At 38.2% G+C, this 1,021,359-nt stretch overlaps 7 protein-coding genes, 2 long non-coding RNA genes and 2 other non-coding genes across 17 annotated transcripts; 8 read left to right on the top strand and 3 right to left on the bottom strand.

Moving 5' to 3' along the window:
- Positions 1-46,831: 46,831 nt before the first annotated feature.
- Positions 46,832-452,664, bottom strand: DOCK4 (dedicator of cytokinesis 4). 3 transcript variants are annotated; one of them, XM_031455220.2, is made up of 52 exons: positions 452,257-452,664; positions 279,266-279,349; positions 277,948-277,988; positions 275,907-275,962; positions 271,865-271,961; positions 265,769-265,917; positions 262,018-262,102; positions 255,243-255,394; positions 234,939-235,020; positions 234,331-234,391; positions 230,339-230,471; positions 227,366-227,454; positions 208,062-208,187; positions 199,276-199,400; positions 198,225-198,387; positions 192,907-193,013; positions 175,250-175,406; positions 169,637-169,734; positions 169,444-169,527; positions 169,167-169,267; positions 166,983-167,064; positions 165,756-165,926; positions 161,205-161,397; positions 150,021-150,148; positions 147,812-147,946; positions 136,443-136,541; positions 126,319-126,413; positions 116,790-116,865; positions 114,758-114,858; positions 113,978-114,036; positions 105,018-105,166; positions 102,542-102,627; positions 97,744-97,839; positions 96,808-96,868; positions 92,745-92,838; positions 86,086-86,234; positions 84,272-84,358; positions 82,371-82,475; positions 76,901-77,042; positions 75,355-75,521; positions 72,593-72,679; positions 65,456-65,632; positions 64,608-64,691; positions 61,457-61,576; positions 60,987-61,108; positions 60,537-60,657; positions 59,445-59,526; positions 59,195-59,304; positions 57,364-57,436; positions 55,526-55,639; positions 52,665-52,726; positions 46,832-49,461 (listed from the first exon to the last, which is right to left on the bottom strand). In XM_031455220.2, exons 1-52 carry the CDS (start codon positions 452,291-452,293, stop codon positions 49,030-49,032), a joined length of 5,886 nt encoding a protein of 1,961 aa, XP_031311080.1. In that variant the 5' UTR covers positions 452,294-452,664; the 3' UTR covers positions 46,832-49,029. The 3 variants fall into 3 exon arrangements, with proteins under 3 accessions (XP_031311080.1, XP_031311079.1, XP_031311081.1); XM_031455219.2 differs by lacking the exon at positions 452,257-452,664 and adding an exon at positions 354,096-354,189; XM_031455221.2 differs by lacking the exon at positions 452,257-452,664 and adding an exon at positions 354,096-354,189 and having other exon boundaries at positions 60,591-60,657.
- TRNAA-CGC (transfer RNA alanine (anticodon CGC)) lies at positions 54,354-54,425 on the top strand. Its single transcript has one exon. It is a non-coding gene; the product is annotated as a tRNA-Ala (tRNA).
- On the top strand, positions 366,071-366,143 carry TRNAS-AGA (transfer RNA serine (anticodon AGA)). The gene has a single exon. It is a non-coding gene; the product is annotated as a tRNA-Ser (tRNA).
- A 173-nt stretch (positions 452,665-452,837) lies between the features above and the next one.
- ZNF277 (zinc finger protein 277) lies at positions 452,838-553,795 on the top strand. 2 transcript variants are annotated; one of them, XM_010975554.3, is made up of 12 exons: positions 452,838-452,982; positions 510,041-510,242; positions 516,439-516,527; positions 516,931-517,013; positions 534,505-534,596; positions 537,381-537,491; positions 539,653-539,785; positions 546,604-546,671; positions 547,822-547,918; positions 549,650-549,692; positions 550,681-550,855; positions 552,286-553,795. In XM_010975554.3, the coding sequence occupies exons 1-12, from the start codon at positions 452,892-452,894 to the stop codon at positions 552,470-552,472; spliced, it is 1,371 nt and encodes a 456-aa protein (XP_010973856.3). In that variant the 5' UTR covers positions 452,838-452,891; the 3' UTR covers positions 552,473-553,795. The 2 variants fall into 2 exon arrangements, with proteins under 2 accessions (XP_010973856.3, XP_031311082.2); XM_031455222.2 differs by having other exon boundaries at positions 452,885-452,982; positions 510,045-510,242.
- A 27,980-nt stretch (positions 553,796-581,775) lies between these two features.
- LOC116154052 (uncharacterized) lies at positions 581,776-586,173 on the top strand. Its single transcript, XR_004137891.2, has 3 exons — positions 581,776-582,161; positions 582,253-582,475; positions 586,144-586,173. It is a non-coding gene; the product is annotated as an uncharacterized LOC116154052 (long non-coding RNA).
- A 16,578-nt stretch (positions 586,174-602,751) lies between these two features.
- IFRD1 (interferon related developmental regulator 1) lies at positions 602,752-646,246 on the top strand. 2 transcript variants are annotated; one of them, XM_064487429.1, is made up of 13 exons: positions 602,752-602,834; positions 602,976-603,033; positions 628,673-628,777; positions 628,921-629,005; positions 629,705-629,829; positions 631,481-631,638; positions 634,086-634,136; positions 634,219-634,397; positions 634,485-634,593; positions 640,217-640,351; positions 643,025-643,153; positions 643,606-643,701; positions 645,482-646,246. In XM_064487429.1, exons 3-13 carry the CDS (start codon positions 628,729-628,731, stop codon positions 645,569-645,571), a joined length of 1,206 nt encoding a protein of 401 aa, XP_064343499.1. In that variant the 5' UTR covers positions 602,752-602,834; positions 602,976-603,033; positions 628,673-628,728; the 3' UTR covers positions 645,572-646,246. The 2 variants fall into 2 exon arrangements, with proteins under 2 accessions (XP_064343499.1, XP_010973858.1); XM_010975556.3 differs by lacking the exons at positions 602,752-602,834; positions 602,976-603,033 and adding an exon at positions 623,306-623,620.
- LOC135321674 (uncharacterized) lies at positions 623,328-623,486 on the top strand. Its single transcript, XM_064487430.1, has one exon. It carries the CDS (start codon positions 623,328-623,330, stop codon positions 623,484-623,486), a length of 159 nt encoding a protein of 52 aa, XP_064343500.1.
- A 3,806-nt stretch (positions 646,247-650,052) lies between the features above and the next one.
- Positions 650,053-659,745, top strand: LSMEM1 (leucine rich single-pass membrane protein 1). Its single transcript, XM_010975555.3, has 4 exons — positions 650,053-650,185; positions 653,618-653,749; positions 655,495-655,623; positions 659,157-659,745. Exons 2-4 carry the CDS (start codon positions 653,623-653,625, stop codon positions 659,285-659,287), a joined length of 387 nt encoding a protein of 128 aa, XP_010973857.1. The 5' UTR covers positions 650,053-650,185; positions 653,618-653,622; the 3' UTR covers positions 659,288-659,745.
- A 166,625-nt stretch (positions 659,746-826,370) lies between these two features.
- TMEM168 (transmembrane protein 168) lies at positions 826,371-854,580 on the bottom strand. 3 transcript variants are annotated; one of them, XM_010975557.3, is made up of 5 exons: positions 854,501-854,580; positions 847,679-848,932; positions 835,679-835,821; positions 833,707-833,981; positions 826,371-828,364 (listed from the first exon to the last, which is right to left on the bottom strand). In XM_010975557.3, the coding sequence occupies exons 2-5, from the start codon at positions 848,804-848,806 to the stop codon at positions 827,817-827,819; spliced, it is 2,094 nt and encodes a 697-aa protein (XP_010973859.1). In that variant the 5' UTR covers positions 848,807-848,932; positions 854,501-854,580; the 3' UTR covers positions 826,371-827,816. The 3 variants fall into 3 exon arrangements, with proteins under 3 accessions (XP_010973859.1, XP_031311089.1, XP_064343498.1); XM_031455229.2 differs by lacking the exon at positions 854,501-854,580 and adding an exon at positions 854,096-854,233; XM_064487428.1 differs by lacking the exon at positions 854,501-854,580 and adding an exon at positions 851,067-851,418.
- Positions 854,581-870,029: 15,449 nt separating this feature from the next.
- BMT2 (base methyltransferase of 25S rRNA 2 homolog) lies at positions 870,030-952,219 on the bottom strand. The gene is made up of 5 exons (XM_031455230.2): positions 952,042-952,219; positions 937,527-937,668; positions 921,866-922,036; positions 887,630-887,744; positions 870,030-873,267 (listed from the first exon to the last, which is right to left on the bottom strand). The coding sequence occupies exons 1-5, from the start codon at positions 952,199-952,201 to the stop codon at positions 872,638-872,640; spliced, it is 1,218 nt and encodes a 405-aa protein (XP_031311090.1). The 5' UTR covers positions 952,202-952,219; the 3' UTR covers positions 870,030-872,637.
- An 11-nt stretch (positions 952,220-952,230) lies between these two features.
- Positions 952,231-981,459, top strand: LOC135321673 (uncharacterized). The gene is made up of 3 exons (XR_010381610.1): positions 952,231-952,445; positions 972,564-972,664; positions 981,024-981,459. It is a non-coding gene; the product is annotated as an uncharacterized LOC135321673 (long non-coding RNA).
- Positions 981,460-1,021,359: the final 39,900 nt, after the last annotated feature.

Raw genomic sequence — 1,021,359 nt, 5'->3', positions numbered from 1 at the left:
CAGTGAGCCAGCCACACATGAAGATCAACATACTCCACTATACTTCCCACTAGACCACCAGGTCTCAAAGTCTTAGAGGAGAGTTGGTTGCAGTATTGGAGAAGGTTTCAAAATGCTGGTGGCATTTCAGTTTGGCTTTAAAAGGAGGAATAGAATTATTTTTTGAAGTATAGGTGATTTACAATGTTTCAGGTGTACAACAAAGTGATTCAGTTATACACACACACAAATATATAAATATATATATATATACACACATATACACATATATACTCTTTTTCAGATTCTTTTCCATTCTAGGTTATTACAAGATATTGAATATTGTTCCCTGTATGATACAATAGGACCTTGCTATTTATCTGTTGTATGTATAGTAGTGTGTATCTGTTACTCCCAAACTTCTAATTTATTTCCCACCCCCTTTGGTAACCAGAAGTTTGTTTTCTATGTCTGTGAGTCTGTCTCTGTTTTGTAAATAAGCTTCTTTGTATCATTTTTTTAGATTCCACATATAAGTGATATCATATGATTTTTGTCTTTCTCTGTCTGACTTATTTCACTTAATATTATAATCTCTAGGTTCATGCATGTTGCTGCAAATGGCAGTATTTCATTCTTTTTATGGCTTAGTAATATTCCACTGTGTATGTAATACCACATCTTCTTTGTCCATTCATCTGTTGATGGACACTTGGTTGCTTCCATGTCTTGGCTATTGTAAATGGTGCTGCTACTGCTATGAATGTTGGGGTGCACATATCTTTTTAAATTTATTATTATTGTATTATTGTATTATTTTTGTTTTGGCAGTGGGGTGTGGGGGGAGATATTCAGGTTTATTTATTTTGGGAGGAGGTACTGGGGATTGAACCCAAGGCCTTGTGCATATTAAGCATGTGCTCTACCACTTGAGCTTTACCCTCCCCCCTGCACGTATCTGTTTGAATTAGCATTTTTATCTTTTCTGGATATATGCCCAGGAGTGGAATTGCTGGATCATATGGTAAGTCTATTTCTAGTTTTTTAAGGACTCTCCGTACTGTCCTCTATAGTGGCTGCACCAATATACATTCTCATCAACAGTGTAGGAAGGTTCCCTTTTCTTAATAGGAGGAATAGAATTTTGAAATGGAGAACTAGGAGAAGAAGAAGAAAAGGGCATTTTCAATACGGAGTACAGTACAAATAGGGCATAAAATAGGAAAATATGGGATGGTCTTTGGCTTTGGCCATGGCAGAAGCTGTATGGAGTTGTATGAAGCTGGAGAAGTATGTTCTGGTGAGTTCAGAGAGGGCCTTGAAAGTCCACCAAAGAGTTTAGACTTAATCTCAGTTGAACTTTTAGCTTGCTTTGGTTATTTACATTAATCAGCAGCATGAATCATATCATTTTCCCACAAATATTGAATAGATCATCTTTAGGCTAGCCCTTCCCAAATTATCTCAAATTCCAAAGTGATGAAGTACAAATTAATGAGACTGTATTGTCCAAACTGATAAAGCTGCATTAAAGAGAGTTTACAGGTAATGAGTGGACATAAAAATAGATTTCTTGTCTTTTCATGAAATGTTGGGCTTGGAAGGTTCAAATAAGGTATTTTGTACTTTTTCTTCTGCATACTAATCTGAACGGAGGACATTTATGATCTCTGCTGGCAGTGACATCAGGAAAAAAGTGAAAATCATGTAGATGATTAGTGCCAGCTTGAGAGAAGAGAATGAATGCTGTTAAACAACTTCCTAAGAGAGGGCCCGTGTTAACATTCTATCAGTTTTCTTTTTAAAATACAAAGATGTACTACCTAATAATATTTAACAGTTCTAAGACATTTGTTAATTATCCTTGCTTGAAGACAATAAAAGATAAGTTCCATTCAAGCAATATTCTTCTGGGAAAAATTAAGCTCTTTTTTATTATTTTATTTTAAATTATTTTTTGCCTGAAATGTCCCATTAGGTTTTCAAAGCCTTATCTACCTTCTCTTCAAATATCCATTTGGCTAAGGAGTCAGCCTACAGAAATCAGTAATAGGACAGCATAAACTACTTCCACGCATTTTGAATCTCATAAATAATTGAGATACAATTGATGGTTGCTAGGCTGCAGTCGATTGCATCCCATCCCAATATAATGTAATTTAGGTTTCTTTGGTTGTTGTTTTTCTTCTTCTTTTTCTTTTCCTTCTTTGTAATCCTATGGGAAAAGCTTTTGGTGATTGAACTGCTATGTTTAATAGTACCTATTCTAAGGCAATGACTTTGAGGTATTTCATGTCATTTCTTCTCGTATCTTTGAAAAAAAAAATGTAGAGAAATCCCATGCTAGCGCCAGCACTGGCAAAGTTAAAGAGAATGAAAATGAATAAGACCTGAAACTTGCTCTCCTTGGTCCCAAAGTGACTTTTAACTTCAAGACACTCAGAGCGGAGGGCCCCAAACTTTGTTAAATTAGCTTCTCATGTGGAAATCAACCAGCAGAGTCAACACTGAAGCATCGTAGTATCACGTACTTGGGCCCAGGAACACCAGTAGGTTCCATCTTCAGATGGCAACTCTGATTGGTGGTAGGTATTTAGAGGCAGGACCTGCAAACTACAGCCAATAAACTACTTACTACAGTCCACAGGCCAAATCCAGCCAGCCACCTGTTTTTTGTAAATAACAGTTTGTTGGAACACATCCATGTTTATTCATTCCACGTTGTCTGTGGCTGTTTTCATCCTACAGGGGCAGAGTGGAGTATTTGCAACAAAAACTGTATGGTCCACAAAGCTTAAAATATTTCCTGTCTGGTCTTTTACGGAAGATGTTTGCTGATCCCTGTTCTAGAGTAGTATGAGAAGACTACTGAGGCCTTAGCTAGCCTAGAAGGAAAGAATGCTATGATCGATTTCTTTTGTGTCTGCTATGTTCATGGAGAAGGAATGTCATATATTTATCAGCCGTGCTCTGTCACCTTCCCAGAAGTCAGAACAGCATGGTGGGAAATATGAGATGGAAAAGAGTAGCTTCGGCATCAAACCCAGAGCCTAATTATCTCCACCAGAAATGGGAGGATGTTGAACAGTGTGTCAAAAGTGTTGGTAGTAAGGAGGCGGGAAGTGATGTCAGGGAAAATAGATGCCTTGTCACTGGGGATGATAGAAAACTTATAAAACCAAATCTATCACTCAAAATATAAGTACATTGAGTTTTCCGTTCTACAGATTGAATTACACTCACTGTTGATATAGAAAATTTGGAGGCAAACTCTGAGTTTATATAAGGGAAGGAAGCAAGGTATAGTGGTAAGAAAGAATTCACCTTTTCTTGAAAATATGTGGCTCCTTCTTTCCTCTGCACCATCCTTCACATGCACACATACACTCACCCCCTCAGTCCTCCTCAACTCACAAAGCTGGTTGATTTCATACAAATAAGGACTGCTCTGAGATATTGCAGTCAGAACTGGAATACAAAGACAACTCTTCTGTAGTGGCCGGCACTACAGAAATGATTTGTTTGAAAGGAGCTTAAATACAGTATTTGTGAATGGACAAAGGGAATATTTTCACTACTCTCTGGATCCTAAGGGCTTATTCCTTTACCTCATAGAGTCAGAAGAGAATCTAATGAAAAACAATCTAAAAGTGTCTGAAGATTTTTATAATTTTGTATTAGGGATTCTTGTAGTTGACATGCAAAAACCTCAACGTGCAGCTAGATACAAACAATCCATTGACTGGCAAAATAAGAGATGCTGGGTAGTCACCAACATATCTTTAGGAAGGAACCAGACAAGTAAGTTTAATTTCTTTCTTTGACACATCGACAAAGGAGAAGTAATAGATGTAATATATCCAGACTTCAGTAAGGCTTTTGGTACCTTCCACATGACATTTCTTTTCAACAAGCTGATAATACATAGCTGGGATCACAGTGCTGTCAAGGGGCTGAAAAGTTGCAATCAAAGTGTGGCTATCAGTGACTTCTTGTCATCCTGAAGACATTTATCAAGTGGTGTCCATCCATAAGGGCTGGTTGTGGGCCTGAGTTATCCACAGAGTGATGGAAGTGAGCTCAAGTTCAATAAATTTGCTGATAACACCAATCTGGAGCAGCCTCTTACACCTAGCAAGATGGGAATAGTTTTCCATGACCTTGATTAAGTCAGGCTGGTAGAGTGGGACCATCTCAAAGCCAGAATGCCAAAGCCAAGACACAGTGGGCAGATTTTCTATGCAGGAGGGCTTATGGCATGTTGTAGTAAAATACAGCAGTGTTTTATTTCCAAAATTTTCTGAGGCACTATAATTAATTAGCAACTCTCCATGACACCAAGTGGTTTAGAGCTACTTTATTATACAAGGTTCCTAATTTGCAAAATGGAGACTCAAAGACATGTCTCACAATATTCTTTTAAATTTTAAATAACTCCTGGAAAATGCCTGACAGATATGGGGGGGCGCTAACTGTTAGCTCCTTTCTTCCTCCCTGTTTTTCCACCCTTCTAACAGTGGGGCCAGCACTAGGAAGGGAAATTTAATTTCCCTGAATTCAATATGGAAATTTAAGAGAAAAAAAGGATCCAAGAGATAAAAATGTTAGTCTTGAACTAGTAACTAAATAAAACAGTTTATAGTCTTCATGTGCTTTAATCTAATGCCAGGGACTGCATTTTCCCAGCAGCTGATACAGTGTTTCAGCAATGGCTGTCCCTTATCAAGAAAAAAATTTGAGTGACCTTTTAACAGATTTGAAGCCCTTACTCTCTTTTTAGTATCGATTCAGCAAAAAACCACTGAAATATGGGTTCAAGAAAACACTAGCAATAAGAATGCTATCCTAACAGAGAGTCACCAGTAGCTCTAATCTCAGATTTCTAATTTTTTCACTTGGAAGCCTGTTAAACTGTGCTTCAGCTATCAGCTGAGGTCATCCTGCTCTTTCAGATTTAAATACAATTGGTTTAAGTCTTTCACTCTGTCCTGTGGGAAGTCTACTGCTTTTCCTGATAAATTTTCACCAAGTTCTTAGAGCTCACGTTTTTCTGGAAATATCTGCTCCAAGTCCCCACTTCTGCAGACCTCTTAGTGTCACTTTTGTCTGGACCCCACCATCACCCCTACTCCACTTTTCTCTGCTAAATACGGACCCAAATGTGAACCCTAGCACCATTTCCTTCTTGAGGAAAATCATATAGACAGGGTGTTTGGGTGTGCAGCAGACTTTATCAAAGATTCATGGAAACGGAGTGGTTAAACTACAGCAAGGCAAACAACATACAATGTATACAGCCCAAGACATCCACCTTTGCTTCCTTCCCTGCTCCACTGCCCCTCATGGCCAAATTTCTGTTATTTTTTATTCAGAACGGTTCAGTCTACTTACAGATCACACCCTCAGGGCCTTATCCTCCCTCTGAGAGTGTTCTTTCAATGTATACTCTTCAACCAACAGCAGCAACACTGCCTAAAGGGCCTGGCGCCAGCTGTTAAGTCTGTTTTTTCATCCATATCTGAAAAGGTGCCATGGGACTTTCTAATTCCAAATCTCTCTCTGTCTCTGCCCCTGAACTTGGATCTTCATGCACCAAAGTTACAAAGACTTCTTGTAGTTTTTTTTGCAATTTCATCCTTCTCCTGATTTCAAGATAAGCATTGCCTTTTAAAAGTTGAATGTGCTCTTGAAAATTGTACATTTATATTTTTATCCCTGTAGGCTGTAAACTCTTCTGTAAGCTGAGAAGCAGTTAGTGCATCTGAGCTGACTTACAGACAGATTTTTATTTTGCAAATATTACCTATTCTACTATAACAGTTCTCTGCTTACATTATTAAAAGCATTCTCTATCCAGAAAACTAGAAAGCAGATTTATCAGTGTCATATTGGAAAATTCAGAAACATTGAATTACAAAATAAAAATGCTTGAATTTGAACATCTTTCAGTATGTGGGTACCTGCAGCAGCTTCCCTGACAACTGGTTATTGGTAAGTGCAAAGACTTTAGTTTAAAAATTGCTCAAAATAACTCTTTTTCATTGGTGTATTTTAAGAAATGACTTGAGGGAACATTTGGATCCAGATGGAGCTTTCAGAGAATCCATTTCCTTTATTTTGGCAAAGAATACATTGAAGTGTTTACTGTGTGCCAAACACTGTGTTAAGATGTACATGAATTAATAATTTAGTCATCAACACCACCCCATGAGGTAGCTATTTTTATCTCTATTTCAGATATGAAAATACTGAGGTTTGAGAAGGTTAAGTAACTTGTCCACAGTCACTAGGTGCTCACACACTCAGGTGTATCAGACAGGGCCCCGGCCAGAGAACGATGGCACACAAACAAGATAAATGAGGAGAGTTTAATGAAGGAAGTGCTTGTCAAGGTGTGGGCAGGGATAAGCACCATCAGCAAAGGACAGCGGGAGCCACTACAACCCTAGTCCTCCAGGGCCAAGGGGAGGGAGTGCTCACTGGAACCTAGAGACCTGTAGTCATGGGAGAGGGGATTCCCAGTAGAAGCTGGCCTCGATTCTTGAAAACACTATGATCCAGTAGTAATCCCACTCCTGGGCATATATCTGGAGGGATCTCTAATTCAAAAAGATACATGCGCCCCAGTGATCATAGGAGCACTATTTACAATAGCCAAGACATGGAAACAACCTAAATGTCCAATCAACGTGATTAGATAAAGAAATTGTGAGATACATATATACATACACACATACACACACACACAATGGAATACTACTCAGCCTTAAAAAATAATGAAATAATGCCATTTTCAGCAACACGGATGGACCTGGAGATTGTCATATTAAGTGAAGTAAGTCCGGCAGAGAAAGAAAAATATCATATGATATCACTTATGTATGGAATCTAAAATATGACACAAATGAACTTATTTATAAAACAAACAGACTCAGACATAGGAAACAAACTTATAGTTACCAGGGGAAAAGGGAGGGGGGTGGTGGAAGGATAAATTGGGAGTTGGGGATTTGCAGATACTAACTACTACATATAAAATAGATAAACAACAAGGTCCTACTATATAGCACAGGGAACTATATTCAACAGCTTGTAATAGCCTATAGTGAAAAAGAATATGAAAAGGAATATATATATCTATATATCTATAGATATCTGAATCACTATGCTGTACACCAGAAATTAATACAACACTGTAAATGAACTATACTTCAATTTTTATTTTTAAGTGTCCTCTTTGGTAGAGGAAAGCAAACCCTGCCAAACGAAGGCCCATAGGGATGGGGATTCACGGGATAGTTTCCTCCAGCTCTCCCCACACCCTCTGATCCGCTAGTGCAGCCCATGTCCAAACTCAACGTTAAGGGAGAGAACAGGGGCACCTGTGAGATACAGTCCATAAAGGTGAGCCTTTTGTAAGAGTAGAAATTTGATAAATATCAACCCCTCTTCCTCTTGGATTGGCACCACAAGCTGCCCAACCCTTAATCTGAAACTCCCCCAGCTGTAACGCTGAGAGAAGGGCTGCGGCCTTGTCACCACAGCAACAGGGCTTTCATCAGGCAGCGCCTGATTTGGGATGTAAATTTCTAACAGTAACAGCTGATGAGAGTAGACTTCAGAATTCCTATAAGCCCTCAATTACCTGTGTTTTGGTAAAACAGGAGCAGTAGGAGATTGTGTTACAGTGGTATAAACTGAATGTTTGTGTCCTCCCAAGTTCATCCTTTGAAATCCTAACTCCCGGTGTGATGATATTAAGAGTCGGCGCTTTTGAGGGGTAATTAGCTCATGAAGGTGAAGTCTTCCTGAATGGGATTAGTACCCTTATAAAAAGACATGAGACAGCTTGCTGCTTCTCTCTCCAATTTCACCACAAGAGGATAGAAGACATTGGCAGCCTGCAACCCAGAAGAGGGCTCTTACTAGAATCTGACCAGGTTGGCACTGTTATCTCAGACTTTCAGCCTCCAGAACAGATAGAAATAGGTTCCTGTTATATGTAAGCTACCTAGTCTGCGATACTGTGTAATAGCAGCCCGGACTAACTAGACAGATGATGTAAGCCACGAGCCTGGCATGCTTCTATATACGGGCCTGTTGTAGGCAGCAGAAGGGCCCCTAAAGATGCCCACATCCAAAGCCCCAGAACCTGGGAATTTTTCTTCCATGGCAATAGAGGCTTTGCAGATATAACTAGAGTTAAGAATCTTCAGATGGGAAGAGAAGTCCTGATTATCCAGGTGGAGCCAATCAACTCACACGAGTCTTTAAAAGCGGAGACCCATTCTCAGCTGCAGAGAAGCAGAGACATGGCAGCATGCGGGCCGCTCGAACCTCTCTTGCTGGTTTTGAAAATGGAGGAAGGAGGCCATGAGCTCAGGAACGGGGAAATCCTCTAGAAGCTGTAAAGGTAAGAAATCAAGTTCTACTCTGGAGCCTCGAGAAAGGAAGGTAGCCCCATGAACACCTTTATTTTAGCCCAGTGCCACTTATATCGGGTTTCTGACCTACAGAGCTATAAGATAATAAGTTGTATTGTTTTAAGCTGCTAAAGTTGTTTGTTAGGGCAGAAATGAAGATATACAAGACCCTTTGTCTTTTTGTTTCAAGTTAGAAAGAAAGCCCCTCAGTATATACTTTCCTCATGTGTAATGACTACACCAAAGTCTTCAACAAGCCCCAAATAGCAATCTTCAAGCATTGGATCTTTTCAGATTCTGTGTCACATGAGAGTAAATTGATGATTCACACTGTTGTTTTTTCCAAATATTGCTGCCTCATCATTAGAAAAGGTTTTGTTTTGGGTAGCAGTAAAGCAATCAGGGGAGAGTAGCCTTTGAAAAATAGTCCCAGAACTAGCGGCCCCACTCCTGGCCATGTGAAAGTAGAACTAAAACTCTTTATAAAACCACCACGGCAACCCCAAGGCCTTCAGCATACAGTGTACCATTTCTGCACCAAAGTCCTTGCTTGGTTTGGATCAATCTGTGATCTCCATGGAGGTAATAAAACACCAATGCTCCTCGAACACCAGAGGACCCTAATGGCTTTATGTAGCCGCACATGAAGTGTAAACTGAGTTGTTTAAGCCTGCGGGGTAATAAGGGTGAGAGGGGTTTAGTGAAGACCAGAGTTTTCCAGGTAAGAACCTGAATTCTTCTGGTCCTTAAGTATATGTGAGTGTAGCCATCAGGCCCCCAAGTGTACTGAGAGGTAACAGCCACAAGAAGGACATTCTGGTGCTTGGGCAACTGCAGAATCCTCAAAGCACAATTCAGTCCACAGAACACAGCTCCTTTCTAGATTCTTCTGTTTTACAAATGCCACCACTTGGAGAGGATGAGAATCTGCCTTTATATTAAGCTCCCTGTGTTATTTTTGTTTCAGACATGATTTCCGAGTTAGAAGTCCCAGGATTTTAGATGAAAAGAATTTTCGAGTTAGATAAAGGCGGGGGAGGGTCACTAAGCGAGAACACCTGTTTGCAGTCTCACAGAGTACCCACATGCTGGGTGGCTGATTAGGCAAAGGCCAAGGAAAGAAGACAAGAAAATTGCCTGCGCCGAGATGGGGGATCCGAGTTTCACTGTGGTTGACACCTATTTATTTTTCATTTGTAATCAGTTTCCCCAAGGAGGAAGGGGAAATGTGTCACTCCTACCCAACACTGTCACACACCCATCAGGGCAAAGTGCAGGAGTATCTGCAGGGGAGCAGAGCAGGGACCATGTGTCACCCTCTGTACCTCTTCATCTGGCTGTTCACCAGTATCCTTTATCACATCCTTTATAAGCCGCCAGTAAATGTGTTTCCCTGGGTTCTGTGAATCAGTATAGCAAATGATTGAACCTGAGGAGGGGGTCATGGGGACCACCGATTTGTTACTGAATTGAACAGAAGTGTAGGCAACCTGGGGACTGACTACTTGCCACTGGCGTCCGAAGCAGGGGGCAGTGTTGTGAGACTGAGCTCTTGCCCTATGAGGTCTGTGCTGCTTCCCTGTGCATAATTGAATTGTAGGGCACCTAGTTGGTATCCAGAGAGCTGGAGAATTAGTTAGGATGGGGAAAAACTCCAGCCACTTGGTGTCAGAAGTGCTGGTGAGAGCAGAGGAAGGGAAGAGACTTTTTCTTTAGGTTCTTTCAAACTGCATATGTGTATGTGTGTATGTATAAGCAGTTCTATGCAGTTTTATCTCAGGTATAGAATCGTGTAATCACTGCCATCATTAAGATAGAGAAATTTTTATCACCACAGGAAAACTCCCTCCTGCTATCTCTATTTGCACCCAATCTCCCTCCCCATCCCCTGACAAACACTAATCTTTTCTCTGTCTTTGCAGTTTTGTTATTTTGAGAATGTTATATAAATGGAATCCCAAAGAATATAACCCATTCAGATTGGATTTATGTTTTTATGTTTTCACTCAGCATAATGACCTTGAAGTTCATCCAAGGATTTGCACGTAACAGTAGCTCATGACTCTTTATTCCATTGTATGGTTATAATATCTTGTTTGACTGTTTACCTGTTGGTGATCTGAGTTGTTTCCAGGTTTGGGCTATTAAAAATACGCTGTTGTGAACACTTATGTACAGGCTTTTGAATGAAATAGGTTATCATTACTCCGGGATAAATCCCAAGAGGGTTGTTGCTGTGAAGTGTACTTTTTGATTCAACTCAATGTCTAAATAGCACAAAAACACAAATTTAAAAAATTTCAGTTTCTGCGAAAGGTTTGATTATTTAAATTTTTTTGCGAATAAAGAAAAAATTTTCCAGCTTTATAGAGGTATATTTCACAAATGGTAAGATATTTAAAGTGTAAAACATGATTTGATATATTTGATAAATGTAGACATTACGAAAGGATTCCCCCATCAAGTTAATTAACACATCCATCAAGTCGCATATTTAGTTTTTTTTTTTCTGGTGGGAATATTTCAGTTCTATTCTCTTAGCAAATTTCAATCATACAATACAGTATTACCAACTACAGCCATCATGTGATACATTAGATCCTCAGCTCTTATTAACTGTGTAACTGAAAGTTTATACCCTTTTACAAACCTCTCCCTGCTTCTCCCATCCACCAGCCCCTGGCAACCACTTTTCTACTGATTCAATGAGTTTTACTTGTTTTCAGATTTCACATAAATGTGATCCCATTTGGCATTTTTCTTTCTTTTCCTGGTTTATTTCATTTAACATAATGCCCACCAGATTCATCCATGTTGTTGCAAATGAGAGGATTTCTTTCTTTTTATGGCTGAATAGTATTTTGTTATATATCTATATACAGTTGTGTCTATATATAGTTGTGTGTCTATATATAGTTGTGTCTATATATTTATATGGTTGTATATGTATATAGTTGTGTGTGTGTATATATATATATTTGTGTGTGTGTGTGTATATATATATATATATATATATATATGTCCCAATTTATTTAACCATCTATCTGTTGCCAGACATCTAGGTTGTTTTCATACTTTGTCTATTGTGATTAATGCTGCTATGAACATGGAGATGCAGCTAGATTTTTGAGATGATTTCATTTCCTTTGGATACATACCCAGAAGTGGGATTGCTGGATCATATGGTAGCTCTAGATACAATTTCTTTAGGAAACTCCATACTGTTTTCCATAGTGGCTATACTGGTATATTCCTACCAATAGTGCACAAAGGTTCCCTTTTCTCCACATTCTTGCCTTGCTTTCCTTTTTTTTTTCTTTTTTTTTTTTTTTTAGTATTAGACATCCCTAACAGATGTAAGGTGACATCTCGTGGGTTAATTCTGCATTTCCATGATGATCAGTGATGTTGAGCACCTTTCCATGTACCTATTGGCTATTTGTATGTTTTATATAGAAAAATATCTATTCAGATCTTTTGTTTATTTTTTGAATTATTTGTGTTTTTTGCTATTGAGTTGTATTCCTTGTATATTTTGGATGTTAGCACCTTATCCAATATGTGGTTTGGAAATATTTTCTTCCGTTTTCTTAGTTGCCTTTTCATTTTGTTGTTCATTTGCCTTTGCTGTGCAGAAGCTTTTAAATTTGACATAGTCCCATTTGGTTATTTAGCTTTTGTTGACTTTGCTTTTGATGTCAAATCCAAAAATCATTGCCAAAGGTGATGTCAAGGAGCTTACTCTCTGTTTTTTTCTAGGGGTTTTAAGATTTCAGGTCTTATATCTAAATCTTAAACCATTTTGAGTTCATTTTTGGGCATGATGTAAGATAGGGGTGCAGTTTCATTCTTTTGCATGTGGCTGTTTCATTTATTGAAGAGATTGTCCTTTCCTCATTGTATAGTCTTGGCTACTTTGTAAATTAATTGACCATATATGCATGAGTTTATTTCTGGGCTCTCTATTCTGTTCTATATTTTTATGTCTATATTTTTATGTCAGTATCATACTTTTTTGATTACTATAGTTATATAATATAGTTTGAAATCAAAGCGTGATACCTGCAGCTTTGTTCTTTCTCAGGATTCCTTTGGCAATTTGGGTTCTTTTGCGGTTCCATGCAAATTTTAAGGTTGTTTTGTCTATTTCTGTGAAAAGTACCATTAGAATTTTGATAGGGAGTGCACTGACTCTGTGGATGGCTTTGAGTAATATGGACATTTTACCACTATTATTCAAATCCACCAACAAAGAATATCTTTCCATTTATTCGTATCTTCTTCAGTTTTATTCAGAAAGGTTTTATAGTTTTCAGAGCACAGATATTTTACCTCTTTGGTTACATTTATTTGTGGATACTGTTTTTGTTGCTACTGTAAATGGAACTGTTTTCTTCTCTCTCTGTCAGTTTGCTGGTGGTGGTGTATAAAAATGCAAATGTTGTTATATTGATTTCGTAGTCTGCAACTTTACTAAATTCATTTATTCTAACAGTTTTTTGACATTGTTTGAGCTTTTTATAGTAAATGTCATGTAATCTGCAAATAGAGACAATTTTACTTTTTCCTTTCCCATTTGAGTGCCTTTTATTTACTCTTACTGCCTAATTGCTCTGGCTAGGATTTCTAGTTCTGTGTTGAATAAAAGTGGTGAGAGCGATTACTCTGATCTTGTTCCTTATCTTAGAGGAAAAACTTTTAGCATTTTAGCATTGAGTATGATGTTAGCCATGGGCTTATTGTATATGGCCTTTACTATGTTGTGATACGTTCTGACTATACCTAGTTTGTTGAGAATTTTTGTCATCAATGGATGTTGAATTTTGTCAAATGCTTTTTTCTGCATCTATTGAGAGGATCACATAACTTTTATCCTTCATTGTGTTAATATGATATATCACATTTATTGATTTGTGGATGTTGAATTATCCTTGCATCTCTGGAATAAATCCTACTTGATCATCACGTATGATTCTTTTAATGTATTGTTGAATTTAGTTTGCCAATATTTGTTGAGGATTTTTGCATGTTTAAATATGACACTATTAAGGGCTTCCACTTGAGAACAAAGCTAGGAATAGGTATGCATGATACATCTGAGGTGCATTTAAAGTATTTATTACTTTTTTAAAATTAGGAATGATACTTTTTACATTTATCCTAGGATCAAGTTGGAAATGAGATTTGTTTTAAAAATATGTTCACCTCTAGAAAAGGTGGCAGTGGGATACTTTTCAGCTAAATTTATATATCCCTTTTACAATTTTTGCTATATATGTGCACTAACTGTGTTAATATTTCTTTAAATGAACTCACATTTTCTTAAATGTAATTTATGAAGAAGCTCTAAATCACTACCATAAATTGGATAACATTATTGCTTGTCATGAGTAGAAGATAACACACAAATACAAGTAAAAATTGTTCTTTAATTTCAGTTGGTTACTACTTTTCCCTAAATTTTTTGTTAAAGAGAGATATTAATCAGTACTGGAAAGACGTTAAAGACTTGCTATTACCAGACTGAGACTTTTACCTTGGTATAATCAGAAGGTAGCATTAAAAGGAAGCTTAAGAAAAAAATATAGAACAAGTGATTTTCTTACAATAATTCAACATATGTAATGCACTTTCTGTGGCACCACCTAAAACCACCAGGAGTATAAAACACAGCTGTGAAGCACAATTTCCCCTTATTCGCACAGTTAGTATTGTATATCTTCCTCCAATAAGATTCATGTAGAAAATCTGTATTAAAAAGATTTAGCTAGGAGATAGAAGTAAAAAATCTTACTTCACTAAATGCTAACTAGGTAACATCTTTGAGATCATCCCACCTGACCTATTTTGCAATATTTCTGCAAACTGTTTTTATATGTATTCCTTGACCCATTGACCTATATATTACCACAGCATCTATCTCCTGCTCTTCAAAGCTAAGTTCATTTCCCTCTGCAATACTCCTTTGCTCAATGTGGGCTCTAGGCACAATCCTGGAGTAGCATCATGGGAGTGGCCAGCAAAGCCTGAACTGAACACGAGGCAGCGTGCCAAGGATAACAGCTCAGCAGGAACACACATGGATGAGAACAGATTGAGCCAGGCATTCAGACCCTACCACTGGCCAATGTTTCAAGCCAGCAACTAGGTACTCACAATATGAGAAAGATGGAAATCATAAAAGGCAATATGACAAGTGCAAAGACCTCATAAAGTTTTAGCAGCAGACCTTTCTGAGAATAGGGCACATAGTCATTATCCAGGAGGAAAGGCTTAGCAGCTTCACTTGACTCTTGGAAAGCTCTGCAGCTCCTCTCCAAGGGGCGTTAACCAGGGCTGCAGGTAGCAACAACCTGGGGGCATTTAAAATGTCCACAGCCAGCCTCATTCCTAGAGGCTGTTTTAATTGGGGTGGAATTGCTACAGAAATACTTTCAAAGAGCTCCCCAGGCTGTTATGAGATGCAATCAGGGTTGAGGGCCAAGGAGGCATCATACTTAGCAGACAGTGTCCACCATGGGGGCTTTGACAAGGGGCCCCACTCTGGCAGGGGGTGGGAGGGTTAAGCAGGCTCCTCCAGGGTGAGATGCCAAGACCATGCCAGTGGCTTGATTGGGCCAGCTGTGCTGTCTGTCTAGTGGGAAACAGCCTGGATTTGCTGGGCCACAGGTGACCACTACAATAATTGATAAAATAACAATGTAAAGAAAGGACTTTAAAAAAATTCCCATGTAAATTTTAACTTAGCTTAACAAGTTAAGGATCTGTTTAACTGTAAGCATCTTGATCTTTCCAATTCACATAATCATAGCTGGAGAAGAATGGTTGGTTTACCTAGTTAGGTCCTTCTTTTCATTTCTCCATTTGCCTGTTGTTTTTAAGCTAAGGTTATATATGTATCTGTAGAAGGTGGGTTAAGATCCATGTGTGTCTAGAAGCAGACACTTCTCCAACTATGCTCTGTCTAATTACTCAGTCTCTAATGGTTGTTTGCATAAAGTTTAAAGCGGTGCTACTAAAACAAGAGTTATGAATAGAATAGGATAAATTGAACATTGAATTTCAGCTGATTTCAAAACGTTAATAAAAAATCAGATCATTTATTCAGAATCATAGATAAAAACACATATTTATAAAAGGGAAATCACTTGATAGAAAAAGTCACCTCATCTTCCTTGGTTAGAGCAAACAGAGGCATCCTAGTGTCATTTGTAATTCTGGCAGAATCAGTACATCCTCTTCTCCCACAGGTTAGAGCTCCATGTGCTGATTGTGAGTGACAGGAACAAATGTCATGCAACCATCCTCTCTGCAGGAGGAGGACTCCTGGATATAATGCTGGTCTTCTCCCTTGCTGGGGTATTGCAAAGCTTAATTAATGTTTTCAGAAACACTTGGAGGACCTTATATAGAAATTACTAAGTAATTACAAAAGATTACTGTGAGGGGAAATGCTAGTAAAATGTACTGGGAGAGGAAGAGGTTTTATTTGGTAAATTTTATGCTTTACTTTGAAAATTCTATCAGACAGAAATGAATTGATTTTATAAGCACCCAGGAATAAAGGGAGTTATCTTAAGAATAGTGGTCTATAAATCCAAGATATTAAGTTTCATGGCTCAGTTTAATTTTGTTTAAATTCATAATACTAGTACAAACCTAACCACCTTCATTAAAACCATTCGTTACAGAGATTAAAATCTGTTGTTGATATGATATCTGTCTCCTGAAAAAGCCCTTGTGAGTAAGGATCTTTAGATTTCTATGAAGTTGAACCAGAAAACACCCAGCCACTGAGACAGTAATTGGATTTACTTTGAGGTCTTTCCTTCTCCACATATCTTTTGGATGCCTGTCGGAGCTGCTTATTGTATTTGTTGGATTACTTCTTGGGAAACTTCAGCAGCATCAGAAATGATTTGCATTTTATTAGTTTTTCAGTTTTTTTGAAGCAGAACATCTGAACTGAACTTGTTTATCTGATAACACAATTTCATAACCATGTAAATCGTAGTGGTTTCCCCACCCCTCTGTCCATCTTAGGGTGCAATGTTCATCTTATCTGTTCATTCTCATTTCAGGGCTAATGGATTAGGTAGAATCATTATTTGAGCTCATTCATGGGAGCCAAGGTTTGTAAATCCCAATTACTGTGTGACTCAGGGTTTGAATGGCTAGGAGCTGAGCAGCCCAGCTCAGAACTGTGCTTGCTCATGGATCCAAAGCCATTTCTGCTTACACCCCAACCTGCAGGAGCAGGAGTCTGGATCCCAAGGGCCAGACCTTGCCCTGGCTGTGGAACAACACCCCAGCTGTTGGGAGAACAGCTGGGTTGCTGCAGCAACGCAGGACTTGCCAATAACTTTCTTTACCCAGGAAGGGCTTTTGATCTAAGACATTCCCAGGATGGTTTAGAAGCTATGGCCAGGTGTGAGCTGGAGAGGGGGGTGAAAAGATAAGGTTCTCCCAGAAAACAGGCCAAAATATGGTATTGATCTTGGTAGGCGTTGCAGTCTCAGTCTCAGTGCAAGTCTTGGGGAAAGAGGTAGAAACTAGAGTCCCCCATCATCAAACTAAGACAGGATGCTTGGATGGGATCCAGAGAACCCAGGGGTGGTGTCAGAGACAAATGTGTTGCTGAACCAAACTTGGTTCTGCTCATCAGCCTCACTGCAAAGCCAATTTACTAATATCAAGTTATGGTGAAGGAAAATACAGCATTTATTGCAGGGCCAAGCAAGGAGAATGGGCAGCTCATGTTCAAAAGACCCAAACTACCCCCATGACTGTCAGGGAAGAGTTCTTAAAGGCAACATTTGCGGTGAGGGCTGTAGGGTGCCTAACTTTCTCCTGGTTGGTTGGTGGTGAGGTATTAGAGGGGTATTTCTGATGCAGGAAAATGGATGTGGGGCGTGAGGCAGGCCGTGTCCCAGGCTTTGGTTGAGCCCCTGGAACGTGCCCCACCAAGTGTGGGTCCTTGGCTTTTTACACAGGAAAGAATTCAAGTGCGAGCCACCATTGAGTACAGGTAGCTTTATTTATAGAGATATATACTGCATAGAGTGTAAGGCAAGAGAAAGGCAAGGCAAGAGGTGTGGGAATTGGGTGCTCAGGTTAAAGTAAAAGTAGGTACATATTCCACAGACAGAGTGCGGGCCGTCTCCAAAGAGGAGGGAGCAAAAAAGGCCACTAGGCGTGGTGGTGTCAATTTTTATGGGCTCAGTAGCTTCACATGCCTGCAGGTGGGACCATTCCAACTGCCCTGGGGAAGGGGCTGAGATTCCAAGGAATTGTCCACTGCCCATTCTTTGGACTTTTGCTGTTATCCTTGGAACTGTCATGGCACCTATGGGCATGTTATTTATCACTCTGTTAAAATGAGCATATAATGAAGCTAAAGGACTACTACAAGTCAAACCTCTTAATCCTTAAGGCCAGCTAGGAGTTGAATCTTCCACCATTTTGGTGTTAAATTGCTGTCATTCCTTGAGTGGCTGTGCCCTGCCCCATTCGATCCTGTCTCATTTCAGGAATCTTCATCATCAGCCTTCTGATTCCAACCAGTCTGGGGTCTCTGTGCTTGTAGTCAGCATGCAGTCACTATCCTCCACCTGGGCAAGGATCATAGTTTCTCAGAACAATTCAACGATAGGAGTCAGATTGTTATGTATATCCCTTGAGGACGAACTGGGATTGTTTTATCAGTGAACAATTATCATTACTTCTCTTGATAGAGAGGTTAATCATAAACTCGGCAGGGGAACTTGGTTTTGGGGGGGTGGGTTTCAAAAGCAAGGAACAGGGGCCAGAGGCATGTTCTTCTGAGGGGGCAAGTGGTAGCAGCTGGTACCATTGCTCTCCAGCTCTTTTCTGATCAGGTCTCATTCCTGCTTACAAACCTTAGGTACCTTGACTATCCTCCTTGGTATGACCACGATAAAGTCTGACCGTCTTGAATTTTATCTGGTTCCCATGCTAGAGGATGCAGTGGTGGTAGAAAAACCATCCTCTCACCTTTTGTGATTCTGAGGAAAGACTCACTGTGAAGGACTAGCCTGCCCTTGCATGTTCCCAGATAAGACCCACCACCTCCTTTGCTCAGTGACTTGCTTGTTTTATAAAACTTTCAGTTTTCTTTCCCCCTGAGACAGTCCTCATTAATGAATGTTCTGTCTATTGCAACTGCGTGAATAAAATCATTTCCTTACCTGCTGGATGCGTTTTCTTTCCCAATTCCAACTCCTTAGCATTTCCAGAAGTCCCTTCATGGTCCAAGTCCTGACTCCCCTTTTGTTGCTCTTCCAGCAAACCCTGTACTCCAGCCTCTCCTTGTGTCTTACCATTAGTACCCTGTTCTCCTGGGTCTCTCTGCCTTTGCACAAGCTACACCAACTGGACAGAACTCCTTGTCCACCTCATCTTTCCGGCTAGTCCCAAATCATCCTTCAAAACTAGACTGATCTATCCCCTCTTTTTTTGGAAGCTTTCCTCAACCCCCTCCACAATTTACAGCATTTTGTTTACCTACGTCAGAGTATTTAGCATACTAGTTGGGCATACTGTGTTGTAAGTCTCCCATTTACTTACCTTAAAGCAGGTAAAACCCTATTAGACTCAGGTATGCAGTGCCTGGTGAGAGAGTACTTAGTACAGTTTTGCTGGGAAAAAAGTCTGCCTGATTAATGACCATAGGTTTGGATTGGACCATCCATGGCAGTAACCACCTCTGTGCTGTTTATGTGGAAATGAGCATTGCTACTGTTCTGATTTGATTGATAGCTCTCACCCTTTACAGATTAGACGCCTTAATTAAATGTCAAAAGGGACTAAATTGCAAAGCTTGAATTGTCTCTTAATTAAAGGGAGAGAGCAATTGAACTAAATGATCTGGTAATGGTTTAAAGTGACCATGCTGAATCCTTAGAATCATCCTGAGTTTCTTTCCATCCTCAGCTCCGGATGAGAGCTGGGGAGGGCAGGTATCACAATGTCAAAAGCAGAAGAAGGAAACCTTGGGCTGCCTAAGTGAGAGGATTCCCGCCCTGCACTCTTGTCTCTTTCACCTCCTCTTTTTCTCTTTCACATTTTAATTCACTCTTTCCCAACTTGTAGTCATGACCACAGAAGATACTTCTTATAATTCCTGCCATTTCTGTGTTCTATTAATATTTTTATGTAGCTCATGTCTTATTTTCTTAATGCACACAAAAGGCCAGCTTGATGTGACTGCCTTCAATAGTAACCAGGATTACTTGTCATGAACCAGAGGTCACCCCCAAATACATAAGACATTCTAGGCATCTAGCCTGCCAGCAACTCGGCTCCAACCCAGTAGAGCAGAAACATTCACAAAGGGCCCCTCTCTTGGAGCCTGGTGACCTCTGGAGGCTTCCCCCCTTGATTATCTGCTTTGAGCTGAAAGGCTGGGTCTGAAATCACCATTCAGGTCCCATCTAAAGCCAGGCAGCTAGCAAATCGCCAATGGTGAACACCACTGATGAAATAAAGTTTATATTTTAAGGCAAAACAAGAAAAATTTAAGCATAAAAATTTTCTCTGTCCATTTGGGCCTCTTCCACCCCTCTAGCATGCATTGTGCACCTACACTATCTGTTAGCCAGACCTCCCCAATGGCAGAAATACCTCCTCAGCCATAGAGATCAATTTTTCTTCTGGCGCCAGCCACGTTAACTTCTTAGAAGATAACATTCTTTTCCAGTCCTGTAAGGGGTTGCAATGACCCACCATTCACGTTGTATGTGCAGACATCTTTGGTGAACTTTATGTACAGTATCTATACATCATTTCTCTTAAAGACGGCAACTGGTGCAGAACAAACTGGTCAGATGACCTGGGGGGTTACTGGGTTACACCTAACGGAAACTCTTATCTTAAATACTTACTTATGACCTACTCGTGTTACTAGCTGTAATACTTGTATTCTGCCTATTTGACAAGACTTGTTTCTAGCATTACCAGGTGTGTGACTGAACCTCAGATAAAATTAATGAAGATTAGGTGACTTGAAACAATTGACCAAATGTATAGTTTTATAAGAGGGATGACTAATGTGTAACTCTAGACATGGGAAGAAGCAACAAGAGGGAACCATTTCCTGGACCATAACAGACCAGCAAGACAGGCAGTCGAGAGGCTTAAAGGTCACTGTTAACAGGGCCTAGTCCAGGGACAGCACATTGAGTGGCCCGTCAGTGAAATCCTCACCTGACCTGGAAATGAGCTTTCCTAGCACTGTGGGAAAACTTGGTCACAAAATGCCTCCCGAACCTTGGTTGAAATTAAAATCAAAAGGGAAGGGACTGTAAAATAAAGATTATTGTCCACCAGCCAGTTCTACAAGAATCAAGCCATTGGCCACTGCAGTCATTGACCTACAATGTATCCTGAAAGGAATTCAGGATGAAGATCAGGATGAGGCACTTTGTGCTCTAGGAAAACTGGCAGAACAGGCCTTCAGATGGCGAGATAGTTTCAGGAGATATTTTAAGCCTGAATTCTTAGGTCTTCTCATACTTAGAAAAGCACTAAACCATTAACTAAGATGTCTGTTCCTTGCGACTAGCAGCAACCTTCTACCGAGATGTGTGCTTAATTGCATGAACCCCTTTGTCAAAATCACATCCTGAGCTCCCCTTTGCCTTTTCAGAACAGTTCTCAGAGCCTCTGAGAGACTGCCAGGTTATAATCCTCAGTTTGGCTCAAGTGAAAACTTCAGTTTATTCCTTAGAATGACTATTGATTAATTTTTCATTGACACTGTGGACCACGGAAGACACTGTTACCACATTTTAGATGACATTGCTAGAGTTTCTAGTATCAAAATAGATGAAAACCTTGTTACTCTTCGTGTCAAGTAAGAATTTCTGATTTTTCTTCCCTTACGTGCCACAAACAATTCTGATTACTTTAACATCTTCCCTATTTTACTTTCCAGCCCTTTTAAGCACTTTGGAGGGGTCATTCTGGTACTCTCTTCATGTCCCTTTAAAACTCACACAGTTAGAATTCTGAGCTGACACTGAGCCAGTACCTATTTTAAGGTAATTTACATGGTCTATCTGTATTAATGTTCATAACAACCTTGAGAAATAGGTATCATGATCTCTATTTTACAGACGTGAAAATTCTGCTAAGCACTAACAGACCTAGGGATTTAACTGGCCCATTTGTTCGCCTCTACTCAGTGCTGCCTCCATGAATGGGCTGGAGTTTTCCAGTAGTGATGTCATGGCTGAGTATCACTGTAGCACTGCCTCCATGTTCCGACTTGCTAGATTTCAACGGATGAAATCCAGTCACTGTGCTTATGGCTCATTTTCAGTTGGGATCACTATGCCCACTTCATTCAGAGATGGCAGATAGGTTTTGTCTGAATGTCGGTGCCAAACAGCAGGCATAGGCTGCCTGGTGCTCTGCATTGGGATGCTGTTTCAGAGCGTGGCAGGAAAGGATGATTAATTAGAAATATCTCCCATGGGCCCTGGAGCAGGAAGTGGCAGCGCGGGTACCATGCACTTGCCTCGATCAGTGTAATCTTTTCTGGAAGTACGTGATGTGCTCAGTCATTTCCCAGTTAGCATTTATGTGCTCCCTGTATTCTCCTTTTATTTATAGTGTAGCAGTGGCCTTTTTGGTTTTATATTCTTGGGTTACTCAAGTTTTAAAATTTAAATCCAATTTTGTGGAAGTGCTTGGAAACTTTGTTATTTCTCTTCTTTACAAAATCCAATATTATCTGCCTGCCTAAGGTGATATCACATAAACTAATACAGGTCCCTGAAAGGGAGCAGCATATACCACCCCAAAATGTGCCACCTTGGCACGTGGACTATTTGGAACTGAAGGCAATTAAGACCTATTGGAATTTCGAGGTTTGTAAATACTAACTACTATATATAAAATAGATAACAAGGTCCTACTGAATAACACAGGGAAGTATATTTAATACCTTGTAATGGCCTATAATGAAAAAGAATATGAAAAGGAATATTTATCTATGTATAAATGAATCACTATGCTGTACTGCTGTACACCAGAAATTAATTCAACCTTATAAATCAACTATACTGCAATTTAAAAAAAAAAAAGCAAGTCCGAAAAATAAAAAAAGACCTAGCAGACTCAGGAAATGCTTTTCTCCCTTTATCTTAACTGCCTACGAATGAATTTAGATAGAGGGCTTGTATTGGGAGAGAGTTAGTACCAAAGATAACTTTTTATATCAGAAAGATTCACGTGCATGGCCTGGCACACATTTGTTTCCCAAACATCTGCTTTTGTCATCTACTTATGATTGATCTTCCTTCCCTTTGAAGCCCCACGCCTCTCTCCTATTCCTTAGCTTAGGATGGCCGATATGTATCAATTACCTGAGTGTCTTTGATTTTGATATTTTTATGGGACTCCCATATGTACAAAATTTGTTTTTATACTGTTTACCTGCCAATTTAATTATTAGGCTGGCCAAAGAAACTAGAAGGTGTCGGGAAGGAAGAAATTTCCCTCTACCCTTTTGTGTTCTTCTGCCTGGTCTGTGAATTAAATTGACATGAGACAAATTAACCGGCAAAAATCAAACAAGAGTTTAATAACATGCACACATGGGAGAGACCCAGGAAAACTGAGTAACTTGCCAAAATGACTGAAGCTTTCACCTTAAATACCATCTTCAGTTATGGGCAAAAGAGGAAGTTGTGGGTGCAGAGCCTCAGAGAGGCTACAGGGAAAAGCACAGTAAACAAGGGTAAGGTTGTCATGCAGATTTAAGTCGTGGCCTTCTCCACTGTTAAGTTCCTAGAGATCTGGTCATCTTTCTCTTCCAGTTACTGGAAGGGAGACACCTTACAAATGGAGACTTCCCTTGTAAATGCAAATGTTGCTTACCAAAAAAAAAAAGGTAGCTAGGTAACTCCTACTTGGTTATCAGAGTTTTTCCTGTGTCTGTTGTTTCTTTGAAAATATCCAGCTTAAAATAATTAATGACAAAGAAACTTATTTTCTTTGTTTTTTTTTTTGTTTGTTTTTTTCTTTGTGACTCTTTTTAATTGCGTTATAGTCAGTTTACAATGTTGTGTCAATTTTTGGTGTACAGCACAATTTTTCAGTCATACATATTCATGTATACATATATTCATTTTCATATTCTTTTTCACCATGAGCTACTACAAGATCTTGAATATATTTCCCTGTGCTATACAGTATAAACTTGTTTATTCTATATATACCTGTCAGTATCTACAAATCTTGAACTCCTAGTCTGTCCCTTCCCACCCTCCTCCCCCCTGCAACCACAAGTTTGTATTCTGCCTGTGAGTGTGTTTCTATTTTATATATAAGTTCATTTGTCTCCTTCTTCTTCTTCTTTTTTTTTTTTTTTTTTAAGATTCTACATATAAGTGATATCATGCGGTATTTTTCTTTCTCTTTCTGGCTTACTTCTCTTAGAATGATCTTCTACAGGGACATCCATGTTGCTGCAAATGGCATTATGTTGTCATTTTCAAAGAAACTTATTTTGGGGTGGCAAATTTTGCTCTCCTACAAAAGTAAGAAGGGAAAGTTTGCCTCCCTACATAGTTTACAGAAACTGCCACTAGGACTATAGACCTCTATGAGATTTTTTTAATCTATTGAAAATAAATTTCACAAAATACTCAATAAGATTTTCCAATTTTTGTGCTTGTGATTCCTAAATCCAAAATTGTTTGCCTCTGACTGAACAAGTCCAAAATAAAATGAATGACACAGTCCATTTCCACTTTCATTGATTAAATTTTTCTAAGTTTGAAGATCAGTTTAAGGATTCAAAAACAACTTTGGTTGTTTGTCTTAAGAATTTTACTGTTTAATTTGTTGGCTAGAATTCAATAAAATTGATTTTGAAAATTTATCTATGGTTTTTAAAGCACCAAATAATCATTTTTCTTTTATAAACCTAAGTAGTCCCCAAATATCAATTTGCAAATAGACTTCCAATGAGTATCTGAGATCCACTTTTTTTAATATTCAAATATTTTTAAAAAATTAAATAATATTTAAATAATATTTAAAAAATAAAATCCTTTTCCCTGATAAAATTTTTCAATGTAAATATGGAATATGTTTAGCAGAAAGGGGGTGAAAATATGCACATATTATGGTTAATATTAAAATTCTTAATTTGTGTTCTAGAGTGGGGAAAACATAGTAACTTTTTTCTTACTCATATTTTAAGAGGATGAAGTTCTAAGAACTATTTCATCTTTGTGAGTTATTCATAATTAGAATATTCTGTGCTTAGCATTTTCATTACTGATTCTTGGTTTTAAAAAAAAAAAAAAAAGTTGGTCCTGGAAACTAGAATTACCTGCTCCAAACTATAGTATTTTCTTTGAGAGTTTTGCTTTTCTCAAGTACCCCCACCAATGGCAAATGAAATAAAAGAGAACACAAAGAACACAGTCACATGGCAGCCTCAAGAGAAAATTCATTTTAATTGCATTGATCTTACTTCATAAGGTTAAATACAATTGTTCCCGAAGTTATATATCATTTTTATTGAGGTTAATGTTGAGTCAAGATCTAATTTCAGCAGTTTCTTAAAGTTATTTGAACTGTTTCCTCCAGCTACGTGATGATACTTACTGCTCATTTGAAATTCCAATTCGCGACATTCCATTCCTATGTAGTTAGATTTGCTTTTAGTAAATTGTGTTTCAAAATAAGAGTATGTGCTAGTCAAGTAAAGAAACTTAAGACTTCAGTTTCTGAACTATGGTAAACTTGATCATGTTAAAAAAAAAAAAAAAACGTGGGTGGAAGCTTGTGATTGTTTAGAAAGTTTTTACAACATGGCCTCACATTTTTTGACACTTTTCCCATCAAGAGGTGAAGCCTATACTCCTCCCATTGAATTTGGGCAGGTTTTGAAAACTTCAACAATAGAGCTCAGTAGAAGCGACATTATATGATCTATGAAACCTGTGACACTTGAAATCACGTAGGAGAAGTTCAGCTACCCAGAGGGCCCATGCTGGCCCATCCATTTACGTTTTCTAGCTGATAGTTCTGGTTGAGTCCAGCCTTCCTGTCATCTGCACAAAGGGACAGACATGAGGAAAGAAGCCTCCAGATGATTCTGCCCTCCCCCATCCTTCCAGTCCCCGCCAGCTATTCACATGTCCTGAGCTGAGGCCCCAGACATCATGGAACAGAGACAATTCATCCTCACCATGCCCTGTCTGAATTCATCACTTACAGAATCCATAAGCACAATAAAATGGTGAGTGTTTCATGCCTCTAAGTTTTAAGTTTGTTTGTTATTCAGCAATAGATAACTGGAACAGAACCTGGTACCTAAAAAAGGGGATGTTATCATAATAAAACCTAAAATGCATTGCACTGGTTTTGGATCCAGGCACCAAAGGGAAGCCTGATGAACCTTGAGGTCCTGAGGTGAAATAGTGAAGGAAATTGAGAGAAACATTATGGGAAGTTGGAGAAAACAGAATCCTTGTTAGTGTCAGTGGAAAATTGGGTAACATTGTCACCTGTCAATATGGAAAATGGCAAATACACTTAAGGAGTTCAGTGATCTAGCTAAAGAGATTCTGTGCAGAATATCAAAGGTCTCTCCTGGTTTCATCTATTTGCCTAGAATACAATGTGGGAGAAGTGGAACACACTGAAGAACAGAGTTTGGTAAACATGAAAAAGGCACAGGTGAAATTTTGCAGCTAGTAAAATGTTCTCAAAATAAGAAGGACCTCAGGAAAAAGATCATATCCTAGCTGCTGTCAGGAAAAGTGGGGACTCGGAGAAAATAGAGTGCTCAGGGTATGACTTATAAACCTGTGTTTTGACCTCATAAAAAGGGGGCCTCACAAACCTTTTTCAAAAGAAACAAAAATCTGAGGATCTTAAGACTGTGGCTTGTAAATATTCTCCATTAAACATAGGCTGTCTAAGAACAACAGATGAACATAATGACAGACAAATCTAAGAACCTTAAAGGTATTGTTTCACAGCAGGTTCAGAGGAGGCCCAAGCTAGAGAAGAGCTTCCCACGAGAGATTTCTAGGTATGTCTAATGAAATACAAATGGATAAACAAGAAACAAAATTTTTAAAGAAATTATATCTGCTTGGAATGGAAGGGACAGAAATAGTATCAAATGAAAGGAAGTCTTTGGACCCCTGAACTTCTGTGGATAGGAAGCAAACTGAAAATAGTTACTAGATGCAAAAATGGATGATTTATTTTAGGAAAAGGATGACACAGAAACTGAAGCTAAGAACCCAGAAAGTGGAGCCTAGAATGATGAACTATTTCTAGGAAGGCCCTATCAAGGAACTAGCAACATGGGCCTGACTGATTTCAGAATTACCATAGACCAGTGACTGCTGTGTGCTTCTGGTTCCTGCACCCCTTTTTAAAAACTGAAGTACAGTTGACTTACAATATTACATTAGTTTCAGGTGTACAGCATAGTGATTCAATATTAGAGATTATACTCAAAGTTCCTACAAAATAATACGTATATCTCCCAGTGCTGTATAATATATCGTTGTTGCTTATTTATTGCTTTCCCCCTTTCGATCAGGAATAGCAAAGTATTTCTAGGACTGTCCTGCCCCTGTTTGTCAGATATATAGGGGGCAGATATACCTTATCTCTTTACTTCACAGTTTTTTAAATCAGGAGAAATATCTGAGGAACTAAACCCCAGCAGTCTCTTCCACATCTGGACCTGATTTAGATAACAAGATCGTGGACCCCAAACCTGAACTTGACTTTGTAGAATCATGGGATTTCTGTGAGTTCTTGACAGAGAGTGAGTATATTTTGCATCTTGGAGGAATGTAAATACTTATGGCCAGTAGGCCAATTGTGGCAGTTTAAAAATGGCAGCAAACTCTGGCACTTTTCTCTTCAAGAGAAGTGCTGTAGACTTCCTACCCATAAACACAAATATTTTTTCATTTATTTTCATCTTCTTCAGTTTTTTCATTAATGTCATAGTTTCCACTGTATAGATTTTTTTACCTTATTGGGTAACTTTATTCCTAAGCATTGTTTTTGATGCTAGTGTTAATGGGATTTTTCAATTTCTTCTTTGGATAATTTGTTGTTAATGTGCAGAAACACAACTGATTTTTGTATAGTGATTTTGCATCCTGCAACTTTACTAGATTTGTTTATTAGTTCTACTGTTTTCTTGGTGGAGGCTTTAGAATTTTCTGTATTTAAGATCAAGTCATATATAAATAGAGACAATTTTACTTTTTCCTTCCTGATTATTTGGATACTTTTTACTTTATCTTGCTTAATTGCTTCAGCTAGAACTTTCAATTGAATAGGCTAGAACTATGTTGAATAGGAGTGGTGAGAATGGGCATCCTTGTCTTGTTCCTGATCTTAGGGAAAAAGCTTCTAAATTTTTGCCATTGAGTATAATAATCTAGCCATCGAATATAGAACATCTAGTACAATGTAGGCTTGTCACATATGGCCTTTATTATGTTGAGGTATGTTATTTGTATACCCAATTTGTTGAGGCTTTTTAATCATGAATGCATGTTGAATTTCATAAAATCTTTTGTTGCATCACTGAGATGATTATGTGATTTGTATTTTTCATTCTATTAAGTGCACACATTGAACTATTCTTGTATCCCAGGGGTGAATCCTGCTTGATCATGGTGTATGATTCTTTTACTGTGTTATTGAATTTGGTTTGCTGGTATTCTGTTGAGAATTTTTGCATCTACATTATCTGAAATACTTGCCTGTAGTTTTTTTTCTTGTGGTGTCCTTATCTGGCTAGGTGTCAAGATAATGCTGGCCTTATAAAATGAGTTTAGGAATGTTCCCTACTCTTAGATTTTTTTTTTTTTTTTTGGGAAGAGTTTGAGAAGAATTGAAGTTAATTCTTCTGTAAATATTGGATAGACTGCACCAGTAAAACAATCTGGTCCTGGGTATCCTTTTATAACTGGCTTATTTCACTTAGCATTATGTCCTCAAGGTTCGTCCATTTGTAGCATATAACAGTATTCCCTTTTTTATGGCTGAATAATATTTCATTATGTGTAAAGACCACATGATTCCACCTATATGAGGTATCTGTTCTAGAGAAACAGAACTCAGAAAAACAGAAAGTAGAATGGTGGTTGCACAGGGCTAAGGGGAGGGGGAATTGAGAAAATGCAGTTCAGTGGGTTTAGGGTTTTAGTCATATAGGATAAAAAGGTTCTAGAAGTCTGCTGTACAACATTGAGCTTATAGTTAACATATAGTGCCTTAAACTTAAAAATTTAAGAGGGTAGATCTCATACATTTTTACCACAATAAAAACATGCAACTAATTAAATAAAATCAGCACATTAAGAAAAATGGTTAAGGTACTCTATACTGAATATATGTCTAGAGTTCAGATTATTGTAAATAATGGTCTCTTCCCTAAAATGTGCCCAACCATATGTGATATTCCAGATCCTCTCAGAGTACACTGGGACTCCACTTTGGTTCTGAGCACACTGCGGTGGAAAGGGCTGCTAGAGCTTGTCTCAGAGTTGTGAGGGGCCTTGGATCCAAGGCACACGGAGTGAAGGAATGTATAATCTGGCACAAAGGGGACTAAGCTGTATTCAAACATAAAAAGAGTCGTCCTTGGGCAGAGAAAGACTTGTTTCCCAAAGAACTAGACTTCAGTGGGCTAATATTGTAGCAAGAAGGCATCTGGCTCTGTCCAAGTGCCCCCCTTATCCCCCTCAGCAAGGGAATACAATGTCTCATGAGGGGGTGAGGGGAGGCAGGTGGTGGCTGGGTGGCCATCTGCTAGGGAAGTCATAGGAAAGTCCCTTCTGGCTCTGAGTCTCATTGACTCAGTGACAACACTTATCAATTAAATTAACAAATGATTCTGTGTTAAGCACTGAAGTTTCAACAAGGACTCCCTCTCCTCATTCTCTGCTCTGTGATGAATATTAGCTGTGACTCAGAACTTGGGAAAAAATGTTAAAACCTTGTTTAGAGACCTCTGTGAGCCCTGGGACTCTGGCTTTCTGGCCTCTGCAGCTGGGGCTGTGTAACCTCCTGCTCAGAAAATCAGGCTCTTATGTCTGTGAATTATAGAAATCCACTTCAAACCAGCATAGAAAAGATGTGGAATTTATCTTAAGCTTTAAAAGAGCTATTTCACAAAATCCAAGGCAGGAAGTAATAGTCAAGTCTGATGGAATCCAGACTGGGAGAGGCATCAGGCAATCACTTTGTTTCTCTCCACGTCTCAGTCTGTCTCTCTGTATTTCTCAATCTCTATGGCCACGTGGTGTTTTTACACCTGTAATCAGCCCAACAGCTTCATTCTTCTGTCTTTAGCTAAGCTATCTTGGCTTTCCCACATGCAGTGCTGCCTCACAGGTCTACACGCAAGCTTAAAGCCATTTCTATATTTCTGGCAAAGAGTTTTGATGGGCTGAGCTTGGATCAAGTGTCCATACATGCTCTGGATGGTCAGTGGTGGGTGATACAAATGTGGTCACAGGGTTTGTCACTATAGATAGAAGTTAGAGCTCAGAGAAAGAGAGAAGTTAAAGAACAGAGCAGATAACTAAGTGACAGAAAATTCTATCACAGTACTGGGTACACAGTAATTGGTAAATAAATGTTAGGTTTAGATTACTTACAATTATAGAGAGCAAAAATGTTGACCTGAGATAGAGATTCTGTGTGGGGTGAACTTAGACTCATATACTACCTAGGTGATTGGAAGCTCATGGAATTCAAATTTATGTCTTAGCAAAGTTCCTGTTTATATCACAAACTTCCAAGATCACTATTAATAAGTGAAATTTGTGATTTTTATACTCGATAATATCAGAGATCTATAATTATCTCCTAAAATATCACTTATATTAAAAAAAGAAAGAAAGAAAAAGGCCAGGAGTTCAATAAGGAGTTCCTAATATATCACACCAATTTTTGGTCAAATAAGAAAAAACTAAGCTACATTTCAAGTTGCTCCCATGGGATGACCAAAATAAATAAATAAATAAGTAAATAATCTAAAAGCAATAAGAAAAATTGTTGAATATGTTACATCTTTGAAGTCATTTTTGGAAAGTATTAGATAAACTTTGATATTTCATTTATGCATCATCCATCACTTCTCAGTGAGACTTTCACTGGGAATACCAAAACTTTCCCAATGGGGTTAAAACAGGGCCAGAGGCTGAGAAATTTGCTTTACAAGAAAATATACTCTGTGGAACTCTAAGATCTGAGTTGGTGTGGTTTTTTTTTTTTTTTTTTTTTTTTTATGACAAAGCCAATTAGAGGCGTATCTACTTTCTACTTACTGAGAGCTAATTTAAGCTAACATCATTTCATATAATATTCCTTGGGAACTAATCCTTTGCTTCTTAGGTAAAACTCTTTCTGACTTCAAAGGGAGTTTCACCCATCTTAGAAACTGGATCTTGTTTCTAGGCATATTACCCTTATATGATCTCCCATTTCTCTTTACTTTTTAGTTCCTTGATGTCTGAAAAATTCTGATGGACTGTGGATTAATGGATAGGTGCAACTCCCATGCAAGTTTGCATTAATGTCTCTCCCCTTTGCCTCAACTGCATTGTTTTTAGGAAAAATTCTGTTGGCATACTCCTGAGAAGCTGCACATTGTAATAGATAGAACTTAAAAATATATCAACATGCATTTAACACACTAGGGTATGTGTTATATAAGCAACTAAATAGTCCACAGCATTGGCAGAATGAACAGATAAGATACATGTGTTCTGTTTTTGCTCTATTGCAGTAGTAAATTGCTTTTGAGATGCTTGTATGGGTCATGTAAGAGGGCAGAGAAGCTACACTAAAGGATTGAATTTCACCAATTATTTGATAGTTTTAAAAATTGATGAAATACATCCCATTGACTCTTCAAATTTATTTCAAATGAAAATTCCTAATCAGCCTTCCTTCCTTCTCTAAAGAGAGAAGGTATCAAGCTTTCTCTCTTGTCAAGTCAAGGCTAATTTCACTCAGTGGATTTATGCAAATTGATATTTTAGATGAAGATATCTCAAATAAAGGTCAAGAGAATGCCCCAAACTGAATTTGGTCTCAAAGGGCAGATAGGAATTCCAGACTCATTTGTTTTCATCAATATTTTGCTGTGCCCACAATACATGTCATAATCAAATTGAGTCCAAGCAGAGAAGCCTGACCATAGCTCCCTAATTTGTGATGGTGCTTGGCTCTAGAATCAAGATGTATTCACAGGATAAATGTGCTCTGTCCCTCTCCTTGATGTCACTCATTTCATTCCTGTTTGGGAGAGTAATGCCAAGCTCAGTTATTGGAGTTGCTTACTTAATTAATCGAGATTATGTGATCATAACTCAGATTTTGACAGTAGTGGCTAGAAAAGACTTATTAATGATGATCAATTATGACCGGGTGGTCTTTTTTGACAGCTGATTTTTACCTGACAATGTGTGTAAAGCCTTTAATTAGATAAATTTAGCTAACAAGCTGACCTCACCATCTGCTGTCATTTCCCTTCCTAGGCAGAGCATTTCATTCCTTGCCTATGAAATCTGAACCCTGTTCAGTGCAGCCCCATTCAAGCAACCCTGCACAGAACTTACAGTTCATCCATCAGTATAGTCAGCGGCTGTGTACCTCTCAGCCAAGAAAACCAGAAAACAATCAGTTGGTGGGGATTGAAACAACCCTATTCTTGCTCCAAACTGAAAGGAACAAATTAAGCCCCTTTCTCTTTTATCCAGTCAATAAACACCTGCACGTCAATGAATTCTGAGGCTTGAAGTGCTTATTTTGCTGTGACGACTGGTGGCAGCCAGAGTGACACGGTGTAACAATGGCAGTGATACAAGTAAACAGGTAGAGTCGTGGAGCTGCTGAACCCAGCTCAGGTCCTCTTCAGGACTGAGCTGTTCATTTCCTGAGCTGCTGGGAGTCTGGGCAGGAATGGCTCATGGATGCATTCTTCCCCTTCCCCCAGGAAAAGAGATGCCTGACTCCGTTACATGACCTGGGCTGCAGAGCTCCCTATGGGATCAGCTCAGCCTCTCTGGCTAGGGCATCTCAGCTTATCTTCTCCCTCTCTTAATTTTGCTTCCCTTACCCCTTACAATGTTGTTCCTGAGTTCCCTCAAGAAAATCGTGCACCCAAATCTCTTTCCCAGAATCTGTTTCCTGGACACTCAAGCCGTAACAGACAGTTGTGTCACAAGACTTTGCTTGCAGAAAAATATTGGACTTGGGCCAGGCAGATCTTGTTTGTTTGTTTGCCTTAAGACTCTCCACGTTTCATTGTCTCTTCCCTATGGGTAAGTGAGAGATTGTGGCTCTATTTTGTGTTTCACTATGGGTACAGTATGGTGAGGGCTATGCCTTATCTGGATATTCACATACACGCTTATCAGATGCAACTAAAGCACTCACACATTCAGTCAAGGATTTCAAGGGTGCAAAATGACCTTGGAATGCCCCCTGTCTGCCTCCATTTCCACGGAGCGTCCCTCTCTCTCCTCTCTCCCCTGTGGTCATGGTCATCTACTTGAACTCCTAGTAGCTCTCCTAAGCTATGGTTTTGTTCACAACATAGTTTGTATACCTTGTGTGCTTCCAGAGTTTTGTTTTGGGAAAATTAGATCTGAGATGCTTCTAAGGTATTCAACAAGAGATTTCAAGTTGGCTATTTGAGCAATCTTGAACTTGGAGAAGAAAGGTGGATGTTAGCATAAAACTGCTCTATGAAACCATTGGAACGGGATGAGGATTTTCTAGGGAGAGAGGAAAAAGAAGAGGACTAAGGATGAGCTTGAAAACTCATTTTAGGGGCCTGGCAGAGGATGTAGGGCCTGCAAAGGAGACCAAGAAAGAGCAACCACAGAGAGAGAAAGGTAGGAGAGTGTGGTACTCTGGGAACCAGACTGCTTCAAGAGAGCTGCTGGGGTCAACTGAGGGATTTTTTTAAATAATAGCTTTATTGAGAAATAATGCACATATCATAAAGTTTACCCTTTTAAAGTGTACGATTCAGAGACTTAAGCATCCATTACCACTATGTAATTCCATAATACTTTCATCCGTCCCAGAATAGAAACTCCTATCCATTGTCAGTCACTCCTCATTGTCCCTTCCCCCCAGCCTCAGCAACCATTAATCTACTTTCTGTCTCTTATGAATATACCTATTCAGGAAATTTCATAGAAATGGAATCATACACTATGTGATCTTTTGTGATTGGCTTCTTTCACTTATGATTTCATTATATTGCAACATTATCAAGACTTTATTCCTGTTTATTGCCAAATAATATCCTATCACATAAATATACCACATTTTTGTTGAAGTATAGTTGATATACAATATTATATAAGTTACAGGCGTACAGTCTAGTGATTACAGTCTTTAAATATTCCATTTATGGTGACTATAAGACAGTTGCTATATTCCCCATGTTGTGTCTGTTATTCATCAGTTGATGAACATTTGGGTTATTTCACTTTTGAGCTATTATGGATAATGCTGCTAGGAACATTAATGCATAAGTTTTTGTGCATATATGTGTTTCCAGATCTCTTGGGAATTTACTTGAGAGTGGAATTGCTGGGTCATACAGTAGCTGTATGTTTAACAGTTTGAGGAATGGCTAGACTATTTTCCAAAATGGCTTTACCATTTGACATTCTCCCCAGCAGCAAAGAGTGAGGGCCCCAATTTCTCCACATCTCACCAATATTTAATTGTATTGGTCTTTCTCATTCTTGCTATCCTAGTCTGTGTGAAGTGGGTGTTACTTGTGTTTCTCCAAGAATTAATGATGTTAGATATCTTTTCTTGTGATTTATTGGCCATTTGTAAATCTTTGGAGAAATGTCTATTCAAATCCTTTGTCAGATTTTTAATTAGATTATTTGTCTTTTAATGCTGGGTTGTAAGAATTCTTTATATATTCTGGATATAAGTCTCTTACCAGATGATTTACAAATATTTTCTCTATTCTGTGGGTTGTTTCTTCACTTTCTTAGTGATACCCTTTGAGGTATAATGGTTTTTAGTTTTGGTAAAATCCAGCTTAACTATTTTTAATTTTATTGCTTATGCTTTTGGTGTTATGCTCAACTCTGCTTTGCCGGCTGGGAGAGATTGGGTAAGTGAAAACAGAAATACCCACAGGTTTGGCAACAAGGAAGTTACCTGTGACCTTGGAAGAAGGTTGATAAAATGCTGAGGCTGGACTCCTGCTGCAGTAAATCGTGAAGGACTAAGGAGAACACCTAAGCCAACTCCTAGTCCTGAAGTACATGGGGTGTAAGAGAGAAGACAGCCTCTATTTGAGAGGGTTGCAACTTGCAATGGAGATGTCCTCAGTGATGTCAGCTTTTAGTTAAGACAGGGAGTCAAGGGAGTGTTCAGGAAAGAGGTAAAAAATGTAAGGCAGTTTGTTGATAAGTGTTCAGAAGTTAGAGAAGGCACAGAGAAGGGTTAGGGGATGGGTGTGATTGGTAGATTAGATTAATTTGAAGGGAAGCTTGGAATGAATTCTAATTAGTCCTTTGTCTTTGCATCACTACATCAGACTCAAAGTCCTGAGGTGATCCATCCAGTTAGAGCCATTTTTCTGCCAGGGAGCAGAGAGAAATAGGGGTTAGCACTCTGCTTACATAGTGGGAAATTGAATACTGCCTCCTACCAATTCTATCCATTCTGGAGGCTCCCCCCAGTTGGGAATAGAGGTTGGATTCCAGGTTATTATTCCTCCTCAAACACAAAAATAGGCTACATAAACTATTTGTGAAATTTTTCTGTCTACTCTAAAAGAACATTTTAGATAAAATCCTCTAGGCTAGGTGACAGATTCAATATCAAGTCAATATCACATATAAATATCTGATTTGCTGTCACTTTTAACTATGTTTGGTCTAGATGGTTTAAGGTATGAATTAGATCATCCTAGATTTTTGGAGACAGTGTAATCTTCAAAAGTATATTTAAGGCATCATACATTCCTGGAGTTAAAGGATTTTCCACATAAGCACACACATACAGAGAAGACTCATTGAAAATAATCTTTCCTGTATATGAAAAATATACTAGGCATCTGACACTAGGCGTCTGCTTTGATTTAATCCCATTCTACCTATGACTGCTTACTGCGGTATAAAAATCCAGCAAGAAGCCCTTGGCAAAAACATGGTTTCATTTTACTGATAAACTTGCATCAATTCTCTAATTTAAATTCTACATATGCTGGTTACCACTCAGTCTAAGCTGCTTAAGTTCTGTGGATTAAATTTAATAGTTTCTTTCTCTTTCTCCCCACATAATAATCCAAATGTTCAAGGATGGGTAAATGGCTCTGCTCCATGACCAGTAATCTTTGCTCTCAATGTGTGGCTTCCAGCTCTAGGTCCACAGTCACTGCTATCCCATTTTATCCCATTTCCAACTGGCAGAGAGTTGAAAGCTTATGGTCCAAGGCAAGCAGCTAGTCTTTACATTAGAGTTGCCCCAGAATTTGCATACATCACTTAGGCTCACATCCCATTGGCCTGAATTTAGTCACATGGCCAGACCTAGCTGAACGGAAGGCTGGGAAACGTCTTGGCCATGAGCCTGACTAAAATAAACAAGTTCTAGCACTAGAGGAAGAAGGAAAAATGTACACTAGCAGTTGTGCAATCTCCACCAAATCAGAGGCAGCTAATGTATGAAAGTTTACCAGTTTGTCCAGCGTTAACTCAGCCCTTGCTGCAGTAAAGTGCAGGGAGGATTGCCATGTTGAACAAGGAATGTTCCTGGCTTCTTCTCTGCTCTTTACAGAGGGAAGAAACAAACAGTAGAGTCAGGAGCATGGGGGAATTATCTGGGTTGATAACTCAAGCTATGGAATGTACTGGCTCTAAGACTGAGTAAATGATTTAACTTTTCTGTGCTTTATTTCCTCACAAGAATGATAGAGATGAAAAATGCTTGGAACAGTTGCCTGGGTTTTAGCAGGCAATCAGTTGATACTAGTTTATTTCTAGCAGCCACCTAGGATAATTCATTGCTTTTTAGCTAATACTTTTAATTATTAAAATACCCTGAAATTGTTATTTTTATTGTTTTAATATGGGTTGTACTTTTCAAAGAGCAACAATGGCCCCACTTACTTGTGTTCATCTCTTATCTTCTATAACTTATCCAACTTCATCTCTTTTTACTCCAAAGTTTTCCTCCATTCCCATCACCTTGCTGCTTCTTATCTTGACTCATTCTGTTTCTTTCTTCCAAACCCCTTCCAGACAATTCATTTTCAGAATTTTGTAAACTTTTAGCTCAAGCAATGTACCAGCTTCATCTGTTATCTGAGATGTGGTACCCCAGGGAAGGCTATGGGCTTCTGGACTGCTCCCTGATATCGATGACTTCTGTTCCCACCTGTTATTTAATATTAATGGGCTTTGGAGTCTTTGTATTAAGCCCAAGTTTTCCATGAAAATGTCAGCTCATAGAACTATCAGTTTATAGTATGCTTCACTCCCACCCTGACTCCTTGTTGGGGCTCTGCTGCCCCTGACTCCAGTCTAGAGGCTGGCCGTCTGCCGTTCCTGAGAAGATCTCATGGACACCAATGGCAACACTCGCCAGGCTCCTGAGCATGGGCTGCCCTCTGGTTTCCCTGTAGAGTTTCCCTTGCCTACCCGTGGTGACCCCTGCTATTCACCCTAAGCTTGCAGCTTAGATGAATCATGCCGAAACCATGACTGGATATGTCTGTAAGATTTGGGCCTTCGATTTTTCTTGGTCCAGCTGTGCTCAGCAGTCAGCCTCTACAGCTGATCAGCAACCCCAGCAGCAGGTCTGACCTGATAGGTGGGTTTAGTGCCAATCCAGTCCCACTTGCCTGGTCTCACTACCAGAAAAGTGTCACATCTCAGCCACAAATCCTTAGGTACCTTGATAACAATTCTCATTGCTTGAGGGTTGTGATTTGTCCTGTTAACAATACCTTTGAAGCCCTGAGGGTTGGTGAGTTTTCCTTTTTAAATTAAAAAAAAAAATGAACTCTGAGAGGCTATTTATGAATATATAATAGGCTCATAATAATTGTTGAATAAATGGATAATGAGTCACTAAGGCCAGGGAAACCCACAGGTTAGAGTAACAACAGGGCTTTCTTTTCATGGTCTGTCTTCTGAACAGCTTCAGGGAGTTTGGCCTGGTTGTAACTGATAAGGAAAATAGGAGTCTTTAATTTTTTCTGGTGTTGTCTTGTCTGATTAACACCAAGATTGATGGCCCGTAGTTCCACGGAAAAGAAAGTTACCTTGGTAGTTAGGCTAATAACTCCAAATGTGACGCAAATGATCTGGACACTACTCATGGCAAAAAATATGAAAGAGGCTTAATGTAAAAACTCAATCTTTGAGGCCTTTTGTGGCCACCTCTGCTGCTCAGGATCCACTCACACACTACAACCTGGTTTTAATCCACGTGTCTGTTTGGCTGTTTCTTGATGCATTATATTTGACAGGGTTCCCAAGGCTCAGAAACTTAAGCCTCTGGACTTTTTCTTTTTTTAACTAGAGAAAGGAAACAAACATTTTCATCTTCTCATTACTATTTTTAATGGAATGTCAGTTTTTTGGGGGGGTCATATTTGAAGTGATGATTAGTCAGTGAGAAGGGGCTGGAGCATGAAGAAAAGCATGAGAAAAGATGATACAAAGAAAGACAAATTGCCATCTACAGACTGAAAAAATAAATAGGACAAGTTCATGAAGGAAGACATCTCTGAGGTTGTCCCCTCCATGGGCTTGAGTCAATAATTATTTGTTTAACTCACTGTCAGTTCTTAGGAGATAGAAATGTTTGAAAACTTGGCTTCTTTTATTGAAGAAGGGTTTTGGAGAAATACCAAACCAAGGGTCTTGGAGTCCAAAGCTGAGTGGATGAATCTATCAAGGTTTATAAGGAAACATCCCAAATGTAGGCTAAGGTCTGAAGAAGTCTGCTTTACAGTGTGGGTCAGTGAGCAAGCCATGAGACTCCACCTCATCTTTCATCTTTTTCCCCCTGTAGATTCTGACTCTACAGAATAGGAGAAAGGAGTATTTTGACCAATGGAAAAATCAAAGGTCTCTAAAGACATGAGCAATAGTATGTCTGGGGTAGAACATGGTATTCATCTACTACGACTACTATTAAAAACAGCTAAAGTAAAGTACTCCAAAGAAGAATGCAGCAGAGGCCTTTACAGCAATCTTTATTAACAGCGAACATTACGGATATATACCGTATTGTGCTTTGATTTCTGACTTTTACTCTCCTTAATATCAACCACTCACTTTCACTGCTCCCTCTGGATTGCTGACCCCCCAGAACTCCTCTGAAATAATCCCCAATACCCTACTCTTGGCCCATCACTTCCTCTGCTTCCAGCTCTTACTCCATCCACATCCCCTCTTTGGCTTTATCCAAACCTGCAGTCGTATTCATCCAAGTCTGTCAGAGCCCCACACATTTTTACTTCCTTCCCTGCCTGGCCCAACCTAATGACCTATTGCTTTAAATGTTTCTTTGGGCTCTGGTCCTTCATACCTTGTTAATTCTCAACTGTGATGAACCAAGATGAATGCAACTTTCAACTGCCATCTTGGGAACTAGACCTTGGCCACTGAATACTTTTGGAGAAAGTTACAAAATTGCACCAGTTGGTGCTATCACAAATTCATGATCTCTCATCTCAGCCGGCTCTCCATGTGGTCCCGTGATTCTTACATGTGTTTAGGCATCACTAGCTCCAACAAATTTGGCTCAATCTTCACGACCCTCCTCAGGCCTACTTTACCAGTTCACTGCCCTTACTTTCAGCAAGTAATTCTCCTCCTGCTACATGGATAAAATAGAGTCACTAGGAGTGAGTTCTTCAAACTCCCACTACGTCTCTAAAAACTATTGTTCTATATTCAGCACCAAGAGTCCCAGATGAAAAGGCATTTCTCCCCCTGCTTGAGATCAATCCCTTTTCCAACCTCTGGATCCCTTCCCATCCTCAGTAACATCTTCACCTACCCTATAGGCCAGCTATTTCTCCCCCAGATGCATCCTACTATTTCGGTTGCAGATCTGTTCTACTCATCCTTCCTGCTTCTCCACAACTCTGCCTTTCATCAGACTGCCTTTCATCTTACTGAAAACCCATAGGAGCCCCTAGCTGGTCTCCATACCTCCTTCATTCTTTGCTTCTTCCAACCCATCCTCCTCACCACTGTGAGTAATCTTGCACAGCAATCTTTCTAAAACATAAGTCTGAGCATGCTCTCCTCCTGCTTAAAATCCTTGAAAAGTATCTTATCACCACTAGAAAAAAAGTCCAAGCTCCTTGGCACAGCAAACCGTGCTGTTTGTAATCTGGTCCTTGCCCACCTCTTGGGCTTCATTTCCCTACTCCGTTTGCCACCAGATGCTCCTGCAATCAGAGGGTACTCACCATCCCCTAAACACTACATGCTTGCTCCCCGGTCTCTGCTTGTGCAGGTGCCTCTTCCTGGAATGTATATTCCCTGCCTTGTCCTTCTTGGTGGTTCTTCAAATCTCTGATTAAGGTTTGCCATCTCTGTGATGTGTCCTCTATCCCACTTTACCCCAGCATCCTTCACTCTAGGTTAAATGCCTCAACACTACCATAGCATCCTCATGATCCTCTTAAAGTCCTTATCATGCCTTATCACTTATTCATCTTTTTAGCTAATGACAGAAATAAATTATTTACAGAAATAAATAAATTATAGAAAAATCTAAAAATACATATAAGCAAAGAGAAAAACCTAAACCTAAAATTCCTCTACCCAGATTTATTCAATACTCACTTTTTGGTATATATTCTAGTGTATATTTCTAACTATGTATATATAAGTAATTGATAATGGGTTCATATTATATATACTGCACTATACTTTTAAAAATTAAAATTTTATACCATGAAATGTTTTAGTTAGTGTTATAAATATATTACCATGTCAAAATATAAACATACACATTATTGTTAGGAGCTGCTAAGAATTAGTGTATATATATTTTATTAAAGCTATTCCCTACTGTTAGCCATTTAAAATATTTCATATTTTTTATTATAATTAGTGTTGCAATGACTATGCATAAATACTTGTATACATTTCTGATAACGATATTTTCTTTTTTCATTTTTCAGCTTTATTAGGTAGAATTGTTACAGTTTGACTGCACATATACAATATATTGCATGTAGATACGTATATACAGTATACTGTACATTTTTTTAGTTTACATATATGTACTGATCATTGTTTCTAAGAACAGCTTAGAGCTTTAGCTTTTTAAACTTACATAGTTATCAAAGGAGAAAAGCCAATGACAAAATAAGAATCAACAGAATGCAATAATCCAATCACAGAGGACAGTCAAATGTGCTTACACATATTCAAGAAATCAATCATCTAAGTTATAAATATTAAGTAGTTCATTTGTGTCCTTTTTTAAGATTCCACATATAAGTGATTATCACATGGCATTTTTCTTTCTCTTTCTCACCCCTTCACTTAGAATGCTTAGAATGATGATCGCCAGGTCTAGCCATGTTGCTGCAAATGGCATTATTTTATTCTTTTTCATGGCTGAGTAGTATTCCATTCTATATATATACCACATCTTCTTTATCCAGTCATCTGTTAATGGACATTCAAGTTGTTTCCATGTCTTGGCTATTGTAAATAGAGCTGTTATGAACATTGGGGTGCATGCATCTTTTTAAATTTTATTTTTCTCTGGGTATATGCCCAGGAGTGGGATTGCTAGATCACATAGTAAGTCTATTTTTAGTTTTTTAAGGAACCTCCATACTGTCCTCCATAGTGGCTGCACCAATCTACATTCCCACCAACAGTGCAGGAGGGTTCCCTTTTTTCCACACCCTCTCTAGCATCTATTGTTTGTAGACTTTTTAATGATGGCCATTCTGGCTGGTGTGAGGTGATATCTCATTGTAGTTTTGATCTGCATTTCTCTAACAATTAGCAATGCTGAGCATTTTTTCATGTGCCTATTGGCCATTTGTATGTCTTCATTGGAGAACTGCTTGTTTAGGTCTTCTGCCCATTTTTGAGTTGGGTCACTTATTTTTTTGATGTTAAGGTATATGTGCTGTTTGTATATCTTGGAAATTAGTCCCTTGTCGGTTGCATCATTTGCAATCAATTTCTCCCATTCTATAGGTTGTCTTTTTGTTTTGTTGATGGTATCCTTAGCTGTGTAAAAAGGGACATTTTCTTAGAATAAATTTTTAGTAGTTCACTTTCTAGATCCAGAAAAATTTTAGAGAGTGTTGGGATGGTTGTTTGCCCAATAGCAGAATCACCCTGTGTTTAAGTATTGGTCTGTTTCTCTTCCTTCCCATCAGGGTATAGACTCCTACACGGTGGAAACATCATCTTATTTTCTGTGTCCCCAGGACCACACTTGGGAGCATCACTGCCTCCCATTCCACATGTCAGATTCATGCCATCTGGCCCTTTTCTAAGAATAAGGAAACACAAAACAGGGTTTCAGGGTTATCAGCCCCAAACTTAGTTCCAGTGTTTTCATGAAAATAAATGAACCCAACAGCATGATAAGCAGGGTGTTTGAACCTATGTTTTGAATGGGACACATATCATGGAAAGTCTGCATTTATGGGCTGTGGCACTCATTTGGTGATTCGTCACTTGTTGATGCTCTTTATGATATTTCTTGTGAATTTTTTAAAACTAGTTAATATACATACCTCCATTTTTTCTCAATTAAGAAGAAATTCCTAGAAAATGGGGATGGTTATACCTCTTTGTGTGCCTATGTTTGTGCTCTTAGTAGGTCCTCAATAAATAATTTTGATCACCCAAATAAATCTAATGTTGATCATGAAACTGCTAGAGTAAGAGTCATGAGCCACATTCTGCTAATGTTTTCCACCCCTTAATAAAGGGCTAAGTAAGAGAACAGCCTTCCACAGTCAGCCTAGGCACACTCATTAAATATAGTTGAAGGTGATGCTCTGCTCAGCATCACTCACAGTGGGTAGCGAGTGGATGGTCCTGGCCGAGGCAGCTGGTAGGCATTGCTAGGAGTCACGTAGGTCAAGGACCATTTCAGCACCTCAAGTAAATGCATGTTTACTGCTGCCACTCAGCCCGCACCCCTCAACCTGTCAGTTATTTTCAGCACTATGTTCCTAGTATTTTATGCATCTGACACTTGAACAAACTTTCTGAATAACATACAGTCTTTCATCTACTTAATATGGGATGTTCTTTAAAAGCCAGTAGCAGGAATATAGGAGAAAGGAAATGAGTCTCTGGGAGCCATTACCCACTCACCAGGTTACTCAAGTACTTTTGACTTGAATTCTACAGCAATCAAGCACTCAGGGCTCAAACTGAATGCCAGGCTTTTAGCCTAGAATGTCTTTGAAATCACAGCTGAGCCTGATGAGGTGGAGAGGAAGAGGTAAAACAGGTTGAAACTTGCTAAATGACATAAAATGATGACTAAGAAACTACATCTCACTGAAAGTGCAAGGCCAGCTCATAAAATAGTCAGCTCATAAACTTTGACTTGTTTTGACTGTTGAATTAGGAGTATTAAAAGTAGTTTCTGCATCTGTCCCATCTTACTTCATCTGGAGTGACAGAAGCCCCAGGCCCTAGTCCCCCACCCACACTGGACTCCATTCGGAGAGCTGGGCTTCGCTCCACTCCTCTTACCCTGCTTCCCTGCCTTTGAGGTTCCACGATGTCCGTCGTGTGGTGAAAACAATGGGGGACAGTTAGAGGGTTGTTACCTTTAATTGTGCAAGTAAAGATATTGGGAAACAACTGTCCTCCCATCTACTGCCACTAATAGTTCAAAAAAAGAACACTAACCCCAGATCTTCCCAAGTTAAGACCATTGGAAATTTAGGCCAACATATCTCTATCATATTGTTCTTATTTTTCTCATTTTATATACAATGTGTGAAAACTTCACCATGGGGCAACACTGGCATCTGAGACCACACACCTCAACGTGCTTTCTTTGTTTGCAGTCTTTTGTTCTGTGCCTCCCCCAACTCCTCCCTTCCCAAGCACTTCCCCTCCTCCGTTACACTCATTCTTCTTCTTTAACCCCATGGAGAACTGATTCCATTGTAGGCCAATATCCCTTTCTCTTATCTCTCACCTCTATTTCTCCCCACTTCTCTCCTTTAAATTGCATCCCAGATGTCCTGATTAATCCAGGGGCCCCCTGGGAGTGAAGTGTACTGAGTGGGAGGGATCAGTCCATCCCACTCACTTTGGGGGAGACTGATGAACTAGACCAGGTCCAGGCCTGAGGCTGCTCCTGCTTCTACCTGTCCAGAATTTTCCCACTTCTACAGTAACACTCTAGGTTGGTTGTTCCTTGGCCATCTCGTCTAATTCCATTAGAACTTAAAAAAAAAAAAAACAAAAAACTTACAAATATTTGTTCAAAAGTTTGGGAAATGTAAAATAAAGACAAATTGTCACCCATAACTTCACTACTTAAAACTATTACTATGATCAGTTCGGTATATTTTTTAAAGTATGCAACTAGAAAGATGCTGCTATAATCATAGTGTGCATACATTAAATCTTGCTTTTTTTCATTTCATACATGATAAGTTTTTCCTTCTTGTTACCAGTCCTCAAAAACATTTTTTAAACAGTGTATACCATTCCACTGACTGGATGTTATATTTTATATAACCATCTCCATACTAACATTGCTCTGACTTGAACTTTTTGCTTGTTGTTTCTCTACACACCCATGTTGCATTTTTGAATTATTTTCTTCTCATAGATTTCCAGTAATGGACTTATGGCTGAAAGGACACAACCGTTTTTAGATTCTAGATCCATATTGCCCAACTGCATTTCAAAAAGGTTATTGTAATTTAGTGCCACCAGCTCTATCAATGAGTTCAAATTTTGCTATACTCTTCCCAGAACTGGGTGCTGTCGTTTTATACATTGAGCTTATTTCATGAGCAACAAATGTTCTTCATTGTTGTTTTCACTTGTTTTTCTTTGATTAGTAGTTCATTAATGATTTTACCATATGTTTGTTTATGGTTCGTCTTGTGTAAATTATCTACTTATTTGTTTATTAGCACATTTTCTGCCTTCCTTTCCAATACTTATGCCTCTTACCAATCTTAATATTTTAAAAATCAATTTAGATGAATTCTTTATAAGGGTATTAACATTGTCATATTTGGTGCAAACATTTTTTTAAGTCTCTTTTATCTTGGGTCTATTTTTCTCTGACTTATATCAGTTTTGAAATGTAATGTCAACCTATACAACCTATACAACCTTCATCCTTGGGACATTTCACTCAGCTGACGGTGCCATTTATTATGGCTGTTCAGGTCAGTGTCCTCATTTCTAGGTTTTTGGTCCCTTCACTGATTGTGAATGACAGGGGTAAACTCTGGGTAAGTGAGATGGTACTTGTGTTCACAGTGCCGGCGATTTTCTAGTATTCTATACAGATAGAAGATCTAAATTGCCTTGCTAGCAATCTCTTCTCTGGGCTGAAGTATTTGCAGTAGGTGCTACACTAAGTGTTAATGCCTGTTACTTGAATGTTATCTCCTCTCCTTTCCACTTTCTTGATAAGGATATCAATTTCCTTACACAAAATTCTATAAACTACTTAATTGATGGGTTAACATTGTCTCAAGTCTTAGGTAAGGCAGCAATATTTTCCTCCCATGTAGCAAAAAAAAAAAAAAATCCCTGCATCCATACCCAATCTTGGAAAAATATTGCTGGTGGCACTAAAACTGGTACAACACTTGTGGGAAATAATTTGGCAATATGCAAGAGAACTACAAAAACCATCCTTCCCTTGCCTTTGCAATACTAGTCTAGGAATTCATTTTAAGGAAACAATCCCAAATATGGAAAAAACTGTAAGAATAGTCACAGTGGTATTTGCAACAGTGCAAACAATATCATGTCCATTAGTAGGGAAATAGCTAAGTAAATGGTGGGGGTATATACTTCGCTTTTTATGTACATGTAATAATAGGAAAATACTTATTGTAACATTAAGCAGGAAATAAGGGTAGTCCATACAGGTACACTGTGATTACCACCATGGAAAACAGTAGAACCTGAAACCGTCCACTCCATACAGCTTATGTCTACATGCACGTGACTTCACTATTCTAGTATGAGCCAGCATAACTTACTCTTCCAGAAGTCTCTTTGCCAGGTAAATAACTTTATTGTTCAAAACGTCATTTCTCTCCAGACCCATCAAACTGTCACTAGAAAGTATCAGTTAACAGTTGGTTAAGACTCTCTGAGCCCCTCCACCCAGAATCCTTGCCCTGCTGTTTTCTAACCAACCCTAAACTGTTATATCATGACCTTTACTCAATCTTATGGTCTGCTCATCGAAAGACCCACCTTAAACAGAAGTCCAGAGTTTCAATAAAATCTGATCTCGCCCTTGTCCCTCTGAGATGCCGCCAAGGCTCTGTGGAGGGGGTGCTCTCCCTTAGGACAGTGGGCAGTGAGCTCAGCCCTGTACTGCCAACAGATTGCACTGGGGTACTTGGGGAACCAGCACGCAACAATGCAGAAAAACGATGCAATACATGCACAGAGAAAAAGACAAGAGGAATATGTAAAAATAAGTTAGGTTAGGGGATTGGTATTCAGTCAAATTTTCAGGCCTTTTTATTATGGTATTCTTACGTAATAAGGACAAGGCTTACTTTAGTCAATAACGAAAAAATTCATTTTGGCACAAGCCATCTTTGTGTAAAGATCAAACAAAGGCAATGTTGTGCAAGCTGTTATTTTCTTTGTAGTGTTTTGTAGAACAATCAATATCAATCCAGAGAGAAGACTACTTAGGTGGGAAAAGGTGCTATTCATATTGTAATTAGGCTTGTACAATCGAAATACTTGTGGGTTCAGTGGTCATGAAAATGATCCAGAAATGCTCTAAAATCAATTAATGTTGAGAAATAATCAGGAGGACATTGACAAAGACCTTTAAATAGGTTTTGGTATTTAACTACACAGAAGCTTTTAGACAATGACTTGCTTAGCGCTGAGTTACATAAATGTTGTAAGTTTAACATGCATCTCACAAAATTAAAAGCCAGGCTTTATTAGCAATGGATTTTGTAGTACTGTCAAATATACCTCTCATTTTATGAAAATCAGGGAGAAATCAGGCATGTAGACAGTTTGTCCAGCTGGCAAAAGCAGCACTCAACTATCCCTTTTGTACATGTGGCAGTTAGTTATTTACACAGCTTCTTGTTCCAGGTAACGATATGCTGATGACAGGAGTAAAGACAGAAATAATCAAGATTAATCAGGTAATTTTATTTATTATTTACCATTCAGCAGCAACCAACATGAACATCTGAGCTAACAGAATCTCTTGAAATGTTCTGCTATACAGCTGCTTCAGAAATACACGCACGTGATCAACTGCCAAAAAATCTTTTTTGAAAAAAATGGCTTCAAGAGCAAGTAACACTGATTTATACTGTGCCCAAGCACTAGTCAACAAATCTATTAAATTACAGAGGAAAAGGAAATCAAAGAAGCTTTGTTATCTTATACATATCACCCTATTTAAATGGAGGGAAAGCTTTACTTCTTTAAAGCAAGAGAAATATGGATCCTCCTATATATAGATAGATATATATTTTAAGGATGTGATTACAAACACAAAGTGTTATCATCAAAAGCAAAAGCTAGTTCAAGAAATTTCCAATGGAAAAACTTGCAAGATACAAAGCTAAAATTCATATGTTCCTTTTCGCAATTATGAATACTTTCACTAAACATAAATATTTTAACATATATTAATTTTTCTGACATTCAAAATTGTAAAGTCAATATGGCAGAATTATTGTTAAAAGCACATATGTACAAATATTCTTTTACATAAAGTATTTGGCATAATTATAACAATCATACTGCATCCACAACTGTTTGCTTTTATTTTTACTTTTTTTTAAACACATAATGGTATCTCTTATTAAAATTAACCAGTTATGTACAAAAATACTTGAACATTTATTATAGAAAACCTCTATAACCAGCCTCAACAGCGTATACCTGCTGAATGGTTTCATTAAGGGAATATAAAAAAGTGGTCACTGCCTTCCAGGTAAGCTATCAACAAAAACAAACACGGTTAAACCAAAATGAGCTTCCCAACAAAAGAGGGAAAATATTCAACAGTATGATTTAAAATACAGTTCATATCTATTGTCAATTGAGTGTTATAAACAGTCAGTAAAGAAAACAAAGATACAAAATACATTTCTACATACAAGGTGCTTTTTTTTTTTTTTCACACTCCTACCACTGTGGCATTAGCGTCCCTATCTAGACCTAAGATGCTATGTTGCAATATTCAAGCTAGAGCCATCCTCCTTCAACAAAAGGACAACAGGATTAGCTAAGAAGACAAGCTCCACTGGTAATAATGGAGAGTTAAGAGGAATTTCTCATTTTGTGCAGGATTTAAAGTTAATGCCCTTGCCTTTCGAAAGTCCTTTTGCCATTTAATCATGCTAATATATTTTCTCTACAGCTTCCCCCCCCCCTTCATTTACTCTATTGATTTAATACTGTCCTGTATCGATTCCTGAATTCTTGTTAATGGGACACATTAATTTGTGCCTACTTAATACATGAACATCTGCTCTTCGTCAATGACAAATTTGGTAGAGGAAACTATCAAGTAAGGAAGCACAAGATTCAAGTAAACATTTCTCTTGGGGTCTTTTGCTTAATCTACCTGATCGGAACTCTGGAAGTAAATTGCACCTTGAAAAGAAACACAGTAGATACCACGGTGTCAGGGTACTAAAGGATTTCCCAGCCAACTTGCAGAGTTTTAAGTTTTAAGAACGTAGACAGCCGTCGTCAAATGTCAAACGCAACCTTGAAGAAGTATTTTGTTTCAAGAACAAAATCACTTCCAGTCCCAGTCCTTGAAACCCCTTAAGTATAATGTCTCACCAGCCTGGTTTTAATTTTTTAACCCTGATGTGCATCAGTATGCTCAGAGAGAAAAAGCCAGAAATCTCACCTTATTTATAGAAGTCTTCTAAAGTAAGGACCCTTGTGTTAGGATGTGCACTGACTCAGTAAGCGTTCTCCAAGTATCAAGTACTCAGTAAAAAGTATACAACATTATCACACTTTGTAATGTTCGACAATATCGTATTGGTTTTGAGAGTCAACTAACTACGTAAAAAAAGGTGAACGTAAAAAGATACAAAAGAAGTCATCTTTATCACTATTTATCACTTTGAAATGAGAAACGTTTTAATGACATCCAGCCATACTCGTAACATCTGGCGTTTTAGATCAGTAACTGAACATTGTGCAACACTCTATGAATAAGCGAGTTGTAATTCCATTCATGTAAAGACAAATCGGAGTAAGTGATTAAAGTGCCTACACTAAATGTCTTCTCATCACACTTCTTATTTCTTGTAAACGGCAGAGAATTCATCGCAGGGAGCGAGCAAAGGGCCTTATAACTGCGAGACTTTGCGGGGCAGGGGCCGGGGCCGCGGGCCGGGCTCAGTCCTCCGGGTCCCGTTCTCCAGGTGGCCCGCCCGCGCCGCCAGGGGCTTGGGGGGCAGCGCGGGCGGCTCGGCGGCGACGGGGATGGAGAGGCTGTGAGGGAGCGGCACCGGGCGCCGCAGAGTCCGCTCGTACACGCTGTACGGCGGCGGCGTCTTGCTCTCCCTGCGCACCGGCTCCTCCGGCCCGCCGTAGCTCGGCCCCGGCCCCGGCGCCGACGGTTCGTGCACCTGGTTTTCAAAGCCTGAGGTTTCCGACGTGCTACACCGGCTGAGGGAAGAAATCCCACTGCTGTAGCTGCCCGACAGGACAGGGGAGTTGGAGATCAGTCCTGGGGAGTGATACTCCACCGGAGACGGGGTGAAAGGCGGCACGGAGCCCTGCTCGAGGGGAGGAGGAGACGGGGAGACAGCAGAGAGTCACCAGCACTGTGACGAGCTCAGCCGGGTCCCCCACAAATTGGTAAGTTGAAGCCCTACCCGTCCCCACCCGCCACCACATCTCAGAATGCCACTGCTCTTGGAGCTAGGTAGGTAGGGCCTTGAAGGAGGCGGTAAGTTCAAATGAGGCCCTCAGGGTGGACCCCACTCCAATCTGACTGCTGTCCTTTGTATTTCTTTTTCTTTTAAGAGACACCAAAGAAACAAGCACACACACAAGAGGCAACTGAGGACAGAGGGAGAAGCTGGCCGTTGGCAAGCCAAGGAGAGAGGCCTCAGGAGAAGCCAACCCTGCTGACCTTGGACTTCCAGCCTCCAGAGCTGTGAGAAGATAAATGTCTGCTGCTGAAGCCCTCCCAGTCTGGGGTGGTTTGTTGTGGCAGCCCTGGGAGACTCGTGGTGACACACCCAGACTCAAATCTGAGTGTTGGGCTCAGCACAGGACACGTACAACAGGCCTTCATCTACCAGGCTCACCAGTCACTCAGGTCACCTCACTGCCCGCTCTACTCCTCATCACAGTCAGGAGAGAAAGCAGATCAAAGTAAGCAGGGAGAAAAGGCAGAGGCCGATCATTAGCCCCATGGTTTAAAAGATGGGAAACTGGCAAAAAAAAAAAAAAAAAAAGCCCATTGAGGGTACCATTTCTTTTTCTAGATCAGCAGGACATGTGCTCAGCACTGCAGAAGAGGCTGCAGGCTGCGGGACATGGGGGTAGGACTCCCCACAGAGACCTTAGGAGGCGGCAGGGGAGGTCCTGCAGGCCTGGACTGGAGTCTTCTGCGCCCACGCCAGACCCTTGAGCTGCAGCTGCGTGTTGGGAGCCCTCAGGCTCTAGGGTGAGTGATGAGCTGTTGCATCTACAGTGTTTTTTAAAAGCCTTAGTTGTTAATTTTTTAAGTCAGAAGATGTCCCATCTAAGGCCAGATTGTTGGCATTTTATTAAGCACTGGAAGTTCCAGCAGCAGTGACTCACTTTCTCTTATAGGAGGTCATCTTTTGAAGCTGAGCAGGGGCTTTGGACTGTGGGACTCTGGGATTCCTGCCCCCATGGCCCACTGACTCCTCCTGGCTGCCTTCACTCATCTGGTCCCTGTCTGGCTCCTCCAGCTTTGGAATTGGCTACTTCCCTAACTGGGGTCTTCAGAGAGGCTGTGTGGAAAAAGGGTTCCACTGGGGAGTGCTGCACCCTACGTATGCCTAGAGTCCATTCAAAGCATATTAGCTTGTTAAAGTCCTGCAGTGAAGAAACCTGACTTTGTTCAGCCCAGTGTTTTCTAAACTTACTTGACCCTAGACCTTTTTGTTGTTGTTCATCACATAATGGCCTGTAAAAATAACGCACCGTGGAACATACCTTGAGAAACGTTATCCTAGATTAACTTGACCTTGGTTTCTCTTTTTAAACAACATAATGCTGGTAGACGCAAATCCTTTCCTTGAGCAGGAGTCTAAAATTGAGCATGGTCAATTAAGAGAGCCCAATTCACTGCTGTTTTTTTGTTTTTTTTGTTTTTTTTTTTTAAATTAGACCCTAAGTTCAAAATAAGGCAGGTAAGCTCAGTCTTCTCCACGGGTTAACTCCATCATTTAATTGCTAGGGAAAAAGAGCTCAGTTAAGGAGTTTTCTGCATTCTCGGCACAGTGGAGCTAGTAACTTGGTAGCACTGTGCCCTCTAATGTAACCCAGGAGTCACAGCACAAATGGTCCACCCATTTTTCGCTTCAAACCCCATTTGTAAAGAGCTGGTTCCAAGGCTACTTCTGGCCTGTAAGAACATACAGGCAGGGCTGTGGGGAGACAGTACACACCACTTTGCTAACTGGGACTATCTGGTGGCTGCTTGCACAATTTTAGCCCCTCAGTTCTTTGTATTTTTTAAGGATCAATCTGTAGGACTCCTTATCATCTTACTAGTTTGCACAACCAAGCTGAATAATGCGTATGTTAATTCCGCTGCAACATGTGGGGGTCTCTGCGAGTAAGGGGATATGTAAAGGTGTGGAAACACCATGCTGCTTTTGTTCCCATCACATCAGGGTGACAGTGTCTGACTTCCAGGGTGAATGCAGTCATGTGGACTTTGTGATGAGTGGCTGCACTACAGAGTGACAACAGAACCAGCAAATGATCTACACTCACTAGCAAATTCCTACACCCTAAATGTTGGTAATGCAAACAAAATCACATTGCTTTGTGATTTTCTCTGGGGGTGCGGTTTCCTTCCAGATTCTCAATCCTGTCAGCAGCAATCCCCAGCCTCACAGATGCACTGGGTCACAACCTGCCCCTAGGTATTTGTAGGAGCTAATTTATCTTTTTCTTTCATTAGTTGGTAATATCTCATCCACAAGAAGGACACGGAGCTTGAAAATCCTAAGTCATTCAGGTACGAAATCATTCTTCCAACACTCACTTCAGTCTTATACTAGCCTCTGGTGCAGCAGCTCTGAACATCTACCTCTGATGTACTGAAAATCCTTGCAGCCAGTCTGATTCAATTTGGATAGAGGCTAAACATTATTCTTTACCTTCACGAGGGATTTTGTGTGTTTAGAGATGTTAAATAGACTAAGTCTACGCACCAAATCAAATATCTGACCTTTAAAGCTTGCGAGTTTGTTTCCCAGAAATTTTAAAATTCATTTTACTGCCTTGTTTTTCATTATCAAGTATGTCTCTCTAATGTAAATGAAAGCCTTGGTATAAAATGTTAAGAGAAAAAAAATGGGCTTGGCAGAATGGATGAGGCTGATGGAAAAAAAAGCACTGGAGAAATTACCTAGTAGATCTGGATTATTGATGTTTTTCAATTTAAGTGTGTGTTTTTGATGTCCCTTAAACCAAAAGACCAGGCTGAGAATGCCTTAGGAGGTACATAGGGACTATTTCTTTCCTAATTCAGTGTATATACTCACTCTGGTTTGTACATTCCACCATCTGGAGAGAAAGGCTAAGATTCTGAAAACAAATGGCTGCATTCACGAGCAGGCTCCCCAACGTGCAAGTCTCCCCCTTCTTTATATGTTCTTTGCCTGGTCTGTGCAGCTGAAAGCACCTCATTGATGTACCAGGGATGAGTCTCAGAGAAAAAAGTAACATGGGGCCGGTCTCTATCCTCAGTCTAAATAAGAGCCTGTACCTTTAATGGCGATCTCCCGGCAGGTGAGGGGGATACTGATGTCGTGTGTCTCGCAGGTGACGCTGTAAACAGAGAGATCGTTTCAGTTCAGAAGAACCAGACAGCTGACTACCTCCAAAAGCCCTCTGTGTGTACAAACCCATATGGATGATGCAGTGCACGAGGACCTCCTGGGCAAGAGGTGTTGGGGAGCCCACCCAAAACAGATTCCTCACAAACGATGGGAGAATTGGTGAAAAGTCACTAGTGCCTACCTGACACTTTAACCAAAGTGACAGAGCCCCAAACTGATCCAACGACCTTTCCACTTCCTCAAAGTCCAAATGCTTCTCTGCTGCTTGGTCTGTTTCAAAAGGTGCTTTTAGGTGCAAGGTGCCAGGGGGTAGACTTGGGAAAATAGCTGTTGACTTTTGTCCAAGTAGGAATGAGAGGACCCAGGTCACTTGGGCAGCCTAGAAGAGGTTCCTGGGAATAATATATTGACACCCGCCTCCAATTCCACACCCCCAACGCTCCTGAATGCCAGAAAACCCTCGGCTATGTCCATACAAGAGGTAAGAAGTTTTCACTTTCTCCCCCTCATGTCTGTCCTCGGGTCTTCCCTTTACCTCTGGGGGGTGGTACCCTGTGGATTTCATCATCATGGCAAAGAAGGTCCTCTTTTTGTTTCTCCCACCAGATTTTCAAGCCCTACACCTGGGATAGTGTGTGCAGCTTGTGGGTCAAAGCTAGCTCCCTAAGGCATAACCACATGTGCTAAAAGCCTGCTATGACACCGTGATACTGCCAACACGGTGAGTTCAGCCCAGTTTTCCAGTTCCATCTGCAGAAGGTTCAGTAAGCTCAAGGTGTGCTGCTCCGCCCTCCAGTGGTCACAGTGCGGTGTGAGACTCATAGGAAAATGACAGAAGGGCTGAAGGGAAGAAAGACTGACCGATCCCCCCAACAGTGACCACACACGATGACATGAGGACAGACCGTGACAGCAATCAGTGCAGAAGGGAAGGCAGCCCTGCCAGGTGAACTGGGGAGAGGGACGGTCTCCTGAGCGCCCTGGGCCTGAGGGAACAGGGAGGGTGGTCGGTGCCCACACTGGGGTTGTGTGGCCTCCATCTTGCACACCAGGGCCGGCTGTCAGCGCGTCAGGCCCCACCGCCACTGTCAGTTCCCTGTCCCGTCAACTGTGGGTGTGGAGTACGGAAGAAAATCAGGTATGTAGAGAGAAGCAGCTCTGGACTGGGAATGGCATTTCTGGGAGAAGTCGAGGTTTCCTGTTGCTTGGGACCCTCGTGGTCTCAAGCGGTCTGACCACCACTGTAGATGCCACAGCAGCCCCTACATCCGCTGCCTGTTCAAGGATGATGCTCTGGAAAGGCTGTCCCACAGAGACCTGAAATAGTTCTATCAGCATCCTTGTCTACATGTTTGAATTGGCCCTAGAATCCAAGTACCACGAATATTATTGTTCCTTAGAAAAATGCTTTAGAAGTTCTCAACTTGAGGGACACACCAGGTTTAAGTTGCCTGAATAATCTAGACATCATAAATAAAATACCGATTGCTTGGTTGATGGATCTTAAAGGTCCAGGGGTGCACTGACCTACTAATGCAGATGATCAATCAAGGCTAAAGTTATTTCTTGCTCTGTTTAAAGATCTCACACATCTTTCCAAATCTAGTGGTAGGGGTCGAGGTATAGCTTAGTGGTAGAGTGCTTGCCTCGCATGCACGAGGTCCTGGGTTCAATCCCCATTACCTCCACTAAATAAATAAATAAACCTAATTACCTCTCCCCCAAAACAAAAGCAAAAACAAAAAACCCCAAATCTATTGGCATCTTTTAGCTTTGGTGAATATAAAACAAATTGGGTAGCACACTATTTTAAAAAGAGAGAAAGTAATTTTTCTTTTCTTAGTTAAAAAAAAAAGATTAGATTCTAAATCAATCCAGAAAAATCTATGAAAAAAAGTGTCGTATTTTCTCTTGCCTTTAGGTGAGTTGCAGTTGTAAAGCTTTAAAACTACTCTAAATATACCTTAAATGTTATAAAGACTCTCCCCATCACCAGGATACAGACAGTCAGCAGAGCAGGGTAGCTCCTCTTAAAAACTGCCCCCTTCCCATGCAGGTCACCAAGCAACAGCTTGTTCAGGAGGAAAGGGGACCTGTTACTGTTAAGGAACTTGCTTTGTGAGTTTTTAAGAATAATTTTCAGTGGTTCTAAGTCTACAAAGGTTTGGTAAAATACAGACACTAGGGTCTTGCCCCAAAATAGTAAAACTCAGGTTCTGTAGGTCTGAGGTTAAGCCCAAGAACGTGCTGCTTAAACTGCTGCCCTAGGGGATGCGGTGTCTCAGATGAACCCTTTGAGAAACACGACCCTTGAATACAGACCTCTCTCAGCAGCAGGTAACTATGAGTGCAAGGTTAGCTGTTCCCCACAAGCCTCTCAAAATTACAGTTAATTCTATCCAGGGACAGCCCGAAACTGTGGTGTTGGTCCTGAATAAAGTGGTTGGAGTTAGCAGAGGCTGAGAAGAATGAAGTGGCTCAAGTGAAGGACAGAGAAAATGCTCGTGGCTCAGCAAAGCGAGGGTGCCCCCCAAATTTCGAGGGTGGTACCCAGGAAATGAACATTCTACAGGTTCTGCCCATGGAGTACTAGGAATAGCGCACTGTTTGACTTAGTGTAACAGAAGTTCAGGAAAGAAGGGGAACACTGCCACCGAATTATGTTGCTACTAAGAAGGTTTTTACCTTGGACATCAAGTGCCTACCTTTTTGAGGAATTCAGGTCAAGGTGGAGTAGTCAGTAAGAATTAATTTATAAAAGTGCTTGTTAAATGCTTCAAATACCCACCAGTCTGTGTGGGTCTTGGAGGGACAGGGGGAGAGATAAGTTTCCCACTGTCCGACATGTTCTTGGCTTCTTTCCCACTGTCCAGGCTCCAGCTGCTAGGGGTGGGATTCACAGCTGGAAGGGAATAACACAGCTAAAAACATGCGGTCTAGTTTGCCCTTCAAACATTTGAAATCTTAGAAGTCAGAATTTTCCAGAATGAAAAAATTCAACTAGATTTATATATAAATTCCTAAATACCAAACCTTATTTAATTAATTGCCTACCTCACAGTTACTGGTGACATTTAATTGGGTGATAACATGTCTCCTCTCTATTTCCCTCAAGCAGTCAAACAGAACTACAAATCTCTGCACGATAGTGTAGAAACTTGTTGAGAATTACAAATGTGTTTCGATGTCGTGTAACAGATGGAAGATGACTATTTTAAAACTTGATTTTTTTGTGGAAATTTCTGGAAAATGGCACTCTAAAATGAGGAAGGCAGTGGCCCGCTAGTATTTCCACTATGTGGCAGAATTACTGGGAGGAACAGCCACATCACACCCTTGTTCCTGAGTCAATGGACTGTGCTGAAGAACGTCCTAAAAACAAATAATTTGGAATACTGACAATATCATCCCTTTTTTGTAATCTGTCTGCTCCACGCTTAGGTAAAATGCAGAAATATGGAGCAACCCCATTAGGAACAAGGGCAAGACACATTAGGTTATAAATAGCCCCTGTGCGATGAGGTTTACAGAATCAAGTCTTTAGAGATTTCCAGCAGCTTGCTCCCTGAACAGACACTGCCACCTGGTGGACACATCCAGAATTTCAATACTTTTTTTTTTTTTTTAATATTACTGCTCTCACTGGACAGAAGGAGCACTCATAAAATACTTTTTCTCCGTTCCTTTTAAATGTGCTTTTCTTTGGCAGAAAAGTGAGGGGGGAAAAATAGCACATTCCTAAGTTCTGCTGACATAGACCAATATTTGACTTGTAACTTTACAGCAAAATGTGTGTTTTAAAATAATTTTGGCTCTGGGTCTTGCTAATTTCTATCTCCTAGGCAAAGTTTTAACGTATGGGTGGATTCACATAATATAGTTGAGATCTCAATGAGGGTAATTAAAACGCACTTTACACAGGCATTGCATTCGTGACTTAATTCACGGGCTTGTGGGACTACTCTGATTTTTGAGGCTTGACCCCTGCAGTGGACAGGTGCCCAGTGGCCAGCCCCCACCCTGCTAGCTGAGGAACTCAGTCACTCTGCTCTTCCTCCTCTGCTGTGTTGCACAGACTGACGCTAACTGGCTATTAACTAACTGCTAGGCCTGTGTTTGTTTCTAATTTTTCACGTGACCTTGAGGCAGGGCACACTCCATTATGCACTGGATTGCAATTCTTAAATAGCACCTGAGTCACCACACACAACAGATGAGCTGGCAGAATGAGGAGGACTCTGAAAAGGGGGACAAAGAGTGGGACCAGGGGATCAAGCTGGGAAGGTGCTTGTTTTCATCTTGCTGGACAAGGAGACTAATTGGCAACTTTGTTTCAGGTAGTGCAGAAATTGCCTTGACGACTCAGTGAATGACACCAAAAGCCATTAAACGGAGGAGCCCCTACCTTGCTCAGAGTTCTGCTGTTAAATCCTACAAGAAAACAGTTTGTGAGGAAGGCATCAGAAAGAACTGTCTTCCATTCATCCCCTAAAAAGCCAATTAGTTTCGATCGTTAATGGTCTAGAGACCTGCCTTCCACACATACACATGGGAGACTGGAGAAGATGAGGACAAACAAACCCTTACACATTCCGGGACGGAAGAAGGGGCTGACTTTGTACCCACCTTTCTCAGGTGCTGAAAGATTTGGGTCACTGCGTGGCAAGGCCCCGTCTCCAATGTGATTAAACAGCAGCCTCTGGAAAGGTACGAGAATCTATTTTTAACAGTAGGATACACTGACATGTGAGACTTTCTAGAATATGAGATGATTATTACTGAACCTTTTCAGTAAAAAAAAAAAAATTTTCTTACATGGTAACAATGAGCCTAGGAACAAAGAATTCAATTACATTTAAGAGCAAAAGGGGAGAAGAGTCTTAGGTTTCAAACAGTGTTTTAAATGGTGTTTTTAAAAGTCTATACTAGAATTTAAATATAAAATGGTAAATGTTTTTGTGATAAAATGTAAGGGAAAAATAAACAGTAGTTAAGCTATGGTTCTCTTTATAAATATAAATGCTAGACTGGCAATATAAAATGCAAGTGAGAATTAAGGGAGAAACATTAGCTCAAAAAAATCTCTCGTGAATGGACTTCACATTTAAAATCCTAGACTAGGTTAAAACATATGAAATGGTCACTATGTTAGAATTTTTAACCCACAAAAATGCCAGTTTTACATGGTTCTACCTAATACATGAAACAAAAAGGTGCCAAGTCCTTAAAAGTAGATACACCAGAGCAGTGTGTATTACTGAAATTTTGGCAACATACACACTGCGTCAAAAATTTTACCAAAGGTGGAAGACTTATGAGGCTAATCAAGGAAGCCCTTCAGGGTCCCCCATGCTGGCAACATGCGCTCCACGAGCAGATGGAGCAAGGCGTGAAATTCCCCTGCAATGTCAAGTGACTCCCAGTTGGCTGGTTCTGCCAAATGCACTCAGATATAATTCCTGCGAGATGTCAGTGCTGTGCAGATGAGGTGCCCTGGGACTTTGGGGAAGATCACATGAATCACAAAGATAAACCCATCAGGCCAAATCCCACTCACTCTCATCCATTTCCAGAGGCAGCCACAGACTTCTGGCAGGATGGTAGAAAAACAGAGGAATGAGCTGGAGTATAAGTCACTGTTTTTCTCTGCTCCTGAGTTACTCCCAATCGATCTGAAAAACTCAGGGCTCCACATGTATCTTCAACTTTGAAACCCTTCTTCAAAGCCCTTGTAGGGCCCAGAGGGTCCAAGCCCTGGCCCTGCTCTCATTCCCTGTCTGCGGGGGAATGGGAGGACCATGTGCCCTGAAAGGGAGGCCCGAAGGCTCAGTGCCTTAGGAAGGGCACACAGGCAGACAGAAATGCCCTTCTCACCGGGGATGAAAGGAGTCCACGGCTGCTCTCTCAGATTAGCTAGAGGCAAAAAGAGAGACAGCTGGGCAGCCAGGCTTCTCCTCAAGGGTCTCTGGCTAATGCAAGAAGTTCCTCCCAATTTCTGCGTGCAAACAGCCCCCCCGCCCCCCAAAACATTTACCATTTTATATTTAAATACTAGTATAGACTTTTAAAAACACCATTTAAAACACTGTTTGAAACCTAAGACTCTCCTCCCCTTTTGCTCTTAAATGTAATTGAATTCTTTGTTCCGAGGCTCATTGTTACCATATAGTCAAGTAGCAGCAATGAACCGCAGAGTCAGATCAAGGAGGGTAAAACATCTCCCACCTCCCTCAGCTTTACTGCCCAGCAGCTACCCCCTGTATCTACACTCGATCTCTGGCCATACAGAAACGCCTAGCAGGCCCAGGGCAGAGGTGCCCTCTTCACCCAGCAGGACGTGTTGTCAACACAGCCCATCTGGTGGTCTCTTGACGAGTCCCATGGGTCTCTGCAGAGGGACGTAAGCCACCCCCAGACTCTCCCTTGTTTCCCAGTATTTCCACCCGACAAGGACTACCTGAGAAGGTTCCACGGGGGTCGGATAGATGGCACTGCAGGGCCTCTCTCTTGGGGACAGGCAAGAGTTTTCTCTGGAATGTTTGTGTTTATCAGACAACAAAGGAGAAGCTGGGAAGAGAGGAAAGAAAAAAAGGCTGTCAGCGTGGACGTGGGGCCGGCCCGGCCCGTGTGGAGGAGAGAGCCGCTGCAGCTGCTGGGGGCTGCAAGGTTCTCTGGGCCCCGAGCCCACCCTACACCCGGGCACTGACCTCTGGCACTCGATGGAGCAGAACTTGTCACATTAGGCGAAGCAGAGTGAGTAGAACTCAAACTTGAGGTAGATGGACTTGGCTGGAAACAGATGGAAGCTTTTAGAATACGCAGCTTACGGGCTGCAGACAACACTGATACATTTGAAACAAAATCACCATTTTTTTCCCAAATTAAAAACATTTGGCCTCTTTATTAGTAAGAAAGAAAAAAAGAAAAAGAAAAGAAAGAAAAAAAAAAGAAAGTCCATTAAGAAATACAGAAAAATCTCACCAACTCAGACTGATAAGGAGGCCCGTCCAGATTAGTCAAGAATCCGTCCGAGATTCTGACTCCTGCCAAAGGGATGCTCTGGTGTTCGTTTCAGCTACACGCATCCTATGACTTAGGACTGGGGAGCAGCTCACTCCCTGACTAAAGCACAAGGCAGGTAAACAGGGGAGCGCTTCCAAAAGGCTGAGAACGTGCCTTCTCATTTTCCCCAATACGTTCAAAGCATGAATTTAACAGTGTGTATGTATTACGTCCCTTTTCCAAAGATACTGGTGAGGAAAACTTCAGCTGAGTCTTACTGAATTATTATAAATGCCTCATTTGCCACGTGTGTTCTCAATACAAATTTTTGTTGCAAGAGGTACACTGACTCTAAAATTCCTATGTTTTTTCTTTTGTTTAAAAAAAATTATTATGGAAAATTTCCAACATGTACCTACACAGAGAGATCTTACAATGGACCCCTAAACTATATCATCTTAAATCAAAACAAAACAAAACAAAACCCAGAAATGCTAAGAGGCATCTAGTCGGTGATGACAAGCTCCAGGAGTCCTGGACTGAAGACTGGGATCAGAGGCAGAGCCCAACGCGACCCCTGCTCACTCCTGTCTTCTCAGAGCAGATGAGGCAGCTTTGAGAGAATCATCTTTGTAGACCCCAGAGACCCAGAAGGCAACACAAGCGTTGAAAGGTTTGTCCTTAAGTCAAGTTCTCACTTGAAGGTCTGTTCATAAGCACAGCAGAGGGAACAGAAACTCTCAGGATGGAGACAGAAAGGAAATAAACACGACCAGACAAAAAAGCCAATCAAGTACCTGCATGTTAAAGACTTCATCAGAGCTTTCTGATTGCCCTGTAATATTGCTTACTTCAGCAGACGCTTGTGAGGACAGTGAGGAGGAAGAGTATCGGTTGACAGCTGGGTAACTTAATGGGCTGTTTCGGGGGGAAAGAAAATGCTCATTAACTCAGTCTCTCTATTGGACTTTATCACATGCTGGCGTGGTATAAAACCAAATGGAAAAAAAAATCTACATCCCATTTTGTCATCGCCTGTGTGCCTCAATGTAATCAAATGTTTGAGCTTATTTATTTCTCATGCTGTTACTGTTTTACCCGTGGCAGCTGTCTGCCGCTGCCTCGAGGGTTAATTATTTCATTAAGAAATAGCGTATTTGACAAATTGTGCCATAAAGAAAAAGAGAATCATTGCAGATCATCTTGTGGGGATGCCAGATTGTGAGATAATTCAGGATACGACTTACCTGCGTCTAGGAATTACCCTGGTACCATCTGGGCTCATGGAAGCAGGTGCAGAGTTTCTACACACGCGAGGGCTTCCGTTAGGAAAATGGACTGGACTGGCTTGTATACAAGCAGAGAACTCCTAAAGAGGGAGAAAAGAGAATATTTTAGAATAGGAATTATGTGGGCAAAACAACTCGTGAGATATTTCGCCACACTTGATGTGCATTCTACGCATTGTGAAATCTTTACATAGGGACCTGTTAAGTTTCAGTATTAAGTTTTCCTCTCATGGACTTTTTTTGATTTCGTAAAAGTGGAGCATGGCAAATAGAAGTTAATGCAATTTTAGTATTTGAGGGCTCTCTGGTAAAATGGTGCAGTTTGGTAGAAAAACCAAAAGATGTCACTATTGGATACTTCATCATCCCTCTAACAAAAAGCCAATGGCAGAGGTCAGACTGCCCCCTAATGGACTTTGTATACACACCTGTATCCCTAAGCTGGACTTCATCACAAAGAACTGGTCGACCAGCTTTTTGTGAAGGGGTCTCATATCTTGAGGTACAAACTTCTCGTGTACAGCCAAGCCAAATTCCAAAATCTGTGCCTGGATAGTAACATAAGGAAAAAAGTCCACATTAACAAGTACCTCCTCTAAGTGCCTGCTGGGGACTCAAGCCCCACACCATGCATTTTCATGCATTACTGCTAGTCTCTCAATTTGATGCAACAGGAACAATCCTTAATGTCCAGGTGAGGATAATGAGGAGCAGCAAAATCCTGTGTGCACTAAAGGACGAATGGGATTTGAACTTAGGTCTCTGATTCCAAAGACTTGATTTTCCTACTACTCCGAGTTTCTCTGCCTTGTATTTTTGATCTATAACAGCCCCTTTACACAGCTGCACGTCCCTCTGGCCCCTTCCTGCCCTTCTCGGGATAGGGGGGTGCAGCGAAGGGGGCTCCCTGTTAGTAGGGCCAGGCGGTCCTCCCCAGGGCTCTCTTTTCTGGATGGCAGCCTCTTCGCTATGTTATCCTTCTCTCCCTTCCATCAGGTTTGTCTGTGCCCGTCCCTCCCTCTCCCAGATTTTCAGAATCTGTCAGGGAGGAAGGAATATGTGAACAGGGATTCTCTAACACTTGCTAGGCTTCTTGTTTTTGTTTAAATAAAAATATATTATTCTTGTTCACTTATTATAACACAAAAAGGGAACAGCTCTTACTCTTAAAAAAAGTTTTCCTGCAGTGAGGACCTACACAGAGAAGAATATAAACATTCACGTTTTCTTTGTTCAACTGTCAATAGTGCTTAATCCCTTTGATTTGAGTAGCAGCTGCCTTTGACATTTTTTAAAAATGCCCCCACACGACAGTGGTCAAAAGAGCAAACTCCATAGGCTGAGAGAAAAACAAACCACCCATCACTACAACAGTCTTTTATCTTTACAGCCTGTGAAGATTCAAGTCTGAAAGCTCAGGTCAACCAGGACTGACAGCGGAGGGTTGGAGCATCCAGCCCCTTCCTAAGGAGTCAGAACTGAGGCAGCTTCTGCTGTGGTTGCCCAACCACCACAGCACATCTGCATGAAGACAAAAATACCCTGAAATCAACATCAAGGACAACTTTGAAAGGAAGAGCTGGAGAGGAGTGTGTGTCTGCGGCACAGAGGGCAAGGGGCTCTCTGCGGTCAGGGTGGAAGGGATGCAGGAGCTGAGTCCAAGCATAGGAAGGGGCCCCTGCCCTCTCCATTTCAGACACTGGCTGGGAGGGGCCTCCGTTCTGTCCAGGGAATGTTGCAGCTTGGGTTCTCCTGGAATGAGGCTCCGGCATGGACATCAGGCTGTTTATTGGAGGGTATGCTTGGGATCCCTGCCTGTGGAAGGGAGGGAGGGAGGGGCAGAAGCGGGACTTGACCAAAGAAGAAACTGACCTGCACGACAGCCTGTCAGCCCTTGCCGACCCCAGCAGAGCTCTGGACCTTTAAGGGTCTGTCAGTTGCACTGTGTTGGGTGCAACCAGCCAGGCTCTGTATCTCCTCCTCAGTTGCTGGATGTGGGCCATGCAGGCAGGAGGGGGTCTCAGGCTAGGTGGCTGTCTGCAGGAGGCAATCCCTGCAGGACTGAAAGCTGAAGGGGTCTTCCAGCAGGTGGGACCACACGTCCTTTCTGCAGGAGCACTGGGGCAGTGCATCTCCATGTCTACTAGACAGTGCCCTCTCCAGCCCAACCCCCTTTCTACGGTCCCACAAAGACAAGGGGACTTGCCCAAGGTCACAGGGCTGTCACCTGCACCACCTGGCTTGTGATAGGATCTAATGCCCCCCTAGGCGACAGCTCTTTCCACAAAGCCCCATGAACATAATCAGGCAGGATGTGGAGGAAACAAAGGTTCCTCGATTTCATTTTCCTTGAGAGGTTTCTTCTTAGTCCTTTTGGTTTTAACTCTAGGGAAAGAATTCAGCCAGCCTGAACACAGCAGATGAGAATCCTGGGGTGAGGCAAACCACTCACAGAGACCGTGCTACAAAATAGATACTTTTAAGAATCAACAAAGGCTCAAGTCATTCCATTATCCTGAGTACCGGGTAACCTACGCTGCTCACGTCACTTCCGGTATCTACATCGTCCCCAGGGCCACGCGGAGAATTTGACTGATTTTGTATTTCCTTGCAGGTCTACTTCAGGTAATTCCTCTCTCCTTTCCAGAAGCAGGACAACTGACCCTCTTTGAGCCATGGTCCTTGCCCACGGCCACTTCTCTCCTTTCAGTATTAAGCTTTCTAGACTGAGCCTACAAACCACAAAGTCCGGACTAAAACCAGATACAACCTCATCGTTTCCTAAGTCAAAAGAGTATGCTTTTTGTGTGTATTACTTTGGTATTATCAAGTAGAAAGAGATGCTTTGGTCACATTTTATCATACATATTCCATTTTTCAGGAGTCTGAAATGTCTTTATTTCCTGTTGAACCCAGCCTCCCATCAGAGGTTTTTCAAATCATTTGCAGCCAGGAGCTATCAGTAGGGGCAGAGCAGGCAACAGAGTATTCACTCTGGTTCTTTGTACTTGATGGAACCAAATACGCAAAAATAAACTATGCTTCTTTGGTGGAGAAAAGGATGAGGTTGGATCTAGTTCGGTACATATCATATTAGTCTATAGGCTTAAGTCTGCACAACGTAATACTGTTTTAAAACAAAGGGTATTTTTTGATTGCCCACTTCCTCATTATAACATTTAGGCAAGAATCTCACTCATTCATTTGCTCATTCATTCATTTTGAGTTGGCCAGAACTTACTTGATTCCGAAATCTTGAGTGAAAAGTTGGCCTCAAGTCTTTGGGGAGAGAGCATTCAAAGCACGTTCAGAAAGACTGCATGCAGCTGTTTGTTACAAGGGGCTGCCATAGTCTACTTACCATTTTTTTGGGTTTGTTTGTTTGTTTCTTTTTGCATCAAAGTGGAAAGAGACAGTAGAAATTAGCAAATTGGGATACGTTACAAGTGAATCTGTAACCCCTGACTGCTAGCTTCAGATAGATCAGCGATGTAGAAAACCAGGTAGACGGGACTCTGGGTAAGCAAGCACGTATCTACCCCAAAGAGGGAGAAGGTGATGGATTTCTGCCCCTCTTACCTGCTCAAGCATCAGCTCTCTTAACCGGGCAATCTTCTCTCCATCTTCAGGGTGACTTAAGATATATTCTTTGACAAAGAATGCCTAATAAGAGAAGGGAGAGTTGGTTTACTTCAGGAGAGATACAAAGGAAGTAAAAGACACAGTTGTTTTTGAAGACATCCTTAAAGAAATGACACCAGTATATACCACTTTTGAAGGCAGATGGAGTGATTCAGAGTGGGGTCAGCTGGTCAGATGGGAATATAAGGAAACAGTTGTTAAAGGGGAAACAGGGATTGTATATAATCCTTGTATCTTTTGTAAAACAAACAAATAGCAAATCCAATTCAATAAGCTTTATCCCATTACATCCTAAAATAGTTTTAAGATTCAGAATGATCAAGATGGTGGCCTCACTGTCCAAGCTAAGGTGCCCTTCTGTTTAAAACTAAGGCAGCAGATGAAAGTCCACTTAAAGAATCTTCCAAACAAGATCAGATTTTTCAATGTCTGTGCACCTCTTTGCTCAGGGAAATGTTTTAGGTAGACATTTATTAAACAATCCTGAAACCCTCACTACTTTTATTCATCCAAGAAGACAGACAGACAGACACACACACACTGTTATCCTCAAAATATCACATTGGGAAATGGAGTAAGTGTGCATCACAAATGACTGTATGTTTGCTCTATTTAACAAAGAAATCTGTTTGTGTTCATTGTAGTGCTATGTTAACAGGCCAGTATGTGTGCATATTCTGAAAAAGGACTTCTGAAACCTTAAGAAATCACATCTGAAAACTTGCAGACAATAATACCTAATCCTCACCTCTTGATACCTGCAGACAATAATACCTAATCCTCACCTCTTGATACCTGGAAACTCCACCATTAACCGCAGCATCTATAACTCCATTCAGGCACATGGTCAGGGGATTAATATTCTGCATCTGTCTTGTCTGACACTGACTAATCAGAGTCTTCAGCTGCTGATTCTTATTTTCCAATACTTCAATTGCATTTTCCAGAGGACTCATTTCTACCTGAGAACAAATGAGCATAAATATATAATGGATTGTGTGACATTCAAGAGGAAAGACAAAGTAGATTATCCATGTTCCGAATTATCTGTGCTCCTCCTTGGCTCCCATCACTGTTTCCACCAGGGGCCATCCAACAGAATAGACAAGGATGTGGAAGACAAATTAGCTGTTCATTAGAGAGGTCTGGAAAGAGAAGGTGATTATATTTATTGGTTGAAATGTGGAATCAGCAACCATCAATTATATACTCACCCTGCAACAATCAATTTAATCCCTGAGAGAAAATTCAAGCATTTTAGGTCTTTTAAAACTTGTTTTTCTTTTCTTTTGAAGGGCTAAGTATTCAGGGGCCCTGCATATTATTAGCACCTTTCTAGATGCTTGCTTAATGCAGAGTACCCAGGAGATGCAAAGATGCATTTACAGATCCTCTGATATCAAGGAGATTTCAGCCCAGTTGGGAAGATGGGTCATACGCCCATATGGACCCCAGATGCATACAGAACAGTACCATAAGGTGGCACAGGATGGCACACAGTTGGGAGTTACAGAAAATAAGATAATCATATATGCCACAGGGTCTATTTGATGAAGGAGAGCCAAAGAGAATAATAATGACTTAAAAATTCTGGGTCGTATGAGAGACCTAATCGTGAAAATGAGGAAAGCGCTCTTCATATGTACAGCACTGTGACTGTCAGTGTCATTGACATTCTCTTTGAAGAGAAGGTCTGCCAAGCTCTCAGCTGTCCAGGAATTCAAGCTTACAATAAGCACATTTAAATATTGGTTCTTTCAGTTAAGGAAACAAATTAAGAGTTTTTCAAGGTGACTTAGATTATCTTAAACCAACACTGAAAAGTACTAGAATAATCTATGTCAAAATTCAGAATGTACATTCATCAAAAAACACTATAAAAGGGATGGAAAGATAAGCCAGAAGTAGAAGATATTTGTAATATGTAAAACCATCAAACAGCCTATGTCCCAGCGTAGAGTCAATAGAGTTCTCTTTATTCTGGACATAGAGAGAATAAAGAACTCTAACAAACCATAAAGAAAAAGGCAATCAACCCAATTAAAAATGAACAAAAGACTCAGGCACTCTACAAAGGAAGAAACCCAAATGACCAGTCAACATAGGAAAAGGGGTTGAACTTCATTTGTGATCAAAGAAGTGGAAAGCAATACCACCACGACCTACTATCAAGCACTCACCAGAATGGCAAAAACAAGTATGACGATAGCAAATGAGAGTGAGAATGTGAGCAAGTGAAGCTCTCAGTTCCTGCTGCTAGAAGTTCAAATTGGTTCAATCACTTTGGAAAACAGTTTGGCATTATTTATTATATTTTATAATCCAGCAAGTCTACTCCTCGACATCTATTTGAGGAAAAGTAGAGAAGGAGATGTGCATATATGTGCATCAGAAAACATGTACAGAAATGTTCATCATCATCTCCAAAATCCGTGTCCATCAACAGTAGAATGCATAAGCATACTGTAGTATGTGGATACAGTGGACTATTATACAGCAATGAAAACAAACTTAAGTTATGTATGAGAACATGGACTAATACAACAGATGCGAGTTATAGTAGAATACACACAGTATGACATGGTTATATGGGCATGCCTCATTTTGTTGTGCTTTGCTTTACTGTGCTTCACAGATACTGTGCTTTTTACAAATTGAAGGTTTGTCACAACCCTCCACTAAGTCCATTAGTGCCGTTTTTGAAACAGCATTTGCTTACATCATATCTCTGTGTCACATTTTGGCAAATTTTGCAATATTTCAAACTTTTTCATTATTATATTTGTTATGATGATCTGTGATCGGTGATCCTCGATGTTACTCGTCATTGTTTTGGCATTTTTTAAGCAATAAAGTAATTAAGGTATCTACACTGTTTTTTAGACATAATGCTACTACACACAATATACTATAGTATCATGTCAACATCACTTTTATATGCACTGGGGAACTAACAGATCTGTGGGACTTGCTTTATTGTGGTGGTCTGGAACTGAACCCACAACATCCCTGAGGTATGCCTGTATAAAGTTCAAACCCAGGCAAAACTATACTGACTTGTTTAAGGAGGCATCTGAAGGTAATAAACGAAGCACAGGAATGGATACCATAAAAGTTAGGATAAGGGAGTCGTAATTGGGAAAGGATGCACAGGAGGCCCACAAGATACTACTGGCAATGTTCTGTTTCTTTACCTGAATGGTGGTAAACAGGTTTTTATTTTCCAATTATTTAGGACATTAAACTTTTGTTTTATGATCACAAAAGCTAAATCATAAAGAAGAAGTCTGAGAGCTCTGATGAACTGAAAGTTAAAAAGTGAACAAAACATCTTAGAAACAGAAAGCAGAACAGTGGTTGCCAGGCTCTGGGGGGAGGGAGGAAGGGAAATTATTAGTTAATGGATATTACACAGCAACGTGCATATAGTTAATAATACTGTCCTATACATTTAAAAATGGTTAAGATGGTAACTTTTGTGTATTTTTGACTATAATTATAAAAAAAGAAAGTCATACCTTTAAAATTCAAATGCTATTAATATGAAGAAAATTTTTAAAAGTAAATCAAATAAAATACAATAAACACAGGCAAAAGACAAATAACAGCTTGGGAATATACTTCCAAGGTTTTTTTTCCAGATGAATTATCAATATATCTCAAATACTGAAGAAAACTAGACAAAGAATAGGAATCAGTACATTCACACACGCACACACGAGTAAATAAATATATAAAAACATATCATCTTCAACAAATGCCAAAAAACCCTACTATAATCATTTTTGAGCTAGTATTTGGAAGGATTAAAATAATATACAACACCCAGTGTTGGAGGGGATGCTGGGGAAGTGGCTATTCCCAAGGACAGTTACCTCCTCCAGACACGGCAGAAACTGATACACACCACTGCTGATCCATGAATCAAAGGTTGCACTGTGGACCCTCTGAGAGCTCAATTCACTTCTTATTCTAAAGACATGGTCAAAGAAGTGTGCAAAGAATGATGTGTAAAGATGTTCATCAAGGAATTATTTTCCTTTGGTCCCAGACTGTGATCTTTAAATACTGTTTACGACTCAACAGAATTGGAGTCATTGGGGAAATGGTTGCTTTCTGGTCTGGGGCAGGATTGCACAGGTGACCCTGGTCTACCTAGTCATGCCAGAAAGCGAGGAAGGCCTTAAAGCAGCTGGCTTGTGGTCCACTCAGTCTCTTTACTGGAGGGATGTCCTTGGGGAACAGAAGAGAAAGCAGGTGACCTCGTCTTATCTCCTTGTTAATCGAAACTTCAAATTAAATTAGACAGACCAACTGCTAGGAGGAAGAGATAGTATCTATGGAATGCTCTTAGCAGGAGGTCTCTGGCTAAAGGACTGCTTATACTAAATAAACCCAGAGTCCATAAGGCATGCTTCCCTGGAGAAGGTCCCTGAGAAGTCTGACAACTCCCTGGGGAACAAAATGGAATGTGTCACAGTATATTTCATACTTCAAATGTGCCCCCTGTATGAGGAACTCTGTGAGCTTTATTTAGAGACTCCAACTATTAGACCAGATTATTACTATTGATTAGGGGAAGAAGGACCTGGAAGACAAGGCTTGAGGTCTCAGCTGTCTCCCTGCTTCATTGGAGCCTCTTGATTGCCTTAAAATTATTAGTAAAGCTCGATGCTGACTCCTATGCCTGATTTGACAACCGGTCCTATGTGTTAGCTCAGTGCCAAAGACAGCTTGGAAACTGCCAAAAAGACTGAGGACCCAATCTGAAGAGACTCCCAATGGGCAAAACAGAACAATTGAAAATTAGGAAGAATAATAACTGCAGTGGATTGAAACAAACCAAATACATTTAAATCCATGAGTTACTATTGGTACTAAAAACAAAACCAACCCAACAAAAACCTCTCCAATCACTTTCAAAGGATGTTGTTAGGGAGCCAAATTATTTTGAAAACTAGAAAATAAAGGAAAGAAACAGAGCATTATCCTTCTTTCCTAGACCTCAGGGTAATCAGATAGTTGATGAGGGGATGTTTCTCTTTAGAGAAGTATTCCAATCAATAAACAAAGAAAGAATGATAAAATATCACCATTTGTAACCCCTAACAGGCTGGATAGGAGCAATGATCATCACTGGCTGCCAACCAGAGCATATAACACCACCTATCAAGTATTCATGCAAAAAATAATAAAAAATAAAATAACAACATCTTATCAAGCTTCTAGATCTAACCACCAATATAAAAAAAAAAAAAGGAACAAAGAAACACGCTAAATGATCCCACTGATTCGCAGTCTGCAAAATTCAGACTTAAGGGAACACTTCAGGGTAGACAACCTAGTTTCTTTAACAAAAAAAAACTGCAAGAAAAAAAAAAGTAATTCGGGGGGACCTTACAGATCAAATGGGGTCTAGGAGGTATTTCAACCAATTGCATTGTATGGCCCTTGCTTGGGTCCAGATTCAAACAAGAAATGCAAAACCAAATGAAAACCTATAAAATAAAGACTCAGAGAAGTGTGAGTGGACTGGATATTTTGTGATCAAGAAATCACTGTTAAAATTTTTAGATGCAATAATGGTATCCAGGTTATGTTTTCTGTTAACATACAGACTAAAATCTTACACAGATGAAATATGATGTCTGAGATTTACTTCAAAATAAACCAGTGGGAAAGGGAATGCAGAGAGGTGTAGAGGAAACAAAATTGGCCTTTTGGATAGTTGCTGAAGTAAAATGATGGGTAAACCAGGTTCATTATATCTTTTCTCTATTTTTATACGATATAACTTTAGTTTGAAAAGGACACTGGCGGCTGTGTACAGAAGGCAGCAGGGGGAGGGCAGAAAGGCAGAAGCAGGTGACCCCTTAGGTGACTACTGCAGAAATCAGGCACTAGATGGCGCTATCAGCATGGAGGTGACGAGTGGTTGGATTCTGGGCAATTTTGAAAGCAGAGCTGCACACTTTTCTGATAGTTATGATGTGGGGTGTGGTAATATTGGCATTATCTTTAGCTGGAGTTTTAAAAAGTATTATTTATACATTCTTTTAACAGCTTTTTCATCTTGTTTAAAAGTTTTTAAATAAGCTTATTTTTAATCAAAAAAAATATTGTTTTGAAAACAGTAAAAACAACTCCTGAGGAAGCAGTAGTTCAAAGGCATTATCATCTTTGAAAGAACAGGATAATACATTCTGGGTGACAACTCAGAGGACCAAGCCCACAAGCTCATCTGAAATCTTTGGTGCCAGATGTCTCAGAATTCAGAATTTTTCAGATTTTAGAAAGGTAATATAGGGCACATATATTAGGTAATCCTCAAGCAGGGTCCGGGGAAGTTCCCTTTAATCAAATGCATTAATATTTCTGTAGTACAGCATATAAATAGTCATATAAGTGAGATACAGATCATAAATAGGTCCTAGGTAAGATCAGGTTAGGTTTATTGCCAACTGAATTTTGGAGCCAAACATATGAAAAACTCTTTTGGTACCAAACATATGAAAAACTCTTTTGGTATTCAGAATCTTCTAGGTTTTGGCCTGGTGCACAAGGAATTTCAATTCAGTGTGGCATGTATGTATTAAGTACCTACTATGTGCCCTGATCTTCAGGACCTTCTGCACTAGGAATTAAAGCAGTAAACCAACAACTTTAATAGAAGGTGGGGAATATGCCACGTAGTGGGAACAAGAGAAAGACAGGAGGCTGTCAGAAGTGGGCTGTGTTTAGGGAACAAAACAGCCCAGTTTGACTTGTTCTGTTTGACAGAATATAAGACTGCATATTCTAATAAGGGAGGCAGCCTACGTTTGAAAGGTTGTGTTTAGTAATGCCCCTTTAATCATTAGCAGCATACTACTTTTTATTATCGGGGTGTGTGTGTGTGTGTGTGTGTGTGTGTGTGTGTCTGTGTGTGTGTGTGTCTGTGTGTATGATTTCCAAAGTTAGGAACGTTGGTGAGACTTCACAGAATTTACCACTCTGGGTAGTAAGCAGCTGAGAAGGCTCTCTGAATCATCAGTGCAGCATGGATGACTAAGAACATTTCTGTGGGCTGGGCCCATGCCAATCAGCAGGAAGCAAAACAATAAGACTTTCTGAACACAGCTTTCAGCGGCCTCTCCTCTTCCATGGAAGCCATGGGCTTTGTGGACCTTTGATTCAGACCTGACAAGAATGCAACCACACTGATGGGGTCTGCTGAACTGAGTTCCATTTGTTAAGGGAGCTGTTTGCATTTTTTTGGCCCTGTCAAATGAAAATGCCATTACATCCGTAGTGTGATAGAACAGGGTAAGCTGAGGGTGGTGTCAGTGCTTGGAGAGATTTCAGGGAGGACAAGCCACTGGTGGAAGATAATTTGGGAAGGAAGTGCTCCTGTAAGGTTGGGAGGGATGCACATAACTGGCTACGGAGTCAGAAAACTCTGGGTTACAGTCTCTCCTTTTTTTAGTATCTTGCTATGGGACCTCTGGCAAAGGCTTTTAACCTCTTGTCAAAACTTGTGAAAATGGGGATAAAAACACGTACCTTGTAGCTCTGATATGTTGATGAAATAAGATAACGTGGGTAAGTCTCCCACGGGCCTGGCACGGGCTAAGCAGTGAAGGTCACAGAGGGAGAGTAGTTAGGAGAGCTGGAATTCCAGTTCTTCTAACTCAAGGGCCAGAGTCATGTACAGGCGCCATCAGAGCTATTTTTGAGGACTCCTTCTGGCCGGCTGAGATGGGTCCACAATAACGTTCCCCTTCCAGCTTTGGTCCTAACAGCCAGTATCACAAACATGCACTAACTTACTTATGAGTGCTTCCAGGGACTTCGAGTCCAAAGCAGAAGCAACGAATACATGGCCTGACCACAGGTGAGCAGCTGTGACAAGAAAGGACTTCAGAATAAGCTCGCATCCTTACCACTTCACGCTTCTCCACCTCAAACCAGCGGGAAATTCCAGGTAAACTCTGCACCAGGTATAACGATGTTCTCTCCACCCAGAGACTCTGCGAATTACAAAACAAATTAAGTCCCCAAGTTACCCTTCCTCCTAGTTACTGAGCTATGACTAACGTTTGCCATTCCATGTGATCAAGCTTTCGTTTTCTGTCAGCTTGTCTTGAGTATCCCTTCCAGCACCTCGGCAATTCCTTTGCACTCAGGAAGCTATCACCGTAAGACATGCTGAAGCTTATGTTAATTCTACTGTATATCACCTGGAACTTTTTTCTGTGTAGAATAAATGGTCTAGTCCAGGTAGCAAGCTTAAAAATACAGAAACAGGCCATTGCCTTATTTTCTTTACTGTTTCTCTGAATTTCTAATTTAAACCTTCTCCACTCCTCAAGGGGTCTAGCTATTTTTGTCTGGAAGGGGTACTAGTGTCAGCCAGTCCACAAGGGATTAGAGTAACAGAATCCTCAAGGAGGAAAGAGTTTTTGGAATCACACAGCCTGACCTTTCTATTCTAAAGATGACAACACCTAGCCTCCAAGAGGCACTGTGACCTGCTCAAAGCCACGTTCTCATCCTCTGCAGAGCTGGCCCTAGAACCCCTGCCCCAGAACTTCCGACTTCTCCATTGGCTCAGCCACTGTGCCACACTCTCTTGTGTGGATCTGCACTGCTGTAACCCAGGAGGAGCTGTATTTAGGAGCTGGGGCTCCCTCTGGCCAGGATGAGCAACCCCATGACATGAGCACCCCCTTTCAGAAGAGCTGTGGTGGATGACAAGTTTCTCTTTTGTCAACTGGGCTTCTGCACCTCTGCCTCATGTCTCTTATTTATACCCAGTGTAGCCCCACGTGGATAATACACTTTACAGAATTCCTAAGAGTGCCACCAATTCAACAACAACAAATGGATTTCTTTGCACCAGCCAAGCTATACTGAGGTGAACAGAACAGAGGCCCTGGGGCAGAAGCCCCACGTGTTCTAATGGTGTCAGGGAGGTGAGCAGAGGCAGGAATGCTCCAGGTGCTGAGGGAAAACAGAGGAGAAAGCAGGCAGGCACGCTATCCCTGTGGGAGGAGGACGGCACTTCTCAGAGGAGGTGACATGTGAGCGGAATTTTGAAGAGTGAGTAGGAGTTTGCCAGGCGTTGAGCGGGGGAAGCAGCGCAGGCAGCAGCCGGCGCGGAGCCGCGAGAGGCTGATGAAAGGGAAAGAGATGAAGGGAAAAGTCTGGTAATGCTGGAGCGGATGGGGGTGGGTGAGTGGGCTGTGGTGGAGACGAGGCTTCTGGAAGGGCAGTTTGAAGCCAGGTGCTGAGGGCTCTGAGCAGAGGAATAAAGAGCCAGATTTATATTTACGGGAATTGCCACACCATTGATAAATATTTAAAGTGATGGCCAAGAGGACACATGGTGCAGCAGCGAAAGCAATGGAGGTGTCAGAGGGAGCAGGTTCTGGCACAGCGTCTGGGGTCATCAGAATGTGACTCTGGGCAAGTCACCTGCCTGACTCTGGTGGATCTTTGACTTTTTATTCACCAGAAACAATTGCAATGAAAACTCTATCATAAACTAATGATCTTTAATTGGCTTTGGAAGGCAAAAAAGAAAAACATAAGTGTCACAACGGGTTAGAAAACGATCGTGGATCTTGTCAGTAACATCTCAGTGCTGTCTTCCAACGGTCTCCTGGCCTCCATACTTAACCCGTCACATCACAACTCCTTCCCAGAGGACTGTGCTTTGCTCAGTCCCACCACAACACTGCGAAACTATCACTGCCTCCCCTTCTGATCACTTGGCTATGAGTAATTCCTGGACTCACTGCTGGGAGCGCTGGGAACTGATGCTTATGGAGGGGTGGCAAGGTGAGTTCACATCACACAATCAACTACTGACAGTGTTAGGACAACGTTTCCCAGCTTCCAGAGAGACTATCCGTGATGAAAGAAGCTAACCTAAGCCAGTTCACCCACAACCATGCGTTTGTTTTACATTATTTAGGGGGAGAATACTGACTAACTGGGGCTCTACTGGTCTCACTTGTCACTGTTATCAAGAAAAGAACAGATTATAATTTGCCTGTGGAAACATCTGGCCCCTGTGAGAAACCTTTTCCTTTCTGGGTGAGAGAGAATTAGCAAGGCACACTCTAATTACTGAGGATGGTGAACTCAACACACACACAGAGTCTATGTTCGCTCTTACTCTGGGTCCTCTCAGAAGTTCTAATTATACAACATTCTAACCAGAAAATGTGGCAAAAGACAGAACAGAACTTTCCCACCGTGCCAGTGTCTACCCAGCTGTTCTGTCCCAGAATCCCCTGTTCATTAATGCCCTTTAATCACGGCAGTCTCCAGTCTCTGAGAATAAATATCCTCAGGTTCCCACAGCTGGTTCAACATGAATGAAAGAGAGGACTGAGCTGCACCATGAGATCTCAAAAACTGGACTGACGACCAGACCACTGGCATTAGCTGTGTCATAAAATGCAGGGCTTCTTCTAAGACCCACTGAGTCAGCATTCCTGGGCTGAGAACTCTGCTTGGTTACAAAGCACCTCATGACACCTGCATACACAGAACAGTTTGAAAACAACTAGACTAAATGATTTCTGGTCCCTTCTGGTTCTGTCACTTGACTATTCTGAGTAAACATTTATCAAGTGTCTGGCCCCATGGAGCTTACAGTCTAAGGAAACTGTGTATCCTAAGAACTGCCCATTACCTTGAATTCATTCTCTTTGTCTTTTGTGCCTTTGTGAAATGGTCTGTCGTAGCGGAATTTCCAGATGTGGTTCACTTTGTAGAAACTTTTGATGTTGTCCGGAACACCCTCTCTCTGCAGGACCTCCTGGCTCTCCGGAATGGGAGTCACGGCATATATCTGCAAATCTAGGATTAAAGAGTCAAGGAGGGAACCTGACTGGGCAAACTCCATGGAAGTCTGGCTTAGGCTGAGCTGTGGCAGAGAAGAGGGTGGGTAACCATCTGGTGTTTCTATCTGGGGCAAAGTCATTTTAAAAACTGCTAACAAGGTACCAAGAACTTGGTTCATAGCAAACCACTTCTCAAACTATGGTCTTGAAGTAGTTTTATGTAGGTGATTCTGACAAAGTATCAGTTTGAAACTTCTATGAAGTGTGAATTTATTTATCATTGATTTTTTTTTTTTTTTTTGGTGGGGATGGGTGGGAATGGCTTGAACCTTGGGTATTCCAGAACTGTATTAATTTTAATGCTTTTTCTTGAGACACTGTTATCTTTAGTCCCTGCATGGGCCTTTTTAAATGTATTTGTTTGTTTGTAAAATAATATGAAGATACTCATGCAACCAAAGACAGTAACCAGCACTGTCAGTAACTGATAAGCCCCTTGTCTCCAGCCTTTCGACATGTGTGGTATCCACTCTCCTCAGTCTTGTACTGATAAGCAGAGTGTTTAGTTATAGTTGCTGTTTTAAAAAATTACATTAAAGGGGTATCAGTTTTACTTGTATAGTTACCTTTTTCTTTTCTCATTTGAAGAAGGATAGCAAAGTCTTTTGCCTTATGTAATTTCTTGCTTCTGTTTGCAAGTTTTTTTACGTTTTAAGTTTCTACTGTGAAATGGCATCCATAATTTTCACTGGGCATTTCTAGTCTTCTTTAAGACCATCAGATTCAGGAAGAGACAGAGGGATTGAGAAAGCAGGGCTGGGGTGAGTTCCCTTTGTCTCGAATGCCTGTGTAATTTCAGTCAAGTTGTTCATGTTTAGACATTGGGAGAGCCAATTACACAGCAATTATTAACGGCTGTCCAAGATGCCACGGCTAAGAATCCCTGAAAGACACTGAGGCACCTCTCTCTCTCTTCTATCCTGACTAAAAATATTAAAGAAGAAAGGAGGTAAATGATAATGTGCCAGTAAACATAATGCTGTCATTTCCTTGAACTGAAGTAGTTTCTACAGCGTATGTCAAAGGAAGAAAATTATTCTATGGGAAATCACTAAAAAGGAGCTTTAAAAGCAGAGAGACATAAAAGTTTTAAATAAAAGGGAAAAAAATTCTTTAACAGAATCCTTAAGGGGTTTCTTTTCAACTGACATCATGTTAATAACTAGCATAATTCTGTTTGGAAGGAGCTAAGGTAAAATTAACACGATGAGAATGAGGGAGAGTGAGAACAGGGCTCTTGAAAGGAGGCCAGTGGCTGAACCACCTGCATGAAAATGCCCTGAGCTAAAGGCCAGTTGGATGGAACTGGACTCCAGCCCTTCTAGGTGTGGATACACTGCGCTTCCGCCTGGAAGATGGTCTCGTCGGGCTGGTTGGCGTGCTGCATGGCGATGGCGTGGGGGAACTCGTTTAGCATTCTCTGCTGGAAGGCCTCCAGCCTCTCGTAGTCGTGCCCTCGACACACAAACTCCTTATTCTGGAGGTGAAATTGGAAAAAAATATTAGGACCATATAATTGAGTGCATTAATTACAGAGAGAAGCTGAAAATTGACGCTGGTAGCAACTAAGCACTATGCCCAACACCAACAGACTACAGCCAAAGAAAGACACTAGAACTGTCTAAAAAATCTGCCCACATATTAAAAATGTAGGGTAAAGATCATGAGCTTCACTCTTAAATATCATATAATATCATTTATGTATGGAATCTAAAAAAAGACACAAACTTATTTACAAAAGAGAAATAGACTCAGACAGAAAACAAAGATGGTTACCAAAGGGGAGAGGGTGGGGGGTATAAATTAGGAGTTTAGGATTATCAGATACAAACTATATATATATATAAAACAGATAAACAACAAGGTCTTACTGTATAGCACAGGGAACTATATTCAACATCATGTAATAACTAACAATGAAAAAGAATATATGCATAACTAAATTACTATGCTGTACACCAGAAATTTATACAACACTGTAAATCAACTATACTTCAATGAAAAAAAAGAGTTATTACAAGAAATTGAATATGAACTATGCTATAGGGTAGATCCTTATTGTTCATTTTATATATAGTAATGTGTATCTATAATGGAAAAGAATCTGACAAAAAAATTTGTATGTATATGTAGAACTGAATCACTTTGCTGCACACCTGAAACTAACATTGTAAATCAACTACACTTCAATAAAAAATAAAATAAAATAAAATAAAATAAAATAAAATAAAATAAAATAAAAAGAATTTCTAAAATCTCTACTGTTTTAATGAGTCCCAGTAGCCCGCCTCACTCTTCCGGGTTCGCCCGCATGAGGTGCAAAGGAGGCTCTGGTTCTCAGAGCACTGAAGGACAAAACAAAGCCATTAGGTTCCCTGTAAAGGCTTGTGAACACATGTGTTACCAGTGATTTTTATAAACTGGGTATCAAAGTTGAATGGATAAATTCTCAATCTGGAAGAAAAGAAAGTAAAAGCAGTCTCTAAAAATACATCTTATTGCATTCTCCCTATACAGGCCACAGAGATCAGCCTTGGCACCTCACTCCTAGGTCCTTCCCTGGAAAGGAAGAGTGAGCCCACCTGCACCCAGCTCTCAGTGGGGCTGGCACAGGGCGCTTCCCCGCCGTCAGCAACTCAGCTCAGCCTCCTGTAGCCAGGAATTCTGCTCACCGGCCAAAGCTAAAATTTAGGACGTTTAAGGCCTTGCTAAATGTTGGACAAATTTTTGTCTGCTTTTTGTTTTGCTTTTATAAAATGTCAAAACATTCTGTGGGTCAGGCCTCTCTCTCATTCAGGTAAAAATGATGAAGGTCATCCTTGGTGGAGGCTACAGAGCTGGAAAGATGGGCATGTGTCTAAAAAGTACCTTAATGATCGGGTTAGATATGAAGAAACTTCTTCTGACAGTTGAATGATAATGAAATCACAACTGCTGAGCACGGTCATTGACTGGCACTCTGCACAGACCTCATTTAACCCAAATACATTTGAGAGGTTGTCTCTTGCTCCCTCATTTTATAACTGGGACCTGAGGATCAAGATCATTACGTACTTTGTCCTTGTGACTGGATTCAAGCTCAGGTCTGAGTCCACAGCTCAGTTCTGAGCATGGCCTGGTATGTCCTGGAAAAACTCCTAGGAGCGACCAAGGCTGAGAAAGGCTGTGGGATAACGTGGTCCGAAGATCTTTAAAAGAGAGTGGTTCAGGGTCTGGGAGTTCAGGCCAAAGGGTCTCAGCTCTGTGAGGTTTCTGTGATTGAGTAAAACACCCCGAGGAAGAACTCTGGGCCAAAGTGAGGAAGTCAGAAACCTCCCAAGGGCAGGGTTGCAGCCAAGAAGCAGCAGCTGCAGGCAAGCAGGGGAAACGGCAGCAGGACTGGGCTCTGAGAACCTGCCCTGGTTCCCCACAACCTCTAAACCAGTCATGATCCTCTGAAAAAAAACAAGCTATGACAGACTCCCGAGAAATCAGGACCCTGAAACAATCCTGTATTTAACACTTTCTTGATAGAAGTCATACCTTCTGATGCTGTATTACTTGTTTAATTTTACTCCAAAGATAATAAATTTGATTGATAAGACAATATATACCTCCCTGCATATGACAGAAGTCCCAAAATAAATATCTGAATACTCAAAAAACTGAAACAGCTTTAAAGCAATGCTTATAGGCCACAACAATTTGTCAGATCAGGGGAGTTACTCTAAGTGTATAGTCATTCAGTGGCATTAAGAATTTTCTAATATCTTGCTTTTTTTTTTTTTTTTACTATCAATGCTTTTTTAAAAATATACACAGCTTTATTGAGATACAGTTCACATACCATATAATTCACCCTTTTGAAGTATGCAATTCAGTTGTTTTTAGTATATTCACAGAGTTGTGCAATTATCAACACTTCCTAATTTCAGAATATTTTCATTACTTCAAAAAGAAACTCAGGCCTGTTGGCAATCACTCTCTAGTTCTCTCTCCCCTCAGCCCCTGGCAACCACTACCATACTTCCTGTTTCTGTGGATTTGCCCATTCTGGACATTTCATAGAAATGGAATCATATAACATGTGGTCTTTTGAGACTGGCTTCTTTTACTTAACATAATATTCTCAAGGTTCATTCATTTGATAGCATTTATCAGTACTTCATTCCCTTCTTATTGCTGAATATTCCGTTGTACAGATATACCATATTTTGTTTCCCCAGTCATCAGTGGATGGACATGTGGGCTGCTTCCCCTTTTTGGCAACTGTGAATAATGCTGCTATGATCACTTGGACATGTTTTTGTGTGGACCTATACTTCTAATTCTCTTGATTACATATACTTAGGAGTGGAATTGCTGGGTCATATTTGTTAAGATTTAATTTTTTTTATTATCTTTTTTTTTTAAAGGAAATACATACCTGTGGTATAAAAAAAGTCCAAGGAGTATAGGACATACAGTAAAAAGTAAATCTCTCCCACCCTTGACCTCAGTCATTCTCCTCAGACAGATCATTATTCAGAGATATTCTATGCACATAAAACATTGTTATAAAGAACCTATTTTTCATGAGGGTAAAACCATTTAGATCATACAATTACATAAACGTATTCATTTCTTTGAGCTTTAAACATTAGCTGGAAATCGATAAAACGATGAAAGGAAATTTTTAAGGTTGATATTGGTTTGTTTTTAAATCAAAGAACAGACTAAAATTTGATTTCCTAAGAAAAGGTCTAGCGCCATGACTTGGAAGGGTGCAGTGCTCTTTAGAAACCAATAGAGGGCGACCCTTCTCTTTCATTTTGAAGGAAATGCCATTTATACCTAGAAAAGCTGTTTCTAAAAGGACAATGATACAGAGATTGATTTATTCTAATTGACTCTCCAACAAAATTAATTTTATCAGCTGATGCAGCTTTCTAGTCTGTTAAATTCCCTTTATAATTATGGCTCCTAAACTACTTCCGATTTTAAAAACCACTTTACAGTCTAGTTAACTCTAACTGCACGTGCTAGACAGGTGTCCAGGGTACTGCATGATATACTTGCCGGCTGAATTCAGATTTTGATCAATCAAGGCTACCATATGACTTTTATGGGCTACTTTCTCCATAAAGATATTTAAAATCATATTGTATGACCGATTTGGTATAAAAATAAATATATCAATAATAATCTAATGTATAACATGCATTATAATGTATTATGACATTTTCTTCTAACTCTAAAAGTTCACCTTTTAATTCTGACTTTTAAGAGAAATTAAAACAGTTTTGTGGGCCATCTAAAAATAGTCTCTACACACTGCACCTGCTGTGCATAACGGGTCAGGTAGCCCTGCGAATGATATGGGAGAAAACGTAACCTTTGTATGACCTTGAGCTGAGAGAGGAAGGGGCCTGCTGCAGCAGAGTCATGTCTGGACGCTCCCGTGGGGTCTCCAGCCCTCGGGGCTGCTCACAGCTCTAGAATGCCCACCCTTCCCCCAGAACCTGGGCCCGGGCCATGTGCACTCTGCAGGGGGTGGCTGAGGACAGCCCAGGACCAGCATGTCCATTTCCAAATGCAGTCTTTCAAATTCAGCAAGTGTTCTGAATTTGCCATTATTTGTGATTTGGAATTAAGCTTTCGTCTGTCTTTACGCAGGTCCAACTGTGGAGTCAACATTGTGACCACACATGTCATGTGGACTCTCTTTTAATCCAACAAGGAGATTTTACTTAAGTCTGCATGATGCTCAATATACAGTCATTTCAATTAATGATGACTGATTTGTTGTTTGAATGTTCTATGTAATAATAAATGAATCTCTGCCTATGGTGTTTAGATGTTTATACATCTAATACATATATGTAAAGTATATATATATAAAGTATAAAACCTTTATTCTGAAAAGTTAATGATTATTAAAGAAACAATGAAGTCAAATCTTTCTCCTCTCTCTTCTCCTTCGAGTACCCCCAACCTATATATATTCATATGTGCTGACAGTTAAAGTGAGATACTTAGGGCAACATAAATACCAAAATATGTGTATATTGCATTTAAAGTTTGTAGTGAATCACTCAGTGTTACAAATTATCCCAGACAGTTCTCTGTAGCTGCTTGGAGAGGTGCACGTCCTCTCCCATCCAATGCTTCGTGCCAGTCAGTCGAAGTAGGATGTTACATGTTGAGGTCTTACATAAGTGTTCGAGTATATAAGATACTACTTGGCACAATGTGAACAATGATAAGAATGGAGTCAAATATTTCATTATCTAGTCAGTAGCCTGAAATGTCTGGAAATTTTTCCTTTGTAGAAATAGTTTATACTAGCGAGAAATTGGATCTCTCTGCTGGGTGACATTTATCTTTTCACAAAATCAGCTAGGCCCAACAATGCTCTTCATGTGGTTCTGGAGATAGAGTTTCCACAGGATGTGACACTGTCATGTTTTCTGTAGTCTGCAACTCTCAGGCCCCGTGACACCTGCCATTTTTCTCTAACGCTAACTCTATGGAAATTGAAGAGTGAACAGAAGAGGGAATATCAACGATACAAAGGAAACAACTATGATTACCAAAGATTTCTCAGAAAGTATGGGAAGCTTAGAAACTTAGGGAGAAAACTTAAACGATTGTTTAAAATCTTGGGAAATTATTCAAACCAAGACATTCTCAATTAGTATGGTGTTTGCCAACTAAAAAGTCAAAAGAAAATCTCATGATGTTATTGCCCGTCTTAAAAGGATAAAATGCCATTAAAATCTTAGTTTTCTTGATTGGGATATCTATATTGGCAATGTGAAAGCAAATTAAATAGTGTATCACTTACTCGTAAGAAAAATGGAAATTTTTTCCCATAAAATCCAACTCTGAAGAACTCTGGTTCAAGACGTTGCTGGTCCATAATTTTGTCATACAAAGAGGCTTCCATCATCTAGGAGAGCAGAGGAGAGGTTTTAGTCATTTTCTCTCATCTTTTAGCTCCATCCCTTTATGGAAGAGGATATTTCTTCCACACACAGGAGAACATCTTAGTTCCATTTGCAGAAAAGGTATGACTCCCCTCCTGTGCTTTCAGACAGGGATCAGCAAACTTACTCTGCAAATGGTCACAGAATAAACATGTTAGGCCCTGCAGGCCACGTGGTCCTCGTTACAACTACTCAATTGTGCGAGGCCCAGAGGCTGTGGTTTCCTGACCTCTGCTTTAAGGGCTTGAGTATATTATGACATGTTCTCACTGAAAACAATGATTTCTATGCACACAGTCTATCGAGGAAGTATTTTCTTCGTAATCCAATAAAAATTAACATGAACTCTCAGGGGCAAAACCTTTCTGGAGAATTCTTGTGCCAGATGTACACACTTGCGGATTCAGTTCTCCTGGGTCAGGGTAATTTGGGACATTTGGAAAGGTGTAACCTTGTATAGGCTGGACAGGGGTAAACCCAAACCAAACCAAACCAAAGGGGGCCCACAGCGCAAAGTGCTGTCTGGGCTGAACGTGCTTCAGTGTGTCTTTGACAACGTTGGAACCATCAAGTACATAAAGCTTAAGGTTTCCCATTCACCGTATTATCTCCCCCAGGGTTTCCAAAGACTAATATTGCACTTGAATACTTTCCCCCTCCCCCAGTAACAGCACCTAAAAGAGCAGTGGGCACGAAGTGTAATGCTCTGGGTTTATAAAAAGCTCAGTGCCTACGGCACCCAAGGGCTCTCATGGGTAAACACTGTAACCTCGTTTCTGTGGGAGGGACGGGAAGCCAAGAGAAGCACAGCAACGTGTTCACATAAGACCACAGGGCCTGCCAGAGCCAGCACGATGGACTGAAGTTAAAACAACGTTTTTCCTCCTTGGTTTTCACGTCAGGAGAAATATCGATGATCTGCTGACATGAAATACTACGCCAAGAGCACAGGGCCAGTGCCTGTCGGCTGAGTAAGTTACTTGTGGTGGAAGGGATTTTGAGCTGTTAAAGGTTTATGATGTCGTCTCTTAATTTGCTACCTCAGAATTAAAAGGCAACATCATAATTTTTTTTTAATGTATAAAAGCTGATGCCCCTGTTTTAGAAACCCTGAAGAGCTCAAGCACTACAAGATGACACAAAATGTTCATGTTTTAAAGAATGAGGACTTGGATGGACCAGAGGGACTTGCTTGACCCTGAAAGAAAAGAAGGCATAAAACATTTGGTTCAGGGACACAGAACATGAAACTCCATGGGCTCTGGGGTACAAAGGCCTTGGTTGAAGTTTGGCAAAGAAAAACATTTCGAACCTACAAAGATTTGACAGCTCTAGAAGTTAGCCCCCAAATATTTAAAAGTGGGTCAGCTAGCCATTCCCACTCTTTCATTGTGCAGATGTGGGGACTAAGGATGGCATACTGTTACAGAGATTTGTGTACAAGTGGCAAACTCTTCAGTGTGGAGATTTTCCTCAACATAGTAAAAGTATTAACCTTGGGTTAAATTTTTTTATTTCAGATGTCGTGTTTAGACTAGATCAAAGGCTCGCTTTTTGTGTACTAATCAGAAGCATCACACAGGTCCTCACGCTACTTCTCTGTATAAACAGAGGCGTACGCTTCAGAGGAAAGGCATCCTTAAAAAGCTTTCTAGAAGACATAGCAAGAAATTAACAAAGATAATTTCACAGCGCCAGACTGGAAGGCTAATCAAAAAAGGACTCCATAACCCGATTAGAATGCACCCCGGCACCTTACCCTCATCTTGCTCAGGTTTCTGTAATCATAGTAACTCTCGTACTGCTCTGCAATTTTCTGGCACAAGATGATGCCATTCTCCCAACACTGCGGACAAGCGAAGGACAGAAATGTCAATGATCTCGCCACGTTTGCTAACTTCCACCCAGAGGTCAGGAGGTGACTGCTTTCATATGATCAAGCCTTACTTCTTAACCCTTATAACCCACCCTTAACAGTACCGTTGCAACATGAAGCATGAAAGCAGCATGTGATTAAAATGTAAATTATTAAAAATCTTCAGAGAGTTGGAAATGATGACCCACCACAAGCCATTAACATATGGTGCAAAAACATCTTCTTGTGTCATTTCAGAATTATCTTCTTGAAATAGGAGCAGTTTCACAATGGCCAGAGATGAATAAATAAGCCTCCAGAGCTGGGGTGGGGGGGAACTGCCACTGACCCCGAAGGCCCCATGATCCACAACTGGACACTGGGTTCCTTATTTGGCCCAAGTGCACTTGTAAATTGTGAGGGTCTGACCCAGATGGTTACTCTCAGCAGAAAAGCAAAAATCCCTTGATCTAACTCAGGTGTTGGCAAATTATTTCACCAGACAGTAAATACTTAGGCTTTGTGGGCCATATGGCCTTTGTCACAACTACTCAACTGCCGTTAAATCATGGAAACAGCCATGGACACACATGAGCTTGGCTGTGTTCCAACAAAACTTTAATCTATAGACAATAAAATGTGAATTTCAAGTTAATTTTCACATGTCAAATACTCTTCTTCTTTTGATTTCCTTCAACCATTTAAAAATGTAAAAGTGTTCTTAGATTGTGGGCTGAATGGAAACAGGTGGGGGGGGCTGTCATGTGACCCATGGCCCATAGTCTCCAACCCCTGATCCAGCACAGACTCCTGGGATTGGGCCCATAGATGCAACCAGAGGTTCAGTAACAGCTTATCCTGCAGGTGGAAACTTGACTGCAGGAGGGCACAGAGGCATTTCCTTGCTGTTAATGTAACAAACGGTATCAGTATAGTTATATAAATAATAGAGGAGGATGGGAAAAAAGCAATTCCTTTGCATCAAATTTTTAGGTGTACCAATTATGTTTGGTAAAAGAATGACAGCCACTGTTTGTATTTTAATTTCCTGTTTAACCTTGGCACTTTGGAAGATATCTTTAAATCTAAGATGCGTATCACTAAAGCATCCAAGTGTTCAAATCAACTGGGGTCAGATTCACAATTTTCTTTCTAAGAGTACTGCAAACCCTTGAAGATGGAGAAGGGTATGAGTGTGGGGTGGGATGTACTGAATTGCTTTATCAGCTTCAGTGAGGTTTTTCAACACACCAAGGCAGCTCTAAGATGGGATGCCATAAAAGTCTTTAAACAAATTGAGTTTCATTTATTTTACCTTAAAAAAAACAAGTGGACTAGGGCAGAATACTACACGCCAATTTGGGGAGATGAGTGACGTGTGACAATGGTTTTTCAGATAATAAAATGCCAGGGTGTCGACACCTCTAGATCAGTGTTTCTCAAAGTGGAGTCCAATGTTCAGACACATTGGAATTTCCTGGAGCCCTTGTTAAAATCACAGAATCCCCTGCTGCAAGCCAGACCTACTTCTCAGAATGTCTAGGAGTAGGGCCTGGGAGTCTGAATTTCAAAAGACTCCTGGGGTTCCATAATGCACATTGCAATTCGAGGAGGCCTGCTTGAAGAGGGGGCCATCGGTGAACGAGAAATAAAAGAAGTATGACACCGACACAGTCACTGTGGGAGCCGCCACGGGTGGCAGGGGCTGGGGCGCACACCTTGCCTCTGTCAAAGTTCTGGATGATGGTGAGGTGCAGGTGCTCCTTGCGCTGCCATTCCGTCTGCATGGGGTAGGTCAGGAACTCCCGCAGGGGCCGGTCAGACCATTCCAGCAGCTCATCGTATAACAGGAGAGTGTACGCCGCCTCTGAAAGCCAAGGGGAAAGGCGGTCATTGAGAAAGGGCCCCAACGACCTCCCCTCAAAAGGGGCCGGTTTGGGACAAACTGGAGAAAATACGATTTTCTGAATTTCATGATACTGAAGAAAAAAATGTCCAGAAGAGATGCAACAGAAGGTTAAGGAATGATGATTTCCCCTGGAACCTGGAATTATCAGACGTGTGCATTTAATCTTTTAGTTCTCTGTTCTGTTCTTCTCTCTTTCCCTTCCTCTCCCTCTTTCTCCTACAATGCTCACATGCTCCTGGCATAATAATGTTTAAGGATATCTTCGGTAGCTGGTTCAAAGAGGTAAGGGAGACACGCTTGTTTGCTAGGGAAGTTCATTGGTAAATAAATCCCTTGGGGTGGGACTATGGGCATCTTCCAAAGGGCATGCTTATTAGGAAACAAACAAACAAAAAAAATGAGAGCTAAATCCTTCTGGATAATGGAAAGCTGAAAAAGGTGAAACCGGTGTGTGTATTGGGTGGTGTGTGTGTGTGTGAGAGAGAGAGAGAGTGAGAGAGCACAAACTGAGTGGGCTGTGTGATTATGGCCCCCTGGTTGGCCCCACAAAACATCAGTAGTGGCTACTGAAGTCATGCCCTGTTGGGTACGGGTAGGATTTCTCGGAGAAATATGTAAAGAGATGATAATCTGCAGGTGCACGTGGACATGGTGACCTGTCGGCTTAAGCATAGTTGACAGGTAGTGTATTTAATAGAATACTTGCCATTCTTAGGCCTCTTCTTTTCCTGAACCATAAATATGGACAAATAGGTCCAGAAGAGGAACCAGAATTTACTGTTAGTGATGAAGGACCAAGATAATTTTTTTCCTGTCACACTGTAAGAGCCATCTCATTTACTAAATTGAATAAAATGAATGAAACCTTGTGTTTTTAATCCATTTAACTACCATCCCTATACGTGTCTCAAAAGACACAGTAGTAGCTTTTAACACAATAGCAATAAATGGTAATTCCTTTTCTTCAATTATTTGCTTTAAGGGTAACTACATATAATGTTCTGAAGTAACATGCTGGGTGCTGGGACTATGACTGGCCATCTCCATGTATGAAATAGAGTTGTGATAAGAAACGCCTGAATCTCTATTCCTTTTCTCCTGCGGAAGTCCCTTAAGGCACCGGCTCTGGCCTTTCTTTCCCTCTTTAATTACCTCTGGTGAGCTCAATCCTCTAGCTTCACTGATTGTTGCAGAAGCTTTCATCACCCACCAGCAGTCTCCCATCCCCCGGCATTCAGTCTGTGCACTGTTACCAAGATGACCTTCCTCCACTGCACATGATCGTGTTGCTCCCCTGATTAAAACTAGCCAATGACTCTCAGTAGCCGACAGAACAAATTTAGACTCCCTGATGTGACAGGGAAGTCTGCCCATGACCTGGCCCCTCCACTTACTACAGGTAAGAGCAGCCTGCCACTGTCTCTCCTAAGAAGCCTCCAGCCCCTTGACTCCATCATCACCTTTTGCTGGAAAAACAAAAACAAAAACAAGATGCATCCTGACCAAGAGGCAGATGCCCAACAGGGACAGAGGTGCCTTCTGCTCCACAAGCCCTGGACAAACTGTTTCTCGTGGTGAGATGGACAGAGAGAATATACGCTAAAGGGTGTCAGTTAATCAGCGGACACAGAAACAGAGCTGAATCGCCACAATGCCGGTTGCCATGGAAGTCTGCTCTAGACAGGACAAGGATGGTGGTGTAGTTAGTAATCAGATCATCAGAGCTGTGCTGTATTTGAACAGCCTTCTAGTTTTCTCTGAGATCTCCTAATCTTTAATTCCTCACATATCCTCATAATGCCAGACACCTAAGAAAACCCCATGTGTGTCTTTGTTCTCCATCCACTCTTTGCTCCTGCCATTGGAACAAACTATGGTTCCCCTCACTCCCCTGACACCCAGGGCCCTTCATAATCTGTTCCTTCAAGCCTTTCCCCTTTAGCTGCTGAATAACTCCTACTTTCTCTTAATGACACAGCTCAGGAATGATCATCTTCGTTTCTTAAATGTCTTCTGTCTCTCTAAGTATTCAAAAAAAAAAAAAAATCCTTGAGACAAACCATGTGACAGTGAAAAGGAGGAGGGGTGGACTGATGGAATTCCTTCCCCCAGCTGAAGCTTGCAACTGCCTACAGGGAGGGGCTGAGAAGCAATGAAGGCCAAACTCACAGGGACAGAAAGTAGAAGGGTGGTTGCCAGGGGCTCTGGGAGGGGGTAATGGGAAGTTCTTGTTTAATGAGTACAGGGTGAAAAAGTTCTGGAGTCAGATGGTGGTGATGGGTCACTGAATGCCACTGAACTCTACACTCAAAACTGGGGAAGATGGTGGATTTCATGTTATGTATGGTTAGCCACAATAAAAAAAAAATGAAGATAAAGGGGAACAAGGAAGGGTTTCTAGTTCCTAAACTGCTTTCCAGATCATGCTTGCCCTGGGAAGGTCCAGGGTTCGGCTGGAAGGTCAAGTGCGGATAAGCTGCCCCTGGGAAGTGTGGGAAAAACAAGTAAGCATTGGTGGGCCATCAAAGGAAGCTGACAAATGACTGGTGACATGGGAAAGGTGTGACAACAAATTACACCTGCTTCAGAATTTGATCTAGGAAAATGAAGATGTGTATCTGGGCTAAACAGTGTGTGTATAGAGGAGACTGTAAAAAAAACTTTCATTAAAGGAAAACATATATACTTTAGAGGCATGAACAGACTACTGAGGTTTGAACACATTAGCAAATTGTAGATGTTTTATTACAACATGCTGTATATTCATTCTTCTACATCTTTAGAAGACAGTATCATATTGAAAAGAGAATGTCCAAAATTTTCAACAGACAATGTTTAAAAGTGTTGATAATTTTGAACCAAAGGCATCATCACATAATTAAAAACAGGCCATCTCATTCCATTATTGTGAGAGGTATACAGTGAGGACACCAATATGCAAAAAGAAATAACGCAGGAGACGAGTAGCGACAAATCAGGCAACAGAGGGCCCTGTCCTGAAAGGCTGGAAAGGGTTAAGCCACTTAAACAGAATCCTATACAGATAGAAAAGTTTTCCCATCAACTTCACTTTCTCCAAGGACACACCAAAATGAGGACAGAAGAGAAATGAGTAAAATGTTATATGGGAAAAAAACTTCTTATGACTTTGGGGAACATAAAAACTGCAAGCTGAGTAAACAAATTAAAGAAAAAAGATTTACCCGTTTCCAAAATATAATCAGACAGAATTGGACTTTCAGAAAAACCAAAATATAACTGTTACATATCTGCAAGAGCTTGTCCTTACTTCCCTCTCTCATTTCTTCTTCTTTTACGGGCTTTAAAATAAGTCTACTAGGTTTTTTTTGAAGATAGACAAACCAGGTTCACCATTTCTCTCAAAAATTGGCTACAGACTCCTTTAAAATTACCACTTAAACTCTGAGACAACAGAGTCAGCTCAAAAATCTTGGTTTATTTAATCAAAACTATCAGCACATCTGTGTGAAGAGATACTGGGGCTTCCTTAGAGACTGAGAAATTACTAATATTAAAGGAGTCGAGTGCTAAAATTTAATTGAGGGCATTCATTTGTGATGCATTTATTTAAATCTCACATTGCTGGGCACTAGTCTAAGAACTGAGAAGACTTAAGAAGAAAACATCATCTCTGTCTTCAAAGAACTTACCCTTTAAAGATCTCTCTATCCACTTATCTGTCCACCTGTCAACACACACACACACACACACACACACCTTATATACCTATTAATAAAAACAACATGATAAATACTTTTATGCAAATCTGAACAAACTGCAATGGGAAAAGACATTAACTCTGCCCACGGCGGGGGTGCTGGGTCATGGAGTGGGTGAGGGAAAGCGAAGGAAGGTGAAGACTTCATGGAGAAGATGATACAGGAGCTGGCTCTGACAGATAAAAACGGATGTAGTACAAGTGGGAAGATGAGGCTGAACAGACAGGTGCTGCTTCAATTATGATGGACCTTGAATAAAGAGTTTGAGCTTTATTTTGTAGAAGACATGAATTGACAGCATTATATCTAGAGAAAGTGTTGGTGAAATTTTCTCAAAGGGACAGACAGGAAGTAATTCAGGCTTGTAGGACACACTTCGCTGCAACTACTCAATTCTGCCATGGGCACACAACAGCAACCGTGGACCAGATGTAAGTAAGCGGGTGTGGCGGAGTTCTAATAACACCCGACTCCTTCAGTATTGGTAATTCCTTAATGGAATGCAATCCTGCCATGAAAGTTATAGAACTCCCATAGAAGTTCAGTTAGTTCTTTTTAAGTAAAATTTGCACTCAAATCTAATGTCATATAGAAAAGCGCATGAGTACAACTTAATGCGTTTTTATAAGATAATCTCACCTGTATAAGCAGTATCCACATTTTAAAAAAACCCACTAAAACAACAACAGAACATCATCACCCCTCTCCCAATCCTGCACCCTCATGCATTGTCCTGGTCACTTTTCCTTCAAATACAACAACCATCCTGAATTCTAACACCACAGATAAGTTTTGCGCAATTTTGAACTTTATATACATGGAATTGGGCAGTCTGGATGTACAATTAGTTTTAACATTTCAGGAATATAAAGATAATAGACTATTAGAAAAAAAACAAAAGAAGAAGAGGACTAGGAGAAGGAGCCCCTGGGAGATGGGAAGAGTGAGGAAGATCAGAGAGAGTAAGGAGATGGAGAAAGGGACTTTTAAACTCTGTGTATGACTTTCTGGGCTCACCCCCAAGCTGTGCATGTGTAGGATGAACCAGAATCAACATAACAAAGATTCTGATAAGTGAACTATGGTACAGACAAACTGTCCATGTCTCAGACTCTCTCTCTGGGTGACATACATACAGGAAAGGGCAGAAGAGTACTACAAAGGCTTTGCAAACTAAACTGACCTTCAGAAGGTGGTTCTGGACTTGAGGTCTGAAACTAACTGGATCGATTTTCTGCTAAAATTAAAATAGCCAACATTCTCCAGAAGATTTTAACAGAATCTAGAATCTCGTAATATTCAAAAAGTCCGGGATGCAATCCAAAATTACTTGACAAAGAACCAGGAAAACTAAACAAATCTCAAAGGGAAAAGGCAATTGACAGATACCAACTCCAAGATGATTCAGATGTTAAAATTATAGGCAAATACTATGAAACAGCTATTATAACTATGCTACTTGAAGTCAAAGTGAACACTTGTGAAACGAACAGAAAGATACATGTACTTTGCAAAAAAAAAAAAAAAAAGCTATTATAAAACAGCCAAGTGAAAAATTTAGAACTGTATAATAAAAATAACAAAAATTAAAATTTCACAGGACGGGCTCAGAGGTTGAATAGAAACGATAGGAGAGCCAGTGGACTTGAAAGTGAATCAACAGAAATGATCCAATCTGAAAAACAGAAAAATTTTTTAAAAAGATAAAAAGAATAGAGTCCTAGAAACTCATGGAACAATACCACTGGAGTTTCAAAAGAGACAAGAGTCAATGCAGAAAATAGAGTTGAGAAAACAATGCCTGAAAACTTACCAAATTTGGTGAAGGAACTAAGGTTATAGAAACCAGAAGCTCAGCAAACCCAAACAGGATAAACTTAAAGAAAATCACGCTCATATATATCATAATTAAATGGCTGAAAACCAAAGATAAAGTCCTGAAAGCAACCAAAGATAATTACACATTACATTCAGGGGAACTATTTAAATGACTACAGATCTTTCATCAGAAACCATGGAAGCCAGAAGAAAGTAGAGGAACATTTTTAAAGTACTGAAAAAAAGAAACTGTCTATCTAGAATTCTATATCCAGCAAATATTTCCTCTAGGGATGAAGGTAAAATAAAGATGAAGGAAAACTAAGAATTCTTTACTATTAGATCTGTTCTAAAAGAAATACCAAAACAAGTTCTTCAGGTTAGATGAAAATGTTAACAGAGGAAACCAGAATTTTATGAAGTAAGAAAGAGCAACAGAAATGGTAGATATCTGAGTAAATATAATAGATTATTTTTGTCATCTTAAATTTTTTAAAATAGGTATGACTTAAACATTTTGACGTTATCCAATGGGATTTTCGATGCACGTAGGTGCAACACCTATGACAACTATAATGTAAAGTGAGGAAGTTGTAAAGTTCCTATACTTAAAGTTGTGAAATACTAAGTCTAAACAGACTGCGAAAAGCTAGGTGCGTATTTCAGAATCCTCAAAGCAACCTCTAAAAAACTGTGTAAAGAGATACAGTAAAAAAAAAAAAAAAAAAAAAAGCAGCCAATATATAAAATAAAGTGGAGTACTTAGACACATAATCTGATTAAAAATAAATTTCAGTTTTAAAGGAGAAATACTTGAGTTCCCAGCTCTAATGAAAAAAACAAGAGTTATTATGTTTAACATCTCAGTGACCAGCCCACTTCCCCCAACTGAGCCCAAACACACCATTACCTGTGAAGTTCTGTGCTTTGAGATGCAGATCATAGAGCTTGTGGATGTAGCGTATATACATCTCTTCCTTGTTCAGTTCAGTCTTATAGAAGTTCTATAAAAAAAAGGTATGTTAATTCCTCAACAATCAGGTCGGCAAATTTCTGCCTTTTACTCTACTTGAAGTTTCACGTCTTGAACCAAGAGAACAGATGCATTTTTCCATATGTCTTTTAAAAATTAAGTGAGGAGACCCAGGGACATATTTTTAATTCAACACTGTCTATAATTACTTATCAATTATTAAATAAGCTGCTAACTCCTAGGGGATGTTATTACCACTGACTTACATTTCTTCTGTTACTTTCTATTTTTCTTGCTAGTTTAACTGCCAGTGGACAATCAGCCTATTCAAGATAAAAATATTAAAAATATGTAATAGATTACACTAGTCATTAAATATGATCATTAATATTCAAATGATAATTTAATTTTAAACGAAAGGTTTCCAGTTTATGTCTACAACATAAAGGGATTCATACTAAAAGATTTTGTTTTAAATTATTGTGATGGGGCATGCTTATTGAAAATATTTTACGTATTAAAAAAAGCATCTGGATCTTGTTAAACTTCTCTAAAATGTTTTAACATTAGTAATCAAAAACTCAGCTCTGACTGACCTGGACATACTAGGTGGCATTTTAAAGGTCTACTTTATAGGCATCCTCACATATTCCTTCACCACATTAGAAAGTACATTAGTCCTCACTGAACTTAGTAAACATAGGAACAAATGTATAAGAAGTTGGAGTCCAGCAAAAGCATGACGCTGTGAGACTCTATGTGAGTCACTTTTAGTGAGCAGGTCATTGTACGTTATGAAATCTCTGCTCAAGCCATCTGAACAACTGTTATTACTGGTGCTGTTGTTATTTTGACTGATGCTACTTGGTATGTGGAAGAAGGGGAAATGGATAGTGATGGGGCGAGGGGGTGAATCCACTGACCTGAAGGAGTGTTTTCTAAGAGGGAAAGTCCAGGAATCCTAAAAATTTTTTGAAATTGATTAGGTAGAGAGGGCTCTGGTAATGGAGCAAACTAGCCAATATGGCTGCTTAAACTGTACTTGGGCTTGAAGCCTGAGGACCTTCTGTCATTGTACTTTCTGGTGCCACTACCTAACAGATGCTCATTCGTCAAACCATGAAACAATGACATATAGTTGAAAGCATCATCAAAAAAATTTTTCCCCATTTATATCATTATCCTTCCCCTTTCACAGTGTCCTGCAGATCTTGGTCGTCTTTTAAAAGCTCAGTAAACAATCCTATTCACATCTCTTTTATTATAACCCAAATCATTTTAATTAGCAAGAATTGCTCTATCATAAACATAAATCTAACAACTCCATAGCAGGCTTTTACATTATTAAAGGATGATGTGCTCTGATAGCTTTCTGGTAAGAAGCAGATTTCTTTGGGAACAAAATATAAATGATCACTCTGTAAATGAATAGTCCTTAAAAAAAAAACTCTCTAGTCGGCAGATGAGAATCTTTCACATATGTCTGGCAAAATTAGTGACACAAAGAAGAAAACAATAATTACATTTCCTAGCATTAGTCATGTCAAAGATTATATATTTTTACCAATCTAACACTGCAGTTTAACTCTGATTGTGTAAAGAAAGCCAGAGCTCTCCAGAAAACAATCTGGAATTTGTCTTTCCAAAGAGTTAAGAAAAATCTCCAGGAGGAAGTGAGGGGCTAAAGTGAACCATACTGCAGCTAGAAAACATCAAGAACTTTCCATATGGAGGAGAAGCTAAAAAGATTAGCTTCAAAGCTATATGTCTGGCCCTTTAAAAAGAAGAATTCTTGTGCTGGTTGAAATTAGAACAGCTTTCAAAATGTTTGCATTTTCTAGAAGGATTATTCTTGGTCAGTTCATAACTAGCAGGATAAATTCTTTGTCTCAAGCGGAATACAGATGGGACCACTGATTTCATTAAGTCTCTGGCTTATTCCTCCTGGGAAACTAGAGTAAACACATTTAGGTCAGAGTACTCATTCTTTCATCCAAGGAAATGATCTCTTCTGTTAGACTGACTGAGGAAATGAACCGAGGGTCTACATTTATTCATGTACCTCCAAACAGAGGCTGCTGTGAAAGAAGACGGAGGCAGCGGAAGATGACTCTTTTGGAGAAAGGAAAAGGCGTTCTTTGAGGTTATTTAGGAGATTTTGCGCCCCAAGTTGGGGTAGAGCTGGCATTAAGGAAACAAACTGAGAATATCTGAAGTTTACAGAGCCCTTGGCTTTTCTCCCCAAACAATGATGTACAAGGAGGGATGTGGAGGCAGGTCAGGCTGAGGATCCTGCCATAGTGAAAGGCTGGTAAAAGCTGGGGAAGCACAGAAAGGAAATTTTAAAGTGGGAATGACTGTGCTCAAGGTTAGAATTAAGTGCTAAGAGGAGAGGTGATAGGCTGACCCAGTGAGCCTGGCCTGGCCCGATGGCCTGGAGGTTACTGTTGGGTCTGACGACAAAAATGATGGAAGAACCTGCATAACAAGACGTGGCCTGATAGAGGATGCTCAGGTCTCACTATATTTAGCGACTGACATCGGAGGTGGAGATGTAACAATTAAATGCAAAAATGAGGAGGAAGTGGTGGGTGCGGTAAAGAAAGAGAAAGTCATGTGCTCAGAGATGAAGAACAGTGCAGCTAGAAAACAAATTAGGGAAACAGGTTAAAAAGACAGTCATGAGAGAGTGAAAATCCAGAGCTCTGAACAGGGGCTGTGAGGGGAAAAATAAAACAAAAAGCAAAACTGAAACCAACAAGCTAAGACAAGACAGAATCAGAACAGGGGACAAAACAAAATTTCAAGGTGCAGGCAAAGAGAACACAAAGGTATGTGAGGGACATATGGATCAGAGTAACAATTAGAATTCTGTCTGTGCAAGTGCTTGGAATAGAAGTGAGGTTTCATCTATTCTGCAAAGTAAGAAAAAGAAACCATGATATTCACAAATTTAGAACCGGAAGCAGTCACAACATATTCCCATATTTTAAATCTGATTAAGACAAATTATCAAAAGCGTCAATTCATCCTATATTAAAATCTGAAAAAGGAATATCTAAACGTATGGTCATTCTCTACCATTCTATCTAATAGTTAGTTATTTGACATTTCAATATAAACTTTGTTTTCCTAGGACAGTTCTGGTTTAGCCTATTATCTTTACACAGTATTTCTTTTTACTTTAAAAAATGTCTTGTTTGGCATAATTTATTTTTTATATGAAATCTGTGTATTGGCAGAAAACACAGGCAGCTTTCTGCCTTTTGCCAGACATTCCTGTAGTTAATAAATTAAAATCAAGATAGATCTCTGAGGCTCTGTATGGTTTATACTACTCAAGGTCAGGAAAATGTTTAAAAGAAAACCATTATTTCTATTTTTTTATGTTGATCGAGGGCAGTCTTTCTAAATTAGTTTCTGAAAATGTAACCATATCTTTTTAAATGCTATTAAAATGATACTATTAATTTCTGTATTAAAAAAATGTCTTGCTTGGCTGAAAAATTTTATGGTTATCCAGACCTTAATAATAGTGGTACTATGGATTTAACTTGCAAAGAAACTAGAGAGTGAAAATTCATGTGCTAAACAGAAAACTGTCATGTGTTCACAAAAGAAGAGCACACTAATTTTTATTTAAATATAGAAGAAATATAAGAAGAACCGGAAGAAACTGTCTACACAGAAGTAAAAAGATCTTTCTCCAGGGACGTCATGCTTTTTCCTAGAGAAGCAACAAGAGACTCCGGAGTGGAGAAATGATGCAACAGGAGAAGGATGGAGCCACTCTCAGACCTGACAGCGGGCGCGTGCTGCAATGTTCAGAGCTGAGAATTCTCTAGCATTTAATTCAATCTGAAGCAAAAACACTTCTAAACTCTTCTAAGAAACAGCCAGATAAAGATACATTGTGGATTAAAAACAAACAAAACATAGTATTTCTGTGAATAAAACAAATGTTAGGCTATAAGGAGAAAAAGGGAAATTGTTTACTAACCAGGAGGCTAACTGTGCAGCCAATCTTTTTGCCATCGACCTCACCCATTTTCATGCAGTCCCTAAAAACAAAAAGCAAGAGTCAGAACTCAGCACTTCCTTCCTAGGGGCCAACACAATTTGTTCTTTTAGGGGGAAAAAACAAGTACTCTCAGGGACTAGAGGCAACATGCAAGTTGCTGTTGGGATCAGGGTTCAGCAGAAGAGAGGAACTGTCCCAGGTGGCGTGAGCTCGAGTCAGGGTCGGGGGGTTTCCGCTGAGAATTTCACTTCCAGGTGGACTGTGCTCCTTCTCCATAGATTGGGGGGGGGGGCAGGTAGGGGGGAAAAGGAGGGGTGAAGATGTGTTATTATACACCTCTTACTGGGGTGAGAAGAGGCTGGTAAGCTTGGCCATCAACAGTGAGAATGAGGCTTTTATTCTTAAAACAACACCCTGCATTTAAGTGGGATGAACTGCTTTAGCAATTTAGATAATTTAAAAATCAAAAAATTATGTCTACAGAAGGTGATGGTGTGAGTTTCACTCTCCTTCGGCTTTTATAAAAATGCAGTATGGTTGTACAATTCTCTGTTAAATGGTCATCACCCTGTGATGAATGAATCTACTGGTTCTAATGGGTGAGTCTAAATAGTAAAAAAAAAAAAAAAAGGTTTCTTTAACAACAGGACTCTGAGAACCTTCTCAGTTCACTAAGACTTTGAAAGAACTGTCCAAAAAAACTCAAAACAAAACATAAAAAAACAGGAAAAACAAACAAAGAATAAACCTCTAAACCCGCCAATTAGAAGCCTGTTATTTTACTGCGCAAGGTTCCTTGGTCTGATTATCAATTTTTTTTTTGAGTGATTAACTCAAGTGGAAGGCTGGCTGTAGTCTAACTCTGACTTTCTAACTGGAGCTCAGCATATCTGGAAAACGGGGGACTCAGCTTACCTGTAATCTAACAACCTCTCCATTAGCCGAGTTACAGTGGCAATTAATGAAACGCCACTTTCCCTCCATGTTTCCCGCTCAATTTTCTTTAGGAGACTGGAAAAGAAAGAACCCAGGGCATTTTCAACATTTATTTTTATCAGTCACCATGACAACCATTTTACTTTCATCAGTACCTTAAATGCCTTAGCAACCACTGCAACATTTCATAAGTAGCACAATTTGCAAACAATGTCTTACCTAGGATAGGGACCAAATAGTGGAATTCTAATCCAGGAAGCATTGACAAAGCAAATTGATTTTCAGATTACCAAGTCATCAAATACGAACACATGCATATAATCAAATTTTCAAAATATGCAAGCACCTCACAGCTCAAAGACATTGTCTCCTAGCTTCTCTCTTACGTTAACAGAGGCTTGCGCCTTGCCACATCAAATAACACTGCGAAAAGCGAAAACAGGAGTGCCTCTAAGTTTACTTTTAAGTAAGATCTTGCTTTATTCACAGAAAAATGTTTTCCTACCTCTCAGAGGAATGCATCTTCATCCAAGCAATTTTACTGCAATGCAACTGCTACAGGAAAATCCTTGTACAGACGGTATGACGTTTTGCGTTTTTTCCTCTCACTTAACATTTGCCCACTCAATACATATTGTACTATCTGTGCACTCACTCAACAGTTTCATTCATTTTGTCATTAATCACAGAGGATTTTCTATGTGCTTGTTACAGCGGATTGATGGCAAGTACTGAACCACATCTCTCCTCCTACACTTTTCCCTAATCTTAAGCACCTTGGAGCAGAGGAACTACTATGTAAACACAAAACAATAACAATCATAATAATTAGGCTCTGTTTTACTTTCACTCCCACCTCTCCACAAATTAACCATATACTTGGCAAAAACCTTTACAAAAAAATCCCAAAGATAAAAGTAAGAATGTAGGCATGACAAGATACTTTCTTACCCCTCCTAAATTTAATGATCATTATTTCTGTCTGAAATCTTATTTCTCTTTCATCTTGGTTTCAGGAATAACACAGAGAGAAAATATTTCTGACAAGTACCATCTAAATCTATCATACACTGTTCTTAGTAGGAAAAAAAGCTATTTGGTCAAAGCTTGCCTTTTTTTTTTTCTGCCTATGGCTACATTCTCTCCCAGTTTTCCTTCCCACTCCTCACTCCTTGCTATCGCCATTCCAGTGCCCAAGCATATGTCTTGTCTCCTCATCGGTTGCCTCTGCATCCTTGATCATCCGTTTTTCTGGTTTATTCTGAACTGTTTCCTAGATTAAGGAGGTGGGGTGGGGGAGAAGTAGCACACGAAGGGATGGAGCTTGCCCTGACTAATCCCCACAAGGAAAAACCCCTTAGTTTGTTCTAAATGGGCTTTCTTTTAAAAACCTCTGAAAAGCACCTGTTTCGAGCTGAAATGCCAAACTGGTATTGAACCAAGTTCTCAAATGAAAATCTGCCTGCCAAAATAATGCAGGATGATGGAGAAATCTTCCCAAGTGACAGCCCACACCTCATATACTTTAGAGGCTGAAAAACAAAGAACTCAAGTTAGGTAATACTTCTAAAAATATATGGAGACTTCTTTTATAGGCATGAGTTTCATTAATTTGCACAGCCTCCGGATGCAGTAAGAAATCTGAGATACATAATCCTCTTGTAAAAGGAGGCAAAGCTCTGCAGTCTGTTTCCTTGACTAACTCAAGACCCAATTATCAGGACCAAGTCTAGGACCCAATTCATCTGTTTTCTTGGCTAGGCTTGTTCCTTCTCTGGGGAAGCTTGCCCTCCCAGTTTACCTGCTACTTGTTCACAAGGAGAAGCTATGGGACAAGAAGAGTCTTTCTAGATAACCTGGGTGACACTGGCCTCTAATTTGGTATATTTCCATTTGGTCCATCATCGTGCCAACGTGCCCATGTCAAGTACACAGGGAAGTCATCTAATAACAGTGAAAGGTGATTTCTTATTTCTAATTTATAGGCAATGGGACTCTCTAACACTGGGGAGTGGGATAAATCAGGGTCCTGCAGGAAGACACACTGCTCCTCAGCCGTTTACTCTGTGATTGAATATGAAGAGTGCGGGATCTGACCCTCAGTCTACCTCTCTGTGTCATAACAGCATCACCTGGAGGCCATCATTGTATCAAACACCTGCGTCCGTGCCTGCCCTTCTCAATCCAAAGAGAAGAGCTAGATACCTGACGTGTGTGTTACACAGCTAATCCTCTGTCTCCTAACTATGACTAAATGTGCAATCACAAAATAATGATTGTGGAATGATCTGGAGTCTTGCTGAATTATTTAGAATAACACAGAACAAAGCATAGTAAAGGACTGAGGGCGAGGTTACCTCTTCTGAAAAGCCTCTTTGGAACCCGAGGCTGTTGGCACCCCTAGTAGGTGCTCCTACAGTAGTCACTGCTGCAGCCTCGGCCTTAGGAGAGCAGCTGGCACAGGGAGATACTTAATAAACAAAGCTGAACGAGTGAGTTAAGTGGATCCAGGGAGGCAGAATTTAATTATGATACCCTGTTCTAGATATCATGCGGGCGGCAATGGTCCACAATTTCAGCATTATCAACAACAATGAATCCTGATCCCTATTTATTTAAGAAGATGTAGTAGGGTAAATGAAGATAACATGAGGGTTAGGGAAAGGTGAGCTGAGTTCTTAGGAAGGACTGTACAAATTGATAGTCTCATTCTAAGGAGGCTATTTTGGCGAGTATGTACTACATTTTAAGGAAGCAGGGAGCTACTTTCAGCTTCTGAAACAAATTTTAAGAAGTTTTAGACATGAATTACACAGAACAAATGAGAATCTGCACCATAAGGGCTTGTGTTCCTAATTCATAATGTGTGCAATGACTCATTGTGATTATACCAATTCATTGTGATTTTTGTTGCCAAAGAAGCATTTTATTGTTTCCTGAAATATAGTTAGATTTTCACTTTCTTTTCTGAGCCCAGGTAGTAATGACATTTAATTAGCACTTTAGATTTTATTTATTCCCCATATGCTGATCATAAAAGCATGAAAGAAAAATATTTATAGTAACATTTCTAGTAATATGCTAAAAATCAACAAAAGAATAAAAATCTCCACTCTTGAATGAATCAGCCCCCTTAAAATACTCCTAATTATAGAGGCTTAATATTTTAATTATTGGTTTGATCTTAATGTCAAGGTACATCTTCTATTTCAAAGCCATATTTATATACAAGAAATCCAAATTACATGCTATCAGGCCTTTATTAAAGTAGATAAGAGGCACTATAAAGCTATGTGAGTGTTTATTAATCTTATGAATTTATTATAAATAATTAACCACAAATCTCAAAAGATTCATTTCACTGAGTGCTTTCTCATTTTAGTTCTTTGTTCAAACCAAGGACTAGTAACTGAATTGAGAGTGGTTTTCAAAAGCAATTTATCATATCGGATGAGGTTTTAATCAGAATCCTTGCTAAATTCCAGCTGTCATGGAAGACAGATGCTTTGTACACCAGAATGAATGAGGGCTTGGTGAATAATTATTAAAAGTTCCAGTTTAATTACAGTATCAGAAGAAAATGTCATTGTTCAGGGTTCAGTACAAAGAATGTATTTTATCACCCACCATCACCGCAAGCTATCTGTATACCCCTTCTTGGCTTTTCCTTTCAACACAATTTTCTATAAAGCTTCAAGAATGATTTTGAATCAGGCAAGCTGAAATCTATCAGTCCCTAATAATACTTTTCAAACCTAAATATTAATATATCCGCTGCTCTAAACTTAAGATCATAAAACGAATTACAGAATTTTGCTTTTGGCTCTCAGCACTAAAGCATTAATATTGAGTTGTAGGTGATACCTCGGCATAAATGTAAGTAAAAGCACGTTCTGTAATAGAAGAATGTATGCCTGAAATGTTTTTGCATTTCTGAAAGAACTGCAAACATTTCCCAAGCACAAGGAGCTGGTTTTCCTTCAAAAAGAAACACTTTGTAAGCACACAAGGCTTGAAAATGACTGAGAGCTATGGAAGGCTGTTGGGAAAACAAGTGCTAGAATCAAAACCCTAAAGCACGAAAACCTACTTCTGTGTCCTCTCTGGCCCCTTGACACAGTGGCTGAATACTTGGTGCAAGCAATTCATCCTGCAAGGCTGATCACATTCCTACATGAGTAAGGACAGTCTCAGAGTCTCCTAACAATACTCTACTATTTCTCAATCCTCCATACAAACCCTAATCACAGAATTTACTAAAAATGATTTGCTTCTTTCATATTCTAATAGGAAACATTTAGGAAGCAATTAATGCTGAACGAGCAGTCGTTACTGATGAATTAAATCAAGTGTTGAAGAACAGATGCAAACTAGGTTAATTTTCCCAACAGCAAATCAGCCAAGGATATCTTGCTTTGGAAAGCACTGTGTACAAACATAATAATCACACCACTATTTCATTCCCCTTTCCCACTCCTAACCCTATTTAAAAGCATTATCTTGCAGCCCCAGCTTAAAAATTATTAGGCATGAAAAGAGTGAAATTTGTTACATAACATTTGTGACCTGTCCTAATCAGACACTAATACAAATAGATATGTCTAATCATCAACATAATAAGATGCATTCGCCAGAGTTAGGCAATTGTCCTTTATTTCACACTCCACAAAGACAAAGCACTCCTGTGAGACCCAAGCTGTCTTTGTAGCTCTCAGTTGCTTAGCACTGACACCAAATCCCCCAAACAGAATGAACCTGGGATGAACATGTTACTCACATACTGTTGAAGAGCTCGCGGTATGTTTCATCACCTTTGCCTTCTGACATCAGGCTGTCCAGTTTGTCAATTAGCTTGGCTTCCACCTGAAACATACCCAAATGTTACTCTCATTCCTCCCCTTCACAAGGAGGATTTTCTAGGTGAGTTGAAACATTTATTTCCACAAAAGAAAAAGCCACAGTAAATTTTGTGAAAGCAACATTATCAGCTGTGGCTAACAGGAGACACCCCCTTGGAATTCTAGGGCACCAATTTAGATGCAGCAACACGACTTCAAACTCCCAGTGGGGTAGCATGTGCTGCCGCCAAAGACTTCTATTTGTTGATTCAAACACAAATGCTTGCAGCCCAGCTCAAACGTTTCCTAAGTTCTTTTTTTAGGAGCTGTAAAAACTGGCAAGTCTAATGTCTTTTTTTTTTAAATCATTATATATATATATATATATGAACATCAGCAAACTAACATATCCACAAACATTAAATCTTTGATGTGTTTTGTATCTATTTTCTTTCTCAAAACAGTTCGAGGTTGCACTGAATCTTTGCTGAAGTTGAGAATTTGTCCTAACCATGTACAGATGGTAGATCCACAGACATATTCTAAGTCAGCAGTAAGCAGCATGAGAGAGAAAGAGGACATATTTCCTGAAAACCACAGTCAAAACATTTATATTTTCAAAAATGTAATTCCTTTAGGAACTTGAATATCAGGAAGGCAGAAAGAAATACCCCTTCATCTGTCTAGGGCAGCAGAAGACAGAGAAAATGAAGAACCTCTGCATGGCCAGAGAGAGTTCACAAGCAGGGACTGGGAGGGATATCTGACTTTGTCAAAGGGCTAAGCCCAATGATTCCCTCTGAATCAAATTTAAGTAAGGGTGTAACTGAGCAGGACCCTATGCGGCCTTCCCAGGACAGACCCTCCTCCATATCCTCTGCTGCACCTCCTCTCTGAAGTACCCAGATAATAGTATCTCCTGAATATTTCCTGAGTTTTTCAGATGCTAAAAATACCAGGCAAAGGAAGAAATTGACTACTTGATGATCGTGACCCCCCAGACCTTCTGGCACTTAGGGATTGATAGTGTTTGATTCCCTTGTTACCTCAACATCAACCAATCAGACAATTATCTGTGGGCTGATCATGTACCCTGCGACCCACCTCTCCCTTACTGAGCCTTTAAATATGCCTTGCTGAAACCCTCTGAGGAGTTCAGGGTTTTCTTGGGCATGAGCCACCCCATCCTCCTTGCTCAGCCCTGCAATAAACCTTTCTCTGCTCCAAACTCCTACATTTTGGTTTGTTTGGACTCACCGTGTGTTGGGCACATGAACTTCACGAACTTGCGTTTGGTAACAAGGGGATAAAGAGAAAAGGGAAGGAAAGTGAGTCTTCCCTGATACAATTTTTAAATAGTCTTTCATTCACCTATTAGCTGTCTTGAAAATAAATGTAGATATGGATACAGATGAAATGCCATGCTTTTGGCAACAGGAGGGTTCTAGGCAGGCATTCAGCTTGCTCGTACAGTTGACAGTCATTTCTGAGACTTGAGAGAGGCTTCGTTTGGAGAAGCAAGGAGGGCCAGATCCTGCGCACAGGTGGCTGCACACAGGTGAGCACGGTGACTGTGTGAACCGATAGGAGGTCTGCTATCTCCAACATGAGTGGCTTGGCATGGCCAAAGCAGCTGATTTCTGCCATGAGATCTGGTTTTGGAATAAGAACTTTTGTCTTTCCAAAACTGGAGCAGAAACAAGGTCCTACTGTACAGCATAGGGAACTATACCCAGTATCTTATAATAACCTATAACAAAAAAGAATGTGAAAAGGATCACATATATGTGTGTGTGTGTGTCTAACTGAATCACTGTGCTGTACACCAGAAACTAACACAACACTGCAAATCAACTATACTTCAATTAAAAAAAAATAGCTTTGAAGCAGAGCTATTAGATCCTATGTCAGAGAGGAAGGATAGGCTCATCTCCTCGGAATTTCCTTCACAACAATTTCTACTGCTTTTCCCATTAAATTAATTCTTAATGCTTCAAGCAAAGAGCAATAAAACACACTGTGCATGAAATGTTCAAAGCTAAGCCATTCACTAAACACAATTTGCAGACCACTGAGAGGTCAATGATTTTAAGAATCATTAACCTTCTGATTACACTGTGCTGTGTCCAGCATGGAGCAAATGAAGTCTCTGCCAGTCCTTAAACACAGACCTAGGAAATCATAAGATTTTTAAGTGAAGGAATGAAATGTTTTTTTCAGGGCTTCTCGGAGGCTCAGGGGAACACAGTACCAGAGAGGTGTCTAGCTTGGGAGTAGACAGCCCAGGCTGGAATCTGGGTCCCTTGATGGCTGCTTTGGTGCTCATTCCCCAACTCAGAGTTGAATGTGGTGGCTCAGAGATGCTCAAAGAGAACTGAAACTCTTTCAACTGCTATGAGGAGCACATCCACCTACCTGTTTAAAATTGCCACTCCGCCTCTGCTCCCAGTCCATCATATCATGAAAAATAGGAATCATGACATTCCGGAGATCTGGCTGGGGTATCAAGGTCACTTCTAGGAAGGGGCCGATTAGGGCAGGGATGAAATGAAGCTTGTGCTCTCCTAAATGAATGAAATATTTATGTTTCAGAATATTTAGTTTTAGTAAGATTTCTGAACATTAATATTATCAAATTTGTTTAAAACTACTGTCACAAGTCAGTTATAGTTGTCTCCTCAAGCAAGAGAATATTTCCCTAAGCAGATATATAAATAGGAAATCTCCATGTGTTAATATTTCTCCATGATTTTTTTATTAGAAAACTAGGGATCTGCCTTTTTCACAGTTTAAAAAGAGCATAAGATACAATTAAACATTACATAAATCATCAGGAAATAATTATGTACAGAACTGCACATTCACACATTAAAATTTGTATTCAATCACTAAAAATGAGGTTGAAGAAGAATAATACAGGTGAAGGTTTTCAATATAAGTAACTGAAAAAGCAAGGTACCATACAGTATGCACAGGTACATCTTTCATTTAAAAAGAAAAAATATATATGCTAGTCTAGAAGATTCTATCCCCTAATATTAACCACACAATTTATCTCTGGGTGATGATATTACTGGTAATTTATATATATATAAAAGGTATTTCTTATCTGTCTTATATAATTTACATCTCTAAAAATATAATAAACACACAGCCTAAATAAAAATTTAAATGGTAGTCCAGACAACAACAAAAAAGAACAATTTTCTGAAAAGACTACAATGTGGTAATACTGAACTCAACAAGATGTTGAGGAAAGGAGCAGGGGGACATGAATGATTTTGTCTAGCAGATGAGTGCTGAGTCCAGTCCATTACCCTAGTCACCCATGTTAAATCTCAGAGCTTCTATTTTTATAGTAAGAAAACTGTATGCTATGGAAAAACTGTATGCTATGGAAAAACTGTACTATGTACATTTCATATATGCACATTTCATGTATAACCTTTTCCTAGATGGAAAACACGTGATACTGAAAACATCCACTGAGAACCCAAAGAACGAGTTTGGAAGCTGAGCAGAAGAGAGCTGGCTTTATGAAAGAGGATCATTTCCCTCTTATTATTCTTTTCTTCCTTTGATCTTTTGTAGTAAGAGTTGAATACACACAAAATCATGCTGGTCAGAGTTACTTGCCAATTTCAGAGTTACACATCTTCACATTAATTATCACTTTTTCTATTTTTTTTTTGCACTAGAAGGCATGAAGGTGGCCACAGACTTGGATGTACATAAACCAGGGTGAAAGCACAGTTTAAATTTATATTGATTTTAAGGGGGTTTTTAAAAGAGAACATGAAGGAAAAAATCTGGAAAGAAGAAAAAAATTTAGAAAGAGGAGAAAAATGATGAGATGGGCAAACTCAAGTGGGTGTTTGTGAAGTCACTGCTTTTTGTGACTGGAAGTGCCTTTGGATATTTCCGACATCTTCAGAATGTGGCCCCCACTCTTTTCCCTCAATACTATGGGACAACAGGAGGACACACTGGCAGGCCACCGCCAATCTGAAAGTCTTTTTCCATCACTGAAGTCACACAGTCCTTTCATCTCTCTCTGAGGTTTCATCAAAAGTAACTGAATAATTTCTCACCATCTCCAAATTACATATCTACACCCATTACGTGTGCAGAAGAAACTTGGCTTGTAATTTCTTCTGCTTTTCTACCTTTATTTTTGACCTAGGTAATATTTTATCTTTCCCAAGGGACTGCTTAGTTTTCCTCACCAGAGCAAGAATACCTCCTTATTCATCAAAAGAAACTTCCCTGTTAGTCGACCCTTGTATATTTATCTCCAAAGGCATGAATACTTTCAATACCAACAAACTCACTGTAGCAGAACATACAGAGATATCAATTCATAGCTCTTCTCCCTGTATTTCCCCCATCCTCCCAACACACGCATTTCAAGCAGGTAACTAGCAGCCAGCATTTGCAATTCCTTTCCATAGTTATTTTTGTCAGGGCAGAAAGCAGAAGCAACCTGAATTCAATCACTCCTACTGTCATTTGTAAAAGCCTAAACCCACACACCGCTTCTTCAAGATGTCCTGGCAAGTGAGGGATAGAAAGAGAAAAGGTGAAGGAGATTCCTGCAGAGATGAAGGCTGGCAAATCCTGAGATCTGCTGGCTATACACCTGTTCCATGACCCTGCCCCAGGAGATGTCTGTGGGGCTTCAAAGCCTAGTCACCCATGCTGTGCTCCAGCAGAGCCATGGACTGAGGGGACCCTGCGCACAGGACAAAGATCATCTTGGCACGTGACTAATAAGCAGGACCTCCCTGCTGTCTTGACACTGTGATGACACCAAGCCTTTGCACAGCTTTTGGGGGGGTGCATGGGGGCAGGGGGATGAGAGAGGCAGGAAATAAAATGCAATTTCCTGCCAGCCCGTGAGTCCTCTCATACCTGCTTTGGTGGAATGAGATTCAGAGTTGCTACCTTACAATCTTCATTTTTCATCTTTCCCGAGTCTGGCATCCCTCGACCTCTCTAACACAGAACATCCTTAGCCTGCACTTATTTTATTTATCACCTTTTGCTTGAGTATTCTTGAATTTCCTGGTTTAAAAATCTCTTCCATTTATAGACATTTTACAACATGATTTTCTTTAAAAATTTTTTTTTACAAAATTACAAAGAATAGTAAAATAAATCCTCAGACTCATCATCTGGCTTCAATCACTATCATCAATTTTTTTTTTCTAATTTTGTTTCACCTATCAACCCAACTATTTTTTTCCCTAGGAAATTTTAAACCAAGTCAGAGACATCATATCATTCTACTTGCACAAACATCAGTAAGAATCTCTAACAGGTAGGCCATTTTATAAATATAAAATCACAATGCCTTTATCACATCTTTAAAAAAGGCAAACAGATACTAACAACTGTATATAAAATGGACAAACAACAAGGTCCTACTGCACAGCACAGGGAACTATATTCAATAGATATAATGAAAAAGAATACGAAAAGGATACATATGAGTATGTATATCTGAAGCACTATGCTGTACACCAGAATTTACACAACACTGTATACCAACTATACTTCAATAAAAAAAACTACAGAAATAAAATTAAAAAATCAAAAGGGAACAGTGATTCCTTAAACTGATCTAAACCCAGCCTATAGTAAAATGTTCCTGATTGTCTTAAAACACGTCAGTTCCAGTTGGTTTCTTTCAATCGTAATCCAAACAAAATCCATACGCTCAATCTTGTAGCCTGATTCTCTACCTACCCTAGAGAAGCCATGCCCACATTTAAGTCAGGAATGTATGAGGATAGCCTTCTTTACTGAAAACACACTTTGGGAACAAAGAAGCCCTGCAACCGGTACAAGGTCTCCACCAAAGAAAATGCAATTCCTATGTAATCCGCAAAGCAAAATCTTGAGCTCCGTATGGCAACAGTGAAATAAACTTCATTTAGATTATTTATTTTCAAGTCATGGATTTAGTATATTTTCCCCATCTCTAATCGTCAGCCGCGTGGTCTTGTTTTGAAGTATTTAGGGCACCTGCTCCTTGGGCTGTTGGCGCTGTATATTTATGCACACGGAGCAGCCTGTTAGGGAAGTATTGATTTTTCTACAGCAATTACAAGACGCTGTGTTTGCAAATGTGGAAGAAAGAGCCTACTTTATATTTAGAAAGAATGTTAGTTCTACTAAAAATAGGAAGAAGAAACTTAACCTTGTAGCATGATGAATGGCAAAGGTGGGACAGAGCAATAAGGCTAACATCTTTCTTTGTAGACTATTTTAGCAAATGTAGATAAAAATGTATAAATTTGTGGGGGTGGAATTCATGCCTTTCCGCTCCTTTTTATTGAGGTAACACTGCTTTATAATATTATGTAAGTTTTGTGTGTACAACATTGTATTGCAACTTCTGTATACACAACAGTGTGCCCACCACCTAAAGTTTAGTTTCCATCCATCACCCTACAGTTGACCCCTTCACCCATTTCTCCTCCCTTGCCCTCTTGGTCACAACTAATCCATTCTCTGTATCTCTGTGTTTGATTTTGTTTGTTCATTTATTTACTTCTAATATTCTACATATGAATGAAATCATACGATATTTATCACTGTCTGCCTTATTTCACTTAGCATAATACCCTCAAGGTTGTCACAAATGGCAAGATTTCATTTTTATGACTGAGTAGAATTCCTTTGTATGTGTACACAACATCTTCTTTATCCGTTCATCTGTTGATGGAAACTTAGGTTGTTTCCATATCTTGTACTATTGTATATAATGAACACAAGGGTGCATATATCTTTTCAAATTAATTTTTTTTGGTATTTTCTGGATAAATACCCAGAAGTAAAACTGTTGAATCACATGGTAGATCTATTCTTAATTTTTTGAAGAATCTCCATACTGTTTTCCATAGTGGCTGCACCAATTTACGTTCCCACCAACAATGTATGAGGGTTCCCTTTCTTTCACATCCTGTTTAGCACTTGTTATTTCTTGTCTTTTTGATAATAGCTATTTGAATGAGCATGAGGTGGTATCTCATTTTTGTTTTGATTAGCATTTCCCTAATAATTAATGATGCTGAACATCTTTTCATGTACCTGTTGGTCATCTGCATGTCCTCTTTGAAAAGATGTCTTCTCAGATCCTCAGCTCATTTTTAATTTTTTTTTTTTTTTTTGCTGTTGTCGTTGCTGTTGTTGAGTTGTATGAGTTCTTTATATATTTGGGTATTAACCCCTTACTGGGTATATGCTTTGCAAATATCTTCTCCCAATCAGTACGCTGTCCTTTTGTTCTGTTGATGGTTTCCTTTGCTGTGCAGATGCTTTTTAGTTTTAATGAGGTTCCATTTGTTTATTTTTGCTTTTGTTTCCCTTGCCTAAGTAGACATATCCAGGAAGATATTGCTAAGACTTATGTCAAAGAGTGTAATGCCTACATTTTCTTCTTAAGAGTTTAATGGTTTCAGGTTTTACATTCAAGTCTTTAATCCATTTTTAGTTAATTTTTGTGCATGGTGTAAGTGGGTGATCTAGTTTCATTCTTTTGCATGTGGCTGTACGGCAGTTTACTCAGCACCATTTAGTGAAAAGACTGTTGTTTCTCCATTTATGTTCTTTGCTCCTTTGTCACAAATTAATTGTCCATATAAGTGTTGGTTTATTTCTGGGCTCTCAATTCTGTTTCATTGACCTGTGTTTCTGTTTTTATGCCCATATCTTGCTGTTTTGATTACTATAGCCTTCCAGTATAATTTGAAGTCAGGGAATGTGATACCTCTAGCTTGGTTCTTTCTCAAGATTATTTTGGCCATTCAGGGTCTTTTGTGGTTCCATACAAATTTTAGGATTGTTTGTTCTACTTCTCTGAAAAATGTCATGGGGATTTTGATAGAAATTTCACTGAATCTACAGACTGCTTTAGGTAATATGGACATTTTAACAATGTTAACAATGCTAATTCTTCCAATCCATGAGCATGGCATAACTTCCCATTTCTTTGTGTCTTCTTCAATTCCTTTCAACAGTGTCTTATAGTTTTCAGTGTACAGGTCTTTTACTTCCTTGGTTAAATTTATTCTGCTAGGTATTTTATCCCCACCACTGCAATGAAACACTTTAAGTCCTTCAACTAATAAAATGAAAATAATGAGGAATAACACATCTAAGAAAAGATGTTCACTTATCACTACTTCATTTACTTCTTAAAAATATATTTTATCAAAATCACAATGAGGTACCACCTCACATCCATTAGGGTGGCTACCATCAAAAAAACCAGGAAATAACCAGTACTGGCAAGGGTGTGGAGAAATGGGAACACTTGTGCGCTGCTAGTGGGAATGGAAAATGGCGCAGTTGCTGTGGAAAACAGTATGGCGGCTCCTCAAAACTTAACAATAGAATTATCATATGATGCATTGCTCACAGGTAAATCTAGGAGATATAATGATCAGATCTGAAAATCCTACAGCTTCATGTTTAAAAGTAGACTAGTCACCAAATTATGCGTGCTCTTTTTACCCTGTCCTCAGCAGAATGCAAAAACCAACTTATTTCTAGCGTATGGTAGAGTTTCCACACTTCTGAAGTAAACACCAATGATCAAAATCTGATTTTAAAATATTGTCCAGTAAAATTTGTTTCTAAATCTGAGCAACTGGAATATTTCAAATGAAAGTGTATTCAGTCACTCTGGGTATTTCCTCTCCTCAATTTATTTTCTAAAACTTAGTGCTTTTTGTATCTAGTGAGGCTCTTTTTTTTTTTTTTTAATTTAAGTACAGTCAGTTACACTGTGTCAATTTCTGGTGTACAGCATAATGTTTTAGTCATATTTGAGGCTCTTGACTTATGAAATCATAACAGCTTACCGGCTTTACTAAAACATGGTGAATCTGTCTTTATCAAGCTTTTTCCTGTTCCATATAAATTGGACAAAATATTTCAAATATAAGATTTAAAAACTAAGCTCTTACCAGGCAAGGACATTTTTTTTTCTTGTATCCCCCAAAATAATTTGCACATGCCCAGTGCTATGAACTATATTAAATTGAACCTATTAGCCTGTTCCCTTAAAAATGAAAATCTGAACAAATTCTCCTTTAGCATTTCTAATACTCAATATGACCTATTTATAGGAAAAACAAATTATAACTAATATATTTTGATATTCTTAAGTAACAAGCTGACTTAGGCTCTGCAAGGGGTATTAAAATAGTGCCCTGAATACTCTATTTTTCTTATCATTTCTGTAAAAATATAAGTTGGAAGAGAGGCTTTAACACTTCTGAACATTCTCCAATTCCAGTTGCCATACAGTAGCAATGACCTTTAAAATTCACCTGATGTTTTGGAAGTCTCAGAGCACAACTCTAGGTAAATAATGCAGACACCAAGGAATTAAGCGAAGATTTACACTCACCCTCTATTTGAACTATGTTATGCTGGGAATTTGTAGTTGCGTATAATGAGCCTTTTCTAACAGAGTGCTAGAGCTAGTCTTTAGGGCTGGAAGAACAAAGAAAGGGGACACTGTTGTCTAAAGCAGAGCTTTTCAATCTTTAGTCAAGTGCGTAAAAATCACCTGGAGAACCAGTAAAAACTTAGACTGTTGTGCCCCTTCTCAGAGATTCTCAGAGACTCTGTTTCAGTGGGTCTGGGGTGGAGCCAGAGAATGCATATTTCTTATAAGCTTCCGGGTGATGCTAGTCTACTAAGTACCACCGTTCTAAAGAACACTGACATTGTAACACATTGCTGGGATCAGTACACTCCAGAGATTTTTCATATTCTCTAGATTTCTGAAGAAAACAAAGAAGTAATTTAACATGTAACCCAGAGGGGTAGAAAGATTTTTGTTTCAGAGATAAAACAGATAAGAAAAGTTTATGAAGTATACAAGGACATCTTTAAGGAGACGGTTTTATTTAGCAAGCCGTGGGTCATAAGCCTAAGTGCACAGGTATCCGGCTTGGAGAAAAATTTACGTGAAAATTACCATACATGGCAATGTCAAGATTTGTCTACAAGAGGTGAACCTGCCATGTTTTCTAACATTCTGTTAGCTCAAATGAATCTGTCCTGGTCTTATCATTTGAGCTCTGACAACAGCCTAAATCACACAGAATTTCAATGCAGCCTTCTTTGGAATTCACCTTGCTAAATTAATGCCAAAGGCAGTAAGGACATTCCAAGGGTCTTGATCTGTTTTTGAAAAACAAAGACACAAAGAATCAATGAAACATCAAGACTGAGAGGAGTGCTCTTCAAATAAGACAAACTGAGGTTAAGTTTGAGCTGAATCTAAAGACTTAAGGACTTCTGACTGGTGTTAGTCAAGTGGAGGTTGCTTTCAAGAAACTAACTCACTTTTTTCCCCCTGAAATTACCAGCAAGCATTAAACACTGGACTCAGTGATATAGAACAGGTTTCCTCAAATTGCCTTGTATATATTGTACATTTGAGGGATATACATATTCTGGTCAAAAATCACTCTGTAATGTGAACTGAAGTATATTGATAATGGTTCTGTTTTCACTTACAGAAAACAAATCCTGCCATCTCCAAGTTGTGCTTGGATGAACCCAAGAGAAAAGATACTTTCAGGTCATTACATATTCAATTCAAATAGGTCTACCACTTTAATAAATCACAAGGGGGGAATTACATTGCAGTAATAGTAACTGAATGCTATAAACTTGCATAATTAACATACCAAGTTAAATAAGTTATGGATCTCTATAAAGAAACCTTAAGTCAATGAGATTTTAACAATTCATTTTCTAAATATTATTCTTTTCTATGCAACCAGGGCTGTGTCATCAATTTGCTGGATAATGTGCTCTATCTGCTGTGGCAGATGAACAAAATAGGGTCTAATAGTTTCTTAGCAATTGCAGATGCTTTTAAATCCTTTGGCTATGTACTATATGATACAGGTCATTGGCTTCAACTTTTTAAGAGCACAGATGCTCAAGCCAATGTTTCATAAAGTTTATTCTAAATTCGTTATGATTCATAGCCTCAGTTCAGAGTTCTAGAAATTCTGGAATTCACAATTCTAAATTCTGGAAGTTTAGCTCATTGCTAGAATTGTGTGTATTACTGGAACAGTGCTAGATTATAAAATTTGTTACTCAGTGATAATAAAACACACAAAAGAAAGGTGATTTTTTTTTCATACAGACACCAACGTAAAGAATTAGCTGTGACCTGATTCAGTGCCAAAGTGTCAATTACTCTCTATTGATTTCTTTATTGACTTAGACATTTGGTTTCAAATGCTGTCATTGGTAAATTGTCCTTCTTCATTTGTACACCTAAAAGGACAGTAATGAGCTATAAAATGGAGGTGGCTTCTTTTTCCATTACTTACCCAGGTTTTGCCACATGCTGAAAATTTCACAACCCATTGTTACTCGCATGTCACCATACCTGAAATAGAACAAAAATCAAATCTGATACAAAGTCTCCAGAACAAAGAAGTATCTGTGTCTCTTTAGGATACCATCTATCACTCTGAATTAAAAGGCAGCATGTTTTTAATTAAAGATGGTTAATGTAAATGAGTTTTTATTAAGGTATAATTGACAGAACATGATATTGGTTTCAAGTGTTCAACGTAATAATTTGAATATTTGTATATATTGCAAAATGGTCACCACCCTAAGTCCAGTTAATATCCATCACCATACCCAGTTACAAAATTTTTTCTTCTTTTAATAAAAACTTTAAAGATTTACTCTCCCAGCTACTTTCGAATATGCAGTACAGTCTTGCTTAACTGTAGTCACCATGCTGTACACAACATCCCCATGACTTATTCATTTCATAACTGGAAATGTTTGCAGTGTACATGTCTTGATGCCCCTAATTCCAATTCTCATATAAATCCTTTAGTAAAACAGATCTGTCTCATAATTTTTTGCTCCTATAGTAATTTTTAATTCTGAAAGACTGCAGACAAAAATGTTTAAATAAGTTCAAAACAATGAAATTTCCAGAAAAGACTGCTTGTCCTCTTGGGTCAATGTCTCTCAACGATGATTTCTAGTTACAGAAATCTGATTTATAAATCATTTGAACTAAATACCCTTTAAAAGGGACAACTTTTGATTTGCCTCTTATTCCCACCTGATTATGCACTGGTACTTACTTTTCTAACACTTTTTTCTTTTTGGAAGGTGTGAACATCTCTAACTGCAGACACAGCTGGTTTATAAAGATGACCGCAAGGTAAAAGTAGGAATCCCAGATCTAAAGCAAGAACAAGACATTTAAATACCACGGGGTTACAAAAATATCTACTGGTGAAACGACATGATTTCTTGGATTTGCTTCAGAAGTGTTGAGTGGATGGAGGTATAGTTGCAATAAGATTAGCCATGAGTTGGTAACAGTTGAAGCTGGATGTGCGTATGTGGGAATATTCATCATACTATTCTCTACACTTTTATACATGCTTGAAACTTTCTATAACAAAGAAGAAGCTAACTAACCAGATAAATACTATATTTTTATATTGCTTCAGTGCTGTATCCCAAGTTTCATGAGCTCTCTGGTAGATGTTAAAATGGTAGATGTTTTGTTTCTCTTGTAACATTTCTGTGTGTCTCCAAGGAGGCTGAGGTATAAATTGGATTACTTAATTCCTGTGTTATTTCATGTTTGGAACCCCTTTTAATGTAGAACAAAAAAAGAGACTCATGCATGCTTTTGAATATGGTAATTGCTTTAAATCCAGAGAGTATATAAAAATTCCCTACCCAGACAAATCTTCTAAGTTCTCTTATACCAAAAATGGCATCAGAAAGAGATCAGAATAAGATCCCCAGAAATAAATGTAACCAAAAGCATGAAGGACATAATGGAAGAAAACTACTTTTCTATTGACACCACGTAAAATTAAAGATAAATTGGAGAAACATTATAAAGAATTAACATCTTTTATACATAAAGAGCACTCACAAATAAAAAAGAGTATGATAAAACTCCAAGCAAAACAATAAAAGTCAAGAACAGATACCTCACAAAACTGAATTTTAGTCAATAACTAGTCAGTAACTAATAATTAGTGACTAATGAACAATTAATAACATAACTAGTAAGAAATGTAAATTAAAACAAAAAAAATTGTTCCCTTTATCAAAATATCAAAAAAAGTTGTCTCTCCTAGTGTCGGTATACGTATAGACAATCAAATATAATTGGCACAACTTTTAACTCAGCATTTCCACTTACAAATATTTACCCAAAGAAATAACTAGAGTTATTTTTTTTAATTTTGCAAGAATATTCATAAAAAGAATAATCTATCAGAATAAAGTAGTAGACACAATTCAAATATTAAAAAGTAGAGCTCTGATTATGAAATTTGATACACTGATTACTGTACGGTAAAAAGACATATTACATAACCATCAAAATTCCATTGGTTTCTATTGTACTTTTTTTGTATTTCCTCATTATTCAATAAACAAATTTTTATTTAAAATTAAATGTTTAATATAAAAGATGTTACTTTGAAAAAGAATAAGAAAACAAGATGTCAAAAAGATAAAGGACCATTAAGAAGGGAAACCAAGGTAGGCACTGCCCATCTTTATTTACAAGTTATCATATCCCATTTAAAAAATAGCATATCAAGAATTCTTAGAGACCCAGGCATATCACATTATATCACTGACTTACAGAGAGATCTGCCTTAAAGAATCTTACTCATCCTTCATTTTTTTGCTTTTAATTAATTCATTCTAAAAATTGGGAAGATGAAGTAAAGGAACTAAAGGGTTTACTTTGTAAATACGTTCATCACATAAACTCTATTTTAAAAGCTGCCTTAAAAACATTATGTTCTAAGTTCTTTTTGTCATGTGTGGGGATCAAAAAGAAAAGAATAAGAATTAAAATTTACAGTAACAATAAAGAACTCTCTCTCCTCTTAAGCATTATGATTTCCACCAGGTTGATAAGCTTACTTACACTCCTAACTTGTTCACAAATATAATGAAAAACTCTTCTAATATTATTCATAATTAACACCAATATGGTCCAAGATTAATTTGAAGTAACTGGAGTAAATTTATTCTCCTATTATTAAGAGATAGAAAATACAAAAGGTAAATTTCCAGGAGAACCGCATGAAACCTTTCAGCCCAAGCAGTATAGTCATCTAAATGGATACTTACTTTATAATCAAAGTTTTCATTTAAGAAGTTCTTACGAAGAGCATCTGACAGGTACAGAACTGTTGTAATAATAACGCTAGTGATAAAAAAAAGAATACATTTTAGGTTGGAAACCTCATGCTACTGAAAATCATTTATTAGATAAAAATCAAGACAACTAAGATAAAAAAACCTCCTTCAGTAAGCTTATGAAACAATATTAGGTAATTTATACTCAAAATAAAAAAGAAAACAGATGCCCAGCAAAAAAGGGAAAATAAATCTATCACTAAAATGATGAAATGATACACAGAAAAATCTATGAAGTCATACGACTGAGAATTATATTAATATCTTGATGTTTCATAGTTTTTAAATTTTCTAAACAAAGCAAAAACAATTTAATATAAATATAATATTCCATATTTGATTAACACGGGGGAAAAAATCAAACTTTTACAAAATAGAAAAAGAAATGAAGTCCAAAAGATGAAATGGATAGGATAAAGTGACAGAATATATGGAATATTTATTAGCTGTCTTCTCTCTGCTCTCCGCCATTTAAGGTGTCAGGGGGCATGCAACAATTACAGACTGTGAAATTGTCTGTGACCCAGTACTAGGCAGTGTGAAACTGACAGTGAGTGTTATAGCAATTCAGAGAATGGGGCATCTCAGGGCTGGAGAAATTAGAGAAAGCCTGACAGAGGGGGCATATACAGCCATATGCATTCAACATGAAACAAAACAAGACACCCCACCAATCTCACATCTTGGTTATCCTACTGGTAAAATACCGATTAGAAGAATATTTATATATATATATATATATATATATATATATATATATATATATATATGTTCATGATTATTACCCACTGGAAAACTCACTATTATAATCTTGTGGGGCAGGGGAGCATTAATGAGGCTAGGGAGTTGGATGGTTGAATGTGCAAGCTCATGTTAGGAAAAGGAAAGAGAAGAAAACCATCATTTTCGTGGGCACTTGTTCTACTATGAACAAGCACTGTGTTACATTTGCGTGTGTTCAAAATGTCATTTACATCTTCCAATGAATATTCCTATGAAAGTTAAGTATAAGTAAAGCCTATGAGACTGAGAAGTCTGATGGTTTCTTCCACCCCCCCACCCAAAACTGGCAGATATCAACAGTGAACTTCATATCAAAGGGACAAATCACCTGCAGATAAACATATAAAGAGGCAATTTTCCATAAACACTGGTGAAATCAATGATGATAACTGAACAAATTCCCAAAGTAGTTACTTCAAATCTTCCTTTAAGAAACTAAGGCTCAATGATCAGAAAATGGAATGCTACTAGGCAAGGATGGGGTTCTTTGCTCAACATCTAGTAGAAGATGGTTGGACTTCTAAGCCTGAAGAAGAAAATTTTACATCCTTAACAAATATTCTGCTTTGACATTCAATGGAGAACACACACAGTCCCACTACAGCTCAGTTTTACATTGAAAAAACTACCTTTTGGCCCACAACTATAGCTTGGATTGTTGTTCAGAAACATGTTAGTGAAACATGATGTACCTGGGATTTGAGCTTTGGCCCCAATGTCTTGGAAAGGAGCCAACAAACTCAATCTTCCAAGAGAGAAAGGTCATTCTATTTATTTAATGCTGGGTCCCAAACACGCAAAGAAAATTCATGGCTTCTTGAACTGTGCTTGGTGGTAAACAACATGGAGTCTCTCTGGCTTTACAAAGGACCAGTGAGTCCTACTAGAATCACTTGGGAGCTTTAAAAACACAGATGTCTGAATCACACCCCCTGAGAATTAATAACTGGGCTGGGGTACAACCTGGACATCAGGGTTGGTAAAGCTCCCAGGCGGTTCTTAGGCACACCCAGGGCCAAGAACCATGGTCCAGACAAACTTTGTAAAAGTTAGACACACTTTAATGGGTACATGGTGATCTAGTTAAAAAAGATGCAGGTTGTGATTCAGCAGGCCTGGGATGGGGCCTGAGGTTCTGCATGTCTAACAAGCTCCAGGAGATACTCACGCTGTCGATTCACAACCCACCCTTTCAAGAGCAAGGTTCTAGAGAGATCAGAGTCAGAAACACATTCCAACAAATTCCACTTCACTCTCTCCTGGCTTCTAGAATTTTAGGCTGATGACTACTAAGGTTCTTTAATGGGCCAGACAACCTTGATCTACATGGAACACCTCATTCTTTTATCAAGGCTGCTCAATCATCAGGCACAGAGCATTTTCAGGAACTTTGGAAAACACTGAGACCTGAAAAAGTGTTACCGAATCAAAAATTGAAATTAAAAGTAAAAACTAAAAGTGGTTCATTACATGTGTGCAGACTGCAACATTATCATTTTCACTAATTGTCCAATTTAATATTCATGCTACTTCTATTATATTAAAAAATAGAGGTTACTTTTTATAATTTCACAAGAATTCCTAAAGACACAAAAATGGGGAGAGATCACATCCAACTGGAATTAAATTATTTAATCCATAGGCCAGTAATTTAAAAAGCCAAATGTAAAAATTGCTTTTCACTTTGGCCTGTGGCATGTGGGCCTATTTAATATGTTTGATATAATGAGGGGTAAGACCTCCAAAAATAAGACTTCCCAGGGTGAGAAAGATCTTAAAATGACTCTACCTCAATTGCTTTTCATTTATGCTTGTAACATTCAGCCCAAGTCACAGAGGCAGCTCGCAAAGCTTTTTATGTCTCAGCACTAAGACAGTTCCCTGGCACACAGGTCCCCAAGACAGCTAAAGGCATAGATACATTATTGCTCCTTTGTTGTAGTGGATACCTGTAGCGTTTAGGGACCTTTCTATATCTGTTCCGATTTATCCAAAATCATGTGGTTCCTTTGATTTTATTCTTTTACTCATGACTGAGTTTCCGAATATGAGGACATTTCAAATCTCAGTGCTCCACTTCAACAGCCAAGAAAGGTTTGTAATCTGTTACTACAAATGGTCAAATTACTGATGTCTGCCATAGAAATGCAGGCATAAGGATCACTTTTGACAACCATAATCTATGGCTCAGCAGGATAAAACGTATACATAAAAGAGAAACGGGTGCATAGGAAATCTAAGCTATTTCTTCCAGTTTTCCAGTTGCCACTTCATTCTGGCATTTAGAAAGTATTTTTCAAGCAATGCTATCACCCCCCCTGTACAGACTTCATCTCCTGTAAAGCATCCTTTTGAAAACTATTCCAAACTGATAATCTGCTCAAGCAAAAGCCCATCTCCATGAATTATACATGGACTGAGAGAAGCACCTTTTGAATGAACTAGGCATCAGCAAGGCTGATGTGTGTGCGCTGAAAAACGAAGATCTACATCTGGGGTACAGCTTCCCTACAACCTGGTAGGTAAAATGGGCAGAAGAGATTACCACAAAGGCATTTAGGACAGATGAAGATCCTAGGGAGCCATCAAGGAAACTGATTGAAGCTAGTGGTTCTCAAATTTCAGTGCATGAGAAGGACCTGAGGAATCAGAAGACTTCAGGGCTTCACCAGTGCCAATGGCTCGGTAAGATGGTGCTGGGGTCCAGCCAGGTGATTCTGATGTGCTCGTTCACTTCAAGGACAGGTGTTACAGATCAGAGAGAAGACAGACAAGGGTTGGACCCTGGAGAGCAATGACATATGGGGAATCTGGCCTTGTTAAACACTGCATCACCAAGGGCCCAGCCCAGTATGTGTTTGCTGAATGACTGTAGCCTCAAAACTGTATTTACATCTATGCCTCGTGATAATTATTTGCTGTACTAGGTAATTCTAAAATGTGTAGCTTGCAAAATTTTTTATACTTTTTAAAAATAAATATTTTGAAGAAGAGACTGATATTAGACCCTCTCCAAGGCTGATGGAGAAAGGCACTCCAACTGGAGGCCATGGTATCAGCTAAAACAGGGAAGCAAGAAAAGGAGTGATTCTGCTTTTAGTCAAGGAAGTAGGCAATGGGGGTGAGGTAAAAAGAACGAACAAAGATTGAAGTTGAAGGATTTTTAAAAAAAATCCCCCGACTTCCTCCTCTAGGCAGTATTGGTAGAAAATTGCTCACGTGGCAACAGCCTCAGTTTTTTTGGATCTACTAGGCTTAAACCCTAATGTATTCATTGCCTTTCCTCGTGTATTCACTCTCTCTACCAGCTCCTCACAGCTCACCAGGAGATGCAGTGGGCAAGCAATTCTTGTATAAATATTTGCTATTAACTATTGAAGGTTTGGCACATTCATCTTATTAACATATAGTTTTGATAAAAATCACTATCTTTCCTCTTCCTGGACAGTAAAAACATTTAAAGATAATTACCCCGATAGAAAAACACCATCAATAAATAAGCAATAGTAGGTGCGTCCTGGGTGCTCAACAGCTTAGCTACTCTAACACCCAACTCTTCATGGTCAGTATCACATGCTCTGTCTTCCTGTTACTGTGGATCAACAATCGACTCTCCTAGCTGAGGCTAAGCTCCATGTGTGCGTTAGATCAGTGCTTCTCTAGACGTGGTGAGCTTCCTTCATTGAGAAAGTCTTACCACAAGAAAACAATGTCAGCCGAACCATACTGCATGCTTATGCAGCTGATTTAATTTCCAATGCAAGGTGATGATGGACAGTTAACAGAATAGAAAAGCTGTTTTCAGACAGACACAATGAGAAACACTGCACTTGATCTCATCCCTACTTCTGTACCCAAGGACAATGCATCTTCATAGATGCCTATTTGCTTTGGCACAATCAATATTTCTTTTTTCTGGCCCCTCCTATCAGGAAACTAACATGCATAACATTCCATTTAAAAAAAAAAAAAAAACGAGTCGTAGTCCTTATATCTCCTTCCAGATATAGCCCCATTTCTCTGATCCTTTTTACAGCAAACTTTTCTAAAGAGCTGCTTATAATTACTGCTTTCACTTTGTCGATTCCCATCTGTTCCTGAATTCACTCTAGTAAGACTTTCATCACCACTGCACTGCAACAGCACTTGTCAAGGTCACCAGTATTGATACCACACTGCCAAATCCCAGGGATGACTGCCAGCCCTCATCCTCTACCCTCCCAGCAGCTCCTGATCCTCCCTCCTTCATGAAATAGTTTCTTCACACGATATTATACCCTTCTGGTTCTCATCTTAGATCACAGGCTGCTCCTTTTCAGTCTCCTTTGCTGGATGCTTCTTGACATCCTGACCTTTGAAAGGTTGGCATGTTCCAGGGCCCAGTCTTAGGGACTCTTCTTTTTTCAACTTATACTTCCTTTCAGGGCACTTTCATTCAGTTCCATGGCTTCAAATACTGCCCAATGCTGATGACCCTCAAATTTGTATCTCTAGCCTTGACCTCTTCTCTGAGATCCATACGAGCTCCATCTAGCTTCTTCTCCTACATCTCCTCTGGTGTAGCTAATGGCATCTCAAACTTCCCTAATGCTGCTCCTCTCTCTGAATCTTCCATCTAAGTGAATAGTACCACCATGTGCCCTTCTGTTCAGGCCAAAATTCTAAGAGCTATCTTCATTTTTTTTTCTCTCCAACCCACATCCAATCATCGGAAGTCTTGCTACCTCTGTGTTCAAAATTAATCTTCTTACTACATTCATTGCTACCTACCTGTTCAAGCCATCATCATTTCTTACCTGGATTGCTGTATTAAGCTCCTAACTAGTCCTTTCTGGTTTCTTTTTGTCTCTCTGTTCCCTAATATTTGGATCCTGTCTTCCTCTTCCAACTTCATTTTTACTGGTTCCTTCCCTCTTCATATTTCAGCCACATAAACAGTCTTTCAGATCCTTAAATGTGCCACATTCACTCTGACCACAGGGCCTTTGTATATGCTATTCTTGATGATAAGAATATTCTTCCTTTGTTGTTAACTCCTGCTTTAGCTTTCAGCTCTAGTTTCACTCCTTCATTAAAAAAAAAGAAGAAGTAGAAGAAAAAACCACACTTTTCTATCCCAGTCCAGAACAAAGTTCCTTTCATACCCTCTCTGAGAGAACTGCAATCTTTATCTTTATAGCATTTATTTTCCCTTAGGCACCGGAATATATTTGTTGAATGGATGGGTCAATGAATGAATGGATGACCTCCCCTAAGAATCTTTAATTCCATAAACCACTTATTTGCTATAGATCTCACTTGAAGGCTAAACTGATGAAGGTAAAACTCAACTAAATAATCCAGTGTTTGGTGGGAAAAAAACCACAAAAGAAGTACGATATGTTTGCAGCCAACATGTACACAAAATAAACAAAATAAGGGCCTGAAATTTCAACTGCAGGGCCAAGGAGTTTTTACTTTCCTCGGTAAGCAAGTCTGTTATGAGATTTATCTCCATGAAAATATGTACAAACCTGTGACTTTATTTTTATACTGTATTTTGCAGTGTGTATGGGAAGGGGGGTGGAGAGAAGCTTGTCTCAAAGCGTCCTGTATTTTTGGTACTTAATTTTCATCTCCCTTATGTTCCTTCTTTCTCAGATTGAGCAGTTGTCCTCATCAGAAACATCTACCAAGTGGGCAGGCATAATATAGCTTTGTAAGCAAGCAGAATTCATGTTTCTCATCCTCGTGAAATTTAGCCTGGCCACACTTACTACATTACACAATATTAGATTTTCTGGTGGAAATAAACAAAAGATCACCATACTAAGCACCAAGTGTCTAGGCACAGCTTGTGGCAGGACTTCACATAAAGCAGGGAAGCTACAGGATTTGAGACAGCACAGTTTACGGATGAAAGTTAACTGACTTTTTAACTGACTTAAAAATGCAGAAAGAAAGGACCAACACATAAAAGACAGACATTTTGTGGGACAAGCCATCCAGTTGAATTCAGGCATAAGGCAATGGTGACTTCTCTGTCAGTTACTATCAGTTTGACATGTATTATGTATACGAGTGGGTAGAGAAAGTGGGAGTTTGGGTTAAAATGCCTTTTTGAGGGGTCCTTACCAAACTTTTGTCTAAGAAAGTTAGCGTCATGGAAGACAAGGTAGTCAGCCTCAGAGACCCAGATCTAGCACCTGTATCAATTGCTTTGATACAATTTAGCAAAGTGTGAATTTTTTCTTTCTGGTTGATGCTCTTTAACATATTTAAAATATCTTTAACATTTTTCAGAAATTGATTTTTCTACCAATATTACTGAAGTTTGTATTTTTTTTTTTTTTACAGATAAGGCACCAATAGTTGAAGGCTTATTTCTGAATTACACTGCATTGATAACAAGCAAAATTCCATATGTTCTCAGAATTTGAGTGGGAAATGGCTATGACAGTTGAATGAGGAGAGGAGAGGAGAGGGGCTTGGAGCAGGAAAGAGCAGGTGGTCTGTTCCAATTTGGCAGGTGTTTCACCAGGCCCTGGGGTCCTGTCTATGAATCAGGCTGGACTCGCCCCTGCCAGCCACCACACTGGAAAAGTAGTTCCAGATTCCTATCAGCACTGACTTGGGGGGCAATGGAATGATATTACTGCATTTTGCAAAAGCATATGGCCTTTTTCTTGGGTTTGCTCTGGGACCCATCTTCTGCCGAAATGCATTACACAGAGCTCATCTCTAACAAAATCACGTTCCTATGTGGCTAACATTACAGATGAAAATCTTGAACATCATGTGTTTACTCAAACACAGAATCTAGACTTCCAAGTCTGCTTCATGGTCACATGAAGCCTTCATAAATGGAGTGGAGATTTTTAGGTGGGGCAGAGGGAGATGACATTTAATATCAAAAGCCACACGGTTGTCACGGTTTTCAGGAGCTCAAGTGCAGCCTATGTACGTAAGGAACAAAATGTCAAATTTACTTTCAGTTTGAGTTTCTGCCACTGAAAATTCAAATTCAAGTCAAAATATCCCCCTCTGCACACAGGGCAGACAGAGGGACCAAATGATGATGCTGTGTGATGGTGATGTCAGTGGCCTGGACCCCTTCCTGCCTGGCTCCCTGGATCAGTTCATAGCCCTTTCCCAGTACCCAGAATGTTTGATCTTTGGGAATAGGGCCAGATATAGGACCAACGGCTCCCACTTAAATCTGTAGCATCTGGACATCCAGATGAAGAGCGAGTTGATTCTACTCACAGATATCAAACTAAATATGCTAAACTCTAAAGACAGCTATTTTAGGAGTCTCAATTAGTCTTCAAAATGGAAAAGCTGTTTCTGTACTTATGTAAAATATAATATGCCATATTATACTATTTGTTACTTCACAAAGTTTTTAACACATCATTTTAACACCTCCATGTCTATAAATGCATACTGCGGCAGAAGCCGTATTAGGCACATGTAATCAAAATCAAGCCCTGTTTTCCTCGGGCTCTTACCACCATCATATCTGGGCATCTGGGGAGGGTACACAGTGTCCTCAGCCTATAAATAGATGCCTGGAAAAGCCAACCTTCACCCTGAACATGAGGATGTTGGGGATTGGAGAAGAGGAAGGAGAGGCAGGTAAATGTGGGTGTGACACAAAGAATGCTTATGAAATGGGGTAAATTACAAGTGTGGAAGTAAAGATCAGGCCACTTTCCTAAAAAACTTCACCTTCATTCTGTGATCTCAGGATCAGATCTCAGACCAGAAGTGTGAGAGCAGATAAGTCCATGACACCGTGCTTTCCAGGAACAGGTTACTCTGACTGTCCCTACTCGCCTTTCCTGGCCCCTATTCATTCAAGTATTGACCTCAGATCATTTTGCTTTTTTCTGGTTATGTTTAATACAAGTTAATTTTATCACCTCCCAGAGATTTACTTTTACATCAATAACTTCCCAAATGTCTGTAACTAGTTCTGAACTTCCTTCAAAGGACTCTTTTCAACCTTCTGCTGGCCATATAACTTAGATGTATAAAAGGAACTTCAATCTTCCCATGTCCAACTCAGGGGTCATATCTTATTCCCAGTGCTTGGCACATGGTAGATACTTACTGTATTCTCCTCAGTTAAAATGAATTCAGAAAGATCAGAAATGACTGAAGTGTCCAGCAACAGGGCTGGTTAGATAGACTATGGTACCTCTAATCAATGGAATATCATATAGCTACAAAAAGAAAAAAAAACACAAATGAATGAGGGGCTTCTAGGTACTAATATGGAAAGATGGCCAGGATTTTTAAATGAAAGAGCAACGTTCAGGACACTGTACCTGTCTGGCTACCAGCTCGGTTCTGCATGAAGGAACGATGGAAGGACACCCAAGAAGCTAATAAAAGTGGTGACTGCAGGCTGGGAGTAGAGGCTAAATAGGGTAGGTGGGAGGGTGGGAGTGGGACTTCTTAAGGCAAACTCTGTTACACTGTTAGATTTTTGAACAATGTTAATATATCACCTATTTAAAACAAACAGTAATAATTGGGGGGAAAATGGGTAAGAGAATTTAATTCTGAGGCAGAGAAAAAGAACCCCAGGACTTGAAGGTTTCAAACTTGAGATCAAAGTGAAAAGATCATTCTGCACTCTCCTCTCTCCCAATGCAAAGAGCTGCCATTATTCCCAGTGTAAATGTCTTACTTGTTAGCCACCAAGCGCATGACAGTCCAGTCCTTCGGAAACATCTCTGGGCGTATCAATATTCGGAACACAGTAAATACCTGCAGCAGGAAATCCTTGGATAAACAGGAAAGAGACCATGTTACTGAGTTCCTGTAACTGTACACACACACACACACACACACTGCTATTGTTACCATTTCCAAAGCAGTTCCAGAGAAGGGCGCCATCCAGGAGAAGGGTTTACCCAGGAGAAGGAATCACCACCAGTCCCACCTCAGCATGCAGCTGGTGCGCTACCCTTCCCAAATGCTCCTTTTTCTTTCTCTTTCTCATGCACAGTGGAAATAACTTTTCAATTTTCTTCACAAGCTCTAAGAATTTGGGTTTTAGAAATAAAGTGGAAAACTAGTAACAGAAGATTAGCAGGGAAACATATTTTCTTTCTTCTGTTACAGTGCCCTAAACTTCAGAACTTTTTGACTCAAGAGAACTGTAAATGGTCCTGGTTCAATTCTGCTCTCCTTGAAGGGGGTGTCAGAATGTAGAAAGTTATGTTTGTTAAAAAGCATCTCAAGCCAAAACCTATTATTTCTCAGAGGCCATTCTGACGATGTGGTAATGATGGGATGCACGCAGGTTTGTAGAATCTGAGTACCCTACGCAGAAGAAATAGAAAAAAAATGATGTGTGCTAAGCTGAGCCCAGTGACAAGTCCTTAGAAGCTAAGAGAGTGGCATTTGTCACAGAGATGCCATATCAGAGGGCAGTGGTATTTACTGAGATGTTATCCTGGAAACACTCTTCTTCAAACATGACAAGAGACAGACCCAAAGTGCTGGAGCACATTCTGCATCACGAGGAAGCAAGCAGATAACAGACCACAGGTAATGAATGAAACAGAGCTTGTCCTACACAAAATGAGACAGGCTCAATCTAGCTTTAATTTAAATTTATTAACTAGAACACTTAAAGATCTGTTGCTAACCTGAAATGCTGCTAGGAAAACAGATCTAACAATCTGACTGAAGGCAACCGTATGGTGTTGCTTAGGAAAAAATTTTAAAAACACCCCAAACACAAGAGTTTTATTTATCTAACTCAGCAACACATTATGTTAGACACGTAAGCTGTTTGAATATAACATTATGATTGTCACTCATACCATCAGAAGACAGAAAGGATCTAAAAACTAAGAAACATGTGGGAGCTGTGTGTGCATGCACATTTATATATTCTAACAGCTTTGATCAAACCCATAAATATTTTGACAAGAATTTATTTTAGCTTCTTTGGCATCAACAGACATAGGCTGATAATGTAGTACGTGCCACGTGGGAACATGCCCACTAGGTCATCTCTCCTTAAATGGCCAGACAGAGCCTCCCCATGTTGGCAGAATCACAGGAGACGGTTTTGCACATGTGTTCCACTGCAGGTCAGATCATTTTGGGAAACACCACACATCTGAGCCCTCCCTTGGGACAGGAGGTCATTAGCATACTAAAGCTGTGAGAAGCCCTTTTTCATGCATTTCTAAAACTTACTCCAAATGGTTTTTCAGTTGATTCTTTTGAGTTTCTCAGACATGAACACGTAAAACCCCTGCAGAAATTGATGTTTGCATTTACCCTTCAAAGCGTTATGCTCCACTTCAATTTCCTATCCTGTTGCATTTGCTTAGATAGATATTAAAGAAAAATATGGGAGACAGATATTAAAGAAATATAGATACTGAAGATAAAGATTAAAGAAATATAGATAGATATGAAACAGACATTAAAGAAAAATGGGGAGTCATTTGTTTTCCATAGTCTGGAATTACTTAGGGATAGTTTAAATAAATTCTAAAATATTGATGTTTCATCTTTTTTCCTCAAATCTTTTAACAGAATTGGAAATTGGAGGCAGCACCCTTAGAGGTGGGGGTATGAGATTGTGATGTCATTTGCACAGAGGAAAAACTGGCTGAAAGACTGGCTATAGGAGGCAAGCTATCTATCTTCTGGGCAACTCACTTTGATGGTTCTTTGGTAGTGCCAGGGACAAAGGGAAAGTTATCCCAGGTGTAGGACTGGGGTCAGACAACCTGTTTCTGTACCATCTCATTTTCTTATTCCCATTTATCTCACAAAATAAAAGGCGTGGCAGCATCTGACCTAGTGCCAATGCCTGTGTACTGACATCAATCTTTATTTCCCATAATAAAACCTTTCAGTGTCTCAAATAGCTTTCTGAGGTATCCATTCAAACTTTATCTACCTTGATAGGACCAAACACATTTATTTGCAGAAACCTTACAATGAAAATAAAAGAACATAATACTGACAGTCAGAAAACTTAGATTTTAATCCTGCTTCTGCAATTAACTAGCTCAATGACCTTGGTAACTTATTTAACTTCTCTGGAACTGCGCTCCAAGACTTTATAATGCGGGAGCTTTAAGGTAGTTAGAGGAGATTAAAAACAGTCAATATGATCACTTATCTATTTATGCAGTATGCAACAATTTTTCTTATTTCTAAACTGTAGGCTACTGTATCAGCAGATGGTAACACAAACAGCTTCCACTTATATGTAATTTAGTTCAGCAAGTATTTCTTGTCAACTGCCATGTGACAAGGTTACATTGCAAACTCAGTTTCAATATTTTAAAGCATTAAGAGCTGAATGCCAGATTCTTCAACATTCTCCACTTCCCCAAAGAAGTGGTATTTTCCTATCTGTCCTCTCTAAGTACTTTCAGTTCTGATGATTTCACTAAACAAGGGCTTCTGCATATACATGTGAAATTATTTTGCACACATAACACTAACAGATTTTTAAAATAACAATAATAATAAAAAAGAACACTGCTATAATAATATTCCTGTTTGGAAAGCACACAGAAATAAGTGGTTCATATGCCACCATATTAAATTTGGCAGCCTGGGAGCAGTTTCTTTTTTGTGTACTTCAAATAGCACAACATGGTAACTTAACTGCCTTACTGGTTATTATTCAAATAAGGCCTCAAAATTAAAAACTAAAACGAAAACAAAAAAACAGGGTAGTATTACTTTACAGAAACACTTTTTCTGCATTGCAAAGAAAGTTCGTGTGAAAAACCCTTGAAAACAATAAAAAGTCTCATATTCAAACAGAAAAGAAAGCAGGAACAGTGGTTATGACTAACATTTCTTCATTCATAAATATTGGGTGCTTTAATATGTGCCGGGTCCTGTGTTAGATGCTGGGGACACCTAGTGGGGTAAAATATATTCTTTATTTGTGCAAGAATATTTATGGAGTGCCTGCAACATGCCACAGCACAGTAAGGTGGCTGAACGTGAGCTTTGCCTTCATGGAGCTCACAGTTGTGTCGGAGAGATAAATGTTAATCTAAACACCACACACATCCATGCATGTGTTACCAACTAGGGTAGTCTGAGGGCCAGGCATTTCCTCTCTAGGGAGAGGCACCTGGAAGCCTCAGAGGCAAGACAGAACTCAGGGTTGTCCGGGCTGCAAAGGGGAGTGGTGAGAAAAAGGGCTGGTAGATAAGTAGTGATAAATAAAAGATGGATAGATAGAAAGATGGATGGATGGATGGACAGATAGATAGATATAGACAGATAATGATAAATAGGGACCAAAGATAAACAAATAAATAAGAGATAAATAAATCTCATACCTTTTCCATGGTGTAAGTATTTTGGAAATTTATCCTGAGAGCAATGTAGAGACACTCAGGGGGTTTATGCAGGTATGTAAGAGGATCAATCTCATATTTTACAGAGATTTTCTGATTTCACTCTATAAGACACTGTTATGTGTCTACCCATGATACTATGGTATCAGAATAGCATAAGATAGAAATCAGGTGTATGAAACAGAATTGGTGAAGCACAGAAGGAGGAATTCTGAGATCATGAAACTTGAGTTAAGAGATCTGGGAAAAAAAGCATCAGGAGGTTAAGTAGACAGACTGGGACACGGTCTCTATGTCAAAGGCAATGAATGGGACAGAGCCTTCCAGGTACACATTTCCTGTACTTACAATTTAGACTTCAGTCAAATGCTGTTTTAAAAATTTGCCACAAATTTCAAATGTGTAACACCCTTGAGACAAGGTCGGAATTCAATTAAAGGGTGTTAATAATCATTATCACATTGAAATTTATATCCTTAAAATTGAATATTTAAGTACATTATGCAAAAATAACTCTCAAATGGTCCTCAATCTTTAAGAGCTATAGAACAATTTTCTGTACTAAAATAAAGAATATGAGTTGAAATAATTGTATGGAAAAAGATGGTTTTTGAAGCAGGAAGGCATTTATTAAAAGGGCTCATCCATTTGACAAAGACTTAATGTTCTAGGCTCTGTGCTTAGGACACAGAGCGCCTACACTCAAAGAGCCCAAGGTCATCAAGAATACAAGGAAACAAATCATTCCGATGCATTGTTGCACGTGCTATCACAGAGAGGGACTGAAGTCTGCGAAGGCTTCATACAGAAAGTGATAACTGAGCTGGATTTTACAGCATGAGCTGAAATTGGGAATAGATTAATAGGAGTACAAATTAGGCAATGGAAGTCAGCTGGTGGTGGAATAGGCATTTCAGGTAGACAAAAAAATATTCAAAGTAATAATAAACATGATTTGTTTGGTAATTTTACTAATCTTTAATGGCTGGAGTGAAAGGTATGTGGAAAGGGATGGAGGACAATAAGGATGGAGGGTAGATTGAGGAAAGGGAAGACTTGACAAAGAGACTGGACTTTGTCCTCTAGGTAACGTGGAGTCCTCAGAGTTTTAAAGTTGAATTGAGACTAGATCAGATATGACTGTTGAAAGCTAGTGGGCCAGTATATGGGAGACAATAAAAAGTTACAATAATAATGCTGTACATAACTTCTAGAAGAGGTCTAATCTCATACTTAGAGCAAGATACCCACAGCTCTATATGAAAAGTCATAATCAACAAAGAATAAGAGTCTGACTGCTCTCTCTATACACATAAAAATGCCAAGGATATGGACAAAACTTTAGCCCACAGTAGAAGGTGGGTGTATAATACAACATTATTGACGAAAGAAGGAGAAAAAAATCCCTAATCACTGCTGAGACTTTGCTTTTGTTCATTTCTAAAATAATGCCATGTTCTAGACAAGGAAAGAAATAATGCAGGGGAGCAGCGCTGAGGTCTGCGCTCCTACACGCTTCAGCTGACACTGTGACTCACACACAGGTACCTGGGGACCAAGGAGAAGAAACAGCCTAGTGTTAACAATGCCGGAAGCCACTACAACAGTAACCCTAGGGACGCCCAAGTTCTCCAAGCAAGGATGGAATTAAAACATCACTAGTCTTAGTGGATACTTGAGAACTATGTAATTTGAACATTCATTTTGATTTAGAGAACCATGGGGAGATGCTAGGCCAAATCTCTCTTTGAATTGATAAGAAGAAAAAAGCAGTGACCCTAGGAATAAAGAACCACCACAAGACTAATGTGAAAATCTCAATCAGTTGTCAGTATCAATTAAGATTTAGAATGCATATATCCCATGATCCAACAGCTCTACTTCCAGAAATTCATTCTACAGCAATAAGGGCACAAGTCCACAGAGATACATGTATCAAGATGTACACTGCAGTATCGTTTCTAATGGCAAAACTCAGAAACAACCTGAATGCCCATCAAAAGGGGAATCATTAAATTATGGAGCATAACATAAAGAGATTCGGAGGTATGAATGATGTAGTGGGCTATATAATGTCCATGCTACACTACTGGGTGGAAAAAGTGCAACCAATATGAATAGTATGATCTGATTAAAAATGTGCATATGGACACAGCATAGAAAATAATCTATGAGGATATACACCACTGTGTGTTAATAGCAGCTACCTCGGGGAATTAGAATGTGTGTGTGAAGGAAAAGAGAGAACTGGCTTTGATTTATTACTTTGAACTATGTGGGTTGAGTGGGATTTTCAGTGTCTAATCTCAATACCAGTTATGATTTTTCATGAACACCATTCTATTAAGTTGTACCTTGCCTTACTGATGGTTCCGTTATTTACTCAATTTCTAACCTAAATGTAGATACCAAAAAACCCCAAATAACTCTCCCTCTGCTAATTTGGCCTTTATAGACATGCCCACTTCATGACTAGAACTACCTTATTGTTTTTCAAGAGGTGAAGAATAAAACGTTATACAAACTGACAGAAAACGTTTATTAACGTTTAGGGAAAAGCTGAGTTTTGTAGCCTGAGCAAAGAGCTGAGATGTTAATAGAATTCTTAGCCCTCTCTGTTACTTGGGAATAACGATAGTACCAATCTTCATTGCAGGGGGTAGTGAAATGAGATCCTGCAAAAAAAAGAGTTTAGCACTGCATCTGGCTCATGGCGGTGGGGATGGGGGTGGGGGTGAGGAGGTACTCCGTAACTGTTACTCATTATCACTGCTGTCGTTTATACGTGTCGCACTCGTTTATAGCATAATGATGTAGACGTCCCTGATAACATTAAGACAGCAACAGAGACTGCTTTACTAGTCCTCACAGCCCTAACGTCTAGCCCAGGTGCTCAACAAATGTTTGTTGAGTCAAGCAGTTGATACAATAAAACAATAAGTGCTAACCTCATGGGGTTCTTTTCAGGTTTAAATGAGTTTAAAAAATTTTTTTAAAAATTTTTTATTGATGTGTAGTTGATTTATAATGTTAGTTTCAGGTGTACAGCAAAGTGATTCAATTATACATAGACACACACATATATATTTATTCTTTTCAGATTCTTTTCCATTATATGTTATTACAAGAAATTGAATATAGTTCCCTGTGCTAAATGAGTTAATATTAACCAACCTCTTAGAACAGTGCCTTACATGCACTAAGTTCTATATAAATGTTTGCTGTTTGGGTATTAACTGCAATACCCAAATCCCAAAGACCTCTAAGATTTTTGGTTTTCTGATTCACTTGGCAGCAAAACCTGACGCAAACTACTAACAGTCTTTATTTATCCCACCTAGAGTGCATATTTTTTTTTAGCTTCAGACATAGTGAGATGCTTGATTATAGAGTTGTCCCCTGAACAACACAGGTTCACTTACATACAGATTTTTTTTTCAGTTGTGAATACTACAGTGCTATACGATCCACGGTTGAATCCCTAGATGCAGAACTGTGGATACAGAGGAACTGTATACGTATATGGAGGGCTGACCATAGGTTACACATGGATTTTCAACAGCGCGATGTTCAAGGGTCAACTGGCGGTGCTATATAATACTATTCAGTAAACGAGCCATACTAGCTTTCTGAAATCTCAAAAGTTCTGATTTCTTTATACTGGGTATAAAGACTTTTGGAAAGCGACTAGGGGCCAGTGTTATCAGCTTCAGAAAATCCTGTGATATAGGTTTCAGTAGCATAAACATGAATATTTGGCTTTGAAGAAAATTGAGAACAGGATAAATTTACTTGTTAAATGGTGACATCTGAACTTTTAAAATACAGATTAACATCAGATGATGAATTAGCCTTTGGTAAAATAAATGACCTCCAGCCCATCTTCGCTCCAGTCATCCCCTACCACTGGGGAAGGGGGTCTTCCTCCCAGTCAAGGCTAATTAGGTCGCTCCTGCTGCTTCTTAAGGACCTTGCACTCTGAGTTAGCAACTCTTTTATCTTTAGTGTCACCCTCACCACCAGCTCTGATCATTAATATTTAAGCATGTTTCAGCCTCCTCCATGATAACTATTCCTCTGACATCCCAAGTGCTCCTTCAGTAGACAGCTTACACTCCTCTTCTTGAAACACTGTCTACATCCACTTTATCTTTTTCTTTTTTTTTTTTCATTCCTCAATCCACGACATCTTGATGTCCACCCTCACCAACACACTGAAATTGCTCATTAAGTTCACCAACAATATTCAGCAATTCAGTAGTGCAACCAGACAGGCCTTTCTCAATACAAATGTGATCATGTCTCTCCTTTCTTAAAACCCTCCATAGTTTCCCAATGTCCTCAAAATAAAGTCTAGACACATCCTCAGAGTCTTATGTCTTACAACTCTCTTCCTCACACTCTATAGTCAGTGTATCAATCCAGTGTTTCTTGAATGCCTCCCAGGTGCTAAGAAGGTCTAGGATCTGAGGATTAAGCAGTGAACCAGCCACGGTTTCAGATACCAAGAAGCTTATAACCTAGGAGCTAGGAGTTGGGGATACACATAAACATGTAAACAAATAGAATCTATTTCAGATTTTAGTAACTGTCATAAAGGTGGAATGGCAGATATGGTATGTCAGTTAGAATATTCAGGTGACATTTTAGTTGAGAAATCTGAATGTCTCAGTCAAAGATAGCCAGCACACTCTTAAATCAGCCCTCAGCTGAGACCTTCCTTGAGGAGTTTTTCTCCTGCCTTGAGTCTGGTTTGGAAGCAATTCCTAGGTGCCCCAAAGCACTGTGTGCTTACTCTGTGTACTACCCCCTCTCACCTGCCTGTCTTATTGCCCATTACCTGTCTGATTCCTCCTCCTACAGGAGCTGGTCTTTTCCTTCCTGGTTTGTAAACAACACTGGTAGCACTTGGTATACCTGAACTGCTCAATCTATATTTCCTGAAGAACAGATCACGGAATTAATATTGTTAAGTAATTTTCCTGGCCTGAAGCCCCAGTTATTCTGAGGAGGGAAATATGCATCCTTGGAAAAGGTATGAGTGACTGAAATGAGGAAAGGTCACAAAAAACACTTTATTCATTACTTTCATTTGCTTTATTATCATTAACGTGAATATTTTGAGCATAAAGCTCAAAACCTAGATCCAATAAATCATGTTTTTTCAGTTTATGGTTTTCTGCTATTTTTTGGATTCCCCGACCCTGTGAAAATATGTAATCTTTTCCTACATGAAATTTTGAAATATGAAGTCACAGACTTCTTAAATACAACCAAATGGTTCCTCAACTATGTTAAATATTCAACTTCTGATAAAAGTAAAGAACTACACAATTATTTTCCTGTTTAACCATACAGATTTCTGTATATGGAGTGGGTAAGTTCTAAGGCCTTTTACCCACTTTTAATTCTAAACTCAAGATTGAATGTAAGCATGAAAAACATGGTATTTTCAGGTTTGGGTAAATGCTAATCAACTGTTACATAGATTATGTGTGCCCAAACCTATTCTTTATTTCATATGGCTAAGCTCGTCAAGTGATCCAAGGTAACTGAAAGATTCTTCTGAGATCATGTAACAGTGAAAAGTCAAAGATAAGGTACCCTTACACACTATATTTAAAAAAAATCTGCAAATCTCCCTCTAAGGCACCAGGGAGGCTTCTAATCATGCAAACATCACAGTGTGACTATACCCATTGTCCTATAATTCTCCACCCCTCAGCACTTCAGTAACCCTTCCATTTTGATGGTTTACATATGAAGTTGTCTGGAGAACTGAAGAGATGGAAGAGGAATAAAAGTAAACCAAGACAGATGACAGGTCATTCCTGTAACCGAGGACAATCAACTGCTAAGCTTTTAGTGAATACCATGAAGGAAGCATTAAAGTTCCCTAAATCTCAGCAAAGATTGGATTTTTACAAACCTGGCATCAATATTTTCTATTTAATGTCAGACTGTCAGACTAGCACAGCATATTGATTAGACCATAGCCAACAGAGACTATCAATACAACTCTGCCTCCCTAGTCAGAACGTTGTAGCCAGGACTTCTCAGTGTGGTTTTAAAGAGGGACGGAATCAGCTAATATAATTATATATTGTCTCTTCTCTTCTATTAGGGCAGTATTTCTAAGCCCACTTAACTAGACTTAGTCTGTTTGCTTTTGTTTCAGTGCCGTTATTCCATTTCTAGCTTACAGGACTTTGATGACAAGTGTTTCAAATCCTATAGCCTTGTCCAAAATAAGAGTTAACAATTTGGCTTGAGTACAGAAATTTTGAAAAGTCAACAGAGATGAGCAAATCTATGGATAAAGCTGAGAAAAAACAGTTTAGGATTTGATGGGAAAAGATAAAGCCCTTGTCAGAGAACCATCTGAACAATGATGAATAAGAACAAGAGAAACTAAAAAGATATATTAAACAAAATTTTAAAAAGTGTCACTTACCCTTAGCTCTTCTTTTGTATTGAAACTATCAAGAAGCTGCTGATAATGTCTATCTGTCATTTGCCGTAATAGAGACAGGAGACAAGCAACAAACTCCCCCTAATTAAAAAAAAAAAAAAAAAGCAAGCATTTTTTTTTTAGTAAGGACATAAAAGAACATCATTAACTTACTTTCAACTGCCCTCAAATAGAACACTTAAAAAAACCCGCTATGATTCAAATTTACCCTTCGATGTTGTCTTAATCTAAATTAACCATAATATTACAGTCAAAATTTCTCCTTGTGATGATTACTAATGACTTGGTATAAATACATCTTTAAATTTAGAGTGCTTTTTTTTTCCACTTGGGTGGAAGCTTTTCACTAGGGAAGTAACTCCACACACTTAAAGGAAAAGATAATGAGGCCGCCATTCACTTATTAACTTTTACTATGCCTTCATTTATTCTATCATTGAGCCTCCTACCAACATTACGAGGTAGGGGATATAACACTAATTTAAAGAAGATAAAATGGTGGTTTGGTGGGTTAAAAGACTTGCCCAAAATACACAGCTAGAAATTGGCAGAGCAGAGGTTATCCCTAGGTCTTTCTACTCCAAAGCTCTTCCTTGTAAGCTCATGCTCATTTTTTTAGGGGTTGGGGTGAAGGGAGGTAATTAGGTTTATTTGTTTATTTATTTTAACGGAGCTACTGGGGATTGAACTCAGGACCTCATGCATGCTAGGCACTGTCTCTACCACTAAGCTATACCTTCCCCTCCTGCTCCATTTTTTAATTTACATGACCTTCTCCAACCCATCAGGGTGCTTATCGGCTGACTTGCTGGGTGTAGAGAAAGCCATACGTGGTATAATGGTGTCAGTCTCCTGTTCAGAACAGTTTAAGTTAACCTTGATACTTCTGTGCTTGGGTGCTATGTGACTGACTCCTACAGAGTCAAAATCTTACAGATTAATAATGAAGAAGAAAAATATATCCAATACCCACAGATGTGAAGACCTTTGGAACTGTTATCACTTGCATTTCCCAAAGGACTTCTAACTTAAAATATGTGTTTTCAATGCAAAATTTTTTGCTCAGCAAAGACTTTATCTACTTTTAGATTACCTTTAAACAGTTTTAATTGCATGTAAAACAATACAGTCACAACAGAAGAAGCAATCAGTGGTAACTGACTGCAAATTTATAGAAATGCAGTTTAATTAGGAATCGGTTTCTCAAAAGAGACTATAGGCTCCATGTAAAATTAGAGACCAAAAGCCCCGAGAAGTGGGATTTCCCAAGAAAGGCAGCTAAGTCAGGGCAAACATATACCTACCAGCTGCCCAGGAAGTCCTGAGTATGCTGCTCTATGGCCATGTCAGGGTAAACAGAGATGCAAGCTGGCTTCTGGCATGTAGATAGTCATTTGCCACATACAAGTATGACAAATAATTATCCCTACACAATTTTTGGAGCAAATATTTAACAAACTAATCAATGTGGGTTGTAGAAATATCCTTTAAGCTCAACATATTACTTTGTTAATGAACAAATGGACCCTTGATACTTAACGCAAGGAAGAGGATATTTCAGGGCACAATTACAAATATTTTAGTGCATGTGTATGAGAAAACAACCCAAGGCTAGGAAAAACCTATCCAAAAGGATTGAAAGAAACTGGTACTCACACAGACTGTGAATAATACCTTTTATCACCAGCCAGACTGAAAAATCCTCACTATTAGTTGGGCATCGGAGCTGAGGGGGGTGGTGTGCTATATAGCTCAGTGGTAGAGTGCATGCTTAGCATGCATGAGGTCCTGGGTTCAATCCCCAGTACCACCATTTAAAAAAAAAATAGGGCACCAGTTAGAGTACTAAAAAGGATCTTTCCTCAGTTGTGGAAAAAAATTACTCCTGGAATAAATGCTTTTTTGATCCTACCTGAGAAAGTTCAGAAGTAAGACCTGAAACAATCAAACAGTTCCTGAGAAATTTAACCTCATTCCACAGCAAAGGTCAAAGATATTTTTAGGAATAATAACAACAAAATCCAGGTCCCAACAAGGTAAGATTCACAATGTCTGGCATTTAATAAAAAATTACCAGGCTTACAAAGGAGGAGGAAAAAAAATTATACAAATGAGGAGAAAAAAAATTATCAATCAATCGAAACAGACGAGAAATGACACAGATAATAGAATTAGCAGTCAAGGACATTAAAATAGCTATTATCACTGTAGCCTATATATTCAGGAAGCTTGAAGAAAGATTGAACATGTTAATTAGAGACCTGAAAGGTAATGAAAGGACCCAAATTGAACTTCTAGAGATGAAGACAATCATGTATGAGATGAAAATTCATTGAGTGGGACTAATGGCAGATTAGACTGTGGACAAAGAATGTCACCTGCCATTTCAGTAAACAAAGGATGTTACAGCCGTAAAGCCATCAGCCACTACAGCCACCCTTGACAGTGCACAACAAGAATTCAGGATGGAGAAAAATAGGATCTCAGCTCTAGATAGTTAAGATGGATATCAAAGGAATAATTTCAATGAGCCCAGAGTCTTGCATCTTCCCATACATAGAAATGCACTAAAATCATTCACTTGAGATGTCTGGTTTTGGTGATCAGCATTAATCTTTTGATGTTGGACTGTTTTTTTTTTTCCAGTGAAACTCCTAAATATCCTGGCTCCTCCCTTACCTCTTTGGAACAATCCCTCAGAGCTGTCTGAGAGTCTGCCATCCTGGCAACAGTCCTCAGTAAGTTTGCTAAATAAAACAAAATGCTCAACTTCTAGGTTGTGCTTTTTTTTTTTTTCAGTCAACAGATAACACAGAAGAATACAGTATAATAGATATTCTCTAAAATAAAACACAAAGAAAAAGAACTAAAAGAAAAGGAAAAAAGAAGAAAGTACGGTGAACTGGAGAACAACTTCAAGTAGCAAAATATATATGCAATTGCAGACCTCAAACAAGAGGGGTCAGAAAAAGTAATTGAAGAAATAAGGGGAAATATGTCAGATTCTTTGAAAACCATACACCTATGTATCACAGAATTTCAATAAACCCTAAGCAAAATAAGCATGAAAAAATTATGCTAAGGTACAACATAATAAAATTGCTGATAGCCACTGATAAAGAGAAAATCTTAATACCAGCTAGGGAAAAAAAAAAAGACACATTATATGCAGGGGAACAAAGATAAGGATGAGAGATTTCTCCCTGGGAACAATCTAAGCTGGAAAACAGTGGAGGAACATCCTTAGAGGAGTGAAAGAAAACAGCTAACAACCAAGAATATGTTACCCAGTCAAATTATCTTTCAAAAACAAAGCCAGAATAAGGCCTTTTCAGACATCTCAAAGCTTAAACAGTTCCCTACTTCTTCTGAATATTATATTGAAGGTTCTAGTAAGTGCAATAAAGCAAGAACAAGAATTAAAGGACTATAGATTGGAAAGGAATAAAAAAAAGTTACCTTTACTCACTGACAACGTATTTGTGTACACAGAAAAAGCTACAGAGTCTACAGCGAGCTACCAGAACTACTCAAGTGAGTTAATCAATGTTTAATCATGTAAGTTCAATGTATAAAAATCAACTTTCTGCATAATGAAAATCAACAATTAGAAACTGAAATTTAAAATAATAAAATTCATAAATTATAAATTAAAATATGGAATACACAGTGATATATATGACAAAATATAAGTAAGATCTGCTGAAAACTACAAAACCTTGATGAGAACATTAAAGATGACTTAAATAAACAGAGAGACATACTATATTCTCATAGAACATAGATTCTATGAGAGATTCAATATTGCTAAGAAGTTAATTCTCCCCAAACTGACATATAAATTCAATGCAATCCCACTCCATATCATAGCAGGCATTTTGGGGGGTAGAAAGTGACAAGCTGATTTTAAAATTCCTATGGAAATGGAAAGGACCTTGAACAGCAAAAACAGCTTCGAAAAAGAAATACTAAGTTAAGGTCTTATACTACCTGACTTCGAGACTTACTATAAAGCTGTGCTAATCAGGATACTGTGTTTACTGGTGTCAAAACAGAAAAATAGATAAATAGAACAGAATAGCCCAAACCAGGAATGATCCAAAGGTCTACCAACAGGTGAATGAATAAACAAATTATAGCATATCCATATATTAAAAGAAAGACATCAGAATGCCCCCTCCCACCCCCCACCAAAAAACCCAACAACAATAACTCTGTGCTGTCTAGTTTCATTCATATAAAATTCTAGAAAATGCAAACTTATCTATAGTAACAGAAAGCAGCTCAGTGATGGCCTGGGGATGAGGCAGCACAGAAGGCCATGAGGGGCTTGACTTTACAGTGAGATCTGTTAAAGTTAATAACATATTTATCCCAGGTTCCACAGTTAGAAAATGGTGAAGCTGATGCATAAACCCAGGCATCTCTGGCTCTTCTTCCTAGTCCTCAGAATGACTTATTTTATAGAGGGAATATACCTGAGCTTGGAGATTACATTTCAAATATAAATAGGTCTATAGGAATCTGTCTATTGATGACCAACACGTCTATACATTTAGCCTCTCTCATGTCTCGACATAAAAGTGCAAATCTAGTTAGAAATAAATTCAACTTTTCATCTCTTATTTTTTCTACATCCTATCTACACTATCTTCAATCTAGCTACTAGATTAATATTCCTAGAATATTCATTTCAACATACATCCTGTGAATAGTGAAATATCTTAAGTGATGTATTATTTTTAATAGTTTTAATAAAAATAAAAAATTGCTCAAAAATGAATAGACTTCCATTAAGTCTTCATAGTCCCTGTACCTGGGAGAATACCTCTTTGAATCCAGATGAACTATTTATATCTGTCACATCTGGTTTAGGCCCACTGCAAACAACTTGCCATCCTGATGTCTTATCTTGGCACATTTATGTCATGTTGTCAATTCCAATGTCTACTCTACAATGGCATTTTATTTATTCATTTAATCTTTTAGGAACTCCAAACACATTTAACCCTGTCAAGAGGCCTGGATGTCCAATATTTTATTGACATATTTTTCATCCATAAAGTAATTTTATTTTTTTTAAGAGATTTTAAGTGTCTGCATGAAAATCCTGGACATACTATTTATTCAAAAGAATAAATAAAAAACTGTTGTTGAATTTAAAACATTGATAAGCCAGTACATATTTTGTTATAAGTGTCTAGCATAATGACCAATATATAACAGACACCCAACAAATGTTGACTGATTTGAATTAACATAGTAATAAAGTAATATAAATGATTGAAAAAGACATTGTTGGCCAAGATTTACTGCATTTTAGTGTGGGAATTTTTTTCTGTACAAATTGCCTTTAGAAAGAACTCTATGTGGTAGTGGCTTGTTTCCATTTTACGACTAGATTGAATATAATGGCTACAGTAGTCCTCAGGAAACCTTCTATTATATATATATGCACAATTTCCCCCAGAAATTTCTTACAGAATTCTCCTGCGCTTTTTTCTCTCCCTGAACCATAAGCCCACAGTGCACACAAAATTTAGATAAATGCAGAGTATGTCGTAGACATGGCTCATGCTGAACTGAGTCACCTGCGCTATAAATGGTGCTGAACAGAATTATGTGCAAAGAAAAGAAGCATTTATCAATTGTAAGGAACTCTGGAGTCCAATTAGTTGAAGTGTGAACGAACGGCCATACATGCGTCTTTATAAAATCTGCTTCCCCGTACAATTAGATTTTTGAAAGGAATCAATTACAATGGTGCTATTTTTTTTCCAGCCAGATAGAGCATTTTAAAGTTTAAAGAACAGTTGGTAGAAGAACTAAAAGCACAATCCTTTCAGATATTAAAACAAGGTTACTGTTCTCTGAAATTATGACACAGCAGAAACAGGTCATCCTGTTTGTGTTACTGGGAGGCAGGGTGATAGCCGTGGTCCTTAGAGAGCTGAAACACTTCACCACCACACACTGTGGGAACGGCTTTACCCACAGCATTTTCGCTTATTGCAAGCACTTTTTCTATAAAGACTGACAAGTGCTCAGGGTAGGAGCACTGAGCCACATAAAGACTCCCTGTTCAGAGGGCAAGCCTGTTCTGACAGACAATGATGAAGAAATTAGGTCTTCAGTGCCCAGAGAGCTGACCCTGTCAATAAGCAGAGCATATTTCTCACCAAAAAATCAGTTGTAACAACAACAGTGCAAGTATTGCTTCTGTGATAATAATAATGTTATGGATCATGGTTGCTACCACAATTCCTAATGGCTAAAATGTACTGATACTGTTTAAATACTTTACAGATTTGATGAAATCCTCATGCTGACTTTGAGTAAGTACAATTATTTCCTTTATTTTAAAGACAAAGAAACAGAAGCTTAGAGATACAGGTTATTTGTTCAAGATCAGGCATAGTTAAATGGCAGGGAACTTTCAAACCAGGTCTGCCTGAGGATTCTCAAAAAATACATGAAAGCATAAAATCTAAGGTGTCAAATGATTTACATGAGTGTTTACTTGCAAACTTCATTCCACATACCTTGAGAGAGTTCGGTTTTTCACACAGTAAGGGGCACAACATAGCCTGGTGAAAGGTTCTTTTATGTGATTTTCCTAAAATTTAGCACACTAGATGATCACCCCACCTGCCCTAACCCCAATCCATCCACAAACTTGACCCATTGCCTTCTCAGTTCTCTTAATTTGCACTGATTACTACACTGTGAAGGACTGTGGGCCATGCATGTCCCAGAGAAATCTGGCAGCCGATGGATACAAAGCGGTTTGATTTACATGTTTCTTTCACTGACTTCACAGCAGCATGTAAATCAGTGAAGTTAGAATGCTCCCTCACACCATGCATAAAAATAAACTCATAATGGCTTAAAGACAAATATAAGATAGGATATGATAAATCTACTAGAAGAAAACATAGGCAAAACATTCTCTGTCATAATCTTAGCAATGTTCTCCTAGGGCAGTCTACCCAGGCAATAGAAGTAAAAGCAAAAATTAACAAATGGGACTTAATTAAAGTTATAAGCTTTTGCACAGCAAAGGAAACCATAAGTAAAACAAAATGACAACCTACAGAAAGGGAGAAAATATTTGCAAATGATGAGACTGACAAAGGTTTAATTTCCAGAATATATAAACAGCTCATACAACTTTATAACAACAACAACAACAAAAACAACCCAATCCAAAAATAGGCAAAAGACCTAAACAAGCAATTCTCCAATGAAGACATACAAATGGTCAATAGGCACATGACACAATGCTCCATATCACTAATTATGAGAGAAATGAAAATCTAAACTACAATGAGGTATCACCTTACACTAGTCAGAATGGCCATCATTCAAAAGTCCATGAACAATAAATGACGGAGAGGGTAAGGAGAAAAGGGAACCCTCCTGCCTGCACTGTTGGTGGGAATGTAGTCTGGTGCACCCATTATAGAAAACAGTATGGAGATTCCTCAAAAAACTAAAAATAGACTTAACATATGATCTAGCAATCCCACTGCTGGGCATATATCCAGAGGGAACCTTAATTCAAAAAGACGCATGCACCCTAATGTTCATAGCAGCACTATATACAATAGCCAAGACATGGAAGCAACCTAAATGTCTATCAACAGATGACTGAATAAAGAAGGTGTAGTATATTTATATAGTGGAATACTACTCAGCCATAAAAAAGAATAAAATAATGCCATTTGCAGCAACATAGATGTATCTAGAGATCATCATTCTAAGTGAAGTAAGCCAGAAAGAGAAAGAAAAATACCATATGGTATCACTCATATGTGGAATCAAAAAAGAAAAAAAGAGGACACTAATGAACCATCTACAAAACAGAAACAGACTTGCAGACATAGTAAACAATCTTATGGTTACCAGGGAAAAGGGGGTGGGAAGAGATAAGTTTGGGGTTTTGAGATTTGCAAATGTTAGCTACTATATATAAAAAGAGATTAAAAAAACAAATTTCTTCTGTATAGCATAGGGAGCTATATTCAATATCTTATAATAACCTATAATGGAAAAGAATATGAAAATAAATATATGTATGTATATGCATGACTGGGACAATGTACTGTACACCAGAAACTGACACATTGTAACTGACTATACTTCAATTAAAAAAACAAACAAAAAAAGCAGTTTGTGTTTTAGCTTTTGACCTCAGGCAGTCTTTGACCACATGGAGAATCTGCTATGATTTTGTTTGCTAGGTCATTATAATTTTAGAACTATGTTTGAGTTACATTGCCAGGAAGCAGTTAAAATGTTACCATCAAAACCAAAATGAAGGAGACTTTCTTCTGCTTTTGAGAAGATGTAGTAGATACACTTTTCCCTATTTCTCCTGCCAAGTACCACTAAAATCCTTTCATTTTATATACAAAACAAACAAGATGACTTTGTAAGGTGGAAAGAAGAAAGCAGACGGCCTAGGGACCTTGAACCCCAGGAAGAACATGCTGTTGAGTTCTCTGGGTTTTCTTTTTGCCTCATACATCCCACCCTGGAACCGAAGGAGCTGGCCATCTTGAAACACCAAAAATGGCAACACAAATATTCCCAAAGAGCCTGCTCCCCTGGGCCAAAGGACCAGCAAAGGGGTGGTTTAACAAGACAAAACTTTTAGCAATCACTGCTCTACTCCAGCAGAACACCGCAAAAAATTTTGGCCTTTCCCACACCTGCAGAAGCCAAATGGGGAGCCCAGACTTTCAGGCTCACAAGGCTGTGATGTGGCAGCCCAGCATCTCTCTCCAGAGTGGTGTCAGAGAAAGCCAAATAGTGAGCAGGTACCTTCATGACCACTGGGCACTGTCAGTGAAGACAATGCCTGGACTTCTACCTCCCGCTGGCTATAATGAGCTGGCATCCTACCCATCCCCCTGGCAAGAGGTAACACATAAAGCTAGCTCAAACAGAAGATTTAAGTAAGATCCAGAGTCTTATAATACAAAAATGTCCAGATTTCAATTGAGAATCTCTCATCATACCAAAAACCAAGAGATCTCAAATTGAATAAAAAAAAGACAATGGATGTCAACACTGAGATGACAGAGATGTTAAAATTATCTGACACAGCTAATACAAAAATTAACTCAGAAAGATTCATGGACTTAAATGTAATATATAAACTGTAATACTTCTAGGGGAAAAAAAAACTAGGAGAGAACCTTCAGGATATAAGGCAAGACAAAAAGTTCTGAAACTTGACATCAAAAGCATGATCCATAAAAGGGAAAATTGCTGAACTGGACTCCATCAAAATTAAAAACTTTTGCTCTATGAAAGGAGGCTCTGTAAAAAGGATGAAAAAACAAGCTACAGACTGGGAGAAAATACTTGTAAACCACATATTCGATAAAGGACAAATGTCTAGAATCTATATCGAACTCTCGAAACTCAAGAGTTAAAAAGCAACCCAATTAGAAAATGGGAAAAAGACATATTCTACTGAAGGGGATACACAGATGGCAAGTAAGTATGTGAAAACACATTCAGCATCACTAGCAATTAGGGAAATGCAAATCAAAACCACAACAAGATATCACGACCTACCTATCAGAACATCCTCATCCCCTCCCCACCGCCAAAACTGACACCACCAAATGCTGACGAGGGTGTGTTGAGAAACGGGATCATTCATCATACACTGTGTGTATAAGAATGTAAACCGATACAGCCACTATGGAAAATGACTAGGCTGTTTCTTACAAAACTAAACATACAACTACCATATCCAGCAATCATACTCTTGGAATTTGTCTTAAGAGAATTGAAGACTTATGCTTACATAAAAATATGCACACAAATGTTTATAGTAGCCTTGTTAGTAATAGCCAAAATCCAGAAACAATTGAGGCAGCCTTCAATGGGGATGGTTAAACACACTGTGGTACATTCACACCATGAAAACTACTGAGCAAGAAAAAGGAACAAATTACATATACACACAATGACCTGGGTGAATCTCCAGAGGATTATGCTGAATTAAAAAAAAAAGGCAACCCCAAAACACAAAAGGTTATGTACTGTATGATTCCACTTGCAAAACATTCTTGAAACAGCACAATTACAGAAATGGAGAACAGATTTTGTGGCTGCCAGGGTAAGGAGGAAGTAGAGATGGGAGGGAAGTAAGTCTGGTTATGAAAGGGCACAATGGGGGATTTTGGGGGTGATGAAAACATTCTGTATCTTGACTGTATTAATGTCAGTATCCCAGTTGTGATACTGTACTGTATAGTTCTGTAAGATGTTACCATGCATAGCACTGTGTGAAAGGCACATGGGGTATCAGTATTCTTTTTCACAACTGCAAGTGACTCTACAATTAGCCCAAAATAAAAAGTTCGGAAAAACATGAGAAGACAGAACAAAAAAATTCAAAACCAAACCCCCAAACTTTCAAACCCATAATGAGCTCAAGCAGTATTAAGAAAAAAACAACATTTTGAGCATTTACTATGGACCAAGTAGTTACTAAATATACAAAGCCAAGCCAATGAGGTAGGTAGCATTTTACACATGAAATTCCATCAGACCATGAGAAATTAACTGGGTGCTCTTCTTTTCTGTAAATGACACAGTACAGCTCTTACACATATTAGGAAGTTTTTTCATACTATATTTAACCTTAGTTTGTTAAAAAGAAAGAGTTTAATTTTATTTCCACATCCAGAGTTTGGCAGGAGGAATCAGGTGAATCTCAGCTCCGAAAGTAGAGAAAATAAAATTCAATAGAAGATGGCCATCCTTAAGTATTCAACCTTGGCAGGAGAGCCAGAGCGGACTTTTCATTTTTTAAGTAAAAACAAAAATTATTTTCATCAAAGGCTAAGCAAACATTCTTAAGACAGGGGTTCTGCAGTGCACTCTTTGTAAAAATGATGGCAAAATTAAGATCCTTACTGGTCACTGTGAAAAATTCAGAATTAGAACTCAGGACCCCAGTTGCTATTGCTCTGTTTCACTATTCTTACTTCCTCAAGCAATTCAATGGATGAAAAGAGAATGAAAAGTTATCAAGAGGACTGAGGATATAGTCATAGGCTAACTTAAATTGGGCAAAGTGAAAATAAATTGGACACATTGGCATTTCTGTGATTAAAAATATCTTAATCTGAGATTTTTTAACAAACATGCATCTTATTCTCATTCCTTGGTAAAATGAAGGTTAAACTCATGTACATGTGAAATGAACAGAGATCAGTCTCCCCAGGCCAGATTCCCCAGATCCTTCAGCAACCCACCCTAAAAGTGACGGAAACTTTAACAAGCACAACGATGCAGTTTCGTGTGCATTGGCTTTATGATCTTACAGTGACATCCTGGAACTGGAGCCGCATTGTGGAGCCGGACGGCTGTGGTGGACTGGTGATCTCCAGTATGGTTCTCAGCAGGATGTCCAGCAGGCTGGCCACTATCACATCTATTTCCTCCAACACAGATTTTTCCTTAAGAAAAAAAAAAATAACGTGTTCAGGAAATTGTGGCTTAACATGTACATTAATATTTCTTTAGTGAAAAGGGGGAAATATACATTTCTAAATATAGAATCCGAAAGTCAGAGAACTCAAAAGCTTGAAGGACCTGAACCTCCCCTAACTCACCTAAGTGAATGACCTTCTTTGATAGAAACCAAAGGCACGGAGAAGATAACAGCTTACCTGAGAGTATGCAACTTGACTGCACAATGGGTACCTGAGATACAAATAAAAATCTGACTAATTCAGAGCTCCAGCTATGCCACTAACACGGGGTGTGTCCCTGTGCAAGTCAGCGTGCCTTTCTGGGTCTGATTCTTCACTAACTGTCTGTCCCTCTTGGTTTCAACAGTCTATAATTTTTTGCTTTCAAATTGTGCTTATATTTACTCTTGTCGCTGAAGTTGCACAGGTTATCTTCCAAAGCTCTATTTTAAGTGCAAGTGACTATTCCTAGAAAAATGATTTTTAAAAATTCCTACATGTAAATATTAGCAAACAGCACTCAGTCTAGGTGAATACTGTTAGTGACAGCCCAGACTTAATGTCAGTAGCTATGGTGGGACTGCTTTCCCAAAGCAAAATTAATATTATCTAAGCCCAAGGACCTAGAGAGAAACTCAAATTGCTCTGCACTGACTGTACGTAGTGGATTCAAGTTTTTTTATACCACACCACACGAAGGAGCACTATGATTACAAATGCTCTATGTACCAAGGAGATTGCCTTTGCAAAGAAAACTTTTAGAAAGTGTGAGCTTGAAAGAGCTTTTTGGCAAGGATTTTATGATAAACTTCCTTACATTTGCAAAAAAAAAACTACTAATGTTTTTCCCTCGGAGCAGTTTCTGCTCTGAATTCCTTACAAGTCTAAAAATTGACTGCAACCTCGAAACTGAAATAGGAGAAAAAAAAAACCCACCTCTACTACCACCTGGTGTTTTCAGTCTTCTGCAGTGAACTTTTTAACTTACTTTTTACTCTCAGCAGTTAGAGGCAGCAGAAACATTCTAGCTAGGCATGGCATAGCTACACTTTCTTGAACCGGGTGTGTAAAAAGCAATGGTCCTTCCCCAAGCAGGTCTCTCTTACTACACTTTTAGATCAAGAGCTTCTGGCCTTTTTCTCGCAAGGAGACTGGGGCCCTGTCTCCACCACTTCCAACAGGGGCCCACGCGAGCTGACTGCCGAGCTCTTCAGATGGTGATAATAAGCCAGAGAGACACAAAAGGGGAAGCGGTGGCACAGCAGTAATAGGGAGGCAGAGAAACAGGAGTCTCAGCACTCGCTGCCAAACCCTGCTTTGTGCAAACTGTTACAGGTGAGTGCACTGCTGCTTAGTAACAGGTGCAGGTTAACAGATCTGGAAGAGGGCATCCTTCCTGTGTGGATTTCACATCCAACCCCCGAGCCATGACCATGAATACTCCACATTGTTCCCACTTATAAGCAAGCATGTGATTTTTCTCTCTTGATATTGCATCCTCTAACGCAACTGCATTGCATCAAGAGTCAGGAACATCGCCCCTAATTCCCAAAGTCGTAACAACTGAGTGATTACTGTCAGGACGAGTAGTAGTTGTTGTGCAAGGAAGCCCAGGCTCCAGGGGCTCTCCTCTGCTTCCACTATCTCCACAGGGCTGGGCCCAAGGGTCGTGGTCAAGCTCTGACCATCATGATGCAGTCTTTCAGAGAATGGACCGTAAAAGACTGTCTTTGCAAGCAATAATTTATTCCTGCCACAGAGCATTCATCAAGATTAAAGACACATGTGGGAGGCTTTGAGATTTCTAATTTTCTCATTGGGTATTTGGTTCTTTCTTGTAATACAAGTTTAGGAAACCCAGGTTATTTGGGGTTATAGCCATCCCACAAGGTCAACAAAAATTCCCTTAGAAGAAGAGCAAAAAGTCCAACCCAGCTGGAAATAAAAGTGAAGAGTCTCAGAGGATGAGTCTTTGGTGTGGTTTCTTTGAAGACTGATAAAATTTCATCTCCAGAAGCCTTTTGATAGGAACTACATCTTATGACCTGTATTTACTTACTGAGCTATTCTTCTTGATGAGACAAAATACGTTGCTAAGGATACGCGCGCACATAATCAGGTGCTTCTGTTCTTGCAAGTGCATGTGGAGGTGATGTAACACGACAGGTAAGAGAATGTACCGGGAATCTGGAGGGAGAAGAAGCATTAGTGTCACATCTATGAGGCCCACGCAAGCCTCATGCAAATCCTTATCTACTCTTTCATCTAATTTTAATTGCTAAATTATTAACACATGTAGTTAGAAACGTTCTAGTTCTACAAGATTGATATTAAAAAACAGTAGTCCCATCCTCAACCCACGATTCCTGCACTCACGAGCCTTTGACTCTTTTATTGAAACAGGTTTTTTAAAACAATTGTTTATTTTACCTTCAAGTATGTAAATGGCATGCTTCTTTTGCTATTTCCACATTTTTTCATTAAGATAGCTCATCTACTGACTTCCTACTATGGTAGATGAGAATTTACATTTTTTTTACCCCCTTTTCTTCTCCTCAGCCTCTCAAGAGTTGTATCAATTTCTGGGAAAATTAACCTTTTTTGCATTCTGACATTCGGATGTCCATGACTGGATATTTGGTTGTTTTTTTTTTTTTTTTTTTTTTTTTTCCTCTGAAAGCCTTCCGGAAATTATTCCAGGTAATTTAAAACTTCAGGATTACGTGCCTTGGCTCCTTAAATCTACAAGCTCAGGTCCTTCAGTTCTGGGAACTTGCCTTGAATTATTTCTAGGATTATTTCCTTCCCACCATTTCTTATGTCTTCTGTCTGGAACTTTGACTACCTTTATACCATGAATCTCTTAAACTAGCTTCTACATTTCTTGAACAGTTTTTCACCTTTTGTCTAACTTTCTGGATGATTACATTACTTTATCTTCTAACCCTTCTATTCAGTTTTCTTACTGAGGCTATCATAGATTTAATCTCTGAGAGTCCTTCTTATTTCCAAGGCCAGTGTCATGGCTGTACCCCACGTGCAGTCACACAGGTCCCTGTGCCCAGAAAGGCCCCATGCTTGGTTTAATGCTGTGCTGCAGCCATTGTGAAATTCTTCATAATTTTCAAACAAGAAGTACTGTATTTCCATTATGCAGCCATTTCTCTTTATTTCTCTGAATGATCTATTCTTACAGCTTTCCATTCTTGTTTCATGGATATACTATCTTCTCTCTCGGAGGAAATAAGAGACAACTTTTTCATTTTTTTTCACCCTGAATTATCTTACTCTTTTAAGTTTTCTTTGTCTGTTTGTTTCTTCATTTTGGCCTCTGCCCTTCACATTAGAGATTTTCCTCCAGTATCTGGTGCTCTTTCATTGTCCATTCATCTTTACAAGTGAGGTACTAAAATGCTAACTGGGGGAAAAAAAATACCCGTGAGCCTATGTGAGCTTGTGGTCAGATGAGGATTCCCCAAAGGGAGGAGAGACATGCAGATTTTCATCAGGGGACCCCCAAATTTCAGAATCTGTGACGTCTGCTCTTGGGCTGGTCAGGTTCTCTATAGAGGAATCTGCCAAACTCCTCTGTGGGGAGCAGAACCTAGCATCTTTCAGTAATTTGAAATCAAGATTGGCAGGGCCCCTCTGTAATTGTGAGGCCCTATTTATAGTGTGGGCCTCATCCCCAAATGCAGCATTGTCTGAATCTTATGAATGCCTTTCTCTAGAGAGTGAACTTTCTCTAGAGAGTAAATTTCCCATGGACTGAGGCAGGGAGGGGTGGAATAGTAACTACTCCTTCCAAAGAATTTTTGACCAATGTCCTTACTTCTAGCACCCTTCATCTTCAGAGATACCTCACATTTTCAATTCCTGATCCTTTCTGATACATCCTGAGTCGCTGGCAATTCTGTGGCGTAAAGCGGTTTGTTTCTTGCTCTCCTCTTCCCCACCACCATGTGCCTGTCTGTGTTTCAGCCTCCCCTCATCTGCCGTCAGACTTTATGAAACCTGTTTATGTCTTGTATGTTGTCATCTCCTCTCCCACTGTCCTAAACTTGTGAGGTTCTGTATTTAAAAAAAAAATTCCTTTACTGACCATAGATACAAAAACCCTTTTCAAAACTTTAGCGAATCAACTTCGGCAGTATATAAAATAAGCACTCCTCAGGACCAGATGAAGTTTACCCTAAAAGCAAGGTTAGTTTAACATCCAAAACTCATATTTGTGTATGTTCATCAAGGAAGAAAGATAAATACAGTTGATTTCTTTTTATTCATGGTAGTTAATTTCTAAAGAGTCACTGGGAACAATGAAATAGCAACAACTGAAATATTTCTCTGAGGGGAAACATATATATGTACCTGGACACGTTGCACAAAGATTACACTCTGAAATCCTACAAACAACTCACCTAGGTAGAGATTCTATTTTCTTTATTTTATAAAACAGAAAACAAGGTTCAGAAATGTGAAGGGAGCTGCCTAAGGGAGCCCCGCTAACAGGGGCCAGAGCTGGGATTCAAACCTTCAGGGGGTCCCAGAGTGGGAGCTCCTGCACAGCCCTGCCCCCCTGCTGCCCCTACCCTCTGGTCATCTCTGCACAGGTGAGGATGAAGGCAGAGCATCACCTTGTTCGACCCCTGCTGGGAGTGTGTGCATCCTGCAACCCAAAGTTTTCACTGCTCTGTGCTTGTTCACAAATGAACGTGAAAGTGCCACAAGTATGGATTTGCGGCTTACATATAAGTTTTAGTGAGTCAATCTGTGAATAACGAATTTTGACCGTGCATGTGTCAGTCCTCCCTTAACTGGAAGTCTTATACGGATCCCCAACTTGTCATTAGTATTTGAACTGGTAAGGTGATAAGTCATCTAAATGTTGACTTATGCAGTATATATTTCCATCTTTTGAAAAAGTAAGTATATTTCTTGTCCTGAGAGTTTATTTTTCAACAAGATGGCACGAGCACAAAACTACTGTCTACTATGGGTCCGTGCGGGCATATTATTTATGGGATGTGCTCACTTGCAAATGCCCCAGCCCTTGTCCTGCTCTGCTTGGTTTTCTAAAAGATGTCATCTGTGCAACAATTCAAATGGACTAATCTTGGTTTATAAAAACCCATGTGCCTTATAAAGAGTTTACATAGAGTATAATTCCACTTTACTCATTCAAGGGAAAATGGATAACCTAAATAATTCTCTATCTATTAAAGAAATTGAACTTGCTGTGAAGAGCCTGAAGGAAAATACCAGACCCAAATAGCTTCTATGAATTGTATGAAGCATTTATTAGAAGAAAGTGTATCAAGTCTACACAAATCCTTCCAGAAAAGAGAATGTTTATAGGGGCTATAACTAATTCATCTTATGAGGCCAGCATTATTTATACCAAAATTAGACAAAGACATCATAAGACAAGAAAATAGATTTGATATCTCTCATCAACATAGATGTAAAAATCCTTATAAAATTTTAGCAAAACACAAATACACACATACACAATGATTAAATAGGGTTTATCCTGGGAATGCAAGTTTGGTTTAACATTTGAAAGTCGATCTTATAGCAGCACTATTTACAATAGCCAAGACATGGAAACAACTTAAATGTCCATGGACAGATAACTCTAGAATTTATATACACACACACACATATATATAGATATACACATATAATGGAATACTACTCAGCCACAAAAAGGAAAAACTAATGCCATTTGCAGCAACATGGATGGACCTGGAGATTGTCATTCTAAGTGAAGTAAGCCAGAAAGAGAAAGAGAAATGCCATATAGTATCACTTATATGTGGGATCTAAAAAAAAAAAAGTGACACAAATGAACTTAATTTCAAAACAGAAACGGACTCACAGACATAGGAAAAAAACAAAACAAAACTTATGGTTACCAGTGGGGAAAGGGTGGGATGGAGGGATAAAACAAGAGCTCAGGATTTGCAGATACTAACTACTAAATGTAATACAGGTAAACACCAAGGTCCTACTATATAGCACGGGGAACTGTATTCAATATCTTGTAATAGCCTATAATGAAAAAGAATATGAAAATGAATATATATGTAACTGAATCACTATTCTGTACACCAGAAATTAATATAACATTGTAAACTGATTATCTTTCAATTAAAAAATAAGAGAAAAAGAAAAAAAAGTTAATCAATGTAATTCACCATATTAGCAGTAAAAATTCAGCATCCATTAATGATAAAAGCTGCCAGGAAGATAATAATAGAAGGTAATTTCCTCAAATTGATAAAGGACATTAATGAAATGCCACCATTAGCTAACATTATAATAATAGTAAAAGAGTCAATGCTTCCTCCTTAAGATCAAAAATAAGGCAAGGATGGCCAGTTTCACCTATTCAGTTCAACATTGCACTGTATTTCTAGTCAGCATAATAAAGTATATCCATATGTAAATATCTATCTATATATAATATTCGGTATCCTAATAAAAATCCTAAGAAATACAAACAAGTATTCACAATTCGGAAAGTGCCTTTATCAGTGTTTGCCTGACTTCTCTTACTGTCTTCTTGATTTCTTTTAGGAGCAAGGTTGGGAGTCTCATATTTCTTTTAATGCCTGCCACCAGGCTGCCAACGCGAGGAGGTCTGGCCTTAGGCTCACCATCAAAACAAACCACATAAGGCACAGGCATGTTTCACTTTAAGAAAATGAACACAGAGTATTAAAATCCAAACTGGTAAAATAATTCACTGCAGGCTTCCTTTAAACAGGAAACCTAACCAGGGAGCTTAAATACTTATTTATAAATCAATTATTTGACAAAAAGAAGCAAGAAAAAGAAACTAAAAGCTTCAATGACAGGGGTCAAGACCTAGTGATGTTTAATTAGAAAGGAAGATAAAGCTTATCTGATACGCTCCTGCAGCCAGTGGGATTTGATTTCTAAAAATTCAATTTGCAACCAACTGGTGAGAAAATCTCTACTGCAAAAAAGTAAGAAAAGTAGACAAGTAATTTGTATGTGGTGTCTGTCAAAGGAACTGTATGACCAGCCTGCAGATTTACTGTTTTTCCATTTCCAGGGCAAAATCAGCCAATGCAAACGATAGAATAGAAAGGTGGGTGAACGCCAAACAAGCTGACTAGTTAAAATGCTAATTCTTACCTTTAAAAGAAAATACATGGACTCATCAAGTAGGAACCCCCCCAAAAAAAGAAAACCCACAGTTCAACAAACACTAACTTTCTATACCTTTAATAACAGAATCTGCTATGCAGGTTCTGTCCTTGAAAGAGTCAGTACACTCATATTCCGTATCTCAGATAGATCTCACCGTATTGTGTCTCGTTTACCTTTTGTTTTGCTGCGATATACACTTGAGCAGACAAAGCCAGCTCCCATTAGCAATTTCCAATGGCTGTGGGGCTAGGAAGGAGGAGGAGCAGCTAAGAAATGCTGATAAATTTCCTCCTTGAGGTTAATTTTGTGGAAGTCATCATCTTTGCCTCCTCTATCAACAAAGCTTTAGACCACAATCCTCGCAGTCACCTGTCTACAAGGGCGTGAGGTCTGGGAGTCCTGGGTGGCCAGCCAAACTCTCCACAGACTGGCCCCAGCACGGGCTGGACATCAGCAGGGCACCCAAGCAGCTGCTCCGCGGCAGCCTCAGGATGGAGAGATGGTAAACCAGGTGGGCAGGGGTCAGCCTGTGGCACAGCTTTGTTGGGAGCAGAGCTGCTGGCTGCAGGGAAGCACCAGCATAACAAGTAAACCTGAAATCAGAGCTAGCTTAGGTCTCTGTGAGCAAAGCCACCAGGAATTGAACCGCCGATGTCACAGATAGCAACAAAGCCTGCAAACAAGCCCTTCTGACACTGGAGGACAGACAACACCCAGAGTGGAAAGGACCACAGATGATTCAGGGGCTACGTGCCATGCAGACAATGTCAGGATCATGGAGGAAAACAACAGTCCAGGCCAAGGATCATCTCTGTGTGTGGTTTACAAACGTCACCCGGTAGATTCAACATCCCCTGCTCCCCACACCATGCCTCCACCAGGGAGTATCCTCCCTAAAGCAAAATTCTAAGGAATGCAAAGTATCCATAAATGGGAAAGTGCCTTTATCTGTGTTTGCCTGACTTCTCTTAGTGTCTTCTTGATTTCTTTTGGGAATGACATTTGGAGTCCTCTGTTATTTTTTAATGCCTGCCAGTGGGCTACCAACATAAGGAGGTCTGGCTCTAGGCAAATTTCTTATTTTTTCGTCAACTGTGCTCTGCTCCAGGTCTGGGACTCCCATACCAAACACTGTTCTGTGGTCATATTCATGCTCATCTTTGGCTCAAAAGTTGCTTTAGCAACAGATTTCATTTTTAAATACACATCATTTATTCAATAGCTACTGCCGCTCCATCCTAATCCCTAGATGTGACTCAGTACACAGCATTCACAAAACATTTATCAAGCACTTATTATGCACCAGGCATTGCTATGGTATCTGTGGATAGAACTGTCATCAAGTTAAATAAAGCCCCTGCCCTCTAAGGCTTTCCTTCTGGGATGAGGGTGGGACACAGACACTAAACAACTAAAGGGCCAATTCTTTAGTGATTACAGATGTGTTAGGTTAGCCAAGAAGTAAAAAGCTGAAGAAGTATGAGGGTGATAATGGGGTGGGTGGGGACGACAGGATGTCTCTTGAGAAAATGAGAGTTCAACAGAGCCCTGAAGGGTGAGTAGGGGTCCACTAGGTTCAGAAAGGAATGGAGGAAAGTGGGTTCCAAGCAGAGTGATTCTGATAATGCTGATAATTGCAAGCAGAGTAAGAGGGGGACGGGCCCAAGCAGGTGGGCAGGGCCAGGTCACCAGGCCGGGAGTGTACCCTTAAACCAGAACAAAACAACTGGGATGTGAGTAAAGGAACTGGGAGTGATATCATCTGGTGTGAGTTCTTGAAAGGGAACTCTGGCTACACAGATGGACAGGAGAAAGGAGATAAGAGGAAAACGTATAGAAATAACTGAAGCAGTTCAGGCCAGGTGGCAGTCTGGATGGAGAAGTGGGAGCAGGGGTTGGGAGAAGTGGCCAGACATGAGAAAAACGCTGTGGACGCCAAAGAGCGGTCATGGCGATGGGCGACGACAGAGGGCAAAGGGAGAGCAGGGTTCAAGAACCACTATGAGGTTTCTAGGTGGATGGTGTTGAGGCATGAACAGCCTGAACTGTAATTTGCTACAATATTTCCAACGTAATACCTGGAGTGGGCCTTCTCACAATAAACTTCTGAATGAATGAAAGAGCTACACCCATGAGTTTTACTGGAAATGAGAGGCAACTGAAATGGACCTGACATTTCTGTCTTCATGCTTTAACACAGCTTAAGTGAGAAGCGAGTCGGAAGCATATTATATTATCACAGTCCGGTCTGCAGTGACTCACATGCTGGCACTCGCCCCAGCCCCTTGGGAAAAAGCAGTTACTTTGACTCAAACAGTAGCAGCTGCTTGTGGCATTGGAAATAGGAAACACATCCTGGTCCCACTCTCCATGCTCCAAAAATCTGTGCAAATGTGGATGAGTGACAGATGAGAAATGAAGAGATACGAGTTCACCCTTTCCCCAGGAATGCACTTGCTCACGTCAATCAGTATCGAAAAGACAAGAAATAAGGTCAGAAAACAAAGTTAAAGTTGAATGTCAAGTAGCCCCAAATATGTATGTTTACCTTTATTTTCAAACACCACAAATAAAATTTAGGGTCAACTATGGTTTTGGTGATACATACTTTTCATCCTAAGTTCGATGTTCAGAGTGACATATTACCTAAAATTCCTAATTTTACCTTTGTCTCTTCTAGGGAAAGATGTGGAACTTATTTTCCAGAGAAGCCCCTTTCCAAGTACTTCTTTAAGAACCTGCACTTTAACATGCTTTTAACTAATACATATATGTTAAAAAATTTACATGTGCAAATCTTTTAATAAATGCCAAGACTAGAGACTGAACAACAGTGAAAAATGCAGAAACTTTGTGTTGCCATGCCGTGGGCCCCAAAGCAAAGCAGATGTGAAACCACAATCTTCCCAAGCCTGACCCTGCAGTCTTGGGAGACAACCCCGGCCCTCCCGCTGCCACTGCTCAGACTACCCTTCCGCTCCCCTCTCCATGCTTCTGCATCCTCCCGCCCCAACCTCTCTACTTCAAATCTACTCTTTCTGCCATTGCCAAAGCTGACTTCTCCAACATCATCTAGACCTTTTCCTGACCTTCAAAAAACAGAAAGAAGATAGAATTGTGGGGAGGAAGGGAAAAGTGAGTTGCTCAATTTTTGTATCTTAAATAAGTCTGCCTGAACCTCTGATGAGCTAGACATCAAATAGCAATCTACTTAGATTCCAAATCTGAGCTCAATCCTTCAGGTCTGGCCAGATGCCCAAGAGTAGACTCTCACCTTGCAGATGCGACTAAACGGATTGATTCAGTCCTGCCTGGCTATGGAATGGCTCCAGCCCCAAGGTGGCCCAGGGGCCCTTAACTCAATGTGGCTTGAACTTTCCTGTGATTTTTTTCATTCTCCTGTGGTGTTGATCTTAGTAGCTGTCCCTCTTTCTGTCTTCTGAATGGATTAATTTACAATCTGAGCTCAACTAGTAATATTCTACAGCTATGCTCCTTCCTGTGCATGTCTCCCCCACTTTTTTTGTCTTTGGTACTTGTGATGGTTAATTTTCTATGTCAACTTGACTGTGCCACAGGAGCCCAGATATTTGGTTAAACATTATCCTGGGTGTGTCTGGGTGAGTGTTTCTGGATCAGAATAATACATGATTCGGTAGACTAAGTAAAGCAGATTGCCCTTCCCAATGTGGGTGGGCCTCATCTAATCTGATGAAGCTCTGAAGAGAACAAAAGGGGAGGAAGGGAGAATTTACTCTCTGCCTGTCATTCAGCTGAGATGTCAGGCTCCTTCCTCCTGCCTTCAGATCTAGACTGGAATTTACACAATTGGCTCTCCTGGTTTTCAGGCCTTGGGACTCAGACTGGAACTACACCACCAGCTTTCTTGAGTCTCCATCTTGCCAACTGCATATCTTGGGACGTCTCAGCTTCCATGATCACATAAGCCAATTCCTTACAATAAATCTCTCTCTCTTTCCACACATACACACACTATTGGGTCTGCCTCTCTGGAGAACTCTAATATAGCATTCTAGCACAAAGACAACTTTCAGAACTTTCTCTCTCAGGGGAAAGAGACTGTAACATCTACAGTCTTTTTCTCCAAAATGTTTTGGAATTTATTTTCTTCAAGCATGGGCCCACTGTTCTCTATACTGTTTTCTGGCTAATAGGAACCCTCAGAAAATGAGCTCACTTTCTCAGATTCTTCTCACTTCTCTATCACTAAACAGTTCACCTTTGCTGATCAGAATTCAGCTGAGTAGCAATTATCTGTGCCATACTCAATGTTCTGAGAAATGGAACTGTCATTAAGGCAGTCAAGAATTACATATTTTGTCTTCAGTTGAATATGTATCCAGTTGATACCCTGTAATGTACTGATCCCTGCTTTATTTTGCCCTGTTCAAATTTATAATTTTAATCAAGAAAGTATCATTTGTATCTTCCATTTGGCCAAGATGCATGTACTTACATAACTGCAGCACTTCTGTGTTCTGTTTCTTTTATTTCCAATAAATTAATAAAATTCCTAGACTTCCAAGTGTTTCTGACCTTCTTATATGGAGCTGCGCCATTACATTGCTTTTGAATCTGTTTGTTTTACCATGTGTGGTAGGAGCATAATGGACCCCCAGAGATGTCCACATGTTATGTTATGTTATGGTGAAAAACACTCTGCAGAAATGACTACGAATTAAGGATGCTGCGATGGGGATATTATCCTGGATTATCCAGGCGGGCCCACAGTAAACAAGGGGGTCCTCACAAGTGAAAGAGCAAGACTGTCTGCGTCAGAGAGAGATAAGGTGCTGCTACACTGCGGGCTTTAAAGCAATGCAGGGGGCCTCCAGAATCTGTAAAAGGTAGGGAAACACATGACCCCCAAGACACTCCACAACGGAATGCTACTTTGCCGATACCCTCGTTTTAGACACGTGAGCAGCATTTTGGACCTCTGACCTACAGAAATGAAACCTAAGAAATTTGATCTCCATTAATCCACTGAGTTTGTGGTAGTTTTTACAGCATCAACAGGAAACTAATAGGCCAAAACTACACTTAAAATACAAGTCTGATTTCACTGTATTTTGGTGATGCTATTCATTTATTTTTGCTTATGGTTCCTAGCAAATTTTTTACCCATTCTTTGTCATTTTGGAGAAATGAGACAAAACTGGGGCAGCCAAATTCCAAACTCCCTTAAAAAAATCCTTGTAAGAAGTGTATGTGTGTACTTTTTTTTTCTTAAGTAGATGTCAAATGTGTTAGACTTAATCCTTGTACCAGTGGATGTCTGCTGGAGCCTCTTTTACTATGGTTCTCTGCACCTGTACCACTCCCTTAAGTTACAGTTCTATATTGTCCCTCTTCTTTTTTCTCCAATTAGACAGGATCTGCTTATTTTTGCGAGATGTACCACGGCCCTTGTAGGCACACTCTCCTCTTAACCACCGTCCAAGGCATCCTAGCTGGTTCTTCAGCATCGTCTATGGAGCCAACTCTTTGCACTGCATGTCGTCTTCTTTGCCTCCAACATATCATCTCTCAAATGGACAACACAAACGTGCCCCACCTCTCCCCCAAGCCCACAGTTTCTGACTTAGAATTTCAGAGTCACTAGAAACACTTTCCAGATTTTCCTAACACTACTGTTGAGTCCCATGTGATTTTAAATAGAGGGTAGTTTGAGCCTTGGAAGGCCGTCAGGGACACTTGCTGTTTTTCTTGATGAAGATGGCCTCCTTCCAGATGTGTCCTGTCATTTATACACGATGGTCTATTTTCCACAGTGGGTGAGTCACTCAACAGCAAGCTAATCCCATCCTGCTGGGGCACTGAGGGAAGCTGATCTTCTAACTAGTATCTGCACATGCTTCTAAGTGTTCCATTGACTGGGAGCTGTTTTGTTTCTCAAATGTTTATGCTCCCCATAATCATCCTCCACAAAGAGTGTCCCATGTCCTTTTTCCAATTGCTTCTTCAGACCTATAACTACAAGATGTAAATAATGGCTTTCGAGAGATACTGTTTCATCCAAGAGGCCCACCACCTCACTTACCTGGGTTGGTATAGAGCTGGCTTTCCACGGTCTTGCCAATACACTGCAGTTTAACGGCCTGCAGGGTGTCGTCCACGTGTACGATGGTGGGTAGACTGCCCAGGGTGTCCTGGACCAAGTTGGCCACTTCCCGGACATCAAAGAGCTTCAACAGCTCTGAGTACACAGCTGGGAAGGAGCTCAGAAATACAGCCTTAAAAAGATGAAATTTAAATCAATTCCCAGATATACTCTGAGAAATCAGCTCTAAAATGTCAGTGAGTTTAAGATTGTGACAAATATTTTTGAATGGTAGGAAAATGAATGTAAAATATTCCTGGCACCTAACACTAAGAAGGCTAAAAAGGCAAAACTTAGGGGAAAAAAATATACCAAAATAGAGCAATTTTTCAAGATAGGCAAAGGTGCAACACAGTAAAAACTGGGAAATTCTGGAAGACAACTGACATTAGCAAAATGATTGACAAAACTCCCACAAAATCAGCAGAATGCAGCATGATCAACTGGAAAGAATGTTCAACCAAGACCTACTGTAATTATTTATGTTTCATTCTTTCTGAAAAACTCATTTAAATCTCATTTACCTTTAAGAAACCAAACACATTAATTCCCTAAAGCACTCAATTTATGATTAAAGGAAGAACATAGGACATGAGAAGGCATCAAAAAACCTAGATTATATGCAGGACTAGTCTGGCTTCTAATCAATGCTGTGACCTTGCACAAGTCATTTTAACCCCCAAGGTTTCAGTTTCATCACCTGTAAGATGACAAGATCATTAGAACAACCCCTTAGGTTGCTTCAAGATCTACTGTAAACCCAGAACTGTGTGTACTGACTAAGAACAATATTCTTTATATAAAGAAACCTGACAGTTATTTTTCAAGGGGAAAAAAAAGATGCTAACATCAAATCCTGAGGGACATACTTTAAAACCTGGGCTAGGATTGTACATCAAAACAAACTCAGCCTTTTAAAATTCCATAAAAGGAGGTCAACAGAAGGAAAAGTCAGTCAGCCTCAACTATCTGATGGAGGAAGGAGGCACATGTTTCTAATACGCTGAGATTCAAGGGCTGACTGGCTTACCAATGAGATCTGACACCAGCGGAAAGTAGGTCAAGTCTACATGTGCTGATAATTCAAACACAGAATCAAATTCAAATTCATGGACTTTGGTATTTATCTATACAGCAGCATCAAAAATATCTAAAAGAGCCAAGATCTGTTTTTAATGCCAGAACCATCAGAATGCTTAAGGAGCTGGGGTCAAAAGCTATGGTTTCCCCTTGACTCTTAAACATAACAGACTTACTTGAATGCATTTAAAATTAATAACCTGATACTGCCTGGTAAAGACTACATTTATATAACCTTCATTTCACTCTGCAAAGAGCTGAGCCATACAGATAAAGTTTTAAAAAATTAAAATAAAATGAGTCCAGCTTTCTGATCACTAAAACATCACCGAACCTGATTTTCCTCAGGAATCCCTTACTTTACCCATTTATTCTTTATTTATACCTCTTTCCTTCAGAAAGGTATAGGATTGCGCCTGCACAGTAAGATACATTCATTACAAAGGGTAAAGGAACAAAGACCTTGTGATGAGGGCAGAAAGACAGCTGAGCAGGTATCTAAGCTAAAGATCTTTACTGCAAATAAAAATAATAACATACTTTTATTTTGACCTTCCTGGTAGCCAACACAAAGAGTGAAATAGCATTAACAGGAATTTGTGGCAGGGTCTTGGGCCTCAACTCCTTCCACCACTCCTCTTCTTTTCCTGGGGTTTCCAGGGTAGGAACCTACCTGTCCATGCATTGGCAAATCAAGACCCACTGTACACAGCTGAGTTAGCATTCAGTCCCGCCCAGGGCAGGGTTCTCAAGGACAGCCATTAGCGAGATAGGTGTCGGCCAGGAGGACTAAATGAACCACCTACTAGGACCAGGATGGCCAGATCTGCAGGGCAGCCGTCCACTGATCCAACCTGAAGGATTGCCGGGATGGCTGTTCTGCCATCAGGAGACATGGTTTGCCCTGAGTTGTAGCCCACAAGGAAAAAAGTGCAAAATGGAGGAAGGAAACTGGGTTTTTCCCTTTAAGACAAAAATGCAGACCAATGTATATCCTTGGCTCTGGACACAGTGGGCAGAGTTCTAAGATGATGTTTCCATGATTGGGGATGTTGCACATATAATGAAGATTACTAACCAGTTGATCTTAAAATATGGAGATTATCTAGATGGGTCTGACCTAATCACATGAGCCTTTAAATCAGAAGTTTACTCTGGCTCCCAGTGGGAGAAGTCATGAAGATTTGAAGCATGAGAAGGATTTGACATACCTTTACTGGTTTTGAGGATGGAGGGGCTACACACCAAGGAATGGCAGTGGCCTCTAGTTGGCTGAGAGTACCCTGCTCCTCCCCTACCCTTGACCAACAAGGAAATGGGAATCTTAGTCACAATGAAACTGATTTCTGCCAAAAGCCTGACAGATCCTGAAAGCGAATTATTCCTGGAGCCTCCAGATAAGCCATCCAAGCCAACACCTTCATTTTGGCTATAGGAGACCCTAAGCCAAAAACCCAGCCAAGCCTGACCTACAGCAAATGAGTGGGTAGTATTTAAAGCCATATGGTCATTTGTTATGCAGCAACAGAAACCTAACACATTGCATCAGATTAGTGACACCTTCCTTCTGAGAAGAGAGAGCTATGAAGGTGTGAGGTCAAAAGGGGATTTGGAAAAAAAAAGTGGGGGGAGGGGCTTGGAAATGGAAAGGTGTTTAGCATTCTCCTTCCTCCCAAAATATAGAGGGATAAAGTCCTCACTGCTTAATGATGAAAACTAATCACTTCATCATTTTATATGAATTTTCAATTAGCATCAAACTAAAAAAAATTATTACATCCAAATTGACAAGTATAGGATAGTGCACAAAATAATACAGAATGACTTCAGTAGAGTTTATGAAGATATTCAGAAACTTTACGACCACATTTTATGCATTATCTCTTGATAAAAAGGCAAGGGACATAAAAGAAGAATTAAATATGATTCTTTGAAGGTGCTAAAGTTGTTTTACTATCTTGATTGAGTAGCAGAACTTAGTCAAGAGCAGTGGAAGTCAATATATTAAACAAAGAAAAAGGCTGCTCTATACCGTGGCTGTACCTCAATGTCCCAGGTCATCTCAGGGTGACTACCAGGATTTGGTGGAAACATAACTAAGGTAAAAGAATAATTCTCTATCTTTAAAAAAGAAAAAAATCTCGAGTCCCTAGGAAGGCATCTCATTGAGAAACCAAGGCTTAAGGTTACTCTGAAGAGTAAGAGAATATTCTATAGATATCAGTTAGGTAAATTTTGTCCCTGTAACTGATAAAGATTTAAAAAGAAAAATCTCAAAAACTCCAATTTTCTACAGCTTTTGTGAAAGTAGTAAGCTCTTGAGAATTTTAATCTAAAGGAATTTATGGCTAGCCTGTTGGATTATCTGTTTCAAATATCCACAGCTGATAAGTAGGGTTTGGTGAGTGGGCAAGTTGACATTGAGACCTCTGGCAAGCTTCCTAAAGTGCAGTGATTGGACCATGGATAAGAGAGGCCAAAATGACATTAAAAGAGCTTGTATCCTTGCCCAGATGGAAGATCAGTCCACTTCTGCAAAGAAGAAAGGAATAAGAATAGTTCCAAACAGTCAGAAAAGCATGGCATTATTATTGGACGGTTGGTGCATTTCTCGTGTTTGCAGTTATATAAAATACCTTCCAAACGTCAAATGACACCAAATTATAACAATGCTCTTAGGGATCTAGTTTTATCTCCTAATTTTCCATTTGATATCTTATTTCTCAATGATGGTAAGTCTCTAGTCTCCAGGGGATGGTAGTAAAGAGGGTACTTCCCCATCTGACAGGTTTTCACCAAGTTATCAGAATTAAATGTGTACAAGAAGGATTAAGAAAGTGTAGAGAAAGATATTCAGAATTATTTCTTGGAACACGTTCAAGGCCACGCAATTTGGAAAGTAGATAGATCCTGTTCTTAAACAAAACGTGTGGAGCTACTCCTGGTAATAGAACTCGGCAGCAGCCGCCTAGCACTAGTCATATAAGATCAGTCCCAGGATGATCAGGGTCAAGTTAAATAAGACAAAACAACATGCAGTTCAGCCGAGTCCAATATAATGAGTCTCAAGTTGGTGGAGACTGGCTCTCATGAGATTCCTCCCCCCAGCTGATGGTGACAGGGTGTCTAATCACAGTGATGTGTTCTAGAAACTGGAATGGAAGCTGATGCTAACCAAGAGGCTCTCTGTTCAGAGAAAGAACAGCCCGAGGAAAGGCACCCTAACTTTTGCCCTGCTGGTGCTCAGAAGCTGAGGGACTTTTTTTAAGTCTATTCAAAGTCGGTTAAGTGACAAACATTAACTGGAGCTGTGGAGTGCTGATGGAGAAAATATTCACTTATGCTGCTGTGTAAAAATAAATAAATTGGACTCATTTTTCTTCTATTCAGCAGAGATGAAAAAAAAATTACCTGTGATTGAGATAATGCTCCAGATCCTTTGCTCTCTTGTGAGAGAAAAAAACGGACTGACATGAGCAGCTCCTGAATGCAGCAGCGAAATTCCTCCTCGTTCTGTCCGCCGGTGGCAAGGGAAAACAGCCTCCGAGACTGAACTATATACTTAAAAATATATTCTTGGGCCTTAAAACAGAAATTTTAAACATTAGTTTCAAAGGAAACCACAGGTATTTATTTAACAATGACACAGCACAAAAACCATAGTACAACATTAGACTTTTAAATGATGGGTTTAAATCCTAAGGCCCCATGAGATGTTTGAACAGTATTTCCCTATAGAGAAAGAGCCATTTTTCTCTGATGCCTAATGAGAGAACATGTATAGATAATTTTTAAGTTCTATGTAATTCTCAAGAGGTATGAACATTAAATATTTTTGATCCTCAGATGATTTCTAATTTCATTAACAAAGAGACAGCAGTCTGTATTTCCAAAATTATTTTGCTTTGCTGGTAGATACTCTGGCCACTTGCATTTTACCTTCAGTCAGACCAAAATGACAAATTTATACTTAGCAAAGTGCTTGCTTTTAAAAATGTAGACTTGTTTACTTTTATCTGCTGACATCAAATAGAGTATGCTCAATTATAGGAATTAAAAGCCCACCAGGCCAGGGCTGTTACTGGACAGTCCTTTTAAGAATCTGTATTCTTTATGAACATCATTGCAGGTACAGTATTAGCATCTCCATATATATATTGAGCACCCAGGGCCCAGTGATCTCAGTGGTGTTAAATCATGAGGCCCAACCTCAGGCTTCCTCATTGTGATCCCTGCTAAGCCATCCTATTCTCTCTTAAATTTTTAGACAAATGATTCTCAGATGGTCTCTTTCGGGGTGGCAGAAACAAGAGGTAGGAACTTCTAAGCTTAACTGCCCCTCTGCAGTCTTCTCTTCTTCTCAACCTTTCCTCCTGCCAGTCCTAGACTTCACTTCAAGTGTTTGGAGCCCAGAGGCATCAGGATTCAATGCTAAGCAGGTTCCAGGAGGTGAGCCTGGCAAAGTCTCTTTCAAATTCCATCAGGTCCAGAGCAGCCATGAACTGATTAAGATCCTTGAATTGGAAAGTCAGTGATACATCACCAATTACTGTCTGTGTAGAGAAAGCTAGTGAGTTTGGGCATCACCACACAGCAGCACCGTCAGATTGTTTTGTGTTATCCACAACATGTCATTACCTTCAACACCTCCTGGATGTGCTCTTGTCTCTCCGCTTCGGTTATCCTGTCCACATACCACTTGAGCACTTTGATGAGATCTCTAAAATACAGGGAGAAACGTGCAGAAGGTAGACTTGGTCTCATTCTCAATTAAATGCTAACAAATCACACGCTAATTTTTATCATGAGGAGCATTCTTTTCCAACATCTTTCTGTCCAACTGCCATCACAATAATTTTACAAAGTCTGCCCATCAACATCACTACCCCTTTTTGAAGCTGAAGAGAGAGAAATAGCACTTCCTCCCAGTGAGGTTCCTCTCAGTCTGGACACATTCCATTGGCCCTGCTGTCTGTGGCAGTGCTTCCGATGGGTGAACACAAATATCAGAGAAAAGGACTCTGGCCAAGAGTGTGCCTGAGGTATGACTGTCATTGTCAATCCTGTACGACTGTTAATTGGGATTCCTTCCCCAGTGATTATGTGGACAGCTGGACAAAATACTCTGCTGGAGGCAAAGGGGGGTGTGGGGAGGAATGAAGGTAACACCTCCCCACTTCAAATCACATCCCCATGGATTTATCAAAGCCAATTCTCCCACCTGTGGGAAGATCAAGCTTGCCATCAAAGTGTGCCTGAGTCATTTCCAGAAAAACCAAGTTTTGTTTTTTTAAGTAATTTCCAGACAAGCTAAGTTTTATTGTTTTAAGAAACAAAAATTGAATTAACCTCCACCCCTAAAATTCTCAAGATTGCAGTCGTGTGACCTTTAACATTGGTCAGTTCTTGGTTTCTAGGAAACAAAGACATTTAAAAAATGCCCCTCCTTCCTCAGTCAGGGGAGAATACACGGATGTGCCAGTGGGGAGGTGGAGGATGACAGTCAGTGAGTTTCTGGCCATCCATCGCCCAAGAAGATCCCTCAGGCTGTATTTGTCTTATTAGGACTGATGAGACTTGCCTCTAGGCCAACCTGAAGTATTAGAAATTACACCCATATTTTCTAGCTTCCAGTGACAGTTTCAGTCCAAAGTGGTGACCCCTAACACTGGGACCCAGGCTGTTAGGCCGAGGGGCAAAGTTGGGCCAACATTTCAGAACTACCCCTGCAGTTCTGTTTCCCCCTCTGTAAAACTCGTGTTGGTGGAAGGTCAAGTCTAGCAAAAACTACTCCATTCATTTAAAGGTTGGAGGCATCAATCTTGGCATGCCATGGCAGGGAATACCCAAGGGAAGAGGATCAAACGCTTATCTGATTATTTACCACTTTTTATATAGCACGCGGATGGGGGAAAAGGGCACAATCTGATTCCATGCTCTCTTAACACACCCTGGGAACAGATGATCATGTACGCGCACAGAGGTGCTTCAAGCATAAGGTAAAAATGTTGGCGGAAAAGCAATGACAGTGCTGGAATGGGGAGACAACTTGGCGGTACATTTCAGGCTGTATTTAAGCACCGCCCCAAATCAGGAAGATGTCGGACGCTTAAGACAAGAGAGGGAAGTTGCTGCCTTCTGGCAACTATCAACCAGGCTGCAGGGAGGCAGGTTACTAGCTGAAGTGTGTCTTTATTCGTTCACTTTGAGCCTTGCTTGCATAATCTGAGCTGGAAGGAAGCACCAGCAGTTAAAAGGGCAGCTGGGAACAAAGGGTAGAGTCCAGTGACTGGACTGCTTGTAGCCACAGACTGTGTCTTTATGTGATCAGCACAAACTATGGTGCCTGGCAAGCAGTACGCACTCAGTAAATATCAACAGATGAATGAACAAATGACTTTAAAATGATATGATGGTAAAGGCTGTTTCCCATCGTATTTCTTTCTTAAAGACATCTAGAAGCATTAAGGAGTGTGGTGATTTCAGAGGGCTCTTGACAGCCAAAGTGAAATAACCAGACATTTTAGACCCAAGAATATCAAGCGAAATAGAGGCAAGAAGAAAACACTTTATATCTTGGTTTCAGGAATAGAATTCAGGAAGTTCTTTTTTCTCCCTCTTAATCAAAATAAGTTCCAGCCATTAAAAAAAAAAAAAAAAAAAAGGTGTGTGAGAAAGGAAGATTCTGTCTCAAGAGATGCTTCAGTGGTTGTGCTTCGTTTCTCCCTACACTCCCTTTTAAATTTTCCTACACAGCTGGTTCTGCTTTAAAAAGCTCAAAAGAAACTGCTTCTAAACCAATTATAAGATAAAGGGCCTTACCTGTATGCAAGTGCCCCAGCAAAATGACTCTCAATGTAAGTGTCCATTACAGGTTTAAAATGATGAAATTTGCTATCCTGCAGCAAATTTATTATGTGAACCTAAAAAAAAAAAATGGAGCTTTATAAAACTGAATGCAAACCAAGATTTTTTGGGGGGTGGGTGGGGTTCTTCTTAAGTGAACTTGCACCATTAAGTGTACATTTCTAAAATAGCCTTATAAAAAACAAGATTGAGAGACAAAATTAAGATGTCATTAAAGTGAACTTAAACTCACCAAAGAATCAAACACTTTAGATCCATATTTTTGGGAATTTTCATCTAAAATTCCAAATAAGGTATCCAGTGTATCTTGCAGAAACTGTTGATAAAAAGAAGTAAATGCACAAATAAAATACTCTCTGTCCTTCCCCTCAAAATATTCTTTACCCCATAAATTTCTAAGAGAAGGATAACAGAACAGCATATACCTTTACTATCTCTGAGCCATCGATTTCTTTTAATTTAGAGAGACAGCCTGTGATCTTGTCTGGGTGGGTTCTCCATTTCAGAAGATCAAGCATATCACCTTTCAAAACAGAAAAAGAAGATTAATTGCCTTGATAGAGAACAGTTTATCACATGACATTGTTCTACTGGTAAACACTGAGTTCTTAAATATGTTGCCTCCTGGTCACCCAAGTTGCAGGCTTCCCCAGACTCTGACTAGCCCTCTAAGATGGCATTTATTACCGTGTATTCTAACTATTTCTCCCTTCCCACTGCCCTTGACTTCCAAACTTCTGGTTATCTTTCAGTTCTCAGGATAGCTATCGTCTTTGCCCCCATTAGAAACTAAACTCCAAGAGAACAAAACCATGCTGTGCTTGGCCCTGTCATAGCCTCAGCACCCAGAACAGAGCACACACAGCAGGCAGCTGATAAATACTGGTTGAATTTTTCTTCCTCCCATTACAATGGGAGATTCTTGAGGGCTAGGAACACACTTTATTCATATTTGTGCCCCCCAGTACATAGCACTCTGCCTAGCAACTAATTCCACCTGGCAATGACAATCTTCTTGATAATGTGACCCAAATCTGGCATGAGTAGGTCTTACACAGTGATGACAAGTCCAGTGAACTGTCAGACCACCTAGTGAGCTCGGACCTGGAAGGCTAGTTCCTGGACCCCATGGTCAATCTTCCAACCCAGATTCTGGGCAAGTACAGGGTCTAGCTCTTCAATTTCTTCCTCTTCCTAGCAGGGGCCTCAGAGAATCTCTTCACCTGGTGAAGGAATAAATTCTCCCCTCATCTTTCCAGGGCAGAAGTTAGAAAGGCTCCCGAACATGGTGTCCAGCTTCACTGGTCTCCAAAGGGAGAAGGGAGGCAGTGGTGCCTGGAGGCCAAGGAAAGCAGGAAGATCTGACAAGGCTTATGCGAGCAGGAGATGCACAGGGCCGGGGAACCCGGCAGGGCTGGTCTGCCAGTATTCAGTGCGGCTGAGAGACTAGCACGGCCAAGAGAGAAGCCAGGAGGGATTTTCTACTTCAAAGCACTTGTTTCAGGACAAACCTGAAGGGGACTTGCTGAGAGACAGAAAGACCAGTGTGGAAACAAAAAACAAAAAACAAAACAAAACAAAAAAAATCCCCACAGCCCAAGAAATCAAGGAAATAGTTATGATGAGAAAGAAAATAAGGTGGAGTGAATAAAAATGAGAAGAAGCGTAAAAATCTCAAGAGGAAATAGAAGCAACCTCCCCAAAGCCAGATTCAAGAGAAAAACTTCACAAACGATTTAAAAATAAGAAATCTAGTACTAAATAGGGATGTTTACCTATAACAAATAGGAGTAAGAGGAGGAAGATGCCTTAGATATTTGTCTCTTTTTTTTTTTTTAGAAGTATAGTTGATTTACAATGTTATGTTAGTTTCTGGCATACAACATAGTGATTCAGTTATCTGTATCTATATCTATATCTATGTCTATATCTATATCTAGTTACCAAAGGGGAAAGGGCAGGGGTATGAGAGGGATAAATTAGGAGTTTGGGATTAGCAGATACACACTACTATATATAAAATAGATAAACAACAAGGCCCTACTGTATAGCACAGGAAATCATATTCAATATCCTATAATAAACCATAATGGAAAAGAATATGATGAAAAAGCATATATATATGTATAACTGAGACACTTTGCTGTACACCAGAAACTAATACATACAACACTGTAAATCAATGACGTCAATTAAAAAAAAAAGACCTAAAAAAAAAAAAAGATGGCTATATTTGGGATTCCACAGGGTGAGACTGGCTGCGGCAGAAGCAGCCCTCCATCATTCTCCACATCTGTTTGCTGCCTCCCTCCTACTTACACCCTACTTCCTGCGTCTAACTTCAGGGTGCCTCCCTTCCCTGGCAGCCCCTCTTGTATAAATTTCCCCTGCCATTCACTCTCGCATTCATTCCCGCTCCACCTCCTGTCCAGTTTCACTCCATCCCTTCCCTCCCTTTCCCTGCCCTTAGAGTGAGGCCTTTGCAGGGGCAACGAGGGCACTGCCCAACAGAAGTAGATTGTGAGGAGGAAGGAGATGGCTCTACTGGCTGCAAAGTGATACCACCAGAGGCAGCAGTGGGGGGCCAGGAACAGGACTGCGGTCAGCAGAGCTGGACAGCAAATGACAGTGGTCCAGACAATCAGCTCAGGATGGGGCTGTTCATCTTTCCTGTGAGAATTCTGATGAGTCTCCAGACTGTTCCCAATGGAGATAAAAGAGGAGTCCATCTGCCATGATTAATCATGTGTGCCAAGTACTCAGAAGTAAATCAGAATTGTCATCTCTTGGGTCTCTATTTGAGCCATTTGTAGATACATTAGTTGCAAATTAGGAGCTAGGACCTAAGACTGAAAATGTGAACTTTACACATTCCATTCAAAAAACATTTACATATATACTGTATGCCTAAACCACTAATAGCTATAAAATAGTTACACAAAATGATCTCTAGTCTTTTTTTACTTTAAATCACAATCTCAGGAAGAGAATAAATAAACCACTCATTATTTGAGGGAGAAAGGGATGTAAGGGGAAGTCAGAATCTGCTTTACTGTTAGAACAAATTTAGGCATTGTTTTTACTTGTTCCTAATGTTTTAAAAACTTGTGTTGAACAGCCCAAGGAAGCTAACAATTAAATACAGTAATTTCTTCCTTGATCCCCACTTTAAGAAGTTTAAAATATCTACTCGATCTGACGATCACAGATGTCCAGCAGGGTTCTCTGGTCTTGGTACGCTATCTATGAATGACATTGGAATACAGAGAGAGTGTGCGGGCAGACACACTTTAGGGATCCTGAAATGCAAATCTGCCCTAGGAAACTGTTCCTAGAGGCCACATCACTTACTAAATGCCCAATTGTAATGGAAATGGGATTTGTATACATTCCAAGTCGAGTAAAATGAATACAAAGCAATTTAATTCCAATTTGGAACTGGATTACTTCTACACAGACATGTCTAGCATGTAAATTTCAGAAAGATCAACTAACATCCTTTCTCCTTTCCATCTCTTTGAAACACACTATTCATTTCCTGGCTCACTGTGAGCTGTCTTACATTGACATGATTAATCAAAGTCAAAATGATAATTAAGCACTTACTAGTCTTCCACAATGAGGTCAAGCATTGCCTTCCATATAGCGAGATATTTAATATAATGATTTTGTGAATAGCTTATTTACCCATATTTACCCGAAAACGTTCTCTGCTTTTATAAAGTAGCAGCTTCCTAATTTTCAGGATGTGGTTCCCTCTGTCTTATGTTCACAATTCTGTCTAACACTCTCAACCCTACAACTAGAACAAAGTAAGGCTGCAGGGTCAAATATATTGACAGCAGAGAATCTGTTGCTAGGTTTATGTCATTGGCAGAATAATGGCCCCCAAAGACGTCCATATTCTAATCCTGGTAACCTGTGAATACGTTTACCTTACATGACAAAAGAGATTTTACAGATGTGATTAAGTTAAAGATCTTTTAAACAGTGATATTATCCTGGATAATTTGGTGGGCCCACTCTTATCACAGGGGTTCTTAAAAGATGAAAGATGGTCAGAGTCAGAGAGATTTGCAGATGTGATGCTGCTGGCTTTGAAGATGGAGAAAGGGGCCATGAGCCAGGACATGCAGGTGGTCCCTAGAAAAGGTAAGTAAAAGCATTCTCCCCAAGAGATTCTAGAAGGAATGCAGCCCTGATGACACCTTGACTTTAGCCCAGTGAAACTGATTTCAGGCTTTCAACCTCCAGAACTGTAAGGTAATAATTATTGTTGTTTCAAACCAATAAGCTCACAGTAATTATTACAGCAGCAATAGATAACTAATACAAGCTGAAAATATTCTATAGGAGGCAGTCAGTTCAATGTGAACCCAGGCTCTATATCAGACACACAACTAATCCACATAGGATAAATAAAAATTCTCCCTAAAAGAGTCAATAACATGTTGATTTTATTATCTTCATAATCTCCACAGGGTTACACTGGTCTCATAAAAAACCCCTGAGGTTTGGCAAATGGTTCACAGTTCTGTCAATGAAGGTTTTATTTAAGTAAAATCATTAACCACTAAATATTGATAAAGTCTGGTATAACAACATTAACTCGGCACTAGCTACCTTCAATCAAATTTCCTAGAGATAAATTATGTAATTGACTTTTAAAAATATTTCTCCCAAAATACTTTTGGAAGGGGAGAAATAAAAACTAATATAAACATGAAAGAATCATTTGCCAACAGCCTATATAAATATAATAGCATCATATGGGAAATTGAGTGGTGTGTTCAAAGTGACCATTATTATAATGCCACAGTTTGCTTCTTTCCTTATTCAACGTTCTAAGAGAAGACATTTTTTTTTAATACTATATGACACAGAAGAATGAGTAATAAAAAAGTTTAAGCACAGGAGCATTTTTTGAGACACAATACAGAACCTGACTTAAGATGGTTCGATTTAAAAATATTTGACTTTACATTGGTGTGAAAATGATATGAAATCATTAAGAAAGCATACTTTGACTTTTCACTTTTGATCTTTTCCTGGGCTAGCAACTCGTGGCGCAATACCCTCTTGTGATGCAGGGCAGCGGCGGTGAGTCGCAGTCCCCAGTTAGCCACACTGAGACACTTACCACCATTCTGTTTTTCACTTTCAGTACAGTATCCAATAAATTACATGAGACGTTCAACATTTTAACATAAAATAGGCTTTGTGTTAGATTAGGGTGCCCTATTGTAAGCTAATGTAAGTGCTCTGAGCATGTTCAATGTAGGCTGTGCTAAGCTATGATGTTTGGTAGGTTAGGTGTGATAAATGCGTATTTGACTTACCATATTCAAGTTACCATGGGTTTATTGCGAGGTAACCCAATCTAAAGTCATGGAAGATCTGTATCTCATTATGAAGTACTTCTATTCACCGTAATGAATCTGACTTTATAATACAGCATTCAGGATGCTTTCCAGAAGCCTCACATGACAACCATGAAGAACTAAAAAATGTTTAATTTACTTCCTTCATTACATACAACGTTTTCATGACAATTTGCCAAGGAGAAGAGCTTGCTTTATTAATCATAACTTTCTAAACGATCACTGACATAAAAAGTAATGCTAGAACAGAAAAGCAATATCCATCTAATTAAACAAAAAACCAGCCTTTATTCTAAAGCCTGCAATTAGCACTGTTTATGGAGCTATAAAACAAGAGAGATTAAGGTGGTGGTGAGCTTTGTCTTTTTTTTTTTTTTTTTTTTTTTTAAAGCAGCTGGGTGTTGATGGTTTATTTGAAGAGCTGTTTACGTGGGTTCCAATACTGGGATAATTCTTAAGTCCTTAAACTACATGCATTTAGCAGACCATTGGGTCACAGTTGTTTCCATTTTATTGGAAATCACAAATAGAAGGATCCACAATTTTTCTAGTGCAATGTTCTTAAATATAACATTGATGTATATCAAACATGCCTACCAAAATTCACATGAGTACTTTACAACAAGGGCTTTGATATAAAACAGTATTATACATTACCATTTTGTGTGAGTTTTGTGGAACAGAGAAAAGATGTTATCCAGAAAGACTCCTTTGTGGCCTTCATGGCTTGATTATTAGTCCCAAGGAGAATGCCCTTGGAAAAGGGAAGTTTGAGGTAGCGGGTAGTATCCTGAAGATTTGTGTTTTCTTCACACTGTAAAAATTATTTTTGAAAAAAGGGGGAGAGAAGAGGGGGAACAGATCTTGTGAGAATTATTAAGCATAATATCCATTTCTAGTGTTTATGAACTGGGAAACATTTCAAATATCATTACAAACAGAATTTGGCTTTTAAATAAAATGCAACAAAAATATCTAAGAGGAATTACTCATGGATTTTGGACTCAGACCCCTTTGGATTTAAATCCTGTATCTGTTACTTTTAACATGAGTTGGAAGGATCAAGTTATTTAACCTCTTGGGATTTCTGTGTTGTTGTTCTTTAATGCAGTAGTTTGTTTATCTTTTTTTCTTTATTGAAGTATAGTCAGTTTACAATGTTGTGTCAATTTTGGTGTACAGCATAATGTTTTAGTCATATATATATGTGTATATATATATATATATATACATATTCCTTTTCATATTCTTTTCCATCATAGGTTACTACAAGATATTGAATATAGTTGCCTGTGCTATACAGTAGAAACTTATTGTTTATCTATTTTATACACAGTATTTAGTATCTGCAAATCTCGAACTCCCATTTTATTCCTTCCCACCTCCTGGTAACTATAAGTTTGTTTTCTATGTCTGTGAGTCCGTTTCTGTTTTGTAAATAAGTTCATTTGTGTCTTTTTTTCTTTTTCTTTTTAAATTCCACCTACGAGTGATATCATATGGTATTTTTCTTTCTCTTTCTGCTTACTTCACCTAGAATGACAATCTCCAGGTCTATCCATGTTGCAGCAAATGACATTTTTATGGCTGAGTAGTATTCCATTGTATACACATACCACAACTTCTTTACCCAGTCACCTGTTGATGGACATTTAGGTTGTTTCCATGTTTTGGCTATTGTGAGTAGTGCTGCTAGGAACACTGGGGTGCATTATTTTTTTCAAATTGGATTTCTGTTTTCTATCTCTAAAACCTCACTATGCTGTCATAAGAACTACATTACATAAAGAATTTAACCATAGAGTCTGATACCTTGGAAGTGTTCAAGAAATCATATTCCAGCGACCACAGCAATTTAAAAAATTGCTTAACTTCTTCCAATATCTCATCTGAGGCAGACACTAAACGATTCCTTACTTCGAAAACTGGAAATTAAGGGACTGTGTATTTCAGGATAATCTAATAGACTCACTCTGCTGGGAAATCTCTACTTCACAGAAAATGCCAGCCAATAAATGTAAAAGGAATTACAGATTTTAAAAATATAGTTTCATATCCCTAATGTAATTCTTTCCTTAGTCAAGGATTGTTGCTTAGTGCTAAAACCAGCAGGAAAATTGTTGATGAGGAAATGAACATTCACATGATGCCAAGGTAACAATACACAGATTACCTCTTACTGGCAAGAGGGCAAATACAACTGCACATGGCAGGACTGGGTTGTCAGCACATATCATCATCTGCAATGCGTTCTTACCACAATGCTAAACCTGAATCTATTACACCCACAGACTCAACTTCTACTCCACAGGAAATACAAAGGACAGATCAACATGCTCAACTTTATGGGGAAGCAACCAGACAAGTCCAGAAGGCAGCATTTTCTGTAAGATGCCTGGATTTGTCTCTTCAAGTTAAGTTTTGTGAAAAAAGGGGATTGTTCTAGATTAAACAACACTTAAAAGATAGCCAGACATAACATAACGGTCCTGGATTGTGAAAAACTTGCTGAAAAGAATTTTTTTTTTTGAAACTTACATATTGACTAAGTTCTAAATGAGTTAAACAAAATTAATGATTGGAAAAGTCATTAACTGAAAAAAGTAAATTAAAATAATATATAATGAAGTAACCCAGATATCTTAGAGTATATAAACAGATAAATAAACCATGGTACATCCAGGAAATGGAATACCATTCAGTGCTAAAAAGAAATGAGCTATCAAGCCATGACAAGACATGGGGAAACCTTAATGCATATCACTAAGAGAAAGAAGACAATCTGAGAAATCTACATACTATAGGATTCCAACTACGTGACATTCTAGAAAGGGTAAGACTATGGAGATAGTGAAAAAGATCAGTGGTTGCCAGAAGTTGGGAGTAGGAGAAAGAATGAATAGGAGAGACAGATGACTTTTCTAGGGCAGTATATTACAATGATGGATATATGTCATTATACATTTGTCCAAACCCACAGAATATACAAAACCAAGAGTGAACTAGGGTTAACTATGGACTTTGGATACTGATGATGTATCAATGTAGGTTTACCCTTGGTAAAAATTGTACCATTCTGGTGAGTGATGTTGATAATGAGGGAATCTATGCATGTGTGGAGGCAGTGGGTATAAGAATAATCTCTGTACTTTACTCTCAACTTTATTATAAACCTAAAACTGCTCTTTCAAAAAGTCTATTAAAAATATGTAATGTCATTTGGGTAAAAAAGTCTATATAGAAAAACAACCAGAAGGATATATATACTGAGGGGTTAATAGTTAACATCATCTGGGTGAGAGCACGGTGCATTTATTTTATTTTTGTTTCTCTGTATACTGCTTTTGTAATGAGGGTGATTTTAAATTCAAATTCTGTGAAAAAATTTTGTAACAGGTATTGAGCTGGTATTGGCTTAGCTTATTTTGAGTATACATTTAGGAAATTTATCTCTTTAAATTTGTTCAAATATTTTCTTTTTTTTTCCTGTTTTGGTTTTTTTGGGGGGGGGATATAATTAGGTTTGTTCATTTATTTATCTATTTACTTCTTTTTACTGAAGGTAGTGGGGGTTGAACCCAGGACCCTGTGCACGTTAAGCACACACTCTACCAAGCTATACCCTCCCCTCTTCAAGTATTTGCAAGGCTAGTGTCTCAGGCTAGTTTAAGCACAGAATTCCTTTGGTATTCTAGACTACTTTATGTGATTTACAATAATTTTCGAAAACTAATAAAGCTTTAAGAAAGACCTAACAAGTTCAGAGAAACAGAATCGGAATATTACAAGATGTTCTTCCTCACAAACCTGCCTAGTAACAGGGGGACCAATAAACACAATAAACAGCCTCCATGATTCTCTTTGAATGTTATGACTCCAAATGCTTTCTTTTATTACTACAGGTTATTTCATTGAGATGGAAGAATATATAGTTTGAAGAATAATTATAAAGCGAAACACCTCTGATGCTCTCCTCAGAAAAAGTGCTTAGGCAAAGTAAAGTTCTGGAATCCTGGGTCACTGTCCCCTCTCCTCAGTTTTGTCCTTGGTATCAGGGCTTGGAGCACAGCAAGTCAGAGCATGAGTCACAGCACCCCACAGTGACACTATTTCCTGCGTGGATACGGTCTATGGGGCTAGGAAGATGCTCTGGTCTGCCACCCCCAGCCCGACTTGGACTCCATATGTCACACCACTACCTCCTACTGGGACGGAAGTGTCGTGCAAACCCAGTCCAGACTCTGCCTAGCTGTTTCCAGGCCTCCTCCCCAGGAACTGGAGCGTGCCCCGCTCTGGTATGTTCCTTCTGTTCTCAGAAATCCTGCCCCTATAGGCAGATCTCTTATCCACCACCCTCTTCCCCCATTTGCCTGGCTCTTGAGCACTTCTGGAAGCCTCTTTGAATTCCTGCTTGCTGTGCTCATGTAGCTCCACTGGCACTCAGGGACCAGCCACTTCTGTGACTGAAGATACGATGGCTGCGTCATGTCCTTCGGGGGCACAGTGAATAGAAGCCTTGGTGGACTTCTCCTGGGCCAGTCACGGTGGCCAGGTCAGGGTCCCCTGTGCCAGTTCATTTTACTTCTCCCAGCCTGTGAGGCAGAGACCTCAGCATGGGAGTCTCTCTGATTCCTGAATGTGACAGCTTAGTAGCTTCTTACAGCTAAACTCCATCACCTTTATTCAAGCACAAAATACAGTAACCAATATAAACATTATTCTGGACACAAAAGTTATTTTAAGACTTTCCACCAACAATACTGGTATGTGTAGTGTGTGTGTGCTGGTGTTGGTATGTGGAGGAAGTCAGGGGGTAGGTAATTCTATCCATCAATTTAGTAAAGAAAAGTTCATAAGCACCCTTTGCTCTCTGTGAATTCTTTGATACAATATTTACCAGGGGTTCAAAACTGATTGTTCGGGTCAGTAGGAGTCAAGGAGATATGCCAGGTATGAGGTTAGAGTTTTAATCTATGTTGGCCTGCAGAAATAGCACAGAAAATCTCTTAGCAGATCTTATCCTCTGAACTGTTCAGCACGTCTCCTTCCCACATCACACAACATTGGCGATTTAAAAAGCCATCCAAGCAACCATCACTTATGAGGGTTTACTAAACGTCAGCCACTGTTAAGCACTTTGCATGCATTTTCTTATTCTGATAATAACCCTATGCAGCAGCACATCATAAGCTAGGGAGCTTCTGTGATCTGCTCAATATCACAGTATTAGTAAGTGTCAGAGCCAGGATTTGAACCAAAGTTTATGCTCACAACTACTACACAACATAGTAGTGGTGACCACAACTGCTCCTCCACTGTGGGTTTAACCAAGTTTTGAGGTTTGCTCTAACAAATTTAAAATGTAATGCTTTATAGATAACATACTCAATGGTGGGTATGCCTAGCAAAGACCTCCTCCCAAAAGTTCCTTTTTCAAAAGAAGGTATGTTTGTCGGGGAGATACCCTGGGAAAGAGCTTAGAGTGGTCTGTGGAGCTGAAATACCTTCCTGCGAAACAAACCTATGAGTCCTACAGAAAAATGGCTAGTCTATGTCCTGAACCCACCCAGGGGGCAACGGGGTCACAACACATGATCTGGACGCAGCTGGGAGGAGGGGAGGCAGGAGCAGGGGAGGCACGACACAGGAGCTTGGGCACACAACACATCATTCGTTCATTCACTTGATGAGAGAGAATCTACAGAAGGGCAATGAGGATGAGGAGCTGTGAAGAAGAGAAATGGGTTCCAGAAGACAGTGCTAAAAAAGAAATGAGCTATCAAGCCATGACAAGACATGAAGAAACCTTAATGCATATCACTAAGTGAAAGAAGCCAATCTGAGAAGTCTATATACTGTAGGATTCCAACTATGTGACATTCTGGAGGGCAGGGGCAGCTGTCAGCAAGGGCTTAAGCCCAAGTGGTTGTCCAGACTCTTAAGAGGAAATGCACAGTTCACCAGCAAAAGCCAGGGAGTGAGGAAGAGTCACCAGTGAGTTCTTTGATCCTCCTGTCACCAGGCCTGTACGGTGTGAGTGTGAGTCTGACGCAGGGTATGGACTGGAGGAAACAAACAGGAATGAGCCGTCTCCCCCCACTGAAGGGCTTAGTGAAGGGCTAAGAGTCAATGTGGTCACTGAAATGAAGCTGGTAAAGTATAGCACGGCCCTGCCAGGGCTTTAACTGGAACAATCAGTACAAAAGAGTTGGGACTGGGTGTCTGATTGCCTGCGAATCTGAGCAAGGCAGCCTCGACACCAGAAAACTGCAGCTTTGCACAAAACTGCACTGCACGTAGTTGACAGAGGGCTTTATCACCACAGTAAAATCCAGTTACTCCCCTAAACTAGATGGGTAGTTAAATACGGGTCCCTTGCATTCTGGGGAACACTTGTTACGCAGCTGTTTTGGTTTCGGCATAGGGACTATTTTTCTCATCAAATCCAGTGCAGGCATGGGACTAGGTGATTGGATATGAGAATAAGGAGACACTGTTCTCCACGTCCTTCTGTGACAGACACAGACACAGCTGAAGTCTCCCTGGTGTTATGGTGGACGAACACCAGGTAGAGGCGGGAACAATGAACGGAACCATGCTTTCTAGGAGAGACAAGGCGACCTGACCACAGCCTCTGGAGGCTACTCGTGGACTGTAGGAACCAAACAATGTCATTATCATAGGTAAGGACAATTCTCTGGGTTTGCTTTGATCAGCTGGGATCTGTGCAAGTCACTTCAAAAAGGCACGAAGTTAATTTATTACAAATTAGAGCAGAGGGTGATGAAAGCCAGTCCTCTGCTTTACTCGAGACTGAAATGAGACCTGACAGGAGGGACGTGCTCCCTCAGATTTGTACAGAACGACAAGCGCTCGGGCTCTGTGGCAGCAGCTCTTGGAGAGTAGGTACTATGACTCACAGCCTATTCCTTTGCCCAGAATTAAGCTCAGTTGGTACAGCAATGAATGGTGCACCACACTCTGGGCTGCTTTTTAACCACTATCTTAGGCATGTGAAAGAGACGCAACGAACAGTCATAAACAGTCTCAATGGTCATAAACAGTCTTCCAGAAATGTGATATCTGCCATAATGCAAGCTATGTGATTGAGAGAAAGAAGACATTTATTCAGAAATAAACCAGTACAGAGATTCACAGTATGGGAATCAAATTAAGGGGTCTGTAATTTGCAGGAAGTAGAGAATTAAATTAAAAAACACAGTAAGTTAGACAATGCAGTTGGAGCTATATATTACCAGGGAATCAAAACCAGATTTATTTTAATAGTTGTGGCAGCAAAATACCTTCTTCTGGGGGATTCTTTCAATATGATTAGTCATCCTTAATGTCATTATTAAACATTTATTAAATTCCCACTATTTACCAGTCCTTTAATTCAGTACAAAGAATGTAACAAGGAAATAAACAGTCCCTGTCCATCAGGGCATGACACTTCTGACCTCTGCACCTCTCTGTTAATACTGATTACAAAGCTTTGATAAAGACCACTGGATTCCAGCTCTGACGGGGAAGGGAAAGAAGAACTCAAGAAAAAGAGGCTATTTGACCTCAGTCATAAAGAGTAAGAGGCTTGCCAGGCAGGCCAAGGAGAGAAAGGCATGTCATGTGGAAGAAACAACACATATAAAGGCACCGGCGAGAGAAAGTACACATATGAGACTCTGAAAATGTGGCAATTAAATGCAATGTGGGATCCTGGATCAGATCCTAGAACAGAAAAATAACATTACCGGAAAAACCTGTGAGATCCAAGTAAGTTCTGTGTTAACAGTATTGCACCAAGGTTAATTCAGTTTCAATAAATGTGCTATGGTTATATAAGATGTTAACATAAGGAGAAGCTGGGTGAAGGGTATATGGGAATTTTCTGTACTATTTTGCAACTCTTCTGTAAGTCTAAAATATCTTTTAAAAAAACTGTTATCAAAAGTACAGGTATAGTCAGACAACTATATGTAGTTTAGTATGGGTGAAGCATGTGATTTTTTTTCAACACCAAAAAGGCCTTGGGACTACCCTAAACATCTTAAGAAAAACTCAAGGTGTTTCTGATACCTGTCTCTGGTTTAAATTCCCTAGATTCAAGTACTGTCAAAGAGGTGGAACTCACTGGTTTTGAAACCAAGTGTTTAGATATGAGGGGTGAGTGTGAGAAGTCGAGAAAAACCACAGGTTTCTGTTCACAGCAGGAGTGGATGGAGATGGAATAAAGAACTCAGTTTTGGACAAGCTGAGTTGGAGGTGTCCCTGGTGAACCCAAATGAAGATGTCCAGGAGGCTGGTAAACGTTCTGGTCTACAAAGCCAGGCATGGCCATCATCAGCAGAGATGTGGCAAGTTAATAACCTACTGACATGGATGAGATGGTTCCAGAGCACAGAAAGCATAGATGGTGTCCAAGGATTAAGTCCATGGTAATGGCAACATTTAAAGGGAAGATAAGAGAGAAGAGTCCTCCAAGAAGAAGAAGGATGAAGCTCAGGAGAACACTGTCAGGGAGACCAAGGAAGACGGGATTTTCAAGAAGGGTAGTCAGTAGCATCACATGCCACAGGGAGGTCAAGGAAGGAAAGACTGAGAAAGTGTCCAGTGGTGTTAGCCCAGCACGGGCGCTAGTGTCCTCAAGGGAGAGAGCTCATGTGAACTGTGGGAACAGAAGCAGTCTGAGGAACAAATGGAATGGAGTGGCAAGAAGGAGAGACAGTGAGCAAAGACCGGCCTTTCCTATAGGTAGCCGAGATGGGAAGGGAAGAGGCAGGGTGGTTGCTGTCACAATTTGCTTGTTTTTAAAGGAAAAGGCTTGAGCATGTGAAAAACCTGGGAATGCTGCCAGAGAGAGGACACAGCAGCAGGAGCAAGAGAGGACGCTGGGGAGGAGCTAGGTCCCAGGGGAGTCAGGAGGGAGGAAGATCCAGAGGGAAGCAGGTGGAAGTATCAGCCCTGGAGGGAAGGAGTCTCGCCAATCCCGAGACAGGAAGCAGGAAGGAAGGGAAGGATGCAGATAAGTTTGCAGGTGGCAGAGGAGAGAGCACAGGAAGCTAAGGAAGCTCCTGTCTGATGGCTTCTGTTTTCTCTGTTAAGGACATGGGAAGTGGGGGGTTAGGCAGAATGGTAAAATCTTGGAGATGCCTCTTAGGGGGACTGAGAGAGGGAGCTTAGTTTGCCTGCAGTGTGGATGGTTCTGCATCTATATCTATCAGGCTGATGCTAACCTATAACAATGGTCTCATTTCCTCCACTAATAAATGTTCAACTGCCTAAGGAGGAGTATAGGAGGGGTCCACATTGACAGGTTGATCTAGGGCTGGCTTTTTCTTCCTGTGCAGGCACAGCTGAACTAAAGATCAAGGGATATTCTTGGTAAGAAAAAGAAGAAAGCAAAGTTAGAGAGGGTCTATTGGAGGAGAATAAGACTGAAAAACAGGGAAAGTCAGAAAACTGGAAAGATGAAAGGTTGTGGTCAGGGTATAAGGAATTTATGATTTTTTATTAGAAGTGGCTCTGGGTGATTTCATCCATCCACACATCCATCATCCATCCTTCCATCCATCCACCCATCCATGCATGCATCCATATACCCGTCTCTCCGTTATCTATCCTTCTATCCATCTATCCTGCCATCCGTCCAGCATTTATTTAGCACCCACATGGGAGGTCCTGCTGGCTGGAGATGGAGCAAGGCAGAGGGAGAGACCCCAATAAAGCAGAACCCAAATGAAGGTCGCTGGAGTTGAAGTGACCAAGAAACGAGGGAATAGGGCACTGAACAGGTCAATCAGAAGAAGACAACTTTGAACTAGGGGTTAGGCTAACTGTGGGCAAGTAAACAGTTACCCACCACCCCATCTACCCCTCTTCCTCATTGGTCAGCAAAACACACACCGGTAGAAGACAGTAACTAGGATGGGCAGAAATTTGAAGCGCTGTATGGAGTGAGCCTTATGGTAGGCAGGGAAGCTCTTTACAAGAGGATGGAGAATCAGTATCTTTCAAGGCACTGGGGCATTTAGAGACATCAGTCCTCCAGATACTGGACACAAGGCTTCAGAAGATGAGATCTCTCTACCCCAGAGGCCACACAGGAAGCTCTCTCAACAGAGGAGAGCCAGGTTTCAGTTGAGGCAGGGCATTTTAAAAGATTGAAGACGCAGTGGTATTAATTAGTTAAAGTGAGAAGGCTTTCTGCATGTCACATTAATAGCCTTCACTGCTAAAACCAAGTCCTCCTATTAAGTTATCTTAGCCTTTTCTTTATTTTTCTGTTCAGCTTCCGCATTCAGCTTGGCATGCTTTTATGCTAAACTTACCAAGTCACTTACTTTTTCATTTAATTTTGCAGGTCTTTACTATTTAATTTCTCTCACAGTGTGTAACAAAACAAGGATTATGTGAACAATGATCCTATGCCCCAGCTCAGGGTGGACAGATATGTTTCAGGTTTGTCTAAGATCACCTTGATCATGGTTACAGGGGCATCTCTTTCAGAACAGCTGGAGTAGCATGTAGAGCACTCTGGACAGCGAGATGGGTGGCAGACCTATCAGTCTATCTTAATTTTTCATAGTCCTCTCACTTTCTCATTTTACTTATAAATACAAACACACTGTACCGAAGGATAAGTGGAGAGCCACCCAGTCTGAAAAATCTACCTCAAAGATGGTAAGCAGGGAAGAATGGACTTCTACAGACCAGGGGGGAACTGGGATATAGCATAAGAAACTGAAAAGTTATAAGGAAAAAATACGAACACAGAGAGCTCATAAACAAAGTTTCAGATAGCAAAAGTGAAATAAACAAACTGACAAAAGACTTGTAATCTAGACATTCAATTAATCCTTCTCCAACTAGAAAAATGATCACCCCCTATTTGGCTGATTTCTTACTGACCCTTCTCTTGCTGAGATGCAATAAATTCCACTATAAGGAATCAGATTATCTACTAAGCAAAACCCCAGCCTGGCTGGGTTGGGCCACTTGAGCCACAGTGGTGTTAATCAGTAACAATGAATTTGCAAAACTCCCATTTCTTTAAAGGTAGACTGTATTATTACTTGTTTATTTATACATATATACTAGATCTGAAGGTATCTTAGAATGCACTTCCAAGAACTAAAAATCCATCCCTGGAATAAGTCAGAATGGAGACTTGAGTGCGCAGCTATTAACTAACTGCCTATCCTCCTTTTTTGGATTCTCACATTATTTTCCTTAAGAGACCTGACTTCTGGAAAACGAATTCTCTTACAATCGTTATTTCCATCTCTTTTCTTAATTTGCTTTCCAGCAGGTGTCTGACCAGAGGTAGCCAAAATACCCCTACAAAATTAAGGAAGACAACAATCCTACCAGAACACAGCAAAATAAAAAAACTTAGTTAGATTAAATACTGTTACAGCAAGTTAGCAATTCCAAAGACAGGTTTTGGACTTAGCCCATCAGCGCCTGGGAGATATTCCTGATGCTCTGAGAGCTGAAAAGGAACCCTGGAAGCACCAAATCTCTAATGATGACTAATCAAGTCCTTTCACTTTCCTTTCTAAAGCTACAGTGTTCAGATTTTGGTAGATTTCAGAGTTTATTTCCATTGAACATCACTCCAAACATGTTATAAATCATGTAAAGTTGAAAATGACTGTAAAAGAGGCCTTTGCCCTTAGGATTCTTTAGCTCCTGCCCTAAAGGATGAATCCAGGTCCTTGTCAGACTATTAACAGTTAACACCTCTGCGAGAACAATTTCCTTAAAACACACTTGGAAGAGGAGTCCAGCTATTGTCACAAAGGAAAACTATCTCTTTCATAAATTTTAGGCCCAAATTAAGCTATTAAATAGTCTTCAACACAGCAATTTTTTTTTTCTTAGCTCACTGCAGGACTGAGTCTTTTAAATTAATACCTTCCATCCAGGAAAAAACTGTAATTTGAACAGACACATGCACCCCAATGTTCACAGCAGCACTATTTACAATAGTCAGGACATGGAAACAACCTAAATCTCCATCAACAGATGACTAGATAAAGAAGATGTTGTATATTTACACACACACACACACACACACACACACACACACACACACACACAATGGAATATTACTCAGCCATAAAAAGTGAAACAATGCCATTTGCAGCAACATGGATGGACCTAGAGGTTATCATATTAACCGAAGTAAGGCAGACACAGAAAGAAAAATAACAATCATAAGATATCACTTATATGTGGAATCTAAAAAAAAGTAAGATACAAATCTTATTTACAAATCAAAAATAGACTCATGGACATAGAAAACAAACTATGCGTACCAAAGGGGAAAGGTGGTTGGAGGGATAAATTAGGCATTTGGGATTAACAGATACACATTACTATATACAAAATAGATAAACAACAAGGACCTACCGTATAGCACAGGGAACTAGACTCAATTTCTTATAATAAGCTATAATGGAAAATAATCTGAAAAAAATACATATATACATGTGTATGTATGCATATGCATAACTGAATCACTTTGCTGTACACCTGAAACTAACATTGTAAATCAACAACACTTCAATAAAAACTAAAATTAAAACAAAACCAAAAAACTAATACCTTCCATGAGGAGCAAGTAGATTTTAACTCTAAATATCCTACTATGAACCATAGTTATTCTCTATGTCATAGCTACAAGAAAGTGTTGAAGACACTTTCTAAAAATCATTTTTTCCCCATCTCTCATCAACCTTAGGATTCACAGACAGTACCTGCCAATGAATGTTACGGACTATGGTTTATAAAGATCTGAGGCAAATACTGTATCTTTAAAACCCTCCCATAAACATTACTGTCAAGATTTTACAACAGAAGAATGGCCTTTAGTTAGATGAATCTCCAGAATTAAATGGGATAAAACAAAGCTAAGTCTAACTTTCTGTCTCTTCTGATTTTCATTTTTTCAAAATGAAGATTTTAATGTTCTAAAATGACACTTGCCCACTGATACAAACTTTAAGAAATGTAAGAATGAAAATAAAGTTATTGTTAATATTTTAGGATATCCTTCCAAGCATCGCTACACACATATATACATGTGGAACTGTAGTTAAACAATTTTATAAAATGGTATTATACTAATGCATGCATCTATAAAGTGCTGTTTATCAATATATCATAAATATTTTTCTATACACATAAAAATTTCTACCAAACATTATTTCAATAAATATGTATTATTTCACTCATTGTATGGATATAATTAACTCATATATATAACAAGGCCTTTTTTAAAAAAAGAGAATGTGGAATTTATTAAATATTGAATATAAAAATAAATAGGGACTGAGAGAGCTCCCTTCATTTCTCTCTAGGCTTTCCCACCCAAATACCCATTTATTTAGATAACTTTCAAATTTTCCATATTTTAAGGAATCTGCAATGATCATCCTTGGCTTATCTTTTTGCTCACCTTGTCTGATTATCTTCTCCCAATAAACACCAAGATGTAGAATGGCTGAGCCATAAATGAAATTATCTGTGTGTTGCCAAACTGTCCTCCAGAAAGACAATACCATTCACATTTCCTCTATGAATGGAAGAGAGTGTTCATTTTTCCTTTAACCTTACTTTCCAGTTCTGGATTTTAAAAATCTTTTCCAATCTCATATGTCGAAAGAGTTCCCTTTCCGTAAATTATGGTTATGATTATGCAATTGAACAGTCTTTGACTATCAAAATTATAATTGCAAAGATTACGCATGGAATGGAATATGGGTTGATATTGGGAGATCACATGTTATTCTGATGTTAACCAATAAAAAGCAACATATAATCTAGCAAAAAAAAGATTTCCCATTCTTTAACTTTCATTTCTTTGGCTATTCACATATTTATGTTATATATTTGCATTTCTTATTTTTGAATAGCTTATTTGTAGTGTTTATCAAACTTTCATTTTTTACTGTTCTGTGATAACTCTTGGCAAATTGGGAATAGTCCCCTTTATAAGCCATGTTGCAACCATGTTTCAGTTTACTGCATGTCTTTCAGCTTTGATTAGGATGGTTTTATCAATAAAGAGGTTTTAAACTTTATGCAGCCAAACTTAACACATTTTTTTTGTGCTTGGTTTCCAACATTTGAGAGACATCATTAGAAAGGCCTTCCTTACCTGAATTTTCTAAAGATGCTCACTCATATTATTTAGGCTTTTATGGTCTTATTTCTTACATTTAATCTAGAATTTGTTTTGATCTAAGAAGCAAGGGAGGTATCCGGTTCTTTATTTTTTCCCCCAACACCCACTGTGGTCATCTCAACATCACTGATTAAATGGGCTATTTTTTTACCCAATAACTTGAAATCCACTCCTCCCTTTATCTTTCTTTGTTTTTTTGGCTCTCTTTAAAAAAAAAAAAAATTCAAAGCTGCAATCATCAGCAGACTGTACACCTTCCTGTCAAGCATTATGCTCATAATATGGTTTTATAATCATAAACTGCAAGTAGCCTTAAGTTGACACTGAATTTCCTGGCTCAGAACTACAAAGGAAAAAAAAAAACAACACAGCATCAATCAGACAAAAAACAAAGGATATTATGCTTGGCAGGTATTCCATATCTCTTTAAGCAACACTGAATAACCCTAATTATAAGACAACTCAGCTACTTCAGGTCCTTCTGTGGAACTAACGGTTCCTGATGGGTCCATACAATGTAGATCTGCCCCAGATCAATGATTTAGAGGTAACATCGTCAGCCTCCTTTGTGGTGGACGAAGATCATGGACAATGCCTGTCCTTTAAATTTTTCAAGCTCAAATACATTTTTTTATGCTTTAAGGATGAGAATTCTGGGCACTCAGTGAAAATTTGGACAAGGGCTTGAGATGATTCAAAGCTCTACTTTTGAGAAAAGTTTTGGTTCTGCCAGAGGCACCCAGACAGGCTCCTGGTAATGGAGGAGAATGGTTCTCTGGCTGGGAATCAAGACCAGTTGGGCTCCTAAATGCTCACCTGGAGAAGCAAACTCTGCTGCCTGTCCTGCCGGCATTTTAAGCCTATGGGTGTCTCTAAGCAGCAACTAAGAGCCTTAGTATTATTGACACTCATTTAGAGGACTCAACGCAGACTTGACTGGAGACTTAGCACCTGACCAAAAAAACACCCTCCGACCCACAGGTGAGAGAAACCGCATGTGAAACGTAGTAAGGAAGTGACTTATTCTTCTCAGTATGATTAGGAAGCTAAGTATCTTAGCCCTGCCTTTTCTGTGTGAAGATTTAATGCTATACACAGAGGCAAGACCATAAACAATCATATCAAGTACCACTTATGTCTTTTGGAAAACTGGAGCTGAAGACATTGCCTGTCATATTACCCATCTCACATGAGGGGTCTCAGACCTAAGGGTGAGATAAGCAGATTATCTTGGGTGTCTAGTACATTTAGCTCCTCTGTTGGCTGCAGTAGTTACTCTGCTTTAAAATATTTCTTTCTTGGTATTTTAAAACTAAGCTCCTTTAAGTCACCTTTGAAGTCGAGAGAACGTACATACCACAAACGGAAGGGCTTTAACTGTTTTGTTTGCCACTGCATTCCCAGTCACTAGGACAGTGCCTGCCCTGTAGTCTGTGGTCAATGAGTTGAACGAACAACCAGAAAATCAATGATTAAAGAAATATACACATCCATGCATATACAAACTTAAATTCACCAGATGTCTTGTGTATGAACACTCATTCCATTGGCAATAGTTCAAAGGTAAAGAAAGTTTTGGTTTGTAATCTCCTTCATTCATTCAGTACATCTACACTGCATGTCTGCCACATGCCAGAACCCCTCTGACACACTTATTGCTCTTGAGGGGCTCACAGATCTACGGGACTAAGCCAACGGATCACCAGACAATTATGGGACAATGTAATGAGGACGATGGTAAGAATGTGTGCAGATATCCAAGGAACTCTGGGAAGGAAGGCACTTAGCTGGCTGGGATACAGGGAACAGGGGCTGGGGAATGGGCACCATTCTCCTGAGTAAAGGTTCTGGCCCCAGTGAGCCTCTGAGGATGAGAAGGCATCAGCTACGGGGAGGCAGGGGAAGGCATGACTCCAGGAGGGCCAGATGGAGCAGGGGGAACCAGCAGGCAGGAGAGAAGGGAGTAGAAAGAGCTGGATGTGGCTAAGGCATCAAATAAAGGAACAGAAGTGGTGAGAGGTAAAGCAATAAGGAAGAGGGAGCCTGACATGCCTTGAGAAGTCTGCAATTTTTCCTTTTAGCAATGGTGAGCTTTTCAATGGGTTTAAGTGGGGAAGGGGCCTGGTGAGATCTGCAGCTTAAATGGGTCACCCTAATGGCTAGGTGGGAAATGGACTGGAGGGACATGAGCTCCAGGTCCGCAGAACTAGTTAGCCAGAGGGAGAGCTGGCAAGAGCCTGGAATAGTATGTGGCTACAGAAATGGAGAAGTGCAAAGGAGAAATATTTTGGAGAAAATTCCCTATCTCGTAGTTGCTAGTTTCTTCTTTCTATACTTCATTACTACTACTATTCTCAGATAACTTCTAAGGGTCTCTTGTTACATGAATTTTCTTTTTATTGCCTACTACAGTATACTTGATTCAAATGTTTTTATGACATTTCTAGATGCAAAAACCAGAAAGTAACCACCACTGAAGTTGTCATGACAAAGCCCAGCCATTTGTCTCCTTGCTGAGTGAGGGCAGCAGACAAGAAAACTATAAAGCTGACCTTGCTAAATTTGCTTCTGGGGGTATACAGATCTTCAGATAAGAAAGCAGGTATTAGGAATATTTAAAAACTTATTTATAAGGTTTATCTAATCCTTTCACAGCAACAGAAAGGACCTTAAGGTCACCATACAGATTTCTCTAATACCTACACTTAAATTAAGATACAAAAACAAATCATCTTTAAAATATGTGTTAGAATATGACAGAATATAGAGACAAAACTCTCAAAAAGACACACTCCCTGACAGCAATCATCCAAAAAAGTATCTTCTCAGTCATTTTGTTCTACTTTTCTAGAGGGAGGATAAGATAGTAAGTTAACAGTCTCCTAAGGCAATAGAAATAAAAGCAAAAATAAACAAATGATACCTAATTAAACTTAGAAGTTTTTGCACAGCAAAGGAAAACATAAACAAAACAAGAAGACAACCTACAAACTGGGAGAAAGTATTTGCAAACAATGCGACTGACAAAGGATTAATTTCCAAAATACACAAACAGCTCATATGACTTACTAACAAAAAGACAAACAACCTAATCAAAAAATGGGCAGAAGACCTAAAGAGACGTTTCTCCAAAGACGACATACAGATGGCCAATAGGCACGTGAAAAGATGTTCAACACTGTTAATTATCAGAGAAAGGCAAATCAAAACTACAATGAGGCATGACCTCATACCAATCAGAATGGCCATCATTAAAAAGTGTAAAAATAATAAATGCTGGAGAGGGTGTGGAGAAAAGGGAACCCTCGTACTCTGTTTGTGGGAATGTAAACTGGTGTATCCACTATAGAGAACAGTATGGAGGTTCCTTAAAAAACTAAAAAGAGTTACCATATGATCCAGCAATCCCACTCCTGGGCATATATCCAGAAAAGATAAAAACTCTAATTTGAAAAGACACATGCACTCCAATGTTTACAGCAACACTATTTACAACAGCCAAGACATGGAAGCAACCTAAGTGTCCATCAACAGATGAACAGGTAAAGAAGATGTCCTATATATATACAATGGAATATTATTCAGCCACAAAAAGAATGAAATATTGCCATTTACAGAAACATGGAGGGACCTAGAGATTATCATATTAAGTGAAGTAGGTCAGAGAAAGACAAATATTATATAGTACCACTTATATATGGAATCAAAAAACCAGTATAGATGAACTTATTTACAAAATAGAGACAGACACACAGACACAGAAAACAAACTTATGGTTACCAAAGGGTAAGGGGGGGTAGAAGGTAGGAATAAAATGGGAGTATAAGATTAACAGATGCACACTACCATATGTAAAATAGATAAATGACAAGGATTTACTGGACAGCACAGGGAACTATATTCAATATCTTGTAATAAACTATAAAGGAAAAGAATTTAAAAAAAGAATATAGATATATACATATATATGTATAACCAAATCACTTTGATGTACATCTGAAACTAATACAACATTGTTAAGTCAACTGTATGTCAATAAACTATACTTTAAAAAAAGAAAAAGATAACAGGTGAGTAACTCAGCCCTGTTTCTCACAGCCATCCAACATCTGACTGATGTTACCTTATGCACAATGAGCTCATGAGTGCCATCTGGAAGAGTCCTACCATCTTCCTGCATCAGGGGGACGAAAGAGAAACCAAACAACTTCTTCTCTCCTTTCTCCTTCGCTGTAGGGGAAAAAAATTTGTAACTTAAGTGTATGCATACAACTGTGTTCTGGTACACAGATTGTGAAGAAGTGTGATCATCAAGAAGTACAACGCTCACACCCCAGCTCCTCTGACATAATGAAGAGCAGATTTTACGATGGGACCTCTGTCCACAGTAGTCACCTTCTAACCCCATATTCCTGCCTCAGAATCTGCAAGTACATTCCCTAATTTTCTTCATAGATTATCTGAAATTACATTTTTTTAAAAAATTATGGATTTCCTATTTCTTCTCACCTCCCACCCTCCCTCCCTGAACATAAGCACCATGGAGGGCAGGATTCTTGTCTGTTTTTTTTTTAATGGTATGCTTGTTATCTCAGAATGCCAAGGACATAGTAGGTTATCAATAAATATATGGCAAATAAATGAACAAGTGAGTGAATCAATGTGATATGCAACGTTTTGTTTACTACCTATGGAAAGGGAGTTTCTAAGCTCTGTCTTGGTCCATTGACAGAACTTTCCCTAGAGCCACATGCGTAAAGACAGAGACCTATGGAAGCTACCTCCTTAGAACAAGGCATGCTGAAAACCAACGCAAATTACAATCCATCGTTTAATAACAGTTTACCACAGTAGTATTCTGGAAGCTGGAAATAAGGCAATGGGGTTTTCAGATGCTCAACTGTGAATTACAATGGCTAGAAATGTCAGGGTCATTGGTGATTATTTCTAGATAAGGAAACTGAGGTCTCACAATGTCAGGTAAACTGTTTGAGACCTCCTGAGTACCATTCCAGTTCTTTCCACCCAGCTTCCTTTTCTTCAAAAGTGGGGAAAGCATGAAAAGAACCTGGTTTGGTCAACTGGACTCTCTCCTTGTATTTAGACATGTGGGGAGGAGTCGCAGGCTGGCAGCCATTGTGGACTGGACGGTTCCTCTTTTCTACACAACTGGGAAGTGGAGGTTATACGTGATAGAAAAGGGCAGTTCTGGGATGCAGTAAGACCCGCGCTAGAGGAGTCAGACATGGTGAGGCTCCAGAAACAAACACATTGTCCCCTTCCAATGGCTTCTGGCATTGAACCACAGGGACACGGAATCCCGTGCAGAGAACAGTAATTTTAGCTGGATGGCTTACGCCCCTAGCATGAGGACATCCCTGAAAATGTGATTATAGCAAAGGATTTTCTTTTAAAATCATTAACTTCAACCCCAGAGAGAAACTGGGAAAATATCAGTACTCTTCAAAGGTAAACAAAAGTCACAGCAAAGATCTCTGGGAAGAAATTTCTATGTCAATGAGCATGCTAGGTACGGAACCTGTGGTTTAGGGGAAAAGATTTATTTAAAAATAATTTCCTAAGTTTATTTGACAGTCTTTTTGGTGTGGTTTTTGGTATTCAAGATAAAAAGAATCCAAGATAAATAAAATTAGCAAAGATACGGAACAAAGCAATAGTTTGCCCAAATTTGCCTTCTGCTATAAAATAAAAATAAATACTAGAGTTTCAAGTACATGGCCTTCTACCCTGAGCTATTAGATCAGGATTAATAAACTGAAGGGATGGTTATATATAATATGCATAGTATGATTCCCTTTTACTAATAAAACCCCTGAATTTATGGATTCTACCTCCTAACTTTACAATTCTTTCTTTCTAGTACCCCAGCTCCAACAATTCTGCCCCCGGGGACCCCCAATTTATTAACATACCCCTCCCTACCCCTCCTCTCCCTCTTCCCATTTCATCATTCTAATCAATTTCTTGAAAATACCCTCAACCCCTCATTTCTCCACACTTTCATTAATAAGACTGCACCCTGGTAGAAGCCAATGTGTGGCTTATTCCATGCACATAGGTAGACTAATCTAAGTTTAATTAGTGTACACTAACCATAAAAGCACCCTGGGCTGGGCAAACCTCCCACACAGGCCTAATCAACTCACTCTTTCCCTCTGCTAGACAATAATTTCATCATCAGTTCTTCTCCCCGCTCAAACCTCCAATACCTTGACACTGTCCTCATGCTCAGCTCCTGTGGAAAGAACTCCCACATGCCCTAGCAACCACCTACTACTACCCACCTGCACCTGCCCTCCTGTACCATTCCAGAACTGCCCACAATCCCACCCAAGGCCAATTCTTAACCTTGAGCACTGAGTCCCACGTGCCTTCCCCAACTCAAGGACACTGCGCCCACAGATGTCTCCACTTGCTTCTACATCATCAGTGTTTCCTCTCTACTCAATGATTCCTCTCAAACGTGCTTTAAAAACTCCATCTTCAAAAGAACAACAACAACTTCTTGTGACCCACTGCTTTTATAGCTACTATCCCATTTTCTCTGCTCTCTTGTATTCTTCACAGCAAAGTTTCTCAAAAGATTAGTCTACACTCACCGCCCACCCTTCCTTTCCTCTATCTATCTCTGACTCATTCTAGCCAGGCATTCCACACCACAAACCCACTAGAATCTCTTGTCAGGTTCAATAACTTGCATGATGCCAAATTTCTCTGTCCTTATTTATCACTGGCACCTGACACATCTGATCAATCCCCTTCTGGAAGACTTTATTTAGTCTCCATGATTCTACTTCAATCTCACTGACTATTCCTTCTTAAACTCACTTAATGGCTACCTCTCATTCTCCCAAAATCTAAATGTGTTAAGTGCCCCAGGGATCCATCCTTGGACTACCCTTTGCTATTTAAACTTACACAGGAATCTCATCCAGTCTCATGGCTTTGAAAAATCCTCGGTATCTATGACACACTGAAGCTGCCTGGACTGGCTCACAAGACCTGACTGTGTGCATCTTTCCCCAGCTCCAAGATCAGTGATGTCATTGGCTTGAAATTGGCCATGGTGGGAGTATTTACCCCGTGGAAAACAGCAAATGCTATAATTTAGGGCTTCCCCTCCCCTCTCTGTCACCCCAAGTGCTGGTTAAATATTTACAGCACACCACTGAACTATATGTTCTCATTATCAAGTTTAAGTCTTCAGCTTGGATCTCATTCAACTGCCTATCTGACATTGTAAATGTCTAATATTCTCAGACTTAACATTTTAAGAGTGGAATGTTCGATTTTTGCTCTCCAGTCTTCCTGTTGTCTTTCCCACTTAAATAACCACTTTATTCTAAAGCCAAAATCTTGAGGTTGACCTCGATTTTTCTCCTTCTTTCACATCCAATCTGTCAATAAATCTAGAAGAGAATCAAACCGCTACCATGCTAACGCAAACCACTTAAATCTCTTACATGGAGGACTGCAGAAGCCTCCTGAATGGCCATCCTGTTCCCACCTGGCCCACCTAAAAATCCAGCGTCTGTACAGCGGCCAGACTTTCTTTAATCTAAGTCATCTAAGGGCTCTCCTCACTCCACATAAAGTCCCAAGTCCTCCCCACGACCTAAAAGACAACACAGGATCTGGCTCCCTTGTTCTCTCTCTGGTCTCATCTCCAAACTCTCTCCCTTGCTCTTTCTGGCCTTCTTGCTATTCCTTGAAAGTGCCAACCGTGTCTCAGTCTTGTGTAGTACTTACTGTTCTATCTGCCTGGAATACCCTTTCCCCAGATACCCAAAGCCTCCACCTTCACGTCTTCTATGTTGTGCTGACGCATCTCTGTCAGAGAGGTCGCTCCTGTCGGCCTTACGTAAAACAGCAACACAGCACCATCGCTTCCTAGCATCTCATTCCAATTTAGTCTTCTTCACTGGACTTAACACTATCTGATAAGAGTGTATATTTATTTGCCCACGTATTGTCTGTCTTCCCTCCCTAGAATGAAAGATCTATGAGAGGAGGTACTTTGTTGCATTCACTGATATATTTCCCATGCCCAGTAAAATGGTAGACGTATAGGTGTTCAATGAATATTTATGTCATGAATAAATGATATTTTAGAATAAATACATGGACACACAACGAAATACTTGGAAGCTCATATGATAAAATGATTACATTGATTACTTGTACAGGATTATGGGGATTTTCTTTCTTCTTCACACTTTGCTGTTTCTTCTAAACTTTAATAATGAACATTTAAAAAAAAACCACACCCACGTGGATAATGTTTGAAGTACAAGGACAAGAGGGCAGAGATCCAACGGGTTTTACTGAAAATCACCTTTATTCTACTTTCCAAGTTCTGAGTTATAATAATTTTCTCCAAAGGCTCTTTCTCCTTTTTCTCCCATTTCACTTTTATTTTCTGACCTTAAAGCTCAAAGCTCATATGAAGCATAAGGGAGAATTTGTAACAAAGACTGGTAGAAGGAATGGTGTGGCACTATGCCAACTCCTTTACGCTCCCTTACTTCACACTCTACCCATGAAACTCCTCTGGAAATTTGGAAGAAGGGTAAGACCTGCTAGCCATCTCCCTACATTCTGAAACATCCACAAACTCATCATTTGTGGAGCTTCCTGAGCCAATTCCAAGACATGCCACAGTCCCACAACGAAGTCCTTCTCCTCTCCCTGAATCCTGGGTGAGTTACACAGCATGCAGGCATGGTCACTGCATATCTACTGGCAATGCCTTTGGTCCTTCTAGACTGGAGAAAAGACTGCTCCTTCTCCAATACTGAGATTCTTCTGTATCTCTTGATTGTAATATTGTCCTTGAAGCAAGATTCACCAGAACCTTCTCCGTACAATGTATGCTACCAGAAGTGTGTAATTTGGGGGCACAGGGAATACCAGAAGATCCCTGGACTGGAGGTGGGTAGAGGCAGGGAGTGGAGGCTTGAGAGGGTGGTAACGAGGGCAAAAGAATTAAAACAGAGATGTCAAGAATTGACAACTTTACGGATAGTAATGTCCACATGAACAAACCCTGTAACATTTCTATGTCTTGGGTTTTTTAGATCTATGAAATGTGGCAATTACTTCACATCATCTCTAAGGCCTATTTGAGTTGACATCACTCGATTCTTATTTGAATACTGTTTGAGACTGCACGGTGATGCAGATTTCCGTGGGTATTTTGTATCCTCCTTTTTCTTTCCTCTATGTTTCCACAGAGGTTATTGGTTCTTCAAGAAGTGAGCCCACTCACCCCACGGGATTCCACTCACCTTTGTTTTTCCCTTGTGTTGGTCTCCGGTTTGTCACACACTTTCTATGTATTAGCCCACCCTGTTGTTTCAGCTCAGTAAACGGACCACCCCAACACAACAAAGCCACAGAGACCGTCCACCAAGCACTTACTGGAGCAATGCCGAAACTCGAAGCGGATGTGCGCACCCCGGAATTTATCCACAGGGATTGGAAGTTTCAGCAGCTCAGACCACCTGGGACTGTTGTTATGATAAAGCACAAAGGAGTGGTAGTCACTAGCTGGTGGCTCTCCAGAGCCGAAGGAGATAAAATCCTAACAAAGGAAACATGCAGGTTAAAGACAGCTTCATTTCAAGATGATTTTGGATGCAGCAAAGCCAGTGCTGTGCTGTATCTGCCTGCTCCCGAAACAGCACTCCCTGTGAAATTACCTCCTCAGTCCTTTGCAGGGCTGTTTCTGCACTTGCTTCTACTGGCTGGCAGTGTCTGTTTCATCCTAAGGCTGGTCTCCCAGGACCCATCCTGCCAAGGGTGGACCTCGGTGACATTTGCAAGATAGGCAACTGCATGCCCAATTTGGAGTCAACTACGTAGCAAAATTCTCAACCTGCCACAGTCAAAAGGCCTTGCGGTGCCCCCCTGGGGCTCAAGGGAAACACTTCTTCCGTAAGAGAATCCACTATTTTCACCCCAATTAGTAATACCCTAATCCTCATGCCCTATTTTGGTTAAAATGAAAATACATAGAATTAAATATGATTTTTTAATTTTTTTACCAATTGCCAAAAGAAAAAGTGTTCTTCTCCAAAACTATGATAGATGAAAGGGGAAAAATGAAATAGCATAAAAATATGGCATTTAAGGAACAGCTGCTATGAGAACAATGTTGACATAATTAATTAAACAATTAAACCTTAAAAGCCTTTTTTTTGTTTTTCTACTTTCTTTTCTGAAAGGCATTTTAATGATTAAAAAAAAAAAAAAACCACCTAGGCTCACACAGACACCTCTCATCTGTGTGGCCCACGATGGCAGTGTAACCTGAAAATTTTTTCTATTAAAAAAAAAAAACTACACAGAGGTAGAGAAGAAAAACAAGACTGAAAATAATGCAAATCAGAATTTAACTGCTGGAATTAAAGATGAACTCAAAGCAATGGTGTGGAATTGTTTTACCAAAAAGTATCCATCATTTTCATACCTTCAAGGTCTGGCCACTGCTCTCTACAATGAACATCGTAACTTCCACATTTCTGGCCACACTCTTTCCTCCTTTTTCAAATTCTCCCCTTTCTATAGTGATGTATAAATCATTCCGCATTTCACCTAGGAGGAGAGGGGAATTGAAACCATGTTATATGTAATAGGAAGTGTAATAAAGTACTCTATCAAGAAAAACTTTAGTTCATAAAAAAGTGTTACAGTATACACATAAAAGTAAAATGTGCAATATTTATACTTTTATAAAAAGATCCCCACCCTCACTGCCAATATCCAAGAAAAGCAAAGGCCAGCCTCTGCTAGTCTGAATTAACGATACTGAAAATATACATTTAGGAGGTGAATACCAGGACTGAGAAGGAAGATGTTGTCAAGTTTCACCATTTTTCAATATTTCCCTCATTTCATTTATGAGGTGTGACCACAAAGTGACAGCCTAGCACGGGTGGCTCAAAGAAACCAGTCTCAATACTTCATAGTCACAGCACTTAAAGTAGAAGAAATACCTAAATGGAAGAAAATGATAGGACTGCAAAGGATACAGTTACCATTTAAATCTTTTCCAAAATTCATGGACAAAATGATCTCAGTGCTGGAAGAATCCAGATTAGTGCTTTATGAACACAGATGTAGAATAATTCAGTCATACAGACAAACTTGGTTTATTATTTCTTACCATCAAGCTATAAAACAAATGTGAAAGGCCCTGGATTCAAACTGACATAGTCTATGTACACATATATCATCGATCTTTTTTCCTCCATTGGTTATTTATAAAACTTGAATGCTTTTTCATCCTGCCCCTTTCTTATTACTGCAAGAAAAAAAGAGAAATTTGATGCCAACTAGCAAAGTTAGGCAAGCACGGGACAGCGTGCTTTTACTGCCCCGTAGGAATTAAATTATGCATAAGTGGTGAGTGGACAGGATGTGAGAAGTAAGTAAACAAAGTGTGACTAGAAAGTTTCTGAAGGTCAGTGTTGGTGAGGTTGGCAAGGTGAAATTTACTTTTGCGTAACAGCTTTCAAACAATTGAAGACTCAAAAGCAATACTTTTTTTTTCAAATAAAAAAATCTCTCAAGAAAACAAATCACTAGAAGAACAATAACCATACAGATATGCCCACACTTGGGAAATGTATCAAACTTCCTGACCGAAGTGTGCATAAGAAAGTACCCTGGCTTCCAAAGCCATGGGGGAATACCAGTGTGCCCAGTCACATTCCTCCACAAAGACCAACTTTTTATGAGAGCATCATTTGCAAATGACCTTGGCCAACCAGGAAACAGATAGGCCATAAAGTAGAGAAAAATGAAAAAGCCCTAAAAAGGTTGAAATCTTACCTGTTCTTTACAAAGAGCATATAAAGAATACATTAGTGGAAAGAACTGATACAGTGGTCTCCGTCTTATGAATTTTTAGTACTCTTATACATCTCATACAAATCAACTTGAGAAGGCAATGAACTTGGAATTCCAGGAGAAAAGCAACATATTTCAACACATGTAAAATTATATTCGTATGCTTCAAGGGTTTTTCGTTTTAAGCATCTCCATTTTAAAAAAAATTAGGAGGGGGTAGGGGTATAGCTCACTGGTAGAGTGCATGCTTAGCATTCATGAGGGTCTGGGTTCTAATTTGCAATACCTTCATTTAAAAAAAAGAACTAGTTTCCTTACAAAAAATTTTTTCTTAATTAAAAAAAAAATTTTAATTAAAATTTAGGAGAAAATAGCCCAGTATATTTTACAAGTTTTCTACATTTTTATAGCCCAGTTCATTTAATTACTATATATATTTACCTCTCACTCTTTATATATGTATATATAGTCATACATACATACATACACCCTAGTCTTTATGCTATTTCTTTTAACAATTCCATTACAGAATAAATAAGCTTACAAACTGTCCTCTGAATCCATCAGTTTCAACTCAAAACAGGTCTGCAATGCTAATGGTCTGCACAGGTGCTATTTCAACAATATGTTTGGGAGGAAATTCTTGACAATAGTTTTCCCACTAACAGATTTGGCAGGTAAAAAGAAAAAAGCAATGCAGGGAGGTGGGAATAGCTCAGTGGTAGAGTAAATGGTTAGCATGCACAAAGTCCTGGGTTCACTCTCCCAATACCTCCATTAAAAAAATAAAACAAAAACAAAACAACAACCACAACACAAAAATCAAGGTACTTTTAAAGCAAAAGATGTTAGTTAACAGTTGCAAAATTCCTTTGCTCCTTGGAGTGGCTGACACATCATGAGCAGCTCTCCCACACACAGGCTGTCAACAGCCACTAGGAATGCGAAGTACAGCGACCGGGGTTTTCACCTGAGAAATTTCTCATACGAGTGATTAGCTTGTTCAAACCACATGGGGATTAACTGCCCTGCAAAAAGAAGAGAAACCGTTTCTTGGAAGGGGGACTTCCAACTCTCCTCTGTTGGAACTACTGGCAACTCCAACTTAAGCAAAGACAGGGGGAGATGAGGGAGGTTTGCAAGACGACCTGTCTCCACCCTTCATCTGCAGGCTGGGCCCTGAAGAGGAACAGGCATCGGGGGGAGAGTCATGTACTGGCAGTGCCATGGAATTCTTTCCTCATGTACTCACTCAGCAAATATACCCTGAGCAGCTACCATGTGCCAGGTATTACTCTAGGCCTGGTAGAGTCAGGAGTGAACAAAGCAAACACGCCTTCTCAGCAGAGCTTAGATTCCAGTGGTAGAAGGCCTTGAACAAAGAGGTAAAACACAGAATATGGTGACTAATGTTAAGTACCCCAGATAAAAGCAAGACAGAGAAAGGGACAGGGACTGTTGAATGAGGCAGAGGGGGTGTCACAGGAGAGAAGCCCTCATGGAGAGGACAAGAGACCTGTGGAAGCCATGACATGTTTCCTCAAGGGAGCAAGGTAACATGGCGTTCGCTTCCCAAACAGGTCCCTAAAGCTGGGTTAGCTTATAACTGAGCAGGATTCTTCCATCTCTTCTGAATTCAGAATATCATCTGAATTCAAATCAGCCTCAGAAATCTTCGGTCACAGAGGACCAGAATAAGGAGAGTTAGATTCAAGTCTTTCTCTGCTACTGTCTACTCTCGGTGACATCAGTCTAGACAAGTTAAGATAAACCCCAAGGCCTCAAGTTTTTGCGTCATGAAAATGGGGCTCGGGTAAAGGCAGAGGCAGGGGTAGGTAGGTAGCAGCAGGGGCAAGACTACTTCATTATGTTATACTTGCTATTTCTGTGGCTTACAAAAGAACTTCTGAAATATAACACATTCATAAATTAAAACACCTTGTACATATAATTTACTATTCTGTTCTTTAACTGCCCCTTTCCCCATAACCTCGGTTATCTTCTGGAAACCTTTTTGACTAAAATAAGATGTCTCTGAAAAGAGGACACAGGACATGAACAGTTCTCCTGGATGACATCCTCCATGTGTCCCCCCCAAGGAATCTGCAGCTTGCTATGTTCTAATACTGCAAGGTGCCACGTTTTGCCAAAATATGTAAAAAGATAAAGTTGAGACAAGTGCTAATTAAAGTCAATACACTTGAGGTTGGCTCTGGAGAAAACGAATAAGCCCAAATGGTGTTAAGAAAGCATCTTGGGTAATTAAGAGAGAAATCATAGAGTGAGTATGAAACAGAGCCACAGCACCAAGCGCGACAAACTATTTTCCTGACAATGTTTATTAACACCTTGCACACCTCTCAATTTTATTACTCTGCAAATTTGAGGTGCTTGACACTTTCCTCTATTTTGCAGGACCACTGGCTGGGAAGCCTTTACATGTGTGAAAGCGTCTCAAAACATCGCTGGAGACAAGATAAAGATAAGGCCACAACAAAAGGAACAAGTCCAGAAGAGCTCAGTGACAACAGTCAGATGGGGCTGATTTATGGTTTGACCTCAACAGGCAAGAGGTTTTTATCAGTACCTGAAAACCTTGATCCTTGACTCTGTCCTACAAATGCTCTGGATAAAGGCACAGAGGACATGCTCACCACATCTAGTAAACCATGGCACCCAGCCTTAGGGGCTAGTCCAGTGCCTTTTCTATACTGGATTTTTGTTACTATTTTAGGAACTGGAAAAGAAAAGTTCCTATCCTTCTTAAAAAAAATATGTAAGAGACTAGGGGTTTTTTGTGAACTTAGATGCTGATGCTGATGGTAGCAGCAGAAAATAGTAGCAGACAGACGGTTGGGTACTCTGCCAACTGCTATAAATGGAACATCTCATTAAATCCTCACATTAACCTTCTAAGAAGGCTGTGTTATTTCCATTGTATAGATGAGGAAACTGAAGTACAGAGATTCAGAAATGTGTCAAATGTATTATGAGTATCTCTGCTTTACCCATGAAAATGCAACTCAACAGGATGAGTACGTCCATCAAATAAACTAGTGCAATTGTCTCTGCACCTCCAAACGACCAGTGTCTTGAGCAGGGAAGGTGCTAGTCCCAGCCTAATTGGACAGACCAGTCTTGAAGCACTGATTTCATTTCTAGGCACCGTCTTTTCAGGACAGAGACAGAGAAACGGTATCATTCAGACCATACACAATACAGAGAAGAGACTCAGAACCCACCAGAGGAGGGATGAGGGAGACAAGAGGTTAGTTGAATTTTAAAATGTTGAGGTTACAAGCGGAAAAACTCAACCCCAAGGACAGAAAGTAAGACGGAGACTAGTCCAACGTGAAAGAGGTCATTTTGAGAGACAATGTGAAGATGTGTTCTTAGCCATTATACACATGCAAGTACCAACCAGAAAACCACCACCAGGGACATAAGGAAGAAATTCGTGCACTGGACACATGACAGGCTGAGCTGGATGGCCCTTGAGGTGCGTAGCAAGCAGAATGATGAATCCTCCTGTCCCTCCCTGGACAGAGATGTCCAGGTCCTAACCAGAAGGCTGTTAATATGTTACCTTACCCAGCAAAAGGGACTTTGCAGATGTGATAAAGTTCAGAATCTTGTCATGGGGAGATTTCCTTATCAGGGTGGGTTCAATATAATTACAAAGGTCCTTGTAAGAGGGAGAGACTGTTTTTCTTCTCAGAGTTCCAGTGTTTATTATTGTGTGTATATATATATATATATTTCATGTGTATACACAGATAGTTTTCTCTCTTGGAAGTATTAAAAAAAAGATCAACCTTCAATCTATAAAAAATACATACTCTACATGTGATCTGGGGCTGGGGTCCAACCTGAGGGTGACACGGTAGACCCTTAGCCCCCTTCTCTCTTCGGTCACCATGGCATTCACTGGATGAAAGATCACCATCCCTTGCTGGCAGGATCAGGGGGTTTAGATCTAAGCTGACTATTTGCAACTATAGGATGTGGAGGGCCAGTGACTTGGACTGGGGGGTGGTGAGCTTTGGTTAGACTTAGGATATATTTTTGGGGAAGATTAAATCATATAATGGGTCCCCCCCTAGTTTCTCCAAAAGAAGGATCATCTGAGGTAATTCCATCTCTTGATGTATGTTTCTATCAGTAAATAGTAAACAATAATAATAATAATTATATATATATATCTAAAATAATAAAACTGTATATTTCTTAAATGGGAGGCAAACATATCTACAACAGTCTGCTTCCCCAGCCTGGTAAATCATTATATAGTCAACTCTGACTAAACAGAAATTTGACTTATCTGAACTAATGACTAAAGACCAAAGAAAAAGAAGGCTTAATCTGAAAGACACTTGTAAAATAAATTTAAATAAATCTTGAAATCGCTATCAAAGTTACTACTGCTGGCAACCACTGGAAACAAAGGCTCTGTTCATTTATTTCAGTGAGAGCCTCAACGCCTCCCTCCCTATTCCTCTATTACTTTTACTTAATTCTTTTAAGGATTAGAAACATCAAAGATGTACTAGAAATGAATGTACTGGTAGGTATTCATTAGGTATTCCCTAATAGTGACAGTTCTACTGGTTAATATGTGAAAACAAGTCTCCAGGAGATAGGGTACAGATAGGGCAGATAAAGTAGGGAGACCAAGAGGACTGCCCAGGAAGAATCATAAACTCAGAATAAGAATGGACCCTCAGGATGGGAGAAGGGCACCGTCTGATCTCCCATGACATTCCTGACACGTCAGCCATCTTTGTTCCAAAATGTCTGGTGGCTGGAAACTCAGTCCTTCCTGATACTCAGCAACGACCCTGCTTTGTACAGAGTCTGTTAAGACATTTAGAGTTTGACTGTCCAATACAGTAAGCACTGCCACATGTGGCCACTGAGTCCTTGAAATGTGACTTGGCTGAAAAGAGATGTGCTGTAAATGTATCATAGTCAGCAGCCTTCAAAGACTTAGGTTGCAACAGTGCAAAATAACTCATTATGAATTTTTATATCAATAAAATAAAAATGAAATGATACTTTGGATGCATGGGGTTAAATAAAATATATTGTTAAAATACATTTCACCTCTTTCTTCCTACTTTTTAAAAATGGTTGCTAGAAAAGTTTAAATTCCATTTGTGGCTCACATCGTATTTCCATTAGAGAGCACTGACTGAAATATTTTCACTGCCCTCCCTCTCACTGGCTCAGAGACCAGAAGTGATGGAGCTTCACAGAAGGTAACTTTTCTTCTTTGAAATTGGGTGCTTTGAGAAGTAAAGTGCTGAATGACTGTCCCTTAGCAACACGGCAGGTACAGAGGACTCCACAACAGCTCGAAAGCACAGGGCAGGTCACCTCCTTAAACCAGATGACATTCCAGAGACCAGCTCATGTAAAAGCCAGACCAATGGGAGAATCTCTGTTTCCACATTTTTCCATTCCAAAAAGAGTTTGGCATTGATGACATTCTGTGACCCTGAAGAAATTTGTGTATGTTCCTGTCAGTGCCGGGACCACAGATAATTCATTCTGCAGAGAGGCAGCGACTATATCAATGAAGGTCCTGTACGTATAAACCCGTGCCTCACCTGTCCTGACCCCTATCAGAACACAAATTAACTCTGAAGGACAAGTCGAGAAAAGGAAAAAATTCATCACGCTAAGCAGACTGTTGGTGCAACACAGGGAGGAGAAATCCTGCTCACATACATTTTTCTCATCGAAAACTCAGCTCAAGTTTTCATCAGAGCCACAAGTGAGAATACACTGACAAGCCAAAATTCTGAAAATAACAAAGGAAAACAAAACAATGACTGTTCTGTTTGCCCATGTCAAACATTCTATTGAGGTTGCTTTTGGCTGTTTAGGTTAATATATACAGCTCTCCCTTCTCCATTTAATTTGAAAGACTCCAAAGCCAAAGAAGAAAAATGAGAGAAGAAAAGGAAGAAAGTGCTTTTAAAAAATCTCCTGCCGTCTCGGGCACTGCAGACATGCATCTGGGAGGATTGATTTCCTGGCCAGTGTGGACCCTGCCATCAAAACGTGGGGCAGGAAAGGGGACAGAAGCAAGCCTTATTCCACAGAAAGTTCATTTCCATCATTAAAGCCAGACCAGAGCCGCATGAACACAGCACATCCCAGACAACTATTCAGCCGGTGAAGTGTCATGTTGCTTTATATTTTTTCCATTTCTCAGTGATACTGCTCGGAGACCAAGCTGAGGAATTCTTCCAGCAGCTGGCTGCAGTCTGTTCTAAAATTTGTTTTTTATATTAGATTTACCCGTCAATTTGCTTCCCAGTGGGCTGAATTTTTTTTGTTTTTTGTTAACAAGAGGAAATACCAGCTATTTATAGCCACTGAAGGAAATAATGAATGGGCTGCAAGAGCCACTGAATAGCATGCCACCAAGTAAACAGTTCTATAAACAGTCATTTTCGACAGTAATAACAGGAGATGCTCAGGCAGACTGGGTCCCTAAGCTAAGTCAGGTCATCTCAGGAAACTCCAAGGGCTGTTCTCTTAGCCTTCCTTGCATGAATAAATTTCCGTCAGGAGATCACAAAACGCGGGGATGGTCAATGCTGATTGGTTTCTGCATCAGGTTAAGTCTTTATTTCCCACAGTCTTACTACCAGTCTCATAGCTGTGCCGGGGCCTTGACAGACCCAACTTCTGTTGCTTGTTTTTTACACATGGGATTTAAAGGGTGATTTAAAGGACACTGTTTCTAAAAATACTGTCAACAATTTCAACTATTTGGTCTTTCTATTTTTCTCTTGGTCATGGAGAACTGGATGTAGAGCTCTAACAGTATCACTTGGCATCTACTTTAACGGTGTGAATCTTCTGAGCCTCCGCCATCTCCACTCAGAAACAAACACTTTTTTTAAGAATCTCTTGCTTGCTAATAACAATCTGATTTATATACATGAACAGAACTAGAAGAGGTGTAGAAATATATATGGAATTTGCATATGGCTGCTTATTTACATACACATATACATATTTCTGGTGGAAAAATCCTCTAAGAAAGGCTACTTATTGCTTAATAATTGTTCTTATCAAAACCTGTAAGGATTTCCCCTAAGTGACTTCAACACTTTCTACTAAAGGGTAAAATATTTTCTGGCTTCTACTTCAGTTTTTCTTCTTACTATGGTTGTAATGAAATGTAGCCATGGCCCCCACAAGTTATCCACCCTAATATAATCAAAATGTAAAGAAATTTGAAAAAGAAAAAAGAATGAAAAACCTCATTTCATTCTTCAGCATGGTCCATTTGAACTCTTCAAAGCTGACAATTTGAAAAATTTCTCAAATGTCAAGAACACATAAAATAGCCATATTTCATCATCTGGTTCATCCCAAGTCACTTACCAGGCATAATAATATTGGAAAAACCCAACTTCCTGGTGATGGATACTCCATGAGAAAACACTGATGAGTATTCCCTTCTGATTTGTTCAATGTCTCCATGCAACAGTTGTAGGGAAACTGCTAACCCTAAAAGAAGAGGCTAGAGTTAAAGACAGAAGGACAGAAACTGAAATTGCTTCAACAAGCCCAAATCTATGGTATCATCATTTTAAAGATCAATAGAAAAAATCAATAGAATCTATAGGACAAATACCTAGAAAACAGTTTCCCAACCTGACTACTTGAGTTTTCCCACTTACAAGAAGGTTCATAGACACTGCAAAACACATGAACAGAACACAAAGAAGAGAAAGTCTGGCTTCCAGCCCCAACACTCGCTTCTCTAGACCCCACCAGACAGAAACATCCCTGCACCAGCCTCATTCCACCAACTGACCGTGCCTCCCTGGCCCTAGAAGACGCTGACCTCCAAATGGGAGCTCTAATTTTTTTTTTAACTCTATAAAGCCTGTGAATACTTATCAAATGTCATAAAGGTGAACACAAACCTAAAGACATATAATACTTCAAGGATTTTAAGAATATTTATAGTTTTTCAAAAATTTAAGTAACAAAGGCGATTATAACATAACAAAGATTATATTCTTAATATTAAATATGGTAGAACTCATAATCACAGTATTTCCTACTGAGCATAATTTAGCAGGATGCAAGCCACTTTGATAAACAAAAGGGCAATCAGTCAGTAAAATTATCTTTTTCTTTATTCCAGCTATAGTGACATTACCACAGGGGGACATATAGAAGACAAATGACACTTTTTTCATATCTTATGTTCCCAACTCTCAGGCAAGAACTATAGGAAAGAAATTAACATCCTATCTTTCCAAATGTTTGTTTGAATATTTCTAATATGCTACTTGTTTTTTATCCTTTTAATTCCCTGTTCCTTTTTTGTCCATTATTTTAAAACAAGGAAGACCAAAAAAAGCCCTTCACTTACATTAGTAATAGAAAATGAAACCAGTCAAAGATGACTTATTTTTTAAAAAAACTTTCAGTCATCACTAACCTGACTCACTTTTAGAATGAATTTGGATGGTGGAGTCAAGAGGATGATAAATCTGTACTCCAAAGGTATTCTACCTGCATCATTAAGTATCACCCTTTTTTCTCAATAACATACTATTGTGTGCAAGTTATCACTCCTCATTCCTAATTCACAGTTCTACAATGCTATCCGCAAGTATACACCGCAAGCACAGCGACAATTATGCTGGGATGAAACAGAAATGCAAAACACGGGTCATGCATCTAGATGAGGATCTCCCTTCCACTCCCCTTCAGTAATATGAAGAAACAAACAACAAAAGCAGTGTTTTGGTGGTCTGTTTACTTGCTTTCCAATATAGTGGTTAAAACATCAGGAAAATTTGTTTTTTAAAAAAGCATTAGGCTCAGAGAGAAGATGATGCCTTTCCTAGGGTTTGAATCTGACCTAGATGAGGCAGATCCAAGAGGCAACGACTTCGGAAAAGGACCAGCTGTGGCTGCATTCCTGGGTCCTCATGCTTTCCAGTGTGTGGATCTAATAGAATGTCGGTGTCAGAAAGTCGTTGTGAGAGTTAGATTAAAGCTGGCAGGTACTCAGAAACTTCAATTAAATCTTCATCCTATTTTTACCTAACTATCCTTTGGCTCCCTCCCTACCCTGAACCCCCTGTGAGTTGGGTGACTGAAGGTGGCAGCATGGAGGAGCTTCTGTCCTCCGAGAGCCACACGGGATGACGTGGGGAGAATGAGCCGTCTGGAGGGTGTGACAGTGACAACAGTCAGTGCAGCTCTGGGATACTCTGATGTGATACTATTGGCTCCTTTTGAAACCCAGAGGCTGGTGAAAGAAGAGAAACCAACACGTTACAGTCCATCTGTCCCAGCAGCTATTTCTTCCTGACTCACACTCTTCCACTACCCCCACCTCATCACTGGAGTCTCTGTTCTCCTCCTACTTCTGTCCATTTGCCTTCAAAACACTCACCCACACAGTCACCATCATTGTTAATATCTTCAGGAGCTGGTATTTGGAGCACAGCAGTGTGTGCCAGACATGGTACATAATAGCAGTCCCTCCTGCTCGGGAGAACACGTTCAGTTCCTGGGGTACTGTAAGCAATGCTTTCACATACAGAGTCAGATGCACTAAACTAAATTCTTGAGGTTCTGTGATGTTTTTGCAAGGACAGATCATTTTACTAGAACTTCTCATCAAAGGATCTGACCAGAGACACTAGCAACCTTATGTAGTATGTATCAAGTAAGAAGAGAAAAGGACTAAACAGTAATAGAAAAACAGGGATCACGCTATTCAGGGCTCAAGCTGAAGGAAGGAAAAGTGACCAGGATTCTTGTTCTGGCCTGTTGGAGCCAGAAATCATTGAACCATCAGTGATTTTTTTTTTTTAAATATAAGTTGAATACAAAGGATAAGACAATGAGAAAAGAAAAGCATTCAGTCAGAGATAATATGAATACTAAAGAAAAATTAAGATAGGAATTACAGAAAAAATGTTTCAGGGAAAGACAGAGATGTAAGCATGAACAGAGAAATACCTCAATGTTCCCTAGACAGCCAGAGCCACAGAGATGAGAGAATGCAAGAGGATAGAGAGGACCCACACAGGAGACAATAGCCAGAAAGGAGCCAGCTAGTGAATGAGGGAAGGCAATGAGGAAGTGATGGGGGAAAAAAATACAAAACAGTATAGGGGGCAAGGAAAACTAGGCATTCAAGAGTTGAATGAATTCTAAAATTTGATTAGAAAATATGGTAGTTTTCAATCTGAAGGTTTAGAAAGATATAGATTAAACCCTCAGGCACAGTGATTTCATTTGTCTAGTCAACTGATAACCAATCTGGGGAAGAGGGGAAGATACTGCCTTTTTGAGGTGACCCAATTTCTCCAGAATGAAGAACTCACAGAGAGTCAAGAACTGGAAAGGTCAACTGGGCCAAGGGCTTGACCACAAGGTACTGGGCTCGTCCCAAATCATCAACTCAATTTCCATTTTAAAAAAAACCCAGAACACTTAACAAAGAAACATCAAAGAGTGGGTGACTTTTTAGTAAGACAAAAAAACATGATACAGTGGTGACTCCACAGGGACCAGCTCACAAAGAGCCACTGCAATACTGTTTGTTTTTCCATCAGGGAAATTCCTGATCCTATTTTTATAGTGGTTCTTAATTATCATGACTATAACCAACAAGTTGAATAAATGACTCACCAGAACAGTAAGAAATGATGTATTAAGACAAAGAAACAACTCTCCACTACAAAAGACAGACTTATCAAATATTCACCCATTCCAATCACCTGAGGATGAGTCCCGCCCTTTCAGGAGCGTACCACAGGGTGTGTTCACAGAGCAGTAGTTTTCTTCCCATTCTCTTTCTTGTCAGACGACTTCACTGTCCTCGCCTTACCTGCTATCTCTGGGGCTGGAGCAACTTCTACAATTTTATCTGCACACTGTAACTTACTCCTGCCACAATTCAAACTGTCCACTTTGGGCAAGGCAATAACTTCCAGCCTGAGAGGAAGGTGGCAGGTGAGATACAAGGATGTACACAAAAGGGTTCCTGTTCCAAAGGAGCTGATAATCCAATGATGACATAAGACACATATAAGTAGATATGAAGCAGAATGGGCCAAGTGTGTGATAGGAACATTAAAACAAGGAAAAATTAAGACTGACAGAGGGAACTTTTCAGGGAATATTTTTTTAATTAGGGAAGGTTTTTTAGTTTAAATAGTTTAGAGAAGATTTTTTTTTTTAAAGAGGGATTTATGACAACCAGTAAGATAAAATCAGTCTAGATGTTTTAACACCCAGTTATAAAGATTTTACATCTAATTTTAAACAGAGGTACAGTCATTAATTTAACTAGAGTCTGTCACAAAACAACATATTTTCATGATGAAACTCAGCTTACTGAGGCATACTACAGGAAAGCAAGGCTTGGTATCTGCTAAACCAAATGTGGTTGATTATTTGGTAGCTCTGATTTCTTAGGAATTGAAGCTAACTCACTCTACAAGATGATCCCTTTTAAATTCATGAAATTTCGCACTTTTACATAAAAAATGGCAAGCACAGCATGATTTATAAGTAGTAGGCAAAATTAATTTTAGACTACATCAGCCATTTTGCCACCAATGAACCAAACACATAGCTGCAAATATGTAGCAACGCAAAACTGGAAAATAGTGCCAAGTATATCTGATAAACACATGTTGTGATTAAGCGTGCAGTTTAAGAAGTCAATCATACAGCTTCAGGACCCTGTCTCAATGTTAACTTCTCTGTGATTTGGTTTCCACATCTGGAAAATAAAGATAACAATGATACCAACTCCATAAATACTTCGGGCAGCACCTGGTATAAAGAAACTGCTCCAAAAAGTGTTAGCTGCTGCTACTATACAACTATCTTTGCCATGGCTTGAATGATGCCATACCATTCTTTCTCTTTTCAGCTGTGTTCATTTGGTATTTAAGCAGCCCACTAATTTTTCTCAATGACTTCTTCTAAAAATAATTTTAGATATTTCATTTAGCTCTTTCTAACCACTAGAAGCAAAGCACCAAGAGGACAAATATTTGTATCTGCCTGTTAAATGCTGCATTAGTAGTGTCTTGAATAATGCCAGGCCTTTTTTTTTTGATGCTAGACTTTAAAAACTCCCCTTGTTCATTTTTCCATGTTTTCTTCTTCATCATGAATCTATTTCTCTACTTTTCATTTAGTCTTTCCCTGATAGTTTATTATCTTAAACATCTAGGAGACATGGCTTAGGAAATATACTACTGGTGCCTAGAAGTGAGTCCTCTAATACTGGGCTTTCAATCAGCTGTTCTCTCCTTTAAAAAGGTGATGACAGGACGTGATTCTCCTATGAGACAGAAACTCCAAGCTTATGCCCTTAGTCTGAATTTAAATTAACTCAGTACTTTGGAAAAATCCATAGCTATGAAATCCAATGTAAGTAACTGGTCCCAGCTGACTAGCCTGAAAAAAGTAAATGTATAATCACTCCATATTGTCACTTTCACACCCACAGTGCATGTGAGTCCAGTGAAAAAACCAATACCCACTGAAGATGAGTCCAATAAAATGAAAACAACAGTAATAATCGATCATGAAATAATCAGCAAAGAGGGAGAGTGAGCAGATATAACAAATCATGTCATGACTTCCATGGCAAATTTAAAACTTAAGCCTCCAGTTGTCAGGACCTACGTTCACAGCACTCTTCCCTATTTGAGTGCCTGTTTGACTGTCTACTGGTCTAGTTTTGACCTTCCTCTTCATGTCCCTTCCTTTCTTTGAAGCTTACTTTTCTATTTCTTACAACATCTTCGTTATAATTTATCCAGTATTTTTATGTGCTTGTAGTTGAAGGGGACATTAGGGGTCAGTCTACCATGTTTCAAAAGCTGATTTATTTTAACATCCTTGAAATCCTTATTGTTTTTCAATAACACAAGCAATCTGTGGAGAATATATAATTGTGTGCCTTCAATGCACAATTAAATTATAATTGTAAATGGGTAAATTAATTAACCAAGCAAAAATCTGCTCTACTTACATAATATTTAAGAACTATCAATCTCATCAGTATTTAATTCAAAAACTGCCTTTTGCTCCCCAAAATTTCTAAATATGTCAAATGAAAGTATAAAATAAAATTGCAATATTGATTCAATAATTGATCTAAGAAATGTGTAAAATGTACTTAACACTACACAATTATGTATTTTTTTAAATTCTCCTGAGTTTCTATACAAGTACAGGAGAAGGATAGAATATTAAAATGTATGTTCTAAAAATGTATTTGCTAAAAACATCTGAGCTAAGAATAGATGTGCTAATAGTGCAAAAATATTTTCACAAGCAGGGTATCTAAAGGTCACACTACAAACCAAAAGTAATAAACAAATCCCTGAAATGACCTATGGGGGGCAGGAAACGAATATAGTTGGCATATATCTATTAATCCCTACTCACTTAATGTTCTCATTTAGAATTTTCATGAAGTTTGATGACTAAACTGGAAGTCTTTTCTTTCCATTTTCAGCACTTTAAAATATCCACATGCTAAGAAAAGGCCAAAAAATTGCTTCATTTACTTTTTCTCAAAATAAGGTGTCCAGTAGAGAACTCTGAATTAGATTCTATATCTCAACTCGGACAGAATATTCTAAAGTTTCAGGAGACTCATTTCAGAAAATGAGACTAATTGAACAAGGTCAAAAAGATTTGGGGGAAAAAAATCATACACAACATAGCACAAATCTAAATGGAAAAAGGCAGGGAATGATCTGTTTAGTAATGGAGGTTTTTTTTTAAACTCGGAGTAGGGAGAGGATGCACAAAATACAGCAGGGAGTTATGGGCAAAGACAGAAACACACAGAATGGGTAAAAGACATGTCTTTGCCCTTTTTTTATTTTTTGGTTTGTTTGTTTTGTAAATCACTGTGGTCTTCTGAGTCCCAGTAAAACTACTGAAGGCTGTATTGTTAGTTGGGTTTCTAACCCAACTAACTGCCCCACAAAGACAGGCATTTCTGGGGTATGCACACTGATGGCATCACAACTCTATGCAGTTACTAGTACCATAATCCAAACAGGGGTTCCAAGTGGAATGTAGGGAGAGACAGGGAAGGGAGGCTGGGCCAGACCCTGGAAGCCTGTCTCCCAATAATGTTAGGGGGAGCTGTCGTCAGAAGAGATGAACCAATAAAACCTAAAATGGGGAATGAGACCAAGAGATTTTTATTTGAGAAAAAGGATTCTGACAGTACAATAGAGGAAGAGTTGGCAGGACACATATTATGGATAAATGTAACAGTCACGGTGGGAATCAGTGAGGGATTCAACTGGATACCACAGGAGATTACAGAGGATGAGAAGAGACTTCAGCAGTTATCTTGAGCACACAGAGATTATGCAAGTAAACCTACATCTAAAATCCATCTCTTCCACTCAATCCCCAAGCAATTTCTTCATTTTTTTCCCATTTTTATTGATACTGCAGTTCTGAATCTTCAGGCTCCAAACCTTACAAAAATCTTTGATTTCTTTGTCTTTGATGTCCTCAATAACCTGTTCTAGGCGGTGCTAATTTTTCCTCCAAAATGACCATCTAAGCTGCTTTTAATTTTGTTAATGTAGCAAAATCCACAAAAAAAAAAAGCCCCTATTCTCCCTTAATAATCCCATTTCTAAGGTGCTATTTTTAAAGACATACTCCAAAATACAGGAGATGTTCCTCCCACTACTACTTATCAATGTGAAAAACTTAAAAACATTTAAAAGGACAGATAAATTAGTTTAGGATTAACAGACTCAAAATACTATGTACAAAATAACTAAACAACTAGGTTCTACTGTACAGCATAAGGAACTATATTCAATAGCTTGTAATAACCTATAATGAAAAAGAATATATGTATGTATAACTGAATCACCATGCTGCACACCAGAAACTAACACAACATTTGTAAACCAACTATACTTTCAAAAAAAAAAAAAAAAAAAAACAGTCCAACAGTAAGGGCTGGATACATAAATTAGTACCTTAGATCTCAAAACCAGGAAAGATAATGCAACCTCCTTGGACTCAGTAAATTTTTCATCTTCTAACTTTCCCCCCCATTTGATACTAGGAAAGCAAAGAAACAAACTTGAGGCAAACATCTGATAACTGTGTTTCTTATTCATTCATGAAATAGACATTTATTGAGTGTCTGCATTGGGCATTTTGAAATTTAACTAGATTTTTAAAATTTAACTAGATTTAAAATTTTCAAAAGTAGTACATGCGTATGTTAAACTGTACAAAAGGTTCTATTATGAAAGGAATGGTACTTCCCTACCTCAGTTACTGAGTTCTATTTTCTAGAACTAATCAATGTTTACAACTTCTTGAGTATCCTACCATAGTTTTCCTCTTTTTATTGTGATAACTATTATGAAGAAAATAAGCCAGAGATTGAGATAAAGATAATAAAGGATAAGTGATTATAGAAGACATTTCTGAAAGAGTAACAGTTAAGCTTGGAAAGAAAAAAAAAAAAAGCAATACAAAAAAAATGAGGAGACTATGCTCCAGGCGACGAAAAGGGCATGTGCAAAGGTCCTGCAACAGGAAAGAGCTTGGGGTGATGGAGAAACTGGAAGAAGGCCATGGTGCCTGAAGCAAGCAGAGTCAAACGAGGCTGGAGGGGAGGCCAGAAAGATAGGCAGCAGTCATGGAAGCTGCAGTAGTTACTCTTATTCTAAAGGCAACAAGAAGCCACTGGAGAATTGTAAGTGAAAAAAACATGAACGTATTCTTAGTGTTGCCTGAAAAATGGGATCAGAAAGAGGAAGAATGAAAATGATGAGCCCACTTAGAGTCAGTGAGCTGCTTGGATGTTTAGATTAATGTTTTCATTGAATTTGTAAAGTTTTCTCTCTAAATATGTTTCCTGCTCCTTTCTCTCTCTCTGGTACTCCCATTTTATATATGTTGATGCAGTTGATGGGACTTTTCTGAGGTTCTCTTCATTTTTCTTCAGTCTTTTCTCAGAAAAACCTCTCTTTACTCCAAAGCCACCACTGTTTTCAAGAGTTCCTACAAGTTTAAATTTCAGACTCTGTTTCGAATAAAGTCATTTTCTTTCAGGAGAGCTTCTGAGTCTTCTCTCCTTACTGACTGCCTTTCCTCTGGGCCAAATCACTGACCCGCTGTTCTACAGCCAGAGGTGGGTACAGTGGTCCACTCTTTATTTAAAGTGACATCTCTGCTTTATGAGCACGTGCTGGGCTGGGGCAGTAACCTCTGGGCTTCTCAACCTGCCTTTCCTCATGTGGAGCCTCCATCTAATGAGTGAGCAGGGTCAACGGTGATTGATGCCTCAATTCTCTCGGCTTGCTGCCTCTGGAACAGAGCCTCTGCCTGGTGAGTGGGGGTTTAGTGGAAGCAGGGAGCCCCCAACATCTTAGCCACTTTGGCCAGGAATTTAGCCTCTGCAACTCAGAACTAATGGAGATGAGAAGTACCAGAAGCCTTCAGCTCTTGGTCAGATCAAGTATCTTTTGACTGACAGCTGAGGGGAGAAGGATCCCCATCTTCTTGGCCACACGTGCCCAGAGCAGAACTTCCATCCTGCTGAGCAAGGGCAGGTGGGAGGGAGGACGTGGGCTGTGGCACAAGGGTCACCAATTCTCTCTTCTTATCAAGGTTTAGTACTTTTCATTTTTTAATGGAGGTACTGGGGATTGAACCCAGGACCTCGAGCATGCTAATCACATGCTCTACCACTGAGCTATTTCCTACCTCTGAATTATTTTTAAATAAGTATGTCTTCATCTGCTGTATGCTCTTAAGAAAATTTTTAGACTTTAATGCTTTTTAAAAAATATGATCTTAACCAGTTATAGCTGTGCCAGTTTGGTGTGGGTCCGTGCAGCCACTCATGTGGCTGTTCTGCAGCAAAACTTTAAAAACACTATTTCTTGACAGTACTTGCATACTTTGAGTTTGGAAGGAAGGAAGGGGCTAAGGGTAAAACATCACTGCTAGGACTTCCAAACTTGAACCACAAAATTATGAGGTGTCATGAGATGTCAGCAAAACTTCCTAAAAATGATATTATTAGGTTATCTCATAAATGCATCTTTAGTAATTTCCACTCATTTCTGAAATCCTAAGACCTCATTATTACCAGAGAAAGAATATTTACCTCTCTTCCTTTCTATGTGCTTGATTTACAAAACTGGCATCAGAGTTTTATTTCAAGTCCTAGAATATTATATTATATGTTGTGTCTATAAGGTGAGATAATTGACTTTTAGAATAAAACACTAGAAGCATTTATTACTTTCAGGGGTACATCCTCGCTGCATCAAGCAGTAAAACTCTAGTGGGGCTGGCGAAGTGTTTACACAGGGAGATCACAGACAGGGTCTCAGGGCCACTGGAGCAGAGGGAAGAAGGGAAGCCAAACGTCTAGGATGAGTGGTGTCAGTGAGACAATGCTGTTGGAAAATGAGTCAGCTGAGCAAAAGCCAGAAGCATTCAGAAGAGCCTAGAGTGCAGAAATGGGCCAGGCTGGAAGAAGAAATAAAATGGGGGCCGTGACAGTACCACATGCCTCTAAAAGGTGTGTTCTTTATGTGATAGACGGGGCCTGGTTGCTCAAAGCCTCTACCCAGCAGGACCAGATTATCCAAAAGACATCTGTCCTTTAACATTGGCACATTGGAAACCTAGACACTTGTGGCATTAACGTTGCAAATGCTCAAATTTGGGGATGCAGCTCTTCTTTCAGATGCACTTTCAAAGCCAATTTAAAGTGAAACAAAACAAAACAAACAAACAAAAAAACAAACCTCTCTCCTTTCTAAAAGTCACACATTAATTTTCTGAGTTTCAGCCAGTACTATTCAATTTGTGAATATGCTGATTGTTGACCACTTCCTTAGACAGACTGATGAAATAAAATTTCATATTTTTATCCACTGTTCCTTGCATTAGTAAATGGTGACTGAGCCTCAGATAAAATGGTGATGAGGTGACTTGAAACAACTGACCAAATACATAGTCCTGTAAGAACAATGACTGTCAGAGTGTAACTCTAGACATGGGGAAGGAACAACAAGAGAGAACCATTTTCTGGACCATAAAAGACCAGTAAAATAGGTGGTCCAGAGGCTTTTGGCCACTGTGAGCAGGGCCTAGTCCACACTGAACAGCTCCTCAATGAAATCTTTGCCTTGAGCATTCCTAGCACCATGGGACAAACTGGTCACAAAATGCCTCTCAAATCTTGGTCTAAATTGAGACCTAAAGGAGAGGGATTATAGAATAAAGCATGTTGCCCACCATCCAGTTCTACAAGAATCAAGCCATTGGCCACTGCAGTCACTGGTCTACAGTACAAGGCGGAGATCAGGATGAGGCACTCTGTACTCTGGGAAAACTGACATAACTGGCCCTCAGATAGCGAGATACTTTCATGAGAAATTTTTTATGAACCTGACTCCCTCCATCTTCCCCTATTTAGAAAAGCACTACTCCGTTCCTAGTGACTAGCAGCAACCCTCTACTGAGACGTGTGCCTGACTGCACATACCCCCTTCACCAAAATCATATATATCTATCTCCTCCTTTACTTCTTTGGAACAAAATCCTCTGAGAGACTGTCTCCCAGGTTATAATCCTCAGTTTGGCCTGACTAAAATTTCCATTCCTTTCTTAGATTGACTATTGATTACTTTTCCCTTGACAAACTTAACTCTTAAAGGACACAAATTTGACACCATGGGGGATAAATCAAAGAATCTGACTACAGGCTCACCTTCTAAGGATCACTTCCCTGAGATCTTTGTTACCCTATTCATTGGGATGCCTGTGTTCTAACATATAAAAGGTATGATAAGTATCAGCAAATAATCTTGTGATTGTAACTGCTAGTTTACAGATTTGCTATTTCAAAGCTTTGGGAAAGCTTTTATGTTTTCTTTGAAGAAGTAGTTAACCCATGGCTAAGAGTTACAGAGAAAATATGATTGAAGTAACACATAGTAAGTTATGGAATGTCAAACTAAGGAACTTAAGAGACATCTGAAGTTGTTTACTTTCATTGAGTCTGAACCAGAAAAGAAATTTACTGACCAGAAATGAGAGATCCACGGGCATGTAGTGGAAGCTATGATTGCAGGAGTGGATGAGACCATTCAGAGGGAATTAACATTTTCTTTCGAACAAAGGAGAAATTTCACCTTAAGTTTCAATCCTTATCCTGATTTGGGGTGTCAACATTTCAGTGGTATACACTGAGGATTATGTCAAGGTTAAAAAGGTTTTTGTTTGTTTGCTTTTTACTTTAACTATTGAACTTGCAATTTTTTTCAAGATATGAAGCACATAGTAAGCCACTGGCTAAGAACTACTTTTTAAAAATGTGTATCAAGCATAGTATATACATGAATGGAATGTAATATCTGATTACTTTAATTTATTGAAATACTTGCTGTTAACCGCAAATTTTTTCTACATAGCAAATCTTCCGAACAGTATTGTTAGTGATTATATCTAAATTAGCAAAATATAAGTAATTTAGAGGAAAAAAAAATTAGGCTCTAATTACTACTCCCATTAGCTTACAATTTGAGTTTGCAGTTTTTTTCTAAGTACCGCATGAAACTTTAAAAATACCTTTAAAGCACTGTTTAATATCATATTTTGATCTGTATTTTTTTGTCCACTGCCATTAAGAAAGAATGGTTTAGATTAAAGGAAACTAAAAAAAATATGACAACTGCATTGCTATACAATCTGGGGTTTTTTTTTTTTTGTTATAAAGGACATTGAGAAAACTGTCAAAATCTGAGTAAGATCTGTAGATGAGATAAGAGTATTATGTCAATGTTAACTTCCTGATTTTGATCACTGGACTGTGGTTACGTTGCCAGGACCTGGAGTAAGCGGGAGCAGAGAGAAATCATTTCTGCAATTTGTTCTCAAAAAGTTTAGGTGGGAAAAAAATGTATGTATGTGTGATATGTATGTATGAATGTGCATATGTGTGTGTGTGTGTGTGTATACAGGGTGTGAAGAAAAATACTGCAAACCATATCAGTAAACAAAGAATGCTGAAACCATCAAGTCATCAGCGGCTGCCGCCACCCCCCACAGTGAAGACAAGCCTGCAGTCCAGCCTCTGCAGCCACTCACAATGATTCACCCTGAGGGGACTCAGAATAATAAAGGACAAGATACTGGCCCTAGATAGCTAGGTGCTTGTCAAAGGAATGAATTCAATAAACCCAAATGTTTGCTCCCTCCCACACAAAGAAAAGCACTAAATTCTTCATCTTGAGATGCCCGGTTTTCTTTAGATAACGAGTAATCTTTTATTGTTCCAACTACCTGGTCTTTGTTGTTAAGCTCCTATATATCCTAGCTCCTCCCCTACCTCTTTGGAGCAGTCCCTCAGAGCCATCTGAGAGGCTGTCATCCCGGCCATATAAAACATAACTCAACTTTTAGGCTGAGCATTTATTTCAGTGGACAAGGGGCACTGATGCAGTCCTTAGGAATTACAGCAATTCAGTAATATTAACTATACAGAATCCACACCTACATATTATACATATATATGAAATGCATGTATGTGTGTGTATACAAAGAAAAAGTAAGATAAAACAAATGCAGTAAAATGTTAACCTTTGAGAATTAGAAATTCCTTGTACTATTCTTGCAACTTCTCTGAAAGTAACATTTATTAATCATTAAGAACTTCAAAAGAATAAAAAAGAGAGCATAGTTTAATGTTAGGAAATTCCAAAATGAGCAAAAAGGTCAGATACTGTATGTCCAGCCAATAGATGGTGCCTATAAGTACTGAAAGGGAGCAGGACCCTGTGGGCTCTCCCTGATACAAATCCTTTCTGTCTCCCATTTCTCTTTTGTAGGAAATAGGCTTCATGCAGCCTCCTTGACTTTCCCTGAGTTCCAAAGTGCAGATTCAAACAGTTACTAACCAGGGAAGGGACAGAATAAAGAAAACAGGGAGGAGCAGCGGAGAAACAATAGTGCAGCCCTGGGGTAGGGTCCTGGTTCCTCCTCAGGAAATATACATGACAATATTTTTAAGTTTGTCTACAGGAACTAAGGTCCCCCAACCCCTGCCTTGTGTTTTTTGGCTGACCAGAATCTTCAGAGACGGTGTTCTGGGGGAACACTCAGTCTACCAGATCGCAGGCATTCTCATTAAAAGCAACCTTCCCTTTGGTTACCAAAGCTGTTGCCCCCAGAATCCACACCCCTGCCCCTTCCTGGAATAGAAACCAATTACTTTTATCTAAGTCTCAGGAGGCAGCTGCAAAGAAGAAACTAGAGCTGGATTAGAATCAAGATGCTAGAGGATTTGCCTTCCAGGGGAACTTGAGCCTCATTATATGCTCAATGTAATGCATCAACATGCTAAATGACACACTCACAAGTACCATGACAGTTGATGACTGCCATGACAACAACCGGGAAAGCCCATACAAGGACTGATTGGCTCCATCACACCTGGAAGGAGGACACGATGGCAGAAGTCACTGAAAAATCCACGTGGCCTGATCCAAGCTGGAGCTGTCTCTACCTGCCATCTAGGCTGCTGGCTCCTTGCTCAAGTGCTTCTTTTCCTTGCTTGAGTATTTTTCTTTCCTTCTCCCTGCTTGGGCACTTTCCTTCCATTTCCCCATTGAGCAATAAAGTAGCTGTTCACTTTGTCCCTCTGTCTATGCTGTGCGAAGGATAGCTGTTGGCAAGGACCCACGCTTTGGTGGGCTTCCTAATTTAAGGGGTCCCTCTATCTGCTAACAGTATCACCTTTCTTTAAACAATATTAGAAAGCAAAGTTTCTAAATGCGACATTAAAAAATGAGGAGCTTTGATAAAACCTTTAAGAATTACACCAGTTCAGTAAGACTGCATTAGACAACAACAGGGGATGACATGGCTATGTGAGGACAGAATGTTCAACACCCCAAATGCTATCTAACTCTCAAAGCCTCCCTTCACCCCAGCCAAATACAACACCATTTACCTCCTGCCCAGGGTTAAACTGCCTACTTTGTACACGTGAGCTCTGTATCTAGGCAATTCCTATTAACTTTCCGTAGAGGTTAAAACATACAGTTGGCAAGAATGCAACCACAACATTCATCTTACTAAGTCAAAAATAAGATTGTAGAAACTGACCTGATTAGCAAATATGATTTCTTCTAGTTGTAAGCTACATGAGCAAACTACAGGAAATAGGATTTCATAAATACACAGATAATAAGAAAAGATTCCTAAGTTTCTCTCAGGACACACTTAACCAGAGCCAATGATTTTTACGTAACTTATTTCAAGTCATAGAACTCAATTTGTCTCAGTAAATCATATTGGCTCAGTCTTATTTCACATTCCTAGAATTCAACTGCTAATATCTATCAGAGGTGACGTTTACAATAACCATTTGTTCAACAAATCTAAACCGGGCTTACTTTAATGGCTATTTTTAGAATGTCAAATTCTCACAATATTATTTTTGGATTTTAAAATTCCCACAGAGTGCAACTTTGGAAATGTCGAATTACCCAACCGAACTAGATCTGTCCATACAGAAATGTTAATTCCATTATATTTGTACCTTTATAAGTTAAATGGATCACAAAACTTTCTCCAAGTTTCTAAACTCAACAAAGATAGCGGTTAATGTACCTTTGCAACGTTAAGTCTTAGGTTAGGGGGAAAAAAACGCAGTTAACGAGACAAATTCTTTTGTCTATTAAACAGACAAAATTACAACTCCAAGAGATAGGAGGACATCAATGAAGCATAAAGGGCCTGGAAATTAGTTGGTAGAATTTGATTCTAAAACTAATTTTAAAGTTATTCTTTCTTTCTTTCTTTTTTTAGTACAATAACCAAGGGATAACAGGAGAAAAGCAGAGAAAGAACAATACTTTGTTGTGTGAACTCAATTCTCTTGAAAACATTTGGCTGCACTGCTTCCATTTAATCAACTGCTCCATGGTCCAAGGAGAAAACGGTGGAAGTCAGCCTATCTAACCATGGTGAGAGTTTCAACATTAGATACCCCGATTTCTGACTTCAATTTTATACACCCTTCCTTCCCCTACTATTTTTAAGTAAGTTATTAGATGCCTCCCTTCCAATAATAAAGCCAAACAGCCCCTGAAAATCTGTTTTTATACCTGTCTTCCCTCTAGATGGGGAATGGATCAAGGTGACAAGACTGACAAGCCCACCAAGACTGAAGGGCAGAAACGTAAATGGAAAGAGTAAAGGACTTACTTATTCATTTTTAAAAGTTCCTTCCTGAGATTTCTCCCTCTGGAGCAGTATTTTGGAGTGATGAGGCTTAGGGTTGGGTTTGCCTTGCCTAGAGGGAACTCAAGGGATCAGGAGGGGAAGAAAGGAATAGAAGGCATGGAGATGCTGGCTGCGTTCAGCTGGCTGGGACTCGGGCTTAAAAGGAGGATGGAGAGGGGTAGGTCATTAGGACAGGAGAGCAGACAGGGCCTTACAGCAAAAGCCAAGTATAAAGAGTATACATTCGGCTGCCTAGGAATCTAAGTGTCATGGTAGGCAGCAAAATGGAGGATGGAGTCTTCCAAAAGGAGGGGAAACCCTTTAGACAGAGCTCTATGGTATAAAGGTTTCTTTCACTCATTCCAAAGATGCAACACGTGGTTTTTCATTTCAGTACAATGGCTGTAGCCAGAACAGGTAACAGTCAGGGAATTAGGTGGTTTGGATCTTACTTTCTGGAAGCCTCACTCAGGACTCTGTGAAGAATAAGTGGTCAGTTGGTCAATAAAATTGACAAAGTACATGGAACATGTGGAGCACCTAAGCACCCAGGAAACTTCCCAAGGTTACGGAATGTGCCACCCTCCCTCCCTGGAGTTAGTCTATGTAGTCAGAAGGAAGACCTAGGAAGAGATGTTAGCAGTCAACTAGCAAAGACGAGATGGAAGAGACACAGAGTAACAAGGGTCAGTTCAATGATTCAACTTATCAATAATCCAACTGCATTATTCTCAAAGTCTTCATTAAGAAGATCAAATCAGGATCCATTTTGAGAAAACAAAACAAGGTGACCCAACTTAAGAGGAGGGCATAGAATATTCCAGATGATGATTCCAAAGTGAATAAACAATGGTAAGAGCTAACATTAAATACATACTTATTGTGTATCAAGTGCTTTGCATACATTTTCTCTTTCAATCCTTCCAATAACCCTTAGAGCATGATACTACTAGCCCCAGTAAAACCGGATTCAAACGTAGGACATCCTACTTCCAGAGGCAAAGCTCTTAGAGGCTATACTCTCTAAGAGATGACTCCCAGCTGTAATCAGAGAGAAATTTGTGGTTTGTCTTGACTGGAACCCTGACCTCACGGGATACAGGGTCAGTTATGTTAGGAATCTACCTGGAGGTACAAATCAAAGACTCTCATTGAGTATCTCACCATGAATCAAGAGGCAACTGGGTGTCACCTCAGTCTGGACAATGATATATTCAAATGACTCAATGACAGAAGAATTTTAAGGCTGAAAAGAGGAAAGGCGTTGGAGTTGACAAGGAGTTTGGAAAGAAGTATATCAGAGGAGGCCAACACACTGGCTTAGTCAAGACTGCATCTATGATCGTAAGGATGGAAGGGAATACATGGAAAAAATCAGAAGTTCAGAGTTAGCTTTATATTTGTTTATTCACATAGGAGGCAAATGCAAGTAAATTAATAGTAATGGGACCCTTGGGGAGAAGAAAAAAGACACACCAACGCTATAGACATCTCTGCCCAGTTAGTAGGCAGAAGGAAAGGAGCAAGGCATAATGAATGATTCTGAAGCTTCACAAGAACTTAAAAAGAAAATTCTTTAAACTGAGTCTAGAGCAGCACTGCCTAATAGAACTATAATATGAGCCTCCCATGAAATAAAAGATCGTCTCGTAGCCATGTTATAAAGTAAAAAGAAACAAAATCAACTTTAGTAATATATTTTATTTAACCCAAACATCCACCATGTTATCTTTGAACATATAATCAATATGAAAATTAAGGGGATATTTTACATTCATTTTACTGTATCAAACCTTCGAAATCTAGTACGTATTTTATGATTACCGCACACCTAAATCCCAGTGATGTACCAGCCTCATAGCTAATGTTCAACAGCCACAGTGGCTGGTGCCTATCAAACTGGACAGCCCAGGTACAGAAGACATTCAAAAATAAAGGCATAAGGCATAAGAAACACCAAAAGGTGTGAACAAAACTACTGGATTTGGCTAGAAGTTTGCCAATGAATTTAGTAAGGTAAGTTTAAAAAAGTAGTAGCTCTACCATCTTACTGATGGTCCATTTAAACTAAACCATTTGGCCCACTCACAGTGTTATCATAATTCTCTTACAGAAAAAGTAAAGACAGGCGTGCACAGCACAATTTCTGAAGTATTCTTATTCCTTTACGTTGTATTCCACTACTAAAATCCCCTGGTCCTTCAGAGACTCTGCCTTCCATACTAAGTGCAAGTCTTTTGGTTATCTCATGGTAGATGTAGGACTTCGTATGAATCAAATAAAAGCTAAGTGACCTCCTCAACTGTTGGGAGAGGGAAAACAAAACTGACCTCACCATTCACTGTGGCCTGGAGCACCAGCACAAGTGTCAGCTGTGGATACTTATGGCTCTCACTGAACAGAACCACAAAGTTTCTGTCTGCAGTGACTTTTTCTTTGTGGGTTGTTTTTGCCTGGCAAGATGTGCACAGGCCTCCAAAAAAGATGGTCTGAATTTACACTCTGGTTCTTCTAATTGCCAGGCAAGCTGGGCTATAACACAAATATCTATGACAAGGTACTTTAAAAAAAATCAGTCACAAAAAACAATGCATTGTTTAAATAATGGCTTACTTAATTTGAAGTTTCTATATATAAATTAAAGCACACAACTGTAGTTTGTTTTGCTTCAATGTGGGTCTGATAGGGAACAAACAATATTCACTAAGTTTCGTCTACTGACTAAAACTAAAGAAGTCACTCTATATACTATATAATCTAGATGTGCTATGTAATACAGTCTATAGTATATTACTAATATAAGGCTATGTGCCACATAACATATATAATCTATACTGCTATATTATATTTCAGTTCTTGCTGAAGAAACATGCATATGTTTTCCTCTACATAACACTACACTCAACATCACACTCTTTCTTAGCCATTTCCAATATGTGAAGCTGCATATTCTCCAGTACAATAAAGTTACTTGCAGCTAGAGGCGTGAAGCTTGTTTTTCCTGGATCTTTGTTGACAGATTTCTGTTCATCAAGCCTATTCCACACAATAGTCATAAATCCGGGCATATCTGTCATTTAGTTTTTAGCAATCAGTTAATAACTTGGAGGTCTCAAGACTTGGCACTATGGAACAAATTCAGATACTCTGCCTTGATTCAAACCAAGACAGAATATATTTTCAAAACAGAATATATATTTTTAGATAGTTATAGTCACAAGCCTATCATAGAATAGAGGTATGTACTAGAATGCTGACCGAGCATTTTTAGGGGGTGAAGAGACAGAAAACCAAAGGGCTCATCATATTATTCTTACACAGACAAAAGAAAATTCCTGAAATGAAAAGCAGGAGTCAGCCAGTCCCACACTCACCTGCATTGGATCCAGTCAAATTATAACGCGCATTCAACTTCTTGATGATGTTTTCATGGATTTGGTACCACTCACTCTCCGTGTTACACCTATGAAAACACAACCACTTTGTTACGCTTTGATGATGGCCTTAAAGCACCCCTGCCCTTTCTGTTATATCCGCTATAATATACCTCCTTAAACCTTCCTGGAATCCTCAACAATACACTGCAATGGACTGTAAGTTTTGGCATAGTTCCCCCAAGATGAGCAGGAATGATCTTTACTGATAATGCATGACCAACCACTTCATGCCAGAAGTGGCTGAAGGTTATTTTTGAACCAGTTAACAGCAGGATACCAAACAGAGCGCTAAATCTCAGAAGGCTGAAAAATTAAGGTGAAATGAAACCATCCCACCTGTCCAGCTGAAAGATACCAAATTGCCATTTAGTACATTCTGCCTCCAGTTTTCTTATTTCAATTCAGTGGGGAAGGAAGAAAGGTGGCTTGCTTCCTATTAGATAGTTAAGTGACTCCAGAATTCATGCTTTTAACCTACACACCTCCAAATAACACAAGAGCCCTGAAAGCATGTGACTGACATATCTCACAGTCTCAGATGAGGTGTATGTTACTGGTCTCTGAGTTCCAGATGGGCTAGGGATTTGGTCACCTTCACAAATAGAATGTCCTTCCAAACTGTTCCTAACGGGCACTTCCCTAAACTGTTTTACTAAATTCATAGCTTCTTCTTAACCTACAATGATGGCTTTGATTGGCTAGCATTCTTCCTGTAAGAGCTTCCTAACTTGAGAAACTGGTATTTTTAAGGGATCTCTCTTGCAGCAAGAATAACCCAAACCTTTATTTGATGCTTACAGGGGGAAAAAAAAAAAAAGACAGTAACAAAACAGACAATACTGCAAAGAGAGGTACAATTTATTTTTATGAGTGAGTGTCTCTCATAGGCAGAGCTAGAATTCATGAGTCTTGCTGTGCTGGCTGTATGATCAAAGAGGAACCATGGAATTTAGAGTCCCTCAGTTTTCTCAGTGGCCAGGTGAATCTAACAGTCACTTCCCACACCTGGAAAGACCACTTTATGAAACAATGAGATTGCGTTTGTGAGAAATTTTAGTTTTCTTAAAAAGCAATGCCACCTGGCAGCACCATCCTCCCATTACTCGATGGTGGTGTGAAATCCCACCTGGAAACATACAACCTGGTAACAAGAAAGCTCAGGTTCTGAGTCAGACAGTCCTGACTTCACATCTGGTTCCTGTTCTGATTAGCCAGGTGACTTTGGGCCTCATTGAGCATCTTTGCTCAGTGGAGGAAAATGGGGAAACAGCATCTGTTTCATGGGTTTGTCACGAGGACAAAGTGACATGATGCATGCTAAATACTTCACCTGGTTCCTCGCACATGGAAGCACACAGTAAATGGTGCCTATTACCATCAGTATTATTGCAAATAAATGACATTTTATGTTCGCAAGTTTAGAGAGGGGATTATCATGGATTTAAACCTGACTATGTGATCAAAGGAGTAGCAAGTTTTACTACCCACTAGTTTCACCAGAAGTTTTCAAGTTTAAAATCAAAGTCACGGATTTTAACCCTCTCAAAAGAGATAGAGAGTTTCTGGTCCTAAACCACAGGCTATAAGCAAATCTTTGTCAACTAATTAGCAAATGTGTGACATAGGTCCCAGGGGCAGTGGGTAGAGGATGGATAAATCCATGAAATCCTGCAGCTGTGGTCAAAAAGCAATTTGAAGTGTGTGGCCCACAGGGAGTGGGCCACGTGTGTTATGCATATGGAAAAACAGTCGGCACTGTACTGGATACATCAACTCCACATCCGGAACAGAAAATTAAAGTAAGCTCCCTCTCAGAGGTGGTCAGCAGCCTAGTCCTCAAATCAGGACTGTGGAAACCCGGTCCTTCATTCTCTAACCCCCTTGGGTCTGCTCTGAGGACATCACTGTGTGTCAAATATCAATTTTCCATCTGCTGGGGAGGTGCTCAGGGTTGGGTGATACAAAATCATGTGCATTTTAAAAATCGTTTAAGTTAAGCTTTGGAATACATTAAGTGATTTTCTTAGCAGAGGGTTATGAGTTGAACTGTGTTTGCCCCTGCCCCCTTCCCCTCAACCCTCCAAAGGTAATGGACATCCTAACCCGCATTCTGAGGAACTTATTTGGAAACAAGGTCTTTACAAAGTTAATCAAGTTAAGATCAGGTTTGTTAGGCTGGACCCTCACTCAACATTAACTATATCCTCATAAAACAGGGAAACATGGACGCAGAAGCAGGCACACACGCAAGGAGAAAGCCACCTGATGGTGAAGGCAGAGGTCAGCTGATGCACCCACAAGTCCCAAAACTCCAAAGACTGCCAGCAAGTCACCAGAAACCAGGAGAGAGAGGCAGGGGACAGGTTCTCCCTCACAGCCCTCAGAAGGAACCCATGGAGCCAACATCTTGATCTAGCATTTGTGGTCTCCAGAATTGAGACAATAAATCTCTGTTATTTAAGAATCCTTGTTTATGATCCTTTGTGAGGACAGCCCTAGCAAACCAGTAAAACATTGAGTAGGAGGGAAATCACCTGAGCTGAGCTCCCTTTTCCTAATTCTCATTAATGTATATGAAAAACTATTTCCATTTTCCAAGAACAAATGAAGTCTCTAAGGGTAAAGACATGTTAGGATTTAAATTCATGTGAGATACTCTACACAGTGGACAATCCACCCAACTGTTGAACTGTCTTTAGGTTCTGATTTCATAACTCCTCTGACAGACAAATGGTGATCTGTGAGCCCACCCAAAACGGATCTACAGATTACTGAGTTTTTGAGAAATGGCTCATAATCTCAACCCTTCCCTTGCTCTCTTCCATTACCCACGAAAAGCAGCATTCACCAGGTAGGATCCACACGTGCCCCTGAGCCCGCCCCAGCCTCCGCCACGTGCAAGCTTCTTACATGTACACTTTCAGGATGAGGTCATCCTTTGTCTCTCCTGTCAGCAGATCGGCAATGCTAAGAACTGCACAGCCAAAGGGTCGTCGGTACTGAACACTACAGGCATTCTTTTTCTCTCCAGCACCCATTCGACCTGTTCGATTAAAAAGCACACATGGCCCAAGGAGCCATTTGATTAACCCATCTTAAAGAGAGACACATACAGCTACAAGATGGACTATACGAAATGTGAACAGGTGGTGGAAAGGACACAGGCTTGAGGCCACTGAAGACATTGCTTTGGTTCTGGACTCTCCCCTCCAACCATTGAGCTGTGTGACCTCAGGCACACAGCTCAAACTCTGGCCTTAGCTGCCAGCGGTAAAACATGAAGACTGGCGCTGAGCCCATGTTGGGGTACCCTCCACAGAGCATTCATGGTACCTTGTTAGGGCCACCCTGGCAAACTAATAATTCATTAAATAGGAGGGAAATCACCTGACTTGAGCCTTCTTTTTCTAATTCTAATTAATGTGTATGGGAAAACTATTTCCGTTTTCCAAGAACAAATGAACTCTCTGTTCACATCAAAAAAGGCAGTAATGATGCCTATTTCATTTTCTATTTTAAAAAATTTCCACACACAAAAAAAGTGATTTCACTTACTTCACCTCTGAAAGGAAGCAGTTTGAGATTTCCTCCCTGAAGGTATGTAGCAAGTCAGCCTGGGGAATCAAATGAGCAAGCTCTTTCCTGACTCAGTACTCAGGCTGAACTCTCCTGAGGTGATTTCTATTCTGACACAGTTTCAAGTTGTTTCAATTGTACATATTTTTAAACGTGTTGTTGAGATACTATTTTAACTTATTATTGTATTTAATTACCAATGGATTCTTCAGAAGACAGAAAAGCACAGGGGAGCTCGAACAGAACAGGTTAATATGAGGAAAAATAATGAAAAAAGTCTGCAGCTCTGTTTCCAGATGCTTAGTAACAGATCCATAAGCTGTTTTCATCTGAGTGAAATTCTCCTATAGCACATCTGGGTGATTCCAGCTCCTCCAAATGCAAAGTTAAATAGAAAAGAAAGGGGCGACAGTATCCAATTTGGCCTTCATTCTTCAGTAATAATGGAAAATTGTCTCTGCAATACATCATTTTCAGAGAAATGCTTACAAGTAGAACCTGGAATACCACTTAAGGTGGTAAAAAGCTCAAAAGAAACCAGTAAGAAAGAGGGACTTCGTTTTTGAACGACTGGTGTATGATGGCCTTGAAATGTACTTTCTTGGATGATGTCTCGTCATCACTGATATATTGTTAATATATTGGTTAACAGGCCTAAGGATAATACAAACGCTGAGTTAGAATGGGATGGCTGTTGTAAGACGAGCTGAGAGGGCTCCTGTGAGGTCGGGGCTGGGCTTTACTGGGTGACGTGATGGGTTTCGTGGGTCATTAGGTACTACCACGCAGGTAAGGGCTTACTAATTGGATGAATATGTAAACTTGAATAAGGACTACTGCGAATTCAAGAATAGTAAGTAAAACAAGAATAATAAATGTAATCAAGGCTGTAGTAGGACTCATGCTTATTAGGGCTAGGGTTGCTCCTCCAGTTAAGTAAATTAGTAGATATCCTGCTGTAATATTAGCTGTTAGTCGTACAGCTAGGTTATTGGTTGGGTAAACAAGCCAGGAGTCGCGATAATTACTAATATAGTGATAAGAAGAATGGGTGTTCCTTGTGGTGGAAAATGGGTTAGAGATCTTTTGTTTTCTGGTGAAAGCTGGTATTGACTGTTCCTGCTCAGAAAGGGATAGCTATTTCTAAACGTATTCAAAGTTGTGTGGTAGGTGTACATGAATGTGGTAAAAGATCTACTGGGTTTATTGGGCCAATAAATAAAATAAGTGATATAAGTATCAATGTTCAGGTCTGTCCTTTGTAGTTACAAATGGTCATTATTTATCTTGTTATAAGTTGAACTAATAACTGTTGAACAGAAATTATACAGTTATTAATGAATGAGTTAGGGAAACTATTTATTTCTCTTATTTTCCTCCCCTTCTTTCCAAGCAAGGATTCAGGCTTAAATTCTGAGGCAGCTGCTCTTACTGCCTCTGCAGCCAGTGAGGGTCAGTACCCTCTCCCTACTAAACATGGTACAAGGAACATTCTAGAAGAAGACAGAAGTATCTGTCCCTGTTAGACAGGAATCTTCTAGTCCTTAATTACAAGGCAGGAGACTAAGTCTTCATCTTTCTTAGAGTTTCTTACCTGTGATCTTATGGGAGTGATCATCAGGCAAGTTTTTGCAGTAATGTCAGTAAAGATTTAATTTGACCAAAGCTCGAGGAAGGGGGGCAGGTAATTTGTGATTCAATATTCACTCTGATGGCTTAATGATCATATAACTCTTAGTAAAACACACAATCACTAATCAAATGCCAGGTATTTGAAAGGCAGCCTGTGATGGGTAATGTTACTGAAGTGGTTTCCTCAGCTGTAATCCTGGGAGTGAAGGACAGAGCGTCCTAAGTCATGGGTAAGCAGGTCGAGCTGTCACTCTGCCAGTTGTGTTTCTACCATCAAAACCCTATAGATACTTTTTTAAAAGTTCTGAAAGCTCAAGTGGTTTACTTTTTCTCTCAACACCATAGAAAATTATATTCAAATTTTAGCAATGTTTACACAAAGATATCCAAAACCACATTTTACATAAACAAGTGCCATTACAAATTTGGATAAATTTTTTTAAAAAGCCACGAAGAATTACATAAACGACACCCCTGCCATCCTGGGAACAGAGAGGCTTTATCTCATAAACACATAGAAATGTGCATTCCAACTTTTCCAACATTTACAAGATTCTTTCCAATTTTTTCCCCACAGATTCATTTATAAAAAGATAATTAAAATCAAAAACTGTTTACTTTTTAATTTATTTCTATTGTCTTTCAAATATAAAAATAGGGTAAAATGAAATGGGTTTTCAGAACAGATTTCTATGAGAAAAAATATACAGAAAATCTATGCTGAAACGACACGTTGTATCGTCTTTCTCAATGCACAATGTGGTTATCATGTGCATAAAATAAAAGACTATGAAAGAAAATATCACTGTGCAGGGTTGCCTGGTGAGATACTACCATGCTGCAGAAGTATTCCCCAGCAAGTAAAGTCGCACAGCTAACGAAGGAGTGGGAACCACCTGTTCATTAGTGGTTGGCTGGTTAGCTTTAATAGAAAATGGTGTGGGCCACACCATTCATCCTTTTACCTCGTTCCTGTGCCATTAAATGCTTGCTTTTAGAGGCATAATATGTGTAAAAACTAGTGACCATATTCTGCCTCTGATAAGCAAGTTCACTAAAGAACACTCAAAGTGTGTTCTGCAAGATGTTAATAAATGTTCCATTACATAAAAGTTTTTACAGTCAAATCAAAAAATTTGGAGAGAGCTAGGATCAACAAAGTTTAGAGAGACATTTTTATTTTTCCCTGTAGGACTTCTTAGACCCTTTAATAAGCTGATGAAATTATACAAGAGAAAAAATATATACGGCAGTGTTTCATAACCTTTTTCTTATAGCACTTTCTGTAATATTGCTCGGTAGCATTCTACACTTTGGAAAATGCCAACTGCTGTGAAGTTTTCATAAACCTGTAGGAAATCCAGTGCCTAAAAGTTTAATTTATGCTGTTAACAGAAATTAGAATTTAAAAAGACAAATACCAAGGTTTTAAATCAAATATGTCTAGGGAGTCCAATAAAACAAACTTAACAAACACAACAAACTAACTACTGACTTATATGGAAAGAGAACAAAATCTATTTATGGTGTTATGAGAGTTTGGGGAGATCAGGGAACAGTTCCCAAATTCTGCGATTCTTGGATTCAGATCTGCCTTTGACTTCTTTCTGATCCAGACAGCAAATAAATCACAACTACACAGAGACCTCTCAGCAGTTCTCCCTGGTGTCTTCGCTAAGAAGTGGGGTACCTACCAATTCGGATGATGTGCACGGTGATGTAGATGTCCCTTCTGAGCTCGCTGCTACCCAAATCCTACCAAGAAACAACAGTCTGGTTATTTTAGAACTCATAGTTTATGCAGAAGCATTTAAAGGGCATAGCACATTATTTTCACAAATATCAGAAGAAAGACAAAGAGGAACACAGACATTCTTAATGGAATTTTTGTAGCAGAAGCATATCATTCAAACCTCATTCTAAAAACACTACTACAATCAACTTTACTGGAAGCCTACAGATGTCAAATAAGACTTAAAAGAAAAGACCATTTTATTTCAATGTCTCACTCACTCATTCTTTAAACACTTATTAAGTAGATACTAAATACCATATGCCATGCTGAGCCTATCACCACTGTGCTTTGGCCACAGGGCAACAGGCTCTAACACGCACTCAAGGGACAAAGGTATGAGTAGGAATGGTGGTATTCAGGTTTCTGGGCACTACTATAATGTGTGTGTGTGTGATTTACAAAGTACAAGCACATTCACTATGTTCTTGCACAACAATTTGTTTCTCTTGAACAAGATAAAGTACTTAAGGAAGAATCTGCCTCCTGGATAAAACAAGATCCACTTACCACGAAGAGAGAGCAATGTCGTTCTGGTTTATCTGGGGCTTTGGGAAGCCCATTTCTGTTCAGTCTCAAGAAAAATCTCTCACTACAAGAGAAAAGAAGTTTAATAATTTGAAATTTATTTAATATTTAAGGACTCATCCTTCTTCTACCTGCCCTTCATTCTAAGAGTTCAAACTTTCTACGTCTTTCATCTGACATCAAAACTGCATGTGTAAATTCGGAAAGTGCTCAAGACGGTAAACATCTGCTTCACGTATGAGTAAACTGGGTAAGCAGCAAGTGCAAAAGCTGAAAACGTAAGTCTAAATGCAAACAAAAACTGACTTCTCCAAGAACAGGCTTCCACTTCAATGAGATCACTGTTACTATTTTAAAAGGTAGAAATAAGTACACTAAAAGAAAAAACTGTGACAGTGTGTTTTGTGTATTTGTACCTAAAAAGATTTATTTTCATGTTCTTGTCACAGCATTTAATTAACATCACATAAGAACACCATTCTGAGTGGTAACCATCTGCTAGAAGGCTTACTATTTTATATTTTATGCTCTTATAAACCTACAATCCAAAACACAAAAAGAGAGACCAAGAAATGAAACTTGAATTTTCTTTGGTTCCACAAAGGAACAGAAGAACTCACACTCCCTACAGAACTTGCATTTGAAATACAGAGCCACCCACGTTTAAGGCACATGCAAATAATGCTGTTGATCAGCTATTAATTCAAATCAATAAATACACGTGGCCACCATTTATATTCAAGGTAATGTGTTACACTACTTATGTTCAAAAAAATAAAATGAATATCAACTTCCCAGCCATGCCCTCGACGCCCTCACCCTACCCTATCCCGGCCCCAGCCCCAGCCCTGGCCCCTGCAATTAATCTACCAGCTACCAGGAGCTTCTGAGTTTCAATGTCCTGGTGCCCATGACACAATCAAACGGCCGGCTGCCTCAGGCAGAGAACACACAGCCAACATACACAGAATGTGAAATTAGCATGTGGTGTGGCCTTGGTCAGTGTAGCTTCAGCCTAGGGAACAAGTAGGCAAAGGTGGGGCTAGGGCATTCATAAGGCTCAGAATCTTCCATGTCTCCATCCTTACTCATTACTTGGTACCTCCTGTAAATAACGGCTCCATGATCCAAAACCTCCCTTCTCCAATACAGGGGGAGAAATGAGAACCATAATCAGATCTCTAAGGAAGCATATGGATTTGAATTTATGGCTGTTTTGGAACATTTTTATTCTCTTCTGCCATCTAAATCTAGACAGATATATTTAACAGATTCAACTACCTGGCCTCTCTTGTCTTTTTCTTCTATTATGCCTATCCCTGACCTCTCATATGAGACAGGACAACCAATGCACATTTCTATGGGGTAATTTTCACACCTATTACCTATGTTTTGTTCCACAGAGCAATGGCTGATGAGATGTGAATGAAGAAAATATAAACTGTTGCAAGGATTCTCAAATGAAGAATATAAAATTCCCCTATGGTTAGCAAAGGGGAAGGGGAGGGAAGGAATAAATTGGGAGTATGGGATTAACAGATGCACACTACTATATATAAAATGGTTAAACAACAAGGATTGACTGCATAGCACAGGGAACTATATTCAGTATCTTATAATAAACTATAAAGGAAAAGAAAAATAAAATGCATCTGATAGTAAAAGAAATTTTTTTTTAAAAAAATCATGATTAATGATTAGATTAATTAGTATGTTCAAAAAATAAATGACAAGATAGTGAATTTCACCAGGGAACTGGAATATATAAAAGTGATCAAACGGAAATTCTAGAACTAGAAAATATAACAAACTAAGAATGCATCAGGTAAGTTTAATAGCAGATTACACAAAGTTAAAGAGAAGATTGGTAATCTGGAAGATAGATCTGTAGAAAACACCCAGACTGAAGTTGTGAAAGAAAAGAAAGGGGGGGGGGGTTAGAAATGTATGAGACACATCTTAACATACGTAATACAGAGTTTTAGAATAGAAGAAGAGACAGAATGAGGCAGAAACAGTATCTGAAAAGATCAGTGGCTGAAATTTTTTTAAACTTATGAAATATTTCAATTCAAGGGAAAAAAAAAAGACTACAAAGTTTCCATATGACATAATTCTGAAGTGGAGGCTGGGAATGACAGATCCACTGAGGATGCAGAATTAAATTAATCTTATTCAATTGTCATTTAGAATGATTCAAGGAAAAGGACTGTAAGCTCTCTTCAGAGTAGAAGAATATTCATGGTTATTTCAAATTTAAGTTATGTTAAAAGGCAATGTGCAAAAATTCATCTTGGGAGAAATGAATTACACTTTTAAATAATTGTAGATTAGGTAGTATTACTTTATTGAGGATTCACTATTTTTTTGAGAATGGGTACTCCGCTTCAGACTCTACATGGATTACCTCCTTTTATCCTCACTATGCCCTTAAGAAGTCGGTACTATTATTATGCCATTTTATGGTTGGGAAAAGTGAGAAATAGTAAATAGTTTTGCCCAAGTTCACACAGCTGGTGTGTGGATGAGCAGGGACTCTACGCCATATACAGTTCAAAACCTTCGTACCTCATTTGAATGCTACAAAATAAATTCAGCCTCTGCTTTATAGAATAATTGAGCAAATGCTTCCAGAATACTGACATAAGGAACGAGTCATTCATCTGCCTGGGACACCCATGGACTCAGTCAAGCCTGGTCCCAAGAGGTCAGGGTGACTCCCCATGTGGGCCCTTCCTGGGCTAACAGCAAGGGGAGAAGTGGGAATCTTGATTTAGCAGGTTTCAAAGCAGTCCCTGGTTTGAAATTGTTTCGTGGCAATTTTTTCAATGAAACATACCTAGAAAAGTGACTTGGAAAATATATTTTACTAGATAATTAAAAACCTCCAGAAAGATTTAAGTATTTGGTTTTAGTTGGCCAAAACTCCTGAGATTTAAGACCAGTATTTGGTTTTGCTTCTTAGTCATCAGTCACCAACTAATGTTTATGGATTAGATCTCAGCCCCAAACACAAGCCGTGTGACCATCCTCCCCCTCGTGATTCTGAACCACACGCTCTACTTTATATTTTTCAGGTACATTTATGTTTGACGCTCTTCCTCTTCTGTCCCAACTAAAACATTTGAAACAAACTTCATTTTATCCTCTGATAGTTCAGTCAAAAATGATAAATAACAATAATATTAATATGCAAAAGTCAACAGGCATTCTAGACATTGAGGCCTTAACTTTCACAGTGATATAAAATATTATTCCACATTCACAAATTTCATCAACATTCTGGTTAAAATAATGCTTCCTAAAGTATTCCATTTCAGAGATTCCTTTTGCTCCATCACTACTTTAATTTCAATAGTATAGGCAGAATCCTGAGTATTCAAGTATCATACCATATCCTGTTTCAGAAAGAATATCAATACGGACTAAGCCATATCTCTTAGCTTAAGCACGCCTTAAGGGGGAGATAAAAATAGACTGAAGATGGTAATTTGGAGAAATAAGTCATGTGCAATTTTTTAAAAACCAGACTTCTTTTAAAAGGGAAAAAAAAACTTCCCTAGCCAATTAAATAAAATCTTTTTTTTTTTTTTAAACTCATTCGGTGACAAGTTGTTGGTACACAAAATCAGTACCACTTCAGATCTGGTGATGCAGCAACCACTCTATCAGCAAATGGTTTCAGAAAGGGGAGAGAAAAAGAACTATAGCAACACATTACAGAATCTTTGGATTACAAATAAATACCCACCCAGATGCTCACACACATTTGGAGAATCCCAAAGTGTATGCCTTCAAAGGTAGGGGAAAAACTGAACAAGGGGATGACATTTCCTTCTAAAATTCCCTCACAAACTTTGGTGGTCACAGAACACACAAAGGTATTTTCAACTCTCTGTTTTAAATCAAAAAGTGGTGGCTCTGATCAGAAAATAGAACTAGCTTTTGTTAATTTTTAAAAAGTCCTATTATAAGATGTGCATACCTCTATTACATCATTGACATTTTTTTTCCTAATCAGAAGAGGTTTCTGTCTATTCCATCGTAACTGGACTGCAAGTCCATGACTGTTAATCTTTACTTCCTTGGCTGCCAGCCAACGACTTGGTACTTCCTCAGTGTTTAAAGACTGAACACATACAATCTTTTAGGAAAAAATACGGCAAAATATCAATTATTGGGAACCAACTTTCCCTCTCTTCCCCATAATGTCCTTTATGGACATGTATGGAAATGTATGAAATTCTCCAAAGAGACACTTCAATCAACGGTGCCTCACCATCAGATGTGAAAGTCACCTAATTAACTTCATGGCACCTCCAGATTCTAGATCATGCTATTTAACCCTGTCCCCCATGTACATTTTACGTCTTTATTACAGCAAACATATTGTAATGGAAATATCTATGGTGACATAATATGATTTCAAATGACACTATTGCCTCCTTCTTCATCATCAAAGAGTGAATAAGCAAAGAGAACATTTCTAGAAACATTGAGAAATGAGTTTGTACTATTTACCAGCAGAGGAAAATCATCACTTGACTCTCCCTTACAGTGCCGTGTTCTTCCAGAGGAAATTTCACTGCCAGAGAAATTTAGTGCCCACCTGAACTCCTTGTGTGAGGCATTATAAATCATTACATTATAAATCAACAGTGGCAAATTCTTTCTTTAGAAATAAAGAAAAAAATCACAATTATTTATTACTTATAACCTGTCTTCTTCTAACAAGGATTTGAAAAAAAAAAAAAAACCAAGAAAATGAAATAAGAGCATGAATAAGCATCCCCAGATGGCCCTCAAAATATACACCCTGTGCTGGGCACTGTGACCTATGCTTTACACGGATTGTCTCATTTAATTCTCACAACCACCCTATACGGTAGGAACCCCTCCCATCCCCATTTTCCACATGAGAAAGCTGGAGCTTCGAGGTATTAGGTAAGTTGGCCAAAACTGCACGGTCAAGGGTAGAGCCAGGAAATTAATTTCCAGAGTCTGATTCCAGAGTCGCAGCTCCGAACCACAATGCAATACTGTCTTCAAAAGAACAGAACACCTCAAAATGGACAAAGAAGAGCAAGACCAACCCCATCATGTGAACCAAGGGTTTTTACTGCAAATATTTTCAATAAAATTAAAAGAAATTATTTTCAATAACATTAAAAGAAATAATTAAGAACCCATGAAGCTGGAAGAAAAAAATAAAGCCACAAAAATATCTGTGTTCAGGGAGTTTATGTTTGTAAACCTGCTTAGCTGCACTACTGACCTTTGGAAGTACTCAAAACAACTTCTGATAATGAAGGGTACACTTCATCAGCATATCTGGTAGGAAGGTTCTCACCAGTGGTGCAAATAATGTGAGAGGCACAGTAGGGATGTAAAGACCCTGATGGTTTCTCCTCCCCCTTCTCAGCACAGCAGGATGAATGTTCCTCTTTCCACCTCTCCTCCTACTGCAACCCTCAGTAGCAACTGTACTTCTAAAGGAAAGGCCCTACCTATGGTCTTGGAGGTCTCCAGACCAGATGTGGGAGGGTCCTCCCAGCCTTCTGAGGAATCACATCAAGAGGCTCTCCCTTTCAGTGTTCCTAGGACAATCATTTGGAAACATACAGGGAGATCTTAGGTAGTAAGTCAGGACTGGGCTGTATCCAGCTCCCTGGAAGAATGCTGTGCACACCCACATTAGGAGATGGCCTGGACGAGAGCCCTTTCTTCTGTGCCATCAGGGTCTTCACATCCCTACTGTGCCTCCTATAATATTTGTAATGTTTAAGGACCACTGTTTTGACCCAAATACTTAGGCCCTAATGAGTTAGAATTGTTGACTGTCTTCTGTGACAGTCACATATACCAGAGAACAGGCAACAAATGCTTTAGGTCTTCAGGTCAGTGGTTTCTCCCTTTTCTTCTCCCAACCACATGACGGATACAAACGACAGTTTTTCCTTGGAAATAAGTGAAAGCAACTCTCAAGCAAGTCTTCCTAGATAAAGCTATTAATGTGCTTTCTAATTTTAAAACTAAAGCAACATTAGGGTCACAAGCTCTTCTGACTGAAGCGAAATGAAACAAGAAGGACGCTTAATACCAGGGTGTCCATGGTAGTTTACCTGAAGAGCAGACAGACCCTGAGTTTTCTTTTTTAATATTAATGCCCAAGCCAGATTCACTTTACAAAATATTTCAAGTTGAGGGACTAAGCAACCAACTAATGTGATAGCTTTGTTACGATAATAAAGGATTTCGCTTTTAGCTGAATGATAAAATGGGAGATAATTTTTTCAACTATAGTCACCTCTACTGCCAATGTTGAACATCAGTCTGATTCTTTCTTACTACTTAGGATGGCCTCAAACCACTTCATGTTATTTTTCTCTTCAGAAAATAAAGCTAGCTGAATCAGAACTCTTTTTCGGAAGGTAAAGCTCAAAAGAAAAGGAGTGCAATGCTTTTTAAAGTTATAAATAACTGCAGTAGAGATCACCTGCTGACTCATCAATCAGTTATAGAAATGATATGGATCAACTGTTGATTTGAGAAAAACAGTGATGACTTACAGTTCTAAAGACTTGAGACCCTAAAAATCCCACTGTTGAATTCAAACAAAATCATTAAAACAGCTAAACTGTTTAACTTAGCAACTGAGGAAAATGCTTGCGTCTATCTCTAGAGAACTCATTAAGAATTCCACTAGAAAACAAGTTTCTTAGAGAAGTAACTCAAAGTAGGTGATGACAGGATCTGGTCAACAGAAACAGGGACTGTGAAATAAGCAGGCCTGTTTATAGGAAGAATGTTTTATGCATGTTCTTCTTGGAATTTACATAATTTGACCATTGTAAACACTAAATCTTTGACATTTCAAGAGGGAGGAATTGCTCTGTTTTACATAAGATAATTATTCTGACCTTTCTAACAATGCCTCTTTGTAGGAAGGAGTCCTGAAAGTAAAGTGAACCTGAGCTCCTTATAAACTACTCTGGGTTGAAGCATATAGTTTTTTTTAGCAGAGGCAAAGAAACCCTAATGAGAATAGTATGAATAATAAAAATCCAAACAATTCTGGATTACTGCAAAAACAGTGAGTATAATGTCATTCATACATTTATTATCTCAAAAAATGTTCTATTTGGGGGGTAATGGGGCATAGCTCGGCAGCAGAGCCTGTGCTTGGCATGCAGGAGGTCCTGGGTTCAACCCCCAATGCCTCCATTAAGGGGAAAAAAATGAAATAATTTTTTTTTAAAGAGAAAGTTTTAAAAAAAAGTTCTATTTCTTAAAATGCAATAAGACAAAGTCAAAAGTCCCTTTCAACAGCTTACTGATACTGATAGATTCTTTATATTTCTTATAACTTTAAAAAATGAAAACTTATGGTTACCAAAGGGGGAAGGGCTGGGGGAGGGATAAATTAAGAATAAGGGGTTAACAGATACACAGTACTATATATCAAATAGATAAATAACAAGGATTTACTGTACAGCATAGGGAACTATATTACTATATTCAATATCTTGTAATAACCTATATTGGAAAAGAATCTGAAAAAGAATATATATGTATATGTATAACTGAATCACTTTGCTGTACACCTGAAATACAATATGATAAATCAACTATACTTCAATTTAAAAAATGAAAACTATCTAAATCATTAAATACTATTTATTAACTAGATGACACATGCAACTGGACTTTTTAAAGGTCAAATGCTTTTTTTTTTTTTTTAAAACCAGGGAGCTACAAAGCCTCTACGCTGATTAGCAAATGGTCCTATGAGGCACTGAAAAGTTTAGAAAGCATTGCTTTAGGCATCACAAGTATTTTTTGTGAAATGAAAACAGCAAATTGGTTACCATACAAAGAGATGGTATCATAGAAACGCTAGCCTTTAAAAATATTCCTTAACTAAAATATAATATTTAAGTTATACTTAATAATATTTTGAACATCAATAGAATGTAACTTCCGGGAGGGCAATAATTTTTTTTCACTTTTTAATTCATTTACGTGTCTCCACTACCCAGGTTAGTGGCTGGCCCCAAGGAGAGCAATAATTGTTTGCTGAATGAATGAACATCAGTGATTCAACACTAACAGCATGAAGTCTATGACACTCAATGGAAATAAAAAGATGCAGTCTCTGTTTAACCTGCAGCCAAAGATCTCTCCATGGAAATACTTAGAAGATGCCATACAGATCCTCCTCAACTTACAAAGGGGTTATGTCCTGATAAACTCATCGTAAGTTGAAAACATAACAGTCTAGCCTAGTGTACCTTAAAAGTGCTCAGAACACTTACATAAGCCTACAGTTGGGCAAAATCATCTAACACAAAGCCAATTTTTATAATAAAGTGTTGAATATCTCAGGCAATTGACTGAATACTGTACTGAAAGGGATTTATGGGTACAGAATGGTTACATGTGTTATTGGTTGTTTATTCTTGTGATCACGTGGCAGACAGAGAGCTGTAGCCACTCAGCTTCATGAGAGTATTGCACCACATACGGCTTTAAAAGATCAAAATTCAAAGTAGTCTCCAGTGAGTGTGTATTGCTTTCACACCGCTGTAAAGTTGAGGGCTATGTGTAAATTTACCTGCCAATTTTTATTTACTTTTTTTTTAGGCACAGGTTTTGCAAATGATGCTCCCCTAGAGACAAGTCTTACAGCACAGTTCTGATTAACACAGGGTAACAGGAAACAAATCCATCAACGTTTCCAACACGTTCAACCTTGAGTTCTCTCTCTGGTTAATAAGCACATTCCCCCTGGACTGGAAGGAAGCCAGCAAAAATTAAGACAATGATGACATGTTTTAATATTTTGCCTCAACAACAATGAAAGACTTATAAACCTCCTTTAACTGCATCAATGCCCAGCCTGTGTAGGGCACTCTGCAAGGTGCGGGGAACATAAAGATAACCAGAGAGTAAAGCCTTCTCTTCAGAAAAAGAACCAAAGACGACCATATCATTAATAATTCCTCTGTCAGTGTTGAATCACCTTACAACACAAATGGCAATGAATAGCAAAGAAGTCTTTGCGAGGTGCGTTGCTATGTGTGAGCGTAAGTTAATTGGTAGGGAATTTAGAAAAACTAAATTAATCTGAATTCCCTATAAGCAGCAGACACAGGGCAGGGGAGAAAAGACAGAGATGGCCGGAATCCTGGTGAAGAATACCAATTTAGTCATCTTTTAAAACAGAGCAATAGGGGCGAAAAGCCCTTCCGATCACATTCTAAAACACTGCACTGTTTCTGTACGATGAGACAAGTAGGCTGCCTAAGCGCTTGGAGCTAAAGGAAAGGAGAAAGCCAGTTAGGAATTCATTTACTCTCTGAGTTTTCAGTTTTCTGTCACTTTGAAGTTCTGGCCACTTATTACTATAATAGCAATTTACAGTTTCAAAAATAATTGGTGCAGGGAACTATATTCGATATCTTACAGTAACTTATGGTGAAAAAGAATATGAAAACCAGTATGTGTACATTCATGTATGACTGAAGCATTGTGCTGTACACCAGAAATTGACACATTGCTAATTGACTATAACTTGAAATAATACATATATATATATATATATATACACATACATACACACACACACAAAAAGTTGGAATTGTGTGGCTCTTAAAATGCTATAGAGAAAAACTGTGGATCACTTCTACACTGGGTGTTCTCAGCATGAATAAAGTTGTTTGTTTATTCTTTTGTTACAATTTAGATCCTCCTTCTGGTCCATTTCTTAAAATCTCTTCTATTAGCATCACTACATCTCTAAAGCAATTATCTTTCTTTTTTTTTTTTTAATGTGACAGAAGTGTGACCAAAGGGGGAGCAAACCACAAAATCTGATTAACTCTAAAGTGATAACAATCCCAATTTTCATGCACCTGCTGGCAGAATCTCATGATGGAAAAGAAGACAGAGAGTGGAAAGCACTGGTGTCTTTTAATCAGGAAGCTCAAGGGAAGGTCACTGTGAGGCAGTGATGTGTGGACACCCACCGTGAAATCTGTGCCAGCGAGTCTAGACTCAGCAGGAAGTTCTCCAGGCCACACATGGAGGAGATGATAAAGCCACAATCCATGGAGGATCTCTGAACGTCTTCATCTATTTCTGTTCTCAAACAGAGTTGTGCTCCCTGCATGCATGGCCAGTCAGGCTTTCCCTCCCCTGACACTACTGCTTTACTTTGGAGAGGTTACAATTTCAAGGTAATTTTATGACATAAAACTATAAAAAGAGATCTTTGCCAACACTCTCAACATTCGAAACAAATGCTCCTAATTTATGTAAAAATACAACGGCTGAACTTGTGTGATCACACTATCTTAAGTTGTAAATGATGTATGAAATGAGAAATTCTAGCACAGTGATCAGAGAATTAAAAAATCATATGTGCTCTCTTAACTGTGTTATGTACTATAATATATACACAAAAATATTAGCTTTTTTTCCCCCAAGAGTGGGCTAAATGACTATTCTCTGTGACAGCTCTCTTCTGGAAGCTCTTGAAAGAATTTCCCAGTAACTAAGTCTTTTCAAAAGAAGCCTGAGTTCTTTAATTTCCTCTTAAAAAGGAAAGGCTATTAGATCATGTCAGCCTCTGAACAGACCTACCGGAAGCTATGGGTGTCATTTCTTAAATTCTTCTCCTCATTATGCTAGACTCCCACTCCTCAATTTTTCCCAGCTGTGGTGTGTCAAGTCTCCAGCTCCACCACCTGATCCCTATTTCCTGACCACCCCTGGAAAAAGCTGTCTTGGAAGCCAGGACTGATCACCAATTTCAGATTTCTCTCATTGGCAGGGCCCTCACTGCACCCAGCAAGTCTATTAAGTATCACTAACTCACTTCCTAGCACATTTGTGCTCAAAGTCCACTTACCTTGTTCCTATGACTCACTTTCAGCCCTAAACTCTCTTTTCTTCCCTCTTCTGCTATCCATCAGCAGCTGATCTTATTTCTCCACTTTCCTTATAAAATATCAATAAAGGCCACAGACTTAGTCCCTCTTTCCCACTTCAACACTTTACGCCCATTTCACTACCTTCCCTTCCTCCCATGTTAGTAGAAGAGTCGACCTTCCTCTTTTTCAAAATAAATTCCTTCACATGTGTCCTGGATCCCTTCTGTCATTTGCTCCCGGATTCACCTTTGGGTCTCCAGCAGGACCTCAAGCTGCTGGCACACGACAGTTACTCCCATGCACTGTGTGATGAGGGAGTCAGTGAACTCACAGTGGTTAGAGGTTACACGCCATTCAGGTGACTGTAGAATTTCCTCACCTTTGGGAGGACAAACCTATATTAACTCAGAGTTTCTGGGACGGTGGTCCTTATACAGACATAGGATTCTGCTTAAAATATAAGGTAGTCCCTCTCATAGAACATGAATCTTCTAAAAGTTACCTATTTTGTTTTATGTATGAGTCACAGCCTATGGTTTATACTATATGTGTTATTATATACTGAATGTCCTAACCCTTCAGAAAACATTCCTCTTAAGTTCTGCCAAATACATTATCAAAAATATTATTGTCAGAACCCAGAAATATTATTTTAGGCAGAATGGAATCCAAACCAAGTATGGGGCTAGTGACTAGACTACTTACATACCACAGAGAGGTACGTGCACAAGATACAGGAGATATGTGTCTTGACAATAGAAATTCAGGTATATTTCATAGTCCACAATGAATTTTTATTAAAAAATCTGTGTCTTGCCAATAATATCTACTACTTTTTCTTAAGTGACAAAACTGGAATATACTGAAAAGGAGGCAATTGGGGGCAATATAAAATTTATACAGAAATGAAGCATTTAATGAAAATGGAGAGTTGAACAGTGTGATGGTAGGAAAAACACATAACTTCAGGAAAGTATGTGAATAAGGTGACAGCAAGAAAGTCAATTTTATCTGAATTTAATTCCTATGAAAAGGCTTAGTATTTAATTACCAGGATAAGACTTTTTACAGAAGTACTACCCTGCTGGTGCTTTCTCAAATAAAAGCCCATGCCGGTAGCTTGCATGTGCAAGCAGCCCTACACTGAGTACCACTGGTGGCACTTAGGTTCTATTTAAAATATTCTCTGATGAGAAGTAAATACAATAACGGAATAGTCCTAAAATTTTGAATATAGCAGTAACCAAAGTAATGGGCTTTATAAGGGAAGCAGTCAACAAGCGGACTATGTCATCCATGTAACCTACACTCTGTTGTAGATTACCTGACTTACATCAACACAGGAATGATAAGAATACACACGTGCATAGCTGCACAGACAATGAAAAGCATAAACACTACAACTATTCCTATTACCAAACAGTGCAACATCCAATTTTAAATGCAAGCCGAAAGAAACGTTTGTAGCACATGATGCTAAGTACAGGCAGACCTCATTTTATTGTAATTTGCTTGACTGCACTTCACAGATACTGCACCTTTTACAAATTGAAAGTTTGTGGCAACCCTGTGTCAAGCGAGTCTATCCATACCACTTTTTCAACAGCATTTGCTAACTCTGTGTCTCTGTGTCACATTTTGGTAATTCTTAACAATATTTTAAACTTTTTCATTATTATGTTTGTCATGAGGATCTGCGATCATTGATCTTTAATGTTACCACTGTAATTCTTGTAGAGTATTTTGAAGTGTGCCCATATGAGATGCGAGAGTGTTCTGACTGATTCAGGAACAAGCCATTCCCCATTTCTCTTCCTCCCCCAGAGCCTCCTTGTTCTCTGAGACACAACGATACTGAAATTAGGTCAATGAATAACCCCACGATGGCCTCAAAGTGTTCAAGTGAAAGGAAGAGTCGCATGTCTCTCACTTTAAAGCAAAAGCTGGAAATGATTAAGCTTAGTGAGGAAGGCATATGGAAAGCTGACACAGACTAAAAGCCAGGCCTCTCACACCCAACAGTCAAGTTGCAAATGCAAAGGAAAAGTTCTCAGAGGAAATTAGAAGTGCTACTCCAGTGAACACACAAATGATAAGAAAGTGAAACAGCCTTATTGCTGATACGGATAAAGTTATAGCGGTCTAGATAGAAGATCAAACCAGCCACAACATTTCCTTAAGCCAAAGACAGACCCAGAGTCAGGCCCTAACTCTCTTAAATTCTATGAAGGCTGAGAGGGGTGAGGAAACTGCAGAAGAAAAGTCTGAAGCTGGTGGAGGTTGATTCATGAGGTTCAAGGAAAGAGGCCATCTCCATAAGATAAAAGCACAAGGTGAAGCAGCAAGTGCTGATGTAGAAGCTGCAGCAAGTTATCCAGGAGATCTAGCTAAAATTATCCATGAAGGTGGCCACACTAAGCAACAGATTTTCAGTAGACAAAACAGTCTTCTATTGGAAAAAGAAGCCATCTAGGACTTTCATAGCTAGAGAGGACAAGTCAATGCCTGGCTTCAAAACTTCAAAGGACAGGTTGACTTTCCTATTAGGGGCTAATGCAGCTGGTGACTTGAAGTTGAAGCCAGTGCTCATTTACCATTCTGAAAATTGTAGGGTCTTTAAGAATTATGCCAAATCTACTCTGCCTGTGATTTATAAACAAAACAACAAAGTCTGGATGACAGCACATCTGTTTTCAATGTGGGTTACTGAATATTTTAAGGTCTGTGGAGACCTACTGCTGAGAAAAAAAAAATCCTTTAAAAATATGACTGCTTACTGACAATGTACTTGGTCACCTAAGATCTCTGATGGAGATGGACAATAAGATTAATGTTGCTTTCATGCTTGCTAACACAACATCCATTCTGCAGCTCATGGATCAAGGAGTCACTTTGAATTTCAAGCCTTATTATTTAGGAAATACATTTTGTAAGGCTGTAGCTGCCATGGATACTGCTTCCTCTGATGGCTTTGGGCAAAGTCAACTGAAAGACTTCTGGAAAGGATTTATCTTTCTAGATGACATTAAGAACATTTATGATTCATGCGAAGAAGTCCAAATAACATTAACAGGAGCTTAGAAGCAGTTGATTCCAACCCTCATGGATGATTTCAGTGGAGGAAGTAACTACAGATGTGGAAATAGCAAGAGAACTAGAATTAGAAGTGGAGTCCGGTGATGTGATTGAACTGCTGCAATCTCATGATAAAACTTGGGTAAATGAAAAGTTACTTCTTAAGGATGAGCAATGAAAGTGGTTTCTTGAGATGAAATCTACTCTTGGTGGAGATGCTATGAAGATAGTTGAAATGACAACAAAGGATCTGAATATCATATAAACTTAGTTGATAAGGCAGTGTTTGAGAGGATTGACTTCAACTTTGAAAGAAGTTCTACTGTGGGTAAAACACTATCAAAGAGGACTGCATGCTAAAGAGAGATTGTTCATGGAAAAGAGAGTCAATTGATGCAAACTTGATCATTGCCTTATTTTAAAAAATTGCTGCAGCCACCCCAGCCTTTAGCAATCACCATCCTGATCAGTCAGCCGCCATTAACATCAAAGCAGGACTCTCTCCCAGCAAAAAAGATGAAGGCTCAGATGATGGTTAGCATTTTTCAGCAATAAAGTATTTTTCAATTAAGGTATGTACATTTTTATTTTTAGACATAATGCTATTCCACACTTAAAAGACTACAATATAGTGTAAACATAACTTTTATAGACACTGGGAAACAAAAAAATTCTGACTTGCTTGTGATACTCATTTTATTTCAGTGGTCTGGAACCAAACCCGAAATATCTCTGAAGGACCTGCAGTCTGATTTCTTTATACAAATCCCCCCACCCCCAATACTCCTAATATTATACCCCAGCTTTTGCACATCTACACTTTGCCCTTTCTCCCTTTCCTTTCTCTCTTTCTCTGACCCATGGCTGACCTTCCCACCTGCAATCTCAAGCCTGTTTCCTGATGCCTCTGAAGCAACCTTGATCTAGCAATGACCTCCCTCTCCCGAGTGTAGCCTCTCCCTTGTTACTGGATCCTTCCTGTCAATTCTTAACAAGCTCACATCTCTTCTACTCCAGTTCCTTAAAAAACACATCCTCAACAGACCCCTTGCTGCACACTGGTGAGTAAAGAATGGATAACAGAAAAAAACAGAATATCATACATACTGAAGGTCATGAGAGCAGGTACGGAAAAGTGATTAAGAGTACTGATGCCTGATCAGACTGCATGCTAAAATACCAGCTCCACTACATACCAGCTGCGCAACCTTGGGCAAGTTATTAAATCTCTCTGTGCCTCAGTTTCCCCGTCTAGAAAAAATGGGGATACAGTCAACCTTCTTTATCTGTAGGTTCTGCATCTGTGGATTCAATCAACAGCAGATCAAAAATATTCAGGGAAAAAAAATTCCACAAACTTCCAAAAAGCAAGACTGGAATTTGCAGTGAGCCAGCAACTATTTACATAGCATTTACATTGTATTAGGTAGTACAAGTAATTTAGAGATGATTAAAAGTAAACAGGAGGATGTGCTTAGGTTATATGCTAACATCATGTCATTTTATAGAAGGGAATTGGACACCCGTGGATTGTGGTATCTGAAGGGGGTCCTGGAACCAATGCCTCACAGATACCGAGGATGACTGATTTAATGGTACCTCCCTCATAGGGCTGTTACAAAGATAAATAACTTAATATTTTTAAAAGAACTTAGAACAGTACCTGACACATGGTAAGCATTATATAAGTGTTAGCTAAATGAAATGAATAGAATAAAATAAAATAAAATAAGAGACGCCATCTAGGGGGATGATGCTCTGGCTTTTCTAGCTATATGCTTACAGACTGGGGATATTACAAACTTTCAGCTAGGTAGCTGCTCTCCAAAAATGGTCAATTTTTCTTTTTACTAATAAATTATCTTTTACGGTGAGAAATCATGTCAGATTGTGTCAGACTAATAAATAAAAGTATGTTATCTTTGCTGATGTTTGAGTCCAATGTAGCTGTACCTGCTGGGGGCTCTGTCTGGGCAGGTGGTGTTACTCAAACAAATGAGGAGGAAAACAGGAAAAGCAGCACAGGGTAGGTGTATGTTAGCAAGATGCTGTCGGAATACGCCTGAATCTTTCCAGCACAGTAAGAGGTGTCTGCAACAGGCATCAGAGTCTTAATATTCTAGGTCATCATGAGGCCAAAACTGGTCTGAGGTAAAATGAACAAACTTTCTAAATATCATCCAATGTCAATGATAAATGGCTTTAAGTTTCTGACAGAAAACATACCCTTCCTGGTACTGAGGAAATACTATGCGCATCATTGTTCCACTGAGTGAATGAGAAGGGAGCACTTTTCACGTGTTGGCTCCTTCTGCATCTGACATCTCCAAGCACTGAATCTAAGGTTTTGATCAGTGACACAGAGTAAGCGTTGATGCCATTTTGCTATTCTGAAAGTATCTTGAGAAGGACTCAATTTGAAAAACCCAGTTTCTATAGCACAGAATATTTCTGAGGCCCTATAATAGTTTCAGTATTATCATTATCAATAATTTATAACATCTTATTATTAAGACTATCAGTCTTGGCAGCTCTCACTCTGGCCACTAAAATCCTGCTCGATGATGGAAATGCTCAAATACTGAAGCACTGGAGGAGGGATGTGGCTGAGGCCAGTGGGGTGGTGTCTAGAGGGCAGGTTTGGGGACCAGATCACTGGCTTGGCCCCTCTACTTTGCTTCTTGCCAGTTTGGTAACACCTTAGACAAATTTCCTAATCTTGCTGTGCCTTGCTTCCTCCCCTGTACAGTCAGTGCTGATAATATATTTAAAGCGTTCAGAACAAAGTCTGGCAGATGGTTAGCACTCAATAAAATGCTGGCTATTTGCTTCTTAGAGAAGGGAAGTTAAATGAAAAGTCCTAACCAGTTGTCTGCCTTGTGAGAGGAACAGACATTCACTTTCCCTAATCAAACCTCTACAGGCTTTGCACATGTTGGCCCCTCCACCTGTACCTGGACAGGGTGACTTCCTTTGATTAATGGTCAGGGCAATGCCATAAAGATTTCACTTAGACTATATTTTAGTTTTTGTAAATTACAGCACTAATGATCTTATTTAACAACAAAAGCATTCCCTTACCTATACCATTTTTTTGCTACTGAATTTCATTACTTGGATTGGATTTTAAATTCTGAAAAAGAAAAAAAAACAAATGATCCAGTCTCTTTGATAAATGACAAGGATTTGAGAGAGAGAGGAAAAGGGAAACTACTGCTGAAAAGTTGACTTGTGAAACTTTTCAACTATGCAATGTACGGACTTCCTTTGGATCTTGTACATTACAAAAGCCTTATATGAATTCTGTAAAACACTATTCATCAGTCAGTAGAAATCTGAATTCTGACTGGAAATGGATAATTGAAGACGTTAAGGGAATATTCACATTTTGGGTGATAAATTCTTTATATCCTTTTTTTTTAGAGATAAGTACACTCTAAAATATTTACATACGCAACTATGATGTCAGGGATTTGACACCAAATAAACTGGAGGCAAAGAGGAGAAATGGAAAGGGCTGTAGTTAAAACAAGATCAGCCCTAGTAGATTATTGTTGTCGCTGGTGATGGGTCCATGAGGCTTCATGATAGTATTCTATTTTTTTTATATGTCTGAAATTTTCTAAAATAAGCAGTTTAGAAAAGAACTTCAAGTTGATTTTAAAATACTCACACATCCCACACTACATTCATTGCTGGGCATAAGAAGAAACACAGCAGTGTCTCAAAATCGTATCTTACATTTAGAATACCTCTTTCTGGGAAGATGTAAATACTTTACACTCATCAGCTATGCCAGGAGCAATGAAGGAAGCAAGACTTGTCACCCATTTCAAGATGAAGGAAAAGACAGAGTAAGTGAAAGGCTTGGGCAGCAGCAATCTACTGCAGAGACAAGAACCAAGCCCAGGCTTCAGATCTGTGCATCCTAAGGCCTCTTAGGAAGGTAATGGTGACACTGCCCTGTGCAGCTTGAATCCAAACTACTCAGGGCAAGGTTCTGAACACTCCTGAAGAGAATAATCACTGTGCTATCCAAGGCCTCAGAAAGTCAAGAAATCTGAGATTATTCCAAACACCTAGTAAGTGTGTATTTTTGTTTCTACACATTCTTCTACCAATCACCTTTATAGTAATTATGAGTTTTGGGGAGTGAGAGCCAATGGCCAAACTCAGTGAGTAGAAGCCGGGGGAGGGATTCAGGCTTGATTTCACCCAGGGTCCTTCCATATCAGGTGTGTGTAACAGAGGGAAAGGGACGTGGGGAGGTAGAAGGGGACAGGTGGAGAGCAGGAGAGGAAGGAAGGAAAAGGTGGGGGAGAGGCCGAGGGAGGCAGGCACACATGTGAGCCCAACCACATCACAGAGCAGGAAAAAGGCCCAGCTCCTGGCCTGAACTGAAGGACCAGGAAAGCAATATTTTGGGGATTCTGCAGCCAGGTTATTTTCCTACTTTCACCAAGTAAATAGGAATAAAAGAAGAAGAACTCTGTTGATCAAAACCTAAAGGAATATCTTTTAAAATCTGAAAATGTTTATAACAAGACAAAACTTAAAGATAAGCTAATAGTAATACCCTATCAGTGCAATCTGAACATTAATGGCAAAGAGGAATGGAGATTCCTCAAAAACTTTAGCTGAATAGGAATCAGTAAAAGAGTGAGCTCATTTCTCCCTTTTACATTCCATATAGTCTTTTTTTTAATTTTAAAAAACTTTCTTAAATTTGGGGGGGGAGGGGGATTAGGTTCATTTATTTATTTACTTAAGATACTGGGATTCAACCCAGGGCCTTGTGCAAGCAAAGCGCACACTCCACCAGTGAGCTATATCCTCCCCTCCCCTCGTAGAGTTTGTTAAACATTTTAGAGACCATACATTATACAGACAACGGTCTGAAGATTTTAGTTAAAGTAAACTACCTGGACGCCAAGCTCTCTAACACACACTTCAATATATAAACAGGTATTTTCTCTAAATAATCTTTCACGTTTCTCAAGTCAGTGCTAAGCTGTAATTTGGATTCTTTTTTCATGCCTTTATCTTCCCTTTTTAGTGATGCTGATTTGGGAAGAGGGCAAGGTTTTTTTTAACTCACTGGTTCATTTCCTCCAACAGTGTATAAAGTAGATTTTGAAACTATATTACCATTGTTATTTCCACACATTATCAATTCTGTCCTTGCTGCACAAAAACACCTTTAAATTCTATGGACATAGTCCACTGTCAAGAAATAGGAAGTACTCTTAACTAGTAGATAATGAATAACATATAAGTTAATTCACCAAAGAATTTATGTCTATAAATGAACTAAATATAAACTTCACAATATTCCACAGAAAAAGATATATATATATATATATATATATATATATATATTTTTTTTTTAACCAGGGAAGAAATACTCCAGGATTATTTTGTGTTTATAAAACAATATATGTGGCTCATTTTGCTTAAAACTGTCAACATTTTAGTTAAGGATTATTTTTTAAAGCATGGTACAGTTGGGTCAGTATGTATAATTTGTGATATACTTTTAATTCTAAATTCAAATTCAAAAATTTTAATGTAACAGATGGTGTGCACTGTGCTGAACTATAAGATTAAAAAAAATGTTAAACATAAAAGTCTTAAAATAAGTCTCAACTACTGGATAACAACCAAAATATCCACTGTAAGTTTTTGCTAAATATTGAAAATTTGCCCTAAGAAAACTACAACAGGTAGGACAGAGAAAGAAAAATATATATATAAAGACTGCTTATCATTTCCCAGCTCTGAAACTCTAATGAGAAGGTTTCCAAGTATTTAGTTATCTCTCAACATCATTTGATGCGGACAGGGTAAGAATAATGTAACTGTTAACTGAAAATTTGAAAAATATAATATGTTGACCTTGATAAGTAAACAAACTTCAGATTTTAGACATATTTCATCTTCCCTGCATTATCAACATAAAATAACTCAAACAAATAACAGACCCAATACCAACACCATACTTTCATTTAATATAATAATTATTATTATCATAACAATAATTATTATGATTCTATAACCCCTTTGAGTTTTTCAAAAAACTTCCCATGCATTATCTCATCTAACTTTTAAGGAAACACCCAGAGGTTAGGCAGCTTAGAAATTCAGAGCTCTACAGATGAAAAAACTGAGACCGAGAGAGGAAAAGTGTATACAAGGCGTCTATCTTATATCTTGCCAGTTACAAATATCCGTCATTCGAACATCAAGAAATTGAAGTCAGATCTCCACACGCAGTTACCTGATTGGCCGATTCTCTTTACTGTCAAAGAGTGAAAAGATGACCTCGAGCTCCTCTCCCAGGTTGGAACACATGAGGCTCTTCATCTGCACAAAGAGGTGGTGACTGCTGGCCTGCACCGGGGTGTCCTTCTTCCGATGTCGATGCTCCATCTGAATGATATCCCCCAAAAACATGATCAGCATGGACTGAAGACAATAATGGAAACCAACAGACTAGTTAGCTATGGAGTGATTATGATGTCCTGTGGTTTTGTTTTGGTTTTGGTTTGGTTTTTTTTAGTTTTAGTGGGTCTTTTTGTTTTGTTTTGGGGTTTTTGTTTGTTTGTTTTTTGCTGTGATTTTGGGTATCTAGTTATATGTTAAATTCCAAATTTTCTCCCAACTTCTAAAATTAAGAAACTGTGAAGTTGGCAGATCATCAAGGAATCCTGCTTTAACAAGATTTGCCTCTTAATCATTAACATTAAAATAAGTGTATGTATGACTAAAACATTATGCTGTACATCAGAAGTTGACACATTGTCAACTTCAATAAAAAAAAAAATGATACCAACTCACTGAGTAGAATTCAGGCAGCATGAAGTTCAAAGGATTCTATTAGTACCCTGTCAACTCTCAAGGTGAGAACAAATTCTTAAAAAATCTTTAAAAAATCAGACTAAATTCTATCTAACTGATCATTTCATTTATTTCATTGATGGAGCTGAACAATGCAGCTATGACTTCACATTACTCATAATTCAAAGTTCTCTTAAAGAACTTTAAAAAATTTTTTAGTTGAAAACTTTTTAAAAATTGCAAAATTGTGGTAGTTTTTTGAGGCAGGCAGTGTGGCAATGACAGTCAACCACTAGAGTAAGCAAATGTTTCTAATTTGCTGTGGGGCTATGGGGAGGCCAACCTAAGAAAGCCAGTGAGATGTCTAAAGGTCGGAACAGCATCTGTGTCCACATCTCACTTCTGTCTTTAATACAGTCAGCGTAAGCTGCACTTAGGGGGCAGGACCAGAAGAAAGAGTTGCCACAGGTTGAGGAAGGAAAGGAACCACCTGTGGTTCTAAGGATGAGGAGAACATGGGGATGATCATTTATTCTGTACATATTTGTTAAGTATCTATTATGTGCCCAGCACTAGGAATGCAATAATGGGGAAAAACAGAAATAACCTCTGCCTCACAGAGCTGATCAATTCAGGGGAACAGACCTCAACAAAACTGTCACACATACAGAGAGAAAACTGCAACTGTGATGAATGAAATGAAGAACCAGATTATCGTTAAGAGTCTAGACAAGGAGAACTTGACTCATGTCTGGGCAATCAGGCTTCTTGGGAAAGTGACACCTGAGCAGAGAGCTAAAGAGCGAGCAGGAATTTGGAACCACCCAGGGCAGTGCTTCTCAAACTACCTGCACTGAAGGACCAGGCTGCTTCTCCCCCTAGCCTACTGCAGATTGATATTTTCATAAAATACAATAAAAATGTCACAGTAATGTCAAAATGTTATAAAGGTTCCAAAACATTTACTTGCCATTTTTATACTTGGACCAGTTACAAACAGTTCATGGTCCAGCTAGTTCTTGGACCACATTTGGAGCAGAACCAACTCAGGAGCAGGGCACAGGGAAAACATACACAAAGGCTGTGTATTATGAGAACAGCTGCTAAGAACATGGAGGATTAGTGATCTCATAACACAGACCACTAAGGAGGCCACCATTTCTGGCTCACTTGACAATAAAATATATATATATACATCTCTCAGGGATTAATTCCAACGGAGCCATATCCTTTGCTTGAGTTTAAGGTCATAATCCTATTTCTACATTAGCCATCTTTTTATGTTTCTAAGTATAATTCAATAACTAATGACTGACCAACATCTGAACGCAAAAATGCCATTTACATTTATAGCTATAAATGCAACAGCATAAAACTACCAGAATTTTTTCATGCTCTTAGCTTTTAATTTGAACTATTTGAAAGGTAAACACCTCAAAAGAAGTGCAATTAACCAAATGCAATGTATACTCAACAGGTACACTGGGCATGTCTCTGTAAAAGTGAAGAGTAAATACATTTTCTTTTATAAAGTGGACCTCAGCATTGCAGTATGTGTTGGCCATAATTACTAGAAAAAGCTCCCTGCAGAGAAATATTCTAACTAGAAAAAAGCATAATTCTGTCTTTTTTTTTCTATGAAGGTTGCTCTATTTTGTGCCTTTAAAATTCTTTTTAACAAGGCAAAGGAAGCATCATACATTCATAAAACTACATATCTTTAACTCATAAAGCAGCTTTTTATTTTCTCAAATTGCTAACTTATTTTCTGATTTACTTAAAAGTTCAGGGTAACCAAGCACAAACTGCTATGAAGAAACGAATAACTACTAAAGGCTAGAGCTGGAAAGACAGATATTAAAACCTTATTCAAAGAACAGACCTCAAGAAGATGTCTGGTCTTTACTTCAAACAGTGCCAAGTTCCCAGCATCAATCATGACATTCACTGAAAACTGAGGGGAAAAATTAGCTCCCTTACTCATGCAAAGAATCCAATATATCTAGATCAGTGGTTCTCAACCCTGGCTGCACATTATAATCACCAAGAGGGCTTTTAAAAAATGCTTATGCCCAGGTTTTATCCCATAACAATTAAATTAGAATTTCAAGGGGGTGGGGGTCCAGACAGTAGTAGTTTAAAGAGCTCCCCAGGTGATTCTAATGTGCAATGAGGGCTGAGAATCACTGATTGAGATCATATGCGGACAGATGCAAGTCACAGCTGACTGACAAATGGACTGTTGCATCTTTTGTAACATTGCTACCTGGGAATCTTTGGTCTTTGTATACATGCTAGTGATAAGCCCGCCTAATTCTACCCTTTGTACAGGTGACATGCATCTTCAGGAATGGCCCTGAAATCTCCCTTCTTGCCTCACCCACCATCCTTCCAAGCCTAAGACGGATTTGAACTAAAGTAAGTTATGACGACTTGTTCATTTCTTGGTAATTCACCACTTTTGGGACCTGCTAAAAATATCTCTGTGAAAATATTATTACAATAACAAAATTAAAAAGGCATGTTTACACTTCAAGAGCTATACTTTGGTAATTATAACACAGACAAAAATCTATCTCTGAAATAATTTACGGTTACAAAGGCACCTACCAGTTACTCTAAATGTGCTTGTGGTTTAACTAGACCTTTGATTAGGAAAAGAAACAGATTCATTCCCAAAATTTATATAAGTGACGCAAATTTTTAATGACCACTAAAGCATTCATTATTGCGTGACTTGTCTCTACCAGGTTTTCTCACCTTCAGCACTACTGACAATTTAGACTGGTTATTTCTCTGTCTTGGGCTTTGTAGTATATTTAACATCTTCTTCTGGCATCTACCCAGATGCCAGAATTACCTCTCCCGACCCCCGACTCCACATCATCCCTAATTGTGACAACTAAAAATGTCTCCAGACACTGCCAAATGTTCCCTGTTCTTGTTTTGAAAACTACTGGCTGACCCACTGAGGATCACAAAGCAAGCAGCAAACATGATCTTATAAAAACCAAGAAAGGTTCCTAAAAAAGCACTCCTCATGCACAAATATCCAGAGAATCTAGCCAATAAGGTTCTCTTTATTTATAGAAGGCTTGAGCTCTGGTCCTTGGCAGGAAACCAAATGTTCGAAGTGGACATATGTTAACACTGTGGGGCTTAGCACTTTTTACTGCTTAGATGAACACAATTAGGTGAGAAAGATCTGCTAACAGGGCTATCAAAAACCTAAAACAAGATTTTTTCTCTAATGATGCAACAAGAATTTAGTAAAATGCAAACACCTGTGCTTCAAATATGACACGGAGAAGACACGGTAAAAGAAAAGAAGTGGCAACAATTAATCAAACATCCTCTGCTGGGGCATTTTACCTCCATGCCATGGTCCTTGATCCACGAGTGGCAATAAATCACCACCACTACTACCATCTCAAGGGAATAGGCGTGGGTCCTGCCAACTCTCCCTGGTGAAGTCAACATAGTCAGTCCCATTTATGTTGCCTAAAGAAAAGGACCAGTGTTCCAGAGAACCCAATTACTCCTGAGTCAGGTCATAAACAGGAATGTGAATCTGCCTCAAAGAAGCATTTCCTTCCAAAGCTTATCATCATTTGAGTTTTCTTGGGCTACTGTCTTTGCTTTAGAAACAGTAAAATGCAATCACTACAGAGCAGAAATTAAAATTTCATGTAAAATCACAATGTTTTATTTTCCTCATCCATCAAATGAAGACTTTGGACTAGGATTTGAGCTATAACATACTTTAAAAAAAAACCCTTCAATGGTAGTCATTGCTAATCAATTACAGCTCAGAGGAGACTCCAAAATCTTATTGACCTAACAATCCCAGCAGCCACCACTAACAAATCAGAATGTTGAAAGAGATGAAATTAATTTGCCATCCCACATATGACATTAAGTGAAAAGAACAGAGATAAAATCACATGCATACAAAACCAAACAAGGGAAAATAAAACATATTTGTGTCACACACTTTTAACGTGCTTATCAAATATTTGACATCTCTAGCTAAATATAGGGATGTGACTATGTTCTGGACAAGGAAATATAAGTGCAAGTATTGTGTGGAATTTCCAGGAAGGCTCATTAAAGCAGTTGAGCCAACTTAGAGAAATCTTTCTCCTTCCTACTGCAGGAGAGCTGGTGTAATGACTAGAGCTCTTGCAGCTATGTTGTACTGTGAAGTATCCTTGATAATGGAAGACATGCACTGCATAGCAGAAAGATAAGAGATTTTTGCTTCTGACACCATGAAATCACAAATAAGCCCAGGATCCTGCCTCTGCACTTGCATGTTGTGAAAGAGAAATTTCTATCATAACTAAGCTTCTGTTTATTCTTGCTACCTTGCTTCTCTAGTCAGGATGAAATAAAGATGAGAAAGCAATAAAAACTGACTGAATGCTTAGGTGCTTTGCAAACATTGTCTGTCAAGGAAAGGCATTTTACATACATTTCTTATTTAATATTCCTAACAAACATGATCAGAATTATTTCTGTATTTAACAGACTAAGAAACTGAAGCTCTAAAAGATTTAGCAATTAAGACCAAGCTCAGAGAGCTGGTATAAGGAAGAGATAAATTTCAAACCTAGATTTTTGGATCTATACTCATGGTCTTTTCATAATACCAGAATGACTTCAAAAACATTAAGTGATTGCTTTATTAAATGCATAGCACTGTGCTAGATTACCTTGGGCATAACAGCAAAAGTATAAGACACAGTACCCACTGTGAAGAAACTTCAAATTGAGAGGGAGATAAAAACAAAAGCGAGAGACAAAATATGATGCTCAATGAGTTAAATAAGTGAACTATAATAAAAGTGTCCCATTAGAGGATGTGACTGGCAAATAAATTACAGAGATTTTGTTTGTTATACAAGCTAATAGTTAGTGATGACTTTAACTTGGAATACTCGTATCCCCTTCCTCCATCTCTGCCTCCACCCTTCCAACCAACCTCTCACTGTGTTTGTTTTGTTCTGTGCCAGATATTCTGCTGAGAACTGATGCTACAGAGGGTTGCTGCAGGAAACATCACTCTCAAGACACTCAGTGTAAAGGAAATTCTCCACAAAAATGAAATTTATTCCAACAGACATAATGAGCTGTAGATAATCCAGACAGATGACTAAGGAAAAAACAGAAAGGGATATTAAGAACTTCTTTCTCAAAAGAAACCTACACCTGATGGACTTACTGATGATTTTTTCCCCACATTTTTCTGATAATCTCAGGTCAATAATAAACTACTATTCTATGAAGAATACCATAAACTTGGAAAGTTACCCTAAAAGAGGCAGGATCTTCCAAAAGGGAGTCTACTATTTACCACAGTCACTCCTCCTTGGAACATTGTGGTAAGATGCAACAGTAACTACATCAAAGCAAAATTATACCTGGGGTAATGGTTTTGCAAGTCTTTCCAACCACATTCTTATTTGATTTGAGGTTTTAGAAGAGCTTAGTTAATATCAAGAAATTAGGTAAACATTATAAAAATATGAAGACAAGGCTGAATACAAGGCAGATGGAACCAGATCTGAGGAACCTAGATGCCAAGTAAATAAGTGGACTTTAATCTACCATGTAACTAGGAAAAAACACTCAAGTCATAGGTAATGCCATTACGGGCAGTATGATCAAATAACTTAGGACTACTGGCAAGTTTAAGCACTTAGGATAGGACTGGAGTCTGGGAGGGATGGAGTTAGATCCGCATTTGGAGACCAAGAAGGAGACATTTTCAACAGTCTTTGCACATTGTGATAACAGGGTCAGGGAAGGGTGCTAACTGGTCAGCACTAACTGGAAACTATTAGTCACAACATTGCCCTGAAACACAACAGATAAATACTTATGACTTGTAAGCATTTCTCTAGACTAGGCAAAATACAAAGATTAGCAAAAACAAAACAAAACAAAACAAAATAAAAAACCCTTAAAACTTCTTTGGCTTTACTTCCTAGTGCCTGGGCACTGAGAGCTCAGTAGGGAACACTGGGTCATTCAGAAATGGGTAAATTATCTCAGTTTTGTACTTGGGGCATGGTCACCTCAGCTCTCAATTCTCTCTACTTGCTCCAAATTAAACCTGGAACATCCTATTCTTATGAAATCAGTCAAGTATGAAGAGTGTCAAAGAAACCACAAAATTAGCGAGGCTGTGAGCCAAGGATTCCTATACCCACCAATCGGTAGAGCTCAGTAATGCTGATGTCCTCTGGATCCACCATCGCATACTCTTTCCTCGGCACCAGGTCCAATCCCAGTTGCCTAGAAAACAAATTGCACAAGTTTGGGTGAAAAGCTGAAGTCACCTCTAGAGAATATATTAAAAACAATTATTTTTACTGTATCATCCTGAAATTTGATATATCACTCACCATGCTTCTCTCACCCGTATTTTTTTTTCAATTTTATATTAACCTTTTATTGGGGTTGAAATAAGTAACTAGGTTGAACACGGGGCGTAACTTGAGAAACAGAAGATGACAGCCCACAACTGGGGGTGGGGGGTGGCTGGTACTCTTGGTGCTACATGGTGGGGAGCCTTTAGCACCCTACATACTATTACTTCAGAAACCCTTCCTCACTAGAAGGTGAGGGCTAGGGCTACATTCAATTTTGTTTTAGAAATCAGAGTTGAAGAGAGGGAAGTGTGGCCTTTAGGATTTACAAAATACTTAGTTACATCCAGAGGGAACACATTTCTAATGTGAATCTCTGGCACATGTGCACAGTCCTCATTCATGGTGAGTTCTGGGGTCGGTCATTAGGAGAAATTCAGTAAAGGCAGGGGACAGAAATTAGGGCAGCAAAAATGGCTTCATCTCTTATTTCAGATTTCACTGTGGCTGACACACGGATTGCTGAACTGAGAAAAAGTCTGAGGTTCTATCCAGCCTTAGAGGGACCAAGTATGGCAACAGATTTGTGATGTCTTACCAGGGACAGAGAAAAATGAGTATAATCCTGCCAGCTTCCTTCTAGTGACCTTGGTAACATACTGCTCTCCAGGCACCTATGTGACTACACTGATATCAATGCTACCTGATTCCATTTATCTCCACAGGCATCCATAACCGTCCCAAAGGTTTCATGAGGTCTCTCTACCAGACTCCCCTCAGTCACCTGGCTCCAGGGCTCATGCCTAATCCTCTGAGGACAATCTGTCCTGCATTCCTTTCACATCATCACTCTCTCCAACATGGAAGCCTTCCTGTGTGGCACTTCCAATTAGATCACCACAGCTTTCTAATTTCTGTATTAAAAAAAAATCCTGAAATTACGTGATCTCTCCAAAACCTCATTAGGGGGTTCATAAGTAAAAATCTCTTATTAATTCAGCATCTACTTCAAGCCAGGTACTGCCCCAGCCACCCTGAGGGACTGTTGTTCTTAAAATTACAAGACTGTGGCTTTCTTGATGGCAGGCGCTGTCTTTCAGATATTAAAACAGCTTCTCAATTTTCTTCAATTATGTTTCTCTTTGACAAACTTAAAAATCACACTCCTATTCTTTAACTTTTGTTGAATTTCAATGTATAAACAACACTGTGATTTATTTTCAAAACACCCAGGTCTCCCTGTTACGGACTAAATTATGTCCTCCCAAAATGTGTATGTTGAAGCCCTAACCCCAATATGACTATATTTGGAGGCAGGGACTTGGGGCGATAATATAGGTGAAGTGAGGTCATATGGTGAGGCCCTAATCCAATAGGACTGGTGTTCTTAGAATCAGAAGAAGAGACTCTAGAGATTTCTCTCTCCAAGCAAGCACAGAGAAAAGGCCATGTGAGGACACAGTAAGAAGGTAGCTGTTCATCCTGAGATCTACATGCTGACAGATAATTTTTGCAGGGCAATTTGATTTGGTTTAATTTACAAGAGAGTTATCTGAATTTGCTTTCCACTTAACACTACTCAGTAAGAAAACTAACTCATATTTAAAGGAATACAGTAAATGCACAATCTGGATGCTGTAAGTCATTTTTAAATAAGTGGCCAAAGAAACTCAAAGAAAACTGAAGGAGATCTCAGAAAACTCATGAATTTGGGGATGATCTAAATAAATTACACTGCTCATTTCCATGCATCAATGTTTTACCAGCGTACCATAAATTAGCCGTAGAATTGCCCAAAGTTCAACCTAGAACTTATGTGAGTCAAAACTAGCCATGATTCAGTCATAATTAATGTTTTTCCTCCCTTTCCCTGTCCTTCTGTCATCATCTTCCTTCCTAAAATGGAAAAAGTATCATTTTCTTGCCTGTTCTCTGTTTCTAAGCTATTTTTGATAAGCTAACTTCATCCAACTTGCTTCCTATTTACAAACTAGTCTTTTAAAGGAGGACCAGCATAAGGACTAAGAGCCAAGGTAATTCAGCAAAAAACTCAAAGTTTTTTTCAAAACAAAAAAGAAACACGTGAAAGATAGGCAGTCGAAGTCACAGTCCAACAGCCTTCAGATCTACCCTTCCAAAGTGTTCCCCCATCTCACACAGGGAGCCCAGAGGCTCCACGCGGGGCAGGCAAACTGTCTCTCTCAGGAAGTGCCACGTGCTTTGAACCACACAGCCCTGGAGCCCAAGGGGCCCCAGAGTCTCTCCTAGCTCAACAGACTTCTTCAGCAAGCGAAGAAACTGAAGTCAAGCGCTCAGGAATTTGCCTCACATGTTAAAAGAGCAGAGCTCCTAGTCCAGCGTCTTACTGCATTCCACACCTGCTCTTGGTTTTGATTCTGCACAAGGAACAAATCTCCTCAAGATAAATGAATCAGGGCTCCTCTCCTCACCATCTATAAAAGGATGCATGGCCCAGGGCCCTAACCAAATAGTAGAAGGACTCTAGGCAAGATGGAGGTTTGAAATGTGTCAGGAGGTCCCCGTCTTCACATCTCTAGTACGTGACGTCTTGGCGGGAATCAAAATTGGCTTCTGATAAAGCCAAGTCTGGCTTCCCGTGGTTAGAAGAAGCAGCACTCTCCTTTCAAATCAGGTTTTACAGATTCAGTGAGAGGCAAATTTTTCTGTAGTGTACCTTTTACAGCCTTTCCTTTTCTGTCTGCTTTTCTTTTATTCTGTTGCCCTAAGATCCTTTGAAGGTTCAAATATTGGGGAGAGGAAAGGGAGGGAGGCTATGACCTTGCAGGATACTGAGGGACCATTTACCTTCCTTTAACTTAAGCCCATACAAGCCAACATCATAGTCAAAGTGGGCTTATTCTAATTTCTCACCCATATATTAACATTCATATTTAGTGCAGTTATCAGCCTTGATCAGAGCGTCGAGTGATTAGATTTACTATTTAAAGTGCTTGGCTGTTATTTTAGATTAGTCACTTACAGTTTTATTTAAAAGTAAATCTTGGTCAAGAATAGCTCTTTACTGAGTTCTCCCAAGTAGCTTTTCAAAGAGACTAATATACATGTGCAAGCAGAATCATGGCAATCATGAAAGTCACCCCAATGCCTTGCCTGGTGTACCTATATAAGACTTTTAACAAAAGCTGTTAGCATTAGCGTCTTCCTCCAGTTATACCAACAACCTATCACCACAATACAGAAGAGGAATATATTTAAAAGGAAATACACACGCCGACCCAAAGCCTATTTGAAACAAGATGTATTTTTAGCAGACATCGTATCTGACTGAGCCCCAGTGAACACTTTGTATTTTGTGAGTAGGTTGACACTGTCAGACCACACAGGACACTAGAAAACCAACAACGTCCTCTAGGCCCACCCCACCTAGAAATGGGGTTCTTGGCTCCATCAGTGACGGTCTGCATTAAGCTCCCCAAAGGGGAAAACCAGACAGCCTCCTGTGGTGTCTCCCGGAGATAACTGCTGCACAGGGGCTGACGCCTCTCTTGACAGTGCAGCTGTCCTGTTCAGCCACCAGAGATCGCCCACCCCGGTGCTAGCCGGTACTCACTCATTGCCCCAGTCCAGGCGAGCGGTGATGTGACGCTTCACGTCCTTCATCCGGTCGTGGGTGAGATGTCCCACCAGCACCTGCCGCCGCAGGTCCAGGATTTCATTCATGATGTGCCAAAGCCGGTGGAAGAGGTCGCCTTCATTTCTCTAGGAAATACACAAATGCGGAGACTCAACGGTCAGTCCGCAAGCTGAGATGTGGGGTCACCACAGAGGAAGAGGGGGGAGTCCTGCTTACCCACTATACGCTGGCCACTCTGTGGACAGATTCTCTGTTAGACAGACTCTCCCCTCGTGTCCCCAAATGCATCCATGCTCTGCATCCCATTTCACAATGCTGCTCTCCTGCCCAAGAATCCAACTTCACTTCTTAGACTCCCCAGCACAGACATCACATCCAGGGTCCTCACAAAGCCTCCACACCCAAGCTTGGCCCGGTCTCTGCTTCCCTTCCCACCGCAAGTCCTGTCCTTAGCTCCATCAATTCCACCATCCTTCAAGGCTCTGCCTGACTTCTACCTCTGTCTGGAAGTCATCTTCTCTGTCTGGAACTCTTGCCCACACTCTCTTCTCCCTTCTCTGAAGCATGGCTGTATGCAATTAAAGCCAATCCAACGAAAAGCATCATTTTCCAATTATTTCCTGCATGTTGATCTTAATCCTTTAGTGTATTTCCCATCAGAAGCGGGGCACACAGAGGGCTCCCACGCTCCTGCATTGATGGATTTTCACTGCTTTTATCTGGTCAGTATTCAGACTTAAAAAAAATGTTTTCTTTCTTTCTTGTTAAACATTCATGTAAATTCAAGACAATCTACTGTGAAATTCATCAAGTGAGGTCGCTGAGTTGGAAAGATGGGTTAAACTCTTGGCGTCAAATCTTGGTTTTGTCACTTACTAGTTTTATGGGCTTTGAGTATGAGTTTTGTCATCTGTGAAACAGGCACAGCACTATCTTCCCGTGAGGTTGTTTTATGGGCGAGAGAGAACATTTGTGAAGAGAGCCCCATAGCACAGTGATTAACAGCCCAGACTTGGAAGATGAGCTACTTTGATCTATATTCCAATTTTGCCCTTTACTGGCAGAGAAACCTTTGGCAAGGCTTTAACCTCTTCGTGCTTATTTTCTTATCTGTAGAATGGCTATCATAGTACCTGTTTCACAGCGTTGTTGTGAGGATTGATGGCTTCATATATTAAAACTCTGAGAACAATGCCTGGCCCAGAATAAATATCATGTAAATATCAGCTGTTACTACTGCTGTTATTGTTATGGTCTTGATCCAGAATAAACTTACGAATACTGTGCCTTTATCAAAACCTAAGTGTATATCTCTTACCCAGAGATATTTAGGGTAAACCCTTTTTTATATCTTTCATATATATACATACACACACACACACATATATGTATATATGAAATAAGAGATATTGTATATATCTTATATATATCTTTCTTAACCAGAAACCATGCTTTTAATTTCTAAAAAAAGTATTGGTAGGCTACAGGAATAGTGGTATGAAAAGACTGAGATTATGATTCATCTAATGTCCTCTATAGAAATAAGCTGCCAGAAACATCAAGTTCTATGTGATGGGTAAAGATGGTCAGTCATAACCTATTATTATTTTTTTTAACTGTAAAAAGTAGTGCTGTATTTTCTGCTTTATCAATATGTGGCGACTAGAAGCATCTTCATGTACGGTGCAGGTTAAACAAATGTGCTAGCTGATTAAGAAGCATTCTCCACGACACCATTCCTGATTCCTCTGAGACAAAAATAATCTTGCTCTCAACTCCTACAGCACCCTCTTGAGCCTGTTCTTCCATTACACCTTATTCTTTACTCATGTTATACACTCCCATACAAGTGATTGCAAACGTGCTGTAATGCAACATTTCTGTCATTTACTGGTCAGTGTCTGTGTTCTGCACCTGATGTAAGCTCCCAGCCATTATGGCCATGACTGCCCTGTGCAATCCCAGCAGCCAGAGAAGGAATGAAGGAATACCTTGATTTACAGTACTTAGTTTTGGCGGATCTTGAGAGGTGAGTTCTGTTTAGGTCATATAAAAGATCAAAAAAAAAAACTTGACGAGGATGGGCCTACAGATTATCGTACTAAGTGAAGTCAGTCAGACAGAGAAAGACAAATATCATGATACCATACGTGGAATCTAAAGAAAACGATATAAATAAACCTATTTACAAAACAGAAATAGACTCACAGACATAGAAAACAAATGATTATCGAAGGGGAAAGTTAGGGGGAGGGATAAATTAGGAGTTTGGGGTTAACAGATACATAGTACTATATATAAAATAAACAACAAGGACCTATTGTATAGCACGGGGAACTATATTCAGTATCTTGTAATAATCTATAATGTAAAAGAATTTGAAAAGGAATTTATATGTTTATGTATAATTGAATCACTTTGCTGAACACCTGATACTAACACAACTAACAACATTGTAAATCAACTACACGTCAATAAAAATAAATTTAAAATATTAAAATTAAAAAATGAGTAAAACTTGAGGAACTACATGATCAGAAGGAAAAGTCCACTGGAGTCAAAGAAACTACATAAGGAAGACATAAAATAAGTCAAATCTCATGCAACCAAGGAGAAAGCCAGCTCCCACTTGAAATGACTGTTAATAGTGTGAAAGTCACCTGTTCTGCTCATAGGGAAGATGTTCTGCAGTTGTCCACAAGAATGGGCTTGACTTCCTAATAATGTCATCTCTGGTACTTAAGTTTAAGAGAACAGCAAGATGAGAAGGAAGCTGGATCCTTTATAAAAATGAAAATCAGTTGGTCTGCTTTCCCTTTTGGGAAGGGGTGCCAGGACCAGCGACACACTGCAGCCCTGACCAGCGTATCACACCCCTACTCATGGCATGAAAACAGTACATGTCTGTTTTGACAACTAGTCAGAAAATGATGCTTCTTTAAAAACTGGACTTTAAAAACTGGGTAGTTATGAAGACTATTCAGAAACATGAAAAATGCTTTTGATTTAATGTTAAATGAAAAAGAGAGAGTACAATGTTTAGATTAATATCTAAAAATGCTTGCAATATATCAGAAATTTTCTGTAATATGTATCTGCAGGAAGCGAACTGTGAGTATTTTAGTGTTGGAGAGAATGCGTAAGTTTTGATTTGCCGCAAAATAAAAATAGCATAATTCTGGGAGACGCAGACCTCAATTCAGAGCCACTTTAGCATGGGACGCTTGGATAGATTACCTCTGGTGAGATTCAAGAATAAAAACTGCCTGGCAGAGCCCCAAGAGAAGATATATGAAAACCCAGTCAAAGTCCTGCACAAAAGTGCTTAACAAAAGATGGCTGCTGGACATAGTAAACAATCTTATGGTTACTGGGGAAAAGGGGTGGGAAGGGATAAATTTGGGAGTTTGAGATTTACAAATGTTAGCCACTGTACCTAAAAATAGATTTTTAAAGTTTCTTCTTTTGTGTGTTTGTGTGTGTGTGTGTGTGTAAAGCACAGGGAATTATGTTCAATATCTTGTAATAATCTTTAATGAAAATGAATATACGTATATATATGCATGACTGGGACACTGTACTGTACACCAGAAATTGACACATTGTAACTGACCGTACTTCAATTAAAAAAAAAAAAAAAAGATGGCTGCTGCATTTCTCCTAAATCTTTTATGGTTAGGTAACTAAAATTTTCTTAAGTGATATCTTAAAGCACATTATTTAGGCCCTTACCAATGTTATTAAAAGGAGCAACTAGCATTTCTCAAGCATTTATCATGTGTTTTTTTTAAATGCTAAACGTCCTACATATATTAAGGACATCTCATATACTTCTTAAAATTGACAAGAAATTAGTGCTTCATCAGTGGAGAGCTAGGTGCCTTAAAACTGTTAGAAAAGAACCTGGACAGTACCCCAGTACACTCAAGCATGATGAACCTGAACCCAGACATCTGGCACAAAACATTACATCAGGAAAAGAGAAACCAAAAGGTCCAACAGAGCCAAGTCAGTCTCATTCTCCAGGTCAAAAATCTGGTATTCACAGGTTAAACTGTCTATTCCTTCCTAATAGAATTGACGACCATTCCAGTATCCAGGGAAACTTTGAAATAATTCTCTCTGTCTCCATTACTCAGGACAGTAGGAGGTGAGGAGGTTACTCCTGGAGCTTACAACACGTAGATTTTTCAAGCCAATCAAGTATGTCCCCAAAATAGATGCTCACAACCTCAAAAGCAGGTAAAAATAGCTGGATGAGGCAGAATCAAGAGGAAATTCAACTTTGTTCCTCACTAGCAGCTACATAAAAGGGACACTGCTGGCGCATGAGCTCAACTAACGGTTGACACTCACACTGCCATTATTTTTCTAACTCTTATGTTTGGTATTTTAGGACACAGGGATTTGAACATTTCATACAGTTTCATTTTCTATGTTAGTGTCATGCACAATATTATTTTAAGTGAAATAATAACTTGGGCTTTATATTCTTTCCAACACAATTTTTTTTAATCTAAAAAGGAGATCTGCATTTCCTTAGTCATCTCCCAGCCCAGAGCCTGTGAGTTCAGTCATCTTAACTGTGCAAATATTTACCCCAGCAAAGCCTAGACACTGACATTTCATCTAAGACCGTCTTGTGGATTTAGTACAGAACCCTAAAGCCACCAGCTCCAGGAGGGCATGGTCAGAGAAATCCAACATCAAAAAGGCTTTTAAAAGTGACTTCTAAAGAGTTTCTTGCCTCAATGAAATATCCTATTGCATTTTCTATGTAATAGAAAATAAAAATGGTCATTCTGTGCCCACGTCCCTCACTAATTTGGATTTTTCTCCTTGACAGGCTGTCTCAAATCCTGTTGTCAGGATAAGTGCACCTTTGTATTTTGAGCACATCCCTTCAAATGATTAAGGTGTTCTACAAACTCCTTTGAAAATCAAAGAAGAAATAGCGTTCATTTTCCCCAAAACGTCACCCCCAATTCCTCATATTGAGTGGTTCAGAGTGACGGCACTAGGTTTATATCAGAATTCCAACCCAATAATGGAAAAAAATCTGAAAATATATGTGTATATATATATGTATGTATATGTATAACTGAATCACTTTGCTGTATATCTGAAACTAACATTGTAAATCAACTGCACTTCAATAGGAAAGAAGGAAAGAAGGAAGGGAGGAAGGAAGGAAAGAAGGAAAGAAAGAAAGAAAGAAAAAGAGGGAGGGAGGGAGGGAGGAAGGAAAGAAAAGAGAAAAGAAAAGAAAAGAAAAGAAAAGAAAAGAAAAGAAAAGAAAAGAAAAGAAAAGGAAAGGAAAGGAAAGGAAAGAAAAGAAAAAAGAAGACAAGAGAAAAGAAGACAAGAGAAGACAAGACTAGAATCCCAGCTCAGCCTTTTCCCAACTACTTGGCCTAGAGCAAGTACTTCACACTCTGCCTCGTTTTCCTCATTTGTAAACTCAGGATGACCACAGTCTTTATTTCATTAAGAGTGCAAGAATTAAATGAGATACTCTATATAAAGTATTTCCCACAGGGTTTTCAACATAGAAGGCTCTGAATAAGTGTAATCAGTAAATAGGTACATTTACACATACACCCAAAACACTGACCCCTTTTTCCCCCAAGAAATATTCCTTTCTCTTGAATATTTAGAATATTCTCTTTGATTCTGGCTAAATAGCCTATCATTTTTAGTCTATTTGAATACTTTATAGAGAATTAGAACATAAGAAAGTACTACCAATATGAAAATTGTTTTGAAAATAAGTTTATTTCTCCTGGAAAGCTAAAGATATTCAGAAAGCCTAACTCTCGTTTCATATACACCATCTTATTTGATTAGATGCCAGGAAAGTAATCTTTTACATTCCTGCAGCTTGAAAAAGAACTGGCTGGACACAGGGATTAAAACAAGACTGTGCCTTGTTAAGCTCCGTCTCCCCCATTCCCAGAGAAGTGCTAGTGACTTATAGCAGGTACTCAAATATTAGTTGACACTTACTTTTGTTCAGATATTTCTTAAAACAATTCTCTATCCAAAACATGATGCCACTAAAAACTTACTTACCACATAGAGCTGTTTCCACATGGTTCCCCAGTCTCTTAATGTTGATGTCATTTCCGTGATAACAGAATCTTCAGTGGGAATAACCATCTCAAATTGTCTGTGAAATTAAACAGCAGCAGCAGCAGAGTATATTTGCAAATAACATAACCAATAATCTTCTTTGAAATACTCTAAAAGGCAAACTAGGAAAGGAAGCTGCCTAGTTATCTGCGGTGCTGCAGACAGTACCCAGGATCTGACTGTGAAGTCGTGTGAGGCATGCAGTGTGGGTTACAGCAGGACAACACCAGAACAACCAGCCACTTCACCCAGATCAAGTCTGAGCGGCGTGGTGGAGAAGTAACACTATCAAAGATGTTCTGCTCCAGCACAGTTTGACCTCTAAACAGCAACTCACTCAACTTCTCCAAGCCTAAAAGTCTATGTGTGTAACACGAGGTCACCAGGCTACATAAACTGTGAGATGGCTTTTGCCTTCCAAGTGCTGTGACTGTAGGACTCCAAGGGAGTGACAGGCCTGTTCAATGACCAGGATATGATGGCTGAAAACAACCTAACTAACTCAGTGTCATAAACAGCTAGACTCTGAGGTGATGACTGAATGCTCACTTGATCTCATTAACACTTCATTTTTATTACTTGCCAACGGGACCATGAAAAATGGTTAGTGCTAACTACTAGTAGTGTTGTCATGCATCACAGAACTTGTTAAGGGTTTAAGACATCAAAGATATTTGAATATCCATTGCAAAATGTTCCTCTCCATGATTAGGGTAATATATTCTTCCTATTTCTTCTTTAAAAGTCACTAACTATACTTGGAAAATATTCATACCAACATCTAGCAGGTTTATGTACAGTGGTCCTGATGTTGAGAAGAAAGGGAAGGAGATGGAGGGGAGAAAAAAAAAAAACCCAGAAGATTGAATTTGTCCACTGTATCCTATCTTTGACACAATTTTTTTTTCAATCTCTAGTTTCTTTTTTCAAATTCTTTCAGTTTTTGTGCAGGTTAAAATGGGTAAGTGGTTATTAATACTACAACTTCTCAAAAAAATGCTATCAACTAAACTGATGAGGATTATATTCTTCATTTGAGTATTTCTTTTCAAGGACATTATCTAATATGTAGAAGGTACTAGCCTATTAGACATTGAAACAGGTTATGTATATGAACAAGGGAAAATTTCTTCTTAGCATGAAGCTAATAACTGTTAATGCATTCCTTTTTGATGTTATATCCAAAGTGTATAAAATTGTCTTTTGTAAAGTCCTCTTGACAGCAAGTATGGGAAGTAAAATCTTGCCTTCATTTCTTCACCAACAGTCTCACCTCCTCATTTCATACTGCTGCTAAAATGCTCACCCAGTGACTATTTTACTTCTTTCTAGAGCTAAAACACAGCTGAAAGTATAAAGCTGGGATGTGAAACTAGAAATAAAAGTAAACAGTAATATATGAACAGTGACATGTACAGAACCTATTAACAAGTCTGCATATGATATTTTCAAATGGTACTGCATTTACTTTGCTTTTGAAGCAGGTGTTGCAATTTAAATGATGAATATTTGAAGACAAAGGTTATAAAATGATCGAACGCGAGGTCAAGGATGGAACAGTGAATTTCCAGGAAACTTCCACAACCTACTTAATATTTAAAAAAATGGCATGCCCTCAAGAGTAATTAAACAACACAGAAGTGACCTCACCATTCACAAACTCTAATTTAATTTAAGGACCCCTGTCAGTGCTACACTTCTCTGAAGACACAGGAAAGAACATAAAGGCAATTCATCCTGTGGGAAGTTGACTTGGAGTTTGTTCACTCAAAATGTAAATTTTTCATAAGTACAAAATTGACATTTTAGGTGAAGCAGCTATTTCCCTCTTAATTACACCAAAGCCAAAATCAACATTCATATGGTCTGTCATAAGTAGTTTCCCCTGAAATTATATTTTGTTCAGTTATTCTGAGATGTACTTTGCAGCTGTTTCATCCTGATGTGCTATCAGGCCATTAATCCCCTAAAAATAAGACAGGTGATATCAAAATCCCAAAGAGGTTCCTGTCTGGGAAAGCAATCCCCTGGCAATACGTGTTCTCAAATGTGTTCAGGCTAAAGTTTTTCTTCCAGTTAATAGTCCTAGAATCTAGGGTATCAATCAATTTCAATATTTTTTTAAAGAAAATAAGCTTTGGCTCTATCCTGAGGTTCTCCTGCTGTATAATGCTTATCATGCCTTGTGTCAGGCAGAGAACCCACAACCAAGTCTTAAACTTACCCAACCGAATTTTGAGACAACTTTATGCAATATTTAAACTTCCTTGGACTCAGGGAAGGGAGCCAGAAATCACTAGTTACTGGCTAGGACAAATAAATAAATAAATAAAAAGTTTTAATTAAAGCTATGTCCCATCACAATGCACTCTGAGAGGGAGGACTCTCACTGGGTGGAGTGATGCCTGACATCATCTTTGCTAGCATTGTCTCTCTTCTCTTCCTCCATCAGAGCGTAAGATGGGGCTGGGTGGCCCTTTGCTCTGGAGAGCTGAGGGGACCAAGGCTGGGCTTGGGAAAAAGGCAGCAAAGAGGACTGGGTGCATGGGTCTGCCCAGGTGGACCCTTTAAGAGACAGGCTAGAAACCCTGGGTTTCCACATTGCCTAGCCCAGATCACTAGTGCAGAAAGGTCAAAATAAAGAGTAAGTGTGCTTTCTGGAGTGTCCCCTGATTTACTTTAGAGGAGCTGGACAGAGCCTGGCAGGAGAAGTCCAGGACTGATAACTCCACTTGACTCATTTCTGGTAAATTACAGCTGCACAACATTTCTGAAAGACACACATTTATTGAAAGAATAATAGTATTTGTAATTATTAGTATTAGAATTATTATGGTTTTAATCTGTTTTAAATAATGACTACTACTACTACTACTAAGAAAATAACAATGATATTGCTTAAAGTAACTGACATATACATGACATACTGTGTAAGGATCTCCTAGACTCTAAGTTTTATCCATATACTCAGAGTAGTTATACCACAGACTCTCAGTCAACTGCAGAAGTTATTTCACTGAACTAAGATTTAATATCCTACTTTTATAGAGAGTGGATATAAAAACCATCTATTTGAATAGCATCCATGGAAGTTTTTTGGTAAAAATAAAGTTTGAATATATCATTTAATATGCTTTAAAATGTGTTTTTAATGATTTAGCAAATTCCTATTTTTCGCTATTTGAGGAATACTGCGATTTTTATGGTGGAATCTGTATTGTTTCTTTTGTCATAAAATGAAAATTATTCAATGATCCAACACATATTCCTTGTGACAATGGCAGCAAATGCTTGAGTCCAAATCCATGGCCCACTATAATGAATACTCTGCTTATGTTAACCACTTAAATAAGCAAGTGCTACTGCTTTACCTTGTGACATTTTATTTGAGTAATCTGTTATCTTAACAGCTGTTTCAAGTCCTTTTGAACATAGATGGAAAAAACTTTTTAAATATAGGAGCAATCCTAAGTGATCACTGAGCTCAATCAAACAAAGCAGCATCGAAATGACGTTCTCTGAAGTAGAAGAGTGGCTTTGTGAAGTGGTCACACAAGGATATGGTATTAACCCCAAACAGGAAAATAAAGACTTGGCTGCTTGTAATCCATGGTGAATCTAGGAAATTTCCGGGGTTGAGACATGACTCAGCATTTGATGGGTGTGACAGCCACACTTCCCTACACAGCAGGAAACCAAAAACAACCAACTCCTTCTGCTTAAGATTAGGCCGATTCCATGATACCTTGACAATGAAAGACCTCTGGTGCCCCAGGTCCTGCTGTAGCCCAGCACACAGACATGTTTCCTTAATTCTCTCCTCCAAGTGCCTTAATGTAATCTGTCTTCATCAAACAACACAGACAATGGCATCACCTTCTATAGTTCATTTTTCAAGACAATTACTAAGCCTTTCAAATTCCAAAATAAGCAATGGGTTCTGTGAAAAATCCTCCAACTATTAATAAAATTCATTTCTTACCCTTTGTTCTTTACACAGGCATTTTTCAAGTGAACATAGCTGGAAGGAAAGATACCCTGGAAGAAAAAACATGAAGGTTATGGTGCTAGCTGTCTATTACGGCAGGGTTAGTTTCACAAGTCATATGTATAAGATACAGCCGCACAACCATGACAATACCAGGAAAAAGGAATCTCCACCACATCCTACAGGCTAAATCTATTGTAACTTAGATCTATTCATTTTATTTTCTACTATTTATTAGGTTACAAATTTAGAGATACTTCAAAATAAATATAATTAAAAAAAATAAATCCCACACAAAAACATATTCTTTATAAAACAGAAAATTTTTATTTGTTTTATATTTTTAAGAATTCTAGATAGAAAGCACGTTAACTAAGAATTTTTAAAGAAATATTGCAGAGGTTTGAAAGAAGGGGTTTCTTGTTTGTTTTAATTGCAGTTCTTCTCTCCAAAATACTTATGTGTCTATTTAAAAATATACACTTAAAAAAGACCACTATGAATTTGGAGACAGTACGTATATTACATGTAAGGGAAGATCTCTGAGGAAAACATAGCAGCAATTAATCACTCGGCTGCCACTCTGATGGAACAAAAATTTAAACAAAAGAAGTCATGCTAGCTTAAAGCTCTTTATTGTAGAGGAAAGACAGGGCAAGGAAATTACTCCTTTGTTCTAAATGAGAAATTGAAAAAAAAAATTTAAAAAAAGAGCATCAATTTTATTATCCATTAAATGACAATATTCTCTAAATGATTTTTGATGTACAATTAAATGACAACTTCCATTAAATATTCAGGCAAATAAATGTCATTTGAATACATTAGCACCACTCTGGAGCCAAGGATAACATAAAATTTAACAAGCAAATTCTGTATATACAACAGGAACAAACAGGTATATAGCTTAAAAAAATAACTATTTTTTTCTTTGGAATTCAAATTTACCTCATTATGGTAGGAATAACAAGTAGAGTAATTATAGTAATTAATAAGGAAAAGTCAGAACTTGAGGTTTGTTAGAATAACAGAAGAATCATAACAAATTATTTCTCAAACATGTTCTAAATGAAATATTAAATACTGCAGCTACATTTGCATGTGCCTGCAGATATCCAGAAATAATTTGAAATGAGGGCTAAAGTATCAAGCTGTCCTTTAGAATGAACTAAAATAAATGAAATAAAGTAATTAAACATAGTTGGATGATCCATGGAAAGGTACATTTAAGTGGAAACGCAGGCAAAGGAGTTTAAATTACTTATATTTTGCTAATAGAAGTGATACAACTTCTTACCTACAATCCTAATAAAATGAGAATTAAAACAAAAAATGAACATGGCATATAAGAAAACATTAGAGAATGTGAGTAGGATGGATGAAAGCTAAGGAGATTAGAACAAAGTAGAAAAACATAGATATTAGTAAGGATTAGTGTCAAAATCATAAACTATACAAATGAAAGGTAAAAGAAAAATTATATTACTTCCTACTATAATTCATAAGGATTTATATAAATATATAAAGGATAATGAGTCTTAGTTTTTGTCTCGAACGACAGAGAGAGATGGAGTGTTCATAATGTGATTTTCTCACATTTCAGTTCCTCAAACCCAAAGGGACTCTTAACATACCCTAAAATAAACCTGTTTCTTCACACCAATTTTTTACAAATGATACCATAGAAAACTTACAGATTAAATACCACTATTCAGTATTTCTTTTAGAACACATATTTCCCCTGTCTGAATTCTAATTTCGCTCTGTGCAAAACTAACACTTCAAAAAGATTTTGTTTATATATAATGAGCTTATTAAGGTCTTCTTAGTACAAATTTCAAGAGCTACACAGGATTACCATTTGAATAGCATGTCTTAACTGTAATCCAAGTTCAAAGGACTTTCCAAAATTACAAAAATGCCACTTAGCATTTCAACTAGGAGTCCCAACAGTAATCTCAGTTGTATAATGAAACAAAGTAAATTAACTATTTTTTTAAATCCCATAATTATGGTTAAAAGTAATCACTTTTACCTTGATATTTGGGTTTTTTAAGGCAAATCCTCTGTACCAGCCTGTGAAGAAATAATCATGGTCATATTTCAATAAATCATTATAATACTTTACAGAAATGATTATAAATCAATCTATCCTTTGCTGACAGAATTTTACCCTATGTCTAAATATTCTAGATATAAACATGGTGTGGGTTGAGATTAGGCTAGATTAAAAGTCAAGTGACTATTAGTTTAAGTCTTCTATTAATAAAGTCATTTAAAAATTGTATCAGAAATGTATATAAAAATAAAAAACATGCATCATGGATGTAAAGGCTGTGGAATCAGAGCAATGGGCTTCCATTCTGGTTTTGCTACTTATTAGCTATTGAGTCGTGGGCAAGTTAATTGACCTCTCTGAGCTCAGCTTCTCTCCATTTTATAAAAGGCAACACTCCGTCTCAGGAAGGTGCGAGAATCTACACAAGATTTACTCTATTTCCAAATTCTCTTTGCTTGCCTGCAAAGTCCAGACTCTACCACCAAAGAATAGTGCTCGGCCACAGCCCTGTAGTGAACGCACACATTCCACAGCCTACGGTCTTGGGGTAGGATCAGTCTGACAGCATGAGAGTGAAGCCAGGTCTCATCCACTGTGGGAACCAATGGTACTCCTCCATCTGCACAATGTCCTGTCAGCCGAGCTCACTGTAATTTTTATTCTGTGGAATTCTATTAGTTAACCTCCAAGCAACTCTGAATCAACTTTACAGCACTATCCTTAACGGGGAACATATCTTTTTATAGTTTAAAACAATTACAGGGTATATATATGAATTTATATGGTTAATATATAGCCCCCCATAACTATATTATTTTCAATTTATTGTTTCCTCAAGTATAGAGACAATTTTGCTTATTAAGTAAGAAATTATTTTATCATGTAACAAATGTTCTATTCAATTGAATCTATTTTTGAGGCACTGAATTTCTAGAAAGAAGTATTTGAGCTTGGTATTTAACTATTTTTGTTCCTCATGAGTTTTCTGAAAAGGATATATTATAAAACATCATTTTAGATCCCTTAAAAATATATCCAAGAAATATATCCATTCTTAAATAATTATTGTAATAGAAACCAAAACTTTCTGAGAGTTGTGGAAATGTCAGAGAGGTCTCTGTCTAACTACCCAATACTGTGACTACTGGGAAAATGCCAGTAGTCTGACAGAGAGCGACAGAAGTATGGACAGAATTTGTAAACTTTATGAGATGTCCCAACATTGGACAGCTCATAAAGTTTATAAATTTTTGAGGTTCATGCAACCTCAAACAATCACCAGCAGCCAACTTACCATCACACTTCTCCAGGATCTGAACTGTATCTCCAATTTCCAATGACAGGCCATATGGGACAGTTCCTCGAAAACTGGCAATAACTGTAAGAAATGGTACAGAATATATGGAGATAAGCACATCAGTTATAGGCAGTTAGACCACTTCCTAGTAAAGGTTATTGACTAGGAAACATGAACGTGGGTAGGAAGTACACACTGATAGCTAGAAAAGACTGTCAGATTTTAATTTACACATTCTTGAAGAAAGACAACCTTTAAATTTACGTATTTTGCCAACTTCTTGGTTGAATAAGTATTACAAATACGAATTTCAGAGATGTGGAATTTACTAAGATTGTAGACAGAATATCAACAACATTATCCGGTAACACATACGAACAGCGGCATTGTCTGAAGAGAGTAGCAAGGAGCTGTCCCTCTCCTGCCTGCTGTATAATCACTCCACGTCCCGGTGCCAACCCCACAGCAGTTACTCAATAAGTACGTGTTCAATAATAAATGAGGAATATATTTCTTACTCGTTCATAAGGTTGGTTTACCTTTCTGCTGTGCTGTTTGAAGGATATTTCTTTTCCCTAGACAATCAGGTCCTCAAGAGAAGGAACTGCGTCTATTTGCTCATAATATGCCACTAGGGCCTAGCCCAGTAAGGCGTTAAAGCAGTCTTCTGCTTCTGCAGTAATCAATGGTAATGCCAGGATCTCTCCCCAGGTCTAAACACACAGCCACCATGACCATTCCCACAGGCCTTAGCTCTCAGACCATTTGGATTTGGACTGAGTCGGGGTGGGGGTGGACTGGGAGGAGTTAACACTTAGCTTTACCTAATGGTTACAGATTGATTGGTTTCTGAAACATTTTGCAGGGCTGGGCAGGCCCAGGATATAATAACAGAGAGAAAGTGTGTGTAGATTAACCACCCCTAGGCAATTTGAGGGGTTAGACAGAGAATGAAGCATAGTAATTCTCCCTGGGATAGTAACACTTGAGTCATAAAGGAGGTGAGGATAGAAAATAAAGAAAATGTACTTCAACACATGAAAAGAGAAGAGACATCTCCTATTAAATGCTACAGACGCTGAAAGCATCTTGCAATTCACATCAAAAAAACAAAACAAAAACAAAAAACTGACAGTAAATGCTCTGACTGTATGATTTTTAAAAGCCCAAATTTTAGTAGTGAATTTCATAATTCTCTTTCAGATAGTGAGATTTAGATACAACCCCCATCCCCAAAATAAATGATTGCTACTGCTATGAATGTATTTCAAAGGCCTGAAGGAATACATGAATCTGTCAAAACTCAAAACATGCCAGTAAGTAATGGGCTTTCAGAAGAGTCTAAAGCACTTTTATGATCTCAAAACAAAATTAGCAGCAGAAATCCAAACACAGGACAGAAAATATAACCCAAAGTACATGAGACGGATAAAACTAACTACATAGTAACTGAGTTAGAACATTTTAGATAAGCACTAATACATGATGTCATTTGCTAACTATAACCATAAATACCACATGACCTCATGTTGATGGCCTAGAAGATGTTTGCTTGAAAAATAATCACAGGTCTGAATATCTTGACAGATTACTTTAAATAACTTTCAGAGACCTCTTCTTATAAGGGATCAACAACTGAACAGACAGTAGTTTGAGTACCATTTAAAAGACTTCAAAGCAAGCTTGCTCCCAGAATTGCTTTTCTATGCTCATGAACCACTTACAAGCCTCATGGTTCACTTACAACCCTGTAGGGTTGATGCTTCTCCCGGAGGTCTGAGTGCATGGGTGACCTCACACAGTTCTGTGTACAGCTCTCACCACTCACCAATGCCCTGCACCTCTCAAGGCCGCCACGAACACCTCCCCTGCTGCAGGCTGCTCCCTCCTGCCCCTCATCACCTTCTTGAACACAGCAGTACTGTTCATGAATTCCATTTCTTTACCAGGCTTCATGCCTCAGCCCTTCACTGTGTTCTGAAACTGCTCTGTCCCTCACTGGGACCACATTCATATCACCCTTCAGGAGTCTATCCCTCTCTGGAATCTTCTACGGCTTCTCTCACACCCTCCAGCCTTCTTCTGTAGACTTTTTCTTAGCCCTCTTCCTAAATGTTGGTGTCAAAAAGACTAGGTGGAGGAGAAGAGCACCAACCTTGGCATCATGAGACATGGGTCTGAGCCCAGATCTTACCACCTATTAGCTGTGTGACTTTGGTCAAGATACCAGCCTCTCAGAATCTCCATTACCTCATCAGGCAAAAGGGGTAACAATAAAGAAACTGCAAAAGGCCATGCGTGGAGGACTAAATAAGGCCCCTATCAGAAATAACTTACCACCCTGTCTGCTATATTCTGATTGTTCGATAAATACCTTGGCTGTTTAAACTATACTTTTTTTCTTCTATCCACATACATTCTCACTGTTTGGAGAGAGTTCTAAGACTCCCAGAACCTCCTGTTGACATGTGACCGGCCAAGTCTCTCTCCAGTCCTGATCTGTGCCCTGAGCCTCTGACACAAACTTTCAACTTGTATGTCTCTATTTTGATGTCTAAGTACCTAGAACTTACCATGCCTCCATTTCAACTCATGATCTTCCCTCAGCTTCTAACCAAATCCAAGCAGTTTTCTCTCTCCCAATCACCCATTCTAAAATGTTAGTCTTCCACTGTTAGTTCTGCTTTATCTTGTTACCCCTTGGTGGATTTCCCTGCATCTCTCAACAGGGCCACGGCAAAGCCCTCTAGGAAGGATCCCTGTCTCCATGGTTGTCCTTCCTCAATACAATATCCGTGATGCCACCAGCGTTACCTTTGATTCTTTCACATTTGTACTTGAATGTTTTTTGGATATGCAGCATCAGGAAAATTTTATTAGGTTCAACTTCTTTTGTATTAAAGGAAAAGGTAAAAAAATATATCATGCCTTACCAGACAACAACTTAATGAGGTTGTTATCCTCTTATTTCATGCTGCTATTTGGCTCATAGAAGTCTTACGTGACACCAAACCAGATCCTCTTCCTTTGCTCCCAATTCTGTTGAAAGTTAGCACTGTGTCCAATGACTATATATGCCAGAAACTCAGGGGTCATCCATATGCCCCTGACCCATGTATCGAATCCATGACCACATCCCAATGATCGTATCTTTTAAGCATCTCCCTCTTAAAGTCATCTTTTTCTCAGCATCTCCACACTACCCCAGCTCTTGCCTGGCCTTCTCCAGCAGTCTCCTTGTAGGTGTCTGCCCATTTACTCAGGTTCCTCTCCCATCCATTTCTCATACAGCAGTTAGAGAGGTTTTCTCTAAATGCATACCCGATGATGTCATCCTGCAGCTCAATATATCAAAGCTCTGAGAATAACAGAAAAATCAGTACTACAGCCTGGAAGGTCCTGCCCTCCTCTCTGGTTTCACCCTGTACTTCTCAAGTCTGACTTTCTATACTTCAGTCACAAAGACCATCCCTGCTATATCCCCTCCCACACAGGACTTTGCCCATGATGGACCCCTTATAAGGAACACTGTTCCTTTCCCTCCCTGCCAGGTTAAGTTAGATTCATCCCAGAAATGTTGCTTCTGTGAGCAGCCTTCCTTGATTCACAGCCCCTTACCCCAACCACATACACTCATAACACCATATACGTCTCAACCATCCCCCTAATTTGTCTAAGTTTTGAATGATGTCCCTTGCAACAGACTATAAGGTCCATGGATGTAAGGACTCGTCTGGTTTTAGTTCCCCACTGTATACCTGACTCAGTACAGAGCCTGGCACACAATCTGAGCTCAGTAAATAATAACAGAGGGAACGAATGGGGGCAGAACCATTACTATTAAGTGTTTTGGTCTTAAGCAGTCAGAGTCCTTTATTATTGGCAATTCTATTTTAAGAGGATGCTGAAAGTTCTAAGAACCAAATGATTATCAAAGATGAGTGAAAACTCAAATTTCAGAGGATCTGTTTAAAACTGGGATGATAAGATGTCTGGATCCTAAGTGTGTATCATTACATTTCTTATCCAAGAAGTCTGTGTGGGTGAATTCTGACTTTACTCTTCAGCTATACAATATCTGATAACTATTAAAGGCAAACTATTAAGTTCTTCAACCTCATTGCCCTTCAGATGCCCCCTCTATAAAACTAAGGAGCTCGATGAGGTGAAATGAATGGTCCCTGCCAGCATATAATTCTGAGTGTGGAAGAGGCCTTTCAGCTCAGCACTGACACGACATAATACATAACTGAAGAACTCTGTCCCCAAACCAGCCTTGCTTTGGTTTTAGTCACTGCCTGAGTTCTGAACAAAGGAACACCTGTCCCCACCAGCAACAGGCATCTGATGAGGCAACAGGGAAAGCCTGCTCTCAGCATCTCCTGCAAGGTCCTTCACCACTGCTCTCCTGCTATCTTTCCAGGCTCACATCCCCCCTAACTCTCCACACAATGCCACACCCAAATTCTCACCAAGCTCTCGTATGCAGGCCTCCGCACCTTTACCCATACTATCTGTCCCTTTGTGGGGAGCTGTCTTCCGCATCCCTTCTACACTGGGAGCTGCAAAGTAGCCTTAGTTTAAGGTCTAGCTCCAAGGTTAGCTCTTTCAATTTCCTGATTCCTTCCCTTTCCCCATTCTTGGACCCAAGTGTAATCGATTACTCTCTCATCTGTGCTCCAAGGGCAATCTAACCACAACTTAAGGTATCACATACTTAGCACTTTATTTATCTGTGGCTTTCTACTTGAGAACTGGAACTATTTCTAATTCATCTTCCATAAACCAGCATACGAATGTGCTAGTGCATGAATGGAGAATGAAAAAACACATGAAATGAAAGAATGAAGCCAGTGAAAAATGGTACCCAGGTTCTAATAGATTCAGAAAATGTCAGGGGCACCTCTCATAACTTAAAGCATCTAAAAGTAAGTTATTAAACTGCAGATCATATAGCAGAGTAAGACTTTTTCAGGATATATTTCAGGGCATGACTTTGATCCTTACCTTCTAAAATGGCAAGCCATTTCCAATCTCTGAATTTCACAAGTAACTCTACCTTGCAATCCATTAAATTCATGAATGGATGAATGAATGCTAGACTACTTATGCTTCAGGTTATGAAAGAGAAATGTTGAAAGGAGAAGGCAGTTCTAGGCAAAAGATTTGAAAACATGATTGGCTCATGTTTACTAGTAGAAGCATGTAATGTGTCATAAAGTAATGAAAACTGGATTAGCAAAGATTCAAAGAAAACACAGGCATTCATGAAACCTCAATTTGCATGTTCATCAAATGCACTTGAAACATATGTTATTACTAGATTCCATTTTGGATACAACTTTCCAACGAAATCTCCTCAAGATCCTCCAAGCATTTTTGGAGGAAACAAGTCTATAGTTGAGAATTCATCTTGTCCCCACTTACTGTAAAGCAGCTCTGTCTTTATACCAACGTTTTCTCATGGTACACTTTTCAGGGGCATTTTTCCCCCAGTAATATCAGGGTTTACTGAACATGACCACACATTGTCTTGATCCCTGGATTTCCTTTTCTTGCTTATTTTCTTATAAACTGAACAACTTTAACAGCTACAGAAAAGACCATAGAGAATGAACCCTTCATAGAGGTCCAATACTACTGTTTCAGCCCTAAGGGCCCTGAGAGTACAATTTTAAACAGCACATAAAAACCACTGAATGATCTTGTCTTCATCTCTGCCCATTTGCTACCATGTAAAAACTTATTTGGATTGGCAAACATGCATATAAACATCGCTTATATTCAAGTCCTTTAAAAATATGTATAAACTGAAAGTGTTAAAGGTATAATATTACCATCTTGAAAGCTGTATCATAAACACTGCCTTTTATCACTTATTATTCCTTCACAAAATGATTTCAGCTTAGTACCTATTGCCAGTTTATTAAAAATTAAATAGCTGTAAGAAACATTTTCATATATAGCTCACAAGTATTTTCTATAAAGACAGTGAAAAAAAGCAAAATTGTGCTATGAAGTTGGGACTCATTTCTCAGTTTCAATGATACTTTGCTCATGCAAAGAACCAGTTTTTTTTTTTTTAACTTTTAAACTTGGCACATAGAAACTCAATCCCAGAGTTCTGCACCTTTCAAAAGCAAAACCAGAAACAAATCTAAAGAACTATTATAAGTCAATCATGTAGCTCTACATCGGAACTCAATCCCAGAGTTCTGTACCTTTCAAAAGCAAAAACAGAAACAAATCTAAAGAACTATTATAAGTCAATCATGTAGCTCTACATCGCAGATGATAACATATTCCTCACCATCATGGTCAAAATACTATACAATGATGCTGTGCACCAGGATTCAATTCAAGCTGGCAAACGCTGCCCTTGCCCTTTAAGGGCTGACAATCTAAGATGAATGGAACATAATGTAGAAAAAATAATAATGAAAATACTTTGTCCCCTGTGACACAAAGGAAGGAAACTCATCTCTCAAAGTCAGAGCTTTGGCTTCATCTTTCTGATGAAAGGATCTCCAGCTCATGAACAGGCTGTGGTCTGAAAGGTCAGTTGTGAGCAGACTATTTACAACACAGAACACGATGCCATGGTGCTCAAGTTCTGAGATTATCCCATGTCATCCCATTTAATGTAAGAAATAAGACTGCTGTCTGTTGCAACAGAAATGAGCTATGACTGCACCAGAAATTAAATAAACATTTTCATGGGAGCCGCTGTAAAATTCTGAATGCTGGTACTTGAAGCATGGCAATGACACTGAGGAGGCAGAGAGGAAGCAAGGCATTGTAAAGGAACTCCGTTTCTCAATGGACATTTAAAATTGGTTCTTTCCTATGTCTGTGTTCATGTTACACTGTCTATTTGGCTCTGGTTAGCCATGGATGTAACTACATTTAGGTCATTTAGGTTTATCAGCTTTTACATGTATCATTGTGGGGGGGTGGGCATAAATGGAAAAAAGGGGAGAAAAAGGTAGAATTTTTGAAGGATAAGAGGATTTTTTTCTGGATAAGAGTTGGAGGAAACAATGAAAAGGGAAAAAGGATTAAGGAGAACTAAGTTCTTTTCAGGGATTTATTTCATAAAATAGTGCACTGTGGAAAGAGGACAAGGGATCATCTCCTCTGCACATGCACACAATTCTCCTGTAGGGAAAGATAAAATATGGTGGGGGAAAAACCAAGCTAATAGTCTGATCAAAGACACTACCTTTTTCATAGCTGTCTGGATAGGGCCTGAGGGAAGACAGAACAGAAGTCATGTGGAGATTTCTCTTGGTATTAGAGCAGGAAGGAACTATCTTTCTCTTGTACCCCCTTCCATCTTTCCCCTCCATGAGATGAAGTTAAAAGCAAAGTGGTCATTCCGAACTTGGAGGGACAACCAGCTGGCTATCAGTATGACAGCAGGACCATGGGAGCAGGTGGTCCAGAAAGATTGAAAAGAAAAAATCAAAGGAAGTGTGGAAGGGTGAGAGTGGGTACCAGCTCCTGTACTCTGCTTTGATGCTGAAAATGAACTTGCTAGGAAAATCAAAGAAATGCCCTGCTCCATCTTCTCATCCTCAGACTTGTCAGGCATTTGAGATCTGCCTCCACTCTGGTAACGGACAACAAAGGCCTCCCACGCCTTGCAGGCCGCCTGCAAGGGACAGACACATGCCCACTTTCAAACAGGACTTCATTCCTATGCCACAGTTACTATGGTCAGCCCTTGAGATAAGTCACACAACTCCCTCAGGCCTAAGTGACTTTGAAAAATCAGAAGCGGCCTGAATAAAATGTGTCTGACATTTTACAAGTATGACCTGAAAACATGCCGCTGTCCTTGACTGTTAAGAGGACACTTCTACCCACTGCAGAACTTCACTCTGCTTGAACCACAGCCGTTGGGACCCAAGGGAACCATAAATTATGGTGGTGGATGTGACAACAACAAGACCCCTCTTCAGAAAGTTAGAGCAGGCAGCCGAAGGGCAGCCTTCTGGGGTGGTCTCAGCTGGAGCTGCTTTGCCCAAGGCCATGTCCTCCCCCCAGGGTGGCCTGCTTCCAGTGACTGATGGGGCAGGAGGTCAGGGACCAGAGCCTCTCGTGACAACTGGGCACAACCCTGAAGGCCACTCCAGCTGAAGTGACTAAGCTGTCACTGGGCTGGCATCACAGGTCAACTGCTCCCTCTGGCTAGTCCTGCTTCTTTCCCCTCCCTTCCACTGTGTGACACTCAAGAACACTCCCTGATAAACATCCTGCAAGCCAATCTCCATTTCAGAGTCCACTTTCTGGACAGCCCAACTTGCTCTGAGCTTACAGCTTCAGCCAGTCAGAATTTGCTTCTTACCAGGTCCATTTGCAAGGGAGAAGGAAAGTAGCATTGTTGCATTACTATCTTGTGGTTTTGCTAAGTTCTTTATTAATTCTGATCTTCTGTGATGAAGGTGTTTTCATTCCCATTTGAGAAAGAGAAAAAGAGGCCAACAAGGGACTGAATTAACATCAGGAGGGAATTGTTGCACATTAAGATTTATTTGAAAACATTGTTACTGTGGCAGTAAATGAACCAGTTTTATTCCCCAAAGAGTCATAAACACACTCTTCACCTTGGTTTTAATGTTACAAATGCAAAGGCACTTTCCTAAGTGGCTCCAAGAACAACTGAAGGTCAAACAGTAAAACTTTGAAATGAGGACTGCATACATGGATCAGTACTTTTAAAAACAACTTCATATGATAGGAAAGGTTATGGTTTGGGCCGACTGCCTGCCAAGAAGAGCATCTTGGAAGTGACAGAGTTTAAACAATTATCTCAGAAGTATCTCAGCACTTAGGAAAGGGAGATAATATTCAACAGGGAGATGGAGGCCTGGGGCTCTGCTCCATTACTTAATGAACCATGTGGTCCTTAGTCCCTCCGTGTGCAGGCAGGATGACATCACCCGCCTCCCGACCTCATAGAGATGTCATGAGGCTCAAACACAGTCTGAGAACTGAATTTGTAAGCCTAGAAACGTAAGTAAATATAAGGTATCATTTTTTTCATCATCAAGGCTGACTGGAAATTTGGAGGCTGGATCTGAATCTGTCATGGGCAAAAACAAGGTTTCTATTTACAATCATAGGTCAAAAACCCTTGGTCTGTTTTGTTATTATGGGTTCTTGGAAATTGATATTAATGAGTTAAACTTAGACAGATTCAGGTTCAACTGCTCCAGGTGGAAATAAAAAGCTGATACAATTGCGCGCTTTTTTTTTTTTGATGAAACAGAAAAAAGTCCTTGGCAAATGAGACAGATAAGTAACAAAGGGATTTTCCTAAAATGCTAAGGCAGAGATAGGAAGGCAAGGAGACTCAGCTTTTAATACTCATTCTGCCAAAGACTATTTATTTGTCTGAGGGATACTAGACAACATTGGGAGAAAATGACAGCACAGACTTCATGTCACAAAGTGGAATGAAGTCATGGAAAATAATCATTGCCTTCCTCATGATCCAAGGGAAAAATATTCACTAAAAAGTAAAATACTATTTCCCAAGCAAACCTATTAAATCTATCACCAAATATCTAGTCTAAAAGATTTATATATAAAATTTATGTATATAAAATATATATCCTTTTTTCCAACGTAGGATGGTTCATAATAAAATTATACTATTTAAGAGAATTTTTGAAACGCAAGATTAAGTTTCCTGACTTTTTTTCCCTTAGTGTATTGCTATAAGGGAAAAGAGAGAAAAAAAAAATCTGTTATGTCCATCTGTGTTTTGTTCTGATTTCTCTCTCCAGGTACTAAATAATGCAAAGTCACAAACAGCACAGGAGACTGAAGTGGTCCACCTGGGTCCAGCCAGAATCACAGGTTGCCCCCAATGGGGAGAGGCCAGCTTGCTCTCACAGCCTCTTCTCATGTTGTCTCCAACCTCATACTCAGTCCTGCCTCATCTGATCATTCATCTTCCCCCCACAGTAAACACTCATGCTTCTACTTCTTCCTCCAGACGCTTTTCTTTTTCCAACTTCAATTCTGACTTCCATTCCCAATGCTCATCTCTCAAGAGGTGTGCTAGGATATTACTTACAAACTACATAACTTCCGTCTGAAGAGAATCAAACCCTACATTCTATTTATTACTCCCTCTCCCGCTCTGAGGACTAAGCCAATTTCCAACTGTGAACCAACACCAGTTGGAACTGGTTTTGACTACTGAAAACCAGTCAAAAACAATTTCTCCAGAATATGGGGAGCCAGTGAAGAGCTCAATGGAGACATGGAACAAAGTTCAAAGGTCTCTCAAAATCTGGCTCCTGCTCACTTTCCTAATCACAGCCTTTACAAACCACATTCAATAGTCACACTGAACCTGTGACCTGACCTGGGCTTTAGCAAATGCTGCAAATGCCTTGCCCTCTACTCAGGTTCCCTTCCTGCCCTTTCCCACGGGGTATTCTTCAAAACAACTCAAGCCTTCCCCACTCCACAGTACCCCTTCCATTTACATCCCTCTAACACTTAGCACACCAAGCATCTCTAGGCTGGAGGGCCCTTTATGTTCTCAGCACCACCTCATGGATACTCAATAAATACCGATGGAATGTACAATGGGTACAGTGCACCGATTCACCCACCTTCTATGCACCAGCACTGTGGGAGGCACGGGAAACACAATGGTGAAGGGAGCACTCTGCACCTGTTTCATCTAGTTCATAAGTCAAGAGAAAGACTGTTTCCTGCATCTTTTGGTTCCTACAAAACACAGCTCTGAATTTTGTATCCCCAGTGATTTTTCAATGTATACACAAAACTGACAAACTTATCATTCTTACGAGAGGAAAAAAATTAAGTCCATTTCTTTAACTTTTAATGTTGAAATAATTTCAGATTTATAAAAAACTTATAAAAATTGTTTCACCCTTAAGTTAGCTTCAGCAAATGTTAAGATATTAAATAAAGTACATTTACCAACGCCAGGAAATTAACATTGATGCCATATTCTTAACTATTCTACAGATCATATGCAAATTTCACCAATTGCCCAACCAATGTCATTCCAGTTAAAGATCCAGTCCAGGATTCCACATTATACTCTGCTGTTCTGTTTCCTTAGTCTCCTTTCACTTGACAGGTTCTGTTTTTCTTTCATGACCTTGATGCTTTTAAGAATACTGTCCAGTTATTTTTCGGAATGTCTCTAAATTTAGTTTTGTCTGATGTTTCCTCATGATTAAATATAGGATATGTAATTTTGGCAGGAACACCACAGACATGATGATGTGTACCTGCTCGGTGTACCTTATCAGAAGATAAATAATGGCAATGTGTCTCATTGCTGGTGATGTTAATTTTGATCACCTACTTAAGGTGGTTTCTCCATGTAGAGTTACTACTTTTTCTTCATAATTAACGAGTATCTTATGAGGACATATATACCATTTTTTCATCACACTTGATAGCATCCATTGATGATTCTTGCCAGCAACCTAAGCAAATTTAACTCTGATTTTTTTTTAGAGTTATCCAAACACAGCTGGCTTATTTCAATTATAGTCAAAACCTGCAGTGGGTCCTTTTGGAAGCTGGCACAATATCCTGACTTTAGTCTTGATTTTTTTAAGCATAAAGCATAAAATTAAGATCACTACTACCATAGGTGTCCTCGAGATGACTTATACTCATCATATCAAACAAAATAAAACCTCAACTTTAACATCTCATTTGTTTCAGAAATTGAACAGAACTGACATTTTTGCTTAATTTTCAGTGTACTACTTGGCCTCTTAAATACTACTTTCTTAACCAAAGGAAATATTTGTGTGTTTGGTGAAAGATAGCTTTTGAACTGTTTCAGCCAACAATTTCAAGAAAGCCTGAATGAGTCTTGTCACTAACTATAACCATCTGCAGATCTGAATTAAGTCCTTTTTTTTTTTTTTACTGCACTTATGGGTCACTGATAAGGGTATTGTGGTAAAATTTTCAATTTCTTTTATTTCATGGAAGGAATCTAGTCTTCTGTAATGACTAATTTTATGTGTCAACTTGACTAGGACACAGGGGGCCCAGATTAAACATTATTTCTGGGTATGCCTGGGAGGGTATTTCTGGAAGAGATTAGCATTTGAATCAGTGGACTAAGCAAAGCAGGTGACCCTCCCCAATGTGGGTGAGCATCACCCCATCAGGAAGGCCCGAACAGAACAAAAAGGTAGGAGGAGGAATTTGATCTCTCTACCTGTGTGAGCTGTGGGATGTCAGTCTTCCCTTGCTCTGGACTAGGACTTAAATCATCGACCCACCAGTTCTCAGAATCACATCAGTGGCTTTCCTGGGTCTCCAACTTGCATCATGGGACTTCTCTGCTACTATAATCATATGAGCCAATTCTTATAATAAATCATATATATATATATATTTCCATATCCATCATATTGGTTCTGTTTCTCTGGAGAATCCTGAATAGTGCACCTTCCTAATAATTTTGTACAATGATACCAATATTTAAGTGAAGTCTTAGGTTTTACTGATGTTCACAACAGCTCTTAAGTTACTAATTCTGTTGCATACTGTATTAGAATTGATTATAAAAAATCTTACTTAAAATAAAATATTGACTGCAAACTAGAGTCAGTCTCTAACTTGCAAGTGATTAACGTTTTGCAAATTTTATTGTTAGTTACTTAGAATGACTAGACTCTCAAGCTACCACGTAATAGTCTACTTGACTGATTAACCAGCTGAAACAGGAATTTCACATGCAGTGAAAATGAGGGGATGGGAGGGACTTATAGTAGGGGAGGTGTACAACAGCAAAGGTGGAGAGGTCCTGGCAAATGAGAAAGACGATGGGCCTGAGCTAACTCCTTTCAAACACCATGTTTCTCATCCTGGTCTCCTAGAGAACACCAGTCCCGGAGAGGGCACCACATCTCAACTTTGCCACCACCTGGTGATCCATCCACACCACTTAGTGTCCCCAGTACAGACTGTGCAATTACGAACATCTTGATTTTCTTTCGTCTTTTCCTTTTCCCCAGGGAAATATGGTTGTATCAGAACACCTCCCTCTGTGAAGGAAAAACCAGGCTGGTCTAACAAGATAACTCACAGGTCTAGGAATGTGAAGGAGAGGCTGGGCTGGGCTAACAAGATAACTCACAAGTCTAAGTATTGGAATACTGATCTGAGTTCTGCTGGACTAACTTGTAAATCTAAGTTAATTAGTGTTGGTTTGCTGTTTATGTTTTTTTGCTAGCCAGCTGGATTTTCAAAGATACATATCTGGCTTTGGAATGTTGGTTTGCTGCACTTTTGTGATGATAATGCTGCTAAAGCTGTTCCATGCCTATTGGCCGAATACCCCAAGCTTGTACTTTACCCTATAAAACCTCATGCGCACGTCTTGGAGGTGCTCAGAGCTTCAGAGCAGAAGCCCCTCTGAGCCCACTGGAGTAATACATCTGAGTACTCCAACCCTCTGAGTGGTGCTTGTTTCTTGACTGGCCTGTCGTTTCCGTAACACCTCAACCTCACTCTCACCCCAATCCCCAGGGTAGACCCAGTAGCTTTCTGACCGATAGGGCCTGAGGGAATGAACCCCCATGTCCTCTGGAATCTGGCAGGGGCCCAGCCCAGCCATTCTTTATTCTTACCATGTGTTAGGTCTGCAAGGACTTTATAGGAATAATCATTAGACACAGAGTATCTACAAACCTGGTATTCATGTGGCTTATACAATCCAGGAAGTTCATCGAACCCTGTTATTTCCACTTTATAAATCTTCGATGAAGCCTTTCTGCTTCCCCTCGATGACTATTTTTAAAATTAAAAGATAGTAAGAAAAGACATGCTAGTTTATCACTGGGATTTTTAATGACAATTTAAGGCAAAACTCATGAAGCCGTCAGTGCCAAATGAGGGAACCAGGACAAAAATGAACATTACTGACTCAGCACTTATCAATCATACATGAACTTTTAACTCCTTCCTCAGGGTGTTCAGAGGGCACCAAGTTCCCCTGGGGATCATGCCCTCTGTTCTTCGCCTCTTCCAGTTTTATAAACTAATGAAGCAGTTGATCCTCATACCTTTCTTCTCACTGTAAATTTCAGTAAGGACAGCTAACTATTGACCCCAGATGTTGTCTACAGTAATTGAAATCTGATTTCTTCGTGAGCAAAATGCTGCACTATTTAAAAGAAACTTTCAAAGACTACCCCAACATACTTTGTTTTTGGGGGGCTAGGGTTAAATTTTTTTGTAAATATTTGTCCTTTCCCTCCCTCTACAATGAAATTTGCCAAAGAAATTAGATAAGTTTTCCAAAATATCTTCAATAGCAGACAACAGGTCTGGTGTGAGGGCCAAACCCGGTCATTTGTTTCACAATATGTTAATTAGGAACAATCCATCTATTGCAATTCTCTGGTTTGAAGGATAATTTTGCATTTCTTTTTCTTTTTCTGAGCCATCACTGGAGGTGACTCAGTCTGTTCATGAACTAAATCTGACAATGTGAATGCCCTTGGGGGTTATGTACAAAGTGAGTGCCTTTAATATTCTACCCAACACAGAGTGGAATAACAAGTGCCCAAAGATGGTAAGATTAAAAAGAGAAAAAAAAATTTCAAACAACCCAGAATCCTTTTTATGGAAGATAATCTCAAATTCCCCAAAATCACCTCAATGTGAAAAAAAAAATTAAATTAAAAATAGGATGGATTCTTCCACAGGTGTGTGGGAATTTAAAGTAATGCCATTTAACAAAAAGAAGAATGAGGAGGTCAAATTCCTAAAGCATCACTAGAAGAAATTACATCTCTATGAAAAGGACACATAAGAAAATGTGGCTATTTCTTTTTTTATTCATGACTATAATTTAAAGTATCTTGTTTTATAGCCTCTGGTAACAGCTACATAGTTATGCTTTATAAAGCATTGACAATTTATTAAAAGTTCCACTATTAACAGTAAACTTAGGGAAATGTAGTGAATTCTTTAAGTTAAAAGCTATATATTCCTCTATATAAATGAATAATTCAGCTATTTCTAAATATAAATGAATGGATCAAAAAACTGACTATAGGCTACAAAGACCTCATAATAATATGCTTAAAAACCCTGAATTTATCAACCTCTTGTAAAATTCAAATATAACAACATAAATAAGTAAACAAATAAATATTCCTGCCATGTCTCCCAATAACAGCTTATGGTTGAGTAAAATATTAGCAAAAGATTAAGATACTTCTTCAAAGATTTTTCAATCATTGAGTTTTAAGGGTCTTTTGTGCACTAAACATCTGTGCATTTTCTCTTCAACGTTTTCAATTAATCTCGAGCAGCAGATCTGCCTACTAGTGAACACAGTTAAGAAAAAAAGTCTGCATTTTTCTTTGAGTTCTTCCTAAAAACATTTACAGCTCACAAGGTCAACTTTTTGTTTGTTTACATAGGAGATATTTGTAGGACGAAGTTATTTTACGCCAGGAAATTCCAACTTACACTTGTAACTAGGCAGTTAAAAATTCCAAACGCCATAGGGGAAAACTTTCCTACACTGTATTTGAAGCCGCACAGTGGACAGATAAGTTATACGTGTTTCTAAATTACCTCCTCCCCACCACCTGCCCCAACTCTGACAAACACAGTACGCAAACAGGACACATTAACCAAAATCTTATCAAAACAGGTAAGTTAAAATGCACCTCTTCTTTCCTCCATCAAGCTAATAATTTTCCTTTCTTGGCCATAAAATCGAGCCTCTTTTAGTTTCTGATACATATGTAGAAATCATAAATCATTCTGTCAGTTTTCCAAAGACCAGTGGGTCCTGCTAGAAGTAACCTATCTCAAGCTACTTAACCTGCATGCATCTCAAAGCCCCAAGGTGAAAAAGTTCAGCTTCATTCAATTCCTTAGCTGTGGCAGGTCCTTCTGCTTGTTAAAAGCAAAAAACCATCTCAGTTTGAATCCCTGATGACCTTCATTTAGCCCAAAGCTTGCACCTACTGGCCTTATGGAAATTAAATTTCTGATTTACATTTGTTTTTGGACAATGAGTAGATGTCAATCATTTCCTGAAAACTAGTCTTTGGCTTAAATGATGAAACTTTCAGTATCCTAAACCCAAGGACTTTATAAGATCATGTGGAATAGAAAAAAAAGGCTGAAATTGATTTCGTTTTCTATGCCAAAGAGCTACTTGTAGTCCACAGTAAAATTTTTGAAAGAAACTGAATGACTGAGCAAAAGCTGGGCAAGTGAGTCAGGGAGCTAGAAACAATGAGAGTGTCTGGTAGCTACTAGTCACAACTGCAGGGCTTTGGTTTGGGTTTGGGGTGGGGGTGTAATTAGGTTTATTTATTTATTTATTTTTAATGGAAGTACTGGGGCTTGAACCCAGGACCTCGTGCATGCCAAGCACACACTCTACCACTGAGCTATGCCCTATCCCCAATGGCAAGGCTTTAGATGAACATTATTTCTAGAGATTCGGTCCTAAAGACTTTAGGGTCTAGAAAATAGGGTAGTTGTAACAATTTGGAATCAACTCATTTAATCAAAAAAGAATATCCCTCACTCTATATTTCTGCCCTCTCCACTTGCCACTCCTGCTACTCAACAGAACCCTGTCATCAGGAAGTTTCAACATCAGGAAATTTGGGAGGAGGATTCTTAGATTTACCAGGCCACACTTGATTCTCTAGCTGGACAGTCTGTTTACACATTATCATTTGCATTTTTCATTTCCAGTCATTTCCTGCGCTCCTCAGCCCTCCTCCCACTGAGGTAGTTGCATTGTTTCAGGGGGACAACAAAACGAGGGAGACATGCTCAGTCTTCCACTTCCCAAACAGGCATGGCTCACTTCCCAGTCAACAGTTGTGAAAGTCAAGGCTTCCATTTGCCAAGGCCTTCATTAATGAGAACCTGGCTTTACTGGGGGAAGTGTTTTCTAAATTCCTAAGGCTATCCTTTAAATATCCAGATGAGAATCTGGAGAACTCAGAGTTCTGCTATAAACCGCAGAGCATGAAAGATGCAGAATGATTTCCCAACATGGGAAGGAGAAAATCTCTACCAGTCTAGAAAGGGAGAGAAGGGGAAGGGGGGAAGAAAGAGGTGATCCAGAGGGTTGTATACAAGCGGTGTGCCTGCTTGGTATCCGATGGGGGCCAGGACCCAGGATGGAGAGAAAGGCTGAACAGAGTCCCTGGTAGAGTTTGGAAATTCCAAAGCAAAGCGGTCTGTGCTCCCTGCTCTGTGGCACTTTGGGCAGGACCTCAATAAGAACAGTAGCCCAAGTAGAGAAGAAATGGCAGCCCAGTACAGTTAATGAGTTGGGTCTGAATAAGGTAACCCTCTCTCCCTCCCCCGACGACAGTCTCTCCCTCTCCAGAGGGCAGCAGAAGGCAGCTGAGAACACAGAATCACATTCCTGCTAGGTCTGCAGAGCTGTGGAGTCAACAGCCCAGAGCCTGTGCTGGATGGAGACCACAAGCTGAATGCTGAATGGTCAACAGCACCAGCCAGACCTAAGGTGGGGGTCAAGTGATGTTGGGAAATGGTCCATTACCATGTCCTACCCGTGCTGGGAGACAAACACAGAGAGGACACAGAGGGCAAGGGCTAATACCCAAAGCCATGGTAATTTTTCTCCTCTAAATTATTTTGGTCCAGAAGTCAGTCCTTCAGATTTAAACACAGAAAAACAATCAATAAACTGCTAGAATGAGTATCATGAGCTTTAGGGCATGGACTTCAGCTAATCTATTCTGTTTGTTCAGAAAATTACTTGTTAGTTCTTGGCCATATTGGATATAGGTGAGGTGAGTCCCAGAGACAAGAGATGTTATAGATACATAAGACCAGGTACCTTCCTCAAAGGATGGATACCTAAGTGAAGAAAAAGGGCAGATACAAATGAAAAATAAGCAAAAAATTAATCCTGTTAATCCTTTGACTAGCTTAGAAAAGGAAAGAAGTAGTGCATGAATTTCGTATCCAGTTCTCCTGCATGAACTGAATAAAAACTCCCTAGACTACTGGCGGTCCAGGAGGAAGTGTAGTATCTTCCAACAGGCAAGTTAGACTAATCCAACTCCATGAGTCTCAGAGTCCGCTTAAGCATTTTATATCATCCACAAAGGATCTCATCATCATTTCCATAAATTCGCCCAAATCTACTCAGTAAGTGAATTTTCCCACATCTTTTAACAGCTTCTTTAAAATCTGTCTTTTAATTTACTTACTGCACAGAGAGTTCTAGTCTAATATATCCTCAGACGATTCCCAAACCATTCCTATCTGCCAAACCTGACTATCAGCAAGCAGACCATGGCTTTCTTACAAGTGCCCTGCCGAGCGCCTTCTCCCTAACTCCCTGGTTTGAATAAGCCAGTTGGTCCCCACTACCTGCAGACTACAGGGCAAGCACCTGGGACAATCTCCAGAAAACCCAACATCATGTTAAGGGCATCTAAAATGCTTTTTTTATAAAATATGTGTTTGATCATTTATGCTAATTAATGTCAAAATGGTAAGCTGAGAAAGACCACTAGCAGTTAGCAGGGACACATTTTATTCAGTGCTAGTCTGTATCACAATGGTGTGAGAAACACTTAGAATGGAAAGTTTTACCTTTCCCTCTTCATATGCATCTCTCCTCTGTCCCCACCTGGGTTTCCCCCAGAGGATGCAATGGCATGTGCTTACCTCATTCTAATCGCCCGCTCAGTACACGTTTATTAAAGACCTACCACCACTTGGCCACCGCTCTAGGTACTGAGCCAGGAGCATCCACAAATGTATTACAATTACTCCTCTCAGCAACTCTCTGCAGTCAGTACTTCTATCTGTATCTTACAGAGGAGGAAAGCTGGGCTTAGACAAGTGAAGTCATTTACTGAAGGTCACAAAGCTTGAAAGTGGTACCCAGGAGAGTTCAAACCTGAGTTGGCTGATGTCCCAGCTGTGGTAACTGCTGCTCACGAGGAGAAACAGGTAGCACAGCCATGGTGAAGAGCATCATTCTGACTCCTGTATAGGTGAGTTCATAACCCATTTCTGCTCCTTATGAGTACCCTCGAGCAAGCCATTAATCTTGCTGTGCCTCAGTTTCCTCAAAAAAAAAAGTGAAGTGATAATAGTATCTTCCTCACAGGGTTACGTGAGGCTAGAATGAGTCCACGAAGAACGTGGAAGGCATTCAGCAGAGCAACCGGTTTACCTGGGCAGTCAGTCTATGTGACCTCTTCTACGACCACTACTACAATCACCTGGCAAGTAGTTCTCATTGACGGATGTTTCCCTGAGAAAATGTTTATTCCCTTCATTTCCAGCCTCTGTAACTTACTGGCTATAATTTTCTACTAAGTTCTCGAAGCTAACAGTCCACAAATTGCCCCAGAAATAAAGGACAACTTCTATCAAACAGAAGACTTTTCCAAGGCGCCTTCGTGACAGGATTTCCAGGCAAGCACGCAGAAATAGAAGCCCTGAAGCTGACTTGTACTTGATGCCCAGTTAACACAGGGCACTTTGCTCGGGCCTCTGTTCTCTCCCTTCAGATATGGTGTTTACTTCCATTCTAGTTGTCAAGAGCATCTAAGAAAACCAAGCATGATATGAGGCGAAGCTGCACTTCTGACTCATAAAGACGTGTTATCTGCTTCTTCTGGGGTAAAACCTCAGTAAGAAATTACAATATTACATAACATCATGTCTTCTCCATCAGAGAACAGAGGTTTTAGGTCATTGTGCTTACAATCTTTAAAATCAGTAATGATGAAGTGTTTTTCTCCCCACTAAATTCTGTCCCTGGAATCCAACCTCTAGATTACTAATAAAAGAGAGACAGGCACTCTGTACTCCATCCCCAGAGTGGTGCTAGTATATAACTTGTGCAGCATTATTTCTGCAACTTGAAAGTCCACAAGGAAAATCTTCAACTTGTCAATTCATCATATGTCTTTGAGGAGTTAACAGAAATAATTCTCAAAGACGGACTTCTTTAATTTACCTTTTAGCTCTTTTCATGGTATTACAAAATCAAACGTAGATATTTAATGTTGCTAAATGCTAGCCTGAAGATCGAGTGATACCAGCACATCAAAGTGGTTCTTTCCCTTGACTTGGCAACCATATGCTGGTCAACAGCTTTCCTTCCTAAACTGCCTTGCTGATGCCTTTCAGAGGCAAGAAAATGTTTCTCATGTGCACATTGGTTCATCTTCAAGGAAGATTACTTATGTGCGAATCTTCTAAAACACATGCTATCAAGGACACAATGCTTTTAATTTTCTCATAAAATAACTTCATAAAAATAATCAACTTGCCTTAAAAACTTAATGAGAATATAATCCAAATGTTTCAAGAGATCTTTTGCAGCCTCCTGGCTTTAAACATCATCTAAATGCAGATGATTCCCCAAGTGATATATCTAGCTGGGACCTCTCCCTTGAATCCCAGATTAGTATATTCAGCTTTCTGCTTGATTTCTCCATTAAATTCAACTCTTCATCTCTCTTTCCCACACTACCTGACTCCACAATCCAAAATCCATCCTACTTTCGGCCATCCATCTCAGGAAATGCACTTAATCTTTTCCAGCAGCTCATATCCAAACCTACGAATCATTCTTGGCTCCCTTCTCTTACATCCTTTAACCAACCCATCAACAAACCCTGCCCCCTGCTTGGAAAGTCTATCTAGAGTCTGATAGTTCTTATATTCTCCACCAATGCCCACCTGGTCATACCACCATCATCACTAACCTGGATTTTGGCATTCACCTCCAAAAGCTCTCCCTGCTTCCAAAACCTTGTCTTTCAAACAGTCAATTCTCTACAGAGCAGCCCAATCCTTCAAAAACTTAAGACAGAGTGTGTCACGCCTCTGCTCAAAATAACACCACCGTATGCGGACATTGGTTATTTTCATATATTTTGTTCTTCTGAACAGTGCCACCATCAAGGCCTGTATTCTTAGCCATGTATAACGTAAAATTAGCAAAGTCATACAAAATCTCTCACAAAATTAGTGAAAGGATACAACTCCTTCTTCAGTATTTCATGCTACTAAACACGTTTACAAAATAAATAAATCTCCAAGTTTAGAAACTTGGTTCGCATAACACAGCTGGCCAATGAGAAAGCACTAATCAACAGAAATGTTGAAGACCAAACTAAAGTATTTAGTGACACTGATGATAGTGCAGATGTCTTCTCAGTGCTGACATAAGCCAAAGCCTCCACATTCACTCAGGACCACATGCCGGCTCCATGTTGGGTGCCAGGGATTCAGCGATGGAGAAAAAATAGCTGCTGTTTCTACCTTATCCTTACTGAGTTCCCTAAGCCCTCAAGGAGCTTTCATCTCTACTGTGTGTGTGAAATGATCAGCAGCTCAGAGACACAATGGATGAAGACAAGGATTAAAAACAGACCTGGGGTGGGGAGGGTACAGCTCAGTGGTAAAGCGCATGCTCGGCAAGCATGAGGTCCTGGGTTCAATCCCTGGGACCTCCATTAAAAGAAAGAAATGAGTAAATAAAAATCTAATTATGTCCCCTTCACCTTGAAAAAAAGCCAGACTCAGTATGTGATCTAAATTGTAGATGGTTGTGACACACTGTTTATTGGAGCTCTTTTGGATATTTCTTGGCCTTTCTGTCTCAGTTCCCAGTGCTTACTTATCAGACCAGCCTAGGAGAGGATAACTCCTCTGCCAGTACAATAAACTTCTTTCTTCGACTTCCCTCATGCAGCCTCCTGCCTCAGCACCTCTGATGCTCCCTCCACTCCGAGGCCAGCATAACCTACCCCACACTGAGCTGATCATGTCTGTCCCACATAAAACCTTCAGTGGCCCCCACAACTGCTAAGATAACGTTCTCCTCCTCTGTGGCCTGGGCCACCTGCCTGCCTTACTTTGGGACCTCCTCTCTTGCCATCCTTTATTCTCCATCAGCCACACGTGATCCTTGTGGTTCCTCTCACTCATGATGCTGTTTCCTAATCTCACTGGCTCATATGGGTCCTTCTGCTGGAATCACCTTCAGCCCATTCACTGCCTGGTTTACTCTAAACCACTTTAAATTCAGCTAAGATAGTGTCATCTCCACCCAAGTGCCTTCCCTGTCTACTCCTGTACACACACAGAGCTATCTCCTCCTTCTCTTAGGCGGACAACTGAATAGGTGACAGCAAAGATAAGAAATGGATTCCAACCTTCCTAGAACCCTAAGAAAACATACTAATTTTCTGAAAGCAAAAGCATCTTGTTGGCAGAGTGGAGGTCAGAGGGTGCATCAAAAGGACCAATCACTATTTGTTTGAAAACAGCTCCCCCACTGTTCCCAGCACAGAATTACCTCACCTCACGCACAGGGGCTCAGCCTAATCGGCTGAATTGCAATTGCCTGATAATCCCTTAAAAAGATGTAGTTAACCTCTTCTCTTAAGGGAGCATCACATGGCTGAAATCAAGCAGGAAAAATTTCACCCCAGAAGGAAAGCTTTCTGAAAGAACCTGGGTCAAGTGAAATGGAAACTGGAGAAGAATGAACATCTCCAATCATCCTGCACACAGCAAGTCACAGCAGCACTCTGAGTCTAATTGCCTCCCTGGGTTCCGTTTGTCCATTTCTCTCTCAGCATGGACAACACACATTTCACACTGAATCATACTACGCCTCTAATCATTTAAAAATAATAACACTGGGGCCAGCACTTTCCAACTGACTACCCAAAATGTAAATAAGATACCCAGCCAGGCTGGTCCTGCAATATTATGATGCAAGCAAAGTACATTCCAAGTTTTTCCTCCTTTCTCTCAGCACCCAGCTCCTTCCAGCTGCTTTTGAAGAATCTGTCACTGGGCTGGTGGCCCCAGCTCAGAAATGTGCCTTCTCATTCCTTGGTTCTGTGTCTCATCACTGGGCCCACTGGATTCGAAGCAAATCCAGTAAGTTCATCGTTATGAACATGCAAGTACAGAAAGGCTAACCGGCAACTCCCAGGGAGCAGAGCCACCCAAATATAACCTTCTACCCCACCCAGCCTCCTACCCCAGCACATCTGACTCCCCGAGCATCCACAGGAGGAGGAAGAGCCTTTTGGACCTTCCAAATTATGCAGCATAGAACCTCTTCTTTCATCCAGGTAGGTCCTGGATATAAATCTGTTTTGTCAAAAAGAAAATCCTAAGCAGCCTCAAGGGATGAAAATAGACAGGGAAAACTAATTCATAAAATGTCACCATTCATTTTCCGCACAGGACCAGCAGCTGGTGTCAGCAACATCTTCTGCAAAGTCAAACTGACATTGAATGAAAACTCCTATTAACCCTTGAACTTCCATGCTAATGTGAAGGACAGAACTTGTCATCTGCGTTTGCATAATCTAAAATGGCAGCCAGCAGTCACTCTTGAACTTAGATGGAAATTCATTAGTTCTAACAGACAGCAGTGTTAATGAAGACTGTAACTGTATTCACTGGGTAGTCTGCTTGTGTTGATGGAAGGAGATGATATTATGAACAAATTTCATCCCATGTAATCCTTGAAATACAAGGGTAAACTACTGATGCACAGCAGAAATGATGTGTAATAAGACTAAACCTAAACAGAATCATGATTTGTTGTTCCTCTAAACATTAATGAAAATTAAATAGCTGTAATACTTCAAAAGAGATCTGAGTGTCTGCAAAGTTACACTGCAAATGTAACTTTCTGGTTCAAAATGACGAGAGGAATTCATTTTCTTAACATAAGCAAAGCAGTTAAGTGTGCCAACCACTGCATCTGCAGGAAAAACTTCTCTGATGTCAAGAACTTTGATACCGGCGCATCATGTCTCTAATTCAAATGCTGGCTTCAGATTCATACTGACCAACACAGAGGACCAGGATCTTGGTTTTGCAGAAAGCAGAAACAATGCCTTTTTTAAGACTGAATTAGCATTTGGGCATGGAACAGCAAATTCTACAGGTTATCTGTTTCCTAAGGAGAACACGCATCAAGACTGAGAAGAGGGATGGCTCAGGTTGTGTGTGAACAGCAAATGCTCAAGTCTGCGACACACACCCCGCCCTGTACAAAGATAACTGCCGTCCAAAGCCAACCACAGAGAGCCCACTTGGCAGTCTTAATGCTGCCTCAACTAATGCAGCTAAATTATGGACTCACGTTTTTCAAGTGTTTCTAAGTCACAGTGAAACTACAAAAATCAAGAAACACTAACAAGGTGGCTGGAGTGAACACACTTGTGCAGCGTGCCTCTCATCTTTCCTAATCATTCTACTCGATCCCTGTAGTTTAAAGGGAAAGGCCCCCACATATTTAACATCCCCTCCAGTCTAGCAATAAACAATATCTAACAGATTCTTCCCTCTGACTTCAGCCAGAGCTGATGAGTAAGAAGATCTTTCATCCTTTTGGGACTTGGAACTCAAAGAGATGTAGAGGGCTAGAGTCACACAGATAGAGCTTACTAGAAAAAGAAGCCTTCCCAGAGGGGTGAAGAGAGCTCTGATGGTACAATGAACTCTGGGATCCAGCAGTTGCTGCAACAAGAGTCAGTTAATGCACTTTTTTTAAAACTAGTTTGAATTTGGTGTGTGGCGGGGTGCCACTTGTAACTAAGAGTACTGGCCATATACTATGGCAAATACTCAGAAAGGGACGCAGTGAAGGACAAGGGATGGAGCCTTCTAAAGCAGAAATCACTGGCATGTATTCTCTTATGACTCAGAGTTCATCATGGCAAACACATGCCTGTTGGCCCCCTCCATGTAGTGCCACCAAACCAGAACAGAGCAGAAGGAAAAAACAGCATGAATATTACATGAGTAGCAGAGACATTATACAACCATGACCATTACCTAACGACTAGACCACAGAATCAGGGAGACCAGAAACCATGAAAAAGCAGGTAGGGATGACACTGGACCCATGGATGCTGAAAGAGGAGCTGGTTCAGGTCCTGTCTCAGTCAGTCTGGGCTGCTAGAAGTCCCACAGACCAGGTGGCTTATAAACAACAGAAATATACTTCTCACCAGAAAGTTCTAGAGGCTGAAGTCTGAGCTCAGGGTATCTGCATGAGAAATCATCTTCCTGGTTTACAGATGGCCAACTTCTCATTGTATCCCCACATGGTGAAAAGAGAGGGAGCTACCTTTGTGGCCTCTTCACATAAGAGCACTAATCTCATTCATGAGGGCTCCATCCTCATGGCCTAATTATTTCCCAAAGGCTCCACCTCCAAATACTATCACATTGGGGTTAGACGTCAACATATGAATTTGGAGGGAACACAAACATTCAGTCCATAACAGATCCTCAGCAAGTAAAGTGGCCTTCACCCCAGTTCATTGTTGACCCAGCCAAGACATCCTTAGTGCAGTCACTGGATTTCCTTCTTGTCTGCTGGTCTTCAGTGGAGCTGGACTGTCACTCTCCCAGCTACTTAAGGTGAGACACCAGAGGTTTTTCTCTTTAGGAAACCTTAGTTCAACTCCCTCATCCTTCACAGTTCTCATCTTCCTTCCTTCTCTCCTCCACTGTCCTTCAGCTGAGCTTTATTTTGTTAAAGATTGATTAAATCTTCCTACAAACTTCTCAAAAAGAAAACCAGGACTGGTTTTTGCAACCTTTCAGAGTATTGCCCTGCTTTCTAACCTTTAATCAAGCTGGAGTCTCTTCCCTCACTCCTTACCCTCCTCCTTTTAGTCTCTTGAGCTGTAATTCATGGACTGACTTCGTTTCAAAGAGAATTCGCTATGTGGAGTTCATCATTTCAAGCCTCTTCAAATTAATCTCAATGCTACAGGGTGATTTCTTGCTTCATTCCAAGAACATTTTTGAAACTATTAGATTAATTCTTGAAAAATGTAGACTTCTAAGGGATAGGCTGCCAGACCCAAATTAAAGTGAGGTGAACATATCATTAAAATGTCTCCATCCCAAAATACCAAAAGTTACATGCAATGTACGTTAGAAATTCAAATCAACCAAATCAAATGATATTGCTTCATGAAAGTCACAAGAAAAAGCACGTCTACCAAAAAAAGAAGGCAGTGGGTTTGCATGACAAGCCTGGACATTATCTCCATAGGAACAAGACTGGAAAACACAAGCACAACTGCTGAATTCACTGCAGTCTGCAGCACAAAACTCACCAGAATTTTTAATCTTGTCATAAGACCCTTAAGTAGGTCATAGCAAGCTTAAAAATTTTTGACAGCAAGAAAAGTGTGATGGGTGACAATGTATATACATCCTCTTGGAGGAAAAGTCGGTATTTTGTTATTCTGAACAAACCTCTTTGCATTAAAATTATTAAATATTTAGGAAGAGCATGAACAAAAATATCTATTTCAACAGAGAAACTAAAAGAAGTATTATACCATCTTAAACTAAACTACTTGATAACCAGACTTAAGGTGCTGCTTACCTAAAACTGGAAATCCTAAGTGAATGGCTATAAACACCAAATACAATTTAAAAAGTTATTTATACATATCAGTTGATTAAATAAAAGAAAACCAAATCTTTAAAGTATTATTAGAGTGATGTTTCAGATAAAGGCTGTCCTTGGCTCCCACGTCTGGGGCTGCTTGCTTTGTTTTTAATAATGGCCTTTTGGTACTTTGGTATTTGCTGCAAGGCACCAAAGCATTCCAGAAGTATCTGTCTTATTCTGAATTCCTCCCAAAGTGACATTGAGTTGCAGTCGGATTCCTTTACGTTATGTGAACACCATATAAAACAGCAAGTAAGAAAGTGGCTGAAAGGTAGACTAGATTTTATTCCATGCCACTGTGACCCCACTTTAGTTACTTTTGTCTCATTTCCCCCCAGTCTTCCCCCCCTCACCTAAAAAGGGAGGATGGGCAGGGAAGGGGTAAGAACAAATGTACAGTCATCCCTCAGTATCTGCAGGGGACTGGTTCCAGGACCTGCCGCAGACCCAGAATCTGAGGATGCTCAAGTTCCTTCTATAAAATGGGGTCATACCGCCAGCCCTCTGTATCCATGGGGGGTGGAACCCACAGATGTGAAATCCCTGGTATACAGGGCCTATTCTACTGCCTTTTATTCATAGCTTCAAATCAATACTTGAGAATCAAATGAATAATTTTCTCTAATATATTTTACTTTCCTAAGGAGAATACATTCTAATCTCCACAAAAAAAAAAAAAAATCTTTTCTTACAATATTCCCAAAGGAAAGGGCAAGCAAGGGAGGTATGAAAGCACTCATTTATTCAGCTAATAAATGTAAATAAATTAAAACTCATTGGAATCACCTTTGACTTCAATCACTAAATGCATCTGTTTATTTTAGCTGTAATAAATCTGAGCAAGCAATCCAATGAGCTGTAAAGACATTTTAATTTATTATAATTTTTAATTTTTATATTGTATGTATTTCTGGAAAGCTCACTATAAAGTAAGTCCAAAAGAAATACAATAGACAGATACAACAGAACTAAAAATCGGCTAAACTCCTTTACCTTTCTAGACTAGAAAAAAACAGGCTTACAGAAGCAAATATTTTGATTATTTCTCTTGTTAGCTATTGTTTGAGGCTCAAAGAAGAGATAGATGAAAAAGCATAGAACTACAAATTTATAAATGGAGTTTGAATACTCCCAATCCATCCCTTAAAACAAAAGCAAGCCAAACAAAGAACCCTGTTTAGGAGGGCAGAGGTCAATGCCTTTTACTCTGAAGGCACATGCTACATGCTAGTAACGAATGCAGCAGCATACTTCAAGGTGTGCCTTAAACCTCTTCCTGAAATTTGCCTGCACTGCTTTCTCACCTTCATTCAAAACTTCAAACTTTATCCTTTTAGGCTGTGACACTGCAGCAGTGTTCCTGACCCTTTCAGTTAAGACTGGGCTTCTCTTTCGACTTGATCAGTTACGACTGCTGGATCAGCTGTAGTGAACACTACAAAGGATGTGGACAGAAACCAGCACTAGTTTCCAAAGTTCATAGTCATTGCCTCAAGAAGTCCAGTCCTTGGAAATCTGAGCCACTATTTCTCTGCTGGGGGGATCATACTCTTCTTTATACTCAAAAAAGAAAAAAAAATTTAAAAGAATGAGTAAGCTCAACACAAAACCCACATCAGCATTAATGTTTCGGTATTAAATATAGTGCTAGGAATAGAAAAAAATGCCTAGAAGTAGAAGTCAAAAGTGATTGCATCTCAACTGACACATCCTGCAATAAAGGAGCACATTTTCAGTTCCTGGACTAATCTATTATGCTTTGCACTGGGTTTTGATCGCAAGTTCACTCCTAAATCTGTATTTTTATTTAAGAGGCCTAATATTTCCACTTGCACACATGTATGGGAAAGAGAAAACGAGAGAGATTCATGTGTGTATTTGGGGGCAGGACAGGAGAAGATGAAAGACTACACAAGGATAAATCATTTGACTGACTTTATCGAAGTTTTATAATGGACTGGGTAACAATAGTAGAATCAAACAGGATTACTGAATCTACTTCCTCAAATGGCTAATGGACATTTCTAAGGATCTTTTTAAAGTAACTGAACAAGGAAAGGAAGCTGACTGTGTGCCATTTTTGAAAAGTGGCAGCTGGAGGGATGGAACAAGACTCTAGCATCGCTCTGAGTCCTGTTTGCATACTCTGCCTAGGAAGTGGAAATGAGGGAACGAATGAGCTGACTAAATTCCGAACATTCTCACTTAAATGCTGTCAACTGGAGAGAAGCTGAATTAGAAGTCCTCTAGAAAACAAAAAAATCCTCAAGACTCGAGTCCTGTATTTCCTCAAGTGCCAAGGGCTTGCCCCACTCCAGGGTACTAAACAGAACTACGGTCAAGTTGAACCAGCTGCAGCTACATTGAGTTGACAGAGGTCTAGAATATTTAAAACTAGTAGAAAAGAGGCACATGTTACTATACATAAAATAGATAAACAACAAGGACCTACTGTATAGCACAGGGAACAATATTCAACTTCTTGTAATAATACATAATGGAATCTGAAAAGAAACAAGGAATCTGAAAAGAAAAAAAAAATGTATGTATGTGTATAAATGAATCACGTTGCTGTACACCTGAAACTAACACAGTAAATAAACTACGCCTCAATAAAAAAAAATTTTTTTAATTAGTATAAAAGAAAGTTGATCCAGGTAAGGTAACCAACCATCCCAGTGTGCCCAGGACTGAGAAGGTTTCCTGGGATGTGTGACTTCCAATGCTAAATGTGAGAAAATTCAGGACAAATAGGAGAGTTAGTCACCCTAGATCCAGGTCCTTCGGCAAAGGCTGTACTCAGCTCCAGCTGAGTTGTCCCCACTCTTGTTCCCTTGGATCATGAGTACTGCAGTGAGGCTAACAGCCAGCCCTCAGATTGTAGGGAGGGATTTAGAAGACAATTTAGTCCCAGATAAAGTAGAAACAGGATCAAGCAAATTCACTTCTACTGGATCAGAACAGATGATACGGAGAGTGGCCTCTATTATGCATGAGTGAGAAGAAAAAAGAATTATAAAACTATGCTAAAATAAAAACTACAAGAAAAGGATCTAGCTTGCAAATGATAGATGTGGAGCTAAGACTGCAAGGAACGTAATGCTGGGAACAGAAGACTTTCAGTGAGTATTTCGCATTCTATTAAAAAAAACTTTATAAAACTATGAGCTCTATAAGACAAGAACTCAAAAACTAGATGACAGAACAAAAGGCTAAAATGAAAGGAAGGTTATAGAAATAAGGAGATGCACAGAAAACAGCACTAGGTACTTAATAAACAAATTAGACACAGCAAAGGGCAGAAGAGATGAAAATCTAATTAATGGTACAGAGTAAAGGTTAGAGATAATGAAACTGAATGTGGCAAGAAAAGACAAATGAATCAAGGGAACTAGAGAGAAGATGATACATGGAGAATTAAGATAAGCAAACATGAGGACGACGGTTGTTCTTAAAGTAACACACACATACACACGCAGGAAAGAGAAGAAAAGAGGAGTTCATATTCAAAAAATAGAGTACAGAGAAGTATGACACACTCCCCCAAAGCTCTAAAATAAACGAAGAACTGAAACTGCAGATCAAAAAGGCATTCTTGTGTCAGGGAAAATTTATGCATGGTAAAAAAGAAATCAAACAACAGCTTAAGTTATTGAACATAAGAATTAAAAAGTTTCCAGACATCAAGCATAAAAAAAAAAAGGAAGCAATCTACTAGATGGAGAAAGACAAAAAAACTAGGTTGACTACAGACATCATCACAATAATACTCAATGTCAGAAGACAGTGGGTCTGTGTCTTTACAAGAGGAAATGTATGACGAAAGGACATTAAACCCAGCTGATTTCCACTTCTAGTAGAAAAGCAAAAGGCAGACATTTGCAAACATTTGGCAACTCAGGAAACAGAGAAACAGGATATCCATGAGTCTTCCTTTAAAATAAACAGACCAAAAATAAATAAGTAAATAAATGCTTGACCATGAAATCTGGATAAACAAAAGATGAATCAAAATAAAGAACTCAGAAACGGAAAAGCTGTGGCAAAAGAACCTGCGGTGAGCACAGAGTCTATTTAAATACAGAACAAAGACTAAACAACTAGAGCATTATGATTGCAAATCAGAGTATGACTGCTGTGAAACCTGAAAAAAGAAAAACAAATATAAGCGACATAAGGGGAGGTGGGAGGAAGCGCCAGTTTTATTAATTCCTCTTGTTTCCTAGCAGGGAGATAACCCATGATATCTAAGATGTTTAAATTTAGTTTGTGTTTAAAATGTTTAAGTTGAGATTTAATTGTATATAATAAAGCACACAGATCTTAAGTGTACTGTTTGATGGGTTTTGACAAATACATACACTCGTTTAACCAAGATTCCAATTAAGATACAGAACACTGACATCATCCTAGAAGTTACTTTCCAGTCTATACTCCATTCATCTCATACGCAACCACTGTTCTGATTTCCACCACCAGAGATAAGTTTTGCCTGTTCTAGAATGTAGTATAACTGGATTTGTAGACTACATATTCTTTTTGTACTTGCCTTCTTTGTTCATCCCAACATCTATGAGAATCATCCATTTGTTGTATATTTTAACAGTCCCTTCCTTTTTTATGATGGATGCTATTCCACTGTATGAATGTACCACAGTTCGTTTATGTACATTGTTTCTAAGCACTTATGAATATATCTGAAATGAACACTCTTGCACAAATCTTCTTGTGGACCTGGGTTTTCATTTGGGGGAGGTAAACAATAGTGGAATTACTGGATCTTAAAATAGGGGTATGTTTACTTTTATAAGAAACATTTTCCCATAGAGTCTGTATCATTTTTCATTCCCACTAAGAGTGTATGAGAGTTCCATTGCTCCACATTCTCATGTAAACTTCATATTTTCTGTATTTCCCATTTCAGCCATTCTGATGGATGCCTAGTGGTACTACTGTGATGGCTCCAACCTCTTAATGGTTCTTCTTCACTCTTTTCTTTATTTTGGAGGCACTGTTTTAGATATCCATGTTTTTAAGATAAAGAAACTTAATCAGAAGTTTAAAAATTCCTCCAGTTTCATTTCATTAAATGTAGTGCTTTAAATTTTAAAAGAGCATGTACAACACGGTCACACTGTTATAAAATTACTCATGCCTGTCTACTTATTTCCATTGATTCATCCTTCCATTAATTTGCAGATGCTGTTATTTCCCAAATGATAACATTTTATTTCTGGCAGGTAACATTTGAGGGGGATTTGAAACTGTCTTCTTTGTATTTTTCTATATTACTTGAATTTTAGAAAATGAGTATGTCTCAGATTTTGAAACAATTATAAAGCCACTATATGTTGTTTAATGGGGATTGGACACCATATAAATGCACACAGAAAAAAACATGCACTTGACAACTAAGTACTTTTGAAAAATTAATTAATAGACATATCAACAGATCATCTCTATCTGGGGGACTTGTGATTCCTCAAAAACTTTGTAGGGAGGAGCAACAGAAGAGGCTCAGTGGTGATAAATACTAATGTCATCCTGCCACACAAATAGATGAGGACTGAAGGTCAATATGCCAAGTGAGGTCCAGAGCAACAGCTTGAAGGTGGCAGAACTGCCACTTCAGTCCCACCACTGGCTGTGGATCTTCAACTGCACTCAGGACAGGCTACACCCTACATTGTCACTGAGTGTGTATCCTGAAAACCAACACCAGTAGGACCATGTTTCTCCTCCACGTGTCAAGGTGACAAAAATGTAAAACCCCAGTAGAAGCTGGATAATCCTCAATCAGAGATGTAAGTTAAACTCTGGTTCTGTGGAAAGGGACACACCTTTTGGCACCAGCTAGAGCCGATTTCAATCCCTGCTCCTTAATTACCAAAGCTAATGCTTTGTGACTATAAAAAGGACCACATCTACTTCATTCAGCAGGAATTTTTTTTGAAAAGCAGCATATTAGACCAATGCCACTACCTTCTGAGCTTAAGAAATGGTGCTTATCAACAAGTTCATTCACATGGAGGTGTTCATGTTCAAGTTAGGCTGGTCTTTGGCTTCTAAGGAGTGGTTTCATTTCTTTACAGTACAGAGTAAATAACAGGAAAGGAATTTAAACAGAGGAGGCAGAACAGAGAAGCTATGAGTGTTAACATTCATTATACCATGATATATTGCATTGTTTCAGGCTCGGTGAATTTTCAAGATCCCCTAGAATCATCATTCATATTTAAACACAGACTTCAAATGTATTCCACTCTTAAGTATAAGTGATGTCAGAATTGTTACCAACTCTCACATTATTATTTCAATGGGAAAATACTTCTGATTACTCACAGTGTAAGGAACCCTGCCACAACTCCTGCTGTTAAGGTTGAATTATCAAGTACTTACTGTGCCATGTGGAAAATCGAAAGTTATAAAGAGAATTTCATTTGGGAGCCTCAGAAATGCATAAATCTAGTTATAAACTGTTATTCTTTTTTTTTAAATTCTTCTTAAATAACTGCCTACTTGAAATCTTCTGGCTTTTATATATTAAACCTATCCTTAAAGTAACTCTGGAAAGATGGATGTAGGGAGAGAAGCCTCCCTCTCTGAACGATTTCCTCATTTCCCAAGAGCTCAAGACTTGCCCCAGGGCTACCTCTACCCCTGTGGGATAGATTAGATCCACAGACATCTCCTGTTTCACCTGCACTGTGTTTTAAAACAATTATAACTACCACCAACATTTAAGAATTAGGAGTTTTCCATAAATATATTTAATTCCCAGCTTTTCTTGAAAAATCAGAAAATCCACTTAATCTGGGTCCTTACTTCCCATGATAACAACTTAATTTGACTTAAGTAATAGCTGACCTCTTTAGATGAAGATAGCTTCCAACTACTCCTATTACTTACACCTGGCCTTTCCACACATGCCTGGTACCATAAGCATTTGAATTTTCAGCCCCCACCATGTATCAAGTATATTCTGTTGGTAAGTACCTTGTTCATATTGCATATATCTTTGTTAATAAAATGTGAGTGACTTAGGCATGGCCTCAAGCCATCTTGTGTGTAGCCCACTAGCTGGGAAAATAAAGACTCCCCATCTATGTATGCTGACCTGGTCTAAAGTGAGGTTAAAATGAGGTCAAAATGTTTTACAGAGAAAATTTAATGAGATCAACATGAAATAACAATAAGTGATTAAATGGAAATCCTCCAACAGGATTCTCAAATGATAAAGATAAAATTTCAGGTTACTACACTATCCAATCTTATCTTCTAACTGATCAGAATTGTAAACAGAAAGGTCTTCATACTTAAGTGACACAAATATGGGATATTAGGCCACAGGTAGACAATGTATTTTTGTTTTAAAATGTCTGATAATAGGGGTTTAATTAAATAAATCATGATCTCCATATAGAAGGATACTAGCATTAAGAATGATATACTGCTGAAGGAAATTTAACCACATGAAAAACTGACAAGGATCATTCAGTGAAAGGATCATGTTCTAAAATAGAATATTCAGTGTAACTCCTTTTAAAAATACGTATTACAATTATATATACACATATAAAGAATGAACAGTTGTATATATTCTATATTTATATTCTGTAAACATGCATTTAAAAAGACTGAAAGTACATTCAATGTCTAAAGTAATTATCTCTGGGTGGTGGATTTAGAAGTAACTATTATTTTTCTGGGGTTTTTTTCTACATTTTTGACAATAACTAAATATTATTTTCTAGTAAGACACTGATAACATACCAGCTCAGGTTGAGACGCAGTCCTAAGTCAAAACCATTAGTTAAAACATCTTATGAAGTATTTTCCTTGGGTTTAACAAGGAAACACTGGTTAACACTGCTGATAAAAATCCTTCCAGAGTCTCAAGTACCCATCTATTGTGACAGGAAGGTCACAGAATGCCCAATTATAATAATTCTTTTCAGAAGAGGTGGAATCCTGAGGTGTAGCTGTCAGAGTAAATAAGAATACACGATTATAGGAGTTTAAAAATTTATTTCCTCTGACCTCAAGGAAATGGGGGAGAGAAGAAAATGAGGTCATAGTATACTTCTGTATTAGTCAACATTTTTCATCCAATCACACCCCTGAATGAATTTTAAGTATCAAAATATAATTCAGTGTATATGAACAGACAACAGACAAATTTTAGATGAAAGCAGGGTCACTGACAAACCCACCATTCAATGGATAACAAACAATTTCAAAAATGATAAATGTTAATTAAACTTCAAATTGTACAACTACTATGTAACAACAGACCTGGGCATAAAACCTCCACCTTCAAATTGTAAGCCCGATACTGTTTCTACTCTGTCACTCTGCTTCTTGCGCCATTTCACCATAAGGGTAGCTAACACAGGACTAAAAAAGACTTTTTAGTTATGGTCCTTGTACTGCTATTAACTTTTATTTTGGAAAGACACTTCCCATTTATGAGTTTCCTTCCCTCATTAGTAAAATGAAGGAGCAGACCTATATGATATCCATGACCCACCCAGCCCTAAAATTCTATAATTTGATGGCAAAGAGAAGACATCTGCTTGGGCCCCAGGCAGTCTTTTTGTGCTGCAGAGCCTGCTTCTAGATAGCCAATCTGTACCCCACTGGGTTAAGAGTAGTGGCCTGTGGGCTTATAGAGGAGCGGCTGCCAAAGTAGATATTCTCCAGTCCATAAAGGAATGACAATAACAGCCAGCTGCAAGGTGATAATAAAGAGTAATAATCTCTGAGGATGTTTACCAATCATTTTAGTGACTCCCCAGCTCCACTCATTGAAACAGACATCACTACGGTCAACCAATGGTGGGGAGATGAAGACATTATTCTCATGACTTATCTGCCTCGGGACAGGAAGATGTCAAAAAGGTCAAACAGGACACTGGATCACAGGCAAGGAGAAAGGATTAAGAAGTTACCAAAGATCACTGGTAAGATTCACATCCAAGACAGCAAAGGTAGGTAAAACTTGCAGTTATATGGGAAGAGGCTAAGCCAGCACATGCTGAGTGAAAATTCCATGAATGCCACATGATAAAAATTAGAGCTAATACATCAGGGGAAAACAAAAAAGTAGTTAATATTGCATATTCTATACAAAATTAAATCTTTACTGCCCAACGGTGTGCTATAGGAATGACCAATTATCCATGGACAATAACCACTCTGTTCACTCACCTTACTCAACAATTAGCATATTGGGCAGAGGGGGAGAATAAGCAGGCATCATTGCCTGCCCAATGAAATAGAGACTTCCACAGGTCTTGACCAAAACGATGTCATTAAATCTCTTTTACCATCAAAAAGAATGTAATCAATAATCTCATTATTCCCTCTGAAAAACCTGTTTCACTAATGATCATATTCAATTCTTCTACCCTCCAGAAATAGCCACAAATCCTATACGATGATGCACTGATAACACAAAAACACACCAGTGAGGGGTGACAATGTAGATAACCAAGATGTTGTTTAAAATGTTAAAGGCAAGATTAAGATCTCTATTAAAAAGGCATCTATAAAAGCCATCAATGGAGAGAATGAGGTGTCACGAATCATGAATATTTAATGAAGAGGCAGATAAGCCATTCTCACAGAACACAATCAATTTCAAGAACAAAATGATGCAAAAGAGCAGAGTTAGTTACCAACTAATTACGAGCACCAGTAGATTCAAATGTCAGGAAGAGAACAGACAAGCCTGGAGAGAAGGGATATCTGACTTCAAAATGGTTTACATGTAGTATTTGAATACTCCTAGATATCAAGCTAATTCTGGGCCCCCTAGAAGTTGTAGTAAAAGCTCTTAGCTTCCACTCTGAAATACAAATTTTAGACAACAGTTAGCAGGCCACATTATTTTACAAATGAGTCATGGACACTCAGGTTAAAAAAAAAAAAAAACAGACTTTCTGAAGATCCCCCCACGAGTTAATCAGAATAAGAATAAAACTTAATAATACTAATGGGTGTTGTAATTGTTACATTATTATTGCTGCTGCACCTTCATCTGGATAGCACTAACAATTTAACAGGTATTGTGTGAAGTCCTTTATATACATCCTGTCAATTAATCTGCTCATTTACTCTATGAGGTTAAATATTATCATCAACCCCATTTACAGATATAGAAACTAAAGCACAGAGAAGCTAGGTTATTTATCCAAGGTCACACATAGGGTGAGTGGGAGAGCAAGGATTAGAACCTAGGAAGTTTGGTCCAGAATTTGCGCTCCTAAACACTGCCCAACACCACTGCTTGGCAGCCTTGGCTTTCATGTGAGTGCGGATCCACCTATTCTATCGCTATAGCAACATAGATGGTAGCCGTGTGCTGAGATGAAAATAGTGCTAGATGATGAGTCAAGAGACGTGGGTTCCACCAACAACCTGAGTGTCCTGGGGCACCTCATTCTACTTTCCTGGGCTTTAGAGTCTTCATTTGCAGTAAAGTGTGTTCTGTATGAGATAATGCTAAACATTATTTTTATCTAGTGCTCAGCAATGCACATGAATTTGTTTCTTCTGCTTTCATGATAATAGGCCATGACACATTTTTATCTGTAGCCCAAACTCCTCCTCCCCCTTGACGCTCATATATCCAAGTATGTACTTGATATCTCCATTTATGTCTAACACGTATCTCAAACATACCAGGTCCAAAGTCAAATTCTTTTTTCCTACCCTGCTGCCTCCAAATCCCTTGATCCCACCCTAGTCTTAAACAGCCTACAAAACAGAATTGCCTTCTACCAGTTGTGAAAGCCAAAAACATTAGAGTTGTCCTTGATTCCTCTTCCACACTCTACATCCAATCCTTTAGTAAACCCAAAGGTAGGTTCTTCAAAATATATCCTGAATTCCTCAGTGGACCACTCTCACCATACAACTAGCTCCACGTAAGCAGAGCTCTCCATTATCTCTCACCTGGACTATTTCAATAGCTTCTTGCTCCTCCCCACTCCTCCCCACCACCACCCACAAAGCTTCTTCCCTTGCTTCTCAGGGCAGCAACCAGCAGGATTCCTTCTAATATCTAAGCTCCTCTGGTGTCTCCTCTATGCAGAATCCTCCAAGGGCCTTCCCATCTCACTCACCATGAAAGCTCACATCCTTCCCACCACGGTAAGAAAGGCCAGGGGATGTGGTTCCTCACCACACCCCATCTTGGTGGAGCCCGTCTTCCGCCATTCTCCCCTTGCTCATTCCACGGGCCACTCCACTCTTTGTGACTCTACAATCAGTGTCAAGCACTCTCCTTTTCTGGTTTTTATACCTGTCTCTGTCTACAACACTCTCTCCTCAGATAACTACATGGTTTGTCCTCTTCTTTCTTTAAGGTCTGCTCAAATGTCACCTTACCAAAACAAGCTTTCCTAACTAGTGGAAAATATAGAATACTCCCACTGTTAAGATCTACCCCTTTACCTGAACTTATCTTTATAGCATTTATTACACCCCATCCCATCATCCCCTCATGAAAATGTCACCTCCATGACACTAGGGAACTGTTCACTGCTATGAACATACAGACTGTAATAGTATCTGACACATAGCTGATTTTCAACACATACTTATTAAACAAATAAACAAACCAGTAAATAATTATCACAATGTGTTATACCAATCACTTTACACTAAACACTCCTTGGCTGAGGACAAAGATCAAATCTTTTCATCCATATGCATCCAAAACTTAGTACTTACCTGAAAGGTAATAACTGGTCAATATTTATCAAACAAGTAAGGGCATTTTCCCCTGAAACATACTAACTCCTTTCTATGACAGGGCAAGAACCACTAGATTCAAAAGTCATACCTCTAAATCTGACAGGCTGGTGAAAGTTTACCATTTTATTCAAGAGAGTATTGTTGAGGAAAAAAAGAAGCCCTAACAGACATCAAAGGCACGGTCATAGCAAATGCTACCATTTAAAAGATGAGGGAATATATGTCAATAGCCATTTAGCAAAAAAAATTATATTAAAATTTATGCTTCATGACACAAAGTTAAGAAAAATAACAGTACTTTTCCCATGGAGTAAAAAGCAACCAAGTTCTCCTTAGCTATCATTCGTTTATACTCATGGCATATGCAACTACGGTTTAGGGAAATCATTGTTCAGCACTCTGTCTCTTGAATAACAGCTGTACTTTGAAAAAAACAAAAAAACTTGTCAACTGAAAGCCTACATCTCATTTGAGCTTGTTTCTTTATTGGATATACTTGTTATCTGCTAGATCCTGGGAGCTTTACTAGTACTGGAGAAATAAGTCATTCTAGTCCATTATACCTTAAATTCTACATAAAAACAACATAAAAGGCAAGAATCTCTCACACCCATGCAAGCAACCATCTTCCACACAACTTTGGAATTAATAAAAAGAGCATCCATCAGCGACCTTTGGGTACCAGTTAGCCTTTGTCCAAATCTGAGGTTGGTGTTAGGAACCAAAAGTCTGTCTCATCTGTCCCACCCTGAAATATTTAAGAAAATTCAGACACTACAAAAATTAGATTTAGGGAAACTGTATTCTTGTAATAAAGTATAAAGTTCAGTATTTTAAGAAGTAAAAGACAAGGTAAGGGAAACAGTCTCCCAGGAAGCTGCCAAATTGGACAACAAAAAAATCCTTCAGTGGAAATTTACACCTGACACTTGTTTCTAACCAAGATGGAGTAACAGAAACTAAATTTAACTTACTGCCTGAAACCAAAAACTGAAATAAAATATATGTAACAATAGTTTAAGACAGTGGACATTAAGACATCAAAGGACAGTAATTCACGAGAGAAGGGATACACATGAGGTAAGCCTTATGATTGCCCTAGTCTTCTGCCTTGAAAGAGGGTCCATGCCATGGAGTTCTGAGAAAAAGCCCAAATGGAACCCGGTGGACTCCGTGAGTTGAGGAAGTAGAGTTGGGAGTCTAGGGAGACCAAAGAGGCTTATAATAGCAGAGAGGATAGAGCTACTCAGAGAAAGAATTGCAAAAGTCTATGGAAGTTCTACCTCAAGTATTCAGAAGAATACTGATCAGCACATGCACATGAAGGAACTACATGTCTGGGAAAAGAACCACTCTAAAGGATTAGAAGGAACAGTGCCTGGAACTCACACAAGGCCTGTTCCCAACAGGCAGACTGGAAAACCTCAAGATTCAAAGGTTATTAGGAAGATAAGGGTTTTGCTTCAGTAGTAGGGCAAAAACAGTCCTATACTAACTACTACTCTGTCCTGATTAACAAATCTTAAAAGTAAGATGCAAAAGGATCAAATTAATTGCATCCCAGAATGAAGGTCAAGAATATGTACAGGAAATCAAAACGACCATCACCCAAAAAGGTAAAATCTACTGATACGCAATTTTAAAATTACCAGAAATGCACAGAAGCAGGAAAATACTGCTCTTCAAGTAAAGAAAAATTAACCAATGTAAAATGACTCAGAAATAATATGGATGTTATAATTAACAAAGACATTGTAACAGTATTATAACTATACCCCATATGTTCAAAAGTTAGGTAGAGATATTAAAAAGAAGACATTAAAAAGACTTAAATTTCTAGAGTTGAAAACTACCATGTGTAAAGGGAAAAAAGCCCAATAATGAGATTAATAATAAACACTGCAGAACAAAGATTAGAGAATTTGAAGATATATAGCAACTATACAAAATAAAATAAAGAGAAAAAATTTTTAACAAAACACAGTATCAGTGATCTACTATACAACACCACCAAGTGGCTTATTACATGTGTAATTGGAGTTTCCAAAGGAGGGACAAGAACAAAACATGTATTGAATAAATAATGGTATTTTTTTCCAATTTTGATAAGAACACAAACCTATAGAACCAAGAAGCTTAAATAAACCCAAGCATGAGAAACATGAAGAAAACTACACTACCCACATTATAATGGGATTGCTTAAAACCAGTCATAGAACATCTTAAAAGCAGAAAGAGAAAAAACACACATATACAGAGGAACCAAGATAAGAATGACAGCAGACTTTGTCTCAGAAACAATGCAAGCAAGAGGACAGTAGAGAAATATCTTTGAAGCACCGAAAGAAAAAAAAAAAAACCTAGAATTATATAGCCAGTAAAAATATTTCTCAAAAACAAAGGTTAAAGACTTTTTCAGATATACAAAAGCTGAAAGAAATCGTTACCAGCATTACAAGAGATATTAAAAAAAAAAAGTCCTTGAGGAAGATGGGCATTTATAAAGGTACTCAAAGGAATAAAGAGCACCAGAAATGGTAATTATATGACATTTTAAAATTTTTCTCTTATTTAAATCACTTTTTAAAAATTGACTATTTTAGCAAAAGTAATTATAATGTATTCCAGAGTTTAAATCATGTATTGAAAAAGTATGTGAAAATAGCACAAATGGGGGTGGGGGTATTGCTCAGTGGTAGAGCACATGCTTAGCTCCTGGGTTCAATCCCCAAAACCTCTGTTAAAAATAAAATAGCACAAAGGTCTGGAGGAGAGGAACAGAAGTATATTATTGCAAAGTTCTTATACTATATATGAAGTGGTACATCACTTGAAGTTAAACAATGGTGTATGCTAAAACCTTAAAGCAACCATTAAGTAACCAAAACAAAGAGTTATAGTTGATAAGCCAACAGAAAAGATAAAATACAATCATAAAAACTACTCAATCCAAAAGAAGCAAGAAAGCAGGGAAAGGGACAAAAAAAAAAAAAAAAAAAAGAAGATGGGATAAATAGAATACAGTATAGCAAGATGACAGATAAAAATATAAACAGCAACAATCACACTGAATTCCAATGGTCTAAACACCAAAATTAAAAGGCAGGGTTCTCAGATTAAAAAAATCAAGAGCCAACTATATGTTGTCTACAAGAAAAATACTTCAATTTAAAGGGACCAGTTAACTTTAACATGGCAACAATAACCAAAAGAAAGCTGAAGTAGTTATATTAACATCAGACAAAGTAGATTTCAGAGCACAAAATATTAGCCTGAAAAAAGAAAATAATTGCATAATGATAAAAGAGTCAATTCATTACAAGGGTATAATAATACTAAACATTTACATACCTAACAACAGATATTCAAAATACATCTAACAACAGTTTTATCAAGGCAGGTGTTTGAAGGCCTAGAGACCTAAACCTGAATATTAGCCTTGCCGCTGCTAATTTTATGACCAGGGCAAGCGATAAAACCTCTCAGTGTCACTTCTTTATCCATATTACAGATATCCTCAGACCTACTAACTTTCAGGATGAAAGAGTATGTGTCTGAGCACTTAGCATGCCTGATACACACAGCAGGAACTCAAAATTGGTTATTCTCCCCTCCTTTTACTTGTCATGGTGTCTGTTTTGCATTTGTTCCAAAATTAGAGATTCATCATCACAAATAAAATCTGGCATTTTCCTCCAGAATTTAAAAAGGCCTCTCCTTAAAGTCTTTAAAGTATTGATCATCTCTGGATCAGCCTGGCTTTTGCTTAAATTTGATGGGTGGCCTCCCACTGAGATAAAAGGAAAGTGGACTACAGTGGTAGCTCTGCTGCCATCCAATGCTAAGGTCACTGGGTTTATTCCCTGACTTTGAATGAACTGTGCACAAATCAGAACAATCCTAAACCTGGTGTTTACTTGCCCAAAAACTTCTTAAGTATTCTGTTTCATTTGCTGAGGTTATATAACATTACCCTGGTTCAAAAAGAAATACTTTTGGGTATTGGGTTTAAATTGTTCTTCCACATTGTCAAACAATTATTTTGGTAGAAAATTAAAGGCAGCCATTGATATGAATGATTTATGAGAGTGATAGTGATAATATTTTTTAAAGGAATGCCAAATGCTGGAATTCACTGTAAAGTCATTAAAAAAAAATGGAGAGATCTTCTCAGGGCATACTTCCTATTTCACTATTAACTTTCACAATAAAGAAACTGCTACTCTCAATTCTGATTTTTCAGTGATTTAAAAGTCTACATAAGATTTCATGCTGTCAAGACAAATTAAGATTGCCAAATTTTCCTAAAATTCAATGTCTGAAGATAGAATATCTACGGGCTGTTTTTTGTTTAGCTCAGTAATTCATAATTAATAATTTCTCATTATGGCATCATACAGATGAAGAAATGATTAGTGAAAATCCTTTGTGGCTTTGCAATACAGCCTTTCAGGTACATAATTCTAAGATTCAAATACGGCCACTGCTCACAGTTTGAAAAAAAGAAAAAGAAAAAAAGACAGTATTAGGTACACACATATATACATTAGTGCTTTATACTACTACTGTACTATACAGTACTATGCTCACACCTAGATCAATTAGTGGAACAACAAAAAATAAGATGTTGTTTTTAAGATTCAGGAAGGTGGGGCAATGGAATAGTAAAATGAGGGTAGGTGGAGATTGTAATGAAAAGTTTCATAAATGAGTTTGGAATTCCTCAAGGCTTTGAGGGTGGAAGGTTAAAAACTCTCAGAGAGAATGAAGTAGGACATTTCACTAGTAGAATTTATTCATAGGATGGAGGGTAAATTTAGTGGCACCAGATTACGAAAAGCCTTGAAGTTTCTGCATACACACGAGTTATACTTCTTAGTTGGGCAAGTAGCAATGACACTAAATTACTGATTCTTTTTAAATGACTACTTTTATTGAGAAGAAGAGAAGCCAGGAAGAGTAAAGAAGGAGTTAGAAGAATATGTAGGCTCCACACCTTTTGATGTTAATTTCTGAAATAAGATATCTAAAAATGATTGCAATCATTTTCAGAGAAGCCATTAATAGGTCAGAAAAAGATCAGAGAAAAGAATGACATTTTGCAATAATAAAAAATTTTAATTTACACCTAGCTGCAAATATTTTTTCAGTAAGAACTTGAGAGCTTAAAGGAAAGAATCTCAGGAGCTGTTCAAATGCTACTGTACCATTATATGAGATGATTCAATATCACTATGAAAAATATTCAGGCATTTTTCAAAAAGGCAAAAACAAAACAAAACAAAACAAAACAAAAACACTTACATCTTCCCAAGGCTATTCCAATTTATTTCTCAGAAGACTTACTTTTAATGAAAACCTAAAACAAGGTCTATCTAGATAGATCTCTATATATTTATACCTATATCCATAAATGTTTATAGATAGATACTTTTATATATATATATATACACATATATATATATATACACACATACACATACATACATACATATATACATACTTTTTTAAAGCTACCTTTTAACATCCAAACCCCAATACTCCTCTTAGAGAAAGCTCTATAAATACCTGTTGCATTCAGTAGAATTTTAATCTTTCATTCAACATTCTTTCCTATTTCCCCTCCTTCCCCATTTTGAGATTTATAATATATTACAGGTTTCCACTCTAGATTTCTTTGAAATCCACTACTAGGTTATGTTACTTTAGGGCTGGATCATCAGGCCTATGTTGGGGCAGACTTGCTTCCAAACGTATCAGTTCACTCTCTGTATCTCCAGTATGCCATAATCCCCTAGACCCAGTCTTGAACCATTATACAAAAAGCTTTGCTGCCTCCCCCTCACCCGCTAACAATGGCTACAGTTTCCTCATAGTAGCAGCTGGATTTGCACCCCCCATCCCCTCCCACCATTCCCCTCTGTTTTGTCCCTGCATTGATTTCACATTCCTCTCCAATACAGCAGGATTTGCACCCCCCATCCCCTCCCATCATTCCCCTCTGATTTGTCCCTGCATTGATTTCACATTCCTCTCCAAACTATTATTAAGCACTTCATTCTTCCCCTCAACAGTCTCATTTTACAGTTTTACCAACTAAAGCCCACTGAAATTTCCATAATTCATACCACATACAAGTCATTCTGTTTCAGAATCAATGGACAGAACACACCCGTATGATTCCAACTTCCTGCTCTGCTTTCCTGCGTCACTAAGCTTAAAGGAGTTAACAGGCCAAGAGAAAAGCTAGTTAAACTCTACAGTTTCCCCTACCCAGTGTTTATTCATTTCAGCTATTGTTATTTCAAAGGACTCACATAATGAGATTCAACTCTCTTAACTATTCAAAGACTGGACCTAAAAAAATCACTGATTCTTACTGTCCAGCCATCCTTCTGGAGAGGCAATAGCAGGCCATAAATCTTACTAATTATAGGATAATATTTGGTCACATGCAAGATCCCAGGGTGCTATTTATATCCTATTCCTCAGATCAAGTTCAAGGGTTTGAAGTTCAAGGGAAGGACAAGTAAGGTGCCACAATCAGACTTCACTGCTGCAGACCATACCTCAAAAGTAAGCAAAAACACGCTGGTTTATCTCACTTTTACGACTTAGGCCACGTGTCTATCTTTAAAGGGGTTTTTCTGTAAGGAAAAAAATTATTCCACTCATTTCTTTCCTACTCTAATCTGTTTCTCAAAAGTCCAAGAAGTAATCCTGTCCTGTCTCATGAAAGAAAGCACCACTAACTAGTACAACCCAACAAGGCACTATCCAGCTGGATTACAAATTGTCACAAACATCATAATAACAAAGAAAAGGCTCTTTCCAAACACGTGACAATACTCAGCTTATGCTATAAAACACAGGGATTTGTTTCCATAGTTTATTTAGAATTTTGTTTGCTTGCCCACTGAATGGTATCCATGCAATTACTAGGTCTTGCAAAACCAGTTATGTCTGTCAGAACTGTAGGAGAAAGGTCCCAGGGAAAGGCAATGTCAGCCATGAGTCACCCCTTGGGCTGGAGCCTGACTAAGCACCTGGGTTAGGAGTAAAGAAGGACAAGCTGCAAATGAAAATGGGAGCTAGTCCCAGAAGAGGGAGCAATGGTGGTTGCTGGAGGGGCCAAGAACAAACATCTAGGCCCACTCACCCTCTGAGCTTCGTCAGCTCTCTCTGTTTGAAGTCTCAAGGCTTCTTAGAAAGCACTCCTCTAATGGGACTAATGAACAAACTTAATGTATTTAGAACAGAGAGGTTCAGAAAAAGAGTACCTCCACTTCTGAACTGGGTCAAAAATAATGACTTGCTCGGCAGCATCAGGTTTGGGATTACAAAACCTTGAATCCTTTGGATAAAAGTTACTTAAAACTGCTTTCCAATTCCAGAATAATGAGACCTATCATTACACACCTTGGTAAATCTCCACACATCCCTACCACACTGACTCCAATTTTCAGAGCAAACAACCTCCATTCTCCCAGTAATCTCAGCATTAAACCTCTAAGCTTGTGGCCAAAAACAACACAGAAGCCATGACTATATTAACTGATATCTAACACAGAATAAGAGAGCCCGGACTCTCCTCTTTTCTAAACTAGCCTCTGATCTTAAAAATTACTGACACCCCTCCCCTCCAAAATCTACAAAATAATGAATGAAACAATGTAATTTCCATTTCTTGTAGGTAGAAAATAGACTTTTTATGTAACATTGGACTTACCTGACTCTGCTCTCAAATTCTTTTAATTAAACATAAGTCGTTCACAACATTTTGAATTCAGTTATTTTACATTTATTTAGAATCTCTGTTTCAAAAATCTTAAGGTTGATTTTTGAACAATAATATAGGTGATATTTTCAAAGCCCTTGAACTTATTCCAAAAGAGATTAAAGTAATTTAAGCTATATATAATATACATATATATACATATTTTTATGGGAAGTTAGAATAAATTTAACTTAATATAAAAATGTATATAAATTAAAGAAATATGAAACAAAGGAAAATGAAGGTATAAAAGCAAGACAAAGCCAAGAGTAGCCCTGGCATCCCAAATGTATCCGATGCGTCCCCATATATTACAAAAACTGTAACAGATGGAACTGAACACTGTACTGTTCAGTACAGAAGATGGAGCTGGCTCTAAGCTCTTCCTAAAGAAAGGCAAAGAAAGAAACGAGACCACTGACAAGAATCTCAGTATCCATGAGAGAAAAACAAAGAAATAGTAAAGGAAAAGCCCAGGGAGACCTGATACTAAGATCAGAGAAAACTTTTTTTCTTCCTATCTTGAATCACACAGCACTCTGCTAGCTTTGGCTGGAAAGTAGGAGAGTGGCAGGTGGGAAAGGAACAAGGCAGGTGAGATCAGATGAGATCTCAGCCTTTCAATGTCCCAGCTTCAAGAACAGCAGCTCTGGGTACTTTGACACGATTGGCCTCTGTGTAAGATTTTTTGGGGTAAAAAAAAGTTAGGTGGCTTTATTTTAAGTAATAAGTTGACATCACAAGATGAGCCACTGAGGCATGGGAGAATATATTACAATTTCTCTGTATATGTATACAATTTTTTTACCTTAAAAATAAAGTAAGCTCTGGCGGGGTGGGTTTATTAGCTCAAATGGAATGCAGTTTCCTGGGTTCAATCCTCAGTACCTCCATTAAAATAAATAAGTAAATAAATAAACATAATTACTTTCCCCCTTAAAAATTTTTTTAAAAATAAAGTAAGCTCTTCTAAAGTCTGTTTATTATGCTGTACACCAGAAATTGACATATTGTAATTGACTATACTTCACTTAAAACAAATAAACAAACAAACAAAACAAAACAAAATAAAATAAAGCCTCTTGTTAGAACTCTCCCTGGAGCATTCCCTAAATCACATAGTACTAGAACTGTGAGGCCTGGACAGAGAAGAGAGGGGATTCCGCCCAGAGGGAAGAGTCCATGCAATTCCTGGCTCTTAGCTTATTGTGAGAGACTGCAATGCACCTGGGCTTGGCTCCGAGGATTTACAAATAAGATTATATCAGTTTAACAGAACTCATTTACAAATGTGCAAATGGCTTAAAAGGATTCCCCACAAAGAAAACATGGATTAAGGAGAGCACTAATAATGTTTAAGCACAAGCAAACAAACAGAAAATGGCAAAATTGACATTTCTATGGATTTACCCTAATCAGCCATATGGTATAGGTAAAAAACTGAAGATCTAATCAGATCTGAAAATAAGAGGGCAAAAACAAATCATGCAACCCAGGCTGAAATCATTAAGAAAACTACTTGAAATATGGATTTTATATCCATTATCATTAATAATGCACTGTGTCCTTACTGTATCTTGTGTATTAGATATCAGCTATTAAAACCAGATACCAAAATTAACTACTTGGTCCTCAACTCATCAAACTACATACTTTAAAATGGGTGCTGTTTTCTGTATGTAAATTATAATAAAAATAATAAGGCAAAAGATAGTAAATTACTTAGAAACTAACCTTCAAATGCCTGTATCACAAAGGAATCAGTTTAGGTCAAAAATAATAAAGCACATTTAACCATATTGCCTTCACTAAAATTACGATCTTGTCGCATGACTAAAAGGGCTTTATAGTATAAATAAAAATTAAATAAGTTTATTTTACCTTTATCTCATCTTATAAAAATTTGTTTTTGGACATGCTTTATATTATGCTTAATAAGCATATATATTACATACATATAACTTATAAATAAAAATGCATATTTTGTTGAGTGCAGACTCATGCTTTACCAATGGAGTTTCACTAACATAGAAGAAAATGTACAAATTATACGAAGTAGAAATGTGTGGAAAGTGTTTGGATAGGTCCTTGGAGAGAAAGAAGTCCAGTAGCAGTGATAGCACATTATCTTTGCATCCACCCCTTTATTTATTCCTGTAACTTCACCCCTACCATGGTAAATTTTTTTATAATATATAGTCTAGGTAACTTTTATTAATAAATCATTAAAACCTCTATTGTAAGGAATAGCAAGCATTGCCTCCACTACTCCAGGAAGGTTCCAAAAGCAATATGAAGAGATAACGTAATGTCATATGCATAAGTTATTTTCATAATATGAATTACCCTCACATAATTCACATTAAATTTCATTTGTGACCTTTCATCTAAACCAACCTGCTTGATTAGAATCTCTGATATGTCTTTTCAGCCCTTTCAAATGCTTACGATCCTGAATGGGGCTCCCATAAACTCAATTTGTCACCTGCTCCCTGTTTTATTAACCCAATCATGAACATACAAAATATTGAGTCCCTTGGGTAAAGGCTTCGTGTAACCAATTCTCAGAGCTTCAGTCAGGCAGAAGCCTTGACCATAAGCTTGTTTGCTGTCTTATGGGGAACACAGACAGATCACAAGCAAGAAGACAATGAAGAAGAGAGGGAAGGATGAGAATAGGAAAAAAAGCCAAGTCTGGAAGTGGGGTCTATGGGGCTGGGCTGGCAAAGGTCAAAGCCTACTTCCTCTTCTTCCCACATGTCCAAGGGTCACAGCGTCCTGGAAACTGGTAAGTGAGGGAAGGGGACTACAGAGAGATGGACAGAGGAGAAAAAAGCTCTTCCTAAGCCATAGGTCAAAGTTCTGAAGGAAAAGCTGATTTGGGTGAAAGATTAAGCCCCACTCTGAGGACATCAGGGGTTTCCTAGTCCAATCTGGCCTAAATTTCAGATTTGGGAGTTCAACCTTATTTCAATCACTCAGGACATTCGGAAGCAATTGAAATCACAATAGTATTCTTACACACCTGGACAATTTCACATTCATAAAATTACACTGCATTTCAGAAATAACGTCAATGAACATATTTAAAAATAGATTAAAAAAAAGTTTCTTCTGTATAGCACAGGGAACCATATTCAATATCTCATAATAATCTTTAATGAAAAAGAATATGAAAACAAATATATGTATGTATATGCATAACTGAGACATTGTACTGTATACCAGAAATTGACACATTATAACTGAATGTACTTCTAAATAAATAAATAAATAAAATCATCTCGAGTAGAACTTAGGAAACTATTCTCTTCCACATCTCTTTCAACTCAAGATGTGATGATAACAATCATCCTATATTTACCTTCATTTTCATTCAAAGCAAAAATGATATATAATTATTTCACCAACTCATGATACAATTCATCAAAGAGAATTCCAGCTATGCAGCCCTGACTAGCCAACCCTGCCTCCTCAAAGAATTCTCCACTGGACTGAGTAGGGATAGTTGACTAAAGAAATCATTTTTTGATTAAAATAGAAATTAATTTAAGATAAACATGGACACATCAAAAGAAAAAAAGATGAAAGCCACGGGACAAGGGGACTGATATGCAGTTATATAGATGAGGATATGGACACTTCCCCATGGCTGTGTCTAAAACATTGAGAAATCTTCCTTTTCAGATACTGGCATTTACTAAACTCCCCCTCAGGGCACTGTACGGCTGTAACAACACACAACTACTGCTGTCAAAGTCTACAGCAACTCAGAAGAAGAAGAAAGAGAATACATTGAAGAGCCAATAAAAAATTTTCTTTAAAATTAAAATTAAGAACTTCTTAACTTTAAAGCGAAAACCTCCAAAAAATCGTTGGTCATAATGGAAAGAATTAAGATCACATTCAAAGTGGTGGCTAGAAGGATCACCACATTCAGTTCAGAATTTCACAGGCTTGACATCAAGTCCAGGTAGCACATTTCACAGTCAGGCAGAGAGAAAACATATCTGCAAGGGGCCACCAACTCCAACAGAGAGATTTCATTTCCAACTCCTAAAAAGGAGAATTACAGAGAAAAAGAATGGATGAGATTTCTTCCCTGATTGTTTAAGCCATTTCAAGGTCAAAAGCAGTCTAACAGTAAAAGAAAGGCCTGAGTTCCTAAGATTAGGAGGTATCTGAGATAACTGATAATAATCCCTCAGGTTCTACTTGACCACTTGTTCTGTTTACATTCTCTCATTTCACACGAATGAACACTTTCTATTATAAAACAGAAAGGATGAAGTTAAAAACTACTCACCTCCCCTCACCCATCTGCGTGTCTTTCCTACAAAGTGATGATCACACACGTGTGATTCCAAGAATCACCACTCTGGATGGATTGTAGGCTACAGCCCATGGGCACAAGGGACTGCTGTGCACCCTTTGGAGAACAGCTGCTTCCTGCCCCAGCTGGCCTGCCCAGAGTCCGGAGGATCGCAGAAGTGGGTCACACGAACAGGCAGTGGCTGAATTAAACCACAGAGACATTCACAGTCACAAAGGGAATGAGAGCCACACTGGAAAAGACTGTCCAAAGGGCCAGGCTTTGGCTCATGAGGTAACTCAAGACAGATGTCCAGGAGGTAAGATGTAGACAAGGCCTGTCTTTATGGGAGCTGAGCTCTGGGCCTGCTACCCACTAGCCTTCCTGTCACCTGCTTTCCACAGTAGCCTTTTCCAAATTTTATTTTAAGGAATACTCTGGGAAGATATTAATAATGTTCCATATACACACAAAAAAAGGTGTATATAATTTAAAAAAAAAAGTTAGGAGGTTCCTTTGCTGGATAACTTCCCAAGGTCTTTGTCATGTTAATCTTCACTGGGACCTTCCCAGAGGAGAATAAAGTGATGAAAGAGGGGTGATGGTTTTACATAAATTAGCTTATTTAATCCTCAAAACAGATCTATGCAGTAAGTAAACTGATACAGTATAAAGATGAGGAAACTGTGGCTGAGAGAGCTCATCAGAACACAGCTAGTAAGGAGCAGAACAGGAACTTTAACTCAGATCCAGCTGCCAAGTACCTTCATTCATTCATTCATTCATTCAGCTAGTAAATACTTCCTATGTGCAGAATGCTCCTAACTTTTCCCTTGATAATGTTGATAATTATGACCAACATCTTTTCTCCTACCAACCTTACATTAAAAAAAAAGTCTAACTTACATGGGTTGAAAGAAAACCCCAACTAATACCCATTCCTCCCATGTGTGAAATTCACTTTGTGTAAAGCAAAGTTTCAAAGAGGAAAAGAACATCAGGGAAGTCATGGGAGTGGGAAAAAGCACTGTACACATTCACTAGACACTTTGAAGGGACAGTTTTGTCTTCAATAAAAGCAAGGCTAATTGCTTAAATCTTACTCCAAAGTGAAGGCAGGAGTCAATTTGTATATATTTAACTAGTGCTTTATTTAGTACCTCTTAATATATTGTAACAACCATTATGATGTGCTAATATATCTTTATCTCTGCTCTATCTCCAGCACCAAAATATGGGATACCTTGAGTAATAGCTGAGGGTAAGCAGCAAACAATTCGATTTGCAAAAAACGCAAAAATAGAAGTATGTGTTCTGTGATTCTTACTGTGTCCTTCCAATAGCACAAAAGCTCAGTGCCTTTACCCGATGCGTGTACTCAGGTGTGGCTGTCCACCTGCACACGGTTGTTCCACCCCAAACCCCAACCAAAAGACAGAGAAGTTATAAACAGAAAATTAGTTAAAAATGAGAGCCCACTTGTAAGTTACAAAGCTTGAAAAATTCCCCAGCTGAAAATAAACCACACTAGATGAAGACATCAGCAACACCTTCCACTCTGACCAAACTGGAAAAGCCCACCCAGAAGATTAAAGCTATGGTTCTAGAGAAACCCCAAGACAGGGCTCAGGGGCTCTGGAATGTGGAGTCTACACTTGCCACAGGCCAGCCTCCCATCACCTTCTCTCTTGCATAAGACAGTCATAGAAGTGAAGGGCTTTTACTAATGGGACCCTTAAGATCTCTCCATGTTTCACCTCCTGGCTTTTTGCTCTTTGAATCTCATCTGCACCCTTGCCAAAATTAACAGACAATGAATACAGCCATAGCCCCTGCTCGTGCTTTACAATTTTGTCAGAGTAGCAGTGGGAAACTTCCAGTGTGAGCCTATCTTGGAAAAGCAGACTAGAGAGGAGGACATCTGTCATATGACATTGGTGGGCATCCAAAGTTTCGTCCTTTGTCTTTTTTGAAGAGGAAGGGATAGTCTTTGACAGCTCCCCATACAGTGACTCCTCCCTTGAGGCTCAAGCGTAGCCATGAGACCAAGTTCTAACACTCAGATGCGAGTTTTCACTTGTGAGTGAACAATGTGAGGAAAGAGCCAGGCCCAGGACACCCATGGTGTTGGCCCAGGTGATGGCAGAGATGTGGGGTCCTGCAGTCAGATGCAGGAAGCAGCTCTGTGGACCACAGCAGAGGCAATGTGGTTCAGGGGCTGACAGCAACAACAGTACTCTTGTCAGACTAGTTCTGTGGGCTGGTTCTAGAAATGGTCATAAAAATTTAGCCTAGAGCATGTTTCAACATTCATTCAGAGCCTACAAGCCAGCTAACATCCCGTAATAAATCCCATTTAAACCAAGTGGATTCTATTACCTGCATCAAAGAACCCTGGCAGATTCAGAACTCTCTGGAAATGAAAGGTTTGGAAACTGCAAAAGATCCCAGTAAGTGGAGCAAAGATTTCCTAAGCCAGTCCACACCACTCACCACCCCTCCATCTACATTAGAGGTTGTAAGGACACCTAGCCAGTCCTTCTTTTGCTTAGGGTTCTTTCAATCCAAAAAAGTAATACAGGTTTCATTCTGGGTGCCAAAAGCATGTGAGAAACAGGTGCTTTGCCTTGTTAAACAAGCTCCTATGACAAATGGTTCCGTCAGTGACAAGAAGACAGCTGTAACAGGCTGAACTGTGTGCTCCCTCCACCTCAAAATTCATACACTTGAAGCCCTAATCCCTAGTAATACAGAATGTGACTGTATTTGGAGATAGAATCTTTAAGCAGGTGATTAAGTTACAATGAGGCTGACACGGTGGGCCCTAATCCAATCTGATTGTTGTCCTCTAGGAAGAGGAAATTCGGACACACACAGAAACAGAGACACCAAGCAGGAAAGACCACGTGAGGACACAGTGAGAAAGCGGCTGTCTGTAAGCCAAGGAGAGAGGCCTCAGGAGAAACCAATCCTGCTGACACCCTGACTTTGGACTTCAAGCCTTCAGAAATGTAAGAAAATAAATTTTGTTATTTGAGTCACCCAGCCTGTGGTCTTTCGTTACAGCAGCCCAAGCTGACTAATACAACAGCAAAAAGGACACTGATTGGCCATGCAAACAACAAAGGAGGTTCTGACCTTCATTCGGTCAGTTACCAGTGCTGGTTCTTGGGTAAGTAGTTAAAACAACTGTGAATGCATCTCTGCACTCAACTTTTATGGCTACATACAGACACCCTGCCCTCAGTTCCTGAAACATGCCAAGCTTTTGCTCGTATCAGGGCCTCCGTGTGTGCCACTCCTGAGCCTCCAGCCTCTTTCCCGTACTCTTCATACAGCTGGCTCTTTCTCAGCCTGCCAGTTCTGAGAACTGGGTCTTTTTCTGAGACGCTATCTCCAACCATGGTACCTAACATCATTCTCTCTTACTGCCTTACATTCAAACGACACATGATTTTTATTATTTTAGTTTATTTGGTATCTTGCTGTCTTCCCTAGTAAGACATTAACTCCAAGGGGGAATTAACGTACTGGTCATTATATTCCTAAAGCCTAGCAGAGTGCCTGGCTCCCAACTAGACTCTCAATAGGTATCTAATGAATCAGTCAGGGAGCTGGCTCTCAAACTCCAGTCCACTGACTGGCACTGAGCTGATCACAGAACCTGCCTAGGCACCTTATTCTTCTCAGGCTCCATCACTAAGATTCTTTGTGTTTTTTAATTTTCTTTTTAATTGAAGTGTAGTTTATTTACAATGTTAGTTTCAGGTATACAGCAAAGCAATTCAGTTATACATATCCATAAATACAGTTTCAGATTCTTTTCCATTATATGTTATTACAATAAACTGAATATAGTTCCCTGTGCTATATACAGGAGATCCTTCCTGTTTATTTTATATATAGTAATGTGTATCTGTTAATCCCAAACTCCTAATTTGTCCCACCCCTGCCCTCTCCCCTTTGGTAACCATAGTTTGCTCTCTATGTATGCATCACTGAGATTCTGATTCATCTGGTCTAGGATGGTAGCAATTTAACCAGCTCCCCTGATGTTCTCATGCACAGCTGCATTTGGTGCCACTGGGTAAGTCTGACTTCCAAGATCCACTTTAAAATCAGTTTATCTCCATGACACTTTCATGTCACGGTACTTTCCCCCCCTCAAGTTACAGTATCAGCTACTCTCAAATAAAACAAACACTGTTGGTGGAATCAATAAGGGAGAGTCATAGCTATCATCGTTGTGATGACACCAAGCATCCAAAATGTGGCTTCCATCCAAGGATCAAAAAAATTAAAGGCGACCCAAGGCATTCCCATGTGATAAAACTGCAGGTGTACAGATGGAGCTTCTATTTAAGGAGACAACAAATATGAACTCTTGACTCCCGCACCTGAGACTTAAAGCAAATGACCCAAAAGGTTAACTCTGGTTATCTCCAGGTGGTGAGTTCATGAGTGACTGCATATCCTTTCTCTTTATCTCTTTAAAAATGTTACACAATGAACATTACTACATTTATAATAAGGAAAAATAATCATATTCCTTAAAAAAAATCTTATTCCTAGAATTGAACTGAATAGTGCCATGATACCAAACAAAACACACTAGCATCTTTATGTCGAGGGCCTGGCCAGAAAAGCCATTGAGGCGGTACATCCGTCTCCCTGAATGCTTGACCAGAGCAACGAAAGGCATCTTGAGATGGGCAGGAGATCAGACTATGGGTATGAGTCAGCTAGGGAGGTGTTTCCAGAGGAGGCAGGACCACAGCTAAGTTGTAAGGAATGGAAAATATACCGAGTGAGAAAATAGTCTTTTACATCCTCATTGGGTGATAACTAGAGGGTGAAAAAGGAAAAAAAAAAAGTTACCTGACATGGTAAAGTGCTAGGACTGCTGTCTGCTGGGAAGAGGCATTCATTTGTCACAGGAAACAGGCAGGGACGGGTTTCCTGCCAGCCCTGCTAGAGCTGAGAGCTTTGACTCTCCTCCAGCACCTATGGGGAACAGGAAAACTCCCAGGGCAGGAGAGATGTACAAAACATGCCTTCAAAGAACACCACCTGAAATCCCCAGGAACTCTTAAACCCTTGCCATGTCATTGCTGTGGGAAACTACAGCAGACACCTATCAGATGAACTCTGGCCGTCTGCAGCCACCAGTAGTTACCTATTAGCATTTTTGGTGAAAGATATTGAATGACTTTGGCTGAAGCGTGACTACTTCCCATCTCAGCCCATTAATTGCTGCACTTAGAGCGTTCATCTCGAAGCAGGTATGTAATTATATACAGAGCCAAGAAAATTAGGCTCGGCCCACACAATAAGGGAAAGGAGAAATGAACTGAAGGAAAACATAATCAATGCCAGATTTCTTTGTTCTGGCATAGTATGTAGTTACTGTTTGTTTAATTGCTACTGGGAGTTGTCTGAAAAAGACTGAACTGTTGTGTCCACAACCCAGTATCACCAGTTAGTAACAGGAGTGTAACGTTTCGTCAAACACAGCCCCTCTCTTTCTTCAACTATAAAGTAGGAAAATGAGAAGCATGAAATGATCAAACGATGCTACAGCATCCCGTAATGACTGATAGTTCTGTTTTCCTGGATTGCTTTGGGTCCGATAAGGAGGAAGGACAGTATAGTGATTAAGAGCCTGATTTGGGGTGTGAATTCCAGCTCCACCCCTCCTAGGTACATACATGTGCACAAGTTATTAACTGTCTCTAAGCCTCAGTTTCTTCAACTGTAAGAGAGCGATAATACTATCTATTCCATAGGTTTATTATGAAAGTAAAAAGATAATAATTTACATAAAGTGCAAAGCACACCAGACAGAAACTTTCAGGAATCCCCCTGGATTGGGTGGAGGGAGGCTTACCTTCCTAGAGACAGAGGTGAGTCCTGTTTATCCCTGCATTCCCAAGCGTCCCCATAGGGCTCTGCACTTGGTGGGTATTCACATTCCGGTTAAATTAATGGTCCCAAAATCCTGCTTGTGGATTCAGAGACCCTGTGACAGGAAACAGGATCTCTGTCCCCTTGGGTTACCCACAAGAGGTTCACCAGGAAATCACTTCTTTAATGAGTTAACATGAAATAGTTAAAACCAAATGAAACAGTTAAAAACAACAAAGAAGAGCAACATCAATGAATGATATCATTAGGATGATTTCCCAACTTTCATCTCTAACTCCTCTGTGCTATACAAAATGTGCTTCCTTCAGAGCAGTAAATACACCTGACATTTAATACGCACTCAAGAGAGCCTTGAATAACACTGACTGGCTATTCTGAGCACCTAAATGAATACCTGCTGCCTGACATGAGCACTACCAGATAATGAATAAACCAATAAATTTATTTCACCAGGTGGATGAAGGCTCCATGCTTATCTTCTGAGAAGAATGAGTTCTCTTTGGCTCTGTAGGCTAAATACACTCATACACTCACACCTTTGCTCTTCTTCTCTTTCAAGCAGTCATTTGGCCAGTTATTAATGAAAGACATAATTCCTGCTTTCAAGGGCTTTCAAGGGACTCTCAGCCTAATGAGGGTATCCGCCTGGGGACACTGGTTTTTTGTTGTTGCTGTTGTTTATTTGTTTGTTTTTATTATAGTTGATTTACAATGTTGTGTTAGTTTCTAGTGTACTGCAAATTGATTCAGTTATACATAGATACATATATTCTTTCTCATACTCTTTTCCATTATAGCTTATTGCAAGATATTTAAAATTCGTTTCCTGTGCTGTACAGTAGGATCTTGTTGTTTATCTATTTTATACATAGTAGCTTGCATCTGCCAATCCCAAATTCCTAATTTATCTCCCACCCCACAAAACTTTTCATTTGGTAACCTAACTGTAAGTTTGTTTTCTGTGTCTGTGAGTCTGTTTCTGTTTTGTAAATAAGTTCATTTGTATCACATTTTAGATTCCACATATAAGTATATCATATATTTGTCTTTCTCTGTCTAAGTGATTTCACTTAGTATGATAATCTCTAGGTCCATCCATGTTGCTGCAAATGGCATTATTTCATTCTTTTTGATGGCTGAATAGTATTCACACACACACACTCCCCACATCTTCTTTATCCAGTCATCTGTCGATGGACATTTAGGTTGCTTCTATGTCCTGGCTATTGTAGCATGAGTGAGGGGGTGTCATTGTTAAAGGGTAAAGCTCTATAGTAAGAAAATTCTTTAAATCTCAATTCTACCTCATATTGGAAGACTTAGAGAAAATGACTTAACTTCTCCAATCCTCAGTTTCTTAATGTATAAAATGGGAACAAGAGGAACTACCAGTCTCAGGACTAGGATTAGTGCTCTTATAAGAAGAGATCAGAGAGCTACCTAGGTCTCTTTCTGCCATGTGAGGATACAGAAAGGAGTGAGCTCTCTGTAAACCAGGAATACAGCCCTCACCAAGAAACCGACCACAAGGGCACCCTGATCTCAGTCGGCCAGCCTCCAGAACTGTGGAAGATAAATGCTTCTTGTTCAAGCCACCAGGCCATGGTCATTTGTTTCAGCAGCCCAAACTAACGAACACATTACCATCATTAGCAGTGATGGTGGTGGTGGAGGAGGAGGAGGACATGCAGTGATACATGCATACGTGGGCTGCGGTCAGAGCACAGAGTACCCAACTCAGTGGGAGGAAACAGAAAAGACTTTCTGGAGAAGGAACTACTTACTTAACTAGTAATAGTCAAACAGGCAAAGAAGAAGGAACAGGAAAGATGGCAAACCAAAGATGGTGTTTGTTCGCAGGCATTTTTTCAAAATCAAAAAGAATCCCATTTACAACAGTATAAAGAAGAATAAAATACTTGGGAATTAACTTAACCAAGGAGGTGAAAGACTTGCACAAAGAAAACTACAAAATATTGCTGAAAGAGGTTAAAGAAGGCATAAATAAACATGAAGGTAGGAAGAAGATGTAGTTGAATGGCCCACATTTCTTTGGATTCTTCTTGGAGTGGCAGCCACTGCTAACCTCAGGCAGCCAAGTGCTTAGAATAAAGCACTGGGGCAGAGGATGGTTCATTGTATAGAGTTTCTTGCAATCAAATCAGTGTTTTGAGTTACATGGCAGACAAAAAAAAAAAAAAAAAAAAAAAACCAACAATTTGTTCTACAAAGCTATTCTGTTTTTAAAATAACAGCATGGGTTATAATACAACTTTACCACAGCCCACAATGGGGTTCTCCACCTAAAATATCTGGCATATTTTTGTTGACATCTGACACTGGCATCTTACACAATTTTTGTTTCTGCTCTTCTTAACCATTATTACTTAGTTCTCCTTCATTTTATCTTCCTTCCAACTAGCAGTTTCAAGTACTTTCGGATCAGGAACTTCTACCTCTTGTATCTTCCAAAGCATCCGCCTGGAAGAGTGTACTAAACATGTGAGAAAGATCAATAAATGTTGAGTAAAGAAAAGAAAAAAAAAAAGAATTCTTCAGAATTATTAAGGATCATTTGAAAGTTAAATGACCCTACCAGGTTTAAGTTATAAATCTTTATCATTCCATCACCTAAAGGCAAAAACATTAAAAAAAAAAATCTATCACTTCTCTAACTGGAATGAACTCAAGAATGATTCTCTTTCAATAAGAATGTTATACAAACTGTAAAAGTGTTACATTCTCCAAGCACTCTCCAATCTTCTCAAAGGAATGCAAGTATAATCTTCTTAAATATTTTCTAACCTTTGAATTTATTTTTATTCACAATTACCTGCCAAATTCTTACCTTCTTACTTGCATGTCCTTGCCCTTAGCATGGAAAACTAAAAGCACACTAGCTTTAGAAAAAAATGTACCAGGAGCAATATTTAATACTGTCAGAAATAAAGGGGGTAGAAAATTATCATCTGAGCCTTGTCAAAGGAAGGGTAGAGCCTTACTTCATATTTTCAGTTAAAAAGATTAAACTGATGAAACCCCAAATTACTTCTCTAAGTGTTTAAAATTTTCATAGAATTTCTTGACTCTCATAGGTTGAAGTGAAATACATACTCCTTCATCCTGCTGAACTCCCTTTACTATAAACCGTTGTGAAAATTCACTCCTGAGTCATAATCTGCTAAACGCCATAGCAGCTGGGAATCCGGAATACCTTTGGTTTTTTTTTTCTCAGTGGCTCTAACAAAAGAGCTTCTATTCCTATTTGCAAAGCTCTAATAAACCATAATAGTCCTGCGTACTCAGGAAGTACAAAACGCTGTTAGATTTATCATCTCTTTAGAAATTCTCACGTGTAAAAAAACTATCCACATCCAGATCATCAGCCTGCAAAATAACGTGACAATAGCAAATCATCAACCATTTACTTGCATTTCATGGAATCTTTACTTAACACTTCCATAAGACAATAGTCATGCTAGGCCCCTGTGATCCAGGATGACTTACTGTGTAATTACTGTGTAATTCAGTATTTTTCCAGGTTTTGCCAAGTAAGTAGGATTAAATATTATCTATTACTACCTTCCCAGGCAGGTGTAGGTCAGTGTCTAGTCACAATTAATATTTCTGTATCAACATGTATGACTATCATATCAACAAGTTAGATTCAATTTAATGTCAAATGAGTTACAAAAAGATATCGATTTTGGAGGGATTTGAGGATGACAGATAAATAATATACTACTCCCAAATCAAGGAGCTCACAGTCAGACAAGACGAAGATACCTATCTACTCATCTCTCTGAATCAGTTAATAAGCCATTACCAATCAGCCTCCAGTTCACTCTTCCAGGTTCTGTTCTGGGGTGCTCAGCTGATGCTCAGCAAACCACATTTCTGCTTTCCCAGCTGCTGGCTCCTCTGTCTGCTACAGGGATATTGTGGGAGACAGGAAGACCAAGGGACACACTCCTTCCAGTCTCTGCTTGTTCCCATGTCGCCTCCTCTCTGTTGGCATTTCCTGTGGGTATCATCCAGGCAAGGCCTTCCTCCCCTGGGCAGTGGCAGGTCCCTCCAGCAGTGCTGCAATCCAGTTGGCCCGTTTCCCCACACTAGCAGAACAGACTCATCTAGGGATCAGGAGCTAGCTGGCCACTGGATCCCAGGCCCACAGGGACTCACTTATGACTCAGCAAGGGCAGAATCTTCTCCTCGGGTCTGTTTCAGCTCTGTAAGGCTCCGCGCGAAGTATCTAAGCTTTAGTAACCTAACCACCTTCCCTACAGTTGCTACATCCTGATATTGTTATTACTCCCTTCTTGCTTTGTCAGTTTCCCAGATAACACCTTGATATACCTACTTGATAATCCTTTATACTAAAGTACCTCCGTTCAAATGACTAGTGTGTTTACTGTACCTGATTGGACTCTGGCTGATACACAATCCCTAGCATGCTCCATTAAGTCTGGGAACACAGATTATGCAACAAGATACTATAACAGCAAAGCCAGGGAAAGATACCGAAGGGCTAAGAACTGAACCTGAATCTTACAAGACAAGAAGGCATTCACCCATTAGAAAATGGGAGAAAGGGACATTCTGATAGAACATACAACAGAAGCAACCACACAGAAAAAGCAGAGCCTGCTCATGGAAGTAATTTTTGCAGGGGAAGGAAATACAGCAAGGCTACAGGAGAGACTTTTTGCTGGTTCTAAGAAATGATTTCTGTAGACAGTAGAGAGTTACCGGAGACTCACATGTAGTTCCCTGCTTTGTATGGCACAGCACTGAAGTTAGTATAGAAGACAGCTTACAGAGTAAGTGCAGCATAGAAGAAAACTTGGAGATCAGCTAGAAAGCTTAATGCTAAAATAAAGTCTTTCCTCTAAAAATTTATATAATTTAGCAGGAAATTCAGACACAACTCAAAAAATACTACACAACTAAACATAACTAGATCACAAATTTTGAGTCACACTGGCAGCAAACAACGGAATTTTAGTTCACTTCAAAAAGTGGTATGACAACTTCAATTTCTGAACTCGAGATTTTTATTACCAAGTACTTCCACATAGATCCAACCACCCTTCCGCATATACACATAACCATGATTGTGATTATGCAGATGTTAGTGAGGTTAAACTTTGCCTATATTAAAAAAAAAAAAATCCCTAGAGGAATGCATCTATAATGTTAACAGGAATAAACTCTTCAAGTCCCAAAGAAGTATCCAAACAAATGCAGTGACTATTGGTTTCTTAAGTTGCTTCTCTTTGTATTCCAGTAGCACTTACAATTTTAATACAATTATCATTTACTCGTATCCTTGCATTATCTGTTACTTTATCTTCTCTCTTAAGCTGGATCATAAAATTACTTTGTCAAGGGGAAGCATCACATGTGACACTTTTGTTGTATTCTCCTAGAATCTGTCACTATGAGTAAAAACTCCTAAAATATTTGTTGGCCTCTATGCTAAAAATACAGTATTTTCAAATACTCACTTATAGAACTCTGTAACAAATACTACATGAAATTATTTTGTTAGAACAGTTCTCAATAATTTGAAGTGAACAGTAAAAGTATTTATTTACTTTTCTATCCCATGGAAACAAGCACATCTTGCTTAGAGTAGGCATGTAATACATATTTACTGATTTGTGTTGACTAAGGAAGAAAATTGAGGGTGGTTTAAATATTTTGAAATCAGATTCTTCATTAATTTGGAGTCTAGACAATCAGTGTTAGTAAAGACAAACTGGATTTGGAAAAATAGTTAAAAATTTTGGAACTCATTTTCCTACTAATTAGGTTATTAAAAAAAAAAAGCAGATGAGGAAAGCTTATGACACACTGGCATACTTCCACAGATTATTTGATGATCAAAGACATCTGGCTTCTTTGATTATTTACGGAATTCCTCTGTAAGGCCCACTCGATAATTCCGAAATAGGTTTTGCAATATCTGGACATTGTCCAGGTAGTTGGTTTAATTCACATTTCCCCAAACACTCATCTTATTGGAACTGTGACTATTATTTCTTTATGGTTACAATTAAGTTCTAAGTTCTAGGTAAAGTGTGTCTGGGTTTTATGAAACAAAATGAAATTTTAAAAAATTCATTTTTGATTTAAAACAAATCAAAAAGTTGATTTAAAACTGAAATACAGCTCAGAACCACTCAACTTGTCCTAAGTCTCATTTTTCTGTGTATGATACAGGTAAGAAGTAAACATTTCATGAAGTTTCATTTTCCAGGGAAAAAGTACTATATTTAATCAAGAAGTAATTAAATACACGAGCTCTTAAAGGTTGACAAGTACCAGTATTATTTCCAATAGCATAAAACAATAGTATAGTTTGGAGATTCTTTTCTCCAAAAGATCTGTTAAAAATAAATGTCAAGGTGTATACAGTAAGTAGAGTAGATAGACGTGTTTGATTTTATTTAATGTGATGCCAAATGAGAAAAAGGAAGAGAAAAGTCAATAGGATGGGGAAAGAGCAATTGAATGCCAACCAATATTCAGCAAAGAATGTTAATGTTTGTTAGTAGTCAGAAGTTCAAAATTCAAAAGCAGTACACTTTTCTGATGAAAGTAACCTTTGGGATAAATCTTTTCCTCATCTCCATGATGGAAGTTACATAGTAAATGAAGTTATCCAACAAAGAAAAATGCTCAAAGAGTTAGCCAAATATCCTATTAGCAAAAAATGCAACACATCTGGGCTCTCTGTGAACATTAATGACAAAAATGCAATTGGTATTCACATCTACACAATGGGAAAAATAAACCATATAAAAGGAAACTAAATTAGAACATTCTTTACTTCATACTTCTTATAGTATAAAAATATTTTAAATACTTTAAAAAATAGTCTTTTAAAAACACAGTTTATAAAACAGAAAGTTATAAATTGATACTGCCATGCACTTAAAAATGATGGAGTGTTTAGAAAAAGTGGTTCAATAATAAAGCATTTATAAGCATTCCATAATGAGTTGTGGAACCATGTATTGCAAAATCACGTTTCACAAAATCATGTTTTAAACCATGGTTTGTAACAGATTGCTTTTAAAGAGCACCTATAATTTATTCATATATGTGTGTGTGTGTGTGTATTTTTTTTAATTAAAATTTAAAATTCTCTATTTTTAACATTTTTTAATTAAACTCTTTGGGGGGGGGGGTTAGGTTTACTGATTGATTTATTGACTGGAGGTACTGGGGAATGAACTCAGGACCCCAAGCATGCTAAGCACACACTCTACACTGAGCTATACTCTCCCATTATGTGCATTTTTAACGTGCCAGTTATTTGCCTGCAGTATCACGGCAACATTTTAAGCTGAATGTTGATACTAGAAAGCACTGAGTAATACTTACAATTTTCTCCATAGTCCTCTCAAATTTTTTCAAAATATTATTCATTTTAATAGTTTTGGGAAATAAAACCTATAATCAGTAAACTTAAGGGATAAAAGGTAGCCAAGAAATGCCAAAGCAGTCCCAGAATGAGAATAAACATTAATTACTCTGTGGTAGGTATTCATTAACAGTACAAGCCAACGTGAGTGAAATTCTGACTACTGTATTTATTGAACACATTTTCATAGATGTTACACTATTTATCAATAACATTGACAAATACATAAAATTATTCTCTAATAAAGGGCATACTGATAGGTGGATGAACTCAAGATATATAAATTTATCAAATTCTTAGAATTTTAGGGATAGCAGCATATGAACATAATTTTTTCTTTCCTCCATTTTTTTATTGAGAAATGTTAAAAGATGCTTAATTAATTAATACCCAAACTGGAACTTTCCTTAAACAAACAAGAAGTGCCCTTTGTCTCACATTCTACTCCACTTCTCTCAACATATTGTGTCCCCAGCTAGATCTAATACCACTAAAGCATAGATATTATCTACAACCCCAGGAAATACTTTCTCCTATTACTAACTACCTTCCACTTTGATTCCTATGAAAAAGTATTATGAGTAACAGTTTTATTATTTTGGGAGAAACCTTACAGCTGCAAGCAGGGCACAGAATGACATGGTGATTTAGGGACAGTGTATCTGACCAGGCAGGATTGCTGCAGCTTTCCAAAGGCAGGTGATTGAAGAGTTTGCCAGATTATAAGGGAGAAAAATGCTGTAACATGGATCCAACCTTCTTCCCCAAAGATGATATGGTCAAATAGTACATACACACTGACGTTTACCCCACAATATGTCTACGGAAGCCGACCAGGAAGAGGGCAGAGGCGATGGACGGTCCCGAGTGAGCAGCGCAGGCACGGGAGAAGCTGACGCATCTCACCCGTGCTGTCCCGTGGAGCTGGGTCTCTGTTCTTAACACCTATTGTTACTGCCATGACGATATATTGTAAAGCACTATGCAAGACGGTATCAGGCAGGAAGAGCAAGGTACAACAAAACGCTGTCTAAAAATTACACAAATAAAAGAACAAAACTGCACGTGTGCAAACTGAGGGAGACTTGGCTTACTTGCATTTTGTGTAGAGACCCTAGAAGTTTCACCTGTCTGAAAGTTCAGGCTGAGGCAACAGTGTTACGTGGAAGTGAATTCACCACTAAAAACACAAAACGAGTGAATAAACAAAACTCATGCAATCTTTGGGCCACTATTAGAATTACAGCATCCAGTGCAAAGGTTATTTAAAATCCAGGTGTAACTGCTTATAAATCATAATACACATGAAGCAGACTTCTAAATTGTGGCCATAACAGATAAAATGGCGCTGACAAACCACAGCAAGCCCAGAGCTGAACGAAGACAGAAAGGGGTCTAAAGACCTTGTCCTAAAAGGTATAAAAGGAATTGAAAACTTTAAAGACTAGAAAAGGAAAGAATTCAAGAGCTGACAGAGACGTGGCCTTGGTTAAGTTAATTAACTTCTCTGTGCTTTAATTTATAAGACCGAAATCATAAAAGCGCCTATTTCTTAAGGCTGTGTGAAGATTAAATAAATTATAACAAACACTAGAACAGTGCCTAGCACGTAACTAATCTCAGCAAATGCTCTCTTCCATCAATAACATCATCTTCATTATTTTCTATAGCATCCAGAGGGCAGAATTAGGAGCAATGGGGAAAAATTAAAGGAAAACAGATACTGACTGAATATTAACTACAAATTCTACTTTACTATTTCAGGGATTCCTTCTCTTCATTTTAATCTAAGTTGCAGTCACTTCAGCTTTTAAACTCCTATGCTTCCTTAGTTAGCTAAATTAAACTTCTCTCAGAAGAACTAAATTTAAAGCAATTGCTTTTGTAAACATTTTTACATTAAAAAAGAATAAATAGACTAAGTTACCTACTAGGTAAACATAGATCATTAAACTTTTTTAAAAGTAGGATTTCCAGATAAAATACAGGATGCCCAGAGAAAACTCTAATTCAAAAAGATATTTGCTCCCCAATGGTCATAGCAGCACTACTTAGAATAGCCAAGACATGAAAGCAACCTAAATGACCGCTGACAGATGATTGGATAAAGATGATGTGGTATATACATATACAAAGAAATATTACTCAGCCATAATAAAGAATGAAATGATGCTATTTGCAGCAACATGGATGGACATAAAGATTATCACATATTAAGTAAATCAGATAGAGAAAGACAAATATCATAAGGTATCACTTATATGTAGCATCTTAAAAAATGGCACAAATGAACTAATTTACAAAACTGAAAGAGACTCATAGACATAGAAAACAAACTTATGGTTACCAAAGGGGGAAGAAGAGGAGGGATAAATTGTGAGTTTGAGATTAACATATACATACTACTTATACATAAAACAGATAAACAAGTTTCTACTGTATAGCACAGGGAACTATATTCAGTATCTTCTAACAATATATAATAGAAAAGAATCTGAAAAAGAATGTGTGTGTGTGTGTATATCCATGTGTGTGTGTAAAACTGAATCACTTTGCTGTACACCTCAAACCAACACAATGTTAGAAATGAACTATATATACTTCAATTTAAAAAATTTTTAAAAGAATACAGGATGCCCAACTAAATATGAATTCCAAAAAAAAATGACAAAGAAGTTTTTAGTGTAAGCAGGTCCCCAAAATTGCATGGAACATACTCTTACTAAAAAAAAAAATTTTCACCATTTACCTGAAATTAAATTTTAACTCAGTGTCCTGAACTTTTATTTGCTAAATCTAGCAACTCTACTTAAAAGGGTAAACATTAACAAAACTCTAAGTAATTGAAAATGTTTTCTTTTTTAAACAAAATTTTTGGAAGATCCTTTTTCATTTAGGGTGTTTTCTAACATTGATAGGGAAATGTTACGTATCTGCCACTTTCTGTTTGAACAACATTTCAGAAATGTTCGTCCCTGACACATCCTTCAGTCATAGCTCAGATTTCCTGTGGCGGCTTAAATTGCTCAAGAGGAGGGTATGATCAGCCACGCACTTGTGGCAACTTGTAGAAACATCACTTCCCACTTGGCTAAAGGCAGACAAGACCTTATGGTAGACTTTTTGTTTTCACCTCTGCTAGGCACAGATAACACATTTCCTCTGCTCCAGGAAAATTTACACAACCAAGGTGTCCAAATATTTAAAATGACCACTGTCAAAGGACAAGTCTTCTGCTATTTTCCTCAGGCTCGACAAGTAGAGACACCATCACCTGAATATTATAAACCAGTAACTGGATGGAGACAGTAAGATATTTTGATGTTTCCACAGCATTTATATTTATGTCACTAAAAACTTATATTGTGCTGATTTGCGGGATGGGAAGAATGAAAAAGTAGACCTAAGTAACTGTTCTGCCTATTAAAAAAGATTTTTTATTCTTATTTTTGTATTGAAGTATAGTCGATTTACAATGTTAGTTTCAGGTGCACAGAGAAGCGATTCAGTTATACATATACATACACATATAAATATTTCAGTTTCTTCTCCATTATGGCTCATTACACGAAACTGAATATAGTTCCCTGTGCTACAGAGTAGGTCCTTATTGCTTATCAACCATATAAAAGACGTTTTAAAGGATCCAAATGACTGCTAAAGTATATTTGTGGAAGGTCTGTCACGTGGCCCCAAGGCCACGGGTGGGAGGAGACAAGGGTAAAATCAGTAATAAAAATGCTGAGACATGAAGGGGACCGGGGGTGCTGCCAAAGCCTAGAAAGAAGAAATGAAACAGGAAGAAGGAAGCCCAAATGAGAAGAACGGAAGTCCAGTGGATAATTCAAGAAAGCAGTGAGGTTTGGAGGAACCTGGCATAACGTGGGCAATTGTATTACATGACTAAGTTTCGATATGACTGGTGCTTCTCAAAGTTGGAGGGAACAAACAAGACAAGCCATGTGAAAGTCTTCTGCACACTACAACATCTTTAGGAGATGCTGGTCATCACAGCCATTAATCAGGAAGGCTTGAACCCAGGGCTCAAGGTGAGGGTAGAGTCCCCTAAGGAAGTCTGAGATGGAAAGTGCCCCCAGGGGTAGTCTTTATGTCCTGCAGAACAGACCAGGTAGACAAAGAACATGAAAGAATGACCCACAAGAGGAACTCTTCTAGACAGTCCCCTTGAGAGATGTCATTGTATCTTCATGGTCTTTGAGACTTATTTTTATCCCTTTCTTATTCTATATATTTTATCAGCTGCCTCCAATGCTTCATAAGACCATAATAGAAAAAAAAAATCCAAATCTTTGTAGCTCCAGTTTCTAACACAGGACTCCTCACACAGCTGATGCTTAATACATGTCTATTAAATTAAGTTATTAAGTAATAGTGGCTCCCTTTAGAGAACCAAAAAGAAAGATGGTAACTGAACTTGGGACTCAAGAGTAAAATGCCCTGAGGTACCATAATTCAAAATGTCAAGACCAAAGGAGGCAGGTCAGAGTAACGGGGCACACGGCATTGCGCTCATGGGAATACTCTCTCCAAGGACACCAACACGAGGTGGAGCCCTGCTCTGCTTCTTACCAGCCATGTGACAAACTGGGCAAATCGTCTCTGGGCTGATCCTCTCTGGGCCTCAGAATCCTCATGCATCCAATGGATGTTGGAAGAATTCTGGGCATTAAATGAAATTCCTACCTATGCAGTGTTCTTAGCACCATGCCTGGCATGGAATAAACCCTCAGTAAATGCTAAGAGGTGTAGTGATAAAATATTGAAAAGTGAAAGACTCCTTTTAAGAAACCTATGTCATGACTGGGGTAAGAGAAAACTTTATGCCAAAAGAACCATGCTTTGTGGGACCTCGAATACATCTTATTTTACCCTGAAATTCTCATAAATCGTTTTGTTGGCAGTAAAAGTAACAGCCACCACCACACCCTGTTCTGTGGGTCTGGAAGACCGAGAACCCACCAGGCAGGGGTTGAAAATTCTAAAGGAAAGTCACAGACAAAAGACAAATGGCTAGAAATAGGGGTAGAGGTTTCTGTGGTACAAAATCTACCTTTTTCTCTCTACCAAGGGGTAACAGGATTAGAAACTCCCGAGCAGGCTGGGATTTCCCATCAAATCAAACATCATAATTGTAGTTTATTATAAAATTCTTTCTTCTCCCTGTAAGAATCTAAAAAGCCTAAGGAGAATGTACTGTTAAATTAACCTTCGCTAACAGAGACAGGAAGGCACTTACAGATAGTGGCAACTTCACCTCTCTCTCCCACTTAGATATATTACATTTACTACATTTAAGGCTTTACATACCAAAAAGAAAAAATAAACAGAGAAAGAGAAATCAAAGGGCGAGGAAAATACTAACCACCACAATACTTGCTGAGACATTTCATATAAAAAAATAACTATATGAGGCTGGTAGTTTTTGTCATGTATCTGAAAAATACGTAATTCTGTAAACATGGTAAAATCCTACCCGTTTGATTAAGTTAAAAATAAATTTCGAATTAAGAAAACATGAGTTAATGTTGAACATATTAAAATAAAAAACACTCCATTACTTTTAATTCATTATGGAGACTATAAATTTGAAGTCCATTGGGTCTGCTTTGGTGTGCTTCAGCACACTTGAAATTAGCACTAATTATAATCACCATTGATTACACCCCCCAAAAAATGCTCTAATTTTATAATGGACTTTTTTCCAGTGGTTCATAACACTAATCTTTTTAATAAAGCCTTTCTCCATCGATTGCACTAAGGTAAAGCAAATTTCATCAATGCGTTTTAGACAAAATAATTAGAAATTAGTAGAATTTTATATTAATATGATTTTAAAATAGTTCAAAAGAATTTCACATGTGAACACCACATTTCCTCAAGCTTTCATATCTATCATCCCCACTGGTTACATTTACAAGCACCCAGACACTAGACAATCTGCCCCTCGTTGTTCTCTGAGTTGGATGAAGATACAAGATTAGAATCTGAAAATCTAGAGTTACCAGCACAGTGCATGACCCAGTTACTCTAACAAAATGAATTAACCTCTGTTTCCTAAAGGTTTACCTCTACATTACTGAGTTGCCCTCTTACTCCCAGAAGTCAAATTTCTGGCAACATCAGGGATTCTTTTTAGAACAAATTATATAGAGAAAAGAAAAGAAAAGTTTACCAAGTAACCAAAATAGTCACTAAAATGCTTCACTCCCCAGGAGAAGGCCTTAAATCCTAATATGGAATTTATTTACCCTTACCTGAAAATGATTCCTAAAAGCCTTGGTTATCTGTGGTACACAATGAACAAGCTGAAAGGGTAGGATTGATGGCCAAGTTATTAAATAATAACTGTATATAACATAAAACCACGTTAGATAATCCGATCAATGACTCTAGTTAGCATGACAAATTAGATTACCATTTAGCAAACTCTTTGCTTTCCAGCCTTCATAGAAGAGTTATACTTCCCTGTGGCACTGATATGAGGCTCAGTAAATGACCTACTTTGACCAATGGAATGGAAACAGACATGATACGAGTAGAGACTTGAAACATGCTTGCACGATTGGGCTAGCCCTCTTATCTCTGCCATTACCATGAGAAGAGCTTTCCTTGGTTTGCTGCCTCTTCAGATTGGGCCCCAGAACCTAAGCCTAGTCCACAGTGAGAATGCATGCTCACATAAGCCTGCAACATAACCAACAACACCCCAGGCCAAATAGCATCTGGGGGAATGAGAATGAATGAAAATAATTCTAAGCCACTGAGTTGTAGGATTATCTGTTACATAGCAATAGCTGTCTGATGCATTCAGAAAGGGTTACAAGATGTTTAAGTTGCCTCTGCTTAATGCCATTACATTTTTAGTAAAATTTTTTATCAGAAGCTATGAAAATATGTTAATGTTTAGCATTTGAAGAGAGTAACTTTCAACTGACTGGAAAACTCGTTTTTATGAAAAGCATCCCAAAGCCACTACTTAACAGTGTGATGCATAGTTCTTTTGAGTTGTGTGTCCAGAAAAAGAGAACAAGCACTTTCTTTAAATAAAGTCTGCTTAGCTTTGCTGAACAGTTATACTGGACCCTGAGTTAATATACTTCCATCTGAGGTTTTATACTGCTGACTAGCAATAACAAACAGTCACATGATGCTGTGGACTGAGAAAAGGTTTTCTTCTATTCCCACAAATAAGCCAATGCAGGAAATTTCAAGACCTGAATAATGAAAATGAAAGAAAATCCTTGTTTTCTTAGAAAATCCTTCTTCATGTCTGCACAGAGTGAATTAACAGATTCAGACTTAATGCCAAATCCCATGGACATGACTTGCTACCATTTTCATGCTAACGTTTACTGAACATTTCCCATGTGTGGTGGGGCTTTGTGCTGTAATCACTTCAAGTAAATCACACAACCACTATAAGTGGTACATATTATTACTATCTGCATTTTAAAGAATTAAAGGAAAAAAAAAAACAGAAATGTAAAGAGTGCGAGTAACTTGACCAAGCTATAGAGCTAGGAAGTGGTCATTTGGGAATTGGGAGCCAGTATGTCTTACTCCAGACCAGTGCCCTTATTCATACCCTGTACTGTGAGAAAATGGTTCCAGGATCTTCATTTTAACGTAATCTGCGAGATCTTACCACAAAGCTACCTTCTAATCTTTTCTCCTCAAAAGGGGAGAAGATCTAACATGATAACATTTAAGAAATACACCATTGTTCCCTCTCCACTCCCAAAAGCCTACTTGTAATCAAATAGTCAGGATGCCCACATGGTACTTGCAAACACCCTCTAGAAATCAGTGAACAAGATCAGAGATTAAAAATCTATATTTGATCAAATATTGATGAGATTTTGTCAAAAAGACACAAGGTTGTCAAAGTGGCCTGAGGTATGACAATCTGAGCAAAAAGTATAATGACTCTAAAGGATGGAAAGATATCTAATGTCTAAAAATGCATGAGTTCCTAGTAATACTTATGGGAAAAATTTAACTACTCCTTATTGGAGGTTGCAAGGACATAAAGTGATTACTCCCCAAATTTATAAATATGGAGACAGAATCAAGCATTTATCTTGTCTCTTCTGTGCAAACTGTATGTCAAGGTAATGAAACAGGAGATGAGGAGGAACTGTTCTATAAAGAATTCCACCATATGAGATCGCTCATATGTGGAACCCCCCCAAAAAAGAACAAATACAAAACAGAAACAGACTCACAGACACAGAATACAAACTTGTGGTTGCCAAGGGGGCGAGGGGTGGGAAGAGACAGACTGGGATTTCAAAATTTGTAGATACTGACAGGCATATGCAGAATAGATAAACAAGATTATACTGTACAGCACAGGGAAATAAATACAAGATCTTGTGGTAGCTCACAGCAAAAAAAAAAAAAGTGTGACAATGAATATATGTATGTTTATGTATAACTGAAAAATTGTGCTCTACACTGGAATTTGACACAACATTGTAAAATGACTATAACTCAATAAAAAAAGTAAAAAAAAAAAAAGAAGAAGAAGAAGAAGAAGAAGAAGAAGAATTCCAGCCAATAAATGTAGAAGAAATGACAGAATTAGTAAAAAAAAAAAAAAAAAATTCTAATTCCCAACAGAAAGAATGGATCTGGGTGGTGATTATTAACGGATACTAAGTCCACCAGGTGAGAGGATGATGGGGAACTTCATAATGGAATCTGGATGACAGCATCTCAACCTTCTGATGGATGTACCTCGAGTGGTACCAGTGAAGGAGGGACAGCCAGACATCCTGTCCTAGTTGAAGGAAGGTAAAAGTACACAGCACCACCTAGTAGGTATTTTTTCCCAAAGTAAAGAAATAAACAAACAGGGCAGAATCTAATCATGTCTCTAGACCTAATATCCAACTGACAGAAAATACAAGTTACAGAGAACCAGGGAAAGGGTAACACACACTATGACACAGCGATCAGCCAAACTCAAAACACGGCACATCTGAACCAACAAAAAAGCTCATTGTGCCAACAAATCAATGGCAAAATGGGGAAAAAAAAAAACCCAGAACAGCAGGGGAGGGAAGAACAGTAACAGACTAAAAGATATAAGAGACCCAATAACCACTGCAAAATGTGGCCTCTATTTAGATCCTGAATTGGGACAGAGACAGGGAATAACTATAAAAACTGGATGGACTGTTATATTAAAGCTTGAAATTAATGTTCATTGTATTAGGTATAATGATGAATAATCATTAGTATTTAACAAATAGTCATTCTCAGTTAGAAATGCATACTGAAGAATTGTGAGGTACAAATGGCATGGTATCTAGGATTTGCATTAAAATACTCCAGAAACAGGGGGAAAAAAAAAAGAAAGAACATGTTGTGATATTAGATAAGTAAGACTGGCAAAATGTGGCTAATTCTTGAAGTTCAGAAAATACATGAAGATGCATTTTGCTACTTTTGAAAACATATGTGTTTAAATTTCCAAAATAAGATTGAAAGGGAAATCAAGAAAAACTAATCCACGCTAACAGTTTAGATATGGAGACTGTTAATATGTTTCAGTTAGTGTTTACCTGCCTGCCTCTCTCATTTCTTTCTTCTTTTTTAAAATTATAGCTTTGGATTAAATAGCTAAGGTGGGGAAAAGTTGCGCTTTCTATAACAAGAGAATCAATGAAACAATTTTTTTTTTTAACTTCAAACAGAGAAGACCGATTCATTTCATAAATACTCATTGAGTCCCTACTCTCTCCTCACCAGTCCAAGGCTGTGGGGAAACAGGAGGGTAAAAGACACAGGTTCCTCTTGTTAAACTTGTGGTCACTAAAAATCTGGCAAATATCAGCTTCCCCATTAGGGTCAGGAATAAGGATGTGGTAACAGATGCAATTTCTCAAGTCAACTTGGGCATGTCAAGTGTCAATAAAACCCAGCTCCAAAGTGACAGCTAACTGATTCGGACAGGGTTTACTCTGAATCCATGCCAGACTGCCCAAGCTCATTAAATGTTAACTGTGAATGAATGAAGCACATGCAGGGGAATTAAATTGTACTCAAAAATGAGAATGGGAGTTTTGTCACTGTTTACATGGTCAGTAGCACCAGGGACAGGAAAGCAAGCACTCAGGAGGATGGGAACATTCCACCACGACCACCACCACCACCACCACCACCACCACCGCCACCACCACTCCCAGAGGAAAAAAAAATTCAAAAAAGACAGGATTTCAATGAGGAACACTGCATGCTAAACCCTGTGCAAGAAGGAAGAAAAGTCAGAAAAACAAAGAGGAAACTCTTAGGCTTCTCAGTTCTACATTTTGTGGTGCAGACAAGACAGCTCACCACACCAGGGCTGTGGTAAACCATTTCATTTTTACATCCCAAGAAGCCAGCTGAGATGCTGTCAGTCTCCAGTATTGACCTCTCTTCTCAACTGCAAATTTCCACTTATTCAGTTTCCTACTCCAAAGGATCGTTATTAAACTGAGGCAGGCGAACCTGCTAGTTAACATCACACATTGGACTGCCTGAGACTATCCTAGCTTTGCTACTTGGTTGCTCTGTGACCTTAGGCAAGTTCCTTAACTTCTCTGAGTCTCGCTTTCCTCATTTATAAAATGGGAATAATACTAGTATCTACCACTTAGGGTGACTGAAGGGATTAAATAGGTTAAGTGCACTTAAAGAGCTTACAACATGTCTGGCAAGTAGTGGGTGCTAAGGGTGTCTGTTATATGCTGGCAATGTCAAAGACACACTGGATTTTCAAGACTTGATTCCAAAAAAAGAATACAGAACACCTAAATTTTTATGTCAGTTTATATTGAAATGATAATATTTTGAACATATTGGGTTAAATAGTCTCAGAATTAATTCCACCTTTTTTACTTTTAGTACTTTTTAAACTTTTTAGCAGAGCTACTAAACATTTTAAAATAGTATGTGTGACTGGCATTTTATTTCTACTGGACAGGGTAGCTCTAGAAGATTGATCTTTGAAATGAGAGTTCTATCACCCTTCCTCCCTTTTCAGAGCTGCAAATTAGGTTTACTCGAATTTAAGAATACCTGTGTATATATGATCAATTAGGTAATCTCCACCACCATCACACATTCCACAGCCCTGAAAAGAGCAGAAGATATTCATGACTTACATTTCTCAGGTCTTTCTTCACCTAGAGGAGAAAGCTCCAGCCCTCAAACCCCCAGTTAACAATGTACATGATCCTGAGATTTGAAATGAATGGTAGATCCATAATTGACACCCAGAATCTTTCCTGCACCTTCTGAAGGCATCACCATTTGGTGGGGAGGGGTAAAGCTCAGTGGTAGCTCAGCACGCATGCGGTCCTGGGTTCAATCCCCAATACCTCCATTAAATAAATAAATAAATAAACCTATTTACCTCCCCATCTCCTGACCAAAAAAAAAAAAAAAAAAAGGTAGTAGTATTTTTAAAAAGGAGGCACTGAAGGCATCAAGGACTGAAAAGCATCAAACCTATAAAGTCCACTTCATAAGCTTGTTATCTATGAGTATCAGCAGAGCAACCTAATCAGCCTTATCTCCGCCCACTCCCTTTTGATCACATCAGCAAGCCAAGCTGCACTCTGTCCTAGGTGGGATGCTCTCAGTGACTCACCCAAAAAAGAACAACAACAACAACAACAACAAAAAAACACTCAGCAAGCAAACAGCTAAAGGTTTCTGTGTGTGTGTTGTTAACAGAGTCAGGTCCACTTTCAGCTCTGCTCTCTAACACCCGGCATCCTCACTAAGGCTGGTTGTGCAGTAACTTTGTTTAACAAATGAAGATGCTGGGGATTGGCATGAACTATTTCTTGCTTAACACATTGTAAATATTCACATTCTGCCTCATATTCAACCACCACAGAGTATGTGTGCTCCACTGGTCTGTCATCTCTAAGGAAATAAATGAACATTTACTGTGTGCTTACCAGGTACGAAGCACTATTTCGAGTTATCACATTTTATGTTTTAATCCCCTCAACAACCCTGTGAGATATTTTTATCTATACTTCTCAACAGATGAAAATGTTAAAATTCAATTACATGTCAACAAAACAGCTCCCTGGAGAAATGACTTGGGCACACTTTTGGTGTCAAGGATCAGAGGACTCTAGCCAAGGGAGTGACAGTTTTCTTCCACCTGAGCAGGAAGAATCTGGGCTCTGGCTTGTCCTTGAACCTACAGGAGGACTCTCAGCCCCATGTGCCCAGAAGTCTCTTCAAAGCAACATCTAACTGCACTCAAGTGAAAAACACTTTCTCCAAAGGCTATGGCAGTGTGAAACAGCTAAAGATGACCCAGCCTCAAAGAGACTGTGATTTGCATTAAACTTCCCTTCCTTTGCTTTTTTTAACCTACCCAACAGGCAGCAATAGATCAGAAAACCATAATCACAATTCCAATTTTGAAACTGCACTGTCCTCCTTCCCCAAGACGACGGAATAAAAAGCACAGACAGCAGGCTCTGGGTACCAGTAAATTACACCTCTGCACACTTCAGGATGTCAAAGAGGTGTTGCTCTCAGCAGGCATTTGGGGAGAAGTGGGAACAGAATACTGAAATTCCTACCAGCCTAGAAAGTCAAGGTGTCCTGAGGAATCAAACCCCAGTTTAACAACAAAGGATTTATCATTTCTATCTTTCCCACATTGATGTTATTATAGAATATTTGAACACATGTGGAGATAATTATATCAGAAGGCAGAAAATAATGTAACCCAAACACAGCGAAGGTGTGTAGCTGAATTCTTAATAGGAAGATAGTTACACTGTTACTTGAAAGGATATAAGTGGGTACACTGTTATCTAGGAATTGCTTAACGGTCACCTGATCACAAATAAACATTAAGCGGTTCCTTTTGCATGTGCTCTCTTCTCTCAATGCCCCTTCCATCTCCTACGCCCCACAAATCACTGTTCTTTAATAACAGTGTAATTAATTCTCTCTGGGCAACTAATTTTTTTAAAGTATCATTTAAGTTGGTCTGCAAACCATCATTAATATCCTGTTCTCAAAAATAACCTATGACTTAATATGCAGATTAAATGAAAAGTCATCACAAGTTTCAAAACGGGAAAAAAATTCTATGAATGTTACTGCTTTGAAGTCTAGCGATGACTACGCCCCTTACAGATTCATGTGGGCCAACAATTCTAAGAAGCAGGAATGTTCTGTTTTAAAACATTCCTGCAGTAGAGCTGGTAGTCAGCAAAGATGTTGTTTCTTTTAAATGTGAAATGCTGTATAAGCAAAACCACCTTTCTGTAAGGAAACTCTTATTACTATAATATATCACCTCAAAGACCAGTGCAAAAAATCCAGTGATTTTAACTCTTTATTTTTTATTTGTGACAAGGGGGAATTAGGTTTATTTATTTATTTTAATGGAGATACCAGGGATAGAACCCAGGACCTTGTGCATGCTAAGCACACACTCTACCACTGAGCTATATCCTCCCCCCACCCAGTGTCTTAATTTTTTAAAGAACAGAATGCCCTATACCCATCTAATATGAAGTTAGCTTTATAAAACTTGCCTTTAAATTTTTTTCTATTGAAAATTTAGATTAAAAAGTTGATCCATCAGGATTTTTGGTCCGTATAAAAAAATTAATAGCTCTCTGAAATATAGGAAAAATAAAAGAAAAAAACTGTCTAAAATGGTCATTTTTGAAATTTAAAAACTGTAAATTTAGTTTCTGTCTTAGAAAAGGATATTGAGCCTAGACATTATAAGACCATCTGACTTACCCAAAGCAGGCAGAAAACATGGAAATATCAACAACTGATTAGAAAATATTTATGTTAAAATATACAACAACAGGATCTTTCAAAAGCACATTCATATCAACTCTCAAAAAGTATTATAATTTATTTAATCCCACTAAAATAATACACTTCTTTCTTTAAAAACATTGGTCTGTCAGAGGTTAAATTAACACCCACCACAAGGGAAAAATGAAGTAATATCAGGTCAGGGCTCAGGGATGAGACATAGTGGATTTTCTCTTGTGACACAGTGACAAGCTATACAGATGAAATGGGACTATGAGAAACAGAGCTGCATTTCAGCAAGACCCAGTCCCTCCAAAATGATAGCCTTATGAAATACAAATCATTTTAAATCAAAATTTCTTCCAAAGATTTTGAGTTTACACCAGGGGAATCTCCAGGCTCTATCAGTATTGCAACTTAGAAAATAACCCCTGGTAAATTACACCAGCTTAGTTGTAATTATCTTGAAAGACAGAAACATGACAACTGCTTATTAAAATAAAGTGTATAGGCAGGGATAAAAAATACATTGTAGTTAATAGAAAATGACAGAGTCAGCAACAAAAAAAGATCTGAAATTAAAAACTGACCAACCCTTAAGAGTAGATTTCAATGGTTAAAATAGGGGCTTTATTGTTAACTTTGGCACAGCAAAAAAATAATCCACAATACTAAAAAAAAAAAAAAAAATCCTATTTTTCTAGCCATTAATCAGCCTTTCAAAAGTAGAAAGCTGAATTTAGGCTTCTTTATTTTATATAGCACATAGACAAGCTGGAGTCAAAGAAAGGCAATATGAGTTGAGAGGGAAATGTTGAATTATGGAGGAATGTATAGACTTTCAGTTGCTAAAGGAAAATAAAAGGCTTAAGAAGAAAGAAATGGGGGAGGGGGAGGGATTTCAATTACCATAAGAAATATTTAGATTTACTTGAAAATCAAAGGAGAAATGGTGAACAGGACACAAAAAGGAGTTAAACTCCAAAATTTTAATCTCTTAAGAGACAGAACGTGTAACTAAGCGGCCCATTACACTTCTTGAAGTTATTTAGCTCCATGAATCCTATGGATAGAGAATTCAGTTAACATTTCACTCTTCTTTCTCCTATTGTGACAGTGATAATTCCATCAAAAAATGGCTTCATTCTTTCCCAAACATGCATGCTACTTTGAAATATTTTTATAAAGTTCACTGCTGTAGAGACAGACAAGAATAAAAGTAAGAAATTTTAAGAAACCATATAACATTTTGCCAAATTCCCTTAAGACTAAATCAGCAAGTCCCATGAGTTTAGGTGTGTCTGGAACTGAAAAAGCATGAATATAATTAAGTCTTTCTGAAGCAAGTTTTACAATTACAATGTGGCTCTAGAAGTTGAGATCAGGTCTCACTCATCCCTCTGTCACAACACAAAGCATTACACACAGTTGGTGCTCAATAAATGCTTATTCAGCCAAAATGAATTCTAATGCCTTTGAATTCCATGCAGAAGCCAAAGCAACGTTAAATGTCAGTGAAGTCCTACAGAATGCGTGAGATTTGGTGCAGGCCAAACCCAAAGACCAAGATATAGCTGACTGCTAAAGATCCCAGTGAGAAGATGAGGAAAGGCACATGCCAAGCCAGCATGGAGATGGGGAACTGGGCATCCCAGCAATGGACCATAGGGCACACCATTGGGAAATACAGGAACAGAAAGTCAACTGGTGTTGCAACAGAAGTGTAAATAGTCTGTGTAAGAGAGGCACAGCGGCAGGGGCCCAGGGGTTCAGGGGCAAGATTCAGTCACTGGATGAGTCTGTCTATGGAAAGCAGGGCACCAATACAGAACAAATGGAATGCCTATCAGGTGGAACACACCAAGGCAGGGCACAGGAATGGAACACAGGACCTCATAACCACAACTAGAGCCAACACTCATCCAAAGGGAAATAGGGAAGAAGCTTAGTCAACAGAACCCAAGCAACTAATCAGAAAAATACAGATGGTGAAAGAGAATCAGTACTAAGTCATCAAGCCATCCAAATGAGGATTCTTAAAGATTTTTTGGCTAGGAAAAGGATCAATTTCAGATCTCAGGGAAGTTCTGAACATACTGAAAGGTTTAAACAGCTCTAGGTAAAGGGATGAGGATTCAGGTGGTTCCATCAGCCTTTTGTAGACTAGACACGTTCTGAACTTCTGCTATTCTGATCAGTATTATTTATGGTGATCACACAGGTGAACATATGAATAGAACTCTCAAAAAGTTCTGAGACTATAAATTGAAAGCCAGTGGATACCACCTAAGCTGAAAACAGCTTATTAATGGCTTTATCATCATTAAGCCGAGATGCAGGAGGAGATGTTAAATGTCAGAATGCCAGACTAACTCCCCATTCTAACAGCAATTAGGACAGCAGAAGTTTGCCCATAGGAAGCTGAACATTTGGGGCGGAACTCAAGATTCCATTGTGTATTTCAGCATGGAAATTTTGTTATATAACCAGCAGTTTATTACATACAATTAGTATGCTCTTTTGCAAAATGCTTTCCTTCTCTTCCATCTGTGTCTCAAATGTTTCCATCCAGCAAAATTATTAGAAACTGCTTAAATATGAGCAAATGCCAAAATTAAAAGTGCTAAAAAAAAAATACAAAGATAATCCATGTTCCTCTACTCAAATTCTCTCAAAAATAAACTATTTACCACTAGAGGAAATTGTATCTTTTATTCTATGAATTACATATATATATATATATATATATAATTTAATTATATATGTAATTTCCTTTAGCAGTGAATAGTTTAATATATCACACAACTTGAAATAAGGTAACTATTAACCCAAATTAACATATACTGAACTTTAAATAATCCAAGAAATACTTTCACAACACCTAAAAAGAAAAAGTGCAGGAGCAATTTAAATTCCTAAAACTTATGATCACCATTTACAGTCTAGAAAGGCAAATAAGTAATAGTCCAGAGAAATATGAGCAGACACTACCCCTGATAACCATGTCTAGAGTAGGATCCTACACACACACGCCTCTCTTTCATAATAGCCCCTTATTCTCCTTAACAGGAAAAAGCAGTCTATTGTATTCCTTAACACAATTGATAATTATGTATCTACTTGTTTGTTTACTCATTCAATGCTTGTCTCTCCAGTACTTCACTGTAAGTTCCATGAGGTCAGGGAAGGTGACAGTTCTGTTCACCACCAAGCAACTATCCTAACACATGGCAGGCATTCATTAAAATTGATAGATTGATTGACTGAATTCATGAATAAACACTATTTTCTTTTAGGTTCACAGACCTTATACAGACAGATCAGAAAGACTTGCCTTTCAAACCAACCAAGTACGAAGCTGGCCCAGAAACCTCGTAATACGTATGTGCAAGGAAGGAAAAGTAACAGATGCAAATAAATAGACAACCGGCCGGGTGGACACAACAGCAGGTAAAACGACCCCTCACTCACATCTATGAACATATTTGCTGGTATTTGAGTCCACTGATATATTATTACTGACATAATTGTAGGTAAGATGTAAAAATTAAAAATCAATGAAAAAATAATGAACAGGTTTTGTTTTTCCTATGGATTTCTTGTACAAATTAAACACTGATAAATATTTGCAAAGCAAGGACTCAAATAGTCTTCTATCCTCTTAATTCTAGACTCTAATTTTATAATCACATCTTTATTTTTAGACTCCATGGAATAGTACAACAAAAATAAATTCTGGCACTGAAAATGAGCTGTGCTTCAAACCTACGTATGCCAACTATGATACTTCCTTCCAACTGTGAATAAAGAATATTATATTATGCATGAAGCATTTCATGTAATGTTTTGATATTGCTACAACTATGTAAAGCACTTGTTAAAATCGTGAGGGTCTCCTAGGAACTGAATCCGGGTGTCTGTTACAGAAGGATATGGTAGGGGGAACAAGCAGAGTGAGATTTCCCCTTTCGACATCACTTCTAAAGAGAATTATTGCAGTCAGTAATCCACCAAAAAAATACCATCTACTAAGAATTAACAAGCAATTTTATCACAGGCAGACAGTGCCTAGATATAAATTCAGCTCCATTATCCCAGTGTAAGGTCACGCTGATTTACTACATTATTTCACATGCTAGTTAAGAAACTCATCTGTAATACACACCTCAAAGGATCTTTTGAATCAAGACGATGGTGACCCTGCCTGTGTCATAGCTCTGGTCCCCAGAGGGGTGAAATATGTGCTATGAAGAAGAAAGGCTTGATTTTTACATGCAGTTGCTTAGCATCAAGTACTTCTATGTCAAAAGATGAATGGTACCAATAAAATAGCTTATTACAAAGGCTACCAATCAGCCCTTGAAAAGTCATGACCCAGCACCAACTACCCGAAGCAGTTCTCTCAGCTGAATCTGATATTTATTGTTGTTATGATTCTTCACACAATGAAATCCCTCAGAAACCCTCTCCCTTGATATTTTTAACTCGAATACTTCACTTTTCAACCGTAACTTCTGTGCCTTTCCCATACTGGCAAGTACACTCATTTTTTCTTTTGCCTTCAAATAGATCTGTAATTCATTCCTGAACCTTCTACATTTTCTGCTCACTAACTTTTCCTAAAGTCTTTTTTACGCAGGACTTATCCTTCACCTTCCCTTAAATGCTGATGCTCTGAGGTCTTCCCTAAGATTCATGTGCACCTGCTCTTCCCCCACCAGGGTGGATCTGTCTTTCTCCTCCCAGCCTCCTCAGCAGTTCTTGCGATACTTCCTGACTTTACAAGCACTTCACTCTGTGACTGTTTATGTTATCTGCCTCCCACTGCCAGGGTGAGGTTTTTGCGGACAGGACATATACTCAAGCACATCACCTAATTAATAGCAGGTCTCAGTAAATGTAAGATTAATGAGCAAGGCTCTGAGAAACTGATAAGTGGGTGAGGAAGACAGAGAAAGCTAGAAACGTGGTGAGTTCTGAAAGTAGGCACAACACAATGGTTAAGAAGAAAAACTCCAGAACCCACTGCCAGGGTTCAAATCCCAGCCCTGCCATTTTCTAGTCCTTAGGTAAGGTACCTATCTTCTGAATATCATGAGGAATGACTGAGTTAATACATGTCAAACATGTAGAAAAGTGCCTTTAAGCATTCTAAACACTCTGAGAGCTGGAAATTAACATTTACACAATGGATTAGGCTCTTTAAGAATCCCAGTTACCCTGTACTAATAAAACCTTTTAAGTTATTAACAAAATAACAGGTTCAATTTTTGTTTTAAGAGCTTTCTTATTGAAAGAAAGCAAACCCACAGATGTCTAGACTTCTGCCTCTGATAACGCTGACTTGTGCACATGCCTGAGTTCACCTGTGACAACAAAGAAGTCACTTAAAACAACTATAAAATGAACTCAAGTTACATGAAACAGTTCCTTTTTTTTTTAAAGTTTATGAATTATACCCATTTTCCCCATAGTATTACAGGAAAATAGCACATGATTAGTGTTTTCAATTCTCAGATCACAATCCCCAAACTTTGGAAGCAAATGGAAAGTAAGAACAAGGTAGAATTTTTCTAACTAGACTGTAGGTGCAAAAGTACTGAAAAATGAATGGGAACTTGAGTCCAGAGAAGTCATAACTACAAATTCAGACCATCTCCTTCCTCCCTTTCTAGTCCCAGCCCCAGGCCCCTGAGAACCAGTGGGAAAGCCCAAAGGGCCATCTCTTGGCCTGGGCAGGACATCTATTTACTCAGGGGAATCAGAGCTGCAGAATATTTGGTCGTGGCCCTTAAAACCAAGGGTTCAGTCTCAGGGTAGGGTAGATTGGTGAAAGATGGTCTATTTATAGGATTTAAAAAAAAAAAAAGATCGATTCATGAGTGCTCTTGCCCTAAGGACAGCCTAAAACAACCATTCTCTGTTTCTGAGACCAGGGACTCAGTCCTGATCATCCCTTCAGGACATGACCCATGGTCAACTTCTCAAGGAGGGACCCACCCTACCAGCCTGAGCTCTATGACAGGACAAGGAGAGACAGTCCTAGCCCCTGCACCCCACTGGCAACCCTCTTCTCCCAGTGCTTCAGGGCCAGTGCTGCAGGGCAAGCTCTTTAGAAAGACTCAGTATGAATTCTCTCCTGTGATTGTGGTCATTAGAGAACATGGGTTAGGTAGGTTAATACCCTCTCAGTCTTACAGTGGTACTTTCACGACAGATGCATTATTGCTACTGTGTATTCTGGAATATGAATCATAACACACAGCAATTATTACTGAATTACTTTTAAGTATGTCACTGAAACAGAATGCCTCATTAACCAGCCTTGCTCTCTCCATTAGCAAACTAATCATTAGTGTAGGGCCCTCTAAGAGGAAGAGGGGGGAAAGCTCCCAACTCAGAACCTTTACACTTCTCTGCACATAATTGTAGGCCACAGCTTGTGAAACTTGGCTCTCTGATTGCCAGGGAAGTGCCAAAACTCAAAATTAACCTTGGCCACTACCAAACTCAGAGAATCAGTCATCAGAAAAAGTCTGCTTTCCCCCCTCCTATCTTGGACAGCATAATTTAGAATGGACAAGTCTAAAGTACCACTTTTTAGGAGAAAAAAATCCAAATGACCTCCTGTATTCTAAATTTGTGCTAAGGAATAAAGAATATAAAAAGTAGAAGGCAGAAGTTTCAAAATGCTTATAATCGGAGGCGGGGGAGCAGAATATACTAAAAAGTAAGTTCGGAAAAATATAGGATAGTATATAATTAACCCAATGCCAAATGGTGTGATATCAATAATAGGCAGTAAATAGGCTCAAACTGGGGTGAGATCAGTAAAGCTGGGGATGACAGGTTCAAGAGTAACTATCATACCATATGAGATCGCTCATATGTGGAATCTAAAAAAAAAAAAAAAACACAAACAAAGCATAAATACAAAACAGAAATAGACTCATAGACATAGAATACAAACTTGTGATTGCCAAGGGGGCAGAAGGTGAGAAGGGATAGACTGGGATTTCAAAATTGTAGTATAGATAAACAAGATTATACTGTATAGCACAGGGAAATATATACAAGATCTTATGGTAGCTCATGGAGAAAAAAATGTGACAATGAATATATATATGTTCATGTATAACTGAAAAATTGTGCTCTACACTGGAATTTGATACAACATTGTAAAATGATTATAAATCAATAAAAAATGTTAAAAAAAAAAAAAAGAGTAACTATCATGACTCAAGAAAGGGATTGGAGCATCATTTCAGATTACCATCTATAGAGTATTAGCTTGGTAATCTCCCAGATCATTAAAAAATAGGAAAAGACTGGTCACTGTCAGAAACATGTCACAGACCATACTGATGACATTATTCTGCGCTTGTGATCAAGGAGAAAAACTCCTAGTCCTTGTCACCTTGGAAGGTGATCTGAAATATGCTTAAATTAACTTATAGATGACAGATTCTGGTTTGTTTTTTTTTTTTTAACTTATTTACTAGTTTTTATATATTTTCAACCTCTCTCTAAAGTTATGGAAAATTATAATAAAGAACATAACAATAACCTTACAGAAGGAAACAAATTCAAAACTCAATGTGAAAATCTAGAACTCTTCTAAAATAAAATGTGTCTTTTTTTTTTTTTTTAAAGCCTTCAGCAGTGAAGAAAGCATAACATTCAGACTCAGTTCTGGGAGGCGGCAATGGAATCTAATGGGACCTGGTACCTCGAGGCAAGAACAGACACAAGTCTTCAGGCACACTAAATACCCCTTTCTTTTCGGCAAGTTTCTGATCAAAGCCGCTTGTCAGAAAGGTTGAGGGTGCATTCTAATCTACACCCAGAGACTGATATTCCAAACTGCTGACGAGGACAATTTCAAACACATGGAAGATCAGACTAGCAGACAGCAAGGCAGGATCTTGTAAATCAAGTTGAGAAATTTAACCAGACCTCTCCAAACAAAGCAGCCACACAGAGGTGGGACGCTGAGGAGGCTGTGGGCTAAACAAGACACTTACTTGGGGAACAGCAAAGATTCTCCTCAGACATGTCAACGTCTGACGGCACATCCAGGAATCCACATAGTGGAGAATGGAAGAAAGGCTTTGAACCTTACGGGTTTTCAAAATTGGAATAATCACTTTCTTAACCTAACCAATGATAACTTCAAAATTATTCCCAAGAAACATCTAATTCTGAGTAGCATGGCTTGCTGATGAGGCCTTTGATGTCACTAGCCCCAGAGAGCTGAGTGAATTGGCTTATTACACCCAAGAGTTATTTAACATTTGCCAATCGGATGCAGAGAATGACTGCCACAGGCAGAAAGATTCGTGTGCAGGTTTACAAGGTAGAAGGATTAAGTTCTGACTTGGCTTCTATTTTCTCCTTGAGTTCGTAAAACTGAAAGAGGGTATGTGTGCAAAAGAACAATGAGCATTACTTAAGTCTGAAGGAAAAAGGAAGAAAGTTACGTATTATTCTGGCAATATTTTGTTTTATAAACTACTTGGCAGCATTTGGCTAAATCCAGCAAGAAATTTTAAGTACCATGTTTTGGCCATAGATCATTTCCATGAAAGCAACATAACTCCACTAAATTTTTGAAGAGATGATTTAATTAAAATTAAATTGAACAGATATTTATTAACTACTTATTATGTAAGAGGCATTATACTAAAATCCGATAAGCCCATGTGTACCAGGACCTACCTTCAAATACCTCACAATCTAATGAAGGAAAGGAAAGAGAAGACACACAATGTATACAAAAAGCCACAGTTTTAGATTGAACTGTGTTCCCCCAAAATTCATCTGTTCAAGTCCCAACCCCCAGGACCTTCAAATATAACTACATTTGGAGACGGGGCCTTCAGAGAGATAATTAAAGTTAAATGAGGTCATATGGGTGGGCCCTTACCCAATTTGACTAGTGTCCCTTCTAAGAAGAGGAAGCGACACCAGGATACAAGGGAGGTGCATGCACAGAAAAGAGACCAGATGAGGACACAAAGGGACCTCTGCAAGTCAAAGAGACAGGCCTTGGGAGAAACCTACCCTGCTGACACCTTGATCTTGGACTTTCAGCCTCCAGGACTGTGAGAAATGAAATTTCTGTAGTTTAAGTCACCCAGTTTGTGGTATTTTGTTAGGGTCACCCTAGCAGACTAATAATAAAGCCACTATCCCGGGGAAGTAATGATGCATAGCACAAAAGGGAAAGTGAGGGAAGAGGGAATAGCTCAGTGGTAGAGTGCGTGCCTAGAATGCACGAGGTCCTGGGTTCAATCCCCAGTCTCTCCACTAAATGAATAAATAAACCCAATCACCTCCTGAATCAGGAGACATTTCATGGAGGAAGCTCGTGGGATGGATGAGTGAAATTCTGAACATGAAGGTGCGGGAAGAATGGGGAGAAAAATCATTCCAGGAATGAGCCAAGATCCCAGGGCAGGAAAGGGTAGGACATTTGGTCAGTAACCAGTTGTCCAGTTTGGTGACATTCTGATTTCCTGTGGGCAGGGAAATGAGACTCTATTAAAATCATACAGCAAAGGGCTTTGAATGTCAGTGTCAGGGATTTATCCTGAATTTGGTAGAAGCAGGGCAGCACATAAAAGAGAAATAAACTATCAATTACATGGTCTTCAAGTGCAACAGGAATGATTATTTCTTATTTCTGAATGTGGAGAAGAATCTTATATAGGGCAATGAAATTAATAAAATTTGTGTTTTTCTTTCTGAAAAACATACACACATGAAAGTTCTAAGTATGAATTTATTCTAAGAGTCTAAGATTAGCGTAATATAAACATTTATGGGATACATTCCTAGATAGACTGTGGTATTATTTCACTGCAAGCTCATCTGAATTCTGAAGAGCTTGCAAAAATAAATGCCACTATCTAAAAAAAGGATACTAACCTGAATTCTAAATTCATATTCATTACATAGTCTGTTAGGTGTCACACACAACACTGGAGTGATACACATCCTTCCAGGAAACAGAAAAGTGACTGAACTAAACAAATCCCTCATTAGAAGCGCGCTAGGCTTCTAAGTTTGATAGCACAAGTAAAGGAGGTACACTTCTTCTGAACTAAAATTTCCACCTCAATAAATAAATGAGAAGGTGTAATATTTTACACCATTAGCTACACTGTTTGTTGTTAGACCACTGAGGATACCTTAGATCACTTTCCTGGCATCAAGACATTTATTTATACTCCCTTAATTTGCAGGCCCCAGTGAAACTTAGATAATTAAAAGGGTATTTCAAACTTAGGTCATTAGAAGAACATTGGCCAAACCCAGTAAGTTTCCACTGATATCAAAACAAACTAAAAACCCACTTCAGGAGCTGATCTTTCATTATATCCTTTCTATTTATTGCAGACAAACATCAACATATCCATATTATTGCATTTCAATACCAGCAGAAACCCAACAATTACTAAAGAAACCATGAAAATGGATGCTGTAATCCTCCTTCTTAGGGATATAATCTAGGAGAATGTAGGGAATTTTAATCAGCAGTAAATAAAGCCAGACTCCTTATTTCTCAACACTGCTAGGTACCAGGGATGCAGACCAATCACTTCCAGTACCTGGCCCAGTTTGATTTACTGGGAGAGGAGAAAAGGAGAGGGGGAAAAATGCCCCAATCATAACCCCTCTTCAAAAGATTGATGTGAGAAGAAAGTGCTTTGCCTCTCTTCAAGGATTTCTCTCAGAAAGAGAAGTTTCAGAAATAGACCCACAGACAGAGAAAACAAACTTATGGTAACCAAAGGGGAAAACGAGGGGCTAGGAAGGGTAAATTAGGAGTTTGGGATTAACAGATACAAAATGGAGGTGGGGTAGAGGCTATACCTCAATGGTAGAGCGCATGCTTAGTTGGCATGCACAAGGTCCTGGGTTCGATCCCTGGCGCCTGCATTAAAAAAAATAAAACAAAAAACAAAATAGATATGCCAACTGTGTAGCACAGGGAACTATGTTCAATATCTTGTAATAACCTGTAATGGAAAAAATCTGAAAGAGAAAGGAAATATACGTATGTATAACTGAACCACTTTGCTATACACATGAAACTAACGCAACATTGTAAATCAAGTATACTCCAATTAAAAAAGAAAAAAGAAAAAGAAAGAGAAGTTTCCTTCATCTAGGAAAAAGAGACTAACTCCCTGCCCACATGGTGACATTCCAGGAGTGTGGCTGAGGTATCCCAAGAGCAGCAAATGGGCAGGAGAAGTGCCCACGGGCACCGTAGCCCTGGCTCCCAACAGCCCTCTTCCTAGTTTCTGCTGCCATTTCCCCAAGAAAAACAAACAAACAAACAAAAATAACAACAAACAAGGACAACAAAAACCCAGGAGGAACAGCAGGGAACCCTTCCTCAACTGCCAAACAGACAAGATGAATGATCTCTGCTGACAAGGTCTCCCCGCTCCAGTCAGAATTACAGAGGAAGCAGCACTGAGGGATCGCCCACTGGCCAACTCCTCCACAGCCCCAAATGAGACCCAGAGAAGGAAAAAAACATGTGGTAAGCCTAAGATAGAAAAAGCAAGACTGTTTTTTGGAAGAAAATGCTACACAAAGTCAGGTAATCCAACTCTCACATAAATGCAACCAACTTTCCTGATAGAAACTCCTGGGCCACCTGCTCTCTTGAGGTAAAACTACTGAACTAAAAATAAAAATGTATTGATTTTCACGGATATTGTGTCTCAGCAGAAAGGGAAGGTCCTCAGGTTGTAAGAAAGTTTGGAGGGAGGCTGGTTACTGAACAAAAGCTACATATTTGAGAGCGACCAGGGTGCATTTCTATATATAGCACTACTTCTGTTAAGCTGCAGTAAAAATCATCTTTGAACGCAGCATTGTATCCAAAAGCAAAGTCATTTGTGGACGGCCTCCCAGAGAAGCCAGAGGACTGCCAAACATGAATATGAGCCTCCAAATCTCCTGATACTGTTTTTTTTTTCTTTAAAATGTAATATATTAGCAGATATTTTTCCAATAAAGGTAAAAAAGCAACTTAAATACTAGAAATCATGTTTTAAAACACTGTTAACATTTGCAGAACTCCACTGTGATTAGAATACAATTTCAAGGCAATGAGAATTTCATACAAATACGTGCAGTGACATGCATCTATCCACTCACACAGCTCACTCTGTGGCTTGAGTCCAGGGTGATATAGGTCTCCTAGCCACCCAGCCATCAGAGCCTTAGGTTTCAATGTCAAGAAACTAAATCAAGAGGATAGGAAACATTTATGTGTTATTACCCCTGCATCAGGGTCCCGACACTGGGCCTGTCCAGGGAAGAGCCACACGGCAAACAGATCTCCAGGCCACCTTCATCAGCAGATGACGCAGGGTCAAGGCCAAATCTAACAAGCATCATGCACAGTGGGGGTCATCCAGGAATCTCTCAGCCAAGAAGAGGATGGCCCTGTCTTCAGAGGCAACCTTGTGCCTGCTTGTGGTGAGTTGCTGACTGCAGCCTTTCAGATCAGGCGCTCCCCACTCCCATCCTTCAGACACTCTTACTGGAGACCCAGGGTCCACTGCTCAGAGCAATCAGATGGGTATGCAGCTGGAGGTGAGGGTAGCTCACAGACTGCAGGAGGAGCCTGTCCCATAGGGTCTGTGCAACTCACCTCCCACCATGAAACATGCAGCTGCATCTGTCTGCATCTTCCCCATTCAGAATGCACCTCAGCAAGTAGTTCCATCTATGAGCCATCTATTCCTCTCCTTCAAGACCCCCCTCCCCGCCACTCTCAGGACTTCCACCCTCAGGTCTTCACTGAGCAAAGTGAGGGAGGTATAGGTGACCCACATGAGAAAAGGGGTGGAGTCATTTCTGAAAATCGCCCACAGCAGGTGACAGCACCTGGGTACAGAACCTTGGGCCCTTTAAGCTCTTCCCATCTGGCCACCTGGTCCTGCCCCAATAGCTGGTTCCTCAGAGCATTCGTTGGACCAGATGACACTAAGCAGGGGATGCAAGCACATGGGGAAGATGGAGCCATCTCGAGGGTCCCAGTCTGGCTAGGTTTGTTTTGAGGTATGAGCAGTGGTCACAAAAACACTACCTTAGGTGGGGTGGGGATAAGGGACTGCCTTAGTTCCAGTTATTTCCATCTGCTTGCCCTTAGGACATAGGTAAGTGTCCTGGTCTCTGTGGTGTCTATATCAGGCTGAGAAAAACACTTTAATTTTACAAACTGGTGAAAATCACCAGTTTATATGTATATCAGTTACCATACACAGTATTTCTGCCCACATGGGGCAATTTTGCTAGTCATTTGTTCTCTCTTTAATTCCAGCCAATAATTTCTGTTTTATATATCTAGACATCTTCTGCAATTTTTCACTAAAACTTTTTAATGTTTATGAAGTTTTTTATTCAGAAAACTGATCACTCCATGACACTTCAGTTACCATCCTGAGCTTCTGCTCTCAGAACTCGTGTGACAGGACCCTGGCCTGGTTCCTGGTTCCACGTAAAAGGGTCAGGGCTGAAGCTCCCATTCTGGACAGAGTATGACCTGCCTGTCTAACCTCAGATCACTAGATATTTTAATTATGTACAGGCTTCTTCTTTCATAAAGAAGAGAGATAAACAGTCTACATAATACTCAAAATATTCTCCAAGGGCCTTCGCGTTTCTTCTTGGCCCCAACCTGGAAGACTTTTTCCACATTCATCACGAAGATTCCTCTGAGTAAACTGTGAGTGAGTGGATTTTACCAAAGATTTCACAGAGAGAAGTGCCAGAGTGTTTACACCCACACAATCACATCGAGCCCTGGAGGCACAGCTCTTCTCAAATCTTTCTTATCAGCCTCCAGCCGGCAGTCCTCACTCCCTTCGCCTTTACCTGAGAGATCTTTGAATCCCATTGGCTTTCATCTCCCCTTAGGGACAGTTTCAGGTACCTCTCAATCCCTCCCACTTTCCTACACAGAAAAATTTAGTTCTATCCCAGTTTCTACCTCTTGTTTTATACTCCTCACCTGGCACCTAACGGTGTCTTCAAGGACGTGATGGGCTGTCATTGTGAGAGAGCTGACTATCTGCTCAGCAAACCACAGATTTTCCACAATTAGGACCCTGAGAAGGCAGTGGTGGATTACCAATAGAAAAATTAAAAATTACACTTCTGAATATTCAGTAAAAACAAGCTTGCCAATTTAAAAAAAAAAAAGCAACAAATTAGGTCAGAGGCTATGGTGAAAGAAGCCATTACTAGGGAATTCCTAAGGCAAAGTGGGCCGTTGGCCAGTTCTAGCAATTTAAAAACCAAAGTGATCTGTTCCTGAGGTCTCAAATACAAAGACCAGTATCTGAGACTTGGAAGAAAAGTCTCAAGTGAGCAGAAGTCATAGAAGAACTGGGTTCCTGGTGAAAACAGCTGGGCTGAGAGGGCAGCGATGCAAAACCCAGGGATTCTGACAATGAGGTCAGGAGCCCAAAGTGAGCTAATTTGGGGCACCACAAAATAATTAAAATAGAGAGCAAAAAGAAAATTATGACGATTAAGGTACGTAAGAAAAGGAAAAGAATCTTTGAAAATTGATTTTTCAGTATCTAATTCCATAGTCTTCCCCAAACAGAAAAGCTTCAGTAAGCTTAGCTTCTTTTCAAAAGATCTGCAGAAGGTTTAAGAGAATCTCATACCAGGACCTAGCCAAAAACAAAACATCATTTCCTTTACCCTCCCCACTACCCCAGAGAGCTCCCTCCCCACCCATCCCGGTTGACCTCCATGTTTCATTACAAGGACTACTGCATCCTAAGTCCATCAGGTCAAAACATCTGTGTGGTTTTTGGCTTTTTAACTAACCTTCTTCTAAGCAGGGGCCAAATGCTGCAAATCTGACCTGCCTCCTCGTGCTCCCTGGATGAAAACATGAATACACAACCCATCTTGGTCAAGCCGTCATGACACAGTCACTCCCAATGACTAATATTGGAAAATACTGGTTCACTTAGTAATAGAGAGCTTCCAAATGCTGATGCGTCTCATTCTACAATATCAAAATATCGCCAAATCTCATCAAAAAAAAAGTTTGAAAGTACTGATGTGCAATTAGGTTCACAGGGGCAGATATAAATTATTCTTAATTCTTATTTTTGCTCAAGAGGGCATAGTTTATCCTTGGCTGTAACTGCTGTCAAATGCCTTGAAGTGACAGGCTTGCTTTGTTCATTTCCAAGAAAATGTCTGCTAAGTACCCAAGGCTGAATGACTATAATATGTCGAATCATCTTCCGTGGAAAAAGGATGTTCCTTGAAAAAAGCAGCTAGTTCAGCTTGCAACTCAAATATTTGCAGAACTGCTTTTCCTCAGGACAACTAATGTTGTTTAGCAGGCAGCAGAAGTGTTTTCTGAGTGCCTCCCATTCTGTCACACAGAATATTACAAAGATGTGAACCTGAGGGTTGAGACATTTACTGCTTCATAAAGGATATTCTTGAGTGAAACTGGTAGGCACATGGAGGTGTAAAATGCAAGGACTACAGCTGGTTTTGTGCTAGGCACCAAAAGTTTTCCCAGCATTCTGCACCATCAATATAAATGCCCAACTCAGTGGGAAAGGCAAATAAAATGTTAATATTATGAAAATAGCTTTGTCTTTGCAGACCCTCCCCCAAAAGGGCCTAAGGGACCCCTAGAAGCCTGCAGACTTCACTTTTAGAATCTCTGATCCAGACTATTAAAATGCACTCCTGACAGGCCTTCCTGTCTCGATCTACACAGCAGATAATTCTTATCTCAAAATGCCACTAGGTTCACCTGTCTAAAACACAAGGACACATATTCCTCCCACCCCTATCAAAATCCTTTGAGTCCTTGCCACTGACAACAAAGTTAACTACAGATTCCTTGACTGACATTAAAGATGCCCAGTGAGGTTGCCTAAGCTGCTTTTCCTGCCTGGCTCCCCCATCTCCTGCGTTCACACCCTTCTGTCAGAACTTAAGTTCTTCCCAGCTGGCCAATTGCTTCTCTAATTTTCTCTGCCCAGAATGCACCCATCAATACCCCAGTCTTTCTTAAACCAGTGGTCCTCACCCCTAGCTGCCTGTGAGAATCCCATGGGGGTCGATTCCCAAGCCCCTCCCTCCAGAGATTTTGATTTAATTTGCATGGAGCCAGGCCTGGGGACATGTGTTTTTTAGAGCTTCCGAGGTGATACTCAGTTGAGACCCAATGAGTCCACCTTACATGCTACTGCCTGAAGGAAAGCCTTTTAGACTCTACCAGAAGAACAGGTGCACTTTGTTTGGACACCTCTGCAGCTGAATGTTCTCACCTCCTCTGTGGCGCATTTCATTTCTGCCTTGTAATTCAGCTATTGTTCTGTCTGTCACATCTCCCGCTAAGCTGCACAATCCTTTGCGACAGCACCTCATCGCACTCCTCGCTGCAGTCCCTGCAGAGCCCTGCCCAGGACACAGATTCAAGATACGCTGCTTCTTTTGATCTTTTTTTTTCTTGTAGTAAAATACACTTCACAGAAAGCTCACCATTTTAACCATTTTAAAGTATATGATTCAGGAGCACAAAGTCCAACGACAACAATGTTGCAACCATTACCACTGTCTAGTTCTAGGAAGTTTTCACCACCCCAAATGGAAATCACATACTCATTCGCTATCATCCCCCAGACCCTGCCTCCCACTCATCTGCTGTCTCTATCAATATGGTATAAAAGCCAATGTGTATCTGTCTGTATACAGCTGACCTGTGAACACAGGTTTGAACTGCACGGGTCCAAGTCTATGTAGATCTGTTTTGATAGTAAATACTACAGTACCACACGTTCCACTGGTGGTTGAATCTGTAGATGAGCAACCTCGGACATGGAGGCACCATAGATACAGAGAACTGACTAAATTATACCGAGTGTTCGACTGTGTGGATGGTAGACGCCCCAACCCCCAGGTGGTTCAAAGGTCAACAATATAGTATATTGCATATATATCCTTATGATGTAGAAGCTAATCAATCTATACATAGTGACAGATAAGCCACACGCACTGATGACAGCCCTCAGAGTCCTGACAGCCTTCCTGCCACTTCAAAAAGCAGCAACACTCAAGAAGCAGCCCTTGGATGCCCACCTTTACAAACACACTTCAGGTCGTTTTCAAGGGAAAGTGTCATATTCTGTGGAGTGTTTATGCCTGTCTTAACCATTTAACATGTGCAAAACTATGCTCCCGTTTTTACTTGGTTCCTATCTTCTTTTTAATGTATGGTCATTAATTATGTTTTTGAATGTTGGATCCCAGTTTTTCCCATCAGTGCTGTGGTTTTCATTGTGCAATTCTGCACAGCATCATGATTTGGGGGAACGCAGAAGTCAAGCTCCATCGTGATTTGGGGGAACGCAGAAGCCGAGCTCCAGTATGGCTTTTGCTGTAAGAGAGAAGCTTGGGTTCAAGGCCAAGCTTTCATGACCTGCTTCTTCCTTTACTTTGAGTCATTCCCAGACATCTCAACAAAATGTCATCGCACTTACTAAAAGCCTCTCTCCATTCAATTCCCTTTAAAACTTATTCTCACATCAATCATAAGTAGGAGTGGCTTCTTCCTCCACAGTCAGAAATACCCACGCATGACTTCTTGCCCAAGATGCAGAGCTGCTGTGTAAGAAAACTCTCTTGGCATATATCAAATCATGCCAATTTTCCTCAAAAATCTGTGATCTGCTTGCAGATCTCCTGCTTACAAAAGAATTACAACAGAACCAGACACAAAATTAAAGGCAGTGTTTCTCTAAAAATCCCTTGAGCTTACTTATGCTATATTCAATTTTCTCCCTCTTAAATTTTAGAGAATTTATGAGAATGATTAAGTAATTTATTGCCACACTTAACAAGACTTAATTGGAATAATTCAAATGAAAATCATTCAGAGAGAGACAAGATGATAATCAGAGATTTCAGATTAATTTGGGAAGAACATTTTGGCCTCTGTACTGTACCCAAATATTCCACTAAAATAAAATTCATACTTCATATAAAGTTGAGTAACAATACTCAATAGCTCTACATTATATATAATAATAATATTAATAATAATAACAATTGCTCAAGAAACCTTCCCCCTAGATCTCATAGTTGGATGGCCACTAAGACTTCTCTGCTTACTGCAAATTTCCCTCCCATCCTCCTCAACTCTGTAACGCAGCCTGGGAGGCTAAGATTGCCTTCTTTTCTAACTCCTAGAACCCCAGTCCAGGGCCTGTCTTCAACCTATGAATCAAACAGGCCTATTTGGCAAAAGAAGCAGCAGCAAGGAGGGGAGAAAGTTCTGGTAACTGTCACTCCCCCGACTCCACCCACCTGCTGCTTCGCAAACTTTATGTCCGCTGTGTACACAGAGTTGCAGCCCAGCTGCCTCAATGACTACCCAGAAGATGCACAAAATCTTCACTTCCTCCTCAATGGAGATGTGTTGTTCCCCAGAAATCTAAATGTTCAGTGCCCACAGACAACTCTTTCGGGATTTCCTCTTTTCCTCGTAACCCTGTGTATCTACATGAAAACAGCCAAGGAGTTACAGCATTCCATCAAGGACCTGGGATGGAAGATAGGAATTCACGTCTGAGATATGTGGAAACCATAGCACAAAAAGCAGAGGGGGAAAAGAAAGGCAGAGGAAGATAGGGCACTGGGTGAAATGCAGAATCTCAGTGGCTTTTTGCTGAAGTCTCTACCCCACCCCCACCCCCAAAGCCCTTTTCCTCTGTCCGCACTCTCTGCTGCACCAGCCCACAACCAGCCCAGGGAGTAGGTGGAGGGTACAGGAAAGGGGAGAAATGCCCGGGAAAAGGACAGCACTGTGGAGAGAGTAGTTCCTGGCCCTCCAAAATTAAAAAGCCAACATTTCCTCCAGATCTCAGTATGGCTCTAAGATCTACGGTGCTGCTGGCACTCAGATGCCTCAGGCACATTCAGGCTGGCCCAAGAACCTAATACAATGAGAACAGTGTGTCTATGGCAACATGTGTGCAAAATGCATTTAACTGCATCCTAAATGGATTTTGGACACACAGCCCTTTCATATGGAAGCAGTGCGGGGTGGTGATGAAGTGTGGGCTCTGAAGTCAGACAGCCTGGATTCAGATTCCAGCTCTACCCTCTGGGGTCCTGTTTTCAGGTGGTCATCCTACAAAGGGTGCACTGGGAACTAGCAGCACTCACTTACTGGGCACCTACCTACGCCAGACACCATGCTAGATATTTTCTGTATGTTCTATCCTCATAATCAAACTGCAGGATGAAGTAGCTTGTCCCACATCACGTATGTCGAAATTGGCAAAACTGGGCTTTGAACGTAGGTCAGCCTGACTCCAAACCTCATGCCTCCTTCATGTCTCAAATAGCATTTCTACAGTATGTATGACACCTTCTGCAGCTCTCAGTAAAGTCTCTAACTTCCAGGGACAGTAGCAGGACTTCATCCTGTGAGTATATCCGAAGAGCCCTCCACTCTGTTCTGTTGAGTACAGATTCCGAGGACTGCTTAAGGAGGTCCATGTGCACTTTCCACAGACAAAATGTTTAGCATAGCTCCTACAGATCCACGAGGGCAACATTTCTTCTCCTGTTTGTCCACTTATGCTCTCACAGTCACAAACCTCTTGGCATTAGGTTCTATTTCCTTTGGCCTTTCAGAACTTTCCCACTTTTTAAATTTCATCATCCTTGTCTTAGGAACCCTCATCTCCCCTAATGTGAGACAAAACAAAACTCACTGAAGACTTTCACCATTCACAAATCAGACTGCAGCTGCACCCATCAGCAGAGAATAACTCTAGGCAGGAAGACTCACAGAGCAATATGCAGGTTATTTCAGTCCGTGGGTCCCCTCTCATTCTCTATGTGAGGCAGGTGGTTTTGTCACCACCCATCCAAACTGCTCTCATCAAAGTCACTGACGATGTTCCTGGTGCAAAATGATAACTGAGCTCTTATTAATCAGAGAGGAACTTCCTATCCATGTGAATATAGAGTATAAAAGTTCTCCACCACTACTCTACATTGATCAATTTCTTCATCCACTTCTATTAGATTTGATTTATGGTTATTCCTGAGTGCAAAAAATGCTGCGGACAATATTAATTAAATTCTGCTTTGTCTGATATTGTTATACTTGATCTCATTTGCCACTGCTAATAAATCTTAGCCTGTCTTTTTATTTTTCATTTTGGTAGGTCATTACACTTGTTTAATTGTGGAGAAAAACACAACATAAAATTTACCATCTTAACCATTTTTAAGTTTCAGTTCAGTGTATGAAATATATTCATACTGTTGTGAAACAGATCTCCAGGACCTTCCCTTCTCACAAATCTGAAAGTCTATATCCTTTAGACAGCAACTTCCCGTTCTCTCTTCCCTCCAACCCCTGAAACCATCATTCTACTTTCTATTTCTATGAATCTGACTACTTAAGAGGTGAGTCATTATGTCTTAAGACTGTGCATTTAGTTGGATTTTTTAAACCCAATCTGATTCTGAACCTTCTAGTGTTTAGCCCAAATACATTTACTGAGATGACAGACATGCTTGCATTTATTTTTGATATTTTATTTAATCCTTTTTGTGTGTTTATATGCTAGGTACTTTGTCTTCCACTTCATTTTCAAAACTAGGCTTTTGTCTGCTATGATTTATTTTAGTATTTTGGAAGTTGAAATCTTGTTTTAATTTTACTGGTGGCTATCTTTAGTTTCTCAACTGCACATGAAACCTTTTATTTCTCTAATGATCAAGTCTAGAGCAAGATCATCTTGCAATTTTCTCACATACAGAGATAAGAACTTTAGCATCACAGAAGAGTGACTTGAAGGGATGATCTTGTAAAAAACACCATGGACAAACCTTGGGCTCAAAGTCAAAATAAACGTCTAGTTAACTAAAGCCGTTTCCATCAATCATTTCTATAATTCAAGCAAATAGCATAGCGTGTTTTAAGCTACTAAGGCAGGAAATCTCTTACCACTATATAGAAGAGGAATTTCCTAAATGACTCTGCCCACTGTATCAACTACTTACACATTTTCCACCACTTACTCGGGGAATTCTCATGGTCAAGTGTACATTCTAAATCCAATATGGGTTTGAACTATCTTCCTACTATGCCATCCTGTTAGAACTCAGGGCAGGCAAACTGATTTTCGTTCTCTCCTAAATCAGCTACAATAAGGAGAGGAAATCTGCTTTAAAAACTAAAGAATATGTTCTAAACCCTAAGAGAAGGAATCTATCTAGACAGAAGGAATTTGTCTAGAAGTAACAGAAGGGCTATCCGCAGTCAGGTGACATTCCTACTGTTCTGTCTCTGTACTAATTATAATCAGGAGTTCGTCACGAGAATAGGGTATTTGTTTTTCTGATCACGAAAAAACATACAAAGCGACATCATAAACCAACATTCTGTATAGCTTATTTTTATGTGTAACAGATCAGATAAGTGAGAAGAGGTTAACATGGACACATTTTATCATTTACATTTAAATAAATAAATTGACTGGAGTATTCCACCTGTGACCTCATGGCCACATTAAAGGACACTCCACCAGCATAAACCCCTCTTTTGGCCAAGGACCAAAGTCCAGCTCTATTTCTCCTTCCTCCATTGTAATAGAGGGGAGATTGTGGCCTGGAAACAGAAGAACAACAAACAAAGAGAGGTCTAGCCACTCACGGGCCACGTGACTTGGGAAACTTCATTTTCTCATTTATAAAATGAGAATAAAATCACCAACTACTTCACAAGACCAATTTAAGGATAAAATAAAATAATGTATTATCAACTGCCTAGCACGGTGCCTGACCCAAAGCAGGTATTCATTAAATACTGGTTTAAAAAACAAAATGAAAAATTCTTGGTCAATTTCCTTATTTTTAATATAAAGAACAAACCCACATTCATTAAGGTAATACATCCACTGATACATTTCATGTATAATTTAGGGTTTTTTTAATCACTTTCCTAACTATAACCTGCTTAATCTTTTAAAACACAGGCTGGATTTGAATCTATTAGTGTGCTGAAAAGCAGCAAGAAATGAACAGACCCACATGAGACATTCACACCGAAAATGAGTTTGGCTTTCCAAGCATCAAAAACTCTTTTCATAATGAAGCTTTAAGTGTGAGCATGGCCCTAAAGCACTGAGTCAAACCAGGGCCTCCCTATAAAAACAAGAAACCTGAAAGCCCACAGCTCCATCAAGTTTGAAATGATAAACACGACTGAATTACACATTTTAAAAGTTACGTGACTGATGAAGAGATGGGTGAGTTCACTCTCTGGTAATTGTCATAGCTAGTCCTTCCTATAATGTCTTTATGATTTAAATTACACTGTGCAGGGAAAATCATATGTTTCAGAGACAATGCTTCCCTGCCCCCCACAACAGGGTGACCCAAAGCCTTCACTATCATATGATTTACAGTCATTATCTTTTCTCTCAAAAATCCAAACCAGCTATTTGAAAAATACTAGGGTTATTTCTGAAAAGTGAGGTGATTTGGCATGTGTGGTTGCTTTCACTGACCATCAGACAAAGCTGAAGAGTACTTCTTAGTGAGAAGGGCCCTTGTGAATGCCTGGCCCTTCGGTTATCACCAAACATGCATGTGAAAGAGCAACTGACATTGAAAAAGAGTATGAAAACAAATATACGTATGTTCATGTATGACTGAAGCATTATGCTGTACACCAGAAATTGACACAACATTGTAAACTGACTAGACTTCAATAAAAAAGAATGCAAATTTAAAAAAGAAAGAAAATCTTAGCTGTTTCCAATAAATATATTTAAAAAGGCCTAACATTATATCAAAAATCATAAAAATTAATCAAAAAGGCCTAACATTAAAATCCTCAAAGACAGAGAATCTGTGAGTACCTACCATAATCCGGGAAAGCAGGCCATTATCCTACTCAGTCATCCCACCAGCCCAGTGAATTAGGTACGACCATCATCAAATTAAAGATGAAGCTAAAACTCAGGTAAGTAACTTCAGCTAAATGGGGAAGAGCTGTGAGTTAAGTACATCTCCCTCACTCCCAAGTCAGTATCTGCACATTAGCTCAGGTCACCCTCCTAGGTGTCTGATGCCAGCAGTATCATACTAAATGTTTGCCAATGAAAACACTGAAGAACAACAATGAAATAAACCAATATTACATAACCAGTAAGTATGTGCACATATGTCTCTGTAAAGAAAGTCTAAGCTATGGCTCATTTATTTAAAGCAACATTCAATTACACAAATAGCACCATAAACATATAATTTAGTCAGTCCCTTAATATCTCTTGGCAGGGGAAGATTGCAGTACTATCCTTCTCCAATCCTAGAAGATTCTGAATCCTGTACCCAGATGACTTTCTCAGCGCTAAATTATTACCACCTTAAAACCTGCTTCTCATATACTGCTGGTGAAAATTTATAATAGTATAGTTACTCTGGAAAACAGTCTGGCAGTTTCTTATAAAACAAAACATGCACTCACCATATGATCGAGTAACCGTACTGCTGGGCATTCATCCTAGAGAAACAAAAGCTCATGTGCACACAAAAATTGTATATGAACATTCACTGAAGCTTTACTCATTACAGCCACAAACTAGAAACAACCCAAATGTCCTTCATCAGATGAATGATTAAACGAACTCTAAACTCTGAAACAACCATCAGTACTTTGCAATAAAAAGGGATAAACTATTGACATATGCAACAACTGGAATGGATCTCAAGGCATTATGCTTAGTTAAAAGAAAAAAAAAAAGCCAATCTCAAAAGGTGATATACAGTATGATTCCAATTATCTTTCATCCTCAAAATGATGAAATTGTAGAGATGGAGAACAGACAAGAAGTACCAGAGGCCAGGGACAGTGGAGAGACAGGTGAATCTATAAAGGAGTAGCTTAAGTGAGGTCCTTTGTGGTGATGGAACGGTCTGTATCCTGATTTTATCAGGTGATGGTTTCTCGAATCTACACATGGGATGAAATCACATAGAACAATATACATACACATGAATGCGCATACAAACTGAACAAGGCATATGCCAATACCAACGTTCTGGTTTCAATGCTGTATTACAGCTACGTAAGACGTTATCACTGGGGGAGCTGGATGAAGGATACACTGGCATCTTCATGTGCAAGTAACCTTCTGTGAGTCTATAACTAGAATTACTTCAAGAGTAAAAGTTAAAAAAAAAAGTCCCAAGCAGCTTTTTAGCTCATCCATACGTAGATACTTCTAAACCATCTAAGCAACATTCCTCCTTTTATGAGGTTGCAATTTTCCCAAGGCTCCTCAAACTAGCGGCAGACTTGTGACTAGAACCTATGTTACCTAACTCACAATCCAATTCGCCATCACACCTTTTATAATGGAAGACAATGGAAATACAGAAGTACTAATACAGCCATAGTCTCTGGCTTTTAGAATGTCATTCCCTCAGTGTCAAGTCCTCGGGAAATCTTACCCAAGTGAACAAGCCTTGAATACATCTAGACTTGGAAGCACTTGACTCTGCCTGGAAAGGTCAGAGGAGGCTTCTCCCAAGACGTGACATTTGAGCTGAGTTTGAAGGTTAAGGACGTCACCTGGCAGAACTGGAAGGAAAGAGCATTCCAGGAAGCCGCAGGCCTGGGACAGCACCCCAGGTTCAGAGAGCAGCAAGGAAGGGGGAAGGGGGTGTGACAACAGCACAACGTAGCCGTGGGAAAGAAGCAGGCACCAGGTCTTAAAGGTCCATGGCGCCATGTTACAGGCAGAAAGTCTTAAAGATTTTCGGTTTGTTTTCTGACTAAGCAAAGCAAGTCAATTCTTCTGGGGAAGTAAAATTAAGCCAATGAGGAATGATATCAAAATCACTACCCCAAATTATACGCAAAAGCTAAAGGTATCTCATGTACATCCTTGAAGCCTTGTTTTTATTCAATCGTGCCCTTTCTCAAAGCTTCTCTATATTCTCAAAGTAAACGTTAAGCCATGTTTTAAGTTAATAAATTGGAAAAAAAAAAAAAGGTACAGGGGTTAAGTAAAAATATGGAGGCGTCCTACCAAAAGGAACTAATAATTCTTGATTTAAATTTAACAGCTTTGTTCACTGTGGCAGTAAAATATTAATGGCATTGCAAAGTTGAATTCACACGGGCAGTAATTCACAATCTCTGGAACAAAGTCTTTATTTTATGTCAAGTCATTACATCAGTAAAAGTTACCAAAAATAAATCCATTTGACTTCCAGTATTTTGGACAATAAATAGAGCCATTTCTCCCAATGTCAAGTTAGCTTTGAAATACGCAGGCTTATAAGGGAAAACCTCCATGATATCAAAGAAATGGCATGCCATATCTCATAAATATGCCTCAAAACTAGCAAATGTTATTCTGCTTCTTGTAGCTTTTGAGGTGTCTTCTGCTCTTTGAATTAATCTAAAACTCCAGGTATGAAATACATGCTGTGTGCTCAATGAGATCAGCTCTATGTCCAGCTCTTTAAATTGTTTCCAAATGTGCTTTGGCCGGTGATTGATCAATTACTCTGCAAAGACTAGAGCATCCAGTACATGAAGTAATGTGATCCCCTGATTACCTGGGGAGGACAGAGGAGGTGAGCAATTCCAGCAGGATATAGAGATGCCAATTTAAAGGTCAAACATCAGGGGGTCCTTCACCCACCTGAGGTACTTAATGGCTCCCAGCTTTATAAGGAAGGAAGGAACCAACTACCTTAACACCCAATAAACCATGGGCTTTTTGAAGGTGAGAACTATGTCTTATTCCTCTTCATACCCTCAGTCCCTAATAAGATGCTGCTCAATAAATGTTTTTTGATTAAATGACTGACTGACATAATGAATGCATGCATGGTGCAATGCAAAACAAAACAGTTAAAAGGTGGTACATATATTATTTATTAATTCACTTATTTTTTTGTTACAAACATCTATCAGGTATTTGAAATGAGCCAAGTGCCATACCAGCTAATAAGGAACATATATATACTAGGAGAGAGGTGACAGCAAACAAAGACAGGACCCAAGAGAAGAGGAAGGGAAAAGGACTAAATACAGTCATAACAAACTTCATGATTTCAGACTGATACACTGAAGGCAGAAGGAGAAGTTTTTAAATTCTGTCCCTGGAAAGAAGCTGATGTCCTGCGGGGAGAACATGCAGCATCCAGAGGCAAAGACTAACTCAGACACAAGGGGCCTTCAGATGCTCATCATCGCTACAGGTCTGAAAGCTTCAAAAAATCTCATCTCAGAAGTCTGTATTAATACCTGCACAAGGGCTAAGATTAAAAGGGTGTACGGAAAGGGGGCTGGCAGTTCCTCAGACCATTAAGAAAACAGCAGACTGACACAGTGTTTGGTTTAGGAGTCTCGCTTTGATAGCATCCCTTAACCCCATGTAAATTGGCTCCCTACTTCAGAGCCAGAGGTCATTTTCTCTGCGGTCATTTTGCCTTAACTACAGGGATTCTTAAAGAGGTTTAAGCCACACAATTTCAAAGGCACAGTTTTGCTTGAAATTCGGTTCCACATAGTTAAAGAACAGATTGCCATTTCGAAAGGATTTCCAGGTATCACGAACAAAAGAATGGAATTTAACCAGGAAAAACCTGGGGGGGAAACAGGACATTTGGTCATCCAAGCCTGGTGGCAGCTCACACAAAGGATGCAAGGTTAAAAATAGAATCAACAAACATTCACATGGTGCTAGTATCTAGAAACAGCACAAAGATTGATAACATCCCTCCCCTGAAAGGACCTTCAAGGAGGAAGCTACAGACCACAGGCATGCATGCACACAGCAAGACATTTGGATAAATGCTTTAAAGAAAAAAAAAAAAAGGCCTTTAGTTTTGCCATTTCACCTACATTCAACATCCTTGGTTACAAAGTAGGAGGAAGCATGGAACAGATAGAGAAAGGTTATTAAAGGATGAGCAGAATCTTGTCTGGCCTTAGGAAAATCGACTCCGGGTTTATACTGCACTTGGCCCCACAGCTTAACAGACCTTCTCCTTGTAGTATTCATTAAGCAGAGAGGCCCACACAAACCAGTCCTTAACTCTTTGTCAGAAGTTCTAAGTTTCACCCCCAGATTCAATGGGCAATGGATGGAAGTGAAGTAGATGAATCTAGACATTTAGTATTCAGGTTCCTTAGAATTTAGAATCTCAAATTATAGAATCAACGCATACCCCTAAATTCCAGAAGAATTATCAACAATATTAGAGCTCCCCCTGAGATTTTCATGTCTTCGTTCCAACCTAATTCCTAGAATAGGGACACAGATCATGTCTCTTCCCTCAAGCGCTTGGTGGGGGGAGGTGATGGGTGAGGATGACGTGGCCACGTGTGTCCCTATGGGAGCCACCAAGCCTCCAACATGCAGAAGGATGTCCAGGTGGAGTTCTTTTTAGCTAGAAAGAAACCAGGATAGAATCCAGGACTGATGAAGGCAGGATTTATCTTGCCATTCCATAAATGTTTTTGTTATGAGTCTTCTTAAACATCCTCAAATAAACAAGTTATGCTTTCTTGTTTAACCCTTTAAGTAGGCCTTTGGGTCGTACAGCTCCTTGCCTGAATGAAAAAGAATATGGTATAAAAAGGCTGCTTGGATGTATGCTTATAAAGGACAAAGATCGCTTTTTGGCAAAGCATCATATACGGGCAGGTGTTTATTACTCCAAATCAGTGTTTCTCAAACTGTGAGTGATGCCTTGTGAGTGGTTCCTAAAATGGTCTGTGAGATCGACTTTTTGAATGGAATAAAGTGCAACGGAATGGACTAGAATGGAAAGGAAAATATGAGCATGTATCACATACTGTCAGGTTAACTACTATTTGGTGAAACTTATACCATAGTGCAGACCAGGATTTGGTTTTGAAAACAAAACGCCACTACTTTGGATGATGTCAACTTGACATTTTGAAAATATAAATGCACTATTCATACTATTCATATCACTTTGAATTATTCACTCCATTAAGATGCTTCAGAATCATTTCAATTGTAATTAGACAACGTCCCAAACCCTTCACAGTTTAGTCTCAAGATAAAGAAGATTAATAAAATAGTTTGGGCCTTTACAACAACAACAACATTCCTCATCCCTGAGGCATGGAGAGCCTGCATGACACTAACAGCTTGAGGAAGGGGTAAATCCACCATCCCACACCGTCAAGAGCCTACATCTCTTAAGTAATCTCTTGGGCAGTGATGGCTAAGAGGCATGGGGTTTCTTTTGAGGGTAATGAAAATATTCTAAAACTGACTGCAGTGATGGATACACAACTCTGTGAATATACTAGAAACCGCTGAATTTTACATGTTAAATGGATGAATTGGATTGTACTTGAGTTATATTTCAATAAAACTGGTAAAAACAAAATTAAAAAAGAAAAGTGATCTGTTCCAAAGACATAAGACTTGGACATGGCGTCCTGACCTAATGAACTGTGAAACTGACCCAATGAATGGTAGAGGGGTTTTCATTAACATTTTTTAATGACTTTTAAAAAATATAATAGATAAACTATCTAAGACTAGAAAAATAAAGAAGTGCATTCTAAAATGGTAAGTTTAATAAGGTATGTTTCAAACAGCCTCATGTATTATGTTATCTTCTTTTAGTAAGAAAATGCCTGGCTTATGATTCAATGAGGCATAATCTCAGAGTAGTAGTACTATGTCATGATAAGAAAACGTTTACTCCATAACTTTCTTAATCTACTTACCCTTGATTGCTGTAAAACTTATTTCACCCTTAAAACACATATACACAAATAACTTTAAATAAAAATACAATCTGTACCTAATAAAGTCCTTTCAGAATAGTTTAATCTTTCTAAATCCTTATTCAATTTTGCCTTAACTAAGACATAATTTGCTTTAACTAAGATATAATCTTCTGATAGGGGCTCTTTAAATTGATTCTTTTACACTGCTAAATTAAAAGTCGGTGTATTTTTCAAGTAAAAATGACTCAAGCTTTTGGATAAAGCTGATTGATTCAGAAGGACTAAACTTTATGTCATTAAAGTTAAAACTATTAAAAATAGCTAAAATCATGGACATAAATGGGTTATTATTATCTATTTATCTTCTCCTTTCTCTTTCTTTATGCTTTTGTCAAAACTAGGGCATCAAAATATCCCTATGTATCTATCTAACCAACTCTTTCTTTTTATCTCTCTGACACAGTACCATATATATTTTAAGTATCTGAAAAAATTATTTTCTGAATGGAAAGATTACACAAGACATACTAAATTTATTCTAATACCCAATTACAGCCTAACTTATTTATCAAATTTTATTCCCTAAAGCAAGTTCTTATTAGCTCTACAACCTCTCTCCTTTAATCAACAGCCATCAACCCAAGCATTCAGTATTATATCCACTCAATTGACAGCCTGCCGCCTTGATGAGGCTGCATGCAGACTCTTATACAAGGAATTAAAGAGCATCCAGAACAGAAATTCAACCATCAGAATTCTTTAAAAACAAAAAACAAACAAAAAAAAACAGAAAAAAAAAACCAAGTTTTTTCTAATTCTCTCTTTTCCAAGAGTTACATAAAATTCTACATTCCTCTCATCAAAATATTAAATCACTCCAAATTATCCCCAAAATATAATGATGAAAGACTGGATTTTGTTGCTTTCTCAGGAGTATCTGAAAGGCCAATGGGAATAGAAAATAATATAAAACATCAACCATCCCTATCAATTCCCTTCTACATTCATCCTAATTACAGGCCACTTGCCCCAAAATAATCATCTAAGTCTACAGCCAAAAGGAGAAAACCAAGTGATAGGCAACAACAGAGAACTAATCAGTTTTCTCTCTCATATCATACACCACTGCCACAGGTCTAAAGGAGAATTATTTGGGCCAATTTCCAAAGATGTCACTGTAAATTAAACATACTCTCAGAAGTTTTTACCTCACTGTGGTTTATAACTCAAATCAATAGCTTGCAAGTTTTCAAAGCTTTGAAGAAACTGAGAACAAAATAAATGAAACTTGTTTTATTTCATGTCTAATGTAAGTGTTTTCATATAAAAAAGAACTGTAGAAACAACGTAGGACTAGCAACACAACAAAAGCCATTATCTGCTTGTAGATTTTTCTCTCTGTTGATTATTTCACATCTGCAATCCCAGACTGGCTTGTTCATCATTCAGCCTAAAATCATACCACAATTCCTACTCCCACAGACAAGTACAATGCACTCAGGGAACACAAAATAATTTTCACTGGTTTAATCCAGACATTTATGAAAAGGTAAGTCTGCTATAAAATGCCGTAATTCATTCACTTATTCACACACATATATAGCACCTATTAAGTGTCAAATCGTCTGCTAGAGGATGATGTGGCGAATAAGATTTGCCCCCACCCTTCAGGGTTTATAATCGGGTGGAGGACAAAAGACTGGATACAAATCACTAGAGTTCAAGGTCAAATGTTGTAAATACCATTCAGTAAGGAATAACAAATACTCTAGGAATCAAGAAGAGGCAGATAATCACAGGTGTTTGTGATCAGGCAGGATTTTTTGGAGAAGACCAAATTTAAATTCGGTCTTGAAGAATGAAAAGGATTTTGAAAAGCAGAAATGGACGGATAATTTGAAAAATGAAGAGAGCACAGACATTCCCCAGAAAGTTAGTATGTATGCTGACACTGGGCTTCAAGTAGGCTTTTATTTATATCTCATAATTCCTTTTCGACGTGGAAGAACAATGAGGTTCAGCTATAGGCTTTGAGAAAGAAGTAAAAAGGCAAGCAAGGTGAGGTGAGTGCAAGATTAGAGTGCCTCCAGTGCTAATCCAAAAATTCTGAACTGTAGGAGAGAGAAAAATGGAACGCAGCACTCCAGTTTCCTCATCTGTCAAATGCGATTAAAGGCAATGCCCGCCTTGCAGGCTTTTTCTGTGTGCACTTCATGGGATGACACGTAAAATCCTCTACACAGTGCTTGACACACAATCAATATTCAGGAAAGGGTTAGCTATTATCATCAACTACCTCTAGACTAAATAAATCCCTCCCTACAATCATCGTCCATGTGACAGGGTTTCCAAAATACGTGCCTATTTCTGGGTCTACTCCTATTTGTTAACATTGTCCAAAGATAGGTTTTATCCAGAAAGGAACCCATGGCTCTCAGTGGTTTGGCTGGAGTAGGACAGAAGGACAATTATTGTCCTTATTCTTAACACTGAATAGAGAGCAGGGGCTATAGTCTCTTTGGCAGAGCTAAAGGAGACTGACCAAGAGAGAATCTGCAGAAAGAATGTTCCAATGTATATACTCAGGGACCACACATGGAGACCAAGGATGAATACCACAGTGGCAGAACAGCCTACAGGAAGAGGCCAGGAGTGATTCCTGACTCCAAATAGATGAGGAAAGCTCATTACACATCCAGATGCTGAGAGGAGCCACCTGCAGCATACCTGCCCATCCCCAATCCACCACAACTGCCTGCCCTGTGAAAAGCTGGCAGCATGAACAGCAGTAGTAGCTCCTGCAACCGATTTATGCACATTCAAAACCAGGGACTCTGGGATTCAGGAAACAACTGCTAATGGCAAGGAGACTACTACCTCTCAACTGACAAAGAACCTACCTCCTGCATGTCAAGTAGGAAGCACAAAAATACCCCTCCTCAAAGGGGTGATTTCTTTGCATAAAACCATTATTAACCTCGAAAGCAGGACAGTCTACCACATGAAAAAAGGGGTCCTATTTCCAGTAACCATTAATTCTAAGAGCAGACACTCCCACTATTTCTTTATGCAGCAATGTCATCAAAAGTATCATTTTTTGAAATATCAAGGACAATCTGTGGACAAGACACAGCTTAGGAAAAGGGCAATATCTAAGTCTAACCTTAGAATATGTGAGAATGGAATTTCGTTTTATCTAACCTACAACGAGAGGGTGTGGGAAAAGTCTCAAATTAACAAATGCAGCAGCAGACTGATAATTCTGTAGCCTGGTGTGACAAAATAGTAAGTGCTTTACAGATTAACAGTGATAATTAGAAGTTTTCCACGGTGGGGGAGGGGGCAGTCAAGGCCATACAACTAAGAGGACCGATAAAAGATATGCTGAAAGGATAGTAAAGTCCTTTACTGAGGCAAGATGAGGAGACAGCAGAGTCCAGGGCTTGAAGAGAGCAAGAGAACTGAGATACCAATAAGAGAGCAGTTGACATGATAGACCACAGGTCACCACTGAAAAAAGAGAGGGTATTAGCTGAGGAAAAAGTAGAGGAATTGAGGGTCTCTGAGAGGCTCCAAGCAACCTACAAGGTTTTGCCAAGGCACAGTTCATAGAGCAAGTCAAATACAGTATCTCTAGAATTTTAGTTACCATGCCATTCACCCCCCTTGTGGGTAAGATAAGGAAGAAAAGGCCCAAGGGACCCGTCTTAGGCTGTGACGTTAGGCACCACCGGAGCTGAGACTGGACATCCAGCTCCCAAGTCCAAGTTCACTACTCTTCCTTCCTTGTGACCAAGTCCAAGAATAAAAATGAATGTAGCTGGAATTCTCCCAAGAAAAATCAAGGCTAATCTGCATGGCTCTAATGAAGGATACAAGTAGAAGATCAGTTAGAATAACAACCCAACCGATACAAGGCTCTATGCTCTCCCCTCAAACAGGAAACTGAAATGTAGAAAACACTGGCGCCTCTACCCGCCATCTGCAGGACACTGTCCTTCACGCCAAGTGGCCATTGTCCAGACCACACCCAGAGCCCATGAACTGAGCTCCTACATGCTTGCTCCTTGGCGTCTGAGTGTGTCCCACACAGAGCATGCTATCTGAGGTTAAAACTCTGAGGCTGAGCTGCTGGAGTTTTTGTGTAATTCCTTAAGATTAATTCTGGATCTTCCAGCCAGCCTATTTTTTTTTCACAGAAATAAAACACAAATATTCAGGGTTTCAAGTTGTCATGAATTATCACAAGTCATGTAGAAATGGAGTCTTAAGACTTTCTTCAAACTCCTTATTCCCTAACCTTTTGCAAATAAAAAACTATCCTCAAAATCATCTTACCTGAAGCATTAAAAAAAATAACAATGCAGAGACAAACAGACAAGAAAGATTGTTTTTGTCTTGCCTTCCAGCTTCTCTTTAGCATCTTTGCCAAAATCTCTGAGAAACAAAGAAGGCTTTGAGAGAATTTCTTGTGAGCTTTGTTGGGAACATTCCAATGCACTAAGCCACATGAGGCTAACAGTGGAGACAGGTATTCAGAAACTGCATTAACATCTGACCTGAAGCAGGAACAGCACAAACCTGTACAGCTGGTTGGTAGGAGGCTCTACAACCAGTGGAGAAATCTAGTTCTTCCTCCAAAAAAATCTGCTTCCTCCAAAACTCCCTTGAGAGTCTATACATGACTATTCTCAACCCTGGGACGGCACAGCCAGGACTGCTAACCCCAGGATCTCTCTGTCACCCCCTACCTGCATCATCAGTCACCAACGTGCAGCCTCTCAGATCTCAACCCAGACACAGCAGCTTTATTTGCAAAGCTCAGAGGTTCTCAGAAGAATTTTTTATATTCAGCTCCTTCAAAAAATCCTAAATGTCACTGCAATCCTCTACTATAAGGGACAGAAAAAAGCCTATCAGTGCCACATATATATCATGATATTGCTCAAAAAAATGCAATCTGTGATGGTTAGTTTCATGTGTCAACATGGTTATGCTACAGTTACCAGTTGTACCATCAAACACTAATCTAATCAAAAATTAACTACTATGAAGGTATTTTGTGAATGTGGTAACATCTATAATAAGCTAACTTTGAGGCAACTATTCTTGATCATGTGGGTGGGGCCTCATCCCGTCTTTCTGAAAGGCCTTAAAGGAAAACACTGAGGTCCTGGAGGTGGGAGGGGATAAATTTGGCAGTTTGAGATTTACAAATGTTAGCCACTATATATAATAGATTTAAAATCAAGTTTCTTTTGTATAGCACAGGGAACTGTGTTCAATATCTTGTAATAACCTTTAATGGAAAAAAATATGAAAACAAATGTACGTATGTATATGCATGACTGGGATATTGTGCTGTATACCAGAAATTGACACATTATAACTGACTGTACTTAAATTTAAAAAAAAAAAAAAAGAAAACACTGAGGTCCTGAAGAAGAAATTCTGCCTCAAGACTGTAGGATCAATTTTGTCTAAGAGTTTCCTTATATATTAAGGGATATTTTATATATACACACACACACACACACACACACATAGATATGTGTATATACATATATATGAGTGTGTGTGTATGTTTATATATATAAAATCTCCTACCAGTTCTGTTTCTCTGGAAAGCCCCAATTACTGAAAAATAATCGAGTTGCCTATTTACATCAATACAGACCTTTTAAAATCAGGACTATAAACTCAAATGAATGCCAACAGGGGCCAAGCAGGTAATGTCACTGGACAGAGTGGCTGTTAGACATCAAATAGCAATGAACAGGCTGCCTCAGTGCTCAGAAGGCATGAGGGAGTTGCTGGGAATTACACCAAACCGTAGACACTTCTTCATACAGGGGACAGCAGTATTGACAGGCTGCAATGGGGAACCAGTGCTAGTACATGTTCCATTTGCTCAAGAATAGCCAGAATTCCATATTTTTTTAAAGGTACGCTCCCCCTAATTCGTAAGTACAGGCAATGAATTCAAATGTAAAGCCTCCTGTAACCCAATCCTATAGGGATCAAATAAAACAAGTCTGTGAGCAGATGGGAGAGAGGAGGAAAACAGGCTCTGCGGATTCTACATGACTTAATTCGTTTAGTCTTGAAAACATCCCCAGAGGCAGGTACTATTATCATGCTCCTTTTGCAGATGAGGAAACTGCAGCATAGAAGGCTAGGTCACATGACTAGTAAGCAGAGCAGCCAGAACATCAGTCCGGGCAGAATACAGGGCCACAGAAAAATTCTCTTATCTTCGTCTAGAGTCCTCACACTGATGAGTTGGAAGCTCTGAATTTTCATTGCTAGATGTTGTAACAGGCTTGTAAACACAGCCATAGAAACCTTACTGGTAGAGAAAATGTGACACAGAGAACTAAAGACATATTGAAGGGCTCGCCCATGTAGACAAGCCAATGCCTCTCTCCTCTGCCTTTCAACTGAGAAGGTGCACCATTCTCTCAGGAAAGCTAATCACTAATGCATTTCTATTGAATGGCCTGGCTGGGCTTCTGTATCACTATTATTTACTAAGTTTTACATTAAACATTTTAGTCATTGAAAAAGTTTAGGAAACAATACAGTAATCCGAGAGTGCCTACCATTCCGTTTAAAAAATTAAATGTTCCAAGCACAGTCAGAAAGCTCAAAACTATTCTTTACCAATAACTTAAGAAACGTGGGGGTGTTTATAATGTTACTTCACGTGCATGGATAGAAAGAATCTAATACCACTTTGCAAGCTTTTAAGCCTGAAGTAAATGGTAACATAGGTGCATATATACCCTTCCTTCTGCAATTTGCTTTTATATTCTCAACGTGATGCAGTTGACATTTTTTTCTACTATTGCATAACATTCCATTACATGAAAATAACAGAGGGGATTCATCCACTTATTTGTTATTAGGTATTTAGTTTGCATTATACACGATGCAGCAAAGCATATCCTTATATGTGGCTTCTTGTGGACAAGTGTGAGGCTTCCACTGGGGGTGGATACGTGAGGGTGACAACTATACTGTGGTATTGAGTGGGAGACGTGAGGGGATTCGGTATAATTTTGCAATTCTTCTGTAATGCTAAAATTAGTTCAAAATAAAAAGTTTTTTAAGAAGAAAAAGAATACATTCTTTGGGGCCACTCTAAACAACCCCCCCCCCATCAGACTGCAAAGCTTTGTGTTAAATACTAGACACAGATGGGGCCTCCATAGTCAGTGGTAACAGGAAGAGGCTGGCTCCTCAGTACCCAAGCTCAGAAATGTCACAACACCGCTATGTGAACACGCTGCTAAGAACGCCTCAAATAGCTGAGCTTACATATGGTCAAGTACATTCAGTAAAATCAAAGCCATTCTTTGAATATTTATGAACCAAGACAGGAAGAAGTTATTTGAACTAAAAAGACAGCAAAGGTTCTTTAGAGTCAAAAAGTTTCTCAAGCCATAGTACCTCTCTATCCAATGTATGAAATGACTTGTCTTTTTTATAGGGTTAAATTGAATCTAATAGTTGTTTAATTCTATGCATGTAGGGGCACATCTGAAAGTTTGAGGCCCCCTAAAGAATGAGGTTTGGGAAAAACCACTCTGAGTTTAAACATCTCTTCTTTTTCTTCCTGTGCTGGAAGATACCCTGTGCTATGAGAACATTGTGTTTACGTAAAGGTCCGGAGAGTGGGACTGAGAAGAGCTACATGGGCCAAACCTAAGTCCAGCCACCTCCCCTAGGAAGCCTGCCAGGACTAACCTCATCTGAACCACATCACTCAGCTCCTCCTCTCTCCCTCTGGATTTGCACATTCCCTTCGGCCTCAATCACTTAGCACTTGTAGATGTTTTGATTGGGATCATTTGTAAGTCCCTGTTATGTTTTCTCTTCTGACACAAGACTGTAAACTTCTCAAGGCATGATGTCAATCTGACAATGAGGGCAATTGCCAGAATGTAGTAGAAAGGAGCTGAACTGGAAATGAGGAGAAGGTTTGGTTTCCAGAAAAACTTCTGCAACCACAACCTAAGGATGTTATCATCTATGGGAGACTTAGTTTCTTCAAAATCTTTCTTTGGTTTCTAAGACAATTTCCTCCCATTAAATTTTATTTATAAAGCATCCATTCATTTCACCTTCTTCTACTGACAGCTTATTTCAATGCAAGATACACGAACCCTGGGAGACATAATTCTTGCCAAGAAGAAACATCTGATTATTTTATTTTTTTGATCCCTCCCATAATATGCATAGCTCACTATCAACCAAAGACCACTTGGTAAATGTTGGTTAAAGTAACCAAGTGATAAAGACAGTGGCTGGGGATTAACAGTCTCAGTGGATCCTTTATCTGAAGTATGTTTTCTCTAGCCAGCCTTCTCAATCGTGGCCCACACTCAGGAACAGTCTGACATTTTAGCACCATATGGCTCAGCGAGGATCCAAAGGACACACTAAAACTTGCCAGGCCGTCTGGCATTTCCCGCATGTACCCATGTGGACAGTAGCAGGCACCCAGCTTACAGCTGCAGCCTGAGTCAGGTCCGGGAGGACCAGGGTCTCTCCAGAATGCCAGGTCAGCAAGGAGCCAGCCAGGTCAGTGGTCACAGAGCCTCATGGATCAGCATCACGATGCCAAAACTAATACTCTCATGCTCATTTACCCAGATTTCTGGCACAGCTGTGAAAATACACTGGTGGTTTTTGGAACCAAGTGTCTTTCCATCAGAGGTATCCCGTAATCACGCCCTCCACTGAAATGCTGTACCTCTGGAGCACACTGAGGGATGCTCCCTCTCCTGGGGACGCCTGCCAATATCAAGGACCAATTGGGACTACTGACAGAGAAAGCAAGGTGTGAAAAGAAGGAACCCACCCCCAAATGACCTCCTCTTCCAGAAGCCTGGATTCCATCATCGGAGATTTGTTTCTTACTGGGTTATGAAACACCTTTGGCTTGTTAAAATTTAAAGAGTGCTACACTTTATAAGCTATAAACTCAGACCTCTTCGTGTGCCTCCATAAGAGCAGCTCCCTACGTGATGACATGATATTTATGTTGTGAGAAGGAGGAAAGTTGAAGGAGCTGAGGCAGAGCCTGGGCACCTTGGGGAAGGAGGAGGGAAAAAGCAGCAGGAAGACAGTGCAGAAAGGAAAGGCGGGTATGAATAGAAGAGATTGTCTCCTCAAGATCCGTAAGGAGGGTATTTTATAAACATAAATGCTCAGGGTTAGGCTGTGATCACAGAACCACACTCCTAAGCAATGCTTTGCTCTAACTGGCCCTGTCTCATTATCCTGGGTTTAAAACATCTCTTAAACCACACACACACACACACACACACACACACACACACACACACACACACACACACACAAATAAACTCCCATCCAAGACCTGAGATCGCTTTGGCTCACATAAAACCAAGCTACACACAAGCATATGTTGCTCAGAAAAAGGGCTTCAGGGCTTGCATTATTGCAGTGTTATATATTCAGAGATACAACAGAAGTCTTCCCAGTTTATAGTGCCAAAACTGGCTATTCAGAGGATGAGAAATTCCAGACGGACTTATCATTCCTCACTTAGTAACAGTTAATCTATATAAAAACCTAACAGGGTCATTAAACAGGATTTTTATCCTTCCTTCAGGCTCACCTAATTTCATCCTTTTCTCTAGTAAGCTGTGCATTCCACTAGACATATATGCACTCTAGGGATGATCTTAGAGACATGATTTGCATGAAAATGCTTATTTTGCTCTGACTTTGCCTCTAAAGTCAGAAGCCCAGGTCACAGCATCCAAGTCACAGAACTGAGTTACCTGGAAGAGAAAAATTAAAGCAAGGTGGGGGAGGGTATGAGAGCAAGTAGGCAAAAATGTATTTATGACAATCTCTTATTCAACGTCATCTAACTTTTCTAAAACTGCCTACTTCATCAGACAGTTCTCAAATGTTTATTTCCAAACAGAAAATGAAATGGGGGGGCAGGTATAGCTCCGTGGTAGAGCTTGTGCTTAGTATGCACGAGGTCCAGGGTTCAATCCCCAGTACCTCCATTAAAACAAACAAACAAACAAATAAACAAACCTACTTACCTCCCCCACCAAAAAAAAAAAAAAAGTGAAATAGATTAGAAGATATAATACTGTAACAGGATAAAATGTGCCTTCTGTAGTAGGAAGCCCATGTAACAAATCCAAAGATCCAACATCTAAAATTACCATGTGGCAGGATTTGTCAAACATTTAATACATCCATTAGTTTCTGTAGCAGGAATTCGAGGTGACTTTACAGGACTCAGCTTTGGGAAGCAGCTGGATCTTAAGTGCTTCACCAGAAAGACTTCATAAAATCAGCCTTTCATCAGGCTGGAATGGGGAGAAGTTTCAAAATCCCTAACCCAAAGTTACAGAGGTCCCCAGAGCTTGGTCATCCTACAAACGGTTTACCAAGGCTTTCCTTAATAAACTAGCAAAACTTGAACCCCTCCTTCCTGGTCACCCCGATTTCAGGAGTGTCAGATAAAAAGCAGGAATTTCAAAGAGATCTGAACCTAGGTTCTGCTATTCCCAAAATAAACAATTCCCTAGAATTAATTTCTAAGCACAGCCATTTATAGATCTATCAGTGCATGCTTGTCACTTTACCTTCTGTCCTGTACCCGCCTGACCTGTAACATTCCCCTTTTGGTTTATCAAAGGACTCAACGTTCTTATGTTACTAGATATTTTGCCTAAAAAAAACTTTTTTTAAAATAGTTTTTACCCATGTCCATGCCCAATACCTCCAAATATCCTCAAAGGTAGACATTTCCTACAAGGCAATGGTTTGCCTACTTTGTTAAATATAAAATCTGGTAATACTACTTCAGAAGACTCTGGCAACAGCTGAACTAAAATAAGGGCGTTATCTGGGAGGGAAGAGAGCATCTGCAGAAAGCCTTGAGTCACAAGAGTGAACTGAAGTAATTGAAGACAGAGGTGATATCCATACTTAACGCCACAGGAACAGTTGCCAGGAGCAAATGTAGATTCTGATAAGGAGAAGCCTCTGTCAGGAGTAGTTTGGAAAGCCTCAATTTAATTACTTCTCCATCTCCTCATTATTCCAGCCAACTTGCTAGTCCCCCATCTCATTTCACAGCCTCTCCCAGCTCCCCCTCGGGCCTCGTATCACCCCTTTGTACCAGCACACACTCTGGCTCCCTCTCCTCCGCGCTCCACGGCTGAAAATCAGGGCTAGGGCGGAGGAAAACTACCAGGGAACAGGGTTCTTAACTTTAATTCCCAGAACCCTTTGGCAATTTGGTCAAGTCTAGGGACCTGTTCTCAGAGCAATGTCTTTAAAAGTATTAAAAACACAGGATTATCAAGGAACACAATTGAAATGAAGTTATCAAATTATTAAAAAAACAAATTCCGATACAGTTGTATTTGTGCTTCTTTATTAACACACTGATTAACAGGTCAAGTGGCATCTTTCTTAAGTTCTGTAATTTCAAATGCTAAATGCTACCATGATTTGTTGTCCACATTCATACTTGAAGGAAATGCTACATTTCAGTCAGGGATTCATGAAAATAAAGCTTTTTTTTTAACCCCCATCCATATTCAGAGACTCTACAATTCTCTCCATGGGCTTCCTGATTAAGAACTCCTGTCCCAGTTATTTCTACCAGATCCCAAAATGGTTCAGGCTTTTTACAGGAATGATCTCTAAGTTCACATCAACAGAAAATTTTCATGCCAGTCAACGGGGACTTATGATTCATTAAGGTCTTTGGAGTAAAAGATGCAGCAGCTGCAAGACCATTCTCAGGCTCTGCGAGACAGTGTCACTGTCATCCGTTTGTCATTATGAATTCTTAGCTTCCCACTTGAATATATCACTATTTCTATGCTGAAGCATTGAGCCCGTAGGCTGATAAAAGCCAATCACCAAGGGGAAGAAATGCCAGACAATCATGTTTACAGCAACTGGGCCTTTCAGGGTACAGATTCAGAATGCACATGACAACTTTTCCATTACCACATGCCAACAGGGGTCTGATGACCCCTCTGTGTATGAAAACATAGGGTCTTCTTAAAGTCTCTGTAGAAAATCAACATCTTATAAAGAAATTTTTTAAAGGAGAAAATAACAGATTATTAAAAGTATACAGAGTGTCCTTATTTTGCAGAAAATAAAGACTATCGAAGAAGAGAACATCCTATCACAGACAAGAGAACATAAGTTCACATAAGCTGGGGACAAAAGATTCATCCCATATTAGCAAGTATCATTTCTAATGTACCTATTTCCTGGACTCAGTATATCTGGAAGAAGAATGAAAAATATTGGTAGAGAAAGCAGAAATGAGCTTTCAGGCCAAGCCACCTGATCTGCGAGTCTCATCCTCAGGCAAGTACCCAAAAGCCCCTGAAATGTGCCCTCTGGGCAGTCCCTAGAGGTACCAGGGCCAGGTTCAATGGCACATGCTCAGAGGATGGGGAGGATCCGGGAGAGGGGAAGAGGCAACAGCTGCTGACATTCACTGAACATTCACTATGGGCCAGGCAAGGGACCAAGTGCTTCACATGCACTACCTAATCCTCACAAAAGCACTCATGGGTTACTACTGTTCGCCATTTTAGAAAAGAAAACGTTGACTTAGAGAAGTAATCTGCCTGCTAAGAGCCTAGGCCTTGATTTGAACCTAGGTGGGGCTCCAAAGCTCTGAAATATTTCCCTGCCTGAGGAATTTCTCCTGCTTAGACCCTAACACTACCTTTTTAACCCAGCATCTTCTAAAATGACCACTGCATACTGCAACTGCAGTGGTAAATGCACATTGTTTTATTATAGTTGGCAGATATACTAGAGTACAAATTACCCAACGATTAGGTAGTTTATGGGTAAATAGTCTCAATGTTCTCAATTATCTTTACTTCAAGAACGAGTCTTTCTGAGAAATGCAAATCAACCTCACACCTTAGAGTGGCCATCATCAAAAAGTCTACAAATAACAAACACTGAAGATGGTAAGGAGAAAAGGGAATCCTTCTACACTGTTGGTGGGAATGTAAATTAGTGTAGCTGCTATGGAAAACAGTATGGAGGTTCCTCAAAAAATTAAAAAGAGTTACCATATGATCCAGCAATCCCATTCTTTGGCATATATCCAGGAAAAAATGAAAACAGTAATTTGAAAAGATATATGCACCCCAATGTCCACAGCAGCATTATTTTCCATAGCCAAGACATGGAAGCAACCTAAATGTCCATCAACAGATGAGTGGATAAAGAAGTTGTGGTGTATATATATATATATATATATATATATATATATATATATATATATACAGTGGAGCATTAGCCATTAAAAAGAATAAAATACTGCCATTTGCAGCAATGTTGATGGACCTAGAGATTGTCATATTAAGTGAAGTAAGTCAGACAAATACTGTATATCACTTACATGTGGAATCTTAAAAAAAATTATATATATACATATATATGTGTGTGTACATATGTGTGTGTGTATATATATGTGTATTATATATATGTGTGTATATATATATAGAAATGAATGTATATGCAAAACAGAAACAGATTCACAGATACAGAAAACAAACTGGTGGTTCCCAAAGGGGAAAGGGAAGGCGGGGAGAAACAAATTAGGGGTATGGAATTAACAGACACAAACTATAAAGTATAAAATAGTTAGGTAACAAGGATATACTGTATAGCACAGGGAATTATAGCTATTATCTCATAATAACCTGTAATGGAGTATAATCTGCAAAAATACTGAATCACTGTGCTGTATACCTGAAACCAACATAAGATTGTAAATCAACTAATTCAATAAAAAAGAAGGAAGAAATGAGGGAGGGAGGGAGGAAGGGAGGGAGGAAGGGATGAAGGAAGGAGAGAGAATTTCTGTCAATATCCATTCCAGAGTCACCTGACTTTCAGCTTCCACCCCTTATCCTTAGAGATATCCTTGTCTAGTCTTGCCTTATCCCCCAAATCAATCCTGTCCTCCCTGCAAAAACCTCTTCATGGGGGACTGCTCAGCATCCTAGTTCCCCCTCACAGATCTTCTTGGTGGCAGCTTCCCCAGCATCTGTTCATCTCACCTACTGCTCATCCCTTGAGCCTGGTTTCTGATACGACTCCAAGTCCTCTGCTCCAGTGGGTCTCACAACTCTAAGCACCAACGTGACTTAACAAACCCCATCCTTAACGTCTCCAGGTCTTTCGAAGTCAACAATATGTGGCTAGCAGTGCCTTCTCAGGATTTCCACACATTCAGATGCCATTTCCTAGTCACTTTCTTCTAAAGCAAGAACAAGACAGACGGCATCTTCACAACTTAATTACAAGGCATCACTTGGCACCGGCCAGACCAGGGATGCTGAAGGACTGAGGAAGCGGAATCTTCAAGACTGGTCTTCCAGAGTTATTAAGTAGAGAGTGGGAGCACCACTTCTTTATCTCCACTAAGCACAGCACATATAAAGTAAGTGGCATTCATCTCCGCAGAGAGTAACTTAATTCTGTATACTTTTACTACATCCGGGAGCCAGCTCCTAAGAGAGATGATGCAATAGCCATCTCTGAAGCACTTTTAAACAGCAAAGATTCACTTACAGCTAGGTGAGTTTAGTGGTTAAAGCCTGGGGCTGCAGCATCTGAACCTGAGCTGGGAGCCCATACTCAGTAGCTATATTAGTCTCTTGCAGCCTCAGTCTCCTCACATGTAACACAATGGCAATAATAACGATACCTTTTTGCAGGGAACCAGTGATGTGTGTTAGGTACTTAATACTCAAAATATAGCAGCTATTACTACTAACAGTAGTAGTTAAAAAAAGGGAGTCACTCAAGAGCATACACACTCCACCACAACTGTCAAGAAAGACACCTGCAAGACTCATTTAACTTTTAATTCAGTGGGAAGGCAGGCAGGCACACTCAACATGCAGATGGAACCTCCTGTGTCTGGAGTCTGGAGTTCGCCCCCAATATACATCTGTGAGTCATGCGCTGGAGTGCAGCATCTTTTCCCAAATCCCACTTTCATGCTGAGGTTAAACCCAGCAAACTCAAAGTTCTATCACTGTGGGCCTCTACATGCTTTTCTTACAAAGAGCTCTGTTGTTTTTGTTTTTATCAGATGGCTATCTTTTTTCAATAATGAGGAAAGCTCAGCCAACTGTGGGCATGTGGTTTAACATTAAGGTGTCTGTGACCCATCCACCTACACAAACTTGATCATCAAAAAAGAACCTGTGTCTGGCTGTAGACTGAACACGATCGGAAGAAAGCAGTCACACACAATGCAGAATGTACAGCACATAGCATTAACTACTGCACAAAACTGCTGATTTTTTAGAAGATGAACACCAGCTGATTGAAGCTAATATGTAATAAGTTGATGCCTAGTTGCATTTGAGACAGAGGGAAAAACTAAAATCCATTAAAAGACATACAAATGAGTAATGAATGCTATTTTCACAAATGTTCTATTTATAGAAAAGCACTTGCTCAACTTTAAGTTTAGAAAAACTAAAGAAAAAAATAACTCCTCCATTTACTATGTAAATAGCAATCTTAGAAAATGGACAATTAGATCATTCCATGACAGAGAGTATTGGCATTTAACAAACTCTTCTATAAATATAAGCAATAAACAGTTTCAGCACAGCTGGCATCTTAAGACTTTAATATTAACAAACAGACTTAATATTCTTGATTTACTACAGATTTTGCCATCAAGTGAAATAGTCATGGGGATGATAATTGGGCCCTCGTGCCTCCTAAGGACACAGCTCTGTGGTGTGACAGGGTGCAAGTCACAGAGCCCACAGGAAGGCCGTGTGTACAGCAATTCTAAGTTTGCAGTAGTGAAAAGGTTCTGTTTTCTCAGTTTTACTAAAAGTGAACAAATGGGGTACATGCAGTCCCAATATCCCCGACACAGATTTTAAACCACAAAAAAACTCATCTATCACTCAAAACATACCAAAGATTTGACTCTTAAGAGTACTTTTACAGTTTACACTCATCAAGCTAAGGGCTGTCTTAAGTAGTCAAATATGAAAACATCAACATTTATTCAAACTAAGCTCCTCTGTGAGTAAATGTATAGAGTCCATGATGTAATAAAAACTTAAACACATTTTTGTGTTGAACCATTCCAAAAACACATCACAAATAGGATCAGTATTCACACAGAATACCAATGTCAGTTTCAATAGTAATTTATAGACTACAGTTTGAAATGGCAGATGAGAAATATTTATATAAAGTAAGCTTTATATATCAATATTACTTTACAATAAATTGTATTTACCTTTGCAGGATGGAGCACCAGAAATTCTTAGATTTATGCCTTTGCTGCCACCACTACATACTGACTTGCTGAGTTTTTAAGGAATTCACTTTACAACAATGGAAAAACAGTGTAGAGCAATAAAATAAGACCATCATAAAATTACATTTAATCAAAAGGCAGAAAAATATTTTTAAATCACAGTGCTAGTTTTTAGCAAAACTTCGACAAATAAGCAGACAACATTAAATTTAGTTCAGCATCCACCAGGTGCTAAATTCTGATTTGTTTTAGATTGCATGTTAAAGTTCCTACGAAGGGAAGTGATTCATACACTGGGAAGTCAGAAATCACTTAAAAAGTAATGGATATGATAGTTATCTGGAATTCATACTATAAAAAGGAATAGGCAGTTCCCAACTTACCAACATAAGCAATTAGCTGTGCAAAATTTAGCTCTAAGTCAGTTTTTGAGAGTATCTTCAAATTCTAGCAAATGTTTCTCCTTGAACTAAGCCATACTATGGGTTAATTTCGTTTGGTGGACCATTCTGGGAACAAACCTATTACTGATAACATTATTCCAACTGGAAAATTAATAGCCAGTTCTAATATAGAATGTGGGATGTGTGTGAAGGACACATTGTCCTAGGAAAGCAACAAGATTGTCCTCCAATTTCTACCAACCTTAATTATTGAAATAGCAAGTGATTGTGCAAGGCATCACACTAGGGTACTTTGGAGCACCAAAAGCAACAATATTTCAGTAGCATCAGCCTCCAGTGTAATTAGCAATAATAAAAAGGAATCCTTGTGATGGAAGTGAAAAACTTCCTGTCAAAATAATCTAACAGTATAGCAAATGTTTAATACTGTTTTAGGTGAAAGACTAAGTAAATCTTTAAGTGACCCCATATCTCAAGAAACTATAGGACTGAGAAGTACAATTACCTCTAATCAAGAAGCTGCTGCTTTTCCAGCTAAGAGAACATCTCCATACAGCTAAGATTTTGTTTAAATGACTCCTTTATCTTTGCACTTGCTTTCTGAAATACAGATTATTCTGAAATTCTACAGTGATGTTCTACCTTTGTCACAGTGTCCTTCTAGGCCTGACTAGTGAAAGTATTAGAGAACTTTCCCCTTTCATGAATAAGACGGCAGCTGATACACAGAGTACTATCTACTACACATCAACACAACTGTCCTCCACTACAGATGTGCTAAGACGGAGACTGGTATTTATTCCTCCATGAGATAAAGACTCTCTCATCGCCCAGGAACACTGGCTCAGGGTGAACGAGTTCATAAAGTAAAGGCAGCTCATTTAGTTCATGGCATCAAGACTCCTGCTCCCCAAACGAAGCATTTTTCATCACGTCAATCATAGCACTACTGACTCCTCTCAAGAGCAAGACTCATCATCCAGAGTACACGCCAGAGACATGGAACAACAGAGAGTGCCCTTAAGGAGAGTTGGACTTATTGCAATACCTTGCTGCTCTTTAGATCTTGAAAAGGTTCAGAATGGCCATCATGAAAAAATTCACAAAATGAGAAATGCTGGAGAGGGTGTGGAGAAAAGGGAACTCTCCTACATTGTTGGGAGGAATGTAAATTGGTGCAGCTACAGAGATTCCTTAAAAAACTGAAAATAGACTTATCATACAATCCAGTAATCCCACTCCTGGACATATATTCAGAGAAAACTCTAATTCCAAAAGATATATGCACCCCAATGTTCCTAGCAGCACTATTTACAATAGCCAAGACATAAAAACTACCTAAATGTCCATCAAAAGATGACTGGATAAAGAAGATGTGGTATATAATTATAAAATGGTATACTCTCAGCCATAAAAAGAATGAAATAACGCCATTTGCAGCAACATGGATGGACCTAGAGATTATCATACTAAGTGAAGTCAGTCAGAAAAAGAAAGATATCACCTACATGTGGAATATCTGAAAAAAAAAAAAAAAAGACATAAATGAACTTATTTACAAAACAAATAGACTCACAGACATAGAAAACAAACCTATGGTTATCAGTGGGGAAGTGAGGAGGGATAAATTAGGAGTCTGGGATTAGCAGATACACACTACTAAATACAAAATAGATAAACAACAAGATTCTAGAATATAGCACAAGGAACTATATTCAATATCTTGTAATAACCTATAATGAAAAAGAATATAAATATATAATTGAATCACTACGCTATACACCAGAAACAAACACAACTTTGTAAATCAATTATACATAAATTAAAAAAAAAGTTATAATAAATAAAATAACAAGGTTCAGAAAAGAAAGGATCCACAACACAACGCCATTAGGGCATTTGCAAAGCTCCGGTAGTCTCCCAAGCACTAGCATATACATCGTTTCATTTGAGTCTCCAATGACTCTGACAAGCAAGGCAGATATTATTGTTCCAATTTACTGATGAAGAAATGGATAAGGAAACTGACAAAGCTCAGAGGGGTTAAATGACTTCTTAGAGATCCAGGATCCACAGTGAAGCATTTTTTCTTATAGGACATTGTCTCACTTGTCAAATTGATCACTTTTAGTGAACTACTTTTAAAAGAACCATAATAAAAAAAATTACATTAAAACTTCTTTTAGATATCCCCCCCTAAAATCCTTTAAAATATCTATTCATAAAAATTAAATTTCTGTATCATAGAAATGCCCTGAGAACACCACCAATTTTAGTATTCACCAGCATACACCCTGAAATTCAATTCTCACTAATTCCTCCCCATTTTGGTTTATCCTTTCCCAACTGAATTAAGATCCCATGTTGAGAAAAATTAAACAATGTAAAAGAGTAATTTTTACTTGAGAGGTACACAGTTTAGCATTTATCAGGCAAAGAAGCAAATCATCATTCCTCTTCTCATGGTCTGACCTATTCAAAATAAAAATGCTCTGTGGGTGCTACTCCATATACACTGGAGTCATGGTTATGCTGCAATCACCAGCCAGTGGGTTGTGCAAGCCCTGCCTCTTCCTCAGTCCAGAGGTTCCAGATGGTGGACAGTGTGGATTCCAGAATTCAAAGGGGTAAGTGAGTGCATGAGCGGCTAAGAGTGAGTAGAACTCAAGAGTCCCAAATAGGGTATCAATAAAGATAGACAGGTAGTCTGTAAGAACTTTTCCCAAGGCAGCCTCCAGGCCAGCACTGTCCATCAACTTTCTGTACAAGGGCAAGGCGGTGTACCTGCCCTATCCACTGCGGTCCTCCCTAGCGCTGTTAATGTGGTGAGTGCAGCAGAGAAACTGAACTTTTTATTTTATTTAAATTTACTTAAATTTAAGTGTAAAGACCCACATGGAGCAGCCCATCCCTATAGTAAGGGCATCACTCCACACAGGAATCACAGCACAGTTTGTCTTCACAGGGCTCAGACCCTGAGGCGCCTGGATGTAACACAGTGAGCACGGGCGGTGGAGGCTGACAGACTCGGGTCTCTGACCATCTGTACCACCTTGACAGCTGACTGAGTCTCAGCTTCTTCAACTCTAGAGTGGGAATCTCAATGCCAGTTTCTCAGGATGGCTGGAAGGAAAGGGATTCCCTCTCATCGTGTCTAGCACACAAAACACTCTGTTTAACATTCATCTCTCTCCCCTACTGTCCTCCCCCATCCTCTCAATCCCAAAGAACTGTAAACCTGGAACCTACTGGGTGATTATGAGACCTACTTTCATGAAAAATCTATAAAAATGTCTAAGCTTCTTAGAAGGGAAAGGAAGAAAAAAGAAAAACACATCTGAGCTTATCTTTTAACTTAGCAAAAAAATTTTATGGCATCCAAGAATTATAAAGTGTACTCATTTTTTTATATTTGGTTAATTATAATTGCACTTTATTAAAAATGAGTCAGAAAGCTAAAGTATTCTCCTCTCTTATCTCACAAAGCACAACATTCTATGACAGAAACTATAAAAACCACACAAAGTTGTTTAAACATTACTCTATACGATAGAGTCTTCACAGGTCTGGAAATCCACTACATTCCTGTTTAAGGGAGGAATTAGCCAGCATTGCTCTTGTGCTCAATAGATGCTGGATTGATTATAAAACAGATAGAGTTCAAAAGTAATTACTGACATCCATAATTATATTCCTGACTCTAGAGATTATTAAAAGACTATTCACACACACACCCCATTCACGATATTCAGTGTAGTGTTATTTACAAAGAAAAAAATAGGACATCTTTTACATTCCATTACAGTGGAATTATATAAGTAAGCAAAGACACATTTGTTCAGTAGAATTTCATGTAGTCACTAAGAGTTTATAATGAGAAGTTTATGGTAGAAGAAAGAAATAAGATTATAAAATTATATACAGCATGATTTTTAAATTAAAAATGAACATGGAAAAAAGTGAAAAATAATAATAAGAACAGCTATTTTCATTAAGAGATAGAGCAACATACAATTTTCCCCCTCTCGCTTCTCTCCTATCTTCCTAGATTTCGATAATGAGCATGTTTGGCGTTTACAGTGGGAGGTGGGGCACAAATGTTTTTAAAGTTATTCAGTGTGGTTGAGCCCCAGTCATCTTTGTTTCGCATCATTTGAAAGCAGTTCCCAGGACCGTGGAAGGACAAGAGCTCAAACCACAATACCTCAAATGTGCTTTGGCCCCCGGCAGCCTGGCAACCAGGCAAGAAGATTACAGAGTGAGCAGCCCACACCCTCCCTGCGGCGGCCACTGGCGACATCCTCTTCTCCTCCTCCTCCTCCTCCCTGAATGATGACACAACTAGGTTCTGCCTTGCTCCCCAGAGGCAGGAACACTTTCAGGGTGAAGAAGTACCCTCCTGTAGCAACCACACATCTAAGGAACCTGCTTGAAAGGGCTTCACTAGGTACTAAAGATTTTTAAAATATAAAATCTGTGGTCAAATAATTTTGGAGACGACTCTTTGGAGGAAAACCACTCCAAAAGCTCAGAGAATGGAGCTCCTAATGCAACTTGGGTTGCTGAGGAATACCTGGTTACACAACTTACATGTGCACAGAAGTTCACCAGGCAAAGAAGAAAGGAAGGGATGTCCTAGGCGGAGAAGCAGTCAGTGCAAAGGGGAGATGTCACAGCACCTGTCAGAGATCTGTAGAGTACCTTCTGCTAACGCTAAGGTACAAGGTATGTGCTGCAAAGAGTTAAGAGGGGAACCTGGAAATGCAGACAATGTCTAGACCATGAAAACTTCTAGGAAGCCACTCTGAAGAATTTAGACTTGATCCCATCTGATCAATGACTGAATGATTTTAAGGCGTTAGATGATTCACAGCTAAGAATGATCCCTTGCCTGCAGTGGGGAGGCTGAGCTGGGGAAAGGGCTGAGAGGTCACGACTGCAAACGTTTAAGAAGGAAATGAGTCTTTAAATAAATATCACTGGGGATAAAGAAGAAAGGACAGATTTGAGAGATACCTCAATAACAGCAGAAGCAGTGGGATTTGATGAATTGATAAGAGAGAAAAGGAGACAGAAGGAAGGAATGTAGGTCCACAGGATTTCTAACTAAGCTTGTTGTGCTGTGAACTACTTTGGTAGTGTGGTGAGGCCAAGAAATGTTTCCTGAAATGTTAAGTGCATAAAATAAAGCACACAGAATTAAAAGGAAACTAGTAACACTGAAATACAGTTCCCTCCATGTCTTTAGCCCATTTCAGAATCTCTAGGAGGGCTTGTTACAACAGACTGCTGGATAAATAAGCTACAAGGATATACTCTACAACACAGGGAATATAGCCAATATCTTATAATAACTATGAAAATTTTGTAATTTAAAAACTGTAAAAACTGTGAATTACTGGGTGGTACACTTACATAATATTGTACATCAACTACATCTCAATAAAAAATTAAACAGAATGCTGGGCCCCACCTCCAAGTTCCCATGATGCTGATGACACTGGTCTGGGGAACACACTTAGGAACCACTGGACCAGGGTGATGCCCAGGTTGCTCGCTCAAGACCTAAGTGGACTTGGTACTAGTGCCATGCTTGCTCACCTCTCTATCCCCAGGGCCTATAGCTTGCTACGCTGTAGGAATTCAGTAAATACTCTGTGAACAAATGAAGTCACAATACAGATACAATAGTGAATTTAGCCCTTAATGTTTGGCTAAATTACACCGTCATTTGGTATTTGTTGTGCTTCTTATGTAATCCTTGAGATTCCTAAAGATAATGGGTTATGCTGTTTTAATCAAATTTACAAGCCTTCATAAGATTCAGAAAATGATTTTCAAGTCAGTTATATTCCTTTAGATCCAAAGTAAGTATTTATAGTACACGTTTACATTTCAAAATAATGCTTGGGCAATCAGTGAGAAGGCTGAATCCTCGATAATCATATATAAGAAATCTCCCTCCAGTTAAGGCTAACAGTGTCAAATACTGAACATTTCAAAGAAACTATCACTTTTAGTAAATTCTGTACAGTTCAAAGGATTGTCTAGTAAAATGTGGTTAGGGAATCTCTTGTAATAAATGGCTGAAAACTGTTTTTAATTAGCATCTCAATCATTTAGCTATAAGTTGCTGTTTCTCTACCTCCTGATTGTGCTTAAAAAACCATTTGCTTCCAAAATATTTTAAATATTCCTGATCAGTTCTCATTTACTATAACCAGACTATAAAGTTTACACTGAAGGTAAAATTCAGCACACCTTCATCTGAGTTACTACAAGCCCACTAGACGAATCCCACTATTGAAGTCGACGTGTATTTATTTGTAAGGTGGCCAGCTCTGTACTGGTTGCTATGGAGGAGATTACAGAAGCCAAAGAGAAAGTCAGTCACAATTTAGCTCTGTGAGCATTACTGAATCCCTTTGGTATTCTATCGGTATTATCTCCATAAATGCATCCTTCTCTGAAATATGTTATCCTCTCTTGGAATGAAGTTCCAGTACCTTTCCAAGTCTACACCACTACACCAACTACACAACCTCACCACCCGCCCATCACTTGCCTGGGGCTGCCCTTTCTTCCCTCCCAATCTTACTCATAGCCGCATTTCTTCCCCTTCAACTCCCATCACCTCAATTCATGTACCTACCAGGTGGGCCTTATCTTGTGCCTCCTCCCTAGAAGCTCCCGGCTGCATTCCCACCACCCAGCCTTTATCACATCCCTCTATCCCTCAAACACATTCTTGGCCCAACCAAGATCCTTGATCTGGCCACCAAGGTCCTCCATCATTTGATCCCAATCTGAGCTTCCGACCTATTTCCTTCGTGCTTCTCTAAACAAACTCTTCACTCAAGTTGTCCTCCTTACCTTTATCAAAACATGGCTGTGCTTCCATATATCTTTTGCTCTGTTACTTCCCTGACAGTGAGGTCCTGCTCTGTGAAAGTCTCACCCATCTGTCGAGATCTGGCACACTGATGACCCCCTTCTCCCCAGGAGCCTTCCTTATTCCAATAAAAACCACCCCCTTCTCACTTTCCACAAAATAAACTGTCACATATTTCACACCATTGTGCACAACGTCGCTTCTTGGCGTGACTGTCAGCTGCTACACAACAGGGTGTGGGTCACACTTGGCACCTATCTGCCCATCACAGTGGACTTCTGTTCAGAGTAGTCCTCCGTAAACACCTGACTTTAGGGTCCATGTCTCTGTGTCTCAGTTCATCTGCAAACAGAGGCTCCTGCGGTCCCTGTCTTGAAGGGCTTTTGTGATAACAAATGAGATAACCAAGTATTTCTTGTGAGAACACTCTACAAATTGAATTGGTAGGATAACAGAACTGGTGAGGCAAATAAATGTGCATTCACACACTACCAGAGACCAACAAGGCACTCTGCTCTCAAGTTCTAACGATGTCTGACTGTCACAAGAATCCAAAGACAGCAAGGACCACTCCAGGCTGCATGGGATCCCTGAGGCAAGTTTTCTCTGGGGAGGATTTGAGGCTAGCCCCGAGGGAGGTACAAGATCCAGAGTAACAAACAGAAGAGAGGCAGCTGGGACAAAGGATGCCTACGAAGCCTGCCCAGTCCCTCTGAAACACCTTCATCTCCTAGTAAATCACTGAAAATCTGAACATGAAAATCAGAGTTTACTGAGAAATCTTCCAAACAGCACTGGGTTGGAAGCACTCCTTAAACAGGCACTACCATTTCTCCAGCCAGAGGTTAGCAGCCACAGCAGGAAAGAAAACAGAATATTCCTTTAGCAGGAAACAATAATAAATTTGTTAAACTTTAGCTTTCTATACACTTTTCTTTCTAAATGACTTACTCGTGCTTGGCTCTGGCCTCTTTATTAAAGAAACTCTCACTGCATCCATCAGTCTGCATTTCATAACTGTTTCCTGAGAATGCAGGCTTAGCAAATATTTTCACGGGCTAACGTGGACTCTGGGTTCTGTGAAGCAGACCCAAGGCCCATCCTCAGGATCTCCACTGTGACCTGCACTTTCTCTGATATAGACATTTAACTAATATTTGCAGGGGGACAGAAAGAATCAACAACTAAAGTGAGTCACAGGATTTTAATAATTTAAAAACAGCTGTGAAAGCAGACATGTACAGAAAAAGCCAACCAGTGGCTAATTTCCTATCGTTTCCTTTTCTGTTATGATGCCTACCTGGTGACAGCTAGCTAGTCTTCAAAAATACCCCATAAGCAAATAATTCTAGAACATTTGTGTTCTTACCACTTACCACATACTTACCACTACCTATGAAAGTCCAATATCTAAGAAAAGGTTGTGAAAACACTTCTGTGAACTAGTAAGCTAGCTGAACTTATTTAGAAAACTGAATAGGATATATGCCTGCTGCAGAATCCAAGTAAGACAGTTTATTCCACTTCATCATGTAACCTAGTGGCTAAGAGCACAAAACAATCTGGCTAGGGACACGGTACCAGGAAGGAAAGCTAAAAACATCTTTCATGCCTGGCATGGAAAATCTAATGAAACGTTGCATTTCCTATAAATTCTACTTAGAACAGAAGGGGAAATCAGAGGATTTTGCTTTGATCCTGAGATCTGTCTTTATCATAGTATCAACCTATACAACACACAAGCAGCTTATTAATTCTGCATTCCAATTTCATGTAGCAAAGTCTTTTAGGGTAAAACAAAATGCAGTCCCTGCTGACTGTCTAGAGAGATTGAGCTAATTTATGTGATATAAGGGATGCTTTATTTATAGAAGGAAGATGAGTTAAGCTCTCCTGGGGATAACAACTTCAGCTCCGGAACAGTCTCTCTGGACCGCTTAAACAATACCGATAGTTCACTTACGACATTTACACATCTTGGTTAATGTGGCATAACAAAACTGGAGGACCTTTATGCTAAAGTGGTATTTTTTCCTGTGACTGTAACAAAAGGATGACAAAAGCCTTCATCCTGAGCATCCTAACTAAAGAGTATAGTACACTGAATTCATAGCTGCTACCGTCCACCCAGACTGGTTTCAACTTCCCTCTTAAGATTTGGAGGATGGAAAGAGGGTACATCATTACTACTGTGGTAGTTAAAAAGCTGGTGGAAAAAAAGGTTCACTTTCCATTATAGTGTAAGTACTAAAAACCTGATTTAAAAATGGTGTAATTTTTTTTAATGGATCACAATTTTCATTTTGTGTGTTCCCAAAGACAGCAAGTAACTCCAAATAGTGTGAAACCTCATTTATCTGGCATCAAGAGAGGAGAGCTCTGGAGGAGTGGTTTCCTGAATAACAAACACTCTGCCATTCATTTGCCTGGAGTGGAAGTGTCTCTCCTGCCAGCACTCCTCCCCTGGGCAGTCTCCCCTCCTCCACTCTGCCTGGCATGGCTGGGCTGTCACTCAGGGTATTCCAGCCCCCTGGCCTCAGAGGTAGCATGTGACCCAGACTGGACCAATCACAGCCAACACCCTCTGGATACAGTGGAACATCTAGAAGTAGGCATGTGACTCAAGCAGGATTTGAGTCCTTTCACTTCATTCTGCGCATAGACATTGGGAGGAAGAGGGTCTGTTTTTTTCTTTTTTATCCAGAAGCTCCAACCATGTAAATTTGGAGCAAAAGCAACAGGGCCTTAAGAAATTCTATTTAACCTCCTGAGTACTGCTTTGCCTCAGGCCAGCCATGCCTCTGAACTACTAGTTACGTGATCAACATTTTCAAGATGGGTTTTTATCGCTTGCAACTAAAAGGACTGTGATTCAATGTACAGACTTCACCTGATTTAAAAGTTTACCTGATGTTACAGGGAAACGTCTGGAAACAAACTGCATGCTTCCCTACCTTGGTTTAAAAAAAAAAAAAAAAAGCATAGTAAAAATAACTTAACCTTTTCTAGTCACTTACATCGTAACATATGATACTCCCAAGCACTACTGAATTATCCAGGGATACTTGACTCTTCACTAAATAGATCAATACTGCTTTGTAACAGATTTCTGTGTTTATTACATTGTAAGCAATGTTAACACTGCCTGAGTGTGTGGGGGCCAGATGTGAACTTGTCTTCCCTTGTAGCTGCCTCGACTGCCACATCCTAGGACAACAGACCTTTTACAGACCAGTAACCATTTACTAAGGGAGAATAAATTAATACATGCCAAGCTAGTTGTTGTGAATGACTAATCATACCCCATTTTTTGTCTTACGAGGAACAGAGAGCTTCACTCAACTTATAAGACAGACAAACAAAAAGATGGGGAGGTTGGGGCAGGAAGTTTAAGCTACACATATGCAGCCACTCTAACACAGCCTAGCCCCCACACCTGGGCATTCTCCCTCCAGCCTCCACCCCGCCCCCAGCTTCATTCCAGCCCCCCCCCCCATCTCTCCACTTCTGTTTCTCTCTGTGCAACACACTCCACCCTCACCTTGCCCAGGCCAATGGGAGGCCTTATTGCCTGCACCCCCTAGTGGCAGGGTAACTTCCTGGAAGAGGAATTTGGTCTAGCTCTTCTTTTTGAGCTAAACCAACATCATGCCAAGGTCAGCCAAAATCAGCTGATGAATGGCTGTCTCTGGCTTGTGTGTGATTAGTACTAGCCAAAGGGAGGTCGCTTTTATTCACTTACTCATTTATTTAATCTTTTATTTAACAAACATTTACCTAGAACTTAGTAGAGACAAGGCAGACATGCTTCAAGTGCTTTACAAATATTAATTTATTACTCGTAAGAAACCAGTGAGTTAGCTACAATTATTATTCCATTATATAGATGAGAAAACTGAGACATACAGAAGTAAATAATTGCCCCAAAGTTCACAGTCAGTGAGTGGATCTGAGACATGATTGTCTAGGGGCAGAATTTATACTGTTCATCACTATGCCACAGATTTCATCAACAGTTAGGACTGCATGAAGCTGGGCAAGCAAACATTCTGAAATGAGTTTAGTATACAGTCATCCACCCATTCATTCATGCAAGTTTTCCAAGCATCTATTATGCACCAGGCACATTTCACTCTCTGAGGAGACAGTAGGGAACAAAACACAAGGACCCTGCCTTGGAGGAGTTTATATCTGATCATATTAAGATGACCCTGTTCATCTTTAAAGGTTATATAGCACACTTAGTGTTCCTTAAATATACACTTTAAAAATATATACTTTTATTATTGTTGTATAGTCTACATGGCCATATTAATAAGGTACACACTTCTTAGACTTTTGGAAAAGTGAGTAGGTAACAACGATCAGAGTTGCTGCTCTCTAACCTGTCTGGATTACTTACTCAGGCTGTGCCAGGAACTGTACTCGGTGTGCACTCCTTCACCTGTGCTGATCTACTCCAAGCCCATGTGCCCTACCTAAAGTTCAACAGATGGATGCACATCTCACCGACCCAATCTGGGAAGTGTCTTGAAGAGCCTGTCTCAGGCTCAATATTTACAATTAATATAAAAAACATCACCACAGCATTAAGTGTGCCAGGCAATGTGCTAAATGCATTGCACATTTTACTTCATTTAATATTCATGGTCACCCTGAGGTGGGGACTATTACTCCTTAAACAGATGAGGAAGGGAAGGCTCAAACACCTAGTAAGTGCAAAGCCAGAATATAAACCAGGACCTGCTTGAGCTGCACTAGAGACTATTGGGAAAATGTCACTTATTGGTGACAGACATGTTATTACTACCTCAGTGGACAAAGAACTATCTGTTAAGGTGTAAAAAAAAATCTGTATCTTTCTAAATATCAGCATCAGAACAAACTGTCTAGTATCAATATTGTTTAATTAATATTAATGTTAATTAACACTAGTATTAATTAATTGATATTAAACAGACTATTAACTTGGGCTTCAATCTATGACTACCAACAAAAATTGTCCACTCCACTGTCTATAAAGTGAATTTCTTTCCTTGGGTGATAAAGTCTGGTATGAGAACTACTATCCCATTCTCTTATCTGAGTATTTCATGGTTAAATTTACTTCTTAAAGGGACATGAGGGGAAAAAGTCAAGAAGTTTGTATTCTTCCTGAGAAACTGAATTAAACACAGGAAAACTCTGTTACAAGTAGGCCAAGGTAAAAGAGAACATTTAGAAATCATTCGGTAACACAAAGGTGACCAGAGAGCCCTGCTCCTTAAACATCCTCTTCACATTCCACACTCTATTCCAAGCCTCTGGCCCCTCCCTGAACTAACTGCCACCTTCTGTATCTGCAGCACAGTCACAACCTCCCAGCATCACTACTGCTATTGAGGAGAGAGTAAACAGGCCATCCCCCACAACTATTTCTGTCATATCTTTTCTTCCTTTGCAAGAGGAAAATCACATGCTAGGCTGCTGCTTCTTCTTTTTAATATCATATCCATAAGAGGTAAAGAAAGTAAGGGGCTTTTAAACATCACTACTCACTATACAATCTGAATCAGGCATCTTGGGAAACTAAACATCATGTTTTAAGTATAAAATGACCTAGCTGGTGAAATTATGCCATTAAAGAAAAAAAAATTGCCAAGAAAAAATGTTTTGCTCTTCTAAGCAACCACTCTGGAAGTGTTACACCATTACTTTAGCCATATCTTATCACTGGGGGTGCCTTCAGAGCCTACAGCATATTTCAAATCAAATCTTTTAAGAATGGATTTGACTTTAAATCCAAATCAATTCTCTCAAAAGAATGGGTTATAGCATTCCAGCTAGAACCCTTAAAGTTAAAAAAAAAAAAAAACAGAAACTGTGAGCTTATTAGGCTGTAATAAATTCCTCTGTTTTCAGAGGAATGGGCAGAAGAACAGAATAGACATTTTTCCAAAGAGGAAATGCAGATGGCCAACAGACACATGAAAAGATCACTAATCATCAGGGAAATGCAAATCAAAACCAGACTGAGATATCGCCTCACACCTGTCAGAACGGCTATCACCAAGAAGAACACAAATAACAAATGCTGACAAGGCTATGGAGAATTCCTACATTGTTGGTAGGAATGTAAATTGGTGCAGCCACCAAGGAAAACAGTATGGAGGTCTCTCAAAAAACTAAAAATAGAACTACCGTATAACCTAGCAATTCCACTCCTGAGTATATTATCTGAAAAAAAAAAACAAAAACACTGATTTGAAAAAATAAGGCACCCCGAAGTTCACAGCAGCATTAATTGTAATTGACAAGACATGGAAGCAACCTAAGTATTCAATAGATGAAAGGTAAAGATAATGTGGAATATGTGTGTGTGAATGTGTGTATAAAATGTAATACTGCTCAGCCATAAAAAGAAAGAAATTTTGCCATTTGCAGCCACATGGATGGACTTGGAGGGTGTTGGGCTAAGTGAAGTAAGCCAGACAAAGACAAATACTGTATGATATCACTTATGTGGAATCTAAAAAATACAACAAACTAGTGACTATAACAGAAAAGAAACAGATTCACAGCTACGGAGAACAAACTAGTGGTTACTGGTGGGGAAAGAGAAGTGGGGAGGGGCAATACAGAGGTAGAGAGTAACAGGTACAAACTATTAGATATAAAATAAGCTACAAGGATATGTTGTACAACATGGGGAATGTAGCCAATATTTTATAATAACTATAAATGGAGTATAACCTTTAAACATTGTGAATCACTGTATTGTGCACCTGTAACTTACATAACATTGTACAGCAGCTACACTTCAATTTTTAAAAATTCCTCTGTTTTCAATAATGGCAGTAGCACTGAAAAATAGCTTAAATATTTAAAATAACTTCTCTTAGGTCATAATAGTTGCTTGGAAGAATAAATTCTGATCATCTTAACTGTTTTAAATTTTCACTACTTTAATGAAACCCACTGCATCTTTCCTGGGTGAGGGGTAGAAGAAAAAGAGGTGAACTGGTTTATAATTTTCAAGGTTACCATCAGACACATCTCCAACAGTTCTCAACTACAAAAGAATTCATTAGTGGACATAATTTCATTCAGCCAAATAGCTTATAGCTGGACCAACGTCCCAGGGTCTCAGTGAAGAGTGGTTGTTCTTCAGGGGACAAAACCAGGAACACTGATCCACATTTTGCCTCCCCTTTGCAAGTTCTCCCAAAGAATTTTTTGAAACTGTGATTAATGTCAGAAAAGAACAACCAACCACCATTTGTAAGTGGAAAAGAAAAACAGAAGCAGGTGATCAAGTAGCTAAACCAGCAATGTTTCTGGCCAGTAGCCGGATGGCCTGGATTCAGCTTTGGCCAAGGTCACTAGTGACTGACTCCCCAATGCATCGCTGTACAGTGGCCAGTCCTACCTTTACAAGAAAATGCCTGTGAAAGACATGAAAAGGCATGGCCGAGAAAATACACACCTGAATACAGAATCTGCTAGTATCATAATGACCATTAGACAATCAGCCCATTCATTTAAGACGCTCATGGCAAAAGAAGGAACAGCAAAGACGCAGATACTCTTGATGGGGATGGGTCATGCATATTCAAGAAATTTTTTTTAAGGTATCAATCATCCAAACCACCCACCCTTCACTCTTAGGGGTCACCCTTTAGAGTCATCATAGTTCATTTTAAATGCCTCCAGGCCTTTGTACTGCTGCTGCAATTGCTTTTTCATGCACATCTGTGTAAACTTAAGAAATCTGAAACTCTGGACCTTGATTGTTTCTTCAGAAAAAAAAATTGAGTTATAACTGACCTTTAAACAAGGGTTTGAGCTTCACAGGCTCACCTATATACAGACTTTTTTCAAAAGTAAATACTACAGTACTACACAATCTGCAGTTGATCGAATCAGCAGATACAGAACTTCGGGTATGGAGGGCCAACTCTAAGTTATACTCAGATTGTTAACTGCACAGAGGGTCGGTGCCCCTAACTTCCACACTGTCAGCTGTACTACACTACATAATCCCTAAGATCTGTTTAAGCCTTTTCATTTCATCATTATAAAATTAAAACGTCTTGACTTTCTCCTAAGCCAACAGATTTCTCACCGGCCCCTCCTCATTCTCCATGACTTTAAATAACAATTATCCTACACTTTAAAACCTATTGACTAGGATGCATAACACAGTCATGATCATGGTTCACTTGAATTAAAACGAGAACCATAGCACATTTTGGAATCATTGAATCCACTATACATCACATTTTCCAGCAGAAAAATACTATTCTTCATGAATATTTGAAAATAATGTCTCAGTTTGGAATAAAAGCTGTCTGGTACTTCCCAGTATAAAATCAAGTATTAATCAAGTTTTAAATGTAACGTCTTAGACTCATCACACTCATCCTGGCATCTGGATATATTATTTGGAGCTGTATGAGTCAAAGTCTCTGCAGAAAGTGACTTGTCAGTTTTGGACAACCCACCAGCACACATACAAAATGCTTCTCTTTAAACACTAAGCAATACTAGGAATTAGGTAAGGTAAGTGCTGACCATGGCTGATGAAAAGAATAATTTTTAATTCTAGTTAAAGCTGTATTTGTAAATCACTGAAGAGGAATATCAGGTACATCTGTTGTCCCAGTTTGGGTCCAAGTCCATGAAAAACTGCAAGTTAAGCATGGTGATCCTAAAAAGAATGCAGCACCCTGGGTGGTTCTTTTTAGGAAAATACACACCCATACATCTGTTTTACCACTATCACTCCGAAGTTATGGTTTTCCAAGTACAACAGTAGTAACACAGCTTGAAGGATGAAATTTTATACACGAAAATTAAGATGCCACTTAGAAGAAGCTCATTTAAGTCTTTGAAGGATTAAAGTGAGAACTTGAGAATCCAAGTATTTGACCTTTTAAAGGAAGCACTTTCTATAGGAGAAGATTATAAACTATTCTGTGGTTGACTCCACAAAGAAATTTTTGAAAACTATCATGTCAATAGCTGAGGCATGTGGAATTAGGCAGATGAGTCTAAATTATCTGTGGACCATTCAAGGCCTTTCTCTTGTAGCCTTGGATAAGACTTTTGGCCTCTGTTCCAAAGTACAAATCAAGACCGACAGAAGCAGAAACTTTTATTTCTCAACTGCATAAATGGTCATACCTTGTAAGAGAACAGGGAGACAGATCACCTCTGTGCCTCACCAGCTAGAATTCAGGGAGCTGACCAGCACCAGCAGTGGGTAGGGCTTGCCTGTAACAGGCACCCAGTAGAAGTTACACTAATCTGAGTAGGTGAGCAACTCAAATATAATCACAAAATCCATTAGCACTTTTTCCTGAAGCAGAGTCTTAGGCATCTCAGGTCACTGATTTATACAACCACTATAAATTCAATTATTATAATTTTCATTCATACAAGGAAAGCAGGTGCAGCAAACTACAAGGAGGGGAAGGGCTATAAAAAGGAGCAAAGAAAATTACAAGTGACAATGTGACAACAAAACAGGAGAGAAAAAAAGTAAAAGGGCAAGGAAAATATTCAAAAATCATACATATTTAAGATTATTGTAGGAGCAAACTCTACTTATCTCAATAGCTCCAAAGACATCATTATATTGCAGAACAAGAATTGCTTTCATAAATAATGATAACCTTGATTAATTTCACAAAAGGTAAAGTTACATTCAGGATACACTAAGAGGAAAAGGATAATTAATTACAAAAAGTTTCTTGAGAAATATTCTTAATTAAGATGCTGAAGGGAAACTCTTAGGTAACTAGAAGACTTGATAAGATGTTCAAGTAATTTAAGAAATTTTAAAGCCAAAAGCCCCCTATGAATAATTATCAAGATATTGAAAAACACAGAAATGTTATCAGCTACTGGCTCAGAGGATAGAGTACTCAGATGCAGTACCCTATGTGCTAAAAGGGGGGTTTTTCTAGCAAAATGAATGATCCTGTCCATCCTACCTTGCAACCACTGCCATGCATTTCAAATGTGATTTATCAGTGTAAAAAATCGCTATAGTCACAGTACCAAAAAAAAAAAAAAAAAAAAAGCTAAACTGACATGAATGTGGATTGGACCCACTTCCACTGAACACCCAACCCCACAATTTACTCTCCAGGTCACGGTAAATATTTTCAATTCTAAATGTGAGGAAAAATTTCACCAACAGTCCTGACCCTCCTTCACAGCAGATATTTTAGGATCATGCTTCAGTGGCAAAAGTTTCTGCCTTTTCATATCACATTGGTAAGGCTGAGTGGCTCATGTCTGACCATAATTTTCCCCTTAAATGGAAAAAAAATTAACCTCTTTCCCACAAAGGAATAACTAATGAATACTATTAAAATTTGCTTCCAAGAATAGACTAGCTATTGAAAAGAAAATCTATGTAAATGATAGTAATGAGAAAAGTATTCGGACCATGTCATACTTTACTTCACTAAATATAATCCATGTAAACAAATTTTTTTCTTTTTTTTTTTTTTACATTTAATGAGCTTTGTTCTTTATCTTTAATAAAATGTTTGATCCATGGAAAATCGCATAATGCTAAATAGATGTAAGTTAGAAAGCATAATGATGCAATGAAACATGATGAACAGACCACAGGAACCAGGAGCTGCACCCATCTAGGCACACCTCCCAATCCCTGCCTCTCACCTCCTAAGGTGCTCTGTTCACATCCACACGGGAGGGGATGTTCTCCATAGTATTGTATTTGGAAAATACACCACCAAATACTTCACAAACGATCCTTCTACATGCCTTACCAGTTTGCCTGGGCTGCCATAAAGAAATACCATAAACTGTATGACCTGAACAACAGAAATTTATTTTTTTATGCTACTGGATGTTGGAAGTCCAAGGTCAAGGTATTGGCAGGGTTGGTTTCCTCTGAGGTCTCTCTCCTTGGCTTGCAGACCACCACCTTCTTGCTGTGTCTTCGCATGGTGTCCCTCTGTGCCTGCAAACCACTGGAGCGAGCCCCTTTATGTGTCCCAATTTCCTCTTCTTATAAGGACACCAGTCAGAGTGGATTAGTGCCCCCTGTAAGGCCTCATTTAACATAATCATCTCTTTCAAGGCCCTGTGTCCAATATAGTCACATTCTGAGGTACTGGGAATAAAGGCTTCAACATATGGATTTGAGAGGGGACACAATTCATCTCATGACACTGCCCAAAGGAAATTCAAAGCAAATATTCCAGTAAGTTTATGGTGCTGTGCATCAAGGGATTCTCCACCACAATTTAAGGAAACTTCCTCTGTCTAGAAGGCTAACATTCATTTGGCCAGAAGGAATGCCCACAGAAACAAGAGAAACACTTCTAGAATAAGAAAAAGTTGTCTCTTCTTTGTGGGATTACATTAATGTGCCAGCCTCTCTCTCAGGGTCCTGCAAGAAGAGAGTTTTGACCGAATCTCTGAGCGAGCCTATCCTCTCTCTACCTCCAGCTGGAAACAAACCATCAGAAACACGTGATCTCAAATAAGGGTCAGGGAATCCCATTTTCGGTATATGAAGAAAACAAGTGACTTCTAGATATTCAGTGCCAGTGTTTGAAACAGAGGTAAAAATCAGAGCAATTGCTCCCTGCAAAGCCAGACTAAACTAATTACCTAAAATTACAGTAATTCACATTTTTAAGTGTTTATCTTCTGCAAAAGAGATAAATTCATTAACTTGCAATCTCTCATTAAGTGGAAGAACCATAATACCAAATGGTAAATATTATATGATCCTGATATTAGAAAGAACACATCCAATACAGAAGTAAAAAATATAAAGACATGAAGGATAGACCTTAAAAAATAACAATAGGTTATTTCTGGTGGTGGGATTATAGATCAATTATGATCCTTTTTCTTTATACTTTTTGATAGTTCCACAGCTGCAACCATGAAGTGTAAGATTTAACATTTCATGAAAATAAGATTTATTTTCTGCTACACGAATGCACAGGTGAAAATGACAGCCTACTGTCCTGAAGGACCCGCATGGGTAGACCTTAGCCTGAAGGACAAAGTCTCAGATGCAAACAAAATGTGGGAACTAGAAAGAAGCTTAATAACCTCCTGTGAGCCTTTCATGACAACCAGTTTGATCACATGGACATTTATCACTTCACTGATACCAAAGACATCTGGCATGTCAACAGCTCAAAGGCCAACCAATGATTACCCAGAATCCAATGTAATCCCTCTGACATTCTATACATTTGCCTGCTTAATTTAGTGTCAGATTTTATGGGGATTCTGTTCAAAATCCAGGGAGGAAACAAACTGCTAAAAAGCATGCTCTCCCTGGTGCATTGTGTAAGAAAGAGACAGCGAAAGGGATAATGCCCCCCGACCCCCTCATTCATAATTACTTTTCCATGTTTCAACACAACTGTTTCAACTCAAGAGAAGGAGGGAAATGTCACTTCTGGACAATAGCCCTTGTTGTACTAGATTATTTTCCATTGTCGCTTTCTAAAGACTTGGTGGCAAGGCAGCTGCTTTTTAGGCAGCAAGTCCTCTTATCCTGGTTCCCTAAGGAATCACTTCCTAAAGAGATTAATAACAGAGCCAGACAGAAGTGGCTTTGAAGCCTCCACTGCTCTTTTAAAGGCAGGCAGCTCTTAGTTCAAAAGGGTTCCACTGGGACGTAGTCTGGCTTTCCAAATAGTTATTAGTTGGGCAATATTTAGGAATCACCTGCTCCCAAAGGCTACCGCACACTCTGAAGACACTACAAAGACCTGCTGGAGACCCAGGTCACAGGCAGGCCAACGGAGGGAAAGCTCAGAAACGCTCAAGGGCAGGCGCTGGCCCGGCAGGACCCCACAGCAAGACACTTTCATGGGCAATTCCAAGTGGAAAATGGCCCCCGAGAAAGTTACCTAAGCAGTATTATGTCTAACAATGTACTGGCCAAACTAAGTTAAGAGAGCTAGCAGGGTATCTGTGCAGCCTGACAAATGGGCCTCCCGGAGCAACCCTGGCAGGTGACCCACAGGACGGCTCAGAGAGGACGGCTCTGGCCTCCCCATGCAGGCTTTCCCTTCCTCTTTGCCTCTCCTCACCTCCCTCCTCCCTACCAACTCCCTCTCATTCTCCACCTGGCTTCTGCTCTGCCCCCCGCCTGCCAGGTATGTTTGGAACTATGGCCAGGACCATGCAATCCGCAGACTCCCACTCTTGACCAGCTGAACTTTTCAGTTGGCTGTGAGAGTCAGCGGGATCCCATCAGACATGAGTCCACACCCTGAGATGGCCCCGACCTTCTAAAAACAGAAATTGTTCACACATGCACGCATCATCTGGAAAAGACGGCCATGATCCTTGAAACGCACTCTGCCTTTCCTAGCTTGATCTGTTCTCCCCCAGTGACCTTAAGGACTCAGAAGCTCATCCAATTGAGTGCTTAAGGGTCAGCTGCAGACATTTCATCATAGAAAGGCAGTGGGTGCTGGGTGCTGCCTTGCACACAATCACAAACTCATTGATTTTTACTGTTGAGGACCCCAAAACTTTCTCTTTACCATCACAACAAACAATGACACACACACACACCCCTCTCCCATATATATGAAAGAAAGCAAAATTTTAGAAAATAAAGGCAGGCTCTTAAATAATAAAAAAAATAGTTAAGAGCCTGCTTTAAATAATTATATTATTACATAGAAATAATAATATTTAATAATATTTTCATTATATTAATATAATTATTATTACTGTTTTAATTAAAAGTTCTCACCAACAGCTTAGGATAATAGAAGATGTTTCTATTTTTATTCATTTGACACCCAAATGGCTCCAGATACTTGTGACATCTCCTGATTTTAGGGTTCTCTGTCACTTCCATATTGTATTCCAGGATGACTGGTACCTGGTTCTCACTGGACAATGCTTTATCTCAATGTTTTCCAAAGTGCCTTTGCTTACATGTCTGCTCTAAAAGAATTATGACAATTATGATTCCCCTTGTACATGTTTAAGTTGACATCTAAGTTTTTTCATCTCAAGTTTAAATAGTTTGAAAGAATTTAATTTCCAAGGTATCATATAATGACATTTGAAAACTAAATTGTAACATGATTCTCTAAAATGTATCTAACTGAATAAAAACACCAGAGCTATATGCTATCTACTATTATTCACTTTAAAAAACTGAAAAAGCTCTTGTATAACAAAAATTTTCATCTCTCCTTATTCCCTTTAAATTTTATGTCCATTCCAGAATCCCACAGAATTTTATCTTAATGTAAAATATTTTTATGTTCAAAAAGTTTTATTAATCATTCTAAGTCTCTGCAAATTAAGTATAAACAATATATATGCATAATATACAGAAAACACTATATATATAAATATGGCCTCAAGAAACTTAAAAAATTCATATATAAATATTTTATGGTCATAGGATCTTTTAAAATTTACATACATAAACATACAAATGTGAACATGTAAGTTTCCTGTAATCATGTCTCATTTTTTTATCTGAATTGATGTACATTACTTATTAGTTATATACAACTGATAAAACCATAAATATTATGTTTTATATGTGATCATTAAAATATGAATTAGTTGTTTAGAAATGCATCACTTAATGAGATAAACAAACCACCTTCCAATCAAAGTATGCATTTGGAGATGAATACTGCTAAAATGAGACAAAATTCAGTATCAGTTTTATTCCTACCTGCCTTTCCCCCTTTCTTAAACTAAAAGCTGAGAAAACTTGTTCACACAGATAACTACATGGAAATTCAAATTTGTTGCAGTAATTTTCCTCGATAGTTTGAATTCCTTCTGGGACAGATGCCAAAAACAATCTCAAGGTGATCTATCATCAAAATTATTTTTAATGATCAACTGACAACTCAATTAAATCCTCTTTCAATTTGTGGAAAATAAAGAATTGGACACCACCTGAATTGCAAAAGAATTTGTTATCCTGTTAGAGTGAAAATTAATGACACTCTAATGTCATTAATTAGAAAATTAATTTTCATCAACACAAACAGCACTATTTCAACCGTCCCTTTGTTTGGAACTCAGGACTTTTTCGTGGTCTGAAGAGCACCCTAGTAAGATTAGAGACCGGTGGGTGGGAACCCGGCCTTTCTCTTGTCCAGGGGTAGAAGATCTAGTAGGGAAGAGGATGGGGTGGGAAAGGAGACTACAGGTATAAAGAAAGCTAGGAATAGATACCCTGAAATCCACCCATACACCGCCCCTCCTACCACCACCACCATTAGACTCATTAGAAATCTGTGGGTCTGTGAACCCTTGTCTGAAGATCTCCTCTTGACCCCACACTGTTGTTTGGTCCTGACTTAAAAGACCACACAGGTCATGCAGTTCTACCTGCATCATCTCTCATTTTACCTTCCCATTATTAACAACACAAAATTTTTAATGGCTCAGTTTATTGAGACTGAAAAATGCACCATCAAAAAAAAAATCTCATACATGCAATGCCTTTATTTGGCTTTTTAGAATCCAAACAGAAAGATGTGTATTTTGTACAAACCTGCCAATTACTGTATTTTAATTACAGCACTTTTTATCCCCCCAGAGTCTTCTAACCACCAAGTCCTGCTCAGTAACAATGTCGGAACTGCCTCATTAGAGTAAGCTGTCTCCTGAGTACCTACTTCTTTAACCAAGTGCATTTGCTCTGAGAGCACTGCATTCAGCGCTGGGACTGCACATAAGACAAAAAGGAAGTCTAGTGGTTGCTGTTGTTTGTGTTTCTTTTTTAATGAAATTGCTGCACAGATGTTGATCATCTAGGTGTGAGCAGCCCGATACACCATTTTCCCTCAAGACCTTGGGTAAGGTCATCCTTTTGTGATCTAGATCACCCTAGGTTACAGAAACAGCGAGGTAGGGTAAAAGTAGGAGGGAAAAGAATTCTGCCAACCAACTTCCAATTCTGTCTACTGTCTGATAATTAAACTCAGGGCACACAATCACCATCAGACCAGGTAGTAAAACAGACACACTGGGAATCTATGTTTGCCCCGAAAAGTGATGCCTATCTTGCAGCTGCAGACATCAATCCACAATCAGTACAGGGTGAGGAATCTGTTCAGAGTTTATGCTCAGGAATCAGACAACCCTTCGGTGCAAAGTCTGGTATCACCCCTTGCTGTACCTGTGTGTCCTTGGCCAAGCAACCTTCCCAAACCTTAGACAGCTCTTCCAAAATACAGGAATGCTAATAACAGCACCTACCTTACAAGGTTATTACGAGAAGTGGACAGGCTAATAATGCGTTTAAAAACACTTAACCTGGTGCTGACAAATAGAATTATTCATTTAGTAATAGGTATTGTTGTTAAACAAAATATGCTCTTACACTCTTGCAGACCAACTTCTCTTGAAATCAACTCATAGATATGTCAAACACAATAGGGGAATATTTAATTTTTTGTGCAAAATTTGAAATAAGCCCTTCCATAAGGTTAAAAAAAAGTCATTGTTTTGGGGAAATCTAGATCTTTATCAACATGGCACTAGGTGCGCTTCAAGAAAGGACACCTGCTTTGCAGAAGTGCTGTTCTTTTTCATGCTATGTTAACACCATGGGCAGTTTCTTGGGCATGACTGGCCACCAGTTTAGCAGAAGCTGCATGTGTACGTGTGTGCACGCGCTTGCACTTTCAGGCATACATACAACACATCCTATGACATTCATCCCCTGGGACTTTCACAGTAATAGTAAAACAGCTGTGGGACCATGGTCAATCCAATAAACAAATTGTTTTAAGTGCCCACTATCAGGATTAGGAGAATCCCCAAATGCTTATTTCTACCAGAAGCATCCTCTCATTCCCTAAGACCTTTCTGAAGGCTGCTTCTGGTCCCATTTTCCTTCATCACAGTTACAGATGAAATGCCATGTTGTTACAGCAGTGCATGCACTAAATAAAAGCTGCAGTGTTTCTGGGGCAGGGTGTGAGGAGTCTGGCCATATCCTTGCCTATGCACTTATGAAGTGAAGCTTATGGTATGCCTTTCTGCTTACTTCATTGTGAATGATCCAGAGTCATTCAACAACTTAAATGAATAAAGAGCTTGCATAGAAAAGAGCCAAGGAGGAGAGAAGTGAACATGTTGGCAAGGGGACAGGGAGCTGGGACAGGTAAAATCAGCACATCTATCTCCCCACCGTACCTTTCAGAAGACTCCCATTCTACACCTCTTCAACTTCTCTGCCTGCAGCCTCTACAACTTAGCCGGGAACAGAAATACCCACCAGAAAGAATAACCACTAGGAAAAGAGCTGAACTGAGAATATACAGTTTGACAGTTTCCTCTTATCAGTCTGCAAGAACCAGACACACACTTAAAGTCATACACGGAGTTCCAACCCTACAGAGAAGCTACCTCAACTACAATGACAAGGACATCATGTTGTTGCTAGTAGCAGCCAGTCACGTGGAAATGATTAGTTTGCCTGCTTTTAAAAGACGTGATCCAAAAAATAAAACTAATTTTTCTAGCCATCATGCAGCACACTTCCCTTCAATCATTGCTCTCATTCTCAGTTCAGAACCGGAGAAGAGCTCACATACAGAATACGTGTGTGTAGAACAGCAGGCTGCTAAATTAGAGGTTTTAGTAAAGATCTCAACATGCTTACGAATCCACAAGCCATCAGGACAATGGCCATTATAAAGGTTACCTGAAAGATGCAGCGGCTTCAGACATAAAATGAACCTATGATGGGAAAAAGAATGAAATTTTTTACCAATTGTGTTTGAGTGTAGCCAACTCCTCAAAAGTGGTAAGTGCTCAGAAAGTTAGACTGCTTATTTAGGAATAAAAATAGACATGGAAGTCACCATGAGAGAAAACTTTCTTCTCTAGGGATCTTCCTTTATAGATATTGAGTAATAGAGTATTAATGTATCATTCTTTGTTAGGGAGTTTCAGCAAAACACCCAAAAGAGTTTTCTTTTAAACCCAGACACACGCATACAAAAACCTGAATTTAAAGATGTCTGGCATTCAAAGAACCCCTTCAAGAATACAACTGCTTCAGAATGAAGTTTTCTCGAATCACTACATGATTTTTAACTGATACATAAGGTCACCTCAAAACCCTTTCTTCCACATCTTCCAAAAATCTACCTTAATTAGAAATATGGAAATAAAACTGGCATTTCTACTGTCAAGATTTAGGAGATTAGGACAGCCTTATTGAACAGCTTCAGAATCGGGAATGTGCCAATGAAACAGGCACTTGAAATGTGTGATGAATATTAAACTTACACTCGCATCACTTTAGCATAAGCATAAACACTTTTCAGCTTAGACTCTTCCTATTATATGAACTTCTGGCATGTCGTTAATAAACTGACAAATTGTCAATTCAGTTTTAAAAGGAGCAGGGGCACAACCTCAGTTCCTCGTTTGGTAGTAAGTCTAAAAGTCTAAAATAGAACATGACTAGCAAACAAAATTCCAAAGTAAAAATTAAAACTTGGTAACTTCAAGGTCAACCACTGAGCAGTTGTCAGCACCACGTGCCTGTAGTTCATTCAGCAGACAACTGACCACACAAGACAAGTGGTATCCTGAGCCCAAGGTCTGGGCAGCAGCGGAGCACAGCAAGCAAGGGGCCGGCTCACCCTAACCCAGAGCCCCTGGGGGCTCGAACTCTCCTCCCTCCCAAATCACCTAGCAAGCATCCAGAGGACCAGAGACCTTAGGAAAAGCGAGGCACAGCATGCCCTGATACACAAAATTCCCCTCTTCCTTCAGCAAACAATCCTGTACCCCACAAAACACAATCTGGAATCTGCCAGGCAGATCAGACAATCAGACATCAATTCTGCTCTTCCAGGCTTGAAAGTTAATGTGAGTTGATCTGGGGAATCAAAGCATTCTGAAACGGAATCTGTGCGCGTGTAGTCAAATGCACTGGCTTTTCCTTAGAAAACACTCCCGAGAAGAAAGGTGCCAATGATAAAAGTACAAGCCGGGAGTCACTGACAGACGCTTTCTCAACTCCACAATGACAGCATGAGCATCCTGTCAGTCTCCGTGAGGCACTGTCCCACTGATGACATCCTTCTTTTGAGTAGCAGGGGCCCCCACAGTGCTGCCCGGAACTCTGTGGTTACACACTGCTTCTCCACCTTAGAGGGAAGGGTCAGCAAAGTGGGCAAGTTTGTGTGTTAGAGGGCAGTTGGTACAGATTCCCTCATCATAATAACTGCTTGGTCTTAGTCTAAGAACCATCCCCTGGTTGTGATGCAGCAAAGGTTATTCTCCTTAAGTAGATGAAAATGACACTTAATGGCTGTACTTTAAAGGAAAAAGGAATGGAAGATATTTCTCAGTAAAACGAGGGGTATCTGCATAACTAATATGTAACTCCTCTTCTTGAGTAAGTGAATCCTAGCAAGACTGGGTAAGCTAAAAGATCACCAACATCAAATGTTACTGATACAGCTTATCTGATGTACTGACATCCCTTTTATAGACTAAGAAAGTACTAGAGATAATATCCAATGTTGGCAAAGGAAAAGGAAACAAATATGCTTGTGGGACTATAAATGGTAGAGACTCTGGGAAATATAATTTGTCAAGATCTATAAAAAGTTTAAATGTGCATTCCTTTTGACAAAGCAACTGTACTTCCAAGAATATTTTCTACAGAGATATTCACATATGTGCAATTATATGATTGCTTATAGTTGCATATTAATATAAATGCAGACATCTTTGAGACAGCATGGTTTAGAACAGCATCATATTGGAAACCACAAAACCATTAAACAAAGTATGATATATTCCTACTTTGGAATAGTATGCAACTATTAAAAAGAGTAATTATTCACAATAGCCAATAGCCACAATAGCCAAGATGTGGAAACAACCTAAATACCTGTTGAGGGATGAATGGATAAAGGAAATGTGGTATATACATAAAATGGACTATTATTTGGCCTTTAAAAAAAAGGAAATACTGCCTTTTGAAACAATATGGAGGGACCTAGAAGACATTATCCTAATTGAAATAAGGCAGACACAGAAAGAAAAATAGTGCATGATTTCACACATATTTGGGATCTAAAATAGTCAAACACATAGAGCAAAAAGTAGAACGGTGGTTTCCAGGAATGAAAAAAAAAAGAGAGAAGAAAGAGAAACAGGAAGAATGATTACAGGGTTGAAATGGATGGGATCCTCAATTGTCACTATTTCACTAACTTTTTGCCCTTTTTAAATGTTCTACCATATGTTGTAAGCATATTTAAGAGTATGCATTCTGGAGCCATGCCACCTACCTTCAGATACCAATTTTACATCCTTGTCCTGCATGATCTTAGACAAGTTACCGTCTCTTTGTGTCTCAGTTTCCTGAGCTGAAAAATGATATTAATGGTACATATCCTACAGGGTGGTTGTGATACATGTAAAAGGGCTTAGAACAGTGCAGGCACACAGTAAGCCTCAAAAAGTATCATGGTTATTATAATTATTATAGATGATTTTTCAAATAAATTTTAAAATATATGAGTTTTTTTAAAAAACAGCTACATTTCTAATGTACTAACATGGAAAGATAGAATCTTTAAAGTTGCAGAACATAAATGATGTGATCACATTTTTAAGACTATACACACAAACAAACAGAAACAGATCTGAGGCTGCACCCCAGAGCATGAGCATGAGAGTGGGAGAAGACTTAAACAAGCAATTCTCCAAGGAAGAAATACAAGTGATCAATAGGCACATGAAAAAATACTCAGTATCACTAATTATCAGAGAAATGCAAATCAAAACTACAATGAGGTATCACCTCACACCAGTCAGAATGGCCATCATTCAAAAGTCCACAAATGGCAACTGCTGGAGAGGCTGTGGAGAAAAGTGAACCCTCCTACACTGCTGGTGGGAATGCAGTTTGGTGCAGCCACTGTGGAAAACGGTATGGAGATTCCTCAAAAGACTAGGAATATGACCCAGGAATCCCACTCCTGGGCATATATCCAGAAGGAACCCTACTTCAAAAAGACACCTGCACCCCAATGTTCACAGCAGCACTATTTACAATAGCCAAGACATGGAAACAGCCGAAATGTCCATCAACAGATGACTGGATAAAGAAGATGTGGTGTATTTATACAATGGAATACTATTCAGCCATAAAAACTGATAACATAACGCCATTTGCAGCAACATGGATGTTCCTGGAGAATGTCATTCTAAGTGAAGTAAGCCAGAAAGAGAAAGAAAAATACCATATGAGATCGCTCATATGTGGAATCCAAAATAATAAAAAAGAACATAAATACAAAACAGAAACAGACTCATAGACATAGAATACAAACTTGTGGTTGCCAAGGGGGAGGGTGATGGGAAGGGATAGACTGGGAGTTCAAAATTTGCAGATGTTGACAGGTATATGCAGAACAGATAAACAAGATGATACTGTATAGCACAGGGAAATATATACAAGATCTTGTGGTAGCTCACAGCGGAAAAAAATGTGACAATGAATATGTATATGTTCATGGATAACTGAAAAATTGTGCTCTACACTGGAAATTGACACAACATTGTAAAATGACTATAACTCAATAAAAATGTTTAAAAAAATAAAAATTTAAAAATAAATAAATAAAAAGGAGAGTGGGGAAGGAAGGAAAGGAAGACGTTAGCTCCATAATCCACATCCTTCTACACTGGTAAACTTTTCATCACAAGCATGTATAAACAGTGAGAGTTTGTGTGTGAGAGAGACAAAAAGGAGAGCTCACAGAGCACTAAGGAAACTAAAGGATCAGCTAAGGTAATAAATAGCACCCCTCCTATCCCCTGGAGACATAAAGTAGGCAGGTCAAACCAATGGGGACCAAAACATCAGCCTTTGACATTTAACTCCACACGGAAGGACATAGTTAGGTGTGCAGACATTTGGCTCACTACCAAGACAGTGCATATGAGACCTTGAACAGGAGGCGCAGAACACCATGAGAACACAATGGTGCCCTCTGGAGTTGTGCAACAGGGTAGCCACTGGACTACACAATGTCCTTGTTCAAATGAGCAAAAGGAACTGCTTGGGTCCCAGCACAGATGGCTGGGCCCAGCAGAGCTGTGGCTGGCTTCCAAACGCCACTTTCTCCCTTTTGCAGTACACAAACCACATCACTGTACACAGGGCCCAGCTACTGCTCCCCTATAGTGAGTTTAGGTCATAAACATGCAGGCCTCCCACACCCCACTAACCTCACAAATCAGAAGGCGGCAAGTTCTCTACAGAAGGCAGATGCTGATGAAAAGGAGGGACTGAGCCAGGCCAACCAAGTCCCCAGTCTCAAACTAGCCAGTCAACTGCCAGTCAAATCAGGCAGGGAGGGAAGGAGAGAAGGGGCAGAGAAAGGCGGACTGTTTTCATAGATGGAGTTCTCCACTTGGGAACAGGAGGAAAACTGTTTGCTGTTAACAAAGATACAAGCAACATAAGGTATCATCTAGAATTTTATAAGGCAGAATAGCAATAAAACATGGCAACCAGAAAGAGCAAGGAAATTTCAAACATAAGATATTAAAGGAAAAAGCATTCCAGACTCTGCAAGCTGTGTGACCTTGGATTTCGTGTCATAGTTGCACAGTACGCATGCTCACCGCCTTGTTACCTCACGGGATTATGTCTACCAGGGCTTTGCAAAGAGGACCACATTGGCATTTGGGAAGGGAGAGAGTCCTTCCTTCTGAAGGCATGCAGCACTCCTGGCCCTGTCCAGTGAAGGTCACTAGGGGTTCCCAACTATTCTTCAAAAACAACACATTTCCAAACCCCTGGGGGAGTAGGGGTAAAGAGTGAGTGAGTCAGCCAAGTTGACAGTCACTGATCTAAATAAACTGGAATAAGGTAACGTTTAAGCTACGTGTAGCAGTATTAAGATGACGACAATTTTAATGGGAGTCACCTCTGTGCAGCTCCCCAGCTATTCCATACACACACCTTTAGGCTTATTGCCTTTACTTACATGATTTCTTTATCCAGGAAAGTCCTCCCCCATTTCTTCCACCTAGTTAGCTCCTGCAATTCCTTCTCAACTGTATTCAGATACCACCTTCTCCAGGACACTCTGCCTGCCCAGATAGAAGGGGCCCTTCCTCTGTGCATACCTGCCTCTCCCAAGACCACAATCAGCGACCCCTTCTCTGCCTTCTCCATACAAGTTTGAGCTCCTTGAAATTCACTGCTTGTCCCCGCACCCACAGCACACTGCACATGCCTCATGCACTTATGTAACACATATTTACTGGAGGAGTGAAACTCTAAGCTTCCTCAGGTCCAAAATCCCTCCCCTCCCCCAATGTTAACCCAGCACCAGGCAGAAAGAAGGAACTCAAACTGGTGAATAGCACATGGATGTAGTGGGTGACCATCACTTGCTAATACATCTCAGCAGGATAATGTTATTCCAAACCCTGTCTCCCTCCCACCTGGGAGGTCACGGGCACTTCCTGCAGGCGCTGCTCTAGGCAGTTTCTTCACGGTGCTCTGTGGTCTCCACCTCAGCCTCACACAGGAATGTAGCATAGGAAACATGAGCATGTGGGCTACCTCTAGCTGATCGCATGTTTAATAAAGCATGCTCTCCAATCTTACTTTTTCCATTCTTTTTTCCTTTTTGAGCAAAAGGTAGAAGCTAACCATCTCTGTTCTGGCTAGTTCCAGGCAGCACGGCACTGACCCCCCCTTATCAACACCCAGTGGATCCCTGGAGATGTCCCTGGACATCAGCTGGTGTCCCTGTCCTGACAATGGGTCTCTGTCCCTATGGTCATATGCCTCAGACACTGGCTCCCAGAAGTGAGCCAGGGCTTTCTCAAGGGGCTTTATAAGTCTTTCTGCTCCTTCACAAACACCTGTGTGCCCCCCACACCTCCCCACAGGGCTTGGAGAGGTCTTGAGAGAAGGAATTATGGATGGTATCATGACCAATTATTCTAACTAGTGCAGACTTCCCTCCTGAACTCAAGGTCATCCATAATAATTCCTTATGCTTGAAAAGCCCTTTATAATTTACATGGCTTCACAAGAATGATCTCACCTGATCATGATAATTACACTGAATAAGCAAGCCAGGTATTAATATCCCTGTTGACACAGCAAGAAAATAAAGCCTCCATTTAGTTTCCCTAAAAAGGATGCGTCCCACACTAAAAAAAAAAAAAAAAGCTGACATGGGCTATAAAAATGACAAAGAATCCATAGGACATCAGTAACACTGAACTTCAGAGCAGCTGGCAGACACGGCACTGGCAGCGTGGAGGCCAAGGTTGGTATGTGGAACACAGCAACAAAGTATGGGCTCCACGCTGGTGTTCTCATCTAAAGACCTGCATCTGGTTTGACACGTACATGCACAAAACATGTATGTGGTAGACGGTCAAAGTGCTGCAGATGTGGGAAAAAGTACACAGAGAAACAAACTGAGACAGTTCTTCAAATGAATGAGAGCTGGGCTGTCTGGACCTGTCACATTCGATTTACACTCCACCAGCCACTTCATTTGCTGTGCCTTAACCATCTCATCCTTAAAATACTAACAACTCCCTCCTAACCACCTTCCAGGAGGCCAAAAGGATCAAACAGAACAGGTGAGCAAGCACCGCAAATAGTTAAAAGCCCCATATCAATGGAATGGGTTATTATTATTCTACACACATGATGATTTAAGCAGTCTGTCTATCAGGCCCAATGAATTCACTAGGGAGTCAGAACGTGGGTCACTCTCAGATTTATCTGGGGCAAAAGTCACTTGAAATGAAAGACACAGTCTGACCACAATACTTAACTTGCAAAATGGTGTTACAGTGAGATTTCCCTGGTTTTGCCCAGATACCCCCACAAAGGCCCGGCAGGTCTCTACCATCACGCATTCTATTTTCCTAACCTACCTGTCCCATGTTATGAGTGCACAGTTCTAAAGTGCCTTTCCTAAGTGGCATACAGTCTTTTAAACATCACCTGACAAATGACAACTACCACAGGGTAGGAGGGTACCTGCCCTCCCTGGCTACAGCTGAGGGAAGAGAAGGGGTCACTTTGGTGGAGGCGCACACTTAGGGATACTCCCATCCCAGGCTCCTGGAAGCACTGTCTGCTAGGCTGAGTCTCAGCCCTCACTTCTGATGTGCCCTGTAGTGGTGATAGGCTGGGCTGGACTGGAGAATCTCTCTGGGACATACTGGGGGTTCTCAAAGGGAACAGATGGTCAAGGGCCCAACCTAAGGCAAAGGTGGCAAAGTCAGGGGCTAGGCAACCATTAGCCTTGGCTCTGTGTCAACAGCCACCTTACACCACCCCTTTATTCCAATGGACCTGCCTGGTTTCCAAAAAAACTAACGAATGCTGCAATAATATCATGAATTTTGTCGACAGCTTAACTTTAGGGTAACTGACACAAGTACCACACAACCACCATCAACACAAAAAACAACAAATGAGCAACAAAAACTGAGGAGACACTAAAACACAGTAATAGAGGCATAACAAAAAATCACAGCTCCACACTCATTAGCCTTGAGATCTTGGGCAGGTTCTGTAACATTTTTGTGCTTCAGTTTCTTATTTGTAAAATTACAAACAATAATAAGAACAGCACCCCCTCCCATCATGCAGTTGTCATAAGAATTAGCTGAGAGAATGTGTGCACAACCTTGGCATGGTGCCTGACACAAACAGAGTTCAGGAAATGTTTGTTATTATTACAAAAGCAAGGCACCGCCTTTAATCATCCGTATCTTCACAAAACATGGTTACATCAACCATTCGACATCAAATTAACATTGGTCCTGAGGTAGAAAAATAAATCCAAGGATCGTCCCATTGTGCTTAATGAGACACTCACCAAAAAACTGCAGGATTTGGACTTAAGGTTCACCAAATACGTTATAATAGTTTTCCTTTTTGGAGAGATTCAAAACACCAAAAACATCAGTACCTTCTTTAGAGTGCTACAAGAACTGTTTGGAGGGTGATAGAACTTCAGCGACATATAAAAGAAGTTGCTTACATTAGAGAAACAAAAATCTTTCAGCAAAAATGCCATGACTATCAAAAAGAAATAGATGGTAAGAGAAGGCAGAGGTGGTCTCTAATTACACTTTTCTATACACTTGTTTGTATTTGCTTATTCTTTTTGAAAAAAGCAGTTAATACTGATGTCTAGAGGCAAAACAATTTTTTAGGCTAACCATGAGAGAGACTAGCATTTGCCAGTTAACTTTTTCTCTTAAATCCTGCTTAAAATGTGCAATGTGCAGTTGCCCCAACAAATTTTAAGGATGCCAAAACACTAAGAAATTACAAAACTCAATACTGAAATAATTCATGTGTTACAACCATAATTACTTCTATAGTTAGAAAATTATGATTCTCATAAGAAAATACTGGCAAATTGCTTAAAACATTTCCCTTCTTAATGAATCTAAGAGGAAGAAAATGAAAATTCAGAGTTCAGTCATTTTGATGTCCCCATGTCTAAAAAGACTTCATTTCTGTCAATTAGTTACATGCAAATAATTTTCAATGTCTATGCAATAGCCACTTCTTGGTTTGTGAGGTCTCCCCTGCCCCCACACTGCCCGTGCTCATTTTCACAAATGTTTCTGTGGAATACAAAACGAAGGAAAGCTTTCTTCTTCTGCTTCTGTGCCCTCTGATTTTTGCAAGTCTTTGACCCACTCGGAAAACTACAGCCAGAAAGGAAATGGGAAGAGAAAGTGGCGAAATGATGGTTTGGCTTTGCTCGTAGAAGCCACCATTTCTCAGGTGGAAAATAAGATTGTCATGCCACAGTGACATTTTGCCTTGTGTCACAATGATTAATAGTCCTAATTTCTTCCAATTAGGGAAGTAATCGCAATCAGTCAGTGGAATCTAACCAATCTTGCACAGTGTGGTCTGTAAGTGCTATAATTTGGATGTGGAATAAGATCTAAGATGAGATTTTTTTTCCTTTTGACAGCTTCCTTTTATTTCCATCCCTGAGCTCTTTTTTCACAACTGAAAAGGAAGCTTTTCAGAAATAAATTATTTCCAAATCTGACCCCTGTCACCAATTTGCTTTCTTTGAATTGGTACAAGGTGACTCAAAAACAGAGCATGGGGTTTGGTTTATTCATTTCAATATGTTAATAACCTTGGTAAATGTCTTCCTAGGGACAGAAAGATTTAAGGTAATAGAGTGGCTTTATAAGATATTTATGAACACTTAGCAAAATTCACAGACCACACTCTAAAAGAAACTGACCAAGAGTATTAAAAAACACAGAAGACTGCAAATGCAGTATATTGCCTGGCAGAAAAGACCAACCACCGCAAAGAGTAAGCATCTCATACACCTCACCGTCAGTTACCTAAACACAAACCAAAACATTTCAGATACAGCGTATTGCAGACAGTTCCATCAACTAGTCGGAGTGCCCAAGGAAATCTCTAACTTACAATGAATTTTAGAACTTCAAGGAAACTTGGAAATCACCTCATTCAACTCTCTCATTTTACAGAGAAGCCCTAAGACAGCCCTAAGAGATAAATGCTTTCATACAGTTCACACAGTTATCATGAAGGAACCAAAATCAGATCCGTAAGCTTACTTTCTTAGGATAAACTCACATTAACCCTTTCAAATAGGTAATTTATAGCATGATGGTATCAAACAAATGCTTTTTTCAGACATGAATAGCTTTATCACATCAATATAAATGATGCAGACCACACAACATGGCATATATGCTCTGGAAAATGCAATAATTCCACAACAACTCATACCCCGCAAACCAGGAGATTTCTCTCCACCAGCACTTGAAGCAGAAAGATGTCAGGTTACCAGGAGAATTCAGACAGTAATTTCAAATCTTGTCGTAACTGTAATACTCCAGTCTCATCTCCAGGCATCCTGCCATATAAATGGTTTTCAAATTTTGGGTTTCACAGTAGTTTTCCTGGTGTTTTGTTTGTTTGTTTTTTTAATTAACTCTCAGAATTTCAACATATAACATCAATAAAGTCAGCATTTTATCCTAATAAACTTGTATTTTCAAATTTTTATCTGTTTAGTATCAAATCAGTCAGTGAGGATACTGATCAGGGTTTCTCTTAGCCCATATTACACCACTGTGCCAATCAGAAAGAGAACATTCCCCCTTCCCAGCAAAGACATTCCTAAATCCAGCCACCTTGTGCAGAGCACATCCTGTAATACCATACATGGAGCAGGACAGATGGCTTCTAATAAAATGTTCTCATGAATAAGCCTGTTTCCATGAAAACAAAAATCAAAAATGAGAAACTATAAATGACACCTGTAGTCTTTCTCTTGAGCATGCCATGTATCTCTACATTTTGTTTTGGTTGCACTGTAGAGTGAAAAATGTGGTTTCTCACCAAAGGCTAATTGCATATTTGGGAGCAGTTTTGTTTGTCTTTTGATAATAGCTTGCCTTGAAATCTCAGGATACTCTTACTCTGAAAAAGCAGTGGTAGGAAACTTTTGGTACAAAGCTGAATCGCTAAAAAGCTGGAAGAGCACCCCAAACTTGCAGGAAGCACTAAGAATGTCTAGGATACATTGTTTGCCAGAAGGGTTTATACAAGTGATCATTATTAATACATGGTGGCCAGAGCATGTGACATCTCCTGGTGTTTGAGCATCTCCTGGTGTGTAAATGGACTCCAACAGCCATATACCATTGCAGAGACTTCACTTATAAACACTCTATTAAAAATTTAGACCTGCCCACACTGACTCAGATAAAATATAAAAAATAAAATTAATTTTTAATTTATTATAAATTATAATTTATTATGTAGCAAATACTCCACGAAGAGCACAAAATACAACAGAAGAAAAGTCCAGCCCTGTCTTCATGGAGCTTGGTGGTTAGCCATAGGTTTCCTCACAAATAGCACTCACAACTCTCTTGTTTTTATTCTCCATCTGGATTTTCTGATGCCAATTTTACACGGTCACAGAACAAACAGAACCCTGCCGTCTGCTTCAGAACTTCTGTAGGTAATTTCATATGCTGTTGACAAATTCTGTCACTTCTCTGACAACTATGTCTTCCTCTGGGTCAGCACTGTAGGATGCAGGGGGTGTGCCCTGGCTAGTCTGGCTGACCCCACCTCCTCAGAGCCTGGCTTATACAGTCAGGACGACCTGGTAGATAAACTTAGTAAGTACAACATGCTGAGCTTTGCGTTTTCTCCCTCATCCAAGGAACTTGTTGGCTATGGTCTCAATGGCTGTGTCCCCCTCTAAATTCATATGCTGAAATCCTAATGCCCAATGTGATGGTATTAGGAGGTGAGGCCTTTGGGACGTACGTGGGCCATGAGGGCACTGCCCTCATGCACGGGCTTACTGCTCTTACAAAAGAGACCCCACAGAATTCCTGCACCCCTTCCACCAAGCTGAGGCCACCAATCAGTCTGCAGCCTGGAAGAGGACTTTCACCAAAACCCGGCCAGCTTGGCACCTGATCTTTGACTTCCAGCCTCCAGAACTGCGAAAAATAAATTTCCGTTGTTTACAAGCTATCCAGTCTGTGGTACTTTGTTGCAGCAGCCTGAATGGACTAGGATAGCATTTGATCATGAAGAGTCCTGAGAGAGGCAGCTGCAGGCACAGATGTGGAACAAAGAGCAGTTTTCACGTCCGTCAGGAGGAGTCCGATATGGAATTTCTTAGAGAAGAGACACCACAGTTAGGTTTTCCAGGAAAAGAAGCGGAAGGAGGGTGGTCCAGCCAGGCAGAGTTCCAGCGAGTGCAGAGATTGAGAGTCCAGAAGCAGCATAGCACCTCTGAACAGCTGGAAGTGGTCCCCTAGGAGATCGCCCAGGTGCAGGAGGAAGACCTACACCACAGGGGACCGGACTGCCGTCAGGGGCCAGTTCAGGAAGGGCCTGGGGTGTTATGAAATGACCTTGGATCCCAACTGCAAAGGAATCATTACAGGTATTTGTTTTTGTTTTTCCGGATGAAGCACATCCGGAATATGCTCTATAAAAAAGATCACTTGCAGTGAAAATGCAAGCCATGTGCTAGAGAAAGAAGAGACTAGGCAGGAGACAAATTAGGAGGCTACAACTGTAATCCAGATAAGAAACACTGATCCAGCACACCTAGCGTGCTTATGGCCCCGGATCTTGGCCTTGCAGGACGAGGCTTCCCTGAAGCAAGGGCTTCCAACATCAGCACCACAAGCCTCGGAGATTAGGGTTTCCATGGCTCCTCTAATCAAGGCTGATCGGCCCTTCCCTCCAAGTTTCAATTCCCCTGTTACTGAGAACTTGCATTTCAACCCAGTTTCCTCCTTGCTCCTGGTCACACGTGGGCAAGGTCCATCCTCATGCACACATGCACATTTTTACTCCCTTCCTGTCACACAGCCCTGTTTGGTCCTTGGCTCTCACTGCCCCCCCCCATGTCTCACACGCCTTTTGGTACCTGTCCATCTCCTGACCCACCCAGTGGCACCTCCAGCACCACTGTGCTCCATATCCTGCACCCACAGGCAGGCAGCACATGTGGGGCTGACCATAACCACCAGAGACCAAGGCTGAAGTAAAGAGACAATGCAGGTACTTATTTCACATAATACTGGAATTAACACTAGTGTCTTACTCAAAAAGTAAAGTACGGTAAGCAATTTCTTCACCACTGTCCACAGAACCCCAAAGCCAGGGGTGGAGCCTCCAGATTCTGGCCAAAGCCCGTGTGTGCATAGGAGCATGGTACCACAACAGGGCCACAGGCATCAGACTCGGACAGTGTGTCCAAATCTCAGCTGGATCTCCTTGAACAAATCACTCGTCCTCTCTAGGTTTGCTAAGGCTTCAGTGAATATCCATGGGGCCAATCACACAGGCCTAGTCCCTCATAAACATTCCTCTTACAGTTAGTTTTTCCTCGGGTTATCCACTCTTGGTTAATATTGAATCCACATTTCTTCCTCTGCCCAGTCTTAGAAGGAAATCACAAAAAAAAGACAACCCGTTGTCCAAGAAACTTAACACTGGTCAGTGACAGGAATGAGTCCGGGGTTGGTGGGGGGTGGGGGCGGAAATGACCCAGTAGGAAGAGGAAGAAGGTTTACCAGCTATTTAAAGTACAGCTCCACTCAGGTGCTTATACTGGACAATCCTGGCAGCTGGTGACTCACTCTAGAGGGAGTATCTTAAAATGAAATTTCTATTCTTCTGGATGAGTTCTGAGTTCTCCAGGATATGAGACACTCCCTCCTCGGGGCTATTTCCTGAGGCTCACAAGGGAATAGCATCACCATCATCACAAGTCCTTATTTTCATTTGAAAGCTTGAGGGGGAAATATGTCTTAACACTGATTTCCCTGTGATACATTTATACACTGCCTTACTAAGTGACTGTTAAAGAAAAAAAAAAAAAAGGATAACACCTACCTTGAAAACATGTTATATAAATTAAATGAAAGAAAACAATAGAACATTTCTAGCTTCTTCAACTTGGACGTCCAGGGACTCAGTTCTACACTCTGTATGCCCCACAAAGCTAGCACAATGCCTTCCACACAGCAGGCATTTCCAATACATAATCACCTAACATAAGTTTTTCCGTCAATGTGTCACAGGATACGCCTTTATAGTTACCACTAAGGAAAAAAAATATGCGGCAAGTAAATTCTTAGAGGGATGTACTATGCTATCAGGAGACACATATATAAGGCAGAAAATGGAAAAAAAAAATTCCCCCAATATTGCTTTATTCTCCTTGGGGACCTGGCATTCATGACTTAAGCAGGCCTTCTGAAAACAAAGTACACCTGAAGTGATGTTTCCAGCCAAATTTCCATATAATAAAGCCTCAGCTACCTATTCTAAATGCTAGCCCAGATGGCCAAACCCGTCACCCCAGGATTTTCATAAATAATTGTAGCAGGGAGAAATGACTCATTTCCAGACCCTACTTCTATAGGTTGCTTTGAAGGCACCCAAAGTGATTTAATGACTAGAGACAATATGAGCAACTCTGCACAAATGTCATTATTCAAATGAACAAATTCCTGGAGTTATTAGTAGATAACCATCATCAAACACTCTGACTCAATTAAGCCTGTGCTCCGAGGGTGGACCAAGGGAGTTAGATCTCAGACCACAGAAAGGGCCTACATTGATTACATCTCTTACACAGAGGTCCAAAATTCTGCTTCTACTTTCTTTGTTCCTCTTTCTACAGTGCCTTAAACCACTCCAATCCGGTGTATTAATCAGCTCAGGCTACCGTAATAAAATACCATAGCCTGGGTTGCTTAACAACAGAAATCTATTTTCTCACAGTTGTGGAGTCTGGAAGTCCCAGATCAAGGTCCAGCAGGGTCAGTTTCTGGTGAGGGCTCTCTCCTTGGCTTGTCGATGGCCACCTTCTCACTGTGTACTCACATGCCCTTTCTTAGGTACATGCATTGTGCATGCTTCAGTTCCTGGAGAGAGCTACCAAGCTCTCTCGGGTCTCTTCGTATAAGCACAGTCATCCCATTGGAACAGGGCTCCACCCTTATGACCTCATTCAATCTTAATTACCTCCTTACTTCAAACACAGCCAATCTAGGGATTACAGCTTCAACATAAGAATTTGAAGGACACATTCAGTCTGAAACATCCATGAATGGGCAACTATTCCCCATAATTGCTAAATAAAACCTCTTTAAGTTGTTGCCTCTCTACAATTATAAATTTCTCCTGCATAAATTATCCCAGGACCCATAATCTCATGGGACAGAGTTTACAGAACAATGGAAAGTGAGCAGCAACACCAATATTCATCTTCTCAACAAATACTTCTTGGAGAGAACAGTATTTTCATATTAGACAAATTCATTTGAAGCTCTTTTTCAGAGAGATGAGGGCTCTTCTCCAAAGATCTGTACCCTACAGCCACCTGAAAACACAGCTTTATGACTACTGGGAAATGAACAGAGCTGGGACATCACAAGTAATCAAGCATGTACAGCAGGGAAAGCCACTTTGAAACTTTCGGATAGAGAACTTCTTGGACAGAAATGACAAACTAAATTCAGGCCTTCCAGACTCAATTTCTACCAGAGCTAACTTCTACCAGTCTACCAGTCTAACTTCTAATCCTGAGAGGAAAACCCTATAGAAGAAATAATGTGTGGCTTACAAAAGAGTTTATGTCTAAATATTTCTGATTATAAAAGAAATTCATTAAATTTCAGAAATTTTTAAAAAGTAGGAAGTCACTACAACATGCAATTTTGTATCCCGATTCTTCACTTCTCATATTTTCATTTTAAAACTCATTATCATAATTTTTACATAATTTATACATATTTCCTCTTCTAACTTGGGGCCAAGAACATAAATGTTTGGTTTTCTGAGTCAATTTCTGTAAACTATGGATAGGGATAGTAAATGAAGTGTAGAATGCAACTAATACAAATATAATTCTCCTGAAAAAAACAAATTAAGAAAGGGGCAGATTTTCATCCATGTGTATAGTTTTATAGGAATCCTCCTATCTTGTTGTGTTTATCATCCAGATTTCTGGAGAAAAATCTCAGATATTTCTCCTCTTTTGGTTCCTTATAGAACTGCCTATGCATGTTTGGATTTTCCTGTTTCTTCAAGGGCTCAGCTAAACCCTAAGCCTGTTACCAAGGAAGCCCCCACAGACTCTTCAACCAACTCTGGACACCCTGGGAAAAGGCCCAGCAGGCTCTTTCCTCTCCCCAGGACAGTGAGCACTGTTTTATCCAGGACCTGGGTTGGGGCTATTTTTAGTTGCCTCCCATACATGCATGCCCCTGTTCCCAAATATGTTCACCTCTGGTCACTAATGCAGATGGGATTCTTCCATTTTGGAGGGAAGAAAAAGAGGCAGAACCATATCTTTACATTTCTGCTTAAAGATTTCAAGGAGGCATGTTTAGATTACTGTCCAATTAACACTCATAAAATGAAACAATAAACTGCTTGGTTTAAGAAAATGGTTGACAACCTGGGGGAGGAATGGTTATCAAATTCCCCCAGGAAGACTGGTAAGTTTCATATCCAGAAAGGTTCTCACCAACCTGCATCCCATCTTTCTGACACACGCACAGGGGACATTGAATGGGGGTGGAGAACAAGTACACACGTGTAACTGGTAGCTTCCTAAAACCTGCCATGTGAATGTCATGTTTTCCCCTCCTCCTCCCCAGCTGAGAAGCAGCCATGTTTTAGTTCATTATGGATGGACAGATGCCTGTTTCTGGATTTTTTTGCTTCCCTTCTGCCATAGGGATACAAATGTGATCACTGACTGATGCAACCTGGGTCCTGAACCTCCCTGCAGTACCAAGGACAGGGCTAAAAATAAAGGTATAGGTTCAGAGCCACACATAGGTCTTCCTTCAAAGGCTGGTTGCAGTGCACAGCTCCAAGCCAAGCTCCCAGTTATAAGTCATCCTGTACCATGGTTTTTGGCAATTCAGAAGAGATTATCTCTTATCCCACCACTTCTTTCTCCGTCAGCAATAGATTGCAAGAAAAACTGTAATATTCAGCATACTTTGTTATTGCAGTACTTCAAAGGTGCCCAGAGAATAACATTTTTTATAAAGACTGCAGTACATTTGTCAAAGGCAAAATGGCAACTCCTTTCCACCCACCCAATCACCCACCTTCCTGTCCCCATTGTTTCTGCAAGTGGTCATCTCTCAAGAAAACACAAAGATGAGATGGAGAGACAAGGAACAAAGATGCCTCAGGCAGTAAAGGACACACATCAAGTGGAATGTACTGACTTGGCCTCTAGGGTGGTGACAGAGGGGCGGGGTAATGGGTCTTCCTGCCCAGGTCACTGAGGTCATTGAAGCTGTTCTGCTTAGTGAGGGAAAGCAGAGGGAAGCTACCAATTAGTTTTCATAATGCAGTTCCACCTGCCTTGGAGAAATTCCTCCCGAATTTTGGCAACAGGCTTTCTGTCAGACTCCATTGCTATTACTATCAATGTTTGCCACTTATGTGTGCATTTTATTGATATTTCAGTGGGAAGTTATGACAGGCTACATTAGGGGAAAGGAGTCTAATGCTACCTTTAGCTGGAATCCGATTTCAAATATATTTTTCAGGGGTACAGTGGTATAACTCTAAGAATTCTAAATTTGACCTTATGCTTCCTAAGAGGTATTACATATTTACCACACACACACAGAAATGTAAGTGCAAACATACTGCTTTGGCTATCTGAGCATTCTTCCCATTTTTGGATGTGTGTATATACTTATAAGCTGTTTGAGGGATGTATAAATCTTGTTTATTGAAATATTATTTGTGGTTTCTGTTTTTCAACATCCTGTTGGGGAAATCTCCCAAACATGATCTGGCATGAGATATTTGCTTGGGAGAGAACTGTCACAGAAATAGAAATAATTAATGCCTTAGTTGGGCACTGCGCTAATGGGAAGCAAGAAAAGATTGTAAAACCTAGTTTACTACCAACTCTACATGGACAGCTAATATTTCTTACTTTACAGTCCCCATACCCATATTAATAAAGTGCTTCAAGATGATTACCCTTTGCAAATTTAGGATCTATCACTTTAGAACTTAGAACAGACAAGCAGACTACATAATCAAAGTCAATACCATTAATGAAGTCTTATCTAGGTGGATCACTTCATGCATTCATCGTACATAAACCAAATGACTCTCTAATTATGTTCTTCGGTCTAGAACCTCTCTCCTTTGCTCCAGACTGACTTCCTATTCCTCTATTCATAGGTGTCACCACCTGAGTGTTTGATGAGTATGACAAACTCTAAGAAGCCAACAGAAACTCTTAACCTTAGACCATAAGCCTGCCCCGCCTACAAAAATGTCTCTTTTGTTAAAGAGCGCCTGTATTTACCCAGGTATTAAAGCTAGAAACCAGGAAGACATCATAAACTTCTTCTTTCCTCTACCTTTGCACAGCCAATGACCAAACCTTGTTGTTTCTGTCTCCTAAATATCTTAGATCCATCCACATTTCACCATACAGGACTGCTCCTGGTTCAGGGACTTAACTCTTACCTCACCTACTGCAATAATCTCTAATCATTTTGATGCCACCCTCCTCATCCATAAGCAACAATGCATGTGCTTTAAAGTTTACTATTGCTCCTATTTCTGATGTGCAAAGATTAACTACTATATATAAAAATAGATTAAAAAAATTTCTTCTGTATAGCACAGGGAACTATATTCAGTATCTTGTGGTTATCTATAATGAAAAAGAATATGAAAACGGAAGTATGTACATGTATGACTGAAACATGCTGCACACTAGAAATTGACACATTGTAACTGACTATATTTCCATAAAAAAAAGAAAAGATATTGCTCATATTTGCAACCAAAAGGAATTTTTTTAAAAAGAATCTGCTGGTAATCTTCATATTTTAACAATTTTCATCTTTGTTAGAATATGAAGATTATTCTAACATGCATTAATTACACCTTCTCTCTATGGCACACGTTAGCTACATCTTGCCTACAATGCTACACATTTTATATAGTTTCAATTACTGCTTATATTTACTTTATTTTGTCACTGGACACTAGATATTTGGAATATATTTTAGAAATACCATTATTTATGGATTTATCCCATTTCATGACTATATAAATACCCTGCTGTGCTGATAACCAAAAGTGATTAAATTATTCCTGTATTGGAATTTATGTTTTTTCACTGACAACATGGCAAGGAATCTAACTCTGTGCACAAAGCATTTTGTTGCTATTGATTTTTTTTTTACTGTAAACTTTGAGGGGTGCAAGCACTGATTCAAATTCCTAAAATGACTCTTGTATTAGGCAACACAGCAGAGTGCGTAAGACAGCAGCGTCTCTGTAAGATTTTTTGGGTTCCAATCCCAGTTCCACCTTTTCCTGTGTGACCTCAGACAAGTTACTTAATCTCTCTTTGTCTCAGTTTCCTGTAAAATATGAGTGATAACTGAACCTTCCCTCATAGAGCTGTCACGAGGATGAGACAGAAAACATATGACAAGCTCTTAGAACTATGCTTGGCATATATAGCAAGTGCTCCACAAATGCCATTATATATACACATTAGTTTCCAAAAGGATCATGTTAATATTCAGTACCACCAGAAGGGTAATGCACATCAGTTTTACTGCAACTTTGCCACCGAAAGGTAACACTATTTTTGGTGATTCTTATTTACTTAGTAGGTATCCAGTGTATATTTGCACACATTTTTTTTTAAATGCCAGAGAATAAAACAGTTGTTCCTTAAGTAAATTTAAATTGCTTAAATAAAAATAGACTTGGGGAACTTCTTTATTTTTCACTATTATATGTACTCTAGCCAAATAAGCTTATCAGTTCATTTTTTTAAGAAAACAAGTTATTCAAGTTGCCTTGTTTCTTCTAATAATGATCAACAACATATAAAAGGATAGAAAAGAATGGTGGTGGTAACCCTACAATTGGCAAGATAGCTCTTTGGACTCATTGTATTTATTCTCCTGTTACAGTGGCCAGAGATCCCTGTCAAAGGAAATTATATAGAAAAATCTAAAATTGGTCATTAGACAGTTGATCCCAGCCCTTGCCAAAAAGATCCCAGTAGAAAGACACACATAACCTTAAAGGGACAATTTTTACAATGTATGTGATGGCTTTGGCTACTTCTTCCATCTTTAATGAGAAATATTATATAAAAAGACAGACTTTGACTTACATTGAAAGAAAAAAAGTATGATTAAATTCTAGGTCAATACAAACACAAATAGATACTTGTTTTACAACAATAACAATGTCATGAATGAACCTAACTAGAAACCCGACAAGGTCTGAGTTCCTGTCCTTCCTATATCACAAATATGGTATCTGGGGCAGTGCTTTTCAAGCTCCAGTCAGGACCCACTAATGAGTCATTAAATCAAGTTCTTTTTTTTTTAATGAAAAAGAATAGAACATCATAGAAAGTATGAGCAAATATTGTATCACTATATGAGTGGGGAGTGATGCTGGTGGTATCAGGAAATTAAATATATTTCCTATTATGGATGAAAATTAAGCAAGATTAAAAGCCACAGATCTAGAATACAGGCATATATCATTTTATTGCACTTCATAGATGCTGCATTTTTTACAAACTGAAGGTTTGTGGGAACCCTGCATTGTCAGATGATGATTTGCATTTTTTCAAGCAATGAGATATTTTTTAATTAAGGTATGTACATTATTTTTTAAACATAATGCTATTGCACACTTACCAGACTACAGTGTGGTGTAAATGTAACTTTTATATGCTCTAGGAAACAAAAAAGTTCATGCGACTCATTTTCTTGTGATAATTCGCTTTATTGCCACAGTCTGGAACTGAACCTGCACTATCTCCAAGGTATGCCTGTAAGTCACTTAACCTCTATGAAGCTGTTTTCTCATCTCTTACATGGAAATTATCATTCTACTTTAGAGTAGACCCAAATAAAGTAATTTCACAACATTCTTTCAACTATAAAACACTGTATGAATATGCTATGGTTACAGCATTTTGGTTGGGTTTCCTTAGAGTTTAATGTTTCTCTGCCACATATGCTCACGGCATATATCACTGTGCTAGAAACTTGGACATACTGTATCAAAGATAATTCTAAAAGTGTGGTCTCCTAAAAAACGGAGATAGAGACAGGAAAGCCTTAAGTTTCTTGAAATTTTTATAATCTCCTTTGTAGTACTTACCATACAGTCTCTGGGAAAAAAAACCAAGACTAAAGAGGAAAGGCAGCATCTCTGTGTTACTGTGGGACCTTGTGAAAGAATCATCACTTAGGAGAACGACCAAGAGAGGGAAAGGTTTACAGGCTATTCCCACAGGAGGCCAGATCAAGCACCTCAGCCCTTCGAGGTACTTTCCTCCGAGGGATAAATCACTCCTCTTTGTTTCCCATTGAAAGTTTAGAATTCTGTGCCAGGCTCTCGACGCCACAAACAATTCCAGGCGGCACATCATTATTTAGCTAGACATGTCATCTGCACACATCCTGGTACCACAAATAGGAAACATGTTAAGACTGCTAGCTGATAAACTGAGAGCAGCTAAGAGGAAAGGTACACTCCCTCATAACTCTCCCACACAAGCTACCATTAAAGCACACTTCTGCAGGAAAAGACATTCTAAAAACCCTGAGTAAATAAGAGATGGTACTTCTTCCCCTAAAATAGAAGGGGCTTTAAAAGGAACAGAATTCCTACTCACTTGAGTCCAAAAACCACCCCAGAATAAATGGAGGACAGGAAAGTTTGTGAGGACTCAGGGGGACTGGTATTGTAATACTTCATTTTTTCAATGATATTCTTGATCTGATCAGCTTGTTCTGAGTTTCGTTTCTTCTAAGTCTCATGGATTTTTTGCACTGATCAATCCAGCCCATATTCTCCCTCTCAGCTTAATCAGGTTCACATATGTAAAACACCTGGTCAGGTCAAGCGGTCCCATTTGCTGCTAAGACTCACTTGCTCACCTGGGAATAAGGTGTAAACCCCCACTGAGCAAATGAATGTATAAATACATCTGCAATGGTCTTAATTTTGTGACTAAGTCCCACCACTTTGGTGGAGGTGGTGGGGGGCAGGGATGACAGATGAGGACGTGCAGAAGGCAGAGAGTGAACATGAGGAGGGTTGTGAGGGGGCGACCAAGAATGGTTTTAGTCACGGCCCATGGAGTTCCTACTGGAGAGAATCACAGGGATTGAAAAAGTGAGCAACCAGCACCTTGGTTCTGGCAGCTTGCCAGGTAGCTTTTGCTTACCTGGGATCTCAGCTGAAAACTATATGGGATGTGTCACAGCAAAAGTGCCTTTCTCATAACAATCTCTGCACAATGGAAATGTTTCTCTAACCAAAGGACACATTTGTTTGGAAGAGCTCAACAGAATTTGTAGTGAGAAGGACCTTGGGTATCATTCAACCCTGATGCTGAGACCCTGAAAGGTTAAGTGACTTCTCTAAGGTCATGCAGCTGGCAGCACTGTCTAGACTAGGAATCAGAGCCAAACAGAATCTCCCAAGAGATTTTGTTTAAAATATGCCTATCACTGTGCCTACTAACATGTTTTTAAAGAGATAAAGTTCCCTATCAGGACCTAGCTTTATCACTATACCAATCTAATTCCCTAAAACACTTAGGCGTAGGAGTAAATAGACTTTTTTTTAAGACCATTCCTCAATTAAATGGAGGAGACAGTGCCCACACATCAGGTTTGAGAAGGAATTTCTCTCTGATACACCTTACTGCAGGTATGAAAATCAAGTAATTTTATCCATGTTTACAGTATGTTGCTTGATACGGAAACACTAATATATAAAGACGTAATTTTCTTAGACAAAATTGATGACAGGTAAAAAGTATCATATTAGAAACATACAATTTCCACCAAGGAAACTTCAGGTATTCAAAGTTACAAAGTTCATTTATTTCAAAGAATGAGGAAACCGCATTACTACTACACCTGATTTGTGATCATAAAATACCTTTTCCTTAGTATTTATAAAGAACTAGACAAGAAAAGCACATCCACCAACCAAGTTTAAAAAAAAAAGATAACAACTTCCAGCACAGGCAGCTACAAATAGTGCTCTTCATGGTGAGAAATAAAGTCCACACATAAGCATCCTTGCAAAATTTTCACCACAAACACATACACACACACCTAACAGATGGATTCTAAAAAACTGCTAAGCATTCCCTAAGCCAAATGCTCAAAATTAATAATAAAAGATGATAAACATTCCTGTAAATGTGTGATATTGTATAAATGAGGACAACAGACCCCTCTCTGCTCTCACCTCACTCAGCCTCCTTTTTCCAAATGTCTGCTCACCCTTTCACCTCCCCTGACTCTGCAACCAAATCACAACCACCCAAAGGCGAGGTGCCTGTTGCAGCCCAAAACACTTGACTGATAACATCCGGTTTGCCATTCCAGGAAATCCCACAGTGTGTTTTAAGCCTCTGCCCACAGCTTGCAAAGAAAGGTGAGAGAAGAACTACTCGATACCAGCACCCCAGCTGTGACCTGGCACATAAAGAAACCAAGAAAATAAATCCCATCCATAATCTGTATAATTTAACACTTGGAAGGAAGCAACATCTGGGATCAACTCCAAGCGGGACAGTGTTGCTGGATGTGTCTGTGCTTCTTGCACTGAGTGATAAACCCGGAGACAAGGGGACGCTCCGGTTCCTCACCAGTTCAGCAAATGTCAGTTCAGCAAAGGCAATGTCTTTTCCTAGCAAGGGTTAATCTACCCTAAAAAGGGGGGCAAGTGAAGAGAAGGAAACATCCACTCTTTGCCAGTAGAGTGCCTGGTAAAGGCTCCCCTTACACTTGGAAGAGAAGGAAAGCTGGAACCTTTTCCCAAAGGTGGGTCCAGGACAAACTATTGTCTTGCTAACAAGTCAAAATCCAGAATGAAAGCGAGTAAAATATAGGGGAACGACTGTTTAATCATACAGTCCTTTCGGTGGACTCAAAGTCGTATCCCCAGGCGAAGTTGGAAAAAAAATCTTCTATGACTATTGACTCCCTGGAAAGCTTTCCAGATTTCTTAAATTACAAGAAAATGAATTTAGAACAAAAACAGATACCTACATATCACCTAAATCACTAGATCTATACCCCAAATTGGGGGAAAAAATAAAAAACACCAATCAGCAGGAAGGGAATTATAGGAAACAAAGATTGTTAGGAAAATCCATAATGCTCTCTCTCTCTTAAATCTTCTGAGAGGTTATAATTGCATTTGGCTGCTGCAGGCTTGTCAGAGAGCCTGGCTTGTTAATAATCATAACCCTAAAAGGAGTAACTGTCAAGGGGCGACCCAGCTGAAATCAAATAACAAAAAAAGGGAACTGTAATCGGCCTGAAATGGGAGGAGGGAAAGGAAGGGAGACTCCTGTATTCATCAGTCAACATTAATGTCCTTTGTTGTTCACCTTTGCACAGAACAACAAGCGCTACCCTGCTCCTTTTCCTCCTAATACCAGTGTCAGGGTAGCCCTTTCCTAAAAGCCTCGAAGACCCAAGCTTTCCGATTCCCCCTCCCTATTATCACTCCACAGCTGGCTTCCACCAAGCCCCCCACCCCCACCCCGCTCACTCCGGGCAGAGAGGGTAGTCAGAAGTAAAAACATTGCTGAAATACCCGTTACCCTCCAAAGACCAAAGCGGCGCAGATGTTGACATTTACCAATCCCCCCGCCCCTCAACACACACCCTAACCCGGGATGGGAGGGACGGAGGGAGAGGGGAGGCTCAGGCCGGACTCTGTCAGAGCGGCTTTTTAGAGGACGGTGCCACATTCCGCACTCCGGGAATGCTGAAGGGAAACAGAGGGAAGGTTTTGCGCCTCCCTTCTGTTTTGGGGATGTTCTCTCTGCGCGGTTCTTGTTTTCACCCACTCTACCCTTGGGAAATCGTCGCAGCCCTTGCCGTCTTTGGGGAACCAGGATAAGGAGGGAGAGGAACGCCGTTCACTCTCCACTTCCAACTTGACACACACACACGCCCGGTCGCCACTCCAAACTCCGCAGGCAGAGCCCGCAGCGGGTGGGCTGGCTGCGCGCTCCCTCAAGCGGTCCCTGCGCTCCGGGAGCCGGTGCCGGGAGCGCCGGTCCGCCGTGGAGGGGCAAGACCCCGGCGCGCGCTCCTCTGCCCGGCGCTCACTGGGCAAAGCCCCGAACCCGCAGCGCGATGCCAGATTAGGCATTTCCAGCCGGGTGGAGCGTGAGGGGCGCGGGGGGCAAGGACGCCAAATACGCACCCGCTCGGGCCAGAGAGGAATAAAAGTTCGCCCCGCGGAGACTCACCCACGCCGTATTTCTCGTGCTCCGTAGGTATCCACATGGCTAAAGAGGGGTCCGGGGTCTTCGGGCTTTGTAATCCCTGCTCCCCTTCTCCAGCTCACAACAATGCACAGCTCCCGAATAGCGGCTGCAGCGCTGGAGCCCGGCGGCTTCGCGCGGGCTGAGGGCTCTGGGTAGGGTCTGTGCTGGAGGCTCCCGAGCCCGGCGTTGACACCGCTTGGCCGAGGCTGCGCCGCCCGCCGCTCTCCCGGAGGCGGCTGCTCACAGTCCTCCGACGCGCTCCAGAGAACCCGGCGGCGCAGTCATTGTTCTGATTCACTGAACTAAGCGAACACGCCGGGGCACTCTCGGGCGCACCCCCCCGCCCGCCAGCGTCTCTTCCAGCCCTCCCAGCCCAGCGCCCCACGCAGCACGCTGGGAATTGTAGTTCCAGGCCTTTCCATCCCGGAAGGGGGAGTGGCATTAATGGCTGGGGGCGGGGTTACATTCCTCTCACCGCGTCCTATTGGCCCAGAATATGTCAGCGCGGCGTGGGCGTGAAGGAAACGCCGCAGGGATGAGGAGTTCGCTCGCAGTCGCGTTTCCATTGGTTCCGCGCCTGGACGCGGCCCTCCCCTTTTTTTTTCCTCGGCGGCGTAATGGCTGCTCCCAAGACCCAGGGGACTGCTACCCAAGGGGAGGAGGACGGTGCTGACAACCGTGGCGGAGCCGGTGGTGTCAGTTATGAGGGTGAGTACGGGGCCTCTGAATGGTTTATCTTCCTTTTTCTCCAACCTGAAGGGCAGCTGACTGCTGGGCGGACCCCAGCTCTAAGGCCACCTGGGCGCGAGGCTGCCACGCGCGGGGCCCAGCGGGACGGGGTGGGGTCTTGCTTGATGGGGAATGTCTGAGAGAGAAGAGAAAATGGGATGGAATGACCTTCTCCGCAGCCAGGGCACTTCCCTGGGCGTTTGTTCTACGTTTGAAGCTCTCACCTTTGCGCTTGCTGCCAAGTAGATGTGGGTCAAGTCAGGTTTGCGCGAGTGTGACTGTAACTCTGGATTAGCAGCTCTTTTTCCTTGCCCCCACCTCGATTTTGTTGGTTTGCCCTCTGAAGATTTGTTTTATTTGGGTTCGGGCGGATTTCCAGTTGTAGACTGGTCATTGCTCTCCGCTCAACAGATTTTCCCAATTGCTGCCTGGAGCGGTCTCCGAAGGGAAAGTGCGTGGCTCTCAAAGCTTCACCTGTCGCTCGTTGTCTGCCCGGGGCGTTCCCCAGGATTGAATGTGGAGCTGGGTCCTTAGATCAAGAGAAAAAGAAATGGTACTTTGCACTCTTGTCTTCAGAGAAAATCATCACAGCTGCTTTGGCTTTCACCTGACTTTCATGTTGTCCTCTGATCTGGTATAGAGAGCCAAAACCAAACTTTGAAAGCTGTATGGGGGTTGTCTTTAGAATTCCTGGCCCCATTCTTTTACCTTTAGCCTATTTATCCCCACTTCACGCCCTGTTTTTTGATTTGGTATGTAATTTGACACAGCTAGTTGTCTTTTTCTAATGGACATGGTTTGGGACTTAAATCTGGTTTTCTGTCCATGTGGGTTTTTTTTTTTCTTTGTTTTTGCTTTCACAGTTAAATTGACGTTTAGTCTTAAATTTTTGTCTCAGCACAGAGATAGTTCTGTTTCTTCCCACCTCTCATCAGTGGAACCCCCTAGGTCTGAAATTATTTCACTACCTCTACCAAAGAAATCTTTGGTAAACTTAATACTTAAATATTGAATTGTATCCACACCCTAAACAGTTCGTTTTGGGGTTGGCCATGTAGTCACCTCTGATCTGATAGTAACATACTATTCAGATTCTCAAGTTTCCAGGGGGATACCTGTTTTACATTTGAAGATGGAATCTTTGGTGAATTTATCTCACTCATAAAATAGAAAATTGGGTATGCCTTTTAAAAACATTGTAGAACTTTTGAATATCATCAGTTACTATAAAGTTATAAGTTTTCATTATAAAAATTTCAAACCATTCAGAGATGTTAAAAGTCAAATTCCTCCCCACAGTCCCACTCCCAAAGGCACCAACTCTTAGGGGTTTAATGTGTGTTCTTTCTGATACATTTCTATATGACACACATCTGTATGGTTTTAATTATTTTTTTAATAAAAAGGGATCATTCTACGTTTACTTAAAGATCTGCCACCTTCTTTTTCCCTATGATCTATTGTAGACACTTCCATATCAGTACACTTTTTGATTCATTCATTTTAAGGACTGCAACTATCGTGTTTCATAATATGGACGTGCCGTACTTTAACCATTCCTTTGCTAATGAACCTATAGTGCGGCTTTAGTTTTTCAATAATGTAGTGGACAGCCATATATATATGTATATCCTTGTCCAATGGTGTGTACTTCTTGAGAAATTAGGTCAGAGGTTACACACCTTTAAAACTGTGATAGATGTTAGATTTGCCTCTTAACAGGTATGTGTAGACATTCCTTCTAGTCATAATGAGTGTCCTTTTCTCTGTATCCTCACCAAACAGTGATGAGCATCATGAATCCAGAATCAATGTTTCTATGACTGTTAGATTGAATTGAGTAACTGATAGCATATTTTTAGGTTCCAGTTTGTTTTCAACAAAAGTATTGAGCACCAGTGAATGTACTGTATCTGCAACAGGAAAAAAATTCCTCACCCTGGTTCAGAACTGCCCAGCATTTTCACTAATTTATAGCAGTCAGTGGGAGAGCTTAATAGTCAATTTTTACAGAATTGTTATAAGGTAAAGTTGTAATTAAAAATTCCCCTTAATAACCTATGTATCATTCTGTGACTTTACCCAAATTCTTCAAAGCCTACAAGGCATGATACAAATTTTGGGTGGAAATGATGATGTTAAAAGTATGCATATTCATATTTCTTTTTATGCAGCCACTTCAGTTATCAAGTGTGTCTTACCCTGTAAAATCATTAATTTCTTGAAAATTGCCTCTTTAAGAGGTTTCCCTGTAGTTCTATTTAAAATGTCAAAGTGTGTGTTTAATATTTGGGGGCAGAAGGGACTATGGAGTCTTTTTTAGAAATCCTTGCGGTTCTACAAGATTTCTGCTAGAATGAGTCACTGGGTGGTGTGCAGGCAGGTACAGGACTTCCCTGAGATCCGTCTGCCAGACTTCCCGAGGCTCCATCTCTGTCCAGGGAAGTCCCTGGTCTTGCACCACACTGCTTTCCAAACATTTGAACAGAGACTAGCATTTCATATTGTCCCCTCAAATTAAGAACAGATAATAAGTAGACTCAACACTTCTCTCACTTGGGGATGTTACTGGGGAGATTTTTCTGATGGAAGTGATTTCTTCTGACAGTGTTAAACTATGCTTCTATATCCTAATATCTTGACAGAGTCAACTTTTTTCCCTAAGAATGCATACCCAGTAGATGATGGTCATAGTCATGCTTCTTTGGATTTATAATGCTTTCCCTCTGGAGACCTTATAACTCCTTTGTGATGTCTCTAGAAGAAATGGAGGTAGCAGGTGGTGTCAACTCCTCATTCTTGTATTTCCTATTTTGATAAATGGCATCCAGCCTTAGCTAGAAACCTAGGAAGCACCCTTGATTCCTATCTTGCCCTCAAGTCCTGAATCTGATCTGTTACCACGTCTTATTTTCTTGTGCCTGAAGGAATCTTTTGAACATGTTCCTTCTCTTCATCTCTTAGAATAGCCATTGTTCTGTTTCTGACTCTCACTATCACTGCTGAATTATCTATGCCCCCACTCTCCAAACTGTGTTCTTGGGGACCAAAACCTTGTCATTTGGTTTTGTTTGCTTAACCCTGTTCTTCGCATCTTGCAGTGTTTAATAAATATTTGACCGGAATTGATTGTAGCCTGGATGATTGCAAAACCTTCATGTTGATCTCACTGACTCTTGATTTTCCCTTTCTTAATCCACGTTCCAAAACGCAACTGTATTCATGGGTCTTCACTTCAGATCTTCAGTGTAACTCTAATGCATGGCATTTAAGGTTCTAATCTCCTTTTCCAGTCTCATCTTCAGTCACCCTGCTTCCTTTCCCAAATCTCCATTATGACACTCACCATATCAGACTGTAGTTATTTATTGGCAGTTTTGTCTACACCCGTAGACTGTGAACTTCTGGAGGTCAGCAGTTGTCTTATATTATTTTTGTTATACATCCAGTGCTGATCAGAGCTGTGTGTAGTAAGCACTCTAACAATGTGATAGATTGTTTGAAATTTATCCAAAATACTTGGAATGACTGCTGTTTTAAACAGCAGAATTGAAGTAGAATAAAAAACTGAGTAGATATTGTATGCTTGTGAAAGTTATACATACCAGCTGGAAAATGAAGAATATCATCATGAAGGTGGTCAGAGGTAATCATAGCATTTTAGCATGATTTTTCATTCTTTAAGTCAAGTATTAATGTTTAGATAATGACAAAAATTTTAAAAGAATACTTCAGATCTGTCCTTTATAATCTTGAACCTGTAACTGAGTGAACTGCTACACAGACCTTGAAATCTGTCTTCCATCATCTATATGGCTCTTATCCAGTTTTCCACAGGTTGTTATCTTACTCCCAGCATTATTGCTTGAGTCCAGTCTCATATATTTGACAGGACAGTGGAAAGAGGACTAGACCCTATCTTGGAAAAACTATTTAAATTTCAATTCTGACACTGTAGCTGTGTAACATAGATTTATTTTATATCTGCTATGTTTATGAAAATACAGATATACCTACCTTGCTGTTACTGTGATCATTTCATTGAATTATATATTTATGAAAGCCCGACATATTTCCTTTTGTAAAGTTGGAACTCAGTAAATATCAGTTGCTTTTGATGTAAAGTTATGCCTAATTGAACTATAAAACTGCCTTCTCTGTGATTTCACTTAGGAAGCAATCTAAATTGTAGTGCAACCGAGGGGAGGCTTAAGAATGTGGTGGTAATAACTGCTTAGGCTGCCCAGGCATTCCTAGGGGTTGTCAGGGTGTCTCTCGGTGCTCTGTACTGGTATTGCAACTATGTGCTCTGGAGGCCCTTTATATTATCTTTTATACCCTTTCTCACCCCTACCCAGTGCTGCCCCCTCATATCCAGCTCTTCACACATACACCCACATTCAGAGTCAACAAGAAGCTCAGATAATCTTACATACCATCCTGGTATGTAAGGTAAAAGCCAGAGGATGTCATGGAAGAAAAAGAATTATAGAAACCTAGTCTTGCAGGTTTGGTGTAAAGCTCTGAAGGGGACTTCTTTAGAACATCCTTTTGTTTTCCTTTGAAAAATACATGGGACCCAGCTTTCAGGATATTAAGAAGAGACATTGCAATAATATAGTACTGATGGTAGCTAACATTTGTTGAGCAGTAGCTATGCCAAGCACTGTTACAAATGCTTTTACAGATCTTATTTCATTTTGTCTCACGATATCCCTGAGATAAATATTCATATCATCCCCTTTTTATTTACAAGTAAAGGAAACTGGTGCAAAGAGCAGGTTGCACAAGGTCACACTGTAACTGAAAGAGAACTTTTATCATATTTTCTATTATAAAGATGTCTCATAGTAACTAAATTCCATTTGATGAGGTCTGAAACAGACTTTCCTTAAACATAAATTTATTCTAAAGCTAATGTTACTATAGAAAGGCAATATGGTATGAGAAAAGAGTATGGGTACATTTTGAGGTCCAGCCAGCTTAGGATCAAATCCTGGGTATTTAACAGCCACAGACAAATTAAGCAACCTCTGAATCTTGGTTCCTCATCTGTGAAATGGGTAATTATCATATCTGTCTTGCTAGAATGTTGAAATGATTAGTGGGATAATAGATATAGTACCTGGTCTTCAGTAAATGGTGACTTTTATTTCAGTCATAAGTATAGACACATCTTGGCATATGTACCAGAGGTGGTACACATGATGATTTTGAGTGCTACAACCTTAATGTGTCTTTTCCATTTTATGACCAGGTTTCTGTTAAGGTATTTGATAGGTACTTACTTGTATCAGACACTGAATTTATGTACATTTCTCATTGTATTGACATAGACTTTCTGTTCATGCAAAAGAATGGCTCCGTCCTCCACAACACACACTCTTACACGTCCTATCTTGAAAAACTGAAGATGGTATTGACCAGATTCATGTAATAAAAATTATACTTTCTCCTAGACATAAATCCATGCGTATATAGAAACTAGAAGTGTATGTAAACTGCCCTTCCAGCTGTTGAATCTTTAAATGCTTCTGTTAGCTGTTCTTGGAGAACTTTCCCACAGAGTAAAGGTTCAGTTTTGCTGTGATTTATTTAATAAACTTATCAGACTCTGAATAGATTGGCATTTCACTGACAGTACCTTGAAGAATTTTCATCTCTTGCTGAAACAAGTGTGTTCTACTGATTTCATTGACCCAGAGGTGTGCAGGGCAACTTTTTCCAGAAGTGGTGATGGATTTGACTGATCAGTCTTCTGCCTTTCTTTACATCTCAGTCAGTGCTCTTTGTGACCAGTGTCATTTATTTATAAGATAGTCTACTGGGGTTGGGTGCTATCTTTAGCAGTAGGAACCAAGTAAAGTTTCTAAAATTAAACAGGACTTAAACCTTTACTTCATTGAGGGTCATGGGAGAGGTTAAGGTGTATCAACAGTTGAGAAGTGGTAGAATGTTTTAAGTGACGAAAGCTAGTGTGGGATACTTTGGGGCTTTCTTTATGTGTAGTATATTTAAATTAATCAATACATTAAGTAAAAAAGTGTAGAAGGAAAACCTGGTTTAAGAGTCAGAAATCTGGATTCTGATCCTGAATTTGCTACTTTGTAGCAGTATGAATTTAGAGAAAATCATTTAACCCCTCTGAGCCTCAATCTCATCATAAAAATGTTGCAGGTAAGTAAGTACCTTGCTGATATTATTGGGAGGTTGAGTGAGGCAGTGCACGTGAAAACACTGTAAACTTTGATACACTGTGAAAGGGTAGGGAATGAATGATGCCGATGAAGGCCTATCATGAGTGGCAGTGCTGGGTCTTTGGAATTGGACAAACTGGATTCCAAAGGAGCTGTCAGTTAAAACCTGTGTGACCTTGAGAAGTCATGTGATCTCACTGTTTTCATGACAACTGCTGTTGCTACTACAATGATCTGAAGATAAGACTTTAAATTTGATTACAGACTAATTAACATTAGAGTTTGGATCAAGACGTATTCCTGATTTTATAATATGTAAACCCTTTAAGGACAGAGACTGTCACATATAGCTTTGGATTACCTCATTTGATGTTGGTTGAGTGGTGACTGTGGATTGTCTTCATATCGGGTGCTATGTGGGGTACAAATGAAGAAGAACCCCTGGCCTTATCCTTGGGGACATTTCAGTGTAATTGGTGGGGCTCCGTATTCATATTTTACCAGAGCTAATTGGAGAGTCCTTTCTGTTTCCATATTACATTCTGGGAAGAAGTGGATACATTTGAATCTGCAATTTGTATTCATTTGCTGAGGAGCTGAGCAGAGTAATGCTTCAAAAGAAAGGAAATGCATACTCCCTCTCCTGGTTTCCCTAACACTGTCCTTATTTTGTGTTTTTTCTTAACTGAAAGATGAACCATCCCCCAAGTAATTACAGAGGCCCTGCCTTTAATTTCTTTTTAGTGTTTTTACCCAAAAACTAAAGAAAGACTTAAGAATTGTAATTGTGGTTATTTATTTAACACAATCTTCTGTTATGTAACAAGCTGCTATTCACCAGTAATAGCCAATTAGAAAAGAAAATATCTTGTACCACAAATTGTAATTACCATTATAAAGCAATTAATAGGAGGAACTGTTGCTGAACAGTAACATAACATCAATCAAGCTATCTTTGCTAAAGCACCATACAACTAATTTTCACAGATGGAGGAAGGGAGAGGAAGGTAAAAAAGTCTGAAAGCTTATTGAAATTTCTTACAGACTAGTTGATGAATGACTTTAGAAAGCATTGTAAATATGCACGCACATGAAAGAAAGTAATACTGATAATCTACTGGGACTTTGGGTTATTATTCTAGCATCAATGATCATAGACTATACTGCGTAGTGGAAAGCCCACTGGACAAGGAGTCAGAAGACCTGGGTTTTAATCCCACTTCTGCTTCTGACTGGCTCTGATTTTAAACAAGTTTGCACTCCTGGTTGAGATTTCCTGGTTTGTAAGTGAGAGAATGTGTTTGTATTAGCATCCTTTCAGCTGATCTTCCAAATATCAATAAAGGCAAGAGAAGAGAGGCCTTACAGCTAGGGGACCCAGTTATCCATATCCTAGAGTCTGTGTAAAAAGAAAAAAATGTACCTGGATTTTCCCTTAAGAATTACACATTAGTTGCACATGTGAATGTCATTAATTGGGTGTATAGAGTTGGAAAATCCGTGGAGAACCACTGGTGATAGATAACTTCTAGGGTCTCTGAATCCAAGAGATTATGGATAGATCATTAGGATACATCCCATCTCACCCCATCCCCTCTCCTTACCATGTTTTAATAAATGATGCAAGTCTGGAAGAGCTTTGATAGAACTGAGAATTCGTTCATTCAAAAATTTTTATTAAGCATCTGCTTTGTGTAGGCTTCTGTATTTTAGATGCTGTGGAATACAAAGGTGAAAATAAAATAGCTCTTGCCATCAAGAGTCTTATGACCCAACCAGGAAGATAATAAGTAGAACTTATTAAATAACTGTAGTACAAAGTAGAAAGTATTAAGGACCGTCAGAGTGATCAAAATGGAGTTGAGCAAGAAAGATTGTGCCCAACAGGTAGTACTGGGCCTTGAAGTTGAAAAAGATTTGGACATGCAGAAATAAGGAAAAGCGTTATAGGCCTAGGCAAAGGGAGGGGACAATAGAAAAATTAAGGTCATATGCAGCAGGTAACAAGTCAACTTGTTTTGCCTGGAGAACATGGTAGGTAAATGGGAGCAATGAAAAGAAGTTTGGAAAGGTGAGTTGAAGCTAGATCACAGTCTCAGTGCCTGACCTCAACTCTGCAGACTTGAGGAAAGGGAATGACAAGATCAAAGTATAATCTAGTAACAGTGTACTGAAGAGGTAAAGTTGAGTCAGGAGGCACGGGTATTTGCCAAAGCAAGAGATCATGAAGATTCATACTACACTTTAATAATATGCCCTTGTTAATAAAGTCAGGTGATCCATCAGTCTTGTAAGGAAATTCCTAAGATTAGAAAAATATGTCAGGACAGAGCAGGTTGTATATGAAGGTTCTTTCTTTGATAGATTAAAGTCTGCTTGGGCTCTTGTCATAAGGAAAGCCCAGAGAGTACAGGCAGAGAATCTGTAAAGATGATAAAACAGGCATCAGAGTATAGGCAGGAGGAAAGATCTGGTAGCAGGTAGTGTTAAAGAAAACCAGAGCTGGACATTAAAGTGGTAAAAAGATTTTATTCAGCAACTATTGCAATAGAAGGGAAGACACCTCATTGTAGAACTGGGCTCATTTCCAAATTCAAGGAAAGGTGAAGATTTTTAGAAAAGGAGCAGGTTGAGGGGGTTGGGTGATGGAAAATTACTAATAGGAAACATCAGGAGGATGGATGCTGGAGGAACAGAGCAAAGGTTTCATGTGCCTGCAGTGGGGAAAGCCAAATTCTGACAGTGGAAGTTTGCAGCAAAGTCAGAATTTATTGCAGGGTACCAAGCGAGGGAGTAGGAGACAAGCCTCAAGTCCACTCTGACTTGGTCTTTGAGTTGGGGGGGTTGTAAAGGGGAAGAACGAAGAAGCTGGGGGTAATCATCATCTTGTGACATTTCTATGACATTTCTTAATCATAGTTTTGGGAATTAGGGTGTCTCTGGTTTATGATTCTCTAGCCAGGTGGTCCGTGGCTCGGGGGTCTATTAGCTCTTCTTGCCCTGGAGAACGGCCTGAGTTTGTACATTAATGATAATATCAACAACAGCAATTTTAGTATATCAGCAGTGTTATCAACAAGAACAATTATAGTCATCTGATTGTGGTTGAGTAGTGTTCAGTTAGCACAGAATTGAGGTCAGATGGGGACAAGAAAGGGAGTAAAGTTTTGGATAAAGAGGTTAATTGTAAGCTCAGCAGGGCAAATCCATTTTAGGGAAACATGGTTTCACTGGCTAAACAGACTGGACAGGATTCTTGCTGAAGGCCAGCCAGAGTAATATCACCTGGAGGATAGTAGAGGCTAAGGAAGCCCATTAGAAATGAAGGATGGGGGATTCCCTCCAAACTGACTTAGCAGGATTCTTACTAAAACCTGGCTATGCAGATCTAGGAAAGTCTGGTTGAGAAAAGGGTTCAGAGGAGCCTGACTAAAGTTCAGTCAAGGAAGTCTTTTTCAGTAGCAGGAATACAGACACAAGTAAACTGGACTTTAGAGACAGGACTCAAGTCAGTAAAAGGCCTTGGAGAGACATATTAGAGGAACATGTATTCTAGGTGAGGCATCAAGTCAGGCAGTTTGTGAAATCAGGGCAACAGGTTGAAGACTCATTTACTAGAAAAGTATACAAGTTGAGGCTTAGTTCTAAGAAATTAGTCATATACCCAGTAACTAGCATCCCAGACCCAGATGGAGATGAAGCCAAGAAGACTGGGTTGATGAAGAGCCACTGGCTTGAGGTGGTCCCCTGCTGGAGCAGAGCCAAACTGCTGGTGAGCGTAGGGACCCCAGCCGTGCTGAGTGGCAGTATTGGCAGGGGCCTGGCTCCAGGCAGCTCATTACAGTTGCCCATATGGCCACTGAACTCCTAACCCTGAGCTCATTAATCCTGAATAATCAGCCAGTTGTAATATAATTCTCAAGTATAGGGTGATAATACCCTTTCGTTTTCATGACCCATAGACTACATAGGTATTTGATGCCACACAGAAAGATTCCTGTTCTTGATCTTTTTCCTTTTGAAACATCTTAGAGTTTATTGACAAAATAGATTAAATTATAATGTTAATTATTTCCCCCGTTAATATGATATATTTAGGTATCAGTTTCTATAGTTGTTTCCATAAGCAGAGCACAATCCTGTTTTCCTTTCATTACGTGAAATCCAGGTACATTGAACCATACAGATTTACATGTTCTTAGAGTCTAAATGAATTAAAAATGAATTAAACCTCTAAGTAATGTACTGAAAAGCAATTCATTTCTTTGCTATCACACTTTTGAAATACAATTATAGAAAATTGTGTTCTCATTTTTATTCATCTGAGTGATAAAAGTAGGTAGGGCTAATGTAAACTTAGTATGCTATTCATGTTTTTAGGGACAGTATTTCAGGACTTCATAGAATTATAAGACAGAAAAGGTATTATAATACCTTTTTACACAAAGATATTGTCATGTATAAATACTGAGTTGAAGTTGGGTAGCTTTATTACTTTAGGACTTTAGTATGCAAATTTTTGTGACTGTCCAAGAGATGAATATTATATAGCAGTTTCCCAAATATTTAACTATACTAACTCTTTCTCAAATAGCATCTATTAACATTTAATGGGACACTAGTGTTCCATGGAATTTGATTTGGCAAATGCTAATCAGGGTCATCTCCCCCTTAAAAGATCATATTTATTAAGAACTTAGACATCCTCAACAGTTCCACCTGTAAACATCTTCAAAAAGAGATCGTTCACCCTATGTCTATAATAATTACCATTGTTATTCATTTTGTGGCTTTCCTGTCTTTACTTCAAGCCCTTAGTGGGGAAAGAATAAAGGTAGAGTATCCAAAAACAACAAATGTAACTATTTGTTCTGTCTCAGAGATGTGACATCCTCTAAGGAGCATTCCCCACCTAACCCCCTCCTCATATCCAGAAAGCCAGAAATCTTTTAAAAACGTTCAAGGTAACATTGAAATAAATATATATATAAATAACACCTACCACTTTAACGCAATATGAGAACTCTTCAAATTGTCTTTGTTTAGTGTCCCTTCCTTAGTACATTTGAATTAACATTTGAATATTGAATGATAAAAAAGGAAATAGTTCCTAAGTAACCAATTTCAGATCTATTCCAGAGCATTCAAGCCTGTGCTTTTTATTAAGTCAGGTAACCATAGCTATTTAATGCATTATTTAAGGTTATAAAAATTTAATTCACATTCCTCTATCAGCTTTCATTGACTTCAAGAATGTAGGTTAGTTGCAGTTTTTTTTAATTGCCTCTGTTTGGCGTCATTGTCAGAAATGTCAGTTTCTGAATTACTGTTTATTAATGAAATAATGAATCCAGGCATCTCTTTGATGTGAAATCCACAACTAGTGTGATGTAGAGGAATTTTTTAGTGAAAGGTTTTTCCTAAACAGCTTAGAAATGATTCATGGGACCATTGTTATTCACTTCTAGTTAGCAGTATTCAGAGCCAGCTGGCAAGTCTCCATTTCTTCAGCATTCTCGCTGTTACATTAAATGTGGTTTCAGAGTAGACTGATTTAGGCAAGCAGCATTTAAGTAAAACAACTGGATTGCTCTCTTTATCTTGTCACCTTTTCTGAGAATTACATTTGTTGATATCCCTTGTGACAGTACATTAATGAATTAGATTCTGAATTCACCTTACTTATAGTTACCAAAAATTATTATAATGTTATGAATATTAGCTGATCCTTGGACCCTACTGTGAAATGCACACATACTTGTGGAAACTCAAATACATTGTCATAGACCCTATGGGCAACATAATTTTTTATGTTATATCCTTCATAAGTTACACTTCATAAATATTGTAATCCTCATTATAAATATATACCTACTCCCTTTCTCTTTCTGATTAAGTCATACTCATGTTTCACGTCTTAGCTTTAATGTCACTTTTTATGTAAAACTTCTTGAACCACAGACTGAACTAGCTACACATATCTTTATAGCTTTAATCATATTATACTATGTAATTATCTAGGAGAATCCTATTACCTGCTTGTAAAGAGAAAAATTTTAATTCCAATAGTTCCATTGATGTATACTGTGTTAGTTTGCAAGGGCTGCTTACAATAAATTATATGTACAGGGTGGCTTAAAACAGCAGAAGTTTATTCTCTCACAGTCCTGAAGGCTAGAAGGCCAAAATCAGGGTGTCAGCAGGGCCACACTCCTGCTTCTCTGGAGGAGAATCTCTCCCTTACCTCTTCCAGTTTCTGGTGGCACCAGGCATTCCTTGACTTGTGGCAGCATAACTCCAATCTCTGCCTCTGTTTTCAAATGGCCTTCTCTATGTCTCTTTGTCATCTCCTTTTCTGCCTCTTATAAGGACTTCATTAATTGAATTTGACTCACACTAATCCAGGATGATCTCCTCTCAAGACAGTTACCTTAACTTTATCTGCAAGACCCTTATTCTGAGGTTCCAAGGTAAATATATTTCTTGTGAATCACCATTCAATCCACTCCATATATTGAAGATACTTCCCTTTTTCCAGATAGTCTTCTTTCCAGTCTGGCCAAGGGGTGTGTGCACAGGTGAGTACTCACATAAAATTGTGAGTTGGGAGGGGAAGGGGTTCTATCGTTTTGTTTTTGTTTTTTTAAGCACTCTACGTCAAAGAGTACCTGATGCTTGACTTTATGGGCATTGGGACTATTGTTCTCATAAATATTAAACTCTTTCTGGAGAGTCACCACTGAGGATTTGGATTGGGCTTACTTAAAATGTGTAGTCTTCTTATGCCAGGGATTTTCCATCACTGTTATTTTTTTCTTTCCTATCTTTTATTATTTTTAGGTACTCAAATTGTACATAGTACATGCCAAGTCCTTTTGTTTGTTGATTAATGCTGTAAGTTTGTCCCGTGTACTTAACAGCCCCTGAAATTTGGTCTCATCCTGAGATTGAGAGCACAGTGTGGTGCAGAGAACACTGAACTTGTAGACAGAAGAACCTGGTTCATGTATCAGTTGTGTGACCTTAAATAAATTACACACCCTGAACTTCTGTTTCCTCATAACTAAGAAATAATCATCTTTCTTACCTAACAGGTCAATATTGATGTGTTCAAGAGATGGTTTTATGAAATACAAAGGGTTATTTAAGTTAAGCAGTGGTAATTAATCTCCTGCGTGAGCTTGACCATCTTTGGTTTTACTGATAAATGCCCTTCTGTCTTGACTACGTCATATCACAAGCCTCTTCCCCCTTTAAACTGTCAGTTACTTTTCAGTTAATCTAAATATTTATAATATATTTGATCTGGGGATGACATAGGGATAAGTCACTTTGTGAAATGTTTTAAAAGGACTAGATATAGTTTCTGTCTTCTTTGAGCTTGTAGTCTTGTAGTCTAATAGAAGAGACATACATACTAATAAGTAGGTTAAGCTCTTAGTAACTGGACAGAGAAATGGATAAACAGAAAATATTTGCTTGAAAGAGGTGATCATAGTTGGCTTCATGGAAGAAGTAAGACAAGAGGACTAGCTAAGAAAGACTCCAGCAGGCATGTAGATGGACAGAGTACCTGAGCCTAGAGTAACAGCTTGCATAAAATAAACATGCAAAAAAGGAGCCGGGTGTCATCCAGGAACATTGTGAAAACTGCTTAAAGCTTAAACCTTCAGGCTCCCCAGAGAAGTAATGAGAGAGAAAATAGAATAAAAGACTGTGTCTGATAACCATTTTGTAAGAACCAAGAAACCATCCAGTGCTCAAGCCCTTGTTTATGTGGATGTGGATGTTTCACAGATTTGGATCTTTTTTCTCCATCAGACCAAATGGTCTCCAAATGCAGTTAGTAGAATCTCCCCAGTTAAAAATAAGAGAACGCACAAACAATTCTCCTTAGAGGTCAAAAAGGACTCTTCTGATCTTATCAGGCTTTGACTTTCAGCAGGCATTTATTGAGTACTAATTATGTGCTAGGTCCCGAAGGCACCCAAAAGAACAAGACCAAGTTCCTGTCCTGCAGGAGCCATTTGTCTAGTAGAGGGAAATAATACAAAATAAAAGAGTCACACTGAAGCAAAGAGATAATTTCATCTACTGGGCTACTAACCTGTCTGGGAGGTTAGGTAGGTTTCACAAATAGGTCAGACTTAGGCAGTGGTCTTTGCCACATGAGGTTGGTCTTCTTGATAGAGGAAGCTGCATGAGAAGAAGCTTGGAGATGCCCTACACCTGCATATTATCAAAACCTGAAATGATGTGATGGAGAAGAAGACAAGGTTGAAAAGAAGGCAAGAGCTATATTAAAAGGGGCTTGTGAGCCATGCATAAGAACTCAAATTATCTCCTACATGATGCAGAGTGTTTTCAGTGGGTGAAAAATATAAGTCAGATTTGGAGCAGTTCTCATGTGAAGATGAATACAGACTTCAGAGGCTCTTGTGAAAAGAGCACATACCTTATGCAGTCCAAGCTGGGTACCAAGCTAAATAAGTCTCTCTTCAAGTGTGTAAACCATCATGTAACTACCAGCTCAAAAACCAGCTATAATTTCTCTGTGCCTATGGGAAAAATCCCAAAGTGAAAGAATATCCTCATTCAAGACTCCTCATTGCCTGGGCTCACTAATCTGCCACTTCTCAACCACAGAGATAGCTGTGGATTTTCTTTTTCTCCCTTGCTTGTAACCACTCCTCAAATGTGAGTCCCACTTGAGAAGAATAATTGAAGGCACAGATGGAGGAGTTAAGCCTCTTCATTGAGTGCTTACTTGACTTTGTCATATGGAAATCTTCACCTTTAAATTTTGTTTTCTAGATGAAAATGAATTTTTAAAGTTTTATTTTTCTTTATTATTTCTAAGAAATGTTTGTTTTCTAAGAAAAGTTGATATTTTTCCATAATTAAAACTGTGCCATGTACCCCTGCAATTCTGTGTATTTGTTTTGATCCATGGCAAGTTTTACCAGATACACCTAACTGAGCTTCAGATATTATACACATCTTCTAAGAATTTTCAAACAAGACCTCACATCATTTGGGAGGGAGAGTGATTGTGTGTCTTTAAAATTGTGCCTGGAGGGAGGGTATAGCTCAAGTGATAAAGCGCATGCCTAGCATGCATAAGGTTCTGGGTTCAATCCCCACTACCTCCCCTAAAAATAAATAAATAAACCTAATTACCCCCCCACCCAAAATAAAAAAAAGGAAAAAAAAATTTTTAATGTGTGTATATAATGCAAATACTGATTTGTTGTAAGCATTTAAAAATGTTTATGTGTTAATTGGAGTCAAGATTAGTCTGATCAGCCAGAAAGGGGAAATACTGCTTTGTTCCTGTAATTTTTTTCTTCTTGAAAACTTACCTATATATCTACTATAAATCCTTTATTCTGATTTAGCACAACTGGTAAGTTCAAGGCCATCCTTTCAGAGATACTTGATCTTCCACTGTAGTACCTCTTTTTATTGAGAAACTGCATGTGTGTGTGTGTGTGTGTAGCTCATTTACCTCTGGAGTCTCTGATAAATGCCATCTGTTCCTAATGATGAATTGCAGTTTTCCAGATTTTTTTTTTGTCTCCTTCCATTTCTACACTCCTTTGTTTTTTTCCATTTTGATAATTTATTGTTGTAACAGATTACTTAATATTTTTTAATGTTTTTCTTTAAATTTTCTTTGACATGAATGACATACCCTTTCATTTCTGAAAGTAAGTAAACATATCAGCATGGGACTATTTTATATCATGTATTAGGATCAGATCACCAATAGGAATTTCCTAATTCAAAGAATCTTTCCGTTGATTAAGTGTACAGCTTATCTTATGTATTCCTTCCTAATATCAAGTGTATTCACTTGAAGTCAGTAATTTGGCAGAGGGGAGTCTAATGCACTATTTAAAAAAAGAAACAGACCAGATAGTAGTTTCCACTTCATTAGGAAAGAAGATTGGTGTCGATTTAAAATTTTCTGCTGTTTTCTTAAATTAATTCCCTGGGTGAAAATGGCGCTGTATCCAGGACTGCCACCTCCTCCCTCACAAAAAAGATTTTTTCCCCCTTAACTACAATGATTTCAAAGCCTTTATCCCCTAAGTGTGATATATTAAAGAATGGACAGATGATTTGAAAAGTGAATAATGAGATCTGGGGAATTAAGGTAGGGATTGGGAGTCAATATAATTGGGATTAAAGTCTCAGGGGAAAATAACATGAATTGCTAGACAGTAGAAGAAACCTTATGAAATCAAATAAGATGTGTTCATTTGGAGAATAAGAACAAAGTAGTCTGTCTGGAATAGTTTGTAGAGTAACACTTAAATTCATGTAGGATAATGCTCTGAATTTTCAAGTTTTCCTCTCCAGTGCGTATTTTGAGTTGATTTACTTTCTTTGAGTTAATTTGAAAGCCAGATTGCAAATGAAGGACTGAGAATTGAGGTTACTTCTCTGAGGTTACTGGAAGTGTAAGCCTGTGTATGTGCACCAACAGTAGCGCAACTACTAGTTGATGGTAATGTAGGCATTATAAGGAATGAGCCAGAGGTGAAACTGCCTGCTGCCTGAGGTATCCTTTCCTCAAGATCCCCAGGAGTCCTAAATCTGAATGACAATTGAACAGCAGTTTTGTTGTTAGAGCGGTTGTTTATCAATTGTTTTATAAACATCAAGAATCTAGTGATGCAGTTCTTACCCCGTCCACCTCACTACACTGAACGTCTGTGATCATTGGAGTACCTTGTAGTCTTGAGAGTGATGGCTGATGTTTCCAAAAGCCTAAAGTTACTTGAAAATAGCCCACTTCCCTTATCCTTGCATATTTTGAGAAATTTTATCATCTTCTGACCAGTCTAACCCTAACTTATATATTCTCTCTGCGTAGAATATCTTTTCCCTGCCTTTCTGTTTTGCAACCCCTACTCATTCCCCAATACTTAGTTTAGATATCACCTTCACCTTTTCTGTGAAATTTCTTGTTGATTCCTTGCCTCCATCCAAAAGGTAACCCAGCATTTCCTCTTCTTTTTTTAATTGAAGTGTAGTCAATTTACAATGTTGTGTTAATTTCTGGTATACTGCATAGTGATTCATTTATACATGTGAAATGTATATATATATATTCCTTTCCAGATTCTTTTTCATTATAGGCCATTGCAAGGTATTAAATATAGATTCCTGTACTATACATTAGGACCTTGTTATTTATCTGTTCTGTATATAGTAGTTAGTATCTACAAATCCCAAACTCCCAATTTATCCCTCCTCACCTCCTTTCCCCACTGGTAAACATTTCCTCTTCTTAATGTTTCAATTCCATCATCAGTTTCTGGTTTCAGCTCCCATTTGGGGATTATGACTTCTATACACTTTGCCCTTGTACTTTATGCTCAAATGCTCAGTAAGTGATGTAGACGTTAATCCTGACTTGACACTTGACACTTGGAAGGGATTAAACATCTGTCTGCTGTATGTCCAGTGTGAGCTGGGGCACCCCTGGATCCATCTTTCTCCTGCCTCTTAGCTATTAGGAAGCTCCTGTCCTTGCAGAGCCAGTACTGCACTGACTGTCCTCCGCAGTCCTCTCCATATTGTTAGCAAATCATATTTTCTGGAGCATCATTCCATGCTTGATCTCATATTATTACTTCAGCTACATTTAGAAGATAAGCAAGTTATGAGCAAAAAGCGTTAAGTCACACTCGTTTTTAGCAAGCGGTGCTGTCGTTGGAACCCCTCTAATTGTTTACTCTTAGTGCGTTGTAATTATGCCAAACCACAGATCGTTTCATGCTATTGTTTTAAATATCTCTGCTTTGAATGAATAGCATTTTCAAATACTGTTGTGTACGGTGTAAGGAACTGGTCTAGCTCTCTGCTGTTTTGCTTATGGACATCCAGTTGTTCCAGAACCAGTTGTCAAAGACTCTTGTTTTCCCAACTGAATTGTCTTGGCATCCTTGTCAAAAGTCAATTGATCATAAATTGTGAGGATAAGTTTCTAGACCCTCAGTTGTCTTCTACTGATCTAGATTGGTCTTTTCTTATATTAGTAACACCCTGTCTTAATTACTGTAGTCTTCTAGGGAGTTTTTTAATCAGTGAAGTGTGAAACCCTCAACTTTGTTCTTCTGTTTGAAGGTTGGTTTTTGTTTGTTTGTTTGTTTTTTACTTGCTGAATTTTTCTTAGCATCTGAGAACATCAAGAGAAAGACCTATTTTATCAGCAATAACCCTTTGTTTTAGCATAAAAATAATCTCTTGAAATTTCTTCTTAGTGGGCTATTTTCATATACTATTCTTTGACCATACTAGACCCAGTTCGTAACCTGGGGCAGATGGTATCTGAACCTTTCTAGGCTTTAGTTTCTTCTGGTGGTTAGAGGTTGAGTCAGGTAGATACTTTTCCAGGTCCCTGGCAGCCTTTAAAAACTTGGGCTCAGTAATTTCTGTTTCCTTCCTTCCATAGTTGAACAGGTAAGTAAAGTACAGGAGAGAAAGGGGATTTCCTGGTGAGTCAATATTAATGACTACAAATTGACATGTTATACAACTGACAGCAAATTTTAGAATGAAAAGCTTAAATGGTTGTGAGAACTATGGTAAATAGCTTAAGTTTTGTTGACCGTAAAAGTTCTGCAAATCCTTTGACTAACCATCATTCCCATTCCATGTTTGAAATTAAGCACAATCTAATATTTTTAAATTAGAACCCAAATGACAATTTTAGAAACATTTACACTGTACAAGGAGTCTTTCTGTGCAGATTAGATATAGTTCCTATGACAATGAATGCAGTATTAAACCAATTAGAATATGTGGATATATTCCTGTGTCACCCATGTGTCTCATAACAGGCATTCCTCTTTCTGAGTTCTCTGTTTATATAACCTATTGCAGTTTGAAGTAGTTTTTTCTGTTGTAATTTTATTTCATAATATACTTCTCTTCATCAAGTTGGACCCCTTGATATTCTGGGTTAACAGTGACGACAACTTTAAAATTAAAACAAGAAAGTTACTAGACATGAATTTTTATATACAGAGAGACACATGAAGTAGAAAAGGAATAGATGCATTTTCTTTAACCAGATTTTTTAAAATATTATATACATATATAGTTTTCTTTATTGTCTCTTTCTGATAAGATACTTGATGATATCTGTGTTTATGGAGTCACTTAGTTGCCTCATTTTATTAAAGTATCCAGATCAAATTTATGATCATGTGATTAGTTGATATGTTTTTCTAAAACATCAATCTACATTTTCTATTTATAATCTTGATGTATGCATTAAACATAATTAATGATTTATTAGTTTAAAGCTAATAGTATAGTTACTTGTATGATTAGAAAAAATTTCAAAAGGCAGTTATGAACAGTTTTCAAAATGAAATGTAATGTGTTGTACACACTGCTAAACTAGGAAAAGAGGGACAAATTCTGTTATTTCTATTTTGAATTCTGGCATAGAAGAGCTCAAATTATACATCTTTTGAACAATTATTTCTGTTTACAGTCTCCAAAATAATTTTTCTTCTCGTGCATGTTCTTCTTTACTAACTTACCGTTCAGAAGCTTACTCCTCTTCCTCACTTTCTGATTTGTTAGTGACTACTCCTCTCCCAGTCTTTTTGGCTTATGGTTCTTCAAGTCCTCGTTTCCTCTTTTCAGTTATCCCTCCACCTCCACCCCAAGACACCGGCAGCAGTTGACTCATACATTACTGGGGGATCCATGGGCTCCAAGGGCCAGTGCAGCCTGGTGAAGATGAGGGAGACTGCTGGCTGAAGCTCCAGCCCCCCTTTTCTCTCTTACTGACCTCTCACACAGGTCAAAAGTGGGATAAGGAAGAGAAGGAAGAGCAAGCAGAGGGAAGGAAGTGAGGGAGAACTTGGGCTCTATATGGGTGTGGCCTCTTAGATTCTGTCCTGATGTCCTTTCCATGAAATTACAAGGGAGAAGTTCAGTTCCGCAGCCATAGGTGGGTTAGTATGCTGTGGCTACTATTGCCTAGTACCACAGACTGGGCGGCCTAAACAGCAGACATGTGCTGTCTCAAAGCTCATGGAGGCTGGTAGTGTGAGATGAAGGTGTTGGCAGAGTTGGTTCCTTCTGAGGACTGTGAGGCAGAATCTGATTCATACCTCTCTCCCAGCTTCTGCTGGTTTGCTGGACATCTTTGGCCTTCCTTTGCTTGTTCGGGCATCATCCTGATCTCTGCCATCACCTGCGCGTTGAATTCTCCCTATGTGTATGTCCTTCTCTGTGTCCCTCTTTTAAAAGGATACCAGGCATGTTGGAATATGACCTCTAATGAACTCACTTTAACTTAATTCTGCAAAGACCCTATTTCCAAATAAGGTCACATCCTGAGTTACAATAGGGGTTAGGACTTAAATGTATCTTTTTGGGAAGACAAATCAACTGATAAGGTTGGACATCTTATAACAGTCAGTGCCCAGAGCATCCAAAACTGAGACACTCATCTTCTTTCTTTGATAAGCAGTTCCCCCAACTGAAGGAGGCTGAGAGCAAGTATCATTAGAAAATTGCTTTTAGTGGCCCTTGATTGTTTATACATCATAGTTTGCTTCTAGTTTAGAAGGATAGCAGTATAAAAATTAGGTGAAGTCAAATTCTAGCAAACAGAAATGCCAGTCTCCATGGAAGTTTCTCAGCATTTTCCATTTCAAATTTTAGTTCTTTGATTTTAGAAGAAAATCAAACCACAACATTCTTAATTATATTTATGCAACAGAGGACTAAGATTTATCTTACCTCAAAGTTGATGTTGAATGCCCAGTAACAAAGACTTCAAAGTAACCTCCTCTCAGATACAGCCTCCTCTGTGAAGTCTTCAAAATCACGTTCACCTCCTCCATGAGCATTCCTTGTCAGAGATACCTGCCTGTCACCTCCATTCACAAGAGACCAGTCACTAGACCATCTTGGGATTTGCCTGTTTACAGGCCTGCTTTCTGCTCTGCAACTTCCTCAAGGACAGAATCAATGTTTTATTCGTTGTTTTGTACCCAGTAGCTAGCCCAGTTCCTGAGACGTTCAGTTTAGGTGCATAGGAAATATTCTTTCATTCATCTGTTTCTCTGTTCACTCACTGACTTTTATAAAGTCTGAAATGCTTAATATCCAGTGTCTTACTGGGTCTCATGGTCAGGACTGTGTTTGTATTTTGTCACTGCACTTGAGTACAAAGGCCTAAACTTTCTTTCATTTGAAGAGTGCAGTTGATCACTATTTTTCAGAAGAGGAAACAGAAGCAGGGAAGGATCAAATGTTTTGTCTGAGGTCCAGGGTTATCACTGGCAGAGAACGTTGCAGGTCCCCAGATTCTAGGTTTGCTGCTCTACCCTGACACATGTCAGGAATCAGGCAAAGTTGGTTTTCTCCTAGAGACACTATAGATATATAGTATAATGTACCTTTTTGCCAGAAAAGTTTTGGGGTATTGGGGGGTTTTTGTTTGTTTTGGGGGGATTTTTTGTTTTTTTTCAGTGTCTCAAGAAAATCACAGCTCTACTCCTGTACTGGACAGAGGAACAATATTACCGTGCTGTCTTGCTCTATTCACTCACCCTTTTAAGGAAATGTTTGAAGAACAGCAGGGCCCTGCGATAACAAAGGCACTTTATTCCCAGTTCAGTGTTCAGTTGGCAGCCTTGTCTTCCTTCTCCTTAATTGCAGTAAGCTAACCTCTTGCATCTCAAATGTAGTTGTAATCCAAAAGAAATAACATCAGTGAATATTTTTATATGTTGTATATTTCTTAGATAATGAGGTAAGAAAAACATAAATAATGGGTCTTTGCAATACATGTAGTTTATCAAAATGTACCAGTTCATATATTTGCGCATCAATGTACAAAAAGTTATGTAAAACCAAAAGGCATGAATAGGATTGATAAGTTAGCTATATGTCCCCAAACTGATCCAGTGGCACAAATTAACTGCTGATTTAGGTGGCCTGTTTTGAGGGTTATTGACAATCCTCCATGCCTCAAAAATCTGTCTTTCTCATTTGCCGCAGATATAAAAAAAAAAAATCATATCTTTATCAGTCCATTGCTTTGCGCTGCACACCACCCCCTGTTAAGCACTGTTTTTAAAAATGTAAAATGTTCATCACAGGCAATAATACATTGTGTCAATCACCTCAGTATAGGTCACCTCAGTATGAATTTTACCAGATCATGTACAAAATGAATTTTAAAATGAAGCAACAAAATGGACTCCTTTTGCTCATCGCTGAGCTGAGCACAGTGGAGAAAAGAAAGATAACTTAATTTGAAGGAGCTTCCAGTATAATTTATGAGACAAAACGTATACACATAAAACAAAATTGCCAGTAACAACATTTTATTGAGTGACAAGTGATTTGGTACATTAGAGGGTAGTATTTCTCCAAATTGTTTTTAGGCGATGGAACTATTTTCCAAATTATCTTTCACAAAATCCCAATATATAAAACCTACGAAAGTTGGGCCTTTTTGCATAGAGAGGGTAGGGGGAAACCAAGGGAGCCATCTCCTCTGATTGTCCCTTCACCCCCAGTGGGACTCTTTGGGATCTAAGGCACCTGGGATCACAGTTAAAAATAATTTAGCACCTAAATATGGGCTAAGTTGAGAGAAGGGGAGATCCACTCTGGGTCTGACAAGGAGAGGGAAGTCCTAAGTAGGAATTCCTCCTCAAGTGGGTGTAAAAAAGACAGGCGATATGAGGGATAGTGAGAAACAAAGTTGGTTAGGAAGGTAAGTAGACATTAGGTCTAAGCTAAAAAAGCAGGCAGAAAAGTTGAGATTTGTTAAGAAAGAAAATAGGGAGACCCGAGGGTTTTAATCTTAGGAACTGACGTGATGAAAGCAGACTTGAAGAAGGGAGATTGGTAGCAGATGCCAGATGGTTTAGAAAGAGAATTGATGCTTATTCTCAAGTTATTCCTTCCTCCCTGGCTCTTCTTAGTTTCATTATTTGAGAAACTGAAAGCAGCCATCCACCTATCCTTCTCTCTTTCTCAGTCCCCAGAGCTGTGCGTCTTCCCTCCCTGAGCCTTCTACTCCCATTCTGTGCAAAAGTGAATCCACTTGAGCAAAATGCAAAACCCTGTCACATAGCCTCTATCCTCAGGGTGACCGTGCCTCACTGATGCCTAATAAACCCCATAATGCCTCTTTCCTTTTCCTCATTTTTTAGAAGATTTTGTTTTTATTTCCCTCTCTGAATTACAGAGGGATTATACATCTTCCAGAGATGGAAAGATCTATATGTGGCTATATCTCATTATTAAAGGAGAATTTATACCATAATTTATATAAATGCCAGAAATTAGGCAATAAAACTTGACTTTATTTTCTCAGAAATGCTAAGTTTTATTATTTTTTTTAATTCATCAATTCCCTCTTTACATTTTCTTGTGTACTGATGATTCCTTACCAGTTGGTCCCCATAGCAACACTGGATAACGCTAATGAAACTGCAACATCTTAAACTCTCCCACAGAGCATCTCTGTTAAAATAGCCATGAAACATAGTTGCATTTATTATTTTCTTTGCTTAAAGGAAGTAGATATTTTGGAATCTTTCCCATGGTCAAGGCTTAACTTCCTAAACTGACTAGAATTGGAGCCTCTAATTTAGAGGTTTTTCAAAGGTGATAAACCACAGTTGGAATACCACCTCCACCCCTGCATTCACAGCCCACGTTGGTGTATAGCAGTGGTTCTCAAAATACGAGAGCGTCAGCAGCGTCTGGGCACTTGTTAGAAGTGCAGATTGATGTGCCACACCCCAGACCTATTGAATCAGCAACTCGGGAGAGAGCCTGTAACTGTTTTAACAAATCTTCCAGGTGATTTGGATGCACACTGAAGTTTGAGAGCCACTGGTGTACAGGATAAACAGAACTGTAGTAGGCAGCAACATCCAGTTTGATGGATTCTGCTAACATGATTAGAAATTATTTTACTGGTTGTTTTTATATCACCTAAATTTATTTATACTATGAAATATTAGCTGAATACCAATTTGTGTTAAGATAAAATATGGCAGTGGAGAGTATCTAATTGATTTCAGCTACTGAAAATAAATGTTTCCTGATCCTTATTTATCCACTATGAACAAGCATAAGAAAAAGCCAAGTAATTGCCAGTAAGTCTATGATAATAGATAATGGCTCAGACTATACAAGCATGAGGTTTTTTAATTTTTTTTTTTTCTGTTTCTTACGTATTGGTGTGTAGATGCTGACAAGAATCCACCTTTTTGGTACACAGGAATTCTTTCTACTATTTTTGTAACTTTTCTAAAATTAACCCAAAGTTAGCAGTTTTAAAAATTAACAAAAGAGAGTAATATCTTGTAATAATAACATCTTGAGTCCGTGGCTTCTCCTGCTTCCACCTGGCTTCTGTCCATCCCAGAAGAAAACTGACCCTATGTCTGTTATTCATTAAACCATTTCAGTCACTGTTTCATTTCCTGTGGCTGCTATAACATAGTACCACACATTTTGTGGCTTGAAACAACACAAATTTATTATCTTATAGTTCTGTAGGGCAGAAGTCCAAAATGACTCTTACTGGGCTACAACCAAGGTGTCAGCAGAGCTCTAGCCTTCCTTTCAGGATGCTCTAAGAGAGAATCTGCTTCCTTGACTTTTCCAGCTTCTTGAGGCTGCCTGCATTCCTTGGTTCATGGCCCCTACCTCCATCTTCAAAACTAGCAGCATGGCATCTTCAAATCTTTCTCTGACTCCCTCCTCTGCCTTCTTCCACTTTAAAATACCCTTATGATTTAAAATGAGGCCCACCACGATAATCTAGAATAATTTCCTTATCTTAAAGTCAGCTGATTAACAACCTTAATTTTATCAGGAACCTAAATTCTTGCTTGCCATGTAACATAATGAATTCACAGGTTCCGAGAATCAGGATATGGACATTTTTGAGGGGCCATTATCATCTGCCTGTCACAGCAATCCTCGTCAGGAATGCCTGAAAAGTATGCCATATCCTACAACCCAGATCCCAAAATTGTAACTCCTTCAGAAACATGTCACTAGCTAGTTGGAAATGTTGTGGTAATTGCTCCAGATATAATTTCCTCAATTTTCCCATCCCCAATAAATTTACCAATTTTACTTACAGGAAAAAAAAAAAAAAAGAATCCACCTATTTGAAAGGAGTACAGTTGACTTTGAACAGCATTCTGGTTAGGGGCACCGACCCTCCACGCAGTTGAAAATCCGAGTATAATTTATAGTCAGCTCTCCCTATTCGTGGTTCCTCCAGATTCACGATTCCACATCTGCAAATTTATCCTGCTGTGGATCGCATAGTACTGTGGTGTTTACTATTGAGAAACTCCACGTAGAAGTGGACCTGTGCAGTTCAAACCTGTCTTGTTCAAGGGTCAACTGAATTTTAAATAGTGTCTTTTCTGCTTGTAGTAAGTAATTTATCCTTTATATCCAGAAACGCATCTAAAGCAGACAGTAAAAGCAAGAATCTTTTGGAGGCCATGATTTAGAAAACAAAAAAATAGGAAGCAGATGTAATAGAGAATTGTTCAAATAATCAAAAAAAAAGGACGAGTTTGTCTTGTAATCTGAAGTTTTAAGAGACAGATAGGCCCTGGAGATCCAGGCAGAAATTTGATCTGGGAAGAGGCACCCTGAAAGTTAAGGTGCTTTAAATTGCTGGTTATTACAAAAACTGAACCATCTGTGTAGCAGGATGTTGGAATAGAACCTAAGGAAGTTGCACTTGTTGGTGATCAGGTACAGTCTGAAAGCCAGGCTGCCAGACATTGTGAAAAAGAGTCAAGATAAGATTCCCCTGGTCAGGAGTCCAGAGGTTTAGTCCAAGGAAACAATGCAGCAACCAAGACTGTTGTTGCTTCTGTATTGGAGTCAGATCCCTGAATTTTAGTAATATTCATAATTCCCTGAATGTACTGCCTCTGACTTTCTATCCTATTACTCCTTGAAGTGCCTGTGGCCACCCTACTCTCCCTAACGAGGTTTGCTCTTCTCATTTATTCCTATTTGCCCATTAAGTCTTAGTTCAGATAATGAACTTCTTCAGTTTTGGCGGACTTAGGTCCTCTCCTTACCCTGGATTTTCTCTATACTTTGTGCCTATCATTATTTATAAGAAAAGCCATACATTGTAATTGTTTGTGTCTCTGCCTGTGCTTAGGGAGCTGGATCCATGTCTTCATCTCTCTAATCCTTTCTCTTCACTTGGTGCCTAGCACACTGTAGATTTTCAATAAATGTTTTTGGAATGAATTAGAGTTTTGTTTGTTTGTTTATGTATTATAGGCATGGCAAACAAATTATAGATTTTCTGAAGTAATTCTGATTTTTTTTGAAATTTTTTTGTCCTTTTCTCTCAGCTACCCATAACTTCAGCTGTTTCAGTGCCCCAGATTTATCTCCTGAATGTCTTATATGCAGAAATAACAAAAATTCTTTAAATAAAGTTCCTGTGTACCAAGGATCTGGAAAGAAGAGTATATCTCTGCCCTTGGAGAGGGATGTGTTGGCCGTTTAAGAAAATCTCCAGAGAAGTCCATTAGTGAAATCTGAAGGTAGATGATTGGAAGAGGGTGTTTCTATACTTATTTGAGATATTTAATTAATACAATTCTTGGACTGAATTGTTCAGACCTTACAGAAAATCTCTTCTCTTCTGTTTACTCTTTGCATTTCCGTATTGGTCCAAAATTCAGAGTACTAAGGGAATGCAGTAAAAATCAGGAAATAAAAAGAAATTTTAGATTCTTTCCAGGGGTAATGGATTATAATGTCCTTTAATTTATCTGGCAACATCTCAGAAAACAATATGATGTTTTGTTTAAGGAGCTTACCAGGTTTCTGAAGATTATTATGTTGAGTAGTTTTTCAAAGGGATTACATACATCACTGACTGTAAACATCATGCCTTGATGACTATCAACATAAGCAACACGTATTTTTACTTACTGAGTCTACTCAAATATTTCTAAATAGCTTTACTTGTTTTCGTTTTTGTTGCCATAGTTATTCTCACTTCTCCCTCTTTGATGATCATGCATTTTATTAATCAAAAAAATATGCACCCAACATCTCCTGTGTCTGGGCACTGGGCTGGAGGCTAGAATCAGAAGAATGTATAAAATGAACAAACTTCCTACCTTCTTCAAACTTTAAAACTACTGGAAGAAGTCAACTTCATCAGCATTTCACCTTCTCTCCATATCATAGTTTGTGGCTTCAGATCTGTGGTGGAGAAAACTGGGTATAAAATGAAAATATATATAGCAGAATCTAGGCTACAAACTCAGAGAACTACAAGAGACCTGCCAGGTGACAGAAATGATGAAAGTGGGGTGAAAAATGACTGCTTTGAGTTACTACTACCTTCAGCTTGATTTTGGAGTAATAGGGAGTAGTGAGGATCATGGCAAATGGGAACGTACTACCCTGCCTGAGGAAGCAGCCATCCAGATGTGGAAATAAGTTCCCAGGGTTAACAGAATCTGGAAATTTTTTTAATTTGTACCATTTCAATTTTAATGATGGTAACTGATTGAAATTACAATACTATACATATCAAATAATACATGTCCGAGGGGTAGCTTAGGAATGATGGTTGCCAGTGCATAGGCTCTGAGAGTCTGAGTTCCCTCTGAGGTAAGTGCATGCATAATTTGAATACACAGAAGCTTTTTTTGCTTCCTTCCTTGTTAGAATTACCAGATTAAGCAAATGAAAATAAAGGTTGAGGCCCAGTTATATTTGCATGTCAGATAAACAACTAGTAACTTTTTTAGTGTATATCCCAAACATTGCACAGGATATGCTTGTACTGTGCAATATCATGCAGTATTTGGGACATACTTATACTAACACAGTATTCATTGTTTATCTGAAATTCACATTTAACTGAGCATCCTATATTTTATCTAGCAACTCTATTCCTAGTACTGTCTACGATTTTGAATGTAAGCTTGCCAAATAACTGGCCTATGAGTAAAGTATTTTGTCATTTTTCCCTATTTATTAATAATGAATTTTAAAAATTACAAATACAATTTTTGTTAAGTGATGGCTGTATGGCAATTGGGGCACACCTTCAAATAGGAAGATTTGTTTTTTGTTTTTTAATCTTGCTGTCTATAGGGTAGCCTCTTACTTAGCCTTTATGTGTAAACTTCTAAAAATGTTTTTATAGTGTTTTATTATTTTGGCACAAAAATAATCATTTTTTTCTATGATTCAAATGAACATTTTTATCTACATTTTTATCCCCATGCTACCAACTTGCCTTTATGACCTTAAAAAAAAAATATGTCTTTGTAATTGTCCTTTCCATGTTAGCACATTGATTTTTATTTAAATCTTTGAAAAGCTAAGTTCTGAGCACTTTGTTTCAAATAATATTCTCCCTGATGCCCACATCACTTTGCAATTGTTTTTGTACTTTTTGAGATTCTCTTGTTCTTCCCTTTCTGATATTAACCATCTGTATTAATGAGATAATAAACCAGGCTTGTTGCTAATGAATTGATTCATTCAACAGCTAGATTTAATTAGAAAGACATTTAACATGCCAGCAGATGTTCTGGTTTTGTTTAATTGTCCCCAAATATAATAAAATACAATGAATTTTTATATTTTTGCATAAATTAAACTAAATCAAGATTTGTTACTCTGCCATGTATTATAAAAGGCTAACTAATGGACTTTTGTTACTCTTGTATTCCAAGTATCAGAAAGAAAATCAGTTTCCTTCTAAAAACACCTAACTCTAATTGGTACAAGAGTAAAGTCTAGGAGTAAATAATATCACAACCCTCAAATCTACATAAAGGTAACTAAGCCATAATGCATCCCAAAGATTTTTTTTCCAGTACTTTAGTAGGGGATGTATCTTCTCAATCAATTAACCAATAAAACAGTTACTTAGGAACAGTAATTTCAGAGAAACTGTCTGCTGAGTTTTTTTAATTGTTTGTTTTTCATGGTTTTGCTTACAATATTCAAAGGGACTTTTACTTTTAAAGAGAAAAAGAAAAAGGCAAAGTTTTAGGAGAGATTTTAATGATCAGGACTTTTATTAGAGAAATTGGCAGGGGCAGTTTTAAATGTGTTACTGCATGCACAAAAGTAACAGCTCAGATAAACTGAGCAGTCCTCACTTTGGACCTTTAGCCTCCAGCATGCCCTTCCTAGGAAAGGAATGAAAGGATTTTATGCAATGTCCCAGATACTGAGTCAGTAGGTGATGTGAATTAAGCAATACACAGATACAAAGCAAATTAGAATAACATTAAGAAAAAGCTGTCTTTAAAAAATTACCGAATGGGTAGGTTCATCCATCCTGGGTACACTTCATGAGATAGGGGCATAAAGACTTGTAGGTTATCTAAAGAGAAGGAGGAGGACGAAGACAAATATAATTCCTTTCACCCTTCCAGTTTAGCTTTTTCTTCTTTTTGTTTGTTTGATAGTTCTTTTTGTTTAAAAATATTATGTATTTTTTTAAATAGGGATCATAGTATTAAATATGATTTGTGTAATTTTTTCCTGAATATTTCCCCATGCCACTAAATCTCTCAAAACACATTTTTAATGACTTGATTAATTTCTGTAATTCAGAAATTCTTATTGTTGGATAGTAGGTCATTTTTATTTTTTTCTATCATTTAATTAATACCAATAGGTATTCTTTAATAACCACCCCCCCAGTTTTGCTTTCATTGGGCAGTTATTTCTGGTAAGGGGTCAGCCTTAGGTATCAGTTAAATTCTAATTTTCAAATTACATTTGAAGAATGTAAAGAATGCAACAGTTTTCTAAAGCAAGGGCAAGAAGAGGATGAAATCAGGAGGACAGGCTAGGTGGAGAGCCAAGATAGTGGAACAGAAACTTGTGCCTACTCTGGTTTCTGTACTGTCTTAACTTCTGTGATGAATAGTTACAGCAGAGAGTGATTGCTGTTCATCTGAGGTTTATTTCTTACAAATATGCAGTATTTTAACAGTTCTTTCTTTTAACAGTTCTTTTAAAGACTTGATAGGATTGTTAAGTCTTTCATATATGACCACAGAAATGTGTGTGAGAAATAGAGATCAGAGCTTGTGATAACAGGCTACCGTAACCCCTAATAATAGTCTCTAGAACTTGCCTCCGTGGTTCTCCTACTTATGAGTTTGCTCAGGCAGCTTGAGAAGATTCCAACCACCATAAAAACTTGTGGCATTAAGTAGCTTCATGAATTTTAAGTGTCTTTCTGGACACTGCATTAGAGTCTTTGAATTTCCTACTGGGCTTCCCCAATACGATAGGCTATCTGGTGTTGTCAGCTTCAAACACGTGCTTGGGTGATTGGAATGAAGGTTCAGCTTTGACATTTTTCTTCAAAACTAGTGCTAAAGTACCTGGAGACCAACTGTGTCTCATTTCACCATTTGTAAAGTCTGTTTTACCTAACAGCCAGCAGTTAGGTTTCTGCCTACGAAAAAAAAAAAGTTGCAAAATAAATTTGCTAAACCCCATAAAGAGCTAATGGATGGCATTTTACATGCCTCACTGTGTCTACTCTCTTGTTGCGTTTTTTATTTTTCAGATTAAGAAAGGTGATTATAGTTAACCCTTGAACAACAGGGGTTTGAACAGCAAGGGTCTACTTGATTTTTTTCTGTAAAAACTACAGTGCTGCATCACCTGCAGTTGCCACGGAACCACAGATGCAGGGGGCAGGGGCACTGGAAAGTTATATGCGGATTTTCACCTATGACAGAGTGGTGCCTACCCCCAGCCCACCCCTGCATTGTTCAAGGGTCAGCTGAACTTCATTTGGGCCCTTGTTTCTTGATTTTTTCTGGAGAAAAGAATAACTTGCATTGAAGGTAGAAACAAAGTCTCATTTTTTAGTGTTAACCTCTCCCCTAATTTATTTTTGTGCCTCTTGTCTCAGTTTTACCACATGTAACATTTTGCCCCAAATCCTTCTGTTCTTTAACCTTCATGGTCCCTTTAGAATTATGTGTTTTTATGAGTTTCTTCATAATCTGCTCTCCATTAAAAGACACCAGTGCTCATTTGTTTAATCCTCTTGAATATCAAAGCCTCCAGTCAAAGCTTTTGTGTCATTCTGCTTGCTTTTACTTGAATGTTCTGTAATAGAAGACTTTTAAGCAAGGTGACCTGAACTGCCCTTTGTTCCAAATAAAGTTATATCATTTTAAAGTAACATCCTTTGACAATGCAGTAAACAGTTTAAAATTCTTAGTTTTTTAAGCACTGTCCTAAAAGTTTAGCCTTATCCTCTACTCAACATGTATTCTTCTGTTCAGTGTCTTGTAGCATATGAGTACCAAGGGTGTATTCATTTTCTGCAGAATTTTGTGTTCCCTAACTCATTATTTTTCTCAATAATGAGTTCTGTACACTGCTCTCAGCCTGCCTGCATTTAATAGCTCTCCTTCTTCCTATAATCTGCCTGTCTAGTTTTGTGGCCTCAATAGATTTCATCACCCTTCATGTTTTGTCTTCCAAATTACTGAGACATTTTAAAAAGCAATTAAGTTTAAAAAGATTATTATTAAGCCATGTGTATAGACTGCTTGCCCAAATCTATAGATCTTAAAATGGCCAAGCTGGCCGGGAAGTTTCAGCTTTGTATTAAAGCTCAGAAAGAAAACCAAGGGGGGAGCAATGTAGGGGATATTGTCATTACAAAGAGAACTTTGGACATAAAGTTCCCATGGCAAATAATATTTTTAGTTTAAATTTTTTAAAGTTTTTTTTGTCTATTTGCCTTACTTATTTTAGATTTATAAAAAAAAACTGCATATGATTTATGTTCTGTATTAATATGATAAAAGCTTCATTAATTATATTAATAAAGGCAATTTAATGACAGAAAAAAATTTGTTCCATGTGATTCTCTCAGAATGTTTATATAGAGGATTATATATTTTTTAAAATACATTTTGTCCTATTAGTACAAAAGTATTCTGTTACTCATATTTAGAAACTCTTCAAAGCATAGTATTTAAGAAGTTTATTCTGTTTTAAATTTGCTAAAATTTAAAATGTGGATACTTTTAGTTGTAAATGTTGGTGAATAATACTGCCTACCTTCATAGGGACTTTGCCATTCATGATGTCTGTAAAAAAATAATAAAATTAGAAAGGAGCAATAACAAGTTACTAAACACTACTTAAATAGCAACATTTCTATGGTCACGGAGAGGGAATCATGGTCTCTCCATCATCATCCAAGTATTAGGATGTTTGCTCAGGGAAAGTACAATGACTCCAGGGTTGGGCTCTGAAATCAGAAGGCCTGGATTCCAGTTTTCTGTGTAACCCTTTGTCAAGGAGGTGGTTAATCTCTGAATCAAAAGGCTGGATTTACTGTTGCTGGACAGTGGAGACCTACAGGTGAGGGCATAGTCTTTCTGAACACAGCAGGTGCTGAGCTTGTCTTGTGTTTGGGAAATCACTGAGGTCAGAGACTGTTGGACTCTAAGAAGGAGTATTGTGTGAGGATCCGTAGACCTTTAGCTTCTGCAGCTGAATGAAGTCCTTGAATGAAGCTGTTGCCAGTTAACTGACTTTCAGAAGTTGATAATGAATTGAGTTGTCACTGATCCATTGGGATGAGTTTAAAACTGTGATTCTCTTACTGCTTAATAACAAAACTGTCTTACCTATGGAACTTTTTTTCTTTTGGTAATTAAATCAGAGATTGTGTATAAACTTCTACCATAAGGCCTAGTAGAAACAAGCCATCATCTTCATCAGTCTGGCATTGAAGAGAGTAAAGAGGCCTTCAACTGTGAAAGCCCAGCTTTAGAGCATTAGATTATGTTAAACACAGGGGCAATGTAGCGCCTCAAACTTGCCTCAATCCCCAGTGTTACATAGTGCGTGCTGTTCATTTTCACTTTTGTGTGTGCTTTTTACATGGCTCTACAGTGTCAGCATTTCATGCAGTATTTATTTCTCTTTTAAGTACATATCATTGGCTTTCTAGGCCAGCGGGCTTTTTTGTGGTCTTGGTTTTGTTTTTAAGCTTTCACGAGCATCACAGACCTCTTTGAGAACCTGATAAAAGCTGTGAACTCTTATCCTGAGTGATGTATGTGTGCATATATACATTTTTATATACAATTTCTTGGATCCTCAGATTCCATGAAGGCTCAGGCCCTGCTCTTTCAAAGCGACCTCTGTTCCAAAAGATAGTTTTCTATGAGAATCTTTACATCTAGAAACATAGGTTTCAGTTGCAGGACACTGGGTAATATGAATAAAAATAGCCCTTTATGACAAAAGCATAAAATGTCTTGGTGTTTGAGGGTAAAGGTTGAAATGGATTAGATAAGATGGTCCAGTTCCTCGAGGCCACAGTGGCCCTTTCTTGGCAACCGTGCAAGCTGGGCAGTAGGTCTTGAACGTTAGTGTACATGAGCACCACCTGGGGAGCCTGCTTTGGGCCCAGCTACGAAAATTTGATTAATTAGATCTGGCACTGGATGATTCTGGTCCTAACCACTCCTAGAGAAAAAACTGAATTACTTTATCAAGTCCATACATTGTTATGACACAGCAACTTCTTCCCACTTTCCTCTCCAGTCCAGTTGTTTTATATCTGTCCCCCTTGCACCTTAACGAATCCTCTGAAACAATGTAAGCATTTCTCTAGAAGATTTTGTGGTGTCAGATGCTAGGCCTTTGGTTCTTAAATTGTATCACATGTTAAAACAGGTTGCTTGTTAAAACACAGATTTCGGGGGCCCAGTGATTTGCATTTCTAATGAGTTTTCAGGTGATGCTGATGCTGCTGGTCCAGGGGCCACACTTGGGAGAACTACTGCTCAAGGCATTGACACGTCATTGGTCCCCCAAGCCCACTTACCACTGGTCACAAACACTGGATCGTTTATACCAGCTACTCAAACTCAATAATTTAACTCGTGTTAAGTAATTATTTATTTATAATAACTCTGGGTGGGTTGAAAGGGGTAGTTGCTCTCAGTTAGTGTCTAACAATCAACAACAGTATTGCAGAAATGTCTTCAGGCTTGCAAGTATGGGACAAGGACAGATAGAAAGTTTTAAACAAAATTTTTAGTGAGATTAAAAACTACAACAACAACCCTGGCTTTAGTAAAATGCATATTGCTTTCTCTGGGTCCTAGCCTGACTCTGGTTGAGAGAAACTTTTGAGCAGAGGCTGCATCCCTCACCAGGAATAGGTCACTCTTTCAGTAAGGCCCTATATAGGTTTTGCTTCCCTAGAAAGGAAATAAGGATCTCCTGAGGCTAGAGAGATTGTTGACCATCCTTTCTGACTCTTTGTATTAGAATAAGAGAGATCAAGTTCATGTTCAAAGTCAACTATTATGAAATCTGATTCCCTCTGCTAACCTCACCTCCTAATTGCTAGTGCCCAGACTCTGTTTAACCACTCCATAACTAAAGGAATAAGTAATCCACATTAAAATATTGGTGCCCTTTGACCTAGTAATTCTACTTCTAATTAATCTTAAGAAGATGATCATTTTAAAAAAGGGCAAAGATTCAGCTACAGGTGTATTCCCTGCAGTTTTGTTTATAATAGGAAGAAATGCATACAACCTAAATATCTAACGTGGAGAGCTGGTTAAGTAAATTGTTATTCTAACATTCTAATCCAATGTTAGAATACTCTGGTTTTGTAAGTAATTTTGTACTCATTTTTGTTGTCTGAAAATTTTGTTTTAGAAATCTGTAAGGCTTAGTTATACTAGTTTACTCAAAGTTTTAATCACAGTATTACACCAGTCAACCAAGAAGTACAGAAAATAACTGCGAACTCTTTCTTATGTTTTGAATAAGAAAAAGTTTGTCCCAGAACCGTACCGGATGCTTCTCTGTAGAGAAGAAAGGTCGGCATTGGAAGGGGAAGGGTGCAGAAGGAAGCTAATGAAGGCAGATATGTTGCTGGCTCTGCTCTGTTAGCCTTTAAATGGTAATGGCAAGTAGAAGCTGTTAGTAGTATTGTCATCTTATTACAGAGAGAGGCAACTCTGCCTCCTGTTATTAGCATTTCTGCAGTTAATAATTCTTAAGATGACTGTATAGTTACTGTCCGGCCAGTGGATCACTAACAATGGTCTAGGGTTATCTCTAGCTATAAAATCACAAACCAAGAAATGACTTTTTTGGGGCAATGGGTTAGAGTTGCAGTAACTTCTGAAATTTCCAGTAAGATATTTGAACACCTCACCGGCATATCATAACAAACTGACTTTTGAAAATAATTCTAAAATTTAGATGTGTTGGACATTAAAAACCCCGTTGAAAGCTCTACAGTTTTATTGTACCCTTAAAACAATTGCTTACCAAAAAGTGCCAGTACCGATAGTGTATAGTTCTCATTTTGTAAAATACCCCTTGGCTATTTATAGCTCTGGGTCTTCTCTTATGGAGCTGTCGGTGTCACACACATGTTAGATTTTAAAGAACTCATCCTTGAAGTTTCTTAATAATCCCTTAATGCACAAAAAAAGTGTATTTATCTTTTAATAACTGTAGGGCTCATCTCTAATATTAATAAGCGTTATGCTCTTTATTCTTTTTTAAGTAAGAGTTTGTTGTTTATCTCAGTGACTTTCATCTGGAAGAGTGGTTTATGAAGCTTTCCAAATTATTATAACAGTATCCCCTTCCCTCATTGTAAATTACATGTTTAGAACACAGCAAGCAAAAATGACAGCTGGCAGTGAGATTCAGAGTGAAGCACCTTTCTGCTCTGTAGATTCCTTTGACCACTGCTATATCCTCTTATACTCCGAAGTATATTAAATATGTTGAATAGAATTATTGTCCCAGTAGCTTATTTCATACAGCCCAAGTAACTAATTTTACATTTTATATTTTATTTAGTAGCTCTCATGCATGATTAATAATCAGTATTCAGTGCAATGCTGGAATTTGGGAAACCTAGTGTCTTTTGATGCTGATCTTATCTTTATTGATTTTATCAATGAAATATTTCTCTGTTGAGTTTTAACTTTACATTCCCTTCAAAGAATCTTATTTCCTAAGTGCTTTAAAGCTTTATAGAGTCAGAGCTGAGAATGAGAAGAGGCTGGGCAAGAAAGAGAAGAGAGGAAGGGCAATGAACAGCCCTTTTAATAACTGCTAACATTTGACTAGCTTTGCTAGCTGTTTGGGGGGGCTTTGGTTTTGGTGTGTTGTTTTTTGTTTGTTTGTTTGTTTTAAATCTCCTGCCTGCTTCCTAAAACCCTCTTCATTTTTCCCCCTCTCCTGTTTTACCATTCTTTTTCATTAGTGCCCCCTCTCATTGCTAGGGCATAACTACTAACTGGAGGACTAGAAGGTTTGAGGTACCAGACCTAAAAGGCTTGGAGGAAAACAGGATTTCTCTACTGTTGACATCTCATTCCACAAAGGGGATCTGAACCAACTGCACTTTGAAAATAGCAGTGGTGGCAACTTGCTCCAACAGAGACCTTCCCCAAGATTTCCCTGGGTACTCCCTCAGATGATTGAAATTCTCAAGCAACTGGAACTCAGCCTCTCCTTTCACGGGGAAAGCTAAAGTTTTTATTAACTCTGGCTCAGTGAAAGACCCACTGAAATGAGTCTGAATGGTTTTGAGTGCCATTTCTGGAAAGTCAAAGATAACTCGTGACAATCTGACATGAAGGTGAATTTATCTATATGTTCCTTAAGGATTTACAATGCGTTGTTGCTTTTTTTGTCTTTCTCTGTTCTTTTTGTATAGAACTTTATCCCACATAGGATCATTTGGTGAACAATTGAAATTTGAAATGATTTTATAATGCAGGAAATCCAAAGAATAATTTATAGATCATTGCTTCTGAATCTCTTTTCAGCATGTCCAAAATTAAAATCCAAAGTAGGAAGGTTTTGTGGAATTATGTACCTACAGATCAAAGTAAAACACACCAAAACTGTGGATGAGTTACTGCTGTTTTGTCAGTACATATAGGCTTTCCTTGGCTTGCTAATTTTTAATTATTCTCAGTTTTTTAAAGATGATTACTGTATATCTGCTTTAAGTGATTTATATAAACATCTGGTTAGGTTTCATTGATTGCCACTTAACTTCAAATACATAGTCACTTAAGCATTTTGTTTTAATCTAGATTTCTTGAGAGGTTTCTTCACTTTTAAGACTACACCTCTTTGACTATCAGTGTTTTATTCCATGGGTTAATACCCTGAATCTTACAGACTGAGACTCTTGAGTGATACTTACTTTCTTTCTCCATTTAGTATTTTTCTCTCTCTGAATCGCAATTTTATATCTGGATTTTTGGGGAATAAATCCATTCCAGTAAAATTGGTTATAAAACATGTTTTGGTAAAACAAGTGTTATTTTCTCATTGTTTTGCAGAATAAAACAGGAACTGCATTGGGGAAGGACAAAGCCTCCTTGTTGCCTTGGCTGCAACGTGATGCAGAAACTGTTAAGATGGCCAGTTATTTGGCATAATGAGCATTGGTCAATACAAGAAGGCTTGTTGTAACACTTTACTAGGGAGGCAACATGCAAAGTAGAAAAAAGCTTTTACATCATAGTTTTCTTATCCCTACCAGTGGAATTTTGAATATAGGTCCTCGCTAGCTATAAGCTGTGATATACAATACCAGAAGCACTTTTTCATTACGTGGGCTACCCTGATTCCCTAGTCCCACATTCTTTTTTTATTAAGGGCTTTTAAGTCTAAAAACTGAGCTATGTTATCAGCAGATGCCCGTGTCTGTCCCATTGTATTCAACCTTAAAAATGCTTTGTTATATACAAATAACAAAGGTGCTTCTACTCTAGCAACCTTACATACATTCCTGAAAAACTTTGCATTCTACAAAAGCACACAATACAATAACAGATCTTGTCGGGGTAATAGGGTTAGGGACAGATAACTCAAAACCAGTAGAAGTTTGTAAACTAGAGCAGTCCTAATAAAAAGAGCAGCATGGTTAAGTCTCCACTGGTTTTACATTCAGTATCACAGTCTAGTTAATTCTTTGCATCATTTTTTTAGAGTAGTTTTAGATTTACAACAAAATTGAGACAGAGGTACAGTGATTTCCCATATAGCCTTACCCCCACACATGAATACCCTCTCCCTTTATCAATATCATTCACCAGAATGGTACATATTTACTTCAGATGAACCTACATTGACATAACATAATCACTCAATATCCATTACTTACTTTAGGGTTCACCCTTGGTGTTGTACATTCTAAGGGTTTGAACAAATGTATAATGGTATGTATCCATTATTATAATATCATGCAGAGTATTTTCATTGCCCAAAAAATCTGTGCTGTGCATAATCATGTCCCCACCCAAGCCCTGACAACCACTGGTCTTTTTATGCTCTCCATAGTTTTGCCTTTTCCAGAATGTCATGTAATTGGAACCACACAGTATGCTACCTTTTCATATTGGTTTCTTTCACTTAGTAATATGCTTTTAAGATTGTTCCATGTATTTTTATGTCTTGACAGCTCATTTCTTTTTCATGCTGAATAGTATTCCATTGTCTGGATGTACCAAATTTTATTTATCCATTTGCCTACTGAAGGACATCTTGGTTCCTTCCAAGTTCTGGCAGTTATAAATAAAGCTGCTGTAAACATCTATGTGCAGGTTTTTGTGCAGACATCAGTTTTCCACTCCTTTGGATACATACCAAGGAGTATGATTGCTGGATTGTATGGTAAGAGTATGTTTACTTTTTTAAGAAACCACCACATAGTCTTCAAAAGTGAATGTACCATTTTGCATTCCTAGCAGCAGTGAATGAGAGTTCCTGTTGCTCCACATCCTCACCAGTGTTTGGTTTGTTCATTGTTCTGGATTTTGGCCATTCTAGCTGTAGAGTGGGATCTTGTTGTAATTTGCATTTCCCTGAAACTGTATGATGTGGGACATCTTTTCGTATGCTTATTTGCCCTCTGTATATCTTCTCTGATGAGATATCTGTTAATATTTTCAGCCCCCCATATATTGTAAATCAACTATACTTCAATTTAAAGAAATAATATTAAAAAAAAATAAAGATCTTCAGCCCATTTTTTAATCAAGTTGTTTGTTATCTTGCTGAGTTTTAAAAGTTTTTTTTGTATATTTTGGATGACAGTCCTTCATCAGGTGTGTCTTTTAAATCTTTGCTCCTAGTCTGTAGCTTGTCTTCTGATTTTCTTAACATTGTCATTTTCGGAGTGAAAGTTTTTAATTTTAATGAAGTTCAGCTCATCAGTTACTTCTTTCATGGATCATGTCTTTGGTGTTGTATCTCAAAAGGCATGTTATGCTTAAGGTCATCAAGATTTTCTCCTGTTATTATTGACTTAAACGCACAACATAAAAGTTGTGAGTTGAGTTTATTCAGTGTCTTCCTCAGAACGATTGCCCAGGAGACAGCCTCTCAGATAGCTCTGAGAAACCCCTGCAGCCCCTGTAAGGGGAGAGGTCAGTATATATATGATTTTGGCAAAGTGGGTACATGTAGCCAAGCACACATCTTGGTAGAAGGTGGCTCCCAGTTATGAGGAACAGAGATCTTAATAGTTTTAATGCCTTTTTGAGTGTGGGAAAATGCAAGAATCCAGATTCATTTAAAAATTTCACCTGAAAATATCTAACCATCTGAAGGCCTGTTCTGCCAGTTTTCCCAGAGCACACAGTGCCTCATTCCTGATCTCCACCCTGAACTCCTTTCAGGGTGTGTTGAAGGTCAGCAACTAGGGTGCCTAATGACTCAGTCCTTGTAGAGCCATAGTGAGTGGCTTTCTTTAGTTGGCATTAATGTCTAGGACTTTTCCAGTTTTGTATTTTACAGTCAGGTCTGTGATCCATTTTGAATTAATTTTTGTGAAGAGGGTAAGGACTGTGCCTAGATCCATTCATTTTTTTGTCCATGAATGTCCATTTGTTCCATACCATTTGTTGGAAAGACTCTCTATGTCAATCAGGTGTTTTTTAAACACAGGAAGGAATGCCATCGCACCTTCTTCATCTGCATGATCAGCTTCCTTGTATAGCTTACATAATGGAAAGAGTAGCAGTTCTTAAAGTGCCTACTTGCTGTAAGGAATGCTTAACTAGGATCTTTAGGAATAATGCTAAAGATCATTATGTATTGCTTAGACTTTCTTTAAATAATGGGAAAGCTTGCCTTGATTGCTTCAAATCATTGCTGGAAAAAACCCCCACCTGAACCAATACAGCTTCTGTGTTATGCTGAACTTATTCCTCAGTTTATCAACTGTGTATGAGCAGATTCACATTAAAGAAACATATTGTGTCAATGAAGACTTTAATTTGATTACCTTTCATAAATAAAGTACTTTCTTTTTTTAGTCAGTAACTACAAAATGTAATTTTATCTATCACAAAGTATCCCTTCTAAAACCTGGAGAAAGATGCTGTTTTTCCCAAAACTAGAAATAATTTTTTACTCTTCCCCCATAAAGTCATCTTTTTACTCTTATGCTAAATTATGAAATCACAGAATTGATCATAACAAGTTTTTCTTAGAACAATAGTTTGTCGATTCACAACACACGTACCAGTCACCACAGAGTGACTACATTAGAATTACAAAAGCTACCTAGTTGATAAATGTAATGTCAGGTTTGAGAATCACTGCCTGAAAATAAAAATAACTAAAGGTGTTCAATAGGTCTCATTTTTAGTAATGTTGCATTTGGACATCCCCGTGAAGCCAGTACTAGTAAGATTAACTGCTGACAAAATTCTGTGTTTGCTGTTGCATGAGTAATTTGCAATATATACCATTTTATATTAACTGATTTCCACCTGCTCTTTAGGAGATACAAGATTTATATCACTTTTTGGATTAATTTTTGTAATTATGATGTAAAACATAGAAAATTAGTACTGTATCTGAAAGTCTAGGGCTGAAATCTGTTGTGTCCAGCTTTATTGTCCAGCACCTTTTTTATTTATACTCATCCTTTGTATTAGACATCAAGTGATTTTTATGCTGTAGTCATATTTATAGAAGATTATATTATGAAGATGGGTTTTTATACTATTCTCCACTGAAGATAGAAGAGAGGTTGTCAGTAGACAAGTAAATTGAGAATTATATATTTTTTAAATATCCTAAAAAAAGATTGAATCTCAAGTGTTTTGCAGAAGCTTTAAAAGATAACTCATTTAGTAAAAAACTATGTCTTCATAAAAGCAGCAGGTCCAAGTAAATTGAAGAAAAAGGATTTGTTAAATGCCTCCAAGTAAGTCCAAACAACTACCCTAGCCGTCTGGCGTGTGACTGGAACGGAGGAAGTGCATCCAGTGCTTCAGTATCTCACTTGCTGGACATAGGCTACCTTTCCGTTGGGTTTTTGTTTGTTTTTTGTTTTTAATTGAAGAACCGTCAGTTATAATGTGTCAGTTTCTGGTGTACAGCACAATGTCTCAGTCATGCATATACATACATGTATTTGTTTTCATATTCTTTTTCATTAAAGGTTATTATAAGATATTGAACATAGTTCCCTGTGCTATACAGAAAGAAACTTGTTTTTTAATCTATTTTTATATAGAGTGGCTAACATTTGTAAATTTCAAATTTCTAAATTTTTCCCTTCTCACCCCCTTTCCCTGGTAACCATAAGATTGTTTACTATGTCTTTGAGTCTGATTCTGTTTTGTAGAATCTAAAAAGAGAGAGAGAGAAAAAAGGATACTATGAACCCATTGGGTTTTGTTCTTTTCTCTCCTCTGGTGCTGCTGACATGCTAAGTCGTATGAGGTGTATCTGTGAACCTGACCAGCGTCCCTGGTGGAAAAGATGTGGCTTCCTTGAGGGTAGAGTCACTCATATTTTTCTTCATTTTCTCCCCAGGATCTGGCACAACCTTTTGCCTGAGAGTGGGCTGGAAGGAAGAAATACTTACTAGGGAAATACTTCCCTAGTAAAACGGAGTGATACAATGAACATCAGCTAAGACTTTGCCTAACTTTAGGGAAGTTTCTATTTTAGTACCAGGACTGAGAGGCAATTTGTTACTATTTTTCTTCCTCAAATCCTTTACAGCCTTGCTATTACAGAGCTGCTTTATTGCTGAGAAGACTGTTATAAAGAGGTCTTTTACTATTTCAACAATTAAAATCCGTCAGATGGAATCTCAGCTGACTTACCCAGTGCTGAATAATCTAGTAAATACTATCATAGCCAGGGTTCACTGTATTAATAATAGGTTTTCTTCTAAAGAAGTTAGACTAAGTTAGTAATCATTAACTTTAACATCTCATCCAAAGATCAAAAAAGAATTAGCATATTTTCTTAATTTTAGAATTTGCTGTGGTATTTACTGTTTAAGACAGCAAAATTGCTTGTCAGAAGAGCAGAGAACATATTCAGTGACTTTTCTCCACATGAAAAATCCATTCAGCATAGATACTGATTTTAAACTACTGCTTGTCTTTATTCTAAATTATTAGTATGTTTGGGACATAAACCAAATAGAGAAATGCATTTGTGAAGTTGTTAACAAGACAACACTTTTCATTCAGTGAAGGACAAGAACTAATTTTTTTCAAGGAACTTATATCTGCTGTATACACACATACATATATGTGTATATATGTGTGAGGAATTTAAATGTTATGTATAGAACATTTAAGAATTGCTTAGAAGAATTTAAATCAGTGGTTACGTGGTACTTTCAAAATGTTCAGATTTATTAATGTGCTTTTTTGTGCTTAAAAATTATTATTCTTAACCTGTTCCATAAAAACAAAACTATTTGTTGACAAATTATTTATATTGATGAATTAAGACATCGAACATTAAAAGATGACATCGCTGTTTAATTTTGTAAATAGAGATATGTTAGTTCCACAACTCAGAAAATTTATGATTCTATCAAAAACACCAATTGTACTTAATAGGGAAATATCAGATAGGTAATTTACAGTCTTCTAGTTGCCAACCCATTTCATTAAAATATTGACTAGAATACTAATTCCAAAGTAATTGTTTGTCAAATCAAATCAATTAAATTAGGTTAAACCCAACCTCTGTGGATGCACTGTGAAATTTCCACTGGGTGCTACTTATTTAGAAAGCTTAAGACAGGCCAATAACCAGTCAGGTCTTTATGAGTCAGACTTTACCTTTCCTTCCTTTCCATTTTCCTTCCCCACCCTCACTTAGATTTCAGCAAACAAGAGTATTCACCAGTTTGCTTTGTCTCTCCATTCCTGCCCCCAAAAATCGTGTTTGTCAGTCTTTTGTTACCTTGGCCCTCCTGTCGGAATCACCAGCATTGTTTGAAATAGGTTATTCTGGTTAACTAAATTTTCCATTAACTGAGGTGAAAATTCTAATGCCTTTTCTGTTTATTTCCAGATTTATATTCCCAAATCCCTTTTGTCTGCCTCCTGCCTACTACTGCCTTCTACTGGTGGAAGGGAGATAAAGTTGAGGACTTAGTTCCCATTTGTTCCATAACTTAGAATGAAATATATGTATATATACCCAGCCTTGAATTCCACTTAGAATCCCAGCATCCCTATCAAAGAAGGACTTGTAGTAGTTTTACATTGAAATACTCTGAAATATCTTTGATAGTATGGAGTAGAAGCAAGAGGATGTGAAATATAACTGATGTGAAAGAATATTTAAAGTAATTATAGAACACAGAGAAAGTATGATCTTTTATCCTCCATTTCACCTCCTTTTGGATTCTTAATCTCATTGCCAGTAAATTTTCGAGTTAGAGAAAGTATTTCTGGAGAAATTAATATACTTAACCATGTATGTTTTAAAGTACATTTTTAACAGTAGAAATCATGTCTGACTTAAATCTACAATTAAATCAATCATTTATCATATTAATAATGAAGGATTTATTTTTAACCATTTAATTCATCTTTCTAGAATTTATTTCCCTCTGAAATGTCGTGAACTTAGAATATTTCAAGCAGCTGTTGCTTTCACATTGTTGTTACTACTGCATTATTAAAGTAGACAGTACTCATTCCTCTATGGAATGGCTTAAGATAAGAAGGTATCATGTGTAAACCAGAAACAAGTAATCAATGGCCAAGAAATAAAATCAGTGTGCCATGTAGTTTCCCAGTTTTGCACCAAAGTTGCCTGTGAAAGGAAGCTTAATCACATTTCTCCATTAGATAATTTTGAAAGTAAGAATTGTAGCATGAAAGGGAAGCAGCAGCCAGTATTTTAAATTCTGCAGTGCTTTCATATTATAATAAAGAAAAGGAGCTTAATTAGTATCATCTTATTAGTCATAACCTGGGCAGGAAATCAAGCCATTTCTACACCCTCTAGTCTGCTTCTTCGTTTGCCCTTGAGTTCCATTTTGTTAGTAACTCCTAAGCTAATTGAGAGTTTTCTAGACAAAAAGAGGAGATCTCCAAATAGCCAACTTCCCAACCCATTTGGGGAATTTGATGGGATGGACAGTGGTTTGCCGATGTATGAGAAAGCAGTTTGTTAGTATTTCTAGAAAGATTGGACATGTTAATAGATTCAATATAACAGTAGGATGGTTGCCACATGTTCTCTGTCTTTGCCTGACTTCTCTTTGCTATTGATTATGCTTGCATACAAACTGAACAGACCTGCTTCACCAGAAATAATCAGGTGGTAGAATATGCTACAGAGCTTAACACCTAAAACAGTTTTTCTTTATAGAATAGGAATGTAAAAAGAAAAATCTTTGGGGAGCAAGCAAATTAGTTGTTAATCCTGATTCTATGTGAAAAAAATGTTGCCTCTTCTCAAATAAATCTTCACAGTAGACAGGATGCAGTAATCTGGTCTATTAAGAGACTCTCTGGAATATATATTCCCATAGATAAAGAATCCCTCCTATTATGCCTGTTCTCAGTTAAATTCCTATATTTATATGAAAGATACTATTTTACTTTCAGAAACAGTAGTCCAGACGGTTAATGTTAATGGTGAAGATTTCAGGCACTGTGATAACCAATTTAAAAAATTAGTTTTTCTGGGGGACTTGTTTGTAGTTTCTGTATTATACCCTATATAATTGTCTGTTCTGTCTTCAGTCTATTACATTCTACTCTGGCTGCAAAGTGAGATCATTTAATCCTACTCCAGATTTAGTTATTTAATTTAGTTATTTAATTGCATGAAATCCCAACATAAGGACACTATCCACATACACATCATAGATAGAAGTGTTGGACAAAATGCTAGAAAAATATAGAGTAAGTGACAGGATGCATGGTTTTAAAACTTTTTAGAGTCCCCAGAACCCTTTAAGAATCCCTGGATCTAACTTCTGCACTAGTTAGAACTGCTCTGCCAAATATGATAGCCAATAATCATACATGGCTGTTTAAATTAATTAAAATTGAACAAAACTGAAGTTCCCCCAGTCTCACTGTCCACATTCTCAACGCTCAGTAGCCACATGTGGCTAATGGCTACCATGGATGATAGCCAATTGGACAGAGGAGATATAGAACATTTCCTATATCTCAAAAGGTTCTATTGGACAGCACTGGGTTAGATGTTTCTGAAATACTCAATTTAAGAATCTTATCTTTATGTGTGTATATGTATATATATTTGTATGGAGCTGCATGATTTGACAACCCAGAACATATATGTTGTAAGAAAAGTCAAGCTTTTTTAGGCAAAATTGAAATCTGTTTCTGAAACATAAATAAGACTCAAAGTAAGGCAGCTAGCTAACCTCAGTGGGACCTTCAGGACTGTTCTACGATTTTTATCTGAATTGTATTTTCCATTAGCAGTAGTTCTAAATCTTTCCCATTTTCCTTAAGCTCTTGTCTTCAGTATGGTTGGAGACCTCACGTCCTGTGTTCAAAAAATTGAGGCTGTCAATATAAATTCCTGTAAATTCCCTTATCTCTGTATAAAAATCTCATGTGATACATCAAGATAATACAATAATTTCAATTTCAATGATATAATCAGGACCTAAGACTAAATAGATAGTTATGAAGTGAGCTTATTCTTTTTTAGAAGCCTGGGCTTCATTCTTACATGATGTGGTGCTTTTACCACTTTAAATACCTCATATAAATGCGATCATGCAGTATTCATCCTTTTGTGATTGGCTTATCTCACTTAGCGTGATGTCCTTCAGGTTCATCCATGTTGTGCCATATGACAGAATGTCCTTTTTTAAGGCTGCATAATATTTCATTGTATACCTTGTACCACAGCTTCTTTTATCCATTCATATGTCTATCGACATGTAGGCTGTTTCCTCCTCTTGGCTATTGTGAATAATACTTTGATGAAAATGGGAGTGCAAATCTCTTTAAGATCCTCTTTTCTCTTTGATAAATACTGGTGGATTACATGGTAGTTCTTTTTGAATTTTTTGACAACCCTCCATCTCGTTTTCTGTAATAGCTGTAACAATTCACATTGCCAACAACAGTGTACAAGGGTTCTTTTTTCTCCATACTTGCCAACCCTTATTATCTCTTGCCTTTCTGATAATTGCCATTCTAACAGGTTTGAGATAATATCTCATTGTGCTTTGATTTGCATTTCCTGGTGATTAGTGATGTTGAGCACCTTTTCATATACATGTTGGCTATTTATATGGTCTTTGGAAAAACATCTTTTCAGGTCCTTTGCCCATTATTTGTTTTTGCTTTTGAGTTGTATGAGTTCCTTAGATATTTTGGATTTTAGCCTTCTTTGGGGAGGGTGTATGTAATTAGGTGTATATATATATTTTTTTCTAATGGAGCTACTGGGGATTAAACTCAGGACCTCATGCATGCTAAGCACACACTCTGCCACTCGCTCCACCAACTATCAAGTATATGTTTTGCAAATATTGTCTCCTATGTCTCCATGGGTTATTTTGTTGATTGTTTCCTTTGCTGTGCAGAAACTTTCTAGTTTGATGTAGTCCTTACTTATCTGTTGTTTTTGTTGCCTATTCTTTGTTGTCATATCTAAGAAGTCACTGCTGAGGCCAATGTTTAGGAAGTTTTTTCTCCATATTTTCTTCTAGGAGTATTATAATTTCAGGTCTTATATTTCTTTATTCTGTTTTGAGTTGATTTTTGTGTGTAGTGTAAGGTAAGGGTCTAATTTCATTCTTTTACATGTGAATATCCAGTTTACCCAACAGTGGTGTTCTTTAACAAATGGTTGTTGAAAAAACTGTCCTTTCCTCATTACGTAGTCTTGGCATCTTTGTCAAAGACATTTGACCCTATATGTGTGGGTTTATTTCTGGGCTCTTCATTATATTCCTTGATATATATATATATAAAACTTTATGCCAGTCCATAGTATTTTGATTACTGTAGCTTTGTATGATGTTTTGAAGTCAGGAAGTGTGAAGCCTATGGCTTTGTTCTTCTTTCTCAAGGTTATTTTGGCTATTCATGGTTCTTTGTGGTTCCATATGAATTTTAGGATTATTTTTTCTATTTCTGAAAAAAAAATGCCATTGGAATTTGGTAGAGATTGCATTGAATCTGTAGATTGCTTTGGGTAGTATGGACAATTTAACATTTTACATATTCTTACCCAGGAACATGGGCTGTGTTTCCAGTTTGTGTCTTTCATCAATGTTTTGTAGTTTTCAGTGTATAAGTCTTTTTGCCTCTTTGGCTAAGTTTATTCCTACATATTTTATTCATTTTGGTGCTATTGTAAATTGAATTGATTTAATTTCCTTTTCAAAAGTTCCTTATTGGTGTAAAGAAACAGAACTGATTTTTATATATTGATTATGTGTCCTGCAACTTTGCTGAATTGGTTATTCTAAGCATTTTTTCTGTGTGTGTAGAATCTCTGTAGTATTCTACATATAAGACCATGTAACTTGCAAACAGATAATATTACTTCTTTTCTGATTTGGATGCTTTTTTCTTTGTTTATTGATTGTTTCTTGCCTAACTTCTCTAGTTAGGACTTCCAGTATTATGTTGAATATAAATGTCAAGAGTGGGTATCCTTATCTTGTTCCTGTTCCTGATCTTAGAGGGAAAACTTTCAGTTTTTTCACAGTTGAATATGATATTAACTGTGAGCTTTTTTATATATATATAGCCTTTATTATGTTGAGATAATTTCCTTTTTCCAGTTTGTTGAGTGTTTTTATCATGAAAGGATATTGAATTTTATCAAATGCTTTTTTCCCTCTATTAATATGATCATATGATTTTTATCTTCCCTTCTGTTAATGCGGTGTTATCATGTTGATTTATTTTCATATGCTAAATGATTCTTCCTAGGGATAAATTCCACTGAATTATGATGTATGATCCTTTTAATGTGCTGTTGAATTTGGTTTGCTAGTGTTTTGTTGAAGTTTTTGCATCTATATTCATTAGGAATATTAGCCTGTAGTTTTCTTGTAGGGTCTTTGTCTGGCTTTGTATCAGGGTAATGCTGGCTCATAAAATGAGTTTGGAAGTGTCCCTTCCTCTTCAATATTTGGAGGAGTTTGAGAAGGATTGACGCTAATCCTTCTTTAAATGTTTGATAGAATTCTCCTGTGAAGCCATGTATTCCTGGGCTATTGTTTGTTGGGAGATTTTTCACTGCTGATTCAGTCTCCTTATAGTTACCAGTATATTCAGATTTCCTCTTTCTTCAAAATCCAGTTTTGATAAGTCGTATGTTTCTAGAAATGTATCCATTTCTTCTCAGTTATCCCATGTTATTCATGTAGTCTCTTATGATCCTTTGTACTTCTGTGTTACCAGTTGTAATGTCTCCTCTTTTATTCCTGATTTAGATTTTTCCTTAGTCTAGCTAAAGATTTACCAATTTTATCTTTTCAAAACACCAACTCTTTTAATTTCATTGATTTTTTTTCTGTATTTTTCTATTCTGTATTTACTTTTGTCCTCATCTTTATTATTTCTTTCTTTCTGCTAACTTGGAGGTTAGTTTGTTCTTTGACTAGTTCCTTGAGTTACAAAGTTTGATTGTTTATATGAGAGCTTTCTTCCTTTTAACATAGGCATTTACCACTCTAAATTTCCCTCTAAGTACTGTTTTTGCTGCATCCCATAAGTTTTAGTAGCTTGTGTTTTCATTTTGTTAAGACTTGTTTTATGACCTAATATGTTGTGTTACTTTCCTGATTAAAGACCTCCAGGATCTATTCACAATTTTCAAATTAAATATAAATCTTTGGCCTGTATTAAGGCTCACCAACATGTGAACTGCCTTTGCAGCCTTTTCTTACTTAGGCACTAGCATTAATTGGACCATTTTCATTTTTTAACAACCCATATATACTTGTGGGAATTCTTTACCATTTCAAGAATCCTCTGTGAAGATTACCCTTCATTTCTCCAGATTTAAGTTATTCCCTATCCTTAATCCTTGATTTATATGGTCAACTTCACATATGTTGACTTATAATTATTTGTACAGTTGTCTCATATTTTCCTCTAGACTAACAACTTCTTCAGGATAGGAATTTTTATTAATAGTCTTTGTATTTCTTTCAGTATCTATCCTATACCTTCTGCATAGTAGGCATTCAATGTTTAAATGGTAAATTTAATCAAAATTTTTCATCTCAGATATCAAGACTTTGAAAGTGACCGAATAAAACTACTTGCTTCACTTCTTTTTCTTAATTTTATCTGTCACAGTCACATTGAGGAAATCATCAGATAACATGCTTTTTATTTAAAAATTTTTCAGTGTTAAAGAAAATTTGGGGTAAATAAATGCATTCATCATCTCTCATTGTTTTGTATATTTTCTTCAAACCTTGTATTTTGTATTTGGGTGTATGTACATGTATGTTTGTGTATGTATGAGGAATTGTTTGCAATACATTGTGGATTAGGCTCTTTTCAGTTATATCAAACATCTTTTGTCAGTATTTCTCCATTGTCTTCATAATTGTCAGTTAGAAAATGCATAATGTTATACAGCCAAGTATGCCATGTATTGTAGAATGATTTTCATTTGCATGACATTTAAGTTGTTTCTACTGCTGTGCTTTATAGATGATGCTGTAATAAAGTTTTCATAGCTTTTTGCTTGTTAAATTAGCTTGTTAAATTAGCTTTTTGCTTGTTAAATTTTCAAGCATGGGTTTATTAAGTTTCAGGGTTGAATGTGACTGTTTTCATACCCGAGGAAGTGGCACACCTTCCAGCTGTATACATTAGGGTACTAACCCAGCAGGGCCTAAGCCGTCTCAGTGTCGTATTGAGAATATGTAACAACGCAGATCTAAGTTAACATTCTCTCACGCTTAGTAGGAGTATAGTAAATTAATCTTTTCAGTATTGGGCCTCATTAATTTACAGGATGAATTATTAGCCCAGGGGTAGTTACATAAGGGTCATATATTCTTAATCTGAGTTTAGAGACTGATTATGGTTTAAAAGACTAGACCCAGTCTTTTCCATTTTCCAAATGCATTTTCAGGGGAGACATTCTTAGAAATCAACGAACTGACTTTTTTAGGAAGTAGAAGGCCATTTTTTAGTGTAAGAAATACCCTCAAGAATTTAGAAATAAAATTACCTTCTTGGAGTTTAATTTTCAGAATAAAATCAACACATAATAAATGAGATTGATTAGGCATTGGAATCCTATGGAAAGATCCAGTGTCTATAAAATTGAAAGCCTAGAGAACAGGCTTAAAAATATTATCCAGACTTGTTAAAATACTTAAGGAAGATATAATAAGATAAAGTATACATATATATATATAAAACAAATATAAAGGAAATGTTTTCTTTGAAAACTAGCAGTTTTTTAGTGTTTTCAGAATTGAAACAACAAAAACAAACAAAAAATACTCTACCTATCTCGATTTTCAGTTTTTATGATGGCTACCAATTAATGATCAGAGTGTGATGAGAATAGCAGCTAAACCAATTTTATCTGCATTGAGTATATCACCAAATTACTGCTTTATTTTTTTTTTTTTTTTCAGTTTCAGTAGTGGTGTGGTGGTGGTGTGCAAAGCAGATTGCAGGGACTTCTTTAAAGGGGAAATGATGTGTGAGGTATTCTACAATTCCTTACAATTGAATGCTGAAAAATTCTCATCAATTATTTGTTGATTTGGGTTTTTCTTCTCTCATATGACTTAAGGGGAACAGAAACCTCAGTCTTATTTTTCCGTCAAAGCACCAGCAGACTATCTATTTGGCAGTAATGATACATTGCAAAGTCTAGGGCTGCCAATTTTAGCACATAGATATATTATGAATTCATGACTGGTTTGTTCCCTAGATAGAACCTTGCTACTCAAAGTATGGTTTGTGGGTGAGTGGGCTGACATCAGCTGGGAACTGAGACATTCAGAGTATCAAGCCTATCCACTGATTTTGTTAGCTCATGTCCTCCAAGAAGGGATTTGACATCTAAGAACTCTGACCTGTATGAAGGAAAGAGGGAAAGAAGGAAGGTTGTGTAGGATCTCAGACTACAGCACAGTTCTAAGGAAGTTTCTGGCAAGCCAGTGGGGAGTCATCCAGCCAGTGGCACATATCAGTGAAGTGCCACCTCACAGGAATGAGTCCGCCTTACTATTTCTGCTGCTGCCAGTCATTTTCTGAGAGCAGTGTAGGGAAAGCTTGGCTTCAGTGCAAGTGGGATTTCAGAGCACAGGACCTGAGGCCATCTTTCAATTATGGTCATAGCAGCAGGAGATTTGACTGGCACATTTCCCTGGCCACCACACCTACCGAATCAGGATCTGCATTTCAGCAAAATCTCCTAGTGATTATATGTGCATTAAGTTTTGAGAAGCACTATTCTAGAATAATTATTTGACAACCTTGGGAATCTTACCCAGAGTCAATAAAATTGTTTGTAATCAACATAGGATCGCCTCAAAAACTCAGCTCTTTCAGGGTGGTTTTTTGTTTTTTTGTTTTGTTTTGTTTTTGTTTTTGTTTTTTTACAGTCATTTGAACAGAGTTGCTCTTCAAAGTGAGAACTAGAGAAGATAATTTGTTGTTAATTTGTAACAAATGTGTGAAGCAGATTTTTGGCCAAAGCAGAATTTCCAAGATGCTTTGCCTCTTTGCTGAAAGGAGCTGGATATAATTTACTTACTTTTGCCTTTTGGAGTTCAAGGTCATTGTAGCAAAGAATTACAGATTTCTGCACACATGATAGAATGTAGATACGATTCTTTTAGTGACAGCTGGAAATAAACAATCTGTTAGACAAATCTTACTGAGTTACCTCTGCTGACCCAGTGCTTAGTATTTGAGGGGCTCTCTTTAGGACAACTACACTATCAAGTTAACTTTGCCACAAGGCCATGTCACCTAATTTATGGACTTTTCCGTGAGTTCAAGATACCCACACCCTTGTATATGATCAGGAAGCCCACAATCTCCATGTGATCTCCTCTGGATCATTGATTCCCAGGCTTCATTCTAGAGACTACTGCTTGGTCAAAAATTACATTTCCCCAGTCTGCATAAGGCTTTGAAATCAGTACGTTTAAAAAGCCTCCCAGGTGATGAAACTTAAACAATTTGTCAATCACTGCTATAAGGTAAAATGGGTACTTAGGATTGGGGTCTAGCCCATAGAAGATCCTTAGATGGAGTGGTTATAACTTATTCTGCGTTCCAAATACCGCCTGCTCCTTGTTTACTGGAGAGTGTGTTTACATGAAACATTTTAAAAGAATTTTTAAATCCCTAATTAAAGATAAAATGTTTTATTGATAGTATTATTATTTCAAAATTCTATGTAATTTTTACATCATTATTTCTTAATTAGCAGTGGCCTGTTACACAAGGCCCACAGTACTAAAGGTCTAACTATAATTATATTTGGACTACTCTCAATTCTGGGCTGAGAAAGTTTTCCTAAAGACAGACAGTCACAGGTGTTCCCTAAAATAGAACTTACCTAGAAACTGAGTTAAAGGTGTAACCCTAGTTGTAAGTACCTCTGGTCTCTTACTCATTCTTTCATTTCTTTGTTCAACGGACACTTCTCAGATACCATCTATACTTCAGGCACTGTATAATCCACATCAGAGACCTGAAAATAAGTAAAATTTATTCTTTGACCTTGAGGAGTTCACAGACTACCCTACTGGCAGAGATAACATGTAAACAATTACGATGGAGAGATTTGCTCTTGTTGAGCTTAGAGAGATAGAGTAGGTCAAGCCCACAAGCTGGGGGTTGGGGGAGGGAAGTGGGAGAAGGCTGGCACACAAAGAGAATAGCACAAATGCATCACGTGAGACACCAGTCACTTCTGCCTTTATCCACCAGCCTTGTCAGGAATCTAAAATTCTGAGCAGATCACCTGAGCTCATCTAAAACTTAACTCATTATCCATCCCTCTCACGAAACAAAAGTCCTGCTTCTCTGTATATATTCCAAGATTGGTGACTGGTACCCCTATTCATACAATCTTTCCAGCCAGGAACCTGGGAGACTTCCTCATCTCTTTATTCTTCACCCACTGTGGCCAACCGTTAATCAGGAACTGTCAGTTTAATCTCTGTAGCCTCTTCTCTGTCCCTCCCTTACTGCTAACATTGCTGCCTCAGATAAGCTCCCAAACTCGGACGTCTGCAGTTGTCTCCCAACTGGTCAGTCTTCCCATCTTCAGGCTTACCTCTTTCCAATCCATTCTCCCTGTATCAGTTTAAAACAGGGGTGGCCCTGCCTCCTACAGGGAAAGGTCTAAACTCCTTAGTATTACAGATAGGTTGAGAATGCTAATGCTTGAGCCACACTGCTTGGATTCAGATCCTGGCTTCACTACTTACTAGCTGTCTAAGACAAGTCACTTAGCCTCTCAGTGCCTAAGTTTCCTCAACTGTAAAGTAGAGGTAGAAACTGACTCTCAGTCACATGGTTTTCGTGATGGTTAACTGAGTTAATGCTGTACATATAAAGTGCTTAACAATGCCTGGCACAAAGTAACACACAGTGGTGGTGGTACTCATGGTAGGATAATAATACACAGTGTACATGCCAGGTAAATAAAGATGACCAGGACTCACATTGCCTTCCAGAGACTAACAATCTGAAGGTAAATAAATTACTTCTTCTGATCAGTGCTGTTATAAATTTGAACACAATGCTAGTAATTTAGGAAATCAGGAGAAAATTGTAAAATCCTGTGATCTAAAAATGTTCTATTAAAATTTGTATTTTCTGGATACATAGTAACTCAAGTTCCCAAATAACAGCTTAGTACCTCCTAAACCCTCATACATGAAATTAGCAGATTGCTAATTTTGTTCCTGTATATTCTTACATTGACAACAAGCAGTTTGGTTCTAGTATGTGTGAACATTTAGGTTCATTCTCTGAGCAACAATTTGGAAAAAAGAGAAACTGGCATTGAACACACAAAGGGAGTAGACATGAACCACAAAAGAATAGTAGAATTTTCAGTAAAGCTTCAGAAAACAGTAAAGACAATGGTAGAGATCAACTGTACCCAGTAGTTTTTGAAGGATGTGAACTACTGAGGTTTGAATTGCTAGTGGAGGTTGTAGAATCAGGGAGGCTGCAGGACACTGGCAGAATATATATAAATTCATTGTGGCTTATAAATGCATATGAATTCAGAACAGCACTGAATATACAGTTTAAAGAAGAAACAGAGTTGAGGAATAGCCGTTTGGTATTGGAGGCAGAAGAATGTAGCATTAGAATGTAGGCTCAAGTTACTAAGTTTAGGCTATTTACTAACACGGTGACTTTGGAAAATTAGTTAACTTTCGTAAGTCTCAGTTCTCAGCTAGCAGATGGGGATTGTAATAGTACTAATCAAATAAGGTAGTTAGGATTAATTGAGAAAGTGACCTAAAACACTTTGCTGGTAACTTATAAATAGCTAACACCTACTTAGGTTACTTCTTGCTAATGGTGGTGATTATTAATATATTGTTTGCTTTCTTCAGTCAAGCAAGGTGAATTTACAAATGCCTCAGTCAAATTTGGGGAGAATTATATAGTACAGTACTTGTTCTTTCCTAGGTGGCAGGTAAGGTTACTCACGTCACCTTTGTTTAGAATATGCTGCCTTTTGTTGTCCTGTTCTAGGGAATGTAAAATATTATTAAGTTTCATAGATAATATCACTTATTTTTTTCCCATCCTATTTTTCACATGCGGGTTTAAATTCCTACAGAATTTAACCTACAGCTGAAAAATATATCCTATAACCAAAGAGCTATAGAATTCCAGAACTCCTTGATTTCATTATGTAATTTAATGAATATTATAATTGGTAACACACTACTTTTACTAACAGTGCTTCTGAAGTGCTTAAATATTTTTAATATTCTCCCTATTGTCCTGTATACCCTGTCTTCTCCTTTCCTGGCAGTTAATAATTTTATATAACTAAGATAAACAGGTTGATTTAGTATACATTAATATGAGTACAGTATTATGAGTGATGTATGAGAGGACATCCCCTATGGGACACCTTACCTCTCCAGCTCACTTAGGTGACTCCTCTATCCCCATGCTCCCATCATCCCTGTACATTTTCTCTCTTCATCCTTTTGCTTATCTGTGTCTTAAAACAAATTCTGAGCACTTTAGCCTTGATGGTAAGAATAATGTCATGCACCATCAAGCAGGAAAAGACCAGCACTCAGTAGTTACTCAGCTGATTTTTGTTAAGTGAATGAGTGAATGTTGCCCCCTTGTATCACCTACCACAGTCCTTAGTCCATGGTCAGCAGCGTACCAGTAACTGATTCAATTAACTGTTCAATTAAGAAGGCCTTTATTAAAAAGGTAAAGTAAGATAAAAATAAGAAATAAAATTTAACAGTAGAATCAATAGTAACCTAATTCGAAAAACTGCTGTGTGTGAAATAGCTGTCTTTCTTTCTGAAGATTTCCTGCCCTTCCTCAGATGCCAAATGCCTTACTCTGGTTCCCTGCTTACTAACTACTCAGTAGCTTGCGTAAGGTGACAGATCTAGCCTTGCACCCTTGAAGACTGAAGGGGACTCCTGACACAACTGGGTACAGTTTGAGGCCCTGAACTCAGAGCTATAGGCTTTACATACTTCACCTCTTAAAGATGCTATAGGTGATGTTAGGAAAAGGAATATAGTGTAGACAAAACAAACAAAAATGTTTACCATGTCTGTCTAGTAATTGAGCATTCATCTCTTTGTTCACAGGAACTTGAATTATGATATATACTTGTATAATAAGCAAATGATAGCATAAATAAACATCAAAAATTGCTACCTGGGCCACACAGCACATGCTGTGTCAACCCAATGTGATACCTATCTTCTTTGTGCATGACAAATAATCAGAAATAGGAAAGAGTTTGCAGGTGCAACAGGAAGCAGCTTAAAAGACTGGCCTGGCATCATCTGTAGCCTCAGTATATACTATTTACTTCCTAGTGTGTTGACTCTCAGCCATAGGTCACAACTGGGCCTTAGAAGAACCTTAACCCAGCATGTTACATCTTTCCCCCTCCAAGTACCCCTGGAATTGCTGCCATTGGCCAGTATCCAAGAAGAAGGCTCAAACAGCTGTCCTGACAAATAGGTTTCCGCCATTCAAGCTAGAAAATGGGGAGTTTGGGCTGCTTTGCAATACTCCCTGCCTCTGGGTTGCAGAAGCTATTTAAAATGGTAATAAAGTATCCTTCTCTCTTGTACTGTGTATTTTTCTTTTTGAAATTATATAAATATCTTTAGGATGTTTTTAAAGCAGTAGGTAAGAAATCATCCTTCTAAAGAGAGTTTATTTCAGCTTTTTTTTCCTTTTTCTTTTTGTCTCTCCCAGACAGTAAGGATTGTATCCTGGAGCCGCTTTCACTGCCAGAAAGTCCAGGTGGCACCACCAGTTTAGAAGGTTCTCCATCTGTGCCTTGTATTTTCTGTGAAGAACATTTTCCTGTGGATGAACAAGACAAACTTCTGAAGCACATGATTATTGAACATAAGATTGTCATAGCTGATGTCAAGTTGGTTGCTGATTTCCAAAGGTAAATTTTATTTTTACCCATAAAAGAACTAAGTTTATTATTTCTTAGAAGAAAAGCATAACTTACATAAAAGCGTAAAATTACTCCTATACAAATATGACAGTTCATATTCTTTTTCAGGTTTCACCTTAGTCTTTTTTTTTTTTTTAAATCTTTGTACTTACTTGCCTTCTTGAGTATGTTAAGTTTTATTTGAGAATGTCACATACTATTGCATGTCCTACAAAATCTGGAAGCAGACCAACTTTCTAACAAGTCAATACTCCCTTTGCCATATTCCATAAAATTGTTGACATTGTTGTTGAATTCTTTTCTTTTTCAAGTAACCATTGACAGAACTATCAGATGAGTTATTCTTTTATAAATCTGTATCACTCACTTTTTCTTTGATATGAAACTATTTTTTAATCTTTTTTTTTTTTTTTTACCACATAGATGCAAATTCCCCCTCAGGAATTGCAGAAAAAACATGATCAACCAGTGATAATTTTATGAGTAATGTTAAGATTTTCTTTCTCTTCTAAAATCTTTGAGGAATGCCTGAATCAGAATTTGTATTTTATCCTTTGTACTTATGTCTGATAACTAAGCAGCTGTATTTGTACTAATCAATCTCTCTTTTTTAAATCATTGGTATCAATCTCATCTGTATGTGGGTAGGAAAATCAAATTACTTACTAGGTCTCAGGGCTTAGGAGTCAGTAATTAAATACTGAGATCAATCACGCTCTAAATGCAGTTATGTAATAAAATGAATGCTTTATTAACAAGAAAAAGATGCATATCTGATATAAGTGCTTTCTAAATAAAATGTATAGTTAAAATGTACTTTAAATTTGGAAACTTTGATTTTCCTTGTCAACTGTCCTCATACTTAAATAAAAATTTTACTCTCGGGAAGTTAAAATATGATTAATTCAAACTGACCAGGAATGTATATGAGTAAACTTTGTTGTTTTTAAATACCTTTAGATAATGCTCTCTTACTATTTACAAAAACTAAAAATTCCTCTCCATAATAGTACAAGCTTTGACTTACTTGTGATTAGAGTTAAGTTGGAATTTTCTCAACATTGTATGACTTTTTCTTAACTTGAGCAATTATTGGGGGGCGGGAGGGACAGTGAGAGGTTCAATTAATTAATTCACTCAGAACTTTATAGGTTGAATAATTCATATATATGTATGTAAAACTCTTCTTGGAAAACAGTTGCTGTTTTTGAGTACAATAAGTAATAAAGGTGATAAATAATAGGTAAGAGATGGACTTGCATTGTCCTTTATAAGCAATAAGCTCTAAATTTTCATGTTAAATCTATTTGGCATTTTCTTTATTGGAACAAAGGAACAGATCTTTCTCAGGGGGAATAAAACAAAAACAAAAATCTCTCCTTTGAGCCATTTATTAACATAGTTACTTATACTGAGCTATTTGCTAGTTTTATTCAGTAGATAAAATTTTTCCAGAAGAAAAATGTTAACTCCTTAATTCTTGCCCCTTTCTATATTAAATTCCACTCATTCAGTGCTACTTAATTAACAACAATATCTCAAATCTTTATGCTTCTGTCAGTAAGCACACCAGTTACAGTGGAGAGCTGGGCAGGCAAAATATTACTACAAGGATTTTTTGTGAGACGTGACTAAAATTCTTGTGAAAGAAAAAAAGCATTTGCTGATGACCTAATAATTACTTTTATGGCTTTTTAATAAAACATGAAATGCTGTAATAACTATCCTCCAAATAAAGTGTTCACTACCAGCTGTGGACTTCCCACCATTTGACTTTTATTTTGTATGAAAATGAAATAAACCCTTTTTTGCTCAAAGCAAAAAATAAAATAAAGTGTTCATACTACATATTATTTCTTGGCTTTATATATTAAGTAACTGCAGTTGTAGCTTTAAACAAACTAAAGAAGTAGGAAAAAATGAAGAATAGAAGTACTAAATGATTTCTTAACATAGAACAAGAAATTTTAGTGGGTGGGAAAAAATGCCGTAAGAAGAATGTATTTGGTAGAACCTCGTGACCTCTCCGGTAAGGCTAGTAAGACCCCAGGACCCCTGCTCAGAAAATTGTTTGTAAAAGCATAAAATAAAACATCGGATTTAAACAGAAATTTTAAAAAAAAGAAGCATGTATTGAAGATCTGCTATCTTTAAGACATTTCTTAGTTGAATACAATTTGTCTGAATGCTTTTACCAACCACAGGGAAATTGATATATTGACACCTTTTAATTCTAATTATGAACTAAAAAAAGTACCATTATGTGTTTAATTAGGATGCAACTTAAATTTAGACTTAGGTCAGATGTTTGTTGTAATTCAGATCTATTTGTATAGTATATCACAATAAGATATGATACCTAATTTTATGTATTTAAATTATATAGTAATTTATTATTATATTTTGCTTCTATAACATGATTTTTTCTTTGATGATGTTGTCACCCAGCCTTTGGTCAAGCAGAGACCACTCAAATGACAACTCTGTGCCTATTGGACTGACCTATTACCTGCTTTATCCTCCTTGCCTCAGAAGCTACATAACAACATCTCAGAGATGTTCAGGGTATCTGAAAAACATCCTTCCAAACTTCACAACCACTTGTCATGGAGCAGTAATATAACTTTTAACCATTGTAAAGACTGCCAGACCATGAGCATGCAGCAGTGTCTTCTCTCCCTTCATTTCATGGGAAGCCTTAACTCTTTGCGAAGGTTAACTGAGGTTCTGTCAGACAGAATCTCCCCATGATTTTTAAGTCATTTGATGTTAGTAATTGCTTCCTTTGTGCCTACCACATTGAGGTAAACTGTAATACAAAATAAATACATGATGTGAACGTTCCCTTCAAAGATCAAGGAGAATAGTATCCATCATGGAAGTCATTAGAGATCAAGAGCCATTGACTATTGGAATCAGAACATCAGAGGAATCGGTGCCTCTATAGGGGAACTTCTTTGTTACCTCTTGCCTAGCCAGGCAGTTCGAATTCAGCAGCCCCAAACAGCTGGCGTCAACTTTCAATATTTAGGCAGAAGTTAGGAGCAGTTCAGAACAAAAGCAGCTGTTAGGTAGTATGCTTTCAGGAAGGGAAGACCTTTCTTCTCCCTTCAGACTTCACTTCTGTACTTCAGTTTTTCCTTGTCAGAAAGCATTCTCCTGGGTATCTTACTGAAAAAAAATTCTTCAGGTATCCATTACAACTGTAATTCTGGGGCTTTCTCCTGTTCCTGCATGTTTCTGTAATCCTTCTGTTGACTGGTCCTCACACGGCAATAGAGGTACTGTGTTGTAGATTTGAATTTCAGTTTGGAGCCAGAGAGACCCCAGTTCTCATTCCAGTTCTGATGTTCTACTTGTGGAACCTTGGGCAGGTAGGGTCTCGGTAATGGCAGCTGCTAGTAATTGTCATCCTTATGATCATCATCATCACTTTGCTCTTCCCCTACCTGTGCGTGCCCTCTGACACTACTAATATAACTATTTTAACTTGCTCATTAAATGTCTGATGAAACGTTATCAGTCTTGTTTTTTGTTGTTTTACACACCAGTACTTCTCTGGAATAAACAAATTCTTTACTACTTTAATCCTATCTAAATATGTTACTTTTTCTTATTATAATAACTTTAATTTATTAAACATCCAGGATGGTGAACAGTGCTTTTACATATATTATCCTGTTTAATTATTAACAGTTCGTTTTGCAAATGAGTAAACTGAATTTCAGAAAGGTTGAAAAACTTTCATTTCAGGTTCATATTTCTGAATGCCAAGTCCCTGCTTCTCTATTCACTGTTGCCTACAGGGCTGGTGGAGTCAGTTATTAAAACATCAATTATGAGCGTTTGATCATAGTCTTAATTTAAAAAGCAAAACTTTTAACACAAGATCTGTACAGTTAAGAGACTCTTACTGTGTTGACTCTGTTACAGAATAAGTCAGTGACAGTTCAGAGGACAGTCTGGTCACTGGTATCTGCTCTTACCTGGTCGTCTGCTTCATATAGTTTCACACAGATACTTAGATCTAAGTCTGGGAACATTTTCCAAAAATAAGCAAGCCTGTGTATTCAAGGAATTATCACTGCCTTTTTACAAACTGTAGACTCAGAATGGAAATAATATAAAGAGCTGATGACTATTCTCAATTTTGTCCAGAGGGTATCACCCACATGGCCTTCAGTGGAGTAGTAACCAAGAGTGACAAACCTCTCTTTTGTGCATTCTAGCAGTACCCGTGAGGGAACTCCTGATAGTACTTGACTCTCCTGTTGCTTTAAGTCAGTTATCGCAGCACCTGGTGTATGAATTTGGTCATGAAAATAGATGTCTCTGTATTTCAGTTTGAAAGAACAACCCATCTTCTATTTCTGACATCTCTAATAGAATATGTTCTCCTATGGGCCTTCATCCCTGTCACCACTTTACAATAGAAAATATGCTGAGGGGAGAATAAGGAAAGTGGCTGGGAATATCATTTTTGTTTTCTTATGTCTTCTCTTGCCTTTTCTTTCTCCCTTTTTACCTCTTTCCCCTGGAGGAAAAAAAAAGCAACTAGCAGGAAAAGGAAAAGAGGAGAATAAGAATAGCTGTGTAAGATGCTGAGAAGTGAGTGGAGAGTGCTGAAGCTGGCCAGGACGGCCAAGGAAATACCATTTCAGCCTCTTGTACGTACTTTTCCTCTTCTGTGTATTTTGTTGGATGTGAAATGCCTTCTGCTCTGATACCTCTAATATGGAAGCCAGTGAGCTAGCCATAGGGTCATTGTACATCTTTATAGTGTTTATGGTTTGAGGCTGAGCTGGAGCCTAAGGTAAGGTCTAGCACTGTTCTCCCCTTTCTTACCTATCCAGGTTGACAGTGTGGTTATACATAGAAGGAAGAACAAAAGCATGTGGTTCTGTTTTTATACATTGTTCTTTTACTTCTTTTATTTATATATCCTATACTCAGTGTTTTCATCAATTTATATTTTTTATTGGCTCATGTCTCAGTTTTCTTTTTCTCTCAGACCTCTCTCCCAGCACATTTTTTTTTCTGACATATGAATGCCCTTTCTATAGAGCACCAGGATTGGAAAATTAATGTTAAGAAAAAGAGAGGTAAGAATAAAAAAGAGACAGAATACTGGGATTTGGAGGCTACTTAGAGAACCTTACAAGAATCTTCAGATGCTCTTCTACCTCTTTAAAGCGTGTAGTGTGAACCTGCTTTGTGCAGAACACTGCTAGGGACTATATCAAGCTGTTTAAAATATCCAAATTCCTACCCTTCCTGTGCTCTTTATCTGTTTCACTAGGTTCCGTCTCTCACAGGTTTGGGTTCTTTGTTGTAAGTTTCTTTTTTTAATCCATCAACCATGTAGCCTGATAAATTGTCAACGATAGAATCAGAACCTTTACATTTCCTTCCTACCCATGAAGATTGCATTCTTTTCTTGGTACCATTAGATAAACGATATTGCAATTGTCAATATAAATCCTGTTAGTTCAATGAAAAGATGAACAGCTTGTTGAATCCTGTCATCTTACTCCCTCTTTCATCAGATAACGCAGGTCTGGGTGTTATGCTTTGCTTTTAAATTTAGCCAGTGTGCTTCTTCTAACTCTGCTCATTAGATACAGAAACCGTAAGCTTGGCTATTATTCTAAAAGCTAAATTTGCCTCATTTCGTACACAGTGTGGACATATGGAATTGTTCTATCTTGTTATAATATATAATATTGAATTTAGACTGACTTCTCATTGCATTATTGTTATGATGTGTTCTGTTGTTAATAAGATAACCACCCAGCTCTCAATTTATTGGAAAATCTGTGATAAAGCCTATTTAATCATTGTTGCATTTTAAATTCACATAAACTAGATGTGATTTCAGAAAAACTTCATTATTATATAAAAATAATTCACTTTAACTTTCCCGTATGTCTGTTTATTGAATTTGGGAATGGTAAGATTTAATCATTTTCATGCCTTTATAGGGTAATTTCATTTCATTAAATATTCATTTCATATTTCTACAGTGTTCTACTACTGCCTTTCCATTTACAAATTTTCTAGCAGTTTTCAGTCAACATTTGATTTGTTGCTTTGGGATAATTAAATATTCTTGTAAAATCGTATCATACTAAAGTAAGTAGTCTGTTGAGTCTTCTCACCATTCTTTCTTTTTGATTGTTCTAAGGTACATTTTATATTGGAGAAAAAGGTTCACTGAACAGCCCGTTACAGATTTTTGCAGTGTAATAAGAATCAATTCCACAGCTCCATTTGGTAAGTATACATCTTTGAAGGGAGGGAGGTAATTAGGTTTATCATTGATTTTTTTTTTTTTAATGGAGGTACTGGGGGTTGAAACCAGGACTTTGTGTATGCTCAGCATGCTGTGTACCACTGAGCTATACCCTCTCCCCTGACAAAGATACATCTTGACTACCATCTTTTCCCTATAATCCAAAAATTCAGAGGAATAATTTCTCTTAAATTATAATTCTCTAAAATTATAGGTAAAATTAAATTGCTGTGTTATGTTGTGTAACTGTAATAAAGCTAAAACAGAACTAATATGCTGACAGAGAAATCATCATAGACATAGATATAGATTTTTTTTTAAGAAAAAATTTTTAGAAAAACTGATAAATGTCATTTCTTATTTATTTTCCTAATCTCTGAACAGAAGAACAAGACAATTATTTCTTGTTATGTGATGTTTTACCAGAAGATAAAGTTCTCAGAGAAGAGCTTCAGAAACAGAGACTGGTAAGAATTATTTTAAAGGATAAACAGTGTGTTGGAAATAACATTACAAAATCATTTTTGTTATTGCTCTTTTTGTTTGTTTTTACTCTGGAAACTTTCAAACGTACACAAAAGAAGAGATAATACCTAAAAAACAGAAAAAAGTATACACTTGGTTGAAGATTAAAGCATTTCATGTTAAAAATGCAGAGAGAATTTTTGGCTTTGTTTTCCTTCCTGGATTATCTCTGAAATAACAACAGAACTTACACATTTTAGTGTAATTTTAGCTGCCTGACACATGCTAGGGTTCAGCAGTTGCGGAAAAATGCCCTCAGCTAAAATTGAGTTGAATTGATTAACTTTTTTTCTCCCACTGGAATGTGCTGTGCACTAGCACTTATTTTATTCCCCTTTATGAATTAGCATATGGTTTGATCATAATAGCCTTTTTCATTTTCAGCCTTAACTATAAGCGCAAGCTAATTTGAAAATCTCAGTTATCTTTAAAAAAAGATAACAACATATGCAAGAGTGAAAACTTTTCTGAGTTGAACAGAAACTGGTTAATTTTTTGAAGGTACTAATTTTGTTTAAAGTGTCCAGTTTTCTCTTACTTGTGACTTAATCTCAACTATTACCTGAAAATGACTTGCTTGTTCTTTAATGGTTACTTACAAGTGTTCCCTGTATCTTTGGATTTGGCTGAGTATGTTGTGAGAGAAAGCTCTGATTTCAGTGTTTCTGCTAAATCCTCAGGAGATCTAGGAGGAAAATGAATTCTGTCTATGAAAGTCAGAGTCATAAGATTTGAGAAAGTCCCCTGAAGCACATTATACTTTGTAAACATCCCAAATGGTTATTTCTCCCATAAGGAGAGATGATACTGGATATTGATTTATACTTGGGACAAATTACACTTTTCCTGTAGCAACAAACCCAAAGAAGAAACAGGACTTCCTGAGTTTCTCTTTTGTAATATCTAAGAAATCTGCAGAATAAGGATAAATTTACTGTCATAATTTGTGGATTTTGTTTCAAAGTACTCATTCATAATTTTATTTCCATGAGTTTTTTCACTCTTGCTCACTGTGGTCTTAACCAAGAATGAGCAAACTGCCATAATCCTAGTAACACTATGCATTTTCTTTACAAGAACTCAAACCATACTACTACAGCAATTGCTGTTACTCAATACACAGAATGTCTGCAGATTGACTCAAGTCCCTAGAAATATCTACATCTGTAAAATTTAGATAACCTTTTAAGATTCTGACACCAACTCCAACATGTAGTTTCTTTCCCCACACCGCCAAGCAGTTCTATTCAATCCTGATACAATCTGCCTGAAGATAGCATCAAAAGGATTCATGAACCTGCCCTCCACTTTACATGCCATTCGCAAGTCCAGGTTGATATCTGTGCTTCCGACCAGCTGGCTATAAATCAGAGGATTGGAGTTAGGGAAAGCAGAGAAGGTTTACAACGGGCTGCCACTGTGAATGGTGGCTAGAGGATCAACAAAAAGAAAAGATTTGCCAAATAACAGGAAGATAGGCTGAATTTGCAGTCAGCCATTTCATCACAGTTCTATGCTCTATGCTGTGGAAGCACGAGGTTGGTGTGGGTGATCTTCCTTTGGGAGTTGGCAATGACGGCAGGCTGTCTCTCTTTATAAGGAACTCTGCAAATCGGTAACAGACGTTTGCAGAGAGCAGTCCAAATGAACAAATGAAACAACTTCCAACACAAGTAATAATACACCTTTTTTCTTCTATCAAGTTAACAAGAGAGAACAGTAATACTAAATGGTGGCAAGAATCAACATTCTTGAAAAGACAGGTACTTTTTCAGCCACTTTAAAGAGTGTGAATTAATATACCATCCCTGGAAAGCACTTAAATGTAGTTTAAACCAATTAAACTACTTTGTAGTAATGGATATATAATCCAGTCTATGTGTGAGTGAACTCAGTTCAGTGTCTGTAGGATCTCAACTCAAGTGCACATCTATGAGGGAGGATCCTCAAGCTAGAGGTGTTTGCTCCCCTGATCTCCATCAATGATAACTTGCATAAGCATCATTCATATTTATTCTCATTTGGAGCTCTAAATAAAGGATTTAGTGTAAATACTTTCATATGATATGTTCTTAGTTCACAGTGACTTTGTAATTTCTTTGAGGGCAGAAATTAATGTCCTATATTTAAATATCCTTCAGCAGGACTCACTATATTGCTAAGTTCATGTTGGTTTTTTTTTCCAAACCTCTTTTTTTTTTTAAATTTCTGTTTTGGTATGAGTAGCTGGAGGCATATAAATTCTAAATGATTGACTTTTTCCATTTTCTTCTAGAACTCACTGGTTCCTTGTGACATTTATGAGATTTCTCTGTGTTCCATTTTTCTTTTTGAAGAGCTTGTCTCCTACTTGACACTTCTTTGAATTTTTTTCATCTGCACTCTGAAGGGAACTGCACAATTAGGAAAGATTCTTAAGGGTTTGAATAGCCTGTACACCTTCCTCCCTTTTGCTTCCATCTTTAAAAATTTTCCCTTGATCTTATCATTATGCCTTAGTATTCTCCAATGGTTTTTTTCTCTCTTTTCTTTTAAATGCAAAAGTTTTCCAAGGTCTCCTATCCAGGGTATGCCCTCTCATAACTACCACTGCTATGCTGATGGCTTAAATTTTGGTGCTGGCACTGAATAGTCAGAGTAAATATCTGTTGATTGAGTTCATCTACAGCATTCTTCCTGGCTCACCTCTAAACTCCAATTCTAACTCTCAATATGTTGAACTTTTCCATATGGAATCAATCAACACCTTAAGTTTAATGTGCCTAAAACTGAAGTTATTTTTTTCTCTACCAAAATTTACAGTTTGCTTCTTTTCCTTTTCTTACATAATGTTACCAGTGTTCTCCTGGTCACTCAGTTTGGAAATTTCTGGAATCTCCTTTTAACTCCTCCCCGTACCTAAGTCACTTGTCAAGTCCTGTCAGTTCCACCTCTGAATCCCATATCTATCCCTTCTTTGCAGTCCTAGTGCCTCTCAGCACACCTTGTCTATAGACTCACCTCTCCAGTCAATTGACGTTACCTCCAGAATTTTAATATTGAAATACATAGCAGATCATCTTACTCCCTTCTTCTAAAAACCTGCCATGGTCTCTTCCATCTACATATTCTTAAGCTTTTTTGGGCTCAAACTACATTTCCAATTACTTTGCCCATTGTTTCTTTCAGTTACCCAGCGTCCGACTCAGTCATTTATTTAGTAAATATTTATCTTGCACCAGACATTGTTCTAAATGCTGTTGACCTTGATGAAATAAGCCAGTCCCTGCCCTTGTAGTGACTGCACTCTAGTGAAAACACTGCTTGTCTCACAGTTACTCAGATATGTTAGGTACTTTCAGGAATCTGCTTCATCAGTCAAGAATGCCAGCCCCACCTGTGTAAATAACACAAGGGTATGTTACCCCTCAAGATATTGCTTAAATACCACAGTTCCCACAGAAGCTTCCTGATGCCACCAGTCAGAATTAATAACCTCTTCTAAGCTCTACTAGTGCAGTATTTTATTTGGCTTTGCAATTATAGTTAGTTGTTTACAAATCTGTCTTTCTTCTATGATTAGATGACTCTTAATGGTTGGGACTGTCATGTTCACTTTTGTATCTTCTCTGAGCCTTATTCATAAAGTATTAAATTTAATCCTGAAGTATTAGCATGCTACTTCTGTAAAGCTGTAGAGTCAGATCTCCCTGATGTAAACAAGAGAGATAAAATAGCCAAAGCAGATATCTAATCACTGGGTTACACTCTTCACTTAAGCATAAAGAATATTGGTTTTTACTTTTGCCTACAGTAGAAGATAAGTGGCATTCATAAGCTCTCAGAGCAAGATAGAACTTTTAATTAAATTGGGATAAGGGGAAACATCCATTCAGCTGCATCAGAGTGGTTTTTTTTTTAATCACTATTATAAATGTCAGCTTGAGAGGTCATTCATGACAACTATAAATATTTTATGAACATTTTAACCTATATAGCAATTTAATCCTCTGGAGAGAAATAACATTTTTTTGTTTTTAAATCTACTTCATATATCCCACCTCCCCCCACAGTTAAACAACAAAATGAAATTACATGTCTCCCACTAAGAAGATTTTTCTTCATCATGCCACTTTTCTTTATAGATTTTAGAAATTTTTAATAAAGGATCAAATTATATTACTGACTTTAAAGTAAAAAATCAATTTACATGTATACCTTTCTTACATAATTCCTAGCTTTGTAGCACAAAATCTCTAATTGCATCTGGAGTAACTTTCCCAAATTTTCCCATTGACTATAACATTATTATTAATAATACAGCAGAGATCAAGTTAGCTAGAGTGACCACTGAGTGATATTAACCTTCAGATTAATTAATGTTTGCATTTAGGAAACCCATATAACCCCAGTCTGAAACAATACTAAACTGAATCCTAAAGTTTACCACTTCGAACTTCTTCAACAAGAACATAAAATTTACACGGGAGTTTTTATATACATTGGCTCTGTGAGGTCACTAAGGCAATATCATTATCTATATTTAGATGGAAAACAAGGTTGAAGATGCTGGGAGATAGCTTCAAGGCCACGGTTATATACTGTACTAAATAGGAAGGAAGGATTTATTCTCTACCATCATCCTTTATCAAATCAGATCTTCCTTCTGTAAGCAAATGTGACATTTTCTAAATTGCCACTTTTTAGATTAGTAAAAATGAATGAGCAGGGCATAAATACATATATAAATAAGTAATAGTGTCTTGTTTCCATTGCTCATTGGTAAGAATTTTTTTAACCTAATTTCTTACTATCTTAGGTCAGTGGTAGATAGGAATTTCTTAGTCCTTTGGGTCTAAGCTGCTTATATTTTCTTTTAAAACTTGAATATAGTGTGTGTTCAGAGTTTACTCTATCTTTAGAGAAATGTGGGGCTATACCTGACCTTGAGTTTATCCAATAAAATACTTCCTCAGGCAGGTAATACTGTACTGATCCAGGCCATGCTGATAGCATCTCTCTTCTTCAGTGTAAAAGGTGAGTATTTTGCAATCTCCCATAGCCACCTTTCAGTTTTTAAGTCCTCCTCTTCTTCCTTGGCTAGATTCCCTTTTATTTTTTAATACAAATAGAAACTGGGCTTTTCTACCTCTCCTGTGTTTAACTCTTAGATTTTTTTTGTTCTGTACTTCAACTTCTCTCTTTTTGATTGTGATCATCTATTCCATATAAATGATTAAATCTGTGTAATTGATTAAATCTGTGTAATTGGTTTTTCTCTACTAAAGATGTTCTGTCTATTCTGTCTCTTCCTTACTCTTCAAAAGCCACCTCAGGGAGCGTCAGAGTAGGAGAAAAATACTGGCTGTGTATCCTGTGTAGCAAGCAGATGGTTACTGCCTTTATCATTGCAATTTCAAAAAGGGTGGGAGGTACTAATATCTTTTGAAAAGGTGAGATATTAGTCAGATCAAATCTCATGGATTTGGGGGAGTAAATCATCATCCAGTTAAAAAATTTCTCTCTGGCTTTTTTGTTTTACTGTTTTCCTTTAGTCATTGACATGTGTTTTCTTGCTCATTTAATACATCTTGATATTGTCATAAAGTTAACTTTTCCTCATCCCATAAATTGCTGAAGATACTGAATTTAATTGATTTATTTTAAGGAACCATGTCATTGATAATCTTTGTTTTAATGTAATTATTCCTGACTCGACAAGCAGAGATGTGTTTTTAAGTATATCGCATGAGCTAAATTGCTAACATAAATTCAAATACATGTCATCAGATTCTGGCAAGCAGATTAGTCTTTCCCAGGGCTACCTAGCAATTTTTGACATTGAAAAGGGAATTCTTTGGAGAAAAAGTCGCTTTTTACTTGACCCGTGGTCAGAGGGTTTCTATAATATTTAAGTTGCAGGTAGATTCTGTTCTGAAAGTTGGTTGAAACAGTGCAGGAGTATGTGTACCCAAAATTTTAATCGTGTTTCCATTTTACTTTGTTAACAGACTTGTCCCCTAATACTTAAATTAGTGTTACTGAGCTTTTTATAATTAAACTTTCTCATATTAAATTTTACATCAGATAGAATAAAGGGTAGATAGGAAAAATCAGGTAGAAAAAATAAGCTTTTACATAACTGTGTGAGATTAAATTGAAAATATTATGCTTACTGTCAGAAGATACAAGAAATGGCAGAAAGAACAAAAGAAAAGATAGTATTTTTTTATCCTTCAAACGAGTTTGAAACAATTTCAAGACCTATTTCAATAGTTTATGTAATGTTCTCTTGTTGAATTCATATAATTTTAGTATTAACATTTGTCAATGCTTTCAAATATATTTAGAATAAAAATCCAGCCTCCTTTCCAAGATGTCAAACGGGCTTGTTTCCCTCACTTCCTCTCTCCGCTCACTGTATTCAGCCACACTGGCCTCAGACACACCCAAGCTCTCACTTGCTGTATGTACTTGCTATTCGTTCTACTTGGAATGCCTTCTCTGAAATCTTACGGCTTTTATGAAGGGGAAGGAAGGGTTTTGGGAGGAGGTGATGTCTGAGGTGAGCCTCTAGAATGGAGCTACAGGCAGATGAATGCTTTGGAAATGCTTTTCGAAGATAAAGACGTTTAGAGTAATTCAAATGGTTGATGAAAGTGATTTAGGAAAAATTGCCTTTGCCTTCTGTGGAGGATTGATTTAGCTACCAGCTACAGTGTAGATGCTCAGAACTTACACTGACTGGTAATTTACTGTAAAGTTTTCTCTCAGTGGGTAGGGAAAATTTAAACCTGTTCTGAATTTGAGATTTTGACTGAAAAGAAGTCACAGGTTGCAGTGCCCAGTGTAAAGCCAAACCTTTAGTTAACCTCTGAGAAATTTTTGCTGAACAAATGACATGTGTCTTAGCCAATTGGAGTGTCTCTGTCACCTGTTTTCAGCAAATATTTATATGCATTCCATTCCTTTACTCCTTTGAGTGGTGGGGAGTGGGAGATGGAGAACAGGAAGTAGGTAGCAAACAGAATTTTTTGGTCCCTTTCTTTTTTATCACCAGTGATAGCTGATGTACCATTGTCCATGCCTTGATGTCCGTTTCTCAGAGGAATGCCAGTCCAGAATCTCCAGTGCTGCACTTAAAAGCAGCGAGTATTCACACTCTTTAAGAGAAAAGGCTCGTCAGCGTTCCATATGTGTATCGGGGCTCTGCCATTTGGTGTGCAGTCTGGATTCTGGTATCGTAAACAAGGCACTTCAGAAGAAAGCTAGTACTTTGTGACTCATTTATGTCAACAGTACAAACCTTTTTCTGCATCTGCCAAATAAGAATTTTTATTTTTATTACTTTTAAACCTCCATTTTGTTGACCATCATTTTTTACCCTGAACTTTTTTATTAATAGCTAAAAACTTAAGAAAATTCTAAACTGTTCCAGGATTGATTCTTCCTCAAGGTTTTTCCTCCTCTAAGATTTCACTAACTATCATGCTTCATCCCTTTTTCTTGAGAGGATCTTTTATAGTCCCATCATGTAAGCAAAAGTGAATATACTGGAGACCTTTACTGATCCCTGGACACATCAAGAGAGCAGAATGGCCGAAGGGTGGTGCTGTAGGTCTCCTCGGCCTGCCTTCCTTCCCTGCTGGATTGTGGCCATACCTATCCCAACTTTTAAAAAGACAAATCTTCATCTCTGTAAACTGTAAATATCTTAAATATTTATTTTTTTAAATATTTAAATCCTTTAACACCAAAATACATGCCTATAACTTTCTTGAGTGTTCTAAGAAAACTGCATTGTCAAACTTGCTTAAAAACTGCAAGTTAGGATCATCCAGGCCTGTCTTCATATCCAGCTCTTATGCCACAGAACACTTACACTCAGAAAGAACTCAGGAATAATATTATTTTATTTCTCAGCATCCCTGCCCCTAGCCCCACCCCCAGCAATCGCAGACCCCTGCTTTGTATCAGTGAAGGATTTGGGTCCTTCCCTCAGCCAGCAACTTACAGCTTTTGCTTTGTGTGGTAAAGAATGGTCCCAGAAAGCAAGCAGGGTTTTATGCCTATCCACCACCGAAGGGCTTTTCTTTTTTTGGTTTGGAAGGGCTCTTCTTCATATTTCTTTGACCTGCTCCCGGTCTTCCTCCTGAGAACTTGGAGGAAATCTGTGGAAAAGAGCTGAATCCCTTTGTGTCTAGGGCTCCCAGGGACTTAGCCTTTAAGACTTCTTTAAAATTTCAGCTGTTTTCTTTCTACTTGCCCTTTTCCTCTCATTTTCTGCCAAAGGTGAAATAGTTCATGTGTCCCTGTCTCTCTCCAGAGAGCCTGTCACCTTTTGGAATTCAGTTTGTCTGGTTGCCTTGTGACTTGAGCTTTTTGGAGTCAAATAAGTTGTGTGGGGTTTTTTTGTTTGTTTTTTGGCTTTTTTGATTATCCAACTTTTTCTTAGTGTAAAGATATTCTCTTGTGGCTTCCCTCATCCTAAGCAGAGTGAAATCCTTTCTCCCTCTGCTTTACTATAATTAGTATCTTAGTGATTAAGTGCCATTTTGGTTAAATACTTTTCCTCCTTTCATAAAATTCGGAAAGACGTATGCACACATATGTATCTGTCTACTAAAAGAGACAATTTACCTTACTAACTAGTTGTCTTAAATAAATTCTGAAACCTTTATTGTTTTGTATCTAATCTTGGCCTTTTAACTGAGTTATCAGTAAATACTGTATCAGTAAATTACTACATTTAGTTACCTTGGTATACATTTTGCCAGAAGTTAATCTTTGGAGGATATGTCAGCAAATTACGTCACTCATTATCAGGTGTTCTTTGGGTACTTTCCTGACAGTCCCCCCCGACCCACTCAGTCAGGGCTGGACAACTGATGACACCTTACTTAAAATTTAATCCATTTAAAAAATTGTGACCATTAAGGGTATTTGGAGGCTAGTAGTCCATCGGAGGAATGCAGCTGGACTCCTGGACTGAGAATTCCTGGCAGGTTCTGCCATGTTGCTGTCTTTGAGCTAGGTTGGGAGAGAACATTAGTAGTATGCTGTTTTCTCTCATAGCCACTCATACAGCCATTCAGCCAGAAAACTCTACTGAGAATCTAATATGTCAGTATCTATAAAATGTTTTTGATATCTATAATTAATAACATCAGCCTTAATTTTACTTCCTTATGTTAATGCAAGCTATTTTCGTTGGACTTTTCATTTAAGCATCAATTTTTGCTTTCCTGTGTACAAATACTTACCTAAATTGACATTTTCTAAATTACCATTTCCCAAATTGGCTGATTTTTATAATTTTCAACCTAACTCACAAATTTGATTTTCTATCTACATGTCAGTCCCCTATGACTGTGTTGCGTGCCATCTGCTATATCTGCATTTTGTTAATGTTTCCTCTGCTTCAGCTTATGAATAAAGATGAAAGACTGTGTACTGACCCTTTTGCTCCCATGCTTGACATTTTAAACCAATTACACAAACATACAGCTTGTTGTTATGACTCTATGCCTAATACATAAGCTGATGTTGTATTCTTAAAACTATGGTTTTTATCCAAGCCTATTTTGTAATGAAAATGTTATCTGATTTCATCAGCTGCTTCGAGAAGTTCAAACATATAACATCTGTGACATTCTCTTCATCCATCTATTCTATAAATCCACGAGTAAAGTCTAGTATATCTACCCAATATGAGATCTTCTAGAAAATAAAAGCATAAAGATGGTGGGCTTTGATTTGCACATCTTTTGTGATGCTTTCTATGGATTGTCTCCTACTATTATATATTTTTTTTTGTTCATGAGTGACTTAAAACATGCTGTGACTAATCAGATACTAAGATTAACCAAGGAAGAAAGGAAAGAAGGACAGAAGGAAAGAAAAATTATTTTTTGTTCTTGATCACCCAAGTGGCTTCCACTCAGTTTCTTTCTCCCTGCTAATGCCTGATCAGCAGCAGTCAACATGTTTGCTGTAGAAGGAAATACAAAATCCTTAAGGCTGAGTTGTATTTTCTCACATCATAGCAAGTTAGCAGCAATGGGAGTAAGGGTGTTAGGATATAGTGACAATATGGCTCTCTTCTGCCTAGATTCCTCCTAACCATTCAGAGGGTATGAGGAGAGACCATAGGAAACAGAGCACCTCCATTCAGCAATTACTACATAATCCTGTCGGTGAGGTACGGGGAGACTGCAAAGATGTGCCAAGCAGTTCTGTCCCTCAGCAAGCTTTTATCTAGTGGGGTACATTTTGAGTTGATTACATAAAAGTAGTAACATTAACAAGGTTTTCCTAGCAGTCATCCATATACTTTAGAAGACCATTATTGAGTTGGGAAAAATTTCCCTTTTCTGTACATCAGAGCCTAAGTCCCAGGCTGGTAAGTTATTTTGTGGTTTATGATTTAGAGGGTGGAGGAATTGAAAAAAAATTTATAAAGAGAGAGGTGGGGTGATAAAAAAAGATCTAGAGTCAGGTACCTAACAACCAAATGAAATGTGTGAACCTAGGATAGTCTTGATGGGAATTGGGGAAGAAAAGAACATTAAAAGATACTCTTGGGACAACTGAAGAAATTTAAATATTGCCTGGTATTACATACTATTTTGGAATAACTGTAGATTTTCTTAGGAATATGATAGTGGCATTGTGGTTGTAAGAGATTATCATTTCTAATAGAGGGATGCTGAAGTATTTAGGAGTAAAATGCCATGACGTCTGCAACTTACTTTCAAATGGTTCAGCAAAACTAAAGGTGTGTAGTGCATAAATATATGTGTGTGTATATTGTATGTGTGAGAGAGAGAGAGAAACTAGCAAAATGTGAACGATTATTGAATATAGATAGTGGATATAGGAATGTTCATTGTGCTAGTCTTTCAACTTTCCTGTTTGTGAAAGTTTCGTAATAAAAAAAGGGTAAGAAAGTAAAAGAGACAGTGACAGAGTTACCTGACATGAATAGCTTTCAGATTTACTCTTTTGGCATATCATGACATAACTATGTCAGCAAAGCCAGTTTCAACCAGTAAATGGGAACTGTCTTCTTAATTTACTGAACTGATTACAATAGGATGATGAAAGCTATTATGGATATAATAGTTAACAGAATTAAAATAATTTCTTTTTCATCTTCATATAATGTATTATAAGTAAAATTTGATAACAAGTATATGTAGTATATTTTGTATTCCTATATTAAGAAACAAGGATAATTTCTTATGCACAGACAGACACTTCATAGACTTTCTTAGATAAAAAGGAAAACGTGTTGCCATTATTTCATTTCTTAATGTTTTTAAAGAATAGGGGTAGAGTATAGCTCAGTGGTAGAGTGCATGCTTCATATGCATGAGGTCATGGGTTCAGTGCCTCCGGTAAGTAAGTAAGTAAATACATACATACATACATACCTTAATTTTGGATTTAATAATTATCATTCTAGTTCATCTCCTCATCTTGATTGGTATCTCCTGTTTTTCTTAAAAAGTCATCTTAGTAACAAACACAGAGTTATGTTTTTAAGATATTAAAAAGGTATTAAAAGTGATGAATTGGAAAAAAAAAAGTAAAAGCTTGTCCTCCAAATTCCTACCCCATAGCAATATAAAATTCTCTTTCTTACTCTGCATATTTCTAAAAATTATTGATTGTGAGTTTAAAAAACTATTTTAGAACTTTTAAGATAATAACCAATAATGAATTCCTTTTTTAGGATAGTTTAGATATACAGTAGGCCATTATCTTTATTTAAATAAATATCAAGTTACTGTTGCTGTGGAAAGCTCTCCATTTTATAGTCTATATGAAATGTAAACCATGTAAGTGCCAATCCTATGTCAGTAAGAGATGAATCAAGTATGTTATAAACTCCTCTCCTTTGAGACTTTCATTTTGACTTTCAGGAGAGCATTCAGATTTGTAGTGTGTATGTTGTTGCACCAAGGATGTAAATTTAATTACCATGTATTTATTAAGACTCTACTGTAATAAACTGTGTGCATGTGGCATGAAGGAGGTTGTATTTGATTAGTAGAGATGGTTGGGAGAGTTTTCTTGAAGACCAGGCAATGTAGATGTCAATGCAATGCTACAAACTGGCAAAAGAAGAAAAGTCTAGCACAGAAGTGGTCAGGAGAGTCACCTTTATGATTTGTGCAATGTTTCAGAAGCAATTTAAAGATCACCAAACCTAAGTCCTATAAAAGTAACATGCCGAAGGCCACATTTAGAGCTAGTTAGTCACGAAAACAGGGCAACAGTACACATGTGGAGTCCCCGTCAGTTGTTGTTCCCACTCACCATGGGGCGGAGTGTTTGAACTGAGCTCTGAAGGATTAGGGTAGAGAACTCCAGTAAGCAAAAATGGATGGAGAAAAGAAAGAATAGTTACTCCAGACCATTAGCGGCTTGAGAGATTGTAATAGGTAATTGAGAACTGCTTTTGAGAAGAATAATGCACAAATAAATTATAGCAGATATTCTTGTTTCTCCCTGTAACAGTTTATATGGAGAAGCAGTGCAGGAGAAGGCTTTTAAAAACCTAGAGCAGAATCAGGTCCAAAGCAATGTGAATGCCGTTCTAAAGATTGTGACTTTTATTTAGTAGAAAACAGGGAGCTCTTTCATCTTACTTGAAGTACCAGTTCCAGTTGTTTCTTTTTCAGATATAATCATTACATATTTATAGACTAGTTTTTTTTTTTAAGGTATTTACAATCAGATTTTGACTTCCATCTCTCTGGATATGCATCAGTTAGCATACTTTTAAAATGTGTGTGCAGGGAAGGTCTTTCCTGTAAATCTGTCTATCTGGTATCTGGTAACTTCAGCAAATTCAAATTGCAGAGAAGCCAGATATCAGAGAAAAAGCATCCCTAATCAAATGAAAATAACTGCCACAAAGCCCATCCAATGAAAATACTGGGAGCTACTCTCCCTCAGATACCAAACAAAGTTGACTTAATTTTATCCATAGAATTTATTATCTATTTTTCTTTAGCTGATTTTTAGAAATTCCTATAGTTTTGTTGTAGGTTAAGGAGAAAAACAGGAGGTCTGTGCAGAGGATAGCAAGTAGCAAATTTAAAAGGAGGTATCTAAGGGGGAGCCAATCTTCGGTGGGTACAGAAGTAAACTCACTAAGAGTGATTAAAAGCTTCAGTGAATAAGAGGCGATAAATAACAGATGGTCATAAAAGAGTGAGAAGAAGATCAAACCAGAAGAGCACAACAGTTAGAGTCACTGGCAGGGACAAAGGGATCCGGAAAGTAAGTTGTAAGATACATGTTACAGTACAGTATAGTAATAATTGTTCATAGAAAGGACCCTGCATCATACAGAACAAGTTAAATTCTATCTCAAATTTGGAAAGTAGAGAAAGCAAGAGAGGTGCCTTTGCTTCAGGGGAGAGTATAGCTCAAGTGGTCAAGCGCATGCTTAGCACTCACGAGATCCTGGATTCAATCCCCAGTACCTCCTCTAAAAAATAAGTAAATAGGTAGACCTGATTACCCACCAAAAAAATTTTTTTAAACTTTAGAAAAGAGAGATGCCTTTGAAACCATTTTGTGTAAAACTATTAACCCTTCAAATACCAAATTAAAATCTGTACAATCTAAAAAATCTACTTATCCAGAATTACCCTTTTTATAATTAAGTCAGAAATAAAGCATAATTGCATTTGTATATATTGTCTATCCTGTTATTTCAGTGTGTTCTGAAGCCTCAAATGCTGAGAAGCTAATCCATCTGAGACCAATATAAATGAAGCTTTTGTGTAGAAATTTTGTAAGGAAGATTTTTATGTTGCCCTACCTTTCCAGATCTCTATCCCCTGGATTCTGAACTTGTTTGTTCACTAAATAGAAAGACTGCTGCTATATGGTATATGTCCACATTTGCTACAGTGGGTACCTTCTGAGAAAAAAGCAAATGTATCCTGAAAATAGCACCATCTTTGCCACCAAGTAGCTATGTAGCTTTAAATAAGTCACCCTAACATCTCAATAGGGGATAAGTAAATAGGTTCATGAAGTCCCTTTCAGTTCTCAAGTTCTAAAAAGCCAGTCCTAAGCAGTATTGGTCAGAAAAGAAATCTCACTGGAGAGGGTAGATACGATTAGGAGAAATAGAATATGTTAATAAAGAAACCAGAAAATAGCCAAGACGGAGTAGGCTGAGTATTCACATTACTACAACCACAAGGGTCGAGTATGGCAAGAATACAAATTGAAGTGGAACAACTGGAGCAGAGAATCCCACTAAAACTGAACTACCCAGTTGCCATGTCCATTTTCCCCAATTATAGAGCTCGTCCTTGTATTAATGATACTAAAATGAGAAAACTCTTACGCAAGTAAAATAAACAGAAAGCAGAAGTGAAACAACGATGGTTTAAGTAGCTCCCCTTGGTGGAAGATCTGAGAAAGTTTAAAGAGTTTGTGCAGTGGAAAAAGGCAGGTCTTGAAAGAATAAACTTAGATAAAAGTTAAAGGTGTGTGGAGCATGCAAGATCAGGGACAACAGGTACTCTAGAGCCATTGTCTCCTTTATTGTGGTTGTATGTAGTGCAAGTAAACTAGCTGAGAATCTACAGTATCATATCATCACTGTATGAGAGAAGTTATGGAGTGAACAGACAGAACAGCATGGATTTATAGTTACTCACCATTAAAGCAGCTTTTTTCTTTACTGCCCTGTCTATCCAATGTTGCCTCTAATTTACCAAAATGTAATTTAGGCTCTCCTAAGAAGAATCAGTTTATGTACAACTTCAGGTGTCTACACTCAGGTTGTGCAATTCAGGGTCAACTGATAAAACTTAAATTTGGCCAAAGAAAACCTCAGATGGCTTAGTATCAGTCTGGTTTAGACTCACAAATCTGTTATGTTGGTGCTGAGTCAAAACCAAGGAAATGCGGGAGGGTACAGCTCAGTGGTAGAGTGCATGCTTAGCATGCACAAGGTCTGGGGTTCAATCCCCAGTACTTCTGTTAAAATAAATAAGTAAACAAACTTAATTACCTCCCCCCAAAAAACAAAAAATAATAAAATATCTTTTAAAAAACAAGGAAATATTAAGTTGAATAAGATTCTTCTTTAGCTAACTTTGAGTTATATTATCACAAACTTGAGAAATGTGAGCCAGAATGATGATCTTTAATAAGCACTAACAGGTCTTGTAGGCTGAAAACGGGAGCAGACAGAGAAAGTACGTGCCCAGCCTTACTGCGGGGTGGTAATAGTGATCTTTACCAACAGCTTCATCTGCTGGGGTTTTATTTTTGCTGCTAACAAAGTTGTAGATGTAGGGCTCTGAAATGTGTTTTCTCTTTTTAAGTCAAACCATGCATGTCTGTAAAAGTTCAATTTTCCTTTCATTTGACTTTTACTGTCAATTTCAGTTTTTATGTAAGATTCACTTAAACTTTAAAAGCAGTGATTAAAAATTGTCTGATACCTCAACCTTACCCCCTTTATTTCTTTCACTTTTATCTTATCCACTTGCTGCCAGCAAAAGCCTTAAGCTTCGTGAAGTGAATTCATGAAGTAAGCTCATGAAGTTCTTTTGCGCTTGCTGTGTGCCTGAAGAGTTGAGCAGGGCCCTCCGTTCTGCATATCAGAGCTCCCCGTACTCTAAAGCTTTAACTTCTGGAGTCTCCATTATGCTTCACAGCCCCTGGAAATCACTCTGTCGGGCCCCACGGAGTCCTGCCCTGGGCGTGTACAGCTCAGTATTTGGACAGAGATTAAAAGAATCCCAGTACAGAGTTCTTGAGCTTCTTTGCAGCTGTCTTCTGTCTAGTATTTTGTCCCACAAATTCTACTCACTTTAGTATCCTGAACTCCAGTCTTTTTTTTCCTTCTCCACCAAGTGAGGTAGCTACATACCCTTGGTTTGGGTTTAATTTCCCTATGTTGCAGTTTGGAAAATACTACACCTAACAGAAAATTGGCAGTGTATAATTTTTTTCACTCATGGACCATAGCCATGTGCTGTCTGTTATCCATTGTCTGAAAACAGAGAAAATATATGAAGCAATTTGTTTTATAGTAGTTTGCCAGGGAAGGGGAAGTGTGATATTCATTATTCCATCATGGCTGAAACCAGAAGTTGATTGAACTGACTTTTATCATGGTGGCTTCTTAATTTTTTTCCTTCAGTGGATTAGTATTCAGTTCCAGAAATGCCTAATGGAATTTATTAAGCTTCTCAGGGCTAGCTCATTTTTATGCTGTTCTGTAAATATTTCTAGAATCAACAGTACACTTTATGAAGTTCTGATTTTGAGATCCATGTTACAAGAGAAGCTGGAGACTAGTATGCAGATGTAATATAAGAACAGTATAACTTGTGTCCATTCAGAAAATAAAGCAAGCAATAGTTACCAAAGAGATGATGGATTATAAGTAGTGGAAACTGATATTGGCTGGATAACAATAATATCTTAATATTTAATGACCCATACACAGTGAATTCTTTACAAAAATTTCTGATTTAATCCTTTAAACAACACTGTGAGATGCTATTTTGACTTTCATCTTAAAATGAGAAAGTGGAGTATTAAAGAGGTTAAATAAAATATCATGTACAGGTGAGAGCTAGATTCAAATCTAGTTCTGTTCAGTGTTTGGGAGGCTGAGCTCTTAACTGTTGTATTGTAGTCCAGAAAGGCTACATGACAGAAGTGGGAATCACCCTGGATCCTAAAGAACAGTTAATATTTGTAAGAGTGAAAAAACAGAGAAAAAAATTGCCTCAAGGAAAAATAATGTGTATAACCACCTGATTAAAATAGGATGTTACCAATGCATATTTTAGATTATTTGAGTTGGACAATAACAAGATACTTATACATGAAAACAATTTTCAGAAAAGTTTTTCTAGCAGCAAAAGAGAGGATGGATATGATAGGGGGAAAAAAAAAGAATTGAAACAGGAGACTGACTTACAGTAATCACATAATGACTGACTGAAGACTGGACCCAGAGTGATGGCTTTGGGTATGGTGGAGAGAAGTAATGTGAGAGCTAGGTCAGGTGAAATTGATCAGAACTCAATTACAAACTAAACTGAGAACTACAGAAAGGACCAAGTCAGAGATCCAACCACATTTTTGTTTTTGGAAGAATGGATGGGAGGTGACTAATCAAGACAGGAGGGAAGAACAGGGTAAGGAATGATGGTGAGACCCTGTTGACTTTGAGTTTCCTGCATAGCTATCAAACAGTATGTTGTCTGGCATTTAACAGTATAGACTTGGGGTTTGGTATAAGGACAGAAATAGAGAAATTTAAAATATCATCAGAGTTCCTATACTTCCTTTATGCTTCTACCCCAATTTCCTCCTATCCAGACTATGACATTTTTCATTAGCTAGCTGTGCATTTATTAAAGATAATATCATACATCTGTTTCTACTTTACAGAAGGAAATTCTGGAACAACAGCAACAAGAACGAAATGACAACAATTTTCACGGCATTTGTATGTTTTGCAATGAGGAATTCCTCGGAAACAGGTTAGTCTGTATGTTTAAGTGTCACTATTTTTCATCTGAAGACTTATCAAAACATCCACAATGGTTATATAAATTAAGTTCTATAGGTTGGCTCAGGATGCTTTCATATATCAGCAGTAATTTTTTTTAATACACCTAACATCAGAGATGAAATGTAGTTGCTCTAAGCAGAGTAGGGGAATAAATTTTTTAAATGCCAGAAATAGATATGTGTTCAATGTTATAAGGATTTTTAAATTGGCTGACATGCAAAACCACGTGCGAAAAAGGTACTGTAGTTTTAGAATAAACTAAACCTTTAGCAGTTTTTGGTGTTTCACTTTTGAATATTAAAAATGATAAAAATCTAAGGGAAAAAACCTGGGGGATTGGAAAGTCTGTCAACAACACCAACAGGTCCAAAACCAACTGGTGTACTGTAATTCAATTTTGTTTATTTATTTTTTTGGTAATTCAGTTTTAACACTGACTACCCAGAGTTAGCATCAGACTCTACAGCTTAAAGGATGTTGCCTCAACAAGCCTGCTCCCATTTGAGACACCAGCCACAAGTTCAGGGGTTCCCTAGGCACCTGCATTTTTGACCAACTGGCTACACTTTCAGGGATTCCCACCAATAATTTGCATAGATTCATTAATTCACTAAAATGACTCATAAAACTCAGGAAAGTACCATAATTATGGTTTTCTTTAGTTCTTTGAACAGGTTCATATTATCTGATCTAAAGTGTCTGTCTGATAACTCCAACACTTGGGCTTCCTCAGGGACAGTTTCTGTTGACTGCTTTCTTTTGATGTGATGGGACATAGTTTCTTGTTTCTTTGCATACCATGTAATTTTTTGTTGAAAACTAAATGTTTTCATGTGGTAACTATAGAAATCAGATCCCTCCCCCACTCAACCAAGGTTTTTATTGTTGTTGCTGTTTGTGTATTTATTGAGTTTCCTGGACTAATTCTCTAAAGTGTATATTCTTTGTCATGAATGGCTGCTGAACTGTTTTTTCATCTTAGTATTCAGCTAATGATGTGACAGAGATATACTTGAGTGCTTTAAGCAAATACATCTTCTGCCCTTTGCTAAGGGGTTCTGTGTGTGGGTTGGGGCATACCCTCAACACTCCATCAGTTTACAACTCTGCCTTAGCCTTCACTTGCTGCTTGTATAGAGTCTCATAGTCAGCCAGAGGTGAGAGATTAGGGTCTTCTTAGGGATTTCCTTGTTATGAACACAGCCCTACACATGTGTGTGGTCTTCTAGATCCCCAGGAGTGTATTGGAACTTTCTTTAAAGTCCCCTATAGTCATCTTGTTCACCAGATTTTCCTTTTAAGTTTTTTGGCCAGCCTATTGTTTACCCCAATACATGTTGCTTCAGGCAAACTGCAATGTATAACTACGTAGGAAGATCTTTATTCCTATAGGTAAAAGGGGGGAAATATTTGAGAAGGAAAAATATACTCTCTTAGCTCCCATCCCCTACCTTATGGACCTTAGTTACCAGGCCTTTAGGTTCCAGAGAGGTTGAGAGCAGACTGGTCTTCCATAAATGCATTCAAAGTAACTTTTAAAAGCAAGAGATCCTGATGCCACTTAGTCTAGGGTGAAGGAACCCTTCAATCCATCCCTACCCCTTGAGCCAGCTGTTAAATCTGACCCATCCAGGCGCAATATGGGGGTCTGGATCCAAAGGCACTGCACTCTGCGCCAACACAGCCTTAGGGGTAGGAAAAGGTTTCTAACCCTCTGCCTCACACACCCTGCTACACACCCACCCCACCCCATGTAAGAGGCCCTCACCTCTGCTTTTGCTTGGACCCTCCACAGCCTGGGCCTCAGGCCTAGAACCCCTGGGAAAGTCCAGGTCTTTCTGGGCTACCCCTTGGGGATTCCCTTGTGGGCCCAGAAAGCACTGTGAAGTACTCCACCATATACTAATTTGATTTCACAGTTAGTTACCAGTAATAGTCAAACAGTTGGACAAATGAACATACTAACTATGAAATTAGTAAATCTATCTCCTACATAGTTTTAAAAAAAATCAAGAAGCATTTTCATAGAGGTGATTGCTTTGCTTTATTTCACCTCTCTGAAGGGGAAAGAAAAACACTAAAAAACAATTCTTTTGGGGCCAGCTACATGCCTAAATTAGCTAGAAAAAATAAACTGTGTAATGTCATTATGTGTTGTTTTAGTGTATGTATAATAATGAGTTTCCCAAAACTGTCACATTTATTTTATGAACTAGAGTTGTGAATAAATGCCCAATAGAATGTATTTTACACCTAGTTTTTTGGCTATGTAAAAGTTATATAAATTAAATTTTTCCTTTTCTACATAAGCTGATCAACAAGATGGTCATTGTGTATCCAGATTATCATAACTCTTGCATGTAATTAGATGTGTTAACTGTGGGTTCTAGATCTGTGTTCATTGATCCCAGGCCCTAGCAGGTCGTATTTCTTTTGGGCAGTTGTCTCTTCCTCATGATAAATTGGAAAAGTAGGCAAAGCACAGTTTATTATTAGTTTAAAGGATAGAAACCAAATTTACCCCTGGAATGTTACCCTGCCCAGTGGCAGATTGTAGAACAAACTTGGACTCCCTTTGAAGAACTAATTTGTTTATAAAATGCATGTGTTTTTCATAGCCCAGATGTGTGTTTCAGTGTTTAGCCCTCACTTGTACTTCTAGTTAGTGTTATCATTATATTAATGTTACTCCTGACCTGACTTGTTCCTAGATGATTTATAAATAATACAGATTGCTCAAATTTCTTCCTAGATCTGTTCTTTTGAACCACATGGCCAGAGAACATGCTTTCAACATTGGATTGCCAGACAACATTGTAAACTGCAATGAATTTCTATGTATATTACAGAAAAAGCTTGACAAGTAAGTACTTTTTTATGAAACATGACCTGAAGCTGTCTTAATCTTGGACCCAGTTGTGAGTTTTTTAAAATTAATAGTCATTAGTAATTTAAAAACTGGAATTTTCTTATTTCTTATGTTGGAGGGGTTTGCATTTTGTATGACATTCCTTATTTTGTCTGTATCATATTGCCTTTTTAAAATGAAAAAGTCATGTATACCAAACAATGTACATACCATTGTAAGGTATGTTATATTGGGTATGAAGAATATACTTGCCGGCCTAAGAAATAGAATGCTATTAATTACTTGAATCTCACTGTGTGTCCTTCCTCATTAGTATCTTCTCAGAAACCACTATTCTTAATTTCAGGTTTTTAATTCCTTTACTTTTCTCTATAATTATTCTACATATTTACTAAAGAACTAAATGTACTGTCAGATTGTCATATGTTATTCAACTTTATGTGACGCATAACATAATGCATGCATTCTTATACCTTTTAGTATTTATTCACATTTATATATCATACACTCCACTTTTCTCAAAGTCATATTCTGGCAGCCTTGAATATCTAGATCCTAGCTTGTAGGAATAAGGAAGGAAGTTCTCTAGGTCACTAAAATGGCTTTCAAAAATCTCTCCACTTTTCTTTCTAGGAAAGGGCCCAAGATTTTTTTCTCTCAAAACCTAGTTTCCAGGGGAGAGGGTATAGCTCAGTGGTAGAGTGTGTGTGCTGCATGCACGAGGTCCTGGGTTCACCCCCAGTACCTCCATTAAAAAAGTAAATAATTAAAAATAAACTTAATTACCTCCTCCCCAAAAAAGACAATGTAAAATAAATAAATAATTTTAAACTAGTTTTATTCATTAAATATAATATAGATTGTGGTATCTTAGTCCACAACATTTGGAGCAATAACAATGGGAAAAAGAAGTATCCATTAATAAAAAGTTCTGAATTCAAATTCTGGTATCAATAGTACATTGAAACAAGTTTCTTTCCTGTTTTATTGAATGGCCCTTCACTTACAAAAGAATACCAAGTGTGCTTTCTAGTAAGATTAGCAATAATGAATATCCCTAATCAGCTTATTGACCATTAATTGTGTACTATACCAAAGAATATAATTACTTCTGTGGCATAGAAATAGTTGCAAATGTGTTTAGTAAAGATGAAAAAGAATTCCAAATAGAAACAACAACTGATTTCAGAGTTTTCATGTATACTTATTTTGTGTGAATCCAGAAAGCAGAACTGTTAGATAAAAGTTACAAGCAGTATCAACTGTCAAACATGGAACGAGAAAGAGATTTTGTTAGTAATGTGTTCAAAACTGGTTATTACTGCCTTACTAGGTAATAAATTCCCAGTCAGTGGAAATAATCTAGCAGGATACATGTGACTGGTAAGATATTAAAAATAGCTATTTTTTAATAGTACCATTATATAAAATAGTACCATTTATTGAGTACTTACTGTGTGCTATGAATGTGGTAGGTATTTTAGTCATATATATAAGTAAATTAAGCATGTATATGGTATACATTTTACTCTTATAAAGAAAAATTATACATATATTCATCTAGTGTTCATATTGTGTATAAATTATTCTCATACATGTATATGTTATCATAAAAATTCTCTAGAATGTAGGTATTATCTTTAGTTAGGGACCAGAAAATGAGTGGCAACCGGGAGGGCAAGTAACTTGACCAAGTTCCCCAGCTAGTAGTCCTGGAGCTAGTAATCAGACCCTGCAAATCAGTACACAGGGTATACCAAACCATGCACTAATTGTTACACTCAGTGGAGGCAGCCACTGCTAGCTATCATTATGATTATTTGAAGAACATACCTACATTTTCATTTTTAGAATAGGTAATTCAGTTAGTAAAGCACCAAAATAATTTTTGGATAATTGCTATCTTTATCACAGTTTTAACTAAATAGCCAAGTGGGCCAACCTAACAAACTACAAAATAAACCACCTCACACCTCCTACAAAGCCAAATGAATACAGTGAGAGGGGTTCTGACAAGGATGTCATATCTCATTTGAAGATTCTGTATGACCTAAAATGAATAAATCATGTAAGATCGAAAAATAATAATAATAAAGGGCTATTGCAACAACTATCCGAGAGATTTATTTAACCTCTGTTTGTGTCTTTCTTTTAGCTTGCAGTGCTTGTACTGCGAGAAGACCTTCAGGGACAAAAATACACTTAAAGACCATATGAGGAAAAAACAGCATCGTAGGATAAATCCTAAGAACAGAGAATATGACCGATTTTATGTCATCAATTATTTGGTAAGGTTTTGGTTTTTCCCTTCATAATTTAAAATTTGATTGCACTTCTACAAATAAAAATCTTTCTAAGGACTATCTAATATTTAAACAAGCTGTTAATACAAAAGTCAAAATGTAATTGAGGAATGCTCTCAAGTAGTGATTAGCTTTCAGATGTTTAGTTTGCAAAGCGTAACTTGATTTATCTCTGATTTGCCAGATGTTTATATAGTAAAAATGTCATGTCTCTAGAACTCACAGTAATCTTGATCAAAAATAGTAGATAAACACACATAAAGCATTTGGGTATCCACACATTTGCCACCGACTGATTGTATGTTTATTACCACGAGACCAGAGAATTCTGTATTCTGTTCAAAAAATATTTGTTCACTTCTGGATGTGCTAACTGCTCTGCTAGATAGTTCTTTACAAACAGTGTCTTCACTCTTCCTCCCCATTCAAATATCCTCCCCTTCCCCACCAAAAAAAAAAAAAAAAGTTGTCTTATCATTCTCTTGCGCAGGTTATTTTTGTTTTTGTTTTTGTTTTTTTTAATGGAAATTTTAGAGAAACCAAGAAGACTTTTGTTTGTTAGACTAGTAGGGTAGACTAATGGGGTTACTATGTCAAGGACTTTAAATACTTTGAAACCTCTCCTTGCCCAGAAAACTCAGTACCATTTGCTGGCCTCTGTAGATTACATTCCTTTTTATTTGAAAAGAGGTATTCAGTTGGAGGCAAATGTCCATCTCTAAGGGCCCGTTTGGAAACTTTAGAGGGGATTTTTGATTAGCACAATGGGAAGTACTACCGGCTCTCCCTCCTAATCTACTGGGGCTTTTAGGTATATATAGCAAAGGGGAGAAACTACTCTTGGAAAGTGGGGATGTTGAGTAATTCTCCAGTGGAATTGGAAGAAAGATGGGGCCTTCTCTTTCTGACACTTTTCTTAAGCAAATGGAAATTGTGTTTTGCTCTTAATATGAATGAATTCGAATTCAAACTCATTGGCCACAGAAGGCACGGTTGATAATAATAAGCCTGTTTCATCTATTGGACAGAAACAAGCATATCCTGACTTAATGTTGGAAATCTCTGCTTTAGGATAGAATTTTTGCCTGTTCTGACTAATCCTTTTAATGTTAAAATAAAACTCTCCTTGAGAAACAAGTTGAGCTTGTGTTTGAAGACTGACTCTGAGAGGTTGCTGTGGTTTTTGCTACAAATGTTTTACAACTAGCTAAAGGCAAAGGCACCCTTTGAGTGTTTGAATCTTCTCTTGAAATCCCTCAATCATTAATTCCTAGAGCAAACGCTGCTTCAGGGCCCAGCCCAATCAAGTAGGGAGAGGACTTCGGAGTCAGCTCTAAGAAGTACTCAGCTACTGCAGGAAGCTATGGAAGCAGTTTAACAGTACTTCCTTGGGGCTCTTTTAAACTGATAGTCAAGAGCTTGGGAGTAGCAGAACAATGTGTATAGCTGGAGGTGTTTACCTCTTAGAGGAGACTTCAAAGGGACTGCTCACTCAAATTCTTCTGGCACTTGTAGAAAAGTTTGATACTTCATTCCCTGGGCGTCAAGTAGTGTGACAGTGAAAACTGAAATTGTGTGTGAGGGCCAGCTGTCTCTAGATGAGTGTGCTTGATTGTACTGCCCACAGAGTGCCCAGATTTCATGTAGGATGAATCATGGCTCGAGACAAGTGCTTCCAGAGAATGTGAAGGCCTCAGTAACATGTAAAATGAGAATTAAATCACTTTAGGATAATGTTGATCGAAGTTTTTGCTTTTGTTTTGTTTTAACTAGCAGCATTTGAGTACTTGCGAGACACTGTCTTTTTATATTAAGTCATGTCACATCCCTGTGACACATGGTCTATCATTATCTGTATTTATAGATTAGGAGACTAGGGCACGGAGAAGTTGAGTAATATTCCCAGGGTCACATAGCTGGAGCAAGTTGCTTAACCTCTTTCTGCATCTTTTTCCTCAGCTTTTATAATTAAAGTAATACTAGTACCTACTTCTTATGCTTTGGGTTGGGTTTTTTGGGCAATTAATGGTTATAAATTGATAATGATCTACTTACACACACACACCCCTTTGCCTGTTATCTTTTACACCAAACTAGAAAGTGAGCCAAGGTCAAGGTAAAGTTGACTTCAATCAGCTCCTTAAAGGCTGTACCCACAATCTTAGCATTCTTAGCTCTGTATGCTTTCCCTGCTGAGGCCAATAACAAGAAAGATTTAAAAAAAAAAAAAACCTATAATGTGTTGTGATGCCTTAGCATTTTTGAAAATGATGTGCGCTTTACCTCTGGAAAAGGTTGAAGAAGCTGATAAAGTCTCTAAAGATGTATAAGTGTCTTAAATTAAAGGAGTGCTTACTAAAGTATCAATTTTAATAACGTTCCAGAAATATTGTTATAATTGAAAGGTATAATAATAGAAAGAGTACATAAAAGACTGTTCCAAATACTATTAGTATATAGTTAGAGAAAAATGAGGGCCAAGGGTGTTTCATTTTAGTTTTCTTTTAGACCTCGTTAATGAAAAATATTTAATATGAAGACTAAATTATTCTAAAAGTTTAGTTAACCAATAAGTAATAATATTTTTTTAAAGGCAGGAAAAAAATAAAAGAATGAGAGCCGTTGATTGTTTACTCCTCTGAGGGAAAAGGCTGACATGAGTGTATGGATGTGAGCAGAGACTGAATTATGTTAGTAGTCAGTATTCGCACATCCATTTTTCACATCCTCTTCGCTTCAGAAGCAATTTCTTTGGCTTCATACATTCTACAAACGTTTGAGTGCCTTCCAGGTACAAGACGCTGGTGGAATAGGCAGACACTACTTTCAGAGAGTTTAGAGGTTGGTATGAGAGTCAGACATGTAAGCACATTAATTTCAACACTTTGTAATGGTGTGTAAAGAGTTAGTGTTTTGACCTCTCCTGTAGCAGGTCTTCACAGTAATTGCATTGCCAGTGGTTATAAACGATGTCCAGGTTCTTGTCCTGTCCCAGAAAGAATTCAGAGACAAGACACAAAGGTTAAGAAAGTAAAGTGAGGATTTATTAAGGGACAGATAGTACACTCTCAGGGGGAGAGCGGGCAGGCTTAGGTGAACAACTGCCCTGTGTTTCTTTGTCAAGTTGGTTACATAGAGTGTAAAAATATGGGTGGAATATTCATTAGGAAGGGAAGGGTTTGGGTCATATTCCCTGATTTTCATCCCAACTTCACCTTTGCAATGGGAGGAGGGATTTTTGTTCTTACTTAGTCTGGATCAGAAGTGTCATGGTGACGGTGCATGATGGGTACTTCTAATCTGCAAGGCTAATTTTACTGAAATGAGGACATAATGAGCAAAAGGTTACATTTGTACACTGGAGATTCCTGCCTTTTCCCACCTTTCTTTGTCGGCATCCAGGCTGCTAATCACCCCAAAAGGTGTGACCGCTTGTCAGCCCAGAGGTTCCTGCTTTCCTTTCTCTGCCCAGGGACCCCTAGTACTTACATGATGTGTGGTTTCCTGCGTTTGGCCTGTACCCCTGCTTCCTGCCCAATTCCTGCCATTTGGTCTGATCTCCCTTTCTCTGCTCATATTTAGCTATCTGTCTGCTCTAGCAATTGAGTCATGCACCCACAGAGTTCCTCACCTCCAAACAGAAGTTCCAGACCAGCAGTAATGGTAGCATCCAGGATATTACTGGCAAGATGCACTCCAAGATCATAAAAGATGGGAGAGCCAAGGGACAAAGGGGCTGTTTTTGATCCCTTCTGAGCTCAGCAAATTGAGAGATTCTCTTTCCTTCTTGGGTGAAATAATTTCCATGTTTAATAACTCATCAATTTTTTAATAATAACAGACTTGCAAATAAATGCATTAAAGATCTTTTGCATTGTTAGGTTATCTACTCTGAGTTCTTGGCTTGTTTTCTCACAAACAGAAGGGTTCAGTGGTTAGTGGGGAAAGGTAATGGGACAAAGGTCTCAATACCCCTGGCTCGGAGGGCAGTACACTGTTTAACATCTTCATCAAGGCTACAGCTACACATTCCTAAGGTGCTCATGTTTCAAGTCTGGAGTATTTCTAAAGGGAACTCTTTTTGCAGTGGTATTATCATTTTTTAATGTAAATTTTTTAATTCTTTAAATATACAAAATCATTTAAACGAAAGTAGGCTCAACCTATTTTTTCAGTTTCATTATAGTTCTCTCTACTGAAATTATTTACATTTAAAACACTGTCTCTGTTTCTGATGAATTTTCTTGCATAAGCACATGTAAGTGTGTGTGTTTGGGAATGGAGGGGTGCTGGGTGAAAGGGATCTTTTTCCCCATGGTTTTTTCCTACCCTCGCATTGATCCTAAGCCATCTGATACAGGGATTTGAGGGGGTGTTTGAACATCTTTACCGACGTGCCTTCCAAACTTTGTTTTTCTTGCATTCTTTGCTTTCCTGACATGATTCATTAGCAGGCACAGTGTCTTAATTAGAAACTAAATTGTTTTTATCTCTTTGGGTTTTGTTCCGATAATAAGTCATATACTTAACTGTACCAAGGCACAGCACTCTAGGAAGAGTCTGGGCCACTGTCACATGCAAATCACTTGTTTTCTATTATACTAATGAACACAGTTCCATTTTCCTCTCAAGTGGTAAGTGGTTAGTGCTATATTGCCTTGATAAATTCCCATATTGTACTGAGTACTGAGAAAGCTGCAGAATAATGCTTTGAGTTTGGAAGTTTGACAGTGAAAGGTATCTTTCATCATTTTGGGCTCAAAATATTTATTGATAAGTAACATTTGCCAGTATCAGTGGGAATGGGAGTACCCCAGATGGCCTATCCTTGAGTTGTATCTTGCAGCACTGGCCTTAAATCCAAGTCCGGAGAAAGCAAGCATTGCATAAAAGATTTAATTCATCACCAGAAATTCCACCTACCAGGGATCCTGTTGGCAATGGTGAGGCCATTCTTGATGTTCATAATGAGGTTTAGATACTTCTGGAAAGTACATTAGAGAGTCCAAATTAACTGTCTCTAATAACATTATGGTAAATCTCTGCATGTCTGACTTTGTGCATCATTTAGCTGGTAGATAATGACAACCTCAAAACCTCTCATTAAGTTAATGAATAATAGATTTTCTTTTTCTCTAAATCATAATGGCTCTTGTAGTTCTTTGTTTTTACTTAAATGAATTACCTTTTTTGAGTGGGAAAAAGAAAGTTCCTAACTGAGAGTGAATTCTAGTGATGTTTTTCCAAAAGAAAGATACCAAACAAAGGTATCTGTATTTATATCAGGTCAGTTTGGACTTGACTGTTACCATAGTTAACTTCTTAAAAAAGTTAACTGCTTAAAAAGGTGCCCCCTAATACTTCCACATCCCTCTTTAATGCCCTGTCTGATTTTGCATGGCACAGTGGAAAGACTGAGTGGAGAGAAGAAAGGACAAGAGGAAAGAAATGACTCAAGGGAGAAAAGAGAAATGATTGAGCCAAAAGAAATCATTCCTACTCGTCACTACATAAAAGTTTTGCTGAAACTATGACTAAATTTGCCAGACACAGCCCTAAAAGGGTGGAAACCCTTCCATGAACTATAAGAGATAAAAGGAAATTTGAGTAGATATTTGAGTACTTCCTATTACCTGATACCATGTGCTTTTTATACGCTAACTATTTAACCACCTTACCAAAACCTTTTGAGTTGGCGTCACATTTTTAGACTTTTTCAGTTAAAATCCAATTCAAAAAGAACTTTCTAGTACCCACTCTGTGCCTGGCTTTAAGAATGTAACAGTGAACAAAGGCCATGTCCTCACAGACATTCTAGTGGAGGAGACAGATAGCAAATAAGAAAACAAATAAATACATGAAATGATTTCACGGAGTGATCAATGCTTTGAAGAAAACTAAAATGTCATGGAGGAATAAAAAGTAACTTGAAAGTGGAAATAGTCAGAACTTGAAAGACAGAGTAGTCGGAAAAAGGCGATGTAACACTGGCGCAGAGACTGGGTATGCTGGAGCCATGTGAGGATATGTGAGGAAGCTGTATTTCAGGTAGACGATGCAACAAGTGCAGAAGTAGCTGGTGGAGGTTGGCTTGCTGTGCTCAAGGGATATCAAGAGACCAGTCTGGCCAGATCCAGCTGAGCAAGAGAAAAAGTGATGGGACATAGGGAAGAAGAGGGAGCCAGGATACAATGTGGAGGCTTTTATAAGCCATAAAGACTCTGAATCTTGTCCTCAGTGTGTGAGAAGCCAGGGGAGGATTTATACAGACAGGGAGGTGTCCTTTAGAAAGATCACTGTGGCTGCTGTCTGGGAAATAGACTGTAGTGAACCTCGAATAGAAATGAAGTCCAGCTAGGAGGGTGTTTCAGAGTCTCTGTCAAAAGATACTGGTGGTTTTTTAAAAAGATCCCTAAGAGATTCTTATATACATCCAGGATTGAGAAATGCTGATTTACATTTTAAGAGAAAAGAATTTGAATGAAAGGTCATTGCTCCTTTTCCAAAAATAAAAGCAAAATGTATTTAAACATTCTTTGATGTTTTTTAAATGTTTGATTTAGGATAAATCCCAAATCCTAATCATATAAGATATATCCTACATCCTAAATTTTGATTTAGGATATATCCTTTCTTATCCCTGAAGTAACAGTTTTAATATGTCTACTTGTACTGTTTTAAAACCATTTGCGTGTGAGTCCTGTTTCATTTTATTTCTGAGGTCTGTGTGTACTTTCTCTCTCCTTTCCCCTTTTCTTCCCACCCCCCACCCCATTTTTAATTCCTCTGTTCTTCCTGCAAAGGAACTTGGAAAATCATGGGAAGAAGTTCAACTGGAAGATGATCGGGAGTTGCTAGACCATCAGGAAGAGTAAGACTTCTTATTGATGCTACTTTATTATCGTGTTTTTAAAAGAAGGAAAATAGTTCTTTAGTTTGATTTAAAATCATCAGTTTGAAGAGGTAAAATAAAGAGAACCCTCTCTGTAAGCCATGCATCCTTTCATGTAATACAGTAAAAACTTGAATTCAGAATAACTTTGACATAAAATCACTGAAGCGCCTATTATTCTGACTAACTAGTGTTTTGCCATTAGAGCTATTCCTTGAACACACAGGTAATATCTAATTCAGTGAAGAATATATTCCAAAGTTCTTTGCGTAGTCCGTGGGTCTCCAGACCTTGAAGTGATAATGATCTTTGAACCCTCAATGCTGCTTGTCACTGGAGTAGAGAATATAACTAAATTGAGGTTAACCTGGTTCTGTGTTCATCACATTGATGACTAATGTAAAATATTCACAGCTTCTTTGCTTGAAATTATAACCTTGAGAAGTGTTCTTTTCAACCTAAAAGGATTCCCTGTTTTTCCTCGTCTTTTCATTCAAAGCTGTTCAGCCTTTTGTCTCTCCTAGGATTTTGGTTTTCCTAGTTTAGGAGTAACAAAAAGTTGACAGTATCTCAATAAATAAAAGCAAGGAGGGAAGAAAATGGTAAAAGGGGCCCTGTATGCCTTTTGATTTCTCTCTACCACCAGATTTAATACTTGCCCCATTTAAAATGATCAGTATTTCCCGCATGAAAGATACACAGTTTGCCTTTTTAAAACACGCCATTTGTCATGCAGAACACACTCCCAGCACCGCACCTCACAGCATGCGGTTGTGGATAATGAGAGAGAGCATCACATCTCCTGATATGTCTTCTCTGCAAATTAAACCTGGTTGTCTCAGAAAGACATTGCACTGATTCTGTAGTGAAATAGCTGCTGAAAAGAGATGCAAACATGAGGCAATGGAGCAGCACCTGTTTGCTATTTATATTAATTTCATGATGTTACTTTGAATTTCAAAAGCTGTATCAAAAAGTCATAATATGATATGACAGTCTTTACAGAAGTGTCAGAGTTTAAAGAGACTGGCGGGGCTTCCTAGGGAGCAGAAAATAATACCAAGTCACTGTGTGGGACACCCTCTTAATGAAGGGAATCTCCATGTTTGCTGTTTTCTTTTTAACACAGTGACTGGTCTGACTGGGAAGAACACCCTGTCTCTGCTGTCTGCCTATTTTGTGAAAAGCAAGCAGAAACAATTGAGAAGTTATGTGTCCACATGGAGGTGAGATACTTCTACTCATTTGAATTTTGTTGTGTTCTGACAGGGAGACGCTGACAATTATTGCAACCTCATCATCTTATACTCTTAGTTTCTTGATCATTTTTCCTTTCCTAAAAGTGCTGTAAGCAGAACAGAAGACACAGGGCAGGTCTGTCGAGGAGAAACAGCCTCAGGGCAGGTCAGGACAATTGACCGGACCTGGGTGAACTTGGTAGTTTGGGATTTCACAGACCCCTGATGCCATCCCACCTTTGAGATGTTTACAAGATAGTTCCAGCTTAGACTGTGAGATCTGCAACCACGATTAACAGTACCCAGGATATAAACAGGTTCTGAGTCTTTTTCCAGTGCTTCCTGTGAATAAGGAAGCTGGTGAATAAGGAGAGCAGGAAGGGAGAAATTTCCCATGTACAGAGCCCTTGGGGGATCTGGGGTGAGGGGGGCGTGAAGGTGGAAAGGGTACCAGGTGTGGTCTTGCAGCTCCTTCAGTTACAGGGATTTGGAGAGGAGAAATTTGAGGGAATTTACAGTTTGTGCTGTCCCTTCTGGATGCCATCTTTATAATTCATCTCAGACCTAGTAGTTCTAAACCTTTTTTTCACCCCAGTATATCAGAGAGACGACACACTCCCTACACCTCTGCTCTTCAGCTGGACAGCGGGGTAGGGAAGGGGAACATCTGACGATTAATGACAGTATTGCATCTTGGGAGTAGAGGGGTGAGTGTAATAGAAAAATATTACTGGATGAGTCTGGTGCACACTCCCTCTCCTCCCACCCATCCCTGCAGTAGTGGAGCAGACTCTCCTGATTCACCCACCTTAACTCCATTTTCATTCATAAATGCTGTTCTTAGTTTAGTGAAACAAGGACCTGGAAGGTGTTCAGAAGGGTATGGGCATTTACTCTTGTGAAAGCAGAGAGTCCGTTTGTCTGAAACAGCTTGTCACTAATATGTGTGTATAGTTTCCAGTGTTTAGATGTAACTTTTAATATCCTAATATCTTTGAATTGAAAGAAGCCTTAGTACCCCTATCCTGTGTACGAATTCCCTTTGCAGCATCCTTGACTGATGTCCTCAACCTCTGCTCAGTCACTTTCAGTGATAACGTACCATGGAATTCTTAATTATCCTGCCTATGGTGCTACACTGAATGCTTTATTCTCTAAGCTTGTAAGTTGAAACATTTACCCAGATTGCAGGAACAGAACAGAATAAAAATAAGTCTCTGCATCATAAAAATCAAAAGAAATGTAATTTGTGGGAAGATATGAGTGAAGAGAAACTTGCAGGTTTAGACACTGTATTTGACAGCATAAAATGAAAAGTGGGATTTGTAAAATTACCTGTCTGCTTGTGGAGCAGAGGACCTATAGCCATAATTCAAGTCCAGACACACAGTACAGTAGGGTCATATCATACCTAGAGACTGAGGACACTTTTGTCAGACTGCAGAATGTATACAGTGTAAATTGTAAAAACTGCGGATACAAGCTGTGAACAATTAGAATGTTTTAACTGATTGACATGACTTGTTTGGACTGTGCTTTAAAAAACAGTTGGAAGTAGGGGGAAGCAGTTAGATTTTGCAGACTTCAAAAGCAGATGATGAACTGAGACTGAATTTCTACAGTGTTCAGGCTCCTGTGAATAAGCTGTCTGTTTATAACTTCAGCCTGAAAGATTAAATAATTTATATGCTCACAGATATATTCATTCCTTTTTTTAAGGATGCACATGAATTTGATCTCCTCAAAATAAAGTCAGAACTTGGTAAGTTTGATTCAGAAGTTTTTTTCCATGATGCTGCATTTTTTTTTACTACACTATCCCGTAAACAATGCCTGTGTTCTGCCGTTGTGATTGGAGAGTGCACAGCTAAAACGTGTCTCCACAGGTAGTCTCTGCAGAACTACCCAAATCAGTGATTCCCAACCATATTGAACCATAATATTCAAATACGGTTTTTTATTTCATATAGTCTTCTTTCCTACATATATGATTGCTTCAAATAAAATACAAGTTCATGGTTAATATCTATCATAGAGCGGAGGGGGCTAGTGGAAAAAACATGGGTTTCAAAATCAGACTAGAATTCATATTCCAGCTCCAGCACTTACTGGTTGCGTGACTTTGGGCCTCAGGTCAACAGAATGTTATAGAGAGTAGGTTATGTATGTTAAACGCACACTGCACTGCTTGGTAGTGTAGCTGGGTTATTTATTACAGATGTACCCAGTTGTATTGCTCTGATAGAGAGATTAGCGGCCTGGAGACATAAAGTACTGACTTGCTCATGCAGCCAAGACCATAAAAATCTCAATTCCACACCTCAGCTCACTGATGTACCTTCCTAGATTCTTGGGTGTGTTTGCTTTGCTGCTCTTATAGACGTGTGTGTATGTTGTATATATAATTAGCTTGTAGTCAAGAACATGGGCTGTGGAGCCAAGAGCCTGGTGTCAAATCCTGGCTCTACCACTTACTAGCTGTGCAGTCTTGGACGATTTCCTAATATATAATGTGGATATGGTAGTACTATTTATGTGATTGGGTTTTGCAAGGACTCGATATGTTAATGCATGGAAAGTGATTAGAACGGTGCCTAGCACATAAGCCCTATGTAAGTATTATTTGGTATCTATTATGCTTTAAAACTGCACTGCCTCTTCAGGTTGTAATAAAGAGAAGTGGTTCTTTTAAAAAATTATAACAGTGCAAAAATGGGTCTGACCAGTTGCCTAATGATTGTCATTTTCAGGATTGAATTTCTATCAGCAAGTGAAACTGGTCAATTTCATTCGGAGGCAGATTCACCAATGTAAATGTTATGGCTGCCATGAGAAATTCAAGTCCAAAGCTGATTTAAGGACTCACATGGAAGAAACTAAACATACATCCCTACTTCCTGAAAGGGAGATATGGGATCAGCCACAGTGAGTACTGCTCAACCAGACATACATTTCTTTGCTCCTTCTCCCTTATTTTGTCCCTTTATTTAATTCTTTTAAACTTAAAGGAAAAAAAATAAATTTATTTTAAAAAGTAGAAATCGTCAAAAGCGTTAATTTTTAAAATAAGCCCCCTCTTACAAGTATAACCAACTACTTCAGATTTTCTTGTGTGGAGATATGGATAGATGTACGTAGTTACAGAAGTAGCGATTTTTAAATTATATTTTGTCAACAGTGTTTATAAACACCTTCTATATCCAGTACACATTTATTGAATCATTTTTAATGTTTCCATTTATTCCATCGTATGGATATACCCTGAATTGTTATTTAGCTTTTTTATGTTTTGCTCTTATAAATAGTGATACAGTGGAGATCCATGTGCCTACATTTTTGCACACTTACCTAATTATTTCATTTAGACAAACTCTTAGAAATGAAATTACTGTGTCAAGCAGTATGCAACTACTAGAGCTTTTGATACATTTCTGCATCTTAGCACTTGGAAAACATTAAGCAGTTGTTCTGCTGGTACTGACTGTTGAGGTGGTGTTAGACTGCCAGGTATCCTTTGCCAGCCTCACCCTCTGGGATGGTTCTCAGATCACGCTGAATAACCTCAGCTGAGGGAACCTCTGAGAGGTTGTGGGGTTCTAGTTGCCTGGAGGTTCCTCTGTTCTCAGAGAATGTTAAATCAGAGCCCCCGGTACTCTAGCCAAGAAAGCTCTGATTTCTCCTCTTAAGAAAATTCCAGATTTATCAGAGGCAAAGTCAGCCTTGGATTAACCTGAGACCCTGTTTGTATAATTCTTATATAGGTTGAAAGCTTTAGAAGTAACTCAAAACCAACTCCAAAGTATGTCCAGAGAAGGAACCAGAATAATAGACTTAAAATTCTATAGATGTTTTAATTTTTGATCACCTAGAATGAAGGAAATAGTGATGATTAGGTTGGAGGAGGGGGAGATCCACAGGGGGGAACAGTTGTTTTTATCAGATATTTGAAGGAGTAGTGTATGAAAGAATAACTATATTTGAATTTTGTTAACCCTAGGGAAAAACTAGAACCATAGAGCAAAAATGAGAGGGGTGTCATTGTTAGATATACGGGGGCTATTATTTAGTAGTGGAGAGGGCTGCCTTTTAAAGATAGTAAGTTTCTTACTATGGCAGATATCAAGGAAAGGCTAAAATGGCCAGCTAGCAAGGATACTAGTAAGACTTGTTAGCCCATGAAGGTCAAAGTAAAAGTAACTCAGAAAATGTCTCCCTTACAGCCTTTGCAGAATGAGGTTGCAATTGTTGGCAAGGAAATGTGGCAAAATTATAGTAACGTGTACATTCAACTGCATAGAATTCTTCTGAATAATTTTATACCTTTGGTTATTCAGTATATATACGATTGTTTTCAGGTATTATTTTCCGACCTATGAAAATGACACTCTGCTATGCACGCTGTCTGACAGTGAAAGTGACCTGACAGCTCAGGAACAAAATGGAAATATTGCCATCATTAGTGAAGACACATCTAAACTGCATGCTTTGAAACAAAACAGTATTTTGAATCAGTTGCTACCACACGAGTGCTTGAAGAACTAGAAGAAACTGCTACAGAAGCAATGTTTCATGTTTCCCCCTGTGAGACAGACACGAAAGGATAAATGTGAACATCAGCAAAGGATTAGTCCTTGGTGAAGTAAACTTTAAAGAATGAATGTTCTTTTCAAAAAGTAGAGTAGAAACTAAATAAAATGAAGAGTTTTTCTATTTGGGCTCTAACATTTTATTATGTAATCATTGCAAATGATCTCATTTCTTTAGACTGTTATTTATCTATAATGAGGAGGATGTGCAAATCACAAAGAAATGAAATGTTCAAATTATTTATAAACCTAATTTCAACCAGTAGTTCAGTCTTTTCCCCACAGGTTCTCTTCATCCAGCAAGTCACAAAATTTGACAGATGTGTACTTTCCGTACTTCACTGGGTAAGCTGTATATATAGGGACCAAAAGAGGAGCCAGAGAAGAGAGGGAAAAAGGTCAAAGTCCTGGATAATGCACCAGTTGGACACTATTTCAGAGTAATCAAGATCTGACTATATTATCATTGCCATTTCCTGCCTAAAATTACTAAACGTTGTAGGAATGAACATCAAGTCAAGTAACTTCACTTTCCCCTACAACGTATACATTGCTAACAGATGATAACCATTTTTTAAAAGCATAACCACAGTACCATTATGACATCTAACAACATTAACAATAACTTCTTAATATTATATGTTTTCAGTTTTCCCTAGTTGTCTCAAAAATGTCTTTTTACAGCATTGCCTCCTGAGAAGTGCAGTGAGGAGGACAAAAGATGACTTTTGAGGATTCCTTCTCAAAATGTGTAATGTAAATTTACTGAAGAAACATCAATTAAAACCAAGTAAGGGACACTCTACAAGTAATTGGCCTTTACTCTTCAAAAATCAAAGTCATGAAAAACAAAGACTGAAGTAACTGTTACAGATTAAAGGAGACTAAAGAGACATTCACAGTGTATAATCCTAGATTGGATCCTGGACCATGAAAAAATGTTTTTCAATTGCTGTAAAAGATACTAGTGGGACAGTTGGCAAAGTTTGATTAAGGTAATAAATATTATGATTTTATATTAATTTCCAGATTTTCGTAATTGTACTATGGTTATGTATGAGAATATTCTTGTCTTTAAAAAATACACATGAAGTATTTAGGGATAAAGGAGCATTTTGTTGGCAACTCACTTTCAAAAAACTAATATTAGTATGTATAGAGAGAATGTTAAATACAGTAAGATGTTAACATTTGGAGAATCTAAAGGGTATGTGGGAATTCTCTGTACTGTGGCAACTTTTCTATACGTCTAAAAATATATCAAAATAACTTTTTAAAATGTCTGTTTATGGTTGATTTGTTTAAATCAGATTCCTAGTGAGATACATACTTTGCATTCAGTTGGTATGATCCGTAAGTGTCTTATGATCTATAACAGCTCCTGTTCCTTTTTGTTTTTTTTTAACTGCCACTTACCTGTTAAAGAAACTGGGGTCATTTGTCTCAGTTTCTGAAGGTGGATATTGTATCCTCTTTTTGTCCTTTAACATGTTCCTCTATCACCCATTTTTCCTCCAAACTGGTAGATCAAGAAACTCCATTAAATTTGTGTTCAAAAGAATTTTTTACAAGCATAGTTCATAAAAGATAGTGTGTGGTTTCTCTCGCATCACATCAGGCACATGGTACCTGATGTGCCACTTTTAAAGATGTCAGAATTGATCAGTGCATTCAGGTACTGGCAGTCTGATGCATCCTCATAAAGTTCCCCGATAAACCATTTTAGTATCCATGAGTATTTGTTCCCTAGATTTATTTTTATTTCTTTATGGGTTGCAAAATGGTGATTTTCTAGTTCTGTCATTTCTTTACAAATGGATTCTTCAACAGCATGGGCGCTATAGAACACTGGAGTCTAAAGTTCTAGTTTTCAACTGTTAATGCCACCCTATATAGGCAGTGCCCCAAGACGAATCTTGAAGTCGAATGGCCTGTCCTGAATCCCAAGGGTGATCTCCCACCATGTAATCTGAAATTGACTGAATTTGTAAATTATATGAGCTGTGGCCAAGGCTTTAGATCTCTAAGCCTCTAGCAGTACAGACACCCATACAGGGTTTTAAATGAAAACCAGCAAACAATGGAGCCCTTATTATAATGAAAACTACCTAAGTTAAAAACACAATTAAATTGTTTTAAGACCAAAGATCAAGAAGGCAATTAGTCCTGTGCTTAGAACCTTGTGTCTCTAGGAATCAGGTTTGTTTAGAAAATCAAGGAATGTCTGGAGTGTTTCTAGAATGTACTTCAGTCTTAGAACAGGAGCAATGGAAGAATGAGAACAAAATAGGCAGAGACCAGTTAAGCTTGAGAAGGAGAAAGCATTTTTGGAGATGACGAAGTTGAGATTTTAGAGAAGAGATCCAGTAGACATAAAAGGAGGAATGAAATTAAAGGACAGACCCGCAGATGAAAGGGAAAAGATGATGGACTGGGTGTTTCAGAAATAACCATTTAAAAGGTTATTTCCTAAATGGGTAAATATTTGGGGGTGGGGGGAGGATCATCTGGAACATAAGGACAGAACTAATAACTTAGTTCCAGAGAAACTGAACAAGAGACACATAGCCTCAGTGAACTGTGCTGACTGTCCCAGAGGGAGCACGGATACAGGCCACTGCAGGCCAAGTGCTCTCTCAGGGCCACGCAGAGACTCCTTGGAAAGAACCGCTGGGGAACTGTGCCTGGACGACTTGGGCAGTGGTGCCAAGTGTGCCCGACAGCCTGGACCGGCTGAGAGGAGAAGAGCGGTCAGATGCAAGTCAACTTTCAGGGGATTGTTGGATGAGTTCCAGATATCACTATAATTGTAGATAAGGACACAAGTACTGCCTGTGCCCAGAGGGAACACACCTGAGAAATGCTGAGAATTAAGACTAAATGAAGGCAACAAGAAAGATGAAGCATAATAGAAGAGAGTGAGTCCGGTCAGTGATGAGTGGACTCCAACCCTGGACTGGCTGTTAGCCCAGTCATAAAATACAAGCCGAGTATCTAACTAGGAAGAGTGAGAGTGACCGTGGGTTTGTGAACAGTAGTTGCCTGTGGCAGACTAGAAATTAGTGTCTTATCTCTCAGAACAAAAGACCCTGTTAGACAAAATCTGCACAAGAAAGGGCCATCTCTCCTATATCACTGAGGTGGTTATTCCCTTCCTGGTGTGGACGGTGGTAGGCAATGGCGGGGAGACACCTGCATGAGGGGGGTTTATGATCTTGTTTTCAGGTAGGCAGGGTGGACAGCAGAGAGCTCACCCTGCACCTGCTTTTTCTAGTTGCCTTCAGCTCAAAATAATCCTCATGCCAGAGTGGCATATATTGGGATGGTGTATTCTGACCTCCTACAGTCTCATATGTCACCCTGAGAGGAATATTTGTTGCTTCTTCCCACAGAGATGGTGAAACATGTTGCCAGCATTAACTTCCTGAAGGAGAGTCCTCAAAGTTGAGTTTATTTACAGACAAAGGACTTCAGATAACTTAGGCAGATGGACTAGCATCCTGGAGAAGCTGAAATCAAGATGTCACTGAGTCTCTTATGGAAAGTGCAAGGTTCTGGGAGTATCATTTTTTGATAGTTACTTGAAGGTCTTGGCATTGATTTGTTTTTTACTGTTCAATTTTGTTGGTGTTGGGTGCTTTGATGATACTCTTTAAAAAGTGAGATACAACAGAAGCGTGGTATTTAGTTCATCTTCTGAGACACTGAAAAAAAAAAGCCACACTAGTGGTGCTAGTGGTCAGACTCTTGTCCAGCCTGCTGAAAGAACCACAGTGCTTTTTCCAGGCGCAAAGAACCCCTCTGGTTCAGAACGAGCAGAATCAGAAACAGGGTGAGTATTACACTTTAATGTCTTTTAGCTTTAACTCAAGCAGGCAAAAGAATCTGATCTTAGAACTTTTAATTTCTCACTGGGAAATTCACAATGGTAGAGGGGTTATATTTAAATTGGGGTCATCAATATTTTACTGGAGTGTTTTTTTTTTTATTGAAGCATCTTTACATTGTCATGTAAGCTCTTTGCAGAATCTCTGATAGACTGTTCTAACCAACATGGATAGGTATAATTTAGAATGAAAAAGGAAATGGGAAACTTTCAGCTGGGCTTCAGCGTGGCCTGGAATTACTTCAGTCAGTTAATTGCCTTCCGAAGGCAAAAGCTACACTCTTCATCACCAGGCTCAGGAGAATTCACAAAGAAAGAGTAGTTGCCAAAGAGTTGGTTGAGGGGGCTTGGGGAATGAGCTCATGATGGGAGCAGCACTGTCATCATAGGATATTGATCAACGCCTGCAGGGGAGATTCTCGCACTCTTGGTTGGCCTTGAGTTTTGATGGTTAAGCCCAAGGAGCTAAGAGAACAAAAACCTGGAGAATGTTGGAAAGGGGGAGCTCCATTCCCCTAGCATCTTGTTTCTATGAGAAAAGGAATCCATTACAATAACATTCTGGGTTTCTTTCTGCCCGCCTCTCATTCCTGCAAAGGAGGAATGAATTTTCTAACTGGAAATTTGGAGAACAGGAGCTCCGCATGTGTGACTCAGCCCCTTCCTCCTCTTTTTTCTCTTTGGGATCTGTCTCTGTTGCAGAGAGAATACATCCTGTTCTGCTTCTCCTTTCTGCAAACTTTATAGAGTAGCAGGCTCTGCCAGAGCACTTGGAGGCCTTCAGTTGTCCAATACTGCCTACATCTGTGCAGGTAAGTCTGCCTGACTTTGGGGCTCAGTGTTAGGAAACTCACTTGCCCACAACTGTAAGCCATGTCCTCCACTGTCATCTTTATTAGCAATAATGGTGATATTTAGTTTCCATCTGCTTGACTCGTATCAACTGGCCTTTCTATAAGGTAAAGAATCTCTCAGGGAATGGTAGATATGGCCAGGATTACTAGGAAACCACTTCTCAGAGAGCTACCACTAAATACACTAAGTCCCAGCAGTCAGGAAATAGACTCAGTGCCATCCAAGACTAAGGCTGGGCAATAAAGCCAGAGAATTCTTGGATGTCATTAGTAAACCAGCTGTACTTATACTTTTTTTTAACAGAGGTACTGGGAATTGAACCCAGGACCTCCTGCATGCTAAGCACACACTCTACACTGAATTCCTCCCACCCCCCACCCCCACTGCACATAAACTTTCTGAAAAACCATTGGAAATAGGGTCATAGGTTGTAGTCCTCCAGAAACAGGCCTTAAGAATTTGAGGGCAGGTCATTAATTTCAGAGGTAAACCCAGAAAATACCAGTACAGGAAGTGAGGAAGTGAAAAATGAAACAGAAAGAACACAGAAACAGTGTGCATTAATGAGGAAGTTAATGCTGTAGGAATGGGGCTCCTCTGGGAGATTGCATGTAACACTTCTTAGAGTTGCACCCCACCTGCCATCACCACCAGGGGGCAAAAAGCTGGGATATTTACCCACCATCTCCACCGGTCGTGGGTTGAGGACTGCTCCGAGGGACATAAATTCCCTGGTACATCCAGCCTGCCTTGCATATCGGTCTGGTGCCCTCAGGAGGCTGGAGAAGGCTGTCACACAAAGACTGAGGAAGCTGTAATGCAAAAAGGGCCCAACAGTAACTAAGTTACAACTAAGATGCTGTATTATCACAAAAGAAAATGTTGTATGGAGACAGCAAATCCTCACAACTTTTCCATGTATCATCTCACTTGACCTTCAGAACAATGTTGTGAGGTGTCTAGTCAAGAATTTGTATCCTCATCAAGAGTAAAGAGAGGATTAGAAAACTGAAGATCAGAAAGATGGGGACTTGCCCAAAAGGAAAACGCATGACCAAGTAATATATGACAAAATAATACATGGGAATTTAAAATGAGACAAAGCCAAGTCCTGGGCTTCTTTAATGTATGGAGGAATAGCAATTCTTTTTGAGAGGATGGAGCCAAACTTGAATGAGAACAAGAATAAATTCTTTAATGTAAGTGCTTTGCCAAATTTATTTGCAGAATTAACATACCAGTCCACTTCCATCAAGGGCATCCAGTTGCAGCTATTGTTTGCAAAGTCTGCAGAAATAGCCACCTGACATCCTTGAAGATTAATTCAACTGTTTCTGTAAGCTTTAGGTGATGGATCGCTGAAAGATTGAACCAGGAGCTGCAGTTGAACTCTTACGCCTTATAATTGATATTATGAAAAGCTAAAGCATGTTCATTTCCTGATGATAGCAATTTGCAAGACTGAATGGCATTGCAAGCATGTTAATTCAAACTGACAACATTCAGCTAAGTTAATACTAATTTCACAATGTTCTAAGATTCAAGTGAAGCTGTATTTTTCTGAGTTTATAAAATTAGACTACAAAAACAGATTTTTGAGGATGTTCTCAGTCACTTGGCTTAGATACACAGTGAGCAGAGCAGTAAATATAACTGATAAAACCATATATTGTGATTTTGGTGTTTCATTATCTGGAAAACATTAGAAGAACGAAAGAAGATGCTGTGATAAATTGTAAAAACTAAAAAACTAAAAAAAAAAAAAAAAAAAAAAAAGGAGGAGAAAGTAAAAGACCAACCGAAGAATAAAATTTACTAATCTCTGATTCTCACAAAAGGCAACCCCCTTCTACACCTCCATCGTTGACTACAAAGGTGGAAGTCCAAAGCTTGGCGTTTGAGACCCCTCAGAATCTGGCCAAAACTACCTCCTCCAACACCTAATCCATCACTAAGTGCAGCCAATTCTGTTTCAGAAATACATCCCAGTCTCTACCACCAGCGTCTCTGGTCTGAACTACTGCAATCAATAGTCTCCTAGTTGGCCTCCGTCCTTCCTTGCTGGCTCATTCCTCCAATCTGTCCTCAAGCGGCTAGAAGGATCTTTAAAAATTCTATGCTATAGTGAACTTTCTTGATTGCTTACCCAGCATCCTCTTCCTCTTTCTTCCTTTCCTAAGAGTTTCCAAATTACTTGAGGGGAACTATTACCATTCCACCCTTATAAGTAGCAGCCATGCTATTGGGATGGACTTTCAGGGGGTCCTGATTGGAGTAAGAATCTCACTGCAGAGACTTGGTTATGCAGAGAGGTGCATAGCCAGGGCCTGCCCCCTGTCACTGCTCCAGGCTAATCCAGTTCGAGTGAAGGAATCCTGTTACGTGCTTAGAGAAGCTAGACTCTCCCTTCCCTTTTGATAAAAAGACACCTGTACCCTGGTTGCTGCCAAAAACCAACTCACAACCTTGAGGGAAGCTAGCCCAGGGACTCTCAAAGAAGAACAAAGAAGAGATTTCTGAGAAATGGAGCCAGAGCTCTCACCTCACCGTCCTCTGGACTTCTCGGTTACTCAGGTCAATAAATCCCCTTTATTGTTTAGTAAACTTTGAAGAGGGGTTTTGTGTTTTATACAGTGAGAGCATCCCCTGGAACATGGAAGCCAGTCCGCAAGGCCCTCAAGAGTCTGGCCCAGCAACATCTCCAAGCTCATTTCATGCTCCTCTCATGTGTGCCCGTGACTCTCCAGGCAACCAGGCCTCCTTCTGTTCCTTGAACCGACTGTGTTTTTCCCCACCTTGGTGTTTAGGCACTTTCTGTTCTCTGTGTACTCCTGCCCCAGCTCTTCAGCACTAACATCTCCTTATCATCCAGGCCTCAGCAGAACCATCTCCACATGCTGGCCCCGTCCGCTTTATATCCTACACTAACTTGCTTGCTGCCAGTGCAGTTTCAAATTCGGCATCCCATTAAGAAAAGGAGAGGGGGAAGGTCAGGCTGTGAGTTGAAAATAGTCTCAAGGGCCACAAGCAAATAGTGCATTTGGTCTCCTCCCACTGTCACCTCTGGGAGAAAATTAGACAGTAGGTTTGTGGGGTCATCAAAGTTTTCTGGGGTTAAGATGGAGAATTACATTGCCAAGAATCCCAAGAGGCTGCTTCCCCTGAGCCAAAAGCCAGACTGCACTTTGCCACCGGCTGTGTGGGTCTAAAAGGTCATGTGCTGGAAGCTGGCAGGGATGGGGCTGAGGAGGAGGTGGAGGGAGAGACAGCAGCAAGGCAGGAAAAGATGAGGGAGACTGCAGGGCTCAGAGAGGGCAACCGGTTCAGCACCAGAGAGAGGTAAAGAGGACTTGGAGGATATTTTGAGGATCAATGCATGATGCACAGTTGTCTTCCTTAAAAACATCCCTTGGGAAACAGAAAATAGGCTAAAGGTTACTAGGGGTGGGAGAGGGAAATGGGGAGTTACTGTTTGATGGTTACAGAGTTTCTGTTTGGTGTAATGAAAAAGTTCTAGAAAGAGTGGTGATGGTTGCACGAGATGTGAATTTAATGCACTTAAAATGTCAAAATAGTCAATTTATGTTATGTACATTTTACCACAGTTTTTTAAGATACCCCAAAAAAAGATAAAAAAATAAACCACCTAACTCTAAAAGATGAACTGCCAGATGTTACCAAGGAGGCTGGCACATTAATCTGGTCAGGAGGTGGTAAGAACCTCAACCCAGGCAGAGAAAGCCAGGGAAAAATATGGAAGGAGATTATTGGTCAGGACCAAGTGCATCTGGTTTTGGATCTGCTGGATTTGAGAAGTGCTGGTTACTGCCTGGCTCCTCCTTGGACTGAAGCCCTCATTCCCCCTGGCCTGGATGTAGGTATATAATAGCCCATGGTTGCAGCTCTCTCTGGGAATGCAGTTGGCCAAATGGAGCTACATTGTCCAGGGGGTGTGGAAATTTGGGAAGAAATGGTTCCCGGAAGGAGGCAGTAATGGGCAGAGAAGGCAGTCTGAGAGTCTCCATTGCATTTGGCAACATGGAGGTCGTTGGTGACTTTGGCAGGAGGTGGGCATGCAGAGGGGCAAGGTCCAGATTGCAGCAGGATGGAGGCCACATGGGAGGCAGTGAGGAAAAGCTGGACCTGCATCTGGAAGGAAGGGTAGGAAGGAGGGCAAGGAAAGACTTGCCAGGCAGGGAAAACGCTGTGAGCCAGGGAACCCAGGCTGGGGAATCACCTGGTTTAAATGGGGAGGGACAGGAGGAAGGCAGGAGGGATGTCTGGAGCAGTGCTGCTGGCTGTCTTAAATGGTAGGCTGTGGGAATTGAGCAGAATTAACCAGGCTGTCTCCACAGATGTGTCTGAGTTCCACGGGGTTCAGGATTCCGCCCTCTAGTGGGAACTGGGCTTTTGCACCAGGTGAATGTTTTGACCACGGTCCCTTGGGCTCCGCATGTGTGAATGCAGACATCATACATTTTCTGAAGTGAATTCCATTAAGCCAGTTGAATTCCTGAATCAGTCCTCATGTGTCTTGTAAACTTGTATCTAATACTTTTAACTTTTATTTTACTAAAATTATTTTCAAACAATTTAATTCTGTTTTGTGAAAGTTGTACCGGAAGTATTGAATAAATCTATCAAATTCCATCCACTATAGCTTCTGCCATTGTAAATTTTCTTTTGGGACCGTTGTTTTTTATCAAATCCAATTCCCCTTGCTTGCAAATATAAATTTTATCAAGATAATTTGACCTTTTAGAAATCTAAAAAAAATTGTACGTTGTTATGTTTTAACCATTATCAGCCCTTATTTTTGAGATTATTCCTTCTAATAAAATTCGTTATGACTAGGAAAAAAAAATTCCTTGATAAAAATCTTTTGTCAAGGCCTCTGGAGTTGGTCTGTGTTCCTTTTGGGTATACTAGACAGAAGCTGGACCCAAGATAGCCTTGTGGTAGTCCAGTTACAAAGGGATAAACACAAACTTCAGGGTAAAACTTAATGTATCCTTTTATCAAGGAAATTTCAAGGCACTAATGAAAGAGTTCTTTTGACTCTCTGCACCTATGACTTAACGATCAATGAAGGATTTAAGCTCCGGAGAGAATCTGGCTTATTAATTTATAAGAAAGCTTTCATCTTTGCACATTCTTCTTTTCCTCAGAAAGTGACAAACATAGTTATTTTAAATCTCCCTTGAAACCAATGACAATATTAATCATGTTTTTTAAATGCCTTGGTTAGTGAAATTCTTTCATTCTGTAGCATGTTATTACTCTAGCCACTGAAATAATTTCGGTTAAATTATTAAAGCAAGCTCTCACCATGGTGCACATAATAAGCAGACTTATGAGTAGGTGGACCCTCGCAAAATCCCTTTCTTCTTAGCATTTGGAACCTAGAAAAATGACAAATTCATATGAGTCAAGCTAAGAGGATTGATTTTAAAAGTTAAGGAGGGGGGCAAAAATTATCTGGCAGCACACAATGTGCCAAGATGAGATTATCTTCCTGTTAGAGTGGAATCAGAAATCCTCACGTCCAGGCGGTAGATCTCATGTCATAGCCTCAGTCCCCGCAGCTCCGGTCCTAATCAGAGTGAGTGAGGTGGGCCACGCAGGCTGCAGGGACACCTGTGCACCCTCCCGGGTCAGTGCTTAGCACATAGGAAAGGTTTAATAAATATTAACTATTTTGTTATGATGGATTTATTCCTGAACCCTGTAGTGGGCATCAGAAATGTTCCCAGGGCAAGGAGAGCCCTCACCCTTGTGGCCTTTGTCATCCATCCTATAAAGAACCCTTGTCTGAGTGCAACCCCTCCCTTTTATCACACCCGCCTTTGTCTCAGATTCTTCTCTTCAAAGCTGCCCTTGATGATCTTAACTTGATTTCATCTATATGAAAATATTCACAGACATGGGTGCTCATTGTACTAATCTTTCTACTTAAGAATATGTTAGAAATTTTCCTTAATAAAAAGTTTTTAAAAGTCATTATTCACTGGAATTGCTCCAAACACACCCTCCGTAAGGATGGCTCTGACTAATACCCCATGAAACTGACACCTGGGCAACGACTTGCAGGCACCAACTCTGGAACTCCGGCCACATGTGAATCACTGCAGAGCAGCTGTGACAACAGCACATATAAGGTGTGAGCCTTACTCCCCGCCCTAGCACGGCCCTCTGAAGAACGTCAGCCATCCAGCACATAAAATGCTGATTTATCAGAGTTGTTGGGGTCAGAGTTTCCAGGCTGACTGTGATCTCACGGCTGGGATAATCCAGTTGGCCAGACCCTGTCCAGGGCCCTGGGGCCAAATCTCCAGTCAACTCCAGTCAAGATACCTCACAGACAAAAAGCAGGTGATTATTGGAAGAAGGTAAAAAGAATGTAGATAGATGAATGTTCATTATTACTATTGGGAAAGAAATTCAAAGCACTTGCCTGAATTTCTGTAGCTCAATGCCAACATCTTTGTAAAATGTGCTGCTGGATCGGTGCCTCTGCTTTCTTGTGTGGATTTTCGAAATAATAATTGTACCTATCTCATAGTACCTATGTCATAAGAAATAAATGAGGTTGTATTTTTTCATGTTTTTATTGAAGTGTAGTTGATTTACAGTGTTGTGTTAGTTTCATGTGTACAGCAAAGTGATTCAGTTATATATACATATATATAAATATACATACTTTTTCAGATTCTTTTCCATTATAGGTTATTAAAAATGAGGTTGTAATTTTTAAATGCTTCCCATAGTTCCTATAGCACAACCATATCAAAATATTAATAGCATTTTTTGCACAAATGGAAAAACTCCATCCTAAAATTCATATAGACTCTCAAGGGACCCAAATAGCTAAAACAGTCTCAGAAAAGAACAAAGTTAGAGATCTCACCCTTCCTGATTTCAAGACATATCACAAAGCTCCGGTAACCAAAGCAGTGTGGTATTAGCATAAAAACAGATAGCTAGGTGAATAAGATAGAATAGAGAGCTCAGAAATAACATGGTTTCCAGAATGTAGGAAGTGTTTAAAAAATGTGCCATTATCATCACTAAGCCTGATTATAATTACCAGTTTTTCTCCCAGCCTCCTCTGTATGCTACATACTGACGTGAGCCATTTAATCCATTCTTTACTTCTTTGAGTTTGGCACGTGTTGACTAGGTGTAAGGAGACTTGTGAGTTAGGCAGGGATTAAGTGAGGAAGAACAGGTTCCAATCTTATTAGGCCCCAAGGACTCAACCTGATATTTCTTTTCTACCTTCCAGGGATTGGACTTAGAGTTTGAAGTTATCTTCGTCCCACCGTTGGGAGTTACCAGATGAGCAGTGGCGGTCAGCTAGTGTTAAAGGCAAAGCCAGAGCTCACACAGCCAAGTATGGACCCCTAGGCACTGTTAATAACATAGTCTTCAGCGTATGGGAGGCCAAATAAGGTTTGCACCCTTGAATGCCACACTGCTGGGTATATTTTCAATATCTGACTGCATGGAGGATGAAACAGTCCAACAGTCTAAAGGAGAATTTTATTGTGCAGGTAATTTCAGAGTATCCCTGAGGTAAGGACTACATTGTTGGGCAGACAGCTCAGAGATCAAGGCCTGAGCAAGCGTTTTTTCACTGTCTTGAGCTACAACTACTTACAGAGTTTCAGAAGGGCTTAACAAGAGCCACAAAAATTTCTGAGTATTTGTCAGAAACTATGCCAGAATTCTGGGTTGACATTCTCTCAGAAAGCTATTTGCTTTTTTCTTCCCCGAACTAATTGCTACAACTTGAATATAGTCAATGGTAATGACTAAATCTGAGTTTCATTTCACACTGCAAAATGTGTTAGTCCCAGCTTACTCCACTTATGCCATCATAAAAGTCTGCTACTGCTGATACTTTTTTAAAGTTCTATGTGTGAGAGGTGGTCTGTCTTCAGTCCTTTTATTTTTAACCAGGAGAAAATTATAAATTCATCAACCAGCAAGCAAGTATAACTTACAAATACAGTCAAGGAAGTGGTGCCAGACATTCTTCTCCAAGATGTGCCATCGATGACTCATGGGTGGGTTCTGTCAGAGTCACCCTTCTGGGCTCAACCATACCTAAGATAGTTGGTGAATGTCCCATACTTATACCCTACAACAGGGAGCTGTCAGTTCACTGAGTACCTGGATCCCCAGTGTCTGCTGTTGTATCCTGAGGACCCTAGGGCATCCTGAGCTTTCCAGGGAATTGGGGCCACGATGAAGGCACTTGTGTGCCCCCTCCCACAACCCTCCAAGGAACCACAGGGTGATAAGCATTTAGGTAAATAAACAGGCACCAGCTGCTGGTGTGCTCAACTCTGGACATCAGTGGACACCAGATCTGGATGTCCAAAGCACATGACACATCAGGGGCTCGTCTATGCCACAGTCTTGACTAGTGGTTAGTAACCCTGGGTCCCTGGACTCTCCCCAAGGGGCCTCTGAATATGAATAGGAAAAATGACATCTTTATTGTAACTGACCTTAAAGTGATATTTAGCACTTCCTTCCACTATGAATGTAGGCAGCGAATCACGGTAGAATTAACGGTGCTTTGGACGATAGATGATAGAAAACAGAGATAGATTCATATCACAATCAGCTGTTGCAGACATCTCAAAATACCGTTTTACAGTCATTATTCAACAGTTGCTATACTCACCACTGAATTTTCTTGAATGCATTAGTAAAGATGCACATCTATTACTGTATTTACACTTTTATTAGCATTTTTATGACTGTTTTTAACATATTTGGTTTCCTCTGTATTTAGTTTTATTTTGGAAAAGTATTCTTCTGAAAAAATGCCCGTAGTCTTCACCAGGCAGCAACGGGCCCACGACATATCAAAAAAGCTTAAAAAAAAAACTCTGGTCTAGAGTAAGGATGTCACCTCTGCACTAATCACAGGACTCCTTTCAGAGACTGGATTTAACTTCAGAATCCTACTCAGCACAGTGCATCAGGCAGCCACCGGCAGTCAACCGGAGTTGGCCTCTGAGATGATGCCGATTTATCACCTCTGGTTGGTAAGAAGGAACTGACACAATGACAAGCCATCTCCTGGTTCCACAAGGTTCAGGTCCACTTGGAGATTAAGACAGCCCTGAATTATTACATCCGTTCTGGATTCTTCTGCCCACAGGGAACGCTTTCCAACTTGTGCTGAGTATTCGCAGTGAGTCCTCAGGTGTCCAGAAAGTTCCTGAAGAAGACATGCCCCTGGAAGAAATGGTCAGTAGCTCACGGCACTGTGCAAAGGTCTTCCAGTTTTCCTCAGGGAGCCATCCACATGTCCAGGTGTCACAGCCAGGCCGCTACCAGTACAGCAGTGAGCATCAGGAAAATATGAAATGCTCCCTGCCAGTTAGTGACCAGGCACCCGCCCAAACTCCCTGAGTGCCCTTGTGCCCCCCCCCAGACACCCTGGCCCCAGGAAGCCTGGGTGGGCGCTATAGGAGGGCAGCCCTGGAACTGGCTAAGTCTCCTGCATGCTTGAGGCTGTGCTGCATGTCCTCCTCCTCCATCCAGCTTCTGTCACTGCTGCCAAAGGAGGCTCAGACCCCAGCCCTGCTGGGACGGGGCCTGTTGTCCTGTAGGGAAATATACCCAGCGCCCACCTGTCCACTCCAAGGCTGCAGTGTCCTGCTTGCCTTCCCCCAGGGGTCACTTTTGCGTGGCCTCTTTGGGTTCATAGTGTTGAAATATTTTGACTATCACAGCCACCCTCCCCTGCCTCTAAATCTCTGCCACTTTCACAAGGGGGATACCAGGGATCTTACTTGCTGAGATGGTCGTGTGAAGGACCCCAGTGTCACTTCCCTACATTTTTTCTAAAAAATGCTACCAGCGGATGAACCGGAATTCACAGGGAAGAGGCAGCGTTGCATCAAAGGGGAGGGAGCTCGTGGGCACTCTTCCTCCCCCACATCAGGGTTCATTCACAGCACCAAACCTCTCACTGTGGTCCTTGGAGAGCTACGGTCCAAACATTCCCCCGGCTCTGAGCGCACGTCTAAAACAACTGACCTGAGTCTCTGAGTTCAAGTGGCTCAGCAGCAGCTGCCCACCACCACCCTGGATCCTTCTCACCCCAGAATGGGGGGCCTCTTTTCTAGCGCACAGCACTCATAGTAGATGGCTTCATTATTGCCTTAAAATAAGAAGAATAATGTAAAAGTTTGGAAATCTCTCTGTTGATCCGAGAATGTCCCACCCAAACATTGTCTTCACAGTCTGGTATGTTATTTCAGACCCTAAATGGTGAACAGTGCCTTTGGAACATTATCCAACAATAAAATGTGTGGCGATGTCTGTGGTGTGCCACTGAGCTGCACAGCTGAAACTGCCCTGGCTGGTTGCGCGCCTTTCCTTCCTTTCCAGCGGGCTGGGCATCGGAGTCAAAAGAGCTGAGTGGATTTTCTCTCTCCTGCTTCCAAGCTGCGTGCCCTGGGGAGCCACTTGGGCCTTCCAAGCCTCAGCTATTTATCTAATCCAAAGTTGGTGTGAGGTTTAGAGGAATGTAAAAGGCCCAGCCCAAAGGCTAGCATATAATAAAGACCCAGTCATTTGTTATTTTTGTGGTCTTGATGCTCTTTGGTATTGGAATGAGCCAAGGGGCTGCATGCAGGCAAAGTGATGGTACGTCTGGAAGGATACAGGGAAAGCTTGACCTTGTTATCATGTAATTGTTCTCCAGCTTCTCCGTTAAAGAGGCATTATTGGGATTAATAATTTTGTTAAAAATGCAAATAATTCTAGGGATGCACTTCATTGAACTTGGCACTCATTTGCACTGATAGGATATGTGTTATTGGGACCAAAATACAACATGTGAGTGTTCAGAGTGTCCCCTCCCGTGGAGACTGGCAGTGAATGAGGAAGAAGAAATACAGTTTGAGAGAAGGAGAAATGGGGGGTCACGGGATCCGTGGTTCTCTGCCAGGTGTGCGTCAAGTCAGACCCACTTTGCACCATGTGGCCTGAGGAGAAAGAAAGAGTGCTTTGGAGAAGCATTAAAAAGAGTTGAATTTTAATTAAAGTAAAAAAAAAGTTGATGGGGTGGGGGTTGCTGTGGTTGACTCATCCTTGTTTCAGGTTGGGTTCTCCAGAAGCAGGGCTGAGACGGAGTTTGGGATACAAAGGTGTATTTGTATGTGCACCTGGGAGGAGAAGTGGCCACACATGGAAGACACACTGGCCCTCCCTCCAGCCTCGGTCGATCGGTGTGGGTGGAGCCTGGGAGCCAGGCCGCCTCTCCCAAGCCCTCCCACCCTGCGGCTGGAGGCTGGCTGCTGACTGGACTCCTTGGCTGAAACAAGGTGGGTGACTTGGCTCTGTGACTCCCACATCTTCCCAGCGTGGAGCTGGGAGCCCTACTTCCGAGCCCATTCCATGGGCTTCCTCCATTGCTCCCTGAGCCTCTCTTCCTGAGGGAAACTGGGAAGACAGAGGTGAGTGGACAGAAGACACCACCACTGTTGGTCCCTGTGGCAACCACTCTTCCTTGTATCCCTCCTTCCCTGTCTATTCTGAGGTCCCCTTGCCCTCAGCCACCCACTGTGTTGGCCTCGGTGGCCTACCTGCTGCCATGACTACCCGAACCTTTAGTTCCAAGAGGCCTAAGGTTCCGGTCAACATGCTCTTCTTGGGTGGAACTGGTACGCATGCCCATTTTACGGTCACAGTTGAGCAAGGGAATGCCACAGAGTACCCAAGGGGGCCGCACATATATTCCTCCTGTCCCCACTGCGTGACAACAAGCCTGTCTCCTCCTGATGACAGAGGGCATGGCCCACACCAGTATGGTAAGTTCTCTTCTTATTATTGGTCCCTGGACACAAGGAGGCCAAGCTGCCTGGGTAGAAGCCATAACTGATAATTCCAAAGACCCTTGCTATGTCCCTTGGCCTTTGAGTGTCCAGTTTTCTGAGCCTGCAGAGCCCAGAACTGGAGAAGCTGGGTCATTGAGAGTGATGGTGAGTGGGTCCACCCCCACTTCCACTCTTGTTCCGGATCCCATCTCTTCTTTCTCTTGGAGACAAAGCATGTAACAATCTTTGATGAATATACTGTACCCTAGAGATTAGGACCCCATCCTGTCAGAGTAATGCCTGTGACGGGATTTCAGCTGTGCCCTCAGCAGGCTGTTTCAACGCTCTTTCAGGTGGGCAGCTTCTGAGAGGTGTGGAATGTGCTGCAGCCCATGGATCCCATGGTCCTGGGCCCACTGCTTCTGCTCCTCTGCAGTGATGTTGTCCCATGGTCTGATGTGATGTTACTTGGGACCTCATACCAGTGGATTAGACATTCTGTAAGCCCCTAGATAATGGTCTTGGCTGTGGCCTACAGGTAGGAAAGGCAAATCTGTATCCAGAGTACATGTGCATTCCTGAACTGCTGGCTTCCCCAGGACTGAAGAGGCCCAGTGTAGTTGATGCCATATTGGGGGCTCAGTCCTGGTCTCTGTTGCTGGACATTCAACAACGGCGATTATTCACTTTAGGCCTTTTCCCTTTCCACTCAAAGGGAATGACTGGTAGGAAGATCAGTCTTGGTAAGCGAGAGTCCATACTGCTGGCCTGTACATCACCCTTGTCTTTGCCACTGTGGCCACTTCACTCATTGGATAGCTCTGGGGTAGCTTAGGACAGGCTGGTGAATGTCGACTGGCCTGGTCATTTTGTCTCCTTGGTTGTTAATTGCCTCCTCTGTGATAGACACAGTTGGTGGATGCTAACGTGTGATGCAAAGGTCTTCACACTCTGTGCCTATGCCCACGTGTCCAACCACGTGCTCTCCCCTAGCTCTCTTCTTTCTTCTTGCTGACTAGCTGGTCCATTTGATACCATCTGTGAATCCATAAATATTCTAATCTTGAGCCATTTCTCTGACTATACAAAATCAGTAACCAGATGTACCCAGAGGTCTGTCCACTGGGAGAATTTTCTCTTGCCACTGTCTTTCAAAGCCACACCTGAGTAAGTCTGAGGGATGGCTGCTATCCATTTCAAATTGCATATACATACCGAGCTGACCCATCCATCAATCAAGATTTAGCTTTCTCCTCCTTCTTCACTTAGTCATCCCAGATCACCCAGGCAGTCATAAGTATGAGCTGAGGGAAGAATGCTAGTGAGTTGAGGGAGGGGTGCTGGTGCAACAGTGGGACTCTGGTCTACACCCTCACACAGCTCACTTTGCCCTCTGGTCCTGTTCATGCTCAGCCTGGAATATACCACTTCCACTTTGTGGAGGATTGCTGTTGGTTTAGTCCAGTATTAGGACAATCGGTCTGTCAAGACCCAGCTTACGATGGGCAGCTTGAGAAGCTTGGCCACGTGGTGTCCTTTGTTAAGCATTCTGTCTCTTTCAGGGCCCAGTAGCGTTCCAGAAGTCGTTTTTCAAAAGGCATGGCCTTGCTCCTGAACCTCCGGGACCTATATCATGATTCTTCTCGTGGGGCTTGCCACAAACTCCCCACAGCATCTTTCCCCGACTGATACCTTTAACACCACCGGATCTGCTGAGTCATGTGATTCGCGCAGGAGGGCTGCTCACATCAGAGTCTGGACGTGCTGTAGAGCCCTTTCATGTTGTGGCAGCCCTCAAATCCAGCAGCCTCTTACCTCACCCAGTACAGGGGCCTTGAAACAATCACTAGCTGTCAAATGCGACATCTTCAGAACCCAAAGAGGCCTACCAGACACTGTGCGTCCTTCTTCATGGTAGCAGGTGAAAGATACAATAATTTGTTTTTCCCTTCGGAGGGGATATCAGCCTGCCCCTGACCACTCGAGCTTAGAAGTTTAATATGTGTAGCAGGCCCCTAGATGTTCAGAGTCTATCTCCCACCTTCTGGAGCACCTGTAGAGGCTACCTTTTGTTCATCCTGCCTAATTAACATACTGCTTATTAAGTAATAGGTAAATATGTTCTAGGGAATACCAAGATAGTCTGGAGATCTCCTGCAGCATATCAATGCAGAGGGCAGAAATCTGCGCAGCTCTGGGATAAAACTTAAAATATATGTTGTTGTCTTCCATTTGACGTGAATATGAAACATTTTTGATCCCCTCTCTTGACCATGATAGAAAAAAAATGCATTCACCATGTCATTGACCACATACCATGTTCCTGGGGCCGTATTACATTTCTCCAGCAGAGATACCACATCTTGGATGGTGGCTGTGCTTGCTGTGGCCTGTAGCAGGAGTCAGCAAACTCAAGCCTAAGAGTCAAATCCAGCCCTCTGCCTACTTCTGTGTATGAATTTTATTTTATTTTTAAAATATGTTACTGTGTTTTATTGGAACTCAGCCACATTTACAAATTGTCTATAGTTGCGTTCATGCTACAACAGCAGAATTGGGTAGTTGAAACAGAAACTCTAAATATTTATTATCTGGCTCTTTGTGGAAAAAGTTCACTGACCCCTGGGCTACAGTAATCTTCCAGGACCCATCTGGCTTATTCAGGGACTGGATTAGCAAATTAGATGAAGATGTTTTGGGGACCACCACCTCCGCATTTTTTTTTTATCCCTAAGAGTGACACTAGTCTTTGCTTTTTCTCCCAGGATGTGGCATCACTATATTGAGGGAGAAGGGGTTCAGAGCCTTCCGCTTGGCCTTTCCCATTGACACCTCCTACCCCGCAGACCAAGGACTGGATGTGGGAGTTGCAGCAACTGCCAAGTATGTCAATCCCAACTGTACATTTGGTGAGAGGGAAGTAGATCACAGGGTGGGTTCATGGACATAGTAGACCACTAAGCCAGGACCTACTTAGGATTTTATTTATTACCTAGTCTCCATATCATTTCACTGTAACCAGGGGCCTATGGTGATGCTTTTGGGTCTCTGAGTATCAATGTCTACTCAAACCTTGTTCCAACAGTCCTTGGAATGTGCAGAAATTCCTCTTTCTCCGTTGCACAGTTACCTGAGCAAATATCTTCTGGGGTGGGAAGGTGGAGGGGTGGTGGCACCTAATAGTGGAGGTGAGCAGCTCCTATAGTCTGCAGGGTCAGCAAGATCAGAGGAGTCTGGGAGTCAAAATTCAAGGGCCTTGACTGAGTGTTTAAGCCTCCTGAACTTAGCCCTTGGCTCTCTCCACCCACTTAAAGGAGATGAGAGCTTCTTCGTGTGCACCTAAAGAGGCCCTCTGGCTCCATATCTGGCTGTGAGCCCCTCCGTGTTCATTATCTCTCTGCAGAGCATCATTGGCACTTAGCAGTCATTGTCCAATACTCTTATCCAGGCAGCTGCTCTTTTCTCCATGTATCTCAAATGCCTGCTGAACCATTCCAGCTAGTTCATTCCCTTCTACCAGTACACTCTCCCAGTTCACCGCAAAAGAGCGGTTAACAGTTGGGCTGCCACCTTGCCCCAGGGCTATCTGTGTTCTTCCTACCACCAGTCATTGGTCCTCACTGCCAGCCAGAGGTGGTTGATAAGTGCTCCCAAACCCCATCTTATTGCCTACTTTCTTGGGCCACTCCTGGTACCAGCTCTTAGGTTGTCATAGCTTAGGTTCTCTGGAAGCAGATGCTGAGATGGAGTTTGGTGCGTAGGGTGTTTCTTAGGAATCAACACCTGTGAAGGGAAGAAAAGAAACAGGATTGGGCAGAGGACGAGGCTGAACCGCAATGCAGGCTCAACACAGCCTTGGCCAATTTGGCAAGGAGCTGTGGAGTGAGTGTTCTGTGCCAAACCAGAATGAATGTGCCTTTAAATCCCCAATTTGCTCAGTCACAGAGCGTGGGCTGCCTTGGGAAGGGAGACAACTGCCAGCTCTCCAGCTGACTGGGCTCCGTGCCCCTCCCCCAACTTCCAGCTGGGAAGCAAGTCCTCCTTTGAAGGGGTTTGGGTCACCCACCTGTGTGTCTATCCCAGCTTCCTTCTCAGTGTTGAGAAATCAAGGGGGAAACTTGAGTTATTGTAAAATGATGTGTTAGCTTGTTAACCTGTGCTTCTTGAGTGTGACTCCACTCAGGGTCTTTAAGTAGAAAGCATTGTGGCTGAGGAATTGAGGAGAAATCAGTGCTCTGGAGTTTGGGCTGCATCAGCATATAGGAGTGGAAAGGACATTGCCTGGGAAAGGCACTGGGCCCTTGGAAGAAGACCTAGTTAGGAAGGAGAGGAAAGAAACGGGAACAGAAGTGTTCAGGAGTCAGAATTTGCCTACCTTTCAAGACTGTCTTGTGTTAAAAAAAAAAAAAAACAGATTAAAAACAAGAGTAAACAGGATGGAGAACACGCAGAACCCCCATGTATTATTTTGTTGTTGTTTTGTTTTTCATTTTTATCGAAGTATAGTGAGGTTACAATGTGTCGATTTCTGGTGTACAGCATAATGTTTCAGTCATACATATACATACTACAAAACAGAAACAGACCCTCATGCATTGATGTAAGGTGGTGCAGTTGCTGTGAAAAGGGGTCTGGCAGTTCTTCAAAAGGTTAAACATAGAGTTAACATATGACACATCAATTCCACTCTGTTATATACTCAAGAGAACTGAAAATGTATGTTCACACAAAAAATTTTCATGTGAATGTTTATAGCAGCACTATTAATAATAGCCCAAAACGGAAACAACCCAAATGTCATTCAATTGATGAATGGATAAACAAAATGTGATCTACTCATGCAGTAGAACTTTATTTGGCAATAAAAAGGAATTAAGAACAGGCACAGGCTACAATGTACATGAACCTTGAAAACATTATGCTAAGTAAAGAAGCCAGACACAAAAGACCACATATTCTGTGATTCCATTTATAGGAAATGTCCAGAATGGGGAATTTATAGAAACAAAAAGGAGATACGTGGTTTCTGGGCATTGGGGAAAGGAGAAATGAGAAGAGGCTGCTAATGGGTATAAGATTTCTTTTTGCTGTGGCAAAAATGTTCTAAAATTCATTGTGGTGGTTGCACAATTCTGTAAAAATACTAAACCCCATTGGATTGTGCACTTTAAATGGGTAAACCATATGGTATGTGAATTATTTCTCAATAAAGCTTTAAAAGAAAAAAAGATGTCAACTGAAAAAGATGGCTTTGCATTGAGTCTGACTGGAGCTAGCTCTTAAAGGTGTTGCCAGTTATGAGAACGTGGTGTATTTTATATCAGTTTTTAGGTTTTGATTTCTAAGAGTACTCTTCCAGTAGTTGGAAATTTTTGTAGGTAAGCACCAGGAATTTGAGAAAATTGTTGCAGAGAGTTTAGTGGTGTCGGAAAGATTTTTGTGACTGGCATTGGCAGTCAAGCTTCCCAAGGATATGGGGAAACTTTCCTATTTACTATAGCCAAAGATTGTGCAGCTCCTTAACACCAGAGATACATGAGCTCATCTACCCACCTACCCATCTATCCCTCCACACATCCATCCCTCCCTCCACCCCTCCGTCCATCCATCCATTCACCCACCTACCCATCCACCCATTCAACCACCCACCCATCCATTCATCCATCCATCCAGTTAACATTTACCAGTACCTACTGTGTGTAGTTATTGGAGGCACAATTGAGAACACAAAAGTCACCATCCTTATCCTTAAGCTTAGAGTCTAGTGGTGAGGAAATAAAATAAAAAGGCCATTGCAGCACAATCTAATTCTGTAAGAGGTAAACATAGGGGATATGAATGAATATAGGTCTACTGGGATAGATCAATCCACTCAGTGCTCACTTCATCCAATCCTCTTTCTGTATAGATGAACTCCTTCAGTGTGCTCTCTTCCTCTTGCTCTCCAATAATCATTTCTCTCATTCAGTTAACTTTGAGATATATCCCTTTAGTGAGCAATCAGAATATCAAATTCTAACTCTATATATTAATAGGTGTTCTTGGGATGTTATAATTTGTGCCAGATCTTTGCTGCTATATTATAAATAGATGGCCATATTGTCAAGATCACAGTCACATGAATGTTCTAGAAATATTATAGCAAGCAGCTCAAGTTTATTGAAATAATTGGATTAATTACTTTCTCTTCTGAGACAGGAATTTTCTCCCCTTAGCAACTCTCTCTAGAGAAAGTTTTATTGCCTAGCCCTGTACATCTGTCTCCATCCATCTTAGATGGCTGATTTGGATTTTCCTTTGTGCTTTTAGTGGTTCTGTGAACTTGTTTGCCATAACTTCCTCTGCTCTGTCATGACCTGAGATGCTCTGAGAGAAGAGTAGTTCTTTGCTGCGTGCATTATGTTGACCGCATCCTCACCTGTGTCGGTTTACTTGAGTTCCTTTTTTTTTTTTTTTTTTTTTAACCACATTATCAGTCTTGAGTTTTTAGGTATTACAGATGCTTTCTCACAATTTATCTTGATTTATATAGTCTCCCAATTTAAAAGAAAACAATGGTAGACATACTTCGGGAAGACCTGGGCAGGTTCTGAAACTTTGAGTCCTTTGAAGTAGGGCACTGAAGGAGGTGTGCTATTTCAGTCTTTTTTATATCACTATATATTCTCTCTATATAGTTGTGCTGTATATTCTAGTTTTCAATGTCTCAGCATTGAAAACTCAGAAAGGAGAAGAACTTAGGAAATACTGTATAGATGTAGATACCACTCTGAGAGGTGATAAAAAGGGCAATTGAATGCTATTGATTTATAGGATAAAATGTAAATATTTTGTAATAATTTCTACAATAAAGATCCTATCGTAATGTTTGAGCATATCTAAATTTCATGGTCTGTTTCCAGTCTAAGTACTGCTTTAAAAAGTTATTGATAATTCCACTTGTTTCTGTCTCAGCAGGGCAATTTCCTCAAAGTGAAACTAAGTGAAAAAACCCTAAAAACTTTAATTACTCAAGAAAGATTGTCTGATTTCATATTACTGTCAATAGGACTCAAAATATGTGAAAATAATGATTAAAACTACATAATTAGGTTTTATGGAAATGAAGGCAGAAAAAAAGTGTGGAATAAACACAAAGCACATTGTGAATTATGCATGTCATTATTTCACTACTCTTCCAAACATGGCCGAGCCATCAATGGGCCACAGTGATATGAACAATAATTCAGTTCTTTTGTGTTGGATATTTTGTCCACTTTCAGTTTACACTTATCTATTTTGTCACTGAGAAAGTTTATTTTCCCAGGTAGGAGAAGAGAACATATTGTATTGAAGAGTTTGTTAGCTTGATTTATAACCTCTGCAGAGTCTGTGGCCCTACCACCCTGAACGTGCCTGATTTCACCATGTAACTTCTACATGTTTAGACTTACAGTATGTGGGTCTCCATTTATGCTCTTGCTCCAGATTCCACAAATGCCTGAGGGAAGTCCACCCCATTCCTTAGGTTAAAAAAAAAGCTCGATGTTCACATGACTAAAATATTTTTAAAGTTAGAAAAAGGCAAACACTGAAATGTCTAATTACCATCTATCCCATTCACCTCATCCCCACCTCTGTCTGAAAACCCTTTCCCACATAACCATGTTTATGAATTTCTTGTATTTTGTACACAAATAAAACCATATGTAAATATACCTTCTTATCTACCCTCTAAATGTTAGCCTACTATGTGTATCACTCTAAACTTTTCTTTTCCCATTTAATACGTTTTGGAAATCTTTCCATATTAGCATATGGGCAAGTTTCTCAATCTTTTAAATAGCTGCATAGCACTCCGTTGTTTGAGTGTACTGCAAATTGTTATTGAATCTCCTGTCAAGGAGGACATTTGGTTTATTTCTAGTCTATTGCTATTGTAAACAAACTACACTGAATAAACTTCCACATTTATCATTTTATGTGCAAGTAAATCTGTGGGGAAAAAATTACAAGAAGTAGGAATACAGTGTTAGAAGGTATGGCCGTGTTTCTCTGCTAGTGACCTTCAGGGCTGGGGAATTCTTCGTTGTTCAGGACTGTCTTGCTTATCGTAGCCTGTTCATCAGGGCTGCCCTTCCCCTGCTTAATGCCAACCACACGTTCTAGCCTCAGAGGTTAGCTAAAGTGTGCCCTCTTACCTTTCCAACGGCTGCTATCTATCAAAATGTACTAATTGGCTTTTTGTAGGGAATTGGTTAGATAAATTATGATCTATCCTTACAATTAGCTATCATTTGTCCTATACTTAAGCCTTCTTGTGTGCTAGGTCCTGTTCTGAGTACTTTAAATATTAATATGCCTTTGATCTTCAGGACACTCCTGTCAGATAGACGGTGTTGTTACATTTTACAAATGTAGAAACTGTTGCATCCAGAGGTTAAATAATTTACTGAAGTCCACCCAGCTGATGGGCATGGAAGCTAGGAGCTGAACCCACCCGGTCTGACTCCAAAGCACCCGTTTGGCCATTCTGCTATCCTCTCTCTTAAGAAGTGTGTGTCACAACACAATGTGAATGTATTTAACATGACCAAACTGCACATTTAAAAATGGTTAACATGGGAATCTAAAAAACAAAAAGAAAAGAAAAGTAAAAGACAAATGAACATAAATACAAAACAGAAACAGACTCATATACATAGAATACAAACTTGTGGTTGCCGAGGGAGGAGGGGGTGGGAAGGGACAGACTGGGAGTTCAAAGTTTGAAGATACTGACAGGTATATATAGAATAAACAAGATTATACTGTATAGCACAGGGAAATATATACAAGATCTTGTGGTAGCTCATGGTGAAAAAGAATGCGATAATGAATATATGTAAGTTCATGCATAAATAAAAAATTGTGCTCTACACTGGAAATTGACACAACATTATATACTGACTATAACTCAATAAAATAAAATTTTTTTAAAAAGATACTAGGAGAGTGGAGCCTAAAAGTTTTCATCCCAAGGAAAATTTTTTTCTTTTTTTTTTCTTCTCATATTTTTTGTATCTATACGAAATGATGGGTATTAACTAAACTTACTATGGTAATTCTTTCACAATTTATGTAAGCCAAGTCATTATTCTGTACACCTTAAACTTGAGCAGTGCTGTGTGTCAATTATATCTCAATAAAACTGAAAGGAAAAATAAATAAATATATCCTTAGATTTTAAAAAAAATGGTTAACATGGCCAATTGTATGTTATACGTATTTTAACCACAATTTTTTCACAAAACCTGTTTTTTAAGAATGGGGGGAAATAGTGAGGCAGACCTATACGTCTGAATCTGGACAGAAGACCATGAAGAAGTAGGTGATAAGGGAAGGGGAGAACACTATGAAAATAACATCAAACCTAAGATTTTAGAGAGAATTTAGGATTATTGAGTATGAAGCACCTTCCAGACAACCTAAAACTTGGTTTTCCATGCTTATCATTTGCAAACTGTCTTCACAATTTCCGCCTTATCCGTCTACTGCCCGTATAATTTATTGGACTATTTCTTTAAAATCAACATGCTTTTCCTCTTTATTTCACCAAAGAAATAGTATCAGTGCAATCAAAGTTTAGTTGCAGATTTTGTGTGTGTGTGGAAAAAAAAAAAGTAAAATAAAAGGAAAGTTTCTGTGTGGACGATCTAAAATCCCAGGGTGCAGCACACTTTGGGGATTTTGGATTCAACACCGCATTTTCTTTTTGCAGAGGAAGAAGCTGAGGACCAGAGAGGCTTTCATGACACAACTGAGACCACACTTCGAGTTGGCGGTGAGTCTTGATGTGGACCTTGACCACATACGTGACTTTCAGACTTGCGCCCTGTCCAGAGCTGGAGACCAGCTCTCCCAACCGCCTGCGCTCTTGTCTCCTTAGATATCCCAGCAGCCTGTCAGACTCAGCCCTGAACAGAACTCATCTTTCCCCTCTCAAAAGCTGTTCCTCCTCTTGGCTTCCATTATTGCTACCCAGACACCAGGCATCAACATGGTTCTTGGACTCCTGTGTTCAAGTTACCTCGGAGCCTGTTAGGATCACTCCCTCCTTATCTGATCTCTCAGTGACAGTCCTGGTAAATCCAAGGACAGTCAGCTCGCTCGCGTCTGAGCTTTCTGTATGTTTTAATTTTGTCGTATTTATTACATACTCTCTATCATACTCATTTTTTCACACATCTTATCTGTAAACTTTAAGTTTCTTTTTTCTTTACATAATTTATCTATACTTTTCTTTTTTTTTTAAGATTTTTTTCATGAGGGGAGGGAGGTAGGTTTAACCTATGTATTTATTTTAATGGAGGTACTGGGGATTGAACCCAGGACCTCATGCATGCTAGGCATGCACTCTACCGCTGAGCTAGACCCTTCCTGCTATAAACGTTTTTTTTGAGGGAAGGAATTTCATAATCTTTTAACCTCTAGTTTCTCACACATGCATAGAGTGTACTAGACATGTTTGAATGAGTGAATGAATCAATCAGTGGGTGAATGAGTTACTACAATTAAGGTGAGGTAAAAGCAGCATGGGGAGTTATGATTTTAAAACAATCCTTTGGTTAATATTTCAATGGCAAATTTTTAGAAAACAACTTAAATGTAAGCTTTCTTGCTGGTTTATGACGCAAAGGCAGTCTTAGTCTACACTCAGCTGACCTTTGCTCCACATAAGAAATATAAGATATTTCTAAATAAAAGATAGCTGTAAAAATCCAGTTTATTATTGGCCACACATGATTTATAATGAAGGTACCATCTGTCAGTCTAACAATTAACCTGCTTGAAGTATAAGCAGAAGGAAAATTAATAAATATGTTGATTATTCTTTCAGGCTATGGACACTGCCAGCAGTCAGCTTTTAACTCTTACAGCAGCAAAAGCATAAATCTATAATACTGTTTTATGACATGTTATTAACAAATTAGTAAACTGGGAGGCTCTAGAATTATGTTCTTGAATATTCTTTGTCTTACTAATTACAATTCCAGTTCCTTGTTTCTTTGCTCAGTTAGCTCTTGTATAGTTAAAATCAAACTTAAATGTCACCTCTGACGTGTTGTCTTCTTCCTGGGGAAGAAGTTAGGCACCTTCATCAGACTGTCACTCGGGTGACTCTGATGCAGGTGGTCCACAGGCCACACTTTGTGTAGCTCCACACAAGCCTCCAAGTGTTTCAAGGATAAGAGTCATTTTATTCATTTGTATCTCTAAGACCTGTATAGACTATGTGCTATACGTAGACACATAACCAAAGTACAATCTGTTAGTCGAACATTAACCTATTTGTAGTTAAGAGAGTATAATCTGATACAATGAATGAATACATGTACACTGAGTGAATGACCTCAGCTACTGTGTGTGTGTGCATGTGTGTGTTGTGAGAACACCCATCCAAAACCCAAACCTAAGTTGTGTTTTTAATACAATTCTATAAGGTGGGGAGGGTATAGCTCAGTGGTAGAACACAGTGCTTAGCATGCACAAGGCCCTGGGTTCAATCCTGGTACCTCCGTTAAAAAAAAAAAAATAATAATAATAATAATAAATAAATGAACAAACCTAATTACCCCCCCCAAAAGAAAAAAACAATTCTATAAGAACTGTTTCTTGCTATTTGCCTTAGTATGCAGTATCAGGACTTCTTACTATTTTTTTTTCCAGCATCAGTAGAGTACAATTTATTTTTTAAGATACCATTCACTTACTTTGTAAAACCCAATTCAAAATAATATGCTTTCACAATTTAAAAAAATGGGGACCAAAGACTCAAAGAGGAAATACAAATCACCTCTAGTCCCTCCTCTGAGAGATGCCCGCTGTTCACAGATGGACACATGTTATGGTTGAATTATACATAGCTGTACTTTATATTTTTTAATTTAAAAAATTAGCTTTTATTGCTTCTCTTTAGAGAAGATACTCAAAAATGGAGACGAGTTTCAGACACCCTGTAAGTTCTAAAGAGTGATGACATGTTTGAAGACCAAGTACTTTTTCAGTTAGTTTCCTAATTAAACATTTTGCTTTGTTCATTAAGGCTCTTGTTCAAGCAGCAGAAACTAACTCTCGCTAAATTAAGCAAAAAGAAGCTTTACCTGAAGAATATAGGGGTCTCCTGAGATTGGAGAGAGGCTGAAAAACAGAGCTTACCCTGGATGGAGATCTGGCGGTCCTGGCCTGGACTTCCATCCTTGTCTGCTTGTCTCTTCTCAAAAATCAAAGTACCAGGAGACAGTGGATTTTGTTTTGTTTTGCTGAACTCAGGTTACATAATACTAGGTGGACTTGGTGACAGACTGGTTATGGGTGGAGAGGGGAAGAAAGGGACCAGCAGTGATCTCCAGGTTTCTGGCTTCCCTAAATACCTTGCTAACGGTACCATATCCTAAGATTAGGAACAGTGAAAAAGGACCAGGCCAGCTAAATCTTGGGAGGGGTCAGATGAATGGTTCAGTTGGGGGCATGCTGAATTTAAGGTACCTTGAGACATCAAAGGATGTTAAGTAGGCTACTGGGTCTATGGCTTGTGCTGCAGTTTTTCTATCTGCATCTCCAGACCTCCCCTCCACCCTGTTTGCAGCCCTGGGAGGCTGACCTGCATCAACAAACTCCCTTTGCTTTTGGCTTCAGATGGGGTTAGTTCAATGGGGAGCAATGGCAGGAGATCAGAGAAGGAGAAGCAGTGAGGTGGATCACTCCTTGATTTTCCTGGCTTCTTCCCTGCAGAATTGCTGTGGGTTGGCTGCAACCCTGAACCAGAGGTCACAGCTCTTGTCAGATATGGTCTTCCCCACCAACCCCTCACCCTCCAGGGTCTGGCTGTGCTCTTGCTTGTTTTAGAACATTGTGCTACTTCCGATAATTTCCCTATATTCTGTCCACCCACTCAGATTGCACCAACCTAAGTGTATCACTCATTTCTTCCAGAGTCCTGACTGATACATGAGTACAGAATTCAAAGGGAAGGTTCAGGCTGGAGAGGTATTTTGTGAATCGCCTGTTTATAGATGTAGTAGAAGCTGATGTGGATGGTAAGTTCCTCTGTAGGGGCGCACAGTCAAGAAATGAAGAGTGTTTAGGACTGAGCTTTAAGAATCTCTACCTTGCCTCCCGCTGAAACAGAGCAGTGAGAAGAAAGACCTGACGATGGGAACCTCTGGGGACTCCCTTGGATCCATTAAAGAGGGACTACACACCTGTTCTTGATCATCCACCATGGCATCACACAGCAAGAAAGGGGCAATTCACTACAGGGAAATCAGAATGATACTGGGAGAATGGATGCTGGATGGCTGGACCCAACACATACACACACACCCCTACATACTTATGCATGCATATCTACGTAAGTTCATTAAAATGAGATACAAATATTTCTGCTTTGTCAGCAAGATTAATTCTGCTGTGAGTGGCAGAAAATCCAAAATGGTAGTAACATAAAACAAGATAGCAGTTTATTGCTCTATCATGTAAATGAAGCTTGGAAATAGTTCAGGGCTAGTATAGATAGCACTCATGGTGTCAGGGATCAAGCCTCCTTTATCTTGTTGTTCCACCATCTTCAGCATACATGTTCCACCTCATGGTTCAGGATGGCTGCTTGTGCTCCAGTCATCTTGTCTGCATTCCAGCCAGCAGCACATTTTTCAGATATTGCAAATAGCACTTATGTTTATATCTCTGTGGTCAGAACTTAGATACATGACCAATCTACTGGTGCGATACTGAGAAATACCTTTGCTTCAGATGACCATGTACCCAGCTTAAAACCAGGAGTTCTAATATAAAGGAAATGGAGGAGAAAGGAAATTGGGACACCACTAGTGGTCTTTGCCAAACATGTGATTTTAAAACCTATCTTCTTTTTAATTCAAAAATTTTTCTAACTTTTGATGACTCCTTGCTAGCCATAGGTATACTGTAATACCCTTCCACGTATACTACGTCTTCTAATCCAAAGCACCCATGGCAAATGTTAGATGGCATCAATGATCCAACACATGGCTAGCACAGCTTAGGAAGATTCCTTAAACCAACCCCACTCATTCACAAATCTTAAAACATTAGAGTCAGAAGGACCCAGAGAGAACACAGTCTGGGAAACTGAGCAGTGACAGATTAAGGCACATATTTCAGGGACATGCAGCTTGGTGGCAAAAGCCTACCTCTTGTATCTCTGACTTTCTGTGATTTAAAAATTCTCGAGTATCTTTGATTCACAGGCAGGTTTTACACCCTGCTTTAGGCAGATGTGAATGTGCACATGTTACCCCTGGCTACACATCAATTTCTAGATGGGAATAAACTACCCATTGCTTCTTTTTCTAGGAGGCATATGATGCTGTGGTGAATGGGGCTGTAAATTTCTGCAGGAGATGAAAAATCCCACAGTAGGCACTCATTACCATGTCATTGGACTGCCTGTTCCTATAACAAATACAGTCAATTTTGTTTATGGGCCTGGTAGGGAAGGTAGTCGTTGGCTCAGAGAATTTGGCTCATTAAACCAGAGTAAAGCAACCAAAAAAATTTTTTTTTTATCTTAAGCAATGTGAAATATAAGCAATTCAAAGTCCAGCCAAGGGTAGATTGGGAAGGCGGTAGGATGGTAGGATTTTTCTCATTATGTTGGAAATGAAGGCATTTCATGGCTTAAAGGATCAACAACTAGTCTGTTAGAGGCAAATTGTCTCTGAATTTTGGAGTTGTTAAGCCCTGTCTAGATACATGGCAAAGAATGTAGCATGGTGAAAGAGCTTTATAATAAAAATAGTATCTAATGCATAAGATTTTTGGTGAGAAACAAATGAAACTGTGAATGATAAATAATATTATCAACTTTAAACTGCTCCACCAGTGTTATTTTAATCAGCATCTTCTTTGTCTCATGGCTCCAGCCCAGATGTCATTTAGCCAGCAGGACTTACATGTATTAGTCTGATATAATTATTAGGTCCCAGAGAGTCTTCGGTTATTAGTCCCAAAGGTGCTATCTTAGCCAGATGGCCAAAAGGTTGTGTGCAGCTCTGTTCAGTGGGAGAATTAATGAGTCATCATGTAATTTCACCCATTTGTATGGGTAGAAAGTTGTTTAATTTGAACCTAGCATCAGCAATTATAGATATCTCTCTGAAACACTTTTAAAAGAATCTAATCTTTCTCTAAGATTTTAAAACAGTAACAAGAGTTGAATAATGGCAGTGTTACTTTGGTTCCTGGTAAACTGTCCTCTTACCACATTGCTCATTGGTGACAATAGTTGAATGGTGCCAAATTATTACAGATTTTGAATCTCCATATAATAGCTTTCCACATGCTGACTTGTTTACCAATTCTTGAAAATGCCATTGGACACAAAGTTGCAAGTAGAATTATTTCCCCATACATTATGTAGAAAGAGGCTTCAGAATTTCCTCATGAATAAGATTGTGAAACTGCTGAGTAATAGCTGTATTAGTTATTCTCTGCTGTGTAACAAATCCCCCCAACCCTTAGATGCTTAAAAGAATTCCTGTGGGCCAGAAATCCAAGCACAGCATAGTTAGGTGCCTCTGACTCAAGATCTGTCTGGGTTTGCAATCAAGCTATTGGCTGGGGTTGTGATCTCATCTAACAGCTCAGCTAGTGGTGGCGCTGGGGTCCACCCTAAAGCTCACTCATGTGCTCATTGACAGGCCTCCATCACTTGCCATTTGGGCCTTTCCACAGGGCTGCCTCATGACATGACAACTGTCTTTCCATGGGCCAGTGAGCAGAGAGAGGGAGAGAGCAAGAACCAGAAGCTAATCGTTTTATAATTTAATCCCCAAAGTAACACTTCTGCCATATTTCATGTGTTAGAAGTAAGCCAGTAAGTCCAGCACGTAGGACTGGGAGGGAGAACACAAGAGCATGAATATAAGAAAGTAGAGATCATTAGGGATTATCATAGAGGCTTCCTGCAACAATGACTCTGGAGTTCTATAATTTTGAAATAATTCTTTGGCAGATGGTTTCCATTTTAATAAATTATTTTGTTTTTATATAGTAACTATTATTAGATATATGTTAATCAAATGAGGCTCTGTGAGGTTAGATACCTGCTGATAATTTTGTAGAATGTGCTTGATGTCAGGTCAAGTTTTATGCTACTGGCAGGCACTGAGCCTGTAAAATCTAGATAGTACTTTTAATGGGTTCATTACAGTTCATCTAGTAAATTCTTTCAGTAAATTAAATAATAAACTAATTTTTACTCCTCCCAATTTTCAAACCAATGAACAGAAAGTATATTTTACATGGTAAGAATTTGGCTTATTGCATATTTGGCATGATTGGGTTAAATTTATATACACTTCCTAAATGTAAGACAAAAGTGTGTGTGTGTTCATGACTTTAATCTCTCAGAGTGTATATCAATCAGCAGAAGATATACTAAGATAGAACTAACCAATATCATTTTCCTTTTGCCTGAAGAACTTCATTTAATATTTCTTTTAGTGTAGGTTCTCTGGCACTGAATTGTCTCAGCTTTTATTTATCTGATATTTTCTTTGAGTAAAGCATTCTAATGTGACATTTTTTTCTTTTCAATGTTTCAAAGATATTGTACCAGTCTCTTCTGCCCTGCATGGTTTCTGATGAAAGTTTGCTCTCATTCTTATCTCTGTTCTCTGTCCATAATGTTTCATAATTTATCTGGTATGGTCTTTTGAAAGTTTTTATTGAAGTATAGTTGAATAGTTGATTTACAATTTAGTGATTCATTTATATATATATATATATATATATATATATATATATATATATATATATATATATATATACACACACACACACACACACACACATATATACATACTTTTTCAGATTCTTTTCCATTATAAGTTATTAAAAGATATTAAATATAGTTCCCTGTGCTATACAGTAGGTCTTTGTTGTTTATCTATTTTATATATAGCAGCCTGGAAACTACCTCCAGGCAGTAAACTGATGTAATTGTAGAGCTCACCTTGTTTATTTCCTTTCTTTCAGAGGTCGTGGATCTGCTCTGCCTGTCCTCCAATGTGTGAAAACAGTTGTTTCTTATATTTTGTCTATTTTTCTAGCTATTTAAGGTGAGAGAATAAATATGGTCCCTGTTACTCCATCTTGGCTTGCAATGGAATTTTTATGATGAAACCGAAATAAATATAGAATTTTACTTTTAAGAATCATTTAGCATATGGAATCATCTTCATTTTAGGTCTAATTGAACTGTGATTAGTGAACTGCCTTTCAAATGTAAAGATAGTGCTACGTGTTGGGGTGCAGTTGCTTTTCTATTTCTTGAATAGAAATTTCACACAGGAAGAGAGCATGTAGAAGGTTTCTGAGAGAGTGGGAAAATGTTATGGAGAGCACAGAAGAAGGTACCACAGCAAAGGATTTGTTGCATTGGCTGGGTTCCTTGATTCGTTCATTCAACAAGTACCCCCCCCCCAAACAAACGTTTTTGCCAAGTACCTGTTATCCTGGTTTTCCCACAGGCTGGAGCCAGCTAAGGAGCAGGTGCAGCCAAGTGCAGCTGGAAACTTTGGACTACCTGATGCTTCCCTGGTGCTCAGGAGCTGCTGCGGCTGCCTCCCTCTTTTGGTTCTTTGGCTGCCATTTTAAAGGGTCACCACCATCCTTAGATCCAGGTGAGATGATTTTCTGTCCTGAGCCCTGTGCTTTAGACCTCTGTATTTTACAGATACAGGAAATATAAATTTATTTAAAACACACAATGCCCTGTCACTGTGATCCAGAGCTCAGCTCTGATGTGGTACAACATGTCAAGTTATATATCTACTCTCATGACTAATACTGTTCAGGACCCAGGGAAACACTTATCCACAACTTTTCCCCAAAGGCCTTTAAAACAATGGGTGATGGTGTCTGAGTGCCCTGAAGGTCTGTGTTTTACCACAGCAGACATTAGAGGTGGACACTACTTTGGCATGAGGATTTGAGTTGCAAAAAGGTTAGTAACGAGAAGACAAATTAACTATGGAATGCCTCTCCTCAGATAACTTGAATGCAACAGATTCTTCCACAATCAAATGCCATTTTCCATTAGTGCTGAATGTTCTTGTTCTGGCTTCTCCTTATAGTCCAATCTGTGGTTCCAGAGCATAGCGTTCTCAGCAATTGCTTATGGTGGCCGAGGAATAGTTTGCAATATTAATTTCTGTTATTTTAAAATTTGTTTATATGTTGACCTAGATGTAACATGAGTAAAATGCAATACCAATTCTTTACCGTGTCAACTAAATGGATACTAAGTGCTGGAAAATTGCTCCAGTTTGAGTTTTTCAGGAAGCAAATGCCAAGACAGAGAGAGTCAAGTGCAAGAGATTTATGTGGGGGAAAGCCTGTGAAAGAGACAGGGAAGAGGAAGCAGGAGAGGGCAGGAAAAGCCATTAGCCCACAAAGTAGGTGTAATACCTGTGAAAGGAGAGAGGAAAGGAAGGAAGTTTGGGTAGGAGGAGTCTCAGATGGCAGTACAGTTCCAAGAAAATCTTGGCCAGCCCGTGGGGATCTCTGGTGTGCAGACTGCACCAGAATGGAAGTGTCCTGCTTTGAGCAGAGAAGACTAAGCCCTCATCTCCCTGCCTTGCAGCTTCTAACAGCTTCCTGGGGAGAGCATAGCCTCAGCTTGGACACTGAGGCCAGTCCTGCATGCACTGTGGCTGTAGCGGCCATGGACAACTGTGCGCTTCATGGCCATTTTGCTCTTTGAAGGGAGATCTGAGGGGCTCATTCTCATGGCTGGTAAAAACTGTGAATCATTTTATTTTTATGAAAAATTTGGGATTTAACACTATTTTTCAAAAATTAAACTAAAACATCACTTGATTTTGATTAAATTTTTGATAATCTCATTGATGAACCTTGAGAACATCATGCCGTGTGAAATAAGCCAGCCCCCAAAGGGCAAATACTGCATGAGCCCACTTATATGAGGTGTCTAGAGGAGTCAAACTCTTGGAAACGGAAAGTACAATGGTGGTTGCCAGGGGCTGAGGGGAGTTGTTCAATGGATATAGAGTTTCAGTTTTGCAAGATGAAAAAGCCCTAGAGGTCTGTTGCATAACAAGGTGTGTAGTTAAAAATGATTACAATGATAAATTTTATGTCATGTGTTTTTTACCACAATAAACACATTTTGATAAACATGCATTGTAATCAGTATTTTGCCTTCTCATTTTAATAGAACATTTTGAAACAGGAATGAAAAATAATTCTCATTATTTTTGGCCCTTGGCCCCACAAACACAAAGGCCCGCCGAGTTTCCATGTCTGTCAAAACTGGACCTCTCTGCCCTAAGTGTAGCAACCTGACCCTAACGGCCTGTGTTTTATGACCTCTTTGCTGTTACAGAAACCTAACTCTTAACTGTAACTTGTCCCAGTTGATTTAAAATGTGCCAGAACCCTGTCTCCTGGCCCAAGCTGGGTCAAATGAACAGAGTGGGGGTAAAGTAGGAGGAATGAAGTCTCAGGGGAGCAGAGCAGGGGGACTGGTAGTATTTGGTATGAATGTTGCCAAGATCAAAATTAGCAATGACGACTGGGTGTTAGAAGGCAGGAAAAGCATGTTGTCTTCAGAGGAAATTGAACAGGGAACTAAATTACAACCCACAACTGACATATCTGGACTTTTCATTTGTCTTAAAGAGAAAAATAGCATAACAGACCCACTCTTAAGACACACTTTCAAGTGTCATTTTAAGATACAAAAACAGATCAGGTCATGCTCAGAAATCTTAATGAGAAACCTTCAACTCATTCTCAAGATTTTCATTAAATCAGACCCACCTGGCTCTGTTTCTCTGTTTTCAAAAGGCTAAATGCTTGGCAGGAGGCGTAGGTATGTAGGGAAATTTTAGAATTGCACGTCTCAGAGCAAATTGGTTGTGTTCCGAAAGTGCTGTTAGTGGGAGCATTGAATTATTATGTTACTGGGTGAATGAATACAAAATAACAGGCCCAGCTGGGCAGCATCCAGATGGCAGCCCTTACATGCTGTTTGGCTTTGGAATAGTCCCTTGACCTCTCTGTGCCTTGAGTTCCTCATCTGTAGCAAGGAGGGATAATGATAGTTCTTATCTCATTAGGCTACTCTGATGAGGAAATGAGATTATACATGGGAATAAAATACTAAGTGGGGCCTGGCACATACCAAGCATTCAATAAATATTATTTATAATGATTATTTCTTTATCCATGTGGATTGATTACAGTTCTAAGCTTAGCTGGCTGCCTTGCAACATGTGTTCACTAGGAGAGTGTTTAGTGGATCAGTTTCAACTCATCACCGCTACAAACTACTAAAATAAAACAGCTCAGGGATCCTGTGATAATGGCAGTGGATCACCCTTGCCCCCAAAGGTGAGGTTGATAGGGTTGGGTAGTCCCTTTTAAATCAGTGCCATAAATCTATGACACAGGTTTTGGAATGATTCTGCTAAAGGGCATAAAGGAGTTTATTTTTCATGCCTGCTCTTGAAATATGTTACAGATGCTATGAAAAATAAGGATAAGAAGTGGGAGGCAAGAATTCTTAGATGAATGTGAGATTTAAGATGTTGCTTGCCAAAGAGTTTTGGTCTTGTTTTCTTGTATTTCAAAATTGTGTCGCACAGGTCTCAATAGTGACTGTTTGAAGTTGGTTGAGTGGCTGATGAGAAAAAAGTACGATTCTCTCTGGCTGGGCCTCCTCTCTGCTACTGTCCACCACTCACCCCAAAGGCCAAGTAGCCATGGGACCAGGCAGCCTCATATTCCTTTGGAATTCCAAACTGGTAATAGCAACAGGGAATATGGGAATCTGAGGGCCTTGAAAGTAACTTAAAATCATTAAATTGAGTTCTGTTTGACATGTTGAGATTTGCAAAGATTTCTTTCTTCCATTCTGGCTAAAGTCGCTATGGATTAGAAGCCAGAATCCCTCCCTTTCTGCACTAGGAGTCAATTCTGAATGTTTTTCCTCCTTGAGATACAGACTTAGGAACACAAAGCCGAAGATATGCAATTCCATCCTGGCCTGCTTCTCAGCCCACCTTTGAGTTCAAGTTCCATGTCTGAAGAATTATTCTCTCCTTGACACTGGACATTTCAAAGGAGAGGGAGCTTGCTAGAAGGGAAGGGTCTTAGAATAACCATCTCTCCTAAAAGATAGCTGACTATCAACTTGACACAAAGGTTCCTAAGACAAAGCTTGCCACCCTCACTCACAGGGGCTGCTGGGCCGTCTGGAAGCACATGATGACAGCTACCAGGAAACAGGCCGCAGCTCTCAAAATGAATCCCTCATGTCTCTTTCCGGCTGAACATCCCAGGTTCCTTCCACTTGCTCACTTATTAGGGTGTGGAATCTTCTTCCTTTCCTGTTTACAATCTTATATTACTTTTGGGCCACTGCCTCTACAAGTGGAGTCAAATACTTGACTCCAGGTGTGCTGTGACAGGGCCGGGTAGAGAAATGATAACCACTGAGGCAGATTATTTCTACTCAGGAAGCTTGTGGAGAAAACCTAGACCACACTCAGTAAATACTCTTGTCCACTCTTAGGATGCTTAGGTGTCCAAAAGGCCATTTTCACCTTTCCTGCTTTGAAGTTCCAGGGAGAACTTGATGTCACCTACTCTTAGCCTCTGACTTTAATTAAAAGGCATCTCTGACTCACCTAGAATCCTGCCTAAGGAGCCGAACGTCAGGCTGCACCTCAACCCTATGATAACTAGTAGACTTTTTTCATCTACTTGCTCGGGACATTCAAATTTACGTAGCCAGTTTATGGAATGAGCAACCCTCAAACACAACATGTTGGATTATTTTTTCCTGGCCCTGTGGACGTCTTGGGCAAATGGCATCTGTTTCTGATCTCTACAATGGTCTTATTTTCAGGTATTAAAAACTCCAGTCCCTTTTAAGTCTAAATCTTACCTCATATCCCTACTCCCAGGCATCAGCTGAAGTCCCCCCAGAGCAGCACTGGGGAGGGGCCATCCTTTCCCCTTATACTTCCTACCTTTGTCTTCTCTAGGATCTGGCTGTGGAAGAGGATGACAGAAAAAGAACACCTGCACTTTAAGTAAGCTGGTGCTGTTTGCAATTCTCTTTGTTGTGGAGATCATCCAAATGCTGGCCTTCCTCTTCTGAAGCATTTCTGAGGACACCCCTCCCCCTCCGTCCCATCAAGTGCCTTCTTCTAATTCCACTATTTTCTGATTCAAGCACTGTACTTTTGTCTGATTTCTTATAAGTCCCCCTCAGGTCCTCTTCCAGAGGACCTGGGTTCTCCTTGATGAAATAAAAATTCTTATTTTAAGACAAGACAAGAAAAATTTAAACATAAAGTTTTCTCTGCCTGGTTTGACTTCCTCCCTCCCCTCTAGTGTGCATTGTGGATCTGCATTGTGTTAAGCAGACCTCCCCAATGGCAGAAATACTTGCTCAGCCATAGAGATCAGTGTTTCTCCTTCATTGGTCAGCCATGTAACTCCTTAGAAGATAACATTCCTTTTCAATCCTGTCAGGGGTCGCTATGACCCACCAGTCGCCTTGGACTTGCAGACATCTTTGGCGAACTTTACGTACAACGTCAATACATCATTTCCCTTCAAGATAGTGTTTGGTGCAGAACAGTCAGCTGACCTAGGGAGTTACTAGGTTGCACCTAATGGAAATTCTTATCTTAAATACTTACTCATGACCTACTCTTGTTACTAGCTATTATTACCGGTATTCTGCCTATTTTGCAAGATTATTGTTTCTTATGTTACCAAATGTGTGACTGAACTTCAGAGAAAATTAATGATGATTAGGTGACCTGAAATGATTGACCACATATGAAGTCCTATAAGACGGATGACTATAATAGTGTAACTCTAGACATGGGAAGAAGCAACAAGAGGAGACCATTTCCTGGACCATAACAGACTAGCAAGACACGTGGTAGAAAGGCTTTTGGCCACTGTTGACAGGGCCTAGGCCAGGGATAGCACATTGAGTGGCCCATCAACGAAATCCTCACCTGACCTGGGAATGAGCATGCCTAGCATTGTGGGACAAATTGGTCACAAAATGCCTCCCAAACCTTGGTTGAAATTAAGACCAAAATGGAAGGGACTGTAAAATAAAGATTATTGCCCACCATCCAGTTCTACAAGAGTCAAGCCATTGGCCATTGCAGTCATTGGTCTACAGTATAAAGCAGAGATCAGGATGAAGCACTCTGTGCTCTGGGAAATGACAGAAGTGGCCCTCAGATAGTGAAATATTTTCAGGAGAAATTTTTGATGAACCTGATTCTTGCATCTTCACCTGCTTTGAAAAGCACTGAAACCATTAATTGAGGTCTGTTCCCCGTGACTAGCAGCATACCCCTTCGTCAAAATCACACTTACACTGACCTCCCCCTTTACCTCTTGGGAACAGCTCTTGGAGCTCTCTGAGAGGCTGCCTCCTAGGTTATAATCCTCAGGTTGACTCAAGTAAAGTTTTCCATTTCTTTGTTAGATTAACCTTTGATTCCATTTTTGGTTGATATCCTCATCTTCTCAGGTGTCCTTCTGGGGTCTTATGAAGATGATGACAGCATGGTGGCCGTCTGTGATGTCAACTTGGCCCACGGGCAGTGAGCACCCTTGTCCACCACAGGAGGAAGTGTGGCTTGCTTCCACTGCACTTCTCTTTTCTTACTCAGGCAGCTCTAACCAGTCCCTCACCTTACATCCTTGCAGGTGAGAATCAAGTACCAACTTCCGTGTTCTTCCAGCTTTTGGGGACATGTGTCAAGCTGTCTTCCTCTGGTCTCACGGCAGTCCCTTCACTGGCCTCTCTCTCCTCTTAAAGCATTTCAGTGTAGGCTGACAGTTCCTTCTGGAAAGTTCTCTGTGATTAATCACCTTGATAGTAATTCTTTGTTGAGCTGTACTCAACATTTTTGTAATTTTCTACACATATGCTAAACTTCAATAGAGAAGTTTATTTAAACATTTAAAAATTTATCTTGAAGGGGAAGAGTATAGCTCAGTGGTAGAGTGTGTGCTTAGCCTGCACGAGGTGCTGGGTTCAGTCCCCAGTACCACCAATAAACAAACAAACAAACAAACAAACCTAATTACTGCCCCCCAAATTTATCTTACATTGTCAGCTACAACTTAGCTTCAAGTTGCCTAGCTACAACCCCCAGCAAGCTTAGGAATACACCCCCCCACCCCCCCACCCCCCCACATACACAGACACACACACACACACACACACACACACACACACACACACACACACACACACACACACACACACACACGAAGGGAGCTGCTTTAGCTACATGAGGATCTGCTATAAGGTTTCTTTAAAGCAGTGGTGAGCAGCGCACTTATGTGACCTGGGGGTTCATTTGCAATCCTTATTAACCAAAGTAATGAGGCAGTGTCTGTGTACCCTGGAGAGTCTAACAGAGGAATTAGAGGTTTTCAAGGGCTGCAAGCTGCAAGCGAAAGAGCTCAAGCAGCTAAACGGCTTGTGATTTGCTAATCAGAATACTAGGGTATTTGTGTTTTTTTGTTTTGTAACTTCAGACTTGAACAGGTTTTTTAAAACCAAGATACAGATCTGAACTCTTCTGTTGAACTCAAGAAGAGTCAGTTGGACTGGAGAGTAAGCAAAGTGAGTGAAGGATGCCTCATCACCTCCAATAGACATAAACTTCTGTGTATATGTATGTATGTATATGTGGATATACACATTTTTGCCTTATTGCTTAAATACTAAGGATAGTGACAAATGCCTTAGATCTTTTGTGCCTTGCCTCTCATTAATCACTCCCTCAGAGAATGTGTCTTACCCCAAAAGAAACAAAAACTTCCCTTTTGGGAGATGATTCTGCTTTTCTAGCTACTAGCAATTTTCTTAGCAATTGTCCTGTAAACCCTGCAGCCCACCCTGACTATTCTCAGTACGTGGCGGTACCACGCTTTGGTCAAACATCTCTGCCTTAACCTAGAGCACCTCTTTATCTCATTGGATGACCTTGAAAGTCAAGCCATGTCCTTGTCATCTTTGGGTGTTTCTTTTTAAAGCGAGAAATACTGTTAGAGAAGGTGACCTTCTGAGACAGCTCCCCATGGTTTAACATGAGGCACACCAGCTATGTTCTGTGAAATAAGCAACTTCCCCAAACACCGACCCTTATTCATCATTAGGGTTTTCACAGAGTGGTAAAAACCACCCTTTAAAGTTAAAATAGGTTAACCAAATTTGCCGACTACTCACTTTAGTGTCCTGTATTGCTGTGCAATTGGAAAGGTAGAAAGACACAGTCTACCGGCTTAGAGAGAAGAATACAAGAACTTGCTCATAGGTTTAGGATTTTTTGATGAGTTATAAACCGGATTTCACTCACAGGGGCAAATCTCTCTTGTAATCCTGGAGGCGTTATTTAAAAACGAAATGCACAGTAATCTTAAGCACAATAGTTTTGACATTTTATCAGCATGCAATTAAAATCCTTTTGTCTCAGGTGCTGGCTCTAAACTCTTGAATAGACAGAAGCCCAGGAACTGTGTTATGCATTTCAGAAAGAAGAAATTAATTTGATAACTGGTACAGTTCCGTCCCCAGGAGGGAGTGAGCGGTGCAGTGCTGCGCTCTGTTGGGCTGCTACAGAAACATGCACGATGCATTTTGTTTGCCTGCCAAGAGTCTTCCCTAGGAAATGTCTCCAATCACATCCCTGGGAATAATCTGGCTGCTTATTCAACACAGCGGCTTCTTACAGCCGAAGGGCAAGAGAAACCCAATAATCTATGCAATAGAGCGAAAACTAAAATATTTTAAAACTCCTTTGGTGGATGCTGAATATTTATGCCCCCCTCCAAATTCATATGTTGAACCCTCTCATCTCCAGCGTGATGGTATTTGGAGGGGGTCTTTGGGAGATAATTAGGTCATGAAGGCACAGCTCTTGTAAATGGGATTAGTGCCCTTATAAAAGAAATACTTTTTTGGCATTGATTGAAATGATCACATGATTTTTATCCTTTATTCGGTTAATGTAGTATATCACATTTATCGATTTGTGACTGTTGACGCATGATTGCATTCTAGCGATAAATCCCACTTGATCATAATGTGTGATCCTTTTATGATGCCGTTGAATTTGGTTTGCTAGTGTTTTGTTGAGGATTTTGCATTCAGCTGGTTCTTGGATCTTGGACTTCCCAACCTTCAGACCAGTGAGAAATAAACGTGATCTACTTCTGGTCAGTGAAATATAAGAGCAAGTCAGCTGGGGGGAAAGATTTTCCTCCCTGATAAGAGCAAAAGTGCAGAAGAAGAAAGTTCCACTTGTCCACTCATCCCTCCCTGCTTATGGGGCAGACATCTGGTAACTGGCAGGAGTTAATTCTCTGGGTGAAACCACTGACCTGCTGACCACCCCTGGAAGAGCTAGCTCTGAATTTCTTGTTGCTTGTGGTTTAAGCTTCTGTGGTTGACTCTTCTGGTAATTAGAGCTGAATGCATTTCACCAGTACAGATGGTCTCAAATCTGGGCAGGAGGTAATGCTTCCTCACACCACAGCCTAGCGGAGTGTTAGAACTGGCTGTCCTACCTTCTGTTAATTCTCTTAGTTGCTACTTTGATTGCTCAGTGATCTAAGAGCCCTGAGGTTTATAGTTCAGTAAGACTCAGAGATGTGTAAAAGCAGACTGTACTTCCGAGCCGAAGGTGGCCTCTGAAAGCATGGTTTGAATGACACCAACATCCTCCACCCAGCACATAAAATAAAATAAAACAAAATAAAATAAAATGAAATGAATTTCGTTATATCCTGCTTTCAGGTCTGAAATTTTATTGGTACAGATTAACTTTTGCAGGGTCTTCAAGAGTCCTTTCTTAAATTACATATTTTCTTGTGCAGAGACTAGCATCTTACATTCTGTTGGCTCACATGTTAACTGAGATGGGGACAAAATGAACAGAATCTTAGGATCGATGAGTTGGTAGGGATCTGTGAGTCACCTGGCCTCACATCTTTCTGAGATGAAAGTTCTACAGACAGAGAGGTTCAGTAGTTTTCCCAGGTAGTGTCCACCTTAGAGCCAGAACCCTGCTTTGTAGACGACCAGCCCAGGGGGGTTTATACTCTCCTGTCACCCTCAAATTAAGTATGTGAACAGCACATTTTACAAGCCTGGAGGAACTTTGCTGCAATTTCTCTATCTGGGTCTGAGGCCTGTGGACTTGAAGCTCCGTTGGAGTCATTTTTGCAGTTGGGGGTGAGTGGCGTGGGAGGAGCTGATGGACCCTGGAGGGAGCAGACACGTGGCCAGTGGTCTCAGGATTTCGTCAGGTCTGAGCCCGCTTTTGTCCCCCATCTACTGGAAAGGGCAGGTCCTTCTCTCCCTCTTCCCACCTCCTTTCTGACTTATCTGGTAGATTAAATACATGTTCATTTTTAACGAACAACTCATTTAATGTTCTGACATTTGTTAGTCCATTAAACAAATGTCATCACGTGCTATATTGAGAATAACATCACCTTCTTCAGAGAAATCTACTTCTGAGATTTATCAAATTCATCACTGCTCTGGACCCTTATTAAAGTTTTAGAGGCTTGATCATTTCTATGGGATCTTCAAATGGAAGTGTTTCTTAAAATGTTAGGTCAAATTATTCAGGCATATTCCCACATTTTTTGCTGAGCATTTAAGGATCTATAAAGAAATGCCTGCATCATTTGAAGAAATTCTGACTCTATAAAAAAGCAAGAATGTGTTTCAATGTCAACAGTAATTAGTCTCTGCTTTAGACATGCAGTTTTAAAATGTATTTTTTCAAAAGAGCCACATTTTTGATTGTTTTAGTTGTTTGCTTTTGCAAAAACAACTATACAGTGCTTCAATTCCAAACATTTCTAAGACCATAAATCGTGGAATGGTTTCTGTGTTCTCTTGCCCTCTGGTGGTTAAACTGAGACCTTCCTAAGAAACATGTCAGTAAACAACCTTATGGTCACCAGTGTACATCCACTGTCCTGCTCATTCTCAGATCTATTTGACACAAGCCTCCTTAACAGTCTTTATGCCAGAGATAAAAATTTAGCTTTAGACCCCCTCTTCTCATCAAGATATCCGTGACCTGATGGTTCCAGCACAGGAGATGCATCCATTCTCAAGCATCTTTTGTATTTATTCCCTGCATCCTATGATTAGTGCCTTATTATAAACTGTAATATTTCTGAATTGTCTCTACTGCATAATTTAGTAGATTTTTCAGTGTGTAAACATAAGCTGTTTCATTCTGTCTTGGTCAGTAATTGCTTGGTGTTTGTCTTGTTTTCCCAGTGTGACTGACAGTTCTCTAGGCCTTCAACCCCATCAACTGAATTCAAAAGAGGCCTCAGCCAAGGAAACTGAGACCTTACACGTCCTCTAGACTTCCCTGGAGTCACGAGGGGGCCCTCGTTCTTGTGGCGACCCCACTATTCCCAGACACCCTCCGGTCTTGCAGTGGTCAAGATGGAGCAGTGCACTTTGGGCAGGCCAGGGGAGCCCAGCAGAGGCGAGCGAGCCAGCTCAGAGTCTTAGGCCTGATTGCCCCACCACCACCTCCTGCTGGGGCTGACCCCCAGCTGATGTTAGCCTCTGCTATGCCCCAGACCTTGCAGCTCTCTCCTCTTCCATGGAACTCTCACAAGTCTGATGTCTGGGATAGACTCCACAGTGACTGCTGTCCTTGCATTTCTTTTTTGCCATTTATATCTAAATTGGAGTTTGCATTATTCTGTCTCCTTGTTCTGAAGTTACAAGCTTCTCTCTCTGTATTAATCTGTACTTTTTCTTCCCCCAGAGGGTGGACAGATTTGAATTTGGGTGGCCGGCATTAATTACCCTATGAGAAAGTTGCAGAAGTTCTCTTCTCATTTTTGTTTTGTGTTGTTTTCTCGGTGAGGATAGAAAACAAGACAATCAGCTGGATGAGGATGGGGAGGGGAGGGGAGAGGGTGTGGATAGCTGTCTGGGGAGCGGAGACTGAAGGACGTCCGGGGCAGTGTGACTGCCCAGGAAGGCACCGCTTGTGGTCTGTGGTAATAAGTTTAGAGTGAGACTAGTCAGCATGATTGCGGGCTTTTCTCCAGCCACGTCCAGTTCAGCTGCATCCTGTTGTGGTTTCACAAAATGAGTACAAAGAAATGTGCTGAACAGATAGGAGGGAAACTTCAAAGCACTCCTGTGAAGCACAGAAGTAGAGTTGAACAAGGAGGGAGACAGGACATGTTCTTCGGTTTAGACAATGCAGCACCAGGGAGATGCCAGTTCTCCCCAAGCTAATACATACATTTATTGTCATCATGTTAAGAGTGGCCTTTTTTTTTTTTTTCTGGAAACAGAAAGTTAATTCTCACGTACATAAGAAAAGTGAGCAAGCAAGAATACTCAGGAAAACCCTGGAAAAGAGGCACAATGAACAAAGAACATGAATAAGCTATTCAAAGAAGAAAAAAAAAAGAAAAGAAAATGGCCTTCACATATCTAGAAAGCTACTCAGTCTTGCTTATATTAAGAGAAAAGTGAATTAATAAGTATTTAAAAATGAGGGGGGTGGATATGGCTCAGTGGTAGAGTGTGTGATTAGCATGCACAAGGTCCTGGGTTCAACCCCTAGTATCTCCATTAGAAAAAAATTATTTTTTAATTTTAAAAATATGAATGCTCATTTATCTGATTGGCAGAACTCAAGAAGTTTGATAGCGCCCTCTGTGGGTGAGGCTGTGGAGAAACAAGTGCTGTCATAATTGTTGGGAATGCAGAAGCCTCTATGGAGAGTAATTTGGAATTAACTAACAAAGCTACATTTGCATTTGCCTGTTAACTTAGCAATTCCACTTTTAAGAGTCTCTATAAATTCAGAACAATGTGTTTAGGGAGTTATTCACGCTGACATTATTTGTGGTAGCAAAACATTGTAAACAATCCAAATGTCCATCAACAGGGGACTTGTTACATAACATAAAGTAAAAAACAGAGCAGCTGTTTAAAAAGAAAAGGAAAGAAAAGAAACAGCTCTCTAAAAGCAAGATTCAGAACCAAAGATTAAGTAGATAGATAAAAGGTAGGTATAGAACACTACCTTTTGTGTAAGGAGGGAGGAGAAATAAGAATGTTTGTTTATTTTTACCCAAAACAAAATCCTTGGAATGATAAGTCAAAAATTAGTAAAAAATTGTTTCCTAGAAGGGGCAGGAAAAGGGACTGAGAAGACAGAGATGGAGGTGACACTTCTCTAAATATACTGAACAATGTAAACATCTTACAAATTTAAAAATAATAATAAAATAAAATGACAGAGGGAAATAAAAGCAAACCCTGACATTGAGAACAAGTTATGATTATTACTTTTTTAATGGATGCACTGGGGATTGAACCCAGGACCTTGTGCATGCTAAGCACATACCCTACCACTGAGCTGTACCCTCCCCACCCCTCTAACAAGTTAATTTCATGTGAATAACAGATGGAGGGACCACATGCCTCTTCTGGTTGACCTTCTACTTGTGAGCTCCCCAAGCCAGGCTTGCCCTTCACACCCAAACCATGGAATGCTGTGGAATTTGCACAACTTGCCTCAGTTACATTTACTGCCTGATGGCTATCTTCTCCCGCTGAAGAGCCAGCTCCACAGGGCAGAGATCTGTATTTGTTTTGCTCACTGATGTATCCAACCAGCCTACATACGCAGTGTCTGGCACATAGCAAGTGCTCAATAAATATTTGCTGAATGAATGAAATGCCTTGTTGCCAAGGAAGCCATTCCTTGTATGTGCTTATTTTAATGCCCCAAAGTGAGTAGCTGGCTGGCACAGGAATTACTAAATAGATATTTTTATCTGAGCCCAGATGTTTTTTAGCAGGACTCCAATTACATGTGTGTCCTCGCTGTTGTTACTCACGTCTGGCCAATAGCCCAGGACCCCACAGTCGTGACTATCTGCAGCTGGCAGTCCCTGGCAGCTGAGACATTGCCCAGGCTCGTACTGTGTCGAATGTGGCCCAAACTGCCAAGGATTTATCCTCCTTCCTCCTTTGGTGTACGTACTTCCAGCCAAGCTGCTTTGTAGATGTTTCAGAGGTATCTCTCCATTTCTCTCTAGTCAGCTTATAATGACAAGTAGTGAAGTTTTGGATTCAGGAAGAAATAAATCTCTCTTTTTAAAAAGACTGTGTACAGATAAATTTCTTTTTTTTAATTTTTAAATTGAAGTGTAGTTGATTTACAATGTTAGCTTAAGGTGCACAGCAAAAGGATTCAGTTATACATATACATATATATATTTCAGATTCTATTACATTATATGTTGTTATAAGAAATTGACTTTAGTTCCCTGTGCTATACAGTAGGTCCTTGTTGTTTCAGATAAAGCAATTTCTCTCAGTAGGTCGGATTTCATAATAAAATGGACAGATCTGACTCTCACTAAGAATAGCATCGACCTTTCTGCATTCCTCTCTCATCATTTCATTCTCTCCACTAAATCTGCTAAAAGGCTTCAGTTTGGAGTCCACATCTCGGAAAATTTTGCCGGGCAAGTGAGATGTGAGTTTGAACTAACTCATCTTCTTGGGACTCAGTTTCCACAACCTCAGCAACACCTGCCTGTCGAATTGCCGGAAATACTAGCAAATATGTATGTCCCTCTCCTTGGCACAGTGCTTGTTCTTTGCTGAAGGGTGTTAGTAATAAGAATAGGCCTCCTATTCCCACTAAAAATTTCAGGAAAAAGAGATTGGAAGGAAATATATCAAAATGTGGACAGTTGTAGCCGTGGGGTAGTGAGATTATTGCCCTTTTTATCTTGGTGATTCAAACTTTACTGGACTTATCATAGCGTGTACGATGATTATATAGTAGCTTTATAAGCAGAAAATGGATAATTTGTATAATCCTTAGCAGTTAAACGATTCTCAGTTCTTCCATGATTCTGTCCCATTTCTCAATAATAATTCATAACAAAAATCAAGCTAAATGAGAGAGTTCATGTCGGTTCATTTCATTAACAACCAAAGGAATGAATATGAACACACAGACCCCAGGCCTGCAAAAAAAATTCAGTCTGCAAACAAATGTGAATAAGAATGAAAACCTAAGATTTGATCTTTGGCACAAATGTTGAAGTCAGAACTTTTAGGACCTAGCGAGCAAATGGCAAGTCTTTTAACGTGTTGGCCAAGAAGAACAATCTCAAGTGCCCTCTGTGAACCAGAGAGCAGAATAGGGGTGCACATCTCCTGTCAAGAGTGGTACCCTATTTCTGCAGGGAAGGAAGGCATCCTCTTCAGTCCCTTCTGGAGGGTCATGTATGGAGCAGCGGGGCAGGAAGCACTCACCCACACTATAGCCACTCTCGGTGATCAGTACAGAAAAAGATGTCACAGCCAGCTTGTGCGTGCCACAATGGGGTGACTATGTTTGTATCACCTGTTGGGAGGGGAGAGGCAGGGGACAGTTATCAGAGTTTGGAACCCAAGAGGGAAGGAAGTGGCAGAGTTGGTGGTGGCTGCTCTTCAGACCTACCAGCCACTCCCACCTCCACTTGCAGGGGCTGTGGTCAGGGTTGCAGGAGGAGCAGTGGGGACAGAGGAGATATTTGTGACCGCTCAGACCTTGTGCATGAGACTTCTAACCACTCTGCATTTCACAACTGAAGAAATAGGAAGTAGGGGCTTAGAAGGGCACACGGGGCTGGCAGCCGTATACTCAAGACTTCAAAGAGCAAGTATTTTGCCAGTACAGGTTCTCTGGTCCAGTAAGTGAAGATGCTGAAATGCATTTCCTGTGCAGCTTCTTTTATAGTTTTGACCAGTCTTTTCACTCTGGACATCTGCAGTGCTTGCAGAGCTCTGCAGCCTGAAAATCAAAACCAACCATTCATCTCGCAGTCCCACCGTGTAAAGCAAGGGTCAATTAGTTACCCAAATTGATATTGATTGTGGGGAGAATTTTCAACAGAGAAGAGATGGCAAGCCATCTTTGTAGTTCTGGCAGTGCCCTCAGACTGCAGAGATAGGATTAGGAGGTTAATAAAGTAGTTGCACTCATCTATCTTCTGCAAAACACATCTAACTTTTCCCCTTTCCTTCATGTTCATCCATTTCCACTATGAGCAGGTTTTAAAATGTGCTTCTTCCTCTCATTTAACTCTTTTAAAAGAAAAACCTGAGCAACGTTCCCAGGAAGAAAGTTAGCACCTTTCTCTGCTCAAGGCCCCCCCTGCTTAGCAGGTGGAAATTCCCAGGTAAGAGGGCCTGCCCATTTGGCTGCAGCTCAAGAACTGAGGTTGGGAGGCTTGTGCCTATTGAAGGAAAATAACCAGTTGGATCAGTGGGTGAGAGAAGAGGGCATACATGGGGCTAAGACAAAGAAAAGGTCAGCTGCGTGTGGTCATGAGATCAAAGTGGATGGAGTAGGCTGGAAGGTTCCGCGGGGAGGCTTGCCACAGAGGATTTCAGCCCCACCCCAGCCCAGGGGCAGGATGACTCAGCATTTCCTATTATTTTTATGAAGGCCAACCCGGGAGGCCCTAGTAAGGCTGACTGCTGTGAAAGCTGGACTGTTCTCCTTCTGGCCCCTGGTTCATTCTAGGTCTACGTAGTCAAAGACTGTTCCGGAAGGGATATGTAATTCATCCCGGTATTTAATGCTCTTTTTTGCTTTACTTTTTTTTTTTTAACTTAAGCTAATAGCCTGAACTGGTCAGGCTTTGGGCTGACATCAGCTGCTTTATCTGGTCACAATGTCACATAATAATAAGTAACCTTTATTGACCTCTAGGTGCTGATTTTGTGAAGACCATGCGGGAACATCCCTTTTAATTCTCAGAAGCTACAAGGTAGGTTCTGTTATTATCCACTTGCAGATGAGAACCCTGAGGCTTGGAGATGTTAATTGCTCCAGGACCCAGACTCTTAACTCAAGCCTTTTCACTGCCTGTCCTCTTCACCTGTACCCTCTACTGCCTGGCAGAGATTAGAGATGGTTTATTGAGCTTAAAGACAAATCAGAAGGTGATCATAGGCAGGACGGCATGGAGAAAATGAAAACCAAACAGTGAGCCAGGAAGATGATGAGAAGTGACGAGCAGAGAGCAGAAAGCATGTGCTGGTGGTAGAAAATCAAGGTGGGAAAACCGCTGGCCCTTTATGGCCATGTAAGAACCTTCCTAGAGGTCTGTTTACCTTGTTAACATCTCTTCACAATGGACATGTTTTGTTATCTCCATCTTCCGTATTTGTGTTCCATGGATTTATTACCTAGATCTGTATTCTTCCAGCCACCAAGGGACAGGCGTGTATTCAGTGTGACCAGAGAGGCATCTGTCATACTGTTGCCCCATGTCCTATCCTCCCAGGGAATTTACTATTAAAGTAACTGGGGGTGGGGGTTTGGGAGGGACAAACTGGGAGTTTGGGATTTGCAGGCACTAATGACTATATATAAAACAGACAAACAACAAGGTCCTACTATATAACACAGGGGACTATATTCAATGTCTTGTAATGGCCTATAATGAAAAAGAATATGAAAAGGAACATATATGTATGTATTACTGAATCACTATGCGTACACCAGAAACTAACACAACATTGTCGACTGTACTTTAAATAAATAAGTAAGCTAATAAATAAAGTAACTGGGTGGGTGAGGCAGCAGAGGCTGGGCATTGTCTTCAGAAGGTTATTGCTGAAATGTACATGTCCTCAAAGTCAAACTCCCTGAAGGCAAGGATTTTGTCATTTGTTTCATTCCCCTGGGAATGCCAAAGGTGATCTTTATCTATTCAATTAAAAATGTATAAATACATGAATGAAAGAAGGGAACAGGAGGCAGAATATCCCTTGAAGCCTTTGTTGATACTCTTGTCTAGCTGATTCACTGACTTTACAAAGTAGAAAATGCAGAGGACTGGGTCACAGGTAATATGTTGAGGGGGAGATGTGATTAGGGATGGGAAACTTTGGAGCTTGGGGCTCTAGCGCTGAGATCCTGGAGAGGTGGTGGGAAGTGTAAACTTCCCAATCTCCTTTCCTCGCCACTTCAGTATCAGTATCTCTACACTGTCCTCTCAGCCTTCCTTCAATTTCAGGAGCGGAGTCCTGATTTATCAAGGCTTGAATCTCTAGTTTTAGGCCTTCTCCAGCATTTTTAAATCTTTCTTTCCACTGACAACTTCAGACAAGTGCAGGTATTCCTTCTTAAGAGAAAAACAAAACAAACAAAAACCAAACCTGGTTTGATTCTGTGGTTCTAAGCCATCACACTATTTCTCTTCTTTCATTTACTGTTAAATTCAAATAAATGATCTGTACTTTAAATCTTCATTTGTCCAGTTCCTGATACCTCTTACTCCCTTGAAATCTGGCTTCTGCTTCTGCTTCTACTACTTCATTAAAACATTCTCTCTCTCGCTTTTATAGAAAACAAACGGAGCAGAGCACTACATCGGAACCCCAGTTGTCCCCGCCATTACTTTCCTGTTCTTCCTTTTATGATTAAAACTCTGCCAAGTTTTAGGTGGCCATACGAGTGCCCGATTCGAGACTACAATTCCCAGTCTCTCTTGCAGCTGAATGTGGGTATTTAGCCACAACTGAGGGCAACTTCCTGCTTCCCTGAAAAGCCAACTGCCCTGTCTTTCCTGCTTTGTTCTCATTATTTCTTAGAGAAGCAGCCTTGGAAACTCGGTTGTCACGAGGGCAGGGCTGGCATGTTGAGGACAAGAGAGCTGCTCCTCCAGCCCTGGACACATCACCTCTGGGTCTTTTCATGGGAGAGAACCAAACCTGTGCTTTAATCATTCTATTCTGGGGTCTCTTTGTTAAGCAGCTTGGCAGGTACTCTAATAAACTCTTTTTCTTATTAAAAAAGTAATATATATTCACTGCACAAATTTAGTGATAAGTAGAAAGAAGGTGACACCAACAGTTCCTGTTGATTATTCTCAGTAGCCTGTGCCTAATTGCCTTCTTTTCTTTCTCCCACCTACAGTCCTGGGCACAGCCTAGAACTAAGCTCTCTCTTGTCGCTCTGTCCTCAGTCACAGAGAATGGCTTACATAGTGATTGATTTGGTCATGTAGTCATTAATTTGTTCATTCATTCAAAAATATCTATTGAGGACCTCCATTCTGCTAAGTGCTAGCATTACCTACCTTCTGCTAAAAATGAATCGGACATGTCTCCTAACCCCCGCCCCCTCAGAAGATCACAAGCTGGAGAGGAGAAGGAAAGGCAGATTACAAACAGGCCCTTTGAACACAGTGTGCTGAGCACCTTGATGGCACTCTGCATGGCGGGTGACTTGCTGGTGTGGAGGGCCGGGTGGTGAGGAAGGCCTCTGGGTGAAAGAGAGCCTGGTGAAGAAAGGTGGAGAGGAGGCGGGATGAGGGGAAGGGAGATGATGCCAAGCTGAGAGGTCAGCCAGGAACCAAAAGCCTGGATTTAGAAGCTTTCAAGGTGTTTGCAAGGAACTACAGGCCACCTGGTGCTGATACTGTGAGACAAGCTGAGGGTGGAGACGTGCAGAGGCGAGGCCCTGCTGGCTTTGTCAGGCTAAGGAGGCTTTCCACCGAGGAGGCCTTAATGAAGGGTGCTCAGCAGAAGTGTGGACTTGTCGGTCCACCTTTTTGATAGGGTACTCTGGGCGGTGGGATGAAGGATACATTTCTGGGAGGTGAACAAGAGTGGTGATGGGGGACTGTTTAGGAGGCTCTTGGCAGTGGAGTAGGTAAGAGATGGCTAGATCCAGGTATTGGCAAGAGGAATGAAGAAAGAAATGAATTTGAGAGACATTCAAGAAACAAAACGGGCATGGCTTGGTGACAGGAGAAAATAAGAGGAAGGATCAAAGCTGAGTCCCGGGTTTCTAGTGTGGGTGCTGGGCGGGTGAGATGACAGTGTTAGTGGAGCCATGAGGTAGCTTATTGGGAAGGTAAGGAAGCTTGCCCTTCAGGCCCCCTTCCTCACAGGGGCTCGTTCAAAGGCTCTGGGACTGGCCCTAGCACTTTTGCAGTCTTAAATCTGTATTCTTTATCTTAAAGAGGGCCCATACCTTCTTTAAGCTGGTATTAGCTTCAAACACACAGAACCTGAATCCTCTTTCAACTTGTTGTGTTGATTACTCCTAGATTAATTTCCCTCAGAGAACCATTGACATCAGGTCAATCTTCTCCTCAAAAGCTACTGCCATCACATCAGTGGTCTTTTACCAACTTGGCGGTTTTACCTTGGGGTTGCCTTTTACCTCCTCTCTCTGAGATAGTCTCCAACAGATGTTGATAGTTCCAGAACAATAACATGACCTGTCTGCCAGAGAGCAGGGACATCATTTACACACATTGGAAGCCTTTGTCCTCTAAGACCCATCTGCTAGTAGAGCTGCTTTAGCTGCTTTAGCTGCAGTTACCGTTGACCCTTGAACAACACAGGGTTTAATCTAGCTGGCCCTCCGTGTCCTCAGTTCCTCAGCATCCGCAGATTTAGCCGACCAACAGCCTTGTGCCACCGTAGTATTTACTATTGAAAAATACCCTCGTGAGAGTGGACCCACGCAGTTCAAACCAGTTTTTCAAGGGCCAGCTGTATTCTGTTGAACTTTGTTTACTACCCGTCTTCTTGCTTCATTTGTATACCAATTGTGGTTTTTCTACCTTAAATACGTGTCTAATCTGAGACTTGTCCCTTCAGTGGTGACCGGTGTCTTGAATGTCTCGTGCCCACAGAAAGCCTTTGGCATAAGCAAACATCACTGTGTATTGTGGTTCTGGTATACATCCAACGTGATTACACTGTAATATTCTGTTTTTGATAATGTAGAGTCAAGGGCAATTTGCACTCTAGAATGTGCATTTGGGGCTATAAACCTTTGAACATTAGTTATTCAATAGCTCTGCTATCTGGGCTATGACCTGCTGTCATCTGCAGTCACAGAGCTGTCCTGGACCATCCTCTCATCTGAAAGAAGAGCTGTCTTCATTGTTCGCTGTCTTGCCGCCTGATAAATTACTTCGTAAGATTTTTCTGCTCTCTGAGCAGCTCCTAAGCTGGGTATGAATAATCTGATTTCACTTCTTAAGCTTTTTTCCCATAATGTCCCTCCTGCTTCAACAGATTCTCACTCAGATGCACGAAAATTGGACTCATAATATCAATTTATTATCTTAGCAATCTCAGTAAACGAGGCAGTCCCACCATGTTCTTTTTTCTTCAGGGATAAGACCGGCCCTGCATATTCCTATAAAAGAACACACTGTGTGACTTCATGTTACAAAAAATTGCAGCTTGGTTAAAATTTCCACTGACACTCCTTCAGTTTTTCTTGTAAGGAGATAACTTATTATGGAGAAATGTTGTTAAATAAATAAAATAAGGATAGAACGTTACTGTGAGGAGACAGTTCTGAGCCACAGAGCCCAGTGCTGATGTTTCATTCTGGCTCTTTCTCATCTCCACCTGCTCAGCGCCTTCATCTTCCTTCAGTCTGTCCATCTCTCTGGTCCATGTTGGCAGATACAAATCAAAGGTATGATGAGGCCGACAGCACCAGCAGAGGCCCAAGGACTTCTCTTGGATAAAGGGATGAGGGTCTGCCCACCATAATTACGCAAAAGGAGTTATGAGCCAGTGAAAACAAAACAAAACAAAAAAATGATTGTTCCAAGTGATGTAGAAATAGATGCAACCTGGGGCAGGAGGAGGACTTGGGAGCCCAATTCTCTTTTGGGAAAATAGTTTTCTACATTGTAATTCTCTTTTGTTAACCTGAGCTTTCTGATCTCTGTGGCCACTTTGAAGGACTCAGGGATGGCTTGCGTTGGTGGTTGGAGTAAAGCAGAAAGGGAAGCCCAGAATGTAGTTATGAGACGGGAGAGATGACCTCAGAGCTGAGCCTGTCTCCATGCCACTCCGAGGGGATGGACAGAGGCCAGTGCAGAGCTGGGAGCAGGCAAGCAGTCCTCAAGGATTCTCAGAAGTACCTGAAAGGGGAACCTGATAAAAGATAAACTTCCTTTTTGTCACACGTGACATGAGCTCTGATCCTTGTTGCCCTTGGAAGATTAGATAGGTCTTTGCCATCTTGCCTGCCCAGAATAAACACTGATGAGCTGACATCAGGGAATGGGGCTATTTTCCACCTTCCTGCCACACACTGACTCCCTCGAGCTGCCCTTCATGCCACTTCTGTCTCTTCCAGTGGGTGCTGCTCAAGTGGGAGGAGAACACTAGAAGGCACTTTACATAAGGGAGCAAGGAGGATGTCAAAGACTCACATCACCTGTTTGCAGCTTGGTCCCCCCAGAAGTGGCCCTGGGCACTCATGGAGCCTGACCTCTGAAGTGGAGGATTCTCCTAGCGTCCTGTTTCATGTAGGTCAGCATCATGTTTCTCAGCTAATTGATACACACACTTCAGTTTTTCTTGTAAGGAGAAACATACAATATCCAAAGGCCAGTGGGAGTGGAAGAGCCATGTCTCAGAGCTCCTTCAGCTCAATGTTTTACATAATTAATCCTTGAGATGGACGGAACTTATTGGGTTCATTTATTCTTTCTTTCCTTTCTCCCTCTTTCTTCTCATCCTTCTTCTCTTCTCCCTCCCACCTTCTCTCTGCCCTCCGTCCTTTCTTTCTTGCATCCTTGGTCCTAGGAAGTTTTCTCCTTGTTATCTTTCAAGCAGTGTGGCTGCTACTACCAGTGTCCCATGTTCCCTGCAGTGGCCAGAAACCTTCTCCCATCATCAAAGGCTTAGAGAGCACAAAGTGTGCTAAGGAAGCTTAAGTCCAGCCTCTAGTTTACTGCTTAGATCTTTTTGCCTCAGAAATGATTATATGAAGACATACAGCCTTGTGTCCATTCTGTATTTTGAATTAAGAACCTCAATACATGGATATGTAAAATTCAAATTGATAACTCAGCATTAACAGCCTTGGACTTTTCCCTTCTCTCTGATCAGTAGTACTCCGATATGGTTTATGGAGTCTACTTTCCTGTCTTGGAGGACAAGGATGCCAAACATCAATTTGGAATGTTTTAGGTGAGATCACCTGGAAGCCAGGTTGCAGGGGAGGTGTAACCATTTATCTCTACTCACAGCTTTGATCCACCCGCCCTCCACCCAACCGTCATGTCTGCTGTCGCCCCGTCTTGTACTAGTGGGAGGGAAGTATCCAGGGCAGTAGGAAACTCCCTGGTCCTGACCTCTAGGATCAGTGTTTCTCTGCTGTCTGTATTTGTGACTAGGGTCTTAGGGGATGCCTTCCTTGGTCTAAATGGGTGGGAGCAGAAAGTTCACAGTTAGGGAAGAAGTATTTGAAATAAAGAGAGAACAGACAAGTATCCTGTCTGTTGATTATGATCTTTTTTGAATCTCTTTTTACATGGAAGTTCCAGTCCTCTGACATCTGAGTTTCTTGGAAAGCACGCACCTCCAGTGTTCTGTCCCTGACATAGATGTACTTGTTCCTAAGTGTTTGGTCCATTTTGGTGTTCTCCACATCCTAAGTGCTCAGTAAACATTTACTAAACAAATGATTCTTGCTGCCTCTATCAGTGTTGCATTGGAGGTGCGAACACAATTTAATAGGAGAAGGTATTAGTCACCAGCCAGACATTTGGCCTTGTCCTCTTATTGTCTGTTCCTGTAATTACGTGATAAACAGATGGACAGGAATGTCCGTAGCATTTTTAATCCTATTTTCTCATATTCATTTGTTCTGACCATCAGAAATCAGTTACCATGGCCAACTATACACCAGGCACTGTACCTGTGACTGGCACTTTATATATACATTCTCTGTAACTCTTGCAATAGTGCTGTTAAGGGATTATGTTCCTTTTTTATTCATTGGTTAATCCACTCAACAACTGCTAGGCTCTGTGTCAGATGGTAAGTATATAGTAGTCAAGGAGACAGACAAAATCCGACATTCACAATGCTTGGAAGCTGAGGCTTAGAGAAGTAACTTGTAGTTAGGGGACACACTGAGTCACCAAGCTAGGGTATGAATCTATGTGACTCCAAAACTCACGCTGTCTCCAAAAAATAGTGATAGTCAATTACAAAGAAACTAAGTGCCAGTCGTTCACAACTTCAGTCATTTCCAGACCTTCAGGCCAATCTCAGATGTTGAGTGTTATTGTCTCCATTTTACAAGTGAGGAAATGAGAGGTTGAATAACTTGCTCATGATCTTAGAGCCCGTCAACAGCAGGGCCGAGATCAGGATGCGGGTCGGCCTGGCTCCTGAGCCCAGGCTGCCTCCACCTGACTGAGCTGCTGCCCCACGTAGCACAGGAGACAGAGGTCCACAGGCCCTGCCCTTACAGTGGGCAGAGAATCAACATACAATTACAGTTCAAAGCAGAATGGAGTAAAGCCACAAGGAGAGTGTAAAAGTGTTTGGGGGTTGAGGAGGGATTATTCTGGTCTAAGGAGTGCTTGAAAGTGCTCTGTTTGATAGATCTACAGGGTATCTATCATCTTTCAAGTAGGAAATAATAGATTTTTCTGAGTGAAAAACTAATAAATGGACGTTCGGATTATTTTACTTCCTTTTTTTGCTTAGTAAATATATTCATCATAATGAAATTTATTGAGTGGCTGACTGGGTATAGTGCTGTAAGAAACACTTCAATTTCAGAGATGTTAAATTGCTAAAAAATGTAGATCTTAAAATCAGATACAGTTTTTTTTTAAAAGAAAACTAAAAGTATACTTTGATCTATGTTGAAGGTATTTTAAGTAGAGAAAGTAGAGAAGAGTCAAAATATATTTACATTTTCACTGGGGCCCCAGTGGGGCTGCTGTGGACAGTTGTACAATTTGTGTCTTACACAAAAGTACCCAGCAGAGGAGGTGGGAAGGGGTTGAAATCCAGTCTGCACTTCTCATGCCAAACAATGCTCCCCATTGCAAGACTGCCTCCCTCCCAAGAGGAAGGACATCTTGGTGCCTTTTAAAATTTTGTAGGAGTTTCAAAGGATTCTCTATGGGCTAGCAGTGACTCTGGGCCTCCATAGGAAGAGCATGGATAATGGTGCTGTAGCAGCCAGGGTTGATGTGTGGTGTTTAATATGACAACATGTTTATTTGTCTACTAGAGACCTTAAAATACTGTAGGAGTTTATTAAATTCTAAATTAAATTTAAGATTAACTCAGTGAGTAGTATCATTGAAAAATGTTAACGGAAAACTTTATTGACTCCATGTTATTATATAAAAATAAATTGTAATGTGGGTAAAATGAAATATAATTCTTGACTACACAATATTTTTATATATAACTTTAGGGGTTTCACAGACCATCTAAATCCCATTTTTGGACCTCAGATTAGCATATCCATATTATAGTACAGAATGATTCAAAAACAATTGACAAATATAACTTGTTTATGTGTTTGTAGCATTTGTTTATAACAAGCATAAACATGTGGTCAAAACCTAATACTTTCCTGATGGCTAGACACTTAGAAGTTCACCCACAATTTGGCACATACATGATGTGTATTTACTGGTTACTGAGTAGCCCATTTTGGAAGTGTGTTCAATTCTTTTTGAATCACCTTGTGTCATTTAACAACTTCCTCTGAGAGAGGTTTATATGGCAACTCAGCACCCCTAGTTTTGAGTGCTATTATGCTGTGAATACATATTTATTGTGGCTCACTTTGCAAGATGACTTTTATGGGTTGGATTAATGGTGAACAGAATAATGCTTTAATGGATGATGATAATTTTACTTTAGATTTCAATGAGTGAAGGTGGTGTTACCTCCCCACCACAACACTCCCTCAAGATCAGATCCACCACACAACCTTCCACAGATCCGGAGTGTCTGAAGGTTCAGAGTTGTCATAGTGACCATGAAATGATGAGCTACTCCAGGGCTCATTCTCACAGACAGTGAAGTTTCCCAGGACAATGAGTCATTATTAAAGCAGGGAGCGCCTCTAAATGGCTCCCTTATTAGACCGACGAGTGTGCGACTGTAAAGCATGCAGTCAGTGTGGTTATCATCACTGGCCAGAGGCTGTCTTCCATTTCACAGACCGTGTTGTGAAACTGTCATGTTAAGTGTTTATTTTCCTGGCCAAATGACACCTTTAAGAAATATTTCATTGGAGAGTTTGCTGAGAGGAGACTGGCTTGGGATTTTTATCCTGAGTTAGATGAATTTTGCTATGGGTGGAAGGGGTGGGGGACCATAACTAGTTTCCTAGTTGAAAATGCCCCATGATTTGACTGCAACCACATACAGGAGCTCCATCCGCCAATATAAATCAAAGTTGACCTTAACAGCAATATATTTATGTGGTCAGCTTAGAGAATAGCTCTTTACAAGTTTTCAGTTGACTCATTAATATGAACACTCATACTTGAATGTGTCATTAATTTTGAAACGTTTTATTTATTTTACTCGCTATCAATGTTTTTCTTTTTGAAGGTATCAAATAATGGGGACTGATTAAAGTAGACTCTACTTCCTTACATTTTTCCTTTGTTAAAAAAAATGGGAATATGTACTCAAGAAAGACACATTTTAATCATGAATGACAGCTGAATGCAAAAAATGCAGTGTGAGATCACCAGGGCACATGCCAAGCATCTGCTTCACCACCTAGCACAGCAGGGATGAAAGTGACTGCAGGGGGGAGTTTGCATTTTGGGGATATTCACTATCAGCGGTTCAATGGGTGGCGGTTTTCCTTGCCTTATTCACAGATGGTCCATAAATGTTTGTTGACATTTTATCCATTCAAAAATATTTGGTGGGTGCCAATTATAGAGTTGGGTGGTTGGGATACAAAGATGAATAAGGCAGAGCCTCTGTGTGCTGCCTCCTGGGTAATCAGTGCGTCATGAAAGAGGCAAAGAGGGATGTGGGAGCATGAAGAAGGGAGGGATAAGTCCCAGGTACAGGATGGCCATGAAGTCTGGAAATGAAGACATAATATTTCACCCTGTATTATAATATAATATCAACAAATCATTTATTATATATTTTGCCTGTAGTTATAGACATGCTGGCCATCTGTAAGAAGGTCAGGAAAGACTAAAGAAAAGATACTTGATTTGGGTCTTGAATATTGAAAGAAGTTCACCAGGTTTGGGGGAGGGGCCTGGAAAGACCTTCCTGGTTGAAGAAAATGTGTGTTTGGGGGATTGCAAGTCACCTTGTTTAGCTGGATTGTAGAAGATGAGATAAAACCATGGGTAGGAACCAGATTTCAGAGGTTTTGTAAACCATGCTAAATACTATAGATGTTATACTGCAGGCAGCCAGGGGCAATGAAGGGTTATGAGCCAGGTAGTGATGTGATCATTTAATCAAAAAGTATTTCTGGAGTGTCTAGTACTTTTCAGACCAGTGCTAGGTGCTGAGCTACAAAGATGAATTAGATGCACAGAATCAAAAGCTAGTAAAGAAAACTATAAACAAGTTAATGTAAAGGAATTCACAGATTTTCTATAATAATTATTATTATAATAATTATAATTATTATTAATATTACATTTATTATTTACTATGTACCAGCATGTGCCAAGTGCTAGCATGCATTGTCTTATTTAAGTCTCCCAATAACCCTTAGAAACACTTGCCATTTTATAGATGGGGAAACCGAAGCACAGAAATTTGGTAACTTGTCTCTGATAAGTGGTGGAGCCAGGGTTCAAATCCTAATGATCTGATTCCAGAAAATGCACTTTTCTACCACTAAGGGCTGTGCTGCTTCCCTGTGACAGAAATTCTCTCTGATTTCTAAGAGCCTAAGAGTCACACTAGAGAGGACAATCCATTCTGCAGAAACAGAGGTGAGGTCTGGAAAGTCTTCATGGAGATAGTGATGGAATTTGCCTTATGGAAAATCGCTGCCAGCCTGGAGCCGGGCAAGGCTGGAAGTGGGAAGCTGAGGTAGGAGGCTAAGTAACAGCTGGTGGGAATCAGTGGGAATGAGGGGAGAGGACAGAATCCAGAGATAGTTTAGATGTGAGACAGTTTATTGTGCTGGATGAAGGTTTCTGACTTAGATATCAAGGTGGATGGTAGAGCCATTAACCGTGATTCATTATGCCAAAGGAGAGACAGGTGGGCTTGAGCCAGGTAGAGTAGGTATGTACATTTTTAATTTGTTGAATTGAGGAGTCTGTGGGACAGTAAATGTCAGTAAAAATCAGTGATTGGATATACAGTTCTGGAGTTTAGAAGAAATATCAAAGCTTGATGTATTGGGTATCAGACTTGAAGATTTAAAAACATATATTAGTTAATTGATGGTATTTACTCCATCCAAAAAATTGGGTCAAATATAACAAATGCATAATATCACAAGAAGGAATTTGTGAAGCTGGCAAAATGCATTACCCCATTTAAAAAAAAAATATGTAGGCAGGTATTCTAGCTTACGAGGCTGTGAAAAAATGGTATTGTAGCACTGGCACACCTTTGGTTAGGGGAACACTGGGGATGCGGAGAAGGTGGGTTAAGATAAAAAAGGTAGAACATCAAAGAATAAGAGTAAGGAAAGAGCATTACTGAATATTACCTTCACAAAAGCATAAAAGTTGTTGGTTCCCCTCCTATTCTGAGAGTTCCTTGATCAGCCTGGGGCTTCTTAAAATGCATCCTAGGAAACAGAACTAGGAGACAAAGGCAAATTTGTCTCAATGGATGCATGAATGGAAATAATTTGAGACTAGAAGATACCTCCTGTACAAAGAAGACTAAGCTATGGAAATCAAGCCAACAAATAATCTTCAAAGAAATAAGAGTTATGACCTATATACTTAGAATTAAATTAACCCTATTATCATGTGTGTAGATACATTTTATACCCTTAGTTTTTAAAGGTACCGTTGCTTATCCATCATGGCAGCCCATGTTTAGAAGGAAAGCTACCATTCATGAATCATCAACCTTAGCATAATTAAAGTTAGCCAACCTGGGATATCATTGACAGAAAAATTGATTCCTCCCATTGAAAAATGTTTCATTTACAAAAATTCTGATGCCAATAAACAGCAGCAACAAATGACCTCATTAAGGACCATTAAGGGAAATAAAAACTCTTAATTAGGAATGCCAAAGATGGAGAAAGAAAAAGACATTGGGGGAAGAAAAAACCACAAAACACTCAAACACAGTAATAGTGAGAGTGGAGGAAAGGAAATTCTCCAAAGAAAGAGTTTTAACAGGATGTTCTTGGACAGAATTTTGTGGAGGCGGCATGAAGTGGGCAGTGGTGCTATGTTGGTACATTCTATTACAAAACAGCAGATGACAGGAATGAGGATTTCAAAGATATTTTCTCTCTTGGAACATATGGGATTTTTTAAGGGTTGTAGGGGAATAGTTGGGGGATTATTTTTATTCAACTCACTTTTGAATGCATATAAGAATGTTAGAAATTGCCAAATGCTACCATCTTTTTACAGGGATTGTTAGATATAACAGTGTCAGTTGGGACACTTTCAGCCCCAAGTCAGAGAAATCTCCAGTTAAAATTGAGACTTAAATATTAAGGGCCTCTATTTATTATCTCACCTAATGGGTGGTCTAAAGGTGGTGTGTGGTGCTAGTTGGTGAGTGACTCAAAAATCTCATCTAGGTTTTTTAATCCTTCCTTTTTGCTATTCCTGGTATATTAGCTTTGTTTGCCCTCCTGGTCACAAATGACAACATTCATAGCAAGGGAAAACCATCTTTTCATCTGTATTTCTCTTGGGAAGGAAAAATCCTTCTGCAAAACCCTTCAACTCTTACACGTCATTGGCTAGAATTATGTTGCATGTCTCAGACTAAAGCAACCATTTGTAAGGGGAATCAGTCAATCATGGGATCAATTATGACCCAAATTCTGGAGTGGAGGCTAGGTCCAGTCTTCCCTGAAACACAGGGCCCCTCAAAGGCAGTTGGAAATCTGGACAAAACCAGGGTTCTGTTAATGAGGAAGGAGGGTCAGACAGATTTTGGGTAGGCAATCACTGGTGCTTGTTACAAACTAATACAAAAGCCTTTCTTGAATGGAATGAAAAAATATTCATTAAATGTATCTTATTAATAAAAGTTTTAGTCTTTTAGCCATGTGTTCAATGGCCAGTTTTCTCTTTAGTAAAATAATGATAACTTAAGAACTATTTAATATAAACATTTCAATGTGGTAAACCCAAAATGGTCAATTTAGTTTGGCTTAAAAGTTTTTAAAGTCTCTTTTCAGAATTCTTTTGCTTGTGTTGGTTCACAGCAGATAACACTGATGATGAATGAAATCCATTCACTCATTCTCCATAATTTAGAAAAATGCTAACATGCCTCCAAAGTGTCGGAGAATCTGTTCCTACTTCCTACTGCCTTTCATCTGAGACTAAAAGACAGGTTTGGCAAGTCCCATGTGCAGCTACCTGGACAGTTTCCTGAGTTTCCAAGGATACTAGACTCAAGAAAACAGGGACACGCCAAGAAGAAACTATCAGTTACTCTGGCTTGCAAGTATTAGAACCTGACTAGACCTAACTTAAGGATAAAGAAAGAGTTTATTTTAAAAGTTCAGGGTGGTATCCTGGAACCTGAAGGCAGGAATTTGGTTGAGTCTTTGGAAGTTTTGCTGCCTGGAGTGGATGCCCTTCAGGAGCTGGGCTGTGTCATCTCTTGTCTCTGCTTCTCACTAAAGTCCCATTTCGTTCTTTTCTCTCTGCAAATTGGCTTTCTTGTTGTTTCATGACTGTGGTGGGCAGATGAGCACCATTTTTTATTCCTTGACATTACATCTCCTCTGCTCAAAAGACTAGTCCAGACTCTGAATGTCTCTCAGTTCTATTTCTGAATTCCTAGGAGAGAGAATCTGATTTACAAATAAGGAAACTATGCCTGAGATGAAGCATCTTATGCAAGGTCACCTAACTAATAAGTGGTAGATAAAGCATTTTGGTTCTAGGTCTATTTGGATCTAAAACTTGGTGATCTTCTGACAATATATGTGATCACCAGTGGGATTTTTCAGGCGCAGTGCTGGCTACCTTACTGATTCAGTTGTCTCGTGCTTGGAGGTAAGTCTGATTAGGGGGCTTAGTACAGTTCCTCCTCTCACTGTCTCTATCAACTCCCAGCCAGAAGATCTTCCCTAGGTGACTGATGTCTAAAATTCCATCATCAGAAGAGTCATTTCTTTCTTTGGCTTAACACAAGGAGTATCTCATCATTATCGAGTACCTGACAGGTTACAAAGACTACACTACGATATCATTTTATTTTACAACAGTCCAGTGATATAGTAGGCTGGAATTGTTTACTCCCATTTACAGATAAGGAAGTGGAGGTTCACAGGGGCAAGGTGATTTACTGTAGAAGAGAGGACTGAATTCCCTGGGGAGGTGGATTAGTTGCTTAGGAATGGATGAAGGATCTCCTTGGTCATGTCCTGGGGGATCCAAGTGGGCTGAGAGGGCAGAACAGCCACAGGCCACTTAATGCTGAGCTCTCTTGCTGGACTAGGGACTTCATGAGGCCAGATACCCTGTTCTCACTCATCTCTTTGTTCTCAGGTTCTAGCACAGTATTAGGTACATAGCAGACTCCTGATGAATATTTGTTGAAAGAATATGAGACTTTTCTAAACATAAATATTCAATATTGGGATGAACTGCCTTGAAAAGTTGGGTGATTGCTCACTCTGGCAGAGTTTAGGAAAAGATGGATAAATATCTGCTTGCTAATACTAAAGGCTAACATTTATTGAGCGTTTACTATATGCTGGGCACTGGGTTAAGTGCTCTTCATGTATTATTTCATGTATTTCTCATGCCAGTCCCATGAAATAGGTTCTGTTATTATCCTCGTTGAAACTAAGGCACGGAGAGAGGTGAAATGACTTGCTCAAGAATCTATTGCAAGAAGCATGGCCAGGATTTGAACCCTGGAAGACTAAATTAGACAATAGACTCAGTCATGTTGTCAACGTGTTTCTAGATGAGACAGGAGTTTGAAGTCTATTAACTCTCAAGTCTTTTTCAACGCTAAGACTCTGGTTGTTTGGCCAGAAGATTGATGCTACTCGATACACAGAGAAAGCAGGGAAAGAGAACTGGTTGTAGGATTAAGGATAGAGGGATTGGTAGAGAACAAGCTGATTTTGATTATGTTTGGTATGAAGTGTCAGAGATCTCCAGAAGAAAAAGTTCATGGTATCTTTATGTTCAAAGAAAAGATAATTCATACGTGTGCTGCTGCTGTGAAAAGCCGTTCCACCATGATATGTCATGGACATTATTGTCTAGTTATGCACACCATGGTACTTATGGCTTGCAGTACTCTTCTAACACAGACTTACACTGTATTATGGATAATACCAAAGCTTTGTGAGATAAGCAACATTCTCTTTTTAGAAAAAGACAATTGAACTTACACTCATTGTCTTTCATTTGTCAGAAATTTCATTAAAGAAAGTGTATGCAATTTCAACTGAAAACCACCAAGAAATATCTCCTATGTAAGGAAAAAAGGCAAACAAAATATATTTTAAGGCTTAAGAGTTTTAACTAAATTTACCACTGTATCCTTTTCTTAAAGAAACAAACAGGGACCTCAGATTTAGCATGTTGTGTTATCACCATCCCTGGCCATAAAACAAAACTTGCAAACATATTAAGAAATGAATGTAACCTAAAACATAACAAGTGGTAATTGTTTTTTAAAAAATGACTTTCTTGAATAATTTTCCTTGACTTCTAAGCCTATCAAATCTCCTGAGACTGAGTCTGTATTCTTTTTTTTTTTTTGGGGGGGGCAGGAGAATTAATTAGGTTTGTTTGTTTGTTTGTTTACTGGAGGTACTGGGGATTGAACCCAGGACCTTGTGCATGCTAAGCATGCACTCTGCCACTGAGCTATACCCTTGGTTTGCTTGAATAACAATGCTGTTTGATAATACAATTTTGCTACAGCCTTAGAAATATCAGAAAAATCCAAATCTGCCAAACAACCATCAGGCAGTTGAAAACACCAGGGGTCAAGGGACACTAACAAAGGGGAACAAGGCAAGATTTTGCCCAGACTGGCCTGTTCCAGCAGGACTGCATACATAACCCATGACTCCTAGGAACACACAGTCGTGTTCCCGTGTGGCCAAGGCCAGCCAGGGACAACCTTGGAATCAGATGGGCCTGCATTTTAATCACAGACCCACTATTTACCAATGGTACAACTTTGGGGAAGTTGCAAAACCTCTCAGAGCCCATTTCCTCATCTGCAAAATGGAAAGGCTTATCTTTCCTTCATGGGGGTGTTGTAAGAAGTACATGAGATGTGTGAAAAGAACCTAGAATAGTGTTCCTGACATACACGCAAAGGTTAGAGGAAACTTTCAGAGGTGATGGATGTATTTATGGCGCTGATTGTGCTGATGGTTTCATGGGTATATACTTATCTCCAAATTCATCAAGTTGTATACATTAAGTATGTACAGCTTTCTATATGTCAATCATACCTCAATAAAATGGTTAAAAAAAAAAGAAACAAAAGAAAATAACCTAGAATAGTATCATTGACAGAGTGGGCTTTTGGTAAATAAGTCTCATGCATTCCTCCACCTTCATTGATTTGCCTTTAAGAAACTAAGATATAGAAGAAATTCACACCCTCACTGAATTAAACAGCTAGTGTCTACCAGGGCCACTATGTACAAGTCTACAGGTTGCTCCTGGGAGGGGACTGAGATAGGTGAATTCTAGCCCATTAGCACTCAGCAAGCTGGGTGCCCTGGCCTCTCTAATTTGCATAAAGGTGCTACTTGTGCTAGTAAAGCCCTGGCATCTGATTCAGAGATAATGAACTTGAACTTTGCCCACTTTGTGTCTGATGAGAAATGGACAAGTTATCAAGAGTTACAATACATATAGTTAATGCTATTATAGGAAAGGTACTATAGGAACACAAGAGAGACATTGAAATCAGATGGGGTGGGGGAATAGGGTATTCAGAATCTGTGATTTAAAGGATGAGGGGGAGATTGTGGAGAAGAATGCTCCAGGCAGAGCAGACATTCAATTATTCATCCACTTATTCATTCAGTAAACATGAATTGAATATCTACCAAGCTCTAATACTCAACTTGAAGATGTAGCAGTAAATAACTTCTTTCTCATAATTCTAACATTCTAGTAGGGCAGAGAGATAATGATAACCGAACTAGAAAAAATATTAGGTAGTGAGATGTGTTTTAGGAGGATAAGCTAGGTGGGGTAGTGGTGGTGAGCTGGGTGAGTGGAGCGTGGGGCAGGTGTGGAGGTGTCATTTAAGCTGAGATTTGAATGGCAACTGGGAGAAGCTCAGGAGATGATCCTATCAGGTAGAGGGAGGAGCTGTTACAAAAGTCCTAAGGGCAGAATGAACTTTACATTTTGAGTTGGCAAAGAGGACACCTGAGGTGTGTCTGGAAGCTGAGTGAGTGAGAAGAGGCCTTTTGTCCTGTTGCCCTTGTTTCTCCTGGTATTTGTGGTTATTTTGTGAGTCACTTCATGTTGTTTGGGGTCTTCTAATTTCTTCAAATATGTTGCAAAACCAATACATTGAGTTAAAGACCACTGCCATATGAGGTCTACAGCTAAATCTTTCTGGTACTTGTATTGATCTGGAGTTAGACTGTGGATGTAAAAATACAGAAAGATGATTTTCTCAAAAGTACCTCTTAGAGTTCATTATACTGAAACCAACACTCCATGTATGGAAGGTTGCTGCCTTCTATTGACCTAGAAAAGTCTAGTCAACAAGTATTTCTTAAGCATTCATTTAGCGTATACTGACTACCTATAATTACCAAGATAACATTCCTTCATGAGGGATAGAGATGATGCAAACAGGGTTCTTGTTTTTGGGGAGCTGACAACTTCATGCGATGACAGATGTGTTTATAAATAAATGTAAAACAAGTATGTATATGATGTGGCAGGTCATGGCCAGGCCTGGCCAGGAAAAGCCTCCAAGTGGACGTGAATGGATGCAGATAAAAGGAGAGCACCCCAAATGTGGAAAAAGCACAAGTTTCAAGGCCTGGAACCTAGACATTAAGCCTGAGTGATGTGGCTCACAGAGTAGCCACATTATTGCCCTATGTGGAGTGTGAGTTGTTTCTTGATGATGAAGAGCCTGGGATTATAAAAGGTATAGTTCTGTGATCCTCCAATCTGGGGTCAGCTCACTCAGTGTGGGCCGATGCCACCAGTCTTCGGATGCACAGTCATCTGAAGAGACAAGACAAGGGCATCAGTGGGAGCTGTGTCCACCAACCTGCATCCTTCTCTGGTTTACTTGCTGCTTCAGGATTAAACAAAGAAAAGGTAAACCTGCGATAGTGTCCTTTGAATAGGCTGTGTGGCCTGTGGGGGAAGTGCCATCTGTGGAGCATTACAAAGAGTTTTAAGAGTTGTGAGGAAAAATAATTCCAGTTGGAGGCTTCACGAAGGAAGCTGAATTTGAGCTAGATCTTGAAAGATGGATAAAATTTTCTAAGGAGTATATGCATGACTGGGACATTATACTGTTCACCAGAAATTGACACACTGTAACTGACTATATTTCAGTTAAAAAAATTTTCCAAGGCAAACGTGGGAGGAAGGACATTATAAGAATGCTGGACAATGTGAATGCTAATATGGAGGCAGGAGAGCAGAGCTGTGTACTGAAGAGCAGGGCAGTGAGGCTGAAAAGGGCATGTACCTGGAGCAGTGAAAGATGGGGCTGGAAAGGGAGTCTGGGCCAGGGGAAGAGGATTGGCATTTAATATGCTGGTAAGCAACTATTAAGCCATGTGAATTAGTAAAATAGGGGACATACAAATAAATCTGGCAACATTATCAGGAATGTAACACTGTGAAGTAACTGGGAAGAGCCCTTAAAATGGCCAGGCACCAACTGAGGTCATGTGTCATTGGAAAAGAGGACATGAATTTAAGAGTTTTATGGTAAAACTGACTGTTTCAGGGAAGCTAGGTATGAATTTGAGCTTTTGAATTTGGACATATGGGAGGACAGTAGTACTGTGAACACACAAAGGGAAGACAGGAAGGGGATACATAGGATTAGACATGCTGGATTGAGGTGCAAGTGGAACATTCAGGTGGAAATGTCCCACAGGCAGTTGAAAGTAAGAGAAGGGGCTCAGGAGAGAGGTGGAGTAAGGGATGAGGCACCTGAGTCACCTACACTGAGGTGAGTCAGTGAGTTTGGTCTGTTATAAGCATAATATATGTACTTAATAACAGGCCCTAAATATGTGACAAATGTAACAAGACAAAAGATCTTAGGAGTACCTTGGAAAATTAAAAACACTGCGATTACTGGTATTTATAGCTCATGTTTGTTTTACCAGCTGTTAAGTTCCCCAAACCCAATCCTTATCCCAGACTGACCTCCTAATTCCACAGGCAGAATTGTCCACGTACACATTTCTTGTATAGAAACCTGAATCGCCAGATCGTTCTAGTCTAGAACAGGAGATAACATACGAACTACGTGACTAAGTAGATCAAAGCACACCTTTTGGAAGGTGGGGTACACAATTAGCCCAGAACCACAATTCAATTATAGGTAACTGATGATCGCTAAACTAATTGAACAACTAAAACCATGCAAATGTTCCCAAGGAAGGGCATGGCTGTGCCTGGGCTGAGGCCGCAGGCAAGTAGGGGAAAGGTTAAGGAGATGAACGCGAGTCTCTGGAGACGACGGATGAGCAACGCTGATGGCGTAGCTCCCAGTTGGAAGCGGGCTGTCGTCATGGGGCATACCCGCAGCATTGCTCACTACCTCCGTCAATTCCAAGACCGGGGAGGGGTCACGAGAAGGGAAGCAAGGCCCGGTGGGAGGAGCTGGGAGCCGGCTCTCCAGGCCGACTACATTTCCCAGGATCCGGCGCGGGGCGGAGACTGGCTCCCTGAGCGCCGCTGGAAGACGGACAGCATTGGATCGGTAGTTAGCATCCAGCGGCCGCCCGCGATGGGACCCCGGTGGGGAAATCTACAGGCATTGGCTAGCGAGAGTTCGAGTCCCGCCCACATATGGTGACGACAGGCGGCGGTCTTGCTACTTAAGGCGTCGTGGCCTCACCCGCCCCGCCTTAGCTCCCGCGCTAGAGAGAAACATGTATCGTTTCCGATCACAGCTCTTCACGGGGATTTCTGCTGCCGCCACCGTCCACTCTTACCCACGCCGCTTCTCGCCTCTGTTGTTAGCCGAAGACTCGCCTCTTAGCCGCCCGCCGCACAGACGTACGAGTAAAAAGTGCAGCTCCATCGGCTGATCCTCGCTAAGCTCCGAGTTTAGACGGCACCGGGCGTCCCACGATGCCGAAGAATAAGAAACGGAACACTCCCCACCGCGGTGGCAGTGGTGGCGGCGGCTCAGGGGCAGCAGCAGCGACGGCGGCGACAGCAGGTATGAGCGTATCCCCGCCGCCTGCATCCCAGTTGCCGGCCGGGCTACCGAGTCTCTTAGACTTGGGCACCGTGGGAGTTGTAGTTCTTTTCCTCTAGCCGTTTGCATCTGCGGGGCGCCTAGTCTGGCCTGCGAACTACACTTCCCAGCGTGCCCTGGGGACCGTACCTCGCGCGATTTGGATCTGGCATGGGAACCGAACTTTTGGGCACCGGCCGTGGGGGCAGGGAAGGGGCGAATGGGTCCTTGGACCTGAGAGGGGGTCGGGGTCGGGGGTGAGGGTGAGCTGGGCAGGAGAGGAACTATTCTCAGAGGCTGGCGCTTGCACTCCAGAGCTCTCCCTGACGGAGGGTGGGACTCAGCTCGGAGTTGCGTCCATGCTGTCACCGGTCGCCTGTGACCACCCGGCTCCAACATGGAGTTGTCCGGAATGCCAAACGTCCGGCGGGTTTGGACCGGCTCTTGCGTCACGCGTCCTGGGCCTTGCGCCGTGCCGGGGTGACGCACAGGCGCCCATGTGGCATCCCATTTCTCTACCTTTTTGCTTATCCCGCCAGTCCACCTGGCTGGCGGAGGCGTCGCAGGCTGGGGGCCACTGTCCCAGTCTAGGCTCTGCTCCTACCCCTAACTGGCACCCGCACAAATCCCGAGCCCCCACCTCTCCTGCGACCTCCCCGCCCCGGGGCAGAAACCGCGTTCTTTGTGCTGTGTTCTCTGCTGAGAGACTGGGATAGGCGAGAGTGGTGAGGAGCTCAGATTGTAATTGGGCAAAAGTTTAGGCTTTTTGTCGCCTCTTTGCAAAGTTGAAGCTTTTCCTGGATGGGTAGGTGCCTAACTGAATTAATGATTCTCAACTCCTAACTATACGATTAAGGAAAAAGGACTTAAAGCGGAAAGTCCTACGAGACACCGTACTAAAATCTAGTATTAAAGTATACTGGGCAAAAATCACCTTTTTTAGTAATTGCTTTGTTGAGATTTTGAAATTAAATATTGGCATATCCTCAAGTGTTATCACATGGGAACGCCATATGTACTTGTCAACACAATTGCCACTCTGACCTTCAGAATGATATTCCTTTGTTCTTTGGAAAATAAATAGGCCAATTTTCTTGTTAAAGACGGTTGGAAACTGTCATTTAAAAAGCTCTCCTATAGAATTTATAGCAGCGCGAAAACTTGTGATCGTGTATTAAACGTTTAATAATTGACAATAGGAATGAATGATTATAAATGCAGTTTTCCCCTTTTCTTTATATGGCTCTTTATTTTGATTGAATGCTCTCGGTGTTAATGAAATTCATTCTTTTTTTAAAAAATTGATTCTTGATCGTGATATAAAATACAGTTTGTTGTGCATCTCGTTGGTCTGTGTGAATTGAAAATACTTCTTTACCTGTCAGCTTCAGCTTTTCCTCATCCAAAGTAAACATTTAAATTCTGTCTAGAAGGTCCATATTAATTTTATTCTTCTTTAAGTTTACCTTTTTTTTGATGGAACAAATGATGGAGAAGGAGCAAGCTAAGGTCATTTTGAAAATGGTAATGATGTTACTAATGGCCTCCTTGAATCACAAACAAACCTTTATTTCCTTCTGAAGCTTCCTGTCCAGCCTCCTTCCTTCCTGGTACTAATAATATCTGGAGACGATGGGGGATTGCCTTTCAGAGTTTACCTGGAGGCTCATTTGTGACCTTTCATCAGCAGGAAGAGAATGCTTTAATTCGTTTATAAAACTATACATGCTTTGAATACCTTTGGAAGTTTACACTAGAACCTGTTAAGTGTGCTTATCTCTGGTCTTTGGGATTTGCGGATGAGATTTACCTTTTCAAAAGCTTAATTTGGTTTCTTGTGAATATTACTTGTTCAGTAAATAAATGAATAAATAACTGTTGAGTAGAAGAGATGGCAAACTGTCACAGACTTGTACTTACAAGCCACTCACCTTTCTGGTATTTTTAAAGGACATCTAGAAGAAATGGATTCAAATGAGATCTTCACAACTAAAAGATAACCAATTCTTTCACTTTTTTTCCATTTAAATTCTCTACTTTTTAAGTTAGTGGAAGAATCTAGGAAGCTAATAAAATTGACCTGTTATTCAAGAATGTATATTTGTCATAGCACTTAATTTGAAGAGAGCATTTTTAGGCAAGAATAAAGCCCTGTTGGTAAGTACGCCATCTATGAAATAAGAACTTTATGTGTCTAGAGTTCCACCTCATTAATGGTACTTAGGATCACAAGGTGGCTGAATGTGACCTAGATATCAAGGCACTCATACATGATTTTTTCCTGATTTCTTTTTTTTTAATCACTTTCCCTTGAGTCTTGGGAAATCATTGAACCTTAGAGAAGGGAGTTGAGTATGACCTTCATAGAAAACTCTTGACAGGTTAGAAATAGGCTGAATATGAAAAATAAAAAATGTAAATTGATTAGTGAATAAATGTTAGTAAAAGTTAAGCGGATGACTCAACTATTGCCATGACTTCAAATCATGAAAACAGATCCAGAAATAGAGTGTGATGTCATAGATCTTTGTTTATTTGTTTATTCTTGTCCTAAGCACTATGATTATGAAGTTAGGGGATCTTGGCTTCTTTGTTTATTCCTATGTTTTACTACTTTGATTGGCATACTTTATTCTTTTGGATAGCAAGTAAATATGAAGGGCATTTGTTTCCTGTGTTGATTTAAAATTCTGCTAAATGTCTTCTCTGTTTTGCTTTTTTTTAAAAAAGGAAGCCCCCATTAAAAAAAGAAACAGCAACAGGCTTAATTAAACTTAGATTTTTGAAAAATTTATCTTAAGATACAGTAAATGTCACAGATTTCTTGAACATAAAGGCCTCATAGTGATACCTTGTGTAGTCTGATTTTACAGGTAAGGAAACAGGCTCAGAGGTAAATGAGGTGACTCAGGGTCACTTTTGGGGCAGAATTCGGGACTTATTTTAATTTAGTGTGCCTAATTACACCCCCCCCCAAATAACTTTGCTCAGTGTAATTGATGATTATGTAATACTTTATTAGTGTGAAATTCCTACAAGACAAAAGACAAAAGTGACTAGGAATGACTATGAATATGGGTTTATTCCTTAGGTTAATGAAGTTGAAAGATTCTAGTTTTAAAAAAGGAGATTTTAATTTTTAATAACAACACTGATATTTTAAAACTATTGAATGTGTTAGAACCTTTCTTTTAAAGGTAATTTCTCTAACAAATTCTTATGCTCTATCAAATACCAAAACTTTTTTTTTTTAGTTCTTAAGATTTGGAGCTTTTTATTGACTGAAAATACTCACACAAACTTTAAAAGGGCACTGTCAGTCTTCCCAAGGGAGTGACAGGAATGTCAAACCTCATGACTAGGAACAAATGTCCATGTGCACACCCATTGTAGCAGGAAAGTCATCCAAATTAGTCACTGGTCACTACAGTCAGGTGGTTTTTTAAAATCACTTGAAAGTGGCATATGAAAAAAGTTAAATCGTAAACATTGTTGAGTTAAATAATTCAAAATATTCAAAGCAGAAAGAGTCCTGATTTTAAAGGTACTACGCCTACAGTCTTCATCAGCTTGACCATAGTTTTTAGTTGCAAAAATGAGGCAATTCTGTAAAGGCACTCAGTTTCGACTCTCTACCCACATAACCCTGTGAAGTCTGTAGTAGGGTGCTAGCCAAGAGCAGGGAGGGTGCTTGAGGACCATTTCATTGTCCTTCTTCAGTGATTTACATGCTTGTTCACATGACTTTTCAGCTCTCCTGTCTTCCATGACTCAGGACAAAAAATCTGTAGTTCATTGCACTGGATATCACCCAAATAGCCCATCAGAGCTCTTTATAATGTCTTATACATCTCTTTCAGCACTGTAGTTCTTTAGTGATCAATTGCTTCATCTAATTCCTGTCATTATTTTCTATACCATCCTGTATCCACTTGTCAACATCCCCACCCCAAACTTCTATTTTAAGCCTTTTTTCTCCTCTTAATTCGAGTTGTCTTTGAAACTACCATCCCTTAACTCCTTAAATTCCCCTTCACATAAGACATCTGTAACCTAAAAACTAACCTATTCATCAGCTAATGTTTACTAACCCCAGTCGTTGTCATTGGGAAGTATGTTTGTTGTATTCTTCTGATGATCTGTGGTATCATACTGGATCTATTTTCATTGTCTTCATGATTTGAAGTCATGGTTTACAAAGTAGTTTTTTTGTTTTCTTTATTTTAATTGAAATATAGTCAGTTTACAGTGTGTCAATTTCTGGTGTATAGCATAATATTTCAATCATACATATACATACATATATTCATCTTTATATTCTTTTTCATTATAGATTACTACATGATATTGAATATAGTTCCCTGTGCTATACAAAAGAAACTTGTATAATTAACCTAATTAATTGTATAACCTAATTAAACTTACAAGCTTTTGCATAGCAAAGGAAACCATAAGCTAAACAAAATGAGGAGTTGGATTCATCCCAGGGACACAAGGATGGTTCAACATGCGCAAATCAATCAATGTGAACACCACAACAACAAAAGAAAGGACAAAAGTCACCTGATCATTTCAATAGATGCAGAAAAAGCATTTGATAAAATTCAACATCCATTTATGATAAAAACTTAGCAAAGTGGGTATAGAGGGAACATATCTCAACATAATAAAAGCTATTTGTGACAAACCTACAACCAGCATAGTACTCAACGGTGAAAAGCTGAAAGCCTTCCCACTAGAAAGTAGTTTTTTTCATCTGTAATACCAGTTTTTGTGTCACCACAGTGCTGCATGTTAGATGATTGATGTATTTCTGAAGTTGATGTATATTGTAAATAGTTGGTGCTCTAATATTAGGTGAATTGACCTCTGTCAGGAATATCTGAGTTTGTTCTTTTGTGAAAAAATCATCGCTTAAGTAAGTTTGGTTTTTATTACTGGATTTCTCTTAAGTACAGTTTAAAATTCCCAAGTTAAGTATTTGCATATTTTGTAACAAAATCATTTACCTCCTCCTTCTGTTTTACCTACTAGGTGGCCAGCATCGAAATGTTCAACCTTTTAGTGATGAGGACGCATCGATTGAAACAATGAGCCATTGCAGTGGTTACAGCGATCCTTCCAGTTTTGCTGAAGATGGTATGAGTTTTCAGTTTAGATTTGCAATATTAGGTAAAAGGATCTTACAGAGGGAGGAGTTCTTGTAGCTAAGTATACTATTACTATTCTCTATCTGCTTTTTTTCTATTTAAATTACAGTGGTTGGTTTTTATTATTCTTAGGACCAGAAGTCCTTGATGAGGAAGGAACTCAAGAAGACTTAGAGTATAAGTTGAAGGGACTCATTGACCTGACCCTGGATAAGAGGTAGGCAATCCTGGAAACTCTTCCTTCTGCGTGATTCTGTCAGTTACCTTATATTTGAAACATGTGCAGTTCTTTCATTTAACATTGTGTTTCTAAACCTTAATTTGTTTACTTTGGATGTTTTAATGTTTCTTGTTCCTTTGGACTTTTAATGTAGATAGGAACATGCCACTAGAATTTAGATTAATTGACTCAGATTAGTCATTATTCTTGCTGAATAGCACATAACTATATTTGATCATTGAAATCGATTTGTTGAATTAAAAGTTAATCTTCAACTAGAAAGGACAACTAAACTTTCAAAGCTAAATTGTTTTCTTACTAACAGTAGCACTAGAACCAACTTAAAATAACTGAAATGCAAACAAGAACTCTAGACTTTTGTAATGTGAAAAGATAAATGTTTACTTAAATATGTAGTGTAGGCGATGTCTTATACATTGAAACTATAAAATACTATGTAGTCATTTCGAGTTGTGGTTATTAAACTAATAAAAATTCTATGATATGAAGCAGCTTAGAATCTTTTGTGTAATGAGTTGTAGATGAAAATTATTGAAAAACAGCACTAGGTGACAATTAGGTTAAAAATCTATAAATAGAAAAAATTGAGAGAGAGAAAAGCTGAGTTTTTAAAAGTCATTGACTGATGGTGCACACCACATGGGTCTTCTTTCTCTTACATTTTGTTTTAAATAGTGCGAAGACAAGGCAGGCAGCTCTTGAAGGTATTAAAAATGCACTGGCTTCAAAAATGCTTTATGAATTTATTCTGGAAAGAAGAATGACTTTAACTGATAGCATTGAACGCTGCCTGAAAAAAGGTAATGTCCTTATTTTTGAGTCACAGGCACAGTACCAAAAAGGAATCTGCTGCCTTGTTTGCAATCACATTTGTTAATAGCAGTAGAAAATTGGCTCACTCTTGTAACTTTATAATTGTCAGTGAATATAGCAGGCTTGTTAAAACTCCATATCAGACTTGTTAGAAGCTTTGTTTTTGTATGTGTAATAAACAGTTTGAAACCAGGAAGGACTGGGTTGGATTGTCATCTTTTACTGTATCAGAAGTGGCGACTGCCGTTCTCTTGTATGTAAGAAAGGCCTGAAAGCTTGTGCCAGATGTCAACAAAAAGTATTGTTAAAAAAGCCATCCTACTTCATTTTTCTAAAATTGAAAAAGTATCATAATTATCTAGCTCATTTTAAGACTTCAGTCATACTTGTCCATGACATGATTTTGCAATATCTATTGGAATATTTGAATTTTAGAACTTTGTAATAGAGATTCTGGAATTCATATTGTTATAACCATAGGACTTTTAAGAATCAAGAGAGACCTTAAAGATTAGGTCTAGTATTATCAGACTTTGCAGTTTTAGAAACCACCAAAATTAAAAAGATGTGGCATTGCCAGCTTAATTACTTTGTCAAATAAGAACATTATGAAAATAACTAGCTTCTACTATCATTATCCCTTTGTCAGCAAAATAATTCTAGCACTAAACCTGTAGGAAGCTCGTATGTTCCTTTAAATTGAATGAGCTTAGCTTTCTGTCCTTATTCGCATTTTGCCTCAGGTGAAAGCTCTGTCAGGAATAGGTGTTTGGAAACCTCTGTTCTAACTTACCTCTCATTGTACAAAGAGAAGGGCCTAGGAAACATGAGACTGATCTAAAGTTACATAACTTGTTACTGGTTTAGTTGATAGCAGAGCCACCTTTTTTGAGATAATACAATGACTTTGTTAAAGGTGTTTACATTGAAACGGTCTCTGATAAGGTAGTTGGACTTAAGTGACCTTTAACAATTTCATTCCAACCTGCATGCTTTATAAATTTTTAATTTATCAGGTAACAACTTAGGTTCAAAATTTGCTCAAACTCATGGGTATGTACAGTTCTTGGAAGAGTTAATTTACATTTACTTTTATATTAATGTATTTTCTATGGTTTTAAAGAAGCCCTTGTTTTTAATCCCTTATTTATTTAAAAAAAAAATATTGGTGGAGGAAAACCCTGAAAGTTGAATTTACCTCATGGACTGTGTACATCTGAAATGCTTGGGAGATGAATTCAAGGGCTACTTACTTTAGCACTATTTTATAAGTACATGAAGGATTTGAAAGATCAGGTCAGCTTGAAATGTATTATTTTGCTGAATTGTTACAGGACTCCCTTAAGATAGGTGTTAATCTTCATTTTACAGATGAGGAAATCTATTTTGAAATAAGAATAATTGGTTGAAGATAATTTGGCTAATAAGTGATGGATCTAGGATTTGCCTGAGGTTTGTTTCCAGAGTTTGAGCTCTTTAATCTCACTAAGGTTTATAGCTCATGTCAAAGCCTAGAGCATCTTATGGGTTTCATAAATGGTAGATGCTATTTTGAAATTGAACAAATTTGGGAAATTGCTGCCTTAATAAGTCTACTGAAAATAATTTGTCATAGTTGCGCTGTGGCTTCTTTTATAGGTAAAAGTGATGAGCAGCGTGCGGCTGCAGCTTTAGCGTCTGTTCTGTGTATTCAGTTGGGCCCTGGAATTGAAAGTGAAGAGGTTTTAAAAACTCTCGGACCAATCCTGAAGAAAATAATTTGTGATGGAACAGCTAGTATCCAGGCTAGGCAAACTGTAAGTATAGGATTTTTAAATTTACAGATCTGTCTGGGCACGTCACCCAGAGATTGTGATGAATAATCTAGGAAAGTGAGTTTTTTATTAACATTTTATTCTCATTTTTCTTTAATTTTAGTGAGCAGACTCAATATGACAATTGTTTTCTTAAATTTTCTGAGACTTGAGAGCATCCTAGGAAGAGCAAATTTCTGCATCTTTGAAATTGAAGATCTTATGCTGATATGAAATACAGTGCTATGTTGAGTTATTTAAGATGATCCAATTTTTATTGGAACTTAAAGAAGTGGTCTCAACAGTATTTTTTATATGGTTATTTTTCATTCTAAGAAATGTAATGAGGTTTTTTTTAAAAAAAATTTTTTTTTGCTGAGGTGACCTAAAAGTTCTTATGAAAAAGCTTAACGCTGTGTTTCCATCAGTAGATTTGGTAGATGTAGGAAACTCTGAAACTCTGACTTGTGAAATATTCATCTGGTTTTGGGGTTTGGAAGAGCTTCATTCTCTAATTGATATTTACTACTTACAACATTTGACTTAACATTGTGGGTTTTGGAGGGAGGTTGGTTGTTTTTGGTGTGCTAATAAGCAATTTAAGTGATCCCATGAACATTTTCTGTGAGGTGGTCTTAGAGGATTTGAATCTTAAAGGATTTTAAGACTGGAATCTTAATGGATCTTGAGAGTCTTAACAGATCTCAGGAATTTAATCTTAGGGGACTTGAATTTTAAGCTATTTTCCTAACAAGAGAACCAGTTAAAGTTGTGAACTTTTTAATACTAATAATTCAAATTATCTACCTCTTTAGTATTACAATATTAAGGTAAATAACATTAATCTTTGTATCAGATAAGCCCTGAAGTCTTACTGGCTTAATAAAAGTCTATTTCTTGTTCATATCACTGTGCGGTCAGGTCAGCAGGGTCCCTTGGCATCCCTCCAGCTCTGCCTTACCTCTAGGTCCTTTTCAAATGGCAGGTCTGGTAAGCCACATGGGGAGAGCTAGAAACAGAGGCACATCACTTCTGCTTCTGAGAGTTCCTTGGTTTACCACCTGTGTGGATGCTGGGAATAGTCTAGCTGTTTTTCCTGGAGGCAAAGGAATGGGAGTTTGGTGACTTCATAGGAATTTCTGTCCTCCAGTAGTTAGTAATCCTAAAATATTTAATTAATCTTTTGCTCTTTACCTTCCTGTCTTTCCTAGTGTCATGCAAGTTTTAAATCGTGCAGGACTATAGGGGTGTTTGAAATGTTTAACAGAAAACACTATTGATTAGATACTTGGAGCAATTGCTTAATTTTGGTTGCATGTGAGTTTGTTGTGGTCCTCTCAAGGCACTTTCTTCATACTTCTTTTGCTGTGAATTAAAAAAAAAACTTTTACCATGCTCCTGCATATTAGCAACTGGAATCTATTAAATGTAGAGGGTCATAATTTTTAATCTGCCGTTTCTCTTAGAGTAATCAAAGGGAGTGATGTGGCCTTGCTTCTGCTGCATACTTAGGAGAAGGGATTACAGATTGAAATTTTCCTTTACTAAGAATAATGCTTAGGCTACTTTTGAATTTTAACATTGTCCAGTTTTTACCAGGATGAAATAATGAAAATAAATTAGTGACACCAAGCGGATTAATACTACAGGTGTCCTCATAGTTCTGGAACAGAACTAGCTTCAACGTGGGCATGTGAATGGTGACTTTAAAGTCTTAGGCTTTAGTGGTACTGGCAACAACATGCTTAGTGATGACCTTTAGGGAAAAGGGAAATGAAGAATAATAAAGCCTTAACAAATTTCCAATTCTGTCCTTGTGTGATAAATTTGTTAGAGCAGTGTTTTGAGCATTGATGGCTCCGATCTATGTTGTAAGCAGATTGTATGGACCTATTCTGAGTCTTGTTAGGTGAGCTTTACCTTGGTGATGGTGGAGTGTACTCACTTGCTTTGCCCCCCCCCTTTTTTTAACCCCCTAAGAAAGCAATTATAGGATTCCCAATCTCTTTTCAACATATTCCAAAACAAGTAAAAATCTGAGTTAAAGAGCTCCTTCTTTCAGTGGGAAGTTTGAGGATAGTTATTTGAATTTTTTAAGCTTTGTGTTGTAAAGGTTTTTAATAGAGAGAGTAGGTTTCTTTATCTCAGATGTCCAAACATCATCTTTGTCTTTGACTTGGCGGTGAAGTTTGAAATGCTTCTTTAGATTAATGAAGGAAGATCTGAGGGAAATGGGGTAACTTTCCTAAAGTTTAGTAGCAGATCTTGGACTAAAACCTGCTTCCCTTAACTCTTGATCCTACATTCATTCTCTCTTTTTATACTATGCTTGAGACCTAACATAGTGACGTAGTTGAGAAATTTTTCACATTGAATTATAAAGGCAGGAAGATGTAGATTAATAAGAAAATGACAAACATTAATGTCTGTTTTCTTTTTGCCTTTTTCAGTGTGCAACTTGCTTTGGTGTTTGCTGTTTTATTGCCACAGATGATATTACTGTAAGTAGACAGCTTTTGACTCCAGTTATTTGCACATTTCTCATTTAAGATGGTAATCTTTTTTCATATTCGTGTGCACTAGGAGCTATATTCAACTCTGCAGTGTTTGGAAAACATCTTCACGAAGTCGTATCTCAAGGAGAAAGACGCTAATGTAATTTGCAGCACTCCTAACACAGTGCTTCATATCAGCTCTCTCCTCGCTTGGACATTGTTACTGACCATATGCCCAATCAATGAAGTGAAGAAAAAGCTTGAGATGTATATATTTTAATTTCATACTTTATAAAAACAACATTTAATGACATAATTGGTTGTGTTCATATAGTAATGACTGATTTTTTTTAGGCATTTCCATAAACTTCCAAGCCTCCTCTCTTCTGATGATGTAAACATGAGAATAGCTGCTGGTGAATCTTTGGCGCTTCTGTTTGAACTGGCCAGAGGAATAGAGAGTGTAAGTCCTGATGGGTAATGGAAAAACCTTGTGCCACAAGAATCATCACTCTGTCATTACCTTCACAGCTATAAATTGGGTGATGACTTTGGAGCATGGCCCGCTTGAGAACCTGCTTTTTGGCAGTGGTAATATAATACTTTTAAGAGCATAAACCAGTAGAGGTTGGTAGAGCAATATTTGAGTGTAGTTCATTACACTTAATTGTTGCTGTCTGTAGACCTGAAGTTTAGGTACACTCATTATGGAGAGAGCTTTTATTATTTTTTTCAATTGAAGTATAGTTAGTTTACAATGTTGTGTCAGGAGAGAATTTTCTAGTATAATCTTTGTAGATCTGCTTGGATTTGTCAGACAGGACACAATAAGAAAATTCTGTCTTGGATGCTTTATAATAAATGTCAGACAGATGGTTGAAATAGTAAGTCAGCATAGGTTTGGGATCAGAGGAGTTTAGTTACTATTGTTTAACTTTTCTAAGCCAAAGATGGAAGTAAACATGGCCCTTTAGCCTGGGATGTGTGCTTTGCAGTTCTCCACCATTGTCCACTCAGGATTGTTTTTTACCACAGTTCGGCTTTCAGAGGTATTTGAGTTTGTGATGGGTGGTCCACTGTCTGGGTAGTATGCCAGGTTTAGCACTGAAAGGTCCTGTGTTCTAGGAAACCCTTCATCTTAGGCTGTAAGGGACGATTGGTCACCTTGGGTTGTGACCTCTGTTGTGAACCTTGGGTTACTTACTAGCTGCTGTTTAATTTAAAGAGAAAGACTGTATTTCCAGAAGACTTTTTCAGCAATTCAAGAAGTTATTTAACAGTGGCTAATTCTAAGTAAGGTGAATACGTGTTCTGGGTTGCCTGGTTATTCACATTCCATTCTAAGCCTTGTTTAAAGAAACGTTTAGGGTCTTAAAATTTTTTTCTGGAAGGTATCTTTCCCTAGTGCTGCCTCCCCTCCCCCACCTTGAAAGATAGCAGGTACAAATTAAAAGTAAGTTATTAATGCTGTCAGTAGATAATGAATCTCCTTATGTGAGAAATTGGACTCAAGTTATCAGTCAATTTAATTTTATTGAGCTAGTTAATGGCTCCTTAACCTCAAGGCACAGAAGCTAGATATCCCAGTTTTTGATCTTGTATTCCTCTACTAAAATAGTAATTTCTTTTCTTTTTCCTTTGAAATGCAGTTTAAATTATACATGCTGAATTTATTTAAGTTTGCATAAATGTAAATATTTTACCACCTACATTTCTTATGTTCTCTGGCTTAATCAGTCATATGTGATATTCAGGAGAACGCATCCAAACGTGTTTAATTTGACCTAAGTCCTTGTCAAAGACAAAGTGAACTGGGTTATAAAACAGAACCTAGTGTTTTGTTTGCCATTTTTGTTAAGTCAGTAAGCTTTTTAAAAGGAGTGAATATATGGTGGTGGTTGGGGATGGTTATAGAGTGTTGAGAAATTTAATTAAACCAGGTGTTGATGAATATATAGGTTGATGTAAATTAATTCCTTGCCCATGTGAAGCATTGAATTATTCAGAGCCTCTTGCTAACATAATATTTTGTGATACTATTAACCTGGAAATCTAGCAGTGTAATGACATAAGCCTGGGAGACTTAGGAAAAAACTTCCAAAGAGCTGGCTGCTAGGTTGGGTGCTAAAGAACGAGCTGGTTATTAATAATAGCTATTTGTTAAAGCCGATATGAAGATTAGTCATCATTTGCTGGTGAGCGCCCCCTTAGTTTACGGTGGGTTACTGCCTGCCATGTAACCAAGCAGGGGAGTGTACTCCGTAGCCACCTGCCTACGTTTAGATTTTCTCTTCCACTTAGGAGTTGCTTGATGTCAGGCAACTTCACTACGCTTCAGTATCCTTATCTTTATTTATTTTTTAAATTTATTTTTATTTTTATTTATTTCTATATTGAAGTACAGTCAGTTACAATGTGTCCATTTCTGGTGTATAGCACAGTGGTCCCTGTCATGCATATACATACAGATATTCATTTTCATACTCTTTTTCATTAAAGGTTACTACAAGATATTGAACATTGTTCCCTGTGCTATACAGCAGAAACTTCTTTTAATCTATTTTTATATATAGTTGTATCCTTATCTTTAAAATGGAGAAAATAATAGTCACTAGCTCAAAGGGTTGTTGGGAGCACATGCGCACAGTCTAAGTGGGAGCTATTCTGTACTGTTGGCTGAATTGTGTATTTCCTCCGCCTTGCTAGTAGGCTAGTAGTGGCCTTTTAGGAGCTCTCTAGGGTAACAAGCTAAGACAGACTAGTAGATGGAATTATAGGTCTATGGGCCACGTGATATGCCGATTCAGGAAAATATGCCAAAATATAGTAGAATCAGACCTTCCTCAGTTTGCCCTCTCCCACCTCCCACCTAACCCGACAGGGACAGTGCTACAGGACAGAGACACAGCAGGAAAGAAGAAAAGAAAATCCAAAGACTAACAGCACGGTCCTTGGTCCTAAATCATAAATGACTTAGATTTTATATTTCTAGAGAGGGCAACTCCACGTGCCTCTCATTTATTTCTTGCCGTTGTTTGTAGGATAACTGACCCATTAAAAGTGTTTCCGTACCTTGACAGAGACAATCTGCCTCAGTTAGCAGGGAATGAAAAGAACAGACGTCTTTGTAGCTGAGCAGAGTCAGATAAAACCATTCTAGAAATAATAGTCAGCACTTTGCAGTGAACTGGGGAGGGTTCAAAATCTGTTTCAATGTTAGGCTTTCCTATGATTATTTCTTGACACCCAGGATAGCCATCCAAGACTTAGCTTATTTCATTTTGTTTACAGTCAGTGCTCCAATGACTTGTATATTGGGGGGATGATTTTTGTGACCTTAAGTATCTTACCCTGTGTTTAAACTCTTCCAGAAGTTTTCTGTGGTCTCATTTCATCCTCATTCCATTCAGCTTTTGAAGCCATTTAACTTCTTATAGCTGTTATTTTGTATGAAATAATTATCTTAGCTGACCTGTTTGTCACATTTATATTGTTAGGCTGAAACAAGCTATATCATAAGAGATCTTTAGCATAATGGATGTTTATGTACTATGTTTCATATATTTTAAAAATACATAAATATATTTTACTTAGTCCTTGCAATAAACCTATGAGACCTGGGTGGTATTAACTATCCCGTTTTATGTAAGAGGAACCTGAGGCACAAATTGCTAATGTAATTATGTCCAAGGTTATATATATCTAAATAATAGATGTTTATGATTCAAACCTAGATATTCTGACTGCAAAACCTATGTTTTGTATGACAGTAAACTTCCTCATGTAGGTGTAATTGCTACACTGATTTTTTTTTAAAGTCCAATTCCGTATAAATTCTTCTAAGTCTAGAATATTGATATAATAGTTTATGCTTCATAATTTATTGGGCGAATTTATATTTACCATCTTATTTAATCCTTAAAACTGTCGTGTGGGAGAGTGGATACTTTCATTTTACAAGTGACAAAAAAGTTTCATAATTTTTAAAACTTGGTGTAGTGACTAGTAGATTTGAGAATTCTGATCCAGGACTTTTGACCCTTTCATGTGGTAATGACTACGTAGTTTTTTTTTCATTGTTGAGAAGAGTTAAGATATTTATTTGTACCTCTAAGAGTCCATTTTTCATTTGTCCCTGAGTGTACAGTTTTACTGCACAGTTATCCGAAAGTCCAGTAAATTGGCTTTTGGATTCTATTGAACTATTTTTGTCATATTTTCTGTTTTCTTTTTAACGTACAAGCACTTAATGGAGACATTTCCCTATAGTATTTAATATTTATTTTCATAAGTACTATACTGAACTCAGTGATTCAGACTCTCTAAACTAGATCAAGTTTTATTGATTGCTAAGATCATTTACTGTGGGGTGTCTCAACTTCAGCACTCTTACTACATTGGGCTGGGTAATTTTTGTTGGAGGTGGGGTGCTGTCTTGTACATTTTAAGATGTTTAGCAGCGTTGAGCTCTCTTTGGCAGCACATATACTAAGATGTTTAGCAGAGTCCCTGGCTTCCACCTAGTAGATGCCATGAGTACCTCCTGGCAGATAGTGACAACCAAAAATGTCTCCAGATATAGTCAGAGGTCCTCTGGGAGGTAAGATTGTTGAGAATTACTGGCAGTGGTTCTCAGTGCTTAGAACAAATTAAGATAATGCACATCATCTTGTTAATTTTAGTTATATTCTTCTATATATGTTTTTAAAACTTCCATAACTTTTTTTTTGGAGAATAACAGAGAAGAGTAAGTAGTCAGTGAAATGAATAGGAAGCTGCCAGTCCCTGAAATGTACTTGTTTCTACTAGTAAAATGATTTCCCATTTTATTATGATGGAATCACATTTATTGGAATTTAAATGTAGAGATCAACATAACGCTGGACTGTTTTAATACCTCATCAGCTTTGGTAATTGCTTTTCTAGATGAAAATCTTATTAACTGGTATTATCTCCAGCTAACTCAGACATAGGAAGTTGAATTACAGCATTTGAAGAGAACATTTGTTAGAAAGTTAAAAATGTACAATCTCTAAAATATTGACAGTAAGCAAATATGTACTTATGTACCTAAAAGAATATTTGTGTTAATTTCAAGCTTATTTTCCATGACTGTAATAAACCTTTTCATTTTTAGGCATTAAAAGAAATTACATTTATACTTTTTGAGACTGAACAATTACATATACAATGTGAAGAATGCCCACAATAAGAGCTGCTTGTTTTAACAGAACAAGTTAAATGATTATTATCACCAATGCAAAAATTGTTTAATAGGCATTAATAATCAGAACTGGAGATAGCTCACCATCTTGCTTCTATAAGTGTCTGCACTAGTTTTGGTCAGCTAAATAACTTTGAATCATCTTTTAGTTTTTAATGTGGTTGTAAAATGTAATTAGAGAGTAAAAACACCCAAAATAAAGAGACTTCTTAGAAGTATAGCCACTTAAACTATATCAAGGAAGCCCACAGTCAAGGTCATAGCAAATAGTAATACATTTTGTGGCTTCCCTCCAAAAGTGATTAAATACCTTCCTTTCTTGAATAATTTAATCACTTGAGTTGTGTACCTGATATAAATATCTGGTTGCTTATTCTAAATATGGCCAGTCAATTAGAAATTAGGTGCTTTAGAAAGCATTACTGAAAGCTTGCCCTTTCTGGAATAAGAATTTTTAGCATTTGGGGAATATGTGCTTTGGGGGCTGGGGAACTGGAGGACAGATAGAAGCTGTAATGCTTTGTGTCTATCTGACTGTCACTGAACTTTGAAATCCCAGTACTGTCTTGAATATGGTGGGAGCACTGTAAGCACTTGTTGATGCATCTGGATATACTTGGAAGGGGAATGTTCATCATTTGGGGTGTATCATCTTGTAGGCAGCACTTCTGGATTAAATTTTTGCATGATAATATGTATTTATATGTGCGTCTGTGCCAAGATCTCTAAATAGCTCAAAGATTTGTATTGCTCTGTGCAGCTCTGCTGAATATTTTCCAAAGTGGATTGTTCTTTGTTAGCTCTAGAAGAGATTGGGGCGAAAAAACAGCAAGTGAAAGTAAATTGTTTTTTTCCTGACCAGGACTTTTTTTATGAAGACATGGAGTCTTTGACTCAGATGCTTAGGGCTTTGGCTACAGATGGAAATAAGCACCGGGCCAAAGTGGACAAGAGGAAGCAGCGGTCGGTGTTCAGAGACATCCTGAGGGCGGTGGAGGTAGGCCTTTTAATGCTGGACTAGCTATTCATTTTGAAACTAGATTGTTTCAGGCCAAACTTGACAAATGGGTAATTCTGCTGATTGAACTTCACTTTTGACCAAAATCATTTCCTCATTTTTAAGACTGAGCAGGCTTTTAACAACAAAAATGAAGACTTTTTTAACAAAGGAAAATTCAATTCTGATGTTACAAAGGTACTCTTTCTTTAGGTTGAAAACTTTAAAAAAGATTTATAGTGATAGAAATATATTTCATCTTGGTGTACTTGCCATCATCAAAGCAGTGCTGCTTAATAGCACATACATACTCAGTGTAGTGTTTTTTTATAAACAGTCAATTATTGCCTACCCCTCAGTACTTTAAAGCAAAGACCTTGTGATCTCCCTGGGAAGACTAGGTGCTGAAAACTGAAATTACAAAACCTGCCGTTTTAACAGGGTCACTGAAAAATCATTATCTGATGCTTGAATCCCTTCTATAGTTCCCTAACCTTCTTTGGTCCACTTGGCAAATAAATTGATTTAGAAATCTTCAAGGGTTAGAATGCATGGTTAAAATGAACTGTAGGATAAGGGCAGTATTACTGTGGAGCATACCAAAATCTTTAACAATTTGTGTGTGTGTGTGTGTGTGTCTAGGTAAAAATATTTCTTGGATGTAAAGGATAAATTTCTCAGGTTAATGCTGTCTTATAGGGCGGTGCTTTTAAGAATATTGCCACAGAGTCATTTACTCTGATGTGTGTATGAAATTTTAGAATGGGTATTAAAAAAAATAGAGATGCTAAGGCCCCACTCAGATCCAGTTTTGTAGTGTTTCAGTGATTCTCATATGTAGCCTGCTTAAGAACTACTTTCTTCATTTTAATTTACATTAAAAAAAATAATAAAACCTAGGATATAAATTAATATAGAGGTCCTCTTGGATCTAAATTTTTGGTCAGTGTTGACTCTAATTGTCTTACGTTAATATTTTATATTTTCTTTGGATGTTACCATCTAAAAACAAACAAAAAAAACCCTAACTTGAGCAGACAGACATGCATACTAAGCACTGATCTTATTGGTCTTATAAATAGTATGGCAGTATCCCCAAATTAAGGAAGCCATTTTCTTAAGTATAAACTACTCCTACATTTGCACACTATAGCCTCCAAAAGGTAAAATGTTGACATGTCCTAGATTTCCTGGATTAGACCCGATTTCAGATTTTCTGTCTTAATGCATCCTCTCTGCATAATAGACTTTAAGAGTCAGTGGGACCCAGCAGATGCCGTTGACAAGCCCCTCAGCCCGGGCCAGCCACAGCCCACACCACTGATTCTGCTGAGAAAGATAAGAGTGACTCCCAGTGTGCACCGGCCTTAATGGGCCACTGGTCTCCTCACCCCAACCGCTCCGCCAGGCACTGCAAAAAATGAAAGCCCTCTGCCTCGCCATCCTGTCCTCTAGTGATCTCCCTCCAGGCCTCACCCCGCCTCCCCTCTTCATCTCAGGATTTCTGTTCCTTCTCTGCCCTGAGACATGTCTTCAGTGTTTTCTGAAATATGGAAGACTGAAGTCATAGAATCTTACTGTTCTTTTTGAGCTGTTGTAACAGACCGGGCACTGTATGTGCTTCACAGACATGTCATCTTACACCTCTAGTAAATCTCTGCTTATAGGTATAGGTATCCCTGTTTTAGAGGCAAGGGAACAGGGCCACAGAGGTTCAGTTACTTGCCAGAGTCACAAGCCAGGGAGTGGACCATCCCTGGAGTTACATCTGGAGTTACATCTGGATTTCACCGTCTTTCCTACTACGTCAGACTGTGTGCTGAGAGAGAAGGGGGCTAGGCAGATGTGGGGAAGGCCATTGGAGTGGTCTTGCCCCTTTAAGTTCTGTCACTTTCTTTCTATGGTCCCTGTGGAGATCACCCATTCCCTTCTTGGTTACTCTTCTATATTCATCGTTTGTCAAAGAAAGAAAAGAGAAGCTTTTTTTTTTTTTTTTTTTTTTTTGTCTCAAGTTGTCACCATTCTGAATGACTTCTCTGTCTGGAAAACCCTATCCTGTATTTGTTCCAGTGACCTTTATTTTCATTTCGCTTGGGCCCGCTTCCATGGTTATACTTCAGAAATTATCTTCCAGCAAACTTGTTTCATCTCTGAAATCTTAAACTCAAATGTTACCTCTCATTTTCCTAATAAGACTCCTCTTAGGCCCTGGGAGCCCTCTAGTTACTCATCCTCCTTTGTGGCTGGCCTCTTAACCCCATTTATCTTCACTTCCTTTTGTATATTTCTGCTTCCCCCAATTCCACCACTGGCTTGTGGGGGCATCTTGTCTTTCTGACTTGTCCTGCAGCCTTCTCCCCCACCTCTGCCAATCCTAGACCAGTGTAGATATCTGACTTCACCCCCTGCCTTGGTTTGTTGAGTGCTCTTGACGTTTAAAAACATTTACAACAATGTAGTTTTGTCATTAATATTTATCCATACTTAGTTGTGCCTTCAAGTCTACCACTACTAGAGAAATTCTGCACCCTTATGTGTAGGATAGTACTGCCACTTTCTAGTCTCTTCATATCTCAGGGATGGAGGTGTTGGTTTACACCATATTGTTCATTTCAGCATGTGTTATTTTAGATCATTTTAGTTCCTCAGAGTTTTTGTTGTTGTGTTGGCCAGGAACGGGATTTTCCAACAGAAACTGTTAAATTTGGTCCTGAACGCATGTATATTGATTGCTGGGTCAAAAAACATACTTATGACACCTTTAAGGAGGTTCTTGGATCAGGGATGCAGTACCACTTGCAGGTGAGTAGGTGACATCCTTTCTGTATGTTTGCTTTTAAATTAGGGAGCAGTTTTGAATGTACCTCATTTAATTGGTTTTTGAAGTTAGTTTTACTATAAAGCTTTACTTTATATATTTTCAGCATGATATACAAAATAGTAAATTTAATTTTGAAAGTTAAATTGAGTAAATATGAAACTATTCTTTTTGTTTTTGTATTGTGTAAGTCTGTGAAGCATTTATATGGTTGTTGGAACCCCACTGATAATCTTTGTATGAAAGCAAATAGTTTGACATAGCTTTCTTGAATTCAGGGCATTGGAAAACAATTTGGTCTTATGAGAAACAGAAAATAAATGACTTCAGTTCATATTTATAAGCTCCATGTAACTCCTGTTAATCACATTTCACTTTAATGAAAAAAGAGCTGATATTTAATACTTAGCCTCATTACCTTTTTCTTCCATTTAAGTCAAATGAATTCCTTCGCAATGTTTTCGAACTTGGACCCCCGGTGATGGTTGATGCTGCAACGCTTAAAACGATGAAGATTTCTCGTTTTGAAAGGGTAGGTTTTGTTTTTGTTTTCAGTAGAACTAAATGTACCAGAGAAAAGTGGAGCCAAAGGTTTGATTCTGCCAAGCTGTTGTCTGTGGAGTTTTGTTTCTTGGTGATGTTGCAGATCCAGAATAGCTGTACTTAAAAGTATAGAAACTTGACTGCGTTTAGAGTACGGAGGGTTATGATGAAAAATTTTTATGTATAATCCTATTAACATAGAAGTTATTTTCATTTTTTGTTTCCTTTTATTCTATGAAGTTTATATATTTAAGAATAAATATTTACACAGTGCTTCTTTCATACCAGGTAACTGTGAGCCCTCTTAGTAAGTACCAGATTCATTTTACAAATGAGGAAGCAAATGAGCTCAGAGAATTTCTAACATTAAATAGTGATTATTTTCATTGAACATTTCAAAAATTCTTAATTATATTTTTATTTTTTTTCTGAGGTAGAATTCACATAGCATAAAATAAGCTTTTTTAAAAATGTACAATTCAGTGGCATTTAGTACACTTACAGTGTTGCACAACCATCACCACTATCTAGTTTCCAAACATTTTTATCACCTTAAAAGGAAACTTATGTCCATTAAGTATTAACTCTCCATTCCTCTCCCCTCCCCTCCCTCCCCCCAGCTGCTGGCAGTCACTAATGTGCATTCTGTGTGGATTTTTCCTCCTCTGGATATTTCACATACATAGAATCATGTAACGTGACCTTTTGTGACTGACTGTTTCCACTTAGTATAATGTTGCCAAGGTTTGTCTATGTTGTAATGTGTGTCAGTACTTCGTTCCTTTTAGTGGCTGAGTAATACTCCACCGTATGCATACACCATGTTTATCTGTTCATAAGTTGGTGGATTTTTGGCTTGTTTCCACATTTTGGCCCTTATAAATAGTGCTGCTATTAAAACATGTGTACAACTTTTTGTTAGAGCACCTGTTTTCGATTCTTTTAGGTACATACCTAGGAATGGAGTTGCTCAGTCTCATGTGGTAATTCTGTGTTTAAGTTTTTAAGGGTCCTCTAAACTGTTTTCTACAGCGACCGCACCATTTTACATTCCTACCAGCAGTATAAGAGTTCAGATTTTGACATCTTTAACAACACTTTTTTATTTTTTGTTTTAAATTATAGCCATCCTAGTGGGTGTGAATTGCTCAATTATATTTTTTGTAGGATCTTTATATTTAATAATCATTTTATGGCCATATAATTGATTGTTGGATATTTTAAAACTGGTTTTAATAAACATTAATATTTTTACATACATTTCACTTGTGAATTTTTTTTTGGAAGAAATCGTCGCATGGGACTACAGCGCTGAATTAGGATTTTTTGATATGTATTGCCATATTACCTTTCAAAGTTAGTCATTTGACAGCATTGCGTTTTATAATTTTAAAATTTTGAATGAAATCTTGTCATTTTTTTCTTGTTATTTTAATTAAACAACAAAGTTGAGTATTTTGTTCACATTAATTCATGGTTTGTCTTTTCCTTGATTGGATTAAATGATGCACTTTTAAAAACTTTTTGCTGCAGTTTTCTTGTTTTTTATGTACTTAATTATTTTTTCTTAATACAGAATAGCCATGAACTATTATGTGTTAATTTTCCCCCTCATTCTTTGTGTGTGTCTTACAAACATTTAAAATATTTACAGGGTCAAATTAGTTAATTTCCTTCCTTTGTGTTTTTTTTTATTTACCTTTTTTTTTAACTATAAGAATATCTTAAGCCTTAATGGCTCACATATATTTTTCTTTTCTTCATTTCAGCATTTATATAATTCTGCAGCCTTCAAAGCTCGAACGAAAGCTCGAAGTAAATGTCGAGATAAGAGAGCAGATGTTGGAGAATTCTTCTAGATTTTTAGCATTTGAAGACCACTTTCTGTTCCTTTTTTTTTTTTTTTTTTTGTAATTTCTAATGTATTTAAACTCTAGAGTTAGTTTTTATCATGGGTCAACAGATAGCTTTTGTAGAGGGGGTTATATTATAATTTAATGTATAGTATTGCAAATGGCAAGTTCTGATTATTGAATATTCTCTGTAAATATAATCAGTAAACATGAATAAAATGTTTGTAATGTTTGGTTATTCTCTATTTATGAAGAGGGCAAAAATACAGTATTTCACTTGATTTCATGATGAGAAAAACTATTAGCCAAGATTGAATTTCTTATGCTGTGGTTGTCGGAAATATTGATTATGATGATACAGATACATGAGGTGTTTCACTTAAGATCTTTGACAAATGAGTTTCGGATACAATTTTGAGAGCTAGTTCTCCTGAATAGCTGCTATTATTTTCAATTTTAAATGGAACCTAATCATTTTGTCACTGGGATCAACGAAGGGAATTATACCATGAGACCTTACAGCTGCACTTAAAGGCTATTCAGAGCATCTGTTGTTCGTGATGAATTGGTATACGCCAGAAGGTTGCTAACCTTGACCTCTGAGGGCAGAAACACTAATTTCATCTGCTGTGGAAGACCTTGTGCTCTTTATTTTGAAATAAAGATCTTTTCACATGAAAAGTGTTTCTTTTCTCATAGAAGAAACATTATTTATGGGTTGAAGGTACAGAGTTCAAAATGACCAAGCTGGGTAGGGAAGGAGTGGAAACAACTTACTTTGTATATTTGGAAACATGAAAATAAATGAAAAAAATGTAACTATATCATTGGCATTCCAATGACATTTTTAAGACTATTGCTTCTTGGTTGTTGCCCCTATGAGGTGAATTTTGTACTTTATGAGAAGTTGTAAACATTTTGACAATGCATTAGGATTTCGTTATTAAACTTTATATGGAAATTACATTGCACAAGCAATAGCTGCAGTCTAGAATTCATAGATTTATTTATTTACATGAGTGCAGAAAACAGTGATAAGAGTGGTGGAGAAGCATGTAGATAAGGACCAAAATCAAGAGAGGGTTTTTTTTCTAAACTAGCTTTCCTCTCCCACATCTTCAACACCTGAAGGTCTGATGTGCCCCCTTCGTCAAAAATCGCTGGCCAGCCTGTGGAGTCTCTCCTGCTGCTGGGAGTGTGAGCCCCATCCCTCAGACACAGCACAGTGGAAAACAGACTTGGAAATCTCGAACTTGGAATTGCGTGTTGTCACCTCTTTATATTCCAAGTAGGTTAGAACCATGAAGAAGAGATTGCAAGTAGAGGGCTTTTTTTTTCTCTAATTTTTCAGTTTTAGATATGAGTATTTAAAAATAGTAAATGAATTTTTATGAAAGAGATGTATATACATAGTTTAACAGTACTTTAAGGCTTATAAGGAAGTTAGCTCCCTGCTCCATCCTTCCCAATCTCTCAGGAGGCATTTCATTTCAACCTTTAGTTTTTCCCTAGCACCTTGGTTTCAGGTTTCGAAGTAATATGCTTATTCAGCTACTTCTTAGTTTATTATTTTTTGACATCTGATGACTTCCTATTCAATAGGTGAAGATTTCTGCCTTTTTTCTTTTCTGTTTTCCTCCCAATTTTTTTTTGTTGTTGTTGTTGTTGTTGTTAATGCAAACAATGATGCTGATTTGTAGTGACCATATTTCTTTTCATTCCTGAACTGGATAGTTTACTGTGCTTACGTTTCCATTCTCACAGGACATCTTGTCTTGGTTTTACAGACGCATCACTAATTCTTCCAAAATAGTCCCAAATACATTTGGAAGATGCTGCTTTAGTCTATTTTCCACATGGTCAAAGCACAACAGGATACCTGTTTCTGGTTTTAGTCTAGACTAATTTCTCTCTCATATGAGTATACAGCTGTTTCCTGAGACTTTATCATTCTGGGATTTGTTTTCCTTCCTTAGGGTGGATTCCACATTTCCTAGACCCCTGTCTTTGTTATTAGATTACTTTCCTGTTAAAGAAAGGAACACTTCCTTCAGTAACTTCTGGGAATGGGTGTGTGCGAGGTCAGCTATTTTGAGACATTACATGTCTGAAAAGTAGTTTGGCTTGGGATATAAAATCCTAGGTAGAAAACCAAATTCAGAATTTTGAAGGCATTGTTCTTTTGTCTTCTAATTAAAGTGTTATTTAATTTCTGATTTTTTTGTTTGTTTGTTTTGTCTTTTGAATCTCTTTGTCTCTGCTGTTCTAAAAGGGCAGGATACTATGCTTTGGTAGACTAGCAATCTGGCAAGTATTAAGTGTTTGACCCCCTTGGTCACACATTTTCTGGAACTCCATGAGATAAAACAAAGCTGCTGGATTGAGCATCTGGCCTTCTTTCTTTCTTACTAATTTCTTTCTCTTTCTGGGAGATTGCTGTAACATGATTTTCCAATCTGACTATTCTATTGTATTTTTGGCTAACATGAAATTACCTACCTGTATTTAGCTTCATACTTCACTGTTGCCTCCAGTCCTGAGCCTGCCTGAGTTCTGCGGGGCTGGTCACCGCTCTCGTCAGTGATGGTCCCCTGGAGGTCTGCTCAGGTGGGGACAAACCACTCTCCATATTCAATACATTTGTTGAAATTTTGCTCAGCATTGTTTCTTCCAATTTTTATTCTTGTGGTTTGTAATTTCTTATTCTGCCTTTTTTCCTGGGATTTTAGGAGGAAAAAAGAAATGTGAGTATTTGTATATTAAATTTATAGATGGGTGACTTTTTCTTCATGAAACTGATGGATAGTTGCTAGACAGGATTACTGGGGATTCAGTGTGTAAGAATGCTTGAGCTTTCTTCAAAGTAGTAAAATGGCGTATGGTAGATCAATTCATTTCCTTGATTCTTGGTTAACCTTGCTGGTTTAAAGGAATTTGAAATGGTCCCTGCCTAGTAAGTTTTATTGTGAGGTTCCAGCATTAATTTTGAACCAGTCGGCTTCTGTGACTCAAGTCTTTGATGGCATTTGCTTAGTTTCCTGGGAAGGAGATACAATATTTGAAAGAAAAAGCAAGAAACACTTGACAGTTTCCCCAGATTGAACAGTTTATGTGAGAATAGAGTACCTGTTTTCTTCTTGTGACCCAAAACTCTTCTTGATGTGGACTTTTCAGGTACATAATAGATAAAATGAGGTAGATTACCTTGCTCTGCTTTTAAGTATTCTCCAGAACTAACAGTCAAGCCATAAAAAGTCTCATCCTCCTCACTGTAAAATATAGTTGAATTCAGACTTTGGTGTGAGGAATTGTTTAGTCTCCACTTCCCTCATCCCTGAAGGGGTGGGCATTAATACTTCGTGGGGTTGTAAGGTTATAGGAGAGAGAAAAACACGTAGTAAATGTTCCAAATGAAGCTCTTATTTCTTCAAAGAATAGATGGGTTGAAACAGCTCACATAGTTGGGAGATTAAAACTGAACATGATAAAATAAGAGCTAACAAACATTTTCATTTTTCAAGAGATTTGGGATAGCTTTTAAGGTATTAAGGGCTTCTGAGAAAATAGTTACTACTTACATTGTCTTCCTTCAGGAACTGGCCCTCAGGTATAGATGAATCTTTCCCCCAAAGTAGAGTGAGGTCCATACTGAATACAGATGTAAAAGGAATTTTGCAGAGCATTTTCTAATTGAAGTGCAGTGTGTTTCAAGGATGAATAATGTCTATCTAGTCATGGCAATGGAAGGTAGGATTACAGAGGGTCACGGATCAGTTTACCACTTAACCCTTAGTGTCCTGCTGGGCTGTCAGGCCTGTGGTCTGGGATGGGGGCTTGCGGGATTGTCTCCTCACTGTAGCTTCTTTTGTGTACACCAGAGGGCAGACACTCCTTGGCATGTGTGTGCGGGAACTATATCAGAGGCTTGAGATTCCCGAGAAGGGAGGATGCATAAAAATTCACAGAATAAAGCCTTTGAAAAGGAAAGAAAGTTGAGATAAGGTGCTTCCATCACTAACAGTGGGGCCACTGTGTCTGTAGCTGTAAAGTCTCCCATATGCGGTCTGCTTTTGTAGCTACTGGAAGCCCTAGGAGTCCTCTGATCTGCCCTCATCCTGGTTAGACTGTCACATCCTTATTCTGTTCCTGTTTCTTATAGTCCTCTGGTCTGGAGTCCTGTGCAAGTGAGTTTAGTGCGGCAGCTTCAGCCTGGAACCCGACATTTACACGGGAGCGCCGTATGGCAGAAGACGGGAACTGTCAGCTCACACAGTCACATCAGCCAAATAAGGACATAAATCTCAGTCCAATAAGAACCTCATCAGTTACCAAATGAATCAAGGCATGGTGGTTTTCTTCTTTTTAAAGCATAGTTTTACGAATATATTAACTAAAAACCTTAGGCATTATGAAAAAAGTCAATATTTGGAATCTTACACTGCTTGGCTAAATTAACACTAAATATAGATCAACAGTTTCATGCTGGGGTTTATGGGCCTTAGAGGAGTGCTCATGTGCCGAAGGAAGGCAAAGAAAGAACTGCAGAATTTGTAGAAAGTCACAGTTGCTTCTGAATAATTTTTTTTCCCTGGTAACCTAGCAGTCACAGCTCACATTTTTGTAAGTAATTTGCATGCTGTTACTCTTCTGAGAGTGAATTCTTGAGGATGGTTTGGTTTTTTTGTTGTTGCATGTGCCCTGTGCTTTTAACTTCTGATAGAAATGATGTAGACTTTATTTTTAAAATTACTTCCTGTATTTGAGAAGGCACTGACTCTGAAATGGAACTAAAGGACAAATTTTCATGACTCACTCAAGAAAGCTTCCTATTAGCTTTGAATTAAGCCCTATGATAACAATTCTGATTTTGTGGGACAGTACTGGTGGGAGTTATTTCTGTGGTTTGATACCAAACACCTACTGGAAAAAAATAAAGAGCAAAGCAGATTTTCATAGACAACTATATTGGTCAGAATATTATAGGTAGTCAAAGCATTCTTAAATGACAGAAAAAAAAATCAGCTGTTAGCATTGATCTAAACTGGAGGAAAATGAAATTACTTACATGTTTCACCTCAAGGTATTAGAAAGCGTTCCATGAAAAGGATGCTGCTTCAGTCAATCTTACTTAATGATCAAATTTGCACACCAGAGTCAAAAGGAGGGTCAGGTTAGTGCGATGCAGAATTTAGTAACACTGGCTTCTCCAGCCCTGCTGGTTGTTCCCAGATGCCCTCATATGGAGATGCCAAAGATAGCAACAACTGGGTGTCAACAGCTGTGGGTCCTGGTTTTAGGGCCATGTGATCTTGGATCCATTTACTTACAGAGTCATTTGCAGGCTCTTAGCTGCCATGAACCACACCCAACTCTGTTTTCCCTACTGGCTCTTTATCTTCTATTTGCATGTTGCACTTAATTTAAAACTGCATTGAAATAGCATTTATTTGCATTGTAACTTTACCCAAATGACTGCTTTCAGAGCACTTCAGGGTTCAGTGTAGGTTATTGTCTTAGTGTTTTTGGATTGGATGTTGCATTGAATTACTTTTGAGCCAGCAGCAAGGGCCAGTGGTTTGGAGATTTTATTAGCTGCGCTGCTCTTAAGTCAGTTTTTGTGGCTGTGATTTTTCTAGCTAGTCCTCTACCTTGTAAACGCCAATTAAGCCTCAGCATGAGATTTAAGCAGTAGTGATTACATTCCCAAAGGGGAAGCTAAGGCTCAAGGATATCAAATCAGAGATCCAAAAATGAACCATGTGTCAGCCACCGAGCCTAAAATAGAAGCCGTGTTTGGAAGAATGATCCTATGATGTGATACAAGCTTTATGCCTCGTCAAATATTAGTGTTTGGGACAATGAAGTATAAAGAGATGATAAAATCTCTAGAAAAATAGTTTAGAAATCTGACCACGCATCAGTCAACACTTTTGGTTTTATCTGTAAAAGGGTAAGAGTCGATCGATCTCTAAGGCCCCTCTGCTCTATATGCTGTTACTTTTTTTTTTTTTTTTTTTGTCACTTAAAGTCATTCCCTTAGGAGTGCTCCAGGAAGTGTATTTGGAATTCAGTAACATCAGTATCTAAAGTGCTTCAGTAGTACCTTATCTAAAATCCTCAGGGAGTTATGTGTTCTTGTTAATTAAAATTTCAGGATCAATAAAACACCCTTTACAGTTTTTAATTGATTGAAAAAAAATTTAACTAGTTCATGACTTTCCAAACCCACTGTGTTTCTTACCTAGGGTTCTGGGAGCACTTTTTTTTTTTTTTCACAAGTACTAGTATGTTTTTAGGTATAACCTGGGAAATTGCTGGGTTTTAATATTTTAGAGTTCAGTCTAATCTGTTTAGTAAATGACTGATACTTTTTTTTTTCAGATCTTCTATAGATGTTCATGTTTTTTTTCCTGAATTTGGTTTCTCTTAACACTAATCATATTTCCCTTCATTCTGTAGCTAGGCATTAAAGGAAAGTTTTAAAATGTTAACAGGAGATAGTGTGTTGCCACATCTAGGCAGGCACAAAGTTTACCGCATTGCTTTTACTAAAGTCCAGATATCACACGAGGGTTTTTACCTCAGTTTTATTTACGTTAGGGTACTTATTACTGCCTCAAATTCTTTTGGAAATAGTGAGATACAAATCCTAAATTAAATGTTAGGTGTTCCAACCTAACGTAAGTCACTGGCTTCTAAACTTGGCACTGGGCATTTGAAGGGTAAGATTGGTGCCCACCCTATGGGGTGTTCAGTCAATTGGGGAAATCAAAGATGTAAGAAAATAAATGCAGTAATATAGAACAGCTGTTCTGATAGAAGAATGTACAGCATCCAACAAGGGCACAAAGGAAAGACAGGCTGATTCTTACTGGAGGTGAGGTTTGAGCTGATCGTGACAACAGATAGGGAGCCTATGGAGAAGGCAGTGCAGGAGAAGGCACAGTGAAGCCAGAGGCCCACTGCCAGGTCTGCGATGAGCTCATGTGTGATCTCAGGCATTTACCCTCTGAGCTTCCGTTTTCTCACCTGTGGAAAGGAAAGGGGCTGGAGAAGAGCATGTCTAAAATCCTTTCCAGATCAAAACATCACTATTAGACTCATTTTATGAAAAGAGACAACTGTAAAAGAGAAAGCTTTGATAGCAACTGGAATTTGTCTTCCTAGAACCTTCGTTTCACATAATTAAAAGGCCACAAGTTCTCTGTTGTACTAGAGAAACATCTTAAAATTGATTTTTAAAATCCATTTAGGTCTTTCAATGTACCTTGAAGTTGTGCTGACATTAGAGAACATGACCTGAAATGTAAACTACAGTTTAAAAATTATTTATTATGTAAGTGACCTCAATCTAAGGAAACTCAGGGAAGAGACCTCAGAGGGTTCTGAGGTCGAGCCTGCAACTGCTGTAGCATCTCAGTTTGCTAAGATTTTTGTCCTGAAGACTCAGAGCCAGTGTCTAAGGACTAAAGATGCCTTTAAGGTTGGAACTCATACAGCATCTTGAGGGAGAATCTAATAGGTATAGTTTTGTATTAAAGACTCATCAATTAGAATGGTTCACAGTAATATTTTCTTTTCTCAAGAGTCTTTATGGTCACAGGCTGCCTAGCTTAATTTTATCTTTGTACGTGTTTATATATAGCTTTCTTGCACAAATATGTGCAGAATATGACCAATGTAATAAAAGGGAAATATTTAAAAATCAATTACAAAAGAAAAAAAGAGACCCAGGGAAAATACAAACAGAACTGAGGAATCTGAGGAGGAGACAAGAGCATATGCACATCATCAGGGTATTAAAGCCTTACAGTTGGGCTACACCCTTGATTCTGAGCTTCCTGGCAAGCAAAGCAAAAAGAATAGCTCCAAAAGTTGTCCCCAGAAGGAAATATTTTCTTCCGGACAAGCAAAGCTTTTCTAGCCCTTCATCTGGAAGTAATCTGTATGGGTGGTTCTTCATGTGCCTGATCAGCTTCCTGTGGGCTGTGATTCTCCTGAAGCCCAGCTCCCCAGCCAGCCTCTGTGTTTAACAACAGTGTTTTCTTCCAGGGACAATGAATCGTTCTTCCCAGGACACCGGCTCTCGCAGCATTCCCGAGGATAGAAAGCTTTATGTTGTGGATTCCATAAATGACTTAAACAGACTAAACCTCTGTCCTGCTGGATCGCAGCAACTGTTCCGTACGTATGCCCTCCGAGGCTCGGCCGGCCTGCCAGGCATCTAGGCCACCTAAAAATAGCGGTGCTAAGCTGGACCTGTGGGTGTGGAGGGGCGGGGCGGGCCTTCGGAAGGCCCCACGGTAGAATGCTGTTTCTTGTGAGGCAGTTTTTGCTTTTGTTCTCTGAATGCTTGCCAGGCTTATGGGCTTTCTTGGCTCTTAAGCAAGATTTGAACTCTTGTCTTCAAAGTTCTGAAACGTCCCTGTGGAGTGTCCCTCCCTGGAAAGGGCTGGAGGCTGCTGAGGTGGTCTCCCAGAGGCTTACTCATCCCTGTTGGCTGCTTTTGTGCCTTCTAGTGACCACAGCCAGGTCACCGATGGAACCCACTTTCCTAGAGGGGTCTTACTTCATGGCGAATTGCTGAGAAAAATGTTCCACACATTTAACTAGTTCTAAAAAAACATCATTAACATTTTGTTGGGCAAAAATATCAACTCCCTGTTTTAAATTACAAATTGCCCCAATTAAAGCATTAGAAAAAGAAGGGAGAAAACAAAATAAAAATCTGCTGTATACTAAATACTAAATATTATGGTGAATCTTGGCCCCTAAATATTATAAATGAGTTCAATCAGGTTATTCTGAGCCCCATCTTTTCTAGCTTAAATGCTGACATTCATGGTGATAAATGTCCACTTGCTGTTTGTTCCACACGCACTCTAAACTCTTACTGTCCCGGTTTTATATCTATTATTCCCCCTCTAAATCCTTTCTAAGTTCTTGTTTTCCTCTATATTTTAATTTGTTCAGATTTTCACCTGTTTTTAATGCAGTCAGTCTCATTAAATGTAGGTGTTTGGGTGCTGGCTTATGCCCCGGCTACAATTAGGAGGCACACCTTGTGGAGGGTGTGATGCAGCCCCCTTATAACGCACGGGGCACGAGCCACCCATTCATCCTTAGTCAAGTAGCAGAGGGTGTGGGACTGACACAAAGTAGGAGAGAATACGGAAGTAGTTCAAGGATCTCCATTACCCCAAGTTTTTGTATTTCTTTTTCAATTTAATTTGGGTGTTATTAGGCGAATAGGCCTTCCAAAATGATGCCCAGGTGCAGACAATTCATGGTTTGGATGAACCAGGCTGTTGTAGAAGCGTGGTTGCTGTCTCAGCTCAACTGCAAAACATTTCAGAGAACCTGGCTTCCACAGCATGTCCATCCTGAAAACAGCTTTCAGAAACCAAAGTACACCAGGGTTATTTTGTTGTTGTTGTTTAAATGGATTAGGCATAACTGGTTATTTTGATAGGAAATAGAGTTTTCTGCAAGATACTGCAAGGTGTTCAGCGTTTCACCCAGAGTAAGTGGCCGGCAGCCCGCTGGTCTTACTCCTGGGTCACTCTGGGAAAAGGGCCATAGAGCCCCTGTCACGCAGAATCCTTAACTTCTTTATCCCCCACCTGCCTCCCAAATAAAAAATCCATGTTCTGATACATACAGTGTTAACATAGTCTTCAAGGAAATCTTCAAATAGGGACTGAGGAGAGAGAGGTTGACCCGGCTTGTTCTTTGAATACTGTATAGAAGGTAAAAAATTCTCAAAAAGCACCCAGCCCAAAGACATTCCTAGAATGGAAGTCTCTTTCCAGAGTGATCAGAGGGAAAATGGATGTACCCCTTATATCTCTACTTGTGGGGGACTGTTCGGTTCTGCTGACAAGCTGTGTGCTGAGGAGTTTTTGTCTTCGTTGTTTGTTTCATATTAGCTCTGGAGGAGAAAATCCCAGACGTTGGCGCTAACTCAGGAAATGGGAGCCACAGTCTGTTTTTGTTGGGGCTGATAATCGTGCTTATTGTCAGCCTGGCACTGGTTTCCTTCGTGATATTTCTAATCGGTAAGTACCACTGATGTGTAGCTGATTGGTTCCCTTTGCTCCTGGATCGAGGCAGTGCTTCCTGGCAGTCAGTACTGATGTGGAAGGACGAGAGAGCGTGAATGCCTAGGGAACGCAGCCCTGGGGCAGGTCGCTGGGGCACACAGAATCCCAGACTGCCAGGAGTTCACAAATGCGGGCAATAACTATTTCTCTAACACTTTCGTTTCTCACCTGGAGTCCCTAGCTGCCAATGGTAGGCAGCTTATTCTAGTTAATTCTGGGTTTTCTTAATCCAAAACACAGGTTCTCCATGAATTCAGATCTATAACTTAGTCACAGTCATGTTTCAGCCCCGCTCCCAGATTTCCCCACTTCCGTGAAATCAATTAGAAGCAATGAGGCTTGTGCCAGGGCCCAGAGGCAGTGTTGGGATATAATGAGGCTGCTTCCCTCCTGTCTGACGCTGCCCAGGCTGGCGTCCTGCTTCTGATCTAACGTGTCCTGCCTGCCCTTGGCCTGGGCCCTGCATGCCTGCCCTTGAGTGGTGACCCAGGCTTTCCCACCCAGCCCCTCCGCCGAGAGATCCCTGAGGTCTCAGTGCCACTCTCCCCTCTGCCATGGATAGGGGAAGGGGACATCTGTCCTCTCGCAAAGATGTCTCCTCCTTCTGCATGTTGCCCCTCCCATGGTGCCCACCAGCGTCCGCTCTGAGCTGTCCCCTGCGGACCACCAACTGTAGTTATTTCAGTTCCCTCCCCTCACCCCCAAAAGAGTGGAAGGAGCCTGAGAGGGAGGAGGGAGTCATCCTTGACAGCCTTCTGCCTGGATCCACCGCACCATCACTTCTGCCCCTGCCTTCAACCATCCTAAATGAGAGGTGGATCTCATGCCTTTGAAATCCTCTCATTCAAGTTCATGCAGGATTAGTGGGGGTATCAATGGTAGTGATGGGAGGGGAGAGGCGGGCAGAGAGGGGCATGACTCTTACAGCTTCTAACCCCTTTCCTTCCCCTAAACTCTTCCTTCCAGCTTAAGGGTGTTTATGCAGTTTGGGGCTGGGGCTGGACGGGAGGGATGATGTTTAACTGCTTCCCGGTCTCCCAGTGCCCTTTTGCTCTTAGAAGCTACAATGTGAACAATCCTTACAACAGTGTCCTTGCATCTGATTATTAATTGGAGGAAGGTTGGCCCTGAACCTGCAGGGCTGGAAAGAGCGCCTGGATTACTCTTTCTGAAATGTTATCCCACATTAGTTGATGCTCCAAATACCATTCTGCCCTCACCCGTCTGGGTAATGACTAAGTTAAACTATTGAGAAATTTTAGGTATGTTTACTGACTTGGGAGCAACCAAAAAACTTCTCTCTTCTGCAATTATGATAAATGATAAAACAATAATAAAAAAAAATGTTACGTATTGGGTGCTCACTCTCTCCCAGGCATCAGTTGTTGTCTGTTTGCTCACAACCTCGTGGTGACTCTATAGTGTGGGACCTGTTTTTATTCTGGTTTTACCCATGCTGAAACTGAAGCTTGGAGAGATTAATTAATACGCCCAAGTCCACTACCAATAGGTGTCTAATCAGGACACAAAGACTCCCCTGCCTGACATCAAAGACCATTCGCTTTGTGACCATTTTACACTCCCTGTATAAGCAGGATTTATTTTATATTTGCTTTGAGTGTTTTATATTGACGGCAAATTCATATTAAAAAACAGAAGATGTGAATAAAGAAGAATGCCTTTTTATTGAATGATTATTCTGTGCCAGAGACATTAAATTCATTATCTTAAATCCTTACTCTATCCCTCAAGGTAGCGTCTAATATTTCTGTTTTACTGATGAAAGACTAAGGCCCAGAGAGTTTCACTCTCCATGTTTATCCAGTGAATCAGACACAGAGCTGGGATTCATACTCTGGCCCGTCTGCCTCCAGAACCCACCAGCACTCCACTGCCTATGTTGAAGTAATAATAAAGGCTTCTTGTGGTTTCCAGATAAACCTTAGCCCAATTTAAGACCAGAGTTGACACAGGACCCTGTAAATGAACTTGGTCTGTGCGCATCTTTAACAAGGAAACCTTTTCACTCTCAATGGGATTCAGTGCACATGTGTATTCTTTTAACTGAAGTGCAAGAACTTACATTCTTTATAATTCTGGCATTTTTATGCAAAGGAATAGGCTATTTTATACTGATTACATTGATTAAACTGTTGAGTCTTATGTTTTTGTCACAATCTCTGTCCTAAAGAGGAACAATGGACACCAAGTTAGATGACCAAGGATGCCTACCTGCCTTGGCAGCAGTTTCCAGTGGCCAAGCAGTGTAGATGCTAGGTGTGTGGGATATTATTAAGTGTTGCCTTAAGGGATAAGAAAAGCATTCTCTAAAGGGCCCTGTGCTGAAATGAGTTTGAGAATTACTGGATAAGGTTATGCTCAAGGTTTTTTTTTTTTTTTTCACTCCTTGTGAATTTCCAAAAGACAGGTCAGATATAATTTTCCTTTAACTTTTTTGCACATGGAACCCTTTTTCTTTTTGGGGATTTAATTTGGAACCACTGTACTGGGGAACAGACTTAGTCCAACATGGCGCTACTTCCTTCTGTGTTTGACTCATGCAGAAGGTTCCCAAGACGGGAAGGGATGTCACATGCTATGGATTTATTTGTTTCACATTCTTCCCCAGAAGCAAGTGGTACCTCACTCTGCAGCAATGTTCAATAAGACTCTTCCGTCATGTCTTGGACCATAATACTTCCAACATAATTTTTCAGACATGGGGTATATAAGTAGCTTCTGGGCAGCAATTTGTCCCAATGCTGGAAGGCGAAGCTCTGACACTTTCCATGTTAGTTTTCTGCTAAACCTAAAAGATACCTTGGAAAAAACTTGCCTGAAATGGAAATGATAAGAAGCCCAAATATTAAATACTGATATTGTGTTGCATTTCTTGGAAATTTTAACTCTGCTAAACAGACCTCAGGCTGTTCCGTTCCCTGGCTTACTCAGTAACCAGGGGTTCTGTTTATTTTGGAAATGTGGTCTCTCTGCTTTCAGGGTGGTCTGAGGAGAATTATTATACATTCATTATGGTCTGGTAGTTTAGAACCAGGAGAGTTATGTCAAAATAGGCGAGAACCCAAAAAAACTCACCTCCCAAATGAGGAGCAAAAAACCTTTTCTGAGAATGAGTCTCAAAATGAGACAACGTAACAGTCACTTCTCCAGGGATAATCAGACACACTGGCGGTTTCCCTCAGTTGCTTGCAGCAACGTCTTTCTCAGCCAAAATCTGTGCAGAGCTGCTGAAGGTAGTCAAGTCTGGCACCAAGAAATTGTAAAAATCATTCACTTGATAGTTAACTTCAGTCTTCAGCAATTTCTCTCTTGGGCTTCTGGGCTGTGTGGGATATCAGAGCAGGTGATTTGCCAAGGGGGCCTCTCAGCACTCAGCCGAGCCCCCTCTCTCCCCCCGCCCCCAGGGCTCTGAGTCTGGATGGAACATGCTGAAAACCAGTGAACACTGTCTGTTTTCCATTTTAAAGTTCAAACGGGCAACAAGATGGAAGATGTGTCAAGAAGACTAGCAGCTGAGGGAAAGGACATAGACGATCTTAAGAAAATCAACAGCATAATTGTAAAGCGACTCAACCAACTGGACTCGGAAGAGAACTAAAGAGGTGATCGTCCAAGAGCAGCTGCTGACACCTGAGCTTCTCACCGTCCTGGGCGTGTGCAGGGTGAAGAACTGACCGAGGGAATTTCTGCAGGCAAAAAAGGGCCAACTTTCTGCTATAGGAAAGGGTGCAACGTCAAGGCAAGGTGGAGGTGGGGTGGGGTGGGCGACGGGGACTCAGCCAGAAAGGAGCTTATTCTGTGGTAGGGTCCTTCAGCTTTCATGGGATGAGGGTGGCTTGGCATGGAGGAGAACTGACAGTAAGCAAGAAAGGGAATTCGGCTGTGTATCCAACTTCTTTTATGAAAGGAACTTTGTCACCAGAATAAGTACACTGTGGCCAGTAAGGTTCATGGCACATACACCTTTACGAACTCCCTCCTAAGGAAGCCTAAGGGATAAACTGAATTGTGTTCAAGGGCACCAGGTGATAACTCTTCAATAAAAGAGATTCTGCTCAGGTGATTAAACTTTGACTCATTTCCCCAGGGACAGGGGTTGGCTGGGCTGGGAGCTGGTTGCCTACTGATATTTGCTAACAGTAGTTATGAGCGTATGGTGGGAAGGGGGTCAAGAGAAAGAGCATAATTTATTCAACAAATGTTACAGAGCTGCTACTTTGTGCAAACCACCAAGCTCCAGAGGAGCTTATATTCAAGTGGGGAACAAAGAGATGTATAGTTATATATAGATAGATAAGCTTTTTGACTTCATTTCTGATGGGGAAAAAAGTCCTTCAGCACCCCACTGATTAATTTTGAACAAATCGGATAGTTTTGTAGCCTTCACTAAACTACAGTAAGGAACTGTCTACTTGGAATATTTGGAACCAGCCTTGTTTCAGCACAAAAGGAAAGGCACACACGGTTTACGACAATAGATATGGTGTGATATAAATGAGCCTAAAAAGCATGAGTCTTAGAAAATCTTTTATTTAATATAAATATTTCGTGTAAGTCTGTTATGTGAAGTCTACTGCAGTTCTACCATTTTGGGTTCATCAAAAATGTACTCTAAAATTACATACATACACGTATAAACACATTATAACACTAAGAAATAAACACAAGATATTTTACTTATCCATGTTTGCACTCAAAACATTTGTACTGCATAATTTTAAAAAATTGATGTCATGCAGAATATTTAAAAATCTGAAATTTGTGTTTACTGGAAAATTCTGGACCTGTTGATGAAGTGTGGCAAAATAATTTGTCATCAGAATTTGTTGTAAAATTGTTTCAAACCATAGAAGAGGTGATGCAACAACTCTTTTGAAAAATACCCATTTCCTTCTCTGAATCTGTTTGTTCCTGCTATGCCTTTTTTTTTCTTTCTACCTACACAGTGGATATATTTTGTGCTCAGTGATAAATGAGCACAGAATTCCAAGAAATTTATGATTTTTACGACATGAAGTAGTGTGGTGTCTGATAAATCATTTCATCCATCTTTTTGGATCCCTCCTTTTGGGTCTGATCATATACATCCCGGAGAATTCCAGGCACCACAGTTCCTGGTATTTTGATTCACAGATTAACAACTAGTATTGACCCTATTATAAAATATTGGCTGGCTACATGTAGTCCTTTTTTTTTTTTGGTAGAGGTACTAGGGATTGAACCCAGGACCTCTGCATGCTAAGCATGCATGTAACCAAGCAGGACCCTGGGGGGCCTTCCAGGGACCCCTCCCCCATATCCTCTGCTGCAGGTCCTTTCTGAAGCACCCAGATAATGGTACCTCATGTATATTTCCTGAGTTTTTCAGATGCTTAAACCACCACCAAAGGGAAAAAATTAACTACTTGATGAGGGTGCATTGCCCCCAAACCTTCTGGTGCCTGGGGGTTTGATATTGTTGACTGCTCTGTTATCTCCACATCAACCAGAGGACTATGCGGGAGCTGATCATGGAGCTTGAGACCCCCCCCCCCCTTCACCTGGCCTTGAATATGTTTTGCTGAAATCCTTTGGGGAGTTCGGGGTTTTCTTAGGCATGAGTCACCCCATCCTCCTTGCTCGCCCCTGCAGTAAACCTTTCTCTGCTCCAAATGTTGATGTTTCAATTTGTCTTGGTAGAGTGGCAGGCACACAAGCTTGCCTTTGGTAACATGCACACTACCACTGAGCTATTTCCCTCCCTGCCTAATTTGCTATTAAAGCTATTATTAGAACAACTGAAATCATCTGAATAAGGCTGTAGAGTAGATAATAGTATTATATCAGTGTTAATTTCCTGATTTTAATAATAGCATTGTGGCTGTATAAGAGGTTGTCATTTTTTTTTAGGAAACGTGCATGGAAGCATTTAAGGTTAAAGGGACATCATGTCTTTAATGGCAAAATGGTTCAAAAAATAAAAGTGTGTGTACGTGTGTGCATATAAAGCCACAAGGGTAAATATTAACATTCGGAGAATTTTTATTTAATGAAATCGTCCATTTTTTCTTCCTAAACAGCTTTGAGATATAATTGACATATAAAAATTGTATACACTTAAGTTGTACAACTTGATGTTTTGATCTATGTATATACATTGTTAAATGATCACCATAATTAAGCTAATTAATATATTCATCACCTCTACATAGTTACTATCTCTATGAGTGTGTGTGTGTGCTGTGTGTGGAAAGATTTAAGGTCTATATTCAGCAAATTTCAAGTATACAATATAGTATTGTTATACTATCATCATCATACTGGACATTAGGTCTCCAAAACTTGTTCATTTTGCATAACTGAACCTTCCTACCCTTTGGTTACATGTAGCCTCATGGCAATCAAATATGGTGAACCCAACTTCCTGGTTCGAATCCTGGTGCCACCACTTACTGTGACCTCTTTCCTCCTTTATCAGTAAAATTGGATATTCTATTTTTTAGTATTGTTGTGAGGATTAAAAGAGGTGATATATGACTTATAACAGTGTCAGAAACAAAGTAAGTATTCAATAAATGCTAGTTGTTATTGTAAATATTATTACTAATGTTGAAAGTAGTAGGTGTTGTATAATGGAAATAACCCACTAAATTTAAACATCTATGGACTGGGGCTTAAGGCCAAATACTTTTCTGCTGTGCTGAGACCCGTAGCCCCCTGATCTGATCAGACCAAAGATGGTGGGGCAACAGGCTTTTCGCAAAATAGCTTGTTACGCTATGTCACAAGAGGTGATCAGTATGGGAAGGAGGGTTTGTTGTTTTCCAAGTGCTCCAGTCTGAAAAACATAAGGATCCACATTTGCCTCCCTGAGGTGGAGCCAGGAACAGTCTGTCCGTCCTGGACCAATGCTTGTACCACAAAGTATGGTGGAAGGAGGGGCCGAGACACGAATATGAGGCAAAGGAGTAGAAAAGAAATAGAAGAGACTGCTGAGCTGAGACATGCCCAGATAGGAAAGGAAGACAAAGTTTTACGTCTTTCTTTGGACTTTGTATATGTTCACAAGAGGCTGAGAGAGAGAGGTTTTTTCTGGCAGCCGGCTCTGTCTGCGAGGCCTTCCTGATGCCAGGGACGGTGACGGCAGGCTTACACGCGTCCTCTGACCCCAGCGTCAATGCCATGCGCATGCGCTGCCACCGTGCGCACCCGCGAAGAACCGTCCTTCCCACAGCCCCTCAGATTGTTCCGACTGGCAACCACCTGCAGGTGAGCCCGGCCCAGCCCTGCGCGCCACGCTCTGCTGTGACCCCCCCGGGGGCCCGAGGGTGTGGAACAACCTGGGACCAGGAGGCTTCAGCTTCCCGGTGTGGCTGCCCAGCTGCAGCTTAGGGACTCTGAATAGTTATCTCTCCAGAAAAGACTAGGCCAGGACTCTTGTCAGTGGACACCAACCTCCAGAGCAAGGCTCTTGGGTAAGAACGAGAAAACCAGGACGGTTAAAAAAAATAGAAAAGTACAAAACTGCTTTTTTCTTTTTCTTTTTTTCTTTCTTTCTTTTCCGAACAGCCGTCTGTGGTGGAAAGGGGAGGGGTGTTGGTGTGCATGTCGTTCGGGCTGAGGTGTCTTGGGAAGTATTCTTACACAAAGTATTGTGTTAGAACCCATTTTTATTGTATAGAGGATTTTAATGGAAACAAGATCTCTCTGAGTCATGGTGTATAAAATAATTTTATTCCAGTTTAAAATAATGACCCTATTTAAATTCAGTAGAAGATAAGCAAAAGAAACAGATCATCAGAAGAGACTGGTAATCCGTCCCCTCTGTAAATGAGTTTGCTCAGAAGAAGCTGTAAAAAGGAGAAAGAGCGTTAGATTGTGAGCTGTCTTTCCAGAGTCAGGAAGTGTACTTTTTTTAAAAAAGAGGAAATTAAAAATATTCTTATTGGATCCCATGAATCTGCTTAATCTCATTTGTTGAAGATAAAACAAATTTTTATAGGGATAACCTTACTGAAATATAATTCTGCTTTTTATGAAGATGAAAAGCAATTCAGAATAAACTTAATTCCATGTAACAAGCAGGTTGAGCGTATATGCTGTGCCCACCTGTATGGGCTGACTGCACCAGATTCAAGAGGAAGCTAAGACATGGTCCTGTCTCCAAATAGTCTTCTGATCTAGTTGTGCAAATCAGACGTGTAAGAAACCAGTAATGACCTGTAACCTTGAACAGAAAGCACTTTCCCAGTGTGACTGTCTAAGGATCACTGGGGAGGCTTAGAAAGACCCAGATTCTTGGACCCTACTCTCTGATTTAGCAGGCAGGGGATGGGGTTGGGAATTCATGTTTTTAAAAAGCTGCTGTGATGAGTCTGATGTTCAGTTTGGTTGAGTGGCTGACAAATGTTGGGTAAACCTGTGCTTGGATTCTATTTCTGTGCACGAGTAATAGGAAGGCCTTCACTTCTCTTGACTCTGTTCTTTTAGCTCCTAGACTTACAGGATTTTCCTCTGGGTGGGTGTTGCTGCTGCTGAGAACAGCGAAGTTGATAGAAAGTCCTTCAGGCTCTGTGTTGTTTAGAAGTCACTAGTAGATTGTATGTTAAAGAGGGGGACCATCTGATCATTTGTGGATGTTATTTTTAATCCCAAGGGAACACTATGAAGCTCTTGTCAAAGGACCCATAAAAGTCTTCAGACGAGGACTCCACTTCCTCCCTCAACCATCTTACTTTTCTCTTCATTTCTGTCCCCTGCCCTCACCCCCTCACCTCTCCCCCTCCTCAATTGCTCTTGGATTAGGCTCCAGGTTAAGGGGCTGTTCAACTTGTCTGAAGCACGGGCGAGGGCTATTCTGATCGCAGAAGGTGTGAGTGAGTACCTGGGAACCCTGAAGGGTAAGGCATCTGAGGAGAAACCAGACAAGGAGTATGTTCCCTTTCCTGCCCCAGGAGAACAGAGAACTTTTCTTGCAATAGAAGCTTTGCGGTGCCATGACCTGGGGACTTCCTGGGAACGTGAGACACGCGGGCCTGGCCAGGCTGGTAGACGGTCCTGCAGTTTGTCTTCTCGCATGTTGGAAAAATTGAGAGCAATCTTGATCTCGAGGCACAAATGACTCAGATTTCAGTTTTGTTTTTGTTTTTAAGAAAAATAATGCTGCTCGGGGGCCCTACCTGATAGTGTCTGGAGGCATGTGGGAGTCACCGGCCCTAGCCACGCCCACACCGATCACGTCAGAGTCCGCCCTGCCCTCGTTTGGAAGGGGAACCGCCCGTCTTTAGTGTTTTCCTCTGAAGACATTTTATAGGTCCTTTGACAGAATATTGACATTCCCTAGGTATTGAGAATCATGTCTAGGAATGATCAAATGTCCCTTCTCTTTGATGTAACAGTTATAAGTGATTTAGAAACAACTTTACTCAGAGTTGATAGAATTAAAAAATCAGTCAATATTGCAACATTCAGTAATCAGCTGAGACCAATCACAGTTCGTGGGCCATGAAGCAGGGCGAATGATTAGTTCAATCCTCAGCACCTGAGGAGCAAAATAAATGGTTGAAACTGACAGTGACTTGGCTATTAGGCAGCGAGGTGCAACTCTTAAAAAATTAAAAACCTGTCTTCAATTTAGTTGCATTTTCTGGCTTTGCAAGAGTTAGTTTGGACACAATTTGTGTTACCCTTGAATTTCTCACCACCTAAGAAAAATCAAACTACACTTTGAGGAAGGCGCATAATTGGTCAGAAAGAAATTCAAAGAAACTTTTACTTTTGTTTCATTTCTTTTTTTTCTCTCTCTTTTCTTTCCTTCAAGGTTGGTCTTGCCAATGAAATACTCAGGGAGTTTTCTGTATACATTTGCTTTTAGGCCAGGAATGTGGAGAGTAGGATGTGAAGGTAAATAAGGGCAGAGAAAGCAGCTCTGGAGTGATAGACAGAGCCCACCTGTAAGGCTGCAGCATTTTAAATCTTCCCGAATGGAGGGAGCAGGTGCTACCCGGTGTCTTCCCTGGGTCCGTGAAGAATGGATGGGCTGTGGAAAGGAAGTCATGATCCTAATTTTTCTTGGTTTCTTGGCCTCCTCTGACTCTCACATTCCCTTTTAAATTGTTAAACATGATTCATTCTTCATGCATGAATCCTCAAAGAAATGGATTGTAACAAGTGTATTCCATGAGGAATATTCTCCCTGAATGTGGAGTACCGCTGCCACAGAGCATTTATTGTCTGATGAACAAATGGGGCGGGTCAAACAATTGAAAAACCAGTTAATAATTTAATTATGGCTTCTCAAATGCTAAAACTGTCTAATGATCCATGCCCCAAAGTGATTTTAAATAGTGCCACAAATAGATTAAATTAGAATTCTACTCCACATCCTTCCCCCGCCTCCCTGCCCCCTGCAAACTTCTTTAATATTGATGAGTTGGGGTCAATTTCCTGTAAATCCATTTAGGGGCTCAAAAACAATTTCTTATGGACACAGAAAAAACAATGATGGAAAAGACATTTGGTAGCCTTTAAGGTACAGTCTAGGACCTATTTTTAAACTTTGTTTAGTACAGATGATAGATCACCTAGGTTCTTTCCATGTTACTTGTTACAGTCACAAAAGGATCTTTCATAATTGTTTCCCTCAATGGCCTTGATGCAATCTGTTCCTCTTTTGAGCCTAGAACTTGATGTGAGCCTCTCAGATTTTGCCTGGTAATTGTGTACTTGTACGCTTTGCATGATGTTTTCATCTGGGCATCCTCGGAGTATAGGGATTGCTCAGAGATGGGAATTTGTGTAACTGAATTAAGCTAGGATGGGTTTCTAGTCTGCCTGCATTGCCTCCAATTTGCAATAGAGCAAAGTGGTGCTTAGTGATAGGAGAGGGGGGACACCTGGTGGCAGTTGGTTACTTCAAGGGAAGGAGGTCAATTTGAAAGGAAGAAAGAAGGCAAGAGTTTAAATATAGTATGTGACGCTGGAGGGAGAGTGAATTGCTGCCTCAGATATTGGACTGCTGGGGGCTACATCTGGAGAAATGGCCACCAGGCTAGAAGGCCACCTAGACAGTGGGGAAGACTGTGGTCTTTGGAGCTGAAGGACCTACCTTTTTAAAAAAAAATTAAATTAAAAATTTTTCTTATTGAAGAATAGTTGATTTACAGTGTGTTAGTTTCTAGTGTACAGAACAGTGATTTAGTTATACATATATATATCCTTTCTCATTATAGGTTATTATAAGCTATTGAATATATTTCCCTGTGCTATACAGCAGGATCTGTTGTTTATCTATTTTGTATATAGTAGTTTGTATCTGCTAATCCCAAACTCCTAATTTATCCCTCCTTCTCTTTCCCCTTTGGTAACCATAAGTTTATTTTCTATGTCTGTAAGTCTGTTTCTGTTTTATAAATTAATTCATTTGTGCCATTTTTTAAGAGTCTACATATAAGTGATACTGTGTGATATTTGTCTTTCTCTGACTTACTTCACTTAGTATGATAATCTCTAGGTCCATCCCTATTGCTGCAGAGGCAATGGTTCATTCTTTTTTTATGGCTGAGTAATATTCCATTGTATAAATATACCACAACTTCTTTACCCAGTTGTCTATTGATGGACATTTAGGTTGCTTCCACGTCTTGGCTATTGTAAATAGTGCTGCTATCAGCATTGGAGTGCATGTATCCTTTTGAATTAGAGTTCCCTGTGGATATACTCCCAGGAGTGGGATTGCTGGATCATATTGTAAATCTATTTTTAGTTTTTAAGGAATCTCCATACTATTTTCCATAGTGGCTGCACCAAATTACATTCCCACCAGCAGTGCAGGAGGGTTCCCTATTCTCCACATTGTCTTTAGCATTTATTGTTTGTGGACTTTTTCATGATGGCCACTCTGACTGGTGTGAAGTGATACCTCATTGTAGTTTAGGTTAGCATTTCTCTGATAATTAGCAATATTGAACATCTTTGTGCCCATCTGCATGTCTTCACTGAAGAAATGTCTGTTTAGGTTTTCTGCCCATTTTTGTTTTGGGTTTTTTGTTTTGTTTTGTTTTGTTTTGTTATTGAGTTCTATGAGTTGTTTGTATATCCTTGGAAGTTAAGTCCTTGGTCACATCATTTGTAAACATTTTCTCACAGTCCATAGGTTGTCTTTTTTGTGTGTGTGTGTTTTCTTCTGCTGTGCAAAAGCTTACAAGTTTAATTAGGTGAAGGACCTACCTCTGAATCTGGCTCTGTTTCTCAAAAGCTATGTGACCCTGCCTAAGTTACCTACCTTTTCTGAGCCTTAGTCATCTTATCTATAAAATGAGAATTATACCTACCTCACAGTGTTGCTGTGAAGATTGGAGAAAGTGATGCCTAGAACTTGACCAGGACTTAATTAATGAGAGTGGCTATTATTATTATTTTTCTTATTCACAGAAAGAAGATGAGAGCAGGATTTGAGGTGAAGGAGAGGTTTTTCTGCTGGCTCTAGTGAGGGGATGATAGTTTTTTGGATTTGGAGAAATCCCCTGGAAGGGGCCTCTCTGATCCCACTTTTAGGAAAGTCTGTACAAGGAAACCTTGTCAGGCCTCTGTTGGGAAGTACCTTCCCATGAAGCAGTAGGGCTTGCTTAAGCTCCAGTGTCTTTTCACCGTGCAGACGTGCTGGCCTTGTAAGCTTACCTGTAGGTGGGGAGACAAGATTATCACACTGTGGCAAAACAAGGAATAAGACGTGATTAAATTCCTACTTTTGTAGCCCAGAGATTAAGATCTAGAAAGATTCAGCTGGGGGAAGGCGTCTTCTTGAGCCAACGATAGGCTGATCATCTATCCTGGGAAAGCCTTCATTCCCCAGCAAACTGGGATGCTTGGTCACTCTATCTTGAGGGAGAATATTGAAGCCGTCAGGAGGGTTCCTTTGGATGTCCACCTTCTCCTTCTACAGATCTGCTTACAACCTCCGCCCAGCTTTTCCTCAAGACTCAGATCAAGGTGAATTGCCTTCTTTCCTTCACCCAAATCTCTCTTCCTAACCTGAGAACATGTTCTATCTAGTTAATCTGTCCCTTTCCACTAGCTCCTTCTTTTCCTGTAGATACTCATTTAAGTCTCTCCCGTCCACTTTTTTCTCCCATTATCTCCACTATCTTTTTTCTTTCTTGTCTTCTTGTCTAGACTTCTCAAAATGGTGGGCTACACTCACTGTTTCTTGTTGTGTAACCTCCCATCTGTTTCTTGAAGCATGCTGCAATGTGACCTTCACCCCTACCTGTCTATTGAAACTGTTTTGCTAAGGTTATAACTGATGACCTCATTGCTAAATCCAATGACCGTTTCTCAAGCTTGTTCTTAATGGATCTTTTTGTTGCATTTGACATTGTTGATCATTCCCTTAATGAAATGCCTCACTCCCTTGACCTCTGGGTCAGCACTTTCCTGGTTTTCCTTCCGTACTTCTAGGATTTCTATTTTATTTTCTTCTAGAGTCCCTCTTGCTCTGCCTGCCTCTTCAGTGTTGCTGTTTTTGCACTTCTATCTCTTCACACTATTTCTGAGTGAGTTCACTTTATGGCTTCAAATGCCATTTTTATATATAAATGACTTCCATGTCTATTTCTTCAGTCCAGATCTTTCTACTGTGCTTCACATGTAGAACTAATCATTCAATACCTGGACTTAAACTCAACACATCTAATGCAAAATGAACTGCCTTTCCCCGTGAAACTTACTTCTCTTCCTGTGACCCCTAGCTCTGTTGGGCACATCACCATCTGCCCAGTTATCCAAACCAGAAGCCTGGGGATCACCCTTGATTTCCCCTTTTCCTTACTTACCATATGAATTGGTCATCGACGATTTTTTATTTTACCTTCTAAATAATTTCTGAAATCCGTCCTTTCCTCTTCATCTCTACCACCTGTTCCCTACTTAATGTTATTATTACCTTTTGAATGATCACAACATCCTCCTAACTGGTGTCTCAGACTCAAGGTTTGTCCAAGTTCTCTTTCTGCAAGGTCATTAGAATAATCTTTCTAAAAATATAAACCCACATTTTCCCTGGTGAAAAATCTTTAATAGTTCCCAAATTCCTGCTTTGTAAGTCCTTACTCACAGCACACCATCTCTACCACAATGCCTTGGTTCATAGTGTCTTTTCTGTTTGGGGGAACTTTTAAAATTCCTGCATCTCAACACCTCTTCTTCAAATATTCAGGCTTCTCAGATATAGTCTCTAAAACATTTTTGGATTAATCACCTCAAGAAGATAATATTTTCAGGCACCAGAAAGACTTGGAGTAGGTTAAACTAGATTAGAATCTTAGATCTACTTCTTGATAACTGTGTGGCCTCAGGAAGGAAACTTAACCTCTCTCCACCTTAGTTCTCTCCTCTCTAAAAATAAAAATGATAATCATCAGCCCCATGGTATGTTTGAAAGGAGATAGCATGTTTGTGAAGCACTTACCCTAGCTCTTGGCTTATAGTTTTCCCCGGGGCTATAACCCCCATGGAGGGAAAAATCACATCTATCTTATTGATCCTTGAATCCTCAGTGCCTGACAGTATCTGGCAACAGAGGGAAACTTTTTGAATAAATGAATACAAAAATTGTAGCTATTAGGAATGTATTTATGTACATGTGTATTTCCTGCAACTTCCTGCTTATTCATAATGTTTTAGGATAAGAAATCTATAATTTTCCCAGACCTCAAAGGCCTGCTCTCCTATTGGATAGTGTAGCTCTTTCTCATCAAAGGCGGATTGTAGATTCTGCAAGAAGGAAGGTGATTTAATACGGAAAGATTAGAGATGTCAGTTGACCAAAGACAGACTTTATTAACATGTAGTGACCTCTGTGGAGGAATCCATTGCTTAGTAGACTCTGACCAGGCAGCCTGTGCTGTCAAGGCACATCCTCTTTCCAATGTGTGCCTGCCTGGGGCAGGATGACTAAGGGATGCTCAGTCCAGAGAAGATAGAAAGGGGATCTTGGAGAGAAAGGAGGTGAATGGATTGTCCTTGTTCTTGCTTTATTCTCACTCTGGGTTTGTCTGTTATTTCAGAGGTGTGGAAAAAAGACATTTTGCTGGTAGTGGTGAAGTTCTTTACAGTCTGAGTTTACTGCAGGATCAACTATATAATTTGTGGGGTCCAGTGCAAAATGGCAATGCAGGCCCCTTGTTTATAAATTATTAAGAATTTTAAGTGGCAACAGCAGAGCGTTAAACCAAGCCCAGGGTCCTGTGCGAATACATGAGGTGACTGCCCATGAAACCGCCCAGGTTTAGAGGCTGTAACAATGTTGGCAGACAAGAAAGTCGGTGTGTCCTGGCATCTTCTGTTGTGTTCAGCTCAGTTCCTGATTCATGAAGTTTAGAAAAAGAAATACCCAGCCAGCAAGTCCTCTCTCCTTCATAAAGCTGGGCTGTGCTCCCTATAATTCACACCTTTTGTTTTCTTGCCCCAAACCCTGAAAAGTCCTTGCATTATAGTTTTTCCAGGTTTAATTCTTTTGTCCTCTGCCCTTTTCCTGCTCTCATCCTTTCTATTAAAAATTTGTACACTGTATTTCTTACTAGATTTCATCCATGCATTCTTCCTCTTTGTCTTTGCAGTCTTTTAACCAGATTTTCCATCTTTAGTTCATTTAGATTATTCTAAAATACCTGCTCTTCTGTGGTCCTTTTAATTTTCTTTGGATTTCTTTAATTTTCACTTGGTCCTCAGCAAATAAAATGCTCAAGATGGAGTGTGGTGCCCTTGGGACCATGGATGTGTAGGCAGTGCTAGGTGGCCTTGTCTTAGGAGATCCATCTTATCAGTGGATAGCTCACCAACCCCCACCTGTTTATTGTTTCCACGAATTGTATCCACACTCTTTTCTCATAATTGGCTCCTCTCACACAATAATACTTGGCGTTTCCTTTTTTCAAGCTTTTCCTGTATCTTTTCAGTATCAGTTTCCTAGGTAGTTCACTTCCAGTTATTTTAGTTAGCACTCACTTTTAGTTGAATTTCGATTAATTTTTGTGTCTATTTCTTGATGTTCTTTGGCTCCATATCAACTTAGTCTTTGATCTTTATTCATTTAATTTAAGAAAGGTCACTCATATTGGGTAGATCAGAGATTTATTTAGCTTAGGATTCTGCCTCTGGCACTCAGGGATATTTTATAGGTGAATATGGTGGTTTTTCATAGCTCATCTGAGTGATTAGAAATTAAAAGCACATTATGGATCTGTAGGATCTGTATGTTTATTACTTACTCTTTTTTTGTAGTTAACTGGTTTATATATTCTACTTTATTTTGATTTTTGACTTTCTGACATCCCCTGCCAAGCTGTGACCTATATCAGGGATGTAACATGTCCCCTGCAATCAACTTTCTTTTGTCCCTTTTTAGGAATTAGGTATAGATGGAAGGGTGCTAACATTGAGTACTCCCATGTAGACTGGCCTGCCTTGTTTTCCCCCAAGATCAGAAGAATCCTCCCCATGAAGAGATTTAAAGGTACAGGAGACAAAATACAGTTCTATGTATTTTTATCTTTAAAATTTATTTTAAAAGCACATGAATTCTACTTGTTCAATGTACAGATACTTTTGCTAGACAAAAAAGGGAATTTCTCTGAAGGACATTGGTTAATATGATGATGTCCAAGAAAAAGTTGAACAACAAGGCCTTAGAAATGGGAGATGAGACTTCTGCTTCTGATCAAAGGGTAACTGGGGCTGGATTCCCTCCCTCAACCCCCAACCTGAAAATATATACAGCGATGGTTTCAAGACATTCCTAGAGACGTAACAGTTGTTCAGTGACTGATGCCCATTGGAAACAAACAAGGTAAGCCTATAATTATCCCAGTGTACTGCCTTGAACTCTATTCCATATGTTTAAAAAGCTATAGACAACAAAAATATTAAAAAGACCCAAATTAAAGCATTAAAGCTGCAGTGTGTGAGATGAATAATACAATAGATGCTATTAGCAGAAGATTAGACATTGCAGAAGACATTATCAGCTAATTTAAAGACAGCAATAGAAACTATTTAAAATGAATGTGTAGAGAAAAGAGAACCAACAAAAGTAAACAGAACATCAATGAGCTACAGGAAAATTCCAGCAGTGTAATATTTGTGTAGCTGGAGTCCTCAAAGGAGAGGAGAGAAAAAATATTTGAAGGAATAAAGGCTGAACATTTGATGGAAACGAAAACTCACAGATCCAAGAAGCTCGATAAAACCCAAGCACAAGATAGATGAAAAAAAGCATATTATAATACAATTGCTCAAAACCAGTAATAAAGAGAAAATCTTAAAAGCAGCCAGAGGGGGAAAAAAAGACAAGTTAAATACAGAGGAACAAAGATAAGGATGACAGTAGATTTCTCATTGGGAGAAATATAAGTGAAAAGATAGTGAAACAACATCTTTAAAGTACCAGAATTTAAAATAAATAACAAAACCTCTCAACCCAGAATTCTGTATCCAGAAAAAATAACTGTTAAAAACAAAGAAGAGATAGACTTTTTAAGACATATAAAAGCTGAAAGTATTCATCATCAACATACACACTCCAAGAAAAAAGTCCTTTACCAGAAGGAAGTGAGAAGTTCTAGGGACAAGGAAGACTGACTGATGGAACTCAGGCATCCCTTCTGTTGGCTTCCTGTGAACTATGGTTCTTCTGTCTTGCTGCATTCTTGTCTCTGCAGACCAGTCTCTGCTTTACTGTGGAGTAACTTCTCAATAGCTTCTGAGTTTATATGTCCTTAGTTTTGGAAACAGTCCAGCTCTCTTTGACGCCACGTCAAATTCTAGGAGAATCTGTGGCCCAGCCTCTACCAGGTGACTATTTCTGGTCCATTCACATGTGGCTGAATTGGGGTGTCGAGCCATATTGTACACACATGGCTTTTGAGGGATAGTTCTCAGAGAAGGGGTTTTATTATGAGCTGGACATCTACCTAAAGATGAGTAATCAAGACTTCAACTATCTTGTACCCCTATCCCTTCATTGAACTTACCTTGGAAATATCTCAATCTAAATTAATCCTAAAAATCTGTTGAGAAATAGAAATGCCAAGGAGTCATCACCATGGGTATTTAATGACCATAGTTTATGGCATTAAGTGAGAAGGGAGAGAAAATATTAGTTTGGGCTCAGCTTTGCCAGAAGCAAGGACATAAATTCTGAATGTGGGTAAACATTGGTGTTGGTGAGTCAGAGCGTGGTGTGACATGGACTTCAGAAGATGGGGGTTGAGGAGAGAAGAGGACATTTGTGATCTCATCTCCTGATTAAGACAGGATAATCCAGAGAAGATTAAAGCTGCATTTAAAAAGGCAGCAAGGGGATCTGTTGACAGGAGACAGCCAGCATTTTCCTCAATTGAGGAGGTAGGAAGAGAGGGAAGACACATTTAAGATGCAGGGCATTCATAGATTCATTGGGTAGGGAATTGAGGTTGGTGATTTTTAGAATGTGAAATGTGAAAGCAGATGATTTAGGGAAATAGAACACTATTTCATGGTGCAGGTATCCCAAGGTGAATGAATCAAATGCCAGGTGATGTGTAAGCACCTGGATACTCCAGCAGATAAGCAGACAAGGCATAACACACACAAGGCAGGATGCTGTAATACTGGAAGTATTATTCCTGTGTCCTTATTGACACTTTTTTTTTTCTTGCACCCTGTCCGGAGTCGTCGTGGGCTGGGGCTACTGGTGGAATGAACTGTAACTAAGATTCCATTGGGAAGAAGGAGGGAGATGTGGGAAAGTACAAAGATCTTATTTTTCTTTCAATGTCAACTCCTGTTGATTTAGTGCTGGAGTGTGCTGAGGTCTCCCAGAAATATTAATCAGTTTCTTTCCTCCTCTTCTCTTCTGCCTTTGTCAGATCTTTGGTCCATAATTTCTGTGGCAAGTTTTGTGCCTTCAACACTATTGCCTGTGATGCGGTGGTCAAACTAAATAAAGCATCAAAAATTCTTATCTGTGAATAAACAGAATTGTTGTCTATTCATTGTAAACATGCAACCTCATAATCTATTGAAAGCATGGACTCTGCTTCACAGACCTGAAGGGAAAGATTATGTTTTTTCTCTCAGTTTAATTGACTCCCACAGACAGATGTGGTTGTGAACTTACCATGCTTAACGTGTGCAAGAGATCGAAACTGTGCCTGCTGTCACCCACTTGTGCCTATGTCTTGATGTCAACAACACTAAACACAAAAAAAATGGGGGAAAAGTTCTAACAATGGAAGTAGGTCTCTGTAGTTCCCAGTAACCTACTGCCTATCTAAGAGGTGGTAACATGGCTGAAGTCTCTGAGGCCAACATGTACACAACTTTCATTGATTAAAGGTGTTTTTAACAGCTCATTCCCTTAAAAACCTACATGTGTAGCTCATGGCTAACAGCTAATGTAGTCTAAATTCTGAAAAGGATTTAGAGTAAGGAGTGGAGAGTTTTTCCACTAGGTGGTAGGATTTTGCCATGGTCATAAATCTCAAAGTGTTGGGAGGAGAAAAAGTAACATAAAATTAAGAAGAGTTGAGTCAAGATAGAAAGTGACTAGAATAATGACGCTCCACATTGATCAGAAAGATTTTTTTTCTTGGTACAAACATAGAAAATTACTCCCAATGCTATTCTTGAAGTAGGCCCAAATTAAGTAATTCAAAGATTCCAAAATTTCAGAATAAAACTGGGACCTTAAAGAACACTCTTTGAGGGAGACTTAGTTTGTAGTTTATGCTATTTTATACCTTTTGAATTTTAGATCATGTGCATGCTTTACATATTTAAAAAATCAGTAAAATTTTTGGCTCTCTTAACTTTTTAAAGAACCATCTTGAATCTTTGCAAGACTTCAGTCCTCTCTGATTTTTGTGTGTCTTTTAGCAAGTGTGTGACTCCAACATTGGTCAGAATTGATTATTTTATTAACAACATCTTTTTATATTAGTGCTTTTGGGAATGAAAACTCAGAAAACTGGAGAGAGAAAAAAAATCTCAAAAGAGAAAATTCTTTACTGTCAAAAATTTTTTTATTGAATATCTGGTTTCTTTCTAAGGAAATCATTCTAATACTCAACTTCCTTTGTCTGAGTTATTTAAATGTTACTATGTTGATAGCAATAATTACTGTATATGCCACAAAACATGCTTTTAATCCATTATTTCTAGTTCTAATTAAGAAGTAAGATAATATTCCTTGTTTTTAAAGTTTTTACTTGGCCGAGGAATTAAAGTGTTAACACTTCCATCTAGTTTCTTTGAATAGAACCTTGTCTCCTTAGTGAAACTCCTTTGATTTTTGCACATCCAGTAAATGAGCCTTCCTGATCTTTTCATTGTTCCTCTGTAAGACACCCTGGCCCTTTTCTCTACGTCTTTGAGCACCATAGAAGCCTCTGTTGAAAACAGGATTCAGCTCTCACCTCAGTAGATCTGGGTCAGGCTCTATGATTAATAATTAATTTCAGGCCTTAGATAAAGGTTGGCTGGACGTTGTTTCCCTGAATCCTTTTTATGGTCTAAACTCACAGTATAATTTGCCATCCAGAGCCATAGCCCCGACCTTTTGGCCTTTCTGTTATCTGGGTCTTTCTTCCAGGGCAGAGCTTGCCTTCCTTTCATGAAAAATTCACAAATTGAAAGCTATTTTTGTAGTGGAATTGGGCTTGGGCTCTTGTTAACCCTCACACTGACCTGGGGTGCTTCCCTTCATACAGGAAAATGATATATCTGATTGACTGGGTGCATATTCTGGACTTTTTTTCTCCTGTTGTGTGATGTTTTGTGGCAGGTCTTGCTCTTGTGACACTCTCTTACTGGAGATTTGTTGGATCATTATTATTATTATGATTATTTAATTCTTTTTTGGGGGGAAGGTGATTAAGTTTATTTTATTTATTTATATATTTTTTTAATGGAGGTACTGGGGATTGAACCCAGGACCTCCTGCATGCTAGTATGCACTCTACCACTTGAGCTACACCCTCTCCCTATTATTATTATTATTATTATTTTGGTGTACAATGACCCAATTTTTATTATTCCCATAAGATAAATTGCCAGAAAAATAATTACTTGGTCAACCTTTGTACACTCTCTTCATGCACCTGACACCATTTCCAGCTTTCTTCCCAGAATATCTGTACCATGTTGGACAGCTATAATTGATTGCCTATTTTTGGCCAGACCCTGTGCAGAGTGCTGAGGAGATATAGATACCTAAGGTAAATGTGGTCTCGGACTTCACAGATAGTATCTAGCGGGGGTAGAGGTGAGTGAATTGACAGTGATAACTAAGTATGAAGTTAGCATGGGAAAGGCACAAAATGCCATGGGAGACCAGAGAGTAGGAGCCTAATCTGTACTTGGGTGGCCAGGAGAGTGTGTCAGTTACTAGTGCTGGGTAACAGATTGGCCTAGAACTTTGTGGCATAATACCACCATTTTATTACACACATAGAATTTGTTGGTCAGGAATTTGGGAAGGGCCTAGTGGGAATAGTTCTTTTCTGTTCCACGATGTCTAAGGACCTTAGTCAGGAAGACTCAAATGGCGGAGGCTACCAACTGGAACATCTGCATATGTGCTTCTTCACAATTATGACAGCTTTAGAGTTGTTGGATCCCTCATGGGTCAGCTCAGGGCTCCAAAGAGCATGTGGGATAAAAGATACTGCTGTGACCATTTTTGGAAAATCCTTCCTAACTCAGTTCCTCCCTAGTGCCCCATAAATCACACTGTTACATTATCTGGTGTAGCCCAAGGCCCCCAGCTAAACAAGGGCACTGTCATCAGGAAGGATATTTCAAGGGCCTAGAGGTCATCTCCCAGGAGTCAAGGGCAAAGGCTAATTGGGTATCTCTTTCAGTAAGGTTAATTCTTTACTACACAATGGGTTTATGGGTAGGGCTAGTGGAGGAAAAAAAATAACTTGATGGTTTCAATCTGGTGATTGAGAGAACAGAGATGCTATTATTGTCAGAAACAAAGCTAAGAGGTAGAACTGGTTGGGAGATGAGGAAGACAGGAAGAAAAGGAGCATGTTCTTGAATTCAGCTTTTGTTTGACATGCTCCAAAATCCAAGAATGCTACCTGACTTCAGCATGGCAGTGGTGGTGGGGGGTGGCAGCCCTGACAGTAGCATGATGGGTGGAGGCCAGTGGCCCAGGTGGGAAGGGAAGCTGGTGTCAGGCCCTGAAGAGAGACGATGAATGGAGTTTCTGGAGCACCAGGAACCACCATGTACCCTGCCCAGCAGGCCTCAGATTAGGAGGATGACCTCTGAGTAGTCTTCCTACCAGGTACTTTTCAGGGAATTGCTCTTTATAAATGCCTTCAATAACTAACCTGTCACCTCTGTTTGGCCCATTCTGTTGTGCTGTAATAAAGTTTGATCTACCACATTAATGTGAATGATTTTCCAATCAATAACATCTTCGATGTTTATTTCTCTTAGGCTATTTTTGCCCCCATTTCAATTTATAATGCCTTCAATATCATTAGTATCTGCCAGATAATTCAGTCTTCATCCAGAGCAATGGTACACAGATGTCAAACTGGCTTCTCTCAGTAACTTCCAAATGTTCGTTTCCCTAGCAGACTCATAACACTTTCTGTTTATAATATCCCTTATTTAACTCTAGTCTAAATTTGCCTTTAATTTTTCTTTGTAAAGATGCTTTGGGGATGAACAAAGCTTGAATGCCTTCCCTGGGTATATTTCTGCTTTCCGTGTTTCCCCCAACCAAGCACGATTTCCCAAGACCCCTGGGCCCTCTCGTCTGCAGAGCCATTGAATTGCCATTGCTTTTGCCCAGAGCCTTCCTGACGAAGGCAGCAAAACCGTGAATGAAGTAAGAGCCAAAGTCAGGGATTTAAATGGGACTCTGCAAAGCCCCAAGCAGATGTTCCTGGAGCCTGGAAAACAAACACACTGAAGTTCTCAGGGAGGTAACAGGCCTAGCTGAGGCACGACACAGGGACCTTCCCTTTTCTGGCTGGGCCCACAGGAAACAGGGCCTCGAGTCTTTCATTCTCCTCAGAGATTGCTCATCTCCCTGTTGTGGACCATCTTCCATCCCTGCGTGGATGGGTTGGCTAAGTGCCTCTTGGAGTGTGGAAAGGAGATGAGCTCCCACATGTCCTGTTTCTCAGAACTTCCCATACCCTTGGCAGAGTCTTAAGTGGTGGTGGGACCTATTGAGGAGGGGCCCCCAAAAGTCAGGCTTGCTCTCACACTCCCCAGGTCACTGGCCAGTGTTAATATCCTTACTCTGCTCTGCCAAGTGCCACCACCTCCCCACGTCCCCTCAACTCTTCTCCCAGAATTACCTGCCTGGAAATTTAATAGGTCTCAACATGGCAGAAACGAGATTGGTAACTGTGTGTCTGTGTCACGAGGCCTGGACAAGAACAGAGATGCAGCTCTCTCTGGCACATGGAGTGATAACCCTTCCCCTCACTCATCCATTTGCCTCCACTTGTTTAACAAGGTGCCCCATGGGGTGCTTTCCTTGAGCCCCCTTTTTTTTAAGGTTGTTGAGTTTGTGTCTTTGTAAAAAATTTTTATTTGTTTTCTTTGGGGAGGTAATTAGGTTTATTAATTTTTTTAAAGTGGAACTACTGGGGATTGAACCTAGGACCTCGTGAATGCTAAGCACACACTCTACGACTGAGCTATACCCATCCCCCAGAACCTTTTTAGTTTTTTGAGAGAAACTGACAGCTGTATTTTTAGTAAGTGGAGTTGCATGGGACAAGATCTTTAACTGAACAGTCAGTAGAGTGTGTCCTCTTCGTTAACGTAAGACAAACTAGTCCCTGCTCTGGGCAAAGGGGTGAGGGAACTTTTCATCTCATGTGGAATAGCTAGCCTCTCCCTTGATGTGTAAAATCTGAGCAGAATGTGGACTGATTTGTATAAGAAGCCATGGAGGGGACACCCCCCTTTGCTCCCTAAGATTCAGGACTTCATGTTAGGAAAAATTCAAGGTTTTGAGTGAGCCTGAGTGGTCTAATCAAGGCCAAGGCCTGTAACATTTTGAGGCTTGTGAGGCTCAGCAACTGAGTGTTACCCAGAGAAAGCCACTCTTGCCCTGTATCCGTGACACAGGCAGCCTCTGAGCTGCCGAGGCACCTGGAGAAGCGAGGGCGGCAGGACGGTGGTGAGGCCATGCAGGGGACACATGGAAAGGTGGAGCAGCAGACTCTGGCATCTAGGGACAGCGCTGCCTGATCTGTGAGATTGAAATCGCTTTGCTGACCACCGCCACCTCCCTACCTCGAGGGGGTTGTAGAGGATCTTCATGAGGCTGGAATTTCTGCCTGATTGAGAGGATGCCACTGAGTCAACAAAAATTGGGCTTTAAATATTAATAGGACATTATTTGTAGAACAAAAGCTGGGGCAGCCTGGGGTCATTCAGCAAAATTCTGAGGGTCTCCCTCCTCTCACCTGCATGGCTGAACCATCTTCTTGGCTGTCTTCTCAACATTTTAAGTTGCTTCATTCCTTTCAGAATCCCTGTGTACTCAGTCAGGTTCTTGGTGGCTTGGTCTCTTAGTATGGTTGGAGTACCGTGACAAAATACCACAGACTGGGTGGCTTAAGCAGAATAAATTTGTTTTCTCGCAGTTCTGGAGGCTAGAAGTCCAAGATTAAGGCGCCAGCATGATTGGGTTCTGGCGAAATCTCTTTCTGGCTTGTAGACAGCTGCCTTCTTGCTGTGTCCTCACCTGGTTGGGGGTGGGGGGAAGCAAGCTCTCTGTCTCTCTTACAAGGGCACTAATCACATTGCGAGGGCCTCATCCTCATGACCTCATCTAATCCTATTTAATTCTCAAAGATGCAATCTCTTACTACCATCACATTGGGGATTAGAGCTCCAATATACGAATTTTAGGGGGAGACACAATTCAGTCCATGGCACATGGGTTGCTCTGAAGTCCTCCAGTCATATCTCAGCCCTCCTAGAAAGGGGAAACTTCACTTAAATTGGCAGTGCCACCTTCCCAAGGAGAGCATATGCTGTTTGTTTGAGACTTGTGCTTCTGAACAGTCAGGTTTCATTTTCCTTGGCTTGGCTTCTCCAAGTCAGTCCTCTGATCTTCTCTTTATGGCACATCCTGTGTGGTCTTGCATCCTCTCTTTGAGGGAGCTTCTAGCTAGGGATTGTAATTAAAAAGAATAAAAAACTTAATTCTGCCCTGGCAGTAATCCACCTTCACACCTCAGGGATGAGAGGAGTGTCTTCAGATCTGGTTCATACCCCTGCTGAGGTGGGAACAGGGGAGGCGGCCACAGCCTACAGGGAATGGAGCTGCCATCCCAAAGCCTGCTAACCACCCACTCTGATGGGTCAGGGCTTTTTTGCTAAAAGCAAAGGTGATAATCAAAATATTGAACAAGCAGTAACAATCAGAACAGATGATGACCATAAGCCATAGATACTGCTATACCACAGGTGCAAATTAGCTAAATATCAATTCTGGTTGCAAGAGCTAGGACTCTGACTCCAGTGGTTAAATCAAAAAGATCTGCAACCCATGGTATTGAGGATCTGGATATGGCTTTAAGTTTGGGTGCAGGCGCTCAAGTAAAGTTGCTAGGGCTTTGTGTATGTCTCTGGCAGTGTCTCACCTCTACCTTCCCTCTGTGGGTTGGCGGCCTCCTGCAGACAGCTCTTGATGTGGGAAGAAAAATAGCTAATGAAAGTCCCATGGAAATATCCTTCCTGTTACACAATCCCAGTGAGAGAAGGCACTTTACTCCCCAACCCCCATGTCTATATGTCAACACAGAGGAGGACTCTAATTGGTCCATCTTTCATGTGCCTATTCCTAGACCAATCACTGTTGCCAGGGGGATGAGATTAATTTTCTCACTTGTGTGGTTTTGCATGATCATCATGAGATTCACAGGGAACAGAAAAGGCATATTTCCCCCCAAAGAAATAGAGAATTGCTGGCAGACAAAAATCAGAGCCATCTATTGTTGACTGACAGCAGTATTTTGGGTAAACAGAAGAAGAGCTTCTCTCACCACAGACTTGTGCATGGCCGCTCTTGATTCAGCCCATCCTTTGGAAGTTGCTTCTAAAATAGGTGGGGGGGATCCCCAAAGGTTGACTCCTGGTGATAAGAATGGTGAAGGGAGGGAGGTATGGCCTGTGTGACCTGGCTTTCCTTCTGTGGGTTTTTCAGATGAATTATTGGGTGCTCTGTCCCTGCCTTTCCTCTGGGAGTGGCTCGTAGACACGGCTGCAAGGGCAGGGAAGGTAAGGGGCCCAGGCCACATCCCAGCAGCTTTCTTTCACGAACTGTCCCCCACACAGACCTCCCTTGTCTTGCACATGCTGTTTGTGTGCAGGGCATGGAGACAGAGCTCCTCCTGGTGCATTGAGGAGATGCTGGCTTCATCTGACTCATTCTGTTTTTAAGGGCTTATTTTTATCAGCTGTGGGTGAGTTGGAGTCCGAAGGTAGCTGACAATGTTTAGGTGTGAGTGGTAACCTGCCTCCTATTTCCAGTCACCATAATTGGTTGTGGATGGGTGTTTGAGGAGAAGGTAGGATGAGAGGGGGCTTAAAGAAAGGCAGGGAGGGCCCACAGTGGGAGAGGCAGAGCAGCAAGAGAGCAAGGAAGATTTATAGCTGGAGGTGGGCGAAGCCAACAGAAAGGGCGAGGAGGAAAAGGCATCTTCCCAGGAGGGGAGGCTGTGGGTGGAGGTGGATGGAGATGCATGGAGAGAGGAAGGTGCAGGAAGAGGGGCCGATGGAGGATTTGCAAGCTGGGAGTGATTTAGTGAAGCAGCCATATGGAAAAAAGGATTTGAGCACAGTTGTGATGTTTATGAATCAGCCATTCAGATAAATAACTTTAGCCGTCATGGTAGAAAATGTGTATCGCAATTTATGGGTTGCACAAAGTAAAATCTAGGACCGAAAAGATTGCAGATGAATGTCCACTGTCACCCATACTTTGATAATTTGATTCTGCAGCCCCTTAACAGGCGCTAACTCATATTTGAGTGTTTACTGTGTGCCAGGCATGGGGCCAACCATGTGGCCAGGATGATCTCATTTAATCCTCCTAACAACCCTGTGGACAGGCATCTTCAAAGCAACTCTATTTTATAGATGAAGGAATAGGCTTGAAGAGGTAGCCAGTTGTCTAAGAGCACAGGACTGGGTTTTGGAGCATTGGGGCTGGATTCCAGGGCTGGGGGATGGAGCCCTCTCCCACCTGCTCAAACCCTCTTCCTTGGCCCGGTGTATGTTACCTAGGGCTGTCGTGACAAAGGACCACAAGCTGGGTGACTCAGAACAACAGATGGATTGTTTCACAGTTCTAGAGACCAGAAGTCTGAAATCAAGGTGTCAGCAAGACCGCGCTATCCCTGAAGGTTCTGGGGAAGGATGTGTTTCAGTCCTCTCTCTTAGCTTCTGGTACTTCCCTGGCTTGACCAGTATAACTCAGATCTTCACGTGGCATCCTCCTGATACGTGTGTCTGTCTCCTCACAGGGTGTTCATTTATAAAGACAGCAGTCCTATGGGATTAGGGACCCACTCTCCTCCGGTATGACTTCATTTTAACTAATTACATCTGCAACAATTCTCTTTCCAAATAAGGTCACATTCTGAGGCACTGGGGGTTAGAACTTCAGCAGACTAATTTTGGAGGAACACAGTGTAACCTGTAACACCCAGGAACCCACGGGCAGGGGTCCTGCCTCTTGGCAGTCCTCTCAGCCTATTCCCACCTCTGAGTGGGCCTCTGGCGAGGTCTGCTTTGCTGATGAGTCAGGTGTTCCCCTGGCTCTGCTGCTGTCTCTGGGGCTCAGCTGTGGTTTGCACACTGCAGGGATGCCCTTGGCCGGATGGGCTGGAGTCACTGCCAGGGGCAAATGTTCTTCCCTGCCATCGCAGCCAGCTGCCTCTTTGTCGTCACCACCATGTCTTGCGGACCTGCTGGACAACCTCCTGCTATTCTTTGTTCGCCATTTCTGTTCGTCGTCTGCAAAGCAGACTTTCAGCCTCCATCTGTATGTGTGTGTACTTGTGATGCCTGTGTCATTGTTTAATAAATGCTTTTGGAAAATGACTTTGTCCCAGTTGCAAGTGCGCTGTGATCCATTTTTCCCCCTTTCTCTCTGTGGCACTAAAATGGGTCTCCTCTTCCACCTGCTGAGACCCCAGGAAGCAAATGTAAACAGCACACCTGCCTGGGGGCCTCACCATCTCTGAGAATAAAGTTATCAGCATCACTTCTCTTTCTTAGACTGACCTCAAGAGCTGAGGCCTGCTGAACTAATTTCTCAGCTGGTTTCCATGCGGTAGCATATTTGATAGGAAATGGTGATCTGAATGATTCTATTAACTCCCCAGAAAAGCAAGCCCCGTTCTTGTCCCTCCTCTTTCTGATTTGGGAGTCTGTGGAGGACACACACAGTCACAGTCTCCTTTCCTGTGGAATGTTCCAGTCAGCAGCCAGCATAATGAAATCCAATTAATATGTGAGGCTGTTGTGATTCTAAAAATATTTCACATTCCCCCGGAGGGGCTGAAGAAATTGGAGAAATCAAGGTGTTATAGCAAACCCATAATTTGCAGAAAGGTTCTTCAATCACTTTGAAGGTGGTAGATGTGTTCTTGAGAAAACAAAAATAGATCACCTCTCCAAAACAAGGCTGTCCCTGAGACCATTTTGATGATCCTCTCCTCAGACACCAGCCCTTGTGTGCAATGTAACGATCCCTCGGTTTGGATATAGATGAATTATTAAGGTCAGTTAATTAACACATTTTTCTTCTGCTGAAGTAATTAGATGAATAGAGCTCTTGCCCTCTTTTTGGCTTTACCAGCAATTGCTCAGGGCTGAAAAAAGGCAGTAGGCATATTGCCACCCAGATGCTAACCAGAGAAGTAATTTTTTGGTTTCTATTTGATTTCTGAGGTGTCATCCTGCAACCAAAGGCAGCTTCCACCTGGGGAGTGTAGCGGGGAGGGCAGTGGGAGCTAGAGGAGACAGCGTGGCTGAGGAATGGGCCACAAGCCTGCACACACAGCTGCTGAGAGCACCTTCCAGATGCCCAAGATCCATCTGTCGTTCCGCCCAGTTTTAGGCTTCCTATTTTACAGTTTTGTGCTTCCCTCACAAAGTCTATGTCATTTCTCTAAAAGTTATCCAAAGGGAATAGTTATTACAGCTGTATGTATTAATATTCCAAGGTTGTTTTTTTTTTCTGTCCCTGTTGTGGCCACAGAGTTTATAGTTGCCAGAAATTAGAATTTGGTATGTTGAAAGTGATTTTTCTGTAATTTAGTTTCCTGATTTTCTAGGTCATTGGTTCCCAAGACTGCCTACATATCAGAATCATCCGGGAAGCAGAATGAAGTACCACTTCCTGGCCTTCCCCTCACATCTATGGTCTCATAATCTCTGGGGATGGGGCCTGGAAATTGGGATGTGAAAACTCTCCCAGGATGAGGCTGATGCTCAGTCCAGGTTTGGGCACCACTGTTCTAGGTGCTGACCATGGAAACACCAGGACTTAACATCTCTCCTGCTCTTTGCTGACGGGCAGCCTGCTGTCATTCTGCAGGTCAGGCCCAGTCTCCAGTCCTGGGAGGCCTCTCAAGCCCCAGGCAGACATGCAAAACGGCGTTGGTGGCTGGGTCTGTGGGTGTGATGGGTCTTTATCTGCATCACTTGACTTTTATTTATTTTTTATTTATTTCTTTGTCTCCATGGCTACTGCCCACCAAAACGACCAGTATTTTATGGAAATTACCTGCTGCAAGAAGGCTGGCTGGCTGAGGAGACCATGACCATAGAAAGGAAGGATAAGACATAGGTACCAACTAGTCGACTTCCCAAAGCTTCAGTTGCCTTGTGGTGAAATAGATTTAATAATAACAACCCCACGTGGCTGTGAGGCAGAAACAGGGTGATGTATGTAAGAGTCCTAAGTAAATTTTAAAGTACTGTATTGTGGAAGCATGCTGATGGTGATGGTGATTTAGCAAAACTCCGACTGAGGCGAGGGAGCAGAATGGGGACTTAGGGAAGAGGGAGGCAGACACTGTGCTGCCTTAGGGCAGGGCAGGTGGCCCAGTGGCACCATACCTGTCCGTGGTGCCCAGTCCATGAATGTTTCCTTGCTGACCGTTGTCTTGCTGAGGTTTTATGTGGTTCTCCTGGTATTACTCTCCCCCTTGCAACTTTTATGCTTCAAGATCACTTTTGCTGATTTTAATAATATTTTGCCTTCAAAAATACTGTGGATGCAGGGGAAGGTCCCCCCTGATGTGATTCACTCCAGCTTCACCCCTCCTGGGATGGCCCTGTGGACAGATCTACGCATGGCGGTGAGGAGGGTGGGGTGGTCTGTAAGACCCACCTTAGGAACTTGGAGACTGTTTGCATAAAGACTTCCTAGGGCTCCCAAGAAAAATGGTAGAGTGGGCATTATGATTAGTGGTAGGGCTCAGAGATGGTCAACATTAGAATTCATGATCAAAGCAGGAATTGAAGATGCCACCAGCTTTGGGGGCTCTTTGAGATAGCAGAGTTGAGGCATGGGCTTTGTAAATGGGACGCTGGGTCACGTTTGTTTTCAGCCAGGAGAATATCAGATTCTAAGTGCTTTATATGCATTACCTCATGTAATGCTTGTAACAGCCCTGAAGCAAATGATATTATAATAAGACGGGCATAATCCTTATCTGCAATTCTGATACCCGCAAAGCTTTGAGAGGTTTTCGTAACTCATAACTCATTTGAATGTAAAACTGACCTGAAGTCTTTTGACAGGAAATCTTGATTTGAGCTTATGTGGGGCTATTTATAGTTTTGATTTATCCTACTCAGTGTGAATATTCATATGTTTTGCTGCAGAAATATTAGTGGATTTGATTATAAAGGACTGCGTCACCTCGCTGGCTGTTACATAACACATGGTATGGGCAACATGGTATTGTCCTATAATCCAGAAGATCTGAATTCTGAAAACATACCTGACTCCACCGAGTTTTGGGAAAGGCTCTTTCTTCCTGTTCTCTGCTTCTGTAGAAAAATTGAAGCTCAAACAGGTTAAATAATTTGTCTGGGGTCACAAAGCTGTTACATGGAGAGTTATGATCCTAACATAGGTCTATTTTGATCTCTTCTGGTAAAAGTTGCTGTTTCTGCTGTGGTTTTGAATCATGTCTCCCAAAGCTCCCCTTTTTGTTATCTTGGCTTGTGTGGCAGACCCAGGAGGTGTGTGTGTGTGTGGTGGGGAGTGGAGTCAAGTCCTCTTGCTTGGTTACCCACACTAGTTCTGCCCTCCACTCTGGAAACAATTTACTTTTGTCCTAAAATATAATTCTGATCATCCTGCTTATCTGCTTGAAATCTTCCAGTGCTCCTCAAGAGTCAAGTCCAGGCTCCTTGGGATGGGATGGAAAATCCGCTCTGAACTGGCTCCCGCCTGACTGTAGTAGCAGTGCTTAAGAGTGTGGACTCTGGAGCTGGGTCAGAGGGTAAAATGCCCTCTCTGCTGCTCCCTAGGTGTCTATGACCTTGGTCATGTCACTTACTGTCAATTTTCTTGGTTTTTTTTTGTCTGTAAAATAAGAATGATGGCGTCATCTACCTCCTGAGGTGGTGTGAGGAATAAATGAGTTAAGGCATCATAAACCATGTAGCACACACTGTAAGCACTCAGGTAATGTTAGCTGTTATTATTAGGGTTTCTCCAGCTTAAAAAAAAGCATTATCCAGCTTTACTGAGATATAATTGATCCTGAACATGGTATAAGTTCAAGGGGTATAGTGCACTGATTTGGTATCTTGAATCCTTCTCTTGCTGCCCGGACTCTTTCCTCCCCTCCAGCCCCATGCTTGAACTGCTCTCCTGGAACGTGGAAGACTGTCGCAGCCTCCTTGGCCTTGCTCTTTGCCCTTTTTGCCTTTGCCTCTGTCCTATTGCCCACCTGCACATCAACCAGCTGTTTCTGTTTTTCAACTCAGCTCAAGAACCACCACCTTGAAGATTTTCTGAGCTTGCCCTCTTTCTCCCTATTCTTTGGGTTCCCTGATGCCATGTTTGTGTTTCTGTCATGGCCACCTACAATATTTTACCTCAGCCATTGAGTTTTCTGATTTTAATTGGCTCCTCTTTATAGTTTCTATTTTCTTTTTTATAGTATTCTACATTTCTGTTCATGGTCTCTCTTATTTCCTTCAGTGCTTTTATCACCCCCTTTTTGAAGTCATCATCTTGTAGACTGTCGAGTTCTGTTTCATTGTTCATTCTTTCAGGGGACTTCTTTTGTTCTTTTGTTGGGCATGGTTCCTCTGGCTTCTTCATTTTACTTTTATCTCTCTGGATTTATGGATTTAGGAGTATCAGTTATCTACTGTGGTACTGAAGGACTTTTTTTTTTTTTGAAGTGGAAACATTCCTGTGTAGACTCTGCATGTCTAATAATTTTGTCAGGAGGGTTGTTTGTAGTATGGATGGTTGCCATGCACCTACAATGTTTTTAAAGTTCTTCTTGGTTTGCTGATTTGTCTCTTGCCCTGAATGTTAAGGCCCTTGAGAACACTTCCTGTTAAATGTTTGCATCCCCAGCCCCTGGAAGAGTCTGACATAAGCCACATAATCACCGTGTGTGCGTAAATGCTTTGGAGAGAATTCTTTCCAACTTGGTAGGAATTTCTACTTCAGAAGCTATTTACAAGCAACCGAATGCACTCTTGCTAATTTGAGCTGAAAAGGAATCTGTTAAAGGATATGAAGTAGCTCTCACAGGATTTCCAAGAAGTCGGAGAATGGGACTTGGATTTTCTATAGCCAGAAACAGGATGCAAGCTATGTGAGTTCATTGTTCTGGTGGAGGTCCTCCTACCATGCTGGTCCTGATGCTGAGTAGGGTCACTGCCTCCAGACCATCTCCACTGCTGTCTCTGTGAGCTGATGGTCTCTTTTGCCACCGTTCCCCATCCTTGCCAGCAGGTTGTCATGGAGTGCCTGGGTATTGCCTTCTAATTGTGTTGCTTTCTTCCAAATTGAAATCTCTATGGATTCACCTGATTGGTGGAGTGTAGATCACATGCCTGGATGTAGCCTTCAAGGGAGGCTGACAAAGGGGAGGCATCTACTTTGAGAATGCATGGATTCCTATATTGGGGCTGTCCAACAAAGAAAGGGGTTTCAAAGGTGCTGAGGGGCCAGAGTGTCTTGTGCGGTGAGAATGGCAAGGATGGCCAGAATTGACACCAGTGGCAGCGGTAGTGGTGAAGAGATTAGGGGTGAATAAGGTTGTGAAGTGGTGGAATGAGAGGGTTTTCTGGCCAGCAGGTAGAGATCTCTCACAGACTTGGAGTGGGAGATTCCTAAGACTCTGTGGAGAAAATGAGGGAGACATTTGAGCTTAAAGTTCTTAATGTTGTCTTACCTGTGCTCTTCACCAGCCCCTCTCATCTTCTTTATCAAGACTGCTGTTGTCTGGAGAAATGTGTCTTTTTTTGAGGGGGTGGGGAAGGGAATTAGGTTTATTTATTTATTCACTTTTAGAGGAGGTAGTGGAGATTGAACCCAGGACCTCATGCATTCTAGGCATGCACTCCACCACTGAGCTATACCCTACCTCCTGGAGAAGTGTGGATCATGCTCATGCATCAGAATTATTCTCCTCTCTGAACTGTTGACTGTGAAGCATTCACTGATAACAAAGGAAAGGAAGGAATTATTCCTTGTCTAAATCAGTGCTGGTCAACAGATGTTCTGTATCTGCACTGTCCACTAGCCACACGTGGATAGCACTTGACTGCCGGCTAATGTGACTGAGGAACTGAATTTTTATTCATGTTAATCAATTTATTAAATCCATTTAAATAAATAGACACATGTGGCTAGTGGCTAACTTACTGGATAGTGCAGGTCTAGATAATTTGACCTGTTTAGGAAGGCAAAAGGGATCACTTTTTTTTTTAATGTGAAAAAATATTTTAAAATGTATTCCAGACTAGCTTATAACCAACTATTGCTTCTTGGCAAGTAAAGCCTTTATTTTATTGATAGAAATATCTTGTGGCATGTTGATTTAGCAACAAACAAGTAAACAGTGACATCCTAGATTTAATCCTCAATAGTGATTCCTCAATTGAAGGTTTATTAAACTAAGACTCTAAAGGCTGGAGTTTGCAATAACAATATTTTCCAAGTAAATCACTTTGGAAAATGCTGTTACTTGCCGAAAGTGGAAAAAATGTCATTGTTTAGGACAGCAGTCCTCAAACCCCACATCAGAGTCACCTTGGTGGGCTTGTGATAACACAGACTGCAGGGTCCTACCCCAAAGCCTTGGATTCTGTAGGTCTCACGTGGGATGTGAATTAACACTTCCGACAAGTTCTCAGGTGGTGCTCCTGCTGCTGGTCTGGGACCACAATTCAAGGACCTCTGACTAGGAAATGCTCTGTTCAGTAAAATTGAACCAAGTTTTTCATTGTAGGACATCTCTGAATCTTTCATTTACATATGTCACCCTGGTACTCTGAAGCTCTCAGAGGGATCTATGTATGTGGCATATCACACACTGATTTGCTCATAAAATCCTTTTCCTACCAAGTATCCCAAGGACTAGAGTTGGAGAAATAGGATTATATGAAAGTCCATTGAGTTAGACATAAAGCTTAGCTTTCCATTCTTCCACCTCCTCTATCCAGTCACAAAATGGGTGTTCCCAGGAGTGCAATTCTGAGATAACCTTTTCTATCTGTCCTCTCCTCAAAGGAGGGCTCGTCTAGGGCCGTGACTTTAACTGTGATGACACCCAGTTTAACGTCACCCAGTCTCTCCCCTGAACTACAGAGTGTACCCACTGCCTACCTGGCATTTTCGTCTCAAATAGAATATGTTCTGAACTGAACTCATGTTTACAGCTCCCCACTTACCCAGTCTAACTCTTCTGGTTTTCCTCTTCTCTGTAAATGGCATCACTGTCCACCACCTGGATTGTCATCAAATTCATCAGCAAGATCTGTCATTTCTGCCCAAAAAAGGTACGTGTAAGAGTGTGTGTGTGTATACACTTACATATACAAGAACACAGCCATCATACATATGTGTGTACATATGTGCACACTCATAAATACATATATATATATGTCTCCTTTTATCCATCGATAATGCCACATGCTAGTTCAAGGTATGTGCCATCTTTCATTATATTATCACATTCTTTTTTTAAAAAAATGTGATGATTCCTATTTCCCTGGACCATATCATCCTGGAGATTCAATGAGATCCTAATGTAAGAGAGGATATAAAGGTCTCTGGCTCTGTTCCCTTTTATAGTTTGTGGGAACTCAAATGGTTCTCAGATCTTTCCAGCTGGTTCAGAAAGACACTGAAATGCTTTGCGTGTGCTCAGGAGCCAGTCCTCTCTGCCAGCTCTTCCTCCCTGTGTTGTGGCGATGCCACCTGTCACCCAGAGAGGAGCCCAGATGCACGTCATTCTCTTCTACTTCTCCATCCTGTGTCCCACTTCATGCCCAGCCTGCACTGTGCCCCTGCTCCACCGTACTCCATCCCCATTCCTCTGAGGTGGGATATGAAAGGATGCTGAACTCCTCTATGTTCTATTTTTAATGTTCTCCATCTAACTGGAAATTTAGTGAAATTGATCTTCTATTTTTCCTTTCTTGAATCTCAGTCTCTTTTTCTGGGATTCAGGAAAACAACTGTCCCTAAATCTCCTTTCCCTTCCTATACCAACTTAGTCTTCTTGGGTCAAGTTTATATGACTTGATTCTCCCTTTTTTTTTAAGGAAGATTTTTAAAAAAGTGGCTTCTCATTCCTCATACAAATAGAACTGTAGGAGGTCTGCCCCCACTGGCCTTGCTTGTTTTCTTTCTGGGATACACCAAACCTCTTGCTTCTTACGCATCCTGCCCCCACAATTGACATAAATGTTCATGTCTCTGTGTATATGTATATGTGTATGTGTTATATAAATTATATCCTTACTTCTCTCCATTTTATTTGCATCACACCATAAAATCCAGGAGTGGCTGCCCTGTAAGGCTTCTCTTTTTGACCCCTTCTTTTTGGACTGTCCTGAATTGTTCTTGGTTACCTTCAACAACGGTGTATGAAAGTCAGGGAAGTAGATTTTATCCTTCCAACCACCTTGGAAACCTAAAGATCATTAGGCCTCTGAGCACAAGTTCTTCAAACTTTGTCGACTTTATTCACATTAAGGGGAGTATCCAAATTGCAACCTGAGCTCCAAAGAGTGTGTCACGGAAGGGCAGGACTCTCCACCTGCCTCTCCCTGTCCAGCCCTCAGGTGTGCTAGTTTTTATTTTATTTTTTTAATTTTAAAAATGCATTTTAATCTATGTTTAATTAATCAACTAAATGGAGGTACTGGGAATTGAACCTAGGACCTCATACGTGCTAAGCATGTGCTCTACCACTGAGCTATTTCCCTCCCGCCTGGTGTGCTGTTTTCCACCAGAGCCGGCCTTCTCCCAGTGCTCTGGGCGCACACGGGCTGCAGAGGCTGCCGGCAGTCGTGCAGGTGGAGCACGCGTTCCGCACAGCTAAGCTGCACGAGTGCTTCCTTGACTGCTCATCAGGAAGCTAGGTGGACAGATGGGGGCTCTTTTTAGTTTTTCACTTATTAGCAGTTTGTCATGTAGCATCATCCCACTTAGGCAACTTGGTGCAGTTAGGGCTCTGTAACTGAAAAGATCAATAAACGAAGAATGAAGAGTCATGGATTAAAGGTGGTTTGTATTGTTTCAAAGGTAAAACAGCAGCAACGTTAATGTAAAACACACATTTAAAGGGAAACCACGTCAGTGATCAGTAGTGCCTCTTTGTTATCACCATCTTGAATAAATAATTTAGAGATTCATTTGCCTTGGCCCTATGCCAGTTTAATCCCAAATCATTCATGTTGTTGAATAGATCTGATTTTCACTTGAGAATTTTTTCAACAATTTAAAAAATCTTGTACTTTTCTACTATAGAAGGCGATAGAAACACTTTCTAATATGTATCTAAAGAAAGGGAAATTCTTAATCCCTGGGAGGGAGGGGAAAGTGTGGGGAGTGTTAAACCAAAGAGATGATTCCCGACCATGTGGTTCCTGAGTATTCTGGAGGCCTGCTTTAGTGTCACCAGAGAGGTACTGAAAGGGCCAACATTAGCTTTACATTTTTGCAATGGCTTCCCAACCTGGTTGCTCAACAGAATCACCTGGAAAGCTTATTAAAGATACCCAGTCTGGGATATCAGATTCAGTAGGTCTGTGGTAGAGGTAAGGATCTAGCTTGTCTTCAGGGTAGGTAGCAGCCATTTGAATTTCCTTCCCTTAGGGATTTTTGCCTAGGAGAAAACACAGCCTGAAGACCAGCTCTTCCCATGTTTTGTTAAAACCTAAATTTGCTGAAGAGCTGGTCTGCTAGCTCATTCTGGTCCGAAGATGATTTCTTACACAATTATTGGAACAGCTTTCCATTTCTTCTCGATTTTCTTGCAACTCTCTTTAAATTAGATTTTTTGTTCAACATTTTATTGCTTGCCTGGCAGATAATTGGTGGGACACCGTGTACTTCCCAAATACCCTCATTACCATTTGTGACTGTTGTTAATTAATCGCTTCCAAATCAAATTCTCCAGAAATGCATTGCTTCTTGGCAAGTACCGTGCATTGCTTTCAGAATTCTATCAGTTATTCAAAGAACTATTTATAGTCCACTTCGCTATGACTTATTACATGATGTTAGTTATTCAGTTTAAATTTCAGCAGAATCTGTGATAATCATGACATTTCAAATATATATATATATGGATATTTGCTTGTCTTTGAATAAGTAGGTAAGAACATAATCAGTCATTGCTTCTCCAGAAGTAACATGTAAAGGAAAAATGTAATCTCTGTCCTCATGTTAGTATTTTGAGAAATGGCTTGGCAATCAGAGTTATTTAAATATTGGATGCAAATGTGCATTATGAACATTTCTATTTGAATGTTCAGAAATCTAAAATTTCTCATCATAGCTCTTCAAAGAGTGATTAGAGGAAAGTGAATCCTCTCTTTAAGGCAAAAACAACTTAGAACCATCTCAGTTTCTCCTGTTACCATGAAGCTAATTTGAATAATCTTTTTTTACAGCACAATAACTCTGATTTAAAAGTCACCATTTAACTAAAAGATAACATCACCTGTGTACTCATTAAACTTGAAATGGTTGTGATGATGTCAACTTTATTTTTCTACCCTGGACCATCTTTTTCATTCAGAGACAACTCCTCAACCTCTGTCGGGCACAGATCTATGCCTGATTGTCAACTGCACGAAGTGGCCAGGAGCAGCCAATGCTTCTGGATTCACAGAAGACCGAGTGCTGAAATCACTCGCTATCCCTTCTATTTCACACTTGACTTCCTTGCAAACTGTTGATCAAATTCTACCCAAATCCTGTGATTAATAGCATTTAAACATCTCTCCTTGCTCTCTATCTTCCCCTATTAATGTACATGGCTGTTTTGCCTCTTCTTTTCTTTCTTCAAAGTTAAGTTGCCTCTGAAATTCATAACTTTCTTGCAGGAGACTATTTTTTCTCAGAGGTAACAATTTTTACCTTCAGGCAGCTCTTTCTCCATGGAGCACCTTGTACATAAAAGCAGAAGTAGACTACTTGGGAGTGCCTGCTCAGCTCACAATAACCACCCCACCCGTCCCTTCATTTGGGAACTGTCACCTGATCTGAAGGGGTGGCCCCCAGGAGCTTGATTTACACAGAGTTTTGACTACCTCCTCTAGCCATAGGGGTTGATACTTGACCCCAACTGAATCTCTCTCCTCAGAAAGTGAAGCTGGGATTCAGACACACAGACAGTGACTATAGCTGCAACATGTATCAGTTAACTGGGGGAACCATACTGCTGCAAAACAGACAGAAGAAAATCCCAGGGTCGGACGACCATCAGCATTTAGGTATGTTTGTGCTGCTGGGGAGGGGGGGTGGCTGATCTTGTCTGAGCCCAACTGAGCAGCTCTATTCTGTGCACATTTTATCCTCATCCGGGAACCAGTGGCTTAGGCTGGGCATGTTCTCATGGTGCTATGGTCTGGATGTTTGTGTCTCCTCACAATCGTATGTTGAAATCCTAACCTCTAAGGTGATGGTGTGAGGAGGTGGGGAAGTGGCTAGGTCATGAGGGTGGAGCCCTCATGGAAGGGATTAGTGCCCTTAGAAAAGAGATCCCAGATTGATCCCTTGTGCCTTCTACCCTGTGAGGGTACAGTGAAAAGACACTGTCTGAACCAGGAAGTGGGCTCTCACCAGACACCAAATCTGCTGGTGCCTTGATCTTGGGCTTCCCAGCCTCCAGATCTGTGAGAAATAGATTTGTGTTGTTTTCAAGCCACCTAGTTTATGGAATTTTGTTACAGCAGCCTGAATGGACTAGGACACATGGCAATGGCAGAGCACAAGGTTACACATGGATTCTTAGGACCTGGGTTTATAACTGGCACACTTTCACTTCTGCCTCATTCTGTTTGCCTAATAAGTCAAGGGTAGAACCCAACATAAAGACACAGATAAATATACTCTGCCCCTTGACAGAAGTGCAGTCACAAGGCACATTGCATGAATATGAGGCCCAAGGGGTGGGTGATGGTGACTGAGAAGAATCAAAGCCGATGATGTAGTTTAGTAAACACGTGAACTTGGGTTTATCTGTGAGTTGGCCATATCCCTCCACTTGGCCTAGGAAATAGAGTGAATCTGCTCTGAGAGGAAAGAACAAAGTAGACATAGAGAATCAGAAAGGAGGGATAGAGAGTTCTCATGACTTCCTTGATCCCTGTTCCAGGTCCTTCTTGAGTCTTGGCTGCATTTCTGCCCTTGGTTTCTGTGCAGGATCTCTGAATCTTTTAAATAAATCCACTCCCTTTGTGGATTCTAAATAGGAAATGGAGAGGAGGGCAAATGGAACTAGCTGATTTTCTCAAAAGGGATCCTACCACCAGCATGAGCTCATCTGAGCCATAGATACAAGCAGGAGCAACCAGGTGGGAGTTATGGTAAGCAGGTGAGTAGAGGGCCCTTCTCCCAAATGCATTTCTAAAATTACATACAGATCAGGGGCTTAAGCAGCTTCTTACTTCTTAACAAAGCAGGGTCCGTTGGGACATGCCCTGGATTATCCCTTATAGGAAGGCTTTGGAGAGTCTTCAACCATTAGTAAACCACCCACTTTTGCAGAAAGCCTTTACACTCCCCTTGGGCACCTTTTTTCTCAGTAGGAAAGTAAATAGAATGTAAAGCTTTGTTGGTAAAGTAGAGTAGAAAGCTTAATTCTAGTGTGGTATCTTACACATGGTTGATGACCTCCAGATTTGTATCTCTAGTCAGTTCCGACTTCAACTTTAAGCCTAGATTTGAATATTCAGCTGCCCTTTGACATATCTATTTGGATGTGTAAAGGGCATCTTAGACTTAAATTGTCCTAAGCAAAACTTCTGACTATGTGCCCTCCCCTCCAAAAAGATTTGCTCCTCTTTAAGTCTTCCCTTTTACAGTACCTGGTACTTCCTTCCATTTAATTGTTCAGGCAGAACAGTTAAAAGACATACTTGTTTCCTCTTTTTCCTCCATCCAGTCCATCAGCCATACACTTTATTTTCAAAATATATGCTGACTCTGCCCATGTAACACCTTGGCTTTGTTGCGTTTGCCTGAGCCATCGTCACCTCTCACTGGTTTCCCTGCATCATCTCTCGCCCCTGTTAAAGTCTATTCCTACAGCAGCCAGAGTGATCTTTAAAAAAATCACCAGTCACTTCACTCCCCTATTCAAAGCCCTTCCATGGCTTTCCATGTCACTTCTAATAAACTCATACTCCTTTCGGCTTGACCCTTCACATGATTCAGGTTTCTGCTTAGCTGTTACCACCCAGAATGGTCTTACTGGATCATTATCTGTAGAACAACTGACCTGCTCCATCCACCCCACTTCCTGCCAATTTCTTTAACCTTTGTTTTTCTTCATAGCACTTACTGCTACTTGAATTTATATTTTTATTGTTTATTTGTTTACGGTCTCTGTCCTTCATGCGAACGTGAAATTCATGAATACAGGGACTCTGCCATTTGTGTAGCTCTATATTCAACTTTGAGAAAAGAGCCTGGCACATAGTAGATGCTTAGTAAAAAGATTTTCTGAATGAATGACTTAGTGATTCCTGGGGTACACAGTATTCAGGGCCACCATGTTGCATAATTCTGTTGGACTCCATTCATTCTGTATTCACACATGACAGTTCTGGAGTTTCAAAAGATAAGCCTATACAGTGGATATTTTACAAACAGATTGTTTCCTAAAATTATTTCTGCACATTTCTCCTGGAAGATTGAGGGATCAGAATGGGGCTTCAAGTAACTAGGTGGCAAGAAGCTGTGTAGGTGCACATCTTTTCTGGTTTTTATTTGGTGAAATAAAAGCTATTCTTATAAAATTTTCTTTTACCCAACTTTCTGTTTTACTCAAACCATGTTGAATTAATTTACATATAAGAGCTTCTGGTCATTGTGAATTTCTGATCTAATTAACAGAGCAGAAGTTCCTGGAAGTTTTTTTGTTTTGTTTTGTTTTTTATTTTTTGTATCATCTCCTCCCTCTAGAGTGTCCCATCTGAGTTCTCTATTAAATGTCAGAGAGCAATTCCTGTTTGATACAATATCTAAAACCCAGGTGATTTTGCTATGATGCTGACTTGGCTGGCCAAGGTGCTCATCATTTACCTAAGATTTGGTCAGGAATTTTTATTATGATTATAATACAAGTTTCAGGTGTACAGTATTATAATTTTACAACTGATACACTGCAGACATCACTGTCACAAATCTAGCTGACATCCATCAGCATTCTGTCGAACCCCTTTGCCCATTCTGCTGACCGTCTATCCCCTTCCCTTCTGGTAACCACTCATCTGATCTCTGTATGAGTTTGTTTTTATTTTAGTTTGTTTGTATTGTTTTTTAGATTATACATATGAGTAACTCATTTGGTATTTGTCTTTCTCCTTCTGACTTATTTCACTTAGTGTAATACCTTCAAGGTCCAGTCATGCTGTTGCAAATGGCAGGATTTCATTCTTTCATTGGGGCTGAGTAGTATTCCACTGTGTACATATACCACATCTTGTTTATTCGTTCATCCACTGGTGGGTAGTTAAGTTGTTTCCATGTCTTAGCTATTGTAAATAATGCTGCAGTGGACATAGGGGTGCATGTATATTTTTGAATTAGTGTTTTTGTGTTCTTTGGATAAACGCTAAGAAGTGGACTGGCTGGGTCATATGGTAGTTCTATTCTTAATTTTTTGAGGAATTGCCATACTGTTTCCCATAGTGACTATACCAGTTTACAGTCCCACAAACTATGTATGAGGATTCTTTTTCCTCTACATCTTCTCCAACATTTGTTATTTCTTGTCTTTTTGATAATAACCATTCTAACAGGTGTGAGGTGATATCTCACTGTGGTTTTGATTTGCATTTTCCTAATAATCAGTGATGTTGGACATGTTTTCATTTGCCTATTGGCCACCTGTATGTCTTTTTTAAAATGTATATTTAGATTCTCTGCTCATTTTTTAATCAGGCTATTTGTTTTTTTTGTTGTTGTTGTAGAATAAATTTTTGTGTTAAGGTTAAGCAGAAGCAGCAGCATGCTATGTTTGAGAGGCCTTAAGCAAATTAAAAAATTTTAAATTGAAGTATAGTTGATTAACACTGTTGTGTTAGTTTCTGGTGTACAGCATAGTGATTCAGTGATTCATAGTGATTCTTTTTCATTATAGGTTATTACAAGATATTGAATATATTTCCCTGTGCTGTATAGTAGAGCCTTGTTATTTCAGCCTCAAATGTTCGCCTGGAAGTCAATCCCAATTGAAACAATTTCAATTTTTTTTTTACAACTACTGCACTCTTTTTAAAATATCTTTTCTTTTCTCCCTTCTTTCAAAAATACCCTGGCAACTCATCTGCAGTCATGTCTTCACAAGGGAGTGCCTACTCTCCTTCATGTCTGAAGAGAAACTAAATTTTTATTTACACAGTACTGAACATTGTAGAAGAGCAATTGAATTAATGAATTGTCAAACACTCTGAAGCCTTACTGTAGTACAGACTTTGGGAGGTGTGTCAAAGAATTATGGATTCATTAAAATATGGTGAAGTGATTTTTTTTTGAGAATTAAAATCTGTGGTACAGGATCCAAACTGACTTTTGTCTTATACCAATTTTCAATGGGACTGGTTATAGTGCCCACCCTCTAGGCCCTCCATGTGGCTTCAGGGAAGTCACTTAAATTGATGGTGGTCTGGAACATGTGAAGAGAGAACAGTGAGTCTTTTATAGCCTTTTTGGAAGGCCAGATAGGAACTAGTGATTATAGTATTTTATTTTAGCAGTTTATATTTTATTGAAGAGATTTAGCACTGGCTTTTTCAAACAAGATGTCATTTTTATAAAGCATTTTTCTTTGTAATTTTACCATATTTCCCCATGGGGCTATTTGAATTGCTAGACGTATTCTCTTTTGAGGTTTTGCGACTCTTTAGATTGGCAACCTAGCCTGTCCCAAATTCAAGAGATAATTGAGTTCTCCAATATTTTCCTCTAGATGTAGGCCTTGGCAAAACGTGTATGGGGAGGACAGGAGGTGCATGGCATTTTGAGGTGGGCTAATATGCATGTCTCTAAGCATCTGTCTTACAACAAGCAGCGCAGGTCATAAACTCTCTCACCCCACCCTGACCCTCGTCGGCCCAGGGATGGGGTGAGGCTTGGGGAAGTCTGTTGCATACATTTCTGATTCTTGTTTAAAAAAAAAACATGGAGATTTTTACATTTTGATGAAAATCCATCCAAATGGCTACATCAAAATGTCCCTCTCAACCAAAACAACAGTTGCAAATTCACTCTGCCCTAACATCCTTGCTTTTGAAACCACTTCAGCTGAGAAACGTACATTTCAAAAGTATGGAACACAGAACAGAATAAAATGGTATCAACCTTGGAAAAGCAAAGAGGGGGCTGTCCACAGATGGGCGGTTGGGGACGGGAAGTGGGAGTCAGGGTAGGGGTGATCATATCCTCATTTTACAAACTTGGGAGTCAAGAGGTTGTGCTGAAAATTAATGGCAGTTTAGTTATCATTTAAGACTACAAAGATAAGCAATGGGTGAATGTAAGATAGTTGTCTAAATATCAAAAATGAGGAGGCAGGAGGAGGAGAAGGGTTGGGTGAAGGTGTGAGCTGAATCTTTACCAACTGTGGCAGAACCTCGACAGATACTCTGGTATAAAGTTGATAAATCAAGAAAGAACAATTTGAGCACATTCTTGAAAAATATGGGGGTAAATCAGCAAGAGAACTCAAAGGGGAAATGGTTTCACATGATGGCCTCTCTGGAACAGGACTGGGAATCAGAGAGGTTGGGTGAGAGATGCTGCTTTTTCATTAGAAGTTCTGGGCCTAGTTACTTATTTATATCATGTACATACATTACTTCTAGTTTTTAAATTAAAAAAAAATTTCCGTAGTGATCTTTAGAGCTGGAAGTTATTTCTTCAGAAAGGGGAAAGGACCAGAACTTCCTACAGCCTAAGCTCTCACCCAGTACCTACAGGGGAAACCTCTAAGTGCTTCCGGGGGAGCCAGAAACGGGACAGCTAATGAGCGAGTGGGGAAGGACCTCAGCTGTGAGACGGTCCTTTTGCCACATAGAGAGATAGAAGAGGGGTGGAGGTGGCCGAGGATTACCCTCATGTCCACCCAGGACTGTGCGCTCAGGGCTTGCTCCAGGGCCTTCTTATACCCATTTCATCCTCTTCCCTCAGGGCCCATTTTCTCTCCAAAGTTTTAGCTATAGTCAGCTAAAGTAACCTGCCTGAATATGGCTGTGGTGGCTAAATTCCCTTTTTTAAAAAACTTGAAGTATAGTCAGTTTACAATGTTGTGTCAGTTTCTGGTGTACAATATAGTGATTCCGTTGTATATATATTCCTTTTCATATTCTTTTACATTATAGGTTATTACAAGATATTGAATATAGTTCCCTGTGCTGTACAGTAGGACCTTGTTGTTTGTCTATTTTGTATATAGTAGTGTGTATCTGTTAATCCCAAGCTCCTATTTATCTCCTCCCTCCTTTCCCCTTTGGTAACCATAAGTTTGTTTGCTATGTCTGTGAGTCTGTTTCTGTTTTATAAATAAGTTCACTTGTATCATTTTTAAAGATTCTACATATAAGTGATATCATATGGTATTTTTCTTTCTCTTTCTGGCTTACTTCACTTAGAATGACAATCTCCAGGCCCATCCAGTTTGCTGCAAATGGTATTATTTTATTCTTTTTTGTGACCAAATAGTATTCCATTGTATAAATATACCACAACTTCTTCATCCAGTCATCTGTTGATGGACATAAGTTGCTTCCATGTCTTGGCTATTGTAAATAGTGCTGCTATGAACATTGTGGTGCATGTATTTTTTGGAATTAGAGTTTCCTCCGGATATATGCCCAGAAGTGGAATTGCTGGATCATAGGGTAATTCTGTTTTCAGTTTTGTAAGGAATCTCCATACTGTTTTCCTTAATGGCTGTACCAAACTACATTCCCACCAACAGTGAAGGAGGGTTCCTTTTTCCCCACATATTCTCCAGCATTTATCATTTGTGGACTTTTTAATGATGGCCATTCTGATTGGTATGAAGTGATGCCTCACTGTATTTTGATTTGCATTTGTCTGGTAATTAGCGATATTGAGTATTTTTTCATGTGCCCATTGGCCATTTGTATGTCTTCATTGGAGAAATGTTTGTTTAGGTCTTCTGCCCATTTTTGGATTGGGTTGTTTGTTTTTATGTTATTAAGTTGTATGAGCTGTTTATATAGTCTGGAAATTAAGCCCTTATCTATCATTCTCATAATTTGCAAATATTTTCTCCCATCTGTAAGTTGTCTTTCTGTTTTGTTTTATGGTTTCCTTTGCTTTGCAAAAGCTTCTAAGTTTAATTAGGTCCCATTTGCTTATTTTTGCTTTTATTTATATTGCCTCAGATGATGGCTAAATTCTTCATGGGAAAGAGCTAACTCCCCAGGCCTTTTCCCCATCCCCCAAAGGGAATGTTTGACTAGCTGCCTTTGAAACAGCTGTCCATGCTTTCTTTCTTGAAGCTTGGTCTTTCTGGCACTCTGTGACCACACAGTTCTTTCCTTTCTGACTCTGAGGTCTCTCCTCCTCAGACTCCTCTGCTGGTGGGTGCTTCAAGCCTTGGTCGAGGCCATCTTCTCTTTTAATCCATAGCCTGTCATTTATCTTTAAGCTCTACACGCTGGAACAAGATGTCCAAACTTACATCTACGTCAAGGCTCTATATTTAATTAACTACTTCATATCACCATTCAGAACCTCATATTTAACTTAGCCCCCACTGAATTCTTCATCTTGATCCTTAAACTTGCTCCTTTGAATCAGTAAATAAATGAATTGTGACCTTCTGCAGACAGTGCTGTAATCCAAAGAACTGGATCTAATGTTGAAAGTTTTAGGCAAAATTCAGGCTGTTAGGTGATGTGGGGTAGTCTGTATCTTAAATAAAACTGATTTATTAATAAATCACTCTCTCTGCCTCATGCTGTAGACTCACCAGAGAAAAAGTGTAATTCCTCCTTTGCCCCCTTCCCTGCTTTTCCAAGAAGGAGAAATCCTTGAAGGATGAGGAAGTGAGGGAGATGAGGAATGAACAGCCTTTGTGTGTGTGTGTGTGTGTGTGTGTGTGTGTGTGTGTGTGTGTGTGTGTGTGTGTGTGTCTTAGAAAGAGGAGATTTTGCAAAGGGTAGTGAAGCAGGAGAACCCAATCTGGAGCCAAATCAAGAGAGGACTTTGTGTAGGAAGTTCGAGACCCTGCAGGTTGAAGAGTTTAAGAGGGCAGTGACATACCATCTGCCTCCCTTCCAGACAGAGAAGGGAGATGGAGGGTTTCCAGTTCTGTTGGAGGAAAACATCTGGACCTGTAGGAGGATAGTTGCCACCTTGTGAAGTTGCCAGGCCTTAGGAAGGTCTTGGAGAGGACTGTCCATGAAATACTTGGCCATGTGGACTGTGGTGAAGGTTTCCTTGGCCAGGCTTGGGATGGAGGGAGTGGATTTGCTATTGAAACCAGTTGCCTTTCAATGGCTGGAGGCACTACCCACATGGACTGGGAATCAAATCCTCTCTTCATTTTTCTAGATCTTGTAAAGCCTAGGATTCTTGTGTGATCCAAAAAGAGGAGATGGTATCCTTCGCAATCCACAAATACCTAGTTTCTTTCCATTCTTGTTGAGTGTGGAGGATGGTCAGGCTCAAATCAAATCTATTTTGAAATATTGCTTTTGGAGTGTTGGGAGGCATTTCATATCTGTTACATTTGTGGTGACATTAAATCACCCCAGATGACTATCTTCTCTGTGTTTTCAGATTGACCTAGGGAATACATTTATAGTCACTGAAAAGAACCAAGGACTCAGTCATGCAAAATGCAAACTGGCCATGAGAAAAAAAAAAACCACTTAAAAATCATTTTAGTGGAACTCTAAAAAAGACTTTTAAGTCAGGTTCATTAAATGCAAATATTATCTTCTAAATATTAGTCATTTAGCAAAATTGTGGTTTCTGTCTAGGAAGCCAGTATAATGAAAAAAAAAAGTTCTTTTGTTCCTTTTTTTTTTTGTCTGAGACTAAGAATATCTGTTGTGAAGACATTTGAAGCATTTTCTTTAATCCATTGAGGGTGTCTTCTGTCAAGGCACTATTGTGTCTGTCTGAGAATCATGGTAAACAGGTTGGGGAGGGGATGGAGAGGGAGACAGAGAAAGAGAAAGAAAGAGAGAAAGAGAGAAGTCTTGAGATCCCTGCACTGAAATTACTGAACAAAAATAACAGATCTACAGTGGATTTTTAACTCTGCTTAAAAGGGGCATTTCAAACACTCTGGAAGGGTTATAATTTCTATATTATGGCAACAAGAAATCTAGCAAAGTAAATTCTTGGTCTTATAGCTGCCCGGTCAGGATAGTTAACATGCTGGTACCCATGGTTGTTTCTGTGGCTCAACATCAACCCTGTAGATGACCTGCAGACTGAGACTGAGCCTCTGGCCCGGGTAATTTTTTGGGGAAAAGTGTCGGATTCTGGACTGTATGCAAATGAGATGCAAAATCCCTCCATTAGTCAGATACTTGTTGGATTATATTATATCTATTTTTGGTCAAGGCACTTTAGTAAAATAGGGTAGAGACTGAAAAGTTTTGAAAAGAGACTACGAAGATCAAAAGATGTAAAGTACAGCAAGTCCTCATTAACCATAGACCCAGGTCTTTATTTCTGTTCAAAGCATACCAAGTAGAGGGATCTCATAGACTTTATGTTTCTCTTAAGATAAATTTTGGCATTATTGACTTAGCAATTAAGATAATTACTGCTTGTGTCAATTTGGCCCTTACTAAAGGCAACAGGAAAGACTTATTAACATTTTTAAAGAAAACCACCATGCTTGTACCTAATTATGCTGCTTTTGCCTTAATATTTTAATATAATATCACAATTGTGGTTGAAGCCCCCTTTGCACCCTCTGCAATTTTACTTCTTTTTTGTCTTTCCCGAAGCTAACCCGTTATCTTGAAATACATGTATTTTCCTGCCTAAATTATTTTTAAGACATACACTGTATTTGTATCCATAAACATTAACATTTTTGTTTTGTTTGTAAACTTTAAATAAATGATATTATAGTGTACATATCAAATCCTACATATTACTTAATGCAATAGCAGCTTTTTATTAGCTTTATATAGATATAATTCATATACCATACAATTGACCCAATGGCAGTGTACAATTTGTTTCTAGTATATTCACATATATATGAAGTCATCATCATGATTTTTAGAATGTGAACATTTTCATCATTTAAAAAATGTAAACCTGTGTCTATTAGCTGTTGCTACCCTACCTCCCTGCTTCTGCCCTGTTGCCAATCCTAAGCAACCACTAACATATTTTATATCTCTTAGACTTCCCTATTATGGACATTATATAGGAATGGAATCATATAGTATGTGGTCTTTTGTGACTAGTTTCTTTTACTTCGCATCATGTCTTCAAGGCTCATCAATATTGTAGCATGTATTAGTACTTCATCCATTTTTATGGCCAAATAACATAAGATTGTGTGGATAAACCACGTTTTGTTTATCCATTTGTCCTTGATGGACATTTGAGTTGTTTCTACTTTTTAGCTTTTATAAATAATGCTGCTATAAACATCTATAGTTTTTGTGTGCACATATATTTTCATTTCTCTTGGGTATACACCTAGGAGTGGAATTGCTGAGTCATGTGGTAACTTCACATTTAATCATGTGATGAATTGCCAGACTATTTTCCAAAGTGTCTGTGCCATTTTACATTCCCGTCAGTAATGTATGAGAATTCTTATTTCTCCAAATCCTTGTTAATACTTGTTATTATCTGACTTTTTTTTATGCAATCCATTCTAGTGGGTGTTCTTTGTATATTCTGGATTTAAGTCCCCTATCAAATATATTACTTGCAAATATTTTCTTCCATTCTGTGAATTGTCTTTTCATCATCTTCATAGTATCCTTTGAAGCACATTTTTAGTTTTGATGAAGTTCAGTTTATCTGTTTTTTCCTCGTTATGCTTCTGGTGTCGTATTTAAGAATCTGTTGCATAACTTAAGGTTATGAAGATTTACCTCTATGGTTTCTTCTAAGAGTTTATGGATTCATAGTTATGTCTTTGGTCCATTTTGAATTAATTTTTTTGTTTGTCGTGAGGTAAGGGTCCAACTTTTTTCTAGTGCATGTGGTTATCTAGTTGTCTCAGCATCATTTGTTGAAAAGACCATTATTTTTCTATTGAAAAATCTTGACACCCTTGCCAAAGATCAGTTGACCATAGATATGTGGATTTATTCCTGGACTCTCAATTCTGTTCCATTGATCTGTATGCCAGTACCACATTGTCCTGATTACCATTGCTTCGTAGTAAGTTTTGAAGTCAAGAAGTGTAAGTCCTACTTTATTTTTCTTTTTAATGTTGTTTTGGTTGTTCTTGAGCTCTTGTAATTTCATTTGCATTTATGAATAAGATTGTCAATTTCCACAAAGGAGTCAGCTGGAATTATGATAAACATTAAATCTGTAGATTAGTTTGGGGAATATTGCCATCTTAACAATGTCTTCCAATTCATGAACACAGTGTGTTTTTCTATTTATTAGATCTTTTAAAATTTCTTTCAGCAAAGCACTATTGTTTTCAGATTATAAGTTTTGCATTTCTTTTGTTAAGTTTACTCCTTAGTATTTTATTACTTTTGATGCTATTGTAAATGGAATTGTTTTGTTAAATTAATTTGCAGATTGTCCATTGCATATGTATATAAAAACAATTGATTTTTGTATATTGATATTTGTCCTGAATCTTGCTGAACTTGTTTATTGGTCCTAATTGATTTTAGTGGATTCCTTAGGATCTTCCTTTCTTTTTTTCTTTCCTTCCTTCCTTCCTTTCATTTTCCTTCCTTCCTTTCATTTTCTTTCCTTCCTTCCTTCCTTTTCTTTCTTTCTTTCTTTCTTTCTTTCTTTCTTTCTTTCTTTCTTTCTTTCTTTCTTTCTTTCTTCCTTTCTTCCTTTCTTCCTTTCTTCCTTTCTTCCTTTCTTCCTTTCTTCCTTTCTTTCTTCCTTTCTTTCTTCCTTTCTTTCTTCCTTTCTTTCTTCCTTTCTTCCTTTCTTCCTTTCTTCCTTTCTTTTTCTTTCTTCCTTCCTTCCTTCTTTTCTTTTCTTTTCTTTTCTTTTCTTTTCTTTTTACATGCATGCTAAGCAGCATTCTATGACTGTGATCTACCCATTCCCACTAATCTTTGCCTATTTTTCCATTGAATTTCTTCTTGATTTGTAGGAGTTCTTTATATAGCCTGGATGTTAATCTTTTGTTGGCTTTCTACAGTACAGATAGTTTCTTCCAGTTTGTGGCTTATCTCTTTTTTGGGGGGTGTTATGTTGTGTAGAAGTTTTAAATCTAAATGCTATCGTATTTACCAGTGGTTTTCTTTGTTGCTGTATTTTTAATTTTGACTAAGAAATCCTTCCCTATACTACAATTATAAAAACACTCTCCCATTAGTTCTAAAATTTCAAAAAATTATCTTAAATTTAGTTTTTTAATTCTTCTGAAATTTATCTCTTGTGTATTGAGGGAATAGGAACCTATTTTTCTCCAGATAAAATAATGTTTATCAAATACTCCACTTTCCCCCCTCACTGATTTGTAACTCTTGTATCTATCAAGTTTTTGGATATGTGCTGGCTCATTTCTGGCCTTTCTATTGTTTTGTACTGGTCTTTATATATATACTGTATTATCATCTCTTTAATCTCTGGAGTATGAGTAGGTACACATGGTTCTGTGTGTGTGTGTGTGTGTGTGTATGTGTGTATGTGTGTGTGCGTGTAATATAATTTAGAAGAGAGAAAGAGAGAGAATTTATATCTGGCGAGGCAAGTGTCCAACTTGCTATCTTCTAACACTGTTTCATTGATGGAGAGGAATGAGGTGGGGCAGGGAATTAGATGAACAGTGGTCTCATAATCTCTGTTGATACAGGGATTGAGATGTTACTTTACCATGGGAAGGAGGACTTGGTGGAGACCCATGGGAGTGCTTTGAAAGAGCTGGAGCTAAGGACAGATAGGCTGACTTTCAAGTAGAGAGGAATGCTGCGTACTAGAATCCTCCCCATGGAGCTATTGTGGTTAATTAAGAACAGGTTAAGGGTCAAAAGATCCTCTGTAACAAACAATAACTTATGCTGGTTGGCAAACTGAGGTAAACAGCAGACTCTTTTCTTTAGAAAAAAATTGACAGGAATAAGCAGAAAAGTTTGTCAGAAGGTGTTAACTTGCTACAGTGTGGAATGACTTTTAATGGGATATAAAAATCCATTACATGTTACAAATTATTTTCTAGAGGATTTATGGAACGTGTAGGATTTTAGAAACCAAACTTTTTGAGGAAGTAATCCCCAGACATAGAATACAAAATTCAAAAAGTGAAAAAGGGTATACTATAAAAATTAAGCCTCCTCCCCAATGGTAAACCTGTGAACAGTCTCTTATGTTTCCAGAGATAGTCTATCATAAAATTGATTTTTTTCATTGTAGATTCTTTTGTACTTTATGAATGTTGTACCATACACATGTATTAGCTAGTCAAATAATTTTTAATAACATGAAATAGTTAAATAAGGCTGTTGTCTCTGTGCAGAATATTCAAGTCTAATTTGTTCCTCAAGAGCTGCATATTAACTCATTTCTTTCCACCTTCATTTCGGTTGGAACAACACAAACGTGAAGGCAGTGAATACAGGACTCTTTGTTCTTGCTGCTGCTCTTTGAATGGGAAGGCGGGAGAGAGGCATTGCAGGGCAAGAGGAAATACCAAAAGTAAGAAATAAAACACATTAGATACTATTTCAAAATATTTACCTGGACTCCCCCTCTCTCCTCACTACCTTACCTTCCACTGAGTGTATTTCTATGCTTTATAATCTAGTATTTTAAGAGAGGATGACCACAGTCTTTAGGTTACCTGATCAGTGAGGCTGTTCTGATCTGTAATTCATAAATACAGTAGACTTAAGAGAAACTGCTTGCTTTGTTTATTTTGTTCTTCCCTTTTCAGACTGTAGCTAACTAAAACTAAAATGTTTTCTTAGTGCAAGCCTATGACATGACTGGACAATATTCAACAGTTTAAACCGTGAAAAAGTTGATAGAACTTAGAGCAGAAAGTTATCTCTAATTTTTACTCTAGATTTGTTATATGACTTAAAATTTTCAGGAATCTTAGTAATAATAGAAAAGTGAAGTGGTCCCATAAATTCCAAACAAATAATTACAAAAGCTTGTTAAATAATTTAAAAAATTATTTGAAGTTTATGGGAAGTATCCAAAACAGCTGAAAGCCAGAGGAGTGTTTAATCCCTGAACCAGAAGTCATAAGAAGTGTGAGTTTGTCCAAATTCCAGAATAGCAATCGAGGAACACTACAAAACACTGCTGAGAGAGATTTTATAAAATGTAAATAAACGGAAAGATATGCTATGTTCATGGGCTGGAAAATGTAGCATAATTAAGATGTCAGTTAACTCTAACTTGATTTATAGATGTATTAAAATCCCAATCAAGTATATTAGTGGGCTTTTAGAAATATACATTGACAAGCTGATTCTAAAATTAAAAAATTTAAACTACCTAGAATAACCTGTGATCAAGATGGTCTAACTGATGTAAGGATAGACATATAAACCAGAGAGTACAGAAATAGACCCATGTGTATGGTTAAGTGATTTTCGACAAATGTGCTTATGCAATTCAATAAGGGAAACAAAAGATCTTTTTTTCAACAAATGCTAAAGCTGTTGACTATCCATATGCAAAAATAGTAAAGTTCATCCTTACTTCACACCATATAAATTTTTTAACACAGGTTAGATGATAGTCCTAAATGTAAGAGCTAATACTATAAAACTTCTAACAGAGAACAGAAGGAAATATTTATGATCATTCATAAATCAAAGATTTCTAAAGCAAGACACAAAGTATGAAGAAAAAATCAATACATTGAAATCTATCACATTTAAACATACACCTATTGGACCAGTCATCTATTTTCTTTCAGCTCCAAACCAACCCTTCTAGTCCCAGCTTTGCCATAGCAAAGGGCCATAGCACCCTGTAAACATTTCTTCGCCAGTTAATGTAATGCTAGGCTCTGTCAGTAGAGGGCACTGGAGTAACACTGCAAGATGATGGCAACAGGAACTTTTTGGGGTGATGGAAATGCTGTGCACTGCTTACTATGATAGCCACGCATCACAGGTAGCTATTTAAATTAAAACTTAAATGAATTAAAGTTAAGTTAATAATTCAGTTCCTCAGTCCCCAAGCCACATTTTAAGTGCCTCAAAGCCAGTGTGGTCAGTGGCTACCATGTTGGGCAGATACAAAACATTTCCATCATCACCAAAAATTCTATGGGATAGTGCTGCTCTATGTCTTCATTGCGTTGAACAGTACACTGCTGTACACATTTGTCAAAACTCATCAAATTGTACCCTCAGAATTAGTGAGTTTTGTTGTATGTAAATTACACTTCAGTAAAAATTTAGCAATATGCAATTATGCTTTGATTGAAAAGGTGTTAATGAGCTAGTCTAGGTTTTAGTCACTTTTATCACTGAAATTGCACCATTAAATAAAGTCTTGCAAACATCAATGTTGTCACCCCCACCCACCCTCTGCCCCTACTTTTTTGTTGTTACACTTTTTTGAGCCAGGGGCAAGCAGTAATGCAGTGTTTATAACCTTGTGTTATCATTTATTCTGAATTTCCATTTTTAAACCAGACTTTTCAATTCTTATCTTGCTTTAGAAAATTAAAAATGTATCCTTTGGAGATTTAAACAATTTTGTAACCATTTTTTCAATGCTGCTCATAAAGTTTAATATCCTAAGAGAACTGCCAACAATTTAAGTGTTTTTCTAAGATGGTTTAAGCAATTATTAAAAAATTATTTGATGCATGAAATAAAATATTCCTACCTAGTTTAACTCTCAGACACTAGATGATTGCCTTTCCAGAAAAATTAATAGCTTTTGAGTGAGAAAAAACCTTCAGGGAGGGGCAGAAGCCTTGTGCGTTTTCTTCAACAAATTGCATCTTTTCACTTGAACAGAACCTGACACTTAATAAATTTCTGGTGAATGACTGACTGAGTAAATGAATGAATTCAGGTATTGGGGGAAGTCTGTGATTAGTTTTGGATTTTGAAACATGGTATATATATGCCAGCGATGATGGAAGGGAATTGGGGAAATGCATAGCTATTACTTTTTAACTGACCACCTCCCCTAGATTTATTTTGACTGAGTACCTGGGTCAATTTCCTAATTTCAAACTCCACTGACTGTGACAGAAGACAACCCGGATAGCATCTTCTAAGCATCTAAAGTAGGAAACACTGAGCTGCTGTTTGACTATGTAGTTTAAACAGTTTCTATCCAGGTACCTGCCAGACCACGCCCCCTTGCTGTCCCCCAGACACCTCAATGTCAATGTCCTTAAATTCGAAAGCTTCCTCTTTCCCTGACTCCCCCTCTCCTGGTCTACTTTTTGCATCTAAGTAACAAGAACTGCTGTTTTACCCAGTCATCCCTGCTAGAAACCAGGGAGTTACTACAGTCTTTTCTCTTTCCCATCTTCCAGAGCCAATCAGTTGCCTAACTTTTGCTGATGCATTTTAAACTGGACTGTCTCTCGTTGTGTCTTGAAGCATTGTTGGGGGTAGGTGAAGACTGAAGAACAGACTGGACAGTTGGAATTGATGGTGGAGGCTCCCTTAGGGCACATCCTCAAAACGTGCCTCCCATTTTTTTCCACAATGATTGTTAAAATTTTGATTAAAATTCTTAGAGGAAACAATGTAAAGTGAAAACTGGTATTATGGAGAAAGTAGTTGGAGCAATGGTGCCATTTTCACTTGTTAACTTTTCTAAGCAGCCAATGACAGAGACAGGTTCATTATCTTTGCTGGAATCCTTTGTCTATAGTCCCACTTTTTAAAAAAATTTTTTTAAAAATTGAAGTATAGTCAGTTACTATGTGTCAGTTTCTGATGTACAGCATAATGTTTTAGTCATACATACAGATACATATATTGGTTTTTATATTCTTTTCATTATAGATTACTATAAGATATTGAATATATTTCCCTGTGCTATACAGAAGAAATTTGTTTTTTAAAATCTATTTTATATATAGTAGTTACTATTTGCAAATCTCAAACCCCCAATTTATCTCTTCCCTTCCCCTTTCCCCCCAGTAACTATGAGATTGTTTACTTTGTCTGTGAGTCTGTTTCTGTTTTATAGATGAGTTCATTAGCATCCTCTTTTTTCTTTTTTTAGATTCCCATATGAGTGATATCATATAGTATTTTTCTTTTTCTTTCTGGCTTACTTCACTTAGAATGATGATCTCCAGGTCCATCCATGTTGCTGCAAATGGCATTATTTTATTATGTTTTATGGTTGAGTAGTATTCCATTGTATAAATATACCACAACCTCTTTATCCAGTCCTCTGTTGATGGACATTTAGGTTGCTTCCATGTCTTAGCTATTGTATATATTGCTGCTGTGAACATTGGGGTGCGTGTATCTTTTCGAATTAGAGTTCCTTCTGGATATATGCCCAGGAGTGGGATTGCTGGTTGATATGGTAAGTCTACTTTTAGTTTTTTGAGGAATCTCCATACTGTTTTACATAATGGCTTCACCAAACTATTCCCACCAGCAGCGTAGGAGGGTTCCCTTTTCTCCACACCCTCTCCAACATTTATCCTTTATGGAAATTTGAATAATGGCCATTCTAACTAGTGTGAGCTGATACCTCATTGTAGTTTTGATTTGCATTTCTCTGATAATTAGCGATATTGAGCATTTTTTCATGTGCCTATTAGCCTTTTGTATGTCTTTATTGGAGAATTGCTTGTTTAGGTCTTCTACCCATTTTTGGATTGGGTTGTTTGTTTTTTTGTTATTAAGTTGTATGAGCTGTTTATATATTCTGGAAATTAAGCCTTTATCAGTTGCATCATTTACAAATATTTTCTCCCATTCCATAGGTTGTTGTTTTGTTTTGTTTATGGTTTCCTTTGCTGTGCAAAAGCTTCTAAGTTTAATTACGTCCCATTTGTTTATTTTTGCTTTTGTTTCTATTGCCCGGGTAGAATGCCCTAGGAGAACATTGCTAAGATCATAAATCTATTTTATATTCTTTTGGTCAGATGCTCATGTAATAATACTTCTAGGACATTATTACTCCAAGGAGCTCACAGTCACAAATAGAGCAGTAGAAACTGTTTGTCTCAGAGAACATGATTCTAATACTGTGTTCACTACTATCTAATGTGTGACTTTAGCCTAGTCACTTTGCTTTGGGGAGGCTTAAAAATGGAATTTAAATGAATAATCTCTGATCTCCTCATTCACTTTAAAATTCTTGAGTCTAACAAGTGTTGAAGAAATTTAGAAAGTACACAGACAGGTTGCCTCCCTACAAAATAAGAATAGAATATTGTAAAGATAAGTCAAAATCTTTATGTACCCTTCCAAGGAGGAAATATTCATGGCTTAGCCCCCAAGTCACAGGAGACACCAGACTCTCCTGTCCATTCCTATACCAAATGGGTACCCAGCCAGGAGTGGGAAGAACAAAATAATTACAGCAAGGATTCCAGCTTTGCCACATGGCTGGTACACATGGATTGTGTCTTGGGGTGGCTCCCTAATTAGAGCCAGACAAGGTCCTTTGGAGAGGGTAGTAGGGTGTGGATTAGGGCTTGGACAGAGCAGAGCTTCTACTGGCATTTAGGATTCATGAGTCTGTAGGTGTCCCCACCATGTGAGAGTTGTGAGAGGTCAGCCTGTCTAACTTGAAAGAGTGATGTGATGGGATCTGGAGCCCAAGGGAAACACAAACCTTTGAGGGCAGAGGAATGTACCTTCCACTGTAATAGGAGGAAAGATGGAGAAACAGGCATTGACAGAGGCAGGTTTCACATGTGGAGGTGACAACGTGAGGGCGTTCCCATCTAATGATGTCTGTTGCCTCAGGAAGTATGAGTCAAGGCCATCAACTGAGAGAGAAAAGGGAAGGGGATGTAGGAGGTTTTTGGAGACGAGAGGAGGTATGAAATAATTGTCTTAGGGAGTGGGAGAGTGAGCTTACTAAGGAGACATTACAGACATTCCAGGATGTTTTATATGTGCATTTGAGGTTTGTATTCATGAATTTAAATGATGCACTGAGATACAGGAAAAGTGGATATTCAGGTTCAAGCAGGGTTTAGTTAGGGTGGTACGTACACTCACAGGAGAGAGCATCAAGGGAGTGATAGTCTTGATGATCGCCAGAAAAGATAGCTGAGGATAGAAGATGGGTGTGTTAGCAATAGAAAGAAGATCCAGATTGAAAATTGTAGCAGTGGAGGAGGTTGTTAATAAAATAAGTGAACTCAAAGAAAGAGAAGGTGGGAGCTAGAACTGGGATGTTTGAAATCGAAATTGTGGAAGGACCTACAGTATGGCCATGGGAGTGGCTGGCTGAGATGGTGTGGAAGAGAAAGTTCCTGGAATTGAGGTGGTTGAGAAACTGAGACATTGTGGTGTATGATGGGTCATCCATGTGGATGTTGTCATCACCGAGAATGATGACAGAAGTAGGGATGATAAGGGAGACTGGTCTAGGATCTAGGATCTAGTGCTGTCAAAGGAGGGGAGTAACTGGGAGATAGAAGATGATAACACTGAGGAGGTAGAGTGGCTGGAATAGCCAGCTGGCATGAGCTTCAGAGCAATAGAAGGAAGGAGGAAATGATCTGGGGTTGCAATTGGGAGCATGGAGGAGGATCTGCCTTCTAATTCTTTTGTATGTGAGATGTGAGAGGGAAAAAATGGTCTCTACTTGAGAAGATTGCAGAGGAAGCAATGCCATCAGGAGATAGCTAGGTTTCATTCAAGGCAAAGAGAAGGGAATGTTCAGAGAAGACTTTGAAAATGCAGTGTTTACTGATGAGGAATTTTAGAGAATTCAAGAGGAACATTGGGAAGGGAAGATGGGATGGAGTGCTTGGTCAGATTCAGGGAGGTATTGAGCAGCATGGGGAGAGCTGATGACCTTGGAAGTGTTTGGACTTCTAAAAGGGCAGGGATAGAATCATGGATATGAAGTCTCCCCTCTGAGAAGGCCAGAGGTTTCAGAACACTTAATCAGTAATAAGACATCTTAGGAGCCTTACTTTTCTAAACTTTAGAATTGTGGAGATTTTTAGGTAAGAGCAGGAGTAAAGCAAGCCCCTCGGGTATGAATATATTTTCAAGTTAAAATTATGAACTTGTGGTTCAGGTAGAACTTGTTTAATAAATATACTTGTAGAAACTTGTAGAAAAGGTTAAGGCATCGGCAGTAGGAGATTATCTAATAATATACAACAACAGGTTGATAAGTGAAACATCACTATAAGTTCTTCACCTGGTCCAGATTTCCTGGAGAGAGAATCCACAACTTTCATTAAATTCTCAAAGTGGCTTCCAACCTCCAAAAGATTACTAACCACTGGTCTACAAAATCAATCCAACATTGGGTGAGGGTTTTTTTCCCCTGAATTAATTGAAATTGGGACTGGATTTACCAAGCTTTTTGTCATCATTTGGACACGAATGTTAATCTTCAGTTTACATAATTGAGTTCTCTGTGAACACTTGTTGCAATATAATGAAAAATACTCTACAGAGGAACCTTAGTAGCTTCCCATAATTGCTAAGAGAGACTTTGCAATGTATTGCACCTCATAAATCAATAAGTAAACAAAGAGACATGGTAAACACACAAGGGCATGTTGTCCCTGTGAATATGCTTGATTGCATAATAAAATGTCTCCATGAACTACTTGGGATGTACATTAATGGTTTGAATAGTACTCTGCACAGAGACAAACACCTCATGAACAGACTTCATTGGAATTGATGATAATTCTGACTTGTAGTCAGAATTTTTATATCTTTGCATTAAGAAAAATGTGTTTGATGTTAATATGAATCATGTAAACAAAGGAGAAGAGCAGCTTATTTGAATGAAGTCCCTTAGTCCTATAAGCTATTTTCAGTAGCATTTGGAAAACCATACTCAGAGTATTTGTATAATACCAATGAATATGTTAATGACAAGTGATTATTTATTTACTGAAGAACTCACAAACATTTTCTAAGAACCACAGGCCTCCTGCACTCCCCTGCCAGTCAGCAGTGGGACTGTAGGTCTTCATGCTATGAGCCCCAGACATGCCCTCCCTCCAGTTAGAGTAAATTTATTGCAGTTGATCAATTTTAAGTTTTTCTTTTTTCCCAAATCCATAAAAATAGGTGATAATTCTATTGTAATAGACTATTTTGACAGCGGTATTCAAGCTTGTGAGTTACTGAAACTAATAGTTCCCTTTGGTTTATGAGAATTTCAAATAACTTGAAATGATTAAATGATGGTTGGATAAATTGAAGTTTTAAGCTAAGGTTTTATTTTGACTAATCTTAGGACAATAGAAGGTAAATCAAATTATATAATATTATAGGCTAAAATAATAAAATTTGGAATACAACTATAAAATGATCTCTCTAAAATGGGTTAGATCATAAGTTCAAGTCATGTCTGTCTTCTATCCCCAATATGTAACAGACGATCTGGCTCATTGTGAATGTTTAGAAGTATTTTTCTAATGTGAGTGAATAAAATCTAACAAATTATTCACAAATTTTTGATGGATAGAAAACATCAACAGTTTGGAGAGACATTGTGTTATAAGTATTTTTGTGTGTGTGTGTGTCTCAAACTATATGTAATTAAAAATGCATATTTAAATTAACTTGGTGTATAGAATTAAGGGCCTTCTGACTGGTGTACATTTTCTAACCCAACTGTACATGATCAGCAAATACTATACAAATTATTTACTTATTTACATATGAATGTAGAAATACTAAATAGTCAAGTAAGTCAGGGTGCCCTACCCAGATTGTATATCCAAAAATCTTGTGATATGATTCAATAGCAAAGAGACAAATACCAAATTTAAAAATGGGCAAAGGACATGAGTAGATATTTCTCCAAATAAGATATACAATGGGTACATGAAAAGATGCTTGACATCACTGTCATTCGGGAAAGGGAACCACTATGAAAAACAGTATGTAGGTTCTTTGAAAAGTTAAAAGTGAAACTACCATATGATCCAGTAATTCCACTTCTGGGAACATATTCCAAAGGAAACAAAAACACTAACTTGAAAAGATATCTGCAGCCCTATGTTCACAGCAGCACAATTTACAACAGCCAAGACATGGAAACAACTTCAGGGTCCATCGGTGGATGAATGTATAAAGAAGTTATGGTACACACACACACACACACACACACACACACACACACACAGAGGAATGTTACTCACCCATAAAAAATGAGGAAATTGCAACAACTTGGATGGACCTTGAAGGCATCGTGCTAAGAGATACAAGTCAGACAGAGAAAGCCAAATATTGTATTATCTCAGATATATATGAAATCTAAAACCAAAGCAAAGCAAAACAAAACAAAAACCCAACTCATAGAAAAAGAGTCATACTTGTCGTTACCAGAGGTGGAGGGGAAGGGGAGGGAGAATTGGAGAAAGGTGGTCAAAAGGTACAAATTTCCAGTTATAAGATAAGTAAGTACTAAGGATGTAATATAAAACATGATGACTATAGCTAACACTGCTGTATGACATATAGGAAAGTTATTAGAAGAGTAAACACTAAGAATTCTCATCACAAAGAGAATTTCTTTTCCTTTTTTCTGTCCGTCTTTCTTTTCTTTTTATTAAATATATATGGGAAGATGGATGTTTCCCGAACCTATTGTGGTAACCTTCAGAATATTTGTAAATCAAACTATTGTGCTGTACCCCTTAAGCTTAGACTTCTCAATAAAACTGGGGAAAATCTTGTGAAAGATAGAAATAATCTATTATAAGTGTATCTTAAGGAGGAAAAAAGGGGAAATGCATTTAGGTTATAGTTACTGAAATGAAAACCTTTAAATACATTTTTTAAAATTTTGGGTTAATTAGGTCTACAACTTGGTGCCATAGGAAATTTCTTAAAGACCAACTTTACTTACAGAATTAATAGATTCTGGCAGAATTTACAATTTGTCATATAACCCAGTGTTGGTAGGGTCCATATTCTGATTACTTTCTTTCTTTGCTTGTATGGATTTCATTAACAGAAAGGTATTCGGCAGCTGTACACAATAGGTGTTTAATAAATAACAAGTGAGCAAATGAAAGTTGATGAAGAAAAATGATTTTGTAACCCATTTTTTATACTTGAATATTCTGGTTCATTCATTTAGTAAATATTTATTGAGCATGTACTTTGTGCTGGGCACTGTCCCAGGGCTGCAGACGCCAACACAGTGGAGCCTGAGTTCCTACCCTTGTGGCACCCACATCTTAAGAGTATCAGGGCCAGTCCTGACGGAGTGCCTAGTTGGTGCCTGGCAGAGTTCTGGTGCATTACACGTATTAATCCATCTGATCTCCACAAGTGCTGTATATGGTAAGTGCTATTATTATCCATCTTCATTTTACTGGTAAGGAATCGGAGGATCAGAGAAGTTAAGACAGTTGCCCATAGTCACACAGTTAATAGAAACTGACAAGTTCAAACCCAGGCAGTATAGCTCCAGAGCTGTCTTCATGATCTGTTTATGACTACGGGAGAAAGTGAAATAGGAGTAATGTTTGGTGTAGAAACTCCAAATGGGCAACTATTTTACTAATGGATAAAAGTCTTATAATAATTTAGTGTCTGTTGTCAATCAAAGATCTTTTCACATGTGTTGCTTGAATAATTGAATGTTTCTTACTAAACATTGGGTGAAAGTTTTGACACTAGTACTTTAAGATTCTTGGAATAAAATTTCCCTTTATAAATCACTCAGACATTTCTCACTCTTATATTTATATATTTTTTCCTAAACAAGGAGTGTGATAATACATTCTGTCAATTTATTTTTCTTTCAGTTTAATTCTAAAAATTTGAAAGAGAGGAGATTCTGATAAAGAGTAAAGACAAGGATATAATGCTGTTTTAGACATTCCTGGGTGGTAATACTGGGAGGAGAAGTTTTCAGATATATTTCCAAAGAAGTTATATTAAATCCATTTACTATAATACAAAAAAATTTTGATTTTTTTGGCTTATTTTTCACACTTTGACCTGAGTTGGAGATTGCTTCTTCATGTAATTTATAAACATACACAGCTTCAGAGCTGCTGTAAGATGCTAGCATTATGACTAGAGAAATGAAGGGTGCAGTTGGACTATTTGGTTGGTGTCTAGGCAGCTCGTCTGAGCAGGTTAGGAGAGAAGAGGGTTGAGACTAGTTTGAAAAAGTGGATTGAAGCCTTGAAAGACTTAAACAGAGGTGTGCGAAAGAATTAGCAAGACTGCCAGCTGATGTCATTAGGATGAGAGGAGTAGGTGTGTCCTTGGATAGGCTTCTCTGGCTCCAAAATTCCAGAGTGCTCATAGGGAACAGACGGTTGCTGAAGCAAGAAGCTTGATGCCCTATTTGCATCCTTCCTCAACAGAACAGGAGCGCCGGCTGGCCTCCTCCATCCTGGAAGCGTTCAGGAGTAAGCAGCAGAGGTACACAGGGCCAGGAGAGCCCAACAATGACTTGCCTGACCCCGACCAAACTGTATTTAAAAAAAAAAAAATTTATTGAAGTGTAGTTGATTTACAATCTTAATTTCAGGTATACAGCAAAGTGATTCAATTATACATATACATGCGTATATATATTTTCTTTTCAAATTCTTTTCCATTATATAGTACTACAAAAATTGAATAGTGTTCCCTGTGCTAACAGTAGGCCCTTTTTATTTATCTATTTTATACAAACTTTATTTTTCTGTTAGTGTTTGGAATAGAATTTGAAGTCCTTAAGATTTTACATTGTTTAGCCTTCAACAGATTTTCAGATGCTTGACCTTAAGTATCAGTCCTTCCCATTACTTTTTGGTGACTGGGCATATTTATGAGAACATCTGAAACTTTAAATCTCCTACTTTCATTGCCAGTAAAACCAGCAGAAATGGCAGCAATGAAAAGTCCTGACTTCTGTTACAGAATAGATGACCAATCCTTTCATTTCTAAGCAAGCCCATGTGACAGTAAGCTGTGGACTACAGAACCATTATCACTAAAGGCCAGCCAGCAATTTTGTTACAAAATCTTCCCGGGCAGCTGGTAGTTTGGCTGTTTTAATGAAACCTTACCAGCCCAGATTGCAGAAGGAGGTACTGGGAATTTGCCACTGAACTGTCACTCTAAGACAAGGTTTTACTATGGATTTGATATCAGAAATCATAACAATAGTTAATGCCAGATAATTGGCATAACAATGATCTTGAGTGACAGATTTCAAGTTTAGGAAGTTAGAGTTGAATGCTTATCTGTCTCTTTAACTGTCATATCAATACAAGCACCTTTTGCTTTTTCAGCACTGCTACATCTTGGGGCAGTTGGCTGCAATCAGTAATTAATTCTGTGCATTTTAGCCAGAGTCTGGATTTGATTTCATTTCTCTCTTTCAGTCTTAGATGAGAATAATGAGAATCATAGGATTGGTAAATTGACCAGTACAAGCTGAGGCTGTTATAACTTAAATGCCTGGAAGAATGTTTTCTTGGCTTAATTCATCTGTTCGGGGAGTTTGGGACACTGTACCAGAGTAGAGCAGCTGACAACGGCAGTGGCTACCATTCTTGAGTGTTTTCTCTGTGCTTGGTACTCGGCTAAAACCATTCCTGCATTTATAACTTAGAACCACTCTCATAAAGGAAGATAATAGCACCACTTCATAGATGAGGAAATCTGCCCAAATCCCACAGCCAATAAATGGTGGATTTGTGATTTCAACTTCGGTCTGCTTAACCCTGGAGACCATGTCTTAAACCATAATTATACCATAATGCTTCCTTCCAAAACTACCCCCTCTCTACCAAAAATCAAATTCTTTTTCTAAGAGTCTGAGTTGGGGGAAGGCTTTTCTTATGCTGCCTTTTACCTAAAGGAAAACTATTTATTCTAGAGCTACATACAAAAAAAAAAAAAAAAAAAAAAAAAGAGAGAGAGATATAAATATAAAACATTCAACGCATCTGCTTTTAGCTTAACAGTCATAAAACAATATAACTTTCAATCATTAACATTATTATCTTTATTTTACTTCTGTATTATAGCTAGATGGGAGAGAGAGAGAAATGAGGTGAGGCAAAGAGAAAATGAGAAGAAAAGAAAAGGAAGGACTAGGAAGGTGAGGGGAAAGGAAGGGAGGCATGGAAACAGTTCCAGAAACAGTGAGGAGAGGTCCTGGGAAGGACCTCACTTGTACCATCTTTGACCATCGCCACTGAGAACTTTTCTCCATGTCTCTCTTTAATCAAGGTCTTTCTTTTAACATGATCAATTTCTCCCTCCATTGGCTTCATCTTCTTTGCCTTCAAAAATACACAGCCCTCTTGCAACATGAGGAAACCTTCCCTTGGTCTTGAGCCCTTTCTATCACTGGTTGAATTAGTGATTGACTTGAGATACAAAGTCTGGACGTCCATGTAGCAGGTATTGGCTTCTAGGTTCTAGGGGTACAGAGTAGCACAAGATCAGGTTCTTTCCTTTTCATAAGCAAACTTTCTAAATCATTAGACATTAATCATGAGCAGGTAAATATATCTAGAATCATCTTTTTAAAAATTTAAAAAAACTTGGGGGGGTAGGTAATTAGGTTTATTTATTTATTTACTTATTTTTAGTGGTGATACTGAGGACTGAACCCAGGACCTTGTGTATGCTAAGCATGTGCTCTACCACTGAGCTCTACCTTCCCCTTGAAGACTGTATTTTATACTGATGAATCAATTAAGAATAAAAATTTGGCAAACCAGCTTGTAGTGTTATGTAGATAGATCAGCTGCCACAGTGATTGTTTTCTCTCTTTTCAACCATGTATTTCTTCTTTTTGTGGACTATGATTACTATCTTCATATCCTTTCTGTCCGCTCATTATGACAGTTTGATAGATAACGCTCCCCCTATTAAGCTGCACCCTTAAATGTCACCAATTACTTCCTTATTGAAAAGTCAAATGTTTCTTTTACTCTCATACTTTCCCTTCTTTCTTTAGTACATACTGCGTATATATATTGGATGATCTTCGCTTCTTCTCCTGAGCCTCAGATTATTTCTTTTCAGAACTTTAGCTCCAATCACTCTTGTGTAGAAAACCTTTATCTCAGATTGGATGAGCTTGGCTAGAAAAGCTTATAGATTTCATAGATTTCATTCTTTTACATTTGGAGTGTACCTTTCAATGATGATGGTTTGTCTCCTGAAAGGAGATAGGGTCTTTACTGTGTGTGATTTGGAGGGGAGGATTATTTTATATTTGATATACATATATCAGAAAGAAACCTGGATATCAGAAATCTTAGTTTTTGATATTCAATGATTTAGGCCCTTTGACTTTCTGGGTATAGAGGGTGGGGACAGTAGGGGAAAGTCCAACTTTGCTAGAAGTAATCTAAGTTGAGTTCTAACTTTGTTCAATCTGCCTTTTCTTGCCTTAGTGGGAAGACCACCAAACTCCCTGGATTTTCCCATAAGAATCTTTCTTCTGGACCTTCAACAACAATATCCTTACTAGGAAGGCACAGACTATCCACTCAAATATTAGGTAACATTTTTGCATATTCAGCTCCATTTTGTGTACACTCACTGTCGAGTTACTTATTTTGGGAATTGAGTATCCTATGAAATTGGTTATCAGGTTTATCACAGAGATATTTCCCCTTTGCCCTTCTATGTTTAGAGTGCCAAAGGTTGCACTTTAAAAATTGTTCTGTGTTTTGCTTACTGACATAGCAAAGAGATTTGGGTTGTGTCCACATAAAGAAGAAAGAAGTGGTTGAAAAGACGGAAGCAGTTACTATGGTTATTTATCTATATGGCACTGAACAACTGGCTTGTCAGACTTCTATTCTTAATTGATTCAGTTATCATTGTAAAATATGGTCTTAAGTATCTACCAGCTCATGATTAATTTCTGATTCATAGCCTTGCTTTTTCTGACAATTTGCCCTTAGAAATTTTCCAATAGTAATGAAAGCTTGAAAAATGATTATTAGCTAATTTGAAGAACTTGGAGCCTAGATGAAGGAAATAGAGCCAATTTATATAATGAGGCTCTGATTTATTCAACTTTAAAAGACGACACAATATTTGGGTTCTGGAATTCTTAAGAATATGGTTTAGACTTGGATTTGGTTGTAAATATCCACATTTACATTCATTATGTACAACTATTACTCCAGGAGAGCAGGTGAGGTCTGAGTTTTAAGTCATGAATGAAGAATGAGAAAAGAGATAACACATGTAAACACACTTAGTGAACTGTAATTTCTGTGTAACTGTTAACAACAGTTATTGTTTTAACTACCTCTGAAAGGCAGGCTAACTCTCCTTTGTCCATATTAACAGGCATGCAGTCCATGGCAGGTTCTATTAGTCAGGATGCAGACAAAAAATAAATGGCTCACTTAAACCAAGTAATACAGGAGAGCTTAGTGAAAGGACTGTTTACAAAGATGTAGGCAAGGTCAAAGTGAATGAGCAGGGAATGATGAAGCACACAGGGCTAGCAATAGTAGCGAGCTTACAAGGCCTGAAGCAGCAAGACAAGGGAGCAGTTACCAGAACCCAGAGAGAGAATGCAGCTGTAGGAGTCTGTCTGACAGGTATCGTGGTCTTCAGCAGATGGAAAGAGTCAAACCATGGTCAAGGGAACAGATACCGAGTCTCACTCTCTTTCTCTTTTACTTTGATCTACTAGTGCCTCCCATCGGCTGGACCCAACTGAAAACAACACAGCTCATTGATGCAATTTTTTTTTCTTGTGGCTGTTCTCCCATTTCCTAGTTTCCACCTGTAGGATTAAAGCAATTTATATAAGTCAGCCTCTGGAACATAGAGAAAGAAAGAGAAGCACGGAGAGTGAATTTGGTCTGAAAGAGCAAGTGAAATACATCCAGCTACCTGATACCTAGTGCCTCCCTCAGTTCATCTGGAGTCAATTAACTTTTATTGGCCCAGATAGCATCACTCCTTCCTTTGAATGCCACCCATTACTTTCTTCTTGACAAATCAAATATTTCTTTTAGTTTCACACTTTCTCTTCTTTCTATTGTACATATTTGATGATCTCCCCTATCTTTTTTCCCACCCCAAACTATTTCTGGAATGATAGCTCAAATCTCCATTCTAGTCTAGAAAAGCTGTATCTTGAACTGAATGAATTTGGCTTCCTAAACTTGGGATAAGCCAGTCAATCCGAATTGAGGTTCTATCTGATGCTTCTCCCCAAAAAGAATATGTAAGACTTAGAAAAGATCATTGCCTTGGATGGATAGTTGGACCATGACTTCTGAAGTCTATGAATATTGTGAGTTAAGAGCATGATGATGTTGGTAGCATGCCAAGGTACACAATAGCTGTCTTTATAGAGGCTGTACCAACCTCTCCTGAAAACTGTTAGGCAGATAGGAAAAAGAAAAAATGTCATGTATCTTTCTGGATTTACACAGGAACTGCTATATCAGGAAGTGTTTAGCTGTTAGAAGATTTTGAGTCTTTTAAACACAACTTGTAACAAAATCTAGCCTTTTTATCCTTGTCTTCATGTGAATAGAGTCTCTTGGATAGGGGCTTTTGGTGAGTTTACCAATGCACTTTGTCAAGATGAGATTACATTTAAGGAGGAATAATTTGGCCCCGACTTTCTTTCCCATCTCATCTTTCATTACTCCCTTTAACATCCACAGTGCAAATGCACACACCAGACACACACCCACAGACACACTCCAATGCAATGCACTAAGCTTTTTTCTTGACTCTAAGTTTTACACATTCTGTTCCTACTGCCAGCAACACTCTTTCTGCTTCTTGTATTTTCCCCATTCTGCCACCCACCACATTGTATTTGCTTACTAATGACATTATGCTGTGAACACCCTGAGAGTAGGGGCTGTTTCTTATTTGTCATTAAATCTCCAGGGCCTTATCCAGTGCTTGGCATATAAGAGCTTCTCATTATCTGTTGAATTAATAAATGCATGAAGGAAATAGCAATGGGAAAAGTTTTACCAACGTTTATCCTCAAGTTAGTTCTGCTTAGGATTCTCATTTGTAATTGTGAAAGAAAACTGCCAAGTGCCTGAATAATTCACGAATACAGTTTAGTTCCTGAATAAGCAGCAGAACAGTAACCAGGATGCTGCATTGTGAGGGCACTGGACTTAGGAGACAATTGTGAGGAAGCTGGTTCTACCAGTGCTGCCCAGATTAGATGCCCATCAGAATCCCTTCAGGCTACTTGTCACAGTTACTGAGGCCAGGCTGTCTGCCTCCAAGACCTTCTGAGTCAGCACCTCTGGGAGTGGGTTCTGAAAATCTGTGTTTTATTATCTACCCCAACCAACCCTGGATGGGGAAGTTTCCGGTGCACACTCAGGCAGGAGAAGCTTAGCTTGATCCCTGAAAAGTCTTGCAGCTCCCCGAAGACTTGTGATCTTGCCATGGGCATGAGTCATCAGCAACTTTGTTTGTAAATGATATTTGTAAATATTCAGTTTTATGTTTTAATTTTTTATGACTTGTAGGCTTTCCCCTGGGGAGATGTTTAATTTTCTTTTGCTGTTTTGTATTGCAGGGTCTTATTCACTTGATTAATTTTTAATCGAAGAATCATGCTGAGCTATTTCCAGACTAAGAATGGAGGCAGTTCGGTGCTGCTTTCCCAGGGGAACTTTGATTAATGCACGTTCTCTGTGGTCCCTGTGGACCACCAATTTCCTCATCCTCCAATTATATTTATTCTGTTGAGAGGGAGGCAGAAAGTTGAGGAAAAGTAAGCACAGCTGAGCAGTGTTGAGATCTGCTGGGTAAATGTTAAAACCTACTTTTGCAGGTCTGAAGGTACGAATCTTCTTGTGTGTTTCCATGGAATCATCCAATGTAATTCTGCCTCTTTGTTTTCACAGTCACTGGCTTTTATTGGAAAATTGGTTGCTCTAAAATTAAGCATTTAACTTCATCAGAGACCTCTGCTAAAACTTCCTAATGTGCATCCCAGTCTTGAAAATGATTGCTAGACTCCTTTTGTTTAGATGGTTCTGCTGACTCTTCTATTTAGGCTTGTTATGGAAGCCAAGTGAGTTTCAACAGACGACCTTCAGAATGGTCAACAGACCTTGCCTGACGGTCACCTGGTGGCCTGGCTGTTTCTCCATGTGAATCAGGTTTTGAATCTTTGTACAAAGCTGCATGAAAATGTTAGCTACAAAAGAAACATGACAAATAGGTTTGCAGAATGATAGTAGATTACTTATCTATGTCTATGGGACACATTACCACGAAGTTAGTGGCTTACCACTCTCATTTATTAGCTCACAGATGTGTAGGTGAAAAGTCTGGGAGGGGCTCAGCTGAGTTCTTTGCTTCGGGTCTCACAGGGCAGAAATCAAGGCATTGGCCTTGTGGAGGGGGTGGCAATTCTTATCTGGAGACTCTGTGAAACAATCAGCTGCCACGCTCATTCAGATTGTTGGCAGAGTTCAGTTCCTCACGGTGGTAGGACTGAGGTTTCTGTTTTGTTGCTGGCTGTTTGCTGAGGGGGTCTTCTTAATTCTTAGAGGCTGCTGCTCTCTGGTCCTTGCATGATGCCCTCAGGACCAGCAATGGTACATCAGAATTTTTCCCATGCTTCAGATCTCTCTGACTTCACCCTCTGCTACCAGCCAGAAAGGTTCGGCTTTTACAGGGCTCAAATGATTAGGTCAGGCCCACCCATATGTCCTCTATATCTTAAGGTCAGTTGGCGTGGAACTTTACAACTTAAAAATTCCTGTTCAGCAGTACCTAGATTCGTGTTCAGTTGAATAAACTAGGGGGCAGGAACCTTCGGAATCTATCTTGGATTCTGGTTAAAACAGGGACATTATTTAAAATGATAAGACAATTATTACAGCTTACAAATATATGTAATCTATATTATTCAACTTTAATTGGCTGATAATATGGCTGCTGTCTTTGGGAAAGTCTTTGTGACAGCATATAGTATCATTTGTACATTATACGTAAGCCAGAAGTTAGGGGACAAGGATGTAAGATCTTTTACTGAATTTAAAGGTATACTTCCTCTTGAATTTTGAATGAAACAGCTCATCTCTACAGGCAGGACTTTCAGGTCATCTAAATGCTCTCTTCAGTGCTGAAATCTGCTAGAAATTTCCCAATAGTTACCTGGCATGCTGTGCCATTCTTTCCTAAATCTGTTTCAAGTGTCAGTAATTCATTATGATAGCTAATATAAAACCCCTGTTCTGAATGGCTTTTGTTTATAACCATAAACGTTTAGTGAAAATTCTTTCTCCTGATCAATTCCACAGGCCAGCTAGCACACTGTATCAAAATCCTGGAAGTTTTTTTTTTCAATATATATTTTCATTTTCATATTCTTTTTCATTGAAGGTTATTACAAGATATTGAATATAGTTCCCTGTGCTATACAGAAGAAATTTTTTATGTATTTTTATATATAGTGGTTAACATTTGCAAATCTCAAACTCCCAAATTTATCCCTTCCCACCCACTTCCCTGCAGCAGGTAACTATAAGATTGTTTACTATGTCTGTAAGTCTGTTTCTGTTTTGTAGATGAGTTCATTGTGTCCTCTTATTTCTTTTTCTTTTTTTTTTTAGACTCCATATATGAGTGGTATATGATATTTTTCTTTCTCTTTCTGGCTTACTTCAATTAGAATGACAGTCTCCAGGTCCATCCATGTTGCTGCAAATGGCATTATTTTATTATATTTTATGGATGAGTAGTATTCCATGGTATAAATATACCACAGCTTCTTTATCCAGTCATCTGTTGATGGACATTTAGGTTGTTTCCCTGTCTTGGCTATTGTATATAGTGCTGCTATGAACACTGAGGTGCATGTATCTTCTGGAATTAGAGTTTCCTCCGGGTTTATGCCCAGGAGTGGGATCGCTGGATCATACAGGAAGTCTATTTTTAGTTTTTTGAGGAATCTCCAAACTGTTTTCCATAATGGCTGCGCCAAAATACATTCCCACCAGAGTGCTGTAAGTTCTTGTTAAACGTACATGTATATTTTTTTCTTCAGCAGTACTGAGTGGCAAGTAAAGGGGGTCTATTTAGGATAATGTACTTAAAGTCAATGAGAGATAATAGTTTTTATAATGAGTAGGATCATAAGAACTGGGTCAAAGATTAGCATGTATGGTTGAACTTTTAGTTTGCATATTGACCTTGGGACCAAGAACTAAAACTAAGGTGTGCAAAGAAGCAGAGAGACTCAGGAGAAAGTTGAGACCAAGAAAGTGCCCAAGGGATGATGGCTAAGGATAGCTAAGGGCTGGGATGAGATGAGCTGTCCAAACTGGCCAGAGTGAGGTTGTGCTTCTATATCTGGGCACATCCTGAAGCTTAATTTTAAGCAAAGGAATGTGTCAGACTAGAAAGAATGCAGAAACCAGGAGAGCACAGATAATGGAGATCAGTGGTTCTTCACTTCTAATAAAACCAATTGTCCTCTTTTCTGAAAAAAAAGGAAAAAAACCCACACATACAAAACTACACATACAGTTTTATATTTAATTCTAGACCCCATAGGAATTGGGACTCTGTACAAATGTTTAGATCAACAGCCACCCAACACAGGCTCTGGACTGAATGCAGGCCCAGAATTAAGGGATAAGCTCTGAAGCCACCTAGAGAACCATGATGGGCAGCAATCAGCAGTGGGCACCAAGATCCCTGATTCTGGTTACCCTCTTTTTCCACCAAGAAATCAGCCTTATGGCACGACCCCTGTAAGGTTTGGAAGGAGTGAGGTTACAGAGGATGGACTTGGGCATGTAAGATAGAAAGAAGGTTAAGTCCTCATATCTAGATTATATTCTCAAGCAGATCTAATGGATGCTTAAACTGGAACTACCTTGTATTTTTTTTCCCTTTAGAGATTCCTGTTCTCCTTACACATTTGTGACTCCTTCATGGTCTAATTCTTAAACCTGCCCTACTGAGAAAATTGTTAAAAGTCTTTTTAAGCTGGATGTTCACACTAGCTTATTTAGTTTATATTCCTGAGTATTTAAATAATTAAGAAGGAGCCTCAAGAAATTGTCAAATGAAATAGGTACCTAATAATTGATGAAATACAAATGACTTTGAACTAGAAAGACAGAGCAACAGCAGATTTAGCCTCCAAGGCAAGATAGTCAAGAGGAAGCATTAAAAAAAATACCGTTTGGGTCTTGCCTAGGGATGTTTGTCAAGAAGTCACTAAAGTTAGAATTTTAAGAGGGCACTTTCTTCTCTCTCCTTTATCAAGTCTGTAGTTGAGAGGTTCCCTGGTTATGAGTATCTACACTGCATCCAGAGAGGCCTCAGAATTATCCACACAGATTGTTCCATCAGCATGGACAGTCTGCATGTGACAGTCACACTAGGGATTCAGTATGTCAGTTATTCTTCCTGACTGGTGTCACCGTGGGTGGTTAAAATCTAGGTTCAGAAATAAATAGTTTGGGGAATTTTAGTCTACTAGGAACGTCATTGCAGCTGTTGCTGAAGGTTGGTCTGTGTTCTAAGCTTAGTTCCTCTTTAGGAAGGAGACATTGCTACTAAGGATGGGCATCCTGACGGCTTGGGACTCCTTCTTAGGTAGGGTCCTCATGCACAAGGACAGATTGAGTAAGAGGCTCCAGAAACGAGGCTGTGTTGGGGAAATCTATCCATAAACAAGTGTGTTTGGGAAGATTCAACTGCTCTTCCAGTGAGGACTCGTTTGCATTGAACTTGAGATAACTGATGATGAGTGGCAACGCTAATTCATAAGTTATTTACTATTTGGTGGTTTTCCTTTCTGTGTACATGGCATGTGTACAGTCCTAAACTACATTTGTATTCAGGTTGTGGAGTGTTCTTCACTGCAGTATTTCATTGATAGTTGTAACTCTGTGAGGTAGGCACGAAAGTTATTAATGTTCTTATCTTTAAGAGATGTATAGCTGGGGCTCAGAGAGATAAACTAACTTGCCCAAAATTACATACATTGTGAATAGCAGACCTCAGACTCGGACCCTGTCTGCTTACTCATGTGTATCTGTAGAGGCTCTTCTCCCACATGATCCTCAGGAAGGGATGCTCTGTGATGTGTTTTTCCAGAAGTGATGATAAGACTGCGCTTTTTGGTGGTGCCCTAGGGAGCCCCAGTAGCAACGTTCATGTCAGGAGTGAGCAGCAGAGCCTGTGCGCCTCAAGTGGGGCTTTTCCTCAAGTGGCAATTAACTGGCATAGTATGATGATCAAAACCATATTTGATTCAACTTTAGTAGATGAATTCAAGTCAACCCCATGAAATGCCTGGAACAATTCCTGGCACTTGATAGACACATAAAAATATTTGTTGAATTGACTGCTCTTAGCATTACGTATATGACTGAAACTTCTACAGAGTGGCTTTAGTGAGACGAGTATATTCATTCATTCATTCATTCATTCATTCATTCATTTACTCATTCATTTAACAAATACTTATCAGGCACCATTCTGTGCTTGGTACTGCTCTGGGCTCTAGGAATTCAATGGTGAGACAAAGTTTCCTGCTTTCATGGAGCTTATGGTCTAGTTTGGAGAAACAGATATTTAATAAGTAAGAAAATGTCATGTATGGTGAGTGATCCGAAGAAAATGTAAATGAATAAGGTGATAAAATGCCTGAACCCAGAGGTGAGCAAGTGTTTCAGGAAATTCTCTCCGGAAGTAGTAACATGTGCTGAGACCTGAATGGTATGAAGGTGCCTACTGTGCAAAGACCTGGGTGATGAGCTTTCCAGGAAAGGACTCTTGGAAGTTAATAAGCTGGGTGTGTCTGAGGGACGCAGAGGACCAGTGAAGTTGGTGTGTCCTAACTGAGGTGACAAGGAGAACACAATGAGGATGAAGACCATGACAGGGATTCAAAATCTATTCTGATTATACTCAGAAGTTGCAGGAGGGTTTGAAGCAAGGTGGTAAGAAATCTGATTTCTATTTTAGATGATTCAGACTCTGGAGTAATGAGTGAACTGTGGCGGGCATGGGAAGTGGGGTTCAGGTGAGAGATGTTGGGGGCGGGGCAGAGAGGGTGTCAGTGGAGGTGGTGAGAAGTGGTTGATTTAACAGGCCATCTACTGGAGGTAGGACTTGGTTGATCTGATTGACTGGGAGGGAGACTCTGGGAAGGAGATGAATCCAGGATCATTCCTAGGGTTTAGTCTCGAGCAACAGGTGGATGGTAGTAGGGTCATCTTTTGAGGAGCAGGATTTATGTGTGTAGGGGTGGGGATGGAGCGTCAAGAATTGTTGCCCAAGAGTACCTGCTTATAAAGGGAAAATCTGAGATAGAAGAAGGGGCAGAATGAGGATGTGAGAAGACTGGGCTTCCTTTGATCTCTCCTTGCTGGGGGATGTCGGCCCAGGAAAGCATATTCATAACTGTCTTATTTCCTTTCTGAAGGTTTGGCAAGACTAAATACTTGAGAATGCACATGCACGATCACCTTCTCCAAGAGTTTTGAGCTGCTCGGATTTCAGTGTTGTACAAGTGTAAACGGGTCCCCCGAAGGTCAAGCAGTTCATCTCCTTGAGAGTGATTTATGTTAGCAGCTCTGGTTGTTTATCTCTTCAGCGACTCTGCTGCCAGGAATAGAAAGGAAACTCTGAGACATCTTATTCTTCCTTAGGCGGCAGGGGAAATGGTTTAAAGTCCCTGTCTGAGTTATTAATTAACCACTTAGCTCAGTTCTATACTAAACCATAGGGAATTCGTTCTCCTCATCTTACAGGAATGTTGGAGAAAAATATGTATAAAATAAACAATATGAGTGTGTAGGTTACTGAAAAATTGCCCTTGTCTTCTCGGCACAGTTCAGTCTCCAAAAGAGTAAGTTGAGGCTTTGATTAATATTTAGTTATAATTTAATCAACTTCTCATTCGCTGGGGTAAAGTAAGCTGTCACCAGGAGATAATATTTGGGTGCCAGACAAATGACTTCATGGATTTCATCAAGGGCTCTAGATGGTCTTTAGATTGGCACTAATAATAGAAGTAATGAGTGAAGTTAGCCAGAATGATCATCTCCCATCCACTGTTGTGAATTTTTTTTTCTGTCCACATATTCAATGCTCAAAGACTGCCAAGCATTTCAAAAACCCTAATCTTGTGAGACTTTTGACAGCTGAGAATTTGAGGCATTGCAGGGTTGGGGAGCTTATCTAATGTTAGGCCAGAATTGGACTCTGAAGAATCTAAGTCTATTGTGGATGAAAAAGTAGAAATGTATTTCCAAAAATTGATGCCCCCACTTCTCTCATTTGAATCATTCTCCTCCCCAACAGATCAGGGTCTTACTGTGTACACTTCCTGGACCTCTCATTTCAGAAGAAAAAGTTATGATTATTGAATTCATGATTGAATCAGACTGGTGGTAATTTAAAGTGTTATTCTTCCAGAGGGGATTTGAAATTTTAAGATTAGGTACTCAGAAAAATGCTTAGTTTATAAGGGGGAAAAAAATGAGTTTTTGGCAGTGAACTTTTCATCACGTGGCCTCTGGTTGGACATGTGTTTGAGGCAAAGAGCATCTTCCTAGCTTTCTCAAGTCATAACAAATCAAAGATGGCTTGCTTTGTCATTGTGAGGACTGGTCTTAATGCTACTTCCATTGGTTCTCTGAAACCCAGGAACAGTTGAGGCCGAGAGATATCCATCGTGTGACTGTAGGGCTTCCTGTAAAATGAAAAAAGTATTTTTACTCAAGCACCCTCTATTAAATATTATTTACATATATGTATTTGAGAAAAATAGCAGAATGCTCCTTTCTTAAATTCTCTTTCTGCTGTGCTTCCTCCTTCCTTATGGTATATAAATAAAATATAGCAAGTTAAATTAAAGCGAGTCCCTAGTTGTACGTCAATGGCTGAGAGCTTACCTTAGCAGGGTGGGTCTCAAACTCGAGTGCACAGTGTGCATCAGAATCACCTGAAGAGCTTCTTAAATCACAGGTTGCCAAGCGCCATCTGCGGAGTTTCTGATTCAGTAGGTCTGGAGTGGGCATGAAGAATTTGCACTTCTTACCAGCAGCCAGGCGATGCTCATCTGAGGACCACATTTGAAATCTACTGACTTAACCTTCCCTCTCATCTGACTCCCCTCACTTGAGTCTCTGTTCAGATAATGAAGAGTGAACACAGCAGGAGCTAGTCTTTTCACTTTGAGCCAAAGGAATTTGAGCCTTAAAACTTAATCACTAAATTATTCCCAGTCTTAATTTTGATTTCATACGACTTATTTTTTAAGAGTTAGGAATTGTGTTTACTTAGACAACACCCCCAACTTGTAATAGTACCAATTCTAGAGACCCTGCTCAGTTCAATCAGATGTAGCTCTCTGTCTATTCATAGACCAAGTTTCTCTGATATGTTGGAAACTTGTGTTATTATTTGGTTTAAAAATCAAATCGAAAACTTGAGCTTAAGCTGTGTCTTAATACTCTTTGGTGAACTGATAAAGATCAGATTACCTGGTGTTGTGATTTCCTTCAGGTGCATTGTGATATAATGGATTTCTTCAGGAGCTATTTCAAATGTCACCTTTTCATGAAAACTTCCCTGTATCTCTCTTGTATGGTCCATGTCACACTTAATTCACACACTGTTGTTTGTCCCTGTTGTTACACCCTGTGTAAATCACAGGGAATTACAGTATTTTTTTCTACCACAGATCATTTGCCCTTTAGCAGATTGTCAGCTGTTCAAGGAAGGACCAACTATAATTTTTTGTAACCTTGGGACCAATCATAATGCCAACTATGTAATAGATACATAATAAATGTTGCTAAATGAATGGGATTTTTTAAAGTTATTATGAGACAAACGTTGAAAACAGTTGAAGAGGAGAACCACATTCTATTAATAATAGTATACCATTTCCCTTTTAACTAAATGATAAACTCAATAACAGATATGATTTATTAAACTAGTTGCTTTGAAGTATGACGATGAATGAACCGGTGATGAACAAACTGGTTTTGACTACCAAAAAGGTGATATTTATTATGTAACTAATATATGTCTATTGTAGGAAACCTGGAAAACAGAGAAAAGAAGATATTTTAAAAATCACCCCTGGTTCCACACTCAAATTCAATAAAAAATACATTTATTTAAAATGAAAGACCCTTTTTTGTCTCCTTTACCAAAAAAGAGACCATGTTAATGATTTGATTTACCATTGTCACATAGATGAGATCCTGTTGATACATTGTTCTCTTACTTGACTTTCCATTTAATATTCTATGTTTTGATTACTATGGGAGCTAATATCGTACATTTACATTCTATTCATCTGCTTATTGTCAGGATGAGAATATTTTCATGTTTCTGCATAGTTCGGCTTCATAAGCGAAGGAAACTGACAAGCTACAGAATGTCTCCCATTTTCCTAGATCCATTTGTTCCTCACATTCAAGGGTTTTAGACCCGGAGCCATCTGCTCCCATCCAAAGAGTAATAAACTTGTCTCCTCCAAACTGTGGAAACATTCTAAGGCTGTAAACTTAGAGATATTTGTCTTATTCTCCCCCTGGAGACATTTATATATATTCCAAAGGGTAAGAGCCTAGCATCCTTTCTCTTTTGTTCCCAAGGAGAATTTGCTTATTTTAGGAACAAAGGTTTCTTTCCCTCTCAGGAGAGAAGCAGAGGGAGCAGCTGTTCCTCTTCTGTATAAACTCCCAGATTTGTATTTATGGGGTTTCTCACCTATAGTACAGCTCCCCACGTATGTGGGATGACATCCACCTGGCTCTCATCCTGTCATCCCAGAAAGGGGAGGAGTTGGGACAAAGGGGAAACCCCGTGGTTATTGTAAGTAGTTATCTGTCCTTGTCCCAGAAATCTTGTACCTATTTTCAGGATGCTATGAATAAGTAAAGATATTAAAAACTGATCACTTGTTATTTCATATAATGGCCATACCCAAGTAATTTAACACTTTTTCCTCTTGAAAGCATTTAAGTTGTCTACATTTTTCATAATCACAAATGATGCTTCATTAAACAGATTTCTGTACGTCTGATTCTTAAAAGTGAAAATGTTCAGCTAAATGGCATGTGCATTTAAAATTTTGTCAGATATTGTCAAACGGCCGTCCCAAAAGGAAACACTAATTTATACTTCCATCAACTGTGTATATTGCCAGTTAAAATTGTTTTTGTTAATCTGATTGATAAAAATCACATTACCTTAGGGGGAGGGTATAGCTTAGTGGTGGATCACATGCCTAGCATACACGAGGTCCAGGGTTTGATCCCCAGCATCTCCATTTAAAATAAATAAGCAAACAAACAAACAAACAAACCTAGTAGAATAGATAAACAAGATTATACTGTATAGCACAGGGAAATATACACAAGATCTTATGGTAGCTCACAGAGAAAAAAATGTGACAATGAATATATATATGTTCATGTATAACTGAAAAATTGTGCTCTACACTGGAATTTGACACAACATTGTAAAATGATTATAAATCAATAAAAAAGTTAAATAAATAAATAAATAAACCTAGTTACTACTTCCCCACCTCCTCCAGAAAAAAACAAGAGAAAAATAAAAATATTTTTAAAAATCTAAAAAAATCACATTATCTTGTTCTAATATGCATTTCACTCTTTACTAGTTAGGTTAAGAATATTTTCATATTTTTTCATGTACATTTCTTTTTCTGTTCCTTGCTTTCTCTGATGCTTTGTCCATTATCTACTCTGTTGTTTCTTAGCTATGCAGAGGTCATTCCATATTATGATCATTGATGTTCATCTGCTCTGTGTATTGCAAATATTCTCCCCCCGCCCCGTATTTTGCTTGTTGTTGTTTATACTCTGTTTGTGGCCTCTTTTGCTATGTCAAAAATTTAAATTTCATGTAGTCCCTCTATCAATCTTTCCCCTTATGGCTTCTGAGTTTTCTATCTATCTTACTGTGAAATGAATCATAAATCAATCCCCTTAGTGAAATTCCAGCCCCCTGTAGCATGCCTTTCATACTAAAGACTAACAAGTTGAAAGGCTAGGATGCAGAAGACTGCATTTCACAAAACCCATCAAAGCTCTAGTTCTGTGTGTGAACTAATACCTCCTAGCAGAAAAGCCTCTTCTCCCCAAGATTTAGAAGATGGAGGTGGGTGGATCTGTGCCTTTGCTGTTCTAGCTGTTTCCACAGGCAGGCATGGTGGGAGGGGCACTTGGTTTTCAGAAACTGTAGTAGTTGAAGCCTCAATCCCTGTTTTTCACTTTCATGAATGTCAAGAACCAAGGTGGGTGGGGGGTTCAGTTAGCTGTTACAGGAAGGTCTGAGGTGGAGTGAGCGGTCTTAAAGTTAGCTGATTCCCTGACTTTCCGGTCATAATTTTCTGAGCAGAACAGAGTTATTGATTATTTTGGTGGGCCAGATCTGCAGTGATGTTCTGAAAGTCCTTCTGAAAGTTCTACTTAGATCTTGCTCCACAAGTCCCTTCTGATAATTTTCAAAGTTTTAGGTTCTCTATGCTTAAGCCAGATAGGATAATTTCTCTTATGTTCAGCTGAACCCTGATTAACATACTTGTCAATGCCTCCTTAAAGTTAGACACTCATTGTCATATTTTCTTCTAATACTTTTGTAGTTGTGGTTTTTCACTTAAATTGGGACTATAACTGGAATTTATTACTTATGGATGTTGGGTAAAGATATAATGGATAGTTATTCATTCCAACAAAATTATTTGAATAGTCCATTCTTTCCCATGGATTTCAAATGTTACATTTATCTTACATTTTATCCTACATATTCAGACACAGGGTCTGTTTAAGCCCTTCATTCTATTCTGCTCTTTATATTGTCTTTGAAAGATTTGTCTATTATTGTAATAAATACTACAGTGTTTTAATTACTGAAGTTCTCCAAAGCATGCTTTGGAATCCAGGATAGCAAGTTCCCCATCCTAATAATATGTTTTCATAATTTCCATAGGTAGTTTTTAACATTTACATATGTAGATGAATAAGAGTTATCTTTTTCATGCTTCACAGAAGTCTTTTTGGGATTTTATTTAGAATCGCATTGAAATGATAGATTAACTTGAATAGGATGGACATATTTTCATTAATAATAATAATGATTATATTATACTTTACATAAATTAATTCATTTAATTCTTATAACAATCCAGTGATGTAGATACTATTTTCATTTCCACCTTACCAACAAGGGAGAGAAGACCTAGAAAGTTTAATTAATTTACCCGACTTAAACAATTAGAAAAATAGCATATCCATAAACATAGCATGTCATTTCACTTAATCAAGCGTGTAAATATTCCTTTGTCAAAGTTTTACGGTTTTTTTCTCTCAGGTTTGATACATTTCTTGTTTATTGTTTATTTCAGAGTGTTTTATAGGTTTGGTTGCCAGTGTGAGTGAATATTTTCCCCATTACTTTGCGGACTGGTTAATGCTGGCATGCAAAAAACCAAGTCATATTCATATGTTGATCTTATATTTGGCCATCTGACAAAATTCTCCTGTTAGTTCTCCTAGTTTTAGAATATTTCACCAGTATTATATATTCACTGTGATAACTGATAAGCCAAATACAGAACATCGCACATGAGTGTGTACATACACAGACGTTCATGCACACACACGCATACACAAAGGACACACGTGCACGCACAAGCACACAGGAGCATGCACAGTTTGCTGCAGAGCGCACAGAATCTCACCAGGCATCCATGGTCTCAGCCCTGCTGGCTCAGCTTCTCCAAGGCCTTGACATTTATCCCTCCAGCAATAGGCTCCCTGCCAACTCAGAGCCAGAGCAACATACCAGTTGGCTCAGGTCATCCCACACCCTTGAAGTCACCACCTCTATGAAAACTGCAGTGTTTTCCTCATACAAGTTCTCATTGGAGCTGCTATTCCTTTCAAATTCCACCAAGTCAAAGCCCTTTTCTTTCTGCCTTCTCTTGAATAGTCCAGTTTAAATACCCTCGGGGAACCAGATCTAATCACAGAGCGTGATTATATCCAGGGCAGCCAGTACGTGAGTGCTGACTTCTTTACTAGCCTGGAAACACAAAAGCTCCGTTCCTGCTGGAGTCAGGGAGAAACAAGATCATAGCTGTGTTAATCTAAGTAGTTTGTTTTTTTCTTTTTGAAGAGGAAATACATTTGACTGAGGATGCTCTGTCTTCTACCCTGCTTCCAATTCCTAAGAAAATGTTGAAAGGGGAAAATTGATGATTCACTTCTCTGACTACAATAATAAATAATAGGTGATGTTAATAGGGAAAAATCCAGGCTGTTTTAACATTTTTATACTAGAGCTTTAAAAAGCTGCTTAAATGTCAATTTGTGCTCAATGACAGGCTTTAAAAGAGGCCCACAGAATTAACTGTCAAGGTTATAAATCCCAAGAAAAAAACCCAAACCTTAGGTCACATGAATGTCTGCCAAGATTGGGTAATTTTCACTTTAACCACTTTTTAGTTGACAGGAGTAATCTGTAAATGTCGAAACCTTATTATTTACAGGACAGGGTGGCTGAGTCATCGTGATATTCAGAGCAAAGAGTTTAAGTGTGTTGTGGATCATCCTAATGCTGTGATATTAATGGCGAAGACACAGAAGGAACAGAGCTGAAAACAATGGGTCTAACACATTAAAATGTGTGTTTCATCTGCTTAGAAGGGAGGTCTCGGGCCACTGTGGTAACTGCCTTTATATGAAAATTCATTACATAAGGATGCAGAGAAGACTAGGAATAAAGATGCTAATTTTTACATTTCAAAACCAAATCCTTTCATACAAAAACTGTTTTTGTGATTATATATCTTATGGCCCCACATCCTCACCCCAAACTGCATATTTAACGCTTGATAAAAGTATGCACCTGTTTCTAGTTGACTTATTAATTTTGAGAACTTGCTTATGACATTTTTAAACAATTTAAAGTAGTGGCTTTTGGCTATAATTGGCATTATTTCTTACAGCAGTGCATGACATTGGGAAAAAGCTCAAAATAGTCAACTTCTGAACCAATAATTTAAGCAATTTGTTTCTGTAATCTTTAAAAGTTCCTTCCCTCTTATCAACCCTCCAGGGCAAGCTAAGCCCCATGTCATTGGATGGACCCTCCCATAGGGCCGGTCTTTTATTGGCTTCGCCGTTGGAGGAGCCAGGAGGCCAGGTGCACGCAGGGTGGGTCAGCTACCTCCTGTGTTGTTTCTGGACGCTGATCTGGCAACTGATTCTATATGACCTTGATCCTAGTTCCATCTTCTAACTTCTAGATACAGTTCTACCCTTCTTCATCTACGACGTCCTGCAATTGGATGTGGCCTCTGGGCAGGGCCACGCAGCCTCAGCTGTTCTGCAGGTGGTTCTTGTTTCCTCAACCCTGGATCGCCCCCAACCCAATTCTTCAACCTGTTCTGGATGGGGACACGTAGCAGCTTTAGGGCATTATAAGGATGTTCTTCTCTCCTAACGATTTGTTCTTTTTAATTGGAAAAGTTGAGGTGTTGATGGGAATGGAGAATGTGTCCCTTTCTGCTCCCTCAGCGCTCTCATATCTCTCAGGTAGGCGGTTCCTGCCTGCTTCAAAGTTAGGAGCTCTTTTCCCTCAGACCCTCGGATAGTCCAGCTCTGGGGGCCTCAGCTTTCAGATCAAAGGCTTTCATTCTCCTCCACAGTGAGGGAAGCTCCACATTTTCCAGCCCCAAGCCCAAGCTACTCTCTTGGAAGAGAAAAGAAAAATGCCTTCCTTTGAGGACAGACAGGACTGGGTGGAGTGGGGTCAGGCACCCGAGCAGGTTCCCTGAGTGAGGCTGTTGTGATAGTTGTCGCTGTTACTATTGTTATCATTGTTAGGGTTTTCAGGTCACACGCAAAATCTCACGTGTTCTCTTCCAAATGTGCCTCGCTTCTCGAGTAACAGCCGTTAATGTGTTAAGCTCTCTCCAAGGGCTTTACGTGCAGTACCGCCATTCATCCTTACAGCCACCCTGTGATACCAGGACTGTTATCATCATCCTCCCCATTTCACAGATAAAGACACTGAAGTCTAGAGATGCTGAGGTCGCATAGGAGGTGATGCCAGAGGTGGTTCTGATAGAAACTCCTATCAGAAGAGTCCAGGGGCCATGCTCTTTCTTACTCCCAGAGCGATACCCTGCAGCTGCAGCCGGCTGCTGGCTGCTTCCAGAACCTCTCCTTTCTTCTGCATAAATCTTCCCCCATGCCAGACTCTTCCTTCTCTAAGGAGGGATTCTCTCTCAGGGACTCACCTGAATTCTCTGAACTTCCCTGCTTCAGGCCCTGGTTCAGCAGATGAGTCTTTGAACTCCTTACAACTGAATTTGACTAGTGGTTCAAGATTTTTTCCCCAAGAGGCTTCTTAGCTCCCATGTAAATGAGAAGATGAAAGTAAGTATTTACTTGCTAAGCAGTTTCAAGTTCTGGCTTAGACAGTCAGCCCCTCTGCTACACGTAGGAATCACGAATCTAAAATGCAGTTGCTTCTCCCTCCCTTCCTCTCTTCTTCCTCCCCTTCTTCCTCCTCTCCCTTCTGGAAGCCATGTATTCTCTCCTACTCACAGGTCTGCGGTGCAGGAACATTATGACCAGGTGAACAGTATCACATAGATGACATTTTTATGGTGTGACTATAGATTTGGTTCACTGAAAGTATGCATAGCCATCTTTACTTTCAAATCAATAAGTCTGTTTATCTCTCTATCTGTTACCTGTCTATCTATTTATATCTTTTTTTCCTTGCAGAGCTGATATCCAGGAGGCATGTATTCATATGGCCATACTAGCTGTTTGCAGCCAGCTTCAGTCATGATTAATTGACATTGCACTGGTTGTGTAATATTTTAAATATCACTCCTGTATGTGAGTACTCACAGAATTATATATCAATCTATCTCCATTAAAATAACAAATCCATGAACTCAGAATCATACAATTTTAGATTTATGTACTTAGAACCATATGAAGAGAAACAAATTATCAGTGGCAAACACTTGGAAACCAGAGAGTTTCATGGTTTACACACAGAGACAGAGCTAGTAAGAGACAGAATCAAGCCTGTAACCATATCTGCTGAGTCCCTAGTTCGAGGGCTCTTTGTTTTCTCGTGACAATTTCCATCGAAGATTAGGGTTTGAAGAAAGATAAACATCTGGCTATACTTAGGTAAGTTGCCCTCTACCTTTTAACAGACTTCAACCATTTTTATTCCAAGCTTTGGTTTTTCTAGCTGACCTTGGTATTTAACTACACAGCTAACAACACTGGACGCACATACTTCAGACTAGGATATTCCTCTCTTGATGATAGTTTTCTCATCTTCCAGATCCTTCTCCCTGGCTTCTTCCTCTTTAACATTCCTAGAATTCGCATTCTGTGGAAGGTGTCTCGCTAGCTAAAGCTTCTCCCACACCTTCCTGGGCCATCTTTCTCTACTTGAATTCCTATGCCTAATTTTTTCCCATATACAGAAACAGTAATACTTTCTTCTTTTTCACATTTCCCTTCCATCTAAGTTCTCCTTTTTTCTTTCCCTTATATATTTACTTAAGAATAGCTTGCAAAGATTACATTGGCTTATTTAACACTTCCTTTTTCAATATACTTTTCCTAAATTTTTGCAGTCTGTCTTTTGCCATAGATTGATTTTGAAAGACATTTGAGATCCAAAAATGGCAGTTCATCCCAGGTATAACTTTTAAAAGAACATTTAAGGAACTATAATAAGATCTTGATAAGAAATATTTTTTCACATCTATTTCCTAGTCTGATAATTGAACTGATTTTCTAGTTACAGCAGTTTCCAGAACCCCTCAAATCATTTAACTCTGAATGGAAGATTTTCATCTTGATAAATCTTACAATTTAACTCAGTTTTGGCACTTTCCCCACCAATCTTTTGTATTTTTAAATCACTGTTAAAATGTTTATAAAGAAACATTTCTCTCCTTTTCATTTTAGGAAATGGAAGATGGAACAATTCTAAGTGTGCAGCAGCACGGGGTAGGGGGATGTCTTATAGAAGAACCTGTCAGGACCTTAAAACCTGAGTAAATTCTGTATGTTAGAAGGACTCTGCTGCTGAAAAAGATGAAGACTCACCTCACCTCAAGGAAGGTGGGGTTGTCAGATTTCTGCTTCTAAATGTAAATTAAACAGGCTTAATAATGAGTTTAAAGATGTTGTGCATCCATGTGAAGCTACAGAGCTGTGGTTGTAAAGGTATGCTCATTCATCTGGCACTTAACCTCTTATGAGATAGCTTGGTAAACTCTGGACCATACGAGAGAAGTATTGAACACACTTGCACTTAAGGGTGCTGTTTCTGGTTTGTCAGAGAACTACACTGAGCTTATTTAAACTCCTAATGTGAAAATATAAATACATACAAAACCATCATATTAAAAATCTTTACTAAGTGCCTGCCACGTGCAAGATAATACAGGGTCACTCTGGATCATAACTGTTGCCTCCTTCTGCCTTTGTGATAGTAGCAAATGTTTATTGTTTACTGATGCCAAGGGATTTTTCAGATCCCTTTTTTAATGGGTTGAATTGTGCACCGCCCCCCCACCCCCACATATGTTGAAATCCTAACCCCTAGTACCTCAGAATGTGACTTTTTTTTTTTTTTTTTTGCAATAGGGTGGTTGCAGATGTAATTAGTTAAGATGAGGTTACATTGGAGTAGGGTGGGCCCTTAACCCAGTATGACTGGTGTTCTGATAAGAAGAGGAGAGAAAGACGCAGGGAGAAGATGGTCATACGATGACAGAAGCAGAGATTGGGTGATGCATTTACAACCCAAGGAATACTGAGGACTGCCAGCAAACACCAGAGGCTAGAAGAGGCAAAGAAGGATTCCCCCTTGCAGGTTTCAGAGGGAGCACGGTCCTACAGAAACCTTAATTTTGGACTTCTAGCCTCCAGAACTGTGAGGCAATAAATTGCTGTTGTTTTAAGCCACACAGTTTGTGGTTCTTTGTTATGGCAGCCCTAGGAAAGTAACACACCATCTTATTTAATCCTCTCAATAAACATACGAGTTAGGTAATAGTATTACCCTCATTTTAGAGACCAGGAAATTGAGTAACTTGCTCACATTACATAGCTGGTAAAGGGATGGGAGCAGAGCCTGGATTTGAAGCAAGACTGTTTAATAACTGTTGTCCTTAACTACCACCCTCAATGCCTCCCAGACTCAAAAGTTGACAGTCTTTCCCAATGCCAGTTACTGCAAGGTCATCAGCCAGCCTGCACCTGTTAATGAGATGGAGTTGTTCGTGCAGTTCTATCCAAGTGTAGCTTTGCAATGTACAAGCCAACCTCCCTGCTCAAGCAATGGATTTTCAGGGCAACTAGTTTTTAATGTTCCATGGAAATTGATTTTTCCCACTAATAACTATCTAAAATATTTTAAAATAATTTATAGGAATAAAAATTTCAAAAAAAAACCCCCTCATGTGTAGATTTTGTTATTTCTAGAAACAACTTTAATTTATTATAAAAGGTATACCTGGTGAATTCTGTTTTTTTAGAAAGCCTTTCTGACTTCCTGATAAATATCCAAACTTAATTCTGCACCTTGTTCATAAGCTGGTGGAGTCTCCAACTCTCCCCCTGAGGAATCCTCCATCCTGACCCTGCCCTACCCCCAGGCCCACCATTTCTAACATTTTCCTACTTCCATAAAGTCCTGTGTTCTCCTCTTGATCTCTCACATGCTCAGACAATACTTCAAGGACCAGGTGGGGTGCCAACCCCTCCATTCAGCCTCCTCCAGTCTTCTCAGCCCAGGGGCCTCTCCTGCTTTGATGCCTGTAGTGCGTTACATTATGTATCCTTCAGATACATGCCTAAGTCCTAAACCTGGTACCTGTGAATGTGACCTTATTTGGAAATAGAGTCTTACAGATTTAATTAAGGATATTGAGATGAGATCATCCTAGATTTAGGGTAGACCCTAAATCCAACGACACGTATTCTTATAAATGACAGAAACGGAGATGAGCCAGAGACACACAAGTACAGAGACGAGATACAGAGGAAAAGGTCATATGAAGAAAAAGGCAGAGATTGGACAGGAGCCACCAGTCAGGCCAAGGAACACCGAGGATTGCTAGGAGCCACCAGAAACTGGAAGACAGTCATAGAACAGATTGTCCCACAGAACCCCCGGAAGGAACCAACCCTACCGTCACCTTGATTTCGGACTCTGGCCTCCAGAACTGTGAGAGAATCAATTGTTTGGAGTCACCAAGTTTGTGGAGTTTTGTTACCAAGGTTGTCACTGTGGTAGTTAAGCAGTCATATTAATAAGAGACAAGGCCACTAATTTATCTCCGGTATCCTAAATTATTTTGATGGTACAGCACCACTGTTTAAAAACCATTTGTGAATTTTAGTTTAGGAATATTAAAGAAGCCCACGTTGCAAATTCATCTTGACTGGAAGTAACGACAATGCTATTTTTCTTTGTTAATGCTGCAACAGGGAGCAGACATCCCATGCATGGTTTCCTCTTTCTAAGTAAGACGATTTTAAACGTAAGTAACTGAGTAGATGGAGCACTAATTTTTACAGACTTTGAAGTCTTGAACTTGAGATATTTTTAAATAGAAAAGCTGAGATAGACAATCTTGGCAAAGAGTGGATACTTCCTTTGTTAAAATCTCTTTTCAGCTTTTTAATCTTAAAAACAGTGTATGAGAAAATTCTTGTTAAATAGTCAAACAATATAGAAGTATATGCAGTCACAAATGCAAAAGTGAGTTTCTTTTTATGAATACATTCTCTTTATGTATTATGGGTACAAACCCCTGTCTGTTGATTTTGGGTATTTTCTGCTACTCTGTCCTCCCTCTCCCCTTTTAAAAACTTTCTTCATGGTACCTTTCATGATGTAGAAGTTTATGTTTCAGTGTAGTCCAATTTTTTAGACTTTTTCTTCATAGTTTCTGGGTTTTGTGTCTTGCTTATTAGCAAGACCCTTCCGTTCCCAAGATTTAAAAGTTTTTCTCATTTTTTCAAATTCTTTTATGCTTAGACATTTAATTTTAATGTTTGGTGGGGAGAGGAGATTGAATTCTCTCCCACTCTAAGGTGTAACCCATTGTTGTATCATGTTTGGAAAAGTTCATCACTCTCGCACTGATGTTAAACATCAACTTCATCAAGCATTCCATCTCCATGTATCTGAAGAGCAATTTCTGGACTCTAGTCTGTTCCACTGATCTGCCCTTGTATGTCTCATTCCAGTTCAACTCTGTTTTTATTATTGCGTCTCCATAGTATACTTGAATAAATGTTAGGGCAGTTCCTCTGTAATACTTTTTATTTTCCAACATTTGTGGATATAACTGACTATTTTTTTCTTCCAGGTGAACTTCAGAATCATCTTGTTAAATTACATACACAACAAAAATCCTTTTGGGATTTTGAATAAAATTATATTAATTTAAACTAATGATAATTCATTAGGAGAAAACCATCCAAGAATAAGATGGACCTCTGTATTTATTCAAATATAATTTTATGTCCTTCTGTTGAGTTTTGTAGTTTTCTTCATATACTTTTTGAACATTTTTGGTAGGTGTCTTATATATTTTGTATTTCTTTTGCTATTAGAAATGGTAGCTTTTCCTACTATATTAAAATAATTACTACTACTATATCACATTGTTATAGATGTTTTTATACACTGACCTTATATCTGCCTCTGTTACTAACCACCCTACAAAGACTAACAGTTTTTCAGTTGGTTTCTCTTGATTTTGTAGGTAAACAACCACATTTCTTTGTAAATAATGACAATTCAATCACTTTTCTATTATTTACCTCCTTTATTTAATTATCTAATTGTGTTGGGCAGGATCTCAGGTACATGGCTGAATAGTGCTGGTAAAAGTGAACGTCTTTGCCTTGTTCATGACATCAAGTGGAATTACTTCCGATGTATTCACATTGGGTAGGATATTTGTTCTCTGCTCCTGGTAGATATCCTTTATGAACTGAGAAAATTTCCTACTATTCCTAGCTTGATAAGATTTTATTTGTATTATTTTTAGTCAGTAAGAGGTGCTGAACTTCATCAGTCTTGGGCTGTGTAATTGGTTCTTCTTTTTTAATCTGTTTGTGTAGTGAATCACTTTGATGGATTTACTAGTGTTAAATTAATCCTGCATCACTGGTATAAACTCTACTTTGTCAGCATATTAGTCCCTGTCTCTAGTTGCAAGGAACAGAACCAACTCATGCTAAGTTAAGCAGAAGGCAATTTATGGAAAGCAATCATAGAAGTCCTGGAACCTCTGAGAAGTCAAAAGAATCAGGCTTGTAGGCTACACGGTCCAGAACAAAGCCTCACATTATTTTATAGAACTGGCCCAGCAAAGATAGACTGCAGAAAGTACTGAGCACAGATACAACAGTTTTTATCACCTAAGCTGGACAGTGGTTACTCCCTATGGCCCCACCATCTTTGAGCTTGGATGCAGTCTCTACTGCCCAACAAATGGATTCTGAGCGGCCCCTGTTTTTTCATGTCAGTTGCTTCCAACTCAAAATCTGGAGAGGTTGTATCTGATGGGCAAAGCCTAGGTCATGTACATTTGCTTTAGCTTTGAGGGAAGCTGGGAAAGAAAATATGTGGTGTGAGCAGCCTCTTTGATAGATTTGGAATCCTCTAAACAAAGGACAGGTGTGAGATACCAAGTGCCCCAGAAGAATGACTAATGTCCCTGACAGTTCCAATGTGTTACTTGAAAAATAAACTGTTGAATTCTGTTGGGTAATATTTTACTTAGGATAGGCACATCAATGCTTTTAAATGAGATTGTCTATATCATTCTATTTTTGAGCCATCCTTATTTATTTTTGATATAAAGTTAGTCTATTCTTATAGAATGATATGGGAAGATTTTCATGTTTCTATGTTCTGAAAGAGTTTATATAACATAGTAATTACCTGCCCGTTATAGGTTTAGTAAAACTTGTAAGACTGAAGACTATTTTTTGGATAGAGCTTTGACAATTCTCGCAATTATTTTTACAGTTAGTGCCCTATTCACACTTTTTTCTTCTCTCTGGTTCAATTTAATAATCTATATTTTTAAGAGAACATAATTTCATCTATATTTTCAAATTAATGGTATTAGAAAGTTAAGTATTCTTTTATAGTATAAACAATCTCATCCGTACTTATAGATATATCTCTTTTCTCATTACAACTGATTTTTTTTTCATTTATTCTAAACAAAAGATTCAAAGCTGTTACCTATTTTATGGAACTTTTCAAAGTGCTGTGTTTTGATTTTATTGATCAGTTTTACTCCTTTATGTTTTCTATTTCATTCTTTTAAATTTAATCTTTATGAATTCCTTTTTCTTCTTTCCCTGGAGGTATTTTTATTATTGTTTTTCTAGCTACTTGAGCTGAGAAATTAACTTATTTATTTTTTCCTTAAAATTATAAATATCAAACAAACAGAAAAGTTTAGAGAAGGATATGTCTATATTCCTCATACTACTTAGACAAATCTTAGTGTTTTGCCAAACTTGCTTCAGATAGTTTTTTAAGAAATAAAATATTTCAGCTATTAAGTTCCTTATATATCTTTCATGAGAGAAAACTACTGCCCTAAACTATATATTTATCATTCTTTTCTATTTACTACATTTATATGTGCCCACAAGCAACATAGAGTTTATATACAGTTTTTAAACTTTACATAATTGGTTCATACTGTATGTATCCTTTTGCAAATTTCTTTTGCTAAAACACATTATGTTTAAGATTTATCTATTAAAATAAGTGTAGCTCAAGTTTATAAATTTCAGCTACTCTATAGGTTCCTTTGATGAATCACAATTGATTTACAGTATCATATTGATGAGTTTGAGAAAAAAGGCTTTATCTAGAATAATACTAAAAGGAGAAGAAGAATGACTGTGGAAGGAGATAGTAGAATTCAGACATTGCTGTAAGAGTGCAGTCAGAGCTTTGATTGGCATCATATTTGAAAATTGACCAACAACTCTGCCATTTCTTTGTCAAAAGATTTTGACTACATTTATCCAGAAATTTTTTTGTGGGACCTAAGTGGAAACCACTTAGATAATGTAATTAATGTTATCAAAATTTAGTTTTCAATCCAATGGTCACAAATTCTGTAAAGCCAATTTTTTTTTTCAGTTTAAAATTAGAAAAAAATAATTTCAAAAAGGTTGGATTTTCTGAGGTTAGGGATGACTTAAAGTAATACTGGGGAATCCTCTCAATTTTTGTCCTTTCAGAATTTGATGAATACCAAATTTTCATCTATCTAGTTTCTTGGATACCCCCCGCCTCTCTCATCTGTTATACTGTACCTTAACTGAGTATCGTACAGAACTAAAAGGAAAAATGGCTTGATGTTCCCTGTCCTAAATTTTAAAACAGAATATTTCTATTTCCTCTTTAGTATAAAAACTGCTTTTTGATGGATTTTTACTCAGGTCAGAAACCTCAATTTAAAAATGTATGTGTGGGGGGTTCTCCTCATCTGATTTAAGAATTTGAAACTAAAATCAAGCCCTTGAAATTGATAGCTTTATGTATCGTTTCACAGAAGCCCTGTTCTACAGGGGTGACCTAAGCTAGATGGTTTGTCGGCATCATGTCATCAAATCTTGCATTCAAAGCATTCTACAGTGTCTCCACTTCAAAATTATATATTTGTATTTTTTGTGTATTTTTTCAAAGGTTTCAAAACAACTATCTCTAGGTATTCTGAGCTCAAGAAATAAATGGATTATTAAGAATGGATTATCTTGATTTTTAATTTTTTTAAACTTTTGGCATGTTATTGCAGAGCTTAAAAAAAATGCCAACTATATGTTGCTGAAGTTGTAAGACTAAGAAACAACGGTTGACACATAGAGAATAAGAATGAGCTACAGCATTTTGAAATGTATTATCAACATATATTTTAAATTTGAAAACATAACTTAAAAAAAGGTAGGCTCCAAGGGAGAGGGTCAAAGAATTTGGAGCGAATCTCTGCCACTCTGTCACTCTCCTCAGAGGAGATGCTCGTGGGCGAGGAGTGCAGAGAGATGGGTTTCTCTTCCCTGTCTCCTGTTGGCAGCAGCTCTAGACTTGGGAAAAGTCAGGAAGGTAGTGAAGTTCCTAGTCACTTCTTTGTGACGTAAATCCTAGTACTGGAGTCAGCTGCTGAGAATTCTTAAGTCTTTCACGTGTTGAGTGTTTACTCTGTGTCACGGGCAGCCACTGTGCTGCTATGTGGGTATGCACTGGCGAACTGAATCCCACAGACCCTGCCCACAAAGGGACTTCCTGGCTGAGCCATTAATTTGTTTGGGTCCAATAAGGGTTTTATTTTTTTAGCCTATTCTTTCCAGATTGGAGTATTTTTACTGCTTTGCCTCTCTGTTAAATATCTGGAGCCTGTAATTTGTCTTCTGCTTAAAGGATAAATGTGTTCTCTGTCTTCTTTAGTGGCCTTTCAGACACGGACCCAATGAGCATGACCTAGTTAATAGCAGGAAGGCAGAGCCAGCCGGGAAGGTGCACAGTGTGGGCTCTTCCTGCACCCTGGCACTAGGCAGACACAAAGACAGATACGTGCTGGTGGAGGGGGCTGAGATCTTCATCTAGTGGGTAAAATATAGTGCCTAAGAGTGACGGTAAACACTTGCATAGCACTGAGTGTGTTCCACGTGTAAATAACATCATACATGTATTAACCTGCTTACTGCATACCACAGCCCCATATTGTAGATGCTAGAGTTTGCCTTTCTATCTTTTTTTACCCCCTGGGTACTGTAGGTATATTTTTTGTTTGTTTGTTTTTTATCTTTCTATCTTAATTCAGGAACCAAAAAAATTCAAATAACTTGGGACACCCTCTTGATCTCATTTTAGTGATGAAGGAAATGAAACATGCAAAGGTTAATGACTTGCCCAAGGTCACATGGTTAGAGAATTCAAGGTTCAAACCCAGGTAGTTTGGTTCTAGGATCTGTGCTCTTACCACCGCACCACACCTCTTCTTTCTTTCTCCAAATAATACATATATCGTAACGAGAAGACTAAGTAACACTATAGATCTGAACATTTTTACTAGAAAATCTGTAGATCCAAGATAATCTTATGTTGGTTGAGGGAGGGCCTGAGCATAGCTTCAGCTACAGAGAGAGTGTCTGTGCAGGGATGGAACCCAGGAAGGGCTGACCGTCTTAAAGACCCCACCACCAAAGCACACTGTACATGTTTCTGTCAATACATCTAGACATACATTAAAAGCATTTACTCCTATGTCCTTATCTCCTACCAGAAAGAACCCTAACCTATGTAACCTTGTGATACACATAAAGTTCCATGCTTCCATCTCTCCATGGTCCCCTCCCACCTGCTTTGGGTGTATTTTCTTGGGAGTGACCCCTTCCTGCCTCCAGAAGCTCATATGAAATCCAAGCTGATGAGGATAAAGCTTCTTAAAATCCCTCAGACAAGCAAGCGTGTTGATTTTTTTCCCCATTTGTTTCCGTGTTGACATAGTATCTCTAGATTGTAGAGAAATGGAGAATCTTGAGAAGAGTCTCATTGCGTGGTACAGAATGTGAGTTAGCTACCTCAGTGTATATGATCCCCTTGTTACTTAGTAATAAAGCTCCCAATTTATGGCTGGACACAAGGCTGTCTAGAATAAAGACTAAGTTCCCCAGCCTCTTTAGCAGGTAACTGTGGCCATATGGCTGGGTTCTAGTCAATGAGATGTATATGGAAGTGTTACCTGCAACCTCAGGAAGTTTTCTTAAAGAGACAGAGTAGGTCTTTCCTCACACTTCTTCCTTCCTGCTGATTGCGATGCAAAGAGATAGCTGGAGCTTAGTAGCCATCTTGGACCATGAGGTGCTATCCAGGTCTTGAGTGTGATGGAGCAATAGGACAGGAAGAGACTGGTGATCACAGAGCCACCATTTAGCTCTGGATAGTTTACCTCCAGGGTTCAGGAGGGAATGAAGTCAAATTCTAACACTTTAAAGTCACTGTTACTTTAAATTTATATTTCTCATAGCTAAACCTAATCCTAACTAATACAGATACAAATTAAATTTACTCCCTACCCCTATCTTGGTGGCAGTACTTGCCCATATATCTGCCCTCGTTCCCCTCTCCCCACCAACCACCAGTAGTCTTTGTTTTTGAACTTCCAGAATACTTTTCATCCCAACTTCAAGGCCTCAGAATGGTCATGCCCTGGAATTGGCAGGTGCCTTAGGAAGCATGAGGGGATCTTGAATAGGATAGGAAGGCTCTCTAACTAAAAGGAAGATTTGTTATCGTTGCCTTGTGGCTGTTGTATGGTTTATTTGGAGAAGGCACGGGTGAGGAACTGGGGGGACTTGGTGATTCTTTTGCCTTTAGGGTTGTTTTTCTGTTGTGACAGTGGGTTGTGTGAACTGATATCCTGAGGGTGAGATGATGGTCATAACTTGTCCTTCTGTCTTTTTGGGGGTTGTGCTTCATGATCTCTTGCTGTCCAGCTTGTTGGCCTGCGTCCTGACTCCTCAGCATTGCCCAACTTTTTGATCTCTTAGATTTCTTATTTCTTCTTTTATCTGTTTTTTTCCTGCAGCAGAGATCCTCAGCCTGGGATCATGTACCCTAAACGCATTGGCTTGAGGTTAAGGGAGCCTGTGAAATTTTCTTACATTGTAAATGAACTTTTAAGGATATGTGTATGGGTGCATTTTTTTCTTTCTTCAAGGTGGAGAGTCTACATTTTATTAAATTCTCAGAGGAATTTCTCAGTATGAAACACAACCCAATTTTATAATCTGCTCATTTTTAACCTCTTGTGTGTGTATTCAGTAAGCTGCCTTAAATCCATTTTTAGAAGGATATGTGATAAAAATATATCATAACTTATTTGAAGGATGCATCAGTAATTTCTTGTGTCAGACAGACTCTCATGTGGTGCTAAGAGTTGCACTAACCGTCCATGCCCAGCATTAAATATAACTTCTCCATTCTTTTTCAGGAATGTTTAAAATGCTGGTGATCCAAGATGACATCAGTCTGTAAGCATCTGTGGTCTACCTAATGGGTGAAGGGTTCTGAAGTTTAGGATTGAGGGAAATGGTAGGAAAAAATGGGAGCAAGATGACATAGATTTTGAAGGAGCAAGTGATACCACTTCTGAAATAAACAAAAAAAAAGGATGGAGGTAAAGACAGAGATACTGTAAGGTGGATAGAAGGTGAGATGAAGGGATATACAAGTGATGGCTCAGTATTTTCAGGAAAGAGAGAAATAAGGGGAAGATTGTAAGTAATCTGTGTGAAAGAGGGAAGGACTGGGTTTAATTCTGCTATGAACGTCCCATTGAGGTGAGAGGACTCAATAAAAGAGTAACAAAAAGTGAGGAGGTCAGTTCAACAGTGAACAGACTTCTGTGAGCATTACCATGGTAGGATACTGTGTAGGTGCAGGGACAGAGAAGATAGCATCCCTCCTGGTGGGTGTCACACTTAACAGGGAAGCCACCACCAGGGCCTAATTGAAAGCAAATGAAAGTGAAACCTTAGCATCATCACATGGCGATCTTTAATAATGCCTGTTGGACTTAGAAGAAGAGGAAGTTAAGTGAAGGTCTTTGAAGATTCAGGTTTACTAACACCCTTATGGAAGTATTCAAGGTAATATTGACCTTTGTGAGCACGACGTCCAGGCTAAGATAGGAGATGTGTAGACTAAGGGGAAACACTGCTCCCGTGCGGAGGGAGTGGAGGAGGTGTCCTGCCGGAAAGGTGGTGCCACCCTTAAGGGGGCCATCAAGTTAGCAATCTGCTAAGTGATAAGAGACCCCACAGTAAAGCACTGATGGTGGGTCACTGAGACAGCGTGGAGGGACACAGATGAGCCAGAAGTGTTCTAAAGATGTAATAAGGGCTTACACATGTCATAATATGATCTAAACAAATAGGAAGTACGCAGGGGTTGTGGGAGTTGGCTTCCCCACAAATCTGAGACCTGAGACCTAGACATGTAAGGTCCTGCTCACCCTTGAAAGTCCCAAGGTACAGGAATACTGATTCTAAAATCATTTATATTGGTTTAATCCTTTTGAGACACTGAGTTGTTTCTGAGCTGCCTTACTATGAAGATTCATTACCTTTTCTTAGCTCTTCTCTTCTTTGGCCTGTTATCTGCCACAGGTAAGACTTTAGCAATAATAAGGGAGGAGTTGACATAAACAAAAAGTCTATATGAAACGACACACAACTATCTCTTGCCAGTGGTACTTTGTAGGTGCTCAGTGAATGTTTTGAATGACTGAATCATTGTTTCTTTATAAATAACCCCTTGAGAATAGAATAGGATTTGGAGAATTCCAGGATTCCCTTTCTTTTTCATACCGAATTTCTTATCTCAGCTATGAGGTGGAATCTTAGATTGTTTCCAGTTTTACAAAGAATGATTTTGAGATCTTGAAGCCAAGTCCTCTGACTCCCAGGACACCGTGCAAATTTCATTTCCACTCCTGTGTTTCCCTGCCTATTATAAGGAAGGTATAAATAGTGTCCATTTCATAGACTTTTATTGTGACCTTTAAATGTGTTAATTCATGTAGAGGGTCTTTAAGAAGTACTTGACAAATAGTGCTCAAGAAATGTGAACTATTATTATCATCATTACTACAATTTTTAACCACTGCTTTAGTTTATTCCCTTTAATAATTTTTCTTTTCAGTTCGGAATATCTTCAGTCAGGATAAGCTCAGAAAAACTGTGATGTTATTAGAGTTTATCTTTAGAACTTCAGGTGCCCATGAAGTGATAAGGGCTTGATAGGGTTAGGAATGGAAAAGGAGGGACGGAGGAGAGAGATAATATCCAGAAGATAAAAACATTGATGGTGCAAAGGTGAGGAGAGGGAAGGAGGGTCCGTGTTGGCACCAGTGATTAGGCTGAGTAATTTAGAAAGTTTCGGTTCCATAAATAGAAATACGAATGCAGGGGAAAGGGAGAAGGTTTGGGGATGAAGTCAGTTAAAATGATTTCAGACATGGTTACTTTGAAGTGACAGTAAGACATCAAAGTGGAAATAATCTAGTAGACAGACAAGTGGAGATGTGAAACTAGGAGAAAGCTTGTGGCTGAAGATAAACACTGTGGGGCCTTCCAAAGAGTATGACTGTTGAAGTTACGCGAATAGATGACTACTTCAAGGGTAATTCTCGGGCTTTCCTCTCTCTTTCTCCCCGGGCGTGTTCTATTCTGGGTGTGTTGATGATAAGCACTGTGCGTCACTGGAGGACAGAGGCAACCCAGGAAACTATCATTCTCTTTTTCTTTATTCTCCCCTTCCTCTCCTCCTTTCTACTCCTCTCCCCTTCACCTTTGCTCTTTTTCTCTATTTTTCCTGGTCCTGAACATATAAGGAGGTGTACAAATTGCATGCAGTAAGTTTTTTTCAAGCTAAATAATTAGGAACAAGATTCAGGCAGAAGAAAATCAGCTCACTAAAAAGTAATTTGGAACAGTGATGATTTTTTGTTCCAAAATGATCCCCAGGAGAGGCTGAAAGTGGAGGCTGAGGAAGTCCTTGATGTGGGTGTCCATTAGGAACAGAGGGATGTAGGCTACCTCCTGAGAAACTGCACCTGCGCCTTATGTCTCTGTTGTCCTCACCTGCCGGGAATGTCAGGACATCCATCCTGACATGATCTTCTAGAAAGTCTAGTACTGGCGTTTCTCCTAGGATCGTCCAGTAATGTTGGGCTTATTCAGTCCAAAGGAAGGGTGATCAGTCTTCTACACCAAGTCAGGAGCACCTGCGGTTTCTGTCAGTTCCTTCTAAGATGTATTTTTAAAGTTTGGTTAAAAATTATTTTGTTCCCATTGGTCATTGTCACTGATAGCCCCACAAATCTGTATTTGTAGTCTCTATTAGAACTTTGTGAGTATATTTGCAAATAAATGTAGACTCCTTTAAACTTAAGTGTTTATTTATATACTTACTTTTAGGAGCTGAAGATGGTTACGTCATCACTAGCTTTCTGGAATGTAAAAATCAAACAGTGTGTGATTCTTCAAATGGCAAAGAAAGCTGTCCTTATGCCGACGAGGAGGTTGGAATATGTGTCTTGCGTCTTAGGAAAAATGCAAAGCAAATAGTCATAAAGACAGAAAATTAGGAAGACCAGGACAATCAACTCCCATGTCTTATTAAAAAATAAAGTCAGTCTTCCTTTCTCTTTTTTTTCCGTAGAGACACATTTACGGACATTCTGACAAAAGTTATCAAGGAATTACAATGAGAGCCAACATTTCCTCTTTAGTTCCAACAGATCAAAGAATACAAATTAAGAAAACAAGAGAAGACCTGTTCTGTCTGAGTTGGGGTGAAAGGTTTAGGGGAGGCTGAAGTGTGAGAAGAAAGGTTCTGAAGGGGCAAGTATAGCTTGTGTGGGGGTGGGGGGAGAGAAAAGGCAGCTGGGAATAGAGGTTCTTAAATTGTACTGTAGATTATAAAGTCTTCCCTCTCCCTGTTTGGCAGATTTTGGTGAAGTCTTAAGTTGCTTTTTAACGATTATTTCTGCCTCACAATCTTTGATTGTAATTAACATGTTAGTATTTGTATCATAACCGATTCCTTTCCCTGACACTACCGGGGACGTGGTAAAGTAGGAAAGTGATTCTTCGAGCCTGGGATTCCTTTCCACTGCCTCTGGTGCCTACGACGCCCAAGCTATCTGTAGCAAATATAATCCCCCGGCTTGGTGTGCAGTCAGGGCTGTCCTCCCCACATGCCTCATCCACCAACGCTCACTGATTCCCCTGCACCAGCTTCCCTCAGGAACAACTCTCTTCGCTATTTAGAGGGGGAAAAAAACGTGATTGAACAATCCAATTTGGGTAAAAAAGACCGCCTACCCATGCAGAAGTATTTGCATTTTAAATAGGAAGCTTAGTGCTTGTAGGTGAATTTCAGGCTGTATAACTAAGGTGAAGAATTTCAGGCAAATATGGGTCTGTCTGTCAGGGTACCGGCTGGAAACCATTCAGTGAGGACCCTGGCCGGCCGTCTGGGCCTGGCTACCGTCGTCAACCAGCGCTGGGGCAGCGGGGTGGGGGTGGGGGAAGCAAGGTCGGAAGAAGCCTTTCCCTGACTCGCCGCACCGGAAGGCCCCCAGGGAAGGAGGAGTTTCCTGACACTAGCACGCGGAATATAAGGGAATAATAGCAAGGGGAACATTAGCAAGGCAACAACAATGATTTATCTAATTATTAATAGAACAGGGGGCGGCAGTAGGCTAATAAATGGAAATATTGGTCCGGATGTGCTTAAAAGAGTTTTTGTTTAAAGAATGCAGGGTGGACCCGCAGGCCCTGCTTTTGAGGTCTAGGTGGCCCCCGGTGGCCTCCTAGAGGGGGCACTGCTCCTTCTCGGGGCCCTGCACCTACCCAGGCGAGATGGGGCCCCAGGGTCCCTTTGTGATGTTGAGGAAGGTGCCTAGATGATGATGACCCCCTTCCACTCCCACCCTCAGTCTTGTCCCCTGCACCGGCCCTCAAGCTCAGCCCCAGGGGGTCACATGTCCCTGTCCAGAAGGTCGTCGGGTTGGGATCCGTGGGCGAGGCTGTCACCGTGCAGGTAGCCGCGGGACGCGGCCTCCGTGGTGCTGGCCGGGCCCTGGCGAGCGAGCTCGAGCAGTCCTGGAGGAAGGTACCCGCGAGGGGCCCGCGGGGCTGCGGGGGGAAGGCCGACTCCCCGGTTGTGTGAGGCGCTCAGGCTGGGCCAAGCTCGGCTGTCCCGGTTCCCACAGAGCCCTCCCGGCCCTGTGGATCATGGAGATTGTAGCCCTGTTCCCAATGTCCTGTGTACTCCAGAAACACTGGTGCGCTCAGAACATGTGAATGTCCTAGTCAGCTTCTCGCTGCTATAAATGCATCGTTTTCTGCGTCTATACTTGTCGCTGTACCCCCCTCAATGTTCAGAGATGGTTGCACTAGTTTTCTAGTTGGTCTCTCAGCCTCAGGCTTGCTCTCAAATTTATTCTTCATTGTCCTACTAGAGATGTGTGTGAAAGAATCGAGGGACAGAGACAGAGACAGAGACGGAGGTGGTGGGGAGGCTTCTGTGGCTTCTCTATTTCTTTGGGGGAAGGGGCTAAATCTTCACAGGCTCAGCGTGTTTACTGGTGTGTAGACTCAGAGAGGGCCTGCGTATACCCACAGTGTCACAGTCTCTGGGAAATGAGTGCCAGAGATTCCCATGAGCTTTGCTTTTGCTTTGGCAAGCCAGGGCACACCCAAATCACAGCCCCTGAGTCAGAGAGGCTGATCAATTAGAAAGGATGGAAAGGACGGACCACTATTCCTACCGTGGCTGTTGTAAGCTGGGTGGAGTTGCAAGTTCCTCACCCCCCACCCCCACCAAACTAACAAACATCAAACAAATGTACAGTAAAAGTGACATGCAATGGAAAAACAACCAGCCACAGTGATGATAATTAACACGTCTAGTACTTACTCAGTACCTATGTGAGGTAGGTGGTATTTATCACTTGTGTACAGATGAAGAAACTGAGGCACCAGAGAGGTAAAAGAACCTTACTAGGATCATGCAGGTTGTAAGGGGTGATGCCTAGATTCAAATCCAAGCAGAAGCTTTAACCCATTCTCCAAAGAAAGCAACTAGAAGCAAGTGTATAACTTGAAGATATAAATTTGAAGAACTATATCATGATAACTGCTGGAACTGTTCTTAGGAGGCAGAGCCAACTAGCTTGATTGAGTAAAAGTTGGGGGTCCTTTAATTTTTACACAAGGAGATGTGTTGACTTTCCAAGTGGAATAGGAGAGAGCTGGAGATAGCAACTGGATGTGCAGGTATTGCACACAGCAGGAACCAATTTGAAAACAAAAAAATCCTTTTAGTCTACAATATCGCAGAATGTAATACATTATAAGAGACTGCAGTCGCTTTTAAGAGAAATAATTATGTATATTAATATCAGAAAGCTATCCCTTGGAATAAACCCTGATCTAGTCACATTAAGATTAGACAGCAAAGCCAAAATGCTTTGAACTTAACCATGATGTATTCAGGAGTGTGATGCATTATTCTTGTGATTAGCAGAAAACAGAGTACATATCAGTATATTTATATATGAATTTCTATTAATTGATTGACAAAGAAATATGTTAGGCATTGCTTGCCCATTTTCCAAGCAGTGTTAACATTAATAAAATGATTTTGAAGTTCCCAGCTAATTTGGAAACACTGCTAATGAGTTTCTATCTCTCTGGGCAGCATCCTGGGAGCACCTGCTGGAGGAAAGACTTCTGCCTCAGTTAACTAGCTGAGCAGTCTTGGGACCTCCTCAACACAGCTGAGGAAGCAGAGAGATGAACTTTTGCTTAGTAGAAACAAACTGAAGTTAAGTGAGCATGTTTTGATTTCAATTTATTTCAGCAAGTTTGTTGGTATTTACTATGTCTGTTACAAAGTCTTAGTTTAAATACAATTCTGGGAGTCTCTTGGTCCCACTTATGTAGCAACACCACTTATGCTTCCATAATATAAATTGTTTTATATAGTTGTCTGAGATAGTTGAATGATGATTTTATCAACTAAGTTGACAAAGATCATGCTTAGTGTTGGCGAGGGGGAAGGAAAGTTGGCATAATCTTTCTGGAAAGCTGTTTCTCAGTCTGAATCAAGAGACTTTAAACACTCTTTAACCTAATAATTCCACTTCTAGTCTTACACAAGAAATAATTAAAGATATGGGTAGAGATTAGGATAGAATTGTATTTATTGCAGGGTTTTTTTTTTTTTTTTTTTCCTTTCAGTTGCTGTCCTCTTGTATTTGACCATACTTGTTGGAGTTCCTCACTCTTCTCTTTCTCTCTTTCCCAAGGCTCCTTCATCTTGCCCATAATTTTGGTTACTTTCTCTTCGTAGAAATTTGTAAATTTTCTTCTCCTCTCACAGCACAGCCAAGTGGCTCATTGACTACTTGGATGTCTCAAAGTTACTTCAGAATCAGTTGCCCAAAATGGAACTTATGTTTTTTAACTTGGACCTCTTTTGGGTTTTCAATGAAGAAACAATGTCATTCCTATACGAAAGAGACTTTAATGAGTTCTCATTTCTCTTAAAAAAGCTCTGCCATGGTAATTATAAGAGTGAAAATTAAATTCTAGAAATTAATATGACCAAGCTAGATGACTTATTAAATTTTTATCCTTCTGATTTTAGGTTACTGAATATTACACTAAGCTACTGGACATTCTAAACCAAGCGGAAATATATCAGGTATCCAGCCCCGACATTCCTTTAGCCCAACTGGTAATTTTTAACTCTCTTGCCAAAGGGTCTTGTTTTGGGTAGTAATAAGGTGATCCTGGAGAATAGAGTTGAATTTCTGGAATGAAAAGTGCAAACTATATATTATGATTTTCATTATGGAGTTTTGTTGATTATTATTATTCCTAAGAAGTAGTCTGTTGTGAATATAAAGTAAGGTTCTTTTGTTTGTGATTCAGAAAAACCAGTAAGCCTGGATCAGTGTCATTATTAGGCCTTCCTGAAAGGATATTTATGCAGCATCATGTTGGATTCACCTTTGCAAAGAATAGAACAGAATAGAAATCAAAGTAGACAGAAAAACCAAATCGATCTACTCTGCTCAATGAGCGTACAACCTAATGAGGCTGATAAACATACAAACTTTATAGTGTTGACAGCTCCAGTTCTCCAGAGCAGTGCTGCACCTTAGACTCACCTGGGGTGCTTATACAAGTTGGGATGCCCTGGCTGTACCTTAGAATCTCTGGGGGTGTGACCCAGGATATGCATTTTTTAAAGCTCCCCAGGCAATTTTCAATGGGCAGTGAAGTTGGAGAATCAAGTACGACTGTATCACTTTGGTAATGAATTTCATTCTTTTAAACCTTGAAAAAAGACTTTTATTATTCTTAATTTTTTTTTAATATTTAAAGTGAAAGTAGACTTATTCAGGGAGATGCACACTCCACAGATAGAGTGGGGGCCATCTCAGAAGGCTAGAGGAGGCCCTAGTAGATACACATTCCATAGACAGAATGTGATCCATCTCCCTCAGAAAGGAGGGAGGCCACGAGGTATAGGAGTCGTTAGTTTTTGTTGTCTGGGTAATTTCATATGCTAACAAGTGGGAGAATTATCCCAACTGTTTTGGGTAAGGGCAGGGGATTTTCAAGAATTGGGGCCTGCCCACTTTTTGGCCTTTTATGGTCAGCCTGGGAACTGTCCTGGTGCCTGTGGGAGTGTCATTTAGCATGCTAATGTCTTACAACGAGGCTCAAGGTCTACTGGAAGTTGAATCTTCTGCCATCTTTGGCTGAGTTGGTTCTAACCAGTTTATGCTGTATCCTCAATTGCTGTGTCATTCCTTCAGTGGTTGTGCCCTGCCCCCTTCCCTCCTGTCTAATTCCCCCTTCAGAGATTTTACACCCATAATCTTATGGGAAGCAGAGGGGTGACAGTCTATCTTCTGTAGCTGCTTCAGGGCTGTGTAGGGCATTGACCCTGCCTGTTAAGGAGTAAAAAATCTCTGGATGCCTGATCTAGGGATCCGAGGGGCAGGACAGCTTCTTGTTTTGAGTCAGCAGGTGGTTTGGGCTGGAATCCTGACATAGCCATCATCTTGATGTAGGACTGTTGTAACTACTTTTATAGCCTTCTTGTGAATCTTCTTGAAGATAAAACACTTTTGCAACAGCATCAGAGTACAACAATAACTGTCTGTAAATGATGCAAGACTTTAAAAGATATGGTTAAACACCTGATTACAGTGTAATTGATAAAGAAACTTGGTTACAATAAGTAGAATTATGACATTTAATTTATCATACCAAATAATCCTAGTTAACTTAATATCTCTCTCTGAGATGCCTCAGTGTTCCTCTTCTATGAACCTTCTACAACTGAGAAAAGCCTTTTAAGTATGAGCCTGAATTTAAAACAAATGTAAATTTTAATGTGGGGATCACAGAAGCAGATTTGGAGTTCTTTTAATACTGTTTCTCTGACTGAAAAGGGGAAGAATTAAGAACCAAGATGATGTGACTCAGGCAAGAAAGCAGTGTGTAAAAAGAGTCTTAATTCATTGTGGTACTTGAAAACCCAATTTCTTAGATTGAGGGAAGGAAGCATCTGAGAAAACAAGCTTATTTCATGGCAGTCTCTGGAAACATGACTTGAAACCTGAGTGTGAAAATAAGTCTCATCAAATCCTGTTGTCTTTCCTGTGGAGGCACTAAGGCTGTTGATTTTATAAGCACTCACTGTTTTTGTTTTTTCCAGCTCCAGATGATTTTCATTTGTTCATATATTCAGGTCAGAATAAATCTTTTGATTGATTTATTTTCTTCTTCTTGAAGATACTGAAGAGTTAGAACTAAAGCTACACCAAGCACTTGAATGTGCACTTTGAGGGCTGTACCTGAGAATCTCCTGTAATGATACCCTTCAATTTGCCAGCCCACGCTCAACATCTTAGTGGAAAACCACCTCGTTATTCTGAGCTCAGTAGCGGAGATAGGGTTTTTGTGCTTATGAGACAGGATTGGTTTTCAAAAGCTCATTGGAAAAAGCCATCACAAAGCAGAAATTAGCCCAAGGCATTTCCCCAGTAAGTCTCTTCTGGTCCTCCTACCATCAAATTGGGTTTAGACAATTTTGACAAATCATCTTATAATCCATTAATTACTAAAAATTATTAATTGGAGGGTTTGAATTCCTCACTTTTATTAAACACCATAAATTTTGTTGGTCTCATTTTTTTAGGAAAGAATAACAAACCCATCTAAATTTATTAGGCAGCGCGTATTTAGAAGATTTTTTAAAACTGTGCTGAACCTGTAGTTTCAATCAGTGAAATTCAATGTGCTTTGCAAATAATTGGTTTCTTTAAATATTATTCCAAGTATGTATTGGCAATGATATCTGATGGAAATATTATAAAACAATAAAAATGGGAACTGTGGTGCTCAAATAGAAGAGATTATTAGCCAAAATTATTTTGGACTGTATTACCAAAACCATCTTGGGCCTGACCACCATTTGAATAAATACTCACACTTGAAGAAACCGGGCTTGTTGAATTGCGAATCAGATTTAGAGTCCTGGTAACCTGGCTTTCTATTCCTCATAGTGATCAGGGATATTTTTCAGAGATCGTGGTTGCCTTTCATGATACCTCAGAAAGCTAAATTCTCACTCAGTCATCCCTACCTTTTTTTAATGCCTTCATTATAAATTTATCACGAATTTTAGCTTAGACCATAAGTTACAGTGTGGGAAATAAAAATGTACAAATAATATCTTCTACAGACCCCAAGATTTATATGATCTCTGAACGCATACTCCATGCTTTAATGACTTAAATTTCTAAAATTTTATTTTTATCAAAGTAATATTTGGGTTTAGTGTTTACAGCCAAATACGACTGTGAGATTTTTTAAGTAACAAAAAGAGCTGCCTTCAAATATATCCCATCCCAACCATGGTTCCTGTGCCTGGTCTTTTAATTTAATGTTTTTCTTCTGGCATTTACCTCTATACTTCTCAGTAACATGCTTATTTTGCTATTTCTTGACATTTCTGTTACAAATGTTTCATATTGGCTATTAGTCTTAAAGATAATAATATGATGATTTAGTTTTTTAATACCATCTCTCACATACAGAATATCTCACCCTCCACGCACACACTCTTCCAACTGCACATGCCCTGCACATACTGCTCCTTCCTCATCCTCCCAATGTAGTTATCTCATAATTTTCTGTTAAGTCCATATTCAGTATTTATTATGACATAATTATTATTCACAGATGAACCACACATCGCATATAGGGCCTATATTTCCTTTCTTGGACTGTTTGTTGTTTTTCCTGGCGTTAATATGCTTTTCTTCTCTTGGTTGGCTATTATTTACTGAACACTTAGCACATGGCCAACACTGTGCTAAACACTTTACAGTATAGTAGCAACTTACCTCTTGCACTTCTCCTGTGAGGTAGGTATTGTTATCATCCCCATTTCTCACATGAGGAAACTGAGGCACAGAGAGGTCGAATAACTTGCCCAGGTCATGAAACCAGTAGGTGGTCACCTTGAGATTTAAACACAGGCAGTCTGACTCCCCCTAAACCACAGCAGAATCAAAAAAAAAAAAAAAGAAAGAATCCAAAGCTCTTGAACTCTTGAGGTTAGTGGCTTGAGAGAAGAGCAGTTTTATTAATGAAAATGAAAGAACTGGAGAGATGATCTGGCCTGGATTTTTCTTGGCAAAAGAAGAAGGAAATAATGAAATTCATTTTGGACGTGGTAGAGTGACATGATGTCAGGATATATAAACATCTGTCCTATAGACAGTTAGACATATGTGATTAGAGCAGAAACCTGCCTGTGGATATGGACTGGAAAGTCTTTAACATAGAAAAGGTAGGTTAATAGATGAAAAAGCTTGATTTTTCCCAGGAAGTGAATATACAGAAAGAAGAGCAGAGGAGAAAGAGTTGAACTTTATGGTAAGTGCAGAGTTAAGATGAGGGAAGCAGAAGAGAAGCCAAAGTCCGGGAGAAACAGTCATAAAGGCAGAGGATAATGAGGGTAGGGCTAGGAACTCACATAGGAGTGACTTTCCCAAAAGATGAGCATGAAATAAAGAGGGTTAAGTCTTTCAAAAAAAAAATGGAGAAGAGTGATGAATGAGAAAAAGTAAGATTTGAGGAGAAGGTGGTTATTGGTGACCTCCACAAACACTTATAAATATTAAGTAGATATTACTACACTTTATTTTGTCTTATTCATTTTTAAATTTTGTTGTGTTTTATTTCTGGTATTTTATTGTTTGTTTTTGGTAGACAGAAAGAATGAAGTATTGCTTCTCTAGTGTTTCTGGGTCAAGCCCGGGAATCTTGTCTGGAACTTAGGCACCAGCAAAGTCAGAGCACCACAGAATGTTAGCAATGAGAGGGACCTCAGGAGTGCATCCTGGTTCATTCATCTTGTTGGTGGGGAAATTGAGGGACAGAGTGGTTGAATTACTCTCACCAGAGAAGCTCCCTGAGATGGGCCTGGAGTTGTGAGCCAAATCCAGGTCCCTGCTCTTTCTGATGTGTCTCCATGAGGCTTTGGAACAAGAGGTAGAGCCAGCTAAAAGTGTCTCCTCTGACTTAACATACTCAGTTCTTAGTTTTCGCTGGTTCCCCACACAACACCAAAATCCTTCGATGTGCAAATCCCTTATATAAAATCGCAGAGTACTTTGTATATAACTTATGCACACCCTCTGTATATTTCAAGTCATCTCTAGATTATTTATAATACCTAATACAAAGTAAATGCTATGCAAATAGTTTTAAATACAATGTAGATCTGTGGATATGGAACCTGCAATTTCAGAGGACAGACTATCTCAACTTGCACCAATGTCATACACAAAGTGAGACCCTAGACCCAAGGAAGAGATTAAAAAAAAAAAAATCCTCCATTGTTGAATCAGAACATTGAGCTGTGTCTGGTTGGTTTGATTCAATGCTTTGAATGCCTCAGTGCCTCTTTTAGACGTAATAAGAACGTATTTAGAATCACTAGTGTCAGAATGAAATACTTTTTCTGGAAATTAGTATCTATTTAAAGGCTTTAAAATTGTGACACAGAACTTGTAGGGTTGGAAAATATTGAAAAGAACAGTGGTTGGGATTTTAAGAATGAATTTTTGTATGATTCTGTGTCCTTTAGCACATCACTGTAGGAGACAGGCTGCCAGAGTCAACCCTGTTATTTTTCTACTTCTGCTACCTGGCTTCTGGCTGTCAATGCATCTGCTTACTCACCAGCTAGGAGATTGGCTCTTACATGGTTAGGAATGGCAACTGATGGACAGAAACTTCCGCAGTATCCAGGAACCGGTAGGAAATGGGTGTCGTTGTTTCAAGAGGGAACTGTAGGCTAGTTTGTACAATGACAGAATGTGTCTTCCATTTCAAACTACAGGCTCCTAGACTAGTGAGGGTTTGGAGCTGTACTGTGTAGGGATCTATATATCCGTGTCATCACAGGAGACTCAGGAGACTGCTTTGGCTTAGGTGTCTTTGGACTGGCCAGTTCTCAGGGGCACAGGCCTCATGTCCCCAGTGATACTATTAAAGGGGCAGAAAGCACTTCTGTTTTATAGCTTAAACGTAGCCGAAGTCTTGCTACTTAAACAAAACAAAACAAAACAAAAAACTTTAAGTACTTGGACAGTGTTTCTCTTCCAGCTCTATGAGAGTCACTTTGATTTAGCAGTGGCTCTCCACAACCTGAATCTCCACAAGAAAGCCATTCAGCAGTTAGCAAACGTGGCAAGGATTGCCTCAGTACAAGACCAAAGGTAAGCCTGGAGGCTATTGCTTAGAATTTTCAGAGGTGCACACTGTAGGAGTACAATATGCTGGCTTTATGAGAGCCATATGTTTCCAGTGGCAGGACATGGCATCATATAAAACACACGAATTACTCCAGCCCAGAAAACACAGCACATTGCGTGGTTCATATCGGGTATTAACATAAACCATTTTTCTGAATATTTTATGCTGCCTCATGCTGTGTTGTTGTTGTTTTAAGCAACTAGTTTTCTGATTGCAGAGGTCATATATCCTCTGTGTTGAGAATTTGGAAAATAAAGGAAGGTACAAAACCCATCAACCATTGTGTCTTCTGCATTTCCTAAAACAATGATCTCACTCTCAAATATGTAAATCAGAGACTCTTGTTAAGAACAGATTTTTTTTTCTTTTCCGTTAAATTTGTGTCTGATAGAGTAAAATTAGGGAGAAATTAGTCCTTCCGACTGTTCTTCAATGTCATTTGACTTATATTTTACTTACATTTTCTTACATTTTACTTACATTATTACTACTACTAAAAATAAACTCTCTCCCTGAGCATTTAGCACAACAGTGTTGGGCAGAATGCTAAGCATTGCAGGTGAATTATCTCAGTCCTCACAAGAAACCTAGGAGATTGGCACCATGTCCAGTAACTTAATACAGGTGGGTTAGTGGAAACACAGAGTGATTACATAATGTGCCCAAAGTCACGCAGCTGGTAATGAGGGAACCAGCAGTCAAATTCAGTCCTCTGAAATCGTTAACCTACTGAATGGGGAACGGGATGGAGGGAAGGAGGTGACGGAGCTTCTCTCTATTACATCAGGTGCTGTGCTGGGGACTTCCCTTGCTGATCTCCCTCAAGCCTCACAGCTTCACAAGCTAAATAATATTATTGTCACTTACAAATGTGGAAACTGAGGCCTCGGGGGATTACATGCTTTATTAAGTCACATGGCTAATAAATGGTGGAGCTAGGAGACAGACTCAGCTTTCTGTTTCCAAAGCTGTCATGACTAGTCAACCCCACGAGAGAGCTATTTTTACATTTCTTTCTCCCACATGGATTTATAAGATAAAAATGTGTTGCCTCTTTTTATAACTTTGTACAGGATAATATCCACCCTGGATTTGAAGTCTCTTTATCTGTGAGGATTCATGCTGACTTAGACTTTGAGGTCCAGCTCGGAGAATTCCACCAGAGGTTAAACATAATGCCCAGAGGTTGTATTGAATGCATAATCTAATGTCTCGATATTTTGTTTAATCTCAATTTAAAATAAGTTGGAAAGAATAGATTTGACACTCTAGCTTAAAAGAGATAGCATTTTAAACATGTGTAGGAGGAATTCAAGCTCACTGCTGGAGTTTTTCCAGTCAAAATGTTCTCTCATTTACTGATTAGATAACAAATAAAAGATAAATAGGTTTGTCATAACTTAGACTATGTTTTTGCCTATAAAATAATTTTTAAAAAATTATAAATAGAGCAAAGTGATATGAGAAACCTGGCTGAAGAGTGGTATCATATTCATTCAACAAATATCTATTGAGTATACTTTTCTTGCTGCTGAAGATACAGCAGTGAAAAAAGCAAAAGTCCTGCTCTCAAGGAGATTACTTTCTAGTGGGCAAGTGCAGACAGTAAACATAACTAGTATATCAGCTGGTGAGCTGTGCTATGGACAACAGTGGAGGTGGACAATGCGGGAAAGGAAGCGTGGAGTCTAAGGGGAGGTTATGGTTTAAACAGAGAAGTCAGAGGTCTCTATGTAAAATGGACGCTATAATTTCTGCTTTAAAGCAGTGTTGTACGAGTGTGGGGTAAATAAAGTACCCAGAGCTTCCTGTGCTGAGCAGAGAGGAAGGTATGATTATATTTTATAGATGAGAAACAGATGTGGATTAACGAGGTTGAGTTCACTCAGTTACTGCTAACTGGCCGAGGCAGGATTTGAACTCGGGTTTTCTGACTCTGGAATCTGTGATCTTCCCATTTCACTTTGCGGTTGTGCTGTTTCCCATGGGTATTGATCACGCTAGGACAGACACTGTAGATAACATTTGCTTGCAAATGAGCCTCACATAAATGCTTATTTTTCATTTTCATAAATTTTTCCTGTGTGATGCATTTGTGTTTTTAAAGTATATTTACTGTTAACGGTCATTTTTTATGTCTGTTAAATGTATTTAAAAATTACAGTTTCTTAGGATATGAATTGATTTATATTAATGTGTGGCTAATGTTATAGTTTGTTGTTGATTTTTTAAAATAGCCTCTTGGGTTCTCATGTTGTTTCTAAAAACTGAGTGTTACTGTAGGCAACGCATTTGGCTTGATGGCGTAAGTCAGCCCTAAAGGAATAGCAGAAATCTTGGAGTAGTCTTGCAGAGTTCTGTCAAGGTAAATAAGGGGGGTGATTTAAAATAAAGAACCAATTGTGCTCATGCCATTATAGTATAAAAATAATGTTAGATTTATTGTGAGGGATTTTTATATTTGGCAATTCTTGCTGATCATTAAATTGCTCTGAAAAACTGCCACCAAAGAAATGACAGAGAAAAATGTTAGTATACGTAATCAAAGCTAAAGATGACATATGAAGAGTACATTCACTTATAAGCAAAAAAAGTAGTATCCCAATATAATTGGCAAACAAGGATAAAATTTCATCAAAAAAGAAGTAGAACTATTAAGGAAACAGTAAAAATGTTAGTGGTTTGTAGTAATCATAGAATGAAATTAAAAGGCAGATTAAATCTGAGATGCCATTAGTCAACCATGTGGTTATATTAAGTGGCCAATTTGCTGTATGGATCAAGAATTCCAGAAAGATGTAAGGAATAGAAATTATGACTGGAGAGTCATCAGCTTTTGATGAGGATATTGAAAGCCATAACCCTAAATGAGATCATTAATGGAGAATGGAGAAGAGAAGGGAGCTTAGGTTAGGTTCTGAGGCTTACCAAAATTTAGAATGTGAGCACAGTAAGGAACAAGCAAAGGAAACTGAACAAGGGGGAGGAAGGAACAGAGATTGGGAGCCTGGGATGTATAATGAGAGGAGAATCTTCTTTCCACTCCTTATTTCTAGTTCTCTTGCCAGTAGCAGTTTTGGGTAAATCCTTCCAGGAGGTATAAGTAGGTAGATTTTTCAAGGGGATTCATATTCTTTAAAGATACTCAAATCCAAACAGGGAGATGCTATAATATTATTTTGCAACTTGCTTTCTTAACAGCACATCTTTCTATATTAACACATACATATTGACCTCTTCTTTATGACTTCATGGTATTTGAAACTTACCTTCAAAGTCTAAGCAACCCTCCAATTATCAGATGAGTCTTTTAAAAATGCTCCATTTACACACACACACAACAATAATATGCTGAATAAGAAGCTGCTCCAACATGAAACATCCCAATTTGAATTAATGAGTACTTGGAGCCTCAGCTCTGACCCTAAATGAAAGATTTAATAATTGCCAAAGCTGAGGGTTATAAAAAACCAACAACAATGTTCTTCTCAATCTCCAGAAGGGAAAACGTGGGAAAACAAGAGAAAATGTTCCCTTGTGCAGGCTTCATGCACTCAAAAGTAATATAATTAAGTGAATACTACTCTCTGACAATGCAGTGGAATGGAGAGTTATTTAATAGCCATCCAATCACAAAGCCTGGATGCTGGAATCCTTGCTCCAATTAAGTAAATAAAGTAGCTTATTTTGTTTACTGAGTTATAAGTAGAAAAATTCAACCTGCTGCTTTCTGAAAAAGTTAGTAATCATGGGTCTAAAAATGTCTTTTCTATGTCTGTGTTTCTGAACAATTATGTTTCTTACTGCAATGAAGCAATGGGCTACAAAAAAAAATCACTGGATTCTTACATTACCATCAGATTATTCAGATTTATTTATTAGATTGCTTGTAATTTGTAAAACAGCTTTTTACACCACAGGAAGTCTTTGTATAGTACTAAGTACGCAATTCGTCACCATAAACAGATGACTTAAAACAGTAATGACTTTTGAGATTAAAATTTTCTCACACTTTTGTTCACTCAGTCATCATTACATCCAAGCATCATTAATGAAGCATTAGCAATTCACATGAATACAGTTGAGATGTCATTTTGTTCCTTTAATAGTTTTGTAAATATACCCATCTAATAAGCGTTTCTTGGCTGTTAGACTTAAGCAGTCCTGAAATGGCTGATTTCTATGACAAGGAAGTTCTGTAACCGATGAGAAGAATTTAAGCTACTTTAAAAAAATTCATTGTTTTAATGAAATAGTCTCGCGCGATTTTTTTCAATCTGTTTGAATAAACATGCATCAACACCAAGGCCTGAGGAGGGAAGGGGCTCAGGCCTGAACAGCTGTATCAGGTCTGCTGTGTTCTTTTATCCTGAAATTATGTTCCAAACCCACACAAAGGCCACTCCGTGACTTGGGGTCCGTGTTCTCCCTGGAAGGGCTCTCATTCCGATCTGATGCACAGGCCTCCGTGGCTTCAGGCTTTGCTTCACTCTCATTTTTCTTCCCTCCATCTTGTCAAGAGCATTATCCTTCAAACATTTTTCCTTTATACCCTCTTCACTTTCGTTCTCCTGGTAGAAATTTTTAAAGAGCAGAATTTGTGTGATTGTTTTAGCCCACGTCAAGTCCCTGCCCACATAAGGAAGAATTCCTCCTGGGGTGTACTTTGTTTTTGTCACAGATTGCCACACACCCCAGTCTCATTCCTTAAAGTAGAGTTAATGTTTTGGTTTTGGGTTTTTTCAGAATTTTGTCTGTCTTCTTCAGTCCCATGGTCTGTTTTCCCAAGAAGCTGTATAGCATGTTGATGCCTGGCGTATTTTTTTTTCCCACTTAGTTCCAAATTGTTCTAGTTTTAGAGAAGATTTTTCAAAGTGTAAGGTTTGAGTTTGGACTCCTTCCTGTTGGCAGTGCTGATGGTTATTTGCTGTTTTTGTTGTTTTTTTCATCTGGTTTTGGGGATGAGCTTTTTCCATTCTGCACCAAACTACCAATGACCAGAACTTAAGCTCCCTGAAGGCAGGGGTCTTGTTTTTCACTCCACTCTCTGCCCAGTACCAGACTAATTCTGAATAATGAGTGACTGCTCCACAATAGTTTTAGGGGTATATGGAATGTGACAGGTTGTATCAGGTGTCCTCCAAGTCTCTGGAAACTTTGTTCAGTTGAGTGGTGCGGACCTACTAGGCTAAAAGCATCAGGGTGTGAATGTTTCCATTATAGCCTGTAGCTCCTCATCCAGGTAAACAGTGCTCTCTCTAGTGGGTGAGCTTTCCTGCCCATCCAGCTCCTCAACAAAGGCTGCCTCTGGACACCCTCAAATCTCAGCCAAGCACTGAGAACTGTAAGGGATGAATTCCATTGTAGACACTTGGTCTGACTCAAACCACACTATATGCTACATATTGAATGCCTGTATACAGTTCCTCTCCAGAAAATGTAGGAAAGGCTTTTCCTCAATTGTGTAATATTTTTTTTCTCATTGTGAACAATTGTGTGTGCATTGACTAAACAGAGACGTACACTGCCTGCCTGCTGTGTGTCTGGCCTTGAGTACCAGGATACAATCATGACTAAAATATTCTCTGCCCTCGGAGGGTTTATGGTCTAGTGAGAGAAAAAAGTACATACAGATTGTATACATCTGCCACCAGGTTTGATGGATTGGGTGAAAAAGGTTGCAAATTAGATATATCCTACAGGTTTCAGGAATTATTGGTAATAGAGATGAAAATTCGGAGAAGTCTTTATGTTTTATTCCCTTACAGATTGGAGGAACAGATTGGTGATTGTTTTTTAAAAGCCAAATGCTTTTGAAATTTTGCCTGAAATTCAAATGAAAATTTTGCATAAAATTTCTGGACTTCAGTGAGAAAAAAAAACATAAATATTTGGCAACCTGAGTATCTATTCTTGTGTGGTTAGGAATCTTTTAGTGTCCTCTCAGTATGCACTTAAAGTCAAAGAGTCACATCAGCTATTCAATTCATTGACTGTAACAGCTGTGTCTTATGCTTAACTGCTAGTTTATTTTCCCCTTGCTCTTTGAAAATGAATGCAGTATGCAAATTGTTAGGTACACTTGGTAAGGTGTAGGCATAAATGGTATAGTTTGGAATTGTTAAAATGTGTTTTATCTATACAGCTGTTACATGAAAGAAAGTTTACAATGACATTTTATTTACTATACTAGGGAAATTTGCTATGTTTATTTTAACTTATCTTTTCAGGATGGTATTTCCAATGTATTGTCAAGATTTTTGCAATAGAAATTTTAAGTTCTGCATTGTTGTTTTTAAAATAAGCATTTTTCCCATTCCATTTCCATTTCATTCCATTTTCCAAGAAGCTGCTAATCTCACTTTCTATGAGAAACAAAGTATTGGTTCATCTTTAAATGGGTGGCCTTTTTGGTTCTTGGTAGCCTCCTTGGAACCAGGCTCTGCACCCAGGTTTTTAGATGTATGATCTGGAATCTAAAGGAATTAGTAAACATGTAAAAGCATTACTTTCTCATTATCTGTCTTTTTCTGGTACCACTAGAGAGCGTTTCAAAGCATGTCTTATTTGTGTGTGGCAGCCCACAGTGCTTTCCTTAAAAGCGGAGGAGCTGTGTAATCCAAGGTCATTCACAAGTTACGAGGACAGACATTCTGGGTCTACCTAAATCCTGTGAGGAGAGGGAGTTGCACGGAATGCTGCCTATACCTTTATTAGGTCCTGTAGATCTTTGCAGAAATACAAACCTGCAGAAGGCTGACCTGCATAGATTTCTTTCAGTCCCATATCTGGGTATCAGGAAAAATGTGCAGGTATGACAAGAGAAATAGAATCCTATAGCCAAATATTTACTTGCTCACTCTTCTCTGTCTTGGTTTTAGAGGAGGTGGACAGCTAGATTTGAGCAGAGAAAGAGGGGCATGGGCCAAATGGCAGGAAATCATACATTTTGTGAACCACAAGTGTCCTTGGGCAGACGAGGAAAGCAGGAACCTCTGGACTGATAAGTGCAGTGACAAGTGTCCTGGAGGCAGAGAAAAAAAGGTGGGAAAAGGCAGGAATCTCCAGTGTCCGAATGTAACCTTTTGCTCATTATGCCCTCATTACAGTAAAATCAGCCTTGCAGATAAGAAGTACTCATCACACACTTGAAACTTCTGATCAAGACTAAATAAGGACAAAAATCCCTCCTCCCCTTGGGAAGGTGGAGCTGGGATAAAAATCAGAGACTAGAACCCCCAAACCCCTTCCTCTCCAATGAATATTCCCCCAATTCATTTTTACACCCTGTGCAACCAGCTTGCCAAAGAAACTCAGCACAGCACTCACCTGAGTCTGCCCGCTCTCCCCTTGCGAGGGTCCTATCATTTGATAAATCCTCATTTTACTTTTTTTTTTTCAATGGAGGTACTGGGTATTGAATCCAGGATTCAATGCTAAATGCTAAACATATACTCTACCATTGAGCTATACCCCGACCCCCTTACTTTGCTTTCCTAACCTCCCTACCTCGTCTCTGAAATCTTTCTGCAACAAGAACCTACTCTTTGGTAACATTGGGTCTTATCTTAATTCACCTTTACTGCTTTGTTGCTTCAGGTCCAGATAGAAAGGCAGGTAAACTATCTTGGAAGTATTCTACATCTGGGGAGGTATATCAGCTAGAGGTTGTTGGTTGCAAGGAACAGAATAGTAATCTAGCACACAGAAAAGAACCTATTACTCCTGTTTTTGGAAGGTAACCTGGAAATGTGTATTAATAGCCAGGAAAATGATCATGCCCTTTGACCTAGTAATCTTAACCTTATAGCAGCCCAAAAAGTTTGTTACTTATTTAGTTTACATTTTTAGTAAGTTTTCAAAAGGCATTTAACCTTGATTTTCATTTGGAGGATGCCTTCATAAATTTATGATTCTGTGGAATTCAAAACTTAATCCGTATTTAAATATATTTCTTATATAGCTTTGTGATCATGGAATTTAATACTCTCAATCAAATTTGTGACTTAGAGTTGCAGTAACACTCCCAAAGGGTACCATTCCTAAAGATGTGCAGAATCTGAATTGTTGACTTAGGCAGAGAACCTCAGTGCACAGAGAGCTGGTTTAGAGGCAGTTCCCTGAATCTAAGACTCACATACCTCTGCCTTCAGCTGAGAGCGCTTTTAACTTGGAATCTGGATCAAATTTAGCACCCACTCTTATGAAGTGAAAGGTCATCTATTTACCGCAATAGTTTTAATTAAATGATAATGGCTTTTGTGCTATATAAAAAGAAAGTAAGCAAGTTCCAAAATGGAAGACTGAATAGCTAAGTCTGATGAGGAAATCAGACTCATGAACACAGACAGCGAAGGTCTTATTAATTACTGTCTCTAATGAAAATTTATTTTGTTTCATTTGCCTCTGCGTTAACTTTTGTAATGGAGTGTATTTCCTATATTTATATTAAGTTTCTAATTACAATAGGTGTTGCTGAGTCATTCAGAATGTGAAAAATAGGATAGGAATACTGAAGATATATTGCTGTTGGAACTTGAGATAAACTTTATGTGAACTGATGATTAAAACTCAGTTTCAATATTCATTAACTTAAAAACAAATTTTTAAGCGGGATATAATATTAATTTAAAGTCAAAATTATTTTTCTTCCACAGTTGACCATTTATATTTCAAAACTGAAAATGTTTATCATTTCTGTGGATAGGGGTGTGGATGTTCATTATTGAGTTTATGGTTACAATGGTTAATTTAAACAATAGGAACCAGAGCAATTTTGTCAAGATTTGCACTAAAGTGAAATTAACAGTTGAATACTCAGCAAATTTAACGTGCACCTAAACAGATATGCTTACCATTGTTTCTATTGGAGTGAACGGTTATGTTACCGACCCCGGTCCTTGGACTCTATAATCAATAGAAATTGATAAGAGACCAGACGAGAGATTCAGGCAAGGCTTTATTGGGACTTGTGCTGCAGCACAAAGGAGCAAAAACAAGTAACAGGTGCCCTTGCTCGCTCCCCAAGGACGGTGGCTGGTTCCTTAATGGGGGTGAGAGTTGGGGGTGGATCAGTGGGTCAGGCCAGAGGGGTGGCTTAGGTGGTCTGCCCACCCCCTTGGTGGTGCTGTGTGCAGGGATCATGCTCAGTCCCCTGCTTTTGCTCCCAGCACTTCGAAAGTGGTAGTCGATTTTTTGCCTTTTTGTATCTCATTGTTCATAATTTGTCTCAACTGTGCAAGTATGTAGTTATTTTTAATCCCTTATAGTTTCTTTGTATTCTGTTGCTAGAGGAGACATCTGTCCAGGCACAACCACTGCAGTAAAGGGTCCCAGGTCCCAGCCTATCTCCGTAGCTTTGATCTTTTCAACATTTATCTACCAACTTCCTCCATTTCTTTCTCACTTTCACCTTATATAAAACCTTCAAAACTTTTAGCCAAATTACTCTATTGAAAATGTTTTGAGAAATCCAATGCTTTTCTAATTGCCAGTGCCAATAATTTTAATATACTTTAAACAAGTGTAACATAACACATTGAAAAATGCACAGATCATAACTGTATATCTCAATGAATTCTCTCTTACTTTATCTTTATGGTTTAGTTTTGCCTGACTTTAGAGCTTTATATAAATACAACCACACAGTGTCCTCCCACCCCCACTTCTTTTACTCCATGCTGTATTTCTGAAATTCTTCTATGTTATTAGGTGTAGCTATTTATTAATATTTCTGTAGAGGATTCCGTTATAGAATATAATTTACCCATTTTACTGATGATGGACATTTGGCTTTTGACCAGGTTTTGGCTATCATGAATAATGCTTCCATGAACGCTTTCATGCACATATTTCTATTGAGTTATATATTTAGGAATGGATTGCTGTGTCATAGGATGAGTATTCTCAACTGTCCCTGCAATGCCAAAAGGTTCCTTAAAATGGTGGTAACAATTTATACCTCTACCAGAGCTGTATGAGAGTTCTAGTTCTATAAACACATTATTTTGAGTCTTAAATTTTAACTGTTTTAGTAGGTGATTAGTGGTATCTTATTGCATTTTACAGAATTGTCTATTTATTTTTAAAACTTTTTGGGGGCGGGGTAATTAGGTTTATTTATTTAATGGAGGCATTGGGGATTGAACCTAGGACCTCATGCATGCTAAGCACATGCTGTACTACTGAGCTCTACCTTCCCCCCTCACTGAATTTTTTATTTGCATTTCCTTGATTACTAGTGATGTGTGTCACTTTTCACAAGTCTGTTGTTTACTTGGATTTCCTCTTTTGTGCAGTATTGTTTAAAGGCTCATGTTTATTTTTAAAAAATGGGTTGCTTGTCTTTTTCTTATTGATTTGTGATTATATGTATACACATGTCTCGTCCTAGCCTGTGGCTTGTCTTTTATTGTCTTAACTGTGTCTTTTGATGAACATACATTTTTAATTTCAATGAAGTCATATTTGTCAATGTTTTCCTTTATTGTCAGTGCTTTTTATATTCTGTTAAAGAAGTCAGTCTCTCATCCTGAAGGCATGAGAATATTTCCTATATTGTCTAAATATTTTATTGGTTTCAACATTTATCTACCAACTCTTCCACTCTGGGGAAGGGCTGTGAGCAGATTTACTATGGAGTAAGGGACATGGCCACTGGTAACTGTAGCTCTTCCTAGTTTCTTCACCAAGAGAAGAAGACTCTCTCCATAGCTGCAGTTCTTAAGTTTCAAGGAAACACTTTCTGACCTTAGGCCAGTTCCTTAACCTTTCTGTGCCACTGTCTCCTTATCTGATAAATGGGAAAGATACTAGGACCTACATCATAGAGTTGGTGTGGGGATAAAATGCCCTAAGATGTTTAAAATACTTGGAATAATTGCCAGCACAAAGCTATCATTGTTGGTGTTGTGACACTGCCATTAGCTCACACCTGGACCATCACTGTGGCCAGGAGTGTGCGGTTCCGTTGTTGACCTAAACGTGCCTGGGAGGAGGGGTAAGGGCATTGTCATTGGCACCACAGGAATAGGGTGGGGAAGGAGCGATGCCCCAAAAGACAGTGAGGGGAAGGAAAGTGGTGTCAGACAGACAAAAACAATAGCTGTCCTCCGCTCCTCATGTGTGAAAGCTTTGCTACTGAGTCATAACTGTGAGAATGAATAAAAATGCGTGTAAAGTCCCTGTCCCTTGTCAGTCCTTGTTAGCTATGCAATCTGCACATAAAAAGACAAGGGCCTGGGCTGGGCCTGGGAATTAGTAAAATAAATATTCTGAAGGAAAATCAGACAGACTTGGATTGGTTTGTGGATTATATTGATGGTGGACAGGGGCTGTCACTTTGGATGTTTTATCTTTTGGCTGTGCCTTACAACAAGGAACAGTCACATACATATATGTTACGTTAAAAATGTAAGTTTTGCTTCTTTCTCCGATGGGTGGGAGGGTTTCCCAGCTGGAGGTGCATCCTGCAGTCTCTTCAGCAGGGTGGTAGTCAGTCCGTGCTAATAGAGAGCCAGGGCCCAGCACCCTGCAGGTCCTCTCATATCCCGGGTTATACTTCCTTCTGTCATCAGGTCCCAGCAGAGAAAGAGTGTCCATGGTTGACCAAAGAGATATCGCTAATCCAAACAGGTTCATGGGACAGCAGTCTCCTTTTTTATGAGACTAATGGGACAGTGAGGCTCTTACCAGTTGCTACCAGATGACCCAGTCATTTACTCTTTGCTCCCTACCAACATTCACATTATTCAAAACGCAAACCGATATTTATATCATCATATTACATTGTTTACAAATTTGGGTCTTTAGGCTTCTACTCGTTAAATTAGTCCTCTTGTGATTGTCTTTTTAAAAAATCTACTGTATGGTGCACTGAGAAGGGAAATCAGGCCCAAGAGAGATAATCCCAGACCATTTCCAGGCTCAGAAATAAGAGAGGCCTGAGTCAAAGATAATTCCAGGTTTTTAAAAGGCTTCAGCCAAGAAGGAGGAAACTGTGTTTTCATTTCAAATCCTTTGGAGTGTGCAAATAAACAAGCACACAAAGATCTCTGTGTGTATGATGTGCTCAAAATGAGCAAGAAAAACTGCAAACTCCAGCAAAACTTACCACTGTGACATTGCTCTGGAAAAAATTATGTGAAAGAAGGAGTCGTATGAGGATTTGATGGACATAGATTAACCCTGCAGGAAAGAAAAAGCCCAGGAAGAGAATGAGGCAGAGAAACTGAACTTGTGATTTGTCCCACGAGCACAGCAGATCAGTGGAAATTAAGGAAAGGAGTTTAGGAATGAAACAGGGAAGGTGAAAAGTAGGAGGTAGAAAAAGAAGCTGCAGAGGATTCTGTAAAACAGGCAATTGTGAGCTGCCTTTGCTTCAAGATGATACAATCTAACATACAGAAAAGTGAAAGAGGGGTTATTATTTTCAGAGATGTTTATTTGACCTCAAAGATTTATGATACTCATTGACTAGAGCTTTATTTGAAATCAAGAATGGCTTGCTTGTACCCAAACTTTATTTCTTTTCACTTGTAATACTCCCCAGTGCTACTGTATGTACACAGCCCACCCCGAGCCCCTCTCCACACAGCTGTGTATATATGTGTAAATATAAAACTTCTTTCAGGTCTCTAAAAGCAGTGCTGATCACACCCACTTTGGGTGTGTGCCTGTGGAGCAGACAGCTCATTTACTCGTTTATCAGCTTCATGTGAACTTTATTATTAATGTATCAGTTAACTTTGGAATTCCCATCTTCTAAATTGTATTGACCAAATGAATTAATAATCACCAGTCACCGTCTTAATTAATTAATAGCAGCAGAAGCAGTAGCAGTAACAATTTCCAGCTCTCTAGTTTTTCACAATTTACAAAGTGCCCTCCAGACTGATCTCATTTGATAAATGAGCATGCACGGAGGCCAGCGTGCCTTCAGCTAGCTCTGTGGGTAAACAAAATGCCATATTTAAGTGAGGGTAGGTAACCTTCCCTCACAACCATAGAGATCGGCTTCTGTTCCAAGGCTTATTTCAGTAAAAAGTTTATGTGGGCCAAATATCAGTCCCAACATGAATAATAGGTCTAATTGATATGGAAGACACAAAGAGAGCAGTTTACCATTTGGAATTACGATGGTCTACGTGCTGAGCGTTGGACTGCACTAGGGAAAGTACAGCCAGCTCCAACTGCTGCTGAAGATTAACTGGAATGATTCCTGTGAAGCAGGAAAGTGCAGCTCATTCTTGCTTTAAAAATGTTAAATATATTTAGCACTCATTCCTTTTGTGATTAATTTATGGCTGATCATCATTTAAAAACAGTTTTTGGTCTGTTTTCCTACAGCTTTATTGAGGATTAATTGATGGATAGTAGCATACACTTACAGCGCACAATTTGCTGAGTTTTGACAGACGCGTATGCTGGTGAAACCATCAGCGCAACTGAGATAATGAATGTATCCATCACCCTGAAGATTTTCTCAATGCCCCTTTGTAATTCACTTCCCATGCCCCACTCCCCAGGCAACCCGGATCTGCTTTCTGTCACTACAGATAGTTTGCATTTTCTAGAGTTTTGTCTAAATAGAATAATACAGTATGCACTTTTATTTTTTGGTTTGGGTTCTTTCGCTCAGCATAATTAATTTGAGATTCATCCATGTTGTTAATGTATATAAATAGCTCTTTCCTTTTTATTGCTGAGCTATATTCCATTATACAGATGGCCTATGATTTATTATTCACCTGCTCGTGGACATTTGTTTCTTTCTAACTTTGGGCTCTTGTAAATAAAGCTGCAGTGAACATTTATGGACAAGCCTTGGGACGGCTGTATTTTTTCATTCATCTTAGGAGTGGGACCCCTGGGTCACATGGTAAGTGAATGTTTAACTTTTTAAGAGGCTGCCAAACTGTTTTCTAAAATAGAAACCAAGCAGATTGTTTACAAAATAAACACTTCAACGTAAAATTGAACATGCACTGTTTGAAACAGGTGATTCCTGGGGTGTGTGTGTATTGTTCAAATTAATAAAATTAGTCTTAATTGAGTCGATACATGTTTTAGAATTTTTTACTGACATGCTAGTTTGTTTCAATAGACTGTTTTCAACCTACTTAGAACTGATATGCCAAATATAATCTCATTATCCATTTGTGGCATCCTTTCCATTGCATGGGCTGCTGCACAAAGACGTCAGTCACCTCCTCTGCTTCTTCCCTTGTTTACTTTGAGGTTAATGAAAAGATTGTTATTAAACTATCCATGATAGGATTTTCATTATATGGAGATTTTAGTTATAAATACAGAGTCATTGAAACCAGGGATGTCAGAAAAAGATTTATTTCTGGAAATACGCATTTCCTTAGAAACAGTGAGTAACCAAGTTTGACACACAAACTGTAGAACATATAGAGAGTTGAATGCAAATTTACAGATGCCTGTACCCAGCCCTGCTCTCCTTCTTTATGGGATTTACTTCCTTTAACATGGAAAGGAGAGAAGTCATTCTTCCTTAAACATGAAGTTGGCTATCATCCCCATTCTCCGTGTGGAACCAGCAACCCCACCCCTTCCCACATTACTAGAGATTTGGGGGCCCCTGTTTCTCTTTGTCACCTCTTGCTTTAAGTTCCTGGTTCCACTGAGCTCTTGATCTCCTCTGTGTCTCATTTCCTGCAGCTGGTTTCTTCTGTCTGCCCCGTGCCAGCACAAATATGGAACGGTCGACTTTTCTTCAATCGCGAGGCTCTTGCATCTAGCAGAATGGTATTGCAGGTTTGGGGACGTAGAGGACATAGGAGGTGAGGGGCAAGGGACTGTATCACGGCACAGCAAACAATTTAATTGCAAATGAAACATTGTTTTTCTGGAGGTCTGTAACCGTCTGCCTTAAAAAATTTTTGCCCAATACCATATTGCTCTCCCCTTCCCTCTTTCTCCAGACCCTGTCAGTCTCCCCTTCTCTTAGCTGTCTGGAATCCCTCAGTACAGTTTTCAGAAAGGCCTTCATTTTAATGCATAGACTAGAGCAGTCTTTCTCAAACTTGATGTGCACATGGGTCACCTGGATATCCTGCTAAAATAGAGATTCTGGTTCCCGTGTCTGGGGTGGGGCCTGAGAGTCTGAATTTCTAAGAAGCTTCCAGGTGATGCCGATTCTGCTAGTCTCAGGACCATGCATTTAGAACTGCTGGCTTGGAACAATATAACTCTGGTCTCTATCCATTTGAACTTACTTTTGTCCATCCCAGTGGTTCTCAGTTTGGGTCAGTTTTGCCCCCACCCTCCAGGGGACATTTGGTAATATCTGGAGACATTTTTGGTTGTCACAGCTCGGGGGAGGGTGCTACTAGCATCTCATGGATAGAGACCAGGGATGCTGCTGAACATCCTATAATGCACAGGACAGCAGCCCCCCATCCCTAGCACCCCATCCAAAGAAATTATCCAGTCCAAAATGCCAATAGTGCTGTGATTTACAAACCTTGACTTCTCCCAATATTCTAAACTGCTTTGCTGAATAAAAGGCCACCTACCAATGTCTTAGTCTTACAAGAACACTTGTGTGGTCATTTTATGCTTTAATAGGCTTTTTGCTCCCTTAGCTCAACTGGTAGTTTCTATATGGAGATTCCATCCTCCCCTCTAAGCTCCCCTCCCTTTATTTGACAGCAGAAGCAGCTAAAGTCAGTTTGTTGTTTTGTTTTTGTTTGTTTTAAATGTCAATAAATTTTCCCTGCCAAGTACAATATGTATATTTATTGTTAAGAATATAAAGGAAACCTCAAGCATCCGGCTAGCATAACAAAAAATTGTTTATAAATCTATGAGGAAAGGAACTAACTTACTTGATAGAGTTCTGGTTTAGGTTGAAGAATACTCTATGCTTCCCTCAACTCCTACCTGTGACTTACCAGTCACCCTTCTAGCTACTTGAGGATAAAATCAATATGCATGATAATGAGTAGTCCTCAAACAGTATAAAAGAATGACCTTGATGGAATTAGGGACTCACCAATAGTGAGCTTTGGGAGTTGGTGTTGCCAACATCCTAGGAATAAGCCCTTGGGGTCAGGAATTATGTGGAAAGGCTAAGTCCTAGATTAGTTTAATGGTTAAGGGTAGGGGCTGGAGCCAGAGTGCCTAGGTTGCAATCCTGGCTGCACTGATTACACGCTCTGTCACCTTGGCAGGGCAACTGCATACAGTAGCGTAGAGTGTCTAATGGCTCCCCCTGGAGTTGTCCAGTGCACAAGATGCATAGCCACGTGTACAGCCCTGGATCTTGGGCACCTTTTAAAGATATATTCTGTGCCTCTTTTTCCTTATTTGCAAATGGAGATAATAACTGCCTAACTTCCTAGAGCTGCTGAGAGTTTTATTTCTATTATCTGGGTGGACTGCTGTAGGAGAGCATTGCTAAGATTTATGTCAGAAAATATTTTGCCTGTGTTTTCTTCTAGGAGGTTTATGGTGTCTTATGTTCAAGTCTTTAAGCCATTTTGAGTTTATTTTTATGTATGGTGTGAGGGATGGTTCTAACTTCATTGATTTACATGTGGCTGTCCAGCTTTCCCAACACCACTTGCTGAAGAGACTTTTTTCCATTGTATATTCTTGCCTTTTTTGTTGAAGTTTAGATTCTGTCTTTATTTTATTTCCCTGTGCATATATGTACATGCCTTTTCTATAAGAAGGCTGGATTCTTTTTATGAAAGTAGGAAAGATATAATACATTTATTTTAAAATAATAAATTTGATAATGTCTCCACCATTTTTCAACTCATCCAGGGTCAAATCTTGTACTCCTCTCTTTCCCCCCTCCCTCATTCCCTAAGGCTATGTCACATCGGTTTCTTCTCTAGAAAACCTTTATAGCCACCCTTCTCCATCCCCATTGCTCCCACTGAAGTCCAAGCTCTTACCGTATTCCACCTGGATTATTACAACACCCTCCTGTCTGAGCTCTTGGCCTTCAGTGCAGTCCTTTGAGTCCAGCCTCAATATCCACGTTCAGTCAGTGCTAATTTCATCACATTGCTCCGATGCTCAAAAACTTACAAAGATTCTCTGTTTCTTTGCTAAGTTTTACCTTTGCCAAGTCCTTTGGCCTTATCTTGCTTGCTTGTCTGCCCTTATTTCCTTTTAACCTCTATTATCCAAACTCCACTTTGGTATAGCTTGTTTCCTACTGCCTGGTGCCTGTCTCCAAAACGTTCTCTCACCAAGGATGTTTTCCTTCTCTCCTCCCCTCCTCAGTTGAAATGCCTTTTAAAAAAAAGTAGTATCATCTTAACAGGTGGCATCAGAGTTTCTCTTAGGACAAGAATCATCTTTGCTTAGGAAACATAAAATCTCAATTTGGTAAGTTAGTTGGAGTAAAAGATGGGGCCTTAAGAGCATGGGTCAGCAGCAGGTAAGGCGGAAAAAAAATACCTGATGCCTTTGCATTAGAGAAGAGCAGAATTAAACATGGGAGAGAGCAGAGGAGAGTCGAGGGGGAGGCCAAGCAGCAGGTGGAATGCTTTACAAACAGGGAGGTTCGATATTCAACTTGAAATTCTTTGCTGTGATGGAAGCTCCCACCTCCATCTTCCTGAAACTTCACTTTGACTTGCTCTCTACACACAGGCCTAGTATGAGGGTTTCCTGCTAGAAGTCACAGACATGAGCTGTTTCTCTTGTGGTTCAGTGCAGAACAGAATATTTTCTTTTAGCTAGATTTTAAGCTCCTTGAGGGCAGAAGTTAACAACTTATTTTCCTTGGGATTCTCCACAGGGTGAAGCACAGAGCAGGCAACCACATACCCAGCTTACCAGTGATGAAACCTGCCCTCAGGTAGACATGACGAACAGTTCTCAGGGATATTTACAACTGGCAGAGTAGATAACATACCCACATGTAGGAGGAAAGTTAATTGTTGCAAAACCAGTTTTAGGAAGTGAGCTACAATGTTCTCATATACAGCAGAGGTTGGCAAATTTTTTTCTGTGTAAAGGGCCAGATGGTCAATATTTTTGTCTTTGTAGGTGATAATGTCTTTGTCGCAAGTGCTCAAGTCTGTGTTGTAATGTGAAAGCAGCCATACGTAATAGGTAAACAAATAACCATGGCTGTGTTTCAGTGACTTTATTTATAGACACCGAAATCTGAGTTTCATATACTTTTCACGTGTCATGAAATGTTATTCTTCTTTTGATGCTTTTCAACAACTTAAAAATATAAAAATCATTTCTAACTTGTGGGTTGCATAAAAACAGGTAGTAGGCCAGATTCGGCCCTGAGGCCTTGGTAGGTCACCCCTAATTTAGATTATCTGTCTTGCTTGCTTGTGTGTTTTATGAAGTAAGCTCTTATTTTTAAAACTCTAGGGGGAAGGTTATAGCTCAAATGGTAGAGTGCATGCTAGCGTACATAAAGTCCTGGGTTCAATCCCCAGTACCGCCATTAAAAAAAAAAAAAAAGAAAGGAAAAGAAAAACAACCAAGACAACTAATAATAGATAAATAAATAAACAAACAAACTTAATACCCCCCCCACCAGTTGAAATAAAAAAAAAAAAAACAAAAAACTGCATTCCACTCTGGGAATTCCATGCATAATTTTGAAAATAAAGTTTCCCTGCTTTTAAAAAAAGTATGAGACCTCTTAAGAATGATTTTAGACCGTCATCAAATGGTTTTCTTTCCCTTGAGTCACTATAAGAACTATGGAGTGTGTATCAGAGCTGGCAATGCTAAAGGACTCAAACACATGGGTTGAGAGAGAACACACGCAGGGCATGAATACCTAAGCATTTGTGTATTAGATGGCCACATCTCAGAGCCTGGGTTTTGTTTTGTCCAAATTTCTAGACCAGTCAGAGACTCTGTTTCACTTAACTGCATGCCTGTTTGCGTCTCTGCCAGTGTTGGAGAACTTAAAATGTACCCATGTTATATGTGTGCAGCATCCCTGAGCTTGGTCTCTCGTAACTTTAGGAACATTACGTAAGTTTTCAAGCCAAAATTTGAAAGGATATTTTGGCTTCAGACTGAAAATAATGCAAGGTTGTAGTTTTCTTACAGGAATTCCTGAAGTTGAAACTTGACTTGCCTAGGGAAGAAATTCATAATTTAGTAGTTCCTGTTAGCTTTTTTGAAGCTAAAAAGCTTGAGTCTAATTCATATACTATCAAACTTTTTTTCCTCACCAGAGGTCATTTAACTATAAAATCTCATTAACCATTTTCACAAAGATACCACAAATATACTGAAGAGATTATTGTAAACATTAAAAAAATCATTCTGATAACTCGTTTTACATTGATTATACCCTTGAATTACCATAGTCACAACATATTATGTTCTAAATTTGTCCAGAAGGCCTAGAGAAAAAAAGTGAAGAAAGATGGAAAAGGATAATGATACTAGAAAAGTGAATACACTTTGGTAAACCCACAGAAAAGAGGCATAGGTATTCTCGTGTCAAATAAACATGAATGTTTTGGGTCCTGCAGTAGAACCAAATATGACATGGTTCATAAGCTGATTGCCTTCCCGGGGCACATCAGTGGAATTTGCGTTCTTATTGCTATTTTGAATTGTGTTTGGAGAAGATACCAATTTCATCTAGTTTTAGTGTTTTTCTTTTTTCCTATTGTGAGTAGCATTTACTCTTTTTCTATTAAAGATGTATGGAGTTCATATCACATTTAAAATAACCAAAACAGTGAAGAAAATTGAGGCAAGGAGGGAAATGGTTGCATTTGGCTTATTAAAGCTGTCTTTCTTGTAGACTCTTGTGGTCCATGGATGTCCCTCACACTATCATGGTGGTAAAACTGTCAGGGAGACGTACTTCATCTTCTAGCTGTATGTATTCAGATCTAGGTATAGATGCTTACAGTTGGGGATAAATGTTAACTAGAAAATCTGTGTTGATTTTCAAGCCATTAAAACGAATGATGACTAAATGGGGAAGGGAATGTGTATTTCTTACTGGAAGCAAAGCTGCCAGAAGACTAGGCAGAAACAAGAGACAGGTTTGTGTCTCACTTTTTTCCAACCAGTTTCATGTTACTTAGCTACAACCTGTATATTAGAAACTAGCACAATGATTGGAGGTGTAAGGTTACAAATAACAAATCAAAGAAAGAAAGAGTGGGAGAAAGGAAGAGCTTGAGGAAAAGGTTTCTCATCTGGGCCCCCAGGAGTGATTGGATGATATTTTTGTCCTTCAGTGTCTAGTTTTCAAGATTACAGTGACTATAAAATTCACTCAGTTGAGGAGGATGAAAGTCAGTTTTCAATCACAAGCTTGCCAAGCAGCTTGGGGAATTGTTTGTTTGTATTTATGTCTCAGTCGATGCTAGAATTAACTTTACTGCACGTGAGAGGTTTCAGGTGTTAAAACTACAAGGGCAATGCTTTTGGTAACTTGCTCCCCACTCCCACCATGAGCCCTAAGTAGGATATTTGGGAAAAATAAATGTTTTTAAGGGTTAGTAATTATTTTAGAAAATTTCCTTAGTTAAATCTTTATTCAATCATAGTCAAAGACAGGCATCAGCCAATTATGGCCCGTAGTCAAATCCAGCCAGCCACCATTTATTTAAGGCCCATGAGCTAAGAACACTTTTTATGTTTTTAAGTGGTTGGAAACAATTGAAAGGAGAAGAATATTATCCTAAATAGTTTTTACATGAAAATAATATGAAATTCAAATTTCAGTGTTCATACTAAAGTATATTGGAACACAGTTTTGAAAATCTGTGTTCCAGTGTCTATTAGTCATTCATTGGTGGATTGTCTACAGCTGCTTTCACACTACAACAGCAGGGCTGGGTAGCTGAGACAGGCCTATGGCCACAGAGCCTAAAATATTTACTATCTGGCTCTTTACAGAAAAAGTTTGCCAACCTCTACTCTGGAATAGTCTTGTCCACAAACTGTGCATGTAATTTAAGTAAAAGACAAAAAAAAAAAAAAAAAAAAAGCCCAGCTATTGAATGACATAACAAAAATCAACTGATAATAGGCAAGTCTGTCTTATTGGTCTATAAATGCCTGGCGAAGAGGCTGAAATTTAGTGAAGGGAATTATAGTGAAAGAGAATAGGCATTATAGTGTTTGGACTATATCTGAAGTTGATTCCTTGAGATTGGAACTGATTTCAATTTCATCTGTGGAGTCTTACCCTTCTTTACTAGAACTTCTGCTGGCTCATAAACAATCACAATGATAGGGGAGGCTACCTTATAACTTGCAGAGAGGGATACAAATGACAAGAATTAGGATATATTTTTTAATGTGCCCCTCCCACCATAAGTGGTCTCTAACTTTTTTGATTGTGTGCCATCAGCAACAAAATGTATGGAACATAATTACTATTTTTTTTAAACAGCTTTATTGAGATAGGATTCATAGAGCATACATTTTCCAGCTTAAAGTGTACAATTCAGTGGTTTTTCTATGTAGTCACAGATATGTACAACCATCATGACAGTCAATTTTAGAACATTTTCATCACCTGAAAAAGAAACCCCATAATCTTTCATTGTCATCTCACTTTCCTATGTCCCGCAGCGGTAAGCAACCACTGACGTACATTTGGTCTGTACAGATTTGCCTCTTCTGGGCATTTTGTGTAAATGCAATCACATAATACGTGGTCATTTGTGACTAACTTCTTTCACTCAGCATAATGTTTTCAAGATTCATTCATGTTGCAGTCAGTACTTTATTTTTTTCATGGCTGATTAAATTACTTGAATATGACTAAACCATTTTTGGTTTATCTACTCATCAGTGAATGGACATTTGCATTATTTCTACCTTTTGCCTATTGGGAATAGTGCTGCTATAAACATTTGTGCACAAAGTTTTGTATGTTTCTCTTGAGCATACACTAAGTAGTGGAATTGCTGGGTTAAAGAGTAACTTTGTCTAATTGTTTCCTCAAACAAAATGTTTTCCAAAGTTGCTGCAGTATTTTACATCCCCAAGAGCAGTGTATGAGAGTTTGGCTTTGCCGCATTGTCACCAACACTTGTTATCTGACTTTTTTTATTCTAACCATCCTAGTGGGTATGAAGTCATATTTTACTGTGGTTTTAGTATGTGTTTAGTTTATGACTCATGATGCTGAGCATCTTTTCATATGTTTAATTGGCCATTTGTACATTTTCTCTGGAGAAATTTATATTCAGATCTTTTGCTCATATCCCATTTTTAAATTTGTTAAAATGGGTTTTAACACACTTTACAAATATTCTATAGAAATACATAAATTATGAATATATAAATGAAGTCCAGATTACCAATATCTCTTTCATGGATTTTATCCTTGGTATTGTATCTCCCGCTACCATACCCAAGGTCATCTAGGTTTTCTTCTGTATTATCGTCTAGGAGTTTTATAGTTCACCATTTTGTGTTTACGTCTATAACCCATTTTGAGTTAATTTTTGTGTCCAGACTCATTTTTATAGCATATGGATGTCCAGTTGTCCAGAGCCATTTGTTGAAGAGACTATCTTGGCTTCATTATGTTGCCTTTGCTCCTTTGTCAAAGATTAGTTGACTATATGGGAGGTCTATTTCTGGGCTCTTTATTCTATCCCATTGATCTGTTTGCCTATTCTCTTGCCAATATCACATTGTCTTGATTACTATAATTTTATAGTAGTCTTGAAGTTGGATAGTGTCAGTCCTCCAACTTTATTCTTCTTCAGTATTTTTGTTGGCTCTTCTGGGTCTTTTGCCTCTCTGTATAAACTTTAGAACCAGTTTGTCAGTATCCATAAAATATTTGCTGGGATTTTGATTGGGATTGCATTGAATATATAGATCAAGTTGTAAGGAAATGACAGTTTGACAATTTTGAGCCTTCCTATCCATGGAACATCTCTCCATTTATTTAGTTTTTGATTTCATTCATCAGAGTTTTGTAGTTTTCCTCACATAGCTCTTGTACATATCTTGTTAGATTCGTACCTAAGTATTTCACTTCTGAAGGTGCTAATGTAAATCATACTATGTTTTTAATTTCAAATTCAGTTTATTCATTAGTGTATAGAAAAGCCATTGACTTCTGTGTATTAACCTTTTGTCTTGTAACCTTGCTGTAATTGCTTATTGATTCTAGGAGCTTTTTGAGCAATTCTTTACGATTTTCTACATAGAAGATCATGTCATCTATGAACAAAGAATTTTATGTCTTCCTTCCAAATCTGTGTATCTTTTATTTCCTTGTTCCTGCTTGTTGAATTAGCAAGGACCTCCAGTATGATGATTAAAAAAGGTGTGATAAAAGGAGATATCCTTGCCTTGTACCTGATCTTAGTGTGAAAGGTTGTAGTTCCTCACCATTAAGTATGATTTTAGCTGTAGTTCTTTTGTAGATAGTCTTTATCAAGTTGAGAAAGTTCCCCTCTATTCCTAGTTTACTCAGAGTTTATTTGTTTTTTTATCATGAATGGGTGTTGGATTTTGTCAAATGCTTTCTCTGCATTTATTGATATAATCATTTGCAAAAATTCTATTGATGTGATGGATTACATTAATTGAGTTTTAAAAGTTGAATCAGCTTTGCATACCTGGGATAAATCTCACTTGGTCATGGAGTATATTTATTTTTATACTTTTTGGATTCAATTTGCTAATATTTTGTTGAAGAATTTTGTCTCTGTTCATGAGAGAGATTGGTCTGCAGTTTTTTTTTCTTGTATGTTGTGAATTTTTTATTTCAGTTATTATGCTTTTCATGGAATCTTCATTTTTAAATAATTTTAATCTATTGATATTTGATTCAATGTTATGATACCTTCCTTTACTTCTTAATCATGATTTCCTTTAGTTTTTGAACATATTTATAATCACATTGAAGTCTTTTTTAATTCCAGTGATTTGATTGTTCTTACAGGCAGTTACTGTTGCATGCATTTTTTTTTAAGATATTGATCATACTTTCCTGTTCCTTTCCATATCTCATATTATCTTTTTTGTAAGAAGCTGGAAATTTTAGAAAATACATTGTAGCAATTCTGGGTACTGGTCCCTCTCACCCCACACCAAGGCTCCTTTCTTTAGTGGCTGGTTGGATTTTTTTAGTGACGTCTGTTTCCTCCCTGCAATGTGAAGTCTCTGATGTTGCTCCACAGGGGCTGGGGGAGGTGGCAGGGGGCAGGGAGTCTTGGGTAGGCCACTGTCACCCTGGGTTTTGTCAGGGTTTTCTTAGATTGTCTGCTTCCTGACTACACCCATCTTAATTTTCAGATAGTTGCTGGCTGATTGCACTATTGTTTTCGACATGCCCTGGACATAAGTTGAACCATCATCTGATCCAATGGAATTCAGGCTCCTTTGAAGGGATACTCCAGATGTCAGTGCTTGAGATTTTTACTGACCCCAGGAGGGCTCCTCCCACACGGCTTTCCCAGCTGTCTGGTTTTTTCTGACAGACCAGCTGAGGTACAGTTTAGTTTTTATGTCCAATGAATCTGTCAGTTTCTTCCCAGTTTTCTTTCACCACAACCTTCACTACTTTTGAGAGGACCCTCAGACTTAACTCCTCTACAGTCTGTTACAAATGGAGTCCATTGCTTTAGGGCAAGATTTGGAACTGTCTGTTTTATGGCCTGCTTCTTACTCTGAGCAAAATCTCTGTCAGAATCTCTGAGGTGGGGACAAGGTTGCTTTTCTCTCTGAGTGATCCCTTCACTCTAGGAGCTGAGCACTTGGTGGAGGGGGTGGCAGTAGCGTCAGGTCTTCTCGGCTTGCCTCTTCTGGCTTGGAACCTCTGACTTGCAAACTACAGATGAGTCAGGGCAAGGGGATCTGGGCCTCAGCCTTCTTAGCGTGCTGTACCCAAGGTAGAGCCTCCATCCCACCAGAACTCAGCAACAGGTAGCTGGGGGCAGGATGAATAATGTTGACATTCCCTCTGGATGACAGTCCTCTAGCTGAGATCTGAGGGGAGAAGGGGCCCTGTAGAATCGTCTGCATGATCCGGAGAGGAGTTTCTGTGTGCTGAGCTAAGAGGGAGTAGCAAGGAAGTGGTTATTGTTTCAAACACCACAGATTCAAAAAAACAAAACAAAACAAAACGAAAAACCCCACAGACTCTGTTGTTACTAAGTTTTAGAAGATTTTCAATAAATGCTTCTTTATTTGTTGTATACCCTTCAGACTATTTCCCATGGCTTTAAATGGTTGGTTTGTTTAAGAAATAATTTTCATCAATTTCAGTGGTGAAACTGAAGTGGGTCTGTGGAAATCCTCACCATATTTTGCTGGAAATAGAATTTGATTTTAATTAATTGGAAATCATATGCACATATACACAGATGTGTATACACACATGTGTATGTATACATACACACATGCTTTACTAATACATATGCATGTTATAAATAATTACTATATAAATTTTTGAATGATGAAGTTATTTCAAACAGACTTTTTAAAAGTTACTTTGTATTTATTTGTAGTCTAAAGTATTTTATTACTCTTTTCAAAAATATTACTATATTATAAATGATTACAATTATACTAATATTTTTAGTGAGAGTAGTGTGATTGAAATGCTTCCTTGTTTTTAAGTTCTAATTTAGTTTATTTTGATACTTGGTTTCAATGATGCCTTTTCTGGGAAAATACCCACCAAAGACCACTAGATCTGTATGGAAGAAGTACATCGCTGGATGTACTTACTAAATCACTTTTCAATCCTATTCAGCTATGAAGCAAAGACTTGTCACATCTGACTAGTAAATTTCCATCTTCCATCAGGCCTATCACTTGCTTTTGCAAACTAAGTTAGATGGTTTTGCATTTTAATCTTTTTTGGAAAAGGAGTTCAAACCCAGTGAAACTCTTCACTTAAAATATTTTAAAACAAACAATAAAATTCTGTTTCTGAGTTTTTAAAGTGTTCAGACATAAACATGTATAAAAGTGATAAATTACATTGGTTTTGCCCCAAAGATTGCATAGCAATGGCAACATTTTCAGATACGTATTTTCGAGGTACTGTTTCTGTAGTACAATTAATTTTGAAAGACTTTCCTCCAAAAATCAGGTGCTTTCTTTTTTTTTTTTTTGACAGTTAAGGTTTTGTGTTTGAAAACATCTGATGGATAGTGTACTGCTTATTGCCACCAGTCATCACGTTTGTCTCTGGAAAAGAGAAACATTCACCATTGTTAAATCTCTTAAGTGTGAGATAATCAGTGAACCTCTGCTTGAAATTTATTTTTTTATTGAAATATAGTCAGTTTACAATGTTCTGTCAATTTCTGGTATACATTATAATAGTTCAGTCATACATATATATACATGTATTCATTTTCATATTCTTTTTCATTATGAGTTACTACAAGATATTGAATATAATTCCCTGCCCTATACAGTATTACTCTGCTTGGAATTTAAAAACTCACTATCAGCTACTCGTCTTTTTACAAAATATTAGGAATATACTACATTTCGATGTCTGATTTTTATGTAATTAATTACGTCGCTATATCCTTTAGCATTTTGTTCACTCCTGACTTTAATACTTTACTTGTAATATTGACTTAGAATAATTTTAAAAATTTATGCCAGTTTAAGTAGTAGCACAAAACATTTTTTCAACCTAAGAAGCCATTTACTGTTAAGACTATATCTTCTCCGAGGCATCTTTCATTTGTTGACTCACAAAATAGGAGCTCTGTGTTTCAGAATCTAGAGGCTCATTCTCAACAATTGTGGATGTATATACTCATGTTTCAGGTAGTGTTCTTGGTTATTTCTTCCTTTCTTCCTTGTTTTGCTGACTTCTCATGAGATCTAATTTCATCATCCTTGTTTCCACATTGCACTACGGCTGTGAAGGGCTTGTATTAAGAACAGAAGAATCAGGTCCACCAGTTTCCTGCTATTTGCCTGTATTTACATTATTAAGTCCGTCTTTATCCCCAATTTTATTAGCAGACATCTTTTAAAGCTGTTTATTGACTTTATGAAGGTTAGTTTTAGTAAAATTAGAGAATATAATTTGGAAGCTCCATGAGGTGTAGTAGTTTCCATTCACAGAAGGACTTGCTAACTCATCAGAGGGGTTGTACCTTACCAGCTTTATATAGCACTTACTATGTGACAGGCACGATCTTAAGCACTTTATACATATTATTTCATTTAACCCTCATAATGATCCTATGGCATAAGCACAATTAATTTCTTACTTAGTAGGGAACTGAACTGAAGCCCTGGAGCTGGGAGGCTGTCTGGCTCTTAACCAGAACACTCAGCTGTCCCTGCCTATTGAACATGTATTAGAAAAGTGTAACTCAAGCCTGGAATGCAACTAGGAAACCAAGTCCCGAACTTCCTTCCCATTCTCTCTCCCACCAGCTCCAAGATCAGAAGTCCTTTTGTGCTTCATTCTAGGTAGCAAGCCCTCGCAGAGGTTATTCTATTTTCTCAAAACAAGTCTGTTCTCGGGAATGGTCTGAGAATACAAGTGGAATTAGAGTATTATTTTTCCAGTTAAAATAATATTTAGTCTGGTTAGAGTAAACTCTGCTCTGAGGAAAGTCAGGGCTAGGGAGACAGGAAGTTATTACAAATGAAAGAAAAGGAGAACGTGTGTACCCAGGTGGTAATTAGGGAAAAGAGAGAGGGGAGGAAGGAGACGAAGTATGCTTTGGAGGGAGAGCAAACTGGGCTCAATACAGTTCCTGTATGTTTGAGGTCATGGGGAGGTGAGGAATAGCAAAATGACAAAGATAAAGGAGGAAAGGTTTGCCCACAAAGTTAGAGAAGTCAGAAGGAGGTGATGATTTTTAAAACTTAATTACATTTTAAAACTTTTTCTTGATTTTCCAAAAACCTTTTTATTATGGGAAATTTTAAACAAATACCGAAGTAGAGATAACTATGTGCATGACCCCTTGTGTAACTATCCTTAGCCTCAGCTCATGCCAAGTCTTATTTCATCTATAACCCCCAGTCCTTTTCCTGCCAGGGGATTTAAAAGAAAAATCCTACACATCACATAATCTCATCCATAAATATTTTAGTGTGCATCTCAAAAAAATAAAAGGACTATTTTAAAACATAGCTTTAACACCATGCTCATACACAAAATTTAGCAATAGTTTCATAATACTGTGAAACACTCAGTGTTCAAATTTCCCTGATTATACCATGATTTTTTCCACCTTTTTGATTAAGATTTAATATAAGATCCACACAGTTGATCCATCTCTTAAGTCTCTTAATCTATAGGTCTCCCTTACATTTCTCTCTCTCTCTTTTTTTTTAAATTGCAGTTTATTTGTTGAAAAACGTGTGCGTATTGGGTCTTGCTCATGTTGTGTTGGAGGTGCCTGGTGATCCTCCAGTTGGAACTGCTCTGAAAACAGTTAGCAGTGTGGGTCAGGAACCGAGGTCAAGACAAATTATATTGATCTGGTCAGTATTTGATTAGAGGTTTATACTGGGGCCTTAGGAGCAGATGAGATCACCTACTGAGAGGCCGTAAGGCAAGAAGAGGCCTGGCTCTAGAGCTGGGCTACTGGGGGAGCGAGGACAGGCAGGGCCAGAACAAACCGCGGGAGGAGGCTGCTTCCGGAAAATGCTGTCAGCAGTGCCAGGCTCTGAACCAGGGCTAAGGAAGACCACTGACCCAGGAATTCAAGTATCCAGTTATCCTGAGACCTTTGGCAGTGGAGAGGAGGGATGGCACACAACTTTGAGGGAACTGTGTTTTCTCTTGCTTTTAAAATATTGCAATTGGTGAACCCAGGAGAAAGAACCAGGGGAGAAGGAGCGACGTATGGCCTCTCCCTGGAGAGGGAGAGACAGTGGAGACAGGAATGAGTCATTGAAGGAAATAGCTCTTAGAGGTTATGTTTGACCTCAGAAGCAAAGACAGACACATGTGGAGGAGTTGTCCTTGGGAAGATGGGAGGGCCTGTACTCTCTGAGTAAGGAGGGAAGGGAGACAGGGTGGGTGAAAGCACAAAGCACTTGGAGTGCAGAGGAAGGCAAGCTGAGGGAGCCCACATGGGGTGGCCTTCATCTCCTGAGAGATACTAATTAAGTCTTCTTTCCCCATTAACCCAGTTCTCTCCTGCTAATCGTACAATTAATACCAATCTAAAGGACAAAGAAGCGAGGCATTAGTATGTATCTAAATATTGAACGTAAAGAACTACCTCCTAGCACTTTTTTCAGCCCATCTTGCTTTGGCGCTAATGTTAAGGCAAATTCAGTTTGCGCAAATTTCTTAGCTCTTCTAAAACTTTTCACCCTCTGATAAATGATCTGCTTGACTCTTGACTCTGGCAAATTTTGAAACATGGAGCATCTCTCACCATTTGCACACCCTCGGCAAGAGAGGAGAAGACTACTGTTATGACCTGAATTGTGCCTCCCCACCCCCCAAATTCCTGACCCTGTAGTACCTCAGAACGTAAGTATATTTGGAGATAGAATCTTTAAGAGGTAATTAAGGTAAAATGAGATCATATATGTAGGTCCTAATCCAATATTACTGGTGTTCTTATAAGAAGAGGAGGTTGGGGTGCAGAAACACAGAGGGAAGGCACCATATGAAGGCAAGTGGAGAAGACAGCCATCTACAAGCCAAGGAGCGAGGCCTTCAAAAGAAGCTGATCCTGCTGACACCTTGAATTTGGGCGTCTAGTCTCCAGAATAGTGAGAAAATAAATTTCTGTTGTTTGTCACCCAATACTTTGTTATGGCAGCCCTGGCAAACTAATACAAGTGCCCTCTTGTGAAAGTCATTTGCATCCTGCAGACGACGGGATGTGGCTCCTACAGCAATGGCCACAGCTGCCGGAGCACAGACAGTCATGGCCTCAGGTACCACTCCATTGGAGAGCATGGAACTGTCCCTTCAGGCTGAACAAGCGCCTTCTTTGAAGCCAGCACAGCTGTTGCTAGAGAAGTCATGAGAACAAACAGGGTGTTTAGTAAAGGCTGATGCAATGTTAAAAAAAAAAAAAGGAAAGAAAATTGATGTGACTGAAAGGAAATTGATGTGCTGTTACAAAGTAAAAATGGATTTTGGAGAACCAATAAATAAAAAGTCATTTAGTGCAGTGCTTTTTTTTTTTTTTTTTTAACTTACTAAATTGTCATTAGATTCTTTCCAATTTACCAGAGCATTAGCATTACTTATCTCTGATATGCAAAGTCTAGCCATAGTAATTTTTTCCTCTTTTGTGCTGCTAATTCCTCAGGCTCACAGTTCTCCCCAATTAGTCTCCTTACTCTCCCGAGACTACATTTTTCTTTTTTAAAAAAACGATCATTTGTGAGGAATGGAAGTAAGATAGGAAAAGCACTTAGAGAATTGCACTGGGCCAGCACACTGATGCGGTGGAGGTGGGGATGATGTACATTGATCATTTTTGTGATTATCTTGAAAGGAGATTTTGAATCACAGAAGGAATCTGCCAAATGGCAAGGGCAAGAATTAGGACGAGTCAAACTGAAAAGAAATGGATCTTGGTTCTGGTGTCTTTTGTTGTTTGTTTTAAAATAAAATTTGTCTTCTGGTCTATGGACTCATTCCAGTTGAGACTGATAAGATTGTGGTAAGATGTTTAGGGCTCCCCACTGGGTACATAATCTGTTGTTTAATAACTGATTGACTGTGGTGGCTGCCAGTTACCCTAGGCAAGAGCAAAGACCTCTTAGTCAGACAAGGCTCCAGTGAGGATCTGTGCCCCCAGAGATGCGTAGGCACTTTTTTGACTGGTGAGCCCCAAATCTAGTGAAAAGCCTCACCCAGGTTAGTTTCCCACTAGACAGAAACAGAACAGTGTCCTTCAGGTATGTACATGTAAAGTGTATAGATAGGCAGAACTGATAAGCCCCTTTGGATGCAGTTATAGGGACGATCTAGATTGGTATGTCCTCTGAGCAAGCTGGTTTTAAAAGAAGACAAAAACTAACTATTCTTCACTCTCTACTATTTAGTGAAGCACCATTCTCAACATCTTTATACTGCCCCGACTTCAGTTTACACTGCTATTGATATCCTTTTGTTTTGTTTTGAAAGCTTCAAAGGGAGCCTATTAACAAGACACAAATAGGACTTCTTAATTCTTGGACAGACGTGACATCAATAGACTAGGTCATGGAAAAACTGTGTGGGCAGTTTGGTGAGGAGGAGGCCAGGCGTGTTAGTTTAGCCAAAGCAACTTCACATAGAAGCATGAGAAATGTGAATAAGGGCTACCTCCTGACATCTTTTAATCTGACCATCTAATAGCCTGCTTCTCGTAATTGTAGGAGAAAAGCAAGGTATAATGCTGAACAGGGCATGCTATAGTGTATCTTCTGGGTGTTTATTTCCTGGAGGGGTGGGAAGCCAAAAAACTAGGAGTAAAGTACTAAAACTGAGGCACTGCCTTGCCCAGCTGATACTGGAGGGGATAGTTCCCATTTTAGCCTGTAGGAAGATATCACTTGTCAGCTAGTTCCCACTCTACCCTTCATTAAACAAAACAAAACAAAAATCACCCCCCAAAATGAAACAGAGCCCCACAGCTAGAAGACACACTCTGCTCTGCAAGGGCAAGTGAGGGAGGGGGTAATGTTCCACCTGCTGCTGCCTTCTTGGCCATCCTAAAATTTGCTGAGTGACTTTGATTTCTTGAATTCTTTGACTTTGAACTTGCAGCTTCCCTGAAACTAACCCCATAGCCACAACAATCTTCTCTTTGAGTCTTGTTTTGGGCTATCACTTCCTATATTTCCCCTAGAGATCTGATCCTTTCTACTTTTTATTTTTCAAGTATTTCTCAACATTTTTGATCTCCTTATTTGTATCTAGTGCTGTTAATTATTTGTTCTTTTCAGAAATACATTTTTTTCCCCTTCCTTGGAGGTTGGAAGGAATAGGGTAACTTGCCGTCTTGATCCAAATAAAGATGGAAATTTATTTTTAAAAGGAAATCAGAGTTTACAGGAAGGAAATGCAACTATTTCTATTGGGTACTAACATCTTATCCATGAGTGTTAGATATTTTAATGACTTACACAAATACTTCAGAAAACTATTTTTTAGGAAAGCATATCCCAAAGTCATAAAGACCACAGATAACAAAATATTGAGATTCCTTTTCAAATTGCATTTTCATACTGCATTATTCTAAAGAGGCTACCTAATTTATACAGATTTTAAATTCTTTCATGTTAAAGCAGAGGCAAAATTTATTTATAAAACAGACAAATTAGGATTATAACAGATGCTACTGTCTAGTTAGGAGATGTTCCATATTACTTTGTAATCAGTTTCCCTATGCTTGTTCCATGTTGAAGGTTTTAGCTGGTAACCACTCTAGAATGCCAGAAGCAGCAGTTTATTGTTAAACATATACATGCTTCTATCCACTGGACTCTGTTTATTATGCTTCATTCTTCTGTAACCATTTTCTCTAGCAGAACCTCAGTACCTGGTCTCCCAGAGAAGGCAGTGCTTCCCACAAGTGCCTGGTAAGATACAATAACACGCCTCAGTGTTCCAGACATAAATGAGAACCCAAATGGAAGCCTCTCCCTGCCTCCCTCCTCAGCATTTGTCCTACTTCCCAGAATAGGACATGAAGGATAAGGATTCACAACTTAGGAAATTTCAACTTACAGACCAGTTACAATGTTTATTACTCTCAGTAAGAAGTCTGATGTAGAAGAGCTCATAGTGGTATAGTTGAAAATAAAATTATTTAAAGGTCTTATCTCATTGATGAAAAGAGAAATAGGGGAAAAAACAGTGTCTTTGTGGCATCTTATTTTCAAATAGTAATAGAGAAACATATGCCTTTTATGAATCCAGAAGGGGAAAATAAATATTAATAGAATTTTTTTAAATGCATAACATTCAAATTAATAAAGGGAAAAACTGAATGAAGTACAACTTGATTGAAAAAAAAGAAAAAAGAAACATCAAACAACAATGTAAAACAAGTAATAAGTAGAATATATGATGGAAGGATAAAATTAATGTCATTACACTAAATATGGATGAACTAATTTCTTCTATGGAAGGCCAGAGCATACTAGGTTGAATTAAAAAAAAACCTAATTATCAACTCTTTACAAGAAACACACTTAAAGTAAAATTCTAAAGAAATGTTGAAAATATAGAACTAGACAAAGAGATACTAGATACATTTTTTTAAAGTAGCCATGACAATATGAAATAATGTAAAATTTAGAGTAAAAATACCAAAGATATGGAAGTAATTGCATAATGAAAAAGATAGTCTATGGAAAAACACACAGCCATAATTCTGTATGAATTAAACAACATAACAGATAAATATATAAGCAAAAACTGTCAAGACATACAAAAAGACCTTTTCATAAAAATAAAGCTATTTTGGAAAAATTTAATACATGATTGGACAAAATAAGCACAACTTAGAGAACTGAGCCACATAATTAAAAAGTGTAATGAAATGGATAACGTGTGTGTATGTATTTTCTAGCCCCTTACTAGAAAATAAGCTTCTTCTCATGTGTTTTCTGAGAGATTTATAAAAATTGACCCTGTTATCAGCTACAAAGGAAACTTTAATAAATTGGAAGAAGTAGATCTCTTACAGGTCACATTCTCTTGTTAATAGAACTACAATTGTTAAAATGAGCAACTGAAAATATCACAACTCTTGGGAACTCAGTAATCTATTTTTATAAACCTCATTTATATCAAAAAGAAAATTAATGAACTTTCAGAAAGCAATGAATAGAAGACCATTTCATTACATTTTATAACTTGAGATCCAGTGAAAACCCAGAGGAAAATTTAAAGCCTTAAAGTTTTTATTACTAAAGAAAAACAAACAAAAAAAATTAAGACACTAAGCAGTTCTTACTGCAGTGTTTAAGGGGGCCCAATAAATGACATTCTTTTTCTTGCCCAAGAAGAGAAAGTAGTAAGACAGATGAAGACCATGATATCACAACATATGACCTTGATCGCTTCCATTCTCATCTGATGGGCCAGAGCAAGTCATCTGACCACACCTTGAACCTAAGGTTCAGGGGGACAAGAAAGTGCATCCTCGTCATTTACCCAGAAGTAGAAGATTATTTGTGAAGAGCCCTAGACTCCCATAGATTTTATTCCCAAATGTCATTTGTCTAAAATTCAGATGGCATATTCATATCCAACTTTCCAATCTCAAAGTGTATTTAATATACAAAATGTAGGTGAAATAGGAGCCTTTAACCACTGAAAATACCAGTCCATTAATCCTGAGCTGCCTTTAAACATTCCTGAACCTCTCTGGGTCTGATGGCTGAGTTGAAGCAGTCTAGATTTGCACAGCTTCCTAGGCATCAGTGGGTAAAGTGTCTGGTAAGATAGTAACAGCAATTTTGTCTCTGTGTTTGTGTCATTATTGGATCAAGTGTTGGTAAATTAGTGTGTGTACACCTTATAGTTAATGAGATCTGAAAAAAAATCTCCTCGGTTAGAAAGTACTGGTCTGAATATAAGTTATTTTATAATGTAGGCATTTCTGGATTCAGTGATAGTTCAATGATGTAAGTAAAGTATTTTTGTAGAAAGGGGCAGCCCTATCTTACCGAATTAATAAGCAGGGCTAATCTGAAATGTAACAGTAACATCATTAACAATAAGTGTGTATTTGCATTTACATTTGCTACCCAATTAGTTAAAAGATTCTGCTTATAGTGAGGTGTTAAACTATTACAAAAAATTCTTCTCTTAGAAAAGAAATTTATGTCAGATTAGTTGTTTAGCATTTCAACAAAACGTGTGCTGAATAATATTTCAGTTGCTAAAGGAAAAAATTCAGTTTGAAATTGGGCACTGCTAAACAAATATTGAAGTATAAAAAGGATATGATGTAGAAAATGTACAACGATGCTCTGAAGAGCACGTTTTCAGATGCAACACAGAGATATCTTCTATATCTAATAATAAGGCTTTCATGACTCGCCAGTGACAAAGTCACCCACTGTCTCTTTCAGGTTAAACATTTTTTTTTTCTGATTGAAAACAGAATTAACATGGAAACAATTCACTATGTGTAATATGTGTACCAAGAACTATGATCTCTTTCTATGTAGAAATATATATATATAATTATATTATATATATATTATAGATATAGCTATATCTTTGCTCTTTATAGTAATAACAATAAGATCTGAAAACTCCAAAATAATTCAACTTAGCTTTTTCCTCCACTTTCTATTAATGTATCAGGATATAACTGATTTTTAAAAATTTCTTGGATGGTAACATCTTACGTAAAGTCTTGTCATCTCAGCAGGCGTTCTGTCTTGCAATTACAAAATGATTGCTTAGCCTTAGTTCATTTCAGTTCTACTCAGAATTTTTCTGAGCTATTTTCACTTTTTCACTATCCATATTATTTTTAGAATTTTTACATTTTTGTAAGATCTTTACAAGTATCCCTCTGCAGTATAAGTCTTCCCCCTTATTGCCCCTTTCTTCCCCAAACCTGGGAGAGACTGCTGTGTTATCCTCAATTTACAAAAGGTGCTCAGATTATAGTATCTTTAAGCCAAGCAATTTATTTAGAATTGCCTAAATAATTTTTAATTCCAGGCTTTTGAAAGATGTGATGATCAGGATATCAAAGGTACAGTAGAACCATTAAGTGCCTAACTGGAATGAAAGAAATAGATCCGTAAGTTCCTAAGTAAAGGAGAAAAGAATGAGAAGCAGGAAGAGGAGAAATTAAAGGCCACGACGTATGTAGCCCTCCAGAAGAGAGCATTGTGTGCTTTTTCTGCAACTGTGTTTTCCTTGGAAAAGAGTTAAATTTGGCTCATACTTCCACTTGGCAATAAATATTACAGCAACCATAATATTAGCAATATTGTTCTGTGTGGTATCGGAATTTGAAATTTTTGGTTAAACAATTAAGCTGGACTGGTTAAAATATGTCTGAACATCAACTAGCTTGTATCTTAGTTTTTCTTTGTTTTGTCTTAGTCTGCCCACTATTTCAGCTCCTTAAAGCAAACATCTTTTTTATTGTACCTTTGCAATATTATCAAGCAAGACAGTGAATGTCAGTATCAGTAAGTTTACCTGGTGCTATGAGGTTTAGGAAACATCTGGTCTCTTCTGTTTCCTCTGTCTCTGCGCTTAACATCTTTTCTAACACAGGTACCTGTCTTGAAGGGTGTTGGACCCTCCTATTCAAACTTTTCTTCTTCAGGCTACTACTTTTCACATAATTTTTCCTTAAGTCTAATACACGTTTGGTAAGTGCTTGCTTGCAATGTGCCAGCAAGATACTGGGAGTAAAAAAGTGAGGCAAAATGGTAAGGAAGACATTGTCATCAATGCCATACTCTATGCACCTACTTTTAAAAAAATTTTGTGTTTTATTGAAGTGTAGTTGATTTATAATGTAAGTTTCAGGTGTTCAGTAAAGCAATTACATGTATTTTTTTAAAATTCTTTTCCATTATATTCTGTGCACCTCCTTTTATTCCTAAGAGTCAACGTTTACTGTGTGCTAACCAAATGCCAGGCACTCTTCTGTTTGCCATGTTTTACACATGATTTTCTCATCCATCCTCATAACAACTACATGCACGTAGTTGTTATTTTTTATTACCCCTGTTTTAAAGATAAGAAACTAAGCACAATAGGTTAGTTACTTGCTTAAGGTCACCCAGCTGGAAGCTGGGATCCAAACCCATGCAGCTGATCACAAAGCCTTGCTTCTTAACCACTGTGCTTTGCTACCAATACTGCTTTATTATCTCATTTAATCCTCACCCAAACCTGGCCACGTCCTACCCACTCTTGTTCTTACTACAGATGGGGAAACTGAATCCTGAAGAGGCCATCGAATTGGCGTGGGTTACGCCGATGGCAGACAGCAGAGCCAGGTTTTAGACCAGCCCCTCCTCCACTATTTTTCTTCACGAGGCTGTCGAAATAAGTAACTGTAATGATGTTGTCACAGAGGCTTAGATAAGGAACACCTTCTGGGTGACTGTCAAGCTTCTTTGCCACAAGATTTCTCCTCTGCCTTAGTTCCTCAGCATCTTTCCCTTTCCTCCTTCTTTTCCTGCAATTTCTCTGAATGGATTTTCTCCTCATCTTCTTGGTGGCCACTTTCTGTCCGCCTTTCTCCCTTTCCCCTCTGCCTGCCTGCCTCTCTAACTCCACCTTTTTGAATACTTATACCAAACTCTTATGTAAAAAACAAAACTCTTCATAGTTCTCAATTGAGGCAGGGGCAGGAGAGGAAGCATTTAAGCTCTTGGTTAAATTCAGGTCTTTGGCTGTTGATCAGTTATTTCCTGAAGAATTAACAGTGGTTTTTTTTTTTTTCCTGTTCACATTCACAATTAGTGGTTGCAGTGGTTTTCTGGGTGCATCTGTGTGTCCTTCCACATGACATACACAGTGTGGATGGAATGCTGCCTTTATCCGCAAAGATTTGCCAGCTGGTGCCTGGGTGCTTAGACTGACCACTGCTCTTGAATCGTGTGCTGAAAACTTCATAATGAAACCCCCAAATCACAGAAGCATAAACACAGCTGCTTTTGCCTATAAAGTAAGTGGTTTGCAAGGGAAAGCATAATCAGTAGAATCTAGTGTTTAGTCAATTACATTAACAACAGACAAATAGAAATCATATGTATTTGACAGGAGGCCATTTTAAGAAACTGTATTTGTATGCTGCAAACGTAATGAGACATCTTACAAGAACTGTAATCCATTATTCATGAACATGAATAAAATACAAAGAATTCTCCCCCGAAAAACAGAAAAACTTTCTGTTAAAAATGTGAGGTTTTTTTTAATTGAAGTATAGCTGATTTACAATATTGTGTGACTTACAGGTGTACAATACAGTGATTCAGTTTTTAAAGGTTACACTCTATTTAGAGTTATTATAAAATAGTGGCTCTATTTTGTGTGTTGTACAATATCTCCTTGTAGCTTACTTTATACATGAGTTTGTGCCTCTTAATCCTCTGCCCCTATAATGCCTCCCTCTCCCCTTCCCCACTGGTAACCACTGGTTTGTTCTCTATATTTGTGAGTCTGGTTCTTTTTTGTTATGTTCAAAAATATGAGGGTTTTTATTTTATTAGGTCATTTTATTTCTTAAATTGGTTCAGAGGTCTTTTTTTAAAGTGGTTACAACCAAAGAGATTTAATATATCTTAAGTATGCCAGAGATATTATTTCACAAAACACTGTCTGGGGATTTTCAAGATTAAGAAACAATCAAATGTCAGAACCTGAACTGAGATAGAGGAGGGCCATAATGAATAGTCAGAGCCAGCAGAATGTGGCAAGTGATGAAGGAAGTTTCCTCCGTGGATGATAGAAGGTCATCAGTGATCGCAGCTGTACCATCGGGAAAATCTTGTAGCACGTGAAGGTCAGAGGTCAAGCCAGAAAGCTCAAAAGATCCATTGCTGGCTCACTGGCGGAATTTCAGCCCTTGGAGTTAGAACACACACACAAAAACCACTGATGAAATTGAAAAGAGAAGGAACTCTGTGCTGGCTCGCGGATTTAAGGATCCTGCTACTTGAACTGGGGCTCGAGGCGGAGACTTGGTACAAGGACCATTTGCAGGACATCCAGACTTAAGGTACAGTGGTGGTCATTTGTTAAATTCTGCTGGTTAAAGACTGTTGTGAGAGCCTGGTATGGGGCTGTCTTCACGTTCCAGGTACATTGTCCTAGTTATAAGGTCTGTGCGGAGTCGGGGAACGCCAGTTGCAAATGAAATTTTACTATTCTGGTATATCTGTAGTGGTGATAAATCAGTAAACGATAAAGTTCCAGTGTGAACAACTAGTAACTGCGAATTTCACAAAACATTTCTGAAACGCACCCATAAGTTTCAATTATTATAGGACTGGAAGTCTTTAAGGTATCTGTTAATAAATAATAGATGAGAAATGGTACGATTTCATGGTTGTGTGATTAGCAGAGACCACCCCCACCAACAACCAAGCGTGAATCAACTGAATCTGAAACACCTGGTGGTAATTTGAGACATAAGCTCCCAGGCCCACTGACAGTCTACAGAATCAGTACCTGAGAGAACGCCTAGGGATCTGAGTTTGCTCCACGCTCCCCAGAGAGCTAATGACATGGATGACAACTCTCCTTTAGAGCCCTTTTGAGTTTGTTCCACAGAGCATTTCAAATGCTCCAAAGAGTTTAAAAGTTTGAAGGTTTTGTTCTCAAAAATAGTTTAAGCATCCTTTTCCAATAGTATCCTATAAATGTGTAGATAAATACAGCTGCTTCTTGTATCATTATGTGCAGCTTTATCTCAGTGCTTCCCAGAGTTATCATGAATTCCAGTTTAATAAGTCTAAATTGGTAAATTTTTAAATTCAGAAAACCATCCCCCTAAATTCCTCCTATTCCTCTGCATTTGTACCCTCCATGTCCAGGGTGCATCTTCCCACTGGAGACAATGTCCTTGAACAATCCAACTGTATTTTATTTTGTGTACCTTATTCCTCACTATCTTTCCTATCATCTTGAAGTGAGTTCTGTCTGGTGTCACTGGGATGGGAGGAGAAGCCTTGATCCAGGTCAGCAGAAGGCAAGGACTCTACCTGCAGTGAGATTATTGTTCCAGACCATACATGCAAACATAGGTGCATCAGACTTTGACACCTGAGTACATTTCCTACCGCCAGCCCTCTGAGCAAGTCCCTCTGCCCAGCTAGCAGCTGAGAATGGTTTTAAGTCTGTTCATAATGCCTAGAGGTGATCCCTGGCTCTTAAGATAGGGAATTAGGAGACCAGAGTCTTGGCTTTGCGTCCAAAACTAGCCAGCTGTGTGGCCTACACAAATATCACGACTGCTCTGGGCTTTATTCTCTTTTAGTGGTAGGATCAAAGGTTTGTATTATGACTTCCTATTTGTGTGATTTGGGGGCAAATTATTGAAAATCGAATGTCTCCATCTCCTCACTTACAAAGCAGAGGTAATAAAAGGACCCACCTCAGAGAGCAGGTGTGTCAATTCACTCAGATGTTGCCTGTTAAGGACTTAATAAAGTGCCTGGTGCAATAACTTTACGCTATTTAGGAAGGTGTGAGATAGTAGATGTGAAAAACATTTTGAAATGGTTGAAAGTCCAAATGTACGTAAGAAAAGTGATAAAGATATAGTATTAGCCCTAATGCTGTGTAACAAATGACCCAGTAAGTTAGCAGCTTAAAATACCCAATATTTAACTATCTCACACGATTTCTGAAAGTGGTTTTGGCTCAGGATCTCTCAGTGGCTGGATCTTAGTTAAGCTGGAGAGAGGGAGCTCAGCTGTCAGGTGTTGGAGCAGCTGATTAAAGCACAAGCCCAAAAGGAATTAACAATGGACCTTTTAATCACTCACTGCCATGGTAGAAGCAAGAGTCTAAACCTGGAAAAGGTGTTGACGGCCCCTGTTCTATTTTCCCCAAGGAAGACTGTGCTGGTCATGCGTGAGGAGGGGAGGAAATGAGGGCTGGGGGTGGAAAAGTACCGAGGGTACTGAGTCAGCGTCAAAAAAGTGTATTCAAAGCCCTCTCGCCATCAGGAGGCCTCACAGAGGCATCTGAGGAATCCCTTGGCCGAAACACGCAGGGGCTGGCCAGAGAAGCTGAGTCCTTGACGGAAACTCTCTTCAGTCTATAAGGCCTCGGCTGTGCACCCTGTCTGAGATGGGGAGGGCGGCATTTCCCTGTGAGGCCTACCAAGCAGAACCTTTGCAATTGCCTGTAGTCATGTCTGAAAAATCATACGAGGTTTTGGGTCAGGAGCTGGACTCCTCAGCTACCCTAGATGTGACCTGCTAGGGTGGCAGCACCAGGCTGCGTGGGAAAGCCAGGCCTCAGCTGCAGGGCAGCTGAGCAGGAACCTACAACCCAGTTAGATAAAGGTTGCAGGGGGAGCGGAGGACAGGGCCAAACAGATCAGTCCCAAGAGACAAACACAGGTGGTCAGGTGAGCAAGGTAAGCAAATACCAGGGGGCCAAGAGCCAGAGGAATCTACAGTCAGCCATAAACGGGGGCCGCAGTGTGCTCCATGTGTGGTGCAGGGACCAGATGAGTCATCGCCCGAGAAACTCGCCGTGCGCTCCAGGCTCCACTCCATTTTCTCACTGACTAGTTTTCAAGTGGAACCAGGACTTTGAAAAAACAAAACAATACACTTTTAGGACATTTCCCTGTGATCTTGATGCAGACAATTTGAGAACCACTATATGAAGAGGACCACAAGGAGTTGGGGGTTGGGAGGTGGTCAGAAACCACCAGAGAGACTGGGCAATGGCGGGTCAGGCGAGAGGCACTGAGCACCATGCCTGCTCTGCTAGGTTTTATTCCCCTCTTTTCCTGGTGGGAATGTTCCACCTTTGGTTAGATCTAACCTGGAAAGACACAAGAAAAAGTAATTGTGTGTGGGTTCCCCTTTAATTCCCTTAAAGGTAACTGAGAATGACTAAAAAAAAAAAATCAGGACAGATGTGGCTTTTAATATTGGTACTTGGTAATAGCCAGGTACCCTAAGCACCAGGGCTAGTCTTGGCCCTCCTTCTGACTTGGCTTTTCCATCACAGGTGTGAAATGCGAACCTTGATTGACGTCTGAACCCTTTAGGTTTCTTCTCACACATGATCTGCACTCATTGTGGCAGGTTGATTATTGATTTACGTGGTTGAACCTCGTAGAACTGTTTCAGGTCTCATTGAACTTGTACTGATGCTAAAGCAAAGGTTATATTGTGCTGTGAGAAAGCCAGCGGGACTTCAGTGGTCTTCTGTGGTAGAGTGCATTGTTTCTGTGGTGTAGTGACTGTAGTCACTGGTCACGATGCAGTGAGTGAGTGGTTAATGAAGTGTGCAAACTCTAATGACCAGTGGCTGTCTAGGCAAGAGAGGAGAATCACAGAACTGAGGAATTCACAGCCTCATTCTTCGTGATATGCTGTAGAGCACCATAAGCATTTGATATTTATGTCTGCCATCCCCACTGGCTGAAATCAACAGTTTAGAAAATCCTGGAAAGAATTTCCATAAAGGTCTGAAGATTCTCGGGATGTCAAAAAGCCCAAGGGCACAGCCTAAGAAATGTGAATGAGGCTTTGCTCATCTAGTGATTGCTTTCTGACCAGGTTATATGTTACAGGGAGGTCCAATTGACTGAAGAGAGAGGCCTCCTAGTTAAGAGAGAATGTAACCACTGATCTGTTTCCTGTCATTGTAGATTAGTTTGCATTTTCTAGAATTTTGTGTAAATGGAATCCCACAGCAAATACTCTTGTTTTGTCTGGCTTCCACTCAGCATGATTGTTTTTGAGAAGCATCCATGTTGTATCAGTAATTCACTCCTATTCACAACAACTGAATGTTGTCCCCATGCTTGGCTCACTCTGGAGAATGAGCGGTGGGTCCTCTCTAGTTGAGTGGGCTCTAGCAGTGCTTGCAGGCTCAAAGGCGATGGTAGAGCAGGGAAGACCTCCACTTGCTCCCTGAGACTTGTGTCAACAGCCATAGGTCTGCATGAGCTCAGAAGCACCAGTAATCATTAAGTTTGGATCATCTCCTTGGAGTGAGTGAGGCTGTGGCTCTAACTTGTCCTAGTTTGTGTCTGCAAATGAGGCAGGAAATCTGGCTAACGAACTGTGCTCCTGGGTGTTTCCATTGGTGGGTATGTGGGGGGACTTCGCCATACAGGCTGGATTTTCCCCTTGATTCCTTCTGAGGAACCAAAGAAGTTTATGTGTGTGTGTGTGTGTGTGTGTGTGTGTGTGTGTGTGTGTGTGTATAATATATTACATATATATAAAATAGTCACTCTTCTAGTGCCTTAGAAATAATTTGACTGATACACTGTTTACTAAGCAGAAATTCTGTATAACATATTTTTTCAAACCCAGTAGTCCCTGCTTATTCATAGTTTCACTTTCTACAGTTTCAGTTACCCATGGTTAACCATGATCCAAAATTATTCAATGGAAAATTCCGGAAATTAATAATTCATAAATTTTAAATTGGACTCTGTTCTGAGTAGGGTGATGAAATTTCTCGCCAACCTGCCCCATCCTGCTTGGACGGGAATCACCCCTTTGTCCAGCATATCCTGCCAGTTAGTCACTCAACAGCCGTCTAGGGTGTCAGATGGGCAGTCATCATACTTTAGTGCTTGTGTTCAAATAACCTTTATTTTACCTGATAATGGCGCAGAAGTGCAAGAGATGTGATGCTGGCAACTTGGATATGCCAAAGAGAAGCCATAAAGTGCTTCCTTTAAGTGAAAAGGTGAAAGTTTTCAATGTAAGAAAAAAAAATCATATGCTGAGGTCGCTAAGATCTTTTATTTATAAAACTGTGAGAAAGGAAAAATAAATTCATCCTTGTTTTGCTGTTGCACCTCAGACTGCAGAAGTTACAGCCGTGGTGTATGTTCTTAGTTGAGATGGAACAGGTATTAAATTTGTACAATAAGATATTTTGAGAGAAAGAGAGAGACCGCATTCACCTAACTTTTATTACAGTGTTGTGTAATTGTTCTATTAGCTATTAATCTCTTACTGTGCCTGGTTTATACATTAAACTTTGTCATAGGTATACATGTATAGAAAAAAACATCGTATATGTAAGAGTTCAGTACTACCTGCAGTTTCAGGCATCTGCTAAGGGTCTTGGAACTTACCCCCCGAGGTTAAGCGGGGACTACTGTAATAATCCCTGTAAGTCTAACATACCTGTCATCCCTACCCTGAAGATACCTCTAATGCAGATAAACAGGAACTATGTTTGTAAGTAGTCTCAGCAGCATTAACAGCCAACACTGCTTTCGCTTGCTGTGTGCCACACAGGCTATTATGAATGCTTTCTAAACATTAATTCATTTAATTCTAACAACAGTATTTTGAGGCAGGCATCATTATTCCCATTTTCTAGAATGACTGTTTGCATGTCATTGAGCTAACAATGCTTTCATTGGGGCTAACAGGATTTTTAAGGTCATGAAATACATATGTTAGTAGTATTCAGAAAAAAATTTAAACTCTTTTCAACTAATGATGCAAAATGAGTTATGATAATGATAGCCTTATTTGTTCAATGACCTTCATTAACTAGAGATTTGAGGTGGGGGATGTACTGAGAAGAGGATCTTAAACAGAATGTATCTTTAATCTCTATCTTTTGAAAATAAATCATTTCAACTTGCTTATGAAAAAATGTTTAATTATTGTGGACACAGAGCGGAGTAGTGGTTGCTTTTATTTTTTAACATAACTCTGAGTGACTTCTGGTTTCCCCATTTTGGTGACAGTTTGTACTGGTTACCGAGTACAGTCTACATTCTAGTAAGCACATTCTCCTAGAAAGTGGCATTGAGACACAGGATAAACGAATTATACTTTTGAACTCATTGTTGTATAAGACAGGTAATTCTAAAAAATGAAAATGGTTTTAAACCACTTCTAACCAGTTTGGCCTCTTTAGCAACTGTCATAGTATGAAATCATCTCATTTTATTAAGTATCATTTTAATAATAAGGAGCAATTAAGTGTGAAATACATGCTGAGTTACAAAGAGTATAGAAATGACTTCCTGGCTGATAATGTACCCTACTAACCTGAGTGGGATGCTGACAGCCAGAAAGGTCAAGCATTAAATCTCTATCTTCCATCAGTTCAGCATCATGTTCCACTTTATACTGTAACCTATTTTCCTAATTTCATAAACTGCTGTTGGCCGCATCTATCAAGGACCAGGTGCTGTGTATCAGTCAACCCCAGAACTGTAGGGTAAGAACCCCTCCCTCACCAAGTGGGTAAATAGGAGGCAATTAATACATTTCTGTAGACTATCAGGTTGAGGAAGCAATCTTCTATTTCTAGTTTGAGTTTTTAATCATGAATTGTTGGGGTTTTTTGGAATGATTTTTCTAAGTCTGTTGAGATAATCATGTGTCTTTTTTCTTTTTTGCATTTATTCTGTTAATGTGTTGTATTACATTAGTTGATTTTCATTTATTAACCAATTTTGCATTCTTGCAATAATTCCTACTTGGCTATGGTATGCAAAACTTTTTGTATGCTGCTGGATTCAATCTCTAACATTTTGTTAGGAATTTTTTTTGTCCTTGTTTATGCTGGTCTGTTTTTCTCCTTTCTTGTAAAGTCTTTCTTTGATTTTGGTATCAAGGTATAACCAGCCTCTTAGAATGAGGTGGGAAATGTTCTCATTATTTCCCTACTCATCATTATTTTTTTCTTCTCTTCTGCTTGCTTTGGGTTTAATTTTCTCTTTGCCTGTTCATAAAGTAAGAGCTTAAATTGTTGATTTGACTCTTCTTTTCAAATACTGGTATTTCAAGCTACATATTTAAGTACTGCTTTAACTGCCTTCTATACATTTTGGAATGTACATTTTTTATTCATGTCAATAACTTTCTAATTGGCTCTGTGATTTCTTCTTGATCTCATGGATTTTCATAAGCACGTTAATTTCTAAACATTTGGGTATTTCTCAGATTTGTGCCACTGATTTGTAATTTAATTCATTTGTGGTGAGAGGGTGTACTTTGTTTTATGGCTTACCTATAGTCTGTCCTGGAGAATAGTCTATGGGTACTTGGAATGAATATGTATTTCTCTGTTGGGTACAATGTGGGTGACTATATGCATCTTAACTTATCACAGCCTACACCAGATAGGTTAAGTGGATTGATAGGGTCGTTCAATTCTTCTATATCCATTTTGATTTTATGTTCTATCCAATATTGAAAGTGGACATCTGTAATTATAGTTGTTAAATTGTCTATTTCTCCTTTGAATTTTGTTCTCCTTTCAGTTTTTACTTCTTGTGATTTGAACTTCTTTTGTTACGTACATATAAATTGCTTTATTTCCATGATATGTTGACTTACCATTATGAAATGTCCCTTTTTGTCTCTAGTAAAATTTTTTTTTCTCAAAGTCCATTTGTCTTAATGTAGTCACTCCAAATATATTAATATCCTTTTGTTTTTAACCAGCTGTGTCTTGGAATCTGTATTGTGTCTCTTATAGACAGCATATAGTTGGATATTGTCTTTTTATCCAGTCTGACCATCTCTGCCTTTGGATTAGAGTATAATCACGTTAATGCAAGTATTAATTTCATTGAAAATATGTCTCCATTTTGCTATCTGCCTTTTAGATGTCTCATATTTCTTTTTTTCAAATTGAGATAAAATTAACATATAACATTATATTAGTTTCAGGTATACAATATAATGATTCAATATTTATATTGTGAAATGATCCTAATAAGTTTATAGTTAACATCTGTCACCAGTTACAAAATGTTTTTTGTTATAGGAACTTTAAGGATGTACTTTCTTAGCAACTTTCAACTATGTAATACAGTATTATTAACTATACTCACCATGTTGAACATTACATCCCCATGACTTTTTGTTTTGTTTTTAATATTCCACATATAAATGAAATAATACAGTATTGGTCTTTGACTTATTCCACTTAGCGTAATGCCTTTAAGGTCCATCCCTTTTGTCACAAATGGAAAGATTTCTTTCTTTTCTATGGTTGAATAATATTCCTGTGTGTGTGTGTGTTTGTGTGTATGTGTGTGTGTGTGTGTGTGTATGTGTGTGTGTGTATACCACATCTTCTTTATTCATTCATCTATTGATGAACACTTAGGTTGCTTCCATATCTTGGCTATTGTAAATAATGCTGTAGTGAACATAGAGGGTCTTATGTCTTTTCAAGTTAGTGTTTTTGTTTTCTTCAGATAAATACCCAGAAGTTAAACTGCTGGATCATATGGTAGTTATATTTTTAACTTTTTGAGAACACTCCACACTATTTTCCATAGTGGCTGTACCAATTTACATTCTCACCAGCAGTTCGTGGGAGTTTCTTTTTCTCCACATCCTTGTCAACACTGGTTATTTCTTGTCTTTTTGATAATAGCCACTCTAACAGGTGTGAAGTGGTATCTCACTGTGGTTTTTATTTGCATTTCCCTGATGCTTAGTGATACTGAGCACCTTCTCATGTGTCTGTTGGCCATTTGTATGTCTTCTTTGGAAAAATATATATTCAGATTCTCTGCCCATTTTAAAATCAGATTGATTTTTTGCTATATAGTTGTCTCAGTCACATATTTCTTGTTTAACCATTCCTCCTTTATGGCCTTCTTCTGTGTCAAACTGTATCATTTTAATTACTGTGTCAAATTTTTAAGTATACTTCTTAAGTTATTTTCTTAGTGGTTGTGTTAGGTCCCATTATATGCATTACACTTTACCACAATCTACATCAGGTTAATACAGACACAATTCTGGTAAAATACAGCAGCTTTACTCTAAGATAGCTTTTTTCTGTCCCTTTTTCTTTGTGCTATATATTATCAATTTATATTATAAATTCAACAATACAGTGTTGCAATTACTACTTTATACATTCTTATGTCTCTTAAAGTATTTAAAGGAAGAAAAGGAAAGTGACCTTTATACATGTTTTATAGTTACCCACATATTTTCCATTTCTGGTGTTCATCATTTCTTCCTGTGGATGTAAGTTACCATCCTGAGTCATTTCCTATTGGTCTGAAGGACTTTCTTCTGTATTTCTTGTTAGGCAAATCTAAGTTCTCTCAAACTTTGCTGGGTATAGAATCCTTGATTGATAGTTGTTTTTTTCTTTCGGCACTTTATGCTATTACTCGGTGTTCTGCTCTCCACTGTTAAGGTAATCCTAAGTAAATTTAGCTCCTACCTTCTTTTTGAACTCAAAATCCAGGTCCTTCCTGCCTCATAATCTTGACCCTTATATTGTCCTTATTTTTGGTACTCTCTCAGTCAATTGTTTCCTTATAGTCCTGAAAACTCCTGAGCCTTGCTGATCATGCTTTCTCATTATGAGTGGACTAATCTCTGGAAGAAAGGTCAACTTTATTTTACTTATTCATAAAAACAACGGTATTGCCTTGGCTTGCCAAAGCTGAAAAGTTAAACTTCATGAAAAAATAATCATGGACTCTTGATATAATCATCTCTTTTTTTTTTTTTTATTGACTTTCTGTCAAACTTTCAAATTTTTTGTTTTTAAATATTCTGATAGTAAATCATCAAAGAAAGCAGACTTTCAACTGGGTTTAGTTTTTAAGCTCTTAGGACAGCCATCCTCATTTCATCTACCAAGCTAACAAATAGAAAAATCAACCCGCTGTGGTGGTGTGGGGCTTTCCTAAACCATATGTGATTCATGCAGGCATGAGTCTGACTAACATGATCCATTTACACATTCAAAGGAAGCAAATTACAAGCTTTACAATAAGCATTTTACCAAAAATTAAAAAGGCAATGTTTTACATGCCTCCTTGTTAAAAGAAACATTATATTTAACAGAAATTGGATATCATGGGAAGACCTTTGCGTTAATAGCTTAGGAAGAGTGTGTGATTATCTTGGGAGGTACACTGCTTCACGTAAGTCAACATATTAAGAGACATGATCTGTTATCCATGTATCAGGAGACAGCAGTCAGACAGGTCATTTAACAGAGAAAATAGAGCACAAGGAATTATCAATTAGGTATAAAGTTAATTGGTGACTGAAAAGGCAAAAAAAGAGAAAATGAGGAAGTAGCTACCTCTTTGAGGGCTGGAGGAACAAGGGGAAGATGTTAGACATACTTAAAACTTAGAAGCTTAGTTAAGAAGCCTCATAGGGCTGAAACTCAGATCTCTGAAGATGAGTCTCCAGGCAGCTGGTCCTGGTGTCTCTGGGGAAGTGTGAATAGGCTGGTTCTGGGAAGCAGTTGCCATCTGGGTCGACAATCCCAGGAACAGGAAACAGGCACGCGCACGCGCACACGCGCGCGCACACACACACACCCACACACACACACACACACACACACACCCCCACACCCACCTTACCCTTAATAGGGAGCCAGCTGGCAAGGCAGAAATGTGGTTTGCAAAGTCCCCATTCCAGCATCATGTAACACAGGTGGAAGGTAGATTTGATGTTGAGAGACAAAAACATAGGAACTGGCACATTCCTTTAATGCTAAATAAAAAACGTCCCTCTACCTGTGCACTTTCCCCTTTGCCTGAGATACCAGAATGTTCTGATATGAAATCATCAAGTGTTATTGTGGCTTATGGTTTCCTATAATTTTAACAAAGGTTGATTCAAAGTTAACTTTTACTTTCTTTTTATTATTGAGAGGGATTAGGAGGAATGGCAGGAAGAATTAATTTTCATTTCCATGATGGACATAGTTTTACCGTTGACCACCTCAAATATGTTGACAATATGTGGAATATAAATTGTAAATAAATAAAAACTCCGTGGTGCCAACTGATAAGAGATTCCCAGCAATTTCCCTATTGTTTAACCTGGGGGGAGGGGTTGCAGTTTTAATGGCAGACAGTTTAAGCTAGCTAGCAGGATGCGATGGAACAAAGGGAAGATAGTTTGAACAGACACAGCATTTCTTCATTCGCAGCTGCATTTCTCATTTGCATGAGGACCCCCATCCTTCCAATTTCTGGATGGAAAGCCACTTGGACAATACAGAAAATTACAAAGACACACATATTTAAAGAAAAAATGGGTTAAGATTTCTTTAAATTAAAAGCAAGATGGAAATAATTTTACTCTGAAAACCTTCAGAGAATACTGTTAAATAATCCAGAGTGCATTATTAGGGGGGGTCTTTACTTTTTTCCCTCTAACTGAGATCTGAAAAACTAACAGCATCTTTGTAAATTTAGATATAAAAGAATCTTAAAAGTTGATGCAAAAATATATATGATATATCTTATGTGATAGTACTTAATGTAAAACAGGATGTTTTTACTTACTCTAAGGAAAGCTTGTTACATAAGTGCATTTAAACATAGAACTCTCCTCCCTGCCATCAAAAAAAAATGATTTATAAATTCCTAAGGATCGTGAAACTCTTATTTGAGTTTAAAAGTTTTGAGGAAGTAGGGAAATTCAGGTTATACTCCATTTTTTTTCCCCCAAGAACGGTGATTTTCAACATGACAATCTTGTGGAAGGGAAGGGTAGAAGGCTTCAGGTTATTTAAATCTTTTTCTTGGTGATTTGATATTGGCCCCTCCCTGCACACCAAGTTTAGAACCTCTGGGAAAAGCAAACATGAAGGTAGAGAATTGCTAGCTCTAAAAAGATGTTACCCCTTAAAAAAAGATTTTTCCATCTGATGATGCTCATGATTATTTCACTGTTTTGTATTAACAAGTTATCTCACAGAATGATAACCAGAGCACCAACAGTAACCACCACCAATAATAATAATAATCCTCATTGGTAATTGAGGATTAAAATGGCCCATCAAGGCAGGCAGCCCAGGGTGGCTGGAATCTGACAGAAGGAATATTAGTTTGCACAAAACAATAGACTAGGAATGAGGACAAATTTTATTTAGGCAAGGGTTGGTTTTGGCTGAGACATGGCCAAGTGACATAGAAGATCAGAGCTTGTGGGGCTGCCCTTACAGTGGGCACGAAGCAGTGGACCTGTCAACAGCTGAGAACTGCCCCAGGCAGGGCTGCCTCTCTGGGGAGAGAGCCCTGCATACAGACTCCTGTTGCTAATTTTTCTAAAATACAGCTAAAAAGGCTCACGTTGCCAGGTCAGCGGCCCAGCTGAGGGCCTTTCCTATTGCTTTTTTCTATTTCTGCAATTTCAGATCCCCTTGACTTGGAAAAACGTCTATGAACCAACCCAGTTTCCACATTATCTGCACATTATTATCCCATATATCTCCTGAATTAATTTATCTACATGAGAAAAACTTTGTTATAGAAGAACAGACTATCAGAATAGCCTTGTTGATATCTGTGGTCTCAGATTTTTAAGGCAAAACTTTTCACAAATCTATGAAAAGGTTGTAGAACTATATGAAATCCTTGGCACCTTCAGAATATTTATAGTGTTCTCTGCCCTCATTTTCACAAAAGTCCGTGTCATGTGTCGATTTAAATGAAGATAATAAAAATCCACTGAGGTCTATAGGGTTCTTGTGAGGATTAAATGAAATAAAAATGGAACACTGAACAAGAATTTAAATGGCAGAGGCTGCAAGTCTGCAGGTCAGTCTTCTGTAGAGAGGGAAGAACCCAGTGACAGTGTACTAGTCCAATTATTGACTGGCTGCATTTTGAAGATTCTTCAAGGCTTCCTGCATGTACTGGAATTGCTCCAAATATTCTTCTGTGCCTTTGATGAAAGAAATCATTTTACACTCAGTTTGAACATTTCAATCGAAGAGAGACAGTTTAGTGGTTAGAATCAGACTTCAGAGCCAGACCACCCAGGAGGGATCCTTCCCTCTCCTGCTGAGTGATCCAGGTGACTTGTTTTACCCTTCGGCCTCATTTTCTCATCCCTGAAATATTGATAATACAGTACCTCCTTCACAGGATTGCTGAAAGGATTAAATGAGTGAACATATGTCAAGGCTTACAACAGAGTTTGGCAGTGTTAGCCAATGTCAGTTATCCTCTAGGGAATAGGGAGATTTGAGAAATAGCTCTCAAATCAACCTTGTCTTCTGGAAATTTATTTTTAACTTAGTGCCAGTAATAGCAAAGCCAGCCTTAACAGCTGTGTTCCACCACTCACTACAAGCAAACTTACAAAACCATGTTTGAAACTTAGTTTCCTACTTACTTTTTAAAAATATGGCTCTCTATTTAAAAAAAAAAACTAACAACTAAAAAACTATTCCAAGCAACTCTGCAAAGCTCAATGGATTCTTTACTGAATCTGTGGATTTGGCATTTCGAGAACCCACTTTGAAATCTAAGGTCTTTGGCTCACTTTAATCTGCTTTGTTTTGATGTGTAAGTTTCCAGGTCTGTCATCTTTCTATCAATGACATATATGTTGGTAATGCAGATGGCATCGCTGCAACACTGTCAGAAACCTCGGCTGAAAGATGCTGTGGAAATAGAAAAAAAGAAAGCAACGTTATCCTGATTTTTCCACAAGTATCTTCATGGTAGGTTGGCGAATTTTTTTAAGGTCATTTCAAATAGAGTGGCAGTTATAGCTGCCACATTTGGCATTTAATGATTAGTAATTTGCATCACAAAACAATACTGGCTTGTCAGCTTTTTTTTTTTCCTGTGAATTATCCTTTAAGATGCTTTATATAGATAATGCAGTGAGCATCACGATGTAACTAGTTCAACTTGTAAAGCTTAATTTAAACTGTGTATAAAGAATGGTAAGAGTTCATAAATGATGAACATAGGCATTAAATCCAGTTGCTGATAGAACTTGGGCATAAAGTTAATGAGGCAGTTCGTGTTTACTGGTAACTTTTCATCTATTTCATGGGATTTTCCATTAGAAACAGAATTTAAGGTCCAGTGTGTCATCCATTTATTGTTCCTAGTGATGATTTTTCTTTTTCTAACTTGTTCTCTTATAATCTTGAAACAAGCTACAGTCATTTCAGCATTATATTGTATAATATTAAAATACAAACAGTTAACAGATCAGCATAGAAGGCATTAGGGATCAAGCAATAAAAAAGTGAAGGAAATAAAAGTGAGTGTACCTGGAAATAAATGACCTGAAGGAAAATAATCAAAGTCTCCCTTTTTTTATCTTTTGAGCCACAATGTTCTCATTTTGTTGTAAATAGATAATGTAATTCTTATTTCTGAAAGAGCATAAAAATTGATTGAATACTTTTAAAAAGCAATTTGGTTGGAAGATAACAGTGCTGTATAAAGAATCACAGCCAACACCAGTTTCTTCCTGGGAAGTTATTAAAAAAGAATTGATTAGCAGGTTTGATATTCTTCGGCATAAATTAGATTTTATTTTGCACAAATCTTGGCTGGAAATGAATTTCCAAATTAAAATGTCTTCTAATGTAATTACCTTGTCCTCCGGTATAAATCATTTCAGAAATCAAAACTGCTTTTAACAAGAAATGAGCGCATATTCTTAGCAGAATTAAATGGAGATCCAAGTAGAAACTGAAATGCATATGCAGTGTGGGCCACGAAATGGAAAAATATAGGATGCATAGCATCTCCATAAATGCTTGCTTTGAAAATGAGTAGCTGTGCACAATACTATAGGCTAAGTTTGGCACATTTGTTTTAAAGATCTGTTTATCTGTAACTTGAGAAATCTCAGGAATTTTACTTTTTTAAAGTTGGGTTTTTTGCAAACATTTGTCCATCTGTTTCTTCTGGACAATTAAGAATTTAAGGTATATTTAAACAACATGACCAAACTGTGTTTACTAAATGATGGGAACTGTGTCATGCTGAGATGTTGGGGTTGGGATGAGTCTGAACTGTTTTGAATCCTGTTTGGTCACTTACTGTTTGAGCAACCTTAGGCAATTCTCATCTCTAAATTGGGTGTACAAAACCAACTATGCAGGTTCATTGTGAGGATAAAAAGACAGGATGGGTGCAGAGTGCCTTGCTGGTGCTCCGGGTACCTAAAGTATTCAAGGAATAGTAATTTTTAAACTTCCGTTTATGGGAACTTATTAAAAAGGACTCCTTAGGACACAGTAAACTGATAAACTAAATCAGTTACTCTTTTCTATCATACTCCCATGTACGAGCCTCAGAAGTCTTAAACAGTAAATGTGGGTTTAAACCTACCATCTTACTGTGCTTTCTATTTATCTTGCCTGTTCTATGTTCTATTTCTTCCCTTTCTCACTTTTTTATGGAGTCATTGATTTTTTTTCTTATTTTTCTTATTCCTATTTTTTTCCTGTCAACAGTCCGAAAGCTATGCAATTTTTTTTTCACCCTAGGAATTGTAGTTAATTAGTACTTTAACTCTCCAATAGGAAAATACAATCGAAATGCTTTTATTTATACATATACTTTAATTCTCTCTATACTTTAAACTCCACTTTGTTATTATTACTTTACCTTTCAGTGTTCATTTAGATTTGCCATGTATTTATGCCTTCTTTAGAATTCTTTCCTTCCTGCATAGCTAACCTTGTAACCAGTATCATTTTCCTTCTGCCCAAAGAATATACTTCCTTCCTTCCTGAAGGTCTGCTGGTAGCAAATTCTCTAAATTTTTGACCTCAAATGTCTTTATTTCATCTCCATCCCTGAAGGATATTTCTGCTGGGTATAGAGTTCTATGTTGGTCATTATTTTCTTTGAGCATATTGACTGTATAATTCTGTTGTCCTTTGATTTTTTTTTCTTGTGCTGTTGCTAAAGCAGAGTTCTCAGTATACATTTTGCCTCTTTGAAGATAAGCTATCCTTTTTTAAAAAAATACAGGTGTCTTAGATTTTTCGTTTTTTTGTTTTCTTGTTTTTCCTCTGCCATTTGACTATGACATGTCTAGACGTAGATATCAAAAAACTTTGTCTTGGTCAAAATCCATCACTAAAATAACTTCTTCTCACATCATAGTTAAAGTTATAATTCCTAGTTGGAAACATCTTACTTGAAAAAGCTAGTTATAACCATAATTTTCTATAATGCTAACACCCAGTATGCTCAAAGAAAACAGTAATTTCTGGATTTATAAAATATGGGAAAGTGGAAATCATCTTATTTATCTTCCACCACTCTCTGAATAACAAACTGTGAATACAGCATATCTTACTTCCTTTAGTTTTCCATTCCTGAAGATGTGAGGTTAAAAATAAAGGTAAGTGACTACCCAAGGATTCCAGGAAAGCAATTAAATGGTTTTAATGAAACTTTTTTTGACCATCCAAAGCCAAATGGTCCTGAGAAAGGGGTATGAAAACAAATTATTTTGAAGAACTTTGACATCGAATCAAAAATATTTTTAAATTACCCTATGACTTTGACCATGTGTTATTTAGAAGTACAGTACTTTAAAATATTTAGGGGTTTTTGTAGATACCTTTTCATTGTTGATTTTTTAATTTATTTCTGTTTTCATAGAAAATATCTTATTTGATTGCAGTCATTTGTAATTTAATGAGACTTGTGTTTTTGGCCTGGCATATGGTCTATCTTGGTGAACATTCCAGGTGCACTTGAAAAGAACATGTAATATTCTAAAAGTATTAGTCAGGCCAGATGGGTGAAAAATGTTCACATGTTGTGTAACCTTACTGATTTCCACCTAGTTATTTCAGCATCTACTAGAAGAGCAGTGTTTCAGTCTCTAAATATGACTACAGATTTGTCTATTTTGTTTCTGTGAATTCATGCTTCATGTATTGTACAGCTGTTACTAGGGGCATGCACATTCAAGTCTTTCTGAGAGGCAGATCTTTTTATCATTAGGAAATATCTCTTTTTCTGGAAGTACCCTTTGTCTTCAAATCTACATGATCTGATATTAATATAGTCATATCAGCTTTCTTATAATTAATACTTGCATCCTTTCCCCATCCTTTTTCCTTTAAAACTACTAGTGTCTTTATATTTAATACGTATTTCCATATTGTTGGATCTTGGTGTTCATCAAGTCAAGTGGTTCTCAATCAGGGGTGATTTTGCCCTTCAAGGCACATTTGGAAGTATCTGGAGAAAATTTTGGTTGTCATAATTGAAGGGAAAAGAATGGTTTTACTGATATCTAGTGAGTAGAAGCCATGGATGCTGCTAAACATCCTGCAAGACACAGGACAGCTTCCTGCAACAAAGAATTACGTGGTCCAAAATGTCAATAGTGCTGAGGTTGAGAAACTCTGATCTAATTTAACATTCTCTTACTTTTAATTGATGTTATTAGTCTATATACCTTCAATATAATTATCAAGGTTAATTTTAAATCTGCCATCTTGCTATTTGTTTTGCCAGAAGGGTCTGCTCGCATTATCTTAAATATATTTTCATGTCTGATAAATTCCTCCTTAGGTAATCAATCTCGCATCATCATCTCTTCCCTTTCTCTAGTGTGGAAGCCCTCCTTAGCCCATGCCATATCATTCCTCTTTGTGTTTTCTGCCCCACTCTCTGATACCCCATGCCAGGGACTGACCCCCACCCCAAATACTATCCAGTCATTTAAAATTTTGATATGTTTATCAGTCCTAGAATATCCATTTGGTTTGGAAATTTCACATCTTTTTGCCCATTATATCCATTCTTTCCTGTGAACCAAACACACTTTAGCTTTAGGGAAAAAAAAACATTCTTGTCTGCTGGCAATCTACAAATCTCTGTCTTTTGACTGCTTACTCTTGATAATGGGTCCAAATTCTCCCTTCTTCATGTCTTAAACTTTTTAAAAATGTGTGTTGTGTATAAAGGAACACTGGAGAGTAAAATGTAATTTGTGTCTGTTTAGAGAGTGCATGCCTTTCCTTCTAGGTGATTAGGGTGAGGGACTTACCCTTCAGAATCCCCTGCAAGTTGAATTGAGCAGGAGCTGAGCTGCAGCTTCAGTTAGATTGAGGTCACCCTCAGTTAGCCCAATCCCTAACCTCCCAAGCTTCCTCTTCCAAGATACTGAGCAATTTGGTCTTTTTATTGTTTGAACTGGGACGTGTCTCAGTTTTAGGTAGTTTGGATTCAAATTTGGTTCCAACTCTGGTAATTAATAGTAATGTACAAAGCTGCATGAATTCTCTGTGCTTCCTAGGCCCTCCCTCACTGCCACTTTATTGACAAAATTGCAGGAAATGGGGCAGAATTGTTGGGCCACTTAACGCCCTTGCAGACCTGTCTCACCAGTTCACAGTACTGTCAAAAGTTTGGCCAGTTTCTTCTTTCCTGCAAAATCTCCTGGTCTATGGCAGCTCCATTTCTAAACCCACCAGCATCCAGACAGGCCTTTGCCCCACGTATAGAAGCTGGTGCAGTCTCTGCTTACTTACAAAGAGCTTACTGCTCTCTGGGGTTTATTTCATCTAGACATGCTTGTATATACTATTCCATAATAGCTCCAATAAAGAATAGGTTTATTTTACCTGGAATTTTTCTGTTTCCACTGGATCAAAGTTCTTTTGTATTTTATATCCTAACCAGAAGTCAGTCATTTCATCATGTTTTTGGTTTTTTTTTTTTTTTTTTAATGAAATTTACTTTGGCTTTGAGTTCAAGATAGTGAGCACATGCCTTTTTACTTTTCCTCCAGGTCCCATTACATTAATAATAAAGGAATAAGCAAGTGACTATACTCTCAAGAAGCAGGGAATGGGGAGGCTCTATCCTAGACCAGAGATTTCAGCACACATCCAGAAGACAAAGTGGATAGAAGAGTATGAACTGGGAGACAGAGAAAAGCAAGCAGTAGCCTAGCATCTGAGCAGTCCAGCAGAACCCCAGGAAGACGAGCATCAAAGATCGCTCTGGGAAATTAATGAAGAAGCTGAGAAGTGGGGCTAACAGTGCAATTAATAATTGAAGGTCTTTATGTTGACTAATTGCCCCTCTTCCCTATGCTTATGTGCTTTTATAGCCAGGTGTTTACTCCCTTGACAAGATACTCAAACAGTTCTCTAAGGGGTATTTATACCAAGTAAAACCTTCCTTTTCCTCACCTGTGGGGGTCCCCACAACATAAAATATGGCTCAAAGCAGGGTTTGAGATCCAATTTCTTAGCCGTATCTTTGTCATTTGGGGAAAGTTACTTAGTTCATTGCCTCAGTTTCCTCATTCATAAGATAAAAGTACATCCATCATAAAAGGTTGTTGAGAATTTAATGAAATCGAAGTGCTTGGCACACAGTACCTAGAACATATTCAATAGATTATAGCCATTGTCATTCTTATTGTTATTAATGAATTAGTTGTTTTATGTGTAAAGGAAGAAAGGAATACGAAGGTTAGGTTTTGGAAAGAAAGAGTAATATCTCTTCTAATAAGGTAGGAGAGAAACAGATCAGAATGGTTATCAATGCATGTGGGTGTAGATTACAAATCAAAATCCCCACCCTACCCCACTTTGCTTAGCAATACTGTGTAGAATGAGAAATCAGTACGTACAGGGATTCCAAAGAACCTAAAAATATCCATTATAAATTGCATTCAAATGGCATCCATCTGCTATTCCATATATATTCAAACAAAATTATTTGCTTGGAAAAACTCATTGTGCTACTGGTATTTCTAAGACATAAGACAAAGGATTTCTTTTTTTTAATATTCTGTATGGAGTGTCATTAACAGCCAATACTGTGTCCAAAGAATCTTCCATGTTATGGAGTGAGGAGAATAGAGCAAAGAACCCAATGAAAGGTTAAAACTGCTTTGAAATCTTGTGATTTACACTAAAAATTAATGTAAATATGGCTGAATACATTGATATGTTTTAATGTAAAACTATTTTTGCTTCACATGGAGTAGACATCACTGGTCTAGGAAGATATGCCATGTTTCTCACTTACCGCTTTCATACTGCTAAAAATATTTGATTTAGGATAGATCACTATTCTTAGGTCCAGACCAAACAGCAACAAGTTTACTTAAAATTATCTACTTACTCTAATCACTTTAAGTTCATATTTAAAATATTGTGAGGTTAGCACACATGATGACTGGCCAGTTTGATTTTTTAAATCAATCAAAACGGTTTGTACATAATATTAAAAAACTTAGTGATTAGCCTACAGTTTCCAATTTTGAATCACCTTTGGTCTAAGTAATATTTCCTAATAAACATAAATTACTTTATCAACAAAATAGTTGCTCAGAACGACTGCTTAAATTTCAGTTTCATACTTGCTATGTATTGCAACTAGCGAGTGTACTCCACGGGTTAGATACTTGCAGCTTCCCTAGCTTTTCCTGAACCTGCGTGTGTTCATAGGCCCATTTTTTTCTGATTTTACAGTCTCCTTGTCACTGTTAGGCACAGCCAAATTCCTCCTTAGTTCATCAGTCAGACTTAATTTCAATTTGTGATAAGTCTCCAATCTGTCTGTGTTTCTAATGGGAAATCAATGAAAGATTCGATCTTAATCATACCAGAATCATGATGAAAAGGGACTCCACCCACAGAAAGCTACCTTTTGGTGAAATCAGCTATGTTTTTATTCAAACCTACCTGAAAGGTTTTCCTTTCCTAATCTTGAAACTTACCATTTTTTAACTACAAATGTGAGATTTGTTTTTCTTTCACTGATTCTGTAATGGTCTTTGGTAATCATTAACTTAATGAGGATCTTGAAATAATACCCACTTGAAGTAAAACTCTCAAGAAAATGTAGTAACTTAAACAATCAAGGTATTCCAGTTTCTCCTTGGAATTCTAAATTCATTCACTCAGTCAAAAGTATTTTTTAAATACTTTCTATCAGGGGCAAGGCACTGTTCTGGGTAACTGCATAGCAGAAACAGCAAGACATGTAGGCCCCTGCTTGGGAAGAGATGACAGTCTAGTCACTTCCTAATAGAGATGTTCAAAAGTTCTGACAGATCAAACTCCTTTGAGCATTTACTATCAAATATACCTAATCATATTCTTAAAATTAAGCCATTTTCTTCTGGCATACATAATGTTAACTATCACATCACCTGTGGAAAGGTAATATAGAATTTCACTTCAAAAAAGACTAATCTGAAAATGAATATATCTGTGTATATGCATGACTGGGACATTGTGTTGTGCACCACAAAAAAAAAAAAAAAAAAAAAAAAGACTAAGCTCTAAATGTGAAAGAATACCTATAAGGCAGTACCCCAAAACAGAAAATACAGTTAAGTCAAAATTTACAAACAAAACGTAGTTACAAACGATTCTAAGGAAGATTTTACTCAAAAAGAAATCTACCCACTAATGCATTAAATATAAATGCCTTTTAATCAGGAATGTAACTTCTTAAAAGCATAAAACTTAATTAGAACGCTGGTCATAAAAATGATTTTCTCAAAAAGGTCTTTTTTTTTGGTAGGATTTAGTACTAAGAGGAGTGAGATAGAAAGCTATGCAAAGATAAATCCAAGTATCTCAGGAAGAGTTTAGTCAGAGCAAAATTAAAACAATGCTGAATGAAATAATAGCATAACTTGAAGTTACAGGAAAACAAGAGCTTGGCTCATTAACTTATCACATAACAGTGTACACTTTTTAAAAAGATGTTTTTATAGGAGGGTGTTTTTGTGGTTTCAGCAAGGTATCATATAAGGAAGCAAATTCAGTCAACATTCTGTTGAAAAAATCTCCATTTTATCTATTTTTTAGTGGAATGGTAAAATTTTGCCCTAACAATTTTTATCACTCCAATTCCTAAACATATGATACATAAAATGAAAGCTGTAATTAGTCTCATTGTCACATCTGTTTAATTTTTAGGTAAAAGTAACCAGTGAATTTGTCCTTCCTGTAATATTCCTTCTCCATACTATCACTTAATGTTTTAAAACTGGCATCTTTAATTTATAGTTTAATTTATAGTTTTTTGGTTTTTTGGGGGTAGGAGAATTCACCAAAGTGGATACTCTGTAACTTTTTGGTTAATAAATTGGCTCAAGTCACATTTTTAGCCCAGACCCTTTTCAGCTATACTTTTGTAGAAAATATATATCAAAACATTAGCTTTATGGTTATAAAAATGTCTGCTACTTTTTTTTTTTTTGACATAATAATACTAAGAGATTTATTGCAACGAACTGGCTACATGATTGTTGGACTGGCTAGGGCAAGTGTGACATCCGTAGGGTAGGCCACTAGGCAGGCCAGGCTGGAATTCTTAAGCATGTTGTCTCCTACCTTTTGAATGTGATTTTTAGTAAAATGTTAATGCCACTTTATAAACAGTGCAGGATATACTTTGACATTTGCCTTTCTCAGTAAAGAGATATGCTTTAAAGCTAATTTGTTCATTGCTGGCTCAAGAATTTAAAAGGAGATTCCACTTAATGTTAACTGTTTTTTGTAGCTGTAAACTCATAATCTTAACGCCTGGCTTTTCCGCTACAGTATTTCTGAATAATAATTAAATACTTTATTTTATTTGGATGATATTGATATATATATGTAACCAAATATTGGTAAATTTCAAATCAATCTGTTACTAACCATGAGCTCCACGGACAATTCTTATGATTATCAATTTTAATGCATTAAAATATTCAATAACTTATTTTTACATTTTATGGAAATAAATTTTGAGAAAATTTTATTCAAAACATTAGGAAAATTATACTCACAACATAGAAATAATCAGACTATATAACAATACTGCATAGATAGTGGTATACAACTTCCCTGATACTAGCTAAGTGACTTCTTCCTAACTAAAACTTCAGTTTTCAAGTCACCAGGTAGCAAATGGTAGAGGCATTATTTCCTCTCTCTGAGGCTGGAAAAATGGCTTCAATGGTGAGAAGTCACACCATTTAAACAACAAAGATTATCCCCCAGTTTAATTCTGTTCCCTTCTTGTTACTTCCCACAGATGAAAATTTAGAATGTAAGGATTACTGGAACAGAATAGGAGGTAAATTACCTCTTAGGAGATAACCTGATCCAAGCCTGCTTTAATCAGATAAAACACTGAATTAAGTTCTAAAAATTACAACCACACCATTATGCTTAACTAAAATTGCCAATATGAATCCTTTTTACATAATACATCACGTGTATACAAGGAAAAAAATGACCTGTTTCCAATCCTTTTTGACCTTCAGTAGGAAAAAATGTTACCACTAACGAGGATTTGAAAAATAGTTTTCATGGCAGACCATTAACTCTATAGAGCTCAAAATCATTTCTGAATACTGAAAATAGCTTAAATCAATGAGAAATTGCTAAATTTATTTCATAAGATTACTTTTTGAAAGGGAAGACAATTTACTTGGAAGGAATTTGTAGTTGAAAACATTGTTCATTAAGAAAATATTGTTACCCTGAGAAAGACTTAAAATTGCCAGTGCTTTCAAAGGCTCCCAACAATGCATGAAGGAGCAATTTGTAGGCTCTAGCTTCTTACAGTCACCTACATGAAGAATGTTCTGACCTAAACAGTGATTTGGGCTTCTCTGTGATGCTGGTAACAGGTCACAACCAAGACATGTAAATGTGATGGACTATAGGCAAATTTTGCATTCATTTCAAGCACACTTCTTCCTTTTGTAATTCTTCAGATAGTCTTGGACTCAAACCTACTGTTAACAAAAAATAATCTTCTGTATGCAAGTTGGTAGTTTTCTTATAATAGTAAACAAATTGTCTGGTTTATATTCTCTAGTCTATGCCTAGAAAATAAGGCATTACTAATTCTTCAGTGGCCACTGCAGAGCAGAGACAAGTGTCTTCTTTCCAATCAGAGGTATATGCAAACATTCCTCAAAGTGCATTGTTACTTTTAACATCTCTTATGCATTTACAAAGTCAGCCTTTGTGACTCCCTACATACTTTTAGTATAAAAGAATGCTTATTCCCAATACCTTACATATACCATAATTACTTGAGAAAAGACAAAATGAGAGCAGTGACAGAAGTAGCAGGATACTTTTCACAAATAAAAATACAATATACAAAAAATGGCAAGTTAGTGATAACTGGTAGTATGAACTCTCAGTAACATTCCACTTTGGGTTCCAAATTAAGATTTGACAAGTTTGAAGCCTTGTCCTGTGTCCAGCACAGTAGGAAGAAACCAACTCATTTTTAATCTTTTCAAGCACCTAAAACAAGTTTTGCAGATCCAAAAAAGGTTCAGACCACACAACCAATTTGCCAAATGCACCAGTGGATATGTAATGCGAGGAAAGTGTAACATCCAGTGCTTGGCCACATCGCTTCCCGTTGGCAAATGCAGAGTGTAGTCACTCCACCGTTTTGACACGCCATACACTGCTTTCACTGTGCGTCCCTTTTCCGTCCAGCAGATGTTATTACTGGAGTTGCAGTTATATTCTACCCAGTCTTTTGTAAAGTCACCCAGCTGTGGTGGGTCAGCTTCTTCAATATCTATCGTCTTTGTCATCTCTGCTCCTTGCACGGCAATATACTGGTCATTGATTTTTCTCACTTCTTTTACCCAAGGGGTTGAATTCTCACTGTCTAGTACGATAATGAGCCGGGAACAAAAGGAACCATTCTTTTCTCGCCACCATTCTAAAAGTGTGTCAAGGCGTAGTATGTCTCCACCTGTGAACAAAAGAAAATTCAGTAGAACAGTAATTTCTGAAGTCTCTTATTAAGAATACTCATTTGTCTTAAGTGTATTTTTTTTTAAATTCTTGGAATTATGTAAGCAAAAAAAAGGGGGGGGGGAGCATTCCTTTCAAAGTATCTTTTCAGAAGAATTTTTAAAAACAGAAAACAGACTTTCATCTTCAGGTAAGAATCAAAAACCAAAAACCAAAAGAAAAAAACCCCAAAACAAACCCAAAAAACCTCAATCATCCTGTTACTCATATTAAAGGGATAGGCTATGCTAAAATAAGAAAATGATTTTGTAATGTTAAATTTAGTGAAAAAAATTATATAGGAAAGCTAATACTCTACACTAGGGGCAGCAAATTGTGGCTCATGGTCAAATCCAGCCTGCCATCTGTTTTTGCATGGCCTATGAGCTAAGAAGTAATTTCACATTTTCAAATAGTTTAAAAAATTTTTTAAAAAACCCCAAAAGTTTGTGACATGTAAAAATTACAGAAAATTAAATTTCATATTATTTCCATAAATAATATTCATTTATTATATTCAGTCTGTGGCTGCTTTTCCACTACAGTGGCAGAGCTGAGTAGTTCCAACAGCGACCTTTTGGCCCACCAAGCCAAAAATACCTGACCCTACACAGAAAAAGTTTGCCTACCCCCGTTCTATATTGCTGATAAACTGTTAACTTATCCTCATATGTAGGTACATACTAGATGAAGAACACTTTTCCAACCAATACCATAAATGAGTTTATAATGGATTTATTTTTAAATCAGTTTTATACCTGAAAAACAACAAAGGATTAAAAGAAAATATACCCAGAAAGGTCTAAAGTAAATAAATTTCTGACCTAGAAACCTGTCTTACAGCTAGTGCATTTTACATATTGTTCACTGTGGATGGTTTTCTGCATTAATTTTGATTTTTAAAGATGTTGCATTAAAATATTACCTTGATTATTTAATTTTCAGCACCCTCTTAAATTTCATGCCCCAGGCAATTGCCATCCTCACCTCATGCTAGTCCTGGTTCTGTCTCAAATGGTACACTAACCCAATCATTCTGATTCTAGGAATTTATCCTAAGGAAAGGGCAGAAATGTGGAAATAAAAAATTACATATAAAGATCCATCTTCCCACTGCTATCTGAGATAGTGTAAAATGAAACAACTAGGGGAAGGGAAATAAATTATGGTATAACCTTATGAGGGAGTCTTAAAATAATTTTTGTAAAGAAATTTTAATGGTAAGAAAATGTCTGTATTAGGAGAAAAAGCATGACATAGAAGTGTATCTACAAAAATAACAGTAGTAGTAATTTCTGGGTGTTTGGATTTTAGGTGGTTTGTGTTATACTTTTTTTATATTTTCCAAAAGTTTTACATTGAGTATATGTACTTTTATAATTAGAAAAAAGTTCTGAGGGGAGGGATAAGTTGGGAGTTCAAGATTTGCAGATACTAACTACTATATATAAAGTAGATAAACAACAAGGTCCTACTGTATAGCACAGAGAACTATGTTCAATATCTTATAATAACCTATAATGGAAAAGAATATATATATGTATAGCTGAATCAGTATGCTATACACAAAAAACTAACACATTGTAAATCAACTATACTTCAATTAAAAAGTTTTAACATGCTACAACTTACTAATACAAACACCAACAACCTAACTTCAGAATATATTCTTCTACTAAGAGCAACCATCCTCTTTGCTAAACCATCAAAATGACGATACCGAGAGAGAATCCTTTAGAATTTGGATTCTGTCAGTAGTAACGACCTCTGAAGCTCACATTCTTCATGAATAGTTAATATTTTTGTATTCACCAGCCTGCTATATCTTAGACTGTGACAGTGAAAAATCTGTTTCATGAGTTGCTCTTACACTCTTGCCTATCATCTCAGAGGCTTGACACATTACTAATGTACTGCCTCACAAAGACCTCCAGAAGGTACCTTTTTAAAAATGATCAAGCTAACTTTGCATTATTGTCAGTTTTATTAAACTTCTCTGGAGATGAGAGGATGACACAGGTTACAGGAGCTATTATACAAATTCCATCTGCCACCAAACATTGTCTAACTTGCCTTCTACAACTATTTCAATAAATACTTTTCAGCACATTCTACACTGATTCTTATATATATATATATATATATATATATATATAAAAATGCTCATATATATATGCTCTTTAGATATCAACAAAAGATTTAAAGCAGCATTAAAGCCCTTTAAACTGACTATTTCTCTTCTCTTATTTTGCTTTGCTTTCTCCTATGAATAGGTTCTATGTTGAATTTGGCTTTTGGCCCAGATGCAAAGTACTTACATTTATCTCAGATAACAGCCATCTGATGCAGTTCAAGTAATTGAGACTGCTTTTTAAAGGCTTTGTTTATCTGTGATAAACTGCTTTATGGGTTATCTGCATTTCCCCCATTTATTTCTATCTCTCTTGTCATTACCATAATTGTTTTTTACCCTCAAGCAAAGAGGCAAAAATATCAGGTACCATATTATGAAACCCCATAAATGGAGGAAGACTGCATATTCTAAGAAGTACTGTGAGTAAAAGTACGGGATAAAGGGCAAATCCAGATTTCTTTCTCACAGTGAGTTCCAGATCTGCTGTTCTTAACTTGCTAGCTGAAGTAAAACCCAGTCATGTTTCCTATTTAGAGGTTTTTAGAAAGATAACTATTAATAAATTCTCGGAGCTTCGAGTCCCTTGCTGCTTGGTTTGGAATGGATTATAGCATTTTCTTCAGAGCAGAGGTGTTCAACACTGTTACTGAGATAGAATTAGCCTTTGAGGGTTGTCTTGGGCAGGCGAGGGGTAGGAACTGACTGAAAAGACAGCTCAGCCTTTGGGCCTGGTTTAACCTGCAAGCAGGCCAGGTGCCTCAAGTTGTGGGAGGATACAGTTGCTGAATTATGGGACAATACCTACCCCTTTTGGGAAAGGGAAGGTATGCTTTCTCTATGGTTTTTCTTACTTTTATAATAAAGTCTCTCACAAAGAAAGTTACACATACAGGAACAAATCTTCTTGGCTACTAGGATTATATAATGGTCAACTTATTAATGACATACTTCAAAAAATATTATAAAGATATCACTGCAGAACTTAACTGCTAGACATTTACCTAAAATATAACCCTACTTTAAAGTTTAAGTCTTTATAAATTATTCCTAACTCACAGTAAATGAAAATTTAAGGGTACTGATATATTATGCTACTTATCTTGGTGTCTGTTACTCTTCCTAGGACAAGAAAAAGCTAATATAAATATTAATAAACTGAATATCTAGAATTTATTTCCAAAGTCATCTTTTTAAAAATAGTTGAAATAAATTGTAAAAGATTTTAGAAAAGTGCAAACTTTTGGAAAAATGTTTGTATTAAGTAATAAATCCTTCATGTAACCATATTACATGCTTACTTTTAAAATTATTTTATTACAATACTTAAAAACTAAGGATATATGCATGACCACCAAAATTATGCCTTCCCCCCTCCTTTAATTTGAGAAGAGTTTATTACAAGCATTGCAGTAGTTTTCAATAATCAACCCCTGCTTTTAGGTCTGAAATTTTAGTTCTGTAAAGATTTTTGAATGAACTATAATTTTTTTCTTTTGTGCTCTGGAGTACACAAAATGGTATACTTTACCTGGAATTGATATAGCCATAAAGGTTAAAAAGTTATTTTCTACATTGAGTCATAGAAAAGTTACAGGTAAAGTAAATGATTTTATAAACTACCATATTGAAGTAGTTTTAATATTGAATAGCATCTTCTATTTTCTAACACTGAAAATGGGTGAACCATGCCAACAAAAATATCTACTTAATCATAACATGCCATTTCTCTACCTTCATGATTTCCACCTTTGGCAGCAACATGGTACAATGGTAAGAAAATGTCAGGGGTCAGGCAGATTTGGGCTTGAATCATGATTCCATCACTTAGTAGTATTATGACCATAGAAAAAGGGTACAACCACTTTCAGCTGTCATTTTATCCTTTGAAAAATGAAGATGATAGAGGTCATAGGATTTACCCCAAAGAATTTTAAGTGAAGATTGTATCTAATAATGTATGTAAAGTAACATGCATAGTAGTAGCTGTACTTCAAAGGTGCTTGGTAAGTGTTAGTTTGCCCTTTACTCCTTCTAGACAGCCATTGAGTTACTCATATTTATTTGCAAAACCAAAAAATTATATAAAAATATGTTTATGATAAAACCCTCATTACCAATCTGGCATGAAATCAGTCAGATTAAGATGGTTTGAAATCATCTCTTCTTTAACCTTGAGTTTGTTTACTTTCTTCTGGAATTCCTGTGTTGGCGCTCTTCCTCCGTCCTTCCATAATACTTCTGTTTATATTTTTCTTTGATCTGAATCTTTTTCTACTTATTTTATGACTATTTTATTGTTTGTGTTTGAGGTGTAAAACATCTAAAATATTTTATAGAAAAAAGGATATGATTAAATCTAACTATTTCTAATTTAAAACAAGACAATTACCCTTTTTTCATGATTCATTCAGTGACCTCATCTATCAATCAATTACTTAAGGATCTCTTCCTATATGCCAAGCTCTCTTCTAGGCACTAAGCAAGTAACTCATAAAACAAAGACTTTGACTTTCAGGGTCTCTATTCTAGTTGGGGAGACCAACAAACACATTTACATATAAACAGGTCTCATTTCTTCTTTGGCAGGGAGATTTAAATTACCTCTTCTATTTACAGATAAGATAACTGAAACTGACAGAAGTAAAGTAACTAGCCTAAAACAACACTGTTCAGGCAAATTAGGGCCAGAACCAAGGTCTCTGGACATAAGGACTATTCCAACCGTATCACATCATCCGCTGTTTAAAAATTTTGGTGAGCTTTTTAACATAAGTAAAACTGCACAAGTGAAGAAACTACTGAAGTCAGCATCCATAACATTTAAAGACTTAGAAGTATTAGTCAAATAAGTTAATCAGCTTCTGAAAAAATGTAGCTATGTTTAATAATTCTGAAAATATTTTAAAGGGAAACTAATTATAAGTCTCAGATCAAGCAGTCCAATTGTTTTCTTCCAATCAATACAAGACAATTCTCAAAACCTTCAGAGATCACTAAAAGTACACTAAACAAGTATGCTAGAGAAAAAGAAAACAGTCATATACATATTTGGTCAACTGTTTAGTGGAGAACTGAGAATTCTGGAAACTTAATGTTTCAGTGTAAAGGATAGAGTCCCATGAATAAGGGTATCTTCACGGTAGTGAAACTGCCAGAGGTGGATTTACCTGCAAGGGCCCATTCTCCTGTACCGTGGGTGTGCCCACTGTAATACAAAACATATGTATCGTGTCTGGGTCCATCCACAGTCCGAAGTTCCAGGAAAGCTTTCAGTTTGGAATGTAGAGTATCAAAAGACAGTCCACTTGTGGAATAGTCACATCCATAGATCTCAATCATGTGATACGCAAAAAATCTTTGGATAGCATTAAGCATGCCAGTAGACCTCAAATTTAACTCCTGTACATGTTCTGGTGGAAGAAGTGTTGGTTGACCATCAGGACTGAAAGAGGAGCAAAAAAAAAAAGATTATTCTGGTGTTTTAAGAAGTGTTCGTTCTATGTCACATTCCTGTTCTTTATTTCTAATAAATTATCTAAGGATCCTAAATTGCTCCTAATTAAGTGGCAGGATTTTTAAAATACCATCTTTTCTAAAATTCCTATAGTGCTAACAATTAAGCTTGGAAAATCAAAGCCCAGTTTCTAAAAATTATGTCTTACCAATAATACAATAAACAAACTGAAAGCTGGGAGAAAATCTCCAAATGTAGATACTGCAACTTTTTGTTTTTATTCATATCTTCTTACCAAAAGACAGATGAAAAAGCAAGAGGATACTAATTTTACCCCAAAAGTGTTTCAAGAACACCTGGGTGGGTACAATAATAAAGTTACTTTTTTCTTGAGAAAAAAATTTTAACAAACTATGGAAGCAATATTTTAAATTATATATTTAATTTCTATTTTGAAAAAGGCAAGTCTTTATAAAGTTTTGTTCAAGTTTTATTAACTTAAGATACATAAATGATAGAGGATCTTATGTTTTAATAAACAGCATTTTAAAACAGTTATTAAAATTTAGGTCCATTGCCTTATACCACTGAACAAAAACTGAAGGCTTAGACCTGATCTTGGAACACATGTAAAACGGTACTCTAGTAAAGATGATAAATCAAGTCTTAAAATTGTCAGAATCCTAAATCAATATTGAGGCAGGAAAAAAATAACTCCTATCCAGAAAAGGGATTGTATTAGGAATTTTGAAAACTTCACATTTTGTTTCATGTATTATCAATACTATTCTAATAATACTATGTAAGTTCTCATTAAAAGAATAAAACATTTCATCCCAGATTTGTATCATTTAGCAGCCACAAAAAAGTAAAAGAATAAGCAATGCATAATCAAAATTATAATGAAATAAAAATCTAACTGTGCAAATTACTATTTCCACATGTTCTTTCTGCAGAGTTGTCTTACTTTATGGGATCCTTCTAAATCTATTTCTTTTACTTCTCATAAGAATCTTCAACTTTTTATCAAGCCCTTAATATGGAGAAAAATATTTACTATGAATAGTCTATTTTGTGTTTTTATGTCAAATATTTGAAATCAGATAACATTTTTATTTCAAATCCTTCCCCCACCACTGCCATGGAAAGTATAAATACTTGGTCAATGGCAAAGAATTATTTTTTTCTATTTCAAAGGTACTTAAAGTATAAGTAACTATAAGAACTAATGTTCTTCCTAACATTATTCTGATATGGCCAGAATGGTGCTGTTGTTTGCATTTTAGATAAAGACACTGAGGTTCAGAGAAGTTATGCCTTACCTAAGGTAACACAGAACTAGAATTTAGGACTCTCAGGTCCAGTGTACATTCTGTTATACCTCACCATGCTGTTTCATGGGACATTTTCTTAAACAAGACATCCTTCTCTAAAGAAAGGATAAGACCTTAGAAAATTCATTCGTATTTTGACTTTTAGCTAAAATACAAGCTAATCACATTTATCAAAAATAAAATTTTAACTGACGATTATATTATTAGAATAGATAAAGGTTTTTAAACATTTGGGATAAATGAAAAAAAATGCAAATAGTTTTGAAAAAAGAGCTATCGTTTTTTATTCATACAAATATTAGCAAAATGTTGAGTCAAGTAGCTATTACTAATTATACCAGGTTACTGTACCTGCAGAAGTTGGTGGGAATCACAATAGCATAGCCAACAGATGTTCCTCCTAAACAGTTACCCAGTTCATGAAAGAGCCCATGAGCCATGGATTCCAACGGCAAAACAATCAGAAGCATGCTCAAGAAGATTCCGTTTGTTGGCTAAAGAAATTTAAGACAGAACATTTACATAGTATATGAAAAGACTTATGTATGTGATATGCATATATATTTATATAAATTCAATATTTATTCACTTTTTACCCCTACTTCCAAGAAGGATAAAAAGGACAATTAATGACCTAAAAACAGTTATAAGTTGAAAGAGACAAGTATACATGGATGACCGATGAACCCTAAATTTACCTCTAAGCTTCTTTGGAGTTGTAGCAAAGTAAATACAGCATATCATATTTTAAAAATTGGTCAAATAACATCCTACCCAAATTAAAAAACAAAAAGAAACATAACACCTCTTAGTATAACAGAGAAAAAGTCAGAAAACAAATCCTTTCCTGTTAAAACCCACATGCTCTAAATCATTTTTCAAGTAACACACTCATTTACTTTATCAGAAAAGGTAGTTTTGAAAGGATTTTTTTTTCCTGTGCAAAGCCCAGAAATTAAGAGAAAATCTTAAAATGTAAGATCCTAAAGTTATCAAAATGAATTCCACTCTTGCATTAAACTTGTAATAGTTTTCCTTTGAAAAGTTCTAGACTCTCTATAGACCTATAATGTCAAAATTATATTTTTAAAAAGGGGGAGGAAAGACATTTAAGTCGCCTAAAAACAGAATGGAAAAAGGGAGGCAGAAGAAATATTGAGAAGGCAAGATTAGGTAATATTTGCAATTAAAAGAAACAGAAGATTAAAGGACTCATTTAAGTGAAAAGAAAATGAAAAGACAAGAGTCATTCTGTCCTTACCTATATTTTTACAATACAGATAGTATTCCACAATCTTTGTGTTACAACTGTGTAACTACACAGTTGTGTGTCTATGTGCATGAATATACATTTTTCTAACACCAAAAAGTGGTTCATTTGATCAGAATTTTAATTAAAATTTGACTCCCATAATGGAAGAAATAAGCATCCCTTATTTTCGGTACATTTTAATTTTGGTACAAACTGATAACATTTGGTGTTGTCAATTAGGTAAACAGTACAGTACATGCTCAATTTAGAAACATTAGAAAATTCAAGTAAGTAAAAAGATATCAGAATCATTCAAAATACCATCATCCACAAACAGCTAATTTTTTAAAATATGTCCAGACTTTATGCAATAAATATTCACAAATACATATTTTGTTTTTTTAACAAAGTAGGATGACATTCCTCCAGTCAAAGGTCAAGAAGGTATTTTACATTATTCTCTAAAGACTTTGTTGTTTCACTCTGTATTTAAGTCTATAACCCAAAGGTAATTGATTTTTATAATCAATTGGTCCAAATTAAGTTTTTTATATAAATACCCAATTTTCCAATTACTGAAAATCTCAACTATTCCACATTACAGTGCTGTCTTTGTTACAAATCAATATTCTGAGATCTGTTTTTGTACTCCCTTCTATTCCATTGGACTATTTGTCTATCCTTTCAAATACTCCCTTATTGCCTTTATCTACTTTCTTCTTTCTGGGATGCCAGTAAAATGGGATCTCACTGTATCCTCTAAGTCTTACCCTCTTCTTCTGCCTAGTAGTTTCCATATTTTTCCCTCTTCTGAGCATGTCCTTTCATAGCTTCTTCTGGACTATGTATCTTCCAGTTTACTAATGCTCAATTCTGATTTGTCTTATCTGTTAAACTTGCACAATGAATGAATTGCAGGTATTTTATTTTCTGATTCTAAAACTTCTGTTTAGTTTTTTCAAATCTGCCTTGTCACTTTTTTAGTTTCCAACTTCCTACCATTATGTATGAACTTTATTTATTTTTTTAACTTGCTAAGTATGATGGCTTTCTGTGTTTGGTAATTCCAATACTTCAAGATATTTTTGGTCTGTCTCTTGTCTGTTGGTTTGGCTGCTTCTTGTTCTTGAGGCCATTGTGAGAGAGTTTGTGTGTATATTTGGTTATATTTATGAGCCGAACACTGTATGCAAAAAAAAATTATATGACTTATTTCAGATCTAGAATAATTATACTTTCTACAGGAGGATTTTTCTTTCAGGGAGTTGTGGGCAGTATCAGTCTACATATCTTAAACCAGGTTTGACCAGTTAATCCAGGTTGGATCACTAGCAGGATACTATGTCAGGAGGCAAATCTGTAAATAGATTTAATGCACATGGCTCCATTTTCTTCCTTCAGTGTGTCATCTTAAATAGAGAGGTAATTTACCAGAGATTCCACCTCTGAAACTCTGGGCTTTGATTTTTGCTCCTCTTAGCAGAACCAGAAGTGCAGCTCAGCTTTTGAAAACTGTTTCCCCTATACCAACAAATGTTTGTAAGAGCACATGTTGAGTCTTCGGATCCCTTCGAAGCCTTCAAAGGTTTAGTATTTCTTTTCCATCTATTCAAGTCTTCTTTTACAACCTCAGTGGAATTTTGTAGTATTTCTTTATAAAAATTTGGTAAGATTCTCTTAAATCTTATTTCTAAGCATTTTTATGTTTCTGTTTTATGAGTGGAATCATTTCCATTACATTTTCTAACTGATCATTGATTTCCAGGAGACTGATTTTCATAAATTTACATGTTATCATTTGCCACCTAAATGGTATTAAAAATATATTTCCAGGGGGGAGGGTATAGCTCAGTGGTAGAACCCATGAGTCCTGGTTTCAATCCCCAGTACCTCCATTAAAAACAAACAAATAAACAAACCTAATTACCTCCCCCCACCAAAAATAAATTTTAAAAAATATATATTTCCACTATAAACACCATTTATTTCTTCTTATATAACTTATGTTACATAATTCCAAGAATTTACACAGTTTTTATACTGGCTGGGTTAATGATAACTGTATCAAGTGAGCAAAATCAACCTTTTATGACATAGTTTACAACTTAAAAGATGCAATGTAATTCTCACAACTATTTCTACAGTAACTTCAATTGGTTTTTCTGTTAACTCTTAGATTTCCCAGGTAATCATCTTACCTTCAAATACTGATAATTTCATTAGTTTCTTTTCAAGTTTTGGACTTTCTGTTGCATGTGTTGCCCCATTATAATAGAAAATGCTTTGACTGATTAAACACTTATTCACATAAAAGCATTCCAGTGGATGAGGGGACCAACGGATATGGATGGCCAATTGCACTATACCATAAATGTAAGGGACCTGAGCAACTGCGTATTTTAGTACCCATGGTAGGTACTGGAATATGACCAATATTTCTACCTACAACTTTACATAACTAGTATTTTTCTGATCCAGATAGCAATGTAAGAAATAATTCACTGTTATAATTTATAGCAAGAGACACAAGCTCAAATGCCTTTAGGAACCAGAAAAGCAAGTATGTGAAGCAGCTATGGAAGTAATAAGTAATGGTAAGGATTGTAATGACAAGTGGCATTGCTACCTAAAGGCATACTGTACATTTTTTAAATGTTCTGGCCAAATGAAATGGGTCTACTCGATAATCTTACAAGCATGTTTGTTTATTTTGGTATACAGACATAATTATAGGCTTATAAAAAAACAGAATTAGAAGAAAATAGCATCCTCTTAAAAAAAATCTCTGTACATTTATCCTAAAATCAGGATAATATTTAGAAGCAAGAATGAGAAGCTCAGGTGCATAGCTTTTCTGTATAGGAGTGATTAGAAAATTTCATTACATAGAGAAGAAAATACATATTAAAGAAAATTCATAAACAAACATTAAGGAATTTGATATTCCACTTAGAGGGAGGAATTAAATTTACTATGTAAATGGTAAAAGATTAGAATGTGGTACCAACAAAAAGTGTTCACTTTTTGTTTTGTCTAGTCACCCTATTTTTAAGACTATTAATTTGCTATCTACCAATTTTTCCTATATCATACAGAAAAGAGAAAGAAAATTTTGACTCCTGAAAACAGGCCTATTAAAGAGAAATATTGAAACTTGGCTCTATTTATCTAAATATGTCAATTGTGAAGGCTAGCCTTTCCTTCTATATTCATGTGTATAGAATACCAATGGTTGGTTATAACTGACTTCTGCATTAAAGAATTTTATAAAGCTACCAGTATTAATATTTTTATTGTAAAATTAAAATACTCTGTACTTTTCACCATTAGAAATAGGTATTAAACAGTTTATCATTTATGTAGTTCACTACTAAATTACAAAGTTCATTTTCCTGTCAACCTGTAGATGACTCAAGTAAGAAACCTAATTAATTTAAAATTCTATTTTAATTGTTAGTGATGTTATTCAAGATCTCATGTCTGTTAGACAACACTGACATAAATTAACACCATAGAACGAAATAAGCAGATATTCAGAAGTTTACTGATCACAATTTATAGACAACAGATGATCTGTTACTACTTGCTTTTTATAATCTTAGTAGAAAATTGAGAATTTTGTCATTAATTTTTTAAAAAGCAAATGTATCAGAAAAAAACATTAAATATTTCTATTTTTGAGTAAGCAAGCTTAGAAAAATAGTATTAAATATACTGTCAAGAAAACACAAATATATAAAAATGAACAGTCTGGCAATACAAAAAATTTGTAATCTTACAGATGGCAAGTATGTCCAGGGGGAACCAAAATAAATTTGGGATGTTTTTTCCACTTGCCACTTTCAGAGAGCTTCAACTTTACTGGCCTACAACCCTTTATTATATAGCTTCAACCTGAGTCATTTGTGACTTTTTACAAATTACATTTTACACGACTCCCTATAACAAATAAGATTAACTTACTTGACCAAAACTAGTAAGTATAGGTACTTTTCCTCCTTTGCTTCTACAGATCACCCTAAGCTCACTATGAAACTTTGAGACATAGTTAGTATTTCAAAGTAGGTATAAGCTAAACATAATAGCAGAGCAATAAACAATTTTAAGCAATACACTTTGCATAAAAGTAGTTATTAGCTATTAGTTCTCTATTTAGCAGGGCTTTCAAGTGATGGTCAAAATATTCAGTGTTTTCGTATCCTAAAAATTTCTCAGGTGATAGGAACAAAATTTCTTTATACAATAAATACCAATGTTGGAATTTCATTTTTTAAAAAACCTGGCATTTATATAAGAGATATGAATACTGCTTAGAAATATTTTTGGATGAGTCATGTTATGTAAGCCTTATTTGGGAAACATTATACATAAAAAGTCAAAGAAACAGAATATATAAATGTATGTTGCAAAGCAATATATACATAGAGATATTATGCTTTTTAATGTGAAAAACCCATATTTAAGAAACAATAGGCAACTTCCAAACTTTGCTTAGTTCAGGAAATTTAAAAACATCAGGAAAGCTACTTTACAGTTTTAAAGCAATGATTTTTTTTTTCATGTAGAGGCAATAGGGTGTATGTAGTGGAAAGGACTCAAGCTTTGGAATTAGACTTTGGTTCAGTCCTAGCTTAGCCACTTACCATCTGTGTATCTATGAACAAATTAAGCCTTTGAGTCTGAATCTATAAAATAGGGATATTTTATGAGCTTATTCCATAGATTAGAAATATGTGAAACATGTCTAACACAATAAAATGGTAGCTGTAATTTGCAATGAAGCATTTTTAAATTGAAATGAGGTCACTATAAGCAAAATAACAAAAACTTAAATGACTATTACTTTTTCATCTAAATGACTACTGCTGTTTAGGAGATCTTTTGTAGAGGCCCTAGTAGATGCATTACAAAAAAAAATTTTTTTTTTTTTTTGAGTAGCCTCAAAAGATAGCAAAATTAGAAATGTTTTTAGACCACAATCCTGATAAAAGGTGAAACACTGGTATGGGAATCAAACTTGGGCAGTCTACTGAATCTTACTCTTCCCATGGGCAAAATAAGAAGGTTACATTAAATAATCTCTATGCTCATTTCCAACTCTAAAAATACATAAAACTAAGTAAAGTGGTTAAGAGTGAAGGCAGACTGCCTGGATTCACACCACTATGTAGCCTTAAGCAAGTTTCCTAATCTCAACCATGTTTCTTCTCTACAAAATGGGAATAATACTGATACCTATCTCAGAGTGTCACGATTAAATACATACTCACAAAGGTTAAATACATACACACAGAGTACATAGAATAGTAGATAGCACATAAAAAAGTTAATAAATGGTAAGTCTTATTAAAATGAAGATATCTCCAGTCATTAACTTTTTTTTTTAACTTTCAAAAGCTGGAAAATCATGGTAAGGAAGAAATTCATGTTCTTATTTCATGAATAAAATAATATTCACTGTTACTGTTGTTTAAGGGAAAAAAAGCATCTACTCCTGTTTCATAGTGTTCTGGCAGAGGCATAAAACATTAAATTAAAAGTATACTTTCAAGCTAAAAAGACTTAAGAGTCCCCCCTCTAATCTAGACTAAAATATCTCAAAATTTTAGGAAGAGAAATGAAACAAAACAAATTATGAAACATGTGCACTTCTAGTTTTGGCAACAAATCTGAAAACTCCCTGCTCCCCATGCCAAGTGAAATAATATGGCTGATTCTGCCATCTTGCTAGAAATGACTGTGCTGCATCTGTGGATTCCCTCCCTTCTTTAGATGTGAGGCTGATCTTGTTACATTTGTCAAACCTAGTAATTGCTACTGCTTTCCCTATGGAGAAACTAACTGTGATTGTGGTTTTTCTGGTTTGGGTCAAAGGGCTCCTCCAAAAAGTTGCAACAAAACCCCATGGAATCTGCAAATGACAATGGGTGGCAAGGAAAGGCATATAAAATTTTATGTGAAAGATCTCAGAGAAAATCTCCAAACAGAAGAATAAGCCTTAGGATATGCTTCCTTGGGTATCTGGACATTTTCCTCCCATTTTATCCTTATGTGAATTGTCAACTATCATTAACTTCAGAAAAGCCTATAGCTGAGCAATGAAACTAGCACCAAATGGCTATGGTACTGTGTAAGTACTTTTTATTGACTTAAGAGAAAAAGTACAAACGAGGAAAGCAAATAGCACATTGAATGAACATAATACAAACTGCAGGAAACAACAGCTGTAATGTTGCATTTTAAAACTGGAATGAGATTACGAACAAAACACAACAGAAGTTAATGGTAAAATTCCAGCTTTTAATGTAAATGACTCGGAATGATACTACTGATTCATTCCAAAAATATTAAACTCAGTAAAACTAACAAAAAACAAAGCTATCCATGAGGGACTAGTCAGAGATTCTACTCAAATGAAGTCAAAGATTTCTTAGATATGACACCAAAAGATGACTCATAAAGAAAAAAAAAGACAAATTGTACTATAGCAAAATTAAGAACTTCTCTTCAAAACACAAGTAACACTGGAAGCAAATATTTGCAAGTCATATATCTAATAAAAGACATATCTAGACTATATAAAGAACTCTTAATATTAAGAAAACAAACCAATTTTTAAAATTGCCAAGAAATCTTAACTTTTCATGACAATTGCATGAAAAGATACTTAACATCGTTAGCTACTAGGTAAATAGAAAATAAAACCACAGTGAGTTACCAATACACACCTATTAGAATGGTTAAAAAACAAACAGATAATATCAAGAACTGGTGAGTATGTGGAGCAACTGGAACCTCCATATACTGCTGGTGAGAATGCAAAATGGTACAGCCACTTTGGAAAACAGTGTGGTTCTTCATACAGTTAAACATGGCTGATATGTTTATCATATGACCCACACCAGCAATCCCACACCAAGTAAAATAAAAGCTTACATTAACACAAAACCCTATGAATGTTTACAGCAGCTTTATTTATTAATTACTAATTTCAACATCCCTCAATTGAGTAATGAATAAACCATGAGACATCTGTGTTAATGGAATACTGCTCAGTAATATGAAGGAATAGACCCATATAACACAACAACATAGATGAACCTCAAATAAATTACGCTAAGTGAAAGAAGCCAGACTCAAACAGCTATACAATGTATGAGTTCATGTATGTGACATTCTAGAAGAGTGTCTAGCGACAAAGCAGATTAGTTGCAAAGTACTAGGGGTTGGGAGAAGGCAAGACTATACAGGAGCAGGAGGAAATCTGGGGGAGTGATGGAACTGCTCTGTATTTTGATTGTGGTAGTCATACAACTATATGTGTTTGTCAAAATCGCAGAATTGTATACTAAAAAGGGTGAATATTAATGTATGCAAATTTCCTTAATAAAACATTTTTGTAATTAAGCTATGTAAAACTAACAAAACCCCAAACTACTGACATGCAAAAAAGCTTAAAATAACAAAAAGTGACTAAGCCTATTTTTGGGAATTAAGGTCTAGCTATAATTGTGCTCCATCAAGCAGATTAATCTCATGTTTTTGTCTGTTTGGTTTTACTTTTCTGGTAGCAAAATGAGAGTACATTTGACTGCCTAAAAATACACTTCAAAAAATATAAACCTACCCCAAAAGTGCTGTGTCAATAACAAATGCCCATTAGGTCATTAACTCAATGAAATCCACCATCTTACATTCCTATCTGCTCCCCCCATTCTCTCAACATCTTTTTAACATTTAGACAGACTATCTACTATGTTAGAACACTCAACTCTACATTTCATCAATTTATTTCAAATTCTCTTTAAATTTTACTTTCAACAAAATCTAACTAGTCTTGATTTCAGTCTCTCTCTGTTTTCACTGATCCTATTGATGGCTCACTCAAAAGGCTTTAGTTCCTCATTTTCTTCCTGCCACGTTGGGTCTGCCAATATCAAATTAGTGGAACTGTTTTTCCAGTGGAAATCCATTCAATGAATGGTATTTTAATGGGACAGTGGGGAAAATCAGTTTTACACTTTAGTATTACTCTCACAGACAAGTGAAAAGTGGGTTTACTATTGAAAAGTTAATCAGTATCAATATCATTTAGGAATGTTAATATAGTTAAACAAAAAAACCTAAAACCTAATTGAAAGAATCTGACATCATCTCAGAACACTGGGCAGAACACAGAAGATTAGTTAAAAGTTAAAATTAATTGCATCAAAGACAATGCCTACACCATAGGCAGCAGTTACCAAATTGCAACTAATGCTGACAAAACGCTGGTAGACATACATTAATCTTGCATAGCTAATACCTTGCCACTCAGTGGGTGTACTTATAATCAGGACTTTCTGCATCATCTTGAAGATTGTTGGAAATTCAGCATTTCAGGCTGTCCCCCCACAAATTATTCAATTCCAGTCTTACAGAATTTGCACAAAATCCCCACATGATTTCTATGCATATTAAAGTTTGAGAAGCACTGGCCTAAAACAGGAGTTGGCAAACTCTGTAAAAGGAGGTAATATTAGGCTTTGCAAGTCATTGGGCCTCTGTTGTAACTATGCTGTTTATCATAATGATTAAAAAAAAGTCAATATTAAGAAGGTATAATTAAAGAGGTATATAAACCTAGGAACAGAGCTCCAAAACACGAGGCAAGAAAATAACAGAACTGAATGGAGAAATACAGTTTAGTGATTTTAATGGAGATTTTCAATAGCACCCTCTCAAAATTAGACAGAAAATCAGCAAGGATATAGATACATGAACACCACACCACCAACCAATTTAACCTAGCTTATAGTTATAGAACATTCTACTCAACAGCAGCAGAATATTCGTTCTTTTCAAGTAAACAAGGTGTATTCTCCAGAATAAAACACATGCCAGGCCACAAAACAAGTCTTAATAGAAGACTAAAATCATACAAACTATATTCTCCAATCACATGGAATTAGAGATCAACAACAGGAAGAAATGTGGGAAACACCCCAAATATTATAATATGAAACAACAAATTTTTAAATAATCCATTGGTCAAAGAAGAAATTTCAAGGGAAATTAGAAAATATCTTGTGAGACAGCATAATGCTGGTATAAGGATAGATACATAGATCAATGGAACAAAAAAGAGAGCTTGGAAATAAAGACTTTCATTTAATTGATGTTGGACAAAGGTGCCAAGGCAATTCAACAAGGGGAAAGGATAGTCTTTTCAACAAACGGTGCTGGTACAATTAGAAAGCCAAAAAAAAAGATCCTTACCTCATACCATAACAAAGATTAACTCAAAATGGATCATACACCTAAATGTAAAAGCTAAAACAAAACTGTAGGAGAAAAACCTTTGTGACCTAGTGTTGAGCAAAGATTTCTTAGATATGATACAAAAAGCACAGTCTATAAAAGAAAAAGTTGATAAATTAGATTTCATAAAGTTAAAAACTTGCACTCCTCAAAAGTATCACTAAGGGAAAAAGATAACCCACAGACTAGGAGAAAACATTTCCAAATTATGTATCTGATAAAAGGCTTGTATTCAGAATATAAAAATAACCCTTAAAATTCATAAGAAGACAACCCAATTTAGATCAAAAAAGATTTGGATACTTCAACAAAGATAAGTAAATAACTAATACACATATTAAAAGATGCTCAACATCATTAGTCGTTAGAGACATGCAAATTAAAACCACTATAAGATAGCATGCCACATCTAAATTAAGGGGCATTCTCAAGTAGATAAACTAGGAAAGAGTAGAAAAGAAAGAAAGAATCTGGAAATTGATGGTCTTAATATTATCTTTGCTGACATACCCATTGGAAAGCTTTTGTGTACCTCCAGTGGTACATATACCATGTTTGAAGACCACTTGTGTAAGAAAATAAGAAGAATTTGATGACTTAAAAAATTTCGGTTAACAGAATTTGATGGTCTGGAAGGAGAGAGGGGAGGAAGAGGAAGGAGAACTCTTGGTAGTTACCAACTTCATTCATCACCATCATTCTGATCGTCCCAACCACTGGCAAGTAGAGTAAGAAATCCTTAGGCAACACCCTGATTTTTTTTTTTAAGTCTCATGTGGTTGACTCCCACACAGGCTCCATGCCCTAGCCCACACTGACGAAAAGCACCATGCTCAGTCGAGTCTCCACAACTCCACCTTCAAACACTCTTATCTAGAAATCACTCTACCGCAACTAACTGGTGGAAAGCAGAGAAATGCACCAAGCAACGATCACCTTCATTTTTGCCCTCCATCCCAACTTGATGTACCCAAATTATAGCATCTGTCACACTGTAATAATAATTGTTTGTTTACAAGACTGCCTCTTCCACCTCCCATTGGAGACTGTACCTTCTTTAAGGACAGAGTCATTTTTTTTTTTTTTTACTCATCTTGAGATTTTCAGCACCAGTACAGTACCTGATATATAGTGCAGTCAACAATTGTTAAGAGAATGAAAACTAGGTATGTTAATACTACAGATATAAATTCCAACCATATAGTTTGAATGTCTTTGTCTACAAGATTTTTTTTTAACATACTGTGGGAAGCAAAATATTGTAAAACTCATTTTTTCTTTCTTAGAAGAGGCTCTAATTTGTAATTAAGAACATGATATATGTCTAATCACCTTTTATATAAAATCTTTAGGGAAATGGCTATATAAAAGAAATGTAGTGAGGAGACCAATAGACTAGATAGTAGCTGGTCCAGTGGTTCTGGGTATCTCTTCTCTGGCTTTCAGTTTCCTCATGTGTAAAATTAAAATTTAAGCACAATCTCTAAGCACCCTTTAAATGTTAATATTCTAAGGATCTTTAATCTGTGAGTGTTTCATTAATGAATAATCAGAAGGTAGGAGGCATGTTGTATGCTAAGTATTCCTAACATTTTGGTACCTTGTGCTAGATCAAATGAAATTATCCTGTCAATATTCATTCAGTACTTCAATTCCAGGAACAAAAATAAGTGTGTGTGAAAAAAAATTACCTTTCGAAATCAGGAACTTGACCTTTCAATTCTAACAATTCAACTCTTGAAGTAAGCATTTAATCACACATTATAAGCACTGACATAATAAACAAACTATAAGCTTACCTGCCAGGAAACTGCTCCCAAAATTGCTGTTGCAAGAAGACTGAAAAAAACTAACTGCTCTGAAATTAAGCAAAAATGACGCATCCCTTTGGATGCCATGATTTTATCAAGGCTATTGTTATCCATCCTGTGGGTAAAATAAACTTTATGGCAGTCATTTAATTTGGTATGGAATCCCCAAAGAGTTAAAAGAAAAATAATATGGCAAATCATCCAGAAAATTCCAAAAATGGAAAAGCCCGGTATTACAAAATACCAGAGATGAGTGTCTCTAAGTTTAAATGCTGAAAGAATAAAAAATGTAAGCTCAATCATTCCAGTGAAAACAACTGAAAGTCTTCTGCAAATTCTTCCACGGTACAAAAATGGTTTCCACCTTTCAGTCACTGAAAGTCCACTAAAATAAATGTCAAGGAAAGGATCAGTTATCAGGCAAATAAAAAAACAGGCAAAAGCAACTGGATTTTTGGGAGTTTCCAATGAGGACAAAAACAACAAGACAGCAAAAATTACTAAGTTTGGAATAGCTAGAAAAGACTTCATTCTCAGGTCAATAATCAGCATGGCCAAAGCTACAACAAGTAAAATGACACTCAGAGACTTTTCCACCAACATAGTTGTGCTGGCAATGGCAAATCCGACAAGTTCCAGAAATTCAACTGTGGTTAGTAAGGTGGGTCGATGACGGACATAACCAGAAATCCTCTCCACCAAAGAGCATAATATCCTTAACACTATGGAAGTTAGAAGCAAATACTCTGTTGATTCTTCTTTCACATCACTTTTAAAGGATGAATTATCAAGAAAACATAGGAGGCCAAGCAAGAATCCAAACCAAAGATTGGAGAGACTTAAACTTGCTGCTTCCATTGAAAAATAATAATAGAGTATGCTGGCAATTCCAAGAACAAAAAGACCAAGAATAAAAATTACCAAGATTAAGGAATTTGCTGTTTTTTCCCATCTTACATAAAGACCTAAGCATATAGCAACCAGTAAATTGATTCTGGCTAAGTAGCCAAGATAACGCACTGAAGAATGCATGTTCACTTCTTTGTTTACTTCTTCCAGTCTTGTCATTGCTAAATAGAGACAGTGACTAAAGCAATAACGCAGTGATTTACACATTAATCTGTCAATTTTGGCTTTCTCCCCACGTTACAAAAATTAAGTGCTTGTATTTCATCCAGCAAATCCAATGCATCTGTAACTCCTATTTCAGCATTTTCTCTGGTGGCATTTGTTTATAGTGATCTAGAAAAAAAAAAAAAGAAAAATATTTCATTATTAATTTTATATAATTTACCTTTAACATGTATCTTCTTTATAAAAAATAATGAATAAGTAAGAAATAAAGTTTGTTCTGTAACCCAATTTAAAACCTGACTTGCATGTATCTTAATTGTAACTGTCTTTAGCTTAAAAACTCTGCAGTTTATCCAAACAAAAATGGAGGCACTTTCTACTCATCATATGCTACGACTGTATGACTAACTCACCATCAATGAAATTGTTTTTCCAGAGGTACTGAGGAGTTCACCTAATCCATTTTTATTCCAATATCTGGCTTTTCAAGAACATACAAAGATGAGATATTCAGCTTAGCTGAGATATAGCAGATGGGTTTGGCACAATGGAAAGCTGCTCAACTCTTAAGTGAAATGAGGGACTTCATCATTATATCTAATTTGAAAAGCACCAGTATCCTGTAATAGTGACCATTACTGCGTGCCTAAAATCCTCTATATCTTTTTACCAGGCACCTCTAAAATGCTATAAAATCTTAGTTTTAATACTGTTTAATAAACTTATTAGGAGTTTAACTGTATTAAAGTTACTCAGTCGCTAAAGCTGACCCATAATTCTCCCTGTACTTTTACTTCTACTAAATTACTTTATCAAACCTACTTGCCAAATCTAAATACAATCTCTGTAGCAAACCAATTCCTGAACTTTCTAGTCAAAACTGAAAAGCTGGAATGCTGACCAATATTTATTACAAAGTAAATTAAAAACTCTATAGTTTTACTTTAAAAAAGTTACCACAACAATTGTTTGTTAAAGGACCCAGACAATTATTTCAATCCTAAGTGCCCCTACAAGTTGTACTTCAAACATGATAGGAGTCAAAAAACAACTTAACTATCTACTAGATAATTCTTCAAATTTTCTAGTATGTGATTTCAGAAATGATCCATACAATGGCTCATGATCACACTGAATATCCACAGAACTCAATCAGACAAAAACTCAAAAATGTAACTAGTTTGTGATCAGTTTATTTACATGTTCTGAAAGCAGGACATTAAAAGAAAGATCCAACAGAAAGATAACTTGGAATTTACCCTTAACTACCCATTTGGCTGGAGAAGAATGTCACTAGGTGACAACTTTTGGGTCTCTGGGAAGTTCCAAGTATTACTACTAATTTTACATGTTCAGCAACTGTATTTTTTACAGCTAAACTTATTTGCTTAAGAATTCTGATTTTCCTCAATTATGGTTCCATTCAATCATGTCTTACTTAGCATACCACATAGCAGTAAAGAAAATATCTTCCTTTGGAATATTTAGGTTTTATCCTTTTACTTAAGTATGAGAAACTGGGATTATCTAGAGTGCATTACATTTTTGTAAACATCAGTCCTATGTGTTGTAGAACCATTCAACAAATATGCTGGAATATATATCCTTAAAGGATTGATGGTACAGTCTGGATTCAGACAACTGAACAATTGGAGAAAAAAAAAATCACACACCAGGCTAAATGGTTGCCACTCAATTCATGAGACATACTTCTGTGTTTCTCTGGTCAACACACTCTCATTCTGTGTGACTTCAAAACTCTCTTCCTTATCCTCAAATCTCTTGACATACTTCCCACCACATTCTCACCAGAGGACAATGCCTCTAACAGAGGCATCAAGACTTGAATTTTCAACACTACAAATCCACCTCTATATCCCTTCAAAGAAATAAGGGTATTCCTTCCCTATCTAAGGCTAAATCTTTTAGTCAAACATGTATCTCTTCCAGAACTTCACATTCTCTGCTCTCTTCAAACTCCCACTCTTTCTTATCCATTAGCACTTAAACATTTGCAAAGCTCTTTAAAAAAATGATACCCCCCCCCCAAATACAGAAACAGAAACAACAAAACAAAAACAATCCTCACTAATCCCCATCTCCTCTTCCAAGTTCAAATCGCTGTCCCCTTGACAGCCAATATTTGATTTATTCCTCACACCAACTCAACAGTGGCTTCCACTACACAACAAAGTGCTCTGCCAAGTTCTGAAATAATTTGTAAATTCCTAAATCCAATGGGTACTTTTCTCTCACTATCCTGCACATTCTTCAAAACTTTGACATTTTTGAATCCTCTTACCTTCTGAAAACCGCCCTTCCATTAGCTTCCAAAGACCAGCCTCCAGATTTTCTTCCTAACTCATTGGTCTCTCCTTCTCCATCTCCTTGCAGGCTCTTCATTCTGAATCTATCCTTTGGATGTCCAATCCCAAGCCTAAGCTTTTCCTTCACTGTACACTTTCTATGAGCAATCTTATCTATTTCTCTGTCTTCATTTACTATCACTCTCCCTAATTACACACATATATTTAATCTACCTGATAGAAATAAAAGGACTAGCTCTATTCTGCACTGAGGTAAAAGTTTAGAAAAAAGTAAAGGTAAACAAGCACATAATAAAGTACAGCACATTTATAGCATGGAATAGATGCAGTCACCCTTTTATGGGCCAAAACCAACATGGCAGAATATTATTTTTATTTTGTTTAATTAAAAAAAATTTTTTTGCCAGTCCAATATTTACTTAGGAAACAGACCCTAAGGTGATGACATTCTTCAAAAAAAAAAAAAAGCTTTATTGTGGTATGGTTCCTGTAAACTACACTTATTTCAGATGTACAATTTGATGAATTTTGGTAGATGTATACACCCATCAAACCACCACCACAAACAAGATAGCTAACATTTCCATCATTCCCTAAGAAATGTAATTTTCAAATTCCCAATTTATCCGTTCCTTCTCACTTTAACCCCTGGTAACCATAAGTTTGTTCTCTATGTCTGTGAATCTGTTTCTGTTTTGTAGATAAGTTCATTTGTGTCCTTTTTTTTTTTTTTAAGATTCCATATATAAGCAATATCATATGGCATATTTCTTTCTCTTTCTGGCTTACTTCACTTAAAATGGTGATCTCCAGGTCTATCTATGTTGCTGCAAATGGCATCATTTTATTATCTTTTATGGCTGAGTAGTATTTCATTTTGTGTGTGTATAAATGTATACACACACACACACACACATATACATTTACTTTATCCAGTCATCTGTCGACGGACATTTGGGTTGTTTCCGTGTCTTGGCTATTGTAAATAGTGATGCTGTGAACACTGGGGTGCATGTGTCTTTCTGAATTATATTTTTCTCCCGATATATGCCTAGGAGTGGGATCAATGGATCCTAGAATAAGTCTATTTTTAGTTTTTTAAGGAACCTCCATACTGTCTTCCATAGTGGCTGCACCAATTTACATTCCCAGCAACAGTGTAGGAGGGTGCTCTTTTCTCCACCACCTCTCCAGCATTTATCATTTGTAGACTTTTTAATGATAGCCATTCTGACTGGTGTGAAGCGATATCTCATTGTAGTTTTGATTTACATTTCTCTAACAATTAGTGATGTTGAGCACATTTTCATGTGCTTGTTGGCCAGCTGTAAGAATATTATTTTTAAATGGCTAATTTACAAGTCTTTCCCCATTCTGACTTTTTTCAAAAGACAAACAGCCTAAATCAGAGAGTAAAACAACAAAACATTATAATCCTTTTCAAATGGTCTGCCATCACTAATGATTCAATGGGAAATTACTTGAGAGGCAGATAAAAATGGAGCACAGAAGAGTCAATCTGAATACAGAAAAAGTTAACGAATAACTGCCAGAGTCTGTTTTATAAAATCCTATATACTACTCTTACCCTTCTCACCTTCACCACGTATATTTAATCCTCACCAAGTACTATCCACTCTTCTTATACACCTCTTAAATGTTTTACTTCCTTCCATCCCCAAGGTCACAATCCAGTTTTGGCCACCATCGTCTCATGCTTGAATATCTCCCTGTATCCACTCTTGTCCTAAAAACCGAAATCTATCACATCATTGTGCTACATAAAACCTTCCAATGGCTTCCTACCGCTCTTAAGCAATAAAGTCTAAACTTCTTAAAATGTCTTATAAGGCTCTCCTCGCTGGACTTGAATAACTTTTCCTGCCTCATCTCTTACTACTCTTCCTCTTTATCCCTCAGTAAGGCTGTATTCTAGCCTTACTGACCTTTCAATTCTTAACTGCACCAATGCTCTTCCCTTTCCAAGGGCACGCCTTTCCCTCCTCCTAGCCCCACCCTGTCCTCACACCTGGCTCACTTCTACCCTTCAGGTCTCAACTTAAATTAGTTTCTTAGGGAGATCACCCCTGACTCATTTATACGATCCCTGCACTTCATCTATAATAGCAAAATATGCTTCATCACTTGTTCAGTATCTGCATTCCCCACAAGATAACGAGGTTTCTCAAAGTTTGTCTTCCATACTGTACGCCCAGTGTTTAGCAGAAAGTTCCACACCAAGCAGGTATTCAAAATACTTGCTGAAGAAATAAAGACTAATACAGAAATAACTATATTTAATAACAATGCTAATCAGTTATAGGACGCGTATTAATAAGCAGGTTGTCTAATATCCCACAGCTAATAAGTAGAAGAGCAAAGGCAGATTCCATAAATGTTTGGTTTCTCTCTCGGTCTTACTCCAGCCTTCACTTAATTCGTCCAAATTCCTCCAAACCAACAAGTTTTCATCATGTCCTACCTCTAAAGAATGGTTCACTGAACCCAATACACACTATATCATGTGCCAGGTCTTTTGACTCAGAAACTATTTCCGTCCCATCTAGGGGGAGTGTCAAAAGCTGAAACTACAGTGCAGCCAGAGTCGGGGAACTTCAGTTTCGGTTCTATGTATTCATAACTCTTTGGACCCGTCTCTTACGAAGAGAGTGGTTACATCCCTCAGCAATAGGGCAGCAATGGCAATTCTTCCTTTCTGCCTTTTCCTAGCAAGATGTGGGGGGGTCCGGGGAAGAAGCCTGTTCTCCACCACCTCCTACTTTGAGAGAAGGCGACCACAACTGGACGTCCAGCCGAGTGGGGAACCGAGAGGCGCCCCGCTTTCCGTCCTCCGCCCCCTACCACGAACTTCTCTCGGGCAGGTATCCCCACCCCCGCCCCGGGAGGCCCGCTGGGCGGAGCCTGGGGCCCGCAGCACACGGAGCCCTGGGCGGTGTCAGTGCCCCGGTCTCGCTGCCCCGCCGTCCACCCCCGGTCCCCCTACCTGACTCGGCCGCCGCCACCAACGCTCTCAACCCTCGGAGTCCGCTTTGGGGCCCACACAGTAGAGGGAGGGCCCTTAGGGCTGCGACTGCGACCCGGAGCCGGGAGGCGGCACGCCAGGGGAGCCGCGGGCCCGAGGCCGCTCGCACTAGCACAGGCCAGTCTCGTCAGAAACTTTCTCCGTTACCGGCCCGGCCACAGCCGCCATGTTCCCGCCGCCGAATCCGCGACGGTACGGAGCGCCGCCGAGGTCAAGCCGCGCGACGAGCTTCCTCCCCGAGTCCGGGCCCAGGCCCGGCCCCTTCCCCGCCCAAACCCGCGTCGCCGCCGCCGACCCAGGTGCGCCCCGCGCTGCGCCAGCGCAAACAGCCCCCCCGCGGGGCTGAGCTCGGCCGCCCTCGCCTACCGGGACCTGGAATCGGCAGCGAACAGGGACCGAGAAGACCAGGCTGATTGTGTCCGTCAAGCAGCTAGGCCGCCGCCGCCTTGGGCTGGACTGAAACTGGGGCAGGACGGGCGGGCGGACCACACGTGGACTGTAAATACTGCAGGAGGCGTTGCTGCTCTCTTAATGTCTGTAGCATAATATATGGCTTTGTGTCCACTGACCAGCTAAGGCCGGAGCTCCTTAGGCTCTTCAAAGCCCTTGCCTCCTTTTCTAATTAAGACTCCCTTTAATACACCGCCGATCTTTACTCTACTGACAACGCGACGCTCCCCCAGCCGCGGCCTGTTCCATTCCACTTCTCCCCCTGTCTTACACATTCGCCGGCCTCGCAACCTGAGGGTCCTTCAAATTCCAGAGCTGATTCTTATTTGTATCTGAATGCACTGAATAAACACAAGGGGATATTACTTGGAGGCGGCGTTTCAGAACAGCTGAGGAGCCGATGGCCTTGGGATTTGAATCTTGGTTCCTCCACTTCCTATGTGCGAGTTCGGTTTCTCCATCTAAAACATAGAAGGAAAGCTTCGTCGCAAAGTTGTTGTGAATATTCAGGGAAACAGTATTTTTTTTTCCCTTGCATCATAAGATAGGCTCTCAAAAAGTATCAATTCCCCCTCCCTCTCCAAGAATCCCTTCCTGCCGGCCTTCCATCCCTCCCATCATTTTCCTACTGTTCAAAGCACTTACGGAGATCGATCTCTGTGAACCTCAGTTTCCTCATATGTAAATAGGATGCTAATAATACCCACTTTACAGGGTTGTTGTAGGGATTAAATGAGATGATGTATGTAAAAATTACCGTAAAAACCTTTAAATGGTTTATTTCCTCTAGGATAATGCTCAAAATCCATAAACAGGCACAAGCTGTTGTGTAGGCTGGTCCCCTTTAACCTTCAATTTAGCCTCCCACCACACTCCCCAACTCTGCACTTCAGCCTGCTTCCATTTCCTCAAGTGCAGGGACATGTCTAGTTTGGCTCATCATTAAATCGGCCTAGCATAATGCCTGATACATACTTGGCACTTAAATATTTGTTAAATAAAGTAATAGAACACAATAGGTCCTCAACAATCACTGGTTCTCTCCTCCCACTTATTTTCTATGACAGTTACCTATATTCTTGTCCTATATCCCTTATATAGTATGAGTTCTTCATTTTTGTTTCATAGATGTTGGGGGTCGGGGTGGGCTACACATCTATAGTGATGAAGCACTCTCAGACTTGAATTCCTCGGATGTAAATGAAGAATTTCGTTTCCTTCCAGACTTCTGTCTAACTCTAAATTCAATCAGTGCCCAACTCCCGAATCTGTAACTCTGACTCTCTAGGAAACACAGTGTCACATTTTCCCACTACCTGCTAAATGTTTCTACGTGAATATATTGTCATCACTTCTAATTCAACTTGCCTTGGTGGACATTTAATTAATTAATTAATTAATTATTTTCTTTTTTTTTTTTTGCATTCCCATCACCTGAAGACTTCTTCTGTGTTTGGAGAATTCTGCCCCCACCTTAGGAGTCTAGTGGCTGAAACTAAAATGCCAAATACTTGCTCAACCAATCATGTGCACCAGCGGTAAGCTGACTCAAAATAGCAGGCACAGAAAGCTACCCTCCCTGGGTAAGAGCAGGAGTGTAGCAAGGCAAGCTCCTGGGGCTGTAGTGAGAGTGGTTCTAGTGGTTGCATCCAGCATCGAATATTAGCAGTGTCAGTAATTTAAGATGCCTGTACCATGTAATGGCAACCCCAGAGCCTTCTCCCATCGGTTTTGCGATCTTTTGTTATTGGTTTTAGTCTCTGGCCATGCAGGCCCAAACCTAGAGCTCCAGTAATACTCAGCTACCCAGTATCCTCTAGTAAATTTCTTTCCTATTTAACTCAGCCAGGGCTGTTTTCTGTTTCTTAGCACTCAAGACCCCCATTAAAACAGCACTTTTCATCTTCCTCAAACATGATTTTCTTCCTTGTGACCTTGAAACCATTTTTTGATGCTTATTATCTTGTCGGTATAATTCAGAATACTTCAGTCAGGTGTGTGTGTGTGTGTGTATGTGTTTGAGAATTAATTTTTATCCCACACTCCAGGGTAGGTAATTAGCATTTGAAAGACACTAATCAGGAATCTTCACTACAAAGTTGGAGGCACAAGTGCTTCCAATATCAATGTGTAGATCTGCATTAGGGTGTGTTAATTAGCATAAGAGATTAGAGTAATCTTTCATTGTGAAACTAACCAGTGGCTGAGATATGTGGCTGGCTAGAATATTGGACAGCCACTTCTGCATAAATGTCATCTAAGACTGAGTCTAGCAGACTGACACCCATCAGAGTAGCTTCCTAGAGTCTGGACTGCTGTTTAGTACTTGGTCACAAAACATTGTGTACTGTGTTTTTGTGCCTGCTTGTTGATAAATATTTATTTGTGTAGTAGCACTATGTCTGAGCCTTGCTTTCACTGTAGGATACCACCTAGTACCACGGGAGGAGATGTCTAGCTCTCATCAGTCTTTGCTGTTGTTGAAGACAGTATTTACTAAAAGGACGTGACAGTTGTGAAGGCCAAGTATTGTTCATTTTCATTCTCCTTATTTCTTGCATTTATCATTTCCCATCAGCTTTCATTGCCACTACCCTAGCTGAGGTCCTGACCCCTGAATTACTTCAGTAACTTCTATACTGGTCATCTTGATGTCAGCCTCACCCCAGCCCAATCTATCACACCAGCCCCCTGACAGATATACTCAGAGTACCTCTCTGTGTCACTTCTTGGATTAAAGCCAATGACTTCTACAAACTGCACAATAAAGTCCAAATTCCTTAGTTGGGCACCTGAAGCTCTCCAGGGTGTGCTCTAACCTCCCTTGCCTGCTGCCATTTATCCTGAAATTAGAAGTATCAGGGTTAGTTCCTGATATCTGGCATATCATAGCCAAACACCTGGTTATAAAACAGCCACCTGGGAACCATTTCAGTGACAGATTTCAGGCTGCAGTTATTGATGGCAGTGTCGTGATTCTAATAGCTGGAATATCCATTCTTCAATGCTCACTTCTATGTAGGCAAGACGAGGTCTGTGTGCACCAGGCCAGGAGTTTCACCAGAGGAGTTACTTCAGACTAAGAACACCTGTTGAAAATATAATCATGATATTTAAGAAAATCAATGAAAGGAGGAGGGGGCAACACCCTGGCAGGAGAAATGGATGATAGGATTTCCTCCTACCCTCTGTGGAGGGAGTTATAGGTGACTCCTATGTTATTTCCTTCTAAGTTCTCTCTTGTTTTCCTTCTTCTTCTTTCAGTTCTTCAATCCTGCCCTAGAGCTAAACAACTCAAATTCTCCGTGGACAAGTTGTTGGGCCTGATTCCTTGTTATTTCTGTGTAATACTTTGTGATTACAAAGTGCTTTCACCTATATCAATAATCTGATCTTTACAAAAACATGATGATATAAATATTTTCATCACCACTTTACAGATAAGATAACCAAGGTCCAGAGAAACGACACTGTCCTAGAGCAGGGACTGAGCCATCAGTCCTTCAGCTTCAAGTCCTAGGCCATGAGGGGCAGCTTTCCATCATTCCCCTGTGTAGGGAAACACAGGAATTTCAGTCTCATTACTGCTGTTCACAGTAAGCAGAGAAAAGATTACAGTGTTCAGCCCTGGTATACTTTTTATAATCATCTAGAAGATCTTTAACCTGCATGTCCATACCTAGGCCCAGCCCTGATTAATTAAATTAGAGTTTCCTCTGGAGTGACTTCCGGGTAGATTGTGTGCATTTTAAAAGATCCTCCCTCCCTCTCCCTCATCGATTCTAATGTAAAGCAGGGATTGAGATCCACTGAGTTACTACTTCCATTAGTGTAGTGGTTCTCCAAGTGTGGTCCCTAGACCAGATATGTCAGCATCACCTGGGAACTAGTTAGAAATGCAGATTATCAGTCCTCACCCCCCAGATCTACTGAATCAGAAACTCGAAGTATAGAGCCTAGATTTTAAGATTAGGCTCAAATGCATGTGTCAGAAAACTCAGTAACTGTGGTTAAGGGCAGTTTATTTCTCAATCATGTAAAAGCAATCTAGAAGCAGATGTGGTGTTCCTTGGTGTTAAAGATCCTAATTCCTTCTCTTTTGTTGCTTTTCCATTAGGACATGGCTTTCTCCTCATAGTGCAAGATGGCAGCTTAAGTTCCAGCTGTCACTTCTCAATTCCAATCAACAGAAAGGAGGAAGTACAAGAGGCAAAGGTACTCCCCTTAGTCCTACTTTAATGACTTGAGGTTATATCATAATGACCAGTATTTAGCATTTCTAGAGTCTGGCAAATGTGTTATGTTTTTGAGAGACCGTATGCCCACCTGAAAATCAGAGAACTCTTTCTGAGAAAGAAGGGAGACTAAATAATGGATGACAACAAGCAGTCTTTTCCAGAGCTTAACTAACTGCATTTTCCCTACCTCCCAAGTTCTTAAGTGAGATCATAAATGTCATTATGGTTTGAACCACTTTTGGTTTGCTTTTGTAACTGATGCACCTTATTTCATTAGCTTTTCCACTGTGTTAACAATGGAAAAATCTTAGATTGTGTGGCTGAACCATGATTTAGTTAACTTTTTCCTTAATTTAAAAATTTTAGGATGTTTTTAGTTTTTGCTATTAAAAATACTACATTGATGAGTATTCAGCTCATTGCACTTGTGATATATTATATTTCTGACTATCCTTTTGGGGTAGACTCCTAGATAGGTTTAAGAGTATGAATGTTTTTAAGGCTCTTAATTCATACTGCTAATTTTCTTGGCAGAAAGGAACCATTTTGTGCTTCCACTGTCAGTGAACTATATTTTTGGCAGCAGCAAATTTTGTCTTTTTAAGTTTTTTGCTAATTTTCCTTTAACATTTTGAAAATAATGTATTACTGTCTTCTTGCAATCTAAAGCTGCCAATGAGAAGTCAGATGCCAATTTGATTCCTATTCTATTGTAGATAATCTCTTTTACCTTTTAGAAAATGCTTTTCCTAAACCTTCTGAAATTTCATTATGTTTAAATTGAGAAAAACCCTATATTTTTATTTAGCAGTCCCCTTTTTTTTTAATTGAAGATTTCTTATCATTCTTAAATTCTGGAAAAATATTGGCCATTATTTTTTCCAGTATTTCCTTTCTTCCATTTTCTCTGTTCTCTAATCTGGAACTCATTTCTAATGTATGTTGGAACTGTATCTAGATTTCATGTGTTTTTTCATATTTTTTTTTACCTCTTTTCTTTGTATTATTTTCTGGAAAAATTCTTCAGTTAGCTCTCATAGCTACTAATTTACTACTCAGGCTACTAAGCAGTTTTTTTCCCCTCCTTGGCCTTTTTTCTTTTTTTGATTTTTTTTCTTGAAATATCTCTTATCCTTTTATGATTTAGTTCTCATTTCATGGCCTTTCCCTCCTTTGAGAATACTGAACAAACATGTTTTAAGTCCTGTTCTGAATGTTCATTTTACTGTATTTTATCAGCTTATTCTTCCATCTTTGGACTTGCGATCTTTCGTGGTGTTGACATTCTTCAAGCATTACGAATTTCTGCTTTTCCACAGTAGCTTTTCTGCTGTGATCCCTGAGCCTTCTTGTTTTAGTCTTAGTCTGATAGAATTTTTTCTTGCTTTCCTACATGAAGAGTGTTCATAGTTCTCTGTTGAGACTTACCTTCCAATTTTCAGTGCAGCTATACTTAAATTAAATTATTCAAAACATGTTATCTATTTTTCTGAACTCAGTATAGGAAGTGGGCATTTTTGCATATGCAGATTTTGCCTTCTTGAATTTTGTTTTATACCTTCTAATTGAGTAATATGTTATTGAAAATACATTACATTTTAAAAATATCATCTCACCTAATCTTTAAAATATATTTAGCAATTTTTTTCTAAACATAATGATCATTTATTTTCTACTTGTTATACCTCATTCTTCAATCAGAATTTAAAGCATTGTTTAATAATTTTGGTTTAACTTTAAAAAAGTGGTGAAAGTAGGCCTTCTTATGTTCTTGACATTAATGGAAAAGCTTTTAGTGTTTTCACCATTAAGCATATTCTTGATGGTTAACTTAAGAAAGATATTTAGAGAATATATTATTTCATTCTTAGTTAACTGATAAAGTTTTCATTGTGTGTTTTATTTCAGAAACTGATTTTGAATTCAAATTTTTTAAAGGATCTTTTGAGATTTTATATGGTTTTTCTTCATTGATGCACTGACATTAATCTATCATATTAATTACTAATATTAATCTACCTTGGAATTCTGGAATAAATCTGCATTGGTCTTTTAAAAATTAACTGTTGAATTCAATATCCAATATTTTATTTTGAGTGTAATTTTAAGTGAGATTTACACATGATTTTGTTTTCTAGTATTATCTTTGTAGGTTTTGATATAAGTGGTATATTTGTTCTATCTAACACACTGGGTAGCTTTCCTTATTTTTTTTCTATTTTGTGCAACAGAATATTTGGTATGGAAATAATCTTTTAAGTTTGAAGGAACTCAATCCTAAAGTATTTGGAACTAGAGCTTTTTGGGTTTTGTTTTTTTTTTAAATTTGAGGAGTAGTTCCGTATTAAAATATATTCTATGCTTCTTGGTCTTTCAAGTTTTTACTACTCTTTGAGTTTATTTTAATAACTAATATGTTTTCATAATATTGACCATTTAATCAAGATTTTCTAAGTTTTAGATAGTTTTGAATGTGTCTTATCACTTTATATTTTAAAATTTAATTTCTAAGAACTTACTAGGTATCTTCTATTTACTTATCCCTCGTATACTTTCTAAAAGATCTGTGCTCCACTAGGTGATTTCCCTCCCTATGTGACTGCTTGACTTGGCCGTTTGCTATTTATTTTGAGAAGCAGTGTAGAGTGCTGGTTAAGACCTGGAGCTAGACTGAGTTTGAATTCTATCTGGAACACTTACTAGCTGTGAGTTTCCTCATGTGTAAATGGAAATAGTCTTTATTCATATGGTTGTTGTGAGAATTAAATGAATTAATAAACACAAAGTATTTAGAACAGTGCCTGACACTCAGTAAGTTCTTAATTGTTAGCCATTTTCACTTTATATAGATCTGTATAGCCTCTCAGGGCTTCTTTCCATTTTTCCCTTCTCTCATTTTTCAGATCAGCTCCTTAATACTCAAAGCTTGTTAGGAAGCAGAGGAAGGAGTGAAGGCTACAAATACTTTTAATATCCTTTATTTTATCTTTGTCTTATATAATTATAGAAAGAAACAAAATAATAACCTTTGACTTTCACGTGTAAAGAGATTTAGCCCAACTTTGCTTCGTCTTTCTCCTTTCACTTATCCAATTATTACTTTCCCATGTATCCTAAGAATTTGGTAGCTTTCTTTTAATTTTGTAAGTTTTTATAAAAGTTATTTTGTGCTTCATTTATATGTGTCTATTTGATTTCAGTGTTCACTACCTTTCCTCTCATACTGTCCCCCAAATTGTATCTGGCTTAGTGGCCCCCAAAATCTAAGGGTCCTATTTGAATACAGAGATTTTGAGATTCCACATAAAACCTACTCAATGGTAAGTTCTAGGGTTGCTGCCTCCACACTTGTATTCATTAAAATCCTCGTTCCCAGGTGATTCCAATTAAATGCCATGTTTGGGAACCACTGTTGTAGTCAATGAAGAAGTGAAACTAAAAACTCAAGACACGTGACACGGGTGGCGGGAGAGAGGTGGTGATTTGATTGACCAAGTCCCCTTCTCCGCTAGCTTGGAAGACCAGTTTTCTCCTAGTTCTCATGCTACATCTCTGACTACTTTTTCTTCACTTTATGTTTTTCAATTGCTTTAAAAACTGGTCCCTTCTTCCTCAAAGTATTTCTCCTTATGTCCATTCTGGCGCTCTTTTCCTTTTTCGCTCCCTTAGCTAGCTCTTGATGTTAATTTCACTTCCATGCAGCTGATTCCCAAGCCCACTGACCTCAAGCTGTCCTGAAATCCAGGCCATGTTGTGAACTTGCCTAAATGCTATTTCACTCAGACTGAACTCTTCCCTTCACTTCTCCTTCTTTATGTATTTTCTGTTATAGCCCTGGCTCTACCTTCCTCTGTTTCCACTGTCTCTACCATAATTCATGCTTATTTTTTGGGAAAGGACTATAGTCTTCCACTTTGATCTTCTGCCTCTTCAATGCACTCAAGTAACCTTAAAATATCGTCCTACTCTTACAAGATTCTGAAGCTCAATATCCTTCACTTGTTTCCCACTGTTTGTAGAATTCAAATACTTTAGCCTGATAGCCAAGACCCTCCAAAAATATTGCCTTAACTATTATTATACTCTTAATTCCAAATTTCTCTTTAGTGCCACGGACTCTACCAAATGGAAATACTCCCTAAATGAGAGCCCTCTCTTCCCCTCTCTGTGTTCTCATCTCATTCTTCTACCTAGAATACCTTTGTTTCAGTTTTACTTATCCTTACCTTAGCTTTTCCTTCAAAGCTCATTTCAAAGGCCACTTCCTCTAGGAAGTTTTCCCTGATTGCCCCAGGTAAAGATATTTTCTTCCTTTGATTTCTCACAGATTTTATCTGTTAGGTGATTGAAGACACTTCACCTTTTTTTGTATTTTCCTCTTTTGTTGTCGTTTAATTGCTTTTTTAAATGTACAAACTGTGCTAATCCACACAATTCAAACAAATTAAGCTACACAGAGGAAAAGGTGCAAGTTCCTCTTCAGCACTTTGCCAAAGCCACTCCCATCCATACAGGAAAACACTGTTAATTCTTTGATATACTCTGTCCTTCTAAGTCACCATTTCTCAACATGTTGACCATAGACACACTACTTCCAATCTCATAGGGGCTTGTTTAAGATGGGGGTGCCTATGCATCAACTCAGGCCTACTGAATCCGCATCTCATGGAGGTGGGGCCTAGGATGCTGCGCTTCGATCATTCTTCATCATGCTAAAGTTTTGTGACTCATTCATCGTATCCTCTTTCCAGGTGTTCATAGGAATTCTCATACAAACATATTATTCTGTTTTTTGTTTGGTGGTTATATTCCTACTAGTGTTATTTGACTTACTGTTTTTTATTTTTAGCAATCTATCCTGGACATTTTCTCAAGATAGGACTCAGAGGTCCCTGTAGGTTTTTCTTTCTTTCTTTTTTTTAAATTTTAAACAACTGTATAGGATGATTGTACTATGATTCATATTCACTATTTTTCTATTGATGGACATTTAGACTTTCTAGCTTTTTGTTATTAAGAACTGTGCTTCCATGAGTATGTAAAATTTGCAGATACGATGATATGTTTACAAATTAGAAATTGCTGGATTAAGTGCATATTCAAAATGTTGATACTGCTAAATTGTTTACCAAAAAGCTTTTTTTTTTAATTTATAGCAAATTTCTACCAATAGTGAAAGAGAATATTCTTATCCCCTATACCCGTATCAATGGTGCAGATTCTCCTTTTTCATTTTTGCCAGGTTGATGGATGTTAGGAGGTCTTTCTTTGTTGTTTTAATTTGCTCTTTTCCTACTTACTAGTGAGTTGAGCCTTTTGTCGTTTTTTTTTTCCATTTGTATTTTTTCTTATGTGAACTGTCAGTCCCTATTTTTGTTCATATTTATTACCATTTACTCCATTGTCTACCACCAACACTGCTGTCCATTGTTTCTCTACTGATTTGAAATGTCATGTTTGTCATCCTAAATTCTTATATGCACATTGGTTAGTTTCCGCACTTTTTACTCTATTCTGTTAATCTTTTTGCACTTGTTTCTTGCCGTTTATATTATTAAAGCTTGCATGTTTTTACATCAGCATCCTCTTTATTCTTTTTCAAAAAATTTCTTGGTGTCTCTTGCCTATTTTCTCTTTCATATAAAATTTTAATCAAGTAATAAAACTGATACAAAAATATTATTTGGATTTTGATTGGGATGGGGAGATTTGACATTTTCCCAAATCTTGGTATCTCCCTAAATAACAGATTTATCTCTGAAAATCACAGACTTATCTCTCATATTTCATCTTCCCATCAGGAACCTGACAGTGTCTGCAGCTATTCAGTCTTATGTTGTTTGGTAAAGTTTTAGTATTTTCTTTATATAGGTCTCAATACTTTTAAATATTTAGTTTAGTGCTAAGTATTTTTCATAGTTTTTTTTGTAGTTTATTTTTGCAACTATAAATGGGTTCTTTTTTCCACTGTATTTGATAATTTTTGATGATTTATAGAAAAGCTAACCTACTAAACTTTGTTATTGATTCTAATAATTTTTTGGTCATTTCTCTTATAGTTTTTAGTCAATGATATCACCTATAGTGAGCTTTAGCTCTTCCTTTCCAGTATAATACTCATTAATTTATCTCATTTTACTAAATTAAGTTTGTACATTGAATAGTCTTGGTACAATTAGGCATCATTGTTCTTTTCAGCCCTTAATGAAAAGCTTCTAGTGTTTGTTAATAATGAGGTTTTTCTATAGGTTTCTAGTAGATATTTTTTGCCATGTTAAGGAGGCTTTCTCCTATTAATTGACTAAGAACTTACTTATGAGTACATGTTAGATTTAATAAATGCTCTTCTCAGCATCCAGACGAGCGTATGGCTTTTCTTTTTAATTGGTGCATATACTGACTTACATTATTACCTAACTAAATTCCTTCTTGGAAGAAAAAGAACCCTCTTTGGCAGTAATAAATTGTGTCAATATTATTACTTTCACTTGGTTTTTTCTATTTATGTATTAGTTTTGCATTAATAGTTATAAGTAAAATTGCCTGTGAGGTGGGCAGAATAATAGCCTTTCCACAGATGTCCTAATTCATGGAACCTGTGGATAGGCTAACTTACTTGGTAAAAGGGACTTTGCACATGTGATTTAGGTTAAACACCTTTTGCTAATGTGATTATCCTGAGTTATTCTCATTGGTCCAGTCGAATCACGAGTCCTTAAAAGGGGAAAGCCTTTCTCAGCTACAGTTAGAGCCAGAAATGAGATGGTAAGAAGCAGGTTCAGAGCTGTGATGTGAGAAGGACTTGAACTGACATTGTCAGTTTTAAAAACGGAAGAAGAGAGCTACGAGCCAAGGAATGCAGGAGGTCTCCTGCTGGAAAAGGCAAGGAAATGGATTCTTCCCTAAAGCGTCCAGAAAGCGATGCAACTTTGTCAACACCTGACCTACAGAACTGTAAGATATAAATTTGTATTTTTCTAAAGTCACTAAAGTTTATGGCAATTTGTTACAGCAGCAATAGAAAATTAATACAGCTTGAAATTTTATCTGTGTGCTCTCAAACTTTGAATCAACTATAGCTGAAAGTTTCCTTTTTCTTTTTGAACTTGAGTTCTTTTGAATGCTTTGTAACAGATTTTAGAAAAAAATCATTCATAGAAGCTTGACAAAACTCACCTGTAAAATTGCCTGGTTTAACGTTTCCTCCTTTTTAAAGGAGAAAATATTTGACTCCCTTTTCAATTACTTCTTTGACATCCCCTTTTCTACCTTGTATTATAATTTTCATGTATGTATTTTGTTTTTCCTACTAGACTGGAAGATGTTGAAGGCAAAATCTGATTTATCTTGGTATCAGAATTCAATATAGAAAAGAATGCCTTGTACTATGTATTGCACTATGTAATTCAAACACTTATATGCACATTTTACTCAATTTTGTATCCTCACAGCACCATATACAGTACCCACTCTTTATGAAACTAGTTTCAAATATATAGTCATTCAGACAGCCACATTAATGAGGCAATTCAGATAATGTGGTGAACAAACATAAGCTTTGAGGTCAGATAGACCAAATTAACAAGTTAGACCAGGCTGAGCCACTTGTCTAACTCTGCAACTTTAGACAATTGCCTAACATTTCAAAGATTCTTTCCTCACAGGTACAGTAGTGATAATACTGCTTCGTAGACTTGTTGAGAGGGTGAAAGCGAGGCAATGTTTGTGGGGTGCTTACTTAGCCTAACACTTGATATGCAGTAGTTTCTTGGTAAATGATGCTTGTTATCATTATCATGACTATTGACAGGATTTCATTTAGAATTGAGTGGCATTTTTCAAAAATGTGTCTTTCTTGTTGCTCCTGTTGCAATTTTCTAGGCCTTTGTCATGTCCAAAGGGGATACTCTGTCTCCAATTTGTTCTTGTGTACAAGGCCAGAACTTTGGTTGGTGGATTCAGACAAGTACTCTCCATGGATGAGGTTACACTTGTAACTTGGAATGTGATAGAAGCAACAGTAAGTGTGCTTTTGTAGCGCTAGAGAAGCCAATACTTTAGCAACTGAACTGTTTCAGAGATTTTCTTCCCATTTAATGCTGTAATGTCCCTAATCCCTTCCTACTCTTAAACTGGTGATTCTCCTAGCTCATATTAACTGCCATCATTTATTTCATGGAAATTCCTCCTGCTTTATAATTAGACAGTTGAATCAAACATACTGAAGTGCTTACCCATCTTTTTAAAATTGAAGTTAGTTGGGTTTTTTTTGTGCTTTTGTTTGTTTTAGGGGGAGGTAGTTAGGTTTGCTTACTTATTTATTTAATGGAGGTACTGGGATTGAACCCAAGACCTCTTGCATGCTAAGCATGTGCTCTACCACTGAGCTATGCCCACCCTCCAGTTACCCATCTTTATGAATTCATATTTTAAAAAGACCAAGACAGTCTTGTGTTGAGATTTGTTTTGTTGTGGTTTCCACTGAAACCATGAATGGTAGGTTGTAGTGAACTGTGTATCTTTTATGTCATTTGCTGGCAATTCATAGGGGAGAAAATCCAAGATAAAATTTAACAGTTTTTAACTTGCTCAGTTGGCTTTAAGGTGTAGATATTGAAGATCTTGAATTGGGTGGTGATGGTGGAGGTAAAATGGTCAATGTGCGTGGAAGGCAGAGAACAGGCAAGACTAAGAAAAAGTAACATGGCTGTTACAGCGTATTTGCTAAAATAGTTAACAGTCACTATGTGTTGTATCCCTTGTATGTATGTGACAAGATTATTTGCTTTATAGAAATTGTTTTTAAACCTATCATTAACCCTGCAAAATGAATTTTGTGAATTAAGAGACAAGTCCGGGAGAAATTTGCCCAAGATGTCACAATATTTGTGGTGGAAGCCTAGTTGGATGTAAAACCAGTGGAAAGTAGTTGGAATAATGGACCCTTTACACAAATTAAGAAACTACTGAGCAACACTTGGGGAGTTGAAGAGATTAATTAGCTAAATATTCCTTTTAAGTATATAGAAAAGCTAATAATGGCTTACAAACTTAAATTCTTTTATTGGCAATGAGAGGGAGGTGGGGATTGAATGTCACAGAGACATAATGAGAAAGTAGGATCTGAGATTAAGACATAAGAAATTTAACTATGTTGGAGTAAGCAGAGGGAGAAAAAAAAGGAATTACTTAGTGTTAATCTAAGCTACATTTTATATAAAACAATTCAGGCTTTTCTATAATAGCCTCATGTAGGATGTTAATCTCTGTGATCACAAATGATACTCTTCTAGATACCTGAATCCTCATAGTAGCTCAAAGGTTATAGAAAGAATGCTGCCATCAGGATACGACTGTATGATTTACTTTGTTGTGACCACCTTCAGAAGGTAAGACATAGGGCAATAAAAAGATGTATGTATAGTCTCCTGACTCCTCTCTGTAAAGAGCTGCAAACAGGCTCAGATCCAGGATATACTGCCAGGCATTGTTTTGTCTTTTGAGCAATGCTCCCCACTACTTTTATGGTTTACTTGGGCATTCCTATCCAACATTATTAACAAATTTGTTTTACAGTCTTCTAATTATTGACAAGTTCAAGAAACAACTCCGCAGTCAATGCCTATGACCTAATTTTCAAAATTTTCCTATAACTTAAAAAACATGGGTACCATTCTTTAGTACTACTGATGGGCCCAATCTTAGAAATTGTTAAAATCTATGATGCAAAATAATTATCAATCTTTTTGATTATTAAAGCAGTGACATTAGTAAGAAGTGTTTTATATTATTTCAAAAACTGGAATAGCTTTCTATTAATTGAGCAAAGGTATTACGTTTAAAGATAAAACTCAGCTGAACACTGCTTACATAGATTCAAGTTACCACTCAATACTGCCATCTGTAAAAAAAAAAAATTCTTATTTGAAAAACATTCTGAAACACATTTGGGATGAAACATACATTCAAACCTGAGTTTAAGATAAATTAGAGGATTCTCAATTGTTAAGGTTTGAATATCTCTAAGGCAGAATAGGGTTTAGAAGACCCAATTCTTTTCTACTATAACATTTAGAGCACCTAAATTAAATTGTTAGCTATTGCAGCATGCTTGTTTATTGGGTATGGTGTGATACAGGCCACGACTAACAATCTTGGGGAGGTTTGTGTTCAGTGGATCATGGGTATGAATTTTTATTGTGAACCTATCACGGAGGTTAAGGCAATTTAGGTTTTTACGAAGAATCAAATCATTATAATACAAACATTCTTTGTAATAAACAATTTGTATTATGTTGTTTGGACTAATAATTCAGAGGAATTTGTTTTTCTCTTTTGCTATCTAATAATTTGCAACACCAAGAAGGAACCAAATCTTGAATCTATATTCTGCTTACCTAGTATGTGTACTCCTGAAAAGGAATACAGTTGCAGCATTGTGCTCAGAAAAATGTGGGAAAATAGAGCAAAAGCTCAGTTTCATGTTTTTCTGCCTTTCACAACCAGAATTTATTTTTAGTTTGCACTTTTCTAGAGAGATGAACATCTCTCTTATCTTCAGTGTGCTTGTGATTTGCTAAACATTTTTTGTTGTGTTTTAAAGCTTTTTTTTTTTTTTTGTATCCTATTCCATTTTTGAGAAACAAACTAAGGGACTTAAGCAGCAAAGGTATCGGAACAGTAGGCAATCATTCCTATATACAGACATTAACTCTGTGTAGAATGCTTGCTGTCTTCATTAGGTCATAAGTTCCATGAAAACAGGGAACTGTGACCACACCAAGCCCTGCTGCTCCCCCAGGATATTGCACATGGTAGAAGTCAAACATCTGTTCAATAATTAAAGAACTCTTTCACATCATGAGGAAGCCATCTGCTGCCCTAAAATAACTGATAAACTTTGCTAAATTATCTCAGATGTAATTAACTTTCAAGGAAACTAGAGCATGATATGGTTGACATATAATGAACTAGAATTTATGTTGGCTGTTGTCCTGGTTCATTAGTAAACAGCATGACAATAAGAAGTCACCTGAGCTCTCTGGAGCTCAGTGAATGCATTTACTAAATTAAGGAATTTGACTAGATAAAACCAGCTAGAAAATTCTAAGTAATTTAAGTTTTAAATTGCTCCTTAATGCCGAAATCATTTAGTGAGATAGGTCAAAGACCATAAAACTTTCAGTTCACAAGCAACAGACAGTGAATATTAGAAAATTTAAAATTTTTAATAAATGTGCTTTGTTCACAAAATGTGAAAAAATACAACAAACACAAACATACATTTTCAGGTAAGCCACCTCCCACCACATGGCAACTATGATATAAACCACTTGATCGAGTCATAATCCTGAAGAATCCAAGCAAACGATCATTTGTTTCTGAAACATCAAATTATTCTGGAGAATACTATTGGTAAATGTGACAGGAGGCCCCTTAACTTCTTTATATCCAAATAAATCATTCTCAAGAGTACCCATACAGTATTAGAAGACTCTATTAACTTCCCTTGTCATTACATATATAATCTGGCACCAAGCCACATGACTGCTTATATTTTAACATTTATATGTTGAATTGGCTTTGGTGGAATACATATTAGTTGAAATCCTGTGCCAACTTAATCTGAGTAAGATGAATTTACAGTAACAAATGAGATTTATAAATCCAAACAAATTTACACTAAGTGGGAGTATAGGTTTTATAAAGAGATTTTTTTCTTTAAAGTACTATTTAAAATACATCATGCACACTTTGGAGCATAAGCAGAATCAACATCTGTAAACAATCAGAAGAATTTATAGCACCAACATTTTTAGCTGTAACACAAAGGCTAACTCTAAGGTCATATACTTACACCAGCCTCTCAAAAGCACTGTTTTCATTTACTTTCAAAGCACTTTTATTTGTTACATTGTTTTCTTTGCCCTTAGGATAGCATTTAGCCCAATCACAGAAAATGGACAGTATGGTAAAAGGAGGTGCACTACCAAAACATATTTCTGTGTCACCCTGAACACAAGGTTTTTTTCCTTCTTCTTTTGGGGGAATCTACAAGATGACCTGTAGTGCTTAATTAGAAAGAAAGTCCTAATTATTCTTATTAAGGAATCTTATGCTGTTGAAAGTAAACAAAGAACTTCAAGTTATTTCTGGCATATCTGAGCAACCAATATTTATTGCATTTACTTAACTGACGTTTTAGGTTAATTACAATCTTGTTACTTTCATTAATTCAGAATATGAAATTTAACTTGAAATATCGGGTAACACACACTGAACCATTTATATCTTAAAGGGTAAATTTTGTATTTCTAAATAAAGTTTGACATTCAAAGTTAACTACAGCAATTCACAATAAGCACAAAAACATCAGTTTTACCAGAGTAAAGAAGTGCAGTTTATGAATTTAGGATCAACTATTGAAAATGCAAGTTTCCATTAAAAACACACACACATACAACATTAACCATGAAATCTGAAACTGTGATATTTCAGTGCAAAAACCTCAGTATGAGGTAATTTTAATGTAATAACCACTTGAAAAAAAATCCACACAGTGGCACTCTTAAAAATGATAGTTTACATGACAACTGCTGGCTGACAAGACAATGTGGACTAAATGTTCTTAGCTATTTAAACTAATCTTGTCTTGTTGGACATATTTCTCCTTAATCATTTGCTTCTGATTCAGAAACACAGAAAGGCATTTATCAATGTGGAAAGGGAAAATTCCCACAGCCAACTGATGGTTTATATATTCAAAGAAAATTTTCTGCCAGGATTTAGATAGAAATTAAAATACCAAAAGGTCAAAACCACTTTGAGATTAACAGCACAGGGTTAATTTAAAATTTTTCTATATAATTCCAGGCTTGTAGTGCAGCACCTCCTTAATGGAAAGGTGAGGACCCTATTAAGGTTGGTCTAGGTAGAACAAAAGCTTTCTTACAAGTGCAAACCCTTTCACAAAGGCGTTTCAGGTCAGTATCGAGTACTATATTGTTCCTTGCTTAAACAGAAAATTTTGTAAATGAAACCTAAATTTAAAAAAGTAAAAGTGAAATCTCACAGTTAAATATACTTAACACCAAGGCCCAAATCAACAACAACAAAAATATGAAAATTCTGTTTTGGCAATGGTGTTTACTGTACTGTGCTAATAAAATTAGAATACATATTTTGGGGGAAATAGCTCCCCAATGTCTGATGCTGCCAACTGAGCAAGAAAGAAAGAACGAGAATTATGATCAGTTCCAAAAAGTTTGGGGAATGTTGGATGTCAGACAAAACTGGGCCAAAATGGCTTTCTGTAACAGCTAACAATTTAGTTAGAAAGAGAATAAGATAAGTGCATCATAAAACTACTAAACCAATCTATCTCTGTGTCACATTTAACTTGTGAATCATCAAAGTGCAATCTACAGCTTTCTACATATCTTAGTTTCTCATTGTAATGGTTTAAAGTCAACATTGAAAAGATGAAAATAAGAAAAATACATAGCAAATTATGCTTCCTTTTTCACAATAGCACTAAAGAGAAAAAGGTACCTTTCTATGATATCTTAGTGCTAAATGCTAAAGTAACAGTGGTTTCTGCTATGACAGGAGTCACTCTGCATGAAACTTTATTTAAGCTTTCTATATAAGAATAAATTTTAAAATCCAGAAGTAGAAAAAAATAGCAAACTCTGTAAACCTTTGCATTTCTTCTATGCAAACCAGGTTTTAAGTACTGAGTTCATGTTAGTATTTCTGATTAGTGTAAGCAATTAAGTTTAGGAGTCTGGACTGAAAGGGCCTTTTGCTTTTATATTAACTTAAAAGTAATATGGGATCTTCTAGCTCATAGACGGGAATAGAGCTGGCTTGACTTTCTCCAGAATCTGAGTCGTATGGAGCATCAGGGAGCTCTGTGAAACCATACGCTAGTTGTTCATCTTCTATATCTGATCGAACGTAGCAGGAAGGGTTAGAATATTCCTCATCTTCTATACTGTTGAAATCTTGAGGAATATATAACATCCCTGGGTAGTTCCTACTAACCAAGTCACTGGTGGTTTTTAGGGAGATTTTTCTAAATGCCATCAGATGCATATGTGAAAATTTTGAATACTTGAAACGTTTAAAGCCCAGGGACTCTATAGCAATCTTCCAGCTTTTCATCATCATAGCATGACGGTTCTGATGGGAGGAATCAGGTGTGATGATAAGCAATAGACCATTTAATACTAACAGTTCATGGGCTTTCTTGCAGCAAATCCATCGCTGGTAAGGTGATGGAAAATAAGAAAGAAGGAGAGAGAAAACAACCACATGGAAAAGTTCTCCAGGAAGAGAATCAATAGGGTTTTTCAGCTGCTTCAAAAAGGCATCTATAGCATCCTGTGCAAGCTGGAGTGGCTGCTGAAGCTGCAAGTTCAGGAAGTCACATTTATATACACTCTGCAGAAAGGCAAAAATAAGGCATATTAAGAATTTTAAGATTACCTCCACCTCACTACATAGATTTTGCACCAAACTATTTCACAGCATTTCTGTATAATTCATACTTTAATTATGTACCTTTCCCTTCTAACTTGCACGCTTATATTCGACCAAAACTTTTACTCACAGAAATCCAAACAGTAATTTCTAGTCATTAATTAAAAATATATATTTGTGTAACAATTAAAAATTAGAAATAATTTTAAGCACGTATTTAAAAAATAATAGTTTATTTGAAATTTAACTTGAGTAAGAGCTTATAGTGATGATCTATTTCTAAATTTAGTCATATTTACATTCACTTAAACATTTACAGTTAAAAAAACAGGCTAATACAAAAATAATTAAACAAAAAATACTGTGAAATAAAGATGAATCAAAGTCAAAGAGGATAATGGAAGAGAATTATAAATTTAAAAAGTGAAATACCAAAACTTTTTAAAGTCATGACAAACATCTTTTTAACCATTAACTTTAATAACCATATCAAAGGTAATTTTAATAATACATTTATTCTATTAAAAAGTTAATCCCTGGCTTGAAACAAACTACATATTAAATGTAATTAACTTAGTCAAATGACCATGGTATATACTGTAAGTAAAGGACTAAATAGCATTGTATAATTTGCTGAATATTAAAACTCTATGGAAATAATCCAGAATAAGAAAGCAGTTTTAAAATTAGATAAAAATTAGTTACCCTTATCATATAACAATAGTTAATTATCAAGGATATTAGCTAATACCTTAGTCCCTCATTCTTGTTAGTGTATTGACAAAGCTGGTCATATAAGCATCTGGACTATCTATTAGGAAAAGTGATACATAAAGTTCTATGTATGGAACATGGAAAACCTTTGTTTTTCTTCTTCCTTTTGCTCCTTTTGGAGGGGAGGGCAGGGAATAGCTTTATTGAAGTAGAACTGACACACAAGCATATTGAAACTCCTGATAAGTTTTAACATTTATACACTCATAAAACCACTACTACAGTCAAATTAAGGAACAGATCCACCACTACCCCAAAAGTTTTCTTGTGTCCCTTATATAATCCCTTCCTTGTACCCTCCCTGTTCTCCCCTGCCACTAGGCAATCATTGATGTGATTTCAGTCACTACAGATCAGTATGGTCAGTATGTATTTTCTAGAATTTTGCATAAATGGAATAATACAGAACAACATACTCTTATTTTGCCTGACTTCTTTCGAACAGTACAATTATTTTGAGATTCATCCATTTTTTGGGGGGCATTTTGTTAATTGCTGAGGTATCCTACTTTATCAAGGATATACCACAGTTTGTTTATTCATATACCTGTTCATAGATATTGGTTGTTTCTAGTTTTTGGCTATTAGAATCAAAGCTGCCATGAGCATTCCTGTTTATCTTTGAATGCACATGCTTTCATTTGTTTTGGATAAATAAGCAAGGAAAGGGGTGGCTGGATCATATAGTATGTACATGTTCAACTTTTTAAAATTGAGGTATAGTTGGTTTGAAATGTTGTGTCAATTTCTGGTGTACAGCATAATGTTTCAGACATACATATACATACATATATTCCTTTTCATATTCTTTATTGTAGGTTACTACAAGATACTGAATATGCTCCATGTGCTATACAGTAGAAATTTGTTGTTTATCTATTTTATATATAGTAGTAACTTTTAAAGAAACCCCAAAACTATTTTCAAAAGCAGTTACATAGTTTTACATCCCCATCAGGAGTTTATGGGAGTTCCAGTTCCTCCAAATCTTCATCAGCACTCGGAATGGCTAGCCTTTTACATTTTAATCATGGTCATAGGTGTGTAGTAGTATATTGAGGTTTCAATTTGGATTTTCCTAATGAGTAGTGATGTTTACCTTCTTTACATGTACTTTTTTCCCATCTGGGTATCTTCTTTGGTGAAGTATCTGTTCAAATCTTTTGCCTATTTAAAAATAATTGGTTTGCTATAAATTTTAAAACATTTTCTCGTTGAGTTTTGAAAGTCCTTTATACTGGATACAAGTCCTTAATCAGATATATGACTTGAAAATACTTCTCTCAGTTTATGGCTTGCCTTTTCATTCTCGTAACAATGTCTTTTTCTTTTTTATTGAAGCTATAGTTAATTTACAATATTACATTAGTTTTGGGTGTACAGCATAGTGATTCAGTGTTTTTATAGATTATACTCCATTAAAAGTTATTAGAAAATAATGGCTATATTTTCCAGTGCTGTACAGTATATCTTTGGGTTTATCAATCTTACGTATCATAGTTTGTATCTCTTAATCCCATACTCCTATCTTGCCCTTCCTTGCTCCCTTCTCCCCACAGGTAACCGCTAGTGTGTTTTCTGTATCTATGAGTCTCTTTCTGTTTTGCTATATACATTCATTTGTTTTATCTTTTAGATTTCACATGTGATATCACAGTATTTGTCTTTGTCTGACTTAACTTCACTAAACATAATATTCTCTAGTTCCAACCACAGTGCTGTAAATGGCAGAAATTTCACTCTTTTTATGGCAGAGTAATAGTCCATTGTTTGAGTGTGCATGCATGCTCATGTACACACACACCTTCTTTGTCCGTTTATCTACTGATGGAAACTTCAGTTGTTTCCATATCTTGGCAACTGTAGATAATGCTGCTATGAACATTGGGGTGCACGTATTTTTTCAAATTAGACTTTTCATTTTGTTTGGATATATACCCAGGAGTGGAATTGCAGTATCATTTGGCAATTCTATTTTTAGTTTTTTGAGAAACCTCCACAATGTTTTCTACAGTGGCTGTACCAATTTACATTCTTACCAACAGTGTAAGAGGGAGCCCTTTTCTCCACATCCTCTCTAACATTTGTTATTTGTAGACTTTTTGATGATAGTCATTCTGACAGGTATAGAGTGATACCTCACTGTTTTGATTTGCATTTCTCTAATAATTAGTGATGTGATGTTGAGCATATTTTCATGTGTGTGTTAGCCATCTGTATGTCTTCTTTGGGGAAATGTCTTTTTAGGTCTTCAGCCAATTTTTTGACTGGATTTTTTTTATGTTGAGTTGTATGAATTATTTACATATATTCGATATTAACCCCTTGTCATTCCTATTATTAGCAAATATTTTCTCCTATTCTGTACTTTGTAAAGCTTTCTGTATTGTCAATGATTTCCTTTGCTGAACAGAAGTTTGATTTATAGTTTGATTAGGTCCCATTTGTTTATTACTGCTTTTATTTCTTTTGCCTTAGGAGACAGATCTGAAAAAAATATTGCTACAATTTATGTCACAGAGTGTTCTGCATGTTTTCTTCCAGTTTCATGGTTTCAGTTTTTACATTTAGGTCTTTAATCCATTTTGAGCCTATTTTTGTATATGGTGTAAGGAAATACTCTAATCTCATTGTTTTACATGTAGCTGTTCAGTTTTCCCAGCACAACTTACTGAACAGACTGTCTTTTTTCCGATGTATATTCTTGTCTCCACTGTCACAGATTAATTGACCATAGGTGTATGGGTTTATTTCTAGGCTCTGTGTTCTGTTCCATTGATCTATAGGTCTGTTTTTGTGCCAGAACCATGCTTTATTGAATACAGTATCTTTATAGTGTAGTTTGAAGTTAGGAAGGGTGATATCTCCAGCTCTGTTATTTTTTTCTCAAGATTGCTTTGGCAACTTGGGGCAATTCTTTTAATCCAAGAGCACAGGATATATTTCCATGTCTCTGCATCATCTTCGATTTCCTTCATCAATGTTTTATAATTTTCAGAATACAGGACTTTCATCTCCTTAGATAACTATATTCCAAAGTATTTTATTCTTTTTGATATGACGTTAAGTAAGATTGTTTTTACTTGCTCTTTCTGATAATTCATTATTAATGTACAGAAAAGCAACATATTTCTGTATATTAATCTTATATCCTGCAACATTACTAAATTTATTTATTAGTCCTAATAGGTTTTTGGTGGAGACTTCAGTTTCCTATATAAAGTATCATGTCATCTGCAAGTAGTAAGTTTTACTTCTTCCCTTCCAGCTTGAATGCATTGTCTTTCTTTTTCTCGTCTGACTGCTGTGGCTAGGATTTATAATACTGTGATTAATAGAAGTGGTGACAGTGGCAATCTTGTCTTGTTACAGAATTTAGGGGAAAGGCTTTTAACTTTTCACTGTTGAATATGATGCTAGCTGTGGGTTTGTCATAAATGGCCTTTATTATGTTGAAATATGTTCCTGCTATACCAACTTTGAGAGTTTTTATCACAATGGGTGTTGAATTTTGTCAGATGCTTTTTCTCTGTCTATTGAGATGATCATGTGATTTTTATCCTTTTGTTAATGTAGTGTAACATGATGATTTGGGAATACTGACCCATCCTTGCAGCTCTGGAATAAATCCCACTTAATCACGGAGTATGACTTTTTTTTACATATTACTGAATTCGGTTAGCTAATATTTTTTGAGGATTTTTGCATCTATAGTCATCAAAGATACTGGCCAATAATTTTCTTTCTCGTAGTGTCTTTATCTAGTTTTGGTATCAGCGTAATGGTGGCCTGTAGAATGAATTTGGGAGTGTTCCATCCTTTTCAATATATTGGACTGGTTATAGAAGGAAAAGTATTAACTCTTCTTTGTATGTTTTGAATGACCCACAGCTTCCCCTGTGAAGCTGTGGGTCCTGAACTTTTATTTGATGGGAGTTTTTTTAAATGACAAATTCAATTTACTACGTGATTGGTCTGTTCAAATTGTGTTTCTTCTTGGTTCAGTAATGGCAGGTTGCACGTTTCTAGAAATTTGTCTATTTCTTCTAGATTATCCAATTTGTTGGCATTTAACTGTTCATAGTAGTCTCATGATTTCTTTGGTATCCCTGTGGTATCAGCTGTTATTTCTCCTCTCATTTCTTATTTTGTTAATTTGGGTTCTTTCTCTTTTTTCCTTGGTGAGCTTGGCTAAAGGTTTATCAATTTTGTCTATCTTTTCAAAAAAAAAAAAACCAAAACACAACAACAACAACAAACAACCCAGCTCTTCATTTCATCTTTTCTAATCTTCTTTTGGCGGGGGGAGGGGGGGCCTCTATTTATTTCCTCCCTGATCTTTATTTTTTTCCTTCCTTCTGTTGACTTTGGGCTTTGTTCTCTCTTCCCTGATTCCTTTGGAGTGGTAGATTAGGTTGTTTGAGACTTTTCTTGTTTCCTGAGGAAGGCCTGCATTGCTATAAACTTTCCTCTTAGCTTTTGTTGCAGCCCATAGATTTTGGAAAGTTGTGGTTACGTTTACATTTGTCTTGAGGTATTTAATTTCCTCTTTGACTTCTTCATTGACCCAGTGGTTTTTAGTAGCGTGTTTAGTCTCCACATGTTTGTTCTTTTCTCATTTTTTCTTTCTGTAGTTAATTTCTAGTTTCACACCACTGTGATTGGAAAAGATGCTCGATAGCATTTATATCCTGTTAAATTTGCTGAGACTTGTTTTGTGGCCTAGCATGTAATATCCTGGAGAACTTTCCACATGTACTTGAAAAGAATGTGTATTGTGCTGTTTTGGGATGGAATGTCCTATAGATAGCTATTAAGTCCAACTGGTCCATTCTGTCATTTAAGACCACTGTTGCCTTACTGATTTTCTATCTGGATGATCTAATCATTGATGTCAGTGGGGTGTTAAAGTCCCCTATTATTATTACATTCTTGTCAACTTCCCCCTGTGTGTCTGTTAGTAGTTGCCTTATATACTTAAATATAGTAGTTGCTTTATATACTTAAATGCTCTTGTAATAAGGGTATATATGCCAGCAAGTGTAAATCCTCTTCTTGTACTGATCCCTTTATCATTATATAGTGCCCTTTGTTTTTTGTTACAGACTTTGTTAAAATCTATTTTTTTTGGTATGAGTATTGCTATCCCGGCTTTCTTGTTATTTGCATAAAATACCTTTTTCCATCTCCTCACTTTCATTCTGTGTGTGTCTTTAGCTCTGAAATGAGTCTTTTCTTTATCCAGTCATCCTGTGTCTGTCTGTGTCTTTTGACTGGAGCATTTAAAGTGATTATTGGTAAGTATGTACTTACTGCCATTTTATTACCTATTTTCTAGTTGTTTTTATAGTTGTGTTCTTTTCTTCTTTTGGTTTCTTCCCTTATGGTTTGATAAACTTTCTCTAGTAGTATGCTTGTGTTCCTTTTTTGTGTATTTATTGTAAGTTTATTTGTGATTAACATGAGGTTCATATGTGTTGATCTATAACTCTATCTGTTCATTTTAAACTGGTAGTTATTTAACTTCAAACACATTCTAAAAGGTCTACCTTTTTTATACTCCCCTCCCCTGCATTTTGCGTTTTTGATGTCATATTTTTTACATTGTCATGTTTCTCCCTTAACTGTTTATGGTAGTTATAGTTGCTTTCACAATTTTGTCTTTTAATCTTTGTGCTGGCTTATTTAAGTGGTTGATTCTCTGTCCTTACTATATATTTGCCTTTCCTAGTGGAATTTTCCCTTTCCTGTAGAGTCCTACTTTTTTTCCACTCAGAGAAGACCACTTAACATTTCTTTGATGAACTCTATTTTTTGCTTGTCTGGGAAGTTGTTAATCTCTCCTCCTATTCTAAGTGATAGTCTTGCTGGGTATCCTAGCTTGCAGGTTTTTTTCAATTCTGATTGGGTCTCTCTTATATTTTCTAGTTCCTTGTTAAACCTGTCACTGTGTTCATCTATTGTTTTCCCTAATTCAGCTAACATTTTTATTGACAATGCTTTGAATTTTTCCTCTTTTAAGTTGTTTCATTTTTTCCAGGAGTTTTCTCTTGCTCTTTCAACTGAGAGCACTTCTTCTGCCTTTCTATTTTGCATGAATTTCTCTGCCTCTGTGAATTTAGGTGAAACAGTTACCTATTGTGGTCTTGAAATGCTGTTCTTATGTGGGAGTATCCCTACACAGAACACGTGTGCCCCATGCCTTTGGTGGGAAAGCTGATTTGACATGGATGGAAGTCATGTCTTTCCTCTGGGTGTGAGGGAAGCTATCACTTTGGCAGGGATTGGGGCTGGAGATGGAAGGGCTAAAGCTGAAGTTGGGTGTGATGTGAGACTTCCCCTCTGCTCAGTAGTCATCACTACCCTATTAGGGGTAGAATCTGATCCCAAGTTGCTGAAGCAGAAGCCCAAAGAATAGGCCTGTGCTGGTCTGTTCCTGTTAAGTGTGTGCTTTCCCTTCTCCCAGCTCTGGAACCTTTGCTTCAGAGTAGGGGATTGCTGAAGCAAGGGGGTATGCTGTGTTGGCTCCACACTGAGGTTCAAACTGTCTCTGATGTGCGGCCTGTGCAGGCACCCACAATAGTTTTCCTTACTCTGTTCAGATGCAGCCTTGGGTGCACATCTCTTTTGTTCCTTACAGCTGATTACTGCTCCTATCCTCTACCACCCCTGGCCTGTTGTGGGGCTGCACTGCAGGGCAGGTAGGGCCTGCGTGGACTCCAGGTGATTATCAGAGCATGAGCTGTGGTAGAGTGGTTGCTAGAGTTCCGGGCTGCTACTGAGGTGCTGCTTGAGTAAGTGTGAACAATAGCTGCTGCCACCCCATCAAAGCTCTGCCCTTGGACCAGGTCACCACTGTGTCCCATGGTTGAGTTTTCTCCCTTGTCATGGCAGCCCCAGATTCTATGCCATGATATGACACTGAGTATGAGGGGCTAAAGAATTTTCTCAGCTTGGGCTGGGGCATGCACCGAGGCAGTAACACGAAACCTGGCAGCCACTCAAGCAGTCTTGTAACTGCCCACTCTGTCCTGCCTTGAGGACAAGCCAGTGCATTGTGTGCCTCGGAAGTGGAGTCCAGGATTCCCATAGCCATCCTGTTAGTCCAAGCAGTCCTCCACCCAGCCAAGGGGACTCATCTTCCCTGTGTAGGAACCCAGGACTAGGACACTCAATCTGTGGTTCTTGCTGTGCACTCCCCTGGGCAGGTCTGCACCCATGTAGTCTCCCTTTTCCTCTGAATCCTCTCCCAGGGGCACAGGTCCTGATCTGATCACTCTTCTTCCCTTCTTACCTAATTACATGTGGATCTTTCATACAGCCTTGGTTGTACAAGAGTGTTAGTTTCCAGTTAGTTTTCAGTGAGAATTGTTACACATACAGATGTGTTTTTGATGTCTCTGGCGGAGAGATTAGTTCCATGTCCTCCTACTCCGCCATCATGATTGACAGCCCCCCACCCCCAGTGTCTTTGAACACTGTAAATTTTAAATTTTGATAAAAGCCAATTTATTAACTTGTTCTTTCATGGACTGATTTTGGTCATGGACTGTGTATCTAAGAAATCTCCAAATCCAACATCACAAAAATTTTCTTTGCTGTTTTCTTCTAGAATTTTTAGTTTTAGGTTTTTCACTTAGGTCTACCTATGACCAATTTTGAGTTTATTTTTTGTATATAGTGTGAAGTATAGACTGAAGTATTCCCTTCTCCATATGGAATTCCAGTTGCTTCAATCACCATTTGTTGAAAAGACTACGCTTTCTATCTTGTTTGAAAATTGGTAGTCCATAAGTTTAGCCCTATTTGTGGACCCTGTTACATTTCATTGATAATCTTGAGACTAATAACACACTGTTGTGATTACTGTAACTTTAAAATGAAATTTGAAATTAAGTAGTTACTATCCAACAATGTCCTTTTAAAAAGCTGCTTTAGTTATTCTAGGTCCTTTAGATTTCCAAACAAATTCCTAAAATATGTTCTTCAATTTTTACAAAAAACCTGCTAGAATTTTTATCAAAATTGCATTAAATCTATATAGATCAATTTTGGGAAAATGGGCATGTTAAAGATAGTTTTTCCACCAACAAACATGGCATAGCTCTACTTATTTAGGTCTTCTTTAATTTCTCTTAGTAATTTATAGTTTTCAATATACAGGTTTGCCGTATCTTTCATTGGCTTATGTCCATATATTACATATTTCATATTTCTGATGCTAAATAAAGTGGTACTATTTCAAATTTCTAACTGACTGTGACTAATATATGTAAATTTATTTTTGTGTATTAATCTTATCTTGCAATATTGTTAAACACACTTATTAGTTCTAGTAGCTTCTCTGTAGACTCCAAAGAATAATCTAACAGATGATCAATGTCATCTGTGAACAAAGACAGTTTTACATCTTTATTTCCAATATGAATGCCTGTTATTGCTTTTTCTTGCTTTAGTGCACTGGCTAAAACTTCTAGAGAATGCTGAATAGAAATGATGAGAGAAAATACCCTTATCTTGTTCTCTAAGTTTTTACCAGGAATCCATTTTTCTTTTACCATTAAGTATGATGTTATCTGTAGATGTCTTTTTTAGTGTATTACTAGGTGAAAAGATGGAGTGTTTTTAAACATTAAACCAATCTTGCATTTCTGGAATAAACCAAACTTATCATGATGCATTATCCTTTTTGAAATATTGTTGGATTCAAAACACTAAAATTTTGTACAGAGTATCTGTGTCTATGTTCATGATGGATACAGTCTATATGTTTTTTTTTGTTGTTGTTCTATAATTCTCTGTCTGGTTTTGGTATCAGGGTAATGGCCTTGTAGAATGATTTGGGGAGTGAAGGTATCTGAGTCTGGAATTTTTTTTGTCGGAAAGTTTTTAACTTCTCAGTTCAAATTTCCTTAATACATTTCAGGCTATTCAGGTTATCTATTTCTTCATGAGTGACCTTTGGTAGTATGTGTCTTCCAAGGAATCTGTCCATGTCATTTAAGTTGTGGAATTCACTGCATAAATTTTCACAGTACATATTATCCTTTTAATGTTGGTAAAATATGTATGATGTCACTTCTTTCTCTTTATTTCCAAATCGGCATGGCTAGTGATTTATCCATTTTATTGAACTTCTGAAAGAAGTAGCTTTTGCTTTCACTAGCCTTCCCTACTGTTTTTCTGAACATTTTCCACTTTATTGATTTCTACTGTAATCTTTGTTATTTCCTTTTCTGTACTCTGGATTTAGTGTGCTTTTTTCCCATTATTTGGAAAGTTGATGTCATTGCTTTTGAGACCTTTGTTATTTTCTAATAAAGGTGCTTAGTATTATATTTCCCCTAAGTATTACTTTACTCACTTTAGTGGCATCCTATGCATATCTTATGTTTTCGATATTTTTTTAAAGTATAGTTGATTGACAATGTTGTGCTAGTTTCTGGTGTACAGCATAGTGATCCAGTTTTATGTACATATATATATCCTTTTTCATTATGTTATTATAAGCTATTGAATATAGTTTCCTGTGTGTTTTTGATATCTTATATTTTTATTTATCTTCATTCCAAAATATGGTTTAATTTTCCTGGTGAGTTCTTTGATGTTCTAATTACTTCATCAATTATTGAGAGTTGGGTAATGAAATCTTCAACTACAATTTTATAAATGTCTCTTTGTCTCTTGCTATTTTATCAGTTTTTGGTTTATGTATTTTGAAGCTCTATTAAAATTAGGTACATAATGTTTAGAACTGTTTTGTACTCTTGATGAATTGACTTTTTATCATTTTGAAATGACCATCTTTACTGGTGGTAGTAATTTTCCCTCTGAGATCTAGTTTGTCTGTAATGTAACTATCACATATAACCTTAACTTCCTATTTGTGTTTATAATTGAAATGCATTTCTTATAGGCAACATATATTTGGGTCTTGCTTTTTTAAATCTAATCTGATAATCTTTGCCTTTTAATTAGGGTATTTAGGCCATATCTACTTAATGCGATTGTTGGTAAACTTAGGTTTAAATCTATAATCTTGTTATTTATTTTTTATTTGTTCCATCTGTTCACTGTTTCCTTTCTTCTCTTTTCTGCCATCTTTTGGATTAAAGGAATTTCTTTATGATTCTAGTTCATCGTTTCTGTTGGCTTACTAACTATATTTTACTGGTTGCTTTATAATTTGTAGTCTGCATCTTTAACCTATCACAGTCTACTTTCAAATAATATTTTACAACTTCATATGTAGTATAAAGCCTAATGCTAGTCCTTTTCTTCCCTCTTACCCTTTATGCTATTGTCATACATTTTATTATTTTACAGATTAGAAACCCCATTCTGTATTTGGTCCCTGAAAAACATGGGTTTGAACTGCACAAGTCCAATTATACCTGGATTTTTTCCAACAAATATATAGTCAGCCCTCCATATTTGTGGACAAAGAATCTAGGGATATGAAGAGCCAACTGTAAGGACCTGAGCATCTGTAGATTTTGATATCTGGGCTGTGGGTGGTATCCTGGAACCATTCCCCTGGGATGCTAAGGGACAGCTGTACTACTAGTTAGCTTTTACCAAATTTGGAAAAATTTTGGCCATTATTTATTTGATTTTCTTCTCCCCCCTCTTGGGGGGACTCCAATAATGCTTATATTTGGCCACTTGAAATCGTCTTCACTGCTCACTGATGATCTTCTATTAAAAAAATCTGTTTAATTTTAGGTAGTTTCTATTGCCATGTCCTCAGTTTAACTTTTTGTCTGCAGTATCTAATGTACTGTTAATACCATCTAGTGTGTTTCTTATCATACATCATAGTATCTACCTTGAGAAGTTAGATATGGATATTTTTAAGTATCTTCCATGTCTCTACTTCACTTTTTGTACATATGGAATACAGTCATAATGTCCCTGTCTTAATGCCCTTGTTTCCTAATTTTAGCATCTGTGTCAGTTCAGGGTTGGTCTCTGCTGGTTGATTTATCTCCTCAGTGTTGGTCCTATTTTCTTGCTTCTTCACTCGGCTGATTACTTCTTTATTGGATGCCAGACACGGTGAATTCTACTTTGCTGGGTTCTGGATGGCTTTGTGTTGCTATAAATATTCTTGACCATTGTTTTGGGATCTATAGTTAAGTTATCTGGAGACAGTTTGATCTTTTTGTTCTTGCTATCAAGATTTTATTAGGTGGGCCTAGTGCAATGTTCAGTCTAAGGCTTATTACTCTCCACTACTGACAGAAAGCTCTTCTGAGTTCTTTACCCAATGCATTGTGATTCTTGAGGTTTCCAGTGTGGCTGGTGGGAACAGGTACCACTTCCAGCCAGTGTGAGTGCTGGGCATTATAACCCCTCGTCCTTTCAGCTAGTACTTCCTGAAGTCTCATGTAGTTTTCTCACACACATGTACTGATCAGTAGTCTGCTGAGTACTCAAGGACAACTCTTCGGAGACGCTGGAGTTTTCTCTCTGCAGCACTCAAATCTTTGGTATTTCAACCTGTCTTGGTCTTCCAGGACTCTCAGCTCTGTCTCCACAACTTGGTATCAGCTGGATTTTGCTTGGGATCCCCAATTTGCGCCGTATCTTGGAAACTCTGTGAAGGCTATATGCTAGTGCAACTGTATGGCTCATCTCATTTTTTTTTCTATCTCTTGGTAATCACTGTATCATGACCTAATGTCTAGTGTCTTACATATTAATTTGAATATTTTGTCTACTTTTCGGTTCCTGCAGGCAAGCGGAAAAAGGATCCATGTGGTCGCTGTTACTCCATCTTGGCTGCAAGTGTAAGTTTCTTCCTCTTTGTTTTAAAATTAGTTACAGGGTTCTAGAACTGTAAAAGTCTGATTCTACTACTGAACTTACGTATTGTAGTTCTTTTGCCTTCCCTAATGACTTTACAGTTAAAAATTTATAGCTCTATCTATAAACAAACTTAATATTTTAAGGATAATATTTAAGCCTGAGTTTTAGATTAAAGGGTCATCATGTCTTAACAGTCCCTGAGGGACATCTCTAATGTGTGTCTTGAGGAAGGAAGGGGAGAGAATCCATGCACAAAGCCACCTGCACTTTAAAATCACAGCTCCTGATGGCAGAAGAATTGTCTGTAGTGGTAAGCTAAGAACAGCTGTTACTATAAAGTATTTGTGCATCTTTAAGAAGCAGAGATAATAGTAACAGTTTTAGTGTTTTCTGTTCATTATAGTCATATGTATTCAATGTAGATAATCATGCTCATCAAAATCAAAGAAAAAATTAATATGAAAGTTGAGTTTTCATGCAGGAACTTTTCAATAAGAACAGCAAACATTTCTTTAGCACTCACTATGTAACAGTTACTGTGCTAGGTTCCTTAAATACTTTACCTCAAGTAAACATTACAATAATCCTATAAGGTATGGTCCATTACTAATCTCATTACACAGATGAGAAAACTGAGGCTCAGAGAGTCAAATCTAGGTTAAAAGTAAGATTCCATTTTTGTATTCAAGAAGTACTTAATGAATACTCATTATGCCAGTGCTAGGTGCTGGGAATACAGCAGTGGGGGGAAAAACACCCCTAACTAAAAGTTTACACTCCAACACACATTCTCTTTATAACAATAAAAACATAATTTATATAAAAAGTGCCTGGTGCTATATCAAAAGTAAAATGGCAGACATTATGAATTTGTCACTGAGGAAAACTAAATCTAATTTTAAAAGCACAGGAAACATTCTATGAAAAGTTACTTAGTTTTACCTAGTAAGTACAAAGAGCTGGGATTTTGGCTATCTCCAAAGCCCTTGCTCTTTCCACTATTCCATAATGGCTCTACATCACAGTACATTTCAGAAAGAGATGCATTAAAAAAAATATAGCAAGTAAAAAGCCCAAATACTACAGCTATCTGGGAATCTTTACAAACTGCTAAAGTTTCTTGATGGCAATGATAGATGATAAACAGAAAACAAAACAAAAAAATGAATACAGGGAACAAAACAAATAGATTATTGGTCAAAATAACAGTTAACTAAATGCCCAACTTTTCACAAAATATACATTTAGTTTTGAATAAAAATAATCTATTATCAAGACATTAACTTATCTACAATACAGGAACAGACTCACAGACATAGTAAACAAACTTATGGTTACTGGGGGGGGGGAAAGGGGGTGGAAAAGGACAAATTGGAAGTTTGAGTTTTGCAAGTATCAACTAATGTATATAGAATAGATAAAAAGCAGATTTCTTCTGTATAGTACAGGGAACTATATTCAATACCTTATAGTAACTTTTATAATGAAAAAGAATATGAAAAGAATATGAAACAAGTATGTATTTGTATGACTGAAACATTGTGCTGTACACCAGAACCTGATGCATTGTAACTGACTATACCTCAACTAAAAAAAAAAAAGGGGGGGAAAGAATCCCTTATCAACTTGTATACAGGAAATATATTTGCTTTTTCAGGAACATAAAGACATTGCTTTCCTTTGTAAACATACATGTAAAATATTTAAGTCTCAACAAAACAAACAGAACTATGCATACCTCTACAGCAGGTACAATGTCTATGCCAACAGTTAGAAATTCTTCAAACTTCAGAAATGGGTTAAAGCAGCTGCCAACATCAAGTAATCTGATCTTTCCTGAGGTTTGTAGCAACCTAAAAATAGATTATTTTCAGTATGAATTTTTCTTATACTTTATTTCATCTTATAAGAGACAAACATTTGAGAATAAGAAAGATTGTATAGATTATTGGCTCTCTCTTTGGTCTCAGGATCCCTTTACACATTTAGAAATTAGAGCCTTAAAGAGCTCTTTTGTTTATGTGGGTTCTATCAATCAATAATACCATATTTGAAATTAGAAAGTAATGGTTAATAAATATTTTAAAATTCATTTATAAAACAATAAAACTGTACTATATGTTAATGTAAATTATACTTCTTAAATGAAAAATCTAGATTAGAAAGATAGTAAAAGTGAGTTACTTCTTTGCATTTTTTTGAGTCTCTTTAATGTCTGGCTTAATAGAAGACTGATAGATGTTCATATCTGCTTTGCATTTAAGCTGTTGCAACATCACATGCCATGGAGTCTCTAGAAAACTTAACACTACATTCATGAAAGAATGAGAGTAGAAAAGACAAATGACATTTTAGTACTGTTAAAATAATTTGTCTCCCACAGAGACCCTAGGAGGGTCTCAAATCCCCACACCACACTTTGAAAACTGTCTTTGTAGATCAAAGAATCCATTCAGAAATTAATTCTTAGTAGTCAATATAATTATGTCTTTAGACTTAACTTTCATTTGTCTCAATGATTTAAAAGAACCAAAGAGAAAAGCAATACTAGAACAGTGGTTTTTAAGTTAGGGGACTTTTCTCATGTACAATGGTAGTAGATAAAAAAAAAAAGTAAACAAAACCAGACATGATCACTAAAGTTAGTCAAATGCAACCAATATGGATCCATGTAGTAGCATATAGGAATGAAGGAAAACAGGATTTTTGTTGGTCTGAAGCATACAGTCCTAATGTTCAGACAGCAAATCAATAATAAAAGAAAACAACTTCATTGATATTAAGATAATTTTCTTTAAAAAATTGAGTAAATATTGGAAAAATAAAGACAAGAAATATAGGGAAATAACTGGGTAAAAACAGAATCTTGGTTCTTTATAGGGCAGAGAAAATCTGCCAAGCTTCTATCCCTTGTACACTGGCCAACATACTGCCTTAGGGTTCATTAGAGAGGTGTTAAACTACAGACTGGAGGTTAAGCTCCTGGAAAAGGCACTGTAAGTCAAAGTAATATAATTTAAAGTTAATTCATTTTTTTCAGAAAAGGAAAGCAATAAATAGGGGTTAAATTTTTAACCAAGAGCTTGATGTCCTAACATTTTGTAGAAACGACCACAATCACTACTTAATTATTAAAAAAAAAACCAACTGTATACAAGATCTGTCTGAAACAGTACATGGCACTGTATAGTAACATAAAAACAGTATGAACCAATTAAAAGATTTTTGTCAATAAAAATTTTGGGAACTCCTCCAAAGAAAGGGCTATGAGGATATTAGGAAATAGCAATTTCACCAAAGAGGGGACTCATTTTCTTTATCTATTAAACAATTCAGTAATTCTGACTATGACTTCCAGATGAGTGTCAGTTCTTGGAAGGAATAGCTAGAAACTCTCCCAGCAAAAAGGGCTGCTCCTAGGGCTCAAAAGGTAACTTTCTGGACTGCAGCCAATTCAGGTAGCAGATTGTTACGTTTTGGTGATATGTATAAAAAATAATCATCTGTAAAGGTGAATTAAGTTGTGACACTTGAAATATCACAACACACCAGTTCCAAGGAAGAATAGGGCCACAAAATTCTCTGCCAGAGGTTTCAAGCTGCTAAAAAGAGCAGAAGAACCCATAGGTATGGGCCACAGAAATGTATAGCATATATCTGACATTTGCTGCTGAATTAATACTAATTTGAATATCTAAACCATAACCAGTTAGAATAAATGAGAATGTATAACAATACGTAATACTAAATACATTACTAGATTGCCATTCTAACCTTTACTTGGGGCTATTAAGAACAAGAGTTCTGGAATCAGAGACTAAAATCAAAACCTGACTCTGTCCTTTACCTGTGTGGTATGGGGTTAACAATGGTATCCACACTTAAGAGCTGTTTTCAGGATTAAATGAGATAATGCATTTATAATGTTTGACCTGGTACATGGTAAATACTCAAAAAGTGGTAGATATTATTGTTAACTATTAATATCATGTTATATATGAAATATTGTGTGGTTTTTCCACTAATCATCTTTCTGAACATAGAATTTGTCTCACACTAAATTCTGTACTGGTAGATCCTAAAACACTGAGTAGCAAAAACTTTCTGATAGTCTTTTAACAAGTGCTTCTTATAAATTCAATTTTCTACCTGTATGTATTTCCAAACCATTCAACACTATGATATAATCACCAATAATGTAATATCATGGATTAATTTAATAACATTAGTATCATGGATTAATTTAATAAAATTAACTCTCAGTAATACACTTACCTGTTTCAAACTCTTTGGTTTAGCTCTGTAATTTTTTATTTGCATCAGATATGTATTTACAGTTTAAAAACTAATCACAAAGTAAACATCCAAGTAATTACCACCCAGCTCAAGAAATAACACATTGTCTGCACCTTAGAAACAAGATCCTCCCTGCTGACATCTCCTCTATCCTTTCCTGTAATGGTAGCCACTATCCTGATTTTACTGATAATCATTCTCTTGATTTCCTTTTAGTCTCAGTACCTATGACTGAATGCCTTCTGGATAATATAGTTTAGTTACAATATTGCCTTGTTCGACTTTGGCTGGGAAGGTGTGTGTCACGCAAGTCAGATTTTTTGCCACTCTGCTCATGTCCATGAATGACTGAAAATGCCGTAAGTACTGATCTTGGAGTTAAGTTTTAGTAAGTAGGTGAATTTGCAGATACAGAATTTGTGAATGAGGATGGATTGTATATATATAATTTAGGAATTTTCCATCTATGTTCATAAGTGAGACAAGACTATAATTTTCTTTTCTTGTACTGTCCATAGAGGGTTTTAATATCAGGGTTATGCCAGACTCCTAAAATGAATGTGGGGGAGTTCATTTCATTTTATTCTTAAAGAGTATGTGTAAGAATAGAATTCATTTTTCCTTGAATACTTACTAGAACTTGCTGGTAAAGCCATTTAGGCCAGGAGTTTTGTTTTTGAGAAGATTTTTAACCACTATTTCTTTAATAATTTACAGGTTATTCTGTCAAATTTATGAGCATAAAGTTATTATACTTCTGTTATCTTTTACATGTCTTTAGTGTATATATAGTTACATTAATCTTTTTAATCAGTGAAATTGGTTATTTCTGACTTTTTGTGATCTGCCTCAGATTTTAAGTTTTAATTCAGCCTTTATAAAATTTCAACTTTTATCTCTGTTGATTTTTTTCTATCTTCCTGCTTTTTACTATTTCCTTTTAAGCTTTATTATTGGAAGGGGGGCTTATTTGCTGACTTATCTTTAATCTTCTTCAAGATTCTTAGTTCATTAGTTTTCAGCTTCTCTTTATAATTTTTAAGCTATAGATTTTCTGTTAAGTGATGCTTTAGCTATATCCACAAGTTTTAATAAAACGCATTTTTGTAACTTTCTTTGTAAAAAAAAAATTTCTTCACAAAGAACTACTATTTAGTTGAAGATATTTCCTAATTTTTATTATAATTTCTTCAGCTGATGGATTTTTTTTTTGGAAGGTTATTTACTAACTTCTAAACCTTTGAATATTTCCTAATTGCCATTTGGAACAAATTTCTAGCTTAATTGTCTATATAATTCAACCCTTTGAATCTTACTGACATTCTCTTAATAAATTTTTATGAATAATTAATATTTTTTAAATTTATAAATTTTTACTGAACATTTTTATACATGTTATATATATGACTGAAATAAACAGTACTATTACTTTGTAGTTTTGGGGTACACTACTCTATATGGCCATTAATTTGTTAATTATGTTGTTCAAGTACTCTATATTCTTACTTTGCTTGCTGTCTGTTACTCAGGTGTGTTAAAAGTCTTTCAACATTTCTTTTTGAGGAGAAAAAGAAAGATCTCTATAAATTGATTTGAAGCGATAGTATTTTGTTTTTTCATTTTTGAAATAAACTCATGAAGGATAAACCAGAATTATAAAAATCTCAGAGGATCTGGAAATGAGGTGGATGTCTTAAGGAAGGGATGGGATGTCTGAGTAAATATTTCTGTGTACTTTCCACTTTTGAAAGTTGTTAATGCTTTACATATTCAAAAAACAAAATTAAATCACAGGGATGGGAAAAAAACACAAAACACTAAGAAAAGAAACTAGTGAAACTAGCTATATATCAAACAAACAACATAGAAGAAAAAAATTCAGTAACTCTGAACCCAGTATTCTGACTATAGTAATTTCAATGGGCGATATTAAGGACAAAAAACTGCAAAGAAATTCTTAATTTCACTTAGTATGTTACTGCTATAGTACTGTGCAGCCATTTTGAAATTGTTTTGCTTGTAATGAAGGGCTGAGCAAATGGAGAAATAACTGAAAGCTGCTGGAAGATAAAAATTCAGAATGACGGAAAGGAGGAATAGAACACTAATTTAGTGGTGGATTAGAATTAGAGGTTTCATATGAAAGGATGTAGATGCAATGACACCCCAGTAACAGTGAGGCTACCTAATGCCAGAATTTGGTCTCTTGCTAAAAGGAACCTGCACTTCCTAGAGGAAGGCTTATTCCAGGGTTGAAGCAGATAAAGTACAAGGTGGGCTGGGATTACCTTGCTGTCCAAGAAATTAAGGTAATCCTCAAAAACTAATAGGAACATATCGAAAGGTCAAAGGAGCTAGTTTATAGGAGTTTTCACTTGCCTAATTTTGGATGATTTCAGCATCATCATAATAAAAGGAATAAATTATAACACACTGAACTTTTTAAAAAAATCTATCAGTCTATAGAATTTTAAAAAAGGGGAAAAGGGAAAGTTCTTTACAGAAGAATACCAACCAATAAACGTTTAAGAAGCTAGAAATAGAATAATCACCATTTTCCAACTACTATAGTGAAAAAAACAAACAAAACTTGATTTAGGCACTACATTAATGGATGTAAAGCCACTGGTGAAAACTGTCAGGAAGAGAAAAATTTCTGTTTTCATGTATAATCCAGCAAATAGATGAGATTAAAGGTACCTTTTTATAATGAAGAAATCTGATGGATACCAACTTAGTCAAATGATCAAAGTTAACAATCAATGATAATGGGACAAACTGACATGTGCCCTATTAGTGATATACTGAGAACACAATAACATCTATGCCTATCAAGACTGTCTAACATGGATCTAAATCATGGGGTATTTTCTAGATTAATGAAGCCTAAGAGATAGTCAACTAAATACGATATATAATATTTGATTGGATGTTGTTGGGTCGAACAACCAACCCAGTTATAAAGAACATTATTATGACAATCTGGAAAAGGAGAATGTGAACTATATATTATGTAACTGTATCAATGCTAAATTTCCTGAGTGATGACAATTGTATTGTGGATATATAGGCACATGACCTCAATCTTTGGTCATACACACTAAAGGATTTAAGGTTGAAGTAGCTCAAATGGTTCAGAAAAGAAACAACAACAAAAAAATGTGTCTATGTATATACATGGAGTTATGGAGCAAATGAAGCAAAATATTAACTGTTAATGAATCTTAAGTGATGAACATAAATAAGGGTACTGGTTGTACCTATTAGAATTTGCCTTAGGTTTTGAAACTTATTAAACTATAATACTGGGGGAAAAAACCCAGATCTCCCCCAAGCAACTGTAGGTTTGTCTGTCAATTTTTGCTTTACACATATTGAAGGTATACTATTAGGCACATACAAATTGAATACTGTTTGTTATATTCTTTGTTAAATCACAACTTTTATTATTATTATAAATATCCTTTATCTCTAGAAATGATATTTATTCTACAATCTTGTATTTCAGATATGTCTCTCATAAGCAACATAAATTGGATTTTTAAATCCAGTCTGACAATCTGTCTGTTAACTAAATACTTAGACCTTTTACTTTTAATGTGATTTACTAACATATTTTGACTTATGTGTAGTATCTTTGTACTTTTATCTGTTCTATGTTTCTTTCTTCTGCTCCTTGCTTTCCTTAGAATCACCCTGGGAGCTTAAAAATAATATAGATTCTTATTTAATTGGTATAGGATGGGGTCTGGGCATTAGGATTTTTAAAAACTGCCCAAGTGAATATATAGTATAAGCCAAGGTTGAGAACCGGTTTTAGATTTTTCTTTTAATTTTAATAATTCCATGTTGTTTCATTCTACTGATCTGAAAAATTTAGTTTCTATTGTTTTAGAAAAATGTATACTTAACTATTGAATAATCTTAGCCTTCTCCCAAACTACACTAATGCTCAAAAACATAACTGTTAAGTTGAAAGGTTATGTTAGTCTTTTTGTGTATTCTATTTTAAAAATGTTTGTCTAGATTTACCAACATATTTACTTTTTTTGTTTTTGTTTTTCATTCCTTTTTTGACCTCAGACTTTTCCTCTGGGATCATTTTCTTTCTGCCTAAAATACATTTTTAGATTTTCTTTTAGTAAGGGCTTATTCTCCCATTCTTTCTTTTTGAAGCAAATCCAATAAGAAGTAAGTTAGACCTTCTTATTTTATCTTCCATCTCTTTAACCATTTTAATTTAATTTTTTGTATATTGTATTTTCTGATCTGTATATGACCTTCTGGAAAATTTCATTTACTTTGTCTTACCCAGCTCAATAATTCCTCTTGAATTCATGCTTTACACATTTTATTTTTCATTTCTAGGGGTTCTCTTTTTAATTGTGGCTTGTAAAGTCCTTAAAGTTTCTAGTCCCTGCAGAAACTTTCAAGCAATTCTTTTCTTGTTAAAAATAATTTATTTTATAGTGACTCATAATTCTAGTATCTGAGACCTTTAAAGATCTGTCTTGCTTTCTGCTGGTTTTAGATCATGGTCCCGTTTCCATACATGCTTAGTAATTATTTTTTACTATAAGCTGTTTACTTGTCTTGATATTACTTATGAAGATTCTTGAGCAGAAGTATTCACTTTTGCTGTTAGGCAACCTGGGATACCACCAGTGTAGGACCACTTTCAACCAAATAAATTCAGAGTTTAAAGTTTTTTGGGCCATCCTGGTGATCTGAGTCTAGGAGTTTATGCTTGGGCTGTCCTGTAGTTTGAACCTGTCAATCATATTCTGAGTGAATGGGATAGATTTATTCTGGTTCACCCTTAAACTAAGAAAGAAACTCTTACAGTTGAAGCTCCAATCAGTGGAGTATAAATACAAAAGCTAAAGTTTGCAGTTTGGACAAATGCTCTCAAGGCAAAAGAAGCTTTGTGTTTTGCCTACCTTTCTGGGTTCCTGCCAGCATCTGCATTTTGGCCTTAAAAAACACAAGTAAGACTTATCCAACACTTAAAAAAAAATTTGTTTTCCAGTTTGAAAGATTAGTTAGAATATCCCACTAGCTATATTCTAGTTAACTTTTAAAGCAAATATATAAACAGATAAAATTAATTTTGCCTAAGTGGTCATAATAAAATCAGTTTGTGACAACAGAGCCAATAGTCACATAAAAGAATAATTAAATAGGAGTGTTTCATTGTTGTCCTCAGATATGAAAATACTTATTATGTGGATACATTAGGTGTGCTAAGAACAAAAATAGCCTCAAAATAGTCTATTAAATGACTGAAGATTCAAAGGCCAGAAAGTCAACCGTAAGTGACCTTAATTGACTGATACCACTTATACGTTAATGTGTAATATATATAACATGGTAACTTAATTATAGAATCAATTCTTCAATACATTATTAAAAAATTAAAAACTACAGAGTAATGCTAATTATAATAACACAAGATAAGAGGAGCTACCTGGAAATGCATGCTATTGTTCTTAAATAATGTTTTCAAACAAACATTAGCTTCTCTGAAAGAGATAAATAGGGCTTTAATTAACAATTATTTATTCTGAATTCCACTGAATATTCAAATAATCTAATTATTGAATGAATATGAGTTCTGAAAGGAACAATCTATCATCACACACTATCTGTAGTTTCTTCCTCTAAGTCAGAGCTTCTTAAACACTTTTGGACAATGAGCCTGTTTAGCAGTCCAGTGAAGTATATGGTTATTTTTTCAAAATAATGGTTTTAAATGAATAAAATAAACTGAATTACAAAACAGATGCAATAATCAAAATATTACTTTTCAAAAGTTATGACTAACGTTTCTTTAGTAACATGTTAAAAATGAGGATTCAGCAGTGAATCTATTATCTACGATAATTTCAAAGCAGTGAGGAGAAAAAATATTCTGAGATGTACAAAGTAACTACAATATGTTATATATCTCTGAATTTTGTAAGTGACAAAGGCATAGTATTTTGCTGCCTACAGTCATAACAGAACTAAAAGAATACAGCAATACTAAACCTATCCTAAAAGAAATACTTAAAGGTCTTCTTGAAATAGAAAAGAAGCAAAAATCTATAGGAAAGGGAGAATCACAATAGGAAAGGCAAATGTATAAAAGGACTGAAGATCACTTAAACAAACCAGTACATAGATTTAAAAAGTATTTTAAAAATTATGTGGAAACAATTTAACTATAATGAACAGCAAAAGGATAAACATGAAGATGTAAAACAGGACATCAAAATCAGAAAATGTTGGGGAGGGAATAAGAAAATATAGATGTTTTAGTGTGTCTGAGCTTACAGGACTACGTCTAAAACAAGCAGATAGTTATGCATTAACATACTTGAAAATCAGGGTATCCACAAATCAAAAACATAAAATAGATTCATAAAAAACCGAAAAGAAAGGAACTCAAGCATAATACAAAAGAAAATCATCACACCACGAAGAGAAAAACAAAAAAGAATAAAGAAACCAAGAAGGAATAAAAATCAACTAGAAAACAAGATTTAAAATGGCAATAAATACCTACTGACCAAAAATTACTTTAAATGTAAATAGACTGACTTCTCTAATTAAAAGACATAGAGTAGCAGACTGGATAATAAAACAAGAGCCTACAATATGCTGCTTACAAGAGACCCACTTTAGGGTGGAGGATACACATAGATTGAAACTGAGGAGACGGAAAAACATTTCATGCAAATGGAAATGACAAGAAAACAGGGGTATCAATACTTACATCAGACAAAACAGACTTTAAAACAAAGGCCATAAAAAAAGACAAAGAAGGACACTATATAATGATAAAAGGATCAATACAAGAGGCTATCACACTTGTTAACATATATGCACCTATGCACCCAATATAGGAGCACCTAAATATATAAAATAAACATTAAAAGACACAAAGGAAGAAATTGAGGGGACTACAATAATAGTAGGAGACTTTAATACCCAACTGACATCAGTGGGCAGATCTTCCAGAGAGAACATGAATAAGGCAACAGAGATCCTAAATGATAATAGAACAACTAGTTAGACTTAAAGAACCCTATATCCAAAGATCCCAAAATACATATTCTTTTCAAGTGCACATGGAACATCTCTAGAATGGACCACATACTAGGACACAAAACAAGCCTCAACAAATTTAAGAGGACAGAAATTATTTCAAGTATCTTTTCTGACTACAATGGCATGAAACTAGAAATCAACCACAGAAAGAGTAATGAGAAAAAAATTACAAGGAGACTAAACAACATGCTACAAAAAAACCCACAATGGGTCAATGATGAAATCAAAGAGGAAATTTAAAAATACCTTGAGACAAATGACAATGAAAACATAACCATACAAAGTCCATGGGATGCAGCAAAAGCAGTCCTAAGAGGGAAAGTTCATGACGATACAGGTCTTCCTCAAATAATAAGGAAAATCCCAAATGAACAACCTAACTACCACCTAATAGAATCAGAAAAAAAGAACAAACAAAACCCAAAGTCAGCAGAAGGAAGGAAATAATAAAGATCACAGAGGAAATAAACAAAATAGAGATATTTTTAAGAACTGAAAAAAATAAAAACCAAGAGCTAGTTTTTTTTGGAAAGGATAAGCAAAATCAAAAAACCTCTGGCCAGGCTCACCTAGAAGGAGAGGAATAAACAAAAAGAAATCAAAGAGGGAAATAATACCCAATATTGCAGGAATACAACAATTCAAAATATTATAAACAGTTACATGCCAACAAAATGGCCAGCCTAAAAGAAATGCACAAGTTTCTAGAAACACAGTCTGCCAAAACTGAATCAAAAAGAAACAGATAATATGCATAGGCAGATCACTAGAAGTGAAATAAGATCTGTAATAAAAAAACTTCCTGAAAAAAAAAAAGTCCAGGGCTGGATAGCTTCACTGAGGAATTCTACTAAATGTACAAAGAAGAACTCATACTGATCCTTCTCAAACTCTTCCAAAAGATTAAAGATAAGGGAAAACTCCCAAAGTTATTTCTATGAAGGTAACACCACCCTAATACCAAAACCAGATGAAAACGCTACCAAAAAAGAAAATTAGAGGCCAATATCTCTGATGAATATAGGTGCAAAAATCCTCAACAAAATATTAGCAAACTGAATCCAACAGCACACAGAAAGGATCACATACATCATGATCAAGTTAGATTCATTCTAGGGTTTTAAGGATGGTTCACAGACACAAATCAGTCAGTATGATGCACCATATCAAAAGAAAAGACAAAAACCACATGGTCATTTCAACAGATGCAGAAAACGCATCTGATAAAATTCTATATCTATTCAGAATGATAAAAACTCTTACCAAACTGGGTAGAAAGGAAACATACCTCAACATAATAAAAACCATTTATGACAAGCCCACAACCAACATAATACTAAATGGTGAAAAGCAGAAAGCCTTCCTGATATACTCTGGAATAAGACAAATATGCCCACTCTCACCACTTCTGAATAACATAGTATTGGAAGTCCTAGCCACAGCAATCAGACAAGAAGAAATAAAAGGTATACAAATCAGAAGGGAAGAGATATTATTAAGAGATAATATAATACCACATACATATAGTTAGAAGTAAGTAAAAATAAAAATTATTTTTTCTCATTCAAGTCCATGGACCCTCTGAATTCTATCTATGGACCCCCTAAAGGATTAAGTATCAAATGAACTAAACCTAACCATTTCACTTAGATAAAAAGCTGTCAAGTGGAAAGAAAATTATTTTTAAGGAACGGAGCACTTTCTTTTTGGGGGACTCAGGGTATATGTGAGCTAAATTTGTGACTAATTGGTAACAAGTATTAAGAAATTATTGGCAGGTGTAATTTGTATTAAGCTTACCTCTGGTTCCATATTATTCTTCATACCTTTTATTTTTGTCATTCACAATATTTTTCATATCTTAAAAATTACGTTTTTGTAAGGCAGCTATATCCTTTTTGGAATATGGGCATTCTAGAAATTTTCTGCAAAGTAGTTAAAACACCAATTATAGATATGACTAAAATGACACTAAGTTACCAGATTTTCTCCTTTAAATCACTATTTTAAATTTTTCTGCAAAAGAAATAAACACATCCTTTATATTAATACTATGTAGGGATATCTTAGTCCCTCAGATTACCCTTAATAAATTCTTGAGATCTGTAATCTCACAGTGCAAAATAAATCAAACTTATAAGAACTATTTTCACATCAAGATGATTTTTACTGACAATGACTAAATCCTGACACCAATTATTTCTGCATTTAAAGTACCAATACTTCAAAATTCAGCAATAAACATTACTATTTATGCAAATTCTCATAGTATAAATTTACTTGGGAGAAAACCCTTTTTTTATTTACAAGTTAAATGAAGGTTAACATGGAGATTAGATATCTGGAATTTAAAAAATTTGTCTAAGCAAAGTAAGAATAATCCATTTAACAAAGGAAATACTGAAACAGTGTAACAGGTCTCGATTTTTTTCCTCAGTAGTACTAATAAACTCCTCACTGAAGGTAATGGATCTGGAAATTCCAGTATCCTGGTATCCAAACAATATTTCAGAATACCTTTCACTCACATACTACAAAAACAAAAAAAAATTTTTGTTAGATCGTATGTTCTCCTTTTGATGTGGAAACAGAAACTTAAAGCCTCAAGTTCTAAAATCAGGTTAATTAAGCCTCAATTAACCTGAAAGCTCAAGTTCTAAAATCAGAAATAAGATCTGGAAGACAATTTTTAAGTTTATATTAAATAGCTATAATCATAAATATAAAATGAAGACTGCTTAATCTTAATTACTTTAATTTGAGATTATTCACCTAAACAGTATTCTACAAAAAATCCAAGTACCTTTAGTATGAATAAAAAATTAGCTTTAAATGTATACATAACTATAACTTGATAAATATTTATTGAATACTTATTGTCCTCTGTTTAGGAGCCTGAGATTCCCCAGTAATTCAGTTCAGTGAAGAAGACACACAAGCAAATATAACATGAAAACAATGCAACGACTGCATAGTAAAGGAGTGTATAAAATGTTATAGGAGTAGAAGAACACCGATGGAAGAGAAGGGAAACCCATAGCTGGGACATGCAAGATAAGCAAACTTTTCCCAGGAGAAAATGCCAAAGGGAGAGTGGAGAATAAAGGCAAGGACTGTTGAGGTACATGACTGTCATTCCAGTCAGAAAGCACAGTAAGCAAAGGTGTATGTTTCCAAGTAGGTGTGGACTTTGCACAAAATGAAACTCATAAAGTGCCTTTTGAAATGTTGTCCAGTAACTTGATTTCATTGTATTGTAGTTCTTTTTTTTAAGCCCAGAGTGACTTTTTTGTTCTTTTTGCCCTTAACATTTTTTAAAACTTTGAATTTTAAAAACAAGCAAACCAACAAAAAAGGCCTGTAGTCACATTTCCTAGAAAACAGAGAAGAAAATACTACCTGAAATGGTTCTTTCATTGATTTATCCAAGACTGGAAATCTAATTCCACTACCATGAATAAGTATATAAATATGGCACTATTTTTCAAACTGACTTACATGTTTTAATAGAACATTCACAATGTAATTTCCCCAAGAAATAATTACTAAAATGCAAATAATAAAGCATCTTCTTCATAGTGTTGTATAAAGATTACATGAATTAATTACACATTGTAGATAGGCACAAGGAATAAAGAAATAACAATCATCAAAAGTTTGATACAGTTGAAAAAAGCTCTGGAGACAGGTGGTCAACAGCACTCTATCTAATCTGTGCTTCACTATAAAGTGACCTTAGAAATTTTAATCTTTTTTGTATCTGTTTCCTCCTCTGTATAATGCTGAAGTAGATGACCTCTAAGGGTCATTCTACTTCTAAAATTCTATATCAGTTTTTGATAGAAAAAAATATCACTCTTATCCATTTGAATCCTGTCTGTATCAATGTCCAGCTGAAAGTAAGCAAATGAACAAAAATTAAAACACTAAAAAAAAAAAAAAAAAAAAAAAAAAAAAACTATCTAGCGAATTTCCCTGAGGGCCAAATTTCATGACAATCTATTCCATCATAGTTAATAGACATCTAACAGCAACAAAGCTCTATGGGGCATCTTTTTCAATGTCCCATATATAGAATAAAAACTGGCATAATTGTGGCACTGCCAGATCCAACAGTAACAAACCAAAGTCTTTTACTGTCTCAACATGGAGGGAGAATGGAAAGGGACTGTCATTTAGGATGTAAGAGCTTCTGCATGAGGGTCTCTACCAGTAGTTCTTAATCTTTTTGGGTAACAAACCATTTTCAGTATCTGATAAAATCTATGGCTCCCCGCCCCAACCAGAAAACAATACATATATGATACACAAACCACATTTTGATACAATTCAGGGTGGTTCACAGACTCTGTTTTGACCATCTTGAGTTTCCATGCATAGGCAGTGATGATAAAGACAAGTGTTTATAGAATCATAGTCTTGGTCTGATATAGTTTAATTTTAAGGAAAAGAAAACTACTTAAACTAACTTAAGTAAAAGGCAAACATTTAAAATATGAAAAGATATCTCATGGAATTCAATTTTAAGAAATACAGCTGGTCTTCATGGAAAGAGAAAAGGTACTAAGGAGATACCCTTTTGTCTTCCTCCTCCTTTCTAGAAAGCTGCCTCAGTTGCCTACAAAAAAATTCTGGACTTCAATGACTAAAACAGAAGTCCTGTATCCCTGGACTACACATTAAAGTATAATTATTTCTCACTTCAGTTTAGAGTACTTAGTGTTTACATAGTCAGGATACAAACTAGAAATAACTAAATTATTTGTGAACTTCTAAGTTAATATTTAGCATTCTTTGTTAGAATGTGTTCCTTATTTTTTTAAGAATGTTTTCTTTAAATTCCCTTCCACGATACCTTCAACCCTCAGATAGCCCTTCTCAGGTTCTACTCTTCCCGTAACAGCCTAGGGCCATATCATTCCCACAGCAATCACATTCATATCATTTTCTACTGAAATATCTCTCCAGAAATTAACATCAAATTCAACCACAATAAGGCAATCTGCCACCGTTAAGAATATTTAAAAGGAATGTGATGTAGGCGTTGTAACTACCTTAAACAGTTGTAATAAATTGTGTGGGGTATGGCAGCACTATTGGAATATGTTTGTGTTCTCTGGAGACTCTGGGGCATTTGAATATACTCTTCTAAATGTGCACCAGGCTGTATGCAAACCCTATATTTTAAAGCCTTTTGTTGACAGGCAAAATGTGATTCCAAAGAGATTGAGTAAAAAAAAAAAAAATCTGTTGTTATACCTTATGAGAAACAAACAGAAAGGAATGGCTGAATTTAGTAATGCTTGGTAAGGTAAATATTTGGAAAAGTTAGTTTTTCTGATAAGGAAAAATCTATGTAACGGGTTAAGAGTCTGATTAGTCAGGAAATAAATGACTTTCTAAAGAACAGCTAACTGAAATACAGTTAACACTGGTTTCTATTTTCAGCATATAGGTATTCTCTTCATTTATATTATGTAAAGTGATAAAACATACTGATTAGAAAACAAAGTTTGGCTAGATTTGTTGTGCTTCCTCTACATTTTAATGCCTCTTTAAAATGTTTATTTAAATTCTTCAGTAAATTTTTACTTTGCTTCTTTAGACAGATTTGTGCAGAGAATCTTAAAATTGTTTCACTTGAAAACATTTTTAAAACTTAAGAATTCATAGTGTTCTAGCTTCATTTGACAGTTTTTTAAAAGTGTGAAGAAAAATCTTATTATATGTAAAAATGTTCAAATGATAACTTTCTATTTAAATTTCCTGTGCTGGGTTTTACTCAATATTGTCTTTCTTTTCTTTTCCAAAACAATTATAATACAAGATCATATTTCTTTACTCTCTCCCCCTCAATTCCCACACTGCTGGTTAGGTAGTTTAATAAGGAAATAAAGGATTTTATTTCCTACATAATTTTCTGTCAGACATGCTGCCAGTGTCAACAACAGCATCTTGAACTTCTCAAGACATTAAGAGGGAGCTGTAAACTCTTAAGTAAAATTTTTTGCTTATTACATAAGAAAACCTGGCAATATTTACCCAAGGATGCAGTTTACAACAGTTTCTTTCAAAGTGCCTTCTACAAAGCTGTACGTATTTTCTAAAGTCCATTTAAGGGCCAACAAAGGCTATGGGAGATTTTGGGAGGCTACAACTTCTATACCCTTTGACCATACCATAGAATGTTTCCTTTGAAGAAAAGGTTCTATGGTTAAAATGTCTGAAATCAATGATCTAGGCTTTATTTATTATCCTGCTATTTTGATGTAGAGGAAGGAGAAAATTATATTTCCACATCCTATCTTTTTGAGAAAAACAAGAAGAAAATGCATTTTGGAGAGTCAGTATGTAAAACAGCACTGTTACTCCTTGAATTCATGACAATCAGATCGATGAGAAATTTTTCTGAAGCCAACTTTTAGGGCTGATAGATGACAAATAAGTGGGTAAAATTTATTGCTAGATACCTCAGATCACAAATCATTAGGTCCACTGGTCCTTTTTTCTCAATCAGTTTTTCAAGGAACAGTAGAAAAAGTAGAATAGAAAACTTCTCACTTTGAAGACTTGGCTTATTATCATTTATTTAGCATTCTTAGCATTTTATATAATCCACTTCATTTCTATATGTATCACAAACCCCTGAAATTATGACCGGTAAAGATGACTGATTTTGGCAGCAATGGGTAAAAGCCAGTTAACAGTTTCCCCTCCATATTTTGGTAGCAAAGAACAAAAAATGGAGGGAGATTAAGTGTGGCGAGTAAAGGTTGTTTATGGGCTAAATAATCTGCATTAAGTAGATGAAGTCAAGCTTTAACAATGAAAAGAGAAGACAAGTGTTGGCTCAAGGAGTTAATTATTTATATCTGAAGGGACAGTTTTTCCCAGAGTGCATTTCATGAAATAGTTTTGCAAGATCCTCCTCTGTCAACAGGTCAGTGAATGTGGGAAATATACGCTCTTTTTGAAGAGCTACAGGCATATGACCATAGAACAGCTCTATAATTAAGAAACTCAATTTTGTTTTAGCTCAATGTCTAAATTTATTTTGTTGACAAAACTCCCTTTTTAATTATGTATTACTTATTTTACAGAACTTCTCTGGGAAACTTTGGAGATCAGAGACAGGGGACTCATGAGAAAGGTATGAATATCTAGTTTTTAAGTAAAACATCTAAAAAAAAAAAAATCTAAAAGGATAACCCAGAAACTCCATATACAGAGATCAGACAGGGGTGCAAAGAATTAAGTGAAAAGATCTCAGCCATGGCTTCACATGAATGCCCAGATTTCTGCTCTTATTGACAACATTCTTTGTTTTGCCATCAGGGGGCATAGTAATCATTCAACAATGGCCATTACATCAGGAATGTAAAGTTCTTATAAGCAGAAACTATTACTCTCATTTTATAGTTGAGGGGAATGAGGCTTAGAGAAGTTAAATCACCAAAGGTCATTTGCTAGTAAGTGATTTCAGACGGAATTAAAATTTGTCTGACTCAGCAGCCTGAGCTTTTAACAATTACGCTTACTATGTCTAGCATAGAAGGGAGCTGCAGTTTGGATATAACTTAACAGTTGTCCATGCATAAAATAAATATGCTATGGAAATATATACTATAAATGTAATTCTTCATTTGAAAACAAGTTAGTTTTCTATTACTGTCTAATAAACTGCCACAAACTTAACTTTAAAACATCACTAATTCTGTAGAAGTCCAGGCATGCTTGGCTGGTACTCTGCTTAGGGTATAATGAAGCTGAAATCAAGGTTTCAGCAGGCTTAGGCTCTTCTCTGAGGATTCTGAGGTATTGGGGGGTGGGGGGAATCCACTTCAAGGCTTATTCAGGTTGTTGGCAGATCCAGTTCCATGTGGATGCAGGACTGAGATCCTTGTTTTCTTGCTGCTGTCTGCTTAGCTTCTAGAAGCCACCTGTAATACCATGGTTTATAGACTACCCCATTTTCAAAGCCAACAAAAGCTCACTGAATCCTTCCTGGGCTTCAAATCTCCCTAATACCCTCCTTTCCCCTTCCATTCTGTTACATTCAGAGAAAGGTCTCTGCTTTTAAGGGCTCACGTGATTAGATTAGGCTCACCCAGATAATCTTTGTGTCTTGAGGTCAATGGATTAATACTCTTATTTATATCTGCAAAGTTCCTTGACAGCAGTACCTAGATTCCTATTTGACTGAATAAACAAGAAATGAACATTTTGAGAGCAAGAGGTATGGGGACATTTTCAGAATTCTGCCTCCCACACCATACATGAAAAAAAAAAAAACAAAACCCTTTTCTTTATATTAGCCACTAATAATTTTATAAGTTTATTCACAATATTTGCTTGTGCAGTTAGAGGCATGAGAAGGACTGAGAGCTTTGTGTGTGTGTGTTTATGTGTACACACTGCCTCCATATACATCACTTTGAACACTATGTTGCTTTTTTAAAGCCATAAATATAAATGAGTATACAATTAACTTGGAAATTTAGTTAAAATGAATACTCTCATTTTGATTACTGTTAAAAATTGAAGAAAAATAACAATGGCAGTAGAAATTAGTAATACCTGAATAATAGACTTAAAAAAATATAGTTTATTGTTTTTAGGGATGTAAATGAGCAAATACCAGCCTAGCAATACTGGCCTCTGTATAACAACATACTTTTTGTTAAAGGATAGTTTTAAAGTATCTGAAAAAGTTGGATTCAATGTTGTTTTTGCATATAACTAATAGAAAACATAACAAAGAAATACCCCATTCTCTAAGGACCAAAAACTTCACAAAAGAAAACTACAAATCTAGATTATGAATATCTCAATAAATATTCCTATACGGAAAAACTAAGCAATGTAAAAATGTTTACTGTCCAAACTTATTTAATATTTAATTCAGTAACAATCAGTATCTCCTCCTAAAAATTATTTTTGAACTGAAAGGAACAAAGGGGGTAAGGGGAAATGAAAAATTAAACTGCTAGAAATTGAAACAAATAATATTCAAAACTATATAGTAAATAAAAACTGGAAGCAACCAAAATATCCATCAACAGATGACTGGATAAAGAAGATGTGGTACATATATACAATGGAATACTACTCAGCGATAAAAAAAAATAAAATAAGGCCATTTACAGCAATATGGATGGATCTGGAGATCATCATACTAAGTGAGGTGGGCCAGAAAGAGAAAGAAAAATGTCATATGGTATCACTTATATGTGGAATCTTTTTTTTAAAAAAGGATACAAATGAACTACTTATTATTTATAACTTAAATGACTGATTTCTTGAATATGTGTAAGCACATCTGACTGTCCTTTATGACTGGATTATTGCATTCTGTTGATTCTTATTTTGTGGTTGGCTTTGTTCCTTTGATAACTATGTAAGTTTAAAAAGCTAAAGCTCTAAATTATTCTTAGAAACAATGAACAGTACATAAATGTAATATTTTAAAAATATGTGCAGTATATTGTATATATGTATTTACATGTGATATATTGTATATATGCAGACAAACTGTAACAATTCTATCTAATAAAACTGAAAAATGAAACAAGAACTACATAGTAAATAAAAACTGAATTAAGACCAAAGGAGCAGAATATTGTATAGCTTCAGCTACATATAAAAACTTGTTTGGTAAGTTAGATCCACTCCTTAAATTAGATATAAAAAATAAACCCTATATAAACTGGTAGTGAATCATATATAATCTGAAACCCCAGGTAGGTCAGATCCAGAGTTTGTGCTAAGGAAAAAATAGCTAAAATATCGAGCCTGGAGAAAAATAATCTGTTTTCTTTTTTTTAAAAGTTCTGAAGCACTAGAATAAAAACATGAAGAGAATAATTAATGATTTGAATTAAGATATAAACAAACAAAATGAGAAAAAAATAAAGGCAATAACAGTCTGTCTAAAATGTCATAACACTTATAACAGAAGAATACTAAAAATACATAGAGAAATGTAATTTAAAAGCAGAAAGTCAAGACCTCTACATATAAGTGGGAAATTGATGTAGAGATGAGGGAAACTCTAAAAGTAAATGAAAAGACATGAACCTTAACCACTGTAAAGTCCCCATAAAACCAAATACAAACAAATATACATATAAAGCTACAAACTGCAAAAATTATAAAAATATTATTTTATACTCATTGAGGTCAGAGTAAAGTTTATATACACAATTGTCACACTAATGACAATGAAAAATGATAAAATTCCAGAGCTGTGCTAGTCTATATGGTGTCTTTGTGATTTAGAGAAAAGGTACCCCTTCTTCTTCAAAAAAAAATTAAGTTAGTAGATTACTACAAACTAAACAACTGAATGCAGTGGCCTAGTTTGGTTCAGCCCAGAGCAGCTTTCCAGAGCCCATGAGAAGCAATCTGGCTGTGCAAACATGTGGGTCACACATATCATTAACCCTGAAGTGTGCACACTGCTAGCAATGATTACAACCCATCCAGTAAGATGAGCTTGTCAGTGTCAGAGGGGGAGGTGAGCAAACATTAGGCCTCCAAGAACAGCAAATGGCGGGGGAGGTGACTGTTGAGATACCAGCATGGCTGGATTAGAACAAGTAATGTTGTGAGTGTGTGGGTACTGTTTTATGAATGATAGTGTTCTTTTCTGTTGCTCCAAGCTAGGCTGGGAGGCAAGATCACCCACTCTCATTTAAGTTAGTATATATACCTACCATGTGAATGGCTCCTCCTTGGATATGGTGAACTTTTATGACACAATCTGAATACTATTTGTGGCAACTTTTGTAATTCTTTTTGTAAAACAAAATGGAAATACTTAGCAAGAGCACTGAAATACTCATACTCTTTAACTTGCAATGTCACTATAAATTTTATCTTAAGGGTGACATGACAGAAGATATCAAACATAAATTTGATGAATTTTATATAACTATTATAAATAAATATGGAAGGTAATAGTAATTTTGAGGTGGTAAAATTATTAAAGAATGTTTTTGAATGTCTATAATGATTTTTAAAATAAAGTCTGAAGATTTCCATTCTTAAATGTTTAAATATCCCAACTGTAATACTTGTACATTATTTATTTAAAAATCCTTTTTCCAGTTATAGCAAAGATAAATTTTTGATGAGCTGTTACTAACATGAATTTCTAATGGATGAGGTTTTACTGTATGTCAGTGTTTTACTTCTGAAAGCTCATACACTTAATGAAACATTTATAAGTATTTTCTTTGAGTTTTAACAAGTAAGACTATTTGTAAAGGGCATCCATTACAAATAGTCTTACTAGAAGTGGGGGATATGTAAAATAATCTGTTAGTATGGGAAGCCAGTATCAGAACTTGTATTTATCTGTGACTTTCATTTCTATAATAAATTGAACTTTACTGGTACAGGAATTGACACTGACACCCTACGATGATTAATTTTATATGCTAACTTGACTAGGCCACAGTACCCAGACATGTGATCAAACACCAGTCTAGATGTCACTGTGAAGGTACTTCTTTTTGGTGAGACTAACATTAAATCAGTAGACTCTGAGTAAAGCAGATGTCCTCTATAATGTGGGTGATCTCATCCAATCAGTTAAAGGCCTTAACAGGAAAAGACTGAGGTCACTTGAAGAAGAGGGAATTCTGCCTCCAGACTACCTTTAGACTCATGGTGCAACATCATCCCTTGCTCAGGTCTCTAGCCTGCTATCCTGACCTGCAGATTTTAGACCTGCCAGCCCCGACAATCATGTAAGCTAATTCCTTATAATAAATCTGTCTCTGTCTCTCTTTGTCTCTACACACACCACACACTCTATTGGTCCTGCTACTCTGGAGAATACTGACTTATACACCCGACTCCACCACCACCCCGAGTCCCTGTATCTCGTGGTCAAGCTTCCTGTTGTTGTGTAGGATTACCTGAGGGAGCAGAGGTGAGTTCCAAACATGGAGGAATGACAGTGATATACCCCTACTATTTGCTCCCTAGCAGCATACCACAACATAGTGAGAAGTGCAAATGCAACAAAGTTATAATAAACAACAGATCTGACACTTTTATTCTTAGTAAAAACAATTTTTAGCTACATTGAAGCAAAATGACTAAATCAGATCTGGCAAGAAACTGGAAAAAATTCAAAATTACAGATAAAGTTAACTGAATTGCAGATTTATATTCACTTATGACCTTATCCTAAGCAATTATAAGATATTTTAAAATACTGTTTAATTCAACTATCTCATCTATTATTTGTGGAATAAAAAGGTTGTTGGCAACCTACACTTAAGCATTTTTTTTAAGAACTCATAATTTTGTGGTAGGGCATGATTCTTCAAAAGCAAGGGTCTAGTGCTTGAGTGATAATATATTTTATACATAATGGAAATCTCCTGAGAGCTAGTATAGTCTTACCTGTCTTCTTGAAAATGACTTATTAAACATTATCTTTTCTTGACATTAGGGGTGTTCATCACGACCATTAATCATTTTATAGATGTATATGACTCTGCCTCTACAAAAAATATGCCTATGTTTCTGGAAGTATTTGTTGCTTTCCTCTAAGATAGTTGGTCTTTTTCTCTCACTGCTGCATTTTGTTATTATGTATCTGACTCTTCGGTTTTCTTAAAGTTTCTAATCTGTTATACTTTGAAAAAATTTCCCTTTCCCTTTTTTTCCCTCTTCTTCACTTTTGTGTGTGAAGGCCTAGTTCCATGGCAATCACTTGAACTGATCTCATCTTTATTCAGGGTGGTTAAACACAAGTTGGCTAAAACTAGGTATGCTGTCTTCTATCAACTAGGGTAAGAAGCCAAATAGTGGATAGAGAGATTACCAATTATTCTGAAGATATAAAGTGTCTCTCTCTCCCTCACACACATACATACCCCTCTGCCCTCTTTCTAAACCTTTTCTTAGTCAGCCTACTTTTAACATTTTATCTTTTGTTTTTCTCCTTTGGATTACTCACAGTCTGTTGTGTTTATGGCTCCATCCTACTCTAAAAACTTGGGGCCAACATCACCTTACTCAACAGTACACTAAACTGAAAAGACATGCCAGGGATATAAAGGAAACAGAGTACTATTAATTTTCCCTGTTTCTAACCTCAGTTAAGTCATCTTTGTTCTAAAATCACAGTTAACTTAATCGTGAGATTGGCACTATTTGGGGTTTTGGTTAAAATTAATTCTATAGTCCCTTCTAACAGAATTCATTCGTCACTGATTTCCTGTGTTCCTTTATGTTCAAGGTTACTGTGTTAGGCCCCCAAAATTACAGCAGAAAATAACAGAGTTCGAACATCTGTCCTCACAAAGCTTTACATACTAGTACAATGGTTTGGAAAATTATAATGATTAGTAAGATTATAATGCCCCTTGGGCCAATTGCTAAGCGAATAATTTAATTCTTTTACAATTCCCTAATGCTTTTTTTTTTAAGTTCAAAACCACTATTACAGCCTAAAGAAAACCTAGCTTTGAAACATAGGTTCTCTTGTGATTTTATGATAGATTAATTTACTTAGAATACTGTGAATTCTGTCAAATACGCAGACTTTCCCAGGTTTGCAAAATTGTTTCTAACTCTTGAAAATACAGATTCAATCTAGAGTTAATCCATAACAACACAGAGATCTTGGGAGGAACATGCTTCCCTCTTTAATGGTTCTTAAAGCAAATAAACATCGCCTAAAGGCTTAGAGATTGAGTGAGGTAGACAATATCAATCTGAAATACCTTACTACTCTACACTCACGTTTATAGTTTAAAAGTGTTATGCTGTGATCTCTATTACTGGTGGCTTTGATACAAATTAACACAGGTAATTATTTCTTTAAAGCCTAAAACCTACTGCTTTGGAAAACTGAGGTAGAAAAGAATCAAGCTAAGTTCACATTTCATCTCTGGTCATTCTTAAGGCCACACTCTTAATTTGAAAATCTTCTCCAGAAGTATGTCAAGTACTCTTATATTTTCTATATTAGATTAGTCAACTGTTTCCATATTTTTTCTTTCATTTATTCAAACATACGCAGAGTACTTATTATGTGCCAGGTATTCCATAGGTGTTGATACAGCGATAAGGCAAAGTTACTGTCTTTGGTTACACAGCAGGAATATAATTTAGGTAACTGCCACATAAATAAAATTTCATGAATAATTTTCATATGCCTTTCTATAAGTAGAGCTGAACTGAGGGAAAATGGGAAATATACACAATACAGTACATGAGAACTACCACTTCAAAAAAGTCATAAATAATATATGATTTGGGAAATGAAATATCTATTCACTCCTCCATATAGTTACCCAGTGTAACTAAATTGGCTATTATCAGTACAAGAGTAAACTTAGAAATAATATATTAAGTTTGGTGGAGGGAAATATTTCAGAATTCCATGCTACACTGTGACTAAAGACTCCAGCTCTGACTTTGGCTGATCCACTGGTAGGCCGTCTCCTTGGACCAAGTGAAGCATGGAGAATGGAAGAGAACCAGAGAAAAAAGGGAGTGAACTCCAGTGACCTGTGGCTACAATAGCTGCTGCCTGGTGAAACAGAAGAGGTCAAGAGGGAATGGGTTAAAACCCAAGAAAGCAGCTGTTCATTGATTATACAGTTCCAGCCCCTATTGTATCTCTTTAAATGGCAGCCTCCTCATAAACTTCATGGTAGAAGGTTTAGAAAGCCAAAGACGAACCATCTTCTTCATTATAGGTCTCAAACTACAGATTCTGTCCAGGCCTGATACAAGATCTCAGGAAAGTTTTATATTTCCTTTATTTGTTTTACTTAATTAACAGCAATCTTCAAATTTATCCATACTTTTCTTTCCTCCCTCTTAACCATGCTTTCAATGTTACAACTATACTTTCTTAAAAGAATGAGATAGTAAGCAAAGTAGAGAAACTGTTAAGTAACACCAGATCAAGGTATTTAAAAACTGGGATTCATGTTTTCCCCTACATATGCCATCATAAATTATACCACTTACTGCACTGTCCATTGTTTCATACAAATAACTGGAAAATTAAAATAATGTCATGATAAGGAGTTTAGTTACCAGTCTTAGTACAATTGAGACAAAGATAAAATTCATTAAGCCTGCTTAAAGCAGTGAATTTTCAACCTCCCAGTTTCATACTTACTGGGCATGGAATTGAGAAGGTAAAATTAAACTGTGTACTCAATTTGATAACTGTTAAAGAATATGTGTAACATACTGGAAATATATTACCACTAATACTGATTAAAGCACAAGGTGCAATTAAGAATTTTATTTTTTAAGGAAATGGGAATAAAAGACATCTTATAACTGTCCAACTTTCTTGTATGAATCCATTGGACTCTTTTAAACATTTTCCAGGAATTCTTAATGTATGAAAAGGAATCACCTGCACATAAAGAGGTTCTAGTGTCTACAGGTCCAATGCCACTTAGTACCCTGAGAGTCTAAGTGAAATTAATCTATTCCACTTCTTTTTCCTTCCTACTGTAATATGATTTGTATGTATCAAAATTTTTTTTGGAATGATACTCCTGGTTGGATAAATTATAAAACATGGCATAATGATTCTGAAAAGCAAAAGTCTGTTTTCCCAACACTTAACAAAAAAGAATTGCATTTAAATTAAAATGCAAATCCGTCAATTAGTTTGACTATTTAATATTGTTAATATTTAAAAGCAAAACATGGAAAATAATGGCTTTGCTCTAGGAACACTTGCAAACTACTAAGTAAGCAATCAAGAGTAACAAATACAGAAATATAAAGTCGTAGCATTAAATGTAAACTAAGTCATCTAATACTTTTACATATATTCATCTCCCTTGGTATTAAGCTATGCTTTTTAAAATCTTACCCTTCTTTTGCTATTTTCAATGTTATCTAGCATAGAGTGCTAGAAATACAGTAGCACTGAGTAAACATCAATTTTTTTGAATGACTGAAAATATACCTGCCTCTGTGTTCTGGTTGCTGGGGCTACTTTATACTTCACCCCACTGATTACAAGTTTTGCCTTGCTGTTACAGATTTTCAGACTGAATGTTTGCAATTCCAACAGTGTCTACCTTTTCTGTTTGCTTCCTCTTCAAAGCCATTAAAAAAAATTACCTAGTTTTTACTGCTTGGGAGAAGAGGAGTAGTCTGAAAGGTCATAATGTTCATTTACTTATATCCCTTTTATCTACTCTCTAAATCTATCTTCTCTTATTGTACATTTCTAACTAAGCTATGGCTATATTATGGGTTTTGTGTTTTACAGGTAGGGTAATAACACAGTTTATAGTCCAAACTGGGGCATTTCTTAAAAGAAAAGGAAGCACTATTAACAAGCATAAACCAGCACTGTAGAAGACAAATTATGGCATATGGTCACCCTACTTATAGGCAGTGTAACAAAATAAAAATTATAGTACAAATTGAAGGTTAAGCATTCCACCAGTTAAAATTTGTCCTGACTTTCCCTCTTAATAACTATGATACTTCTAAACGAGACAATAAGGAATCCAACTATGTTCAATACACTATGGCATGATATCTACTTTATGAAATCTCAGAATCATTATTATGTGTATAACATAAATAGTTAAAATCTACATAATACTATCTTTAACCATGACAATTATTGTGGCAATATTTTGACACTTTCATATCAAAATGCCATGACAAAGAATGAGTTATATTTATTAAAATATAAGTTAAGCAAGTAAGTTAAGAAAAAATGGCAAAGAAAACATAAGTACCATCACTCTCCAACACTCTACATAAAATTAGTAAATATTTTCTAAGGTTCAAGATCAAGAAACCGAGTTACCTTAACTAAGAAACATGTCACTAACTAACAGAAAATCTACACTTTGAGTGTAATAAATGTTTTTAAAAATTAAATAAAAAAATTATGGACCAGAAAGACTTACCTACAAATGAGGGGGAATAAGAGTAAAGCTTTCAAGTAAAGTATTTCTTTTGGAGAAGTACTAAAAATGAGATTTTTATTAGAAAAGTGATTCTCCTGGGGATAAGAAGGAGGTGATGATTTAAAGTTGCAGCATAAACCACACAATTTACTTTTCAACCCGCCCAATTATGTGTGTGTGTGTGTGTGTGTGTGTGTGTGTATACACACACATCTTCTGTTCTTTGACTTTGGCCAATTGCTAGTATCTTTCCATCTCCTAATTCAGTTAATGTTGTTGTATTAGCATTTAAAAATAAATTCAATTAAATTCCTATTTAGGTGATTCAAGATAATAAAAATTTACTCTATAGACTTACAAGGACAAAATAATACACATGTTGTAGTCACTTGGGTAGAACTCCTGATCTGAAATTTCCAAAAGATACTATCCCATCTTAACCTTTTCACTTGCTATCATGCTTCTCCTAAGAGACTCACAGACAGAGAATACAGACTTGTGGTTACCAGGGGGGTGGAGGGTGGGAAGGGATAGACTGGGATTTCAAAATTGTAGAATAGACTACACTATATAGCACAGGGAAATATACACAAAATGTTATGATAACTCACAGAGAAAAAAATGTGACAATGAGTGTGTATATGTCCATGAATAACTGAAAAATTGTGCTGAACACTGGAATTTGACACAACATTGTAAAATGATTATAAATCAATAAAAAATGTTAAAAAAAAAAGTGTTGTTACTCTAAAACCTCTGAATAACATCCTCTTAATCTATATCCAATTAATCATTATCCTTCTGAACTCTTACGTTAATTGTAGCTTCCTTCTTGTTCCTGTTATACGTAAACATTCCCTGAAGTTCCATAATTAAAGTTTCTCTCTTCCTTCTCTTTCTACTCTACCATATTCCTCTAGACTGATTCAACTGATGTTCTGTATACCCAGGTGATACCACGTAGTTCCAACAATCAAAATAACCCCCAAATGCAGATACTTCTATATCTATTTTCTGATTTAAAAATTTTTTTAACTTTAGACTCACATTTTCAACAATATGCAAGATAATAATAATCAACCTATGCTGTTGAATTCATTAATTTAACAAATATTTATTGGGGGTCTTTTATGTGTTGGCACTATGCGAGGAGCTAAGTTACCCAGAAGGCAGATACGGATCTTACCTTCATAGAGTTTACAATGTAGTCGAAGAGGAAAGACAAACTACAAACAGAATAAGGAAAATACAATTTGTTAGAGCAGGGGTTTTCAAAATTTTTGATCTCAGAATCCCTCTGTATTCTCAAAAATTACTGAAGACCCCAAAGAACTGGAATTCTACCTGAATAAAAGGAAGATCAGTATTATTGAGTCACATAGTTAAAAAGAAGAGGTGCTGAGGAAATGAGGGATACAAAGGTCAATAATGAAGGATTTTTTTTGTTAGGAAGCTGGGATTTTATCTCAAGAGCAGAAGAAAACCCCTGAACAGTTTTAGGAAAGAGAGGTGCATTATCAGATTTATGTTTCAGAAAAATTCTCGGGTTGAACTGTGGAGAATGGATTGGAATAAGGCTGGAAATAGGTCTATTGCAATTACCCTGGTAAGAGATGAGGATAGAGCAAAGTACACAGACTGAAGTGATACTGAGAACTTGGTGATAATAGAACTTAGTGATTAACTAGATGTAAGAAGTTAGATAGGGAAGAAGTCAACAATAAATCTTAAAGTTTCTAGCTTGGGCATACAGATGCATTTCATGAAACAGGGAACATTGGAAGAAGAACAGATTGGGTGATTCAGAGAGCAGAAAGGGGAGAATATTAGCTTGCTCATGACACAAGATTATCTCATAGGCATAAACAAAAAAGATGTCTAGTAGGCGCTAAGATATATGAAGGTCAGATCAGGAGTCTGAACTGGAGAAACAGATGTGGTATCATCAGCATTCACATGGTAACCAAAACTATGGAAGTAAATTAAGCTGCCATGAGAGGATATGAGAATGAGAAGTAGAAAGCCCAGGATCAGCATTTAAAAGGCAAAGAAAGGGGATATACTGCTGTTAAGAAAGGACAAGTAAATGGACTGATAAACAAACATGTCCTTCTAGTACATGTATTAAGATGAAGACATTTATTTTTTTTTAATGATAACATTACAGTGATAAGGAGAATATGAAAGACGTTGACTGTTAACAACCACTAAATTACCATTCACACTCAGGAAACAGGTAATAAATAGCACATGCCTCGGCCATCCCCATAAAATGAGTAACATTCACTGATAGTTGTTTCAGGAAGAGTCTTATTAAGCTTTAGGTAATTCATTAGAAAATAGTAATGTTAGTTAAAACACCAAAAATTCTATTTCCTAAATTATCTTTCTATAATTTCACATAAATCTAATTAACTTTATATTTTTATTAGATCAAATCAGATTCAATTCCAGCTACTAAAACAATAAACAATTTGCTTTAGACAGTAAATCTTTAATTTACTATCTGTTGAGGACATAGTAGGCAGAACTACAATTAAAATCTTGTAAACTGAGGTTAACAGAATTTTTTTGGAATGTTTAAAATCCTGCCAAGGAAGCATATTTAAGAATCCCTCCAAACAGAATTTTGCAGAGAAAATATTTTGTGGTCATCATTTTCCTTAACATAGAGTCAGATTATAGAGGTCTGGATCATAGTATTCTTTTCATGACAGTTTGCCAATTGTGCTGTTGTTACCCAAATGATCTTCTGAACCTATATAATCATTATTACTTTCATTCTCAACTCCCAGAACTTTCAGTCATTATCTGAAAGCTCAGAGCTTTGAGGTTTTATATAGTTCTTCCTACCTTTTAAAATAGTTAGATTATATAGCATTATTGTATTTTTATAAAGAAAAGAAGACTCAGGAATGTTAGATATTTCCCCAAGGTTATTCTCTGAGCCAGTACAAAAATTAGGAAAGAACTATCTTTTTAGAAAGGAGCAACTGATAAGCATGTATTATTAGCATTCAGTTTATTCATAACCTTTAATATATACATTTTAAATTAAGAAAAACTAAGGAGGAAAACTTTACGTATCAGAATTGCTATTAATACACACTGTTTGTGTAGAAATAGTTTTTAAAAATTACAATACACAAGGCTTTAAATGGGACAATATCTTGATAACATTACTAAAACTCCAGATTTGATGTCTGTGATCATAATTTTTTCCTATTAATGTTTCAGTGATGTAAGTGAAGAATTTTACTTTCAGGTTAAATTTATATTTGTGTATACATCTCTTTTTTGTGTGTATCACTTGATTAATACATAATGCATTTCAAACTAAAAGCAAAAAATTTTAAAATCACTACTGAAACACATATTTCTGATTTATATACTGAATTATGTTCAAAAGACATTTAACTTCCTCCTTTACTACTGTAACATCTTTTACTTACGAGGATAACTTTCAACATTAAAAGCCAATGAAAGTACAAAGAATGCTGAAAATGAATAGAATTCAACTGCTAACTAAAACTTTAAAAAAGAAAGAAAATTAAAAATGGTATTAAAAAACCACTAATTATTAAAAACCAAACTCTCAAAACCAGCATTAATAAGTCTAATCAGGTCCTCTTTATTAGATATTACCTATTAATTATATATTGCATTCTCTCTCCACCACAAACCTTTTAAGAATATGTCTAATATCTTACATCCTAAGGCAGAATGGAGGTAAGGCCTATATTAAGACTCTTGGATTGGCAGTGACCATCTATTAAATAGTCTTTCCTTTTACTCAGTGCTACCTCTTCCTTCCCCTTTCTCTACCAATTAAGTAAATCTCAAGTAGATGATTGGAAAAACATGATTCTACTGTCCTAAATATGTCCTTCCTTCTTTCATTTCCTTCCATCCATCCATCTGGCTGTTCTTCTACCCATGAAGCATGTGTTAAAGACCCCACTCCAGTAACTATAAATATCAAATAATATTCTAAGTACTAAAGAGCTCATACTATTGATACACTTAAGATTACAATACTTAAGTGACTGAATGACATAAACAGACAATTCTCAAAACAAGGCAATAATAAAATAAGCCTATTCAAAGCCTTGTTTTAGCTGCTAAGAAACTTAATATTGTGGTCCTATTTATAACAATGGTAATGGCATAAATGGCAAATGAGTTTTTTCTCTTATACTAACTGATTAACTATTAATGTTTCCGTAGAGTACTGTAAAAAGGATTCTGAGGTCAAGTCCAGGCTCTGTAGGAAAGATCCAATGACCAACTACCTATGTTTATCATGGATTTTGGAAAGTATTATGAAAGCATGTATGCCATGTTTCTACTATGGCAAGTATTAGAACATCACAAACGAATTGTATTTTTCTGACTTCATATGATTTTCCTTTCTTTTAATATTTAGATTGGGAAATGGGAAGACCGGTTCAGCATCTTAAAATATATTCTACTCACCTCAAAGAATGAATTAAGAAGTGTGCCCTCTGATTCTATATTCTGGAACAGATTGTAGAGTACTGGCATCATTTTTTCCTTAAATGGTAGATTCCACCTGTATAACCAAATGGGCCTGGTGCTTTCTGTTTTGGAAGACTATTCATTATTGACGTAACTTCTTTAATAAAAACAGACCTATTAAGATTTTTTATTTCTCCTTGTCTGAGTTTTGGTAGATTGTGTCTTTATAGGAATTGGTCCATTTCATCTAACTTATCAAATTTTGGGGCATAGAGTTATTCATAATATTCCTATATTACTCATTTACTGTCCACAGGATCAGCAGTGATGGCCCTTCTTTCATTTCTAGTATTAGTAATTTGTTTCTTTCTTTTTTTCTTGGTTAGCTTAGTCAGAGGTTTATCAATTTTATTGATCTTCAAAGAAAAACATATCTTCAAATAGAATGATATCTATAAACAAAGAGTAAACATCTAACCTTTAACTATTTTATCTACCTTTTGGAAAGTGTGTATGTATAAGAGAGAGATTCTCTTTGGGAAAACTGAGTATTATTTTGTATCAGGGTCACTTTATATTCAGGTATATATGCATACAGTGGTAGATATTTATAATAAAATATAATGCAGAATGAGTGTTTAAATAGCATGGGAAGAACAGTTTACAGAAAAAATTTTATGCTAAACAGTCTCCATTGTGTAAGAAAACAATGCCTATTTTAAAAACTGCAATGAAATGTACCTAAACGTAACTAGGGCTGAGTAATCATTTTTCTACATCTATAATCTTCTCCACATCCAAAATTTTCACACTGTGATCTTATTTCATTTGTAGTTAGAAAAATATACAATACTGATTTTAATCCATGATAAGTATTATAACAGAGGTATAAAAAGTTTTGATATTGATACCAGAGTATCAATTCTTTTGAGAAGTCCATGTTAAGTTCTGAAAGGGAAAATGCTTCAAATATAGCCTACTATAATACTGCAGTAATTTATCAGAAAGAGAATCTACTACACTTGCAACTGCCAAAAAGAACATACATGCACAGGAGACGCACGAAGGCCAGGTGGTAGGCAAAAACTGATGCAGACTTAAAATCTGCCTGAATTTTAAATGCTCCCCCAAATCAACACATATCCACTGGCAGAAGGTGGAAGCCTTATTGGCTGGAGAGGTGTCTGAGCACAACTTCTTACCTATCTTTGACCACTAATCTATGCAGATACAAGTGCAAACCCTAGGAAGCCAGCCTAAAGGAAAATAAATACAACAGTAACGTACAAACTACCAGGGAAATAGATCCCACAGACTAAGCGCAGGCAAATTACTAAAAAAAATAACACTACTACCACCACTACTACCCTCCTTGGGGAAAAAATCCAAAACAAGAGTTTCTACAATATATTATCAAAAAGACATCGGCCAGTTTTCAATAAAAAATTAGAAGACATACTGAGAAAAATCAGAAAGTGTGGTCCATATGCTAGAAAAAAAGCAGTAAACAGAAAAAGACTGAGTGAACCCAAATCTTGAATTGAGCAAAGACTTCAAATCAGCTATTATAAAAATGTTCCAAGAATTAAAAGAAATCATGTTTAAAGAATTAAAGGAAGATATGATGACAATGATTCAACAAACAAGGTAATCTCAACAATGAAACAGACTATAAAAAAGAACACAAATTCTAGGGTTGATATTTTCCATATGTACCTGTTTTTGATAGCACTGTAACTATATACTTTCTTATACTGGTCAGTATTTTAAAAACATTTAAGAATGTTCATAACACCTGAGCTATAAGTTGTTTAGTTAATCATTATGCTCTGTCAGCTTTGTAGTAATCTTTGAATAAAGTTAGAGATCTTTTTCTACAGAACTAATCAAAGGTATGTTAATTTTTAAATGAAATTGCTTATAGCTAACTAGATAATATTTTAACATGGTGTAAAATCAAAGTAACCAAAGGTAATGTTATGCTGATATCTATAGGTTTGAAACTGTTTTAAGAAGTTAATTTTATTTTATTTTCATGGTTAGCTTTCCATGTCTATCAGGAATGTTTCTAGAATTATTAGTTTAACATTTTCCAGAGATTAACAAAACATTACTCAATTCCACAAATCTATTCTGGTACTAGGGTATATACATAAATTTAATATTATTAATCATTAATTAGATTATAACACACACACACACCATGGAATACTATTTAGCCATAAAAATGGGAAATTCTATCTTTGCAACAAAGTGGATGAACCTTGAGGTCATTACACTAAGTGAAGAAACCCAGACACAGAAAGACAAATACAGTGTTCATCCTTCTATGTAGTAATGAAAAAAACTAAACTCATAGAAACAGAAATCAGCTATGTGATTTGGAGGTAGGAGACTAGGTGAAAGGTACTCCCAATTATAAGATAAGTTATGGAGGTGTAATGTCCAGCATGATGACTACAGTTAACAATGCTGTATTGTTTATTTGAAAATTGCTAAGAGAGTAGATCTTAAAAGTTCTCATCATAAGGAAAAAAAATTTGTAACTAGGTGAGGTGACAGATGGGTAACTCAACTTACCGTGGTAATCATTTCATAATACATACATATATTAAATCATCACGTTGTATACTTTAAATAATGTTAATGTCAATTATATTTCAATAAAACTGGGGAAATACTTACGTACTTATTAAATAAAATTTGTGCCTATATGCATATATATATACACACATATATATATAGCACTAGCAGTACTACATTTTTATATTGATAATAAAATAATAGCAATTGGTTCTATTAATAATCTTCCAACTTATCCTTATTTTTTATTTCTTTATTAGTAGATAGCCACTTTAAATTTAGTTTAACTGAATTTTGCTGTTTTGATTCTCTGTACTACCGTAAGAATAATTACTGTAGTATTTTATAAATGATTCTTTGTCATTTTTAGTGAGAACAATCTGTTATAGAACTACTGGTTTTCCAGATATCCCTTACACTTTGTGCTAGTTTTCTACTAAATAATATTACAAATCTGCATTTCTCAACCTAACGTATTATTAGAGGAGCAAGCAAACTGTCCACTACTTGGTGCCCACCATTGCACTATTGTACATTATTAGCACAGCTATCCAAGATAATGTTAATACTTTAAGTAGAAAAAGTGTACTTACTCAGTTATAAATTCAGGGTTCGTAAAGCTGAGGTTGGTTAAATGACCTTCAAGTTTAGAAGATTCATGCGTATTTAAGGCTGGAGTGGTCTTAGTGGCGAGTATAGCTCTTTTTTCATCTTTTTCAAGTGCTTTTCTCTTCCCACCATTTTGGAAATATTCTCTGCATACACTACAAAGCAAATTAAAGTTATATTTTAAAACAATGGGTATGAATATAAAATAAAATAGGAAAATATTAGCATTTATTAATCAAAATGGAAAACTTTCAAATTATAGACTCCAATTTTTTAAAATGTCACATAGAAATAAGTTTGAGCACCTGTAGCGCTTTCAAAGTTTTTAAAATTACCATACAACAAAACATGATCATAGATTATGTTTAATAAATTAAAAGTATTTTTTTAGAAGTACAAACGTGCCTGTATGTTTTTCTGAACTTTATTCTTAGCAAAAACATAAGTTCCTTCAGAAAACCTTAGATAACACTGCTATTTGGTGACAGTATCCAAAAAGAATAGAAATACCAATTAATTCTGAGCCAGATTTGCTGTTAGTAGACAGTTGTTTTTCAGATCAACTCTTGGTTTACAAAACCAAAGTCACAAAATCAGGTTGCCATCATATTAAGAATCATGTTATTTGCTCTGAAAGAAGGGCACGAAAATCTAGTTCAGGTAAAAATGTTATCAAATTATAAAGGTAAACATTCAGAGAGAACAAAGATTTGAACACAATAGTAGTTTTTATAACACCTGGAAATTATTCCTGTCCATCAAGAGACATTCCTGTTTGTCTCAATTCTTATAATGTAAATATTAAAGTGCAGATTTTTCAAGATGTATTATTTTAAGCTCATATGATTTAGCTGTATTACATTGTTATCCAGAATCAGAAACTGATGACTTGCATAACAATTTTCTTCACACCTAATATAATTTTAGGGTGAATATAGTAGGATACCATGCCTGACTATGTAATAGAATAACAAACATGAACCACAGAATCAACTCAAAATACTTATTAGTTATTAAAGCCAAGAAACTTAAAGGAAAAAAGACTAGTGAGACCTGTCTCTGGCCCTTGAGCTTACAATATAACAGGAGATACATACCTAAACAATTAACTGATATACTTAATCAAAGCTACTTTTAAAATGAATGTAAACGGAAGCTAAATAAATTTTCTTTCTTTTTGGATTCTTAAAATAAACCAATTATTATTCCATATAGGTCATACTCTGAACAAAGCTAGACCATTTTTCCCCACAGACATTACTTGGTGCAGTTCCAAAAACACATGGCTAGAGAGAAGAACTGAAAAATTAATTTAATACTGGTTTCTGCAAGTAGAATTATGGTCTAAGGGAACAATGCCCCTTTCTCCTCACACTTACAGGATGCTATTAGTTCAATTTCAGTTTTTCCAAGTATCTATTATTTAAGACTTCTTTAACTAATCTTACAGAGATTTAATTTTAACTCAAATTACATACAGAAGTTGAAACTCATTCATTATTAATCAAACATTTATTAAGTACCTATCATTGCACCAGGCACAAACTGAGGAAGGCACAGCTGTTCTAAGGAGCTCAAACCAGGGAAGGAGACAAATAATTACATAACAATAAAGAAAATACAATTCATAAATACCTACTCCAATCTAAAATCAGTAATATAAGCTGATTTTAGAAAGATGAGCAGGAATAAATCAGGCTAGGAAGAATTTAAGGAGGAAAGTGCTTTCCTGGCAGAGAGAACAGATGAGCAAAAACATGGAAGAGAAAAACATTATGGATCCTGTAGAGATGGACATCAGTTTAAGGCATGTGAAATTAAACTGTCAGATAGAAAATGGACAGATGGACTCACAAGTGAAAAGGCTCTAAGCCTAGCACAGAGAGGAATGATAGCCAGATGACACTGGAGAAGTAAACAAACCTCAGATCATGCAAGACTGGCAGGCCAATTTACGAATGTGGCCTTTCAAAATCTAATCTAATGACAGAAAGTGGTTCAGTGGCTTCCTTAAGTGGAGGATAGGGCTGACTACAAAGGTGTATACTGGAGCTTTTTAAAGTGATGGAAATGTTCTATATCTTGACAGTGGTGGTGGTGTTTATGTAAGTGTAAACAATCATCAATACTCAGTAAACTGTACACTAGAATGGGTGTATTTTATTGTAAATAAACCTTAGTAAAGTTGATAAAAAATAGTTTTAATCACCTTGAAATTAATACTAAAAATAATACCTCTATCATATAACATTCCTTTAAGGCATGAAACACAAAGGTAAAGCAATTGCTTACCTTTCTATTAGGTGGAACCATATACAATTGTTGATATTCAATAGTTACTAAGCCACAAAAATCATAATTTTATATGGCTCAATATCATAGTTATCTAGAAATTTGGCAGCAAAATACTTGAAGAGCTAGAATTTCAGATACTCATGGGATAACAACAACCATCTAAATCCCAATTTCTCTACACAACTTCTGAAAAACAGACAAATCATTAGGAAGAACAAATAAAAATACACACAGTTCATACCTATGGTATAACTAGGAAACAGAGAATAGCATCTAATTTTACATGTAATTGTGAAATAAAAATCTGAGGCCAAGTGAGTTGGCTATGGAGCTACCAAAGTACAGTCAGATGAAAACTGTGTAAGAGAGGAAGCTATGATGAGGTCTTAGATGTGGCAAAAAAGCAGGTAATACCATTTCTCCACCAAGAGGGAGTTCAACCCTAAGTGGAGAAATCTTAAGAAGAGATTTGGGATGCAGTGAATCAAAGCATTAGCCACTGGAAGGCCAAAAGGAAAGAGTTTGGAAAGTATATGGGAAGGGCTGTCACCAAAGGTGACTGCCTTGAGGAGACACTGTTTCTGAGGGGAAAAGGAGACACTTGAATAGAGGGGATATCTCTGGAGGTACACTGATAAAAGGAAAAAAATGAAGCAATTAAGGATAAGGAGCATACTGAGATATTATAAGCTAAACCTATTAAAAATCATAGATCAGCCAAAAAGAGGAAAGCCTTTATTAAAGGAGTTCCACTTTCATATTTGTAGAAATCTAGCAAGGTTCTCCAGAATTTAGAAATAAAGTAAGCCACCCAAACCCTAACCTACATATCTAGAAATATTCCAACATAACAAAATACATAGAAGAAATGTCCAATGAACACAACAAACATACAAGTTTCTATTAGAAAGGAAGAGAAAGACAATCAAAGCTTTTCAGTGGATGAAAATTCTCAAAAACAGAAAACAAAAAGCAATAAAAGAGAAGAAAAATTTAACATAACATTCCAATATTAATTATATATAATTAAGTGAATATAGATATGTAAGAACATTTCAAATTTGAAACTAAAAAAACCTGAGAATAAGGAAGAACTAAATGGACAATCTATGAATATGGATAGGAAGACTCAATACTGTCCCTATGCTAGCAATTCTTCCCAATCCCAATTTGATTTATACATTCAACACAATCCCAATCAAAATCAGAGCAAATTATTTTATAGATAAAACAAATGAATTCTTAAGTGTATATGGAGAAGCAAAACACCCAGAATAGCCTACACAATATTGAAGAACAAAGTTGCAAGACTGACACTATCTGATTTCAAGACTTAATATAAAGCTATTACTATACTATTACTATTAGTGTAGTAATCAAGACAATGTGTAAAACAGTAGACAAATAGATCAATGGAACAGAATAGAGAGCCCAGATATAGATCTACATAAATATACTCTGTGTCCAACTGATCTTGGACAAAGAAGCAAAGGTAATATAGTGGAGAAAAGAGTCTTTTCAACAAATAAATAGAGATGGAACAACTGGATAGCCACTTGCCAAAAAATGAACCTAGACACAGACATTACACCCTTCCCAAAAATTAACTCAAAACGGATCACAGACCTAAATGTAAAACACAAAACTATAAAACTCTTAGAGTTTTATAAATTCCTTAGGAGAAAATCTAGAGATCTTGGGTGTTGCATCTAAAAAGTCATTGCCAAAACCAAGTCACAATCTATAAAAGGAAAAAAAATCTGAGAAGCTGGACTTCATTAAAATTAAAAATTTGTGCTCTGCAAGAGACAATGTCAAGAGAATAAGACAGGCCATGGACTAGGAGAAAATATTTGCAAAAGATGTATCTGATAAAGGATTGTTATCCAAAGTATACAAAGAACTCCTAAAACTCAATTTTAAGAAAAAAACAACCTGACTAAAAATGGGCAAAAGATCTGGACAGATTGCCTCACTGAAGAAGGTATATAGATGTCAAATAGATGTATGCTCCATACCATGTCATTAGGGAAATGCAAATTAAAACAGCAATGAGATACTACTACAAACTATTGGAATGGCCAAAATCCAGAACACTAACATGACCAAATGGTGGTGAAGATGTAGAGCAACAATAACTCTCATTCACTGCTCTTGGGAATGCAAAATGGTACAGTAACTGGTAGACAGTTTGGCAGTTTCTTACAAAACTAAACATACTCTTACCATACAATCGAGCAATTAAACTCTGGTATTTGCCCAGAAGAGGTGAAAATTTACTTACACACAAAAACCTGCACATGCATATTTATAGTTTTATTCATAACTGCCAAAATGTGAAGCAACAAAGATATCCTTCAGTAGGTAAATGGATAAACAAACTGTGGTACACCCAGACAATGGAATATTATTTACCACTAAAAAGAAATAAGCTACTGAGCCAAGAAAGACATGGTGGAACCTTAAATGCATATTAAGTGAAAGGTATTAATATGAAAAGGCCAAATACTGTGATTACACCTATATACATTCTAGAAGAGGCAGGCCTATAGAGACAGTAAAAAAGTCAGTGGTTGCTGGGGGAGGGAGAGGTTTGGGGGAGGGGAAGAAATGAGTAACTGGAGCACAGAGGATTTTTAGGGCAGTGAAACTATTCTGTACGATAATACAATGATGTTATTATACATTTGCAAAACCCATAAAATATATAACAACAGAAGTGAACCCTAATGCAAACTATGGCCTTTGGATGATAATGATGTGTCAGTATGGGTTCATCAACTGTAACATATGTACCACTCTGGGTGGATGTTGATAGTGGTGTGACTGTGCGGGGGTGGTGTATAGGGGAGCCACCTGTACTTTCTACTCTATTCTGCTGTGAATATAAAACTGTTCTGGAAAAATAAAGACTATCTGAAAGAAAAAACAAACTCAGAATAGATAATCATGTGCTTCTTGATGTAGTACACTGAGAAAGATACAGTATCACCTATGTAATATTCTTGCTAATAATATGCTTAACTTGAGTCTAATCACAAAGAAACAACCATACAAATCCAAATTCAGAGAGTCCACACAATTTTGATTTTATAAAAATGTCCATGTCATAAAAGACCAAAAAATAGTAACAGGCTAGAGAATTTTCCTAGATTAAAGAAGACCAAAGAGGGATAACTAAGTACTATGATGCACACTGAAGCATTCAGGAGCAAGAGTCTTGTGGTTTCTCCAACTGACTTTCAAACGGTTTGGTAGAGAGTGAAAAGAAGGTGGGAGTGGGGTGGGTGGGAGGGGAAATGGGGAAACAAGATACAAAATAAGACTAAAATAGAGCAACATTTTTTTCAAAACCAAAGGAAAGAAAGTGTGAGTCAAGGATTTTATATCTAGCCAAGTTGTGCCTCTTACAACAAAACTATAGAAAACAGCTTTTGGTATGTAAGAACTCATAGAACATCATAGTTGCATCTACTGGAAGATGAACTTGATCTATGAGAAGACTGGGAAATGTTGGTGAAGAGGCTGGTAGTGAATAAAAAGCATGAAATGAATTTAAGAAGGATACTTTATAATGCTGAAGGCCACAATTCCCAATGAAGATATAATAGTTATGAATATTTATGTGCCATTTATCATAGCAGCCATCTTCACAAAGCAGAAACTCCATGAGATGCATGGAGAAACAGCCACAACTAAACAAAGAACTTGAACACACTACTCCGAATCAAGTCAATGAATAAAAAATAAGGTTATAGAAGCCCTAAAGAGCATAACAAGGTTTATCTTATCGCTACACAACAAACTTTGTTCTTTCTATTAGAGAGAGTATAGCTTTTTTTAAAGTGCATGTGGAATATTCACAAAAATTACCACATATATATATTAAACCATAAGAAAACCACAGTAAAAGCCATAGGGGAAAAATACAGATAAAAATCATCCAATCTCAATGCAATAAAGCTAGAACTAATGACAACAAAAAATTAAAAAACCCATTTCACCTGTAATTTTTTTAAATTAAGTAACTCTGGAGTCAAAGGAAAAGTACTAATAAAAATCATAGAACTACTAAAAGACAGTAATACCACAAGTAAGAATCTAAGAAATGCAACTAAAATAGTGACCTGAGGAAAATTCACACACTTTAATATTTGTATCAATACAAATGAAAGAAAAAAAATCCAACTCAAAGGATAAGGGAAAAAAGTAAAACCAAAAGAAAGGAAGAAGATACTTATAACAGGAAAAATCAGAACCAGCAAATAAATTCACAAACTGGTTCTTTAATTTGCATAAGTATACAAATAAAGCTGAAAACTTAGATGAAACATCATTTTTCTAGGTAAGTACACTAAATATAAGATATAGGAACATAGGAAAATTTATTAAACTTGACTCTTGATTAATGGTAGAAATGCAAAGTTCAAACAAAACCAAAATTCATAGATGACATAAGAGAAAATTATCAGTTACTTCACCAAAAAGCATCAGTATCAAACGAAAAATTCTACCAAGACTTAAAAAACTAAATAACCCCTGTATTAATCATGTTTTTGATTTTCTGTATCTAACATGTTTTGATATTTTGGAGGGACTTACAGACCCAGGGAGAAACTGCCTCTCCCAAGGCTAGCTAATTCCTAAAAATAATAAACAACTTACTTGGGAGCACACCTCTCACATGTAAGCCAAACATCTCCTTCACTTAACTCTCACACAAGTCAATGTTTCCCCTGCCTCAAATCAACCCAGGTCCGAGTACCAGGCAGTCAGGGACAGCTCCTATGCCCCAAAGCCCACCAAAATTATTCAAACTAGCCAATACCATACTATTTACTCTGCCCTGCTTTGCCTTTCCACAGAAACCCCATAATTGATCAGGTCTATTCTTTTGCCTCACTCCTGCTACTGCCTCTTGACCAAATGTGGTGCTTCCCCTATGGCCCTGGGTGACATGGCATACCCCCTTTTTTCAGTAAATATAAGTAATAAATTCTTTCAATGGCATTCACCTTTCCATGCCATCAGTCACCTCTCTAAATAGAACCCACAAGTACCAATTAGACAATCCCAAAACTATTTAAAGAGTTCCAGACCATATAAACAAATGAAAAATTTCCAGAGTCATTTTTAGTGAGCAAATAACAATGATAATTAGGTCTGAAAATGTCAACAACAACAACAACAACAACAAAAAACCAGACCAACATCACTTATAAGTATCAATGTAAAAATATAAAATAAAATTTTAGCAAACAGAATCAAACATGGCCAAAGAGTATGCATTTTAAGAATGCAAAGATGATTCAATATAAAAAGAATCCATTATTACAATTCACTATATTCATAAATTTAAGGAGAAAACTCATTCATTTCCATAGATGCTGAAAGTACATTCAACAAAATCCTACACATATTTCTAATAAAATCAATCAATCAATTAGAGCTTGTTGAATACTTCCTAACAGTAAAATTATATCTATGTATTAGCCAAAACACCAGCAGCTTATTCAATGGGGACATACCACACATATTATCACTACAAGAGTAAGACACAAGTAACAGATGAGAATTGGAGAGAAAGAAATAAAACTCTATGTATAGACAGGTGATGTGATAATAGACCTAGACAATCCAAAAGAATCAATCATAAAATAATACAAACAGTAAGAGAATTCAGTAAAATAAGATGTAAAACATATAAAAATTAAAAACCTCCACATAAATAAGTAATAGCCTATCAAAATATACAACAGAAGTGAAGACCACATTTATAATAGCAACAGAATGATAAAATACATAGGAATAAATAAGAAATGTGCAGAATCATTATACAGAAAACCTAAAATACTAATGAAAGATTCAAAAGTAGATTAGAACAAATGGAGGGATATATAACTTTTTCATGGATATAATGATTCAACATTCTAAAGATGCCATTTTTTCCAGTTAGTAAAGAATTTAATGTAATTCCAATAAAAATACAAATTTCAAAAAATTCAGTTAGACCAGCTGATTCTAAAGTAGACAGGTAAAAAAACAAAAGCAACTATAGTCAAGAAAATCCTGAGAAAGAAGAATGGTGGTGGGGGAAAGATGTTATAGGAGTAACATGGATTAAATGGTATAGACAATGAATCATAATAGAAAGTCCTAAAACGGAACCAACTATCTGGGGAAACCTGGCGTATCATAAGTATGTTAAATCACTGCAGAAAAGGTATACATTTTCATAAATGATGTGGGAGAAATAGGTAATTATTTGGGGGTGAGGAGAATTATATCTATACTTCATGACAAACAATGGATTGAATTCCAAATAGCTCAGAGATTGAAACATTAAAAAAATGATTATCATACAAATATGAGAAGAAAATATGAGTGAATTTCTAATAGGAATTCTTACAGTCTGGGAATCAGAAAAGTTTTTCTAAGACAAATGAAATCTGGAAGCAATAAAAGAAGAGACAAATATATCTGATTATATAAAAATAAAAACCTCCTGTGTGGCAAAAAAAAAAAAAAAACTTACATAGCAAAAGATACAAAGTCAAAGAAAAAAAGCACATATCTCTAAATTATATAAAAGCTCTAAAAAAATCAAGAATAAAAGGACCAAAAACCATTAAGAAAAAAAAGTGTCAAAAACACAACCACATAATTCACAGGAAAAAAGGCAAATAATTCTTTAGTACTTGAAAATGTACTTGACCTCATTCATAAGATAAACATATATTAAAACCAAAGATATTAATTTCCATCTATCAGACTGGCAAAAACTCAATCATACGCTGTTGGTGAGATGGTGGATAAACAGGTATTCTCATTTTTGCTGGTGGAATTACAAAATGATATAATCTCTATGGAGGGTGATCTGGCAATATCCAGTAAAATCACATACACATTTATTCTTTTACTCTACAATTCCACATCTATGAATCTACAAAGACACAATGCCAAAAATACAAAATGAATACACACACAGTTATCAGTATAGCACTATTTGTAATAGAAAAAGCTTGCAAGGAACTTATCAAAATAATGAAGATATTTATATCTTTGCGACGGTTAATTTATATGTCAACTTGACTGGGCTACAGGGTGCCCTAGATATTTGGTCAAACATTCTGGGGGTTTCTGTGAGGATGTTTCTAGATGAAACTAACGTTTAAATGAGCAGATTGAGTAAAACAGACTGTCCTTCTTAATGAAGGGGGGCCTTATCCAATCACTTGAAGATCTGCATAAAACAAAAAAGTTAACTGCCCCCCAGGGTATGAGAGATTCTTCCTGCTGGAACACTGAATTTTTCCTGCCTTCAGATTCAAACTGAAACATCAGCTCTTCCTGGGTCTCAAGCCTGCTGGCCTTAGGAATTGCACCATGGGTTCGGTTCTACTGGGTCTCCAGAGTGTCAACTCACCCTGCAAATCTTGGGATTTGTCAGCCAATTCTCTGGAAAACCCTGACTAATACAATACCAAAAAGAATTAACTTTGTGACATAATATTAAGTAAAAAAGAAAAGTACAAAACAGAGTGTGTAACATATACAATATGTAGATATATTATTGTATCTATGTATCAGCCAAAACACCCTGGTACAGAAGCCTTATATATAACATGTACCATGGTGATAAGACAGGATGGATATGTGTGTGTATGCACATGGGTGTGTTAATTTGCTTACTTCTGCAAAAAGAAAAAGATTGTTTTAAACAAGAAACAAATGAAGAAAATGGAAGGGAGCCTTTTTTGAGATATCTTTTTATAAAGTTTTGACTTCTGAACCATGTAAATGTTTCACATTCTCCCAAATTAAAAGAAAATAGGGGGAAAATCCCCATTAAACTGAAGGTAAAGTGAAACCAACCATATAGCAAATTGGTAACATAACCATACACAAAAGAACTGTTTCAAGTAACTTTCAAACACAGTATTTTGACCCTTAGTGAGATATGTTCTAAAGACAAAAGAACTGCAAAGAAATTTTAAACTTCACTCAGTTTATTGTTAGAAGTAAAATTGGTACTGTAATTTTGAAACCATTTTATGATAATTGTAGAACAAAGCAAATGTGTTAATGTTATTCAGAATTAAGTCCTTCAGTGTAACAGAAGAGATAAGATACAAACATAAAGTTATGCAAAAAAATGTGTAAATGCTACATTTGAATAGAAAATATCAATTATGAATTTAAGACTATATATATATATATATAAAGACTATATATGTATATAAATGTTTTTTCTAACTCTCTTCACTGAAAAATTCTAGAAGAAAGGACACCTCAGAAGCATATCTAGTGGCCAGATCTCAATTTCTAATTGCTGTTTTCCACTAAAGGAAACTAGGCTCCTTGATTCTAGGTCTTGACTGGGAAAGTAAAGGCTCATCTTGTAATAGATAGCAGGAAAGTGCTCAAAGATGATGTCAGACCACAGCAGCCAGCTTTGAAGGCTCTCACTAGTTAAATATGGAATAATGAGAACACACATACAGACATACATTCACACAGAAATCAAAGACCTATAAAAAAAAAAGTGAATAAATAACAATCCAGGAGGCTACAGTGATATCCCAAAACAAAACAAAAACAAACCACCACCAACAAAAAAACCCACAAAAACTCAATTGTCACAACTGGAACTGGCTATTACACAAACTCCTTACTACGAAAATTGATAAATAAAAGGAAAGAATTACATGTATATAATTTATTTTTACCTAGCCTTTCTGGAAACATGTACCCTGTTCATAAACAGAAGTTTTTATTTGTAGAAGAATGCTAAAAATTGCAAGGAATAATATAATTTAAAAAATCATTTTGCAACCCCAAATGAAATAAATTATTTAATAAATGGAAGTAAACCTGTTAGATGAAAGATTGTTGGGAGACAGGATTGATCCACAAGCCAGAAATGTCACTGTACATATTACTTGCTAATTGCAAAGGGAAAACATCAGTTTGCGATGGAAGGATCTCGGAGTTACTATCTTAAACAAATGGTAAAATTTAGCATCTCAAATAGTGGAACAACCTGACAATAAGAACCTGCTAATGTGATGCAATATGAAGTATGAAGTTTCACCTAATAAATATTTTGCCAGAAATATGAGACCTGAATCAATACTTTAGACTCAACTTTCAGTTCATAAGAAATGAAGGAGATTGAGGAAGTAGTTAAAGGGCACCATAAGAAAACAAACAAATAAATGCAAATCAAAGACACAAAGCTAGTTTTAGATTAGAATACAGATAAGTACAACAAACCCCTGGCTGTGCTATAACTAGAAAAAAAGCTATACAATCTAAAAACAATATATTAAAAAGAAATCAAGAGAACTGAGGATGCAATGAGGTCTAATGGAACTAAATTCCAGAAGGAGACAAACCCTTTCTGGATGAGAAGGGATCACAGGCACTTTGTGCATTTGCTGAAAAAGTATAGCAAATAAATGGCAGAGGATCAAGTCTTCTACGGCAGAGTAATTTTGTTTGATTAAAGGAAATCAGCAGAGCTTTCAAAGGCTGCTTAGAATGGTGTCACAGATTGGAAAATTCTCTGCACTATTTCATGGGCGTAGGTCCTAGGGTCCTGCTAGAGGATGGTACCTGTAATACACACAGAACAGGATGCACTCTCAAAGCATGTGAAGTGAGGTGAACTGAAACTATTTAAAGAAGAAATCCAGATTCCACCCAGCTTAAGTCTTCATGAAATCAAAGCATTCACTCTCTCATCCTAGCTGCCTATCAGAGAAAAAAAGCACACCCTCTCTGGGGAAAAATATTATTTACCCCAGTCTCTTCTAAACACAATGCCAGTATATGTATTCTTAAAAATAACCAGGCATATAATAAAGCAGGAAAAAATAATCCATAACCAAAAGAAAAAACAGCCAAAAGAAACAGACCCATAGGTTAACTTTATGTTGGAATAAGCAGACAAGGACTTAAAATAACTATTATAAAATTTTAATAGAGAAAAATATTAACTGAATAGATGAAAATATGGAGAACTTCAATAGAAAAATGAAATCTCTAAAGAAAAGTCAAGCTATTAGTGAAAAATCAAGAAAAATGATACGTTGAAAACATCTCCCTTGGTAATCGATAGAATTAAAAAAAACAAAAGAAAAAATCAATAAGGATATATAGAATATTTAAACAATGCTATTAATCACCTTAAACCAATAATCACAAAATACAGAATGTGAGATATTTTACAAATCAGCTAACACTCCTCTAAAAACTCAATGTTATGGAAAACAAAAACAAGAACCTAAAGAGATATAACCACCAATGTATGAGCCTTGATTTAGGGAAAAAAGTTATAAAGTATATTTTGGGGATAATAACAAAAAGATGAATTTATGAACTAGATAATTTTGAAAATTAGTAAATTACTGTTAATTGTCTTAATGTGATGGTAGTACTGTGGTTCCATAGAAGACTGTACTTATTCTTAGGAGATACAAGGAGATGAAATGCCATGTTATCTGCAATTTACTTTCAAATGGTTTAGGAAATGGCTTGTTTACATATGTTCCTCTATGTAGTTAGAGAAGGCAAATTCTCTTATTAAACGTACAACTATAATTTTATATTGTGTTTTGTTTCTCATTTTTAATATTTGATATTACACATAAATTTTTATTATTTTTTGAAGGAAATGTTACGTAGAATTCTTCAAGCTAAACAGTTAACAAAATCTTAGCAGGGCAATGTCAGTAAGGCTTATTTCACATATCAAATTCCTATACAGTTTTAAGTATAACTAACTGGAAGCAAACTTTTCAAACTTTTTTTAAAGATCACTTTAACTTTCAGAGTGACACTGCTCTCTTATAACTGTCAACAGAGAAAGGAATTACATATAACCCAAGTTAGAATTACAAATAATTTGTCTCAAAATTAATACTGTTTTGAAGCCTGTTCCCCCAACCTAGTTTTAAGTTTAAAGTAGACATTATAAAACTTCTCTTGGGATCACTTCCCATAGTAAAATCTTTTTATCATATTTGCCATTGTTTTTTTTCGGTACTTTGCATAAAGTCTTATTAATGTATTTTTCAGCAGTCTGACCTAAAAGTGACCTTTCAGAACATGTATAGATACAATAACTACTGATTAAAAACACAAATCCAAAGAAGAATGAAGAGTGAAGTGTGAGGCAGATTCATTATTCAAGTGGAAAGTACAAGCAAACGTTCCTATGAGAATACCACATATCAAAGTGGTATTTCAAATAAAGGCAGAGAGCTTGCCTGATGTATTGGAATACTAATTTAAAAGCAGTGTTGCTAAGTACAAAAAATGATGGTCTTAGATAGTGATGGTACTTATTAGCTGATTGGATTACATTATTCCTTTGTGTTACAAGGGAAATACCTGGCTCAGTAGTACACCTTATTTCTCCTTTCTTGGCTTGAAGGAGAAAATGTATACTCTGTAGAACAGTCAGATTTAAAAACATTTTCTCTCTAGAACAAGCCCAAAATGCCAAACATTTTAATTCCAAACATCTCATTTCTTATTATTCTGTCTCCCTCCTTTAGTTCCCCAACTCCACAATTCTTTGACTCCACAATCCACTGATGATACCATCTTTCCACCACTCCCTACCTACCTCATATTTTAAATTTCCTTCTTATATATCATCATAATCACCACAATGTATACATCAGCTTCTCCCTTGCTCCTCTCTTAAGTCATTATACTCACTTGAGCATTAATCCTACCACAATGTCCTGTCCATTCATCTTCTCACTCTCCAGGGAAACTGTTTCACTATAACTTTGTGCCTTGATTGTTAGAGTAGACTCCAAACTGGTTTCCTTACTTACACCCCTGCCCTTTCTATAGTCTATCTTAACACAGAAATTAATTCTTAAAAATTTGTGACACATTTTAAAAGGCTAATAAAATCCTGGAACTCCTCTCCTTAAACATTTAATGACTTCTCATCTCATGCAGAATAAAGGCCAATGTCTTTACAACGGTCCACAAGATCCTACAAAGTCTAGCTGTTATCTTATATTTTCTACCACCGCCCCACCACCCCCTGCTGCTCATTCTGCTCTAGCCACATTGGTCTCCTTGCTATTTCTCAAACATGCCAGCAAGCTCCTGCCTCCAGGCCTCTAGACTTGTTAAGGCTTGTTTTCTCACATCCTTCATGTCCTTTACATATCACATTAGAAAGGCCTTCTCTGTCTATTCTATTTAAAATTGTTTTACTTTTCCTTACTTTATTTTTCTCATGGCACTTACCATTATCTGACCTAGTATATATTTATGTGTTGCTTCTTGCTTCTCATTCCCACTAACATGTAAGTTCCATGAGAGCAAGGATTTTTGTCTGATTAACTGCTGTAATCACAGTGCCTATGATATAACTAGTTTACAGTAGACAATAAGAGTAACTTATGAAATAAATAAAAGAATTATTAAATAAAGAAAGAAAAGAATAAAAGACAATAAGAATAATTTATTAAATAAAGAATAAATAAAAAATAAATAAAAGAATTTATTAAATAAATAAAAGAACTTATTAAATAAATAAATAAAATAAATACATATTTTTCTCTGGATTATTTGTTGAATGAATGAAATACACATTATTACATAATTTTTAAATGAGATTAAAACAGAAATTTGGAATAAAATATAACTGAAATGAAATATAAACCTAAAGTTACAACAAACTTATTATCCAAGCTAAAAAGATAAGGTTTTGTTTTCCAGGAATTCATTTTTAAATTTAGTCAGTACACACATCTGTTCTTATAATTTTATCACTTGAGACAAATGATGAGCAGTATTTCATTTTCTGATGTTTTTAACATTAGAAGCTATGCTACGAGAAAATAAACTTATATCCAAAATCAAATATAAGTGCTATAATACCCTGAATCATATATAAAAAGTACAGGATTTGGAAACTTTTAAGATGTTTTCAGTTTTAAAGAATGGAAGAATACTCATTTTTACTCTAATGAACATACTTACCCAAAGAAATTTCTGTACTACAACTTACTAATGATGAGTCAAGTGCTAAATCTCTTATTTTAAATGTATCAACACTTAAACATATTAAATGTATATAAAGCTATACTTTTAAAAAGTTGAAACAAAAACTTTAAAGTTATATCAAAGAAAAACATTTTGATTAGAAAAAGATGAATGAAATAAACTGAAAGTTAAGGCAAGGGGGAGAAGTTGTTTAAAATACATCATCTATTTTAAAACATTTCTGTTTTTGTATAATGAATCATATACAGCACTGCTTAGACTTAAGAGTTTAAACAAAAACCAAAAATGTTAATTCATAAAAACACTCACCTACAACACCATTCAATACGACCTTCGCCCTCACAAGTTTTTGCCCAATGATTATCTGCCAAATTTTTCATTGCAACAGCATATTCACAAAGTGTTTCCTCATCCTCACAATGTTCTCGCCAGATCTTATCAAAATCTCCCACTAAAAACAAAGAAAAAATAAATTAACTTTATTTTAAAATGTCAGGCTCTTAAAAGTTTTAGCAAAATCTAAAACAAAATTATAAGGCAAAACTTCATAAAGTTTAAACATCATAATTTTTAAAGCTCCTTTATACAAAAGGATGCATCATTTTAACCATGATGATTTGATAATCAAATAAATTTTACCATTTTAAACAGGTGGATTTGCAAAGTTGAATAAAACTAATAAATGTAAGTAGACATATGCCAGTTATCAATTTATAAACCAAAAGTATGCTGGTAGAGGATAAGTATGGCTGGTCATTCAAACACTAATTATCCTGCTACCATTGGGCAATAGTTCCTTGCAGAAACAGAGAAACCACTTAAGCCTGCTTCTTGCCTGTTACTTTCTTGAATTTCTACATAATTATTAGTCCCCTATATTAAAAAGGGATTGACAGGTGAGATGGCAACATAAATTAGCCAGAAAGTTAAATATTTGTATTTATACACTTGGACTTGCTCTAAGCATACTACACTTTAAAAACTTACAATCCTAGGGCAAAAATGTTGCTGGAGAAACTACCTTGGAAACCTCTCTGAAGTTTTGAGTCTTTATAAAATGAATAAAAATTATAAGCTGACTATATTATGTGGCCACAGCATTACTTTCAGCTGCTACTATTTTTCTTTTTAAATAAATCAGTCGCTACCCATTTAATATGAAATCTGAAACATCAATGTGAGTTCTTTATAAAGAAAGGTATGAGAATGCTATGGCCAAATAAGTAACATTAACATAATTATAAGGGTAAAAGAGTAAACAAAAATTATCAAGGTGGAGTCATTCAATGTTCTTAGACATAAGACTTAGGTTCTCTTGCCACCTGTTCAAATGTAGGCAATTGTTTAGTAAGAGAATAAACTTAAACACATAAATAGAATAGCCAAATTTGGGGATGGTGATTGTATTCAAATTCTTTTCCCAGGTGAGATGATTAGATTCTAGTATTTAAGAGTTGAAGATTTTAAGTTTGAAAAACTTTACTGGTTATTTTAAGCACACAGTTCAGTAGGTACTGAGTTGAAAATCAAACTATTAGCCTTCTAGTTTGACCAACACAATAAAGAGAAATAAGGGTACAAACATGCCCTCACACATGCATTGTTCAGTTAAGATGAATATGTATCAGTCTTGGTCTGAATATTGATTTTTAAATCCAAAAAGGATGAAAAGTTTTCTCTTTTTTGTGGTCATATTCTTATACAACAATATTTTCACTAATCACTACTATCTGTGTAGTGACAGGGCTCTCAAATTGTTATATAGCAGATTGGCAATAACTGTCCACTAAAAACAAGCAGGCAAACAAATTTTTCTAAATTCTCAAAGAAAAACTCCTTAGTTTAAGCAACATCTTTCAGATGTAGTTATTTATCAAGTTTCTAAATAAAACTACAGGAAGTAAAGCCTTTGAAACAAATATTTTGATTATTGTTACTTTAATAAATCTCCAATGGTTCATAAAACTATTCTCAACTTTATTCATCAGACAACGCTAAACAGTTCATGAAGGTATAGTTATCATTTCAAAGGTGCTTTATCTTTTTTCAAGATGGATATCTTCAACTCTAAAAGGCCCTTTGCTTGAACATGAATGTTTCAATGTCCTATGTAATGCACATGTCATAAATAAATACATAAATTTACTACATTTTCTGGTAATAGAAGTCATTCAAACAAAAGTTCTGTGATCAAATATGTTTGGGAAAAGCTATGTTTAACATACTTAAACAGATTTCCTTTCTATAAGACTTCTTAGTTTATTTTTTTAATTTTTATTTTTAAATTAGAGTACCATCAGTTACAATGTGTCAATTTCTGGTGTACAGCACAATGTCCCAATCATGCATATACATACATATATTTGTTTTCATATTCTTTTTCATTAAAAGATTTCTTAGTTTAGATTCTGTAGAAGGCCCCACTTAAGACAAGGACCTGTGTATAAGTAATTTATTCAGGAGAGAATCCTAGCAAACAGGAGTAAGAATAGGGAGAACAAGCTAAGGAAGCAGAAAATGCTAATACAAGGGTACATTATTGAGGTTGCTGCTGTGGGCAGCAGAGAAGCATAAAGAATGCCTCTGGAATTGTGCACCTAGAGGATGGGAGACTGAAGTATTTATCTATCAGTTACTATCCCTCATTAACTGAGGGTTGTTAACAACCTATATTTCTAGTCTGCACTTAGGTACTGAAAAGCAGGATGCTCTCAGTGGGCTCCAGCAGTGCTGGTGAAAGGTAGAAAGCAGAAAAGAAAGCAGCACACATTTAAATGGGACTCTGTTGGGACTGGGTGCCTCTGAGCTCACAGTGTCTGTCCACCATACCAGAGGACCAAGGGTATATTATGTGAGCCATCAAATGCATCTATTACAAATTCTCAGAGTCCTCTAAGTCACTGCATATTGTGAAACTCAATTAACACTAGAATTGTTCCACTAGCTAGGTGACGCAAAGACAAGTGTACATATATATGGAAACCTACTGCCCCTTCAGCTTTTTAGAAGACCTTTGGTTTCTCACACTCAAAATTCTCTTTAAATACTGTCAATTATTTTTAATGAAGTTTTAAGGCTTACTATCTGCTACTGAAATCTTGAGGAAGGATTCAAATTTTGTCTGTAAGCCTAATCAACTCAAACTAATTGCAGACTTCAATTTAATGTTTTTTTTTTTACTAACATTTAAGAGTCTCCAGACTCTCCAAATATGCTGATACTGAAATTGATGAGATTAATAGTGTAGTACACTTAATATATAATTGAGACTAAACAATGCAATTGTATACACTTTTCATTCTTTCAACAGATTTGCTGAAAAAATACCCTATGTCAAACACTACAGAGAATAATAAAGTTAACAGTATCAAAGGAAGAGAAGATGTAATAAAATGTGGTAGCTGCTCTTAATAGAGATAGGAACCTGATATATTCCCTATGTTCCATGTAAACCATTCTGGACTCAGAACTTTTTTAAATCACATATATATTCAACAAAAAAGTATCAAACCCTGTCTACTAGGTATACATTGTATTAAAGTGTTTGGTTACAAATTTGAACAACAACAACAAAAAAAGTTAGCCTTCAGTTATGAGAAAATTCCACTTTCCAGAATATCCCTGAAAGCTTATTATTTTTTAGATAAATCAATTTATTAAAAATAGAATAGGAAAATTCAGGGGGTTTTTTGGCAACAGCCCATTACTTATTTTTACAGTATTCAAAATAGTGCTACTTACCCTTAAGTATTTTTAAAATAATTTATGATTTGGGTTGTAAAAGCCAAAAAAAGTTAAGGTTGACCAGTACCCAGTATACATATTCAAAACCCTCCCATTAACTTGGTAAAATTACATATACAAAAAAATACATTAAACTCAATTCTATGTATTTTTGTTATAATTTAGTTATTAGGTCAATCAATATTTAAAAGATTGTCTTATTTAAAATGATAATACTTTTCATTATCAAAAGTTAAATCAAGAAATAAGAACTTGCTGAGGTCTGTATCAAAGCCCTACTCAACATAACAAGCAATGCTTAAGTATTCAAGTTCAATCAATCAGAGCTCTCAATGAATAATTAGCCTTATAATGATTCTAATATATTGGCATTTGTGATGACTCAAAATCATTATGATTAATAATCTACTTTCTTATTCATTTTTATAGGCATCCTATGAAAACATGAATGTATCTTAAAGTAAAAGGGGGGGAGGGAGAAGAAGGGGAAGGAGAAGGGTGAGAAGAAAAAGAACGGAGAGAAGATGAAAATCTCCAATGAACACATACATTTCACTTTGCTTAAATACAGAGAACTTGGGCAATTCAAAAATTATATTTAGAAAGCACAATTAAAAATATATATGTCCTGCAGCCTAACTTGAAATTAAGAATCAATAAACATATTACAGTCAGACCAAAATAATAAATCTAAAGAAGAAATCAGTAATCATTCGTTCAAATACGTAGTTTTAAGATCAACTTAAAGCTCTACCTAGTCTTAAAAACAGTCACCTGACTGTCTATAAAATTCTTGAATGAAGTTCAAAATTACCATGACTTCTGTTTGTTACACTCTTTTCACATTTAAATTTCTTAAAACACTAATTAAAAATTAATTAATAATTTAAAACACAAGCGATGTCAACTTAAAGTTGCTAAACCAAGTTCAGTATGGAAATCAATGAACTGAATTATTCTGAAGCCTACTACCAAGATAACATCATACTTACTGACGAAATTCACCTTCACAAACATTAAATGCCGCAACTAAAGTATAAACAAAATATAACCTACTTCCTATGAAAAGACAATAACTAAGAAAAAATAGCCCAATCATTAACTGATTAATTAAAAAGACAGAGTTCCATGGAATCCAAGGGAAAAAAACCCACCAAGCTCATAGAAACAGAGAACAGATGGGTAGATGCCAGAGACGGGGTAGGTGAGTGGGCAAAATAGGTGAAGGAGATCAAAAGGTACCAACTTCCAGCTATAAAATAAATAAGTCATAGGGATGTTAAAAAAAAAAAAAAAAAGGACAGAGTTCCATTTTTAATATTTTATGATTATCTTAAGATATTATTACTTTGACTGCATTGTCTTTGTAAGGACCAAGGACAATGAAATAAGTTAAGGACAATGAAATAAGTTAAGAAGTTATTTATTGTTGCTTTTACTTAATAACCTCAAGAACAGTTGTATTACAGGTCCAAACTCAAGTGAACCAATGGAATCCCTAAACTATCTCTTTAAAGTTGATTCTACTCTTCCTCTATGAATTAACCTCTCTCATAACATCTGATATAGCAAATTTCTTTCCTTCAAAACATAAGTGAATTCACATATTCTTTGAGAGGATTTATCTGCCTTCCACTTGATCATCTTACAATTTCCCCAAATATGTAACTGCCATCCATATAGTACTTCGTCATTTGTTTATATATAGAGTTATCTATTAAAACCAGGTGTGATTTTCCCATTAGAAAGTTTAAACTGAAAAGCAAAGACTACTTTTGATTTATAACTTGTATAAGCTATATAAGTTAATCATGGTTCCCCATTAATGGGGAGAAAGTAACTTAAGTTTTCACCATGCTCAAAAATGACAGGAACACCAGAAAGAACAAATTAAATTAGTTGTTACAGTAAAATTCAAATTATAGCTGATAACTTTCAACAGCTAACAGTGATGAATAAGCAGTAAAATTTGAGTATGTTAAAACAGTGTTATCAAAATAAGAGGTTTAGAGTCAATTTTCTGGAGACTCACTCTACTGTTTTAAATCAATTTATAATTTTTTTTCCACTTTACATTATTGTTAAAAAAAAAACTTGCAAGTTTTAATGCAGTCATCTCCATTAAGTTCTTTGACAACAGTACATGGATCTTTTTGGAAAATCTTTAAGATTAAGAAGAAAATATTGGTAATAACACTAAATAGATTAAAAGGTACTTAAATATGAAAAAATGAATAGGTGGTACTAAGGTTCATGCATTTTTACATGCCAGGACCATCTGATGTGAAGCACACTAGAAATAAAATTTTCTCAGTAACTATCCTAATTCTCATTATAAAAAGATAGACTATAACGCAAGAAGGTAATAAATTTATTAAATATAAATCTGAGGCCAATTTAAGATAGGAATTGCACGCCATTATTCTTGGTGGTTTAGCCTTGTGGGTCATGATACCAAAGATTAACAGTGCACTATTGCGGTTCTTAAGTGGTGTACAATGCAGAAGAGAAGGCACACAATTCCATGTATATAAAATTCTAAAAAACGAAAATAAATCTACAGGGACAAAAGATCAGTGGGACCAAGAGTATAGAGAGAGAGAATGACTGCAAAGGAGCACAAAGAAGTTTTAGAGGCAATAGAAATGTTCTACGTCTTGACTGTGGTAAAGGTTTCATAGGTGTATATATCTGTCAAAACTCAATGGATTATATACTTTAACTGGGTACAGTTCATTGCATATAAACTGTACCTTAATAGATTTCATTATAAAATATGTGCCATGAACACATCAAAAGTTACAAAATAAAAACTGTATTTCATAAAATTTGAGGGTCATCTAAAAATAAGAAGTAATTTTGAGTATCACAAATCTTAAACTTTTAAAAATACAAAAAATTTTATTTTTACTTAGGTATATTACCAAATATGGGCTTTAAGATGCATTATCTATGAATGACCAGATTACCAAATTCAAGTTCAAAGAACATTGAAAGGTCATTTTCTCTAACATGAGGTAAGCAGAGAAACTCATGACCAAATGGAAACAAGTTCAACAGCCAACCTAAGACATTAAGACAAAGTGTTCAGGACCAGATTGTCTCACAAACATATTTAAACCACACACAGACCAGCCTTCTCAGAATTCTTGAGCATCTGATATAGTGTCACACCTAAAGGTGGGACAAAAACATCCAAGGTGTTTGGTGATGAAGCAGCTCTTGAGAATCAAACAAAGAAACTAGCTGTAAAGCTGCATCTTACATATAACGAGCTGCAACTAGTAGTTTCTCTGACAAGGGGAAAATCCCAAAATTCCAATGCAGTAAGAGGTTGGATCTTTCATATAAGAAGTCAGAACTATAAGCAGCAAAGGGGGCAAAAAAAAAAAAACAAAAAACTACAGCCATTTTAATACTGAAGAAGAAAGTGACTACAGAACAGTCTAGGTAGAAATTCCAGGAACCATTCAATCTGCAATGTCCTTAAATGCATCCAGGCAGAACAGCTACAGATACACTTATAACTTTTTAAATTATGTATTTAACACACATAATGCTTCCTATGTGCCAGATACTGTTTTAAGTACTTTACAAATATTAACTCATTTAAATCTAATACCAAGCCACTGAGGCAGATTTTTACTTTACAGATAAAGAAACTGAAGTACAGAGAGATTAAGTAACCTTCTCAAAGGTACACATCAAACCTGGCAGTCAAGTGCCGAAGTCCATGCTCATAACCACTATACCACCTTGCCCCTCTTTATGCGTTTTTAACTTATGAACTTTAATTGAAACAAACAAAGCTTTGCACTATAGCAAAGTACACTGACTCTACTAGCCACAAACAAATGGTCTTTTGTCAGTCAAATGTAGTTATTTAGTCTCTGCAACTACATTATTAGATTTCTGGCAGTGCTTTCAACTCTGGCTGCATACTGGAATCACCTAGAAGTTTCATTTAATTTGTCTGAAGTAGGAATTGGCCATTTATTTTACTGCTTCCCAAATGAATCCACTGTGCAGCCACGGATTAAAACCACAGGTCTATAGCAAGGTTGTAAACTCAAATGCCTGATGAAACAATATACAGAGCAACTGAGGCCCAGGGCAAACTCAAGAGTCGAATCTTAATTAAAAAACAAAACACTGTGTGGATAAAACTTCATATTTACAAACATAATTTGGCCCATGGTGAATTTTCTGTGCTTGGAGCATTCTCTTATTATAAACATATTTATGATAAAAAAAAAAACCAGTTAATCCAAAATGTAAAACTCTTTGAATACACCCTGTACAAGAGATGGAAAAAAATCAAATTAGAATCAAAGGCATCAGTATCTATTATTCCCCTGTGAAACAATGACCACACAGATCACTTGTTTAGTGTAAACAAAGGAGTTATGGAGAATCTTTTGAGACTTAATTTCTGTATAAATGGGAATAGGAATTTCTATATAAGTAGAGGAGTTTCTATACAAAGAAGAATAGGGGATACTCAGATGTCCCTCGAAAGGCATGGGGATTCTAAAATAACCCTTGCAATGAGCATTAATATATCTACACTTAAACCACAATAAATTAGTACAGTTTAGATCAGCATTTCTCAGGTGTCTGGATTGTTTTACAGCCAGTATCAATTTCACCTCCAAAATTTAGGGAATTGATACTGGGGTTGCAAAATTTTTGCATGTGAAGTTAGAGTACATAAGTAAATATTTACACATACACAAAATTATTACCAGCTTCTAATACCAACACACACAGTGACACACATTGCATCATTACAATATCCTTATTAGTTCTCTTTTTTTTTGAGAACAAACTTTTTTTTTTTTTAACTTTTGGTTGCCACTGCTATTTGGGAACCAGTGAGGAGGGAAGAGGGAGGACCAGATAAGAAGAGAACTGGAATTCACAGTATACAGTAAAATAAGGCAAGCTGATTCAACAAACATGTATCAAATGTTAATAACAAGGTACTTCGAAATATTTACATTCCCTACTACTACACAGGGTTTTTTAAAATAGGATGATGCTAATAATAATAATTTAGACCATTTTCAAAAGGTTTAATTAATCTAATATACTCATTTAAGAAGATATGACCATAAATTCATTATAAAAAATTTGTATCCAAAAGTTAAAATTTTTAAGTTACGATTATAAAAAGATTAGACTCAAATATCTGGAAATATCTGTATTAACTTCTTTCTTTTGTGTGTGTGTATGCCTTATATCTACAAGGTAAAATGCTAGGTACTAGGGATACAAAGATAAAAGGCAGAGATCTACTCTAAGGAACAAAGTTTAGCAGGAAAGACAGACAAGTGAACTGCTAAGTGATAACTACAATACAGGCAAACAAAATTGTGCTATGGGAGCATAAGGTAGAATGGGGAGCACTTACTTTATCAAACTGGACACTACTGGTATCTTCTGTTATACCTTACCATCACTCCAGCCCTCACAGCTTCATCTTCAAGAGAGGGCTTCTAACTCTTCACTTCCAAGTGATACCTTCAAACTAAATCATCACCACTATCACTATGACAAGCCAACCTGCCTGTCTGTGCTCTTTTCTTCCTGCCCTCATCACAATACACACATTTACAAAGAGAACAGGGAAATGGCTACTTATATTTTCCCAGGCAAGAAATCTTGGCATCATGTTTGACTCTTCCCATTTACTTTCACTAAAACTGCTCACTTTGACCTTCAAGAAGTATTTGACTTACCTTTCTCTATTTTCGTGACTGTTACTGTTACTTATGCTATTATTAACCTTAAAAAATAGATTAGTGTAAGAGTCCCCTAGCTGATTTCCTTTCTTCTAGATTCCTTCCTACTCCAATCTACAGTATTTTATCTCAGGGTTCCTCAGCCCTTTGTCCACTGTATAATCTATGGAGATTTTAAATAATGCTGATGTCTGTGTTCCACAAAGTTCCACAGATGACACTGATATGAAATCAAGGCTAACATCCACTGCATTTGTTGCTATATTTTCTTCTCCACAAAACAATCAAAGGCTCTATACCAATACTTCTGATTTTTACTGTATCTTTTGAAATGTAAAAAATACCTAGAAAGATACCTTACTCCAAGGTTGACCAAAAATAACAAAATCAAATAGTTAACATACTATGTGCCCCTCACTGAGTTGACTGTTTATTAGTCAATGTTCCCTTTATCTTTCAGTGTAACTGATTATTAAATTCTTTTCATTTTTTTTCCCTTGCTACAATGGCAGTTCAAATTTTCCTAGGGCAAAGTTAACAAGCCATGCTGTGAACAGTTTTCACCTTACTTATTTTGCTGATTGAGCAAAGATTCTATCATAAAAAGTAGCATTTTCTGATTCTATATCAAAATGGGCATGACTGGGAAGATGTAAAGAAAATACAGTAAAACTTCATTTGAAAAAAAAATGTAAAACAAAGAGAACCTGTTAAAAGTGTCTTGGGGTCATGGAGCTAGTTATTTTAAAGTAGTATTGAAGACCATCGTAGGGAAAAAATAGGAAATTTCAATTAAAAACAGACTCTGTTATCCTAATTTTAAAAATAATTTCAAAAATTTGTTACAAGAAAAACTCTAACATTACATTCATTCTTTCATTTTTAGACCTTTTGGCTATAGTTTAAAATTATTTCTAATTCAAAGGTTTTTTCCCTACTCCCCACCACAATTCTCTTGTTTTAGATACTTGTTAAAGAACAACCAATCACAAATGTTATTCTTCAGCTTAAACTACATCACTATTCTAGCTCTCTCTTTGTCTCAAACAAATAGAATAATGTGAATAATCAATAAGAATTAAACATCTAAACTAGGCTACTTAGTCATTGACTCAAAATGCTAACAGCTCTTAATCTTTGTAACACAATTTTTTTCCAGACTTAGTCTACAGAACCAGCCTATCCTGTGTTCTCCTTTTCTGTTTCAGTATCAGTAATCTGTCTTATTTAACTACTTTTATAATATCGTCATTGCTACTAAAGACATTGATTTTTTTAATGTAGAAAAGCATAATAAAGATCACCCATTAACCCATGACCTTAAGAATACAATTGTCAACAGGTTAATATGCATTTTAATTTTTCTCTGATTGATAACCTGCATGGGTTTGTTTATGTGACAAACTGTTTTAACCTGTTCTGGCATAAAGAGTAAGTAACTTCAGAGACTTAATAAATTGATGAAAATTGCACAAGATAGGTTAAAAAATCAAAACTAAATGGAATGGAGATCATATTTTTATTACTAACAGCTGCAGCTTTTACATTTTCTTAGAGTTTTTACATAAATACTTACAGTTTGAAAAAAAGAGATACCAATCATAATAACAATCATTATAGGAATGGGATTATGTGACTAAGATTATGGAAAAAATCATACAAAGACAACTGAAAATACACAGTTCTCAATTAGATATGTACTTACCAGGCAATCTGATTAAACAATGAAGTCTCTGTTTGGAAAGCAGAGACTTACTAAAAAGCTGCCTACAGCTCTATGATATATTTAAAATATTTTTGGCTTAGAGGCCATATTTTGAAAATTCAAAGACAGAAAACACAACTGCAAGCAAATTTCAATTTATATAAACTCAATCTAAAAGACTGTCCCTTATATATAAATAAATGACTGACACCAGAAACATTCCTTCTCATCACCACTGATAAACATTTCCCCCATTTCCTTTTGGTAACTACTTCAGATATCAGCACTGCCTGGAACACTGACCTTTATCTCCAATTCTCACTTTACACTTATACAAATAGGCAAAGGATCTCTAAATGGTGACATAGGACAGGCAGTAAAATGGAGTAGAGAGGGGAAAAGTGGTAAAAAGAAAAGAGTGCATTAAATCTACCTGCTGGACTTCATCTCCTATTCACTACCCTCTACCTCAATCCTGCTTATCACCAACAACAAACATTAGTGGGGCAAACAGGCTGGGAAGTGTAGAGAGAAACCTTTTTCTACCGCAACAGAAAAATCTTATTTTCATTTTCATTTCTGCTTCATTTTCAATTCCACTACCAGAGATAAGGGAAGGGAAAACTATATTATCCAACCCGACACTCGTTATCCAGTTCTCACTCCTGTCCTTACTATCCAGTGAATGTTTTGCCTCCTTCTTCATTTTGCTCCAACTTACCTCCTTCTCTGCCATCACTTCCCAAGAAATCTACACCTTACATAACCCCAACTCAGCTAATCATACCTATCCCATGAAATGCCTCATTCCCATCAATTTACATCCTTTTACTTAACACAAATTCTAGTCTACTTCCTGCTTCCCATTTTCCCTCCCATAACAACATCTGGAATCACTATTAGGCTTGGAATTGGGAAGAAAAAATTACTATCCCCATAAAATATGTTCAATGCTAATGATGAACTATCCAAACTTAAAGCAAGTTTGTTTGTTTGTTTTACTATATGGGGGATTTGGCTCACTCATGTGTAAAAAGGAAGGAACTAGTTTAGATCATCACTTCAAAATGTGGCTGACAATTTTCCAAGTACCACTCATAGGGTTTCTGAAACTGTACATCTGAGGTGGAATACAGGAACATTCTAAAAAGAACCCATGAGTCTACTGATTATCCATGTTTGGGAATCATTGATAAACGCTAAGATTCCTTCTAGTCTAACATTCCAAGATTCTAAGCTGGAATTTTCACTGCATTTCCTGATAGGAACAGTGTTATAAAAGGATAGCTTCTATAGTTACTGGTATTACAATTCAGGTATGTTACTGATTAAATAAGCCTTTATAACCTGACCTAGCACCTAATGACCATTTATATTATTATTTTATAACCAGAGCTGACTTGCAAATGAACTTGTAAAATATGTTCGCAGATTGGGGACCATCAGTATTACAATAATACTAAAACCTCAAAGGAAAACACTAAAAATTATTCCTTTAGCATTACTATGTGCGTGATCAGACTTTTTCAGATGGCTGTTTTGTGGATTTTTGTCAAATTACAAGATTTGACCTACATGTCAGAAATAAAGGTAGAAAGGCTCTTTTACTTTGCTAGTTCACTGATGGGGCTTTGTATATCGCTGGAGTAGATCATTGCTGGAATTCAGGGCATTAAAATGCCTTAAGAACAGTCTCATTCAAATGTTTACAGACTGCCAGAACTACCTGCCCAGAAGGATACTAGATCATTCACTTGTGAATTATATGTATCTATTCTAGCTCTGGTAATTTCCAACTACTGATTCTCATTTTAAACAAGTGTTCCCTTGGTTAATATTCAGGCTTAAAGACATGTTTCAACATGTGGGAACTAAGCAAGTATAAACAGCACTTGAAGACATGGTGACACATTAGCAGTGTATTAATTTAAGTGGAACAAATTCATTTATGAATAATGAATAATAATGAAATTATTATAAATAAGGTAAAAATGGAAATTAAATTATATGCTACTAATTTTTTCTTTCAAAAGATGTACTTGCTTAAATTTGTACAGAACAGCATAAGAGAAAGTGAGCCCATTTATTTCCTCATTTATCCAAACAACATAAAAACCTACAGTGACTGCTATTATGTAAGTGCATTCTCTGAATATCAAGAATGATGCAATGGTTGCTATGGTAACTACTCATTTTATTGAATAAATTGTGGGTTGGGGTTTAAAGCATTCTTTTAAAAAAAATTTCAATATATTAGTATGCCTGATAAGTCTCTTTCTATTGCTACCTATTAAACAATAACTATAGGCCATCTTTGAGAATGACTATCTAAGCAGCTATTAAAAAATCAAGGCTTGAGTTGCCAAGGGAAAAAACTTTGAATTTAAAGTTTGAAAAATGAAACACACCAGCTACATTCAAAAGAACAAAAGACACTTAGTTTTAATCTTCTAGAGTAATTGAAAAGTGTTTGTAAATGAAAAGTAAATGATTTTACCTGTCTGCTCCTTCACTGTCATAATTTTGCTTCTAATCCTCACTTAACTAAGTATAAGACCAACACTAGAAGGCTGCTTACTTTTCAGTTTGTAATTAAGCTAAATAAAGCCAGAGCAAGTAGAAAGTTATCTCTCATTTTGATACTTAGAAGAAACGTCTTGAAAAAAAAAAGGCACATAAAAAAGTGGGAATTTTCACTGTCAGTTTCTTACAAAATAGCTCTGTAAAAAAAAAAAAAAGTCTATATTTAAAATACCAAGGATAACTGTAGATCCCAACAATAAACACTCCTCAGGCCCAAGCAAAAGCTACAGCGGCTTCTTCCTTCGCTTAAGATCCTCCATGAGAGGGGTTCCCAGCGATGTAGGAATGGCTTCACCGGGATGCGGATCTTTAAGGAGGCTTGGTACTTACACAGATTGCTCAAATCTAAACAGCATTTTGAGAACCTGCCCCAGATCTCTTCCTCCCCTGCCTAAACAAACACTAAGAGCCAGCATTTGAAGAACGAGGGAAGGGGGTAGGGGGCAGGATGGAGCCCCTCCCCCTTTTAACAAGGTGAAGTCCAGTCAGCTAAAAGGCCTGCTGACTTCGCAGCCCTGGAAGCCAATGCGAGGAAGCCCGGCCGGGCTAAACCCGCAGAAATGAGGTCCTCGTTAGGGGGTCTGAGGCAGCAGCAAATCAAACAGGCTGGTCAGTGAGGGGCAACTCGGGCTTCTCAGTCCGTCCTTCTTTCTCGAACGGATTCTACCTGCCTTCGTGTTTTAGCTTCACGGCTCTCGCAACGAGCGACCTCCACCTCCTGTGCGAGTCTAGGTGTCTGTGTGTGGTGACAACAAGCTCAGCACCCCGGCTGGGGACAGGGGACGAGAGGGGTGGGGGCTCGGCTCCTCCACAGGCCTGGAACTCTCCTCGAGGGCCCTCGAAGAAAAGGGGGCGGGAGGAGCGCGCCTGACGCCGACTGAGGACTCGACCGAGAAGGGGGCGTCCGGGCCTGGGAGAGCGGCCGTGGCCGGGGCTGACGTGCAGCTCCTTCAGGTGGTAATGGTGGCCCCTTGTGGGGAGGGGAGAGGCTGACAAGGGGCTGGGGGCGACGAGGCCTCCCTTTCCTCCCGCTCAGCTAGCTGTTTACCTTCCCGGTACTTCTTGCGGAGCCGCCGGTGGACGCTCTTCACCACCCCGGAGAGCTTCTCCTGCTCCAGCTTCCGCTCCTGCTCCCGGGGCGGCGGAGTGCTCGGGGGCCCGGCCCCCTGCCCGCAAGCAGCGCTACGGCTGCCGGCCCCCGGTTCCATAGCGCCACCGCCGCCGCCCCTCGGGCCCCCGCAGACGCCCGCCTGACGGAGGAGGTGGGGAGGGAGGAGGCAGCAGCGGAGGCAACAGCGGGAGGAGGCAGAGGAGCCAGAGCGACGGCCTCGGAGGTGGCCCTTACCCAAACGCACAAGCTGATTGGTGGACTCTGGAAGGCTGGGCGGAAACGGAAAAGGCCAAGGGCCAATGGACTGAGACCGCCGGGGGCGCACCCGCTTGTTTGGGAAGGTGAGCAGCTGGAGGAGGCGGGGCTTGCAGGCTGGGGTTGCTGAGGCGGTGGGAGCGCTAGGCCGGACTGCTCGTCTCCTCTCCCCGCCGCTCCCCGGTGCTGTGCGCAGGCGCTGTGCTGAGGCCATGGGAGACGAGCTGTGGGCCACGCGCTTGCGCGTCTGAGGTTGCTCAGTTTGGGCATCATTTTACCGCCCAGCTTTCTCACGTCTTTCAGCCATTCCCTCTCTTGTTAGTTATATTCTAGCTTGATGAGGCCTAGGTCCTCTACCTGAGCCCCACTGCACGTTGTGAGTTGAAGGCTCCCAATAGCAGCGTAGAGCCGAGAAGCGCTTTTGAGATGACTTGGCGGCACTGGAATTTTACCCCTTAAAAAACCCAGGCATGGATGCTTTCATGGGCGCCAAGGAAAAGCCTGGCTACTAAGTACCGGTTTAATTCACGGCCGGCAGTGGTTAATGCCGCTAGTGTCAGTGCTGAGCGAAGGGCACAGAAGCTGCGGAAAGGAGAGGGCCAAGAAAAGCAGTAGAAGATGACAGGAGAGGGGGAAGGATGGAGGTAACAACCGATACCCTCAAGAACTTTTGTGGTGGCCTGGTATCAGAGAAAGTCTGCCCTGGTCTAATTCGCGCCAGGACTCTGAGCGCCTTTAAAGTTGTCTTGGGTGACCTCCTGCCCCTTAATTCGGTGGGTTAATCTATACGGAGTGTGCAAGTGTATTTGGCAACCTGTTCTACCTCCCTCACTTCTCTCTCCTCTTGGGAAGCTTATGGGGAATGTGGTTACTGACTTCCGTCCCAGAAAAGTGTAACGCTGCTTTCCAGCGACAGGTAGATTCTGCAAGCTTCGAAAGCGATACTGAGGCTTCTAGAGTGCCAGATTCAATCAGCAGAGATCATTAATAAATTGTGTTAGGTTGTAGCGTACCCACCCTACACCCCCGCACCACAGTTTTTGGTTACATGATGTTGTTTGAAAATTGTTGCAATAATTATCTGATCAGTGATTTTATAAATATGAATAAAGCTTGCATTAGGTAACTGTGTTATATGCCATCTTCTGAATAATGAAGACTCTGAAAAACAAGGCATTATACACACTCTCCAGCACATAAGCGGAGCAGGAGGGAGGATGTGAAATTTAAGATGAATTATGTGTCCCTGCACAGTGAAGAGGCAGATCAAACACAGATAAAGTTCATAAGAACTAATTGTAATTTTGAAGAGAAATAACATGGACATGCCTAATAAAATGGGGATATGGGGTCTTCTTTGGGGGGATTTCATTTGGGAAAAAGGAGAGCTTAAAAATACATACCACTTTTGGCTCTTTCCATATTTTAATACTCACTGGAAGCTAAAAGAGGTACAAATATTTGGAAGTTATAACCATAGTAAAGAGAGCATTAAATTTCATTCGTGCTGAACTGTAGCTAAAAAATTTTTTTCCTCCATGCTACTACTAGCAAGTGAATTTTTCAGTCCTTTTAAAAAGTAAAGATGTACACTGAAGGACATCTGGAAAATACAGAAAGGAGTAAAGAAAGTAATGTGCTAAGAGAGTAAATCTTAAATGTTCTCATCACACAAAAAAGAAATGGTAACTATGTGATGGGATGGAAGTGGTAACTAATACTATGGTGGTAATCATTTTGCAGTTTATAAAAGTATCAAATCAAAACATTGTACACCTTAAACTTATACAATGTTGTGTTAATTACATCTTAGTAAAGCTGGGGAAAAAAAGAAAGTAAGTCACCTGGACACTCACCACTGAAAGATAACAGCTGTTAACATTTTTTCTTTACTTCTATATACTTATTCCAAATGGGATATTTCTTGATGGCTGTGTGATAATCTATTATATGAATAGCTTATCATTTTCGTAACCAAGTCCCACCTATTGCACAGGTAGGCTGTTTCCAGTTTTTCTGTCTTCCAAATAATGCTTTAATGAGCACCCTTGTACACAAATGCTTATCCATTTCTTTATTTACACATTTGACTAAATTTCTGAAAGTTGAATTTCTGAATCAAAAGGTCAAATAAATTAAGGATTTTGATTGTATATTGCCAAACTGCCTTTTCTGAAAGGTGGTAGCAGTTTATGTCACCTCCAGCAGTACATGTGTGTGTCTATTTTATTGCACCCTTACTAAATATTGGTAGTACGATTTACAAAGTCATTAATGAGAAAACGTTTTAAAAGTTCTCTGTTTTTAAGAAACACATGGGAATTTTCTATTTCTTAAATGGGTCTTTTGGTTGGCATAATTTTAAACACTAAACACTAATATAAGAGTAAAGGAAACTTAAGACTATCTAGTAGTCATTTTTCAAGCAAATTGAAGAGCTCCATATTTTTAACTTGTTTTTTGATTTCACAATTTCTTGAGAAACAACTCAAAAATAGAAATTGAACAGCTGGATTTTTTTTTTCTTCTAAATTTGAATGAATTCACTGAGGGCAAAAGTCGACATGTCCTGAGAAACACCAATACTGAATTTTCTTTGGAGGGCAATGGCATCCAGCCATAGACTACAGTATAAAAAGGAGATTATAATCTTCCTCCAGTGTGATTAGTAATACTGGAAAAAGCTTTCTGTCTGTTAAAGTAGCAGAAAGTGGTAACAGGATTTTCCATTTAAGTAAAATAATTGTAAGAGGAATTCACTACAAGAGGTAGGTTTGGTGCCATATTCAGTGAGCATATCCTGTGCCCAGGAAAATAGCAGCACCTTCCCCCTGCCCTCATCATGTGTAACAGGATTTCATTTACTGTCAAAATCTTTAAAATTTTTTCCTCATTATTATTTTAAATGGCTATTGGGAAAAGGGATGTTCATATAAAACAGTATTCACTGAACAAGACAAACCAGTCTGGGAAGAAGAGACATTTCTAATGACTACACAAAACCCCTGATAACTAAATTTCTCATCCTCATTCTTTGCCTTACCTGCCGGACTTTTACACTCTTCCCCATGAAGGTTTGGTGTGTCATAGTAAACTTCCTATGTCAAAGAACCGTTCAATATAGGAAAATGTTGTTGGCAAGAAAAATACCCTGTCTTCTTTGTTTGCAACTATATTCTTTGTAAGGAAAACAAATATTCCCATAGACAATGAAAAGAGTCAACATGTAAAAATAAAGTACATTCTCTTTTCAGTGAGAGTTCAAAAAATATTAATTGGTGATGAAAAGTAAACTTGTAAAATCCATATAAAAATCTGGGTGGTGGCACTGAGTTAGCAAATAGATTCTGAGAGCACTTTTCAAACGTGTTGTGTTGTACTTTTCATTGCTCCATTTGTTGAGTATTCCTTTAGGAGAAGTCCACACAATGGAAATTGGGGTTCTTTGATTATCTAAAGCATTAATCATTAGTATTTTTTACTCCTCTTTGACCCTCTTTACCACTAAAACTTTGAAAACAATTAGGTTTTTAATAGTGTGTAAAAGAAGAATTAGTAATAAACTTATGTTTACAAAATATTCAATGGTATACAACAATAGTGCAAAAAGACTTGATGAACCTTTTTATTATTGAAAATAGAGATATTCCAAGCTGGCCAAATCTTTGACTCATGACTATTTAGAAATAGAATTATTAAGAAATTCAGTTAAAATGAAGACTGGAAAAGTAAAATCTATAGTATTTTTAAAATATTTATTTATTATTTGTATAATTCTTACCCATAAGTATAAAAAGATCCATGAAGTTTAAGTACTTTTTTTTCTAGTAATTCAAATTTTTTAATGTAGATCTATCATTAATTGGACACATTAAGAAACACTGTTGAAAAACTTTTGTTTTTCAGATTTTATTTCAAATCATAGAAACCTTTTCAGAAAATGCATTTAATTTTTTGATAGGAACAAACATAGTGAGGAACTAGCAAGAAAAGAAATACTTTAGTTATATATTTTCATTCAGTATGGCAGATTACAACTTTAAAATTCCTTCTATTTATTGAAATAAAATTATTTTCTTTAAAACTTTGTTTATAGCTACTAGTACAGTGTCTCCCCTGCAATCCTTAAAATATCTGCCAACATAAACATCTTTAAAATAACACAAATTAACTGTCGTTCCAGAGTTAATATGTAGAATGGTGTTAGGACTAGTATTAACTCAGCAAGTGGTAACCATTAATTACTGCCTCACCCCAAATGCAACTATAAAATTTACAATATTTTTGTGATATACTAATTAATGAAATATATTTAAGCATCACAACTGAGATGATGTAGGAAAAGATCTACATAGGAAATGGGAAGTGTTCTTCCAGGTGCTAGATGATGTCCTTATAATGCACAGTAGGACTGAGAGATTTTCTGCATCCTGATTCCAGCTTTACATTAATCATCTCAGCAAGAAGCTTAATTTATCTGAGCCTTATTTTTTTTCTCCTTTAAATGTAAAATGTAAAAAGTCAGATTAGACCAGTGTTTTTCAATTTTTCTTTTTTACCATGACTCATAGTAAGAAATACATTTTACACTGGGGTAGGAGATATATATACACACATATATATGTGTACATATATATGTACATACTATATATGCAAATATAAATACATATTATTCATATACATGTATTTAGACACATAGACATATATATGTAATTAGGACAAAAGTTTCCCCAGACAATATTTCCAATCACTAAGTGCAATGATGGTGGTATTTCAATTCTATTTTAGTTTTCAAAACTATGGAGCACACTACATTGATTTTTATGATATTCTAGTGAGTCATGGCTTAAAATTTGGAAAACACTGGCAATTTAAAAGATCCCTTTCAACCCCCAAACCACTGTAACTCTGTGAGTCACACTGACTTTAAGAATGATTTTTGAGATGTACTTTGCCATGTTGAGGCTACCCAGTATCTTTCGAACATCATTTTTATGTTTGGGGGATTTCTCCCATCATGAATTCAGGCTCAAATAAGTGACTAGACTCTGCTAATCATATTCTCTGGAGTGAACTGTCTGTTCAGAAAAGAGCAGAACAATGAAGCAGAAGCTACAAGGAATCTTTTGGTTCACTGAGGGAGACTGTGCTGGTGTGGGTCTTTTAGGATCATAGTAACTATGTTTCTATCTTCCAATATCCAACACTCGCCATATAAACCAAGAAAACAGAGATAGTGGGGTCTGACTTAGGTGTTGATTTGGGCTGGGTAGTCTGCAAGTCTACCTTTCTGGTCCTTCTGGAGATTGGAGGCTATCTAACATACTTTAACAAATGCCTTTTCTATTTGAACAGCTAGAGTGTGTTCTACTTTTTCACAGAAGTGTCTAGTAAACACACATCTCAGAAGAGAATCAGGTGACCTGGAAGCAGTAGCTAGCTTTCACTGTGACTTTTTGTGATCTGTTATCTGGTGGGTTCTTCAGTTTCCTCAGCTACCAAATGATGATGACTTGCCATTCCTACTTCACAAAGTTATTGCATGAATAAAAGAAACTCATGAACTGAAAGTGTTTTGAAGAGTTAAAAAATTACAAAAGCAAATAAATGTGATAGGTATTACTTGTTTTTAGAGGATCTGAAAAGTGAAATTTTCCTGGGTGCATGAAGCTAAATTTATATTTTCTTTTATTGAATGTATAACAGTCTCCCTTTAAATTTTAATAGTTTGTCACCGAATCACCATTTTTTCCCCTAAAGGTAGAGCATGCTCCAAAAATCTCATGTTAAGTCTGAAATATAATGTGTTACATGTCAAAGAATGAAGCAATCGCCATGCACTTCCTAAAGATGACTGTATCTCTCTCAAAAATTTTGATAAGATAATTAGAAAATTTTTTGGAAAGTCAAATCAAAATTTCCTTCCATAACATTGTAATAAACATGATATTTCTAAGTTACCTAAAGCTTCTGAAAATTCCTCATTCCAAAGCTGAATATCAATAGTTCTTTTACTCAATAAAAATGTATTCAGCCATGAGTCAGAAAACTCAGTATTGTTAGGATGTCAATTCTCCCCAAATTAACGTAAAGATTCAAGATAATCCCAATCAAAATCTGAGCAAAACTTTTTGTAGAAATTGATAAGCTGATTCTAAAGTTCATATGGAAATTTAAAAAAAAAGACATCAGAAGACTCAAAACAATTTTGAAAATACAAAACAAAGTTGGAGATTTCAAGATTTAGTATATAGCTACAATAATCAAGACAGTAAGGTACTGGCATAGAGAGAAGCAAATTGATCAATGAAACAGGAAGAAACATTCAGAAATAAATCCACACATGCATAGACAACTGTTTTTTCCACAAAGTTTCAAAAGCAAATTAGTGGAGAAAGAATAGCCTTTTCAACAAATGCTGCTGGAACAATTGGACATCCATATGCAAAACAATGTTGCTTGAGAGCTTTCTGTACTCAGAACATCACTACCTAAACACTGAAAATAGCCTTATTTTAGTCAGATTTGCACAAAATGAAATATATCTATGCAAACTGTTACTTTGGTTTTAAGGACTTCGATCGATCTGATGAAGAAAGCATGGTGTCATATGCTTACGTGAGAAGACAACCATCATTATTTTTTAAAGTGTTTTATGGAAAACAGACTGAATTATTTGTTAACCTATTTCATAGTGGGGTTTTCTGGGGGCGTTTGGAGTGGGGAAAGGGATAGAGGTAAACTAAATACAATCTGTACAAATATCAAAAAAAAAAAAATCTCTGCCCATGCCATGTTTAAAAATTAACTCAAAATAGAACACAGACCTAAATATAAAATTTAAAACTATAAAATTTCTAGAAGAAAATCCTTGTGACTTGGGCTGGACAAATATATTTTAGATATGAAGCAAAGTACAACCCATAAAAGAAAAAAATGATAACTTGAACTTCAGCAAAATTTAAAACTTATGCTCTTTGATAGACTCTACTATGGGAATGAAAAGGCAAGCCACTGAATGGGAGAAAATAGTTGAAAAGTTCTTGTATCCATAACACACAGATAACTCACAAAAGTCAATAATGAGAAAACAAACAACTTCCCTTGCCAAATGGGAAAAAGATATAAAACACTTCACTAAAGATGATGTATAGTTGGCAAAAAGTACATGAAAAACATCATTTGTCATTAGGTGAAAACAAATTAAAATCACAATGAGGTACTACTACCCATCTATGCTAATGACTAAAATTTAAAAGGCTGGCTGTATCAAGTATTGGCTTGGACATAGAAAAAGGGGAATTCTTATACAAGTACAGATGTTAAGTGTGACAACTACTTTGGAAAATGGTTTGACATTCTCTTAAAAAGCTAAACACATATTTACCTAATGATCTAGCCATCCCACTCTGAAGTATTTACCCCAGAGAAATGAAAGCATATATCAATTTAAAGACATACATGAATGCTCACAGCAACTTTATCTGTAACATCCCCATATTGGAAACAATCTAAATGTCCCTCAACAAATGAGTAAATAAACAAACTGTAGTTTAGCCATGCAATAGAATACCAGCCAGCAATTAAAAGAAATAAACTATTGATTCACAAATTAATCTTAAAATAATTAAGCTGAGTAAAATAAACCAGACAAAACAATATATACTGTATAATTTCACTTACATAAAACTTTAGAAAATGCAAACTAATCGATAGTGACAGAAAGTAGATCAGTATTTATGGTAGGAGGGGTTATAAAACAGCATGAGGAAACTTTTGAGAGCAATGGATATGTTTACTATCTTGATTTTGGTGATGGTTTTGTGAGTCTGTACAGATGTCAAAACCTGTCAAATGGTACACTTTAAATGCATATTCCTTACTGTATATTAATTGTACCTCAATAAATCTGTTAAAAAGAATATATTCAGCACTTGTTACATGCCAGATATTCTACTAGGTACTATGGCTTCAGTGGCACAAAAAAAAAAAAAAAAAGAGACATATTTTCATTAAGTTTGCAGTTACCATCAGGAAGATAGAGACAGTGGAATTCTTATTGATTTATTGTTTATAAAATAAAGGAAGGGGAAATTTGATACAAACTATTTATCTCTTTCACTACCTAGATAAACTTAGTATAAAAATAGCAGGGACTTAGCATACCTGTTAACTGAAAAGATATATAAAAGTGAAAAAGAGAGATACCAAATAATTCTTGAATATTAGTCTCTTAACAATGCCCATGACTTCAAAATAGAAAATGATGGACAAATTTTTAATTTCTTATTCTGGTTTAATTCCAGAAGTTGATAATGATAGGGACTGAAAGTATTCCTTGGATATTACGTTGAATTAAAATATATACTGCTTAGTTTCAGGAGAATATGTTTTTTAAATAAAATTTTCCATTGAAGTAGCAGACTAGTTGAAGAGAACTACTGGCAGACTAGTTAAAGGGAAGTATAATTTATTCTTTGTTTTACTCTTTGCTTCACTTCACATGTTTTAGGAAAAGCATGATGGGGAAAATCTTTTGTTTGTTAGTTATTTAAAAACATTAATTTGTCAAGCTGATTTTAGCCTATAATAAATTGGCATATGGGGTTTGTAAATCAATCATAATTTGCAATTAACTTTTCTCAATTGAAAAAAACAACAACACTGTAACACAGCGCTTTTAAGTAGAGAAATCAAGTAAAGAAAAATTGTGAGCTAGATAACCTGAAGCAATATTGCTTAAACTGGATGCTTTGGACTTTTATATGATGATTTTATATTTTTCCTTTTCTTTCTTCTTCATTACATCCTCCCCCAACATCCTTTTCAGCATTTACATCTTAAAGATATTCCAATCTTACATTGTTAAAAGATGAATAATATTAGAAGGAACATTTTGACCTTTTACAAAATAAATTAACCAGTCATCATATGATATGGATTGTAAGGATAAAAACTTATGTAAATTGGTAGAGAAGACAAAGTTGGGTAAGTGAACAATAGTGAAGCAAGAGATTTCACAGATAAATTTTGCTTATGTTACAACTTTAACTCAAATTAAGAAAAGAGGCAGTGATTCATTCCAAAATTTAGTGATTTAAAACAGTATTAATCATTTACTTGCTCAAAATTCTGAAATTTCAGTAAGGCTTGGCAATGGTATCAGGTGGGTAGCACAACCACTCCTAAGAGACCCACTTCCAAAATGGCCTTGCTCATGGCTCTGGCATATTGATGCTGTCTCAGCTGGGAGCTCAGGGCCAGTGGTGTCAGGTTTCTCTGTGACCTCTCCACATGGGTAGGTGGAGCTTCTCATAGTATGACAGGCTCAGGGTAGGTAGACTTTATTCATGGTGGCTAACTTCCTCCAGATCACAAAAGACACTTCCAGGGCCTTCTTCAGGCCAGATTGCTCTACTATATCTTGAGCGATTCTACATCTCCTCTGGATCATTTTTTAAGTTGTCTCCTCTGCTATTATACCTTCTCCATGCCTTTTTGCTAACCTACATCTTATACTTCCTCCAAGATCCAGCACAATGAGCACGTCCTTCATGAAAACTTTTCTAATTATTCCATGCTGATATGACGACCCTTTCTTTTTGAAATATGATAGTTCTTATAATCTGTCCTATTTATTTCTCACTGAAAATATCTGTCTTATTATTTACTTTCCTATGAGTAGCATATCTTTTCTCCTCAACCAATGGTTTTGTTCCCGAGGACACAAATCAAGGCCCATACCTCTGTATCATAGTGCCTACCTTATATCATGTGCTAAATGAATGTTTGATAGAAACGGCAGTTGAACACTGGGGCATTTTAGTTCTTTTTAGGAGATATTATTCCACTTGAAGTAATGTATGTCTTGAACTTATATAGATGCTTCTTAAAAAAATCTGAGGAGATGTTTAACTGTACTACCAAAGAATTTAAATTACTCATTAGGTTTAACGAGTTTGTATCATTTATTTTACTCCTTTTTTTAAAATCTTCTTTTTTTTTTTTTTTTTTTTTTTTTGGCACTTCATCTTTCTTGGTCTTTCTCACTGATCCAAAGAAGCAAAGACTTTTTAGGATGTTCAGCATCAGTGAAGTAAGCCTAGAAAATGCAAAGATAAAACTAGTTAGCATGCAAATGAGTAGAAATGTTTATTAACCTAATTGTCTTCAACTGGAGAGAGAATTAGAGGAACTGTAATAGGTATATCTTTTCTGAACCATATTAGCTCTATCAATACAGATAGAGTTGTGATCAACACGTTAACTAATTTTGTCCTCCACTACTCCATATGTTTGCAACTATCATGACCCAGAGAGAAATATGTGTACCATTACAGTGAGGAAGGGAAACTGGTGCAAATAGGAACCTGACAAGGAATAAGTTGGATTTATAAAATGAATTCGATCCAAAAAATGTCTTGGCTTACAGACGTGTCAGCATCTTCAAAAGTAGTTTCTTTTCAGGACACTGCAGTGATTTCAGTCTGAAGAAGTTTCTGAACTTTTAACTCAAGATAATGAGCCAGTTAATAGGAGACTGGGATTTGTGTAGGAAGCAATTACCCCGATTGATAGGAAATGAGAAAATGAGCACAAGCTTTAATGAGATCGGCAAAAAGGTCATGTGTCTGAGAGCTGAGATGGGGTAAAAAGGAATGATGGTGGGAGAAACCATTAAAGACAACACCATGAGAACTAGTAAAAATAAAGATGAGATATGGTATCATTGGATCTACCTCTCTAAAAGGCCACGGAATTAATTTATTTAAAGAAAAATTGATCTCCAGATATTTGGGAGTCAGGAGTCCATGATTCAGTTGGAGATTTGACAGTGACTTTGTTTTAGTTCAACCCAATAGAGTGATAAAATAAGTTTTAATAGAATAAATCATTCTATATTGATATATATTCTAACTAATAGACAACTTTTTGAAAGAGTAGGTCAAAGGCATTGATTGCTTCCACTTCCTCTTCTCTCAGTCACTTCTCAACCCACTGCAACCTGGCTTCCACCCCCACCACTCTACTGAAATTGCTCTGAAAGGTTAGCAATCATGTGATTGTTAATTACTATAGCCTCTTTTCAGCTCTTGGTCTACTTTTACTTCCAGCAGAATTTGATATTATTGATCTTTTTTTTTTTTCTTGTAAAGCTCTTTCTTGGCTTCTAAGACACAGTTACCTTTTATTCTTCCCTTGTGTCTCTGATTGCTTTTTATTTTTCTCCTAATTCCATCTCTTCTGCTAAAGTTTTCCAAGGAAGCTACTATCTTTTCTCACTTTGCATAATCTTCCTGAATGATCACATGCAGTCCTAATGTTTCAACTATTACCTTTGTGTCTCTCAAATACTGATTTTTCAACTCTTTTTTAATGGAGATACTGGGGATTGAACCTAGGACCTCATGCATACTTAGCATGCGCTCTACCACTGTGCTATGCCCACCCACTTCAACTCTTTCTTGAGCTTTTTATCTGTCATTGGACTTACTGTAACTCTTCAGGCTTGACATTGCCCCCTTAAACCTTGGGGTTTTTTTGTTTGCTGTTTTGTTTGTATTCTTGTTTTTCATGTCTCATTTACCAGCAATCTTATTTACCCTATTGCCCAAGCTAGAAATCTTGGAGTAATATTTTCTGTTTTCACTTTTCCTCAGTGCCTACATTAAAATCAGGTCCACTCAGCCTTTGAAATGTGTCTGGTATCCATCCACATTTTCCCATTGGTACTGTTGCTGTCCCAATCCAGGTTCTTCTTATTTTATGCTTGGCCTTTTTCTTAGTGGTTTCCTAACGGGGCTTACGTTCCTAAATCTAGTTAGTCTCTGTTTCTATCTGTTCTTTATATTGTTGCCAGAGTTATCTTTTTAAGTGGTAGATTTGATCATGTTACTTTCATATTAAAAAAAAATCTTCCCATGTCTTGATGATTTGAGGGCTGCCTGCTTAACTTCTAAAAATATTGTCTTCTAGAAGCTCAGCTGCTGATCCATAGGAACGAGCCTCCAGAAACCATATTTATTCAATGACTCCCCACTCTCCAGCCATAGTTGATTGAAACAGGAGTAGACACTGAAACTGGCTCACTCACTCTCCCCCCTTTAAAAACTACACTTACGAGTTTGGGATCACCACATTTTAATATATGAAATGAAGAAGTAAACAGACTGGGAAAGAAAAGGAAAAATGAGTGACAATATACAGACTATTCTAGCCCCTTCCCAGGCTGCCATTGCTTTTCCTATCTTGGATTCTATAAGACACCTATATCCTTATATTAATCATTCCATTTCATTATAGGTATCACCCAAGTAGATATCTGTTATTTGCAACAAAGTGTCTTAATAATTATGGTTGTCAGCAAGTTAAGTTCAAATTCTTTGGCAGGCATGCAATACCCCTCAAAAACTAGCTTTCATGTTTTATCTCTTTTTAATGCCTCCACTCTCCATCATAGCCTCAGAAGACAATATAATAATCCCTCAACCTTATGTCTTCATGGGATTTTCCTCTTCCTTTTCCAACTAGACTTCCTTCTCAGAAGGTCAAGTATTCATTGCTCTTTCTAGCTTTCTTTATTCATAGCTTTGTTTAGCTTTCATTACACTGTAATCTCCTAGCATAAATTCTCCCCTCCTTGTCCAATTTAGACTCCACTGGCCATCATTCTCTTGAGGACATCCTCAATTACCTTGCTCCTTTAGCAGACTTTTTTTTTATTAATACTCCCTCTTTCCCTGAACCATCAGTCTGTTTGTCTGGACTACAAGCATCCCCATCAACGTAAAAATATGCTCTGGTATCTCTTCTTGATCCAGTAATTTCCTCCAGTTCTCATTCCATTTTTCTGCTTTCCTTTAACATCATGCCACTTTATTATTTAAAATCATTTAATAGATTCATATTGCACTTGGAATAAAATCCAAACTCTCTACCATGGCCTACTAGGCTGTGAACTTAATAACCCCACCTATTACTCCACTTTCAACTTGTTCTTCTTTCATTTATGCTCTAGCCATTGGATTCTTTCAAGCCCTTGAACATGCCAAATTCCTTCCAACCTCAAGTATTTTGAATATATTATTTCCTCTGCAAGAAGCCCTCTTTGCACTTTTTTTTTTTTTTTTGCATTCTTGGCTTCTTTGCATTATTAAAGTGTCTCCCTAGAGGGGTATTTCCTGACCAGTTGATGCAAAATAATGCCTTCTTCCTGCCCAAATTCTCCATCACAAAGTTATAATCATTCCCTTCATAGCATTTATCACAACATGTAATTCTTTTTTTTCTTGCTTATCTTTTTCCTTCACTAGAATAAGCTCCTTGAGGAGAGTTATACTATTTGCCTTGTTTGTCACATATATCCTGTATATCCTGGCACCTATGTGCATGGCACATAGTAAGTGCTGAATAAATAAATGTTAAATTTATGAATAAATGGATGTATGTTTTTGTGCTAGACTTTCTATTTATCACTAGTCCCTAACAGGCTGGGAGCTTCACAAATGCAGGACCATGCCTTATTCACATTTGTATACCTTACTCTGAGCATAATTCCTAACACACAGGAAATGCTCAATAAATGCTTCATACTTTTCAGCTAAAATGAATACAAACCATCAAACTTTTTTTTTTTGTAAAATAACTGCACTATGCTGCTGTGCTCTAACATTTAGAAGAATTCTGCCATTATAAACAGGGCCAAAACTGTCCTTGGCTTGTAATAACTAGTTTATCCCTCACTAGTTCATCAAATAGTGAGAGCATACTAGTGCCAGGCACTGTTGGAAGCTCTAGGGATATAAGAATGAACAAAATAAAAACAAACAAGCAAGTAAACAACATCTCTTCCCACATGAAGTTTATATTTCAGTGAGAATAATACCTTAAAGATTCGGCTTTCATTAGTGAGGCTTAAGTCTTGGCATGTGGTATTTTACAAACTGCCTACGTTATTCTAATGTACAGCTAGGGTCAAGAACCATTGCTTTAGGATGACACATTCCTTACTAACTTTTTTTTTTTTTGACTATGCACCTCTAACAACTTTTTCTGTCAGAGTGTGAGTTTGCTTTCAATGTATCACTACATGCTTTTTAATTTAAAAAATAGGATAAAATAAATAGGCAAGATAAAATGCTATGTTATAATGATTTACTCTGCTTAGCTGGACACAAAATTCTCTCCAGAGGAGTGGGACAATTTGAATTCTCTCCCACTTAGAATGTAAAATTTGAATCCTGAAGGCAAAAAGAATTTTAACAAGGAACAGAAAATATCTTCGCAGTTTCCCTTTCCTTAGTAAGCACTGTTTTGTAAGACTGGAAAATTTCTTGTTCCTTTTCGTGTGTGTCCTCATTGCTTTCTATATTTAGTATTTATATTTGATTGCGTAGAGAACTATATACAGTGTTAATTATTCATGGAGGATAATTACATGCAATGGATCCCATATTCTCTATTGGTGTTGAGGAGCTTAAATTTTATAGGTGAATATGTAGTCTATAGATAATTTCTGATACCATTTTTCTTAACTAAAATATACATACAATTTGGTGAGTTACAATAGAGGAGTACAGTCACATAAGCATCAACTTAAATAAGATATAGAATGTTTTCATCACTCCAAGAGATTACATTGTGCAGTCAGTCTCCACTCCCCATATGCAGTTGACGTTCTGATTGTGTCCCCATAGGAATATGTTGCCTTTTCTTTAGCTACTTATAAAAGAAATAATACATATGTACTTCTTTGGATCTCACTTCTTTCAAGCAGAATAATATCTTCCATATTTATTCATGTTGTTACACAATAATACAATTTTTCCTATTGCTGAGTAGTATTCCATTGTATAAATAGATCATAATTAGACTATTCAACTGTTGGTTGTCACTGAATTGTTTCTGCTATTAGTATTTGTTTGCAAGTATTTGTGTGAATGTATATTTTCATTCCTCTTGATTAATTACCTAGAAACAGAAATACTAAATTCTAGGATAAGTGTATATTTTACTTTATAAGAAACTGCCAAAACTTTTTTCTAAAGTGACTCTGTCATATTACATTCCCACTGGCAATGTATGAAAGTTCCAGTTGCTCTACATTCTTGTAACATTTGGTATTGTTGTCTTTTACATTTTAGCTATTTTAAGGGCATAAAATGGTATATTTCATTGTGTTTTTAATATGCATTTTCCTGATGACTAATGAAAATGAGCACGGTTTCATGTGCTTATTGTACTCTTTAGTTCTAGAATTTCCATTTGGTTCTTTTTTTGGTCTTGTTTTAGATTGAAGTATCATCGGTTTACACTGTTGTGTTAATTTCTGGTGTACAGCATAATGTTTCAGTCATACATAAACATACATAAATTTTTTTCATATTCTTTTTCATTATAGATTACTACAAGATATTGAATATATGTTGGATATGGAGTGTAAACTTGTTTCTCTATGTTATATATAGCAGTTAGTGTCTGCAAATCTCAAACTCCCAATTTATCCCTTCCCACCCCCTTTCCTCCCTGGTAACCATAAGTTTGTTTTCTATGTCTGTGAGTCTGTTTCTGTTTTATAAATAAGTTCATTTGTGTCTTTTTTTTTTTTTTAGATTCTACATATGAGTGATATCATATGATATTTTTCTTTCTCTTTCTGGCTTACTTCACTTATGGCATTATTTTATTCTTTTTTATGGCTAAGTAGTTTTTTCATTGTGTGTGTGTGTGTGTGTGTGTGTGTGTGTGTGTGTGTGTGTGTGTGTACACACCCCCCCCCCATACACACAGCTTTTTTATACAGTCATCTGTCAATGGACATTTGGGTTGTTTCCATGTCTTGGCTATTGTATTCAGTGCTGCTATGAACAGAAACTTATTTTTTAAATTAAGTTGTTTACCAGTTTTCTATTATTCAAATATTAGATAAATTAATTTAGGAAGACATTTGAAGGGTTTGGAGTATAGACAGATTTTTTAATAAAAGAAATTCCATGTTCATGATCATTAGAATGTAAATTCTGGAAATATCTTTTTGCTCATTTATTATTTTATCTACAGAGCCTAGAACAATGCTTGGCATATATCAGACATTTAGACATAAATGAATCAGCACTATTTGGGAAAATATACCTAAGAATGATTTTATCTGTGTGAACTTAAACCTGATTCAGAACAAAGTAGCCTTTAATTTGTAGATTTTTTGCATAATTAAACTCCAAGATCCTATTGTCAATTTTGTTTTTTAAAGCAAATTAATTTAAACTACTTTAATCATTTTTTATACTTTAAAATGAAAAGCTTTAATATACTGATTGTACTAATTCAATGCAGTTATATTGTAATACATTGATTTCCTCATTGGGTAAGTATTCACAGCACATTTTCAGAATTAAGAAAATAAAAGACAAAGCTGACAGTAATGGCTAACATGTACATGCCATTTACTCAGTGCCATGCTTTGTTCTAAGCATTTACATGTGCTAACTCTATAATCTGTTATGGGCTGCAATGTGTCCATTTAAAAATATGGACGTGTAAGAATTTTCTTCACAGCTTTGAATGGCCTTGATTCTAGTTCTGGCCAATGAGATATAATCAGAATTCATCAGACAGGGAATCCAGGAGTGGCACAGACTCAATGGACAGTACCTGAAAGTGAAGCAGCCTTCTTAACTATGTGAGGAAGGAACCCCATGATAAGGGTCAGGGGATGGCAAGGCATAAGAAATATGGTCCTAACTGGGACTGCTACTCTACATGAGAAAAATGAACTACATAAGTCAGAGTAGTCATGTGTCTATTATATGCATTTGAATTCTAAATCCTTAACTGAGTCAGCTGATAATGGAAATATTTCCCTATTGGTAATTAATTCACCCTTTTATTCAACAAATATTTGTTGTCCACTTACTATGTGCCAGACACCGTTCTAGGTAGGTGGGATTTATCATTGAACAAAACAGATAAAGATATCTGCTCTCAAAGAGCTTACATTATAGAGATAGTGAACAAATAACGAACATGATAAATACGTTAATTATTTAGTTTATTAGAAAATAAGTGCTATGAGAAAGAGAAGGTAGAGCAGGATAGGCAACATCAATAGTGCCTTGAAGAAGGTAAAATTTGCCATTTTAAATATCGTGCTCATGTAGCCCTATTGAAGAGGTGATATTGAATACAGGAATCAAGGAAGTAAGGGTTAATTGCAGATGAATGGCACAGCCAATGGGGAGGATCTAAGTGGTGAATGAAAGTGGCTGAAACTTTTTATATTGAGGACCAGCAAGGCAGCCAATATGGTTTAGGTGGAGTTAGCCAGGGAGAGAGGTCAGAGAGATAATGTGGCAGGTGAGTTGGGAAAGTAGACCATGCAGGGCCTTGTGGGCCACGTATGGACTTTGGCTTTTACTCTGAGTGAAGGAGAACCCCTATACTATTTTGAACAGAGGACAGTGGATTAATGTTTTAAAGCCATCTCTTGGCTTCTGTGTTGAGGATAGACTACAGGAGAGAAATGATAGAAACAGAGCAGTTGGGAGGCCATTGTAGTGCAGTCATCCTCAGTAACTGTGGGAGACTGGTTCCAGGACCCCTGCAGGTACCAAACTCCATCGGAGCTCAAGTATCTTATATAAAATGTCATAGTATTTGCATATAATACACATCCATCCTCCCATAAACTTTAAATCTTTTCTAGATTATTTATAATACTTAATACAATGTAAGTGCACTGTAAATAGTTGTTGGCTCTCAGCAAATTCATGGTTTGCTTTTGGGAACTTTTTGGAATTAAAAAAATACACTTTCAATCTGCAGTTGGTTGAATCTGTGGATGCAGAAACTGCAGAGATGGAGGGCAGACTATGATTCAGGGTGTAATAGTTCATGGTGGTCTAAACTGGTGCTAGCACTGCCATGGCAGGGGGAAAGGAGTGAGAGATGTTGAGATTCTGATATGTTTTGGAAGGAGAGCCATCAAAATTTTTTGAAGATTGAATGTGAACTGAAGATCAAGGATGACTCCAAGGGAAATGATGGAGGAGCTTTGAAAAGAACTTATCTTCTGTAGCTCTTATGGCTAATATGTTATTAAAAAAAAAAACAAAAAAACTTGCCAGCTTATCTGGAACCCTAGAAAAGAGTGTCTTCATGATACATTAGAAAGTTCCAAGGGTTAGAAAATCCAAGCTGAACAAATAAATCTTGGAAGACTCCACAAATAGTGCTGTAAGAAATTAATAAACAGAAACCTCGATTACCTAGTCAGGAGACCAGAAGGGAGGAGTCTCATGCCCTATGATGATAGAGGAGCCCAGCAGGAAGAGGACTTCCTCTTCTTTCCTGGCAAGAGCTCAGCCAATGAGAGATGGTCACAGTTCAGCCAATGAAAAGCCATGGACTCTTTATTTACTATAGCCCTCCCAGCTTTCTTTCCCCCTCAGCAAAAGAGCTCTCTTCTCCATTTTCTCTGGGAATTTGCACATGGCTAGCCATGTTTGCAGATCCTGAACTGCAGTTGTCTGCCGAATTCAAATAAACCCGTTTTTGTTGGAGAAGTAACTGGAAATCTGTTTTAGGTCAACAGGGCAATGCAATGAGTGATTCAAATCTAGTTGTTAATGATGGTTTCATACAGGACCTTTGCATTGGTCTTGAAAAATAATAACAAATCTGCCAAATGTGAAGAAAAAACCCAAGGGTATTTCAGGCAGTTGAATATACTAGTGGACAGTAAAGGGTTAGCAGCAAATAACACTGAAGAGGTAATTTTTCCCCCATCATAACAAAATTAGGATTTTTCCTGATGAATACCATTAAAATAAAAATGCTTTAACCAAAAATTCAAAAGAATATCTCACATTTACTTATTATTTTTAGAATCTTTACTTTTATTAGATGTTATCTAAATAAGAATTTAAAAAATAATTTAGCTACTGAAAATACAGAGTTTATTTTCAATCTCTGTAAGTTTCTTGCAAGTTAGTGTGGGATCACAAATATATTATCTGTTTCCAAATATGCAACATTATTTGGTTTATCAAAAGCTTAATATACTCGTATCACTTGAGAAGTATGATGAAATTTCTGAATGTTGTAATTTGTTTACTAGGAGCACTGAATTATGAAAGTGTTGTAGTAGATTAAATCTGAGCTTTTGAGCAACTGTGAGAACAATTTAGCTGGTATAGAGAAAAACAATTTTATGTATCTGTTTAGATGTATGTTGCTGTCTGTTTTGAAATAAAAGGTTATGCCCTTTTAAATAACAACAAAAACGAGTAGATTTATAAGTGATCTAAAGCCTGCTCTACCCATTACCAATGGAAAATGGAATATGAGCTTATGTATACAGTGCGAATTTGGATTTAAACAAGCCCTGGCTTCAAAAAGGAAGAAGAATGGGTGTGAAAAAGAAACATTGTCAGAAGAGGAAATTTTTCTGCTGATTTGAAAAATGCTGTCACATGGAAGTTATACTGGGAAATATAGGATGTATTCAACCTTGGGCTCTTTCTGTCAAATCCTATAAGGAAGAAAAAGTTAGAACTCTGAAGCAAAGGGAGTTAAACCTCTGGAGAATTACTCCACTAGCTAAGTCAAAGGTAAGCTGAGATCATAGGGAACTATTAAAAATAGAAAAGATGCAGTAAAAGTTTAACTGCAACAATTGAGGAATTTTGAACTTCCAAAACTTGAGAACAAGAATATTCTGTTGAAATCTGTAGAGAATATTACTGAATTAAGATTCATAATTTTCACAAGTTGATAAAGATGCTTTAAAATCTTGCCCAGGTATTTATACCTCTACAAACTTTGATCTGAATTATCTTATCTTAGAGCAATTGTTTTCATTTTATCATTTGTTTTAAATTTTATAATCCTTAAGATATATCATTATTTATTTTGGACAATTTAACTGTAGTGTGCCAAACTATCATTTTATTTTATTTTGCATATTTAAATTTTAGTAAAGGTAAATTTATTTTTAGTCATCATCTTATGTGACTTGTTGATTCATCCATGCCCTTTCTCATCTATTGTGGTTTTTGGGTCTTTTCTTAGTGATTTGATGAACACATTTGTATGAATGTTAAAATTTTGCTATTTTTACTGCTGAAATATAACATCAAAATGTGAGAAAATGCTTTATAGAAATAACATAATTGAGTACAAATAAATGTTTTATTTTCATCACACAGTAACTCTGCCCATGGAAAGCCAGACTTCTTGGATCTGGGGCCCATAGCCTAGGCCCATTGCCCATAGCCATTTATTGGCTGGCTAACTACAGGAATTTCAGGTATGTAATTTACAGGAAATAACCCTTAGAGGGTTTTCTTTGCAACTAAAGATCTGCATAGTGGCAACTAAAGTTACAGTATGCAAAGTCAATTAGCTTAAAAATATTAGTGATCTCTCTATATAATAACCTAAAATAAAAGCATTGGCTCTCCCATCTCAGGAAAATTGAACAATTCTGTTAGTTTTTTTACACCTTTATGACAGCATGAAATAAGTTATTATTATTATTTACCATAAATCCTTTGAAAATGAAATTTCTGAGTACAGTGTTTAGGATGAAAAGAATGAGATAATATGCTTCAAAACCCATCCCACAACTTGTTAAAAGTTCAGATCAAATACTACAATAAAAAGACCTATAAAAACAATGATGCTTAATATTTACACTGAACCAGATTTCCCCCTCTGCTTAAAAATACTACACTCATCATGAGTGAGCTGAATCACATTTTTTAGGCATCAATGAAACAAAAAGTTAGATATTATAGAACATTTCAAAGCCCATGTAAGCACACCTGTCAGTCTAACTGATAAGATCCAGTCCATCCTCTAAAAAATTCTGATGCTTCTTTATCTGTCACACTGTTGTGTAGGCAGCTTGCAGCAGAGTATTTGACAAATGTTAAGGTACATCGGGATCAGGATTTCTTCTGACACCAAGTGCATGGATAGAACTTCATTGTTTCCAAATATAAGCTGATCCCTAACCAAGAAGATCTGCAATTCTAGGACTCCTGACATACAATGAGAACTCAGTTAAGTTCTCATCAACTGGCTATGTCTTTGGAGGGGCAGAAGTGTTTATTTTAAAATTTGGATGCATAGAGTTGGTGGACGAGACTATCCTTATTTTGGCCTTTCTTTCTCTAGTGCCCGTTTTCTCAGGTAAAAGACAGAATCCTTCCTTACAGCTAGAGGTGTGACTCCGAACATTCCACAGTAATTTATATCTCTATTACTATTTTGGCTTTTGCAACAGAAGCATGTACCTCCCTTAGCTATAGAATTTCTTATTTAACAGTTGGCAGGAGTAAATTAGGGAGTTTTGCTACCCTTGACTCTCTCTTCTCTCTCCCTCAAGCCCCATTTCATGGCTAGAATAGTCCTTGCACAGAGTAATAAATTATACCCATATGTCCCACCTCCAAGCTACTACTAATGTATACTTTGTAACACCTGTTTCTTACCTTCTAAAGAATTCAGCCACTGGGGCAATTCTACCTCACTGCATTGTGTCAGAAAATTTCAAACCCATGCTCTTTCTCAATTTATTACCTGACTAATTTATGCCACAAAAGGAAGGGAAAAAATCTTTAATTTATTTCACATAATAAGTGATTCAATTTTTCTAATTTGCTGATTACATTTTTAGTAAATAAGTAGTCATGATTAATTTCCATATTCTCAAAAGGCATCATTTTTGTATTTTTTCCTACAATATGCATTTTCCTTAGACCAAGTTGTATATTTCTACATATTTTTGGCACCAGGATAAACCTAAGATTTAGGCAGCTTATCTGCTACATATAGAAGGAGGTTAGAGCAAAGGAAACATTGGGAATTATTCAAGAGATGATGGTTATACTGGTGACTGAGTCAGGGCAAACTACTATTATGTGAAAAAAAGCAGAAGAGGATAACTTAAGAAACAACAATTTTCTTTTTGCCTCATAAGCAGCAGGTTAAAGCTCAACTGATTGTTTTTTACATAATGGGGTGCCGAGGAGCCTTGGTAATAATGCATCATTTAAAAACATTTTTCCAACATATAAAGAACTGATAACATTTGAAAAAATATCTACCTGCCAAATATCAGAGTTTCAAGGTCCTTAAACACTTTCTGTGCAGCAGGGAGTTGTACTCATTACTTGAAAGGGTGACCTGTTAATGGAATCCAGTGATACTGGAATCTGATATATAGCCAAAAAGATAAAATTGAGTGAGATAGGTAACTTTTCTAAATAAATACCAGGGTAGGAAAAAAAATACTCTTGATCATTATTGAATAATGCCAATATTTTCTGTCTAGGGGGATTTTCTTTGTTATGTTTTAGTAACTGTTTCTGAAAACAACTTCTAAAATTCACCTTAAATATTTTTCATGCTGATATTCACCTCTATGAGGGATGTGTGTGTGTGTGTGTGTGTGTGTGTGTTTAAACCAGAATTTAATTTTCATCTCCTATGGACTTTTAAAGGCTGTCTCCATAGTGATGGCCAATGAGAGGAGAGGATTTCACAGGTTTCTTTCTCGGTATATGTGGCACAGTCATTTCTTTTTATGTCCTTCTGTTTGTTCCCTATACACCATTACTGGCTGCATCCATGGCAACAGCCAATGAACTCTTGCACATACATCAATGCACCCTCTGTGTATGCTTCTCTGTGTGTGCCCTCGTGCACTCAGTGGTATCATAAAGCATCTGAGAGCCATACATGTCCAGTCAGTTGCTTTTGTGTCCTTGGCAACCTCCTTTTCCTTTCATACCCTCCGGATAGCACTGATTACAACTGTCTTCAGAATTGTACCTGTTGAATTGTCCATCTGCATCTGGTACACTTTAATCTTCTACGACCTAGGCTCCATGGATATAAACTGTTCGTATATTTAGATGTGGAAGCTTATTGGCTGCATAGCGTTAGGAGAACCCTAACTTGTAAAATATCAAGTCTCAGTATGGGATAGTTGTTTAAGTCTAGCAGTATTTGCACACAAAAGGAGGCATTCTATTCATACATTTTGGCATTTCATGCTATTTCTTCCTAAAATACTTTAGCTTTGAATTTTTATTGTTTTATATACAATTGTTGTTTGAGTGACTCTTCTCCATGTGGTATTTTATTTTACAAAGAAATATTAAATCTACCCTCAAGAAGTTTGATTGTTTTGACAAACAATCATTTGCCATGTCCACTTTGATGAGATAAATGCTTAATAAGAAGGAGTTGATGGTGATCTCAAGTAATATATGGATCCACCAATTAACTGGTTTATTAAAAAAAAAATCTGGCCATTAATGCAGGTGACTGAAAGTATATATAATTCCTTTTTTTGACAAAAGAGGTAAAAGAATAAAAATGAAAAACAATTGGATATAAAGTCTATTTATATGAAAATAAAATAATGTTCTTAGCAGCATAATGGACAATTACTGCTACTTCTCAACACACGTATTGGGAAATGTATGGCTAAAATATATGGTTCTTTTGAATTGATATAAATTTTTCACGGATAAATTATTTTATAGCTGCAATAAACCAAAGATTGATTACTAATATTTCCTATATAGATAGCTTAATTTGGACTGATGAATTTGATTTAGATCAAATGAAATGAATCATAAAAGTTTCCAAATTTAAACTATTTGGCTCAGAATAAAGTTATGAACCATAGGATAAAATGAACCCACATTATTATTAATCATTTTTTCAACTTATTTTAGTTAATTTCTTTGAGAAATTGTAACTTGCTCTTCCTAAGCTTCATGATGAACTGCAGAAAATGCAAATTCACTCATTCCATACTCTGGGCCTTGGATCCTCATAAACACAATTCTGTTATAAGTTATCTCAGAGTAAAGACCCTTTGTAAATAAGGGCAATGCTACTCATTTTTGAAGTTTCCTTAACTTCAAGCACAGGTTAAAAAACTACAAAAACTTTGAAAGTGGAAAATTTCAATGTCTAAAATATTACATTTAAAATTTTAAGTCAAAACAGCAAAAAATTAAATAAAGAAAGCAGAAGTGTTGATTAATAGCTCAGAAATGTAAAGATGTTATGTGCATCTAAAACATCAACTTGAAATTAAACTAAAGAGAAGACTACTCTGGTATTTAGATGTTCTGTTATTTTGCTTATCTTTAACTTTTAGATTTCTGGTTGAGGTATTTTAATTAAAAGCTACTCTTTATAATACTGCACTTTCAATTTCTATTTCAAACCCTAAAATCATCATTTAACTCAAATCCATTTGGAATTTGGGAACATAGTTTAGACTATTTGAACTTGATGCCATCCAGTTATTTTCATCATTTTGTGTTTTTTATAAATTAACAACAGATATAGCAATTACAGTAATATCTTTCAAACTGTTGACCAAATGTAGTAGGACTCCTTGTAAGGAAATGCTCCAAAGGCAACATTCTCATGAAGGATAGGGACCTATTGGATTGGTTGTCACCCATTGTAAGTAAAAACAGATACTTGCTCTTCACTCAGGTCCTCAGGTCTGCATGGGGGTCCTTCTTGGATGAAGGGGTGTCATTGTCTCTCTCTAGGCAAGAGACATGGGCTGAAGATCTAGTAGACAGGGTAACATTTAAAAATCACATTCAAGAGGAAGTCCCAGGCAGCAGGAGTCTAGTGGTTCTTCCAATGACCACTCAAATGTCAACAACCACAGATCAGGAAACAGTCATATGAACATCATAAAGTTACTTAAACTTTGTGATTTTCCCATGCTTTTTGGCTTTGTCATCCTCTTAACTCAGAAATCTGGTGTGTCTGTCTTTGGGGACAGCAAGAAAGCTTGAAGCTGCAGAGAATATCCTTCTTTGCTAAAGTAATAGTATTATTCCATCCAAAGCTGTTATTAAGCAATACTTGGGAATCCAGTTTGTTTGGAAAATTTCTGATGATTTTTAAAAAAGCAGCTTCATATTCCTAACTCATAGCTCTGTTTCAGCAATTCCTCACATGCTTCTCAACTTTCCTCTCTAATTTTATTTAGCTCCTCCTGCAGTATCAAGTTACCAGCGATGAAACAGTTGCAGTCATTCTTTGGTTTTCTATGTTTGCCAAGTGTCATTTTATGTAATTGTTCAATATCCGCCTCTCTTACCAGCCCTGTCTTACCTGCAGGTGTTAGGTTTATCTCACTTTTATGTAGGATATTAAACTGTCAGGTAAAATGAGTGATTTTTCTAGTGTTAAAAATTATTCTTTGCTTATTGCACAGTTTTTAATCATGTATACACATTTATTCCTATTTTTCCCTTTAACTATGGTTGAACCTAACGTTATGCAACACCAGAAATCTTTTAATGTTTATGTCTTTGCTATTGTTATGCAAACAAGTGGAAAGTCATTTCCAGCTCTAAAATTCACTTGGTTAACAGGGAATAAAGTTTCTGTTCCTTTCTCCCTTCAGTTTTCACACTGATAATTTAACCTCATTGACTCGTAAGTAAATGATATCTTTTGTGCATTATTATTATTATGGAATCATTATTATTTATTATTATTAAGAAACTTTTGTATTCCTCCATTTATAAGCTGAAATGCCCTCAAAAAGATCATGAGAGTAAATATAGCCCTTTTCTGCAGCCTCATTTCCTACCTTCCAGTGACAACTCCAAGTAAACCATAATACGAGTTCCTAAAGTGCCACAAAAGTTATTTTGATCCTTCCAGTATTAATGGTCAAGCTTATTCAGGGCCTACTACATGTTAGGCTATGTCCTAGGCACTTTATGTAAGTTTTCTTAATTTATCCAACCCTGGAAAGCAGGTACTTATTATTCTAACTTTATAAAGGAGGAAGCCGAGGCACAGAGCAGTTACATAACTTGTCTACAGTCATACAGTTAGCGAGAGGTAGAGCTGGCGTTTTGAATCTGGACAGTCTGGCTCTTCGTTAACTATTATTTCTCAATTCCATGATCTTCAAACATTTTTATGTTCCTCCATTAGGGGACTCTTATAATCAGAAAATGCTAGATGGACAGTGAAATTTCCAAATAACAGCATTAATTAACTACAAAAATTGAGTTTAGGATCAGAAGGGCCACAAGGGAAACCAATTTGTCTCCAGAAGAAGCTTTATAAGTTCTGTTTTTCCCACATCCACTGGATTTTGTTTTCATGTAAATCATCGCCTGTGAGAATGTTTTCACTACTTCTGCTTCAGCGGGGTGCTTGTGTTCTTTCAGTGAATTCATACTGAGCGGAAGAAAGGTGAAATAGCTGGGGAAGCGTAAGTTTGAGGGAGGTAAATGTAAATTGGTGGTCAAAAATTGTTTAATGATTTTTGAAATCTCCTTTAAAAAGTTGTATTTATTATAGGTCGCTATTTCCTAGCTACTTCTCAGAAGCCTGGCCTTGAATCGAGTGACTCCAAACAGTTCGTGTGTTCTCTCACTTATCTTCACAGTCCTCCTTAGAAGCATTAGACACCCTCCACTAAGAAATCATGCTGGGAAACCAAGCAAACATGTCTAGTGAATGTCACTCTTTCATTTAGCTCGCCCTATCAACCATTTTTGATGGTGTGTATACCGAGTTCTCGATCCCTGGCTGTCCTGCTTGAATTTCATAGCCACAGTTTTACAAGAGCTCTGCTCTTGGCTGGTTTGCTCTGTCTTTTAGGCACACAGAAGGCTGATCTCGCAATCCCCGAGTCTTGTTTCAGAACTTTAGAGCTCTGAAGAGCTCTAAAACCTGCAGGGAAGTGACTCAAGCCAGGCTGGACAGAGGACCTTGCTGGAAACTCTCCATATCCTGGACAATGTGTTTGTACTTCAAGGTTCTTCCTTGGTTACAAAATATTTAGGTACTGTAAAACAGCACAATGATAATAACAGAAAAGAAAAAAATCACTTCGATTGTCATCACCATATCAAAACAATTCTTTTTATTTTGTCACAAGCGTAAATACTTTAATAGATCTAAGTGGAGTACTGCAGGCCCCTGCGAGAAAGGCTCTGTTCTACCTTACATTTACTTCACTCGACTTTACCTTCAAAAATAGAGCTAATTCTAATTAGTCTTTAGGGAAAGCAGTATGGAGGAGGGAGCTTCAACCAAAGTTTATTTAGGCCATTGAATATAACTTACTAATACTTGTTCCAGTATTTGAAGTAAAAGAGAAGGAAGGAGAGGAAAGAAGAAAAGATGGTGAAGGGAACAAAAGGAGTCTAGTTTTTCTCATTGGATGCTTTTTTCAGTAGCTCAGTATTTTTGGTATTCACCACCTTGCTTTATGATCCATCTTTTAAAATGACTTCTGGGGTCCTTTCATAGTTCCCAGGCTTACATGCTCTCAGCTGTACCAAGTCCTCTTTATTTCAGCATCCAGGTCTCTCATTGCCAGTTGCCCTTTTTTGTACATGTACAAACAAACAGTATGCTTTTTCTCTCATCAGCTGGCTGTTATGAGGACGTGTGATTAAACTAACATTTACTAATGTCTGAAGAGTGGATAGCACTTTACCCTTTCAAGAAGTATTGTATTTTAAAGAAAGATGTAAATCAAAGAATGATCTTTTTTGGTAGAATTCTGTGGTGTAATAACTGAAGTTCAAAAAACCCAAACAAACCAGGAAGTATTTTGGGCGTGCAGGACAATATTTAAGGAAGGGATTCTGTTTGGGAATCTGGATTCAGGGTCTATTCACTATTTTTGCAACTTCTTTCTTTACTCACTCTTCTAAATATGTGGATTGTCTAAAAAAAAAAAATGCACTTACTCCTCTTTTTCTATAACCTACAGTAGCCCACCTGGCAATAATTCTGGGACCTTTCTTGGGGAAGGAGGAATATCCAACTGGAGGGAGAAAAAGTAGAGATAGAATTCAAGGAATGAAATTCATGGATCATTAATAAGTGCTGTTTCTCTAAATCAGACATTGTTTGAACTGAGAAGCAACATTATTTGACATCTTGGCTATAAGTTTCAGTAATAAGTTTTTTTAAATTATAAAAGTAATATATGACCATTACAACCAACTTAAATGAAAAACTTTAAACAGAAAATAAATGATTTAAAAGTGACAATTCTTCTCTTTCCCGAGCTCTAATTCCATCCTGAAGAGGCAACCACTGTTAGCAATTCAGGTTTTATCTTTCCATACTTTTATTCATGCTCAGCTAATTTTGGCTCTGCATAATCCTTACATTTAGCTCCTTTAGCATTCTAATGGGCTATCTTGTGCAAAGGTAGGTCAGATTTACATCTGGGCTATGGCACATAATATTTAACAAAAGACAAAGCACTGTAAAAATGAACACTTTTCATAACATTATTTTAGAGAGTCAGTATTGGACATTTAGTTCTTTGTACCCATGTGATAGTTTTTTATTTTCCACAAAATTATTGCTTACAAACATAGCTATGCCTAAGCTACTCATTTTTATGTTCCTGTTTTGTTCTTATGTCATTTAAACCTGAGGTTTTTCTTCATGTCCCTTTTCTTTGCATTCTGACTCTTCTGGGATACATTTGAAATGTAGAATACTGGTTGGAGCACAAGACCTAAAGCGAACAAAAAAGACTCTCAAATTCAGAAAGTTTTCTATTGTTCTCCCTATATTGATCAAAGATATATTAACACTTCTGATTCTTTGTCTATACATAGAAACAGCCTAAATGTCCATCAACAGATGACTGGATAAAGAAGATGTGGTGTATTTATACAATGGAATACTATTCAGCCATAAAAACCAACAACATAACGCCACTTGCAGCAACATGGATGTTCCTGGAGAATGTCATTCTAAGTGAAGTAAGCGAGAAAGAGAAAGAAAAATACCATATGAGATCACTCATATGTGGAATCTGAAAAAAAAAAAAATACAAAACAGAAACAGACTCATAGACATAGAATACAAACTTGTGGTTGCCATGGGGACAGAGGGGTGGGATTTCAAAATGCAGAATAGATAAACAAGATTATACTGTACAGCACAGGGAAATATATACAAGATCTTGTGGTAGCTCACAGCAAAAAAAAAAAATGTGACAATGAATATATGTATGTTCATGTACAACTGAAAAATTGCTCTACACTGGAATTTGACACAACATTGTAAAATGACTATAACTCAATAAAAAAAGTTAAAAAAATAAAAAATAAAATGATTCTTCATCTATAAATAATTATACATTTTTGGACAATTTTGCTATTTGGTATACATTTTAAAATAACCCCTTAAACCTTAAATTTATGATTGTCTTTCTTCCATTTCCAGAGGCCAGCTTTTGTTTCTTATACCACACTTTTGAGATTCTCTTTCTTTAAAAAAAACAAATTTATTTAAGTTGTATTGATTGTGCAACTGTTCTATACTTCAGATACTACGTTAAAAATCGAGGACTGGCAGAAACCAATAAAAATCAGTTACAGGAGAAGAATATTTAATGGAGATATTGGAAAGAAACTGTATAAGCTTTGGGAGTGTTAGCATACTTTAAACTGGATGTAAGTCAGCCATGAAATGCTGTTATCAAAAAAGAGAATGCATAAATGAGGCAATTATCTATGCAAATTTGGCAATAATATGTTGAATTTATTATAATTTTATTATAAAGGATTAAGTAAGCATTATAATATAAAAATGGAGAAATTGAAGCCTGTTCAGTTCTAACACTGTATTTTAAACACAGAGATAAATGAACTCTGCAGAAACACCAGGCCCATTTGAAGTCAATGGTAACACCCAACGGGAAAACACATTTTATCACAAATCTTAATTATTTGTGTATAAACTTTCCTGGACCTAAATTGTATGTTAGGATCCAGGCCTTAAAAGCAATGCAGTATGTATTACTTTCCCTCCACCTTTCTCTAAGGACATCTTTCTCATACACTGAAGGCAGGAAATGCTATGTGCTTATCTCTGGGAAGATGTCTGTATCTAGTTCTCTCTGCTTTGGAATTAGCATCAGTCTTTCCCACAGACTAAAGTTAGGCTGCCTTCCATCTTGGTTACCAGTGTTGGGAGTGAGTTTCTTTCTTCTTTCTGTGTCTTTCCTGGCACCTTAGTGAGAGGTGGGGAAAGGCTGTGTGTAGGGATACTGAAGGAATGCTCGATGTATAGCACCCTGCCCTCAGCATGGGCTTAGTAAGTAACTATTGAAAGGGTTGCCCATTTTCCTGAGTCAGTCTCCGACAAGGGTCCTCCTGTCTGATGTCATTCGAGCCAATAGAACAAGATCGAGTTCGGTTCAGAAGCAAGGGAAAGCTTTATTCTTTTATGAAAGAATGGAGAGGTTGGAGCTCAGGTTCCAGAGCACACGCTCGGACAGGCAGTGGGCGAGGCTGCTTATAGGGTTGTTTTCTGCGGGGAGGAGGAGGGGGCAGGACGGAGATCTCGCGGGAGGTGGGGCTGTGCTGCTCGCGGCATTTCAGGTGCAGTGTCTCTGCACACGGCCAGCTACCGCCGCCATCTTGAAGTGAGGTGTCTGCGCGGCTTCTCTGCACAGTTCACGGAGCTGAGAGCTGAGGTGTCTGGAGCAGTGGTTCTGCACTGAGAACTCTAATCTGACGTGTTAAGTGCCGGGCTTCCGCAGACGACTCCTATAGGCAAGTGAAACTAGACAAAGCGCAAGAGAAGAGGTTAGACCTTATGGTCTTAGGTTAGACCTTAGAGGTGATACGCCTAGATTCCATCTTATTTTTCCAGGGACCCTTGTGGCCTTTGGTGGCAAAACAAACAAACAAACAAAAAACCCCGAAAAGAAACTGCATAAGCAACATTTAAAGAGTAAAGCTAGTTCTTTGCATAGCAGAGCAGGCAGCTAATCACTTCATGTGATATGAAAGGCTCTAAAGGACTGCCTTGTCCCTTAATTTGGCAGATGTAATACAACGTCTGGGATTCTTACATTAGCTTTACAAATATTTATGTTTGGGCGTTGAATGCTGCTCTAAAATGGAAATTATTCTAGAGATAAATCATAATCAACAGCAAAGCTCAGTGTAAATTAGTATGGAATTTCAGCTAGTTTGTCATCAGTCTGAGAGACTTTACAGAAGGCTTTGATTTCTGAGGAAGACAGATGAGAAATGGAGGAGGGAAACGTTCAGAACCTGGAGTGTTTGTATTCTGAGTATTTGGAGCAGTGAGGAGAGGACTGGCCGGGGGTGGAGATCCTTTCTGAAAGGGGAGCTGACAGAGAGGGTGCTGGTGGCTTTGGTGGTGGTGGCTAGTGCTCTATGGGTTAGTGGAGGAGAAATTTGAACTCCTATACAATTTAGCCCACCTGTGAAAGAGTCTAACTTGCTACTTTGGTTTTCTCTTTATGGCTAAGAGGGCTCTTTTTAGCCCTCTTTTTAGGAGGTAAAATATTTCTCCCAACTGGCTGGCTGTGGAATTTTCCAGAGAATGGTTGAACTGTCACAATGGTTGCCTTTGGAGCCTTGAGAAAAATGCCACTTTCTTACCTTGGTTTTTGCATTCAGGAGACTTTCATTCTAGATTTTGGGGAAAAGAATGGAGCTGTGAGAAGCAAAGAGGGAGGAGAAGAAGAGTGCTGTGACAAGTAATCAGTTAGCACACTTGTGGGGTCTGCCTCTTACAGTCGCCTTCCGCCAGTCCTCTTGATGGTTTTCAGTGCTGTGGACTGTGGACTCTCTTAGACTGACAGAAACAAACAAACAACTAGGTTGGTGAACAGAGAAAAAGCCCCACTCTCCTACCGGAGCAATGTCGTCTCTTCCTGGAAACACTCTACTTGCTCAGGTCTCCAGTGCAGTCTGGAGTCAATTTAAGTAGGAGATTTGTGACATAAAGCTGCACTGGATTTTCCATATAAATGAACTGTACATAGATCCATACACGATAGCTCTATACTTTTATTGTATTCTATTATACTTTTATGATTATGCTTTTGGGGGGATAATAACACTGAAGGATAATAATAAATAGTAAACTGATACAGAGTACTTTCAAGAAGCTAAATTTTATATGGCAACTGATTTTATTTTTAATTGTGATAAAATACAAATAACAAAATTTTTCTTGACTTTTTTTCAATTTAAAGACTTCGTTTTTTTAGAGGAATTTTAAATTCATAGCAAAACTGAGAGAAAGATACAGAGATTTCCCTCATACCCCTGCCTCCACACATACATATCATATCAATATTCCCCCATACTCTATAATTTGCATTAGGGTTCACTCTTGGTGTTGTACATTCTATGTTGGAGAAATTTATAGTGACGTGTATCCACCCTGACAGTATCACACAGAATAGTTTCATTGCCCTGAAAATCCTCTGTGTTCCGCCTTTTGTCCTTCCCTTCCCCAGCCCCTGGAAACCGTTGATGTTTCTACTGTCTCTGTATTTTTGCCTTTTTCAGAATGTCGTATACAATAGGTGGAATCCTGAAGTATGTAGTCTTTTCATATTGGCATCTTTCACTTAGTAATATACACTTAAGTTTGCTCTATGTGGCTTTTTATGGCTTTATAGCTCATTTCCTTTTAGTGCTGAAAATATTTCATTGTTTGGATGTACTACAGTGTATCCATTCTCTTACGGAGAGACTTCTTGATTGCTTCCAGTTTTTGGCAATTATGAATAAAGCTACTATAAACATCCATATGTAAGTTTTTGTGGGGACATAAGTTTTCAATTCCTCTGGGAAATACCAAGGAGCACAATCGCTGGGTTGTATGGCAAGAGTATGTTTAGCTTTACAAACTGCCTTCCAAAGTAGCTGTACTGTTTTGCATTTCTGCCAGCAATGAATGAGAGTTCCTTTTATTCTACATCCTTGCCAGCATTTAGTGTTGTCAGTGTGCTGGGTTTTGGTCATTCTAATAGGTGTGTAGTGATATCACCTGGTTGTTTTAATTCCTTAACTACTTTAAGTGCATAGTTCAGTAGCAAGTATATTCACATTGTTGTGCAACATCTCTAGAACTTTTTCATCCTGCAAAACTGAAACTCTATACCCATCAAGCAACTACTCTCTATTTCCTCCTTCCCCTACCACCTGGCAACAACCATTCTACTTTTTGTTTCTGTCCATTTGATTGCTCCTAATACCTCATATAACTGAAGTCATGTAATTTTTTTTTGTGATTAGCTTATTTCACTTAGCATAATGTCCTAAATATATATTTATGTGTCGTCAGAATTTTCTTCCTTTTTAAGGCTGAATAATATTGCATTATATGTATATGTCACATTTTGTTTATCCATTCATTTGTTAATGGACACCTGAATTATTTCCACCTCTCTGTGTCTCTATAAATATGTATATATGTATAATTGAAGTATAGTCAGTTTACAGTGTGTCTATTTGTTTTCCACCTCTTGACTATTGTGAATAATGCTGTTATGGAAATGGGTGAACAAATATCTCTTTGAGATGCTGCTTTTAATTCTTTTGGGTATATACCCAGAAGTGGAATTGCCAGATCATTTGGTAATTCTCTTTTTAATTTTTTGAGGTACCGACATACTGTTTTTCCATAGTGGCTGCATCATTATACGCTTCCACCAACAGCACAGAGGGATTTCAGTTTTTCCACAGCCTTGCCAACACTTGTTATTTTCTGGTTGTTTTGGAGTTTTGTTTTGTTTTGATGGCAGCTCTAGCAAGTGACTTTTCAAAGGTCCCTTTCACCAAGCTATCATCTTTCCTTTACAAATGTGGAGATAGCAGTTCAAAGGAGAAGTGATTGCCTTTAATAGTAGCTAAAGGATTGAAACCTAGGTTTTCAGAACCCAAGTACAAGGCTCTTTGCACTATAGCAGGCTTTTCACAACACATCAAACAAAACTAGTAGAGTGACAATCAAGGGGATCTTAAAGTAAGAGAGATGAGGCATTAGCAGCATGGTGGAGGAGGTTTCTGTTCTTTAGTGTTATGTTTGGGTTTGCAGGAATGAGAATCTGTTGATAATAGTAGTGTCAAAAGGAGGATTTAAAAAAAATTAGCTATGGGAACAGTTAAGTAGACCCTCATCAATAAGCACAAATTAGCATTATCTGATTTACAGTGATGTTAGCTCACCTGTTTGGAAGAGGAGCCAGGTGAATACCTCAGATCATTACAAAACTGAAGACATATCTTCTATCCTTCTCTGAGGATTTTCAAATAAACATTAATTATAATGGCACCAATTTAGAACTGGCTGATTACATAATTTTAGGAAACCTGTCATTATCCATAACTATTTCATGAAATATAGAAATACAATATTTTTCCATAACTTCAAAAAGATACTCTCTTCTCTGAAGGGAAAAAAGACCCAGTAACTGTGTTCCTTACATAATTCTCAGGTCAGGCAAATACTACTTCTGGAGCATAGAATTATACCTACAGTTTCAAATATCATGGATAATCTTCCTGGCTATATATTTTGGGTACCATGTGGCAGAAAGCACTAAATGCTTGTCTAGTGACAGGCTTTCTGTCTTGCATTGTGGAGAGACATAAGATGATATGATGATAAAAGTGTAATACAGTGCTCTACGCAGTTCAAGATCCTGAAGTTACTTTGGGCTCTTCCTGCTTGGTATGCTAGTTACTTCTAAGCATCCTAAAAAACTATGGATCACGGAGAACTAAACGTGACACTGGGCATTGTGAGAATATTATGCTGAGAAAACGGTGACAGCCCAGTGAGAGTCCTGTTCAGTTTACACTTAATGTTTCTTCATACTATTACCTTAATTTTATGGATGACAAATATGAAGAAGAGAGAACTCAGGAGAAAACAATGCCAAACCAATCCCAGAAATGATAGAGCAATCCATGAATTCATTCATATAAGAAATATTAACTAGGTATCTATTATGTGCCAGGCATAGTATTGGACACTCATGGGAGTACTATAAAGATGAAAAGACAGCTTCCATGCTTTCAAGAACCTTAAAAATAATCCCTATGATGCAGTGCTCTCAAACATTGGAATCATGTGGAGAGCTTGCTCATACACAGGTTGCTGAACCCCACCCCTGCACTTTCTGATTCAGAAGGTAGGGGTAGAAGTCCGGGAACAAATATTTGCCTTTTGGAAACATTCCCAGAGGATGTTGATGGTACTGGTCCTGGGACCACACTTTGAGAACCACTATTATGATGGAGCTTTTGTAGCAGCAAAAGGGGAGCCTAAATCTTAGAAATCTTGACTTGTAAAAGCCTTGTTTGCTTATATGTGGTAAAAATACTGAAGTTTCAGACAGTCAGTTGAGGCTGTGTAATTAACATAGGCCCTAAAGAGGAATTTAAAAGAAAGAAAGTAATTATGCCTCGACATATCTGTATCTATATACATGTGTACTTCTTTTTAAGCAGAAATGAAGAAATAAGATTTGATGAAACAATTTTGGAGATTATGAATGATATATAGTATACTATAAACAACAAAATAAAACACCTGGTAAGGAAAATGAGACACAAGTAAAAATACTTAGTGGGGGAAAAAAAAGCTTTAAATTAAATTATATATTAAAAAAAAAAAACCCAAAAGCTCATATCCAGATGAAGTCACACAAATATTAGAGAAATAATAAAAGAAGAAAAAAAACCCTTCATGGTTATTCTGTTGCATTAAAAATGATATAACAGAGAACAAAATAATTGCTATGTACTTTGACTTAATACAAAGTCAGCTGTATCTGAGTTAAAGAAAAGCATCTAGTTTTCCATGGATTGCCTGCCTGAAGGAATATTCTTGGTTATTTAATGATAAAACCAATTTAATGATAAGCGAATAACGGTGGATATGCTTCTTTATGTAACTGTGCATACATATAGTACAAAGCATAATCAATGACTTGCAGTGATCAAAAAACAAAGATTGGAATGTGAAACAAGTAAGTGTAGAAATAGCAGGAGTGGCTAACAGTAAACAAAAGGTGGTCTCAAAGACAGTTAAAATATTAATTTTTACTCAAGGTGCCATTGAAAGGGATTAGCCAAGCATCACTGCCTATGTCGCTGTGTATTTAAGATGGACATGAAGAGGCGTGGAGATCTCATGATGCTCCCAAGGCTTGACATTAAGAAGAGCAGTTAGCATCCGTACCTAGGATCAGTACTTTTGTTGGTATCCTTGTTTTAAATTTTAGTCCTGCTTTAAACACCAGACCACATTGTTCTCTTCATGTCAGATTTTTAGCAGCCTTTGTTTTGGAAGGAATTTCCACGGGTTTGGATTTTTTAATTTCTTCAAGGCTGAGTTCATCTTCTATCTAGGCACTGCAGGCAGTTGCTCTTGGTGTAATCCAAGTTTCACCACAAGAGTGTCATCATTATTAAATCTCTCTCTCTCTCATCAGCGTGCTGAAGAACTAACCTTCTTTCCTATTTTTGCCTGATACTCTGATGCCAATTGAGCAATTTTGCAGAGTGGTGACATGGGAGGGCTCTGGATTCGAGCTGCTGGTGGGTCCAGTTCGGCTTCTTCACTAAATTAGGTCTGTGATCTTGAAACAATTATATAATCCTTTTAAGCCTGAATTTCCCAATCTGTAAAAAGGAAATTTTCAGGAGCTGGGCCTCAGGGAACTGGAATAAAGTCATTCTGGAACCAGGCCAATGTGTAAAGTTCAGAGAGGAAGAATCTCTTTTGGAACACAGCAGGAAGTTTTGCTTGGCTTTGAAAAGTGACAGGAGAGCAGGCCAATTATAGATCAAGTTAGAATCATCAAAAGCTTGGATATACTTGGTTGGAATGTTTAGCTTTAAGCTGTTTTGCCACTTTGGGGGGTGACTGAGCACCCACTAGCCTTCTGAGAGGATCATCTATTTGTTTATATAGCAAGTTTCTCAAAGAAGTGTTGGTCTTAACCTAACCTAATAGGACACTTCAATAGGTTTTGGAGCTTCTTGAGGTACTTTGAGGTGTTCCTAATAGCTCTTTTGAGTTAAGTGTCTAACTACTGGCAGTGACTAATCCAGCCAGCATATAACTACTGAGCAGAAAAGGAAGTTGTACTAGCCTTGGGATAGAGGATACATTTCAGACTGTACTAAGCAGACAGAAGTCAACTGTAGCGTTAATTAAGTTTAAGTGAGTTTATGAGTGGTGGGAATGACAGGAAATAAGGGAATTTGGAGGGAAATTCCTGTATATTTTTATATTGAAGAAAAAAGCTAAGATGTGTGTCTGTAAATTATAAAAGTAAGCTTATTTTATTTCCTAATTAACAGCATCTAGGTTAGAGTTTGCATATGATTGTGCTAATTCTTAGGATGCACCAAAAAATAATTCAAAGGCTTTATGAGGGGTTAATTTATCTAACCAGGTTATAGAATAGCAGAATAAAGCATCCTTCACTTCTCACTTGACTTTTGTAGCATGCTCATAGAGTTATTTTTGCAAAATATTCAAGAGCTTCTTCGAAGCCTCTTTTGAAGGATTTACTTTGTTATCAGATCTTTATTTCTCAATGGCTTAGCTGTTTTCTAATTTCACTTTTATGGACTTCAAGAAAGCCTTCATCTTTTATAAGTTTTTCAATTTCACTGATGATTATAACATGTCATAATTTTTGTAAACAATGACAGAGATATGAAAATATTGCATAGGAGAAAAGGTAGCTTGAAGCAGGAAAGGATTTTTGAGTATGAATGAGTATTATGCATGGTAGTTCCTTAGCAAATATTTTTGTGTCATAGTAGTTTTGCTTGCTTACAACACCTTGTAAGTTTAAGAGCTTGAATAATAAATATATGGGTAAAAAGGATGGCCTGTATAATTTTGTTGTCAGACAGGGCAGGAAATCTTGTACAATTTGGCCTTCCTAACGTATTACTGACGATAGAAATAGCACATTACTATGATATTCATTCCAACCTAGTAGGTCTATTTCCTAGAATTGGGATTTAGAGATTTGGTGATTCTTTTCTCAAACAAAATATTTCTAAAAGTAAAAGGATGCCTACATTTATGGAGTACTGTTCCAAGTTGTAATTATTTAACACATGTTGTAGAGCTGATATGTTTTCAAAAAGTGAAGACATCCAACTAGATGAATTCTTAAAATGGCGTATCTTTCCAGTGGTTGCTCTGCTGCGGTGGCTGGCAGATTCCCTCCTCCGGCACAATGGGCCTGGGACACTTGGTAGGGCAAGCTCCATTTGGGCTCATGATGTAAAGATTTATCACTGCTTGTTGCTTGCTCTTTGCCAGGAAAATCAGAAGGAACTCTCATAAGGGTAGACTTCAGTGGCTCCTGCAGAGGCTGGATGCTGGGCATCTAAGTAAAAGTTCTGATTGTCGTTACCCTCTATCTGGTTGCATTGGTGAGTAAACCCACATCCAAACAGACTTACTCATTATTTCCAGAACAAGCCCACTGGGGAGGTTTCTTTCTAATTTAGGCTTTGAGTCCACTGACAGAATGGATTTTGCTAGAGTCTGTCCTCTTCCACGGGCATTTGAAAAACAGTTTTAGCTTAGTGTCAAAATTCTTACAGTGGGTTCTCCTAAAGCATAGAGTAGGGAAACTCACAGGGTAATGCCCCAAGTCCAACTAGAGCAGCATTTCTCAGCCTCAGCACAATTGACATTTTGGACTAGATAATTCTTTGTTGTTGCAAACTGTCCTGTGCAATACAGAATGCTTAGCAGCAGCCCCAGCCTCTATTCACTAAATGCCTACAGCATGCTGTTAGTCATGACAATCAAAGATGTCTCCAGACATTGCCAAATGCCTCTTGGGGGAAAAATGGCCCCTAGTAGAGACCCAATCTAAACTAATATTGGGAAATCCTATTGCCTGTATCTTCAAAATATATTCAGAACCCAACCACCTTGCACCACTTCCACTTTCTATCTTTGCTCAAGCTACCATCACCCCTTGCCTGGATCACTGCAATAGCTTCCTAATTAGACTCCTACTGTCTGTCTCACCTACCTTTACCTTTTCAGTGTCTTCTCAAAACAGCATCCAGAATGATCACTTTAAAACATGCCAGTTCATGGCACTTATCTGCTTATATCCCTCCAATGACTCCCCATTTCCATTATAGTAAAATGGCCTACCAGGTGAATTTAGGACCTATGTGACCACTGGCTGTACCAGGGGTCTGCACAGGAGCTGGACATATGACAGCCAATTGTTCCTGACAAAGGTCAAGAACTTTCTAAAGTTCTCCCTGAAGTTGTCTTCAAAGCCAGTTTAGTCAGACAAGAATATTACCCTCATTCCTTATATTCAGATATTTTTCTTTCAGATATTCTCCCAGTCTGATCGTCATCCTATATACTAGACTATGGATGACAGTTATCTCTATCCAAAGATTAAAATCCACACCAAAAGGATGAAGGTTTATTACCACTGAGTTCATTTAAAATAAAGTAACAGATTCCAAAGGCAAATACACAAGAGGAGAACCCCAAAATTGTTTTAAACAATGGCAAGATTGATGGAATAAAAGTAGAAATTCCTGAAGTAGTTATATTGAAGGAGACAATATTCATTTATATTTTTAAGCTTTTGGTGTTAATTAATATGAGCTGTCCTGTTATATTTAAAATTACCTCCTAGAATAGTTTAATTATTTGACATTTTAAAATAATGTTCTATAAAATTTCAAGAATGTGCCCTAACAATGTGAAAACTAAGACACAAATTCAATAATAACATAGATAAATCAAGAGATGGAGCACCTTAATTGCAAATGAACCAAAAGGTGTTTTCCCCCTCAGAGCAACATAAAGTCAGGTCCTATGAAAACAGTAAATGTAAAGAACTGTTAAAAGTGGCAAAGTTACCAAAAAAACACCACAGACACTTAAGAAACCCTTACTTAGGTTAAAAAAAAAAAAGTCATCAATCTGTTAGAGCACAGAAATAGTGATTGCCCCTCTCATTACAACGTGAGAAGATCACATTTGGCTTTGCTGGTCTGCTTTCAGTCTAGTGTCTTTATATGGGAAAAGTATAACTAACTGGATAATTTTCAACCAGAAAAAAAGGAGCATAAATTCTAAAGATAATTGTCTAAAAATTGATATAAAAATGATACAATGATAAAAATGATAAGTTCTAAATGGGAATGCAGATAAGAAAATATTCTAAAGCTGAGTGCAGTGGGGTGAAGTCAAGCAAAGAGAAGTTGGAAGTGGAATATCACAGAGAATATTTTGATGACAAGTGGTAATGTCCCATTGCATAGCGAGAGCCTCTCCAAAACAGAATTTGAATGTAAACTGGGAATACTCAGAGAGGTTCTCAAATGTACAATTCTTTTCCAGTGAGAGGGATATAATTCCTTTTTTTTCTTTCTGACATATTACAGACTTTTCATTTTTCAAGAGGTTTGTTAACTGTCATTAAAATATTTTTCCTTTTACTGCCTGCTTTTTGGCCATCACATGTCTCCAGGGAGAGAATATGATAGCCTGACAACATGTTGGCTCATACAGCCTTACCTTTGAATCTCCTGTTAGAGACTGACTACTTTTTCTCCAGGCTTTTGTCTTGGGATAACTGTTTTGCTGCCATAGAAGGTAGTGCCATTTTTCATAGACGGTTGCAAAAGTAAACTTTCTCTAAAAACACTCTAAAAACTTGAATGTTAAATACAAGGGTGAACTATAATAAGAGGCATGTAGCATTAGAGTCATTTAAATGCATTCATTAATAATAACACATCTTCCCACACTAGAGACTCCATAAGTGATGGTTACAGTCTTCAGCTAGCCTGCCAAATTTATTTATTTCAAAATACAGTTGAAACCGAATGTTCTATATATCAGATACATTATGGGTTAATAGGGCCTTTGAGGGGATTGAGATTGGAGGCAGTGAGAGGAGTAGATAGGGAATTTGGCCGCCATTGTAAATTATTTCTAAGGTGATTGATTTCCAAGTCAGACCTCAGGATGCCAAGATGACAACTAAAATCTGTTCTGGGAAATTGAGAGACTGAGACAAGGCAAAAAAAGAAGAAGAAGAGATGGAATTTTCTTCTTGTCAGGCCACAAGTGGCAGTGGACACTCACCCCAAACTAAACTCTCTCATCAAATTACCTAGCGGTTATGAAGAGGGCTTATCTAACTCTTACTGAGTTCAAACTCATTCTGCTTGCTTCATGACAGGCTAGTAAATCAGGAGACAAGGTGTTGGGGCAAGGAATAATGACTTTATTCAGAAAGCCAGCAGACCAAGAAGATGGTCTGGAGAACCATCTCACCCAAGTCAGAATTTAGGCTCCTTTTATACTGAAAAAGGGCAGAGGATGTGGTTGGTTGTTGCAGACTTCTTAGTGTCAGACTGCTTTGTTCTTGCAGCTGTCCACATAGATTAGGTCATGATGTTCCTAAAAACCTTCAACAAGACAAATGTTATTCTCTGTTTTGCAACTGTTTATCTCTATATGAATGGAAAAGTGTTATACCTTGAGGGTTAGAGCCCTGAAAATGGGCTATCCTGTATATTTCAGGCTATAGGCAATATTCTTTCACAAAAGGTACAGAAACAGCATGACTAAGCACAGGAAACAGAGCACAGGGTTAGAGCTAAAGGAACAGATCTAATATGGAGTCAGAATTGTTTTCCCTATTACATAACCTAGCACCAGAAAAGTCACCAGGACAGGTTTCTCTTTTGGTCAAATTCTTCCCCCAGAAATCATGACTTAGATTTATTGAGTGACAGTCCTCCATGAATCTTGCATTTCTGCACCTCTTGCAAAGCAAGGCACTGATTACTCTTTGTTCTTGACTATCTTTTCAAAGATGTTTATAAAAAGGGAAGACTTGGATGATGGAGATTTTGTCTCTTTCCAGAGAAAAGGGTGGGTGGGGTTGCTTATAATCTCAGAAGATAGAGATGGTATCTCTGTCTGGAGCAATGGGCAGGAACTCTTATATAAGTCTTGTGCTCCCTAAACTCGGGGTTCCTATCTTTCCATTAAATCCTAGGGGAATTGGGGGTCTGGACATCAGTGCAAGTGCTGATATTCTGGCCATTGCTATTGCTTTGAGTTATAACCTGTCCTTTGTCTCTGATCCAGGAAGTTCATGTCTTCTACCAGTACCCACGAAACAGGCAGGCTAACTTGTTAACTTGCAAGTAGCTAGTATGTTAGCTTGTGGCAGACTAATTTGTAGGTGAACTACTTTGTAATAAAAGCAGCATATTTTTATTAGATTCTGATATATATAAAAATTTATAAAATTATAAAATATATTGCTTTTTTACATAAAACTCTGCTCATTTATAAACTAAATAATTTAGTATAAGGAACAATATGTTTTGTGGAAAAAGAGACATGATTGATAAAAAGAGGCTTGGGGATTAACTGTGAATATTAATTTTTAATACTATTCAAAATTTTATTTTCATTATAACTCTCAAAGTTTTATACATACAGTTCTACAATTTTAAGGCTGTTTGTTGTATTTCTTTCCTGGTCTAAGTTTTGAGGAAAAGAAATAGATTCCAGTATTCTAAATTTGCCAAATGGCCCAAAGGACAAGCACAACTGAGGTTTCCTTTTCTACTGTCAAATCTTTTGAATTTACTCTGTTGCTGGGGAGCATATTGTTTAGAGTTCCCTAATATTTGTAGCAGAGGATGTCTCAGTCCTGGTCAGGTGTGGCCAAAGGTAGAGCCTAACACAACTTTAAGGGTCAACAGAAAAACAAGACCTGCATTTTATGCTTTTAAGCATATTTTTTATTATTAGCTTTAAATGTAGATTGAGATTTTTTAGGTGGTGTGTTCTCTATGCATATTCAATCGTTCACTCACCTTACTTTATAGTTTATATTAGAGTTTGAGAAAGCTCTCTTAATTGTTAAAACAACTTTTTTTTTCTCAAGATCTACCTGCTTCTGGTACAGAAAAGGTGTATAGAAAATGCAACTGTTTCTCTTGCTTCTTAGTGAGTGAATTATTTTATTTTCAGTACTTTGCACATAGCAGGACAGCAAAGGATACTGGTTAAACACCAGAGTTGAATACTCTGTTGTATACTGTTCTTTAAAACTATCTTAGAAGTAAGATTAGTATTTGACCTGCATTATTTCAATCAATAAAATAGAAGAGTAGCATGTGCCCTTTCCTTCTATAAATATAGACAAAGAACTATCTTGTTAAATAGGCCATTCTTTAATTAATTAATAATCTTGAAAAATTCAAAGATTACTGTGAAAATGTATATATATATTCTTTAAAAGATTGGATAATTGAAATAGGATAATAATCATTTCATTTTAGGGGCTGTTCTGCCTGATAAATTAAGCAGATTTGACAAAAAGTAAAATAGAAAATAAGTTGAAAAATCATTTAAAATGTTTGTCTTTGCTCAAGCTTTAGAGCTCAAGTTTGATCATATAAATTTAATACCCACATACATAATTATTTAATTGGAGGACAAAACCAATTATCAAAACACTTACTACTAATAATAAACTGATAGAAAATATTTATCTGCCAAACAAGTTGTTAACTCTCATCTTTGCATTATCTCATTTAATAGTCACAACTGTTATTCTCTCTATATTACAGGTGAGGAAATTAATACTTAGGGAAATTAAATAACTTGCCTAAGTTGACATAGCTACAAAAGTGATAGAATTTTATTTCAGTATGGTTAATTCTGACAGTCAGAAAATGGTAGCATTTTTTAATGAAAATGAAAATTCTATTGTTTTTAAAAAATGCTGTCTGGCAGTTGATATTATCTCAGAAACCAAATTCTGAAGAATAAATTTGCATTTCTTCTGTTTCATCCAATTCAACCTGAACGTGGAACTAGTGTGGAAAAGAAAAGGAAATAAATTATGCATATGTTGGGAATAGCTTGTTAGAAACCCATTAACTTCTAACCATTCAGATTTTAACCAGTGAGGGTATTAGGTTAAAGCTATCACTTAAGAAAATTGTAAATGCCTCCCTTGGGACGAAATTAACTCAATTGTATGAAGCTAACACTACAAACTGTACAACTAGGTGGTATAGACTTCAGTAGCACTAGTCAATTAAGCCTTACAATCATGTTGGAACCGAGCTCTCACTTTCCCTCGAGACTGGACTATCAGACATCTACAACCTTCAACTGCCGGTGCCCCAGGATGTCTCTATCCTGGGCAGCTGTGAGGCTGCTGCCGGCTCCTGTTAGCTGCTTGGACAGTGCCAGCAGGTTTCTAGACTGCCCAGGTTTGAGGCAATCTCAGTGTTGGTCAGAACATAAAGCATGTGCTCTTGATTCTTCTCCACCTGCTATCCCAGCAGCTCTATAAGGTGGATGATCTCTTCAAACCATGATTACTTTGTCGAGCCAATCAGATCTAAGGGTGGCCTTGCATGTAGTTGAACAAGGTAACTGCTTCTATGTTGTGATTTACAAGACCCTCAGCAAAAGACCTTGCTATACCTTGCCCATCATCTCACTCCCCACCCAATTTCCAGGGCATGTCTTAAAGACCTCAGATTAGTTTATAAAAAAGGATTTAAATGGTTTCAGGCACAATTATCTTCCCTGGATGAAATTCAAACTGCTCACTCTTTGAGTTTTTAGTTTTTATATTTCCTTGTTAATCAGCATCAACCTGTACCATATTTGACTAACCTATTGGTCTCATAACTGAGAACTTCTTTGCAACCAAACTGCCCTAGCTTCATAGGGGGTAATATTCAAATCTCTCAAGTATTACCCATTTTAAACCTAGCATTACCCTGCCCATACCAGAAGCCTGCTCTGTGAATGCATGCACCCGTTGTTATTCCATTCTCCACACTGCCAGGGGAAATCCTAATAGAGCCATCACCTCCAATTCACCTAAATGAGACTGAAACCAGCACGTACAACTCTGATCTCTCTAATTGCAGTTGTTTCCAACCACTGTTTTCATCAGAGGAACTGTTTTATTCAAACAAAATTTCACCCAGAACCTGAGTATTGATTGATGTGTTCAATAACTGCTGAGCAGGTGTTATGTGCCAAGCACTGAATATTTGCCTCAGTAAGTGGAAATCCCATCCATCCACCAAACAGACCCAGAACCAAAGTCTGGAAGTCATCCCTCATTCCTCTCTTTCCCTTGCTGCACATATCCAGTGCACTGGCAAAGCGTGTCAATTCCACCTCTGCTGTCTCCATTTTTTTCCCACCTCTTTCTTTTTCCACCTGATCCAAATCACTGTTACCTCCTGAATCTGCCAGGACACACCTCCCTGCTACTTCTGCTCTTGCTATCCTATAATCTGTTCTACACATAGAAGTAATCTAACGCTTCAGCGTGATCTAAAATGCTGTCTGATCTGCCCCTTGCCTGCCATTCCCATTCCATCTCATCCCTGTCGTACACAAATCCCTAGACAACATGGTCTTCTTTATGCCCCTTTATGTCAAAAATGTTTCTGCCTTAGGGCCTTTGCACTTTGTTTCCTATTTCTGGCGTGCTCAGCCACCAGGTCCTCTCATGGCTGTCTCCTTCATATAATTCCCATCTCAACTCATGTTTCTTCCCTGGAGAGGTCTTCCCTCACCAGCCTATGTAAATTAACCCTCCAACCCTTAGTCACTCTTTATCATATTCCCTTGTAATATTTTCTTCAAATCATTCATTGCTACCTGAAATATCATGCTATTTTACTCATTTACTTGTATCGTCTGTCTCCTCTTCTATAATGTAAACTCCTTTCATAGCTATGTCCCTTAAAATGCTGCTTGGCACATAGTTGGTACTGAATGACTATTTGTTAAATAGACTGGGCAGGGGGGGACAAAGCAGAACATTCAGTTATGCCAAAAGAGTAAATAATGAATAAATACAAATTGAGGTATGTACCATAAAGTAATAGATTTCTGTATGGTCCAGAGAAGGAGGCTCTACACAGGTGAATTGAAGGAGATGAGCTAGAGGGAGTTCATCTGGCTATCTGAGGGAACAGGTCCCACGGCAGAGGGAAAAGGCAATACAAAGGCTGCAGAGGCCTTCTGGAGGCAAGTCTGGCCTGTTGGAGGCTAGAGTGAAATGGTCCAGAGGGGAGAGTAATAATAGGAGATGAGGTTGGGGATATAACGAGTTACAATGGCAGGGCTCTTTCTTTGAGCATAACAATTTTGACATTAAAGCTTACATTTTTCTGAAATACCTGGCAGCTACTTTAGGCTTCATGGAAGGTTTTTCATATGTAGTCTAATTGGTTCCGTTGAGGTTGATATCACTGTATGATACTAGATCGTTCTGGTATATTCGGTCACAATACACATAAAAACCCCAGGAAAGAATGCAAAATTGCAAAGAACAATCAGATCTTAATCATACTGACCTCCCAGAATTGATTATTTACTCTAAACAGTCAATTATACTGCTGGCATTTTGATCCAAGGTCAAATGGGGCAGTTTAGTTTCATTCTGATGCTAGAGTCTAAAGTAATCTGATTGCTTTTGGCAAATTGTAGGTAGACCTGTGTGTATACCAGAAAACAGTTTTTGTTTTAGTTTTCAGAAACACTTAAGTTTTTAGGGAATTATTCTACTTTCAAAGGTAAACTTGTTTTTGATATGTAAAATTATCCCATAGTTCAATAGAGTGGTGGGTACATAGAAATCAGGTAAATTTATAATTTATTACAGATTATAAATATAGGGAAGATGGTGCCTAGTTTCAAGGTGTTCATGATTTAATTGATAGATAAGACAAATACACATGAAAAAGGAAATACTGTAGAAATCGTATGTCAGTGCAAAAATGACTGTTTCCATAATGCTCTGTCTGCCTTCCCTCACCATGATTTTCTAGCCTCTGAAACTTGTCTCAGCAATCTTAGCCCCAATCCCTGGTTTAGAACCAGTCATATTCCTGATCTAGAGGAATATAAGGGGTAGTTGGCTGGTAGTGGTGGGATTCAGGGTCAGCTCATCTGTGTCGTTGATCTAACTTTGGCCTCATATCCTTTTTCTAATGATTGGATCTGCCTTTTGCTTTGGCACTGACCGTACTCTCCTTCATCCTGATTGTCCTGTGCTCTGTCAGTCTCATACTTCAAGGTTAAAGAGGTTAAACTCCTCCCCCAAATGAAAGCTGAACATTTGCTACCTGTGAGCATCTGCTGAGGCAAGCTGTCTGTTTTCCCACCTATTGTCTGCTATCAGAATACTCTGTAATAGCAGCCTTATTCTGAGATTGAAGGTGATATTATTATAATAGTAAAATATAATTAGCAGACACTTCTCCTAATTCCAAGGAGACAGAACCTGGGAAGGAAGGACACTTACTTATCTCACTGTAGAGTTTTTGAATTTTTTACCATGTACTTATTGTATTTAATAAATAATTTAAAAATAAAAAAACTGAAACTAATAACTTTAAAAACTAAAATGATGGTATTTTTTTCAGTTCACAGAAATATTTGAACCTTGCCTCAAATGAAGTACCTGATGCTAGAGTGCCCCAAGAAAGCAATTCACGCAAAGGAATCCAGGTAAGGTAACTCCTGATTGTAAGCTGAGGTTTTAGCATTAAACCTCACTATCTAGTGAACTAGACACTGGGAAGTTGGACTCTAAGATTATTTACAACTCCAGTGTGAGCTTGTGAGCCAATATGATAGCAAGACACAGAAGAATGTATAAGAGATAGAGGATTTGTCTCAATGCCCAGGTGTGATATGGGGGAAAGGAAAGACTTAGGTCTATCTTCCCAGCTGCATGGAGCCCTGCCTTACCTTTCTAGTCTCCTGGAAGGAAACAGTCCCAAAGAACCATTTTAACATTTGTGTCATCTTTCAATCATTTTTAATACTCTAGCTTCTTGTACTGCAGTCTAATTGAGGGACACATTTCCTCCTCCTTGGAGATACAATGGGATGCCTGCATTCTAACCCATTTTTATGAGAGAGGGTAAAGAAGGAAAGGGGATCTTTAATTTCCTCCCTAGGGAGGAAAAATGGTTGGACAGATGAGTTCATGATGGAGGTGGGTCTTGGGGAACAGATGTTGGAGATAGGATAATATGACGTAGGGGTGATTAGGTAATGTCAGGTAGATTATGGAGAGTCTGGAAGTCATGACAAAGAGATTGGACTTTTTTCTGTTAGTTTATTTAATCAGTCATTAAAAATTCCCTAGGTGCCCACATGATGCCAGGTCTGGGTTGGAGTTGGGGTGACAATGATGAACAATATAATCTTTTGTGCTCAAGGAACCTAGACTCTCTAGGGGGAAATAGGTAAGTAAAGAGGCAATTAAAATAATGTATTAGTGCTGTGTCTGGAGCAGATGGAGCTGTGCCAGAAAGATATATGATTTAATTCTGGGAGACTGGAGAAAGCTCCTAAGAGGAGGACATTTGGGAATTAGTCTTAAGTTGCTAAACCTGCAGAGAGGGTGGCAAAGAGCATTCAGGCAAAAGGAGCCTCATGCAGATAGATCAGAAAGTGAGCATGACTTATTAGAAGACCTGCGTTGCCTTCAGCTTGTGTGGAGTGTCCAGGAAGACAGTGAGTAATGAGACTGGAGAAATCTTCAAGGCTGGATTGTCAAAGGCCTCATAAAACACATGTTGAAGGGTTCAAAATTTGTTTCAAGAACAATGGGAGCCAGCCATTGGATGGCTTTAGTTAAGGAAGTGACATAAGCAGACATACACTTTTAGAAAGATTACTCTGTCTAGTGCAGAGAATGTACTGGAATAAGGCAAGATTAGAGGCAAGAAGACCAGTGAGGAGGATACTGAAATAATCCAGGCAGGAGATGATGACCACTGTAATAAAATTATGAGTTTGCAGGATGTGCCTGAATTCTTTTGTTGCATCTCCAGATCCCACCTCTACCTTTCTTGCTACTACACTGGGCCTTGTGAATCTGCCCTCTGTGAGTTACATCAGCTTTGCCCTCTAGCTTCCAAGTAGATGTGGCCAGTGGGAGATATCTGTACGTGATCAAAGGGAAGGAGAAGAGTAAGGGTGAGATAGTGATTCCCCCCAGACTCCCTCCCAGTTTGATCACTTTGGGTTGGGGGCTTCCCTCCAGCAAAGCCTAGAGCTGTTGTCTGGCAGCCCTGTCCATATAGCTCTCCTCTCTAGGTCAGGTGGCCAGTCACTACTCTTGCCCATTCTGGCCTAGGTGTAATGGCTCCCAACGTGCTGTGTTACCCTTGTGGTTTCTTTCAGACCTGATCATACCTTTGCAAACACTTTCATTGTTAAGCTCTTCTCCAATTATGTAGCTTAATGTACCATCTCTTTTCTGTTGGAGCCCTGACTGATGCACAAGAGGACAGGGAGAGTGGATAGACGTGGGACATTGTAAAATGGTGTAAATTGAAAGTATCCTGTGTGAGACAAAGTGCAGGAGAGGGGGCTGTTGATATTAACTCTTATAGATAATACACTTGTAAGGAGTTTGTTTCAGTTTAAGTAAAAAGAATAACCATAATAAAAGCCAGTGTCTTACTAAACATTAGGCACGGTGCTGGGTCTTTAAATACATTGTTTTGTTTAATTCTTATAAAGTTCATAAAGTAGGCTTTATTCCATCTTAGGGATGTGCAAATCAAGTCTCACAGAAGTTATGTAATCTGCTGTAGATTACTTATTATCTATCCTAGATGGCATAGGTGGAATTCAGATTCATCTCTGAGTGACTCTGTGTTATATTTGTATGCAGTTCCTGAGGGTATTTTCCAGATGCAGATACTTAGGCTTCTTGGACTAAGTTTATATCTGACTCTGAATGGACTATATTTAGAGGAACTGAGATTGAGTTTTGCGGAGTCATTTTCTTTAATTGTTTTAGTATTTTAATATTCTGGTGTGATTATTAAAAGGCTGCAAAACCTACTTGCGACACCATTTTCCGGGCTGAGTTTTCACAAAGAGATTCAGTCTATTTTTGTATTTATTAAACTAATCTTTTTTGGCAGTCTCTAGTCGTCCCATTAGACTGTGGGGGGCATTAAGTAAGGTAGAGAAGAAAACTTCAGGTAGGAGGTGGAAAAAAATCATTGACTTTATATGAAGAGAAATGTATACATGTATATTTTTTGAAAAAGAGTAGCATTCCATGCTGCATTTGCCACCAGAGGGAGTCATATGAATACCATAACATATATTGACAAAGGAAAAGGAAAAATTATTACATATTTTCTCCCAGTTCCATTGACATTTCAACCAGCATTCAGAATTTGGTAGAACTGTTGCAGCTCTGGGAAAGCACTTAAATATCTCACTGTGGGTTGGAAACAGAAGAAATATCTTGCTTAAGTTAGCCATGCAGGGTGAAAACATCAAAACAAACTAATAGACATATTCCAGGTTTTAGTGACATGAGCTTAATATAATACTGAAACTAAAATAATCAAGCTGTGATCTCCTTCATTCCAAAAATAATTCTGTACTAATACCAAAACACAGTTTTTAAAAAAAAAATTCCTGGAATCAATGATCTAATCAACAATGTTATCAATGTTTCATTAAGCACATTTTATTTTGCCATTATATTGCCTGTACCAGGATGACTGTGATTGTTATTGTCAGTGACTAAAATAAAAGTGCATTGAAAGCAAACATAATAGGTAGAAAGATTCAATATCCAAAGACCATTTTATGTACCTATGCTCGCTGAAAACTAGGCCAAGATTTTCTCAATTGGTAAACTAGGGAGGAAAATGGGTTATTTAATAGCTGGTAGATTTGCAACCCAATTTATTTTATATCTAATTTTAGAATTTATCAGTCAACAGCATTTACTGAAACCTATCATATATAGAGCACTAAACTGTCCATTAAAATCAAGATCCAGTGACAATAAATCTTAAAAGATGACCTCTGAAATAATGTTTAATGCCTTTTATATAGATCACTAGTTCTCAAAACGTGGTCTCTGCCAGCTCTACCACTATTGCCTGGGAATTTGTTCAAAATATAAATTCTTCTTTTTCAATCCAGATCTATTGATTTAGAAGGTCTAGACATGGGGTCCAGCAATCTGTGTTTTGACAAGCCTTCAAATGATTCTGATACACGCTTAAAGTTGGAGAACCATTGGCAGAGATCTAATATATGGTCTCGTGAAACTAAGTCCAGCAGCTTATGCAGATTGGACTATGTGCTTTCTGTGTTTTGTTGTAATAGTTATTTTCTTATGGGTAAATTAAATTTAAAAATTAAATTAATCAGATCATAGAAATATGCAGCTTTTTATAACACCAAATAGTCATAGATTAAAGTAGTTGGATTTAGAAATAACAAACAGATGTGTTAAGAGAAATAAGACTAAACAATACATACTTTCTGTTAAGTGGCAGGGGAATTTGATTTTTCTCTCTGTCCACAAGCATTGCTTTTGCCTAAAGATCACAATTTATTGACTTTTCCATTTACAATTTTGAGATTACATGATTGCTTAGGAACTTAGAAGATGCTCTAAAAATGCATACTTTACAAGGGCAAAGTAAGATTTGCCTAGAAAACTAGAAACAAGATTAATATTATTAGGTGACTTTAATTTTGTACTTTATGTACTTCTGTATTGTCTGAATTTTTTACAAGATGCATGAATTACTTCAAAATAGAAAATACATTTCTTTTAGGTAAAAAAATGTTTCAAATAAAAAAAAATCTAGTTGCAACAAGCAAGTAACTTTAACATGACAAAAAAGATCTGGTTTTTATCTTTGGTAACCTAATAAGTACTGAATTACTGATATGACTAGTTGTGTATTATATTGGCTACTTCAGATATGGTCAAGCACAATGCAGTCAATTAGATTACAGGTATACCTTGGACATATTGTGTGTTTGGTTCCAGACCACTGCAATAAAGCAAATATTGCAATAAAGTGAGTCACACAAATTTTTTGGTTTCCCAGTGCATATAAAAGGTAGGTTTATACTATACTGTGGTCTATTAAAATTGTGCAATAGCATGATGTCTCAAACAACAATGTGCATACCTTAGTTAAAAAATACTTTAGTGCTTAAAAATGCTAACCATCATCTGAGCCTATAGCAAGTCGTAATCTTTTCTCTGATGGAGGGTCTTGCCTTGATGTCAATAGCTGCTGACTAATCAGGAGGGTGGTGGCCAAAGGTTGGGGTGACTGTGGCAATTTCTTAAAATAAGACAATAGAGTTTGCTGCATCAATTGACTCCTTTTATGAATGATTTCTCTGTAGCATGCAAATGCTGTTTGATAGCACTTTTACCCACATAGAACTTCCTTCAAAATTGGAGCAAATCTTCTTAAGCCCTGCCACTGCTTTTCAACTAATTTTGTGTAAATAATATTCTAAATCACTTGTTCTCATTTTAGCAGTCTTCACCAGGAGTCGATCCTCAAGAAATTACTTTCTTTGCTCATCCATAAGAAGCTACACCTCATTCATTAAAGTTTCATCATGAGATTGCAGCAATTCAGTAACATGTTCAGGCTCCACTTCTAATTCTAGTTCTCTTGCTATTTCCACCACAGCTGTAGTTACTTCACCCACTGAAGTCCTGAACCCCTCAAAGTCATCCGTGATGACTTCTTCCAAACACCTGTTAATGCTGATATTTTGATCTCTTCCCATGTATTGTGAATGTTTTTAATAACATTAGAATTGTGAATCCTTTCCAGAGGTTTTCAATTGACTTTTTGCAGATCCATCAGAGGAATCTCTATCTATAGCAGCTATAGCCTTATAAAATGTATTTCTTAAATACTAAGACGTGAAAATCAGAATGACTCTGTGATCCATGGGCTGCAGAACAAACACTGTGTTAGCAGGCATGATAACAGCATTAATCTTGAGGTACATCTCTGTCAGAGTTCTTAGATGGTCAGGTGCATTGTTAACGAGCAGTAATCTTTTTTTCTGAGCAGTGAATCTCAACAGTGGCATTAAAATACTCAGTAAATCATCTTGTAAATAGATGTGCTGTCATCCAGGCCTGTTCCATTTATAGAACAGAGACAAAGTATATTTAGCATAATTCTTAAGGGACCTAGGATTTTTGGACTGGTAAATGAGCATTGGTTTCAACTTAAAGTCACCAGCTGCATTAACCCATAACAAGAGAGACAGCCTGATCTTTGAAGACTTGAAGCCAGTCATTGACTTCTCCTCCCTAGCTATGAAAGGCCTAGATAGCATCTTCTTCCAATAGAAGGCTGTTTTATCTCCATAAAAAATCATTTGTTTGGTATAGTCACCTTCATAAATGATCTTAGCTAGGTCTTCTGGATAACTTGCTGCAGCTTCTACATCAGCACTTGCTGCTTCACCTTGTGCTTTTATCTTATGGAGATGGCCTCTTTCCTTGAACCTCATAAATCAGTCTCCACCAGCTTCAAACTTTTCTTCTGCAGCTTCCTCACTTTTCTCAGCCTTCACAGAGCTGAAGAGGGTTAGGGCCTTGCTCTGGATTAGGCTTTGGCTAAAGGGAATGTTGTGGCTGATTTGATCTTCTATCCAGACCACTAAAAGTTTCTCCATATCAGCAGCAAGGCTGTTTCACTTCCTTAATATTCATTTGGGTGTTTACTGGAGTAGCACTTTAAATTCCTTCAAGAACTTTTCCTTCGCTTTCACAACTTGGCTGTTTGGCTCAAAAGACCTAGCTTTCAGCCTATATCAGCTTTCAGCATGCTTTCCTCACTAAGCTTAATCATTCCTAGCTTTTGATTTAAAGTGAAAGATATGCTACTCTTCCTTTCACTTGAACACTTAGAGGCCATTGTAGGGTTATTAATTGGCCTAATTTCAATATAATTGTCTCTCAGGGAATACGGAGAGAGATGGAGGAACAGCTGGTCAGTGGAGCAGTCAGAGTACATACAACATTTACTGGTTGAGTTTACCATTTTGTATAGGTGTGGTTCAAGGAGCCCCAAAGCAATTATTGTAGTAACATCAAAGATCACTGATCACAGATCACCCTAACAAACATAATAATAATGAAAAAGTTTGAAATAATGTGAGAATTTCCAAAACTTGGCAGACACATGGCATGAATGCTGTAGGAAAAATGGTGCGAATAGACTTGGGCAATGGAGAGTTGCCACAAACCTGCAGTTTGTAGAGGAGGAAAAAGTGCTATCTGCAAATTGCAATAAAGTGAAGTGCAATAAAATGAGGTCTGTTCATGTAAATGGATGGCTCAATCAATTCTTTGTGATAGACCTCCATGCATGTAATTTGTACTGCTAATCATTTAAGGCTGACCTTGAAGATTGATCTGGGTTATTTTGTTATAATATATTACATATAGGGTATGAAATAGCAAGTACACCAAGAAAATACAGTCGTAAAGATTTAGTTGATACTTACTCAAGTAAGACTGGTGTATCAAACTGATATCTCCCTCTAATTATTTACTTTTCCTTATACACAAAGGATAATGTTGAGATGACTTCTTTCTCCTATTTGCAAGGAAAAGTAAGGTTATATATAGATTTGTTGAATATGGAATGTAAGGATGAATGCCTGAACTTTCCTGACCCTTTTGTAGAGTTTTTGGTCTTTCTTCCTATTCTAGAAGTGGCCAAATTCATATAATAGAATACAGTATTGTGCTGGCAATTACCCAAAAAAGCTTATGAAATCTTAGAAGTTGAAGAATGAGGTCATGATAAACTTTCACAGCTCCTTGTCTTAGAGCTTAAAATTGGAATTTGCTGAATAGTCTTTCAAGATTATCCTCATGATTGTGGATGATCACTGGTTGGAGTTGTATGAAGTGCATACTGTTAGGGAAATGTAATTTCCTAGCAAGAGGTCATGGACTTTCACTGTGGAATTTAACCTAAATATTGTTCTTGGTGTATTTGTTATCTTCAAGGAAATTTTAAAATAGCACTCAGATTGGAAACTCAGATTTTATAAATAAAGAATGTGCAAGAAAGATTTTATGAATGACTATATGGAAATTATCATTCTTCATGTGAGCCATGATTTTTTCCCCTGTGTGTTCTAAAAAACTATATTTATATTGATCCTTAAAACACTTGAGGAAAAGAATTACTTTCAAAGGTCTTTGACAGTTATCTAAAGGAGGCAGTATAGCCTGGTGATGAAGAACATGGGTTATTGAGTCAGGTTTGATTTGAAATCTCCACCATATGTAAGCTGTGTGGCCATGGATAAGTATCATTTAATTTCCTCCCTATCCTGCCTGCATTGCTTCATCCATGAAATGGACATAATAGTAGTTCTTTCTTCATGTGAGCATTATATGTGACAATGCAGGAAAAATGGAGCCATTTTTAAACTAAGTGTGATATTTCTTTTGTTATCTCCCAAAATGTAAAGAAATAGATGAAGTTAAGTTTATGACTTATGTATATATAATTATGCTTTAAAGGCGTGCCTCTTAAAACTTGAACACAAAGGATTTTTATTAATCTTTGATCTCACTGACTGCTATCACATAGTGGCAAGTGTGTTCTAATCTTGTGACAAGAAAACCATCTCAAGTGAAGAGGTTATTATCTGTTGACCATAATAACAATCTACAACGGCAATCTTTTGAAAATCCCAAGAATGCTATTATATTTGTCATTATAACTTTCAATTAAAATTATGAATCAATAATAGAAAGATTAAGAAGTGGAGAGGGAATCTTATTTTTCTATGTTTATATTGATTGAAATTTGGCACATTCTTTATATTTTAATTTTAAGATTTTTTTTGTAGCTGCTAAGTGAGTACTGTTGAAGTCAGTATTGACATAAACCTTACTTTGTCTTTGAAAGTAAGAAATGTTTGAGGAAGATAACAGATAGTTGGTAAAACCATGGGGCACTAAGCCACCACTGGGAGTGATTAAAGGGCTGCAGGTGCCAGGGAATCACCTGACACAGCTCACTTAGGACAAGAAGAATATTAAGTAGCTTGTGAGCAGCACTGTGTTGTGGGTTTTTTCCTCTCTGAACAAGAAAAGGAAGCAAGAAACTGAGAATAGAGAGATTATCTCTCATATAATTTAAAAAGCAGCGGGCTTTTGATTCCAAGTAACTAAAAATATATCTTTCAATACAAGAAAATCCTTACAAAATGGGAAGGGTAGATATATTATGATAAAAATATCTTCTTAATTCTCTATTTCATTATTTTAAGTAGGATTTCTCTCTCCACAAGATCCTGTTTTTGCTGTGCTATAAAAATCAGCTCAGATTCAAAAAGCATAAAGAGATAATTATTCAAAGGAAAATGTAGCAATCTTTAGACAGGATTGTTTTTAAGACAGGATATTTTGAACAGATAATGTTGCAAGGTAGGGATGAGGCTAATGTGTTAAATATTTTTGCTGTAAACATCTTTCACAATTCTTGAAAAACAATTTATTCTAAAGTTTGGAATTGCTCTTATTTACAGTTTAGTTTTTGCTACACTTTTGCTTGATTAGGAGAATAAATGAATACAAGCAAGATAGAGGTTAATGATTTATGCAATCTCTGTATCAAAAGCTGGGGCTGCTGTCCCACTGTCCCTCGAGAGTCATTTGTATGTTACCAATAGTTTACTCACTGTAATGGTGACTCATTGAATTTGCTGCCTTTCTCCTGTGGCTTTAGGCTTTCGTTTTCAAGACCAACAGTGAAACTAAGTGTTCACTAGGATCATGGATTACAGTGACCTAACACGTCCTTGATTTCTCTGGAACCAAACACTAAGCTGCGAGGCAACTTGTTCATTTCTTTAAGTGTTATTTGGTAGCCATTGTCATTCACCAAACATTTATTAGATCCTTACATCTATCATTTGCCCTTTTCTTTTGTTTTTAAACGATTTTGTTTTTTAAATTTATACAATTTCTTAGCAATGGATTTAAGTTATTTTAGTGTAGTCTGTTGTTTGTTTATAGATGCAAACCCTGAGCTCTACCTTTAATACAGTTATTATTATTATTTTCAGTAGTACAACTTTCAACTGGTAAACTGGTACAGTAACTTTTGCTTCTCCTATGTTTCAAAAAGTTTTTTCTCCAGCTCTAGTTTTTGCTGTTGTCTAGAATAAATTAATGGAGTTTTTCTAGTATATTCTGGCCCATATAAGGATAATTATTAAATCACATTTTAAAAAGCAATTTTACATGCATAAAAACACATATACTTTTATTCTTCTTATGTACCTATTGCTATTCCTACTTGTGATCTTGTGTGTGTATGTATGATAAAAATTTATACTGTGACAGATTATTTTTTATATAAGCCAAGAAGACTTTTTTTGTTCTTAGCCTGATGCTCAAGGCCATGAATGAGAGCATCTTGAAAACAGTACCCAAAATATTTCAAATTTTACAATGCTATTTTAGTCAATTGTTCTTACTCTAAAGAAATTTGAGATTATCATTAAGTAAACCAGTTATGCATAGTATATGTTTAATAACCAGCTCTCTGGGGAAAAAAAAAAGCCTTAACTAGTAGTGTCTGCTGATTTCCACGGTGTAAATACTCTCACCAAGGCAAATTTGAACTACCAACCTGATGTCACTGAATGCTGAATGGTAAGAGATACATGTAATTGGTTTTCTCAAACCAGTATGAGCCAGCTGCAGCCAACCACTGATTATAATTCCATTTTTGTAATAGTCATTTGACCTAATAAAAGATGAAATTATAAGACTGTTTTAAATGAAGTTTAAAAAGTCCTAATAGATTCTGCTATATGCTACATTACTTTAATATATATGTTTTTCCCCCCTGTTTCTTGTTTTGTTTGTTTTTGAGAGGAATGAGGCAAGAAAGTGATCTGAGTACTTCTAAGTAGATGATCATTGCAGGAAACTGTGTTTCAACAAATCCCAGACATCAGAAATCGAGTCAGGTAGTCAGAGACATAAATTACCCCAAATCCTTTTTCATCTGGAGAGAAATCCCTCCAAGTTAACACTGAGTTTTATTGCTGCTACTTCTAATATTTGCTGTCTATAACAATGACAAGTAGAAAGCATCCTTCCCTCAGTGAATTTAGTGATTTTGAAAATGTACAGTTTTATTTCATTCATAGAAAGGGTAGTCTAGAATAGTGATCCCCAAACTATGGTTCACAAGTGAGTGTGGATCTGAGAATGTTGTGTAACTTCTGTGATGTGAAAAGGACAGACATTGAAGTAAGGGCTTGGAAGTTTTTAAAGCAATTTGACATTGCTGAAATATCCAAGTTCATGATCAGTGGACTCATAAGATGGGACTGTACTAATGGAACAGGGAATACACAGTTTGGACTTTAGCTATATTTTTTTAGAGTAACTTACTAGATCTGGCTATGACGAAAGATTGAAGAGTAATTTTGAAAATGTATCACTTGCTTAATTTTGTATAAAAGTTAAAAATGAGTATCTTGAGCTTATCAAAATTGCTTTAAAATCTTTTCCACTCCTATCAATATTCTTCTGCAAGACTGTTTCCTCTACTTTTGTGTATTATTAAAATAAAACAGAAGCCATTTAGAAAGTTGAATTGTCACTTGAATTGACAATGATGAGAGACCTGGAGAAGACATTTCCCCAAAGAGATGAATAAGCCAGTGGAGGCCCCTTTGTTGATATAAAAATCACTTATCTATAGAAATGAGATATGTTTCTTAATAGAAAAACTCTACTTCCAATGCTGTATATAATCACCTCCCCAAATCTTCTAGGATTCCATTCGATAAGCTCACTGACCCATTTTTCTTTTGAGAAGTCCAACATACTTCAAACATCCCCTCTGGAAAAATAAACATTTGTTATAGAACACAAGTTCTTAACCTGGATCCTTAGATGATCTGAAATTGGATGCAAACTATGAATATGTAAAGGGAAAATATCATAGCTATAATCTGACTCTGAATAGATTCATAATTCCTAAAAGATTAAGAACTTCTTTTACATGAACTCCAGAAAACATAAGTAGGAAAGACTCAGAAATAACATACAGTCTGTGATATTTTGGCATCGGTTTATAACACATACAAAGATGAAAGTAGAAACTAAAAAAAACCCACTTATTTCTATATAACTATTTTTGAATATGTCTAGAATTACATTATCCATCATGCATGTGGTAAGATTGATAAAGAAAGTTGTGTCAAGCTCTCTAAAGATGAGACACATTCTGCAATTAATTATTTTGGCAAAACAAGATAATTGATGAAGCTCACTGCATGGATTTCAGATAAATCAAAAGATACCAATAAAAATCATATATGTATATAATATATATATATATATTATATTTGGTATGTGAGAATTCTCCTCTGTTAAGTATCCTAATAGCTCTAATCATGACTAATGGCTGAAATCTATCACATGATTTTCAGTCTGCTTTGATTCTGGTCAAAGGGTCTACTTGAACTTTATTTTTTCTTTCAAATAGAGCCTAGAAATACTGACATGATTTATCACTGCATGTCCACTATTTCATTTCTAGCCTAGGATGCATTAAATAGATTTAGATGTAGATTTCACCCTAATTTAGTTTAGGAACAGAGATGCTTTACCTCATGTCATTTAGGTGTATTCAATCAATTCTAATCTATTTCAGATTATTGAAAATATCACACATGACAATTTCTGTTGTCTCACTTTAACCCTTGTAATAAAGAATAATGAGAGTGTCAGGTTTGGAAAACTTACCTTCAGTGTGTAATATTTATTTTGCACCTATAAATTGCTAGATGTTAATAGGCTGCCTCTTGTTGCCTTCAACATTATATTGTTAGATGGATAAATGTACATATTTATACTTTTCTATTTTAGTATTCTGAAACACATATAATATACACATATATCTTCTATAATGTTTTTTTTTCACAAGGTACTCACCCAAGTCATTGAGGTCACTATAAACACACAGTTGATATTGTAATATAAGTAATGTGGTGAATATGAAGTAATCTAGAATTTTAAAGCTTTGCTCTTTTGATTTTCTTGTGCTTCATGGAGGCCTTCTAGCATTCTAGGGTAGATCTATATTTCATGTAAAACCAATATAAAGAACTCATAGGAAAAATTTAGGAGTTCCTATATGATTTTTATACGTAATATATTTGAATGAAACAGATAAAGATATAATTAGAACAATTCTGCTTTTTCCTAGTCTTCCGTTGGCAATTTTCATATTCAAAGATACATTACATAAAATCAAAAACGTGTCTTCTCTAAAGCTATATGAAAAACTTTGAGCATTCTTGAGGCTAGTCTAATTCCTCCCATGTTTTCCTTAAACAAAATAAAACAATTGAGGAACCTACCAGAAAAAGTCATTATATGACTTGTTGGCACAAAAATACCTTCCATTTTGGCAAGTACTTATTATCTTGTGAATTATAGCAAAGAACAGTAACTACAGAGATGTTTCTGATCCTGGTGCCCTATTTTTTGGTGTTTGGAGCTGGGCCTATCTGTAAAACATCACATGGTATTGAGGTAGTGGCTGCTTTCTGATCAAGAAGAGTTATCATCTACAGAATGGAGCATGACTCACAAATTGATAATGAGGTCTGCTCTTTGTCGGTCCTAAAATTACAGTTAGATCTATTGCCGCACTGGTACAGTTTGTACCATTTCAGCCTCTCTGGGTGTTTCCTTTTTAAATATGATTTTATTATTTTTTATTATAAAAATGCCCTACAGTGAACATGATTCATTTTTATTATTAGGAAAAAAATCACCAATTACAGTTATTTATTTTAAAAAAATTGCCTTGTATAGGAGATAGCATAGTCCAGTGTTGAAGAATGGGGTGATGTGATTGCAAGTGTTGGTTCTGGGTTTGTAATGTAGCTCTAAACCTAACGAGTCAAATGTATGAAAAATTATGATGTCTTCCTTTGCCTCAGTTTCCTTAAGTGAAAAATAGAAATCATAATTCCTACCTAGAAGATTGTTATGATAATTATTTGAGTTATTACATGACAAGCAGTTTAGGCCTGGCACATGGTATGTGCTCATTAAATATAAATTATTAGGTGGGCATTACATTTTATTTATTGCAACACATGTAGTCCATATAGGAGCTTTTATAGGAAAATATTTGCTAACTTTTATTTTTAGTAGGTTGAATTGATTCAGATATTAAAAAACTGTAAAACGTTGCCTTTCATATTGTACATAATTTTCTTGGTTTGCTTACGAGGTGACCAAAAAACCTTGATATGGAATTCATTTTGATTTTTTAATTGTGGGATATTTGACAATTAAAAATTGTATATATAATAAGGTATACCATCTGATGATTGGATATACATAATATATACACTGTGAAATTATCACCACAATCAAAATCATTAACACATCTGTCACTTCAGATAGTTACAATTTTCTTTTGTGTGTGCGTGGTGAGAACGCTTAAAATCTACCCTCTTATCAAATTTCAAGTATAGAATAACCTATTGCCACATTGTTGTGCATTAGATCTCCAGAATTTATTCATCTTATATAACTGAAACGTTGTACTCCTTAATCAGCATCTCCCCATTTTCCCCTCCCCTCAGCCCCTGGTAACCACCATTTGACTCTCTGGTTTCATGAGAGTGATCATTTTAGATTCCACATGTAAGTGAGATCTTGCAATATTTGTCTTTCTGCATCTGGCTGATTTCACTTAGCATGATGTCCTATAGGTTCATCCATGTTGTTGCAAATAGTGGGATTTTCTTCTTTTTTAAGGCTGAATGATATTCCATTGTATGTACATACCACATTTTCTTTATCCATTCATCTATTCACAGACCTTTAGGTTGTTTCCGTATTGTGAATAATGCTGAAATGAACATGTGAGTGCAGATAACTCTTTGAGATCCTGATTTCATCCCTTTGGATGTGTAGCCAAAAGTAGGATTTCTGGATAATATGGTAGTACTATTTTTAATTTTGTGAGGAACCTCCACACTGTTTTTCATAATAGCCATACCTACTTGCATTCTCAGTAACAGCATACAAAGATTACCTTTCTCTACATCTTTGCCAATACTTACCTTTCATCTTTCTGATAACAGCTTTTCTAACAGGTATGAAGTGTATTTTATTGTGTTTTTGGTTTGCATTTCCCTGATGATTAGTGAAGTTGAGCACCTTTTCATATATCTGTTGGCTATTTGTATGTCTTTTTTTTTGAGACATGTTTATTCAGGCCCTTTGCCACTTTTAAGTTTGTTTTTTGCTGTTGAATTGTATGAGTGCCTTGCATATTTGGGATATTAATCCATTATCAGATGTATGGTTTACAAATATTTTCTTCCATTCTTCAGGTTGACTTTTTACTCTGTTGATTGTTTCCTTTTCTGTATAGAATCTTGTTATTTATTGATTGATTGGCTGGTTTTTATTTCTTCAGCTAAGACAGCAGAAGAGATTACTTACTGTACACATGTTATATTCAGCCACAGCAGAAAACAGAAGGTTACCAGGTCCAGGGCAAAGGACCAAAAGGGACTATTTTGGTATGAGCAAGGTGGATCTCTCTGAAGCAGTCATAAGGCTCAGATGGCAGTGGATGTGCTGGATTCAGTGAGACAAATTCTAGACAGTAGCATGCAGTCCAACAGTTTCTACCAGGGTCCCTGGCCTCCAGCTTTCCATAGTTTTACTCTTGTGTCTTCCATGGCTGCACAAGCTAGAAGTTTACTTGAATCTCTGCCTCATCTTTCTTCTTTTGCACTTTATTTGCTTCTTCCTCCCCTTGGCTCTGATGGTGTGGTGGTTTCTTACAGGATGGTGCTAAGGCTGGGAGCTGCAGAAGCTTTTTAGTTTGATGCAATTCCATTTGTCTACTTTAGCTTTTGTTGCTTGTGCTTTCCATGTCATACCCAAAAAAATTATTGCCCTGAGTAACGTCAAGAAGCTTTCCCCCTATGTTTTCTTCTAGTGTTTTTATAGTTTCAGGTCTTACATTTAAGTCTTTAATCAATTTTGCATTTATTTTTTGATATGATATGAGATAACGGTCCAATTTCATTCTTCTGTGTATGGATATCCAGTTTGCCCAACACCATTTATTGGAGAGACAGTCCTTTCCCAATTTTGTGTTCTTGGCACCCTGATGAAGACTTGTTGACTGAAGATGCATGAACTTATTTCTGGGCTCTCTATAAATCTATTTTGATTTTGCAGAGCCATTGCAGGACAAGAAGTTTTTTTTTCCTTATAAAAGACTCTTCCTGAAATAGTTTGGCTCTGCTCCTACTACTGCAATAATTAACAGTTTGTGTCAAAAAATTTCAACACATCAGATTTATAGTCACTTTTTTCTAACCACAGCTCAGTCCTTACTTGTGTTTATCAACTTTGGGGAGAGATCATTTTTTGTTACATTTTAACCTCATTAGCAGCAAGCAAATGGTGAGGCTCAAAGGAGCTTGCAAGTGACAAAAGATGCCCTGAAGCAGATATTTCTTGGGGAAAACTGACCCTTCAAACTTTCTAAATTTCACATTACTAAGCATGCTATGTAAAGTTGTTTCATCCACTGAGAACAAACAAAAGTGTTTATCCATGAATTTCTGTTGATAACTATTCTTTGTTCTTTAAAAAAAAAACCTAGTCAGAGTGAAGATTTATCTCTCTGACAGATAAATCTACTCAAGGAATATCTTTTCACCTTATACTTGCTATGAGGAAGGATATTATACATGTTCGGGATGTTTTTATAACTTTTAGGTCACTGTATTAGCATCAGGCAGCAACTGAGGCTGGAGTTAGCTCAGAGCAGTTATTGTTCATTGTGTAAAGCTATCACAGTTTCATATAAAGCAAATTCTTATGGAATACTTACTATGTGCCAGGCATGGTACTAGTCACTGGCAACATAAAGATAAGTAAGACATGATCTCTTTCCCACAAAAAGAAATAATTTAGTAAGACAGACTTTAACAGAGAAGTTACAATATAATGTAATAAAGGCTGTGATAGAAATATAAATAAGTGGTTTAAAGTCCTCATTGGGGACCATCCCTATAGGTGGGAGTTTGCCAAGGGAAAAAAAGGAATAAAAACATTGGATGTGGAGGAAGAGTATGTGCAGAGGTGTAGAGCTTTTTAGGATATTGTCTGCTGTAATGTATGAAAAGAATGAAAGGCATGGCAGGAAATGGGGTAGTGGTGGTTCAGTGGACCAGTTATATGGAACTTTGTCTCCAGTGCTGAGTGTTAAGATGTCTAAATCAGCCATGGAGCAACTGAAGAAGCAAAAACTTTTAACCAGAGATATGACATCATTAGATTCATAAACAAAACTTTGACAAAAGTTCTGGAAGCAGGGTGCGGACAACAGCATCAAAACTCCCACTTCATCAATCTCTAGATATCATTAGCTCTAAAATTGTTTTCTGTAGTTTTAGAGAAATGTGATGGCTGCAGTTGTTGAAGAAACAAACTATCTCTCTCTTCTTTACTGTTTTAGAGATATTTGTTTTAAGGGGGAAAATATACCAACTGATAGCTGGAAGGGACCTTGGAAGCCATCTGGTTTATTTGCTGTGTTTTCCATGTGAGGAGACAGGGTCAAGCCATAGAATTGGCTGAGGAGCCAGGGCTGTAACCAGATCTGCAGTGCTTTCTGCTGCACCACTCTGATAGTTTGTTCTGGTTTGTGAGAGCAGATCAAATTGGGCATGGTGCTTGGCTCACCTGTATTATGAGTACAACAGAAGATTTCATTAGGACAAATGGATAGTTAAATGAATTCTGATATTCCTGGAGGGAAAGAATGGAATAAAGTTTTATTTGATTTGGACTTGATTTATTTTCTCTACATCATCTTTGGCATGAAAGTGACTTGTTTGACAATGGCTTCTCATTATAAAAGACAACGTTACACACAGACACAGGAGCTTGGAAACGTATATATTAATAGAGCATACAGTTGTAACTAGTAGTCATCTGCTCTATTTCATATGAATATGAAAATCATTTTTCTTTCCTATATTTTCTTTACACACTAAGCTTTTTGTAAGATACCAAATCCCAAGCTACTTCTTCAGAATCTTGCAATATATTATAAATATTTTGAACACAGGTATACCTCAGAGATACTGATGATTCAGTTCCAGACCACTGCAATAAAGCGAGTATCACAATAAAGGGATTCACATGAAATTTTTTGTTTCCCAGTTTATATAAAACTTATGTTTACACTATACTGTAATCTATTATGTGTGCAATAGCATTATGTCTAAAAAATGTACATACCGTAATTAAAAAATACTTTATTCCTAAAAAATGCTAGCCTTCATCTGAGCCTTCAGTGACTGGTAATCATTTTGCTGGTGGAGGGTCTTGCCTCTATGTTGATGGCTGCTGACTGATCAGGGTGGTGGTTGCTGAAGGTTGAGGTGGCTGTGGCAATTTTTTAAATAAGACAACAATGAAGTTTGTCACATCAGTTGACTCTTCCTTTCAGTTGAACACTTAGAGGCCACTGGAGGGTTATTGATTGGCCTAATTTCAATATTGTTGTGTCTCAGGGAACAGGGAGGAGGGGGAGAGGGAGAGGGAGAAGGAGAGGAATGGAAATCAGCCTATTGATGGAGCAGTCAGAACACAAGCAACATTTTTTCAGTTAAGTTCACTGTCTTATATGGGTATGGTTCATAGTGCCTCGAAGCAATTACAATAGTAGCATCAAAGATCAATGATCATAGATCACCATAACAAATACAGTAATAATGAAAAAATTAGAAATATTCTGAGAATTATCAAAATGTGGCAGAGACATGAAATAAACAAACGCTGTTGGAAAAATGGTGCCGATTAATTGCTCCAGGGTTACCAAAAATCTTCAGTTTGTAAAAATTGCATTATCTGTGAAGTGCAATAAAATGAAGTAGACCTGTAGTTACACTGAATAGAAAAATAATATGACAAAAATTTAATATCCATTATTTAATCGATTTGGCTAATCTCCAAGGTATCTATTTTCCATATAAAGCATTTTTAGCATTCTACCAGAAAATCTATTTTTGAAATTATCTATGTTAACAATCTAATAAAGTTGGTCCTTTTTACACTATTTAATTTGAGCCTTATAGATTTGCTGCTTGAGAAAGCAGCTAGGGAATTCATATTGTTTTAGCCAAGGAATGGTCTCCAGAGAAAGAAATGGTCTCAAAGAATATATATTTCCAATATAAAATAGAATCCCCAACATAAAAATTTGCAAATAATCTTGGAGATAGTCTTTGGCTCTTTGATGCAGACATATGTTGTAGGACCATTTTAAATATGGAAAAGAGTTCATTAAAATGAGTCTGTTACTTAAAGATATGTAATCTCTTAGGGCTTCTTCATCGAAAACAATGAGTAGACCTGCTGACAAGAAATTAAACTGGTCTTAGCATAATAGCTATGATTGTTTCAGTTCTTGAGCAAATAAATGCAGATCCCTGTACACCTGCCTGGCATTTATAATCAGATCGGATAGCCTTCAGTTTGGATTTAATGCCCCAAACTACTCACATACAGATGAAGTAGAGGTTTCAGAAGATTGTTAGATAATTTCATTATTGTAAATGATTAGAATTATATTTCTGAACCACTCTGTAATTACTCTGAGAGCCAGAATTATCTAGATTGGTGTTTATTTTGCTACATCCCTAGTTTATCTTGTGAGCCTACGCAATGTGAATCGTGCTGAAGGAAAGGCTACCATTCTCTAGATACACCATGTAATATAGGCAAAATCTGAGTCATATTGAAATCTATGTAGTATTCAAGAAATAATCTCTGATTAATTTTGATAAATTTTCAGAATGAATTGACCTTGAGTGAAAGGCATGTTCATTCATTCTCTAACTTTTTCAACATATACATATTTGTTAAGCTCTGAGTATATGCCAGGCACAATGCTAGATGCTGGGGTACAGCAACAAAGAAAACAGATGGAAGTCTTTATCAAAAAGGAACTTTCTGTTTTAGTGAGGGAAGACAGACCATAAGAAAAAGAGTAAATAGACACTATGGGAGGTGGTAAAAAGTGCTCTGAAGAAAAATAAAACAGGGTAAAGGGAAATGGAAGACAGAGGGGGTGATGTGTGTACTGTTTTATATAGGATGACCAAAGAAGGTTTCTGGTAAGTAAACAATATCAGCAGAGTCCTGAAGGAAATGAGGTAGACCTAAGCAGAAATCTGGGCATAGTGGTTATTGACCATGAGAGCAAAGGCCCAGGTATGTGGTATTTCTTTGTATTTACAGACAAAAAGAGACTAGGATAGAAGAAAGGGTAAATAACCATGGTAGAGTCACAGAACTGATGGTGGACGGTGCTGGGATGTGAACCTTGGTTTTTAGAAAGATGAAGGAAGTATAGAGGAGATTTAGCTATATGTGGGGAAAGAGCATTCTAGGTAGAGGCAAGGCCCTTAGGAGAGCATATTTTTGGTCTTTTGCAGGAACAGCAAAGAAGTCAATTAGGCTCGAACATGGATTTAGGGAAAGAGTGGTAGAAGATGAGGCCCTGAAGGTGGCAGGTGTTGGTGTTTCGATACCATGTACACATACACATTTTATGCAGAGAGAGCTGATGGCTACTCTGAAGCTTTATTAAGTTACACAGTCTTATATAGCAAAGAAGAACGACAAGGGAAATGGTTAACAGGCAGTGTCTGGCTCAAGGTCAGAAGACCCTGTATGTTTTGGTAAATCATGTTCGTGTTGGCACCAGCAAGCCTTACAGATTATCAGAGTGGAACGTATGACAAACAGCTGCTTCACAATATTCTTCTTGGACTCAGGCGGCTGTGCCTGTCTTAGGTTGCCCCCCTCTGGGGATCTTACCCGTTCTCAGCTAACCAGCCTTCTCACCTCTGAGTCTGCAGCTTATTATAACTTGTTTACCATTCTGGCCCAAGGCTCGTTGCTTTGTTCCCACAGTCGGGGGCCTACAGCAGGGAGATGAGGGGAGGGAGTGGTGGATCTTGGGCTTTGGATTCTATTCTAAGTGAGAATTTGAGCAGAAGAGTGATATGATTTTTTTTGTTTTGCAAAGATCTCTGGCTGCTGTGTGGAGACTATTCACAGGGGTGGCAAGGGTACCAACAGGGAAATTATGTAGTAAGCTGGTGCAATAGTCTAGATCAGAGAGAGATTATTGTGGCTTGTTCTCAGGTGACAGTGGAGGAAGGGGTGAGGAGTAGCTGGATTCTGTACACATTTTGAAGAAAAAGCCATCAAGATATGCTATGTGAGAGCAGATATTATAGTGAGGCTTTAGTAGAAAAATCATAATAATTATATAATCAAAACAAGCATGTTTGAATTGACTTGCTGACAATAATGCCCACATTCAAAATCTGCATTTCTTTAACTTGAAAGCTTCTAGCAACTTCCTGCTAGTGCCATTTTCTGTTTGACCTAAATAATGTTGTCTAGAAATTACTCACTTATCCTTCATTTATACCAGGAACATCTAAGACTCCTGCACAATATATTTATGGAATATTGTATATCAATTTTTGTTGCAGCAAACTCTACTGTGTTTGGTTATTTTTAGATAATGAAGTCATCTCAAGCCCTATTATATATAATACAGAATCTAGTCTTTTGGTGACATTTAAACTAAATTCAAATATTTATACTTATACCCATTAAAAACATAGTGTATTATTATCAAGGGTATTATCAAGGATAGGGTAGGTGACCCTACCAATTTAAGCAAGTTGAAAATAGCAATTGGAAAAATATGCAAATAAGAGTTCCCACCTAATGCATCTGGAGGACAATTGTCTTGAATTATTAAATTTTATGTATTATCTCACATCACTATTTCTTATGTTCTGTTTCCCTTAAGTCAAAGTAATTGTATGATAGTGAAAAAAAAAACTCTACTTCAGAATAGGTGAGGCATTTGTTTCAGTTAAACTGAGATACACGTTAGCATTATGAATTATATGATATGAATTAGGTGCCTGTATTTTGAATCCTGTACCTTATGGAGTTAAAACTGCAAAGTTTGCTAAGTCTTCATGTAGACTCAAGTAGGAAGATAATCAACTCTATTGTGGATATTTTTGGAAATAATGAGACATCTAAGTGGAGCTAGTTGATAGTCTAAGGCTTAGGAAAGAGATTTAGAT

Source organism: Camelus dromedarius, chromosome 7 (genome assembly GCF_036321535.1).
Source record: "Camelus dromedarius isolate mCamDro1 chromosome 7, mCamDro1.pat, whole genome shotgun sequence".
In the NCBI taxonomy this organism is placed as follows: Eukaryota; Metazoa; Chordata; class Mammalia; order Artiodactyla; family Camelidae; genus Camelus; species Camelus dromedarius.
The sequence above is the reverse complement of the archived record's forward strand: the minus strand, read 5'-3'. Positions and strand labels throughout refer to the sequence as shown.

Bases quoted from the DNA above. Each gene is read 5' to 3' on its own strand.
- DOCK4 (XM_031455219.2), bottom strand. From the start codon at position 354,174: ATGAATATCTTCTGCTCTTTTCAGGGCTGTGGAATGTGTGATGGTGGT. The intron at 114,859-116,789 runs GTAAGTATCCAT...TTCTTGCTTTAG, and splicing joins ATGAAAACTTTGATTATAAA to ATCTGGGATTCCTACTTTTA. The intron at 77,043-82,370 runs GTAAGTGATACA...TTTCACCTCCAG, and splicing joins AATTTCCATTTTTCTTACGA to AATAAGGAGTTTGTGTGTCG.
- ZNF277 (XM_010975554.3), top strand. From the start codon at position 452,892: ATGGCTGCTCCCAAGACCCAGGGGACTGCTACCCAAGGGGAGGAGGAC. The intron at 539,786-546,603 runs GTAAGGTTTTGG...CTTCCTGCAAAG, and splicing joins TTTATGTCATCAATTATTTG to GAACTTGGAAAATCATGGGA. The intron at 546,672-547,821 runs GTAAGACTTCTT...TTTTTAACACAG, and splicing joins TTGCTAGACCATCAGGAAGA to TGACTGGTCTGACTGGGAAG.
- LOC135321674 (XM_064487430.1), top strand. From the start codon at position 623,328: ATGTATCGTTTCCGATCACAGCTCTTCACGGGGATTTCTGCTGCCGCC.
- IFRD1 (XM_010975556.3), top strand. From the start codon at position 623,530: ATGCCGAAGAATAAGAAACGGAACACTCCCCACCGCGGTGGCAGTGGT. The intron at 628,778-628,920 runs GTATGAGTTTTC...TATTATTCTTAG, and splicing joins TTCCAGTTTTGCTGAAGATG to GACCAGAAGTCCTTGATGAG. The intron at 643,702-645,481 runs GTAGGTTTTGTT...TCTTCATTTCAG, and splicing joins AGATTTCTCGTTTTGAAAGG to CATTTATATAATTCTGCAGC.
- LSMEM1 (XM_010975555.3), top strand. From the start codon at position 653,623: ATGAATCGTTCTTCCCAGGACACCGGCTCTCGCAGCATTCCCGAGGAT. The intron at 653,750-655,494 runs GTACGTATGCCC...GTTTCATATTAG, and splicing joins TGGATCGCAGCAACTGTTCC to CTCTGGAGGAGAAAATCCCA. The intron at 655,624-659,156 runs GTAAGTACCACT...TCCATTTTAAAG, and splicing joins CTTCGTGATATTTCTAATCG to TTCAAACGGGCAACAAGATG.
- TMEM168 (XM_010975557.3), bottom strand. From the start codon at position 848,806: ATGTGTAAATCACTGCGTTATTGCTTTAGTCACTGTCTCTATTTAGCA. The intron at 835,822-847,678 runs GTAAGCTTATAG...AAATTTCTTTAG, and splicing joins TGGGAGCAGTTTCCTGGCAG to CCAACAAACGGAATCTTCTT. The intron at 833,982-835,678 runs GTACAGTAACCT...CTCCTCTTTCAG, and splicing joins ATTCCCACCAACTTCTGCAG to TCCTGATGGTCAACCAACAC.
- BMT2 (XM_031455230.2), bottom strand. From the start codon at position 952,201: ATGGAACCGGGGGCCGGCAGCCGTAGCGCTGCTTGCGGGCAGGGGGCC. The intron at 887,745-921,865 runs GTAAGTACACTT...ATCTATTTTTAG, and splicing joins AACCCTGAATTTATAACTGA to GTTGCTACAAACCTCAGGAA. The intron at 873,268-887,629 runs GTATGCATAGTT...GCCTTTCTGCAG, and splicing joins ACATTGTACCTGCTGTAGAG to AGTGTATATAAATGTGACTT.